This window comes from Myodes glareolus, chromosome 23 (assembly GCF_982192425.1).
Source record: "Myodes glareolus chromosome 23, mMyoGla1.1, whole genome shotgun sequence".
Taxonomy (NCBI): Eukaryota; Metazoa; Chordata; class Mammalia; order Rodentia; family Cricetidae; genus Myodes; species Myodes glareolus.
The window spans coordinates 8,638,997-9,745,300 of NC_142048.1; the positions used below are offsets into that span (position 1 = coordinate 8,638,997).

Sequence of the window (1,106,304 nt, forward strand, 5' to 3'; positions counted from 1 at the left end):
CATTAACAAGAATATAAAGAATCTGATAAAAAGGGACAGAAGATTTGAACACGTATTTCATCAAAGACAGTCATATGACAAACGAGCACAAAGAAACACAGTCACCAAGGACTTGAAAATTCAGCTCCCCTGAGTTTTAATTCCCACCTACTGCACCGAGAGTTCTGGTTCCTCGGAATTCTCATCAACCTCTCTAAACTTAGCAAAGTTGGTGGAAGTGCGGTAAAAGCTCACTGGCATTTGATGGGCCAAGCATGAGTCAGCCAGAATATTTTAGGTCAGTTACCTCAAATATTAAAATTATGAAATTAATGAAGTGTGATGAAGGTTTAATTTTGAATACGTGCCTGGATGAATAAGAAAGATCTACTTCAAAATAGACCTTAAAATATGTATTAATATAATTCTGTTGAAATACTTTACTTCATATATCAATATACGATATAATTTTTGAGATTATAATTACAGCATTTCTTTCCTCTCTTTTCTCGCTCCAAACCCTCCCACAAATCCTTCCTTCTTTTCTTTCAAATTTATGACCTTTTTTCATCTTTTATTACATGCATACACACACACACACAAACACACACATGTATAGTCTATCCAGTCCGTATAATGCTACTCAAATGTATATTTTTAGTGCTGACCATTTGGCACTGGACAAGAAATTCATGTGCTCTTCCCTGGGTAAAACTATTTCTCCTGCTTTCACCATTTCTTAGTTGCCTGTTGTACAGGGTTGAAGAACTCCAGGCCTTTTCTTTGTCCACTTAGGCATGTCTATGTATTGTTCTTGTTCAGTTCATGTTTAGGAGGTCATGTTGGTAAGACTTTGCGGATGTAACCTTTATACAATGTTTCCTGTAAGTATGCATTGGAAAGTATAATTAATGCTTGACCCAATTTGCAATAGCCATAAACAATTACCTTCAATATATTAGTTTCAACAACTAGTTCAAAATAACTAATGTTTAGTTGTTCAAGTCTAAAGCAAGGGACCCAGGTGCCTGGCATTTGTAGATAATGGGTGTGTTGTGGAGTCTTCAGCAGGGAGGAAAGAAGAAAAGGGAAGACTAAAAGAAAGATGCAGTTAATGTGTGGGTGTCCATCTCAAAAGTAGCCAGGTCATAGGCCACTGTCAATCACATGCCGTGGTGGACTTCAAAAATGGAAACTGGCTTCCCTCCATTAACATTAATGAAATGAAATTAAAACACCAAAAATTATCATCCAGGGAGATCAGTAGGGGCAGAACGAGATGCCATTTTAGTACTCCAAATGGCATTTTCATTATGTAGGGCCACGTTGCTTGGAATGAACCAAACTTAACTTAATATACATCCTCTAGTACTTAATAAATCATTGGGCAATTAAGACAAATGATGTCCTGTTTAAAGTATAACTTTGAAATAACCTGTGCCTGGAAGAAAGAATTTGCTTTTCTTTGCTACCATCAGCGTGTGAGTTTCAGGTTAATTTTCGGCATGGATCTACTTAATTGTCTCAGTTGCTATCACTCAAGTTCACTGTGTGTTCATTGTGTCCTAGTAAAATTTGTCCAGAGTGACATGAGTGGGAATCCTGACTCTTCTACGCTGAAGTCCACCGTAAACGGCAGCCATGATAGCTTTAAAAAAAAAAAAGACATCTTTTCATAGCACCTTTGCCTTCCAAACCACAGCACTTCATCTTTGATTCCAGCTCATAGCCTTTCTCAGTCCTACAGTGTCTGGCATATATCACAAGGTAGATCTGCCCAGTGCTTCCCACCTCTCTATCTTACTTGTATGTGTATGCATGCGAGCACATGAATACTATGCACTTACTACACACATGTCCTTCAGTGTCAGCAGTTGACCACACACACATCAAGGTGAAAACAAACAACAAACAACACAGACTACAAAATCCACTCAGGCCAGGGGAGAAGGTAGGCTAACTGCAGGCCTTCCCTTCCACTTACGTTCCTCCAGATCCAATTCCCCACTCATCCCCAACTCTACAGAAGACCTGCTGCAACCTCCCTGCCCCAACCCTGCCCCTCTTTCCAGTTGATCCCACAGATTTCCCCCTCCCAAATCCCCCCCTACTCTTTGCTTTATTTCAATCCCCAACTCCAGCAAGTGTTTCCTGGGAACCCACAGGTTACTTCTGTCAGGGAAGCAGGTAGGTTGACTGCAGCCCCTCCCATCCCCCTCCATTCCTCCAAGTCTAACTCCCCATCTCATCTCCAGCTCTCTAGAAGACCTTCTGCTGTCCTTTTTTGCCACTCCTTATTCGCTGGAGACTAAGCAGATCCTGGGGGAACACACAGCTTTCCTCCCTCTTACAAAGCCCCTCCACTGCACCCAATCCACCCCCATTCCTAAGTCTCAAGTCCCAATACCCAGAAATGCACTTTACCTGGAGCTCTCCAGTGGCACACCTACCATGACCCCAGATGATTTTCCTACAGGCAGCAAACAGCCACCACACTCCCCTAAGAACCAGAGAGGAAACAGAAGCCAAGAACCAAAACACCCACCCAACAAAGATTAAAAGTAGATATCAGCACCTAGAATTAAAATCTTCCCAATCTCAGACGAAAAAGAATTAGCTAAATGTTTATATTCCTGAATCATAGGATGTTACTATGATTGGTTGGCTATCTCTGAGTAGATCTATTTTTTCTATTTATTAAAAATGTATATTCATCTTTTAAATAATAAAATTAATAAAATAAGTGATTTAATATTCTAGATAGTCTTTGTTGCCTTGGAACTTTCGTTCATATCAAAGATTTAACTCAGGGGAAAGGTTTATGTATGGCCAACTAATTCAGCAAGCTTACCTGCCTTACAAGGAGAGGCAGTGGAGTCTTCATGTTGCTAATTATATGGATGAACAGAAAATGTGGTGTAGGGTTACATTGACCAGCACTATGTCTTCCTGAAACCTCTACAGATACAAGATCTCTACAATATCAATGGCTCATCATATATTGTCTTAGAATATTATTTGGTTGACAATTTTAAAAGTTTCTAAATGTTAATATTTGTGTAATGCTTCTGGATAAAATATTTCTTTTTCCTGTTTTATCTATTATAATTGGAAACATGCCTTCACTGGAACATTACTTAAGCATGGTTAGAAGGGGTTCTTCGAGAGCTTTAGTTTGATGTATTGGAAGTTCTTTCTAATATATTACAGAATTTCAAAATGAGATTTACCTTGGCAAACTCAGAGTTTTGTTAGAAAACAAGACATAAAACATAAAGTAAACTTTAAAGAAATTAAATATCATCTTCAATAGTAATGGAACATGAATACATTTTTAACCTTAGGAAATTCACTTCTGGCAAGCTTCTTTCACTCCTCAAATTCTGTAAACTTTGTTATCATAAACTACAATTTTAATGGCCAAATACATATACTAATTATGTACAATAATGAGTTCATTGGGGACATTTTCACCATGTTTATGAATTTAGATCACAATAGCTCTCATACCCTCAGACAGAGGATTTTTAATTTGTAACACCTGAGCATCTCTGATGCAAATGCCTAGATCTCTGTCTCACTTGGCCATAGCTCAGAGGTCATTATGGCTGTGTGGTTTGTGGCTATAGCGTGCTTAGACAAATACTACGGTGGGTCATCAGATTGAATGGCTGCATAATGAATAACATGCCCACATTCACATGTACGTATCATATACACAGACTAGAAATAATAAAGAAATTAATTAATTAAATCTATCTCTTTTACAAGAGTATGTTGACAAACTAACATGACTTTTGTTTAGAGCATCACTAAAATATTGAGAACTGGATTAACTTACTACATCCAGTGTCCAAATCCGTTGGTTATTTAACTAGCTATAAAATGCATTTCTGAATTAATAGAGTTTTCCTCGTGTGTCAATACATTTTGTCTGTGTCTCTAGATTTAACCAGAACAAAGAGAGAAGATTTCTTCTGTTGTGTGACTATTTAGTAGACATAAGATTAAGCAGAAAAATACCTTAACTTTCTGTCTCTGCATAGATTTTTATTATTGTTCATTGGGGCTAAAACTTCAGAAAAGGGGTTAGAATCAGGAGAACATTCATTTCACAAAAATGAACATGAAAATTATTTTGTTATGAATCACATTTGTGAAGTGCAGGCTTTGTCCTGTGAGAACCTGGTTCATTTCTATTGCCATGGTGACCTAGCAAGAACATGAAATGACTGGATTAACCCTTTCAGGAGTTTTCAAACTAATAGACATGTGTTCTGTTTGTTCCTACTCTGGTTAACATTTACCAGTGAGTGTGCATCAAATTTTAGTTTTGTCTCTAGTTTTGTTTTGTTTTTTTTCTCCCAGTAGATGACATGTGTAGGAAACCAGGATGGATCAAATTGCCTCTGACATTTGGGGAGACACTCCCTAAAGAAAGTAGTGAATACAAAAATTCCTTCAGCTAAGTGGTTGTACCCTGACGTTGAAAGATGTGTGAGACTGCTCGAGAGCCAAAGCAGTCATAGCACTTCCCTGTGGTTATTTATCTATGTGAGCTGTTGTCTGATGGACTGTGATCACAGAATACATGTGATTACTGCTCGATTACGGCTCAGAAAGTCTCCTACTCACCTCCTCCATGCTCTTTCCCCTTGTTGCTAATAGGAAGATAATGCCCTGGGTGACTTCAGCTGTAACACACCAAAAATGCACAGAAGTTGTTAGTCTTATCAGTAAGGAATTTTATACAGGAAATAGTCATTCTGCTGACTTCCTGTCTGCCTAGAGTCTTCGTGTTCTCTACATTCCTGTATTAGGGAGTTTTTGTTATTGAAGCAAGCTTAGCCTGATTACTACTGACTTGAGACTTTACAGTAGAGATAAGTGTGCATGTGCATCTTCTGTCAGTCAAAGTATAAGCTGAAAAGAAATGTAATTAAGAACTTGGATTGCCAAATTAAAAAAATGATGTATCTTTAAAAATCGAACTGACCTACTTAAGGGATCATCGGGTTTTTTGTTTTGTTTTGTTTTGTTTTTATCTTTTGCTTAGCACAAACTAATAATCCACTGAATGTAAGAGACTTAGGGTTTTGACCTTTGATTCTCTATAAACTGGACCCCCTCCTCTTCTGGAAATTTAGGGAGTTTATCATTACTTTGAGTTCTCTGTTTTTTCCTTAAAGTGAATCAATAAACCTATAAAAATTTGACTGATATTGGATTATTGTACCTTACAGGAATTAAATAGCACCATCAAGATATATTCGCAGTTCCAATAAGGACATTCATCATTGGGCATCAACAGCCATGTCAAAGCCTTTGCCCCCAGACCTGCTGGAGGAGCTACAGACAGTTTGCTCCTCATTCTGCTTTATCCTTCATTCTCATACTTTATTAATATCATTAACAACATTCACATTTCACAACTGACCAACTGAGGCCTGGAGATAACTGACTTGTCCAAAGCCATGTAAGAGTTATATGGTAGAATCAGGATTTGAACCATGACTTGACTTGATGCTTAATTTTCTAACTTAGAGAACAAAATAGCAAAGTCAGATTTCCAGGCATCCTTTGTAAAATCGCTTTAGCAAGAACTTCATTTTGATAAGCCACCCTTGAACTCTTTAAGTCTTTAGATTTTGAAGACATTGCTTTTCAATCAAGAAGATGACAGAATAACATGATTTTAAAATTATACAAATTTATTTCTGAAGTTACCATCACTTAACCTTCAAAAATATTAAAATTGTAAAGTAGTATTTTTGATTCTTCTATATCTGCCATGAAAACTACATGCATCACAAGTTTTGTTTATACAACAGTAAATCCATTGTTTAACTCCTTTTAATTTGAGTTTCACACATAATGCCAAGTGTAACCTGGATTCCATCTTGAACATTTTAATTCAACTGCTCTTAGAAATGTGTGTGTGTGTGCGCACACACACACACACACACACACACACACTTTGTGCCAGAAAAGTTTTGCTCATCTCAATATTACCATCTGTGCTTTTAACAACAAAAAAATTGAGTGCAAATGAAGCCTACATTTGAAATTGTTTTGTATATATACCAATTACTTACAATTCCTGAATTGTGACTACTGTGATCTATGATCCCTTCACTGACTGCCTGTACATTACTACATACAGGTAACTTTTATGTGATGGATTTGTTTGTTTTTGTTGTTTTGTTTTGTAAGACAAGGTTTCTCTGTGTTTGGTTGTTGTTCTTTTGACAGATGAGAGCATTCAAGTTATTTTTAGAAGCACATTCTGTGAAGAGGAGGAAAGCAATTCTCCAGACTTAAGGTAAGATCATTCATAACCACTCCTCTACTTTCTAAAATCAATATTTTGGGGGGTAGACTTTAATAATGAGACCACTGAAGGCATTGTGTTTATCACTTTCCATGACAATGCATGTCTTAGTGTGTAAAGAGATAGCTTGATGTGGCAAGTACTGTGAATCAAACATTTGTAAAATCCTGATCTAGCTTCATGATGATGGCAAACACCTTTAATCCAGCACTTGGGAGGCAGAGAAAGATTTATCTTTTTGAGTTCAAGGACCAGCCTCATCAACAGAGCAAATTCCAGGGTAGTCAGGACTACACAGAGAAGCCTTGTCTCAAAAACAGAAAAAAGGAAAAAAAACAAAAAGCAAAAAACAAAGAAAGATTCCCAAAAGCCAACCCAGACATTAGAGACAGCCCCGTTTAGGAGTTATTTCTGTGGGTTAGTTGTTTCTGTGGGCTTTCTTGTGATGTCTTTGACACCCTCTGGGGTGATCTTACTCTCTTGGCATGGGTCTCAGATTGCATCAGTCATTGGTTTGTCACTCCTACAATCTCTGTGCCACCTTTACTCCAGCACATCCCATAGGTAGGACAGACTGTAGGTCAAAGGTTTTGTGGCTGGTTAGTGTGCAAATCCCTTCATTGGAAGTCTTATCTAGTCACAGGAGATGGCCAGTTCAGGCTACACATATTCCGTTGCTAGCAGGCTTAGCTGGGGCCATTCTTGTAGATTATTCGGAGTTTGCCTTGCACCAGGTGTCTATCTGACCCCCAAATGTCCACCTTTCCAGGCATCTCTTTTAGGGCTCTCCTCCTCCATCTGCCCCCAACTCAGTCATGCATGGTCCCATCTTCACCCGCTCCCAGTTCATCCACAAGATCTCTTCTCTTTCCCCTTCCCAGGGAGAGCCATGCACCCCCCTTGGGACCTCCTTGTTACTTAGCCTCTTTTGTCTTTGGATTGTAACATGTTTATCCTTTACTTTATAGCTAATATTCACTTGTGAGTACATATCATGTTTGTCCTTCTGATTCTGGGTTACCTCACTCAGAATATTTTTAGTTCCTTCCACTTGCCTTCAAATTTCAAGATATCATTGTTTTTAATAGCTTAGTTGTATAAGCTAAGTATAAGTTAAGTTGTATAAGCTTCATTGTATAAACGTACATTTTCTTTATCTTGTATGTATATGATTTTAGGGCTGACAACTTGGTGTTGTATAACCAGTTGGTGGGCTAATCTCTGGGGAAGGCCATTTCTCCTGTCCAGGAGTTCTAAGTTGCCTGTAGTTCTTTGTCTAGGGGTGGAGTGCCCTGAGAAAGCCCTTTCTGTGTTAGCATGTCAGTTGGTGTTGTCATTGTTTGCATCTTGTTTAGACAGCCATACTGTTGTAGCTTCTCTGTTATTTCTAGTAAACACAATCTCATAGAACACTTCATTGCCCGCTGGGTTTTGCAACATGCTCCCTTACTTCTATAATGTTTCCTGAACCTTAGGTAGAAGAGTTACATTGTGGATGTTGTCTGTTGGGGTTAGGCACCCCATGGCCAGTGTATCTCTGTATTTTGACCAGTTTGGGCTTTTTTTGATGGTCTCTGTCTGCTACAGAGAGAGGCTTCCTTGATGAGGGGTAAAAACTACACTTATCAGTAAAAAAAAGATTTAAAAGATCAATTTTAGAAATTTCTGTCAGTAAAGATTTTATGTTTTCAGTTTCTGTGATACTTCAAGTATCTATCTTCATTATTAAGAAAGTTAAAAAACAAATAAGGTTTCAATCAAATTATTGCTAAAACCAAGGATGTCTATTTGCTTGTAATTTCATTTGTGTCATCATATGCCACGTAGTGCAGAGTTGTCATTCAGATAAAGGATGGATGGATCAGGGAGAGACAAGAGCAGAGGGGAAAAGAAATACAAAGAACTAAAGCCTCTAGGTTCCAACACTAGTGGCTGATACTATATACCACTCACTGCCCATTGTTTCACTGATACACACACCCATTCTACACATACTACACAGCAAACCAAAACACGTCCATTCTACACATACTACACAGCAGACCAAAACACACCCATTCTACACATACATAACACAGCAGACCAAAACACATCCATTCTATGCATACTACATAGCAGAACAAAACACAAACAAACAAACAAAATCCTCACTTTTTGATTGTAGAGTAAGAAGGAAAACTTATGAGGTGTGGGTCTTCTGCATTCTGGGATGAATCAAGGATACACATGAGTAAACGAGTCTTTGAGAGACATGGTGAGGATGCTGACGAGTGCCGAGTGTTCCTTCTCTCCACAAGAGGTAGGCTTCCTGGTACTGCTGCAAAAGCATTTAGGCTACCCAGATTTGTTTGTTTGTTTTTGAGACAGGGTTTTGCCATAGTTTTGGAGCCTGTCCTGGAACTAGCTCTTTTAGACCAGGTTGACCTCAAATTCACAGAAGTCTGGCTGTCTCTGCCTCCCAAGTGCTGGGATTCAAGGCATGCACCACCACTACCCGGCATCTACCCAGATTTTTAATTGAGCCTTTTGTTGTTGTTTGGGGACTGATTCTCTTGGTACTTGGCCAAAGATGACTTCGAACTCTTGATCATCTACTGCCAGCTTGAGACCTGTGATTACAGCATTCATGACATCACTGTCTATGCGGTGTTAGGTATGGAACCCCAGCATCTGTGCCTGTTAGGCAATCATGGAACAACAGAGCTGCACCCCCAGGCTGGTATCTCTCCACTTTTCATACCTCTCAATAGCTCCTTCATTGGCCACATGCCATCCTGACAAAAACTGACTTTAAAATGCTTCTATTTCAAGATCTGTTGCATATCACACATATTTAAGGACTGATAGTGTTGTTAACTGAAAGTCTATATTCTAGCAAGGCTGGAATTTTTAATGTGGGTTTAAGAATTATATGTGAGTTGGCACTACTCCATTACTCTGCTTTCAGGAAAAGATTTCATAGGATTCAGCAATTGTTAAATTATTTGAAAGTATATTTGAAGGTTTTCAATGTGAGGAATATACTTATGTGCCATCTCAAATGTAAATTGGTTATTGGTTAAAATCTAAACAATAGGATAATAGCTATCGTAATTCACTATATCCTCATAAATAATATAAAAGTTTTTGATATCTTTTAAAACATATTTAAATTATCTAAGGTTTGGAAGTTAGCACTTTCAAAATGTTTTTGAGAGTTAATGTTGGCTGTCATTTAGGCAATATTATTAATGTATCAGGCTAGAACGATAGCTCAATCAGTAAAGTGCTTGCCTTGTTGGCATGAGGCCTTGAGCATTGTTTCCAAGAACCACTTTAAATCACTCAAACAAGCAAACAAACACCGTACATAATTGGGGCTCTCAGGGTCTCATCAGTAAAGGTACCTGCTGCCAAGTCTGATAGCTGAAACTGAGATTCCAGGTCCTGAGTTTCATCTATGGATCTCATGGGATGCAGGGCGAGAACTGTCCGCTGCAAGATGACCTTTGTCTTCCAGGAACATGCTGTGATTTGTACTCCCCCACCAAACAAACATTAGAAAAAAGTTAAAAGCCATGTCTGGTAGTAAGCCTTTGTAATCCCAGCCCTGAGAAGGCTGGTACTTCCTGGCCAGTCAGCCTAGCCTACTTGGTGAATAACAGGCCAGTGGCAGATCTTGTCCCAAAAACTCATGGTGACTGACATATGAAGAGTAGCAGCCAAAAGGTCCTGTGACTTCCACAGGCTGGCATGCACTCACAAGTACACCTGTGCACACCCATGAACACAATTCTTTTTAAATTTATTTTCCATACCAACCACAGTTTCCCCTCCCTCCTCTATTACCATTCTCTCCCACCATCCACTCCTCCTCTGTCTCCATTCAGAAGGAGTAAGGCCTCCCATGGGAGTCAACAAAGCGTGGCATATCAAGTTGAGACAGATCAAGCTCCTCCCCTTGCATCAAGTCAGGGCAAGACATCCCACCACAGGGAATAGGTTCCAAAGAGCTAGCTTATGTATCACGGAAAGGTCCTGTTCCCACTACTGGGAGCCCCACAAAAGACTAAGCTACACAACTGCCACCCAGATACAGAGTGCTTAAGTTGGCTCCATGTCGACTCCCTAGCTTGCATCAGCTGTCTCAGTGGGTTTATCCATCATGATCTTGACTCTTCCCTTGCTCATATAATCTCTCCTCCCTCTCTTCAACTGAACTCCCAGAGCTCAGATCAGTGATTAGCATCTGCTTCCATCAGTTACTAGATGAAGATTCATGTTTGTCTTTCAGGGTCTGGGTTATCTCACTCAGGATTTTTTTTTCAAGTTCTATCCATTTACCTGTAAACATCATGGTGTCATTGTTTATTATCATTGGGTAATACTGCATTGTGTAAATATACCACATTTTCTTTTTTCATTCTTTGGTTGAGGGACATCTAGGTTGTTTCCAGGTTCTGGCTGTTATGAATAAAACTGCTATGAACATAGTTGAGCAAGTGTCCTTGTGGTATAATTAAGCATCCTTTGGCTATATACCCAAAAGTGTGATAGCTGGATCTTGAGGTAGATTGATTCCCAATTTTCTGAGAAACTGCCATAATGATTTCCAAAGTGTCTATATAAGTTTGCACTCCCACCTGCAGTGGAGGAGTGTTCCCCTTACTCCACATCCTCTCCAAAATAGGCTGTAATTAGCATTTTTAATCTTAGTCATTCTGATAGGTGTAAAATGGTATCTCAGAGTTGTTTTGATTTGTATTTCCCTGGTAGCTAAGGATACTAACAATTCTTTAAGTGCATTTCAGTCATTAAAGATTCCTCTGCTGAGAATTATCTTGTTTAGATCTGTGCTCCATTTTTAAAATGGGATTACTTGATATTTTCATGCTTAGCTTCTTGAATTTTTTTTATGTATTTTGTATATCAATACTCTCTCTGATGTGGGGTTGATGAAGATCTTTTCCCATTCTGTAAGCTGCTGTTTTGTCTTATTGACTGTGTCCTTTGACTTATAGAAGCTTCTCAGTTTCAAAAGGTCTCATTTATTAACTGTTGACCTCAGTTCTGTCCTATAGGTGTTATATTCAGGAAGTGTCTTCTGTGTCAATGCATTGAAGGCTACTTCCCACTTTCTCTTCTAACTGGTTCATCATAACTGAGGTCTTTGATCCACTTGGACTTGAATTTTGAGTTTGGTGATAAATATGGATCAATTTGTATTCTTCTGCATGCCGCCATCCAGTTTTGCCAGCACCACTTGTTGAAGATATTTTTTTTTCCGATTGTATAATTTTGGTTTCTTTGTCAAAAGTCAGGTGTTCAAGAAAAATGTCCTAGTTGATTCCATGTACAGCTCCTGGAACCAGGAAATATTTACATAACAGAAAGGACATTATGGATGTAACTATGCTCAGAAAGTTGAGATGATGAGAATCCTAGCCTGAGTTATTCACTTGAGTCAAGATGATAATAAACTGGTGCCAGACACTCACTGCCTTGGCACTTAAAAAGAGAAACACGTTCAGGAATGTAGGTTACTCCTGGAAACAAGAAAAGACATGGAACAGAATTCCTCCTTTGAACTTCCAGATGATAATGAAGCCCTATGTACTCTTTTCATTGTCTCCCATATTCTTGATGAAATTGGGATTTTCTTTAAGTATAGATATTATACACACTTAGGACTTGGATTTCCAGTTTTCTCTTATAGGGAAGGGCTATAAACATACACAAGACTTCTTTTTATGATTAGATCATTTTCCCAGTCACAGACATGATGAGTATATTTAAAACCCACGATTTGACTCTCAGGTCTTTAACTTGAGCTTCAGTCCATGTTGTAATGTTAAACTCTTGTGTATGCATGTAAGATCTGCTTCAAGTAGGAACACCAGGGTCACACCAGGTCCCCACATTACTATTTTACCCATCTCAATTTTCAGTGTTCAATCTCAGGCTCTGAATCACATTTTGAACAGATCTCTGACACAGCATGATGACTCAGTTTCATCATTGTAAAAGAAAGACATTACTGTCAACCCGTTCAAACCATCAGAGTCAATTTTCTGAACAGGAAGGCAATGAACAAGGTAACTGGTATAGGAAAACCTTACTTACTTGTACCACAATATGTGCCTAGTAACTATGTGACACTGTCTAATATTGTTCCCAAGTTGCATAGTATTGAGAAAAAAAAATCAGGCTTTGAAATTGGAATTCATTGACTTCTAATAAAGACTTCTGTATTATTGGGGAAGGTTTACACAAACCATTGTATCTCATTGATCTTCCATGTTTTGTTTCTAGTAAGATAATTCATTTCACTACTTGTTCAAGGGCTAGAGATGACAGAAAATTATCCAACAATTCTCAACTAATATGAATTTTGTGGAGTTTTAATATGATAATGTCTAACAACGTACAAGCATTTAATAGGCAAAGAATCTTCATGTTGTGTAAATTTCCTCGGTAGAACACACACAAATGTCTACTCATCCCACAGAGCCTACCAAGGTCAGAACCAAGTGAGAATTCCAACAGAGTTCAGCTTGGCAAACCAATGAGCTGACAGGGTTTGTGTAGAGAGCATGAATGAGGGATTGATTATGCAGGGGCCTGGAAGACTCAAAGGCAACTGTTTACAGAAAAGTTCACACCAGCCCAGGTGGTGAGTCACAACTGCTGCAGCCTAGAGTTCCCTGCATGATCAGCAGGCAGCTCAGAGAGGAGGACACTCTCTACTTCCCAGAGATTGTTACTATTTGTACAACCTTGGGGTGATGGTCTTGCCAACGTGTAACTTCTGGTACTTTCAAGGTTTTGGGTCTTTCTTTCGCTTGTCCGTCCTTCCTTCCTTCTTTCCTTCCTTCCTTCCTTCCTTCCTTCCTTCCTTCCTTCCTTCCTTTCTTTCTTTCTTTCTTTCTCAGTCTTATGAGCTCACCTTCTTTCTTCAGGAGAGAATGTTTAGAGGAAATGGCTGCTCAACACCCTAAGAGACTTTGGACACATAGACAAGCTCATAGGCCTATAGTATTACAGTGCAAATAATTATTGTGTATTTGGGGATATCTAATAAAACTCTAAAAACAAATAATTACATAAAATTCCTTTGTATAAAAAAGATATAGACTGAAATTCAGGAATGTTATGTTTGCATCATGTTTGCGCCTCTTCAGTAATTTTTGCGTCAATATTTCAAAGGAATTTGGCCGGTGGAAATTAAGCTTTTATGCCATGTTCAGCATCAAAATAATAGACTGAGAGAGCAAAAAAGACATCCATGGTGTAATTCTTGCCAGTAAGTTATTTGTAGGTGCATTAGGAGATAATGGCGACATTTCAAATCAACTCTAAAAGAAAAAATTTCACCAATCACTAAAGTGGTGATATAGGTGGAAGTTGGGGAAGAAAGTCAGAGAAGGAAAGGGTGCAGGGTGGTGGGCATGCTGCAGTGTATGGATACGGACAGAGGAGAAGCCCAAAGGGAAACTGAGTGGAACGGAGTAGCTGGGACTGTGCCCGTGGAGGAGGCAAGCCGGAAAGCAGCACGGATAAGATGCATGGAGACTGCAGGGGATAGATTTAACAGTGCTAGTGGAGTGTTCCAGGACCAAAATGACATGCCTCTTTTCACCCTGTTAAGCAGTTAGAACAGTAGTTCTCAACATGTGGGTCGCAACCCTGTTGGGGGTTGCACATGAGACATCCCGCATATCAGATATTTACACTACAATTCACAACAATAACCAAATTACAGTTATGAAGTAGCAATGAAAATAATTTTGTGGTTGGGGCTCACCACCACATGAATGTACTAACAGGTTGCAGCTTTGGGAAGGTTGAGAACCACTGAGTTAGAAGCAATTATTTGAAACCAGACTGTAATTCAGAACCCTGTGCTAACAATGTTTTTGCAGTGGAAACTTAGCAATCTGACTGTCCAGTTTCACATCTAAAATGTGTGGGAAAGAGTGGTAGTGTCGGAGAAGCCCTGCAAGCAGCATGGGCTAGTTCCCAGAGGGCTGTTTCCCAAAATCAGTTCTTATAGGGAAGTATCAAAAAGCTTCAATCTGAAGGCAAAAGAAGGGGGATGCTTGTGTTCATTATGAGATAAATGCATATGGGGCATTACATGCAGTTCACATATGATAGTAAATACAAATTTTCATGCTTCAGTGGTATGATTTTAAAATGTACTTGAAAATCAAGAAAGCAAATTTGCCTTGGAAGACAACTTTTAAAACGGAGTGGTTGCCACCGACCCTCTTGATTCTTAGCTCTGTGCCACTTCCATTAAACTACGTTTACTTTGTCAAATATATGAGATCATAAATGAATTTACAACAATTTGGAAGACAGTGATATAGCAGAAAATCTTAGGAAAATGTTTAAAAACTTGTGCCATATATTAATTAATGAATTTTTTAGTTATCATTGTGTGTACAAGCCATGGTGCAGGTGTGGAGTTGAAAGGACGATTTTGTACAGTCAGTTCGCTCTTTCCATTCCTATGTGGGTTCCAGGGATTGAACTCAGGCTCAAAAAACCTTTTTACATGCAGAACTACCTTGTCAGCCTCATTATTATGTATACTATGTTTATATTACAGATTATTAACAACACACAAAAAGAATCACAAGCAAAATAAAGATTCGAGAAAAAGGAATTGCAAAAGAATTTTGCTCCAAAAATTTAGCCAAATGTTATAATCACATATAACAATATTTAGAAAAGACAATGCAATCTATACAAGGCAATTAAATGTTGAGAGAGATTTCAAGGCATTGGAGTCATAATATGATTTCAGGAACAGGGGCTATGTCTATCACATCAAAGGTCTTGGAAAGGCTAAGGGAACTGATGAACTCCTTTGATTCATAATGAAAAATTACAGAGCCTCGGAAGATATTCTTTCTCTGCTTAGAGAAAAGAAATGTGTTTCAGGAGTAGAGAGTCATGTGTACTTGTGGTTCTCCCACTTGAGAGACTGAAATATGGAGGCACCTTGAAGAAGGTTGTCAGTGATAGAGTAGGCGGGGAGTTCGTGGGAGCCATGGCAGGGGCCACTGAACAGCCTTCTACCCAGAAACTTGCTTAGAGCAGCTTAAGCAAAAAGAAAAAACCAGATGCTGTCATGCAACACCCATGCAAGAACACTGCCCCTGAACATCAAAAGGCTGACAAAACAAAAACCAGTGTTAGCTGGTTCTGGCCAGCAGATGAATTTTGAAACACTTAATATCTTATTCTAATATCATTGCATTGTATTTTTGACTCTTCTCTATGCTTTTTCAGAGGATTGGGCAGGGAAGAATACCTTAGAAAGAAAGATCGTATCTGCTCTGATTTGGGAGAGCATAGGGTCATTTTACCCTCATGAATAAGATGCCCAATTCATGAACTATTCATGAAACATAAATCCACAGCACAGAACCATTGTTCTGCCACCGTAACACTTCAGAAAACCCTGTTGCAATCTTTTTTGGCTCGCATTATCTGCTTTGTCAAATAAATCTTACTTAAATTGAATTCACATCTTCATGGAGGTTTTTCTTTGAGAATATAAAAACTAAGAGAAACCCTCACTGAGTACCATATGACTAGGCATGGACCTTTGCACTAGACTGCAATTGGTTTATACTGTTGGGAGGAACATAGCAAGAAACCTTTCAACAGCAGAGGCTTCACAGTAATGACAAAGTTGACATAAGCATCATGCACTCCCCAGGCTGAGCACAGAGTTAGCAGAGTTCCAAGAGTCAAGGAGATGACTTGAAGAGGGAAGGGAGCAGAATCATATCAGGCATCACTAATGGGCTGAGAATACAATGATTGGTTCACACACCAGAAAGACTGAAGTAAGCCTAAATAATGTGACAGACAGGGTCTCCTTCACTGATTATACCCACTCTGCAATGAAGAAATACATCACAAGCAGAGGTTTTCTGTCACCTGTGTTGAACCCCACCCAACACTTTACCATGGTCAAACATGGGCTCTGTGAATTTTCTTATTTCCATCTCATTCGTCTGTCCCAAGAACTAGGGATTTGAATTACATCTTTGAATCATCTTTCAACTTGATCCTAATTGTTTTGCATGAGAAGATTGCAGCCCTCCCCAATTTCAGGAGAGAGCATTTCTCATCTACTTTCCTTTGAGGAGTTTATTTTCTTTTACTTGTTTATTTTTTGGAGTTTGTTTGTGTTTGTATTATAAATTCATGTGGAGTTGATGAACAAGCATGCATTTATTCTCTCTCTTACCTGGAAATCATGCATCTTCTTCTATGATTAATGTCTGAAAAACTCTCAGTAAGCCAGGATGGAATTTAATTTAATCAGTTTCAAAGCATAAAAAAAAAATCCTTCACACTGTGTCACTGACTAGGGAGGAACTCATTCTCAGAGTTTTAAAATTAATTCAAATCAAATGTTCCTTTTAATACCTCAGGTTAAGGATTTTTAATTACGCTGGAAGAAATTATTATAGAGCGATTAGTACAATAACCGTCAACTATTTAGTTCTTATCATGCTGTATATTAAAATATTTTAATATCCATAACACAAATGTGATTTAAGGGGATGTATTCTTTCAGAGTTGCCTTTCCTCTTCTAAAGGTAAAGAGATGCTATGTATTTGACCTGTAAGAAAGCATTACCCAGGGGTCTTCTAATTTCCCCAATGTGCCAACTCCTTGGTAGCAGGTTTAGTAACTCAGTAAAAGAAAATACCACAAATAATCTGAGGCCTTAAATGTATATTTCTCATCACAGAAAACTCCTAGTTTCATCATGACTAATGGATATGTTAGAAATACTAAAATGGCAGAACTGAGAACAATCTACAGAGTTCCGTCCTGGTAAACTACTTTCAGTTTAATTGTGTCCCTTGAATAAAAGAAATTGAAAACCTGGGCATTGTCAACCAGAACAAATTATTAAAGAGATTAAGAAGATTAAAAGCTAGGCTCTTGGTCCCTTTTGTTCCATTAGAATAAAATAATAAACTAAAAATTTGAACATCTTTCTTGTTGGATTCCACCCAAAATATTAATTTAAAAAATATTTTATTTTTCATAATATATTTTCCATGAGTAAGACCTATTTTCCCTCTTAGAAGTCACTAGTTGTCTGTAGGTCTACATCCAGAGGTGAAGACTTGTGAGATTTCCATATCCATACTGACATGTCAGTTTGATGTGGTATGTCCTTCTGTATGTGTTGGTTTTATAGTCTAATGAATAAAGCTACTTTGGCCTATGGCAGGGCATAATATATCCAGACTGTAAGAGATTTGGGTGGAGTCAAGGAAATGCCATGTAGCTGCTGAAGGAGAAGAAAAAGCCAAAACCTTAGAAACCTTACCAGTGGGCCACAGCCTCGTGGCAACACACAGATTGATAGAAATGAATTAATTTAAGATGTAAGAGCTAGCTAGGAATATGCTAGAGTCATTAACCAAGCAATGTTGGAATGAATATATTTTCTGTGTGATTATTCATGTGTGAGCTTCTGGGAAACAAATGAACAGTCTCTGACTACAGAATAACACCCAACGAGGAGCTAAAAAATGTTTAAGAAAAAAAGGATTTCTAGACACACAACAATGGGAGTCTGTTGCAGCTTCTTTGTACTGCATTGTTTTTTTTCAGACAGGTTCTGTTTGCTGGCTGCAAGCAGAGGCAATGGCTTCTTTAAGAAATGTCAGCTTTTTGGTTTGTGCTGGCAGCACAAACTCTGACTCTTTTGGGAAGTCCTAAACTTAAATGGGGTTTGTGAGCAGAGTGCTACTAGTTGCTTGATGGTGACAAAGACATCTTGTGTCCCTGTAGCTGTGGCAATGAGCTGGGCTCACAGAGGCGGTGAACATTCCTCTGCCATGTTGGACTAGGCAGAGCAAACAGACAAGGTGGCGGAGTTGGTCCTAATCATGAACACTTAGCACTGAAAAGTAAAAGTGTTTCTGTTCAGAAAATGATTACAAGATATGCAATAAATACAGATTCAGACAGAAACAAACCTCTGAATAGGGCATAGTGTGTTTAAAAAATATATGTAGGTTTGGGAAACAGAGGAAAAAAGTACAGACAGTTATAAAAAATAAATAGTTTAAAAAAATAAAAAGGTGTTTAAAAAGACAGTAAAAGTAATATAAAAGAGTACAGGCAATCGTATGTGAAAGGATTAAAGAAAAATAAATTATATAAAGATGGAATATATACAGAGTCTGGATTATGTATATTATTTTTTTTCTTTGAATTTTTTGATTGTGAATGAGCTAAGTACAGAGATACATTTCATTGTATGGGATGCTAATTTAAACCAACTTAAAGGTATCTTGACTTCAAAATTTGAGTCTAAGGATATGTTACTTAGGAAAAGAGGCTCTACTTTTGTTTCCACAGAGGATAGGAACCTGTGAATTCATTCCATGCTAATGTGGTTTAATGGAACAAGGCCTCACGAAAGGTCTCCATGAACCTTAAGAGTACTTTGCCCAACAAACAGCAGGAAGCAGTTTGGAGAAAACTACACCCAAAATCATTCCCAAAATGATTGTTTATAAGTGTTTGTTTTCATTTACAGGGAGTTATGATATAGAGATGAATACTTTACATTGTTATGGATCTTAGTCTACTGATAAAAATTTATGGTCAATCTTGTTACTATATATATATGTGTGTGTATATATAATATATGTATATATACAATATAAGGTATTATGTTTAGACAGCTCATTTTAAAATGTAAGGCATAATTTAAAATTAATAGATAGTCATCTATAATAGTCAAACTTGTAGTCACATTAGTTAGGTTGTCTAGAGGTACAGAGATATATTTCAAATGGATAGTCTTCAAACCTTTCAAAAACCAACAGAATGTGGCATTTAAAATGTTTTAAAGACTTGGACTTTTTTGAAAGTGAGACATGTCTGCTTCTGGCAGAATCAATTACTTCAGAGAGGTTGATGGGCATCAAAGAGGTTCCTTATGGAGTTTTCTAGCCATTTGGGCAAGAAACTGTTCTTGTCTGGACTGCTTGATGGTATGCTGTATGAACTGGACATGCAGGACCTACAGAAAAGTTACTGCTGAACTTGCCTAAAGAAGGTGAGATGGGTTCCTGCTTCCCAGAATAAACTGCTAGACTCTTTGCAGGACACAGAAGAATGCAGCTGATGAACTTTGTCAGTACAAGGCAGAACAGATCTTCAAATTTCCTGCTTCACTGAAAAGTCTGCCAGATATTATGGGCCAATAGGCTGAAGATAGATGTCCCAATATTACAGAAGAACTTTGGGTGACTGTCCAGTCAGCGAGATATCGCAGTCAATTCTAGAGTTTTGGAAGTTGCTTACAATGTACTTCCTGTTTACTTAGGTAATATTATATCCTTCCGGAGTCTTTGATGGAGTTGAAGACAGATAGTTAAAGTTTTCCTTAGTTATGATAAAGGATAAATTAGATATAAAACTTTACTCTCACAAAAAAATATTGTAACTGTAATTCTTACTTGATGCCTGTTTGGTTATATATAATCTTACTATGTTAGAGTTAAAGCTTTCCTTTTTAATTAAACAGAAAAGAGGCCTCTGTTGTTGAAGGCCGCTCATTTGTTTTCCAGCTGCCCAGACTCCCGAAATAATCACACAGAATCTGTATTAATTAAAACACTGCTTGGTCCATCGCTTAGGCATATTGCTAGTTAGCCCTTATATTTTAAATTAACCCATTTCTGTTAATCTGTGTATCATCACATGGCTGTGGTCTACCAATAAAGTTCCATTTGACATCCTGCAGTGGCTTCTCTCTGACTCTCCTTTCTTTCTCCTCACATTCAGTTTAATTTTCCCACCTATCTCTATTCTACCCTGTCATAGGCCCAAGAAGCTTCTTTACTGATTAACCAATAAAACAACACATATACAGAAGGACTTCCCACGTCAGTAGATCAGTAGATGATATGGGAAGTCCTTTTGTATATGTGTTGCTTTTATTGGCTAAAGAATAAAGCTGCTTTGGCCTCTAGCAAGTCAGAATATAGCCAGGCTAGAAGAGATATAGAAAGAGAGTAGGCCGAGTTAAGGAGATGCCATGTAGCTACCGAAGGAGAAGGACACATTGGAACTTTCGGAACCTTACCAGTAGGCCACAGACTCATAACAATACACAGATTGATAAAAATGGGTTATTTAAGACGTAAGAACTAGTTAGGAATGTGCTAGAGTCATTGACCAAGCAGTGTTGGAATTAATACAGTTTCTGTGTGATTGTTCAGACCTGGGTGGCCAGAAATTGAACAAGCAGTCTCCATCTACATCAACTGGTGTTAATATTGTTCAGGTCTTATTTAGGGAAGCTATATTTTTTATATTTGATTTTCTGAAGCTTCTCTGAGCCATCTCTCTAAACTCAAATATCAATTTCAAACATTTTAAATATTTTAAATGTTTAAAATATATCTGAAAGCTAGGTAATATAAAATTTGTAAAAGTGGTCACATCTAGAGAAGGGAACTGATTGGTTAAGCAGGAGGATGTAGGAGGAAGGTTTATTTTGGTTATGCAGTCATTTAGTATGTTTTGAGTTTCTTCTGTCTGATCAGGTTTCTTTTGTATGTTTCTCTAGATACGTAAACAAGTACAGTAGTATATTTTACTGCCAGGAACATGTATCTTCTTATTTGGTCCATTTGATAATGCTAGAAGATTTGGTTGTGGTATTATTTCCAGAGAGTTAGAGTACTGGTCTATGAGAGCTCTTTCTTCCTAATTGATTGGGGAACCCTTGGGAAATGGAAAAAATAATATGATCCCCAGTTGATAAAGAAGCTTTGTTAACCAATTATTTTAAAAAGGTGTGACCAAGTTAGGGTGTGGTTTTCTGGGACCTGGAGAAAAACGGGTGCCAGGTCCAGGTGCTCTCTCTCTCTCTGTGTCTCTCTGTGTCTCTCTGTGTCTCTCTGTCTCTCTCTCTCTCTCTCTCACACACACACACACACACACACACAAATATATATATATTTGTGGTTCCCTTGTTGCACTGCTGAGCTTGGACTTTTTGTTCTGGTTTTGTGAGATTTCCCCTTATAATAAATAAAAATATAATTGTTTATCTTTTAGCTAGACTGGTTATTTCCCGAGTTGAGTTAACTTCTACACCTAGGAACATGTTTGCCAATGTGTTAACTGAACTGGTGAGTAAATATATTAGACAATAGGATACTCCACTATAGAATACTTAGGAGGATGCCTCTGAGTGTAAAATCCCATAAAAAACAGGGACTGTATAGTTTAATAAGGTGTGGCTTGACAGAAAGTGTCACACAGACAGGAATATGTAAGCAGAGGTGTGCGTGTGCAGTAAAGTCAGGATACATTGTCCTGAAACCTTCTGCGCTAACAGGGCTTGGGGAGGCTATGTCTGCGGCTGGCAGCAAGCACCAGTATTGCTATCTTGCATGTCTCCCTGTATTCACTTGGATATGAGTTTCAGGATCCTTCCTCCTTTGGGGCGTTTTAGAGTAGAACTTCTGTCTTAGTCAGGCTGCCACTAGTGTGAAGAAGGACCCGAGACGATTAAATTAAAGGGGAAAGGAGTCGTTTTAGCTCAGCTTCAGAGGCTTCCACCCAAATCACCGGGTTGTATTGGTACTCTGATCCTGAGGCAAGGCTGGGTCTTAAGAAAGGAGTGTGCAATGCTCACTTCATAGCAACAGGGGAACAAAGAGTGGGAGAAAAGGGCAGGGACAAAGGATACCTTCAAAGTCACACCTCCAGCAATTCACTCTCTGCAACTAGGTCTTCCCTCTGAACAGCTCTTTAAGCTACAAACACATAAGTGGATTAATGCATTGATAAAGTTAACACTTTCAAGACACAATTGCAATCACTGCACCTACTTCTGCCTCTGACTGAGGGACCAAGAGCTCTGAGGGCCCCTCAAGACACAAGCCACAGTGCTAGTAAACAGATCTGTTACGAAGTTAGAAATTCATAAAAATTTCTAAACAGGCCGAACTGTTAAATATGCATTGAAAAAAGAAAAAAAGAAGGAAGGAAGGAAGAGAGAGAGCAAGAGAGAGAAAGAAAGAAGAGAGAGAGCAAGAGAAGATTGGCAGTGCAAAAAGGTAAGAGAAGATAAATGAAGTCTATATCAGAAAACAACTAGTGAAAATGAGCCATCTAAATCCCCAAAAGATGCTGTTTGACCTCACAGAATACTAAATATACTGCTTAAGGACATATGACTTGTGAGGTCCAAATATTAAGACAGATCCTTTGTTGTCATGATTACTATAGTTTGTGGAACTCCTGTCTGAGAGAGTATAGAGGAGACACAGTTATGGGCTTAGCCTGGGAGCCAGAACGATGAGAATTTGCTATCTGCTTTGATCTTTGTTCGCTGTGAACTGCCTCATCCTGACTAACCGCTCTGAAAAGGCATGTAATATCCTCTCACACTTGAACCTCTCTGTCTATTAGTCTGTCTTGTTAGCTAAACTATTATGCTTCCCTTCCACTAGAAAGAAAGTGTTTGGGACTGAATTAATGATGTGGACATGAGGATTCATCCTGTATTTAATAATCCAAATGTGTTCCCTGTCCTCAGAAGACCCTTATAAAACGACACAAGGGAATGTGTTGACAGAGCAGAGGCAGGGTGGTGGAAGGAAGGGGCTGTCAGTCAAAATATTCTGAGAGCATCTAGGATGTAGGCAAGGGAAGAAAATGAATGTTCCATATACATTTGAGCATAGAATTTTTATTTTGGTTGACTGAGATCTCTTTTGGACATTTAACCTCAGACAATACAGCATAATAAATGTATGTTGTCCTAAGAAACTAAGTATATAGAACTTTGTTTTTAAAAGTCAAAAACACCTCTGGTGATGCTGCCTTGTAATCCCACCAATCATATTAATTCCCCCATGGCGTACATGAGGCAGCACGGAGGTTTCATACAGGAACATAGTCTGGATTAAATGGACTGTTACTAGGAACAAATGCTTTGTTTTCCTGGAAACATTTCAGTACAAAACATTTTTAAGGTTTTAGCACATTTGTTTTGACCTCACACCAAAATTAAAAGAGTGAATGTGTGTTTTCTGTTATTTGGAGAAATAACTGCTTTTCAGATCTCAACCTCAATGTATCTAATGGCTGCCATTTGTACAAATGCCATTCTTACTCAAGGGTATTTCTGTAAGAAGTAATTGATGATTGCTTGAATATTATAATGCCAGCTCTCTTCGGGTAGGAAAATTCCAGGGTTCTGATGCTCTGTGCTCAAACAGATTTAATAATTTAATAAAGAATTTTACCAAAATACATTGACCAATAAATATAAAACCATGTGAATCACTGTGTAAATTAAGAAAACTGTGAAAATGACACTTCAAATGCCACATTTCTTCCTCTTATTGTGTTTATATATCACAAATCTATAGCGATTGATGAAGCTTACATATTGGTAGGAACATGATTTGCATTTCATGTCATTTTGCATAGAAATATACTTTTGTTTTATCCATCTGAAGATACAAAATGAAATTTCGGGTCTCTTTTCTGTAAGCAGCTAGAAGAAATAGCACAGTTTTGATGATGGAAAGGTCTGTGTTTTGTTTGCTGAAGTAGCACTGTATTCAAACAGTTCAGAAGGAATTTCATCATTTGTAGACATCATCTTCAAAATGCATGAGCTATTGTTGCTACTAATTCACTTGAAATCAAACTGTTCTGATAGTTGCTTCCCGTAAGCCAATGGTTTCCTTTTTAAATACAAACTGTGGGGTAGAAATTACTCTCTAATGCACAGGGTAACCATGTGTGCATAAGCTTTAAAATCATTACAGTAAATTTTGCATCTTAACTGACCTCATCATTGAAACATTTTTGTATTCAAAATAATTCAAAGGTCACTTCATGGGTTAAATAAGAAAAGATTGGGAAATTATACTGCTGCTTGTTTTTGTCTGAATGAGAGATTGGTTGACCATGGGAAATATTCAAGAGCCTACAGAGTTAACCCATAGTCCTTGAGAGAAAATATTATCAAAGATAACTTCACTCTGTGATGCTTAGGAATATATTTCTGTGTTGAATTAAAAACTATAAAAATCCAGTTAGCAAAAGCAAACTGAGTCATGGAGTAATGATGTTAACTGTGCAGATTAAGCAGTGCCTTCATACCCACAGATTAAGAAATCAGAATGCACGGAAATCATGGAATTCCTACAAATAAAAGTAACGAAAGATAAATGTCTGTGGATGACATATTCAACCCATTACACATGCTACCTTATTTTAAAAAGTTTAGATATTAATTTAATTCAGTGCCATCAGGTGTCTCTATGTGTCAAGTTTTGTCCAGAGTGATGGAGACATTCTTTAGTCCACTGATCCATCTCTTACTTCTTGAATAAACTTCCAGGGAGAAGTATATATCAAACTTAGCAGGTGAGTGCTTATACCAAAGTAGAAGAAGGAACAGGGACAAACAAGAGTAAACATAACTTTAGCTGTATTTATTCTCTGAGCTCCTCACTTTCAGGAGCTTTGAGACCACAGAGTCTTCTGTTTAGAGGGAGATCAAAGATGTAGTTTAATAGACTTGTAGACAGAAGTTTCTGTCCCTGGTCCCACAGCCTGATTCAGTCTCAAAGAAACACACAAAGGCTTATATGAATTATAAACTATTTGGCCTTTTAGTTCAGGCTTATCATTAACTAGCTCTTACAACTTAAAGTAACCCATAATTCTTATCTATGTTTAGCGATATGACTTTGTACCTTTTCTCAGTGCAGCATTTTGATCTTGTTTCCTCTGCATCGGGATGACGACTACAGGCTGAGCCTTTCTTCTTCCCAGAATTCTCCTAGTCTGGTCTCCCCATCTATATAGTTCCTGCCTGGCGACTGATCAATCAACATTTTATTAAACCAACATGAGTGACAAATCTTTACAGGGTACAAAAGCATTATCCCACAGTAGGGAACACTGCCCCTTGCATGGCCTCTCCCCACCTGCTGGAGAAAGAAAAAAGGAAACACATACTGGGTGTTCCTAGCAACATGGAACCTAACCTTAATCTCACAACCCCTGTTCCATGACATGCTCGAGACAGGTGGTGTCCACCATGTTACCTGAGCATCAGTGACATTATTTCTGGTTGCCTTAATCTCTACTTGAAGCCCAGGATCGTCTGTCTTCATCTACTAGCTTCTCATCCTCATTGAGTTATATACACAACCCTCTGGAACACATACTGAGTTTGCAGCAAAATAATTACTGTCCACAAGAGTGCAGAAGCTTAGCTGTAATGTACACAGTGTGATTTGTAAAAGACACTTTGTCTTCCTTCATGAAAGGTAGAAATCTAGGCCTGAGGGTTGGTCCACAGGGTCTAGGCTGGAATCAGCCTTCCTGTGTCCTCTGTCTGGCACCCATTGGTAGAATACAAAACTTTCTCTGAGTTTTCTCTGTTCCTTTAAAAGAAACTTAGCTCTGGCCTGGGAACACACATCTTATTTAAGAGTCTGTTTTCCTTTGCTTTGTTTTTAAGAGTTATCTTTACTATTTGAAAAACAACATAGTATGGATGGCCACAAACTAAACACACACACACACACACACACACACACACAGAGAGAGAGAGAGAGAGAGAGAGAGAGAGAGAGAGAGAACAAAAAAGCTTGAGGACCAAGCAGGTTAGAGCTTGCCACAGAGGTTGATGATCTAGTTCCATTCCAAGGACCTATATGATCTCAGGAGAGAACAGACACCCATAGGTTTACTTCTGGCCTCCACAGGCACACTGTGGTACACATGACACATACCACTATATATACCCATACACAACCCACTCAAAGTAGATTTAAAAAACATAGAAGGTTAATTTTGAAGTTGAATGACAATTGCTTTCTTGTAACAAGAGATCCTGTTAAACTTGGAGAAAACAACAAGGTATTTCCTTAATGAAAATTGTGAGGCAATTATTACTAATGATTTCTAGTAGACCATTCTGAAGATAGAAAGCGTGGTTTGCCATGGTTCAACTATTGCCAAACAGTGGAGTTGGTTCACTAACCGTGTGTCTTAGCATTTGCCTAGGAGGTAGAAGGAAACAGGCGGTACTAGAACCATAACTGCACAGAAGAACAGCAAGCACTCGTGCTCACAGGTCCAGCAGAGGGTGGTGCTGGGCATTGTTGGGGGCTGTGCAACGTTCTTGTGTTTATCTCTATGCTTGAGCATGATTAGGGAACAGTCTTTTACTATTGACTGGCACAAAAGCCTCATTTCTGGTCCTTATTGACAGGAGAAATGTCCTAAGACACCCACTTGAAGCTTGGAACCACAAACGCTCATACCCAAAAACAATATTTTTGTTTTATATACACACACAAAGTTTATAGCTCTATAGTTAAAAGAAGTACTCTGGCCTACCCAACCTCTGCCAGAGCCAGCAGGCAAGAAAGGCCTGCCCACCTGCCCAACCTCCTCCAGAGCCAGCATGGGCAGGCCTGATATCTGGGAGCTCTGAGCGACCTCCAGTGTGACTGGAACCGTGGCCCTGACTCTGCCATGAGGAGCTACCATCTGAGCCTCTTATTGACTGCCTCCTGGTGGAGCTATCACCAGAATCACAGCCCCAAATGCACCAGTTTGAGGAAAAGATGGGTAGAAGGTAAGAACACAACACCACAAAGAGCACCACCAAAAGCAAGTGGCTCTACAACAGCAAGACTTGAATACCCCAACACAGATGAAGCAGAAGAAAATGACCTAAAAAAACTTTAAGAAAATGTTTGAGGCCCTTAAAGAAGAAATGAAAAAAAAAATCCCTCAAAGTAGTGGAGGCAAAAAGACAAAAAATTGGAAGAAATCAACAAATTTCTTAAAGAAAATCAAGGAAAAGCAATCAAACAGGTGAAAGAAACAATTAAAGACTTGAAATTCGAAATAGAGACAATAAAGAACACCTGAACCAAGAGAGTTCTGGAAACAGAAAATATGGGTAAGTGATCAGGAACCACAAGTGCAAGCATAAGCAACAGAATACAAGAGATGGAAAAGAGAATCTCAGGCACTGAAGATATGCTTGAGGAAACAGAATCATCCATCCAACAAAATGTTAAATCTAACAAAAGCTTAACACAATATTCAGGAAATATGGGACACCATGAAAAGACCAAACTTAAGAATAATAGGGCTAGAAAAAGCAGAAAAAGTCCAACTCAAAGGCACAGATAATATATTCAACAAAATCATAGAAGAAAACTTTCCCAACCTAAAGAAGAATGCCTATGAAGGTACACCAAATATACTGAACCAAAAAAAGTTCCCTTGCCACATAATAAATTAAGTAATAAATTAAAATACTAAACATAGGAATGAAGAAAGAATACTAAGAACTGCAACGGAAAAAAGCCAAGAAATATATAAAGGCAGACCTATCAGAATTACACTTGAATTCTCAATGGAAACCATGAAAGCCAAAAGGTCTTGGTCAAACATTAGGGAGACATTAAGGGAACAGGGATGCTAGCCGAGACTACTATACTAAGGGAAACTTTCAATTACCATAGATGGAGAATATAGGGTATTCCATAATAGACCGAGATTTAACCAATACCTACCCACAAACTCAATCTTACTCAAAGTAGTATAAGGAAAATCCCAACCCAATGGAAGTTAGTTATACCCCCCCCCAAAAAAAACACAGGCAATAGATGATCTTACATCAGAATCCCAAGGAAGGGAAAAGCATACACAATAACATCACCATCAACAAAAACAGGAATTAGCAATCACTGGTCACTAATATCCCTTGATATAAATGGACTTAACTCACCTATAAAAAGACACAGGCTAACATATTGGATACCAAAACAGAATCTATCTGCATACAAGAAGCACACCTCACCCCAAAGACAAACATCACCTCAGAGCATAGAGGTGGGAAAAAATTTTCCAATCAAATAGACCTAAGAAACAAGTTGGGGTAGCTATCCTAATATCTAACAAAATATACTTCAATCTAAAATCAATCAAATCAATCAAAAGAGACAAGGAAGGACATTTCACATTTGTCACAGGAAAAATTCATGAAGAGGAAATCTCAATACTAAACATCTATGCCCCAAATACAAGGGCACCCTCATTTGTAAAATAACCAGTAATAAAGCTTAAACCACACATTAAGGCACACACACCAATAGTGGGAGACCTCAACACCCCACTCTGACCACTGGACACGTCTACTAGACAGAAACTTAACAGAGAAATAAGGGAATTAACAGATGTTATGACTCAAATGGACTTAACAGACATCTTCAGAACATTCCATCCAAACATAAAAGAATATCCCTTTGTCTCAGCATTCCATGGAACCTTCTTAAAAATTTGACCACATACTCCAAGACAAAGCAAACCTCAACAGAAACAAATAAAAAAATGGAGTAACCCCCATAGATCACTATGGCTTAAAGTTAGAGTTCAACAGCAACAGTAATTTCATAAAGCCCACAAACTCTAATGACAACTTATGATGGAGAAGATGTAGGGTAAGGGGAATGCTTCTCGATTACTTATGAGAATGCAAACTTGTACAAAAGCATTGGAAATCGGTATAACAATTTCTCAGAAAATTAGGAAACAATCTACTTCAAGATTCAGCAATACTGCTGTTAGGTGTATACCCAAAGGACGTTCAGTCATTCCACAAGGACATGTGCTCAACTATGTTCATAGCCGCATTATTCATAATAGCCAGAACTTAGAAACAACCTAGATGTCCCTCAACCAAAGAATCGATAAAGAAAATGTGGTACATTTACACAATGTATTACTACACAGTGGTAAAAAAAATTAATGACATCTTGAAATTTGCAGACAAATGGATGAATCAAGAAAAAAAAACATATTGAGTGAGGTAACCCAGGCCCAGAAAGACAAATATAACATATATTCATTCATAAGTGGATTTTAGACACAAAGAAAAGGAAAAAAAAACAGCTTGCAGTACACAACCCCAGAGAACCTAGACAACAAAGAGGCCCCTAAGAGAGACATACATGGCTCTACATAGGAAGAAGAAAAAGACAAGCTCTCTCAAGTAAATTGGTAGTGTGCAGGTCACAGAAGAGAGTAGAAGGGAAGAGGGGAGGAGGGGAGGAGAGCAGAGAAAAATGTATAGTTCAATAAAAGCAATAGAAAAAGAAACAAAATAATAATTAAAAAGTGCTCTGTGGTCTCTCATGGAAATATTTAAATTGTCACATTATCCTTGCACTTTGGATCCATCTCTGAGTAAAATAAAGTTTACTTGAAAAAGACCTGTCAAGGTCTGAGGCATCCCCTGTCACATTGACAATTGAAAGGACTAATTAACCACAGCACAAAACACTGTGGACCACATGGGTATGCAGATGCATGTATACAAATGGTCAGAGTGAAGAGGGAACTTGCATTCCAGACTGGACAAGAGGCTGCAAATTCTCATCACCCTCTTTTTGTTGTTGTTTGTTTGTTTGTTTTTGAGGCAGGGTTTCTCTGTGTATCTCTGGCTGTCAAGGCACTCACTTTGTATACAAGACTGGCTTCGAACTCACAGAGATCTGCCTGCCTCTGCCTTCCTGAGTGCTGGCATTTAAAGGCATGTTATCATCACCCAGCTCATTACCTTCTTTGGAATGGTAGAAAGTTTATGACTTAGGTGATTGGAAATTTTCTGAGTGCTGTTGATCACAAATACCTTAAGCTATAGAGAGAAACTACAGATAGAGGAATACTACAACATCTCTGATTTGTCATATTTCCAACTTCAAACTCTTTTAGCTCAAAACTGTCCTTCATTATAACATTATGATCACCATATTGTACTAACATATGTTTAGCAATTCCAAATTTCTTATATAGCAAATTCTAAAATCATCTACATAAAAATTTCTTCAAGCAGTATCATTCCCAATTTGTGTCTTTAACTATATCCCTTGCTATTCCCTCACACACGCCTCCTTTCAGGCTTTTTATATGCAAATACTCCATAAAAGTCAACAAGTATTTGATGGGTCATCATAAAGTGCCAGGAAAACTTGTAATTCCTGTGATTCCTGCAGTGGATGAAGCCATTGCCTTCAAAGATCTCAAAATCCAGAGACATAGTGTGAAACACTACTATTACCTTGCTCTTAAATGCCCTTTGTCCCCTGTGAGAAAATCCCTGATGATTCTTGAAGACAGTTGTTAATAAGCTAATCACTCACTCCAATTTCCTCTTCTCCTAGTGTGCTGTCTTGTTATTAAAGCCTCTCTCACGTAAGGGTAGCTATTGATTTTACAAATAATGTTTTTCTTATAGCCAAGAAACAAAGAACACCAGAGATGATTCTTGGAGGACAAGAGAACACCTTAGCTTTTTATCTCAGGTTGGTGTCAACTTGACTCTTTGTCAAGAACCTACTTTATCTTACTACTCCACAGCATATCTTATATAGGGATGACATGCTAATTGGACCTGGAAAGAAGGAAATGTAAATATTCTAGATGTTTTCGTGTATACAGAGTTGACAAAGGATGAAAAATAAATCTTTGAAAATTACAGACTCTGTCATTTCTCTGAAGTTTTGGGGGAGAGGGATGATATGAAAGTTCAAAATAATACAAATTTTAAGTCGCTATAACCAAGGCTCAGGAAACATGACCATGGAGCTCTTGCCCTCACTGTCAGCAGTGGTTACCAGTATAAGACCTGCATGAGATCACATTAGCTGAAATTTCAGCATTCATGGGGTAGAAACACACAAAGCACCACCCCTATGTGAAAAAATATTGAGAATTTGCACGCTATCCCTGTTCCTGTGTGTGGCTCCACACCCACACAGGTAGGACAGCTCTAAATGAACTTCACAAATTATTTTAAAAGAAAAAGAGGAGAAAATAGAAAAGGAAGAGGAGGAGGGAAGAAGAGGGAAGAGGAGAAAACTCGAAGGACATTGGAGAGGAGAATTAGTGGTAAAGGGAATTATGAACATATTTTACTGTGCATATGCACGGAATTCTCAAAAATCTAAAAACAGACAAATAAAATAATGTTACCTAACTAACGACACATGGTTTTTAGTGGAAGACCGGAAGTCTCTGTGTGTAGAAACAACATACATCCCACCTGTTGCATGAGCCAAAGACTCCTCAGTTTTGGTGGAGACTAGAAGAGGGAAGAAGCATCCAGGCTCTGTCACTTTTGCTGCTGTCAGATGATGTCAACAGTGTGCATGCTGCCCTTGATGAAAGTCACCCAACTCTCAGAAGTTAGAGAAGAATTCAAGTTTCTCCTGCTACATTGTTCTGGGCTTGGATAGCTGGCTAGGAGGGCTAAGAACTGAGGTTTCAATTATGAGTGGAACATTAAGAGATTAATTCAAAATATAGATTACAGTTGCAGTTATTTATACAATTGAGTGTTTGTTTGTTTCATAAAGGAGGCTGTAGTTTACATGCTCTAGGTGAACTGGAATATATTTGTTAGAATAGATTGCAAAGACCTGATGAAATCAGGTACACAGAATGCCCATCCTTCTGTCAACTATGTTTGTATCCTACATCACATCTAAGTGTTTAGGATAACTTGCCTGGACCAAATTTATTGAGGAGAAAATAATTTGACCTGGTTTACAAAATTTCTTAAATGATATGTTGGGGTTCAGTAGAAGTCGCTCTCTTACCAGTCCTGACTGTAGATGGCCCTGCCCATGAGTCAACCCAGGCCTGTTACCACTTCTGTTTGGCACTGTGCAAGAATTTCAAGTCTATACAAAAACAAAAAAACACATACAGGAAATAAATATAAAAATAGAGAAAACTATTTTTTTAGATATGATTTTATGCATACAAAGTATTTGGAATTGACTTAAAAGCCTCTCAGAATTTCATAGTAAATTGAGCAAGAGTTCAGACTACAAGATTAACATACTAGCAACACATAACCATAAGTTGTAGACGGGCTTTTCTTTCCTGCCTGCCATTTCCAAATAACAAACACCAAGACTCAATATTAATTACAAATGCTCGACTGATAGCTCAGGCTCATTACCAGCTAGCTATTGCAACTTAAAAGAACCCATTTCTGTTCATCTACATTCTGCCACATTACCTTTCTTTCACCTTGAACTTCTTTTTTCCTGTCTGCATCTCTCTAGTGACTCCTCTGACTCCATCCTTCTTCCCAGGATTTTTTGTCTGTTTCTCCCACCTAACCTTATCTTGTACAGCTATTGACCTGTCAAACACAGTAACGTATACTCATACAGTATAAAGGAATATTTTACATCTTCCCTTTTTGTCTAATTAAAGAGGAAGGTTTTAACTTTAACTTGGTAAAATTATGTACAACAAGAAACAGTTATTAAGAATTGCAGTTACACTATTCAGTCCATTTTCATTTGGTAAGTTTAGAGAAAGTACTCTATTATTTATCTTATCTTTGTGAGTCTAAAGTTTTATAACAATTTACCTTTTATCATAATTAATGGAAACTCTATCTAGTCTTCAACTCTGTCAAAGATCCCAGAAGGGTGAAATATTTATTAATGACAGGGACATCTGGCTATCTGGACTGTCACCCTAAGTTTTTCTGTAATGATTGGGGCATCAACTTTGGCCTACAGATCTGGTATTTCTGACAGACATTTGTGAGAAGCAGGTGTTGAAGGACTGTCCTACCTTGTCTTGGCAAAGTGTAGCAATTGTTTTCTTCTGCATTCTGCTGGTCCAGTTTGGACAGTATACTAGTAGATATTCAGATAAGGGCAGTTTCTTTGCCCAAATGGTTAGCATTTCCCTTAAGAAAAGCGAACTCATATGGAGTTTGGTCGATGCCCCATTATCTTCTCTGAAGTAAATTGGTGCTGCCGTGTCTCACTATTAAGAAACAAGCAGACGTGTCTCACTATTAAGAAAAGTTTTAAGTTACTAAAACATTTTAAATGCCACAATCTGCAAGTCTATAAAATGTTTGGAAACCATCTATCTATATAAATATATAAATAAACAATCTACCTATATAAATCATCTATCTATATAAATGTTAGGAAACCATCTATCTATATAAATTATCCTTGAAAACATACCTAACTTGACTATATATTTGACTATTATAGAAGACTATCTGTATTTTTGATTGTATATTATATTTTTATTTTTAAATTTTTTTGTTTTTATTTTTTATTAATTTTTAAATGAGCACAAAATCCCAAATAAGAGTAGAAATACATAGTATAGTAACAATAACTTTACATTTGTATCAACAAACCAAATCCATACCAATGTAAAGTGTTTTGAGATTAATAGTTTTTTTTCTATTAAAGTAGGTTCAATAATCTACCCTTTTGTCCTATGATTTCTATATCCCCCCTTTTTTTTTTAGAACAAGATCACTGAATCTAATCTCCTTTGTTCAGCTTGTTTTTCCTGATCATCACCAATAACAACTTGTAACTAATACCCCATAAATGATAATGACAATCCATATCCAACATTTTGGGAACATAGACATCATTCTCTAAAATACTTCCTGTTGTCTAAGGTATCCGGTATCTTTGAGGGAACCTTGAGAAACTGGGAAAATAATTAAGTCATCACTGGAGTAGTTTTTGAGGTTGGGGCATCTCAGTCAACAGTCTTGAAATGATTTTGGATGCAGAATTTTGAGCAAACTGTAAGAAAAGCAATTTGAAATGTTGGATCACCTGGGCCATCTGTTTTCATTGATGTTTGGTTCCCTTGTTCTGAAAATATGTAAACTTTTAAAGGTACCATACATTTCAAGTATGGGATATGTGGCTGCATAAATCAGTTAAAGATGATTTTTTGTTTTGTTTGAAGAGGCAAAATATACATTATATGTTTTAGAGTTCTTCTAGGTTTATTTTTTATGTTTGTAACTAGCATTGGGTACCATTTGTAGGTAGACTTTTCTTTCCTGCATACCAGTTAGCTAGGATTTCAGGGGATCTTCCCTGATCAAACTTGGTTTTCTTTAACTTGAAAAATATCTACAGCTTCTCATTTCCTGTGGAAATAAAAGCATACTCTCTCCCCCAAAGCAATTAACTTTTGACTTAAATTTTGAAGTAAAGTTACTTTTTAAAGGACTTTATTATTTAAAAACTATGTATTTCTTTTCCATGACTGTCTATATTTTTTTTCTTTTCTTCCTCAAGCTTTTGTATATTTTCAAACACATCGTAACTGGTTTAGAATTCTTTTCTATCCTTTTTAAAGCTTTGTCAGGTCTTATGGAGAAATGTTGGCCCCACATTAGAATGCCATTTGTTGCTGGACTTTTCTTTTCCATCTGCTGGGGACGTGGGATTCCCCCCTGTGTGCTGTGAATATGTTTTATTACCATTGGTTACTAAAGAAGCTGCTTTGGGCCTACAGCAGGACAGAATAAAGCCAGGTTGGAAGAGATATGTATAGAGAGAGGTAGAGTCAGAGAGACACTGTGTAGGTGCTGAAGGAGACTGAGGCCCCAGAACCTTACCAGTAAACCACTAGCCTCATGATAAAATATAAAATCATAAAAATGGGTTAATTTAAGATATAAGAGCTAGCAAGCAATATGCCTAAGTGATTGGCCAAGCATTGTTGTAATTACTATAGTTTCTGTATGATTGTTTCTGGTCTAGGTGGCTGGGAAACAAATGAGCAGTCTCTACCTACACACCAGTTCCCAGATAACTGCCACAGAGACTCAATATTAATTATAAATGCTTGGCCAATAGCTTAGAATTTTTTAATAACTAGCTCTTACAGCTTAAACTAACCCATATCTATTAATCTACATTCTGCCTTGTAATGTTACCTCTCTTTCATCTTACATCTCCTGTTTCCTCTCTGTGTCTCTCTGACAACTCCTCTAACTCTGTCCTTCTTTTTCCCAGTGTCTTTAGTCTGACTCTCCTGCCTGACCTTCCTGTCCAGCTATTGACCAGTCAGCTTCTTTATTGACCCAATCACAAGGACATATATTTATACAGTATAAAGGAATATTCCAAAATGAGTAAATTTTTAAAATGAAGATATTTACAGCAGTCAAAGTATCAAATTCCTAGGACAAAATTTAGCTCCAGCATGTGTTTCTCAAGCAGAAATTATTTTGCCCAGAGGACTCTTTGGTGATGGCTGTAAATCTTTTGGTTATCATGGAGCATCTGGCAACTCGGAGATAGGGGTCAGGAAGCTGTTAAATTTTGCAATTCTTAGCCTCCTGCAGCATGAAATGATCCATTCCATAATGCCAGTCATGCTGAAACTGAGAACCTACTAAATAACATAAAAATGGAAGACCACTACACAGAAAGGTTATGTAGACGCCAACTAAAAGAAACCTAAAATATCTAATTATGTGAAAAGTTTTAATAGCTCAATGATCACTATAATATATATTTTCTCTAAATTGATTCAGTGTAATTCTCATTAAGACTATCAGGCTATTATATTTTGGTGAAATAAACTCATTCTCAAAATTTCATAGAATCTAAAATAGCAGAAAATCTTAACAAGGAGAAATTGCAGTACTTTTACACCAGCCAACTTTGACGACCACAATAACATTGGAGTGCAGAGCAGAAAGGAAGAAAACAATACCCAAGAAATAAGTTTACACATACACTGATAGTTGGTTACAGTAGGTATTAAGGTTATTTCTCTAACAAATAAAAACACTTTTGTCAAATGCTGTTTTACTGTAACTGGGTATCTGTGTCACTTAATAGCATTAAAGATAACCCCAAAGATACCAAAATGAGCCGAGTCTCACAATAAAAAAGAGAAAACAAAGACCCCACCTTGAAGATATATGACCAAGAGCAAACTATGTTTGAATTATTATCTGCTTCTCGCCCTGTGTCTTCAGTCTATGAATAGTTGTGGTTTCTGGTTTCTCTGTGGTCTGTCTGTTAAACATCTATCTTGATCTCTGACTGTCCCTATGTCCGTATGTTTGTCTCTATCATAGGACTTGCTCTGTATTTTCTGAACAGCACAGAAAATATGATATAAGGAAGGAAGGAGGGACACTTTACAGAACTATTTAATAAGAGTTTTACAAGGCATTGTTACTGACTCCAAGTGACTCCAACTGACATTGAGAGCTAACAGTATTGCAAATATTCCCGTTAACAAGCTGCATCCACACTGAGTTCAGCATTTATGGCAGGGATTCATGGTGTAAGATTGTTTCCAATCTGATGGCTACTTTCAGTCAAGGATTGCCATAACACACACATACCCATATACATTACTCTGAGCCAGAGGCACGGAAGATTTCAGAATTAAGAACAAAGCTATGAATTAGCTTACATTGTAAATGTGGAATACATAAAAAATGTAAGCTAAGTAAGGTTAGTTGTTACATTTTCTCTTAAAGGCAGATTAAACAAACGGGCCCAGTGCACAGCAGGTATCAGGCTAAATCCTAAGTGACTTCATAGTATTTTATTAACTTGACTGGGAGGCCCAACAAAAGGTCCATTCTCTTTGAATGTAAGAGATATTTTCAGTAAAACAGTGTCACTACAGATGCCTATACGGGGAAAACAAACCCAAAGAGACTTATCTTTTGGTGAGTCTCACATTATTTTGATATATATCAAAAACATAATCATTAAGCTCAGGACCATAAATATTCTAGAAGAAACTAAGAGAATGTTTTTGAGGCCTTGAAATAATGATAAATCATTAGACAAGACATAAATAGCACTAACAATCTAAATCCTGAGAATTAACTAAGAACATAAATTAGAATTTCTGCTTTTCAAGATATACCATTACTGAAATAAACCTATGTCGCAGACCAACTTATGTTAAAGGACTTGAATCTATAATGTAGAAAGAACATTTACATTAATATTAAAAGCATGGTTATTCCTTTTGTGAAAAATGAGTCAGATTTGGACAATATACTATGAGTATTCAATAAACACACAAAAGATAAATATTTAATGAGTCAAACTGTCATATTTTGGCATAGCATCCTCTGACCTTGGTCAGGTAGTCACTACCTTAGGTCACGATTCTATCTTCTAGATAGTTAAACCTTTCATGGAACAACATTACATACCCACTAGAGGGCTAAAATCCAAAGGACTAATTCTACTGTCTGCTAATTAATACATGGGGCAGTTGTCAGTGACCCCTCAGATTTCCCTGGAGAGCTAGTGCCTGCATTCTCGGGTCATATATACCCACTGACATGCAATCTTCATTTCATAGATGCAGTGACCAAGTTGGAAAAACAAAGATGTTGAAAATTTTAGAAACTTACATCAAATGGTTTAATAATGTCTTCATTTCTGGGATTTGAACCCACATTTGCTAGGCAACTCTATTTCCAGCGAGCTGAATCCCTGCATTTTCTTATGCTTTTCATTGCCTAGTTTGGTCTTGAACTCACTTGGAACTACAGAGCAGGTTCATTGTAAAAGTTATGGTCTCATAGTCAATAAGTGATAAGTCTGAACCAACCCAGTATAGCTGCTTGAATTTTCAATGGTAGCATGCTTTTTACACTTCTTAAAGTTCTCTAAATGTGTTTTGTTACTTGCTACCTTCAAACATAAAAGGTTTTCTTTTTGTATGCAATACACTGTTATCCAAATCACCATTCACTTTTCCAGTTTCACCACTGCTTCCCTAACACCCTGCCTCTGCTCTTCCTATAATGTCTTAACATTTCAAAGACATCACACTGACATGTCAGAGTATTAGATTAAGTGATATGAAACAGCTAATAATTTACCAACTGCGAGCAATAAAAATGACAATTTAGTAAGTTCCAATGTGTTGTCTCATTTTGTACCTTAATTTGTAGTCTCATTTTGTAATCTTAATCCTCAGAATTTAGCAGGGTGTTCTTAAACACACACTGTACATTTGGTGAGTGAATTTGGAACATGGAATTGGATGCAGTTACCAAGGCTTATGAAGTGGAGAGGCAGGTGTGTTGATCAAAGGATAATAAAGCGAGGCACTTTGAGAAGCTGAAAATTGAAGGAAAGGCAATCACCGTACTATTTTCCTAAATTCTGAAGAACAAGCATCAAGACCTTTGGAAATGTACGTTCAATTGCTGTCTTAGGACTAAGTGCTCGCTCAAGTTTGGGGAGTAAATGGCTAGCGGAGTAGACCCTTTTCAGACTTCACAATATATAGCCGCGCTGAAGGTCAGGAGTCCAAATGAAGCAGCGGTTCTAAATGGCGAGACATAGGTTGTCATACAATCTGAGTCAAGCCTCTCTTTATGAATGGTAAATGATGTCAGTCTTGGTCTTGCGAGGGCTTGGAAAGTGCACTTGAGATCAAAGAGAAACAATGGCGAGAGCAGAGTTTCCAGGAGAAAGCTCTCAGGGACTGCATGGTGTTCTGCCCTTCTCTGTGCACAGATGGCCTTGATGTGGCTAGTCTAAGTGGGAGTTTCAAAGACAGACGGAATCAGCAGCAGAAGCTGTAATCCATTAGTTTTGTGGGGAAAGAAAAGAATTCTTAAGCTATACGAGGGCGGGGTGGAAGGATATATCCAAAGTACAGTTATAACTGGCGTAAGAATGGTCTTATGCAGCCCACTATGATATAATAAGCATGAAAAGATAAAAACATAAGCCCTGAAGGGATCACAATGTAGATGTTGGATGCCATGGGCATGGGGGAAATTCTGATTTCTTATTTTCATGGTTTGTAGACTCTTTATTCATGGGTATGAAGGGTCTTACAAACCCTTGATGGAAAATGAAGGCCTAAAACAAGAATGTTACAAGCATTAAAAAATGCACCTGCTTTGTGGACTACAAAACAAAGATATGTTTATGTTCCCAAAATAAAAAATAAATAAAATATTCCTAAATTAAATGAACAAGTTTACTTTCAAATGGCAAAATTAAAGTCATATCTATTTTATACAAATTCCTGAACACAATTTTATTAAGAAGAAATGCCAAATAAATGATAAAGTAACTATGAGACAAAGATTTAGACCAACAACACAAAACAAATCTGAGGTCAGTCCAGAACAGGGTCTGGATTTCTATATTTTTATTAACACATTTAAAAATATAATTTCAAAGGTGACCTGATGCATCTCTCTACTTGAGAACTACTGGAACAGAACTCTATTATGACCGGTGGATGCCTTTAAATTAGATGGCTAGGTACGCAGCCCATCGGCAGAGTGCTTGCCTAGCAAACTGTAAGCTCTACCTTTAACTCTAACTCTGCACAAACAGGGCCTGGAGGTGCACACCTGTAATGCCAGTTCTTGGGACCTGGAGGCAGGAGGATCAGGAGCCCCCAGTCCTTTTCTGCAGCAAAGTGAGTAGGAGGGCAGCTTGGGATCCATGCGACTTTGTGTTTGATGATGCTGATGGGTGGCGACAGCAGAGATCATGAAATCACCATTAACAACAATATGTCATTGCTGCCTAATGTTATTAGACAGAGCTTGATCGATAGGCTACAAAATATGTGAAGATAGGAAAAATACTGCTCATGTTTCTCCTTTGGTTAAAACAGATAATGAGGGAAAGTCTTAACACAGTGCCACAAAGTGTGAGGTATTTCAAATATTGAGTTTAATATCATTTCATTTTTATAAATCTAGAACAAAGATGGGTATATCTTTCACAGGAAAATAAATTTTAAATATGACTTTGAATTACAAAATTACAAGCTTAGTATTTCCTAAAACATTAGCAATATTTGATTTATAAACCTTTATTTGTTTATACTAGTCTACCAAAATGAAATTTCTTTCATTTTAATGACGTACAATGTAATTTATGAGCATCCCCTTAGATATACCTATTACTTATGCAATAAAAACTATGGGCTTTTCTAAATAATAGGCACGTGAACATGCACATATGTGTGGGTAGTTTACTATTGTGCCATTTCAACCACAGGCCAAGAAAGCCCAGAGACAGAGAAACAGTCACCCACATGGAAAGACATATTCTTCTTCCAAATGGCCTTCTTTTCTTTCTTTCTTTCTTTCTTTCTTTCTTTCTTTCTTCCTTCCTTCCTTCCTTCCTTCCTTCCTTCCTTCCTTCCTTCCTTCTTTCTTTCTTCTTCCTTCCTTCCTTTCTTTTCTCTCTCTCTCTCCCTCTGTTTTTTTTTCTATTTCTTTGGTTTTTTGAGACAGGATTTCTCTGTGTGACAGCTCTGACTGTCCTGGAACTCAATTTATAGACCAGGTTGTCCTTGAACCTACAGAGATTCACCTGTCTCTGCCTCCAGAGTGCTGGGATTAAAGACATGTGCCACTGCCACCTGGCCATCTTCGGTTTTTTGGAGACAGGATTTCTCTGTGTAACAGCTCTGACTGTCCTGGAACTTGCTTTGTAGACCAGGTTGTCCTTGAACCCAGAGATTCACCTGTCTCTGCCTCCAGAGTGATGGGATTAAAGACATGTGCCACTGCCACCTGACCGTCTTCAATTTCTTAATTAATTTGAGATTGAACTATATGGATAGAAATCATACCAATGACTAACACTTCATGCAGATCCTAGTCTCTGGCTGAAGGGAGAATATACCTTCAAGTTCCTTAGCTCCATTCTAAAATCACCAAGTGGACACATCCACACACAGTGCAGAAGGCCAGAACAGAACACTTTATTTACTCCTTACAAGGGGGTGTAGCTTTTACAATCAACATCTCAAGGAATTGGGTCAGTTCTTACTATCTTTCCTCTTTGTAATGCCATGGCAAGTCTAGTTTGATAGACTGTCTTTAGTTCCAGCTGTTCATGGGGGAGGAATGCTGGAATTCCCAAGTTAGAACAGTCTAAGCAATCTAGGAAAACCCAGTTACAAAGAGAGGAAAGGGGAAGTGAGGGGAGGGGAGCACAAAGGAGAGGAGGGAAGGGGAGGGGAGAGGAGAGGAAGGAAGGAGAGCAGGGCAGAGCAGAGCAAAGAGAGGCCAGGAGCCTGTCAATGCTGAGACGTTTATCCTATTGGACCTTTAAGATCCTGCTCTTTTGTCTGAGGCCTAACTACCCAACCTCACGTGACTCTCCACAGACTTCTTTGGTAGAATTCTTTTATTGATAATAACAAACACTGCTTTTTTTAAAAAGCCTTTTCATCATTAAGCATGCCATGGTGTTGTGACATCTATTCATGTTTTGTTCTACATGCTTCAGTAAAATATGATGTCCTCCCAAGCTAATATTAATATAATGAGTCTTTTTTCTGTCCTACCAGCCAGCTCCCAAATAAAGGCATGGAAATTACCTGTTAATTATGAAAGCTCAGCCTATAGCTTGGGCTTGTTCCTAAAGAGCTCTTATAGCTTCAGTTAACCAATTTGTATTAATCTACATTCTATCTCATGAAATTACCACTCTTCCATCCTGTTTTTTAATCCAATTTTTACATATTTATTTATTTTTATTTTATGTGCACTTTGTCTGTGTGAGGATGTCAGATCTCCTGGAACTGGAATTAGAGACAGTTGTGAGCTGCTATGTGGGTGCTGGGAATTGAACCTGGAACCTCTGGAAGAACAGCGAGTGCTCTTAACCCCCAATCTATCTCTCCAGCCCCCTCTCTTCCATCTTGTACCTCCTGTTTCTTCTGCATGTCTCGTGGCTTCTCCTGTGTGCGATTCCTCCTTGATTTCCTTTCTCTTCCTGGAAATTCCCACCTTTACCTCCTGCCTAGCTATTGACTGGTCAGCTTTTTATTGCACCAACCACAGCAATACACCTTCACACAATGAACAAATGTCTCATAACATACTGAAGTTAAAATGTCTCCAGGAGTCTGGAACAAAATATTTATGAATCAGATTTAAGACAGTGAGGAAGATGCCAAAGAGAAGATGTGGTTTCAAATTCAAGTTCAATGTTGGGGGGAAAGGAGAAACTTGGGCTAAAACTTGAGGGCTGTAATCTTCCCTCTAGTTAGTAGTTTACTGATACAAAGGGTTCTAATTAACTAAATCAGTGGTCTTTAAAATATTTCCCCCACATCCTCACATTCCATTTACTGCTTAATTATTATTATTTTAAGTGTGTACTTCTATCATATTAATTTACCTTTAAAATGAAATGTTATATCACATTGTATTGCCCTTAATGAAGTTAGGGCATATAACATATGAGGAGGATAGAATTAATTATGAGTGAAAGGAAGAGAGTTCTCAGAAGCCCAGGGCACTGTGCCCTGGACTATAACAAGAGTACATTTTGACCTGCACATGCTCTTAAGACTTCTGATACAAGAGGGAGGTTTTTATCCAATTTGTAAAAATTACGAAAAGCAAGATAGCAAACCAAAAGTAAATTCAGGGCTTATAACAGATATTTTAGTGGCTGTGGTTTTACATTTTTTAAAAGGGTATTTCATGTGTATGAATATTTTGGCTGCATGTATGTATGTATGTATGTATGTGTACCATGCGTGTGCCTGGTGCCTGTGGAGATAGGAGGATGCATCAGAGCCCCTGGACTGGAGTTATTGCTGGTTGCAGTCCATTATATGAGTGCTGGGAACTGAACCCTGGTCCTCTGCACAATCAACAAGCAAGTACTCAACCACAGAGTAACTTTCCCAACCTCAGGAGGCTGTTTTTAAGTGCTTTAGACATAAGTAACCTTCACAACATATTGAAGTGAGGTTTGTTTTATTTTCCAGTGTTTCTTTTTTATTGCTTTTTTGTGATATACATTTTTCTCCATTTCACTCCCTTCCTTCCCTCCCCTTCTACCCTCTCCTGTGACCCCCACACTCCCAATTTTCTCAGGAGATCTCGTTTTTTTCTCTTTCCCATTGAGATCCATGTATGTCTCTCTTAAGCTAGGTCCTCTTTGATGTCTAGGTTCTTTGGGGTTGTGAATTGTAGGCTGATTTTTATTTACTTTATATCTGAAAACCGCCCATGAGTGAAAACATATTATATTTGCTTTTCTGGGTCTGGGTTAGCTCACTCAGCATATTTTTTTATAGTTTTCTTTTTATACCCAGTAACTGCTTAGAAGAAGTATATACCATAAGGATGACCTGGAATAGTAATATCAGTCTATTGGTGGCACATGAGAAACTGCCACCCAAATGAAACTATGTGACTGTAATTGTGATTGAATCAATATAACAATAGGACAGACATGAGGATATTCCAAAGGGAGACACATGTACATTTATTTCTCTTACTGCCACGCCACGGATAAAAGATCAGGGATAGTAACTTATCTCTGTACCTTTAGCCTTGAAAACAGAAGGTAGAGGAAGGGGGAGAATTTGAGATGATTCTCAAATTCATGAGATTACATCATGGATTACATGATGAATCCAAAACCACATGAAACTACAGAGTGACAACTTGCCACAAGGCTTGGGTTGAAGCAGAGTGATCAGAATCCTTGGCCTGTAGATTCAAAGCCCAGGGTTCAATGCCAGCATCACCACTACTGCCACTACTACTGTGACTATCACCACGACTACTCACTATTATTGAGGGAAGGGGAAAGAGATGGCTCAAATGGTAAAGTTCCTGTGGCCTAAGCATGGGGACCTAAAGTCATCTATGTGAAAAGCCAGGCGTGGCAGTAACCCCAGTGCTAGAGAGCACAAAGCTGGAGACTCCGTAGGGTTTCCTCGCCAGCTTCTGTAGCTCAGCAGTGAGCTCCAGGTTCAGACACTACCTCTAGAATTAAAGAGTAAAGAAGCCATTGAAAAGACACTTGATGTCGACCTCTGGTCTCCACATGTATATTCATCCAAACCCATAAACACACACACACGCATGCATGCACATCCACACATCACAGTCACATACAGTTACATTTACATATACACAGACTCACACAATAGTAATTTTTGTTTGGGGAAGCATGTTCTTGACAGAGGCTTGATGGGAAATTTTATGCAGGTTGTCCTCTCTTGAAAGGCATAAGAATCTCATGAACCCAAAGTCTATCAGAGAAGAATAGCAATTCAGATTCAGAGTTCTGTGTGGTCTTGTCCCTTCACAGAGTCATCCAGACACAACTGCGGCAAGTTGTCTTCTTTAGACGCAGAAGAATGACTAATGATACCACAACCTGTTTGGAGATGCCATGCCAAACTGACTGGAGAATATTTTGAATGTCAAAAATCCTACCCTATACTTCTAGGAATAAATGTGCACCTAAGGGGCTGGAGAGAGGGCTCAGAAGTTAAGAGCACTGACTGCTCTTCCAGAGGTCCTGAGTTTAATTCCCAGCAAGCACATGGTGACTCACAGCCATCTACAATGAGATCTGGTGCCCTCTCCTGGTATGCACGCATACATGGAAGGAATGTTGTATACATAATAAACAAATAAAATCTTAAAAAATAATAAATGTGCACTTAACACCATTTGCCAAAGAGGCTACGGTGTAAAGCAGGGGTTCTGTGGGCTTACCCAATCACACTGCATGTCTGATATTTGCCTTCTTAAATTGTTTGTACATTTGTCGTACTTGTGTCTAACAGATTGTCTTGATTCTGATGATATGATTCTCCAAATTTCAGAAATATTTTCACATGTGGAATCAAGAAGTACTGTATTTGTCTGGGGTCTCTAGGCTAGCAGAACTCACATAATAAGCACACACATACACACGGAATTTATTTGAATCACTTACAGGTTAAGGTCCAACTAATCCAACAATGACTGGCCACAAATGGAAAGTCCAAGAACCCAGCAGTTCCTCAATCCATGAGTCTGGATATCTCAGCTGGCCTTCAGTAGATGCTAGAATCCCAAAGAAGTAGGCCCTAATGCGAGTGAAGAAACAGACTTGCTGACGAGGTAAGAGCAAGCAGGCAAAGTGCAGAAGCTTCCTTCTTCCATGCCTTTGTGTAGGCTCCCAGCAGGTGTGGCCCAGATTAAAGGTGTATCTTCCCTCCTCAAGATCCGAATTAGACTTGTGCCTTCCTGCCTCAAAGGTCTGGACGAGAGTGAATTCAACCCCTTCAAACCAAGCAAACAATTTCTCGCAGATGTGCCCTCCATTTCTGAATAGTGTTTCATTCCAGATGTAGTCAAGTTGAAAGCTAAGAATAGCCACCACACGTACCAAGATGCATCAACATCTTTAGCCACCTCGCCAGCTCGGGGAACACACTGTCTGCTAGTCAAGGAAGAGGGCTTCTCTGCTCTGCCTCAACCCCACCCTCTTCTGGTCTAAAGATGTGAGAAGAGACTTGGAGCAAAGGAAGGCAGAAGAAAAACTTTCATTGTGAGCACTGGAATTTAAGTTCCATATAAGTTTTATATACCATAATACTTTTCCATTTTTTTTTAAGTGCAGAACCAGTCTTAGCTTACAATCGTACAAAAGGATGTGGTGATAGATTTTGCTAGCTCCTAAGGTATTTCTCAAACTGTTTTATTCCAGCCATATAACACCAGGGTCGGTGAAGTAGGCCTATAGCCAGATAGGGCACAAGCCTGGCAAGCAAATTCCTGTTTACCCCATTGTGGATAATCCCAGCATCCCCAAACAAAGGAGTCAGTTTAATGCCCCTCCCTGCTACTATTCAGAAGAGGAAGAATGGTGCCTCTGCAACAATCCACTAGTACAGCAATGTCTCCACCTTCCCTACACATCCCAGCAAAGGCCACAGCAGAGCAATGCTCGCTTCAAACCAGACTCTATAAGTAAACCCTGGAGAATTATCTCCTGGATATTCTGTGAACTTTAAGGAATTAGCTTTCCTAAAGCCACGTCATTATTATTTGCTAGATTTGTCCAGGCCCTAAAATTAAAACATGGGAGGCAGATGCCATCTCGCTGTTATAAACTCACAGTTCCTTTCAGTCTCTTAGTTCAAGATGGGGTAATATTGGGTTTTCCGGGATACCTGGGATTACAGGCCTCAGCTAACAGACCCAGCACTGGTTGATAATCATAACATCAGAAATAGCAGGTCTTTTGCCTTTTCTTTAAAAGGCTATCTTCCCCAAACAGATTCCTTGTATTTAAAGAACACTTTAAATGCACTGAAAGTAAAATAAAAATTTGATTCTTGTTCTTTTATGAGTCCCACAACTCAAGAAACCAGTCGCTGACTAGAAGCCACTTACCCTCTCAGTTAGTGTCCGGACTTTCTTCTCCAGCCACAGCAAGGCAGTTTTGATGTGATAGCTGTAGCTGGTCTATCACTAAGCTCTCGCGATAATCTAAAAGGCCTTCATCTAGGCAAGAATATCAAATCTGAATCACTGTCCCATTGCTTTGTTTAACGAAACTGTCCAGGGCACAGTGGCATACTCCTGTAATGCCAGGGGATCAATACAAGCTTAAGGCCATTCTGAGCTGTATTCTGACAACATACCTCAAGTATAATTAATCCATTAAAAATTTAAAGTAAATTTTATGAAGAACAAAGAGCTTATTTTGACCATTTTTTGAAAAGGAAATCAAGAATAATAAAAAACTATTATCTTCAAATTTAGCAGCGAGTGTTTAGCATTAATCAAGCTGAGTCTCTAAGACTCCAAGACTCAGAGAACTTGAGGATAGATTGAATGCTATGCAACCGTTACTGTGTTGCAAAACGGGACACAATTTTATCTTACAGACTGCTGAGCATAAGATAAATATCACCCCCAATCTTGTTATAAAATTGACCTCCTTTGTCAATGTTTTGTGGAAACATAGCCTTTATAGTATGGATGAAGAGGCTCCCCACACTCCCACATGACCTGGTGATTACTACCTGAATCTCTATGATTCCACTAGACATTTAAAGGCTTCAGATCTATGGTCACTAGTAAATGCATGTTTTTGTATGTTTGGTTGAAAACAATCCTCCCACATTTAAAAATAATGAAAGCTAGAAGAAACAAGTATACATCCCTAAACAAGCAACCTTATTATGGCATTTTGTCTAGTTCACAGTTTCTGAATCAATCCTGTATCTCCACGAGGTAAGAAAGCTAAGAGAGAGATGTGGGTTAGCACTTACTCGTGGGTAAATGTGATATTTGATGTTACGGAGTCCAGATGGTTCTAATAGAAGGCCCACAGTTACAGATCACATGGAAACAAATTTCCGAGGGGAAGAAACGTGAATCAAATCTTCTCCATCTTTACACTCTCTAAAATTTATAGTGTTCTTATATTAACTATTTTTTTTCAAAATGAGCTTAAAATCTTATGCAAAGAAGCGTGATTATTACAGGAGAAGAGACAAGGGGGGAGGTGGCAGTCTCAGAAGCACCAGAACTCTGCTTTCCAATACCCAGCGTAGTGATTTCTTTATCCCGTCAATGCCTCCGCCCAGTGCCAATTGGTCAGGTCTCCACCAGGACGGTTAATCAGGGCAACAATGAAGCATGTACCACTGGAGAGCCTTTCAAATGCTGCTGCAGCTGAGGTCTGAACTCAGGGTCGGTGAGTTTTAATCTTTCAAAGTTTTTAAATTTTCTGGACTGGGATTTTTTTTTGCACCTCAAAGATATTATGAAGATAAAATTATGAATGCTTTTCAATTCATCATTTCCTACTGACTTATTTATCTCCAGCCCCAACCTCTTTGTCCTTCTTGTCTATGAGTTGGAGACAAGTTTCTTCATACCCACAGCTAAATCAGGGGAAGGCAGGCACATACACACAACAGACATTAAACGGCTCGTTTTAAAATTCTTTATCACATCTATTATTTCCAGCAGATGAATAATAATCAAGTTAACAACATAGTTTGGTTACAAGAAAACAAAAAGACAAAAAAACACAACACTTTCACAGAACAATATATTAATATGTAATGCACCAACTAGAACTTTATAGAAAAGTGGAATTTGAGAGAGCTGTCCCGCCAAAGAGACATGCAGTGGACTAACTGCAAAGGAAGTTCCAAGGTCAATGTCACCAGGAAAAGAGACCAATGACACGGCAACGCCATTGTGCAAGTGCTCACATCTGCTTCAGAATCTGGGCTAATGAAGTCTACAACTAATTCAAGTTCCCTTAACTATACACGTAGATAGCCAATTACAGCTGCAGTATCCTCACCCCTGTTCATTAATTATAGTCTTACCAAAAAACCTTATAATCAGATGGTTTTGTTGTCTGTTTTGCAGCTGAAAAATGTATAATTCACCCTAACAACTAAAAAACAAGAGTGACATTTGTCAGTTTAATAGAAAGTTCAAGGCTTTTTGTTGATCTTATTATTAGAAATGAAGGTATTAGCCAGCAATGCTTTTAAAACAGCAGAGTGTAAGAGTTTTTTTTATATATATAACAACAGACATCAATATAACACCAAGATACCAGTGTTTAAGACCAAAGCCAAGAGCCTTGAAGAAATGGGCTAGTTCATTTCGTTACGACATCTCTCACGGCTGCCATAATGTGCCTGGCACTGACTCCGAACATATCCAGCAGTTCACTCGGCTTCCCGCTGCGCGGCACTTCTGTCACTGCGAGCTGACGGACAACTATGTCAGGCTCTCTGGAGATGGCCGCACACACAGCTTCCCCAATGCCACCTTCTCGGTAGTGATCTTCCACTGTGATGATGTGGCCTCCGGTGGCTTTGGCACTGTGGATAATGGTGGCAGCATCCAGAGGCTTGATAGTGAATGGGTCAATGACGCGAATAAAAATACCTTGTTGAGAAAGCTTGTCGGCAGCCAGCAGGCCTTCATGTAGAGTAACTCCTGCTCCAACAACCGTCACCTTGTCCTCTGCACTCTGGCGGATCACCTTGGCCTGTCCAACTGCAAAGCTGTCTTGTGAAGTATAAATAACTGCGGTTTTGGGCCGGGTGGTCCGAATGAAGCACATCCCCTTTGTGCGGGCTGCCAGATAAACAGCGTGTTCTGTGGCGATTGCATCACTTGGGTAGAAAACCGTGCAGGTGGGGACGCTTCTGAACATGGCCAGGTCCTCCAGAGCCATCTGGGAAGGCCCATCTTCTCCAATAGATACCCCGCAGTGGGAACCAATGAAGTTGATGTTGGCTCGAGAGATGGCTCCCATTCGGATCTGATCAAATGCTCGCGTCAGGAAGGCTGCGAAGGTACTAACAAAAGCCACAGTCCGCCCTCGCGCCGCACACCCTAGCGCTACACTTACCATGTTTTGTTCCGCAATGAAGCACTCTATGAATCGCTCAGGGTGTTCTTTCCTGAAGATCTCAGAAAAGGTCGAGTTTTTTGTGTCACCGTCTAGAACAATAACTCTCTTGTGAGTGTGACCCAATTTAGCCAGAGCCAAGCCACAGGCTTCCCGGGTAGCCACCTTGTCACCCAGTTTATAGGCAGGTGCAGAGGTCATTTCTATATTGGAGATGCTGATCAGGGGTGAGTCTTCAACGGGGGGCTTTGGTGTGAGACGTTTGCTTGTTTGTATCTGACTCTCAATTAATTTGACAATCCCATCAGCACTCTCTTTCGGCATGGGCTTCCCATGCCAGTTTTCTGCATCCTCAATATTTGGAATACCCCGCCCTTTGAAGGTCTTGGCAATCAGGGCAGTAGGTTTGTTCTTGACTTGAGTTGCTCTCCAAAAGGCATGGCAGAGGGCTTCGACATCGTGGCCATTCACCGAGTAAGTATTCCACCCAAATGCTTGGCAGCGCTTCTCATAGATGTCCGTGCAGTGCCCTAGGGGTGCAGTGCCGCTTTGCCCCAAGCGGTTCACATCAAAGATTGCCACGAGGTTGTCCAATTTGTAGTGGGAAGCAAAGGCCAAGGCCTCCCAGATAGAGCCTTCTGAGGCCTCACCGTCCCCCATGAGACAGAAGACACGGTAGCTGGCCTTGTCGAAGTACTTGCCGGTGTAAGCCATTCCGCAGGCAGCTCCCAGTCCTTGCCCAAGAGAGCCTGTTGCCACATCAACAAACGATAGCCGAGGGGTGGGGTGACCCTCCAGGTCGCAGCGGATTTTCCGCAAGTTCAGCAAGTCAGATTCACAGATCCAGCCCGCCTCCACCCAGACTGCATAAAGGATGGGTGCAGCGTGGCCCTTGGAGAGGAGGAAGCGGTCGTTGTTGGGGTGCGCGGGGTCTGTCTGTTTGTACCTCATGGTGTGGAAGAAGAGCACAGCCATGATCTCTGCCGCGCTACAGCAGGACGTGGGGTGGCCCGAGTTGCTGGCGCACGTGGCCCGGATCGAGTGGATTCGCAGACGATTGGCCGTGTCCTGAAGCACCTGCAGGGAGCCTGGGTCCACCTTGGCACAGCTGGCCGTGGCCATGACCTGCAGGCTGCTCGGTTGCCAAAGAGCAAGAAAAGTCAGGCAATGTCCTGAAGTCCTTTAACAACCCCTCCAGCAACCGTTGAAGAAAGTTTGCGCATGCGCCACTGATGGAGGCGGGTCATCTGTCTATGTGTTACTTTCATTGGACAATAAAGAAACTGCCTCGGCTTTTGATAGGACAACAGCTTAGATAGGCGGAGTAGACAGAACAGAATGCTGGGAGAAAGAGGCAGACATGCTATTTCCCGGTAAGCCACCACCTCATGGTGAGATACAGATTATTAGAAATGGGTTGAATCAATATGTGAGAGTTAGCCAATAAGAGGCTGGAGGTAATGGGCCAGGCAATGTTTAAAAGAATGCAGTTTCTATGTAATTATTTCCGGTAAAGCTAGCCATGAGCCGTGTTACAGGACGCAGCCCTCTGCTCCCTTTTACAACAACACGCCACTGGTCTGCATCTGTGCATCCTCAGTTGCTTTGTTTTGCACACTATCACAATGCCCCAGCCCTCAGCCCTAGATTTTTAACATTTACTTTTTCATTTTCAGGTTCAACATTATTAAAAATAATTAAATATCACGTTACCTCTCTTTAAGGTGGAAGTTCAAAATGGGATAGATGTTCTTATATATATTATGCCTGGGGGAAATATTTTAGATACTCTTGCGCCCTTTCACCTAATTCTAACATTTTAATTTTAAAACTAATTTGAGTTTTATGTGTATGGGTATTTTGTCTGGTTGTATTTCTGTACACCACTTGCTTGGGAGACCTTCAGTTCCCTGGCACGGAAATTATAGGTGAATGTGCGCTGCAGTCTGAGTGTTAGGACTCGAATCTAGGTCCTCTGGAAGACCGGCCGGTGCTCTCAATTGCCAGGTCATCCCTCCAGCTCCGACTGTCTCTGTTTTAAAGAGCATGGGTTAATATAAATAAAAGGAGTTGCAGAAAAGATTCTAAGACTTGATGAAAGAATGTTGAAATTGGGCAAGTCCCCCAAAAGATCAGCTGTATTCAATCTTAGCTTATCTTTTTAGGTAAATAAGAGAAAATCCAAGTACCATAGACTAGGGCTGCAAAAAAGAAGATGGGCTTTAGAAGGGAAAATACAGCTTCTAGTAGCAAAGCAAGGGGTGGTGGTGGGAGGGCGCAGAAGCTCACCGTTACTTTGACTGAAGAACGCCAGTCCACACGCTGGTAAGCACGTTAGCACACACTGAACGACACAGCGTTCCACTAGTGGTGGTGATGGTGAGAAGAGGTGGGGAGAGAAATCGGAACTACTTAGCATTTCTTTCAAATTTCCAAATTCTTCCATTCATTTAAACTGTGGCACAACATTTTCTAAGGTATTAAGTTTTTTGACATTTGCAAAGGTCAGCTTTCTTAAGCAAAGAATTTGGTCTTAGAAATTTAATACCCTAGATAATGAGTGTGGATTTCTCCTGTCGTTCTATGAAAATATATGGATTTTTCTAGTAGTACATAGAAAATAGCATTTCCTATATTATTTGTAATATTTTTATAAATTGGTCTGATATTTTTAAGACATCTGGAAAGTTTATATATAATTTGAGCTATTTTAATATTTTAAAATATATTTCAGAGTTCATAATTACTGATCATTAAAGTATGAAACATGTATCACTATCTAATAATTGATTACCCAATGTGGACATAAATATCACTTAGTTCAAAAGTCAAATAGATACATGATAAATCCTTTTATTTTTTGCACTTTGGAAGAATCTGTCAGTGAAATGAGATAAACCAGGAAATCTAAGGGCAGCATTACAATAATTTTATTGTGTTGGTAAAGAGTGAGTGACTGACTCATTTTAGAGACTGTTCGGGAGCCAGTCAAAGGTTTTCTACAAGTAGGAAACAGTTCTTTATTTACTTATATTGATTTATGGACACAGAATAGAGATCAACAAACTTGAGTGGCTTGGGTGGGCACAATGAGTGCATAGGTGTCACAGACAAAATTGTAAACAAGGGTTGGTAAATGGTTCAATACACGTCCGGTGTGGTGCGTTGGGAACTGGAAACCTCTGAACATCTGTTAAACCGTTAACACTAACCTTGGAGGTGAGCGGCTGTAGAGATGGTCAGTGGGTAAAACTGCATCTGCCTCTGCTGGAGGATCAACGTTCAGTTTCCAGCATAGGATACCTTTAAATCCAGCTCTGGGGGATCAACCGACCTCTTCTGACTTCTTTTGGCACTGCACCCATGTGCATAAACCCACATTCAGGCACAAACTTGTACACATATTTCAAAACAAAAATGCTGTGGAAAGATAGTTCAGTAGTTATGAGTGTTTTCTATCTCCCTAAAGGACCCAAATTCAATTCCTAGCACCCACATCAGGTGATTCACAACTGGCTGTAACTTCAGCTCCAGGAGATCTGATATTCTCTTCTGAAAAGCACACACAAACATCGTGTGTGCGAGTGTACACACAAACACACCAAACAAAATGCCTAAAAATAAACAAAAATAATAAAAATTTTTAAAAAGACCAATCATCCACTTTTTTCTGTCTTAAAATCTGTTAAAATGGAACAACACATTTCTTGCTTTTTCTTTGAAGTTATCATTATACTTTTTCCTCGCAGTACGCAGAAGTTCTTGCTGTGATGCCTACACTCCATGAATATAAACCCTAGCAGGATCAATAGTACAAATAGCTATGGAGGGGAAGATAAGAAACAGAAATTGATCTTTGTAAGTTCTGCTGAGCAGCAGCATAAAAAACAGCACCCAGTTTCTAACACTCAGGAGGCTGAACTTATAAGGTGCAGAGGTTGAAACCCATGAAGTCTTGTCCAAACTGCTGAGTGTTCTTAAAGAGAACCTCATAAAAGACACAGAGGGCATCTGTGCCTGCTGCTTCCATTTGAATTCCATTATCACAGAAGGCAGAGTATGTGAGCTGGGCAGATTCATTATAAAGCATTAAGATTCTTTTGTGGGGCATGGGAATGGAAGTGACATGCTCTACCTACCTTTCTGGATTCTCACTTTGACAGTTATTGTAGATACTACTGTTTTTCCCCTCTCCTAATTTTGCTATAGTTTGTAAATAATATTTTGAGGTATGGATTGGAGAAGTCAGAAGAAGAATCACAACATATATAGAAAACTATGCCAAACTCTAAGCAGCAACGGATAATCACAGCTGACCAGCTCACAAGTCCCTTCTCCTTTGCTAGTCACGGGGATCATCTCATGTTCTTGTTCTGTGAAAGAAGAGAAATACAAGTCTGATTTGCATGAGAATAATTTCCATAAAAAAATCTAATTGACCTATTGGCCAAAGGGTTCCCATGGCAATCGTCCAAACAACCCAGGCTGTAGGTTGCTCTCCACACACTGATGGCAAGGCCCCATCACTGAAGTCAGCACTTACATGACTCACTGAACATGGAGATGTCGTACTGATGCCTACATAGAGCCTTCACCCTACATTCCAGCTTCTTTGTTACAGGAAGGTACTCTTGAAGCTACCAAAAGAGAAATGTAAACACCAAGCCAGACCCAAACTCTTTCGTCTACAATGGTGTCCTGCTTTCAAGATATGCTAGGGCAATGATAGCACAAAGCCTATGGGAATAACCATCTGATTTGACTTATGGCCCACTCCACAAGATGGACCCCATACCTGGCACTGCTTTGGTGACCAAGAACCTAAGGCTAGGTAGCCTAGAGACCTAGGATAAGACCAAATACTATTGGTCTAAAGAGGAAAAAGAAGTTGCAGCAATAATATGACTCATAATGCCATTCTGTTTTGTTTAGACATGATCAAAGATCCTTCCTCCAACAACAGACAAGACTAAATACAGAGACCTGTAGTTAGATATTATGCAGGGAGTTAGAGACCTTGGAACACTCAACCCTAAATGGGTTTTATCCATCAACTCCCTCCCCTCAGGGCTCCAGGAACCCTGTGGAAGAAGAGGCAGAAAGAGTATAAGAACCAGAGGGGATAGAGGACACCAAAAAAGCAAGGCCCTCTATGGTGGTCTGAAACAAAATGGTCCCCCAAAGGGCTTGATAGTATTAGAATGTGGCTTGTTGAAGTAGGTGTGACCTTGTCATAGGAAATCTGTTACTGTGGGGGCAAGTTTTGAGGTTTTGCTCAAGCTTCCCTCAGAGTGACAATCACCCCACTTCCTGTTGTCTGCAAGATGCAGGGCTCTCAGCTCCAGTGACACGTCTGCATTCCACCATGCTTCCTGTCATGATGTTAATGGACTGGACCTCTGAAACCGTAAGCAAGCCTCCCCAATTAAATGTTTTCTTTGTAAGAGTTGCCATGGTCATGGTCTCTTCACAGCAATTTAAACCCAAACTAAGACATCCTCTAAATCAACATGAGCATAGCTCATATGAACTCACCGAGACAGAAGCAGCAGTATACACAGGACCTTCAAAGGTCTGCAACAGGTCCCCTGTGTATATATTATAACTTCCAAATTAGTGTTTTCATGGGATTCCTGAGTGTACAAACTAGTGAGTCTCATTCTTGTCCCTTCTCTTGGGCTCTTTTTTTCTATTTGTTTATTCTGTCCAATTTTTGAGGTGTTGGCTTTTGTTTTACCTTATTATATCTTATTATCTAAAACAATCTCAGTCTTTAATTATGAGATCTCTATAACTGACCTGGGCTTAGGTTAGTTAAATAACTCAAAGGTGATTACATGGAGTGGGTTTAGCAAGGTGACAACGGGTCTCTAAGATATTTTGGATTAGGATGGACTTTCATATGATAAATCCTGTCCTGTTCTAAGAACAAGTTTTATAGAAGATAGGATTTAAAACAAGGCTGGTTTAATGAGGTATTAAAGATGCACCTCCATGCATTCGTGTACAGGGTTACATCTTACTAGCAGGCAGATTTTGTCACGTAAGAGTAATCCCCCTTGGTATTGATTTTAGAAACACTGAATACTTTATACTGTTGATCTGGAAAGCCCCATTTTTTTTCTCCAAATCACGCCCTCTCAGGAAATCTCTAACTAAGAAAAGGCACCCAAAGCCCAGCTCCACATTCTTGGAAGTTGACATGGCTAATCTCCTGAAGTTGTCATGGGCCCAAGACCCTGCCTAAAAGTGTACCATACTTGGACACAGATCCTACTTATGGAGGATACATCATCACCCCTGTAGGGATTGCCTACGGGGTACTTAAGCTCCCTGCTTTAGTTCAAGCACATGACTCTCTTCAGCCCCAATCTCTGGTACTGAATGACTCACCCGATAGTTTCTTTGCTCAAAATAAACTTGTTCTTTTATTTTTTTTTTCAGTTCAGCTTGATCTGGCTTACTGTGTCATTGGAGAAACCTACTATCTGAGTTCAGAAACCCTATTAAGGTGGATCCCTCACCTGATCCACTTTCCACCTCTGAGGCTCTTCTCCTTAGAGCCCTGCGTGTCTGCTGCCTCCTTGAGCTTCCCTTTGGGTGGTTTCCTCGCTGTCCACCAGTCCTCATTCTGTTCTGTTCCCATGTCCAACTGCTGAAAATCCCATCCACTGCATTTCCCATTTAAAATATTGTGCTTTACTCTCTAGACTTTACAGTGGGTTCTTCTTTATGATATTCTCTATTTCACAGCATTTCCTTCCGTCCTCTGAGCAGAGTTCTAAAAGCCTTTTATGAAAAGTCTGTCTTCATTTCTGTCTCTCTAAATGTATTTGTATTGACTATTTTATGTAGGTGTTTGTATTTTATTGTATTGTAGTGTTTGTATAATTGTGTTGTTTGTATTATGTATTATATTATGTAAGTGTTTGTATTGATTATTTTTTTTCTCTAGTAATGCATGATGCTGTCTTGTCTTTAATGTGGGACGTTATCTGGGAATTTTTTTGCTTTGCTCTTCTAAGAACAGTTGAACTTTTTCTTGGAGGCAACCATGTGGCGTTAGCAATACTGGAGTCTGATTTCCTTCAGTGTTAGACTAGCTTTGCTAGAGACCATGCCCTCTCCAGGGTTTCTGTGGAAAGCAAGTGATTATCAAGAATCCTGTCCTTTGCTGCGTTTTGCCCCCTGTGAATTCTGGGAACTTCTTAGGTGTTACTACTCTCAAGTTAACACTTGTATGGCCTTGAGACATTGCCTTCGTACAGAGTAACTTCTCCACATTGTGTGGCGAGCTCTGTCTGGACAGTTTCCTCCTGCTAAATGTTCTCCCTCGGTTTTCTACCCAGGGTCATCCCTGAGTGTAGGCCTATGCTCCTGTCTCATCGAAGCTGTGCCTGGCTCTGCTGCACTTCTTGAAACACCGTCTTCTGTAGAAAAACACAGAAGGCAAGCTTTCCCACTCGTGTTTCTGCTTTTATAGATGACTGGCCTGTGTCGTCTCTTGCCCAATGCATTGCAACTGTTGCTTTCTGTCTAGTTTGTAGTTGATATGTCTGGAGAGTCATTTTCATTGCAGCTTCTCCATCAAAACCTCAGAATGGTGACTCCAAATGTTTTGAGCATGAATACCTTACATGCGGTCTTCAGATGTCTGCAGCCCCACTTGCTGCACTGGCTGTCAAGCACCCCTCTGATAAACACGTGTCCCCTTGGAAGAGTTTGGGAACTAACCACACTTACTATTACTAGCATTTTTGATGCCATTTAAATAATGTCTATTTAATGATGATGTTCCTGTAAAAAAAAAAAAGAGAATGTTAAAAAGCATTTTTTTTCCCCAAGGAAAAGGAAGTTGAGGAGAATCAAGAGGACATACCATTCTTTCAAAGGACCTGAGTTTGGTTCCCAGCACCAGGTTGGCGAGCTCACCGCGGTCTTGAACTCTGGCTCCAGAGGATCCAAGACCCTCTTCTGGGCTCTATGGGCACATGCACTCACACATGCACAGACTCTTCCCCGCTGGCCTCCACAAACACATACACATCATTTTAAAAATAAAAATAAATCTTTAGAATAAGCGTCCAGAGAAAATTTCATCATTATGAGTAGCTAAATTTTCCAGAGAGATTTTATTACTTCTCTGTTAAAAACAATGTCCTTTCAAATTTGAATGGCTTTTCAAATCAATATTCTAAAGCATATCAAAGAGCTGCTTTTCTTCTTGCAAAGGTTACTTGGGGTATTAACCTTTTCTTGGATGACTAACAGCTATCATTATAAACACTGGCTATTATGCTCTATCGGAATTCAATCAAATAAATCAAAATAACTATTCAGAATAGTTCCTGAGGAAGGTTATCTTCAGCATCTTTGTTCAGAATAAATGCTTGAGTTTTATTATTGTATTTGGTACATTGTTCAAAGTATATGGCTGTAATAAGAAAATGACAAGGAGGAAAAAAGTGGGTTTGGCTCAGGGGGAATCCATGTGTTTTTCTCTGTCCCATAAACATCCAGCGGATAGTGGGAGGTCCTGGCTTGTGGGTGGCTCTGTTTCCAGGGTCTGGGGTCCCATGTTCTTCCTTCCCCAGTCTTTTTGAGCAAGTCTTGCTCTCAGCTGTGAAACTGAAGCCATCTCGTCCATCTGGCCCACCACTGGAAGGAACAAGAATACAAGAGAGAAACCTGTTTCTTTTTCAGGAGTAACCCAGGAAGGAGCACACTTACTTTTCATACTCCGTAGAGAAAACTTACTGGCGAGCTGCACCCGGGATTGGTGGATCGGGAAGTGTGGTTACCAGGTTTCTTTGTGTCAACAGTTGGGGTAGTAAGTTGTGAAGAAAAGAAAATACTGAAGGAAAATTCATGGTTGCTACTGAAAATGACTTTAGAAGTCAACTTCTCTACATTGTGTAGACACATGGCTGTTTACTCGTCTTCTTTTCAAGTCTACAACAGTTTGTCTCCAAAGTGATGCTTTCGTGCTCTGGAAACGAAGCCAGAGCTTTCGTTGCCCGAGGAGAATTCATTTCTGCATTGCGTACTCGCCAGATGACAAACTTGTGTGATGCTTCACAGAAATGCCAGGAATACCCCCATCCTCCAGAGGAAGGGGCGTGAGTACAGACCCTGCTCTTGGAGGCCAAATGTGGACAGGGCAGAGGAGCTTCTTCTCGGCTCCTGACCAGAAAGTGTCCCTCAAGGGAGGAGGAGGTATGCCTTAGCCTTGTAGAAGAGGCAGAATTTTGTTTGAGTCGTGAGCACAGTTACAGAGGGGAAAGAGCGCTCCTAACCTGACAGGAAGGGAAGACTCATCCTGAGAGCCACTGAGCCGGAGAGCAGGAAGACAGACCTTCAAGAGGCCTTGAAAGAGAGCTAAGTGGCTTGTTTTGATGTTTTGTGTTGTTCTCTTGAGTTTGGCTTGAGGGCAGCGTACAATGAAAAGATTTTTCTCCTCAGAGCATCTCAATCATAGTCGTGTTTGGGAAAATTGTTCTCCTCATGTCAGGAGAGATGATTGGGGAAGATGGATGCAGGGAAAATGGGCTTTCGGAATTGTGCATGTCGGATGATCAACGGGAGTCTTTGTCTTGTTTTACAAATTTTTTAAGGTTGTTATTAGAGATTCCTGTGTGTCAAAGCTTTCTTTTCACCATTTTTGTGTGTGTACACACACACAAGCACACACACACACACAGATTGAGATTTAGAGAGATAGACTGAGGGGGGGTATATTTGCATAACACGTGTATGTGAATGTGCCCGAGAGCACCACACTCCATGGATGGAGGTTAAAAGGCAACCTCAAGTTAGTCCTGACCTGCTACCTCGTTTGAGTCCGGAAACCTTTGTTTATCACGGCAGTGTATACCAGATTTGTTGGCCTGTGAGTTTCTGGGAATGTTCCTGCCTCAGACACCCATCTCACTGTAGGAGCTGTGATTGTAGGTACACTCTGCCGTTAGCCGTTTTGTTCTCTTAAGACTTACTGTTTATTTATGTGTGTGGGTGAATCCCCACCCACACTCACACACATATATCCATGTGTTTAAGTTCCCGTGGAGGCCAGAAGAGGGAATGGGATTCCCAGAAGCTGAAGGGATAGCATGTATTTACATGTATTTACGTGCTTACATCCCAGCTGATGAGATATTTGGAAAAGATGGGGAGGGGTTGGTACTGGAGGAATTGAGGTACTGGTAGTGGACTTTGAGGTTACAGAAGCCCATATCGGGCCTGTGCCCATTCCTTTATTCCTGCTGCCTATGGATCAGGGTGGAAAGCCCTCAACTACTTCTCCAATACCCTGCCTGCCTGCCTGCCTGCCTGCCTGCCTGCCTGCCTGCCTGCCGCCACACTCGCCACCATGATGAAAATGGGCTCAACCCCAAATTAAAGACATTTTAAATAAAAGTCATCTTGGTCATGGTGTCCCTTCGCAGACATAGGACAGTGACTAAGAACCCCCTCCCCCTCCTGCTCACACATCGCCAATTGCCTCAGTCTGTCTTTAACCCGCAATGTTTGTTCACCTTGATGAGCAAATTCAACTGTTCTCCATCTATTCTTCCATGGGAAAGAACTTAGAAAATAAGTTGTCTCAAAACTCAGACATTGCAGGAAAATAGAAAGATCATTTCTGAGCGCTCCTTCCTCAGCCCAAATCCTTTGGACTAATTTTTGCACAAAAAAAATAGTTTTGTCGCAATTGCCTCCAGATAGCTTTGGGGTCATGAATGAGCATCTACATATCTTCATCCCTCATTTTACTGTAAGTGCAATTTAGCCATCAGTGTTTTGTGCTTAACAAATCTATGGATTTTCCACTTAGGAGCATATAGATCTGAATAATAAAAACAGCAGCAAAATGTTTTGATTCTGTTAAAACTGTTTGTATAGTTAGTTCTGGAAATTTACTTTATGACCATAAGGTGGCGCTATGACACAGCTTATTGGGAGAAGTTCTGCAGATCGGCTTGTGTTAGGCAGGAAACAACCACTCAGAACAAGCATGATGCCTCCCTCCCTAATTCAAGTGAACTAGTGTGGAGCTGGGAACATCAGAGAGGCCGTTCGGAGCTATGAATCTATGGGATGACTCCCAGCAGCACAGTGAGAAGCACGAGAAAAGCTCAAAAGTGGCTGTAGCCGTTCATATCTCAGCATTTTCTTCCCTGTGGTACCCATTGTTACCAGATATTGGGTTCCTTCCATGGGATATGTAAATAAGTCAATTCTAAATGACTAGCAAATTACTTCCTTGTGCTATATTTAAATTATTTAGATTTTTAAGTTTGGGGTTTGGGTATTGACATGCCTTTGAATTAAGTTTCTCATTTTGAACAGAAGTAAGCACAAGACCAATACACAGGGTAAAATGTAGCAGCTAATTCCATATTAAAAGACACCTTATCATTTCTCTCCAGAAAGCACAGGTCATAAACAAGTCAAAAGAAAAATTACTATTTTATATCACATGTAGGGTCAGGTTTATAAAAAATATCCGAACTTCTACAACTAAATTAAATGACAGAGTAGACCAGACATTGCCAAAATCAATCCTGAAAAAAATTATTGAAGGGCTAAGCTGTTGAGAGTACAGTTGTCATTTCAAAATGCTTCCGGAAAGACTGAGCCGTGAGAAGGAAGTTAGGCAGGTGAAGGCTTTGTGGGGTGGGAGGTGGCAGCTTCGAGGGTCTGGAGAAGCTAGACCCCACATTGTGAGGCAGTACCCATGAATCTCAGGGTCCGGCTAATGCGCAAGGCATGGGAACAGGACCAAAGGGAAGTGTTCTCAAGCAAGCGACCGCATGCAACTCTCTACCAGCAGAGGGCGCGCTTTCTCAGGCGCTCTCTCCTATTTTCAGATTCCTAGGAAGGATGCAGGTGTGGTAAAGGGGAACTTTTTGTAATACAAAGGCAAAGACATGGTAGCTGACTCCATCAACAAGATTAGTTTAATGTAACAGGGCCAAAGAAAATACGGCACAGAGCAGTGCACCTGTGGCACCAGAAAGTCTTCAAAGAGGAAAAGTGTGTGTCCCATGCCTAATAGACACATCTAATGATCCACCAATCTGTCTGTATCAATAACCATTTATCTATAGTCATGGATACCCGAAAGAGTAAAGGTACATATCGCCAACTTAGTGTCTTAGAGCCCCTGCTGCTGTGAAGAGGCCCCATTATTATCAGCAGCTCTTATAAAGGGAAGCGTGTTATTAGGGCTTAGTCCATTATTGTCTCGGCAGGATGCATGACGACACAGACCCTCATGGTGCTGGAGAGGTAGCAGAAAGTTTTGCTTCTTCAGGACCGGCAGGCAGCAGGAAGAAAGAGAGAGTGGCCTGGCCTGAGCATCTGAAACCTCAGAGCCCACCCTCAGAGACACAACTCCTCCAACCAGGCCACACCTCCACCATCAAGGCACACCTCCTACTAGAGCTACTTCCGGTGAGTTTACAGGGCCATTTTCATTCAAACCACTACATCTAGCAAAGGAGAATAAAATTACGTTTAAAATATGAATGGAAAAGATTAAGTTTTAGGAAAGAAATAAATGAGGGCTAGGGTGTTCTGCTCTAGAGGCGGTGGGACCGGGGAGAATGGAGCCAGCAAACGTTGCAGAGTAAAGTCCCGTGCAATAGCCAGCTCTTTTCAGAGCATCAGACAACCTAGATTATGATGGTTAAGAGGAGTCACGTGGGTAAAGTGGACAATACAAGAGAACACCACACGTGATAGGCAAGCTACAAAACTTTCTTTTCCATAGAGGCATGTAAACAGATAACAATGTCCAGCTGTGACTGCAGGTGGCAGCTTCTCTCCAGCCCCAGGCATCCAGATAGCCAAAGACTCTGCAATGTTCGGGTGGAAACTCCACCATAAGTCCCCCATCGGCGGTTCTGCCCCTGAGAAAGCCCGCCATCTGTGGCTCCACCCCTGAGATCATTTAAAAGCCCCACTTCACGGGTTCCCTTCATGGTCTTCTCAACTTCCCTGGGCCACCCAGGAATGCCTTGCTCAGAGCAACCCTGGATTTATTAATTCGGTTTGATTGGGTTATCACATCAGCAGCGGCGGATTCCCAATAACCAGGGATTTGATTCAGTTTAACAGTGATGGATGATCTGAAGTAAGCTCGCTCCTATCTGCCTGTTTGCTGCACCTAGCATTCCAAGAACAAGTCCGTGTTTTGAAGAAACTGAGACAACAAGACATTTGTCTTGTTTTCGTGGACTTTTCTCACAAGCATTTAGAAATCTCACACAGTTCCACTCTTGGCCCATGTCCCACACTAGAAGAACACTTTGATTGACACAGTGATTGCCACACAAGCCTGGGAACCTGAATTTGATTAGCAGAACTGACAGAAATGTAGACATCTGTAGGAGACAGCCATGATACGCTAAATATGAACAGATCACCCAAAGGAAGTTCTTTACTTCAACCGTTATCACCTGCCAGTGTAGAACCCAGCCATCGATAAGTTTAATAGAGGCCCGAGTCTCAGTAGTTTATCCAGAAGCAATTCCTGGTTGCAGGAAGGATGGTAAACTGAGATTACCTGAGCACCACCCAAGAACAGACCATCCAAAGAAAATGCCTAACGTTCCAATCACTATAGATAGGATCACAACCAGCACACACTCACCAGGACACCCCTAGACAAATATCAGTCAATCAGGGGCCCTGAACCTCAGAGACCCCTCATCCCCACCTTTACTACTATAAAAACCCAACTCTAACTTAGCTTGGAGCTCTCTGATTATCCCAATACTTTGGATGTGCGGAGAGACCAAGTTTGTAAACTTGTATAAACTAAAGGCTCTTTGCTTTTACACATGGGACTCATTCTCCTTGTTGGCTTTTGGATTTGGGCATAGCAACATTTATGTAATCCCAGCATAGGAAAAGTAGAAGTGGGCAGATTTCTGAGGCTCACTGAAAAACCAACCCAAACTGTTACTTTAGCAACTTCTAGGTCAGAAAGAACCCCCTTTCCAAAGGAAAGTTACTGGCTGTAGGGAGCACAGCCTAGAGTAAGCATGGAGAAACCAGAACTGCTTAACTCACGAGTCTCTTTCTTCAATGGAAGGAAGAATGGCATCTGGTCACTGGAATACTGGACTCGAAGTGGTCAAACAGCCTGGTGATCCTTTTCTATTCTAGTAGGAGTCAACATCCACCTGAATTTTCCCCAGATCCTGTGAATTCTTTAGGCCCTAAGCCTGGTCTTTGTCTTTCAGTGAAAAAAAAAACTTGTACTTTGCCTTCTCCACCAATAAAATCCTCCCTTCCTTGTGCTTATTACAAATTCTTCCTTTATACCCTAGCTCTGAGCACTGTTTGCCAATCAATAGTGCTCACCCTTAGGATAAAGTTCTTGGGTACTTTGGCAGAGTGGCTATTTTGCAAGGGATTGTGTAAGAAAATTAAACCATGGAATTAAACTCTTTAGAAGTTTTGATCCAGTCTGACTGTTCAAGTCCAGCTGTACCAAGTTTTCCTTCTTACCTCTCTACAGTTGGCTTCCCTGACGGCTGTGAGTGCTTCGGGGGCTCCAGCACATGAGGAACCACATCAGAGATTTTCTCTGGACTTCTTGTGCTCCTCCCCCACCACACACACATGAAGATAATGGAAATGAAGATGACAACAGATGCATTACACAACTAGGTGATTAGAAAACAAAGGAATAAAGGAAAAAGGTCTAATTTTATAGGAAAAACTGAATAAGGAGATGGAAAATAAAGAGAAAGGCTAGAAGAAAGAGAAGGCAAGATGTTCCATACACAGCTAATACAAGTCCTACCTGGATATTTAAAGGGGGTCACAGAATAGAGAAAATGAAAAGGGGAATGCCAAAACCCAGGAAACAACAGAAATTAAGAAGTGATTCTACAGGGAAATTGGTCTATCCACAAAGGAAAATAAACTAAACAAAGATGATTGAAGAACCGTTTCCACTGAAGTCATTACTGAGAGTATTGAAAACTTTTTAAAAAACACTTATTTCTCTTTTGAAAGCAGTCTGTTGACATATTTGCTAATTGGCAGTTTGATCTTTTTGCAATTTATTTTTGCTATTCTTTATAAATTCTAGATATTAGCATCCCGGTTTGAAGCATAGATGGCAGATTTTTCTCCCATCCTGCCGGCCGTTTGTTCAGTTTGGCTTCCTTTACCGTGTAGAAACTTAAATGTCATGTAGCCCAATTTACTAAATTAGTGGCACCTGTACTGTTGAAGTCCCGATGAGAAATGTGTTGCCTAACCTACATTATGAAGTTTATCTGTTCTGTTCTCCTTCAGTGGTTTCAGCGTTTCAGATTTTAAATTACAGTCATTGGCCCACTTTGAATTGATTTTCATATTGCATCACAAGGTGACAAATATGGGCCTGCTGCCATTTCCCTAAAGGTGTAAGTACATTGGTGTCACTGCCATTGTCGAATAGCTAGCTTTCTATCCACTTCCCTATATGCTAACATCTGTGTGGGATAAATTCTGGTCTTCTGTTCTGTTTCACTGGTCTATGTGTTTGTTTTGTGCCCGTACCATGTTCTCTCTGTCACAATAGCATTATAGTGTAATCTGAGGTTATGTATTGTGTTCTTTTCCTGTAGTGTTGCTTTGGTTATTGGTAGTCTGTTGTTTCTGTCAGTGTAGGAATATGGAGACCCTTTCTATGTCTGTATCTTCTATGGTTTCTTTCGTCAGTGTCCAGAAATTCTCACTGTAGAGTTCTCTCATTTCCTTGGTTAATGTTATTCTTGTTATGTCCAGATCTGTGAAGTCCCCTAAAACCAACAAGGAGACTGAATCCCATATATGAAAGCAAAGAACCTTTATTCTACACAGGTTTGCAAACTCAGACTCTCCATGTCCAAGTTTGGAGTGATTGGAGAACTCTGAGCTCAGTTAGAGTTGGGTTTTTATAGTAGTAAAGGGGGCGTGAGGAGTTTCTAAGGTTCAGGACCCCTGATTGGCTGATATTTGTCTAGGGGTGTCCTGGTGAGTGTGCTCGCAGGGGATCCTATCTACAAGGGTTGGAACTTTAGAAATTTCCTTTGGATGGTCTGTTCCTGGGTGGTGCCTGGATAGTCTCCATTTGTGGTCCTTCCTGCAACCAGGTATTGCCTGGGGGAAAACTACAGAGACTCAGGCCTCTATTAAGCTTGTCATGGCTGGGCCCTACAATTCCTAAGTGTTTTACATTTTAGGGAGTTATTATGAAAGGGATATTTTCCTAATTCCTTTGCCAGTGAGTTCATTATTGATAGATATGAAAGGCGCTGATTGTTTTGAAAGTCAGCTTTGTATCCTGCAAGTATACTGAAACTGTCCACTAGATCGAATAGCTTTCTGTTAGAGATTATATGGTCTTTTAGATATGGATAATATAGTTTATAAAAGGAATAATTTGACTTCTTTCTTTACTTTTTATACTTTCATATCTTCTTCTTTTTTTTATTGCTCTAGTTAAGACTTTCAAGTGCTGTACTGAAAAAGAGTGCCAACAATGGCATCCTTGGTACAGATTTTAAGAGAAATGCTTAAATTCCCCCACAGCAAAATGTTGCTTATATCTTTGTTGTACATATCCTTTATGATTTTGAGATATGTTGTACCTGTTTCTAATTTCTCCAGGACGTCTATCATAAAGGCATGTTGATCTTTGATAACTACATTTTTTTGTGGCCACATGATTTCTTTAGGTGTATTTGTATAGTGTAATTGTGTTATATTCACTAATATGTGTACATTGAACCAACCTTGCATCACAAGAATGAAGCTCATCACTTAGTCATGATGTACAATAATCTTAATGCATTTTAATTATATTGAGTATTTTGAACACACTTGAATTATGTAGTATATTTTGAATTAGTTTAGTTTGCAATTATTTTGTTCACAATTTTTGTAGCTCTACTCATCAAGGAAATGAGTCTATAATTGTTGTGTCTTTATCCAGTTTTATTCAGGATAATACTGGCTTCATAAAATGAATTTGGTACTCCTTCATTTTCTATTTTGAGAAAAAAATATCAGAAGTTTTGATATTAGGACTTTTTTAAAAGTTTGGTAGAATTCAGTCATGAGTCCCTCTGATCCTGGGTCTTTCTTTTGGGGATACTTTTAATTTCCTTGTCAATATCATTGCTTGTAATAAACATGTTTAATATATTTATATCTTCAGAGTTTAACTCTAGTGTGTCAGACACATTATTAGCTCTTCAGAATATAAATTTCAAAGTATTCCTTAATGACCCCATAGATTTCATTGGAGTCTGCTGTTACAACTCTCCCTTCACTTTTACTTCTATTAATTGGGATTTCTTTCCCATTCTTTTTACCAATTTGGTTAGAGGTTTGTCAATTTTGTTACCCTTTAAAGAAAACAACTTTTTGGCTAGTTCTATATATTGAAGACTTGTTGGTCTCTGTTTTATTAAGTCCTGCTTTAATCTTTATGGTTTTTTTTTTTCCTGCCCACTACTGTGTTTGGGAGTGACTTCTTATTTTTCTAGAATCTTAAGGTGAACTATTAGGTTATTAGAAAACTCCAATTTTGTTTTATTGTGGATACTTACCTTCCTCTTACGATGCCTTAGCTGTTTCCCAGAGTGCCTATCGTCCTCATTTGTTTCTAGGAATTTAATTTTCTCCTTAATTTCTTCAGTGACCCACTGCACAGTCGGAAGTGTATTAAGTATTCAAATATTTGTGTGATTTCTCTAGTTTCCTCTGCTATTGGTTTCTACTTTTATTCCAGAATGGTCTTATAGAATACAAGGAACCCGTTAATTGTCACCCTCGCCCACTTCCTTTCCCTCTCCTCCCGTCCTCTCTTCTTCTTCTCCCCTCTCTTCCTTTTCCTCTCTCTGTGTAAGTTAAATCCAGTTGATTCATGGTATAGTTGATATTCTAATACTATTTGAAATTTTTATTACTGTTTAATACTATTTGACTTTTTTTTATGTCCCACCGAGGAAAGGAATTATGCAAAAAGAGGGAATATTGTCTATGTGAGGCACGTACTAAGCATTCGATCAGTAGTTACTGAGCAAGATTATCTGTGGAATTTTAACGTGCTGTACGTAAACAGAACAACTAGGTTGGAAAGACAGCATTATGTATGGAAAGAAAATGATAGAGAAAATCCAAGAAAAAAAAACCGAAAGCTGATCTTCCACAACTCTGGGACACGGTGCAAGGCATCATTAATACCTCTAGGGGGCATCCAGGTCCCGTGATGTTACCTCCGGACAAGGCGCTCGCCCCTGGAGAGCGGCCTCCCGGCAGATGCTCAGCACGGCGTTCCAGACAAAAACACGAGAAGACAGAAATATGAGCATCCTCGGGCACGACTGCCATCTCTGGGCCAGCGTAACGGGCTGTAAGTCCACGGCGGACGGAAAAAAACCCAAGTCTGCATTTCCGGGGACATTTTAGAGAACGCACTGGCCCCTCCCCGGGGACATTTTAGAGAACGCACTGGCCCCTCCCCTTCCGGTCCGTTCCTAGCCGCTTCTCCCGGACCCACGTGTGTTTCCACGGTGCTAAAGTTGGAGGTGCTTGTATCCGGACGCCGCGGGGCCTCGGTGGCCAGGACATCGCCATGGTGGGCGGCGCGGGCGCGGGGTTGTCGCGGGAGGCTCTGGTCGGGTGGACGGGAATTGTAAACTCGGACCAGGGAGAGACCGGGACGCGAAGCGGCTGCCTAGGCGGTGCTGGCCGTGGGTGTCTGCCCCGGGATCGGTGTGTTCCCGAGGTTTCCTACCTCGCCTTGGCGCGTGGTCCGCTTTCCCGTGTCTCCTTCCCCAAGAGGACGCCCTCTACCTTTTTATCTTCACTAATACCACATTTCTGGGTCCACCCACCTCTGCTCTTGGGCAGATTCATATTCTGTCCTGGGCACAGCCCTCCACGGGGTGTATCGGTCCACAGCCCTTCGGTGGCCCGTTCTGACCGCAGTCCTACTTCTGCTCTTGCCCCATTCCTCCTGGGCAACGATGTTGTTTTGTCAGTATTTTTAAACAAAGTAGTTACTTAACAGTGTTCATAAAGTTTTTATGTGTATACTTATAAGAGGCTCATTCACAGAATTCGAATGTTATGCTTATAATTGATACTGTGTCGATTCAGTTGAATCAGAATATAAGCTCAGGAGATTTTGTTCTTTGCATTAAATCTTGGTGGTTTTGGTTCTTTAATTAAAATCTTTGAAAGCTGTAAAGCCTTTACATAATTTCATGCTCCTCTTACACTGGAAATTCTAAGGCTTTTAAAGAAAACGTGTATGTAGTTATCCCAGTGCGATCAGGGAGTGACGGAAATGGAAGTGAGTTCTTTCATAACTTGGAAACTCTTAAAAACATTATACACACCTTGATGTTCTTTGCTATATATTTTCTTTTAGTATTTATAGGAGATTGCTCTCCAAACCCTGCCCAACTCTTGGAGTTGATATGTACAAAATCCTTACCATTAAAAGTGAGTCATTGTGTGGACTGATTGCGTTGGAAATTTCTGAATAGATCACTTCTGTGATGACCATGGGGAATGAAGACTGTCTGAATCTCAGAGATGTTTGGTTTAGCTCCTGAATCCTTGTATGATGTCTCTGGTTCGTTGTATTTCCTGAAGATCATTTTGTGACTGGACTCACATAACGTGTCTGATTACATGCGTCCTATCTTTTAGCCTAAAGGACTGAAAGGAAAAATTGTAGGTCGAGAAAAAAAAGTCATCCATCCATACAGTAGGAAAGCAGCGCAGATTACAAGAGAGTCTCACAAGCAAGACAGGAAAGAAAGGTAAGTGTCCAGTCCTGTTAGTGTTGTGCAGTAGGGAAAACTCCTCCATGCATCTACATGTCAGGCATGTTCCTCAGTTTCCACCCCTGCTTTTCTTGTGTTCTTGTTCTGAGGTAACGGTAATGAAGCCTCTGGTCTTACAGAGCAGACCTAAAACATAAGTTTCAGTAGCAGTTCATGGTGAGGATAGTGAAGAATTAACATGGGTTGAAGGATAAAGAGGGAGAGGTTATATTTTCTATTTCATAGGAGTCATGGAAGAGTCCCCAAGAGCTTACTTAACATTTGAGCAGAGTTGAGAAGCAGAGGGAGGACGCTGCTGTTGAAGGCATTTCTGTCGTGCTGTGGGTTCGACATAACACAGGAAACAGTGGCAGTGTGGGTCTGGTGTTGAGAGGCTGGCTAGAGGGTCACAGGTTAAGGAGCAGTCAGTGTTTGGGACTAGAAGACTAGATCACCGAATGAGTGCTATAGATGGGAGAGAGAACGTAGCCGAGGCCCTAGTCAGCGTGGTAGCTGGCCTGCCATCTCAGAGTTGGGGAAGGTTTGGAGAGAAATCTGCCATGGATACTAAAAGAAAAAATGTGCTAAAGAGCATCAAGGTATTTTTAATCTTTTTAACAGATTTAAAGACCCTTGCTTTGGAAATTTTTTTAATTTGCTTACACAGTTACAGGGAGAAAGGGTCTGAGACTGAGGGGAAAGATATTGTAAAAATTCCATAAAGTTAAGATCAAATAGAAGCCATTTCTTTTACTTTGGCCTAGCCTTGCTGATCCAGTGAGTGTAAGCGGTGTCCAGATATGGCTAGAGGAAACTTGTCCACTTTTATTGCATTTTAATACCTTACCTAATACTTAAAGCCTCTTTTAGTAAAGCTGGGCTGTTTTACAATGATTTGGTTAGATGTTTTCTAGGAGAAACTGTGATGACATAGTCTAATTTTCTTTTTTGCGGGGTATGTGTCTTTTTTACATAAAGGTGTATGGTGGCGTTGCTGTCTTAAAATAGTAGTTTTCAAATTTCAGGTGTTTATCACTTAGCATTTTTTATATTCTTTTTAATATGATTTACTACATCTACACAGTGTAATTTTTACCATTACCCTTATGTGTATTTCTCAAACTTAATTTGACTTGAGATGCTCATATTAGAGCAGTGCTTTCTGCCCCAGGTTTTCCCGCTTTGAAGATCTGCGGTGGGAGTGGGTTTGGTATTTCCAGGTGCTCTCTAGACACTGCTGCTGCTTCCAGCATGGTCAGAGCCCAGTCAGACCTTTGCTGGCCTGAGCAGTACTGGTCTTCTAGGCTTTCTGTAGTCAGTAGCATGCTGAAACAACATTTTAGTGACATCTTATTCCAGCGATTTAAAAGATAATCTTTCCATTCCATGTTTCTTTGTTGTTAAAATTGACTTTTTTTATTACATATAAAAAAAAATCAAAGTTCTGGGAAGTTTTTCTTCCCGATATTTTTTAAAGATAATCATTCCATTCTATGTTTCTTTGTTGTTAAAATTGACTTTTTTTATTACATATAAAAAATATCAAAGTTCTCTGGGAAGTTTTTCTTTATGATATTTTTTAAGATAATCATTCCATTCCATGTTTCTTTGTTGTTAAAATTGACCTTTTTTATTACATATAAAAAATATCAAAGTTCTCTGGGAAGTTTTTCTTTCCGATGTTTTTGACAGATTTCTAAGCCCCTGCTTTGGAAATTTTCTAATTTATATGCACCTTTTGGTTCAAGATTGAAGAATGAGAGGGCCTTGCGTCTCAACCTTATTGGTAAGTGGGTTTGGATGCTTGAAATTCTAACTACATACAGTAGAGTAAAATTTTGTTCTAAACCAATTTCGCTATTAATTTTATCTGATTTTTTAAAAAGCTGACTTAACTAAAAGAACACAAATGAACTGGAGTGAAGCACTTGACTTTCAGAATAAATTGCTAGTACTCCATGCAGCTCAGCTTGGCAGAAACTTCAGTCCTGTTCACGTCCACATCCTAGCTCATGTTTAACCCCCTCTTCCAACAACCGAGGTTATGAAGGGTGTGGCTGTGTTAGGTTGCTGCAGCTCATCCCTAAGAGAGTTGATTTCTAGGAAAAGGTTTCCTTTGGCATATGGTGGTGGGGGTTTCCACAATATGTTGTTAGGGCCTGATTGCAGTGCAGAAGGCAGTGGCAGAGGGGTGTGTGTTAGTAGAACAAGCTGCTTACCTCATCCTGGCATCTCGGTGATGTAAGTGCCCGCCAGGCTTCACCTCTCGGAGGTCTCATCATCTCCCGTTAGCACCAGGTGCTAGAGAACACGTGTTTAAGACACGGACCTCTGGGAACGATGTAGACCCAAGCTACAGCAATAGCTCACATATTGTGGAGCAGCGGGTTCATGGTTGGAAGGGTGCATACATAGTCCTCCTTTTTCCTCTCCCCGTTTAGCAAATACTATTTTTATCATTGATCAAATTTTAAAATACTTTAAATAAGTTACATGTTTTGCTTTATAAGAACTTAGAATTTCATATTCTATGACTCTATCTTTCCTCTGTTCCCTGATGTTAGACAAGAAATGTACGGGCCAGAGAGATAACTTGATATTTAGGAGAGTAGGCATATTGCCCTTGCAGAGTTCAGTTCCCAGAATCCACACAGGGAGGCTTACAACTACCTACAAATTTTGCTCCATGAAACCAACATCCTCTTCTGGCATCTGGACTGTACTCATGTACCTAAACACATACACACACGCATGCACATAACTGAAATAAAAACAAATTGTTTAAAAGGAAAGAAGAATATGGAGAAAAACACCACTTCCATCCTTGTCTCTTTCTTTAAATTGCTGCAGTTTCATTTCTGACAAATTGGTTTCATTGACTCAGCTACACAGATCTTTCTATTTAGAAATGTGATAGTTTTGCTTTGGTTATTAATGCTTTAATGTGGATGATTGTGGGGAAAGCCTATGTCTACATGAAGTTTGTGGTACTAAATTTGTTTGGTACTTATTTATAGGTGACAAACTTCGGTGGTTTCACAGTCATCTGGATACAAATAAAACAAGATATTCAAAGAAGGATGCTTGTGAATTAATTGAAAGGTAAATACATATTGTGTACAAAGGGTCAGAAAAGAGAAATCCAACTGTTCTCAAGAGATAGCTGTGCTGTGGATTTGGATATGACTGGATGGGCTTTTTAACAGGAAGATTGAAGTAAGGGTCCCAGCTTGACCCCTTCTCAGCCTCCTAGGGAGGCGTCCTGGGAAAGCACTGTCTGCACTGCCCTGGTGTTAGGTTGAGGTGAGGTAGCAGAAAAACATCTGCAGGCTGAGAGATCGGTGTCCAGAAGGCCTCAGAGGTGGGGCCACCAGCGTTTCCTGTGACTGGCACAGCAAGCTCAAGGCTAGTGTACCCAGTGCTATAGGGACACCTGGCTTTTAACAGCATTAGTGACCATCTGAGTTCGGACCCTAGCGAGAACATAGGGAGCTCTGGGGGGACTTTGCAGGAAACTTGGACGGTCCTCGTGCATATATTTCAGGTCACAGCCCTAGAATGAGGACGGAGCTGAGAAGGGGCTGAGGACTCTAAGAGGCTGGTAGGACGTCCAGGCACAGGACTGCCATCCTCTGCGTGGTTAGTGGTAGCCTAATGGAGAGCTTAGGTGTGGCATAGGGAGAGATGCACAAAGAGAGGGTGGGTGCCTCTAAATCTCACGTAGAATGTCACACTGTCTTGAGGTGGGGAGCTCAGACGATGGAGCAGGCTTGATGCGAATGTCTATGATGGGAGGAGATGCTGAGGTCTCAAGAAGAAATCCAGTCGGTGATTCAGTGTGAGGGTCCTCAGTTCAGGAGACAGCCTGCTGTGATTTGTTCACTAAAGTTAAGAAACAGTTGGATTGTTCATGAATGTGATCAGAAAGGCTGAGGAATTTGAGTATGCCAATATTCAAAGGACAGGCACACCTGGGCACTACACTACAATGGATTAATATAGACCTTGTAGCTCGTCATTTTCATATTTCTCAGGTATTTGAGTCGATTCAGCAGTGAGCTGGAGCAGATTGAGCTGCATAACAGCATCAAGGACAGACAGGGACGGCGGCACCACTCCCGGGAGACGGTCATCAAGCAGACGATGGCGCGGGAGCGGCAGCAGTATGACGGTTATGGCTTTGGTGCGTACTCTGTGACTCATTTTGCCTTTTGAAAATAGAATCTGATTTATGATGGACTCCAGAGGTTCACTCTATTGCTTTATCTTGAGTCTCTTCTGGCTTTATTTCCTTGTGACAGTGACAACTGGGACAGTTGATGTGTCATCTCTGTGAGAGCTGCTTCTTCCTAGCACACACTCTGCTTGTCTTCTCCTGTCCCCAGACAGCTGTCCCTCTTTCCCACCGTTACAACTCCTGCTCTCCAAGCCGCACCAAGACATTGTCATTCTTTGCCCTCTTGTCCACACAGCTCATTCCTAAGCGTGAGGGCAGCACACTACCAGTTGGCAGCACTGACGCTCCGCGGCCAGCTCAGCCTACTGAGCTGAGGACCTTAAACTGGTGCCCATTCCGAGGTCAATACAGATAATGCTGTCACTATTTTTATAAAATAGTGATTTTGGCTAAAGCCTACATCTGCCTGGCTAGGAAAGGGGGCGAGTGGCAGCAGAGTCCCCAGCAGTGAAGCAGCCCTGTCCCTCGCAGCGCTCACAGAGTGTGACAGTTGTCGTGCTGCCGTCTTTGTTAAAATATCAAGTTTTAATGTAAAGAGCGGGAACATATAAGATCCCAAAGATCTGGAAAGTACTAGAAACTCTGCAGTGTGTAGACTTCCCTTTCACTGCTAAAATGTGTTTCTTAACCTACAATAAATAAAAAAAGAAAAACGTATTTTTCGGAATTAGGCACATTCACACTTGATCCCTGGAACCCACTGGAAAAGTGGACATCCTAGTTTTCCTCAAAATAAAAATAAAATAGAGAGGAGGGGGAGTGATGAGGAGGGAAGGAGGGCAGGGAAACTACAGCCTGGATGTAAAATTAATTAATTAAAAAATAAATAGAAACCAAGTCTGGTGACACCCTTAATCCCAGCTGTTGGAGGCAGAGGCAGCTGGCTCTCTTAGAGTTCGTGGCCATCCTGGTCTACGTAGTTCCAGAATAGCTTGAGCTACATAGAGAGCCCCTGTCTCAAAAAATATGAATAAAAAAGACATATTTCTCTGGTTCAACAAATTGAGGATTAACTCAAAAGTCCCTGATGCCGTACAAGAGCGGCATCGCGCTTCCGCTACTCGTGTGATGTTCATACACTTACTTCCTGTGAATATAAGATGTCGTGTGTGTGTCTTTTCCTGTCGCTAAGACAAAATACCGTGGCAAAAACAACGGAAGGGGGAGGCTTATTTTGGCTCACAGCTTAAGCCTGGTGTAGTGGTGAAGATATGGCTGTGATGCTGTATGACACCGGATCCACATGGATGCTGGTGCTGTGTCCCTCTTCATTTAGTCTGCTGCTTGGCACTCTTCAGTGAACCTGCTCAAGGCTGCCCTGCCCATGGGCATCCCTAGGCCCTTCTCCTGTCCAGGTGATTCTGGATCTCATGTAATGAACAATTGGAACTAAGGACCACAGTTGTACCCTTTACCAACTTGACACCCAAACATACAGATTTAAAAGTGCCTTCCTCCTCAGAGCCATCTTACAGTGCAGATACACTCAATCCACTTATGTTGCAGTTTTTAACAATTCCAGTTCTGCTTAAAAGTCCCTGTCTGAGACTCAAAGTCAGTCTCTTAACTGAGCTGCCATGTGAGTTACAGGATAACTTAAATTGTATTGAACTTGTTTGCGGTCCTAATGATTGTAATTCTTTTTAAATTTTTCATAGTTTTGAATGATGCGATTTTTTAGATGTTAAATAATCTTTGAAATCTGGTAAATTCTATCAGTGTGACATGAGGTGTGTATTTAATAACTTGTCTTCCATAGCACTACATTATAAACACCGACGTTTGCTGGTTTACCGCAGAAGTGTGTGCCGACAGATGCACTCTATGTACAGAGCTCTGCAGTCTTCCTGACACTGAACTCTGCTCTTACCAAGTGTGGTGTTTGTCTTGACTGTAGCAGTGCCTTGAAGGTGGTTTTTGGGGCGGGGGGGGGGGGTGGTGAGGGAGAGCTCAGCAGTACTAACTACCTTACCTGTTCCAGTGGCTCACAAGTGCCTGCACCTCCAGCTTTAGGGATTCCCACGCCTTCTGGACTCTGCAGGCACCTGCACATCTATGACGTATACAGTCACTTTTACACAAATATTTACAAAGGTTTTCTTCTTGTTAACATCAGTTACCATGAACAAGTGAAAACACAGCAAGCAATTTAGAAAGAAAATGCCTAATAGCTATTACTTATGTTCTTTTTCAGAGATCCCAGACATTTTAGACACTAATAATCTGCAGACTTTTCGGTGAGTTTTTGAGAGCCTTCAAAGTTTCATGTGAAATACATAAGGCATGACTCCCCTGGGGTAGATGTCGATAAAAGCGAAAGTGGAGAGCATTCTGTAGGCGTTCCTCCCCTTAGCTGTGCTCGAGTGTGCGCAGCTGCTGCTGGGGACTCCCTTTCTTTCCCAGGACGGTAGGACAGGAGAGATGTCTCTCTTCTCCCCAGTGCAAATTTTTATTTCTTGAAGCTAAGTAGCAAGAACAGAAGAATAAAACAGACGCCAGGGCAAGAGCCTTGTCCCTGAGAACCTCGGGTCCGTGGCTCTGTGGTTTTGCCCTGGTAGCCATGGAGACCGCTGAGCTGGAGATACGGATTTCTGCTTCTCAAGCACAGATTCTGCTTATTAGAAAATGTTTTTAATTAATAATTGTGGTCTTTACTAAAGCATGTTAGGGAGTGTTTTTTTCTTCTGTTCCTCTGAAGGGGTAGGCAGGACTTTTCTAGTCTCTCCTTCTCTTATCTCTCTCTGTCTCTCTTCCATTCTCTTCTCTCTTCCCTTCCCATTCCCTTTATCTCAAATAAACTCCATACTCAAAAAACAAACAAACAAATAAAAAATGGACATGTTAGGGAATAATTTTTTTAGAATTGAAATTAGATAAATTTAAATCCAGGCCATACTCGAAAACAAACTGTGCTCTATGTCTCTAAGGCAGTGTATTCTGCCTCTTCCAAAGCCAGGGAGAGGAGATGAGCTTAGTGCTAGCATTCCCGGGCTGCTCTGCAGGCTGACCGGCTGCAGTGCGAGAGAAGCGACCTTCGCTGACTTAGAGGTTTGCTAGCTGTAATGTAATTCTAACTGCTGAGGGTCTGAGACCTTGGAGCCTGATAAAGAAGACTTTTTAGGGTAGGGAGAAGAAGGGAAGCTCAGAGCCTAAGATTTGTGTGTGTGCATATGTGAAGTGTAGAGTGTGGGGTTCTGTGCAGGCAGCACCAGTGCAGCAGGGGTAAGCAAGTCCTGGGGCTTGGGCTGTCACGTGCCCCACCCCACCAGCTTAGTGCTGTGTCACATGCGTGTGAAATCTATGGATGTGAGGTCTTCCCTCTGCAGGCAGAGTTCTGAACCTGCTGCCCCTGCTGTGCTGTCACTGCCCTCAGTGCTACACCTTTTTTTTTCTTTTCCTAGGGAATGGGATTTTGATCTGAAGAAATTGCCTAACATCAAAATGAGAAAACTTTGTGCTAATGATGCAATTCCTAAGAAGCGCAAACAGAAACCCATTTTAAATATAGACAAAGATTTAGGGGAATTAGATCTAACTGGGGACCCTGGAGACTCTGAAGATGGGAAGTTGGAGCCAACAAGTGAAGCAAGTGAGTCGGATGAAGAAATGACCCCGGTGCCTGCCTGCTCTTAGTGAAATCCCTTGAGACCCTCCCGTCCTGCTCATCGGTTATGCTGTGTAATCATGGGCGTGGGGCTGCTGAGATGGCTCAGCCGGGCCGTGCTGCCAAGCCTGACGGCCAGAGTTTGCGTCCCAGAACCCATGGGTTGAAAGGACAGGTGCTGCAGGTTTTCATCTAACTCCACGTGCACACCATGGCATGTGTGTGTGCAGACAAAGTAAATTTTTAGTGATTATTTATATGTATTTGCTGCTTAACTCATTCTCAAATAAGTCATTTGCAGTTTCAAAATAGGTTTATGATTTTTAAGAATAAAAGTTTTCTTTTTCTTTAAATTGCTTTTAAAATACAGAGATTGTGTTAATCTACTTTTCATTATAGCTAAATATTTGGGATTGGAAACTCAGATGAGACTAAATAGTAACAGAGTGTGGTTGTGGAGACACTTGTCTGTCTGCATCACGTCATGGCCACAGCGTCATTGATGGAAAGCGAGACAGGGTGTGCGGCAGGGAGATGAGCCAGCCAGCCCTACCTCCTGAAGTCCTGCCAGCTCTGAACATCACCATACTGGTGGGGAGCGGGGGAGACAATTTTCTGGCACATAAATGGGATATGTTAATCTACATCCGAAACAGCGTTGACCTTCAAAGGCCATTTAACCTGAATTTTGCTGAAGGGAAAATTGGAAAAATGGGGTTAGGAAGATGGCTTGGTCAGTAAAGTGCTATAGAGGGCCTGAGTCTCTTTCCTTAGCAGGGCTGTGTGGCAGGTTTCTAGTGTCCCAGTGCTGGGGGCTGGGAGGGTGGGTAGAGACAGTAAACAGGAACAGAGTGATCAGTCTGGCTCAGTAGTCCATGTGTGAGAGTCTGAAGGGTCAGTGTTCCCAACCCCACTGCCACCAGCTGCCCTCAAGGCCAGACACAGCACAGGATGTGCTGATGGGCTTTGGTCTTGGATGGCATTTTTACTGAGTGCCATTGTGTATTGGAGGTAACGCGTTCTCTGATTTTCCAGAGAACCACTTCAAATTTGGATTGGTTCTCAGAAGAATATTTGGACTTTTGAAAACTGTTGGAACTATTCAAGGGCCATGGAGACTTTAGATGACCATGGTGTTTAACTAAATGCATTTTGGGATACCCGTAGACTTGAGGCCAAAATCAGAGTGTTGTGGTTTGAATTTTATTTGTCCCCCACAAGCTCATGCTTGGGACATACAGCCTGCACCTTCTGGGGCTGTTCTGACGGTTGTGGAGTATTTATGAGGTGGGGCTTGGCTGTCCATAGCTATTTGAAGGCTATAACCTGCCTGGGTTTGGTATGGGATGTCCTTCTATGTTGCTTTATTGGTTAATGAATAAAGAACTGCTTTGAGCCTATGGCAGGGAAGAACAGAACTAGGTGGGGAAAGCTACGCTGTATGCTGGGAGGAAAGAAGGGCAGAGTCAGAGAGAAGTCATAGAGCCACCGGAGACAGAACTTTAGCCAGTAAGTCACAGCCACGTGGCGATACTCCCATTAATAGAAATTGGTTGAATTAATATGTAAGGTTTAGCCAATAAGAAGCTAGAGCTAATGGGCCAAGCAGTGATTTAATTAATAACAGTTTCTGTGTGATTTTTTTTTTTTTTTTTTGAGCTAAGTGGCCGGAAACCCAACAGGTGGCCCTCCTTGCTACATGGGTCCAGTTCAATTTCCCACCGTTGGGACAAGCCGTGTCCTTAAGCTGTGGCTAACTGAAGTCCTGGAACGGAGCCACAATACACTTTTCCTTAATTGTGTTCCTGTCACAGAGCAGAAAAGTAACTAATCCATCTTTCAGATAACAGCTGAGTGACACATAGGCTCCTTCATGCCTGTTCCCAGGCAGCAGATCCCTGTTACAGAACACCAGTCAAAAGGTTGTGGGCCTGTGCACATTTGTAAGTTGTGGTACTAGGAGTTCTGCTTGGTGGCTTTACAGGTTCCACTAAGTTCTTTTCTTAACTTTAACATTATTATTTCATTACTTTTTCAGCGTTTCTAAATGCATTAACACTACTTTGCTGGATGTTCAACTGTTGGATCTGTGTGTTAAAAAGCCCTGCTGTATTTGCTGTAATGGATGTAGTATCATTTTCATCTTACAGGCAAGCAGACCATAGTCCGTATTGTTTTCTCTGAGACCTGAATCATGTGGTAAATCTGTCGTGTGATTCCACAAGACAGAACTCTTCCTATTAGTCTACTCCTTAAGCGTTATATATAGTAAGCTGCAGAAATACGAGTGTGCATATGTAGACACGCTCATTGTAACACACTTAGGTGACCCCAGGAAAGCAGACACCGTACTGTTGGGTGGGTGTGCCCTGCTCTGTCCTGAAGCACCCTTTGTTTGCTTTTTAATGAGGCCAGCTGTGTTGGCTTGTCCTGAAGCCTTTTCTTTGATGGAGCTAGAAACTTGGGCTTTAGCAGCCGGAAGTCTGTGCAAACAGCCCCGGGCTGCTGAGTGAGGAGCTGTGCCCACCCAGCCGTGCCCACCCAGCCGAGCACTGTGGGAACTGAGCAGTGGGCTGTGAGATGCCAGCTTGTTCATACTGTGGTACTCCTCAAACACTTTCAAAGTGGGTTTTGGAAGTTTATGTATTATTTCCTTTGGCTAATGTATATTTATTCTTATCTACTTTGAAGGCTGGTATTTCTTCTTGGTCAAAAGAATGCTGTCTACTCCAGGCCTGTTTGGAGACCTAATAGTCCAAGCTGCCCAAAACATCAGAGTTAGTCTGATTGTGCTGGTCCATCACCTGGCTAAGGGACTACCCCTTAGGAAGGCCAGTTCTCTTTAATGCGAAAGAGAGGAGGAATAATTACCTGTTTAATGAGATAATGTACTTTTCTCTTCTAGAAAGCCATGCCCAGGTACAGTCAATATTGAGCTGCTGTGAAGCTCTGTTAGGCTCACACCTCTCAGAAAAAGCTGTGATTTCTCTGTCTTCCCTCAGTACAGCCCTGACCTTAGGCATGCTTTCCCTTTCCCTTTGGGCTCTCACCTTTACTCTGGAGCCTTCCTACATGTCTGTGCGACCGCTTGTTCCAGGTGTGACTAACAGCTGTTGTTAAACATGCTGTCTTTACTCAGATTGCACCTGCAATTTCTCGTCCTCTCTTCCGGTAGCTGTTGCGATTTCCATTTTGTCCACCCTGTTGTTGATTAAAGTCTAATAAAATTGTTTGGAGCTTCCCTCTGTGTCTGTTCTCAGTTATTTTATTGACAAGGATAAGTACCCCTAAAGGGCTCCCCAGTTTTCTCAGTAACGTGACATCCTAAGTGGGGCCCCCAAGCTGCTAATAATAACACGAGATTAGTAACTATAGATTTGACATAGGTATGTTCAAATTCTATTTAAAGACTCAGACCATTATGAAATCTTAAGAATTCAAGGGTTTGGGATGCTCTCAATCCAACTCTAGGAGTCTCGTTACACAAGCAGGAAGTAGAGGAGCTACAGCCAAGATTCGGAGCATTTGTTTAATATACAAAGTTGTTCACAGACAGTTCCCTTAGTTTGTCTTAAGCACACATTACTCACAAACAGGAAATTGTTAATGAAAGACAATTAGATAAAACTAAAGAAGTACAAATGCCCAGTCTCAAAAATTGCACACAGTTAAAATACTTCCTCCTTTGAGCATTTTCTCAGGTTTCAACGTGGGTTTCTTCAGGTGTGGGAGACGTGCGGCTGCAGCCCCAAACGACAGCACTTCCTTTCAGTTGTGTCATTGTGTGAAATAGCACCATTGAGCTGATGGAAGGACACAACTTTATAGCAATTACAGTGGCAAGCTTTAGGTTCCCCAAAATATTAACATTGGCAACGCCAGGTAAGTTATACCCGACAGGTGGCATAAGTGGCCTTGCTACTTCCCACCCCGACCATTGAGATTTTCATAATGTCAGTGTGCCAGTGACCTCATTTCAGCAGAAGAGTAAGTGTCTGAAGGGTACCCAAGGTCCTTTCCACGGAGGAAAAGCTTAAGTACAAGGTTCTTGTGGAATATCATTACCTATAGCGGCAGCTCTGGGTGGAGTTTTGATCCTGGGATATTCTGAGAAAGATTGCCATGCAGTTAATTCTGGGTTATTGAGAGTCAAAGTTACAATTTTTTTCTTTATTTTTGTAGGGTTTTGTTATTTTATATTTAAAGTTAATCCGCTTGGGGAGGGAGACATCATTTTTTAGATTTGTTCTTTGTAATTATGTATGTATCTGTCCGTGTGGGCAGGGGGAGGCTACCTTCAGAGCCCAGAAGAAGGTGTTTGGACCCTGGAGCAGATATTGTGTTTGTGAACTGTTGTGTGGGTACTGGAAACTCACCAGGATCGGCTATGAGAGCAGAAGTCCTAAGCACTGATCTATCTCTCCCAACTCTGAGCTCCACTTTTATGTCTTTTAATTTAATTCCTTTTCAATTGAATATTTAATTATAACGAATGGAGATGTCAACTCTTGACAGGAACATTTTCAATGTCTGTGGTTTATAGCACTTCTGATACCCCAGCTTCACTTTGTGTTTGTAAAAATCTGGTTTAACACTAAGCTCAGCAATCCAGTTTTAGGTTTCAGCTCACTTTATTTTGTACATGAGAGCAGGTAAACACACCTCACGATGATGTCATTCTGAAAAGCAGGTCTCTCCATGAGCTCTAAGTCAGGTCACCAAAGCCAAACGTTTTCGTTGTTATTAAGTGAAAACCCCGTTACCACTCAGATGTGCGAAGATGGTCTCAATACTGGCTTTATTTGTTCAGTTTTAAAGCTTGTTGTTGGTCTTGTTTTGTTTTTGGGAAAAGGTCTCCTAGCCTAGGCTGGCTTCTGTTTGGACTCCCTGTATAGCAAAGGATAACTTAAACCTCCCGAATGCTGGGATTAGTTGTGTACCTACCAAAAAGAATTAGAGGAGAAATAGGAAAACTGAATATTTCTTGTCCGAAGTCATGATCAACTCATCCATTCTTTGTTGTTCATATTCATCTTAAATCTCTAAAATGAAAACTATTCAGGAACTTAATACAAAGTTTCATGTTTGGGTCTTTTTCTTTATGTCTTACGAATCCTTATTTGTCCCGGAGGTCTGGTCCAGTTTAATCGTGTTCATCATATTCTCCCTGCATACTTAATCCTTGTCCCTCCCACAAGTTTTAAGAAAGATGAGTTTTTAAGCTTTTGATTCCTGACTGGATATTCTAACATTTCTCTTGTATATGTACATGAATATACACGTCAAACACACACACAATTGACATTGTTTACTATGTCTTTATTTCTAAGGATGGGACTAATTGGACCCAGTGTCAATCACTACAAATATCATACTCTTCTCATTGAAAGATTCTTTTTCCCTTTTCCTTTGATAATTCAAGAAAAACAAACACTGATAATTACAAAGTGCATGGATGTGGTGCCCAGCTTTGTGCAACATGATGCCCATGCTTTGGTTTTAATGGCCATCTCTGCCTTTTAAGGACAATAAATAATGACAGCTAACTAAAACGTCACTTTTTAAACATGTGATCTTTGACAGATAACTTTGTATGGTTATTTACCTAGCTCACCTCGATGTTCGATCAGTTTATGTGAATCTGTATAGAACACGGTACTCAACAGTTGAACTGACAACCAGCTCATCACTCACCATAGAATCGAGAATATTTTTACTTCCGAGTAAGCGAATGCTGTCAGGTGTGAACATGGTTGAGATCCTTAGTTAAGAAGCTCACCTGTCACATTGACACTCCATATGGGTTTTTAAAGCCTTAACACATCTGGTTTAGTAACAAGATACTTAATTTTTATTTCCCTCTCATGATTACTTTATGGGTACCACGCAGAAGTTAACTTCATAACATAGCTACAGATTGCACTGACTCCCCATACTTTTGTTTTTTCATCCCTTTGAGAAGTTGTACCTTCACCGAGTTCAAGATGGAATACGTAATTTGATGAGTTTAATGCTTTGTAAATCAATGCTTAAATGAAACTGCAAAACAAAATAATGGATTAAACTGCTGTTTTGAAGTGTTCAGCTGTTAGGTGAGACAGGTGTAGTTTTTAATGAAAAGGCTTTGCTGTCCAATATCTTTAATTAGATCCTGTCCAACATACTTCGTTCAGATTGCAGTGTGTCATAAATACATGCTGGATTTTGAAGACTTGGTTCAAGAAAAAGATGAGAGCTATTTTAATATTCTTTTCCACTGATGACATAAAATAACCTGTATATATAATGCTGAATAAATTATAAAAATTGGCCTATTTTTACTTTTCCTAATGGGGCACACTAGGAGATTTCAATTTACATCTGCATTTTCAACTCATGTTATGTGTCTGTTTTCGAGCACTGTGGGAGAAGAACCAGATAAAGCACGGCATGATGGTCCCTTTCAGAACCCGGCGCTAGCTAAGCTCCACAATGCTCTGAAACTCTTCATGATTTAAATTGAAACAAAACTCCAAACATTTCTGTCTTCAAATGTGTTTCGCATCCATTTAAAAACATGCATCTGTCAAAATAACAAGACTTCACAATAGCCAGAAAAATCAGCTGTCAAAGTGTAAAAAAACCTCAAGTCCTCCAAGCTCGCCTCCGAGGTGACGACTCCGGGACGACGCACACAGTTTCAGGCTTAGGACCAGATGTGTGTCCCTTCCAGTGACTGAACTCTCTAAAGAAGCGTAGACCGCATCTGAGGTCTGATCTGGGATTCTCTCTGCGTTGATTGAAAGAGGATCACATGTCCGTCCAATCTTTCATCGCTGGAAGCCTTGCGTGTACCAAGCGTTCCTTACGCACTCACTCCCTCAGACCCTTCACCTTTGCAGGTCTCACTACAGGCTCTGCTTCTTGGGATCTTGCTCACTTGCTATTTTCTCCTCGTTTCCTTTTTGCTCCAAGTCAGGACAAACAAGTCAGTAGGGGAACGGAGAAGACAAGGAAGCCACCAAAGCAGAAGCATTTCTGAATGTTGTGGCAAGGGCTGCAAAGATCCTTCTGTGATGAAGTTGCCCTCCAGCGCCATCAAACCGGGATGACTTCGGGCGGGGCGCCCTCTGCAGGTGGCAGTGAATTTGAACCTGTCTGGGGCACAGGTACAACCACGGCATCTTTGATTTCCGTGTTCACATTACATGAGAAGTTCTTCTCCAGTTTGTTGGCAGTGTCTGGGCAATTCTGCACAAAGATGACACGGTTGTAGGCCTTCAGCCTACGCCACAGTTGAACGTAGACTTTACACTGTACGTACATGAAGACGAGACCTCCTGTGAAGCCAATGGCCACCACAACCAGTTTTGTCCAAAATGGCCATTCCAGCACACCTGTGAGACAGAAAGAGCGGGAGGTGTTATCAACCTGGCCTGTCTCCATTTGGTCTCCCCCACTATGATCCCTACTGGTGTGGGAGAATTGTCTGTATTCTGTCAATCATGTTTTATATAAACGCTGATTGGCCAGGCAGGAGGTGTAGGTGGGAAAACCAGATAGGAAGTGGAAATGATGCAAGGAGAGCAGGAGAATTCTGGGGAGAAGGAAGTTAATTCCTCCCACTCCTGCCCAGACCACTGAAGCAGGAGGATGTAAGCTGCCCCACTGGAAAAAGGTACTGAGCCACATGGCTAAAATAGATCAGAATAATGGGCTAATCAAGATGTGAGAGTTAGCTAATAAGTAGCCTGACCTAATGGGCCAATCAGCATTATAACTTACGGAGTTCTCTGTGGTTGATTTTCTCTGGGACTAAACAGCTGTGGGGTACTGGGAGGCACAGAAAACACAAACAAGTAGGCCCCCTCATGTTACACCCTACACAAATGCTTTCTTGAATCATGTATGTTGTGGCGCATGGTCAGCCAAAGGGAACAGGGTCAATTTGTAGTTCCCCAGACTCTGAAGCAGTGGGCATCTTCAGTATGTTCAGACTTCTCAGGAAGCAATACTACTGATTCACTCACAGAGCTGAGGCTGCAAGGTTGTCAATGAGCCCTGGTTATAAAGATTTCTTTTGTGGACAATGTGAACTTTGGGACGCTGGCAAAAGCTTTCATATTTTCTATCCTCTTGGCCATTTACAAAGCTAGTATTTCTCAAACATGACTTCCCTGGATCTTTATAAGAAAAGATTTTCTTTAAGTATGTAACCGCTTTTGGTTTGAAAATGAAACTTTTCCTTTGAAAAATTGTAGGGGGCAACTCTCTAATCTTAAATGGATTTATGTTATTGTCAGGAAACTTCTCCCCACTGCTGCTGATGCCACCTTAATCTCTTTCCAACTTTGCTCACCTACCTGAATTTCTATGCTTCTCTAAGTAATCAAATAGAAAGCTTATCTCTACAGTGGATTAGGGGTGTCCAGTAGAATTTACAAGAAGGTTTCTGCGTAGCCAGGAAGCTCCCTTCAGCTACTTCTCTCCTATACGTTATCTAAAGTTCTCTCTGTTTACTGCTGGAAACCAGCTGTCCCCGTCCCGATACAGGCTCAGGCTGCAGCATGAGCTGTCCCCATTCTCTTTATCAACTACCGATCCATGAGCGCCCACTCCAGTGAGAAAAGGATGCAGTTTGTGCCATGAGGTCGACAAACACCGAATTCATGCTTCAATTAGTGACATCACTTCCTGCTACTCTCTGTGAAACTGTATGATCTCTATCACCATAGCATTCTAAGTCAACCTTTGGTTTTGTCGTCTAAGGAAAAACAATGTTTTTGCTGTCTAAAACGGCAAATTCCTTTTTCAAAATACTTCACATTGTCTACATAGAATTCCACTAGAAATGCTACTAATGTCAATTAATTCTCTTTGGAGCAAGTGGAAGGACTGAGAATATTAAATTGGGAGAGGTGCTGGAGACCATCCGGACTTCCTGAGTCAGGACTTTGGAGAAGTCCCGAGTGGGCATTATGGTCGCACGGGTCAAACTTAGGTCCCTCAGGCTTCTCCACAAGCGCCTTTACTTGCTGAGCCATCTTGCTCCTTTCTGAATTCCCTGCAACTGTCCTGTTAGGAAGGCAGGACCAACATGCTAGCTAATTAGAACAATAACAAAGCCAAGCTGGAGAGATAGGTAGCTCAGCTATTATTCTTTAAGGGGACATGATCTAGTTTATGTTGTCAGAGTGCTTACGTCTGCTTTCCATTTTCTGCCCTCCAGTGCGCGCGCGCGCGCGCACACACACACACACACACACACACACACACACCACAAATATTTAGAAAAATAGCCAAACTCCTACACAGTTTAACTGCGCCTGCCGTTCTAGCTAATCTCCTTCCATTGCCAAACAGGTAAAGGAACCTATGCTTGACCATGCAGCTGCTGGTTGGGGGGCCGGCTCTCTCCAGGTGCAACGGTTGACTGCAGAGACCAGCCCACCTGGCTCAGGCAGAACAGATGCCTAACCGAAACCCAGAATGAGGTGAAATAAATGGTCGCTGTTCTAAGTCACCATGTGTGGCTGGATTTTTACGTGGTAGAACCCAGCTGACGCATTGCCTAAAAATGGAGGTCAAATCACGTCTCCCCATGGGGTCCTTGGTGTTCGCTCAGTGAATTAACAGTGTGGCTTGTGAACAATCAGTGTGGCGGCCCGGGTGACTTGGGGGCTCCATGTCCCGGGCTGACTTTACGAGGTGAACATGAAGAGCAGCAATTTCTGTGGTACCCACACACAAATATTTCTCATTTCCTGTAGGCTCCGACGTCCTCACGCCTCCAAAGTCCAGGGCTCTGAAATCCGGTTAACTGCCAACCACGGCATTGGCACAGAGGCAGATGTAGTCAGCCTCACCATGTGCACCCAGCATCCCTAGCAATTTTCATTCTTTTCACCAGAGGGACACCTCAAAAAGACTGTCAAAAATCAATGAAAAGGTCCTTCCACAGAAGGAAGGAGCAGCTATGGGCACTGAATTTGTTAGGGAATACTTATATCAAGCTTCTAAACAAATGGCAGTGGCTTATAAATTGGGCCACCGTCCCTGGGTCTTTCAGACACGCTTCTTCCCTAGGAATTCTGCCTCTCAGAAAATGCATTTTCCTTGATGGCAGAGCCAGCTCTCTGTCCTTCTCTCTGGCACATAGACTAGACATCTTAACGATATTGTACTCTGTTCTCTCTTTAAGCCAAATCAGAGAAATCAGAAGGCCCCAGATGGACTTGTAATGTGGCTGTTAGTTAACGTTTTTTCCCTCTGTAAACCAATAGTCTATCTCTATATCTCTCTTTTATGTATGGTACTTCTTAGGGCCCTGTATATTGTGTCACGAGACTGGAAACACCTAGGATGTTTAAAGCTTTTAAATCTCTCAGCAGCAAAGGAGAGGACTCAGAAGCTGCAGGGACACTGCATATCATGACGAAATATCACACTACTCAGCTGGAATGTGTCCGGCTGGCGCTTTGATTACACGCACCGCACAGGAAGCGTGTGTGACTTGATGCTCTCTGCTTTCCCCTTTACCGTTTTGTAAATTAAATGGCACAATGTGTATTTTTTCTTAATTACTTTTACTATTCCAATTAAGTTCTTAAATAATATTAAAATTGAAAATTCAGTGTAAACTATGAACGATGTGACATGACACTTATATAATCACATCTCAATTAACCCAATGCAAAAACCTACTTCATGACGTCTGAAAGCGAGTCATATCAAAAAGCCTCTAGAAGGCACAGAGTCTAGCTTTCTTGGTTTCCCAAATGAGGAAGCTGTGCTTTGAAGAGATGATTTTCTTCAGCACAACTGCCAGAGAAGAGGCAGGGCTAGCATCCTGGGCTGCCAGGAACTGCTAGTCAGTGTCTGTCGTATTAGGGTTGTACTGATCTCTAGAAGTCAGCTACAGCGACAGCTACGAGCTACGGCCATTGTCACTTTGGCTGTGGCTACAGCTATGGCTACCATTGTCACTCTGGCTATGGCTACTGCTACAGCTATGGCCAGAGAACTCTTTTGAACTTCCACCAATGCCAAGCGCTCTCTGAAAAATAAGACATGGCCCTGACCTAGAGGAGAATCTGCCAGTATTTGGTTGCCCAGTGCCAAAAGATCAGCCCTGAAAACATAACAGTATTCTAAAAGAAAATACAAATCCCTGTAGAAGAAACATTCAGTTCATGGCACAAACTACTGTTGCTTTTTTGTTTAAGAAAAAAAAGGTCTTTTTAAAAAAAATAAACTAATATACTTAACTATTTGTCTAGAACACATAAGGAAGACCCAGGAGGACCAATTGCTGCTCAAGTGGAAGAGGCAGTGGCAGCAATAATTTAGATTGTTAATGTGAGACAGGGAGGTGGTGAGCCATGTGTGGTGGGGGACCAGACATGCCTACTCTAAGAGAGCAGTATCTTCAACTACACAAAAGGCTGTTTATCTCCTGTTGTCACTACAGGAAAAATCACTTCTTTAGACTCAGCGTCTGTTCTGGTTGGAAAGAGCAATTTGTTCCTCTTTAGACATTTCTTGAGGTTTTCTGGATGGATTTAAAATATCCTAGCCATTTAAGTTATACAGTCCTTGTCCAGTGACTTCAAAGGTAAACTCAGAATCAGCGTTCACAATGCCTGAGGAAGATTAAGATGCTAAGAGCTCCGCCGGTAGCGGTGTCATCCCACAGTGTGTGGGAGAAGGAGGGCTTCAGGCCACTCCTCCAGATGTGCATGCTGCCTGGCCATATGGGGGAAAGGCTGTCCCACAAGTGCACAGCTGTGCGGGGAGCCACAGACTCTTCTGCTCCACAAAGATCAGCTTCCTAAGCGACCAAAGATACCAAATATAAAATAATATCAAAGAGAAAGATGATCTCATTGTAGTTTCTGATAGGCAGCAGAAATAATACAAACACTATCTAATCTCTGCATGGAAGTCAAATCTGGATTATCACTAAACTTTTTTTTTTTTTTAAAAAAAAAAGAGTCTCATATAGCCTACACTAGCCTTGAATTCGCTCTGTAGCCAAAAATGGCTGAACTTCTGATCCCTCTGCCCCTTTCCTGTTCGCCAAGATGGTGGGTGCAGCCATCACACCCTGTTTATGTGGTAATGAGGACCAACATCACAACAGCTACCAGGCAGGCACTCTCCTAACTGAGCTACATCACCAGCACCAAGGTCTTTATGGGGAAATCAGACTTCTGTAGGGGTATTTGCGGTCTAAAGTATTGTAGCTGTGTTGTGCTGCAGATGGCAGCACCAGAGAAGGGACTCATGGTCCTTAGAGGTCCCCTAGAAGACTGTGAGTGAGTCCCAGATCGTCGGGCATTGAGTTATTTACACTGGAGGAGTTGGCTTTTGGAGATCGTGACTGTGCCTTCTTCCCTCTCGAAGAAAGCATTTGAGTTAGTTTGATTTTTACAGGCGCCCACAGCTGAAAGACTTTGAACTTTTTAAAGAGAGGTTGAATTTTTACAGAGATTGGATATTTTTAAGAGACTGAACTTTTGAGGTGTTTGCATTGGTAAGAACTGTGGGCCTTCTAAAGTTATGTATGTTTTATATCATGTTATTAATACTAAGGTGCCATCTTGTGGATACATGAGAAAAGGAAATCTCTAACTGAAAAACGATGTTTGTGTGTCAAGTTGACAAAGGGTCAGTTGTATTGGCCAATTTTATGTCAACTTAGCACAAGCTGGAGTCATCTGAGAGGAAGGAGCCTCAATTGAGAAAGTGCCTCCCTCCATAAGATCCAGCTGAAAGGCACTTTCTTTTTTCTTTTCTTTTTTTTTTTAATTTAAATTTATTTTTTAAAACAATCTTTTCTCATTTTACATATCAATACCAGTACCCTCTCCGTCTCCACATCCCACTCCCTCATCCCCCCATCTACTCCTCAGAGAGGGTGAGGCCTCCCATGGGAAGTCAACAAAGTCTGTCACATCACTTGAGGCAGGACCACGGCCCTCTGCCCTGTATCTAGGTAGAATGAGGTATCTTTCCATGGGGAATGGGCTCCAAAGAGCCAGTTCATGCACTAGGGATAAATACTGGTTCCACTGCCAGTGGCCCCACAGACTACCCAAGCCGCACAGCTATCAGCCACATTCAGAGGGCCTAGTTCAGTCCCATGCAGGTTCCTCAGCTGTCAGTCTGGAGTCAGTGAGCTCCCACTACCTCAGGCCAGCTGTTTCCGTGGGTATCCGCATCATGGTCTTATCCCTTTGCACTCCTCCCTCTCTACAACTGGACTCCAGAGTTCTGCCCAGGGCATAGCTGTGGATCTCTGCATCTGCTTCCATCAGCTACTGGATGAAGGTTCTATGATGACAATTAAAGTAGTCATCAATCTGATTACAGGGGAAGGGCAGTTTAGGCACCCTCCACTCTTGCTTAAATTCTTAGCAGGGCTCATCCTTGTGGGTTCCTGGGAATTTCCCTAGTGTCAGGTTTCTTGCTAACCCCATAAGGGCTCCATCTATTAAGATATCTCTTTTCTTGCTCTCCCTCTCTTACCTTCCCCTAACTCAACCTTTCTGATCCTTCATCTTCTCCTCCCTTCTCTCCTTCTCCCTTTCCTACTCCCCTCCCCCCCAAATGTTCTCAATGAGCTCAGGACATCTTATCTACTTCCCCTTCTCAGGGGGATCCATGTATGTTTTCTGGCTTCTCTTAGGTTGTGGACTGTAGGCTGGTTATCCTTTGTTTTAGGTCTAATATCCACCTCTGAGTGAGTTCATACTGTGTTTGTCTTCCTGGGTCTGGGATACCTCACTCAGGTGTAGGTACACAGGTCGGTCCCCATTTTGCCCAAGGCGCTATGCAGGGCCTTCTGCTTCCTGGTTCCACTGCACCAGCTTGAGGGTATAGCATAGAGAGAACTGCCCTCTCCTGTTATGATAATTTCACCTACGGCCCAAGGGTATAGCTTAGAGAGAACTCTCCCTCTTCTGTTATGGTAATTCCACCTGCAAGCAAGGTGGATTCCACCTGGCAAGGTTCCCAGGTCAGCTTCTCTCTGACCCTGAGCACAGTCACCTGGCTTCCTCTGTTCTCTGTTCAGCTGCTCTCCAACCTTGGGTGCGGCCCCCTGATTTTTCTCTTTCCTTGTTCCTGATGGGGGGCTGGTGTCTTTCTGCCCCACAGTGTATATACCCGACTTATGCTTAATAAAGTTGCCATTTGCCACTTGCTCTTTGGTGAATGAGCCCGGTCTCTTGTGTGTGTGTGTCTGTTTTAACCCTTTAGGATATTAATCCGTTCTCGTGGGCTCGGTTCGGGAAAGCGCGTGCCTGTTTCGAGGTTCGGGTGTTCACAGAAAAGTGTGGAGGCAACACTCAGGATGGTCTTTTGTTGTTGTTCTAGTTCCTTCCATTTGCCTTCAAATTTCAAGATGTCTTTGCTTTTTAAATTGAGTAGTACTCCACTGTGTAAATGTATGACATTTTCTTTATCCATTTCTTGGTTGAGGGGTATCTGATTTGTTTTCAGGTTGTGACTATTACAAATAATGCTGTTATGGACATAGTTGAGCAAATGTCCTTGTGGTATAAGTGTACATTCTTTGGGTATATGCCCGAGAGTAGTATTGCTGGGTCTTTATTCCCACTTTTCTGAGAAACCACCGTACTTATTTCTTAATTGGTCACCAGTGGGAGAGGAGTGAGCCCATTGTGAGTGGTGCCAGATTGTCTCGGTTTCTGTAAGAAAGCAGGCTTATCAAACCATGAAGAGCAAGCCAGTAAGCAGCACCCCTCCATGACCTCTGCATCAGCTCCTGCCTCTAAGTTCCTGCCCTGTTTGAGCTCCTGTCCTTCCTTCCCTCCGTGAAGTATAAGTGGAAATAAACCCTTTCCTCCACAACTTGCTTTTGGTCATAGTGTTCTATCACAGCAGTAGAGAACCCAGTTAAGACAGTGACCCACATAGAAATGAGAAAGAAGCATTTCAAAGAAAATTCTACAAACTAAAGAGTGGGAAAGCTTGGATATAGACTTCTGCACACTGTGCTAGACAGAGATGTGGTGAGCAGAGATAACAACTCCCTACACTACTCCAAGCCTGCTTTGAGCAAGTCCAGGGAGACAAATAAACAATCAGTTGAGTTAGTTGGGAGTCTCTTGGTGGGGCTGAGAGTCTCAGCAAGGCTGCACGACACAGTCACATAAGGAGTAAGTCTGGGTGTCCAGGGAGAAGCATCAGGCTTTGCGATGGTAGAGAAACTCCATAGACAAAATTCAAGGAAAGTAGAGGGTCACCCAAAGGTAAGTGTCAAGAGCTGTGGTAACACGCAGCAGGGTGGTATCTTTCAGAGCTACACATCCTACATCAGTTCCACATGCATAGATCTAGGGGAATAGAAGGCTGGAGCGTACATTTCTAGTGAATTCCTAGGAAACAAAGTGTTGCTGGTCCTGGGCTCTTTGAGCTGAGTTTCCTAGGAGTTAGGTTAGGGATCTGTACAAGAGAAGTCTCTTGCTTTTTCTCTGACTCTCCGTGTGTGTGTGTGTGTGAGTGTGCATGTTGGTCAAAAGAGCCTGGAAAGAATTATTTTGCACAGAGGGAAAAAGCTGAGCAGGAATTTAGAAATAGATTCTCAGGGAAAGAAAGATGTTTGATCCAATTGCTGACACATAGGTCCTCGGGGCAGCAGAGTCCCCAGAAGGAATTGGGGTTACACTAACAATACTAAGTGGGCATAATGTTTGGATTCATAATTTTGTAGTAGTTAATGAACACGCGTTGAGGGTGGGGAGAATGGAGATGGTCTAGGTAAGAGGCTTTGTCTGTCTTTGTATAAAGACACAGTTTTCACACGAATATTGTTGGTGGGGAAGGAGATGAATGGAAAGATTCTGGGGACAGAGGCAGAGTGCAGAGGATTCGGTGACTGGTTTCAGGGAGAAGAGAGACTGGGCAGAGAAAGGAGGGGGATCCGGTTATTAGAGATGTCTTTCTTCTGGTGCTGACGCTGGATGTGGGAGATTGTGTGGGTCCTGACCTTGGGTCTCTGGAAGACTTCAAGAGATGTTCTCAGGAGGGAGGGAGATGCAAGCTTTGGAATATATTATGAGCGGAGAATAAAACTAGAAGGGGCGGTTATCAGCATGCAAGCAGCGCTAAAGGTAAAAGAACAGAAGGATGGTCACGGGAGCATTAGGAGGGGGACAGAAGAAAGGAGGGGTGTGGTTTCTTCTCCATGTGAGACTATCAACCTCCTGGTACTGAAGCAATCACAACTCATGTATCTCAGGCATCAGACAAGCGCAGTTGACTAAATAAGAGGGTTTCCGATGGAAATCTTGTCTGCATATAACATATGTGAAATGAAGTCCTGCTTCTTGTACATCACAATGTCAGGAGAATGTCTAGTCATGTGTGGTTCTCCAGTGGGGGCTCTACTTGGCCACCTGAGAATAGGAAGCCTCTGAGTAGGCGTCATCAGATCTGTCCTGAGTTGCTAGGATCACCCTTTACTCCTAAGGGGGAGAGTCGGGTGTTGTGAAATGGGGACAGTCTGCGTCTATCTAGGCACGGCCAGGTGTCTGGTACTTATTATGTGCAATTGTTGATTTAAGGTTCTACCTGCAGGGATGAGAATGAGAATTTATTAAATCCAGATTTAATATGAAGCCTTACATGCAAAAACTTTGGGGAGAGTTTTAGCATGTCAAAAACCAGACGTTTGCTGTAACTGATTCAGTTATAAATTAGTTGATGTTACATAAATGAATTCTAAAAAATCCCATCTTACCTGCTTCTCTCATATTTAGACTTGATATAGACTTTCCTTATGATTTTGTTCTTAGAGAAGGACACTGGGATCTTCCCTTACACTACTGTGCACACCAGGAGTCTTGCAGGCCAGGAACCTTCAAAATCCCTCCCACTCCTGGGAGCTCCCAGTACAGGCAGGTTGGTGTGCTCTGCTGCCCCTAAGTGGACAAGTCTGGGAAGACTTTAACCTTAAGAATATATTTTAGATTATTTTTTTCTTTGTAGTCTAGACACAATCCTTCACAAAGTGGGCTTAGCTAAATTTTTCAGCTACACTGCTAATCCCCTGCATCAACTACCCAGTACATATCTGTACTACAGTGTTACTGTGAGTCTTCAAAGAAGCAACAGGTAGGGTGAATTAAAAAAATCTTTAAAACCCTCTATCCCCCATCTCCTTCTTTCTTTTCTTTGTTTCTCTGTGTAGCCTTGGCTCTCCTGAAACTCACTCTGTAGACCAGGCTGGCCTCAAACGCAGAGATCTGCTTTGTTCTGCCTCCCTAGTGCTGGGATAAAAGCCATGTGCCGCCACCGCTCGGAAACTCTCCACTTCTCTAACAGTTTGTATTCTCCTACTGGACAGAGCTTGATGCTCCCCGAGCCTCTGGGAATTCCCAAGAGGTGAATGATAACCATGCATCTCTGACTCAAAGGTTTTCTGGGACCTAACACTTCCCAAGTCCTTACGTGGGATCCCAAGTGGCCCATGCTTTTTAGGCAGAGTTGGCTAAGGAGGTGTTTGGAGAAGGCTCGGCTGCAAGTGCTGGTCCTTGTCCAGGTATCCTACCTGGGGACCTAGCAAAAACCTAAACTTCGGCAGCAGCTCCTGTCTGCCCTTGGGTGCCATCATGGGAATCCAGGGGAAGAGGGGGGAGAGAGGCATGTCCTTACCATTGCTACAGCAGCAGCTCCCTGTCTGCCCTTGGGTGCCATCATGGGACTCCAGAGGAGGAGGAGGGAGGGTGGCATGTTCTTACCATTGTCGTTACCTTGCTTGATCTCCTCTGCCGTCCGATCGATCAGCACATACAGAGACCACACCACACAGGTCACGGCAATGATGTGGAATGTGACGGAGCAGCATATTTTCCTTCTCTCACTCGTGGTCATCTGGAGCTTTTCCCACTACAAGCAGAAATGAGTCACTCACCACCGCGTTTATAACCAGAATAGCTGGCTTTCAGTTTATGTTCCAGGCAGGGATGTGCAGTGCAAAGTCAACATCATGTTTTCAGTTTTGCCATGCTGCTGTATTTAGGTAAGTTTATGCATTTGGAGAGCTATGAAATCATCACTGACAAAGGAAAGAGAACTTAATTCGTAAGAAACAATGTTGGAGTTCCCTCTGTGTGCTGTGATTACCATTAATGAATAAAGAAACTGCTTTGGACCTATAGCAAGGTAGAACTTAGGTAGACAGGGAAAACTAAATGGAATGCTGGGAGGAAGAAGGCAGAGTCAGTGGGACACCATGGAGCCACCAGAGTCAGATGTGCTGAATCTTTGCAGGTAAGCCACTGCCACATGGCGATATACATATTAATAGAAATGGGTAAAATTAATATGAATTAGCCAATAAGAAACTAGAACTAATGGGCCAAGCAGTGTTTTAATACAATTTCTGTGTGATTATTTCAGTTCTGGGTGGCCGGGATGAATAAATAGCTCTTCCTCCTACATTTGGAATGCCAACATAGTGGACTAAATGCATGTAATACCATTTTTAGTTTTTTTTTTTAAACCATTTTCAGAGGATGTCCTACTCTCCAAATAGATGAAGCCGGTCTGTACCTCATTCTGCAACAGGAATGAGGTAGGTTCCCAATACTGTATGATATTGGCTGGTGTGGTGATGGATGGTTCAGCTGGTAACAGTTGGGCATGGTAGTGAGTGACTCTAATTCCAGCACGGGGAAGGCAGAGACAGAAGGACACTGGGGCCCACTGGCCAGGCAGACTGCTGGAACCGGTGAGGTCCGGTTCAGTGAGAACCGCTGTCACGAAACAAAGCAACTCAGTGGAGCGTGGTGGGTGAAAACACACGTGTGTGTTGCAGTCACATGTGCACACACACACACACACACACACGATAATAAAACATTATGCTTTTCAGAAAACATTTGCTTTCAGCTTCAGCCCATTGCGGTACCACATTAACAAGCAGTGACTGGCAGCTTTTGCTCCAGGGATCACCATGTAACTGGGCGAGTGTCCTGTGCTTGGTAGGACAATTGGACAAGGATTTAGCGGAGGCTTGAGAACTCAAGGGGAAGTTAACGCCCCATGTTTAAAGCTATCCTAGAGAGATAAGGGTTCACGTCGGAGAACTGGAAGGAGAACCTGCTGCAGGTCTCTCAAAGTGCCCTTGACTCTTTACTGCATGAAAGCTGCAAATTCTCCCACCATCACATGTCCCCTGAGTCCTACTCCTCAGAAAGCTGGTGACTGCCCCCTCAGTCAGCAAAAGAAGAAAGGTCACAAGCTTTAGACATGAAGTAGAAATGAAAGTTTGTTTATCATAGTTTAAAACAGGTGTTTTCAACTTTTAAAGTCCTGGCAGTGGTAGGGTCATCTTTGCATGCTAGGAATATTTATTTCTGTCTCTCGAGTTTCTAGATTTTATGAACCAGTATGCAAAGCTTTTTAATAAGCCTTGATTCTTTATGTCTTTGCTTAAGCAAAACATTTGGAATTCCTGAAGGCTTCTCTCCTTTTCTGCCCTAGCAACATGCGGGATTCAGTATAGTTCAATTAAAAGCAGGAAGGACATGTATCTAGGTCCAGGATCTGCCACTAGCTGGAGTTATTTACTTTGTCTGGACCCTGCTGGTCTCATGCTCGGGAGAAGAGTTTGTGGTAGCCAGAAGTGCAGGGATTGAGACTAGAGGCAAGGATTTACGTTTGGGGGGGGGCAGGGATCCAGACTAGGGGTATGGATCCAGGCTAGTGGGAGAGATTCAGACTGAGTGGACAGGTGCCATTCCTCACTTGGCCCTGAGGTCTGTTGTGATCCCTGATAAATTCTGCACTTCCAACATTCTTGGTTAAGGGCAGACATCACTTCTGCCAGCATTTTCAGTGGCTAGCTAGCTGGGCATCAATACTTTGCCTCATGGATCCAGGGATTGCCCTTTTGATCTCTGTGTTAGTTCCTTCCCTCTTTGCTATCCAGGTATCAAGAGCATCATGACCAGAAAGAATATCCACAATCATCCTGCAACTTCAAGGAAGAAAAGGGATCTCAGGTCAAGTTAGCTGCAGCTAGTCTTGTAGTATCCTATTCCACCCAAGAAACAGACACTAGTGGGGATTGATCAATATGAAATTGTGAAATCTGAGCACTGGATTTCAGCAAAACTGCTATCTTTTCTGAGAGAGACTGATTATAAGATCTTGTTCCATCTTTGATATTTCTATAAAGTTAATTGGAATAACATAGAAATCAAGGAATAGTACCATTTGCCAATAGCATCTTGTGATTTAATAACTATTTCTCAAACCACCCTGGTATCAAAAAAGATGTGAAGTTGCACAATAATCAATTATTTCTGTGTAGAGATCATCTGCATGCTAGAGCAGGATATTAACTTTAGTAAACACATACAGATACACACACACACACACAGTCCACCTTCAATCAGAAAATTGGCTTCAAAAAAATCATAACCATCAGGGCTTCTGAGACTGGAGAGGTGGCTCGGTGCTCACTGGACTTGCCAGGGACCTTGCCAACATCTTGATTACATCAAGTCCTTTACAACCACCTATGACTTCAGCTCAAGGTGATGTTGTGCTCTCTGGCTTCCCTGGTAGGAAGGCACAGAGATACCTGGAAATACAGATGAACAAATCTCTTTTCAAAAATCAGAACGTACATCTAAAAAGCTATTTTATGAAATGAAATACATTGTCTACCATCATGGAGCCTAAAAAAATGCCAGGAGTGGATAGGTTAGGAACAAATCATTGGCAAAGATCCCTGTGCCGGGCAATAGGAGCTCAGAGACTGTTGCGTATTAGTGAAATTAGAAGTAACATTTTAAGGAGAAAGTGTAGGAAGGTCATCAATTTTTTCCACAGTGTAGATGCAGGACCTCAGCGCCCTCTGTCATATGAAGACATTATTGCATGTAGGCCTCTCCACAGGGCCTCCCAGAAATCAAGTCATTGATTTCTGCTCAGATTTGTGTACAAACTTTTCAACAAAGAGGGAGTCACAACGGCAAATAGATGGAGAAGGTAAGGTTACAAGATTTGTTTTAACAAGTTATGAAAGTACTGTAGTTTAATATTTGCGATGATGAAATTGAGTCAGTAGCAAGCTTGGCTACTAAAGACTGGGTGAAACTAAACTGAAACACTGAGGAAATCCACATTGCCTTTGTCTCTCTCTCCCAGTGCCATAAAGCAATGTGTGACTTGTGCTCCCGTTCCCAGATTGCCTTGTGACACTTGGGACATCTCCTGCAGAGGCTCCTCCAGTTCTCAGACCTTTTCCTTCTATCAGCACCAGGTGATCTTGTAGACCCGCACATCACCCGCCCCACTGGTAAGTGTTTCAGACGGGGTGTCACCATGTAGCCCAGGCTAACCTTTGATTCACAATCCTCCTGCCTCAGTCTCTGGAGTGCTGATCTCACAAGAAGCTGACCTCATCACGCCTGGCTCCTTTCCCACATCTCTTTAATTCTACCGCTTCCTATCTTCCTGGCGTGAGTCAAGTTTTCCTCTGTACCCTGAAACCACATCAACTACGGTTGGCCAAACAAACTGCCTCCGTAGCTGGCGAGGACTTTGCTTTCGGGCTTCGTATCCCCTGGTCTTAGGTCCTTGTGTTTTCATCACCCTTGGTCTTTTCTCTCTCACTGAGATGACCAAACATCGAAGCATGGAGCAAAATTGTTTGATTCATTCCTTCCTCCTTCCTTCTCTCCCTCCCTTCATCCCTCCTTTCTCTCTTTCCTTTCTCCCTCTTTCCCTTCCTTTCTTTCCTAATTCTCCTATGTATGTCTCTCATTTCTAATGTAACCCAGAATTTCTAGAGACTCTATACTCTGATAGCTCGAATAATGCTCCTTGGTGGCACTGGTCCCCATGGGTCCTTATCAGTATTGTGTTTTTATACAGTCAGGGCTAGGAATTTCCAGCCATCTGTTTTGACTATTGCCATAATTTCATTTGCATAAATTCAAAGCTGCATTTTAACGGTTTGGAATTTTCCAAGTCTTCTTGTATTATCACTGTGGAGTTTGTCATATACATCAGGTCTGAAATGCATTGCATTCTGTAGACACTGTAACACAATCCACAATGTAAATGAGAGTTTAGACTGTGTGGGTTCTTAAATTAAATGCTGGTGCCAGGTTTGGCTGCAAGGCCCTCGACCCACTGAAGCGTCCCGAAGGTCTGTGATCCTGGTGTTAGCGAGACCTCTGGTTACTGTGACACAGATGAAATCCTGAGATCCAATGAGGGTCTTTTGTAGAGTGACCTTGGCGGAGTGCAGAGATAGTGCTTGTCACTCCCAGCACAGAGTAGGGAAGGGGACAGAATCAGCAGGGCTTGACTGTCTATAAAGCAAATATATCATACTGAGTAAAAGGAAATCATATAACCAGTGAATTTGTTCAGAATAAAGTGGTTGGCAGTCAGTTCATTGCTCACTAAAACAAGCAGTTCCATTGCAATTTTAGTTTTACTTTCTAAATGAATGTTGAAGTGACAGGCAAACCTATTAAAATAGAATCATGTTATGGTTTCAAGTACTTTTTGGGAGGGAACCAAATCACAGAGTCTGAACATTTGTGAGGAATAACTTTTGAGATAAAAAGTCACAGCTACACCTGTAGCCAATCATTTACAAACACCAGAAGGAAAGTTTACCTCTTCAGATCTTTAGTGGAATTCCTAAACGTTTGGTGGATGCTGGGAAACAGGAAAGCCACCCTGAGACATAGTAGCTGGTTGAGGTTACTGAGTGACAGAGGCAGTTCCTGTCAAAGACAAGACAGAAGGTGTCCCTGATGTGAGCCTGTCCTTACAGAATGACACCCAACTGTCCATGTGGATGCCCAGGCTTTGTTACTGATAACTAAACCCTTACATGTTTTTTAATGTGAATATTGATGTTGTTTGGCACCTCTGTACATGGACCATAGTGAAAGGACAGCGTGTGTGTGTGTATGTGTGTGTGTGTCCAGTTCCTCTGTTTCTCTTGACAATAGGGACAAGAGGAAAGGGTTTTGTGTCATGACATTGCAGGGAAACACATTCAAAGGAATTTTGAATGGAAACAGGAAGAGATGGGCCACATACCCAGAGGCGCCTGTGAAATACCCAATCAAAATAGAAATATTGTGTTGCCATTTGAGGAGTCTGTACATGGGTTAGTTTAGGATTGGAGGAAGTCATGGGTATCTGGTTGAAGTAAAGGTAATATTGCAGGCAGTTAGCCATATTACTAAAAATGACAGCTTAAGTTTACTCTAAAGGAGAAGAATAGTTGAGACTCTCAAATCAATAGCCTTGTGTGGCTAAGGCTCAAATTGAGTCTTCTTTTGCCTTTTGAACTCTCGAGTAACAGGAATTCTGCAAACACGGCAGTAAATGTGCTCTGTTCTGGGAGGCTGTTATAATTACAAGTAGTTTTCAAGTAATTTTCAGTGTTAGTTGTGAGTAATCTGGATTGTCAACTTGATAGGATTTGAGGTCACCATGGTAACACATCTCCAGGCGTGTCCGTAAGGGATTATTTAGATTCTGTTAATTAATTGACATGGGAAGATCTACGCTGAATATGAGCAGTACTATGCCAGTCTGGGGTTCCAGGAGAGAGAGAAAGAGAGAAAGAGAGAGAGAGAGAGAGAGGGAGGGAGGGAGGGAGGGAGGGAGGGAGGGAGGGAGAGAGAGAGAGAGAGAGAGAGAGAGAGAGAGAGAGAGAGAGAGAGAGAGACTGAGCATAGGCACACATTGCTCTGCTCTCTGCTTTCCTCCTCCCTTGCCACAATGAACTGGATACCCTGAGACTGTGAGCCCAAATCAACCCTAGCATCAGTTGTCACAGTAGTAAATCAAGTAACTAACGTATCTAGAAGACAGAGCCCTGTGGAGGGGAGCCACCTCTCTGCGCACATGAAACAGGTCTCTGATCCAAGGACTACTTAAGCTAAGATGGAAATTTCTGGGGTCAAATTCTAGCTCTTCCAATGAGGACTGTATAACTCACCTGAGGTTATTTTTGTTTGTTTGGTTTTGGTTTTGCTTATTTCCTATTTGACAGCCAGTAATTTATTTACATTACATGTGATCCAAGAGCTTTCAAATTAGGACTCAAATAAAATCAGATGTTCAAATCTTCTTCAAACATCATAGCCGATGATGCCACATTTGCCTCTGCTTTCCCTGATATGAAATCACATCCATACCTCAGTGGCTACCAAACCACTCCACACAGCTTCCTGAACTGTAAGTTGTTTGAAGCCAACTGTTTCAGTCCTTTGAATTCTCTGTTCTTCCATTTCCTTGTGTCTAAAGTGCTGACAAGAATGGCCAACAAGTGCAAATACTGAAGAGTACCCATAGGTTAAAAAGGATCTGGAGAAGTCAGGCAGTGGTGGCACATGCCTTTGACCCCAGAACTTCAAAGGCAGAGGCAGGCGGATTTCTGTGAGTTCAAGATCAGCTTGGTCTACAAAGCAAGCTCCAGGACAGTTAGAGCTGTTGCGCAGAGAAACCTTGTCTCAAAATATCAGCCAACCAATCAACCAACCGGGCAACCAACCAACCAACCAAGTGGTGAGCATTTCTCAGTTATCATAATGTGAACTCTGTCATCTCACATCCAAGTAGACTTGGATTGTCCTCACCCTCTGGATTAACTCAGAATGTTGGTGCCATCTCTGAGGGGTAAGGATCGTATCTGATCCTGCAGATTTAAATCATCCACTCAATCAGCTTTGTAACAAGGGCTAAATTTTTCTGAGTATCAAACCTCATCATAATTGGTAGGATTTATTTTGTTAACTATAGAGACAGAGAGGTAAAGGTAATCTGCTTTGCATACTGTAGGTGATATCAGCTAAAAGATTATATACTTTTCGCTTCTTCATCTGTTAGGAGTGAATATAATATATTACAGATTATCTCAAATGCCCTATTGTATGTTTTCTGTTAATCAAAGATTAAGGGACTCAAACACCCCAAGACTGAAGGTACAGCTCAATGAGTCCTTCCCTAGCACGGATGAGACCTGTAGTTCAGGTCCATATACAAACATAAGTATCCCAAGGCGTCAATGTGATGTGTTTGTGCGAGGTTATGTCTGCCATGTGAAATGCCAAACGTAGGCAGCAGTCTGGTGGAAATGTCCCAGGGAAGCTATCCTGACCACCTCAGCAATTGCAGTGCTCTCGTTTCACGCGGATTTCTAGAGTCCTTGGAATGTTAGATTTCCTAAGGTGTTTGATGCCCCAAAACAGTATTTTCCTGTGTAGTGCTCTGTTTCAAGCTCACTCACATGATGCTCCTGCGCACAGAGAAGTGGAGAAGCCAATGCCGCCAAATGCAACTTTTCAAAACCCCCAGGGGTCGCTAGAACACCATTTTAAAGATGAGGCGTAGTTAAAGCAAGAGCAGCAAGCAGAAGCTGAATGGATAGGGTGGTTAAGTTTGTACCAGGAATTGTGAAGTGTAACTCAAGCTGTTACATACATGGTATACTCTGATGATGCAGAGATGAGTGTCAATTTGCAGAAGAGAAATCATCTGACAGCAAAGATAATGGCAGAGTCTGGAACCAAAGAACATGGAAGACATAGAATGAGAAAGGGGAGCAGACAGGAGGAGCATAGGTCAGCCGCATTCACCTTAACACCTTGCAGCCAATTTGATTGACACTCCTGAATCTGGGGTGAAGCATACACTGACAAAGAGCTTTATTTTACTTGGGGCAAGTAACTCACCATCCTTATATCTCACTTTCCTCTTTGGTAAAGTTGAAGAACAATATCATCTGCTTTAGTTTGTGCTGTTGGTGCTCAACCCAGCACTGCACAGATGCCAGGCACACACCAGACCACTGAGCTACAGCCACAACTCTACAACGCTGTCCCTTGTGTGGATGAGGTTGTGTCGTATATTACACACATGTAAGCAGCACACGGTAAGTCAGTCAGCAAACTGGGCATCGCAGCCGGCTTTGGAAACAAAGTTCCTTTAGGTGCACGGTAGGCTTCAAACAATGGTAATAATTCTTTCTATTTCACTGTAGCAAACCTGATCTGCCTGGGTCCCCACCATCGCTTTCATTATCCTGCTCCACCCATTTTCCTAGACTGTACCCTGTCTGTGGACAGCTGAATTCGTGAAGCTTCAAGTGACTGAAGAGCCGAGCGGCGTGAAGCAAACTTGGTCAGGAGTTCAGGAGTGAGCAGGCCTCCAGTCTCTGACGGGAAATGACAGAGTGAATGCATATCACCTGAGCATATCCTTCTGCGTACTCGAAGCCATCCCCGTACGAACTGTTGTACCAAGAATGGATACAAGACCGTAGTATCCAGGGAATGGGGGCAACAAAAAGGGTGGAACATGATCAAAGCACAGGTGCCCTTTTCCTGCGGATAATTTAGAGCCACAATTGGCGGGATGTACGAGTGACAGAAACGGAGCACAAAAGAAACCAAGGTTCTGTGTGGTCAACTTTACCTAAAATTTCCTGCCTAAAATATGTGTACATTATATAAACCTACACTATAGATTCATTGATATTTAATTGTGCATAAGCCCGATACTAGATTATCGAGATGTTTTCCTTTATACCGCTCCCCTCAGCTCTCCATTGTTTTCCACCAAGCCTTTTGTGATAGGTTTTTCCAGCAACATCTTTGTACTTCGCGTGTAGGGGATGACACAGCAAAATTTTCCACTAGAGGGTGCCGTGCTACCACGAAGGCGATTTGGGAGCTCAAAAGGGAAAGAGAAACATGCGTTTTTGATTAATCTATCTTGAGGGCACGGTAATATATGTTACCCAGACACATCTGTGTGGGCCTGTTGAGTAAGCAATTAAAATGGCAAATTCCTAGGCTGCGTCATGGACTCATGGCTCGGGGTAGGAACTACGAGGCTGTATTATTAGTGTGAATTCCAATAATTTTGTGTAGGGAAAGGACTTCTCAAAGAAAAGAAGCATTTAGAAGAATATTTTAGAGAGATAAGGGAATATATAATAACAATCTTATACTAGTGGTTCTATTTTTTCTTCCTTTTTATCTTTCCCTGAAATCTACCTATATTGGAGTTGCCATTATCATGTTAAAAACATACATTACTTAAATGTTAATTAACAGATTAAACAAGGGTTTGTTTTTTTTTTTAAAAAAAAAATTGGTTTTTCTGTTTCTCCTGGAGGTTCTGGGGAGAAATAGCAAATCATTTCCTTTGGAGAAGAAGTTTCACTGTGTTGATGCCTCAGCAAATCTATGATGCTATGTTCACGGGGATGCTTAATTATGCATAGCAACTGTACAGGCCGCACACAAAAGGAGCCGCATTGCATTTCTGAAATGGCACAGTTCCTGTTCGGAGTAGATTTAGGGGCTCCTGGAATCAACACAGCCGTGTGTCTATTGACCAGGCTGCTCTCTGGGAAGCCATCTCTCATGCTGATTTCTGCCCGGTGTGCCTTGTTTGTTCCTCTTTAGTGATTCTCCACAGCACATGTGGGGGCTACTCAAGCCAGGTCGCTCTCCCATCGCTCAGTGATCATAACCTTGGACGGAGGAGAGTTTCCGTTTGCCAAGTAGATTCACAGAGATTGGGAATATTAGAAGAGAGGCTGTTTGTCTCTTGGAACAGAGTCAGTCAATATTGTCTTGGCTGCCCTGAACCTGTGAATGTGACCAAGCTGGTCTCAAGCCTGATACGATCCCCCTGCATTCCAAAAACTGGGGTTGCAGGTGTGTACCTCCAGGCCTGGTGAGAAAGACATTGTTTATTTGTCTATCTATTATTTATTTATTTGTCATTTATCGATTTATTTATTATTGCCACTGGTCTTTTGAGACAGTCTCTCTACATAGGCCTCGCTTTCCTGGAACTTACTGTATAGACCAGGCTGACCTCAGATTCAGAGAGATTCACCTGCCTCCTGGCCTGACTAAAAAAATACTTTAAATTGTTCACTTTCAATCCCTCATTTTCTGGAAGAAGAAACAAAGGCCCAGAACATGAAACCGGGATGAACATGAAACCAGTAGATTGGTTTGTGTTTTTTGTTTTTTGGTTTTTTTTTTTTTTTTTAAATTAAGGATCTAATGAAGAAAGTACCATATTGTACAGGGCGCTGTTCTAGGTGTTGGGAAAGATCGCTGATTAGGGTGGCAGCTGTGGAGTTTGGAGTGTTTATTAGATTAAGAGACTGTGTAATTGCACATCAATAAGTGATAATAGGCTTTGATTTTATAAGCACTTATGTTGCTTTTTCAATTGCATTTCATTGTGTTGGAAAATAACACTCTAGAATATTCCTTTAGGTGGCAGCAAAGAGAGAGAAAAGTTTCTTTTTTGAACCCATAGTAAACTCCCTTCTATGGACAATCCTTTGCCTGGACTTACTTCCTTGGATCAAAAACACTCTTATCTTCCCATTCTGTCCCAACTCAATGTTACTATCAGATCTCAATATTGCACAAAAAATTCAATTAGAGTTGAAGTCTGTTTTTTTTAAACTGAGTCTTTTAACCACTTTATTTTGAAACAAATCTGAAACATTTATATTGCATTGCATCTGAAAGTAAAGCAAGTTCAGCTTTCGTGTATAACTCATTGATTCACGTTTTAGAACTAGTAACACATTTAAATGGATAGTGTCTGTATTAAAATATCTGAAATCAGTTTTAAAAGTATTTTGATATGATGCATGACTTTTTAAACTTGACATTTTAGTCTCTATTCTTTTGTTTTTGTGTTTCAAGACAGGATTTCTCTGTGTAAAAGCTGTGGCTGTCCTGGATCTTGTTTTGTAGACCAGGTTGGCCTCAGACACTCAGAAATCCAGCGCCTCTGCTTCCTGAGTTCTTTTACTCTTTATTGATGTATACATATGTAGAAGAGAGAGTGGTGGATATGTCTGGAAGTCAGAGGAATCTATGGGAGTCTGATGTCTCCTTTAATATATGGGCTCCAGGGATCAAACTTGTGTTATTAGGCTTGGTGGTAAGCTTTTAAAAGCTGGAACATGATGTCTGAGCATTTGACGCAGTATATCATACCAGAACCTGTTACTGCCATTATGAGATATAGCCATAGAACTTCCTCTTGAACCTAAAGATAGTTTGTTCTTTTGCTCGCTCACTCTTTCTTTCTTTCTTTCTTTCTTTCTTTCTTTCTTTCTTTCTTTCTTTCTTTTCTTTCTTTCTTCCTTTCTTTCTTTGTTTCTTTCTTTTGCCCTTCCTTCCTTCCTCTCTCTCTTTCTCTCTCTCTTTTTTCTCTCTTCCTTACTTTCTCTCTCTTCCTTCCGTCCTTTTTTCTTTTTTCTCTCTTCCTTTCTTCTTTCCTCTTTATCCTTTTCCTCCTTCCTTCTTCCTTCGTCTCCCCCTTCTTCTCTCTCTCTCTCTCTCTTTCTCTCTCTCTCTTTCTTTCATTCAGAAACCACTGAGGTTTCAAAGCATGCACAATTTTCTCATAAAAATTCTGTGCAGAATATTGTGTTTATATTTCCTGGGGATCAACCATGGTTTTTATGAGTTCTCTCAAAGAGACCTGATAAATGTTCCATATTAGAAACCTTTGCTTTAAACTGTACTACCATGACTTAATATAAATATGACCTTGCAAAAAATAGAGAGGCATTGGACTAGGTTTGTGGGTTTGTGGTTCGCAGACCTGATGTGTTTGGAAAATAGAGTGTGTTTGTGACCATAACTGGCCAGATTTTCCTTGAATACAATGGTTTCCACATCCCAGGGCTGATTCTAAGTTCACTTGGTAATGGGAGTGATGCTTAATAATATTATTACTTTACAGAATATAGAATCATTGAAGAGGTAGACTACTGGGCATGTCTATGAGAGAGTTTCTCGACTAAGTGCAGTGGAAATACCCACACTGAATGCAATTGGCACCACCTCATAGGCTGAAGTCTTAGACTGAATAGAAAGGAGAAAGTGGGGCTGGTCAGGTGACTCCTTTTGCTGAGCAAATCTCGTGATCTGAGTTCAGTCCTTAGAGACCAGGTAATAGGTTGAAGGAGAGAAGCAATTCAATAAAGTTGTCACACCACAATAATAATGCAATTGAAAAACTGATTGTTATGTAAATTCAGACTGTGAATGCAATATGGCTGACTGCCCCATGCTTCAGTCACCCTGCCTTTCCCTGTCGGTCACCATGGTATTCTCTGTCACCTTCTCTGTCACCCTGCCTTCTCTGTCACTGTCCCTGTCTCCCAGCCTTCTCGGTCATCTTCCCTATACTTTAAATTTAAAAACGAAAGCAAACCCTTCCCTTCTTAAGTTGCTTAATTTGTTGGAAATGATTGTCAGAATCACAGGAAGAGTGACGGCGTAAGTGGGAGAAAACACGACATGCTTATTCACATAGGGGAACAGTCACATCTGTGCCAATGTTGGCATCACTGAAGGGGAACTCCTTCCACCCTACCATAGCTAATGTCTTCAGGGAGAAATGGGTTTGTATACGGACACCCCCAGGGGACTCAGGCTCTAATTCAGGTGTGAGGATGCCAGAATGATTTCTTGGTCCCTAGGGAACTGTGCCAGAGGCCCTGTTTCCTGCAATGGCCCCTTAAGTTAGCATGCTCTGTGAGGAATTGCTGAGACCTGGTAACACACACATTCCATACGGATGCCATTTTTCTGCTGGATGTTTCAGAATATGAAAATGTCGTGGGGGACGTTGCTCAGTCGAAGAGCTCTGGCCTGACACGCACAAGGCTCTGGACTTAATCCTCAGCATGGAGGATGAAAAGGAAAACTCTTATTTTAAAGGCTTATTTTGTAGTCTGCTACATTCTGTCCTTCCTATTAGAAATCTTATAAAAATAGGGTGACCTTGCTTCCTTTTCTATACCCTTCTTTCCCAGTTATCTATTATTGAGGCCTACTTACTTTTGATTGCTGAGTTTACTAGATAATGAACTATTTTCTCTACTGAAGAATCAACTGCTAATTTCCTTGGAATCACTAGATCCCCTTCTGGCAGAAGAAATTACTAAATAGTCTGACATTAATCTCATTATCTCTTCTAATGAAAAGAAAACAACAATAACAAAAACAGTCAAACCCAAAGAAATTACATGTTGTGGTTCATGAATTTCATCCCAGCACTCAGGAAACTGGGGCAGGAAGACAGTCTCACATTTGAGGCCAGCTTGGACTGTCTGTGAGCTCTAGATCAGCTTGGGTTACAGAGTGAGTTGCTGCTTCACAAAAACAAGCAGTCATGGCCCGTGAGATGGCTCAGTGGATAAGGCACCTGCTGCTGAGCTGGGTGACTGAAGTCCAACACCCTGGTCCCACACGTAATGTGGGATTCCCCTCTGTGTGCTACAAATATGTTTCATTGCCAGTGGTTAATAAAGAAACTGCTTTCTGCCAATGGCTTAACAGAATACAGTCAGGTTGGAAAAGATACATAGAAGGATTAGACGGAATCAAGAGGAGATGCCATGTGGTCGCTGAAGGAGAAAGATGCCTGCTGGAGTCTGCTGGAATCTTGCAGTAGGCCACAACCTCATGGTGATGCACATATTAATAGAGATGGGTTAATTTAAGATATAAGAGCTAGCTAGCAATACACCTGAGTGATTGACCAAGCAGAGTTTTAATTTATATAGTTTCTGTGTGATTATTTTGGGTCTGGGCAGCAAGGAACAAATACACAGCCTTGGCTTACACACATGGTAGAAGGAGAGAATTGATTTTCATGGATTACCTTTTGACCTCCCTATGTGTGCTGTGGCACATGTGTGTGCATGTGTGCAAGTACATGAACACACACAAAATAAAAGAATTTTTAAAAAAATAACCAGTCAAACTAACAACATCAACAAAGAGACAAAGTTGTCACTAAACTGAAAATAGGGCAGGGCTCTAATATTTCCATTGAAGTATCTCTTTTCTATTGAAGATCATAAGTATCTTCTGATTGACTGTGTTATAAGAGGAAGGGGCAGGGAATTTTAGATTATCTTAAACTATGTAGTATCATCTGGGACAGAGGTTTGGCTGAGGATGTGCATAAGGAAAAAAAGGCATAAGAAGAGAGGAAAGTGGCCAGGTAGTCAAGACTCTTGCTACTTAGTCTGAGTCAAGCAGTACAGAGTTTAGGATTGACACAGACTAGTTAGTGGGCAGAGAGAAATTGATGGCATTCGCCGAAGTCCTTCATGCAATTGTTTGCAAAGAAGTTTTACAATTACTTGGCATAAAAGTCAATGCCATAAGGGACATGTATGTAAGCTAGCCTCTTCTGGAGGAAAGAATGCAAATAGTATGTCTGTCCTTTTGAGGAGACAGGGATGGGGGAGCAGAGGGAGGAGGGGCAGGATGAAGGTCCTTTTCTGGTGCTGAGCTCACCAAATGTGAGCTGAAATCTACAATGTGGCCAGTCCCTGGGCTCAGATTCACAGAAACAGATGAAGGCCAGCCTGAGCTATGCAGAAAGAGTAAATGAACTTCTGGCACTTGCAGGAGGCAGATGACAGACGTGGAAGACCCAGGTCATGGTAGTCAAATGGGTCACATTCACCAAATCTCCAGTCACTAAGTGCATGGGGTTCTTAGGGTTAACAAAAGGCCATGTGTGCAGCTATGAGGATTAAAGGGAGAAAGGGGAGCAGCTTCTAGCCCTACAGTACTCCAGAGGAGAGGACCCACATTCTGCTGTGACAGTAGGTCTCACCAAGGATGACTTCTGCTTTGGAAGTTACTCTTACGGGTAAACTCCCCTAACTTCCTGTCTTCAGACTAAGTGCGTATTTATAACTGCTTCAAGCCCTCTCACTTCCTTTCTTCTTATTTGTGAGGACAAAAGGGCCCTGTGAAGTTCAAATCAATCACGTCCTGCAGTGTCCTATTGACCAAACAATACTTTTCCATTTATTTTTTACCTGTCTTTCTTGGTAATGCCTTTCCTCCAACATGGAAATTTACTTCTATGTCTTTATATTTCATTTCACAATATTATCATTTTATCAGCTGCCTGTTCAATGGAGATAATTTATAAAATACAGAAATTTAAAACAGATAAAAATTATTCATAATTTTGCTGACAGTTTTTCTTTTTTATGCACATTCAAATATGCTGGAATGTAAGCATTCAAACTTTTAAAAATGTAATTATAATTCTGTGTCTCTTTGTTTTGTTTTCTTAGCCCTTGAAGGATGGAGTGGGGATGCAGGCAGTTGCTGATGATTTAGAAAGTGAAAAGACTGCCTACCCCCTTGAGAGTGTTCATTGTCCTAAGAGGGCAGAGAAAGGCAGGAGAGAGCTAGCATACCCACAACAGAGGCGGAAAGTGGGGTGGTGATAAGGAGGTTGTTTCCTTACAGAGAAAGAACAATTGCTCACTAAGCAGCTGGAGAATCGACCAGCAAAGAGCCACTGTGTGACACAGGGTTGAAAGATGGCCGAGGGAGGACAAACAGGGAACAAGAGCCAACAAGGGAAAGGGAGAATGTCAGATGAATAGGTCTTTTCTTTCATACACAGAATCTACATTGAAAACACACACATTCATATGACATAAGGGATCAGGATGGGTGCAGCTGGGAGGAATGGGAGCAGCAAGGCAAGGAGAGCGAGGGGTGAGGAGAGTCCATGCAAGGTGCAGTGATATGTCCATGGAAATATCATAGTGAAACTCAGTATTTTGTAAACTAATTAAAAAGAAATCAATAAAAATTAGGAATAAGACAAGGATAGGAGCCATAAAGGGCCTGAGTCCCCTCTTAAAAGACAAATGTTCTTTCCCTTAAGACTGATCTGTGTTGTGTCTCATGCATACTGCTCCTCACTCCAGCGGCACTCAGGAATGGAGGCTACCCATTGGTTGCCTAGCAGGGGCCGTTTCCTTCCATGTTGTATACTTCTGCAAGTAGCTGTCTGCATTGTCAGAATGAGAATCCCTTTTAGGGTGCTCCAGAGCCTTTGCACGTACAGGGGCCAACATACAGGGCTACCTTGAGGAAGGTTGTGGAGATACCTTCTCTATTCGCAGGAAGGAGAAGCAAGAAATGAAGACTGGGAGCCACCCATTCCTGCTTCCTGATTAGTTAGAGATGACAACAGCTTTATTAAGATAAATTCCAACATGCACTGGACGTATTCTGACTGTAAAAGTTTACATTTCTTATCTAGTAAGACTGTTTGGTTGGTGAAACCATCCAAACAACCTGGGAAACTAGACTACAGCCACTCTCTGTATGCTGTGGGAGACTAGACTACAGTCACTCTGTAGGACTGTGGAGACTAGACTACAGTCACTCTGTAGGACTGTGGAGACTAGACTACAGGCACTCTGTAGGACTGTGGAGACTAGACTACAGTCACTCTGTAGGACTGTGGAGACTAGACTACAGTCACTCTCTGTATGCTGTGGGAGACTAGACTACAGTCACTCTGTAGGACTGTGGAGACTAGACTACAGTCACTCTGTAGGACTGTGGAGACTAGACTACAGGCACTCTGTAGGACTGTGGAGACTAGACTACAGTCACTCTGTAGGACTGTGGAGACTAGACTACAGTCACTCTGTAGGACTGTGGAGACTAGACTACAGTCACTCTGTAGGACTGTGGAGACTAGACTACAATCATTCTCTGTAGGACTGTGGAGACTAGACTACAGTCACTCTGTAGGACTGTGGAGACTAGACTACAGTCACTCTGTAGGACTGTGGAGACTAGACTACAGTCACTCTGTAGGACTGTGGAGACTAGACTACAGTCACTCTGTAGGACTGTGGAGACTAGACTACAGTCACTCTGTAGGACTGTGGAGACTAGACTACAGTCACTCTGTAGGACTGTGGAGACTAGACTACAGTCACTCTGTAGGACTGTGGAGACTAGACTACAATCATTCTCTGTAGGACTGTGGAGACTAGACTACAGTCACTCTGTAAACTTGTCATCTAAATCTTGGACACTGTGTCATCATGTCATTTACAAACTTCACGCGTGGGAAGAACACATGTGAAAAAAGTAAATCTAAAAAACCGAAAGGCCATCATGTTCTAAGTTCATTTATGATTTTTATGTTGGCTGTGTTACAGCTATCCTGGACACACTGCCCCCATGGGCATGTCTGGGAGCTGGAGTTACTATTCCCCTACTGCTACCTCTCTTGATACTATTATTTATTTCTGATATAACACCTGCAGTAGCGTGAGCTCCTGCCTCAGAGACATATGCCAATAGGTACAACCTCCAACACTATGCTCTCTCATAGAAATAGAATGATATAGCCCACATTATTATTTCTGGTTTCTTTCATTTAACAGAATTACTTTAAAGTCTGTTCATGTTGTATCATCTATCAGTATTCAACCATTGTTGTAGTATTATATAGCATTCCAGTAGAGAGCTTTGCCAGAACATTTTAATTACCTCATCTCTTCAGCATTTCTGTCCCATCCCATTTGGATCTAGTCTTCTGTGAACATCCATGGTCTAATTTTTATATGGGCATACATTTTTATTTCTGTTGGATAAAAGACTTTGATTGGAATGCTTTGATTACATGCATGGTGTATGTGTAAAAAAAATGCCAAGTTATTTTCCAAGGTGTTCTCACCAGCAGCCTGCAAGGATTATAGCTTCAGTTCCTTCCTGGGACCTGAATAATCAGTCCTTCCTACAGCGTCTGTACTAATGGGCTTATAATGGTGGGTATTGTTGGAATGTGCACACATCAGGTGACTAATTATGATGACATCCCTCGACGTGATGGAGTCTTTGGTGGCATGCCTATTAAAATTTCTCAATAATACTTACTTTTTGAATTGTAAATATTCAGATCTCTTCATGAAAGAGATATAAGATTTTTATGAGACATTTGATTTTACAGCACTTTTCTCAATGTGTGGCTTGGAATTTCATTATCTTGGCGTTACCTCTTTTTTCTGTTTTGTTTTTGTTTTTCAAGACAGGGTATCTTTTCTTCCCCCCTCCCCCCAATTTTAATTGACTTTTATTGAGCTCTACATTTTTCTCTGATCCCCTCACTGCCTCTCCCCTCCTCCCTTTAACCCTCCCCCAAGGTTCCCATACTCCCAATTTACTCAGGAAATCTTGTTTTTTTTTTCTACTTTCTACTTCCCATGTAGATTAGATCTATGTAAGTCCTCGTTGTTGTCTAAGTCGAGACAGGGTTTCTACGTGTAGTTTTGGAGCCTGTTCTAGAACTTGTTTTGTAGACCAGGTTGGCTTCAAACTCACAGAGATCCTTCTGCCTCTGCCTCCCAAATGCTGTTAAAGGCATGTACCATCACTGCCTGACATGCAGTAACTTTTGAAAAGATACTTTAGCCAAGTTTGATATATCAAATGGATGTTTTAAGCAGTTTTTATTTTGAGACAGAATCTTGCATATGGGTGCACACACATTAATGTATGGCCATGAGTGCCCATGCATGTGGATGACGAAGCTGAATGCCAATCATTTTCTCCTATTGTCTTCCTTGCTGTCTTGAAACAAGGTCTCTCAGTAAACCAGAAATCCACCATTTTTGCTGAGACTGGATGGCCGCAAAGTCTCAGGATCATTGTTTTGCCTCCTAATGCTGAAATTACAAGCACACACAGCTTATGCCTGTTTTTTTTGTTTGTTTTGTCTTGTTTTTAATGTGGTGCTTAGCATTTGAAGTCAGGTTCTTGTGCTTGCAGAATAAATAATCTTACTCACTGATCCATCACTCAGGCTTCTCTTTTGTGGATCTTGTTTGCTAAAAATATTTGCCTAATAAAAAGTCATAAAAGTTTTTTTCTTATGCTTTTTTTGTGGAGGTGGCACAGTGTAGGTTCTACATTTATTGAACAAAAATTATTGCTAATTTTTGTATGTGGAGTGAGATGTGCATCATACTTTGTTTTTTCTCATTTGTCTGAGTTGCTTTTATGAATATTTGTCAAGTCCCAGTTGATTGCACATGTGATAGTCTCTGTCTTGATTCTTGAGTTTGGCTCACTGATTTACTTTCCTGTCTTGACAACCATTCTGTGTGGCTTGGGTCTTGCAGTCTTATATGCCTCACGTGTTATTCTATGTGGTTTGGTCCTACAGTCTTATATGCCTCAATCAGTTGATTGCATATGTGATAGTCTATGTCTTGATTCTTGAGTTGGCTCACTGATTTACTTGCCTGTCTTGACAATCATTGTATGTAGCTTACTTAGGTCCTGCAGTCTTACATGCCTCAACTGTTACTCGCAAAGTTGTCTGGCTATTCTAATTTCTTGACTTTTATACCAATTTAATAATTAATTTGGCAATGTATTTAGAAATCTTTATAGAAATTTTATTAGTATTGAATTGAGTTTGTGGATCATCTTAACAGACAGATTTGTCTTAACACATGTATTCTTTCAACCCTGGAACAAAGTTTATCTCTCTACTTATTTACATCTTCATCTTAGCGATGCCTTGTACTTTTCAGGGCTTGTATCTTGGACTTTTGTCATGTCTGTCCCTAAATACCTAGTCTTTGGAAGATTATTAATAATGTTTTACCTTTAATTATTTATGTTTATTTAGGGTTTTGAGACAGAATCTCATTATGTAGCCTAGGCTAGTCTCTAACTTTTGGGGGTACTCTGAGTACTAGTACATAGATGTGCACTGCTACATCTGGCTTTGTTTAAATTTTAAATCACACTTTACAATATTTTGGGGGTTTGTATATAGAGATACATTTGATTTTTATATACTGAGCTTATATCTAGAAATCTTACTAAATTCACTTACTGGTTATAGAAGATTTTGGTAGACGTCCCCATTATTTTTTAAGCATAAGCAAGTTACCTGTGAGAAATTCTATTTAAGTTAATGCCTTCCAATCTGATTTTTTTTCTTGCCAACTATTAGAAAATTGCCTTGGCTTTAGAGTTTTAGATAAATATTTTTTCTTTTTCATAGTGATGAAGGATTTCATTTGCTTTCTTCTACAGAAAATATTAATAAATTTCAGATATTGGTACTCACTGTTATGGAAAAAGTATCAAAAGTTAATCATTATATATACCTACACATTTCATTAGTGTTTATTTCATGTATTTATTAATATAAGTTATTACATACAAAATTAGAGACAAATTACTTGACATATTTAAGACCTTTCTCTCTCTCTCTTACACACACACACACACACACACACACACACAAACACACACATAGACACAAAACACACACTGCACTGTAAGAAAATATTACATATTTTCCATATTAGTCTGTGTAAACTTTAGGATTTAAGCAATGAAAAACCAGTAAAAGACTATTTAAATGTTTTACTTTTTAGATTGCTAATGAAGTGGGATTGTGTTTATATTTATTGTTTATGTGTTTTTTTTTAATTTTCTCCAGTTTTCTATCATATTCTTTCTGTTGTGGTCATCTTTTTCTCCAGGACAGACAACTATTTTCAGTTTCTAAGTTGTTCATTTTCTGTGCGCTTAGAGGAGCGATTCTCTAGAATGTCCTCCCTTCTTTATCTCAATGGCAGCTGTGTTCCCACTATGCACATCCAATCTCAACTGCTGTCCTGGGGAAAAGAGTTCCTAAGCCACCCTGACAATATGACTTCTCCTTACTCATTTTTTTTAAGTCATATAATATATTCTGATCACGTTTTCCCCTCCATCAGCTTCTCCAAGCTCCTTCCCACCACTTCTCTGTCCACCCAACTTAATATTCTCACTCAGAAACTAAAGACGGAAACAAATACACCCTCAGCCCTCTCCAAAATGAAAATCAAAACAAACAAACCCCAAACCAGGAAGATTCAAACAGTGCCCAAATGAATACATAAAACAAACAAAATCCACAGACTTCTTTTTGTGCTGACCGACTGCTCCTGGGCATGAGGCCTGCTCTTAAGTGTGGTTGATGTACTCCATGAAACTCCACTGGTGAAAACTTATTTTTCCTTTGAAAGTGGTTAGTAACTGCAAATAATTTTTCAGTTAGGGGTGGCATCCATGTCTGGCTTGACTCTGTGCTGCTACAGTCTCTGTGAGTTCATACTTGCCTCCGGTCCTGCTGTGTGTGGAACACACTGCTTCCTAGGTGTCCTCCACCCCCTCTGGCTCTCACAGACTTTCTGCCTCCTCTTTTGCATATATTCTTATGCCTTAAGGGGAAGGGTTTGATAAAGACAACTTGTTTAGAACCGAGTGCTCCACAGTCCCTCCTTGTTTGTGCATTGTACAGCGGTAGGACTCTGTTACTTCTCAGCTTCCCCCTCTTCCGGACCACAGAGGTTCTGTCAAGAAGTTTACAACCCATGCCATTGGATATAGCCATCACTTAGGCTAGAGTCCAGTTATTCCATGTGGAAAACTGGTACGACATTTTAAAGTTCTTCAACCCTCTCCCATCTCAGTCTTCCTCTCTGCGACACTATGACCAGGCCCTCTTGGCTGGAAAGATGGCTCAGCGGTAAGCAGCTTGTGCGGCTCTTCCGAAGGACCTGAGTTGGGTTCGTTTCACTCTCATTAGGATGCTCACAACTGTCTATAATGCCAACTGTGGGGTCCAGTGCCTTCTGCTGGCCTCTGTGGGCATCTGTACACATGCACACACACATCAGCATTATTACAAAACAAATCTTACAAAAAAAAAAAAAACCAACACATCAGTTTGTCATTCTGGGGAGGATTAAACGGGGCTATGTACATAACAAAGCACGGTGCAGGCATTAGTTAGCAATTGGGAGCTTCTGGCTAATGATTGTGACCATTAACATAATCTTCCTAGTTTACAGTTGTAAATGGCCTGTCCCTCTGCTGGGTTTATTTAATGATATCCTGGGAGGAGATTTCCCTTAGGATCTCAGGGACCTCACAGTCTATGTATTTAGTGGTTCATTTATAGAAATGTCTTCAAACATAGATGTAACAAGAAAGGTGGCTTACAAATCATTTAATTGGCCGTGAATTCATCTTTGCTTCTGCCGTTCTTCCCCACCCAACTCCATAGAGGGCCCAGGTACACATCTTCCTTGTGGTTGCCTTATGGTTTTACTTCCTGTTACCACAGCTTCCTTCAGCAGTCACTTAAGTTTCTATATGGATTTCTGTACCCACTGTTATTCTTTTGGTCTCTGGTCCCTTTAAGGGGCAAGCCACGCCCACTCCCAGGGACTTCTGACCTCTCCTTGCCATCTTTCTTTTTTTCTGTTCCCTCTCTTGGCGTGTGCACATGTGTTTTCTCTCTCTTTCCCTTTTCCTATTTCTGTCTTTCTTTCTCTTTTAAGTAATAAATGTTCAGCTTTATGTTCAGCCTTATGTCTATTTACTATGTCCTGTAAACCTTTTATCCGCCGTCTCCACCCGCCTGCTTGGGTGACTCTCCTGGCCACATGGCAGCACCAGCCTGTCCGGGATGAGCTGCCGCTCTGCCGCTGGCCGTGGGAAATCTGCACCACTCTGGCTGTATATGCCTGGACTAGCGGCTGCGGTCACGCCAGCATTATATTTTTAAGGAATAAAACCCACTGCAATGGTTGTTAGTCCTGATTGCTAACTTTTCGGGACCTGGAAATACCTAGGAGGCAAACCCTGGGCATGCCTGTGAGGGAGTTTCTTGATAGGTTATTTGAGGTGGGAAGGCCCACCACTATGCCTCGGCTTGGATTCTGGCCTTCATAGAAACTAGATTAACTGACTGAGAAGAAATGCCAATCTTTGTTAGGAACCGCCCACATTCCGGAACCAGCCCCTCCCCCTGTCTTCAGAGTTTCAGTACCATAGCAGCCACATCATTACCAGCCTCCAAATACAGCACTCATACCCTCTGAAAGTCCTGCTCCCCACACACACCAAGACCTGATCTCTCACTCAGTCACTCATTCACCAAGGCACTCTTCCTGCACCCTTAACCTTGGTGCTGACTTGGGAGGACATCCCAGTGCGTTTGCACTTGTCCCTCGGGGGTCTAAGCTGCACTAGGATCCTATTCCATATCTTCAGTCCACCTGCAATCAACTCACTTAGACTAATCGCTGGGCAACCAACCTCGGCAGCTGTTTAAATTTTCCCTTTGGTCAATGCAAATACGTCCCTGAACCCGGGGTAGTGACCATGGATCGTCCAGTCCCCCTCTGGTATTCTTAGAGGTGGAGGTGCCCCCAGCCATGGTCTATAAATCTATGGTTGACCTTCTTCTCCAACTCCTCCTTTGATCCTTTCCCTAGGGTGAGGCTTTGTTTCTTAGCTCGGCTTTTGCCCTTTGGATTTATTTGAAAGTTCTGATACCAGGTGACAGTCTCCTCGGGCCCTGCCCAGTGTAAGGTCCATCTACTGGACAGTTTGTGTCTTTCTTGCTCAGTCCTCCTGAGGACTCCATCCTGAGGATGCCTTGGACTTCAGGCCTTGAACCTTCCGCTCTTCCTCACCCACAGAGTATTCTCTCCATCTGGCACCAGACCTGTGAGCTTCAAACTTATTTGTCTTTATACTGCAAGCAGTTGAGGGTAACAGAAAAGGAATCCACATCCCCTCTTTCTTTTTCTCTGCTCCAAGCTCTGACTGGTTTTGTCCGGTCTCCTCTGCCTCCAACACTGTATAAATGTCCTGTTTTAAGTTCAGATTGATGGAATTTTAAGTTTATTGCAAAGTGGAAGCCAGAGTTGGACCTAGGAAGAGGGGAGTGGAAAGCAAAGGAGAGGCTGGCTGCAGTGTTGGACGCGCCCAGCACCCACCTGCTCTCCCCTGCCATGCTGGCTCTGAACCAAACTGCTGCCCTGACTCTCCTTAGGTATGTATGATCTTTATTTGTGACTTTGATTTCAGATTCTAGAGTCTGGTTTTCAGTTGCTGCCTCCCTCTGGCCCGCTGGTCCCTGCGGGTGGGCACCTACGATCTTGTCTGCAGCTCCAACCGCGTTTCCCTGTCCTCTGCCATAAGTATCTCTCTGGTTCCGGGAACCTGCTTCCACATCCTTGGTGTTAGCATCCGGGCACATCTTGCCCTGCCACTTGGGGACCTGTTAGAGTGCATCACTCCTATGAGTATGGCAGGCAGTATCCGGGCCTGCTGTGTGGTCTCTGTGCACATGTATTGTGCCCATACCCCATAACTTTAAAAAGCGGAACTCTACCTAATTCTTTTCTTCCTCTTCCTCTCTCAGCATCTCTCTGTCTCTCTTTTTCTCCTTCTCACACACACTCTCTCTCTTCTCCCTGCACTCCCTTTCTCTCTCCCCTATCTCCCTCCCCCACGCCGCCACTGTCTTCTTTTCCTCCAATAAAACTCCCCAGGTAAGCTGGCCTGTGTCTCTCTCCACCCTGGGGTTCCTTGGACCCAACTCGACCACCAAGGCCTAATCTCACATCATATCATAACACTTGGGGCTCCCACGACATGGGCAACTGGCTCTGCTGGCTCTGGCCTGCTACACCCACCCATATGGGTCTCTCTCCTAAAGAAGCTTTCTGGTTCCCTTTTCCTCTGCGCTCTCCTGGTTGTCTCTGGCTCCAGCTTGCGTTCCCATAACTTCGCTTTCAGTTCCCTCTTGGCGTTTATAGGAACACACCCTTAGGATGTTCTGTTCTGTGACCCTCTCTCTCTCTTCCTCTACAGACCCAGATTTTGTCACAACAGGTTTGCCTCAGTACAAATCAATGGCAAAATTTGGCAAGCCTTGATCTCCAAATTCCTTCAAATCCCAACCACTGCTGCTGCACAGACAAATGATCCCTGAATAGCTTACATCTAAACTTGCTCTGCTCTGCACTTGTGGGGGCCAGCCACAATAAGCTAAAAATGGGCAGGTCACCCAAAGAAAGTTTTTTATTTCCAACCCTTATCACCTGCCAGAGTAGAACTTGGCCCTCGATAAATTTAATAAGAGGCCCGAGTCTCAGTAGTTTACCCTGAAGCAGTAACTGGTAGCAGAAAAACCCGACCACCGCCCAGGAGCAGACCATTCAAATGAAATGCCTAACATTGTAACCACTGTAGATAGGACCCTGCCAGCACACCTCACCAGGACACCCTAGACAAATGTCAGTCAATCAGGGGTCCTGAACCTCAGAGATCCCGACCTTTCCTACTATAAAAACCCAATTCTAATTGAGCTCGGGGCTCTCCAGTTATTCCAATGCGTTGGACATGTGGAGAGCCCAAGTTCACAAACTTGATTAAAATAAAGGCTCTTTGTTTTTACATACGGGACTCGGTCTCCTTGTTGGCTTTTGCAGGGACCCACGCATTTGGGCATAACAGACTTTCCCTACTTTCCACTCTTAAGACTCTCTTTTATCTCTACAATTTCTCTGTGCTCTGCTCTCAAAACAAAACAAAAACAAAAACAAAAACAACAACAACAAAATACCTCTTAAGATTATGCTGTGACCTTTATCTCAGGATTTGTACATTCCTTGAGAATGGTTTAAAATTGTTAAAATTTGTTATAAAATTTGGCTTTAAACATAACAAAAGACATAATTAAAATCTATATACAGATAATCTTAATTTGCTCCAACATATTATATGTGATTCAATTCTTGTTTAGGATATATTTGTGCTTGTATATGTGTGTAACTTGGATTCAACTTTCACTATAAAATAGATCTACTAGGAAAACAGATGCTTTCAAATAGCAACTATGTAGCTCTCCTCCATCTTGGCCCAAAACCTCATCAAGATGTAAGTAGTTACAAGGCTGGTAGCCATTTTTACTAAGATTAAAGAGTATATGCTATGTGACTTAACCACCATCTTTAGATGGCCATGGGGCATATGGCAACAATTACAGACCTTCTCAGTGCTAAGGAGCTCTCTGCCCATTGCTGTGTCTCTTCTTAGGCTAAGGAAGCAACAACATGTCTTTAAAGTAATTTGAATTAGTATTAGGTTATATTTGCTATAACTTACTATATACATGGTTCAACTCTGGTTTTGTATTTACTGTATATGATGATAAAAACTTAAGGTTATAAAAGTCTACTCAGATTAACAAAAGCTAATTTGAGATAGCTACTTATGTCTTTGCTAACTTTTCAACACCAAGCTGCTGGAAAATTTAGATACATAACAGCATATGTTTGGTAAATAAGGTATGTTTGATCATCAAGATTTAAAAATTCCTAAGGTCAGGGCTGGAGAGATGGCTCAGAGGTTAAGAGCACTGACTGCTCTTCCAGAAGTCCTGAGTTCAATTCCCAGCAACCACATGGTGGCTCACAACCATCTGTAATGAGATCTGGTGCCCTCTTCTGGCCTGAAGGCATATATTCAGGAAGAACCCTGCATACATAATTAATAAATAAATCTTATAAAAAAGGTAAAAAAAATTCTTAAGGTCTGCTCAGGTTCATAGTAATATTTATCTAACTTACCCTAAGCTTTAGAGATTTGGATAGACTAAGTCATACCAAAATAAATAAATAAATAAATAAATAAAATAAGAAAATCCTGCAAGATTTTATAATGGTGTACTATAAAAAAATCAATAAACTTGCTAGTCTCCCCCCAAAAATGTTTTATTTTGATATGAAAATAGCTTCAATTCAAACATTGTTATTTTAAAAGCTTGAACTTAACAGGGATAAGACTACAAAATCCTAATTTCATGAAAACTGCTAACATTTAAACTGTTAAGAACAATTAATATATGCAAGTTAAGGGCCAGTTACTGTATAAATGATCAAATTCTTAACATCTTCAGACATATACTTGTAGTCATGCTAAGTGCGAATGTAACAATTACAGGGAAGGAGATTTATTTAGCCTCCTGTATGTAACTAGAAATAAAGTTTGTTAAGTTTAGGTAAACTTAATAGAGAGATGGTTCTCAAGAGAACTTTTCAGAGATCTGCTGAATATGCCACTTAAAATGTTTAATTTTAAAAGAGGGAGGGGCTCTTTCCACAATAGACATGTCAGCTCGTTGCAACACTCCTAATCTCCTCCAAAGAAGATGGTGGGACAGAGAAGAAATCCACCAGGAGCTTGCTTTAAGTGTGGCAAGGCTGACTACTGGGTGAAAAAATGCCCTTCACTTCAACCACTGCCAGGATCTTGTCCAAACTGTGGACAAGCAGGATACTGGGGAGTCTATCAGTCCACTTTGCCTAGACAAGGTAGGACAGTCACTCAAGTTCCTACTGTGCAGGAAAAGTCTGGGTCTGGTGGCAGCTGACTGAAGCTGCCCTGGGAGCTCTGCCTACAAGGACCATGGAGGACCTCAGTGTGATTGCCCAGGTAGCCAGTGAGCCTCTGCCAGTTTTAGTTGATTCAGAAGCTGCTTGGTCTGTACTTTCTGCTTACTCAGGTGAAATTTATCCTTCTTAGACCTCTTCACATGTAAACTGTGAGCCTTAGGCCCCAATTACCTAGAGCTATTTCTAGATCTAGACAGTTTACCTTGCTACCTGACTCTAAAAAGACAGGAAGTCATAAAACAATCTTCAATGTAACTTTTTTCTCTTCTGTCATTAAAAAGAACTCACATTACAATGGCTTCTGTCAGTAGTCAATCACCTGTGTCACGTGGCAAATGATTGGATGGAAAAAAGTGTAAATTTCATGTAAGGTCTGAGGATACAAAAGTTTAAGTTGTGAGGGTTGATAAAAACATTTAAGTTATTTATATAAATAAAAGTTATAAAGGTCTAAGAAGGCATCTTAAAGTGTAGAAGTGCAATTTGTAAAGATATAAGAAAGTGATTTAAAATATATGTAAAAATGAAAAATAATTCCAATTCTTTTCTCTCTCTACATTATTGTTATTTTAAAACTTCAAAAGAATTTTAACATTAACCGATGAGGTTTTAATAAGTTATTAGTCTAGTTCTGGTCAACACTGACTATTATTATCATAGTTACAAGCTTAAGATTTTAAATTTGGTTGTCTTCTAAGTATAGACTTAAAAGTATGCCTTATTCTTCTAAAAACATCTACCTCATCTTATGTACCCAGTGTTATGAACTGCTGTTGGCTTGTCCTACCACTTGGGATAGCCTGTCCTGGTAAGCGACAAGCTCCACCCACTCCCCTCCTTCCTCAGAGGCAAGTCCCACCTCCTCCAGCCTGACAAGCCCCATCCACTCCCCTCCTTCCTCAGAGGCAATCCCCACCTCCTCCAGCCTGTGCTCTCTCTTCCAGTCCCTCTTCTGAAGAGGTGGCTGCTGCCTCTCTATCTCTTCCCCACCTCTTTCTCTCCTCCCTCCCTCTTTCCCTCTCTCTCCCTCTCTCCCTCCCTCCCTCCCTCTCTCTCTTTCTGTCTCTCTCTCTCTCCCTCTCTCTCTCTTCCCCTTCCCTTCCATAACCCACTAAATAAACCCCATACCCAAACTCTCTCTGCATGGTGTATCTCTGTTCGTATTTCACCCTTGGCAGTCTCCCACCCGCCAAGAGGACCATGGAGGTCCGCTGTGGGCTGTGGTCTCCCACACACCGCTGTCCCGCTAGGAACACCTGCCACTGTAAAGAACAACACCCAGTGTTCTGGATAGAAGGAAGAGTGTTCATGCTTTTAACTTTTGGGCTCCCAATCTTCTACAGTGATTCAGCAGCACAAATCTACTGCCTTTTCTACTATGTGGATTTCAGTACCGATTACAAACAATGGTAAAGCTAACATACCTAAAAATGTCTCTTTCTGTAAACAAAAAATTCTTGTAAACTTCAGGGAGTCAGCTTGAATCTACCTCTGAAAGGTCAAATAGACACCAGGTAAGTATTGTCAATTAACAACCTGTTCCCCATCTGCCAATTCTGCCTATTCCTGAGGGTGGGATTTTTTTTTTCTCTCTCTCTCTTTTCCCTGGTCTTGGGATTCCCTATCTCCAACTAGTGGGACCATGGGCCTAGAAGTTTTAAATGTACAAAATGTACAACCTGGATAAAAATTTTCTCTTAAACTTTTTATCTTTACCTTTTCTACCTGGTCTATCAGTACCAACAGATTTCATACCAACTGCAGACTGCCCCAGCACCAGCTCCAGGTTTTCCCTCAAAATCTGTATCCTAGACAGCTTCAAAGTGGCCAGCCCCAGGTGATACAGCCTCAGAGCTGTCTCATGCACATTCTTAGCTCCAGAAGGCCCTACAGAGCCTACTCAGCAAGTGAAACAGCCTGCTCTGCCAGGACAGAAAGCTGGGAAGCTTTCTTGGGCCCCCAAAGATATCAACACCCCCAGAGAGCACTAAGCAGTTTAGAGAGCACCGTGCCCCCAATTCCTGCCTCCTCAGCTGTCTCTTATTTTCTCACCTTTTATAATAAGCAAAAGGGAGGAATATTAGGAACTACCCAGCAACCCAGTGCCGGCTGAAGGAGCTGACATGTGCGATGTGAACGTGTTGTGACCATGTGAAAGTGTTGTGACCCACTAAGTAAGTGTCATACAGAAACTTCATTTAGAGCCACACACTTCTGTTCTAAAACCTTTTGGGGAATTGTAAAATTAAACATGACTACCAACTTGGTAATTGACTTCCAAGCAAAAATGTAAGGGCAAGGGAGCCTTATCGATATTTGAAAACATAACTGGATATTTAGACCACTGGTCCTGGTTGACTAAGAATGGAGAATTACTTGGGATTACTGTTAAACAAAATGTGGCCTGTGTAGTCCATTGTGGGACATCCAGATCTAAAAATAACCCTTACCTCTTCAGAACTAAGTGAGCTCCTCTTATTAGGGAACTAACAAAAGCATCAGGCCACTCTTCCTCTCCTTCCATGGGATTTCCCTTTAAAACAAGTGGGCTGGGGATGAGGTCTCTGGAGACAAGGTTGCTTGCCGCTTGAATTCAAGAGATTCTCAGGGAATTGTAAAGTGACTCCATTTACATGGAAAAGCATTCTCACAAGGTCTTGACTCTTAAAACGGGCAAATATGTAACAAGTGGAGGGTACTAACCCCTGAACATACTTTCTTTCCAGCCATTTAATTTCATAAACCACAAGAAAGGTGTTGATGACAAATAATTTGCATAGAAATTGCGTCGAAATATGTCAACATGGATACAGCAGTTTCAAGAAATAAATGTAACTGCAAATAGTAAAGAATCTCGTATCTCCTGGGAATGAAGCAACAAGATGAAAATGCTGTGGGATTATTTTAACTCCGGTGTTTTAATACACATTTTATCCCTCAAGTCAAATTCTTTCACTGTAACGACACAGTATCTCATAAAAAAGTAACAGCTTTACACATAGAGGGGACATATCTGACCCCGAGTTTTATAAGGGATGATTGTGATTTAGGGTTTGCAATGTTGGAAATTGTTTTCTAGAGGAAAAAAAAGCAGTGAAGTTGGTTGCCTTGACAACATGGAAGGGTTTTGTCAAGAAATCCATGGCCATGCAGGACCTCTGTTATGTCAACATGGCAAACGATTTACCAAATTAGGTTAAAAGAAAACTAATTCCATGGCAAGGCAGCGTCACCTGACCTATGAAATATTAGTGCTCAGGTTTTTTTTATGAGCCTTGTTAGACAAGATGGAAACTCTGGGCAGCCAAGACAGGAAGGAGAAGGGGAGTGAAATGTGTTTTACCCCAGCCTGTACATCTACAAGACACCTAGGGCCATCCGTACTTTCTCTGAATGCTGATTATGTTGAGAAAAAGATGTCTTGCCCTGATTCTGTTGGTTTTTCCTACAGTCTCCCTTTCAAAGCTTCTCCCCAAGGAATATCCCTTATGGCTTTTGCATATTCGTAAATCATGAGCATAAACAAGGATTACTGCTCGAAAGCTGGTTTTGAGTCACACAGGAGAAAGCTTGTTAAGATCCAGTCCAATTACCGTGGCATGGCCAAGCACAGATTTATCTGGGAAGCACCAAGCCTCTGCTGGAAAGCCTGTTATCGAAAAGACAGGTTATTGGAACAGCTTGCTTCCTTCCTCAGCAAGTGCCTCTTTGTAACACTGTTCAAAGTCTACAACTCTGATTCTCTGCTCTAGTAAATCACCACAAAGCAATTTTGAATAGGATTTTCCTGTCATAAAATGATATTTCTTTTAAAAGGAAGTCAGAGTTATGCTCCTCTTTGGCTTAACATGCTGTTTGGGTTTTGTTTCCAACATAGCTTCATAATGTGATTCATCTGATATAATCAGAAATGGTCCTCAGGGAAGGAGGCACCCTGTGTAACTGAGCTGTCCTTTGCTTTCTTAGCTCTTGGCTTTGCAACTGCAGAAATGAGTTGGGACCAGAGGGTTACTAACAGGAGTCAAAGAACTGAATCTGTAGTAACTGAGTTGAAAACCACTTGGGCCAGCATCCGAAAGTTCAGATAGCATCTGTCTCTAGTCAGTGACAGCTCCGAATATGCCAGCCAAGGCAGCAAAGAAGATGTGCTGATGGCCATGAAGCCTGAGAGCAAAGAAAGATTTCATTTCAAGCATCACGTGTGTCCTTCCTCCTGGGTCATAGCTAGGGTGCCCGATGGATGAGTCTACGGTTTCCTCTCAGGGCTAAGGCTACTCGTTGACTTGCTCATCTGATGGTGGCATTGACAGCTCCTCAAGCCTCTGGCTACACAGAGGGATCCCGTGGGTGAGTAGGAACGTTGGTGGAAGTCTTGCAGTGATAGTGAATTCACAGTGTCAGTGCCGACTCACAGACTTCATGCTGAGTGGAAAAGCAGGCACATTATTGTTCAAGCTCGTCATGGGCAGCTTTGGTTCACTCCTGCTGATCAAATTTAGTGTGCGTTCATGGTAAGAGCTGGGGCCTGATTTGAAGAAGTGTTGATTGTGACAACCACTTTGGGCTAAGCAGTGGTTACACCCTTTAGACCAGTTGTATGTTGACTACAGAATGCCATAGTTCAATCTCCCCTTATGATATCCCAGTTCCTTACGGGCTATTCATTGTCATGAAGCAGAACTGTTTTATTCATTGATAACCTGACTGTTAGTGTAAATGGTCCATGAGAGTCAGTCGCTTCTATAAACATGCCATTTTTTTCTCAACCAACTTCTGCAGGGCTTGCTTTCTTCATTGTCCTGTCCCTAGGTCACCATACTCAATTGGCACACTTCTTCTAGGGATTCTCTTCATTAAACTTTTTCTTTCTTGAGACATAGAAGCAGTTGTAATATTGAGGGCGTTGTCACCAAAATTATCCTACTAATTTCTCTCCAGTTAGAATTAACTGCTGGAATTATAAGAATCCTCCTGTAGGTCTGCAATTGTACCATTATTTCACGATATTACCATCAACTCGGTCTTTCTCATGTCTTTTTGTTTTTGAGATTATAATACACACAACTTTCTGTCTTCCCGGTTCCACATCCAAACCCTCTCATATACTCCTCCTTGCACTTTTAAAGTTATAGCCTCTTTTTCCTTGCTATTACATGCGTGCATACACATCCATGTTCCTAAATATAGCCTGCTCCATCTGTACAGCGTTACTTGAATGCATGTTTTCAGGGCTGACCGTTTGGTATTACATAAGCAACTGCTGTGCTCTTTCCTGGGGAAGACTATTTTTCCTATTGTCAGCATTTCTCAGTTACCCATAGTTCTTTGTGGAGGGCTGACATCTCTTGGGGATTTTCCTTGTCCACTTTGGCATGTCTATATTGTCGTTCTCCTTCAGCCTCATGGTTAGGCAATCACGTTAGTGAGACCTTATGGGTATAGATCCTGGTATACGTCTTTATACCCAAAGATAAATATAGCTCACCACTCATCAAAGAAACCTTTCTTTGTAACAGGTGGAGGCCACTACAGAAAGCCACAATCAATCAAAATGAAGAGTGTGAGTTCAGTCAACTCACTTTAAAACTTCCTACCTCCATTCCCACCACACCAGAATGCAAATTCTCTAAGGTCAGAGAAGCCGTGTCTCACTCATTCCTATAGTCTCAGGGGAAGCTCTTTGGACCTGCCCACATTTCAGAACCAGATGTGCCCCCGGCCCACCTCCAGCAAACGGCACACAGGAAGTTCTCAGGAAATGCTTGCTGTTTGATGAAGTGGGATTATTGGAACTTAACTGGGCATTCCTTGCTTACTATGTTCTTTCAGACAAAGATGCCTGACTGTTATCTTATATACGAATACAGCCCAGTAGATGCTCTCTAGTCTTTCAAGCCTTTTCTCGCTCTTAGAAGACCCAGCTTCCAAACTTAGCTATATTTGTTTAGAAAAAAATACTTCAGCTACAACTTTATATTGAAGTAGTCTAATACTTATAAAAACTTCATTGTAAAAATAAAATATTGTTTTTCTTTTCCTTTTTCCCTTCCTTCCTTCTTTCCTTTCTTCCATTCTCCTTTTTCTCTTCTTTCATTTATTTATTTTTTACAACTAGCTTGCTAAGACCATAAATATCAGGCTATCTTCTCAGTGCCAAGTAGAAAATGGCTTCTAACCCATCCAGACTCCTTTTTGAGGGTCAGAGACCTTTTTCTAAATGTGTCAGCTCCACAATAGCTGTCAAGAAGCACTCGAATTGGCTTTGCCTTGGCCTATAACCACCAGCTTACAACTTAGTAGAAAAGGAATGGAGTCTGGATCCAGACCTGGTTTTCTGTAGACCTTATTCCTGCCCACAGACACATTCTCCCTTTTATATTTTTCCTCATTTCCCCTCTTCCCCTCCCCCTTTCCTAATTTCAATTCTTTTAGTCCTATCTTCTTTTTTCGGTTTCTTTTTTGTTTGTTTGTTTGTTTTTGTTTTTCGAGACAGGATTTCTCTGTAGCTTTGGAGCCTATCCTGGAACTAGCTGTTATAGAACAGGCTGGCCTCGAACTCACAGAGATCCACCTGCCTCTACCTCCCGAGTGCTATTAAAGACGTGCACCACCACCAACCGGCTAGTCCTATCTTTTTTATTTTCTCTTTTAATTGCAGGGAAGGAAGGTTCTTGCTTTTCTCATCATGGTTTACCCTGAAGAACAATGAGAAATATTAAACGTTAACTACAGTCAATTAGAAGGCAGAGTTGTGAGACCCAGTTCCAGTGGATATATCTACAAAACACTCCCACACTCAGGGATCAGTGAACATTGCAGAAGAGGGACTGGAAAGATTCTAAGAGAAGAGGATCAAGGAGTTTGCTGTGAGATAAATGTCTTCTAGTAAAATGGGAAGCTATACATGTAAATTCTCACCAAGGTGAATCATGCAAAGGTGAAATAAACAAAGACGATTCCAATGGACATGCCAGCTGGATTGGAAAAGTCCTTGGGGCCTCAACCTTGCAGAAAGAACTACAGGCAATTGAGTGAAGCTAAGAGGCGGTCCTCACCAGCAAAGAGCACACCAATTGGTTGTGCAGTGCCAAATGGTCAGCCCTGAAAATATTATATATATATATGAATATATATGTACCATTATATGGACTCAATCTGTTGTTTCCTTATTTTATACATGCATACACGTATACATACATACATACACACACACATATATTCTCATATAAATGTACATGTAGCGATTAATAAAAAAGTCTATAAATTTAAGGAGAATGGGGAGGGGTATATGGGAGAATTTAGAAGGGGAAAGGAAAGACAAAGTGTTATAATTAAAATAAAACTTCAATAACAACAAACAAAAATATTAATCTGTTATGCTGGCTATTTTTATAGACAATATCAGCCCCTCTTCCTGCTTAGCATTTTGTCTCACAGAATTTGAATCACTGTGAGCCCAACTCCATGTATACCTATTTTGTTGTTCTTCTCAATATTTAAAACACATTCCTTTTCTTACTTTTTAGGTAAGTGAATTCTTCACTTTTCATGGAATAGGTTTTAACTTGGAAGACATATTAATGATACTTTTTTCCCTATCTCCTCCTTTAACATATTGAGAAACTGAGGCACAACTCAGGGGGTTTAAGTATTAGCAGCAGAAAAAGAAGCTGGAGTTCTCAGCCCTGGACCAGTATTCATTCCTTTGTCATTTTTCCCTGTGACTTTATTGGGAGCTGAGCTTAGGGCCCGATTTCACAAGTGCTAGGCGAGCCGTCTACCTCTGAGCTCCATGTCCTGCCCATGTTGGACTGTTTAATTTGACGCAGCGTCTCATTGAGCTGCCGAAGCAGGCCCTGCACCTTTGATATTCCTTCAGCCATTTGAGTAGCTGCTCTGGCGGGTCCTGCCCTCAGCCTGGCTTCAGCCGCTGTTCAGCCGCTGTCTGAACTATTCTTTCTTAACTAGTGATATTCCTTAGTGATTTAAGGATAGTTATCATTCTTCGGGTATTATAAGTTGGAAGAGAAAATCCCCCCTCTCTTTTGAGGAAGGCCCTCATAACAAAGCTCTTGGTGCTGCAGATAATCTTGTTCTGCCCGTGTTTCATGTTTCACCCATCACAAGCTCCAGCAGAATAAAACAGGAACACCTCACTTTCCCAATTCTTTTTTAAATTAATTAATTAATTAGTTCTTTTTTGAAACGGTGTTTCTCTGTGTAGTTCTGGCTATCCTGGAACTCACTTTGTAGACCAGGCTGGCCTTGAACTCGCTGAGATCTGCCCACCTTCCACCTCTGCACTGGGATTAAAGGCATGTGCCACCATGCCTTTCATTTGTTATTTTTTAATTAGTGAGAAGGGGGGAAATCCTAGGACTGGATTGTTTACCTTCTTTCCACTTCCTGTCTTTTTATTTCCACATTCTGCTACCCCATGCCTGTGCTCTGTTGGTGACTACTTTATTAGACTAACTGGTGAACACTTCTGTGGGAAATAACAGGCCTGGAAAGACTGAACTCCAGGTGAAATATCTGTGTGAAAGCCTAGAGAAAGGAAGAAGATACTCTGCCTGATGATACTCCGCAGAAATCTAGGAGACTTGGAGGGGGCTGGCTTGTGAGAAAATCATTTCCTTTGGGACCATAAAGTTAGTCCTGTATTTTAATGATACTGTACTATCATATTGATAAGTATACACTGGGGTTAGAGACCATCAATTCAGGTACAGCATTTGAAGGGGTCCTTCTTGGGCTGGGTGTGGTGGCTCATGCCTGTAATTCTAATATGTCGTCTTGGCCTATGTAACAAGACCCCGTCTCAAAGAACTGAGGGCTGGAGTTTGCAGTTTCAGCGTAGGTCACCTTGCCTACTGTGCACAAGGCCCCAGGTTTGACCCTTCATATTGTAAAATAAAATAATAATAGCAATAGTAATAAAATAGAAATAAAAGTTTTTTTCTAGTCTTTTCAGAGGAAAAGAATCAGTCAAAATTTTCATAGGAAGACAAGACATTAGAATAATATATTAAAAAATTATCCCTGTAACTACAAGACAAAATTTTTAACTAGAGCAGTGGTTCTCAACCTATGGGATGCAACTCCTTTGTGGTGAACAAGTCTTTAACAGGAGTCACCTGAGACCATCAGAAAACACAGATATTTACATGATAGCAGTAGCTAAACTACAGTTGTGAAGTAGCAATGAAAATAGTTTTATGACTGGTAGCCATTACAGCATGAGGACACGAGGAACTGTATTAAAAGGGTCACAACACTAGGAAGGTTGGGGACCACTGAATGAGAGAAAGATTTAAATATGAAAATAATTTAAAATTCAATCAACAAGTTATGTCTTAGGAAAATATTTATTTGCACCTGTGTATATGTGCATGTCTGCACACTTTCTAATTTGATTCCCTCATGCTTGTCATCATTGGAAGACTGAGTCCCTCACAGTCTGTGCTTCAAAGAAAAAAACAGGACATATAATGTATAAGAGAATCTCTATATTAATGCCCTTTGTCTTTATTAAATTAATAATAGATATTCTTTTTTTTTCTTTTTTGGTTTTTAAGGACAGGGTTTCACTGTAGCTATTGAGCCTGTCCTGGAACTAGCTCTTGTAGACCAGGCTGGTCTTGAACTCACAGAGATCCACTTGCCTCTCCGTCCAGAGGGCTGGGATTAAAGGTATGAGCCATCACTGTCCGGCTAATAATAGATATCCTTAAGGGTAAATATTTGTCTGGTTGTAGATTTCAGTAGCAAAGGTAATACAAAGCTAAGTGACTATTCCCATGACTCCAATAATAATAGACTGTAACAGTTTCTCTGAAAAGTGACATTAGTTTCAGTGAAAGAAACAGCTAAATTAATATATAGATACACTTAGTAATAAAAAAGAACGGAATATTTGTTTAGTAGTCATTTATTTAGTCAGTGGTTACTTATTCAGAAATAGTTTGTGACAACCTCTATCAAATCCTTCTCAACTTCCTGATTCTGGTCCCGAGAGTCTGGGGTGCCCAGTTGTTAAGTGATACCATCTATATTTTGCATGAAGAACAAAGAAGAAAGAGATAGCCAGTTTGCTCCATGGTTATAGTGTTCTTTTATGTTCCTTTAAGTAGGATAGTTTACTTTTGGCTGCCAGCTTGTTTGGGGCTCCTTTTCCCAATTCCCTCTGGAGCACATTATAGTCTCATATCCTCTTCCATTCTTCTCCACCTACGCAGAGATTGTGGGGTTGCTTTGTCTTTCCTGTGACTAAACCTTCCTGGAACAAGGTAGATTCTTAGCATATAGGACGTTGAGCAAATGCATGAGTTGGGCATCACTGGGTTGCTCCTGGAATGACTATACAGGCATGATTTACTGGTAGTGTGGTTTCAAACCTGCCTAGAAGAAGGACTATATATATATGCATGGAAATTTCAGACATAAAAAAGAATTTACTAGCCAAAAAATGATATTCCTGTTGTAGACAAACTGTTCTACAATCCTGATTCTAGATGACTATGTAATTATTTGACTGTGTTTCAATTAAAGACATGAAGAAGCAAACCCATGTGACTAGACCCAACTATCGACTAGAATGAGCTGCAAGCACCTGTGTTTTCCATCTCATACTTTACAGAAGACGTGTAGGCAATGACATGGATTCACACTGTAATATTATTTTAACTGAAATCTCAATTGCAGTTATGGAGGTATCCCTGTGTTAAGGCAATATAACTAGTAAAAAAACCTTCAATTTAATGGAAAAGTTAATGCTTTTATCAAGTTGAAGTATTAAAGAAGCAATCATTGTGTTGTTTAGTGGGTTGCTTATTGTTTCCTGATTGTGACAACAAACACCAACCAACCAGACAGTCCATTTTTGTGAATGGCACAGTGGAGGGAGCTCTTTGTATCCTGTCTGTGGCAGCCAGCCCACCAGACACGCCGTTTCTGTGAATGGCATAGTGGGGAAGAAAGAGGAGTAGTGTCTGACATCATCAATAGGCAGCGAACAAGTTGTGAAAAACATTTCTGGCATTGGGACAATAGAAGCTGGAAAACAGTGTTCTGAGCCCCTTAGGCTTCCTGTCAGGGTGTTAGAGTGGTATCTGAAACTAAGTGCAAATCAACTGGAGAACGTGTGTACATTGTGAATTATGGTCATTGCAAGAAAGACAGAGAAAGTTCTGTCTGCACTGTGTACTAGGACAGAGATACATGTTCTAGCTTTTTATATGAAGAAATAGAGGAACAAATTTCCAAGCCTGAGCTCAGTTGACAAGAGAACAGCCTAGGGGCATCATGGCTTCATCTGCTGAGTGCTTTCTTACCCTGTGATTTCAAGATTTTTGAGTAACACTGGGAACTAAAAAGGACGAGAAAAGGAACTTCATAAACTCCAGAATGAGGCTCTAATGTCCAACACAAAAGCTCTTGCTGGCCATCAAGGGAGAACCCTGCAGAAAGTTGCCAGAGCTAGGTCCAACCTTTGGTAAACCCATCAGTGTAGCTCCCTCGGTTGTTCTTGTTGACAGAAAGGAAGTGTGTACCTGCTGACTAAAGCTGTCCCAGGCAACAGAGAAATGGCGTTAGTTGCTGACAGCAAGGAGGAAAGAAGACACGGCAGGCTGACAAGTTCAAAGCAGCACTATTTGTAAAAGCCAGAACCTGGAAACAACCTAGGTGCCCCTCAATAGAAGAATGGATAAAGAAGGTGTGGAACATATGCACATTAGAGTTTTACTCAGCGGTAAAAAACAATGAGTTCTTGAATTTTGCATGCAAATGGATGGAAATAGAAAACACTTTACTGAGTGAGATAACCCAGACCCAAAATGATGAATATGGTATGTACTCCCTCATAAGTGAATTCTAGCCATAAATAAAAGACATTAAGCCTATAATTCGTGATCCTAGAGAAGCACAATAAGAAGGTAAACCCAACGAAAATCATATAGTTATCCTCCTGGAGATTGGAATTAGACAAGATTGCCAAACAAAAGTTGGAAGCAAGGGGGTGGGGGTGTGGTGGGTATAAGGGGAGATGGGGAGGGAGAAAGGAGAAGGGGAGGATTGGGGAGAGCTTGGGGGAATGGGATAGTTAGGATGGAGGAAGGGTGGATATGGGAGCAGGAAAGTAGATATCTCAACTAAGGGAGCCATTTTAGGGCTGACAAGAAACTTGACTCTAGAGGGGTTCCCAGGTCCAAGGAGAGGTCTCCAGATTGTTCCTTGGGCAGTAGTGGAGAGGGTGCCTGAACTGGCCCTATCCCATAGTCACACTGATGGAATCTTGCATATCACCATAGAACCTTCATCTGGCAATGGGTGGAGATAGAGACAGAGACACACATTGGCATACTGGACTGAGCTCCCAAGGTCCTAATGAGGAGCAGAAAGAGGGAGAACATGAGCAAGGAAGTCAGGATCATGAGGGGTGCGTCCACCCACTGAGATGGTGGGACTGATCTAATGGGAGCTCACCAAAGCCAGCTGGACTGGGAGTGATGGAGCATGTGATCAAACCGGACTCTCTGAATGTAGCGGTCAATAAGGGCTGACTGAGAGGCCAAGGACAATGGCACTGGGTTTTGATTCTACTGCATGGACTGGCTTTGTGGTAGCCTGGTCTGTTTGGCAGTGCACCTTCCTAGACCTGGATGGAGGTGGGAGGACCTTGGCCTTCCCATGGGGCAGGGAACTCTGACTGCTCTTAGGACTGGAGAGGGAAAGGGAGGGGGAGGGGAAGAGTGGGAGAGAAATGGGAGGTGGGGAGGAGGTGGAAATTTTTAATAAATAAATAAATAAAATTAAAATAAAAAAGAAAAAAGACTGAGAAAAACAGTGAAGAAAAAAATAAAGTTTTGAATTATTGCACTCGGGGTTTGGCTGTGTTTAAATTGATGTAACTGAGCTTCTTAGAGCAAGGAGTCTGGGTGAAGTGTTTCTTCTAGGCTGAAGGAGAAATAGTCTAGAAAAATAATTGTTTGTAGAAAGATTTCTTTTTAAACATTTCAATCAGAAATAGTTTAAAAAAATTGAAGACATTCTATCGTTCAGTCTTTTAAGGAGAACATCTCCCTATGTTGCTAGGGTAGCATTCATCCCTTGATCCTTTGGCCTCAGTTTCTTGTGCCTCCACACCCAGAAAAACAAATGTTATGGTTCTTAAGGAGAACCCAAGAGCTAGGTGACTGTCATGTACCATGAAGTGAGTACAAAGATATTTGCAGTGTGTGGCATTAGGTTTGATATGATGACTCTTTTCTTCCTACTTAAAATGGGATCCACATATTTACTCAAAACAGGCTTAATGTGGGTGAACTAGTTAAATGAGATGAAACATAAGTAGATACATTCCGCATTTGTCATGTGGTTCATGTGCACATATATTTCAGGGCAGAACAGAAGTCAGCGGTGGTACTTGCTGTCTCTGAGAACCTGCTTTATGTCAGCACCTGGCTTCTCATTCAGGGAGATTCAGTTTGGAATCCCAGACTTCAGCTTCAAAATGGAAGTTTAGTTTATGCTTCTTAATCAGCAGTGTGAACGTTTCCCGATTTCACTAGCTCATCACTGTGCTTTATTTGTGACTTTTTCCTTCTTTCCTGGGCTCTGAGAGTCTCTCCTGGCCCTAAGTAAGCTAGTTAATGGGACTTTTATTGATTGTCATAAAAGTAGTTGAGCTACTGACTTAAAGATGATGGGGATTTGCGTTCTCTGGAATGAACCCTTCGTTTTATTTTGACTTTAAAGATTTTCTTCTGCAAACATTAGACTCCCTTGATGACTTTGCTAACTGTAGTTTTTGGTGTAGTAACGACAATCAAAGAGGTAAGGATTTACTGGTATCTCTAGAGACAGTCAAGCCCCAAGCTCCATCAGCTTATGAAGACTGACTATGAAGATTTCTTTGGAGAAATCATCTCATCTAACCACAGACTTCACTTCCATTCACTTCACTACTGATGGTAGAGATCCAGAATCATTAGCTAAATTAATTGTTTGATGTACTTGGTATTTAGATGCTGGAAAGTGTAATGGAATTACTCAGTTGGATGCACTTCAAATATATTCTCACCAAATGTTATGCATGGCATTCTTTATGAATACTCAAAAACGGCCCAAAGAATATGCTTTTCAACTGCCATCCCATCAAAACAAACCACCTAGAACAGCTTAAAATTCCTTTTACATGTTGTTTTGAACCACCTCACACTCTAAAACAACACTGAAGGCACTGCCTCCGATAGTCCTTGGCTGTGTTTCATACTTTTAGAGAGAGGAGAATGAGAACTTAAAATACTTCTTCCCATAGGTTTTGAATGTCCTGGAAGGATTGTTGTAAAAGGAGTGGTGGACCATGTGGGCACCACTCTGTAGTAAATGCGGAGCAGCAGGCTGCATCCCTCCCGGCTAGCTTAGCCCCCGAAATAATTACACAGAAATCTGTATTAATTAAACTGCTGCCTGGCCCATTAGTTCTAGCCTCTTTTTGGCTAACTCTCACATCTTGATTCAACCCATTTCTAATAATCTGTATGTCACCACGAGGTCGTGGCTTACCAGGAAATATTCAGCGTGTCTGACCTGGCAGCTTCATGGTGGGCAGCTCTCTGCCTGCCTCCTTTCTCCCAGCATTCTGTTCTGTCTACTCCGCCTATCTAAGCTGCTATCCTATCAAAAGGCCAATCAGTTTATAACCTAATGTAGACTCTGTGTGATTTTCTTTGGGGGCTTACTGGCTGGGGGGTACTGGGTGGGACAAAAACCCCTAAGCAGGCTCTCGTGTTACAAAGGATGGATAGGTTGTACTCATGTCTCATGTATAGGAATCCTGCCTTACATAGGATTTGAATATTCACATCCTCTTTCCAGAGCACAGCTGTACAAACAGAGGTGGTGTGTGTGGGGGGGGACTTCAAAATCACATGAGGGGCGAGAAATGCCAAGAACTCAAAAGCAGATCACAGTAGCAGCATTCCATTCCCATCTCATCCCATCTCTGTAGCCATATCAGAATGTAGTTCCAGTCAAGCCAGGTGTTGTGATATACAAAATTTATTATGTAAAATATTACCTGAAATAATCACATAGTTAAAAGTTGATAAATAGTATTCAAGTTTAATGACTTATATAAAACACATCTGTGGGCTACCAACGAGCATATCTCTGTTAGAATAACTCCCCCTGTACACATTATGCTATCAAATATGAAGGATATTTAAACAATGTCTTTTGTCAATACTAATGGTCAAAAGAAATGCTCCTTTTTTGGTAAAAGAAGTTATGCTGTTTCACTAATAAGCAGTTAGGTTCCTGTTGAGTTGATCAACAAATTCATTGTATGAATATGCACAGATGTATTTTCTTATTCTGGTTACTGTTAATCCTGAGATTTGCCAGATAAAAACCAGTTCTGCCTTTTGAGCCAAATTAAAGCAAGCTTTATTAAAATACTAAATACTGAACAAGATGGAATTTGGTCAGAGGCTCTCCCTGAAAATATCCCAGCTGAGTGGCTCCAAAATATGTATTTTAGGGGCGTTTATAGACAAAACTCATATGCCACTGTACTTTCCCATGAGGCTTTGTTGTTATTTTCCAGCTACAAACAGGTTAGTTGTAAGTTCCTTATCAAGACATATTAATAAAGGTCCTAAGTTATATTTAAAGAGTTCTTTCGCTAGAATAGGTTTTGAGTTCTTTCCCATTACTATGTTTAATATGTTATGATCCCACTATAAATGTGTGTGTGTGTGTGTGTGTGTGTGTGTGTGTGTGTGTTGGGAGGCTTAATATAAAAGAGACAACTTGAGTATGTTATTTTTCTAGATTCGTGCTTTCAAACTCAAATATTATGCTTGATTAAGCCGGAACGAAAATTTTGTGTGGGTAGAGGATGGGAAAGGGGCAAGGAAGGCCACAGATGCTGTTAAACAACTTAAAATTCTCGGAGGGACAAAAAGAAAATTCAAAGGTTCACAAGCATGTCATCCAGCTCCTTCAGTCCAGTTTCTGCTTAGCATATAGAGCGAGAGTGTAGAGTATTCATCATGGCCTACTTCTGCAATGATTGCTCTGAGGCCCAGAGAATCAGAGAGTCACCTTTGGAATTCGGGTCATCCCGAGTTTAAAACAAAAAAAAAAAAGGCATCTCCCTAAAGGTGATTTGTACATAGTTTTGAGATCTATATACCATTTACAAATTTAAAAAATGAAGTCTACTGTAAAATTAGGGCATGTTACTCCCCCTCTCTCTACTTTAGAGAATGGATGAAGAACTCCAGTGGCTACATGGCTAGTCTCCACCCCCATTAGACGCCGAGTGGGAAATCCTGTCTGTGCTCATCTCTTCTCACGCCGGAACGCCTCGCCTTTATTTCTATGCATTGCTCTTTCTCTCTGTGTTAGCTCTGCATTAAATTTAAATAGAAAATCAGCCCTGGGCCAATTCATTACTTAAACTGCAGTCCCCAAAGTCCCTTTGGAAATAGAGTCATCTATATACATAGATATGTTTTAAATATGTGTATGTGTGTGCATGTGCATTTGTGTGTGCGTGTGTGTATGCAAGGCTGCAGTTAGGCAAAAGATGAAGTTAAATGGCAAATTCCGGGGATTGAGGATGAATGGACGCAGCACATCACTCTTACACGAGCCCTTGACAAGTGTTCTGTTGGAGACTGTTAATTTTATTCTTGGCTCACAGTCTTACTACCATGTTCTATAAAAGAATTACCACAGATGAAGACTTTGGAGATAAATCTTACAGTTTAAAAATATATTTCTATTTCTCTTGCAACTTGATGAACCGTATAGAAAATTAGTGGCTTTCTTTGTACCCCCTCTGGTGATTCATATAACATCTGACCAAATGTTAAAAGAAATTAAACATAATCCAGGCCACATCTTATAGAGTAAATCATTCTCTTATTATCTAATAGTCAGCTTTTAAAAAGTCAAGTGAGTTCATGTTATTTCATGGATTCTATCATCTAGCTTTGGATACTGACCTCAAAAGATTAAAATTCTCAAGCTTCTCATTAATTACATTGAATTATAATTGTATTTTTCATTTATACACAGTTAAATGTTTCTCTATTCATTTATGGACCTGTACACCATTAAAAAAATCTAGAAGTCACACTATATAAAACAGAATAAACTGATTTACCTGCAGACACGGCTGCATTTTACCCATTGAGTCCACTATAGGACAAGCATCCCCCCATAAACATTAGCATGTTGGCAGAGGAAGCCAGGTTTGAAACAAGCCTGCTCTGCATGCTCCTCCCCTTCCGGTTCTGCCCACAGCCCACACTGTACCTTCCGAAGAGGCTTGAGCTTGGTCTCCATTATGAAGTCATACTTGCAGAGCTCACAGCATCGAGTGTCCGAGCTCTTGATCCACTGGTGGAGACAGGACTGGTGGACAAAGCGCAAGGTTCCTGTGCAGCGACAGGGTGTGATGAGCGGGCTCTCCTCATCTCCTTCGCAGTGACAGATCCTGGGGAAGGACGTAGCACAAACATGAGTTCTCCCAGAGGGCACTGCGCCCCCACACTGCCTTACTTATCTCGGGTTGTATTAAATACTGTAACCTACAAGCTAGAACACAAAACACAAAACATGAGTTCTCCCAGAGAACACTGCTCCCCCACGGAGCACTGCCTTGCTTATCTCGGGTTGTATTAGACACTGTAACCTACAATCTAGAACTCATGGGCTTTTTACTCTAGCTTTGGTGGTAGAATGAAACCTGTGATCAATATCCATTTACTTTCACAGGATAGCTGTTGGACTCCAGCCATGTAAGAGGGTGTATGAGACATTTGCACACGAGGAACACGTTTATTTCATTGTGACAGTGGAGCCATTTCAAGAACAAATTTTTGGGGGGCTAGTCTGTTTAAAAGGTCACTGTCTATGGTGTTTTATATATAAAGGTCATGGCTTAGAAGGATCCCAAAGAAGCTCACTGTAGTGGTGCACACTTTAATCCCAGCACTAGAAAGGCAGAGGCAGGGGGCCTCTTCAAGTTTGAGACCGGCCTGGTTTATAAAGCAAGTCCAGTATAGCCAGGAAAATGTAATAGACATTGGAGAGAGAGAGAGAGAGAGAGAGAGAGAGAGAGAGAGAGAGAGAGAGAGAGAGAAACTGAAGAAGACACAATGCAAAGAATGTTATCGTTTGATGATGTCACTATGTTATTTTGACGCCACAATTAAAGGGTCACATTGTATAATTTACAAGTTTGAGATATTACTACTATGGAAAATTTTGAAAACCTCTAAACTGAAATAAAATTATAAGGTTAATATTGAAAGTCGGGCCTGAATGTATCACCAAGAAAATCTTTGGTTAGGTCACAACGAACTGTCAATAATTATCATCATATAAAACTCCCCAAAATTCCTGCTCCCATAGAGTTCTAGTTCAGTAAATCCTGCTGTTTGAAAATGTTAACATTTCTATCTATATATTTAGAGTTCTTTTAATTTCTGGATTAAAGGGAATTCTAGTTATATAGTTATAGTCTTTTAATTCTACATTACTCTCATTTTCATATTTTAGAAAGTTTTCTCCTTGAATGAGACAGACCTTTTATTATGCTAAGAAGTGAATTAAAAACGTGGCCCTTGGCAGGAGAAATGGCTCACCAAAGAAAGTTCTTGCCCTCTAGGACCTCTGGTGGAAATCCCAGGACCTATGTAGAGCTGGGAGTGAGAGTGAGCCTGTAACCCCAGCTAGGGCAAGATGGGAAAGTGGAGAATGTGACATCCTAAGAAGTATGTGGGGCAGCTGTGGCCAACAGCTAAGGTTCCCCGTGCCAAACAATGTAAAGGTGAGGACTGAGGTCTTCTGACATCCACATGTGTACTGCACACATGTGCCTGAACTCACACATGAATACGCATGCATACACATGTACCTGAATCATATACATAGAACAGAAAAAGTTCTTAGACCTTCAATAATTTTATAATTTACCCCACTGTTGAGAGTGGTTAATAAACTTCAATAGAAATGTCGGTATGTAGTTCTTCATAATACAAGCAGTGACTATAATATTTAAAGGCCTTTTCAATCTACATAATGACCCAGTGGCAGGCTGGAAGAACACATAAATCAGTGTCTTCCACTTCCTCAGAGGTGTGCACAGTCGTCTCCAGAAGCAGGAGTTCTGAGGAGAGGATTAAGAATCTCCTGTTAAATTACACTGTCTCTAGAGGAAGTGAGGCAGTTGCTCACATAGCTCGTGCAGGAAGTTAGAGGAACTGAAACCCCATGATCTACCAACCTTAAAAAGAAAGGCGGATGATAGAGCACATGTGTCTTTTGTATTTACTTCTTAGGTAAAAACAAAGCCCACGAGCACTGACTCCCAAGTTCACAGTCACTGCCCCCTTTTTCCTAGCTGAGTTAGAAAGTTAAAGGCCAGCTGGGATATCTTAAATAAAAAGTCTGCAAGGTGGAAGAAAAGGAAAAATTTGCTGAGTGACAATTTTTAATCTCTAGTCCAATAACATCTCCTTTATCCAGACCGAGGGCACAGAAACTAAGCCTGCCATTCTTTGTCCCACACTGACGTCAATGCAGTATCACAGGAGTATTAGGGCTCCCTGGGTGTTGAATAGTTAACACGCCATCCTACAAAAACAGCCAGTGTTACTTGTATGTGTCTTCTCAGGGCTGACCATTTGTTATTGGACAACCGATTGGTGGGCTTTTCTCTGCGGAGGAGCACCTGTCCTGCTCCCAACTTCCATCACTTGCCTATAGTTGTGTGTGTGTGTGTGTGTGTGTGTGTGTGTGTGTGTGTGTAGGGTTGAGGCCTAATGGGCCTAATGCCTAATAGTCAGTTTGGTATGCGTATTGTTGTCCTCCTTGAACTCACCAGGTTATATTTATATTTAGGAATATACATGTATATACAAATACACACAGGCATGAAATAACAGAAGAGGCCACATATTTGAAGGAGAGTGGCGAGGGGTCTATGGGAAGCTTTGGAGAGAGGAAAGGGAAAGGGAGAAATATAACTAAGTTACAATCTCAAAAACAATCAGAACCCAAACCAAACAAACAAACATCCAGTGAAAGAAAACAAAATGTCCATTGTGCAGAATTTGATTATAATTTTATTTCTGCAGCCACTGAAATTAAAGAGAATATGAAAGCACAGAACACAGTAAGTGATACTGTCCTGTCCTCCAGATTAGTCACTTAAAATTATTATCCAAAGGAAGAGTTTGACTATGCTTTCTTTCATTGTTCTTGTTGATCTCTTGTGAATCCCCCTCGCCATCTCCGGTTTCCCATCTCTGCTTCTCCCACTGGTCCCGTTTGTTCTCCTACAATACCTCCTTCTGCTTTCATCTCACACATGTCCTTTAGTCTCTCCCCTCTCGTGTCCCCTGTCTAGTTTTATGATGTGCACTCTCTTCAGGTATAGAACATTCACATGGTTCCCATACAGATTAAGATCTACGACCCTTGTATCAGAGAAAGACTGTGCTATTTGCTCTTCTCTTTTTCAACATTTTTTGCTCAACAATACGCATCAGTTCCATCCATTTTCCTTGAAAATGGTATGATTAATTTTCTTTATGGATGAAAAATTAACCGTGCATACAGACCATATTTTCTTTATCACGTCATCTGTTGATGGGCATTTGGACTGGTTGATTTCTTGTCTACTATGAATAGAGCAGTAATAAGCACAGATGCATCTCTGGTATGATGTGGAGGAGCGGTAAAGTTGGGTCATGTGGTAGTCCCAATTTTAGTTTTCATCTTTGTACTGATGTCCACAGTGAAGATATTAGTTTTTCTTCCACCTTCCACCTTCCACCTTCCACCAGCAGTGGATAGAGTCTCCATCCCTACCAGTGTTGTTTGTGCCCTTCATGTTATTCTGACTGGGGTAAGAAGTCATCAGTGTCGAGAATGGAAACCAGGTCCTTTGCAACAGCAATGAGTGCTCTTACCGAGGTTCCACCTCCTCAGCCCCCAGAACAGTTCAATGTAGACGTTTTGAGACAAAGACTGCAGTCCCCTACCTTAACGTGTTCGTGTATTTTGTTGTCAAGAACAGTGTACAGCAGCAATAACAAAGTATTCTCTATAAACGAGTCATCCTAATCCCTTTCTTCAAATAACCAATGAATTTAGGGAAAGATTAAAAATAGAAGTACAAAAAAATCACAATGCAGATGAAATCTCATGGTATGGTGTTAAATCTCACCGCTTCTGTGGACCAAAGTTCTTACTTGAAAATGTTAATGCCTTCTGATAATTCCTCCTGGAAAAGGAAAGATTGTGTCAAATGCTCTACAGCTGCTCAAAGACTCAGGCTCTGACTTTTCCTGACACGAAAAAAGAAATTTATTCATAAGTAGCTTTAAACAAAGACCTCACTGATTACTGAGTCAACATGACCTTGCCAGCTTGCTGATTTTGGTCCAACTTCCTGTCTTAAAATGTCTCTCTTTTTAGAAAAAACAGTTAAAAATCTTTCCCTGAAGTAAACCAGCAATAGCCTTTTCTCATAAAATTTAAGTTATTTCCCACAAGGAAAATCAAAAGCTTGATTCATTTTTCTTTTCATTTTACACAGTGTACATTTGCATGGTTTTAGTATTTTGAACTTTTTCTAAATTATCTAGTTCCAGTTGAACCCCAAGAGTCTTTTCAAGCCATGCTTAGATTGTCCTGAAAAAATTTAAGAGCAAAATATCAACTTCAAACCTCCAATAAAAATAAAAAATAATGTAATAGTGCTATTAAAGAAATAATTAAACAGTTTTAAAATAGATGTACTTCTCACAAATCATCATTGCTGCATTATAGATGAAAACATGGCAATGAAGACTTTTCCCTAGAGAGTAATTGTGTAAAGAAAATTATGCTAATACGATAATAAAATTCCATTGTAAAATGTATGTACTGTGAGATATTTTTATCTGGTGGGAGCCTGAAGCCTGGGGAATCAGTGGTTCTATGAGCTGTTCTTGACTCACGTTATCTGACACTCAGAGAGAACAAGCAGAATTCAGAGGCTCGCTTGACACTTTCGTGTCTTTTTACACTCCAGTCAGTACGTATTGAGATTCTTTTTATATACAAGACTTGAATTAATGAATACATCCTTATAACCTTATGTATAAAAAAGACACCAACGCTATGGGCCAAATTGCATTTTAGATTTTTCTGTGTACAACGTCCGCTTTCCTTCATTGCTTTAGGGTTTGAGTTGAAAGGAAAGCAGCCAATATTTTTGGTTTTGTGTATCTTTAAAATTTTAAAAATCACCCCTATGAATAGTATTATAATTACTATTATTATTTGCGTGTGGTGGGGGGAGGTTGTGTGTATGTGTGTGTAGGAGGGTCAACCTGCACCATGCCTTCCTGTGGAGGTTACAGGCAAGTTTGTGGGAGTTAGAATCTTCCTTCTACCATGTGGGAGTGTGGGATTGAATTCAGGCTGCCGGTCTTGGCAGCAAGTACCTCTATCTGTTGAGCCCTTTGGATGCCTTGGTCCTGAAATATCTTAAAATGATTTCTACCTTGCATCTACCCCTTGCCAAGGCCTCTTGTCTCAGTCAGAACTTTTTTTTTTTTTTTTTTTGGTCAATTGAAGAAACATTTAAAGTTATCTGTGAGGATTGCAATAGTTGTGTAATAATGTTTAAGTTCATTAACTTTATAGTCAACCTAGGTGTTAACATGCCAATTTTACACCGTGTTTTGTCAAATCTTTCTAAGTCTACCTCTGTGATTACTGCCTGTTCCGTTCTCCAAATTTTCTCTAAAGGATTTTATAAACATAATAACAGAGAGACTTCTAGACTTGGAGAAGTTCAAACCTAATCATGGAAAGTTTAGTATTCATTTAAGAACTCATTTTTCTAATTTTTAAAAGTGCGCTTTATGCATTGATGATGAACTGATTAATTTGCGTGTGTGCACGTGTGTGCGCATGTGCGTGCCCCAGGCACTCAACTCAGGCTGTCAGGCTTGACGGCAGCCACATTGGCTGCTGAGCCGTCTCATCAATATCCGTACACTGGTTTTCCTAAGCCAAAGAGTTATTGTAAATATTTTTGGATAGCAGTATAATGCAAAGCAGTGAAGCAGAGTTGAGGTCGCAATGCTGACGCAAATGACTGAAGGATAAACTTCTCTCTGAAGGGATAAGGCACGTCTGTTCCCGGCTCCACTCCAGAGTGACGCGGCAGGGAGAGAACAGGCTGGAGAAAGGCCTTTATTTTTAGTTTTATTTCATCTTATCTTTAGCAGGGAAATTTTGTGCAGGATGGAGGTGACACAAAGAATTAGACATTAAACTACAGAGAAGGAACGGTTCTGTTATTAAACAGCAGCCATCAAAAACCCAAAGTATTGAGAAAGAAGGGATAGAAGCATCTTTGGACGAGTGCAAGAATCCATGGAATGAGCACAGACACCTGAGAGCAAGAACTAGAGGGGAAAATGGCAGGGAGAGAGGAGAAGGTGGGGGAGGGAGCTGTGAGGGGTTTAGTTAGCTCTTGCTACAGAGGATACACCATGACTGCACACTCAACACAAGGGAGGAAGACCTAGGGTGAAGGCCTTCCACAGGCTGTAAAGAGTTAGAGAAAGCTGCCTGGAGAGAGTGATGGGAAACTAACCAAGCGTAGATGTAAGACTGTGGCTCAGCCTTGAGGTCCTTGGGGAGATGAGAGGGCAGGGGTTATAGTAAACGCTTCTAACACTGCGGTGAGACTTGACAGCATTTAGTATGGAGCGGAATCTTGAGGTGGGTAGCACATGTCACTGTCTCCACATTACAGGGTGACACAGGAGAGGCACAGAAAGCAGGGCCCCTGCACATCAGGTGATACAGCGTGAGGACTCTAGCCCAGACTGATTCTGCGCAGGTCTGCAAACGAAACTGTCTCAGACTTACTGTAAGCTGGGAACATGTGAACATGGTAGCCCGGAGGTCACAAGGCACAAGGAGAGTCGGTGGTAGAAGTAGTGGCATTTGACAGTATCTGTGCATATGCAGGACATTCTCATGGGTAGTTTTATTCTTTCTATTGTACTTGTTTTACACAATTATAGGAAAAAATTGTATGCAGAATTATTTGGTCCTTAGTTTCAGAAGTAAATTGGATCTGGGCGACCTTAGTCTTTGTTCAATTAAGTTATAGACATTCTCAGTTTCCTGATTTGTAAAGATAAGTTAAAAATAATGCTTAATGAGCTATGAGAATGAAATAAGAGTCTCACAAATCTTGATCCAAGGCAGGTACATGAATCTCTGCCTACTTTACTTATTTATTTAAAGCATATATGATTTTTGCATGATTTTGAACTCTTAATTCTATTATGCCTACCTGTGGGATCCTAGTATCATTACTGTTACTTCTATGCTCTTGGCTTATATATGGCACCACATTCAAGATTTCAGTTCTGAACGCTTTTAGCAGATAGACAGCTACAACGAGCACTCACAGAGACAAGGTTGTGAATTCTGACTCCAGACAGGTAGATTAGGAGACAATGTATTTGAATCCTTGAGCCAACCATGACAAAATCCTGGTTCAAAGAAAGCAAGGTGAACGTGAAGATTTGGGTTCTTGCAGGGATGTTTGTAACCGAGCTTAGTTTTACAGTTTGTTCGAATGGCTAGCTTAAGACCCGTTCTTACAATTGATTTTTCTCATTTGTAAAATCTTACAGGACTGTGGGGAGGCCCGAGAGAGCTGAGAAAATGCTGTAAAGTATAAACATCTCCACGAAGCAAGGCACTACTGCTAACATATAATCAGTAAAATCAACAGAAATTGCTTCTAGGTACTGTAATGAAAGGCTTTACGTGCTTTTTGCTTTTAAATCCTTTTAAAAATAAAAGCAATATAATTTTCCAAGTCTCTGCTGAGTATAGGAGCCTGTCACGTGTTACCTCAAAGCGCTATCATGTCAGACAGGCTGATGTTCCCTCAGTAGTCTTCGCTATTGTGACTGTATTTCTACTAAGATGCCCACAGTCTCGCTTTAGCTAAACCTAAGGACACACAGTCATATTCTCTCCCTCCCAAACCTCTCTCCTCTCTAGGAGCTCCTGCACTCCTTGCCAATTTTTCTTCTCGGAATGTCCTCCCCTTTTGCTTATGTCATTCCGCACCTTCATCCCTGTTCTTAAATCTGGGAAACCTAGAATCAGAAGGTACTTACAATGATTATAGCAATTGAAATAGTGACACTTACGAAGAGACCTGAAAATGTTGGGATTTTGGAGTCAAGAGGATGTAAAATGATAGAGAATTTAGAATTCAATCAATCTAAATTTATATCTAAGACTCTCTACTGTATCTTAAAATTATAAGTCTAATGGACGACCTTTTACAATGTGGTTATAGTAATTGTGAGCCAAACAAGATAAATCCCCATGAGTAACATCTCAGAGGAGGAAAGGCAGGAAAAGCAGAGATGGTCTCACTGTTGTCTTCAAATATGCAAATGTCTTCTATGCAAAAGAACAACTGTCTTGATTTTCTCTCACTGGCCCAAGTGAGTAGAACTTACTAGACATAAATTTTCATTATGAATGCAAAAATGCAAATCAATGAGTTTTTCTGAGACAGAGAAGGAGGTGCCCTTCCCACAGAACACCCATACAGTGGTTATTGGGCAAGTGATATGAAATGAACCGGAATAAACAGGACCTCACACTTCTTTGCCAAGGCTGCCTCTCCCCTGCCAACTTTCAATGTGAGGCCACCATTTCTCCTCCACTTTCCCTGTGAGCTTTGTGCATGAACCCCTCAGTTGTTCTTGACTTTAACTACCTTAATGTTGATCTTCGACTTGTGGCCTTAAAATACTCATGTCACGGTCCCGTCTCTTCATTAGCGCACTGACTCCTGATTATGTGCATTGGGATGCTTGCTTATTCCTGCATCTCATCTCCAAGATGCCTTTCCCCTTTTCAAAAGAAATTATTTATTTTACATCCCAACCACAGTTTCCCCTACCTCCTCTCCTCCCAGTCCTTCCCCTACTTTCCTCTGTCCCACTGCCTGCCCGCAATTCCCTCCTCCTCTGTTTCTGTTAAGAAAGGAACAGACCTTCCATGAGTATCAAACTATACATGACGTATCAAGTTGCAGTAAGACTAAGCTCCTACCTTGTATTAAGGTTGGGCAAGGTCATCCAGTATAAGGAATAGGTTTCCAAGAGCTGGCCAAAGCACTAGGGCCAACCCTGCTCCCATTGCTAGCAGTCCCACAAACAGAACAAGCTGTACAACTGTCAATCATCTGTAGAGGGCTTAGGCCAGTTCCATATAAGTTTCCTGATTGTTGGTTCAGACTTTGTGAGTTCCTATGAATCATATGTTAGTAGTTTTTGTGGGGTTTCTTGTACATCCTTGACCCCTCTGGCGCCTATGATCCTTCCTACCTCTCTTCTTCAGGATTCCCTGAACTTAGCCTAATGTTTGACTATGGATCTTTGCAGTGGTTTCTCTTAGTTACTGGATCAAAGCTCTCTGATGACAATTAGGGTAGTCACCAATCTGACCACAGGAGTTAGTCAATTCAGGTACCCACTCTACTATTGCTAGAAGTCTTAGTTGGGGTCATTCATGTAGATTCCTGGTAATTTTCCCCTGTATCAGGTTTCTAACTGACTCCCTCAAGCCCCCCACCCCTTCTTTCATCTCTTTCAACGGACGCCAGAATGGGGTTTCCTTTTTAAAGATCCCATTTCATAAGATCCCCACCATCTCTGGGTAAATACCTCACTTTTATCTTTGAACCTTTTATGTACTCCAGACTGTGTGTTCAAACTGCCATCAATATGCTAAGATTTTTCTTCAGTATTTTTGAGTATGTCCTTTCTATTCATGCTGGGTAGGTCTTCTCCTTCCCTACCTTCATGTCTTTTTCTCTCCCGCTCCTCCATGACTCTTCTGCTCTCCTCCTCTTTTTCTTTCCTCTCTTCCTTACTCTCCTCCTCTCCTGATACATACTGAAGCCAGCATTCTCTCCCCCAATCCCACGCTCATTCCCTCTGTGGTACTTTTGAATTATTAACAGATACACAAGTTATCTTTAAGCAGTCACCTAGAAATATCAGAAGCCACAACCAAGAAGTCTAAGTAACATGGCTGCCTAACATGATCTGAACAAGGACCATGCCAGTAGATATGCTAACACAGAAAGGGAGAGAACCCAAAAGGTCTCAACACTAAAACAACAGCAGGCAACTATAATACTGAGAGCCAGAGAAATAGTCTTCACCAGAGAATTGCACACTGGTTAATTATCCAATGCCAAATGGTGAGCACTGAAAACATACATGTAAGTAACACACAGAATGAGCAGGTTGTGTGTAGGAGTACACACACATACAGATACACACACCTGTGCTTGTGCACGCACACACACACACACACACACACACACACACACACACACACAAAACAGCAATTAAAGAAAAACAGACCATGAATTTGAAAGGGAGCAGAAAGATGCATGCTGTACATGGAAGGGCTTTGGTGGAGGAAAGGGAAGTGTGAAATGATTAATTACATTATAATGTCAATAAATAAAAAATAAAAAAGTCTTCTCCTTCCACTGGAAGACATTCTTAAAGCATAGCTACTTAGAATCTCTAAAACACTAACTTCTTGGGCTGGGAACTCAGCTCAGTTGGTGGATTACTGGCTTGGCAAGAATGAAATGCTGGTTGCTTAGCAACAGAACTCAAGCATGATGATGCCCACCTGTAGTCCCAGCACTCACAGGGTGAGGTGAGAGGGTCACTGACATCTCTGCACAACAGCGCCGTATGGAGTCAACTCCTCTAAGTTTACCTGCAAGAAAGTGCTCTTGTGCAAATATCTAAGTTTCCTCAAGCTAAAGAGCAGTGTACCAGTCCTCACTGCACTGTCTGTTCAGGGCAGGTGATTCACAAATGTGCCACCATGTGACCGGTGTGAGAGCAGCATCGATGCTGAGTTCATAAGCTGCTCTGTGTGTCCCATATGTGCTGAGTTACCTTTTCTCACGTGTTGCAAGTTCTGCAGCTGTAAAGTAGGAAAACCAAGTGTCTATTTTATAGAAGTTCAGTAAGAATTAAATTTCATCAACAAAACTTCTGGAATACTGTTTTCAACTAGCCTTCATTTTTTCTTTGGAAATGTGGTCTCACGTAGCCCAGGGTGGCTTAGAACTTGTTATGTAGACGAGGATGGCCTCCTACCTCTACCTCCCAAGTGCTGAGATGAGAGGCTTGTGCTAGCATGCCCAGGCCACTCAGGGCTCTGGATAGAACTCAGAGCTTCTTGCATGCTAGGTGTGCACTTCGCCAGCTCTTCAGTGGTCAGACAGCTATTTTTATGTCTACTTCTGGGGATGTTCTCCAATCTGATTTCATATGATATCTTCCCTTTCTTGGTAGCACCTCATCTTACTTTAAAACCATTTAAATTGAAGATTCATCTAAAAAAAACCCTCTAATTCTCAGATTTTTCATGGGATATTCTCTATTTTCTCCTTCTCTGTGATGAAGGAACTCCATTTTTTGAGCTGATGCTGCTCTGAAAGCTTCTACCACCCAGACCCCAGCATGTACCCATGTTGATTGTCTTATCTATGTAGGTAATAACCTATAATTGCAGCATTCTTATAAAATTAAGTAGATTCATGCTTACCAGTTGTGGGGTAGCATGTTTTCATGTGTTTGTATTTATATTAAGTAGAAAGAGTGTCAACAAGTCAGGGTGAAAATAGCTAACCACTAGACCATGACGGAATTGATGCTGCCTGACCTTCATACTGAAATGTGAACAGATCTGACACCAAAGGGGGCCTAGTCAAATGAGCCAGCAGTTCCCAGAAGTGGACTCCAGTTATCAGCGGATCATTTACGGTTTGGGAGAGTTCACGCCGAGTTAAAGTGAGGAATGTGTAATAGTTACATATACCGTGCACTCTTCAATTTGCATTTGAGGAACTGAGCTGAGGTGTGCCAACTCTGTGTCCTGTTTGAGCAGCAGAGGAAGTCCAGCAGGGTGATTTCAGCAGAAAGGAGAAGTAACTCAGCTAAGAAGCGGAGGAAAGGAGGGACGGCGCTCACCAACAGCTGCTCCCAGCTCTGCTGATTGGAACGGAGCCCGCGTGCGTTTGTATAGTTTAAAAAAGAGTTTAGAAACCAGATTTCTAAAATTTCCTTATCAGAGATGATGTTAAATCTAAACTATTATCAAGACTAAGAGTTAAAACATTTTGAAAATTTAAATAAAAACTATTAATATTGCCTTACTTGTTACACAAATAAAAATGTTCTAGAAACAATAACAATGAGCACAGTTTTATGATCACAATTCTGGTAACTTCGCATGATTTTTTTCTTAAGAATCCACAGCGGATGAGTGGCAGCTCTTTATACATAAGTGATGTTTATAAGGTGTCTCATTTTCTCGATGCAGTATTTTCAACACAAGTGAGCTGTTATATAACATGACTTCCTGGGTGTTATTTTATGCCCAATTTGTGACCAGTGACTTGGCTAAAATCTCATTCCATCTCTATGGGACTGTAGGGCATGATAAACAACCAAGCCAGTGATCTAGCAATGCTCCTGGCTCCTCGTGACGTTCCTGGAACCAACCCAGAGCATCAGCAATCAGCTCCATATTCTTCCTACCAGATATCACACAGAGGGAAAACAGTGGCGAAGGTAATGATTGCCCTGCTGTGCCAATCATGGAGGCAGAGAAGACCAAGTCTCACATGCATTCCCAGACCTTGGGTTCCATAACAAATAAGGGAGGTTCTATTGGCACTGTTCCCTCAAGGCCCTTTCTCCTCTGGAGATAATATCTGTCGTCGATACTATGAATGTAAATCCTAATTGGGTTGGAGGATTCAGAGAGTCCTGCATTCTTGTCTAAACTTAGTGATTGGTCTCACAGTGGAGATATTAGTTATGCTTGTATAGCTGTGACTACTTGCTTGGCAGAACCAACTGGAGGGAGGGCAGGTTTATTTTGGCTTTGGAGGGCTTCAGTCCACCATGATGGATAATGCAAAGCCTGTGCTGGAATTCTTCTCATGCCATAATGGACCAGGAAACACAGTGGGCTAGAATCAAGATCGAGTGCAATCATCCAAGGCCAGACTTCTACCAACCTGGGAATATCTCCTTTTTATTCAAAGGTTTATGATTTTTATGTGCATGGGTGTGTATACCATAAGCGCAGGTACCAACAGAGGCCAGGGATGGCACCAGATTTCCTGAAGTTGGAATTGCAAAAGATTCTTAGTTGCTTGACTTGAGCGCTGGGCACTGACTTCGGGTCTGGAACAGCCGCGAGTGCTCTTAATTTCTGATCTATCCTTCCAGCCCCATGCTCATCCTCTTTACAGCTCAGCAGTCTTTAAAGTCATATCCCAGTCTGGGACTCAAGGGCTCAGTGAATGAGCCTGTGGGTCACACTGCAGACCTGAGCTGTAGCGGTGGGTGAGGCTCTCATCGGAGACTTCCTTTAACTCCTTTAATTATTTTCTTGAGATAGGCTCTTGCTGTGTGGCTTAGACTGACAAAGAACTTACTATCTTCCTGCTCCAGTCTACAAAATTCTGGAATTATAGGGATGTACCACCATGCCCAACCTTGAGAATTTTCTTAGGAATCTTACTGGGCTTGTATAATACATTGTATTATTTCCAACTCCTTGTGTTGGGATATATAGCCCCGTGAATAATGATGCAAGGTGTATGTAGCTTGCATCTAATGAGTAGATCCCCATTAGCCTTAGGATTAACTTCATTTGCCGAAATGTTCCACATGAAGGAGAGACAGAAGACTGGGATGTAGCTTTTAGGATAACTCTTCCTCTGTGAAGCATCTATCTGCCCTACCTGTTATTTCCTAAGTTTGGAGAATAACTTCCTTCTAAGGCAAAAGACACACTTTTCCTCAAAGGTGTTTATCTTTTCTGATCTTTATGATTTTGGCTGCTTCTAAATGACTAAATTGATGACATAAAATACATATTCCCACAGTTAGAATATTTGCTCTCTTTTTTCTGAGACCTCATGATTTGTTTTATATATTCTTGGAGAACACTTAGGGATGGTTTGTAAGACTAAAAAATTTAAGCTAGACATAATTCTAAACATGTATTTTTAGTGTTATTCAGTCCAATTTTTATCATACTCACGACTCAATAAAAAGATAAGCAAAAAGATAGGGAAAACTCATTTGTCTTCTCAGCTGGACACAATCAGAAGGGTACATGCTGCCAGACGCGGCAGGTGGCTCCCACACATACACAAGCAATGACTGCTTAGATACAGTCAGTGGGGTATAAGGGTTATTTACAAGAGACTGGTTTTAGAAACTCCAAAGTATTGCACACTACCATTGCTCTTTAGTTACCCCCAGAAGTTGATGGTAAGACCCTATTGCAAACATAGACCACCCCTTCATTTGGCTTTGTGTTTTGCTGTCCTTTCTGCACACACTCATATAACTCCTTTCTCCTTACACTCTACAGCATCCATCCCATAATCATCTCATTGCAGGATGGTTGTATAGTTGCCTGCTTTCTTACTTGTAGCCCTGTGATTCTCAGACTTTAATGTACAGCAGACAGGCACACATAGAGGATGAGTTAAAATCCAGACAGCTGAATCCAGTTCCCAGACTTTCTGATCCAATAATTTTAGGTTGGTACCTCTGTTTATTTAATGAATTTCCAGATGCAGAGTTCATGTTTTCCTTAAAGCATTATTTAAAAGTAAGTTGCATTATTCTATACCAACTTGTTGGAAAAATTGAAGTTTAATCCAAAAGCTAAAATTAATTATGCTTTCTAGTCTAACAATAAAGCTGCTCACATTGTAACTACTATCCTAAATTTTAGATGTCCCCAGGAGAGGGAAGGAAGTAATTTTTACTTATTGATCACCATCAGACTCCATTATTAGGTGTTTAGATTACATCACAAAGCTGAGGAGAACACCTCATAAATATTTTTCCTAATTACTTTTTAAAATTCTCTCCTCCTCTTCTTTCTCTCCCCCTCCTTTTTCTCCCATCTCCCTTTCTTTCCATGCATATATATGTATGCATGTATATACATATGCATTTGGCCAGGGTTAGGGTAAATTCTATTTGACAATCATTCTTCATGTTCTTGAAAATCCTCTCATACTGAGACCTCCAAAGGGATCTGGAAACAGAAGTTTTTTATTTAAAGGTCCCAGGTGAGTCTAAGAGCATATTAGGTTGGGAATCTGTGAAATGTTGTTTCAGGTCTTTTCTAATGCTACCACAGAGATTATGAGGCTTTACAGTCCTTACTAGAAGTAAGATGCATGGGGCAATTTTATGGTGTATGTCATTGCTTTCTTTTCATTCTTTATTTCAGTTTTCTCCATTGTCACCCTCTTTGAATATGGTATTTGTTTACATCTAAAAGAGTTCTTGGCCTAGATTATATGAAAGAATTTCTAAAATAAGCATGATATAATTTACAAGGTAAGGCTCAGAAGGGCAGCTTGAAATGAACAGATAAAAGTTAGTGACTTTGGTAATCACTTGTTGGGAAAGCCCAGGGAGAGAAGAAATTTCACAGTATACTGTCTCAAATGAAATCTAATTTTAAGGAAGTAGGAATGTATCTCAGGGGTAGATCATTGTTCACCCTGGGCAAGGCCATGAATTTTGTCTGCAGGATCAGAACCAAAATTATTCATCTCTATAAAGAAGAAAAGTTTTGGTAGACAGTCTTTAGAAAGATCTGTCCAGAACTCAGAGACACCTGTGTTCTGGCATCTTCAGTACTACACATACCTGGAAGAGAGTCAAGGTAATGAAGAGTTTGCTCTTTTGAGGCTTCCTGCGTCTTGGATGGAGAGCACGGGCTGCCACAGAGCATCCGAGTGAGGTGAACAAAAGAAACTCACTGAGCTGCTGACGCGGCATTTGAACTTCTGACTACATTAGACACGAGTGTTTATATTGATCTAAACCTGAGGATTACTGCAGAAGACTGGGTGTGAAGACAACTGTTCTGCAGTGGCTATAAGGAAGAGAAAACCTAAAAATGGTCATTTAAATTGAGGAAATGTTCAAGCTCATGATAAAAATCACAGACATGAATGATTTGGTAGCAACAAGTGCTTCTCTTTGACCACTTCAGGGTTCATTTTCTGTTTGCCTGAATATGTAGTGTGTTTAAATGCAGTCCACACGACTGTGTTAAAAATGCATTTGTGGTAGAGGCTTTTTGTTTTGTTTTGATATTTAGGGAGGAGAAATTTTATATTGTCCAATAGACATAAATTCATCAAAGGAAACATACATCTGAAAATAGCTATAATCCTGAATATATAGTTTTTAAATTGAAGAAGTAGAAATTGATTTTTTTCATTTAATATTTTTTACTTTGCTATGAATATTTACCAAACTTAGAAATTACAAAGCAAAGAAGTAAAATAAATGTTACCCAGTATAAAGTTGACTATTGCATGTAAAAAAGCTGACATATCTCCAAAAGCATCTTATATTTACTTTTGCCTGAGGTTTTCTGAGATTACAAATTACCCACTGATATTCAAATCTACTTCAGTATGGTTTGGGAGCAAATAAATATCTACTTTTGTTTGCTCTTTCCTGAAAGCACAGCTTAAACAGCTGGCATATAGAACACATGCAGTTTCCAAAATTTGTGGGACCAGTTTAGCCAGATTAGAAAGCAATTAATCAATGCAGGATGATCTGATTTTATAAAATAATTTGCCAGTCAGATATAATAAGTGTTATTGATGACACCACTATCCCATTACTGTGAAGATTATTGCTAAAATTTTGAGCAGTTATAAAAACAACAGAACTCCAGCGAAGAACAATCTGTAGCTCTGTTCCAAAGGATGGCCTCACACCCATAGACTGCTGTCCAGACTTACACAGAGGAACGGAGTGAAACTGTGAGGGGATTGTGGGGAGATAGGGTGGGATTGCAGGGTGTTATGATCATATTTCCTTGTATATATGAGTTAAATTCTCAAAGAATTAAAAGTTAAATAGCAAAGGCATATCTTTAAGTGTGTCTTTACATATTAAAGGCATATAAAATCCCATTTTACTAATCCTTTTGCTTTATCTTTTTTGTCTAAATTATCTCAGTATTTTCATTGTTTCTTTTCATTCCAAATAAAAATATTTTGATAAATGCTGCAAGAATGTGATAAATAACACTAAACACTTGTAACATTACAAATGTTGCATTACACATGTTTTGTTCTTCTGTTGGTGGAGAAATCTCTGCTTCAGGAAATAAAAAAGGATGGCGTGTATCTGAGTTTTTACCCAGGGATGGCACTGGATGCCATCATTCACCCCAGTGAAGAGACCAGTTCTAATGCATCGGGGCGCAGGAAATGTGCTCATTTGCTATATGCACAGCTGGTCTTCTCCTGTGGTGACGTAAGCAAAGAGAGAGTCACTTCAGTTTCCCTACGTTTATCCATCCTAGGTGGAAGAAAGTCTAAAACATGACTTCTGGCTCTCTTGGGCCCTTTTCCATGGACTGTACCTCTGGAAGGTCAGCAATGGTATTTACATTTATAGTTTCTACCAACTCAACTGCTGTTTTATTTCGTTTGTTTGTTCAAACCAGTATATTATGAAGTTCTTGCTGGCCGCAATACTCTAGGTAGCTGAGGTTAGCCTTGAACTGCTGTGTCTTCCTGCCTCCACCTCCCAAGTGCTAGGATTACAGGCATACACCATTCTTTTCTTTTAGCTGCGTCTAAAATTAATAAGATGAACTATCCAGTTGTGTTCTTAATGCCCCCAAATACTCAGTGAACCAGAGGCCACAGCATAAGAAAGAGAACAAACCTTTGTACTTTCTTAAGCACTGTCTCTGAGGAATGGATGTTTCCCATTGTATCACACAGGATAACCTCTCTCTAACCTCAACACTACAGAGGAGCAGCTTCTTTTGTACCCATTATGGTGGTTTGGATGAGAACAGCCACCATAGACTTGTATGTGTACATACTTTGTGCCCAGCTACTGGAACTGTTTGGGAAGGGTTAGAAGAGGTATAATTGTTGGAGGAGGTGTGCCACTGGGGTGGGCCTTGAGGTTTTAAAGGTCCACACCATTTCCAGTCTCTGTCTCTGTCTCTGCCTTTTTCCTTTCTCCCTCCCTCTTTCCTGGTTTTGGCGTAGGATATGAATTCTCAGTTACTGCTGCAGCACCTTGCCCACCTGCCTACTGACATCATGATGGTCATAGACTCACTCTCTGAAACTCTGATCCCCAAGTAAACTCTTTCGTCTGTAAGCTGCCTTAGTCATGGTGTCTGTCATAACATGGAAAGAATTTTGACAAGGACAGGCTCACTTGTGTAGGAAGAAAGGATCCTAGTCTATCACTAACTGAATCCAAACCTAGGATCAACGTGTGAAGAAAAACAAAGGGCTCTTAGAGTTAAGGAACCTTCTCAGAACTAGAGACTAAGAAAGAGAACAAGATTACCACTGAATAAAATGCCTTGGAAGTACAGATGGCGATCCATGCTGGTGTTCCCAGGGTCTTCACTGAGCAGGTAGGTGGGGGGTCACCTAGGTGGTGGGTGAATCCATGAAAACAAATCTTCTCAGTGACAGATAATTACTTAAAAAGTTAAGGCAAAAGAATTTTTGTAGAGTCAGTGAGATGTCTCAGCCAGTAAGAGTACTTATTGCCAAGTCTGACAACCTGAATTTGAATTCCAGAACCCACGCAGTAGAAGGTTAGAAAGGACTCAAGCAAATTGTCCTCTGGATGCCACATGTGAACATGTGAATCATGGCACACATCACACACACACACACACACACACACACACACACACTATATATATATATATATATATATATATTATACTTTTTCTGACTATCTAGTGCAAAACTATTCACTGAAGTGTTATTTTACTTGAAAAAAAATCTTACCCGCATCCCATTTGTCCCAGCTTTTATATCTCATCCTCTTTACCTCATCATGCATATGTAAAGCTGGTAAACAACAAATGTTTTGTGATCTCATTCCCTTAGGCTCATGTTCAGTTGCCTTCCTTGGCTATGTCTGTGCTTGAAGGAGCTATTGCAGAGGCAAATCAAGGTTCACACATGCGGTAGAGTCCGTACTTACAGTCATGAACTCAGACAGGATTTCAACAATACTGTCTGTGCTGTCCTCATTTGTCCTCGCTACCCTTTACAAAAGTCCAGAGGATGTCTATCTAGTTTGAAGTTCAGAGAAATAGTGAGAACTCTCTTAGCATTGATATGTCCCAAGGACTACTTCTTTATTTCTTAACTCGAATTCAAATTTTATTGGACGTCTGACTCTGTAATCAATACCATTAATTTAAGACGGTCCTACAAAGTCACCAGATCAAATTTCCAGGCTCTGTAGATGTATATGTAGCCATACCTATGATGTTGTCTTTTACTTGGAGAGCAAAGAAAGATATACTTATTTTAACTGCCTTAGCCAATGCTCCCAATTTGGTCATGATTTAGTTTTTAAATTAAAAATTTATTTATTACTTGTCTGTATGGGATTTGGTTCTCTCTTTCTACCATGTGCGTCCCAGGGACTGAACTCAAGAAGACAGGCTTGACGACAAGTGCCTCTAACCACTGAACAACGTCATCAGCCCGTGCTTTACATATTCTTCCTGATGTCTGTCTAAATAACTAATGGCTGGGTGTGAAGATCAATTTCAAACACAATTCTCTCAGACGCAGGTTCAACATTCAGATGCTATTTAGATTAAGTTTGCAATTATTTTTTTCAAAAAAACATTTTCTTGTTGCTCTTAAAGTTTTCATTTGCTACTCTTTGGCTTTCTATTTGAGACAGTCTCACGATGTAACCTTGGCTGACCTGGAACTTGTTACGTAGGCTAGTCTGGCCTTAAGCTTACAAAGATCTGTCCCTTTGTCTCTGCCTCCCAAGCACCGGCATTAAAGGTATGAGCCACCATGCTTGGCCCTCAGACAGCTTAATAAAAAGAGAACATGCAGAACACATATGAAAATTATAGCACAGTATGTTCTGATGCACCAACTCAAGTAAACCAGGACATTTCCAGCTTTTCATCTTCAAAGAAATTGTGGAGGGAATCCAGTATTCCTGACTCATTTACACTGTACATTCAGTTCTCATTTAACATCCCTGTGGCTTGTGCAAGTCTTTCCTCTTAGCAATCCCTGATTATGAAAGTCATTTCAAAAGTGCCACTTGAGCAATGCAGCAATTGTGGTACGTGTTAGAGGGCATAAATAAAATGGATGCATGACACAGTACTTCAAAGATTTCAGGGAGAGCAGGAATAAATGCTGAAGAGATAAGGGAAGTTGAGTGCTAGGCATGTGATATTCACCATAGGAGTCGGAAAGGAGGGAAAGATCATTGTGGGCCATGCTAGCTTGGAAAAGCTGCAGAGAACAGGGTTAAAATCCCATGAAAATTCAAGCGTGTCTGAGCCTGAACATTTGGAGAGGACAATGGAAAGAAGGATGGTCACATTTAAAGATGGGGTAATTGAGTACTCTTGTAGTCTTCTAGTTTGTATTCCTTTCTCCTTTCTCCTAACTCTTTTCCACTTCTGATACTGATGCTGCTTTTTTTTCTTCTTAAATATCCTTTTCTAATCCATAAGACTCCAGAAAAGTTGATAGTTCCATTTTAAATACAGCTTTTCTGCCCAAGGACTTGACCTCTTATATCCCTGGTGTGACAGAGTCTAGGATGCCTGTGACCTAGGCCAGGCTAATTATATTCCTTCCATGGGATTTATTTCCACGGGGTTAGGATCATCTTTCTCTGTCAGATCACTGTTAATGAAATGTAAACCAGAAGTTGCTTCTGTCTACACAAATTCTCCCCTTTGCAATGGACAAAAAATCAATCTTTAGTTAGAGAAAATGAAAACATATAGGCAGGAAAGGCAGTCACATTCTCTGAGCATCTCATGCTCCTGGAGTTTATTTATTTATCTTTGATTCTTGAGACAGGACATTTTTACGTATCTCAGGATGTCATTGAACTCAGGATCATCCTGCCTCAGCTTCTGAAGTATTATAAGCATTTGCTATCATGTCCAGCTTAAGGCATCCTTCTCTGCTTCCACTTCCTCTAAATGAGTCCTCATCACTTGGTGGTAGGGAAACCCAGAGAGGAGATAAATGAACAATGCAGTGTTTTTTTTTTTTAAGCATGTATAGGTCCTGAGTTTAACTCCCAAAAAGAAAAGGAGATAAAGAGAACCTGATTAGAAGAGTAGAATCGAGCTCTTGTCTGCAAGGTTCTTGGCCCAGGAACAGTTCCTGCTCCTGCACTCCTGCACTAAGGCTATCCACCCAGAGGGGCAAGTGTCTGCCAGCCAGGCAGGCCAGAAGGTCCCCACAAGGGAGTGCAAGACACCTTCACCTTTGCTGCAGGGTCTTCTGTGTTCCACTCAACCCCGCTCTCCCCGCCACGTCTGCCCTTTTGTCTGCGGGGTCCTTGGACTACCAGGAGTCCCTGTTTCTGTGCTGAGGAGTTCCATCCAGATGGGAACAGTTCCTGCTCCTTCACTGAGGAGATCCACCCAGAGAGTCAGTCACAGCAAAGATTGGACCAAGACACCAAGACTCTCCTGGCTGCATTTGAAGTAAGAGATGGGCAGGCTCCAATGCAAGAATTCCTCCAACAACCTGAAAGGCAACATGACATCACCAGAATCCAGGGATCATGCAACAAGAAGAACTGAACATCCTACTCCAGAAGAAATAGAAGAAATCGACTTTAAACAGAACATTATGAAAATAATAGAGGACCTTAAACAGGAGGTGAAAAACTGCTGTAAAGAAATGGAGGTGACAAACAGAAAGGTAGAGGAAATGAATAAATCTCTCAAAGATACCCAAGAAAACCAAGAAAAAGCAATCAAACAGGTAAGGGAAACAGTTCAAGACTTGAAAAATGAAATGGAGGTAATGAAGAAAACACAAACCAAGGGAAGGCTGGGTATGGAAAATTTGGGAAAACAAAAAGGAACTACAGAGACAAGTATAACCAACAGAATACAAGAGATAGAAGAAAGAATCTCAGACACCGAAGATACTATAGAGGAAATAAACTCACCGATTAAAGAACAAAACAAATCCAACAAATTCCTAACACAAAACATACAGGAAATCTGGGACACCGTACATTCACCATCGATGGAGAAAACAAGATATTCCAGGACAAAAACAGATTTAAACAATACATAGCCACAAACCCAGCCTTACAGAAATACTAGATGGAAAATCACAAACCAAGGAAGCCAACAACACCCATAATAACACAAGCATCTGACAACCCTCCATAAGCACAACTCAAAGAAGGGAAACACACAAACACTACGACCAGAAAAAATAACTGGAGTTAACAACCACTGGTCATTAATATCACTTAATATCAATTGACTCAATTCATCTCTAAAAAGGCACAGGTTAAGAGAATGGATACAAAATCAGGATCCAACATTCTGCTGCTTACAAGAAACACACCTCAAACTCAAAGACAAACACTACCTCAGAGTAAAGGGTTGGGAAAAGGTTTTCCAATCAAATGGACCAAAGAAGCAAGTGGGTGTGGCTATACTAATATCTAACAAAATTGATTGCAAACTAAAATCAATCAGAAGAGATGGAGATGGACATTTTATACTCATAACACGAACAATTTATCAGGAAAAAGTCTCAATCCTGAATATCTACACCCCTAATATAAAAGCAACCACATATGTAAAAAAAAAAACATTACTAGAACTCAAAGCATACATCAAACCCCACACTCTAATAGTGGGTGATTTCAACACTCTTCTCTCACCAATGGACAGATCAACCAGACAGAAACTTAACAGAGAAATAAGCGAACTAACAGATGTAATGAACCAAATAGACTTAACAGACACCTATAGAACATCCCACCCAAACAGAAAAGAATAAACCTTCTTCTCAGCATCGCATGGAGCCTTCTCAAAAATTGATCACATAATTGGTAACAAAGCAAACATCCATAGTTACAAAGAAATTGTAGTAACCACCTGTGTGCTATCAGATCACCAAGGAATAAAGTTAGAATTCAACAACAATTCTAACCCCAGAAAGCCTACGAACACATGGAAACTGAACAGTCAACTACTGAACCATCCCTGGGTCAAGGAAGAAATAAAGAAGGAAATTAAAGTCGTTTTTGAATTCAACAAAAATAAAGACACAGCATACTCAAACCTATGGGACACTATGAAAGCAGTGCTAAGAGGAAAGTTCATAGCACTAAATGCCCACATAAAGAAAACGGAGAAAGCACACATTAGAGACTTAACAGCACACCTGAAAGCTTTAGAAAAAAAAGAAGCAGATTCACCCAGGAGAAGTAGAAGATTGGAAATAATCAAACTGAGGGCTAAAATCAACAAAATAGAAACACAGAAAACAATCCGAAGAATCAATGAAACAAAAATCTGGTTCCTGGAGAAAATCAACAAGATTGACAAACCCCTATTCAAACTAATCAAATGTCAGAAAGAGAACACGAAAATTAACGAAATCAGAAATGAAAAGGGGGACATAACTACAGACACAGAGGAAATTCAGAGAATCATTAGATCTTACTACAAAAGCCTGTATGCCACAAAATTGGAAAATGTGAAAGAAATGGACACTTTTTAAGATAAATACCATATACCAAAATAAATCAAGACCAGGTGAGCAGTTTAAATAGACCTGTAAGTCACGAGGAAGTAGAAGCTGTCATCAGAAACTACCCTACCAAAAAAAAAAAAAAAAAAAAAAAAAAAACAAACGTCCTGGACCAGATAGTTTCAATGTAGAATTCTACCAGAACTTCCAAGAAGAGCTAATACCTATACTCCTTAATATGTTTCACAAAATAGAAACAGAAGAGTCATTGCCAAACTCCTTTTATGAAGCGACAGTCACCCTGATACCAAAAACCACACAAAGACTTAACCAAAGAGAATTACAGACCGATCTAACTCATGAACATCGATACAAAAATTCTCAATAAAATACTGGCAAACAGAATCCAAGAACACATCCCAAAAATTATACATTATGATCAAGTAGGCTTCATCCCAGAGAGGTAGGGCTGGATCAACATATGAAAATCTATCAATGTAATCCATCATATAAATAAACTGAAGAAAAAAACCATATGATCATTTCATTAGATATTGAAAAAACATTTGACAAAATTCAACACACCTTTGTGATAAAGGTATTGGAGAGATTAGGGATACAAGGTTCATCTCCAAATATAATAAAAGCAATATACAACAAGCTGACAGCTAACATTATATTAAATGGAGAGAAACTCAAAGCCATCCCACTAAAATCAGGAAAAAGACAAGACTGTCCACATTCTCCATACCTCTTCAATATAATGCTTGAAGTTCTAGCAACAGCAATAAAACAACATAAGGAGATCAAGGGGATTCGAATTGGAAAGGAAGAAGTCAAACTTTCATTATTTGCAGACGATATGATAGTGTACATAAGCGACCCCAAAAACTCTACCAAAGAACTCCTACAGCTGATAAACACCTTTAGTAATGTGGCAGGATACAAGATCAACTCCAAAAAAATCAGTTGCCCTCCTATACACAAAGAACAAAGAAGAAGAGAGGGAAATCAGAGAAATATCACCTTTCACGATAGCCACAAATACATAAACTATCTTGGGGTAACTCTAACCAAGGAAGTGAAAGATTTATTTGGCAAGAACTTTAAGTCTTAGAAAAAAGAAATTGAAGAGGATACCAGAAAATGGAAGACTCTCCCATGCTCTTGGATTGGGAGGATCAACATAGTAAAAATGGCAATTCTACCCAAAGCAATCTATAGATTCAATGCAATCCCCATCAAAATCTTAAAAAAAATTCTTCACAGACCTTGAGAGAACAATAATCAACTTTATATGGAAAAAAAACACATGATAGCCAAAACAATCTTATATAATAAAAGTACTTCCGGAGGCATTACTATCCCTGACTTCAAACTCTATTACAGAGCTACAGTAATGAAAACTGCTTGGTATTGGTACAAAAACAGAGATGTTGACCAATGGAATCGAATTAAAGACCCAGATATTAATCCACAAACCTATGAACACCTGATTTTTGACAAAGGAGCTAAAATTATACAATGGAAGAAAGAAAGCAACTTTAACAAATGGTGCTGGCATAACTGGATGTCAACCTGTAGAAGAATGAAAGTAGATCCATATCTATCACCATGCACAAAACTCAAGTCCAAATGGATTAAAGACCTCAATGTTAATCTGACCACATTGAACCTGATAGAAGAGGAAAGTGGGAAGTAGTCTACAAGACATAGGCACAGAAGACCACTTCCTACATAGAACCCCAGTAGCACAGACAAGAAGAGCAACAATGAATAAATGGGACCTCCTGAAACTGAGAAGCTTCTGTCAAGCAAAGGACACTGTCATTAAGACAAAAAGGCAGCCTACTGATTGGGGGAAGATGTTCACCAACCCGACATCAGACAAAGGTCTGATCTCTAAAATATATAAAGAACTCAAGAAACTAGACATTAAAACTCTAATTGACCTAATTAAAAAATGGGGTACTGAACTGAACAGAGAATTCTCAACAGAAGAAGTTCAGATGGCCAAAAGACACTTAAGGTCATGCTCAACCTCCTTAACTATCAGGGAAATGCAAATCAAAACAACTTTGAGATACCATCTTATACCTGTCAGCATGGCTAAAATCAAAAATACTAATGATAGCCTATGCTGGAGAGGATGTGGAGTAGGGGAACACTCATCCATTGTTGGTGGGAAAGCAAACTTGTGCAACCACTTTGGAAATCAGTATTGTGATTTCTCAGGAAACTGAGAGTCAACCTACCTCAGGACCCAGCAATTCTATTCTTGGGAATATACCCAAGAGATGCCCAAACATACTGCAAAAGCATTTATTCAACTATGTTCATAGCAGCACTATTTGTAATAGTCAGAACCTGGAAACAACCTAGGTGCCCCTCAATAGAAGAATGGATAAAGAAGGTGTGGCACTTATACATTAGAGTTTTACTCAGCGGTAAAAAACAATTACATCTTGGATTTTGCATGCAAATGGATGGAAATAGAAAACACTTTACTGAGTGAGATAACCCAGACCCAAAATGATGGGTTGGCAAGAGACTTGTCTCTAGAGGGATTCCTAGGTGTCCAAGGAGATGTCCCCAGCTTGTTCCTTGGGCAGCAGAGGAGAGGGTGCCTGAACTGGCCCTATCCTATAGCCACACTGATGAATATCTTGCATATCACTATAGAACCTTCATCTGGCGATGAATGGAGATAGAGACAGAGACTCACATTGGAGCATTGGACTGAGCTCCCAAGGTCCAAATGAGGAGCAGAAGGAGGGAGAACATGAGCAAGGAAGTCAGGACCATGAGGGGTGCATCCACCCACTGAGATGGTGGGACTGATCTAATGGGAGCTCACCAAGGCCAGCTGGACTGGGAGTGATGGAGCATGTGATCAAACTGGACTCTCTGAATGTGGCTGACAATGTGACCTGACTGAGAAGCCAAGGACAATGCAACTGGGATTTGATTCTACTGCATGGACTGGCTTTGTGGTAGCCTGGTCTGTTTGGCAGTGCACCTTCCTAGACCTGGATGGAGGTGGGAGGACCTTGGACTTTCCACAGGGCAGGGAACTCTGACTGCTCTTAGTACTGGAGAGGGAATCGGAGGGAAGTGGGAGGAGGGGAGGAGGAGAAAATTTTTAATAAATTAATAAATTAAAAAAAGAGAGTAGAATCGAGAAGTACATGACAACAGAAACCAATCTGGGGCATGAAATGATGTGACTTGCTGAAGAACGGACACGTGCTACATAGATGAAAAGAGTGTCCGAAGCAGGATTCAGGAAGCTTGTGGGCTCGCAGAGTGCATGGGGTTAGCTGGGTGGAGGAAGTTGGCTTTGAGTGGAGGAGCTGCCTGGCCAGCATGGCTGGGTTTCTGGTAAAGAGCCAACCATCTCAGCCTATGACTGGGAACAAGAAAGAAACTGAGTTAAGTTTTGTGTTGGAGTTCAGGGAAATGTGACACAGATGTCTAAATTAGCCCCCCAAACTCATCTTTTGCTTCCCTTTCCTCCATTTTCTTTCAATGTAACCCACGAGGAGACTTACGCCATAGAACAACAATTCTTAAGGCATAGTATTTAATCTGAAGTATCAATACTATCTGGGACTACCCCAGCAATATAAATTCATGGTCCCAACATCAGAGTACAGTATACTCTAGGCATGGCCTCTGGCCTATGTTTTAGCAAGCCTTCTAGTAGATGTAAATTCTTATTAAGGTCTTAGAGCCACAGGAGTGAATAAGCCTTTATAGGCAGAGTTTTAGAGTGGGCACGATCACCCAGAACTGGATTCTATGACTTCACGTAGTCAGCATCAATATCCTAAAAGCCCATTTTTCTTAAATTTATTCCAAAACTGTTGAGCATCTTTTACTATCTGCAAGGTGTTATTATAGATACTTTGGAAATGTCAAGGAGAAAAAGATGACAGTTAACAAAAAAATAGTTGCATTTCAGCAGTGAAAAATATGCTGTGTTTTCTCTCTCACATGTGGTATCTAAATTTAGCAGTGTGTGTGTGTGTGTGTGTGTGTGTGTGTGTGTGTGTAAGGCAGAATTATTTGGGATGACTAAGGCAAGCAACAAAAGGGGTAAGTAATGGAGGAGAATGGGAAAGATTAACATGCATGGAGGGGAACAAAAAGCATTTACCTCTAAAAATGAATGAAAATAACAAAATATATGGTGTGGACCTGGCTGTGGAGTTAGGGGGTTAGTAGAATGTCTTGGGAAAAATGACATTTAAACTGAGAAAGAATGACTAGAAGTCAGCTTGGTGAGTGTCAGAGGAGGAAAGTGTTAATCTAGGCCATGTGTAAAAAAGATCTCGTTTCTTTTAGGGAATCAGGAAGAGCTCAGCACAGGTATGGCCCAGTTAACGGTGCACACCAATGCTGGAGAGGCAGATCTTATGCAGAGACAATGTGGGCCCTCACACACCATTTTAAGGATTGTGTACGTTCCACTGAGAGCAATGTGCAAATCACTAAAACTTCAACAGGAGGCTAACATGTTCTGATCTGTTTTCATTTTTAAATGTAATATTTCCATAAAGAGATTTTCCAGCAGCCCAGACAATGAAACTAACATGATGATTTGATTTCCGATTTGCAGTTGGTTAATAGCAATATTTTTCAAGTGTGTGAAAGAGGATATGGTGTCCACACGGGGACCAAATGCCAGGAACAGAAAAGGAGGAAGGGCTCAGGGGTCGCTTCTTCTTCGTGGTTGTGACTAAGGCTGGTCCTGCCTTTGCATGTCTGAAACAACAGAACTGCAAGTTCACAGGCATCTGCTGCCTTTCTCGTCCTTAGCTCCCTTCCTGTGCAGGGGAACCTCTGTGTCTATGGTCCCTCTGGAAGCATCTCTCCTACACAGGACCGCGTGTAGAGATTTAATTTTCTTTTGCAGGTATTACTGACACCCCTCTCGGGATGATCCCCAAATCTTTTCATCTTCCCTGGCCTTGAGAAGAGCTTCCACGTTTAATAACTTTCTCTTGTTAGTATATCCTATTATTATACCAACCTGTGTGAATTATACATATGCAATTGTTTGGTATTTCAGTGTATAGCTTACTAATTACTGGAAAATTATAATCAGTTCCAAATGTCCTATGTTTCAATGACATACTTATTATTAGTCTTTGTTTCTAGAGACTTAGACATGAGACTCACATCTAGATCACTCCTGCTTATCCTCCCTTGCCCTCTGGTATCACCCTTTACAAAATTGTAACCTCTTCTTTAATTATTATTGTTACACATACACACACACACATGCACATATGTATATATAACTTACGGAGTCTGTTTAGTGATGCTTTATGTGCATGTCTCCAGAGTCGATCACAACATGCCTGTGATTGACTGATGGACAACTCGCTCTGGAATGCCACTGGGCTCTGAAACTGTCTGCTTCTAATGGCATTCGTCACACCTTTCTCCAGTCAGTTGGCCTCTGATGTCAATATCAGTATCTCCCGTTTCTCAGGCTCCCATAGTTGCCATGGTATTCAGCAACTTTGTCTTAGCTCTTACTAAATCTAACAAATAAGGTGGTTTCTACTCTCTTACTGAACTCCCTTGCACTAATGGTATCGCTGTATCTGACTTAACTCACAGGTGGATACTCTGCCCCTAGATACACTAGGTCCTGCTGACAGTACATCACCAGGGAAATGGTGGCTTCTATGCAGCTCTTCTAGTCTACTTTAATTATCAAGATCTTTTCTGTATTTATTTTTGCACTGGAACACTTTTATTCTTTAAAGAAATATCATGAAGACTCCTATGGGGTATAAGAAAACCAGTGATAAGCATTCTCTGTCTCAAGATGAGCTGAAGGTAGCACACTCCTTCTGACCAATCTCAGCTTTTAAGGTAAAAAACTCACGAGATGGAGAACGTGAGAGAACAGGATGGTTGAGATGGGGGAAGGACAGGGAGGGAGAACAAGGAAAGAGATATCTTGACTGATGGAGCCATTATGGCATTGCCAAGAATTTTGGCACTAGAAAAATTCCCAGGAATCCACAAGGATGACCCCAGCTAAGACCTTAAGCAATTGGGGAAAGGGTGTCTGAACTGGTCCTGCCTTGTAGTCAGATTGATGACTATCTTAAATGTCATAGAACCTTCACCCAACAACTGATGGAGGCAGATGCAGAGATCCACAGTGAAGCACTGGACTGAGCTCCCAAAGTCCAGTCAAAGAGATGGACGAATGATAATATGAGCAAAGGGGTCAAGACCATGATGGGGATTCCCGCAGAAACAGCTGACCTGAGCTAATGGGAGCTCATTTACTCTGGACTGACAGTGGGAGGAACCAGCATAGGACCAAAATAGGCCCTCAGAATGTGAGTGACAGTGGTGTGGTGGGGGGCAGACTGTGGGGCCACTGGCAATGAGACCAGAATTTATCCTTACTGCTTGTACTGGCTTTTTGGAACCCCTTCCCTTTGGAGGGACACCCTACTTGGCCTAGATAGAGTAGGGAAGGTCTTGGTTCTGCCTCAAGGCAAAGTGCTAGACTTGAATAACTTCCCATGGGAAGGAAACCTTACTCTCGCTGATGAGTGGGTGGGGGTAGGGGACAGGAAGGTGGAGGGAGCGGGAGGAGGGGAAGAAGTGGAAACTAGGACTGGTATGTGAAATGTTAAAAGATAGGTTTTCTTAAAATAAATTAATTTAAAAAAGACGCTCATGGAGGCCATCAGGAAGTAGAGATTAGTAGAACAGAGCTAAGCACCAAGAAATAATTCTGTATTTTCTTCACAATTCTTTGAAAATTTTATTAGCTTGTGTTATTCTTCCAGTTTACCCACACAAATTCACAGAGGCATCAGTGCCAACTGTTTTCTGACTGAGTGGTGTTTGCACCAGTTTGAAGGCCTGAAGCTTCATTCATGCTTCTCTACCAAACTAAAGTTCACTTTGCCTCGCTCCAGTTCCACCTCATCCGAAGGGATTTCGGCGTCATCTCAGAGTAGGACAATAGTTTTTCCTTCAAAATATTTTGAAGGATTTCTCTATTTGCCCTTAACCTTCACTCTCTTAAGTCTTTGTCTTTTCAGGTGTACATTCAACATCTCCCACTTAAACAACAGACCAGCTAAAGGAAATGTCACGTCTCTTGATACTTCTGGTCCTCAGCGTCCTGTACGATACGCTGCCCACAGCAGTTGCTTTGCTGGTTATTTTGATGGCAGCACGCAGCAGAAAATAATACCTATAGAGCCTTTGATCTTCCTCTCACTTGTAGAAGCCTAGGCTAAAGAAATTTCTTATCCTTGGAAACACCTCGCACACAACACACAGACACACACAGCAGGATTTGTGAGGTTTGGGAACCTGCCAGTCACTCTGGCTCCAGCTGTAACTATTACTTTTCTCCTCCAGTTACCAGGAAAACAGCATCTATGAGTACCATTTATTAAATAATATTAAAAGTAGATTTAGGAAATGACAAGAGTTTAAGTGGGACATTCTCAGTTTAGATCACAAACAGTATAAGCTTTCAGTAAAGACACATAATTATCATATTCAAAAAATTGTAAGAAACATACATTCCTATGTAAATCACATGATACCACTTTCCTTGCAGTGTGTGTTTTATGTGTATCATATATGTATATGTGAGTGCATATATGCATGTATATGTGAAATCAGAGATCAAATTTCTTTATTGCTCTCTACCTTATTATTATTTGAAAACATAATTATTGCATTTGCTGATTTATGTATTTATTTATTTGTGCATGCACATGTGTGTGTATGTGTGTATAGGCACATGCTTTCTATTGTGTACATATGTGGGAGTCAGAAGACAACATATAAGAGTTGGTTTTGTCCTTCCATAATTTGGGCCCCTGTGATTGAGCTCAGGTCTTTAGATTTGGTGGTGAGTACTCTTCCACACTGAGCCATCCTGATGGCCCTTCATCTTGCATTTTGAGATAGAATCTCTAAGTATTAGCAGGAGGTTACTGACTTGGCTAGCATAGCTAACCAGGAAGCTCTAAGAATCCTCCTGCCTCTGCCTCCCCAACGTTGAGATTCTAGGTACAAGCTGCTGCTGCAGACGTTTTGAAAATGTGTGCTCTGGATCTGAATTCAGAGCTTCATGCATTTACCATGGGAACCCTGACCACGGAACCACTTCCCTCGTCTTTCTCACTTCACTTCTAAACCTCTACAGTTCCCTAGAACGCTTTAAGGCCTTGGAAATTCTGGCCCATTCCACTTCTTCATCTGAATCTCTACCACCTGCTCCTGCCACTCACCACATCCTGGCCACTGCAGCAGGCTCTTGGTCTGGACTGCCACACTCCTGCCAAGTCCCTCACGCATCTTGGCTTCCTGTGGACAACAACCTCTGCAGGATGGGCTTCGTGCTTCTTTCTTTCATCAATTCCCTTTGTCCCTTTGTCCTTTGAATTGCCCTCTGATTTCTAGAGAAACTTGAGCTCCTGAATTATATATTCCTAAATCCTCCATTGTGTGCAAATATGCACAACTGTGGAATAATTTTTGTGCTTATGGTCTTCATTCAACTATAAGTGCCACCATATCAGAATCTATACAAATACAATGCACTATAAACGTTCAATGCTCAGAATAAAGCCCAGTGCATAATACACTTAAACAATGGAACAAATGATAATTTCATGAATAATTGTCTGATACAACTTTCAGAGACCAAGTTGTCCTGTTATTCACAACCAGACCTTAATGCTTCTTGTTTTGGCCTGAGTGGATATGAACTACATTGTCTAGTTTGTGTTTCCCATGCATTCACACAGTCGGTTTTATAAAACAGTAAGAGCATTTATAAAAAGACAAGACCAAATAGACAATATGCAATGGAAATCTTTACTTGGTCTCAGAATAATGCAAAAAAATTAGTTTGTCTTATGCCGACAATAATAGAAATCTCATTAATTCTTTTCAACATTGTTATCTTTTAAAAATATCTATTCTTTGAGGTAAAAACCAAAACTAACCAAACAAAAACCGGAATGAAATGGTCTTATTGCTGTTAAGCATCCCCAGGGTTCGAAATCACGTGTGCATGATTGTCAGTGAATGAGGCCCACTTTCCCTAGAGATTCTGGCACCTAGAGATTCTGGCACCCAGACCTATGTCCCTGTCCTCTGGCTCCTGAGTTACCCTGCTGAGTCAGACAACTGAAGAACAAATTACAACTAACAGCAGAAAAGATTTTTCTGATGCAAAAACCTGACCTTTAAAAACCTCTGGCTTGAATATCTTTCTGTCAGGCTGAAGAAAATTGAGCATATTTGAACTGAACATTTGCACACAGTCTGTCTCCTATAGCTTCCATCACCATGGTTTGAGGTAGAATACAAAACTCAGTTGCTTTCTCCATCTCTAGTTCAGAATAAGCCATTAATTAAAAGGTAGAGAATAAATATTATGCGTTTGCTTTCCATTTTATAGCTACCCCAAGTGGTACAGTACAAGTGAATGTCATGCTTTGAGGGATGTTCAAGCACACACTGAGATCGCAGGCAGAACTGTATTTGGGTGCCATCAAGTCTTTCCTTTTAGCTACTGACCTGCACACTGCGAAATTATCAGAGCCATCATCACAGACATCAGTAGGCTTCTGAGAGGAGGTACTCACTCGGAGCCCCGAGCCAGCCACATGCTCGCCCCCCTCTGTAGCTGCCAGCATTTCAGAATCGGAATCAGTTTCTGCAAATCTTTTTGTAATGGTTTCTTTTTCCCTAAGTGTGTGCAAGAGCTGAGATTCTCTGGGGCAGCATCTGCCTTTACTCCCTGAAGGGCTCCCTGGGGGTTTCTTCTCCATGAACCCCCTTGGCTGGGGAGAGCTGCATCCTTGGTACTTTGTGACTTTTCCTCTACAGATGTTTAAAGAATGACTCTCACATTCCATCAGCTCTTGGTGCTGTTCACCTTTGGATCCCAGCTCAACAAGTTCGATTCTGTCAGGGGTGGAGGACCCAGCCAAGGTCCCACATGGCTTAATGTTACTTCTCCTTCTTCGAGACAGTCTGAATTTAACCTGAGCCCGTCTTTTTGCCTGAACCCAGTGACTCTCATCTGTGGATGAGGAATCTGATGTGTCCGTATTAAGTTCTCTCCACCTGGGACTTGAGATCTGGAGGTGAAAGTCCTTTCTTCTCCCCTTCACTTGCTCTTCTGAGTGCTCATACCTCTGAGAGACCCTCCTCCTCCTCCTAGGCTTCTGTTTTACTGCTTTCTGACCAGACTCCTTTCTAGCCTGGCTCAGCACCATGACAGGGCTGCCGTGCTCAAATGCATCTTCTGACATGTCATGCAAGATGGAAGATCTAGACAAGGAAGACACCAGGCAAAGGGTGGGAAATGGGAATGGACAGGAACATCATGGGAAGACAAAGAGAGAGAGAGAGAGAGAGAGAGAATGATGAAAATGACAGCATGGCCAGAAGTTGTTAACTAAAGATAGACTGAAGCAAAACTAAGTGGGGCTTGGGACATGAAATCCACAGACAAGACAAAATAGAAGCAAGAGCCACTGATTCTCAGAACACGAAACAAAACTACAACACACTACTCTAGGAAATATTAAATAGAATCATTTACCCAGGACTTACCTGCAGATGTCCTGAGTAGACGGACAGACAGACAACCTTGACTGGCTCCTGGGAGCTGTCCCTGTGGTTGGGCTGCTTGCCTGAAGAAACAAGTTAGACAATTTGGCATCTTGATTCAGGTAATACATGGTTGATATTTTTCTTTTTTTCCACATATTTAAAAAATTACAACAAATGTGGCTGCTGGTCATGTTGCTCATAATGCAGCTCATTGAATGTGGGAAGTCAGAGGGCTTGTTTTGCAAAAATAAAACTCATTTGAGGAAGTTGAAACAGCTGATGTGCTGTACAGCCCTGCTGTTGCTTCATTTGTGAGAGAGGAAGATGATTCCACAAGTTTCTATTCTTTTTACTATAAGCAGTGGAGTGGAATAGCTCAATTTGCCTGGGAAACAAATGAGTATTTAAAGGTCCCAATGAAGTCAAGGGCTACCATGTCAAGACGTAAGAAGAGTTGTGATAGGCTGGTCAGAGTGAATAATCAAATTGTCATCAGGTTGTTAGATATTATATTGAGTTAGCAAGATGACCCCATGAGATCATATATTGAAAACACCTTGTAATATTTAAAAGCCTGCAGCTACCATTGTTATGAATTCATTATTGGAGTAAACAAACCCATCTTTCAAAACTTTGTTAACCTTTCTTACATTTTTTTTCTTCCCTTCAATCACTAAGTTTGAGGCTAAGAGCCTGAAATAATTCAGATAGGTAACACACAGTTAAGTACATTTCACCAAATTCTTTCTTTTGAAATCCAACAGTTCTGGACTCCACTTGACTTCTTCGCACTGTTATGCATACTTCGGAAAATGCTGATGAACTAGAAGCATGGCTATACTGGTGAGTCACTATTGGACTTACACTGTGGCTTTATATAATCTTTATGATAATTTCACACATGGGAAATAATTGGCAGATTTGAGTTATTTAAAACCACTTCTGCATATTCAATTAGCACAATAAGTGTTTGTAGTAAACACTATAATTATTTCTAAGTACAGTTGAGGAAGCTGAGAAATTGAAGTAGCTCTTCATTAAGACATAGAGGAATGAACATTTAGATAAAAAAATCTAACTTTATTCTTCTATATTCTAATCACCAGAGATGCAGCCTCTCCCAAGAGAAACAAAGCTAATGTCAGGTCCACACTCTGGTGTGACTGACTCTGTCAGTAAAATACATGATTTCATCACTAAGAAAATAGCACTTAAGAGTAGAATAATTGCAAATTTCAAAATAATTCTCAAAACTCTTGTGTTAGAAATATGGAAATTGTCTCACACTAGTAATTGTGTGATTCAGAATATTCTAAGCTAAGAGGCAAGAGAAAAATTGTGTAAGTGTTCATAGTTAGCTGAAAACTGGCAGTCTAAGAAAGTGTACAATTTGATTTCTGAATAATCTTCTCTTTCCCTCTCTCTTTTTAAAAGGGACTCATGTGGTCTGTACTAACCTTTATTTTTCTGTAGAGCTGAGAATTACCTTTAATTTATGGTCTCCCTGTCTCCACCCTTCAAGTTCTTGGAGTATGCCACTACATTGAACTTCTGATCTCTGGATATTGCGTCCATGTTTCCTTCCATGATAAAGAGTCTTTATATACATGACTAAGTTAGGGGTTTTGATAAAGAGAGATTTTGTTGAAAATTCCCAGCAGGTTTAATGTAATCCTAGAACCCTATAAGAGGAAAGCAGTGGGGTTAAGGTAGAGAAAATGAAGGATTGAGATGTCAGAGAGGAGCCCTGCATTTGGGAAGGTAAAGGCTCTGAGCTAAGGAGTGCAAGTAGCTTGGAGATACTGGAAAGGGTTAGAAAATGTATCCCTCCTTCGTGTCTACAGAAGGAATGTGAGCTTGTCAACACCTTGATTTTATCCCAGTAGAATCTGTGTTTGGCTTTTGAGCACTAGCATCATAAGACAATAAATTGTGTATGACATCAACTAGTTTTTGTTGGTCTTATGCAAGTTAGAGACAAATTACATTTCTTCCATAGTTTGGCTAAAGTTAAATTGGGAATAGTTTGGCTAGCATTAAAAGGCAAGTGGAAGTCATTAAAGAAGAGAATGAGACATTTCAGGGAGATCAAACAGTGTGCAGAAAGGATAACATTATGAATGTGTTCTCAGCCTGATGCACATCTGTGGATTCTGGTTTATACATTTATATTATCTCATGAATATTGTCTCTTTTGATTTCCAAATATTTTTCAGTATCAACCCATGTTCTATGGTATTCATTATCTGCATCAAGATTCTTTTCAAGTTATTGTTTTTTTTTTTTTCAAAATAACACCGTTTTGAGCTGCCAAGATGGCTCAGTTGATCAAGGTGCTAGCTGTTAAGCCTGATGACCTGAAGTCAGTCCTCTGCAGCCACATGGTGGACAGAGCACCAGGCCCTCTAAGCTGTCCTCTCACCCCCACATCTGCACTCTGGTGTGGGCATTCCCGAAAAGGTAAATAAGAAAAGAAAAAAAAAAGGAGATAAATAATTTAAACCCACAAAATAGCATCTCTGTATTCTTTTAACAGGTACACAGTCAACATTTATAAACTTTTTCTATTCATTAAATAACAAGTTTCCTTACATTTCCATCTTATAATTCTCATATATCCATAGAGATTAGTAGAGAGCTCTGAGCAGACTAGGCACTGAGTGAAGATCATTTTTGAAGATTAATTCTTACTCACATTAACAAAATGAATGAGGCCCCAAGTGTGCTCAAATGGCTGTTGATATTATTATTGATATGAGCAGTGATAAGATGAGTACATGTCGCTCCGAAGCTGTGCACAGATGTTGAAAGAGGAGTAATAATAACAGACTCATTTTGTAACCTCGTGTGTGTGCACAAATACATGTTGTATTAAAAACATGTAGCTCTGGTAAGAAGGCCACTAATTAGTTACCAGCTGCTCAGTCCCAAAATAATCACACAGAAACTGTATTATTTAAATCACTGCTTGGCCCATTAGCTCTGGCTTCTTATTGGCTAACTCTTAATTTAACCCATTTCTAGTAATCTGTGTATCACCACGTGGCTGTGGCTTACAGGGTAAAGTTCCAGCATCTGTCTCCAGTGGGGCTACATGGCTTCTCTCTCATTTTGCCTCCTTCCTCTCAGCATTCAATTTAGTTTTCCCCACCTACCTCTACTCTACCCCATCACAGGCTCAAGACAGTTTCTTTATTCACCAATGGTATTCACAGCATACAGAGGGAATCCCACATCTCTTCCCCTTTTCTGTTTTTTTAAAAGCTTTATTTTTTGTTTTGTTTTTTAAATGTATTTATTATGTATACAATGTTCATGTCTGCCTGCCCACCAGAAGAGGGCACCAGATCTCACAGATGGTTGTGAGCCACCATGTGGTTGCTAGGAATTGAACACAGGACCTCTGGAAGAGCAGCCAGTGCTCTTAACCTCTGAGCCACCTCCCCAGCCCCCCTTTTCTGTTTAAATAAAAAGGAAGGCTTAATCTTTAACATAGTAAAATTACATATAACAAAACAGTTATCAAGCAAGAATTATAGTTACAATATTTATTTCTATTTTATCTTTTTATTATGACTAAGGAAAACTATATCTATTCTTCAACTTTGTCAAAAGCTCTAGAAGGATACAGTATTACTTAAGTTAACAGGGAGTGCACTGAAGCAACTTCAAAACTCTAGAATTGAAAGAGACATCTCACCATCTGGATAGTAACCCAAAGTTCTTTTGTATCATTGGGGCATCCATTTTCAGCCTACTGGCCCATAGTGTTTGGCAGACTTTTTACAAAGCGGGAAATTTCATCTCCTGTAGAATGTCTGGTAGACTCTTTTATGAAGCAGGAATCCCAAAGGATCATCTCACCTTTAGGCAAGCTTAGCAGTCTTTTTTTTTTTTTTGCAAGTCCTGCATGCCCAGTTCATTAAGCAGTCCAGGCAAGAGCAGTTTTTTGCCCAAATGGCTAACCAATGCCATAGGAAGCCTCTTTGATATACATCTTCTTTTTGAAGTAGATTGGGGCTTCCAGGAGCAGATGTGTCTCACTGTCATGAAAAGTCCTAAGTTCTTAACCATTTTAAATGCCATATTCTGTAGGTTTCTGAAAGATTTGAACAATACTTACCTAACTGAAATAAGCTAGAAAACCTAACTAACATGACTATAAGCTTGATTATTATAGATAATTATCTATTAACCTATATTTCTTATTTATATATTTGTTAAATGAGCTTCACAATTACAATATCTTAATCAAGATCATATATATGTATATATATATATAACACAAAATTAATCTTAAATTTGTATCAATAGCATATCCCCCTCTAAATGTAAAGAAATGTTTATAAACAATATTTGGGAATTTGGGCATAGTTCTCTAGACTACTTCCTGCTGTTTGGAAGTGCTGTTAATCAGATCTTTTATGATGTATCCTGTGTACTAGGTTCATCACAGTCAGCAGTTGGGCGAAGTAATTTTTTGAGGGTTGTTCAAGGCAACCTTTCATGGGGTTTTGATCCATCAAACCATATTAGTCTGGAAGCAATCCACAGGTTCTCATCCTCTGTGGAAACAAAAGAAGAACCTCTTTTTCAAAGCAACATATCCTCTAGACCCAAATTCTAAAGTCAAGATACCTTTATAGTATACATGCTAGTTTAGCTTAGCAGCCCATACAATGAAATGTCTCTCTGTGCTTATCTCCTTTACAGTCCAAAAAATTCAAAGACAGCACAATAATATACATAATTCAGACTCTCTGTGTATATTTCATCTTTATGTGACTTGTTTTTACTTTATTACTTTTTAATATTTATTTTATTATCTTTACTTTTTTAATATATGGTTGTCTATACTCTGTCTCTTTAAAGAATTTATTTTTAATAATTTATTTATTTTTTATAACTCTCTATACTCTTTTTCTTCTCTCTCACTCCACCTCCTTCCTCCCAGCATTCAGTTTAGTTTTCCCACATCACATAGCTTCCTTTTGTAGTTTGGGTCCACAGTGACACTGAATCAAGTAGTTTTTGTATCTTTAGCTCTTTACTATTTTGTTACTAGGAAATAGTCAATTTTCTATAAAGTACACTCAAATAGCTTAAGCTCCATGATCACCTGATTATCTTACTTAACAGAAGATAACACCTTCGTTCTTGAGCATCCCCTGAGCTCACCTACATGCTGACTGCTTCCCACCCCATGGTCTGTTCCTGTTTTCTTCTCTGCTCTTGGCATTCTTTGGTTCACTTCTTTCTTGACAGGAATTCAAAAATAACTGATAAGTTAATATTCCAGCGAGTAACTCCTAGATGAGAGTCAATGGATAAAAGCGTCTCCACTCTGCAGAAGGCTCAGTTCTAGGTCTTATCTTTTCTGTGTCTTGTTACTGCTGTCTTTTGATTGTTTGGTTTAGTTTACAAAATGCTGCCTAGAGCCCACTAAGAACAATTAAGTGAGACTGTTTCTGCAACCCACTAAGAGCATCTATGTGAGACTGTGTCTACAGTCTGCTAAGAGCATCTAGGTGAGACTTTGTATACAACCCACTATGAGCATCTATGTGAGAATGTGTCTATAGTCTGCTAAGAGCATCTAGGTGAGACTGTGTATACAACCCACTAAGAGCATCTAGGTGACACTGTGCCTACAGCCCACTAAGTATCTAGGTGACACTGTGCCTACAACCTACTAAGTATCTAGGTGACACTGTGCCTACAACCCACTAAGAGCATCTAGGTGAGACTGTGCCTACAATCCACTAAGAGCATCTAGGTGAGACTGTGCCTGCAGCCCACTAAGTATCTAGGTGACACTGTGCCTACAACCCACTAAGAGCATCTAGGTGAGACTGTGCCTACAGCCCACTAAGTATCTAGGTGACACTGTGCCTACAGTTCGCTAAGACCATCTAGGTGAGACTGAGGTTGTGATGACCTATTGACTCTTCTCATAGAAACTGAGACAAAATGACCTCTAGCTTATTTCGGTTTTGATTTATTTATTCAGGAAACATGAATTAATGGCCCATATAATATAACAGGAACTGTGATGCATTAGGAAACAACATCTAAAGGAATTTTGGTTTCAGGAAGATGTATTTTATATGTGATTTATAGAGACTGCTGACAGGCAGCCTGATGAGGGAGGATGGCTGCTGTAGAGTAGAGCAGAAGCTTTCAAGTTCCTAGGAGAGTCAATATTTAACCTAGTAAGGAATAACGAGAGTAAAATCGGAGGAGCTGTTCAGAGAAGGCTAAGAGTGGAGTGTGGAAAGTGCAGAAGTACGAATGTCAAGATAAAATGGAATATGCGTGATGCATAGGAAGATGTGCATTGTTAGATTGTATTCGTGTATGGATGTATGAATGTATGCATGTATATCTATCTTCTATTATTTAACTATTATTTATCTATCATCTTTTTATCTATTTGTCTACCAATGAATTATTTGGTGTTCATTTCTATCTCTATCTGTTGTCTGACTATCAAGTTATATGTCCCTTAGTTTGTACAAATTTGTATTGTGGACATGGTAGGTTATTAAACAGTGGTGTTAGAACATGATAAGGCGCTTGGAAACTGTAAAGTCCAGTCTACCTTATATATTGCACTAACTTAGGTGGATAAAAGATTTAAATATAAAAAAACCCACAAATATATGGAAATGAAACATAGTTATGTATATTTTTAATATTGTGGAATAAGTTATAGGAATATGAGAGGAGAAATAAGAAAACATATAAATATGAGGATTTAAAAAACAAAAGTTTCTAATTCACAACAAAGAAACACACAGTCAAATAGCAACATAGCCATAGGTGAAGCTCGCAGGGGATTTGTCTTATTTTATAATGCATATGTAGACAAACGGCTAATTTGCCTAAGTCAGAGATCTCTCACAAATCATGACATTAATTTCCATTGAGAACAATGAATAAGAGACACAGACAGGTAGTTAACACACAAGAACTACAGATAGCCAAGAATCTTGCTTATAATAATCTCAATTTCTTCAGGCAAACCAGCGCAAAGGGAGTTAACAGTGGTCTGCCCTGTCGCTGGTCATCAGTGTGTTCAAGAAGACGGAGCGTCTCGACCTGGTGCAGGTAAGATACGGAAAATCAGCCGGGTGTGGTGGTGTGGGTCTTTAGTCCCAGCACTTGGAAGGTAGAAGCAGGCAGATCTCAGGGAGTTTGAGGCCAGCCTGGTCTACAGTGTGAGTTCCAGGAGAGCCAGAGTTGCCACACAGAGAAACCCAGTCTTTAAAGATCGAACACTGCCATAAACCTTTGTAGTAATCTGGCATTTTAAAAGATTTTATTTTTATTTGTGTGTGTGTGGGGGGGTGCTGCTAGAGACTAGAGGAAAGCATCATGCCCACTGGATCTGGAGTTACAGGTGGTTGTGAGTTCCCTGATGTGGGTGATGGGAATCAAACTCAGGTCTCCTGAAAGAGGAACAAACACTGTTAATTCCCAAGCCACTTCTTCATTCCAATCCCATATTTTGACAACTTATTTGCAGGGCAATTGTTAAACTTTATTGAAATAGGAAATATCTTTATAATATAGAATAAGAATTCTATTCATCAAAATTAATTTTGCTAAAATACTCATCAAATTGTTCAAAGACAAATTTCTACAAGGGTGTTCACTTTATTTATAAAAGTAAGAAATTAGAAGTAACCCAGATGTTTAATTATTGGCTATGAATTATACAAGCTACTAAACAGAATCGTTTGTGGCGTACATATGCACACATACACTTATGCCAAATTTTCATACTAATCTTAATTTGTTTTCACTTTGGACTTTTCTTTTTGATATTCATTGTATATAGCACAGTGTTATATAAGGATGTTTAATTCAATTACATGGTATCCACTGAGCATGTTCTAGCCCATATCACCCTACTATATGCACACACTTTTGAATCTATTTTCAAGAGGAAGATTGCATTTCAAAATTGTGTGCAGTGCAATCTTGCTTGAGCTAACAGTGTTTTGTTGGTGTCCATTTGTAAACTCACATGAAAAGTCAGAAGGTAGAGAACTGGCCATTGGGAGTGCTCATCTCTGGGGTGGAATGTTATGGAAATCTTATTTTTTTAAAACATATGATTCTATAATTTAAAATTGCCAGTTTTAATAACAATAATTTTACATCATATTGACAATTATTTATGAATTTTTCTCTCCTTAATATTAAAGTGATTATCATTATTTTGGTTAATTATCCTCCTCTTCACTTAAATATAGTCACGATGCTAAGAAGAAGTAGAGCTAACATGATGACATGAATTTGTTGACCTTAGAGCTGTTTTGTAGAGATCCTGGAGCTATAATGAGATGCTAAGATATCAGGACATTTTATATTTATTCTCAAGAAGTAATGCTTGCCTTGATTAATGGAATCTGCCCTGTTTCCTTGAAGAAGGTATGCAGCAGCCACAGGCCTGTGGGTCTCAACCCCGGCTAAATTTGGAATTCTGGGGCAAATCTGAATATAATCTTAAATCTCTAAGGAATGAGATTCCAGCACAGGTGCAAAGATCAGTATTCTAAAGGCTCCACAGTGGCTCTGAAGCTCTTCTGGAGAGTGGGAAACAGGTGCGTGACTGGGGCAGTGCCTAGGGAAGACTCCCCAAAGTGTATCAGGAAGGCATCATGACCTGATCCTGAAGCTGACCCTCCTTTCCACGTTCCTGTAAGCTCAAGATTTCAAACAGCACAGCCGGTGGGAGGTACAAGCAGTTGGAATACATGGATCTAGCTTTGTTTGCTCCTAGACCAACAGGAGCAAAGAAATCCACTTAGCCTGTGATTAGGCGAGAGTGCTCACCTACATAAATAAGCAGGGATCACTGTAGGCCCATATTTCTAAATGATATGGCAGCCATGAAGCCATAGGCTCCACCTGAGGTGGTCACATAGCCCTGCAGACAGGCTGTCACTGCCTTAACAAAAGGTCAGGATGTTGTTGCTCCTTTCTTTGTAATTTGAAGGATGCCAGATAGAGATGTTAACTCAAGCCTATGTGACAACCAGCATACACAGCAGACAGGAAGATGCGGACGTGACCAAACGCCATTCACCTGGTTACCTAGGAGACAGAATGCTGGTGTATTTCCCACTCAGTTTATGTGTTGGTATAAAAGCTGTTTAGGGAATAAATGAGAGGAATTCTTCAGGATGTGAACTCAGGACTTCATGAGGGACCACTGAGAATCCCCTCCCGATAAAGCCATGTGAGTTGTGTCTTTATTCCCATGTCTCCTCGCCGGTCCAGAGAGAGTTTATGTTGGGGTCTGGTCGAGAAAAATAATTTATGGTCCGGGCTAGCACCAGACCCCGACAGATCACCATAGCTAAGGTAGTATAATTTTATTACAGGACTATGGAAAAGGTTATCTAGCCAAGAGGCCTGGCATTGCTGGTAAGAGGCAAAACCTGAAATAGGTTGGAAATTGAACCTAGCTTAACTGTAATTGGAAAACTGGTCACCAGCTCTCCAGCCAAGAACACTTAAGCATCCAGTCTGTTAAAAATCTGGAGGACAAAACTGTATCCAGAGGTTTCTACAAGATATTAAAGTTGAAAAGAAGAAATATTGAGGGATTTTTCATGACTAAATTGTGAGCTGGCAGGGACTGAAGGTTGTTTTTTTTTTTTTTTAAACTTTTTAAAATCAAGCATTTTTCACAGCAGCAGCATTTGGAGCTCAGGGTTTCAAGGTTGAAAATGAAGACCAAGATAATGTTTAAAAGTTCACATTTTCCTACCCAATTACAGAAAAATTACCTCGTGACATCCTGAAGGTTTTGTGTGATTCCTAAGAACCACTATGTAGTTTTGGAGCCTGTCCTGGAACTAGTTCTTGTAGCCCAGGTTGGCCTTGAACTCACAGAGATCCACGAGTGCTGGGATTAAAGGATTAAAGGATTTTAGCCTGCCCGGCTAAAGTTGCTTTTTAAAATTATTTGGGATTTTTGGCAGCAGGAGATAGAATGTTTCAAGGTCTCGGAACAACTTAAGGGAGTCAGGTTCCTTGCATCATGTGGGTCTCGGAATCACACTCAGGTCAACAGGCTTGTCTGTAGTGGCCTTCACCCGCTGAGTCATCTTACACTACCCTTTTCAAGACTGGGTCTCACTGTGTAGCCCTGGTTGCCCTGAAACTCACTACGGACACCCGGTTTGTGTTAAACTCACAGAACTCTGTCTTCCTGCTTCTGTCTCTTGAATGGTATAACACCACACTTGACTTGAAGTCAAGTTTTTTTTTTTTTTATTATTATTATTATTATTATTATTATTATTATTATTATATGGAGTTTAATGAAATTAATGTAAAGGGAGAAAACTGTGGAACATAAAGAGTAGGAAAGAGTGGCAGGTTGGTTGGTATTAACAAACCTTTGGTACATGTTATTTGCAAGGAATGGAGAAACTTTTAAGGGAAAACCAGATTTGCTTTGAGAAGTGGCATCACCAGGAGAGGGCCTCTAAGGATAAGACTAAACTCTTCTAGTAGGTCATAAACAGAATACACAGTGAGCAACAGGGAATCCTAGCACACATTTCCTATTGAAGCAATGAGTCAGATAGCCAAAGCAATAAACTCTTGCTGTTTTGATAAATGGTGAGCTGGTCATGAAATGGCCATGCATGTGAAACCACCTTCTAAATACTAGCATGCTACAGATATGTGCTAGCTAAACTTGGGATGTCACTCTTGCACCTCAAGTGGATGTCAGTTATTTATTTTCTGAGTCTACTTTCACCCACCTGTCCTTTCATAAGCCAGAGTAGGAGGGAGTTAATCCCAGCAGGGACAATGCTTAATGAAAGTAGACAGTGGGAGGCTGTGCATTACTGATTGAGCTAACACCAGGGGAAAACCTGAGAGACAATAGCTATTTCTTCGGAGAATTATTGGGATCATCAGAACCAGGTCTCCCTGAATTAACTCAAAATGTTCCTTTAAATTGATCAGCATGGCATTGTATCATAAGCTTTGTATTTCCTCACTTAGACTTCCTGAGACATTTCTCAAATGCTGTACCTGCAATCAAATTCTTGTCAAGTATATTCTTGTAAGTGAACCCTAAAATGAGAGACAATCGACGGGAATGAAGATGTAAATGATAGAATCGTGGGGACAGGCCACCTATAGAAGACTTACAAGGGATCTTTGCTGAGTGCTAATGGCACTTAGAGAGCTGTCACTCAACAGGCCCCAGGCTGGGTGAGATTTGGGTGGAAAGGGAAGCACGGAGCGGTTCTGTGTTTGCAGAGGAAAGGTCAATGAGAATTAGTTGTTCCCAGGCTTTGGCAACTGCCCTGGAAATGTCTCTTAAAGAGAAGGGCAAATTCAGCTAAGCCAGCTATCAAAACTGCCAAAGCCTGCATACAATCATGCCTCTAAGTATCGATATGTAGTTGCTAGGTAACCTTAATAGACAGAGGCTAAGATGGAGAATAAATATATCAGCTCCGGTCTTTCAATCTTGAAGTCATCCTTAGGTGGTTTCCCTGACGCAAACTCTGCTGCCACACGTATGTCTCTACATGAGGTATTCTATTAATTTCTGCTGTTATTAATTCTCTTAAAGATACAGTCTCATAGCTCAGGCTTTCTTTACTTTAATAATATCTAGAATTCCGGACTCCGCTGCTCTGAAGAGCTGGGGTTACAGTTGTGTGCCTGGTTTTATCCAGTGCAAAAGTTTGAACTCAGGACTTCATGTACGCTAGGCAAGCACTCTATCAGCTGAGCTATAGTCCCAGTCCATTGGCTTATGATCTGTTTCTGCCTATCCACCTTTTCCCTCTCTCTCATTCCTGTTGACTAGGGTTATTTCTCAAACACATTACTTGCAAAGACACTTGTATTAGACTCTGCTTTTGTGAGAACATAAACACAATGTCAGTGGACTAGGGCAGCTGTGTTGGCCAGCAGTGGGCTGATGGATCTCCAGGACAGTGCATGAGTTACATAGTAGGAGAATAAGTTGGCTGATGGCTGACATTTTCATATTTCTTTTTATGAACCGTTCTCATTCACCATGTGCCTAGTGTGTTCAGTCTGGTGTTCAATCTCTGTCCCACTGTATAGATGTCAAGTCCTGCATCTGAACTTTCCTTAAACTTGTTATAGTTAATTACTAAGAAAAAAATAGTTAATTACTAAGAAAAAAATAATTAGAATTTTTACTGCCTTTTAATTTTTCTTTTGTGCTCTGCATTCCAAGGATCTCTGCGATTTTCTTCCCCAAGTTACCATCCTGATCATATACCTTTCCTTCTCAGAAGGGTCTCAGTTACTCCTCATTACTTAGCAAATTCAATACAATGACCAGTTTGGTATTTAGAGTCTTTATGTTCTGGATCTATCTAATTTTCTGGTATCAATTCACCCATTTCTCTTAGTTCCTGTGTTGCAACAAAAGCTAGCACATTTGCCGTTTGTAAACACGCCTGTACTTTTGTTTCCACGCCTTTATAGGGAGGAAACCACCAAAGCATGGGTGTGGAGTGTCTGTCAAGCCTGGGCAGTCTTCCACGTTTGTCCACATGTGTCTCTGAACTTCAAGGACCTTCTTTAACCTCTCATAGACTATCCATCTTGCTTTCTTCGAGAATTTATTTTTGTCAGCTGTACCCTCGTCTAGTCACTAGAAAGTCACCACAGGCTTCTCCAGCTAATCTTTCCCCTCCTTTCACTGCAAACAAAACTGAAGAGGCCATGACTACTCATCGCCGAAATGGCGTCTTCATGGCTGGGTAGGCAGCCAAAAGAGAGGCCTGCAGTAGATTTGATCTTGGTAATTGTTGAATTCTGTTGGACTGAGCTTGGTGATAGTTGAACTTAGTTGAAATGTTCTTAGTAAATCCTATCCTGATTGCAGGGGAGATCAAAATGACAATCGTTTCACAATGAACAATGAAGAAATTCAGGCCTGCATTGCAGAGAGAGAAATCCCATCACTTAACAGAGTAAATGAGCTGGGGTGAAAACGTTATTTAGATCCTGAGACCTTATCCTTAGAAACTGGAATCAAGAAGCGCACGAAATGAATGCCCATCATCTGTTTTCTTTGTCATACATACATATTCCGATTTAGAAAATGACATAATTATAGCATGCCGATAAGAGCATGTGTTTTAGCGATTTTGAAACTGGCAGGGTCTGTTTAAAAGGAAAATGCAGTAATTGAGGATAAAAATGAATCAAAATATTTTAAATGCATGGTCTCATTCAGCCGCAATGTATTGTTTTAATTTGCTAGTTGGTACATTACAAGAGCTCGTGTAATTTGTGCATCCCTTTAATAGGTGCAAGATTGAAATGGAGATAGGGAGGGAAAAACAACAATTGGCTGGATGAGCAGAATAATATGTGCTTTGAAATGAAGCATTCTTTATAATGGATGTTTACTTCAGAAGATTACACTGTACAGTGCATTGAAATGGGAAAAACAAACAGGAAGCCAGCTGCATTAATTTTATCAAAGTTATTTATATCATCAGTATAATTAAAGGCAGTAATTTCAAATTAGGTTTTCGGAGAATCCATTTATAGGCAACACAAGGCAACTTGTCTCCATGGCCTTTCAGCCGTGATTGTGCTGGGGGGAGTATTGTTAACAACTACTACCAGTTGGCCTTGGCATTCTGAAAATTAATTATTGCTTCAAAAAATGCTGAAGTTGTTGCCTCCTGCTGCCCTGACCGGTTTAGATCCACTGCACAAGGAAAGCCCAATAAATAATATAGGAAAATGACAAAGAATAGTCATGCATAATCATTTACAAATGGCTTCTCTTATTTAGAGATACATTAATAATATACAAGAAGCAGTATTCCATGACTACAGATGGGAAAACTTCTTTTTCAAATATAAAAAAGCTCTCATCAATTTCAGAAGTAGTTCCTGAGCAGCATACTGAAGATTTAAATGTGAAATGAAATATTACACTGGGTCTTGAGAATAGAAATTTACCCTAAAATTACCCAGAAAGCTTTTCTGGTGATGAAAAAGATACTCCAATCAGGTGAAAATGCACGAATTTTGAGAGTGTCCTGATACAATCTCAGGGATTGAGGGAATGGTGCCTAATTCCCATCTAATATATGACAGCATTTGCAACAGGCAGCTCTTGCCTAGTCAGTAAAGGGAGTTCATTCATCAGAATGTCCCCCGCAGCTCTGGGGTGGTGTAATTGTATGGATCTAGCGTTATGTTGCAACCCCTCTGGTTGACTGAATCAGCCTGACCTTCACCTCCATTGCAGCTGTACAGAATTTGCTCAACACTTGTTTCTGTCTAGTACCATAGACCTTTTCTGTTTATTTATCCTCGATGACCCATGCCCCCACCCCGCAGTTGCTCCTTAGGACCTCATTTTGCTTTAAATAAGTTGGGAATCTTCTTGAGTTTTAAAGTGTGTTGTATCCTTCTCTGTATGTGTGGATGCCAGTGCAGTGCACGTTCACATGTGTGTGTGTATCTGTATCTGTGTATGGGCATGTATATGAGTGATTTTACCTACAGGGGCCAGAAGGTGTCAGCTCTGTCAGCTTGAGTTAGGGAGTTAGGGTGACTGTGGACTGCCTGATAGGGGCCTGGAAGCCAAACTAGGGTTCTCTGCAGGAATAATATTCATTCTTAACTACTGAGCCATCTCTCTCGCCATTTACAAGGTATTTTTATTTGAAATGTACAGGTGTAGAATATATATTTAGAGATCTGAGTAGTAAAATTTATCAGAAAGACAGGAAACAGGAGACAAATCTTTACAGGAAGATTTCAGGCAATGTGGACCTTCAACGTCCAGCCATATAGTGTTGCACCTTGTTTGATATGTAATTAGTGAATGGTTTTGACAAAGAGGCAAGAATAAAATTTACTTGAAGTGGTATGGCACTGTGGCTTAACATTTGCAGATTAATGTTTTATAATATATTTTATATGCTTATTAGAAATATGAATATTCTTAATGGATTCAAAAATACTTAGGACACTTTAATCGAGTTATTTGCCTCCCTATTTCTGAGTTATATGAGTGTCAGCATTTTTGTACAATTTTTTTACTCTATGTTCTTTACCCAAAGAACACTTAAAAGTGAAAAAGTTTTAAACTGTATTCTGCATAACTTATCAGCATCTTATTTTGTAGCTTGTGCTAGCTGGTTTCTTCTGGAGGTGAACTCTTCTTGCCGGAGGTCACAGATTTCCATGTGTGCTTTACTCTAGTTTTATTTGTGCTAAGTTCTGAGAGTTCAGGTCAGTTCAGTATGTAATGAAGGTTGGGATTCTATGTCTTCCGCAGCACTAAGACTTTGTTACAGTTGCAATCTTTGATAGATGAATTGTATCTGGAAGCTAACAGTCCATTGGAAACTGGATTAAGGCTACTATTATTTCAGCAAAGCATAGAATTTGGATGCATTGTGTCCTTACTCCAAGACTTTGTCAAAAGATGAATTGAAGAGTGATACACTAATTTATGTGGAAGAAGATACTTTGAAATGTCAGATAATTCACAATATGACATCAATATTTGTTGACTGAGGCTTTTGTCCTGCTCAGTTCCCACAGTTGTTAAGTCCCAAAGAAATCACACAGAGGTCTACATCAATTATAAACTGAGTAGTCCCTTAGCTCAGGCTTCTTTTTAACTCTTATAACTTACATTAGCCCATTATTCTTATCTGTGTTAGCCACATGGCCCAGTACCCTTTTCCTTCTTCTGTGTCTGGGCAGGACTGGGGAGGAATGGGCTTCCTCCTTCCCAGAATTCTTCTGTTATTATTGCCCCGCCTCTACTTCCTGTCTGGTTGTTCCACCTATATTTCCTGCCTGACTACTGGCCAATCAGTGTTTATTTAAAACATAATTGATAGAATATAGACAATTGTCCCACAACAAATATTACTGGTTCCTTTTGCTTGTTTTTTCCTTTGAGTTTTAAGAGGAAAAGTAAGTTGAAAGATTTGTCTAATTCATGGTCTAGCCAAGGAAGATGTGAGAAGAAATTTGGGGAAAGCATAGAAAAAGGGGAATGTGGGTGAGCAGCTATTCACTTATTTGCAGAGAGATGAATGTGGATAAAAGGGAAGATGTGTTGTTTACTTGCAGGTAAAGTAGCATTTCAAAATTTCTGAAACTATGTTTTCTGTGAGTTCAGATGTGCTCTTTTGCTAATGTGGAGAAGGCAGGGCTGTGGAGTCTTGGCATTTCACTGATTTGCAAGGCGGACCAGAAATGTCAAGGAAAAGGATGCTGCAGCTTCTGAACCACTGCCAAGTCATGGTGGATCTAGTATAGTTGTTGGATGGACCTATTCTAGAGAACCCAGAAATGTAGAGCAACAAGGAGTAGGTCACTTATGAGCAGAAAGCTGTGACAAGCTGATGACATTATGTGCTGCCTCAGGGAGGCTACCTGCAAAGACGTGACTCCTCAGTCCCCAGCAGAGGACACCCAGAATGCTGCACTTGACCTTTTAGGTCTTGCTCTGATAGTCCCATTACTCCTTTCTGTTTCTCTAGTCTTGGTTTTGGAATAGGAATAGTTATTACGTACCTGTCACACTACTGTATTTTAGAAATGTATACATTGTTATTAGAAAATGAATTATTTTATTTACATATTCACACCTAAAATAATTTGCCTTCAGCCTGATGAAACTTTGAATTGGATTGTTTGGGCAATGTTAGAATTGTCGCCTATACAACTCTTAGGAATCGAATGAATGTTACTTGCAAGCTGAGATGGATCTGAAATTCTTCAAGGATGAAGACAAAGTTGCTGTGGTTTTGATAGAGGTTGGGAATTAATCATTGATCCATATGATCCCTATGACTGAAGGCCTCACTCCTCATTATGGTTGTATGGGGAGGAGGTGAAATCTTAAGAAGCAGGGTTATGTCTTTCTATATAGACCAGGTGTTCTTGAACTTATAACCACCCTGCCTCACTCTTGCAAGTTTTTAGATTGCAAGCATACTTTACAGCAGCCACACTCAATGTGATTATTATAATAAACCCTGCAGTGTCTGACACATGCCCATTGTTATATTCCAATGGCCTAATGTCAAAACAAAAATCAGTGAACAGGAAATATTTTGCTTTGACATTATACCTTCATAAAATGAATATGGCTTGACATTTGCTCCTATGTTTGACATAAAATATTCTTAGCTACACCTTCCATCCCGCTTTGTAAAAAGAAAAGTTTGGCAAGTATCTGTCAAGCTATTTGATTTGGCAGAGAGTGTTGCTTAGTGAAGAAAATACAGTGGGATGGATTTTTCTCCAAAGAAAACATCTGTAAAGAAAATAGGATCAAATAAGAAAGTAGATTAGAGATTGAGCCATAGCCAGGCTGTTGAAAACAGGTTTACGAGTTTTTGTGGGTGAGACGAAGGTGATCAGCTCTTTGGTTAGTAAAGATGAAAGAGATAAAGACAAGAAAGTATACCTTTAGAAACCCTTTTCATGTGTTATTTGTTCTGAATCATACCTCTTTCTCACCCACCTTCAATTCACAGACCACCCCAAGGAAAATCAAGGCTGAGAGCACTAGTGTTTTCAGAAGTTGAATTTGTACTTTTTTGATATTGTTAAGGGAGCTAATGGACTAATTTTGTGGGCACATGGAGAACTGTAATGTTGAGACAGAAGCAGGGAGAAAAAGCTTGCATTGTGGTATTACAGAGGATATGAAGGACTCTATAAAACATAAACAGGCCACTCACGTGATATTTTGGCCAAGAATTTGGCTTTATTCTGTTTATGTCCTGAGCATATGACTGAGGTTGGACTTGATAAGGAACTGCATTTTGTTGGCAGAGGAAATTTCAAGATGGGAACATCCAAACTAGTGCTGAGAAAGCAGTTATAACTGTGGAAGAAGTCAGTGTCACTTTAGACAAAGGTCCAGTGCTTATGGGGATCCATATTCACTGCAAGGAATTCACTGCAGGCAGAGGTTCCCTGCTCCTCACATACAATTGTCTTGGGAAGCGCAAAGCCAGGAGACAGCAGGTTAGACAGCAGTAGAACTTGGCATCCATCTGGTACTGGCTTTACAGGCATGCAAGATGCAAGACTGACAGGGTCACAGAATTCTATTTTCAGCATTTGTTGATGCCAGGTAATAGGTGTCAGATCAAAATTTCTGAAAGAATCCCCTGAGAGGCCATTATTTGAGTCTTGGAAGATGAAGTCCAAGTTGCCATGGAAATTTCAGGATGTTGTGGATTCCATGACCTTGGATGTCCATCTTTAAAGCTGCGGACTTGAAGTGAGATGGAGAGAACTGGGGGAGGGAAAGAGGTGCAAAGAATGGGCACATTGGCAGCAGAGCTGGAAGAATGGGGATACCCAAACCACTTGGAGCCCAGATGATTACAGGAAGAGTCGCAGATCCCGCATGGGTTTACAGGAGTTGGTCTTTGTCCTTTCGGGCTTTTCCTATTATACTTTGCTGTGCCCTTTTTTCCCACATTGTAACGGAAAGGTTCAGTCTTTTCCATTGCACTTTGAGAATATGTAACTTATTTTTATTTTGCAGGAGCTTACAGTTTAGAGATTGCCTAGAGTCTAAGGAGAGACTTTGGCTTCTTAAACGGCCAAAATTGTTAAAGTCTCGTAGGAAGTTTTGAAATTGGGTTGTATTTTGTATTATGAAATAAATACAAGACTTTGAAGTTAAAGGATAGACTTAAAGTGATACATTCAAGTGTTAAGTTGACAAGGAGTAGAGTTGTGATGGTTAAACTCAGCTGCTAACTTGACACATCTAGCATTACTTTGGAGATGGGTCTCTGGGTATGCCTTTAGAGAAGTACCTTGATTAGGCTAGTTGAGACGATCTCCCTATTGTGGGTAGTATCATTCCCTGGGCTTGAACCCTAGACTATATCAAAAGGATAAAAGTGACCTGGGCACAGCATTCATCATTATTGGCTTCTTGACTGCAGATGGAATGTAGCTAGGTGGCTCAAGCTCCTGCCAGTGTGACTTTCCAGACATGATGAATCGACTCTAACTTCAAAACCTCTGCCAAAACAAGCCATTCCTTTCTTAAGTTGGTTTGTTATAGTATTTTATCACAGAAAGTAGAAGAGTAACCATGACAATATCTAATTATATTTGTTCTGTTTTATGCAAAATTTTTTTTTCAAAAGTCATCTATTTTTAGATAAAAGCCTTCTGTTATATACAACAACTTAAGTAAATTGTCAGCTTCATACCTAGGTGACATAAGTTTGATTCTAAAATGAGACTATTGTCATTTTAGGTCATAGTAAAAATTTGTAGATGTTTGCTTGGAAAAAAACAAAGTTGACACACTTACTATCAAAGAGTCCACAAAGAAGCTTTCAAATCTTGTCATTTCTCTTTGATTTTCACTTTTGATTTTCACATATCTTCTCTGTTTTCGACATGCTAGCTTCATCATCTTTTTATTTTTGAAAATAGATTATTTTCCAACAAAATATATCCTGATTATAGTTTCCCCTCCCCTTATTCCTCCAAGTTCCACCCCCTTTCCATCCCCTTTTCTGTCTCTAATTAGAAAAGAATAGGCACTGGGCAGTGGTTAAAGGTGATGATACCACCTCTAATCCCAGCACCTGGGAGGCTGAGGCAGGCAGATATCTGCGAGTGGCCAACCTGGTCTGCAGAGAGAGTTGCAGGAAAGCTAGGGCTGTTCACAGATAAACCTTGTCTTAGAAAGAAAAGAAGGAAGAAAGGAAGGGAGGAAGGGAGGGAGGGAAGGAAGGAGGGAGGGAGGAAGGAAGAAAAGAATAGGCTTCTAAGAGACAACAGCTACACATGACAAAATAAAATACAGTAAGATGAAGCAAAAACTTTCATATCAAAGTTGGACACCTAATAGGAGGAAAAGAGTCCCAAGAGCTGGCAGACATGTAAGAGACCTACTTGTTCTCAGTCAGAAGTGCCCTTTAAACTAAGCTAATAGCTGTAATATATATGTAGAAGATTTGGTGTAGACTCACACAGGCCCTGTGCCTGCTGCTTCAGTCTCTATGAGCTCATATGCACTTTGCTTAGCTTATTCAGAGGGCTGTTGTTTTCCTGGCATCCTTTGGCTCTTATAATCTTTCTGCCTCCTCTTCCACAGGATTCATTGAGATTTGGTGGAAACTTCCAATTCTGACTCTCTCCACTGTCTAGTTAAGGGTCTCTGCCACTGTTCCCTTCTGCTTCCAGAGGAAGCCTCTCTGATGATGGCTGGATAAGGCACTGACCAATGAACATAGCAGAATGATAATAGAAATCACTTAATTGATTATTTTTTGTCTAGTTGTACTTGGTTTTACCTTCGGTCTCTGGGCTATCTAGTTCCTGATTCTTGGGTATGGGTTCCTTCTCATGGAGTGAAACTTAAATCAGATACTGTTTTGCTACGCCAACAAGTTCTGGGCCATCACTGCCCTAGCATATTTTGCAGGCAGGACAGATTATGCGTCAAATGTTTTGTGGCTAGGATGGTGTTCATGTTTCTTTCAGTAGCCTGAAGATCACCTTCCCACTCCAGAGAGATTAGAATGTAGGGAGTGAATGCTCCATCAGCTCATGAACATGAACCTGTCCATGTTCAATGAGATGTGTGAGTCTTGTCCTCATCAGTGCAGCCCCACTGTCAGATTTTGGAGACCAAACCTTTATCTTAGCATCAGCATGGATTATTTGGAATTTCTATGGGGTTCCTTGTCTAACAACCAAATTGAATGCAATCCAGTCTCTTCAATGGAAGGCTTGCCTGACTACAAAAGATGGCCAGTTGAGACTTTGTATCTCCTATTACTTGGAATCATTTTCATAGATCCTAAGAAGTTTTCACTGCACTAGGTTTCCATACCAGCCTCCAAATGTCCCCAAATTCCAGCCATATATCTCCATACTCCCCCTCCCTTTATCCCATCTTTCCTCTGTCACCTGATCCCTTCTGCCTCCCATAAAGTCTACTCTATTTCCCCTCCCAGGAAGTCCATGCATTCTCTAGGCCCCTCCCCTTTATATAATTTCTCTGTTCATAAGGATTGTACCTTGGTTACAATTTACTTAACAGCCAGTATCCACTTATAAATGAATAATACCATATTTGTCTTTCTAGGTCTAAGTTGTCTCACCCAGGGTTTTTTCCTAGTTCCATGCATTTGCCTGCAATTGTCATGATGCCTTTTAGCTGAGTGAGATTTTGTTGTGTAAATATACCACATTTTATTTATCTATTCTTCAGCTGAGGGGCATCTAGGTTGTTTCTAGCTTCTGGAGATTATGAACAAAACAAAAATGAACATAGCTGAACAAGTGTTCTTGTGGTAGGATGGAGTGTCCTTTGAATATATGCCCAAGAGTAGTATAGCCAGATCTTGAGGTAGATAAATTTCCAGTTTTCTGAGGACCTACCAAACTGATTTCCATAATAACTGAACAAATCTGCACTCCCACTAGCAATGGAGGAGTGCTCCCCTTGCCCCACATCCTTGCCAGCATGAGCTGTCACTTGTGTTACTGATTTTACACATTCTGACTTGTGTAAGATGCAATCTTAAAGTAGTTTTGATTGCCTTTCCATGATAGCCAAGGATGTTCAAGATTTTTCAAAGGGTTTCTCAGCCACTTAAGATTCATTTATTGAAAATTCTCTGTTTATATCTGTACTCCACTTTTAAATTATATTATTTGGTTTATTTTTGGTACCTAGTTCTTCAGTTATTTATATATTTAGGATATTAGCTCCCTGCCAGATGTGTGTTGGTGAAGATCTTTTCAAGTTCTGTAGGCTGCCATTTTGTCCTACTGGCGTGTCTTTAGCTTTACCGAAGCTTTTCTGTTTCATGAGGTCCCATTTGTTAATTGTTGATCTTAGTGCCTGAGTTGTCAGTCTTCTGTTCAGAAGTCTTCTCCTATGCCAGTGAGTTCAAGGCTATCCCCTACTTTCTCTTCTGTCAGGTTTAGTGTCACTGGATTTATGTTGTCTTTGATACACTTGGACTTGAGTTTTGTGCATGGGGATAGATATAGATCTACTTGCATTCATCTGTAAACATTCAATCTGACCAGTATCATTTGTTGAAGAAGTTGTCTTTTTTCCAGTGTGTATTTTCAGCTTCTTTAAAAAAAAATCAGGAGCCCATATGTGTTTGGATTTATGTCTGGGTCTTCATCTTGATTCCATTGGTCAACGTGTTTGCTTTTATACCAATGCCATGCAGCTTTTATTACTATAGCTGTAGAATATAGTTTGAAGTTAATGATGTTGATACTGCCAGAAGTTCTTTTATTGTACAGGATTGTTTTTAGCTACCCTGGGTTTTTCACTTTTCCATATGAAGTTGAAATTTGTCCTTTCAAGGTGTGTAAATAATTGAGTTGGAATTTTGATGGAGATATCATTGAATATGTAGATTGCATTTGGTAAGATGACAATTTTTAGTATCTTAACTCTACTGATTCATAAACATGGATGATACATTTCCTATTTCTGATGCCTTCTTCAATTTCTTCTTCAAAGGCTTGAAGCTTTTGCCATATAAAACTTTTACCTTTTTTCTCAAGATTTTTTATATTACTTAGGCTATTGGGAAATGTGTTGGTCCCTTATTTCTCTCTCAGTCTGTTTGTCATTTGGATTAGGAGGAATATAAATTTTGTGATTTTTGAAAATAATTAACTAGCTCTTTGCTGAAATTGTTAGTCAGCTGTAGCAGTTACTCATTAAAATTTTGGGGTCACTTATGTATACTATAATATCTACTGCAAATAAATATATGATATATAAAATTTCAAGAAGTTAAAGGTTTCATGGACTGAGCTAATAAGAGCGTAGAATGCTACGCCTTGTCTGAAGGTATGTGCGTGTTATGGCTTAGCTCATTCGAATATCCTTACTGCTGGGACAGTGGTTGTTGCCAGAGTGAGCTGAATCAGGCAGATTTAGGTTTTGAAGTCCTATCTTTAGAGGTTTGGCAAGAGAGGCTCCACCTCACTGCTAGGAAATGACCAGCCTGCAACCATTCTTATCTCTGTGTTGAACTGACGAAATACATCTGTAGTAAGCCAGACAATTAGCAGAGTGGACGGCCTTGACAGCGCTTGAAGTTCTGGGGTCTGTTCTTCCCCAATAAGTGACTTAAACTTTACTTTTTTTGTTCAAGACTCATGTCATTGAATAAATGCCTTACAACTTTCATCAGCATCCAATGAGCTAGGTAGATTTTTTCCACTCATTATTTTTAGAGAAAACTTCCAGACTCATTGAAGCTAAATGGTTTAGACAAGGCTACAGCTGGATAGTAAACTTGATTTCAAATTCAGTTCAGTTTTTTAAAATCCTTAATGACTGCTTCTAATGACACATGACTTTCGTATCTGCTCATAGCTTTAATATCCTACTTGCTAGTCTGCATATATGGAGTCGTGCTATCCTTTCCCTGAGTACCCCATCACCCTGTCTTCACAGAATCATGAAGAAGAGAACCTGTGAATATTCAGATCCAATTGTGCTAATTAAACATTTTATTTGAGACTTTGTCTCATGTAGTCCTTTCTGTTCTCTAATTCGCTGTATGATTGAGCATGACTGTGAATTCTGATCTTCCTACCTTTGACTCCCAAACTCTGCGATTGTAAGTATGTCCTGTTACATGTTTGTTACGTAGCACTAGAAACTGAATTCGGGGCTTTATGAGTGCCAGGCAAGAACTGTTCCAGCTGAGCCATATCCCATCTCCTTCATGTAGAGTTTCATCTTCAAATGCACTTCATTTCCTTTCTAAGTAACCCAGGAATCAGAAAGAGACTCCCTCTCCTAGCTACCTCTGACCCGTCTTTGCTGCATGTGTCCATTAATCTCCTAGAGAGAATAGTAAAGAAGTGCAAGGGTCAGGAGTGGAATTTAAACTGTGACATCTTGCTTAGGATTGGAAGGTTTAATCTAGGAAGAGAAGCAAGCAGGCAGCTTCATATCCTTTCTCTATTTGTTATGTATAGAATTAATACATAAAACACTCACTTGATAATTCATGAGAGGGAAGTGTTCCTTTCCAAACACATAAGAAATTCTATGCAAAAGGAGAAAAACTCAAGGGATAGTATGTATATGTGCTTACATGCATGTTTTATATTATTATTATTAATGATTTAAATTATACCCAATCTTGTTTACAATATTTGCTGTTTTAATTATTTGGATTAAAAGCTACAAATTAAAATAGTAAAACACCATGGAACATCTCTTCCTGTCCTTTCTCGTTATGTCCTTGAGGTATTGCAACGAACATTATCTCTAGGGAAAACAAATGTGAAGGCACAGGGCATTTGCTGCAGTCAGCCTATTTTCCCAAGGGAACTGTACTCTTGGCTTTTTCATATCATCATGGCTATAGAAGGCAAACAGTACTATCTAAGTTGAGGGTGCAGTGCAACATCCATGGCTCACATGATTTATTTTTCTGAAATATGCTGAACTTGACTTCATTTCTTGTAACTCATGCACCTGGTTCAGCACATTCCTGAAAATGAGTTTTTCTTTGAGTACAAAATGCTCCATTAGCCTGGGTGTTCCATTAAAACAAATGGATTCTGTGCTCTGAAATGGGCTACTACTGCTCTCATATTAACTCGCATCATATAAACAATAAGCATTTTTGTGGAGTATTTTTAGAATTTAACTGTACTCAATTTAATTTCGTCAAACCCCACGGGGATGCTTGATGCTGCGATGGAAGGAATCACTATAGGTGGAGGGCGATAAATCAAAAGACATGGCACAGAAGGAGAGGCGTTTGGAAAAAATAATTGGTGATAACTCATGTTTTTGTTTCCAGATCTATCCATCATGGAGATTGATCTGGTGAGATGTTAAATTGATTCTTTAGTACGTAAATAGCACCTGTGAGATAGATCCTGAGACTTGCTCGTCTCAAGTAATTGAGGGTGTTGAGTCTATCCACACCAGAACACTTCGTTTATTAATATAATACAATAGCTTCAAGACTTATGAAAAAAATCACTAAACCAAGCCTCACAAAGATTCCATCCAGCATTGTCCCCACAATTAGCACAAGCGTCACTCCTCTGCTCCTCTTATGATGGACTGCGGATTCGCCACTGGTGTAGACGGTTCACCCCTCCTCCTCTCGCTTATTTTTATGATTCTACGGCTTCAGTTATCTGCTGCTAACTGTGGTCCAGAATTGGGAAATATAAAAGTCGAGAACTAAGAAACTCGTCAGAGTTACACTGTGCATTGTCCTTAGAAGCATGATAAGCTGTAAAGTGGTCTTCACCCGAGATGTGAGTCATCCAGAGAACGTGTGTGCTGTGTGTAACAACCACTCTTAGACACAGTAACAGTCTTGATCGAGCCATTGCTGTTGTTATATACAGCGGTCTTCTCTTGTGACCTATGGCTTAAGTAATATAGAAGTCATTCTTCTGCTTTATTAGTTATTGTTACTCTTTTTACTGTGTCCAATTTAATCAGTGAACTCAACTTTCCCACAGGAATTCCCATGGAGGTATAATGCAGTCTGTGTAGAGTTTGGTACTAACCATGGTTTCAAGCATGCCTTGTAGGTATTGAAATACATAGAAAAAGGAGGATCACCATGCCTAGTTCTTTTACTGTGCCTTGTGCATAGTTATTTAGTTGCTCTACTCCTCAGAAGAGCAGGGAGCAGACCAATTTGAGAAAAAAGGCAGAATGAGTGGCTGGTTGAGTGCAGGTTCCTCTCTGATGTGTAGAGACAAATGGTCTCTCCCATTTACCTCCTCAAGGTTGTCCGAACAAGGAATCTGGATGTGGGAAGGTCTTTTCTAAAGAGTGTACCAGTCATCTTTCCATCACTGTAATAAATACCGAGATAACTACCTTTGAGAAAAAGGTTAATTTTTGTCTCATCGTTTTAAGGCTCTAGTTTAAGATTAGTGGGGAATCATGTTTAGGTTAGTGATGCCCCCTTGCTATTAACAAGGGCAGGAAATTGTCACAGAGTGAAACTGTTCATCTCATGGCCAGGGAACATCAGTGGCTGGAGGGGGCCTGAGATTCTATTCTCCTTAGAAGGACACAGCTCAAGGCTATGAAGATCTCCTACTAGGCCCCATCTCTTGAGGCCTTCACTATCTTCTGATAACACTGTGGACCAAGTATATGGGGCTTCGTGGGACACCCAGGAGCCAATCAAATTCTAGATAGGATTCAGGATGTAAAGAATGACCAAGGATTGGGGTGGTAGAGAGGAAACCGGGGTTCTTGCACATGATGGCTACTGTACTGCGGGTATCACCCAGTACTATATAAATTCTTTACAATTTTTTATTTATTTTTTTGTTTGGCAAACAAAGTAATGAGTTTCAATGTAGCACTTCATATATACTTTATTCATTCTCTAAAATATATTTTATTAATCCTTTTGAGAATTTTGATCACAGTCACCCTTCTACTCCTCCCTAACTCCTCCCAGACTCACCCTCACCTTGACACCCCCTCCAAACTTTTTTCAAAAGATTTCAGCGATTCAGAGTCCAGTTTGTGCTGCTCATAAACTCATTGGTGTGGGGCAAATCATATGTTCAACCCATCAAAGACCGTACCCCTAAAGAAAACTGACTCTTCCTTTCCCATAAGGCTTCAACTATCAAAAGCTTCTGATTTGGGGGTGGCTGCTTCAGCTTCTCTGTCACTCCCATGCTTGAATGGTGACTGAACTGATCTTGTGTCAGGCTGGTGCAGGCAGCCACAGCTGCTGTGATTCACGAGTGTGGTGGTCCTCTCGTGTCCAAAGGACAAGTTCCACTCTGGCTCTTACAGTCTTTCCATCCTCTCTTCTGTGTTGGGCCCTGAGCCTTGTGTGTGTGTATGGGGGGAGGGACATGGATGTCTCATTTAGGACTCAGAATTCCAATAACACTTATCTTTGCATTTGGGTCAGTTTCAGGGCTCCTTATTAACCACTGTTTAGCAAAAATGAAGCTTCTCTGATGAGGTCTGAGTGCTATGCTAATCTGTAGTCAAGAGCTGGATTTAGAGGACAACTTGATAATATGCCTACTTTAGCAGAATAAGAATAGTAACTTCTCTCCTGGGGCCTGTGAGCCTCCCCACAGTGAGGGCTCAGTAAGTCGTCAGATTTAAAATAATAGCCACGAATTTCCTTTTGTGGAGTGGTTGGTTGGTTATGCTCACAATATTTATTCCACTAATGCACCCATGAATGCATTTTTCCATGGCTGTCATTATTGAAGTTCACAGTGTTTACAGATGGGTAAGATTATGAATGGACCTACAGGCCCTTAAAACCTACGTAACTCCTTCTGGTACTGTTTAAGCTCTTTAAAAATATTTATTTATTAATTCATTCATTTATATCTATTTATTTATTTGTTTGTTTCACGAAGGGTTTCTCTGTATAGCCATGGTTATCCTGGGCTTGATCTGTAGACCAGGATAGCCTCAAATTCAGATCTGTCTGCCTCTGCTTCTCGAATGCTGGAACTAAAATCAAAACTGACTGTTTAAGTTTTTATATATGATATGGCACATGATTTTAACAAACTTATGAGGTATCATTCTTTAAGACACTAAGAAATATGACAGCAAACATAACAAATTATTAAAAAATTCGTCACCCAGGCTTAATCAAATAGTCAAAGGTGTTAACCACTATTTATATCCTGTGAACTATAATATCAGGCAAGATGTGCCTTCTGGTGCAATAGTAACATTTCTGTTTTGTGGCTGACTACTTTTTGATTGATTTGAGGTATGTCCCGCAGGAGGAAAGCAATGCCTGGTATTGAAAGTGCAGTCAGGAGCCTGTGACTGAGGAAGTCAAAGGCTCTAGAGAACTAGTTACCGCTGCTGTGGTAAACAGGCATGCTGCACACTGGCTGCTAAGAGAGAACTAGTTACCACTGCTGTGGTAAACAGGCACGCTGCACACTGACTGCTAAGAGAGAACTAGTTACCGCTGCTGTGGTAAACAGGCACGCTGCACACTGACTGCTAAGACAGAACTAGTTATTGCTGCTGTGGTAAACAGACACACTGCACACTGACTGCTAAGACAGAGCTAGTTACTGCTGTGTAAACAGACACGCTGCACACTGATTGCTAAGAGAGAACTAGTTACCACTGCTGTGGTAAACAGGCACACTGCACACTGACTGCTAAGTGCATGTGCTTTTGATCACAGATTAATGCTCTCTTCACCCTTTGCCTACGCAGGTTCTGATAACTATGGAAACACCAAGAACAGGTGAGGATGGAGTGCCTGACTCAAATTGGGACATTGACATCCCTTCTTATTAGTCTCCGGGATCACTGAAGAAGAGAGGGTGGACAGAATGTAAGGGCCAGAGGAGCAGGAGGTGTGGTGCAAAGAAACATCTGAACATGATGTGGTGGTTGTACCCATGAGGTCACTACATAAGATCAACGTGAAATGAGGCATGTCAACCTCTCATCAGGGATAGGAGAGTGAGTCATCAGCTCTTCCTTGACCACACTGGCATTGTTGCTGTCCTTGTTCAACTAACATTATGCTGATGTTGGTGAGGCTTTACGGGAAAGGTCATGAATTTGAAAGAAAGTAAGGACAGGTAAGTGAGAGGATTTAGAGAGAGGAAAGGGGAAGTGGAAACAATGTCATAATCTCAATAAATAAAAGTATAAAAATGGGTATTAACTCCCAGACCAGGTTATTTAGAGTCAAATTTCAAGTTTGCTAAAGATTTTCTTACATTATTCTTATTATCACTTTATTTCTTAGAGCTTTCATCTGTAAAATAGCGATAAATTTTATATCTAAAGAATTCAATAAAGAAGAAGGGTAACTTCTTGGGAAGAAGAATTTAGCTGAAGAGAGGGAGGAATGAAAGAGAACAGTAGAGGTAACATATGACTGAAATTCACTATGTAGGTTTTAAACTCTTAAAGAATAGTTTTAAAAGTAACTGTTAGATAAATGCAATAAAATAAAGGACAAAAAGGCAATTTGATCTGTTTTTATACACTTAGTGTTAAAAATGTAGATATTAATACAATAGAAAATATGAAAGAAGATAGGAGACCATGTTGTATGGACTTTGAAGACAGACAAACCCAAGTCTGCTTCCTGTTCTGCCTCTCTGTTTACATAGTTCCTGGTACTTCCTGAATCACCGAGTCTTAGTGGTTGTGACTGTACTATATGTGTCTGGTTTCTTGTACCATGTTAATCTCTTCTCTGGAAATCTGCTGATGGAAATTCAGTTCCACAGAAAATATGATGGCATCAAGTGAAAGCTTTCATTCATCCAACCTTTCTTTAATCTCAGAATAGTACTAAAAGGCAAACTCTCAATGCATTGCTATGAGTTCCCAGCATTTACTGGTCTCTGATCACTTTATGCAATTATGAGTTTTCCAGCTGACTCCATCTAGTTTGTCCTTACACTTTAGCCGCCCACCTTTGATTTCAGGAAATGGGGTAACTTTTGGGGTCATAGTAGCAAAAGAAGAAACAAACATTTACAATGTACTTACTATAGAACGGACGTTTAAGATGCCAATTTGGTCTTACTAACAGTCAGCTGCGGTGAACGTTTGTGTAGATCTGTCTTAAACGGACATAGATGTGGGGGAAGAGCACGGGTCCTACCCAGAGTCACACAGACAATGCAGATCAACGCTGGGATTTGGTTTCTAGTAAAGTCTCCATGCCATAATGCTCTCATACAGATCTCTTGAACATGCGAATAAGTGGATGACTTGCTTAAATGTCACTTTATGTTTATTATTGTTTGCAAATGCGTGTGCTTAAGAAAGTTTTCCTTACTATGTTCCAGATATTTCTTAGACTTTTTAGAATGTCCAGATGTATAAATGATTTAAGAGTGGTTTCCCTTTTGTTTACTATTTTTTTGATTTTTAATTTTTTTTAAAAAAATGTGTGTTTATAATTTAACTACAACCATTCATTCTTTACCTTTCCCACCTCCAAGCCATTCCATATAATCCCCACTCCCTGCTCTCCTTCAAATTCATGGCCTCTTTTTTTCTTTTTTCTTAATTGTTATTGTGTGCATATATATGTATATATACACGTATTCCTAAATATAACCCATGTAGTCTGTCTAATGATACCAGGATGGATGCTTTCAGGGCTGATTGTTTAGCACTGGAATTAAGGTGGGCTGGCTCTCCCCTGTGGAAGGTCGTCTCTCCCCGTATGCTTTCCTCAACACTCACACTTCTTTTTGTAGGGTTGAGGCCTCCATCCATTTTGGCATGTTCTTCAACCGAAGTTGCTTTGACTAGTCTTGAACTTTTGGTGCACCCTTTGTTCCTAATTCTGAAGGTCTTTAAATTACCTTCCAGGAGTTCTACTTTCTCAGCTTCCGTCTGCATTCTTAGGCATCAGCATTCTTGCCTCTGCTGCTTCAGTTCCCACAACTCTACCTGCTTTTCGGACAAGCTGGTTTTTACTATACTGATCCTATAGTTTTTGCTTAAAGTGACTTATATCCTTAGAAATTTCTCACTTTCTTGCTCCATTTCCGCTACTCCTTGTGATGTGTGTGTGTGTGTGTGTGTGTGTGTATGTGTGTGTATGTGTGTGTGTAAACATATCTGTGTATGGATCTCTGTGCACTCACCTATATATGCTTGCTCATATAGAGATGCTGACTGAAGTTGACTTTGGCTATCTTCCTCTATCCTCCATCATATATATATATATATATATATATATATATATAGAGTATTGATAAGATGTATCAATTGCATTTATTTCTTATTCTGACTCTTTTTCAATTTCTTTTTTTTTCAAAGCTGCTTCTTCATCTGAAGCCCTAGACAATTTGATCTAGAAATTTCCTTCTTCGTTAATGTTATGTATCAGCACCTTGACTAGTATTTACCACTAATTCTGTCAGAAGGGCAGAAATGTTTCAACATTTTAAAAGTTCCAGAAAGTTCCAGACATATTATGATTTTTAATTAAAAGAGAAAGAAATGGCTAACTTCAAATTTGTATATGCATTTCTGACTCTTATTCATTTTATTTTTCTTACTCAAAATTTAATGGTTACGCAAGTTCAAATGTACTGGTTTAGTAAACAATGAACAAATCTTTACTGGGGTCTAGTTTTGTTGCACGTCCTGGTGAAGGCGGTTGGACTCATCCATGAGAGTGGGAGAGGATGGAAATGTGATGTTGAAATATTAAAAGAAAAAACCATATCATATAATCTTTAGGACACAGAGAATACTATTTAGACAGACTGATCAGGACAAGAGGGCAAAGAATCTTTAGTAATGGATGTTAACACTAAAAAGTGTTTAGTTTTTTTAATCACTGATTGCTTTTGAAATTAATAATTTCTTAAAAATGTATTCAATATGTAGATGTGTGTGGGTGTTCAAGGGCCACAGCGCAGGTGTGTAGGTCAGAAGACAAATGTAGGAGATGATTCTCTCCATCATGGGAGTCCTGAGGATTAGAGACAAATGTAGGAGATGATTCTCTCCATCATGGGAGTCCTGAGGATTAGAGACAAATGTAGGAGATGATTCTCTCCATCATGGGAGTCCTGAGGATTAGAGACAAATGTAGGAGATGATTCTCTCCATCATGGGAGTCCTGAGGATTAGAGTCAGGTTGACAGGTTTCAAGGCAGGCACCTTTACTTCTGACCCATCTCACAAGACCTTGAAGATTTGTCTTTGCTTTGTAATAAAACTCAATTTCTTACTTTACCTGTTTCTGATTCTTCCTTTGATGGAGACAATAACTCGGGGGCACTGGTCGAGATCTCTATACCTACCTTCCCAACAATCCACTTCTGAAATTGTAGAAGTTCCATCTCTCTTAACATTCTGCACCTTGCACCGTTATTCTCCTTTTTTCTTGGTGATGTCTTTTAAGATGCTTATTTATCTTTGGCAGTGATGTGGTGATTTTGGCTGCAGCTAAGAAGGGCCCTAGCTGTGGATGTCCCTGATGAAACGTTGCCGTGACTCCAGTGTCTCTCTTCATATTCTTATGAAGTTCTTTATATTTTTCCTATTTTAGAAATAAAAACCCAAGGCATGCATTTTCTAAACTTTAGTTTCTCAGAATACACTCTTAAAATTTATTATTACCATGTGTATGGTGTACAAGCATGTGTGTGTGTGTTAGTGCTCATGTGCATGAGCACATATGCCAAGGCAAACACATTTGGCTACCTGAAGACTACTATTTCTACATATTGTCTTGTATTTTTAAATGAATTATTATTTATTTGTGTGTGTGCACACCACATGCGTGTTGGTGACAAGAGAAGCACAGAGGCAGAAAATAATTGGCTCTCCTGAAGCTGGAGTTGGAAGCATGGATGAGCTGCCTGATGTGGATGCTGGGAACCAAACTCGGGTCCTCTGGAAGAGTCCTCGACACCTCCAACACTGAGCCATCCCCATGTTCTTAGGTTTGTACCATGTAGCTTTGCACTTTTCTGTTTACTAAGTCTTCCCTTGACATGGAACATTGCATTCACAAGCTTTTGTGCCTTTCATGGTTTCTACTCTTTTTAAGTCTACTTCCTACCAGTCTTTCTTTCTCTTCTACCTTCATTTAGCATTCCTCAGATGTTTATTCATCTCTGGATGTTGTATCTTACTATGAATGAGTTTCTGAAAAGCTAATTAGAAATTATATGTGGATGTTTAAGAACTACTTCACAGTTTGTTCTTGCTCATACCTGACTCTGGGGAGGAATTCCCTGAAGTCGAAGTATGTAGGGGTTCTATATTCTCTGTGTGACAGTTAAAATACCCTGCACATGTGACCTCAGGGCACATGCTTGATGCAGTACCCTGGTTACAAGAGGGGAAAGAAAGCCCAGACTCAGCGTGGGAACTGTTTGCCCTGTTGTGACCCCACATTTCAGGGAGATAGTGTTTGCTTGTCAGGGCATCGTCCTTGGCTTAGGAAAATTGATTCCCGAGACCGCTCCTGCCCTGCAATGTTGAATCTCTCAATGGGATGCGGTGTAAAAGTGCAGCAGACTCTACTTCGTCTTTGTCGTTCTGTGGGTGCTGTCTCCCCACCCCAATAGAGCCTTGCACTAGGATTGTGGAATCCTAAAAGGCTCTCTCTTTGTTCAGTGCAGTAGCACTGCTTGGCACAGACATGCAGCCTTGTGCGGCGTGGACCTTGACCCCTGTGCCCTTGGGGGCCACAGTTTACAGGCACCAACACTCCTGCCACTCTCTCCAGTGCGTCTTCTCTTCTCCCTTTCCAATCTTTGTAGCTTTTCCTTCTTGCTAGTACAGCTTGGCATGGAGAGAGTTTCCCGATAGAAATTACCCAGTGTGGCTGGAGGGGATGGCTGAGCCAGACCAGGGCTTGCTGCACAAGCAGGACCCCCTGAACACGGATGCACCCAGGTCAAAAGCCAGACATGGTTATGCCAACCTGTATCCTGAGTGGTGGTGGTGGGGAAAAGTGGGGAAGAACAGAGACGAAGAATTCCTGGGACTTGCTGATCAGCAAGCTTCAGGCTCAGTGGCAGGCCTTGCCTCAAAAAAATAAAGACTAGGCAGAGAGTACAGGAGGTGAACTACTCACGTTGGCCTCTGACCTCCACACATGGGCAGGCATGCGTACACATATACACACAACATTGACCTTTGGCCTCCACACATGGGCAGGCATTGTACACATATACACACTACATTGGCCTCTGGGCTCTATATACACGGGGAGTCATGTGTACACATATACACACAACATTGACCTTTGGCCTCCACACATGGGCAGGCATTGTACACAAATACACATAACATTGGCCTCTGGCCTACACATACTCAGGAAGGCATGCATACACACATATGCACAAGTGATTAGCATTTCTATGTTTGTGTTTTAGAAGCAACTCTGGATCATTCCGATCATCCTCTCCAATGCAACTACTCTGGTATTGTTGTCTTGGACTCATTTGCACTCGAGGGACCCGAGGCTCTTAGAACAGGGACAGCTGACCCAAGCAATGAAGAAGTGTAGAGCCCAGGACACTCCTATGCTGGCCCAGTTCCTTCTCCAGCACACCATAGCCCTGGATTTCTTCAACTTCTAAAATGATTTTTTGACATACTAGTTGCATGGACTCATGGTAGCACCCATGGTCTGACATGCAGAAACGAGAACCTGGCACTTACACATTGGTGGAAGGGCAGTTTTCTTACTCTGGCCTCGTAAACTGTTGCTAAGTTAATGGCTCATAGGACTCTGAGCTGTAGCTACAGCTGGATGGAGGCTAGAATGTACTTGCTAAAAATAGGGGCTCTGAAAAGAAAAAAATAACAGACAAGAACACTGCCTGCAGTCAGCTGTGATACATGAATTTGCATCATCCAACTGGGGTTGGACACTGAAGAATAACCAGCCGAGCAGCCTCAGCGTCTATTTCTCAGGGACAGTGAAGTCCCCCAGTGCCTGCAGTGAGGTAAAAGCCTGAGAAAACATCTTACTCAGTTATGCTAAGAAACAAGATACATCTGGGCTTCTCTCGCATTTCCTCGGTTCCTTGGAAAATGATAAAATGTTTCCCTGCATTTCTGCTGGCTGAGTGTGCACCCAGGTGTGCAGACAGGGCATGTTAGTTGAAAGGTATTTTTAAATACAGAGACCAGTTTCTATTTTACAAGTAGGTAGACATTTCAAATCCATGCTTAACTATTAAGGTTCCTCCCCCAGATCAAGCACCATAGTGTACTTTTAACAGCAAATGGATAGATTAAAATAAAGATGTTGTCTTTGAAGGAGTGAAGAGGATTTCTTTGTTGTCCCTGTTGCCTGTGTCACTTCCGGGAGCTCAGTGTCCTGCTGTCACTGTAAAAAATGCCACCTGCACAGAGGTCATCTCAACCAAGTCGTTTCTTTTTTGTTATCTTTTGTGTGTGTATGGTTTATGTTTGTGTCTGTTATATGTTTGTGCACATTTGTGTGAGTGTGGATACACAGGTACTCTGACATGTATGTGTTTGTATCTGTATATGTGTTAAAGTTCATCTATTTGTGGACACACATGTACTTTGACATGTATGTGTGTGTTCATGTTCATCTGTGTGAGTGTAGACACACATGTACTTTGACATGTATGTGTTCATGTTCATATGGGTGAGTGTAGATACACATGTACTTTGGCTTGTGTTTGTTTCTATATATGTGTTCATATTCATTTGTATGAGTGTAGACACACATGTACTTTGACATGTATGTGTTTGTTTCTGTATATGTGTTGATGTTCATCTGTGTGAGTGTGGACACACATGTACTATGCACATGTATGGAGTACAGAGGACACTTTGGGGGTTGGTTCTCACCTTCCACCTTGTTTGACACAGGGTCTGTCTTGCCATTGGCCACTGTATATTCTGGCCTGTGAGCTCCTAGAAATTTCCAACTCTCTACCCCTGACCTCCCTGAGGAGATGGGGACACGCAAGTGTGCCACTGCGTTCAGCTTTTATGTGGGTTCTGGGAACCCACACTCAGATTGTCAGGTGTCTTTGGTAAATGCTCTATCAAGTAAGCATTTCTTTTACTTTATATTTGACATTTCAAGAGAAAATATTTATCTATCACTTATTTAATTAATTATTTTTATTTATAATAGAATTTGGTTTTATAGCCCAGACTAAAGTCTTTCTCCCACCTCCTAAGTAATGAGATTAAAAGTTTATATAAAACTGCCTCGTTTAAGTTGTTTAAGTCTGAGGGGCCAATTTTTGGTAGATATATTTTTAAATTCCCATATTTTAATTATAATTTCTCTTAAAATCAGAAAAAAGTAACATAATAAAAGCAATGTACAAAGTCTGAATCCAGACCAGAAGATAATGAATTCTACACTAAATCTGATCATAAAACAGGACTTTAGCTGGTGTTTAAGGAGAGTGTCCACCCAGGAAACAGTACCTTATGTCTGAGAAGCTCAAGATACCCATTCCAATGTAGCCACTTACTGAACGTGATTTGTAGACTTGATCCTCACAACTCCAGGATCTTGCATACTATTAAGGAGAAGTTTCTCAAGCCTATACAGAAACATACCAACTTGTTCTTGTGGACAGAGTAATTAACATTATAGGCTAGCATACCCACAGAGATGCAAATTACAGTTTTAAAAATTGCTTGAGGGTTGGGCAGTGGTGGCGCACACCTTTAATCCCAGCACTTGAAGCAGAGGCAGGGGGATCTCTGTGAGTTCGAGGGCAGCCTGGTCTACAGAGCAAGATCCAGGACAGGCTCCAAAGCTACACAGAGAAAAAAAAATTCTAGAGAGGGTGTTCAAAGGTGTTAACTGAACAAGAAGATGCTGAAGATGCTGGCAGGAGTGTAATGTGGTTTTGGGCAAGAACATCACTAACAGATGCTTCTTCCTAGACTTTAGATGCCATTAGATGCTGACGCAACAAGGTGCCTTGAAGGCTCCCTCCTAGCCTTTCTATTTCCAGGGAGCTCTTTTTTGAAGGTACGTTTCTGGCCAAAATGTGACTTGTGAATTTGCACTAGCAGTACAGTTAATTAAGGTCACCTTTCATTCCAATACTTTTCACATATGTATCAAAATAGTCAAAAAATTATTCACCTCCTCTTTTTTTTAAATTTTTTTCTAATTTTTTCTTTTTTTTTAAATTTTTTCCCCCAATCCTCCCCCTCTCCCTTCTGTCTAACCATCTCCCCTTACTTCCACCCCCCACGCCCCCCCATGCACCCAAGTTTGTCTTACAATCTTGACTACTTCCTATATCCAGGAGGATAACTATATGATTTTCTTCAGGTTCACCTTCTTATTTAGCTTCTCTAGGATCACAATTTATAGGCTCAAAGACCTTTAACTATGGCTAGAATCCACTTATGAGTGAGTACATACCATATTCCTCTTTTTGGGTCGGGCTTACCTCACTCAGTAAAGCGTTTTCTATTTCCATCCATTTGCATGCAAAATTCAAGATGTCATTGTTTTTTACCGCTGAGTAAAACTCTAATGTGTATATGTTCCACACCTTCTTTAACCATTCTTCTATTGAGGGGCACCTAGGCTGTTTCCATGTTCTGGCTATTACAAATAGTGCTGCTATGAAATTAGTTGAACAAATGCTTTTGTAGTATGATAGGGCATCTCTTGGGTATATTCCCAAGAGTGGAATTGCTGGGTCCTGAGGGAGGTTGACTCCCATTTTCCTGAGAAATCGCCACACTGATTTCCACAGTGGCTGCACAAGTTTGCATTCCCACCAACAATGGATGAGTGTTCCCCTCACTCCATATCCTCTCCAGCATAGGTTATCATTGGTGTTTTTAAGTTTAGCTATTCTGACAGGTGTAAGATGGTATCTCAAAGTGGTTTTGATTTGCATTTCCCTGGTCACTAAGGAGGTTGGGCATGACCTTAAGTGTCTTTTGGCCATTCGAAGTTCATCTGTTGTGAATTCTCTGTTCAGTTCAGTACCCCATTTTTTAATTGGGTTAATTAGAGTTTTAGTATCTAGTTTCTTGAGTTCGTTGTATATTTTGGAGATCAGACCTTTGTCTGTTGAGGGGTTGGTGAAGATCTTCTCCCAGTCAGAAGGTAGTCTTTTTGTCTTACTGACAGTGTCCTTTGCTTTACAGAAGCTTCTCCGTTTCAGCAGGTCCCATTTATTCATTGATTCTCTTATTGTCTGTGCTACTGGGGTTCTACCTAGGAAGTGGCCTCCTGTGCCTATGTCTTGTAGACTACTTCCCACTTTCTCTTCCATCAGGTTCAAAGTGGACAGATTAATGTTGAGGTCTTTAATCCATTTGGACTTGAGTTTTGTGCATGGTGATAGATCTGGATCTACTTTCATTCTTCTACAGGTTGACATCCAGTTATGCCAGCACCATTTGTTAAATATGCTTTCCTTCTTCCATTGTATACCTTTAGTTCCCTTGTCAAAAATCAGGTGTTCATAGGTTTGTGAGTTAGTATCCGGGTCTTCTATTCGATTCCATAGGTCGACTTCTCTGTTCTTATGCTAATACCAAGCTGTTTTCAATACTGTCGCTCTGTAATAGAGTTTGAAGTCAAGGATGGCAATTCCTCCAGAAGTTCCTTTATTGTATTAGATTGTTTTGGCTATCCTGGGTTTTTGTTTTGCCATATAAACTTGATTATTGTTCTCTCAAGGTCTGTGAAGAAGTTTGATGGGATTTTGATGGGGATTGCATTGATTCTATAGATTGCTCTTGGTAGAATTGCCATTTTTACTATGTTGATTCTCCCAATCCAAGAACAGGGGAGGTCTTTCCATTTTCTGGTGTCCTCCTCAATTTCTTTCTTCAAAGACTTAAAGTTCTTGTCAAATAGGTCTTTCACTTCCTTGGTTAGAGTTACTCCAAGATATTTTATGCTATTTGTGGCTATCGTGAAAGGTGATGTTTCTCTGATTTGCCTCTCTGCTTCTTTATCCTTTGTGTATAAGAGGGCAACCGATTATTTGGAGTTGATCTTGTATCCTGCCACATTACTAAAGGTGTTTATCAGCTGTAGGAGTTCTTTGGTAGAGTTTTTGGGGTCACTTATGTATACTATCATATTGTCTGCAAATAACGAAAGTTTAACTTCATCCTTTCCAATTTGAATCCCCTTGATCCCCTTATGTTGTCTTATTGCTATTGCTAGAACTTCAAGCACTATATTGAAGAGGTATGGAGAGAGTGGACAGCCTTGACGTGTTCCTGATTTTAGTGGAATGGCTTTGAGTTTCTCTCCATTCAGTTTGATGTTAGCTGTTGGCTTGCTGTATATTGCTTTTATTATTTTTAGGTATGATCCTTGTATCCCCAATCTTTCCAATACCTTCATCATAAAGGGGTGTTGAATTTTGTCAACTGCTTTTTCAGCATCCAATGAAATGATCATGTGTTTTTTTTCTATCAGTTTACTTATATGATGGATTATATTGATAGATTTGTATATGTTGAACCAGCCCTGCATCTCTGGAATGAAGCCCACTTGATCATAATGGATGATTTTTCTAATGTGTTCTTGGATTCGGTTTGCCAGGATTTTGTTGAGAATTTTTGCGTCGATGTTCATGAGTGAGATTGGCCTGTAATTCTCTTTCTTGGTTGTGTCTTTGTGTGGTTTTTGTATTAGGGTAACTGTAGCTTTATAGAAAGAGTTTGGCAATGACTCTTCTGTTTCTTTATTGTGAAATACATTAAGAAGTGTAGGTATTAGCTCTTCCTAAAAGTTCTGGTAGAATTCTTCAGTTGAAACCATCTGTTCCTGTACTTTTTTTCGTAGGGAGTTTTTTGATAACAGCTTCTAATTCTTCACGACTGACAGGTCTATTTAGATTGTTTACCTGGTCTTGGTTCAACTTTGGTATATGGTACTTATCTAAAAAAATGTCCATTTCTTTTACATTTTCCAATTTTGTGGCGTACAGGCTTTTGTAGTAAGACGTAATGATTCTCTGAATTTCCTCTGTGTCTGTGGTTATGTCCCCCTTTTCATTTCTGATCTTATTAATTTGCATGTTCTCTCTGCCGTTTGATTAGTTTGGCTAGGGGTTTGTCAATCTTGTTGATTTTCTCCAAGAACCAGCTTTCTGTTTCATTGATTCTTTGAATTGTTTTTTGTGTTTCTGTTTTGTTGATTTCAGCCCTCAGTTTGATTATTTCCAATCTTCTACTCCTCCTGGGTGAATCAGCTTCTTTTTTTTTTAGAGCTTTCAAGTGTGCTGTTAAGTCTCCAATATGTGCTTTCTCCGTTTTCTTTAATTGGTCACTTAGTGCTATGAACTTTCCTCTTAGCACTGCTTTCATAGTGTCCCATAGGTTTGAGTATGTTGTGTCTTTATTTTCGTTAAATTCAAGGAAGACTTTAATTTCTTTCTTTATTTCTTCCTTGATCCGGGGTGATTTAATAGTTGACAGTTCAACTTCCATGAGTTTGTTGGCTTCCTGGGGGTAGCATTGTTGTTGAATTCTAACTTTAATCCATGGTGATCTGACAAGACACAGGTGGTTACTAATATTTTTTTGTATCTGTGGAAGTTTGCTTTGTTACCGAGTATGTGGTCAATTTTTGAGAAGGTTCCATGGGCTGCAGAAAAGAAGGTATATTCTTCCCTATTTGGGTGGAATGTTCTATAGGTATCTGTTAAGTCCATTTGATTCAATACCTCCAATAATTCTCTTATTTCTCTGTTGGGTTTCTGTCTGATTGACCTGTCCATTGGTGAGAGAGGTGTGTTGAAGTCTCCTACTATTAGTGTGTGTGGTTTGATGATTGCCTTGTGTTCTAGAAGTGTTTCTTTTACATAAGTGGGTGCCTTTATATTAGGGGAATAGATAATCAGGATTGAGACTTCCTCCTGATGAATTGTTCCTGTTATGAGTATGAAATATCCATCTCTATCTCTTCTGATAGATTTTAGTTTGAAGTCAATTTTGTTAGATATTAGAATGGCCACATCTGCTTGTTTATTAGGTCCGTTTGCTTGGAAAACCTTTTCCCAGCCCTTTACTCTGAGTAGATGTCTGTCTTTGTGGTTGAGGTGTGTTTCTTGTAAACAGCAGAATGTTAGATCCTGTTTTCATATCCAATCTCTAAGTCTGTGCCTTTTTATAGGTGAATTGAGTCCATTGATATTTAGTGATATTAGTGACCAGTGGTTGTTGACTCCGTTTTTTTTTTGGGGGGGGGGTTGTAGAGTGTATGTGTTTCCTTTCTTTGAGTTGTGCTTGTGAAGGGTCGCTAGATGTCTGAGTTATTGTAGATGGTGTTGGGAATGTGGTTTCCTTGGGTTGTGATTTTTTTTCTAATATTTTCTGTGAGGCTGGATTTGTAGCTACGTATTGTTTAAATTTGTTTTTATCCTGGAATATTTTGTTTTCTCTGTTGATAGTGAACGATAGCTTGGCTGGGTATAGCAGTCTGGGCTTGCATCCATGGTCTCTAAGTTTCTGCAGTACCTCTATCCAGGACCTTCTGGCTTTCATGGCTTCCATAGAGAAGTCTGGTGTAAGTCTGATAGGTTAACCTTTATAAGTTACTTGATCTTTTTCCTTTGCAGCTCTTAACATCCTTTCTTTAATCTGAATATTTTATGTTTTGATTATTATATGGCCAGGGGATGTTTCTTTTTTGATCCAGTCTATTCGGTGTTCTGTATGCTTCTTGAACCTTCATAGGGATATCGTTCTTTAGATTGGGGAAGTTTTCTTCTATAATTTTGTTGAATATGTTTTCTGGACCTTTGATCTGCAATTCTTCTCCTTCTTCTACCCCTATTATTCTTAGATTTGGTTTTTTTATTGTGTCCCACATTTCCTGAATGTTTTGTGATGAGAATTTGTTGGATTTGCTGTTTTCTTTGGTCAGAGCATTTATTTTCTCTATGGTGTCTTCAGAGTCTGAGATTCTTTCTTCTATCTCTTGTATTCTGTTGGTTATGCTTGTTTCTAAAGTCTCTGTTTGTTTACCTAGATTTTCCATAGCCAGCCGGCCCTTGGTTTGTGTTTTCTTCATTGCCTCCATTTTAGTTTTCAAATCTTGAACTGTTTCCATTACCTGTTTGATTGTTTTTTCTTGGTTTCCCAGAATTTCATTTATGAATTTACTCATTTCTTCAAACTTTTTGGTATAATTCTCCTCCATTTATTTACTCATTTCCTCAATCTTTTTGTTATACTTATCTTCCATTTCTTTACGGCAGATTTTCACCTCCTGTTTAAGTTCCTCTATTATTTTCATAAAGATCCGCTTAGAGTCAATTTCTTCTATTTCTTCTGGAGTAGGGTGTTCAATTCGTCTAGTTTCGTGATCCCTGGTTTCTGGTGATGTCATTTTGCCTTTCAAGTTGTTGGAGGAATTCTTGCATTGGCGCCTGCCCATCTCCTCCTCTCTAGATGAAACTCCTCAGCACTCTCTTGGTAGAACTCCTCAGCACTCTCTGGATAAGACTCCTCAGCACTGAAACAGGGACATCTGGTTTTCCAAGGACACAGGAGACAAAAGGGAGGGCGGCAGCAGTGGGGTCCGGGAGGCGTCCCGTGGAACACCGAAGACCCTGCTGCAGAAGCCTCACCTCCTCTTGATGTTACCACTGGAAGGCATGCAACAATAGGGGCCCCTGTTTACATTTTTATTTCTTATAAAATCAGAAAAGTTAATGTAATAAAATCAATGTATATGGTGATGAAACCAGACCAGATGAAATTCACTTCTATACCAACAAGGCCACAATGTGAAATTTAGTGTTCATTTTAGAAACCAGCTAACAAGTGTGGGCTCACTTCTTCCTACCCCAATTCCCTGCGTTCTGACTTCTTTTTCTCTACAAAACTGTTCGAAATCACGCAATTCATATTGTAGGGAATAGTCAGGTAGTTCTATTCTAATACAAACTCTATAAAAGTGTCTGTGTGTGTGTGTGTGTGTGTGTGTGTGTGTGTGTGTATCTGTCTGTCTGTCTGTCTAAGAGGACAATGTCTTCATCTGCCCCCTACCTTTCCTTTCATGACACAGTCCCTCACTGGCCTGGTACCTGTTACAAAGCTTCCTCCTGCCATCTCTAGGGATCCACTTGGCTCTGTTTCCTCAGGAGGAAAACAAACAGACATCATAATGTGGCTTTTTAATCTGGGCTTTGGGGATTGAATGTCCGTCCTCCTGTTTGCAAGGCAAGCACTCTGACAATAGAGGTATCCTCAGGGCTCCTGCACAGGGAGCAATCAGGTAGTTCTATTCTAACACAGACTTCTGATAACTAAAAGCTACCAGATTCAGTGACTGGAGTAATGGTTTGGTGGGAAAAGTGCTTGCCATGAAGTGTGAATATGTGAATGAGTTCAAATTCCCAGAAGTCACATAAAAGTCAGAGTCAGTAGTGAGCACCTGTCACCCAGAGCTTCTACAGTCAGAGGGGAGGTGGACAAAGGAGACTCCCAGAAGCTTGCTGAGCAACTCTCCTAAGTTCCAGAGCTGAGTGTCTGCTGTAACCAGAATGCAAAGTGGGAACCAACATCAGAGTAAGTCTTCTGACCTCTACACACGCTGTGGTGGGCGTGTGCACACACAGTGATTCAAAACATAATTACTAGTTTTCCTACTTCAACAAGAATAACAAAATAACCTCCCAGAGGTTACAATGTTTCCATGACTGCTGAGGCTGTGCCCCAGGAGTTCAGCAGGGCATCCCTCTTAGAGCCCCTGGTGTCTGTGCTGCATACAAATACTCTTAAAAACCTCACTGGGTAGAGTGTTTGATCTTTTGAAATGATATGCTGAGCACGTTTATGGTCAACAAAACATGCGGAACAGATATCAGTGAAAAGCCGAAGTGGTCAATGGCCTTCCTTCGGTTTAGCTTTTGTTAGCAAAGAGCTAGTTTAGCCAGGACATATCAGCCAACATATTATGTGTCTTTGGTAAAATGTGACATGTGTCATCTGATAAAGTCACCTGGTTTGATAAAATTTTGGCCATCATCATGCATCTGTATATTTTCTGTCTCAGGAGCTTCAGTTGGCCTGTGATTGCTTGAGCTGGCCTTTTGGAACCTTTTCCCCATGCTGAGATGCCTTGCACGGGCTTGGTCCTGCCTCAACCTGTTATACTAGACTTTGTTGACTCCCATGGTAGTCCATCCTCTCTCCTAATGGAGGATGAGTGGATAGGACAGGGTAGATGGGAGGTGGAGCGGGGGAGGGAACGTTTGGTATGGAAAATAAATGAGAAATTTTCATAAGAAAGAAGAAATATTTAATCAGTAATAGAAAATATATTTTATTCCATTGCATCTTACCAAGTATTCTTTCTGTTATTTGAAAAATAGTTATTTTACAGAGCTGCTGGAACTAAGGTCAATGTGGTGCAGGCTTTAGTGCAACTGTTCTGCTTCTTGTGTGTGTGGTCAGAACGACCTCAGGGAAGCCTCTTGGTGTCCCAGCTCCTAAGCTGTTCAATCTCTATGATTTGAAAATCATCTGTTTTGGTTTTCACTATCAAGTTTATTTGCAACGAGTGGGGGACCAGAAGAGGAGGTCAGATCACAAGACTCGGCGCTCAGAAATCTGCTTTTGGCCTGTTTTCATGGGCTAAAGGTTCTGCTTTATTCTTCCTGTTTCTAACCACTGTTATATGTTCCCATTTTAAAGTGCAGCTTAGAAAACAATTTAAAATTCGACTTTACAAAAGGTAAGTAGGAAGGACACAAAATTTTTTTTTTGTTTTTGTCTCATATTTTGGCTCAAGTTTTTTGAGAAGTGGGCAGCTTTTCCTCCTCCTGCATCTAGAGACTGCCTTGTGGTTGTTTTCTTAAAAGCTGGTGACTGAAATAGCAGAGGGGAATTTCATAGACAAAATTTGTTCAGGAGATTCTTTTTAAAGCTGTCTTTTGAAAAACATCGCAGGGGGTAAAAATGCTTGCTACGAAGCCGACTGCCTGAGCTTGATTTCCAGGCTCCCATACAACGGAGTGTAGGAAGAGGACTAATTCTTGAAAGGTGTCGTCTGTCCTTACACACACACACACACACACACACACACACAAAATCTAAAAATAATAAAGTATGCTTTCTTAGAAAGGAAAACACAACATTGCCGATTTTTGAGGCTATTCTGACAAGGAAGCAGGAAATGTACCTGGATTCCAGGACAGACTGAAGCTGACTTGAATGTGTGGTGAGCTCTGTTATCATAAATTTCCCCATCCTCTGGGTGTGGTTGAAGCTGGGTGAACTAGCCAGCCAAAGAAAATATTTCATTTTCTACTGCTAATTATATTTAGTTTCCTTCTTACACCCAAGGTTTTAATAACAATAACAAAAATGCCCATAAATAAAAAAAATCATTGAAAATGATAGAGTATTCAGGCCATAAATCTTTTCCTTGATACCAAAATATACATATTTATCTTTCATTGATTTAAATTGAGATGGAAATTATATTAAAAATCCATGAATTTGCATGATATTCCAGAGGACAATGCTAGCCATCTCAGAGTGCTTCTCTATGAGACATGTAGCTTTATCCATTGCTGTAAAAACCTTTAGAGTGATGGAAAATTATAGTTTCCCTTTTTTCTCTTTTTTCCCTCACCCCCATTTTGCTTTTTTGTATTAAATTTTCTACATATAACATATTTTGATCGCATTCTTTCTGTTTTCTCAATGCTTCGCAGGACCTTCCCAGCTTGCCCCTACTCCCCCAACTTCATGCTCTTTCTCTCTCAAAAACACATAAAAGAAAAAAAACAAAGCACTAATGTAATAGAAGTCTGTTTATTTCATAGTTGCTCAGACCTGAATAATCACATAGAAAATAGAAGAATTGCAACACTGTTTGGCTAATGATTCTAGTGTATTCCTAGCTAGCTCTTACATCTTAAATTAACCCATTTCTATCAATTTGTTATTGCCACGAGGCTATGACCTATTGGTAAGGTTCCCAAGGTTCTAGCAGAACTATATGTGTCTGACTCTGTCCACTCTCTCTCTTTATCTCTGTTCATATTTCTTGCCTGGCTTCATTCTGCTAAGTCATTGGCCAAAACAGCTTTACTCATCAACCATAAAGTAACACATATACAGAAGGATATCCACATTATGCCAACAGGACAAAGAAAGCAAAACAAGACAACACACACACACACACACACACACACACACACACACCATAGAGTTCATTTTGTATTGGCCAATTGCTCCTATGTAAAGGGCTGTTGATATACTAGGGACAATCCATTGGAGAAAACGGGCCCTCATTTTGCATGTTTTATGTTTTCTTGACCCGTTCATCGCTAATGGACATCTGTGCTGATTCCTTTCCCTCATATTGTGAACAGAAACTCCTGCCTTTGCAAAGCTTATTTGGAAAGTTTCCTGTTAGAAAGAATGTCTGCAAAGTCTTTATACACCTTTGCCAAAAGCACATTGTTACAGAGGGACCAAATTGTGTTATATAAATAACAAAAATGTATGACAAACTGACCGTGATTTTCATTCTACTCTATTTGGTATGAGCAGCCAGAATCTGAGGAGAAATTCACTATAGTTTTATGGGTATACTCAGAATGCTCAGACTTTCGAAATACCTCGTCCAGGTTGGAAATGAATTGGTGAATTTTGTTCAATAAAGTTATTACAATCATAACCTTATGCAGTGAGACTTGCCACAGGAATTGAACATTAAAGGATCGTGATTAACTCAAGAAAAGTGAGAGGAGCTAGAGTGTGGGTTCAATGCTTAAGAACACTTACTGCTCTCCCGAAGACCCAGGTTTGATTCACAGTACCTATGTGGTGGCTCACAATCTCTTTAACTCCAGTTCCAGGGGATCCAACAGGCAATAGGCAACCATGTAGTATTCAGATATACCCAGTGGTAAAGCACCCACACATACAAAATAAAATCTTAAACAATGAAGAGGAATGGTTGGAATCACAGGTGAAACGTACATGGAAAGAGGTTTCCCAGCGAGGGAAACCACTGTAGGCTCTTTACATGCTAGAGAATGGCACAGAGGAATGCTGATTCTAGGCATGACAAGGACAAGCCAGTCTTGTGGAAGGTGAAGAGCTGAACTCAATTTGGTAAAGATGATGTTCTGAAGGCAGACGGACAGCAGAGCGGTTTACTGTTGAGGTACAGCAGCAACAAAGACCTGAGTGGCAGGATTAGGGAGAAATTGGCGGGAGCTATGTCATAGGATGCCATTGCAATCCTCCTTCCCCCAAAGAGCTTTCGGTGAGAAAGGCTTCGGAGTAGTTTAGAAAGCTGACTGCAAACTGCATCCGGCAAAGGTGTTTGCAGTTGAAGGTGTGATTTCACCTGAGAACCATGGTGGTTTTCTGGTGAGCCCCGGAGGTCTGTCTATTTCCCTCTGTCCAATGAGGGAGTTTGTAGGAACCTCAGATAACTTCTGGAACACTGCAGAAGCAGCTCTTGTGAAGACACTGAGAAGCCCTTGTTGGTGTCTTGTTCATGAGGCGCCTGTTTGCCTACGAGATTCTCAGGCTACCAGTCTCTCAGATCTTCCAGGGTTGGTAAAACTTCCAGCCGTTCTGGCAAAGTCTCTATACCTGGACTATACAAAGCAGTTTCCTCTTTTCTGATTGGACCACACCTTGTCTCAGTTTGTCTCATTTGTCTATTTAGCTTTTCTTGGACACTGTAATTGAGAGTGAAGCTTGCTCAAGTCCAGGAGCACGAGGCCACTAACACCACAGAAACACACAAGTCCTGCTCTGGGGCTGTTTCATGCCTCTTCTGCTTTTGGGTTCAGCCTTGAATAGTTGTTGAAAGCAAGAGCCATTTTCTTGGGCAATGGAGAGGTAAATCCACTGATCTAACTCTAGTTTATCTAGCTTTCAACTGCTTATTCACTTACAAAAGGTGGCGAAGCTCCTGGGAAAATATAGCCACAATACGGAACACCCCAGCCCAGCTATTTCCTCACGCTCTGTTAATTCTTCAGGCTCCAAGGAGCTGAGTTTTGTAACTTTTCAGCTAATTCTTTCTGTTAGAATTAAGATCCATGGATACTTTTGAAGTATGAGGAGAGGTCAAGGTAGGTGACATATTTACAAGTTGATTGTGAAAAATGTGATTTCTTAACCATAACCATCATGCATAATAATGTCTACGTTGTATGACAGAGATCAGTATAAAAATAACTATAAGATTTAAATAATTGGCATGTGATAAGGGCTTTCTAAATAAGACATCAAAAAATAGGAAGAAAAAATGAAAGAGACAAAAATTAATTCTTAAATATTAACATTGAAACAAGATAAAATTATGAATTGGAAACAGATATTCGGCATATATTTAAATAAATATATAGGCAAGTGTACCTATAATGCTTTGTGCTTGTCTGTACTTTCATTTTATTTTGAGTTTTTCTGACTTGACACATTTTATCTTTCCCTTCTCTTTCTTCTCTTGTTTCAGCTTAAAAGTCTATGATTTTTTTTTACAGTTTGTAGATTCAAGAACTTCTTTACTTCAACAAAGGTGAAGAATAATTTCCTATAATGTTTATTCACTAATGTATTAAACATTGGATCACATAAATGCATCTCAAATCTTCATGGATTTGCAAAATTATCTGAGGTTCCCACAAACTACCTCATTGGAAAGAGGGACATAGACAGACCATTTGAGTGTTCCAGCTGCTTCTGAGTCTCTTTCTGTTCATTAATCACTGGACAAAAAGAGGGCCAGGATGACTACACACCAGGTGGAAGACAGGAGTATTCTTAGACTTCATTTCTCCTGGGATCACTTATTTGCCGGCTCCGTCTTTTCACCAGTTCTGACCTAGACCGTCTCCTTCCCCAGGTCTGTTTTGTAACATAAGGGATCTTCCTCCTTGAGAAGCCGAAGTCAGTGTAAACCCAAATGATCGCTATTTACCATTGTAGAATGTGCCTTTTTCTTTCTGTGGTTATAACCATTTTTCCATAAATCTACTGGCTTGGAAGGAAATACAGTTAATAAGATGTTCCGATGCTGAGAATAGCTGAGAGTGTGTTGGCTTCTGACAGCTTCAAAACCTACAAACCTTCACCTGCTGTGGTGCTGTTCTGCGATGACATCCTGGTTTTGAACAAGGGTTGGATATAGGACATTTAATATTCTGATAGCTTTTATTTATTTTTATATGCCTATATTTACCTTAGCTAGTACTCAGGTCAGTCATAGATGATGTTCTGACATCCCCACTCCCCAAGGTTAGGCTTTAGGTCAATTTCTTATTCTGTGTTTTCTAACACAGTTCTTTGTAATTTATCAAGAAGGGTACTGATATCTTAATAGGCATCTGTTAGGTTTGGAAGTTCTGAATGAAATGCAATCAAACAGGTCAGGCTATGATTTTCTTTTCTACACAATTACATATTTGTATAAAATCCTCAGCAATTTAGTCTGAAGGAAGAAATATACTTTTCTTTCTGAAGTTAAATGACACTAGCCAGTACTTTTCTAAAGGTCCTCTCAATGTAGTTAAAATAAAAAAACTTGAACTCATGTTCTTTTTAAAATTCATCTGCTGTTCGTAGAGCTCAATAAAAAAAATCATCTGCTGTGTGCTTCAAATGTACTCAGGTTTATTGTTCAGGTAGAGAAAAGAAGAAAATAAATGTTTTCCACAACACAGCATCATGGTGGCTGTCATGTTGATTTGGTTATTCGAGGATCGGTTTTACACGGAGGATGAAGTACAGGCTCAGGCGTCCAATAACTCAGCTTTAAATCTCTTATTAAATGAGTGGTCCTGGACAAGTTAACTTCCTCGGGCCTTAATCTTCATCTGTAAAGTGACAATAATATTCTCTTCCTCAAGGAAGCTACAGCTGGGATGACCCTTGGATGTTTGTTTAGAAGTTTCTGGAGCACATGAAGCGCTAAATCAATGCGAAGTATAGAACTTTGTAGTTTCCTTACTAAAATGAGCTGGTACCACATTGTTTGCTAACATAAAGAACATGGCACAGGCACCTTACGTCATCACAGGTTCCGTAATACAACGTTAACGACTGTAGGGCTCATATATTTCATGTCACAGTGTTTTAACTTCTGTAATTTATTTGTTTTTTTAAACTTTTACTATTAAACATTTGAATAAGTTTTCTGTTATTATTTTTATAAAACTATCACAACTCAGAGATTAAAAACAATTCAGATTTATTTTCTTAAAATTCTGGAGGTCAAATCCCAAATGGAGATGTTGGCAGGCTGTCTTCTCTCTTGAGGCTCCCGAGACTAACTTTTCTAACTTCTGGTAGTCACTTCAATCCCTTGATTCACACCCTTTCTCTAAAATACAAAAGAATGTCTGGTTTTTTTGCGACATGTCCCCCCCCCCTTTTTTTTTATATTTTCTGTCTCCCTTGGCTAATAACCCTTTGAACACATTGGACCCACCGAGATAATTCACGAGAATCCTTCCAGCTCAACATCTTATTAGTCTTCCAAATACCTTGCCAAAGAAGGCAACATATTCACAAATTGCTATTATTAGAAGCCGGTTTCCTTGGGGGCCCATTACATGATCAGCCACAGTATGCCAGATGGAAATCATGCGAAGTAGGCTACATGTTCATTAAGAACAACTTCCTAGATATAACGTTACCTGTCAAAAATTTTGCTTGATGTTGGTCTACTCAACACTTAGCAAAAACCCATTAAATACTATCTAACTTAACCCAAGAATTTGTTAACCCTTACTTGGATCAGAATTTCATGACAATTTCATGATATTTTAATGTTGAATATTTTGGGATTCTATAAATCTTTTAATAGTCTTTCAACATATGTTTTCATTTACTGAAAATAGATATTTTTCATACAATATATTTAAATTATGGTTTCCCCATTCCCAGTGACGCCCAGATTTTTCCTATCTTCCCTCCCATTCACATCCACACCTTTTTTTCTTTCTTGTTAGAAAATAGATGAGTATCTAAAAAATAATAAAACAAACGGAAATAGGACAAAACAGATAGAAGAAAATATGTCAAATAAAAAGCTCACGAAGCAAGTCTAGACACAGAGATTACACAGTCTTAAAACCAGGCTTTTACTTTGTTGTCTTCTGCATCTCTTCTGTATTTGTTTAGTTAGTTTTTGGCTAATAAAATCTGGACCTTAGTATTTCCTATCCAAACAATATTGAATAGGAAATATATTAAGTCAGATTTACTATTTCTATGTTCCTAAAGCAGATATTCCCTGAATTCATAGAATGAATAGATGAGGTATTGCCATAACTAAACCTAAAATGAAATATACACAGTTGTGATTTAACGGACAAATCCATAGGCAGTATTTGATGGGAGTCAAATGAGCTCTTTACAGAGATTATTTCAGCCATGGGTGGGCTTGATGCATTAAATATTCCGTTTGGAATCTGTTGTGAATATAATCATGAATTAGAGGTGGAGAGTGTGGACAATATTGATTTAAATAGGAGAAATGTTTGAAAAACAGAGTAAAAATCAAAACACCTAATCTTTTCATGAAGGGAAAGTTGTGTCAGTTTCTAGCCACGCCCACTCACTCAAATCTGCAGTAAAAGCGACGGCCAGGAACGTAATGAGCCACCGGCTTCATTTGAGCCCCTGTGGGCAAAGGCCCAGGCCTGGACCCTGCCAGGGTGGGAGCTGATGAAGAAGGGCCTTTGAGCAGTTTGAATGCTTCTCCTTGTCCCAGGTTCCCTTCCCTCTCCATGCCAAAGTCAGGCTGACACCCAGAAAACGAGTGCTTTAGGGAGAGGTAGGTTATAAAGAGATGTGTGGAAAGAAAACAAAGGCCACAGGTCAACGAATGACAAGGGCCCTCAGGCATTAAAACCTCTGCCTTCTCCCATCCTGAGTTCCCTGCCCTCAGACATGTAAAATCCTCTCCCTTCTCCCATCCTGAGTTCCAGGCCAGCAGTCATGTAAAAACCTCTGCCTTCTACCATCCTGAGTCCCCGGCCATCAGGCATTATTCTACCAGTCTGCTTCTCAGGTAGCTTCCTGACAATGGGTCAGGTTGGAATCTGACTGCATGAGTTACAGATTTAGTGACGTCAAATGGAGGTTATCAACAGTAGTTCTGGTGTGTGGAACTTTTGGCACCGATTTTCATTCCCACTCCTGCCTCAGATTGCCCCCCAGCGCCACCAACTGGAGGAAACTGATTCCTGCAGACAAACAGGAACTACAGACTGAACCTGATTAAAACACTGTTATAGAAGAAATTTAGAAGCTGAACAATAAGTATCAGCGGAGAACAGTAGCTAGAGATTTACTTTCAAATAAGTGTAGTATGCACATATATGCTCAGGGGTAAGGTAAGATACCACTAGCAAGAATCTAGAATAAATCATTTAACTGAAAACATTAAGTCTGAAAACACAATAGCTGAGATAGAGTACACAACTGAAGGAGTAAACTTCTCCCATAGGGCTGCTCCAAAGAAGGAAAGAGTAGAAGGATGCACATTCAATACAGTGTTACAGATGCACTTCAAGGAAGACCAACATTTGAGGGAACTGGTAGAGAGCTAAACACAAGGCAGAAGGCAACATTACCTAGGCTCTGTAGCCAGGGTTAGCAAAGCCAAAGACAGTCACAGCATTCCAAAGGCATCCAGAGTTTGACACTCATTCTCCGTGAGCTTACAAAGCAGTCTGTCACACAGGCAATGAGTGGCATGTGGTGGGGTAACAATTTCAATATGTGGAGGAATACCCGACTGAGTGATTGTTTAACTGGGGAAACATTCAAATATTGTAAGCCATTTAAGATGTCAGGAATTTTGGTAAGCTACATAATGATAGGCTGGAATAGATGTTCTGATGAATGGAAACAAACGAGGAAAGGGGCAGAGGAGCTCCAAGTGTCATGGAGAAAAGTTGACCAGTTTCTCAGTAAATGTTATTGTGTACAGGGAAAGGAAAGGAAAGAGGAGAAAAGAAGAACCATGGCAGAGAGAGACAGAAGGGAAGGTGGAAGGATAAGGAAAGACAGAGTGAAGAGCAAGAGAATCAGAGGGAGCTAAAGTTAGAGTTAGAGCAAGGGAGAGATGTACAGAGACATACACAGACAAACAGGGACAGAGAGAAAGAGAACAAATTTCTAGGATCCAGTTAAAGTTAGACAATTAAAACATCAAATTAAGTGTTTAATTTAATTTTTTTAAATTCTTAAAAAATCAAGAATAAGATGGGAGAAGAATAACAAATAATATCAGCATTCATAGGTTTTTGTTGTGGCGTATAGGAGGTTATCAGTAAATTGAGAGAATCTGATATCTAAATAAATATCTCAGTTCTTTGGCTGAGATTAATTGTCATAAGAACAAGGTAATAATATAGATTTAAATGAAAAGAGGTAAATCAGATCTACTAAATAAAAGCAATAAAATTAAGTAAAAATTAAATGGCTATAAGAGAAGCAATTGTGTCTATGTGTAATTAAAAATAAAAAATTACAGAGTTTCAGATGGTACTTAACTTTTAATAATATTTTATAGTGTTTTTAAAGCAATATTCTTAATACAAGATGTAATTAAAAAATAACTCAGCATCATCTTAGAGTAAATTTTGTCAGAAAATAATTGGAATCAGATATTATAATAATTTAATATAGTTATGAACATTTTATTTACATATTTTGATGTACCATAGCCATAAATGTCAATATCCATAAACTTATTTATGAAATAAAATAAAAGCAACCAGATATTCTAACAAAATATAATTCAAGCCAAAAATATTACACGAGGAGATGGAGATATAAATAGGGGAAAAAGACAGTTTAAAGAGGGTATGGCAGGCTCAGACCACACCAACCAGGATGGGTGAGTGACCCTTCTCTAGACCCATGCTGTCCCAGCCTGTTCTTGGCCCCCTCTGCTGAGCCCTCTCCACAACTCCAGAAGACTTCTTCCAAGCAGACCCAGGCCACACAAGCTCAGAATACACCAGCTAGAATGAGTGAGTAACCTCCTCCTGCCAGCAGAACTGTACAGGGGTCTCCCTGGAAGGTTCCCCTGTACCTTTGGTCCCCCTCAAACCTTCCCCAGGCCCACATCATCCTAGCTTGTCATTCACCCTGCAACTGGACCCTGCCCCCAGCCCCAGGGCAGACCACACCAGCCAGAACTGGTGGCTGACCCTTCTGTCCTATGGCCAGCCCCCTCCTGTCTAAGCACCAGCATCACTGCTGGGCCCTGCCCCCAACTCCAGAAGAATCACAGTGCTCTGGTACAGCCCTCACCAGCCAACCAGCAGGTGAGTAACCCATCTGGCAGCTGAACTACTGGATTCTGCTTCCCCAGAACCCACACTGCCACCCAGTCCCTGCCACCTCATCATCTCCAAGGCCAACCATTCCCCACAACTCTGGCAGACCGCATAGACTCAGTACAGTCCACATCAGTGGAAAGCACATTCCCAGCAGTTTTATCAGAGGCCAGGCTGGACCTAGGTAACCCAGAAGAATATTTAGTCTTTACTGGAGGCCAGGCCAGATCTAGCGACCCAAGAGGACTTTGACTTTACCAGAGGCCAGAACAGATCAAGGGACTCAAGTCCCCCTCAAACTCCAGCAGAGATAACACACTGGATCTGACAACTCTGAGTCTCCAGAACCCTTGAACATTTAGGCCAGAAGACCAGAGAGGAAACAGAAACTAAGGAATAAAACAGTCATCCAACAAAGAGAAACACAGAAATCAACATCCACACCTGTAATCATCCTAAATCCAAATGTCTAAATGCCTAAATGCCAGTGTAAGAACATCATCAATAACAGAAAGGGCAACAAGGCATCACCAGAAACAAGCTATCCTACCACAGCAAGACCTAAATATTCCAATGCAGCTGAAACAGAAGAAAAAGACCTTAAAAATAACTTTATAAAGATAATAGAGATGTTTAAAGAGGTAATCAAAAAATTCCTTAAAGAAATTGAGGAAACGACAGACAAAAACTTGGAGGAAATTAATAAGTTCCTTAAAGAATGCCAAGAAAACCAAGAAAAAGCAAAGAGACAAAGGAATCCATTCAAGATCTGGAAAGGGAAATAGAAGCAGTAAAGAAAACACAAACTGAGGGAATTCTGGAAATGGAAAACAGGGTAAGCAAATAGGAACTACAGAAGCAAGCAGAGATGGAAGGGAGAATCTCAGATGATGAAGATACAATAGAGGTAATAGGTTCTTCTGTCAAAGAAAATGTTAAATCTAAAAAAAAAAAAAATAACACAAAACAGCTAGGAAACTTGGAACACCATGAAAAGACCAAACCTAAAAACAATATGAATAATAGGAGGAGAAGAATCCTTGTTAAAAGGCCCAGAAAATATGTTCAATAAAGTCAAAGAAAAAAATTTTCCCAACCTAAAGAAGGATATATGATAAAGGTACAATCAGTTCTCAGAACACCAAATAGACTGAACCAGAAAAAAGTCCCCTTATCACATAATAAAACACTAAACATACAGAATAAAAAAGGATATTAAAAGCGGCAAATGAAAAAGGCCAAGTACCATATAAAGGCAGACCTATCAGAATTACACCTGACTTCTCAATGGAGACTCTCAAAGCCAGAAGGGCCTACACAGACATCTTTCAGACTCTATATGACTATGGATGTCAGCCTAGGCTGTTATAGCGAACAAAACATTCAATTACCATAGATGGAGGAAACAAGGTATTTTTGTGACGAAATAAAATTTAAATGTAGTGACATTTCATTTGCATTTCAGTAAGTAAAATTAACCTTTTTTTCTGAAGGTCAGAAAATCAAAGTCGCTTGCCCCTGGCTCTTATGTCAACTCGGACTGAAAATGACTATTCTGCCTCCAGGAATCGCAGAGTGAGCCTCATTCTGAGAGATATCTCCTCCAGTTTTATAATCCTCTCTTCTTTCAGGATCAAGAGCATGCTATCACTTGCTTTCTATGGCAAGTTAGTGTGGGGCTACTGGGACTAAAGGTGTGTGATATTGTAAGTCTGGCATGTGTGGCTGTTTCACTTTTTTGATTTCAGGATAGTTTTATTTATTAAAATACAAGTGAAATGTTACTACATTTAAACAATATCTATCCACAAATCTAGCCCTACAGAAGCTACTAGAAGGAAAACAATCAATCCAAGAAAATTAGTTATACCCACAAGAGCAGGTAATAATCTCACACCAGCAAAACCCAAAGAAGGGAAACACACACACACACACACACACACACACACACACACCATCCCCAACAAAAAATAACAGGAATTAGCATTCACTGGCCATTAATATCTCTCATTATGAATGGACTCAATTTGCCAATACAATGACAAAAAGACACAGGCCAACAGAATGAACATGAAAACAGGATCCATCCTTCTGCTGCATACAAGAAAGACGTGCCAACATCAAAGACAGACATTACTCCAGAGTAAAGGGTTGGAACTATTTTTTTAGGCAAATGGACCTAAGAAACAAGCTGGTATCGTCATTCTAATAATACGTAACAAAATAGTTTTCAAACTAAGATTAATCAAAAGAAATGAAGAAGGACATTTCAAATTCATTAAAGGACAAATCCACCAAGATGATGTCTCAGTCATGAACATCTATAACCCAAATACAAGAGCAGCAACATCTGTAAAAAAAAATTGCTAAAGTTTAAATCCCATATCAAACTCCACACATTACATTTTTAGCGGGAGACTTCAACTCCTCACTCTCGCCAATGGGCAGGTCTGCCAGACAGAAGCTAAACAGAGAAATAATGGAATTAACAGAAGTTATGTCTCAAATGGACATAATATATACCGATAGAATATTTCACCGAAACACCAAAGAATATACCTTCTTATCAGTACTTCATGGAACCTTCTCCAAAACTGGCCATATACTTGGTAATAAAATAAGTCACAAAGAATACAAAAAATTAAAATAACCCCCTATATCTTATCAGATCACTATGTACTAATGTAGGAGTTCAACAATAGCAACACAAATTACAGGAAGCCTACAGACTCATAGAAACTAAATAACTCTCAACTGAATTACCATTATCGCCAGATCAAGAAAGAAATAAAGAAAGAAATTTAAAGACTTCCTGGAATTCAATGAAAATGAATACACAACGTACCCAAACATATGGGACACTATAAAAGCAGTGCTAACAGGAAAGTTCACAGTACTAAGAGCCTGCATAAAGAATTTGGAGAAATCTCATACTAGCAGCTTAATAGCACACCTGAAAGCTATAAAACAGAAAGAAGCAAACACACCCAAGAGGAGTATAGTACAGGAAATAATTTGAGGCCTGAAATCAACAAAATAGAAACAAAGAGAACAATATAAAAAACCAATGAAACAAAGAGTTGGAGAAAATCAACAAGATAGACAAACCCTCATCCAAATTAATTAAAAAGCAGAGACCGAATATCATAATTATGAAAATCAGAAAGAAAAGGAGGGCATAAAAGCAGACACTGAGGAAATCCTGACCATTATTAGGTCATACTTTAAAAAACTGCACTCCACAAAATTGGAAACACTAAATGAAATGGACAAATTTCTCGATAGATGCCACATACCAAAATTAAGTCAAGATCAGATAAACAGTTTGAATATTTCTATAGCCCCTAAGAAAATAGAAGCAGTGATTAAAAGTCTCCAAACCAAAAAAAAAAGGAAAATAAAAAAACCCAGGGCCAGATAATTTCAAGCAGAATTCTACCAAACTTCCAAAGAACAGCTAATACCAATCCTCCTCAAATTATTCTGCATAATAGAAACAGAAGAAGCATTGCCAAATGTTTTTTATGAGGATACATTCACCCTGATACCCAAATTACACAATGGCTCAACAAAGAAGGAGAATTACAGACCAGCTGAGTTGGGGAATTCTGCTGAAGAGAGAAAGAAATGATTGTGGGAGCTAGAGGGCTCAAAGACATCACACACACACACACACACACACACACACACACACACACACACACACACAGACAAAACAAAACAAAAAAAAACAATCCAAAAAAACCCCAGAGAAACTAACCTGGGTCAATAAGAGTTTACAAACCAGACCCTGAACCTAACCTAGGCCCTCTACATATATGTCACAGTTGTGTAGCTTGATCTATTTGTGTACTCCTCTAATAATGGGAGTAAGCACCTATCTCAAAGGCTTTGACTGGCTTTTGGGAACCCATTCCTCACACTAAATTGCCTTGCCCAGCCTCAATACAATGAAGGTGCTTAGTCTAAGGGCACTTGATATGCCATGATTTTGTTGATAAACATGGGAATCTAAAGCACAATTAATAAAAATTCAGAGAGAGAAATTGCGGATCAACTTGAAAATCTGAAAAGCAAAGCAACCAGCTCTTACCTCGACCTCAGTTCAAAATGATGATCTTGCCTGCAAGAATCTCAGAACGAGACTGTGACAGAGGTATGTCTCCTGCCATTTTCTAATGCTCTCTATTGCTGGGATTAAAGGCATGTACTGCCTGGTTTCTACGGCAACTAGTGTGGCTACTGGGATTAAAGGTGTGTGTTACCACTGCCTGGGAGTAAGACTGACCATTGGGATGTTTTACTCTCTGATTTTTAGGCAAGCTTTATTTATTAAAATAAAAATGAAATACTACTACATTTCTCCCTTTTGTCTAAAATAAAAAAGGAGGCTATAACTAATATAAGAAAATCTATATACAATAAGTACAATAATTATATACAGGCCACAAATAAATCAACAATGTCTAATCCATTTGCATTTGACAAATTCAGAGAAAATACTCCATAGCTCTCCTATCTTTGTGAGTCCATAGTCTTGTGCCTAATTTACTTTCTATCATAACTTGTTTTCTGTGTCAGGTAAACAAAGAAAACTATAACTATCCAGTCTTCCACTCCCTCAGAGACCCAAGAAGGAAATAATACTAACCAAGTAAGCAGAAAGTGCAAACAAGTGACTTCCAAAAAATGTGGGTAATGACAGAAAAAGCTGGCTGCCTGGACAGTCACCCAAAGTTCTTTTGTAATGTTGAGGCATCCATATTCAGCCTACAGGCCTACCATATCAGACAGACTTTTCTGTGACACAGGATATTTTGTGCCTTGCTTATCTAATTAAAACAGTATACTGTCAGCAGTTGAGGCAGGGGCATTTTCTTGCCCAGTGGCTAACTTTTGCCACAAAGAAAGTAAACTCCATGTGGAGTTTCTTTAGTGCCCATTATCTTCTCTGAAGTAGATTGGTGCTGCCAGAAACAGACAGGTCTCATTGTCATGAAAAAGAAGAACCTAGGTTATTAAAAAAAACTTAAATGTCATAGTCTGTAGAACTCTTAAGTGTTTCAAGATGACCTATCTAATATGACCATCTAGGTGGATGTCTATCTAAAATATACCTTTGTTTGACCTTGAAAACACACTTAATATTTTCTAAGTCAGCAATTATTAACCTGCATTTCCTTATTATCCTATACAGTTGGTAATAATAATTTTCAAGGACTAAAAATTTGCTTTACATTGTTAAATGAGCTGTATAGGTGCAATACCTTGAACAAGATTAGAAATGTGGGTACAGTATGTTTCAACAGAATTAATCTCAAATTTGTATCAATATACAAAATTTGTATACAATATACAAAAGTCCAATCCAATGTAAAACATTTAAAACTAGTAATTACTTTTTAAAAGTAGATTTAATAATCTACCTTTTTATATTGTCATATCTTTATCCTCCATTTTTTCTTTTCAAAACAAGATTATATCTATTATAATATTATAATATATTATATTCTCCCTTTTTTATTTTCAGAGTAGATTCAGTAATCTACCCTTTTATCCTATCATACCTATTTCTCCCCAATTTTTTCTTTTTAAAAAGAGAACCTTGAATCTAATTTCCTTTGTTTAGCTTTTTTCCTAACCATTATCCATAACAACTTGTCACCAACACTCTAAACAAAGACAAACATCCATAATCAATTTTTTGGGAATGTGGACATAGTTTCTAAAGATACTTCCTGCTGATTGGGGGATGCTGATAATCTTATGGGGATCCAAAGAAAATTTAGGATTATAGTCAAGTCCTGACTGGAGTATTCTCTGAGGCTGGATCATCTCAGCCAGCAGTCTGAGTATTCCCAACCCTCGTGATCCTCCATTCCTTTAATTTGGAGATATTATAGCTGTAAGAGTATGCATGGTACAAAGTATTGTCTGTTTGCTTATCATTAGCGAACTGTTGATGAACTTTCTTGACAAAAACTTGGCTCAGAAACACAGAGTTCAGTACATTTTCCCTTAACCCTTTGCTTACAGAAGTCAGCAGTCATTGATGGGTTTGATCTCCCCCTCTACCCCCAGGCACCTAAGACATGGATTTGCATGGTTGGAATGCATGTACCCAAGATGAGTAAGTCTGGTAAATGGAAAAATATTCACCTAAGACAGATACAATAACCTTTCCTGTTGCAGGAGCACAGGCTTTATTAAAATTAATAAAAGGGAGGAATTATGGAGGCCAAAAATGTGAGCCAGTTTCCATGTTGACCAAAAGTCAGAGAGTTCAAATTTACCTATATTCCTTCAAGATTATTGTGTTTCTACCCCAAACAATGGTCCCATATAGATTTAGATCAGAGAGTTCTGCTTTCTCAAGGTTATTGTCAATAGGTGTGGCTAGTAGCCAGACCCTGTATTTCAGGAATAGAGAAGCAGACAAAAGTCTAAGGATCCGATAAGGGTCCAGTTCCTTTATGGAAATAACATTGAATTCCACTCAGGGAGTGGTTTACCTACAGAATATTTTGGTTTATAGTGTGAGCATGACTTGTTTTGTTCTAGTAATAGAATGTTTAACTATGAATGCAGCCTGCAGCCTTCAACTGATCTATTCATATCCTTGTATCATATTAATGCAGGTTTTTTTTATTACTCCTACCTATTGTGGTCAGAGGCATTTAAAGCAATTGGACATTAAGCACAGGTGATTTTCAGTATTCACTGGAACTCCTTCCTGGTATTATTCGACATTTTTCTGTTTTATTTGTGTGTGTGTTTGTGTGTGTGTGTGTGTGTGTGTGTGTGTGTGTGTGTTTGTATTCGTTACTATATTTCTAAATACCAATGCCCCTAGCCTGGCAAGAGGTAATTTTGTCAATACTGGTCCCTGACAAGTCTTCTTCTAAATGTACAGCTCAGAGAAAACTGCAACAGATGGGCTCTAAAACATTGGATCATCTGGGTGATTCACTCCTATCAGAGATTGTTCAGAGGGTCTTCCTTGATCAAACCTTATTTTTTCTTAACCAAGAATGAATCCACAGTTGATTGAACCTTATTTTTCTTAACCAAGAATAAATCCACAGACTCATTTCCTATAGAAACAAAAACAAAACCTCTTCTCCCCAGTAACATATCTTTTGACTTAAATTTTGAAGTCAAGGCGTTTTTAAAATATGTAGATTAGATTAATCCAGCAGTATTTATAATCAAATGTCTTTTTAGAAGCTGTTACTTCCTCCTCAGCAGCCAAACAATTCAAAGACAACACAATAACATATAGTATCCTGAATCTCTGTGTATTTTTCTTCTTTATGTGGCTTTTGAAAAACTTTATTTCTTTTATTTTTAATTTTTTATATTTGCTTTTCTTTTCTTTTCCTTTTGCTCAGACAGGGTTTCTGTGTGTTCTTTGACTGTCCTAGATCTAAGATCTCTATAGACCAGGCTGGCCTGAAACTTACAGAGATCAACCTGCCTCTGTCCCCCAGTGCTGGGATTAAAGGTGTGTGCCACCATACACACCCAACTATTCTCCTTTTATTTTTTTGAGATAGGATTTCTCTGTAGCTTTGGAGTCAGTCCTGGAACTAGCTTTTGAAGACCTGGCATGCCTCAAACTCACAGAGATCCACCTGCCTCTGCCTCCTGAGTGCTGGGATTAAAGATGTATGCCACCACTGCCCAGCCCTCTCCTTTTTCTTAAAAAGGACTTTCTCTATTCCAAGGCTACGCATATTTTTAAACACACTGTAAACTGTTTAGGGTTTTTTCCATCTGAATTTGCCTTTACTCTATGTATCTTTTTTTTTTTTTTTTGACCACATGAATCTTTAGTCTGCTAAGCAATATGGCTAGGATTAAAGTCATGACTTTGGCAACTGGATCCACTCAACTCCATGGCTTTCCGAGAGTCTAGCTTCATGAAGGAGGTACTGGCAGGTGCCACATTTATTTTTTTACCACAACTCTGTGAAGTTTTTAGTTCCATTTCACTACTAAGAAGCCCAGACAGGAGAGGAAGCTAAGTCAGGGTGGATGGGAGCTGGGAGTGCCAGTTTTCTCTTAACGCAACTTGCTGGGTTTGGGTCCAGCTCTGGCCTGAGCTGGTGACTAAAAAGCCTCAGGCAATGATTTTTCTATAAAATTGGGTGCCAAATGAAATGAAGCACAATTAATAAAAATTCAGAAAGAGAAACTGGGGTTCAGCCTGAATATCTGAAAAATAAAACAACCAGCCACTGACTTTTACCCCAACTTCAGTCCAAAGGTATCTCAGAATGAGACTGTCTGAGATCTGTCTGAGATCTCTCATTTTAAAATTTTCTCTAGGGCTGGGATTAAAGGTGTGCACCACTGGGATTTAAGGTACGCACTGCCTGGTTTCTATGGCAACTAGTGTGGCTATTGGGATTAAATGTGTGTGTTACCACTGCCTGCTCTGTAAAGCTGACCATTGGGGCTGTTTTACTCTCTGATCTCCAGGTAAGCTTTATTAAAATAAAAATGAAATGTCATTACAGAAATTCTCCCCTTTTCTGGACAGAAACAGGGGAGGAGTGGATTGGGTGGTGCAGAGGGTAGGCAAGGGGAAGGAATGAGAGGAGAAGAGGAAGGGGAAATTGTGGTTGGGATGTAAAATAAACAAATTAAGTTTTAAAAAAAAGAGGGCATGGGTCCTAAATATGCACCTATAACAGGACCCAAACATACATATCAAGACTTTTCTGAGAGAAGTCCGTGAGTTGACAGCTGTCAGAAATGACGGTCTTACACAGAGCCCAGAGCAAAGTCTAGAGAGACCTGGCAGCCCCATTTTCCTGCATAATTGTTTCTGCAGCTTCCCACTATTGCTGCACAAAATATAGCAGTTCTACAGTCTCTGCATAATTTATGCTTCGTTCTTTTCTCTTACTTACACACTGTTACCTCTAACAAAGGCCCCTCCACCGGTTCCTGGGTTGAAGAGCTGCCTGCCTGTACCTTCCGAGTTCTCTGTAGACCCACGAACTTATTATGTCTGTGATTGTTCAGGATTCTATTCAAAACAACTCTGCATCAGGAGCTTTACCACTCACTGTGTGCTCTATTTAAAATAAGCAAATAAGTAAATAAGGAAGAGATTCCTATTACCCCCATTTCTCAGTGACACAACTTCTTACTTCTTCACCAGCGTTTAATGAAAAGTGATGCTGTATTGTTTTTAATCTTGTCTGCTGTCTGCTTTTTTCTTTAGTGAAAAAAGCCTTATCTTCAATTGTAACTAAAAATTTCATCCTATATTTATTTATTTACTACGTATGTGTTTACAGTGTGTCTGTGGAAGTTAAAGAACGGACAGCTTGCAGTCAACTCTCTCCTTCCACCGTGAGTTCTGGGGATTGAACTCACGTAGGCAGCTCTGACAGCGTTGGCAATTTACCACCGTTCTATCTGTCTGACCCAGATCTAACTCTATCCTCAGCTCCAGGACAGTGAGACATATTTAATGTTCTAGTGTATTTCTGGACGCAGCTGCATAGTGGAGCTGATTAAACATATTTTGGGGATGCCGTATAAGTGGCTGACTGACTGTGCTGAAACTCTTTGGCCTCGGTCTCCTCTTCTATAAGGCACATAGTTCTGAACAGCTTTGCGGGGTAGAAACCCACTGCTGAGTTAATTCGGGTGAGCAATGCTTTGAATCTGTGCATATCATCTAGCAGATGAATGGGTGATGGTAATAAGCAAGATTGGGTTCCGGACTTCTCAATTGCCCTTGATACAGAATTATCAGTGTAACTACAGGCTCAAGCGACCACAGATGGAATTCTTTGGTTCCCTGCCTTTCCTTATTTCTTATTGTAAAACATGAGTGTTATATTCAGGTCAGAAAAGCACTTGAACTTCATTTTGATTATTATGACAATGTTATCAGGCCTGCCAGATTAAAGCAATCTCTATCTCGGCATTGTTTCCATGCTCAGGCAAAGTGGATGGTATACATTATGATTAAATAACACAGAGGCTGTGCTGCCACTTGCATAGAATTAATTTTGGTATAGCTTCCATTTCATTAGAGGAGTACTTTAAAACAGGTCAAGTGTAACCCGGACTAAATTGAAAATGCATTATTCTATTTTGGTAGACTCTCCAAGCTGATACATATTTAATGCAATTTTATAAGGAAGTTCAAATGTCAGGCAGACGCCTTTAAGAAAACAAATGTCTTAAGTTTTACACTAGGTAATTTCTGAATAAACACTCAGTATATCTCCTCCACTATCCCAGAGCTTTTTCTTGCCGGAAAATAAGCTATTTGTGTGAGTTATGTGGGTAAATCTGACAGCGGCACGGTGAGCGCTGCTCTCTTTATTGGCTCCGTCTCTTCGGGATGTAGCTTTGGCATACAGAAATATACCTTGCATTTTTCCGTGTTGGGGGGGAGATACGGTTCTTGGAAGCATAAAAGTTTAATGCAATTTAAGTTTTTGCCTTACTATTTATCCATCTATTCAGTTTTATTGATCAGGTAGCTCACTCAGCCAGACAACCACTGTGAGTTTTAACTTTACACTTGGTGGCAAGGCGGCTCTTACTGCCAACCAGGCCCTTTGGGAGAAACATGACTGCAAAACTGAAGACCCATTTACATAACTGTCCCCATTTCTCACAAATAAAGGTGTGGACTAATAATTACTGGTCATAGAGATATTTGCAACTGTCATCACTGTGTGTGATTCATGCAAGGAAGTGTACGCCATGGTCCTCGGCGGTATCTCAAATCATTAGGCTTCGTGGTTGCCTCTGGCTACACCTAAATCAATTGAGAGGAGAGGGGAACCGCTTCCTGTCCCATCAGAGTGCTTTTGGAGAATCTGAAAAAAAAAAACAAAACAAAAAACAAAAAACAAAAAATGCCTGGGATTTATGTTTAATCTCATATCCTGAATTTCAGAGAACATTTTGGATTTTCCAGAATTATTTTGTTAGATATGATGATTTCTCATTTTTTTTTCTCCAGATGAAAAACTCTGAACATTTGGAATACTATGATCAATCTTTTTTTTTGAATCTCCGGAGAGCCTGCGAAATCTGCTGCAGCTGAGAAAACATCGCAACATAGCCCTCGTGGCCCTTTGTTTCTGTGCCCTTTTTAAGCACAGGGACCCACACATCATTCTGATAATGATGAGAGAATCCTGAACACCTACCTTGTCTAATGCTCTCTTATTGAGCCCCCAAAGTTTCAAGCTGCACCTCTTTTACCTGTAAAAATATAGCTCATGTTTATCTCCAGTACTTATATGCCTATCATTCTCATGGGGGCAGCTGGCATTACCTTGTAACTCCTTGGCTTCTCTGTCTTTTTCTGGATCAAGCTGGCTTTAGTGTTCTTAAGAAAACTCAGACCTTTCTACATTGCTTTTCTGTTTGAGTCTTTGATTGCTTTCTGTAGCTTATATGGCAAAGTTGTAGGTCCTAGTTTGATTCAAGGCTTACATGATGTTTACCCTATTAACAGCTAGTTCTCATTTCTATCTTTGTCAGCTTTATGGACGTATCCTTTGTTCCTAGCTAATAGCTACTCCTAAACACATCTCTCTTCTTGGTTCCTCTAGCTCCCATCTTCTCTGTCACCATCCATTTCTCCTTCCTTTTTATTCTTCTCCCTTCTCCTTCACTCCTCCCTTCTTCTCTTCCTTTCTCTCTCTCTCTCTCTCTCTCTCTCTCTCTCTCTCTCTCTCCCACCCTTTCTGTCTTTCACCATCAGCTTGAGTTTAACTTACTCAAAAAACCATTTTGGATTTCACTATTTAATCCACCTTTTTTTGTAATGTTTTATTGTATTTTTATGTCTTATTGTAGAACTAAGACTCTCTTTTCTGAAGTTGACTAGTGCATAAAATAAAAGTTTCTCAATACTGACTCAACTCTCCAGAACAGCAGATCTTTCTAAAGCACTTGCTTTGGTATCTGGTGACTTTGAAAGCTCCTAATTTTTCTCATAACCTTTCTTGTCAAGTTCTTCTAGAGTCCCTTGTCACCCTTTCTCTGTGAGACTGGGGATGTTCTTCAGAGCTGTCCTTAAACTTATTAACTTTTATTGACATACTTTCTCCCTAGTATATTATCTCTTTGAAAATTTCACATCTCCATGATTTTATGGTTCTATAAATTATTGTTTTATTATAAAAGTTTAAAATAATTCATTTTATGAATCTTTGGGAATTTTACACTATGGACCCCAAATCTGCTCAGCTTTCAGTACCTCCATATCCTTCCCTCCTCCCTGCAATGCCTCCTGAAGTGAAAATTAAAAAAAAAAACCTTAAACCAAACCAAGCCAAAACAAGCAAGCAAACACAAAGAGAAAAACAAAAGAACACAAAACGAAACAGCCGAAAAACCCTTTTTTCCTTCCATTTTTTTTCCATCTCACCAAGACCTCTTAATTTATCCTGGTGGCACTACAGTATGTCAAACAGGGCAACTTTTTGTCCAATCAGCTTTATTTGCAAATGTTCATCGCAACGAGCGACTGGTTCGGACACTTTATCCTCTAAATTTTCATTGCATTCCTCAGTGTGCTGGCACTATGTGTGACAAGTACATGTGACACATATATGCATATACATGCTAAGTGCTCCATAAATACGTAACAATTAGATAAATGATAACCAGATGTTCAGTGGGACTACCATATTTCTGATTTGCATGCAGGAAAGGGCAAACAATATGCTAATGCTGTAAAGGGCTGTTTCTGCATCTGTACAGAATTTACTAAGAGATTCCCCCCTAGCCTCCATGAAGTCAGTATCTGCAGCCTAACCAAGAGCACATAGCCTCTGAGAGAGAAGCAGTATAGCATGAGTTCGGAAGGATGCTGCTCTCCATCCCTAAAGACAGATTTAGGAAAGCCTCAAGAGGAGTTTGCAGAACGGGCATAGAGAGTTGTGCCGATACCTCACTTCCTTGAGGAGCACCATTCCTGCCATCCATCGCAGACACGGCAATTTGGTGTAGTCCAATAACAGGCTATTCAGTATCAGCCGCACGCTTTGCTGTGATGATCAGTATAGTGCGGCATTGCAATGATAGGGAGAAGTTTAGTAATTGAATGAGTGACATTTTCTACCTAATTTTGGATGTTATCCAGATTACTGTCCATCTGTTCTGTAGGAATTTTTAATAAGGCTAACAATCTAGCCCTTCACACGGAGTGAGGAGAGAAAATTAGTTGGAAAAAGATTTATTTTCTCTGATGATGAAGCACTCGTGCTTCCTGCTTTTGTTTTTTCCCCCTAATAGGACGAGATAGTCTCATTTGAAAATCTCCATGTACGTATTCTGGAAGAGAGGTGGAGGGAGGAAGCGAGAACCTACACACAGGGGTCAATTTGGAGCCATGGTTGCCCACTTGGCTTAGAACACACCATTCAACTATGCTGCCGGCCAGTGAGCTTCATAAAATTGCTTGTGTACTTCCCTGGTGCTAGGGTTATACGTGCAAACCACCATGCTCAGCTTTATCCATTGCTTCAGGGAGTTAGATTCAAGTTCTCATACTTCGGTGGCTTCCCACCAGGCCCCGTGTGACTTTTTTTTTTGATGGTGATGCCATATGATCTTTTTTAAAAAACTTTTTTATTGATTTTATTGAGCTATACATTTTTCTCTGCTCCCTTCCCTACCTCTCCCCTCCCCTTCAACCCTCTCCCATGATCCCACGTTCTCAATTTACTCAGGAGATCTTGTCTTTTGCTACTTCCCATGTAGATTAAATCCGCATATGTCTCTCTTAGAGTCCTCATTGTTGTTTAGGTTCTCTGGGATTGGGATTTGTAGGCTGGTTTTCTTTGCTTTGTGTCTAAAAACCACTTATGAGTGAATAATATGATAATTGTTTTTCTGGGTCTGGGTTTTCTCATTCAATATGGTGTTTTCTAGCTCCATCCATTTGCCTGCAAATTTCAAGATGTCATTATTTTTTCTGCTGTGTAGTATTCCATTGCCATATGATCTTTAGATTCAGTGGTTTAATATGATGACATTCATTCTATTCTATTCTTTCTTTCTTTTCTCTTTTTTTCTTTTTCTTTTCTTTTTTCTTTCTCTTTTTTCTTTGACAGAGCTTCTCTGTAGCTTTAGAACCATTCTTTTCTTAATCCTACAATTTGGACAGAGCTTAAGAAGGACAAGTCCCTTGGTTCCATTTGGTGCCAGCTAACCAGACTCAAGGGCTAGGGGCAAGCCCCACATGGAGGTACGCTGGATCCGGTACCTGATGTGGAGCTGAGAAGACTCACAGAGGAGATCAGGGTGGGTGGAGCTCAAGCAGCTTTCCCCTCTCTGTAGAAAACATGTGATAACTCCGTTAGGGTGCTTGAAGGCAGCCAGTATCCTGAAAAAGCATCTCAGTTGAGGATCTCAAGGAATACGTTTCACAGGAGTGAAAGAAGCAGGCAAAAAAAAAAAAATTGCAAAAGATGTGCTGTTTTCTGAGTCTGAGAAGTTACAGAGTAACACTTTTGTTACAGTAAATGGGCCAGGGAAGTTCAGAGGGAGCCGGGAAGAAACAAAGGGTCCCTTTACAGGTAGAAGAATGCCAATGTTGCATTGCAAGCAAAACACTGGGTACAGAATAATTACTGGTATAAGGAGAACATTCCAGAAGGGTTATGGCTATCAGGAAGAATGTTGTTTTTCCATGGGCAGAGTCTTCAAAACTCTAAATAGGTAAACCCTTTGACAGAAGTCCCTACACGATAGCCACATATGGGATCTCAAGGCCACACTATTAGAGCACCACCCTTAGACTCGGCTAGAAAGCTGGCCATGCATTTCTTTACTCCTTACCCCTCCTTCTTTTCTTCATGCTGAGTCAAACACAGTAAGTGTTCCCTCTTTCTCTTTCTCATTAGCATCACTCTAGGTCTTCAGGGCTCATGTTAGATTCATAGGGATGCCTCAGGGAATATTGTATTTTAACTCCTCTATTCTGTGTTGTATATTCCTACCAATGAATATATTTTCTGAGTTTTATATATAGACATAACATATTAAATATTAATGCATATAAACAATATATTAATATAGAAATTAAATATGTATAATGCATATGAAATATATATGTATATACATTTTACATGCATGAGTGTTTTGTCAGCATGTGGTTTATGCATCATATGTGTGCCTGGTGCCCATGGAAGCCAGAAAAAGGTCAGAATCCCTGGAATTGGCATTACAGATGATTGTGAGCCACCAACTGGATGCTGAGAACTTAGCCCAGGCTGTCTGCCAAAGCAACAAGTGCTTTTATCAATGAATCATCTCTGAAGCTCTGATTTTATCCAACATTTTATAAAAATTTCTAATAAACATGAAAGTTGAAATTACTATTCAGTGAGCATCATTGTATCTGATATGTAAGTGTTTTTCTTAATTTTACTGAATCACATATTCATTCATCTACCCATTGCCTTATCCACTTGTAAATAATCTTCTATTTGTGATGCACGCAAAATTAGGTTGCCTACAAAAGAATAATTTATTCCTAAGTAATTCAGAGTAGATACTATTAATTGGCATTCAATATTTAAATATAGTAGTATTTAGGCAGCACATGCAGTATAATACACCAATCTTAAATAACAATGTGACTAATCTACAATCATGTTCTATTTATTTATTTATTTGTTTATTTTTCAAGACAGGGTTTCTATGTAGCTTTGGAGTCTGCTCTGGAACTCACTCTGTAGACCATGTTGGCCTCGAATAGAGAGAGATCCACCTGCCTCTGCCTCCCGAGTGCTGGAATTAAAGGCATGCACCACCACTGCCTGGCTATAATCATGTTTTTAAAGTTTTATTTGAATAAGTGGTGTGTGTGTGTGTGTGTGTGTGTGTGTGTGTATTAATTTAGGGACCAGCAGTGGTCACAAGGGTTGGATCCTCCCAGAGCTACAATCAAAGTTGGTTGTGCACCTTCTAATAGGACAATGGTCAATAAATTCAGATCTTTGTAAGAATCATCTCTCTGGCCCCTGTAGACATTTTCAAGCTTCATTTTTCTTTATTTTATTCAATTTTTCTTCTCAAGAAATTCAAATGGCTTTCCACTGCCTACAAAAATAAGCTTTCCAAATATTTTCTTACTACAACCAATTTGTTCTCTAGTTATTTTTTAAACTCTTTCACATCATATTTTAAATGACATTGTCAAAGAAAATTGTATTTAATGGTATTATATTTTAAAATTTTAATTGAAATTTATTTTTAACATGCAAACATAATTATATATATACATATATATATATGGTGTTAAGTGATGTTTGAATATGTATGAACAATTTATAGCCATTTAATCATGTTAAATGTTTACCTCTTAAATTTTTCATTTTTTTTGTGCTGAAAGCATTCTAAACTGTTTCTCTAGCTCTTCACTTAGAAAATATATTCTCAGTATTCATTGTCATCTGTGGTGGTTTCGATATGAATGGCCCCATAGACTTATGTGTTTGAATGTTTGACCCATAAGAAGTGGCCCTGTGGGGTAGATTGATGTTTCAGTCCTCAGATATGTAGCTATTGAAGCACATGCACGTTCTAGCCTAGTCTGTTTCAGCATGTAGGGTCAATAATGGGTGTAGCATTGATGGAGGAGGTGTGTCACTGTGGGGGCAAGCTTTGAGGTCTCATATGCTCAAGCTATGAGCTAGTGTGGCACACAATCTCCTTTTGTTGCCTGTGGATCAAGATGTAGAACTCTCAGTTCCTGCTCCAGTACCATGTCTGCCTGCATGCTGTCATGCTTCTCATTAAGACAATAATGGACTAAACCTCTGAACCCGTAAGTTAGATTCCAGTTAATTGTTTTCCTTTATAAGAGTTGCTGCGGTCATGATGTCTCTTCACAGCAATAGAAACCCTCACTACAACATTGTCTTACTGTGCACACCTTATCTTTTTGCTGTGCACTGCAATTCGGTTGCCACTGAACAGGCCTTACTCACCCCTCTTTTCGCCATTCTCCTCTGCTTCTTGTTAATATCCCCTCTACTGGAAAGTTCTATGACATCAACATTGAAGAGTCCACACATAAGTGGTATTTGCCTCTCTCTGGTTGGCTTATTTCAATTTACATAGCCACTTTCATGGTTATTTACACTTTGGAGTGTCACACTGGAAAAAAGCCTACGAGAGACCCGTACGGTGCTTGATATTTCAGCCCTCAGACAAATCACTACTGAAGCAAATGCATAGTTAAATAGCCAGGTTCTGTCACTAGTTTGCTTTGGAATTTAGGGCCAACTCCCCAGTTGCTGTTTAGTTTTCTCATCTCTAATCTCTAAATCATGAGTCTATCTGAAAAGGTTACTGTCAGGGGCTGAGGAGATGGCTCAGCAATTCAACATGCTTTCTCTGCAAGCAAGTAGGCTGAGCTGGCATCCCCAGAATCCAGGTAAATGCCAAATGAATTCGGCTGCCTTCTGTAATTTCAGTTTTGGAAGGTAGAGACAGGATTCCCAGAGCAAGCTGGCTTGTGAGACCAGTCATGTAGCAAGTCCGGGATTCTATCTAGACACACTGACTGAAGAAATACAGTTAAAAGAGTGATACAGGGAAAAGTCACAACAACAGCCCTCAGGGTCGACACATGTGAACACATATGCTCACTCTCCCACATAGGAATGTGTATACATATATACATGAAAACCACACACATACAAGTATTTGAAAAGAAAAGGACATATTCCTGTCAGGGCTAGAGATGACAAATGTACAAGATTTCTGGAATGAAGTATCTTTTATCAGTGTGACATCACTGCCTTTAAGGAACTTTACAGTTTAAGACTGGAGAGATGGCTCTGCATTTAAGAGAACTTGCTACACGTGGCTTAGAACCACCTGCAACTCCGGTTCCAGGTATTCCTACATCCTTTGTCTTCTGAGGGCAACAGGAACACACACGGTACAAATACACTATTGTAGGTACACACAAATACACACACATGCAAAAAATACATAAATAAATGCTAAAAAGTCTTTGAAGTCCCATTCTGCAATATGCCAATAACACAGAGATTTTTGCATAAAATATTTCCATGTGTTAAAAAGTTAAATGCAATGTTTCTATGTTTTAGCCATCAATATATTATTTTCTACCTGGGAAAAGGGCTTATCTACAAATTATATGTTACTCTGTGTCTTTGTTTGGGTTCATAGAAGAATGAATGGATGTGGAATGCAGAAGATACGTAAAAGTAGATGGACCCTAAATTTTGTTAGTTCTTTCTTCATCTATCCTTCAAGTACCAAACATGTTCTAATCAAACTATCTCCATCCTTGTACTGAATAGTTTTATATCAACTTGACACAAATTATAATCATTTTGGAAAAGAGAACCCCAATTGAGACAATGTATCCACTATATGAACTTGTGGGTAAGCCCGTAGTACATTTTTCTTGAGTGAAAATTGATGTGGGAAAGCCAAGATCACTGTGGGTGGTACCACCCTAGCCTGGTGGTCCTGAACATTTAAAAAAAAAGCAGGTTTAACTAGTCATGGGAAGCAAACAAGTAAGCAGTGTTTCCTCCATGGCCTCGAATTCAGCTCCTGCCTCTAAGTTTCTGCCTGTTTGAGTTTCTGCCCTGACTTCCTTTGATGGTGGACTGTGATGTGGAAGTGTAAGCTGAAACAAACCCCACATTGCTGTTGTTTATGGGTTTGATCACAGCAACAGAAACCAAAAGACAATCACGACATCTGACATTCTGAATACTATAGAACGACCGATATCTTGGGTAAAATGTTAAACTTCGCACTTGACAGATGCGCTCAATAACGGCTAATATTATTGTTATTGCATCTTTCTATTAAGAAAATAGCGAAGAAAAGACTCAATTCACATAAGAAAAATTCTTTTTCACAATGTATAGATTATATGTACAAAATAAGTATGTTATAACATCATAGTTAACAGTATAAAATATACAAATACAACAATTTAAATAACTATTTGTCATCATTCAGTAATTGCACTGAATAATAAAAATTTCTATTTGGTTATCTTGCTCTATCTGTTCTCAGAACAAATAATTTTTTTAAAAAACAAACTCTTATATTGAAGCACAATTCAAGCTGTAGCGTTCTCGTTGCAGTAAATGAGTTGGTGATCTTCAAGTTAGTATTAGAGTTTCAGCAAATGCATTTTTGTCTGGAGTATTTATACAAAAGATATCCAAGAAGGTAACTTTTATTGGTTGTTTCTTACTTTAAATACATTCTCCTAAAATTGTGGAAATATCAAGGTTTGGGAACCAAAGAAACCCTGAAAGTCTACTTGTACTAGCTGATTATTTCTTGAGGCTTGCAAAATCAGTGTGAATTCTCAAAGATAAAGACTCCATATTCTTGCCCAGCACATATCACGTACACCAAAATCTTTGCAGGGGAATTTTTTTTTCATTCAGGAAAACTTTTCCTTCTGATAGACTGCAGCATGTGAGCCATCATCAATCACTTTATTTTTACATTTAAGCTCCACATCAGTAAGCCTGGGAGTCTTGCTGTGTTGTGAGGCAAGCATTGCTATCACGGGTTTTGGAGAAAGTGAACATAGAATCCCCCAAGTTCATATTTTCCCCTTTATAAGCAAGAAAGAGCACATTAGTACGTTTCGTTACTTCAGTGGAAATATGAGAAGGAAAACAATGCACATGACTGTTGAATTTATTTTAAACTGGTCTGTTTGTGTGTCACCATTCGTTCACACAGTCTTAGTGGTAAATTTTAATGACATGAGATTTGAATGAGGGAATACATAATGTGTCTCTGCAGTAATTAGTGAGATAGAGATTTGACAAATATCCAGCTAATCTGATCAACAAAGACAGCCAAATTGGGTAGTTTATCTCAAAGTGGATTTATTTGGCCTAATCAGTCCAAATCAAGTCTACACGTTAATTACATTAACAACACAGCTGCCGCCATCCACTGTAGGAGTCATGGAAAGGACTCAAACATAAACAGGAAATGATATTAGATAATAGTAAGTTATCAACTATATGCACGTAGGAGAAGCTAAATAGAAGGACTCAGCTGTAACTAACATAAAAAAGAAAAGAAAAAATGAAACCCAGAACAAGCCTGAAAATTAAGAGCAATCAACTGTTATCTGAGAATCTAAGAAACAGAAGGGAGAGGGGCACAAAGATGGGAGGCTGATGAGCTATGAAATATACAGTGTTACATCATCGCTGTTTCTTTTGTTCAGAAAGCAAAGGATTGGGGAGGATTAAAACTTCTCTGGATACGTATTTGAACATAATGTTCTCATCATTTTTGACTATTTCTACAGGTTAGGGCTCATTATGAAACTGAGAATCATTAGATTGGAAATTTTATTTCCTAATATAAAATTAAAATCGTAGGCCCCAAATGCCAAGGATGTAACCACAAAAGTGACATATTAGACCACTTGAATTAAAGGAATGTTTCTATAGTTTATTGAGTTTGAGGATGAAGAAAGGACTATCTTCAGATCCATTTCTCTTGTATTGTGTTTTTAGTTAATGAAATCCAGAGATAGAATAACCAAGAATATCAAGAAACGGCACCTGGTACTCTTCATACGAGTACAGTCTTCACTTGTAATCTCCCCAGATCCCAGAAAACCACCAATTTATATATAATTTGGCATTGAATGTGGTTTTCATGCCACCTCAGAAATTCATTACACTGAAAGGCATGAACACAACAGTTAAAAATGAATCCAAGGACATAAATCTCATTTAAAATGAATGGCTTTGGATGGAAAGGAAAAAGCACACGTTCATGTTGACTGACTGCTTTTTCTTTCCATAATCTGACAGACGGTAAATAATGAGGAATGATTTCCAATCCTGGCACCAAAAACTTACACGTTACTTGTTTGCTCTTCAGGGTTACAAAGGAAACCAAACACTAGCTTGCTCTAACTTTATGATTAAGTCTGGGAAACAACTTCCCACATCAGACATGCCATGCCCACTACTGCAGCAATCAGAGATGTTGAATTCCATAGGCCTCATCCATAAACAATTAGTTCAGTACCACTGAACCTGGGTTTAAACTTTATATAATTGTAATTAATTTAAATTTAATTAGCCACCTGTGCTAATGACTGTCACAACAGACAGCAATGGTCTAGCATCAATACCTAAAAATTCCTACTGGTAATCGACTACACAGAATATTTTTCCCATCTATTTTCTAAAGTAAATCTTTTGTGCCAGGACCTAATGGGGCCAAGATTCTCAGAAATAGTTTCTGTATGACCTGTAAAATGGTAAGAATTACTGACATCATTGGAAAGAAAGGACAGTTTAAAAGCACATTATTGAGCTGGATGGTACAGCTTTCTGGTATAATATTTGCCTAACTTGGCAAAGTCTTGAATTCTACCCTTAGCACACAAACAAAAGAAACAAAAACAATAATATTTTCAATTCATCTTCAAGTACACCAACATACGTTATAGTATAAAAGAGGAAATGTGAGGCAAGAATTCTGCAGCTGAGAAGAGTCAAAGCACAACAATAAAATGCCAGTACTAATTTTCTTTCTATTTAGACAGGAAAGGTAGATGATGTGCCATTTCCCTTTGTATTCTGTAAATATTTTTTATTACCATTAGTTAATGAAAAAGCTTCTTTGGCCTATGGCAGGGTAGAATAAAGCCAGGCAGAAAATATGTATATCTATATCCATATCTATATGTGTCTATCTATCTATCTATCTATCTATCTCTCTAGATTATATATTTCAGTTATTTAATTTAAATAGTTATTTAATAATTCCAGTTATTAGAGAGTTAGGGAGTTTTTAAAATCAAATCTGTTTGTAATGCTTGAAAAAAGATGAAAACATGGCTCAAGACCAATGCTACTGAAGGAAAGAATGTGCATCATACTCAGATATTTCTATCATTTATCAGAATACCAGAGAACCTTGGACACAGCTTGGCAGGCTGACAAAAGTTAGCTTGGATGATAACAAATACCTCTCCTTCCTGACATTCTGATAAACAGCCCTCAAAATGACCAAACTATAGTCTCAACTTCCAACATTAGAACTCTCTACTGTGTATCATGTTAGGAGGACCACTTCTTTGGACCAGAATGTGCAAACCTGCAGAATCCTAAGTGATACCTTTAGTAAACACACATTGTCCAAGTTGATTACTGGCAATGATCATGACTGGGATAATGCCTATTGTTACTCATTAATTTTTGGTGGAGACTAGGAATCCACAGGAAGCAAAGCCCTGTCTCGTGTATGTTGGTATGAAATAGTCTGTATTCTATAAAACTCAGTCTCCCTTTCCTGGGCTTTCTTCTTAGGTGATAGCTCTGATGCTGCCCTTTCTAAGGCTTTAACAATAGCACTTTCAAGCAGGTAACACCTGGAGGGATGTAGAATATAAGTCCCGGTGTTGTACATTAGAGTCACAGCTTCTGAGTCCCTGAGTGTGAGATGATGTCAGGCAGGACCTGCCCTGTGTTAGGAGATCAGAGGACCTCTAGGTCCTCAGGAGGTGGTACTGACTGACGGTGTGAGCAAGTTCTGAGACACAGTAGGAGCAGGGAGAAAACACTGCTCCCTCCAGGATAGACTAGGGAAACTTTTCCTTGCACTTTTGTGGTTATAAATGATCAAATGCAGAACCCTGCTGAGGGGTTCTAGCCAGATCCTTAAAGAAGCCAACTAAAGCATCAGAGGTCCCAGAAAAAGCTAAAAAATATAGAATGCATATGAACAAACAAGGTGGTATCAGTTATGGCTTCTGAATCAAAAGCACCAACAAAGGCTGGATTTCGTCAGTGTATCGTTCTCTTGTAAGTTTCCCGAAATATAGCCTGGCAAAGTTCTGTTAAAGTGAAATAGAATAAAATGTGATGCACAAGTAAATTGCAATGGTCCAAAGACAACCCACCCCAAGTCCCTCACTAATGATCAGTGTCCCTTCCATCAGGAGCTGAGATGCTAACTCATGATCTTGACTGTTTCCTCTTGCTTCTGGCTCAATACCAATGCTTTTACCCAGAGACCCATGTACCTCTCTATGCAAGAAGGTCAGTGTCTATTGACAGCTCATTTAAAGGGGGATATTATATAGAAAAGAATATTTTACATTGGTATGGACTATGGTTTAATGATACAAATTTAAGGTCAAATATATATATAAATAGTATATATATTTCTACTCTTGTTTAAGGTATTATGTTTATAGTGCTCATTTAAAAAATGTAATGCATAATTAAAAATTGAGATTAATAGATATCATCTATAATAGTCAAATTTGTATGTCATGTTTGTTAGGTTTTCTAGATATACAGATATATATTTCAGTTAGGTAGATAATCTTTAACACTTCAAAGACCTATCGACTATGTTATTTAAAAGGTTTTAAGAAGTTAGACTATTCTTAGCAATGAGAAGCATCTGCTTCTGGCAGCATCAATTGCTTCAAGAGGATTATGGCCATCTAAAAGTCTTCTTATGGAGTTTGTCAGCCATTTGGGCAAGAAACTGCTTTTGACTGTATGGCTTGGTGATATGCTGTATGAATTGGACATGCAGGACCCGCAGAAAAATGACTCCCAAACTTGCCAAAAGAAGGTGAGACAGCCCTTCAAGGTACCTGCTTCATTAAAGAGTTTGTCAGACATTCTGCAGGACACAGAAGAATGTGAATGACAAACTGTCAATATATGCAAAACATACTTTCAAATTTCTTGCTTCATGAAAAAGTCTGTCAGATACTATGAGCCTGTCAATTGAAGATGGATGCTCCAACATTACAGAAAAACTTTGGGTGACTGTCCAGGCAACAAAATGTTTCTGTCAATTTCAGAACTTTGGAAGTTGCTTGCAATGTACTTCCTGCTTACTTAAGCAATCTTATATCCTTCTGGGATCTTTGATGGAGTTAAAGACAGATAGTTAAAGCTTTCCTTTGTAATAATAAAAGATAAAATAGTTATTGTAACTGTAATTCTTGCTTGGTACTTGTTGTGTTATATATAATTTTAATACTTAAAGTTAAAACCTCTTTTATTTAGACAGAAAAGGAAGATGATGTGGGATTCCCCTCTGTATACTGTGAATACGTTTTATTACCAGTAGTTAATAAAGAAACTGCCTATGGCAGGGCAGAATATCACTAGATGGGAAAACTAAACAGAATTCGGGGAGAAAGAAGGCAGAGTCAGGAATATGCCATGTAGTTGCCAAAGGAGAAAGATACCAAAACCTTACTGGCAAGCCACAGCATCTTGGCGATACACAGATTAATAGTTAATTTAAGATATAAGAGCTAGCTAAGAATATGCCCGAGCCATTGGCCAAACAGTGTTGTAATTAATATATTGTTGCTGTCTGATTATTTGGGCCTGGGTGGCCAGAAAAACAAAAGCATTCTCTACTTACAGATGGAATTGATATTTGGTATGGTTTATATTCCAGAAGTTCTTTATGGTTTTATGTGAAAATTATTGTATTAGGTCATAGCTGTCAAGGACAGGCATGAACAGGGCATTTGCTCTGAGTCCATAAATTCCATGACAAGGACACATGCATGATGATCCAACAGTCTCTATATATTCATTTAACAAATATTTATCAAATCTATCCTACTTAAAAAATTTCTACACACTGAAGAATCAATGAATGAAGAAACAAATAATTCTTTAAGAGCCAATCATTTTTAATCATGGTAAAATATTTAAGGAAAAATAAGTAGTTATTTGCCTTTGTGTATACTCTCACTATAGCAGTGCTTGGGAGGTAAAAGCAGGGTGATTGTGAGTTTGAGGGCCTAAACCAGGCTACCTTTCTTTAAAATAGCAATGGAAGTGTGTGACAGCCAGGGGAAGCCCGGAAGTTTGAATTCCAGGAGCTCCTTTCCATCATCCCTCACTTAAGTCACTTCTTCCCTCACTTTTGTGATATTCTGTGGATTTGGGAGGGATCCTTGTCATGGGGTACATGGAGGAAGCTGGAAAGAAGAAATGGGTGTGGACTAATCATGTTTCCCCTTAAACATGTATGAAAATTTCAAGAATAAAGGAAAAAAAATAAGACAACAATTAACCAGGACGAGAAAGTAAAGGAGACAGATTTTTACTGAGAAGAGATTTGAAGAGAAATGGAAAATATGCAAGAAAGCCTATCATGCTGACACCAGGCCTGTTCCTCCCTTATACCCATTAAGAATTCTTACTAAGAATGTAAGAATGTAATACCCATTACATTACTAAGAATGTAAGAGCAGCACTATCTCCCTGGGCACGCTAAGCAAGTACTTTACTGTTGTTCTACATCCCCAGGAAAACGATGGTCTTTAAGGGAGGCAGCAACACAGAGGGTAAATGCCCTGAAGTAAATCCCATTTGCATTGCAGAAAGAAGTCAGTATGCCTAGAACTGAGTAACAGCAAGAGAAGAAGATACTCAGTTAGGAAGAGAGTGTCTTGCCTGATTATGACTTCCTGGCCAATGTAAGGGTTTGTTTATTTAGCGAGATTATCCCCTCCAAGGCAGGTCTTGGTGTGTAGCTCTGGCTGTCCTGGAACTCACTAGTAGAGCAGACTGGCCTTGAACTCATAAAGATCCACCTATCTTTGCCTACTGAGTGCTGGGATTGAAGGCATATTCCACTACACCTGATTTAAGGATTTATTTTTGTTCTGAGGGATATATAAAATGCTGTGGTTCTAAATAGTAGCAAGACTTCACCTAATTTATATTTGAACATGATCATTTTGACTGTTGTGTTAGATATAGACGTAAAACCCGAAAGAGCCTGCAGGATAGATCAGCAGGTAAAGGTGTTTGCTGAGCAAGCCTAAAGACATGCGTTCAATTCTTAGGCAAATATAAAGGTGGAAGGAGTGACCTGATTTCACAGAGTTGTCCTTTGGATTCCACATGTGTGCTATGACATATGTACATGGACAAAAGCAATAGTAATACATTTTTTAAAGACACAATGTTAATGATTTTATCACATCACTATTTAACATGTTTTGCTACCTACAGAATCATGGTACATCAGACAAATGACAGCAGGTCCCAGTGGATGGCTGTGCTGCATGTGCTATGTGTCTTAGAGAAGATGAACACCCAACCGGGCATGACAGGAGGTCAAAGATTTGTGAGGAGTTATTTACAATATTCATCATAAATGAGGATCAAAAGCAGTTTGCATTCATGTGGCCTGGACATCAATATACATTCATGGCCTTAGCTTATAAACATGTAAAAATTCAGACTGAAGGCAACCTCAATGTTGCTAATAAGAATAGTCCATTACATTGATGGTATCGTGTGCTAACCGGTCTGGTGAGCAGAAGTAGCTAATACCCTGAAGTTTATTACATGTGTGCACTCCAGAGGGTAGGAAGGAAAAGCAGTCCAAATGCACGTTTTTAGGAGCCCTATGCTCTTGTGCATGTGCATGCATTCCTTCATGAGTGAAGAACAGATTCCATTCCACTGTCAGAAATGACCCCGAATGCATGGCAGGAATCTGAATTCTGAAGGCGTGACAAGCCAGCTGCACTTACAGTGATTCACAGATTTCCTCTATTAGGTGATATAAAAGATTGCAGTTTAGAGGGAGCTTGGACGAGAAGCGGTACTTTAATGCTTTCAGCCATAATACAAACTGCATTGATGACAGGCCAATAATAAGTGGTGAATTTCATGTTCCCAGAGTACAATGATAAATAAAAATGAAATGTAGGTTTGATGTTAACCTTCAGAAAAGGTACAGTTGCTACCTATATTTTAATTTCTCTTCCACACATTTGCAATTGAATCTCTAACATGTCTGCCCTATCCAAGTAGAGTATTCTATTTAGAAAATGGAAAAACAAACTAAATATACAAATAGATAATTGAATGGAAAAGTTTAATGTTGGGTAGAGGTAACAGATTTCATCAGAACACATCAAAATTCTTTTTCCCATTTGTAGTGTACTGTGTACTGTTCAATTGTCATATACCATTTAAACTTACTGAGGCGCTACCTCTGGAAGTGGGGTTAGACCCAAGCATGCTTGTCCCAAGGTAACCTCCAAAGCCTTTTATGTGATGATGGGCTGCCCCCTGGCCCTATAACAAGAGGACAAGAGAACCCTATAACAAGAGCAAACAACTAAAGGCTCTAAAATGTTCTGCCTTTATACAATAAGAAGGTAAAATATTTCCAGGAGAGACATGCAAATGTCTGCAGTGGGAATGGCAAGCCAGAAGCCAGTGCACAGCAAGGCTGCAAAGAACCCTGCACCAGGGACCACCTGAGTCATGAACTCCAACATGACTGTCTATTTCCTAGTCATTTCTGCTGGATGTTTGTAAGCTCCAACTTGACATTATTAATTCTGTTTGTTTTTTCTCTCTCAATCAGATCACTCCAGTCACTTCTAGCACACATTGTGAGCACCTGAACTGATGGTGTTTTCTGTCTTTCAGGTGCTCTTTGCTGTTTGCTACTTGCTATTTACTACTTTAAACTCTTCCCTCCATAATGTAATAAACCCACTCATTCGAAACTGCCAGTGTGTCTATTGCAGGTCACTCTCCCATCTGCAGAGACTTAAGAAGAAGCCTTGCCATGCTCCTGGACTCTAGGAAGAAAAAAGAGCAGAATGCAGACACCAAAGGACCATGTGACTGGATCTTTTCCTCAAACCAGGTTACATGGTCTGGTATGAAGTGCAGTAATTCTCTGAAGAATGGAACTTGCCTATGAGGAGGAGGGGTGTTTGCAGCTACCAAATATTCTTCATACCCAAACTCAATGCCTGCAGGATGATTTTAGCTGCTGTCAAGGTCAGAGTCACAAGGAGAGGAAGGAGAAACATTTTGCCAAGAAAGAGACTTTGGAAGGAGGCTTTAGAGAAGATGAATTGGTTTTGGCTTGGCAGCTACAACAGCAAAAGCTCACTCTACCACCTCATCTTTCCAGGATTTTCTTTAGAAACTGTAACCCATTTTCATCTACAAGAGTACAGGGAAGGATGGATGGATAAATATGGATCACGTGCACACAGAAGGTGGACTGTAGCAGATACTGTCAGTGTTTGAAGAAATCCATTTTAGCCCCCTTTAAACGTATATGAGTATATGCTTCCGTGCCTAACATTTTACAACTGTGGGTCCCTCCAGCAGCTTGTCGCTGTGGCTTCTAGATCACTTTCCTGCCTTAGAAGAGTGCCAGCAAGCACAGAAATCTTCCTGTCTCTGAAATCCAATAAGTGGCCAGTAAAAGACAAAAGGCTTGCTCCCTGGCCTGCAGAAGAACAAATCGACATGCATTTAATATTAGAGTCCGCACATAGGAGCTAAGGCACATTCTCTTGACTTCTTTTCTCCTGAGCTGCTTCTATCGTTCCAGCAATGGTTTCTCCCACTACCACTTGTTCAGAAAGTCACTGCAAACATCCTTATCTCAGGATCTTATTATAGCAACCAGCCTGAAGACGTCTTCATATTCTACATCTCTATGATATTTTTTTTAAAAGTATGATATGTAAGTCCAAATTTCATGGATGAAATTTTGGCATAAGAGGTCTGAGAGTTATTGGCCTATAAAGTCATGAGATTAGACGAGCACGCACAAGGAGTGGACATACATAAAGAAGAAGTCTCGGGCCATAAGAAGCTTCAGGCTTCTTAATAGTCCTCATTACCTTTACTAATTCAACTGGATTTATATCCATTCACTCAGCTTTTGTCTCAAGAGGAACCTAGACTGAGGATCTGTGAAAATCCTCCAGTTAGTTCAACTTATTTCTCAATGGTACTTCTTCAATGCATTCATATACTCTAAAGATATGCTGTCTAAGGGTATAGCTGATTTATAGATTCCTTGTATTAGCAAACCAAGAAGGATTTCCTAGTAGATCATAACATTAGACACCTGCTCAGGAATGCAAATGCTTGGCTTGGGTTCAGCTGAAGGCATTTCCAGTTTATTTTCATACTGGAAACATTTTCAGCTTGACCTTGCTAGGAAATACTTTGGAATCTTTAAGGTAAGTCTGGCAAAATATGGAGTGATGAAGTTATCCTGAAGTCAAATGAAGCATGAATTTGATCAAAAGACAGCATTCATTTAAAATGCTGCGATCCACCTTAACACACTGTGCACTGCACACCCTCAAAGGTATTCGTTGAAGGAATTGTTTTGACTGCATTATTCATCTTCCTTTATTGTGAAATGAGCTGGGGTATTCATACAAGAGAAATCTTAGAAAATAGTATTTTATAGCTATATAACATTCTCATGATAACCTTATAGAAGATATTTCCGGGCAGAAACCAAATGAAAAATTTAGATGAGACCTGTCAAGTCAATAGAGTCTGGGGAATATACTAAGAAATTATGAAAGCTCACTGAGGTATCATTTTGTTAAGGTAGTCGCTTTTGAATTTCTTTTCATAAATGAATTTCATTTTAGGAGTTGCTTTGTGCACAAACCCAAACCAAAGACTTTATTCAGTAGAACAATTTTGTGAGCTTGAATGGAACTAAGTTTCTTTCTCTGTGACAGTTGCTTTTGAGAAGATTTTTTTGTAATGCACATATTGTTGCTAGCTGAATATAATGATCCCCTATCATAGAAAAAGTGAAAGAAACATGGGGTTTGGCCAGGTTTTAATCTTTAGAAACTTGCAAGTCACGTGTATACTAAAAGCAGCAATGAAAACTGATAATGAATTAAAAGTTTCAAAATAAGTGTGTGTTATGAAAGTGAAGGTTTCTCTCTTCACATAAGATTTTCTGACAATATCTCCTGTATTGTTTTAAACCCATGTGAATAACCTATAGGTCTTGGATCAACTTTAATATATCCAAAGCATACTGTCCTTCCTAAGAGAAAAATATTAAGAAAAATATCACAAAAATATTGGGGTAGCATATGCCTATAATTCTAGCACTTACAAGACTGAATCAAGAGATGCAGAGGTCATGGACAGCTTTGGATACATAGAAAGACTTCATAAAAATAAATAATATAAAACAAGAAAAAGGTGCAGTCTAAGTGTCTAATATTGTTAAGACAAACAAAAAACACATGCGTAGAAGAACGTTGGAATAACCTCAATAACATAATCGTTATTGAACTTTTCAGAGGTTTATTTAGAGGTTAATTGTCAGAACAATTTATTCAGTGGCTAAAATCTAAAAATGTAATTTTTGTGTTCACTAACAACTCAGAGTTTATTATGTACCACATTGAGAATCTTCATATTTACATCAGGAAATATGAAATATGTTTATATTGTACAACTCTAAAATGGCAAACATAGTGTTCACAGTCATCTGCATTCCCTAATGCAGAATAGAGGTTTGAAAACCTTGCTGAACTCTGATTTCATTTTCCATTTTCCAAACCAAATGACTCCTGTCCAACCAAACTAAAGAGAACACATCTATTAATTATTGAAATTGTTTTCATAGTAGCTCCTTGGCTACTTTGTCACATTCTTTACAATCTGTTTCCTCCCTTCCAAAGTTTTGTACTTACATTTCCTTACACCTACTCCCCAGCAGCTGACCGGGTCACACGTTGAAGCCCTTGCTTACGTACCACTCTCCTAAGAAACTCCCTCCAAACTATCCTACTGAAGTTAAACAGAGAATCTTTGCTACCCCTCATTCTCATTCCCTTTGCACATTTTTTATTTTTTATTTTTTTTTATTTTTCTTTTATTTTTTTTTGCAGAGCAATGTGCTTGAGATCCCTTTGACAGTGCTCACTGTTTGAGATCCAAGGGTCCTCAGGATTGGGAATGTAATCATATCCCAACTTTGAATTATTACAACGAAAGATTTAAAAGAAAGTAAGCAGAGAAAAATGTATATGGGCTCAGGTTCACAGGAACCAGCGGCACGCTCCCAACAAAAGCAGAACACACCTCCCCAAGAAATACGTTATCCCCGAAACAGAGGTGACACTGGCAACTGTGCAGCTTTGTCTTCGGGGAAAGTCACTAGAGACTCCTGGTCTAGGGTTTTGCCGGGGCTGGTCCACTGGACATTCATTTGCCTCACTCATGCAAATAATTCAGCCTCCCTGAAAGAAAGCATGTGCTGACGCTAAACCACATGGTTTGCAGTTCCAGCCCAATGAATTGGTGAAATCATGAGTAAGACCGCACACTAACTCTGAAGTCCAAGTGTTCGGATGCCAACAGCAACCAAACCTGCCAGTGGCCTTTTGAATTTTCATGTCTGTTAACTATTTTGGGCACATGCTATTTTAGAGTGTATATCTTATATATGTATAATGTATACAATATACATACACACATATATGCAGAGTATGCGCATTGCATACATTCTATGTGTGTGCACATATATTGTACACATATTTTATGCTCAGGTGCACAACAATATCATATATTCTCCCTCAATTCTGTTTTTTGAGCTCACTAAAGATTCAGTATACATTTTAATTGCTTCATTGTTCCATCACAGAACAAGAAAAACACGCAGTAAGAGCTGTTAATTGGAAGGTCTGTTCATTCAGTAAGGAATAAGGAGACTCAGGTAGGAGAGCAGACCTAAGGACACAGGAAAGTTGTGCTATTCTCTTACCACATCCTGAAAGAGTCCTGTATCAATGGATAGAGTTTAGCACAAACTAGCGAAAGGTAGAGAAGACAGCCAGTGTGAGTCACACTAATGCTTACCTAAAAGCATTTATTATACTTTAATAGAAAACACTTGGGAGAACAAGACTATGCCGTATTTTCTAATGTCTTTCTTAACCTTATCACTGTCTAATTTATTCTGGTTTAACTAAAAGAAGAATATATACATTATAGTCTCAAATTCATTTGTGCAAAGAGAGATGCCTAGGTGGTATGAGCTGCCATTTAGGCCTAAATCTTTGGAGCTCCATAGCTAGAGATACGTACACATGGCTTAACTGTTTTCAAGAAACTTAAACATACACACACACACACACACATACACACACACACACACACACGAGCACACATGAACAGAATATATATATATATATTCTTTCTCACTTTATAAATAAGGCAATAAAGGAAATTCAAAAACACTTCTTAGCAGGCGCTCTGCTATCCATGTTCTTTATGACGCCATTATACCGAGTCCAGTACCCTTGAAAACTACAGCAGTTTTACAAAAAATTATCTTGTCAATCTTAAAGGATAAAAGTTTTGTTCCACTTTTGATATTTTCTTCTCTAACACCTGAAAATGAAAGAATTCAAATATTTATAGGTTCGGTCATTTCATACCCAGTAGTCTACAAGCCCATTGAAGAATTTGTCATTTAGTAATTCACAAGAGTAGTGAGGACCCGGTAACGTATTTATCATTTTTGTCTATCATTCTGGCACAAATATAGGGAGAGTTGTATTGGGTTCAGAGATTTAGGTTCATGGAAATCTACCAGGGTTTGGTAGTTGAAACTTTTCTGTGTCACAACTAAGGAAACAGAGAAAAGATTTTCATTCATCTCCAAACAGAATGTCAGAGAATCTTTAAGAAGAAGTCAGACGTGGAAAGGGACACACTTGGGATTTTCTACGCTTTCTAAAAGAGTTAGCTAAAGGGCTGAAAACGGAACACACTGCACTTCTCAAACAGCAGTTTGGAAAGGATATACTTGAGCTCCTCGATGCTGACAGGTTGGTGTGATAACAGAGCTCCCAGTCTTGTGACTAACAGTAACCTATTCAGAAAGACGCCACTATTTCAGAGCTCTGGGAAAGCTTTCTCCTAGGAGACTCGGATGACAGGCACTTAGATGATATGCTAATATAAAACTAAATGAAAGAATCTTTCAGGTGCTAGTTTTATTGTGGGAGAGTAAATGTCTTAGGGAGTTTAGGTGATTGCCTCAGGAAACAACAGAATTTAACAGACTTTAATTTAAGATCCCACCTTCCGAAGTATTCTCAACCAGAAGGGCTCATCCCTTCTCAAATATCTCTGGAGGAACTCTGATTTGAATGTAATTCAAAATGTTTAGTGATGCTCCATCAAATTTTCATTACTGTAGCAAATACCAGTGGCAATACTGTTTTCAAGAGGAAAGATTGTTCTGGATCACAATTTTGGAGTCTGAAATCAATGACTGGAAACTTCCATTGCTTTTAGATTTCTGGTGGGGCAGGAAGCTCCCAAGGTCCAGATGAAGAGCAGAAGGAGAGAGGTCAGAACCTCGAGGGGCGCATCCACCCACTGAGATGGTATGACTGATCTAATGGTAGCTCACCAAGGCCAGCTGGACTGGGACTGAACGAGCATGTGATCAGACCGGATTCTCTGAATGTGGCTGACAATGGAGCTGACTGAGAAGCCAATGATAATGGCACTGGGTTTTGATTCTACTGCATGGACTGGCTTTTAGGGAGCCTAGTCTCTTTGGATCCACACTTTCCTCAGCCTGGATGGAGGAGGGAGGGTCTTGAACTTCCCACAGGGCTGGGCACCCTGACTTCTCTTAGGACTGGAGAGGGAGGAGGAGAGGGAGTGGGGAGAGTGAGAGGGAAATGGGAGGAGGGGAGGAGGTAGAAAATTTTAATAAATAAAAATTAAAAAAAATATAGATGCCATGGGAAACTGATGGTTTCTGGAGAAGAGAAAATCAGATTTCTGTAGGATTTTGGCTCCTTGAAGGTTGCCCATGCTTCAATAGTTGGCTATAGACATAGAAGTCTATGGGTGCTGGAAGCAAAGACCTGCATTTTGTTTATGCCATCTTAAATTCACAAGTTAAGTAAAATATTCACCTCTATCACCTCTGCAGGGTAGGTTCTGGGCCTAGGAAATTAACCTAGGATCTTGTCTGCAAGACATGCAGGCTCCAGGCTTTAGAAGCAATTAGCATTTCCTTTGTTAGCTAACATGTCTTTCTCTTAGCCAGAGACCTTCCAGACCTGAATTCCAGCAAACCAGACTTTTCTGGCACCCTGCCCTCCTCCTGCCTGTTTGCTATTTAACAGCTCATGAGAAAAAATAAAATTTGCAGCTTGATCAGAAAAAAAAAAAACAACAACAAAACAACAACAACAACAACAAAAAAACCCCACCATAGTGAGAGAGCTGTGTGCTCCAGAAATACCCTTCAAGGTCATTCCCCCCATCACTCAACTGCACCGTGGCTTTACTAACTCTCAGAGCATGGACCCACCAACACAGGTCTCTGCTTAATTCTCTCCAGCTACCTCAGCTTTGAGTCCTGCAGGTACTGCAAGCAAGCATATGAGTGCTGTGTTCTGGATCAGCTTTCCAAGGATGCTATCCAGGCATCCTAGATAGGTGGTGGCATTGCAACAGAGGTCCTCCATACAGAGAAACAAATAAAAATGTGTGTGTTCAAGGTCTGGAAGCACCCAGTACATGTGCACAGTCATCTACCTCTACGTTTGTGCTTAGGAAATCAGCTGAAGAGAACGGCCACACTCTGGAGTTTGGAACAGACACTCCCAAATTCTGAAGTTTCGATGCTTCTGGAGCATCGAAAGCAACAGAATGAGAATGCAGAAGAGCAGGAACTTTCAGAGGTTTTCATGAAAACCCTAAACTCTACAGTCCGGTTCAGTCATTTCAAAAACAGGCAGACCACTGCCAGTGTTTGTAGCTTGGTTCCCGGAAAAGGCCACGTAAGTTTGTATTGTTGGCCTATTTAGCTAGTCTTTGCCCAGAGACTGCAGAGACATCCAAAGCTCTGATTCCAAGCCTGGAAGGGCATTTCTGAAGATGAGGAACTGCAGCAGATTCTCGATGATATCCAGACAAAGCACAGCTTCCGGTATTAATGTCCAGACATTGCTTCAGAGACCGCTCAGAACGGCACCGCATTCCAGCCTGGTCAGCCTCACACAGGAGTGCCGTAGCAGACGACACCGAGGCCACTATTGTAGTGTTTGCTTTACTGAGATAAAATGTCACTCTGTGGTCCTCAAACTCATGACAGGTCTCGTGCCTCAGCCTCCCCTGTGCTGGAGGTACAGGTGGGAGCCAACACTCGTGGCTTGGCTTTTGCAGAGGAAAGGTTAAACCTTAGTTATCATGACTTCTCGGTGCAGCTTTGGAAGGGCTGTTAGGGTCAAGCTTGCTGCAATCAGAACCAGTGAGGTGGAAAGATGTGTTGACTATCTCTTACGTTGGTATTTTGGACCCCATGTTATTCTCTATTCTTGACATTTTAATTTTTAATATAAATATAGTTTGTACTTTTAAAAACTAAACTGCTACATCAAAAAAGAAAAATGGCGGTATATTACATTTTACTTCCCAAGCGCCATATCTACTCATACCATGATGCTGCATATCTGCTCATCACATGGTACCACATACCTGCCAATCACATGGTACCCCATATCTGTCCATTACATGGCACCCTCTATTAAAGAACAGTTCATGAATTCTTTTCATATTAGTAAAAATTCTAGAATATTTGTACAGATTCATAATAATTTTATGTCTTGGACTTAAAGTCCTATGGAGTATTTTGGTTTGTATACATTGATTCGGTAACCAAAATACGGTCAAACTAAAGTTTTTATGAAACTGATTTCTAAAAGTTATCTAGATAAAAATGTACATGTTTCAGTGAGGTTGACACTAAATCCTGACATTTTAAATCCACAGGAACAGTGCCACGATTGCTAATAGCTGTGATTTGAGTGTGTGTTGTCCCTAGAGTGTGTGAAGTGGAGGGACAAGGAATCACAGAACCCAGTGCAACTCTGAAAGTAGAAAATGACCTTCTGTATTGACAGCAAAGCAGAAAACAACATAGCTGATGGCATGAAGGTGTGATGTTTCCAGCAGTAAAAGTATGGAATAGTTGAAATCATAAGCAAACCATAGTTGAGTGTTTCTCATACATAACAATTATAGGCTAAACATTATCAATATTAATTGAACCCATAAAACGCAGAAATCAATAAACAAGAACATGGAGAGCTTTCACCTACTTTTGATATGTTACTTGATCGACTTGCAGATCGCCCTGGGGACTTTTCATTCTGAAAAATAAAATCAGGAATACTGATTAAAGAAAAGGCCAACTTTTCATCACCACAAGGAGACAAAAGAGCACCACGTAGGTTTACTGAATGCCTCAGTGTCTCAACAGACAGATACACAAAGAGCTCATGCAAAATGACTTTTATCAGATGGCATTTCTCTAGTATATAACAGTACACTGTAAATATATTTCAAATAACTTTAAAGTGGTAGTTAAACTAGCAATATTTGTTTACATGAAATTATTCTTTCTACAAAAATCTCCACTATGTATTCTCTTTGCAAATTAGACAATGGAAGTACAGCCCATTGTTTTACTTCTGTTTTATCAACCAGAAAACTATGAGTCCATTCTAGTTTCCCAAGCAAATAAATACCCTGTGCTAGAAGTGTGGTAGGAACCTTCACCTTGTGCTCTCGAGAAACACGTTTTATTGGTCTTTTCTGTCATTTCGCATGCTTATAAACACTTGCTCTTTAAAATTTAAAATGCTCTAAGTTATGCCTTAAGATTTAAAACTTAGAAATGTCTTAAAAATCTATACCCTGCTCTTGCCTCTTAAACAATTTGTAGCTTAGAAGAGACGGTATACCAAAAGTGCTTTTGAAGGGCATTTTTTATGCCATGAAATTTTAAAGTAAAAAGTGACCCTAAGGAGTTCAGCTTCCTAGTATGAAGGTAGGAGATTCTTTCCCGGGAACAAAAGACGGAGGGTCTATGTCAGGGCTGATGCTGAGCTTCTGACTACTGCTGTCTGTTTGCTATTTCTATTCTTCTAATTACCTGTCGGAGGATAACTGAGTGGAAAACCAGAGTTTACGGACACACATGCAGTGTGCACACAGTACTCAACTTAATGCTGTCTCAGGACCTTGCAGCATCTGTGTTACCCACAGAAGAAGAAACCAACCAAAAGTTCTGCCTAGATGGGGGAAGTGCTCTCCAGGCCCCAACACACACAAATTTGGCAGCTGATTGTTACAGGAGGAGGGAGAATCGTTCTGTTTGAGGTTATGGACACTGGTGGGCTTTCTGGAACCAGTGGATGGCCCCAGGCAAATGCAGTATCCCTGAAATTTCCTATAAGAGACTTGTGGGGACAGATGTGCTGTGGTAGAGAAACAGGCTACAGGCACTGCAAACTGTTGCTGTGTTCTACACAGGTCATGTGACATCCATCTCCTGTAAGCACTGATGTCACCGAGGGGCATGTTATTACAGACTGAGATGACTCACATAGATGTGATTAGTCACACCTAATAATAGCCTGGGATCCAGCCTGAGATGAATGTGCTTGCTGCTCACATTAGCTGCCTGTGCTTCCCTGATTAGCTCTTCTGGTGATGGAGAATGGCACTTTGTTCCCGACAGCTCAAGTCTTCTTCCAGACACTAGTTAACAAAATCAATCCATCTTTCTCTCCCAATGAAATTCAGAGTTTTGACACATTATTGTGTGAAACAGAGGAAAATAAACCACACAAAATAATAGGTTTTGGGGGAATGCTCGTAGTAGTGGTAGCGTTTTTTTTTTTTTTTTTTTTTTTGCTTGCCCATTTTTCATTCACGTGGCATTTGAGAGTGTGGTTAAGGCATGGTAAATGTACTGATGCTCCATGAACCAAGAAGAATTGAAAATGTAACGTAACATGTGTCCTTAACTATTCACACTAAATAAGCGTTGGTGCTAGTTTGAAATAAAACAGAGAGGGTCAATTCAATTTCCAATGGAGAACAGTTCACCATAGGGATATGTATTTACTCTGTGTCAATAGCTTCCACTCAAGGAAAGGAGGCATCCAGCTGATAGTTTTGTACCTCAGAGAGCTGTATAATATGAAATCTATTGTCCCTATCTTCTCTGAATATAAGGTCAGGTACTGGAAGAAGAAACTGAGCTTAGGGAAAGGTTAACATTTTTCATGGCTAAGTTCTCTAGTGTTCTATGCCAACTCATGGAAAAGGCAAGCTCATCAGGGAAGTGAATGGACAAGTCACCGTGGAGGATATTAGTCCTGTGTTGGCAGTGACCTAAAGTGAGAGAATGCCTTGCTATCAGATGTATGCTGTTGTACTGGCATTAGTTTGAGTGAATGTTTGACACTGGTAGACATGAATTGCATTGCTATAAAATGGGGAAGATGATATCTTCAGGATTGTTATAAGAATAAAATAATACATAAAGACAAACATTTTTCATCTTAAAAGGTTATGACATGTCTGTTGTTCACAGGTGGAAGAAATACCAGAAGAGTTCCCACCAATTTATGGTGGCCATGAAAATTATAGGAGTTACAATTTTCCCCCACCAACATCTTGGTTTCTCTGTCTTTTGGTGTTCGGATGGATTATGTTCTGGCATGTAAAATGTAAGAAATACAAACAACTGAATAACCAATAAGTGTGCTCTTCCCCCATCCACTTTACCATGTCTGCTGTTCTTGTTTAGCTCATCTTTATGTGGTCATGTTGATGAGAGCTTAGGGGAGTAGCTTCTGACATTACTAGGAGGCACAATCTCATAGCAAAGTCCCCAGTTCTCTGACTCTTCTAATCTTTCCGCCCCCTCTCCTGCAATGTTGCCTTACCAAATGAACACCTCTAAAATGTCCATATGGTAACATTATACAGACCGATAAGGGTATATTTATGAATATATGTATAACTATATTCATGGAACAATAGTTAGTGAAAAAAGCATGAATTTCAAAGAGAACAAGGAGAGGTGTATGGCAGGGTTTGGAGGACGGAAAAATGAAGGGAGAAATGATGTATTTATAATCTCAAAAATAAAAGAAAAAAGTGAAATTTTGTTTACCTAAGGTGGTAAGGGATATTGGTTTTTTGCTTTGGAATGAGAGTACCAGTACCAGAGGAACTTTCTCTCCTGAAAAACTTCCAGAGCAATCTCTCCAGTTTGTTGCTAATTAACTAGGTGGCTTATTCCATTACTGTCGAATGACATAATTCTTTTTTGTGGATTAGCCAATGTAACATGAAGGGACCTGCTTGTTGGGGTTTCTGTCCCGTCCAGTCCCCCAGACATTTAGTCCCAGAGAAAATCACACAGAGGTCTCCCTAAGATTATAAACTGATTGGCCCATTAGCTCAGGATTCTCATTAGCTCTGGTAACTTATATTAACCCATTATTCTTATCTATGTTAGCCACAAGGCTCAGTACCTTTCTCAGCTGGCAGGTTGCATCTTGCTTCTTGGTGGTCTGGGCAGAAATACGAAGGGAGCTTCCTGCTTCCCAGAATACTCCTGTTCTCATTGCCCCGCCTCTACTTCCTGTCTGGTTGACCCACCTGTACTTCCTGCCTGGCCAATTAACATTTATTTAAAACATGATTGACAGAATACAGACAGTTCTCCCACACCAGGCCAATATGGCTGTCATTCCTCACTCTGATAAAGTTATGTACTTTATGTTAGATCAAACATAAGCTATCTCCATCCTAATGCATCTCACTGTCACTCAACTTCCAGTGACTTTTAGGCTGGAGAACTTGGATCCAACAACAGTTTCTGTCTAGTTTATATGAAAAGTGTAGGATCATTGAAGAGTAATGTTGGATCTTAATATCATTTTCAGCACACAGAGAAAAATTCAGAGTTTCAAAGTTTTATTTTTAAGATTTTCAAAAAGTATCTAATTTTAGTTGGTCATGAATATATCTGATATTATTAGTTTTGTCAATACTATACTAATTTTTCTTTCAAACTCAATCTTGCTAAACATGGTAGGATTTGTATATGATGCATATGTATGTGTGTGTCTAAGTGTGTGCTCATCTAAGTGTGTACATGACGAAGCCAGAGGTAGAGTTTGGGTGTCTTCTCTAAGGCTCTTCACCTTTTTTGAAATGATTCCCATCTTGGAATCTGGGGCTTGCTGTTTCAGCTACACTGACCATTTAGAAAGCTGCTGGGATCTGTCTGTCTCTGTCTCCATCCCCAGTGATGGAATTACAGTTAGGATACAATGGGCCCAAATTTTTAAATATAAAATTTATTTATTCCATGTGTTTTTCACATCACATACTTTTGATCCCATTCATTCCTTTTCCTATTGTTTCTGCCCTTCACCCCTGCCATCCCCACTGAATTAAAAAAATTCAAGATAATAAATGAAGGAAACAAAATAAGTAAAAATGGGAAAGGAATTAAAAATTTTGTCATGAAAGCTGCAATGTGACTCAATAAGTCACACCATATAACCTTTAGTACACACATCTCTATCTGCAAGTGTTCATTGCAAAGAGTCATTGGTCTGGTTCGAGGCCTCTGGTTTCCACTACACTTTAGATGCTGGGCATCCACTAGGCCTCTTCCTAGAGATTCCACTGGTGCCCTGTGTTCTGGAGCTTCGGTTCTGCAGGTAGGGTCTCTTCATGTGCTCCAACAGATCATAAATGGAATGGATGTTGGGGCTGGTCAAGTTATAACCCTGGATCTGGGCCTGAGAAGATATAAGGTCAGTCTGCCAGATGGGAAATTGGGACATCTCTCCCATGGTCACAATTTCAGGGATAGCTCACCTCCATCTGAGCTAACCATGTTGACTCTGTTGTGCTGCCCTGGCAAGGTACAGGGCCTGTTATCCTAAGTGTTGTAACTGGTAGGTGTCAGGGATGGCTGTCCCACTCTTGTGACCACAGAGCCATCTTTCCCACCTGCCTCTGACATTGATGGGTGGAGAGCACTTCTCCCCTACCTCTGTTGCCACAAGACAGATGAGTAATAGGAACAGCTGGCTTAGGTCCAATTCTTTAAGTGAGTGCTGGGGATCCAAACTTAGGCCTTCACATTTGTCCAAGTACTTTACCCACTGTTCTATATATGGGAAAAGGTCAGAGAGAAGACTTTAGAAATTTTGTTTAAGATGTACATTAGCGCTTATGAGATGGTTCAGAGGGTAAAGGTGCTTCCCACCAAGGCTGAAAATCTGAGATTGTTCCCTGGAACCCGTATAGTAGGAGAGAAGTCAAACCCACGAGTTGTTTTCTGACTTCCATATACACATGCCATGGTAACATAACCATGCATCCCCACACATACACACACATGCACGGACACACACACACACGCAAGCATGCATGCACACACACACATACATGTACACACACACATGCACACATGCACAACACACTCATACACACACACACACACACACACACACACACACACACACACACACACTGTGGTAGTTTGAAAGAAAATGGTCCCCAAAAAGAATGGCACTATTAGGAAGTGTAGCTTTGTTGTAGTTGGTGCGGCTTTGTTAGGGGAAGTGTGTCACTGTGGGGTCAGGCTTTGAGGTCTTCCATGCGTAAGCTATGTCCAGTGTGGGACAGTTCACTTCCTGTTGCTCACAGATAAAGATGCAGAACTCTCAGCTCCTCGTCCAGCACCACACCTGCCTGCATGCTGCCAAGCATCTCACCATGACAACACTGTACTCTAGCTCGGAATCTGTAAGCCAGCCTCAATTAAGTGTTTTCCCTTTAACAGTTGCCATGGCTGTGCTGTCTCGTCACAGTGGTAGAAACCCTAGCTAAGACACAGACATAAGTAAATAAACAGATGTGTTTTAAAGGAAGATTTAACGCTGACACACAAAGAAGATGGACTGAGTTGCTCTCACAGAGTCAGGGATGTGCTGTTCTTCCTTCCAGCCTCCCCAAGAGTAAGGATCAAGAGTGAATGAGAAGAGAAAGAAAGGAAGCAAGCTGGAAGGGTATCCAAGGAATTTAGTAATCTACTTTTACTAAGGGAGCTAAAACTTGTAATAAAAAACATTCAAAATTGCTACTTGTAGACAAAAATAAGTAAAATTAGCCAGAGCTCTGAGACACTCGATGGTGTGATGAAACTTTTACTGATAGATTCATAAAATCTCTTCCAGCAAAGGAAAAACGGTAAATGTCATTGGGACATTAAAACTTATTTGACCTTAAACATTGCAGAGGCTGACAGAACTCTTCATTTGACTTTTATCTAATAAAATTAGAAACACAAATTTAGGAGATTGCTAATCCTGAGATTTGCAAGAGAAAGACTGTTTCCACGATTTAAAACAAATTTGAATCAAGCTTTAATTAGACACCGAACGGGGTGGACTCTGGTCAGGCCCATTCTGGGATTCTCAGGAATGATCACAAATCATGCTTTGCGAGGCTTAAAAAGGCAAAACTCATAGTTCATTGCACTTCCCACTGTGTTCAGTCAAGGTCAGGCATACACCCTGATGTGTTTACTGCCTGTGTTCCTCTCGTCTATATGTGATCAAGCACATCCGGTGTAGTTGGTTCAAACAAACTTCGTTTAGCAGAGTCAAAACATGTGGCCTGTTCCCCAAGAACTGCAGTGTTCCCCAAGACTACAGTGTTCCCCAAGAACTACAGTGTTCCCCAAGACTACAGTGTTCCCCAAGACTACAGTGTTCCCCAAGACTACAGTGTTCCCCAAGAACTCCAGGAAGTTATCTTGTCCATAGGGCTCACAGGTTAACTTTCACGTGTACAAGATGACCACTCTTTGTTTTTGTTTTTGTTTTTGTTTTTTGGTTTTTTATTTTTTTGAGGCAGGGTTTCTCTGTAGCTTTGAAACCTGTCCTGTAGACCACGCTGGCCTCGAACTCACAGAGTTCAGTCTGCCTCTGCCTTCCAAGTGCTGGGATTAAAAGCATGCTATATATATATATATATATAATACTATATATTAATAGTATATGAATACTATTGCCCGGCACAAGATGACAAATCTTAACTACCTGAAAATTAATTCCATTCATTCAAAAAACATTAAGCCCAAAGGAAAAATTACTCTCTGGAATGTAGCTTTAAAAATCATCACTGTTTGGGTGGAAATTTCATCCCAAGCCCCTTCCCCTGGGAATTGCCTTAGTACAGACTCCTTCTCTGAGAAAGGCCACCAAACGATGACCCCTCCCCAGAGATGCTCAAGACTACCCCCACAGGGTATTTAAACTGTCCCAGCTCCCAAAGAACAAACACATGGTTTTCAAGTCTTTCTTTCCTAGTCTTATCTTTGGGGCCTGGAAGGCTACCTGGGAGCATTGGTATCCATTAAATCTGGTTTTTTTCTAATTCAATTTGATTTGGTCTGATTTGGATTACTGCATCAGTGGAGATGTTTATTGAGGTGCATAAACTTTTCAATCACACTTTTGAAAAACATTAAAAACTGTATTCAGATAAAAATTTGTTATTGTAGGAACTGTTGAGATGACTCAGCAGGTAAGAGTGCATGCTGTTCTTCTAAGACCTGAATTAGGTTTCCTGCACCCATATCCCTCAACTCACAAGACCCTGTAACTCCAGCTTTAGGTAGATCCTAGAAATTCCTCTGGCCTCCACAGACCTCCCAAGAAACATGGGATACACATACATAGACACACACATATATGGATAAATATGAACTTTACAATTATTGTAAACATTGTCAGTATTCAATGATATAACAGAAAGGATATAAAAATACAATAAAAATTTTTATGCTGATAAATTTTAGACAGATAGAAGAGATTCTTTCCTTGAGACAAGCACTTTGTAAGTAATCAGAGAACAGTAAAGTTTCTCATTCAACATGCTAAGGGAGAGAGCAAAGTGTAATAAAGACAAAAAGAAAGCATAATCGTAGATGAGAAAAGATGAGAAAAACTACAAGATGACAAAGAAAACATTGTTCCAACAAATCTGCCAATGGAATGAAGTAAATGATGCTGCCGAAAAATAAAATTCATCGGAACTGACGATGAAGAAGAAGAGAGTATAAAAAACCGTTAACCCAGAAAAGCTGTGAAGTTAAGTAAAAGGTTATCCATCCCCAGATAAGAACATGATGATTGTATGGCTGAGATATTTTTTGTTTTGGAAGAAAACCAATTTAAATTTCACTTATAGTAATCATGTCAGAGAAGCCTGACTGATGTGATTCATCTTTTATAAATGAATTGTCAAACAGTTTGAGACAATACCCACAAAGACATAAAGGAGAGCCAAGACAATTGTTCTCTGTTTTCATTTATGAGTACAAAACACAAAAATGTTTTGAAAATATTAACATATATTTAAATGTTATTGTAAATCTTTGATGTATTATCACAATTTCCACAGAATAGGATGAATGGATTCACTCCAAGTATTTTTTTTATCATAGAATGTCAACATGTGTTACTCCAGCACATTGAAAGAGACAAAGTTATATAACTAAATGTTGAAAAGATATTTGATACATTGTATCAGAAAGTGAATGTAAATTTTAAGTAAAATATAAAAAGTCTTAAAATTAAATATAAATACAAAATTCAAAATAAAAACATAAAAAGCCTTAAAAGACAATGTTTTAAAAACCAACATTAAGCAAAATCCTAAACAGTGAAATATTGAAATGCCATATATGAAACCACTCCTTTCTGTGAGGGAGGCTACTTTTCTTATTATCCAATTTTCTCAGAGTTTCTAGGAAACAAAACAAAGAAAATTGAACATTTTGTAGTGAAATTCTGAAAGAGAAGCAAAACCCCAATTTTCTCTTATTGATGGTGTGGTGCTACAGCTCAAGTGTCTGTAGCTAAAGCAAATTATTGTGGTTAATGAAATCCCAGTGTGGGGTCCGGACACCAGACAATTATACCAGGGCACAATCTACGTCTCCTAAAACGTACTCTACCCATCTTGGATGGACAGAATAGTCTTGGGCACGTTCCCTCCCTCTCTAGTCTTCTGCTTCAGGCTGACTAAAACAAATTCCTCTAAATCAGATGTGGACGAATGTAGCGATTGTTGCTTCCTCCCTCTCACATATATGTGCCGTATAAGTTCTTCTTGCTCTTTTCTCTTACCCTGCTCTTGGTACTGCTGTCACAATCAACAGGAAGTCAAGTGTCAGAGAAGCCGGAGCCAAATTCTAGATGCTCAAGACGCTTGGATAAGTAAGTGGGGGAGTATCTTCTGCCAAGTTGAACCACACTCAATCCCGTCATCACAGACAAAAATTATATTTTTACTCACCACAACAACCTTTCATGTCTTCTTCATGGAAATATTACAGAATCAATAGGAATGGCTTCCCAGTAAATATCCAAAAATGTGATGATTAGGAAACTATTTAATAACAAAAGTATAAAAGCTTAAGAACATGAGCTATAAATTAAAGTTTTCCGAGACTCATAATCACTTTCTGAGCAGATGAGAGCAGAGAGCCAGTCTCTGATGGAAAGATAGTTTTCTAAGATATAAATCTTATAAAATAGATATAGAAGTAGGATGTATCAGAAAAAGTCAGGATCCTGATGGGATGACGTTTAAAGTATTGGAAACAAGGACATCTGAAATAGGTGTAAACTGTAAGGAGTTTTATGATAAGAAAAAAAATAACACAGTTAAGATGGGACCCAAAAGCTATTAAACATTGTTTTGTCGGGAAAATGTATAGGTTCCCAGAGAAGCCAGAAGGTGGCGCTGGATCTCCAGGTGTTGATGGTACAGGTCTGGGTGGTGAAAACCGAACCTGGGTCCTATGTAAGAGCAAGTGCTGTTCACCCATGAGCTGTCTCTGCCGCTCCCCCCCACCCCCAATGCATGGATATTCACACGCAAAGAAAAAGGCAAGAGGAAGAAACTCAACAGGAAAACAATCACACGTTAGAATGGAAATTCACAGAAATAAGGAATGCTGATCATTGCACACGTGAGAACACGGTTAGAGCCACAGCAATCAGGAAGATGTCACTTGAAGAAGCATTGTCCTACTGAAGGGAGACTTTAAAGGAATCATCGCGTGCTGGTGAGCACAGAAGGAAAGAATGTTTAGCACTGTGATTTTCCTTTTGCAGTCTTAGTGGAAAACAACCTGGCAAGATGTGAGATTCAAACATTATGCAGTAACATCGCTGGAGAACTTATGTTTTATTTAAAGTTCTGTTTTAATAGATGCAGCAATACTCCTGGTAATAGAGGTATGCTGAATGTTTGTGTCTCAAAGTTGGAAATCCTCATCGTCTCAGACCCTGTTCTGGGACTGAAACTCTGAGGCCTCAACAAGAGTGTGTCACCTGACTCTTTTCCAAGCTTTCTCAACAGGTGGCACTGCGGGAAATGGCTGGGTGTTTCCTCTGGGTGTCTTTCCTGCTTCTTGTGCTCCTAAAGCTTGCTCTTGGGAAGAAGGAAAAGTTCTGCGATGGGGTGGGTACATTTCCCTCCTGCAGCAGTGCCTGAACCCAGTCGCAGAAGCAGACTCCTGGCAGGTTTAGAGATGCCAGCATCCCTCGGTTGGTTTCAATTTTGTGGAAACTTTTCTACTTAGTTAATGAACCTATAATGGAACAACATTTTCATAAAAAGAAATGTGTGTGTGTGTGTGCTCACGCGCGCGCGCACGTGAGTGTGTGGCATCTGCACACACACGTACAATGCTTTGTGTGTGGAATGAGAGGGCAGTTTGCAGGCATAGCCTCTCACTTTCCCACTCCATGTGTTCTAGGGTAGAACTCAGGCTGTTAGGCTTAGCAGCAAGTCCCTTCAGTACAAAGCCATCTCACCGACCCATCAAAATGTTTTGCTTTTCTCTTCTAATTAACAGAGAGATCAACTTCTGTCTTTGTTTGGGTTTCTATTGCTGTGATAAAACAGTATAACTATATGCAACATGGGAGCAAAGGGTTTATGTCATTTTACAACCTTCAGGTCACAGCTCCTGAGGGAATTCAGGGCAGGAACTCAAGGCAGGAACTGAAGCAGAAGCTACTGGGTGATACATTTTATCGGCTTGATCCTCATGGCCTGATTAGTCTGCTTTCTTTAACAATAGAGGACACACTTGTTCAGGGAGGATACTAATATTCCTTAAAAAATGCTACTGTGCCCCCCCCAAGTGGCCTGCCCAAGATCCCCGGCAGCGGGCTGCCAGAGCTGTGCAGATTCCCCCCCCCACCCGATAAAAGGCTTACAAGACATAGTAAATAGACATAAAGCTAAACATAAAGCTGAACATTTATTACTTAAAAGAGAGAAAGAGACAGAAAGACAGAGAGAAAGAGAGAGAAAAAGACAGAGACATGTGAGCACACCCCAAGAGAGAGAACAGAAAGAGGCCAAGATGGCGGCGAGAGGTCAGAAGTCGCTGGGAGTGGGCGTGGCTTGTCCCTTCAAGGGACCAGAGACCAAAAGGAATAACAGGTACCACCCACATGAGACTGGGCCCTCCCAGTCTATCATCATTCAAGGAAATGCCCCACAGGCTTTGCCCACAGGCCAATCTGGTGAGGGCATTTTCTCACAAATGACTCTAGCTTAAATCTAGTTGACAAAACAAAACACAAAATCCAATCAGGTCAAATGCTCAACAATAGAGAAATAATTAAATAATTTAGAGTCAGTCACTCCCTGGAATATGGTGCAGTTTTAGGGAAAGGAAGTGGAAAGTTAAGATTATCTAGAGAAAAATCTACTGACAAGTTCTATTGATAAAATGCTTTCTTCTTCCAAGAATAACATGTAGATATCCATTCCTTTTTATGGCCTTTTCCCTGTGAGTATTTTGCCATTTGTCTTCACTTTTCTACCTGAGTATCTGGGTGCCAGTTAATAACTAAAGGTGTTGTGTGCCCATTTGACTCTCAAGAAGTACTTTCACAGGTATGCCCGGTGTCTTCTATACACCTCTTCAGAGCCCTGCCACGCTCTGTCACATCGTGAAGAATCTCATCAGAGGTTGTGCGCCTCCAGGATTCCCATCTCATTCTACCCAGGCAAAGTCTCAATAGAAGGTTAGAAATGTTGAATACTAGTTAACCATAATTAATCACCTTCCCTGGTGAGTCATCACTATAAGTTACTGATATCTGTAGCTTGGGGTCCCAGCATGATCATGATGCTTTGATCATAAAATGACCCCACATCTATGTCTTAGGAAATACTCCTTGGTCAAGATGGTGGGTGTCGGTACTGTTTCAGCTGACAAGATTGTGGTGACTTGAATGTAATTGAACCTCCATAAACTCATAGAGAGTGGCACTATTCTAAGTGTGGTTCTGTTGTAGCAGGCATGTCCTTGTTGGTAGAAGTCTGTCACTGTGGAGGTCTTTGAGGTCTCATGTAAGCTCAAGCCACACCCAGACTCAGACCACTTCCTGTTGCCTGCAGGATCAAGATGAAGAACTCTCAGCTCCTTCTCCATCTCTATGTCTGCCCACATGCCATCATGTCCTGCCATGATGATACTGGACTAAACCTCTAAAATTGGGAGGCATTCAATGAAATGTTTTCCTTTATAAGAGTTGTTGCAGTCATAGTGTCTCATCACAGCAACAGAAACCCTAAGACAAACATACTGTACTATCATTTATATTTTCCACATTTAAATAGACTAGGCTTCTCAAGTTATTTAATTGGGAAAAGCCTTCTGTTTCTTTCTAGTTGCAGATGGAAAAAATCCCACAAATCTTTAGTATTTTCGCTCCCTATATTATTATTATCAGTAATGATTATTATTACTAATATATACTGTTTTTCAATCAAGTTAATAACTTAGAAAGTGATTTTGAAGATGCATTCTCCTTTTATTAACTACAGTCTAAAACTACTTAAGATACTCTGGTAATTTTCAAACTTTCAAAACTCTTTTGGTGTAGGAATTGCATTGTTTTCCTCTACAACTTTAGGAGTGGGGATATAATTGCAAAACAGGTTGAATATTAGACATCAATAATTTAAATTCTGCCACTTGGTGGGATGTTGTCGTTAATATTTTTCATCTTTTGTGCTGGTAAAAACACCTTCATGACCACATATTTCTCGAAGATGTCAGGAAAAATTCTGTCTAGTTTGTTTATTAAATTGTGGAAAAGATTAAAAAGATTCTAAAAACATAATGGCATATGCATAATATATACATTATCTCTCCAATTTGGTATCAGAAAATTTATTTGGGTAGAAAATTAGACAACATGTCCTTTACATTAAAGAGTTTGTTAATTAAAAAACCCTCATATTTTGAAAAAAGTTGATCCTTATAGATTTTAGGAATTTTTTTCTTTCTGCACTTGTGGAAGAGCCACATTGAAATGGGAACAGGGAGCAACTACTTTGATTCTATTTCTGTGAGTAACTTCTACTGTTTTTCTGCTTCATTATGCAAGTTTTCTGAGTCTTCCCTCTGTCAATAATGTATAAAGAAATAAGATGGAATTTTATACCTGAGAACACACATTCTAGTTTTATTTAAGATTTTTCTAGTTGAACAAATCAACACACCAGCTTAACTGTGGATGACAACATAATTCCAGGATTTTCTGGTAGTACCCACATTACAATTACCCACATAGCAATTTCTACTGAAATGAAATATTCTCTCCTGAAAAAAGGAAGTAGGCTCCCTAAGCTTTAAGAGGCAAAGAGAACTTACAAGTCTCAGAAAGTAAACAGAACTTACAAGTCTCTGTTGGGAAACAAAACTAACAAGACATAAGAAGTCAATAAATCACAAGGCTCAAGAAATTCCTGAAATATACAAGATTTACAAGGTCCCTCCCCAAAGTTATATAAGCAGTATGGCTTACTGTGGAGAGGAATCTCTCCCATGTGTTAAGACTATTGGCATGCCTGGAAGCCATGCATATATAGAAGAGGTAAAAAATGTAAAGTATAGAATTTTTAACTACAGTACACAAGAAGATGGATATGTACTGTCATCCAGATATTGATGTTTTGGAACAAGGCAGTATTAGAAAATTATGGTTTATCACCAGAAGATCTGTATATTATATGACTAGTTCCCAGGAAGTTGTTATTGAGGACAAAAATCTTATGTTTGTGATGATTTTTTATTTGACAATAGATTGTACAGGACCTTGCAAATTTGATCAGTGTGACTTCATTTAAATAAAACAAAAATGAGAAAACAAAACTAAGTACCTGATGTGTACTTATTTGACTTTAGTATTTATTGTTTATTTGTTTCTGGTCACAATGCTCAATTTATGTCATTAATCTGGTCAGAGTAACTTCAAAAATTTATTTTTCTTATAATTGATACAGTCTTTCTATGAGTCTAGGACTCCCTCAAACTTATAGTGATACTCCAGTCTCAGCTTCCTGGGTGCTGAGATTATAAGTAAGCACCAACAACCTGGTCAAATTATCTCTTTCATAGAGATAAGCATGATTGTTTTATGTGTTTCTATATGATAACTAAGATGAAAATGATATATTGAAGTCAAATCAGAACTACAAAGTATGCAATATGTACAAGTCTATTATTCCTATGTAAAATGAACAGATACTTCACTTTGAAGCATGTATGAAAACAGCCATTTAGGATAACTGATATACTTTCTTTACATAAAAGTTAACAGGGCGTGCAATTCCATTCACTTCTACAACGATGGATGATGTTTTGGTGAATGAGCACATTCATGATCGATCCACCGAAGACCACTGGGAAAACACGTGTGAGTGGTTGACAGAGTTGGGGAGCAATGCTATTCAAAAGCCCATCAACTGAGAATCAAAAGTGCAAATGACTGCTTTAGTTTAAGTTAGTTACTGAACAATAATAAATCTTATTAGTACAGATTCAGAAAGACTTCTCTACGGTCGTTCCAAGCAGACAAACTAACTCTTGTCACAGAGTAGTCTGCTAAGAATAAACCTTTTAATATTAATAACATATTTACTTATAATGTCACTAAAAATCTTAAATGCTTCAAAGGGATGTAACATTTATTTTACTAAAAGTTTTATGCTCTCCCAGGCAGTGTCATCACTGGAGACCAAATGTTCAAATACATGAGCCTACAGGGCCATTTTTTATTCACACAGCCACATGTACTGCACATTTTAATTACTGCAAAATTTAGTATGCAAATTATTCCTCAATAGGGTTATATAAATAAAATGGATCATAGCACTCTTCTGCTGCAAGACATCTATTGCTTTGTGGCATGTTTTGGAATAAGATTTAAAGTTCCTGTTGTGGTTTCTACAGTTCTATGTGATCTTGCAACTGTTTCATTCTCTGTTTATAGTTATTCTTCTAATGTTATCTAGTTTCCTTTCTGACACCAAACACATCAAACGAAGTTGTCAGGACCTCTTCCCATTTCCTCAACTGCGTGAACCTTCCCGGTAAATAGTCACAGTCTTGCTTCCTCATTTCCTTTAATTTTCTGATCAAATGCCACAGTTCAGGTAAAAAGAAAGTCTCAGGTTATATTGCTTTTGAGAGATCTCCTGTTCCCTCCTATGTTAATCTTGACCCAATTGTGACAATCCTCTTATCCCCTGGTCTCATAACTAACTAGTGTTTTTTTTCAACAGTTACTCATTTGCTGTTGTTCACGCTCTCTGGTGGGATACAAGAGCTGTGGCAAGGGCAAAGTTTGTCTTCTTCTGTAGCTACACCTGCATCACCTGGGATAGAGTTAACACATATTACACTGAGTAAGTGTAACTCACTACAATTAATTGTCCAGAAAGCACCAGCTAATTTCTCTGTAAGCTGCAGTGCTAGAAAAGCTCTATGCACTCTTTGAGACCCCATCCATCCTTCACATTCTTCTTGTGACTTACTGCAGTGACACATGTGCTTCATAATACTAAACACAGCTGCTCCCAGAGTGCAAAGATTCATGGTAAAATGGACAATGATGCTTACAACATATAAAACACAATGCCTGAGGGAAACGTGGTGAAAAGAACATATTTTTAAAGAAATTTCAGAGCTATGAAAAAGAAATAATCAGTACATGACACTAAATTATATTACATCCCATAAACACAATAAAAATTCCATAGCACTCATCAAGCATGCTTCTGTTCCGTTACTGCCATCATGGAGGTATTTAGTACTTTTGTGAGACAGAAATTATTTTACACTAAAAATAAAGTCTTCCACAAAATGCAATTTACTTTATTGTTAGTTTATTTTTTTAACTGTAGATCCTATCTTAGCTTTCTTCCTTAATACACAAAATGAATGATTTATGATGGTTCTAATAAAACAGTAGTACTTGACATAAAAACAAAGGCAACTAATGAGCAGGAAGAAAATATTGATCTATGTTTAACTCTTCCCCATGACTTCCTGTTGCTCAGGCACTGAGACAGAGCTTCTATGTGCCTGAACAATGATAACTGACAAATGCTGTGAGACTGTTTGCTAGATGGTACCTGCGACTGTTTGTTCACAGCCCAGAGCAATCCTAGGGTCCCCAGTTATGTCTTCTGACATCTGCAGAAATAGGAGCACAGCTTTCAGAGTTTAGGTCTGTAAACATCGACTGAGAATCTAGTTCCAAGGTCTTGGACACCCAGAGGGCAAGGATAGATGGTACTGGAAGACTTCTCACTTGCCTATAGATTTCTACTCAGGTAGTACAAAGGAGCCCAGGACCAGCGATTGGTGACACAGACATACTCTGCTTTGATTCTTGTTTCAGAAAGCATTTGAAGTAACTTGAGTCTGTCTTCATCTTTGCCTGAATTGTTAGTATCAATAGAAGTTTGCTGAACATGTATTTCAATCTGTTCTTATTTCCTTAAAGCAAACATTGTCCTCTTCTGTTGTTAGATGCTGCTGCCAGATGACCAAATCTTTCTGGAGAACATTTATACTATTTAATAAAGCAAAGCTGGGTTCATATGAGCCCACAAGGTGTTTCATTCCTGTCTTATCAGGTTAACAGAACATATTTAGTATAGTGGGATGTCACATATTTTAATATAGCTATTTCATACTATTTTCTCCCAGGCCATATAGTGCATATATGTTGACATTTGTGCCCAAAGAAAAGATTATTTGAATTGAGGAGAAATATATTATTAACCACCAGGTATAGTCCTGTTACATACAGAAAAATGAATCAAATGACTTTCTATGCCTCAGAAAGGGCTGTCTTTTTAAAAATGTTTTAAGGGACTGGCAGACCAGGATTGAGCCAGCAACCCCCTCCAGAGCAGACTAGAAACAGTGAACTCCAACAGAACAGGTAGAGGGGTGTAACCGCTGAGTGAGTGAGCCAGAGCCAGAGACTGCTGAGGGTCCAAACGTGAATCTGAGACCTTCAAGGGAGTAGACCTAAGCCAGGACCCCTGTGGGTTTGGGCGTCAGACTAGGACCCTGGAGAAACTAGGCCTGAGCCAGGACCTCTGCCCATCTGGGCATGAATGGGGACCTCAGAGGAAGTAGGCAGGAACCAGAGATCACTGCAGGGCCAGGCATGAGTCTGGGACCTCAGAGGAAGGAGGCCTGAGCCAGGACCTGTGTGGGTGTAGACGTTGGTCTGGGATGTCAAAAGAAATAAGCAGGAACCTGAAACCTCTGCAGATCTGAGCTTGAGCCTGGGAACTGTGAGGGAGTAGTCTGGAACCAGAGACCTTTGAAGGACCAACTCCAAGCCAGGGACTTCTGAAGGAGGGGATCCAGACCAGGATTTACAGAAACAGGTCAAAGCCAGTAACCTAGACAAAAGAAGTCCTGGGACAGCAAACTCCAAGGGAGTGGAGCAAATCCTAGGAGCGCTGAGCTATTTCCAGGAACATGGAGTAACCAACGAGGTAACTAGAACTGTGACACTGACTGTATCATGAGGAACAACCGTCTGAGCTTTGGATTCTCTGGCACCTAGAAGATTAATCAACAGAATCTCAGACAGCCCCAACCACATCTTTTAGAGGAAAAGATGAGTAGAAATGATAAGAACACACACAACACCACAAAGAGCAACAAACACCAATAAAACCTAAAGACCCTGTAACAGTAAGACTTGAACAACCAAATATAGATGAAGTAGAAGAAATTGACCTAAAAATAACTTCAGGATAATATTTGAAACTCTTAAAGAGGAAATGAGAAATTCCCTCAAAGAAAAGAAGAAAAAGACAAAAAAAAAAAGGAAGACATCAGCAAATCCCTTAAAGAAAACCAAGGAAAAGCAGTCAAACATATGAAGGAAACTATTTAAGACTTGAAAACTGAAATAGAGACAACAAAGAGAACACAATCTGAGGGAATTATAGAAACAGAAATCATGAGAAAATTATCAGGAACAACAAATGCAAGCATGAACAGCAGAATACAAGAGATAGAAGAGAGAATCTCAAGTGCTGAAGATACAATAGAGAAAATAGACCCATCAGTTAAAGAAAACATTAAATCTAACAAAAGCTTAACCCAAAATATCCAGAAAAATGAGACACCATGAAAAGGCCAAACTTAAGAATAATAAGTATAAAAAAAGGAGAAGAATTCAACTTGAAAGCACAGAAAATATATTTAACAAAATCATAGAAGAAAACTTTCCCAACCTAAAGAAAGATATGCCTATGAATATACAAGAAGCTTACAGAGCACCCCACATATGCCCCCAATACAAGGGCACCTTCATATGTAAAAGAAACACTTCTAAATCTTAAGTCATACATTAAACCCCACACAATAATAGTGGGAAACTTCAGCACTCCACTCTCACCACTGGACAGGTCAGTCAGACAAAAAATAAACAGAAAAATAAGGCAACTAACAGAGGCTATGACTCAAATGAACTTAATAGACATCTTTACAATATTCCATCCAAACAGAAACGAATATGCCTTCTTCTAAGCATTTCATGGAACCTTCTCATAAATTGACCATATACTCAGTAACAAAGCAAACTTCAACAAATACAAAAAAATTGGAATAACCCAATGTACCTTGTCAGATCACCATGCTTTAAAACTAGAAGTCAACAGCAATGTTAATTCTAGAAAACTCACAAACACATGAAAATTAAACAAAGCTCACCTGAATCATCAATGGGTAAAGGAAGAAACAAAGGGAGAAATTAAAGATTTTCTAAAATGCAATGAAAATGATGACACAAAATACTCAAAGTTATGGGACACAATGAAAGCAGTGTTAAGAGTAAAGTTCATAGCACAAAATACCTACATAAAGAAGCTAGAAAAATCCCACACAATCTGAAAAATCTGAAAAATCTGAAAAAACAGAACATTTGAAAACTTTAGAACTAAAAGAAGCAAACTCACATAAGAGAACTAAATGGCAAGAAATGATGAAATTGAGAGTTGAAATAAACAAAAGACAAACAAAGAAAACAATACAAAGAATCAATGAGACAAAGAGTTGGTTCTTTGAGAAAATCAACAAAATAGATAAAACTTTATCCAAACTAACCAAAAGGCAGAGGGAGAATATCCAAATTAACAAAATCAGAAATGAAAAGGGGGACATAACAACAGACACAGAGGAAATACAGAGAGTCATCAGGTCATATTTTGAAAACCTGTACTCCACCAAATTGGAAAACTTAAAGGAAATGGATAAATATCACTTACCAAAATTAAATCAAGACCAGATAATCAAATTAAACAGACCTATAACTGCTGATGAAATAGAAACAGTCATCAAAAGTCTTCAAACCAAAAAAAAAGATGGTTTCATCTTAGAATTCTACAAGACTTTCAACAAAGAACTAATACCAATATTTCTCAAATTATTCCACACAATAGATGGAATATTGCCAAACTCTTTTTATGAGGTTACAATTATCCTGAATCCCAAACCACAGAAAGATATTACTAAGAAGCAGAATTACAAATTAATCTCACTCATGAATGTTGATGTAAAAATACTAAATAAATACTGGTAAATCAAATCCAAGAACACATCAGAACCATCATCCCCCATGATCAAGTCAGCTTCATCCCACAGATGCAGGGATGGTTCAACATACAAAAATCTGTCAATGTAATCCACCATATAAACAAAGTGAAAAATAAAAACAGCATGATCATCTCATTAGATGACAAAAAAATCTTTTGACAAAATACAACATCCCTTCATGACAAAGGTCCTGGAGAGAGCAGGGATACAAGGAACATACTTAAACATAATTAAGGAAATATACAGCAAGCCAACAGACAACATCAACAAAATGGAGAAAAACATCCAGCGATTCCACTGAAATCAGGAACAAGACAAGGTTGTCCACTCTCTCCATATCTATTCAATATAGTTCTTGAGGTCCTAGCTAGAGCAATAAGGCACCAAAAGGAGACCAAAAGGATACAAATCGGAAAAGAAGAAGTCAAACTCTCACTATTTGCTGATGATATGATAGTTTACATAAGTGACACCAAAAATTCTACCAAGGAACTTCTACAACTCATAAACACTTTCAGCAATGTAGCAGGATACAAGATTAACTCAAAAAAATCAGTAGCCCTCCTGTACACAGATGTTAAAAGGGCTGGGAAAGAAATCAGAGAAACAACACCCTTCACAATAGCCACAAATAGCATAAACTAACTTGGAGTAACTCTAACCAAACAATTGGAAGACTTGTATGACAAGAATTTTAAATCCTTAAAGAAAAAAATTGAAGAAGACACCAGAAAGTGGAAAGATCTCCAATGCTCTTGGATAGGCAGAATTAACATAGTAAAAATGGCAATCTTACTGAAAGCAATCTACAGATTCAATGCACAGCCCAGCAAAATCCCAGAAAAATTCTTCACAGACCTCGAAAGAAAAGTACTTAACTTCATATGGAAAAGCAAACAACTCAGGATAGCCAAAACCATCCTGTACAATAAAAGAACTTCTGGAGGCATCACAATCCCTAACTTCAAACTCTACTACAGAGCTACAGTACTGAAAACAGCCTGGTATTGGCATAAGAACAGACAGGGGACCAATAGAATTGAGTAGAAGACCTGTATATTAATCCACATAACTTTGAATACCTGATTTTTGACAAAAAAAGCAAAAAATATCAAATGGAAAAAGGAAAGCATATTTAACAAGTAGTGCTAGCATAACTGGATATCAACATGTAGAAGAATGAAAATAGACCCATATCTATCACCATGCACAAAACTCAAGTCCAAATGGATCAAAGACCTCAACATAAAGCCAGGCACACTGAACCTTATAGAAGAGAAAGTGGGGAGTATACTTGAATGCATTGGCACAGGAGACCACTTCCTAAATATAATCCCAGACGCTGAGAATAACAATTAATAAATGGGACCTCCTGAAACTGAAAATCTTCTGTAAAGCAAAGGACATGGTCAACAAGACAAAAAAACATCCTACAGAATGGGAAAAGATCTTCACTTAACCCCACATTAGACAGAGTTCTGATCTCCAAACTATACAAAGAACTCAAGAATTTGGTCATCAAAAGAACAAATAATCCAATAGAAAAAAATGGAGTATAGACCTAAACAGAGAACTCTCAACAGAGGAATCTAAAATGGCTGAAAGACACTTAGGAAAATGTTCAACATCCTTAGTTATCAGAGAAATGCAAATCAAAACAACTCTGGGATTCCATCTTACACCTGTAAGAATGGCCAAGATCAAAAACACTGATGAGAGGTTGTGGGGGAAAAGGGAACACTTCTGCATTGCTGGTGGGAATGCAAGCTGGTACAGCCCCTTTGGATGTCAGTGTGGCGATTTCTCCGAAAATTAGGAAACAATCTTCCTCAAGACCCAGTAATACCACTTTTGGGTATATATTCAAAGGATGCTCAATCATGCCACAAGGATATGTGTTCAACTATGTTCATAGCAGCTTTGTTTGTCATAGCCAGTACCTGTAAACAGCCTAAATGCCCCTCGAACGAGGAATGGATAAGAAAAATATGGTACATTTACACAATGGAGTACTACACAGCAGAAAAAAATGACATCTTGAATTTTGAAGGAAAATGGATGAAGCTAGAAAACATTATTTTGAGTAAGGTAGCCCAGACACAGAAAGACAATTATCACATGTATTCACTCATAGTGGTTTTTAAACATAAAGCAAAGAAAACCAGCCTACAAATAACAGTCTCAAGAAATTTATACAACAGTGAGGACACTAAGAGAGATTTACATCGGAAGGAGAAAAAGACAAGATCTCCTGTGTAAATTGTGAGCATGGGGACCTTGGAAGAGGTTTGAAGAGGGGAGCAGAGAGGCAGGGAGGGGGAGCATAGAAATATGTAGAGCTCAATCAAAATCAATTAAAAATGTTATAAGGAATGTTCTTCGCTATATGGTGTGAGTTCTCAGAGACAACAGTCCTCGCAAATGCTAATCAGAACAACATTTGTGTGTTCTGTCCAGGACTTGTGATGCATAAAAGCATTTCTTTGTCAGAAACACAAAAATTATCTGGAGTAAATGATAAGAAAATACCAGCTAAGCTGAGAAACTTGGATGGTGCTTTAAAGTATAACTTATTCCAAACATGAATTTCTCAAGTTCTTCGCTTAGTTACTAATGTCTGCATCCTTTCTACATTGTTTCTGATTAAGACAGTAATTGCTTGTGAAAAACTATGAGTGTAAAAGGAGAAAAAAATTCTCAACTCCACAGCTCACAGATCTGGCTGTTCCTTTTGTCAGGCTCACATCTGCTCAGTACCTGGGCAATGGAAGAGGATATTGGTTACAGAACTGCTGAAGAAATTGAACACCCAGAAAGAAATGCTACACCAAATGTAATTTTACAATATTTTAGTTTTCATTTATTTTCTTTCTTTTTGTGTTTTATTTTTTGGACAGAACCGGAAGCCTCCTGTATGCCAAGCAAGGGCTCTATCTGCACTATCTGCAATGATATTCAAGTCTGGTTTTCATTTTTATAATCTATCAGGTTCATATTTATAAAAATGTATCTCCAAATCTCTGAGTAACTCCACATGCTTTGTTTTGGAAGGTGAAAGGATGCTTGGCTCTTACTCCATGTGATGTATTAGTGTTCTTTCTTAGAATCACCACTCATGTATTGTTAGTCCGCTGCTGTACAAGCACAACTGGACAAATCCGGTGCTGTACATGACTTCAACGTCATCATTAAAGAAGCTATTCACAAACTACGCAGAATGATCATTACATATGAGAAAACCCAATCTGGTGAAAAGTACACAGCCATGCTTGACATTTATGTCAGGGAGACTGGAGCAATCACATTCCGTGTTAAGAGTGGTAGAACAATGATTTCAAATTTCAAAGGCACCCCGTGTCTTTAATGAAAGAAAGAGACACTGAAATGTCACGAACTCAAAATTTCCTTCCTTTAAAAAGTTTTAAAGAACACTATTCAGAATTTAACAACTAAAATAGCATAAAAGATAATCATCTGAAATTCGTTAACGTGACATTCAGAATGAAATCTCAGGAGGGAACACTTTTCTCTCAGGAAATATTTCAATTGTATTTAATCTCTTAAACTTCTTTTATGTGTCAATTTCCAGAGATAATCTTATTTTATAATTTCTTCTTAAAATTAAGTCATGTTTCCTTTAAGGAATGGCAGCAACCAGTGACCTAGAGCCTCACAAGATCCTATATGGTAAATTTCTTTTCTAGCATAAACCTTAAAATGGAGTGTAATTCCCTCCGACATGGCATTCTACATGGAAGTCTGAACACTGAGTAATAGTTAAAAAAACATAAAATGAAAAAAGTAAAAACCTTGTAGCTTACTTTTCCTTGTCACACCTGTCATGTACTAATACGAAAATATACAATGTAAATAATGCGATGTATTAAAATGTTAATTATGTCTCTCAACAGAGAGACTGCAGACTGGCTCACTCTTTTAAAATGAGACTTGTCAATGACTACATCTAGCTGAGAGAACGCAAACCCTGAAGCTCTTGATAAGAACAGATGGCCTTGTAAAATCTGCCAGTCTCTGCCTGGTACCTCTCAGCCCTCATGAACTTCCCGGACTCTCACCTAACTGCCCTCAGTGCAGAGACTACATATTATTCATCAGCGGATGGTATGATCCCAGTACAGGTCCTGATTCCTATCATCATTTCAACCCATACAATCGTCAAAGACTGAAGGCAGTCTGAGTTTAGTTACTAGGCAAAAACAGCTCCTCTGAGCCAAGTACAAGACACAAGATTTATTAGTTAGAGAGAAGAGGTTTTACCTTTAGTGCATCTGTAGCCAGCAAATCAGTATCATGGTGGTGTTTCATGCTCCACTTTTACCTGGGTGAAATCCAGGTAGATTTATTATAATTGTATTATAAAAATGGAGAGAAAACACAAGTTTAAAGGTGACAGATCAAATATAATGGCCAATAAGGATGCCTGCTCTTGGATGACAGGGAGACACTATTCCTCTCTTACAAACATTCTTAAAAAGTGAGTGTATTAGAGCGGTCTGCTCTCCCGGTCCTCAGTTAGGGTGTCCTCTGAGATAGGAAAACAAGGGACTAGAATTTGGGCAGATTACCTGGCAGGCAAGCAGACAGAAAGAGAACATGACTAGGTAATGATGATGGTAACAACATTGTTGGATCCCAAATGGCTGGCTTCTTCTTCATCTTGCTGAACTAAGACAAAGGCTGCTATCTTAAAGCAAAGGCACCAGGACCCCTGCTTGACAACTGGTTCAGAAAGTTCCTGTTCAGACCAGGACTTGTCCATCCCAATCTTGTGGACCTATGAACCTCCCTGACTTTTAAAAAATGTCCAATTCTAAGAAGAGCCCATCCAAGGTCATTAAAACCTCCAGTCTTCAACAAGGGACCAGGATTTCACTTTCTCATCCCACCTCTGCTTTGCATAGTCTTTTTCTCTGTGCACCTTGTCTGAATTTCCTCATGCTTTAAAAAAATAAAACTCTTCTTTACTAGTTGAGAAAGGATAAAAGAAAAATGAAAGTGTGGTCTGCAAACAGCCCCTCTGTTACCAAGATGCTCAGAAACCTAAGATTCATGGAGACCTGTGGTCCAGCACAATTCTACTAAAAATTCCTGCATTCCAGGTGGAGTAAGAAGTGGAATGAGAACCTGGTAACAGAGGACTGAAAACTCCAGTGTGGGCACTTCACCTTTTTACTCACAGGCTATGGCGGATACACTGTGACAACCAGAGACACTATTTCTGTGTTATCTACTATCATGAAGTACCATGAAGTACAGCATCTGTCAGTGTGGACCTCTCCTCCCTTCCACTCATTTTGCAGACTGATCCAAAGTTGTCTTCTGCCATCACTTTTTTTTGCTATGTGGATGTGATGTCTACTCAATCTTCATAAGGCAGAGTGTCAGAGAATAAGTACTTCATTAAGGAAAATTTATTAGAAGACAGAATTTTGAATCTTATCCCAGTCCCATAGTATCATTTGGCTTACAATTTTATAGTTTACTTGCTTAAGAATGCTAAATGTGTTTGTGTCTGTGTGTCTCTGTGTGTGTGTCTTTGTGTGTCTTAGTATGAGTACCGAGTAGAGTAGGAAAGAATGTGGGTGATAGGCACAGAACACTGTAATATGTTGCCCATCAATACTGCTCTTTCTTTGTCTCTCAATAAAAAGCCCAAATCCTCATTAATTTATTGATTATTCAGTGAGTCTCAAAGGAACTTAAAGATCTATTTTAGTCAGTCAGTGAAAGGGAATTATGCTGGCTCCTTGGCTGAATTTACGAACCTTTGCAGATTGGTTTGCTTCCTATGGCTGGAGGAGGTGATGGATTTCCCCAAGAGATAGAGGCATATTTAAACTTTAGATGTGATATACTGTATAGTGTGATATAGGTAAGTTAAATTTTTGATTTAATTATGCTAAGGATTAAGAAAGTTTTGTCATAAAATTTCTACATATCTGTTTGTACTAAAGTAAATTAGTATTAACTTGGTAAACTTTTTCTCATGAATAAAATTAGCAAACTTAACATCACAGTATGCAAGCAGCCTGCTCAGTATAACACAGTTGGCAATGTGTTGTTTTTACTCTGAGTGTTACAGATGTTTTCCAGATGCAATTATGCCTCATGAGAGGTGTGTCCTTCAGCAGTGTGGGCGAGGAGAACATCCCTTCTTATGACCCTATGTACTAATGAGAGGTGTGTCCTTGAGCAGTGTGTTTGAAGAGAGCATCCCTTCTTATGACCCTATGTACTCACCCTTTGGTCTCTGATCTCTCCAGCCAAATTGAAAGGTGTGCTAGCCATTCTAGATGAATCAAATAATATTTCTACTTAAAAAATTTTATTTTGTAGTAAAATATATGTAACAAAGCTGTCGTTTCAAACATTTTTAAGCCGCTCCCTGGCATTCTTTCTTCAACTGTACAATATTGCACAAACTTTATCCATCTATTCAATTTACTTCTTTCATGTTTTTATTTTTTTATTTATCTTACAACACATATTGTAGATGGATATAGTAGTGAGTGCGGTTTTAATTTTTTTTTTAAGAAAAGGCCCAATTAAGGTTGCATTCACAAGCTTTTATGAATACAGGGCCACTGGTTTATAAAGACTGTTATGAGCGCGGACCGAATCCTCCTCCTGAACTGTGCTCCCAGCTTGTCCTCACTCTCTCCTCATGCCTCTTGCCCAAGCTTGCTGTGCTCACTGACGTCACACAGGCATGGCAGTCAATTGACCAGTACCAAAAGGAATTACCTTTCTGCGGCAGAGAGATTAGAAACTGTCATCTTACATATGAAAACCTGGGACAAAGAGGACAAGTAATCCTGCACCGCTTGAATGCACCCATCCCCGCATCCCACATAAACTGCTGCACTTGCTTCTGAAGGCCACAGGAGGACGGCGAGCCGTGCACTATGGGAAGGGAATTTGGTACTGGCTCCAGACATCTTATGTGGAAGGTTCAGCTCAGCTCACTCCACACAAGGCTCTTTTATAATCCACTGTAACCTCCAAAACTCCCATCTTAAAATAAATGTATTCCCAGCAAGGGACAAGTAATTTACTGACACTGATTCAGTTGTCACGGGCCACGGAAGAAACGCAGTCACAGGCTCACGGCCATCTCCCACCTATGCTTTCCTTCTTCTTCTGTATCTAAGAGGAGGTACTGGAAGAAGCTGGGAGGTGAGGTGCGAGTTGGAGCCTGGAATGTTCTGTGGCAGACAGTCAGGTAACCCACAACTCTCAAATATCACTCAAAATCACAGCTCTTGGAAGATACATAAAAGGATCAGTTCTGAATTTCTGATCTTAGGCGGCATCTAAAATAAGTTCATTTAAGACATTTTCTAGTTGACTTTTTCCAGGAACTAGATGTGAGTTGGTTTTTGTGCATATGGCACCAAATATCATTTCAATACTGAAAAAACTATATTGGTTTGAATTTTCATGACTGAAATTGTAAAATTGATGTATTATAAATAAACTTTCTGGTTGTAACAAGAACTTGACATTATGAAGTGAAGTTAAAATAATAAAAAAAATGAGTGCATTTGGGGATGGAGAGTGGGCTCTTTGGGTAAGAATCTTACTTCGTAAACATAAAGACCTGAGTTTGGGCCTCAACACCAATGTGAAAAGCTAGACTAGACAAGGACACACACACACACACACACACACACACACACATACACACACACACACACATACATGAGTAACCTTAGTCCTGTGGAGAGAGACAGGAGAATTGCTAGAGGTTGCTAATTCCCTGCCTACCTTGAGGTTCAGTAAGAAAATCTGTCAAAATAATGAGGTAGAGAATTATAGACATTGACATCAAACATTCCAACATGACATTCATATGTATGCACAACTACATTCAGCTGTACATATGTGTGTATATCACACATACATACACATGTATTTACAAAGGAAGAGTTTTATATTTTAAGATAAAAATATTAATATAAATTAAATATTTTTGACCCACCAAATGAACCCTCAATTACTTATAATTGTGTTTAGTATAAATGAGCACATTTACTTCTTGTGTCCCATTCCTTAACACTAAGTAACTCTGACACTAATTCACACATTGCTGACTTTAGTAGCTGTCTTTCTATGTTTTATGTAAAATTTGAGCAGTGGTAGACCTGGAACCCAGAACTGGAGCGAGAGTAAGATTTTGCCTTAAGAGAAAGGGACTGACTCCATCTATTATCCTGAAGCAGAAATTATTGGGACTTATTTAGAATTTAACATTTCCCAGACATGGTGAAGAAGATGCTGGGTTTAGAGTAGTGGAGGATCCCATAGAGTGGGCAGGATCCACCAGAGCAGACGTGGGATCTCACATCTATGAACATTTTGCCCAGGTGAACCTAGAAACGTCTCCAATCCTCAGAGAAAGTTATGCTGTCTTCTCTGTCCGCTTATAATTTTTATAACCCGGATCTTGGTAATCAGTATCATTACTGATGCTTTCTCTCCTTTGTGGAAAGAGACGGGAGCCCATTTCCTGCTTTGTGGTGAAGCTGAGTGAAGAGGATTTGAGTCCGATATTGAGGCACATGTCTTCTCCCCACATCTTTCTAGTCACCGTGCTCCACTACCTCATTAACCAACTGTCACTTTAGTGATGTCCTTGGGGTCATTAAGGTAGACATTAGCTCCACAGGGAACCTTCAGGAGGCGTTCTCATTTATTCTATTATTTCTGGTGAGCAACTGCACTACACTAAGAGAAACAGATGGGAAAAAAAAACTTGGATTAGATAGCTCAGCTAGTAAAAATTCAGGACTAATAAAGTCAAGGTCAGGACATTGTTCTCTATGGTAATCAGGGAGCAATTACAATGGAAAAGAAAATTTTCAGAGGCAACAATTAAAGCCGCACCTTGGTCAATGACCTCTGTCATCATGAGACCCAGGTGAGGAAGGAAGGTAATGATAAACCTGCCCATCAACTAAGTCATTAGTCTAAATGATTAGTTAATACCTGTGGGTGCTCCTGACATTCCTGGGAAGAGAAGAAACTGTCAAAGACAGGGGAAATACAAGGAGAAATAGGGTTGGAGGCTCTCTCATCTGTGTTAGTAAGAGTGAGAAATTGCAAGGCATGTGGGGTGGTACCCACTGAAGGAGAAGCTCTGGAATTCCTCCATGCTAATATTTCTGTCAGTCCTCAGTATTCCTTAGAATAAAAGGAAAACATCCATAAAAGACAGTGGTGTGTTCGCAGTCACATCCCACTCATGAGCAGGGCTGCCGACAGAGTCAGTTCCAGTTCAAGTGGAACTTGGAGAAGATGAAATCTCAGCTGTGTTCAAAAGAAAATGATGTGAGCATCTTTCTGTGCAGAAACAGGTAGATTATATGTAGGTTTATCTTATTTTATTTTGGGACAGGGTTTTACTATGCAGCCCTGGCTTGTCTGGGACCTTCTCTGTAGACCAAGATAGCGTTCAGTTACAGAGATCTACCTGACTCTGCCTCCTGAGTGTTGGCACTAAATGCATGCATCACCATTCCCTTCCAAATGGAAAGGAAATGTCAATGAATGTAGCAGTTTGGATCAATGTTAGATCCTTAGTTTGCTGAATCAGACGGGTTGCATCAACTGCCTGATCTCATATGACAGAATCATCTATTGTGGGAAGATTAGTCAGAAGGGTGGGTGGGACCATCTCATCACTAAATCTTTCCTAGTTAGGCATCTATTTTGTTTATATTTCCTAGTTAGGCATCTATTTTGTTTATATTTAGTAGTTCTTCTCTTGATACAATTTTAATGTGAAGACTAGCTTCATTAACTGGATGCCGTGGTGATAAACAATATATTCATGTGATATTAAAGTACAATACTTTTCATAACTATTTACATTCATATCACAAATGTATCTAGACAATTAAGCATTCTTGATGTAAACAGGCATTACAGACAGTCAAACACTTTAACTCAAAGAAGAAAGACACAGTGTAATAAATACTTGCTTCTTATGTTCATCCATTGCTATTTTATATGTGGTTTAAAAAAGTTTATTTGCTCAGATATTTCCTTCTTAAGTTTGGGGAATGAGAGATGTGTTTTAAACAATATCCTTTACTCATTTAAAAAGACATTAGCAAAAGATGATAGAGCTGGTTCAGAAACTATAATCTGGAGGAAGCAACGTTGAAGTAAACTCTGCGCTGATGTTCAGCATAAAACATCCACCTGTGGTTCCAATCCAGAAGTATGAAACTATATCACGCAGCTCCATTGCTTCATTATTGCCTGCGTTATTATCCATTACCAGACTTTCACGTACTGGCCACAGAGAATCAGATGACAATCTCAACTGACTTGGGAAAAGAATCTCAGTGAGGCATTGTCTGTATATATACAGTACGCAGTACTTCTGTGAACTTATGTGAGACCATGCAGCTCACCACGGGCAGCACCGTTCTCTGGACTTAGGTCCTGATTTGTTTAAGAATGGAGAAAGTGAACTGAGTACTGGCATGCATGTATTAATTCATTTTCCTCTGTCCTGGAGTGCGTATGTGATGTAACCAACTGACTCAAATTCTTTCTGCCTTGACTTTGTCACATTCTATAATCTAAGTCACTTTGTGGTCTAAGTAGATTTACTATGTCAACAAAGATAGGAAGGCTAAAGTCATATTTTACAGGACAACACTAAACAAGTCGGGGAAACTAGCAAACTAAGATGGGATTTTAGTAGTGAAAGCTTCAGAGATGGCTCCATGGCTAAAGGGCCTTAGCACAGCCACATAAAATCCCAGAGTGCCTGCTCACCTACATTTCACCCAAACCCTTAGAAGGCAGCGACAGAGGCTCCCTTATGATAGTCAGCTAGCTTGACTAGCTTAATTGGTGAGATTCAGTGAGGGACAGCAAATAAAGTGGAAAACAATGAATCAAAACACTGAACATCAGCCTCTGGCTTACACTTGCACATACACACATATAAACACACATGTATGCACACAGCACCCACACAGATGCATATGAGAAAAGCATAGTAGATTATCAAAAATGTGTATTGACATGCGAAATTTATACCACAACTTTGTCTTTCAGCGGTGTGATAACAAATCATGGCTTTAGCTGCAGTTTTGAGTAAGTGTACATAATCAATCATCTTTAGTAAGGAGCACTTCAAAGATAATTGTTCCATAAAACATCAATCTAAACTTGGAAACTGACCCTTAGTTTCAAATCAATTTCCATTTTGTGAGCAGGAGCAGGTGCTGGAAAAGTTTTCAAAGTGACTGTACGTAGGCTCACTCCTGGTGAACGGTGACTGTGCATAGGCTCACTCCTGGTGAACGGTGACTGTGCGTAGGCTCAGTCCTGGTGAACGGTGACTGTGCGTAGGCTCAGTCCTGGTGAACGGTGATTGATTTATTAATGTGTGCATTTTTTTAATCAAGACAAGAGGATTCCGGGGACCTATTGGATGGCTTTTCTCAGATTTCATTTGTATGACCAAGCCAAAGTTTTTTTTCTCCCTGGAGCAAAACCATGGGATGCGATTTTTTCATATTTTATCTTCATATTTAAAGTACAAAGAGTTACAAGTCCATATATTCCATAAATTACACGGAGTCATAAAACCCTATTTATCCAACTTAGATTGTTTTGATTTTGACATCTACTTTCTCAGGCTTCTCTGCCTCATGGGATGAGAAGCACAAGTTGAACTAGGCCTGCATCATAGGATCAAGTGAAAATTTGTTTTTATTGAAGTTCTCTAATGCTCAGCTGGGTTGTCTCTCAAATTGGGGGGGGGGTCTGGATGTGCTGATGACTATTTATATGAAAATCAAATGAAAAAGATTGATTAAATTAATGCCTTTGTGAATCAGGAAGAAATATTTTAGAGAGTTTTCCTTGATCATATTTGTTTGTACCACAGACAAAAGAAAAGACAAATTGTCCTATATCCTTTATCAATTCTAAATGGAATAATTATTCTTGTGTGTATGGGCTTACCCTTTTATGCATACAGATAACTTCAAAGGGTTGAGAAAAGCCATAAAAGTTCAGGAAATTGAAGATAAAATTGAACTAGAAAATAAAGCATTAAATTGAATTTTATAACTGGAGTAGAGTAATACATTATGAAAAATGTCCCTTAATTTTCTATACTTTCTGTTTCATAAAGAGATAAAACTTTAGCTCTGAGCTCTCACAGGATCAAAGCAGAAAAAAAGTCACCTATGAATTACAGCTTATGTAACTTAAAAATTGTAGCAATCTTTCATCAGAAATGAAGAATAGTATTTAGTAACAGTGTTGCCCACTTTACATTTCAGGAAATGCATTGTGGGCAATACTTAACCAACAAAGACACAAAAACGGACAGAAAATTTCTTCACGAAGTAAGATTCTGGCACAACATCATATATACACCGCGGCTGTCAGGGCTGTCAGGTCCATGTTGTTGCTCCCTGGTGGGAAGCTCTTCCCTTGCTCAATAATGTTGTTACATCCTTTCTTGCCCTTTCTTCCAGACAGAACATCATGTAATCACCATTCATATTCCCAAACTACTCTCCCATCTCAGTGGCCATGAGAAAACTCCCAGGGGTAAGCCACTTCAAAGCAAAGAAGCCTCCAAAGGGAAGACGCTGTCTTTTTTCCTCAGGTAATTCAGAAGCAATTTCACCTTAGAAAATAGATGCTGACAGGAAGCAGGGCGGGTTCAGTAATATTATCCTCATTTGATAAACAAATTATTTTTAAAAGCTGCTTTCACTTTGCGAGAAAGTGGAAAGGAAGGATCAGATTTCTCATTTACTTCTTGGCCACATGTTCATGTCTTCCTCATGGTCACCAGCCTCCATCAAAGTAGAACATTTATTATAGTCAATGACCCTACTTCGACATATTGATGGTACCTGAGGAGCAACATAACTCATTTTGTTATAGTCCTTATATCTTTGAACTAATGTCTCATAATCTGTATCTTCCACTGCACATTCATCCAGGATTGCTTTCTCTCTTAAAATCCCTCTGTGCTTGAACTAATCTTCCTTTGTCCCCAGCCCTTGGAAAGCAGAGATTTTGTACTGTCTTAGGAAGATGATGTTACTTTTCCTGGACACCATGAAGTAGACTCAAGAGTATATAGCTTGTTGGGCAAATGTCTTTTGTTTAGTAATATGTTTCATATGTATTTTGAGTTCTATCATATATTTTCTTGGATCCATTGCTTAGTTCTAGTACAGGGCAGCATTTCACTTATATAGGTATATAATAGTTTATTTGTCCATTCATCTGTCAAAGGATGTCAAGTTTTAGAAATTAGGAATAAAGCAACTATACAATTGTCAGTGTGTAGGTTTTTATGTAGACATAGGTGCTCAGCTCATGTGGGTAAATAATTAGAAGCCCAGTTTCTGGATGCTGTTAGCTTAGGCTTAGCTTGCAGTCAACTGCTGACCTGTCTTCTAGAATATCTGTCACGTTTGCACACTCATCCACATGAAACATTATTCCCTTTGCTCATATCCTTGGGTTTGGTTTTCTCATTTCCTTCATGACTTTTTTTTAAAAAACACATTAATAATATACTAGATATAATGATTTCCCTGAAGCTCTGTTTTCTTATAAGCATGGGCTAAGGTGTTTCACACATACATTGTGTTACTTAGAAGATGCCCTAAACACTTATTCTTCACCAGCACCCTCATCCTTGTGCATCGGGAGAGTGAGAACTTGGAAAATTGAGATTCCTTCTGCAGAGGTTTAAAAGCAAGTTAAAAAGTGTTAGTGCAGATGTAAATGGGCCATGGACACTGGCTTTTGATCCTGGGAACTTTTTCAAAGCCGGGTGAACTAGAACTCCTTTCTAACACCGCATTTCACTGGGGTCAAAAGAACAAAGTTCATCCCCTGTCATTAGCACTTTCTAATTGAGACAAAAGGATAATCAGCGGCAGTAAAGGATCGTGCTGCCAGTGTTATGAGAAAAAGGAAATATTTCATATCCTTTAGGGAACTATAAAGAAAATTGTCTTTCACAAAGACTGACACTTAGGGGAGGGAAAGTACTCTCCTCTAAGAATCTATACTGGTAGTCAGCCTGAATCCACATTAGCTAGCTGGATCAAAATGCTCCAAGTTGAGAATTTATTTTAAAGTGATTCCCAGCTGGTAGTGCCCTCAAGATACTGGCAGAAACAAATAAGAATTCTCTCAGATGGAATCTCCTTTTAGGCTTCAAAACAATCCCCACAGGTAAAATTCCAAGATATAAAAACGCAGAAGCAAACACAGCTCTATAGGAGAGCCAGCATAGAAACTCCAGCTAGAAACTGGCATACAAAGTCTCTGAATTCTGACACTGTAAAACACGCCAGATGTTCAATGTGTTTAATAAGATGAGCGAAGGCATTGGATATAGCAGCCAAGAAGATGAACGACCTAGAATTATCAAGAAATTTCTAAGAACAAAAGGATACAATTGAACATCTTACTGCTAAAACAACACAAGGCACTGACATTTGAAATTTCCAGTTGAGAATACACATTTAATGATATTTTGTGATGTTTTGATGAGGTAATTAATGATTTGGAAGATGTAAAGTTAAAGATTCTACATAGACTACTGGGAACAGCAGACAACAAAACCCAGACATTTAGAGAAATGAGTCAGAAGATTTACTGGGTATTCAGTCATAGTGGAGAAGGAGATAAAGACCATGTTTGACTCTTCCCACTGTTTCAGCTGTCCAAAGGTACTTCAGAATCAGAGTTTTAATTTGTACAAAAAGTATGCTGGTGTTATTCACGAAGAATTGGTATGACTTTACTGTCTCTTCAGCGGTCAGGCTGGGAACTACTGGGAAAGAGAACAGTGCATGACTGAAAGTCAGCGAGAGTCAGAAACATGTCCATTAGACTTTCATTTCATTAGAACAAGAAGACAGAGAGTGCGGTCACTCCAGCCCTGGAAATCTCAGTTCCATAGTGTTGGGTGTTCCTGGCCATTGAGTTTCCTCCAGAGCCCATAAGAACAGTGTTCTCTGGTAGGAAGATCTGCCTCCTGTGCGAGCAGGAACAGAGAGAAAAGTGGGCTTACCGGGTGTACATACTGTGCACACTTAAGCAGAAGGAAGTACAGAGTAAGTTGGAGACTGGAAGAGATGTTCTCAAATAAAAAACACACACTAACACAGACTGCTAGAGCTCCCTAGCCCTCTGGAAGGAGAACTGCAGTTCAAGGGCCACTCTTCAATGCCTATGTAACTAAGGGCAAGGAGTTAGGTGGCAATTCGTTGGTTTCCTGAGCTGGATCAATTAATACGGTATACCTCTTTTCATCGACTTAAATGTTTTCCCTGTATTTTTTCTCTAAAATATTCATTGGTATTTTTAAAGTTTAAAGCATTTTGGACTCTTATTCCTAAATGCTTTACATTTTAATGGTGATATAAATAGTATTCCTTTTCATATTTCATTTCAAAATTAATCTTTCTGCATATTTTTGTAAGCAGAATAAAGTTGACCTTGTCATTGACCTGAAGCCATATCTTTTTCTTAGAAATTGCAGAGTTTTCTAAGCCAATAACTAGTTAATTTGGAAACAAATGTTTGCTTTTTATCTTTCATTTCCAATGGCTTTTATTTGTCACTCTCATCTTCCTATCCTAGACTTCTGATAAAATAATCAGCAGAAGAGTTGTGAATTTTCCACACTGAAGAGAGTACTGTCTTACTCTATGTGTAACATTAGATTAGGTATTTGGTAGATAGTCTTAATTAAATTGGGGAAGTCTGCCTCCTATTCCTAGTATGATGGGAGTTTTTTTTAAATTATTAATAATTATCTAATATTGTAAAGAATATATTCTGAATTAATTGAGTTAATTGCATGAACTCATTTTTACATTTTATTTTTATTTTAATGTGAGTGTGTATGTTTGTGTGAGTGTATGGTACAAGTGTATAGATGCTTTAAGGGGTCAAAAGAGACCTTTGTAGACCCTGGAGCTGGAGTTATAGACAGTTGTAAGTCATTTGACATAAATGTTGAGAACTAACCTTGGGTTCATCATTGAGCCATCTCTTCCAAGATGTGATTTCAAACCTACTAGAAAATATTGTGTGGAAACAGCCAAGCAGAAGTACTTAATAGTAACTCAAAAATACACCCAGATATTGGCGTTTTCCCTTCTTTATTTTTCCCACTTGTTTTACTCACAGTTCTTATGAAATGAATTATCTCAGACAGTTGTGCCTCCCACAGATTCCAGGCTAGTTTATTTTGTAACTACTCAAATACTGAATCGATAGTTGAACATATTTGTTAAAGAGAACTCAGGGACCGATGACTGTTATTGAGTACACCCAAATTTTCAAAGAGCTAATAGTCCAGAGCACACACTGACTCTCTGACAGTCAGCAAGCACGACCCTGCCTCATCTAATGAAAGCACCTTGCTCATGCCGGGGTACTTAAGAGAAATCATGAACACGGAGGTGAAATTGTAACTGTACTAGCAAACTAAACCCATTTAATTTAGAATAAATTAAATTTCCCAGTTTTTATTGCTCTTTAGTATATAAGATTAGATTTAGTTTTGAATCATAATATATGTATCTTACCACATTAACAAATTCAAGAAAAAATGATGTATTCATGAAATATGTAGAGAAATAATAGCAAACTTTACTACTTACTCATGGTTTTAAAAACGTTTTTGCGAAAGAGGAAGAGAAGACAGTTTGGGTGATACAGACATGAAATCCCAGCTACTTTAAAGCTAATGAGGCAGGAAGATTTCATGTTCAAACCCTTTTTTGGGCTACAGAGTGAGACCAAAGCTCACACAACCCAGAGAGAACATCTATCAACATATCTAAATATGTTGATATCCATTCTTAGTGGTGGATTCGCAATCGTCATCAATGTAAAACAAACAGATAACCAACATAATGAAGACTAACAAAATTTGCTTAATCAATGGAAGAACAGATACAAAAGTCCTAGGATACTTTTAATACTATAACAATAACTTCAAAATGAAGAGAAAAGGGTGTGGATTCTCACCATGTCTGTGTACCATTGCTTTAGGGCATGAATGGTCTAATAAGACAAAAAAAGCATAGGACAGGAGGAACAGGATAAAAATCATTCCATTCTCTCTAGAGGATGATTTTGGCTGTTTTCTTTTGCTTCTGTTTTTGGAACAAGGTCTCTTTGGGTAGCCCTGGCTGGAATCAAACTGGTGATATTTCTGCTTCAGCTTACCGGAGTTTGGTATTTTAAGTATATACCAACGCATTCAGGTCATGAAATGATTTAATACAGAAAAATTCAAAAGGTTTTAGTTAACATAATTAATAAAGATTTGAAAATTTACTAAATTTAAATATCAGGATAAATAACTTTATCTTTAGCCAAAAATGTATGCTACCTTAGAACACATCTAACAGCAAATGAATGAGAGATTTCTGAAAAACTTATAAAATATGAGTTTTATGAAAGAATAAACAAGATTTAGACAGAAGCATCTTCTTAATATTCAGGGTTTCAGGAAAGTTGTTATAAGATGTCAGTCTTTCTTGTTGATATATGATATCTTTAATGCTCTTCTATAAAACAGCCCGGTATACAGGAAGGGGTGGGAGGGTGCTCAGCTTGCTACATGGCACAGACAGAAAGGAGCACAACAAAGGCCATCTCTGAGAAGGAAAACTTGACGGCAGGGCTTGTCTTTGTAGAAAGAATTGTCACCAGATACTAGCAGCTATTAAAGCTAGATGCAGTCAGCCTACTGACTGATAAATTCTTTCTCCCGAGAGTAAATGCATAGCTGGAAATTGTCTACACAAAGACTGATACGTAATGTGTGAAAGAGAAGATATGTTAGACCACGAGATTTAAAAATAGACTTTCTTATAAGTGGAACTGTACCAGTCTTTGTCTCCTGCAGACGGCTGTCCATCTATTTAGAAGACAATAATTCTGGTCCCCTATTTTGTAACTGTACTCTAAAAAATCAACCCAAAGTACATGAGCTACTCTAATTCAAACACAAGACACTAAAACATTTTAGATGACAACACAATAAATTAATCTTATGAATCTGTATTCAGAATCCTTAAACAACTATTAAGCATAAAGTAGAGAAAGAGTTGACACAAGAGACAATGAAGACATTGAAATAGAATGGTATGATGCTGAATCCATTCTGAGAACAGAGTTCTTTGAGTTGATTTTTTTCAATGAATATGTAAGCTTAAACCTCAATCTCTTAATTTTCAAGTCGATTTTGGAGGATGATGGTTCTATGTAAGTTTCATAATAAGAGAAAAAAACAAGTGACAAATGAATACAAAGTTTGCAGAACCCTTAGCTGTCATAGCAATCTTCTCTGGGCTCCGTAAGCTGTACTCCAGAAGGTTAATGAAAAATCAGCACAGTGAGCAGAAAGCACTGGCAAGAAAGGTTTAGCTAAATGCCTCAAAGGACAATTACAAATTTTCACTAAACACATTCAAAGCTATTCAACCTCACTGGCAACTTTCTACTATATGCCAAATCCATATAAAATTGGTGAAAACAAAACAGCTTAACAAAAATCAAATCCTGGCAAGATTACTTCCCTACACTAATATCCTGCTGCTTTAATTTAAATTGGTGCAACTACTTTGCAAAATAATTGTTTCCTATCAAGAAAGTTGATAGCACACATTCAAATAATGGCCATGTTCAACAGAATGGTATGTGAAGTTCTTCTTGTATATTCTTTGAAGCACATACCCATCTACTTATTTAATAGGTGTTACTTTTAATTTTCATTACAAGTTTTAATTGAGATTTGCAATAACAGACTTCATTTCCAAACTAAATTTGTTTTTGAATTTTCTGACCTCTCTTTTCTCCCGATTCCCTGAACTGCATTTGTACCTGTCCATTTCTGCCTCCTGTCTGTTTTCATGGAATACACATTATTTTTAACACAAACAAAATGAGATAAAATAACTTCTTTAAATTAGAAGATTGCTCATATTTTTTTTCCGGAGTGAAGCTACTCTGTTTGTTTGAATTTAGTTTAGCCTTTCAGCTATCTAATATCTAAAGAAATGCCTTTTCCTTGACTCTGCTGTTGCTGTTTGCTTCTCTGTTCTGTTTGCACCCTGGTGCCATGTTTATGGATGTTTGTCTGCGGGAGACAGAGGTTGTATCAAGTGCCCCGATTTACAATAGGAGAGGCAGATGGTCCAATCCTTGTACTCTGAGCTTCTCTAGCATACATCTGAAGACATTGGCTGGGAAAGGGGTAGACAGGGGCACAGGGTGCCTCTGTGAGCTTCAAGCAAGACTGTGTTCACACTCAAAGGCTACCACAAAGAGCGAGATAGTCCTTCTTCTCACTCTCTACTTATACCAAGATCTGGACAAAATGGTGAGATTGATGTTTCCTTGTTTGAAATCGCTCAGCAACCTTGCTGTCTGCACTGAGTTTGACTTTCCTGCATTAACAAACATAAGCAATGATGGCATCAGACCCTCCATCATTTATGAGCCCACGAGAGATACTGTTCTTCTTTGCTTTCTGTTGCTATTATAAGACACTGACGAGGAGAAATTTGGGGTAGAAGGTTTTCTTCGGTTGCAGGTAGGTGTCTTTAAGGGAGACCAAGCTAGGAGCTCAAAGCAGGAGCTTGAAGCTGAAACCATGGAGGAATGTCATTTACTGCTCATTTCCTCTCCTGCATCCTGCACCGCTTGGGAACAGAAACATGACTGGGGTGGCAAGGGGATGGAAAACGAACAGGCACACAGACCCATGTATAGAAAATCTAGGAGTGGGTGGGTCTTGTGTGCTCTAATAGAGTGGTGCCAACGAAAACACAACTGAAACCTCAGCATGCAAGTACAGCACGGAGCGGGGAGTTAGCACAGCACGGAGCGGGCACGGAGCGGGGAGTTAGCTAGTCTTCCCAGGAAGTGTCTATAGGGAGCTGACAGCTGCACATGGACTACGGGAAGACTTTGACAATTTCCAGAACCTGACCGGAGGAAGGCCTTGCCAATTCTCACAAGTCTTCACCTGCTACCCACACATTCACGCAGTGCTTCCTCAGCTCCCACAAACCCCTGATTTGCTCAGTTAGCTTTTGTATACAGCTTAGGCCCTCCTACCTTCGGAAGAACCTGCTCCCAGTGGGTTAGGCCCTCATATCAATTATCAATTAAGAAAATGTCTCATGGGCATCTGCCAATCTGATGGAGGCAATTCCTCAGAGGAGACTTCCTCTTTTCACACAACACTTTTTGTCAGGTTAATGTAGACACCAACTATGACAGACACTTCCAAAGACTTCCAGAAGTATCTGGATATTTCAGTGGAAGCTCTTTCAAATGTAAGACAGAAAATTCTGCTTAAATTCTTTAGTGTGAAGCTAGGAATGTCAGCATTGGGTTTTTAGAGGTCAATGCTTCCATCAGCAGGGGACTGTCCCAAGATCAACCTCAGCAGGGGACTGTACCATGAACACCCATGCATACTCTCACTCCTACACTACAGGTAGCTAGGGAGACTCAGATTCAATCTTAAGTCCTTCCTTATTTAGTTCTACAGGAATGAAAGCTGTTTCCCCTTCTCACAATTTCAGCACAGTGCCGCCTCCTCACAGATTAGATCTGTGCTGTGGCCATCACTCCCCCAGTTAGAACATTTCTTCCTTTTCAGTGCAATGGAGCCAACAGAGAAGATATATCCTAAATGGAGGTCAGCAATTACTACTGAAAGAAAAAACAAAAAAACCCATCAGGGCAAACCAGCAAATATCTGTTATAGATGAGATCCGAAGGGTTAGATACCCTGGCATTTAAGATGAGACCACTATGCCGAAGCATAAACTGATAATAGCAATGAGATAACGAAGAGGTGATGAAGCTGGGACACCCAGACCCAGGTAGGAATCTGGAGATAGTTCAGGAAAACTGCCTTCCCCCTCCGTAGTCATTCCTCCACCCTCAAAAGGTCAACAACTAAACTCCCGTAAAGAGACTCTCTTTGCTCTGCTTTAAGCCTTTTAGAGGCTCCTCTTCCAAACAACAGCGTATAAAAACATCATTTTACAATTAGGTAGTATCTTAGTCAGTGCATGGTTGCTGTGAAGAGGCTTTATGGCCATGGCGAGTCTTAGAAAGGAAAATATTTAATTGGGGGTTGGCTAGCAGCTGTAGAGGTTAAGACCATTGTCGACATGATGGGACCCATGGCAGTGTACAGGAAGGCAGGTACTAAAGAAGAAGCTGAAAGCTCTCCATCTTGATCCACAGATAGCAGGAAGAGACTATGTCACACTGGCCAGGTTTGAGCATCTGAGATCTCAAAGGGTATCCCCAGGAACACACCTCCTCCAGCAAAGTCACACCTGCTTCAGCAAGGCCACACCTCCTAATAGTGACTCTCCCACTTAGCCTATGGGACCATTTTCAGTCAAATTACCAAGGGTAGGAACAAGAATGACTTTTCATGGAGTCATTGAGAGTAGACTCTGGTGTAGTAACAGAAATATATAAAAGAGTCAGATGTGGTGGGAAGTGAAGGAGGGAAGAGGCAAAGGAAGCAGAGAAGAGAAACCAAGGGTCAGAGGATAAAGTTTAAATTGCACAGCTCGTCTCATTGCCCATTTCATGTTAGTAAATTCCAACCACGATTTTTATACGCTGGAGTCGTTTGACAATACCTGCAGTTACCGGGAATTCTCACGCTGAGTGGGTTGGTGCTGTCACCATCTTGTGCAGTAGTGGTTAGGGACATGGCTAAGTGTCTTACACTGCCTTGAAAGCCCTTCACAACAAATTTCAACATGTCAAAAGAACTCCTATTGAGAAGCATACTTTTTAGCCTTACAACCCAATTTACTGGTCAACAAAATACCCTGGCATGTTTACTCCCTACCAGCCCTGCTGGTAGCTTCCAGGAAGTTTTGATTTTTGCTGTTGTTTATGCTTATGTGCTAAGGGATTTTGGTTTTCAAGATCACAGAAAGGCCGCTTTGTCAGCCTACCTCAGCATTATGCTTGACAGAGAGCTACTGAAACAGACGTGTGTCCTTGGGCTCCTGTCTTTTTTTAACAATTTAATTCCAAATGAAATGCTATCAATGAATACCAGTGTTTTGCTGTGTGTTCCACCATCACTGTGGAAAGATCTCACAAGGGGAGAGAAAAGAAAAGGAGAGCCGTGGTGCATAAATCTAATTTTCCTCTTGTAAGAGAAAGACTCAGAGGTGAAACAATTTGTTCTGTTGATGCGTGTACCTCAGATACTGGGTATCGCGGAAAGAAGAGAAAATCACCTAGATAAATATAAAATGTTGCCACACAATAGAAAAGTGCCACATGATGAGAAAATGTCAATAGAAGGGCGAGAGCATAGAATTTAAACACTTGATGGTAAAGCAGGCAAGGTCAATAATACTGGTGCTGCCTGAGAGACGGTCTAGAAAATAGAGAGAGTTCCGTCACAGTTCACACGGCCTTCATTGTCTCAGTAAGGGAAGAATACAGTCTATGATGGATTAGCAGGTGAAGCCAAAGCTTGACCTCACTTACTAGCAATGTATTGATGCTAACCTTGTTCTCTTTGATGGGAATTGAAGTAACTTTTATTCCGTTCTGTAACCAGACACTGTCTGTCATCCAATTGCTCTGCACTTTGAGGCCACTTGTGCCCTTTCCATAGCAACTCAAATACAACTTCATAAAAGTATTGATGGTGTATGCACAAAACCTTCTCGCATGCAATTTATGTTAAGACTATCACAATGTACCTTGTTCCAAGGACAAACTCGGAGAGAGTGGGGAAAATGCACTGCCCAAGGTCATACTGGTAGAAAAGGAAGTGAGGAGATTTAAGTCTCCTGTTTCAGTTCTGTTGTATAGTTTCCATATCCTTCAGAGTGGTAACTGGTTTAAAATGAAGCAATTAAAACAATTAAAGGGAAAAAACCCTGTGGAATCCCAGTTCTATACTTTATCTCAGAATAACACGAATCACACTCAAAGGTCTCATATTAACTTTTTCTTCATAATTAGTTTACTAAGATAAATTTGTTCGGAATTCTGACATTTTGTGATTTATCTGAAGGAAAAGCCAAAATACTTAAAATGGACCACAGACTGTGGCCACCTTTTGGGGTGATACTTGATGCTCATTGTGACCTTCACAGGATCTGGAACAACCTAAGGAGACAAGCCTCTAGGAATCCCTGTAAGGGACTGGTTTGTCTCTGAACACACCTGTGAGGGACTGGTTTGTGTCTGAGCACACCTGTGAGGGACTGGTTTGTCTCTGAGCACACCTGTGAGGGACTGACTTGTCCCTGAGCACACCTGTGAGGGACTGGTTTGTCTCTGAGCATACCTGTGAGGGACTGGTTTGTCTCTGAGCACACCTGTGAGGGACTGGTGTGTGTCTGAGCACACCTGTGAGGGACTGGTTTGTGTCTGAGCACACCTGTGAGGGACTGGTTTGTGTCTGAGCACACCTGTGAGGGACTGGTTTGTGTCTGAGCACACCTGTGAGGGACTGGTTTGTCTCTGGGACAGTGGTGAGGGACTGGTTTGTCTCTGGGACAGTGGTGAGGGAATGGTTTGTCTCTGGGTATTCCTGTGAGGGATTATCTTGATTAGTTTACATAGTGTGGAAGTTTAAATCTGTGAGCAGAACCCTGCCATTGAGGAGAGTGAGCTGAGTGCCAGCATTCACTGTTCTGGTCTTCCTGACTGTGTTTACCATACAGTCAGATGTTAAGAGCTGCTGTCTATACTCCCCTGTTGTGATAAACTTCACCACCCATGGGAGCCACAATAAACCTTTCCTTAACGTACTTTTGTCATGGGATTTTATCACAGCAGCAGGACATGCAAATGAGCAAGGAATCAAAGGATGGAGGGGAATGGAGTGCCAATCCTTTCTTCTTTACATTGAAGCCTTGCATGGATTTAAGGATCACACTTCAGCTAACATGGGATCTGAGAGTTGATGCGGGAGTATTGTCTGTATTCTGTCAATCATATTTTAATAAAGCGTTGATTGGCCAGGCAGGCAATATAGGCGGGAAAACCAGACAGGAAGTAGAGGTGATGCAATGAGAACAGGAGAATTCTGGGAAGCAGGGAGGTTCCTCTGCCATTCCTGTGCAGACCACCGAAGAGGCAACATGTAAGCTGTCACACTGAGAAAGGTACTGAGCCCATATGTTAACATAGATAAGGATAATGGGGTAACATAAGTTATAAAAGCTAATAAGTAGCCTGACCTAATGTGCCAATCAGTTTATAACCTTATGAAGTCTTGTGTGTGATTTTCTTTGGGGTTTGCCGGTTGTGGGGTACCGGGCGGGACAGAAACCCCAACAAGCCGGCCCTCATGTTATAGAGAGTTAGTGGATTTTATTTTATTAAGTTGTATTCTTTTAGTAACAAAAGTATTTGTAAAAATCAGTGAAGTTATAGGTGTTGGTCTCCAGAAAGAAATGGATTATAAAGCAGCAAACATGTGACCTCACTACTCATGTGTTTTCTGGGCCTGGAACGGGCACCTATATTACTTTAGTTCTCTCCGTTGCTTCTCCTCTGTCCTGGGGGTATTGTCTTGCACTCTTATATTGTTTTGGTGTCTTGTCCACAAAATGGACCCAAGGTCTTCATGTAAAGAGATATAAAACGTCATGAAGCTGAGAGAAAAGCATGGGTTTTACCAGAACATCTTTCTTGTCTATGCATAGATAAATGAACTTTACAGAAAATAAGAAACTGCATTCATGGTGGTTAGCAATGTGGACTAGGCTAAATGCAACTTGTCATTTCAAACTTCTGTCTCTGTCCCTTTAGACCCTATGATAACGATTCACTTTTCATAACTTGTGAGTGCCTAATTACAGAAAGCTAAGAGACGTAAGTGCTTTTTCCTCTGTTTCTATAAACTTGGGCATAGCAAATATTCAAAAGAATAAGAAGAATAGAGCTGCCCCCAAAACAAAATTATACCTGAGAAACAACTCTCCTAAATGCGTTGAGGATTCTGTTGGTCAGTATCATGGACATTTTCTAACGTATTCTTCATTTACTTTACTAAAGAGCTTTGGAGGGCGTTGGTCTTTTGACCTCCTGAAAAAGGAGTGGCAAGTGGTTATTTCTCAAGGGCCTGAGACATCAGTGTGTCTCACTTTACTCACTAAATGCCATTTGTTTATAACCAAAGAGATGCACGGGTCAAAGTGGCATTTCCCAGCACTAACTCATGCGCTGAGAATAATTTGTTAGCCGACCGTTCATCCTTCTGTTCAGTCATCTTGAAAAATGAACTAGGAGAGTCTCCAGAAAGTGACAATAAGCGATGAATTACTAAGGCTGGAAGTCATTTTATTCACCTTATTATTTCAATTTCCGATTTTATTCATGTACATTCATTGAGTTCTGATGGCGTTCATGACATTTTCATTCAAACATCACTTACCTGATCCCACTCATCCCCGCGGTGACCTCCTGCTGTCCTCTTTCACAATCTACTTCCTCCTCCCAAATAACAGCCCCCTTTTCATTTTATTTTCGTATCGCCTCCCCATACACCCAAACCAATATTCTCTTTATTTTCTTATTTGATTTACTTGCTTTTTCTTTTCAATTTCTAGAACAGTTTCAAACAAACACATGTTTAGTGCCACGCTTTCTTGACAAACTATGCAGCTGAAGGCCGAGGGACCCTGAAAGCAAGAGGTCAGCTGAGGGGGTCCTTGCTCCTGTCCTACAATTCTAAAATGCTATACCCAAGCAGGACAGTCTGAGTGAGGCTGGGCAGAGGCCTGCTGTAGTGTCCAGTCTGGACTTCATCTGAAAGTAGGGCAATGAGTTGTTGTGATGGGGTCTATTTACCCTACTTCAACCCCAGCTAAAGCAATCATATTCTGTGCTCAAAGAAATGGAGTCTGTGGGAAATAATTTGAACTACAACAAAAAGAATCTCAGGGACTAATTGTATTTGAGATCCAGAGTATTTAGCTGTCATTTCCACAGTTAATCAGAAAGCTGGGAAAATAAATCCTATTTTTTTTCCGGTACGTACTTTATTACACTGAATGACAGAAAACTAAATTCCATTTTTAACCAATTCAGTGAACAATATATCTAGGTTAATTGACATGCTGCAACTTTCATGAGTACAGATGAAATGGATGATAAATGCTTTTACCTTGACAGTTTGGAGTAAACACCAAATAGTGTGGGTTTGACTCTGACTTTCTACAGTTCCTGTTTTGGACCCTTTCTCAGTCCAAAACTTTTCAGAGACAGAGACCTCATTTTTGTATGATTGGTAGCGTGCAAATAAAGTCACTCAGTAACTGACAACAACAGCAAGAATCTGTGCACTGCCTTTCTGCTTGCGACACACAAGTGGAGGGTCTTTACATTCTAGAAAAGGCTTCCTCCTTTTAACAGACCCTTATTATTAGAATATACATTGGCAAAATCTCTAGAATCTGGAATTCCTGAGCATAGCTTGAAAGTCACTAAATTAAAACAAGTAATTAATTATTTAACTGCCTTTATCCACTTATGTAACCAATGTAATTTTTAGGAGAACTTTTAAATTGTCTTTTATGATCATTTATATATATGTAACTATTTCTATTTAAGGATAATTTATTAATTTAAGTCATGCTGGCCGTTTTTCAAAATTTAAAGATATGGAAGGTATGTAATGCCTTCATTTATTGTTCTTAAATCATCAAACTTGAATTGGAACTATTTGATAGTAATAAAAAAAATTTTGGTAGCTAGAAAAGTCCCCTCCCCTAATGCATAAGTCATTTGTTAATGCATAAAAACTTACATTCAGAAGCTGCAGGATCATTTTGGAAATTATACTATATACAAAGAGATCATTATTCTATGACAATATTTAATAAAAAAATCCTAACAGCCGCTGATGGTTCACCTAAGAAATATTCAGTACTATTCTGTATGGTTTTTTTTTTTTATTTGGTCAATAAATGGTTAAAAGCATCTTAAGGTTAATGATCTCACGATGCGATCAATCATTGTAGCCGACAATCTGCTGGTGCGGCTTTTCATTTTGCTGAAAGCCAACGATTCCTAGATAATGATAACAAGAAACACATCTGGATGCTGGCGGGAAAGTTAATTAAAGTCTGATTCCATCTGGTAGTCCAGTTGGGAACGTTACTATTTGATTTAATTGACAACGAGATGTAATGAACTTCACATAATCAAAGGGTGTAATGCAGGGGGACACAGAGATACTCGCTGGGTCAGATTCCCAATGGTAATTTAAGTCTTCTTTTAAAGACTTTTATTCCTCTCTGCTGTAAATGTGAGAAAGCTGGGGATGCAGAACTGCTTTATGATTCTCTCAATCCGGGAGAGATGTCCTCATTCCTACCTTTGCTTGTACTCACTTTTCCCTCTGCATTTCTAGCCGAGCTGCTGATGCTCACGCGAGCGCCACTTCAGAAAGTTGCTGACAACTGCGGCTCACTTTGTTCTGATATCATGTGTATTTAGGGTCCTATTGTTATTTTAAACTAAAGTAAAAACTGCAACTAACTTGCTGCCATGTAAGAATGAAGTTTATTATCCAACCATCCTGAAGATTAGAAGAATCAAAAGGGTCTCACTGGCTAAAATCAAGCCTTAAAATCCTTTAAGGCTGTGAGGGAGAACCTATTTCCCTAAATAGTATAGCACGTAATAGGCTTCTCACTGTCCTTCTTGCTTCTACAGGGGCAATGGATAGTACTGGTCTTTCTCTTGACACCATTTCTGGTTTCTGACATTCTGCTGCTTTTTTGATCATTTAAGGACCTCATGACTGCACTGAGTTCACATAGATTATCCGTGATCAACTCCATGCTTTAAAGTCAGCTTGTGAACATTTTGAATTCCACTGACATCTTCATTCCATCTTTCATGTAACCAAACAGTCTCTGCTTGGAGGACTTGGAGGCAGACATCTTTAAGAGACTTATTATTTATTTTATCTGTGCCCAAGTAGAGAGTGTTGTCCTTCCCTCCACTTGAGAGTGACTGAAAAATGTTTACCTTTTCTGTTTAGCTGGTATTTACTGGTGGTCCTCTGCTAACAACTGTTTCTAGCTGTAGCTTGATAAACATGATTGGCACTTTCCCCAAGAGATAAAGAAATAGAGATAAAGTTTTCAATAAACGGCATTTCTCCTATTATTGCAGCACTGAATTGAGTGGACGCAAAATTCAATTTCCCTGTTGAAAAATAAGAATTCATGTTCAAAACTAACTCAGGAATTCACTGTGGCCTTATTTTATGGCGTGCCCGTTTCTTTAGAGTTCCCAAGTAAGTCACTGTGCATTGGCCAATAGTCTACCTTATGATTTACTTTCCTTCTTGTCTTTCTTTTAAAAAGTGCAGAATTTTTTAAAATCAGGTAAGCATATTACCACTAAAAATGGACAAATAAGAGTTACATTTTACTTTTCGATATGGTAGCTTCTCAATCATTAGTCTAACTCTCAATTGCAGATTCTCTGGAGAATGTCTCGCAATAAATCTGTAACTCTTCAGTAATTGCAAATACGCCAAATGGGAAAACCATGAAGTATTACTGGGAGAGTACTGACCGAGTAATGGGAAAATTCTTCGATTGTATAAGGTAGTTATTTAAAACTATAAAAGTACGTGATTTTGCCAATGCCGATTGGCTGTTTAGCCTATACATCAAATTTGAATCATACATGCAGAGTCTTAAAGATATATACTAGCATATGAAGGCCTGTTAGATAGATTTGCCCTGACACGATTATGGTTAAGCAGATTCTGGCTTTTTTTGTGCTTGATGCTTAAAGTCTGCAAAACCGGAAGTTGGCATGGGACGAGGAACGCAAGACGTGTGGTTTATAAGAGGATATGAGTAAGCTCACGAACATGAGTACACCCAGGAGGACGTAATGGAACCCGTGCCACTCTTACCGATTCTGGCTTTGAAAATGCCGCGGCGTTGCAGAAAATGAAGTTCATTGACATTGGGCCTAGGAACCCAAGCTGAAGGTAACCCCAGGGAAGAAGGGGTTACCAAATGCACCGACAGGTTTGGTAACATGCTCGAAAGAAAGAATGGGAGCTACTCACTTCTGCCATCAGTGAGTCTCTCAGTGTTCTGTACGATCAGAAATACTATGAAAAAAATTCTGGGATATGTACAGTTTAGACACACTGGTGTGTTCTAAAGTCACCACACAGCGTGAGGACATTTATGATCTAACACAATGCTATATTCAGTAATTCCCCATCTGCAGCCTTGCTCCTCCCTTTTCCCTTTAGCACACTCAAGTGGGGATTTGAGTCAGTGTGTTGGTATATTCAAATTCATATCACAGAAGCATTTATTTTACGACCATGAAACGTTAACTAATGAAGGTTTTGAAAATCTGCCCTTTCTCTATCAACATAATGTGTTGGCCTTTTAAAACATAGCTATTGATTTATTCTGTTTCTACAATGGAAAAAGAAGCAGTACAGAGGAAATTAGGGGAAACCTCTTATAAAAATACTGTAATACTAACTAGGTAAACAGATTAGTAAATTAAGATTACTCTCTGTATGATCGCAGGCTCTCTCTCTCCCTTCCCCTCTTCTTCCTTTCTCTATCTTTCTCTCCCTCTCTTTCCACCTTCCCCTCCCTCTTTTTCTCTCCCTCTCTTTCACACCCTTCTTCCCTCCTGCTTCTCTCTCTATATTTGTATGTGCATGTTTGTCTATTATACACTTTATTCTTAAAAAATAATACTTTCTAATAATTTCTTTAGGAACTTTAAACACTATTTTATTTCACACTTGTATATCAGAGACAGGTTTCATAAAATTTCGCTTTAACAATTAGTGAAAAACACTAGCTCTGCCGTTTTTAAAAAGTTGATAAAAGTGTGAGCATTTGTTGGTGTGTGTGCATGTGTGTGTCACACTATGAAACTTTCTAGAATGTTAGTGTGATTGTGTATCATATTGGCATCATGTAGCTACTATTTGGGAGTTAAGTTTCTTGCTGTACACTTTCAGGGCATTCATTATGAATATAGTAGTAGTGAGAAGTTATGTAAAGAGCTTCAGTGGCTGTTCTGAAGCTAACTGTAGTTTTCTGTTACCTATGAACGGATGGATCATGTATCTTGCCGCTACGTGCAATAAGGCTCTAATTATATGGAAATATTCAGAGGACAATATAAAACCAGACATAAAGTTCTAGTTGTATGCCATTGGGATCCTAACTCCGCACATTTTTAACTTTTAAAAATATGTGTAGTAGTAAAATGGAAACCTTAAATTAGAAGACTTTATAGATCCTATTACCCTATAAATCAGTAAGAACACAGCTCTTTCCTGGGATCTGCACTGCACAAATTTATAATTCATTTTGCTCTTAAATAAATCCGAGAACAGAAATCAGATCTGACTCCAAGAAGTTTATGGTAAGGTCAGTGAGATTCTGGTCTGTGCTGTGTCTTTCCAGACTTTTCCAGATGCTCTTCTTATTTCTGGGTAATAGCATACCCTTTTCTGTGGCGGAGGCAATTTTATCATATTCAGGTTTAATTTAACCTCTCTCAGGTTAATGTTGATTCACTTATTTATTAAGGTTTATCCACAATGACCTAGGGCACTGATTTTTAATTCGTAGAGAGTAAAGCTTCCTGGAAAACATGCAAAACCAGGTGCTGTATGTAGCTACTCATGTTTATTTATCTATTTTTGTTTATGGAAGAATCCAGGACTTCATTAGTTTGGGGCTTATGAGTAACAAAACATACAGAGCAAATCTTATCAAAAGCTCCTGAATATCTTCTCAAACTGTAGCTCTGTAGTTCTCTAAATTAGAAAAAAAAACCAGTAAAGAGTATTTCAGCACACATTACCGGGTGTTTTACATAGAGTAAGGAGTTGTCAGAGGACATTACATATGATATGATGATGGAGGTTGTGATTTGAAGCACAGTTATTGCTCAGCTTTTGAATCAATTGCCCATATTGGCATACAGGAAATGGATTATTTAGTTTTAACCACTGCTCAAGAGGTCTTTTCCGTTTCTGCTTTCCAGGAGCATCCAGTGAATTTCTCTCTTGTTATGTTAGATTCTCTGAGGTCATGGACTATAGGTTTGTTATCCTTTGCTTTACATATAATATCCACATATGAGTGAGTCACGCCGTGTTTGTATATCTGTGTCTGGTTTATCTCACTCAGGATGTTTTTTTTTTTCTGATTTCATCCATTTGCATGCAAATTTCAAGAAGTCATTGGTTTCTTTACCGCTGAATAGTACTCCATTGTGTAAATGTACCACATTTTCTTTATTCATTTTTCAGTTAAGGGGCATTTAGACAGTTTCTAAGTTCTGTCTCTTACGAATAATGCTGTTATGAACACAGTTGAGCAAATATCCTTGTGGTATGAGTGTGCATCCTTTGGGTATATGCCCAAGAGTGGTATTGCTAGATCCTAAGGTAGACTGATTCCCAATTTTCTGAGAAACCACCACACTGATTTCCAAAGTGGCTATACAAGTTTGCACTCCCACCAACAATGGAGAAGTGTTATCCTTACCTCATTGTTGTTTTTGATCTTAGCCATTCTGATGGGTCTAAGAAAATTAGGTGGGGAGGGATGGAAGGGAAGGGAGAGAGGAAAAGGGGAGGAAGAAGGAGAACATGAGGGAATGGGATGTTCAGGAAGTGGGAAGGACAGTGAGGGAGAGAAAAGGAAGAGATATCTTGATTGAGGGAGTTAGCAAGAAACAAGGCACTAGGGAAATTTCCAGGAACCCCCAAGGATATCCCCAGCTAAGACTCTAAGCAAGAGTGGAGAGGACACCTTCCTCTGTAATCAGCTTGATGACTACCTTAATTGTCATCATAGAACCTTCAACCAGCAACTGATGGAAGCAGATACAAAGGTCTACAGTGAAGCACTGGGCCGAGCTACTGGAGACCAGTCCAAGAGAGGGAGGAGTGAGATAATATGAGCAGAGGGGTCAAGACCAAGATTGTGATACCCACTGAAACATCTGACCTGAGCTAGGGCAAGCTCACTGACTCTGGACTGATATGGGGGAACCTTCATAGGACCAAACTAGGTCCATTGAATGTGGGGGACAGTTGTGAGGTTTGGGAAGTCTGTGGCGTCACTGTCAGTGGAACCAAGATTTATCCCTAGTGCTTGAACTGGCATCTAGGAGCACATTCTCTTTGGAGGGATATCTTGCTCAACCTGGATATAGCAGGGAGGGCCTTGGTCTTGCCTGGATGTGAAGTGTGAGACTTTGTTGACTCCCAATGGGAAGCCTGACCCTCTCTGAGGAGTGGATGGGGAGGTGGAGCGAAGGGAAGGGTATAGAGGGAGGAAGGGAGGAAGTGGGAATGGGGTAGCTATGTAAATGAGAAAAGTTTGTATTAAAAAATTCTTAAATTAAAAAAATAGAATAATAAATGATATAGGGAGGTCATCTGTCTATGTGTTACTTTCATTGGTTAATAAAGAAACTGCCTTGACTTTTGACAGGACAGCAGCTTAGATAGGCAGAGTAGGCAGAACAGGATGCTGGGAGAAAGAAGCAGAGTCAGGCAGACGCCATGCAGCCAGCCTCCAGGTCAGACATGCTGAATCTTTTCCGGAAAGCCATGACCTTGTGGTGAGATACAGATTATTAGAAATGGGTTGAATCAGTATGTGAGAGTTAGCCGATAAGAGGCTGGAGGTAATGGGCCAGGCAGTGTTGAAAAGAATTCAGTTTCTGTGTAATTATTTCAGGGGTAAGCTAGCCGGGATCAGGGTGGGAACGCAGCCCGCAGCTCCTACAACAAATAAACACTGCTCAACTTCTTCCAGTGTGCATTAAGGAAACAAAGAACTTAAATCACACCCAAAAACATTTAAATCAATTGTTTTCTGATGTTATCATTGAAAAAAAAGACCCCAAAGGGATCAAACAATATCCTCTGTATTTTTCAAATTTCCTACTTAAAATTTTTATCAAAAAAAGAAAAATCATTTTAGGTCTGTATTGGTCAGGCATCCACAAAAAATGTTAAGCTTGTGCCTTTATGAAAAAAAAACAAATGCACCTGTTTTTATTCAGTTACTTGTTGCTATTTGTTTTTACTTGTGATTATCTTAGTTCACTGAGATGCCTAGTAGATTTTATACTGTTCCAGAATTTTGAGTACAGTAAAGTATATGAAGAAGAAACATCAGGTTTGAGAGAGAGAGAGAGAGAGAAAGAGAGAGAGAGAGCGCAAAATTGAAGGAATAATAGTAATCTATTACAATATCCTAGCTTCCTAGTTTCTTGTTTTCTAGCTAGTGTATTTAAATTCACTTTAATAAGGAAAAACATTAGTAAGAAAAATGTACAGGTGTGGGAAGCTTATTTCAAATAAGCTTTTTTTTGAGATACTTTTGGTGCTAAAATTATTTCTTGCACCAGTTGAGGCTATTTGCACAGAACTATCTTCAAGGCCTTTATCCTGGTTTGTTTTTTCTTGCTGTGATAACATACTGACCAGAAACACCTTGGGGAAAGGAAACTTTATATACTTCCACATCCAGTCCATCACTAAGAAAAGCCAGGGCAAGAGCTCCAGAGAGAACTGAGACAGAAAGCATGGATGAGTGCTGCTTACAGGTTTGCTTTCTACTTCTGCTCGGTGGGCTCCTATATCCACCTGCCCAGGGATTGCTCTGCCCACAGAAGGCTAGGCACTCATCCATCGATTAGCAGTCAAGAAACTGCCCCCATAGACATGTCTAAAGTCAAGTCTAAGGGTGATGGCAGTTCTTCAATTGAGGCTCCCTCTTCCTAGATGTGTCAAATCATCAGTCAGGAATTGTAACATGAGGGCCGGCTTGTTGGGGTTTCCGTCCCGCCCGGTACCCCAACAGCCGGCAAATCCCAAAGAGAAATTACACACAGGACTCCATAAGGTTATAAACTGATTGGCCCATTTGGTCAGGCTACTTATTAGCTCTTATAACATATATTACCCCATTATCCTTATCTATTTTAGCCACATGGGCTCAGTACCTTTCTCAGTGTGACAGCTTACATGTTGCCTCTTCGGTGGTCTGTGCAGGAGTGGCTGAGGAAGTTTCCTCCTCCCTAGCCTTATCCTATTCTCATTGCCCCGCCTCTACTTCCTGTCTGGTTGACCCGCCTATACTTCCTGCCTGGCCAATCAGCGTTTTATTAAAATACATGATTGACAGAATACAGATAATTCTCCCGCACCATTTCCCTCTTTTTTTTTTTTTTAAACAAAGGAAAATACCCATAGTCCATTTGTTGGGAATGTGGGCGTAGTATTCCAGGCTACTTCCTGCTGGTTGGGGGTGCTGATGATCTTATGGGGACCTAAAGAAAATTTAGAGTTACAATCAAGTCCTGACTGAAGTATCCTGTGAATCTTGATCATCTCAGGCAGCAGTCTTGAACTTGTTCTGGATGAAGAACTCAGACATCAGGGCCATCTATTCCTGTCGGAGATTTCTCAGGTGGCCTCCCTTGGTCAAAGGTGATTTTTCTTAACTCAGAATAAATCCACAGCCTCTCATTTTCTGTGGAAACAAAAGCAAAATCTCTTCTCCAAAGTAACATACCTTTTGACTTCAGTTTTGAAGCCAAGGTATTTTCAAAATACCTATCTTGGGTTAATTCTGCAGCACTTATAAACAAAAGTCTTTTAGCAGCTGTTGCTCCTTCCTCAGCATTCAAACAATTCAAAGAGAGCATAATAGCATACAGTATCAAGATTCTCTGTTTATTTTCCATCTTTATGCAGCTTTATTTAAACCTCTATTTCTTTTACTTTTACTTTTACTTTTTGAGACAGGATCTTTGTATATCTTTGTCCTGGAATAACACTGTAGACCAGGCTGTCTTTGAACTCACAGAGATCCTCCTGTCTCTGCCTCCCCAGTGCTGGGATTAAAGGTGTATGCTACCACACCTTGAACTCACAGAGATCTGTCTCTGCCTCCCAGGCATTGGTATTAAAGGCGTGTACTACCACACCTTGAGGTCACAGAGGTCAATCTACCTCTACCCCTTGAAGTCACAGAGGTCAATATGCCTCTGCCTCCCAGGCATTGGGATTAAAGGTGTGTACCACCATACCCAACTACTCTCTTTCTTTCCTTTTAACTTTAAGAACTTTAACTTTTAGCCTGCATATACACACTGTAAACCATTTAGAGGTTTTCGTCCTCTTTGAATCTCTCTTTACTGTATATTTTTCTTTTTCTGACTACATGAGCCTTTAATTTACTAAGCAATATGGAGAGCTGTGGCTTTGACGGCTAGATCCAGCTCATTCCTTAGCTTTTCAGCCTCAAGGCTGAGGTACCAGCCAGAGCTGTGTTCACTGCCACAACTCTATGGCGTTTCAAGGTCCTTGCCAGCAAGCAAGCTGCAGCATTCTGCTCACAGACCACACTCAGTCGGACTGCCTGCCTGAAAGAGTCAGAGTTTGCTCTGGCAGGACAGCCCAGATAGCCGGCATTTTAAAACAGCACAGCTTTTCTCCTGCTACAGCTGAAAACTGAAAAGAATGCGTTCAGCTTGTCATCAACAACATTTAAGTGTTTTGTGGCAGGACCTCTTTAAAGAGCTGCAAGGTTTTGCAGCTAAAGCTGAGTCAGGAAGTCTCTCTCAGATGAGAGTGCTTGCTTGCCTCTAGCAAGCAAAGTAGACCTGAGAAATTGCTGCCACCAAGAAGCCATGCTTTACTCTATTCTTTTCCAAGCTTTCTCAGGCTTTCTGTGGATTCAGTTATCCACGTCTGGGCGCCATATGTAACATGAGGGCCGGCTTGTTGGGGTTTCCGTCCCGCCCGGTACCCCAACAGCCGGCAAATCCCAAAGAGAAATTACACACAGGACTCCATAAGGTTATAAACTGATTGGCCCATTTGGTCAGGCTACTTATTAGCTCTTATAACATATATTACCCCATTATCCTTATCTATTTTAGCCACATGGGCTCAGTACCTTTCTCAGTGTGACAGCTTACATGTTGCCTCTTCGGTGGTCTGTGCAGGAGTGGCTGAGGAAGTTTCCTCCTCCCTAGCCTTATCCTATTCTCATTGCCCCGCCTCTACTTCCTGTCTGGTTGACCCGCCTATACTTCCTGCCTGGCCAATCAGCGTTTTATTAAAATACATGATTGACAGAATACAGATAATTCTCCCGCACCAAGGAATAGCCACGAAAGTGGCTGTGTTTCCAACCTCTTTGAAGACACAGCTGTATTTATACACACAAAAGGACATTACAAGATTTTCCAGTCACCCAAGTTTTACTTCAGAAAATTTGGCTTTGTATGAAAATTATTCACCCACTGGCAAGAGTAAATTCCTGAGAAATACGTTTTTCAGGATACGATGTAGCTTCAGGGTTTCAGATTTACTGGTCACAGCTCTACTAAGCATGTAAATTTGTTAACAGTAAACCCAAATTGAAGTGATATGTTGATTCTATCAGACACACAGAGTTATGTTAAAGTGAGTGCTGTTAACTTTTACCACTGATATCATTTATTGCAGTTTGTTGCATGGTATCCTAAGCTGGGCTCAGTGACTTAGATGAGCTCATCACGGTCAACTCTTCAGTCTTCTATAGTTTCAGCTCGGTTAGTTACAGCCACTATCAAATTTACTCCTTCTTATTGTGACTGTTGCCTATGAACTTGATGTATTTCACAGTCTCAAGTAGAGAGAAAGACAATGAATAAAATGGTAATAGCAGTTGATACTGCAAAGAGCAGTCTGCAGTGCATTGCAAGGAAGGTTATTATTTACTTCCTTTGTCTGAGTCCTGAATGGTTTATGCTTGCTTTCCATTTTATATTATGTTGTTAATTTCTCTGTAGCATTAACAAAACGTTCTCACGTAAATAGGCAGGCATCATAGTAGCTGAACTCTAGTAATTTCATTACAAATTATAAAACAATAAAATTCTCCTCAGTGGTATATCACAGAAGATGGTACTCCCATCCTAGATAGAGGTGTGGTGACTCTTGCAAGACCTCATCTGGAGGAACTGGAGTCAAAGTGCACTGGAGGAAAGTAGCAAAGAAAGTCTAATCGCAGAGGTTGTACAATGCCTACGTAAATAAGAGAGTGGACGACTCATCTCTTAATTGGTCTTCCTTTTTTTATCCCTTCATGGATGAAAACTTAGCTTATATTATGGAACGTAGTAAAAAAATATCTTCCCAAAATATCTTTGTTCAAAAAATTATATATACATATATATGCATATACATATTATATATATATATATATTTATGTGTGTGTGTGTTTTATTGCAGGCTTATCATGCAAGTATTATTGTTAGAATATTCTAAAATGAGTTCTTGGGGAATTTTCTGCATTTCAAGTTTAGAAAATTAATTTAATTAAACAATTCTAAGTCCATACAAGGGGAGGAAGTAGAGTGGAACTCAATTCGCTCCAATAACCCTGACTCATTGGAACCACTGGGCTTCTGACAAGTTGGGCATTGTCTACAGATCTTTTACTGGACTGGGAGTGTTGTGGGTATTTTCTCATTAAGAATCACATTTCAGAAAATATGTAGGAAAACACTCTTTTTTGTTCATATCTACCCCATAAATTTACAAGAATAGAAATACAAAATACAACTGTGCCCAAATATCTTTGGCTTGATTCTTCTTAGCTGGGATGGCGGCACAAAGAAAATGTTCAAAATTGTGCAGATTGAACTTGGGAGATGAAGGGGAAATCAGCAGCAGGTATAGTGACTTCTGGGACATTTTGGATCTCCAATTTCTAATGACGGATGCGGGTTCATGTTCATGTCACATGGTCTTGAAGAAGCTACCTGGACTCTTCAGCTTCATGCAGACACACTGCAAGCACAGAGACCATGCGATCCTGTTAACCTGCTTACAGATGAGAATGCCATTTTGGAGCAGCTTCTTTGCCAGTGAACACAACAAAACAGGAGTTTTACATCCAGTAGTAGGAGTTGGTGCGTAGAGATGGAGAATTCCTTCAATTTATCAGGACTGGTGGATTACTTATTGATCTTCCTGGGACAAAAGTAAAGCATTTGCTATTACAGTGTTTCCTAGTTGTGATTTTAGGAAACATAGGAGTTGTATTTTTCATAGCTATTTTCAAAAATTTGTTATTTTTAATACACACAAATATCAGGATTGAGTTTCCTCAGTGATTTCTTTTTAAATTCTGCAAAGATAGCAGATGTACATACTGTTATAACTGCCAGTAAAATTATAATTATTATATGATAAGCATTATGATACATTTTTTATAACTTCATTTAATCCCTATGAAGCTCTTCAGGGCATATTCTGCCATGTTTTCATGAAGATAAGGATACCAAGATATAGAAGAGATAACTGTCTCACACAGGGGCTTAGAGCCAGCACAAGCCACAGATCTGTCTTATTCTCCAGTGTCCTTCAACATTTTATTCGTCCCTTTTAGGAAGACTAAATCTTTGGTTGATCTGCTCAGAGAAAGCTTCTTTTTTCTAACTTATGAAAACCTGATTTTTTTTTTTGTTCTGCCTACTTGTCAACAGAGGACATACACTTCTGAATTTTTCCGTGATATCGCCATTTTTCAACCTTGAAGAACCAATAAATGTAATGCTCCCTGTCTCCCTGCTGACAGTGTAATCCACTCCATCGGTATATTTATTTTAGTTGCTATTATAAAACTTGTCTTTTTTAAAAAACAAAAACTTGTTTTTACTTCTTTTACATCAGTTACCATTTCTTAAAGCCTTTAGAAACACAATCTGGGGCCAGAGACAGTGCAGTGTATGAAGTGTGTGCTGCATAACATGAAGACCCTAGGAAACCCTGGCAGGAGTTTGACCCTAGAAGCCAAAGCCACATGGAAAGCCAAGCTTAGTGGTGTATGATTGTAATCTTAGTGCTGGAAGGCCGAGACATGACTGGCTCTGATCGGATTGTCTAGTTTAGCTGGTAAGCATTCTAGTCCCATGAGAGACATTGTCTCAAAAAGAGGTAGACAGTATTACTGAAGACACTTGAGGCTATCCTCTCGCCTCTACATGTGCATACTCATGTGCATAGGCAGCAGCCCCTGCACATACATGTACTTGCATGTATATATGCACATATGTACACATAAATATAAAATAAAATAGTAAAAATGCTTTTTCTTCAGAAATTTAAAAAGAACTGTTATATTTTTTTAAAACCCTGAGGGGAAAGTTATTAAAAATTGAATTTTAAGGTTTGATTTTTCATTTTTTAAATGTATTATATGTCTGTTTGTGCATGTGTACAGCCTTTTCCCCCGAGGCCCAAAAAGAAAGCCAGGTGCTTCAGTGTTAGACTCACAAGGGTTCTAGGGAAGCCGGACTTGTTCATACGTCCTGGGGTTTTGGATTTTAATCAGTTAGAGCCCTTAACAGCTGAGCCATTTCTCCAGCCCCAGTTTGACTTCTTTTTGAAGTTCAAGTTGAACTGATCAGATGTTCAAGAGTTTAGGGAATTTCTTCTGCAGTTTACCACGAGGCATTTGGGGTGTTTGTTTTTCTTAATTTCAATATTTTTATTAATTTACACTTTGCTCACACACTGAGATTTCCTTCCCAGCTTAGCTATTTCTGCACTGACCCTCAGGCCACTGTGACTCAGGGACAATACCCCTCTCTTTCAAAATCCAATCCTCATTATTTTGTAAGGACAGGTTATTATTGTTCTTCTATTAATTTTCCTCTACTAATTTACTCTATTAATTCAGTGCAAATGTCACCAAGAAAAACATGATTTAAACTTGCTTCAACAGCAGGTCTGCAGAATCCCCATTTTTTTTTTTCTATATCAAGCAAGAGAAACCTCCTGGGACCATCCTGGTTCTGAGACAGGGAGCCTTCTGCAACTGTCTTACTTTCGGCATCCATGGGATGCTGTGCATGGAATTCCTATAAACATTCACAGGCAGGAAGTAGCACACTATTTAACTTGACTAATTCTAGAAACCATCTTAGATTGTTTCAATAGTCATGTTCTTGGGTTAAGTATCTTGAAATTACCGTTAGAAAGTGCTTGTATGTAATCTTGCTTAAGACTTCAACACAATTTACACAAATGGGCACTTCATTTGTTTCCTATTTGTCTCTCCCTCCTTCTTTGTGCGTGCACTTGTGTGCCTGTCATAGTATGCGCCTGTGAAGGCTGAGGTTGATGCCTGGACTCACTGGTTCACTTTGTTCTTTTCTTCTGTCTTGAGCCGAGTCTCTCAACTGAAGATGGACTTTACAGGAAGGGCTTCTGTCAGTACCATCTCCCCAGCCCCTCACACAGACACTCAGGGTTAGCTTTAGTATTGGTTTCCGAGAACACTGTCAATATGATTTAAATTAGAACTAAGCACAGGCCGTTTTATTCCAATAATAGGAGTTCTATCAAACAGGGAAGGTTGTTCAGTTACCCTAAATGAAAAAGTCATGAAGAAAAGGTTTGAATGCTTTATTGACAGAATGTTCTGGCAAAGTTCTGACTTTTTTCTTCAGAAATGTCGGTAATTATTAAGTTTCAAGAGCTTGAATGGATTTCAAAAGCTCCGTGAGTCATCTAGAATGCCAGGCCTATTAGAGCTTTGTTGAGTGTAACCTTTTGCACTTAGAAGTGTGTTTCTGCAAAATTCATCTCCCTTTAAAACTAAATTGAATTTAATTTTTTTTGGATTGAATTCTGACAGCTAAGCAGCAAACTCAGAATTATAAGCCAATAAGCTTTCTATGTACAGGAATGGTATTAAATCTCCTATGCTTTTTCTTGATGCTATTAGCTATTTGGTTACTATTATATCATTGTGCATTAAATTTTGGGACTTCTTAGTCATTACAATAATGCTGAGAAAATATACCTCAACCTGCACAGTATGTTTTGACGTTTCCTCATAAAAGACACTGTTAGTCCTTAGCAAAGGCAATTGTAGAGACTCTTCCAGCTGTGCTTTTTCTAAAGCAGGGGAAATATTTTTGACAGGTGATTGAGGACTCTACAAAAACTCATGTTATGTAAATTCATAAGAATAAGAAAAGCAACAACAACAAAAACATCTTCTTCTGTCTACCAAGCCACATTGCCTAACAGCCTTGTATCCCTTGAATTGAATTAAATAAAACAGTAACAGGGGGCAAAAGTACACTACGGTCAATGGACCACATATATAAAAGTAGCCACATAAGGTTACATATAACTCTTACTGACTAATGATGTTATAAGCATCATTAATATGGTAGTATGTTGAGTCATTCACATACTGGTGGTTCTGGTATGGCTGATCCACCTACTAAATTTGCTATTATAAAGTATAGCATGGAAACTTATGGACAGAATCTCTATTTGATTGTTATGATAGATAATGTCACTGGTTTATGTGCTCTTTATGCTCTACTTTTCTCATTTTCTTAAATGCCCTTACCAAAATGTTGACAGTGGAATAGTGCGCTGTGTCATGCCAGCTGCAGTCTCCCACAGGTTATGACTTCTGAGTCTAACTGCAGCACAAGGCTGGTATCATGGGAATGAGCTCTTTGGGTAAAGCAGTCTTTGGGTAAATCCAAGTTTCAAAGTGACATCTCTCAGAATGTCCTTCGCTGTTAAGCAATGTGTGACTGTAATGGCATAGTTGATATTACAAACTATTTTCCACCAGCCTAGAGTCCTCTTCCAAGCACTAGGCATCCACTATCTCATGTGATCTTCACCAGAAACCGTGAGGGTGTCGCATCTCACTATACAAATGGAGAATCTAAGAGCCCGCTGAATGATTTTGCCTGAATAAGTGATGCATAGTTTGGTTCAAACTCTCATCTGTTCCATCCTAAGTACCAGCTTCCCCCACTCTGTGACGTCACTTCTCTGAATAAAAGCTAAGTAATAACAACTGCCAACAGACGGAATGTCCTGATTCTGACCAGTGAGTGACAGGAGAATGCCAGTCTTGTGTAGACACCTAGTACTTCCGGAATGATCTCTGGATTTAAGTGTGCACTGTCATACCCAGTTTCTACTTAGATCTCTTTTATTAAGCACACTAAGTTATTCTATCACTTTGTTGATTTTATGCATGTAAAATGCGTAGTAAAAACCAAGAAGCTATCCCCAAACAAGTGTCCGCTTTTGGATTCTCTTGATGAGCAAACCTGAGCACAAACCCCAAGTTTAGAGGAAAGTTGGATGTTGTCTCAGAACAAAGAACCAGTAAATTGGTTTGAGCATTGACAAGAATTAGAAGAAAAAGAAAATCCAACGTTCATGAGAAATATTAGGAGACAAATAATACAAATATTTTTCTTGAAGTTTCTATCAGACAGGGATAACCTTTAAAACAACTCCGTCTTAGGGAGACAAGGGTGTTCACTAGGGCATTAAGAAAATAAACAGGACACTATTGCAAAGTTAACTAAACAGTAATCTTAGAAAGTTGTACTAAAAAGGAAATTCATTATTCTTATAGTTTACAATTGCTTTTCAATATAGAGTTTGCTGTAGCCCAGTTTTGTCTCAGATTCTCTAAGGACTTAAGGATGACCTTTAACCTCTGCCCCTGCCACCCAAGCTCTGGGACAATAGGAGTGCACCAGGACACCCAGTTCCTACTTAGATCTGTTCAGTTAAGTAATCAAATTATGCTGCCACTTTGTTGATGTCATGCATATAGAATGTTATCACAGTGTGCTTGTACAGGGAACTTGGCTGAATTCTGTCTTAACATTTACACTTTATACAATTCCTTTCCCAATTAAGCCCAATTTAGTAGTGAACTTTAGAGACAAAGTTCTCAACCAGCCATGATTTTCTTTCCAGGGAGCACTTGGCAGTACTTTGGAGATATTTTTTGGTTGTCACAAACAGGGAGGAGGGTACCACTGGCATCCATAAGTAAAGCTATCATTAAACACTGTGCAATACACACAGAAGCTTCCCACTGCAGAGCTATCTGTTCCAAAATGACAGGAGTGCTGAAGGAGAGGAAGAAGCTTTCAAGTCACATAAAAGTCACCCAAAGTGCTGTCTTAGTTCATTCAGGCTACTACAGCAACATACATTCCCCTGGCACACTGGAAAAGCACAGTTCTGGTTGAGTGTCTGAGTGTTTCCAGAGAGAAGTGACTGGTGGTTAGGAAAGCGAGGTAGGAAGCCCTGCAGTGAACGCAGGCAGCAACCTCCATAGCGCTGGGACCCACCTTCCAGGAGATACAGAAGGGAGGGCTGGCACAGTGGATGTGCTTCTTGTTGTGTTTCCAACTTCCTCGGTCTTTGATGATGGATTTGCATAAACAGCTCTCTAAGACCTCAAACCAGGACAACAGTATTGGCCTCTTTTTCATTCTTGCTTGATCTTTTAAATATTTAAACTCAGTTGCTACCCTTTTCTCTGGTTCTCCAGTCTGTAGTTGAACAGTGAGAGACCATTCAGCTTCTGACTGCCCTAAACCAATCTAATAGATTGCCTCATCGTTGTGTTATATGTACATAAATTGTATATACTTCTTTATTCTGTTTCATTACAGAACCCTGGCTGTTACAGCTACACTGGGTTATAAGAAAGAGAAATTTTCCTCATTATTGTGGAGTCTGAAAACTCAGGATGGGGATAGTGGCAGTTCTGGTGTGTTATGGGTGCCTTCTCCTTACCTTATGGATAGTACTGCCTTCCCACCCTTTCTTGAGATACCAGAATGAAAAAGGAGTTTCCTTAGCACCTTTACAAGGATGTTAATCCTACTCATAAGTGTTCTGCTTATGTACTAACTGCCTTCCTCAAGCCCCACTCTCAAACACTAACATCTTCAGGGATTATCTTCTGCCATATGGACTTTGGGGGGATAGCCTTTAGACCATGTAATTGTTTAACAGAAATACTTATTCTTAAGCATTACCTCTAGCGAGTCTGACTTCAGAGTATAAATGGCATTTCAGAGTCACTACCCAGACTATTTTCATCAGGTTCCATTTTTCTCCCTCTCAGATACCATCTTGAGAAACAAATACTTACTCAAATTCTTCAGTCAAATTCAAGACCTATAATAAACAGTTTCTAACCCAAGAGTGGTGTTTTACTATTGCAAAGGGCTAGACATGCGTCTAGAAATTTCAGATAAAATGTATGAATTATATATACACATATAGCCTGAGATCAAATAAGAACAAAGACATTACCTACAGCTTTGTTATAAGCTTGGGTTTTGATCCAAATCCACAGTTTCATATTCCACATTTTCACATGATCCTTGATGTTAATAATTATGTAGGTTTAAATGAAATGATCAATCCAAGCATTGGGAATAAGTTATCACATAGAAAGTCTTGTTTAGAAATCATTGCCATGGTGTTAAGTATGTCAACGTGATCAACTGGGCAGTGAGGAGAGGCTGATGATAAGAAATAACATAATGCAAGAAATTCCCCAAATGACCTGAGAATTGGCCTAAAGTATATTCATTGTCAGTTTCAAGTGACTATTTCTACATTTAATGTAGAAGATTGAAACACCAATTCTTATGGCACTGTTTGGTAGGTGTGGTGGAAACAGGTATTATTAGGATAGGCTAGTTGGCTCATTCGAATGCTCTAGAGATAATTTCACTCCCAGCCTCTTTCTTCATGGGACAAGCACAAGTTCTTTGTGAGGGTCGGCATAAGGGTCTTGTCACCTGGAGGCTGTCAATAGGGGGCTGCAGGTCGGTCCACAGATCATTCCATGATCTTTCTTCTGTCGTCATAGCAACATCATTCAATAGGACCTTAGAGTCTTTAAGTCAGATATTCAGTCATTAGCTAAGAGAAAGTGTTTCACTTGTTGGGGTCGTACAGGAAGATACACTTTCCAAGGTCACTTGTCACATATGGTAACCTCAGGATTAAAGTAAAACCCATTATGTCCACAGATCTAGGAATCTTATGGGCAGGACGTCTTTCAGGGCATCTTAGAACTCTGTCCTCAGTGCAGATCTGCTGAACTGAATCTCTGTGCCATAAAATAAGGGGAAGAGATAGGGAGATGTGCTGGAGTACTTCTCAGGCTGGCTCTGGAGGACTTCTACAGATCTCTAGTGTGTTTACCAAGTATGTATTTAATATGCTGGAAATGAATGGGAAGATTTTAATCTCAAAGGTTTAAGCAAGTTGGACAGTTTAAAACAGCAGCTGCGTGTGGGGATCCACATGTGTTTGAGATCCGCCATTACAAGATGGCGCTGAGAAGCGTGGTAAACAAGATAAGCAATTCTATTTTTGGCGCGAGTCTTGCCTTAGTTTGCCTAGCAACAGCTTTGCACCAATCCTAGCCTGACTAGTGTCCTGTTAGGGGGGATCATCTTTTCAGCCTGCATATAAGCCGCCACTCCTCCCAGCTCGGGGCCCCTCACTTCCAGCTCTCCCTCAACCAAGCAGGCTTCATTAAAGCGTGATCAGAGAAGAATCCTCGTGTCGGTGGTTTTTCTTCCCCTGCTGGTCAGGGGGCGCGCCACAGCTGCGGATGGAAGGGGGGTCAGAAATGAGCAAAGAAACAGTAAGAGAAGCCTTGAAGGCCAGTGCTGGGCCCTCAGAGGTGCTACTGCTTCAGGAAACAAGGCTGTTTTCTGTGTGTGTGTGGTGGGGGGAGCAGACTGAAGATTGGGGCCTGAGAGAAAATCAGGCAGGGAGAAGGACCATGGTTTCTCAGCACAGGTAGGAACTGGTCTCAAGGACACCACTTTACCCACAAGTTCAAACAATTATCTGGGGAACATTAGTGTTATTGATTTTCTTTTAGGTTAAAAACGAGTATGTATAGCACATAGATTTTTTTTTATGGAAGTGAATGATACCATTTGCTGAATTACTTTTGTGACTTTCATAAACCACAGGAAAGCAATTTTTTTTTCATATTCTATGAGACTGTAAAGCAAAGACCACTGTTAACTTCCTAACAGTGACGGTTTCCCAAGCAAGCTTAATAAAGATGTTCAAACAACAGAGAACACTGGGTCAATTATTTTATCTCAATTCTCTCTTTACTACAAATAAGAGATTGTGAAGTATGAGACTGACAGAAACAATGGATGTCACCTCATCTGTCACAAGTCTCAGGGCACAGTTGTAGCCTTGGGAGGACTGGCTTTGTCCTTCACACTTCTCACCCTGGTGAGCACAGTCCATGGAAACGAGAGGCAGACTTTCTGTCTTTTGGGTGCCACACTCCTTAATCTCAGGGCCCGGACTGACAGCCGGATGCCTCCGTTTGGGTATAGGCTCGTGTTCCTCTTGGTTTTACTGTAATGATTTTAGAAAAATGTGAAAGGCGTTGCTGTTATAAAAATGCATCCTTCCCATGCATGTGACACCTTATCTTTGACTGTCATTTTAAAAATAGTTTTAATACATGGACTTTATATACGACAACATCCTTGTTCTTTTGGTCTGAATTTCCTGTTTAAAAGTATGTATTTATTCACTATGTGCATGCATCTGATGAATATACGTATGTCCCTACATGTATGCAAGTCAGCCTCATGTGTGTAAATGTATATGCCAGACATCAACATTGAGTGTCTTCCTCTTTTGCTTGCTACCTTATTACTATTTGCTTTTGAGACATAATCTCTCACCAAATTTGACACTAAACAATTTGGCTAGCTTGAAAGTGCAGGGATCATCTGGTGCCTGCGTCCTCAACATTAGAATTATTTGTGCATACCGTTGCTTCTGGAGTTTTACATGGGGGCTGCTGATGTGAACTGGATTCTGCTGACCTGTGTAACAACTGCTTTACCAACTGAGTTATCACTCTAGGTTCCTCAGTTCATACATTACACTCTTAAAGATGGCTTAAAGGAATTGTCCTAAGAAAAGACTATCACTTAATTTCACAAGTGTGTGAGTGTGTTTTTACAAAGAAAAAAATACTAGATGTGATCCTGAATGATGCCTATCATGCACTTAGAAAGAGATCCATTCTCTAACAGCAGTAAACGGGACCATATTTATATTTCTGACTTTAAAATGTGTGTTAACTACATTTATTATTTCTGGGTTTTGCTTCACTTGGTTTAAGAAAGCAAATGGGATGCACGGTGGAATGGACGTCATTGGACTCTGTCCCTTTCCTGAATTCTTTAGGTGTGATCCCTAGAAAACGACTACAGAAAAAGACAAAGCTAAAACCAGTGAGTAGCAAATGAAGTGATGCTTGGTGCCCATTATTAAGCGTTATTCATATTGACACGTTAGTACCTCTTCATCTCATTTTCCCAATATGGCCAGGCAGCTATTGTTATTCCTATTTATAAAGGAGAAAGTGAGACTAAAATCACTTGGTCTATTTTGATAGAGTTCAGTGCAAATCTGGACTTTCTAATCAAGGTTATTTACAATGCTTTCCCTAAAGAAATTATGGTATACCCCTTCTCCATCCCAGACAATCTAATGGGTCCTACTTTTTTTCTAATCACAAGCAAATAGTAATTTTACAGGACCAGCCTCCACTCAGGACTGGGGGCAGAGCATGCACAAGTCAACTCCTACTTGACAGCTATTGTTTTCCTGCTCCCTCTTCATGAATTCTGGTCCCAGCAACAGCAGCATGGCTTTCCTAGTTGAAAACAAATGCTAAGGAAAGGGTTCACATTCTACTTGCTTGTCATCTCATCACATGGGCTTTTAATTATCATTCCTGTACCTAGTTTTAATTTTCTCACATCACTTATGTATGGATTTTTTTTTTGGTCGTGTCCCCATTCTCTATGCATGAGGACAGGATTTTGTTTTGTTCAGCGTGATGTTCCCTGTGCTGAGACCTGAACCTGTCATACGACAATCACCACAATCCTATTGAATGAGTATATGAATTATTAACATTTTATACATCAAAGGAATTTACTGTTTGCAGCTTGTTATGGCTTTATATCCAGTAATGAAAAATTAAAGAGGAATTTGTTGCTAAACCTCTTTGAAGTGAGCTACTGAGGAGACATTATTTTCAAGTATAGAAAAGCTTAATTTTCTAGAAAATAAAGACTAATGCATTTAAAGTTTTCTATTTTGGAGGAAGTAATATAGTTTTAAGGACAAAACAGAATGAAAATCTATGTGTGTTAATAGAGGGAAAAGGGGAAAAAAAGAGGTCTGAAATGTGTAATCATCATGGTACCGGTGATAGGTGGACAGGAAGACAAGGAATTTTTCCTGCTCCGAAGTTTTATACTGCATATTTTTAACTTGAAAACATATTTTTTTGAAATTTCAAACATATATACTACAAAAGGCACTACTAGCTACTCATACCCTCTTGAGCCCTACCCTTCAGTACAGATCTCACTAGGGATATTCTAGGGAAGGATTTCCTCCCACATGTGGAATAAAAATTATAGCTTATGATAATAGACAAGGTTAGGCTTTTCCCTATTCTCACAGAAACAATCACATAAATATTTAGAAGACACAAGACTCCAACTTTAAGGGGAAAATGATAAATATATTGAAGATAATTTTTGTCTGCTTGAGGGACGAATCAAGATTTTTTCCAGCCAACCATTATAATGCCATATCAAACAAAAGGAAAATACGTCACCTTCAAAACAGTGAAATATTTTTGTTTTCTGTCATCCTGAAGAATTCACTCAAAGTAAATCAGAACTTGATTTATTAACTTGGTCTCTACTAAGATCATGAAGATCAAGGTCATGATATGAATATTAATAATTTCAAGTATTAGTCTATAGTCTAAGCACTTTCTAGGTTGGTCATGCACTCTATGTATTCCTTATATCTCTCTCAACATTCTTATTGACCAGTGATTACCATAATCTAATTCCTCAATGAGAAACTGGTATTGTCTGAGGCTGTTTGTTTTTTTCCTGGCTATTCGGACCTGAAATTATTACACAGAAACTATATTATTACAACACTGCTTGCCCTATCAGCTCACATTTCTTATTGGCTAGCTCTTATATCTTAAATTAATCCATTTGTATTCATCTGTGTCTGACCACATGGTTGTGGCCTACCAGTAAAGTTCTGTCCAGCATCCAGTGTCTGTCTCTTGTGGAGACTACATGGCTTCTCTTTGACTCTGACCACTCTCTCCTCTTTCTGCTTGGAATTCCCACCTTGCCCTAATCTGCACTGCAATAGGTCCAAAGCAGATTCTTTATTAACTAATGGTATTCATAGCATACATAGGGGAATCCCACATCAAATTGGGTTGCTTACAACTCCATATATGACCTTTCTTATCATCTTAGAGATGAACAAATGATCTGCCTTCACCACTCACCAGCTCCACACACAAAGCACAGTCAGGTTCTTCCTATCTTTGTGTGTCCATACTCTGTAATGACCACACTTGCAATCTGCTCTGCGACAGCTAGAAAACCCTAAAAATTAGGAGTAGCATCTACATTTTTGTTACTGACTATGTGATTGTAATTTGCTAAAGTCACATGGTAAAGACGAAAATAATTTGGCAATTGCACTTAAGAAAAGGCACCAAAGACACAGCAATGTTTGATTTTTACTCTTACCCAAATTCAGGCCTTTCACCTTTCCTCAAGTAGAATGCTGCTTCTTCATTTACTATGGAGTAATACTCATCAAGCTTAGTGTACACTTAAAAGACACTTAATTCACTTAAGCTGTTGACAGCAGAGTTTAAATATTCGTCCTTTTCCAAGACTGTTATGCCTGGATATTGTCAACGATATCGAAAATAAATTCTATATTTATGATAAAGAGTTGAACATGTCATCCACATGCATGTATAGGGGTATTTAATGGAAACATAGGGCAAATCCACAAAATCCAATGTCCTTGAAATGTTGGCAACACAGTATTTCATAGAGTATCCATACTTCACTGTCAGCATTGCCTGTCTCCTGGGAACTGTGGCTTTCTTCTGTTGTCTAGCATTGTGAGAAATTATTACATGGTTTATGCTATCCTGGGTGAAGATCAAAATTCAAAACCAGAAATTCAGTTAAATGCATGTCACTTTGGAACCAGCATAAAGCTGGAGAATCTTGAGACAGTCTTTCTCTGTGTAGACCTGGTTGTCCTGGAACTTGCTCTGTCTACCAGGCTGGCCTTGAGCTCTGCTTCCCAAGTGCTGGGACTAAAGGCAATCTGAAGAATCTTAAATTAAGTCATTGTAAGTGAGGACTGTATGCACTTAACTCTTCTCATGTCTTTGTAGGACAAGAACTTGTCAGAAATGAGCATTCAGATGCTAGCCCTCTCCATCCATGGGGGTGCCACCTGTATCTCTATGTCTACAACACAGTGTCCTATACATAGAAGATACTCTAATTCTTTTCAATGGTAGCTCAAATTATATACCCAAGACATTATGGAAAGGTACCTAGAAACACAGCTGTAGAGTTCTGCATTGGGCATTGACTTTGGAATAAATAAAAGGAATATTTGAATTGAAAGTATCCGTTCTTCATACATAGAAACAAGGCAGGTAATCTGACACTACTGGAAATTGTGTTGTTTATTCTATTGTCAAGGTGTGATGATGCCTTTGTCCTTGATCGTTTCAACTGTTTAGTTGAAAGAACTTCTGCTTTGTAAATCAACTCATTTGCAAAAGAAATAATTTGTAATTCATATTTAAAGAGGAAAAGATATAGACTTTCAATGCACATGATTTAAGTCAGAAAGAATTTTATGATTATCTGGCTCTAGGTCAAGACACTGCTTTTTCAGAAGCTTTGGTCAATGAATCATGTCCAACTTACATGCTAATTTCCATCATGCTAAGGTTGTGCCTTCTATGAAGATGAATGGACCTTTCAAATGATAAGTTATGCTCTCAGAATTTACCATGTATATAAACTCCTCCGAAAGATATTTTTCTTTTGCAAATGATGGACTAATTCATTCACTTTAAAAAAAAGATGAATGGTTGAATATAGAAATTGAAAATACAGGATGAAGTTACATATCTATTTTTCTTTCAGTTGTCTGTGGAACATTTAAGTCTTTAGGTACTTTTGCAGATGTGCTGGATTATGAATAAGAACTTTAAAAAAGATGTTATTTTGTATTTGTATATAATGCATTTTGTTCAAATCCCTTCTTCACTCCCCTGCAATGTCATTCCTATGCCCACACCTTCCCTCTACCAAGTTCGTGCTCTCCTTTTTCTTCTGAGTCTACTTAGAGCTGTCTCTATGCACATGGGTTTGAGACCGTCATAAAAAAAATGTTTCTACATTGAACATTGAAAAAAATGTTTCTACTTTTCCAGGATTTTATGTAAAACATGTACTTTATTTAAAATGTAAAAACTGTGCTAATGTTGTTCTTTGATTATTTCATAGATGTATACAGTGCGTTCTGATTACTGTACACCTCTGTTCACTTTTATGTCCCTTGCACTATTATTACCATTGCTTGCTTCTCATTACAAGTGTCTTACCTACATTCCTGTTTTTTTTTGTCATGTGACTCACTGAGTTTAACCAGGTCTGTCTGTATGACGTTGATGTGGAGCTTCCGTTGGAAGCTGCTGAAGAGAGAAGTGGGGGGAACCCTCAAAGCTGAAGATCATCACCTCCGATTTCTCTCAGGCTCACAGACATAAAATGGTACCTCTTCTTAAATGACCATCACCAATGAAAAGCAAATAATAGGTAAATAGAAGAGTTATGGGAACAGGTAGGTAGTCTTTTGTTTGTTTGTCAATTCCTCTTCCCAAAGTAGACAGAGTTTGTTTTTATTGTGAAGATGCTGAACTAATCCTCTTATTTTAAATACAGGAGCTCACAGCCTGAACTTATCTAATCACAGATCTTCTCTCAGTTGCTGGTTTGAGCTTGGTCTCATACCCTATGTTAGAGCAAACGAGATATACATCAAGCTCAAAAATATATTGACAACCTAATTTGAGACAGGCAGACCTGTTATACTCAGTATCAAACAAACACAGGCAAATGAAAGATATTTGTAGGCAGGATGCAGAGCTGAAGAGAGTGGGAGGAGAGGACAAATGAGAACAACAAGGATGCTTCATAGAGATGTAGGAAATTGTCAAAGAATGAATTTAGTGGAGTTTAATAAATTTGTTGGAGTTTATTGGTTGAATACGTACATTTTATCCACCAGCATATAAAATAAGACATACAGAGAGATATGAAATCATTTTTGAGCTGGTGTTACTTTTACCAAAAGAATTAAAGAAGGACTTGTGGTTGTTTAAGACCTAAGCGTCATAATTATGAACCATACCTCCATATGGAATCTCTAGCTGGGGAAATCTTTTTCTTGTGTGTGTCCATGAGTGGAGATAGAAAAGATGGCCCTGGAATCCAGTCTATCTATTTCCAGATAGAAAGATGCCAACTAGTTTATGAAAGCACTCTTAGCCAGGAAATGGATAACCTATGGCTCCTTACTTACAAGGAGACCTTCCACACCGGTTGGATGTGAAGACTCATGACTCAAAAGTCCTACACTTGAAGGGACAGTAACCTAGATGAAAAGAATTTCCTTTTAAAAGTGGAGAATTGCAGTTTTGATTTTTGTATGGAATAGTTGATTAGTAGATGAATGTATTTAAGAAAATAAACTTTGAAAATAATGCATGGATCGATTCAGTGAGTGGATATTTTTTGTCTGATTTCCAAACTTTTCTTTTGATGACAGAATTGTTGGTACTTTAAGTAAGCTGTTCTCTACAAAATGATAGAACTGTCTTTTGCAGTGGTGTTCTTAAGAATTTGGCATGGCCAGTAGGAGCAAGACATCTCATTTCTATGTGTCGTTGTGCTTGTTTGAGCAATGTGTTTGCGACTGAACAGCTAAGTCTCTCTGTTGTATATTTTCTGACACATTCTAGAAGGAGATGGATCAACACTCTTGAACATAAGTCTTGGGTATTTTAAATCATAAGGAAATGGTACTTTTAAAAGAATGTAGAAAACAGTCTTTACCCAGATTCTGTCAGTCATACAGTCAAAGTTTATCTCGTCTTTTCTGTAGCTGAATTTCTTTTCATAGAAAACAAACCTGTGCCCTTGTTCATGTGCAATCATCTGGATATCTGTCATTCAAGATCAATAATGTCGCCATAACCCTGTTTATTGGTATAAACAGGCAATCATCTGGACATCTGTCATTCAAAATCAATAATGCCTTCATAACCCTGTTCATTGGTGTACACAGGCAAAAGTTATCCTAAAAACTGAGGGTTTGGAGTTAAGTTGAAATGTAAGACTCAAATATGACAAGTGACCTATATTTACTAAAATAACAGAGGAAGGAAATATTCAGTAGGTACTTGGTAAATACTGTGAATTCTACAGGTCACCTTGGCAAGATTCAGCTTTTTCTACCATGGGATTAAAGAAGAAAAATGGAAAGGAGAAGGGAAAATGGAAAAAGGGCCAGAGGCAAAATAAATCCAACTTGTAGAAGTCGTGTGTCAATCATACCCAGCCATGGTTGAACTCGAGCCCCAGATGTTCTTTGTGAAGGTCTGCCATCAGTGGAGAAGGACTGCCCGAGGCGTTCCAGAGGATTTGCCTTTGCAGTTCTAACGGTGAAATCAGATAAGTTGGGAGCTTTGTTCAGCTTCACATAAGGTGCTTCTTTTCCTTTGGGCTATTTCCTGTGACATTCACCTTAAGATCAAACAACTACCTGTAACTGGTTCTCTCATATCAAACCACAGGTTCTTGAGACACATGTTCAATGAACTAGAAAACTAGAGATAAAAAATTCACAGGAACTTGTTTTCCCTTATTACCTATAGAAAATTGCTGCTATTGACTCCATTAAAGGAATACAAAAACTCTGTCTGTCAGAGAGGAAGAGTTTCTGTTTCATAGCCATCCTTGGTCATGTAGGAAGTGGGCAGGAGGAAGGACAAATTCAAAGATACTGCCTGCAAGAAAGAGGCTGCTTGGGGCACATCAGCAGTAAGAGACAGGAAAAGGCCTTAAGTAGCATGACATTATTTAGAGATGAGCTGACAGGCAGTATATAGTGACTAGGAGACAGTTATTATTAAACTCATAGTCAAGCAGAAATATATTTATGAGGATGGAAAATATGAAGCCAAACATATACTTAATGACTGGGAAAGGTTTAGTGGTATCAGGAAGAAAGACTAAGAAATACTGATCCAGGGGTTTAAGGCTGTAGAGTTCAATGGGATTGCAAGGGAAGTAAAGAACTGAGGGACACAGACGATTATCAGTGCAAAAAACTGAAAAGAACTTGTATTAGTAAATCATAATAAAACAGACACACAGATTATTAAAAATAACAGTATTAAATAAAAATAGATGTAAAGAAACAAGGGAAGTAAAGTTCAGAATCATGGATGATTTCAGCTCTGCATTTGATAATAACACAGCAATTAATGTTTATTTATCTGACCCATGACTTTTCAGTGTCGTTATATTAATGCCATTTAATTTTAAACATGATATCACAAAGTATAAATCACTTTTGGCCTTTGGCATTTTGAAGTTCAGAAAACAGCAACTTTGAAGGCCACAGAGCTTGTAAACATCAAGTCATACTTTGTTATCACCTGAGTTCTAAAGAGTAGACAGAAGAATGAATTCCACTTACTTTACACAGGAAGACTTTTAAGATATTGAGTAGCTCCCTGAGTTCTTGGAAGGGATGACATTTTTGAATATAGGCCAAGATTAGATGACAAGTACCAGAAGGCACCACAGAGGGGGCCTAAAAATCGAGTTGAGGATTTCCCTGAACATGAGTCATGTTTCCTTGGATATGACTGAGATTCTCTACACTGCTCTTCCCAGAAACCGCTGTCTCTGTCACCAGATCCACCTGCCTTATCTTCCTGTAGATTTGGAAACACACTCAGAAGCACCTCTTCCGCAGACCCAAGAGAAGGACTGGGGTGAGGTTGGGGTGCAGCCCGGCATGACAATTAAAACAGGCCTCCCTCTTAAAGACCTGGACAACCTGGGCTAGCACCAGGTGGAGAGCCTTCTAATGTTTGCCACGCAGGATACCCTTTCCCTCCCTCCATTTCTATCACTCTTTGATACTAATATCAGGAAAAGGAAATGACTTGGTAGAGGGGAAGATTAATGGTGTTTTCATCCGCTGAAGCATTCCAAGATCACTCAATACATTGGAGACATTAGGACTCTTTGTCACGGACTATCAGGTCATTTAGTCAACTGCTTATTAAAAACTATAATTACATCTATTCATACCTAGGACACTGACATAGAGGTTTTGATAATTCTCATACTGTTCTGTACTTCATTTCTAGAACAGTAGAAATGGATGACGGTGGCATTTCATGGGAGTTACTGTACTCAGTAATCAGGAAGTACTTGCAAATGCTCACAAGTCACAAATGTAAAATACAGGCAATAAATGTGTTCTCCAAATCATTTTCAAACGAAAGGAATTTTTTCTTAAAGTTTTACTTTTTGCATAGAATCTGATTTTTAACAGAATCATCCCACTTTAAATATTCTTGATTTCTATGTTTCTCAAGCATTCTCTGAGAAAGCCCATCACACACTCGCAAATTTCTGTCTGATTTGTAGGCCTCCCAATCTCTTTCATGTAAAACACTCCTTGCTTTCAATCAGTATCTTTTGTACCAGGCCTGATATTGGCTGCACAATAGAGAAGCATATTCACAGACACACTGTGATGAAAGACTCGCCTGAGGCTTAATTAATGTTACATAAAACACTGAAGTGGTTACTCTTAATTATTACATGGAGTGAATATGTAGGTCTAATGCTGCAGGAAATTGGAATCACAGATTCGAGAGCTTAAAGTTGCTAAGACCTAAACTTTACACAGGTACACAAAAAAGATGGCGTAAGTTTCATTAGTCCCTGACTATATAATTTATAATTTGAAAATTTCCCCACAATTTCCAATCCCTGCATCCACAGTTCAATTATTCACTCTGTTGCTTGCCCTGATTCAAAGCCTGTCATAGGCATTTTAGTTTAAAGAGTTGGTACTAACACCCTAACATTCATCACAGTTAGGGAGTGTCTAAAATACTACAAAAATCCATGTGAGGGAGAAAGGGTTTGTTGTGGCTCACAATTCTAGAGGGATACAATCTGTCAAGGTGGGGAGGCAAGTCAGCATGCAGGGAAGGCATGGCCACAGGACCAGGAGGCTTACTGATTACACTGTGTATAAACTCAGCAAGCAGGAATTGAGGTTACTTTACAGGGAGGTAAGGCTTGCCCCCAGTTAGTCACTTCCTACAGTATGACTCCATGCTCTAAAGGTTTCACAACCTTCCTAAACAGCTATACCAGCTTGGGACCAAGTGTTGAAACAAGAGAACCTCAGGCATTATACATTCAAACCACAACACGGAGACTTTCCTTAGGTAAGTTTTGCCAAATCTTGATGTAAAAACTATTTCTCCATTATTCTCATTGTGTAAGATGTACAACAAAGTTAGGATAAAATTTTGAATCAATTACTTATGAAACAGTGTAAGAATGGAGGGAAACCAATATCTAGCAGCTTCTAAAAGAAAAATCAATGGGTTAATTTGTGACATTGATAAAGAAAAACAGAAAACTTAATTTATTCCCATTTAATTGGTAAAAGGGACAAGTTACCCACTAAACTCACAGAATAAAAAGGTAATGTGACAGAATAACAGTCCCCTAGTAACACCCACATAAGCATGTCTAACAACTGTGGACATTTTACCACCATGACAAAACAACTTTATGTATGATTAAGAATGCTAAGGTAGAAAGAATATTCCTGATTAACAAAATAGTTACTGTGGGTTCAATATAATAAAAAAATGATTGCCTTTGTGTCAAGAAGGTAGGAGGGTCAAAATTCATAAGGTAGTTATGAGAAGAAGAGAGGGAGAGACAGAGAAAAGAAGAAAGGGAAGAAGAAAGATTAGATAGATAGACAGATGGCTAGAAAGATAGATAAATAGACAGATATGGATGAGTATAGATTAATTATAGGAGATGGGTGTATTAATATTCAGATGATATAAAGCTGTCTAGATATATAAATGATGGATGCAAGGACAGGGAGATAGATAGATAGATGATGAATGGATGGACTGATGGATGGGCTGATGAGAAAGAGATTGATGATAAATAGATGTCTAGATAGATAGATGATAGGTAACTGGATAGATAGATAGATAGATAGATAGATAATTTTCTTATTCCTCATTGTTCATTATTTTGCAATATTGAGAGGAGATTTTTTTAAATTTACTTATTTATTTATAAGAATTTCCACTTCCTCCCCTCCTCCCAATAGCCTCCCACTCTCCCCACTCCCTCTCCTCCTCCCTCTCCAGTCCCAAGAGCAGTCAGGGTTTCCTGCCCTGTGGGAAGTCCAAGTTCCTTCCCACTCCCTCCAGGTCCAGGAAGGTGAGCATCCAAACAGACCAGGATCCCAAAAAGCCAGTACATGCAGACGAAACAAGGCCCAGTGCCATTGTCAATGGCTTCTCAGTCAGCTCCCATGTCAGCCACATTCAGAGAATCCAGTTTGATCACATGCTCGTTCAGTCCCAGTCCAGCTGGCCTTAGTGAGCTCTCATTCGATCAGTCCCCTTGTATCCGAGGGTGAACGCATCCCACACGGTTCTGAATTCCTTTTTCATGATCTCTCTCCTTCTGCTCCTCATTTGGACCTTGGGGGCTCAGTCCAGTGCTCCAATGTGGGTCTCCGTCTCTATCTCCATCCATCGCCAGATGAAGGTTCCCTCTAGTCCTGCCTTTCTTGCTCACATTCTCCCTCCTTCTGCTTCTCATTTGGACCTAGGGAGTTAAGTCCAGTGTTCCTATATGTGTCTCTGTCTCTATCTCCATCCATCGCCAGATGAAGGTTCTATGGTGACATGCAAAATATTCATTAGTATGGTTATGGGCCAAGGCCAGTTCAGGCACCCTCTCCTCTGCTGCCCAGGGAACAATCTGGGGAATCTCTCCTTAGGCCTGGGAACCCCTCCAGAATCAAGACTCTTACAAACCCTAAAATGGCTCCCTTAGTTGAGATATATACTTCCCTGCTCCCATAACCATCCTTCCTCCCCCCCATTCCCCCAAGCCATCCCCAATCCTCCCCCTCTCCCCTCTCCCTAACCATCTCCCCTCACCCCTCCCCGCCCCCCCCCCGTGCACCCAAGTTTGCCTGGCAATCGTGTCTACTTCTAATATCCAGGAGGATAACTATATGATTTTCTTCAGGTTCACCTTCTTATTTAGCTTCTCTAGGATCACGAATTATAGGCTCAAAGACCTTTAACTATGGCTAGAATCCACTTATGAGTGAGTACATACCATATTCTTGAGAGGAGATTTTTATGTTTGTTTGTTCTTGACAAAATTTTAATTAACCCTTTAAAATAATTTTGGTATCTATATAACTCAAATCTATGCCAAATGCAAATTACAATATGCTTAGTTTAATTTCCAATAGTACTTTCAATGTGTCAAAATTGAAAAAAGTAATCATAAATATTCATTCATTTCCTTGTTGTGAAGTAAAAAATTACTTCAAATATAATGGCTTAAAAGCAACATACATCTATTATGTTGTATTCTTATTTTCATTATTTTATATTATATATACATATGTATAAGTGTATATATATAAATATTCCTAAATATAAAACTGCTCAGTATAATGTTACTTACATGTATGTTTCAGGTCCGATCATTTGGTATTGAATGACCAATTAGTGTATTCTTCTACCAAATGATGATTTTTGATAGTGGTTCTGAAGTAGTTTGAATGAAAATGGCCCCAGTAGGTTCCCTAATAGGAATGACCTTGCTGGAGTAGCTGCGGTATTACCGGAGGAAGTAAGATACTGGGGTGGGCTTTGTGGTCTTAGCAACTCAAACCAGGCCTGGTGGCACACAATCTCTTCCTGCTGCCTATGGGTCCGGATGTAGAACTTCCAGCTACCTGTACAGCACCATGTCTGCCTGCATCTGCCATGCTTTCTGCCATGATGATAATAGGTTTAAACTCTGAAGTACAAGCTTGCCCTGATTGAAATTTTTCCTTTATAAGAGCTGCCATGTTCATAGTGTCTCTTCACAGCAACAAAACCTTAACTAAGACAGATTCCAAGGTAACACACAAGAAATGTGGTTTTTTGTCAAATAATTCTAGGAAATTGATAACTATGTGCAAAAGAATTAAGTTCACTTTATACAACAGGCAAATATTAAGTCAAATTGGCTAGATATAACCTTAGATTCAGACTATATAACCTAGAAGATAACAGAGAAAAATCTTCAGGATATTTCAATAGGCATGGACTCCTTGGATATGTCAACAAAATAACCTCATAAGATCAAAAGCAGACAAATTGCATTATCTAAAATTTACAACTTCTGAACATCCAAGGAGATAATCAAAAGCAGAAAAGAATATATGTGAAAGGAGAGATATCTGCAGATTTTATATCATAATCATAATATACAGAATATATACTTTCTCTAGCTCAATGGAACAGGTACCAACCTGAGTTTGGAAATGGGTGAAGGACATATTTCTTGTCAGTTTTCATTGTGAACTGATACAGGGTAAGGTCACAAGAGAATGGAATCACACTTGGAGCACAGCCCAGATAGGTTGGCCTGTTGGTATGCCAGAGAGGAACTAGACTGATGGCTAATAGATGCAGGGCTGTCCAGCCCACTCTGGGCAACAGCATTCTCTGGTTGAGTGGTTCTGCACTATATGAGAACGCTAGATAAGTATGAACTTTTGAGAGACTGAGCCAGCAAGCAGCATCTCTCCATCATTTATCATTTAAGTTTCTGTTCTGACATCCTTTAATGATGGATTATGACCTGGAAGTATAGGCCAGATAAATCTTTTCTTTCCCCGAGCTGCTTTAGGCCATGGTATGTGTCACCAGCACAGAATGAATCTAGAACTCGGATATAAAGGCTGCGATTTTCTAGAGGAAGATGTACTAATAGCAATAGCTATCAGCCTTTGTACAGAGGTTCATTTCACTTTTCATTTGGGGAACAGAATTTAAAACCACAGAGAGACATGCCTGATACACATACAAGAGTGATTTCTGTTTGGGGGTCATGAGACATGTCTTATATATGGAACAGTGATATCTATTTGGAGTCTTGAGTAATGTCTTACACATGTAGCAGTGATTTCTGTTTGGAATTCTTTTCTTTCCTGGTACTGCGCTAAAATAATCTGTAAGTGAGTCACTTTGGGGTCAGTTCGAGATTACAATTCCTTGTGCAGGGGAGTCCCAGGAGCGGGAGTTTCCCTGGCACGGGTTTCTCCCTAGCCCCTGAATGCCTCCCATCAATATGACTCTTTTGTTACCCTCCCCTTCAATCCTGCCCCAATCCACCTTTTGTGTTCAGTCCCCCTAACTACCTCCCTCAAGTTCCCATTTTCCCATTCCCCCACTCCACCTCCAGCTTAGCTAGGAGATTTCTTACAATTATTATATATTAGAAAGGAGTTCAATATGGTACATACCCTTGTCATCTCAGCATCTTGGAATCTGAGGCAGAAAGGCCATGCCAGGCTATATAATAAGATCCCATATAATAAATAAGCAAAATTCAACAAACAAACAAGCAAGAAAATAACAAGCAAGGATATAGGCTAGTGGATGTACTTGTTCAGTATTGATCAGATGTAAAGTGGCATAGTCACTGAGGGAAACAGTACAGAGTTTCCTCAAAATACAAACAAAATGAACACATGACCCAACTCTCTCACTTCTAGATACACATCCAAAGAATTCAAAATGAGATCTCAAAGATTTCTCTTTTTTCTCGTGTTTCTTGAAGGATTATTAACAATGCATGACCCAGAGATTCTTGGCTTCAAAATCACATGGGCAGATAAATGGACAAGGATCATTTAAGAATATCATTCATCGTTTAACTGGATTGCTTGGTTTGTTGATGTCTAGTTTCTTGATTTCTTTGTATATTTTGGCACTCAGCCCTCTGTCTGATGTGGGATTGGTGAAGATCATTTTTCATACTGCACGCTGCTAGTTTATCCTATTGACAGTGTTCTTTGCCCTACAGGGACTTTTCAGTTTCATGAGGTCCCATTTACTAAGTTTTGGTCTTAGTGTTTTCACTATTGATATTTTGTTCAGGAAGTTGTCCCCTGTGTCAATGCATTCAAGCCTATTTCCCACTTTCTCTTCTATCAGGTTCTCTGTATCTGGATTTATGTTGAGATCTTTTAGTCACTTGAACTTGAGTTTTGTACAGGTTAATAGATATAGATCTACTTGCAATTTTCTACATGCAGCCATCCAGTTACCCCAACACTATTTGTTGAAGGTGCTTTCTTTTTTTTTCATTGTATAATTTTAGCTTCTTTGTTGAAAATCAGATGTCTGTAGGTGTTTGGATTTACATCTAGCTCTTCAATTCTATTCCATTGTTACACCGGTCTGTTTTTATGCCAATATTGTTCAGTTTTAATTTAATAGCTCTCTAGTAGAGTTTGAAATCAGGGATGGTGATACTTTCATGAGACATGCCCTTTTCTAAACAGAAATGAAGGAGAAGTGGATTGGGAGTGGAAACAGAGAGGGAGTAGAGAGATGACTGGGAAGGTAAATTGCAACAGGGATGTAAAATAGATAAATAAATAAATAAGAAATACAAATTAAAAAAAAGAATGCTATTCATCTCTAAAATGGAAGCGCATTCGGATACAGACTGAGCTATGGATGAACTTTGAGGATATTATGCTAGGCATCATTATCTGACCAGAAATATCATGTGATTCTACTCATCTAAAGCATATAAAATAGTAAAAAATCATAGAAACAAAAAAATAAAATGATGGTTGCTAAGGATTAGACTCTGGAGAGGGAGAATTAGAATTAATGGATAGAAATTTATATTTGCATAATGCACACTTGTTTCACGACAATGTGGATATACTTAACACCACTCAAATTCACACTAAAATGTTTAACATTTTACACATTTAAAATGTTTAACATGTCACACTTAAAAATGTTTAAGGCGACAAAATGAATGTTATAAAATTTTTATAGCAATTAGAAACTCCTGTTTGACTTTGAAATGGTTATAAACTTGCACAGGAATTATAGGGCTACAACAAAAATGTAGCCCTGGTATTGGCATTTTAACTAAGGATATTTATCAAAGTGAATAACTTAACATTTATACAAAATGCTAATCAAGTTATAAATATCCACGTTGTCATTTTTTCTGTATATGATAGCTTTGGTCTCATGTCTGATTATAACTTGTACACATTTTCACCCCCTCTGTACTCTGCCACAGCTCTCCATAAACTGATGGTGCACAAGCCACACAGACCTAGACACCTCTCCATATGCACACCCATGTCCCGCGCTACCTTCTCGCCAGCAAGAACGATGCGGGGGCACTTAGGATTCTTCTGCAGTAAAGCTTTAATGCGTCTTGAGAGGGAGAGCATCAGCTTCCAAAGCGGAGACCCAGAATGAGGGGAACCTAGCCCTTATAAAGGAAACAGTCCTCGCTTCTGACGTGTTACTCTTGGATTGGTCCGCTGCCCATTATCCCAGGTGATGCCTCGGAAGTAGGCAGGGACGCAGCAGTAGAGAGTTACCAAGCACATGCGCTGGGATTAAAGGCATGTGCTACAATACCTTGAACTCACAGAGATCTGCTTGTCTCTGCCTCCCAGGCATTGGGACCAAAGGCGTGTACTACCACACCTTGAGGTCACAGAGGTCAATCTGCCTCTGCCTCCCAGGCATCAGGACTAAAGGCGTGTACCGCCACACCTTGAGGTCACAGAGGTCAATCTCTACCTTTGTCCCTTGAAGCAATGGAGAATGTGGTTGCGGCCCTCCACACACCCAGACTTATCACACATCACACACGTCATACCCCCATACACCCACACACAGACAACACCCCCACATCATACACACACACACCATACACAAAGATCACTCACACACTACACACACGCCACACTGCATACAAACACCCCACACACCCACACACAATACATACACTGCACACATACATTACACACACTACACAGTGCACACACACCACACTACACACACACACACACACACAAATTGCCATACTATTCAGCTATGAGAAGGATGCAGTTCTGAATCTGTAACTATATGGAAGAAACTGAAGATCACTGTGGAAAGTGAGACAAGTCAGGTACAGATGGACAAGTGCCGCACAATCTCACAAACTGAAATTAAAAAGTTGATTTCATAGGAATCAGAAAAAAAGTAGTTAATTTCACATTTTTTGGAACAAGAGAACAATGTGGGGCAGAAGTATAAACAACCTCAAAACACTTTTGCGAAGTAATTTTGAAAATTATTATAAAGTTTTCCATTAAAATTGCATAGCAGTCAACAGAAGGGATGAATTAGGTTCTTGGTCTCTTCTCCTTATTTTATGAGTTACACCGCCTATGAGAATTAAGGAGTCTGCGAGGCTGGGTGTCTCTATGGTCCCATCTGTACTAGAATGCCTGAAGAGTTGTTGGGGCCTCCCCCACCTTTTATAAAGGTTGGAAGCCTGAAGAAGTAGGTCTACAGTCAATGAAGGACGCAGCAGCAGCTCCACAGGCTAGACAACCATAGTGAGAGTGGAGGCCAAACAAGCGAAGAGCAGCAAGCCTTCCTCCTTCCATGTTTTATCTGGGTGCCAGCCTGTTTACTGTGGGTCTTCCCATATGAATTAAGATGGGACGTGACCCACAAATGAACCCACTGGTTTGCCCATGTAGGTATTCCATCATTGAAGCTCCTTCTGGGTGGTCTGAGACCCTATCAAATTGACAGCGTTAAGTTTTAGAGATACTAAAAGGGCTTGTCACTCTGCTACATCAACAACCTGAGTTTTCTCTGGATCCCGTGGTGGATGGAGAGAGCCAATCCTGAAAGCTGTCCCCTGATGGCCATGCACACTTATTCTGTGGCATGCGAACTCTTTTATTCACACAAGTCCCGGACAGTAATAAAAACAAATATAAAAATAAAAATGTATAACAAATGATACTTGGTGTGTTGAATAACAAACTATAAATTAAAAAAAAATAGGAAGACTAGACTACAGCTTAATAGTGGTTATTATATTTTTTTTTGGTTGTTGTTGTTTAAATTTTTCCAAAAAAGCTAGATAAGCATTTATTACTACAATTTGAAAAATTAAATGTCTTTTGCTTTAAAAAGTCAGACAGCAATTGTTCTTCTAAATTATGTAATGCTGTAGAAAGAAAAGAACCATGTGACTGAAGGGAGCTGCTGAAGGGACAGAACTCCAGGACTCCCACCCACTGAAGTTGTAAATACTGGGGATTTTCATGAGCTTTCACAAGGCAGAGTATTTTGTCTGTATATGCACTTTTCAGTTAGATACTTATAATGTCTTGTCAGCTATAAAAGACCTGCAATAAAAGGTTCACTTTTCAGAGCAAATCAATTTTATCTTATCCAAGACACTAATAAGTTGAAAGATTAATTCTTGGAATTAGACCTAGAGTAATGTTGGATCATGGCTGCAATGTGATCCAGATACTAAACCAAAGGAACTGGGATGAAGGCAGAGGCTGCTTTGAAATATGAAACACAGACCTACATTTTCTGCTTTGCCATGATGGGTGGAAATCATTAGGTGACCTGGGCACACAGGGGATCTAAAGAGAGGCAGTGTTTCCTATCAGGAAAAGCTGCCCATTAAACACCTCCCAGCAATGCACAGTGTAATTTCTGCTTCGTTCTATTTCATTTTGAAAAAAACGATGGGAAAGGAATTATTCATGTGTTTCCTCTTCTTTGGTTTAGCTTAGTGTGGCACTGGCTCCGTTCCAAAGTTGAGTTTGGAATAAAATGTAAAGAAGACAACACCTTGAGTCTGAAAGCACAATGGTGCATGACTGTGGACTACTGCATGCCACATGCTTTCATTGTGCCTGTGGGTCCCACCATGATATGCTCCAGATAAAAGCCACACATACATTGCCGAAACCCAAAAACTTACAGGGCACACATGCCAAGGGTTATAGGTTTATTTAAAGATGATTACATATGACTCATCATATCTAAATACTTTCACGCTCCAGATATTATAAATATTCATATTAACATTTTTGAAGTAATTTGCCAATCAAACATGTTTTTGTGGTAGATTCAGCATTCTACCAATCCAGAACCACTGCTGATTGACAGGAGTGGTTATTACAGGATTGTAGAATGAGACTGAGGTGTGGGCTCCCATAAAAAGCAGCTTTTTCTTCTATTCACAGAGGAATGCCCCATCCCTACCTTTTCCGTTTCATATTGCATCATCAGTTAGTTTCCTGTCTTTAATTTCTTTCTGATCACCTCTGAGCAAATTAGATCTCTAGCTGCTAACGTATTTTTTATTCTAATCCCTTGTGTTTATCTCTAACTTCCAAATTTATAGTAAAATCCATAAATTTTATGTAGTGACACTACAATTCTCTAGTCGATAAAAGTTTCCTGTTCCTCTTATGTGTTTGCAGGTATCAGAAAATTCCTTGCTTCCCCGCGGCAATGTTCCTCAACCTCTGTAAATAATGACTGTTCCTGAGACCCCTTTTTTGCTGGGAATCAGCATGAAAATAAATCGATGTGGGAACGACACTAAGGTGTCAGTATTACAATATTACAATCCACTGTGTTGTCAGGGTCACTGAAAAGATTCTCCACTGATGTCCCTGCACTTGATACCACTGCCTTTAATTAGAGACATTATAAAACTGTTGCATTAGCTCAGAATGTCTATCACAAAGCCTTTTTTAAATATACTAATCATCATGGTCTTTAATGAGAGAAAATTTCTTACTAAAATATAAAGGAAAATAATATCTAAGTTTTTATTTGACATAATATTTAGAGTCTAAATTGAGCTTTTTTGTCTTTTGGTTTTGATTTTTAAATTTTGACAATTTTGTCATATTGTTACTTTTTTTTTTAGTTTTGCTTTATAATTTTTTTTTATGAGAGAAGAACTTGGGTGCGTGTAGAGGTGGAGGGACCCTGTGAGGTGTTGGGGAGGATAAAATATGATCCAGGTATATTGTCTGAAAAATTGTAGTATATAAAAGAGTGTAATGGCTAATTAAATTTGATTGAATGGCTTGGAAATGTAGTCCTGACTTGTTCTTTCGATTGGTGATACACCTAAAAACATAAGGTAGCGATAGATATATCTCTTTAACAAATACATGCTGTCTTTATAAACCTAATATTTGCAATGCATATTTCAGCCTCCATCTGTAAACTGGTATTAAAATACCGATGTAATTCTTTTATAGCAACATAACTGAATCCCCATCAGACATATAGCTAAATCCTAACTACTTAATTGGCATGATCTTCTAAAGTACTCTGAATGCAATTAAAGTATTTGAATAACTATTTTAGCTGAAGAGTAAAACATAATCAGTCGCTCCTGATTCAGACACAATTTTCTATAGGTGGTAATTACAATTAAACATTAAGAACCACAACACCTAAAAAATGCACGTCCTTGTATATGCACTACTACACACACAGTGCTCTTCAGATTTAAGGGAGCCTTAGACTGGAAACCCAGGGAGGAGGTAAAGCCTGCAGGACTACGCATGGGGTCTTGAACAAAAGATTGGCCTGAGATTTAAATTCTCCAAGCACTCACAGTCCTTGATTTGTAGATTATTTTATCATAAGCACTACAAGTCTTTTTCATAAGAAAGAGACCTCCTTCCTTACAGTCCTCAGAGTGCTGGCGGAATGCAGCAGGGCATGAAAGCTCAGTTTTCCATGCCGGAGAGGCTGTGTAAATGGTACCTTTCCTTTTTTCCTATTAACACCTGGCATATTTTGTTCAATTAAGCCTCAATACACATGACCCATAAATGCAAAGGAGAAATAAATTGGCAGTGATGTCACTTCAATCTGGAGAGGTGAGTTGCCATGGCAACCGGAATATCACCATACTTTTCTCTCCAGTTAGGCAGTGACAGAAACATACTTCACCTACTGAACACAGCGTTAGAAAAGTCTCAGGAGGTGCTGACATTGGTAGATTTGTAAAACCACTTGCTGGGGTCTAGAGCTACTTCAAGGCTTATAATTCTCCCCTGCGAACTGACAGAAAAGATGTGGACCCAAGGGGAGACTTTCTGAAGGTGCAAGATTTGTCCCTTGAAGGTTTCTTCAGGAGCTAGTCTGGCTTGGAAGATCGTTCAGATTGTGGTGACAAGCTACTGCTGAGCTGGCTCCCATTTCCAGCATTTGTTAAAATAAATGCAGCGTTTATGAAAAGTGGTGCAAGTAGAGATAAGTGCATAAGACAAATCCTTTGGACTGCTTTTTATTTTTAGATATTTATTATCATTATTTTTATATATGCATATGCATATATGTACACTTAGCAGAGTATGCAGTCCGCCAAGTACTCCTGAGGACAGGTGACAGAGAGGTGATAAGCGTCAGGAACCCCTCGAGATGGCGTTACATGTGGTTGTGAGCCTGAATCGTGTGTTCCGTAGGAGCAGTGTGTGCTCTTTATGCCCTAGCTGTCTCTCCAGCTCTATATTGCATGTGGGCTAAATCTCCTGTGTTTCAGGCTGTTGCCAGTAATGAGACTTGTCTTTCCTTAGGTCTACAGAGATGATTCTGTGGTTAATGGCACTTGACGCTCTTACAGAGAGCTAGTATTCCCTTCCCACCTTTACAAGGCGGCTCACAACCATCATTACCTATAGTTCCAGGAGATTCTGTGCCTTTTTCTGACACCACAGGTACCAAACACACATGTGGTGCACACATACACGAGCAGGCAAAACACATCTGTACATAAAATAATAACATATCTCTTTACAAAAAGATATGGCTCTTAGTCTTCTCTGTTCTGGTGGATTTACTCAAAATGCATCGTACATATTATGTGTTTTCTTTTTAACATAATCCCTCGTTGATGAATTTATATTTCTGAAAGTACTCATTTTTATATGAAGGAAATACTAGGGTAACTATAATCTATTCTCACTGTATCTCTTCATAAGAAAATCCTAGCGGTTTTGCAGGGGTTACAATGTATTTTATAATAATTAGTAACAACAAAGAGAAAGTAGTAGCACGTCAATTGAATGCACAACAGGACAATGATTCTATAAGACTTTACAAGCAAATGCATGAGATAGACCCACAGTGCACCGGTGAAAGGTGCAGAGATGCCACAACATTCACAGAGTAAAACCAGGTGGCAAAGATCAGGGGGAATTTGGTTCTTTCCCTCAAGTTTTCCAAATACACAAATGTGTATTATCTCTCCGTTTAAATGTAGTTTTTGAGACAGGGTCTTACTGTGTAGCTCTGAGTGATCTGGAATTTACTGCGTAGACTATGCTTACCAGGAACCCGCAGATCTCCACCTACCTCAGCATCCAGAGTGGGAGGACAAAAGGTGTGTCCTTCCTCACTCAGGAAAACGTATTTTATTCTTAAAAGGTACATAAATATCATTTAGAAATTTATGCATGTAACTATGAACCACCTCAGCTTTTAGAACTTGATAGTTCAAGAGATAAGAGTCCCATAATACAGAATAAGAATTTCAAAAATAATTTATTGTGATAAAGAGCACATTTACACAAAATATATGCTAAGTAAATTTGGAAAATAAAAAAATTAAAATTATAAAAAGGTTGTGTTAACATTAGAATAAGAACTAGAAGAGTCTATGATTTTGTTTTCAATACTGTCTCTCCTTTATTTCCTCCCAACCTGTCTCAACTATTCTTTTCCTCTATAAATTTCAGACTCATTTTAATCAACTCTCAGGATAATCTGTTGAAAGGGACTGAATTATATCAAAAAATAAAATCCATGAAAATATCAGTTTATAAAATTGTTTTATGTCCTTCACATTTAGGCTTATCACGGTTTCCAATAGAATCTCATAATTTGCTGAATAAATCCCTATTTTTTTTTGGATGAGCACAAGACGTTTTACGATATTTTCTACACTTTACTTGTGCAAAAATGCTGTCTTATTGAATTGCTCACATCAAGTTGCCTTGGGCATTGGCATTCGTAACCCAGTTATCTCTGTCCTGTCATTTCCTGATAGAAATGTGTTAAACATTTTCCTCTGTGGCTGGAGATATCAATTATTTTGAGTTAGCCTGTCAAGTTTGAGTTATTTAAGATATGAATGCCTGTTGTGATCACACTCTTTTAGGAAATGGGAACTTTTATCAGCATGTAGTCCATTTTATCTTAAATAGTAATTTTTTGTCACTGAGTTCAACTGCTATGTTATTGCTAAAGTCATGTGAGTTTGTTCCGGGCTTGACTGGGGACCAGCACTGGGGTAGCACTTGTCATGCGCACTGCATCCTTTTGTTTTTACTCAATATTATCTTTTTATTTATTATTCTTATATTTATTATTATTACTTATATTTTTATACAGTGTATTTTGACTATGTTTTCCTCCACCTCCAGCTTCTCCCAGACCCTCCTCCTCACCTTCCCACCTCACCTATTCTATCTCTCTTCTCTCTATCTTGCTCTCAAAAAAACCTCACAAAAACATAAAAAATGAAAATAAGACAAGCAATAAACTTCAAAGTGAACCAAAAATCCTCTTGAAACATACAACTATCATAACTGAGTTTACCTTACTTTTATTCTAATTTTAATGATGCATTATTATTCATTGGAAAGCAGTATTTTTCTCATTTAGTTGCCACATGTGTTATCTTTAAAACTTTTTCCTTTGCTATGCTATTTTAGAAACACTCACAACCTATAATCTTTAGTGGTCTCTTCCCCCATAATATCAGAAATAAAAATTAACAGTCATTCAAGATTATACAATATAAGGTCCTGTAACATATTCTCTATATTCTCTTGAAACATACAACACCAAAATAAGAAGAATAAATAGCAAAATAAGTATGCCGGTCCCCCCAAATAAAATCTCATGGAGTTTGCTTTGTGTTGGCCAGCCTCTTCTGGCCAGTGACTCTCCATTGGAGAAAACTGGTTTTCCATTTTCTAGTGGGAATCAGTTGCTGATAAGTTCTTAGCCAGCAGTGGCTGTGTGTCCATTCCTCCCTCTCACTGCTGTGGCCCTGTCTTCTTTCAACCTCTGTAGGTCTTGTGTACTTACACTTGAAAAGCATACTGAATTGCATCTCTCTGATAATTTGTATGCGGAAATCCTAATTCCTGGTCACAATGGATTCAAAGAAAGGGCTCAGGGAGATATTAAGCTTACGTGAAGTCAAAAGGGCAGATCCCTAAGGAGAAGAAAAGGAAAAGGTTCCCCCCTCTCTGCACAAAGGAAAGCCCATATGAAGGAAAATATTGCAAAAAGCCAAATGATTGCAAACTATCAGGAGAGTGCCCACCAGAAGCCACTGACAATGTGTGTGGTTCTTGAACTATTTAGCCTCAGACCAAACGTAAATAAGTGGATTTCTGTGATTTGAGCTGCCCAGGCTATAACTTTACTAGAGAAGTCATAGCCAACCGAAAATGGATCATTACTGACACAATGCCAATTTAAATTTGATTCATACTTTGAAGTAGTTTTGCTATGACTGCCATGCATGAGATGTGGTTTATAGTTACAACTTCTTAGGGGATGTTCCTCTCTCTCTACTCAATGCTCATGTGCAACCAAACAAGCTCATACCCAGCTGTTTGGAATAGAGCACTTTGGAAAATGGGGTTAACAGTTGAGTGGCTTCTCCCATTGTAAAAATAAAAAAGAAAATTGGAAATTAAAAGTGAACATAAGACAATACAATAAGAAGCAAGAAAAAGAGAAGAAAGGGAGAAACATGGTAGAAAAAATGGGAAGGGAAGAATCTTTACAAAAAAGTTACACAAAGAGTCAGGAATCCCCCGAGGGGCAGCAGCCATGGGTATGTATTGAGTCACTTGGGGAATGCAGTAAAAGTTGCTGACAGATGCTGTATCCTTCTAGTACACAGGCAGTATTGTATAAATGTTGGTCCATTTAACATTTTTTGAAAAATGGTACTCTCAAGGAGATATTCTTGCCTTTTCTAAAACCTTACCATAAAACATGGAAATGACTAGTTGTATATGGCTGTTTAAATTTAAATTGAAAACAACTTTATGATTGGATTGAAGTCCCACCCTTCAAGATGAAACCCATACCAGGCATCATCATTGGGGCTGAGAACTTGTAGATAGGGTGGCTACAGATCCAATGTAAGAACCCATTACAATGATTCTGTTCCCTGGGCATAGGATTAAACTGACTCTTAGTGTCTTATCTTATACCCATGGGTTAGGGCATCTTACAACCAAGGTCAAACAAACACTTCTTTGCAGTACATTTTGATGGACAGAGACCCACAACTTCAATTAGGTTAAGGTGTAGAGAACAAGAGACTGCAGAATGCTTAGAAATAGATGGGCATCTATATCACACAGAGCCACCAAAGCACAGAAAGAGGGTATGGAAAAATTATATTCCTGTAAAATCTTTTCAGACCTTAAAAATAACATAACAACCATTATCTGTTTTTAATGAAGAATTAAACTAGGAAACACAAGTATCATAACTGAGTTTACCTTATTTTTATTCTAATTTTATTGATGCATTATTATTCATTGGAAAGCAGTATTTTTCTCATTTAGTTGCCACATGTGTTTTCTTTAAAACTTTTTGCTTTTCTATGCTATTTTATAAACACTCACAACCTATAATCCTAGGGGTGTCTTCTCCCATAATATCAGAAATAAAAATTAACAGTCATTCAAGATCATACAATATAAGGTCCTGTAACATACTCTCTATATTCTCATGCCCAGGGAATTCTCCTGACTATAAAGATATATAAACACAAGTCAACCTATTTTCTATGAAGAAATATGTTTGACTTCATTTAAGCAAGAGGCAAGGAAATGTTGTGTAGCATACAGATTTCAGAAAATAGAATTACCTTGTGAGTTACATTTTGTACTGACTTTTTTCACAGAGAAATCTCAGACTCTATCACATGTCAAGAATCATCACTAGATGAAGATACAGCCCTTTAAAATGAAAACACCAGCCTAGATATTCCATCAGGGAAAGAGATTGGGAGAAAATGCTGTTAGTCTCTGTAAACTCCAGGGAGTGAGGCCAGCTCTCACATCAGCCAAATACAGACAATAACTCAGAAGTTCAAGATGTCTTTAAAATCAATTATTTTTCTCTTAATGATTCTGTGCTCTGAACTGGAATTCTCATGGGGAAGCATGTAGACATTAAAATTGCTCATGTCTGTGACAGGCACTCATGGAAGTCTATTTGTAGCTCCATGTTTTTCTCTCTATCAACTACAAGGGGCCCTTTAATCCCCTCACCATGTCACTTGGTAACTGGATAGATAACACAACTCAACTGTTTCGTTGCTTAAAAAATAGCTTGCTTTATTCCATAAAAATGTCCCCACAGCACTCTAATTTTCTCCTTTACTTTTCCACTAGAATCCTAAATTTTCTACTTTTTAGAGAAAGAAAATCTGTGAATGTATTGTCTTGGGAATATTGAAACACCCTAGAGCTAGCATTCAGAGACTAAAGGCTATATGTGCCAGCTCTCAAAAATGTTTTCCCTGGGCATCTACAAAATTTCCAAGTAAATTTTGGATTTTGTTTTATTAAGAAAATATCATATATCTGGTGTGGGAGGTTCTTCTGTTGATTTGTTGCCTTTATTGGTTAATGAATAAAGATGCTTTGAGCCTATGGCAGGGAATAACAGAACTAGGCTGGGAAAAATCAACTGAATACTGGGATAAAGAAGGCAGAGTCAGAGAGAGACACCTTGGAGCCACCCCTGGAGATAGATGTGCTAAAAATTTTCTGGTAGGCCACGACCTCTTGGTGATGCACAGATTAATGGAGATGGGTTAAATTAATATGTAAAAGTTAGTCAATAAGAAACTAGAGATAATGGACTAAGCAGTGATATAATTAATACAGTTTCTATGTGATTATTTCAGTTCTGGGTGGCCAGGATGAACAAACAGACTGGTGCCAACATGACAGAATAAATCCACGTACACCCTGAGAAAGTTTGCAAAGAAATTCTAGACACAAAAGAATAGAGTTAAATATGGTTTGCTAATAGCATTTTCTTGGATGAGCTCTTTTTGCTAGAAGCAAGCAGAGGCATGGCTCCTTTAAGAGAGGTTTTCCTGATTCAGTCATAGCAGGAAAAAAGCCATGCTGTTTTGAAATGCTGGCTTCCTGGGCAATCATGCTAATGCAAACTCTGATTCTTTCAGGCAGGAGGTACGAATACAGAGCATTTGGATGGGGTTTGTGAGCAGACTGCTACAGCTTGCTTAATGATGACATGGACTGGCTGTGTGCCTGAAATTGGGGTGGTGTGCATGGTTCTCAGAGGAGCAAGTGGCTCTACCATGGTAGACCGAGTGGGGAAGCAGGAAGTACCATATTTAATCTAGTAATGCCACAGGTTATGTTTTAAGGAGCACTTAGCATTTAAAAAGCACTCCTGGACAGTAAAGAATTACAGATATGCAATAAAGACAAATCCAGTTGAGTCATAGTGTTGGATTAATGTACGTAGGCTTGGAAGAGATAAGAGAAAGAGTGTAAAGAGTCATAAAATAAAGTAAATGCTTTAAAAAAAAGTCTTTAAAGAGACAGAGTACAAATACACAGAGTCTGAGTCACGTATATTATTGTGTTATCTTTGAATTTTTTGACTGTGAATGAGTGAAGTACAGGATGACATTTCATTGTATGGGCTACTAAGCTAAACCAGCATACATATCATAAAGGTATCATGACTTCCAAATTTGGGTCTAAGGATATGTTGCTTTGGAAAAGCAGTTCTGCTCTTGTTTCCACAGAGGATGAGAACCTGTGGATTGCTTCCAGACTGGTGTGATTTGATGGAATAAGACCCCCTGAAAGATCACCTTGAATGCCCCTCAAAAAATTACTTTGCCCAACTGCTGACTGAGATGAACATAGCACACAGGATACACCATGAAAGACCTGATTAACAGTGCCTCCAAACAGCAGGAAGTAGTATGGACAAACCTATGCCAATATTCCCAAATATTGTCTATAAATGTTTGTTTACATTTAAAGGAGGATATAATATAGATATAAATAATTTGCATTTGTATGGCTCTTGGTTTATTGATGTAAGTTTTAGGTCAATTTTGTTATATTTCTGCTCTGGATTAAGGTATTGTGTTTGTATAGCTCATTTAAAGATGTAATGTATAATTAAGAAATATAAGTAATAGATAATCATCTATAATAGTCAAGTTTGCAGTCATGTTAGTTGGATTTTTTAGATGTACAGAGATGAACTTCAGATGGATAGGTATTCTTCAAATCTTTCAGAGACCTTCAGAATATAGCATTTAAAATGTTTTTATAACTTAGGACTTTTAATGACAATGAGACACATGTGCTTCTGGCAGCACAAGCTAATTCAAGAGGAAGATAAGCATCAAAGAGCTCCTAATGGAGTTTGCTAGCCATTTGGGCAAAAAACTGTTCCTGCCTGGACTGCTGAATTGGACATACAGGGTCCACAGATAAATGACTGTTAAACTTGCCTAAAGTGAGACAGTCTTTCAGAATTTCTGCTACATGAAAGTCTGCAAGACATTCTGTAGGATACAGAAGAAAGTGGCTGGCAAACTGTCAATATAGGCAGACATGTCTTTGAAATTTCCTGCTTCAAGGAAAAGTATGCTGGATACTATGGGACTGTAGACTGAAGATGGATGCCTCAACAGTACAGAGAAACTTGGGTGACTGTCCAGGCAGTGAGATAGCTCTGTCAATTCTAGAGTTTTGGAAGTTACTTCCTGTTAACTTAGGTAATAGTATATCCTTCTGGAGTCTTTGATGGTGTTGAAGAATTTATAGTTATAGCATTCTTTAGTTATAATAAAAGAAAACACAAGGAACTAACAATAACAGACTGGCAAATAAAAAAGATGGAGGGGGTACACAACAACAAAATATCAAGAAATAACAAACACTGCTCTTTGATTATTCTCAACATCAGTGTTCTTAGTCACCCAATAAAAAGACACAGACCAGGCAGTGGTGGCACACACTTTTAATCCCAGCACATGGGAGGAAGAAGTAGGCAGACCTCTGTGCGTTTGAGTTCAAGACCAGCCTGGACTACAGAGCAAGTTCCAGGACAGGCTCCAAACCTACACAGAGAAACTCTGTCTCAAAAAACCAAACTAAAAAAGAAGAAAAAAATGGCACAGACTAACAGAATGGATTCAAAAATACAACCCTTCTGCATCCAAGAAGTATACCGTAACATCAAGGGTAATCATCACTGCATGGTAAAAGGACAAAAAGAAAAGCTATTCCAAGTAAGTTTTCCTAAGAAGCAATCTGGTATAGCCATTTTAATATTGACAAAATAGACTTCAAACCAAAACTAAATAGAGGCAATAAGGAAGGACACAAGAGACTCATCAAAGATGAAGTCCTCCAAGAGGACTAAGAGGACATAGCAATTCTTAAAATCAATACAGCAAACAGAAGGGCACCAAAGTTTATAAAAGACTACTACAGTTTAATAATGCATTGATCCTCACACTGTGATAGTGACTGATTTCAGTACACCACTCTCACCAATAGTCAGGTTATCCAGACAAGTAAAGAGAGAAATGCTGGAGGTAACATACATTATAAACAGATATAATGGGAGCTCACCAACTCCAGTCAGATAGGTAAGGAAGCAGCATAGGTCCAAACTAGTTTCTCTGAATGTGGCTGTCAGCTGCATGGCTGGGGCAGACTTCCGGACCTGGCAGTGGCACCAGGATTTATTCCTACTGCATGTACTGTTTTTTTTGGAAACATATTCTCTTTGGATGGGTACCTTGTTCAGCCTAAATATGGTAGGGGGGGGCTTGGACCTTCCCCAAAGCAATGTGCCTTACCCTCTCTGAGGAGTGGAAGGGGGGTTGGGGAAGTAGGTGAAGAGAATGGGAAGAGGAGAGGGAGTGGGAACTGGGATTAGTAGGTAAAATGAAAACAGATTGTTTTGTTTTTTTTTAAAAAAAACATTTAAATTAACCGCAAACACCCAAAACTATACCTTCTCAACAGCTCATAGAACTCTCTCCGAAGTTGATCACATGCTTGTATATAAATCAAATCTCAACGGTCACAAGGAAATTGAAATAACATCCTATCTGTATCCTACCTGACATTAGGAATTAAAGCTGAACATTATCAACAAAAGAAATGACAGAAAGTTTACTCATAGAAACTGAACGATTCACTACTGAATGAAAAATAGGTCAATTCTATAGGCTGCTGATTTGTCTTGTTGACCATGTCCTTTGCTTTATGGTGTAGGAGGTTCTTCTGTCTATGTGTTGCTTTCATTGGTTGAATAAAGAAACTGCCTTTGTCTTTTGATAGGGCAGCAACTTAGGTAGGTGGGGAGACAGAACTAAATGCTGGGAAAAAGAGCAGATTCAGGAAGATACCATGAAGCTCCTGCTTGAGATTGATGTTGGTTAGAATCTTTCCAGGTCAGCCACAACCTCGTGGTGACACAGACTGGTAGAAAGGGGTTAGATCAGGATGTGAGAGTTGGTCAAAAAGAGGCTAGATATAAATGGGTCAGGTAGTAATTAAATTAATACAATTTCTTTGTGTGATTATTTCGGGTGTAAGCTAGCCAGGCAGGATGGAACAAAGGGCCTGCTCCTCCTCCTACAGGTTTACAAAAGCTTCTCAGTTTTAGGAGATCCCATGTATTGATTATTGCTCTCAGTGTTTGTGTTACTGGGGTTATATTTAGGATGTGGTCTCCTGTGCCCATGCATTGAAGGCTACTTTCCATTTTTTCTTCTGCCAGGTTCAGTGTGGTTGGTTTTATGTTGAGGTCTTTGTTCCATCTGGACTTGAATATATATATTGATTTTTATTGAGCTCTACATTTTTCTCTGCTCCCCTCCCTGCCTTTCCCCTCCCACCTTCAACCCTCTCCCAAGGTCCTCATGCTCCCAATTTACTCAGGAGATCTTGTCTTTTTCTATTTCTATGTAAGTGTCTCTTAGTTTCCTTGTTGTTGTCTAGGTTCTCTGGGGTTATGATTTGTAAGCTGGTTTTCTTTGCTTTATGTTTAAAAACCACTTATGAGTGAGTAGATATGATAATTGTCTTTCTGGCTCTGGGTTACCTCACACATAATGGGTCTGGGTTACCTCACACATAATCACATAATGATGTTTTCCAGCTCCATCCATTTTCCTGGAAAATTCAAGGTGTCATTATTTTTTTTTCTGCTGTGTAGTACTCCATTATGTAAATGTGCCACATTTTCCTTATCCATTCATTGGTTGAGGGCCATTTAGGTTGTTTCCAGGTTCTGGCTATGACAAACAATGCTGCTATGAACATTGTTGAGCACATGTCCTTGTGGCATGGTTGAACATTCTTTAGATATGTACCCCAAAGAGGTATTTCTGGGTCTTGAGGAAAGTTCTTTCCCAATTCTGACAAGTCTCCACTCTGACATCCAAAGAGACTGTACCAGCTTACATTCCCACCAGCAATGGAGTGTTCCCTTTACCCCACAACCTCTCCAGGATAAGTTGTCATCAGTGTTTTTGAGCTGGCCATTCTTACAGATCGGAAGATCAGAGTTGTTTTGATTTGCATTTCTCTGATGACAAAGGATGTTGAACATTTCCTTAACTGTATTTCAGCCAGTTTAGACTCTTCTGTTCAGAGTTCTCTGTTTAGGTCTGTACTCCATTTTTTAAAAATTAGATTATTAGTTCTTTTGATGACCAATTTCTTGAGTTCTTTGTATATTTTGGAGATCAGACCTGTATCTGATATTGAATTGGTGAAGATCTTTTTCCATCATGTAGGCAGTTGTTTTGTCTTATTGATCATGTCGTTTTCTTTACAGAAGCTTTTCAATTTTAGGAGGTCCCATGTATTTATTGTTGCTCTCAGTGTCTTTGCTACTGGGGTCATATTTAGGAAGTGGTCTCCTGTGCCAATGCCTTCAAGTGTACTTCCCACATTCTCTTCTATGAGGTTCAGCATGGCTGGCTATATGTTGAAATCTTTTATCCATTTGGACTTGAGTCTTGTGCATAGTGATAGATCTGGATTTATTTTCATTCTTCTACATGTTGGTATTGAGTTATGCCAGCAACATTTGTTAAATAGTCTTTCTTTTTTCCATTTGATATTTTTTTTGCTTCTTTGTCAAAAAATCAGGTGTTTGAAAGTGTGTGGATTAATATCTGGGTCTTCAATTCAGTTCCATTGGTCCTCCTGTCTGTCTTTTTGATTTTTCATATGAAATTGAATACCATTCTTCTGAGGTCTGTGAAGAATTTTGCTGGTATTTTGATGGGTATTGCATTGAATCTGTTGATTGCTTTTGGTAAGGTTGTCATTTTTACTATATTAATTCTACCTATCCAAGAGCATGGGAGATCCTTCCACTTTCTGGTGTCTTCTTCAATTTCTTCAATAAAGCTCTTGTCATACAAGTCTTCCATTTGTTTGGTTAGAGTTACTCTGAGATATTTTATGCTATTTGTAGCTATTGTGGTGGGTGATATTTCTCTGATTTCTTCCCCAGCCTATTTATCCTCAGTGTATAGTAGGGCTACTGATTTTGTTGAGTTAATCGTGTATCTTGCTACATTACTGAAAGTGTTTATGAGTTGTAGAAGTTCCTTGGTAGATTTTTTTGGGGGTTGTTTATGTGAATGATCATATCTTTAGCAAATAAAGTTTGACTTCTTTTCCAATTTGTATCCCCTTTATCTCCTTTTGTTGTCTTATTGCTTTATCTAGGACTTCAAGAACTATACTAAAGAGATATCGACAGAGTAGACAAACTTGCCTTGTTTCTGATTTCAGTAGGATTGTTCTGAGTTTCTTTCCATTTAGTTGATGTTGGCTGTTGCCTTCTTGTATACTGTCTTTATTACGTTTAGGTATGTTCTTTGAATCCCTGATTTCTTCAAGACCTTTATCATGAAGGGATGTTGTATTTTATCAAATGCTTTTTCATCATCTAATGAAATGATCTTGTGGGTTTTTTTTTTCAGTTTATTTATATAGTGAATTATATTCTCAGATTTTCATATGTAGAACTATACCTGCATCTCTAGGATGAAACCTACTTGGTCATGGTGGATGATGGTTCTGATGTGTGCTTGGATTCGATTTGCCAGTATTTTATTCAGTATGTTTGCATCAATGTTCATGAGTGAGATTGTTCTGTAATTATCTTTCTTAGAAATGCCTTTATGTGGTTTTGGTATCAGGATAATTGCAGCCTCATAAAAATAGTTTGGCAATATTCCTTCTGTTTCTATAGTGTGGAACAATTTAAAAAGTATTGGTATTAGTTCTTTGAAAATCTTGTAGAATTCTGAGTTGAAACTATCTGGTCCTGGGCTTTTTTTAGTTGGGAGACATTTGATGACTGTTTCTATTTCTTCAGCAGTTATAGGTCTGTTTAATTTGATTATCTGGTCTTGATTTAATTTTGGTAAGTGATATTTATTCAGAAAGTTATCCATTTCCTTTAAGTTTTCCAATTTGTTGGAATACAGATTTTCAAAATATATCCTGATGATTCTCTGTGTTTCCTCCATGTCTGTTATGATGTTCCCCTTTTCATTTCTGATTTTGTTAATTTGGATATTCTCTCTCTGCCTTTTGCTTAGTTTGGATAAAGGTTTTTTCTATTTTGTTGATTTTTCTTGAAGAACCAACTCTTTGTCTCATTGATTGCTTGTATTGGTTTTTTTTGCTTCTATTTTGTTGATTTCAGTTCTCAATTTGATTATTTCCTGCCATCTAGTTCTATTAGGTGAGTTTGCTTCTAAAGTTTTCAAATTTCCATTAATTTCACTAGTGTGGAATTTTTCCTGCTTCTTTATGTAGGCATTTAGTGTTATGAACTTTCCTCTTAACACTGCTTTTATTATGTCCCATAAATTTGGGTATTTTGTGAAGTCATTTTCATTTAATTTTGGAAGTCTTTAATTTCTCTTTTTATTTCTTCCTTGACCCATTTATGCTTCAGGAAGCATTGTTTCCAGGTGTTTGTGGGTTTTCTGGAATTAGTGTTGCTGTTGACTTCTAGTTTTAAATCAATGATAAGGTACATTGGGTTTTCCCATTTTTTTTTGCATTTGTTTTGTTACTGAGTATGTGGTCAATTTTTGAGAAGGTTATGAGGTACCGAGAAGAAAGTATATTCTTTTATGCTTGGATGGAATATTTTATATTTGTCTATAAAATACATTTTAGTCATAACTTCTGTCAGTTCCCTTATTTCTCTATTCATTTTTTTGTCTAACTGACCTGTACAGTGGTGAGAGGGGAGTGTTGAAGTCTTGCACTATTAGTGTGTGGAGTTTAATGTGTGATTCTTTTACATATGAGGGTGTCCTTGCATTTGTGGCATAGATGTTCAGCATTGAGACTGGCTCTTGATGGATTTTTCTTGTGGCTAATATGAAATGTCCTTTCTTGTATCCTTTGATTGATTTTAGTTTGAAGTCTATTTTTTAGATATTATGATAGCTACATCAGCTTGATTCTTAGGTCCATTTGATTGGAATATTTTTTCTCAAACTTTTTCCTCTGAGGCAATATCTGTCTTGGAGGATGAGGTGTGTTTCTTGTATGCAGCAGAAGGATGGATTCTGTTTTCGTATCTAATCTGTTTTCCTGGGTCTTTTTATAGGTGAGACAAATCCATTTATATTAAGAAATACTAATGACCTGTGATTGCTATCTCCTGTTAATTTAGTTTTCGTTGTTGGTGATGTTCATTTGTGTGTTTTTCCCTTCTTTGGGATTTGCTGCTGTGAGATCATCAATTATCTGTCTTTTTGTTGACATAGCCAACTTCCTTGGGTTGGAGTTTTGCATTAGTACTTTGTGTAGGACAGGATTAGTGGCTAGGTATTGGTGAAATTTAGTTTTGTCATGGAATATCTTGTTTTGTCCTTCTATGGTGATTGAAAGATTTGTTGAGTATAGTAGTCTTGCCTGGCATCTGTGGATCTCTGAATGTCTGTGTAACGCTTGACCAGAACCTTTTGGTTTTCACTGTTTCCATTAAGAAGTCAGGTGTTATTCTGATAAGTCTTCCTCTATATGTTATTTGGCCTTTTGCTTTTGCAGCTCTTAATATTCTTTCTCTGTTCTGTATGTTTTGTGTTTTGATCATTATGAGAGGTGAGAGGACTTTTTTGGGTCCAGTTTATTTGGTGTTCTGCATGCTTCTTGTATCTTCATAGACACGGCTTCCTTTAGGTTGGGAGAGTTTTCTTCTATAATTTTGTTAGATATATTTTCTGAGCTTTTGAGTTGAACTTCCTCTTCTATACCTATTATACTTAGGTTTAGTCTTTTCATAGTGTCCCATATATCCTGGATATTTTGGTTTAAGCTTTTGTTAGATTTAATGTTTTCTTTGACTGATGAGTCTTTTTTCTCTATTGTTTTTTTTGGCACCGGAGATTCTCCCATCTCTTTTATTCTGCTGTTTATGTTTGCATTTGTGCTTCCTGATCATTTTCTCATGATTTCTGTTTCTATAATTCCCTCAGCTTTTGCTTTCTTTATTGTCTCTATTTCAGTTTTCAAGTCTTAGATAGTTTCTTTCATATATTTTATTGTTTCTTTCATATATTTTATTGTTTTTTCTTGTTTTTCTTTAAGTGATTTGCTGATGTCTTTCAATATTTTGTTGGTCTTTTCCTCCATTTCTTTGAGGGAATTTCTCATTTCCTCTTTAAGGGTCTCAAACATTCTCCTGAAGTTATTTTTAAGTCATTTTCTTCTGCATCATCCATATTTGGTTGTTCAAGACTTACTGTTGTAAGGTCTCTAGGTTTTACTGGTGTCATGTAGCTCTTTGTTGTGTTACATGTGTTCTTACCTTGTCTACTCATCTTTTCCTCCAATTGCTGTGGTTGGGGCTGTCTGTAACTCTGGTGATTAATTTTCTAGGTGCCAGTAGATCCAAGGCTCAGATTTCTCGTGGTATAGTCAGTGCCATGGATCTAGTCACCCCTTTGGTCACTCTGTGTTCCTGGAGGTCACTCAGCATTCCTGGAATATGCATGGCTCCCATGAGGTTTGTTGTCTCAGGCCTGTTTTGGTTTAGGTTGTTGGCTCAGACCTGTTTCTATAAATGTCCCTGCTCTGGATCCACTCCTGCAGAAGTCCCTTTCTTGGGGTTGGAACTGCAAAGGTCTCTGGAGATCCTGGTTCAGCCCTAGTTCCTTGGAGGTCCCATACTCACACCTAGACCCATAAGGGTCCTGGTTCAGGCTTACTTTCTTGAAGGTCTCAGATTAATGCCTGCAAGAGCAGCAGTCTCTGACTCTGGCCCACTCACTCAGCAGTTGCTCCCTCTATCTTCTCCTGTGGATTTTGCTGTATCAGGTGTGTTCTGGCTCAGGTCACTGGCTCAGTCCTGCTTCTGCAAATGTCCCTGGTCTGGATCTATTCCTGCACACATGGAGTTCACCATCCCAGGCCTGCTCTGGCCCAGGTAGCTGGCTCAGTCCTGCTCCTGTGGAGTTCATTGCCTCAGGCCTACTCTGGTCTAGATTGCTGTCTCAGTCCTACTCCTGTGGAATTTGTTGTCTCAGGCCTGCTCTGGCCCAGGTCACTGGCTCAGTCCTGCAGTTGTGGAGTCCATTGCCTCAGGTCTGCTCTGGCCTAGGTTGCCAGTTTAGATCTGTTTCTGCTTCTGTGGAGTTCACTGTCTCAAGCCTGCTCTGGTCCAGGTCACTGGCTAATTTCTGCCTCCACAAATATCTAATATAAATACTTTAATATATTAAAGAAATTGAAAATGATATCAGAGGATAGAAAGATCTTTGATATTCAAAGATCAGTGGGATTAATGTGGTTAATATGGCCATCCTACCAAAAGCAATCTCCATAAAATTTCTAACGTAATTCTTCACAGATTTGAAAGAACAAAACTTTTCAGCTTCATATTAAAAATAATAAAACCAAGGATAGGCAAAACGCCCATGAATAATAAAATAATTGCTAGAGACATCACCATCTCTAGTCCAACTGTACTACAAGAGACATAAAAACAGCATCTATTTGGTACAAAACCAGATATGATTAATAGAACAGAATTGAAGATGCAGATAATTCTATATTCCTATGGAAGCCTAATTTTTAATAAAGAAGCTATTAATACACACTGGAAAAAGACAACATCTTCAACAAATGGTACTAATCAAACTGAATGGCTGGAGGTAACTCAATGCCAAATATATCAAGGTTTTCAACAGAAGGCTGAATCCATAGAATATGATATTGAACAGAAAGGGGGAAGAGTTTTTAACTCATTGGCACAGAAGACAGCTTCCAGAACAGAACATAAATCAGCAAATTGAAGATCAACAATTTCCAAATGATGCTTCATGAACTTTAAAGGCTTATGTATGTTGAAGGACACTATCACCCAGATAAAACAACAGAGTACAGAATGGGAGATTTTTTTACTAATTATTCATCTGAGAAGAGCTCATATCCAAAATATATAAAGAACTCAAGAAACTGGACATAAAGAAAACAAGCCAATTAAAAACTGGGTACTAATTTAAAAAGAATTCTCAGTAGAGGAAACTCTAACGTCTGTGAAACACTTAAAGAAATGTTCAGCATCTTTAGTCATTAGGGAAATGACTACTTTGAAATTCATCTTACATCTGTAAGAATGACCAAGATCAACAAAATGAGTGACAGCTGGTGCTGGGGTAGTAGTCTTAAGGCATGGCTTTTTGCCTTTCAGACATGATCTCTTTAATTGAGTTGTTGGAAAAAGGAGTCCCTTCGGAACTCTCATACAAGCCAGAATATTGTCTCTAAAAGCTTCCACTAAAGCCTCATTGCTGATAATCATACATACACAACTCACTGAACATATAGAAATCCAGCTGCTGCCTACAGAGAGTCTACACCCCTATAGACAAATAATGTTCATGGTCCAGAAAGGTACTCTGCACTCCATCAAAGGAGGAAGACAAATATCAACTCAGCTACAAACTGTTTCATCTGCAAGTATTACTTGATGGCAAGGAACACTGGTGCAAAATTGTTACAAAGATTGTGGCAGTAACTAATGAAGATATGATTTGATTGACGGCCCATTATATTAGATGGAATCCATACATGACAATGTTAAGGTAGCCAAGAACCTGAGACTAGATGGGCCTGGAGAAGGAAACAAATGTGCCGTCAGGCTAAGGAAACGGAGCAAAAAAATGACTTCTCAGGACCTTCTGCTATTTTCATAGATCAGTGCCTTGCTCATCCATAATTGAAAACAACTACTGAGACCCACACAACTGGACAATATGCAGCCATAAGTGGGATGACTTATCAAATCCCTCCCCTCAGGGCTCAGGAAGTCCTGTGGAAGAGGAGGAAGAAAAAGTGTAAGAGCCAAGGGGTGGAGAACAGCCAGAACACCAGGCCTTATAAACACCACACAACCGAAACACATGTGAATTCACAGGAACTGGTAGCATGCACAGGGACTGCCAGAGTCTGCACCAGATGGGATCGCTCTGATCTCAGAACACACAGCCCCATCCCTAGCCTAGAAGCTAGCTACAGTCGATAACCATTTTTAAAGGGAAAGTTAATTTTCTCCAATGGAGTCTCACTGGAAAACAAACCACTCTAAACTCTTGAGGGTGGGCTACATGCCAGTGGTAGGCCGCTAACAGAGAATGAACTGAGTGCCATCTTGGAGACTCTCTGTAATGCTATGCCAGAGGAGTCTCATTTTCTTCCATTTTCTTCCTTTCTTTTCTTTTCTTCTTCCTGTTTTTTAACCTTACAGGTCAATTATGTGTTTTCGCTGGATTCCTCTGTGCAAATGATCAGTTCTCTGCATATGTATGTGTTTCTCACACCTTTGCTTTGGTTCTTTGGCTGTTTCATTTTACTCTGACTTGTTTGTCTTTCTTTTACTAGATTTTTAAATTTTTATTTTATTTTATTTTTATTCCTTAGATGTCCGGTGTTTTCTAAGTAGATAGAAAATGGAGTGCATCCAGATGGAAGGAGATGTTGAGAAAGGAGAAACAATAATAAGAATCATTGTATTAAAAATCTGTTTTCAACTAAAGGACAAAAAAGGAAAACATAACCTTAATGGAAAGGGTGATGGCCCCAGCTCTGAGATGGAACTAGAGGAATTATTCATTCTTAGGACTCTTTTAGAATCCCTTTAGTTTTCCTAAGATAATGCTCCAAGTCCACAATGAATACATACAGTTCTACAAATATCACATGAATATATTCACACTTATAAATATTCAGTAAATTTATAACCAATAAATAATAAAACAATTTCTAAAGTATTTAAATGCAAAGAATATTATACTCAAAAATAATGATAATGAAAACCAGTATTAGCAATATGTATACCATCACCGACCACGTGGCCTCAACTGGATAAACCATGTTTACATGAAGAAAAAGCTGAAGACCAGAGAAGTGAAGATGCGGCCTCAAGGTCACACAGCAGCTGAGTGGTTGGGGGCATAGGAGCGAGGCGTCTGCCTGGGTGGGGAAGCCGGTGGCCCTGAGAGTTTTGCAGGATCAGGGTCAGGCCACAGTAGGAGGGGATGGTTTCTCCTGGCTGTGGTCCTGGGCCCTGGTGTTCATGTGGTCCCGGATACTGATGGTCTGTTTGAGCAGGCCTTCGACAGTACGGAAGTACACACTGCTGTTCACCAGGCTCTTCACAGCAAAAGTCAAATACCAAATACGGGTCCTCAAACCTGCAGGCATACTTCACGATGTATATAGCACCCTGGCTCTGCTCCTCCCATCTCTACATGTCAGCCTTGTGCTGGGCCAGTTCTGGCAGTGAGCGGTGCAGATGTTCCTGTAGCCAGTATAGGGCCACTGACAGCTCGTTGGCCAGGACATAGACACTTTCGGTGAACTTATCTGTTACTTTCTTTCCCTTCAGCAGCATCTCTGGTTCTTCCATAGCAAAGGCAGCCAGGCGGAGCCCTCAGCAATAATATTCTTCATACCAGATCTTAGATTTGCCTTTTCTTACTGTGCAATTGTGGTGCCAGAGTGAACAGAATACTGTTGCCTATTCCGTTTTAATCTGATTTTCCTAAATGACAGTAAACGTGTAACAATGGCGAGCTCTGAAATAAGGTGGGCTCGGTTATGGGGTGACTAGATTTTTCTCCTCCAAATTCCTGTGGAACCTGTAGACCATGTCTTCAGTGTAGCAGTGAGAACAGGTGGGGCCTAGTGTGAAGCTGTTTGGGCCCGTGAGTGCAAACCTTCAGGAAGGTGTCCTATCACAGGTACTGCAAAGTGGGCTGCTGTCACACACCAGAGCTAGCCTTTATGGTTTCATTTTCTCTGTCCTTGACATCTCACTCATGTCATGAAGAAGCATAGGGTCGACCCCAGAAGTGGACACATTTCCGCTTCAGCACTGTGGCCTAAGTTAGCCGTGTGTGTGTGTGTGTGTGTGTGTGTGTGTGTGTGTGTGTGTGTATGTTTCTTTTCTTTTTTAAAAATGAAAACAAGCTATCTTTTTTCATTTTGCATACCAATTCAAGTTCTCACCATGTCTCCTCCTCCCATCCCCTCCAACTTTCCCTCCACCCCACCCCTCATCTACTCCTCAAGGCCCTCCCTACTATAACTAGGATGAGCAAGATATCCTTCCAAAGAGAACGCGTTCCAAAAAGCCAGTACAAACAATAGGGATAAATTCTAGTGCCACTGCCAGTGGTTCTATAGTCTGTCCCAGCTATCCAACCATCACCCACATTCAGAGGGTCTAGTCTGACCTATGCTGGTTCCTGTCCTGTCTGGCTGCAGTTGGTGAGCGCCCATTAGCTCAGGTAAACGGTTTCAGTGGGTGTCCCCATCATGGTCTTGACCTCTTTGCTCATATTCTCACTCCTCCCACTCTTCAACTGGACTTTGGGAGCTCAGCCCAGTGCTCCACTGTGGGTCTCTGCCTGTTTCCATCAGTAGCTGGATGAAGGTTCTATGGTGACATTTAAGATAGTTATTGATCTGACTATAATCCTAGCACCTATTTTTTTACAAATGAGGTTGTTCAGTCTCGTGTACTCTGTCATGCCAACAGGAGGCAGATAAACACAAGTGTGAAGTTTTCTTTATGTTGTAGACAGCACAGACTTGGAAATAATGGAATACATTGTCCCATTAAAAACTCAACCATCAGCTACCTTGTCTCAGCACACAATGACTGACACTGTGTGGTAGCGCAAGGCTTACCAGTGGTGTGGATAAACGGACAGAATGCCCACACAGACATGTAGATTTTCAAGGGTAGAGGGCTCTGTCTTATTCTTGTGGGTGACAAAGATATTCAACATGGACCAAGAAGGCTAACGGTAGACACCTGGGATGATGGAGCTGAGTCAGCACAAAGTAGCTGACACTGAATGTCTGGAGAACTCCAAAGTGATCAGTGATGTATGATGTTAACTATTCCTGGCAGAATGCCGATTTTGTGTGAATTTCGTACAAATATGACCTTGAGGTGAGAGGCCTTAGTCTTTGCCATCACCAGCTTGCCTGTCTGTAGGCTTTATTGGCTATTTCCACGTGGCCTGTGTGCCAGTTCAAATATGTGTCCATTTCTGCCTGTGTGTGGTCTATGTGCTGGGTGCCTGCTGGTTTCTACCAGCCCCTAGCTAGCAGCCTGTGTGGCAGCCTTTGCTCAGAGTGAAGACAGGAATTCTTGTCTACATTCCTCATGTTCCTTAACCTTCTATAGCCTTCCTGCTTTCTAAGCTTTGGAGCAAGGACCTCATACCCTTTCCATTCCTTTCATAATCCCTTCTATAAAATTATACTAACTAGGTGATTCGAGATTAATGGATATCTTATGCCCAGCAAACTAGAACTGATCTGGATGCTTCACTATAGTGTTTGTCTGAAATAAAGTTGGATAAATCTATCCAAAAAGTAAGACTTAGCTATTTCAATACTATCAATAAAGGATTTGTAATGAATTCATGGCAACACTTCAGTTTCAATTTAGAGAAGAAATGTAGAGCACTTGCATATAAACTTTTTTCAACGAAACAGAAAGATGCTGAACAAGTAGTGGAAATTTATTAATTAAAAATCGACTTCTCAGCAGTGATATCAGAGATCAGTTTTCATGACTGTTTGGGGTTTACCTCTAAGACTTCACTGAGTTTCAAACTTATTCATTGTTTCCTTTTTTAAATTGTTTGATGCTTAATGTTTTTCTACCAGTATCTTTGAAATCTTTTGCTGCAGAATGACAGAGGATTGGCTTTAGTCACTCCTGGAAATCACAGTATATGTGGGGCCCTTTCCGTGTCCTCTCTTCCCTCTCTCTGCACACATTCCCTACACTGCTAGCTGCAAGTTTTACTGTTCTGTGGCACATGAACTTTTTTTGAGAGGAAGAAAATAATGTGTGCTGATACTAAGTGACATTAGCTTCTTTCCAACTGGCTAATGTGCAATTGCAGCAGAACCCAAGGCTCACCCAAACTCAGTCTTGTCCTGTCCACATACATCAAGCATCCATCTAACTAATCACACACTGAAGCATCTCTTCTCCCTGCTTTTCCTAGATAAGCATTTCCTATTCAAGTCCACAGTTGGCGGTGCAGCCCCAGCTTGACTGACCCAGCTGGATGCATGCATGTTCTGCAGCCAGAATTGAAATGCTTGTGCTGAAATAAAATTTCAACTGAGTATCCATGTAAACACTTTGTCAATATATATATATGTTTGAAACAAGAAAAGTATATCTTTAGCGTTAAAAATAGCATTGATAAAAAGCAAGTGACAAATAGGACCTGATATTCATAAACTGAGTGGCGAGAGAAAGAACACATGAAAATGTGTGTGACGTCCATTCTCTCAGCTGGAAGGAAATAAGCTGTGTGGCTTAGTGGGGATCAGAGTAGACTGTCTCATCCATGTGCCAGAGCTGCGGTTTCCAAACTGGTACCCTCCTGTGATCGCATCCTACTGACACCAAACTCTCTCCCCTCTCCTTCCTCTTTCCTTCATTGCTGCCTCTCTGCAGTGACATTCCTGTTCCTCAGTCCAGGCTCCCCCTAGCATTTGTCTAATCCTGTCTTGCAATTGACAATAGTATGTGCCTTAAGAATTTTAACTGCTTTGAGATAGTTAATCTAATAGTTAAACTGCTAATGAAGTTATGTGATGATTTCTGTAGCTTGAAAGCAGTGATTCTTAGCCTTCCCAATGTGTGACCCTTTAATACAGTTCCTTATGTTGTGGTGACCCCCACAGTCATAAAATTAGACTTTTCACTGTTACTTCATAATTGCATTTTTGCTACTGCTATGAATTGTAATGCACATATCTGTGTTTTCTGATGGTCTTAGAGGACCCATGTGAAAGGGTCATTTGACCCCAAAGGGGTCGTGACCCACAGGTTGAGAAGCACTGCTATGGCATATGCAAAGTAGCCTGCCTCTGACAGTAAGAAAAGCTTTGACTAGTACTCACATTTATAAAGTAATAGGTTCAAGAAATATGACGATGAGACCTCGCCATCCCAGTCACTCGGCTGTGACATTTGCATTTGATAATAACATCTATAAAACTCACATTTTCTATTTATTTCAAAATAGTATTCTAATCCGAATTTTCATTTCTGCCTATTTCTTTGGTAAGACAACTTTTTCACATGCATTGAAATGTTAAATTGGAGTTCAGCTCACCTCTTATGAACTCCTCTATGACTTCAGAAAAAGCCAGGGGAAAGGGTCACAATTTGTGTTAAAAAGTCCTTCCAGTAAGTGCATGATGTCTTCTGAGAATATTATGTATGTACTATGTATATGTAGTATATACATTATATGTTTAGACTCTCTTATCTGTAAGACAATCTGAGGTGAATAAAATGTCGCAAAATATTAAAGACCAAAAGGAGGAAGGTGTTGAGAGTTCATTGTATAATTTTTCAAATTTCTCCACTTCATGATTCTTTCAGGTCTTTGTAGACATTAATCCATAACCCACCAGTAATCTTAAAAATTCTTAATAACAAATAAATTTCACAGTACTCAATAGTATTTTGAAGTTTCACTTGGTGCCGTTGTTTGTTTGTTTGCCTTACAGTATCTTTTATAACGTACCAAAATGAATTTTATCCTCAAGCACACACATGTGCTGCTTCTTTGGGACCCAAGTGAAAGGGTCACTGGGTAAATTTATTTCTCCCATTCTGGCCCTCAGATTACTAGATTTTCCAAGGCTAACTGAGGCCTGGAAGTCTTCAGCATTTTACTCAAATGACAAATAGTTCCACAGTGGCATAAAAAAATATGAGAAGTAAAAGTGAAAATCAAAATTTTCTTCCTAGAACATTAAAAATTATTGTATTTAAATGTGATTAAGTGAAATATTGATTTTTAATTTTCTATAAGTATATATAAATGTTCATGTTTTAAGTAAATTTCTTTGATACCTTTTACCATTTTAGGAGAATGTCAACATGACAGAGAAATCAGTTGTATAATAATTTCACTCATAGTTCAGAACTCATCTTGAACTTGTCTTCCTCCATTGCAGAGAGCCTAAGTGAACTTTTGAAGCAACGTGACTTGGTCCAGCTCTCAGTGTGGTGGAGTGCTGGCGAGAATCACTCTTCAGACAAGCACTATAGACTACATATTTTGGGTCAGCTCAGGAAGAGAAGGGCATTGGGATTCATGTAAGTTTTCAGAGGTTGTGGATTTGGGGATTGCAGACTTGTCAATGAGTAAAGTTACATAGCTTAGTAATGGGTAGATTATGCTTCCCACATTGCTGTGGTGATTTCTAGGACTATGCACTTGACACTACTTTCAAATGAAAACTGTTCACAGACCATAGCTTCTTAGTAACCTGCTTATTGTTTTTCTAAATTTGTGTTAACTCAATTAACTTTCCCTACAGTGACATGTGATCTTATTGAAAATCTTTGAGTACTGTTTGACAATATAAAAGACCCAGGGCACACAGACAAGATGAGACACTCATCTTGTCAGCACTAGAACTGTTTTTGATGTTCTCAATCTCTTAGGATATATTTTTGTTTAATTTCATCAACCTCATTAATTTGACAAAATTATATTTTCATTCATACTTCAGGTAGTTTCAGTTCTAAGGTTTTTGCTTCTACTAAACCTGCCATTCTAGAGATTTCCTCAAAGTTAAATTTGCTAATGTTCTTAAGTATTTCCAAATTTAAGGAAACCAGATAGAGAATGTTCGGAAGGGAGGTAGCTGTATCAAATTCATGCCACTTAGCTGAAAATATTCATTTGGAGGAAAGGTAAGAATAACCTAATTCTAGGCAATAATGAAGCCTTAGGAAAAGACCTCACAAGCAAGAACCAGTTAGGATAATATTGAAAGTTCATAATGCTTTCCACCTGCCATATCTGGAGAGAAATTTCTGTTTCATCTCTGCAACATTGTGTTTATTTGTGATCATTGATTTTATGCCTCAATGTGACTGGGTCACGGGATATCTAAGTATCTCGTTAAACACTGTATCCAGGCGTGGCACTGAGGAGGTTTCCAGAAGAGAGCAGCATGTGGACTGGTAGACTGAGTGAAAAGCAGACGGTGCTCCCCAGTGCACATGGCATCTAGTCTGCTGCAGACAGGAATAGAATAAAGAATGGGGAAAGGTTGAAGAGTTGGGATGCATATCAGAGAGATTGGCTGTTATAGATGCAACTAGTAAAGAAGATAGAACTCAATTCAATCTATACTCAGACTTTTCTTTGTATGTTGAGTCTTCCTTTCTGCCTTGTTACTTTATTATTCTTGTTGGACACATGCAGATAAGAATTGTCTGTAAACTGTGTTAGTCATCAAGTTCCTGAAGAAGGTATTTTACTAACAACAAAACGGAGTGGATGAGTTCTTCAAAGTTTCCTGTGGTTGTTTATAAATACTCTAAGACAGAGAAACTAAAATTAGATTATATCCACTTATAAATGAACACGATATTTCCTTTATTTAATTTATATATGGAAGATTCTGAATATTAAGCACTTCCATCAAAAATAATGCTAACTAAATTTGTTGGGAAAATTGTGTCCTTGAGGCCAATAAGTAATATAGTTGACCATATATTTTAGCATTACTACATATGTGTGTGTGTGTGTGTAGCATCACTATATATATATATATATGTGTGTGTGTGTGTGTGTGTGTGTGTGTGTATCTGCATCTTCTGTGGGATAAAAAAGTTTTATTATGAAATAGAAATTGCTACAGATTCAAAATTTGAAAGCACAGGGTTTGTTTATGTTCAAACATGTGTAACTTGCTGCAAATGCTTATTTTCTGTGCTGCCTTCTTATATCTAAAATCCTGTTGTGATAGGCTCTCCTTATTATACAAAATTAAATTGTCTTAAAATTCATAATGACATAAACCAATAGAATATCTTTTTAGAAATGCATTATTCACAAATTCACTATTAGCAACGTAGACAATTTGCACAAACTGAAGATCTTTTCTTCTTGATGTTTGAAGTAAGAATACGTGTATTTATGTTAAAATACTGTCATTTTCAAAATTAGAACACAAAGAATTGCTAACTTGACACACACATATTTATAAGAACAGGAAATGTCTTTGGCTTATTTGTCAACGTAAAGTAGCAATGACAAATTGTAAGAAAACGATAATTTACATCTTACCTTAAATAAGTTTAGCAATTTATTTTCATCATAACATGTCCATACAATGCAGTATCCATTCAAAGACTCAAGAAAAACAGATGCATGTATTATTTATAAATAAAACATGACTTTATTTATAACTGAAACAATGCAGTTTTGAAAGACTCTTTTGTGGATGAAGAAGATCAAGACATAAAATATAAAAGAAAGAAATGATGGCCGAGTGTCTGTTATGATTTAAGCCTTTCCATGGGTACTCTACTCACATAATTCCTTTAAATACATGAAAAGAGCCTTCATATGTTGTATCATGAGGGGCCAGCTTGTTGGGGTTTCCGTCCCACCCGGTACCCCACAACCGGCAAATCCCAAAGAGAAATCACACACAGGACTCCATAAGGTTATAAACGAATTGGCCCATTAGGTCAGGCTACTTATTAGCTCTTACAACTTATGTTACCCTATTATCCTCATCTACATTAGCCACAGGCTCAGTACCTTTCTCAGCTGGGCAAGTTACATGCTGCCTCTTCGGTGGTCTGCGCAGGAGTGCAGGGAGCTTCCTGCTTCCCAGAATACTCCCAGTCTCTTTGCTCCACCTCTACTTCCTGTCTGGCTTTCCTGCCTATACTGCCTGCCTGGACAATCAGCGTTTTATTAAAGTATGATTGACAGAATACAGATAATTCTCCCGCACCAATATGTATTGTTAGCCCTGCCTTAGAGACCTCGTGTACAGGGATGCTTAGTATTCCACACAGCCATCCCACGGCGGGTCTTGGATCCCATCCACACTGCCTTCCCACAGGGAGCCTGTGGTCCCATCCGCACACATCTCACAGCCAGCCTGGGATCCCATCCGCACAGCTGACCCACAGGGGACCTGGGATCACATTCTTACAGTCCTCTCACTACGGGCCTGGGATTTCATCCACACATTCATCCCACGGGGGCCTGGGATCCCATCCACACATTCATCCCACAGGGGCCTGGGATTCTATCTACACAGACATCCCACGAAGGTCCTGGGATCCCAACCTTGGTGTTTTATGCCTAGATCAGACACACTGCTAAGGTGATGGCTTCTGCAATTTTTTTTTCAGTCTTTACAGTATGAATCTTCTTCAAAGGTCTTCACATCTTTAGGAAAATCTACATTTCCAAGGATTTTCATATGTTCAATGCCTAATTTATGCAGTGTCTACAAAGAACTGAGGTATTTTAAGAAATGGACTCAAAAGTTGTTATGCTATTTTTCTAGAACAATTATGGCAGTCATCTATTTAATAATCAATTCAGAAAACATGGGGGGAGGGAGTGAACCATATTGGAGTAAAGCATCCTACCCCCTTTTCAAAGACTCTGACGTCCTGCATTTCCCAGTCTGTGGCTGGCAAATAGTCACTGTAATTCCAAGAAGCATGCTCAAGAGATGCTCACATGGATTTACCAAGAAAAAAAAACCAGTGAACATTATCTCTCTGGGTGGCCAGAAATGAGCATATCACAGCTACCATATTGCACTCAGAGCACCTCATTTAAACTAAACGAACAATAAAACAGTACTTCTAAAAAGTGTCTGGAGCTGGGGCAATAACTGTAAAATTAAGAAGTCAGTGGGACCAGATGTTTGTAATTACATTGAAACTGCTCGGAAGGCTCTGAAAAATTGGTTGAAAAAGGTGAATAAGATTGAAGGCTGATTGATAAGCAAGAGATTATTTTCTCGACAGTCTTATGTGAATCTTTAGGCCAATTGTTAACATGAATTACACCGATCTTCAAAAAAATGCTTAGACTGTATCAGCTGGATAAAATGATAGCATAATGTGGTTTTTAAAATTGCTTATAGTTCAACAAAACTCTGTATTTCTACTCTTTTCCTCTTCTTCACTGGATATTGTCAGAGTAACCTTAATGATCCTCTTAGGAATAAATTTTATTACTAACTTATCTGAAGTTTAATTTATATAAGTATTTCACGGACATTCTTTCTGTATCAGGCTGAATTTTAAGAGGCATGTATTTATTCAATTCTAGCAATGATCCTGTGAGATATGCCTGCTGTTACATCTCCATGTGAGGGAAGGTTGGCTCTCTGGAGTAGTGTAAAAACTTCACAGATTCCTAGAGCTCCTATATAGGTGAGCTGGGATCTCAACCCGGAATCTGCTTTCCAAGTCCTCTCAACCTTTCAACCTCACCAACACACACACACACACACACACACACACACACACATACACACACGCACGCACGCACGCACGCACGCACGCATGCATGCATGCATGCACCCACACTCACAGAGGCTGCCTAACCTCTATAGGGGTCTAAAATATCTTTGTTGTTGAGAAATGGCTACACACTATCCATATACCTCCTATTAACCCTCCTGGTAGCCATGGTGACCTTTATTTTATGAATGTAAAGACTGAGCACAGGAAGCCCTAACTAATTCAGTTAAGGCCACAGCCATTTGGTGCTAAACACAGACAGGTTTTCATCCTGTTTTCACCAGCCACTTTCTAGTAGATAGATATGTTGAAAATATCTTGACTTCTGAATTTGGATCTAAGGATATGATACTTTGGAAAGGAGGTTCTTCTTTTGTTTTCACAGAGGATGAGACCTTGTGGATTGCTTCTATCCCAATATGGTATGATAGACCACGCCCTCCTGAAAGGTTTCTGTGAACACCCTCAAAAAATTTCTTCACTCAACTGTCGACTGAGATGAACCTGGCAGACAGGTTATACCATGAAAGACCTGATTAACTGTGCCCCTATACAGCAGGAAGAAGTTTGGAGAGAAATAACTACGTCCATATTCCCAAATATTGTTCATAAATGTTCTTTTACATTTAAAGGGGGATATGATATAGACATGAATAATTTCATTGGTATGGATTTTAAGGTCAATTTTGTTATATGTGTATATATTTCTGATTTTGATTGTGTAGTTCATTTAAAAATGTAATGTAAAATTAGAAAATATAGGTTGTTAATGGATAATATCGATAATAGTCAAGCTTGTAGTAATGTTAGTCTGATTTTCTAGAAGTGCACAGATATATTTCAGATAGACATTCATATCTTTCAAAGACTACAGAGCATGGCATTTAATGTTTTAATAACTTAGGACTTTTCATGACAATGAGACACGTCTGCTCCTGGCAGCACCAATCTACTTCAAGAGGAAGATGGGCATCGAAGAGGTTCCTTATGGAGTTGGTTAGCCATTTGGGCAAGAAACTGCTCTTGCCTGGACTGTTATATAAACTGGACACAGAGAACCCGCAGAGAGAGGACTGCTGAACTTGCCTAAAGGTGAGATGATCTTTCGCGGTTCCTGATTCATGAAAGAGTCTGCGAGACATTCTGCAGGACACAGCAGATAGTGACTGAATTGCCTTTGAAATTTCCTGCTTCATGGAAATGTCTCTGGATATTATGGGCCTGAAGGCTGAAGATGGGTGCCCCAACGATACAGAGGAACTTTGGGTGGACTGTCCAGGCAGCGAGATGTCTCTGTCATTTCTAGAGTTTTGGAAGTTGCTTACTTCTTGTTTACTTAGGTAATATATCCTTCTGGAGTCTTTGATGGTGTTAAAGAATGGATAGTCGTAGTTATAGTTTTCCATTATTATGATAAAGATATAGTTATAAATATTGTGACTGTAATTCTTGCTTGATAACTGTTTTGTTATGTGTAATTTATCTATGTTAAAATGAAAGCCTTTCTTTTTTGTTTAAACAGAAAAAGGGGAAATGATGGAGGAGGGTTATCTGTCTATTGTGTTATTTTCATTTGTCAATAAAGAGACTGCCTTGGCCCCTTGATAGGACAGAAAATTAGGTAGGCGGAGTAAACAGAACAAAATGCTGGGAAGAGGGCTATGAGCCAGAAGCCATGGAGCCAGCCACCAGGTCAGACATGCTGAATCTTTTCCAGTAAGCCACCACCTCGTGGTGCTACAGATTATTAGAAATGGGTTAATATCAAGATATGAGAGTTAGTCAGTAACTAACTCTCTAGAGATAATGGGCCAGGCAGTGCTTAAATGAATACAATTTGTGTGTTGTTATTTCTGGGACTAAGCTAGCCGTGCGGGAGCTGGGTGAGGCGAAAAGCAGGCCTGCCTGCAGCCCCCTCACTACAAATAACCATTCTATTAATCATAATTCCAAACTTGTGTGGGATTGTTTGTGACTTACGCCTTCACATTTATTTATTTATTTATTTATTTATTTATTTATTTATAAAATATTTATTTATTTAATATGTATACAACATTCTGCCTCCATGGAAGCCTACAGGCCAGAAGAGGGCACCAGATCTCATTACAGATGGCTGTGAGTCACCATGTGGTTGCTGGGAATTGAACTCAAGACCTCTGGAAGAGCAGCCAGTGCTCTTAACCTCTGAACCATCTCTCTAGCCCAATACATTTATTTAAAGAAGACCCAGTCCTCCTTGGCTTTCCTTTTAAACATATCTGTCCCTATAATTCCTTCTACTCTGCAAAATGCATATGTCACTGCAGAAATGTACAAAGAATGATGAACCCCACTATATTGCATTCTAGGTATTTGCCAATGGTCATGAACTGACTCGGAAATATTCAGCACACCCTGGTGTGTTGGACGAATTGGTCTCCAAGTGGTGTTGCTTTTTGGAGTCTGTTGACCCCTAGGAACACATGGTTAGACTAGCAGAAATGAATCACAGGACATAGGCCTTGAAGGTCATATCTGCTCCAAGTGCCAGCGAGAGCTGATCAGTCGCCATGTGAACAGACTGAGTCATGTGACCCTGCTCCCATGGCCTCTTTTCCTTTGATGGGCTGTGATATGAAATCTGAGCCCCAGGAAGCTTTCCTTCCCAACTCTACTGTCAGGAACCTTGTCACAATGACAAGAAGTGTATTCAATGTAGGAATCTGACCAGGTTTGGGTGTGGAGCTGTAGATGCTATTGAACATGGGGCAAAATCTGTGACTACTTCACAAACAATTCTTCGTGAACTGACATGGGATCTCTAGCGTGGCAATCTCTCGTTGTGGGATCTGCCAAAGCCCTGCTGCCATCTGTAGACTATGGGACCACTGCACCTTCACATTGTTCTCCTCCCTTTCAGATACATGGGAAAGTCCAAGTGCTCACAGCACAAATAGTTCACTTTGTTCTGTTTAGCTTCAGGCCTCTTGTACTCACACCTATTGAAAAACTATTATAAGTTAGCCTATCAATAGTTGGAGAAGTAACAGGAAAGTTCTTCATATTTCACATATCTTCATATTTCCAGAATAACTTACAACTCCAATGTCCATATTAACTTACATTTACACTTTGGGTTAGAAAAACAATTATAACTTCAATTATTTTGCTGGGAACTTTATATGGGACATTTCACAGCTAACCCAACATGATGATACAGTGGTTGAGAGTTAAACAGTTGGTAGTTACACGGTAGGGCAAGCAGGTTGCATGTAGTTAAATGCTAATTTTCACTCACGTCTAATTGCGCTAAATGTCTCCCTCTGAATTCAGCTTAATGACAGGCAAAAGGGTTGATATGGATCTTGGCTGTTCTCTAAAATTTCCTGCGTTCAAGGCTTGGTCTGCAGCACACCAGTGTTCAAAGACGGGTGCTTTAGAAGGTGATTGAATCAGAAATGCTCTGACCTCATCAAGGGATTAAATCTACTTACAGAGCAGTCATTTAATGGGTTTGAGAGATTACATTTGTCATAAACATGTGCAGGATCCTCGATGCTAGCCCGCAGTTGTGAAGGGCACAGCCTCTGCCCTGTGCTTCTGCCAGCTTCAAGTCCTGCTTTAACGGGGCCTGGAAAATGCTTTCCAGTGGCTGGAACAACCCTGGACTGAAAGTTTGCAGACAAGCTGAAATAAGTCACTCCTCATCGTCAGTTGTTTATCTCAGGCATTTTGTCTCAACAAATGACGACAGCTGATTTTCATGCCTGCAGAAACACTATGATGTTTGGAACTTAAGAAAGTAATTGTCTTTTTAGTGTTACAGCAACCAAATCCAGGCTATCACTACATAGAAACCGTTACTATTGCTTTAAAAAACTAATAATGGTCGTGAAATCAGTTTTAGACGATTAACAAAGTTGACTGTTTTCCATCCCCGTTCTCCATTCCACAATTAACACTGTCAGAATGTAACTGTTGGCTGGAGAAGTGGAATGAACAAAGAAACAGTTGAAGCGCGCCACAAGAAAGTAACGTGGAGAAGGTTCCTGATAAGAGTAGCAATTCCTGTCAAGCCTCAGAGAAAATTGCATTTTGTTTTTCAAAATTTAATAAAGCCACAATCAACATACTAGGAGATAAAATATTTTAAATTATTTCCACCAATTAGCAGAAGAAAGTGAGAAAAGAAATGAAGCCAGCCCAGAGTCAATAGGAAAACCAGCACCTCAGAATTTCTTGTAAGGACAGAATCCCTTTGGGTAAACCTCTTTGTCTAATTTCAGAATAATATGAAGAAGAAAAATAAAACCAAACAGCAATTTGAAAAGAAGGAAAAACAAAAGGAGCATGCAAACAAATCATCAAGTTAAATTTGTACATATAGGCCAATTTTGATAATTCTAATAAGCTTCATAATGTCCAACTAATAAGACTCTTGACATGCAGGACTAGGGTGATGGCTCAGTGGGTAAAAGTTCTTGCTTACTCAAGCATGAAGACTGACTTGGCTTCCCGGACCCAAATATAATATCTGATGTGGCAGATCTTATATTTCATAATCTTAGTTGGGGAGGTGAAACAGAAACATTTCTGATGCCCACTCTCCTAATTGGAGACCTCCAGATTCAGCAAGAGGCACTGTATCAAGCAACAAGTAAGAATTCTTCTGAATAATGATACCTAAACCCGAACTCTGGTGTACAAACAGGTGTTTACATAGGCACGTCCCCCACACCAACAGAATGTATTGATATATCAATAGCAGTCATTTCTTAGCAGCTCCAATTTCCCTTTCCCCCCTTCCACTAGTAATCACAAATCTGTCTTTGCTCCCATGAGAATAACTATTATAGATACCCAATATAAATACCAAAGGACAACATTTGTCATCCTGTGACTGGTTTACTACTCTTAACATAGTGTCCTCTCTCAGATTATTTCCTTCTTGAAGTCTCAATAATTTTCTATTGCACCCAAACAGACTAAAATTTAGTATTACTGTTTTGCGTGTGTGTCACGTGCATGTGTGAGTACCGGCGCATGTGTGTGTGTCACGTGCATGTGTGAGTACCGGCGCATGTGTGTGTGTGTCACGTGCATGTGTGAGTACCGGCGCATGCGTGCCACAGTCTGCAGTCACAGTAGGCGTGTGAAGGTCAGACAACAGCTTTCAGGAGTCAGGTCTCTTCTGCCATCATGGGTCTGGGATGGAACTCAGGTTACCATGCCAAAGTGGCATGCACTTTTCCTCACTGAGCCACAGTGCCAGCCCCTATGTGCTGCATCTTTAATCCACTCACCCTGTCGTACAGCGTTGTGCCCAGTTTAGTTCTAATCCCCCTTTCAGACTGTACAGTTTCTAACTTTACAGATGAAATCTGAATGCTACAGGAAGAAGGAGACGAAGCTTGACAACTAATGAAGCCTTGACATTCAATTGGTTTTTATGCCTAGTGATCCCTTTGACATGGTTTTCCTTCCTTCATTTGTCAGAGAAACCCAGGTTAACAGTCATTATGGATATCAGTCTGATATATATATATATATATATATATATATATATCTATCTTTTATTCATGAATATAATGCAGCTAAGTAGAGAATAAAATATTTACAGGGAAAAGGTATTTCATTTAGTCCCCTCTTCCCAACTGACTTTAGGTCCTAATAAGGTGACAATAAAAACTAACCTAGATGCTTATGTTTTATGGACACATATGCTTAAGCCCCAGAAATAATTTAGGAGGAAAAAAGGTTTTGCTTGGTAAAGTGATCATTTGTTGATAATAAAACATGATTTTAATTTCTCCCTCGACCCCTAACACTGGATTTTTTTTCTTCCATTTTAATATGTATATAAATTTAGCAGAGGAAATGATTTTGAAAAGTGCTGGTGGTTCAAGCGATTTTGGGGAATAACTTAATCTGAAATTCTTATAACTCCTACGTAGTTTCTGCTTTTTTTTTAAGTGGAAGTGAAAGATAACCTGTAAGTTATAGCCAAAGAGCGGGAAGACTCTTGTGCTGTGCACCAAGGCACAGGGCCCCCTTGACTGTGAGGGCCATTCTCTTCAAATGAGTGAATAGTTCTGGGATGGCTGTGTGACCAGAAAAGAGATGGGCTGCACAGTTAAGCCAGCCCCTATATCAAAAAGACAAAGGCCATGACAACCAGACCTCCTCCATGCTTGGAAGAAGAGGAATTAACTCTCAAAGCTACTGACAGACTCTTAGCCAGGATGATTCAAGTGCATATTCCCTCACTCTACTTAGGTGCAACAAAGCTCCCAGGTATTTCACTAAGAAAGATTCAAAACAATCTCTGAAACATCATCTCATCTTCAAAGTGACAGGATTTACAGAAATGGTTCAAGTTACGGGATGTAATTCCCCCATTTTGTTCTGTAGCAGAGGCACAGGAAGACAGAAGGACCCATGGTAATTATTAATAAGATAAAACCCAATTGAAAGTGGTTGACTGTCATCTCACAGAACCAATTACAGACACCATGCTGTGGTAGCAGCATATTGGTCACTGTACATTTTTTGTGACATGCATTTTCATATGTCAATTTTAATCACCCACAGAGCAAGAATCTTTGCATATGTCAGGACACTGCCAGATCCCCTCATTCCCCTTTTATCTTCACAGTGGGGGTCTTTCCTGGATCTCTCGGCAGTTGCATAAAGACCCAGCGTAAAGAGATAAAGGTGATGGAGTCCATCACATGTACAGAAACATAAAAGAAGGAAAGCGGACCTCTCATGCCTAGACATTAGCTCTCGCAGCACTGCTTTGGCGATTCAATTGCACAATGTAAATTCCCATTTCTACTCACACGTCCTTACTGAAGAGAATGTAAACAACTGTGTGTATGTGTAAATTAATTAGGAAAACAATTGCATCGGAGGCCCCAGTGTACACAAGCGATATATCTTTCCCCCTTTCAACAGACAGGTTAATAGCTTGGCCCTGCCTGGCTTCACATATTGCTTAAACTAATTTCCAAGGAGCAAATAGATTGTATCCGGGCCAGCCAGTTTTGGCCTTCGTTTCTACAAATCACTGTGTATAGCCCAGAGCAATATAGAAATGTCAAGATTTGAGGGGTAAATTCTACTTCTGAACAGTTTAATTGAAGCCACTAAGTCTGAATTCAACAGGTGTGAGCAGTTCTGGAATGGGATTTGTATAGTACTTTGCTTTCTTCCTTACTATTTAAAAGAAACACAAAAATAATCAGACAAATGTTTCTTAAATGTTAAGGTTTTCATAGGCATCTAAGGATATAAATATAATCAATATATATAAATTAAAGTATAAAAATAAACATAAATAAGATTATACATAATTTTATTTATATTTTATTGTGTGAACTATAACACAAATTAAATATATGATTCAAAATTTGAATGTAATCATGATATACTGATTGCAATGATAAATTCTACTTGAAAAACAGAGAGTGACTGGGAGCAGAAACAAGATTTGAAGCTCTTGAGAGAGAAACATAGTATCTGGTGTTGGTATCCCTACTAAGCCCATTCTAATTCCAGCCCTCTCTTTTTCCACATTCAAAGAGCTGAAAAAAGTTTTCTCTACAAAGCTTCGTAGCTAGGGATCCAGATACAAATTAAACCCTACCAATTGCATTTTTTCTCTCAGTTCATAACTTGTGCGGTAGTTGCTGTTGGCAGTCAAGGTTTTAAAGCTGTCAGGATGCCGGCAGCCATGCTGGAGCACCGGCTGTCTTGTCTGGTAGACATCCAGAGCGACTGTGATAGGTGTAGGGGAGGTGTCTTGTTCTGAGATGGATCTCTGGAGTGGTCTGAGTGTTTCTTTTTCCGGGTAAGTTAGTATAATTTTGGGACTCTATCAAAAAGGCTCAACCAAAAACTTCTAACCTTCTACTGGTTGAATTCTTGCTTACCTGGCTTACTGGAATCATTTGTTTCCACATTGGACTCTGGGGGATAAAGAGAATAAATCTGATATCTCCTAGTTAAATTTATTTTCCTAGCGCCAACAGGGTTTTCTAGGTACAATGTTCAAAGAAATTGCCAAATCTAAAGAGCAAGTTAGGTCTATTTGTCAATTACTAATCTAGAGTCTGGCTGCCAAATCACAATTGCTAGAGGAAAGGAAATGTTCCAGAACAACATTGGAAAGCACAGAAATGGTGCAAAGGTATATAGTCTATCAAGAAAAAAGAGGGACAAAAACTTGTACGTTTAAGTCAGCATCTGAGTTAATTCTATGTCTGACACTGAAACAGAGCATGTGGAAAAAAGCTTATTTTAGGCCCCGAGGTGTGGTAAAGAGAAAGGGCGTAAGAAGGCATGCCTGCTAAAAGCCTGTCAATATCTTTAATAACCGTGAAATTCTGCAGATTGCTCTCTTCCTTTCCTAATAATTTTGATAATGCATCAAAAGTAGAAGATACATAATTTATTAGTGTTTTGAGGAAATAAAACTGTTTCTTCACTTTTTAGACCTTAAGCCAATACCTTTATAGCTACCTTTTCCTCATGGTCAGATACTCAAATCACTATAGCTTTCTGGAGAAGTCCTTGTATGTTACTATTATCGATATTAAACAGTAGCTCAGAGATGTGTTTATGTGGTTAATATTTATGACAATTACTTTTCTAGACATAAATGTTATTATAATACTTAATGTCATTTTTACCATGTCTCATGAATACATAGAAACAGGACTAGATTCAGAGTTTTAGAAGCATTAAAGTAAAAAAAAAAATCTTCTAGACAGTCACTGAAGTGAGCAATGTAAGTCATATAGTTTGGTACAGGTGAAGCAGGAGGATTTCACATGCATTTTACAAAGATTCAATGACTGGTTTAAAAAGGCTTATCACTATGATTAGAAGTAGTTTATGATCTGACTTTGTAATTGGGAAATGTGCTTGAAATGTTTTGTTCTGAGTTTCTCCATTTACAGGTGGGAAAACAATGCCACAATTGTGTCCTGCGGAGAAACCTAGAGGTCCACTCAGCTCAGCATAGCTCTTTCTAGCTCTGTCTGCTGATTTGCAATGGATGATGCAATGAGACTAAGGAAAATAGTTCTTCTCTGTCCGGTACCAGGAAATGCTCTCAACTCTGCAGCTGTGTTGCCAGTAAAATGTTCCAGCTAAGACTGCTAGCAGTAGTGGAGAGGGTCCTGAACTGGCCTTCCCCGATGATCAGATTTGAGACTAACCTTATTGTCATCATAGACCCTACATCTAGGAACTGATGGAAACAGATGCAGTGATCCACAGCCAAGCACTGGGCTGTGTTCCTGGATTTGAGTGGAAGAGAGGGAGGAGGAACCATATGAGAATGGGGAGTCAAGATCTTGATTGGGAAACAGTTGACTCCAGCTAGTGGGAGCTCATGACTCCGGACTAACAGCTGGGGATCCTGCATGGAACCCAACTAAGCCATCTGAGTGTGGGAGACAGTTATATGACTTGATATGTTGTGTGGAGGCAGCAGTCGGGGGGTTGGTAATGGGATCAGGACTTATCAGGGTGCATGAACTGGTTTTTTGGAGCCCATTCCCTGATGCAAGATGCCCTGCCCAGCCATTATATGGAGGGCGGGCAACTTGATCCTACCTCACTCAACTTGGTATGCCAGACTTTGTTGATTTCCCAAGGGAGGCCTTACTCACCTCCTCTGAGGACTGGATGGGGAGTGGGATGGGGGCAGATGGTGGGGGGGGGAGAAGAAGGGGTGGGAGGGTGAACTGGGGTTAGTATGTAGAATTTAAAAAGTTAAATAAAAAAATGAAAAATTCTATTTAATGGGAAGCAGGCTTTATGAAGACTTGATCTTCATGTCAGAAACAATATGACTGTTATAATTTGTTATCTGATATGCATTTTCTCTCAGTCATCTATTTTAGTGATTGTTAAAAATTGAGCTCTACTTGTGAGTCATAAAGTTCCAAATAAACAAAAAAAGAAAAACGTTCGCATGGCTGAAGCTAACAATCTTGGAGCAGTGGTCCTCAGTTGAAGAAACTGTATCCCCATCCAAGCAGCCATAGTAAGTGGACCACTGTCAACATAATCCTTCACACGACTGGAAAACAATTTGAAGAAGTCTAATCGCAGATGGCCAGAATCAAACTAATCCGTCAGAATGTGAGTTTTAATTATCGTTCCGCATATGCCCCAGAATTATATTGGTGAGATGAGAATGCATTGTGGAGAAAATTAATGCACCATAGGCTTAAATACAAGAAAATTATAATGTGCTTGGAGTCACAGGTACATAAAGTGCCTTTCTTAATGACATTATTAGTTAGTGGTAGATTTGGAATTCTAAATACATTTTTATGGACCATAAGAGCAGCACTAGGAACCAAAATGACTGAATTCTAGATCCATGGACTTTGTGAAGTTGTTCAAACGTTGTAAGTCTTGTTTGCCTATAGTTCCACAAGTACAAAGTGGAAGGGACTATTTCAACTTGAGATAATTGGGAGCAAAGAAGCAGAATATAGAAATGATGCAATGGTGGTAGACTAATATGGCATTTAATATTATCATACTAAACTCAGACTGGTGTTTCAAAGTTTTAAAAAAGCAAAAGTCTTAATAAAGAACATTTAATAATGATAAACCATTCAAAATACAAGAAGACAGAAATAAAACTTTATGCAACTAATAACAATATTTCAAAGTATTAAGAACAAAATTAAAATGGACCTATAACCACAGTTGAAAGTAATGGCACATCCCTCTGTAACTTGTTAAAGAAGTAAACACTAAAGCAGTAATGACACATGATTGGAAGAATATGTATTACATTCCTAAAAATTGAAAAATTTATAGTCTTTTGAGTTATGCACAGAACGTTTGCCAGAATTATTATTTGGCGAGGTATAAAGCAATTTTAATAAATTTCAAATATTATAAATCAATATTAAAATGTTAATTACCAATTTTCCCAAAATTGAAAGCTTAGAACAGAATTTCTAAATTATTTTTTTCCCAAAAAAACTCAATGTGAGACATCACATCCACTGTTCAGGTGCAGGCCAGGCCAGTTACAACAGGTAAGAGCCCCACCTGTACTTGGAATCCTCCCAGTCCTTTGGTTCAGATCCTAGCTGCTGAAACCCCAAACCACCTGCCCCCACAGCTGCGACCACATCCCTACATAGGCAGATACCCACTGTTCAAGCACAGTTCACACCAGTCAGAAGAACAAGATCCCTTGCTTGACCAAAGCCCACTCTTACTATCAGAAGTTCAGCCCTCAACTCTGACAGAGATTTTCCCCTGGACCAGTGATCATACCAACTGCCAGAAATATAGACCACAAAGACCAGAAGATCAAAGAGGAAACAGAAACCAATGAACAGTACACTGACCCAACAACAACAACAACAACAACAACTCAGAGATTGACTTCTAGACCTATGTTCATCCCAAACCCAGATGCCAGTGTAAGAACACAACCAATAACATCCAGGGCAATTTGACACAACCAAAAAAGCACAAGAAACCAGCCTTAACATCAACTTTATATAGAAGATAGAGGTCCTTAAAGAGGAAATGAATAAGTCCCTTAAAGAAATCTGGGAAACCACAAGCAAACAATGGGAGGAACTGAATTAACATCTTAAATAAAGTCAAGAACAAAACAAACAAACAGGTGAAATAAGTGAATAAAACTATTCAAGACCTGAAAACATAAATAGAAGCAATAAAGACAAAACCTGAGGGAATCCCGAAGATGGAAAACCTAGGTATATGAACAGGAGCTACAGATGCAGGCATCACCAACAGAATGCAAGAGATAGAGGTGAGAATTCCAGGCATAGAAGAAATTGATAACATCAGTCAAAGAAAATGTTAAAAAAAAATTCTGACACAAAGCATCCAGGCAATCTGAGACACTATTAAAAGATCAAACCTAAGAATAATAGGAAAAGAAAATTTCCAGATCAAAGGCCCAGAAAACATTTTCACAGAATCATAAAAGAAAATTTTCTTAACCTTAAGAATGACGTGTCTTTAGAAGTACAAGAAGCTCATTGAACACAAAATTGTTTGGAAAAGAAAAGAAAGTCCCTCCACCACGTAATAATGAAAACACTAAACACACAACTACAAGGTTAAAAGGCCAAGTCATATATAAAGGCAGACCTCCTAGAATTACACCCAACTTCTCAACAGAGACACTAAAAACCAAGAGGGCCTGGACAGATGTTATGCAAACTCTCAGAGACCACAGTTACCAGTCCAGACTAGTATACCCAGCAAAACTTTCAGTCACCATGGATGGAGAAAATAAGATATTTCATGTTAAAGCCAAATTTAAACAGTACTTATTCAAAACCCCAACCTTACAAAAGGTACTAGAAGGAAAACTCCAAACAAAGGAGGTAAACTATACGCATCAAAATGCAGGAAATAAATTGTCTTACACCAGCAAAACCAAAAGAAAGGTAACACGTACACACACACGCACACACACACACACACACACACACACACACACTACCACCACCACCACCAACAATAAAACCACATGAATTAACAAACATTGGTCGTTAATGTCCATAAGTATCAATAGACTAAATTCCCCAATAAAAGCACACATACTGATAGAATGGATGTAAGAACAGGATCCATCCTTCTGCTACATCCCAGAAACATACCTCAATATAAAAGATAGGCATTATCAAAGAGTAAAGGGGTTGGAAAAAGAGCAAATGGACTCGAGAAGCAGTGCAGCTCTTCGAATATCTAATAAAAATAGACTTGCAACTAAAATTAGTCAAAAGAGATGGGAAAGGAAATTTCATGCTCATCAAAGGAAAAATTAACCAAGATGACATCTCAATTCTGAACATCTATGCCACAAGTGCAAATGAACACACATTTGTAAATGAAACATTACTAAAACTTAAACACTGAACCCCATATATAAATAGTGAGAGACTTCAATACCCCACCCTCACCAGTGGACATCTAGGCAAAAACTAAACAGAAATAATGGAGCTAACAGGCAACAGAGCTCAGGTAGACCTAACAGATATCTATAGAACATTTCACCCAAACACAAAAGAACTTGCCTTCTTCTGAGCAATTCATGGAACTTTCTCCAAAATTGACCATGTACTCTGTTATAAAGCAAGTCTCAACAAATGCAAGATAATTAAAATAACTTTCTGTATCCTATCAGATAACCATGGATGATTAAAGTTGTATTTTAGCAGCAACAGAAACAAAAAGCCTACAAACTCATGGAAACTGAACAATTATCTACTGGGATTAAGTCAGAAATAAAGATAAAAAAGACTTCCTAGAATTCAATACAATGAATATACAACATATTCAAACTTATGGGACACAATGAAAAAAGTGTTCTGAGGACAGTTCATAGCATTAAGTGCCTTCATAAAGAAATTAGAGAGATCTCATACTAGCAAGTTAACCATGGACCTGAAAACTCTAGAACAAAAATAAACAAACAACACAAGAGGAGTAGATGGTTGGAAATAAACTGGGGGCTGAAATTAATAAAATAGAAATAAAGAGAACAAAAAATGAATCAATGAAACAAAGAGTTTGTTCATGGAGAAAATCAGCAAAACAGACAAATTCTTATACAAAATGACTACAAGGTAGAGAGAGAATATCCAAATCAACAAAATCAGAAACGTTTATTTTAGGGGGATATAACAATAGATACTGAGGTCATGCTTCAAAAATCTGTACCCCACATAACTGGAAAATATAAAAGAAGTGGACAACTTTTTTTTTGATGGATACCACTTGCGAAAGTTAAATCAAGATTAGATAAACAATTTTAATTGACCTACAATGCCTTGAAAAACAGAAACAGTGATTAAAAGTCTCACAACCAAAAAAGGTTCAGGGCTAGTTGTGTTTAGCACAGTTATACTACCAGACTTTCAGAGAAGAGTTAATACCAATAATCCTCAAATTATGTCACAAAATAGAAACGGAAGCAACGTTGTCAAATTCATTTACTAAGGCCACAGTCACCCTGATATCCAATCTACACAAAGACTCAGAAAAGAAAGAGCATTACAAACCAGTTTCCTCCATGAACATTGATGCCAAAATATTCAGTAAAATATTTAAAAACTGAATCCAAGAACACATAGAAAAGATCATCCACCATAAATAAGTAGGCTTCATTCCAGAGATGCAAAGATGGTCCAACATATGAAAATCTGTCAGTATACTCTACTATATAAACACACACACACACACACACACACACATACACACACACAAAGAACACATAATTATCTCATTAGATGCTGAAAACATCTTTGATTCAATCCAAACCCCCCATCATGATTAAATTCCTGGAGAGATCAGGGATACAAGGGACAAAACTAAACATAATAAAGGTGATATTCAGCAAGCTGTTAGACAACGTTAAATTAAATGGAGGGAAACCCAAAACAATTCCAGTAAAATTCACAAAAATACAAGACTGTCCACTCTCTTTATGTCTACTCAACATAGTACTTGAGTTTACAGCTAAAACAATAAGACAAATGAATGAGGTCAATGAGATAAAAATTCAAAAGGAAGAAGTGAAAAAACATTATTTGTAAATAATATGATAGTGTATATAAACAATCCCAAAATTTCTACCAGGAAACTCCTACAGATGAAAAACACCTTCAACATAATTGACTAGATACAATATTAATTAAAACAAAAACAAAAAATGTAGCCCTCCTATATATAAATGGCTTAAGAAAGAAATCACGGAAACAACACTCTTCACAGTAGCCATAAATAGTATAAATTGCCTTGGGCGTAAATCTAACCAATAAGTAAAAGACATATAAAATAAGAATGTCAAATCTTTCAAGAAAGGAATTCAAGAAAATATCAGAAGATGGAAGGTTATCTCATGCTTGTGGATTGGTAAGATTAACATAGCAAAAATGGCCATTTTACCAAAAGCAATCTACAAATTCAACACAATTCCCATCAAAATTCCAACACAATTCTTTACAGACCTTGAAAGAACAATGATCAACTTCATATGGAAAAACAAAAAACAAAGGATAGTTTGAACAATCCTATACAATAAAAGAACTCCCGGAGTCATCACCTTTCCTAGTTTCAACCTCTACTACTCAGCTAGAGTAATAAAAACCACATGGTTTTGGTATAAAAAAATGGAATTGAATCAAAGAGTTCAATGTAAATCTACACACCTGTGGACATCTGATTTTTGATAAAGAAGTCAGAATTATACAATGCAAAAGAAAGTATCTTCAACAAATTATACTGATCTAACTGGATGACAGTATGTAGAAGGACATAAATAGATATATATCTATCACTCTGCACAAAACTCAAATCCAAATTGATCAAATACATCAACACAAAGTCAGATATACTAAACCTGATAGAGAAGGAAGTCGGGAGTAATCTTGAAAGGGTTGGCGCAGAAGATAGACAGTTAATAAATGGAACCAGATAAAACTGAGAAACTTCTATACAGCAAAGGGGAATCTTACAGAAGAGGGGGAGGAAGGCTTGCAGGAGCCAAATGTGACAAAGACACCACAAAAAAAAACCAGACAATCAATTAACTTGGGCACATAGTGGCTCATCAAGACTGAACAGACAATCATGGAGCCTGCATGGGTCTGATCTTGACCCTTTGCATATATATTACTGTTGTGTACCTTGGTCTTATTGTGAGACTCCTAACATTCCAACTTAGTTTCGTCATACAGCCTTAATATCAGAGAAAGTGCCTAGTCTTATTGTAACTTCAAGTACAATGTTTGGTTGAAATCCATGAGAGGCCTGCTCTTTTCTGAAGGAAAATGGAGGATTAGTAGATGAGGTGAGAGCTGGGGGAAGGACTGGGACGAGAGGAGGAAGGAAATACTGTGGTCAAGATGAGAGATATGAGAGAGAAGAAAGATTATCAGTGGGAGTAGGTGAATGGCTAGAGGGTTAAGAGCACATCCTGATTTTCCAGAGAACTTGAGTTTGTTTTTCAGAACCCACATCAGTTGACTCACATTGTAACATTAGTGTTAGTCAGATTCAGCACCCTCTTCTGGTCTCTGTAGGCACCTGCATGCACAAGATGCATATACATATGCTTAAGTGCACACACAGATAAGTAAATAAATATAAAATAGGAATTAAAAACCCTCAAAGGAAGTACAAAATTATTTGAATCAAGTGATGAAAATAAAATCTTATTATTAAACATACATTATGATAAATTAATATTCAATGACCCATGAGTCTTAGAAAATAAATAACAAATTTAACTCAAAGTAAATAGAAGAAAGAAAATAGTAAGTCAAGAGAAGAAAACAATTAAACAAAAGCAGATGTATAAATAAAGTGGTTGTATCAATTGGCATTCTAATTAATGGGGTATGGCACCAGGGCTCTTGGGCTGCATATCTACATGCAGAAGAGTGAATTTGGATTTCTTTATGACTTGCAGAAAGAATGATTCAAAGTACATCAGTGATCTAATGTGAGTTAATAGTCTTCAATTCAGGACAAAACATAGGATTGATCCTGGTGATCCTCGTTCGGCAGTGATTTTTTAGACACACCACAAGCAGCATAAGTAGTAAAACAGGAGGTTGATCATTCTGTAAAGCACTTTCTTCTTTAGAGAACTTGATCAGTACAGTGAACAGACAACCCATAGCCCGAGAGGAATGGTTTACTACTCTTAGATGCAATGGGGGATTTCTGTCTAGCATGTAAAGGAACTCTTACAAGTCACTGGTGGAAGACAGTTGAAGAGATGTTTCTGAACAAAAGGTATATGGATGGCTTAAGAACACACGGCAAATACCTGCTGCAATTATTGAGAAGAAAAATGCATACTGAAATCATAAGATTTCACTACATGACCATTCATGCACCTATAAACAAAGATCTAGAAAACACTTTGGAGAACACATAAATTTTCAAAATGTGCATGCCCTTAGTGGAAATTTAAAATGGTTCATCCACTGTGAAAACATTTGGAAGTAGCTTACCTTAAGATTGACTATCAATACAATTGGTTATATCAACTCCTAAGTAATAATATGGAGACATAGTCATATAAAAATTACACTTCATTTTTCAAAGCTATACTAGGAATAATAATACCCAGAAGTGTAAACAACTCATATCAGGGGTTTAATGGAAAAATGAAATGTATGCAGTCATTCATGTAATATTGACAATTAATTGGGGTAAGTTACTAACACATGCTACAATATGGATCCCCCAAATATACTCAGGGACATTAAGCATGAAAACCCAGTGTTTTATTTCTCTATTTATATGAAAGGTCTGGAAAGGAAAAATTTAGAGTGACTAATTAGGTAGAAGCTGTTTACACAAAGAGAGCAACTACTTGTTTGAAGAGTTGGGTAGAACCTGCTAATGGATGTGTTTCTTTGGGGGATGCTAGAATTTTTTTTTAAATTATCCTATGCTGATTATTGTACAATTATATATGCACAATAAGACATAGAACTATACATTCTAATAGCTCAAATTAATGTATTTCAGACTTACTCAAATGAACTGCTAAAAATAACAAATGTACAATAAAAAACTGATTGAATGTACAATTTGTGCTTTGGAAAACACCAACCATATCTGAAAGGAAAAGCTGACTTTATTATACGTTCTACAAGCATTAAGAGAACATGACCATCAATTTTCTGTTAGTCAAGATTATTATCTAATTACCACATGTACAAAGCAGACATAAATCTAAAAATATCATAAATCTGATGACACAGATAAACAAACTTCTATTTTCACATTTATGAAGTCTCTGGAATTCTTTATTCATATTTACTATTTTATTCCTATCCTGCATTTTTGGAAAATTACTTTGGCATCTCTGAAACTAAAGTGTGTAGATACACATCTTCAATCAACCACCTAGAAAATGGCCAGTTACATATGAAGGCAAATATTTGGGCAAAAACAAACGGCTTGAGAGATGCATTAATATTGACTACAATTAGAGAAAAAGTCACTTTGTCTTTTTCAAAGCACAAGTTAAAATGTAAGCATAATCTTATGTCTATGGGGAATCTCACAGAGCTAACCTGCAAAAGTGGGGAGCAGAAAGGTGGCTGTTGGAAATGGGGAGGAGGAGAAACTGGAGGGGATGGTAAAGAGTAGATTTGATTAGAAGGTATGTCTAATTTGAGAGTTTAATGGATTCATGGTGGCCACAGTTGGTAATTTTATTAAATATGAAGAGTTTGCTATGATGATGATTGAGTCTCAGTGTTGCTACCTCACACACAAATTTAATCTATGAGATAGTGGATACGGTAATTAGCTTGACTGTGGTAATCATTTTACTGTGTATATATGTATTGAATATATATCATGTGCCTTAAATAAATGCATCTTATACTGTATACGAAGCTAAATAATAAATACAGTATAGCAATAATCCAAACATTACTAAACTCAGCATGTGAAGAATATGTAAAAGAATGTGTTTCATAAGAATGTCTCTTTGAGAGAATTAGTGTTTTAGGGCTGAGGGAAGAAAGAATAATGCCAGGGTACAGAATGATGTCAGGAATATAAAATACTCTTAAGGAAGAAATAGGTCAATGTAAGATTGTTCAAATCCATAGAATACTCAACATTTTGCAAACCCTAATATGAACTGTGAGCCATGGATATTATGACAGTATAGGCTCCTCTATTATACCAAGTGCATCGCTCTGTAAGATGTTAGCTGTTTGGGAAGTTATAGCTGTGTGGGATCCAGGAGCATACAAGAACCCTAATATTTCTTCTTAGTGCTTATATGGACCCCCAAGTTCTCTAAAAACAAAGTCTTTTTAAAATTATTTATTTTTTTTTAAAAAAAACCTATCTTTTCTCATTTTATATACCAATCCCAGTTCCCATTCCCTCCCCTCCTACTGCTTCCTTCATCTCCCCCTTCCAATTCCAACCCCATCCACTCCTCAGAGAGGGGAAGACTTCCCATGGGGAGTCAAAAAATTCTGGCACATGCTTTGAGGCAGAACCAAGGCTGTCTCCACTATATCTAGATTGAGCTAGATATTCCTTCAAACAGAATGTGTTCCAAAAAGCCAGTACAAGTTGTAGGAGTAAATCCTGGTTTCTCTGAGAAAATTGGGAGCATGGGGATGGGAAGAGAATGGAAGAAGAAGGGGAAGATGAATGGCAAAGGGAACGGGGAAGGAGAAATTGAGGGAGCTGGATTTAGTGGAGATAGAGAAGGACAGAAACAGAGAAAAAGGAAAGAAATATCTTGATTGAGGGAGCCATTATGTGACTAGCAAGATACATGGATACCACAAGGATATTTGTTCACATCTGCTCATAGCAACATTATTCATAAATTTTCTCAGGAGGCCTTGTCTATTTCCTCCTATATAGAGGGATCTATATTGGTTTCTCTTAGGGTTCACCTTGTTACTTAACTTTTCTGTGGCCATGAACCATAGCCTCATTGTCCTTTGCTTTATAGCTAGGATGCACTTATGAGTGGGTACATACCAGGTTCAGCTTTCTGGGTCTGGGTTACCTAATTCAGAATGGTTCTTTCTTGTTTCATCCATTTGCAGGGAAATTTCAAGATGTCACTGCTTTTTTTTTTGTTTTTGAACCACTGAGTAGTACTTCATTGTGTAAATATGCCATGATATCTTATCCATTCTTTGGTTGAGAAGCATTCTGGTTGTTTCCAGGTCCTGGATATTACAAACAATGCTCTATGAACATAGTTGAACAAATGTCCTTGTAGTATATTGAACACAAGAGTGGTGTTGCTGGGTCCTGAGGTTGGTTGATCCTCAGTTTTCTACAAAACAGCCACACCGACTTCCAGTGTGGTTGTACAAGTTTGCATTCCCACCAGCAGTGGAGGAGTGTTCCCCTTACTCAGTCTCCTATCCAGCATAAACAATCATTAGTGTTTTTGATCATAGCCATTCTGACTTGTGTAAGACAGCATATCAGAATTGTTTTGATTTTCATTTGTCCCATGGCTAAGGATGCTAAACATTTCCTTAAATGTCTTTTGGCTATTTGCGATTCTTCTGTTGAGAATTCTGTTTAGATCTGTATGCATTTTTAATTTGCTTATTTGATGTCTAATTTCTTGAGTTCTTTATATATTTTGGAGATTAGTCCTTTGATGAAATCTGTACTCCACAAAATTGGAAAATATGAAAGAAATGGATAATTTTCTGCATAGGTACCACATAACAAATTAAGTTAAGAGTAGGCGACCAGTTTAAATAGACCCATATCCCCTAAGAAAATAAAAACAGTCACCAAAGCTCCCCCCAAAAAAAACAGGGGCCAGGGAAGGATGGTTTCAGTGCAGAATTCTACCAGAACTTCAAAGAAGAGCTAATACCTTTACTCCTCAAATTATTTCATACAGTAGAAACTGAAGAAACATTGCCCAATTCTTTTTATTTATGAGGCTGCAGTCACCCTGATATCAAAACCATACAAAGACTCAACCAAGAAAGAATTACAGACCAATCGCTCTAATAAACATTGATGCAAAAATACTCAATAAAATCAAACTGGCAAACCCAATCCAAAAACACATTAAAAATCATTCATTAAAAAGTCTGTTTTTAAGGAATTAATATAAGCAAGTAGCAATGGAGCTTAATCATTAAATAAGAGGTGACAATTCTTTGGGAACATTAGATGTTCAGTACAAATCACAGTATTGTAAATATCACCATAAAGTTCATCCTATGAACATCTGGGAATCCCACTGATGTGAATTATGTTTAAGCTCTGCTGTAGTCTGTTAAATGTAAAAAACATTATATTAAATATGTGCATTAAAACACATTACTGGAAAGAAATCCAGCAACAACAAAAACAAAAATCCTCCAGTGTAGGAGGTCCTTCTGTCTATGTGTTGCTTTCATTGGTTAATAAAGGAACTGCTTTGGGCCTATAGCAGAGCTAGGTGAAGAAAACTAAACTGGGAGGAAGAAGGCAGAGAGAGAGAGAGAGACACCATGGAGCCACCAGAGACAGACATGCCAAATCTTTGACAGTAAGCCACTGTCACATGGCAATATACAGATGAATAGAAATGGGTTAAATTAATGTAAACGATAGTCAATAAGAAACTAGGGCTAGTGGTCCAATCAGTGATCAAATTAATACAGTTCTGTGTGATTATGTCAGTTCTGGGTGGCTGGGATGAACTATCAGCCTCCTCCTACACATCTTAGTGTCCATTGAGACACCACTGGTTTTTTTCTTTTTATAATTTATTTTTAAAAATTGTTTCTATTGAGCTATATATTCTTCTCTACTCCCCTCCCTTCCTCTCCCTTTCTACCATCTCCCATGATCCCCATATTCCCAATTTGTTGTGGGAGTAACTTCCGCTGCCTCAACCAATAATCACTGAAGCAGGAGCCCACAGTGCAGCAGGGAGCGACTTCCGCTCCGTCAGCCAATAGCTGCTGAAATACCAGCCCACTGGGGCGTGGTATATTTCTCTTTTAAAAAGAGAAGCAGTTCCGGATAAGGCTCTCTTGGTTCCGACTCTTGGTTCCAGTGCTCGGTCTCGGCTGCTGCTCCCGGCTCCTGCTCCAGCGACTAGGCTCCCTTCCTGACGGTTTATAGTGTATGTAAGTTTTACCCCCGCCAAATAAATAACCCCTTAAAACATAACTGATGTGGGATTGATTCGCTAATACCAATTTACTGAAGAGATATTGTCTATTTTTACTTCCCATGTAGATTAGATCCATGTATGCCTCTCTTAGGGTCCTCTTCATTGTCTAGGTTCTCTGGGATTGTGAATTGTAGGCTGGTTTTCCCTGGCTTTATGTCTAAAAACCAACAGTGTCCATTGTGCCACCACCTTTCTGCTGTGGGCCTCTTGTGTCATTGCTGACAGCTTCTAATTCATGGGAGGGGAGCTTTGTGAAGGTCAGTCACAGTAGTACTTTAAAACAAGAGAGCGTGTTACATCAGGGGACTCTGGCTGTAATGAACTATTTCTCTGCGGTGTGTGACTCCGGTTGCAGTGTGTTAACTAGAACTTTCAGTGTTAGAATACAACCTCTCAGACCCGGTTGCTGCTTCGTCATTTGAAAACGTGTTGATAAACAGTGTCTTACTTCAAAAGCTGATCTTATCTTTTGGCACCATCTTTAATAACCTTAGTAATTTCTAATTCTCAATCTAAGGTGAGATGTAAGTTTCTTCTTTTTAATTGAACACTTGGAAGTCATTGTTAGTTTATCAGTTGACTTAGTGTCGATGTCATGTGTTAGGAAATGGAGTAAGGAGAGAGCAGAAGGACTTCCTGATGTAGATGGGCATGGTTGGTAGTATCCCATAATACTTACACGACCACTATCATGGATTCCAGAGCATGATAAGACACATCATATAAATGACAAAGTTTGGCGCACTGTAAAAATTATGAAAATGTGTTACAGAGACATTAAGGTGAGTAATTTTTCTACTGGCAAAGTGGCACACAGCCTCACCTATGCACAGGTACCACTGAAACATTTGTTTGCAAATAATTTCTGGTTCATAAAGCACAGGAAAGTAACACGAATGAGAGATATGTTTGCACAGAAAATAGTTACAGACACGGACCCATGCATTGGCTATACAAGCATGTATATGGTTGCACAGACACAAACCCGTGTCCTGGTCACAAAGACATTTGTATGGCTGCCCTCATCTCGAGGCTTATACACATAGAGAGGCACTAGCAATGTCTTTGGTGCTATGCCCACTGAACAGTGCTAGAATCTCTAATTTCACAGGTGAAATTACCTAACCCATGAAAATGAGAGGAACAGTTTTTGTTTGTAGTCTCACTGCAATATGTATAATAAAATTTGGTTGGCCTGACAATGTGTCTATGTAAGTTGACAGGTTGGTAACTGTGGTGTGAAAACTATTTCTTTTTTATCTTTAAAGAATTACTGGAATGTTAAATTAAATTCTTTTCCTGTAGGCAGGACCAGACACACAGAAACCAGACGTCTAAACTCTCATCTCTGTGTTTGAGTTGCTAGGTTTCTTAATGTGGAATCGCAAGGCTGAACTCATGTATTATTTCACTTAATAATTACAGTTGGCAATTACTATGGAGATATGAAAATAGTTTAACAGGTCATCAATTCAGAGGTAGGTTTTATCTTTTAAACCCAGAGAATTTGCTTCATATGTCAATCATATTATGCTAGAGGACACTGCATTAACATTTGAAGCAAATTAATCCTGTAATGTGATCTATTAAATTATTTGTCATTCCTCGAGAAATATAATAGATGATTATTATTATTCTTAAGGGGTAGTTAACCATCTACATTGGACCTATATTTCAACTAACTATGTATCTACCTATTAATTTTTGACCTGCAAATAAATTTATTTTATTTTAATTAAAAATAGATTCTTCTTCTGTGGTCAGGTGGCAGTAGCGCATGCCTTTAATTCCAGTACTCAGGAGGCAAAGGCAGGAGGATCTCTGTGAATTCAAGGCCAGGCTAGTCTACAGAGCTAATTCCAAGACAACTAGGGCTGTTGCATGGAGAAACTCCATCTCAAAACTCCCCCACCTTCTCCCCCCCACACACAAAAAAAGAAAAAAGATTCTTCTCTCATACAATGCATCCTGACTACAGTTTCTTCACCCCCCACTTCTCCAAGCTCCCCCCGCCCGACAACTCCCCTCTCCCCCAGATCTATATGTGTTCTGTTTTCCTTAAGAAAGATCAGGTCTCAAGGAGACAACAACCAAATGTGAACAGGAAACCAGGTACCCCAGAGTTATCCTACTAGGGTAGAACCACACTGACAAAACAAAACGATGATGATTCTTAATGATACTCTGCTGTACTCAGAGATTGGTACCTTGCCCAGTCAACACTAGAGAGGTTTCCTCTGGCAGCAAGTGGGAATGGGTACAGAGACAAACAGATATTGTACAGAGAGTGAGTCTAATGGACGTCTCCATTGAGTTCTCCCTTGGGGCTTGGGGAACCCCATGGAAGAGGGAAGGAAAGACTGTAGGAGTCAGAGGGGATGGAGGACACCAGGAGAAAATGGCCCACTAAATCAACTAAACAGGGCAAATATGGGGTCACCAAGACTGAAGCAACAATCACATGGCCCGCAAGTGTCTGAATCGAGTCCTGTGTCCACTATGACTGTTAACTCGGTATTTCTGTGGTACTCCTAATAGTAGGATTGGGCTACCCACCAATTTCCAGCTCATTTTTATATAACTACCCTAGCTGTTATATAGTCAACTGCCCAGAATGTAGTTTCCTACCTGTGAAATGGACAGCATGACCTCTACATTTGAGAATTACATGTCTCTAAATATATATATCTAAAGCAGCATTATTGAATTTTACATCATAACTAGAATTAGCTAAAAAGTAAAATTAAACTTACTAGTAATTAGATCAACAGTTTTGTCCATTTTTGGTTATATATTCTCTTTCTCTGTCTCTCTTTCTCATGGACATGTGTCTCAGAACATGTTTCAAGAATTATTATTTATTTGCCAAGTATCACACATTCCTCCAATCTACAGAACATGGTTCATTCAGCTCTCATATCGATGCAATGAGGACTTCATGAATTATTAAACTGTCTGGTGTTCATGGTTACACTATGCATTCAGCACTCAGGCATTGGTGATATTATTTCTCCCACTCTGCTATGCTAATTATCAGATAAATAGGCTTCAATATTTTTCCTTTCCAAATAATGTATTTTAAAAACTGTTATCTTATGTGTTCATATGTACCTAGGCGTACATGCTTGTGTGTTAAGATTTATTTGTATATGTCCCTGTGGAGGCCAGAAAACATTACTGTCATTGTGTAGGTGACAAATACCTTGTCTTCTAGCTTGAAAGAGTGTTTTACCAGTCAGGCATTTGACAAGTACCCTAGGCTGGTCAATAAGCCCGAGAAGGCCACCTGCTTCCACTGCCTAGCATTGGGGTTACAAATGCATGCCACAACACCTTGCCTTTTTGAAAAAGTTGTTTCTTGGGATTCAACATAGGTCATCACACTCAGAAGGCAAGCACTTTATCCAGTGAACTATCACACAGGCTGACAAACAATGTGTTTTACACGTTGTATTTTACAATGTATTTTAGTTGGCCCTGTTCAACCAGGTAGTTTTTATCATGCTCTTTCTGTATCCAATACAGTTTTCGAACTATTGGTTGAGATTTCATATTATAAAACTATACATCCAATGATGACTGAATAAATTCAAACTCCACTATCTGATGAGAGTATTAGAATATTTCTACTGTTTAGTTACTGAAGATGGTTCTTTTTACATTACAACAGGAAATGGGTAAGAAGTTTTTCACTGAGGATATAATTCAGCACAGATATTCGTTTTGTACATACAAATGGCTGATGTAGAAGCACGGGAAACTGCCAACCACCAGCTAGTGTCATCACGCACCTTTGGTATCAGGGAGCACTTAACCCACACAGCTGGCTTGGTTGCTTTTCTGGGTGTTCTAAACTCTCAAAAATTCATTGTTTAATTTTTGTCTTATTCTTGAATTTTCATTTGTGTGTTTTCTTTTTTCTATGAGTCCTTGATGACAAGAGTTAGATTTTATAACTATAGTTGATATTGAACAAAAGAATTGTATTTGACTATAAGAAGAACAAAAATGTTTTGCTGGTAAGAAAGTAAATACAGTGGGAGATTATTTCCAGGAAATTGTAGCACTCAAAAAAAGAGAAGCAATGTGTTTCCTCTCATTTGTGGACCTTAGATTTTTATAATAACATATAAATGATGTATGCATATTTGGGATGAAAGTAGCAGCTAAACTGTCTAAAAGTATGAAGGGAACTAACAGGAGAAGAGAGGAGAGGAAAAGGGAAGTGGAAGGGAAGAAGACAGGTATATTTCCTTGTTTATTCATTATCTATGAGTACAAAAATGTCATGCAACACAGTTTTATTTACAATGCTAATAAAAACTAAAGACTTATTGTATATTTGTTGTTAGACAGTATATGGCACTTAGCGAATCTTTGAAAAATAGTGGTTACATGAATAAATTAAAATGCAGTGTGGGGTTGCTCTGTGGGCAACTCACGTCCATATTGGTGGGCATACACTTATGTATGAGTTCACATGAAGACAAGACGTTTATTCTATGGCTACTCTCCGTGTTCTCTTTTGAGATAGACTCCTTAAACCCAAACCTTATTGGTTCAGCTAGGCTGAAATAGTTGCTTTGAAACAACTAGGATAGGAAAGATGTTGATTTGGGATTCCTCTAAGAATCTGAGATTTCTCTATTCTTTCTCTGAGTGCTCATGATTGAAGAATTAAAACAGCAATAGCTAGTTCAGAGTCACCACAACGTTTTGTTAGACAATTCTCGACTCTAGTATACCGTATACATTTGTATTTTATTAATGTGGTATTATTGTTTTTAGTGGTGTCAAAAACAAACCAAACCAAATTTAATTCATTCCACTTAACTTTTGAAGATGATTACTGCATAAAAATAGCCCTAGTTTCTTAAGTTCTCTTTCAAAACTTGGCTCCATTTATTCCCTTCTATGTGCTTTTTATTCTATTGTGAGTTAAAAGAAAGCTCAATGAACCCATAGCAAGTCAGTAATCCCTGCCTTTTCATTGCCTACAACACTAAGCACACACAGGTCAGGGCAAAGGAGGAATCTCTGTCACTAGTGCCATCTGTCAGGAAAACAGCGAATACACTCAGTTCCACACTTACACACGAACATCTTTTTTTTTCAGGTTCGTTGCACTCTGCCCATTGGTCCTTAGATAATGAAACACTTCTAAACCAACTGTTCGAAATGCTATATAGATAAAAGCATTAGCTACCAAGAATCAGATGTTTTTCTGGGTTGCTAACAATTTAATTTGCATCTAAATTAAGCAGACAGATGTGACACATTTTGATAAAGAAGAGCTGTGAATCAGATCCTGTGACTTCATTCCTTAGAGAAAAAGATTTCTCATGTGACAAACATTTTAGATCAATTATTACTATTGTGAATAATCATGTTTTGACATTGTTCGGTAACTATACAATTAAAGTTAATATACTACCTTAAGCTGAACAGAAAATGTAATTTTCTTCTTTGTGTAATATTTGAAACATCAGTCTCCCCTTTATGGTCTCCAATTCAACCTGTTCCCATAACAACCACTGGAATATATTTTCAGTGCTTTTTCTTCCTTAACAAGAATCAAAGCTCTTGAAAAACATCATGTCTTTTATTTAATTTTTCTCATTCATTTGCTTTGGGTAACTACTCTGAAAATATTATATCACTCACCTCTGCCTTTAGCAGTATTTAGTAAAGGGTTTCTGATAGTGATTAAAAATTATTGATGCGTGATTAAATAACAATTAAAAAATGGAAAGAAAATAAAAGAGTTGACAGAAAATCTGAAAAAGCTATCTGCCCCAACCTAATTTATTTTGAGAATGTTAAAGGCCGTACTTTAAAAATGAGTTAAGTGTGAGACTGTTGAAAGTAGGAAAACAGGGCTAACGATAAATTTTGCATGCCCAAGCCTCTTGATACGTCCCTTTATTTGCTTTTCAGGGGAGAATCAGATTTGGGGAAAGCGCTGTTTCTTTTCCTATAGGCAGATGTATGACTAAAAGACATGAGTGGTGGTGACGACAGTGAGGAAGATCATTGGGGAAACCATAGCTGTGGGTATGATTTCTTTGAAAGGACAATTTTTTCTTCCATTATGTGTGTGTTGGAAAAATAATCCACAGATTTACCTGTATAGTTTGAGGCCATGAGCCTCAAGTTTAGTTTTTCCATATCTTAAGGCAAATGGCATTTCCAATAAAGAGAAGGAATTTAATACATGAGCCCTTGCATTTAGTAGAGCTTTATAAACAGATAATAATCATAGTTTTGCTCAGTACATGATCTCTGCTGAAGTTGCTTATCCACAAATTTTATTAAATTCTTATTATCTTCCAAACATTGAGAATCCATAGGTAAATAGAACAAAGCTTCTTTTCCTCTTTTAAATTTTATCCTGGTAGAGAAATGGAAAAGTAAACAAATATATATTAATACATCTAGAAATATCTTTGATAAAGATGATTCTACGGACACAATAGAAAATCAGAATTGGAAGGATGATAAGCAGGTGAGGCACAGCTGGGTACAGCGTTAGACGTGAAGCTAGTGAAAGCTATCAAGGTCCACACACTGACTTGTGGTGAAGGAGCTGACCCTGGAAAGATAAGTGGGAAAATGCCTGAAACCTGTTGTAGCAGTGCTTCTTAAGGTTGTGACTAAGAATCTGAGAAGTAACTTCCAGGAGGAAGAGTTTATTTTTACCAAGGATTTGAAGCATCAAATCATGGAAGTGGGCACATTCACAGTTATGGCTCCAGAAGAATAAAGCTGGTTTTTTATGTCTTAAAAGGCGAGAGAGACAGAGACAGAGAAAGACAGAGATGGAGAGGGAGAGGGAGAGAGAGAGAACAAGAGATAGAGGAAGGCAGGTAGCTTGTTTTCTTTTTTAATATCCTTACTACCCCTTGTTCAGATTGGGTGCCCAGCCGTATGGGATGCTCAGCTTTCCTTCCTAGCTATGCCTATCCAGAAAGCCACCATTACATGTGCCCAGAATTATATCTCCTAGGAGACGTGTAAATCCTGTCAGGTTGACCATAGTGCACAATCGTTACGATATTTGATCTACATCTACTATTAATGCATAAATGGTCTTCCTGGTTAGCTCTATCATTTATAGAGCTAATTTCATTTTCATATCATTAACTGATCTTACTTTTCCTCATTTGTTAACTCCTCTGCATACATATTGTATTGTCATTTACTTAGTGTCATTAATCAAAAGGATAAAATTAGGTATCAATAACAGATTTACTTGACTATATTTGGACCAGTTCAAACTGCTGAGTGTTATGATTAAAAGGAAAACATTTAGACAGATTTGTCAGCTGTTACTGCCAACCACTTTAATCTAGATTTGCAGGTGACTGTTTCTAATAGAATACAATATCTATTCCATCTCATTTTAGAAAATTCACTAAAATGAATGCTTTTCTCATCTTTTTATAGTAAATTGACTATCTTGGCGAGCTTAAGATTTTCATCAAATTTGATTTTTCTGCTTTCATTGTTCTATCAGGGGATGAACTATGTACAACCAATTAAATTATTGTAAACATATAAATTAAAGCAAATGCAGAAGGCGGGAAAGGAAAATTAAACAGTTTTTGGGCTAGGAGGTAGACGAACAATAGAGAGAGGAATAGTAGGGTGCAGAATTCCGAATGAGGAAATGGGAAAGGGAAGGTTCTAATTAAGAAGGTGAAAGGAGAAATGCAGAAGGAGGGGGAAGGTAAAATAACAGTAAGAACTTCTAAAAGTCATAAGGAATTATAAAGCTAACTTTTACCTTAAAAGTCTGTATAATACACAAAAGTTTATATATAAATTTACATTTATAGTTTAAATGAAATTTTCTCACTTGATCTGATAAAACTCCAAGAATCACCCTAAACGCACTAAACAAAAACCCCCAGCACCAGGTATAAAAAGTCTTCTGTTTTACGCTCTTGATCAGGATTGTCCAACGGACTCTCAAAACATATGGGCTATTGCTTTTGATCTTCATTGCTCCCCAAAGGTGGAAGGTGAGTACCTATTGTTAAAGACATTGTGCTTTTCTAAAACAGGACACAGAGGTCTCTTAGCTGAAAGATGCCCCTCTGAGGACGAGCTTTACATGGTACCAGAAGTCTCCATATAATCTTCTAATGGAGTGAAGCAAGCAACAGTCCTCCAAGCTGTAAGACCTAGAAACCACAACTATCAGCATGTGAGATACCCCTAAGGAAGCAGCAGTGTCATGCACGCTGACAGCTCTGTACATGGACTTAAGACCCTCTTAACAATAGGAAAGTCATGCATGGGGCTGGACCATAGCCCACCACCTGGGGTAGAGCAGTCATGAATTTTGGAGAATACAGAACTACTCCTTTATTAAAATAGCACTTATCCTTCTATCCCCAGGAAAGTGTAGCAGTCCTCAGGCCCCATATAGAAAATGTCTGTGAATAAACAGGACCCACAGCCAACCAAATTGCAGAGTTATGGAACCCAGTCACAAGTGTTATATCTACAGTACAACTTTTGTACTTAGGCTAAGGGTCATTACTCAAGAGGATGTGTTATTGCTTGCTGGAACACTGTGTCAGAAGCTACACTCATAAAATCTCGCCAACATGACTGGCTAATCTTGAGGTTAACAAGGATAACAACTGACAGAACCCTACACTAAGAACTACCGACGACTATGGATTGCTGAGAGTGGAGAAATAGTCCTCAGGGAAAACCACGACGATTGGCTATTTAATTTGAAATGGTAATCTCTGAAAACATTCATAAAAGTATCTTTATATAGACTAAGCAGGTTGCATTTAGAGCTAAACACATGCACATTGTGTGTGTGTGTGTGTGTGTGTGTGTGTGTGTGTGTGAGAGAGAGAGAGAGAGAGAGAGAGAGAGAGGGGAGAGAGAGAGAGAGAGAGAGAGAGAATAAAGGCCATTTGAAGGTTTAAAGGGAGAAAAAGAAAGGGAGAAATGTAATATTATTATAACTTCTAAAATGAGGAAAATGAATTTGCACAGATTTTTCAAATTTTTAAAATTTCTCTGTGATATTAAGAGTTTGACAGTATCAGTTAAATCATAAAGTGTCAGATTATAGAAGACAAAGTCTTAAATTTAGAAACTTACATATTCAAAATACCCAAGTAGGCTAGCCTGGCTTGACAGAAAGTAGATCGTAGAATAGTTTATCAGTTAAACACTTTCACTAAGGTAGCTAGATACAAAATTAACTCACAAAAACAGTAGACCCTCTATAAACAAATGCCAAAAAATGACAAGCAGATTAAGACAGAAGTCAGGTGAGCAGCATATTTCACAATAGCCTCAAATAATATAAAATATCTTGGGTCACACTAACCAAGTAAGTGCCAAAGGAGAAGAAGGAACCAAAAATGCAAGAACTTCTGAATCAACATGATCAAAGCTCATATGAACTCATGGAGACTAAAACAACAAGTCCAGGGTCTACAAGGACTTCATCAGGTACTCTGCATATGTATTATGGCTTCCTGCTTAGTATTTTTATGGGATTCCTGGGTTCAAATGAATGGGTCTCTGGTTCTTATGCCTTTTCTTGGGATTTCCTTCTTCTGTTGTTTTGTCTTGTCCAACTTTGATGTGACAGTTTTTATTATATTATATTGTATTATATTATGTGATTCTGAGTGGGAGAGAAGGCAGGAGAGAAGGGGGAGGAGTAGAAGCAGGGGAAACTATAATCAGGATATATTTTATGAGAAAAGAATCTATTTTCAACAAAAGAAAAATAATAGCTGATGGCCAACAAGGAAAATAACAGCATCAGACAGTGGAACTGCTTCTTAATTCAAAAAATCAGGAATTAAGATCTGAGAATAGAGGGATGGCACAATAGTTAAAAGTACCTGACACTCTTACAGTGGACCCCAGTTCTGTCCCTAGCACCCATTTGGGGCAGTTCACAACAGAAGCAATGCCACCTTCAAGACATCCTTCATTCTCCTCTGGCCTCTGGTCATCTCCACTCACGCACATTCTCACATATACATCCAATCAAAGGAGAATAAATCTTTTAAAAAGCATAAAATCTAGGTATACATTTCAATAAGTTAATTTGAAAGCATTTAACTTTTATTCCTAATTGATAATCATCTTTTTACATAATAGACCTTAACTTCTAAATGCCTTTTCTATATTAAAAATAAAAGGCTATGACAAAATTAAACTTTGATCTTTTTAACTGCTTATTTTATTAAGAAATACTTATGCTGTAAAAGAGCATATTAGGTTCAGTAACTGAGAGTTTTATTTTAAAACATGCATCATCAGTATGCTAAGCCTTATTTGAAGAAAATAGAAAAAAATTTGTTTTAAATCACTTTATTTTATTTTAATTGTGTCTGTGTGTGAATGCATGCACATCTATGCACATGTGTTACTATGTATGACTGCAACAGCCACAGAGTCCAGAAGGGAGTATTACATTCCACAGAGATTAAATTATAGGCAGTTGTCCTGATGTGGTGCTAGGAACAGAACTCCTGTTCTCTGGAAAAGAAGGGACTCTGAACCACTGAGTATCTCTTTAGCCCATTCTTGCATTTTAAATGTAGAAAAAAACCAACATTTATCAATATTCCTTTCAAACTGAATACTGAGGCTAGTTTGTGGATTTTTATGAGTTATTTTCTTTCTTTTGTATTTGCAACCATAGATACCAAACTTCTTGTAATGCACATAGGTACATTTCTCAAAACTCTACATATCATAAAGTCTGGGTCTTTGTGATTTAGAGAGAGAATTATATAAATCTAAAAACTTAACAATGTCTCCATTATCTGTTTAAATATTCAAATTTGCCTGCAGAAGTATGAGAACCACTTTGAAAATTATAAACTTAAGAAACAAAACATAATATTGTTTTAATTGAATGGCCTTTAAAAGTCATCTCCTGTTTTTGAGACTGAATCTCAATATGTGCTCTAAACTTTCAATCCTCCTATCTCAGACACCTGAGAACTGCCATGACGCATAAAAGTCACTACTCCTGGCTCTTCTTGAGAGCATCCTTCTAGTCTTTCCTGTTTTTTCTTTTCTAGGACAGTGCGTATCTCACCCTGAACTTCTTATGATGGACTGATTGGACTGATTGAAAATTATTTCAGTCTATGATGGTGTGGCAATGATAAGTACTAACAGAAACCATTCCAATTATTTTACATTTCAGTATTTTCCAAGTTCATATCACACAGGACAGCAACTCCTTTTGATGCTAAACACTAGTAGGGAAGCTCAGCATCCAGTCAGCTAAGCAGAGGCCACCCAACAGTGCACCAGACTGCTAAACTATGGTGGTCACCTACTAAGGTTTTTAAACGCATTATGCTGTGACATTTTTAATTTATGATTGGTTTATAGAGCAACAGCACCCCTGTAAGCCGGGAGCCATCTCTCTGCAGTAGACCAGAAAACATGATCTGAAATGATGAAAAGACGTTTAGAAGCAGCCAGGCGCCTCTATCATGGACTGACACTTTCTTCTTCTTCTAATGGAAGTCGAGTTATAACCTCAAAGAATAATCATTGATTACAGTAGAGTCAGTCATTTTCTCTGGAGCCATTGCTGACCATCTGAAGTGACAGTTTTTAATCTTCCTGCATTGACTTCTATAGATTTTTTTCCAACTTCAGTCCTCATAAAAGTAGCCACCTTCTTATTCCTGATTCTTTTGATCTTCACTCTCATTTTTAAATTTAATATTAGAATTCTGACTCGATTCACTAAATTGCTTAAGGGTGCAGTTGGTATAAGGTATCTTTGATTTTAGCAAGTGAAACTGTGTCACAATAAATTTTAAAGCATTTCCTTGCTGTTTGCTGTACAAAATGAACCTCTTCCTTTGCATTATGGTGAATTTGAGAGAGTATTTTTTTATAAGCACAATCTTTCAAGTCCCACAAGGTTCTTATTCATTTTGAAAAATTTTAAGCTCAATTAATAATCTGAATTTGAAGAGCAGGTTATGTGAATGTTTTGTAGATCAAAAAAGAACAGCCTGTCCTTTTCAGTCATGTCAGTTGCTAAAAATTCAGTGGTGAAAGTGGCTACAAAAATCTTCATATTCGTATGTCCATCAACCCAGAGCATGGACTATTCTAATAGATACACATAGCAATAAAATAAATACCCTGCTAATCTTTATGCCACACTATAGTGACTTATTTTCTCATTTCAGTCTTCTTTTTAATATTTGACTGTTTCATAGAATTACATAGTCAATCTTAGGATTTTCCAGCCCCTATTCCCCCCTCTCCTCCCTTCCTTCTTTCAAGGTGTTCTCCTTTCATTTTCATGTCTTCTCTCTCTTTGGGTACTGTCTTTGAGTTTAATTGGAATATTATGCCCCAGCATGAGTGTGAGTGGGTTGCATTATTTTTGAAGCAAGTGTTACTTGTCATTTGCTACACCACTGAGAAAAATGACAGCCCTCCCCCAGCAATCTCCAACTGCCAACAGTCTCTCAAGGAGACACTGTAGTCTTCTTCTGAAGGCAAATAATTATAATTTAAATAATGACTATGTCCTTCCTACAAATTGAAAGAAACATGATGGGATGACTTTCTACATTTAGAAAACAAGCATAGTTGGGAATTACTCCGCTTGTTATTACAAAGATCAACTTGGATAGGTTCATAAATTTCTATGTGTTTCAGTTTCTCTATCCATAAAATAACAATATTGATTATTCCTACCTCATCAATTTTTTGTGAATATTAAAAACAGGAATATGTATAAAATGTTTAGAAAATCCTCTGCAGTATAATGATCAACCATTGTCACCATCATCTTATATAAGGGATAATTTTCACCAAAAAGCTTAAAACACTCTATTTGATAGCAGAAAACTAATAGCAAAGCCTTAAATATACAAAATAGAAAAAACAAAAAGTCCACCACCAAAGGAAGAAATGTATCTATGATATACTCTGATACACTTGGCCTTCCATTGTTGAATGATATGTCTGCGAATCGTTCTTCAAACGTATTTGTGTATCCCAATGATTTCCAACCAAAGGAATCAGGGTAGACACAATCTGCGTTGTCTTCATACCTTTTCATGCATCTTCATCACCATCCACACATACTGCGTCCCTTCTCTGAGAAATGCAAAACTATACTTCCGACAGAGTGACAGCATAGCATGGAAGGAATGTGAAAGACTGGTGTTTTTGTTTTTGTTGTTGTTAGCACTGAGTCAAATGACATATAACAGACTGAGTCATGAGTAAAAGCAATCATTTATGGGAAGAAGGCTTTGGAATGTCAGTTTAATAAAGCTCCCATCCTTAGCTCTCTATGTGGATTCCTAAACAAATATCTCTCAGTTCTAAATATATTCTATAATTCATCTCAAGATTCTAGGACAGGAAGACTTCAAATTGCTGTTGTCTTTGTCCCTAATACTACTGGAAGGTTCTCTATTGCTGGTGCTAACTGAGAATAGATATCAAAGTGAGAAGCAACTCATTCCTTTGTGTCTGTCCTGTTTCAGCTGGTGTCACTGATGGCTGCTGAAATCAGCAACTAAATGGGGTCCAGTTGCTAAGTTTTCTTACCTAGGCTGAACTTTCATTATTGGGTCATCATACCCATTTCTTAATATATAAGGACAGAGAAGTTCATCTCCTTCCAATACCTTGGTACCAGATCCTTAAAACCCTTCTCTGAACTTGAAGGATCCCTATCTCCTACCCTACAGAGGTTTGGAAAGACAGATCTAAGGGTGTGTCCTTCAGACTTGCTGCTCCCACTTCGTCTCCTTCTTTCTTCATCTTCTATTTAAGTGGATTCTACTTTTTGTACTTGCCAAGTTTATATATGATGAAATTTTCAGTATTGTAACATCAGACTCAATAACTTTTTGTATTATTTTTCAGGTATAATTGCAGTTGGGGTTATTTTTTTTTCTAACTAGACTGCAGCTTTATACTACCTAAATAAATGTATTGGTAACCAAATTATGATACATAACACATACCAAGGGTTAAATGATTTCCTTAATGACTGGACAAGAGATGACAGAGACAATGATCTCAAAAGTAAAGACTCTTAATAGTTAATTGTATGGTGTTTTCAGCAAGATTTCTATTTGAGCTGGCAATTTACTCATTGTTCTGTTGCTGTGATGAGCACCATGACCAAACAACAAGTTGGGGAGGAAAGAGTTTATTTGACTTACACTTTCTTGTTACTGGTCATCAACGAAGGAAGTCAGGGCAGGAACTCAAACAGGGATCCTGCAGTTGGAGTTGATGCAGAGGCGATGGAGGGGTGCTGTTTACTGCCTTGCTCCACATGATTTACTCAGCCTGTCTATTTTCTTTTGTTTTTTAATTTGTCTCTTATATCATGTATCTTGATCTCACTCATTTCCCCATGCCTCCATATCCACCCTCTGCCCCTGCACCTGCCATCCAAATAATAGGAAATTTAAGAGAAAAAAATGGGAAAAATTTAAAAAAGGGAAAAAATTGAAAATCTTATCCTGGAAGCTGCACTGTGACATGATCAGTCACACTGTAGACTCTTCGTCTATAATCGCTACTTGCAAGTGTTCCCAACAAAGCATCATTGGTCTTGTTTCAGGTCTCTAGTTTCTAAACACTCTCAATGCTGGGTCCTTGTTGGGATATAACTTGCGTGTCCTGTTGTTGCCCTGTGCTGTGGGGATCCTGCAACTTTTGGTCTGCATCCACCTGTTTTCTTATACAGCATGTGGCCACGAACCCAGGGCTGGCATCATCCTCAGTGATCTGGGCCCTCTTCTATCAGTCACTAAGAAAATGCCCTATAGGCTTGCCCGCAGCCAGATCTTCTGGAGGCATTTGCTTAATTAAGATTCTCTCTTCTCTCAGATGACGTCAGCTTGTGTCAAGTTGACAAGAACTATCCAACACAGCTAGGAATGTATCTCTAATGCTTAATATGTATTGATTTGAAAGTAAACCTTATGAGATATGGTAATTATTACTGACTCTACGGAAGTTGTTACAAAAGACCTGTCAGCTCAGAAATTAACTGGGTAATATAATGTAGATGTACATAGGATTGGAAAGAATTCGGAAGACTCTAGAGTTTAATAAACAAAGTAAGTGTCGTCTTCCAAATTTCATGTTGTAGGCCATCACATTGTATTCAACAGCACAGCACTGAGTAACGCAAACAATAAAGGCACGAAAAAGATCTCAAATACAGCGAGTCAAAGCAATAGGAAATGATTGACAGCCTAGCACCTGGTAAAACTTCCTAGCAAAATAAAGCATTTCTGGACAACAGTTGTGTTAAGGGTTAATCCTTCCATCTACTTTCCAATAAAAAGAAAAGTGGAAGAAGAGGAAGGGCATTTAAGAAGGAACTTTTCTAGGCATCGAGACTATTGGGAAGCAAACAGATCAAAACTCTAATAAGATTTCAGGGAACAGTAATAGGAAAAAATGGCCTGATTCCAGAAATATGAGCATTAAACTATTTGAAATGACTCTTGACCCCATGATCTATTTGAAATGGAAAGTGCATTCTAGTCTTTCATAATTTGGACATAAATTGGAGTGAGCTGGAAAATGTGAATAATTTGGTCATGGTCCACATTGTCCTCATTCAGCAATGACTAATCAAAGGTCCTGAACTTGATATGAATACTAAAATGGGAAGAGTTCTGAGCTATTAGCCTAGAGAGTAGCCTTTCCCTTCTGTGACAGAGAGGAACACAGTGTGGATACTTCTTAACCAGAGAGAGGGCTACTGCGGAGATGAGCTGAGTGCCCACTAACTCTACTTCCTTTACCTAGTCACACACAGACACGCATTTACCACCTTTTGTCACAGTTTGAGACCTGACAATATGGTTTGGCCAATGGCAAAATGTCCATTCCTTCAAAGCTGCTCTATAGTGGCTAGCATGCACAGTACTTCAGGCTCCTCTTTCTTCTGACGTCTACGGAGACTGTGTGCATCAGAAAGCAGCACCCAAAGACAGGTGTGATCAACAGCCCAAGATGTGTCATGCTCTGACAGAAAGAAAATGGTTTTATTTCTATATGTCTGAAATGGATTTGGTTATAATGTTATGGTATTTAGACGCTATGGTCGGATAGAGTATATATTTAATTCCTGGGATTGATTATATTGGTAGTTGGGTATCATTTTTCTTCTTACTAAAATTATTTGACTGGGAAAAAAATGACATGTAAAAGTGAAATGGTAGTTCAGTAGAATAGCCTTGCCCAGGAGAGCTGGACTTCTGCAGTCCTGTACCAGCTGTGCAAGTCCATTAGCAATTCTCAACCACCATGCCTATCTAGGAAATGAAGCCAATCTTAGACTACTGCTTATGCAGAGAGAAAAGTCATGGTAAGTGTTTGTTCAAGATTCTCTATGGGTTTGATTTATTAGTCTGCAAAATAGAGGTTAAGTACTCAAAGCCACTTTAATAAAACATGGAAAATATATTTTATTGTTTAGACTTTTATCCATTCAACACACAATTAAGTGCAGTCTTGTATAGAAATACTGTATGCATTTGTCATGTAAATTTGTCTCAAATACAACATGTGAAATTTTGCTAGGGTAAAAATTAATTAAGAAAGAAAAAGGATAAAATATGAGAGTGAAATGAGAGATGCTAGTATAATTTCACAAGACCGACTTCCCAGAGTTCTAAGTGTCTGTCGCAGACATATATGAATATGACAATATTTTTATTGTCAGACCTTTGAGAACTGGGATTTTCTGCTGCTTATACGTCACAAGTCCTAGACACTTTGTTATAGCACCTCAAAGAGACAACACTGGTAAAGTAATTTGAAAATTCAAATAATTCCAAAGAAAAAACACATCTAAAAATTTTAAGTTGTATTTAATTCTATGTTCATCAACTAACAGGTAAGTTAATAAAAACACTTACAGTCTTACAAAATGGTAAGCCAATCAAAAAGGTCTATGCAACTAATGATTTAAAAGAAATCAAATAGAATTTTCCTTCTTTAAATTAAAATGTAGAGTGCTATAGCCAAAGTCCAAAAAAAAGAGGATATTTAAATCTCCTTTTGTTAATAGATTATCTTTGCAAATTCTTGGAAATGTTGGTTAGCTAAGAGCGAATATTTAGACTTACAGTGAAAAACAAAGCTTAAAGGCAGGCTTACTGATTCAGTCTTTAAATTGTTTTTACAGAAAATGATTATTTTAAATCAGATATTTAAAAACATGCAAACAATAACTCTGGCTTGATTCATGGCTCACATTTGCTTAACATATTTACTGCACATGTTTTTTATCCAGTGATTCTATCTCATAGTGTTAAACCCAGCAACTATCTCTCTCAGGTCACTCCAATAACTACAGTGATTCCACAAGACCACAAAGAAAAATATATAGCTGCTTAATTTTATTAAATTTAAAATATGAGATTTTTTTATTTATAGCGATACGGTGACATTTTTATGACTTAGAGCGAATCTATTAGAAGAACATACTGGTAAAGCAAACGCAATTGCAAACAAGAATGCTCACTTGTAGGCCCACATCTCACCAATATCTTAGCATCTTATGTGCGAGCTACTTTGAGGTAAAATAACTTTCCACTCACCAGCGCGGAGGTTTGAGAGGCATCTGCCGCATCCCCTGCGGTCTCTGGTGTCCGCGTGGAGTTGGGGATTCTGTGAGGGTTCCGGGCTATCGCTTCACACCAGCCCAGCATTTTCTCCTTCCGCCTTTCCCTTCTCACTTCCTGAAATTCTGAAAATAATTTACATTCCCTGAAACACATCGCTTCTCATAGTGATGCCCTGGAAAATACACATAACTGAAATGTTATAATCCCCAAATTTATTGCAAAGCAGATGGTGAGGTATTATTTTAACTAGAAACCATGAAAGGAAAAATAAGGATTACTAATTATTAGTAATATTATCCCAGAGTCAGTCAATGCAAGGTCAACTGTGCGTCTCTTCAAAGTGCGCATGGTGTACATCCACTTCTAAATAAAAGTTTCTACACCAGGTCCTAAGAGTTAGTGTCTGGTGTTGGTTGAAAACATTCTTAACCTGAAAGCTGAAAACAGGACTGACTAGATCCTGAAGATAATTACATACGGCTATATGAGATTTGACAACAGGGGTACTTTGTGGGAAATGAGTCAGGAGACAACTTTATTATTGTAATGCAGTTGATAGTCACTGGATATGAGCTCTTGACAGAATCAAAACACACATGAACAAGAGACATATCAGATTATAACATGGCACACTATTTCTTAGGAAATGTCAGCATATATGAACTCTATATATGTACTGTTTCTAGCAAATTTAGTATACATGTATGTATTTGTATGTATTTAAAATAAGGATACATATAGACTTGTAAATATAATAACCACTAACAGTCACTTATTCTGCATTACAAACCATACATAATTACATGTGTTGTTTGTTTATATGAGTGGCAGTCTAGTGGATTTGTTGATGGTAGCATTAACATACATATATATGAGGAATGTACAACATACATTATTAAGACATTTATGTTCTTACTGGGAAACACGGATCATTTTGTTTCCTTTGTCACCTTTTAGAATCACCTTTGTCTATACAGTTCATCATTAACCAAAACACCATTGTGATCTGTGTGGCATGTGCCAATGACAAATAAAATTTCCAGAGGTTTTCGCTGAACATCTTAAAGAAGTAAAATACTGAAAACAAAGACCAGTGATAGACTAATCATCTTAGTGTCCCCACTATCTTTCTTTTAAAGGTTTGATAACAGAAGGCAAACTTTTAGTACAAATATGGTAAACTTAGTGCTGATATCCATCAGAGCTCCACCTATTAAAAGCAGCAATCCAAAACAAAGCTTTATTTCATCATGAATAGAAATGCCCCAAAGCTCCTCCAAGCTTCCCAGAGCTTTCCATTTAATGGAATTTTGTGTCTTTGAATGTCATATCAACAAGGACTTTGAAGATAATGGAGAAACATTGTTTCCCTTGTAAAGTTTTACAGCCTACTTTTCCACTCCACCACCCTCAGTAATTAGAAATAGTTTATAGCAGGTCTTTAGTTAAACGCATTACACTGTCAATTAAATATCAAAAATAATGTAGAGTAATTATTTTTCACAGCATCCAAAGCAATTAGCAATCTGGTGGTTTATAACATTTCAGGATTCAAAACAGCACAGTTCAGAGCGCTAGGAAAGTAACGCAAAGAAAGGTTACTCGTGGATGGATGAGTTATTACTCTTGTGACAAAATGCTCAAGTCAAATGGATACAAACAATGCAAACAAGAAAGTGATAAAAAAAACTTTCATAATGAATTGAAGGTAGGCAATGAAATAGATGTCTTTATAAGAATAGTTTATTTATTTATATTATATGTACATTGGTGTTTTGCCTGCATGCATGTTTGTATGAGGGTGTTGAATCCCTTGGGACAGAGATTACAGACAATTGTGAGCTACCATGTGGGTGCTGGGAAAGGTACCTTGGTCCTCTGGAGGAGCAGTCAGTGCTCCTAACTACTGAGTCATCTCTCCAGAATAGATTTCTTACCAGATCCTTTGGACTAATATGAGTGAGTCATTTGTGTTACAAGAAGGGAAAGCTGACGGAAAAGAGAGAGATGATTGTTTGTCAAGCAACAGATTATTGGTTCTTCATTTTTCAACACATCATCTGAGACATTTGAAAAAAACCCTGATCTATTTAATAAGAAATATGCACATCCAACTAATTTGCACTCTGAAGAAAGTAAACTTTTCCACATTTTCAGTACCCTCTGTCCTATTTACTCATCAGTTTTCATTGCAGGTCTTAAAGTGTGTTATGTGTAATGAAATGAGCATCTTTATTAAAAATAGGGTGAAATAATATCTATGAACAATTTAACCAATAAAAGCAAACATTCCACGTTTATTTGCTAGTTGCTCTTTAGATATTTAAAAAATTTTAGATATTTTTATACTTTTCATTTTTAAAATTAGAACTAAGTCATGATTTAGTATCACTTTAGTACTTGTGAGAAAGTGTAGAATTCATACCTAATAAAAAGTATAATAAAGTGGCCCACAAAATTATGATGCCATATGTTTCTCTTCAGGAGTGTGTTTGTAAAAGCATCTGATTTTTTTTATTTCCTCCTAAGATTCTGAGATGGAATAAGGTTGTGTTTTCCATCGTAGTTGTGGTTATAGCCCCTTATTCAGTCCACGCTTATTGTCAAATATTTATTGAACCTCTACTCTACTGTAGATAGAGAAAGAAGAAGGCAAAGACTAGTTCACAAGAAGAATACATCCATCTTTTATTTGAGTTGGGTTTTGCCCAAAATCTATTCTAGAGAATTTTAAAGTCAGATCTTTCCAGTCTCTAATTTAGGAGACTTATAAGTTTCTTTTCTTAAAGAATTTATAGGTCTTATCTGAAACTGGTTTATAAAATTATATTTTCTCGCCTGCTATCAACAGGCATGACAAAGACTATTTAAATGTTGGCTACACTTGTCAAAACACATAATACAGTAAAAGATCAACTATATTCTCATTTTCTGCTTTAGGAACTGGCAACCATCTAGTTTTAGAATTATTAGAATAAATTATTCAAGAAACAGAAGTACATATTTTATATGCATGTTCATTAACACATGGAAATTAAATGTTTTAACAACCATTTAATTTTCTCTGGTCCTGTACTGACATGAGCAAACAGAAAAGTCAATGTGACACATGACAGCTGACCAAAGGCTTATAAGTTAACTTTGACAGTGTCACAGGGGTACTTAAAATGATGGTGAATCTGTGAAGTGACAGAGGACAGGCATGCTGCAGCTTTGGGAAGGTTTTATTATATTAAGGAAGATGGCACACGGTGAGAGAGAAGCCTATGGTGACTGAGAATGCCGCAGTTAGACATTCACATCAGATACGGCATCACAGTTCAAACAATTTTCTTCACCATTAACGTTAAAGTTGAAATTCTGGAAATGCCAGAGGTGAATGGAGCACACTGGCAGGCACGAGAGATTGACTGGTAAGCCTCTGCAGGCTCTGCTTCCTTCTGTGCAGTTCTGGAGCACACATCACGTCCTTATGGATAAGAATGTACTGCCAGTCAGAAGGGGAAAAAAAGTCTCAACATTTATAATTAACCTCCAAGCACTTTAAATTGTAAGCATCATTACTGATGTATCAGGATGGGAAAGTGATCATTAAGCATTCGTGTTAATTACAATTTAGCCATTGAACCAAGTTAATATGAGATGCAGCAAGGAGCAACTTATATAACGATCACAGGAAATTGGGATTTAACTAAGCTTAATTTTTAATATGCCACTTCAAGCAGATATTTAATTTAATAAATAGGAGAATAGTGCATTCTCAATGGATTAAATTTACAACAAATTAAAATTAAGAAAAAAAGACAAGGCAATTGGGTGTATCTTATGGAAAATAATTTACTTTTAATTCACAAAACATTTATTGAGTACTTTCTCTAAACTGGAGACAGTTCTAGGAACCATGGTACAGAAATAAAAGATAAGGAGGGGCAATAAGCAGGGATAGCCACTCTCATAAGACAGTATGAAAAAGGATGCCCCAAGAGAATGTTGAATATGATGTAAACTTTTACAAAAGACATCTCATGATGCAGGGGAAGGTAGGCCTCAAGAGACCCTTCAAAGAGGAAAAAAATGATCACTGATGTCATGCGAACAAAAACCATCATAACTCTAAAGTCATCTGCCCTTATGTGTGGCACTGCTCAACTCCAGGGGCACCGTTTAAGCTGCAATCCATTCAAATGGCAATGTGTGACAGAGATGCTCTTTGTATTAAACACCACACATGCGGTACAGTTGTCCAAACCAGCCTGACAGCCTTGCCTCCCCTCACTTGGTTCCAGTCTAATGTAGCTTAAACATTAGACTGTTTAAGCAGTCTAATAAAAGTCATAAAAGCAGAGTTCTGATTCTCTCAGAAAAATTCAGCTGCCTGTAGCTCCTTACACCTTATTTTATCAATTATTTCCCTCCTTAAATTTTATCATTTTGAGTACTTTTCAATAAAGTCAAGTTCTGGTTTTGCTAACCGTTCCATTTTCACTATCTATGTGCAGTGGAGAGTGCCCCTTGTCCCTGAATTTGAGAATTGGACATGGGCTTTGTCGAAGAATTTGAAGAGATTTTTCAATTTAAGTGTTATGGGTCTTGATTATTTGTCGTTTACCTAATGTGCTGTCAGGAACCATTTATTTAGTTGCTGCGTTGCTCCGTTGCTAAATGGATAAGCCCGACGTCTAAGTTCAGCCATGGGAAACCACAGCGAAAGTAGAAAGTTGACTCTCCAGACTTTCCTTTTTGTCAGCCCCACATGCCAAAGAACTCTCTCTCTCTCTCTCTCTCTCTCTCTCTCTCTCTCTCTCTCTCTCTCTCTCACACACACACACACACACACACACACACAAAATAATAAACAAAATAAGAATTAAAAAATCAATCAAGCATTGTTTCTCAACTATTAGATGTGATCTCCTCCTGGGTTTACACATTTATGCACTTAGACATATATGTAACAGTATAAAAAAAGACTTTATGCTTTGAAATGATTTGAGGGTAAAATACTTCAAAGAGATGAGGAAGAGAAAAGGAAAAGAGGAAATGATGTGATTATATTTTAATTTGAAAACATAATAAATATATATGCAATAAAAAAGGAACAAGTGAGAATGAAAAACAAAGCAACAAAGAACTGAAGAATTCTAACATATTTAGCATGTAGATGATGAAAATGAGAAAAAGGATGATAGAGTTAGAGAAATACAAAGCTCATGATTACACAAGTACTTGAGTACATGCGTACACAACATGAGTACAGAAGTCGGTTGCCTTCCGATATACCTGATAGGCCACCAATGAACAAATGGAAGAAAAAATAAACAAATTTTCAGCAGCAAAATACATAGGATCAATCCAGCAACGTATTTTAGAACTTAAACAGAAACTGTAAAATTCATAAAACTGAAACAAGCAAACCAAACAAACAAAGAAGAGTAACAATAATACACTTGCATGATTGGGAAGATTTGGTGTTGTTTTAATATGTCAGATTTTTCCCAATTTGAACTAAGGAGTCGATGAAATTTTAATACAAATATAGGTTAAGAAATAATTGTTTAGATACTGATAAATGTATTCATAGAATTTATGCAGAAAGACAAAATTACTAGCATAGTTTCAAACAATAACAAAGTCACAAAATGTACAGTTTCTAGTTATAAAGGACTATAAATTTAAGTACTAAGCCAGTGTAACAGAAAAAAAGACATATTAAACAGTGTGGAACATATTACTGGGTCCATAAAAGACAAGTCATCTTAGCTTGACCAATGAGCAAAAGAAATTCAATAGAGAAATAACATTCCTGTCCCAAAATGGTCTGGGCCAACTGAATCACCACACATAAAAAATAAAACAAGACTCTAGAGATGAAGCTTAAAGCTTACATTTTTAAAATAAAATTTAATTAAAAATGGGTCATAGAAGTACATGTCCAACAAAACTATTAAATTACTATGAGATAACAGGGGGAAATGGGGGCAAGCCTGTGTGGCTCTGAGATATGGCTGAGAACACCGAAGGCATGCTCTCTGAGAGAAAACGTGTTGCTAAGTTTGAATTTATTAAAACTATCAACTTTGGCTCTATGAAGGACTCATTAAATAGAAAAAAAGGCAAGTTAAAGACTGGAAGAATTTTTTTTGCAAAATGCATATGAAATCTAGGCTATCACTATAAATGTACAAACCATTATTAAACCTTAACAGTGAAACAATTTTAAAGAAGCAGGTGATATAAAGAGACATATACAGCAATTTGCTGCAGATTCATATAAAATATAATATTCCTAAATAAACAGAAATGAGTTAGCCATGAGAAGGCATGCGTGTGCATCAAATGCATATTGACATTCTAAAGAGTCCAGATCCTCTATATCCTCTATTTGTATTTAATATAATGCTCTTGGGAAGGATGGTGCTATAGCTACATCAACACAGTCAGTGGTCCTGCAGAAAACTGTGACATATGATGCTCTGTTGTTGGATGTTATACTGTACATGATGAAAATTTCCAGAATCTCATAGCTCAAAGTTATAACTTTTATGCATTCAAATTAGCACATTTATAAAGTTGGAGATCCTGGGATAAAAAGCTTGTTGAAAATATGAGCTGATAATATTATAAATGTGTGGAGATACTTCATTTGTTCTTTAACAAATAAAGCTTGCCTGGAGATCAGTGTTAAAGAATAAACTTTGACCTATGAGATTCTAGAGATGTTTATCATGTAGAGTATAACATTCAACAAATTGCAGCCTGATTCACCTATTAATAGACATCTTTGCCACTTCTAATTTTTGTGATTGCATTTGTATGTCTATGATATTTGTGTCTGGATTTTTGTGCGGCATAAATTTCAAAATCAGTTCTATACACAGCTATGAATACAACGGCTGGGTTGTAGAGTATAACTGTCTATCTTGAATGTCTATCAAGAATACTATGAGATAATATTATTGTGGGCAAAAATTAAGAACTCCTGCTTCTTGGGCCTGGGAGGTGGCTCAGCAGGTCCAGACACTTGGCATCAAACCTCACGACCTGAGTTCCATCCCAGACCCCACATGGTAGAAGCAGAGTACAATCTCCTGCAAGTTGCTTCTGATCACCTCACACATGAGCTGCAGCCCTCCAAACCACACATATTAAATACATGAATGACAGCAAAGACTTTAGCAATGAAAAGGACTCTCTGCTGCTTTATATTCCGTGTTAGCTCTGGTGTCACCAACTCTAGGGGCTGACAGTCTTCTTGGCATCTGATTGCTATTTAGTGTACAGGTGTAAAATGGCACAGAACTTGGTGTCTTTTTTCTTGCACTGTGTGAATTTTGTTGACGTGTCTATGTACATCACTTACTTCTTTAAAATTTTCCAATATTATTTCACAATGAAAGAAAATAAGGTTCCTGAGATACATATATGGTTGGTTTGTATTGGTAGGCAGGCGAGAACAACCTAAGATGACCTTGAAATAACTCACAGAACTGAGAGGTGAGGATGTCTTGAGAAACACAAGAAAGACACAAATAAGACATCATTTTGAATCTCTGAGGACAGAGGAAAAATAAGCAAAAGAAAACTGTTGCTGCTGGCTAAAGCTGGTAGGAATTTTAGCAGATTATGGAATACATTCAGATTATAACTCATAGTCAGAGGTGTATAACCAGAAGCCTATACAGATAGGAGTAGAAAGTTAAGGGAAGAGAATGAACAAATGCTTAATGCAGAATTATAAGCAACTTTTGTAGGAAATCTTTCTCCAACGGCCGATGGGAACGTGACTTTTCTTTTTACTATATGCTGTTCTTGGCAGCATCCTTCCAAAGGGTACACTCTATACGATGATGCACAGGAGAGCAAGCCTAAGTGGATAGCATATAACCTCCCCTCCCCCAGGGGAGCAAGAACAGCAAGTGGAATAAAATTTGCCGACAATGTCACCCCTCCCCCAAGCCTATGACTTCAATCTAATAATTAGAAAAATAAATCAGAGAACTTTCTAGCTAGGGGAACTCTATAAAGTAATCCTCAAATGGTTAAGGTCACTGACAACACCTGTGAAAGTTAAGTGAAGTTTTAAGAGATATAGTCAACTGCAATGAATCCTAATACGCAATTATAAAAAGATATTAAGTAAAAATGAAAGCTGCCTGCATTAGTATGGATTTACTCAATAATGACATGTCAGCATTGACTCAATCAGTATAAGAAATGTACAATACTAAGATATAAAAATATGGGGGAAAGAGTAAAAAATGGGTGAGAATGTTTTATATTTGCAATTATTTTCTCTAATTCTAAATTGCTCTAGAATAAAAGCATTATTTTAATAATAAAATTCAGAGTCCAGGGATACATTTGCCTTAGCAAACAGTTAAGCATAAGAAGAGTCATTAGAGAAGTGGATGTTTTCGTCAACAGGCAAATAATGATTTAATAATTTTAATAAATAGTCTAAAATCACAATGGAGACATTCATTGGGAGAAGAATTACGGGATGAAGTTAGAAATTTTTGAATAAAGGTATTGTTGATCTTGTTAAGCAAAATAATCCCAGAATGCCAGTAGAAAAGTTTGTATACATCGAGATTCAAGTCATATCAAACTGCTATTTTATTCAAACTTTCCAACATATCTTCTCTTCTCTACTGAAAAGAAACCACTTTTCTATCTTGCTTTTCTCAGAAATAAGACACTTGGTGAGGCAGAGAAGATAGAATTGAACACAATACCTTTAAAGGATACCTTTACTACATGCACGAGACACATCCCCTTCCTCGATACTTTGTTTAATAAGGGCATAAGGCTGTGAATGTGTAAGAGGCAGTAAAAAAATACGAGACATTTATTTTCCCTATAAATGTACTTAAAGATTCTGGAATAACATATGGATATCTACTTTTCCCATTGTGAATATCGTTTTTATGTTAAAATTGTTTAGCAAGGCCTTAATGTTAAGTCTATTTTCATATGTATTTGTTGAGGCACACAGAACTGCATAGAAGTCAGATGATAGTAAATTAGAACTCTGGGATTTATGTTTTGCATTTTAAAAGTCACTGGAGTGTCGGGAGACTTTGCATCAACATTTCCAATACATAATTTACCAACTACAAAGAGCTTAGAAAATATGAGTTCCAGGATGTTCTGGTCCCTTTTACTTGCTGTGATAAAACACTGTGAATGAAAGTAATTTGAGGGTGGGAAGGGCTTATATAACTTCCACTTCCAGGTCACAGTTCATCACCGAGGAGCTCAAAAGGAACGGAAGCACAAAATATGGAGGAATGCTCAGTATTAGCTCACTTTCACGTCCATACATAGCTAGCTTTGCCATGGAGACTAAGACCAAACACTGCCTGTTCATGCTATGAAGCTGACCACAGTGGACGCTGCTCTTGTACATTAACTAACAATCATAGCAACCCCTGTAGGCATTTCCATAAGTCACAATCGATCTGTACAATCCCTCATTTGAGACTCCCTTCTCAGATGATTCTGAACTCTATCCAGTTGACCACTAAATAGGACACAGATGACGTAGGTCCACCTTGGCTTTTGTGACGTTTAGTTGATTTAAGGGCAGTGTATCCCTCACTGATCATGGGACATTCATGAACGGTTATAAATGTAACGGAACAGTTTACCACCAAGCATTTCACAAGTCTTTTATGAGCCCGCCTGAAACCTAAGCTCTATAGGAAGTCTGTGTAGGCAGCACCTTTATTGCAGCAAAGGAAAACACACAGCTACTTAATTACCTGGGTTTCTTTTGAGGTCTATTGTCAGTAGCCATAGTGACTTTTGTTTTCTGACAAATTTTGCAAAAATTCAAAACGTCATGTATGACTTTCTCTGCTTTACTCATGTTATGGTAATAAGTACTTTAATTTATTCCCTTTTTACTGTTGTTAGTTGAGATTTTTCCTGAATTTTTCTTTTGAAAACAATTCAAATGGCTTCAATTATCCTCAAAGGAAAGGCAGTTAGTGCAGTGTTCCATACTCTGTTGCATTGCACTGTGGTCTAATGTGATCCCCTCTCAAGTCTGTGGTCTAATGTGATCCCCTCTCAACTTTCCATACCTGTGCTTCCTGCTCCAACCTTTGCTTGTCCCTGATTCCTCTCCTTCGATCCCTCTTCTTACACTCATGCCCATGTCACACCTACTCCATCACCCTCCTCTTCCTTCACCTTTCTGTAAGATGCTTCCTCAGCTTCCTGTTTTTCTCATAAATCCACCCCCCACACACACACCAGGTTTTCTTCTTCAACTCATATGCTGTTGAACATCTAGGGTGTTTTTATTACCTTGTCCTTGTGAACAATGCACACATGAATCTGAATGTGCAAATATTGCTATGACATGTTGACCGAGAGCCCTTCAAATGCATACCCTATTGTGGTAGCCACATCTGAGTCCTACAACTGTGAGCATTGTAACTCAATAATGGCTAGGATATTTACTTCCAAGATGGTTCAAGGTTTTCGCCCCTTAGTACTCTTTTCCACTTCCAGAAATACTAATCTTTATATACTTTATGTACTAATCTTTTGATGTTAACAAGGCCATTCTATACTACTACATTAAAATGTAATAACTACATTCAAAATATCACATTTTGGCCAAAGGGATGGACACTTTATTACCTTCCAGTGACTTCCTGTATTCCTCAGATAGAAGGTAATCCTCAGGAAAGTTACTTCCTCACCTCCTCCCCTGAATTCATGTCCCTGTGATCCCTCTTTCCCATTCTCCATCCTTGTCATGTGTATTGAGCTATTTCCTCAACAGAGCTGCAATTTCCACCTGGTTACGCACTCTCCCATGTGACTGAATGGGCTACTTTGCTTAGTCCCTCTCATGTATCCCTTAGGAGCGGCACTATCTTTGTCTCACCCTTCTTCCACCTGCTCTGAGAACTTTAAGAAAAAGCAGGGACTGTTTTCAAATTCATCTCTCAATCCCAAGAACCAAAAGATGATAATATTCAATGTTGTTGAACATTAAAATGTCAACTGTCAAAATATGATAAAAACTAAGACTGTCAAAATATAGAAAATATTTTCCATATAGAAATGAAAATTTATGATCTATCCTTTAACCATTACATGAAATATGTTCATGTATGCAACAATTGAAAATGATGATACAGGAAAAGGATCATTTAGGGCATATACGACAAAAGTTAAATAACCTTAGATACGATGTGAAGGCTGGCACCAAACCAGCACATGTGAGATATGTTTAAGAACGCTACTTAACAGTTGATGCTAAGAGAGGAAAACAAAACCTAATTAAAAATATCAAACTTTGTAAAATTCTACTGTCTTCTAATTTATATATGTGGATATATATGCATACATGCACAAATGTGCACACTGGCAATGATTCCATGAAGCTAAATGTAGATGTGTAAATAATAACTTCTAGATCATCATCTGTGAAGAGCCACTTGAAGATAAATTTGACATTTAAAAATGCAATCTGTCACTGTAGAGGGGTGCAGAGTCAAGTGAATTAAAAGAAAAACACCTTTTTTTGGTTTTTTAGACAATAAAATAAGAAAATCTTTGCTGAAATTCGTGTCTTTCTAAAGACTGTCTTTTAGTGACAACCAAGTAGTATTCCTTCTCAGAGGATGTTGTCAAATTTTTCCAGGAGAGCTGAATAGACAAGAAATAGACATCCAAACTCCTGAGTACACAAGTTTAGAGAACATTTGATGAGAACAGTCAGGTTTTCAAGAAGAACTCTAAAATCTACATTCAAAAGCAGCTCATGATATTCAGGAACCTTCAATACTAAAATAACAACTATCAAAAATAGGGAAAAAAAGATTGTCAAAATAAAGAACAATATTTTCCATGTACCAATGAAACTAAAGCCTTCTGGTCTAACACTTCTTTATCTACATGGAATATGTGTAAGGATACAATAGAAATAAAGAAACCTTTAAAAGGTAATTCAAGTTACCAAGAAGAAGTGTCTGGATCTTAGAGGTAAAAAATGACCTACATCCATAGGAAAATCATTTCCAATGGCTTCAAAGGAAAAGCAAGAGTGGACAGTACACTCCAAGGTTTACATATGGGCCATTTGTGACACTTATGTGTTACATTTTATTTTACTAGGTACAGTCTAAGTCTACGAACACTTTGAGATAAATGAAAGAATAAATTTAGCATTTGAGTCACTAGGAGAAAACATCAGGCTATTATTTTTAATTAATTTGTTAAAAAATGCTCCGTGGCACTGGTGGTGTTAAATCCCCACAGGAGAGCACCCCACTGGCTTTAATCAGGCAGCGAGCAATTTCAGTGATACACATCCAGGAGGCTGCAGAAATCCATCTCTGACCCAGGGAACATAATTCCAGAACAGGAGTAATATCTACCTCAGGTCCATTAATTTTTGCTTTTTTTGTCCTCCAAGTTCACCATCAAATAAAAACACAAATTCTACAGTGTGGCTACTGTCGAAAAAAATTCCTCCTGCACAGTTTCTGCTAGATAAACCAAGGGATAAAGGAACCTGCTGAAACCAGAGATCCTTTTAAAAGTTGTTTATCTACTAAAGCCAGTAAAACCTGAGAGCCAGTGAGATGGTACAGGCACTTGCTTCTCACGTCCAGCGACACAAGATCAATCCCTGTAACTCATGCATGAAGGTAGAAGGAGAGAGCTGACTCCATCGAGTTATTGTGGTAGTTTGAATGTATTTGGCCGCCATAATCTCATAAGAACTGTCTCTAGTGGGAGATGGGGCTTTGCTGAAGTAAGTATGGCCTTGTTGGAGGAAGTGTGTCACTGTGGGGACCTGTTTTGAGGTTGCCTATGCTCAAGATATGACTCAGTGTCTCTGTCTGTTGGCTTCCTGTTGCCTGCAAGATGTAGCAGTCTTAGCTACTCCTCCAGCACCATGTTTGCCTGAATGCTACCATGCTTCCCACCTTGATAATCAGGGGCTGGACCTTTGAAACTGTGAGTTGTCACCTCAACTCAATGTTTGCCTTTCTTAGAGTGGCCGTGGTCATAGTGTCTCTTCACAGCAGTAGAGAAATAACTGAGACAGGTGTCATCTGATTACCAGGTATGTGCTCTGGTCCTCCACCAGCACAAGTATGCACATCATGTATTCACGTAAAATCATAAGAATAATAAATTTAAAATTAACCCAAGAGCAAGAAACACTGAAGCTGTGGCTATTTTATGTTGAAATTTATTACAATTCTGTATTGTTTCAAAGCATTGCTACATATGAATCACATGCTTCACACGTTTATGTAATAGCTTATATACATTTCTTTGTTATTGTCTGTAACTCAATGTTCACCAAAATCTTAAGCTTCTGCCTCGGACAACAGTAAAGGAGACTCGTGAAAAGACTTCTGACATTTGGCATCTTGGCATCTTTCACGTTAGTGAACTCCTCTGAGATTAGAGAAATGTAAATCCTAAGATACTGATATATTTAAATATTAGTCACATTATAGGAATTTGAAATTTAGCTAAAAAGTTAAAGATTTGGAATCTAATGGTTAACACTCTTTAATGGTCAGTTCTCAGGCTAAACAAGATTTTTGATGTGGTTCATTTACAATAACATAAGTAAGAAGAGTAATGACTAAGAAAGAATTGTTAGTCAGTTATTTAATAAAATTCCATATTGTGTTTAAAGTGCCAATTTGGTATAAATTGGTATTGTCATTTAATTATTTGTGGAGTACTTTTTGCTTGAAAATCCATTTTGTTTTTCTATTTTTCTTATATTTGTTCAAATTTCTAATATAGACAAGATAGAAGAAAGTCACAGTATTTCTGCTGAGCAACCATGTGGTTGTGCCAATCCATTCCTGAAAATGCTCAGAGTGACAAGATTGCATCCATATCAGGAGACTATGGATGCTGAGACTCCATTCACTTTCGCCTGTTAGGCAGTCCAGAGCAGAAGCCCAGGGAAAGAAGCTGCCTTTTAGGGTTAATTTTCTCACAGGAATTAACCTAATCAAGATAAGATGAGGACACCTTCAAACTAACCTAATTTAGACATTTCATCACAGGTATGTCCTGAACGCTTCTCACCTAGCAGACTCCAGATCTTATCAAGCTAATGATTTTAGCCATCAGAGCATCCAGATTTTTATTTCACTTGGTTTGCTTATGTTATCATACTAGACAGAACATTTTATGTAACACAAATGAGATAGTACTTAAAATTAATTAACATATGAAAAGGGACATAAAGTGTATCTCATTGCTGATTCCTATCACAATTACCTAATGCTCTGATGAAGCAAACAGGGATCAATAAAGAGGGACAGCCAGGCTAGAGTTGCTGCATTTTGTGTTGTAGATCAGAGAAAGATTAAGATAAAACTAAATAAAGCAATCAATGAACATAAACCATGATATTCTTTATGAGGCACCAGGTGATTTTTTCTTTTGCATTCTGGTATGATTGTTATTCTTGGTCATATTTGAAGTGTTGTAATGTAGCGATGTTCCCTGTGTGGTTGGGTACAGCTGGAGCACTGGGAAATGTGTGTCTGAGGGAAATGAAAATGGTCTCACAAGGATAAAAACATAGATTGCATTATATCCATCCCAAGGTTAAACCTGTGCTTTCTAAGAATCCTCTTGCTGGTGGTTGTGTGTGGCTTCCTCAGGAAACTCTAGTCTGCACCCTCTAAAGGGCTTCCTAAGTTAAAAAACAGAGGGCAAAAAAATTAGAGTTGAAGGGGTAATTGACTTTTTGAAAGTCACAAACAGTTTAAAGTAAATATATTTGGTGTGTGTGCTAACTATTTATATATGACTGCCAAATAAAATAAAAATACTAGTCACAGAAAGAAAATGTATTTGGTATTTGCAATTTCATATAGAAAATTACACATTTAGTTTTATTAAGTATTTCTGTATAAGGTATCATTATTAATATGTGAGTAAAGGAGTCCTAGTTCATGGATTATTCAAAATCAAGAGCCAAGAAATGTTTCAGAGTTTGTTGGAATTGCTAATTTCTAATTATTAATGACTAATGACTTGTAATGTTTAAAACAGTACAACTATGTTAACAAATGAACCATTATTATATTAGAATTATTAATCAATTTAGCAAAGAAGTACTTTAAGACATTAGAGAAAACCGGAAAAATTAAAGGACTATTAATAAAATCAACTACTGGAATTAGGCATTTTACTAGGCACAGTAGAGTAAATTCAAAATGTGTGATTATAAGTGGTGCTATATTCTAGTCAAAAAAAAAACCTATAGGAATTGTGTAATACAAGGGATGAGCCTTCTTCTGTGAGAAGTGTATGCTTCCTAGGGTTGTCTGGGCACGTACATTACCTGGAAATAAAACTAGAGCGTCTTCTTAAGGGAAAGAAAAAGAATTAATTTGGCTGAAATACCAGAGAATACTTGAGCTTTCATTTAAACTGGCACAAGTGGATCCTTGAGAGACAGAAAGTGCCTACCCAAATCGAGGATGAAAGTCAGTGCTTAAAACGCTCGATCAGAAGCTAAAAACTCTCAGCAAAGAATAGCCTCATATTTGATGCGATCTATTTGAAAGTCATGTCTTCCTTGTCTCTTCTATAGCACATAGGTAGTAAATGAGTTAACTCAGTTATACTTCAAAGTAATTGTGATATAGTAAAATACTTTAATTTTAATTTTATAGTAATGCTTTTAAAAAGATTTATATGGCTAATTATGAGTTACCTGTATTTAGAGAGAATGGTCTTTGCCAAACAAATGATTTAGACTTCATTTTCCAATTTTTTTTCAATAAATTCTCTTTTAAAATGTCAGTTAAAATATATGCCTAAATGTTGTATTATTATTTATGATTCTTCTTCTATTTATTTATTTAATCTTGATATTACTGTATAATTACATTTCCCCCTGTTCTTTCCTCTCTCCAAACACTCGCGTATACCCCTCTTTGCTCTCCCTCAAATTTATGTTCTCTTTTTTTCAATAAATATATATTCTTAAATATAACTTACTCAGTCCTTATGAAGTTACCTGTGTGGATGCTTTGAGGGCCAGCCATTTGGCACTGGAAAACTAATCAATGTGTTCTTCCCTGGGGAACCTGCACGCTCCCTGCTCCCTGCTTTCTTCTGCTGTGTACAGTTCTTCCTGTAAGACTGAGTCCTCATGGGACCTTGATGGACCCATTGGTGTCGTGTTTGTTGAGCTCACATTTTAGCAGCAGTGTAAGTGAGGCTTTATGTGTCTAGCTTCAGACATTGCCATGTGACACCATTTTCCAGCAACCTCTCCAATCCTTCAGCTTTAAACACTTATTTTAAAACAATTAAGTCATACAGGAAAAAACAAGACACACTTAAAATTGGGAAGATGAGTTTTTTTTAAGGTTCTTCTTCAGCTAGTGGTCATTATTTTCATAGCAGATGGACAGTGTTGAATTGCTCAATCATACCACAAGGACATGTTGCTCAACTATGATCATAGCAGCATTGTTTGTCATAGCCAAAACCTGGAAACAACCTAAATGTCCCTTGACTGAAGAATGGAGTACTACACAGCCGAAAAAATAATGACATCTTGAAATTTGAAGGCAAATGGATGGAGCTAGAAAGCATCATATTTAGAGAGAAAGGGAGGGGAACAAAGAAAAATATATAGATCAATAAAATGAATCAATAAAAAATAAAAACAAATAGACACTGCTTTTTAATAAAGCTTGAGAAAACAGTAAAAAAGAAGTGCTTGAACCCCTCCTCCATGCTCCCAGAATAGGTAGTTCTTAATGCATCAGATGGTAGTGATGGTTAAGAGAGGTCCTAGGTTAAGTGTTCTCTATAAAATGACTCTCAGAAACTGCTTTGCTCTTCAAAGTCCATCAAAAGATGCAGTTATAAGTATTAAACAATATAAAACAACTGGAAGGATTCTGAACTAAAGACCAGGATGGCAAGTACATTAGAAACTGGGGTCCACACTCTTTTCATACTTGTTGGGTCTTTAGAGGTTTTAGGGGAGCTGGGAGGCAGAAGTTTACTCTGAAGGTTAAAGTCTTCGTTGTTGGTCTTAGATTATCCTCACAAGCACAGGCAAGGCCCTGGCAATGGAAGCTCATTATGCATAGTGAGGTAACTGATGAAATGCTGATAACTGTTTGCTTATTTTTATTTAAGACATTCAAACTAGCATTCATTGACTTATTTTAAGTAACACAAGAAGAATTGAGTTAATTATACAAAAACCATTTCAAATGTCTGTGAATGAAGCACACATCTTTGTGGTGTGTGTGTGTGTGTGTGTGTGTGTGTGTGTAAAACTCTGTCTTTTCAGCTACTCTCCCCAAATATTGAAAGTCCCATAAAGACATGAACAAAAGAATATCTTAGTGATCGAAGTTATTAATAAGTCATAAAGTCAAAATATTATATTATGTATTCCACCTATGTGAGCCCCTTGGTCGCTCACTATTAAAGTGTACATCTTCTGGTAGCATCAATAAATTAAGTCTAAAGGTTAAACACAATTTATATAAAACTGTGCAGCTAAGCATGTGCTGTGTTAAGAAAATATGCATTGGGATGTGCAGTTTTGAAGAGACCATTGGAATTGATGCTCATTATAGACCAAGCTTTATTGCTGACACTTATGATACTAATATGATCCTTAGGCTTACTTAGCAAAAGTTTATGAAAAACATGATTCACATGCAAATATAATTATTAAGTTACTAAAATGATCAAGCATTTTCTAGATTTCATATATCTGACTTTGGAATATTTTTATCTTCGTTCAGGGAAAGGTTTCTACCTATGCATCCTAAAACAGGTCTAAATTCATGTGAGAAAAACATATTTCACACATAGTGAGGTTTGCTCTTCAGCCACAGGGACTTGAACTACTTCTGACATGTGACCTGCTTCTTGGAGAGCTCTTGAATCCCTACTCTCCATCTTTAGTCAGGCAATAATAACTCATAACTGCTGGATCTATTCTGGTTTGGTTTCTCCACTTAAAAGTACATGTTGAATTTTAGTTTGAATATCTGCAATTCATTAGACACAAAAACGTTCCTCTTTTAAAAACACTCCTTTGGATTTATTACATGAAAATGTTCAGATAGTTTTGTGACATGAACCAATGATTTCCTTGGAAGTTTCACAATTTTGATGGTTTTTTCTTTCTTTTTTGTTTTTAGAATACTTCAATTCAAGGAACTGGCTGGTATCAAATAAACAATTTAGTGAGACCAACAATGAAATAAGCTTTGTACCTTAAATTGGTACTGATTAAAATTACAACCTGAAAGACAATTACTCTCTTCTTTTTATTTTTTCATTACAAAATGTACCTTAGAACAACTCACAGATTCTATAGGGTCAGTGTCCAAATGGAAGTAAGATTCATAAATCTTCTCATCCAGTTTAAATAGAATGTTAAATTTGTTGTTCTTTTTATTTCAAGTACTTATGTGTGGAAAGTTATCTTCTTTTTCTGTTTTTGAATAAAGCTATATAAAACTTTTATTGACACAAACTTTCTTATTAGTAATTTGTAAATTGTTGGACTCTTGTCCAAACAAGTCAGGTCCATTCCCTTTGTTCAACAGATGTTTGTTAGATGCAGAGACAATCACATGGCTGTGATCAGATGAGGAGGAGAGAAAAGTGAGCAAAATAAATGATATTTAGAAAAGAAGGAAAAGTACACCCACAATGGTAGAGAATAGAATAATGCTGAACTATATATAAAGACATGTGTCTTAAGAACATGAAAACAAGTAAATATTAGAATTAGAATAATATTTATTATTAAGTTATTAGTTATATTTTCTTCATAGTGCTATAAACATGGAATCTCAATGAACTTCTCACAATAAAAGATGGTACTAGAATATACCAAATTTAGGAATGATGTATCAACTTGTTGTTTTCCTAATTCCAAATTTATTTAATTTTCAACAGTCCATAGATGAACAATCAAGAGTAATTTATACTTATCACTCAGAAAATTCTGGGCAAAGTTGAGAACAAAACAAGTCTGTGGGTATGGACATGAATATTTAGAGTGCAATTTGAGAGCACGTCCATTTAGTAAATCAACAACAGCAAACTCCTTCCAAGTATGGATGACCTTCCTAGTCATGGCCTTTGACAAGATTTACAGTACTCTTCTGTAGAGCAGGCCTGACATTAAGAAGAAATTGATTGGTTACTTTTATAATTTTCATGCCATTATTAAACCCATCTGCATATCTTGTTAAGCTCATCACTGTTGCAAATTCCAGGGTTCATCTCTGGGTCAGATCTTTAATGTCTCATTTGCTGAGCAACCTGAACAGCATCTTGTGGCATCATGCACACTTGTCATGTAAAAAGTTTCGGATGACCAGTGTCTTCAGCAACAGGGTCATACTGACTAGTTACAGAGAGCATGCAGAGCAATGATAGTGGCAGACATTGTTTTGACAGTCTGTGAAGCCTCTCTGAGAATATAATGGCCCTGAAAAAAAAATTAGCTAGACTTTCTACGTTCTAATAAAAAAGAATACTGCTAGCTGAGGTTATGCAAAAAGAAAAAAGAATACTAAGCTAATAATAGTTAGTAATTAATCAGTCATGACAAAACAGATTGCTTTATGAATACAATATGTGTTTTTGTCAAATCACTCTTTAAGTAACATCAAATTAACTCCCTGGGACGTAATCTGTGTTAATAACCCATGCATTATATGAGCAACATTGTTCAACCACGTCAGATATTCCGGTTCAAATTTCCCTTATGAAATATCTTAAAAATTAGTTTACAAACCACTGAATCTGCGTTTTGTTTCTTCCTGTCTCTTTGACATCTGTCCTTTGGTAACACTGTTTCTGCTCAGTCACTGGATCACAAAAACCAAGTTCAGTGTGTATTAATCCAGTGTCCCCTTTTTGTCTCCTTCTACATGGATCTCATTTGGACTACTAAATCAGCTTTCCAGCTGTTTTTCTGTTCAGCACATGGAACATGAGAGGTCAGTAAACGTTTGATGCAGATATACTCAGCTGGAACTTTGGATTATTCTAGTGAACTGTAATTGAATTTAAAGATAGAGTTGTAAATTTTGTGCCTATTAGCATGGAAGTCATGTTAGATACCTGCGAAGAGGATTGAAAGAAAAAGGCTGAAAAAAAGAAAACAAAACAAAGAATGGATAGAAATAACGTAATATACTGTTTATCTGCAACCGGCTGACGGTTTTCCATAATCTTTTTTGTAGATATGAAGCATAGTCCCATCAATTCACTACTTAAGTTTAAAATAAACTAGTTAGACTTTCCAACTTCTAATAAAAAGAATACTGCTAGCTGATGCTACACAAAACTGCTAAACAAATAATGTTGGTAGTTAATCAGCTATGACAAAACAAATTGCCTCATGAATAAAATCCTTGTATCAAATAATTCATTAATTAGCACCAAATTTTGGAAATTTTAGAAAGCATAGAGATAGTTAAAACTAAAGACCATTTGAGGGATAATATAGGAACCTAATACAGTTGAAGCTTCCACAAACATATGAACATATGCAAAGACTATCTAAATGAAATTACCAAATAATTGGGGAGACATAGACCTAACAGGCCCTCTCTTATTCACCAAATAATACTTTCAGTATTGGGATTGGAATACACCTGAGTTGTTGGTCAACGAGATTCCATGGGAATCCCCAATCTACCCAGGTTGTCATCAAGGCTATAAGGTACTCTTCACAAAAGTGATGGCAAGACCCCATTGCTGGAGATAATATCTACACAGCACATTAGATATAGAGAGGTTGAGCAGGTGCCTATACAGAGCCTTCATTCTCAAGTTCTAGCACCCTTTGTACAGAAAGGTACTCTGAATACTATCAAAAGAAAAATATGAACACCAACTAAGCCACAAAACTTTTGATCTACGATGCTGCTCTGCCTGAAGGTATGCTAGGGCAGTGAAGGCACACAGCTTGTGGGAGTAGCCAACCAATAAGGGGTTTGACTCAAGATCCCATTCTACAAGATGGAACCTATAGCCAGCATTGATTGGATAACCAAAAACCTGAGGCCAGGGACCTAGAATAGAGCCAAATAAATACTACTGTTCAAATAAAACATATTGATAAAATGACTCCTGATGCCATTTTTCTATACTCATAGGAAAGTGTCTTGCTCAGCCATCATCAGAATCTTCTTGTTGCACATGGGAACAAATACAGAGACCCAGTCAGACATTGTGTAGAGAGTGAGAGAACTTGGAGACTCTCAGCCCTAAATGGCATGTCTCCATCAAATCCCTCATCTCAGAGCTCAACCCTTCTGAAGAGGAGACAGAAAGAGTGTGAGAGCCAGAGGAAAGGAAGGACACTAAGAAAACACAGGCCTCAGTGTCAACATGATCAAAGTACAGGTAAACTCAGAGATACCGAGGCAGTGTACACAGGGCCTATCCAGGTCTGCACTAGGTCCTCAGTAGATATATTATGGCTTCCAGTTCAGTGTTTTTAATGGAATTCCAGAGTGAGTAAATGAGCGGGTCTCTGATTCTTATTCTTTCCCTTGAATTCTTGCCCTTCTGGTTTTTCGCTTGTTTGTTTTTGTTTTTTTTTTTTTGTTTTGTTTTGTTAGTTTGGTTTTTGTCCAATTATAATGTGCTAGTTTTTTCATTATTACTCCTTTTTTCTGATAACTTTTTGTACTTTATTAATAATATGAATCAAAATTTCCACTTCCTCCCCTCCTCCCTCCCCCTCCAGTCCTGAGAGAGGGCATGGTACCCTGCCCTGTGAGAAGTCCAAGGCTATCCCCTCCTCTATTCAGGCTTAGGAAGGTAGGCATCCAATTAGACTAGGATCCCAAAAAGCCAGTACATGCTGTAGAGACAAATCCCAGTGCCATTATCATTGAATTCTCAGTCTGCCCCAATTGTCATCCACATTCAGAGGGTCCAGCTTGATCCCATGCTCATTCACTCCCAGTCCTGCTGGCTTTGGTGAGCTACCATTAGTTCATGCACACTGTCTCAGTGGGTGGATCAACCTCTCGTGGCCCTGACTTCCTTGTTCATATTTTCCCTCCTTCTGCTCTTTAACTGGACCTTGGGAGCTCAGTACAGTACTTCAATGTGGGTCTTTGTCTTTATCTCCATCTGTTGCCAGACGAAAGTTATATGGTGATATTCAAGATAGTCTTCAGTCTGACTACAGGACAAGGCCAATTCAGGCACCCTCTCCTCCACTGCCCAGGGTCCTAGCTGGGGACATCCCTGTGGACATCTGCAACCCCCCTCTAGAGTCAAGCCTCGTGTTAACCCTACAATGCCTCCCTTACAAAAAGACAACCCACTGAATGGGAGATCTTCACCAACCCCACATCAGACAAAATTCTGATTTCCAAAATATATAAAGAACTCAAGAAACTAGATATTAAAATTCTAAATAACCCAATTAAAAAATGGGGTACTGAATTGAACAGAGAATTCTCAACAGAATGGCCAAAAGATACTTAAGAACATGTTCAACTTCCTTAGCTATCAGGGAAATGCAAATCAAAACAACTTTGAGATACCATCTTACACCTGTTAGAATGGCTAAAATGAAAAACACCAATCATAACCTATGCTGGAGAGGATGTGGAGCAAAGGGAACACTCATCCATTGTTGGTGGGAATGCAAACTTGTGCAACCACTTTGAAAATCAGTGTGGCAGTTTCTCAGAAAATTGAGAATCAACCTACTTCAGGATTCAGCAATACCACTCTTGGGAATATACCCAAGAGATGCCCAATCATACTACAAAAGCATTTGTTCAACTATGTTCATAGTAACATTAACTGTAATAGGCAGAACCTGGAAACAATCTAATGCCCCTCAATGGAAGAATGGATAAAGAAAGTGTGGAACATCTACACATCAGAGTACTACTCAGCGTTAAAAAAAACAATGACATCTTGAATTTTGCATGCAAATGGATAGAAGCATAAATCACTATCATGAATGAGATAATCCAGACCCCAAAATATGAATATGATATGTACTCACTCATTAGTGGTTTCTAGCCATAAACAAAGGACATTGAGCCTATAGTTCGTGATCCTAGAGAACCTAAGTAATAAGATGAACCCAAAGAAAAGTATATATAGATCCTCCAGAAAATTGGAAGCAGACAAGATTGCCAGGCAAAAGTTGGGAGCATGGGGGTGGGGGTGGGGTGGGGAAAAGGGGAGAGGGGGAGAGAGAAGGGAGTAGGTTAGGGTTGGGGATAACTTGGGGGGAGTGGGATGGTTGAGATGGAAGAAGGACAGATATGGGAGCAGGGAAGAAGATATTATCCTCTTTTTGTTACTAAGATATTTCATCGTGCTTTCTTATAGAAGCATTGTTGTTTTAGCTTCAAGTTTAGGCCTATAACTCAGTATAAATTAATTTTGTATGTGATATGAAATACCTATTAAAGTTCATTATCTCTCAATGAGTATCTACAGATTCAAGAAGCTTCCTCATTGACACTTTTATTAAGAATCAATTGATAATGTGAAACAAGTTTCCCAAAATGTATTTAAGAATCCATGGGTCTCTGAATAATGACTGTTAGCCAGGCTTTGCCCTGCAGAGTCTCTGCTGAGAACTGCACTGTGTAAAATGATAATGACAGCCTTACATTATGAGTTCCTCGGGATGTGTCATCGCTTGTGATCTCAAGACAGTTATTTTCCTTGCTGCAGAACTGTTCCTGATTAAACAGCTGAATAATGCAGGCATCCGTGATTTAATCTCAATGTGTTCATCATTAATCTTTTTCTTTGTACATGCCAGGGGTTAATTTTCTCTTCAACAATGTTTCTAAGCGCTCATTGACCACCTGAGCCAATTCTCCAAAAGTTCCTATTGCCTCCATATATTCCCTGATGCTTTTATTTCATGAGTTTGCATTTGTATATGAGCATTGCTAACCTACTACTTTTCTAACGAACAGGTTAAGTTTGAGAATGTACTTTATCTTATTAACTTGAAAATCATGTGTGTACACTCCAATTTTATTTTCCACTTAAGGTTTCCTTTTCTTATCTATACACTAGCATACTTAATTCTCTAGTTGATATTTCAACCAAATGCAGCCATAATAAACTGAGAATTCCTCCCATAATCTTGCTACTAACATCTATCTTGCTTATATTTTGTCTTCCTAAAATATATTCTTCAGAGAAAAGTTAGACAGCCCTTTTAAAAAGGTAAATTAGATGTTGCTTTAAAGTCTCTCCAATAATACAGTTATCCCTACAATGAAGTCAAGTTTCTTCTCATGACCCTCGCACACACACACACACACACACACACACACACACACACACGTGCACGCCCCACAAACACACGTTTGTAAATGTAAGAAAGTATACCTGCTGGATTATGTGTATTTATATGTGCAAGTATGAAAGTGGAAAAGAGAGAACAGAAGATGGTGTGTAGAATTATGGGGAAGGTTTTATAAATTATTTAAATATTTCTTGTGTTCTTATTGTTATTTCTGGCCCCTTTCCTCCCTTTCTCTTGATTCCATTTACTAAGTGTTTGCAGGAGCATCACAAACTTTTGGCAGACGCTTTCTAAATACTGATTTGCTTCTAGATAATCAGCCTCCTTACTCTAGTCAGGGGCAGTAAACAGCAGTGTGAATATGTAGCAGAAAGATAGGATATTAGTCTAGTGAAAAATGTAAACCACAGTTACTCTATTGGCAAGTGTATTGAATGTGCAGCCTGACACATTCAATAGGATAACATTGATTAGGGGTAGATTGATTAGGGGATTTGAAAGACTCTAAGGAATTTAGCACAATCTCTTGTACTGCCTCAAAGGGTTTCACAACCCATTGGTACCTCAACCACCAATTGAACCCTATGCATCACTTTGTTCTGTGAAGTTTAGGGTTGGGATTTTGTGAATGACTTTGAGCCTAGCAGCTCTAGTATGTGTGACACTGTATAATATAAAGACAGTTCACACATTTGTCCTCTAAAACATTAAGACATGCTAGGAGAAGGAGGCTTCTACATAAGACAACATTAAGTATTAAATCAGAATTAATTAAGAATTTAAATTTATACCAAAGAAGTATTTTAGAAGCTAATATTGTATTTCAAATAATTTTTTACAGCCATAATAATAATCAAGTTTTGTTAAGAGTTCATGTCGCTTGCATTTATAGGAATAGACTTCCAGAAAAGTCCTATTACAAAAAATGTACAGGATCCTAGACCACAAATGAGGCAACCAAGACATTAAGAAGAGGACCTCGGCAATAGTGGTTCTCAGAATACTGGCATCACTGTGAACTAGTAAAGTCACTGAATATAGCAACTAACTATATGGTTTATGTAAATATAAAGGCAACTTTCATAAACCAGCATTCTTTTTAACTATAATAATTAAAACCTGCCTAACCACTTTATATGGGATAAAATTAAATTAGTTTTACGAAATGGACCAAAAAGGAAGTCTTTCCCTACTAACATTTGAGGATGCTCACAGTGTATTTTTCAACATGAAAAGAAGTTGAAAAAGATAGCATCTACATATAATACCATATACATTCAAATGACCAAGTTCAGTGGTGTGAACATATGTGTGCATATATTTCACACAGACAAATGCAAATATCTGGTAAGATTAAAACAAAACTTTTAGTAATTATGAGAGGAGATTATCAGAGACTTCAGTATCGGGAATATCAGTCTGCTCAATCAAATACACTATTTGAGTTTATACAATGTGCATGTGTTATTCTGTGGTTTAAATTAATCAATTAATGGATTTGGAGGTGTGTAGGTGTGTGTCTGATTAGTTTTAGGAATAAAAGTGTTGAGAGAAAAAGATAATGTCTATCACATGCCACCTAATTGCAAATTTTGCTTTTTTCAGGTTTAATTCATAGTACTTGATGAAAAGACGAGGTAGCAGAACAGTTGCAATAAATGTCCATGGCAGCTAAGGAAATATTTACTGATCAATTTAGAAATTTAACAAATACATGGTCTTTAACAATTATGCAAACTTTTATGTATACACAAACTTGGATGCTCAATCCTGCCACAAGGACATGTGCTCAACTATGTTCACAGCAGCATTGTTTGTCATAGCCAGAACCTGGAAGCAACCTAAATGTCCCTCGACCGAAGAATGAATTTTAAAAATGTGGTATTTTACACAATGGAATACTACACAGCAGAAAAATAATGACATCTTGAGATTTGCAGGCAAGTGGATGAATCTAGAAAACATCACAATGAGTGAGGTAACCCAGACCCAGAAAGACAAATATCCTATCCACTCACTCAGAAGTGACTTTTAGACATAAAGCAAGGAAAATCAGCCTACAATTCACAATCCCAGAGAACCAAGTCAACAATAAGGACACTAATAAAACTTGCATGAATCGAATCTACATGGGAAATAGAAAAAGACAGGATCTCCTGAGTAAATTGGGAGCATGGGGACCATGGGGGAGGGTAGAAGGGGAGAAGAGAGGAAAGGAGGGAAGCTGAGAAAAATTTGAAAAATATCAGAAAAAAGTAACAAGTAAAATTGAAAATTTAAGAATTTATTAGTTCTTAAATTTATAGAGAGAAATTAAGATGTATCAAATAAAATCCAAAAATAATTTTAACATTGACAATTAGATAAATGATTGAAAACACCTTAATGTTATAAAGTGATTGAATATGATTTAAATGACTTTTTAGAAAATAATTTTTAAAATATTGCCTCTAACTTGGTTTGTTTCCTCATTATAATAAAGATCCTTGAACAGTTAGAAAAGTAATTTGAATGAATAACAAAATGACTATTTCACATTGCTTTATCTAGTGAATGTTATTATAATATACTTGAGTGTTCTATAATTTTATAATTAAATTTTAGTCTTTTAAATTATTACTGTTGTAGTTTTTTAATTGTGTAAAAACTATTAACTATAAAATTGTTAACTTGTTGAATACATAAGAAATATTTAATGAATAAATATAGTATGTGAACAAGCTTTTGCATCATTCAGCCAAAAACTCATCCATTATCAAGAAATCCAAATGAGCAACAATAATTAATGTATTCCCAAAATTGGTATCAAATTGCTCCTATAGAAAGACACAGTTTTATATGTCCTATTGATTATGAAACTCTGTGACATTGTCTGTCTGATATAAATAGAGGCTATTCATTGAAAATGTGCTGTTTTGATTTAAATTTTGATACGTGACACCTGCCCTATGATTGGCAACCCCTGCTGCACATACACATGCCATGCACTTGTCAGTCAGCAGTTATCATTCTCGATTGGCGCAATCACCTGAGGGAGAGCAGTCTGTGAAGCCGTATGAATTAGGAAGCATGATGACGAGAGGCAAGAAGAGACTGTCACGCTAACGTCCTGACAGGTGGCGGAGCAGAGCAGACAGGGGAGCTGCCATCATCACCGGAACTCTGCACTGACACTCATCACTTAGAAATGCACACTCTAGCATGCTTCTGGTTTGCACTGGGAAATACAGGGTAAAAACATCCACAGAAAAGTAAATTTGACACACTTTCTATGCCGGTCCTTCTGCTAAGCAGCAGGGAAGAACCAAATGTGTCTCATGTACAAAATAATTGAATGCATATTACGGGAAAGAGGAAGAGAAATGATAAACCAAACAGAATCAAAGTTTGGCATGGATGTAGAGAAAAGGCATACAAAGAACACTGTCTAAGAATATGTGGACAGATTTAACACAGAAAGATGTCTGTGACCTTCACATGAGTGTAACCGCAATGACACAGTCACAGACATGTGAATCGTACTGCTAATTTTAACAGACAGCAACCCAGACGTGACCTCTCATACATGGGACAGCAATAGTCTAATGTTTCTTGACTGCCGTTTTCTTCCAGGGGGCATTATGGAAATGGGGATATTAAATATGTATAACTCATAACTAGGATCCAGCAATGTAGAAAACAGTCCCATGGCAATGCTGTCTCACGTGTTTCTACTGTCTGCCTGTTCTCAGTAAGGGTTTCCTTCCTTGCCAACCATATGTATTTCTGTCCACACCACTCACCATTGACATAAAGCAACAGACTTAATGGTTAGAAAGTAGCTAGAATAAAAGGAGACACCATTAACCTTGGATCATTCATACAAACCAAGCTGCCCAGAGATGAAAGCAAGGACGAGCATGCAGCACTGAGTCTGGCTGTATTTAATGCTGTATCCATTGAACTGCAACCTGAAGTAACTTGACCGGCATGGAGAGCTGAGCTCCCGTCTCCCTTCTCTTGGCCTGTGACTCCAACATGATAGGTGAATGCCTGGTGATAGTTGGCGACTCACAACCACTGCTCTCCTCTAAATAACTCTCTCTCTCTCTCCTCTCTCTCTCTCTCTCTCTCTCTCTCTCTCTCTCTCTCTCTCTCTCTCTCTCTCCTTCGCTCATACCATCATGGCCTTGCTCTATCTAACCCTCTGAAATGCCTTTGGTGGTTCCTCCTGAAACACAGATATCCAGGCCATATAGGAATTTAGAACATGTCAAATTTAACAAATGTCCCAGGGAAGTCTATCAAGATGTTTTGTCAAGATATCTAGCTGGAAATCTATAATGGTCATATCACAGGTAATATGTTCAGGGGTAGAAAAGAGAATTTCATTCTATATCCTAAAATGTCATCTTTATGATATGAGTCAAAAAAGGAATTGAAATACTAATGTCTTATTCTCTTATATTTTGCATGGACAATAGCATTTATTATTCTACTTACAGACATAAATTCTGTTTAACTAAATACATTATTGGTCCTCACTAAACACCAAAGAGCTGCATATGAAGATGCAGAATAAAGAAACAGAGGCACAATATCACATACTCATCAAAGAACCTTCATGGCATTTTTATTTGTCTTTTATATTGCTGCTACAGGAGAAGGCTTGACATTTATATAAGGAGCCTTAAGATTTGCTATGGAAAAATTATGAAATAATGTACTACATAGTTAAAGAATATTGAATGACAAAGATTTTAGTGGAATATTAGGGTTGGATTGTCTTCTTCCTGAGGCTTAAAAACCTAGTTACCAGATTAAATACACAGTGCCCACTTGAATTTAGAATTATCATAGAATATTTTTAATATTAATATGTCTCAAATGTTTCATGGAATTTATATTCAAGTTCATTTATTATTTATCTTATATTTATATTTAGTAAGATGCCCTACATGGATGTTTTGCTAAACCTAACGACCTTATCACATTTTCTTTATGGTAAATAGCCAGCCTGTATATTGACATTAATATTTTGTTCTATCTACTCCTAAGCGAATCTAGGATCACTTTAATGTGTCTACCATGAAACAGAAGATTGTTGTTCCCAGTGATCTGTTTGGTAGATAGGCGTACAGATGAATCTTCATTTCACTATGGTTCCTTCTACAGCTGGGAGTGCGCTCCGGGGAGCTCTGCTTCACTCAGTTATTCACTCCGAGTTTACAAATCAACACCCCCTTGCCTGGATAGGTCCTTCTGAATGGATTTGACTCCTAAGCAATTACCAACTCTTGGTGTGCCTCTTAAATGACATTCTTAGCTAAGAAGGCTTAGGGTTAGCCAGACAGCTGACAATTCACAAAGACAAAAGTTCTCTAAGGTTTCTTGGAGAGGCAGCCTGAGGTCCTCTTCTTAGACAGTGTGACATCTCTCTTGAACCTTCATTGTTTAGCGTGCAGCAAGCAGTGTTTGATTGCTTGTGTTTGGGCAAAATTTAGTTTTTTTTCTAGATTCTAGGTGCTGTATAGATACTGATAATACAAAATCATCCAGCACAGTCTTTGGGAGCTGGAAGCATGCACCTAGAAAATTCAAATAGTGTCAATTAATTATTATGATATAATAAAGGTGTTTTTTGAGATATGGATAAACACATGAGATGATTTTCAGCCATTAGCCAGAGTTAAATGAAGAAACAGGGAATAGCAAATGAAAAGAAGTCGAAGGGAAAAAAAAACAGAACAAAGATTTCTTAGGAGCACAGTAGTTAATTACATGTATTACAGGTAGGTAATTGATATGACACACACATGCGCACAGACACCATTATAGAGCCTATTGTTAGGCGTTATTTTAAGTATGGAATAAATGAAAAACTATTAATATTTTTCACAATCTATAAGGCACATATTCTTTGTATTATTTTAGCTATGCACTTATATTACTATTTTTGCATTTCTCTGGGTTCATTGTAAAGCCTATTATGTAAGACAATCCAACAACTCATCATGAGTCTATCTGTAACTCTATTATCTATCATCTACAATAATTTCCATCATTTATATTACACTTATGGTAGAGGTAGTATGTGACCCAATAACATTTTATTTTGTAGTTCTTAATTTTTGAAGGTATATTAATTTTTCAAAATCTTTAAGACATTATTGTAGAAACAATTTTTTGCTAGTCTCAAATTAAATAGCATAAATGACTACAGAATTGTGTCAGGCAAGTTAGAAATATATTACAAGCATTTATATTGATTTCCCCTGTTTTCTAACTAATTAATATAATTACCCTATATTTCAAATACCAGAACAAAAGCAAGCTCTGAACTCAAGAGAAAGCATGCGAACAGAGAGAAGGTCACCGAAACCATGACAGGTCACTTTGAGAACAGGATGTTTTATGTTTTAGTATTTTTTTTTTCTGGACAGAATACAAACAGCAATCTAATTTTCACCCTGAACAGGTCAGTACTTCTCTTCCCGATGTCTCACTTCAGCCCCACAGGAATAACTGACCTTACTGGCACATAGAATGAATAATTTTCACATGTGAATTTGTAACCGGGAACGCCAGAATAAAAGGTGTTCACTACAGAATACAGGATTCAAATCTCAAAATACTCACACCTTGCTTTTGTGCTTTCTCTGCTTAAGTTACAAGCAGATTTCTGGTGGCCATAGATACCAGCACTTTTTCCACAATATGTTTCATAAAGGTACACTTTCCCCTACAGAATGTATGAACCCTGGACTCACAATAAATGACAGAAAACAAAAGGGTCAAAGAACAGTCACCACTGCACACAGTAAGCAGGGGCTTTCCAAAGCAATCCCATAATTCATGACTGTCCTCCACCATCAGGATCTGGATCTCTGTCCCTGAATTGTCCATCACTGTAAAGCAGTGGGGCAGGGGTGGTTTCTCTCATCCAAACACCAATACAAACAGAACCAAAGCAGACTGCTGTAGAGATCATGACTGCACACTGATGTAGACTGTAGTGTTTCTTTTCCAGTGTTGCTTCTTTGGTATCCATCTTGTTGGAGGTGGTGGATGACATATAACAGCCTTTTTTTTTTTTTTAAACTACAAGTAACTGTGGTACAAGGATGCATCCCATTTGTATTCTATATCAAATTATTCTGCAGAGCATTTACTTCTACCTTTTTTAATGAAGTACTGTTACAGAATTTCTGACACTGGTCTGCTCACCGATAATGAGGAGCATTTTGATTTAAGGGGCGGAGTTTTCACTGGGAATGAATATGACTATAAGAAAACATCAGGGCGGCGGGGCGGGGGATGTGTGCCTCTTTCTGAACTAAGATCTAGCAATGGACGAGGCAGCTGGTGGTTCAGTTGAGATTCCCATTTGCCTTGTTTATTTGTGCATGGATTTTGCATAATAATAAATGGAAAAAAGCAATCCTTTGACCCTCATTTTTCAAGGTACTCTAGCATTTTTACAGATGTTAAATATAAAACTAAGAGAAAAGAAAACTCAGGTCGCTAATATTTGTGTTGGCCCCCTTTAGTTTTCTGTTACTAGATGTTACAGAATAGGTAGTTTACGGGATAAAATGGTTTACGCTTTCATAATTTTCCAAGTCCAAGAACATGGTACAGGTGTCAGCTTAGCATCAAGATAGGGGTTTTATTCTGGGTCTTGATATGACAGTGTCATGCAAGAAATAAGAGCAAGCAGACAAAATGTGTACTTTCATAACAGAATCACTCCTCCATAACCCATGAATGAACCTATTGTACCACAATCGGGTTACTCCATCTGAAGGAGAAAGAACCCTCATGACCCAACCAGTCCTAGAGGTGTCACAAAGTTCTACTTAATAGAGGCTTACATATTAAAACTTTTTTTTAATGTGTATGTGTGTGTGTGCGTGTGCATGTTTGTGCGTGTGTGTGTGTGCACATATATATGTGTGCCATGCTGTTTGGAAGTCAGAGGACAGCCCCTGATGCCAGTCATTTCCTACCAACCTTGTTAGAGACAGAGACTCTTGTTCACCACTGTGTATAACAAGATAGCTAGCCAATGACTTCCAGGAATTCTGCTAGGCACCGCCTTTTCTTCACATTTCAACTACTGGCCCAGCAGATGTATTCCATTGCATCAGGATTCACCCATGTTCTGGATGTCTAAAATGAGGTCTCTACCCTTGTGCAATGAGTACTTCTACCCACTGAGCTGTTTTCCCTGATCTGGACATGGACTTTTATGGTGATATTTAAACTATAGCAAGAGTATGTTAAGTATTAAATATGCAGAAATTTTTAAAAGTGAAACATCAGAATGGCTAAATCTAGTCAGCTATTTTCAGATTTTAAGTTATTGAAAGGGAAAGAAGTCAAATCATGAATGCCATTCCTCCTCAGTTCTCTAGTGGCCAAGGATCACTTTAATGACAAATCTAGCAGGGACTTTCAGCATGTTAGGTTCGCATTGCCTTAATCACTCATTCCTGTCCTCATTTATTTAATCAGTTCCCCAAACTTTAGCTAGGTCTGTAATGTTTAGACTATATATAAATATACCTGCTATGTACAAAGTGTAAGAATTAACCTCGCTCGTGCTTGTCACAATCACCCCAGATGGCCTGCTGGGGCTCCGATATTTTGATTAAAAACAAATCTCTAGGAAATTGCTTCTTGAGTCAAAGCGACTAAACTTGTTATCATGGCGTCAAACTCTATCACAAGTACCACAGATACAAGGAAAAACAGATATAATTTTAATAAGTATGATTATCTTTAGAGTTAATAATTTGTGTGCTAATGTTTACTACAAGAAAAGGATCACAAAATAAAAGGAAAGGTATTTAAAAGGATACTATGCCAAAATCAGGAACGATCTGAGAGCTTCTGTGAGTCTTCTGCCTCCGTGAACCCTATGAGTGTCACGGGTGCTAGCAGAATACACAAGACTTGCAGTTAGCGCGAATGGCCATATTATTTCATAAAAACACCAGTCACCAAAGGGTTTGCATTTGTTTCTTAATTTTGCATTTACACAAGGTACAGGAAGGAGGCCTGGGTGATGTTTTCATGTATGGCAGTCAACATAAAAAGAAAGAAACTCAGAGCTCAGGGAAATCACGTCTTTTAGAAGGGACAGTAAGAATGCTTGACTATTGCACTGGAGGGAAAACATGTCTTTTCTTATCTGGATGGAAAAGCATATTGCCTTGGTCCTCTATCCTCTTCTGCTCTTTTAGTTCAGTATACTGACAAAGAAAGTTAATAGTGGTTAGAGAGATGCCACAGCAACTAGGATCTCCTACTGCTCTTGTAGAAGACCTAAGTCCAATCCCCAGCACCTCAGGCTGTAGCTCAATATTCAGGTGATCTGTAACCCCCTTCTGGCACCTGAGTGCCCCCCCCACATCTACCTGTAGCTCCTTATCCAGGTGATCTGCCACCCTCTTTTGGCATCTGAGTGTACTTGCGCTCAGGTGAAAATGCTTACACACAGATACACACACATACATACACACATACAGACATGCACACCCACAGAAACTGACACATACACACAGATACACAGTTATATGCGCATGGAATTAAAAATAAAACCATTTCTTTTTTTTTCTTGTGTTTGTTGAGACAAGATTTCCCTGTGTAGTGCTGATCATCCTGGACCAGGCTGGCCTCTAACTCAGAGATCTACCTGCCTCTAACAAGTGCTGGGGCTAAATGTCTGTGCCACCACTGTCCTGCATAGAACAAATCTCAAAAACAATTTTAAAAGAAAGTTATGAACAAAAACAGTCAACAGTTCTCATCGTAGCATGTGCCAAAACACAAGACACCCACAAACAAAACTGACCTGGGAACACATTAAGGAATTTTGAGTTCTTGACACACAAAATAGGCTTAATGGGTATCTTCTTGAGTAAATAATTTCTCTTTTAAATCAAGACAAATTTTTCAGTCTGATTAAAAGTCAGCTTATAATCACTTTAATGATAAAGCATGAAAAAGCATGTGTCAAGCTGTTGGGAGCCAACGACATCAAAGCATGCCCAGCAGCAGACACGAAACTCAACCTACTCAAGGCTTTATTCCTCATGACATATCATAGAATGTGGATCATCTTCCTCAATACACTGGGTTAATTATATTTTTTTCCATTTCCTTTCTGTGATCACAGAAAATGAAACAGTGGGAGATAGTGATTAAGAATTATAAAGGATGCTGGAGTCCAGATTCAAAGTAATGTTCTTTCCTATGAGAAACAGCAGTACAACTTTGACATCCTTCAAGATTTAGGTACCTGTGAGAAGAAACCTCCCTCAAAGGCTAGAGTCCTGGCATTCTCCCTCTGTATGACTGCAAAGTAACATCCGTCTTTGGGTGTTAGTCACCATGTGGTGTGCTTAATTGTCTAAATATATGCTTTAGGTTATAAGAGGTAAAGTTGAGTCACAATCATGTTTATCTACCCAATAATTGAAATAAAACCATATAAATTCATAATAAGCATACATACAACCAACAGCATCATGATCATTAAAGCAAAGACATAAACATCCTTGCCTGTCTCTAGGAGGCTAAAAATGATAGCACATGTGCACACACACATGCCCCTACACACACAAATGCAAATGTGTACATGAATATGCATGCATATTTATTATGCAGTGCCTGGATAGTTTTCATCTCTAAGCATTTTAGCAGTTGCAATGACTAAAGCTATGCAATTAGGACTACTTGGAATCTTTTAGCTGCATTAATGCCAGCTGACACCCTCCCTACGCTCGCCCGCCACTCGAGACAGCAATGAATCATTTTTACCACCTTCTTGGGACATCTGTACCTTCCAGCTCCTTGTTGAACTAGTTCAACAGAGGTGTTAGGCAGATGGCAAGTGCTGTATGTTGCTCTAGCAGCAACTACCCAGGGCTCCACCTAATACTGCCGAACCAGAAGTAAGGCTGAACACATTTTCCCACAATAACTGTTGTGGTGGTTGGTCTACAGTCTTCCAAAGTCTTGGGTGAAGAGTGTATCTGGTCAGAAAGGGTAGGTAATGTGTTTGGGAACTTTTATCATATAAACACAAATCTTTTTTTCAGAGTCGTAACAATGTCTCATGGACACAATAAAACATAGTGTTCCCTTCTGAACAGGCCTCCTCTGGAAAATTGAGGCTGCTCAAACAATTCTATATCTCTGAACTTAAGCTTCTATTGCTTGCATTGCCAGTGGGCATGCTTAGCGAGTGCCTGATCCATTGCTTTGACAGAAATAATGCACAATGTCCTTGCTGCCCTCAGGACTTATCCATGATTCTTCACTATGCCATCACTGTTCAGCCATACAGTAAACATGACCCCTCACAAGTGAAAATGGGAAAATCAAGTTAGCTCTGGAGGTGACTCCCTTGTATTCTCTGAGCAACATTGGTGAGAACTTCAATTTTACTGTCTTGCTACATACTAATGATGTTCTAAACCAATCATAAAACAAGTCAGTGTGGGTACAGTGGAGCTGGGTGGAGACAGGAACAGGAGAGATCAGGCAGGGGAGGAACAGGGGGAGAGAGTTAAGGGAGAAACAGCATGAATTGGGGGAAAAGGGGCAGAAGAGTAGTGTGGAAACCTAGTGCAGTGGAAACATTCTGGAATCTACGAGAGCGACTGTAGTGAGGTCACCTAGTAATGGAGGATACATACTGAGTATGAACTGGCCATTTTTTTGTAGCCAGGCAAGGCTTCCAGTGGTGGGACTAGGTTGCATTCGGTTGAGCTGTTGATCTAGGGTCCAGTGGAGATCCTAAACAACTGAGGCTGATGGAAGGACAGAAGGCAATTCTTTACAAACTGACAGTGGGGCCCCATTGCAGAGGACAACATCCACACAGCCCATTGGGTGTGGAGAAGATGAGCTGGTGCCTGAATGCATTCTTTACCCATATGTTCTAATACCTTTGATGCCAGAAGGCACTCTACATGCTACAGGATAAAACTTCAGCACCCATCCTCCATAAAACCCTTGACCTACAATCTGTACTGCCTTAAAGATATGCTGAAACAGCAATGGAGCAGAAATTGTGGGAATGGTCGATCAATGTGTGGTTTAAATTGAGACCCGCACAAGAGGGAGTCCATGCACTACACAGTCCTGATGACCAGGAATCAGAGTCTAGATAGAACTCAGACCTAAGGTACAACCAACATGAGTGACAAAAAATTGAATGATATTCTGCTATACTCATAGGTCCATGACTTGTCCAGTTATTATCAGAGAAGCTTCCTCCTTCAGTAGATGGGAACAAATACTGATTTGTAGACAGACATTATGCAGAGAAAAAATTGTTCCCTTCATTAGGGTAACCCCCCAAAAGAGGGAGAGAAAAGATTGTAGGAGTCAGAGGGGAGGAAGGACATCAGGAGAACATGGCTTACTGAATCAGTTAAGCAGGGCTCACATTGGCTCACAGAAACTGAAAAGACAAGCCTGGGGCCTGCAAAACATTCTCCGCATATATGATATGGTTGTTAGCTTGGTGTTTTTGTGTGGGGGACTCCTAACAATGGGAGTGTAGTGTCCCTTGACTCTTTCTTCTGCTCTTGGGAGTCTTTCCCTTCGATTGAGAAAATTACCATTTCCTCTTCCAGCATCAATAAAAAAGCTTCTGCTTCATCTTTATTGCATCTTGTTTTGTCCTATTTGACAGGACTCTCTTGGAGGCCTGCTCTTTTCTGAAGAGGAAAAGAAGGTGAGTTGATTTGGGGAAAGGGGGAGGTGGGTGGGACTGGGAGGTAGGAAAGAGGGAAGTTGTGGTTGGAATTGCATTGTACGAGAGAAGAATCTAATTCCAATAAAATCCTTGTCTAAACATTTCTCTCTGAAAATACTTTAATATTGTTCTTTGTTCATGCCATCTGACTTTAAATTTATATTTAACACATGTTGTGTGGAGAAGAGGAAAAATTAATTCCCTGCCCTAAACAAGCTAGAGATTATTAGCATCAAACTGTCTTTAACAATAACAATTGAGGCAATGAGATCAATGACAGCCTTCAGTGGATCTGTTGCTTAGTCTGAACTCTACAGAACAGTCTAGAAATCAGAATGCAACACTTCATTTCCAACTCCATTGAGATAAACTCTTACAGTTCACCTTATTACTTAGCTTCTCTAGGGTGATAGACTGTAGGCTCGTTATCCATTGCTTTACAACTACTCTCTACTTATGAGTGAGTACATATCATACATACTCTCTACTTATGAGTGAGTACACATCATACATACTCTCTACTTATGAGTGAGTACACACCAGTACACAATGGGTCTGGGTTACCACACTCAGGATGTTTTTTCTAGTTCCATCCATTTTCATGCAAATTTCAAGATGTCATTTGTATTTTTTTAACCACCAAGTAGTGCTCCATTGCGTAAATGTAGCACATTTTCTTTTTCTGTTCTTCAGTTGAGGGGCATCTAGGTTGTTTCCAGGTTCTGGTCACTAAAAATGATGCTTCTGTGAACATAGTTGAACAAATGTCTTTGTAGTATCATTGAGCATCCTTTTGGTAGATGCACAGTAGTGATATTGTTAGGTCCTGAGGTAGGTTGATTCCCAATTTTTTGAGAAACGCTATACAGATTTCCAGAGTGTTTGTACAAGTTTGCATTTCCACCAGCAATGGAGTAGTGTTCCTCTTACTCTACATCCTGTACAGCTTAAGCAATCATTGGTGTTTTTGATATTAGTCATTCTAACTGGTGTTAAGAAGGTGTCTCAGAATCATTTTGATTTGCATTTCCCTGATGGCTAAGGAAGTTGAACATCTACTTAAGTGTCTTTCGGTTATTTGAGATTCTTCTATTTAGAATTCTCTGTTTATATCGGTACCCCATTTTTAATCAGATTATTTGAAATTTTGATGTCTAATTTCTTGAGTTCTTTATGTATTTTGGATATCAGTCCTCTGTCTGATGTGGAGTTGGTGAAGATCTTTTCCCATTCAGTAGGCTACCTTTATGTCTTATTGACTGTCTCCTTTGCTTTATGGAAGGTTTTCAGTTTCAGGGTGTCCCATTTATTAATTGTTTCTCTCAATGTGTGTGCTACTGGGGTTATATTTATGAAATGGTCTCCTAAGCCCATGCATTGAAGGCTACTTCTCCCACCTAAGAAAATACATAGAGAGTCTTCTTTGAAGGAGAAATAGATAAGATCTCCCGAGAAAATTGGGAGCATGGAGGTGGGGGTAGAAAGGAAGGCAGAAGGGTAAGGGGAGGAGAGTAGGGTAGAGGAGAACTTGAGGGAATAGGATAGTTGAGATGGAAGAAGGACAGAGGAGAGCAAGGAAAGAGATATTTTGATTGAGGAAGCCGTTATGGGGCTAGCAAGAAATCTGTCACTAGAGAAATTCCTAGGAATCCACAAGAATGACTGCAGCTAAGACCTCAAGAATAGAAGAAAGGGTGCCAGAACTGGCTTTGCCCTTTAATCAGATTGATGAATACCTTAAATGTCACCATAAACCCTTCATCTAGCAACTTCTGGAAACAGAGAAAGCAACCCACAGTGGAGCACTGGGTTTAGCTCCCAAAGTCCAGTTGAAGAGTGGGAGGACTGAAAATATGAGCAAAGAGGTCAGGACCATGATGGGCATACCCACTGAAACAGACTACCTGAGCTAATGAGAGTTCATCAACCCCAGTCAGACAGGGAAGGATCCAGCATAGGACCAAACTAGACCCTCTGAATGTAGGTGACAGTTGTATGGCTGGGGGAGACTGACTGATCATTGGCAGTGGCACCAGGCTTTATCCCTACTGCTTGTACTGACATTTTGGGAACCCATTATTTTTGGATGGATACCTTGCTCAACCTAGATATAGTAGGGAAGGCCTTTGACCTTCCCCAAAGCAATGTGCCTTACCCAATCTGGGGAGGGGATGTGGGATAGGGGAAAGAGGGGGAAATTGGAGGAGGAGAGGGAGTGGGAACTGGTAGAGGTATATAAAATGAAAAAAGAGAGTTTGTTTACTTTTAAAAAAATAAAAATATACTTTTATGGAGCTTTAGCACATTATTTCATTCCTTGTGCTTCAATTATCTTGTCTGTAAGTGATCAAAATAAGACATTTGATCTTTCCTGTGTTTAAGAACCCTTCAGATTCTCTCCTCTTGGAATCCGTTCATTAAATGGAGTTTCCTCTTGGTTTTTCGTCAACAGTCCATCCATGTCATGTTTTTCTCGATTATGTAACGTCTTCTCTGGATTTTAATTTTGAGTGCCTTCTTTATTCTCAGGCTTTAATGTTTGAAGTAAAATTGGCTTGTCAATTTTCCTGACATCTATCTCTGATTCCTCTGCTTTCTTATGAAAAGAAGTTCCTTTTCTGAAGTGCTTGAAGCCATGAATTGAACAAAATTGTCAATCCTTACTTCTGTGTATAATACTGATGTCTCCTGTAGCCCTTGTATTATAGGACTGGGTTTTAGGAGTCACTTAGTCTCCTCATAGATGTTTTTAAATAATTTTATGTCTATCATTTTTAAAACATTTCATTTTGAAAATTTGTGTGAAATAAAACATTTCATCCATGTTGATGTAATTATAGCCAATTCACCCTTGTTCTTATTCCTTCCATTTCTGGAATATTCACACCCTTAACTTATCATTCACTCTATCCAATACTCCTGAATAATTCTTGATGACTTAAGTATGAGCATGAATAATTTTCCAGGATATTACTATAGGTGTTCTAACACAATGGCTTGTAAATCACTTGATCAATCTTCATTGTTCATTCATGGCCAATCTCCCTAGAGTTTCATTACAGCTTAGTCATTACCAGTGACTACATTAAACATTTGATCATAAGATCAAACATTTTACTCATTGATTTATTCATCCTACCTTTCCAGCTCATTATTTCAAATATATTATTTCAAAATTCTCCAACTTAAATGGTATGTGTAAATACTAAATTCATCATCATTTGCTATTCCTTGTTTGACTTCCCTTAGCTCTTTGGTAAGGGAAGTCACACTTAGATTTCTAAAATGTATAACTTAAATTCCATTCCCACAATTATCATTCTTTAGTTCATTCATGTTCATTATTCATTCAATTCATTCATGTTCATAATTGATTCAATTATCATTCATGTTCTTTACATTCCCATAACCTTTCCTGACTAGAAAAATCCTAAACTTAGTTCATAAATTGTGATGTTACTCAGAAACATCCTCCCTAAACAAGTAGGAAAAACAAGAGACAACCATACTAACAGGTCTCCATTTAAATGAAGACCACGTGCTGCCAGTGGAGCCCATAATTTCATTGTACAGGTTATATTCCCTACTCCTCTGATGTTTCCTCTCCATCCTTGTCTCAGATGATAACTTAGCTCTTCTAGAGACTAGAAAATCAGTTCCTATATTCTCATCATTCTCTGCACCCAGTGAACCCTAACTGTGATACCAGCATGACTTTCCTCGTTTTACGACTGATAAATCCTCTCATCTTCGATGTGAGCTCAACCCTTACAGTTCTCTCCATAACAACTAAGAATCTTTACCCTTCACACCTGTATCCTCCAGCAGACTTTTTGTTTCCTTTACGTCACCACCATTTTCCTGTCTACTTCATTCTTCCCATCTGAACACAAATATGGTTTGTTTCTAAGGTAAACCATTCCCCAGTAACCACTCTATTTCATTGATTTTCTACTCCTAGTAGTTTATAGACTACTTTCTCAAATTATTCCTCTTTGTCTCACTTGATCACTCAGCTCTAAATACTTCTTCGATTTACTAAGACCCCTTTTGTTCCTGGTCAGTAATGACTCAACACTGTTAAATTTAAAGCTAGATTGTCAGTTTTTACACCGACACATTGTATAAATCAATTTCTCCTTTCAAAATACATTCTTCACTTGACCTTTATGACACAATGATCTTTTCAGTTACCTCAGGTTCCTTCTTGTTATTTTTTTATTAGTTAAATTTATTTATTTATTTTATATTTCTATGGAAGTTTCTCCTCTGCTCTCTACTCCCATTCCTTCTCCCAATCTCTGCTCTGCCTGCCCCCAATCCACTCCTCTGTTTCTTCTTGTTTTTATCACCTTCACTTGCTCTATTTTATTTTCAGGTTTGAACACAAGAGCCATTCAATATTATACCCTTAGGCTTGTTTATTTAGGTTTAGTTCTAAACTTTTATCAGTTTTGTTGCTTTAAAGAACATCAAAAAGTTGCTCATCCCCAAAATGTTCATGACCAGAGCCACCATCCTGATCTCTAGATTTATGTTCTAAATTGAACTTTGAGGTTTTCATTTGAAGCTTGTAGTGCTTAATCTCAGTTGTTAACTTGAGGTCTGGAAAAACCTGGAAGATGGCCTCTAAGGTATGCCAGTGTAGGACTATCAGGCTAATTAAAGTCTAAAGTCTGAAGAAGTCCATCATGAGTAGTACCATCTTTTGGACTTTGAACCTGGATGTTTTAAAAAGGAGAGAGTGAGTGAAGCATATATCCATCACTATTTGCTTCCTGAGAGTGGATGAACTGTGACCAGCTTGGCTGCCTACTACCATGCCTTCCCTGACCGAGGCCATGTCTTCTCTGCCATGAACTATATCCCTCTGAAACTGTGAGCCCAAATAAGCCATTTCTATTTTTGCTGCTTTGATGTTTTACCACTTTAGTGAAAACTAACAAAGACCAGTGGAAGCAGCTCAAACAGAGCAAATTCAGAGTACAAGCTTACATACACACTTGTTTCTGTGTATCTTTTTTCTTAGTAAAAAGCATCAAAGTAGGTTTTGTAGTAATTCAAGCTAGGGTTTCTTTCTTTCTTTCTTTCTTTCTTTTTTCTTTCTTTCTTTCCTTCCTTCCTTATTTTCTTCCTTCCTCCCTCCCTTCCTTTCTTCCTTTCTTTCTTTTTATTTTTAGTAAATCAGGAATGCTTACAGGTCAAGCCTTTGAAATGGTCTAGCTATACCCTTAAAGTCTGCTTTCTGATAGACTTGCCCATCAGACTCCTTGTCTTCTCTTAAGAGTCTTCATTGGTAGCCTTTCCAGGAAGGCTTCTTGCCTTCCCACATTACTTGTGAGCAGTCCCTTGGTTGAGTTTTTACTTAGAGATTTTTGATAATAATTTTCATTTGTGTCTACTCCCATGAACATATGAGCTCCATAATACTGTGTTCTCTGTGAAGCTCACACTTAGAGGCTGACTGTGTCTCAATGAACCACGAACATTCCTCGACACAAGATTTAAGGCAAAGCTGTATTTGGAAGAACTGGCAAGCAATGAATATTATACTTCAATGTTCAGAGCACAGTTTTTATTTAGAAAAGACTTTATACCTGTGCTTTCACACAGTGGCCATCTGATTGCTGGATCAATCCTGCTACTGTCCCAAGAAATGTAATGGCCACATGATTTCTGCTGTAAAAGAATTTACAAATTAATTCCTTGTTTAGCCAATATACCCAAGAAAGAAAATGATGAAAAAAAAGATTAAAGTTTTTTTTCAATCTAGCTTTAATTACCATTGATCTAAATTTATTCAGCAAACACAGTTTTGGTATGATTGCCATCCATTGCTTGCAGAAAGTCAATCAAAAATTGCTGATATCATAATTAACTTTCTTGTTGATGCCATGCATTAAAAAGACTCAGTTAAGACTGTCTTATGTTTATTTTAACAGCATACATCACTAAGATTTCCTGTGTTTGATATCTTAGTAGTCACTGCAGGAATGTAAGAATTGTAGTTCTTATGGAATATTCAGTAGAAAGGCTAGATATATCATGAATGTGTATATCATGGGATATGTGATGTAATAAATATTAACATTGTGATGTAACAAAAACTACAGTTAACATTGACAGTGTTCCAAGGTGACAGTGACAGGGCCAGGTTAAGAAATTTCAAGTCTTTATTGTCCATCCTGGGCTGACTCCCATAAAACAAACAGCACAGCTTTGCAGGCCTTCAGTTATTCCATAGTTTTATGCATATTTATCAAGGACTTCCATAATGCTTAGTTCTAACTTACTGATTGTAAGTGATATACGCTGTCAAAATATTATAGAAAGGCAAAGGGACAGCATAGGCTCAAAAAAGTAGCCAAGTGACCTTCATAAAGCAAAAATGTGCCTCAAATATTGTTAAGAATTTTTCCTAACGCGAGCTCTCTGGCAACGCAAAAATCCCAATCAAGCCAAATCACAAGCCAAATTAAGAAATATCCAGGTTTAATGGGATTCCTGTGCTCTCTGGTGGCCCCGAGGGGGAACCGGGAGGCCTCTAACGTGACCACCATGTGTTTCTTCTCTGGGAGCTCACTTAAATACCCTGTGGAAGTGGTCCTGACCCCTCCCTGGCATACTGGGATTTGGAGTCCAAACCAATACAACTCCCAGGCCTGGGGGTTGGGATGGATGTGAGGGGCTGGGGACTATGCTCCCAGCTCCCAACTTAACAAATATTACTTTCTTTTTTCCACATGATAATCAGGCTATATCAAGGGAGAATGACAAGGATCTAATGACATAACATGAATGACTCATCAACTAAGCAGAGATTGCGGTAGTAGTTATTAGTAGGTGTAGGGTCACCATATGTCCTATTCTTATGAAGGTAGAAGCTGTCTAACCTGATGAAATACTTTTCACTCCATCTAATCTATGAATGAAAGTGTCTTTATTAGTATCTGCTTACCTGTCTCAAATACATAATCCTTTTCATTTGCCTCTGGCTATCATTAGATGTAAGCATGCAGGGGAAAGGCCAGCCTTCTCTTTCTGCACAGCTCCTTAGAGAGTCCAGAGCAGCATACTACTGCACAGAGAGAGTTTTAATAACTTTTCAGCCCTGCGGATATTTCTTCAGGGCTCAAATTGTTATAGAAAGGCACAGAGTGAAAAATAGGCTGTGAAGGCTCGGGCAGTAAAGATTTACAGAGGTACTGGCATTTCTCTTCCCAGTGGAGCAGTCGCTCTGTCCTATTTCAGATAGTCAGACTTTCGGGTAAATTTATGAGATCATCCATAGCATCCGTAGCTCCCCCTGTATCCCAGTTACCAATACCTGCACTTCAGGAACTGCCAAGTAAACGATACCAACACACAACTACCTCTAGTGCCAGCTCATCTAAAATCCGCTCTTTGGAATCAGTATTAAACTCCAAGTCATGTGAAAAGTAGAATTGCAGTGTATCATGTCAGTGAGCAATTCTGCTACAAAACTGCCAGATGAATAGGACAGTGTTGCTAGGCGGGGACAGACCCTGATTATTAATACTTTCCACATTATGTACTATCTCCTCCAAAAAATAGTGGAAAAATGGTGAATAGACGTAGCACAGGTACGAAACGTTGTTAAATACAGCAGGCAAGGTTCCGAAGAATATCAAACCAGATCACCATGCTAGTGTGAAGCAGAGCTTTAGGTCTCACAGTGGTGTCTGATTTAGTGTAGCAGCTGTACTCTGCCAACATTATCATTACAGAATGCAGCTCTTAAAGTCTAATTAAATATTAAACAAACATCCTTCCTAGTGGTTTGAAACCAGAATGACAAACAGCTGATCACATCGAAGACAGTGTTATCAGTGGCTCACAGAACACCTGAAGTGGCAGTAGAAAATCATACATCAACTCAAAGACATGAAATGTGTTCACATTTGCTGCTTGTTGGCCCTTCTCTTAATGAGAAAAATCTCTGAGACAATATCTATCATCGTGTAATTTGCATATATTTGTTGAAATCACCTATTGAATTTTTAATGCCTTGTTCTTCCCCTAAACAAAGACAAGAGGTTAGAAAATTCTAGCTGTACAGTCCCCAAACAGCTCCATTTTCAGGACATAGGTTTCCTGAGAAGATATAAGCAAAAGCTATATTGATATATAACAGTCTCCTAACATTGCAGGTGTTAATTCTAAGGCATACTTATAGCTAAATTCTCCACATCACTACAATATGGCCTCAGGATTGACTGCCCCTTCTCCAACACTTGCCCACTTTTTTTTTCTGAAGTATATATGCTGCTTTTCCTCCTTTTCCTCCCTCTCAACTTTCCAAATGACAATATTCTTGCATTCTAGATAGTCTATTTCCAATGATCTCCATTTCGAAGATGTTTCCTAATAACTGTCAGTTCTTCAAACTTGACTTCAGAGCCACACATATAACATTATCGACATGTCTGAGAAATCATCTAATCTTTTAAATTTACATGGCAACCTTTAAAAAAATGGCCCAAATATTTTGTGTAAGCACAGCAAATTTTGGTTTTCAATGTATTCCTTATACAATTCCCAATTTTTTGTGTGTGTGTATGTGTGTGCATGTGTTCACATGTGCATGCTGTGAACTAGCTTTACTTCTTAGTGTAGCTCAGTCTTGATAATTACAGTTCGGTTAATTATGTGATATTCCTGTGTGACATGAGTTACAGATGCTTAGTTGGTTATGATTCCTAAATGCCTATTTGACTCATTTTAGCAAAAGTGAATCAACATTAAATTTTGCTATAGTAGTTCAATAATCAGTCACTATTTAAACTACACTGTTGATTTTTAAAAGATATAGAATTTAAAATGTGAAGACTACATTAAAAAACCAACACTTCAAATAATCATGAATACAAGTTTAATGGAGAGAATTTTTATTTTACAAAACATTTTGTGTTCTACACATTTTTATATTTGTTCTCTATAATGAAATAAAAGCTGCCTAGTGATTCAAATTATTTATAATTTTAAGAGATAATTTTATTTATAAAGTATAAATATTGACATTTAAAGAACAAAGCCTCAGATATGTATTTATTTCACTTAGTACTTAATCATGATTTTTTAAATTTTTTTTGTGAATTTAATTATGTGCCTGTGTGTGCCTATGTGTGGGTTTGTGCTAATGAGAACAGGTGCCAACAGTGGCCAGAAAAGTACATTGAATCCCTTGGAGCTGGAATTACAGATGGCGGAGAGCTGCCCAACATGGGTCCTCCACAAAAGAAACACATGGCCTTAACTGCTGAGGTATCTTTCTTAGCCCAGTATTTGAGATGCTTATAAAAACTATTTTTTTGCTACTTTTAGTTTAAAATTTATATTGAAAAATACAACTTGGAGATAAATAGCTTTACATGCAATTCCTTCAGAATATGACTTTCAGATCTGAGAAAACACATGTCTTAGGTCTCTGAACATCCCAGAACACATGGTAGGCAGGTTCAAGTGGCTATATAATTAATGATTGCTAGACGATTCTGTTGAAATAGAACATTCCTTGTTGTTTAGTATCTGTAAATCATATTTTATGTTGGCTATATCAAATCATGATGAGGCTTTAAAAAAATCTCTGAAATGGGACTAGAAAAAGAAATCTTAAATTTGGGAACCTCTACTGTAAAGGAGATGGTATAAGTTTAGCAAAAAGAGAAGTATGATATAGCCAGCAGTAGTATAAAATAGAAACCCACAAATAGCAGAAGACACTAAGAAAAAATACAGAAAGGGGTTAACTGAGCACACTCCGTGCATATCTGTATTTAAGGCTCAGTCCTCAGGAGGAAATCAGTCACTCTGTGGCAAGTTCCTATTCCAAAGCAGCAGAGATTTATTTATCTTAGAACTAGAGCCCATTCTTTAGGCTATTTCCTTGAAGGACTTTATGTTATCTATTTTCAGTACAGTTCACAGTAGTGTGTGTTATGTACAAGCACTTTTAAGAAAAATTTAAATTTCTTCATTCTGATCTTTGCCTTAATCTTAATAGATAATGAAGTCATGCACTACACAATTACATATGATCATAAATTTTATTTCATATTGATTAAAGAAAACAATGTCCATAATTGGATTAATCAAAAATAATTTGCATTATGTTTTGCAATAATCTTTTCCCATATTTTATTTAATAGTTATAATTAATAAAATTATATTTTATGTTCTAGAACAACTACTTCAATCCTATTGGGATGAGATTTCTAAAGAATCGTTAAAGTGATTATTTCTAATGTATCATTTCCTGGCATTGATACTTTAACAGCTGCAATTGTCCACTGGGGAATTTGGATGTTATTAATGCTACAAATAAAGAAACTGGGACATAGTGAACTGTCTTTTACTTTAATTAAGGAAAAAAAAAACAATAGTATAAGATGATTTCACGTGGTACGGACAATATCATTTTAAATTCTTTTCAACAAGTGTTTATTGAGCACCAAACAAAAGTATTTATCAACAGAGCAAATGTCTTGTTGAGCTACCTTATGAATCTAGAGCAGACTGAATCTACTCTTTCAATGGATCTTCAAATCTATATCTTGCAATATACACTTTTGACCTGCCTGTTCGCCTGCAAGCTCAAGGAAACCCTGGAACACAGCTTGCTCAAATACTGAGGAGACCTAAGAGCCTGTGAGCTCCATGGAAACCTGAAACACAGTTGATCCAATACTGAAGGGACCTCAGAGACAGCCACTGCAAAGATTGGACCAAGATGCCAAGACACTACTGGCCTCATGTAAAGGAAGAGATGGGTAGGTATCAATTCAAGAATTCCTCCAACATCCTAAAAAGCAACATAGTAACACCAGAACCCAGTGGACACACAAAAGGAAGACTTGGTCATCCTAACCCAGAAGAAGTAGAATAAAATGACTTTAGATGTAACTTTATGAAAATGGTGGAGACCTTGAAAGAGGAAGTGAAAAACTCCTTTAAAGAAATGGAAGAGAAGATAAACAAAAGGTTGGAAAAAATTAATAAATCCCTAAAGAAACTGAAGAAAACCAAGAAAAAAAAATAATCAAACAGGTGAGGGAAACAGTTCAATACTTGAAGACCAAAATAGAGGTAATAAGGAAAACACAAACCAAGGGAATTCTGGTTATGGAAAATCTGGGTAAACAAACAGGAACTATAGAGACAAGTATAACTAACAGAATACAAGAGATAGAAGAAAGAATCTTAGGCATTGAAGATACTATAGAGGAAATAGACTCATTGATCAAAAAAATGATTAACTCCAACAAATTCTCAACACAAAACATACAGGAAATCTGGGATACTATGAAAAGACTAAACCTAAGAATAATAGAGGCAGAAGAAAAAGAATTCCAGCTCAAAGGCACAGGAAATATATTCAAAATTATAGAAGAAAACTTTCCCAACCTAAAGAAGGATATCCTTATAAAGGTACAAGAAGCTTACAGAACACCAAATAGACTGGACCAAAAATAAAAAATTCCCTCACCATATAATAATCAAAACACAAAGCATAAAGAATAAAAAATAATATTAAGAGCTGCAAAGGAAAAAGGTCAAGTAACATATAAAGATAAGCCCATCAGAATTACACCTGACTTCTCAATGGAAACCATGAAAGCCAGAAGGTCCTGGATACATGTGCTGCAGACATTAAAAGACTATTGGTGCAAGCCCAGACTACTATACCCAGCAAAGCTTGCATTCACCATCGATGGAGAAAACAAGATATCCCACAACAAAAAAAAAACAGATTTAAACAATACATATCCACAAACCCAGCCTTACAGAAAGTACTAGAAGGAAAACCTCAACCCGAGGAAGCTAACTACACCCACAATAACACAGACATCTGATACACCCTCCCACCAGCATAACTCAAAAAGAGAAACACACAAATACTACTACCACAAAATACTTGGAGTTAATAACTAGTGGTTATTAATATTGCTTAATATCAATGGACTCAATTCTCCCGTAAAAATACACAGTCTAAGAAAATGGATCTGCAAACAGGATCCAGCCTTCTGTTGTTTACAAGAAATACACCTCAACCTCAAAAACAGACACCACTTCAGAGGAAAGGGTTGGGAAAAGGTTTTCCAATGAAATGGACCTAAGAAACAAGTACGTGTGGCTATCCTAATATCTAACAAAATTGGTTTCAAACTAAAATAAATCAGAAGAGAGGGAGAAGGGCACTTTATATTCATGATAGGAACAATTCATAAAGATGAAGTCTCAATCCGGAATATCTATGACCTTAATATAAGATAACCTGCATATGTAAAAGAAACATTACTAAAACTTAAATCACACATCAAACCCCACACACTAATAGTAGGAGATTTCAACACTCCTCTCTTGCCAATGGACAGGTCAATAAAACATAGACACTTAACAGAGAAATAAGAGAACTAACAGATGTAATGAATCAAATGGACTTGATAGACATCTATAGAACATTCCAACCAAACAGGAAAGAATATACTTTCTTCTCAGAACCTCATGGAACCTTCTCTAAAATTGATCACATACTCAGTAACAAAGCCAACATCCACAGATACAAGAAAAATTGGAGTAACCCCCTGTGTCTTACTGCATCACCATGGAGTAAAGCTAGAATTTAGCAGCAATACTACTCCAAGAAAGCCTACAAACTTATGGAAACTGAACAGTCCACTACTGAACCATCCCTAGGTCAAAGAAGAAACTAAGAAAGAAAGTAAAGTCTTCTTTGAATTCAACAAAAATGAAGACACAACATACTCAAACCTATGGGACACTAAGAAAGCAGTGCTAAGAGGAAAGTTCATAGCACTAAGTACCCACATAAAGAAAATGGAGAAAGCTCACATTCGTGACTTAGCAGTACACCTGAAAGCTCTAGAAAAAAAGGAAGCAGACTCACCCAGGAGGAGTAGAAGACAGGAAAGAATCAAATTGAGGGCTGAAATCAACAAAATAGAAACACAAACAACAATACAAAGAATCAATGAAACAAAGAGCTGGTTCTTTGAGAAAATCAACAAGATTGACAAACTCTTATCCTAATCAAAAGGCAGAGAGAGACTATCCAAATTAACAAAATCATAAATGAAAAGGGGGACGTAACAACAGACACTGAGGAATTCAGAGAATTGGTAGGTCTTACTGCAAAAACCTGTACTATACAAAATTGGAAAAGGTAAAGGAAATGGACAATTTTTTAGATAGATACCACATATAAAAATTAAATCAAGATCAGGTGAGCAATTTAAATAGACCTATAAGCCGCGAGGAAATCGAGACTGTCATCAAAAACCTCCCAAAAAATAAAAGTCCAGGATTGGATGGTTTTAGTGCAGAATACTACTAGAACTTTCAAGAAGAGCTAATACCTATACTCCTCAAAGTGTTCCATATAACAGAAACAGAAGGGTCATTGCCAAATACTTTTTATGAGGCTACAGTTACCCTGATACCAAAATCTCAAAAAGAGTCAGCCAAGAAAGAGAATCACAGACCAATCTCACTCATGAACATGGATGCAAAAATTCTCAATAAAGTACTGGCAAACCGAATCAAAGAATACATAAAAAAAATCATCCATCATGATCAAGTAGGCTTCATCCTAGAGATGCAGGGCTGGTTCAACACACAAAAATCTATTAATGTAATCCATCATATAAATAAACTGAAAGAAAAAACCATATGATCCTTACATTAGATGCTGAAAAACCATTTGACAAAATCCAACACCCCTTCATAATAAAGGTCTTGAAGAAACTAAAGATACAAGGATAATATCTAAATATAATAAAAGCAATATACAACAAGTTGACAGCTAACATCAAATTAAATGGAGAGATTCTCAAAGTGATTTCACTAAAATCACAAACAAGACAAGGCTATCCACTCTCTCCATATCTCTTCAACATAGTTCTTGAAGTTTTAGCAATAGCAATAAGACAACATAAGGAGATCAAGGGGATTCAAATTGGAAAGGAAGAAGTCAAACTTTCATTATTTGCAGATAATGTGATAGTGTACATAAGTGACCCCCCAAAAAAATCTACCAGAGAACTCCTACAGCTGATAAATACCATCAATGATGTGACAGGATACAAGATCAATAAAAATAGATCATTAGCCCTCCTATACACAGAGGATAAAGAAGCCAAGAGGGAAATTAGAGAAACATCACCTTTTACGATAGCCTCAAATTGCATAAAATATCTTTGGGTAACACTAGCCAAGGAAGTAAAAGACCTATTTGACAAGAGCTTTAAGTCTTTGAAGAAAGAAATTGAAGAAGACACCAGAAAATGAAAAGATCTCCTATGTTTTTGGATAGGAAAGATCAACAGTAAAAATGGCAATCCTACAGAAAGCATCTATAGATTCAACACCATCCCTATCAAAATCCCAGCACAATTCTTCACAGACCTTGAAAGAAAAATAATCAACTTCATATGGAAAAACAAAGAACCCAGGATAACCAAAACAATTCTATATATAAAGAAACATCCAGAGGCATTACCATCCCTGACATCAAGCTTGATTACAGAGCTACAGTAATCAAATCAGCTTGGTATTGGCATAAAAACAGAGATGTTGGCCAATGGAATTGAATTGAACACCTGGATATTAATCCACACACCAATGAATACCTGATTTTTGACAAAAAGCTAAAATTATACAATGCAAAAAAGAAAGCATCTTCAACAAATGGTATTAGCATAACTGGATGTCAACCTGTAGAAGAATGAAAATAGATTCCTATCTATCGTGATGCACAAAACTCAGTTCCTAATGGATTAAAGACCTCAATATAAATCCAACCATGCTGAACCTGATAGAAGAAAAAGTGGGAAGTAGCCTGCAATGCATGGGCACAGGAGACTACTTACTAAATATAACCCCAGTAGCACAGATAAGAAGAGCAGTAATAAATATATGGGACCTCCTGAAACTGAGAAGCTTCTGTAAAGCAAAGGACACAGTCAATAAGACAAAAAGGCAGCCTACTGAATAACAAAAGATCTTCACTGACTCCACATCAGACAAAGGACTGATCTCCAAAATATATAAAGAACCCAAGAAATCAGACATTAAAATTCTAAATAACCTAATTAAAAAAAATGATGTACTGAACTAAACATGAATTCTCAACAGAAGAATTTCAAATAGCCAAAAGATACTTAAGGACCTGTTCACCTTCCTTAGCTCAGGGAAATGCAAATCAAAACAACTCTGAGATACCTGCACCTGTCATAATGGCTAAGACAAAAACACCAATGATAGTTTATGCTGGTGAAGATTTAGTTTAGGGGAATACTCATCCACTGCTGGTGGGAATGCAAACTTGTGCAACCACTTTGGAAATCAGTATGGCGGTTCCTCAGAAAAGTGAGAATCAATGTACCTCAATATCCAGCAATACCACTCTTGGGAATATAATCAAAAGATGCTCAATCATACTACAAAAGCATTTGTTCAACTATGTTCATAGCAGCATTATTTGTAATAGCCAGAATCTAGAAACAACCTAGGTGTCCCTCATCTGAACAATGGATTTAAAAAAATGCGGCACATTTACACATTAGAGTACTCAGTGGTAAAAAAAACAATTACATCTTGAATTTTGCATGCAAACGGATGAAATTAGAAAACACTATCCCAGATAGGTAACCCAGACCCTAATAAATGAATATGTAGTGTACTCACTCACAATTGGATACTAGCCATAAACAAAGGACATTGAGCCTATAGTTCATGATCCTAGAGAAGCTAAGGATTAAGATGAGCCCAAAGAAAAACATATATAGATCCACCTTAAAATTGGAAACAGACAGGATTGACTGACAAAATTGGGAGCTTGGGGGCAGGGAGTAGAAGGAAGGAGAGAAGGGGAGGGTTGAGGAAAACTTGAGGGAATGGAATAGTCAAGATGGAGGAAGGACAGATATGAGAGGAAGGAAAGGGATATCTTGATTGAGGGAGCCATTATGGGCTTAGCAAGAAACCTGGCTCTAGAAAAATACCCAGAAAGGATTACCCCAGCTAAGACCCTAAGCAATAGAGGAGTGGGTGTCTGAACTGGCCCTGTCCTGTAGTCAGACTAAAGATTATCTTAAACATCACTATAGAAATTTCATCCAACAACAGATGGGAACGGAGGCAATGATCCACATTGAAGCACTGGACTGAGCTCCAAAGATACAACTGAGAAGTAGAAGAAGAAATAATACGAGCAAGGAGGTCAAGACCATGAAGGGTTCACCCACTGAGACATTTTGCCTGAGCTAATGGGAGCTCACCAACTCCAACTGGACTGGGAGTGAATGAGCATGGGATCAAACTAGTCCTTCCGAATGTGGTTGGCAATTGGGGCAGACTGAGAGGCCACTGACAGTGGCACTGGGATTTGTCTCTACTGCATGTACTGGGTTTTTGGGATCCTATTCTCTTTGGATGTATACCTTGCTCAACCTAGATGTAGTAGGGAGGGCCTTGGACTTTTCACAGAGCAGGGTGCCTTGCCCTCTCTTAGGATTGGAGGGGGAGAAATTGGAGGGTGTGTGGAGGGAATGGGAGGAGGGGAGGCTTGGAATTTTGGATTGGTATTTTTTTAAGTAATGAAACAACAATAATTAAAAAAAAACCAAGACTGACACTTTCAAAATAGAGCATGACTTAACCTAATTGTGAACTAGCTTCAATCTCATCTTCTCAAAACTTTATCAGTGATATATCATGGCACGGGAGGAAGAAAATTGTTTAAACAATGCCTGCTGGACATAGAGGCAGCAATAGTAACTGCTCAACTTAAAAACACTATTACATCAGTGGCTGAGGATGCACAAACTGGATTTAAACAACCTGCATTGCTTCTAATCTCTGCACATCTGACACAATCTGTGAGTTATAAGAAAGCTTAACTAATTACCAAAGTTTATTTCTTATCTTTTTAGAAATTCATGCAGTATTTTTTTCATATTTCTTCCCACGCACAAGCTCTTCCCTACATGTTCTTTCTCTCTCTTAAAAATTAAAGCAAGGAAGAAAGTCACTAGAACCTGTGGGACCTGATTTGTGTTGGCCAATTATTACCTAGCAAGGAGCTTGCCCTATCTTGTTGTTGATATAGCCAGGGTCAAGCCTCGGAAGAAACTGATTTCCCTAGCCATTAGTTTGTGAATCACTTCTTGTCCAGAGTTGGAATACTGTGTCTACTTCCCCTCGGGTGTGCTGGAATTTTGTCCAGTTTGAACCTATGCAGGTCTTTCTTGTGCATGATGTCATAGATTATGGGTGTTTACATGTACATCTGCCCTGTTGTGTTTGGAAACTGCTGTTTCCTTAAAATTGTGTATACCACTGGGTTCTTCTTCATCTGTTTCCACCACAAAAAAAAACAGGTGATAACTTGTCTAACTTTTTGTACTAACAGTACTGACCTAGTCTATTTAGTCAGTTATGACACAAACATTCATTATTGTTTCTTCTAATTATGCAGAAAATTGCATGTTAGCAGACATCCACTAATACATGTGGCATAATTATTCAGAATTACTATATATCTCTTAGGAAGAAAGTTAAAGATGTTAAAATCCTGGTATTCTCAGCACATAAATTCATATAATGAACAAATGGAGCAAAATGTTTATATTTTACTCCAGAAACAATATAATATCAAAACAATAAATAGCACCTGTGAATGAATTCTTAATACTTTCTCTTCAACAGGAGAAGATGTTCTAGAAACTCTGTGGGTTAGTCCACGTCTTCTCTTCAATCTCTCCTCACAGAAAACAAAGCCTCCTCGGTCTTTAGTGACTAATGGGGGAAATAAATGGGATTTTGAAGGAGAATCTGAGAAGTGTCCGGGCTCATTACTGTGGAGTGGCTACAGGCTGCTCAACTTAAAGAAGAGAAAGGCTATCATGGAGCTAAGAGGGAAAGAAGAGAAAAATAGGTCTCTGACTAGAATTCAAATTATATGCTCCTTCATCAGTTCAAACTCAACATCTAACAACTTACTTATATGAATTGTGCATTTTTAAATGTATTTGTGGCTGTCTGTTCATGTTGATGGCTGCAGGTATCCAGAGAAGCCAGAGTAGACTGTTGGATCCTCTGGAACTGAATTTACAGGATGTTGTTAGGTTCCCACTGTGGGTGTTTATCTCCCAAGCTTTTATTAGCTTATTTCTTTCTTTAATTTACATTTGATATAAAAAAGTTTATATATTGGAGACGATTATATACATGTGAAATAATTCCTACAATCTGTGCCATTAACTGGCTCCTCTCTCCCCTTTAGCTGTACTGTAGCAGGCTTGGGTATTGTTTAAAACAGTCTATGTTCATATTTCAGAGTAACAATGGAAAGTTTATCTTCAAACTGAAAATCACTTTGACACTACGTCAAGGTCCTTGGCAAAAAAATCAGTATTTAATAAGGACAAGTTATGGACTGTGTTATATATTGACTTTTATATACTGAGTATCTAAGACTTGATGTTGGTATCAGATAAAATACAGAAATTTATACTGGCTTCTCTCTCTCTCTCTCTCTCTCTCTCTCTCTCTCTCTCTCTCTCTCCTCTTTTCTCTCTCTTCCCTCTCCCATAACCTGTATACTTTTATTCAGTGTATTACTTTTTATGGTTGTTGAAAATCAATACATATGCTTATGAAGAATATTTTTACATCTTTTAAAAATCCCAGTTAACTTCTGCTTAGGATCTATGTGATATTTTCCATTTGTAAGCACTGTAGTAGTTTGAATGTAATTGGGCTCTATAATCTGAGGAGGTGTGGCATTGTCACAGTGGATATGGCCTTGTTGGAGGAAGTGTGTCACTGTAGGGTGGACATTGAGGTTTCCTATCCTCAGGATATCACCCAGTTTGTCAGTTGACTTCCTTCTGCCTGTAAGATGTAGGACTCTCAGCTTCAGCACCATGTCTGCCTGTATGCCAGCACGCTTTCTACTGGGATGATAAAGGAATGGACCTTTGAAACTGTAAGCAAACCATCCTGAATTAAATGCTTTTCTTTATAGCAGTTGTAATGGTCATGCTGTCTTTTCATAGCCATAAAAATCCTAACTAAGACAGATACTAAGCTGAAAATATTAACATTTTTTCAATAACAAATATTTTATATGCTCCAAGAAGAATCACACAATAGTCCTTTAATGATTGCTTTACTTTCATATCATCCTTAGAGTTTGTGTTCTATGATGTGAACTGACTTTTAGGCTGAGTTGTATTCTTAAATATTGGTGTTTGCTGTTTTATATGATTTTTATCATATGCTTATATTCCAAGATCTTTATTTTCTAATTTCTATAAAACAAAATAATCTTTGAAAATATAGTCATAATTTTGTGGTAGGTTTGTGTATGTGTTCATATTATTGCTGTATTTATGCATTTTTATTACCCTGTGGTATTATATTAATTGCATGCTTGTTTCAAAGCTTTTGTTTTAAGAGAGGGTAAGATGTTCATAGGTGTGAAATGAGTTGAAAAGAAATAATTGTTTGAAACATAAACAATGATAACGTATTGAAGGAAAATAAATAAGACAAATTTATCTGTCTAATTATCTCTGTTGTTTATTAATTTCTAATATAAATATAATACAAAAATCAAGTCCAAAAATTATTTATATTAATAAACCACATATTTGCATGGCTTTAAAAATTCTGAAATAACCTTAACTTTTATATTTTGCTCCCAATTAAATAAAATGGTATGTGACAGAAAGAGTGTGTAGGTGTGTCATCTCAATGCAATAAATTAAAGTGGTAATTTGTTTATTTAATTGATCAGTCTGCCAGGCCCATTTTGATTCTTTTGTTGTTGTTGTTGTTGTTGTCAGCAAATAAAAAAGAACTTTGTCAGTTTCTATGAAACTTGACTCTACTTAAGGCCTCCAAAATTGGTCCATTCAGAATAATTCCTCTGGAACCTGATGCAAGAGCCCCTTGCACATTGCTCACTAGGTATATCTTGACGCCTATGGAAGTTAATCATGAGATAATGTGAGAACAATGCAAATTACTTAAATGTTGTTTGGGTACAGTTGTCACAGTTTCAGCACACATAGCAACACATCACATGCTTTTTTCCAGGCGTTTGTGCACAAACTGGCGTACATAGAAGGGACACAGTGTGATGTCCTAATCTCACAATTTTATTTAGCTGTGAATTTGAAGAATAGCAGGATTAAAAGTTTCAACCCCATTCCACCTCCAGCTCACATAAAAAAATTAATCAGTACCCAATGTGAAACTATACAACCATTTTTTGGAAAATATTAAAATGGAAATTTGTCTTGCTGTAGTTACTAGGCTCCATTCACTGGAATTAATCATGTACCTGTGACACGTCAAATGTTTACTGCATCCATTCACAATGTTTGAGAACGTTAGTTGGGAGATGACAGAGATGAAGAGATTTGTTTTATTAGTTCATATTTTTAGAGTCAGAGATCTGGAAGCTGATTAACAATAACATCCTAGACATAGACATTGCATTTTCATGGAGAATTAGCAATAAAATTCTGAGTTCATTACATTGTTAATGCAATAAAGTAAGTTTTTGGCCATGTAGATATATCCAATATATGAAACTTTTGTGATATATTTTGAGAAGATAAAAGTATAAAGTAGTTTATAGCACTTTGAGGAAGATAGAGTTTTGCCTTTGCATAGAGTGACAACTTTATTAATATTTACCTCATATAATTTATATTTCTCCAAGTAAATGATACAGTTCAGTGAATTTGGTATATTCACAGCTGTGCAACTAAGAAGAGAGAGTCTTGCATTCTAAACTGCATGACCAGAACTAAGACAGTATGTTTAGAAACCAAAATTTCCATCGTCCAACAAGCACTGACTTGCAGATATGGTAGAACAGCGGAACTCTGAGGCATAGGCTGAGGATCATGAGGCAACTTTCTGGGAATCACCACACTAAATCGTGGGAGATGAAAGTTCGCCATTCTCAAAGGCTTGCAACTTGAGCAAATGGTTTTAGTGCAATGAGTTTCTAGATTCAATTGATGAAATTAATTACATGGGTCATGGTGAGTTGACTACCATAATAGTCATACTGAGGTCTAGTGAGGTTATCAGAACATGGGACATTCATGAATAAAATTAGGAGTCCTGAAGATACTTGCTTATTATCATAAATAATCTCTAATGCTCATACTTGTATATACTCTTTGTGCTTAAGTTCCTGTGTTCAGTGAACATGTTATACAGATGAAATAATTGTTGCTTAGATTCTGACACATGCTATGTAAAATTACAGCAGTTTGTAGGAAAGTAAAAGTCAGTGGATCAACAATGTTTATGTCTGTCTTCCATAATGAAATAGCAGGGAAGAGAGCTAGCCCTGTTGCCCTGCTGAGCAGTTCTTCCCAGAGAGGTGAGTGGGTGCTAGCCTGGGCAGCCTGCCTGCCTCTCCGGGAAGGGAGGACAGCCCTTCCCCCCTCAGCTTCTGCGGCAGGGTCTTCCCTGTTCCAAGGGACCCCTCCCCTCCCCCCACTGCTGCGGGCCCTTTGTCTCCTGGGTCCTGGGAAGACCAGCTAGCCCTGTTGCCCTGCTGAGGAGTTCTTCCCAGAGAGGGCTGAGGAGCTCTATCCAGAGAGTGCTGTGAAGTCCTACCCAGAGAGTGCTGAGGAGTTCTATCCAGAAAGTGCTGAGGAGTTTCATCCAGAGTGGGGGAGATGGGCAGGCGCCAATGCAAGAATTCCTCCAACAACCTGAAAGGCAACATGACATCGCCGGAATCCAGGGAGCTCGAAACTAGAAGAATTGAACACCCTACTCCAGAAGAAATAGAAGAAATCGACTCTAAGCGCTTCTTTATGAAAATAATAGAGGAACTTAAACAGGAGGTGAAAATCTGCCGTAAAGAAATGGAAGATAAGTATAACAAAAAAATTGAGGAAATGAGTAAAGAATTGGAAGAGAAATATACCAAAAAGTTTGAAGAAATGAGTAAATCCGTAAATGAAATTCTGGGAAACCAAGAAAAAACAATCAAACAGGTAATAGAAAAAGTTCAAGATTTGAAAACTGAAATGGAGTCAATGAAGAAATCACAAACCGAGGGCCGGCTGGCTATGGAAAATCTGGGTAAACGAACAGAGACTTCAGAAACAAGCTTAACCAATAGAATACAAGAGATAGAAGAGAGAATCTCAGACTCTGAGGACACCATAGAGAAATTAAACACTCTGTCCAAAGAAAACAGCAAATCCAACAAATTCTCATCACAAAACATTCAGGAACTGTGGGACACAATAAAAAAACCAAATCTAAGAATAATAGGAGTAGAAGAAGGAGAAGAATTGCATTTCAAAGGTCCAGAAAATATACTCAACAAAATTATAGAAGAAAACTTTCCCATCCTAAAGAACGATATTCCTATGAAGGTTCAAGAAGCATACAGAACACCGAATAGACTGGATCAGAAAAAAACATCCCCTCGTCATATAATAATCAAAACACAAAGCATTCAGACTAAAGAAAGGATATTGAGAGCTGCAAAGGAAAAAGGTCAAGTAACTTATAAAGGTAAACCTATCAGACTTACACCAGACTTCTCGATGGAAACCATGAAAGCCAGAAGGTCCTGGATAGAGGTACTGCAGAAACTAAGAGACAATGGATGCAAACCCAGACTACTTTACCCAGCCAAGCTATTGTTCACTATCAACGGAGAAAACAAAATATTCCAGGATAAAAACAAATTTAAACAATACGTAGCTACTAATCCAGCCTTACAGAGAATACTAGAAGGAAAATCACAACCCAAGGAATCCAACATTCCCAACACTGCCTACATTAACTCAGACATCTAGCGACCCTTCACAAGCACAACTCAAAGAAAGAAAACACATACACGCTACTACCCAAAAAAAATGACCGGAGTCATCGATCACTGGTCATTAATATCACTTAATATCAATGGTCTCAACTCACCTATAAAGAGGCACAGACTTAGAGATTGGATACGAAAACAGGATCCAACATTCTGCTGTCTACAAGAAACACACCTCAACCACAAAGACAGACACCTACTCAGAGTAAAGGGTTGGGAAAAGGTTTTCCAAGCAAATGGACCTAAGAAACAAGCGGGTGTGGCCATTCTAATATCTAACAAAATCGACTTCAAACTAAAATCAATCAGAAGAGATGGAGATGGACATTTCATACTCATAACAGGAACAATTCATCAGGAAGAAGTCTCAATCTTGAATATCTATGCCCCTAATATAAAGGCACCCACATATGTAAAAGAAACTCTTCTAGAACTCAAGGTAGTCATCAAACCACACACACTTATAGTAGGAGACTTCAACACTCCTCTCTCACCAATGGACAGGTCAAACAGACAGAAACCAAACAGAGAAATAAGAGATTTACTGGAGGTACTGAATCAAATGGACTTTACAGACATCTATAGAACACTCCACCCAAATAGGAAAGAGTATACCTTCTTCTCTGCAGCTCATGGAACCTTCTCGAAAATTGACCACATACTTGGTAACAAAGCAAACTTCCACAGATACAAAAAAATATTAGTGACCACCTGTGTCTTGTCAGATCACCATGGATTAAAATTAGAATTCAACAACAATGGTACCCCCAGGAAGCCAACAAACTCATGGAAGTTGAACAGTCAACTACTAAATCACCCCTGGGTCAAGGAAGAAATAAAGAAAGAAATTAAAGTCTTCCTTGAATATAATGAAAACAAAGACACAACGTATTCAAACCTATGGGACACTATGAAAGCAGTGCTAAGAGGAAAGTTCATAGCACTAAGTGCCCACCTAAAGAAAACAGAGAAAGCACACATTGGAGACTTAACAACACACTTGAAAGCTCTAGAAAAAAAAGAAGCTGATTTACCCAGGAGGAGTAGAAGACTGGAAATAATCAAACTGAGGGCTGAAATCAACAAAATAGAAACACAGAAAACAATTCAAAGAATCAATGAAGCAAAAAGCTGGTTCTTGGAGAAAATTAACAAGATTGACAAACCCCTATCCAAACTAATCAAACGGCAGAGAGAGAACTTGCAAATTAATAGGATCAGAAATGAAAAGGGGGACATAACCACAGACACAGAGGAAATTCAGAGAATCATTAGATCTTACTACGAAAGTTTATATGCCACAAAGTTGGAAAATGTAAAAGAAATGGACATTTTTTTAGATAAGTACCATATACCAAAGTTGAACCAAGACCAGGTGAACGATCTAAATAGACCTGTTAGTCGTGAAGAACTAGAAGCTGTTATCAAAAATCTTCCTACCAAAAAAAGCCCAGGACCAGATGGTTTCAATGCAGAATTCTACCAGAACTTTCAGGAAGAGCTAATACCTATACTCCTTAATGTATTCCACAATATAGAAACAGAAGAGTCACTGCCTAACTCCTTTTATGAAGCTACAGTTACCCTAATACCAAAACCACACAAAGACACAACCAAGAAAGAGAATTACAGGCCAATCTCACTCATGAACATCGACGCGAAAATTCTCAATAAAATACTGGCAAACCGAATCCAAGAGCACATTAGAAAAATTATCCATTATGATCAAGTCGGCTTCATTCCAGAGATGCAGGGCTGGTTCAACATACGCAAATCTATCAATGTAATCCATCATATAAATAAACTGAAAGAAAAAAACCATATGATCATCTCACTAGATGCTGAAAAAGCATTTGACAAAATTCAACACCCATTTATGATAAAGGTGTTGGAGAGACTGGGGATACAAGGATCATACCTAAATATAATAAAAGCAATATACAGCAAGCCGACAGCTAACATCAAACTGAATGGAGAGAAACTCAAAGCCTTTCCACTAAAATCAGGAACGCGACAAGGCTGTCCACTCTCTCCATACCTCTTCAATATAGTGCTTGAAGTTCTAGCAATAGCAATAAGACAACATAAGGGGATCACGGGGATTCGAATTGGAAAGGATGAAGTTAAACTTTCGTTATTTGCTGACGATATGATAGTGTACATAAGCGACCCCAAAAACTCTACCAAAGAACTCCTACAGCTGATAAACACCTTTAGTAATGTGGCAGGATACAAGATCAACTCCAAAAAATCAGTGGCCCTCCTATACACAAAGGATAAAGAAGCAGAGAGGGAAATCAGAGAAGCATCACCCTTCATGATAGCCACAAATAGCATAAAATATCTTGGGGTTACTCTAACCAAGGAAGTGAAAGACCTATTTGACAAAAACTTTAAGTCTTTGAAGAAAGAAATTGAGGAGGATACCAGAAAATGGAAAGACCTCCCCTGCTCTTGGATTGGGAGAATCAACATAGTAAAAATGGCAATTCTACCAAAAGCAATCTATAGATTCAATGCAATCCCCATCAAAATCCCATCAAACTTCTTCACAGACCTTGAGAGAACAATAATCAAGTTTATATGGCAAAACAAAAAACCCAGGATAGCCAAAACAATCTTATACAATAAAAGAACTTCTGGAGGCATTACCATCCCTGACTTCAAACTCTATTATAGAGCTACAGTATTGAAAACAGCTTGGTATTGGCATAAGAACAGAGAAGTCGACTTATGGAATCGAATAGAAGACCCAGATATTAACCCACAAACTTATGAACACCTAATTTTCGACAAGGGAGCTAAAGGTATACAATGGAAGAAGGAAAGCATCTTTAACAAATGGTGCTGGCATAACTGGATGTCAACCTGTAAAAAAATGAAAGTAGATCCATATCTATCACCATGCACAAAAATCAAGTCCAAATGGATTAAAGACATCAACATTAATCCGTCCACTTTGAACCTGATAGAAGAGAAAGTGGGAAGTAGTCTACAAGATTTAGGCACAGGAGGCCTCTTCCTAAGTAGGACCCCAGCAGCACAGACAATAAGAGAAACAATGAATAAATGGGATCTACTGAAACTGGGAAGCTTCTGTAAAGCAAAGGACACTGTCAGTAGGACAAAAAGGCTGCCTTCTGACTGGGAGAAGATCTTCACCAACCCCTCATCAGACAAAGGTCTGATCTCCAAAATATACAAAGAACTCAAGAAACTAGGCACTAAAACTCTAATTAACCCAATTAAAAAATGGGGTACTGAACTTAACAGAGAATTCACAACAGATGAACTTCGAATGGCCAGAAGACACTTAAGGTCATGCTCAACCTCCCTAGCGATCAGGGAAATGCAAATCAAAACCACTTTGAGATACCATCTTACACCTGTCAGAATAGCTAAAGTCAAAAACACCAACGATAGCCTATGCTGGAGAGGATGTGGGGTGAGGGGAACACTCATCCATTGTTGGTGGGAATGCAAACTCGTGCAGCCACTGTGGAAATCAGTGTGGCGGTTTCTCAGGAAACTGGGAGTCAACCTCCCTCAGGACCCAGCAATACCACTCTTGGGAATATACCCTAAAGATTCCCTAACATACTACAAAAGCATTTGTTCAACTATGTTCATAGCTGCACTATTTGTAATAGCCAGATCATGGAAACAACCTAGGTGCCCCTCAATAGAAGAATGGTTAAAAAAGGTGTGGAACATATATACATTAGAGTTTTACTCGGCGGTAAAAAACAATGACATCTTGAATTTTGCATGCAAATGGATGGAAATAGAAAAGGCTTTACTGAGTGAGGTAAGCCAGACCCAAAAAGAGGAATATGGTATGTATTCACTCATAAGTGGATTCTAACCACAATTAAAGGTCTTTGAGCCTATTATTCGTGATCCTAGAGAAGCTAAATAAGAAGGTGAACCTGAGGAAAATCATGTAGCTATCCTCCTGGAGATTGGAAATAGACAAGAGTGCCAGGTAACCTCGGGTGCATGGGGGGGTGGGAGGGTCGATGGAGGGGGAGAGGACTAGAGAGAAGGGAGTAGGGGAGGAAAGGGGAAAGCTTGGTGGCCGGGGAGGGGGGGAGGAGGGAGGTAGGATGAATATGGGATCAGGGAACAATATATTTCAACTAAGGGAGCCATTTTAGGGTTTACAGGAGACTTGATTATATATGGGATCCCAGGTCCAAGGAGAAATCCCCCAGATTGCTCTCTGGACAGAGGAGAGGGTGCCTGAATCGGCCGTGGCCCATGACCATACTGATGTATATTTTGCTTATCACCATAGATCCTTCCTCTGGCGAAGGACGGCTATGCAGTCGAAGGCCCACATTGGAGCACCGGATTGAGCCCCCCGAGGTCCGGATGGGGAGCGGAAGGAGGAGGAACATGAAAAACGAAATCAATACTGCGAGGGATGCTATCACCCACTGATACAAGGGAACGGATCTGATGAGAGTTTACCAGGGCCAGCCGGACTGGGACTGAACGAGGACGTGATCTAGCCAGATTCTCGGAATTTGGCCGGATTCTCTGACTGTGGCTGGCCCGGGGTCTTTCTGAAAAGCCATTGACTATGACACTGGGACCTGTTTCCTCTGCATATGCTGGATTTTGGGGATCCAGTCTGTTTGGACGCTCGCCTTCCTGGACCTGGAGGGAGGGGGAGGGAGCTGGAGCTTCCCACAGGGCAGGAAACCCTGACTGCCCTGGGGGACGGAGGGGAAGGAGGGGGGGAGTGGGGGGAGTGGGAGGGTGTTGGGAGGGGGGGCGGAAATGGAAACTTTTATAATCTAATAAAATTTACTAAAAAAAAAAAAAAAAAAAAAAAAAAGAAATAGCAGGGAAGAAAGAGCAATGGCATACTTCATTATTTTATCCTTTTTACATTATAGCTTTCTTCTAAATGTAATTTCTTATGGGTAGTCTATTTAAAATTACTTTTCTTACTTAGTAATTAATAAACTTAAGTATAATAAATTTCTCTAAATAACTTATCTTGGTTAATTAAATCTAAGTGTCTGAATAATGTAATTAAGTTGTGTTCAGGTAATGGTTACTGTGGAAATCTACCCAAAATATCAGAAACAGTAAGTGTCTGCATATGAGATGATAGTAAACTCCTATAGTACCACAAGTTTCTGATTTCAGAGACTAACAGTATCCTCCATGTGCATAGATAGAAGCATTTCTGTTGATGCAAGCCCATGAATTATACCCCACTGTGGTAAATATAAACAATACTTCAAGGCAAGCTTCATCCACACTCATACAATAATTATTCTGAAATACTACAGAATAATTTCAAAAAGAGAACAACTTCTGGACCCTGGAATTATAAAGGTTCTCTACCTTTGAGGAATTCAACAATATAGTGAGGACAGGGGATGTGCTTTACAGCAGAATGCTAACTAAATCTCCTTTTTCCTTCATTAAGAAATCAGAAGTTTTCTGTAACATGAGGGCCGGCTTGTTGGGGTTTCTGTCCCTCCCGGGACCCCACAGCCAGCAAGGTCCCTAAGAAAATCATACACGGGACTCCATAGGATTATAAAACTGATTGGCCCATTAGCTTAGTCTAATTAACTAATTCTTACATCTTACGGTAACCCATAATTCTTGTCTGTGTTAGCCATGTGGCTCAGTACCTTTTCCAGTGGGGCAGGTTACATCTTGCTTCTCTGTGGTCTGGGCAGGAATGGAGGAATGGGATTTCTCCTTCCTAGCCTTCTCCTGTTCTCATTGCCCCACCTCTACTTCCTGTCTGGTTGACCTGCCTATACTTCCAGCCTGGCCAATCAGAGTTTTATTAAAATACATGATTGACAGAATACAAACAATTCTCCTGCACCAGTTTTCTTCATATTTGAATTAAAAATCAAAGAATACAAGCAAATGCATTATACTATGTATTTACCTCTGACCTCTGATTCTTGAAGTACTAAAGAACTTTACATTCATATGAAATAAAGTTGATTGCTCTAGATTGAATTCCTTCAGACTTCTAAAGTCAGGTACTGGGAAACAAACTATCTGCATAAATATATGTAAATAATATGAGTTTCCTTGTGTTTGTTGTGAATGAAACCAAGACACAGTAGTATAAAACTTCCTCAAACAATACACTAAGAAAACATTTCACCAGCTACCTTATTCAGTCATAGCTTTTAAATGAATTTGAGATTTTTATATATGAATATGTATCTCATTCCCCTTCCCTATTTTCCCTCCAATGTCTTCCGTGATCCCCCCAAACTTATGAAATATATATAATCTTATGTAATTATAGATTTATAAATTAGATTATTATATAAATTTATAAAGAGAAGCTGCTGAATTCATTCTCATATGTGTAGTAGTTTTAGGACTGAGCATTTAGGTTGTGGCAAGTCAGTTTGCAAGGATGAACCTCTGGATCATTCAATCCAATTTTTAAATATCAACAGATACTTTTCTCATTATACCATGCTGAAAATAAAACTTTCTAATTGAATCCCAACTAGTAGACTCATTCTTAATCTAGACAAATCGCATGAATTTTTTAATCACAACAGTCACACATAGAATTTACTCATCTATACCTGAATTAATACTTCAAGTTTTACTGTGAGTCAATGAATTATGTGTTAACAATTATACACGATAATTTCATATTTTCAGTGCTGTAGATCTAACCCAGGATCTCACCTATTCTAGACAAAGACTCTCACAGTGATTAGAAGTCTCCAGCTCGGTAACTCAGCATTTAAAAAGGAGATATATCTCACTGGTAGAATGCTTGCTCAGCATGCACAGTACCTGAGCTCAATCCCTAACAGCACAGAATATGAGTGGAAGGGGAAATCTATGATCCAGTTTTAAGCTATTTCATTGGGTTCTCTTCCATAGTCAGGAAAACATATTTCTAGACATGTGAACATTTGGGGTAGCAAACATTTTCAGTACAATCTCTTTCATAAGAACTCATGTTTATTGATTTAGCACTGAACTGATATGAACATTACATGAAGAACATGCTCTAGAAAAAATACAGAAAATCGTCAGAATTAGCTATGGGCTAAAATGTAGAACTCTAATATTCTTAGGAGATCTATGTTAATCAGTTTTGCACCACTGCGACAAAATACCTGAAATAAATAATCTAAGGTAGAAAGGTGTTCATAGTGTTCAGAGTGACATTCATGATGACACAGTAGCACATCCTGGGAAACCCGTGATAGAGGAACTGTTCATCTCATGTGCCAGGAAAGGAAACTAACAGGGAAGGGGTCAAAAACAGGTTCATCATGACCTAATGTCCTTCCAGTATTCCCCACTTCGAAAGTGTCCACAATATCCCCATAGCACCATAGGCTGGTGACTACATCTTTAACAAACAGGCTGGAGAAGGAATTTCAGACCATGACATTCAGGAAATGATCATCTACATTACTTTGGGATGCCTCTGTGTTTGGATGTAATGCCTTTGAGAGAGTCTTCAGGCAACCGTAGGTCAGATGTGTGAACCCTGAGCTAGGAATGCCATTCTAACAAGAAGAAGACAATTGGATAATGGCATTATTGAAGAAAGATTTTGTGGGCATAAGAGTGCAGCCACTCAGCACAGGAAACAGGCCTCAGAAGAAATCGATCGCACTAATGCCTTGATCTTGCACTTGTAATTTCAGAACTGTGAGAAAATAAATGCCCTTGCTTAAACCACTGAATATATCCAGGTCCTAAGATTCATTAAGACAGACATTTCTTCCCAGAATAAATCTTCTTACACTTTTTCCAATTCTAACTACATTCCCCAACCCTGCTATGGTGTGTGTGTGTGTGTGTGTGTGTGTGTGTGTGTGTGTGTGTGTGTAAAACACAGGTTAATAACTCAAATTACTTTTTAATTAAGCATTCTAACACAACACAATCTATATTAACATAATATAATCCAAAGATATACCGATCTGATTACATATTGAAGTAAGATGGTAGAAAATATTACCTTTGCTTTTCATAAATAAACCATGATCTTTCTATAAAGAAAACTTTGCATAAAATAAAAAGGGAACTTCTAAGATATAGTAGGCTACAGTTTGAGACAATGCGTCTCAAGTGAGTGGCAGCATATTGACTGTGCATGTTGTGTGTTCAGACCCAAGGCTGTGGTGCAGTTCTGGGAGGAAACACAAACAAGCCCTTCAGAAACTGCTGAGGTTCACCAGGAATTTGATTTCAAATTAAGCTTTTGTCATTGCATGCTTGGAAATTTTTGATCACTGACAAATTTCACAATTTTCAGTTAAACAATCCCTCATGGAATCTAAGTCCCTCATGGAATCTGAGTCCTAGTTTTAGACAGAAAGATATCTCTGAGAGAAAACACTTCAGCCTAGTTCTGAAAGAGGTGCATTCTGAAGTCCTCAGGAATGCAGGGGCTATCCACATTTCATTGCAAAGGGGTATAGCATTCCAGTCGAGAGAGAGACAGAGAGAGACAGAGAGAGAGAGAGACATCACGTACAAGCTTTGGTGAATAATGAGAAGGGACTGTGAGATGCTCAGCTCTACGTGGGCCATCTGCATCTCAGGCCCTTCTACCAAGGTTCAGAAGTCACTGAAGTCGAAAGGACAGTGTGATTGTAAGGACCAGAGACAGTGGAAGAGTAACAGAAACCATGTTTTCCAGTCACAGCAGGGCAGCACCAGGACAGTTTCACATGAACTCACAGTATTTGTGACAGAATGCACAAAACCTAAGCAGAGTCAATCAAAGCAAGTCCTAGAAAGGACACAGGGAGGTGGGTACAAAGTCCCCCACTAGCTGAAGGACTATTGGCAACTGAAAGTTGAAGGAAGAGGGAGAACAGGTTTTCTTAGAGAGTCTGGTCCCTCAGAGATTCACCATAATCTAGTAACCCTCACAAGAATGCAAAAGCACCCAAAACCAGAGTATTGGTTCTAAAATTTGTATGAGTGAGAAGAGGGATGGATATGAGACAGATTGGGGGAGTTGGCTGAACATGTTCAAACACATTGTATGAAAATTTGGAAGAATTAATAAAAGTTAAAAATATTACAAAAAGGAACTATTCCATAGCCATCTATCCATATAATTTTCTTAATAAATTATGACTTAATGAAAAATGCAAATTTCCTGTCTTTTTAACCAGTGAAAGACTTTAGGTAGTAGCCATATTGACATGCTATGAGACAGGCAAATAATAAAGCATCGAAAATCATATGTGCAACTAAAAACTTAAATTTCTCCCATTTAGGAAGGAGGGGAGACTATAAAATATTGATAGGAAATGAGCTATTTCTCATGTGGGTCTGAAGGCAGAAGAGAAAGAAATAAATGCTAAGCAACTTCCCTCCAAAGACTTACAGGCTTTTGCTGCTGTTTGTTTTAGTTTCTTCAAGACTGGGGTTCCCTTGAAACTCACTCTGTAGACCAGGCTGGCCTTGAACTCGGAAATCCACCTGCCTCTGCCTCCTTTGTGCAGGAATTAAAAGTGTGCTCCCCACCCTGGAGCTAAGTTAAAGATTTTAAAGTAAGGTTCATCCAGAGAGTAGCAGGCAGTTCATTACATGTGGAGGGAACTGACGTTTTCGGCTGTTTACGAAAAACACATGTGAGGGAACTGACATTTTGGGTTGTTTACGAAAGACACATGTGAGGGAACTGGCATTTTGGGTTGTTTACGAAAGACACATGTGAGTGAAAAATACGCAGGAAGGAGCAAATCTTTGACATCTACAAAACTGCGGTTTGAACTGGGGTTAAGTACAGCTCGTTTGATTGGTTTTCCTGTTTATTACCTTTTTCTGTCTTCTACTTAATCACATGGGACTCATATTGATAATCAAGCCATTTTCTACTCACTCCTCTTGCTTCGTAATCAAATAAACAAAGTATGACATGACCAAACAAAACCACCACATTACTTGACACCATAGCAGCTTTTTCAAGATTATCTAGTTGCTTTCACATTGAAAGCAATGTTGAAAGGATAAGAGGAAATTATTTAGAAGTCAGTGTAAGGTTTCTTTGACGCCTTAATAATGAACTATGTTAATAGAAAGAACCATTCTGATATTGCAAGAAACTCATTCTTCTGAAACAAAATATGTACAATCTTCTCTTAGACAAATGAAAAGTGGTACAAGTAAAAAAGCTTATGATTTGTGGTACTCAATATCCTGATACAGAGTATATGAAGATATAGAGTAAGCCTTTCATTTTAAAATTTAATTTAATTATAAAATTAAAGAATATTGCCCGAAGTCTTTCTGAAAAGCCATTGACTATGATACTGGGACTTGTTTCCTCTGCATATACTGGATTTTGGGGATCCAGTCTGTTTGGATGCTCACCTTCCTGGACCTGGAGGGAGGGGGGAGGAACTTGAACTTCCCACAGGGCAGGAAACCCTGACTGCCCTAAGGGACAAAGAGGGAGGAGGAGAGGGAGTGGGAGGAGTGGGAGGGTGTTGGGAAGAGGGGCGGAAATGGAAACTTTTATAATTTAATAAAATTTACTTTCAAAAAAATAAAAAAGAATATTCTTGGATGTTAGTTCATTCTACTCAACCAACCAAAGCATCTCATAAGGCTTACAGACCTTAATGATTTCTCTTTTTTTTTTTTTTTTTTCAAGTGTATGTTGTGATGGTGAGTTCTTTCTACTTTACACAACTTAGAATGACCTGAAAGAGGGCCTCTGGGAACACTTAAAGGGGATTGTTTGATTGCATTGGTGGACATGGGAAATCCTGCCTGCGGTGGGTGACAGCATTCACAGGTCAGGAAAGTAATCACGGAGAGTATAAGCGTGCAGAAATTGAGCTGAGTACAAGCATGAACGCATCGCTTCGTTTTTTCCTGCCCTTGTTTGTGGATGCGCAAACAAGATGTGGATGTGACGAGTGTTTTGAGTACTGTTTTGACTCATCTGCAACAGCGGACTGTGACCTTGGATAGTAAGCCAAAGAAGTCTTCTCCCTAAAGTCACGTTTCCCACACTAACATAAAGTGAAACTCAGACACAGCAAAATGAACTCAGCATGAGGGTTTAATAAATCTCTGTGTTTTCAATGATTTTAGTAACTTATTGATTACTGTAGTTCTTCAGAAATGGATTTTTGTTTAAGTTTTAATTTGTAAAATATGGGCATTGTCCTTCAATTTTAGTTGCTACACAGAATAGTACTTGCTGGGATCCCATAGTTTTATTCTAGTACCTAAAACTGACTTTCCTGATCCTCAAAATTCCTGTATTCTATTTTCTTTGCACACATTTCTCACAATCCCTCTATCACTGTAGGAGAAGTAAGATTCAATTGAATCTTATTCACAAACTGCATTTCAAACTAGGGCACTTGGGCTGGGGATGTAGTTTGGGGGCAGAGTGCCTAACTAGTATATACAAGGCCCTGAGTTCCATTCCCATAACAGGCATTGGGAGAAATCTAGGCCACTGAAGTCCTTACAATGAGCTATTCACTATTGGAGATTGTTTTGTAAAGAGACAGAATGAAATAGTTTTAGCCGGAAGAACCACTTATCACCAGACACAAAGCTGTCCTAACACCACCTCTGCAGCTGGTGGACACTGCTGCTCTGAGGTTCTTCCTTCTGACATTTCCTATTGTCACTTACTGTTACTGTCACAGAGAAAGTGCACAAACCTAGCATATCTTGGGCTTAATAAATGTTAATTGACTAGACTCCCAGTTTTCATCTCAGCAGGAACTGGATGTTTATTTAACATGTGCGCTGCAGGGGACAGCAGGCTAAAAAAGCAGCCCGAGGTTGTGAAGTGTGAAGAACTCCAAGCAAGTGGTCTGTCTCTTCTGATTTGTTCTTTGTTGATCGTACAAACTGTCTTTAGACAGCTGTTTTTCAAGGTTTACAAAACAGGGCAGGGAACAATTTTTAATCCTTTTTCCTTTATGAAGAAAGGGCGTCCAACTTTATGAACTTGTCAATTTAAAAGTGATTTTTCATAGCCTCTATAAGCATCATCTAATTGGTTTTAATTGTGGACTAATTTTATTTCTACAAACATTTTGATAACATTGCTAGGAAATAAAATTTTATGAAAGCAACAATCACTTTTCTATAATCAATATGATTATGGCAAACCTTTAAAAGTCTGTCTTCAGCTAGCAATGCCTCAGTTGAAGGCAAGGGTTCTAAGACTTCTTGAAGGAAATTGTGACGGCTACGCTGTTTTCAGAAAACAATGCATGTGAGAGAAGATGCCAATAAATCGTCATAACATTTTAATTCTCCCTTCACTGCCAAGTGTATGCATGGAATAAAACGCCAGATAAAAAGAGTTGCTAGGAGATAGAATATAAAGTCTGGTTATCCTTCCAATCTTGTAAAAAGAAACATAAAACCCAATATCAGGTGAAAATAAGAGGATATGGATATTATGATGACCAAGATTAATTTGAGCTTTGATCTTAGTAAAAATACATTGTACATACATCCCAAAAGAGACAGGGTTTCCCTATAGCTTTGGAGCCTGCCCTGGAACTAGCTTTTGTAGATCAGGTTGAACTTGAACTCACAGACGCCAGGCTGCCTCTGCCTCTGAGTGCTGGGATTAAAGGTGTGTGCCACCACAGCCTGGTCTCAAATACTTGTTAGAAATGCTTACATGATAAATCCTAAAGCACACCTGAAGATGATTGTCAAATTAGAATTATGTAAAATTTGATACCATGCTAAAATTAGAAGCTTACAATAAGCTTAAAATATTTCCTTGAAAAAATAATCAAAGGTAGGAAAAAAACACAAGTACATTATGTTAGTAAATATGACTTGATACCTACAAACAAAATTTAAGAGGGCATATGGAGCTACATTTAGAGGCAAATATAGCTTCTCAAAAGTTTTTCACAATAAAGATGCAATTAATACCAATAAATGCTACAGGAGGGAGCTGAGAAATGCACCAATAAGTTAACTGTCATTTCAAAAAAAAAGAAGTAAAAATGTATCTGTAAAAGGGAAATATTAAATATTAAAATTAATTATTAAGGAACAAGCAGTTTAATTGCTTTTACAAGAGCAATAAACGTGGAACCAGAACACACTGTGATGTCTAACGTTATGATGATGGCTAAAGTTGCGTTTAAAAGCTTAAACTCTATGTCTTCAAGAAAACTACAAAGCAAAATTAGACCTCCATAAGTTCAGAATTAAGGGCTATTAAGGGTTAAGTGTTTTACAACTATTTTAGCTTCTGTAAACAAAACCTTGTTTGCAGCAGAACACGTGGTAACTTGATATTCATTGTCTTTATAAACGCCTGACTGGTGTGGCCATCACTGTATTCAGGACTGGTGAGCCCACTTGTACACCGGGCACTGGTAGCACTCTCTGTCTATAACCAGGGCTCAACAGGTCATCCAGGATAAATATCAAAATCCGTCCATTCTTAGATCACTTTACAGAAGCCTTCTTAACAGTCTACCAATCTGGATCCTGAAACATCAGATGGAAAAAAAATTTCACAAGACAGATTTCTTCGCCCAGAGTTTTCTTGACATTAGCCTCAAACTTAAACAGCTAGAAAAGGGGCACCTGACTTCACAAGAAGATGTTTTAACACTGGCCTACCATGTGTACCATCAGAGAGATAAAGAGCCCCGCAACAAAAATATCAAACGTTTGCCAAGAATTTCCAGTCCACCACAGCAATTGTTTGGGCTTACTTGTCTCCCAAAGCCCACGGACCTCTGGTTTCTGCTTCAAACACTTCAAAAAATGGTCATTGAGTCTGGGCCTACCTGATCCCTTCTCACACCTTACCCTGGTCATGTCCAAGGTCTTATCAAGAGGGACATTGGGCTGTTGATTGTTCCTATGTTCCTAGTGGGATGGGGACATAACACCCAGATCACATTCACCTGACCTTCAAGTTCTAGCTGAAGAAGAATGAAGGGGCCCAGGCTTTCTTGGCCCAACCTCTGCCATCTCTGACAGGGAGCTCTGGGTAGTTATTAGGGTATTAAGGTCACCCATCTCGTTCCTTCTGGAGACTGGAGCTACTTCCTCAGTCATGATAGAGTTTTGAAGATCAACCTCTTCTCTTTTTTCTGTATTCAGGGTAGGGAGACAGCTTTAAACCCCACTGAACCCTACCACTTTGTTGTATCTTTATGAGTATCTCCCTGACCCACTATTTCTAGTTCCTTAGCTTTCCCATTTGCTTGACTTCAGCCTTGTCAGTCGTTCCCATTTTCTTTCTTCTCCTCCAAAACAAATCATTTGATACACCGCTTCTTTTACATGCACCCCAGGTGGATTCCTGAGTATGGGACACCCAAAATCCCTCTATAGCCAATCAAACACCATCCCCTTTCATCATTTGATTTTAAAACCCTACAGATTACATCACTCAGGCCCAGTAGTCACTCTCTTTCCAAAGTCTCAGGGAACTCAGACCTCTTAGATCTGACATCTTTATAAAAAAAACCTTTTGCTTCCACTTCTTCCCCTGTAGCACCACATGCTCAGCATTAAAAACCCAACAGAACTTATCACTTGGTTCAGGGTCTATGACTCACAAATTCTGCAGTGGTTCCTCTTTACCCCATAGTACCAAACCCCTGTTCTCTCTTCTGGGCCATCACCTCAGATACTCTTCACCCCATAGTACCCAACTCCTATTCTCTGCTCTGTGCCATCACCTCAGAGGGATGCCTTCTTTTCCATTGCTCTCAATCCTCAGTCACAAAATACCCTTGCCTTTGCTTGGACTGACCTGGACACTCATCTTTCTACCCTATTCACTTGACTGCCCTGCCTCAGTGTTTCTGTGGCAGCTTGCATCTATTTGTCCAGGATGTGGCCTGTGTTTTACTCTTTGTTTCTTGCTAAATCTAAGCTTTTACAGAACACAGATGATCTTGTCCTTCGTAGTCCATCTCTACAAGTTAGGTGAGCTGACAACTACTCTCCTAAACTTTCTGTCTGGGATATAGAGCATTATCCTGTAAGAAACATATGTCCATCCCTCAAGCCATTACCTTAGATAGAAAACACCTAAACCAGTCACTCACTGGTGGTACCCACCACTAAGGACAAGATTCTGTCTTTCCTACGAGTGACTGGATTCTTACATTCTTGGTTCTCCTCTGTCTCCCTTCTTGCTTGCCTCTTATATATAGTGGCCCTTGGTACCTCACATGAGCTCATCCTTGAGCCCATTGTCAAAACTTTACATAAGTTTCAATCAGTCCTTGTAGTCCAAATCACAAATCAACCCTCTGAACTAATAGCTCTTACCTGTGCCTTTCAACTAGCAAAGGGAGTCAGTCATTCTTAAGCAAGCTTCGCATCCCATTCAAGCTGTGATATGACTCTCCTAAGCTATGTATAGATGGTGGCTTCTGCCACACACCATATTTAATTACAAATTCTAGTGTCCATCTCTTCACTTGCTTTTTCCTTTCATCTTCTATAACCATTCATCTCTCCTTGCCTACACAGTAAGTGTCCTCTCTCGCTCCTAGAGCCTTCTATGCTGTCTGGGGTGCCCAACATGATGGGCATCTCCCTGCTACACCCTCCAAGGCCCCACCCTGTGGATAGTTCTCTAGTTATCAAGATACTTACTCCTCTTGCTCTATTAGAACCCCCCATATTTCCTTGCCTCCTCCCTATTGGAGCTGCCTTCTATGTCTCATAGATTCCTTAAGTTATTCTGGGCCTCTGAGACCTTGTCTCTCCTGTCTTTTAGCTCCCTTCTGGAAGTATCATAGAATCTCTCTTGTCTCTTGGACTTCTCTCTTGACTCTTAGCTCCCATTTGAATCTGATTAAAAACTCCCTTATCCTTCCTATCCACATATATCTGGGGTAGTTCTTACATATGAATGTTTAATATCCAAGAGACCCCACCTTTAAACAACAGCCCATCCTAGTAGGGTCAAGAAATTGTACTGTAGCAGGCTCCAAAGGCCGATTTCGTTCCCTTTGACTCACTTATCTGTCCTTTCTTTACTGGAACTTATTCCCTATGCCTGTGTTCTATATGACTAGACAGATTACTGTTAAAGGTGGTCAGAAACTTACAGAGGCTTCCCATATTAGTCCCTCTACTACCATGAGACAAATCTTGACTGTCCTAATGCTCCCTCTCATCTTTACATACAAAAGGAATCCGTCCACCTCTACATTCAAGACCCATGGTACACCAGACGGTAGGAGGGTGTCAGTCTGCCATGATCAAAATGGAAAGAGCATACACACCACTATTCCACATCTAGGTAAAGAAAAAAGTAGAAAAGAGACCCAACATTCATCAGAGGTTCTTATCTCCAAAATGTGTCCCCTCTCAGATGACATTGGTCCTACCTCTCTGTCCTCATGGTCACTCCATCTCTTGTTTCAGACCTTAACTTTTGCATGTCAGCTACCAAATAACACTCTGCTTGGCCACTTTGGAGCATTCTGGTTGTGTGTTCCTCTTGGGTCAAACTTGTATCCAACATTTGTGGCTTCACCCATCGGTGTATTAGACTCTTTCACCTTGCTGTTAATTAACTGCTCTGAACCACATATCACTACTACCCTTTAGCTCTCCCCCTTTTTAGTATTGCTGACTTCCTTAGATCTCCAGGGACCCATTAATGGGCATACTGGATTACTCAGAATAATACCCTAACTCTCAGCATTATTAGCCAGTTCCTATGCCTGAATGTTTACAGTGCCTCTCTCCTTGGTGGTCTGGGACTTGTACCCTGATGTTCCTATTTCCTAAACTAGGATGAAACCTGGTGAAGATCCCTTGCCAGTTCCCATCTTCACCCAAGACCTCAAATGGTTAGCCCAGATCATCCTTACCATCTTGTGTCAAGTAGACTCACAGGTTGCCATAGTGATAAAAAATCAGTGAGGACCTGCTAGCATCAAAAGGTGACCTTTCCCTCTTTCTTAGGAAGGAAAGTTGTTTCTATGTCAACAAATCAAGTAGAGTAAAAGACAAGATTTGACAGCTCCAGACAGCCCTCCAAAGTCTCAAAGAACAGCTTGATGCCCCTGGCCAGTGGATTGTTGACAGGATGCTGCCTTTTTTCACTCCCCTTCTCCCCCGTTTCCTAAAACTACTAATTGCTCCTTGTCTTATACACTTCTTTTCTAGATTTCTTGAACAACAAATTCAAAAGATTTATAACCAGACTAATCAGTTGTTATTACAGGATTATCAGTCCCTGCCCATGAAATCAGATGCCTATGACCCCTGATTATAACTGATGGTGAAGATCAAGCTTGCCCCAAGGACTTCGTCACCCCCATACAACCCGAAGTATTCTAAGGTTAATGTTGCCCTCTTTCCTGATCCCTGAACTGGTTACCAACAGTAAAGAAATAAGGGAGGAATTTAGGGTAACAGGCCATTCAAAAATCATGCTATCCCTGAACTGTCTCTTAGCCCAGGACTTGAAAATCCCTACACCCATGACTCAAGGTAAATGGCCAAGTAATACTTCCAACTGCCCTGTACATTTATTTCTGCTACCTCACTGAACGTGCTTCAAAGACCCTAGAGAAGCCAGGCTTTTACAACAGTCCACTGCTGTCTCTTTTCTCATCAGAGACAGCTGCAATTCCGCGTTTCTCTCCAATAAATTTCTTGTTTGAGGTTTGTTTTGTGGTGTGGCCTTGTCATATCCCTTAGCTCCAGATTGCCAAAATACACTTGTGATGGAAATCACATCCTCTTTTTGGTTTTGGTTTAATTCTAAAACTTTTGTTAGAGTATGATTCTTATCTCAAAATGCATAATACTATTCTGTAAACATTCTGTGCTTCAAGATTCATAGATTTATTGGGCTAAATATATGTAAAATTTGTAACAAAATGTTAACTTAAAACAGAGCAAGAGGGTTGGTGGTTGAAAATACACAGGAAACCTTAATTTACTGCATGTGCAACTTGGATTCAACTCTTGTTTTGAAAGAAATGGATGCTTTGGAACTATAGCTCATCTCCAAGATATTTTGGATTGGCATGGATTTTTATGCTGTTATTCTTGTCCTGAGAATAAGTATAACAGATGAGGAAAAAATCATAAAATCAAGGTTTATAAAAAAATTGGGAAGCAACACTAAAAAAGCTGTTATGATTAAAAATGTAATAATATTTATTCTTCAATCAAAGCAATATAAAATATATTTTTACTCTGTTCAGGTCTTCTGGGTGTCATCTTACCTCAGATTAATTTCAAGGGTTAAACAAAAATGTTTGTGCTTGAATGTTCTTAAAGTTCACTGATTCTGCCAACATCAGTGGTTTTATATATATATAAAAATTCTTCTAGTAACTTTTATCAATTTTAGTTTTCACTTTAGACAAACAGCTATGGTTAAATACATATATGTACTAACAGAATATACCATTTCACAATCCCAAGAACGAAGCCTGAGATATATATTTAAAAAGTCCAACATAGAAAATGTTACCAGAAGCAGAATCAAGTAGAAAAGCTCCAGAGAGGAGCTGTCTCAAAAAAATCAGCCAAGGTCACCTCCTGACTTAAGACTGCTTGCATCTGCCGAGGTCTTGATGTCAATGTTGCAGTCACTATATATGACTCTCATCTGTATTTTGATCTTCTGATTAAAAATATGACTTATGACCAACAAAGGTTTGATGTCATGAGATAAGATCTGACCAGGATTTAGGACAAGATGGCAGAGATGTATTTATTCTAGATTAAAAAAAATAATAGATGCTGGAGAAATGGGGTGAACTAGGTTTTTAAAAAAAAGGATGAAAAATATAAATATGATATAGGAGATGAGAAGTTTAGGTGTTAGGGTCAAAGCTGTGAGTACCAAACACTGAGATAGTTCTGTCTTATTGTGTAGCAAGAGCTACACAGTTTGGCAAGAGCCTACAAAATGTCATTCCTTATCTAAGGTCTGTTCTGAATAAGAGAAACTGACTTGAAAATGCATGGCTGGCCTCTTTGCCTTTGCTAACTTTGCTAAGCTTTGGGTAAACTGATCCTTGTAAGAAACTGTTACGTTCTATAATGAAATATAAAAGGATTAAAAAATGAGATTCTCAGTCTCTCAGCTAATTCACGATTTGAAATTTTCTTTGATAACGAAAGAACTTCAATTCAAGGACTGTAATTTTTAAGGCTCTAATTAGGACACTCAGGTTAATAGTCAGTAACCTTATAAATGATCAGATTCTTGGACACGCTCAGAACTGTGCTTGTGGTCATGCTACAAACACATATAATTCACTGGCAGGGATAAACTTTATCTAGCCTTCTGTATATGTTTAAGTGGAAAGATTAAGTGTAAATCAGGTAACTAAAAGTAAGTAAGGTTGATTTAAAGTCGCACATATTTAATAGGTAGCCTTCAAAACCTCTCAAAAGACTTGCTGCATATGACACTCACAGTGTTTAGTGGAAAAGACTTCATATGTTAGATGAAATTTCCAACTTCCAGAGGCAGCCCTGAGGCCTCCTCCAAAGATGATTCCACCCGGATTGTGGCATTGCTAACCACTGGAAGAAACTGCCCCACTCCTGACCCATCTCTAGGGCCCATCCCTGACTCTGGACAAGCAGGACACTGAGGAAGTGACTGCCCCTCTTTGCCTCACCATGGTAGTTCAGTCTTCCAAGATACACACACACACACACAGGACACAGACGCAAGGGTCTGGCGGTTGAAGGCTGATACTGCCCTGTGTGGCATTCGGAAAGCTAATGCTATCCTGTGTGACTGGAGGAGGCTGAAGTCACTCTGCCCGATGCTGACTACTGAGAATGTCTGGGAGGAGCCTGTGGTAATAGTGCAGGTAGCAATTAAATCTCGGTCATTTTACTAACACAGAGGACATTTAGTTTCTACTTCCTGCTCACATGTATCCTTCTCAGATCTCTCGCGGTGTTGATGGCTAACTGTAGCTTTATCAGTTCGCCAGCAGAAACCTGGTTAATGCATTTCATGGATGAAAGTCCAGCCTTGCTTATTGTGGAGCCAAGAGGTATTCTGGTGAGAAAGGCAAACACACAAACAGTTTTCTACTCATCCTCTCTTTAGAAGCACTTGTTTGCACTGACAGCTGTCAGTCACAGTCACTTTTGGCAAATAACTGAATGAAACAATGTTTGAGGTTTATGGAAGTTTTAAGGGTCTGAGAAAATAAGTTAAAAAATAATAAAACTTAAAGACCGTACATGATGCTGATACTTCAAGGGTTCATAGTTTTAACATATTGATCATGGAGTTCTGAGAAGCAGTTATCTGGCTCTGGTAGAATATAAGCCCAGATTTTAAATTTTCCTTTGGTTGTTTTATTTTCTCTTCTCTAATTTTTTAATCAGTTTTGTGACATCATATCATACACCCCAGTCCATCTCATTTCCTAGTCATTTCATATCTGCCTTCGACCCTCGTAACCTCCCCTGAAGAGGAAATAAAAATTAAAATTAAAACAATGATTTCTGACTGTGGGGGCAGCAGGGTATCACGGCGTCACACAATAGACTCTTTTGTCCAGTTGTACTTGCAGATGCTCATTTCACCTCTCGGCTGAAACCGTTCCATTTGCACGTGATGATGGAGTACATCCCTGCTTAGCTATGTGGCATATGCACCAAGCCCCGGTATTTTGTACCCTAGTGTTTCTTTCTCCCTAGACATTGTTTCTGAGAATTCAGCAGTGAGAGGGAGCACCTGTATTCACAAAGCTTTCCAGTCTCTTAGCCAGAGCGAAAAGTGCAGCTCCTCTCCTCATACCCCTCATAGAAATTTTAGGATTGGGAAGAGCCGGAACCACTCTTGGGGCAACAGGCACAGTAATGGTTTATGCCTACTACAAAAACTGAGACACCAAATAACCTAGGATTTATTTGCATTAGGAATGTTGATTGCAAGATTAGAAGAGCAAGTTGACTCAAGCTGAGGTGGTCTTAGAACATGGTAGGACACTTGATCTTATTTACACAAAGCAAGATTACTTGCTCTTGGGGAAACTTGCTACTTCTATGCAAACTACTCAGAATTTTCAGGGATTATGTAGCTGAAATTTGGAAATGCCCCACAGAGTGGGAAAAAGCCCTATGAGAAGGATGTAAATGGTTCACAGTTCCCTTTTCAGAGTCTTCCTGGTTATGAACTGTGCTGTCGGCCATCAAAGGGTCCTTAGCTCTCTTGCTTCTGCTGATTATGGTTGGCCCCTGCATCATTAATGCCCGAACACCATGAATAAGTTCCCCATTATGAGTTCTTAAGATGATGATAATTTCATTCCAAGGAGGAGAGGTACCCACCACAGATATGACAGAGGGTATGTATTAATTTATTTATTCATACACCTTTTCACCTGTGTGGCATTGATGAGCTCATATCTATAAGATTTTGTATTTATAATGGGCATTGGTGGCATACACCTTTAATCCCAGCACTCAGATGGCAGAGGCTGGTGGATCTCTGTGAGTATAAGGTAAGTTCCAGGACAGGCTTCCACGCTACACCAAGTAACCCTGTCTCAACAAAATTAAAAAATAAAAAATAAAAAGGAATTTGGCCCTAATTACTGTTTTTCTCCAGGAACATGAACTTGTGAGAAATTAAATTGTTTCAGACATGAGGTTGATTTTGTTTTTCTCCTGTAAAGAGATATAATCTAGCAAGGTCACAACCATTTTTAAAACAAGAGGCTGTTTCCTTCTTAGTTGGGGAACGATATTGACATACAATCCATGAGATGATACTGATTTTGTCTTAAGCTTGTGAGCAGGGATGCAGAGGTGCCGTTGACGAGCAAAAGATATGATGAGTTGGATTTCATTTAAGAGCAAATGTTCAAACATTTGTTTGATTAAAATTTATTCTAAGACTATTGGAGAAAAGTCTGCAGCTGATAAAAGCTGCTAAGAGGAAAAACAAGTGACTTGGAGAAAGAGTAATTCCTTCAACAGGGAAAAGGCTGATAACATAGCAAGAAACGAAATACAAATAAACAATTCACCAACAGGGAAACAAAATAAAAACTTCAAGCATTATGTTGAAATTTTAATTAACTAAATATATATATATATATATATATTATATGTGTGTGTGTGTATAGGTATAAAATTGCGAGTTTATGTGTATCCTTCCTTTTTCTTTCTAAATTATTTTGTTCATATTAGAAACGGGATAGATTAAGTTTGTGAAAATTTGAAAAGATGTATAGATGTATTTTATGTAACCTTCAATTACATAGCTGATATTGATGAAGTGTATGCCCAAGGGCATAAATTCTGGTTGCTTGATGAATTAATTTAGGAAAAAGATTATTACAATGTTTGAGTAGTTCAGAATTTCCAGAAGTATTTGAGCAGTCACTTGGATGTACATAAAATTTTAACACTATATCTTCTTTTGTGTTTTGGGTGTGGCAAACCGCACTACAAAAAACTACAGAAAATCGAACCTACTCAAGAACAAACAGGACACCTTGTCATTTGAATGCAACTCCTCCCCCGACCAGTATGTAATCTAGTTTAGCAATTAATCTTCATGATTGCACTACTTTGAGTTAAAATGAGGATAATGAATTATATATCATAGACGCCTTAGATGCTTTGAAGAATTAAAATAAAATGAGATAATCACACGTAAAAGTTACCCCATGTTGGACCTTACACAGAAAGCCTTCAAAAAGGCAGAAGCACTCCATGGCTCTTTGATTATCTAGAAATTAGTAGATGCTCTAGGCAGCGATCTACTTCCCGTCCCACTGTGAATAGCAGCTGGAAATAAGGACTACACTTTAATAATGTATAAATCAAACACACTGTGAACGGATTCACTTCCTTGAAATTTTAATTGTGCAAAACTTTTCTCATTGGTTAGAGATGCAGGAAAATGTGAATGTGTGCCATTTCATTCTTGAGGTCTCTGTTCTCAGTGGTTAGTGAAACAGGATGGGGTGTGTGTGTGTGTGTGTGTGTGTGTGTGTGTGTGTGTGTGTGTTCCTTTTTTCTGTAAGTCTCTCCATTTGCTTCCATCTCCCATGGCAGTCTTCCTTTAGTCATCTGAATCTTGCCTTTACTTTGCTGAACTGTAGCCTGCAGAGTCCTAAGAATGGAGAGTGTGTTTTACAAGACTTATGAGTTGTTTCAAGCAAGTCTTCATTCCGTTGCTTCTCAGTTGCTTCTTCCTCTGTGGTCTTTGGAAGGCTGCTGGCATATACTCTCCATAGTCTGAGCTACTGGTCTATATTCCTATGGTCCTGATACTCATGGGAAATGAAATCAATTATGAATCATTTTACTAAAATAAGTTTGGTGTGTGTGTGTGTGTGTATGTGCGTGTGTGTGTGTGTGTGTGATTATATGTGGTATTGGGGAAGAACCAGGGGCTTCATTCATATTAGACTGGTGTACTACCATCATCTCTATTTCCAGTACCTAAAGTAATTCTTGGGGAGAATATTGTCTCTATACCACAAGGTTCAATGTCCATTGCTTAATAGATTCTTGGGTAGTGTAATTTTAATTGTACAAATGCCTCCTGGAAATTCCAAACTCAAATTCTTAGTTAATTTCAATGAAGAGTTTATAGCTGCTTGCCAAGATTTAGGCTGGTGCATTCCGGTATATTGCCATTATTATGTTGAAATATATCCACTGTAGCCCTAAATTCTCTAGGTGGCATCTGAAAAGCGTCTATCTGCAGTAGATGGTGATTAGCACAGGGGCTCATAACTAATCCTTGTTCAGAGAATGAGCTACTGCAGAATGTTCAGTCCTAGATGGCGCATACCCATGCACCATTTCTTCCGCAGTTGTAGTGTATCACTGGAGAAGAGTAGCAGGAAGAGTGTAAGAGCCAGAGGCTGTTCACGAATACAAGAAAAGAAGCAGTTGTGCACATGAACTCACAGAACTTTGAGACAACATGAGTAAGACTTGTGCAAGTTCATGCCAGACCAAATCCCAGAAAGGGGAGGTTCTCACTAAGTCTACCCTTAGTCAAGGAGCTGCTGGGTAATAAATTGCTGTTGAGAGAGTCAATTTTCCTTAGAGGATAGCTCGTGTTATGTAAGTCAACCATCCTGCAGTGGAAGACCACACATCCTAGAGTATATCAGCATCACAAACTGGATTTGACAAGAGGATGAGAGAGAGAGAGAGAGAAAGAGAGAGAGAGGGAAGGAGAGAGAGAGAGGGAAGGAGAGAGAGAAGAGAGAGAGAGGGAGAGAGGGGGGAGACAGAGGGAGAGAAGAAAGAGAGAGAGAGAGAGAGAGAGAGAGAGAGAGAGAGAGAGAAGAGAGAGGGAGGGAGGAAGAGAGAGAGAAGAGAAAGAGGGAGAGAGAGAGATGGAGAGAAAGAGAAAGAAAGAATACAAAGTTGGAAGGGGTATGTGTCTGAGAGGAACTAGAAGAGGGAGTTTACATGATCAAAACACATAATATAATATATCAAAGTTATAATTTTGACAATAGTTTACAAGATTTTACCAAGTTGGCTAAAATTTAAAAGTAAAGCCTGCAAATTTTGAATATTATAAAATTTTAAAGATATATAACTTGAGAACCTCCACATATAAAATTGAATTATACCAAAGGGCCCTTTTTTCCATAGACACAGTTCCCAAATGTCTTGTTCTACATAGTGCAAACTAAGACTAGAACAACTTAAAATACCAGATAAGAGGCTTAAATAAGAAGCAAGCAATGTGTGGTGCTGTGAATAGCACGTTTGGAAATAGCCGGCACCCTGTACATTTGGAAGTGCTTAATGTTACTCTTCCTTCTCTAGAATCCTTAACGTCCTCTCGGGGTGCCATAATAAGATACACGTCTGTGGGAGGAAAGATTTAAATAATCAACTTAAAAGAAATGAGGCAAATCTAGGATACGGTGTTCATACCATGTTCTCATCCTCTTTTCAGGAGCCGTGTGGGTGAGTTTAAGGAGAGAGACAATCAGTGCGGATGTGGTATGCACACACATCCAGACCGTTACCAGAACCTCTCATGAGGACTCGGCATTGCAAGAGGGCAAAGTAAGAATCGTTAACAGCTTCTAGTAATAAAACATACAGTACAATCAAAATTCAGAGTTCTCAATAGCAATGGATATATTTTTCAGACTGTTATTTGCATGAAACAATGAAAACAGGGTAAATAAAAAACAAATTTATAATTCATAAGAATGATTCCAATTCTCAGGAAAGCCAAGAATAAGCTCTCTTAGAGAAATATGCTGTATCTTTTATTCTTCTAAATTATTATAATTTAAGGTTGACAAAATTCTTGGAAATCTTTAAAAAAAAAGTCTGGAAGACATTCTGTAAGTCTAGGTCATCACGCATTGTTTTCATTTTGCATCAGTGTTACGTAATACATTGAAAGAAAGCATCTCCTGTGTGTTGGACAGTGGATTCCCCTGACCACCTTGCCCCTCAGAACATGGTGAAACTGTAAAACACACTTTAATCTGCTCTGTCAACCACACATAGCTCTTTGGTTTTAAAGGATTGGAATTTTGAATCTCACTATTTTCAACATTATGTCAAGATAATTCAACTAAACAAAGTAACTTTACATCAGCAATGAATTTGTCCTTAAATGAGAAATGACAAAATTGGCTGATAGTTCCCACGGAGCAAACAGCTCCTGTCTCCATCTTATTGCTGTAGAACTGTTTCTTTCAACATGCCTCAGATGTATTTTCCTTCAGCAGACATCTCTTAGGAATATCACAGAGAACTGATAAAGTCAAATTTAGGTCAACTAAGTAAACTGCACAAATTTTATTGTAGAAAAGGTATAGAAAATGGAATTTTGTTCAAGAATTAAACATTCTGTAAAGAAACAAATGTCTGGTGTGTCTGAGTCTCAGGAATGGAGAAAAGATGCTGGACTAGAAACTCGCAGAAAAGTGATCCGGTAGTGGTGATCTCATGGAGTGATGCTTCATGTCACACCTCAGAAATCAATTTTGGAAGATCAATTAAGCTCACTTCTGACTGCTAAAATGACAAAAATTGTCCCTTCAAAACATCAAAATGTTCCTTCAGTATTTCTTCATGTGTGCACTACTATGAACTCCTTTTCCCAAATTCATTTAATGAATTTTTTTCAAGGCGTGTATCACTCACTTCATTTTTAGCTTCCTGTAAGTGTTTTTACACTTCCTGTAAGTTCTTTCTACATTGCCTTTTAATTTTCGCGAGCTCAGATCAAACAAGAATAGATTGAAAATTTCGACATAGAAGTACTCAGGAGTTCACTTAAGACTTCTTATTATCTGCACTTCATTCTACTAAGAATTCCTGTTTTTAACAACTAATTATCATGCTCACAATAGATGAAAAAAAATTCCTATGCTCTTACCACAGTGAACCTAAAATCACTGAACAGAGCAAATCTCTCAGGTCTAGTCAATCTACTGAAATCTATTTAATCTCCATTTGAACTCTCTGATAATAGAAATGCATTTGTCAAGTTTCTGTGTTAATTTAATTTAAATATAAATGTTTGTGCTCTAATGTTGAGTTTTTGTAATTATAGAGTTGTTCTCAACCTTTTTAATGCTGAGACCCTTTGAAACAGTTCCTCATGTTGTGGTGACCTCAAACCATATAATTATTACTTTTTTTGTATTTTGTTTTTGTTTTATGTTTATTCGAGACAGGGTTTCTCTGTGTAACAGTTCTAGCTGTCCTGGAACTAGTTTTTGTAAACTAGGGTATCCTCGAACTCAGAGATCCACAGTCCTCTGCCTCCAGCATGCTGGGTTTAAAGGCGCGTGCCACCACTGCCTGGTTCCATAAAATTATTCTAGTTGTTACTTCAAAACTGTAATTTTACTGCTTTAATGAATTGTAATGCAAATATTTTTGGAGACAGAGGTTTGCCAAAGGGTCTTGACCCCCGGGTTGAAAACCACTGTATTGGAATCATAGATACTATTAAAGTCTGAAAAGAGACTAAGTATCTGCTCTGCAAGCATCGGGGCCTCAGTGTAGGAAGGCAGAGCATACATAAAACTAGGTATGGGGACCATGTTCCTATAACCCTGGTTCTGGCAAACAAGCGTGGGGAAACCGTAGGGGCTCACTGGCTAGCTAGTCTAGGACAAACATGGAGATGACTGTCTCGAAACAAACAAACAAAAATAAAATAAAATTATGCTAAAGGAGAGTCACCTTTATGTTAATCTCATGCTGTCACATACATCTACTTGCAAAGGTGCACACACACAAACACGCACAAACACACACACACACACACGTTTGCACACACACAAATTTTTTTAAAATAAAATTTAAATTTTGTGCATCATAGTTCACAAACATAAATGCTATTGACATCTAGGCTGTCTCTTGAAATATATAGCAATAGTAATATAAATTATAGATGGAAGATCAATATTATACATATAGATGAAATATAAATAAGACAATTTAATTTTATAAAATTTGGTTCCTAATATTAATTGAGTTTTCTATTACTTAGTTTTTATGAGTACTTTGCTTTGACAATAAAAGTTCTTAGAGATAAATATGTAAGCATTATATTTTTTAAAACTTATTTTAAAAATTAATTTGTGAATATTTATTCATTCATATTCTATGCAATAAAATTGTGCTTGACGTATGGAGTAGAGAAGGCTTGCACGTCTCCACACTGGCAGTCTAGGAGATGAAGTGTCATATTTAAGAAACTATAACACTGAATGGGAAGCACTTAGATGCTATAAAGGAACATCATGCTTTGTAATCGCAGAAGTGGAAAAACATTAACACCCAGTTTTAGAGAGCAGTCCAAGGAAACGGTGCCTTTAGCTAAGCTTTCAAGGCTAGTTGGGCTTTGGACATATGAATATAGGTGAAAAGAAAGCATGGGCTGAGGGGCAAAGGCAGATGTAACTACAGTGTGGGCAAATCATCGCAGAAGGGATAGCACAGTACATTTAGGGTTGCCTGTACAAGTGTCTCACATAGACAGGAGAAAAGAACATTGTGACATGGTTAAAGTCAATGCCAGGCATGGATTGTTAACAATTTTCATCTTTTATTTACCTAATTTCCTCTCAAATTTTACTTACTATGTTTAAGAAAGTAAATGTGTACCAAGAATTTTCTGTAGAAATTAATAAACACAGAATCTGCAGTAGACATGGCTCAGAGTCAAGAGCACAGGCTCTTCTTCCAGAGGATCCGGGTTAAATTCCTAGCACCCACATGGTAGCTCACATATCTGTAACTACAGTTCCAAAGGATCTGACACCATCTTCTGGATTCTGTGGACACCAGGCATATGTGTGGTGCAGAAAACATAAGCTCACATGAAGCACTCATACACATAAAATTAAAATAAATCATAAATAACAAATGGGTTTAGTTCCTATGGCTCATCCGCTCAAGGCTTTGCTGTTAGACAGTGGTGCTACCGAGTCATGGTAGTACTCTAGGATGAGGCAATAGTTAAAGGAACTTAAGTCACCAGTGGCACATCATTGAAGGAGATATCTAGGGAACGCTAGTCCTTTCTTTTTCTTTCCAGGCTGCTATGCCCTATAGCTCTTATGTATTTCCTTACTCAGTTCCAAATGCGAAGAAACACAGGATCAGAAGCATGATCAAAGACATACAACCAATAGATGCCAATGGTCTTTCTCTGTCCTGAGAAGTTTTGCTTCAAAGTCTAGGATCTTGAGTAATTTCTCTCTTTTCCTATGTTTATGATTTATCAATAACTGTTACAAACTCAAGGAACAGTAAGTTAATTTTAATATTATAATATACATATGCTCATTAAACTTAATTAGCATAGCAGCCAGTCCTGCTCAATTCTCAGGTTATTTTGGCCCACATCCTTGAGTAGACATTTAAAATACTGTGACATTGATTGGTCTGATTCAGATGGGATTTTGTAGAATTCTAGACCTAATGTCATTTCCGAGATCCTAAGTTGCATTTGATTCCTCTGGCTTTGACCTTTAGAAGTCTTTCACAGTTAAGCTATTTTCTCCAAGTAGGAGAAAATACTGCTACTGATCAACTTAAAGACATTGTTAGGAAGGGTTGAGAACAGCCAAAGACTGACATAGTTTTTACAGTAATTTTTCTATTGATCTGATAATAATTTATACTAGACAAAACTATTTAAGAGAGAACGAGAGAAAAATAAAATAGCAATAAGGAAAAATCAAGAGCATGAGTTTTTGTTCATAGATGAAGTCATTTAGAACAAACCCTAAATAAGTGTTTGTTAGAGGTTCAGGAAAGAACAAGCTGATCTCAATCAATGACTGAGGCACCCACTCTTCACACATCCCGAATTACCGAGTAATTGGGTGCTCTGTGGACTCTCACATGGAAGTGCTCTCAATTAATCCTTCTGTCATTAGCAGTGTTACAAAAGGTTTTAAAGCAATGAAAACAGTTCTGTCAGATAACCTATGGAGACATTATAAATTGAATTTAACACATACATATGCAGATATCTAATTCAAAGGAGACAGAGTCAAAATTGATTTCACAAAAGGAATGCCTATGCAAATCTGCTTCTGTTTCATTCTAAAGAATCTCAGAATGAATATCAAGAAGCATTTATCAATTTTCCCATGAAAATGGAGACTAAGCAGAGAAGCAGAGTGTATCCATGAGATGGGTAACTTTGATGCTTAAGTAGGAGAGATTGCACCGTACTAAATCTCTTTAGAGTAACTGCTGTCTTTGGTAAAAGAGCTAAATTATTCATGAATGATATGCTATTTATTTGTCAATTAAAACATTTAAATAGAAAAATTGACATTTATAATGCATTCCAACAATTAATATTGAATTTATAATGAAAGAAAGTTAGGGTTTAAAAATTTATCACCATTTTCCCAATGTTTCTTCTCCTTCAAGAAGTATTCTCAAGGTGTGTTTAGTCATTTTCATGTTCAGTAGATGAATATAAAACAAGCTGTATGGAGGTATATTTCACGTACTTTTATACTAAGATATCATGGACATGAAGCAGAAAATTTTTCACTGTATTTTTTCACTGTATATCTTATTACAAGCAATAAATAATCATCAGTTTGTATAATGATTGTCATGTAGGTCAAGATGTAGAAAAAACAATTAATACTTCTTTCAAGAATGACCATTAATCTTTCAAATATTCATTATGTCTGTGTTTGAACTTCATAAAATATCATAAAACCAATATACATTAATACCTGGATGCTTTATTTCACAACCTATGAAATTGATCCATATTTCTGATGGAAACTGTAGTGATTCTACACTTAACATTATATAAGTTTAATATGTAACATTTGTCCTTTAAACTGTTATCTGTGTTATCTCAAGGTACAGTAAAGATGTACCTGGAGGTACATGTAACAAGACTGCTAAGAGCATTTTTATGCATACCATATTTCAAATGAATGTATATGCATCTATTATGCATACACAGTTTTAAATGCCTGTCTATATATTTACACATTTACATATTTAAACATACATGCCTTAACTATCCATATATCTCAAGCATGCCTTTTACTGACTATATATATACTCATATATATATAATCATATATATAGTCACATATATAGAGTATACATGTGCCTTGCAATGACTATAAATATACATACATATATACATTGTATGTAAATTTCTAGTGGAAACACACGTATGGAATTTATAAGAAGGAGTGTACATGTATGCTGCTTTTAGTAATTGCATCCAGATATTTTCCAGAAAGAATGGCTTATGAGCTGTACTGCAGTTACACTTTAGGAAGATTTCAATTATTCTATACTGTACAAATACTTAGAATTAGCAGCCTCTTAAAGGTTTTATATGCTGAGCTACATGACAATAGGACTCCATTTGGTATTTAATGTGCATTTTTCTCAAACCAAGGCATTTTCATTTTAAGAGGATGTATAAGAAGGAGGAAAAAGTTGCTACTTATAACTCAGAACTTGGACAAGTACCAGGAGTAACGGGAAGTCACAGAAGAACCCCAAAAGGAGATGGGCAGCTTTGTAGTTATCAAAGTGTAGACATTCTAGAGCAGATAAAATTCTAGACTAGATTACTATAACAGAGATAAGCCACAGCAACAGAGTACAGCCTGGTGAGTGCATGAGCAGTGTTGAGTGAAAACTATCGAGGTGCTACTTTGTTACTCTCATATCCAGTTTAAAATCTTGGGTTGCTGAAAACTATCACTATGGCGGCAGCACATTCCCCCCTCTCTCTCCACATCTCTCTCCCTTTCCTTCCCTCTCTCTCACAGACACTTTATGGTTTCAACAAGTATATCATGATGAGGTTAGCATTCTCTCCATGCACCATCTACATTCCAACGGCTAGATCACATGTTTTGGTTAACCCTAAACAAAAATAGTCCAACCAGATTCACAATCCAGGTAATTCAGCTGAAAATTTAAAAATCTCAATTTTAAATAGGCAATTAAAAGTAAAATTGTTATAATAGAATTTTACATGACTACATTTAGCCAAAAAACATATTGACAGAAAAAAAGGGGGGTTGCTTACATCAGTGAAGTTATGTAAAATTTAAATGATAGATGTACTTTCTATATTTTCAAAGTGAATAAATTTTAAAGTATTTTGCCAGCACATATTAATTATCTATAATTATGTATATGATATATTTACATAACAATGATATGTTGACTGCATTCATTCCTCCCTTTTCTTCTCCTGTCTCATTCTCACTCCTGAAATTTGAATTGGGTATTTTTATGCGTCATTTCTCAATTATGAGCCTTCATTTTAAAGATCCAGACAAGACTAAAAAATAAACATCGCAGTACTAAAAAGATCAGACTGGCTACTTAGCATGGAAAGTCAGTTTGGAGTAGACTACACAACAAAAGTGAGATAAATCCTATCCAAATTGCTTTCAAGAAAAAGAAGAACATCTTTGGTCTCTCAGTGTAACTTAAACAAACACACAATAGACTTAATCTGTATGAATCATTCGGATTCTAACATGAAAGACAAATGCAAGCACACGCTGTAGATTGGCATTTTGTGCAAACACTGAGCGTGTGAACTCAAGTGAGCAGAGGCTCAGTGAGCAGATACTCATGAGAAAAGGGGTCGAATGGTAGAGACATTGTTCTTTCAACGGATACAATCTAAATGAGTAATGGAAGGCATACACTTACTTTCCTGATACATTGTCAAAGTTTTCTTCACTGTGGGTGATTGTACACTATTGGATTAGCCACAGTTTTGAAAAAATCTCAATTAAGTGTTTTTATCCTCATTCAGAAAATTAAACTATCCATGGTAGCTAAGGGGTCTCTCATATAATGTCTACAGCAGAGAAAGTGAAAGAACTTTTTATTTGTGAAATAACCCCTTCTCATTGATTTCTTCTTTCCTTCCATGAATATTTACTTAACATTATCTATATTCCAGTAACTGAGGACAGACTCTTTAAAGATATAATCAAATTAAAGTGGTATCCTTTGAATGGCTCATAATACAGTGTGAATGGTGTGCACAAAACTGTCACCTAGCAGAGACAACTCAGAAGAACCTACTAGTCTTGGTTCCATGATTATACAATTTCATTTTCTATAATTGTGAGGAAATACATCCGGTTTTTAAGTCACCTAGACCACGGTGCTTGTTATACTGTCTTCACAAATGTGTTCATTGTGTTTAGTATTCCATGGTTTTTCGAAGGTTTTCCCAATTATAAACTAGTAGCTTGTAAAGTCTAGGCTAATATACAGTCCTAGGGATGTATATCAAATGCATGTTTATGAGATTGAGTTTTATGTGCAGGAATCTTAACTCCTGGTAACTTATTTTAGATTGATGTGGACAAAGCTGTCTTCAAAACTTATCCATAAGTGCAAAGGGTTTGTTCTGTTAGTTTATACAATTCCTGGAAAGAACAACCCAAAGTGCTTTTTAAAACCAAGAGTAAGTTAGAGTTTTTCTCCCCAAACATTTGCAATTTCTTTTCTTCTATACCAAGCTGTAGTAACCTTAAAACTTAAAATTTTGCTGTAAGCTATAAAATACACAATACAATTAGCAGGGCCACTCACTTACCATTCTAGTAAATCAGGTTCCTAAACTCTTCCAAGTATCCCAAATAGTGGCAGTAGTAATTACCTCACAGAAACACTGGAGATTAAATGAACTATTACATGTAGAGAGGGAAAGAAACATTGAAAGTAAATCTCTAACTTTTACCTACAGTTGTATACATTAAAATCCCATAGATCAACTCTGGCCAGAATGGTTTAATATTTTTTTATATAACCTCCCAGTTCATTTTCATTAAACAAGGTTTTATCCCATTCTTACAAGTCATAGAAGCTATTCTAATATGGAGAATTTGACATGAGAAATTTGTTAAATAGGTTTGTGTAACTAAGAAAGCCAAACAAAGGAACACTGAAGTAGGCAATTACTATAGGAGTGAATGGACAGCTCCTGAGCTGGGGAAATAAAAGGGGTTGTATTAATGATCTAAACCTTCAGAAGTTTAGAGGAAGGCACCTGAGACACATAATTTAAATCTTTTTGGAAGAAAGTAACAGGTGTTGACATATTCCAAAGGTTATAGGGAGGTTCCAGCCTACATGGAACTCAATGAAAGGATGGTCATCAATGAGACAACAGGGTTTCACATGAATCTTGTTAAAATATGGAGAATTAAGTTTGGCATTTTGTTATAGTTACCCACGTAGACTAGACAAGTAGCGTGGTCCATTCCCCACTGTGAACAAGCCCCATCTAATCAGCTGACCTCACAAAATCAACAACCTGCCATTTCTAAGAAGAAATTCTGCCAATGCTCAACCTTCTTCCCATTCTCATAGCTAACCATTCTATTTTCACCACTCTGGAACATAAAAAGCCTTTTAAACCACAAAAGAAAATTCCAAACAAACTAAAGCAGCCCTCTCTACAGGAATATACATGCTCCAGCACCAATTTCTCTGGAGAACCTTGAATGATGCCTACCTGAGCAACACTGACCTTAGGATTTCACAGAGGAAAGCTGGGAATGAGGAGTGCAGGTTTTGGGGAAAGAGGTAGTGGCTGGATACTCCAGTACTTTGTGGGCTTGAAGAATGGACACTATGGAGATGGGATGAAAGCTCTGGGATGAGATGCTGCACTCATGTTCCTGACAGCTCTGTGTAGGCACATTTATGCTGACTCAGGAAATGTGTGAAAAAAGATTGAATATAAATAAACTTCTGTTGTTTGACTAATCAGGATGGCTCTGACAGGAAAATTCTTCTAGCTTGGTGGCCCAGTGAGCAATAACACGGGTTACTGGAGCATGGACTGTTCACAGGTGTGCTTGCTACTGACTATCCCCTAGACAACTAGTCAATAACTATTCCCCTCATGAATTCCACCTCTGTCTCATATAAACTCAAGGATGGACAGGGTCACATGAGGATTTTGTGATGGTCTCTTAATAGTCACATGAGATTCCTGGTCCTCTTGATTTCTTCCATGAGGGAATATTAGTATGGTGTGGGAGAACTGTCTATATTCTGTCAATCATGTTTTAAATAAATGCTGATTGGCCAGGCAGGAAGTATAGGTGGGAAAATCAGAGAGGAAGTAGAAATGATGCAATGAGAACAGGAGAATTCTGGGAAGGAGGAAGTTGATTCCTCCCAGTGTTGCGCAGATTACCAAGGAAGCAGAATGTGATCTGCCCCACTGAAAAAAGTACTGAGCCATATGGCCAACATAGATAAGAACAATGGGTTAATATATGCTACAAGAGCCAATAAGTAGCCTTAGTTAATGGGTCAATCAGCTTTATAACTTATAGAGATCTCTGTGTGATTTTCTTTGGGGCTAAACAGCTATGGGAATTGGGCAGCACAGAAAACCCAAACAAGCCAATCTATCATGCTACATTAGTAGGCCAGATCTTGCAAGATTCTCCAATAGATCATTGTAGCTGTTCTGCTTGAGGATAGCATTACCATTGTCCCACGCACAGGAAACACCTACACTACAGACTAGATATGATACATCATCCATCCTCAGGAACAATGTGAGTGCACTTAAACTGCCAATCAAACACAAACAACTTTGTTTTGAATAACAAGTCATAAATAACATTTATATATGTGGAAGAACTCTTACTGTCTCTCTACAAAAAGGGTATAAAATCTAGACTGCCTCCATCTGTCTCTAGTGACAGAAGCTCATATGTCACTACTGATGTTCATTATGTCTTTGTTATAGTTACAATCACACTGAAATACTTTGTAATCTAAAGACATATCTCACAGTTAAATAGCAATATCAAGGCTTAAGTAATAAGAAAGCAATAAAGTAGAAACCTACAAACATACACACATACATATATCTACACACCTAAATGCACATTGGACATGTGCCTAGGTGGTGGAGCTGTCATAGTGTCCTGTCTTCTACAATAAATCACAGATGCCATTTGTTATCAGTTGCTTGTGGATAATCTATATTTTCATTTTTAATCTGAATCCTTAATTGATAATACATATTTGGATTAGAGTCACAATAACCAATTCATTAAATTTTGTCATTACATTCATCTCAGATTCTAGATTCTTTGACTCATTACCCTAGTTTTGTGACCATGGTCCTCATATAAGTCACTTATGAAAGTAGGCATTCCAGCAACTGCAATAACATGTTTGTGTTTTCAGTTTCTGGAAATACACAAAATGACCAGATGACTTTCTGAATAACTGCTGTTGTATCCCCTGGTGAAATCATTTGCTCCTCAGCAAGTAAGAAATTACAATCAGTAGAATTGAAATTGTTGGAAATAGATGTAAAAATTCTACAAGAAGCCTATTCCATAAACAATGTGATTCCTTCTTTCTCTCTTCATCCCCAGGGTCATATTCTGGCTATGGGACAAAATGACATGGTATCCTTGGTGTCCTGATCACTGCTCATCACTAGAAATATTCTACCTATTGAGCAAAATAAATGCTACCTTAAAGAAGATAGTCTCTAAATTGCATTGTGATTAGACTTCTTTCTTTCTTTCTTCCTTTCTTTCTTTTGGTATTTTTTTTTGAGACAGGGTTTCTTTGTAGTTTTGGAGCCTGTCCTGGAACTAAATCTTGTGGACCAGGATGGCCTCGGTCTTACAGAGATTTGCCTGCCTCTGCCTCCTGAGTGCTGGGTAAAGGTATGTGCCACAACTGCCTAGTAGCAAACCCTATCATCATACCAGGGCTTCTACTTTGGTATTGTGGAGTGAATGGATAAATCTATTAATTCTGTGAGTAAGAGTCTATTGGCAAACTTCATTGGAGTGAAATGAATACTTGACTTTGGGAAATGTGGTATGACCAAAAATGATGATTTAACATCACTGTAAATGGTAGTAGAAATATTGGAAGAATGCAGTACAAAAGTGTATCCAGAATATAGTCTGCAGACTCCAGTGAGAACAAACCGTTTCTCCTTAGTGATACAAGGTGTCCAGTGAAGTAACTGAATGGTACCAATTGATAAAGGTGCCATTCATGAACTTTGTGTCCATTTCAGTAATGGAGGGATTGGGCATCCATGGTTTTGGTAGCCAGATTAGGCTTGGTGAGCGAAACTGCACAGTATGGGGTCTAAATCCTAGCTCTTTTTTATGACACTGTAGTCTCTTTTTCCCTTTGAGGGCTAATAAAGATATCTAGATGAATTTTCAAAAAGAAGGATCAATTCATTTTTTTAACCTAGAAGATAGATCTAGAGTGAGAAAAGAAAGTAGATGACTTTCCTATCTCTTGTCTGACTAGATACTGGTAAATCAAGCTAATGGTATGTGCAAGGGGGTGGAGACTTCATATCTGCACGGACACTTAGTGTGTTTATGACTAAGGATGATACAGAATACAACTATCTCTGAGGCATGGCCCACTTCAGACCACACACGACTACTACAAACAGAGATGTGGTGGTATAAACATTCCCTCTATCTGCAATGTTCCTGTAAGCCAAGCTTGTCTGAGTTCAATTCTGAGGATAGTTGCAGATCCAACATAGGAGGGCAGGCTGAGTGCTTCCTCCTTAATATTTCTGCTTTATTTATCCTAGGGTTTTTTTTTGCTACCATTGAAAAATTTCATGTTTATAGTAAAAGAATCTATGACCTGAATATCTCTAATTGTACCATGCACTCCTATGCATTATCTTTCTGGGGAAAAAAACCACACAGACATCCACCAAGTAAGTTTTAATCTTCATTTCTTTATTGGAAGACTTGGAAGACAGTTTTTAGTATCCATTCTTCATGTTTCCTCATATTACATGCTCATTTTAAAAGGTCTGTCTGCCTGGCTCACTTCCGTTCTTCCTTGTCTACTTATCTTTTCTCATTTACTTTACCATCAAGCCATCACTGAAAATTTGATGTTGAATTTATATGTCACATATATACAATATACATACAATATACGCTAACACACCTATGGTCTTATTTTATTTCATACTATATTGACTAGGACTGACATAAATAGGTATAAATATAGATATGTATAAACACATTCATATATGTGTGTTTATGATTTTAAGTATTCTGGACACAATAAAAGAGCCAACAAAATGGATTACTCCTAGCATTACTCAGTTGAATAATGGCTTCTATCACCGGACTCCAGGGAGATTTCTCATTGGCACTGTATGTACTGCAGGAATTCAGCCGTCTACTTTTAGCTGATGTCAGTATAACATGCTGAACCATCATTCCTGAGAAACTTCCTATGGAGTCACGCATTTGAGGAGAGAATTCAATACAGAAAAAAAAGAGGCTTTAAGGAATCCTACAAACACTGAGTTTTGTGTTCCCCTGAACTTCTCAGCTGATCTCCTACCCCTTAAGGTAATAACATTAGAGAGGAATTAGGTCAGAGCAGTAGTCATAATGAATGAGATTACTGCTAAGTCAGGGAACATGCACGGCTGTCTCACCTCTCTGCCCTTCAGCATATGGCAACACAGTTAGAAGATACCCATCTGCCCATCTGCATGTGAGGAAAAGTTTCTAGACATCAGATCTGTTGGTTCCTTGGTACTAGGTACCCCAGCCTCCGAAACTGTGAGAAATTAATGTCTGTTGCTTAATCCACCTACTCTGTGGGATTCTGTTAGAAAAAAAAAAAAAACCGGAGCTACGACAAAGAACCACCTGCTTTCACAAATTGTGATTTCTATTTTATGTTTTTATAAAAATCTCTAAATGTGCTCAGAGAAAACAGTAGAATTTCTTCCTCACTCATAAACATTGCTATCTCTTCATATTAGATGTGAATTTATTCTAGTAGTCTGTACATTCATTTATGCTCCATGACTTTTTCCTCTATCAGGTCTTTAAGACCTTTTCATAAACACATCAAGTGCAATAACAAAGGTTCAAAGATTAGCTTTGTTCTCAGAGGATAGGCTTCTATATACTTGTTTGCTGGAATCCGTCCCAGTTTTATGAAATATCTGTGTGTAATATTTAATAAAGTCTGAAATAAATCCTGTGCTTTATATTAAAAAGCAAATCGGCATTGCAAAAGTAACAAGATTAAAATTAAGTATAGGGAACGTATAGAAATACCCTTGTATCAACAACTGGTATGAGAATAGAAACCATTCCAGTGTTGAGAAAGGGGTAACCTTAGGGGGAATAAAAGGTTTGTGACATAGGTAATTAACCTTTGCTTTTATAGTTGATTCTACCTATCATGTCAAGTATTACATTAGGAACTTTGAGAGGACATCGTGCTGCGACACATGACACTTTCTTCTTTGTAATTTCTATTCCAAATCAAGATAAAAGATATTCAGCAATTTAAAACATACCTTATTTAAATTTAGATGGTTTATAGTTCAGTATTACTCTCTAGATCAGCTGTGGAACCCTGAGAAGAAAATTTGACATCTCTAATTGTTAGTTAATCTAAAATAGAAATAATGTCTGGTGGTGCAAGTTTACACTCTTACCTTCCCAAAGTGGGAAGTTCTGCTTGGGCCAATAGTAGATGCAGTACAGACTGAGAAATGTGATGAAAACTTTCTCAAAAATAAAAGAAAAGAGAAAAAAAAAGGATTGGGATACTTTTGAGTGGTAAAGTGTATACCTAGCAAGAGTGAAGCCCTGCACTCAATCACACAGAACTAAATCTCTAGTACCACAAGCAAAAGTAACGTGAAAGGAGTATGAACAATTTCAAAGGATTCTTCAGTGAATTGTGTAATACTCGACCACAAACCCCTACACACAAACAAACATACAGAGACACAGACACACACATATACATGTACACACACACAATTGAGACCTTTAAGAGGCTTTAAAAGAAAAGAAAATTGGTCATAAATGTACCAAATGAGAAGCTTTATGAAGCTCTAGAACTGAACTAGGTGTTAACTTTTGATTAGTAAAGAGATGAGGACAACCCATGAGAAGGATAATCCTTGGGAAGAATAACTCATGAGAAAGGTAGCCTGTGAGAAGAATAACCCAGGCAAAGAATAACCTGTGAGAAGGATAACCCAGGAGAAGGATAATCCATGAGAAGAATAATCCAGGAAACCAAGAGAGCAAATGCTGAAGCAGTGATAAATGTGCAGATGCAGCACTAGTTGGAAAATACAGTTATTCTAACTAGAAAGAATGATATGTATTAAACACCACAAAATGATGCAGTTTTAAATTCTAGATAAGTCTTCCTCCTAAATTATGGTCATCTCATTTGCTGTATTTGGCATCTCCCTTGGTGCATACATATTTACTGTACCATCCTAAATTCTACCCCCATAGATTGATCTCCATTCCCTGTTGGTTCTTCAGAGATGCTCAATGGTTTTTCTGGGTTGTCTCTCAAGGACAAAAATACAAATATGTCTATGTCCTCATTTGTGAAAGCAAAGATTGTACTATCCATGACATGGAGCTGCAACCATGATTAAGCGATTCATTACTTATGAAAGTGTTTTAAATGTTTTTTGTTGCATAGTACAATCTGTAAGATGTTTTTAAATTACTGCTTAAACTTATGGCTTAATTTTCAAAACTGTGAACTAGTATTTAGAGATTTTTCATTAACATAAAATGTCTACATGTTAAGCAAATGTCTCTGCTTGTTTTGAGTTAAAAGTCAAATGGACAATTTATGGTGAGGTGGCATGGTAAAACTTGACATACCTCAATAAAAAATGGCTGCATTTGGGTTTATAAGTAATACAATAGTAACGTTTCTTTTCTATTGCTTTATATTTCCTTTTCAAATAGTTCAGTTTTATATTCTAAAGTATTCTAAATTATAGGCTGTGCATGCTTATTTCCCTGGACAAATATACCAACTCTCCAACACCCTGGGGATTATTTGGAAATCCTTCGACAATCACACTCATGTTAAACAGTGAAGCAAAGAAATGAGCCCTAGGCTTCACCACTCTACTTCACATTCAGTTTTTTTGATACAGAAGCAGAGCTGTTCTGACTCACTGCTGCTGCTGTTAATACTTCCTTCAGCACAACTAAGGGAATTATCCTGTAAGTCTCTTCGGCAGCTGATTGACTTTACGTGGCGTATGGTGACAAGCCGAGCCCTGAGAACTAAACCTGATGAAACAGGTGCATTACTCTAAGGAGACAGAGAACTAAACATTGCTGTTTGAAGGCACTGTGATGTTTCTTTCCCAGTTTGAATATGTTTCTGTTTAATTTTATTTGATAATACCACTCTTCTGGGTAATGTGCAGTGATGGTGGAATATATTGTGATGGGAAAACATAATCCTCCAAATAGTGTTACAAGTAAGATCCTTGTTTCTTCATTTTTTTTCCCTTTGCATAAACATTTACTAGAAGTAATCCATTCTCTTTCAGATAGTGTGCTGTCTTTTATAAAAAATTCTGCCTTATATCATATATATACAGACATCACAAACAGATTCAGCAGTTTGTGTTTATATGTTTGTGCATATATGCATATGTAAATGTATGCAACATTAATAATTAAAATTTAAGATAGTAATTTGCAAGCTAGGGAAGGCATGAGAGAGGTTAGACAGTATCTGGGAGAGACTGGAGGGAGAGCAGAGAAAGTGGTGTAATTCTATTTTTTAAAAAAATTGTATGTGATGAGTTGAAATAATTTTCTTAGAATTTAGCTTTTCTCCTCTCTTTCTCATTAATTACATTTTATTCAATTAGAATTTATTTATTTCTTTAAATGTAAAACTATATTATCAGGAAAAGTCTTTCTTCAAGAGAGAAAACAAAATGCATACTCTCATCTTTTTAGCATTTTCATCCTAGAATCAGCTTATGGCACATTTTATTAGTATTATTACTGATATTAATTTAAATAGCATCACATAACAGTATCTTTGTAAGCAATTTAAAACATTGGGTAATTAAAATAATAATAAGGAATGCATTGAAATAGTACTGCATAGCTCACGGAGTCAAAGCAAAAGTCTAACAGCGCAACCTCAACCAAGTAAGAGACCAGGAAACCTCTATGTACATTGTCCCCAAGATAAAATTAGCCTCAGTTATTTGATTCCAACTCTTGTCATTTCTCTCCAAAGTTCAAATTTTAGGGAAAATGATACTCTTTGGCTGAGCTAACTTGACCTACCCATACTTCAGCGAAAACACAGAAGAGCAACTGTCTTTGTGATAGTTTTCCAGCAGAAAATTAAGTTACTGTTATTAGAAGAAAGGGATTGGAATTTAGATAAACAAAATTCATATAGAATCATTCAAGGATACAACTACCCTTGTGTCTCTTGAGTATGCATCTTGTTCATGATGTCTCTGTCCTTGGACTTGCTATAGACACTTCCTTACGGTGTAAATGTATGATTAAGTGTGAGGCTAGCCTGGTCTACAAGACCTAGTTCCAGAATAGGCTCCAAAGCTACAGAGAAACCCTGTCTTTAAAATAAAGATTATTATAGTCATGGATTATAGAACATCCAATTGTACATATCATCTTATAATTCACACATTCCCATCAGCACAGAATACCTACCTAATATTTTGGGATTACGCACCACTTCCTGGCTCAGGGCAACAGACAAAAGGGAGTTCTTCCCTTTAGGAAAAGGACACATCTAGTTACAATGAGAAGGTCAGAGGAGAGTTTTGCTGTCTTCTTCGCAAAAACAAAACAAAACAAAAAACAAAAACAAAAACAAGAAGAAAAAAACGCTACTTCCTCTGATCAAATACATTTCTGGAGATACTCCACGTCCAGTGCTTGAGTGAGCAAGTTAACAGGACAAAGGTCCAGCCATTCAAGTCAGTTGTAGCGTGGCTCTGCCATACTTGCCCTAGATCGTCTACTATGACTCATCAAAGCTGGCTGGATCTACAGTGCATTTCAAGTGTCCCTCTACTCAGCCCCACTGTTGCCTTTCTTTGCCTACTGATTTCCACAAACCACCTTGAATTTCGCAATCTTCTCTCCTGCTCCAGAAAACACAACATGCAATTTTTGAAACTGAGGCAAGCATAGTATGTGATTTGATCAAGATCACACTCATGTCAACCAATATTCAATTAGAAACATGTCGTTTGACCAGACATCTACATCAATTTTCATTTTCTCACAACCTCATGTATTTACAGGTTAGGTGATTCAAGTCTTCCAAGATTTGTATGATTTTAGTGTGGTAAAAATATCCATCTTTTTGAATTTTCTACTGACATCTGTGGACCAAGCCATTCCAAGCACAAGTTTCTAATTCGTCTTTTTATTTCCATAGGCAATTTATTTTTATACAGTCCTATAGATATTGCTGTAATGCACAATGCATTTTTACACACATGAGTAGCATCATAAAAATGTGTCTGGTGTGTAAGATGTTCTTAAAATCCCTCTCCTAGCTTCAGTCCCTTCCCATGTGAAGTTCTTTGTCATGAAGCCTTGGAGCTTATTTAGGTTTCTAACTGTAGTTAAGTAAAATAGATACAACTAGGAAAAAAACTAAGTACTAAAAGCTCCTGCAGGCCAATGAAATGAAATTTATTTTATAATAAGCCTAGAATGTTTGTAAATGGGATTCAACGTGGCTGAAGTTTATTAAGATGAATATGTGAAAGTGAGACAATTTTCAAATGGGTTTGAAAACCATCCCAGACATAATATTTATAAATCAGTTGTTAATAAAGTAGAAAAAAAAAGAACCCTAAGCATTTTGAATTGGTGACCTCAGTTCCAGCAATAGAGCATTTACAGATTTATGACAGTAGCAAATTTTTTAGTTCCATAAACTGGTGTAGTAATAACAGCTCAATATTTTGCAGATAAATAGGACTGCAAATACCTTTTCTTTGACTATTCCTAACTCATTTATTGGGTAATATCGATACGTTAAAAATGAAAATTATTGTAAAGAAATAGAGATAACATCATAGACATATAGCAGAAAGATATTGGCAATCTTTTGTTGCTAAGTGATTTTAATAAACAAATTTTAATTTAGAAAATATAGCATTGCCATGGAATCTAGGAATGCCCAGCCTTGAAGAGGAGCCTGGTTTGAGTCACTTTGCCATTGCTATGGAGTCTGTAAATGCCTAGCCTTGGAGAGAAGCATTGGGTTGTGTCAACTTTCTAGAGTTAAATTAAAAATCTATGTTCTATAGCTTACCTACTGCTTAGTCTTTGAAATTTTGGAACTATGAAACTCAGCTTATTCTTAATTTCTAATACATTTAGCAAAAAGTAAAAGAAAAACTGGATTCTAGTTCTGTTGAAATAATGCATCATTCATACTAAAGCATGTATTTTAAAGTTGCTATGCTGCAACTTTACATGAAAAATGAATGTGACCATTAATTCAGCCATTAAAATTCAATATATATATACATATATAAATATAAATTTGCATCACTGTCGACATATGGAATATCATTTAGGAATAGAAAAATATGAGAAGAATACTGTGTATTTTTTCTCAACACACTGAAGAACATTTATGTATGTACTGTGTTGAGTGAGTGACATTATCTTAAAGGGTTTGATTGATTGAGTTTTTAATGTCTTGTATATTATCAAGAACTCTGTTATTTGGCCTTATTTACTTTCATTTTATTTTTATTGAGGCAGGGTTTTGTTATATGGTCCAGGCTAGCCACAGAGTCCTTATCCTCTTCCCTCAATCTTCTTGCATGCAGACACGGATGCACAACAGCCATATCACAGCGTTTTACCAGACCTTTGATTTGCATCTCCATGTATCTGTCTAAATTTGCCTTTTAAGTTCATACCCCTAACCCTGGCTTACTTTCCATACTGCTCTTATTTTTATAAACATTTTATCTTCACCCATATTTTTTACTTTTTGGTTTGCTTGCTTTTTTTTCTTTGCTTCATCTAATGCTCAACCTATATGGATTGGTTTAATGATAATATCAATCAAATCTAAAACAGGAGCCCTCATTCTCAAAATCTTAAAATAGTGGTTATTGTTAATGTGGCTAAGGATATCAGTCAAATGCAAATAAGGAAATATGGAGAATGAATGAATTTGGATGTCTAATTTTCAGCATAAGCTCAACAGGTAATAAAACTATAGTAAGGATTTTTACGAAATAAGTAGACCTTTACTGGCCCTTTCCATCAGAAAAAAGCTACATATGATTTTAGATATCATCACCTGCTTTAGCTCAACAGCCACCTCACTGTCCATATGCATTTCATAATATCGTGTTACATGCTTCAAATATAGCCAGTAAAATCAACTTATTTAAATTGTACAACAACCTCTAAGGGAGTTTCTGGACCCCTCTAATGCAAGAGGTTATGTGAATGCCTACTTAAGATTCTCTCAGTGATTTCTAGAAAAGATCATGATTTCACTTACTTCTCTTTAACAAAGTCTACAGACTGTGCTAAGCACAGCCGAATTACCACGGTGACTAACCTAGTTTTCAATAATCCTGCATGGTCCTTGTGAAACTATGATTTAAATAGTACAGATACATCTCAACTATCCTTAGCAATCAGAAAATGATACATTTCTCTAAGCTGTATCTTCCATAGAACGGAATTGTGGTGCTTGTAAAATGCCCCTAACCAGTGCTGCACTGTCTTGTTGACATGTTGCCTGGAGGACCACAAAAATCCTCATCTATTTGTAAATGCATGCTACATAGTTACAGCATTTATTAAGTAGAGGTAGACTTTTCCTTCCACACGAGCTTATGGGATATGAATGAAAAAAGCACATTTAATGTGTAATAACTGTAGAGAGTCAATGAAGCTTTGAGAGACCGGAGTTCCATGTTGTTGACAAAGACCAAGGCCTTGGGTCTGTGGAAAATGAGCAAAACCATTCCTGATATGAGCCAGAACTATGAGGGTTGGCAAAGTTTTCCCTGGGGGTCTAAGTGAGTATGGGCAAAGGCTAATACCTGTAGCTTTTGGCTACTTTGAGACTACTCTTACAAAGCCCTCAAGAAATGCTTGAGGTTCTGGGTTGCTGGTGGTAGTAGGTGCCCTTCACCAGCATGAACACACCCCTAACTGATCTCAGCTTTTCTGCCCATGTGTCTGTGTGTTTGTCCTTTCTTCATTCCCATATCATTCCTACTCATGTTTCCAGGATCCAAGACACATGGGGCATGGCAAGTGACTATTGCATTTTATTTATTGAACAGCAAGAATGGGTTTAATCTTAGAGTTCTTTAGAAATTTAAAGTAACCACTGTGTGACAGTTTAGTCACTGAATTTGTAGTATTTTCTAGTATCAGAAGGTGTTGTTAGTGATGTACACTGTCTGGAAAGCACCTACCTTTCACGGAGCTCACTTACACCTTATATCATCTGAGTTACCTTTAGTTCAAAACTATTTAGTGTTTTCAGTTTCATAGCTGAGACTAAAGCTATTGTGGGGTTACTGTTTCTTAAGAGGGCCATACAGTTTAACATTTCTGTTTTATTAAGTGCCTGCAAAATTCTGAAGGTCTGGTATTAATTCTACAGTATGAATCTCTCTGCCTCCAGCTCACCACTGCCCCTCGCTCCTGTCAACTTTACCTTCTTACCATCCTAATTTCTATTTCTTTACCATGTTGTGTCTTCTAATAAAGTACATTACAAACCACCGAGCAGTGGTAGTGCATGCCTCTAATCTTGATGGAGGAGGGTCATCTGTCTATGTGTTACTTTCATTGGTTAATAAAGAAACTGCCTTGTCCCTTTGATAGGACAGAAAATTAGGTAGGCAGAGTAAACAGAACAGAATGCTGGGAAGAAGGCAATGAGGCAGTCACCATGTCTCTCCTCTCCGTGACAGACGGAGGTTAGGATCTTTCCCGGTAAGCCACCACCTCATGGTGCTACACAGATTACTAAATATGGGTTAAAGCAAGATGTGAGAATTAGTCAATAAGAGGCTGAAACTAATGGGCCAGGCAGTCTTTAAAAGAATACAGTTTCCATGTAATTATTTTGGGTAAAGCTAGCTGTGCAGGAGCCGGGCAGAATGAAAAGCTGCCCACCGCTCCATATTACTACATAATCCCAGCACTTGGAAGGCAGAGGCAGGTAGATTTCTGTGAGTTCAAGACCAGCCTGGTCTACAGAGCTAGTTCTGAGACAGGCAAGGCTACATGAAGAAACCCTGCCTCAAAAAACCAAAACTAAATAAAACATTACAAACCTAGATCATTGATTCCATTGTCCCACATGATATGAGGAATGAAATGACTCCCCTGCTACGTCCACCCATACATACAAATACACGTGGGCAAAATAAATAATTAAAATATAATAATTAAAAACTAAGACTCAGATGACAATAATGGCATAAATAATATCTTTACATACACATATTAGACACAAATAAATACAATGCCATTTTAATCAATGTCCTACCCTGGTGCTGCATAATGCATGTAATATTTTAATGGTTCATACTACACAATTATCAGATGAGATAGTATCATGAACTACATTTCTATCATCAGAAGATATAAATTCCTACAAGTTAAACTACTTTTAGAAGTGTAATATATGACAAAAGCCATGCATTTTAACCAGAAGGTCAGTCTTTTGAGAATTTACTGTCTACTACTTTGTAATGCAAAATTTGATTCTTCACAAATGCAAAGTTTATGATTAGGGAAACAACACAGGTTAGAGACAAGGACTGTGTAACTCATTGGCAAGTACTTAATGGTGATGATATGTGCAAAACAATTTGCAGCATCTTTGAGTAAAGCCTTCTCTGGAAAAGAGTTATGGGAATGGGATAGTCGTGGTCTTTGTGGTGTTTACAAAAGAGAAAGACCTGGAACGAACACAAGTGAGAACTGTTAGGAACGTTTAAATACAATACTGCAGAGATCTCCTAACACAGAGTAGCAGCACAAAACAGAAATAAATGAGGTAAAATATCTCCACTTTAGCTACGAGAAATATCGCAATGACCCTCACAGACACATGGGGTGATGAGCACTTTTCAGCTCGATTTCTGCAGTGTGTTGAAGGATAAAAAGGATGAAAGTCAGGAACAATAAGCCTTGGGGATGAGAAATGGCAGGACAGACTTTCATCTACTATCGACCTAACACATTCAAGTGCATCTTAACATTCATTTTCCTGATGGCTCTGTAGTGTGCATACATATAGAAGGTAGTAAGACAAATAAACACCCAAATAAAAGCAGACAGAAATATCATGCTATGCTCTTTGATGATGTTCTGAAACAGGACTTAGATTCCAACTGGGTTATCATCAGATGGAATGATGACAATTATTCATAGACGAAACAAAAAGAAGAGGAAGAAAAGGGATTATTAGGTCTGCAAGTAGTCAATTCTATTACACTTGTCTTAATTATACCTATAATTTTTCTTTGATGCTATTTATTAATGACTGTGACTCTTAAGCTATCCCCTTTAAAATAACCTTATTCCTGCCTCATCACTTAATAAATAGATGTGTCATTTAGATGCAAACAACTATGAACAGGCGTGGAAGCCTGAACTAAATCAAGGAGAAGAAAAATGCCGATGTGAGTAAACAGGCGTCTTCCTGATGGAGGGTTACAAAGGCCACTGTCAAAATTAAGAAGAAAAGCAAATGTCAGCCAATTACTAGAGAAACCAGCGTGTGGGTAGACAGTTTCTTTGAGTAATTGGTAGCCCAGGAGATGTCCCAGAAATGACAGCTCCAAAAGAGGAAAAGACTGTTAGTATAGAACCAAAGAACAGACAGTAAGAGAACAACCAGAAACCTAAAGAGGCAAGAGGACCAAAGTACCTGGAAAGTGAAAACAAGCGTTCATAGCCTGCTTCCTATGGTTTCGTGGGAAGGTTGTGGGGACAAATCAGTAGACCTTAAAGATCTGGGGCTAGCATAGGTGGCACACGGGACATTTGAGTATTCCTGATGCAGATCCATAGACATTTCCACTTTCAACATGCTTCGCTTAAGGCCTGCTGGAATGGTATTTTCATAATCAGGCAGTCTCCAGGTAACCATTTCAAATGTGCTACACACTGTGATTCATGCAAGCCACACTTCTGTGAAGCGACTTCCTGCCCGTGTTTCTGAATTTCCAACTCTGTGAAATAATTCAGCATTCTAAAGCACAGAACATTTCTGAAGCTCGGGAAATAATTACTACTAGGAACAGAGATCCTACTGATCTCCAGCCTCCTTAAGATTCTGTGTAGAAGGCTTGCTGTCCCATTCCAAAGCAAGAGGCCATGACAGACAGATTTGAGCTGGACATTCCGGGTGCACTGTTTACTACCTAGTAACTCAAGGGTACATACTGCTAAATGTTACAAATTTCATCCATGGGATATTATTTATACATAGTTTTTTTTTCTTTTATATTCATTGGGTGAGTGGCTATGTCTGGGGTGTAAGTGTTTGTGCACATGTGTTCCAGGCAAGTCTAGTGTACAGCGACCCGATGGGAACATTAGGTATCCTTCTCTCTTTGATGGAGTAGGATCATCTGTCTATTGTTACTTTCATTGGTTAATAAAGAGACTGCCTTGGCCTTTTTGATAGACCAGCCCTTAGGTGGGTAGAGTAGACAGAACAGAATTGTGGGAGAAAGAAAGCAGAGGCAGGCAGTCGCCACGACTCTCCTCTCTGAGATAGATGCAGGTTAAGATCCTTCCCGGTAAGCTACCACCTCGTGGTGCTACACAGATTATTAGAAATGTGTTAATCAAGATGTGAGAGTTAGCCAGTAAGAGGCTGACACTAATGGGCCAAGCAGTGTTTAAAAGAATATAGTTTCTGTGTAAAGCTAGCCGGGCAGGCAGCGGGAAGCGGCCCGCCATTCCTTTTATATCTCTTATTCTCCAATGTGTTCCTTTAAGAAAGAATCTCTCACTGATTTAACATAACTTTTGTTAGACTGGATAAGAACCACACCCAAGCTGTGCTCCTGTCTCTACTAGTCTATAGCCTCGGGACAGGTCACACAGCTACAGTTGGCATTTTTATTAATTGATTAATTAATTGATCAATTATTTTCAGCCTAATCACATTTTCCCCTTCCTCCTCTCCACTCAGCCCCATTCCCCAACCTCCTTTCCACTCCCACCCCATCCGTTTCTCATCTTTTCTCTTCAGAAAAGGGCTGGCCTTCCATGTACATCAGGTAACCATGGCAGATCAAGCTGCAATAAGGCTAAGCTCCTACTCTGCTATTAAGGCTGGACAAGACAACACAGGGGGAAATGGTCCCTAAACAAGCAATAGAGTCAGCGACAGCCCCTTCTCCACTGTTGGGGGACACACAGAAAGACAAAGCTTCAGAACTGTAACATCCCATGCAAGATCTCTGGTTGGCAGTTCAGTCTCTGTGAGCCCCGAAAAGCTCAACTTAGTTGATTCTGTGGGTTTTCTTGTGGTCTCCTTGGCCCCTCTGGCTGCCATAATCCTTCTTTCCCTTTTCTACAGGATTTCCCTAGCACCACCTAATGTTTGATTGTGGGTCTCAGCATCTGTCTCTGACGGGATGGAACCTCTCTGATGACAAGTGGGCTTGGAAAAGATCTTTGAGAACATCATTAGGAGTCGTTTCATCTCCTTTTCTTCTGCCAATTCTGTTGGGTTCTGTCCTAGGTCTCTGGGCTGCCCAGCCACGGAGTCCTGGCCCTCAGGTAGTGTCAGGGTGCGCCTACTCTCTTGTTTTGACTTCAAGCTGAACGAGCCATTGGTTGGCCACTCCCATAATATATGTACCCCCTTTACTCCAGAGTATCTTGTAGGAAAAGAAAATTGTAGGTCAAAGATTAGGTGTCTGGGTTGGGATCCCAAGGCTTGCCTAGTTACAGGAGATGGCTGATTCAGGCTTCATATCTCCCATTGCTAGAAGTCTCAGCTAAGGTTCACTGTCATAGATTCCTGGTGCATCTGGCTATTATGTAGGTGCTTGGGATCCAATCTCTTGTCTCAGTCTTGTGTGTCCAGCATTTTACTCACTGAACCACCTTGCTGGCATTTACATCTTTTTTTTTTTATCCTGTGTAATGATGTGCACCAGAGGAAACACGAATCCCAGGGCATGAGGAAGCTACGACGGTGTATACCTTCTCATATCATTTTAGCATTTACTCTCGACTAAGGACAGGAACTTTATTGTCTATCCTCATTGTCCTGCAGTACAGTTTTGTGTAGAAGGGATTCTTGAAATTAACAATTAAACTGACTAAAAGTTAAGCACTTGATAAAAGAGGAAGCAGCCACTAAGAGGAGAATATGGGTTATGAATATCAACAGGCTTACTGCACAACACGAAGAGTTTGCATAAAGAGTTGGCATACTTGTACTAATAAAGAATTTGCCACTAATTGTCTGTGTAGAAATTAGTTTCAAGCTCAAGTACCATGACTGGGTATAAAATTTGCATATCATCTGAATAGTTATGTGACTGTAATCTGCTTTGAAAAAGCATAAACAACAGTCGTGTGCAAGATGCAAACCCCTGTCAGCTACTTGCTCTGTCTTTTGTGACTGCACGCTGTTGAGTACAATTGGTCCGAAAGTTTAAATGAAAGCCATTAAATGGAAGGAAAGCTCTGCAGAAATGGTTCCTGGGGACTTAGACATGGCAGGTGAGCTGCACTCTGATTGGTTTTTGAAAGCCTGGACTTAAGCAGAAACAGATGAGTAAAACAAATTAAACAAAACAATTCATTTTTACCAGATTCAAAGGACATTAAATTTTTTTCGGGAAAGGGGAAGGTATGTGTACAGGGTGAAAGAAGACATGACATCCACAGAAAACTTTAAGCCATTCATCCATCTGCTCACGGTCTCTCCTCCAGCGCAGATCTCTTCACTCTGTACCTATCCATCTTTGTGCATTTTGGGAATTATATTTTAATCATGACATTTCCCTTCCCTTTTGCCCTCCAGACCCCAAAATATATACCCTCTAAGTCTCTTTCCAAAACATGGCATCCTTCATCAATTCAATTATTATTTCATGCATATCTATAAATATTATCTGTTGAGTTCATAAAGTGCAGCTACACTTTTGAGATCCTTCATCCTGTCTCCAGTTACTTGCTGATTTCCCACTTCAAGGTTCCAAACAAATATTGAATGTCTATGACATCACTGCTTATATTCCTCTGAAAGAATTCTTTTCCATAATACGTGTTGTTTCTGCTCACTGAGCCTTCAGTTTGGAGCAATATAATACAATTGTCTTGGGATTCAAAGTCTGACCACTTATTTACCATGTGACTTTGGGAAGTTGTTAAATATCAATTTTCTCACATGTCCATAGCACCCATTTTGTGCAGGTGGGGTAAAGATTTGAACAGGCAAAACAGAGACTGGGCTGTGTACTGTCTTCAATTGCTACCAGTATGCTCCTGAATGTGAGCTAGGAACAACGGAAGCCACACTGCACATTTATGTGATAATGTCTTGATGGCAGAAGTGATTCTTGTGCAAAACCCTGCAGGACTTTTAAATGGACACGGGTCCTTTGTAAGTTAAATCACATCTTTTGTTTACTATAATTCCACTTGTGATCCCATAGATACTGAATACAACGATTAGCCCACCCCTATGAAATGTATATTCTTAGAGAACAGATCATGTTGTGGCTTAACATATGCCCACAAACTTCAGTGAGGTTAAGTACCTGACATTTAAAATTCCATACCGAAAACTTTCTCAGAAGGCTGATGTAACAAGCTGTATCTAGTCATTAAAAAAAAAATACATAATCAGAAAGAGTGAAGTTTAATGAGGTGACATTTAACTATACTTAAAATTAATTTTCCCATTTGTTCCTTGCATGCACTCAGGTAAAAATAAAATGCAAATTTAAAAGACTGATAATTAGACAATGTTATTTCCTTCTTGGAATTTTAGTGGAGACATACTGAATAGGTCCCCACCTTTAAAAAAAAAAAAAGATAGTTGTGATCTCAGGACCAACAAGTATTTCTCTATAAAATTTAAAAAAAAATCCTGTACTAGAATCAATTCAAACTAATTATTCTGAAACTTGAGCATGTATGTGAGTTATCTGGTGATATTGTTACAAATAAGTTTCCTGGTTCAGTCCTTCCCAGGTGATATAGATCACACACTGAGAAGTGAAGCCTGAAATGGTGCTGACTTCTCAGAGACAAAAATCACTAAGACCATGAATTAAAATTAATAATTTTGTATGTGGCACTTTGAATAAATCCATCATAAAAGTACTTAATTTGATGCTTGGGTTTGAGACTTCAAGGGACTATTACAATGTTTGCAATTTTAAATAACAATCTTTTATAAGGAAATTTTTCAGTCTGCATTCATAAAAGAGATTCCAAAGTTTTATGTCCTCTGTAGTTTCAAAGATTTTCTTAACTGCTTAAATTTCCCTTAAATATCAAGGGAATAAAAGTGTCTAAGAGAAACACAGAACTTTGAAGAAAAGGTAAATGCTTCTCCAGAATGATGTAACGATTGTCTAGCAGGCTCTGGCACGTAACTTAGAACCATAAAGTGGCTCACTCTGCTCTGAAGTTCTATCATTCAATGACTTTTATGGCTTGTGAAGTGAATGTGCCCTTTCAGGAGAACATATGAGGTTTGCACAATCTGACAACCCTTTTTCCCTGTGTTTTTTCATAATACATTGAAAATCCACACATTGCTTCTGCCAGTAACTATTTTTTGCATCCAGTCCCAGCCCCTGTGCCATATTGCTTCCTGACTTTAATCAACCCCAATTATCTGTAGAAATCTCTCCCATGTGACTTGAATCTCATTTCATCTTTTTTGCTAGAATGGGCTACTTCCCACAACATAGTCTTCATATCTTTTTTGTAGTTTTTATGTCATAGCTAGACTGTTTTTCTTACAACAGAGACTCTCTAGTAAAGGAATGTTCTGGTTATTCCTATAGTGCAGTGCCAACAACAGTTTATTATGATACAGGCTTTGTAACAACCTTTACTCATATAAAACACATTCAGACTTACAAGCAATAAAACATTCTGAACATTAATGTCAAAATTCTGAAAACTGTCATAAACAGAAGGTGACAATATTTCATACAAAAATTTATTGGGGGATCCTGGGTTGGATCTTGGGGAAGAAGAATTAATATGGTTGAAAATGTATTGGAATCCAAACAATGAATAAATAAATAAGCAAACAGTCTATAGTTAATATTAAACTAAAGCTTATGATTTAGTTTTGCAAAAATTAATATACGTAACTAGCATTATGTGAAATATTAATTTTAGGAGAAGATGAGTGGTGGGTCCATCATCCAAACATTCTGTTCTCAAGATAATGTTTCTGCAAATCCAAAATTCCAAAATTTTAAACGAAAGTCTAAACAAATCAAGGTCTCAAGCTAGGTTCCTTTTACATTTGATCATTCAGTAAATATTTACTGAACATGCCAAACATGCAAAAGGAGTTCAAAAATCTTGACAAAACACAATGCACAATGTTTTGGTATTTCAGAAATTCTGTCATAAAAGTCAACGCTGAACTGGCCGGCAAAGGGACCCAGTACTGCCACTGGACTAGCACAGTTTCAGACAGGTCAGACTGTAAGTTTTCCTCCTATGCTAAATTAGTAATAGATTTCCATTCTGTTCCCTTTAGCAATAGGTGTAATATTAGGGAGAAGATTTATATAAACAAGAAAATATCAGTAGATCATAGTAGATATAAAATTTTACACTTAATATTAAATATTAAATAAATAATATAAAAATTTTTAGTGACTGATGTAACTGGTATGTGGAGACTGCATACGATTGGCTTGGGAGGAAGCAGAACAGGTAGCTGTGGAGCACGGCAACCCCTATCGTGAGCATCTACAGAAGCAAATCTAAGGTTGTGTTCTCATCAAGTTTGGAAGAACAACCCTTAGAAAGTTGTATTTTTCTCAAAGGACAACGAAACTTATAAGTACTATGATGGCTATATATTTAGCCAAGAGAGTCTGAATATTCATCTAACAAGAACTCCCACTGCTAGCACATTCTCACTTAACCAGGGGATTTATTCACATTAGCTTGAGTATCCATCCAACAAGAAGCCCTGCTGCTAACGTATTCTCACTCAACCCAGGAGATTTATTCATATTACAGCTTTAATATTGCAAACTTCAGAAAATGATTTTAACTTTTCTTCTAAGTGGGAAAACTCAATTGATTTTTACTATTTTAAGAAGAACTTTTAATTGTAAAAGAATGATTTAGGGGTAAACAACAGAACCTGTACATGTCTCTAAGACATTTTTATTTTCGAAGATACTTAAAGACATTTCATAAAGCTTACAGCTTTCTCTTTGAAAAACGTATGGTGATTTGTCAGAAAATTAGGAAACAACCTCTCTCAAGACCCAACAAAACCACTTTTGGCTATACATTCAAAGGATGCTCAATCGTACCACAAGGACATGTGCTCAACTATGTTCATGTCAGCATTGTTTGTCATAGACAGAACCTGGAAAGAGCATAAATGCCTCTCAACTGAAGAATGGATGAGGAAAATGTGGTACATTTACACAATGGAGTACTATACAGGAGAGAAAAGTAATGACATCTTGAAATTTGCAAGCAAATGGATAGAGCTAGAAAAATCATATTGAGCGAGTTAACCCAGATCCAAGAACAATTATCACATGTACTCACTCCTAAGTGCCTTTTAAATATAAAGCAAAGAAAACCAGCCTACAAAGCACAATCCCAGAGAACATACACAACAATGAAGATCATTACCCTTTTCTTAAAGATGCCTCTAAACATATTTTCACTTACAAAAATGTAATATAAGGTCATTTAACTAAGTATGTGCTAGCTCCAGTGAAGGATATGTCTTTCCTTGGTTTTGCAAGGGAAGCTTTTCTACAGCGTTTCCTGTTAAGGAAAAAACTCTCTGTGATGCTCATTGAGCTGCTGCAGTCACAAATATGTAAATCATTCCTTACTAATTAATTTTCACTCAACCTTGAGTCTTTTAGTTGTCCCAACGCCCCCTTTTCTCAGCATGCATGGTGAATCTGGCCATTTCTGGGAACATGCACGGGTATTACCCAGCTCCTGATCCACACTGTCATTTTCCCTAGCAATACTTGTTTCACTGATGACAATTGCTACATGCGACTTTTAAAAGCTCAGCAATTTCCAGTCTCTCTTGGAGACAAACACTAAGCCTGCAATCACTGAGATGGGTTCATTTCTAATATAGCTTGCGCTACTGTGCTGCAGAATACTGAAGACCATTTTTATGTTAAAATGAACTTTATTTGTCTAAAGACTTTTTATCACTTTTTGGAGAACAATCATTTTAAAAATAACTTTAAATTATGTAGAGCTTAGAAATTTTCCTTTGCTCCTTTGGTGAAATTTTAATGAGTTTCATACAAAGACATGACATCTGGTTTGATCCATAGGAAATGAACACTGTGAACAATAGAGCTTAGATAGTTAAGACATTCTTTTATAAAATAAATAAATAAATAAATAAATAAATAAAATTTAAAAAAAAGAAAAGAAAAAGAAAAATCTACATACCACTCAACTGATTTTCCCAGAGGGCACTGTATATCTCCATGGAACCTTGAACTTGAAAACTCTGGATCATAATAAAAACTATTGTGTTCTTAAGGAATAATGCTCTAAATGGGATACAAAGTACCACTTCCACAAAATGCCATTCATATGCAGCTATGAGATATTATTGACTTTATAAACCTTGCACAGCCATGCTGGCTTTTGCCAACATTCTGAGGCTATGCTGTAGAGCATGGCACTGTGTATATCAATTGCACAGATGAAATGACTGCAAAGTACCTGATCAATGTAGATATATCTTTCTGTTTCTTACCGGGACTAGTAACTTTATAACTTAAAGAGAAATCTCTACGATTGCTCTTTTTCAGTGGCCCATACTCATCACTAATTAAATAAGATGACATGGGAAAAGAAAACTAATGCTATTCATTATAAATGTGATTTATCATATATATGTTATATATATGGTAATTATATGTATGGCAAATTACAAATTGTGGACATTTACTGGACCATGAGGAAATAAAAACTCACATTACAGAATACTCTATAGATCATCTAGGCCAAACCTTTCATTCTCCAGAAATTTCCAGAGATTTGGAGCTGCTGGTCTCTAAAGATGGTCTTAGAGCACATCATACTTCCTATACTCCTAATCAGTAAACACTCCCACCCCCTTAACCAAAATTGAACTTGTAATTTTGGTGACTAGGAGAGTATGGTGGGGTTGGAGTTGGGCTAACTTCAGCTCTGTCAGAAGACTGGTTATTTCCTTTCTTTAGAAGCTAACTCCATGGTACCAAGAGTCAATGATGTCTTGAAACTATTACACAAAGATTAAATCATATAGAGTGGCTCTAGGGATGGGGCATTGATCATAGAGAGAAAGAGCTGAAGGTGAGTGAATCACGAAATACTTGGAAATACAGTCAGGTTAAATCTTGGTAGAATTTCAAATCTAGCTATAACAAGACAGAAAGTACTGGAGATGGTAAATACAAGCTTCTCACCTGAGTCCACAAACATTCCTAAGGATGACAGCCAGTTATAAATTGTCGTTATAAGCTACCGGGCTCTGGATCCTTCGCTATCCTGGATCGGTGAAGAGAAGGCTGATCTAGATACACAGGGCTAATACAAGACAGTAGACTACTACTGTTGGACCTTTCCACAGTAACCATATTTGCTGTTTTCTTTTTTGTCGAACACATATACCTCCTGTTATTATAAATAGTTATGCAAAGTCTGCTTTGGATTATGGGTTTATCTATGATTTTTAATAAACTATCAAGAGCAGAAAATCTGCTGATTAGCTTCAATGCTAACAGACACTTGGTATTTATTAAGTATTGTAACATTTCAAAAATAAGTTTTATTACCATCCATTCAATAAAGAGTGAATATCGACAGCTGTGTGTTGCTTATTTTATATTATATTGAGGAAGGCTTGCTAATGGCATCCATCTTCTAGATTTTTCTATTTTCTATGCCTCAAGGATAAATATATTTAAGGAGTAACCAAGTGATGCTGGTGTCACCAGTGATGACCCAGTTTATAACTTTGGGTTAAGACAATACCAAAATGCTATTTTTCTAGAAATATTTAAAAAAATAACAAAATATGTGTATCAAGTCAAATAAATATCGACTTTTTGTATCTCATCATTTGTTATCATTGGGCACATGTCCAGGTTCATTTCAGCCTTTGAGTTACTATGGGTTACAGTCACTGCACTGGAGACTTTCAAACAACGCAGAGCATGTCAGAACCCCCCAGAGCTTCGCTTGGCATTGATGAATGCTATTTAAATGATTGATCTTAAGTCAATAGTAGGTTGACATTATGCTGATGCCATTCTGATATCAGCAGTGCCCAGAACTGGGCATGCTACATGGAGTCCATAGCTCAAACAGTGAAGTATTTGTTGTGCGAAACTGAGTAGGTAAGCCAGAATCTACATTAAAAGCCAGGTATTATGGCCTACACTTGTAGCCTCAAACCTGGGAATGTGGGGACAGGTTGTTCCCCAAAGTCTTCTACCAATGTCTAGAAGAGTTAGGGTCTTTGTCTCTAAAAACAAAATAGACACTACCTAAGGAACAACTCTCAAAGTTGACCTTTGGCCTTCACTCGCATGTATATATATATATATATATATATATGTGTGTGTGTGTGTGTGTGTGTGTGTGTGTGTGTGTGTGTATGTATACATATTCACAGGAGCCATACCCATGTATTCATGTACACATGAATACATAAGCACACACAAAAAGAAAAAAATTGAGTAATTTGGAAGTCTTATATGTCTATTAAGCACCTTTGTGGCAAAACTGGGAATGGTGATAAGGGGGTAGCAGTCATAGCACCATGCAGATTCACAAACTGAAAGACATCAGCTAGATGGTGATATTTTGCTAACCACCCCAAATGCGGCAATGACTTTTCATTAGGAAGGATGTCAACTAGGTACAGAGATACTCTGTTCGGGAATTTTACAAGGCTTCACTTTGAGTTCTTGAAAGTGCTCTGTGTGAGAGGGATTATTATCTTTGGTATACTCACATATGATGAGGACACTACTTACAGAGAAGTGTCCACTAGAATTGAACTTGGGCGATCTAGAATGAGGCCTTCTTAGAACTGGGCTGTTTTTCTTCATTTTAAGTCAAGTAAATGAGAAGATGTTGAAAGAACGCCAAATGAAACATTCAGCAGTTAATGGTCCCTAGATAAATACACAAAACAACAGGCCTGACGGCATGAGTGACACATCCAGGACCCAAACAGTGAAGGGAGAAAATCAGCTCCTGTGGCTTATCCTCTGAATTTCATATATACCCGAAATTGTACACATCTCCATCAAATTAAACAAGCTAATATAATTAAAACTTATTTACAAATAAAAGTCTAAAAACCTACCCCATTCGTGACTCCTGTATTTTGATCAGAAATATTGACATTTGCTGGCATGACACTTACATATGCATGGTTATTTTTAAAGTTTCTGACAATACACAGTAAAACCTACTTGATCTATGTCAGCTATAATCAAGTGCACATATTTTTGAATCTGAAATACACATCGTCAGAACCTTGAGAAAATGTTTTGCTCTAATACTGTAAGTCACATCAATAGTGATAGACCACTGCCTTGTTTGATGTTGAAGGACATGTCCAAGGCTTTAAGACTTTTATTAAAAATGGAATTCACATTGATTTGTTCTCATTGCGTTATTGAGTGAAATCCATATATCAGAAACTGAGAGAAAATAGACATAATTACATGCAATTATACATTTTAAGTTTATTATTTACTTTTCTATTGCATGACTAACACACCACGCAACTTAAAGAAGAGAGAGAACGTTGGGGCTGACTGTTCCAGGGTATTAGTGTCTGTGATGAAAGATGAAGGCAATTTCCTAAAGAATGTCATCAGTTGGAGTTTAAGTATTCAAATGTCTGAGACTATGTGGGGAGCATCTTATTCAAACCACTATATTTAGTATTAAAGATTATGGATTATCAAACCTATGATATATATATATTGCAAAATTATTTATGTGTGTGTATATATGCACATACTTATACAAACACATAATATATTCATGCATACATACATACATGGATATAATTATGTGTAGATATATATGTACATATATGTATACAATTGCACATATATATAAAATTGGATATAAATATATATGCGAATCCTGAAAAATAATATTAATTTTTATGTCAAAGAATTGAACTTATTAATATTTCAAAGGGAATTTCTTCTCATTATAAAATTTGCTATAAGACATTGACTAAAATACATTATCTGAACATTTATTAGTTAGCATCCAATGCAGTTTCATAATGTATTGTCTTTATAAACATAGTTTTTTTACATACAAGAGAGACAGTATTTCACTTTAATTAGACTATTTAAATTTTCTAACTTTAAGAGACATAGCTTCAGGGTATGAACATGGCTCTAAACTGTAAAATTTTACCTAAATAGGATTAAAAATCAAGCATCCAATTTCTGTATATTTAAGCCCAATAACCAAGCAATTCTTGTATCAGCACACATCCTATGACTGTGTATATGACACTTATTGAACTAGCTGCTCAAAATTTAGAAATAACTGAGAATCCAATAACAGGAAGAGTGACAAAGGTGAACAATAAAGTTGTGTCACTCAACAGATATTCAATATTTTATAAAGAATCAATATATACATGAATTGAAGCTATCATTTTAAAGCTCTTTCTGCATACATACCAGGATCAGTCTAAACATTTTTACAAACTGAAATCTTTGCTCATCTTTCTGTTATTTGTTCTGTTTTATAGGTAAGGAAATTAAGACTTTGGGAATAATTTCCCCAATGTACCATCACAGCCCAGATTTTATCTATTTTGAAGCTCCAGCAGGAGGATTAGACGTGTGAAGAAAAGCCATCTAAATACTGATATTGCAGCACAGTGCCTATCATAGAAATCAAGGGCTCTGACCCCAAAAGCAAGTATCGTTTTTTTTCCCTAGGCAATAGCAAATGTTTTAGATGTGGGTTTCTTTTTAGTAAGGCCTACAAAAGCATATGTGAGAAAACAGGAAATGAATATTGCAGGCAAAGGGAAAAGAGGGCAGCACAGCTACGTCTTCACACAGAGATGAGTTCATCATTGCCTCTGCAGCAACGCAAATGCAAGGAGCTCAGCAGGACTGGGTAGAAAGCCATCATCGGGAGTCAGATCCTGAAGGACTTCCAGACTGTGACAAGGGAATGAGACTTGGCCATAAGAAGTAATCAATGTCACTTAAGCAGAGGAGTGATATTGCCCAATTATCTGCTACCAAGTTAGCCTGTCAATGGAGTGGAGATTGGCCCTAGATACAGATCAACGGAAAGAGTAAATGAGGTGAGCAAAGAAGAGAAATAGTCTGTGATGGATGCTGCATCTCACTGGCAGAAAATTCCCTTGGGATCATTTTTTCTCTCTTTAAAGGTGATTTGGGAAAATCATATTGCACCACCAATTGGCATACACAGCCAATGAAAACACAAGAAGAGCCATGCTTTAATCTACAGTAACCTGCTTGCCTGCTCTCACTCCTTGCCCTATCCCTATCCCAGAATTCTTTCTCAAGTCCCCATAACTTCTACTCATGAAAAAAAAAACACAAAACAAAAACCAGGCTAACAATTAAGTGAACTTTATGGTTATACTACTCACACTTATCAGAGTAACAGAGCAGAATGGAGAACTATTTGTTTAACTAATGAGCTTCCTATAAACCTGTACCCCTATATCTACACCTAGCTCTGTATCTCTATCTGCTTCTATCATTAAGAGAAAAATCTACAAGAAGAAAATAGTTCACATCATTTTGGGTCCTGAGATGTCTAAACTATGCTGAAAGCTCAAGACCCAAAAGTGGCTTTAAAGAAGTTTAAAGCCAACGTCTTAGTAAATCTCTTCCATCTGGGAATGGCAGTCTTTGTGCTGTATGTAAGCTGTCCACTTATTGGAGACTCGTTCACATTATAAACATTCCATCTCTTTACTCAAAGCTTATTGATTAAATCTTAATCTAATCTAAAAATCTCTTCTCAGATGACATATCAGCTTAACCCTTCTTTTGATTTTTGCTCAGCAGATGTCAGGAGAAAATGCCTAACCAAGTTAGTAACCTTTCTGTTTATCTTAGCCAAAGGGATATCAATAATGAAGCTTTCATAAGAAACCTTCATGAATATTTTCCAATGCCTTTCAGCTCAATATCCAGAAAACTCTTAGTGACTACAGAAGTTTTCTAGTGAAAGAGTCAAATCCAGAACTCCTTGGATACTTCTGGATGAAAACACTTCCTTACAGCAGTCTCATACATTATCGGAATACCAAATTCTTGCTACATACCAAGTCAAAAGGAAGACTTATTTTTGTGGAAGGCATTTTAACATTCCTGGTACTTAGGCAGAACATAGTAATTTAATAAATTAAAAGAAAAATTTGGACTCAAATGTCTATATTGGTCATTTGCTAATTTGGAGACTCATTTGTTGCAAAACAAATAAGTGCTATTATGTATTTTTATGATTCAGAGAAACAAGAATGACTTTCATGCATTACTGTCGTCAAATAATATTTGTAGAATTTAATTCGTGCAAAGAACATATATGAATAGCATTGTCTCCCAGAGGCACATTTGCTGAATCTTGGCTATGTGGAACACTGAAGAAATGAGCTTTGCTTTTCTACAGTTTGAGAGCTTCCTTTGCAGGTAGGCACACACTGATACCTTCACGTGAGACAAGAATGGACTATAAGCATAGAGAGCCATATTCTGATACTTGGCAACCATTCCATCCCTCAGTACCAGTCCTCTTCCATCCTCCCCTCATCCAACTTTGAGCTCTAAGGCACAGGCAGTTTGGGAAAAGAATATGCAACAAAGAGCAGCCCTCCTGGCTTAGGAATTGTTTATTCAAATTAGCTGTGTCTAGCCAGTGTACGCTAATGAGAAGACCAGCTTAATTGCTCCCCTGGCCTAAATAAGGCAAGAAAGAATGTCAGTGCTATTCCACCAGACCCAGAGGTCCTAGAAAGATCTTGGATTTCACTGTTAGCAAAGAGCAAGTGGTGAGCCATGCAGCCAGCCATGGGCACGTCCTGGAAGTTTCTTTATTTTTTATTTACTTATTTTGCAGTAGACTCAAGGCAGATCATTCCATGGAACCCTCCAGAGCTTATCTCCTTCTCCTTAGAAGAACGAGATGAAAGACATTTCCAAGAAAAGAATGTGGTTCCCATGCTGCCAGAAAGAAAGGAACACATTTCTCCTCTTTACATGCACAGCTGGTACACTCTATTTGCATATTCATATTTATGCTAAGCTCAATATTTGAGGGTATCATTTCAAGTAAGAAAATCGGAAGAGCGGCGTCATGAAGCTCTGTGTGTTCCCTCTGGCTGTTTTTCTTTCTTTCTTTCTTTCTTTCTTTCTTTCTTTCTTTCTTTCCTTTTATTTTTTTACTAGTTAAGGCAAATTTCTGCTAGAATGGTGATGTAGTCAAATGTGTCCAAAGAGAGTTCTGTCAGTGCGGTGATAGATTTCAGGGAGAAAATGTGCTCTTGGGGAATATCGATTCTTGTCAATAAAGTTGGTACATGACAGGACCACAGTAATATTTATTTTAACACGGCTTCTGCTTTTACAGAAAATTAAATTAGATTTAGTGCAAAGGTAAAAATGCTCTTTCTTAGACTGTAAGTTCATCCTTCCATTATTCCTCTCTAGTGGTAGCTGTGGCACGTGCTGCAGTCCATCTGGATGGAGAAGAGAACAAAGTAAACGGCACGAACAGAAACATGTGCCCTGCACAATATGTTCCTCGGATTCATTTTTTCTTAAACTTGATGGGATACAGCTTATTAATCCATACATTTATCATTCAGCAAAATTATGTAGATTAGAAATATGAATGTCAGACGAAATTATGCTGTTCCAACTAGTAAACATCTTTAATCTGTAACACATGTTTTAGGATGTATATAACTAAGTTTGGAGGAAACCAGTATGGTTGGAGAAGCTGTTCCTAGAGGTGGTGGTTTATTAAGTCTAAAACTCTAGAGTCAGAGGTAAAATATGTTCTAAAGGCTGTTGTTCAGAGATGTGTGTCAGGATCCCAAAGCAATATAGAAACCTGTCATCATTTCATCTCCTCACCAGGACTAGACAATAAGAATATTTTGCTGAAGAGACTACACATACTGACTTATGATGTAGAGAAATTAAGCTGGAATTGAGCAGGAAACTTTCACCCCGACAGACAGCTTTAACATTCCCTACAGGTTATTGAGGTTTTACTCAGTTGTAAGTCCTATGAACGAAGAGATCCACCTACCAAGTAAGATGTGCCCTCCTGTGCAATAGTGGCATTATTGTGAGGAAGACTGATATATGCTCTCTGATTGCGTTTGAGTCCTGCTCTGCAGGAAGGAATGATGTCTTGTACTGCAAACATGATTAAAAAAAAAAAGCAAAAACTTGGAAGTGAAATGCTCAAAATGAGGGACGGACACTGAGGGAGAGAACGGAAAGATATATCTTGATTGAAGGAGTCATTAAAGGACTATGGAGAAACATAGCACTAGGGAATTTCCCAGGAATCCTCAATGATGAACCCAGCTAAGACTCCAAGCAACAGCAGAGAGGACACCTAAACTGCCTTTGCCTGTAGTCAGATTGTGGAAGGACGCTTAAAAGAAATCACACACTAGCTAAGAATTGAGAAACAGATGGTTATTTATTTAGGGGTAGACTCACAAAATCAGAATCCTCTGCTTGAACAGAGAACAGAAACCGAATCCAGAAACTAGAAAAGAGAGCAGTCACATGATCTACAATGGCTTATAAGAGGCCATGCCCCAGTGGGTCGGTAACCACTGGCTGTAAGACTTCCTACAGCATCTGATTGACGGCTATATTAATTGTCATCACATAACCTTCAACCAGCAACTGATGAGAGCAGATACAGACATCCACAGTGAAATACTGGACTGAACTACCCGAGACCAGCCTGAAAGGAGGAGGATATAAGTAAAGGGGTTAAGATGATGATGGTGATACTCACAGGCACAGCTGACCTGAACTGGTGAGAGCTCACTGACTCTGGACTTATAGTGGGAGAACCTGTATAGGACCAAACTAGGCCCACTGAATGTCGGGGGGAGTTGTGAGGCTTGGGCAGTCGGCGGGGACACTGGCAGTGGGACCAGGACTTATCCCTAGTGCTTGAACTTGCATCTTAGAGCACATTATTTATTTATTTATTTATTTATTTATTTGGAAAGATACCTTGCTCAGTCTAGGTAGGAGGGAGGGCCTTGGTCTTGCCTGGAAGTGAAGTGTGAGACTTTATTGACTCCCCATACGAAGCCTTACCCATTCTGAAGAGTGGATGTGGAGGTGGTGTTGGGGGGGGGGGTGGGAGAAAGAGAGGGAGTGGTAACGGGGATAGCTATGTAAAATGGGAAAAAACAGTACTGAAATATCTTAACAAAAATAAAAAAAGACACGGTGGAGGAGATCATATATTGTTATAAGCATAAGGGGTGAAATGAATGATGTTCAACTTAATTAGGTATCGAACTACCTTCTAAATATTTGTGCCTGTAGCCATAGAAATGTTCTATTCTCATCCATAATCAAAGACGTCTTTTTTTTTTCTTCAATAATGGTAAATGCTCAAGCCACTGTGAATAAAAGAGAGGTGATATTTCTATAATCCTCTCTAAGGTTTTTTTTAATTTTACAGACGAAGCAGGCAGGATTAATGTGAGAGATAGAATATGGGGATAAAAGGTCTACAATGGCATTTCTTGGAAAGATACAGTCATTGTAGTCAAAAAGTCACTGCTTCTGTAGATGCTGGGGCTAGATCCTGTCCAAGGATAGGCCCATCAACAGTGAAGTGCTGGTAAACTACTGGCTACTGATAGATTCAGAGAGAGTGGAGACATTGCTTTTAATTGTGACCCTCATCAGGTTCCCAACGGATAGTTCCGATAAAATAGTCATACAATAGATGACCTGATTAAACTAAATGGCTAACAAAACAAAACCCAAAGTCGTGAACCTTGGAAAGGACTGCTATGGGATGGAGTGATGGGACAGTGAGAGGGTGAGAGAGGGTAACGAGAAAGACCATATTGTAGGCATGCATGAAATTGTCAGAGGAGCAAGAGTTCATAAAAATGTACTTTTTCAGGAGTATTCTGTTGTTTGGAAAACTATAATATGTTCTGAACAATCATTTTTATATTATTTGAAAACAAACTAACTGAACAGCATCGGCACCGAGCTGCATGAGCAATGAAGTTTTGATGTCATTTTCTTCCTGATCCTATAAGGCCAGTCAGGCCACCTGGAGAAATAATTGACTAGCCTACACTTTTATAAAGAATGTTCAAATATAAAGATAAGTAGTTAAGCAATTAATGTTGAATACAACGATGGAAGCATGGAGTAACAAAAAGATGGATGGGTAGATGGATGAGCCTTGTAAGTATTCTAGGAAACTGTGATGTCAACTAACAGAAGAAAATGGCCTCGTCTAGAATGATAACAGTGGGGTTTAGCAATAGGGCTTAGTCATAGGCTGTGAAGAATAATCAATAGCTTCAACAACAGCCTGTGACATTGGGAGGGGACTCTATGGGAACTTTTTGACCATTAAATCAATGTGATGCAATCCATTCCCAACACTGGAAGTTTACTTGGTGATATAAGGTATCTAGTTAAGTCATTGTCTCTCCCATTATTTGGTGACCCTACTTAAATTCCTTTTATATATGTATTTGTTTTAGGATGCTTCTATAGTAGGTTTTCATGTGCCTTTTCCAAAAGCCTTTGGGTTAGTTGTTCTCCATATTTCCTCCTTTAACTTGCTTTCCCTAACCCCTTACCATTGAATCTTCATATTCTATTTCCCTTCTAGTTCTCCCATAGCACTATATTCTATTTCCCCTTCCTTGGGAGATTTCCTCCTCCTGGTCCCTTCACTAGCTACCAAAGCTCTATGATTATTCAGATTTGAAACTCACATATAAAGTTTAAAAGCTAACATCCACACATACGCCATATTTATCATCGGGGATCTAGGCTACCTCGCTCTGGATAGTTGTTTCTAGCTCCATCCGTTTACCAGGACAATGTAATGGGAATCAGAACATCTGGATTGTAGCTTTACTGCTGTATCTGAAGACCCGCAGTCTCATGGGGTCATACTTTGATATAAGATTCAGTTATACTTTTATTATCTGTCAGCATTTAATGTGTGTGTGTGTTTGTCATCATTAGACAGTGCCCCTCAATTTTCTTTTGATTCTAGGTTATATACTCAGTATAACATAACATTCTCTCTCTCTCTCTCTCTCTCTCTCTCTCTCTCTCTCTCTCTCTCTCTCTCTCTCTCTTTCCCTCTCTCTCCTCCCAACATATCACCATATGTATCCTATGCTCTGGAATCTACTTTTCTCCTCCTCCCATACATTACGTCTCTACTGCAGTTTCCCTTCCCTTCACTACTCTCAGTCCCCTTCCCACCTCCCTTCTCTCCCAGATCCACTCCTCCTCCATTTACTTTCAAACGGAAAAAATAATAGAGCAGGACTCACGGGATTTTAATCCAAGATGGCATAAGAAACTACAGTAAAACTAGGTGCAGATCTTCATATCAAGGCTAGATGAGGCAGCATAGTAGAAGAAAAAGAGTTTCAAGATCAGGCAAAAGATTCAGAGACTGCCCCACAACTCCCACTGTAAGGAGCCTCACAAGAACACTAAGATGTACAATATATACACAGAAGACCTAGCGGAGACCCATACAAGGTTTGGTACTGCCACTTCAGTCTCTGTGAGTCCCTATGAGTCCTGATTAATTGATTCTTTAGGCTGCATTCTCATGATGCCCTTGAGCCTTTGGCTCCTATAATACTTACTCCCTTTCTTCTGAGTTCCCCTGGGCTCTGCCTCACGTTTGGCTCCGTGCCTCTGCATCTGCTCCCATCAGTTGCTGGATGGCGCCTCTGATAAAAATTGGGTTATGAACACCTCTTCATGTACTTGGTTATCATTTCATGAAACACTTCCATTTGACATCACATTCCAAAATGCATATATTAAAACTAAACACAAAACCTATGACAAAACTGTAAGGACTAAAGTGTAATAATCATCTCCTTGGCTCTGTGGGTGATCTCACTTCCCTGAATATTCACTGTGGAGTTTCCATGAAGGCAGACTGTTCTGGACATCATGGGTTTAATATTGGAGAGACAGAGTTGTTCCTTGTGAGATAGCTCATTTTAGGTAAAGTTAGACAAACTAGGAGGCCTTTGCTGCCATGCTACAGGATTTAGACTTGCCTGAGAATTACTTCTAGGCATGGATATAGGGGAATTGTAGAAAACTGTAGAGGGGGGAGATGATTCACACTCAGAAATGTGTGGCACCTTTCCAGGCATAAAGAAGTCCAAAGAAAAGCGGTTGAGTCATGTAGGTACCAAGGTCTTTCCCCCTTCTTCCTGGCGATTCGCAGGGCCGTGTGACCTCCGGCTCCCTGGAGATTCTGCACTAGCACTGGCTTGAGGGGATAGCTTAGGAAGAATTTGATTCTCTTTGTTATGGTGATTCCACCTGTATTCAAGGTTCTAGCAGTGGGCTCCACATGCCTGGCCCCTCCCAGCTGATACTGCCTGAGGTGCAGGGGCCTGTAATCTTCTCCTCCTGCTCCTGGATGGGAGGAGGCCTTGCCCTTTTGATCCCGGTTGCCCACTGGTATAAATACCCGAGTTGAGTTTAATAAAGTGGCCATTTACTCTTGGTAAATGAGCAAGGTCCTTTTTTTGTGTGTGTGTCTCTTTAAACCCTCAAGACAATCGTCCATTCGTGGGCCCGAGTTCGGGAAGGCGCGTGCCTGGATAGGGTGTGGGTATCCACAGGAAGGCGGGATCTAACAGAGTCAGTTTTTTTTTTCTCCTGAGCAAGAGCATCTGCTGCTGTCGACACCACCTTCCCCACCTTCCGCTGACATCACAGTCCAAATGCTTCATTTGCAGTGTGGCTTGCAGGGCAGCAGCTCTCCAGGAACCTGACAGGCCTCCAGGACAGGACTGCAATTGATGAAGAATCCACATTCATAGGGTGAGCAGCTATAGACTACACAACATCTACGCAGTAAGCCAACTGAATAAGTCCCCCTTTATAACACATGGGCACTCTGTCTCCTGTGTTCCTCCAAATAACAGCACTTAGTACTTAATAATAGGATATTTCCTGGTGTGAATCCTGATAATAAGAAAAAGAAGCTAAAGAGTGGGAAAGAGGGAGAGGCAGGGAGCTGTGATACTGTTTCAGGTAGACTGACACGTGGAGAGAATCATCTGCATGAAGAACATGGAAGCAAGCATGCACGTAAGAGAAGCTGTTATTAATCTCCTGGTCAGAAATAGCCTATGCCATGAACTACAAAAAAACCTTGTGGTTATTGTCCATAGCAAGCCTAGTGAGGAGTACAGCGGTAGCTGTGTTGCCTATAATTAATTTGTAGTACTTCACGGCCTGCTGTAGCTTAAGTCCAAGCTCACTCGATTAGATTTGTCAGTCAATTTAGCTCTGTTAGTGAAAGCTTTCCAATATGAGCGACTGTAAATGGTGAGGAAGCAAGCAAGTGACCAGAGATGGGAATGAAGCAAGGGTCTGAGGTTCGTATATCAAAGAAGTGAGGCCAGGTGGATGGTCTAACACCCAGGGGGAAAAGCAGAGACAAAAGCCTCTGCAAAGTAAGCCAAAACCCAGGGAATGTGAGATTAGGGCAAATAAGGGTGCACCCAAATTCTTAGTTTTTGCTTTTTAATTATATGTATGTGTGCATGTCTATGTGGGGATAGATTCATTAATAGAGTTGCCTGCAGAGGCTGTAGGATTCAGAAATCTCTGGAGTTGGGGTTACTCGTGTTTGTAAGTCACTCAGTATGAATCCTGGCAACTGAACTTTGGTCTTCTGCAAGAGTGATACATGCTCTTACCAACTGAACCATGTCTTCATAATCCAGATTCTTAACTCAAATATTTATGGTCTCCATGGCAAGATACATGTATTACTGAATTTAAAGACCTAGAGGCTGAATAGAAAGACATGATGTCTTTATGATGTCCTCTAACACTATGGAGTCTTTCAAATACAGTATTACTGTTTTCAGTATTTGATAATTTGCGTTCTAGAACTGACTTGATACTTGATAAATTTGTATATCTGGCCTCAGTAGTCTCTGAAGTTCAGTAGAGGTTTTATGCTTGCTTCTACACTATATTTGAAAGTAAAACCTCTGAAACCATAGCCAAAAACATTGCCTGATTTTGACATGATTCTCTCAGGTATTTACTGTAGTAACAGAAATTAAAACAGGAATCAATGCCTTTTAAAGCAGTTCTTAAAATCATGGATGAAAATAGTGAACTGCGTGTAAGCCAAGGCAATGATCATTGCCAAAAAGGGTTTTTCAGCGAGCATTGGAAATGATCCAATTCTGAAAACCTAAAGTTCACTGCACACTGATGCACTAGATTCCTTTGTTCTCTCAGGTCTTTATGCTGAGGTGTCTTTGGTGTTTCAGAGTTCTGTGAGGTATAAAAACATCAAAGGCTCAATTTAGAAGAATCAAATTGTCACGATCAATGACAACTGTTAGAGTTGAAAAGTGAAATTAGCAGCTGAAATTAGCTAATCAAGAAATGAAAAAACCGATTTCTATATGTAAATACAGTGTTGAAATAGACTGTCAGATCCTTTCAAATACAGTGTGGTGGCAAGTGTAAAATCTCTATTGAACTTCAGAGACTACTGAGGCCACATACACAAATTTATCAAGTATCAAGTCAGCTGAAGAACACAAATTATCAAATACATTTTAGGGAAGATATAGGTTACTTTTCTGTTGTGGCGTAATTGTCTGCTCTCAAACTTTATGAGTTTACTAGTGGGTTATTTAGTGTAGGTCATGTCATGTTCAGCTCATCTCAGTGAGGCTCATTCATACAAATACCAGTGAAGACATCTGACTTTGACTTCACTTACATGTTTAATGCATGCTATCTCTGTGTCCTATACAAAGGCCCAGCTTCTGCAATTCTTAGCTTTCTGGCTTTGAGGAAAACACAGGAAACAGTCCTAATGGATAAGCGCTTTTCGAGGGCTGGTTTGCATGGTCTTCTAGAGTCTCCCACTGCCTACAGTAGGTTTTATGACAAAGCTCAGAAACACTCCTGAAGAGAAGGGCACAAACCACTCAAGATTTTTAATCTTAAGGGATAGTAAAAATCAGGGGTGGCTGAAATGAATGTGCCATAAAGCATAGAATAAGTGACGTTAAAGATAAGTTTTCACATTAGAAATGTGAAGAACATTGTGGTTAAAATAGCAAATAAGTATTCTGATAAACATAATAAAAGTCTAGATTTTATGGGGAACAAGAGATGCTTCTCTTGTTCAAAGCTACCCTCACCACAAATTTGGTTCTTATTGTCAAAAATAAACGTATGTTGAATAGATACATTACTTGAAATAGAAACAAATTCTCCTCTATAAACTCTAGGATGCTGAACCATATCTTCTGACTAGCACATCTGAGAAAAAGTGGGGTAATGCTGTGACTTTGAACATGCCCTCTGGCTTACACCACAGCTTTGCCTGCTACTAAGAATCTTTACAGACAGAATCACAGTTCATTAAACTGAAATTTCTGACCTATAAAATGGAAGTACCTACATCTGGTAACCTTAAACATGACCCTAAAGTGTTTATTATTACTTTCATCATGAGGAAATACCTATAGTCTTTCTTTGGATAGGCTAGCCTTGTGACTATTTTTGCCGGTGGGTCTGGTGGGAGCATGGTCCCTACTTCTACAAGCTGATCAGAAGAGATGATTCAACTTAACTTGGCTTAAATATAAAATGTTCCCTTAGGCTCAGGACACTGGGTCCACAGCTGGTGGTGCTTCTGGGGAGGCTTATGGTACATTTAGGGAGTATTATCTCCCTTGAGGAAAAGGGTTACTGGGGAGCAGATTCTGAAAGTCCCACTTACAGGCTTCTTTTTATTACTGTGGACACAATGTGACCATCTAACTGATCTTACACTGCATGACATGACAAACTGTATGTCCTAAACGGTAACTGAAAATAAACCCTTCTTGAGCTGTTCTTTTTTTTTTTTTGCTATTCATTTGGTCATATCAGTAGAAAAGTAACTCACACAGCTTTGATTAATAGAACAATTATCCTTCAAGTCCCATATCTCTGTCAAGAAGTTATTTTTTCCATGAGATTAACATGTTATAGGGAAATCAAGTGACACAAAACAGCTACGTGTAGATAGCCCTGTCTTTGTCAGTCCTGTTCTTAGCCTTTTTCCTAACCCGTGTACTATTTAAATGAATGAATACACTATCAGATGATTGAGAGACTCCTATCAGGGTCCCATCCACATGGAACAGATTCCATCTTGTTCTGCCATCCCTACATTGCCATTGGGCTGGGATCATGAGTGTAGGAGTCTTTGTTTAAAGGCATAAAGATTTGAAGTTAGTTTTTGTAAAGCAACAATATTAAAAAATGATGGTGTCATAAAACCCCAACACAGACATCTTGATTTTGGAGAAGGTGACATGCAGGCGCTGAAAGAACTCGTGTGTATATAGATGCTATTTTCAATATGACTGGATACTTGGGCCAGACACTACCCTAAGAGTATCTGTATTTCTAGATGAGATGAATAATTGTAGTAATAAATTGAATACTGCACATTTTCTCTCTCCACTCCTAATACAGGTCCTAAGCCACTGAGCTGTGGAACTGAATAAAACAGAACATCCAAGTGAGAGGGAATGACTCCCGTTCTAGTGTCTGATATGACACATTTGGTTCTTTTGTACATTAAAATAACAACTAGGCTTTTCTTGGATTACACGCATACCAGTTCTTGGACTGAACTTCTGCTTGCTTTTGGCTGTTTCAGATGTCTGTGCTGCCAATTGCATATATTGGGGCCTCTCAGCTTCACAATCATACAAACTTATTTTTTATGATGAATGATGCAGGTGCATCTCCAGCTGTTCTGGTGTATCTGGGAGAACCCTGGCTATCATAGATCTGAAAGATATTATAGGCCACGGATGAACAAAAGTTTAACCATTATTAATTGCAAACACTTTTGCAGGGATCAATTGCAAAAGTTAAAATATCCAAGAGGATTACTAAACTAAAGGGATGCATATGACAAAATACGAATGGAGAGAGAAACTGAAAAGAAACTTCAAGTTTTCAAACAAAATGTCTACAGAGCCAACACTTGCTAAACATAAAAATAAAACTACTAACCATTTTCAATTTCTCATAGCAGAAGAATTTCAAGTGCGGTAAACATCTCAAGAGTTAAGATGAGGTCACTGGAGTAACTATGCAAACTTTCAGGCAGAGCTTGGAAAGAGGCTAGGGAGACAGCCTATATGGTAGAATGCTTGGTATGTAAGAACAAGGAACCTGAGTGAAATTCCTAAAACCCAGATAAAATCTGTGTGTGTGTGTGTGTGTGTGTGTGTGTGTGTGTGTGTGTGTGTGTGTGTGTGGTGTTTTTATAATCCCATCACAGGAATGGCGGAGATAGGCAGACCCTGTTTTAACTACTGTTTCCTTGTTGGGAAGAAACACCATGACCATGATAACTTATAGGGGAAACCATTTAATTGGGGACTTGCCTACAGTTTTGAGGGATAGTCCTTGATCATCATGGCAAAAAAGCAGACAGGCATGACGCAGTAGCTGTAGGTGAGAACTTTATATCTTTGTCCCACAGGGAGAGAGAGCGGAAAGAAAGAAAAACAGAGACTGGGCTGTCATGGACGTTTGAAACCTCAAAGCTCTTCCAAAGAGGCACACTTCCTTCATAAGGCCTCACCTACTTCAACAAGGCCATATCTACTAAGTCTTCTCAAAGAGGTCTGTTCCTTGTCCCTGTGAATACATTGTCAAACATATGGGCTTCGGGTGACCATTCTCATACAAAAGAAGATAATCCCTGAGACTCATTTGATAGGCAGTGTAGCCTATTTAGTAAGAAACTCTGCCTGGAAACTCAAGGCAGATGATATCTTGATATAAAACCTGATGCTAACCTCTAGTTCAAACACACACAAGTACACAAATACACACACATACACACACACACATGTACTCATGCACACACACACAAACACAGAGACTTGGAAGTATTAGATATGATGGTGATGGTAACACATAAAGCCTTTCAAAGATAAGACCATGTTACATGAATCTCAAGAACTTTGTACTCAAATCTCACCTCTGTTATCAATTGTAGTCTGAGAATTTTTAATAGCCTGGGGTCTAGTAGCCTCAAAGAAAGTCAAAATGGAAAAAAAAATGTTTATCTTACAGTGATATATATATATATATATATATATATATATATATATATATGGAGTATATTTTATTGTATTTTATTTTTGTTTTTATTGAGCTACACAGTATTCTCCACTACCCTCCCTTCCTCTCCCAATCCTTTCTACCCTCTGCCCTGGTTCCTATGCTCCCAATTTACTCAGGAGATCTTGTCTTTATCTATATCCCATGCAGATTAAATCCATCTCTCTTAGGGTCCTCGTTGTTGTCTAGGTTCTCTATGATTATAAATCATAAGCTGATTTTTCTTTGCTTTATGTCTAAAAGTCATTTATGAATGAGTGCATATGACATCTGTCTTTCTCAATCTGGGTTACCTCACTCAATATGATGTTTTCAAGTTTGCCTGCAAATTTCAAGATGTCATTTTTTCTGTTGTGTAGTACTCCATTGTGTAAATGTACCACATTTTCCTTATCCATTCTTCAGTCAAAGGGCATATTGACTGTTTCCAGGTTCTGGATATGACAAACAATGCTGCTATGAACATAGTTGAGCACATGTCCTTGTGATACAATTGAGCATCCTTTAGGTATATACCCAAAAGCAGTACTGTTGAATCTTGAAGTAGGTTGTTTCCTAATTTTCTGAAAAATTTCCAAACTGATATCCAAATGGGCTGTGCCAGTTTGCACTCATACCAGCAATGAAAGAGTGTTCCCTTTACCCCACATCCTCTCCAGCATCAGTTGTCATCAGTGTTTTTGACCTTGGCCATTCTGACAGGTATAAGATGGAGTCTCAGAGTTGTTTTGATTTGCATTTCTCTGAAGACTAAGAATGTTGAATATTTCCTTAAGTGTCTTTCAGTAATTTTAGAATGCTGGGAGAAAGAAGCGCAGAGTCAGAGAGAAGCCATGTAGCCCCACCGGAGCCGGATAGAACTTTATCCAGTAAGCCACAGCCTCATGGCAATACACAGATTAATGGAGATGGGTTAACTTAATATGTAAGAGCTAGATTCAAACAAGAATCTAGACCTAATAGGTCAAACAGTTATTTAAATGATATAGTTTCTGTGTGATTATTTCGGTTTCTGGGCAGCCAGGAAACGAGGGGCTTCCTTATTACAACTCCAATCATTTTTTATTGGATTATATGATCTTTTGGTGACCAATTTCTTGAGTTCTTTGTATATTTTGGAGATCAGCCCTCTGTCTGATGTGGGATTGGTGAAGATCATTTCGCATTCTATAAGTTCCCTACAGAATGTCTTGTTGACTGTGTCCTTTGCTATATAGAAGCTTCTCAGTTTCAGGAGATCCAATTTATTAATTGTTTCTCTCAGTGTCTGTGCTGCTGGGGTTATATTTAGGAAGGACTCTCCCATGCCAAAGTGTTCAAGTGTACTTCTTTTTTTCTTCTATGAGGTTCAATGTGTTTGGCTTTATGTTGAGGTCTTTGATCCATTTGGACTTGAGTTTTATGCAAAGCAATACATATTTTCATTCTTCTACATGTTGATATTCAGTTATGCCAACACCATTTGTTGAATATGCTTTCTTTTTGCATTTTATACTTTTTGCTTCTTTGTCAAAAATCAAGTGTTCATCGGTGTATGGACTAATATCTGGGTTTTTGATTCAGTTCCATATACAGCAAGTCAACAGCCAGCATCAAACTAAGGAGAGAAACTGAAAACAATCCCACTGAAATCAGGAACAAGACACTCTCTCCATATCTAATCAATATAGTTCTTGAGGTTCTAGTTAAAGCAATTAGGAGATCAAGGGGATACAAATCGGAAAAAAAGAAGTCAAAGAAACATCACCCTTCACAATAGCCACAAATAACATAAAATATCTTGGAGTAACTATAACCAAATAAGTGGAAGACCTGTAAGACAAGAACTTTAAAGCTTTGAAGAAAGAAATTGAAGAAAACACCAGAAAGTGGAAAGATCTTTCATGCTCTTGGATAGGTAGAATTAACATAGTAAATATGGCAATCTTACCAAAAGCAATCTACAGATTCAGCGTAATGCCCATTAAAATCCCAGCAGAATTATTCACAGACCTTGAAAGAACAATACTCAACTTCATATGGAAAAGCAAAAATCCCAGGAGAGCCCAAACAATTCTGTACAAGAAAGGAACTTCAAGAGGCATCACAATCCCTGACTTCAAACTCTAGTATAGAGCTACAGTACTGAAAACAGCTTGATATTGGCATAAAAAAAATACTGGAGTGTATTTTAAGTTAAAAACTTTTGATGTTTATTAAATATCTAAAACTGTACAGCCTGGATTGGAAAGGACAGGGTCAGTTCAAAATGAAAACCCATCAATGGACTTTCTGAAAATTTTACCAGGAAGAACGTATTTGGTTGGAACCTCTGGCTCACTCGTCCAAGGTCCACGAAGCCCCATTCTTGTCTTTCTTTCCAAACCCCACAATTTTAGAGTCTCCAAACAGAGGTAGGGCAACAAAAAGCCCAGTTCCACAGTCTTGGCTGCTACTGCAGCTTCCTCCCCTGAAGTTTCCAGCTGCCCAAGTCCTTATCTAAAGAACTCAGCTTTTGATCATAGCTGTGATCAACCTAGCTTGTGGCAGAGATATCGTCATCATCCCTCACCTACAGCTTGTATAATCTCCCTGCTTTAGGTGGCTAGCTGCTGTGACCTCGATTTCGGGGACTGGAGAATTTGCCTTGGAGTTGTTTTGTTCAAATAAACCTGTTGTTATACTTTTTTGATTTGGCTTTTTCTGGCTTACTTCATTGTGATAGAAACTTATTTGGGGGCTGCAAACCTATTACAAAGCTTGGGTGGGATTTTTACTTGCTGTTCTTGTCATGGTTTGTACAATATCTGGAAGTACCCTCAGTATCTCTTGGGAGTCTCTTATGCCCCTCATTTTTAAATACGAGCTTATTTAGTTCACATGGCATTTAATTGTGCAACTGATGAAAATTCTCCCATCTCTTTAAGAAGTTTTCAGATGGAAAGGAGCTGAGCTGGAGTGTATTGTGAATGTCTCTCCAGCAAGAGCAATGGTAAATTTAGGTGACAAGTCCCTGAATTTTCGTTGATGGGAATGTGGATCGCGAGGAAAGGAAGAAACACACTTTTGATCTTGAAATTTAAGGAAGAGGGGTAACTGTCACCACAGCCTATACAGAGGTGATTTAAAACATCTTATTTCAAAAATACCCATGAAAAGATGTGTTTTCTCTCCACACTCATTACATCTGAGGCTGAATGAGACAGAATTTTTTGACAAACATTTGCTTAGGTGACACTGGCTGATTTCAGAAGCTGAATGGTATAAAAATAAATTGGGTGGCTGTTTTGGTTTTGTTGTTGTAGAATCACAACTGAAATCTTAAGTCATTTGTTAAAGTCTGAATATATTGAAGCCTCCCCCCCCCCCACTATGAGGATGAGAAGACACACAGGGATTACTCGTAGGCTTTTGGGTTGTAATCCCAATCTCTGTCTCTTCCTGCTGCCCTCACATCAAGATGTAGATCTCTCAGCTCTTCTTCTTGCAACAAGTCTGTCTGTACACCATCATGTTTTCCATCAGGATGAAAATGGACTAAGCCTCTGGAACTGTAAGCCAGTCCCAATTAAATATGTTCCTTTATAAGAGCTGCCAAAGTCATGGTGCCTCTATACAGCAATAGAAACCCTAACAAAGGCACATCCAATTTCATAGAATACTTATGAATCACCACAAAAATCCCACACACATACATAAAATCGAGCATACAGCCTACATGCAGTAATTATTAACTATAGTAACACAAGAAGGATGATGGATAAGTAACAATGACAGTGACAGCTGAGACTTCCACTAAACACTTGACCAATAACAAGAGATTGCATCTTACAAAGTATGACAGGATTCTAATTTGACATGTACTGTTAAGGATCATATATGCCTGAGGGTGAAAACAAAACTTATTGCTGAAGTTCAAATAGTTAAAAGTGTTGCAATATCATGACCACAAATCTATCATCAGACATTTTTATGCCTATGATAATTAATCGAGTAAAGTTGGGTAGTAAAACTCTGGCATTCTTCAGCCCGCGAGCATTCGTAGCCTCTCCCACCACAGGGACGTTTTGCCGGCATAGACCCGTTTAGATTTACTGATAGGAATCATTTATACCTGTAGAGACTCGGAACATGTGCAAGCCCATAGCTGGTGCCGCAGTTTGTAAACGTTTGCTTTCTGAGTCTTACAGTAGCTTCATTTTCAGAGCGCTGCAGCATTGCCGGCCCAAAGGCTTCCTCATGCCAGTTTCAACCCAACCCTGCCCCTCCTTTGTTCATGTTGGCATCAACAGTAGAAACTCTGAAGACTGTAGCTTTGTATCAGATAGAGGGCATTCATTGGTACTGTCTGGGTAAAGAATCTCCATTGTAGTTGTCATTCTCGCTTTTGTTACTCAGATTTGTAGGATTTGATGAATGGGACAATCAAGGTGAAAAATGAGAGGCTTGTCACCCAGCTTCCAAGAGCACTCTGTCCTTTTTTCAGGCCTCCTTTAACTCCTTTAAGAGCAAAATCTTATCAGTAGCTCTACCTTCCTGTCACACCTCCTTCCATTATTTACCAGATTGCAGAGACAGGGAAGAGAATGGGTATTGGGTAGCTGTCATGCTTCATCCTCAACTGGAGGTTATGAAGGCTGGCAAGCAGCTCAGTGTGATAGTCCACAAAGTGAGCTGTGGGAAGGCAATTCTCAGACTATGGCCCCTCCCCTTCATTGGGCCCTCAATGACGGATTCTAAGTCCAGATTGCCATTGTCAGTGTTTTCTTTGTGTTACACTGAATTGAGGTAAATGTTATCTGATCAGCAGTTCTTAAAAGTCTTATTAATAAAACATTCACAGCAGCAGCTGCACCTGTTCTTTCCAGGCGCCAAGAATCTTGAAGATTTTTGTTCAACAATCTTCACATGGTGACCACTTGCTGTCTCAATAAGTCTGCTGTGAATTTATCTTAGGACTTCTTAAAATTCATACCAGTCAAGGGTCCAAACTACCTACCTGCCATTTGAGGCCACAATTTCAAAACTACTGAGTGGGGTATGTCAATAATTACTAATTGCTCTCATTTGATAGTCAATAAAATGTGTTATTCAGTTTTACTTATTAACGCAATTGCCCCAAACATCTGTTTTAAACAAGAAAAAATAATGTGGATTATGCTAATTTCATTGCTGAAAGCAAATAATAATATGGAAATTGGCTGGTTTTCATTATGTAAAAAAGCACCTTAACAAAATTAGCATATGCAGTCGAATTCATTCAAAGCACATAGGACCCTAATTCTCAATTTAGAGTAGGCTAGTAGTTGGAAAGTGTTCATCTAATGAAATGTGAAAGAGAATTAGCCTCCCTTTCTCCTGGCAGTCTCCCTACAGTGTCAGGCTCCCACCTGCTGAACACGTAGTCCATTTGGTTAAAACAGAACATTAACCTGAACACTCTGGTTAAATGTGCTCCCTGCATATGACATTCATAAATTAATGTTTGTGAAATTTTCCCCTAAATAGCAGCTAAAACTTGGAAGCCAGTCACCCTGTGTGTTATAAAGCAGAGAATGACGGCATTTGTATTTTGGTCCTTTGTTTTTGAGCAAGTGGCACAAACCTTAAAAAATGATGATGATCAAGAACATAACTGAATCATTCCCAGAAGAGCTATAGTTTTAAACAAGGGCTGCTTTCAAGGAACCCCTAGCTCAAGGGTTGTCACCCATACCAGCCTTCTCATCTTTGCCGTCTCTCCCTTCCCTCCCTCTTCTTCTTATTCAGGTATCCTTAGTACCTGGACCTCTTCCTCTGGACTTCCTCCCAAAGTTCAGACCCAAAGTTGAATTCTTTACACAGGTCATCCATTAGGAGAGAGAAAGTCTATTCAAGTAAGGAGGTAGGTTTTTAACACAAGAACTCCTCTACACTAAAAACATTAAAAGTTCTATGTCATTCTTTTAATGGATTGTATCCATTTAATGGATTGTGCATTCATTCCTAAATCAGTTATCACTGAAAGTGCTAGAAAATAATGACTATTTTCAATTAATCTAGGCTCATCCCAAACCCAAGGGCTGAGAAAGCAGAGGGCTGGCTCTCTGACATCTGCTGTTGCTCTGAAGAAGAAAGGATGAAGCATAACAAAACCACCAGGTGTCCACAAAGGTGAGTCTTCACTGCTTCCTAGAGTCCCACTGAGCCAGCCTGGCCTTTTACTAGAAACAAGCCCTGGGAATCCAGACAAAAGCACAATAACACAATCCTGTCAGAGCAGTATCCCCGCTGTTCAACAGTATCCGACTTGGTCTTCATTGTAATCATGAGAGGATGCTTTCTTTTATCACCATGAGTTAGGTGCTCAGTAAGAGAACTTCAAGGTCCCTGTCCTTCCTATCCTGACCATTGGGCAACCTGTTAAGAATTGCAGCTTGGCAAAATAATCAGAAATAACAAAAAAAAATAGCCTTCATTCTTGACTTTCGCGGAACTAAAAAGAACCTCTTCACAAGCCAGACAGATATGAACCATTTGGCTACAAGCAGCACCTGCGAGCAGGCACCCACCAGTCTTTGACCACCCAGTTCTTTTATAAATCAACTCTAAAGCAGCTTTCTAGCATGCAGGACTGTGGACTGCCAGCAGTTATCCAGCTAGTTCATGATAATGAGGTCTTTTTCTTTCCTATACCTCCTAACGTCTCAAATAATTGCCCTTAGTCATGTGATTAGTAAAGCAACCTGTGAGTGGGAATAGGAGTAATAGCAGGGAAAAAAAAATAAAACTTTTTTTTTAATGGCATCTAGTAAAACTGTAGACTTCTTTTCAGGAGAAGCAAAGCCTTGTGTTGTCATTGTTACTGGATTTTGCTTACAAAGAGGGCTAAACTTAAGAGTGTGAGAGCCAACGTTCTGTTTTAAGTTTTAATTACGGAGCATAAGAGATCCATAAAACAAAACTGCCTCTAACCTGTAAGCTCCTTGCCCAAGAACAGGTCCTTGCTGACATGCTGGAGGATTGTTTATGGAAGAAAACACATCACATGGCTTCCTTTCTGCAAACAAGTTTATTTGACTCAGTTTCACTGAGCATGCTTGATCACACGTAGGCAGGAGGTTTATAAACAGGAAGTGCGTCAGGCTATCTGCCTGCCCCTGATTGACCTGATGAGAAATACAGTAGTCTTATGGGTTTGCCGTTAGAAGCCACTTTATCAGCCATGTGTCGTCACTTCCTGGGAACCCCAGCATGGACCTTGTCAGACTCCATCATCCTGGCCAGAATTTAAATAATGCTGGCTTCAAATTTGGCTCAAAAATTGAGTTAGTGTTCTTTTTCTCCAGCAGTGGGTTTTACATTAGAACAATTTCGAAAGTTCTGTTTGATAAAGCCAGCACTGTAGTTTTTATATCGCTTTCGTCCCAGTGTCCTCACTACTAAAGTCTACTGTACATTTTTACTTATCTTCACAATATTTCCTAAATGAAATGAAATAAACTAGCTATACCTTGTGAATAACTTTGTTTTGTGTTTTCTTTGATTACATAATACATGTAGTAACACAAACAAGACATCAGTTAACAGTTTCCGACTGATGCTTATGCTAATGGCCATACGAGCATGAAGAGCTAGCGATGCAGGTGCTGATAGTCTCTGTGTGACCCTGCTGGGCATCCATGTTTGAAACACGGGGTCCTAGAGATGTGAGTCTACAAGTTCCAGAGAGTTATGTGGTTTAAAGAAAACATCCTAGACCTTGGCTTCATACCCATGCACACTGTTTATACAATATTTGTAATTTCTAGATGTAGAGAAGTAAATTTCAGCTAAAACTTGATTAATGAAATTCAGTATACTTCTAAGAGACAAGTACACTAGAGGCCAGATTTTATAATAATGGTTAGATTTTATAATAATGGAGAATGTGGCTGCGGCCTTCTACATCTCCCCCTAATTTTACTTCTTTGCAGAAAGGCAACTCCCTAGGAAGGTAAAGATAGAGGTCGCACTTCCCAAAATGAAAACATTAAAATGGGCTTACACGGAATCTGTCCCTAGGCTCATGACACCTGGAGCCTATCCGGCCTGCCCTCTGCCAATTTTCTGGGAAAGGGAATATACGGCAGAAAACCCTTAAGCAAAGCGACTTATCTCTCAGAGAGGGCCATTCTCTGTGCGATGCTCTTCAGCTCAACAACCTTCAGGGCTAGCTAAGCCAAGCACTCCACCCTGTGCAATGGACCACAGTCCTAGGGGTGCAGGAGCTGGTTGGCTTAAACCTTACTGCTTTAACATAGATAACCACATATCAGTAGAGGCCCCTGTTCCAGGGCAGCCAGCGCTTGTGCAATAACCACTTTGTCCCTACGATTTTGGGATTTGAGTCAGCAGACCATCCAGAGGAGAAACACTAATCCATAGCATAGGACTGTTCCAAAACATTTCCACCCCCACCCATTCTTTGAAGTAGGGGAAGAAAGACACGACCCAGGACTGTAATCCTATGGCCAAGCTTATAAATCATCTCTAGGACGGTAGGGGGAGGGGACCCAGAGTCATATTGGTTGTAGAAAGTCAAGGAAACACCGCCATCCTATGGCTGACTGGTAACAGCTTCGGGAAAGCTGAGAGTGTCCTCCATCGGTGCTCTGTCATCCATCTGCAAAATGGCAGGAGGAACAGCAGCCAGGTCCTCAGGCGAATCCGTGTGTTGTGGATCACTCTTCACTGTTCGGGTCAATCGCTCTGGCAGCCAGAATGGGCTTTCTTGATCCAAGGGCAGGAGCTGGACCATCCCTCAGGAACCCGCCAGCTCCGCAGCAATCAGGCCAGACAGCTCCATAGCAGAGGCTTTGTCCTCAGGCCTCTGGACAGATGAATCCACAGCATGAATAGTAGCATTTCTAGAAAAAAACATAAACAAACTCTTCTCCCAAAATAACATTTAAGAGTATTAAAAAACTCAGTGTAAAAATTTAGCACAGTCAGTACTGAAAGTAGGCTGGTCTTGAACTTAGAGACCTATAGGTCTCTGTTTTAAAGAGCAATCTTGTTTGTCTGTGTCATTACAGCAGGCCCTGTTTGTTGATATTAGATTTAAGATTTATTGGCTCCCGTATTTTTTGCCGGTACGGTGGCCTTGGGTTTCAGAGCCCGCCCGCCATCCAAGGGCTGTGTGCGGCCCTGGGCCTGCTCGCTGTGCGGATCCCCGTGTCCCAAGCCAAGAAGTGGCGGCTCCACCCCCAGGCGCCCCTGCCTTCCCCGCGGGGCTAGCCTCGTTCTCTGAGGTCTGAGGCTGTGTTGGTGGCGGAGTGTGGCGGGAGCCGACACCCAGACCAAGGCTGCACAGGCCGGCAATAACTCAAGGTCTGCGCCAGAGCCTGCGGCTCAAGGGGCCAATGGGAGAGGCAGCGAACAGGGCCGCTTCCCTACTAGCCAACTCTCAACACCTGTGCCATAGCAAAAGCGGCTATAAACTCTCACAGATCCAGCCAACGACCCAATCACCCCAAAATCCAAGGGCCCTTCGCATCCATCTCCCTGCGGAGCCCGAAACACCAGACAAGCCAAGCATATACACAGCAATCTTTCAGGAGGACTTGAGTTCTTAAAATGCTAAGCAGTTCTTAAAAACTTAAGTCACACTATGTAGATGTAATACGGTACTGCCTGTTTACTGCATTTAAACCTTAATTGCGCTTTTATTATGATAAATACGACCAGCCCTGCCTGAAGTCAGCATCGTTTAGCATAGCCAAATGGAATCAGAGCCATTTTACCCTCAGAGACCAGCACAGTTTTAGGTACATTGTAAGCCTTCTGGCCCGGCTGCCTGTGGCACCGCTGTGACATCCTCCAGGCCAGGCACCAACCGAGCCGCACCAATTGAGCCGGCGCAACGTGCTCCCCACCATAGCCACAGAGCAAAGCTCCGCTCCAGCCGCCCTCCAGCCCCAGCTGCACCCATTCCGAGCCCAAACCGGTGCACGGAGCAAAGCTGAACTCAGAGAAGCAGGCTTGAAAGGACCTCATTTAAACTTTTAGGGAATTTGGGCGTCGTTTAGTCTCTTTGGCTGCTTCCTGCTGTTATTGGGCCGTTGCATTCTTAGGGGTATACACTACAACATTTCAGGAGGTCTCGGTGATTCAAACCACATAAATCCCAAGTACACCCTTAGGCTCTCCTTTTCTGTGGAGACGAAAACAGAACCTCTTTCCCAAAACATCATATCCTTAGCAGTTTCTAAGTTTAAATATCTTTCTCCTATCCAGTACACAAAAGACAACACATATAACATAACATAAAGCTTTTGACCTTGTAAATCAGCCTTCTCCCCCATTTTTACTTTTTTAAAATCACTGGGAGGTCCTTTTTAACTTATTTTCTTTTCTGTCTCCCCCATTCTTTACCGGAGGGTCATTTTTTAACTTATCTGGGTGCGCGCACAACCTCCCACTGCTGCTCAGTTTCTGATATGCTCTCTGTACTTTAGAACGTACCTCTCTGAGCACGCATGCCTACAGTTCTGAATCCTCCTTGTGTCCAAGGGGTCTCCGGCGGTGCAAAGTTCTTCTTTTTCCCGGGTATCAGCACCAGATGTCCCGCGCTACCGTCTCGCCAGCAAGAACCACGCGGTACACATAGGATCCTTCTGTAGTAAAGCTTTAATGCCCCTTGGGAGCTAGAGCATAAGCCACATGGCGGAGACCCAGATAAGATGGAACCCATCCCTTATATAGGAAACAGACCCTGCTTTGGACGTGTCACTCTTGGATAGGTCCATTGTTCCCAGTCCCAGGTGATGCCTCGGGAGTAGGCGGGGACTCAGTGGGAAATTACCGAGCACATGTGCGTTCACCTGGCGGTGAAGCCGGATGTCAGCGCCATCTAGATAATGGAGAATGTGGCTGCGGCCTTCTACAGTTAGTTAATATTTCAGAGGGTGTTGAAAGTTTTTAAGAGTGAGAGAACCAGGAGCACTGATAAAAAATTTGTATATCTGGACATGGCATAGGTGCTGTGCCTATAAACTCTTTCCAGTATGGCTGCCTGAACAGAACTACAGCAGTCAACATCCTAGCATGGATGGGAGAAGGGTTCACAAGGCCTGATCCTAATGAGAAGAGCTACGGGCAGTTGACTTCTGAGAAGGAGAGTCAGTTTTTCGGGCTTGAGCCCCCTGATAGGTTAAGCATGCCCAAGTAGTAAGGCCTACATCAATGCATACATATGGTCAACACTAACTGGCATATATATATGTGTATATATATATACACATATATATATGTATATATGTGTATGTCTGTGTGTAATGATATGTATCAATAATATTTATAGGAAAAGAAGATATTAATGTAGAATGTAATGTTGGGAGGACTTAGAAGGAGTTAGAGAAAGAGGGAGCATGGGTATGGTGAAAACATATTGTGCTCATGTATGAAATTCAAAAACAATTATTGGTAGTAAGAATCAACCTTAATAAGTAAAATTAGTATTGCGAGGAAAGACTAGATTAGCATGAACCAAGTTGTTTACTGACAATGTAAGCAAAGGAAACTTAAAGTATCCATCTCTATCATCAACCAATGCAAACTCAGTGTGCATCTGTGCATCAGTAAGACATCTTCTCCCTGGCGTTCCCCAAGGTCTTAGTTTCCCCAGGGCATAAACACATTATCTCCCAAACAAGCATCTTTGTATTAATTATATGGTCCTAAAGGGAGTCATACTATTGACTCCCCCTCTAGAACTCTCTGGAGTTTATCCATTTGTCTTTTGCTACTAATTTTTACATATCCATCTGCATTTACAGATATAAATTAGTCAAATCCACGAACTATATCATGTTAAATATATGTATTTATAATCCATGTGTATCTACTTCAGAAGGAAGGAGCTGTGGTGGTGATGCTGAGTGTTCTAATATAACCTTGGCTGTGCTAAGAAAACTCAGGTATCTTGGATGCAAATATGAGACACTGTCCTTTATTTAAACTATCAGATGCTTTATTCACTCTTTGAAAATTTTGTATATTCATACAATGTGTTTTGGTCAAATTCATCCTTACTTCCCTTCTCCAACTCTCCTTCCACACCTTTCCAACTTCAAATCTTTTTTTTCCCTCTATTTTGAAAACAACCAACTGGGTTCATTTTTAGATGGCATGATCCACCTACACACTTGACAAGAACCTTTCTTAAACTGGACATATATCACTTTGTTTCTGTAGTTCCAATATTTACCAACTACATAAAACTTGCAACTTTGTATCATGTAAGATACATCAAAACACAGATTCATTATAGAAGTTGAGGTTAAAAGTCTTTAATATCTTACTTAATCTGTTAATTTCTTTTTATAACCTAGGTCTCTAAATTGTAACAGTTAATAAAACATTTCAACATCCGTTTTATCTTTCTTTGCCACAGAACATAGCAAAACCAAACATCATTAACAACAAGAAAAAACAAAACAAACAAAAGTGCCGACGTCAAATTAAATATTAGTTGATTCTAGGATCTCTGTGCATTTTGCAGAAGGAAGATTAAGACGAGTTACAGTTGAGAAAATCCCTAAATCTGAAGTGATATCAGTTGTTTAATATGCAGATCGATTCTTTGAGGAACTTTAAGGTGAGTTGGAAGCATTCAGGGAACCCCAAAGGATAAGCCTCAGTTATCAAGAATCAGGATATGTTCACAGGAGGTCTGTCACCATCTGGGAGCAGGACCCACCTGTTCATACAGAGGCCATTGTGTAGAAATAAATAATCCTGCATTTTAATGTGCAGGATGAAGGTAGCTAAAATTATCCACCTTAAATTGTATTTGTTACCCTTTAAGAGTACTTAGTTCATCGAATGAAACAATTCATGACCTCTCTATTAAAAAGAGAATTGAAACAAGCTTTTTCACCGAAACTTCGAACTTCATTCTGTTGAAAGCAGTGATGCATTCAAAATCATAAAGGAGCCTCCCCTTCCAACACTCAGGAGTATCTCCCTTTACATTTTCATTTCTCCTATCATCCCTTTCTTTTCAAAACGCCTACTGAGTCTCATTATAAAATACTATTAGCACATCCAAGGACAGGTGCTCAAACTTGCTGGGGTAAGGGGTGTTCCTTTCAAGACTATGACATACAAAGTTCCTTCTGTGCTTTAACTAAGGCTGTCTGGAAAAACTTAGAAGTAACCAGCAAAAACCAATTATTTTAACCAGCTTTTTAGATGACTTAGTGTGAACTTTTCTAATTATGATAATAAGCTACCTGTCCACAGGCATTGCCGTCTACCAATTGAGGTATGATTATGGCCTCAATCTGAGATGCTTTGGATATGCCTGCTGCTACATTTGATGGGTCTTCCTTATATGAAAACACATAATTCCCTCAGTAAAATCTCTTATTCCTTTCTTAGCCAGTCGTGCTTTGTTTCCAATAAAATTTTCTTTATTGACAGCACATCACAGATCTCTTTCCACTCTTTGATCCTGACTGTGTTTATTGATTTGGCATCCAGCCAGCATTCAGGGGACCCCCTACATTTAATCCCAGTAGGAAGGTGACCTGCTCTGAAAGAGAAAGATGGTCACGAACCGAAGTTGGGGAGATGTAAGATGCGGCTAAGGATAGGAGCACTGCAACCATTTAACATGAGGTAGAATAAGCACATTTACATTTATTGTATGGAAAAAGGAAACATATTGGTTTTTCAAAAATTATACAAACCATGCCAGTCACTGCAACTCACATCAAGGAAAAATCACCAGTAGATTCCTAGTGAAAATTAGGAAGTGATACAGTACTGTTTCTGGGACTCTGTCACCAGGGTGGCCTGGAACTCACCAAATAGTCCAGATGTCCTTAAACCCAAAGTGGTAATTCTGCCTCTGCTATACATTTTTCATTTCTCATCATCCCCAATTCCAAACAAAATTGCCATCTAACATCATTGCAGAAAGTTTTCTTTAGTTAATCTCAAACTTACCCACTAATCTTGATCTAGATATCTCATATCTTTGGAATTGATCACTGTTATCTCTTTCCTTTTCCCAATTCCCCAAATCTTAAGAAACAGTCCTGGAAGCCTACAATCACAACATCAAGTCATAAGAAGAACCATATTACCAAAACTATTTCCATGTTATATTAGGCTGATTGATTACTTTAGCAAAGCTATCTGAATTTGGGACATGGTTTGCATTTGGCAAGGCAACTGCTAAATTAAAAGTATCTTCTGCAATGAGTTAGGCAGAGAACTCCTGAAGCTTTCTGTAAGTTCTGATGACATCATTGCTTTTGAATGACACATTTAAAACCAGGTCAAGTAAAATGGGCAGAGGTTACAAATGCCTTTTGTATTTGAAGATATAGTCACTTATTTTATTTCTCTTAGGAAATTCCTGACACCCAACTCCTCCTAAATTTACATTTCTGTTTTATTTGTGTTTGTTTTTCCTTTGTCCTTAGCACTTGTCTTTGAGAATAATAATAATAATAATAATAATAATAATAATAATAATAATAATAATATTCTGCTACAGATCTGGAGGTAGGAAATGTGCATGATATCTGGAAAATGGAAAACATGGATTTAAGAATCCAGACTTTGTATGCTTTTTTTCTTTCATTTGTCATTTAGACAGTATCACCCCTACAGCCCAGGCTGACCTTGACCTCAGGAACATCCAGCCTCAGCGTCCCAAGTGCTGACAGGTTTGGAGCATGCTCTGCCTCTTTGATCTCTACTGTGCCTCCATTCGTGACCATACCCATAATAATTTCATGCAGCACCACAGACTCGGCTCAGTCTCTTTTTAAAACCTTTTGAAATAACTTCTTAGAGTCTGATTTTTCAAGCGGTTTAACCTTATAGGAAGTACTGTGAATTCCATCCCAAAATAAAGCCTGAATGCAATACAGTGAATATTATAGGCGGTGCTAAGTTTTAAACAACACTTCCTTAAATAAAATACAAACAAACAGGCATCGAAATCAAAATCCTGTACAGAAGGCGTAAGGACTGGAGAACAGTAGCTCCCCAAGCACTAACTCAGTGTGCGGTAGATGTGCGAGCTTTCTTAGCCCAGGACGATGCGCGGTTTTGTGAAGAAAGTTATTTCCCAGCCCTCCAGCTGGACTCAATTAACAGCAACAGTTCCAAAATCGGACAGGAATGGTACATGCAAGCAACCCAGGACCTCCTGGTTGTCCCTCAAGAATCACTAAGGAGATTCTGTAGAGTTCAGCAAAGGAGGCAGAAGTTTTACATCTATCAGGCAGCAAGTACGTCTATAGATTTTCAGTTCGTTGCTTCATTCAGAAAATAGAAGCTAAGATTTATCAGCTCCTTAGTCACACGCGAAATGATTCAGTCTGCTCGTACACGCAGAGCTGGCAGCGAGCTGCTCTTGCGTTCACGCTCTCTCGTGGTGTACAAACAGCACCGAGCTGACTGTGTGGGTTCTCTTATTGTGTCAAATCGAACTCATCTTACCTCGACTTCCTTGTTCTTCTCTTTGTTTCGGCCCACTGAGCTTCTCCCATTGCTGGCTGTCTCCCGGGCAGGGATTACAGAAATCTGGTGGAGGGGCATATTGGCAGGGCTGCAGGTGGCCAAACCCTGATTGGACGCCTTATGGCTTCACACGCCCTGAGAAGCTCACCTGCAGAACTGTTCATATCCTTGCTTTGCCAAACTTGGATCTAAATAAAAAGGAGGAAAATAGTGTTGGAGACACTGTGCAGCAGTGGCCAAGCTCACTGAAAGGAAATTTTTAAAAATATGTAGGGGATAAGCCAAGGAGTATCACATTTCTCAGAAGGACGATTCACTGCAAGTCATAACTGCTCTGCTTTGTCACTCTTGCACCCCCTCCCCTAAGAGCATCATGGGAGACAATTCAATCATCTACGGTACCTAATAACTGTCATGGAAACCAAGGAAACCCAGGTCTCATGGGCCCTTATTAACAACTGCTCCTTTTAATGGCATAGACTCCCACATGTGCAGCGACTGACACAGGCTTTTGTTTCTGCCCAGATCCCCAGGAGTCTGCGGAACACCGAGAGACATGCATCCTGCTGACAAGCTAAGTAAGTAGAAGGCTGAGAAGCTTAGTGTCCTATTTGGATACAAATCTCTTCCTCGAAAGGCTGGGCTGGCTGCCTGTGTCGTGACTGTCCTTCATGCAGCTCCAATAATCTGCTTAGGTCAAAGGAGCTGCCTGTCCTGGAGAGCTTTACATGAACTGCAAAGAGGAAAAAAACGGGGGAGGGGAAGAAGGAGAGGGATGAGAAGAAAGAAGGGGAAAAAGGAAAAGAGAAGAAAGAAGTAGAAAGAGAGGGAAAGAATGAAAGAAGAATAGAGAAATAGAGAAGAGAGAGAAAGGGGAGAGGGGAAGGAGGAAGGAAGAGAGTGGGGTTAGGGAAATGAAAAAGGGGGACTAAGGAGAGAGAGGGAGAGAGAAAGAAGGGGGAAGGAAGAAAGTGGAGTTAGGGGAATGGAGAAGAGGGACTAGGGAGAGAAATGACAGAAGAAGGAAAAGAGAAAAGGAGAGAAAGAGAGGCCTGAAGGAGAGAGAGATAGAAAAAGTCATGGAAGGAGGTAAAAAGAGAAGGTGGTGGGTAGAGAAGGCAGAGGAGAGAGGAGTGGTGTAGAGACAGGAAGAAAGGGGAGGGGAAAGACTGATGAGACAGATGGAAAATATGACGGGGAGAGGTGAAGAGAGAGAAAGGGAGAAGAGATGAGAAAAAGAAGAGGAAGGAAATGCGGCGGAGGGAGAGTGGCTGGGCAGGGACAAGGCCTAGGAGGAGAGGGACCAAAGCAGGAGCAGAGAGGGTGGAAGGAGGAATGAGGAAAGAGGGAAGCGTGGCATCTCCCTAGCCAACACCAAGTGTGGGAGAGCCGCACCCTGCTTGATGAAGCGCAGACACACAGCACTCAGTTCTGCTTGTGGTAACTTCTGTGCTCTCTGGTGAGCATTGGCTTGATTCCTACGTAAACCTTCTCATTCCTGCAAAGGATGCCAGTGTCCTCTTAGGAGGATAAAATGATTTGAGGAAAGTAAAGCAGAATTTCTGCATTTCTGCTCTTCAAATTACAAAAAAGGAAGAAAAAAGAAAAAAAACCCAACATTTTGAAAACAGTCCATGTGAGATCTTCACAGGTGTCACTGCAGCCCATCTCCAGCTAACTTTGTATTTTATATCAACAATGCCATTTCCAATAAGATGCCACAGTTTCTTTAGACTCAGGACAGAGATAAAGTATGTCAGAGATAGCTTCTGTCAATGACAATAATATAAAAGTTTCTCATGACAAGACTGTCACAATAAAAATTCATTTTAATCTAAACATTTAATCTAAGCATTGAAATAAATGCTTCTACGTATTTTCAATTTTGGACCAAGTATGCATTCCTTTTATCCACGTCAGTCACCTTCATGTGGTTTACTCTTCTGCTCTCCTTCTGGTCCATCTGAAGAGACTTTACAAAGCACAGTTAACCTGAGGCAAGCTGGTGTGGTTTGGGGTTCATCGTGAGCATCTGAAATGAATCTTTTGCTAAACAGTCATGACTCCTATACAGCAGATCTTCAGAACCACCTAGCCCGGCACCCAAACAGCCTTAGTACAGTAGAAGCACACATGGAGATTGACCTGTTGTTGTAAAATCCTTTCTGAAAGTAGAAGTGGGCTGCACTGCACTGAGTGTTCATCAGTCTCGACTTGCAAAGAATGCAGAAACTTGCGTGAAGGGACCATGTAAGGCTTGTCTCTTTCAAAACATCTGGGCCTTATTCTCATTACTCAGAAGGCAAAGAGGACAGAGTTCAAGGCCTGTTTGGTATGGAGCATGAAACTGTCTTAAAAATAATCCATACGAAGCTAAATTGATGTTGGTTAAGCATGGCTGTGGTTTAAGAGTCCCATCTGTGGCCCGTAACTGTGAAGGAGACACATCCTTACTTAAATGCAATTGTTAATCCCTTCATCCAGGACTGTCTTCATTAAGAGGAGGCTGGCAATGGAAAACCATAAATCTAATAGTCTGTGGCAAATACAAAATGCAAATTATAAACTTCTTTGGGACAGTCTTACTGCCGGTGTTTACTCCACGGAAGCCTCTGGAAACAGCCAAGGCAATTTTCCAGATAAAGTTAGAATTCAGTACTTCTCTCTAAAATATTCATTAAAGTTGCAGGAAAGGAGATTTCTAGCTTGAATTAACAGAGTGCCTGTCTTAATCCTGCGCCTCATTATGCATGTAGAGTGATCCTTTGTTTATTGTGAGATTTTTTCTTTGAAACTAAGATTTAAAATTTAAGTTAATTTGACTTATATGGTTGAGTTACTTCAATTTGTGATCTTTTATTCTGAAATTAGGATTACAAATCAAATTTCAGAGAAAACATTTATTTCTTAGACTATTTTGCACACTAGATAAGAGAATGTCTGCTGAATCTTTTTAATCAACTATTGATAGTTAAGAAAAATTAATGAACAATCTAAATTTTTATTAAGAATTGTGATAAACTGAGATAAAGTTTTGTGATAGCTATCGGGGCAGAAAAAAGATGTGTTTCAACACTTCATTTGAATATTTGTCTGTCTCGGAACACTCATATAGGCAACAGTTTTGTCGGTGGTGTGTGTTCATCTAGGCTGTTCCTCAGGCAGCTACTGAAAAGCTTCCCAAGCAGAGTATGAAGTCTCTAGGGCAAACATCTCATGTGACAATTGAAAGCTCAGGAACTGCTGGGGATTGCAGCTCTCCTATGGGAGTCCAGGCAGATTACACAGTCATTAACCCCGTGGAGTAAAGGAGGAGCCCTGCATCCAACAGCTGTGTACTAACAGCAAGCAGACAATGGCCACACTATCAAAGAGCAGCCTTTCAGCTGACTGGTATCCTCACAATTCCACACAATCAGATTTATAAATGGAACTCTGAAAACTTTGGAATATAATTATTGACAAAGCTGTCACGAAATTTCACTGTTACCTGGACCCAGTTCCATAAGAACATGGGAATGTCTGTGTTCTGACTACTAGCCCTGGGGTTTTGGACCACCACTGCATTGCTTACCTCTGCCTTCTGATTCCAGCACTGTAGGTACTAACTCTAACACTCAAGATCACAGATTCCCCCAAGACTTTTGCCTTGCTACTGTTCTCAGCAAAGGCTTTTGTAAGATAAACAAAGCTAGCAGTACATCTGATCCTCTACCCTGAAACACATCTCAGTCTTCACAGAGTCAATACATGAATGTGGAGGCTAACAGTCTGGTCTTGATGGCAATTATGCAAGAAAGGAGCTATCAGGTATAGACAGGAAACGAGAAAACACACTGACTGACAGACTGATATTTCAGTCCAATAAACAGTGAATGAACATCACCTCGGGTTTTTCACCATACTGGGAGGAGGAGGAATTGCCCCAAAATTTTAAAAAACACAATTTTCATGTCCCAGGAATTTACTGTGCTAGTATGAAGATGAGTAAATCAAGTTTTTTTTTTTTAAATGGCAGCCTACAACTAATAATGTTTAAAATTTGTGAAATACTGAGTGTAATGCCAGAGAAAATTTTAGTAACAGGAAGTCTCAAGACTCAAAGAACCTGGCTCGGATAAGACAAGACATTATTTGAAATACCACAGAGTAGATATTTGTCCGTGTTTGCTTCTCTGCTGCTGTAGCAGAACACTGACCAGAAGTAACTGGGGGAGGACAGGGTTTATTTCAGCTTGTAGGTTAGAGTCCATTATCAGGCAAACCAGGGAGGGAACTCACCCAAGAATCCAAACCTGGAGGCAGAACTGGCCTAGAGGCCATGGAGAGAATCTGCTTACTGCCTTGCTTTCCATGACTTGTTCAAACTACCTTCTTATAAAGCCAATACCTCCTGACAAGTGACTATGCTTCCCACATCAATTAAAGCATAAAAGTGCACTAAGAGAGGAACTGGACCACAGGGCGCAGAAGCTTCTTTTTCGTTTCAGTTTTGTTTTGTTTTCCTAGTTCAAAACAACCTCCTAATCCTTCAACTGTTCTATCAGACACATTACAAGCTTCTGCAGCTATGATAAATGCAGGTACAATATATCTCAGGCTGGTAGTAGAACTTACATGCCAATGTGGTGTTGGTTTTATAGCGTTCAAAAATCTAGGAGTTCCTGAGCTATCTAGTCTCAAACCATGCTTCCATAGGTGCTGAGGAAGACAAGCACTATGTAAAATGGCCAAGGATGTAGCACTTGCTCAGCCAACTCAGCTGGAAATCTCAGCAGTCCCAATATGGTTCTTAAGGCCTGGAGGATTCCTGGAGAGATACTGGTGTTCAGTTTATATCTGAATCCCAGTGAAGTACATCTTAATATCAGTGAAGGAGTGCAGCAACCACAGAATAAATAAATAAACTTGTTAGCAAGAATGGAGTTAACACAACTCCTGCATCTAAGTTTTAGCAAACATCTTGGGAGAGATTTTAAGAGCTAGAGGAGTCTGCTGTATGATTGTGTCTTCTAGAAATGAAAAGGAAACTATACCTATGATATCAGAACTATATGGCTACCAAACCAAGACCTGAACAAGCAGAGTAGTTGCTTAAAAAGTAAAGGCTGTGGAAAGGAAAATTAGTCTCTCCTAGTGATGAGTATCTGGGAGAGACTAGTTATATAGTGCAAAGTGGTTAGCCCTGAAATTGTAGTAGTAGGAGCAGGGACCTGCTTTTGTCCCGGCCTTCCAATTAACTTATACACAAAATAAGCTTACAGAAATTATAATAATTAAACACTGCCTGGCCCATTAGTTCTAGCCTTTTATTGAATAACTCTCACATCTTGATCTAACCCATTTCTTATAATCTGGATAGCACCACAAGGTCGTGGCTTACTGGGTAATAGTCTAACCAGTGGTGTGGGAGAATTGTCTGTATTCTGCCAATCATGTTTAAAATAAACTCTGATTGGCCAGGCAGGAAGTACAGGTGGGTCAATCAGACAGGAAGTAGAGGTGGGGCAATGAGAACAGGAGTATTCTGTGAAGCAGGAAGCTCCCTTCGCAGTTCTGCCCAGATCACTGAAGTAGCAAGATGTGAGCTGCCCCACTGAGAAAGGTACTGAGCCATATGACTAACATAGATAAGAATAATGGGTTAATATAAGTGATAAGAGCTAATAAAAAGCCTGTTAATGGGGCAATCAGTTTATTATTAATGCAGACTCTGTGACTTTCTTTAGAACTAAATGGCTGGGGGACCAGGCAGGACAGAAACCCCAATGAGCAGGCCCTCATACTACAAACCAGTGTCAGTCTCAGGCAGGAGCTTCATGACATCTGCCTGTCTGTCCATTTTCCCAGCATTCTGTTCTGTCTACTTCACCCACCTACGTTCCGCCCTATCAAAAGTTCAAGGCAGTCTCTTTATTCAACCAATGAAAACAACACGCAAACATACGAACCTCCTACACTATGAAATCACATCAAAGCACACTACCCAGAGTCAGGTTGTATATATATATGTGTGTGTGTGTGTGTGTGTGTGTGTGTGTGTGTGTGTGTGCGTGCCTGCCTGCCTGCCTGCCTGCATGTGTACAACAATACTAACCAAAGAAAAAGAAGTCACTAGTTTGAGGGGTAGCATGAGAGATTGGAATGGGTAAAGGGAAGAGAAGGAGCTTTGCAATTATATTGTAATTGAAAGGAATTTTTAAAAGCCCTTTATTATAGAGTTACAGAAAAAAAAACCAAGGAGGAGGAAGTAGAGGAAGAAAGGCAGCAAGGTTTCCATCTTCCATGTTCTTTATTTCTGGGTTGCTTGCCACATTTAGGATGGGTCTTCCCACTTCAAATAATCTGATTAAGAAAGTATGTCATAGAAAAGCCATCAGTTTGCATTTCACTGACTTCTAGACTCAGTCAAGTTGCCATCACACATGGCACTGTGAATTTTCCCTCAAGTCTTCTGAAGAGGGAGTTTTGGTCACTTAGTGGAGTGTGGGAGCACTGGTGAACAAGAACATCAGTTGCCACCTGAACAGTCTATGATTCAGTGGGACTATAATGGAGTTGACATTTCCTTGCAAATCGGTAAGTAGCAGCTAAAGTGGTGACTGTGTATTTCTTTTGTATTGAAAATGTTTCTGTATTTTAAGAAAAGGACAATAGAAACCAAGTGAGAAAGAGTAGCATCTGAGAATTATTTCCTCCAATTAAACAACTATCATTCAATTTCATCTCTCTCCCACTTAGTTCTCTGAGATGCTAACTTCTCTGAAACATGAAGCCCAGGCACTTTACCTGCTCCGTATTCTAAATGGTAGCACAGACATCTAGATGGTGGAGGCTGGCCATTCAAGGCAAATACTTTTTTGAGAAAGACTTTTCTCCCTGTGATTGTGCTGGTGGAGACTTCCTTTAGAGACAAAGAAGATGTTGGTTCCCCTTCTTCTGTAGCTTTAGCTCCTCTGGCTGGAGAAACATTGCTGGATTTTCTTCTTACATTAACCCTGGGTAGAACATGTCCTGTTGCCACCAGTCTTAAAGGGTTCCATCATCTAATATGCTTCCTAGACACCATTATTTATTCCTTTCCTAGATTTCATGATCTTTTGTATGTGGGTCCTTTTTTGATTCTTTCAACTCAAAGCTTATGAATAGTAAAAAATCAATATTAATCATATGACTTTCTCTTTTCTTGACTATGCCTTATACATCATATAAAAAACTCTTCCCAAGACAAAATGAAACAATCAAGATCAAGATTTATTTCCATGATTACTTATAACATTTTAGTTTTACATATTATGTTTAAGAATCTGATCTCTTTTGAGTTAGGTTTCTGTAAGGTATGATGTGATATAAAGGTTAATTTAATGAGCTATGTATATGAAATTCTAGAATCCTTTGTTTTAATGAAAAACATATTACAAAACAATTATTTTTTCATAGTGAAAAGTCTTAGAGTTATCCCAATTATTCTCTCCAATCCTTGATATTATTTTGTTATGTATTTTGCTTTCCATATGTTATTTAAGAAAGCCACACGTTGTCCCCCTCATGCTCCCAATTTTCTCAGGAGCTTGTAAATTTCTCCTTCCCAGAGGGATCCATGTATGTCTCTCTTAGGGTTCTCTTTGTTACCTATCTTCACTGGGGTCATGAATGATAGATTGGTAATCCTTTCCTTTACATCTAATATCTACTTCTGAATGAGTATATACCATGTTTGTCTTTCTAGGTCTGGGTTACCCAACTCAGGATTTTTTTTTTCTAGTTCCATCCATTTGTCTGAAAATTTCAAGATATCTTTGATTTTTTTACAGCTGAGTGGTACTCCACTGTGCAAATGTACCACATTTTCTTTATTCATTCTTTGGAAGAGGAGCATGTAAGTTCTTTCTAGGTTCTAGCTATTATGAATAATGCTGCTATGAACAAAAGTCCTTGTAGCATGAGTGTGAATACTTTGGACATATGCTCAAGAGTGGTATTGCTTGGTCTTGAGATAGGATAATTCCCAATTTTCTGAGAAACCACCTTACTGATTTCCAAAGTGGCTGTGCAAAGTTGCACTCCCACAAACAAAGGTGGGGTGTTTCCCTTACTCCACATTCTCTCCAACATAAGCTATCATTGTTATTTATATCTTAGCTATTGTGAGAGGTATAAGATGATATCTCAGAGTTGTTTTGATTTGTATTTCACTAATGGCTAAGGATGATGAGTAATTTCTTAAGTATCTTTTGAGCATTTGAGATTCTTATGTTGAGAATTCTCTGTTTAGATCTGCGTTCCATTTTTAATTGGATATTATTTTGATGTCTAGTTTCTTGAGCTCTTTACACATTTTGGAAGCCAGTTCTCTGTCTAATGTGGGGTTTGTACATAACTTTTTCCATTCAGTGGTCTGTTGTTTTGTCTTATTGACTGTTTCCTCTGCCTTTCAGAAGCTCCTTAGTTTTAGGAGGTCCTCTGTAGTTATTATTGCTCTCAGTGTCTGTGAAACTGGTGTTATATTACTTCCCTACTTTCTCTTCTATGAGGTTCAATGTGGATGGTTTATATACAGGTTTTTCCTGCCAGAAACATAGTAGTACTGTGTCCCAAGACTACCGTTTTTCTTAGAAATTCAGTGGCCACACAGGACTGATTTAATGTGATTGAAGTGGACTTTCCTAGTGCAGTCAACCATACTTCTAGGGTTGGGCTCATCTTGCACTGTGGGACAGAATCTACTCTTTGTTCCAGAGTGTTATTGGGCTGCCCTGGTATAATGTGTCTTTGGTTGTGAGTTACTGAACACAACAAGCTTTAAACAGTTCCTTTATCCATTGAACATGATAAGTGGTAATAGTTGTTTAAATATAGTACTCAAGGCAATTCTCAGCTCACTCAAAAATCTGTAGGTATTAGCTATCAATCTCTTATAAAAATATATCAGAAGTTTCTAATGCTATTTTTAAAATCTAGATTTCTTTTAAAATATTTACTTGTGGTAGATGTCACTTCTTATAAATTATGTTTTAAATATAGTATTTCTTGAATAAAACAATTTGTGAGAGCATCTTCTTTTCCTTTAAAGATTTCTATATTTCATAATGTTTTACTTTTTTAAAGTAATTTTATTAAATTATAAAAGTTTCCATTTACGCCCCTCTTCCCAACACCCTCCCACTCCCCCCCTCCTCCTTTCTCTTTGTCCCTAAGGGCAGTCAGGGTTTCCAGCCCTGTGGGAAGTTCAAGTTCCTCCCCGCCCCTCCAGGTCCAGGAAGGTGAGTATCCAAACAGACTAAATCCCAAAAATCCAGTATATGCAGAGGAAACTAGTCCCAGTGTCATTGTCAATGGCTTCTCAGAAAGACTCCGGGCCAGCCACATTCAGAGAATCCGGCCACATTCAGAGAATCTGATTGGATCACATGCTCGTTCATAATGTTTTACAAGTGAAAAATATAGTAGATGGCATCATGAATACCCATAAGAGAAACACGATTAAGTGGTAGCCTTCTAAATGCATGACAGAACAAACATGTGTGCTTGTGCTTCCTCTGATGATGTCCTCACTTATTTTAATCACTGCACACAAATAGCTCCATTTCAAAAATATAGTTAGATAATATGAGAATGTAAAAAGTATTGGAAGCAATAACAAAGTATGTCATTTTCTGGAGAAAACCAAGAATTCTATCTGCTTTCAAAATTTAAAACAAGAGTTTATTTATTTTTCTATCTTCTTTTAAACTTCAAAGTAAAGCAAGTCCCACTGGAGAGCTGTTTGTCCCTCCCACATGTGTATGCGCAGGCCACTACTATAGCCTGAAGCTTTGCATGCCATGCTGGTCCTTGTGCCCAACAGGTGTCAGGGCTGAGTAGAACTTCTGGAAGACTCATCCCTTTGGAAGCTTGCATGGTGCCAAATTTAAAAGATTATTAAAAAAAAGTAAATAAGAAAACTCTAAGAAAGTGAAGCAAAAGCATTTTTAGGTTTTCATTTGGGAAGAAACTTCAGGCTATTTGCTAGGGAAGAAGCAATGCTTCTATTTCCCCTTGGAGACCACGGTCATTTGCCCTTCACTTGCATGTTCCTTTAAGATCAAACTTGCTGTTCATTGAAACATTTCTTGCAAGGGATTCTCCTTAATGCAAAGGAAGTAATGTAACCCCCGGTGACATATGTGAGTGTCACCCATTTTAATTACATTGAAGCAACTTCATCTCGTGTTTACTGTGTTGCAGAATGCTATTAGGGCCTGCATGATATGCAGGCAAGCATGAGGAAGCAGCATTGCAGGGGAGTTAAGATTGATAGACCAGGCTCTACGTGGTGATTAGAGAAATAAACTACGGCTCGTAACCTGCCCGGTACAGATAACAACGGCGACGTAATTTTCAGCATGAGTGACTCAGTATGGTCGAGTGACAGAAATTTCCCTGTGAATGTGAGATTACAATGGAGGGCTGAAAGGATGAGAGAAAATGGAAGTGCTTAGAAGAAAACGAGTTGATAAGAAAAAAAGTATGAAGACCTGCATTTTATAGACTATTCTTTGGTTTATCAGAAAAACAATAACAAAACCATCAGAACTAGAGGTGATAAAATTAACCCCTAACATGGTGGATTTGTTTTGATTTCTTTTACATCATATATAAACACAGGAAATTGTAACATTGTACACATCAGTTTCAAAAAATAACTTTGCAACATGTTTGGGGTTGGGAGGTGGTTCACTGCACAAAACGCTTGCCATGCAGATGTGAGGACAGAAGATCAGAGCCCACTGTATGTGTGTAAAATCCAGGCAGGTCTGGGGGCCCATCTGTAATCCCAGAATTTAAGAGGTGAGATTTGCTAGTGTAAGCTGGCTCTCTAGAGGAGCCTGCCACAGTGTACCTGTTACAGTGAGAGTTGACATGTCAATAAATACGGTGGAAAACGAGAGTGCATTCTATGTCAACCTGAGGCCTCCACGTGCATGTTCACACGGGTGTGCCCACACATATGCATACATGCATATAGCTACATCAATATCATGCATGCATACACCTGTAAAATATTTAAACTACCAAGTACTATAGAAAACATTTTGAATTTAAAATCCCCATGGTTTAAAGAGAATGATGAAATAATTCTCCAGGACTAAAATTCTAAAGTTTTGAGGGGTTTTTTGTTCATTGTTTGTTTGGGGGTGTTTAAGGATATCTCAGTTATCATATAGAAAGTTATCAAAACAAAACTATGAAAAAGAGTATCATTAAGCTCTTGCTTATCTCTGAGGATGTTATGATTCTATTATTTTAGTTAACTTTCACAAAGTTCTGAGAAATAGACAATAAAATAACAGTCTCCATAAAGAAATTGTGATGAATAAATTTAATAGTAATTTTATCACTTCAGTAGATTACTATATATAATATACAACATGTACATATTTAGTATTTATAGTAAATTTATTTTTTGTTTTTCTTTTAAAAATTTTTACACTATTAAAACATTTCACCCTTTTCTTCCTTCCTCCAAACCTTCCCATATACCCCTCACAATTCTCCTCAAACATTTTTCATTTATTACTATTGCATGACTATATGGGTATAGAGATACAAATATATTCCTATATATAACATGCTCATTCCATTTAATGTTACTAATATATATGGGAAGTGTCCAAGGACTCAACCCTACACAAAGAACTACATGCAACTAAGGAATTCTGAGAATGGGAGAATTAATTTTCTCCAGGTAAGAGCACACCAATTAGTTGCCCAATACCAAAATGGTCAGCCCTAAAACATACATACCAGTAACATGATGTAGACTGAGAAGGTTATATTTACAACATATATATAGATATATGTATATACATACATACATTCATGTAATCACAATAAAAAAGAGGACATTCACTTGAAAGAAAACAAGGAAGGAACTGTGGAAGAGTTTTGAGGGAAGATAAAGAAGAAATTTTGCAATTATAATTAAAAACTAAAAAAATAAAGGAAAAAGCAATATTTGTTAGAATGAGTTAGGAAAGAGTAAACGTTTTCATTTCAGTTATGACAGTGGAGTGCTGAGAGTTAGAGTCTTAACCTCATCCAAGGATGATCCCTCTTAGGCTGGTTTAAACAGACAGATACTATTAGGTGTTGACACCTTCTGTACTGCAGTTGGAAAGGAGAGTTGAGGCTGATGCAGGTATTGTGTAGGAATGCATCTGTGCTCTATAATATAACTGACAGAAATTACTATCATAGCTGAATTGGGAAGATTAAGATAGAACCGCACAGAGTGATGGAAATACTACATGCGGATGTCGAATGGGGGGTTTCATTCATCACACAGATCCGGAGTCTGCAAGAATGAAAATGTAAATATTTCAGTTTATACATTTTAAACTACTGCTTGAAAAGGAAAGGGATGCACGTAGATGTATATTTTTATTTCGCCAGCCTCAACAAGTGATGTGATTCCAGACAAGCCATGAAGAATGTTCGGTGAATGGCTGATAAATGGATGAAGGAAACGCTCAGCTTCTGTGATTAGGAAATATAAATTAAAACCACAGTGTGCTATCCCTGCATGATTTACAGGAAAATTACAGTTTAAATGACTATTTTTGAAAGTATTGAAGAAGGGAGGCATTTTTTCTCATTACTAGGAAAGTGTAGTTTGGGAAATATCTCAGCCCTGTCTAGTAGTGCATACATGCATTTCAAGACCAATAACTTCACTTAGCAGTGGAAGGTGACATCTCTGACCACAGGGTTAGCACTGGAGTTCATGACTTATAATTAGATCACTGATCTACAATTTCCTGACTTGTTTAATACAATACAAAATTGCAAAGCTTAACTTTTAAGATTTGAGTAAAGGATGGATGATGTATTTGGCTGGGATGGTAAGAACCCCAGGTTGATCAGGGAACACTTTTTGAATTTGCAGTGCTATTTGGCACTCAGGCAGAGATGCACAGTGAGCTATTCCTGTGCAGCGGGTTGAGCTATGGTTGGTCATTTCAAGTTGCTACACAGATGATTTTTACTGTTATACTACTAACTTGGTCAATTGAGGAAGCAAATGTAATTAAAAGCAATGGAAGAGAAACCAATGCCTGATTATAATTACAGTAAACCCTAAAATGTGACTGCACTAGGAAAATGAAGAAGCAGATTGATAGGAGAGCATCCCAAGCATTTCCAACTGCCTTGGAGCTCATTTCTATTACCTACAGATCCCTTTGCTGAACCCTCTCTATGCTCGTCTCCTCTCTTACACCCTTTATCCTAATAAATGTTTCCCTCAACCCCACTCATTCATCCGTTGATAATGCACAAATCAATCCTACACAAGTTTGGATTCACAGGGGTATTTATTTAGGAGAAACTTAAAGAACACCAACAGTCAGGAAAGGAGTCTAGTTGCTGGACCAAGAGCCGGAACCAAGAGAGAGAGAGAGCAAAAAACTCCCACCTGCTTTCCAGGAAACACCTAAAGTTTTCTAAGCTGATTATTTGCAAGTTCTTGCCAGTTTTTACTTTAAAACAGAGAGTAGTTTGTGGCACTTACATGAGTTTCCACTACAGAAAAAACATCTATACAAGTTGTGAGCTTTCCCACATATTTATATAATGATACGATGAAAAATAAATGAACAAATACAATAGACAACAATAGTTTGATCAGAAAACCAGATGTAAGACCCATTACTTTCTTGAGATTAAAATGCTTAATCCTTATGGTGCTATTTTGTCTGAATGAAGTCATGTAAAACTGTAACTGAAAAATTAATAAATGGAACCCCTTGTTTTTCATGTGTATGTATGTGATGTGTGTGTATGCATGTGTTCAAATGTGTGTAAGTGCACTTGTTAGTGAATGTAGCTATGCATATAAGAATGCATGTATGAGAAGTCTGAGGCTAATGGGAGATTCCACTCCTTGATCTTGACCTATTCATAAATGTGTGCTATTTCAGTTGAACCCAGAGCTCAGTGATATTGCTCGTGTAGCTAGATAACCTACTCAGGGGATGCTCTGTCTCTTGGTTCCCAGCTCTGGAATTACAGATCAGCTTCCAGGCTCACTGGCATTTACATGGGTTCTGGGGATACAGTGTCTCTGGTCTTCAAGGTGCTAACATAGCAAGGGTTTAATTGCAAATCCATCTCCCCACTTTCTTAATGTGCAATTATATTAGCAAAAGAGTCTGCAGTTCAAACACATGGTATGAGAAGCAGTGACCCGTCCATTCCTTGCTTCGATTTTCTATTTTTTCAATTTTGATTTCATTTTTTATTCTTCCATTATAGTAATCACATTAGATTCATTCTTTTGTCTGGAAGGAGAAACACAGGATAAAGATGCTGCATGGAAGAAAATAAGTAATCTGTGCTTACTAACCTAAGCCTACGTCTTGAGTAGGGCTAGATGGACAAAGTGTTTTTCTAATTATTATTTTACACAAAGACACCATTCTTGGATGGGCAGGATTTGGGATATGTAGGCAAGGTGTACATCAATTAAGGTCTCATTGGGAAGGGAGTGATGTATTCAGAATTCAGTTGAAGATGACTCATTGACCGGGCTGTTAGTAGAAAAATGGGCAATATGCAGAAAACCTTTAAAGGATGGTGAAACTTCCATGGGATTAGAAACAGTGAGAATTCATTACTTCTTAGCATAAAGGAGCAAAGTGAAGGTCATGCATTGCAAGGCTGCTCTGAAAGGGTTGCCTTAGAAGCAGAACTGTGCAGCGCTAGAGTGTATAAATACCAAATCATTGTCCTCTCACACCTTCAGCTCTGAAGCAATGGTTCATTGCTGAATTCTTTCATGAGACACAGGGGCAAGAGAGATGGAATAGGCAGTGTGGCAATTTCCAGTCCTGATTAAGCATCTCAGCTCTGTTCCAGGCCTGTGTAATTGATTGTAAAATTTGCTAGTGACAATTCATCAATCAATCATGTTTATAATAATTGCTTTGAACAGAAATTATGAAGCATTATTTATACTTCCAAGTTATGATACCATCAATAATTCATATAATTGATGATAAATAGAATGAAGGGATAATAAAAAAGATAACAGGAAAATATAAAGCTGGCATAAAGTAAATACTGATGAGAACATTTAATTTAATGCATATTTTAACTAAGCAATGAATATCAATTCCTAAAAGGTGGCATTGGAGCCACAGAATAAAAATACATAGATATATGCATATTAGACTAGTAGTTTAAAATCCTGTTAGATATTTTGTGTTAATGGAAATAGTTCAGCCTGAGGCAATGTTTGATAATCTGGTGTGTGGTCATATTTCACAAAACAGTAAAGAGCCATAGGCATGGTGCAGAACTTAACTCACCGTACAGTGTGTTTCTTCAGGGGACAGTATGTGTTGATCTTGGCATTACAATAAAGTTAAGCTGAAAGAAAGTGGGTTGAAATTGCATTTGGCATGTAGCAGTCAAAACAATGCAACAAAGTTAGGTGAAGCATACAGGGACTCTTTTCTCACTTTCTTTTTTTAATGGATTTTTATTGAGTTCTTCATTCTTCTTTGGTCCTTCCCTGTGTCTCCCCTCCTCGTCAACCCTCTCCCAAGGTCCCCATGCTCCCAATTTACTCAGGAGATCTTGCCTTTTTCTACTTCCCATGTAGATTAGATCCATGTATGTCTCTTTTAGGGTCCTCATCGTTGTCTAGGTTCTCTGGGATTATGGTCTGTGGGCTGATTTTCTTTGCTTTATGTTTAAAAACCACTTATGAGAGAGTACACATGATATTGTCTTTCTGGGTCTGGGTTACATCACTCAACATGAGTGCAGGGGATCTTAACAAGCACACAAAGCCTTCCTATACGCTATTACTAACTACAACACAAGACTAATGTCATTTCAGATGTGGAAATGTCTCTCACTTTCCAGTTCACACAATAACACCTACTCATGGAAGTTGGCTTATCAGACAGGATTATGAAGAGGAGACACTCTGAGGTATGAGCCTTTATCTATTATTCATGACAACCTGACTTAATCTTCAGCTCAAGACATTCTTGTTCCCCGACATTTACACCCTACATAAAGATAAAAGATAGAGACGTGGATATGTCACTTCCCCATTGTGGTGCGATGCTGCTTGACTACAGATTTTAAGATCTGTTAAATGAGTATTTCAAGTATTATTGGCATATGATTTAAGAAAAGCCAAGTCATTTTTTCTGGGGAGGACTTGAGCAGGTGAATTTTTACCTAACTGAGTGCTTGGGTATTTCTATTCTCTCTTAGGACAGTATATTCAGAAACAGTGATTGCGACAAGCAAGGAATACACAGGTTTACTTGGGATGAAATATTGCTCACCCATGAAGTAACAAAACCGTTTAAGTATATTAAAATATTATGGAACTGGGAAATGTAAAGCTATGTTTTGTATTTTGGTCTTGGATTCTGTTTTCTGGAATGAAAGTGTATTGGTGGGTGATACAGAATTTCAGATAAAATACATATATTTTAAACATCAGTATAACTCTGTGTTTGCACAAACTATGCAAATGATAGTGTTTTTATGTTTTATCTTTAATATTCTAGATATGATTTTGTTCAATATGAGCAAATAGGTTTGATGTTACAAGCTTTTCCTATGCCTTTAAAGGAAGGAATAGATTTCTTTTGTACTTTGCTTGCTGTGTATAAAAACATTGAGAAAGAAACAGTAACCACTTTCTGAACTAAATGTTAAAAAATGTAGTCTGTGATTAGTGATTTTATCTAACACAAATCCAAAAGTTAAAACTATAATGTGTATTTTAGCAAAAAAAAAAAAGTATCTTACTGACAGTGTGCCATTTTATCAGATCTCTGATAATAAATTTTGTTTGACATCTCATGTGACAAATAGGAACATAAATTGGTAAAACATGATATTCTAAAAGTAACCAGGCCAAGTGGCTATAGGGTTCACTTTGCAAGAAATCCACCTGGGTATTTGTCTCTTAAATTAAAACCCAGGTCTTATGACATCATCGCTATGTGCTAATTTAATATTTTCGTTTTTTCGTTTGGTTGCTGGAATGCTTAGTCCTGGATGCTTCACACCCTTTAGTCACCAGAGCCACCACATTCTGTTGTTTTCTAGAAGCATCTCTTTCCTTTTGCTGCTGTAACATGATAGCTTTAATTATTTTGAGGGTATAGTTTTTTCCTCAGAAATCATTGTTGCGGGAGCACCTTCTGCTCCGTCAGCCAATAGCTGCTGAAATACCAGCCCACTGGGGCGTGGTATATTTCTCTTTAAAAGACGAGCAGCAAGCCTCGGCTCCGCCTCTTGGTTCGGTGCTTGGTTCCGACTCCTACTCCAGCGACTAGGCTACTTTCCTGACGGTTTATGTGTATGTAAGTTTACCCCCCAAAATAAATACCCCTTTAAAACATAACTGGTGTGGGATTGATTCGCCATTAAATCATTGTTTCATATGTTTCTCTCCTCTAATAGCCTAGAAGTTCTCTGTTGATAGAACTCATGCCTACTTCCTTAATATCTCTGCCACAGCTACTACCGTTAGAATTCTCTGGACACCCTGTGCACCGGGAAACTCTCAGTTAGTAGAGGACGATGAATCACAGAGCCAAACTTCTGTATGTCTTAAAGCAAATACTATGTGGTTAGACCTCTTATACGCATTTTTCTTTTTCTTTTTCAAAATTTTCTAATAATTCAGAGCTATAGTCTTCAAAATATGGCTCTAGTACATGGAGCATACATATCACCTAGAAATTCACTGCGATAATTTTATGATGCAGAACAGCATGGTATAGACAGAAGTATTGTCAATCAGTGAGAAATAAGCAAGGTATATGGCACAAAAGAAATAAAAAGGATAGTTATGCAATACATGTCCTCTGAATGTTTTTACTGTCATATTGTTTCAAACAAAAATATTTCAGTATATGTAAGTGACCACGTGAGTAAGGAATGTAATTTACTTTATACATGCCAGAAGGTGTTTAGGTACATTGCCAGAATCTGTGAACATCCTGTCATTTTGCTCTATTTAGCAAACAAGTCAAGCTGCCACAATTTCATGAAGATAGCAAGAAGACAAGCCTTCTTTAGTGCAGAGCAAAGGGGCTTTGTCATTCACTGAAGTAGGAGTATGGTGCGTGTGATTGCTTTCTGGGGCTGGTTCTCTGACTTGCAATATTCACAGTTTGATTCCCAAGGGCCCAAGAGCTATATCTATGACAAGAGAACAACCCACATTAATCCCAATATCTGATAACGGCCTTAACTCAAAAGGACACATAATTTTTGGATGAACAGCAAATCTGCCTTCTGCCCCAGATGGAGATGCTATTTGCATTTCTCTAATGCTGGTCACTCTAGAAATATTGCTTATTAAATAGTTGAGAGAATAAGTCATGAATATTTCTTTTTATAAAATATGTAAAACACCAAAAGTTCGTGAGAATGTGTGCCTGTGTATGATTCCATAGCATAGTAAGTGTTTGCTTTGATATTTAGATTACTACAGGGATGGCATCTAATCCATTTATAAATATCATTTTAGAAATACTTGATACTAAATATAGTATATTTTAATGTCAACTCTGAATATAACTATTATAATCTTTTCTTCTAAAATCAATAATGTGGATTTCATCTTTATTAAGAATTAGTGCCTATCTGTCCTGAAATAAGTTTATAATTCAATATAAAATTCTTAATAAATAAATCTAAAATGTGAGTGGATGCAACGTCACTCTCAGCACACTTTTATATGATAAGTGAGGGAAAGTTGAATTATAGTTTAGTGAACTAACTGTGTAGAACAGGGTGGAAAAAAGGTCACTTGCCTAATGAGAATAGATTGAAAAACTTTCTTTGGAGAAAACATGACCCTTTTTTTCTTTTTTGCTCTTTTCTGCGTTTTTTTCAAGACAAGGTTTAAAAATGCAAATTCTTTCATACCTTCCCCACACGTATGTCATAACACAAAAACATAATCTCCTTTCCTATGCTTGCTATTATTTTCTTAATGTGTGTGTATAAAAGTGAATTATATGTAAAATTATCTATTAGCATAATAATCACTAATAATTTTGCTATTGATTCTTCTGGACAGAATTTGCAGCCCACTTTTTCTGAATGAATGATGACATCTTTCAAGACTTTGCTTACATCCCAAACAAAATGAGGTCTTCTTTAGTCATCTAAGGGTAAAGAAATTTATAATTTGAAAAACTACATTATTTTTATTTATGAAAATTATTTGGGGGTTTAAAATATTTGTACTTTATATTTTTAATTGTGAATTTTTTCAAAATTTAAAATTGAGAATTTTTCTTCATTTTCTAATTTAGGTTTATAGTTCCCTTGATACATGTTATTTTTGCTTCTAAGTAACCATATATTACTTCAAGATAGTAGTTAGACTATCCATAATTCTCTCAAAAGTTCATTGTGGTTATTATTAAAATAATACAAATCAAATTCCCATAACAACCCAAAATCTGAAAAGACGAAGACACATGTTAAATAAAATTACATCGTGAGTAAAATTGTTCTTTGATCTTCCATTGGATGTCATCTTAAATAATTTCAGCTTTGATTTTATAGTAGAATAACTTTAAAGATTAGGTATATTCATATATTTCTTTCATAACTTTAAAAATATTTATAGTATTTTTAGTTGTGTGGGTGGAGGGGAGTATGCCTACGTGACTGCAGGTGCCTGGAGAGACCAGAAGAGGGCGCTATATCTTTTGGAACTGATGTTACAGGCAGTTGTGACCTGCCAAACATGGGTGCTGGGAACTCAACTCAGGTCCTCTGGAAGTGCCCTTACTACCGAGCCATCTTGCCAATGCTCATACTTTTTTCACCCTCATTTAGGGTTTGAATTCAGCCTTAAATCTCATAAACTTTGACATTGCGCACCGTTAATCATCCTAAACTGAAGGGTACCAAAATGCCAGTGAGGATTTAAAATCCAAGAACCTAATAAAAGACAGTCAGTGAAGGGAAGAAGTGACAATTAAAGGAGAGATTTAAACAATAAATGACAAATTTAGGGAGAATTCCAGGTGAAAAACAAAACTGTAATCAACCTGTCTAAACCCTGTGGTTTCCTAGTTGTTGTTTTATGAACATTTTCTGTAAATGTGGATGAGTTGAAAGGGACCATGACGATGACTGTTTCGGGGCTTTGTCTGCTCTGCCCAGGACTGAGTGCCCTCACTGTGCGCTTGCCTTGAACACGCTTCCTGAGGAAGACAGTGGGCAGTTAAGATGTTCCTTTCTAGTTCACACTAACTCAGTTGTCTCCTGATTCATAGGTCTTGTTTATAGTCCTTCACAGATTCATTTTGTTTCAAACATCAGTTTACTCATCATAAAACATTTACTTTTTAGAACTTTGCAGATGCCAATGCATCTAGCACAGCATCTTGCTATTATTATGTAATGGAATTATTTTTTTATGCACAGGAATTCTTTGCAAAGTGTTTTACCTCCTTTGGATTTTTTTCCTAGTTACTTTTTCCACTGAATTATTTCAGTCATCATCACAGAGCTAGTGAGAATTCCTTTCCAGCAATAATTTTTCATCTTTTTTTCTTTAAAAATATCTAATCTTTATTTTATCTGCCCTCAAAAATACTTTTATGCATCCCAACATTTCTAATTTGTCCTCACCTATAAACAAAAAGTAAAAGGACCCAAATATTACAATTTAGATAATTCTAGCCCAGAGAATAATTTCATTCACTATCAAATGCCAAAATTTATTTGAATTTATTAAATGGCAAGAACCTATTGTGTAAACATTAACTTTTAGTTTCTGGTTTACTCTTTCCATCCATCATAGTGGCCAGATATTACAATGATTTTTGGAAAGTGATGTAATAAGTGGGTAGAAAACTTAATTAATGACATTGTAAGCACATGTTTAGAACTGTAACAGAGAAAGCCTACAGTGGATATCATTGTAACACTCGGTAACTAAATTCACCTCCTTATGACAGACTGTGAACATATCGCTGCACTCTATTCTCTCTTCTCCCTAAATTAAACTGGGTATAATTATTGCTGAGGTTTCTCACAATTTTCCTAAACTGAAGAAATACAAAATTTTATGGAAGGAAGCATTATCATGTAATTCTTGTAGCATATCTGTTATGCACCAATATACTCACAATGACACACATTTAAGAAGTCTAGTGAATTTTATATTGTTTCCATAGTTTCTTTGCATGATTTCAAGAATTCACACAAAGTCTTGATTGTACACTTCATATCTGGACACCTTTCCTAAGTCTGCTTCTGCATCTTTAAGTACTGCTTATCATTTTCAGTCGGATGTTTAATATTCAACATTTCAAATTTTATGTTCAAGAAAATTGAGACCACAGCCAGCATGTTCCAATGTTTCATCTTGTTTTATTCTCTGCTTCTACTAACAGCCCTTGCTTCCTCTTGCACACCTTATCAAAGTCATCAGAGTTAACATTCACCTTTTCCTCAGTCCTTAATCAACTCTTAGGAGCTTTATCTTCACAATACATCAGACAGCACAGTGACATTGCTAGACACTGATGTAAGCCACCACTACTTCTCCTGCTACTCAAAATGGGGTCATTACCAACAACCAGTATGAAACATCACCAAGAGAGAAGGGATTTTGGATATGCAAAGCTTAGGGCCCAAGGCAAAGCAAACTAGATTTGCTTCTACATTTGAACAATATTCATGAGGTCTTCAGCACATCAAGTCTCAGTGCTAATTTGACTCATTCCCATTCTTCCATTGCTTGACTACATAACAACTTGAATCATTCTTTGGAGGGATGGCCCCTCTCCTGCTCATCACTGGAGGACAATCTGGTACCACACTTCAAATGCTTTTAGGATCATCACTCCTTTAACCTTTCATTTCAGCTCCTTAAATTTTTGTTTTACACATGATACTCATCTCAATAGTAGGTAAAAAAAATTATGGAAATTTATGTATGGCAACAGATTCAATGTCTGTTACCTGAAATTTGATGCATCTACATGATGTAATAATGTTTACTCAGGGATGTGAATATTCTTTATAGAATGTTGACAAACCAGAGAAATACACTTGACACACATTTAAGGAAGAAGAATAGTTTGGAATTCAGTATGGGACCTAAGTGTGTCTCATAAGCTCCTTCAGTAGATGAACCCAGAAACCGGCAGTGTTTTTACCTGATGAAAGTCTTCTGTGATGTATTCAAAACATTTTGTATTTCTTAAATTTGTATTCTTTTTTCAAAATATTTATTTTTAATTTATGTGTTTAAATCTTTTGTCTTATTGTATGTAAATGCCTTTAGTGTCTGCAAAGGCCAGAATATGTAGGATCCCTTGAAACTGAAATTATAGGCAGTTTGGTGCTTCTGTGTGGTTGCTGGGATCTGAACTGGCAAGAGTCTTCTGCATGAGCAGGATTCACTCTGAATCCCTGAGCCATCTCTGAGTCCCCCTAACTTTGTAGTTCTTTATAATAGCTAATGTTTTTCATGTTTAAGACATGCCAATTGGTGAAAGTTTCAAAATTTACCAAGAAAGTTTCAAAATTTGATTAAGAAAATTATCAATATTTTCCATTAGAGTAAATCTCAAACAATTAGGACCCTAAGAGAGACGTACATAGATCTAATCTATATGAGAAGTAGAAAAAGACAAGATCTTTTGAATGAATTGGGAGCATGGGGACCTTGGGGGAGGGCTGAAGGGGAGGGGAGAGGCAGGGAGGAGAACAAAGAAAAATGTAGAGCTCAATTTAAAATAAAAGACACAAGACTAAGAAGCAAGAGAGCCAGTATCTGTCTTAGGTCAAATTCTGTAGTCCAGATGTTCAATTGTCATGTGGCTCTGAAATGTTCCCAGAAAGAGAGATGACATTGTGCCCTCTGCAGAAATCCTTATAATGCATGAGAGAATTAGTCTAGGTCGAGAAAATAAAGAATTAACCATAATAAAACATATTTTCTTTTTCCCACATATCCTTCTAAAATGCAAAATAGGGCTGGAGAAATGGCTCAGCAGTTAAGAGCACTGACTGCTCTTCCAGAGGACCTGGGTTCAATTCCCAGCGCACACATGGCAGCTCACAACTGTCTGAAAAATTCAGTTCCAGGGGATCTGATACCTTCACACCAATGCACATAAAATAAAGATAAATAAATCATAAAAATTAAAAAGAATAAATAAAATATAAAATAATTTCATTTGTATGCATGTGAAATCAATATTTTTATAACAGTACAACAAAATTGAATTCTTTGAAACTGCACATCTAGTCTATTTATTAGTCCTATTTATCACCTATGATGTATATCACTTCCCTTCGTTATATCTACCTATCTCTACCAGTTATCCATCTATGTATCATCCACACGGCTATATTCTGTATTTTTATCATCTATATAAATATAGATATATAAATATAAATGTTAAATGACAGTATTTCCTATCATATTTATACTTTAAGATCTAATACCAATATTCCAAGACAAAAATTCCTATTCTTATGAATATATTTTGTTTTAAATTATTTTTTCAGAGACTGTGCTTCTATAACCAGAAGGACAGTTCTGCCTTCTTCTGGGTTGTTTATCCTGGGTAATTTCTATCATATTGTCCTCCAGGGTGTCTGTCTGTAGATAGAGACTGTTCGTCATTTCCCAGCTGCCCAGACCCAAAATAATCACACAGAAACTATATTAATTAAAATACTGGTTTTCCAATTAGCTCATGATGGAAAATGATGTGCTTTCTAGCTAGCACATACATCGAATTCACCCATTTCCCATTTTTATTACTCTATGTATCACCGCAAGGCTCATGATTTACTGGTAAGCTTCTCTCATGTCTGTCTCCTTTGGCAGCTACATGACATCTCTCCGACTCCACATTGTTTTTTCTTCTATCTGCTTAAAATTTCCACCTTGCTCTGTTCTGCCCTGCTAGAGGCCCAAAGCAGCTTCTTTATTAACCAATGGTACAAAACTCATTCACAGCATACAGAGGGGAACCCACATCACCTGTCCTGGGTAACTCCAGCCATGCTATCCTCCAGGGTGTTTTTCCTGGAAGACTCCATCCATGTTATCAGTCTTTTAACAGTAAGGGTTTGCTAAGCATCAGGTTCTTTGACTGTGGCACAGATCTACTGAGCACACAACAGCCACTTGGGTCTCTTTGCCGCATCATTATCTGATAAATGGGCAGGGAGGAAGACTAATGCCCCAGAATCCCATTCACCTGTTATACTATGAATGACAGGTTGCTTGTTAATTTTGTTGTTGTTGTTTTTGTTTTGTTTGTTTGCCTCTGACTCAGAATCCTGTTTCTTATTCCAGCATCTATAACTCACAATCTACCCTCTTATTCTACAACAAAGGTAAACACTCGGGTTCATACCAGTTCTTCTCTCTAGGGTTTCAAATCATAGTGGCCATAAAAGGGAGCTAAATGCTTAGAAGGATTGTAAGAAAGGTATCAGAAATATGTTAGGATATAAACAGGAGAAAAGTCAACTAATTTTTAAACTTTCTTTAGAATCAATGTTTATATCTATTGAAAGATTAACTAGTATCTCCTTTGAAATGTAGTGGGTGTCAAGTATCATGTCTTCACTTTTCTTTTCACATTCATATATATTATAAATTTATAGATTTCTTTTATAAATATCAATTATAGTATATTTGCAATCACCAGTATGAGAGATGGATGGGATGGAGACAGAGGAAGAACATGTAAGCACTGGATGAAAAGGTATCCTGACAGCTAGGAGTCAAGGACTACCACAACGTCACATGCACAACAAACTTCACAGAAGAGATTTATTGGGAGGGAAAAAACAGGAGGGTGGCTGTCTCTGCTTGGGTGAAAAACAGTAACAAACTAAATAGGACACAGAGTTTCTTGGGAAGGGGATGGAACTTTTCAGGGTAAATGTCTCCAGCATGGAGATTGGTAGGAATTCCTGTCCAGAAATTAGACTTTTTACTCTGTACAATGGGGTCAGGGTCCAGCAGTTAGAGCAGTTGGAGTATTCTGTGGGTAGAACCCAACAGTTAGAGATTCATGGGAGATGGGTCTGGCCACTTGTGTGACTCAAGGGTCTTACAGAACACAAATTGTATAGTCTACTCAATGACTATATAATTTAACCAAAACATAATGGGCTATGATATATTTATCAAGTTCTTCCAAATACCCAGTGAATAAAGTGGAAATTAAGCTGGTTTTTAACAAACAAAGCATGAGGCAAACAACATTCAATGTCCAGTCAATAACAATGCTGTTTTCAGTCTATTACAGAAAATAAAGAGTACTTGCCGAACTTATAATATTCCCAAGTTCAGTACCTAGCCCTCATATGTTAGCTCACAAATACCTTTAACTCCAGTTATATGAGATTTGAAATAATATTCTAGCCTTTGTAGGCCACATCACACACACAGTGCATACAAACTTGCAAATGCACATACACACACACACACACACACACACACATAGGTAAAAATAAATAACTTAAACTTGTTTTTATAAAACAAGAAATGTCTATTTAAATGCTCCAAAAAGATGAGGGATTCTTTGGTGTTTCTTTAGAATGTATGAAGGACCATCTCATGGTTTCAGGTTAAACTGCATGATATTGCTCATAGTTGAGCACTGTTTAGTCTATAGTGTTGTGCCATCCAGGAGTTGAAAGAGAACACCGTGAGTCTAATGTTTCCCCTTCAGTGTTGCCGTGTCTTAACCCAGTAAAGGCCCTTGCAGTTTGTGGCAGTGCCTCAGAGGATGCTGGCGGTGGTGATGAGAAAGGGTAGAACCGACAGGCAACAGTTGTCAGGAATGGAAACTTTGCCAGTATCGCTGGTCTCACAACTTTCTAGTTTGTGTACAGAAAATTGTTTAGCTTTGTGCTTGACTAGAAGTACTTGGATTTCAGGTTTGTTTTTAGTCCCAGACCACTTTAACTTTGAATAAAAAGGAGCATTTTCTGGCTGTACTTAGTCCACGAAGAAGCATTTAAAGCAGTGCTTCACTGTGATTTCCAAGTGCTACCACCATTAAGTTGAAATAGCCTTATTTCAATCCATAAAAAAAACAGTTCAAGCCACTCATGGGCCTTTTTTCTTTTATACATTCTCCTTCTTGTTTCATGTACTATTTTTCCATTTTGGTTTACACTCTGAAAGATGAAAATTAAAATTAAGTATGCTTCATTCACCATCCTTTTGTAACTTTGGACTCATTCCCTCAACATTTTAAAGAAGCTAGTATTCAGGCTTTGTTGGGAAGAGGACACTCATGCCTCATTAGGTCATAAGGAGGCCATCTTGACTTGAAAGAGCTTTAGTTACTTGAACACTACTCCATTTAGTACCATGAGATATGAGCATTATAAGTGACTTGAGTGCTTTCCAATTGATTCCTCTGTTCAATGTGTTAGGGACTACATAAGTGGGAGGAGTAAAAAAATAAGCAAGAAGATACAAAGTGTTATAATAAACTTGGAATCTGCAGTCTTATGAATAGACTTACACTTTCTAATAAGACAGAGTAGGCTACTTCGGGTGGACTCCTTGACAATCAGTCAAGGTCACACTTACTAAGTTTTCTGTCCTTGACCTTGTTCATCGGGTGCCAGATACATATTTATAATATGACTAACATAATAACATAAAAAGAGAATAGTCATTAGAAAATGCACAATTATACTGAAGTCCTTGTTAAAATAAGTCTATTATAAGACATGCAAAATATGCATTATTCCCAAGAGACTCCAGCTTTCTTGAAGACCCTGGAAGATTGGATCATTGCTTGCATTCAAATTAGTCCATCCTTCTTTGTAATCAATCACACACCTCATTTTTATATCAACTACCCCCAAATGAATAACTTTTTTATTTTGTGTTATTTCCAAGTACCTATAACTATTTGTAGCAGGAAAAATGTGCAAGTGCAGCACACAGAAATGCTTTCGTTTTACATAGTTTTTGTGCATGTGTTACCAGTGCACTTTAGTTTAATATAGTTTCCATGCACATGTTACCAGGGTTCTAGCTACAAACTCTCAGATCCCTCTACCAGTATCTAACACAGGGCTCTTCTGACCCTGTGTGCTTTGTCTTTTACAATAAACACCGTGTCTTTTTGTGAGAAGGCTCTTCTCTAAAGCCTACTTAATCCATGCACAGCTGAAATAAAAGAAGGTTTCTGAGGATTTGCTTCCTGAGAGTATCCCATAATCAATACGGACAGGGTCAAGTGTAAAGACAGCTTGAAGACACTGTAGCTCTGTGACCTGAGCAGGACCTGTCTTGAGGTGTGACTCAGTCTGGCTCAAGAGAGCTCCTGGAGCGGGTGCACATGAGAAATTTTAGACTCCGCATTCCTTCTTCATGTCCCTCCTATCCAGTATTGTAAAGACTTCCAGGGAATTGTTTCCGGGGAAGGGCATTTATATAAGTTCTCCACAAAATTCAAACTTAAAAGGCACTGTGGAGTACTTCTCACCTGGTCGTTTAGAGCCTCAGTTTGGGTGGAAGAGCTTACAGCCATGGCAGCTTCAGAGATTGTGGTCCACTCTGCGATCCTTTCTGAGAAGCTTATTTCATGCATACCATCACCTGGTTATTTCTATCCGATTACCCTAATAATTTATCCTTCAATTTGTATTTTGGTAGTGAAGTTTTATGTATCATAGAATCAATACCCAAGGACTCAAAGCCTCAGGGAATGTATGATATTGGATTCTGCCATCTCCTAATTCCATGGGACAGGCTGATTCTCGGCCTCTCATTTCCACACTGACACAGCAAACACCGTCAGGCTTCTACCAAGGAGAAGCTAGAGTTGAACCTTAAGATAGTTACAACTGCACAACTAAGATGCAAGTATCTATGAGTTTCTGTACCCACGCCAACAATATAATATTGAATTGCAAAGAAAAAAAAACTTACCACGGGAATCAAGGGATTTTACAGAAAACAATAAAAAGGTTTCAGAGGTCACCCCACCCTAAATATGGCATGACCCTGATCATTTTTTTTTTTCTTTTTGGTGATAACAAAGACTTCAACAGACTAAATGAAAAGTGTTACCCATGTTCCTACCTCAAGGAGAAGTACCACTTGGAGCAAATAATAAAATACATTCAAGTCATTGGTTCTCAGCCGTTTAGCAGACGCTGTTAATCTTGAACCAACTTCCATTTCCTCTTGTCACTTTTATCCAAGGGACTTGATTATTCTCCAAGTCATACTATTTCATGTGAATCAGTTTTTTCCAGTCTCCTTCATGGTTGGCTATAGTAATAGAACTAGGCTCGATTCAATTCCATAAAAGTTGCTTAAGGTAATTCATGTGATGTTTTTCTTATATATTGTTCATTCACCCTAGAAGGTCTAGTCTCTTACATGAAGCAACCATCTTGGTTCATAAGGTAACAAAGTAGAGACAGAAGGCTAGATTCCAAATACAGAAACTTTATCTAACCTGGCTTACCCATAACCCAAACTTCCTTTATTCAAGATAAAAATACAAACTTCTATGTCGTTAAAGTTCTTTTTCTGTTATGTGTAAGCAAATTTAACTTTAGCAAATAAAAATGCAATAATTTTGATGAAAGTTCTAAAACATAATCCATCTCAGAGGTCTATTCTTTTGAAAAAATTCAGAGTAGTTAAAAAAATCTTAGAATTTTGTTCCATTCTTTGACTGGAAAACAAACCTATTGAACAGTTAATTATTCATGCCTCTGGCTTTAGACTGACAACTTTCAAGGCTGTAGAACAGAATGTAGAGCATGGGTGGCTCATCTCCGATGCAGGCATCCATAGATACAGAGACCAATGAGTCACAATGATGCCTGTGACCTTCTTTGTTCCCATACACTGCAAATGCAGACACATTGCCAAAAGCTGCAGGTGTCATCTATGCAGAGCAACAAGATTTTCTTTCCAGTCAAAGTCCCTGGATTGGCACAGGAAAGTTTCCACCATCTGAAGATACCAAAGACCTTAACAGCTTGCAAAATTGGCTCACAGAATAGAAATTTTTTATTCATGTTTGGTGCATGCCCATAAGAGCTGGTTCAGCTGAAGGACAAGAGCAGATTCATCTGCTACTCGGCAGGACAATAACAGCTGCTAGGTTCTCTGTGATTGCTTCAAAATATTAAAGGAAATGTTAGGGATTGTAAGCTGTGACATACTACATACTACAGAGAAGCAAATACAATTTACTTTCTTATATACAACCATGATATTTCCAGGACATATGGCTTCACTAAAGACTCTCCAAAGTGTTTGGATTCTTTCTCATATTGATGTGATAAGCAGTTCTGTAGAGTACTTCAGTACTAGGCCTTTTTATTGACATCAGTCCAAATTTTTTATGAAATTCCACCCTTTTCAGGTTGAGAGTTCTCATTAAAAATTCCACAGGATGAAGGCATTTTTTGAATGGGTAGATAAAACATGTTTCTCCAACTCTTTGGCATTGTGTAAAATTTTGGCAAAACATTATAGGCATCACAGCTTTTATGCACCATCAAGCTTAGCAATCAAACTAAAATTGAAAAAAATATATAAGCTTCATTTATGTTTCCAAATCAAAATTGGAGTGATATAAATAAACACAGATGTTCATAGTTCTGAGAGTGGTTAATTATTGTCAATGACTATTCATGGGATTTTTTTATAATTGTTATATGATATGCAAATCATGAATTTGAAATATTCAATATTTTACAATATTCTGTAGCATGGACATTTATTTTAAAATAATGAAAATTTGGTGATATTATAATGATGGAGAAATGGAAGTAGCAAAATGTTTTCAAATCTGTTCACAGATTGGAAGCAAATACCTAGTTGTTCAATTTTTAGGCCTCTCATTTACTGTTGCCATGAGCATAGTTATCCTTTTTCTATTCTTTCTGTCCTCATGTTCTCTCATGAAATATGAACATTTTATATGCATTACATTAGATAATTTAGTATACTACAAAATTCCATTTACAAATCCAAATTTTCTTAGCTTTGTTTTGTGGTCATATTCTGTTAATATTGTTAAGTTTTGTACAAAGAAAATGGGCACCTGACAATTCAAATACCATTTCTTTCCTACACCCCTTCAAAGTCATATTTTCTCAAAATTATGGTACTTTGGAAAGTCTACCCTTCTACAGTTGTGACACAAGAGTTACACTTTTACTGATAAATTTCATTCCATCATAGGTTTCAGAAACATACCTAAAAGGTCTTTGGAAATTTCAGTAGATAGTGATGTCACCTAAGAGCAAATTTTGATATATTTTCCAGCTAAACAAACAGAAAGCAGTACCTCAAATAAAGAAAATTATAACAAAATGCTCATGTTTTATAGATCTTATTTCTCATTATATTCATAGTCCTGGAATTATTTATAATGAAGAAATGTAGAAAAAATGTATTAGCAATAATAAGTACTACGTGAAGTACAAGATCACAGAATTTGATTTATAGTTATAAATAAATTTTCTGATAAGAAATATAAAGTTACAAGTTCTCCAATAATTGAATGACTTGTACTTAGAAAAGTTACAAAGTTACAAAATCTCTGCAGCCCTCAAGAATTAGAACTAAAAAAAGTTTTAAGATGTTGCATTTTTGTTCTAGCCACAGCTAGTCAAAGTTGAAATGGGTTTTAAGCACACCTAGAGACATTCCACCCTGTTTCTTCTAAACCATTTAATATGATCATTTTCCTTTATTAGAGTTGCTGTGGTCATGGTGTATATTCTCAGCAAAAGAGCATCAGCCAAGACATCAAGATTCCACAACTTATCGTTTTAGTCTTTGTAATTCTTAGTTTGCAAATTATCTTTAGAGATTACTGCAAATTTCCAAAACAGATGAAACTGTTAAGGACTGGAAATACACTTCAGTGTTAGAGTGTTTTGCCACCATACATCACAGTTCAAGTCAAAATGAAACTAAACTGTGAGTTCAACCTATCAATGAAAGACAACATGCAGTTAAATAACCTTAAGTCTTCTGCACCAGAACTTTTGGTTGTTTCTGCTCATAACGTTTTTTCCTATTTGCTCACACACTTTCTTTTGAAGTAATTTGTTCTGAAGGTTGTCATATTTCTTATTTGATTTGCTTGTGAATTTTAGCTTTCATCATACAGTCATGCTACTGAATTTTCCATAGTGATATTATGTTCTGCGTCTGTGTTCAATTCATGCCTTACTCTTGATAGGGTGTTGGGCAGAGTCACCATGAAAAGCCTTGAATTTCATCAGTTCTTTGATGCATATGTTTTTCTAAATATGAATAATGGGCTTATCTTTGCAATTTGATTCAATGCTTTAAAATAAAACTATTGTCCCTAGAACTGGAATTTATTTTGACATATTTCCACTGAAATATTTCAAATGGGAAAACACATAAATAGATTAGGACTTGCAGAAGTTAGTTGGTAATCTCTAAGCATTACATCATCTAACTATAAAGTCATATGATATAAGTCTACCTACTCTTTTTAGTTCCCTTCAACATTACAATAGTAAAAGTAATTTTCATTATGTTTAAAATGTTTGATTATTTTTAGCTGTTCTTAAATTTCAACCTGTACTCCTTCATACTTCATAAGCACTGGAGTAGTGAAGCTACGTTATACTATACATTTCAGAACACAGAGAATAGCAGCATTCACAAGAACTTTTTCTTCATGTTAATATTAATTATAATGCATTAGTGATAAATACAAACATTAAATAAATCAGTGAGAGATACGATGGAATTTTTTTGCAGAGAACTGAGGAAAAAATCTTATGAATTTAAAGCAGACATTATATAGAATTTTCGAAGAATATGTGAAACCACAATTGTTTAGTTAAAAACATAGGAAGAGTTTGAGTGTGGCAGAGCTCATACTCTGGTTGAAAGCACAGGTAGGGTTTCAGTGTGGTACAGCTCATACTCTGGCTAAAAACATAGAAAGGGTTTCAGTGTGGCTCAGCTACATACTCTGGTCTGCTGGGATGGTCAAATTCATACAAGCTGACTACCTGGTCTACCTGTATGGTCTCAGTTCATAAAAGCTGACTATCTGATCTACTTAAATGGTCAAGTTCATACAAGCTGACTATCACATCTCATAATTATTCCTCTCCTTTTGAGAACAGTCCTTCTTTAGATGAGAAATTATGTATTCATCTTTATAGCAAAGAATTATTCACTTGGAAGGATTTGGAAAGGGTGCAAACTGAAATGGTAGATAGTTTTTCTTAATGATGGATTAAATACCCCAGAGAAAGGCAGTTGTTTAATTTATTTACAGTATGACAAACTTCTTAACCAATTCTATTAAAATATCCAAGCATGAGAATCTAGCTTGATATTGATCTTTAGACACTGCAATACATGTTTTTGTCTTGTTTTGTTTTTTAGTTTATGAAGCAATGAAAGCCTACATATTTCTTTGCTCTTGAAGCTTTTCAGTGAGGAACTTCTTGGGTTATTATTATGAGGTGATATCATGTGAAAGTAATAAATACCAATATGTAGTATGAATAATAAACACCCAGAGATAGATATTGGGGTTCAAGCTGAAGGTCAGAAAAGCAAAGCATGCAACCACTAGAGATCTCTTAGCTCTACCAAACCTTCAGGCTATGAGAGATTCTGTTTCCATGAATCCAAAAACTTCATACTTCAGTGAGTTTCTGTCTCTTCCCCTTTATGTGCCTTTCTCTCCCCAGTCATATCGTTCTTGTCTTCACCCCCCCCCCCAGTTCTGGGATTAAAGGTGTGTGACTCCAAAATACTAAGATTAAAGGTGTGAACCACTACCACCTGGATCTTTTTCTGGGTCAATCTTGTGTAGCCCAGAGTAGCCTTGAATTTATAGAGTTCTGTCTGCCTCTTCCTCCAGAGACCTGGGATTAAAGGTTTGTACTACCACTCCCTGGCATCTAGTGACTTAGCTTTGCACTCTGATCCTCAGGCAAGTTTTAATTACTAAAATACAATTAAAATATGTCTATATCAATAAGCAGTCTTGAAAGCATTAGTAATAATTTTATATTTAAAAGGAAAATACAAAAAACTTAATTTCTATCAATTCAGCATTTTAGGGGTGAGAACTGTATTAATTTTCACAAATATTAAGGCTAAGTGAAAAATTATTTTCCCTATGATTCATTTAAAAACATAATTAATATTTATTAAAGATAAATAGTCTAGGGCTTGGGGAAATAGTTCAGTAGGGAAAGTGTCTGCTGTTGGAACATGGAGGCCTGAATTCAGTCTCTGCTTCCAATTTTAGAAGCCAAGCACAGTGGTCTATGTCTTTAAGATGTGTACCAGTCAGTCTTGCCGAATCAGTGTGTTGAAGGCTCAGTGAGAGACCATGCGCAAAAATATAAAATGGAAAGTGACCGAGAAAGGCACTCAGGGCAGACTTCTGGCCTTCATGTGGGTACCCACACATACACAAATGTAGTCAGATAACCACTGATAACCATGCAGAGACTTATTATTGATTACAAATGGTCCCCCAATAGTGTAGGCTTACTACTAGCTAGGTCTTACAACTTAAATTAATCCATATGTTTTATGTGTGTTCTACCATGTGGTGGTACCTTTTTCAACATGGCCAGTTCATCTTCTGCTTCCTCTGTGTTTTCTAATGACTCTGCCCTTTCTTTTCTCAGCATTCTCTTAGTTTTGATCTTCAACCTAACATCTTCCTGCCTTGCTATTGGTCAGCTAATCCTTCATTAAACCTGTAAGAGAAACACATATTCACAGTATACAAAAGGATTATTCTACAGCATCTCTCCCTTTTTGAGTAATTAAAGAGGAAGTTTTAACTTTAACTTAGAAAAAATATGGTAAATAGAGTTATCAAGTAGTAATTACAGTTACAACATCCAGTCCACTTTTATTTGGCAAATTTAGAGAAAATATTTTGTTATCTATATTATCTTTGTGAGTCTAAAGTTTTATGCCTAACTTACTTTTTATTATAACTAAGGAAAACATAAATTTAATTATTTAGGTTTTAGCTCCATCAAAGACCTCAGAAGAACGAATATATTGAAACTTTCTGTTGTGATATTAATGCTCACATACAATACTAACTAATTCAAATGTAAGCTTCATGAAGTTTCCAATACATGATTTCAGGTCTGAGTCTGAAGCAGGCATTTAGGAATTAAGCCTGTGCATCCCAAGTGTGTTTAATAGATTATGGGCCTTTAACCTCTTTGAGATCTGATGTACATGACATTTAAAATGCTTAAGTTTTCTACAGTGAATGATGAACATTGCTAAAAGTGACCTTTGAAGTCTACAAAAGATAATGGGGCCCCACAATGACAATTGATTTTGGATTGTGGTAAAGTCACTAAGATAATAAATACCATCTAAAGATCAGGGTTAGACTACAAACAGCTCACGACTATTTCACGGTTTTTTTTTTAAATTTACTTATTTATTTATTTATAAAAATTTCCACTTCCTCCCCTCCTCCCAATGCCCTCCCATTCCCCCCACTCCCTCTCCTTCTCTCTCTCCAGTCCTAAGAGCAGTCAGGGTCTCTTGCCCTGTTTGTTAAGATGGTTCAGCCTCATAGATTTCTCCAGCCAGGACTTCAGGTAGCTTTGCCTTTTCCCATCATACCAAGATTGACAGCTAGATTTCCCCGGGACTTAACAATTGTCGCATTTTTCTCAGGCCCCCTGAAGATGCCCAAACTCCTTGTCATCAGAAAGAGTCTAGAAAACACTGTGCTAACATTCCCAAGAGTTGGGGTGGATGGTTTTTAGTCATTCAGTGGATTATGGATGTTTATCTTTGATCTGGGGGAGGAAGTTGGTTGCAAGATGTTATGGAACATGGTCTATAGAGTACTATTCAAAGGAGGTTAGATTCAGAGATCTCTTTCTAAAAAGAAAAAGGGGGTATAGGAATGATAGGAAAAAGGATGCATTATTGAATCTACTTTGATCTCAAAAGAAGCTATTAATTTCAAAAAAATTGTTTTGGGATAGATTTTTCTGTTCTGACCCAAATTTAAAGTTATTTTTATACTGTATATATGTTTCTACTTTTAAGATATTTTTGTATTTTGAAACAAAATTTAAGGATATTTTTGTTATGCTGTAATTATATTTCTTTTTTGTTTAAGGTATTGTACCTATGCAGCCTATTTAATTATGTAATGTAAAGTTATCATCCTTAAAAGCTATTTAGAATAATAAGGAAATACAGGTTAATAGTCACCTATAACTATCAAACTTATAATCATGTTAGGTATGTTTTTAAGGTCATACAGAAATACATTTTAGATAAATCTTCACACATTTCAAAGACCTACAGAATGTGACATTTAAAATGTTTTAATAAGATAAGGTTTTTTTCTTGACAATGAGACATGTCAGTTGCTGGAGGCACCAATCTACTTTAAAAAAGGATGATGGCCGTCAAAGAACCTCCATACTGGAGTCTACTTTCTTTATGGCAACAGGTAGTGATTTGAGAAAGAAATTACCTTTCCTCAACTGCTGACAGTTTGCTATCCAAACTGGAAAAGCCAGACACAGAGAAAAGTGACTACCAAACTAAGCTTCCTGCTTCTCATACATGTCTGTCAGATATTCTAGAATTGTAGACTGAAGCTGGATGCTCCAACATTGCAGAGAAACCTAGATGACTCTCCAGGCAGCCAGCTGTTTCTATCATTTCTTACAGTTTTGGAATTTTGCTTGCTTTGGACTTCTTCTTTACTCAGGTCATATTAATCCCTTCTCAGGTCTTTGATGGAGTTGAAGATGAGAGAGTTACAGTTCTCCTTAATCATGGTAGGGAATAAATTAGGTATGAAACTATGGACTCATCAGGGAGGACGGCTGGGGAAATATTTTTTCTAATTTGCCCAATATAAACTGACTGGACATTGTGAATGCATTTCTTACCTAATAGTTGGTTTTGCTGTATATAGTTTCATTTTTTAAGGTTAATACCTTTCTTTTCTATTTAGACAATACCTGATAAATATTCTTATTGTACGTATTTTTTATGATGTTGGATTAGAACTTTTCCTTTTTAATTAGACAAAAGTGGGAAATGTTATGGGAATTCTGTCTGTGTTGTGGTCTGATGTCCAATGGAGTCAGGTTTGAGAGGCAGGGTTCACATTCTGACCAGAACGAATCACGGAGTTCACTGGCAGACTTGATACAAGGGAAAGAAAAGCCCTTGGAAAAGAAAGAGGAGGGGCCAGGAGTTGGAGCAGATTTCTCCAATCAGAAAGAGAATGATGAGAGTGTGTCTTGGTCACCTGTGGTTACCTCAGGTTTTATCATTAGTATTTATCCCCGATTTTTATTTTTAATAAATGACAATGCATGCGCACACAGACACAAACACACAGACACACACACAAATAAAATAAATAGTTAGTCTCAAATATGAAGGAAGTGTTTCTAGTGTTGGCCATAAGGAAGTAAAACTTTATGTAGCTTGTATACAAGTTAGTTTTAAAGTCATCAGGAAAAGACACAAAATCCTCTGACTTGTAATGAATATTTAAGGTCTGTTCCACTCCTTTGTGTGAAAGCCTTCACTGATTTTTCCTTTCCACATGACATCTCTTTGTACTGTTTCAGAAACATGGAGCTTCCTAGTGGCAAACTTTGCTTTTAAGATTCTTCACCTCACTGCGTGTTTTTGGTGCCTGCTGAAGCACACACTCTGTGAAATAGAAATTGACACTTTCTTCTTCCTAGCTTCCATACTTTGTTCTGAGATAGAGCTGTTGCATTGTGTTTTTTATGAATATTTTAGTGTGGCAAGACTGTAGAATTAATATCAAACAGATCATTTCAATGCTGACAATATGACTCAGGAATCTGTAGATTTTTTTAAAATCATGAAATGAAGTCACGAGGAAAAGCCATAAAAGTGTATATGCCCTGAACTTTGAGTTAATAAAAAGCTCATAAAATAGTCAGTTCTGACAGACAAAGCCATGGCTTCCCCTTTGATGTGTCACAGAAACTGCTGGCAGGGCGATGTGCCTTTGCCTACGACAAACAGAAAGGTCCTACCATCACTCCCTGATGTTTCTTGAGGTTTCCTGCTAGCGTCATTATTCACATAATGGAAAAAAATAAAAACAGAGAAGCATTAAGCATCCTCATTACTTGGGTCTCCCGAAAGGAAACCAGAAGCATCATCTTTTCTTTTTTTCAGTAACAGGGACTTTAAAACACTGAAGTTAAGCAACTTTCCTCGCGGGGAAAAATAAATTGCATTAGTGCCTTCAATCCTTGATTTCACAGGGACACACTGACTGAGGCTGTTTGTTGGAAACCTGATAATAAAGGCTTATATATTTGGGAATTAAAAAAAATACTAAAATAGAGGGCAGGGGGAGATTGCTGACTGGATAAATGTAGCTGCTAAGCAAGCCTGAAGACCTGAGTTCAAATCCTCCGAAGTCATGTATAAACCATACAAGGTACAGTGCACACACAAAATAAACACTTTAAATATATTTAAATATATCTGATTGAACTAGCCAATTAAAATTAAAATAAGCAATAAATAATCAATATATCATATCAAATTTAAACTCAAATGACAGAAGGGACAGGCTGCTGCTGTTGTTTTCCAAAGCACAGTCACTAGTGCAGACATTTTGAGTGAGTCATATATGTGACTTGTGTTAGTGACTAGACAGAAGACTTTTGTAAAATCCATAATAAACACAGAGCAGAGCAGATTTGAAGTGTCAGCTTCCCCTGCAGTAGATGGGAACACATACAGAGACCAACAACTGAACAATGGTACAAATAGTGAAACACCTTGGAACACTCAGCCCCACACGGAATTTCTTCATCAGTCGCCCCCTCCCACCTGCCCCCCCCCACACTGGCCTCAAGGAACGCTGCAGAAAAGGAGGCAGAAAGATTGCAAGAGTCAGTGGAAATGGGGGACATGAAGGAGACGAGACCTTCTAGACACAACAGAACTGATGGACATATGAACTCACAGAGACTATGGCAGCATGCAGGGCCTGCACAGGTCTAAAGCAAACGGGTTGACCATGCTGAGGAGGGAGTAGACACATCCCTCCATCCCAAATCCAGAAGCTATCTCCACTTGAAAGCTACTCACAAAGGAAAAATTAGGGTTTTTTTTTTTATTTATTATGTATAAAATATTCTGCAGGCCAGAAGAAGGCATCTCATTACAGATGGTTGTGAGCCACCATGTGGTTGCCGGGAATTGAACTCAGGACCTTTGGAAGAGCAGTCAATGCTCTTAACCACTGAGCCATCTCTCCAGCCCCAGAAAGATTAGTTTTGTCCAATAGAGTCTCACTCAGTATACAGCCACACTAAAGGGCAAGGCCCATGCCCTGCAGTAATGGCCAACACAAAAGGATTAAAAAGATTTCAATGCTTTTTGTTTGTTTTTGTTTTGTTGTTTATTTTCATTTTGTTTTTAATCACACAATACTTAGTCTAGGCATTTAACTTTTTTAAAATTTTTTAACTTATGGATCTTTTGTTTATATAGTATGGTTTCTGGATTTGTTTTTATGTTGTTTACTGTGTGTGAATATGTGTGTCTCACCCTCTGTATATGTCTCTTGTGGGTTTTCTTTGGTTCTTTTTTCTATTTGTTTCTTTTGTTCTATTCCAGTATGTTTATTTTATCTTATTTTATTTTCTAATTATTTTTAGAGAAATATTTGTATCCTAATGAGAAAGAGAAAGGAAAGATGTAGATTTGGATGAGTGGGGAAGTAGGAATAATCTGGAAGGAGTTGTGGGTGGGGAAACCACATTCAGGATATATTGTATGAAAAATATCTATCTTTAATGGGAGATGTCCAGACTCTATATAACAATAGAAATCTGCCCAGAAAACTAGGGCTTTGAATCAATTGACCCAACATGATCAGAACTTATTCAACATCTGCTAAGGTGCTTTGAAACACGAATTTTTATTTTTGTAGCTTTTTATCTGTAGATTCTCTAAAATTGTCTTAGGTATAATTCACATTGTATTTATTTTATAAACTGATATATGTTATTGTTTGATTAGAAAAGATTCTGCTATAAGCTTATAACAACAAAACAAATGTTGTCCTAGACCACACTAACATTAATCCAGCCACTTCCCCATTTGTGATTGTGACATTGTGCCGTTTTGCATTTGATGAATCCTGGAATTGTTAGCATAAAACAGCAATGACCAAAACTTTAGAAAGAAGTGCAGTCAGTGCTGGTGATCTTTACTCTGTAAGGCTAGTCTAACTGAATCATTTCTACAAAAGGGATTGGCTAACACATAAAGTAAATACAGATAATAAGGTTCTTGGCTAGCGGTGTGGTACACAGTGATAAACCCAGTACACAGTAGGCCGAGTCAAGAGGATTACCATGAGTCTGAGCAGCCTAGGATACACATTGAATTCTGACAAATTACTGAATTGTTTTAGAATGGCTGGTCTATTTCTCTAGCTTGAGTTTAATTCTGTGTTGCTTTGAGTCAAAGATATTGCCAAGTGTGTATCAAACAACAGCTTGGATGTCGCCTCCATCCATGATGGGCTGCACTCAAGCATAAGCTGTGTGAGCATCAGGAGAGGTTACTTACTAGCCGCGATGAAGCATAGTGCCATAACAAGGCATTAGACACACAGTGGCTGGTCAGCAGCCATGTGGGAAAACAACCTCCACTAACACTTAGTCCCATTCCTTTACTTTGAGTCTGTCATCACCCCACTTTAATTAATAGAAGTAACTCAATCCACATCCGGTCACTCCTTTAAGTCTTAAGAAGATCCAGCGATACCTGCCCCTGTGTTATGTGGGCTCTTGAACAACTAGGTAAGCCTTCTGGGGATCTGACTGAAGTAACCATTCAGTTGGGTCCTGTAGAGGTAAGCAATAGAACTATATAGAGTAAGAATTGAAATCAGGATAAGGTGACCAGTCAGCTAAAAGTAATCAGAAGCAACTATGAGTCCTGCTGGGGTTTAAAACCATGAACAATGTAGCACGAACTTTAATTGTTCTTAATAATAAAAACCCAGAGTCAGATATTAGGGGGTGAAAGCTGAAGGATCAGAAAAGCAGTGCAGCCAAAAACAAGAGATCTTACCTGTATGAATGCTCAGACCAAAAGGGCAATCCTGTGCATCAGACTATCTCATCAGACTGCATCCTCAGGATGCCTGCCCAAATAGCTGCTCAGACTGCACAGAGCTCCTGTCTCTTCCCGCCATTTATTCCTCTCTCTGCTCAGCCATATCACCTCCCTAGTTCTGGGATTAAAGGCATGTGATCCCAAGTGCTAGGATGGCCTTCCTGTGAGCTCTGTTTTTTTCTTTTAGACTGGATCAATTTGAATAGCCCAGGGTGGTCTTGAACTAACAGAGATCCTTCTGCCTCTCTCTTCCAAGTCCAGGGATTAAAAGTGTATGCCACCACTGCCTGGCCTCCAGTGACTTAGATCTGCACTCTGATCTTCAGGCAAGCCTGATTTTTTTTTAAAAACACAAACAACACATCACCACAAACAAACACAATAGTGATTGTATCTAAGAATAAAATTTCAAAACATGGCACGTGGAGATGAGCTCCTCCCACTGTGGTCCTGCCTCAGCTTGCTGTGCCATACTATGCCCCTTTCTGAGTGGAGACAGAGGAGAATTGGATGAGAACAGGAGTGTGACAAAAGTGGACTGGAGGAGAGGAAGCAGGGGGAATGTAAAATAATAAGTAATGGTATGTAAAATAAGTGAAAAATTAATAAAACAAACAAGCAAAAGATTGAAATTTCAGTACAGTTAGTTACTGGTCAAAAGTTAAGTCTTTATTGTCTTTTCAAATTTCAAAATATTTCCTAGATATAGTTATTGTGATGGTTAATTAATTGTTGATATGACTGGAATTGGCATGGGAAAACATTTCTGGAGGTATCTATAATGGTGTTTCTAAAAAGGACAAAAGGAGGAGGGAAGGTCCATCATGAATGTGGGCAACAGCATTCTTTGGCTTTTATGCTGGGCTGAGTGTGAATAAAAAAAAGAAAAGAAAAGAAAGGAAGGACGAAAGGAAGGAAGAAAGGACGGAAGAAAGAAAGGAAGGAAGGAAGGAAGGAAGGAAGAAAGAAAGAAAGGAAGGAAGGAAGGAAGGAAGGAAGGAAGGAAGGAAGGCAGGCAGCGGAGCCTGAGCAATATTTGTCTTTCCTCCCCACTCTATAGAACATATCAGCTGTCTCAAGTTTCTGCCTCCAGGCATAGTCTACACCCTCAAACTGAGATCCCAAATAAACTCTTTCTTCTTTAAGTTGCTTGTAGTGATCATTTTATCACAGTAATGAGGAAGTAGCTAACTAACAAATTTCTCTATTTAAAGTGTTGATGGTACAGACAAGATTGAGAAAAAAAAATGGAGAACCAAGTTTCATTAGAAGAAATTCTTAAGTCATTCACTAAACTTTTCCCTGAATATAATTTCATTTTCATTTAATTTTCACAAAGTGTTACAAGGACTATTCCATTATTATAATTTTAAACATGAAATAAACCTACTTAATTGCACTCTGTCACTTATATGTTGTAGTAGTAAACTGGCTGAAGAGTCAAAAGTAAAAGGTAAATATTTCAAAAACATGAAAATCACAGAAGCCCTAAATAACACAAGATTATTTTATAATATATTAAATATGTGTATTTAAAAAAATATATAATGTATGTGATGTGTGTGTATATATTATACATACATGCATATATAGAATATATATGTATATATAGAAAATAATCAAGTTGCTTTCTGAGGAAAAACACCTAAAAATTATTGACTAAAGTCAGCCTTATTACTAATGGCCAATTTTTCATGGAACAATTTTAAAATGAAAAGCAAAAGAAATACCTTGATAATGAGAAATAGTACATGCTCAATTATAAAAGTTAGAAATATTTCATATTCAAAAGAAATGTAATTGGTCTAGGTGATCTTTTTCACTAATTTTTATTTAAGTTTGTGATAGAAGCTAATTCTACTTTTAATGTGTAGGTAAGCACTTTTTAAAAAAGTGATCTAGCAAGTCAAGATGTTTATGAAATAATAGCCTTTCTAACAAAGCCATGAACAAGATGATTGTACTTGTTTTGACATGAAATATTCTTCCGTGGGCTTCTGTGCCTGAAATCATGCTCTCCAACTCCTTAGGGAGATTTGGAACCTCATGGACAAGAGAAATATATGGCAGATGAGGAACCATGGGGGTGGGCTTTGAGGCTGGTGGTAGGCTCACTGCACTTCTAGCCTGAGCACTCTGCATCCTAGTCAGATATGATGGGAAACCTCTTCCAGAGCGTACTCCAGTCATGCCGAGGTCGTCATGATAGGCTATGTTGTCTTAGGTCTTAGCCAAATGCTAAGCCTTCCTCTAAGCTTTCTGTCAAGTAGAAGGTCAGAGCAACAAGGATAGGCGATAACACACCTACAATCTTCCCTAGATGAAAGAGATGACAAAACCCACCCTGAAAGACAGCCTGCTGAAAAGCCCAGACTCAGGTGTTGAAGAATCTAAACACACTGTGAAAACTCCTATATGATAGTATAAAGCTGACTACATACCTCCTCTTAGTATTGAAAGAGAACAGTGCTTCTCATGTAGCTAAAGTCTCGTCTTAGAACACACACACTCTAACATACACACCACAGCACCTTCCCCCACAGAGATAGAGACAGACAGACAGACAGAGACACAGAGAGACCCACAGAGAGACAGGACATATACTAGATCACTCTTCATATATTGCTAGGAATTTGGGCCAAATGGCTCCATCAGGGTCACTGTATTCTAGGAGTCATTCCGACAAAGACTAATAGAGACATCATGTAAGAACACTGAACTAAAAAACTGTCTTAGACCGTCGAGCTGGCAAATGCAATCAGGCCAAGTCTGCTCTGAGCTTGTAATCTTATCGACCTTGCTGACAGAGCTAGATAACTGTTCATGCATTATTGTTCTCCAAACAATGAGGAGATTCTCCCAGGCTGCCTTCCCAGAGTCTTCTTCTGTCCATAAACACATCTGTGTATTCCCTATAAATGTCAGGTCCTTGCCAAAGAACAAGGAAGTTGTGATTCTCCGAGGAATCCCTTCTTCTCACTTTACCTTTGGCAGTCAACAGCCTCTCTAGTAGAGAGGGATAGAATTACACTTTTGTGAAGAAAATGATCCTCAAGAATAAGAGGGACAGATGTTCTAGCTTTTTTCCATCAGCTTAGCGTCCAGAGCCAGTATAGACTTTATTATTCCAAACACCTTGTATTTTTTGTGATTTTTTATGATTGCATGCACTGTGAACATGTCCACCCAACAGTTGTCTCTTACGCCCCTCCTTGCTCCTACAGAATCTTTTCTTTTTCCAAAGTAGGCCCCTTTCCAATGTGATGTCTTATTTAAAAAATTTATCTTATGCTATTCTTTTGAGAATTTTATACAAATATACATGTCTTCTGATATAATCCTCCTCTTCCCTCAACCCATTTCTTCCCAGTTTCTTCTTCCTATTTCCAGAGCCTCATTAAGTTCAATTAGTGCTGCCTGGCTATGCATGGGAGTAGGACCATCTACTGCAGTGTGGGCCACTCCCTGATGCCTTATTTGTGAAAGAACTGTCTCTATTTTGAGCAGCATGATCAGTTGCCAATGACCTTCAGCTAGGGGTGGGGTTTCTTGAGCCTCTGATCAACTCACTCTGGAAATTTCACTGGCCTGACCTTGAACAGCTCTTATGCAGACAACAAAAGTCACTGTGAGTTCATGTGTAGCATGGTCTTTTCATGTCCAGAAAGCATGTTTTCTTAAAAATACCAGCACAATTGAAAATTAAGCAACACAGAAAAGATTTTTAAGTAATTCTTATTCATCTCCACCCACTTAATGTGTTTAGCATGGTGCAAAGACAGCTTTTGATCTAGTCAGTAATAATTTAAAAAAAAATAAAAAGCAGAAAAACACAGCAACATCTTGACATAAGACTCACATACTTGTTAGAGGAGGCTGCTTGTTTCATTCCTGGCTGCTCACCCATGAAATAACCACACAGATACTACATTAATTAAATCACTTATTGGCCTATTAGCTCTAGTTTCTTATTTGCTGACTCTTACATCTTAATTTAATCCATCTCCATTAATCTGTGCATCACCACGAGGTTGTGCCTACCAGCAAAGTTTCAGCACATCTCTCTCAGGTGGCAGCTCCATGGCTTCTCTCTGACTCCACTTCCTTTCTCCCAGCATTCAGTTTAGTTTTCCCCACCTAGCTCTGTTCCCTATAGTTCTGCTATAGGCCCAAAGTAGTTCATTTATTAACCAATGATATTCACAGCATACAGAGGGGACACCCACATCACATACTTGCAGTAAGAAGACATGTAAGCATAAGCTACAACTTAACCTACTTAATTATTTTAGGGTCACACTGCAAAGATATCAAAGAACCAAATATCATATTTAGCTTACAACAGAGAGAAAGAAATGTATGTGCTAAAAGTAGGCTGATTTCCAAATTGTTCCTCATTTTCGAACTCATGAAGCGAGCTATGTGATCATTCTTGAAATTAATCATATCTGGCACCCTCACCCTGCCTTGCAATCCATTTATTCAGAGGAGAAACAGGATTTTAACGAGGCACACATTCACAAACCACTGTTACACATCAGCGCCAGTCATGCGGAATGCTCAAATTAGAATTAACATTAAAAGTTCCTGTTTCCATTATGCTGCTCTGAATCCCAAATCTCAAGCCCTTCTCTCACATGGAAATAAATTTTCCAGATTATTTCTACAAAGTTTTTAGCACTTAATTTTGCAGGAAAAGATTATATATGGTGACTCGCATGAGGAAGACACAGCCTTTCCTTCTTTCTTTCCTTCTCTCAGAACACACAGTATTCAGTCTACATCAGAATAGGAGAACAGAAGTTTGGTTTGAAGAAGCTTCTACTGCCCTTTTCGAATAGATAAAAGAGAAGTTCCGGGGTATCTTAGTTAGGGCTTTATTGTTGTGAAGAGACACCATGACCATGGCTACTCTTATAAAGGAAAACATTTCATTCAGGGTAGGTCTAGCAGGAAACATGGTGGCATTTGGACAGGCATGGTGTTGGAGAAGATGCTGGGAGTTCTACATTTACATCAGCAGGCAGCAGGCAGACAACTGGTTTGACTTTTCAGATCTCAATCCTGCTCCACAGTGACACAGTTCCTCCAAAACCACACTTCCCAAAACAGCCTCTCCCTACGGATCAAGTATTCAAATGCATGAGTCTATGGGGACCATTCCAATACAAACCACTACAGGTAAGTAAGACATGATAAAGCATTTTTATCATCTCCATGGGACGGTAAAAAAAAAATAGTAAGACAGGTATAGGATGCAAATGCTATTTGAAAATTTCAGTGTCTTTTTGTTTTGTGGATATATATGCTTGTGTGGAAACCAGTGTTCAGCAATGGGTATCATCCCCTTATTTTTAAGATGAGGTCTCTTACTGATCCTAGAGCTCACCAATGTGATTGGCTATACAGTGAGTTCTAGTGGTCCATTGAGCTCGTCCCAGCCCCTAGTGCTAAGATTAAAAGTATGTACTTCCCCAGCTGACTTTTTATGTCATTGATGGGTCTGTGAACATATATACTCAAGCTTGTGTAAAAGCCACTTTACTCCATTGACTCACTCTTCCTGTCATTGTCACACACACTCTGAAGAAGCCTTTTCATATGAGTGCAAAGAATAACATTTGGGTTTGACAAACAGCAAATAGATCGGTCCCAAAGGCATCGTGAAAGGAAACATATACAATGAAAGCAAGTATTGTGATTGGTTCAGAAAGCAATATAGATATGGTAGATGGACAGATCACTACAAAGACGCACATTTTAAATGTAACTGAATGATACACTTCAGATCACTGCTTTCCCCCTCTAAGCTGTATTCTGACCCATTCTGCAGGGGCTCAACCACTGAGAATAAATACCCATTTTGTCTTGAATACTGCATGCACCACCTAACATGGTTTCATAAATTTGAAAAAATATGATCTGACATTTTACAGTAGACCCCAAGTAACCCTGCATAGTAGCTTTTCACTGTGTAATACTAAACCTTAAGCCCCCAAACTAGAGGGGCATAATGAAATCACCCACAGGGCAGACACACACCGTCATATTCACCATCTTGATTCAATTATCTTAACTTCGAGATGAGATACCTGCTTTCTTATCAACTTTAATTTCTATGCTATAATCTCCATGCTCAGCTATAGTGAGTGTCCTTTTCTTTTTACATTTTGACTATAGTGGTGTGTGTACGTGTGTGTGTGCGTGTGTGTGCGATGAAATGTTTGTCTCAGTAGTGGAGGTTCCTTGACTTAGAGGAGGTGCTTATAAAAGCACTGAACAAGTAACCCTGCATGCGTACCTCCTTGTTTGACTTGTTTCGTCAGGAGGCATGGTCCATTTCACAGCTGAAGAAATGAGAACAATAAAGGTTGTGATTGCAGATTTTTTTCTTCTATTAAATCCTGTAATTAAGTGTTCCATTACAAGGAAGTCTTCTTTTAAAATATTAACTTGAATTCACAGCTTATTTTGTTAGAATTTAAGCCATGAGATCATAGATTAGATAGCAAATTTTAGAGAAGGTTTAGCTGCAGTTTTTATATAAAATTGTTAACTTTCATAATTTGGATATTTTTGACAAAAGTTATTTTTATTTTGAGAATATCTTAATTATAAATATAATCAAAGTTGCTTAAGTTTAGAAAACAAGCACTTTTACCATGTTATTCCAAACTAGAAGTTGATAGAAATTCCAAATTCGACAACTTCAAAAATGAAGTAAGTGCTCATAAGTTGCCATTTTAATGTCACATTTCAATTAGAAATTTTAAATCTCCCAGAAATCAAGGAAGACTTATTGTAAGTAAAACTTGCCATTTTGTCTCAGGAGGCAGGTATTCCAATTTTCGTGGTCTTTTCATGAAGATTCAACTTCTGAAACTTTAGGTGCTGCAGGTCTGATGGGTTGAACTGTATCCTGGCAGCTAGGAGTCAAGGACTACCACAAAGTCACACTGCCAGCGAAACTCACACAGGAGATTTATTGGGAAGAAAACAACCTAGGGAGGTGGCTGCCTCTGCTCAAGCAGCAAACGACAGAGAACTGAACAGATAGAGAGGTTATACAGAGCTTCTTAGGAAGGAAGGGGAGCTTTTCAAGATGGAGCTTCGTGTCTGGAGATGTGGGCAGGGTAGGATGTGGGCAGGGCCCAGCAGTTAGGGCACACAGGATATTCTATCAATGGAACCTGGCAGCTAGAGGTTCTTAGGGGAGGGCCTGACCATTCATGTGGCTCAAGGGACGTAGAGAAATGACCTTCTCCAAATCGCTGTTAGTATAATAGCAACAGACCTTATTGCCAGTCCTCCTCTAGCTCATCACATGCAGCGGGGCTGCTGACGCTCAGGACTTTTAAACACACAGTATTCTCGGGAAAAGCAACAGTCAGTAACTGCTGTTCTACTTAAGGACTTCACCATGAAGCTCATGCAGCCCAGACATCAATTTATTTTAAAAATTACTGTATGTTCCTGCTTTATTTCTTAATCTAACTTGACCAGTTAATAAGGTTGTTTTTTTTTTCCCAGTTCCACTTTTAATGTCCTTCTCTTTTCATTCCTGTTTCCTGTTTCCCTGCAGAGATGGAGGTGGAATTCAGGGGTTGTGTCTGTGGGGAAAACACTTCATCACTGAGTGACACCCCCACATCTTAACTCTGTTGTTTGTATCATCTAAGCTGACATACTCATAGAATTCGACTTCTAGAACTGAAATCCTACCAATTATATGTATGTAAGAGCCTATAATTTAAAATCATATTTGTATTTGAAGTATTTTTATCACTTAAACATAGATTTGCTTTCTATTTCACTTTCAATTCCCTCATGAGCTAAAAGAAAAAAAAATTATGAGGTTTACTTTTAGCCAATAGCTGCAAGGACTTGGGCTTTTAACTTTTCTATTACCTAAAAAGATTCTTCAGCTCTTTAAAAATATATATATACTTTGGGAAAATGTCTTATTTTTCTCACTATGCAGAACTGAAGATAAAAATTAAGGCTCCACATACTCACGTTGAGAAAGATTTTATGCTCCCCAATCCAATGGCACAAAATACTCATAATAACTCCTCATATTAAGCTCTTAACAACAGCACATTTCCTTATCACAGTTCCATTTGCCAAATTCTCTTTGACATTACAGCACAGACAGAAGAAAGAATGCTGCAACTTAAGAGTTTTGTGCATCAAAAAGTAATCCATAATTATCAAAAATAAACCCTTGGGTACTGGAAAGGAAGTCAGGTTATTATGGGCTTCTCAAAAGCAAATGCGAGTTGGGATTTCTTTATGTACTTTTCCAATGCGGTAGCGCAATCCTGAACCCTGCCCTGGTGCCTGAAAACCACTTCCATCACGCTGCACCGTCCTTGCTACCTTTCTGAGTAGAATGAGATAGAAGAAGTTAGCACTGGAGAAAAGGAAACTTTGAAATATGAGAAAAATAAATCTTGCCAAATATGCAGGGGGTCTATAATTTGGTCCTATACCTATGAGTCACAGTGTGCTTTATTTGGAAACGAGATGTGGAAAGAGACGAGGAAATGATTTCTTAGACGTATGAAAATAGCTTTTGGCCTACCCGTCTTTGCTTTAAATTCCTAAACTTTTTTTTTTTCTAGCAACCACCTAGCAAAAACACCTGGAGTTAAAACTTAAACCCAGAAAGAAACTGATTTGTGTTTTGAAGCAGTGAACCATATCACACTGATTTCTAATGAATTAACTGGTGTTAAGTAAAAAATACTAAGTAGTGACATCATCACCCTGAACTCGAATTGTCTCTGCTGATGTTTTCTTACTATGGAGGTGAATAGTTGTCTATCACCCTGAGATGACAGCTGGCAGGCCTGAAGGATGAAAGGGTTTCTGTAAACAAAAGAAAATATAACAGAAAGGAAACTATTAAAGTGAAATCACAACCAATAAATTCATAGGTATTGCCTAATTAAAATGTCTCAGACTGGAGAGGTGGTTCACTGGTTAAACACTTATTGCTCTTGCAGAGGACCTGAGTTGGTTTCCTGGCACCACACAGTAGCTCACAACCATCCACAACACCAGATCTAGGGGATACAACCCTCTCCTTAGACCTCTGTGACTACCAGGCTCACACGAAATACACATACATGCATGCAGAAAAAATAATCATATTCATAAATGTTTAAACTCGAATATATATTATTCGTATGTTAGAAAATACATGTATTAGATTATCAGCATGCACCATCACACCCAGGAGAGCAAATCCAGGGATTTGTGCACTTTACTCTACCCAGTCCTAACATAATACGTTCATAAAAAGAAAAAAGATCCTTCTGTAATTGTCGAGAGTAAGAACCATGAAGACAGAGATGGACAGAGCATACTATGCAAAATAGAAACACAGGTACGTTGACTTTCAGATTCGTTTGGGTTGAATTCTTTTTGATTCCATGTATACCAGGCTGACATCAAACTCAGAGATCGAGCTGCCCTTGTTTCATGATTGCCAGGACTAAAAGCATATACCAACAGACATGACCATCAGTTTTTCTGTGGATTAGAGTTAGAAACCAAGCGGACTCAACTGAAATCTCCATGATGACTGTGTTTTGCCACATCTATTTCTCTGCCATTCCAATCTCTATCTTAGCATCCCTGCTACATGTGCACCAACATAGAATAATTTAATCATCAAATTGAGCACAAATCCAAGGGGCTGTTATCCAAATAGCCCCAGAGCCTCATCATGGAACTAAACAAATCTCAGTACATTTCATATATTGATAGGTTTTAATCATGTTCTTCAAGCTTCTTTGTGTGTGTGTGTATGCGTGTGCGTGTGTGTGCGTGCGCACATGCGCACATTTATGTATGCCTGTGTGTATGATATATATATCTATTTATTTATATAGACAGATAAATAGATAGCTATATATATATATATATATATATATATATATGAAATTTAATTGGGCTCTGTAAGAAAATGTATGGGATGTATGGGTGATACATTTCCTCACCAGTTGAGTAATTCCAGACTTGCTATCTTTTTCCCAGGGAAGGAAGACTGATACTGAAAAGCAGCAGGAACTTAAATGGAGAGAAAGTAAGCAAAATCTGGATGTGCTTTTCACCCCATGAAGGGGTACAGAGACAAAAGCTAGTTCCTCTCCAAGAGAACAAGTCTGGAATAGGAACCAGGACTGCATATAAATCCTGGTTCTAGGAAGGCTGAGCCCAGGCCAAGTTACAAAGCAAGTTCCATGGCAGCCTGAGCCATTGACTAACTGAGATTCTGCCTCAGATAAAAACCAATTTATATATCAGAAAATATACATAACTAAGTTCATTTAAAATGTGATTTTTATTTCTCTTTATGATTTTAATCCTTGAGAGTGTAAGATAGATATCAGAAGTCTAATAAAGAAATATAAAAGCCTTTTTTTCTACTTCAAAGTAAGTTTATACCTTAACTGCTTTTCAAAGGTTCCAAGAAGTAAGCTAGATAAGTTAGCTAGAGAAACTGATCTAGGCTTGAGTTCAATGATTTAATGCTTTCTTTACTTGATTTTAAGTTAAAATCAAGAGTCATCTATAGTCTTGATATTTGAAAGCTCAGAGATATCTCTGTTCAAAATTCTATAATTTAAGCGATGTCTTGGTAATGTAATTTTAAAGTACAGCAATAGGCTTTTTGGACAAAGCATGTATCTCACATTAAAAACCCATGGTCTCAATAGTTGAATATATCTTTCTGTTTCAAGGAAAATGACTCTTTTAAAGAGTTAAGCTTCAGAGTTAAACGATTAAGTGACTAATTGTTGATCTCTGAAAGGAATTTACCTTTGAAGCTATTTTAACAACACTGATGCATTAAAATACACACACACACCACCACCACCACCAACAACAACAGCAACAAGCAAACCCTTAGCGTTATCTGTGTTTTTTGATATTTTTGTGAGAATAAGTTATTCAGCCTCCCTGAATAAATTTTAGTAAATTATAATCTGTTAAGGAAAAAATCAAAATGTGTGTATTTTTTGCACAAATGTAAAATATAATGCTTTCCAAACTCAAAATGAAATATTTATTGATAGTAAGTACCCACAAATGACAATGATTACTAAGTACACTCTTGTATACCTCACATTTTGGAAATCTAAAAATTAAACAAAATATGTAAAAGTACAAAATCATTAGCAATCTAAAAAGAAATAAAAGTAACATAGTACCAGTTGTCACATATTTGAGATAGAAATAAGTTCAATAAAAATTGTAATTCTGTGAACTGTTGAAGCATGGGCTGTAAAATGCTGTTGGTGTAGGCATAAAGCAATCTAAACTAATTGGAATGAAATTTGTCACTATATTTGAAAAGCCTAAAAATTTTCATGCCCAGGTCCTCATTCTATTCCAATGACATTGAGATTGTTGTGTTGTGATATTTTTATGATGGCTTAAATTTAAATCATGAGTCTAACAGGAAGTAAATGGTCAGTGTGTAAGAGCCTACAGCATCTAGCTACTAAATTTAGTGCCTCTATATCTTTTGTTGGATGATACCATCTGTTACCACTTTTTTAGTCAGCTTAGCTGGTTTAATAACAAAACACTTGTAAAGATATTAAACTTATAATACAGTAGGTGCATTATAACAATCAATGAGGTAGTCAAAATCTTGAGAATAATAAAATAACCTCAAGTTGATCAAATGAAACTGAGGGACATTATCAGTGTCTCAAGTATAATAAGCATCAGAAAGTAGAGCAGACACCAAAGTACAAAATAAAGAAGAAATCCAATTCAAAAAGTTGGGAAGCTCAGGGTCAAACTGTGGTAGAGAAAGCATGGCTGTCACTTGAGTGTGTTAAACCCAACAGCAGAGAGATATCTTTAATGAAAAGTAATGAATATCATTTCTAGGAACCCCACTTGGTTAATGAACTCAGATTTTAGACTATGAGTCAAGTCACTACTTCAGAGCAATAGATAAATTTGAGAAAGACTGTTAAACACAGGAGCTGAGCAAACTCCATCACCAGTATTCTCTTACGTCATACTAAGAAAGCAACGTAAATGCTACCTAGGTAGTCTGTGAACGACAGAAAAGGTCACTCCATCTCTCTAGTGCTAAATACTCAATTCTTGACAGGATGGAAATTCTAATATGTGTCTCTCTGTCAGGATTACCTCAAGTCTAAAGATGACAAATAAAATCCATGGAATAGTGAAAGATAGCTACTTATCCACTGGGTGCCATGAGAGATACTGAAATAAGTACACAGCCCTTACAATGTCATTAAACTAAATGTTTCGACATTTAAGCTCAATCAATATTTTAATGGGGATGGGGCTTCTCTTCTCTCTCTGTTCTCCAGGATCCAGTCTCACAGTCTCAGTTCCATCTTTTCAGAGAACACACTTGATAAGCTTTCTTGACTCCTTCCCATGTCCTGTGAATCTCACATATCTCCCCTCTAGCCTCGCTATCCCAATTGTTGCTTTGCCGCAGACTCCATCCGCAGCAGGTACCTCATGCTAATCCAAGGACCACTACTCCTAGGGCAACAAGTAGGCTGAAAGTGGACCCGCACCTCTTCTATAATTATTAAGATCCAACATCACACCTCCATCTCATTCCTAATCATTGTGGCAGGAAAGCCACTGTAGTCTCCCTTTCCTCTCTTATCCCATCCCCAGTGTAGCACAAAGATCTTCTCCCCACACCTTCACACCTTCCTTTCCTGAACTAATCCCATTATGCCAGCATCCAACACCAGCAGGTTTTCACTGGGGACACAACAGCCAAGCAGAACAGGGAAACAGGCAAATTAACTAAAGACCCTAAACACTTGCTCTTCCCTTCCAAATTCAGTCCCCCATTTTCATCCCAAATGTTACAATAAAACACAGTTTTTCTCCCTTCCTGCCCACATTTCCTGTGGATTCCCCTCTTGTCTCCTTCTAACCTGCTTCCCATAGCTCTTCACCCTATCCCAGCCCCCAGTTCCAGCAGGCTAAGCCACAGACCACACATACCAGAAAACCAACTATGTTGCCTGCAGACCTTCTCTCTCTACTCCCCCAGATCCAATCCTCCAGTCTCATCGCCTGCTCTGCAACAGATCACCCTTGACAGCCTTTCCTAACCCCTAATCTCATCCTCTGTGGAGCCCACAGATAGATCCCTTCTAATTTTCCTCCTCCAATTTGTTATTTTGTCACAGTTCCCAACCCTGGCAAGCATCCCCATCCTAACCCAAGTGCTGCTCCTCTCAGGGCAACAAGCAGGGTGAATGCAGAACTATACCTCTGATACCCTCCTGAGAGCCAATGCCCCTAGTCTTATCTGCAGCTCTATAGCAGGAAACCTGCTGTAGTCAGCCTTTCCTCTTCAAAAGATCAAAAAAGACATTATCCTTCAATCTTCCTAACTCAACATAGTCTCTCAGCCTCCAATACCACATGCATTCCTTGTAACCACACAGGCTGAGGTCAAGAAAAGAGGGAACACAGTCATCACACTCTCTACAAATACAGAGAGGAAACAGACATCAAGGAACAGGGCATCCACACAACAAATACTAATGTAGAAATCAACACCTAGATCTATGATCCAAACCCTAGATACCAGCAGAAAAACATGATAACTAAATCAGGTCACTATGTCCTCACTAGACTCCAGCTCTCCTACCACAGCAAGCCCTGAATATTTGAACCTTGCTGAAGTGAAAAAAAATAACCTTAAAACCAAACATATGAAGATGATAAAGGTCCTCAAGGAGAAAAATGAATAAATTCCTTAATGCAATCCTGGCGAAAAAACAACAAAAATATCAGAGGAAATGAATATATCACTTAAAGAAATCCAAAACACAAAAAGTTGAAGGAAATGAATAAAACTGTTCAAAACCTAAAAATGAAAATAGAATCAATAAAGAAAATACAAACTGAGTGAAATTTGGAAATGAAAATTTTAAGAATTCAAACAGATACAACAGAAGCAACTTTATCAACAAAATATAAGTGATGGAAGAGAATCTCAGGTATTGAAGATACAATAGAAGACATGAGTACATCATTCAAAGAAGTTGTTAACTCTAAAATACTCTGGACACAAAAAAAATCTAAAAATATGTGATAGTATGAAAAGACAAAACCTAAAAATTATAGATATAGAGAGGAAGGACAGCTCCAAGACCCAGAAAATGCTTTCAACAAAATCATAGAAAAAAATTCCTGATCTGAAGAAGATGAAATTTACTGATGTACAAGAAGCATAGACAAAAAATTGACAGAACCAGAAAAGGAAATGCCCTCACTACATAATAATAAAAACTCTAAATGTGCAGAACAAAGAAAATTAAGATCTGTAAGAAGAAAAGACAGAGTAAAACTTGAAAGTAAATGAATTATAATAATATTCAACTTCTAAAAGTCAAAATGACCGGGACTGATGCCTCACAGACTCTTAGAGACCACAAATTCCAGACAAGACTACTATACTAAGCAAGACTTTCAATCAACATAGACAGAGAAACTGCAATATTCCATGCTAAAGTCAGTGAAAAAATATTTATTTATATAGTGTCAATGCTAGAGAAGGTGCTAGAAAGAAATCTTCAGGTTACAGAGGGTAGCTACACTTATACTTTTGAAAACAAGAAATAAATAATCTCACACAAGTAAAATAAAGAGAAACACACATGCACACACACAACACACACACACACACACACACAACACACCACTACTACCACCACCACCATCAACAACAAAAATAGCAGCAATCTACAGTCACCAATCATTGCTATCTCTCAGTATCAATGGACTCAATTTCCCAGTAAGAAGATAAGACTAACAGAATTGATGCAAAAATAGGATCCATTCATCTGCTGTATGCAAGAAACACACCTCAACATCAAGAATTAGCTCAGGGTAACAGTTTGCAAAAATATATATATTTCAAGCAAACGGACTTAAGAAGAAAGCTTAGTTATCCTTTTTAATATCTGAAAAATAGACTCCAAAATAAAACTCGTCAAAGGAGATAGAAAAGGATACTACATACTAATCAAAGGAAAAATCCATCAAGATGGCATTCAATTCTTTACATCTATGTTGCAATTACAAGGGCACTTGCTTTTGTAAAGAAAATACTACTACAACTTAAATCATATATGTATGGAGATGACGGAGGAATGGATGGGAAGGGGTAGAAGGGAACTGGAGGGAGGAAATTAGAAGAAAGAAGGGAGGGGAAACTGTGGTTGGTATGTAAAATGAAATAATGAAAAAAAGTCTCCAATCCAAAATAAGTACAGGGCCAGGAGTTTTTAGCATAGAATTATACCAGACTTTCAAAGAAGAGGTAATGCTAATACTTTTCAAATTATTCCACATAATAGAAATGGAAGTAGTGTTGTCCACTTACTTTTATAAGAGAAGTATTCCCTTGATACCCAAACAACATAAAAACTCAACAATGAAAGTAAATTACAGATCAATTTCCCTTATGAACGTAGACGCATAAAATTTACTCAATAAAATAATTGCAAACGAAATCCAATGACACATCAAAAAGATCATTCACCATGATCAAGTAGGCTTCAACTCAGAGATGTAAAGATGGCCCAGTATACAAAACTGGTCAATGTAATCAACCATATAAACAAACTGAAAGAAAGTAACCACAAGATCATGTCATTAGATGCAGAAAAGGTCTTTGATAAAATTCAACATCTGTTCATTATAAAATTTATGGAGACTTTTGGAATTCAAGGAACCTATCAAGGCAATTTACAGCAATCCTATAATCAACATCAAATTAAATAGAGCAACTTAAAGCAATTCTACCAAAATCAGGAAAAGGAAAGGTTGTCTACTCTATATGTGATGCAGGAATCCTTTCTGTATGCTGTGAATATGTTTTACTATCATTGGTTACTAAAGAATCTATTTGGCCAATGGCTTAGCAGAATAAAGCCACAAAGAAAATCTGAACAGAGATAGAGAGAGTAGGCAGAGTCGAGGAGACACCATGTATTGCTGAAGGAAAAGGATGCCAGAACCTTGTTGGCCAGAGCCTTGTGGTGATACGCAGATTAATAGAAATGGGTTATTTTAAGTTGTAAGAGCTAACTAGGAATATGTCTAAGCCAAGCGGTGTTGTAATTAATATAGTCTCTGTGTTATTTTTCAGGTAAGGGCATCGGGGAAACCAAGACACAATCTCCGTTTACACATATGTACTCAATGTAGGACACGAAGTTTTAGCTAGAGCAATAAGACAATTGAAGGGATTGAAAGACTAGAAGAAGTCAAAGTGTCATCATTTGCAGATGATATGATAGTTTAATAAGTAACCCTAAAAACTTTCATCAGGGAACCCCTACAGTTGGTAAACACTTCAGCAAAGTGACTGGATACAAGACTAACTCTTCTCAGTAGCTCTCCTATATACAAACGGCAAATGAACTGAGAAAGAAATAAGTGAAACAATAGCTAATCACAATAGCCTCAAATAATATGAAACTTATTAGGTTAACTCCATCCATGCTGGTGAAAAATTTGTATGATAAAAACTTCAAGTCTTTGAAGAATGAAATTAAAGAATGTATCAGAAGGTGGAAAGATCTCCCATGCTCGTGCACTGATAGATTAACAGAGTAAAAATGGTCATTCTACAAAAGCAATAAATACATTCACTGAAATCTTCATCAAAGTCCCAAAACAACTCTTTAGAGACCTTAAAAAGATAATTCCCAACCTAATATGGAAAAACAAAAGAAAAACCCAGGGTAGTTAAACACAACCCTGAACTGCTGGAGTGCTGGAAGTCTGACCATTCTCAATTTCAAGTTGTACTTGACACAAGCCTAGTAGACGCTCGAGGACAAGCACAGCCTCATCCGAGGTCTCTAGACTTGGGGCAGGAGGAATTTCATGGTACCATTTTCACCCATGGGCCAAGCACCATTATGGTGAGGGAGCACAAGGTGGAGAAATGGGAGAGAGGGAGGCAGAATGATTAGTGTACTAGGGAGAGGGGCAGAACTGAAGAGGAGAGGGCAGCCAAGTAGACCCCCTCTTTGCCACCCAGAGCCATCACTATGTCTGGGCTGTTTTCCTGTCGAGTGGGATGACTTAGTCTGTGACCCTGATGCAGTTGTTGGGGTCTGTGTTGGTTTCAATGGATACTGTTACTACTGAGGGTCCTGTGGACACCCAGAGCCTGGGCCGCTACCTGTGACCAAGTTGTTGTCCACCCTTGGCCTCAGCAGGGGTCATGCTGACCCAGGATTCATGTGTTACCACCCAGTACCATGGCCATGGCAATGTTTGGTACAGAGTGCTGCTGAGGGCCATGTCTGGGTTCATGGCCCTGTTGGGACTGGAATCTGAGTTTACGTCCATGGCTCCTGTTACCACTGAGGGCTGGGCAGAGGCCTGCAGTCTGGGCCAACCCCTGAAGTCATGGTGATCTCATAGGATATGCTGCTGCAGAGGTTATACAGAGGTGGGTGGCCCATGCTGTCACCTGGGGCCATGGTATGATCCAGTGCCAAACTATGGCTATGGGCTGTGCCTAGGCCTACTGCATTCAGGGTCTGGGTCCATGTCTATGGCGCCTTTTATCATTGATGGGCTGAGCAGATACTTGATGTCTGGACTGCCACCTGGTGAAATATCAGCAACTGTGCACTAGGCTCTCACTTGGGCCATGCCACTCTGGGAAATCTACAATGCCAACTAGGGTCATGGTGACATCTGGGCCTGAGTTGTTGTTAAGGACCATCTCTGGGTCCTTGGTCCTACTTCAGCCTGAGTCTGTGCAATCTGGCCTGTGTTGCCAAGAAAGGTCACACACAGGTGCCCAGGATCTGGGTCTCTACCTATGGCTGTCTTGGTTCCAGAGGGCTGTGCTGCTAGCAGGCCCATATGGACATGAGTAGCATGCGCTGCCACCTAGGGCCCAGCATCATACGGGTCTGAGCTGTGATTAGGGCATATCCCAGGATCTGTGATGGTGTCCAAGACAGCTTTTGTCATCAATGGCAGTGTAGATGTCCATACCTGGGGCCATGTGGAGGTCTGGGAGTTCAAGGGCTACACTGCCCTTGTGCCCATGTCAATATAAGTGACCTGTACTGGAAACTGTCACCATGGTGACACCAGAGACTAGGCTGCTGCCAAGGACCATGTCTGAGTCTAAGGTCAAATCAAAGCTGGGATCTGTATAGATGTCTATGCCTGGCTCACCACTAAGGGCCACATGGATGTCAGAGGCCTGGACTACCACCTAGGGCCAGATTAGTATCTAAGGGTTGAGCCTTTGCTGGGACCAAGCAGATCTGAGTAGCCTTCGCTGCCACCCAGGGCCGTGGTTTTGTCCCGGTCTAGGCTGCTGCCAGGGGCCATTTCTGAGTCTGTGACCCTGCCACAGCTGTGGTCTGTGTTGATGTCCAAGATTCCTGTCACTTTTGAAAGCGGTGAGGATAGGGCTACCGGCAGTTGGCCCATCCCTTACTGGCTGCAGCTCTAGGGAGAACTGGCCCTCCCCTCTACCAGTTTCACCACTCTGGAGATTGGAACCTACATCTCCCCAGGGCAGCACAGCAGAGCTGTCCCTGCTGGCTGGGGTGCTGGAGAGCCAGTCCTGAACATGAGATAGTGGGAGAGCTAGTCCCCCAGTCTGTCATGTGGTTGTGTGGGTGAGAAAGAGATAAAACCCTTGCTCCTTGCCCCTCGACACTTGCCACCTACTTCAGGAAGGAAAAACTGGTCCTGGAGTCACTGCTGCTGCCTTGAGAAGTGGGCCCTACACCTAGCACTGGCAGGATAGTAGAGATGACCCCATGGGCAAAGACACAGATGATCGGGCCCTCTAATGCATGCGGGAGATCTGGCCCTACCCTTCATCTACCATATGGAGTGGGTGAGAGAAATGACCTCCCCCCACCCCTACTGGCAGGTAGGAGAGCTGGATGGCCCTGAGGTCATGAGATGGGGAGAATTGTCACTGTCCCTCTCCTCCCCCAGCAACAGCATTAAGGAGAGGAGGCCCTGCACCTCGCCTGGGCAGCACAATAGAGCTGACCCCGCTGATGGGGCTGCGGGTGAGCAAGAGAGACGATGAGAGAAGAATGACTGAGCCTGTCCCCTTTGTCTGCTATGTGACTGCATGGGCGAGGAAAAAATGCCCTCCCTCCCCTCGCCAAAACAGGCAAGGCACCTCACCCTGGCAGCAGACTAGAGGTGCCCACATCCGCACCCTAGTAAGCCGTGGATGGCAAAGCTAAGGGAAATATGTTCTCCCCTATCTCTTGCCAGCTGCAACAGGCAGGAGAGTCTATCACAGGGGCGCGAGAACAGAAGAGCTGGCCCTGTCCCTCACCAAGTACAGTGATTCAGAGAGCTAACCATGAGCCTCCCCTGGACAAAGCAGTACAGCTTGTCCTGGCGGTGTGTGTGCACGCGGCGGTGTGAGTGCGGCGGTGTGTGTGAGGCGGTGTGAGTGCAGTGGTGTGAGTGCGCGGGTGTGAAGGCAGAAGAAGTGGCCCTGCTCCCTGCTGTTTGCTACACTGGCTGAGCTAGCCGCGGTACTACTGGAGAACCCGCTAGAGTGGTAGGGCTCAGGGAAAACTGGCACCCAGGCCCAGAACCAGAACTATGAGATGGCCTACTCCAAAATACGAGATGGCCCACTCCAACACCCACCTCATCGATGAACTGCTGGAGTGTGTAGAGTGGATGCACCTACAAATTCAAAGCTACAGGATATTCATGACTCAAAGCATATAGGATATCTAAGAAGAGTTCCCGTGAGGGCCCGGTACAGCGGATATAGCAGAAACCAGAGGACTCGAACCAGATAAATGACTCCTTGCAATGAACACTTACAAGCAAAGACATAAGGACTATCGATTTTTTAAAAAAGATTTATTTACAATGTTCTGTTTGCATGCCAGAAGAGGGCACCAAATTTCACTATAGATGGTTGTGAGCTACCTTGTGGTTGCTGGGAATTGAACTCAGGACCTTTGGGAGAAGAGCCAGTGCTCTTAACCATTGTGCCATCTTGGAAAGAGGAGGGGGGAAGGGGAAAAGGGAAGAGTACTTCAGGGATGGGATAGTTAAGGTGGAGACAGAACAGAGATTAGAGCAAGGAAAGAGATATTTTAATTGAGGGAGGCATTATGGGGCTAGTACGAAACCTGGTACTAGAGAAATTCCCAGGAATCTGCAAGGATGACCCCAGCTAAGACCCTAAGCAGTAGTGAAAAAGTTACCCAAACTGGCCTTGCCCTGTAGTCAGCCTGATGAATATCTTAAATATCACTGTAGAATCTTCATCCAGCAACTGATGGAAACAGAGGCAGAAGTCTGCCTTGGGGTACCGGACTGAGCTCCCAAGGTCCAGTTGAAGAGTGGAGGGAACGAGAATATGAACAAGGAGGTCAAGACCATGAAGGGTTCACCCACTGAAACAGTCTACCTGAGCTAAAGAGAGCTCACCAACTCCAATCGGACCGGGAAGGAACAAGCATAGAACCAAACTCGTCCCGCTGAATGTAGATGACAGTTGTATGACTGGGGAAGACTGAGGGGCCACTGACAGTGGCATCAGGATTTATCCCTACTGCTTGTACTGTCTTTTTGGGAACCCATTCTCTTTGGATGGATACTTTGTCAGCCTAGATATAGCTCCCTAGTAGGAAGGGGCTTGGACTTTCTTCAAAGCAATGTGCCTTACCCTCTCTGAGGAATGGAAGGGAAATGGGGCAAGGGGTTAGTTGAACAGAATGGTAGGCAAGGAGGGAGTGGAAACTGGGATTGGTGTGTAAAATGAAAAAAGATAGTTTATTTTCTTTTTAAAAAACAAAATTAAATAAAGGAACTTGCCGGAAAAAAAGATATGGACTAAAGGGTATACTGCGTGACTCACTGAACCACACTACAGATTTCATGGTGCTTTTTTTGATTTGTTTTGCTTGTTTTGTTTTAAGCTTTTTTGTTTTAATTTTAACTTTTGTCTTGGGTATAGAAGTTGCAAAGGCAGAGGGCAGAAGCAAGAGGACAAGGAGATGAATGGGATTGGGAAGCAAGATGTGAAATCCACAAAGAATCAATAAAAATAATAAAAAAGGAAATAGAGTAATAAAACTGCTTGATATTTGGCATAAAAACAGACATGTGATCATTGGAACCTATTTGAAGACCCTGATGTAAATACATCCATACATAGAAACCTGATTTTTGAGAAAGAAACCAGAAATACACACTGAGGAAAAAAAGATAGCATCTTGAACAAATGTTGTTCAAACTGGATGTCTGCATGTAGAAGAATGCACATGATTCATACTTATCACCCTGTACAAAACTCAAGTCCAATGGATAAAAACCTCAACATAAAACCAGGTAAACTGGACGTGATAGATGAAAAAGTGAAGGAGTAACCTTGAAGGCACTGGCGTGGGAGATGAGTTTCTGAACAAAGCATGGATAATACAGACACTAAGAACAATGATTAATAATTGGGACCGTATGACCTCATGATACTGAAAAGCTTCTAGCAGACAAAGGACATTGTCAATCAGGCAACGAGGCAACCTACAAAATGGGAGATGATTTTTTCAACTAAAAATCTTACAGAGGATCAATATCCAAATCACATAAAGAATTCAAGAAACTAGGTGTCAAAAAATCAAATAGTTCAATAAAATGTGGAACAGATATAAATAGAGAATTTGCAATAGACGAATTTCAAATGGCTAAGAAACACTTAAATAAATATTCAACATCCTTAGCCATCAGGGAATTCCATATTACAGCTACCAGAAAGGATAAAATCTATAACACAAGTAGCAGTTGATGCTGGTGAAGATGTGGAACAAGGAAACACTGCTTCATTGCTGGTGGGAAAACAAACTTGTGTAGTCACTATGAAAATCAATATTATTGTTTTTTAGAAAGCTTGGAATCCATCTACCTCAAAGCCTAGCTATATCACTCCTGGGTATGTACCCAAATAACAATTCACTGCCTGCCCCCAAGTTTTCAATGTGTGAAGTCATAGAGCTCTAATAAGGTTCCAAGTCACCCAGTACAAGTAATGGATACCAAGTATTACACCTTTCTACTTGTAAGTGCAAGATATGCTCTCCCTCAAGCATCATGGTTTATGCAAATCCTGCTTTCTTACAAGTGATAAGTAAGTCCATAAAATAAGTGATAAGTGATAAGCTAAGTCCATAAAATGTGGAATTAAGAGAATATGTACACATAGCCTCCAAGACTGAGAATTATTTAATGTTGTCTTCATAAAGACTGAAGAAACAGCATAAAGCAACATTCGGAATATAAATGCAAACTTCAAGAAAATTGAATTCTGACAAATGAATAAATTCTATTTTCTACTATATTAGAATAACAATGATCTTGCTTTTAGAATTTTAACAATAAAATATGTCCCAGTGTGCTGGATACTTTATGTCAATTTGACATAAACTAAAGTCATCTGAGAGAAGGGAACCTCAACTGAGATAATGCCTCCATAATATCAGGCTGTAGACAAGACTGTAGGGTATTTTCTTAATTAGTGATCGATAGGAGAGGGCCAGACCATTGTGGATGGTGCAAGTTCTGTAAGAAAACCAGATTGAGCAAGTCATGATGAACAAGTCAGTGAAAAGCAGTCATTCATGGCCTCTGCATCAGCTCCTGCCTCCAGTTCCTAACCTTTTTGAATCCTGTCCTGACTTCCTTCCATGCTCAACAGTGATATGAACAACAGTAAGCCAAACAAACCCTTTCCTCCCCCAGCTTGCTTTTGCTCATGGTGTTACATCACAGCACTAGAACCCTAATTAATACACCCCAATTTTAAAATACTAGCATCAATAGTTATATTGCTGCTAGTAGCCACTTAATAATATTTAAGCACATGTGTGAGAAGCCTCTGAAACAAGTAGAAGTATCTTTTCTTCCTGAAATGTGATGTTATTACCTCTGAAATATGATGCTATTACCCCAATAACATCACCAAAAATATAATAAACAAAAAATTAAACTTTGACTTAAAGTTGCCCATTATCATCACTACCATAAAACCACATACAGGAGACTTGTATCAATATGAAAATATGCTAATGAGCAATAATACTTTGACATAAGTGAGAAAATGGAATTAGGAGACTTCTCACTGAGTAGAAAGTGAAAACTCAGACTCTGATATCAGAAAGCCTGGATTATATTCAAGAGTCTCTTTCTTTCACAGCTGTTACTCACTAATTGAAGAAGTTGAGACAACTACTTAACATCAGTATCTCAATTTCTACATCTCTAAAATGAATATAGCAATAGGAATATCTGCTCTAGAGCAACTGTGTAAACAAATAAGCTCACACAGGTGAAGCATTTAGCAGTTATCTGGGAAAGGATACAGAGGTTCCTTGCAAAATTAAACAGAACAAGTTGTGGTGCACACATGAGTAGAATGTTTTGAAGAGACAGAGGTAGAGAGCTGAGGGATATGAGGTCCTCTACCTATTGGCTAGTATAGTAATGCATGTCTTTAAAATCTGCACTCCAGCTTGAGGCAAAAGCAGGTGGATTTCTGTGGGTTGAAGGTCAGCCTTGTCTATGTTGTGACTTTATATCAAAAAAACAAAAGTAGTTATCATCTGGACATTACTTGATAAACAACCAAAGGAAAGATAGTAACTGTGTTAAAAAGAGATCTGTACCCCAGGGGAAACAAGAATCACGTAATGAAACCAGTTCAAGTGTGTATCAACTCTTGAAACAATAAGGAAATTATGGCACATATATACAACGGAATATTATTGAGCCTCTGAAATGAAGATAAGGTAGTCATTTGTGAACTGAAGTTGAAATTAAGGATTATTATAAGAAATATTGTGTTAATTGAAATAAAACATAAAAGAAAGAAAGTTTCACATAATCTTACTCACATGAGAAACATTAAAATTTTGATTTTGATGTTGGAATTATGTCTCAGGATTCAAGAGTTAGGGATAGTGCTGAGATTCAGGTTAAATTTTCTGCCCTTCCAGACACCTATGTTCAGTCCCAGCAATCATGTCAGGTGGCTCACAACTTCCTGTAACTACAACTCTAGGAGTCTGTCAACCTCTTCCGGCCTTCCTGGGTTCCCGTACACATGTGGAGACCGCATAGACACACATGGCAAGCACATAGACTCACACATACACAAAAATAAATGCTTAAAAATCCCAAGAAACACAGAAAAAGTTCTTTTTGTAGAATTTAAGAGTGAACGAGTAGCTAGTTCTGGATATATAAAGTAGGGAGGAGGCAAATGAAGGTTGACTACTAGGTACTAAGTCACATTAGGTACCTAGTCTCAAAGGCCGTGAGGTATTCCACAGTTGGGTGACGACAGATAACAATAATGCTCTGTGCTTTGCAGAAAGGTATAGAAAGTGTTTTGAAAGAGTCATCATAAAAATAAGTGCTCAAGGTTGATAAATTTAATATGATTTATACATTTTACAATATATGTGCATATCAACACATCTCATGGCTATCCATTAAGATATACTTTTATGGATACGTTTAAAAACTAACTTGAAATGCCATTAGAGGTTTGGAGAGTTGCTTCAGTTGCTGACAGTGTTTGATGCATGACCATGAAGGCCCAGTTACATTCCAACATCCATGTAACAGTCTGTGCTTGATCTTATCCATGCCTTCAACATTAGCTCTAGCGGTGGACAACAACCTTAGTGGTGGTAGAGACATAAGACTAGCTCTTGCTTGGGGACTGACATTCAGCTAAACAGCAAGTGCCTCAGATTCAGGGAAAGGTCCAGCATCATAGAAATAAGGCAGAGAGAGTCAGAAAATTAAATTAGCCCCCGTAATCGGACCTCCTTGCATGTTGCATGTGCATCTGTAGACATGCATGCACATTGGTGAATGCACACACACACACACACACACACACACACACACACACACACTTACCACTTGCATCCATACACATATTCAAAAAAATTACATTGGTGATGATAAATGTGTTTATCTTTTTTGAATACATTCATACATGTGACCTTGGGCAAGTCACCTCCCTCACTTCATTAACTACCTTCTCAGTATCAGACTGCTATCATTTTAAGAATATAATCACTTTATACTTTAAGAATTTCATACAATGTATTTTGATAATATTCACCATCTACTCTTACATCTTACTCCTTCCTGATCTACTCCCACATCTCTGCCCCTTAAGTCTCCCAGTTTATGCCTTCTTAAACTAAAATACAAAAGAAAAACTACCAAGTTCAGTTTGTGCTGCCTATATATCCATTGGTATGAGGCCATGCACTGGTGTGTGGCTAACTGAGCAAAGGTAACACGTGTAGCAAACTGAATGTTGCTCTCTCAGAAGCTATAAGCTATTAAAAGGATCCCGGTCAGGGCTGAAGTTGGTAAGCCCCTCCCTGCTCCATACTAGAACATTAATGGACTTGATCTTTTGCAGGAAACCCCATGTGATGTCTGACTGTGGGTCCTATCATGCCCACACATCCCTAACCTCTGGCACAATCCTTCTGCTCCCTCTTCCATAATGGCCCCTAAATCTATGGCAGAGGTAAGGGAGTTTCGTATAGAGGCCTCATTTGTGGCTGCGAATTCCATTAATACTTACTATTTGCACTTTGATCAGTTGTGAGTTTCTAGGTTTCCCAACGTCTACTACACAAAGAAACTTCAGGGTATAGAGGTACAAATTCAGAAAACAGTTTGATACTACATCTGATACAGAGTATCAGAATACATAACTAGTTCCTGTTGGGAACATAGCGCTAAGGTCCTTGAGCCCACAGAACTCCAGGGAAACCAGAAATGTTAAGTGCACAGGGTTGTCTTTCCAGTGGGAAAGATGAAAAACCTGTTCTATCCAGAAAGCTGAGAATTGAAAATAATTAACTTGCTGTGTATCTGAATTGTCTGTTGGGCCAGGACATATCAAGTGTGAGGCGCTGTCCTCCCTGTTCCTTGAGGCCAAAACACAGGATGCAAGTAATGTTTACACTAACTAGCTAAGCTTCCTGCTAATTTCCATCCTTGCTTCTGCTATAGCCTGGTGCAATAGCCTGAGGGATCTATTTTACTTTAAAATGGTAATTTCTCAACCTGCCTGAAAGAAGCTCAGGCTCCAAGGCCCATCTAACCTGTCTGACATTGCCTTGCACCCTCGACCACCTGTCTGCGGAGAAGCTCCCGCAGACGTCAGTTTCCCCAGCCCCTTCTGGGTGGGAGGAGTTTTTCTTTACTGGGGCCAAAAGTATTTAACCCTGGATTAAGTTGAATAAATTGGGCATTCTCTTCTTGAGGATGACTGGAACTCTGTATCTGTGTGTGTGCGTCTTGTGTTTTAACCCCTAGGATAATATGGAACTCGTGGGAGGTGGGTGGCGTGAAACGGCGACCCCCACAATCAAGTTCTTAGAACCAAGACTCAAGGTGACTAATAATCTAAATGACCCGTATAGCCAGAATCTGCCTCAGGTTCACACAATTAGGACCAGAGGTGACAAATAGCTCAAATGACCTCTACAGCTACCTATGTGACTGGATTTAGATGCTTAGACCCTTAAGCTAGTACAGGTAGCCTGAACCCATCTTCTTGGAGGAAACGGCATGTACCTGGAGTTGAGTTTCAGCCTAACTATGTTTCTTTGTACAATGGGAATTCTATTACACCAGGAAACTGAACTGAGTTTATATCATTGGAAATAAACTATGTGTTGTTAGGTTGCTGAAGTCTAATCCATGTTGATGAAGTCAATCCACACCAGATTTCCATCCTCGTCTCTTTGTGTAGTAAGTTTTCCTGTATAACAGCTGCAGAGAATCCCTTCAATTCTCCCCTGGGCCCTGGGGGTTCTTCAACCATCAGTTCTTCATCAGATTTATAGTTCCAGGCACTTATGTCTTCCATTTGGACCGAGTCTTAAATCCTAAACGAAAGAGATTGGTTACCTCCATAGTATTCACACCATGATTTCATCCATGGTCACATCTTGGCCACACGGTTCCATTGCTGTAGCTTCATAGCTTAATAATGTTGATGACCTCTAACCCCTCACAAAAAACTCATCTGGCATCTTTTGGTAGTATGAAAAGCAGCTATCAGCAACAAATCTTCCTTCTTAGGAGCAACATGATTTCTGTATGTCCTGTGACCAAATGTGTTGTCTTCAGCTAAAGGGCCTACCTATGAAGTTCAGATGGGAGATCAAAAACAATGATAACCTGTATTACTTAGGGATCTCAAGGCCATGCCTAATCAACAATTCAAGGGACATTTGATTTGACAACCTATGGTTTCTGGGAAAAAGTTTTAACCCTTTTCCATGATGCTCTATTTGAATTCAGAAACACACACATACATTCACATACATATATGCTTATGTTTATATACATATATCATATATACTAAATATATATTTTTACAAAATGATAAAATTCTATATGGCATTTCAAACATCTTTAATGTTATTCTTCCCGTCCGTCCGCTTCTTTAGTTTATATCTGTTCCCATGTGAACTTTTGCTCCTCATTTTATGCTGTTCCCCTTCCGATCACCTTTGTTCCTCTGACCCTACTTTCTTAAGACCTTTCTTTTCCTGCCATGCTAATGACCCCTTTCTAGTATCTCGAATTCTACTGATACTCTAGGTTTAATCCACAAATTTAAATATTCGATGCTAAGATTCACATTAGTGAGACCCTGCAACAATTTTCTTTCTGGGTCAGGGTTATCTCACTCAGCATTTCCATCCGTCTCCTAGAAATGCTCATCATTTTACAATGGGATAGAACATAATTGTGAGTCAGTATCATGTTTCTGTTATCCACTCATTAGTTGAAGAACATCTAGGCTGTTTCCCATATCCTAGCTACTTTGAAAAGAGGATTATGAACATGAATTGACATCTCTCTCTCTAGAAAGAAATACAGTACTTTGGGTACATGCCCAGTATTAGCTTATCTGGGTCAAATGGCAGACTATTGATTTAGAGACTTATACAGTGGTTTCCATAGTGACTGGATCAATTTGCATTCCACGAATAATACATGACTTTTCTATTACCCTACATTATTACCAGTGTTTATTGTCATATTTTTTTAACGTTAGTCATTATGAATTGATTAGGATGAAATCTCAGAGTAGTTTTAATATGCACTTACCTCTTAACTAAGGCTGGTGAACACTAAAAAATTATTTCTTAGCCATTTGTCTTTCTTCTGAAAACTCTCTGTATAGTTCTATAGCCCATTTTCAATTTGTTTTTTAGCTTCTCAGTATTTAATTTTTCTTAGTTTTTTGTGTTCTCTAGATACTTATCTTCTGTCAGACATATAGTTGGCAAAGAATTTTCCCCATTCTTCAGGCTTCCTGTCCGCCAATTAAGCTTTCCTTTGTAATGACTGTCATTGTGTTTAAATAAATGTGATAATGATTGTACATGTTATGGAATAAAATAATTAAAATAGATTAATGTATTAATTATTGATTATGAATGGTTTCTATTACTACAAGTCAATTAGCAAGCATTCATCTCTATTTCTGAGCTTATTCTGAAAAAGAATAGGATAAAAGCATCAAGGATAATACTTAAACATAGCCTTTATTTCAAACGTGTGCCTCTACAGTCTTGTTATTTTTTGAAGATTGTACAAGAAATAATAATGTCACACAAAGCTACAGGAAGCAAAATTTAAAAACAGAATGCAGGGAATTTAGCATTCTATCCTAATATTTAATACTGTTTCGTTTTAAGCCCATATGGCAATATCCTTTTAATAGCATGTTCATTATTCTGAATTTTATTTCAAGAAAAAGATTATTTTACCCTATAATCATGATACACATAGAAAGAAACGCCACTTTTGGGATCCTAAATGGTGCTTATTTTGCTTTGTCTCCAAACTGTGAAGGAGCCCGTGAAGGCTTCCCAGCAAGTAGGGTGATCCAGGGAACCTGGAACAATTTTGCACTGCCAACTCTTGTGGTTGCATGAATTTTACTCTCTACAGAAAACTCATGAAATTGTGCTCATTGTGAGTTAGACCTTAAAAGTGTGCACACATAAAGACTACAACAGGGGAGATGGTCAGGACCACTTGCCAAGCAGCACTATTATTCCAAGGCATGTTTCATGGAACTTATTATCCTAACAGATGTGGGTTGTGACTCCAGAGGAGAGTTGCTATTCTTGAATTTACAGACCCCATTCATCGCATTCATGAATGAAATTCATGGGACTGGTTCATACTAATGAGAAAAAGATATTTTTTATTTTACTTTTATGAATAAAAGTTAACATTTCTTGAATTATGAAAATTTTTAACAAACCACAATAGCACTATGAGTAAGAATTATATTATTTTCATTAAAACTAATTTAATATCATATGTCGATTATGTTTATTATTAACATTATTTTAAATTGATTACTATATATTTTATCAACCAGAAATTACACTTATCACAACTTCAAAATTACTGTTATTAAATTTAAGCCTAAGTATTATTAATTGATAAACATAAAGGCCTATTAGCTAACAATTCCACTTTGAAGTATGTAACAAAAGTAACAAAATCAACATTCACAGATGTCTGCCCTCCCACTTTCATTGAGGGACTATCCATAACAACAAAAAAAAATAGGTACAATCTAAGAGTTTATTGGCTGATGAATGGATAAAGAAAGTAAGGAAGAAGGGTGTGCCAGAGAAATGAGTCATCATTAATCAATGGGTACCAAGTTACAATAGGATGAACAGATGTGGAAAATGTATTCTACATCACAAGACCAAGGAAGGAAACATTTTTAAACCTTTCACCACAAGATGATGAAAATCTTTAACCTGATTCCAAATGATGTATGGGTTAGAATGGAATAAAACCTGCTAACTATTCTTCTGTTGGAAGGGTAACACATAAAAGTACCCAAAAAATACTGACCTCTTACAGTGCATAAAAAATCCACTGCACTTTACAGACAGTTCTCCAAAGAAATGCAAATGACCAATAAATATTTTAAAAGTTCTCAGCAAATCAAGCCATCAGAAATGTGAAAATTAAAAGTACCTTACAATTATACCTCACTTTTTTTTTTAAGAATTACCAGCCCCAAGAAAATAATTGGCAGAACATGCTGCAGAAGACTTGGGGAAAATGAACACTTCCTCCTTATTGGCTTGGCCACTATGGGTATCAGTGTGGAGGCTTCTAAAACACAAACAGAACCTAAAGCTAGAACAACCATAGGACTCAGCTATGCATCACTAGGCATATCTCAAAGGATCCTATCTCCTGCTCTAGGAACACCTTCATATCCACATTTGGTGCTGCTCTGTTCACAATTCCAAAGAACAGATGCAGTCTAGATGTCCATCAACATATGAATGAATAATGTAAATATGGTACAAATGTATACACAGTGGAATTTTATTCATCCTTAAAGTAATACATAATTATGAACATGTAGGAAAATGGAAGGAACTGGAAAATATTAGATTAAATGGGTAAGCCAGCTAAGAGAGATAAATACCACAAGCTCTTGCATGTAGATTCTAAACTCTGTTACCTATGTGTACCCTGATAGAGTAAATATTGGCAAAGAACAGGAAATTAGAATGGGCTTCAGGAGAGTGAGACAAATAAGGCTCTAGGGAAAGCAATGCAGTGGGGATATAGAAAACAAGTAGAAAGAATACTAGTAATGAAAGTTTAAGAAGAATGGTGCGGTGGGAGGGGAAACAACAAAGCTAGTTGGGTGTAAGAGAAGGCAAGTAAGAGGGAAGAGCTATAGCAGCCTACTTATCAATTAATGGTGGAAAACAATGAATAAGAGGCAGTAGTTCCATGGCAGAAAATGACCTAAAATGGGATCCAGAAATTATGGGTACTGAAAGTGTTCATTTCAAAAGCTGAGAAGGAACTGTGGAAGGTCGTCGTTTGCCTCTGCTTCTAGTTGAGTTCACACTACACCGAAGTCTTCTACCATAGTGGCATATATTTTAGATCAAAAGATTTATATTTGAGGACTACACAGCTGGCTCAATCAGTAAAGTGTCTGCCATGCATGCACAATGATTTGAATTCATATCATCAGGACCTATACCAGACAGCTCACAACTGCTTGCCACCCCAGTTACAGAGTGCCTGTGCCTTTGTCTAGACACACTTGTTCTCACATGCACACACCCCACCCCACTCAGATATGTTTATAGTTTAAAATAAAATTATTCTTAAAAGTGATAAAGTGGAGAAGTGATCAAGAAGACACTCGGCATTTACTCCCAGCCTCCATATGTAGAGACATGCATATGCCTACACAGAAAGACAGACAGACAGACAGACACACACACACACACACACACACAGATGCTTGTGCGCACATGCACACATGTCCTCTTTCCTGTATCTGTCTCACACACAGTTAGCATCATCGACAATGTCCCCAGCCACTTGATAGAAGAATGGGTTATTTACAGGATCAGTTCAGGCACAGTAAAATGCTGTGTCTGGAGTTCTGTCTCTGCTCCAACTATTTCTGACTAACAACATGGTAAGGACTGTAGCAAGACATATAACGACTTTGATCTGAACTGCTAACTGCTAAAGCTAACACTTTAAGCACCATGAAAATAGCCCACGAAATAAGTAATCCTCTCTGTGCCTCTAAAGAACTAAGAGTTGTGTGCAACATTGCAAAGCAGAAAAGATTGTCTTTGACATAGCCAGTGACTGAAATGTGGCCACAGTTCTGTTTGTGTGCGCAATCATCAGAGCAGAGTCAAACCCTTGCTCTTGACATCAATTGTGCTTTGATTCGCAGATGCCACAAAATAGAACAGAGAGATGGAAAGCAGTATTCTGAGCTGCATGAATAGAAAGGCCTGGCTTGTGCAAGGAACTCAATCTTCTAGAAACAGAATGGCAAAGGGGGAATTCCAGTCTGGAACAAGCCATCAAGCTAGAATAAAATTAGGCAATTGATATATGTATGCATGTATGTATGTATATGTACACACAATATATATGATGAATTGTGACACACTATATATGTATATATATACACACACACATATATATATATACACGTATATGTGTGTAACATTTTGTTACTGCCTAAAAATTGCCAGAATCTCTTTTTATTGTGTAAGACCAGATCATAGTGTTAAAACATTTGATATTATGGATATTTAAGAATACATGCAAAAAATATTTCCTGCCTATATGATATCCTATACAATTTTTTAAGTGTCATGGATTCCCTTTTCAAAATATCTTTCATGTTGATGATGATCTTAGAAAAACACAATCATTTTGAGATATGCTATTTCCTTTAGTCGTCTCAGATATTGTCCTATATAAGCAACTATAACAGAGTTAATTGTCTCGTATGTATTAAGAAGCAATGATGCATAAAACCTTTCAATATCAACTTAGAGCAGAACAAAAGGCAGATTTGTTTATGTGATCATTAAAGCAAATGACACAGAAAGTCACTGTTATTAATTATACAGGGGAAACAAATTAGAGTCAGTCACATGCAAAAATAATCCGTTCAAAAAAGGAAAAGAAAAGAAAACATTGTTCATATTACCCTGAAGTTGTAATATCAAGAATATTTAAGATTTTTTAAAGCTTTGAAATGAAAATTTGAGTGGTTTTGATTTTGTTAAATTTTTCTCTCTCAATGCCCAAAGGTTTAAATGGCGGCAATTGTGAACCATTCTGAGTGTTCAGATATTCAGACAGTCAATGTTCATTTTAGCAAGTGCCTTTAAATATGTTTCAGGGTCTCTACCTGTGGCAGATAAACAAGACCATAGACAGAAGATCTTTTTAGTAGTTTTCAAAGCAGCTGTTGAGAATAGAATATAAATCCATATTTCAAATGTACCAGTATCTTCCTCATAAGTGATAGAGAGAGACAGTTCTACAAACTAGTACTCCTCTTGTAAACAAGGGGATTCCAAGCTTACAGAACATTTTCCAGCACATCTATTTGTGAGTTTGGTTTTGATGTAACTTGGCATCTGTCCGATGTTATACTCTGCTGCTACGGTGCATAACTTATCAATGGATTTTGGTGTGGTATGTTTTTTTTATAGTAAACAGTATTTGGCACCTGTCCCCAAATAACTTGAGAGTTATATAAAGAAAATAATACATGGCAAAAGGCAGTGACAAATAGTTCTAAAAATGGGACATGTATGATATGCTAGTTTCTTTTGTTAAACATCATTATTTTAGCTGGGATTGAATTTTTAAGACAGGGTCTCCCTATGTAGCTCGGGCTTGAAAAGAACTTGCTGTTTGAGCCTATAGTTTGTGAATCTCCCAAAGGGCTGGAATGACAATTTAAATTTACTATCTAGAGTTTGATCTATTATAAGCAGTTTCTGTAGACACAAAAGTGCATACATGGATAAATTTCACTCATTTGTATAATAATTATTAAGAGTCACTTTTATCCTAAATAATCCTGCAAGATCAGTTAGGAGTTTGACTTCTTCTTTTCTGATTTGTATCCCCATGATCTCCTTTTGTTCTCTTATTGCTCTAGCTAGAAATTTAAGTACTGTATTGAAGAGAAATGGAGAGAGTGGACAACTTTGTCCTGTTCCTGATTTTAGTGGGATTACTTTGAGTTTCTTTCCATTTAGTTTGATGTTATCTGTTGGCTTGCTGTATATTGCCTCTAATATGTTTAGGTATATTACTCATATCCCTGCTTTCTCTAAGACCTTTATCACTATTTTCATATGATATGATAGTATATTTAGGTGACCCAAAAATTCTACCAAGGAACTCCTACAACTCATAAACACCTTCAGTAATGTAGCAGGATACAAGATTACTTAAAAAAAATCAGTAGCCTTCCTCTATACAGATGATAAACTGGTTAAGAAAAAAATCAGAGAAAGAATACTCATCACAGTATCCTCAAATAACATAAGATATGTTTGGGCAACTCTAACCAAGCAAGTGAAAGACATGTATGACAAGAACTTTAAGTCTTTGAAGAAAGAAATAGAAGAAAACACCAGAAAATGGAAAGATCTTTCATGCTCTTGGGTAGGTAGAATTTACAGAGTAAAAAATAGCAATCTTACCAAAAAGCAATCTACAGATTCAATTCCATCCCCATCATAATCCCAACACAATTCTTCATGGACCTCCAAAAAACAATACTCAACTTCATATGGAAAAACAGAAACAAAACAGGATGATCAAAACAATCCAATACAACAACAATAACAAAAAACTTCTGGAGACATCACTATCCTGGATTTCAAACTGTTCTATAGAGCTACAGTAATGAAATCAGCCTGGTATTGGCATGAAAACGGAAGGAGGACCAATGGTATCAAATCAAAGACGTGGATATCAATCCATACATCTATGAACACCTTTTTGGCAAACATCTTTTTGGCAAAGAAGCAAAAAAGATAAAATGGAAAAAAGAAAGCACATAAAGCAAATGGTGCTGACCTAACTGGATATCAACATATAGAAGAATGAAAATAGATCCATATCTATCACCATGCAGAAAACTCAAGTACAAATGGATCAAAGACCTCAACATAAAACCAAGCACACTGAACCTCATAGAAGAGAAAGTGGGAAGTACATTTGAATGCATTGGCACAAGAGATCACTTCCTAATTATAATCCCAGTAGCATAGAAACTGAGAACAACAAGTAATAAATGGGACCTCCTGAAACTGAGAAGCTTCTGTAAAGCAAAGGACATGGTCATCAAGACATAACTGCAGCCTGCAGAATGCGAAAAGATCTTCATCAATCCAACATCAAACAGAGGGCTGATCTCCAAATATACAAAAAACACAAGAAATTTGACATTCAAAGAACAAACAATCCTGTAAAAAATGGAGTACAGACCTAAACACAGAACTCTCAAATGGCTGAAAGACAGCTAAGAAAATGCTCAACACCCTTAGCCATCAGAGAAATGCAAATGAAAACAACACTGAGATTCCATCTTACACCTGTCAGAATGACCAAGATCAAAAACACTGAGGGCAACTTTTGCTGGAGAGGATGTGGGGTAAATGGAACACTCCTCCATTGCTGTTGGGAGTGCAAACTTATACAGCCACCTTGGAAATAAGTATAGCAATTTCTCAGAAAATTAGGAAACAATCTACCTCAAGATCCAGCAATACCACTGTTGGGTATATACCCAAAGGAAACTCAAATCACACCACAAGAACATGTGTTCAACTATGTTCATAGTAGCATTATTCATAGTAACAAGAACATGGAAACAACCTAGATGCCCCTCAACTTAAGAACAGATAAAGAAAATGTGGCTCATTTACACAATGGAGAACTACTCAGTAGTAAAAATAATAACATCTTGAAATTTTTAGACAAATGAATGGATCTCCAAAACATCATATTGAGTGAGGTAACCCAGACTCAGAAAGACAAATATAATGCACTCACTCATAAGTTGCTGACAGAGGTTTCTGTTCTGCTCAGTCCTTCAGTCATTCAGTCCCAAAAAACACACAGAAGTCTACATTAATCATAAACTGGTTGGTCTATTAGCTCAGGCTTCTTATTAACTATTTCTACATCTTAACCATAATTCTTGTCTGTCTTAGCCATGTGGCTTGGTACCTTTATCAGAGAGGCATTCTCACCTTAAACTCTCTGTGTCTGAGTGATAGATGCAGACTGACCTTTCTTCGTCCCAGCATTCTCCTTGTTCTTGTAGCCTTGCCTCTACTTCCTGCCTGATAGCCCTGTCAACACTTCCTGCCTGGCTACTGGCCAATCAGCGTTTTATTAAAATAATACAAGTGACGGGATAAAAGATCATTGTCCCACAGCAATGAGTGGCTTTTAAACATAAAGTAAAGAAAAAGCAGCCTACAAAACACAACTCCAGAGAACCTAGACAAAAAGGGGATCCTAAAAGAAACATACAAGAAACTAAATAGGAAAGAGAAAAATACAAGATATCCTTAGTTAATTGGGAGTGTGGGGGTCATGGGAAACAGTAGAAGTGGTGAAGGGAGGAAGGGGGGAACAGAGAAAAATTTATAGTCCAATATAAACAATAAAAAGAAAAAAAAGATTTAGAAGTAGTACTGAAATTCTGCGTCATTATTTGTTCTTCAAAAATCTTAGCATAAATTGTAATGTAATTTAATTTATCAAATTAAAATAACTTGGAAAATGTTGATTTAGTACCTACTTAATTTCAAGCAAAGAATGCTGTATAACAATTAGCATTATAAGCCAGAAAATAGATATTTCTAAGCCCAAACACTAGAATAATAATCCATTTGTAGGTATTTCCTTGGGAGGTATAGACTCCTCTTGAGGGAAGAGCAGCAAGAAGAGAGTTTGTTTTGCTGGCTTTTTGTTTAATGATAATAACACACTTGAGTAGATTGATTCTAACCAGATCAAATTGTTGTAGCTCCCAAGGAAATGTCCTTTCCATAAGCCAAGAGTCTCCTTTGATCATCCTTAAACCCTCAGAGACAGCCACACTGAGTATTCATAAGGGATGGATGGTTAATTGATGGAGACCATGGCTAAAAAGATGTTTTGTCACACTCCTCATTCCCTCCCTCCTCTGGATCTGTCTAAAGCTTGTTGCTATTTCATGCCCCTAATTAGATTACACCCATCATGAGGATATCTGTAGCAGTTCATTCATTCACCTTGTTTTTCTTATCCACAGGTTTGAATGTGAATGATACTTGTGAAGAGCAGGCTAAGATTTTGTGGTACTGAGGTGTACTGCAATCCTGATTTGGCTTGAAAAAAAATCAAGGCCAATACCGTTTAACATGATGAGCAAATAACACCTTACACAAATGAAATAATATACTTTTAAGCTTAGAAGATCTCAGATTGAATTAATTGGTATTTTTCCTTCAAATGATTCTTCAGGATAAGATGTATTTTATTTTAAGAGTCAAGGGGAATTTAGAGGCAGCAAACTGACTATGAGGCACACATGAAAACACATAAACATATTTGTGCATGTACACAGAGAGAGAAAGAGACATAGGTGGAGAAAGAATAAATATTTTTTAAAGAAAGTCTTTATAAATTTTTATCTAGAATTATTTGAGTGCTTAAAAATTCAACAACTTAAGCAGGTGGTGATGGTTCATGCCTTTAATCCCAGCACTCAGGAGGCAGAGGCAGGTGGATCTCTGTGAGTTTGAGTCCAGCCTGGTCTACAAGAGCTAGTTCCAGGACAGGCTCAAAGACGAGAAACACTGTCTTGAAAAACCAAAGAAACAAGCCAGAAGAATAGGAAGAAGAAGAAGGAGAAGAAGGAGGAGGAGGAAGATGAGGAGGAGGAGGAAGAGGAGGAGGAGGAAGAGGAGGAGGAGGAAGAGGAGGAGGAGTTAAATAGCCTAGAAATCATTGCCTATGCTGTCAATATTTTGATATTTTAAAAGATTTACCTATTTCTAATTATGTGAATTTGCACATGTGAGACGGGATGCTTTGATAAGGATCACAGGATGCCCTTAGAGTTGACTACAGGTGTATTTGAGCCACTTGGCATGAATGCTGGCAACCAAACTCTGGTCCTCTACAAAGCAGTGTGTGTTCTTACCTACAGAGACATGTGTTCACACCCAATGATTGTATTTTTAAGTCACTACAAAGTAAGAGGTGGTTTTCCTATAATCCTATCATAAACATGAGAAATTGTGCTTAGTTACGTCATGTTTACTTTACAAGTGTTATTATTTTGTTTCTTTCTTTAAAGGAGGAAAAAATCTCAGAAACACTATTGCTGAATTTCATCACACTCTCATTTTTATTTCTTCATGGATTTCAGATTTCTCTGTAGCTTCCCAGACCACAGGACCTCAAAGCAATCAGGAATACTATAGTCATAGCTAAGGATGCCATTCTTCTTTCTTGTTATGGTCTTATTTACCTAAGCCTCAACAATTCTACAGGCATCCATGTGAGTGAATTAGATATGAAGCAGGTGAATTCAGTGAGGGAGAAAATGAATTTTTGTGAAATTCTAATAGAAACGTGTATATTTGTTGCTGATAATCTTGTAAAAGTCAAATTAAACACCATTTTTGCAAAGATTTTTATACACAAAGCTTGACATTAAAAACATGCAGTGAATATTTTTATTAAATTAAAATAATATAAACTAATTGATGTTATTTAGGATTCAAGAAGTAGATAACATGCACACAGAGATAAATCATCAAAAATAAGCAATTGTAATTATGCATATTTATGAGAAATCTTTGTCATTCCAATGAAAGAAAATAACCACTGAAATCTTAGGGTTTATAAAACAACAGAACTACTGGGCTATAACTTAAACCTAAGATGAAAAAAATTTTAAACCTCTGACTAGGGCTGGAGAGATGACTCAGTCGTTAAGACCTCTGACTCTCACAGAGAACCTGAGTTCAATTCCTAACACCCACATGGCAGTTCACAACTTTCTGAAACTCCAGTTTATCGGCGAATCAATCCCACACCAGTTATGTTTTAAGGGGTTATTTATTTTGGGGGGTAAAACTTACATACACCATAAACCGTCAGGAAGGGAGCCTAGTTGCTGGAGCAGGAGCCGGGAGCAGGAGCCGGGAGCAAGCACCAGAACCAAGAGAGCCTGATTCGGGATCTGTGGCTCTTTTTAAAAGAGAAATATACCACACCCCAGTGGGCTGGTATTTTAGCGGCTATTGGCTGACGGAGCGGAAGGCGCTCCCGTTGCACTGTGGGCTAGTGCTTCAGCGACTATTGGCTGAGGCAGCGAAAGATACTCCCACAACACCAGTTCCAGAGGATCTGACACCTTCACACAAACATACATGCAGACAAAACACTAAAGTACATAAAATAAAAATAAATAAATTACTTAAAAAAAATCTCTGACTTAAGAAATTTTCTTCCTGTGTTATATGTCTAGTATGTTTTTGAAAATTAATTTTTCCCCTCTGAATTACTACATAGGTTTCCATACCATGTTCTAACTTGTGAGCCTACTCTCCAAGTACATAGTCTCATCATTAATGACTTAAAATACTGGGGTGCAAATCTTCCCAAGAATGACATTTGGAAAAACTACTATCCCATGGAATTTAGAATGTAATAGGCATTTTTTTTATCTAGTTGAACCTCTATTTATTTATTGTGAGGCAACAGGGAATAAATTTTGTCTTGCTTAGCAGACATAGTCTATAAGAATGAAAAGATAAAAAATATTGCAAATGTCAAAATAAATAACATGCATTGCATGTCTCCATCTGGGTCTGTCATAAAAAAAAAAACAATTAGGGACAAGGGAACTTTATCACAAAGCCAGGAAGCAGCTTATAAAGTGGAAGATGTTAATTTATCCTTACTATGTTCCAGAAATGGTGAAGTATCCAAATTTCAACTTTGAGATTACCGGAAGTGTTATAAACCTGAACGTTTCGAAGCACTCGGTTCGGAGTCATTCATGACTGTCCACACAACAGCTTGCTTGTTTGCTCTTTGTTGGGTGCCATAAATATGTGATCAAGTCCAGGACATCAAAGCTATGTATACATTATCACAAAGTGATTACAAATGTTTAAATGCATAAACATAAAGTCTAAACACTAGGAACAAGATAAAATCACTTTTTGCACAAAAAAAAAAAGTGTTTAGTTACCTTAATACAGCCTTAAAGGGCATTTCTGCAAACAAAGATCTATTCACTCACTACAACAAAGGATGTGGTAATTATGAACTTGTCTGTCCAGGACAAATCACATTCCTGACAGCACCATCTCTTTGAGCTACCTCACCAGCCATACGGGTCTTATCATGAGTCATTACAATATTGGTTAATGGATTCAAAGAAACAGAGTTAATCTAACAGGTAAAAGCACTTTTGCCGTTCCTTAAATAAGATAAAGTTAAGGAAAACAAAGCTTGGAAGAAACAAATCCAATTAAAAGCCTAATTAAAACAAAACTCAACTCTACTTGCAAATGAGAAAAGTAGTTATCTGTGTCAGCAAGATTTCTTTAAGACAAAAACTGATGAACTTACCAAATATGGCAGTGTTGTGTTTAGTCACAGCAGGACAGCAAAGGGGAAGCTCTCAGAACGCTTTCTGGGTACATTTCCTGAAAAATGAAAATTGAAATAACTAAATATGAAAATATAAGCTAACAGGAACAGAAAAAACATTGTAAATAAAAGCATGACTTGTACAGTGGACACATTTTAAAATTTAAATTGTAAATATACATAGAGTTCAATCTTGCATATGATCACTGCTGCTTCTAAATTAGCAGTTGATCTACTTGTTCCATAAATCACCTGACTGCCATACCTATGTATGTACACTTGTGTGTATAGATTCATAACTGAAAATTTCTCCTGGTCATTATTGAAGTTCCCATCATTCTCTCATCTAGGTTAGTATAAGTGTATTGGTGAGTGGTTATTTGAGTGAACGATAATTTCCGTATAATAAACCCATGACACAATTATCAACTATTAATAATCAAAAGGTAAATTTTAATATGCTCCTAAATTAAATTCATAAATATTCACTTCTTATATCACATGGGCTAGCCAGTTTCAGTGTAAAAAATTGATTCATACCAAAATTAAATATTAATGAATAATTCCTATTCTGTTATTTAATATAAAGGATTTTATATTTCATCTGCATTTTTAGACTGATTAAAAAATCAACCAATATTCGAGACTAGAAAAGAAGTAATTGCAAGTAGTGATAAACAAGAAAGAGAGGAAGCTGTACAATGATCACAGTGTCAACTGTTCTAAATTAGAGCCTAACTTGGTGCCAGATATAGCGGGAAATACCTGTGACTGACACAGTTGGGATGCTGAGAAGAGGTTCGCTGTGACTTCCAGGCTAGCCTGGCTACAGAGTTAGATACTGTCTCAAATCTGAATGTGACTGACAATGAGGGCGGACTGAGAAGTCAATGATAATGACACCAAGTTTTGATTCTTTTTGATTCTACTGCATGTACTGGCTTTTTGGGAGCCTAGTCTGTTTGATGCACACCTTCCTAGACCTGGATGGAGGGGGGATGACCTTGGATTTCCCACAGGGCAGGGAACCCTGACTGCTCTTAGAACTGGAGAGGGAGAGGGAAGGAGAGTTGGGGCGTGGGAGGGAAATGGGAGGATGGGAGGAGGTGGAACTTTTTAATAAATAAATAAATAAACAGAAAAAAACAAACAGAAAGAAAAGGAAGGAAAATCAAATTGGAAAAGAAAATGATCATGTATGTTTAGGAACTAACTAAGTCAGTCAACAGTGACCTAAATTTTAATCCCAGCACTCAGGAGGCAGAGGTAAGTCGTTCTCTGTGAGTTCAAGGTCAGTCTGATCGACAGAGAAAGTCCCAGGACAGTGAGAGTGGTTACAAACAGAAACTCTGCCTCAAATAGCCTAAATAAATAAATAAATATGATGATAGATAGATAGATAGATAGATAGATAGATAGATAGATGGATGGATGGATGGATGGATGGATGGATGGATGGATGGATGGATGGATAGATAGATAGATAGATAGATAGATAGATAGATAGATAGATAGATAGATAGATAGATAGATAAGCAAAATAAAAGAATCAACTACAAGAAGAAGTGGCAAGCTTTTGAACATACCATGTATATCATTTGTGTTTGGCAAAGCTAAGGTGGTGAGAAGATGATTGGGGATGTCTATGAGGCTGATAATAGAAGTTTTCTACATTTGGCAGAGGTCAAGTCAAACTTGAAAAAAATGTTAAAAATCATTACTCAAAGTACAGATAGGCGGTATTACACAGAATTTAGAAATTATATAAAAAATAAATAAATCTATTGTGGAAATGACAACTAAATCATTTGAAAGAAAAAAATGTCAAACATATAAACTATTTTGCATTTAATTTATGAGGTTAGTTTGCTATAGCTATTTATAAGCAATGCAAACTTGATTATTAAATTTTCAATATTTTAATAACTAATGAAAACAATTTTGACAGCTTTCTACATGCATATACTGAATTCTGACTGAAGTAAGACCTCACAGTTCTCTCTGCCTCCCGCTCCTGCTCACTTCCTTTCCTCTCCCAAGGCCCATTCCCACATTCATGTCCTTTGGTTTCAGTTTGAGACCCACTGACTTTAACTACAGTCATCTGTGTGAACATGAGTTTTATCTAAATGCTTTAGAGACCAATTTTCCAGGAGATAAATTAAGACATAATTGTTTTAGATTGTTAAATTTTAAGTTAAGGAGAAAAACTGAGAGCATAGGATATTTGAAAACACCCACAAGTGGGAATAGAAATGGAATAGTTTCCATAGATGGCAGCAAAAATAAGAGGTTCCAAATTAAATTTTGCTCTTTGATATCTAACCAATGATATCTTGTTTATTTTTGAGATTGATATTTAAATAAAACATTTCTACTTCCCTTTTCTCCCTATAAGCTCTCTCATATACACCTCTGCTTCTCCTTCCTATTCATGGCCTTTTGTTTTCATTAATAGCTATTTCATTCATGTGTATATTTGCACATAAGTATAGATCAGTAAATATAACCTGTTGATTCCAGACAATATTCTCATATGATGAATACTTTTATTTGCAAAATCAGTCTTTAATCATTGATGAAAATGATCAAAGTTTGAAAATCTAAAGAGCTTTGACCTCTTAAATGTTAGATTATGTTGATTACTTGTTAAACATAAACATAGAAGCTTGTACTCAAAGGAAAATTAAACTCCATATCAAACTGCAAAAAAGAGCACAATGATTTTAGGATATTTACTGATATTAATATCATAATCATATAAACCCTATAAGGCTGTTCAAATGGCATTCTTTCCAAACTATCAATTTTAATTTTATTTTCTGATTTCATATGCTGTATGTTTACACACATATATTATATATGTGTGTATATATATGCATAAATTTAGATTACATACGTGTGTGCACATATATATGCTATGTGTGTTTGTACATGTACTATATACTGTGTGTGTATATATATATTATATATATGTTAAATTTTTACTAATTGCACTAATAATGCTTTCCCAAGAATCAAAGCTTATGTAAAAATACCCAGTGCTCAGCATAGCAATGTCTCTGTGAGCTGTTGATCAAGGGACATATCAGGTGCAATGCAGGTTATTGTTGTTACCCTTGGTTCCCTCCTAGAACATACCCTGTTGCTGAAGATATCACATACTTGGACACAGGACTAGGAGGAATTGAGTTGAAACTGATCTATATGATTCTCTCTTAAGGACTAGCTCTTATAGTATCAGAGGTTAGATGAAGTTGCCATGAAGAAAATCAATCAATAGTCCTACCCATATGTAAAACCTATAAACCACAACAATTACCGGTCTGGCAAGATATTCCCAGGTGTTGTAGACTCAGGAGAAGTACCTTCTTCTGCCATTTTCCTGAACCAATATAAATGTGTAGCTGCTTCTAAATACTTCTGTTTATACTCACAGGTAAGACTAGCTTCCATCTCTCATCAAAGAAGCTTCATTTTGCAATGAATACACTTCATTACAGAAACTCACAACTGCTTAAAATACAGAAAAAAATTGTGGGTTCTTAACCCCAATTAATACATTTACAATAAAACTCCTATACCAAAGGCCATGTACTTGGGCCAAAAATACTGCAAGAGCCAGAAGATCAGGACATTTGGTCCAAGACGATGTTTTCCATATGTGACAGAAAAGCTGCAACCATGAAATTACTCTATGGTCACCTAAACAAGACCTAAACAATGACAACACTAGCCAACATGCCAACGTGGGTGGCAGAAATCTCACAAGACCCCAGTGAAGAGCTGTAGGAAAAAATGGCTGCTGAGAGGGGCAAAACCAGTCTCCAGGGATGAGTTCCTGATGTTATTCAGTCCTAGCTGATTAGCTCTAAGACATCCATGTATGAGTAACACTAAACAGACTCATCCGACTGCGTTTGTATGTACATGTGCATATGTAGATACATGACAATAACAAGTTTAAAGAGAGGAGTTCATAAATTTGGGAGATAGTTGTGGCAAGGTAAGAATTGGAAGCAGAAGGATAAGGTACTTGAGCTGGGATTCTTAAGTAAAATTTTTTAAAAATGGTGAGAAATTATACATTTGGGAAATCTGCAGGGAGCAAGGTTTGCATGTTCATGTTTTACTGAGAATTTACAAAATCATTTATGTATTTTCCCAGTAACTCAAGAATCCCACTCAACACTGAGGATCCTATTCTGCCAACATGAAAAACTCAGAGTCTTCTCTAGTCTTTTTCCACTCTAGTCTTCCTCCTTCACTGGCCTCCAAAACTTATCTTAGATCACCTGCCACATGAAGCCATCCTGACATGACAACCTCATTCACGTTCCAAGAGCTGATGCTGGGACTGTCCTCCACACCACCAGCTTTTTCTTTACCCTCCTGAAGTTGCAGCACTGCCCAATGCACCCATAAACAAATGGCTCTCTTGCCTGGTTCTACCATTAGAATTTGAATCGTACTTTGTTTAAAGTTGAGAAAAATGTGGTCAAAGGAGCAAGAACACAGACTTGATTTGTTCAGTACCTTCTTGGAGGTATAGTACTTAGAAAATGAAAGAACTATTTTAAGTATTTCAGCCTCTAGAATGAGGGATTTTAGGTGTTTTTTTTTCTCTTTTGTTTATAGGATAGTTATTAAGATGAGAGGAAAAAGGTTTTATCACCTTCGTGTATTAGAAAATAAAATCCTACAAATGGATAACCTGAATTATTTTAAAACCTGATGTTCAAACTTTACAGTGGTTTGATAGCACTATTTCAGAAATCTAATAATAACTCTAAAGAATTTCTGAAGATATTTGAATTAATATACTATCATATTGGTATGAGTTTGAAAGTAGAGAAATATAGGAAACAATTGTACGCATATTTTATTAATACAATTAAATGATTCAGTAAAGCAATGAAATTGGGAATTAATGAATGAATCAACCAAAAGAAAGAAATAGTCTTGCTGATGTTTTAAAAATGTAGAAATGAATAGTTATAACATAATATTAAATTTCCTTGAATTCATTGATTATATAAAGTTATATTGCACATCAAGTAAACAAGAAGAACTGATTACAGGTTAGTTTTTCTACATAGCTCCATGTGAGTGAGTGCTAAATGGCGTTTACTGATTTTTGTTCTAAAGAAAATTCTACTTAGTTAATATTTCTAAAACAATTAAATTTAATCTTAGGAAGTTAGCCTGATATTATTTGAAATGTGAGAAAGCACCTTTGTTACTTATGGTTCAGATGTTGCACAGACATATGTAATACATTAAAACAGTATTTGAATAAGATCTGTTAGGAGGCAAAAACAAACACATTACTTCAACACTTGTTATTCCAAATTTGAGGACTAATAATTGCATCTAGAAGGAAAATAGAATAAAATATTTAAGAAACAAACACACATAAACTCATACAGATTATAGGAGTTTTTCAAAGTAGTTTAACATAATAGAATATTAATGCATTTTTTCTCAAAAAAATTATTTTTGGAACCGGTTACCAGACTATGACTGCATCTTTGAAGGCACAAAAGCAGTTTCACCTCAGTTGCTGCATGCTGCATGGTGGAATGCTTTGTTCTCTGAAGACAGAATAAACTATGCAGAAAGTAGTTCACTGTGTCACCTAAGATCCCAATACTGCTCGTGATTTCATTTAGGATTTTACTGTTTTGGAAAAAAATGCAACTGGGGGTGCAAAACCATTGTTCTTATTGTATACAGATGACACTTTTAATAATCAAATGACCAGTATGTGAGTGTAATAATCAGCTTATCATAAACAGAGTTTTGTCACTAGCAAAGGGGTTTTGTTTGTGTAGTCCTTTTTTGTATTATTTATATTTAATTTGTTTTGATTTGTGTTGACATGCTGGAAATCAAACTCAGAGTATCAAACTCATTTGTTATGCAAGCGCTCTACCACATATTATATCTTCAACAAAGAGTTTTTATAAAACAACGCATTAATATTATATTCAAAGTATCCGAGGAAGTTTCACCCATTTTCTGAACTATAAAATTTAGGATTATGGAAATGAAAAGATTCTTTTAAATGCCATGGCTGTCAGTGGTCCCCATGGGAACTGATCCCGGTGTGCTGACTTGGCTTGCGAGGCTCCTCAGTGCAAGAATTTTAAGTTAATTGATGCCTTGGAGTCATAAAGAGGAAATGAATGGGCTTGAACTTTTTCTCTTCTCACTAAAAGTCTAAATCATATAAGCCTTCATTTAAAGTAACTCTCTAGAGCGCAGTCTTCCTTCAGTGGATAGAAATTATTGGACTTTGATTGGTCTGAAGACAGAAGAGTACTAATATTTGTGAAATACCCCGTTTTATTGCCTTTATTCAAATTTCAGTGTGTAGAAAAGCCGAGTATGAAAGTATGAAGGAAAGAATACATGGTGTCTATATCTGATTGTGGAAATTATGAGAGGAACTCTACTAAACTGGGACCCTTCCAAATGAAGGAGAATTATTTTTCCTTGAAATGCTATGGTAGTGTCCCTGAAAACAACCTGAGGAGATAAACTTCTCGGGAACACAGAAAGATTCAAATTCCCTTGAGCGTTGCCAGGGGATATCATTTTACAAGAGCATTTGTAGAGCAGATGGAAGAGAGCTAAATAAAGTACAAGCAGGTACAAAATGAGAAATTTTCTGCTTAATTTGCCATAAACAGTAAAAGTCGTACATGGGTCTACACAGAAAACATCCTTTCTGTCATAACAAATTGTATCTGCCATTTGGAAACACTTCCCATAATTGTAAACCTCATTTGTTTTAAAACTTGAGAGGTTCATTTTTCATAATGGCATCATAAGGTTTCTCAAAGAAATAATTTCTAAGAGCTGGTTGCAAAAAGAGCAAATTAATATCATATTTCACCACTATGGAGGTATACTTTCTCCTTTGTTGTAATTATAGGTAAACAGAAATAGGAAACTGTTATTGAATGCCTCACAACCTGAATGGGAAATACCATTAATGAGTCAAAAGATAGCAAACCATTTAAAATTCTAATGTTAATAGCCCCGTTGGTAAAATAGTTATCTGGGATGGCTACTCAGTTTAAGTTTATGGATACACTATAAAGTAAGCAACATTTTAATTAGAATAATTAGTAAAAGTTCCTGGACTCTTGCTACTTCTTGCATGAAACTGGTGTACTGCATGCCTATTATGTCTATCATGGAAATTTCTATCTAAAGAAGCAAATGCATTTGACAGTAGTGCATTGGCTCCTTAGCATCCACCAGGAAACTTCCATGAGACTTATGAGCCCTATGTACAAAGAGAAATCTTTGAATTACTACAAGAAAAGTATTAATTTGGAGCTATTTGAAATTCACCACAGAGTAACCAATAGAAGGAGTTAAACAAAAACTACAACAGCCTGTGGACTAATAACACAGATATTTATTGTGGTTCTGAGATGAAATGAATGTGGCTCCATCCATCCCATTTTCCATGACTAATCCTGTGTGGATCCCATAGAAGACTTTTAATCCTGGGGTCTCTCATTTGCACAGTAAAAGATCTGCCTTGGTGGTGAAAGTTGAAATTAAGCCAAATGCTCCAGTGTGAAAATCTGTGTATAGATAACAAACATATAACAACTATGGATTTAACTTTCTCTCAAACTCAGCTTTTATCAAGAATAAAGCTTGTATTTGCTAATCAGACATCATAATTCTTCTCTGTTTTTTGAATGCTTATAACATTGGTATGAATGATAAATATCATATTAAGTGAGGTAATCAGACCCAGAAAGACAATTATCACACGTACTCATTTATAAGTGGCTATTAAACATAAAGCAAAGAAAACCAGTCTACAAATCACAATCCCAGAAACCTAGACAACAATGAGGACCCTAAGAGATACATGCATGAATCTAGTCTACATGGGAGGTAGAAAAAGACAAGATATCCTGAGTAAATGGGGAGCGTGGGGACCATGGGAGACAGTTTAGTGTAGGGGAGAGGCAGGGAAGGATCAGAGAAAAATGTATGGCTCAATAAAATTAATAAAAAAGAAAGAAACATAAATATCATTTCAGAATTCAAACCATTATAGGATGTGTTTAAAAGGTTCATTACATTGAAATATAGGAACATGTGTAAATACTAACAAATAGACATTAGAACAGAGAATAAAACTTTAACCAAAGAGAAATGATATAAGTATAACATGAGTGAATTCTAAAGTTCAAAGGTTAATCACATAATCATAACATTATCAAAATAAATTACTAGCCTTTGCAAGAACCTATAGAAGCACAGCCCAGAAGATAACAGAAATGTGAACACTCAATATATATCAGCAGAACATCTATCTAGCACCATCCAGCCATGGGCATCTTCTGTCTACTTCCAGTGGTATCTTGTTGACCCAGAGTATCTATAGTTCTTTGAAAAGAGATTGACAGTGGAGGCAGTCTAAAGAGGATCTGACTCACAATACCCACTTAATATTGCCTCACCTTCTATATGAATACTGTGTGAAGATGTAATATATGTATGGATGTATATATTTGTCATTTCTTAATATACTTCACATACATACTTCCTATGCATATGCCATTTCTTAACCATATTGGACATTTCTCAATGGTGTCTTCTAACTCTAGCATTGTGTCTCATAAGTAGTAGATCTCCAAGACAAATTTTATTTGCAAACTCTTTCCTTTTCAATGACTAGTTATGGCATGAATGCTTTGGGGGAGTATTTATGGAGATTTTCACCTTTCTAAAATCTTTGCTATGCTCCAATGATGAAATTTCATGAGAAGATCCAGATGTGAAATCCCCACATTGTTTTCCAATTGCTTTCTAAGCACATTACTACAGCAGGGTACTCATTGATTTTCAAACTGTCAGGAGCAATTAATTGTTTGCCAGTGCTTCCACCATCTCAGGGGTTAGCTTAAAATGCAGGTAACTTTCATTATGCAAAAATGCATTCTTATTCAAAATGTTCCTAATGTTTGGTGAAAGCAGCACTTGCTGATCAAGTCTTGTTTATTCCCCTAAGAAAATGCATACTTCTTTGAATGCCTTTTCTCTAGTCTCTCTGATGGTTGACATGTGACTTAATGGCTTTCACTTAACATATTTAGGCCACAGTCATTATATGATGTCTAGCTTCTCACCATTTTAGATCAAGCAAATTTTCTGGCTTTCATTTTTCTAGATTCTTTACCAAGTTACTATCTCACATATACCACAAGATTCAATGTAGTCCAGAAATTGAGATAAGAAATAAAAATGTCTAATAGCATTGAACTTTTAGGAAGAGAGGCAGAGGGTTGTGTACAGGAGAAAAACAATTATTTTTGCCTCATTTTGAAAAAAACCCATTTGGGCTTCTGTTAGTATCTGAGTATGTTACCAACTGAAACAAGAACACAGGATTCAAAGAATGTCCCTACACAGTCCTTACACTCCTGAAATTATGGTAACTGTAATTATCCGCACAAATTTTCCTAAGTTTGGGCCAATCCACATAGCTTTGTGAATGTGTCACTCATGAGGCCCCACCTGTCACTGAGGGATTTTTAACAATTGATAGTTGTTGGGAGAAGGGTAACAATTTTCTCAGTGGTATAGCCACAGATAAGCTACTCTTTCCAGTAAATAACTTCTCACCCATGCTCAGGCAAGCGACTTGTATTAAACTCAGTGGACCATACATAAAGAGAATCTATGGAAATAGGAAAGATACATATTGAGAAGCAGGACTCCAAGATGGAGAGTGAAAAGTCTTAAAAAATCAGTATGTAAATGTGTAAAACTGTTAAAGAATGAAATTTACTTTTAAAGCCCATGCGCTGGTAGCTTGGTCTTCACTATGGTCATCTTCTGAGATGTGGAGCTTAAGAAGTGGAGCCTATGGAAAGCTCCTGGAAGGCCATTGTCCTCGAATTATAGTAATTTTCACAGGCCTCCAGATAGATCCTGAAAGAATGGATAGCTATAAGAAGAGCAAGGCTGGCTCCCAGCCTGCTGTTGTCCTGAATTCTATGTGATGTCTTCTTCGTTTTCTTCTATCATTACTATTCTGCATTCTGCAGTTCTCAGGACTGCACTAGAAGCTGAACAGAGGGGCACACAGTCTTGGCTCTCAGCTTCAAAATCTAAGAGGCAAATAAACCTGTGCTTCATGTTCTTCAGTGTATTTTTTTTCACAGCAATGTAAAAATGGACTCTATAGTTTGTCACAGAATTGTTCTTAAAAAAGCACAGATTTCCCAGTTGTTATTTCTCCAAGCGCCTAAGGTATGAGCAAATTGACTTTTGTCTGAATAGCAACTGTCAGGATTAGGCAGGATAATGGGTATCTTTGATATTTACTCCGTATTTTCTTGTGTCCTTTGAAAGATTTTCATGTAAAATCGGCTTTGATCATTATCTTTAGAGTTTTCTTATTCAAATAAAAGGGCAGCTTTCCTCGTTGTTTCGTCTTTCCTTTGTTCAGAAAATAGTAGTTAATTTTCATTGTCAACATGTTGGGATCCAAATCACCATGGAAACACATGTCTCTATTTATGAGGGTGTTTGCAGGGAGGTCTTACTGAGCAGGGAAGGCGCACTCTAAGTATGGGAAGTACCATCCCAAAAGTCTGGAGTTTTAGACTAATAAAAAGTGCAAGGTTATATGAAATGCTAGAAAGTATCACTTACTTACCATCCCAAATCTTTTCAATCAGACTGTTGACTCAATCACAATTACATGAAGTCTGCATCACTCTATGTGAAAGGAGGCTCACAGGATCTTCTGAGTCTTCTCTAGAAGGGAGCATCCTTCACAATGGATGTTTAAAATCTTTATAACAATAGCAATCTCTTTTTAGCTTTAATGCTTTCTTCAATCTCTAACAGAAGCAGGAGTAGAAAGCCTACATAAGATTCATGCGACACGTAGAGGAAAAAGCTATAATTCCACATTTTGATTTGGTCTTCTGTAGCTAACGATGGTGATTTTAAACAGGTGGTTCCTTAGAAAGGGAGTACCATTCATCTTGTATCTTTGCTCCTAGTTTAAACCTTGGGCATAGTTATGGTAAAGCTACTTACACAAGTCACATGAATTTGAGGCTTTCCCCAGAGAGTGTGAATACAGACATTTCTATGAGAAAATACTTTGAGAAATTTAAAACACAATTGCACTTCAGTTCTCTTAAGTTACGAGTTACTTCGAACTCAGCTGCAATTTTTAGCTCTCATTGTCTTTTGCTTACAGTTTATAAGTGAGTCCACCCCTGCTGAGCATGTAGCTGCCAGTATCCTAAAGATTCAGTAGGAATTCTAAAGAAAGGAAAAAGTAGTTTTCAATGTAGGGCGGTGGTGTCACAGTAATGACAGAAGGCAGGACAAAGAAATAAACTTCAAATAAAAGAAAACCAATGTACCAAACTAATCTCACTTTCAGAAATCAGAGTCAGTTACTTCTGTGTTGTATGCAGTGTCTCCCTGCTTGCTGACTCTACATACATTTACCCCAGCAACAGTTATTTCAGCCTGTTGAAGCAACCTGCTTCCTGGGGGAATCAGTTGGTAAGAAAAACAAAATGGTGTAGGGAATTAAACTTTTGGCACAGGGCTTAAGTACTTCTAGAAATAAATATTTCAGTACATAGCCTGGTAATGCAAGTATGGTCTTTTGACTATCACTTTTCTAATGACAGATCTTTGAGAAACAGAAATAATTTCAACATTTATATTAAAACCTTATTGAATTCAAAAGAATGAAACAGACTATTTTAACAATTTGTTCAACTAAAGGAAAAAGCAACAACATTGCGAATTCAAGCCATTTGACAAAGTCTGTGTAAAGGACTTTACTGGTTGAAGATCACCCGTGTCTACTCAGTTGTCACAGCCACTGTCATTCACATAAGCACACTGAGTGTATTTATCATTAGCTTTGATAGGCTTTATAGTAATTCTGATATATCTTGCTGCTTTTCTTGTTTGGTGGTACTAGGCACCAAACTCAGAGCTGTGTAAATAGTAGATAAAAGCTCTTTCACTGAATGTAACATCAACAGCAATACATTTCCACGTTTAAAATTATCTGTAGTTTACTGAAGACCTCTCTTCTTCCTGCAGACCTTTCTTCTCACTTATAGAAAACCCTGCTATCTATTAGACTGAAATGCTAGGATATGTCAAAAGGAGAACTATTCTGGGTAAAATTATTATGTTTAATATGCTTCTATGTTATTGTGATAATAGAACATGATAGGCAAAGCTTGATACTAACATTTTATGACAAGCTTTCTCTCAGCATTTTAACTGTGCTTTATGTAGTTTTATTCACCACTTTGGAGGACATAGTCTTTGTTAGGACTCTATTTTAGCAAGTCAAACAAAACTGCATTAAATTTAAGAAAATAGCAAACTATTTCTAGCTAAAAATTTTAACAAAATATATTGTTTTATCTTTCATGAAACATCAGCACATTAATTATTTTAAGAGCAGCAAAAATATTCAGCTCTCAGCATGATATCACAGTGTGGATTAAATTCATTGGGTCAATGTCTAATAATAACTCATCTTGTAGATTTTTCAGAATGCATCTGAATCTGTGCTTCTAGAAAAATATGTCACATATAATAAGAAACTAATTCTAGATCACAGTCTTGACAATTACACTTAGTATATCTTTAACATTGCAAGGATAAAGTCTAGCCTTGTGTTTAATCATTTGCACTGTTTTCAATTTGGAGTGAGGACATTTCCCTTTTATACTCTAACTAAAAACATTAAGTTACACACACATACACACACACACACACACAAAAGACAAACAAACTGTAACACTTGATTAAGTTTTGAGTTCATTTGAGGAAATTATTGTGACAAGATTATGAAGGATGGGACCCAAAGTCATGCTTATTTCTGGAGCCTAGGTCTGAACTTAGCTTGAGTTTGTGTTGTTCTCTGTGTGCCCTGCCCTAGTGATGCAATGTCAAGGTTGAGTGCTTATCCAGGTTACCACAGCAAACACAACTGGGCACTGTGGGGCCAAAGAAAGGACTGATTCATTTGGGGTTCTTTAAATGACTAACTAAACCAAATAATGGAAAAAATCATAGATATTTTTACATCTAGATTTTTAATTTTGTGTTGACCCCTGGCATGATCAAGCCTTTTCATTTTATTCACAATTGATACTTTCTTTTTCTTTAATTTTGGAAAAAAACAAATGTCTGTCTATACGAACAGAGCCAACAACCATGTACATTGTAGGGTACTGATGCCTGAAAATACACAAATCACAAAGTAGCCAATTGTGCCTAACATTGGTTAGGCTTGATCTATTTTTGCCATGTTAGCTCTTGCCATTGGTTTGACTTTGAGACATATTGACCTTTCTTATTGTCAAGACAATGTTAATAATAGCCAACCATTCCTGAGCATTAACCATATGTCACATGTTAGAAAAGCTTTACAGTTTTACATAATCTTTGCCAGACACCACTAAAAAGGTCGCTATTAGTACCCTCACCTCATCAATGGGGAAATGGGTACAGAAAGTCAGTTCTCATCATTTGACCATAATTTTGAATGTAAATGACAGCACCAACTCAATGTGTCTAGATGATTAATCAGGAATATCAAAGGAAATATTGCTAGATCTGATAGGGTATTATAGTTTTTCTATGTCTTGCTTATAGTCTAAAGCAGACCCTATATTTGAAAAATTGTTATTTTTAAACAGCAACTACAGTAAAGGGTAATTCTTTATCAAAAACTGTGATATATTTCCCCAATGAAGAATACAGTGTTGTGGAGCAGGCCACAGATACAATGAGTTTATCCTCTGTCTTCACAGATATTATAGTGCCAAAGTGGTGTTTAATAAATAAGTAACTAGTAAGCCACATGAGAGGCAAAAATGCCATTCAGAATATGCAAAGAAAGGAGTCATTTTTGGATAAAGAGACAGGAAGTGTGCATGCTTATACCACATGGACCAATGGCTAATTAATAATTAAATGTAAAAGGATACAATTTGTTTATTTTGTTGGTTGGTTGGCTGGTTGGCTAAGGAGCAGAACCTGTTAGTTGCAATCATCTAAATTGATAACAAACTTGAATATACTAGCAGTAGGCTGCATGAAGTGAGTCTCTAGCTCTGAGCAAAATAATAGAGAAATCTCTTTCTCATCTGCATCTACAGAGTTGTTTCTCACTAATCTAGGAAAGACTTCAGGCAATCGTCTTTCTAATTTTCTGTATTAATTTAGCATTCACCTATTGTTTGGTCCAGTAGTAAGTTTATTCTTTCAGGACAACCTGAGTTAAAGACCCTGAGACTTAAGACCAGATCCTGAGAGATTTATTCAACAAACAGCATTGTGAAGGAATTAACCTGGGATTGGGTGATATTAGTCTACTTTATAGATCAAAGGTTCTTTACATATTATTCAGAGTGGCCAACTGCATTCATGAAAATGAACAGATGCTATTCTTCTACATGAGACAAGGTTCAAGAAATTGTTCTTTATGAGAAATACAGGATTTCAAGTGTCTGTACATTAAAGCAGTGTTGGCTTCTGTTTTCAGAAATGGGGGGAAGAGGCTAACACTGGAAACTGGTCACTCCCAAGAAGGAAGAAATGTGATCAAGGTGTTTTTGTAAGACTGAAGGCAACAGTGTGCTTGGGGATGTGTGGAGATGGTTCTATGCAGGGCACTGAATATAAATGCATACATGAAACAAACTCTTTAGATGGAAGTGTTTCCTGGGACGCCAGTCCCCCATACCTGAATGTTACTACTGTTTTATACTTCTTCTTGTACACTTCATCATTACAATTTAAGAAACAACGAAGAAAGAGTATTCAGTAGCATTCTCCTAGTATTTGGGAAATTATGGGATAGGACTTGCACAGGCATAAGAAGTGTGGATGTCAGCAGAGAGGAGCAGGAAGGCTCGGTCCTTCCTCCTGCTTAGTTCACATTAGTAGCCTGCTGAGAGCGAGAACTGGAGAGGCACTGATGGCAAGCCCATATGTGGAGGCCCCCCCTGAGAACAGGAATAACGCTCTCTCTTCAAGATGTTGTCTAGAGCCCATGTGAGACAAGGAGATATTCAAAGGCTATCACTGCTGAATAACTTTTACCACATACATTCTTAAAATGGATTTACATGTCACGGGCTTAACCACTACACAAATAATAATAACGAAACCAGAATGGAATTGCGTATGTTATATTGTAACAACTAGCTTGACTTTTCTAAAATAAAAATTTAAACATGTAGGATAGATATTAAGGCAATATTTTTTCTTATTTGAGCAAATGAAAACATTTAGGAGTTCTATGAAACCCAGAATTTCTAAGGGAAAACAATAATGCTTTACAAAATTGATAGTACAGTGAAAGCGTCAGAGGGCCATGTAATATAGAGAAGATACACTTGAACACAGTTTTTCAAGGGAAATGCTTTATTATCTTGCCTTTACTTTAAAAGAATCAAAAATTGCCTTGGAAAACTACATTATTACCTTTTTAGATGTACAAACTTAGGGGCAAAACATTGATACTGACGTTTAAATTGTTTTTCAAAGACTCCTATCCACTAATCCAAACTTTTTTTATAAAAAATATTGACATTTTAATATCTAGTAACTCCATACACAGAAAATATACAGAACAAGGTCTTAAATGTTGATTTATAGCAGTAGCTGAAGACCCAAAGAGAGATGAGGGAAAAGGAAAAAGGATGGGAAAAAGAGAAGTGTGAGGGGAGAGGGGAAAAGGGAGGGAGGGAGGGAGGGAGGGAGGAAGAGAGAGAGAGAGAGAGAGAGAGAGAGAGCACCTTTAACATGGTATATGTTTTCTGTCACCCAGGGTTAGAAATGTCAAGCCCAAGTGTTGAGACACTGGACAATAAAACTTATCTGTGCTATTTATAAGGTAAATATAGATCTAAGGGCAAAGACAACTCATTCTTAACCTTGACTGGGCACATTTACATAAAATGCTTTGTATCAATTTATTCTACTTTTTAATGTGTGTGTTTGTGTGTGTGTGTGTCTACACTGGTCAAAAGAGGGTATCATATCTCTTGGGCTGGAGTTATAGGCGCTGTACGCTGCCTAAGATGGGTTCTGGAAACCAAATGTAGGACCCCTGAAAGAGCATAAGTTCATGCTCTTAATTGCTGAGCCATCTCTCTAGTCACAAGAATGGTGTGTATTGAGAAATTCAGAGATCATACAGTTATGAGAATCAATACCAAAAATTTTATAAGAACTATACATACAAAAATGGGCACTTAATGACTACTGTAAGTTATTTAAAATGTATTATATAAATCATATCAACCATTAGAAAAACAGAAATATTAATAGATGTAGAATTACTTTACTCTCAGTACAACTGAAGATGGCTTTTACTTTATTCTTCTCATCCAGGCACTCATAATAAATGACTGTTAATTGTTTCATTTTTTATAAGTATATCCTATGTCATAAATCTAAAGGACAATTAATAAACTCAAATATCCATTTCGGGAGTGAACTTTTCGGTAGGTTTTGAACTTCAATCGCCTTTCTCTGTCCACATTTACATAAAATGCATACACACATATGAAATACAGATGTGCAAGTGGAAGCAAACTGAGCTCCAACTGATAATGGGGTCTCTCAGAACTGCTCTCACAGTGCTGTCCTTACATAAAGAAAATCAGCCACAAAGAAAATCTCTACTCGTAACAGTCTTCCTCAATGAACTGAGCCTGACCCCGAGTGTGCAGGAAGTCTTACAATCCGTGAAGATTGGAATATGAGTTGAAAGACATTTGTCACAACAGTGAACAGTATACCTCCATCATCATTCAGATTTTGGTATTGTATAATTAACAACAGATTTTAACATCAATTCTAGCAAGGGCAAACTTTTTTTATTTTACAGTGAAAAAGGATTTGTGGCAATCTTTGCACCCACCTGTTCTTCCTGGTGCAACAGAAGGCAACAGGGACTTCCTATTCCTGCTCTTGCCAAATATACCCTACAACTATCATTCTGAAAAAGAAGCTTCTAGAAACTTACCCGCTTTTTTCCTTCTTAAAGTCTTCATTACATCTCTGAATAAACTACTGGCTCATTTGTTTGTTTGTTTATTTATTTATTTATGTAATGTCACTGTTGACTTCTCTTTGCTTCACTTAGGAAGTAACTACAATAATTTTCTTTTTGGCTTTCTAGATAATGATTTGTAGACTATTAAAAACATAGTTAAAGTCCCCTTTCTCCACTAGCCATCTCTAGGAATATTTATAATATAATATAGTATCATAAAGAACTATATCAGTAACACAACAAAAATTGAAATGTACCACTTCTGATTATCAGTACATCTGGAAGATAATAAACTTTAGACAAGATACTAACTTGATACAAGTTCTTAAGTCCCAAAGTATAATGCAGAAATAACTGCTTAAAACTCATCATTAGGACTAACAGTCTTTATCCTACAATGTTACCAAAATGATATGTTAAATTGAAAAATAATCAATGCATATATACATACATATTGTTTACTGCCTTACTATGCCTTTCTACAATATACACATACTTCAAAGCAATATGCTGTGCGTCACACAAAAAATTTCAACTAAACATAGAAAAGGAACCACACATAGGATGATCAATAAATTGTATGTTTACTTCATTTTAAATTAACCAAATTTATTTGAAGGATTAGAAATTATCCATGGCTAAGGGATGGTGCTCAATTCTTTTTTTTTTTGAAAGTAAATTTTATTAAATTATAAAAGTTTCCATTTCTGCCCCTCTTCCCAACACCCTCCCACTCCCCCCACTCCCTCTCCTCCTCCCTCTTTGTCCCTTAGGGCAGTCAGGGTTTCCTGCCCTGTGGGAAGTTCAAGTTCCTCCCCCCTCCCTCCAGGTCCAGGAAGGTGAGTATCCAAACAGACTGGATCCCCAAAATCCAGTATATGCAGAGGAAACAAGTCCCAGTATCATAGTCAATGGCTTTTCAGAAAGACTTTCGGGGGATGGTGCTCAATTCTATGCGCTGAATGTGATCAAGAGTACTTTAAGGTGATATCAACCAATTGTGATGCCAATGAATCTTGTGCTGGGTAACTAGGAAACTGATTGGACAGACGTTAACAAGATAGCAATTTTTAATGTAACCGTCAGCCATGGATGTTGACACTAAGTCAGTTCACTTGATTTTTATTAGTTCTTGAGTGTAATTCCCAATTGAGCAGGTGTTGATATTGCTTAGCTAATAAGTGATAACCAGTCTGTTCTGGGAAAACCCCACATCTCCCCTTTTCCAGAGAGTTCATCTGCTGTTGCTCATGACAAATTTAGCTCTGCTCTATTCTCCTATGCTTCAATCACCTTTCTACTCTATCATTCTTAATTTGCTTTCTTCTTCATTTCAGTCTGTATAAAAATCAGGTAAGTGGGGCTGCTTCTATGATTGTTTTTATTGAAGGTATTGACTGAAGGTGGGATAAACACATCACAAATGTACTCAGATTTAAATAATATTTGTCACTATAAAAGAATGATTTTTCAAGCTGAAAATTGGTAAGCATTTTTCAAGATACTTAGAAAATTCCATATAACCAATGCCCCACAGCAAATAATTATTTTCCGAAAGAAAAATAAACTAATATATGTATAATTTTAGGAGATTCTAGCAAATGTCAACTTTCTTTAGACCATCTACAGTAATAAAGACACCTATGTGGCTTCTGAAATTGGTGGATGTGCTGTCTCCTGACATCATATATAATTTCCTGTCATCACTTTCTTGAATATGTGTAGCATGGCCTGTGAACTCTATTCCCTTGTTATGATCTTTGCATCTGAAAACTGATTTTTTAATTAAATCCAACAAACAACATTTCATGAAGGTATGAAAGCAAAGTATAGGGTTCATGGAATAACAAAATATTCTTACAATGTAGCAACCAAGGGATGAACTGGCCCTGGGAACACTCATTTCTCTATCTGAGCTTTTCTGAGTACTAGCTGCTTGTCAGAGCTTTTTGCCTCTTTAAGCAAGAGATTTTCATCATGTTTTGTCCTTGTTTTTCAGAGCTTGTTTCTTAGCAACAGCTTCAAGGGCTCCTTCAGTAAAAGCAGCCATTTTTAGATTTTGGTTGGTAGTAAAAATTTTTATTTGTGGTTAGAAATACCATGAGCATGTATAGTTTTGGATATATTTAAAAATGGATAAAACAAATATCCAGGTGTAGTGCGTATTAGAAGCCTGATAAAAAAGAAGTTCAAACCACTTGTCTAAGGCACAATTTATTTTATGAGTTTCTAGATATTTAATAATTTTATGTCAAATATTCACGCCTTTGACATTCAAATGTCATTAATCATGGATTTTATTGTGGTTATAAGTGTCACACTTGGTCCTGGCTCACAAGAAAAGTAATTTGGTTTCCTGATTTATTCATGGAAATCTCCTTGTTATTCAATAGGATAAATTATTTGTTTCCCAAGTTTTTCTGTTTAGACACCATATTATTGCCTCATAAAACAGTGTGATGGAACAGTTACTGCCAAAAAAATCGTAAAAGAAAGAAAGCCAACCAGTTGGTTTTATTTGCACACAATTAGAAAGTGAAATTCCATTATAAGTTAATCACAGAGATTAATTCTTATTTAGAGTCTGTCACAGAGTTCAAACAAATAAATTTTGTTATTAAATTTCACCTGGATAGATCCTAATAAATTTTAAAGAATTCATTATTAGCATTATTCCACCCTCCAAACTTGGAAATGCCAAAAGCGCCTCCATGCTTTGCCAGTGTAAAACCCTGTTTTCTGATCTTTTTTAGGTTCAGAGATCTCCATGATGCAAGAACATGTGCCAAGAGATATTGCACATAGAGTTCTCTGTTTGAGATCCGTGGGCCTGCAAGTATGTAACTGTGTGATGTAAGGAATGTCAGTTGTTTCTTTCCACGAGGAACAGGCATTTCTTTAACAGAGAAACAAAGGATAATCAGGAAAGATGATGCACAGCTGTGGTTTCTCTGCCCAGCATTGCACAAGGCCCGCACGCAGCTTGCATTTGCTCAAATACATACACCTGCGCTGGAAAGGCACATCTTGACCACAAGTAAGCTAGTGAACAAATATTTTTGAATCCTGGTATAAAAGACCTGCAAGAGGATTCTTTCTTTCTAGGATCATGTTCATGTTTGCATAAACGCAAGTCCTCATAAATAGAATATATGGCCTGGGAAGCAAGTAATTGCCTCCTCAAATTGCATTGTTTTCTAATCTTTCCTGAGTCTAGAGATATTGTAGATCACATAGCAAAATTAAAGCAACACATACAGTAATGGATATCCATCATCCGACCTTATCCTGGATGAAGTCATAGGAGTTTTGATTTGGAGCAGGAGGACAAATGTCAGTGTCAGATATGATGATGTAAGAAAGACTTGACAATTAAGGACACTAAGAGAGAGACATACATTGATCTAATCTACATGGGAAGTAGAAAAAGACAAGATCTCCTGAGTAAATTGGGAGCATGGGGAACTTGCAGGAGGGTTGAAGGGGAGGGGAGAGGCAGAGAGGGGAGCAAAGAAAAATGTAGAGCTCAATAAAAATAAAAAAAAGAAAGACTTGAATGTGCTTGACCGCCTTTGAAGATTGGAGTTTACGGGCTTCAGAAACCAGAAAGGTTGGAAAAATACCATGTTCCCTAGAGAAAGGGTCATGACACTGGCATTTGATTTCAGTCCCAGGAAATCTTGAGATTATAAGAAAATAAATGTGAATTCCCGTAAGCCAATAATCTTGCTGGTACACCTGTTACAGTGACCAGTAGAAAATAAAATCCCAATGAGTAGGAGCGCTAAGCCCTCCTATTTCACGGTGAGAAATCTCAGAGAAACTGCTCCATTTGGATTTGTGAAAGGTTATCATAAGATACTCTGCTCTCAAGCTCAAGGTGACAATATAAAAGCCACCACTACTGTCAGCCAGGTGGCACCAGAGGTGACCTGCTCTCTTCGTGGGCAGAACCCTGTTTTTATTAATGAAACCTTGTGGAATGAGGACAAGGTACTTTTCTGCATTGTGAAGTCCTGCCTTCAGCAGCAGGCATTTGTCTCCTTCTGAAGACGTTGTGATCTGAAGTTTAGAGGGCAAGTGACCCTCGGTTTCTCAGTCTTGCGGCACCTACAGAAGGTCATTCTGAACATTGAGCTTCATTGTTTTCCCTAAGGCTTCTTCCAAGTATCCAGAACTGCCCACAGGAACTGCAAAATCCTTCCGAGTACTAGCCTAAACCATTCTTATTTGTTATGATCTTGTTTTATGCTTTTCTTGAAAATAAGAAAACAAAACTGGAAATAATCTTTTCATTTCATTCCAAGATATAATGCTAGTACCCTTTATTCCCCAGTTATTGACAGAATAGATTTTTTTGCTTGCTTTAATTTTGTACCTTTTCTCAGTCAAAATATCTCTTTCCTTGTTCTCATCTCTGTCCTTCAGCCATCTCTACTATCCTATTCCCTCAAGTTCGCCTTTCCCCTCCCCTTTTTCTTTCCTCTTCCCCTTCTTCCCCCACCTCCATGCTCCCAATTTTTTTCAAGTAATCTTGCCTATTTCCCTTTCCCAGGTGGATATATGTATGTTTTTCTCATGGTTCACCTTGTTACTTAACTTCTCTAGGGTCATGTACTATAGGTTCCTTATCCTTTGGTTTACCGCTAGTATTCACTTATGAGTGAGTACATACAATGTTTACCTTTCTGGGACTGTTACCTCACTCAGGATGTTTTTTTCAAGTTCCATCTACTTGCGTGTAAATTTCAAGATGTCATTGCTTTTTTACAACTGAGCCATTATGGGGCTACCAAGAAATCCAGCACTGGAGAAATTCCCAGGAATTCACAAGGTTGACCCCAGCTAAGACCCCAACAAGCAATAGAGGAGAGGGTGCCCAAACTGGTCTTGCCCTGTAGTAAGATTGATGAATATCTTAAACATCACCATAGAACCTTCATCTTGCAACTGATAGAAAAAGAGGCAGAGACCTACAGTGAAGCACTGGGCTGAGCTTCCAAAGTTCAATTGACGAGTAGGAAGAGTGAAAACATGAGCAAAGTGGTCAAAACCATGATGGGGACACCCTCTGAAACAGTCTACCTGAGCTAATGGGAGCTCACCAACTCCAGTTGGACAGGGAAGAAACAAGCATAGGTCCAAACTAGGCCCTCTGAATGTGGGTGACAGTTGCATGGCTGGGGCAAATTGCAGGGCCACAGGCAGTGGCACCAGGATTTATCCCTACTGCTTGTGCTGGCTTTTTGAAACCCATTCTCTTTAGATTCATACCTTGCTCAACCTAGATATAGTAGGGAGGGCCTTGGACCTTACTCAAACCAATGTGCCTTACCCTTTCTGAGGAGTGGATGGGGCTGAAGGGAAAGGTGGAGGGAATGATAGGAGGAGAGGGAGAGGGAGGGATTGGTATGATAGTTTTCTTTTAAAAAAATTGTACCTTTTCTGACCTTTCTAATTGCTTTACCTTTTCTGGCTCCTGCTCTTCACAAACAATTCTCAGGCTTTACAATTCTAACCCATTCACTCATTTGTTCTCTATCTTTAGTGACTACTCTTTTGCTTGCTCCGAGTACTTGAGTTACAATAAAGAATAAAAACAAAAAAGTTATTTAACTAATGGGAGCTATAGATTCTAGAACATTAAAAGGAAGGAAACCCAAATAAGCACATTCTCAGGCACTTGTTTAAAGATCTGAGATGCCAAGCGATGATTCAGATATAAGTGAAACCAAGTAACAAAAAACAAAATGACATAAAAGAGCTTTCTTTATTTCTTTTATTGATTTTATTGAAATATATTTTTTTCTCTGCTCCCCTCCCTTTCTCTTCCCTGTCCTTCAACCTTCTTCCATGGTCCCCATGCTCCTGATTTACTCAGGAGATTTATTCTTTTTCTACTTCCCATGTAGATGAGATCTATGTATGTCTCTCTTAGGGTCCTCATTGTTGTCTAGGTTCTGTGGGATTGTGATTTGTAGGCTGGTTTTCTTTGCTTTATGTTTAAAAAGCACTTATGAGTGAGTACATATGATATTTGTCTTTCTGGGTCTGGGGTTACCTCCTTCAATATGAGATTTTCCATCTCCATCCATTTGCCTTCAAGTTTCAAGATGTCATTATCTTTTTCTGCTATGTAGTACTTCATTGTGTAAATGCACCACATTTTCCTTAACCATTCTTTGGTCAAGGGGCACTTAGGTTGTTTCCAGGTTCTGGCTATGACAAAGAATGCTGCTATGAACATAGTTGAGCACATGTCCTTGTGGTACAATTGAGCATCTTTTGGATATACACCCAAAAGTGGTATTGCTGGGTCTTGAGGATAGTTGTTTCCTAATTTTTTGAGAAACTGCCACACTGATATCCAAAGGGGCCGTACCAGCTAGCACTCCCACCAGCAATGTATTCCCTTTTACCTCACAACCTCTCCAGCATAAGTTGTCATCCTCTCCAGCATAAGTTGTCATCAGTGTTTTTGATCTTGACCTGGTTTTGACATAAAAACATACAGGAGGACCAATAGAACCAAACTGAAGACCTGGATATCAATTCACACACCTACAAACACCTGATTTTTGACAAAGAAGCAAAATATATAAAATGGAAAAAAGAAAGTATATTAAAAAAACATGGCATGAATGGATATCAAAATGTAGAAGAATGAAAATAGATTCATATCTATCACCATGCACAAAACTCAAGTACAAATGGAACAAAGACCTCAACATAAAACCAGCCACACTGAACCTCATAGAAGAAAAAGTGGGAAGTACACTTGAACGTATTGGCACAGGAGACCACTTTCTAAATATAACCCCAGTAGCACAGACACTGACAGCAACAGTTAATAAATGGGACCTCCTGAAACTGAAAAGCTTCTGTAAAGCAAAGGACACGGTCAACCAAGCAAAACAACAGCCTGCAGGATGGAAAAAGATCTTCACTAACCTCACATCAGACAAAGGTCTGATCTCCAAAATATGCAAAGAACTCAAGAAATTGGTCATCAAAAGAACAAATAATCCAATAAAAAAATTGAGTACAGACCTAAACAGAGGAATCTAAAATGGCTGAAAGACACTTAAGGAAATGCTCAACATCCTTAGTCATCAGAGAAATGTAAATAAAAACAACTCTGAGATTCCATCTTTCACCTGTAAGAATGGCCAAAAGAGCTTTCTTTAGTCAAAATGGTATGAAAATTATTCACGAATAATTAGAAATCATTTTATTTTGCATTTATATACTTTACTCCTCATGATGTGTCCATACGATTTGTCAGAATATACCTTCTGGAATTTTAGGTAGAATATACTAACTTAATTAAATCATTAACACAATACACTTCTATGCACTAGCCCTTAACTATCAAGGCAATAGTTCAAAATATCTTAGAGGTACAACTCCATGTATTTATAATATTCCCATTTTCTTCTTTTAAAAACTATTTATCTATTTTTTAAATAAATAGAAACTATACTATGCCATTTTAAAGAGAAGTAGTTTTACCTCAGGTACCCCTTCCTAGGAAGAAATAAATACCTTTCAGAAAAATCAAAATATATAGGCATGAAATGTTAATATAATTTTTTAATGTTGGAAAGTAGTCAAGTGCTGTCACTTATACATGATAGCATTTATTTAGATATAAAAATAGTAAAGCTCACCCACATGGAAAAGAAAACTCTGCCATCTTTGATGTTTTTTATAGATCAGCATGTATGGACTACATGACCATTTTATGTAAAAGGTCCCTTTATAGACAAAGCACATGGACATCAAGAATATGCATTATATAAATTATAAAAGAATAAGAATCATCATAGATTTATCACTTTTTTGGAATTTCAAGTAGAATTTTGTTTAAAACAAAACTTTTATACTTTTGGAAGAAAGATGCTATTACAAACTCAAAACACCATGTATAACATTTATATGTGTGTACATAAAACAATCTTTATGATACAATGACATATTCACAACTTTTCTTTGACATTCTAAGTTTATTGTTATAAGAGCACTTTTAAAAATATCTCAGTAAACTGTGAAATGCCAGAGAAGTGTGACTGCTGCATTTCCTTGTTCCAGCTTGTGTTTTTCCACACATTGTTAACCTAAAAGATAGGTAAGCACATTTCATGTATTGTTATGTTAGTGAGGGCTTTACAAATGCATAGAATTCAGAGAAAATCATAACACTTTACATGTGCTTTTGCATGTTTTGTGAAATAAGTATTAGGCATAACATGTTTTCAAAATAGCTACTTGAAAACAAAAAAAAAATCTTGCCACTTACCATTCAACCATTTTGAAGAAAAAAATTTTTTCAGACATGCTATAAAATTTGATGACATGTCTTGAAGCAAATCATAGCAGCAGAACTACATCATTTAGAAAAAGAATAAAGTCTGAAACTCATTTAGCCTCTGATCTTTATTTTATAAATTATTGTATAAAATATAGAAACTGGGGCTAAAGATCTGTCAAATTTTTTATTTCACTCAATGTGTTACGTAGTGTCTTACTTTTTGGCCCTGAACTTCAAGCCTATGTCCTTTCTGTAATATTTCCCTAGAAATTGTATGTTAGTCATTATAAACAATCAGTGCAACTTTCTTTGAAAACAAAGGAAATTCCCTTTAAAATTTCATTAAATGGCTATAACTCAGACTTTCAGGAACACCAGTGATTTACTAAAATTCCATCAATCTTACTAAAGACTGAATAATGCTGTGTAATATTTTGAATTTCAAAGAAAAATTTTCATACAAGAAAAACAGTGTTCTCTGGATGAAATTCTCTACATATGACAGAAAAGCAAAGTCCGTGGAAAGAGTCTCTGTGAGAAAGCAACCTATTTTTACTATGTCACTGTGTTCTGGTACTTAGAGAGTTCTGTGCATGCACACAATGTATTTTGAGTCTACTCATTCCCACACTCCACCCCTAACTCCTCCCACATCCACCCTACACCCTCATCTCTGGTCCTCAACTTAATGCTCTATATTTTTGTAGAGTGAGCCAATTTTCCTAAGAATTATGGACAACCACATTCGGATGGTTGATCTTACACCCAAAATGCACTTGGTGGAGTATAAAAACATTCTTCCTATTCATAATTATCATGGGTTCTAATTTTACTTTTATTCTGGAAAGGAATATCACCTTTCACCTAGGATTAGAAGTATCATAGAGTGGTTACAGACCATAGCTTTTTGTCTAGACAGGAGTGGAGAACTACCACAAGACCTAATGGGCTATCTCAAACATCTGTTGCTTCCTCAGACAACAGATTTTCATCAAAGTAGACATGTGTCCCAGCAACTCCAGAATTGACAAAGACCCAGTCTAAATGCAGAATCTGGTCCTACTCCGAGCCTACTGAATTTATTTCAGTAAATGAGTAATCCAAATCATTTTTGTTCATATCAGACTTCAAGTTCTTGAAGTGAGTGACAACTGCATGTTTTTTTCTCCAGATCTTTCAGTGCCTATGTTTTAAAATATGGTTTATTGGTCCAAACTGTGCTGCTGAATGAAAGAAAAATGAAACTCTGACCCAGTAAGGAAATGATGGTGGAGTTGTGACAGTAGAGAAACAGGGAAATAACTAAAACAGTAAAATCCTCCTTTTTTATAGGAAATTTGAGATGCTGCCATATCTCACTAATCCAGGCATGCTTTGGTTACATGCCCACATACCTGTCAAAAGATAAGCACCTTCTGAGTGCCCACAAAACATAAAATACTAAGAATATTGTGAGCAGAAAAGATGCATACTTTCGTTTGTTCTCCAAGCACTTTTAGTATTATTATACCCATTTCAAAGAACAAATAATGGGATTGTGCAGAGATTAAATGACTCAAGGAGGTTTTGCAGGTAAATAATGATGCCAGAATTAGAAGTCAATTATTTTAGCCTTCAGTTATTTTCTCAAATTTCCTGCCTCTCTCTCTCTCTCTCTCTCTCTCTCTCTCTCTCTCAGCTGCTTTTTATTTACCTAATGGGTGCATAAGCAAAAGTTCCCTTTCTTTTCGAAAGATAGAAAAACGTTCAAAAGTAGAATAAAATGTGCAATATTAAAATGATACTATGGTATCTGTTTACAGGTGAGTATATATTTATTTTTTTGGAAATTATAGCTCACTTAGTTGCTTTCTAGCTGATTATATTAATATTCACAATTAACTTGTTTAAGTTAAAACATAACTTGGGTTAAGTATGTTCTTATAAATTAGAAGAGGCTTCATAGTTTTATGAAAATAATGCCACATGCTCCATTTGTTCAATTAATGATCTTGCACTATAAACCCAATGTTAAAGTAATAACAGCAAAACACCAGAAGCATTATTTTCCAAACCTAAATGCCTTAAATCATGCAGTCAACAGAGCCATATTTCCCCAGGAGCCTGTGTGGGTCTTTCCCTTGCTATCTAGCTTCTGCTCCATCAGCCATGTTGAGCATTTCTTGACCTGCGTGGAGCTCACATAGTTCCACTCTGCCTTCACACTGACCCACTCTCTCTGTGTACAGTATGCCATCCCTTGGCCTTCTAATTATAGGTCATTAGTCACACTAGATTAGGAACTTATTCTTCTTCAATATGACATGACCTTAACTAATTATGTCAGTGATGACTCTATTTATCAGTGAGGCCTCATTCATGGGTACTGGGGTGGGAACTTTTGTCCAGTGTGATGACTACTTTAAATTGTCAACTTGACACAATCTAGGAGAACCTAAAGAGAGAGTCTTGGCAAGGTATTGCCTAGGTCAGGTTGACCTATGTGCATGCTACGAGGGATTGTCTCATTTACGTTAATTGATGGAGGGAGATCTGTGCACCGAGGGCTATACCATTCCTTGAGTTTTAGTCCAAGACTGCATAAAAAGGAGAAAGTGAGCTAAACACAAGCATAATTTTATTTTAAAGTCATATTTTAATGGATATATGATATTCATTTTTTAAAATATCTTTATAAAATGCCTTTTATCATTCAAAGCATATTTCTTTCAAAGCTAGTACTTAATCTTAGCATATTTCTTAATACTGTAATATGAAAACATCTATCACTATTTCTACTCTTGATAGATAGTACAAAGCATGAATTTCATAAGCTTTCTAAAATTTAGATGGAGTCTAAAGACTATTTTTAACGATACAAAGTAGTCAACCCTGAAATCCTACATGTACAAAGTAAAATGTTCACAACAGGTTGCATTTGTGTATACATATGCAACAATAATAGTCATGGCAAAGAGACTGTCATTTTGACAGTGGTGGCCATGGCAGGGATTAGAGAGAAGTTACCTTAGAGGGGCTGAAGCAGAGAAAGGGAAGAGAGAAAGTGATGTAATTCTACCTTAATTTTAAAAAGTACAATTTAAAAAAAGAAATATGCATCACAACTTTCCTATTGCAATCTGACTATGAATATCTGCTGTGAATGTTGAAGCTCTAAAGTATTCCACTGTAGTATGAGGGGGCTGGCTTGTTGGGGTTTCCATCCCTCCAAGTACCCCAACAGCTGGCAAGTCCCAAGGAAAATCACCCACAGGACTCCATAAGGTTATAAACTGATTGGCTCATTAGGTCAGGCTTCTTGTTAACTCTTATAACTTATATTAACCCATTATTCTCATCTATGTTAGCCATAATGGCTCCGTACCTTTCTCAGCTGGGCAAGTTACATGCTGCCTCTTCAGTGGTTTGCGCAGGAGTGGCTGAGGAACCTCCTTGCTTCCCAGAATTCTCCTGTTCTCATTGCATCACCTCTACTTCCTGTCTGGTTTTCCCACCTATACTGCCTGCCTGGCCAATCAGCGTTTTATTAAAATATGATTGACAGAATATAGACAATTCTCCCGCATCATTTCCCTCTTTTTTTTTTTTTAACAAAGGAAAATACCCACAGTCCATTTGTTGGGAATGTGGGCGTAGTATTTCAGGCTACTTCCTGCTGGTTGGGGGCGCTGATAATCTTATGGGGACCTAAAGAAAATTTAGAATTATCATCAAGTCCTGACTGGAGTATCCTGTGAGTCTTGATCATCTCAGGCAACAGTCTTGAATCTGTTCTGGATGTAGAACTCAGACATCTGGGCCATCTGTTCCTATCGGAGATTTTTCAGGTGGCCTCCCTTGGTCAAAGGTGATTATTCTTAACTCTGAATAAATCCAGAGTCTCTCGTTTTCTGTGGAAACAAAAGCAAAATCTCTTCTCCAAAGTAACATAACTTTTGACTTTAGTTTTGAAGCCAAGGTATTTTCAAAATTCCTATCTTGGGTTAGTTCAGCAGCATTCATAAACAAAAGTCTTTTAGCAGTTGTTGCTCCTTCCTCAGCAATCAAACAATTCATAAAGAGCATAATAACATACAGTATCAAGATTCTCTTTGTATTTTCCATCTTTGTGTGGTTTTACTTTAACCTCTATTTCTTTTATTTTTACTTTTACTTTTTGAGACAGGTTCTCTGTATATCTTTGTCCTGGAATAACACTGTAGACCAGGCTGTCCTTGAACTCATAGAGATCCTTCTGTCTCTACCTCCCCAGTACTGGGCTCAAAGGTGTTTGCTACCACACCTTGAACTCACAGAGATCCACATGTCTCTGCTTCCCCAGTGCTAGGATTAAAGGCGTGTGCTACCACACCTTGAAGTCACAGAGGTCAATCTCTACCTCTGTCTCTTGAAGTCACAGAGGTCAATATGCCTCTGCCTCCCAGGCATTGGGATTAAAGGTGTGTACCACCACACCCTATATCTCCCTACCTACTACCTAACTACTTCAGTTTTTTGTTTTTTATTTTTAATGACTTTAATCTTTAGCCTGTATATATTTTTAACAAAATGTAAACCATGTAGAGGTTTTGTTCCTCTTTGAATCTCTCTTTACTGTATTATCTCTCTTTTTTGACTACATGAGCCTTTAATTTACTAAGCAATATGGAGAGCCATGGCTTTGACGGCTAGATCCAGCTCATTTTTTAACTTTTTAGCCTCATGGCTGAGATACCAGCCAGAGCTGTGTTCACTGTCACAACTCTATGGCGTTTCAAGGTCCTTGCTAGCAAGCAAGCCGCAGCATTCTGCTCACAGACCACACTCAGTCGGACTGCCTGCCTGAAAGAGTCAGAGATTGCCCTGGCAGGACAGCCCAGAAAGCCGGCATTTTAAAACAGCATAGCTTTTTCCTGCTACGACTGAAAACCGAAAAGCATGCGTTAAGCTTTTCACCAACAGCATTTAAGTGTTTCGTGGCAGGACCTCTTAATGAGCTCCAAGGTTTTGTAGCTAAGGCTGAGTCAAGAAGCCTCTCTTAGACGAGAGCATTTGCTTGCCTCTAGCAAGCAGAGCAGAACCGAAAAATTGCTGCTACCAAGAAAACATACTTTATTCTATTCTTTCCCAAACTTTCTCAGGCTTTCTGTGGATTCATTTATCCACGTCTGGGCGCCATATGTAGTAAGGGGGGGCTGGCTTGTTGGGGTTTCCATCCCTCCAAGTACCCCAACAGCTGGCAAGTCCCAAGGAAAATCACCCACAGGACTCCATAAGGTTATAAACTGATTGGCTCATTAGGTCAGGCTTCTTGTTAACTCTTATAACTTATATTAACCCATTATTCTCATCTATGTTAGCCATAATGGCTCCGTGTTGGGCGCCATATGTAGTATGAGGGGGCTGGCTTGTTGGGGTTTCCATCCCTCCAAGTACCCCAACAGCTGGCAAGTCCCAAGGAAAATCACCCACAGGACTCCATAAGGTTATAAACTGATTGGCTCATTAGGTCAGGCTTCTTGTTAACTCTTATAACTTATATTAACCCATTATTCTCATCTATGTTAGCCATAATGGCTCCGTACCTTTCTCAGCTGGGCAAGTTACATGCTGCCTCTTCAGTGGTTTGCGCAGGAGTGGCTGAGGAACCTCCTTGCTTCCCAGAATTCTCCTGTTCTCATTGCATCACCTTTACTTCCTGTCTGGTTTTCCCACCTATACTGCCTGCCTGGCCAATCAGCGTTTTATTAAAATATGATTGACAGAATATAGACAATTCTCCCGCATCATTCCACTTTAAATGTACATGAAATATCCATTATTAGAGTAGCCCACAAAAATCTTATTGTATAATTTCATGTGCTACTGTTAAATTTAAAAAAAGCAGCATGACCCAAAATGAACACAGGATTTCCTCCACAAATGGCAGGTACTCTCTCCTGTTCTCATTACGTGCTTCCAATTGACAACGATGCTTTCATCGTGATCCAGCTTAAGGCACAGCTTCTCCATGAAACTTTTAAAGACTAGCTCAAGCAAAGACTTTAAAAGATCACAAGTATGTAGTAAGATAACAGAAGACAGACCAAAAAATTAAATGACATGAACTCTCAGACTCAATATAAATACGACTGGTTTTATGCTCTTCGCAGAAGACATACATGATGCAAAAAAAGACAAAAAGTTGAGATAAAGTATGTTCGGTATTCCATCATTGGGTCTTTCAAGAAGAAGTCCTCACCAAACTCAAGTCAGTTGCTGATGTCGGATAAAGTGAGGGGAAACATTCCTAAATCTCTCCGTGTAAGGTAATAATAATGTTCAGTGTAAAACCTAAGTGCAAGTGGAAGCAAAAATGAATCATGGATGAAAACTTGGTTCTTAGGAGCTTACCCAGCACCATTAGGACCTAGTAGGAGAAGACGACCCACACATCCAGCACGGACTGCCTGCCCTGGGCTGGGAGCACAGAATGGTGGTCAGACTCCATTATGGTAGGGTAGGGTATGAGATAATGGGGTCATGGTTCATTTCCTGTCTAGAGAAGCAGATCTGAAGAGGTAAAGGTGGTGAGGAGGTGGCCTGCTTGTCACCCAGGGTCATTGCGATGTCTGTGCTTGAACTCTGGTCAAGTGCTATGTCAAGGGTCTGTGGCCCTGCTATAGTCACAGTCTATGTTAATGTCCATGACTCTTGTTACCGCTGAAGGTCAGCAGATAGGACTGCACAGAGGTGGCCCTTCATCTCACTGACTGCAGCATTAGGGAAACCTGGCTCTGCCCCTTACTGGCTGAAGCATTTAGGAGAGTGGTCCCTGCACCTCACCTGGGCAACACAGCAGAGCTGAGCCTGTCGACCAGAGTATAGGTGAGCCACCCAAGAACATGAGTGTGGGAGAATGAGCCCCACTGCTCATCTATTGTGCAGTGACATGGACAAGGGAAAGATATCCTACCCCTTTCCTCTTGTCACCTGCATCAGGTGGAAGAGCTGATCTTGACCATTCCCAACTGATGCAAACTGGAGAGCTGTCCCTGTACCTCATCTGGGCAACACAGTAGAGCTGACCCTGTGGGCAGGGCTATGAGTGAACCAGTCCAAGGTGTGAGCATGGGTGAGTTGACCCCACTACTTATCTGTCATTCTGCAGTATAGCTAAGGAAGAGATGTTGCCCTTGTCCCTCACCACTTATGGAAGGTGGAAGAGCTGGCCACTGGGTCCTGAGAGTGGAAGAGATCAGCTCCAGCTTGTCACCAGCTCCAGCATCCAGAATAGTAGCCCTAGCACCTCTCCTGGCAACAAACTAGAACTGACCCTGATGGTGTAGGTCTGAGTGAGCTGGCCCTATAGTGAGGGCAGGAGAAACAGCCCCACTCCTTGCTGCAGAGGGTGAGCTAGCAGGGCCAGTGCTGGGGACCTCACCCTGGTGATAAGGATGAGGGAGAGCTGGTTCCAGCCCAGCTGCCACCCAGGCTCAGAACCAGAGCTTTGGGTTAGCCCATCCCAACATCCACTCCATTTATGGTCTGATGGAGCATGTGAAGGGCCCTTCCTGCAGATCCAAAGCTGCAGGATCTCCATGACACAAAGCAACATCAGGATATACAAGAGGAGTGCCAGGAAGAGCCCAGCAGAATCCAGGGGCCTGAAACCAGACCAATGACTCATTGCTATGAACACTTGCAAGTAAAACTGCATGAATTAAAGGGTACACTATGTGACTCACTGTGTCGCACTACAGATTCCAAGACAAGATAGATGTTTTTAATTTTATTTGCAGGGAGGGGCATTCTGTAGCATAGTGGTTTGACCTTAAAAAGATGAGTTTATATTGTTGCAATCTTGTTTGTAATCTAGAGTGAAAAGCAAAACCTTAAAGAATTTCTGATTATATTATACAATCCTATTCTACATATGAAGGCCAATTTATAGCTCTAAATACAGCTTTAAGCTGAATTTGTGCAGTAGCCTGCAACTAAGGAGGAGTGATGGCCACAAGCCATCCTTTACATGATGTGAATTCTGATGGGTTGTATTTGTATTAATCCTGACACAGTGCATGTAGAGAGTCAGAAGAGGAGAAACCAGTGTTCATGGCAGGACTCGGAAAATTTCCATACATGAAAATAGCACTTATGGCTTCCTCTTTAAATAAAAACTACAGAACAATGCAAGAGTGTGCAAAAATGAAATCAATAAAACAAAAATACAGCAGCATCAGACCCTTGAGGACTTCAGACACAGGAGTTAACAGACAACAGGCAAAAGAAATGTGTTTAGGAGACTTAAAACAAAAAACAAGAAAGCAAAATAAAAATGAAAGCCACAGAGTGTAATAAATCATAAAAGTTGGATAAAGGAATGTCTAGTACTCAAAAATGCAAAACTCATCATTAGAACAACCACAGAAAGAAGTGTTGAACTGAAAAAAAATATACAGAATCTGTAACAAATCAAGATAGAAATGATGAATTTAAAAAGCAAGATTAAATTTCATCTGTTTCATTCTATTGGGAGAAGTTGCGTCTGATTGGGAGTCAGCCCATGAAGTTCAACTGTACAGTTTAGGAAAGGTTAGTAATGGACATTATTGCTTTATTTACTATGATGTGAAGAAATGACATGATATATCTTATGAGAACAGGGCTAATATCTTTGGGAAGTCTCTCTACCCTTTGGAGGACTAAGGATGAAACTCAGAGGTCAATGGAAATGGAGTGCTAACTGGAAGGATATGGACCCTCTCATAAAAGTCAGACAGTAGGCAATGAGGGACTAATGTCAATAACTGTCCTTGAATCCCCTTTCCTCTTCCAGTCTGATGTGCTGTTCATATTGCCTGAACCACTGTGAAAACGGAGAGCTGGAATATCACCACAGTCCACAGAGATCAGCCTTTTATGGGAAGGGTAGGTGAGACCGAGCAAAGATGCAGAATAACATGTCAGTGATTTCAAGAGAAAAAGACATTCAGTGAAGTGGCAACAAAAGGCAAAGAAACAATACTTGAGACTATCCAAAGGAGAACCCGAGACGCAAATTCCTGGCCCAAAATTTATGTTACACTAGAAAATAATATTTAGAAAACCACAAGGAAAAAGAGGAACATGCAAGGCTAGCGTTCAATTGAAATGCAACTACATATAAAAAATACACCTTCAAAAATCAACCATTTGGGGTTGTAGAGATGGTACTCTGGTTCAGAACAGAGACTGCACTAGTGGAGACCCAGGTTCACATCTTAGAAGTATCCAAACCAGGCAGTTCACAGAATCTTTGATCTCAGCTCCAGACATCAGTGTCTCTTCTGGGTTCTAAAGGTACCCTCCCTCTCTTCTTTTCCTCGTGCACATGGGTAGGAGTAGAGACAATATTATGTATCTGTTATTTTACGTATTTTTGCTGCATACCAGTTATCCTCCTCTGTGTATATGAATGTGTGTCAACACATGTCTTGGAAAGTAACTTTCTATAATTTCAGACACCAGAATTGTAAGAAAATAAATTTTCTGACATTTCACCAGAACAGCCTTTGACATTTGTTATCACCCAATCCAGCTGACTAAGATATCTGCAAATTTATTTTCTCTCCGCTAAGCATATGCTCTGTGGAAATGGGTTACATATTTAAGAACCTTTTATAGAATAAAAACATGTGTTCTACTTAAGTTATATGGCTGAGTATGCAACATCGGGCATGAAAGGAGTGTAAGGTAGACTTGGCTTCTATTTTGCAGGATGATACTAAACTCTAGTTCTTCCTTCATCCTTTGCAATGAGTACTTCTGCTGAAGCGACCCTCCCTCTGGAGATCTATGTTTCTGTGTCTCCTCTACTCAAATTCATTGTCATGAACAGTAAGCTAATTAGCAGAGAAGAGGAATGCCCTTCTACTTGTTTTTATTCCTACAAGTTACGTGAATCCCATAAAAGTGTAAAGACTGGTCGAGCACATGCCTTTAATCCCAGCACTCGGGGAGGCAGAGGCAGGTGGATCTCTGTGGGTTTGAGGCCAGCCTGGTCTACAAGAGCTAGTTCCAGCACAGGCTCCAAAGCTACAGAGAAATCCTTTTTCAAAAAAAATAACAGTAAGAAAAGTATAAAGGCTGAATATGTTCAACAAATAATGCAGCAACTAATTTTCAAAGAATTTTAAATTTAATTCATGCAAGAAACAGAGACCAACAGACTCTGCTCTCAATAAGGCATGCTCTTGCTGGACTTTAGGGTAAGAAATTCAAAGAACTGTCTGCCTATCAAAAATCAACCTTGGGATAGAATTCCACCAGCCTAATAAGGATTCTTCACTTTGCCTTGCTGTTGTCTCTCAAGGCTTTTTCCTCTGGCATCGTTATTTCATGTACAGATGATATTATGGACATATGGGCATATTGGATGTGTCAGTACAGTCAGATTTTATAATCCTAGCACAATACAAAGGAAGTATAAAGCTAGTTAAATGCTTTTTTGTACTATTTCTCCATTTATATTATCAAATTAATCAAAGAATTGTATAAAAATGCTGGGTTTTGTGATAGCTATTCCAAGATATTCTTGACTATATCTAGAATGAATTATGATCCTGAAATGGAGGTCACACTTGTGATCCAGACCTTGGGGCAAGACGACGTGTGACTTTGATCCATATCTTGAGGCTGGATCCTTTAATCCAGACCTTGAGACTAAAACCACACCTTTAATCTGGGTCACAACTTCTCCTAGAAGGATAGTCAAGGAAGAGGGTGTGTTCTTTCTTTGCCATCTTGCCCTGACCTTGTCAGTACATCTATTTGTTCACTGGCAGTGGAGTCTAGTTGTTTGGGATTCAAGCATATAGAGCAGACCAGCTAAGACACCCAGTCTCATTCAGACTGAACACCTACTAAATTCTTGAACTTTTTATTCACAGCTAGCAATTGTTAAACTTCAGTTTGTAAGTCATTATAATAAATTCTCACATATATACACAGGAATATATGTGTATGGGAATATATTCTATATATGAAAGAGACAGAGAAACAGAAATTCATACTATAAGTTCTGTGACTCTAGAGATCCCTAATACAGATTTAATAACAGGAGTGTGGTTTGAACCATGCAGACATCTTACCAAGAAAAAGTAGTCTCTAAACTTAATGTTCTTTTAAAATGCATTCTATAGCTTGTAAGATAGCCCAGTGTGTGAAAGGGCTTGCTGTAGAAGCCTGAGTTCAGTCTCTACATCACAAGTAGAAAAGTCAGATGAGGTGCCATGAGTCTGGTATTCCAGGAATTTTATAGCAAGGTGAGAGACAGAAAGAGGAAAATGAATTTTTCTCAAGTTCTAAAGTTAGCAATCCTCGACTATGGGTCACATAGCAGAAACAAGAAAAATCTAACCTTTGTAGTTAAAAGGAGAGAACCCAGGCCTGAAAATTGTCCTTTGATGTCTACACTTGTTTCATGTCTCGTGTGTGCCTGTATTAACACACACACATGTTTCATGTCTCATGTGTGCCTGTATTAGTACACACATACACACACTCATCATATCCACTTACACAAAAATAAATAAGTTTTAAACATACTTACTTATATTTACTGGCATAAAGCTCATTTATAAATTTCACAGAGAGAAGTATGTGTTATGCTTGTTAAGCTATATGACATAAATTGCTTAAGAAACAAAGATCTTTGACATATTTAAAGGAGAACTCGGGCCAGTCAGACTGCTGGGCACACATGGTGTGCTTCTGTTCAACTTGGTTCAAGACCCAAGCTTCCTCACTTCATTTTGCCTGGGAAAGTTATTCACCCACTTAATAACCCATATGCCATCTTCAGCTAGAGCACGGAGCCAAGCGACTTGAAAGCACTAGATGAATTACACCTCAATCACCTCCATAAAACACGCAATTACTGGCGGGCCCTTTGTCTCCTGAGTCCTGGGAAGACCAGCTAGCCCTGTTGCCCTGCTGAGCAGTTCTTCCCAGAGAGGTGAGTGGGTGCTAGCCTGGGCAGCCTGCCTGCCTGTCCGGGAAGGGAGCACAGCCCTTCTCCCCTCAGCTTCTGCGGCAGGGTCTTCAGTGTTCCAAGGGACCCCTCCCCTCCCCCCACTGCTGTGGGCCCTTTGTCTCCTGAGTCCTGGGAAGACCAGCTAGCCCTGTTGCCCTGCTGAGCAGTTCTTCCCAGAGCGGTGAGTGGGTGCTCACCGGGGCAGCCTGCCTGCCCACGAAGAGAGCACAGCCCCCCCCAGCTTCTGCAGCAGGGTCTTCGGTGTTCCAAGGGACCCCTCCCCTCCCCCCACTGCTGCGGGCCCTTTGTCTCCTGAGTCCTGGGAAGACCTGCTAGCCCTGTTGCCCTGCTGAGCAGTTCTTCCCAGAGAGGTGAGTGGGTGCTAGCCTGGGCAGCCTGCCTGCCTGTCCGGGAAGGGAGCACAGCCCTTCCCCCCTCAGCTTCTGCGGCAGGGTCTTCAGTGTTCCAAGGGACCCCTCCCCTCCCCCCACTGCTGCGGGCCCTTTGTCTCCTGGGTTCTGGGAAGACCAGCTAGCCCTGTTGCCCTGCTGAGGAGTTCTTCCCAGAGAGGGCTGAGGAGCTCTATCCAGAGAGTGCTGTGAAGTCCTACCCAGAGAGTGCTGAGGAGTTCTATCCAGAAAGTGCTGAGGAGTTTCATCCAGAGTGGGGAAGATGGGCAGGCACCAATGCAAGAATTCCTCCAACAACCTGAAAGGCAACATGACATCGCCAGAATCCAGGGAGCTCGAAACTAGAAGAATTGAACACCCTACTCCAGAAGAAATAGAAGAAATCGACTCTAAGCGCTTCTTTATGAAAATAATAGAGGAACTTAAACAGGAGGTGAAAATCTGCCGTAAAGAAATGGAAGATAAGTATAACAAAAAAATTGAGGAAATGAGTAAAGAAATGGAAGAGAAATATACCAAAAAGTTTGAAGAAATGAGTAAATCCGTAAATGAAATTCTGGGAAACCAAGAAAAAACAATCAAACAGGTAATAGAAACAGTTCAAGATTTGAAAACTGAAATGGAGTCAATGAAGAAATCACAAACCGAGGGCCAGCTGGCTATGGAAAATCTGGGTAAACGAACAGAGACTTCAGAAACAAGCTTAACCAATAGAATACAAGAGATAGAAGAAAGAATCTCAGACTCTGAGGACACCATAGAGAAATTAAACACTCTGTCCAAAGAAAACAGCAAATCCAACAAATTCTCATCACAAAACATTCAGGAACTGTGGGACACAATAAAAAAACCAAATCTAAGAATAATAGGAGTAGAAGAAGGAGAAGAATTGCATTTCAAAGGTCCAGAAAATATACTCAACAAAATTATAGAAGAAAACTTTCCCATCCTAAAGAACGATATTCCTATGAAGGTTCAAGAAGCATACAGAACACCGAATAGACTGGATCAGAAAAAAACATCCCCTCGTCATATAATAATCAAAACACAAAGCATTCAGACTAAAGAAAGGATATTGAGAGCTGCAAAGGAAAAAGGTCAAGTAACTTATAAAGGTAAACCTATCAGACTTACACCAGACTTCTCGATGGAAACCATGAAAGCCAGAAGGTCCTGGATAGAGGTACTGCAGAAACTAAGAGACAATGGATGCAAACCCAGACTACTTTACCCAGCCAAGCTATTGTTCACTATCAACGGAGAAAACAAAATATTCCAGGATAAAAACAAATTTAAACAATACGTAGCTACTAATCCAGCCTTACAGAGAATACTAGAAGGAAAATCACAACCCAAGGAATCCAACATTCCCAACACTGCCTACATTAACTCAGACATCTAGCGACCCTTCACAAGCACAACTCAAAGAAGGAAAACACATACACGCTACTACCCAAAAAAATGACCGGAGTCATCGATCACTGGTCATTAATATCACTTAATATCAATGGTCTCAACTCACCTATAAAGAGGCACAGACTTAGAGATTGGATACGAAAACAGGATCCAACATTCTGCTGTCTACAAGAAACACACCTCAACCACAAAGACAGACACCTACTCAGAGTAAAGGGTTGGGAAAAGGTTTTCCAAGCAAATGGACCTAAGAAACAAGCAGGTGTGGCCATTCTAATATCTAACAAAATCGACTTCAAACTAAAATCAATCAGAAGAGATGGAGATGGACATTTCATACTCATAACAGGAACAATTCATCAGGAAGAAGTCTCAATCTTGAATATCTATGCCCCTAATATAAAGGCACCCACATATGTAAAAGAAACTCTTCTAGAACTCAAGGCAGTCATCAAAACACACACACTAATAGTAGGAGACTTCAACACTCCTCTCTCACCAATGGACAGGTCAATCAGACAGAAACCTAACAGAGAAATAAGAGATTTACTGGAGGTACTGAATCAAATGGACTTAACAGACATCTATAGAACACTCCACCCAAATAGGAAAGAGTATACCTTCTTCTCTGCAGCCCATGGAACCTTCTCGAAAATTGACCACATACTTGGTAACAAAGCAAACTTCCACAGATACAAAAAAATATTAGTGACCACCTGTGTCTTGTCAGATCACCATGGATTAAAATTAGAATTCAACAACAATGGTACCCCCAGGAAGCCAACAAACTCATGGAAGTTGAACAGTCAACTACTAAATCACCCCTGGGTCAAGGAAGAAATAAAGAAATTAAAGTCTTCCTTGAATATAATGAAAACAAAGACACAACGTATTCAAACCTATGGGACACAATGAAAGCAGTGCTAAGAGGAAAGTTCATAGCACTAAGTGCCCACCTAAAGAAAACAGAGAAAGCACACATTGGAGACTTAACAACACACTTGAAAGCTCTAGAAAAAAAAGAAGCTGATTTACCCAGGAGGAGTAGAAGACTGGAAATAATTAAACTGAGGGCTGAAATCAACAAAATAGAAACACAGAAAACAATTCAAAGGATCAATGAAGCAAAAAGCTGGTTCTTGGAGAAAATTAACAAGATTGACAAACCCCTATCCAAACTAATCAAACGGCAGAGAGAGAACTTGCAAATTAATAGGATCAGAAATGAAAAGGGGGACATAATCACAGACACGGAGGAAATTCAGAGAATCATTAGATCTTACTACGAAAGTTTATATGCCACAAAGTTGGAAAATGTAAAAGAAATGGACATTTTTTTAGATAAGTACCATATACCAAAGTTGAACCAAGACCAGGTGAACAATCTAAATAGACCTGTTAGTCGTGAAGAACTAGAAGCTGTTATCAAAAATCTCCCTACCAAAAAAAGCCCAGGACCAGATGGTTTCAATGCAGAATTCTACCAGAACTTCCAGGAAGAGCTAATACCTATACTCCTTAATGTATTCCACAATATAGAAAAAGAAAAGTCACTGCCAAACTCCTTTTATGAAGCTGCAGTCACCCTAATACCAAAACCACACAAAGACACAACCAAGAAAGAGAATTACAGGCCAATCTCACTCATGAACATCGATGCGAAAATTCTCAATAAAATACTGGCAAACCGAATCCAAGAACACATTAGAAAAATCATCCATTATGATCAAGTAGGCTTCATCCCAGAGATGCAGGGATGGTTCAACATACACAAATCTATCAATGTAATCCATCATATAAATAAACTGAAAGAAAAAAATCATATGATCATTTCATTGGATGCTGAAAAAGCGTTTGACAAAATTCAACACCCTTTTATGATAAAGGTGTTGGAGAGACTGGGGATACAAGGATCATACCTAAATATAATAAAAGCAATATACAGCAAGCCGACAGCTAACATCAAATTGAATGGAGAGAAACTCAAAGCCTTTCCACTAAAATCAGGAACACGACAAGGCTGTCCACTCTCTCCATACCTCTTCAATATAGTGCTTGAAGTTCTAGCAATAGCAATAAGACAACATAAGGGGATCAAGGAGATTCGAATTGGAAAGGATGAAGTTAAACTTTCGTTATTTGCTGACGATATGATAGTGTACATAAGCGACCCCAAAAACTCTACCAAAGAACTCCTACAGCTGATAAACACCTTTAGTAACGTGGCAGGATACAAGATCAACTCCAAAAAATCAGTGGCACTCCTATACACAAAGGATAAAGAAACGGAGAGGGAAATCAGAGAAACATCACCTTTCACGATAGCCACAAACACCATAAAATATCTTGGGGTCACTCTAACCAAGGATGTGAAAGACCTATTTGACAAGAACTTTAAGCCTTTGAAAAGAGAAATTGAGGAGGATACCAGAAAATGGAAAGACCTCCCCTGCTCTTGGATTGGGAGAATCAACATAGTAAAAATGGCAATTCTACCAAAAGCAATCTACAGATTCAATGCAATCCCCATCAAAATCCCATCAAACTTCTTCACAGACCTTGAGAGAACATTAATCAAGTTTATATGGAAAAACAAAAAACCCAGGATAGCCAAAACAATCTTATACAATAAAAGAACTTCTGGAGGCATTACCATCCCTGACTTCAAACTCTATTATAGAGCTACAGTATTGAAAACAGCTTGGTATTGGCATAAGAACAGATAAATCGACCTATGGAATCGAATAGAAGACCCAGATATTAACCCACAAACTTATGAGCACCTAATTTTTGACAAGGGAGCTAAAGGTATACAATGGAAGAAGGAAAGCATCTTTAACAAATGGTGCTGGCATAACTGGATGTCAACCTGTAAAAAAATGAAAGTAGATCCATATCTATCACCATGCACAAAAATCAAGTCCAAATGGATTAAAGACATCAACATTAATCCATCCACTTTGAACCTGATAGAAGAGAAAGTGGGAAGTAGTCTACAAGATTTAGGCACAGGAGGCCTCTTCCTAAGTAGGACCCCAGCAGCACAGACAATAAGAGAAACAATGAATAAATGGGATCTACTGAAACTGGGAAGCTTCTGTAAAGCAAAGGACACTGTCAGTAGGACAAAAAGGCTGCCTTCTGACTGGGAGAAGATCTTCACCGACCCCTCATCAGACAAAGGTCTGATCTACAAAATATACAAAGAACTCAAGAGGCTGGGCACTAAGGCTCTAATTAACCCAATTAAAAAATGGGGTACTGAACTTAACAGAGAATTCACAACAGATGAACTTCGAATGGCCAGAAGACACTTAAGGTCATGCTCAACCTCCTTAGCGATCAGGGAAATGCAAATCAAAACCACTTTGAGATACCATCTTACACCTGTCAGAATAGCTAAAGTTAAAAACACCAATGATAGCCTATGCTGGAGAGGATGTGGAAGGAGGGGAACACTCATCCATTGTTGGTGGGAATGCAAACTTGTGCAGCCACTTTGGAAATCAGTGTGGCGGTTTCTCAGGAAACTGGGAGTCAACCTCCCTCAGGACCCAGCAATTCCTCTCTTGGGAATATACCCTAGAGATTCCCAAACATACTACAAAAGTGTTTGTTCAACTATGTTCATAGCAGCACTATTTGTAATAGCCAGAACCTGGAAACAGCCTAGGTGCCCCTCAATAGAAGAATGGTTAAAAAAGGTGTGGAACATATACACATTAGAGTTTTACTCAGCGGTAAAAAATAATGACATCTTGAATTTTGCATGCAAATGGATGGACATAGAAAACGCTTTACTGAGTGAGGTAAGCCAGACCCAAAAAGAGGAACACGGTATGTATTCACTCATAAGTGGATTCTAACCATAATTTAAGGTCTTTGAGCCTATAATTCGTGATCCTAGAGAAGCTAAATAAGAAGACGAACCTGATGAAGATTATTTAGCTATCCGCCAGGAGGTAGGAAATAGTCAAGAGTCCCAGGTAACCTTGGGTGCATGGGGGGTGGGGGGGTGGGAGGGTTGTTGGAAGGGGAGAGGGTTAGAGAGAAGGGAGTAGGGGAGGAATGGAGAAAGCTCGGTTGACCGAGATGGGGGGAAGGGAGGAAGGATGAATGTGGGATCAGGGAAGAATATATTTCAACTAAGGGAGTCATTTTAGAGTTTACAGGAAACTTGATTATATATGGGATCCCAGGTCCAAGGAGAGATCCCCAGATTGTTCTCTGGACAGAGGAGGGGGTGCCTGAACCGGCCTTGGCCCGTGACCATACTGATGAATATTTTGCTTATCACCATAGATCCTTCATCTGGCGTTGGATGGCGATACAGATGGAGGCCCGCGTTGGAGCACCGAACTGAGCCCCCCAAGATCCAAATGAGGAGCAGAAGGAGGAAGAAAATGACGAAGGACTGCGAGGGATACTATCACACACTGATACAAGGGGTCGGATCTAATGAGAGTTTACCAAGGCCAGATGGACCGTGACTGAACGAGCATGTGATCCAACCAGATTCTCTGAATGTGGCCGGATTTTCTGAATGTGGCTGGCCTGCAGTCTTTCTGAGAAGCCATTGACAATGACACTGGGACTGGTTTCTTCTGCATATACTGGATTTTTGGGATCCAGTCTGTTTGGATGCTCACCTTCCTGGACCTGGAGGGAGGGGGGAGGAACTTGGACTTCCCACAGGGCAGGAGACCCTGACTGCCCTTGGGGACAAAGAGGGAGGAGGAGAGGGAGGGGGGGAGTGGGAGGGCGTAAATGGAAAAAAAAAAAAAAAACAACAACACGCAATTACTCTTCACTTAATGATAGCAGCTCAGATGTCATTTTCTGGCCAGTTTTTCTTACTCCCATTGCTTCCTATATTTCCATCCTGTTTAATTGGACTCAGGTGTATTTTGGAAGCCAGAAATTTCCAGTTGTCTTTCCATAAAGACAGATGTCCAGGAAAGATGAAGAAAAAGAGGGGTGGGGAGACTTATGAGTCTGCTCAAGTGAGAGCCAAGTCTCATCAGGAAAGCTAAACATTTTTATTTTGGTGAAAACGTGAACATATTTTTGAGAAAATGGAATATGACACTGTAACATCACAATAAAGTAAACTTCTGTGAGGGGGCATAAAACGCCTCAGCACGTTTGCAAAGGCACTGTCTTCTGAAACAGAGGAACCGATTGCCCCAGGCGAAATCCTTTTAGAGTTTAAGTTAAGTTAAGTTGGCAGAGGTTTTGCTGTTTCTTACCTTCCTATTTTCAGTCTCATCTGAGTCATTATGACTGCCATCAAAACTATTATCAACAAGTGTTTATTTTGCCTGAAGCGGAAACAGAGATACCCTTCACAATTACTGGTACTGTAAAGATTAAAGGAGACGATGCATGTGACCGTGAAAGGCACATAGTAAATATCTAACAGTAGCATAGCTATAGTCCACTCTGGGGAGGCTGCCCAATCCCTTCACTTTCTGATCATGGTGTGAGATGCACTCCAAGTCATTCTAGAGGGGCAAAGCAGTGAATCTGAGTCTGACACACGCATGCACGCACACAGTTTCCAATACTGATCAGTACTGATGAGATACATACCCCGCTGGAGGTGAGAGAAGGTTCCATCCTTAACACTGGTGTAAAGACCGTCCATGCACTGATTGGCATAGAACAGTTCCTCGTGGTTACAGGCCTTCATTATTCATGAGTGTTTATGAGGGCTTCTTAGTAGTTTAAAAAAAAGTGTCACAGAAAATCTGATGAAAGCAATTTAAAATACACCTCACTAATTATTGGTTGTTACTAATGAAGGTTCCCAAATTGGAAAAGAAAAATGACTTGGGATTTTATTATAATCAATGACTGTAAATTCTTATTCTTTTATTCAATAAACATTACTGTTAATTGAATAATAAGTGTAATTAAATCACCAGGATAAAAAGTTTTATGCATTTGTAGTCTTCAGCACGTTTGTAACCACTTACAGCTTTATCAGTTAATAGTACATTTCCAGTGTGAATGATAAGGCGGCTGCACGTCCCATCACTATAAATAGCACAAAGAGCACATGACTGTTTATGAGTTGAATGTGTTTATTGCTCAATTTGCTCTTGACTTAGAAAAATGATTGTAATTGAAGCCACAATAATGAAAACACTAAAGAGCAAAACAGCAAATATTCATACATCTCTGTGTATCCATACACTTGCTTTAAAGTAAATTGTCCAATGTCCACAAATTATCATAATGCTTAATATACTGGATAGCTTTAAGTGAATGAATGTATCAAAGGCTTCTAGGAATGATTATTTCTCAAGTAATAACTAAAATGAAAATAATTATCAAATTACGACACTACTAACAGAAAAAACATATTCTATGCTTTTCTAACCTATTAGGAAGAAAGTCTAGACTACCAAGACTAGCCCCAGAAAACATTAAGAGGAATTTAAATGTTTTTTAATGAATATAGTACATTTCAAAAAAGTCTCAAAATTGTGTTCCTTTGTGTACCAATTAAACCTATCATACAAAATACGCCATCATGCTGTAAATAAAGTCTGAAGGGAGAAAAGTGGATTACACCATTTGTTCAAAATTTCTCACTAAATATTTTTCTATGTGAGCAAATTGATGCTTCTGTGCTCTCCCAGGGCTCTATTGATGACAGCATTTGGGGCCAGCCAGGGGAGAGCCCAGTCTCAGTAGAACTCAGAGTTGATCCTCTCTATGCAACTTTCTCCAGTGTCTTCACCACACCAAGTCTCTTCAATGGCCACAGGTTTCTGCTTGGGATAGGTTATTAAGCCTAAATTAATTTTCTGTCATGAAAAATTAATATAAAGCTTAAGGTCACACCTGCAGTATTCACAATATTAAGCTGATAAAGCTTTCTAAACTTCTAGTTTTCTGCATTGTTTTATTTTATTTAAAAGAAATGGAAATAATCAATAAATCCCCAATAAAACAATAAACTATTTTAACTAAAAGTCAGTCTCTCCATCTCATAAACAAGAGAACAGAACTTCATTGTTTCCATTCTCACACAATAGCATCCTTTAGGAAAGTGTATAAAGAATTAAGATAAAATACAAGTGTATCAGCATCTTCCACTGATTGCAGGGGATTTTGAGTGCATTTATTTCTGCTCTGGGTAGATTACAATATAAAAGACATTTTAAGGACCGTATAATCATTATTTCATAACAGATCTGGAAATTGAAACCTAATGGAGCAAAAACTCAACCATGTTACTGTTATTGTAAACAAGAAACCAAGTACGTTTTTCCAAATATTTAGCTTTGTATTTTAATCTTCATTTAGACTTCTCTTGGCAATTTCAAAACACATCCAAAAACATATGCATAATATTTTCTTAACACAACTCCATTGAAAACTGTTTGCAAATATAACTGATCTGAAATGGCATCAGTACAAATTAAAAATCAGTTGTAATCCCAATTCTTTTCTCATCCAAACGGATCTCACATGGTAGTTTCAGTTGCCTCTTCCGTACTGTTCAAGGTTGCCTAGCCGGGCTGAATGTCATCACGACAGATTACTTTTCCAATAGCAGATCAGACCAGTTGTTAGGCAACTGCAATTTCTACCATTTCTCCTCCTTAGCGCTCATTTCCCAAGTATATAACAAGTGTCCTTCTACAGCTTGGCGTTTGGAAGGCAATTACTCCACAGAAATTGGCTGACACTGTAATGTCAACTGGGCTACTGAAAGGGTTCATTAGAAAAAGCCAGTCAGTAGTTCGCTGGGTACTAGAATAGGAAAGTTTAAAGATGTAAAGTGTCTTTTCAGTGGGCTTTGGCATATGCTGAGCCTCAAATGGGCAGTCTTGGGCTTTATGGGCAACGAAGCTCTAGTAATAAGCACAGCTATGAAGAGACCTCAAATGGCAGAGCACTTACTTGTACAAGGCTCATCAGTTTATCACAGCTTCTAAACCTCCAACAAAAAGGTGCTGCATAGGTAATAGAATTAACTAAATACAAAAGGGAAAATGGAGCACTCTAAAGAAGTATTTTCTCCCACTAACCAGTTTCCTTCCTCCAATTTTCTGGTTTTTAATCTTTCCTGTCTTTTCAAATGTATTTACTATGTGTTGGGCATTAATCTGTTGTTAGGCTTTAAAACCATGTGAAAAAGCAAGCACCCATAGGTGCAAACTTCTATGTTCATACACATTATCCTTTTTGTGATACTTCTCTGAATCTTTAGTAGGAGCTGACCACCCCAGAGATATTCCTGCTCATCATTTTCACTTTGCAAAAATGTGCTCATTGATCTAGAGTGACCTTGGATTGTGTACTTACACACATCCCAAAATGCATTTATTCTTTTCTTCTTAAGCAATAAATAACCTTCAGCTCATTTTGATTGGATGTGCACAGCTTAAACGAACATGATCAAGAATGTACCCATCAGCATGTGAAAATGTATGGGTTTCTAGAGTATTACATTCATGCTTTTTTTTTTATTCAAGGAGGGCATTGTTTTGGAAATAATCCCTGCGTTCGTTCTCTTGCCTGATGCTGTTAATCAATGATGCTTCACTTCCCTGTGGTTTTGACTTGCTTGTTTGGTCTTTGCATTCACTATGATGGAACACAATGTGTTTGTCATACGGCTGTTTAGGAAACAGAGAGACTGGAGACTGGTCACAAGAATGGGCTGGAGCTGGGTAAATACTGTGGTAGAACTGAACAACTGGCAGAGGACATTCAGGCTCACTGGGTCTATTGAAATGGCTTCTCACTGCATTCTTACAGCACAGAGGTGGTTGGAAATGTTGGTAATCAAACATTTTTATGTTTAGTTTAGAGGGCTAAAAGTATTCTTATATTTAAAACATTTCTTTTTAAAAGTTACACTATTTACCAGTATTACATGGTTATGCAGTTATGCCTAATACACATATCATCTTATAAAATATAAAACTAGAAAAACACGTCTGTCAAATTATTAAGGATCATAGATGAGAAATACTTCTTAGAAAATATACTAGTTAGCCACTTACTAGCTTGTAATTTGGAGGATAATAGTTTTGCTGCATAAATTATGATTTAAGACACTCTGGATTCATCTAGCCTGTATATGTAAGAATAAGATTCTTACCCAGCTTTCCAGATGTGTTTCTCACTGAGACTGGAGTTAATCTCTGATCTTGTGCTATGGTTGTTGTTACTGTGCTTTTTCTTGCTAACCTTGCATGAGTCTCAACCTTGATGTTCACATCTTACTACTGTAGTCACAATATTGCAGCATCTACTTTAGACGTCTGCAAATGAAATGATAAATGTGGTTATGTTGCTAAAGTTACTAACAAGTAACACCATCATGAATATGTTTTTATTATAAAGTTCTCCCTAATTTTGTTTATCAGAACTAAGAAACTATAAACCTTCAAAATATGGACCTCTTGTTTACATGTAAGTGTCCATATTAGTAGATCTAACAGGAAAATGTGTCTTCTTAACATTATTTACTACACTTTCTTCCCTCTAAGTGATATTAAGTTTGTGGCCAAGCCCACTTTTGTAAGATTCTATTATGCAAGTTTAGGGAATAAGAAGTACACTTAGACTGGGGTTCCTAGGAAATGGAAGAATGCTGTTTCCATACTGTCCCTGGACTCACCACCAAAGCATAAATGAAGGAGTTGAGGGAAATTACTAGTTTAGGAGAGGAATTTAAAGAGAACAAAGGGCATCAGAACGTCCCATCTGTGACAGTGCCCTGCCCTATAGGTTTTTTTACATATGCTATCTGCACAACTGTTCACTTAAATATGCTAATTTTTTAAGTCATTCTGTCTCTCTTATCACTATTTCCTTGTAAAAGAACTCACACACACACACACACACACACACACACATACCTGATAGCTTCTCTGAAAATCCCAACTGTTGTATTTACATAACTATTAGCAGATTGTTTACACTTAGGATGTAATACCTAGCCATAATTTCAAAATGATTTATATTTCTTCATTATGCCAACTGCCATAAAAAGAAAGCACATAGTTTTGGTAATTAGGAGCTGAAAATGATATTTAATACCCTATCTGTCAATAAGAAATGAATCCAAGATTAAGCTTTAAAGACTTTAAAACAAAAAGGTATCACCTCTCACCTCAAGCAAACTCTTCAGTCATTAAAGCAGCCCCGGCGAACAATGGCCATGGTGACAGTCATGACAAGGACTTAAGAAAGAAAGAATCATCTGGAGATGCTTTCACTGACTTCAGAGTAGCTGTGCAGCAGGACGCTGTTTCCACATGCAGGGACCGATGCAAGGAGCCTCAGATCGTTAAAATCCAGCACTATCCGAGGCACCCCACACATTCACTGCGGATTTGCTTTCTGTTCACAGAGAAAAATACATATTCAAGGAGTATAAAAGAAACTCATCCCATTTTTACATGACTTCGGGTAACATCGATCCTCTTAGCAATCTTAATACTTAACTAACATAAAATAATTAACTCCCTAAAGACAAAAAAAGAAGATATTCAGGAGGAGCAAAGAATTATGAAATCAGAGAATCAAATCATGACTGGAATTAATACATGCTTGCTACAAAAGTTTGATAACCTGAGCGCTAGAATTAGTGGTGCAGAGCAGAAATGGGCACAGTACAATGTCACTTGTGGGCCCTGCACAGGGATGGGATCCAAATTAATGATGCATTGCATATTTAAAAACATACATGTATATGAGTATGTCTGTGCGTGTGTGTGTGCACATGTTCGTGATGAAATAGAGAGATGAAATAGAGAAGTGAGGGGAAGTAATTTTGCAGGGAGTGAGGAGGTAACGATCGTTTGGGAACAGGATGAAACCGACAAATGCGGGCAAGAGCAGGGTCGCGGGCAGTGCAGTGGGACAATAAAAACAAATGACATAGATTGTGAAAATGCCACAGCGAACCCTGCCAGTCTACTATCAGAAAAAATATGAAATGCAAAATAAGTAAAAATGTATTCTCTAAATAGAAAACAAAGGGGAGATGCATGACTCTCCCAGGGAAGGGGGACTAGAGTAGTAATTGCAGGTGGACTGGGCAGGTCGGACAGGAACAGGAGAGACCAGGTGTGGAGAGGATGGGGGCAGAGAGCACTGGGAGATAAAACTGGAACTGGGTGGCATCTCAGGGGCAAGATAGAATCCTAGTGCAGCTGAAACTCCCAAGAATCTATTAGAGTGACCCTAGCTAAGACCCCTAGTAATGGGGGATATGGAAACTGGACTGCAATCTCTTGTAATCAGACAAGACTTCCAAGAAGTGATTGGAACACCAATGAAACCACAAAACCTTAGACCTAAATTTTATCCTGACAGCAAGATGTGTTGGGGGAAAAAGTGGAATTAAAATTGTGGGAGTGGCCAACCAATGACTGGTCCAGCTTGAGAGAGAAATTCCATGCCTGACACTGCCTGGAGGGCCAGAAACCAGAAGTTGGATGACTGGAAACTTAGGATGGCACCAAACATGCCTGACAAAAAAATAGTCCTAAGACACTCTGCTTTACTCATAGACAAAAGCCTGGCAAATCGCCATCAGAGAGGCTCCATCCAGCAACTGACAGTAGCAGATGCAGAGACCCACAGCCAAAACATTAGGCCAGGACCAGGGAATCCTGTAAAAGAGGGGATGGAAGGATTGAAGGAGCCAGGAGGGTCAAAGACACCACAAGAAAACCCACAGAATGAATAAACCTGCACTGGCCGGGACTCACTGAGACTGAACCAACAATCAGGGAGCCTGCTTGTTATCTAGAACTTCTGCATATATTTTATAATTGTGTAGCTTGGTGGCATTGTGGGACTCCTAACACAGGAACTGGGGGTTGTTTCTAATGTTTTTGTTTTCTTTTGGGACTGACCCTTTATCTTCCACTGGGTTACCTTACCCAGCATTACTCTGAGGGGAGGTGCCTAGTCTTATTACAATTTAGCATCCTATGTTTGCTTGATATCCCTGGGAGGCCTGCCATTTTCTGAAGGGAAATGGAGGAGGTGGGAGGAAACTGAGAAGAGAGGAGAGAAGGGAGACTATGGTCAAATATATGAGATATACTAGAGAGTAAATTAATTTAAAAAAGAAAGAAAAACTTGTAAACAAAAAATAAAGATCTTCTGAGGAGTGTAGATAATCACATGACCCACTGTTAATTTTTTAAAAACACAATTGTGTCTTGGAAAGATCTTCATTAAATCCAGTGGTAAGGAGTCTAGTTTGTATGGCTGTTCTATAATTTTAAATAACCATGGAACAATCCCACCAGAATTATTTTGTAATGAGTCAAAAGACCAAATAACTGCTAACGTTCATTTCTTGTCTGTTACATTGTTTTCTTCAATTAAATTTCATATATACCTCAGAGGTCCTCTCTGACTCTGCTCTCTCTCTCTCTCTCTCTCTCTCTCTCTCTCTCTCTCTGCTTCTCTTTAATAAAAAGAGCATGGATTGATTTAAAGTCCCAGACGTAAGTCCACACACCTATGAACACTTGATTTTTAACTATGTATGTATGTATGTATGTATGTATATATATATATGTGTGTGTGTGTGTGAGATATATATATATATATATATATGTGTGTGTGTGTGTGTGTGTGTACATTATACTAGAAAAAGATAGCATCTTCAAAAAATGGAGCAAGTTAAACTGAATAGCTACATGCAGAAGAAGGAAAATTGATTCATATTTACCACCTGCACAAATCTCAAAACCAAATGAACAAAGAACTTCAACCTAAGACCAGATGCCCTGAGTCTGACAAAAGATAAAGTGAGGAATTCCCTTGAACACATTGGCATAAGAAATGACAGACTGAACAGCATCTAAAGCACGGGCCTTAAAACACACTGAGCTCATGAGAGTGGCCAACCAGTGGTCTAAATTGAGGCCCAAGCCATGAGAGGACACCCATACCAAACACTGCCTGAAGGGCCAGAATCCAGAAGCTGTGTCACTCAGAGACCTATGGAAGAACCAAACATGACTGATTGATTAATTAATTAATTAGTCAATGGAATTATTCCTGATGACATTCTGTTATACTCAGAGATTGGTGCCCATCCCAGTCATCGTTAGAGAGATTCCTTCCAGCAGCTGATGGGACCAGATGCAGAGACCTCCCCAACCATACATTTGGCTGAACTGGATTAAAGACCTCAATATTAATCAGACATTGAACCTGATAGAAGAGAAAGTAGGAAGTAGTCTACAAAACATGGGCACAGGAGACCACTTCCTACGTAGAACCCTAGTAGCACAGACAATAAGAGAAACAATGAATAGATGGGACCTCCTGAAACTGAGAAGCTTCTATAAAGCAAAGAACACTGTCATTAAGACAAAAAGGCTACCTTCTGACTGGGAGATCTTCATCAACCTCTCATCAGACAAAGGACTGATCTCCAAGATATACAAAGAACTCAAGAAACTAGACACTAAAACTCTAATTAAACCAATTAAAGAAGGGGGTACTGAACTGAACAGAGAATTCTCAACAGATGAACTTCGAATGGCCAAAAGACAATTAAGGTCATGCTCAACCTCCTTAGCAATCAGGGAAATGCAAATCAAAACAACATTGAGATACCATCTTACACCTGTCAGAATGGTTAAAATCAAAAACACCAATGGGAGCCAATGCTGGAGAGGATATGGAGTAAGGGGAACTCTCATCCATTGTTGGTGGGAATGCAAACTTGTGCAACCACTTTGGAAATCAGTATGGCAGTTTCTCAGGAAACTGGGAGTCGACCTGCCTCAGGACCCAGCAATTCGACTCTTGGGAATATACCTAAGAGATGCCCAAACATATTACAAAAGTATTTGTTCAACTATGTTCATAGCTGCACTATTTGTAATAGCCAGAACCTGGAAGCAACCTAGGTGCCCCTCAATAGAAGAATGGTTAAAGAAGGTGTGGAACATATACACATTAGAGTTTTACTCAGCGGTAAAAAATAATGACATCTTGAATTTTGCATGCAAATGGATGGAAATAGAAAATGCTTTACTGAGTGAGGTAACTCAGACCCAAAAAGAGGAATACGGTATGTACTCACTCAAAAGAGGATCCTAGCCATAATTAAAGGACTTTGAGCCTATAATTCGTGATCCTAGAGAAGCTAAATAAGAAGATGAACCTAAAGAAAATCACATAGCTATCCTCCGGAATATTGGAAGTAGACAAGATTGCCAGGCAAAACTCAGGTGCATGGGGGTGAGGGGTGGGGTGGGGGGTGGATGTAAGGGGAGATGGGCAGAGAGAAGGGAGAAGGGGAGGATTCGGGAAAACTTGGGGGAATGGGATGGGTGGGATGGAGGAAGGGTGGATATGGGAACAGGGAAGTCAAGACCATGAGGGAACCTTCATCTGGCAATGAATGGAGATGGAGAAGAGACCCACATTGGAGCATTGAATTTAGGTCCCAAGGTCCAAATGAGGAGCAGAAGGAGGGAGAACATGAGAAAGAAAGTCAGGACTGTGAGGGGTGTGTGCACCCACTGAGATGGTGGGACTGATCTAATGGGAGCTCACCAAGGCCAGCTGGACTCAGACTGATGGAGCATGTGATCAAACCAGACTTGCTGAATGTGTCTGATGGTGAAGGATGACTGAGAAGCCAAGGACAATGGCGTTGGGCTTTGATACTACTGCATGGACGGGCTTTGAGGGAGTCTTGTCTGTTTGGATGCCCACCTTCCTGGACCTGGGAGGAATGGGAGGACCTTGGACTTCTCATAGGGTAGGGAACCCTGACTGCTCTTTGGTCTGGAGAAGTAGGGGGAGTGGGAGTGTGGGAGGGAAAGGGAAGTGAGAGAGGGGGAGGAGGTGGAAATTTTTAATAATAATAATAATAATAATTAATAATTATATAATAATAATAAAAATCTATGGTCAGGTCATAGTTCTTATAAGATTTGCATTGCATGTCTTATGATTTTAAATATTCAAAGACTGGCCTTTATTATTTGTATTTATTTGTGTATATTTTTCTGTTTGCCATGTGTAGGCAGGTACCCTTCAGAACAAAAAGTGGCCATTGTAACTTCTGGGGTTGAATTTGCAGGTAGTTGCAAACCTCCCAATATGGATATTTAGAATAGAACTTGGGGGCTCTGGAAGAGCAGTGAGTGTCCTTAACCACTGAGCCACCTCCCAGGTCTGTTGTGCAAATCATAATAGTAATAAATGCTAAAATTTAAAGAGAATCTGTAGTGATAATACATGTAAAATAAACAAGTGTCAAAAAACAATAAAATGGTACATCATGAAGCTATAAACATTCCTAACTGCAAAATAATTTAAGGGGGAAAAGTCTACAAAATGAGAATTTTTTAATTCTCATTATATCTCATTATAATCAGTTATACACCCGACTTAGGGTTGATATCCAGAATATACTAAGTATTTTAAAAAACTTAACATAAAAACACAAATAACCTAACTTTAATATGTGTAATAGAACAAAATAGAAAAGTCTTAGAAGACGATTACAAATGTTTTAGAAATACACACACCCAATGTTTAGTATCCTTCACCAATGAGAGATGCAAATGAAAACAATTTTGAGATTTCGTCTTTTATCTCTTTAAACGATGGACCTCTTAATGGAGAAATCAGAATCAATGGATACAGTGCCAACAACTTTTAATACAGGCAGCCAGTTAGCAATATATTTTTCTCTCTCTCTGCTCTGTCTGTCTCTCTCTGCCTCTGTGTGTACATTTTTCTTTGTGTATGTGTTTATTTGTATGTTTTTAAGAATGTGTGTTGGTGTATATGCTTGTCTGTATGTAGTGTGCATACATGTGAGTGTAGAGGTCAGAAGAGGATGTAGAATGTTTTCATCTATCACATTCCCTTTAGTTCTTGAGGTCTGACCTCTCACTCAACCTGCAGTTCACCATTTTAGCTAACTCAGCTGTCCAGGGAGCTCCAGGATCCATTTGTCTTGACCCCAGTCCCAACACTAGAATTACAGGTCCTACAATATACATAGCTTTAATTTAAGTTCTGAAGATTAAATTCAAGTCCTTAGGCTTGGTAGCAAGCACCTTTACCCACTGAGTCATCTAGTCAACCTGAGTTTTATTTAAGAAAGAAACAGTAACCAATCCAAATGTGGCATAGTAGTGAATATCTTAAGGGTATCAAAAATTCTGTCTGCAGCATAATACTGTCACTTCTTGATGATTTACTCAGGAAACCACAGGCCCACGTTACTTATTATCACTTGAGTGCCACCTTTAATGAAAAGTTCATAGCTAATCACATCCACTCCTGCCACCTTGTTAGTTCAGGTTGTTAAGTCAGAGGAAGTGAAGAGGTTTCCTGCTGAATCCTCCCCATGCCCAGCATGATCTCTGAGCATTCCTCTGGAGAACCTCAGCTCTACTGGAACTGCCTTTCCTCCCCTGTGTTTTCTTCATTCCTTTTGCAAACCTCAGTCAGGATTCTACTCACTAATCACTCACTGCTTCAAAGGAGGGAACCCTGGGTATCTCCAAACTGTAGTTAACTTATAAGGACGTTGTGGCTTGTGCTCTGTCAACAAGGCTGTCTACAACACTTGAAGCTTTATACTCAAGTAGGTAGTTGATACCCTAGGTCCTCTGATCTCAACAAAACTCAAACACACACACACACACACACACACACACACACACAAATAAATAAAAATAAAATTATTTTGAGAAAAAAATCTTTTTAAAAAGAACATTTAAAGTTTTTACCCTAAGAATTTTTAATGATCTCTTAGCACAGGCCCTTTAGGTGCTTATCTTCATTAGAACTATGTTAGCGTGATTAAAGCTAAAGTGATTAATAAGCTTCTCTAGTTAGTAGCTCTAAATATCAATATTTGGGGTGCCAATTTCCCACAGACATTCTTTTCATAGCATATTGTATAATGCTTAAATCCTACATGGAAGAAAAAATAAATTCACAGGTGAGTTTTAGTAAATCAATAATAACACTGAGTCGTTTCAAAGACAAAATAATCCAAAACGACTGAAATGTATAATTTTCCTAATTAATGTTAGTTAGGTGCTGATGTGAAAGTCAACTCAGAATTCAGATACACAGACAGAGGCAGTGATGGGCACTTAAGGAGGGAGGTTTGGGCACCCACTCTTTGTTGCAGGCCAGCACAACAAATCTCCTTTTAATAAGATACTATTGATGCTGCTTCTCCTTTGTGGTCAATTACTCTCCATCTGTGGAAACACCCACGAGATTTTCTTGCCTCAAAAGAAAACTTTGATTTGCATAAGAGCAATTAGATGGTTCATATCACCTGTAATAAAACTAAGCAAACTGGAAAAAAGCCCTGAGAAGAAAGTGCCTCTTCATCCAATAGAATTCAACAATTAAGAAAGTGCCACTTTAGCCACTGTATTTCAATAACTTCCAAACACAGGCCACGTTAAATCTTGGCTGGCTATTCATACAAGGAAAGACTAGCAAACGGAATTTTCTTGAGACATTCTTTCCTATTTCAGGCTGACCTTGAATTCTAGGTAAGGATGACCCTGACCTTGAATCTCTATTGTCCCACCTCCCCTCCCAAATGACAGGATTTAGAGACAAGGTACTATGTTTATGCAGTATGGGTTAGACTTGGGCTTTCTGCATGCTAAGCAAGAACTCTGCCCACTGAGCGACTCTCCAGCCTAGGTGATAAAAGTCTTAGCGTCAGGCATTCGGCTTCCTTATAGCAGTGAATTTCATCCCAGCTGCTGAATCAGGTTCTCGATGGACACCTCAGAGAACACTGAAAAGGCTGATATTTTTGATGGTGCCAGCCCTAAATTGAAAAGAGACAAAAAACACTGAGATTTAAAAAATACTGTATTTTCAAATTTCTATGATTAAACACATACATATGCATGTTTTATTAGAAATTTATATTGAGATATGGTCTTTTCTTCAGTAGAAATTTTATTACATCTAAGAAAGACTTATTGTATTAATTTAAAAAGTATTAAATTTGGAAAAAAAGTTTTCTGTAACTTGAATTTTTATGTATTTATAAGACATTCTTGAATAAAATGGAAGGTTATTTGCGCACCTAACCTTTCAAGAAGGTCTGCCTGTTATGTGAAATTGCACTCCAGCCTTCCATTTGCTCTCGTCTTCCCATTTGTAAATTACAACCCAGAGTTCCATTCACTATGATTGCTTTGTAGAGCTGATACCAAAACAATGAAAGCCTTTTAGGTTTGGTCATACTAAGGATAAGAACTAGCTTGGTGTGTATTCCTTTTATAAGAGAGGGAAACTATGAGCAAAGAGACAGTCACAAGTCTTTAATCTTTGATCAAACGCAAACTGTCATATTTATGTTTAAAAATGTAACCAGTTATCCTAATTTGTCCTCTGTCCTCAGAGACAGCACACATCTTAATGTCTTATTATGTCTTAATATGTCTTATTAGTTACTTTAAATTATGATAGTTTTGTAAGATTTAGCATTAAGTAATCAAATTTCACCAACACAAAGAACCCAAGAAATTGATCATCAAAAGAACAAATGATTCAATAAAAAACAGGGTACAGACCTAAACTGAGAACTCTCAATAGATGAGCCTAAGATGGCTGAAAGACACTTAAGGAAATGTTCAACAATCTTGGTCATCAGAGAAATACAAAGCAAAACAACTCTGAGATTCCATCTTACACATGTAAGAATGGCCAAGATCAAAAACACTGATGACAACTTATGCTGGAGAGACTGTGGGGTAAAGGAAACACTCCTCTATTGTTGGTGGGAGTGCAAACTCGTACAGTCACTTTGGATGTCAGTATGAAGATTTCTCAGAAAATTAGGAATCAACTTACCTCAAGACCCAGCAATACCACTTTTGGGTATGTACCCAAAGGATGCTCAATCATACCACAAGGACATGTGCTCAGTTATGTTCATAGCAGCATTATTTGTCACACCCAGAACCTGGAAACAACCTAAATGGTCCTTGACCAAAGAATGGATAAGGAAAATATAGTGCATTTACATAATAGAGTACTACACAGCAGAAAAAAATGACATATTGATATTTGCTGGCAAATGGAGGGATCTAGAAAACATCATATTGATTGAGGTAACCCAGACCCAGAAAAACAAATATCATACGTACTCACTCATAAGTGGATTTTAGACATACAGTAAAGAAAATCAGCCTACAGTTTATTACCCCAGACAACAACGAGGAATCTAAGAAAGGCATATGTGGATCTAATCTGCATGAGATGTAGACAAGACAAGATCTCCTGAATAAATTGGGAGTGTGGGGATTTTGGGAGAGAGTAGAAGGGGAGAGGGGAGGTAAAGGAAAAGAGCAGAAAAAAATAAAAACAATGAGAGAGAGAGAGAGAGAGAGAGAGAGAGAGAGAGAGAGAGAGAGAGGGATTTACATAGGAAGATGAAAATGATAAGATCTCCTGAGTAAATTGGGAGCATGAGGTCATAGGAGAGGGTAGAGATGGGGAGAGAGGAGGAAGGATGGAGAGTGGAGAAAAATGTAAAGATCATTAAAATCAATAAAAAAGGAACAGATGTCTTTAGAATTACCACACTCCCTGTGTCTGTGCCTTTTATATCCAACCTGTCTCCTCTTTCCTGACCTTCCAGCACCTTTCTTGACAAAACTTACCTAAAACTTTATTTTTCAAATTTGAAGACAGCAAACTCTTCCTACATTTAAATTCTCAACATTTAACTTGCTTATGTAAAATCCTCCACTGCAGTTTCATTGTGCTTCGAGTAAAATAACACTCTGAGAATGGCTCCCACGCTCCCACAGGCTGGGCTCACTTTAGCTCCCTCATACCAGGCACTAACCCCCCCCCCCCTTATAATGTCACACTTATCAAGTTTCTCTCCACCACAATAACACTTGTTCAGACACTCCCTGTCCCGAGATCACATTTACGTCTTTCTTTGCTAATTAACTCCTATGCAGCCTTAAATTTTCAATCTCAAATGAGGTAAAATCTATCTTTTTGGCAATATTTTATTATACATACACACACACACACACATATATATATATATATATTACACATACACCTGCAGATATGTATATATGTATACACTCACAATGTCATAAAATGCATCTGAATATAGATGTTATAAATATATAGAATGTATCTGTATATTTATCTATCATCAATCAAACAACATATCAGTTTATCATCTATTTTCTATCATCTGCCTATTTATTTATTAGCCTAATTCTGAAACACAATAAGCTCCAATAAATATGATATACCAACTATCCATGAGAATTGCAACTAATCCCATGGAGGGGATAGAAAGCCATGTCAAAGAACTTTCAAGAACACGGAATCAGCACCCTGGTTCTAAAATCTTACAAAATAAAACATTGAAGAAAAAAAAGTCATAATTCCATGCATACTAATTTTCCCATGACTCGTTATTACAGTGAACAGAACTGAACTGCAATGCTTTGAAGAAAGGCAGTTACCAGTTTTCATATTAAACAAGTGAGCTACGTACTGCTTAACATTACCATCTTCGGATATTTTGTTCAATTAGAGTACTCATTCCCTACTTTTGTGAACCTCTTTTTTCTTCTTTGTACAGTGCAATTTATGAACTACTGTTAATTTTACAGCTCATGTTGTCATTGTCTTTTAACTAAAGACTAATGTCACAGTTTCTTGGAACTTAATTTTTAGTATCACAGCACAAATCCCACTAATGCAAACAAGCTGCTTGTAGTATCAGCTTTTTTCATCAGAATCATTCATGCATAGAGGAACATACAAAACAGCGCTTGCTGGGTCTCAATTAAGACCTCAATATATGGAGATTTTTTTCTTGTTTTTCTTTGAACCTCATTAAAACTAATTAAAAGAATTCCACAGACTCCACATTGACAATGAAATGATTAATAGCAATAAACAAAAATAAGTTTCTCACAAAAAAAATGTAGTTAATTGGGTTCCTTCTAGAACTCTGTTTGCTTCTCCAGAATTTATGTGCTGTGGAGACTGACATTGACCTTTAGGGTGAATGAAAGCCAAATCATTTACTAAAGACTTAGAAAACAAGCAGCAAATTTGTCTAGTAAATCCATAGTAAATTTGATATTATGAATACTTCAGTAAACTAGCATTAAAATTAACTATACTTATACAGAATATATTTTCTGAAATATAAATCTAGTTACTAAGGAAATTAGACAACTTATGCTTATAAGTATAAATTTGTAAAAATTTTGAATGTATTCCAGATCCCTCTCACTGAAGGCTTGATCAACAGCACATGATGTCCCTGGGAGATGGTACAGTCTGAAGAATGAGAACCAGAAGAGGGCGTTAGACTACTCGAATCAAGTCCTTGAAAGGAACAGCGAGACGCCAGGCCTGCCTGTCCCTCTTGTGGCTTCTGCCTTAATGTGAATGCCTACCTCTACTATTTGCTCCTGGTATAACAGAACCACTGTGCCCAATTCAAATGCAGAAATTCAAGTGACCATGACTTCTACAGCTATAGAGTAAAGTAAACTTCCCCACTTGTAACTACATTATAATTATAGCAAGTGTTTTGACATGGTGACAGCTGATGTCACAGGATGCAACAATTTATTTCTTTATCTTTTTAAGTGTGGTTTCACCCAATCCTCCTGTCTCAGCTCTCTGAGTAGCAAAAGCTAAAAGAGTGCATCATAACACCAAGGCACAAGTTCATTTTTTTTTTTGCAAAATAACAACACTATTTTCATATTCTACATACTCCTCTATAATATTTAATATACACATTTTAGTATATGTATGCACAACTATAGATTGTCCTTTGTGTGTATAAGAAAAAAGTTTAAGTAGTAATTCTCCTTAATTATTGGAACTAAAGAAGTCGTAGTCACTTTTCTTAACTTCATATGATCACTAGAAAATTTTTTAAAAATCATATATTTCTTTTAAAACAAAGTATATTAATTTTAATTTAAACAAAGAGAAGGACTCTTAAGTCTTAAGGTTAATTATACAATAATGGATAGCATGTGTGTTTGAGTGTGTTATAGATAATGAATAACTTGACATCCAACATAAAGAAACCCATTATTTTTCCTTCAATAGCCAAACTTTAATAGTCACCAAAACATCCAATCATAATACACGGAGAAAATAAGACATTCTATAATAAAGTAAAATTTAAGCAATATCTACCAACCTACTCTTATAGATAGTACTAGAAAAAAATCCCAACCTAAAGAAGTTAACCATACTGAATAAAACACAATTAAAATTAGAAATGAAAAGGGGGATATAGCACACAATGAGAAAATCCAGAGAATCAGGAAATGCTTCAACTTGTATACTACCAAATTTGGAAAAATAAAAGAAACTGCTAATATTCTTGATACATACCACTTACCAAATTTAAGTCAAGATCAGACTAGCTATTTAAACAGACCAATATGCACTAGTAAAGAAGAAGCAGTAATTAAAAGCCCTCCCAACTATGGTGATTGAAAGCTTTGCTGGATATAGTAGTCTGGGCTGGCATCCTTGATCTCTTAGTGTCTGCAGAATGTCTACCCGGGACCTTCTGGCTTTCAGAGTTTCCATTGAGAAGCTGGGTGTAATTTTGAATGATCTGCCTTTATATGTTACTTGGCCTTTTCTCTTTGCAACTCTTAATATTCTTTCTTTATTCTGTATGTTTAGTATTTTGATTATTATGCAACAGGAAGACTTTATTTTTGGTCCAGTTTGTTTGGTGCTCTGTAAGCTTCTTGAACTTTCATGGACACTAAGATCAACAATTAAAAAATGGGACCTCCTGAAACTGAGAAGCTTCTGTAAGGCAAAGAAGAGTCAACAAGACAACACAACAACCTACAGAATGGGAAAAGACCATCATCAACCCAATACACGACAGAGGGTTGATCTCCAAAATAGACAAACACCTCAAGAAACTAGATATCAAAATACCAAATAATCCAATTAAAAAACAGGGTATAGACCCAAACAGAATTCTCAACAGAGGAAACTCTAATGGCTAAAATGCATTGTTCAACATTGTTAGTTAGTCATCAGGGAATGCAAATTAAAGCAACTCTGAGATACCATTTTACATCAATCAGAATGGCTAAAATCAAAAACACCAATGATGGCTTTTGCTGGAGAGGATGTGGAGCAAGGGGAATAGTCTTCCATTGCTGATGGGAGTGCAAACTTGTAGCCACTTTGGAAATCAATATGGTGGTTTCTTAGAATATTGGGAAGCAATCTACCTCAAGATCCAGAAATACCAGTGTTGGGCATATATACAAAGGATGCACACTTATATCACAAGGACATTTGCTCAACTATGTCCATAGCAGCCTTGTTCATAATAACCAGAACCTGGAAATAACCTAGATGCCTCTCAACTGAAGAATGGTTAAAGAAAATGTGGTACAGTTACACAATGGAGAACTACTTAGTGGTAAAATTCAAGTGACATCTTGAAATTTGCAGGCAAATGGAAGGAACTAGAAAAAAACACCCTGAATGAGGTAACCCAGACAAACATGGTATGTACTCACTCATAAGTGGATATTAGAAGAAAGCAAAGGATAATCAGCCTATAGTACACAAACCCAGAGAAGCCAGGAAACAAGGTGGACAAGGAAACAAGGAAAAAAAGACATACATGGATCTGCCTGGGAAGGGGAAATAGATATAAGATCTCCTGAGTAAATTGGGAGTGTAAGGGAAAGGGGCAGGATGGAAGGGAAAAGGGGTAGGGAGATGTGGAGGGTGGAGGAGAACATGAGGGATTGGGAAGGTAGAGTTGGGTAAAGAACAGAGAAGGGGAGCATGGAAAAAGATATCTTGATAGAGGAAGCCATTATAGGGTTAGTAAGAAGCCTGGCACTAGGGAATTTCTCAAAAATCCACAGGATGACCCAGTTAATAATTTAAGCAATAGTGGGGAGGGTACCTTAACTTCCCTTCTCCTGTAATCAGATTGATTACCTTAATTGTCATCATAGAAACTTCATCTAGTAATTGATGGAAGCAGATGCAGAAATCCACAGTTAAGCATTGGTCTTGATTCCTGAAGTCCAGTCGTAGAGAGGGAGGAGCAATAATATGAACAAAGGGGCCAAGAGCATGATGGTGAACCCACAGAAACAGCTGACTTGAGCTAGTGGAAGCTCACTGACTCTGAACTAACAGCTCAAGAACCTGCATAGAATCTCACTAGACCCTCTGAATGTGGGTGACAGTTGTGTGGTTTGGGCAGTTTGTGGGACCACTGGCAGTGGAACCAGTATTTATCTCTAGTTCATGAACTGGCTGTTGGGATTTCATTTCCTATGGAGGGTACCTTGCTCAGCCTAGATACGGGGAAGAAGGCCTTGGTCCTGCCTCAAGTGATGTGACAGACTTTGTTGACTTTCCATGGGAAATCTTATATTCTCTGAAAGTAGATGGGGATTGAGATAGGGGGAGCAGGAGGAGGGGAGGGAAAGTGAACCAGTATTTGTATATAAAATTGAAAAAAATTGTTTAAAAAAAACAACAAAAACAAAAAAAAACACTTTTCAGAAAAGAAAATTAATTAAAATAATCCCAACTAAAAAGAAAAAAAAAGCCCAAAGAAAGATAAATTTTACAAAAAAATTCTACTATACTTTCAAAGAAGAGTTAATGCTTATACTCTTCAAATTATTACACAAAGTAGAAACAGAAAGAACAGTGACCAATTTTTTTTGTGACAAATCTAGCCTGTGTCACATTGACATAAAATTAGCTAGTATACCACCACATAAACAAACTAAAAGAAAAACAAGAGCAACACACACAAAAAAACCAAACACATAATCATTTTTTTATGAAAAAAAGAAAGTTCTTGACAAAATCCATGAACTGTTCATGATAAATTCCTGGAAAGAATAGGGATGCAAGGACCTACCTCAACATAATAGAGACAGTTTACAGCAGGCCATAACCAACATCAGTCTCAGTGAGGAGAAACTCAAAGCATTCCACTATAGTCAAGAACAATACAAAGTTGTCAATTTCCTCCATAGCTACTCATTATAGTACTTAAGGTTTCACGTGGAGAAGTAAGGTAACTTAAGGAGATTAAAGGGATACAGATTTGAAAGAAAACAGTATCTTTATTGGTAAGTGATACAACAAAGTAGTGCAGCTGGATACAAAATTAATTAAAAAAGGAACAGTAGTGTATAAAAATGACAAACTGAAAAATAAATCATAAAGACACCTTTTTCAAAATCCTCAAAAGTAAAGTATTTCGAGGTAATTCTAACCAATCAAATTAAAAACTTGTGTGATAACAACTTTAAGAAACTGAATAAAGAAATTGAAGAAGATATTAGAAGACAGACCGATTCCCCCATGCTCTTGGATCCATAGGAGTAACAGTAAAAAAGTACTCTGCATGCTACCAAAGCAAAACCTTAACACCAACCCAGCCATAAACTCCTTAATATACAATGGTATCCTGTTGCAAGTTATGTTAGTCCAATGGTTTAAAATAACTTAAAGGACTAACCAACCAATATCTGATTTGACTTAAGAGATGAAACCTATATCTAATACTGTTTGGGTGACCACAAACATATGACTTGACATTCCAGAGAACTTGAGGAAAACCAAATGCTACTGTTCTAAAACAAAACAAAACTAAACCAAACAGAAAGCAAAATCAAGCAAACAAAAATATTGAACAATAGCATGACTCCTAATGACTTTCTACTATACTAATAGACGAATGCCTTACACAGCCAACATCAGAGAAGCTTCCTCCTGCAACAGATGGAAAAAATGCAGAGACCCGTAGCCAGACATTATATAGAAGGCAAGAGACACTGGATTATTCAGACCTAAACAGAATGTCTTTATCAACTACTTCCCATAGACTCAGGGAACCCTAGCTGTGGTAGAGGAGGCAGAAAGAATGTAAGAGCAAGAGAGGACAGAGGACACCAAGGAAACAAGATGCTCTGAATCAACATGATCAATGCACATATGCAAGCTGAGACAGCATGCACAGAGCCTGCACAAAATGAGTCCTAGAGCTGAAATAAGAAGTGGACACATGCTCCCACCCTTAACTCAGAAGCTATCTCCAACTGATAACCACTTGCAAAGTAATATTCAGTTTCTTCAAAGGGAGTCTTGTTGATAGAACAAATGACTCTTAAAAGTGAGGTGCATAACCTTAATAACATCTCCGGAGTTTCCTTGTCTCACTTGTTAAGGCTTTTCCTTTTTAAAAATTTTACCTTAATTTTTATTTTAATTTAATTTTATTCAAGTCTATTTTTCTCTCTCTTTACAGGTTTTTTTGTTATATATTGTAACTTCCAGTTTAATGTTTCTATGGAATTCCTGAATGTGCACATGAGTGAGTCTGTTTCTCAAGACTTCCCTTGAGTTCATATCTTTCTGTTTGTTTTGTCCAATTCCAAAGTGTTAGTTTTTGTCTTGATTTTTATATTATGTTCTATAACAACATAAAAGAAAATATATAGCCGACTGTTTTGCAGAATCTTTAATGGTGAAAGAAAATATCTGGACATAGAACTTATTATAAAGCCCTTCATATCAAGTGATGGAATGTCAGACTTTGAAGTGACCAATACATGAAGGTCAAAAACTCTCAGTTTTGAGTACAAGCATTTAACCTTGAAGAGAATTACCCACTCAGCTTCAATATCCTTCTACCTGGCATAAACAACTCCAAGCTTCATCAGTTTTTCCTCTTTTTTATTTTAAAAAATAAGTAATATTTGTCTTTCTCTGTTTTATTTTAACAAAATTGTCTTAATAGATTATAGAAAATCGGGGCCTCAAATAAAAGTTATTATGAATGAAAAACTCACTTAGCATACTTGGTCTCACACTAAGTTCCCTTTGCTTAGCCTAGGATATTATATTTCTTATTTTTCATGTACTCTCCTACAGGTGCAATGGGAAAAATAACTAAATGTAAATGAATACTGTTACATGCTGTTATACATAGGACTTTGAATGACAAATAGTGAAACCTAGAAATCTCTCCTTTGAAGACGGCTTCTTGCATCCATATACATAGGAATGCACTATATGGAAACACCATAATTGAATAGAGCCCCACTGATGAACAATTATTTGCTTGGTTCTAAGTTTTTTGCTTCTAATGACATTAGGGAGATTGGATTTTTGTACATATATCATTTATCAACTGCAATTTTTCCTTTGCTTAATTCCTATCAATTGAAATACTTGATCTAATTCATAGTCTTAAAAGTTATTGACAAGATTGTGTTATTTAGGAAAGTTCAAATATATACTCATTTCATAGAGTGAACAGAAAGACATTTCCATATAACTTTGCTGTCTTAGTTAGGCTTCTATAACTGTGAAGAGACCGTATGACCATGGCAACTCTTATAAGGAAAATATTTAGTTAGGGTGGCTCATTGGTTCAGTCCATTATCATCATGGTAAGAAGTATGGAGGCATGCAGGAAGACATGGTACTTAAGCTGAGAGTCCTACATCTTGATGACAGGAAGTGAACTGATTGTCATACTGAGTGAAGCTTGAGCAAAGGGGACCTCAGAGCCCACCCACATAGTTACATACTTCCTCCAACAAAGCCACACCCCCTTATAAAGCCACTCTCTTTGGCAGCTATTTTCTTTCAAACCACCACACTTGACAAGAGCATATATTATCTTATAAATTTGCTAATACAGTATTTAAATTGTGTGGCTGAAAAACTATTTAATCTTTGATACACTGAATTATTCTATCTATATATTACAGCCTATAGCACTTAGAATAAAAATTGTTGACCCTTGTTTTCGCAAATACATTTTCACTTCAATTATTGTATTCAAATGTCTAATTTTTATTTTGTAAAATCATGAAATTTTATTTCAAGCTTCTCAATTTTTAATTGATTAGAAAGCTGCTGTAATTTATTCACAAATTATTCTTCATGTTTTTCCAGCATTTTTATTAATAAGTTTTTATTAGTACATTTTTCTGCTTTTGGAGCCAGACATATTCCAAGCTCTGGCATAGTGCTGAATGACACATCATTAACTAGATGCCAAGCTAATTCCTATCAGGAAACATAAATATAGCAGAGAAGGCAGCAAATCACAACCTTGATTTAAATAAAGTGTAATGAAATTTTTGATAAATAAGGTTCAGAAAACAAACTACCAAATTTTAAAAGTAGGGGTATATGACAGGATGAAAGTTTACCTCCACAAACATACAGCAAAAAACCATTGCTGAAGACAATACCCACATAACTCATTGAACATGGAGAAGGCAAGGCAGTGCCACATTGATTTTCTAGTGTCTTTGGTACAGAAAGGTATTCTGCAGGCTTCCAAAGAGAAATATAAACACCAACCCAGCCATAAACCTTTGATCTAAACTGCTATTCTACCTGCAATATGTGATGGCAATGGTGGCAATAAGGTTGTAGAATAACCAACCAATGGCTTATTTGACTTTAGGTCCCCACCACAAAATGGAACCCATAACCAACCCTCCTTAGGTGATCAGGAACCAGACACTAAACTGCCCAAAGACCTGAGGTAAAACCAAATACTACTGGTCAATAAACAAAAGACTCCTTATGATGTTCTGGTATATTCATAGATCAATGTCTTATGTAATCATCATCAGACAGACTACCTCCAGCAGCAAATGGGAATAGATGGAGAGATCCATAGACAGAAATATACATATAACAAAATCGACCTTAAATTTGTATCAATAAATCAACATATAAACCGAAGCAAAGTATTCATATCTATAGCATATCCCCCTTTAAATATAAACAAACATTTATAAACAATCATTTATGGAATTTGAGAATTGTTCTCTAGACTACTTCCAGCTTATTGGGGCACTGTTAATCAGTTCTTTCATGGGGTATCTTGTGTGGTAGGGCCATCTCAGCCAGCAGTCCTGAAGCTGTCATGAACGTTGAACCATCTGGGCCTTTGCTTCAGGGGGTCTTGTTTGAGCAAACCATATTAGTCAGTAAGGAAACCACAGTTTCCTGTCCTCTGGGCGAACAAAAGCAGAACCTCTTTCCCAAAGCCAACATATCCTTAGACCCAAATTTTGAAGTCAAGATAACTTTAAAATAAATACGTTGGTTTCGCTCATACAATAAAATGTCTGTCTGTATTTAGCTCATTCACAGGCAAAAAATTCAAAGAAAACACAATAATATACAAAATCTAGACTCTATATTTTCCCATCTTTATGTGGCTTATTTTTCTTTATTCCTTCAATCCATGACTGTCTGTACTCTGTCTCTTTAAAGACTTTGTTTTTTAAAATCAACTTATTTCTTTTTATAGCTGTCTATATTCTTTTTCTTCTCTCTCCTAAGCCTATGTATATTTATCCAACAATGTGATTCATTTACAGGTCTTTTTTATCTGCATCTGTCTTTATTGCATATTTGTAACCATTTTTGACCAGGAGAACTTTAAAAAAAAATATTAAGTGGGTCTGGCTAGGACCAACTCCGAAGCACTGCCTGTTGGCTCCACCCTGTCCAACATGGTGGAGGCATGTTTACCACCCCTACAAGCCAAGCACACTGCCACAGACCCAGGGACTCATTGGGTTTATGTCGTACCATTGAACAATTTGTAACATGCTACTCACAGACCTCATTTAAGTACAGGACCTCCAGAAAGAGCCAGAGTTTGCTTTGCCAGCACAAACCAGAAAACCCTCCCATAAAGAACCTACACAGCCTTCATTGCCAATACTGAGCCAGGAAGACCTCTCTTAAAGGAGCCACTAAACCGCTAGGAAAAAGAGCACAACTGAAAAAAAAAATGTGACCACCAAAAGTCTGTGCTCAATCTCTGTTCTTTATTGTCTAGAATTACTTTCCAAGCTCTCTCAGGTTTTATGTGAATGTAGTCAACCCACATAGGTAATGACATTTGTGAACAGAGCCCAGAGACTGCTCTTTTGTTTCCCAACAGCCCATACCCGAATAGTCACACAGAAACTATATTAATTACAGCATTGTTCAGCCAATAGCTTAGGCATATTTCTAGCTAACTCTTACATATTACATTAACCCATTCATTTCTATTAATCTCTGTATCACTATGAGGCTTTGGCCTACTGGTAAGATTTTGGCTGCAGCTGGCTTCTCCTTTGGCAGCTATATAGCATCACTCAGATTGTGTCTACTTTCTCTATAGATCTTCTAGCCTGGCTATATTCTGCCATGCTATAGGCTATAGCAACTTCTTTATTAACCAATGGTAACAAAACATATTCAAAGCATACAGAGGGGAATCCTACATGATTGATCCATCCACATTTTGCAATATTCACAGTACCCAGGGAATGGAACCAGCCTAGAAGTCCATTAACTGTTGGATGGATAATAAAGGTGTACTAATATACAAAGTAGAATTTTCTTCACTCTAAAGAAATATGAAATTTATAGTTAAGAGGATAGATCAGAATACAATCACTTTGAGAGAAGCTACAGAGACCCAGAAAGACACATGCCTATTTCCTCACTTGTGTGAGTCTCGATATGCATATGTTTCATGTGAAGTATGCAGAGAAGAAAGGAATCAGTAAGGATCATGGAGTGTATTTAAAGGGAGGATGACTCAACAATTGGTATGAAATGGAAAGGCAATAATGTAGCTGGAAAGGTTAAGTGAGTTTGGGGTATAGAAGATCCGGGTGGAGATGAGCAGAGGGAATGGGTAACTAACACTAAACAACTTTGAAAAGGCTACGTAGAAACCCTCTACTGTAGGTTTGGTGCGGAAGAATTGTCTGTATTCTGTCAATCATGTTTTAAATAAATGCTGACTGGTCAGGCAGGAGGTGTAGGCGGGAAAACCAGACAGGAAGTGGAAATGATGTAAGGAGAGCAGAAGAATTCTGGGGAGGAGGAAGCTGATTCCCCCCACTCCTGCCCAGATCACCGAAGCAGCAGGATGTGAGCTGCACCACTGAAAAAGGTACTGAGCCACATGGCTAACATAGATCAGAAAAATGGGTTAATCAAGATGTGAGAGTTAGCCAGTAAGAAACCTGACTTAACGGGCCAAGCAGCTTTATAACTTACAGAGACCTGTGTGATTGATTTTTCTCTGGGACTAAACAGCTGGGGGAACAGGGCAGGACAAAAACTCCAATCAAGCAGGCCCGGCCACTCATGTTACATAGGTTTACTATAAAAAATAATAAAATAAATTAAAGGGTGTTACCTGACAATTAGTGAAAATGCTATTTCCCAATGCCACAATACATCAAACAGAAAAATTCCAGTGCTATGGACAGGCTACCTCCTTTTGATTTGCTTGCCAGTGGTAACCCACAGACCTCAAACAATTAATGTGGTCCTTCCACACAGCCCACTTTGTAAGGGGAACCTATTTATACTTTCCACATTAAAGATATAATAAATCTTCCTAGCAGAAAAGTTACATATTCTTTGTTACATGCAAAATTACATATATTTTAAACTAAAAAGGGCAGATTCTGATATGAATAAGAAGAGTTTTACCAATGTCAAACAGTTAGCAGAATATCACCTCAATTATTCATAGAAAGTGACTCCTTCTAAAGAAATTGGTGGGTAATAATGCAATATAGAATTGTCCTTTAACAAGAGCATAGTCAACCACTAACTTTCTGGGCAGAGGTGAATCAAACATTTGAGTCATTCAGGATAGATCTGACAGTTCTCAGACTGTACTCTGATCTTATCTAGCTACCACACTTATCCCGAAGTTCTTAGTGAATAAGATACTAACATAAAAACTTGCATAGAGTGTTTTGTATAAATAAATAAAACAGACTGTGAACTGGTTCATTTAGATGTAATTTCCAGTCAGTTACGGAATCACAGAGGCAAGCATCAGATTCTCTACCCTGCACTGCATTGCTAAATAGTGATATTCAGTAGGAGGTTATGACTATAACACCCTTTCATTTATGAGATTCTCTACTTATGACAACTAGGGGTGTAATATACTCTATTTATTCTCTTTAATGGTGAAACAAGAAGAAAAGTGGTTGTGAAGATAGAGTACAGTAATAGTCACACCACAAAATGAGTGTTGTTAAGCCAGTAAACTGTGCACTTACAATGGTCAGGATGAAAAATTTCTTCTTAAGGATACTTGTCATAATTTTTGGAAAAGAATAGTAAAGTTCAGCAGTGTGGTAGTACACACTTATAATCCCAGAATTTGGGAATCTGAGTCAGGAGGATCGTGGTTTGAAGCTTGTATACATTGCACAGCAAGATCCTATCTCCAAACTGAGAAAAACATAATAAAATGTTAGTATTCATCTGAGGAGACAACTCACTAATAAAGTTCTCTAGAGTATTCATGATACAAATATGAGAACCTGAGTTCAATTGCCAGCACTCAAGTAAAAGTCAGGCATGAAGACATATACCCATATGTTGTGGGAAGGCAGAGACAGGAGGATCCTTGGAATTAGCCGAATTGTGAGGGGCTCTATTTAAAAATGAGATGGAGAGCAACTAAAGATACCTAACATGGATTTCAGGCTTCTACAAACTAGTAACACAAATACATAAAGATGTACACACACATGGACAACACATTGGTATTAAACAGTATAAAGCTGTACACTCAAATCAAATTTTTTTCTTCGTAGATAATTCAGAAATGCCATTTAGAAATCCAGAATGAGCATTAAGAATCAGCAATCATCTAGTATTCAGTTGTAAGCCTCCTCTTTAAGGAAGAGTGCTGGAAAGAACCATACAATCTGCTAAGGTGCAAAGCCATCAACGGTCCTAGCCACCTGTATTGCCTAGAAACAAGGATCAAAAGAACAAAACATCTCAAAAGGCGCAGTGGAAGTGCTCATATTCTGGGGTAACAAACACCAATCTAATTGGACCTGAGCCCCTCTATCTAAATAGGACAGAACTCACGTCTAGTACTATAACCTTGCCCACACTACTCGTGGTGTGGAAAGGCCACAGACCTTGGAAGACAAACTACTGCACTGCGTTCTTAAACCAGTATAATTTCTAACTATGCACTTATTCTTCTCCTCTGAGGTAAGAGTAGCTACCGCCTTCATCAAAAAGCCTTCTGCTTTTGCAGAAGAGACTATTATAGAAAGCCACAACGGGCCCCAATGCAGAGAACAACAAACTGTTGTGTGCTCAGCCCCAGTTGATGCTTCTCCAATAAAAGCCCTACACCTAATGCTCAGAGGAGGTAATAGAAAAGGAACAAAAACTTTGTAAGAGTCAGAGTGACGCACAATTCATATAACTCAGAAAGAGAAATTGGGGTTCAACCTGAAGGTCAGAAAAGCAAAGCATCCAGCCACTGGCTCTTACCTCAATGTCAGGCTGAAATGGTGGTTCTGCCTCCAGGAATCTCAGAATGAGATTGTGTCTGAGAACTGTCTCCTCTCATTTTACAATCCTCTGTACTTTCAGGATTAAGGACATTCACCTCTACCACCGGGTTTCCATGGCAAACTAGTGTGCCTACTGGGATTAAAAGTGTGTGTCATTGCTGCCTGGTCTATAAGGCTGACCAGTGTAGCTGTTTTGCTTTTCTGACCTTCAGGTAAGTTTTATTTATTAAAATAGAAATGAAATGCCACTACACCAGAGTACAGGGACATGGCATCTTTTGAGAGAAAGTCTTCTTATATGACAGAGAATCTCTACCCAGGAAATCTCAACAATATGGTTGGCGAAAAACACCTTAAAAATGACACTAATTGATATGCCAGCATGGATGGGTAATTCTCACAGGCCTTCATCTCAAGGACAGTTATAGGCAATTGATCATTGCTAGAAGAGAGAAAATCAGACTAACCCAGTTCAAGCCCTATGATAGGTTAACCAATACATATAAGCAGCATTAAATAGTTTCAGTAGATTATATTTATAAAATTATATACATATATGTTAACAAATATAATTAAAAATAAGAAGCTGTGAATTTGAGGAATGGAAGATACACAGGAAGAATTAGCAGGAGGAGAAACAGGAAGCAATGCTATTATCGTATTCAAGGACCTGAACTTTAAATTGTTTTTAATTGTCTGAATATTCCTGTAGGGCTATGATTCCTCATAAATATTATTAAATTTATTGTATTTTAGCCTTTGCCTATGAATTTTAGCTATCCAAATAATGGAAATTGAAAATTACTAGAATTGTGTCAAAAATAATCCTAGTTTTCAAATTTCTGAGAAACCCCAGAGATACTGATTTACTGACCATAAGTCTTAAAGAATAACATGCCAGGAATTTAAAAGCAATGAGACACTCGGTTTCTTCATTGCATGTTGCAAATTCTAAAATGCATCATTATTGATTAATAAATGTACTTTTTATTTTTAAAAGAAAATGATAAAAAGCACGGTAAAGATACCGGATCAACCACCATAATTTTTTCTTGCTTGGACTTGCTTTAAGACTTGCTTATAGCAGAAGCTATAAGACCTTTGGTTGAGATTCTTAAGCCACTGTTCAACACTAAATGCAACAGCCCACTCAATGTTTCTGAGTGAAATTTTAGTTGAACTTAGCTTTTATTTAAACAATCAAAATATTGCAGTTATATCCACTACCATCATTTAAAAAAAAATCACTCCAAAACTAACCAGCCTAAACTTCTGCCTACAGCAGAGCCATCCTCCCTAACAGTCCCTGGCACACTAGCACAGCAGATCTCATTCGGCATCTGCACTTCAAAACAGCCATCAGTACTTAGAACTGTGAGGGCTGTTGAAAAGGAACATATTTCAGCAATTAAACTGTGTGATTTGTTTTCGCACTAGAGACTCAGTCCGTATGAGAAACTAATGGTACAAATCTTTATTAAAATCTCTGGGGAGATTAAAACAAATCTTTTCCCTTGCCAAGATACAAGCATATCCAGATGATTTCCAAAATGTCTCACTTATTGTGAGGAAACAAATCATTCAGTCCCTTGGACTATGGACAGACTATTGGTAACTGACCACAAAAACCATTCCAGGACAATAGCTAAATTTCTATGCAGCAGTCAGATTTTATGAAGCCTCCCTTTATGAAGCTAACTGTTACTTCTAATTTTCTTTTTTCATAATATTTTTGTTGATTATTTGGGAATTTCACACCATGAAAGAAGAACACACTTGCTTCTCAGTCCTCCCAGGCCCACCCCTCTCACCCTTGGGTCCTCCCTGCACAAAAAAATGTCCAATGGTGCAAATTTTCTTGCCCATATATATACTCACAGTAACTTATTGTAGAATGGGCAAACTCCCAGAGGCCAGCACTTTAAAGAAAACTGAGTCCTTCCCTACCTGCACTCCACCCAGAAGCCACCAGTTGTGAAAAGCTACACTTCAGCATCTATATCACACTTTCTGAGAGAAGAGTTTTCCTTGATGACTTTATGTCTAGGCTGCTGGTTTTTCTAAGTGTGGAGGTAGGCATTGTCACAGAAGTCTTCTATGCCCCTTGGCCTCAGCTGTGAGTCTGCAAAAGTAGCCACCTTACCCTTTACAGTTACTGGGAGCACATTACACAGGTTTCTGTCATCAGCCACGGACCACAGGCATCCACATGGTCTCCAGTGTCAGTACGTGCTCCTGACCTCATTATGGTCTCCAGTGGCAATACAGATGATGGACATCAACACAATCCTCTGCCACTACATTGGCCACAGACACCATCATAGCCCTCAGAAGCAGCACAAACCAGAGAAGTCCACATGACCTCGCCACCGGCCACAGACATCAACATAGACCACAACTTCAGTAGGAAGAAGAATAAACCCAGACATCACCATGGACTCATGTGGTGGCACAGGTCACTCACGTCAACAAGGAACCCCAGGAGAAAGCACAGCCTGTGAATATCTGCGTGTCTTCAGCTGATAGCCCAAAACAAGGACATCTATGTGTATGGCCTTCAGTGTTAATTCAGGACAGGGACATTAACTCAGATGCTGTAGGACCACTGGTATTCATATGAATCTCTTGCTTCAGCATGGCCTGGAGCAGTGAACCATACATACCAACAAGGCCTCCAAAGGCAGTATGGACCAGAGGGCTTTTGACAAGATCCCATTCAGAAAATGAATCATTCTTCATCTTAGACATCTTGTCGATTGCTCAGAACCAGGGTTGTTGTGCTGCTGGGAAGCATGTTCAGGGCTGACTTGGAGTGCAAGCTCCAGGCTACTGTACACAGCCTCAGTGACATGCTATTATGCAGTTATTGTGATGTTTCCCAATAATCAGAGTGATTAAGATGTTGAGTCTGTGTTCAGAGTCTTCTCAATGAAAAGTTATCGCTATTCATTGTTCTTTTTGCGTTTTTCTTTGCCCTTAAAATATCAGTTGATTTTAAAGAACTGTGTCATTTTGACCACTCCCTATGTAATATAGAAATATGATAACTATAGAAAGCAGATGACTTCTCTCAGTCCATCCTTCTACCAAATTTTATTCAAGCAGCAACATGCTCTTGTGTCCTATGGGTATCATATCCTATTGTCTTCTTCTTCTTTTCAATTGTTTAAAACTTTAACAGATGTATACATTACATATTAATCATAATACCCATCCTGCCATCCTCCACATACCCTGTACCTCTCTCCAGTGTATCCTCCTTTCTGCTTCAAGTCTTCTATTCTTTAAAAAAAATAATCCAGGGAGTCCTCCTATTGCCGCTCATATGTGCAAAGTTGTGGGTTTAGCCATTGGTGCATGAGGAACTTACCATAAGTGAGTCTTTTTCCTAAATAGCCTCAACAGCCAATACTGCCTCATCTAGGTGTGGAACATTAAAATTCCTTCCCCCATTCATGCTGAAAGCTATAGCTCTCTTGCTCTTGGGCAAATGAGCACAGTTGCTGCAAGTCCATGGCAACAGCCATGCCATTTCCAGAGGGCAGCACTTCATAGTATTCCTCCCACCCTCCAGCTCCTCCATCCTGCTCCCCCTTCCATGATGGTCTCTGAGCCTTGGGAAGGAGTGAATATAGACGTCCTGTCTGTGATTCACAGCACTTTAAACAACTAGGAGTCTGTGCATCACCCACTTCCCACTGTCAACCTTAAATGGAAATACGCAGTATGAGGTCAAAAATCACCACTTCCAACAAAAAGCTACTATTTGCTTAGCTCTGGTTTTTACATGTTCTAAGTTTGAGAGTTCACATGACTAAAATCCTAAGGACAATGCTTAGCTAGTTAAGAATTCTTAGATGTTTAGCTAAGTTAAATCTCAAAAGCATTCATTTAAAAATATCTCCTATAATTAAGTGTTGTTTTCATTTTTTTAAATTATTTAATTTTTTAATCATGTATATGTATCTGCATGTCTGTGAGAGCTTGTGTTACATATGTGGAGGCACCCATGGAAGTCAGAGGTGGGGTGGGGAGCTGCCTGACCTGGGTGCTGGGATGTGAACGTGGGTCCTCTGGAAGAGCGGCAAGTACTCTTAACTATTAAGATATTTCTCCAGAACTCTGATGCTTTCTTTATAAAAAAACGGTGTGATACACCTATTTCCTCAAAATTAAAACATTTCCTTTTAAAGAAAGGAAGTGAATTCATAAAACTCAAAGAGTTGAAGAAATTTACAAACAGAAAGCTCAGAAACTTACTTATGGGGCTAATCTCTGAAATACATTAGCAATAGATAATTGGTAAAGGAGAGAAGACTCTTCTGTCCTTCTGTCTTCAAATTAGTCAGGAAGTCCCATGACACAGCTTTGCAGAGTCATCACCCGCGTTAGGATGGGCTTCTGTTGATGCAAGGCAGGAGAAAGAATAGGTTGGAAGATATAAGGAGAAATCTGGGAGGAAAAGAAATAGCAAGAGAAAGAAGAAGAAACAAGAGAATAAAGAGAGGAGGACTCTTGAGATCAGTCACATAGCCTCACAGCCAGTCACAGAGTAAGAGGAAAAGTAAGATACACAGAAGTAAGAAAAGAGGCAAAAGGTAGATGGGATAATTTAAGGAAAGATGGCTAGAAATAAGCCAAAGTAAGGCTGGACATTTATAATTAAGAAAAGTCTCTGTGTGTGTTAAATTTGGGAGCTGAGTGGTGGGTCCTCAAAAGAACAAAGAGTAAAAGAATAATAAACAAACAACAACAAGACTGAGCTACATTTCAGGGATCCTGAAGAATTTTTTGTTTATTGTAATTTCCCTTCCTATTTCCAGGACACTTTCAGATACAAAAGTAAGGGAGCATAAGCTTATAACAGTCACACATGGAGACTTTATTTCAGAAGAAAAAGCATGCAAAGCCAGCTCTCATATTTACTCACTTCATACTAGATTATTTCTTTTGACCTTCATTATACCTGGCTGCAGATTTTACACTCTGGCCAAATAGGATATAAAAGCTTCTCTCCGAAAGGAATGGTTTTTAGGACAGTTCGGAGAGGCACACCTGTGACCCTTGGGTTTCATTTTCATCTGAAATCATGGTCTCCTATCTCTATGCTAAGAAAGAGATCCTCTGACTGATGCATCAGGGCCATGTTTTTTAAAGGCAGAAGATATATTACTGAAACAGCTGCTGGTCCATGCCCCTTGAACTCATAGGCTTCAGTATTTTTATACTGTTTATTTGTGTGTGAGTAGAGTGGAATACATGCAGAGGTCAGAAGATAATTTGCAGGATTTAGTTCTTTCTTTCTACCATGTTAGGCCCAGAGATTGAATTCAGGTCATCAAGCTTAGCTGCAAGCACCTTCACCCAAATGGCCTTCTCATCAACCCAGAACTTCTATATTTTTATAAAATTAGGAACATGTATTTTTATTCAGTCTGTCTGAGCAATACATTTCTAACAATTTTTGAGTTGATCAGTGGACTCAACACAGATCAGCAGGGGTGTATGAGCCCTTGGCCTTGAGAACAAGTGTACATTCCACTGTTTCCTTCAAATCAACTATATAATCTGGGCCCAAGTAGATATGGAAATTCAATGTAAGCTTTAATTTGTGGGAGCTTGTCTCTTTTAAAGCTGCCTTTCCCATGTATGCTTTACTTCACACTGTGTCTGCACATTTGTCAAGAGTTAATTCATATTCTGTTCAGTGATTGATTAATTGAAATATAAAATTAAATATCTGTTTGAGTTATCTTAGAAAGCAATTGTTTTCTCATAATCTATACCATTACTTTAGTGTGGCATTAAGCATTGTCATTTAACAAAGGGATGATGCCAACAGTCATCATTATGACTATCTCTGAGTTTGTTCTAAAAAGTCTTTGAAAATGTGATATTTACTCTTCCTCTTTTTTTTTTTTGAAAAACATACTTTTGATTAAGTCTAAAGTTTTTAGTTCTTTCATTTCAATTAGAACTAATCAAATTACTAATGATGAATATGAATCTCAGCTTGGTCTGGGAATCTCTTGGCTAAGCTTGTAACAGGCATTACGCTAGTCTTCTGAGGAAAACAAATTGTCAAAACTCAATGCAATCCAGTTTTCTGATAGCCATTATTGTATGTCCTATTCACAACATTTTTGTTCGTCTGTTTAGGTTTTGATTTAGGTTAGGGTTTTGCTAAGTTGCTCAGGATGGTGCCAAATTTGTAACTTTCCTGATTTGACCCAAATCTGAGTTTGCAGGTTTGTGCTAACATCCTTGCTATTTGCCACAGTTCTAGGTGAATTTTATTGAAACCACTGTGATCACACTTGCTGGTAGATCTATATTATCATTCATTTTGTTCTAGTCAAGTCCTGTTCACTCACTTAAATTGTAGCATTGTATTCCTGTTCTTTTAATTAATATAAAAATTATTTTTTGAACCTTAATTTGTTAACAGAACAAAATCTAATGTTAAATGTAAAATTTTAATAAATGCAAATTAAAACAAAACAACAGCAAGAAAACTGTCAAGATTATTAAGAAAACTGTCAACATTATTAAGAATATTTTATGGATTGAACTGACTTTTAAGTTCTTCATGATTAAAAATATAATTATTAACAGTAACAATTTCTATGAGGGTATCTAAAGGTGTAAATTAATAACTATACAAATATGTTTCTGTCTTTATTTTCTAAAGTTAAAAACTGCTAACAGTATTCATGAACTATATATTAAAACATTCTCATTTGTTTTAACTGCAGTATTTACTAGTCATTTAAAATACTCTCCTTTATTCCTTGTTTTTTAATTTTAATCATAGAATTTACTACTCACTTATATTTATTTATAGGAATTTAAAGCGACAAACTGAATGACTAAGTTTTGCAACAAAATAAATATGATGTGAAAACCATTGTAATAAACACTCCCAGTAGAGCCCATCACTGATATAACCAGTGTCAGCAGTAAGAGTTAGTTATGTCTCTGCTAATTGTTTATATTACTAAACAGCTTTAATTGAATTTTATGGGCAAATATTCACAGGTCTGTTATTGCAATAACCCTGAGATTTGACAAAGATGCTGAAAACACTTTAGTTGCTTTGGGGAAAGCTATGGATACTTCTGTTGGAATAATGGGTTTTCTCCTGAGAAGGATTATAGACAGTAATATGACAAAGTCCAGATATTCAGTGAACTCTTTTGAAGAATATTGAAGCATAGCCTTGCTAAGAAATCCTCTTCTCTCCAAGGCATGATTTCACTCACTAACCCCCACCAAGGACATGTAGCTACCCTGCCAAAGACCTTTGTCTCCTGCTAGATACATTTTGTAAAAATGAAACAAAACATTTTTTATGAAAAGCTCCAGACGGATTTTAAGTTTCTGAAAGTGACCAAGGAGGGTGCCCTTCCACCTGTTCAGCATGAAGAAGACTTCTTTTATCCAAGTGTCTCCCAGCCACCTAAGCATCAGACCTATTGCATAGGTTTTAAGGTCCACTATTTTGCCTGCTTTCTATCTTACTTCAGATGATAGAATAACACTTGTCAGAGTATATCATATCATAAAGTTTTATCATAAATGTTTCAGCTCCTGTTCACTAGAATCCCATGGAGAAAGTTTATAAAATTTAGAACAGTAGTTCAATATTTGTCACTTAGTTTCCAGAGAACCTGATTAAAAAATATAAAATCTCTATCTCCTAGAAACAATATGCTTGTATAGATCTATATAAATGAATTCACCCAGCTTTATGAAGAGATTCTTTCAGCTTTCAGATTTGGAGACTGAAGGTCCAAACAGGTGCTGATGAGAGATTTCCTGGACTGATTCAACTCATTGCAGAGAACAATGATGAGAGCCTATGTAAAAAGAAGAGATCATATCTCATGCAAAAGGCAAGAGAACGACCAGAAACCTAATGTTCCTAACAAGAGTATGACCACGATTAATCTAAGGATATTCTTTCATATTATACTAAAATGTTCTGTGACACTTTTATATAATCAAACTGAAGACCATGCTTCTAACATGTGAAGTGATGTAAAATATATTGAGAGACATCTAAACCATAGCCATGCTCTTACTCAAGAGCCCCACCTTGTTTGATGATTTTCTTAGGTAGTGATGCTGGTGATTTAAAGCTCTCACTTTGTATCAGGAAAATTTCCTTTAAATATGTGAGTGAGAGACTAAGAGATGTCTCAGCTGAAGAAGTGCTTGACCTGTAAGCATGAGAACCAGAGCTAATATCACCAGCACCAACATAAAAGCCAGGCAGGCATGGTAGTGCCCTGTAACCAGACCCTTGGAGAAAGGTGACTAGCTGTTCTAGAGGAAATTAGTAAGCCTCCATGGTCAGCCGTAGACATGAAGGATGATTATCAATATCGGCTTGGTGTCTCACATGTACCCACACATAGGAGCATGATACATACTCATACCAACATAAAACCACACCCGTGTGAACATACACATTCCCACGAGTACACACAACAATGTAATTATTTCTAGGATATGTTTTCTTTCTGAAAAATAGATGAAACAAATCAGAATTATCAACAGAAGAAAAACTGGAGGCACAACGAGTAGAGAACTTCTCATACGTTGAGTCATTAATTAAATTGTCCACTACTAAAATATGCATAAGCTCCTGCTCTCTAAGTAGAAAAAGCCAAAATAAATTTCAGTTTCCATTGTGTGGATATTATAAAGAAATTTCTTCCTGTAGTGCCCATGAAGTATTAAATTTTAATACCACAGCAGTATCCTAATTTCTAAAAATCACTTCCAGAAACAGATTAAGAGCCCTGCAGGTGGGAAGCACATTATGGCTTCCCAGGGAACTCCGCGTGAGAACAAAATGGTGGACAAGCACATCTAGCCAATGGGAAGCATCCTCTCCTTCAAATCTCTCAGCATCCAAGTATGGAAGAAAATATAATTTAAATTTTTCAAAACTAATTTCACTTTAATTTTTAATTATCTGTTGTCTATCACATCTCACAGTTAATTAACTTTTCACACTGGTCTACATCTCTTAATTATACGCTGTCACTCTACAGTAAAATTTAGCAGCACAGTACTGACTAATATAAAAATGTTAAGGCCAAAATTCTATGACACATTTAATAGATTTTATAATAAGGTAAAAAGCCTGATTATAACCATTTGATATCAAATAATAAGATTCAAAAATTGGTATTTCAGAAATTCTAAGATAAATTATTATACTAATCCCTAACATGTACACAAGCCTGAGAACATTGCTGTTATGAAAAGGAAATTACTGCTGTATAGTCATTCCATTTTGACGTTCTTTGAAGACATGATTTGCTAGACTTTGATTTATTCACAACTATCTAAATATTTTTCATGATTATTTAACAAACAAGAATATTATGGAAGCAACCAACCACTTTCTGACTGGGTATAAAGTTTAGGCATAAGATAGAACTCATGGCTGTATGGTTAACTGGTACAAACATGCAGCTGACCCCCAGAAGATAACTTAATATTGTTCTGCTAAATAGACATGGTAAATAATTTTTTATCTTCATACCCATAAATTATTGTATGTATTGATCTTCATCACTGTAGCTTCTTTTTACAATGTATGGGGATCAGAAAAGACTAATATCCAGTCAAGTCTTATTACACGGAATGCTCAGTCTACATGAGACATCTGTATGACATTCTCATCAATCCCCAAAGCTTAGGGATCATCAAGGAAGAGAAGGAAAAAAAATACAAGAGCCAGAGGGCAGGTACATCTGTGGTAAAACAGCTTCTTTTCAGACATGACATCATAGTTGCACGTGAAGTTGCAGTAACGTAGGCTAGATGTGCAGCACTGGAGACAGTCAGAACCCCATCATGGATGGTGGGGTCTTATCAAGTCCTCAGTAACACCTCTGTCTAAGCAGTGATTAGCAGGAAACGGCTATTGGAATAAGAAGCATCACTTATCTTCAGGAATATTAACCTCGGAGGCTACCCATTCTCAAGTAGATGGTCCCACCTCTACGAACCTTCAGGTCGTACTAAATGAGTTCAGTAGGTAGTTTTTTTAAAGAGAAAATACTTGAAATTGGGTAGGAAAAGTAGTAGGAATAGGGTAGGTATTGGATGGGGAGGACTATGTACTAGATTGTTTACTGGATTTTGAATTAACCAAAAATTATGAAACATCATCAACTTTTATTTACACATGTGATATACATGTATTGAGTTTTATTGACTTACTAGAATGATAGTAATGGCTAAAATTTCTTTATAAATACAATTTATTAAGATATCCAAGTATACAGTAGACATAAAATGATCAAATAATGCTAAAATTAGCCATGAATATAATTTAAAATGCTCTTTAATTTATATAATTTTTAAGTTATTAAAAATTGTTATAAAAATGTTAAAGATTAAAAAATCCACAAACATAACTCACCTAGATTCAAAGAATACCCAACACGACGACCTTCTATATTATCGAGTAGGCATCTGAAGAAGAAACTGTCGATCACATTGGCTCTCAAATTTTCACAATCAAAAGTATTTTTATTCGCTCACCCCTCATCATGAAGAAGGCAGAACAGAAAAGTCCACCTTCAGAACTAGACAGCATGTCCATTACCTACATTTAGCCTTTCTTCCTCCAATATTCAGCCTTCTTTGTTCTCTTCATTTGTGCATGCGCACACACACACACACACACACACACACACACAAACATACATAGCTCAGTCGTAAAGAGTGCTTCTGGCTTCTCCAGAAGACCTGCGTTTAGTCCAGGTCCCAGGTTAGACCGTTTATAATGACTTGCAATTACAACTCCAGGGGATTTGACATTCTCATTTGGCATCCACAATGACTTGCACACATGTGCACATGTATCCACACACAAATGAACAATAAAATCAACCATGTACAAGTGCGTGTGTGTGTGTGTGTGCATGTTTTATTTGCTAGATTTTTGTATATGAGGAAGAGCATGTATATATATTCTAAATCCATCAATTTTCCTGGAAATTTTTGTGATTACATGTCTCTTTAAAGGTGAATAGTATATAGATAGATAGATAGATAGATAAATGAATATATAAATATAAAGATTAATATACATATATATATATATATATTTTGCAACAGGCTTCAGACCATAGCATGACTGACACCATGTTAGAGGCACCATTCTGACCTTAAAAAACCCACCACATTAGACCCCAAACCCTGCCAAAATGGGAACAAAGAACTACAGGAAAGACTGAGTAAAAAGTCCCTAAAGGCATCAACCTTGCTTTTGGCTTCTGCAGTTTCACTTCTTGTTAACTGAAATATGCCAGCCAGGATATGGTTTCTGTGTATAAAAGAAAGAGAGCTGGAGGGCTTGACTCTGCATGATTTGGGTAAGTTCCCCTGCAGCTGCCAGCAGGCAATAATGACTTTCCTTTTGGCTAAAGAGTGTCAGCATGGTGGTCTCTGTTGGGCTTACCTTGCAAATAAACACACACACACACACACACACACACACACACACACACACCCACAGCGTATGTACCTAACTTTTATTATATTCATCAGTCGATATCTAGATTTAATTCAATTCTTCTTGGAATAGTGAATAAATTGCCAGAGGACAATATATTAATATATTGATAATTTCCTTGACTGATAGAAATGTCCATATGATGCTTTGAATTATATTAGTGTTCAGTTGACACTATTTGTTACTCCTTAATAATAATTATTAAAACTTCAGTGCTGTTAGTTAATTGAAGCTGGTTATATTTTCCACTGATAATGGTGATTATTAATACAAATGCATTTCCATGAACAAAAAAAGCCAATCTTGGCTATGCCATCCCAGCTTTCTGCCTGGAACCTCTACCCTTCCTCTCTCCCTTTTTCGGGGCTTAAATTCCTCCATCTCAGCCTGGGTGGGCACCGTGGGCCGGACAGGCGGTGAGTACAAAGGGACAGAAGTCCCTTTGTTCTAATAGCCCGCCTGCAGCAAGCTAAGGCTGCAGGCAAAGTGATTCCTGGATAACAAGGGGCACTAATCCTGTAGAAGAAGACCCAGCGGAGAGAAGAGCCATTGGAGAGCATCTGAAGGAAGAGATGGGCACGTGCCAAGGCAAGAATTCCTCCAATAATCTGAAAAACAACATGAAAACACCAGATCCCAGCGATCTTACGACAGAAGGACTTGAACACCCCATTATGGAAGAAGTAGAAAACAGTGTCATTATGAAAACAATAGAGTCTCTTAAACAGGGTATGAATAACTCACTTAAAGAAATAGAAGAGAAATATAACAAAAAGATTGAAGAAATGAGTAAAGAAATGGAAGACAAATATAACAAAAAGTTTGAAGAAATGAGTAAATTCGTAAATGATACCCTGGGAAACCAAGAGAAAACAATCAAACAGGTAATGGAATCAGTTCAAGAATTGAAAACTGAAATGGAGGCAGTGAAGAAAACACAAACCGAGGCCCGGCTGGATATGGAAAATCTAGGTAAACAAACAGAGACTTCAGGAACAAGCATAACCAATAGAATACAAGAGATAGAAGAACGAATCTCAGATTATGAAGACACCATAGAGAAAATAAACGCTCTGACCAAAGAAAACAGCAAATCCAACAAATTCTCATCACAAAACATTCAGGAAATATGGAACATAATCAAAAAACCAAATCTAAGAATAATAGGAGTAGAAGAAGGAGAAGAATTGCAGATCAAAGGTTCAAAAAATATATTCAACAAAATTATAGAAGAAAACTTTCCCATCCTAAAGAGTGATATTCCTATGAAGGTGCAAGAAGCATACAGGACACCGAATAGACTGGATCAGAAAAAAACATCCCCTCGCCATATAATAATCAAAACACAAAGCATTCAGATTAAAGAAAGGATATTAAGAGCTGCAAAGGAAAAAGGTCAAGTAATCTATAAAGGTAAACCTATCAGACTTACACCGGACTTCTCTATGGAAACCATGAAAGCAAGAAGGTCCTGGATAGAGGTACTGCAGAAACTAAAGGACCATGGATGCAAGCCCAGACTACTATACCCAGCCAAGCTTTCATTCACTATCAACGGAGAAAACAAAATATTCCAGGATAAAAACAAATTTAAACAATGCGTAACTACTAATCCAGCCTTACAGAGAATATTAGAAGGAAAATCACAACCTAAGGAATCCAACATTCCCAACACTGCCTACAATACCTCAAACATCTAGCGACCCTTCACTACCACAACCCAAAGAAGGAAAACACATACACTCTACTACCCCCCCCCCAAAAAAATGACCGGAGTCAACAACCACTGGTCATTAATATCTCTTAATATCAATGGACTCAATTCACCTATAAAGAGGCACAGACTTAGAGATTGGATACGAAAACAGGATCCAACATTCTGCTGTTTACAAGAAACACACCTCAACCACAAAGACAGATACCTACTCAGAGTAAAGGGTTGGGAAAAGGTTTTCCAAGCAAATGGACCTAAGAAACAAGCGGGTGTGGCTATTCTAATATCTAACAAAATCGACTTCAAACTAAAATCAATCAGAAGAGATGGAGATGGACATTTCATACTCATAACAGGAACAACTCATCAGGAAGAAGTCTCAATCTTGAATATCTATGCCCCTAATATAAAGGCACCCACATATGTAAAAGAAACTCTTCTAGAACTCAAGGCAGTCATCAAACCACACACTCTAATAGTAGGAGATTTCACCACTCCTCTCTCACCAATGGACAGGTCAATCAGACAGAAACCAAACAGAGAATTAAGAGATTTATTGGAGGTATTGAATCAAATGGACTTAACAGACATCTATAGAACACTCCACCCAAATAGGAAAGAATATACCTTCTTCTCTGCAGTTCATGGAACCTTCTCGAAAATTGACCACATACTCGGTAACAAAGCAAACTTCCACAGATACAAAAAAAATATTAGTTACCACCTGTGTCTTGTCAGATCACCATGGATTAAAGTTAGAATTCAACAACAATGCTACTCCCAGGAAGTCAACAAACTCATGGAAGTTGAACAGTCAACTACTAAATCACCCCTGGGTCAAGGACGAAATTAAGAAAGAAATTAAAGTCTTCCTTGAATTTAATGAAAACAAAGACACAACATACTCAAACCTATGGGACACTATGAAAGCAGTACTAAGAGGAAAGTTCATAGCAATAGGTGCTCAAATAAAGAAAACGGAGAAAGCATACATGGGAGACTTAACAGAACACTTGAAAGCTCTAGAAAAAAAAGAAGCTGATTCACCCAGGAGGAGTAGAAGACTGGAAATAATCAAACTGAGGGCTGAAATCAACAAAATAGAAACACAGAAAACAATCCAAAGAATCAATGAAACAAAAAGCTGGTTCTTGGAGAAAATCAACAAGATTGACAAACCCCTATCCAAACTAATCAAACGGCAGAGAGAGAACATGCAAATTAATAGGATCAGAAATGAAAAGGGGGACATAGCCACAGACACAGAGGAAATTCAGAGAATCATTAGATCTTACTACGAAAGTTTATATGCCACAAAATTGGAAAATGTAAAAGAAAAGGACATTTTTTTTAGATAAGTACCATATACCAAAGTTGAACCAAGAACAGGTGAACAATCTAAATAGACCTGTTAGTCGTGAAGAATTAGAAGCTGTTATCAGAAATCTCCCTACCAAAAAAGCCCAGGACCAGATGGTTTCAATGCAGAATTCTACCAGAACTTCCAGGAAGAGCTAATACCTATACTCCTTAATGTATTCCACAATATAGAAACAGAAGAGTCACTGCCAAACTCCTTTTATGAAGCTACAGTTACCCTAATACCAAAACCACACAAAGACACAACCAAGAAAGAGAATTACAGGCCAATCTCACTCATGAACATCGACGCGAAAATTCTCAATAAAATCCTGGCAAACCGAATCCAGGAACACATTAGAATAATTATCCATTATGATCAAGTAGGCTTCATCCCAGAGATGCAGGGCTGGTTCAACATACGCAAATCTATCAATGTAATCCATCATATAAATAAACTGAAAGAAAAAAACCATATGATCATTTCATTGATGCTGAAAAAGCATTTGACAAAATTCAATACCCATTTATGATAAAGGTGTTGGAGAGACTGGGGATACAAGGATCATACCTAAATATAATAAAAGCAATATACAGCAAGCCGACAGCTAACATCAAATTGAATGGAGAGAAACTCAAAGCCATTCCACTAAAATCAGGAACATGATAAGGCTGTCCACTCTCTCCATACCTCTTCAATATAGTGCTTGAAGTTCTAGCAATAGCAATAGGACAACATAAGGAGATCAAGGGGATTCGAATTGGAAAGGAAGTTAAACTTTCGTTATTTGCTGACGATATGATAGTATACATAAGTGACCCCAAAAACTCTACCAAAGAACTCCTACAGCTGATAAACACCTTTAGTAACGTGGCAGGATACAAGATCAACTCCAAAAAATCAGTGGCCCTCCTATACACAAAGGATAAAGAAGCAGAGAGGGAAATCAGAGAAACATCACCTTTCACGATAGCCACAAATAGCATAAAATATCTTGGGGTTACTCTAACCAAGGAAGTGAAAGACCTATTTGACAAAAACTTTAAGTCTTTGAAGAAAGAAACTGAGGAGGATACCAGAAAATGGAAAGACCTCCCCTGCTCTTGGATTGGGAGAATCAACATAGTTAAAATGGCAATTCTACAAAAACAATCTATAGATTCAATGCAATCCCCATCAAAATCCCATCAAACTTCTTCACAGACCTTGAGAGAACAATAATCAAGTTTATATGGCAAAACAAAAAACCCAGGATAGCCAAAACAATCTTATACAATAAAGGAACTTCAGGAGGCATTACCATCCCTGACTTCAAACTCTATTACAGAGCTACAGTTTTGAAAACAGCTTGGTATTGGTATAAGAACAGATAAATCGACCTTTGGAATCGATTAGAAGACCCGGATATTAACCCACAAACCTATGAGCACCTAATTTTTGACAAGGGAGCTAAAGGTATACAATGGAAGAAGGAAAGCATCTTTAACAAATGGTGCTGGCATAACTGGATGTCAACCTGTAGAAGGATGAAAGTAGATCCATATCTATCACCATGCACAAAACTCAGGTCCAAATGGATTAAAGACCTCAACATTAATCCATCAACTTTGAACCTGATAGAAGAGAAAGTGGGAAGTAATCTACAAGATATAGGCACAGGAGGGCTCTTCCTAAGTAGGACCCCAGTAGCACAGACAATAAGAGAAACAATGAATAAATGGGACCTCCTGAAACTGAGAAGCTTCTATAAAGCAGAGGACACTGTCAGTAAGACAAAAAGGCTGCCTTCTGACTGGGAGAAGATCTTCCCCAACCCCTCATCAGACAAAGGTCTGATCTACAAAATATAAAAAGAACTCAAGAAACTAGACACTAAAACACTAATTAACCAAATTAAAAAATGGGGTACTGAACCGAAGAGAGAATTCACAACAGATGAACTTCGAATGGCCAGAAGACACTTAAGGTCGTGCTCAACCTCTTTAGCAATCAGGGAAATGCAAATCAAAACCACTTTGAGATACCATCTTACACCTGTCAGAATAGCTAAAGTCAAAAACACCAATGATAGCCTATGCTGGAGAGGATGTGGAGAGAGGGGAACTCTCATCCATTGTTGGTGGGAATGCAAACTTGTGCAGCCACTGTGGAAATCAGTAAGGCGGTTTCTCAGGAAACTGGGAGTCAACCTCCCTCAGGACCCAGCAATTCCACTCTTGGGAATATACCCTAGAGATTCCCTAACATACTACAAAAGCATTTGTTCAACTATGTTCATAGCAGCACTATTTGTAATAGCCAGAACCTGGAAACAGCCGAGGTGCCCCTCAATAGAAGAATGGTTAAAAAAGGTGTGGAACATATACACATTAGAGTTTTACTCAGCGGTAAAAAACAATGACATCTTGAATTTTGCATGCAAATGGATGGAAATAGAAAACGCTTTACTGAGTGAGGTAAGCCAGACCCAAAAAGAGGAACACGGTATGTATTCACTCATAAGTGGATTCTAACCATAATTAAAGGTTTTTGACCCTATTATTCATGATCCTAGAGAAGCTAAATAAGAAGAGGAACCTGATGAAGATTATTTAGCTATCCGCCAGGAGGCAGGAAATAGTCAAGAGTCCCAGGTAACCTCGGGTGCATGGGGGGTGTGGGAGGGTTGTTGGAAGGGGAGAGGGTTAGAGAGAAGGGAGTAGGGGAGGAATGGAGAAAGCTCGGTTGACCGGGATGTAGGGGATGGAGGAAGGATGAATATGGGATCAGGGAAGAATATATTTCAACTAAGGGAGTCATTTTAGGGTTTACAGGAGACTTGATTATATATGGGACCCCAAGTCCAAGGAGAGATCCCCAGATTGTTCTCTGGACAGAGGAGAGGGTGCCTGAACCGGCCTTGGCCCATAACCATACTGATGAATATTTTGCTTATCACCATAGATCCTTCATCTGGCGATGGATGGCGATACAGACGGAGACCCACATTGGAGCACCGGACTGAGCCCCACAAGGTCCAAATGAGGAGCAGAAGGACGAAGAAAATGAAAAAGAAAATAAGGACTGCGAGGGATGCTATCACCCACTGATACAAGGGGACGGATCTAATGAGAGTTTACCAGGGCCAGTTGGACTGCGACTGAACGAGCACGTGATCCAACCAGATTCTCTGAATGTGGCACGATTCTCTGAATGTGGCTGGCCTGGAGTCTTTCTGAAAAGCCATTGACAATGACACTGGGACTTGTTTCCTCTGCATATACTGGATTTTGGGGATCCAGTCTGTTTGGATACTCATCTTCCTGGACCTGGAGGGAGGGGGGAGGAACTTGAACTTCCCACAGGGCAGGAAACCCTGACTGCCCTTAGGGACGAAGAGGGAGGAGGAGAGGGAGTGGGAGGAGTGGGAGGGTGTTGGGAAGAGGGGCGTAAATGGAAACTTTTATAATTTAATAAAATTACTTTCAAAAAAAAAAGCCAATCTCTGCAACCATACAGTTCCAAGTTTCAGATACTTATTTTCCATACTTTGGCAAAAATGGGTATTTTCATAATGTCTTGTTATATCTTATTAGAGTTCTATGCTAAGTTATTATATAATTTAATAATCAGCAATGCATTGTTAAAACAAAAACTTTAATCTTACGTTTACTGTATCACAATAAAAAGTAAGTGTAAAACACAATCTTTTCAAAACATTATATAAAATTTGCTTTATCTATGTATTAATGCATTTCAATGCCTCAGCAATATTTTGCTTAACTATTACTCAGTACTTTAAAACAATTGTATGTCTTATTTCCTCTCCAAGGTTAAGCCGGTATTATTAATAGTATTATAGCATCTTTTCTTTAGCATAGAGGGATATTATTAAAATAAGATAGGTGAAGACAGGTGGAAAATGATAGATAACCATTTAGGAAACTACCCTCCTGGTTAACATTCACAAACTTTATGAAGAAAGAATTGACTGGTAAATAGATAGATCACAATGTACACGTCTTCCCTGTAAGACGTTGTGCACAATTGAGGAGGAAACGGAATCTTTGCTGCTTAGCTTTGTTTTGAAGCCTAGATCTAGCTGTGTGTCCCTGGCTGACATAAAAGCTGTGTAGATCAGGCTGACATTGAACTCACAGAGAACTGCCAGCATCTGCCTCCATTGTGTGGGATTAAAGGTGTGCACCACCAACACTGACAAACAATCTTGTCTCATGTCCGCTTCATTTTGTTTTGTATTTTTGAAGCATTCTGATTCCACCTTCAAATCTGAATACCAGAGTTAAAGTATCCCTGGAAAATACATCCCAGACAGTGATGCAATGAAACCCAAAAGGAAATGACAGTTACTAAATGGCCAACATCACCCATAAAACCTCAATCCTTACTTTAATGGTGTCGTAAAATATCACACATTTCCATTTGGATTCATAATGTTGCTTTAGGTGTTTATAACTACACTAAAGCCATAAAATCAGCTCTCAAATATAGCAAATGACAAAGTAATAAAATTGAAGTGCCACATATTAATGTAGAGGGGTAATTTTCACCTTCCTCTTTCTCCTTCGGCGAGCAAAGAAAATAGAAACAGTGGCTGTAACTAATTTCTGCACAGGGATCACCAGGCCCCTTTCAGCACACCATGTGCCTGACATGCACTGAATATGCTATATTAATAATCCTTTCCTAAAACACTCATTTCATAAGCACGGAAGGTCTGTGGAAAAACACTCATGAAAAGATGAATGCAGTGGCCTTCTGAGGCGCCCTAAGAGCATGGGCACTTAGAATTTTGCTAGAGCCGCAGCTTCAATAGTAAGCATATCGGGAGGCTGAGTAAATATTTTCATCTCACTTTTCCCATCAGTGAACTGAGAACAGAAATATGATGTCATCTGACCTCACAATGTGTACCATAACTGAAAGAGGAAGGCACAATATTTAAAGGCTAAAGCTCCAAACAAATAGAAATCTATTTCCTGGAAGACTATCCTGTAGCTATGAGCAGCAGATTCAAATAAAATGAAAAATGACTTCTAGGAAACACCTCACATCCCAGTAGTACAGTTTTTATGGATTTTTAACAATCCCATTCCAGAAACTGACTTATGTGTGCTTAATTTTATCATATGTTCTAGATCCTATAGCTCATACCTAGCAAGAGGACATTGAAAGTATTTAACAGGCTTACACTGTCTCAAAAGTAAACACCTGTGAAATTTGCCTCACTTTCTTCTCAAATATTTCCATTCCCTATACTCTCACTGCCATTGATAGGTTTTAGACAGCTGTTTTTGCAAGCTTCCACAATCAATTTCTAGCTTGTGTTGAATTTTAGTGAGTCCGTCTAGTATATTAACACTATAACATGTCTGAAGTGGACATAAGAACAGCTTTGTTCTCTACTAAAAGTTTTACTAGTCTCTTAATATGTTGATAATAAACCCTTGGTGTGTGTGTGTGGGGGGGTGGTGTTTTGACACTGGTGTATGTCTTCATTTTTCTATTCATTAGGCAATATCCCAAACTCTATGCTCAAGCAGAAATAAAATGCTAACATATTCATGACGACTTTTTACCTCTGTGCCTTTACTTTTGCATCTTCTGCCTGGGACTTGTCCTCCTGCTTCAGTAGCCTTTACGGTAAGACCTTCCTAGGTGATTATATCCCAAGAACCACACCTCTGCTATGTTCCCGAGCACAGTGTCTGTACTTTACTGTTGTGTTTACTATGCTGTTATTTCTTGTATGTCTGTGTCTTCCTGCATAAAAAATTATTCAGCTTAGTATTTCTGGTTTTGAGTATTTATAGTATTTCCTGTCTAGATTTTTATAAAACATTACTGTGAACCTTACTTATTCTGAAATGTCTTACAAAAGAACTATCAAGGATGACACCATCTTCATATGATCCAAATAACTCAGAAAGTAACAAGATATTACTTCTGCATGATTAAATTTATGTTCTGAGCTCTTCTATATGGCAAATGTCTTGCATTTGTTCCGTTCATATACCTTTTGCATAACAAAGTCATCCCTATTTTCTGCCATGGTACAGTTCAATAGTTTCATTGTTCATAGTTTCATTGCTACCCTGTCTTCTTGTTAGCCCAAGAAATGTTTAATTGTTTATTAACTGAATTTCTTTTACAGTAATTTTTGAGAAAATAATAGCATATGTTTTCCTGTTTATTAATTTCTTGAAAAATTGAATGTATTCTACAACCCAAATACTGAGTGTATACTAATAAAACAAATCAAGAGAAATTCTAAGTTTAAAAGCTTTATAGTCTCTTAAGGATAAAGAAAAAGACAAAAATTGCTGAGATGACTCAGAGTAAAGATGTTCACCACCAAGCTTGACTAACTGAGGCTGCTGCCCTAGAAAACACATGGTAAATAAAAATTGACTGTGCTAATAACCCTCCTAGCAGCTCTCACCCTTACCTTGGTACACACACACACACACACACACACACACTCATACACACACACACATCCTTACACAATACACATATACACTCATGCACACACATAAATGCGTGCACATACACACACTTATACAAATGCATATATTATTACACACATACACACATACATACACATGCTAATGTGATAAAAAAAGGTATTTAAATTTTATTCAAGGGGAAAAAAACAAAATAGACAGTTTCAAAAAATGTTGTTCCACGGACTAGCTGGAAGGTGGTATAGGTGGTTGATCCTGTGCAGGAGACAGATGATCACCAGCAGTGGAAGAATTTCAGAAAGAACGAACAGCTGGGGAAAGAGCATAAGAAATGAGACTCAGCAGAAGGAGAGGCAGCACAGCAGGGCAGAGAGAGCTGGCCACAGGAAGGAGTGGGGAAAGAAAGAACTCCACTGAGATCGATCCATGTTGTCTTTACATTTGAATATCCGTAGATACCAAAAGCTTGGAGGCATAAAATCTAACTTGTGTTCTTAAAGATTCGATGACAAAAATAGATCTTAGTGGAATAAAGACTGGGAACTAATAGCAGTGGTGCAGCTAGAGTACACTAGATGTCTGGAGTGGGAGAGTGGTGGTAAACTGAGAGGTAGAATTGGAAAGGTAAGTTCAAGAATTGCATGTAAAAGCCGGCAGGTGGTGGTGCACACCTTTAATCTCAGCACTTGGGAAGGAGAGGCAGGTGGATCTCTGTGAGTTCAACACCAGTCTGGTCTACAAGAACTAGCTCCAAGACAGGTTCCAAAGCTACAATGAAAACCGTTCTAAAAAAAAAAAAAAAAAAAAAAAAAAAAAAAGAAAAGAAAAGAAAGAAAGAAAAAGAAAAGAAAACAAATTGCATGTGAGGAAATGGAGTAAGATTATCCTAAGATCAGCCTCTCAGTATTTGTATATTAACATTATCCCTATAGTAGAAAAGAATAAGAAGGAACAAATCATGGCACAAATTTCAGTATTTTGCTTTGATTTGAATTTAATGTCCAATTTCACAGTACAGTGTAGAAGGGCTTAATGTATTTGATATTAGTACTACATGTAGAGATATGAAGATCAATTTTAAGAAATTGGCTTGAGCAGATTGGGAAGACTAGTGCACTCACAATCTGATATGATGTTCTTATCAGGACATCTCTGTCTCCAGGAATGTCCTGCTAAGAATTTCAACTGACTACTAGAAGTTCAATTTCAATATTAATTGCTTGAAAAAGTCTTCATAGAAATATCTGAAAAAATATTGGTCAAATTTCTACGTACTAGGACCCAACCCGATTGACATATAAAATAAAACATCACTGGAGACTTTTGAGAATAGAAAGAGATTAGTTTTATTTTCAATCTGGAATTCATGATAAAATAAATACCTTTAGATATATTTATTTCGATTATAAGAAGTTAATATGTGTGAATATGTGTGTATAGACCTGATCATTGTATTTACAATTTTGAAGTTACTATTTTCTTATAATGTTTTAATCATAATTCTACCCCATATATTCCTGCTATTATAATTATTTTGATATGGTATCTTTTTCTCCAAAACACATATAAAAACAAAATACAACAGATTTTTATTCTCTCTGTGTACAGGTATGATTGGTGGATACTAAAGAAGAGAATGCTGTGGTGTGAAGTTATCATTAAAGTATAAAATTACAAGATAAAATATCACTTCCTAAACAAAAGATGATGAATTTGATAATTCACCATCCCACAAGATTTTTTTAAAAAAGTCTAATTCAAGAGTCAACATGGAGCAGATGTTAAATTAAGAAAACTTTCTCACTCACAAAATGACATTTTCCAGAAGATAAATGGAAATGGAATCCATTATATTGAGCTAAATAAACCAGACTCGAGGAAACGACACCATATGTTTTATCTCATAGGAAGACCCTAAATATTAATGTGTGTGTATGTATGTGTGTGTGTTCGTGTGTGTGTAAGCATGTACATGTGAATCATTAAGCTAGAAAATTGGGCTATGAGAGGTGGAAAAGAAATCTACAGGAAGAGTGGGGAGAAAGGAAGAAAGGATAATGGGTTACTTAAGAAACAAAGGCAGAAAAAGGGTTACTTCAGGGGGACAACCAAAAGAGGAGGAGCAGAAGAGAAGTCAGTAGAATAAAACACAAACATTCCATGACAAAACTCACTATTTTGCACTTTTTTGCTAATGTTTAAAGCTACTAAAATAGTTTCCAAAAAACTAGCTTATATACTCTTGAACTATTATGCACAAGAGAAACACTAAATGGAATGAGCAACTTGAAACTATGCATTTAGGCAGACGATAGATAGGTAGATAGATAGATAGATAGATAGATAGATAGATAGATAGATAGATAGATAGATAGATGACAGATATACACTTAAATGGAATATTATTAAACACTATTTTATTTAATATTCTTTTATACTAAAACAAATTAAGTTTCTTAATTGTTTAGAGACATCTGGATCCTAAAGTGCAGAAGAAAATCCCATTCTTCAAATGTGAGATTAAATTGTTATTGCTCCTGGTTAAGTTTACAAGTCCCAGAGGAAATTACCTTCTGGTGGAACTAGGTGAGGCAGTGGAGCTGTCACTGCAGAGACAATGCTTCACAGGATGCCCGGAGTCATCTTTTTATGCCTCCAGCATTACCACTGACTTCCTCTTCCCAGTCTCAAACATTAACCGTTTTCTAATACCTGTTTTAGCCCACATTTTAGGGATGCCAGGGCTTCTGAATCACATGAGCTTCTTGCATATTTTCTTATGCACCAAGTTTTCTGACACAGAATGGTTAGGTGTAACTGGGTCACTGCTAAAGAACAATGAATGACACATCACATGTCCATTTTCACTGGAAAAGCTTGCTCTGCACTCACAGTGAACTGTCCCAAACTAAAGGCACAGCCCACAACACTTTCCCTTTGCCAGTCTTGAAGAGCAAATGGTGATGTCATGGTTATTAAGAATGGGTCCCTAGATTTTTTTTCTTTTTAAAATTAAAATATAATAGCATCCCTCCCCTTTTCCTTCCTTCCTCTAGGCCCTTCACATACCTGTTCCAGCCCCACTCCCTCAGAATCCTCAGCTACCTCTCTTATTGCCATTGCTGCATGTGTGCGTTCTTTCTGCAGTGATACGCACAGCCTCTCCTGTCTTCATCAGAAGATAATTTCCTCAAGGACTTGTAAACTTAAACAGGAGCATTAAAAATTTAATCTCACACTTGCTCCTGCCATTTTAGAGTCTGTGTCTCTCTACACAATTAAGAAATCTAATTTCATTTAGTGTAAGGAAGGTTAAATAAAATAGTATTCAATTATTTTTAAACTAAAATGATCCAAATAACATGATCGTTTTCTTTGATTGTATATGTTAACTTTCATTTAGTGCTTTGGTGTATTCTGTCTTTTAATTTCTTGACTTAAAACTCTGTCTCTGAATGCAGGTTTTCTCTCTCTGTGTCTCTGTCTCTGTCTCTGTCTCTGTCTCTCTCTCTCTCTCTTTCTCTCTCTGTCTCTCTCTCTCTCTCTCTTTCTGTGTGTGTGTGTGTGTGTGTGTGTGTGTGTGTGTGTGGGTGTGGGTGTGGGTGGGTGGGTGTATTGTGGAGTTCAACATAGGATGCTATATCTCCTAGATTTGGAGGTGGCAGTGGCTGTAAGCTTCCATGTGGCTGCTGGGAACTGAACTATGGTCCTCTGCTAGAACAGGCGGTGTTTAACTGCTGAGCCATCGTTAGCCACTAATGAGTAGAAAAATGTTACATCGTTGTTTTTATCTTGTATAAACATGTTATTCTTAATCTTGTGAAATCGGTAGGTAAGAATTAATTTTATTGTTAATCATCAAAGGAACAAATAAAAATTTGTAAAAGCTTGCTCCATTTCAGTGCTTAACACTGATAACCACTTTAATATTCCCCATACTGAACAAGTAACTTTAGTTTCTTTCATTAAGATTTCAAGAATTCAAAGAATTTAATAATGTGGTCACTTTTGTTGTATTCGTTTGAAAATTAAAACAATATTTGAACACAGCTTGTTGCCAAGCACAACATGGTAGAACCTGGACTTGATTCTTGCAGTCTCCAGTGGGAAAGGCTTGAGTCTACATAATTTTCCTGTGGGAAAGTGAATGGACATGGAAAAGATTCCATACCTGTCTTTTGTTGATTATGAAATAAAACAAAGATGTTAGTTGTCGGAATGCCACCTAGCTGTAGTCTCCTACTCAGGAATCACATGAAAGTTGATCAAGTACACCGGGCGCTCCTGAGGCTCTGCCTTAAAAAGAATCTCACATGTGCATGTTCTAGATTTTATATAGGTCTATAAAATCGCGCCCACACGTGTGTCTGTCTGTGTGTGTGTGTGTGTGTGTGTGTGTGTGTGTGTGTGTGTGTGAATTGGGTGCTTATAACAGGAAAAGAGAAGAAAATTGTCTAGAGGAATGAAGGAGAGGCATTAGGTGAGAAGGAGAGAGAAAAGAGAGGGTGGGGGAGATGTAAGGAGGAATGTGCTCAGCACTATAGATCTTGAAATAAATGAAAGCAAAGATGACATGAAAGAATAATTTCTTATTTCCCTGGAAGTATTTCTTAGAATCTGAAAACATTTCCCTGACCTCATTGCTTCAGATAGCCAATGGTGAGCCAGGATTACACTTAAGAATTTTTGCTTTAAAAAGGCCATTAACAATGACTCTGGGACTTGTTTCCTCTGCATATTCTGGATTTTTGCGGATCCAGTCTGTTTGGATACTCACCTTCCTGGACCTGGAGGGAGCGGGGAGGAACTTGAACTATCCACAGGGCAGGAAACCCGGACTGCTCTTAGGGATGGAGAGGGAGTGGGGGGAGTGGGAGGAGGGGCGAAAATGGAAACTTTTATATTTTAATAAGCTTTTTTTAAAAAAAGAAAATAAATAAAAAAAAAGAATTTTTGCTTTACTCGAGGCAAGGTCTCCTATAGTCCAGACTAGCCTCCAATTTACTATGTCCCTAAGGCTGGCCTGGAATTTCTGATCCTCTTGTCTTTTCTTCCATTCAGGTTAATTCTTTGTTAACTTGACACAGTCTGGAATCATCTGGGAAGAGGAAACCTCAGTTATAAAATGATTTCATCAGATATGTCTGTGCCAATGTCTGTAGTTCATTTTCTCGATTAATGATTGATATGGAAGGACCCGCTGTGGGCAGTCTCAATTTGAGCATGTGGTCCTAGGTTTGGTTTAAAAATCAAGCTGAGCCATCTGTGGAGAGCAAGCCAATAGAAAGCGCTCCTCCATGCTCTCTGCCTCATTCAGATCCTGCCTTCAGGTTCCTGCCTTGAGCCCCCGTGCTCATCCCCTCAGTGATGAACAGTGATTTGGATGTGTAAACCAAATAATCCTTTCCTTTCTCTAACTTTCTATTGGTCAGAATGTTTTGCCAAAATAATAGAAATAAAACTATGATATTTCAAGAGGGTTTGGATTACAGATATGTTTTACCACATCTATCTGTTCAGGTTTCGAAAAGGAAAAGTCTCCCTGGCAACCCTGACTTGGATGGTTTGCAGTGAACATTTGTGTCATAACATCCCAAGCATTGCATATATTTCAGGTGGGATATCCTTCTGTGTCTGTACTGCTTTATTGGTTGATGAATTAAGCTCTTTTGGCCTATTGCAGGGCAGAATAAAGTCAGGTGGGAAATCCAAACAGAGATAAAGAGAGAGAGTAGGCTGAGTCAGGAAGATGCCATGTAACAGTCAAAAGGAAAGACGCAGGAACACCAGAATCTTAATGGTAGGCCACAACCTTGTGGTGATACATAGATTAATAGAAATGGGTTAATTTCAAATGTAAGAGTTAGTCAATAATCAGCCTGAGATCATAGGCTAAACAGTGTTGTAATTAATATTGGTTCTGTGTGACTAAGTGAGTCTGGGCAGCCAGGAACAAAAGAACAGTATCCATCTATATATAGTCATGTAACAATTTAAAGCATTCTATATTTTTGTGCCAATTTGGCAAATATTTCTAATTGTTCTTGAAAATCATTTAACTAAGAGTACTATTAGATGTCTCTACAATCATAAAGTAATAGGAAAGACAAATTGTAAGGTAGCCAAAGAATAGTAAATATTCATATAAATTACACATGACAAAAATGCCCAAAATTATATAGTGAATTGCATTGCTACCTTGGCGGAGCACCCCAAATTACATTATAAATAATGGGAATTTATAATGGACATGTGTTTAATAATATAAAATATAAAAATGAGACTGAAGCTTAGACTATAAATTATTTATTCTCTTCTATATATTTAATTTCTTATTTTGAGGCCTAAAAGCAGAAGGGCACCTTTACAATCACTTCCTTTTTCAAATAAAAATTAAATCTATTTTTTATTTTATAGCATATAGACCAAGTCTAAAGCTGTATGCCATTTGTTTTTTTCTTTCTACTGAATGACCAGAATTGTTCCAAATAGTAATGCACTAAAACCGAAGTTAAAATAATGTGATTTCTAAAATGTTTTAAACACCAGATGCTTCCTGATGCAAAACATCAAACCAAGAATCAAAGGCAAGAGAGGAAAACTCTCTTTTCTGTTGACTCAAAACACAGACTGTAAATTCATACTATCCTTGACATAGGAACCCAGTGTTTTAAATTACTTATTTCTAACAAATAGGCTAAATTGTTTTATTTAAGTATCTGTAGGATATTAATTATTTAATACACATTAAGTAAATATAAATAATTATTATTCCCACCTGAGTGTAAATAAATAATGTAAAAAGTACTCTATAAATCAAAGTTAAAACTAAGATGACAAGGGGGTGTGGCTCCTAGTAGCTTGCCATGGTTCCAACGGATATACTGGGTAGCACTGACTGGACTCTGGGCTAAAATGTAAAGAATACATGAAAATTGGAGGGAGACCTGAAAAGAAGTGCTAAGAGAAATTTCCAAAAAGTGAGTAAGTGGTGTAGTATGTTTTAAAAAAATGTTGTATTATTTGTGTGAATTTCTCAAAGGAAAAAAATTTCATTACAATTGAATAAGAATTATAAGACTCAAACAACCATCATAATAATTTTCTAAAACGTAGCATATGTTAGAATAAAATTTGGAAATGACAATAGCTGACATACTGAGAATTTATTACACACAGGCACTATTGTGATATATATTATATAAATGTATTTGAAAATAGAACACTCTTACACTTGATTTTGTGGGAGGTGGAGATGGAGGAGGAGAAGAAATCTAAAATGTATTTTTTTTTTAAATCTGAAGACTGGTAATACATGACCAAATATCTCATTGTGAGTTTGTACTTTGTAGTGTACAAAAACACTGTTCCCTTATATCAATGTAATATGATCATAATAGTTACAGCATTACTAATTTGGAAACACCTGGTACATAAATGTCATAGACTTTTCAATGTTTCTCTTTCAGTTCATTTATTTATTACATTGACGTGAATCTTGACTTCTTCCTCTGTCACAAGCACTGAGAAGGAATCCAGATGAGAATAAGTCAGGTAATCTTAAGCAAATCATCATGAGAGTAAATTAGCCAATACAAACTGTGGAAGCAGCAATGAAGGGAAAAGCTTTTCAGTAAGAATACATAGGAAAACTCAATCTGTGGTGTGGTGGAAGGAGATTATGGATGACAGGGTATTTTAAGCAGAAAGTGAAAGTAGAATTACCCAGATGAAGAGTTCATGGCAAAGCTTTCTGAGCATAGGGTAGTTTTGTATGTGAGGTTTTACTATCAGGAACACTGTGTCTGCACAAGATACCAACAGTGTGGTCGGAAATAAAGAAAACCCTACACTAGAATGGACAGACTAACGAGAGGTGGGGTTTGGGGACTTAAAGTACAATGGAGCAGAATGGCAATGGTCTCATGCAGGAGATGGCAGATTTCCATTACATCTATGCAAGAACTTCTCTGGTCTGGTCTGGTCTAGATTCGGTCTTTCATCCCCGTTCCCCACCCTTACTAAAACTAGGAACCATAAGCTGTATTTCAGGCTCATACTTAATAATCTAGAAGAGGGGTTAGAAAAATTGAAACCTTTATGGACAGACTGCAATAGATAAACAGTATTGTCATGAGTCTTGTGGCTTGGGGTTGGTTTTTCTGCATAAGTAATGTGCACAGCACGTTTAATGACTGGTGGCATTCCACAAATAGGAATAACTTTCTTTTATTTTATGATTTTGATATGCTAAATATGTGTCCAAGAATATGTTTGTGTATACATATATAGTTTAACTAAAATTTCCCCACTTCGTCTGGGAATGATTCCCCTAAGAACCTTGGTATATCTGACAAAACTGCAATATCAGGCATAAGAAATCCCATTTGAGTTGTTGTCAGAGGAACCTAAGATTCTCCCATAATATTAGAGGCTAATTCTGTTAGCCACCCTTACCTCTCAGATGTTGAAGATAATTCCTTATTGCTGAAGACACCAAGCAGTTTTGGACATAGGCCTCAGAGCATCTGAGCCGAAAGCCTCCTCTGTAAAGACTAGTTTTCTCTGTACAAGACGGTGCTACGCAAGCTTCCATGGAAAGCAAGAAACCAGTAGTCTTACAAAGCTATGATACCTATGAACTATAGCAACAACCAGCATGATGTAAGGATGCTAAAGTGGAGCTCACACCTTGAAAGTAACCAATAGCTTTCTAACTAGACTTAAGGTCCACTCAAGAGATAAATTATGCCTGGTATGAAAAACAAGAGATAAATTATGCTTGGTATGAAAAATCTAATCTCACCCATAGCTAGTAAGGTCATGGATCTTGGAGGAGAACCTACAACTCTCACTTTGCTAAATCAGCATAATTCCTTGCTCTTTCTAAACATCTATCCTTATATCCACAAGTAATTAATGTTCTTCCACCCTCAACAAAGAAATTTCTCTTTGCTATGAACAGAGACCATTATAAAAACCACAACCAACCAAAACAGAGAACAGAACAAGTGATCATGTGTTTTCTAGAAGCAACAGCTCTATCTTCAACACAGCTCTTGCATCTAAGCATCAGAGAACATTATGGATGTGTGGATAAAAAGATTATAAGAGTCAAAGGTATGGGATATCTGCTGTGAGATTCTGTTTCCTGGAAATGTCAAGGAATATACACCTATGAAGACCCAACATCACACCTAGTTAAACAAGACCTGAGTAAAGGTGACACCAACTGACATAGAAGGGGGATTTTTTAGAGGACCCTAACCCAAGACAAATAGCTATAAGCAACCAAATAAATACCAGAAGGAGGAGAAATAATCTTCGCCAGGAAAAGGCTTCCAATTGGTGTCCATCACCAAACGGTTAGTCCTGAAATTATATAGATAATAACAACTAAAGGAAATGAGGTCAAAGGCCATGAATTGAAAGAGAATAAGGCAGTGATACATAGAAGGGTTGAAGGAAGAAAAGTGAAAGAGTAAAATTATAAAGTATTTTTAATCAAAAATTTTCAATGTGCCTTTCAGAATCCTCAGGTTTGTCTGTATGTAATCTCGCAAGGAGCATAAGCCCCAAATGAAGCCTCATGACTCAAGAGGCTGAGTCATCTCATAGCCAGGAACATGTCTTGAACATGGTCATACACAAGTATGCAGTCTGGGACAAAAGCAATCTGTGTTCCCCAGGAAAACAGGTGTGTTGACTAAGAGGCCAGACGGCATCTGATCTTACAGGATGCCATAGGACAAAACTTTCAAGTAACCTCCCATGCAGAAGAACAAATGTCAAGACAAAAATATCTACAGAGAATGTGCAATGGCCAAAGCACAATGCAAATCAAGAAACCTTTAATCACATCAATGCCCTTCATTCGTCCAATTGTATAAATATAGTGTTACAAATTGCTTTTTTTCTTTCTTGAATCACTGCCTTTTCTTCTAAAGCCAATAGATTTCAATTAACACATATGTGTATGATTGGAATACTTTACTAACTTAAAGGGCATCTCTTAATTACTAAGTGACCTCTAGAAGAAAACTTTAGTCTCATGAAATTTTGAATAACAGAATTGCTAGTGAAGAGAAGCCTAATTAAAATGAAAAAAAGATATTCTAAAAAACACAGTGGAAAAAGGTAATAATTATGTCTTTTTGGAGCTGAAAGAGGATATTTGGGGATATAATTTTGTTATAAAAGTTGCAGAGAATTAAATGTTTCTTACATTTTTCTTGATTGTTATTCTTCTTGAATAATGCAAAAGAATCTGTGTCTTATTTCACCATGTAGAGAAACGTCACTACCACACCCCACTGGTTACCGTCTGGAGCAGAGACTGGAAAGAGGCAAGAGCAGAAGCTGAACGCTTGATGAAAAACACTGTGCCTTTCGCCTACATGTGAGGGAGGTACCATTTGCCAGCACCTGTGAAGAGGAGTGAGCAGCAAGGGCTTAAAGCTATAGAACATCTCAGAGTAGAGTCCCAGCACGGTGTACTAATGAGATTGCTTCAACGCTGCTTGACATTCTGTGGATAATAAAGATAAAACCAAATAAAGGACATTTAATGTTTTCCAAATAATTGAAAATAAAATAAAATTAAAGCTAAACATACCGAAGGGAATATAAAAAGTAAAAAACAACAACTGAAGTTTTCAAATATCATGCTTAATAAAAGATAGGATTTTTATGTTGTGTTATTTATGTTATTATGGTGTCAAAACAGAAATACATTTGCAGGGAAGAACATTGACTCATCATTTTTTATACACGCAAAAGTATTTTGCAGGTTATCATAAATGAAAATGAAAGGACTAAAGTTAGGTGATTGTTAGAGAAAATGAGCAGGATGTCCCTGTAATTAACCCTTCTTTCATTCCAATATGGAATAAGCAGTCTTTATTTAAAACAAACAATCTAGACCTAGGGATTGTGACTCCGCACATTCAAATCAAGCACCCTGAGATCTATGACTGTATGGATAGATAACAGGTGCAGTGAGTGAACCAGAGAAAGTAATTGGAGGTAACTATAAATCAGAATATTTAATTTAGTAGAAGTTCAACACAGTCAGAAGATAGGACTCTGGGCAATAAGCGGGCACACCCATGGAGTAAAACCTGCAATGTGAAGACCAGAGCCCAGAGTGGTGCTCGGATGTTGGGGAAGAAAGCAAAGAGCCTCAGCTAAACTAAGGAGTCAGTAAGGAGTCAGGAGCCACAAGTAATTTAGAGCATCCATGACCATGACGATGTGCGGTCACTTGTCCACTTGCTAGTAGCTAGAGTTCATCCCTTTCAAGTCGGTTTTCTTATCTCAAAAGCCTGAAACTCTTATTAGCTATACTTTCTAGACCATCTCTATTGGTCTATTGGTCATATGTCTATTGGTATTCTACTAATGTGAAGTTTGAAAAGGAAGTAGTAGTAAGAGGAAGAGTAGGGTCTTTTCTCCTATTGCTTGTAGAATATTTCTAGCAGCAAGGTTGCCAACTCTATGTGTGGCCAGAGACTCCAGTTGTCTTCGTGGTTTCTATAAGCACCAGTGGATAAGGGCAGCACAAAGCCAAAACCACAGCTGTGAATTCTTCTTGGTCCTTGATTTCATCACCCTTTCCTTTTTATTCCATCAGGATTAAAGGAGTGTCCAGGGACTGGAGAGACAGCTCCCTAGTTAAGAGCACTTGTTGATCTCCCAGGGGACTAAAGTTTCATTGCCAATGTCCATTCAGGCAGCCACCAAGCACTTGTAACTCCAGTTCCAGGAGATATAACTCCCTGTTTTGGGCTCCTTGGATATGCCCACACATGTGGCATATACGCACATAGACACACACATACAAAGTGCAAATAAACTCTAACATTTAATTTAAAAAAAGTTTTTTTCCAACAGTCTTTAGTATTAACTTCCTTCTCTCGTCAGTCTGTGAAAACCTCCAAAGAAGGTTTCTATATTTGTTTGACAGTTTTCAGATGATGGTGGTCTTTCTGGATGGCAGATGGTTCACACAAGCAGAGTAGCATTCACAAAAGTTTACTCCACTCCGTACCATAAGGGAGAGGAAAGTGCATAAGTAGCTTACCCGTGTTAAAGTAGCACCATCAGTACAACAGAGACTGAGCGCGGCAACCTCCATGCCACGGATCAAACCTCTACTTGCTTTCTAACTGGGTGAGATTGGAGACTGTTGTTGCAGATGGAGTCTTTGTCCATGACCCCCACTGTTAAGCTTCAACATGTAAGTGCTAATGGGGAGACAATAGAAGGCCATGTGGGGAAAGAACGTGACTAAGGTCTATTAAATACATGTATGAAGAGTTAGGATGAAACTCAATATTTTATACAATTAGTTCATGCTATAAACTATAAACCTAGTAAAATCGGATAGAAATGGAGAAAAATAAGATTTCTGTGAGTTGTCATTTCCATACAAGGCTCTTATCATCTATGAGAACACTGAGGATTCAATTTGGTTTGTGGTCATTGGCATAGTAACTGTCTCCAAGGAGACAGTTAACCTAAACTAGCATCCTGTGTCTCTGAAGAAAGAAATGTGTTGGCAAGGCCATGGGCATTTGATCTCAGAAAAGTGGTTCCTGACCCTGCCCCACTTCTCACAGCACTTTCTCTGTGATAACACCTTCCGAAGTAAGGCTGGCAGCTGATTCATTTGTTCAAAATTTCTCTAAAAATACATCTTTTAGAAGAACTGTCAGATAGCCAAAGGAAGAAAAACACACACGCAGTTAGTTACAGCTCTTTATCCTAAATGTCTCAGAAAACACCATTGTTGAACATCCCTTTGAATCTGAAAGTCTCATTAATACTCATTAAGTCTCCTGATTTAAGGTGAAAGGGTTTGCAGTTCTAATAAGGAGCAAGGAGGGGGAAAAAGCATGCTTTACAGGGCTGGCAGCAGATTGAAAAAATAATTATCTGAACATTTAATTACTTGGAACTCAATTGCTAAGAAAGGAATGATCAAGTTTAGTTAATTTTTCTATTAATAAAGCAGTCATTTCTTGGATTAGATTAATTACTGATCAAGAAAAATATTTAAATTTTCATTATCCGGAGCTTAAGGCAGAGCTTATCCTCTCCTGTTACACGTTTGGAAATATAAAGGGTTTCCCTATGGCCTGTAGGTATCTCACTGCGGGGAGAGCCACATTCCAGTCAGCTCCGGGAGGGTCTTTGTGGCTGGGTAGATAGATAATCCCTGACATCTAAAGGTTAAACGTGTGTGCCTTCCTTGTGATCGGTCAATGTCAATAACTGCTAGACCACAAAAATACTTTAGTTTTTAAACACATGATTGTAAATTACTAGCAATGTTCACATAAATAGCTCACAGAAGTCCTCTAGGATATGCTTTTTAACTTGCCTAGCAGTATGGAAATAGATACAGCAGGAAAAGCATAGGCCCAGGATGATTAGTGATCAACGGGAACCTAAAGAGCAAGCACATTTTCTTTCCCTGCATTACCTACAATCAAATATCACAGCTGCCTTGCTTACCAATAATTCTATTACGTTGAGTGAAATTAAGCTCGGAGAAAACAATACTATTTATTTATACTATATGTGGTAGATATACACATTATAAACAATATGTTGTATGCTATGATGTATATATTATACTTTATATGCTATAATAGAATTGTAACTCATTTTTATTAGTTCTTTTTATCTTGATATTCTCACTCAATCATATTGGATGAGACTTTGGAAAAATTATCATAATTATGTAATTAATTAGCTGAGATTTTGTATGAACTTTAGATTGAACTAAAATACGACTTAATCTAAAAGCAAACGTTTTAAGACATTTATTAAAACAATAATCAAAATATATTCTTTACATCCATGCTTTTACCAACCCACCAAAAGCTAAAAATTGAAAGCTTTGTCTAAGTTTTGTGTATAAGTCATGGTATTCCTATTAGAGGCTAAGGAATGATAATGTGCTTATTATAAAGCAAAGGTACATTAACAAATAAGATGACACCTGTCTCTTCATCAAATAGTTACTTTTTATCTCATTTCCAAAATTAATTTTCAAAATCAAAAACATTTTCCATCTTTAGTTTAAAGCCCAAAATCTTTACATTGGATTATTCTTCAAGCCATTGTGGCAATGTGTCCTATAAAATATATCTATTATTTGAATCACAACCATAAAGAGTCAATTTAATATGGAACTTGAAATTCAACAGTACTTTACAGTAGTGTTAGACCTTTCATTTTATGAGTTTCAGAAGTATTGATCACCTAGTACGCTGACCTGATACCACTGTTCTACTATAGCACATTCAGCAATGCCTGTATAGCTCAAGGATGAATTAGGCAGAGCTGCCAATCCTTGAAGGATGCTGTTTTAAAATTCAGTACCTCTACTTTTTTTAATGTCAGCAACTGTATCAACCATATCCTCAATAAATTTAGTTTAAAATTCAAAAAATGTTACGAACAATATATCTCTATGTGTATACATCTATGCATACGTGCACATTTATATACTTATGAGGATTAGGTGTCATCATCAGGTGTTTTCTTCAATCACTGTCTTATTCTTTGAGGCCAAATCTGTTGATTAACTTTTGCTCATTGTTGGCCGGACTAGCTAGTCAGTGACCTCCAGCTCCCTGTCAGGCTCCATCTCTCCAGGACCAGAATTACAGGTTCTCATCACCTGCACTCAGATTTATACATGAGTTTTGGGTATCTGAAGTCAGATCCTTAAGCACATACCCAACTTTCAGAACAGTGTATGTTTGCAAATGGTATCCCAGACCATAATTTAACCAGCTTAGTCAAGAGCTACTTGCATCCCTGAGAGAATATACTTGTGATTGACTTCATAGTCCCATCCTTAACTCAAGCCCTAGATCTATATACTAGGGTTTAAATTACTTAACAGAATTCTGTTTAGAAGAGATGTTGCCAAAAGTAATGTTACTGCCCCCTAAGACAATTGCCAACTTATAGGTAGCTAACTGGGTAATTGCATCTCAATGTTTTGTTCACACCTTTCCAAACAAATTGTTTAGATACACATTTTTCATATGTAATTCAAATCAGGTTAAACATCTTATCTGTTCCTACTCTATTAGTGATTTTAATAAATAATAAAATCAATCCATAATAATTAATAAACTATTAATACATAATTCATTTTTATGTAATTATATTTTAACTTTAAAAATCTTGGATTTTATTAAAGGCATTAAAAACTTTGAATATTATATATCAATAGTCCACAATCCAATATTAGAAATAAAATGTAAATTTATTTAACAATATAAAATGTCAACAAACACTGAATAATGCATATGAAGAAAACTTTATGCCTTTAAAACATATTTTTTCAGTGTACTTCTTGGTGGTGCAGGAGGCTGTAGGCCAGAGCACTGGCCCTGCCTCTGCCAATATGGACTCTATCCCTTTCTTATTGTTCAAATGCCTCAACCTGAACTTTAAGAAGCCACCCTGGGTGTACATGGCACCAGCCATCATGATGTATGATCTGGTGGTAGTGTCTTAATTCTTCATTACAGAGGAAAAATTTTTATTTTATTGTTGAAACTCCATATGTTGGCTCAATGACTAATGAGCATGGGCACTAGAGAGCAGTAGCTTTCTTAACTTGCAGAGTTAATAGACAGAATATTATAGAAGGACTTGCATCTACCTTCCTGTAAATAAAGAGAAGTATAGGTTTCATAATCCTGGACCAATCTAATGTACCAAGTATTCAAAAACTCAGTAAGTTACTTCTTCTCTTCATTGGTTTTGCTCCTGTTGAGTTTCTTCATGTCTGGAGTATTCCTGGGAATGAAACTGTCTGGTTACCTTACAAGCTAGTGCTTCTTAAGAAGAAAGCAGTGGATCCCAGATTGGGTCCTGGTAATGGATTTTAAAGGCTGACCTTTGTGCAATGTGAAAAAGAATGAAGAACAAGTCAGAGCAGCAGTGAGTGACACCCAAGCAAATAATGAAAGCTCAGACAAGAATTCATGGTGTCAGAGACAAGTTCGTTACAGGAGTTTTTCTGGTGACCTATTCTGATAAACTGTCTTTGTTATGTGGCATTTTCTTCGTAGTTTTTTTTATTTCTTAAAAAAATATACTCCATTTTGAAAATTTTAGTATTGAATAAAGTAATTATTTTTTACCAAACAATTCTCTCTGATTAGAGTAAGGGAAAATAGACTAAACAGTCAAGGTTAATTTTATTCTTCAAAATAAGTATTTTTTAAAGAAAATGTAGTGCTGTTTGAAAGGACCCAAGTTCAATGCCAAGGAACCAATTTAGATGACTCACAACCAATTTTAACTGCAGTTATAGTAAATCCAACAGCATTATCTTTCATGGGTATCCACATTTATTTTCAAAGACCCCAATACTTTATCTCTCTCTCTCTCTCTCACTCACACACACACACACACACACACACACACACACACACACTGAAAAATAAAATAAATCTTAAAGAAATAGAATATATGTTCCATAATTTAAGATATACCAGTACATGTTACACGATTTCTTGCACTGGATTTTGAGTGTCTATAAGCAAGTGTCACTACAGATTTTCTGAATGCTCGCTGACAATTCTAAAGGGTCTCATATCCACTGCGATAGCTCTGTAGAACACACGAGAATAAGCTGATACTTTACACTGCTAAATTTACAGGAGTAGGTGGAGTAGGTGACTAGAGCACTGCCTGGTCTTCCAGAGGACCACAGGTTGGATTCTCAACACCTACGTCTCACAACCATGTGTCACTTCACTTTCAGAGCATCTGACATTGTCTTCTAGTCTCTATGAGCACTGCATACATGTGCTATACAGACACACATGTAGAACACATTAAGTTTTAAAAGAAAACAGACAAAAATGGCTTCTTTTTATATGGAAATACAAGGATGGTACCAATGTTGTGATAATATATATATATATATGTATATATATATATGTGTGTGTATGTATATGTACATATACTATATATATACACACACACATATATATATATACATATGTATGTATACTACACACACACACACACACACACACACACACACACACATTATATGTGTAGTTCATGAAGCCAACCAGACGATTCAGGCTAAATGATATTGGTTAGAATAAAGCACATGTTGACGTCTAAACAAATCACTGACCCAGGAAAAGAAGTTTACCAGTTTTGTTTGACTATTCTAAGACACACTTTTTAAATTCAATGGTTATCTGTCATTGCCTAGAGAAGTTCAGGTTTAAAAAAATCAGGTTAGAGCTGATGGAGAAAGATGATAGGAAGGTTATGATAGGTATCTTTCACAAAGTTCACATCGGACTGTTACTTAAAAAGCTAGAAGATTTGGAGCTTTATAGCTTTATATAGGTATGTTTTGAGTTAATGTAATGCATGAGATAAGTGTAGTTTGTTAATACATTCTCCCTCGAGGGATAAAGAAAGAATATTTGCTGTCACTGTGTTTTAAAAATGTATGTTTGAATATCATCTGTCAACACCTTTATTTTATTTAGAACAACAGTTGGTATTTTTAGCACTTTAGATTTTATGTCAATATGTATGTTTTTATCTCCTTCTGCCTTCCTGTTTATTTTATTCTGTTTTTATTCTTTGTCTGTATGAGATTAATTTATGAGGAAAAGCTCAAAAGTTATCATCAAGGAAACCAGAGAATGGTTGGGCCGTTAAGAGCACTTAATGCTCTTTAAGAGAACCTGGGTTCAGTTCCAAGCATCTATACAAGAGAGTTCACAACCACTTGTAATTCAGAGAATTCAGTGCCCTGTCAATTACACAGTCCAGTCACCTGCACATACATGGTACACATAAACACACTTACATATGCATCAATAAAATAAATCTTTTTAAGGCATCATCAAACAAGGTGGTTCATGCGTGTGAAATGTATTTCATGTATACTAGGAAGGAAAGCATAGAGGGCCAAAATGAAACTAACTCTGTAAAAGGAAAAAGAGCCTTCCAGGCATACCCAAAAGGATAACAGTGCATATGCATATAAGATATAGTCCCTAAGACTTTGGTAGGCTTTGTAGCACTTTACAAAGGCTATTCTACAGTGTTCCAAATATTAAAAATGGAGAGGGGGAAAACAATAAGAGAGAAGGGAAAGGAGAGGCAGAGAACTCATATATGACAAATATCTAAGACAATAAACTTGAGAAGGTTGTGGATTTTGCTGTTAGTTTTACTAATGAGGAATAATGATGGTTACTGTTATACTCTTAGGGCACTATCTGAACTATGTGATAGCTAACATACAAAAAATAACTAAGATGTGAGTGGAGATCTCTCATAATGAGTGTTGCTGAGTTAAACTAGTCACAAAGTTTGAAAATACAAAATAATGACAGTAAATGTTTATTTAAAGCTATACTGTTTCATTCTGAACCAGACAGAATAGAGAAGGAAGAAACTAGAAGCTATCATGGAACTAGATAGAGAGGTGATGGATGGCACTAGGTGATAGAGTGCTAGATTCCTATTATCCAGACAGAACAATAGACAGACAGCTAGAGACTGGATAGATAGGTAGGTATGTAGTAGATAGATGATAGATAGATGGATGGATGGATGGATAGATAGATAGATAGATAGATAGATAGATAGATAGATAGATAGATAGATAGACAGATGACAGAAAATAGACAGACAAAGAGATTATGATATATTGTAAAAACGAGTGACTGTTACTGGCAAAATTTTAGGACTTACACATTTAAAATGCACCAGAAAGTCAGATGATTAAGTAACAAGTGTATTGACATAAATACGTCCACAAAACAAGTGAGAAATATTAACCAAATTAAGTTTTATGTGTTCCATGTCCTGAATGTCAGAAAAACAAAACAATTAAAAAACTTGACAGACATTCTGTCATTGTGTTTACAGAGTTTATTTAAAAATGTAATGTATAATTTTAAAATGCATATAAATAGCCATCTATAAAACCCAAAATTATAGTCATGTTACGTTTTCTAGATATACAAAGATATATTTCAGACAGTTATTCTTCAAACATTTCCAAAACCTACAGAATATGGCACTTAAAGTTTTAATAACTTAGACTCTTCATGACAGTGAGACAAGTCTTCTCCCAGCAGCACCAATGTAGTCTTAAAAAGATGATAGATTTTAAAGAACTCTGAAACATTTTCTGTTTATGGCAAAAGCTAGTCATATGGGCAAAGAAAAGCTAGTCTTCTGTGCCCTTGCCACAATTCCTGACACTTTCTGTCCAAATTGAACCAGAGGACACAAGAAAGGCAACAGTTGTACTGTGCCAAGACAGGGTACGACAGTCCTGCAAAATTCCCTGCTGCACAGAAAAGTCAGTCAGATATTCTAGGCCTCTGGGCCAAAGATGATGCCTCAATATTATAGAGAAACCTTGAGTGACTGTCCAGGCAGCCATCTGCTTCTGTCATCCCTTACGTTTTTGAAAGTCGCTTGCACTTCCTACTTATTCAGGCAATATTTCCTTCTCTGGTCTTTAATGGAGTGAAGACCAAATAATTATAGTTACAATTATTCTTAATTATTATAAAGGATAGATTAGATATAAAACTTTAAATTCGCCAAGATTGAATAGATAATTACTATTTTCTCTGATTTTTTTCAAATATAATAGACTAGCTATTGTAACTATAATTCTTACCTGGTAACTGTTTTATTATATGTAATTTTACTATATTAAAGTATAAGCTTTCGCTTTTATTAAACAGAAAGGGGAAAATGCTATGGGATACCCCTGTATATTGTAAATATATATTGTTCCCATTGTTTACTAATAAAAACTGTTTGATGAATAATAGCTAGGCAGGATAGGGTTAGGCAGAACAATCAAACTGAGGACTTGGATGATGAACGTCAGAGTGGAGGGAGACACAAGCAACTGCCCAAGAAACAACATGCCAGTTGACCTGTAAAAGGCACAGCCATATGGTAATACGTAGATTAATAGAAATGGGTGAATTTACATGTAAGAGCTAGTTAGTAATAAGTCTGAACTATTAGAGAAACAGCTTTTAATTAATATAAATTTCTGTGTGATTATTTGGGACCTTGCTGTAGGGACACAAAAGCACAGCCTCCATTTGAGCAATGAAAGTGCAGTTTCATTTCCATCACACTAAGTCTAAATTCTTTACCAATTAAAATTTTGTTTCCCCTTTGTAAAGGGGAAATTTATAAGCATTTCTCTTAAACATACTATTTTTATCTCAAATTCATTCTAGTTGTCAATTTGTTTTGAAAGACAAATTTATAAAATGGAATAGTGTAAAATTTAGTCAAATAATTTTGTCAAATGCCTATTCTTTTTGCCTATGGTATTCAAATTACCTCAAATCCTGTGACAAAACTGATATCACCACAGTGAGTTCTTGTACTATGGGGAAGGCTTTTTTTGTTGATAATTTTGTTTTGAGTTTTGCTTGTTTTTTATCTCTTGGAAGTTTGGGCTCCTTTCTCGCCTTTTTCTTTTGATAACTAAAATTAAATTGGATAGATGGCACAAGCATAAAAATTATACTGTGGCTTTGATTTTCATGTACCCCTGCAGCACTTTATATATCAACTTAAAATTATTTTTTAACTTACAATTATTCTTCATGCCTTATAGGAGTTACTCAACCTCTTATATGTTTCTTTAACTTCATATTAGAATGGTTTCAATATTTGACAAAAGCAACAAATGTAGGTGAGACTGTGAAGAAACCAGATGTTCACATAGGAAGCAGAGGAAATGACATAGCACAACCGTGGTAAAACCAGCACTCCAATATACTTCTGCCTCTTCACTGAATTTACTGAGAATAACTGGATTCCTTACCACTGGCTTCATAAATGACATTTAAGTGTAAATACTCTTTTCTAGGCTCAGTTTCCTTTTCCTAAATAGAATTTAGAGTTATCCCATCTTGCAGAGGAGTAGCTGATGGCAATATTCTTAGTTCATAATGATGGTGAATGGCAAAGGGGAAGGAGTTATATGGTATCAGTGGCCATACAGTCAACAGTACATAATGGATTATGCACAATCAGCTCATATCCACCCTTTCATGATCTTAAATTCTATAACTATCCTTTGCCAAGAGTTTGAGCAGACACTTCCTTATTCCTTATGGTTGCACGTTATGAGACACATGACAGAAAGGATGACATATTGTGGTGAGTGAAGATGAGGACTTCTAGGTGTGTCTTTTTACTGCCTTGTACAAATATAATCTTGTATAAATCACTTAATCTTCCTTTAGAACAGTGTTCTTATTTGGAAAACATTGAGGGCACTTGAATTATGGATGGGATTTATGGTTAAATTTCAGGGAAGAAAATATTACTTGTTTTCTTTTTTTGAAAATGTATTTTATTTTGCTCTTGTATGTGTTGTTAGTCTATGTGTGTGTATGTGTGCACCTATGTACTATGTCCAGAGAGGCCCGAAGAAGGTGCCATAGCCCCTGGGGATGCACTTAGAAGAAGCTATGAGTCACTCAATGCTGTGCTGACAGGCAAATGTATGTGTTCTAGAAGAGCAGCAAGTACTGTTAACTACTTAGCCATCTACTCATTCCATAATGAATGCTTTTAACATATATTAACCTCAAGTCATAAGTCCATTGAATTTATCATCCGCAAATCTTAACAATTCAAGTAATCTAGATCTCTCTGTGATTGTGATATGGGTGCAGTTTCGCCCATTTTTGATTGAGTGCTGAGCTTCTTTTGCTCTTGCTGCTTTCTATTTATATGACCCTATTAACCTAAAAAACAAAATCTACCAGATTAAATCTGCAGATGGAAAGAAGCCTCCTATTTTCCCTAACTGGACTAGGTGGAATGTGATAACAAAGAGCTTCATTCTTTTCTAATTGTGCTTAACAGCTTTTACTTTGCAAAGTTTCTTTAGCTATTAATATGCATGTGGAATCACTTGGTACACTGTGGAGGTTACTACAAAATTAAATATTGAATTAAAGTCAAAGTTATTGGGTTTAATACCAAAAAAATGTTTTCTTAATCTTAAGATATCTGTTTGGAGTCAGTTCAAAATGCATATTTTGTTTTTTCCATTTTTAGGAATCAAAACACAAACATTAAAGATAATTAATGGCACTTAATATTAAATTGACTGGATACAATTTTATTTTCTAGTTTTATTGATGGGGATATCTTGAGAAATTTTAGTGTGAACAAGTGGATAAAATTTGTTGTTTTTTGTCAAGGGAAAACAATTGTTTCTGTGGTTAGTGGACCAAATGACAATTTTAAAATGGGAAGATAAAGGAGAGATAAAATAAAGATTGGAGAATACAGCATCACAGCCCCATGATGATCAGTATGTAAAGAAACGTGGTGATTATGTTGGGGAAATAAGTAGATTCAGGAAAGAGAAGACCACAGATTTAAGGATTTGTTAAGGTGAGGGCATCTTGTTCACTGGGGAAATATGAAGTTAAAAAAGATGAGGAAGAATTAGCTTTGTAATTAAGAAGATGAGGGTCTAATATACCCCTGAAAAGTAGTGTGATAATCAGTTCATTCTTCTGCAACACAGTCACTCATATGAATGAAGAGGCATAAGGAATGCACTCAAGTTCCAAACTCTTATGATTTTTTTCACAAGAACTAACTTCTCAGTCTCATTCATGAGAAAGGCTGTGTCCTCTTGCAAACACAATACCTCCTAACATCTTTTCACTGAGTACTTTCAATATGAGTTTTGGAGGGGAGAACCCTTCTTCAAACCAATGCAGCAGTCCTTACTCAGAGACAGTAGTGTTGATAATTCTCCCTTCAAGATGTAAAGGTAAAACTGATTACCTTCCCCTTGAATGGGACTATATGTAATGTTTCATGATAAGGTGGAGATGTTGGTTGCAGTTAGTTACAGAAGACAACACTTTGTGGCTTCCTTGTATGCTCCTACTCTAGATTCCCCATCCTGGGGAAAGTTAATGCTAAGTCATAACCATCATTAAAGTAAGATACAGAAACTAGAGGCTAATAACCAGAGGTAAAATGGTCATTCAGAAAAGGGGAACCTAACCTCAGTTTACTGCATAAATATACACCATGCCTGAGGGCATTTGCACTCTAAGTGCTTAGCCAGAACTACCCTCTAAGGGACTCCTGAGTTCTTCTAATTTCTAAATTGCTATAAAGCACTAAATGGTATATGTCACTACAGCATATTTTGGTAAAATATGTTTAAATTAAATCTGCTTTTCATGTCCATTATAATGAAATGTGAGTAAATGGTGAATAATTAATTAAAATACATTTAGTGTTAAAATTTTATGATTCCTGGAACATTAGAGTAATCCTATACCTGAAAGCATTTCTTATAAAAAATCTGTTAACACCACACATATAAAAATAGGTATGATTCTAAGCTCTGCTCTCAACATGTACTTCAAAAGTGAATGTGTGTGCACATGTGTGTCCATGCACACACACACACACACACAATACATGTGCATGTGATACACACATACACAAAAAAACTCATCTTTTTAATTAGCCAGATGTATGGTGGGGGAAAGGAGCACTTTAAAGTGTTGACACACACACATTCCTAACAGGGAGACTATAACTAAATGGTAAATGGGTATAGACAATTTGATATGAAATGGAACATGAAGAGCTAAGAATAGAAATTAATTTAGAACGGGATGCACTTTCTAAACCCAAATCATACATAAATAATCATCATTAAACAGTAAAGAATGTGTTCCTTCTGTAATATTAGAATTTTCTCTGAAACTATAATATTATGGGTCAGAGTCAATGCCAAATGGTAATAATGTATTTTGACAGGAGAGTAAGTTCTTAAATCTATTACCAACTCTGTTTTCAGAACCTTATGACTGATTATTGACAGCTTACATGCTTATCCCTTGTCATATCATCAATAAATGTCACAAATCAATTCCACTTGATCTTAGCCAAAAGGCAGAGAAGCAATACAAATTAATTCCAATAAAGAGAATATTAAATGCTTAGTGGTGTGACTGACCAGCAAGAAAATTTTAAAATAATCCATAATATTGTTGCATTTGCATAATATCTGGTCTTAACCAAAGAGGGCAACCACTCACATAGTGAGTTTGATTAGTTCACAAAGAACAAAGTCAGCACTAATTTGAGAAAAACCTAATTTTAATCAAGCAACATCATTTTGATTCATCATCTTTTGGTCCTAATCACAGTCTTCACTTGAATGTTGAGAAAAAAATGATTGCTAATTTTGAAGGTTAATATAAAAAGCTATCATTCTACATTTATGTCCATTGCTATAAAAACACACTTTGTCATAATGATTAAATATTGTTCTGAGTACTCCAGCTGATATCTGTGTGATTATAAGGTCATATAATACCCATAATGACAATAGACTTGATGAAGTCAAGGATCCACTATAAAATGACTATAAAATTAAAAAGAACAGTATAAAACAGATCATACTCAGAAATATTAAGATAATGAATGTTACCAATAATCATCTATACAAATATCTGCTTCATACCCTGAAGATTAGAAGTACTATTTCTGATCCACAAACTTGTCTTGGCCTATATTTACAGCCACCAATTTATATACAGAACCTGACAACACTGAGTTCACCATGTGGTTATTCATGGTTACTGAGCCATGAAAGCTATGCTTAACTTATCTAATTAAAATCCATAGATTGAATGACATATCAGAACTGTGATGTATTATATAATATAGTAAAATAGTACAAGTTATCATTGTATGATTGATAAAAGACTATTAGCACAATTTGATATGCATATAACTATTAACTGGTATTCAATTTTAGTAACAAAACCAACAGCCCAGGTAACCTCATTTTAGTCAATCATACTGGGTTTTAATGCAGACATTATTTGGTCTGTTGTAGGCTCACTATCTGGGGTAAGTAGATTTGTGTATCTCATATTTTCCCAGGAAATTTTACACAGCACAATTACCTGATTAAATGTGTGCAGTTTATTTATTCAGAGTATTTAATTTCTAAAAGCTTTATTATTGCAGAAGAAAAGGCAGAATTGAGAAATTTAAAAAAATGCTATCAACATTCTATTTTAAAAATCCATTTACATTTGGACAATTTTTTTTTGTCTCACTCAGCTCTCGCTATCCATAGTAGTTCATTTTAAATACAACACTTGCAAACACTGAGTTAACAAATACTGAAGTGCTGGTTAGGTTTCCAGGAGCATAGTGCCACAGTACTGCCATCAACCAATCAATACAGAACATGATTCTTTTGTATCATTCTGTTGAAATATACCTAAGATATGTCAATATAAATTGATGACTCATTAACATTGACTTTAGAGTCAACAGCCCTATGTACAGATCAAAAGTGGACCATCATTTTATTTAGGTCACTGTTTAGTTAGGGTTTCTGTTGCTGTGATAAACACTATCGCCATAAACAGCTTGGGGAAGAAAGGCTTTATTTTAGCTTACAGCTCTCAGGTCATACTCTATTGCTGAGCAAATTAGGACAGGAGCTCAAACCTTGGGAAAGTGTTGCTTACAGACCTGTTCTTCAGGCTTGCTCAGTGGGCCACCTTATAGCACCCAGGAGCACCAGGTCAGGGATGCTACTACTCACAGTTAGCTGGGCCCTACCATAAGACATCCATCAAAAAAAATTACCACATGCTTGCCCAAAATGATTACTGTTTGAGTCAAGTTGACATGAAGCTAGACAGCATACACTACAACTTTTCTGTGCTTAGAAACATTAGATAATATCTTGAAGCTATACTTAGTCGTTATAAACCATGGAGTCACCAACCCAAGGCACAAAAATGTGAATATGATGGCACTATATGAACCACAGAATATATCTTTGGTCACTAGACACAAGTGTGTTGGCTTGACCTCAACTATGAATGTGTCCAGGAGCAACTCAAGTACTTTGCAACTTTGTGAATATCCACAGATGAGCACTGAAGCGCCAAGTATTGATTTTTGAGGTTACAAATAAATTTTAACAAGTACTTGAATTTACAGACCCAAGATCTAAGAATAATGAGGATTGATTATATGCAGTCCAGGTGATTGATACGCCTTATTTAAAACACATTTCAAATCACGGCCCTGAAATTGAAATGCCGTAATTTTTCTATGACCTTCTAACAACTGAATATCTGATATATTCCTGACAAGGCATCCTCAGTTGGAGCCTCCTTCTATATCATACCACACCTTCTGTCTCTGCACATCAGTAAATCCACCTCCACACTCCTACCTCCCAGCCTCTCCTGATTTCAAAATTCAAGCACCTCCCTCCAATAGAGAAAACGCCCACATGTCCTGAGCAGCTTTCTTATAGATCTGCCTTGTTCCGCCATTTATTTTCATATTATTTTGTTCTCAGTTCTTTTAATAAATCACATGATCTGGCAGCATGACTTCATTCCCCTATCAGTCTTAATGATTTTTTAACAAGCTGGCTATTTCATCCAAAGGCCAGTTAAAAAAACATTCTTTACTGCAAACAGAAACCTGTTCTCTGGAGAAATGAATGGGCTAGTCTTAGATCATGAAGTGGCACAGCTATTGCTTCTCTCCTTCTCCACTTCCATCTTTTCCTGTCTTGTGTTGCACTTCATCTCTCTCTTTTAATTTCTTGAATTTTATATTTATTTTTATACGCATTTCCAAGACCAAGAAGGGTCAATTTGACTAAACCCCACAATTAGAAAAATATTTTTATTTCATAATTTACTCTGGGAAAGAAAGAACATGGTAATATCTCAAACAAAAGAATTTAAATAATTCTTCATTTTATTTATCAAAAAAAGTAATATTAATTTCTATTTGACTAAATTATTTCTTTTTAAAAAATGCTCCTCAAAAAGTGTTTCTTGAAACTGAGGATATGCCTCAATATTAGGGCATTTGCCAAACAAAGCATGGACCCTAAGTTTGACTCTAGCACCACAAAAATGTGATTTGTGGCCTAGTAAGTTGACTCAGAGAGGGAAGAATTTTCTGTGCATGAGAGCTAGAATCTAGACCCCTTTCCCAAGGTACAGTTGACCTAGAACCCAATGTCTGTAAACCCAGAGTTCCTATGGCCATAGGGGCAAAGAGGCATGTGGCAAAGACAGGAGGATCCCAAGGAGCTTGCAAGTCAGGCACCTTGGTGTACATAGCAGCATCATGACCCTTTCTCAAAGAAGGTGAAAGGCAAGGACATCACCACCATCTGCCAAGGCACATGAGCATCCACATGCGTTTGTTTCTTTCTGTTCTTGAGCTAAAACAGAACACGCACAATTGTGGGTTTCAGGCAAATCGTTTTTCATGGTATTAAAAACAGGAATTATAGTGTGTGTGTGTGTGTGTGTGTGTGTGTGTGTGTGTGTGTGTGTGTGTGTTTGCCTATCATCTCTATCAAAAAATGTTGAAAACTATATTGGAAAAAATGAACTACTGATTCATGTGATATATTTTAAGGCACAGTCAAAAAATTTTGAAACTGTTGATTTATCTACACATGTAAAACAATAGTTTCTACTTCAAATTTAAAGACAGAAAATTTCGAGGAATCCACAAGGATGACCCCAGCTAAGACCCTAAGCAATAGTGAAGAGGGTGCCTAAACTGCCCTTCCCCTGTAATTGGATTGATGACTATCTTAATTGTCATCATAGAACTTTCATCCAGCAACTGATGGAAGTGAATGCAGAGATCCACAGTGGAACACTGGTCTGAGCTCCCGAAGTCCAGTCGAAGAGACGGAGGAGCGATGGTATGAGCAAAGGGGTTAAGACCACGATGGGAATATACACTGAAACAGTTTACCTGAGCTAATGGGATGTCACTAACTCTGGTCTGACAGCAGAGGACCAAACTAGGCCCCTCTGAATGTGGGTAACAGTTGTATGGCTGGACCAGACTGAGGGCCACTGGCACTGAGATCAGGATTTATTGCTAGTGCTTGAACTGGCTTTTTGGAGCCAATTCTTTTTGAAGGGATACCTTGCTCAGCCTAGATACGGTAGGGAGGGACTTGACCCTGCCTCAAAACAATGTGCTAGACTTTGTTGACTTCCCATAGGAAACTTTACCCTCTCTGAGGAGTGGACAGGGGGTAGGTGAGAGATAGAGAGAGAAGGAGGAGGGGAGGTAGATGGAACTGGGTCTTGTATGTAAAATGAGAAAAGATAGTTTTTTAAAAAAAGAAAGAAAGAAATTTAAAAAAAAGACAAGTGAACAACAATAGTTTAATGGCCATGAAATACTATCGAAATCCTCATTATAAAGTCAAAAAGGGATTTTTGGGAACAATTTAGCACAAAATGACACACACATTTGTCACTTTAACTGAATTTTCTAATTTTTATAATAGAATTCTTGGCCTTTCTTCCTTAGTAATTCTTGAAATTAAGTCAAAGCAAATTCAGAAAATCCTAAAACCATAGAACCTACTTATTTCTGTATATTTAACTATGCTTTACTGTGATACTATATGTTTTTATGTGGGAATGTGCACATGAGTGCAGGTGCCCGCAGAGACCAGAAGAAGGTATCAGACCTTCTCCAGATGGAGTTAGTAGTGAACTGCCTAGTGTGGATACCGGAACCACACTGGGTCCTCTGCAAGAGTAGTACATCCTCTTAACTGTTGCACCATCTTAACATTTCAAGCACATCCTAGAGAACCTCTTAATCATGTGGTTTGACAAGACAGTAGTTTGGTCTTGACACCTTTGATTCCCCTTCTAGTTTACAAAGTGTTCAGGCTGCTTTATCAGGAAACAGTGTATTATGAGTGACTCAGCTGGCCTTGAACATAAGTAACTGCTGGGAAAATGTGAAAATGACTTGAGACTTTGTTCCTCAAGGCTCCACATTCCCGACAACAAAATCATGACCTCTCAAGCAAGTATTAACAAGTCAGGTTAACACTCCTGAGAATATGACTCCTCATAGACTTTTTTTAAAAAAATGTGAGTATGTATAAATTGTTCTTCCTCTTTAGGAATTTCACAGAATTTAATGCTGATTTCCTCAAGACACACCTCAGAAAAGCAGATTTGAGCCAGGCAGTGGTGGTTCATGCCTTTAATCCCAGCACTTGGGAGGCAGAGACAGGTGGATCTCTGTGAGTTCGAGCCCAGCCTGGTCTACAAGAGCTAGTTCCAGGACAGGCTCCCTGTCCTGTCACAAAAACCCTGTCACAAAAAAAAACAGAAAAGAAAAAAATAGAAATGCAGAATTGTTCCAGATTACCACAATAAAGTAAACAAAATAGTAAAAAGTGGGTCACATGAACTCTTTTGTTTTTTTATCCAGTGCATGTAAGAGCTGCTTTTATGTGATATTACAGTTCATCTAATGTAGAATAACAGTATTTACAAAATAACAATGCATATATCTTAGGTATGAAATATTGCATCCATAAAAAGTGTATGCAGTGCTTTGAGTCTTATGGAGTCCAGGGGTCTCCAAAAGGATGCCCTGACGTGATTGCAGACAGTTGAATGACTAAGATTGCTTCTTAAAACACATCAGGAATAGCATTTGTTCTATCAATTTATGCTTCCTTTTACAAAATACTTCTTTGTAGCATTCGCCAAAGTTGGATGCTATTTTACCCGTTATATGGTATCTTTTCAAAATTTAGTCAGTCAGTTCTCCCAAAATCTACCCTTACTTTATCAACTAAGTTCAGGAGTTTTCCAAATTCTCTGTTGTCACTTCAACAAAGTTCCCACCATCTTCACCTGCATCAGCTCCATCTCTTTAAACCCATCTTTGCCCATTCTCAAGAAGCAACACTTCATCCGTCTAAATTTTATCATGAAGCTGGAACAATCCAGTCGCATGTTGAGGCTCCATTGCTCATTTTAGTTCTCTTGCTACCTCCACCCCTGTCACTTATCTGATTTCTTCCACCAGTGTTTGAAAACCTCAGGTCCTCCCAAAGGGTCGCCATCAACATTTTACAGTAGAGTTTATTCTCTTACGATGCACATGCATTGTGCATGTCCTCCTAGCAATTTGGGAGGCTGGGGGAGGATTAGTGCCTGTAGGTTTCAGGCTATGTGATTTTGATCATTGTAGACAGAATCAAGTTTTTAGAAACTCCCATTTATGTTGAGATTTTTGACTTTTCTCTAATCATAAATGTTCTTAAGGGTATCTAAAGCAGCAGGTAATTTTCAGAAAGATTTTTAATCTACTCTTTTGCATATCTGTTAATAGAATCAGTATCTACGTCAGCTTGTAGCTCAAGACATATTTTTTAACTAATAAGACTTGAAAATAAATTGTGCCTTTATTGTACATTGATATGATATCATAATATCAGTTATGAAAATACTCTCTATATTGTTGTTTATCTCTGCCAGGCCTGCTGAGTGAATACGTGTATTGTCTGTGAGTAGTAAGATTTTGAAAGGGATTTTTTTCCCCCCTAAGAACCGGGTCTTAGAGGTTGGCAATAACAATGAAAAAAGAGGCCATAAATTTGAAGGAGAGCTTGAAGGAGTATATGGGATGATTCAGAGAGGAAAAAGAGAAGGGAGAAACAGAATTACAATGTTAAAAATAAAATTGGCCGAAAGTATTTAGTAAATCATACTGTAAATAGGAATTCACTCATCTAGGCTTTGATATTGTTATAAGACAAATAGAATATATTTTCTATAAGTCTTCAGAATTTGGGGATTTTTGTGAATAGTAAATTAATGCTGGATTCAACCTAAAGTCACCAACTAATGTGACCCACAGCAAGGAGTCTGCTTGTCCTTTGAAACTTTAAATAGTCACCAACTTCTTTATGAAAGTCCTAGAAGGCATTTTCCAATATAAGAGAGTTTCTCCAATTGGAAATTGGTTTGTCGATGCAAGGATATGGATCTTCCTCCAATGAAGTGGGTAGGCCCTTCTGGGTACTTTTGGAGGCTTCAGCATCAGAACTTGCTGTCCTCACACTTTCTCACCCTTCTATGCTAGATTGTCTATAGTCTTCATGTTGCGAGCAAAGCCGTTTTGCTTTCTTAGCACTGGTGAGCTTTCTGAGAAAGCACCTTTAGCTGCTGTCCTTTGCACTCACAACCTGGACGGCTGACGACAACACTTGGTTAAGGCCTGTCTCGGCTTTCGTCATGTTTTCCTCTCAAAAACTGATCCCATCTATATTTAGATTTCAAGTGAGAAAATCCCTACCCTTGTTTCCACTTGAGCACTTACAGACAGCTATGAATATCCTAAGTTCAATATTGAATATAGTGTAATATTAAACAATGAGGAGGATCAGTAGGTGGTGTCATGGTAATATTAAGTCATTGATGAACATGGAGTCCATCAAACTCTATGGACACAGCTTGCAGAGTCCTTAAACAACTACAGTAGCAATAGAGATCCATTCATTTCCCCCCACAAAAGGGCGTCATGGAAGAGGCAGAGAATGAATTTATGAACCAAAGAATGGGAAGGGTAGGACGAAAAGCTGTTTTCTGGGCATGACATGTCCACTTCATTCATGAACTCACTGCTGTTCTGGCTACTCGAGTTTAAAACAGTAGATCAGCTAACATCCCTGCATACAACTCTCACTGGACCCGGTGTTATTAAATAGTGGGGTATATGAACATGGAAAGGGAAGGTGTTGCTGGGACGGGCATTAGGGAAGGTTAGAAAGGAGAATTTGACGTGGATCTGATCAAAGTGTATTGTATCCATGTATGGAATTGTCCAAGAATGTATAAAGATTATTTTTTAAAAAAGTAATCCTAAAAGATCATTCCAATAGTTATCATGATGAAAATACTTTAAATAATTACCAAAATATCACACAGATACACAAAATTAGGACAAAAAGGAAACCATCCTTCAACAGACTTCCAGGTTATGTGGTAGTTTCAAACCTTCACTTTTTAACATACAATTGTGAAGCTCAATAAACCAAATAATATTTAAAAAGTATGCCTACACTTAAGAGAATCAGTCTTTTAGAAGAAAACCTCTGAGATCATTTAAGGAGAGGAGCAGAGAGACTATCACATCCAGAAGTCACAGATGACTATAAAAAAATGGTGTTCTTTAGGCACATGACAGCTGCATATGACAGTCACATGCAAGCACTATGTACACCCACAAGGCCACTCCAATCCCAGCATGGAGTGGGGTGGTGACATGAAGTAGCTGAGGAACTATTGTCAATTGATAGTATCTGGGAGAGAGAAAGTCATTTTTCTTTAAAAGTGTCTCTGATAGGTGAACCGTTCTCTACTGGGAGGCTACACATTTGTGAACATATGGACGGCACAAATTGGACTTGGCCTGTGAATTTAAGAAAACAAGTGGACATAAAGTTCATGGGGGCTTAGGGTGGATTGGTGAGAAGTGGTGGGGGGGGTGAATGTGGTCAAAACTCATCGCATAACATTCTCAGATAATTGAATGTTTCAAGGAGGAATTTTTATTTAAGGAAAATTATCTCACCAAAAGCATTTATTCCCCCTTTCTTGCATGGCTAAGCACAGGTTTGAGAACAGGAAGAGAGCATCCTTGTTTTATGTATTCACCACATGGTTCCAGCTACTCGCCAGTTCCATAAATGTTCATCGCTGAGCAATTTCTGGGTGTCTACATCGAGAAGCGCATCAGTTCTAGGGAATGAAAATGGCAGCCTTTCTCATTTCAAGGACTGTATGACGTGATGACTTAGACTTATGACTTAGAATCAGAAAATTTGAATTCTTTCCCCAGCCAGCTAGGAGATTGCATGCTGCTTTATCTGTCTCCCCCAAATCATTCTCAGCTCACACATTCTAGAATGTTTTTATCATCATATATGAAGAATAAACAATTCATTAAGTGTCAGTATGTGGGGATGAATTTTGCATTATTTGACTTTGCTTTGGAAGAATTTCTTTTGTCTCAAAGAGATGACGTTCCGTAAAAGATATCAGTGTACACGATATCAGTGTCTAAGGATATTTTCACTACTCGTTCTAATGTGAGGCTGTGCTTCTCCATTCTGTTCTCCACACCTGTGCCACATGATGTTTTTAGTTTCTCACACCTAGGTTACTCCTACACAACTTCTTTTTTTCAGCAAAAGTTATCTCATCTTACTCTTACTGCCTCTGAGTTCCATAGGATATCTGTGGTCCTTGCTATGGTGACTTGAAGTGAGAATGACCCAAATGAGCTGCTTGTATATTTTCTCCTCTCTCTCTCTCTCTCTCTCTCTCTCTCTCTCTCTCTCTCTCTCTCTCTCTCTCTCTCTCTCCCTATCTCTGTATCTGCTTCCTATGAGTCAGTATATAAAGTTCTCAGCTACTCTTTGTTCTACCCACCACCATGCCTTCCTGCCTCCCGCCATGATGATCATGAACTAACCATTTGAAATTGTAAACACGTCTCAAATTATATGCTTTATTTTATGAGTTGCCCTGGTTATGGTGTCTCTTCACAGCAATTGATCAATAACTAATACAGTAATAGTTTTTAGGTGCCACAAATCACTTTCTCAAGAAATGGAAAAGGTATAATAAAAGTCTTTTTTTTCTATCTGTGCTAATGTGTTTGCAAAAAAAAATAATTTAGTTTCTATTTTAGCCCAGTGATCACTCATATCTTTGTTTGATTATATTAAGACTAATTCAATTTTTCTTCAAAATAGTTTCACTTCTTTTTCTAGTGTAAGATGATATGTGTTTGAGATTTTGTTCTGGAGACATAAAATTGAGAATTTTTCTTTTCTCTTCATCATACACTGGGTTTATCAGAAAGCAGAGCCTTAGGCATAGATTCATATGCTGCTTTATGAAGAAATGTAATTCTAGGGACCAGAAATGAATGTTGAGGGAAATGGCATAGGTGTAGGAAGAGATGCTATGTGAATGCTTTATCCAACGGCCCATGGCTAAGTGTGACAGTAATCTCATCAGAATCTCTTCTGAGTATCCACAAAATATCATGTTATGACATTCTTTCTAAAGGGGGAAAGATGAAAGATTTCATAGTTCATCTCTGTGCTCAGATTTCAAGGAAATAGAACTAGAATCTTCCATTCTTTGGGAAAAGAGAAAAGCAATATTGACCCCAGATTGTGTCCCCTTTAAGGTATTACTGCAACCACACTGAAAAATATAAACTAGCACATTGTCTCATAACACTCTACCATTAGACAACACAGAAAATCTTCAATAAACACCATCACACTTAAAAATGAAGAAATCACAGTAATACATTCTTTTTGGTGGGATGAAGAACTGTCTAAGGTTTACCACAGGATTTGTAAATTTATAGAAACAGATGGTCAAAAATGGGAACCACTAGAAACATCTCATTTTTAAACACCAGCCATTTCTCATTCCTTTACTTCTTTCTATAATCAGAAAGGTTAAAAAAGTCAACAGACCTCAGGTCATTCTGACAGGTGTAAGATGGTATCTCAGAGTTGTTTTGATTTGGATTTGCTGATGGCTAAGAACGTTGAACATTTCCTTAAGTGCCTTTTGTTCATTTGAGATTCTTCTGTTGAGAATTCTCTGTTTAGTTCAGTACCCCATTTTTAAATTAGGTTATTTAGAATTTTGATGTCTAATTTCTCGAGTTATTTATGTATTTTGGAGATCAGTCCTTTGTCTAATGTGGGGCTGGTGACGATCTTTTCCCATTCTTAGGCTGTCGTTTTGTCTTGTGACCGTGTCCTTTTCTTTACAGAACCTTCTCAGTTTTACGGCGTTCCATTAATTTATTGTTTCTCGCAGTGTCTGTACTACTGGCATTATATTTAGGAATTGGTCTCCTGTGCCCATGCAGTGAAGACTACTTTCTGCTTTCTCTTCTATCAGGTTCAGTGTGGTCAGATTCATATTAAGGTCTTTAATTCATTTGGATTTGTTTGAGTTTTGCACATAGGGATGGATATGGATCTTCTTGCATTCTTCTACATGTTGACATCCAGTTATGCCAGCACCATTTTTTCAAGATGTTTTATTTTTTCTATTGTATAATTTTAGCTTCTTTGTCAAAAATTAGGTATTCATAGGTGTGTGAATTAATATCTGAATCTTCGATTCTATTTCATTGGTCAAACTCTATATTTTTATGCCAATACCAAGGTGTTTTCATTACTGTAGCTCTATAATAGAGCTTGATGTCAGGGATGGTGATGTGGTCAGAAGGTCCTTTATTGTACAGTATGGTTTTGGCTATCCTGGTTTTTTGTTTTTCCATATGAAGTTGATTATTGTTCGCTCAAAGTCTGTGAAGAACTGTGTTGGGATTTTGATGGAAATTACATTAAATCTATAGATTGCTTTTGGTAGAATTGCCATTTTTATTATGTTGATCCTGCCTATCCAAGAGTATGGGAGATCTTCAAAAGCATCAATGATAGCTTATGCTGAAGAGGATGTGGAGTAAGGGGAACAGTCATCCATTGCTGGTGGGAATACAAACTTATGCAACCACTTTGGAAATTAGTATGGCAGTTTCTCAGGAAATTGAGAATCAATCTACCTCTGGATCCAGCAATACCACTCTTGGAAATATACCCAAAAGATGCTCTATCATACAACAAAGACATTTGTTTAACTACGATTATAACAGCATTATTTGTAATAGCCAGAACCTGGAAACAACAAGGTGCCCCTCATCTGAGGAATGGATAAAGAAAATGTGACACATCAGAGTACTACTCAGTAGTAAAAAATAACATCTTGAATTTTGCAATCAAATAGGTGGAACTAGAAAAATCTATCTTGAGTGATGTAACCCAGACCCCAAAGGATGAATATGGTATATATTCACTCCTAAGTGGATACTAGATATAAACAAAAAATATTGAGCCTATAGTTCATGATCATAGAGAAGCTAAGTAATAAGGTGAACCTTAAGAAAAACATATATAAATCCACCGAGAAAGTCAAAATAGACAAGATTGCCTGACAAAATTGGGAACATAAGGGTGGAGGGAGAAGGGAGGGAAGAAGGATAAGAGGAGGGTAGAAGGGAAGGGGCGAGGAGAACTTGAGGGAACAAGATAATTAAGATGGAGGAAGGACAGAGATGAGAGCAAGGAAAGAGATATCTTTATTGAGGGAGCCATTATGGGGTTAGCAAAAAATCTGAGTCTAGAGAAATTTCTAGGAATTCAGAAGGATGACCCCAGTTAAGACTCTGAGCAGTAAAGGAGAGGGGGCCCAAACTGGTCTTGCCCTGTAGTCAGACTGATGAATATCTTAAATATCACCATAGAACCTTTTTTCGGCAACTGATGGAAACAGGCAGAGACCCTCATTGAAGCACTAGACTGAGCTCCCAAAGTCCAGTAGAAGAGTGGGAAGAATGAGAGTATGATCAAAGAGGTCAAAACCATGCTGGGTAAACCCACTGAAACACTGAAACTGACCTAATGGGAGCTTGCCAACACCAATCAGACTGGGCAGGAACAAGCATAGAACCAAATTAGACCCTCTAAATGTAGTTGACAGTTGCATGGCTGGGACAGACTGAGGGGCTACTGGCAGTGACACCAGGATTTATTCCTACTGCATGTTCCGGCTTTTGGGGAACCTATTCTCTTTGGATGGTTACCCTGCTCAACCTAGATATAATAGGGAGGGCGTTGGACCTTCCCCAAAGCAATATGCCTTACCCTCTCTGAGGAGTGGATGGGAGTGGGTAGAGGGTATGTGGAGGAAATGGGTGGAGGGGAGGGAGTGGGAACTTGGATTGGCAGGTATAGTGGAGAAAAATAGTTTGCTTTCTTTTTAAAAATAAAAAAGGTTTAAAAAGGTCAACAGACTGTTTCCCAAGTGAAAACTAGGGCATTTGAAAATCCATAATCATTTCACCGGGTTGAATCACTCACTGACACGAATGTGCCAAATGACTTTCAAAGGGGGAATGTTCCACATGTTTCAAAGGCAAATTACTCACCAAGTGTTGCTGGTAGTTGGCTCAGAAATAACCTTGTGAGATTAGTGTCAGAACCTTAGTAGATATGAGTACAATATTTACCTTTTCAAATAAGAAGAAGAAAATTCTATTCCCCCATATTGCTCACTTTGTTAATGAAATTATTAGTATACATTTGCAGAAGAAACAATAGAAAAAATGCTCCTAAAACTTTTAAATGAAGGCTAAGGAAGCTTATTGGTAGAGATTGTGGGGCGTGTAAGATGCCCTATATACCATCTTTGTGATTAAAAAAATAGTAAGAAGGAGTGCAGGAGGATAAGGAAAAGAAGAGAAGGAGGAGGAATAGAAAGAGGAGGAGGAAGAAGAAAGTTTAAAACCACAAGAAAAATCATGAATTCTTCCAAAAATCTATAGCATTTTAAAAGCAGAGAGAGGCTCATACTTTCCAATTTTCCACAAAATATGTGACACCAAAACTCTGTGCTTTTGTAACTGTGTTCATTAGTTCATGAATCCTCTTGGCAACCACATGGAGCAGAAGCAGTGAGATGCACATGTGAAGTGGGCATTTAGGAGAAGAGAAAGTTCTGTGTTTTAAAGCATGGCCTTGAGGATGAAGAGGTGGAAAGGAGGAAGTGAAAAAGCTGACTTCCTGAGGCTCCAAGGCAAAGAGTGGTGGAAGCAAAGGTCCTGGGAGGAGAAAATATAGTGCAATTGAAGCAGTCCAAAGTGGGGTGGAGATTAGAAAGAGAAGCAAACGGGAGAGTAGCAAAAACAGACTTCTGCACGTGGGCAGCTTATGCTTAGGTCTCTGGATCTAAAACCAGGAAGTTTTCCTTTATTTTATGGGTACTGTGAAATAACCCGGATCATAATGATAAAGATGGCACATGGTAGTATTATATTTCAGCAATTCTTTTCCCCCAACAACACATAAGAATTAAGAAACCAAAATTCAGGTGTCAGGAAGAATAATAAACACGAGCTATCAAGTGACCCCAAATTAGACAGAATCAAAGAAACTGGGCAACAAATATACTGCAAAAAAGCAAAGTGAGACACAAACTGAAAAAATGACTTGGTGAATAAATATGTTTTCAAAGATTTGAAGAGAAGAACTTGGGGAGGGAAAAGTTTGCTACATAAAGTTTTTAAGGTATTATTTGTTAGTTTTGCTATTTAATTTTGCCTCATGGTAGTTAGTAAAATTATAGCAACTGAAGGTATATATTCAACATTGCTTCATCAGTAGCAAATTCAAAAAAGACAAAAATGTCAGCTCGTGTCATGCTAAGCTAAAGTGGTAGAATTTAAATCATAGTACTAGGCTTTAAACCTGTAGCTCAAGAAGAAAAACAAGGATATATTTGAGGTCAGTAAACCTATAGATGTGGTCATTGAATTTTAAAATATCAGAGGAGAAAACAAAACATTATAACCAAAGAGGAGATATACGGTCAAAGAAGTGCAACAACACCCATACATGTGTGCGTGCATGTGTGTGTTACAGTGTGTTCAGGTGTGTGCATGTATGTCCATGAATGCAGTACATATCTGGAGGGTGACCTCAGTTTCAGTCCTTGGCTTCCACCTTGTTTACTTAATATAGACTTCTCTCTTTGTTGCTGGTTCACAGCCTTCCATGGAGTCACCTGTCTCCATCTCCCATCTTCCCATGGGACCAATATTACAGAAACTCAAAATACAAATCTGGTCTTTACATGGCTTCTGAGATTCAAACTCAAGTCCTCAGATTTGAGGACAATTGCTTTCATCCACTGAGCCACCAATACAGCCCACGGCCACATCTAAAAAGAACATATTTAGACATTTGAAAGAACTATGACATCTTACTTTACCATTTGTTACCATTTATTATGAGATTTAAAAAGGTTTTAATTTATAAAGAAATGTGTAAAGCATAAGAGATAAACCCTAAACTGCATGATATAAACTAAACATCCTGGGAGATGTATTGACTTCCCAGCATAAACTAAGAAATCTAGAGGGAAAATTACAGCTCATTTAATTTCCCACCTCACATACTCTTAATTAATAAAGCAAACATCACATACATTATACTAACAAATGATGTGGCACTTTTAATTATAGTTTGAGAACTAATTTCTCACCCCAGGGTCATCTGAGGTTAATTTAAAAAGTAATTGAATAATTGATCATAAATGCCACGAAACCGATAAATTGTTAATGTTTCATTACTTATTAAAAATTGGAATATCTGCTTAAACAATTCAATCAAACTTTTTATAAAATTACTGGACTCAAGAAAACAGAAGATGGTCTGTAATCATAAGGTTGGCTGGAGTAAGAAAAGGAGAAAAGCACATCAAAGAGAAAATAAAATAATGATTCAACCCAAGACCATCAACTAGGAATATATGAATCTATGCTTTTTTTCCTAGAACTGAATATGATTTTTGTCTTTATTTTCTTTTGAGGAAAATTTAAAACGTGAATAATACCCTTGAACACTGGCATTAACACTAGCATTCAGTTGTTGAAAGACATATTGTCAAAAGCAACATTATTGACTGACTGCTGTAATGTACACATTGATCAATAAACTTAAATATGTATTATACACCTCACATTCTTTTCTCTGAGTTGGTTCTGAATATGTTTTTCTAGCAGAACTCATTTGAACTTTCTCTTTGTTATTTTGCATAGAGTGTTTTCCTTTCTATACTTCAAAAGCATAAGTCCAGTCAGACAGAACTCTTAATTTTATTTACCAAATCCAAACACAATATTTTACTTCTGTTTTATGAAAAGAAAAGAAAAGTGCAGAGTAAGACATGAAATGTAAGCATTCAAGGATTTACCTTGAATGAAATCAGCTGTCTGCCCTGGCAGCTTTGTCCCTTGGCCTCTCTCCTCGTCCAACCCTCTACTTCATCACAGATACCAACTTCAAACCCAAAGAAATTCACACAGAAACAATGAACAACTTTACTACCCTAAACCATGTTTTAAAGAGGCATCAATGATTGTGTGCTCTCTGGAGACTACAATGAAGACAAAAATAGGTTACCTTTTCATATTGATCAAACAAAACTTTTTATTGCAAAATTTGTTCTCAAATTTGAGAATTTCAAGTTCTAGCTTAAATGGAAGTTATGTGTTGCTTTAATAGCTCCTTCAGTGTAATTCTCCATGATAGCAAGTTTTCAGTGGAGTAATGGTTAACCTAGAAACAAAAGAGATGTATTTCAAGACTCACAATATAATAAGCAGAAAACTAATTTTTAAAGTCAACCAAGGAAAATAATGCAAAAAATAATGAAAGAAACTTATGCAAAATACCTTCAAATTTTAAAATTTCTCATTTATTTAAGAAATACTTAAGTAAACCCTGAGAATTGGGTTAATTTAAGATGTAAGAAGTAGCTAGAAATATGCTAGAGACATTGGCCAAACAATTTTGTAATTAAAATATTTTCTGTGTGATTATTTGGGTCAGAATGACCAGGAAATGAACAAGCAGTCTCTATTTACAGAACTTAGTAGCATATAGCATGATTTCAGTTGCTACTTTACCAATATTCTGGACCCACCTCACTCTGTGCTCATTGCCACCTGGTCCCAATATGGAAATGCTGAGGTATATGTGATCCAACAAAAGTCAAGACTAGAGCTGGAGCATGGATCCTAACCAACTGTTGTACCAGGCAGTCTGTGATGCAGTATACCACAGCTTCTTCTGAAGAGTTAGCTCACTAGCATTCGCTCAGCAGCATCTAAGTGCTCCCCACCCAGAGGCAGCCTCTGTGTTAGCCCCTGATAATAGAGACTTAGGGAAAAGATAGTCCTCACAGAATACGCCAAGATACTCAAGTGAATGCTACAACAAAAGTGCCTTCCAGAGGCCCAGAACCCCAACCCCTGCCTGTTGGAATTGGGAAAAATACAAGGGTAAATATGTGTTTCGGAGAATATTGGAAAGATAAGCAAGCGTATGTCTAACAGACAGGTGTGGCGGTGTAAAGGGTGTCAGAGACACCCTAAGAAAGTAAGCCAGTAGAGATGAAAAGACAGAGGAAAAAGACATGGTTCTCAGAGGACAGGGTTCAGAGAATGGTGCTCATGTTGATGGATAGCCAAGACAGAATCACCTGTCAGAATTCAAATCTTTGCTCCTGGAGGGCTTCTTGTGTCTTTGCACTGCAATAGATGGACTAGACCCATTTTAGAACTCGGTAAAACACACAACAAAACCCCAGTCAGTGGCTTGGTGAAAGGTTAGCAGTGGGGGAGAAGAGAAATGGGTACCTTTCTTACTAGTTTCTTATTAGGAACTCCTGAAGGGAGAGGGAAGAGCTGAAGGAGTCTAATAGCAAGGCTTAAACGTCATGGTTTAAGGTTCCGTTGTTGAGTTGGCAGGCTGACTCTCCTCAGAGTGTGAAGAGCCACACTCCCTGATCTGATACACACTCCATCTCTGACTGTCGTTCTGGTCACTGACATGGATAGCTGGAGCTGTCCTGTCATTTTAAATGGCATGGGATAAATTTATTTCACCTAATTCAGGTTTTACACAGAGTCGTGCTGCTACTGATGATTTACTCCAACATGGTGAATGTGAGCAGGTGGTGTCAGAAGTGTACCGGAGAGAAGCACCTGTGGTACCGTACAGGCATCTGGGAGTGTTCCACCTTCTATTGCTGTCAAATACATCACTATATACTGGAAATTAGAGGGAGACACCCTCAAACTCACATAATAAAGCCCAAGGAATATAATAAAAGAAAGAAATACTTTCCTTGGTAGGTAAACCATCACAAGATAAAAGTTCTAAAGGAGATAAATGTTGAAATTATGTGAAGAAATAACATGATTCCTAAACCTGAAATGTATTAGAATTTTTCAAAATATGCCTATGTACAATTAAAACATCTTAAAATAAAAGTCTAGCTTCTAAAACATCATGACATGAGTTTACTATATAACTAAATATGGGCTAAACTACTGGCATTTTGACTATCTCTAAATATTGGACCCCTGGAGGGAAAAAGAATACTGATGAATGCTTGCCCATTTGAACCAAATCAATGGGGGAAAAAAACAGAACAGAGATTAAGTATATAATATTTGAGCTTGTATATATACATATACATATTCTCAAAAAAAAAAAAGAAAATCACTAGGGATCATCATGGGAAGGAGGAAGGCTAGTGTTCCCAGCAGTAAACATCACACCCATGAAGTCTTGAAAGTTGGTCCCCAGTGCAGCCTCATCATGAGCCCCTGCTCTCTACAGCTGAGACTCGGACTCTGCCCTCTCTCCAGTACTTGGGCATCTTCAGTTTGAATTATGCCTGCAAACCACAGATATTGAGAGCCCAACAACTGGGAAAAATCAGCAGCATTAAAGGGAATAAATTAATATTTTTATAAGGTATAGAGCCTGGAGGGCAGGAGGATAAGCCTATCATCTCAACACTTTTATGGAGAGGGAGAAAGATTAAGAATTTAATGTCGGCCAGGAGGTGGTGGCACACACCTTTAATCCCAGCACTTGGGAGGCAGAGGAAGGCAGATCTCTGTGAGTTTGAGGCCAGCCTGGTCTACAAGAGCTAGTTCCAGGACAGGCTCCAAAGCTACAGAGAAACTCTGTCTTGAAAAACCAAAATAAATGAATAAATAAATAAAAGAATTTAATGTCATAGAGATACATAAACATATATGCACATGTACATATGTGTGTGTACACGTGTGTGTGTGTGTGTGACTTTGTTTGTGATACTGAGAGACCAAATCTCTCCCCCCCTGTATCTTGGACATGCGGAATTAGCTACTCTGATCCACCACACACCTCATACTTTGATGCTCTACTTCATCTCAAGGCCAAATCAATGGTGCTAACCATCTATGGAATCAAACCCCTAAAACCATTAGCCAAAATAAATCTTCCTCCCTTTGCAGTTTTCTCTCAGGCTCTTTCATCAAAGGCAGAAAACTACTAACCCCTTGTCCAAGTAGGGTAGTTTATCTTACTTTCTCATCTTGAAGGTCTTTTTTCCTCTGAAAGAAATTGTGAAAATGAATACCTTCCATGTGTTAACAAATTTAAATATTAAAGAAACAGACTTCGGGTTTATTTTTCAACATTATATGCAGACAACCTATAATACATTTGCATTTTGAGTATCAAAACTAAAGCATATTCCTTTGAGAATAAATACACATTAAAGTATACTTGAACTTATTTTATCATTTCTATGAATTTTAATAACTCCGGGTTGACTATTTGGGAAACTATCTGTAGGGTCTAAGAATTTTACTAATGAAGAAAAAGACAATCCATAATTATGAAGGCAAATATTTTCAGGACTCAGAGTTCAGCATTTACCAGCCAACACAAATTAGATAGCAAAACTAAGTACACAATTAGTGAATGTCTATACATTATTTATGTCAATTAACTAATTCAATTTTTAAGAAATCAGAAAAGTACCGTTAAGCATCCTACATAAAATGTCAACCATATCTGTAATAGCTAAAGGCAAAATAGATATTTTTCAAAAAAAATTAGCAATGAGCAGTAAATCTGAATTAAGTTCATTATAAAAATGACATTAGGCTTAAGATGTTCAGCTCTGATATTAAACTACAATCTGCAGTGAATGTCAGGCAGTTTCTGTATTCGACAGATGTCCTTGCCACAACTAATGGTCGCAAACAATAGCTCTGGTTCTCAAATTTGACTTCTGGAATGATACCCTCTGTGAACACTTAATCTGGACTAGGATTCAAGGGTTGAACACTGAACTGTCTAAGATATCTAAGAATCTCTCATTCCTTTTCTTTGTCTCTCTGACTATGTGCCTTTGTGTGTGTCTGTGTGTGTGTGTGATTTTTCTTTTTAAACTTTGACAATTTCAAATATCTATATCTATATCTATCTATCTATATATATATATATATATATATATATAAAGAATCTTAGTTATTCTCACTTTCTTCTATCGCTTCAACCCCCTTCACTGAAACTGTTCTCTCCAACGAGCCTTCCTCCTGCTTTCAGCGCATTTGTGTGTGCAATCAGTGAACTAGGGTTAATGGCATGAGCACAGGTAACCAATACCACTTTTTCAAGCCACCACTAAACTGCCATCCCCCTTCTAAGATGGCATCTTGATGGCTACAATATCTGAAGTTGTTTTAATATGTAAACATTATGTAGAACCATTCCATGAAATGTAGGAGTGAATTTACTTCTTCTTGATATTAAAACCAAAAAGAAATATGAAATTTTGTCTTCTAAATCATGATTATCATCCCTTAAGCTATAAACAAGAGCACATCATTATTAATTCAATATCCCTCTCCAGTGACATTATCGCTCAAAAAAATTCTGGTATTTTTAACCACATAAGCCTTCAGAATAGTGAGACTACTGGGCTCAATAAATTGCTTTGTTTTGAAGCTGTACTGAAGAAAACAAAAGACTACAAGATAAATCTGTCATTGTCAGTTCCTTTAAGACTACTTAACTCCCGTGAAATTTGTAGATCTTCCTTTTCTTTGAACAAATTGATGAATTAACTTACTAACCCCTTTCTATTTCTCAAGTTGGCACATTTGTCTAGAAAAGTTTCTACTTTGTGCATTTAATTACCATCAGTGGTCCAGAGATTCACATTAGATGTTTCCCATGACCAACCAAACATAATAGGCAGCTGAAGTCAGCAAAAGTAAGTTGATAATTTGACTCAGGTTTCCCTCAGTCGAGTAATTTACTAGAGTGTTTGATAGTGTCTGTTTGGTCATAGAAACACCAATCTAATTAAACCTACAGAAGCTAAGTAGATAACTGTCCTTATAGGACTAAAAAGCATGCATCATATAGGTCAGTTCTTTCAAATACTGCTGGATATTAATAGCAAAGGACATAAATATGAAGAACTATGACCATGAAGAGACTATAGAAACACTAATAATGCATAGTTGTGATTAAACACGATGACATAAAATACATGGTTCTATTATATTTAGGAGCTATTTTGTTAAACTCATTACATGTATAATTTTGTACAATATTCAAATAATGAGTTTATTTTTCTGTCCCTAGAAATCTGCATATTGAAACATGTAAGACAATTAATCTAAATTGAGAACTGACTTGAAAATAGCAGCTCTGCATGACAGGCAGTTATAATCCCTAAGACTGCATCCTTATAAAGGTTACATTAAATGGGATACAGAAACAAATATATACAGATTATACAAGCCAAGTATAATGCATGATTGTGTGCATGTGAAGTAGAAAAATATGTCCAAGCCCTTCCAAATTATGTCCTCAAAAAGCAAACATCTTGATGTATAATTTTTCTTCCAACATAAAGCTGAGATACTGCATTTACTTGGAATAGTTAACCAAATTGATTTTTCCTAGTTGTTTACTTGATATGGATCACTTTCTTGAGCTACTCTAATTCTAAAAACATAGCTAGTATGGTTAAAGAAATCAGTAACTGTAGTGGTATTTCAGTTGCATTTTAATAAATAAATACTGCCTGAAGATTTGAGACTAAAATTGTCCACTGGTCAGCCTTATAGTAACATACACCTTCAATCCCAGTTGCCATAATGATATGCAACTTTAATCTCAGTAGTCATAATGACACACACGTTTAATCTTAGAAGCCGCACTAGTTGCCATAGAAACTGGGTGGTGCATGCCTTTAATGATGGTAGTACATGCCTTTAATCCCAGTCCTAGAGAGGATTATGAAATGAGAGGAAACAGCTCTTGGACACTCAGTTTCTTTCTGAAATTCTAGGAGGCAGGATCACCATTTCAGACTGAAGTCGAGGTAAGAGTCAGTGGCTGGCTGTTTTGCTTTTCAGATCTACAGGTTGAACCCCAATTTCTGACCCTCAGGTTTTATTAATAATGCTTCATTTGGCACCTAATGTTTTGTGGCACAGATTTACGAAAAAGCTATGTGCCTGAGGTATTTTAGCCACCAGCTGGGATTGGAATTCCAGCTCTAGGAATTGGAATCCAAACCTAGCTACCTGGGTATGAGAGGAAAAACTAATGCTCTCAGCTCCCATCTGCCCAGCCTTAGTTCCATGTAATGGAACTAAGATGAAAAATACACAGAGAATCTAGATACTGTATGTTATTGTGTTGTCTTTGAATTGTTTGACTGCTGAGGATGAAGCAACAGCTGCTAAAAGACATTTGATTATTAATGCTGCTGGATTAATGCAACCTACATATTTTGAAAATTCCTTGATTTCAAAATTTAAGTCAAAAGATGTGTTACTTTGGAAAAGAGGTTTTACTTTCATTTCCACAGGAAATGAGAGGTTGTGGATTCATTCTGGGTTAAGAAAAATAAGGTCTGATCAAAATGCCTTGACTTCAAAATTTAAGTCAAAAGATATGTTATTTTGGAGAAGAGGTTTTGTTTTTCCTTCCAAAAATAGAAGTTGTTTATTCCCTCTGGATGTGGAGTAAGGGGAATACTCATCCATTGCTGGTGGGAATGCAAACTTGTACAACCACTTTGGAAATCAGTTTGGTGGTTTCTCAGGAAATTGGGAATCAGCCTACCTCAGACTCCAGCAATACCACTCTTGGGAATATACCCAAGAGATGCCCAATCATACTACAAAATCATTTGTTCAACTATGTTCATAGCAGCATTATTTGTAAAAGCCAGAACCTGGAAACAACCCAGATGCCCCTCAATGGAAGATTGGATAAAGAAAGTGTGGAATATTTATACATTAGAGTACTACTCAGTGGTAAAAAAAAAACAATGACATCTTAAATTTTGCAGATGGGGGGAGCTTGTGGGAATGGGAGGATGGAGATGGAGGAAGGGCAGATACAGAAGCAGGGAAGAAGAAATCTACATTAACGGAGCCATTTTAGGGTTGGCAAGAGACTTGGCTCTAGAGGGGATCCCAGGTGTCCACAGGGATGTCCCCATCTAGGTCCTTGGGCAGCAGAGGAGAGGGTGCCTGAACTGGCCTTGCCCCACTATCACACTGATTATTATCTCGAATATCACCATAGAATCTTTGTTCAGCGACAGATGGAGATAGAGACAGAGACCCTCACCAGAGCAAAGGACTGAGCTCCCAAGGTCCAGATGAAGGTCAGGAGGAGGGAGAAGAAGATCAAGGAATTCAGGATTGCGAGGGGTTGGTCCACCCACTGAGACAGTGTGCCTGTTCAAAAGGGAGCTCACCAAATCCATCTGGACTGGGACTGAATGAACATGTGATCAAACCGGACTCTCTGAATGTGGCTGACAATGGGGGCTGACTGAGAAGTCATTGATAAAGGCACTGGGACTTGTTTTTACTGCATGTACTGGCTTTTTCGGACCCTAGTCTATTTGGATGCACAGTTTCCTAGGCCTGGATGTAGGGGGGAGGGCCTTGGACCTCCCACAGGGCAGGATTCCCTGCCCTCTCTCAAGCAGGGAGGGGGAAGGAGGAAGGGGAGTGTGGAAGCAGGAGGGGAGTGGGAGGAGGGGAGGAAGTGTAAATTTTTGACTGAAATAATAAATAAATAAATAAATAGTTAACCAACCAAACAAATAAATAAATAAATAAATAAATAAATAAATAAGAAAAATAATGTCTGATCAAAGAAACTCCCCCCTGAAAAATCTCCAGTGGAAACAGATGACCCAGGTGATCCAATGTTTCACAGTACATTTGTTGCAGTTTCCTTTGAGTTCTACATCTAGAACAGCTTCAAGACTGCTGGCTGAGATGATCCAGCCCCACAGAATACTCCAGTAAGGACTTGACCATAAACCTAAATTTTCTTTGGGTCCCCATAAGACCCCAATCAGCAGGAAGTAGCCCAGAAAACGACAGGCACATTCCAAAAAACAAAGGGATTATGGATGCTTGTTTTTGTTTAATGTGTTGGTTACAAGTTATTATGAATAATGATCAGGAAAAAAGATAAATAAAGGAAATTAGATTTAAGGTTGCTGTTTTTTTGGAGGGAGACCAGGCAGTGGTGGCACATGCCTTTAATCCCCTCACTCTGGATACAGAAGCAGGCAGATTTCTGAGTTCTAGGTGAGCCTGGTTTACAGAGCAAGTTCTAGGACAGGATGCAGAGCTACTGAAAAACCCTGTCTTGAAAAAGAGAAAAAAAAAAGAAAGAGAGAGAAAAGTAGAGGAAGAAAAGGAAAAAAAAGAAAGGAAAAGAAAAAAGGGGATATAGATATGATAAGATAGAAGGAAGATTTTTGAATCTACTTTTTCAAAGGAACTATTAGTTTTAAATATTTTACATTGGATTTACTTTTGCATATAATTTAAAAATTTTGTATATTGATACAAATTTGAGATTAATTTTGTATGTAATACTGTACATACATTTCTAATCTTGTTCAAGTTGTTGTACCTATACAGCTAATTTAAAAATGTAATGCAAATTTCTAGTCTTGAAAATTATTATCAACTGTTTAGGATAATAAAAAATACAGGTTAGTAGTTATTCACCTAGTATAATCAAACTTATAGTTATATTAGGTATGTTTCAAGATCTAACAAAGATATAATTTAGATAGATCATTTAAACATTTCAGAGATCTACTGAATGTGGCATTTAAGATGTTTTAATAACCTAGGTTCTTCTTTTTTATGACAGTGGCAGCACCAATCTACCTCAGGGAAGATACTGGGCATCGAAGAAACGCCACATAGTGTTTACTTTCTTTGTGGCAAAAGTAAGTCACTGGGCAAGAAAATATCTATGTCTTGACTGCTGACACTATGTTGTCCTGTGTAAACAAGCGGGACACAAAATGTCCTACCTCACAAAAATGTCTGTCGAATATGCTAGGCCTGTAAGCCAAAGATGGATGCCCCAATGTTGCAGAGGAACTTTGAGTGATTTTCCAGGCATCCAGCTGTTTCTGTCTTTACTCACATTTTTTGGAAGTTGCTCACTTGCACTTTCTGCTTACACAGTTAAAATAAGTTCCTTCTTGGGTCTCTGAGGGAGTTGAAGATTAGATAGCTACAGTTAAAGTTTACGAGACACAGATAGCAAGTTATGATAGAAAGTAAATTAGGTATAAGACTTTGGATTCACCAAGATAGGATAGGTATGAAATCTTGTCTCTGAATTTGTCAAATGTAAATGTACTAGACATTGTTGATGTATTTATTGCCTGTATATATTGTATATAGTCGTTGTACTTACTGCATATAGTTTTCTTATATTAGTTATAGTCTTTTTATTTTAGACAAAATTTATTTTTTATTTTAAACAAAAGGGGGAAAAGTTTTCTTATGTTAGTTATAGTCTTCTTTTTTTTTATTTTAGACAAAAGGATTTTGACCAGCTTTGGACATTGAACATACCAGCACTCTTCTGAAGTGTGAAGCAGGAACATGCAGAAAGAAACATATTCATAAATTCTGAATCCTCGGGCATAGTGCCTGTCTCTTCTCAATGGAAAGAAGCTAACAAAAGAAGAAGGAGTAGGCTCACTCAACATAGAAACTGCAAGGAGTGGAGTTCAGTTGGTTTTAGACTCTAGTAGTGGGCAGCAGGATAATGAAGACTGTGACTTCTCATCTGTCCACACACATTAGGTGCTGATATTAAACTCTGTCACAATGAAAGATATAAACAACACAAGAAAGAATAAAAAGTATTTATTGCAACTGCATAAGATGATTCTCTCACGTTGGAGACAGAAACTTAATGAAACAATCTTCTAATTATCTTAAAATTATTAACAAGGTCAGAGATCAGGAAACCATGCAATTCTTCCTAATTCAGTTAGTTCGGAGAGATAAATATAAAAAATAATCTTTCCTTATTCAGTCTGTTTAATATGAATTGTGGCAGACGATTAGTAATTTGCCAAGAGAAAAACAGCCAGGCATAGAGAACAGAGTAAAGAGTGAATCTGGGAACTTAGCAGATACCCTTTAATCCAATGTCATGGTTGCATTCATAGCTACCACACATTGTACACCTTTGTCGTCATTAAATTGCTCTCTATTCTCATTATTTTGTATAGAACCGTACTGGAATATATTGTCATATGCTTTTTTGAAACTCCAATCCAAACCATAGAGTTTTGTGACAATTTAAAATATTATTCTAAGAATTTTTGGAGGAGACTTTTGGAGAATTTTTTGGAATTTAAGAAAACTATTGAAGACATATATATCATCTAGGTTAATCTACTATGACTAGAAATGTTTAACTTATTACATAGATGCATATTATCTTTTTCATGCAAAGTAACACAGATAAAATCATTTCAAGAAACCTATAAAATATATGATGACATCATTCAAAGACACTGTTTATACTCTTTGTTAGGCTAGACTTGATATTTACTGAAAATGAATGTTCTACAGTAAATGTCTGAGCTGTATTGGAGGAAAACTCTATAGAAGTATACATTGGATATTAGCATGATTTTGCCTAGCACACATAACTTTTTAAGTTTCTATGCTGACATAATCTTTTCAAATCTTTATTTCACCTCAGAATCCTGGGTAAATGCAGAATTTCCTGCTTCATTTGTTCTCTTCCTCCTTCTAGTCTAGATACCCTGATAAAGATTTTGTTACTATCAGTCTGTCTTGTGTGGTATGTGTGTGAGTGAGTGTGTATGTGGGTGGGTGTGTGGGTGTTCTGAATGTGTGAGGACCCCGAGGTGCACATATGTTAGGCAAATCTGGTACCACTGAGATGTATTCTCAGCCACAGGTACTCTGAAACATTTGGTTCCCAGACTGATACTACATTCCCCCAAAAAACACACCTTCACACCATTCTTCTTTATGCCTGGGTTGTTTTTATCTTGAAAAATTACTAGTCATTTATCATGATTCAGTTTAAATGGAATGTATTCAGGGAAGCATTTTATAACTGCTGCTTCTGCCATCTAACTAAATTAGAAGGAATTATACGGTTTCATGGTATCAAAACATGTTCATAATTTAAAAATTATTGGAAAATTTCATTGTTAATCTTCTGTTGTCAACATGAAGCAATATTTTCATATAGTCTCTTGTCTCCTTCAGGGAGCAAGAGAAGAACTTCACCTGTATAGTATGTACTATTACACGCTGCATGAATGAACCAGGGAAGGAGTGAGTGAGCCAGTGAATGAGCCAGTGAATGAAACAGTGAATGAGCCAGAGAATAAGTCAGAGAGAATAAGTCAGTGAATGGGTCAGTGAAAGAAGCAGTAACTGAACCAGTGAACAAAACAATGCTGTCTTGCTAGAATACAGCTTTAAATGGACCATGACAGTGACACGGTTCAGCAGTCAGGTCATCTCTTCAGCTTTTCTTCAATATATGACCTTGAAATATTGCCTAACCCCATTTGACATCATTCTATCTATTATAAAACTCAGACAATACCAGTCACTCACTATTTTGTCAAACTCAAATTGTAACTAAGGATCAAAAGGCATCATGTGAAATAGTAAAATATTGTAAAGGTAATTAAAGCAAATGTGATTTTCATCATTATTAGACATGGATTATATTTCCAAACTAAATGGAATAATAGCTATTATAGCTTACATTTGTTTCTTATTAATAGTCACCATAAATAAATGTTTACATAAGGCTGCTCAGATTCTAATCCACAAGATTCTTTGGATCCACATCAACCACTGCCGTATTTGGTGATAACAAATAGTCTGACAAGCCATCTAAGTCTACAAGTTTTCAAGTCCATATCTCTAAATTCGCAAATGAAATATTTACTTCTGTAGCTCAGAAGGGGAGCAATATTGGTGGACACCTTCAGATTAGCCCCTTTCAAGAACACCATTACAGACAAAAGCAGGCTGGGTGTGTGAGCTCAGTATTGAGCATTTGTTTGAGCCAAGATCATTTAGCAGAATAACAGGCAGAAGCAAACTTTACTAAAGTGAGTTAAGACAAAAGGCAGATTATTCTGCCTGATAGGTGAGCAATAGGGGGGTATGGAAATAGCTCCCTCCACCACAACTCAAATATATGCTCAGCACTGGCAGAGCTGTTATAGCTTGGTGGTGTTGGGAGTGGGATGAGGTGATATGTGATTCAGTTCCATAATTCTGGAGTTTCAAAGCCTATGATGAATCAAGATACAAATAAAGCATCTATTGAAGAATATTTCTGCCTATAACAGTAGAACTAGTTTTCAAAAATGAACTACAGACACATATAAAAAAGGATGACTGTTTTTATTATCAAAATCATAGATTATAGTATATTTAAATTCCTGTGTAAGATACACTCTGCATAAGGTATTTTGGCTTAAATGATGTCTTTCTCTCATTCTCTCTCTCTCTCTCTCTTTCTCTGTGTGTGTGTGTGGGGGGGGGTGTATGTGTGTGGGTTTATGTGTGTGTGTTCATTACCTTATTTAATTCACTGTCTATGATTGTCGACTGGTCCCGAAAGATTTGATTCTACTTAATAAAATTGATAAAAGTAATATAGTCCCCATGTTCTTTCCCTCCCTTTCTATCTTTCTTCTGCTCACTTGAAGTAAACTACATGTTTTGAGAGACTCATGAGAAGACTCGAAAATAAGGATTGTCTCTTGCCAGGACTACAGCAGGCACTGAGGGCTTTAATTCAACAATGTGGCAAGAAGTGACAAAAGGGTTATGTCAGGGACCTTGGAGGAGATCACTCTCAATCAAACTTTAAGATGCTGCAGCCTCAGGCAGCAACAAAATGAGTCATAGTAGAAGAAAAGATAAGTTTTTTAAAAAATATTGCCTATGTGCCACATATTCAGTGAAAAATGTAAACTTTAAATAAAAATAAATAAATATGATTGCCAAAGACAACTAGTAAGCTAATTGTTCCAAGACATCACTTTTGAGTGTGTGTGTCTGTGTGTGTGTGTGTCTGTGTGTGTGTGCTCTATAAGGAGTTTGTAACCAGAATACAGCACCCCAACATGTTTTAACTTGATCTCACACTATGCACATGACTCCCAAACAACATTCAAACTGAGAATTTAATTTAAAGTGATCTGATCTTGTCACAGTTCAAAGTTCTGGGTAGAAGTAAAAATAAATTCTCTTTGGAAAAAAATTCCCACCAATTGAACCCTGTGAGTTTTATTTTAGATTTATTTCTCTAAATTTGCAAATTAAACTTCATTTTCATAGCATAGAAATAGAAACAGGACTGAGAAATACTTCTAAATTAGCCACTTGCAAGAACAAGTGCACCTGAAAACAGGCAGTAGGTACACAAACCAGGAGATGGACTGTAAACAAAGCATTGAACATTTATTTTAGCCTTGATTATTCATATTCAAGTCTAACAAAATAACATGGACAAAAGCAACTTTTAATGTAGTCATTAAGGTGAAGAAATGATGAATTGTTCTGCTTCTTAGCAAAGCAACAGTGAGGTTAAGATGCTAATTCAGTCCACTAAGAGCCAAATATATGCTTAACACTGCATAAGCTATTAGGTTTTTGCAGTTACAGAATAGGATGACATAATGTGTGAGCTGTATTACCGTTGCTCCTGGGGTCTAGAAGCCTATAAAGCTGCCAAGAAATCCCATGAGCCTCTCAGACAGAAGAAAAAATACATCCTAAGAAATTCTGAAAGAAATAGTAGTAATATGATCAGGAGAATCAGGCTTGAAGATTCAAGTCTGTATTATTAGAGATTGATCACAAAATGCATACTCTATTAAAAAAAAAAGAAGGAACCAAAGCACAGGAAAGGAATAAGAACATGATACTAGGAGTCAAGTAAACCATCAGTACATCCGAATATTGTTACCCACAGACATCTTCCATGTGCATTGTGCCACATTTTATTGCTAATAAGAGAAATTTAGATGAGAGTTTTAAGGGAAAAGTGAAGAATGGTCTTTATATTTAGTGTGGTGGGAACTACCCACAGGAGCGTGGGGTAGTATGCTTTGTATGCTCTTGCTGTTAGAAGGAGGGAATTTTAGACTTCCAAATCCCTATAAACTCTGGATTTGTGCCTACACTCTGGTCAGCTCTCTGGATATGAAAGAACTCTGATCTCTAGTTGCTCCTAATGTTGCCAAGAATTCTATAAGCCTTTCGTTACTATGGTACCTGAATTGCTGAGATATGGAGATTATCTTTTCTTTTCCTGATCACATCCAGACTGATATTAAACCATAAAAGCACACCCAGAAAGATATGAAGAGGAACCACTTGTGAACCTTTACAAAGGGCAGACACAAGAATTGTTAGTAGCGTTGTTCACAGCTGTCCAGTTTTGTATAAAAGCTGAGGTTACAGGTGGGATCCTTGAGACTTTAGAGAAGTGTCACTTTCTATGTAAGAAGACTGAATTGACAGTGAAATTCAGAACTTTTGTTAGGTTTACATGTTTGTTGTAGTTATATCATTTCCACTCAGTGATATTTTTAATGATTTGGGGATTAACTTTCATAAAAGAAGATTTTCTTGCTCTATTCTTATCAAACTTTGATGTGACTAATGGTACCATTCTTACATAAGTTGTGCAGTGACCCATTTTTTCTTTTGTTTCTGTGTGTGCGCACACACACACACACACACACACATGCCGTTAGTTACTTTTCAACTACTATAGCAAAGAATGTGACCAAGGCATTTAATTTAAGGTTTCAAATTTCAGAGGATTATTAGAATCTTTCAGCATACTGTTGGGGAACATGACAGAAGGCAAGCAGGCATATCACTAGATTAGATGTTGAAAAAGAAAGACAGACAGACAGACAGACAGAACTGGGAATGGCATGCATGGGCTTTTGAAACCCCAAGGCTCACCCAAAGTGATCCACCACATCCAACAAGGCCACATCTTCTAATCCTTCTCAAAGAATTTCATCAACTAAGAACAAAGTATTTAAATATGTGAACCTGTTCAGGCTGAGCCATTCTCATTCAAACCACCACAGTATGTCTTTTTGAAACTATATGGGGGTACCTGGAGAGGCCAAGAGAAGTCTTAAAAATTCCTGGGAATACAATAAAGAAGGTTGTGAGCTGCCAGGTGGGTACTAGAAATTTAAATACAGTACTTTGTAAGAGTAGGAGGCATTCTTTTTTTAATATATCTTAATGTGTTTTTAATAGTGAATTTGATATTACTGATATACTACATTGACAAATAGCATTTTTCTCTTATTTTATATATTTGCATACAAGTATGTAACCATTCTACACTGACAGTATAAGTACTTGGTGATGTGGGAGAATTGTCTGTATTCTGTCAATCATATTTTAATAAAACCCTGATTGGCCAGGCAGGCAGTATAGGCGGGAAAGCCAGGCAGGAAGTAGAGGTGGAGCAAAGAGACTGGGAGTATTCTGGGAAGCAGGAAGCTCCCTCCCCAGTTCTGCCCAGACCACCGAGAGGAAAGTTGTAAGCTGCCCAGTTGAGAAAGGTACTGAGCCATGTGGCTAACTTAGGTAAGGATAATGGGGTAACATAAGTTATAAGAACTAATAAGTAGCCTGACCTAATGGGCCAATCAGTTTATAACCTTATGGAGTCCTATGTGTGATTTTCCTTGGGAGTTGCCAGCTGTGGGGTACCGGGTGGGACAGAAACCCCAACAAGCCCGCCCTCGTGTTACATATGGCTCCCAGACATGGATAACTGAATCCACAGAAAGCTTGAGAAAGCTTGGGAAAGAATAGAGTAAAACATGTTTTATTGGTAGCAGCAGTTTCTCAGGTCTGCTCTGCTTGTTAGAGGCAAGCAAGCACTCTCATCTAAGGGAGGCTTCCTGACTCAGCTTTAGATGCAAAACCTTGCAGCTCTTTTAAGAGGTCCTGCCGCGAAGCACTTAAACAGTGTTGATGAAAAGTTGAACGCATGCTTTTCGGTTTTCAGCCGTAGCAGGAAAAAAGTTTCACTGTTTTAAAATGCTGGCTTTCTGGGCTGTCCTGCCAGGACAAATTCTGACTCTTTCAGGCAGGCAGTCCAACTGAGTGTGGTCTGTGAGCAGAATAATGCAGCTTGCTTGCTGGCAAGGACCTTGAAATGCCACAGAGTTGTGGCAACAAAAATGGCTCCAGTGGTACCTCTGCCATGAGACTGGAAAGCTAAGGAATGGGCTGGATCCAGCCATCAAAGCCACAGCTTTTATCCTCTCCTTAAAGACACATGTAGTCAGAAAAAAAAAGAGATATACAGTAAAGAGAGTTTCCAGGAGGAAGAAAACCTCTAAACGGTTTACAGTGTGTTAAAAATATATGCAGGCTAAAAGTTAAAGTTCTTAAAGTTAAAAGGAAAGAAAGAGAGTAGTTGGGTGTGGTGGTACACACCTTTAATCCCAACACTTGGAAGGCAGAGGTACATTGACCTCTGTGACTTCAAGGGGGCAGAGGTAGGTTGACCTCTGTGACTTCAAGGTGTGGTAGCACACGCCTTTAATCCCAATGCCTGGAAGGCAGAGACAGACAGATCTCTGTGAGTTCAAGGTGTGGTAGCACACACCTTTAATCCCAGCACTGGGGAGGCTGAGACAGAGGGATCTCTGTTAGTTCAAGGACAGCCTGGTCTACAGAGTTATTCCAGGACAAAGATATACAGACAACCTGTCTCAAAAAGTAAAAGTAAAAATAAAAGAAATAGAGGTTAAAATAAAGATGGAAAATATACAGAGAATCTTGATACTGTATGCTATTATGCTCTCTTTGAATTGTTTGAATGCTGAGGAAGGAGCAACAGCTGCTAAAGGACTGTTGTTTATAAATGCTGCTGAACTAAACCAAGATAGGTATTTTGAAAATACCTTGGCTTCAAAATTGAAGTCAAATGGAGAAGAGATTCTGCTTTTGTTTCCACAGAAAACGAGAGGCTCTGGATTTATTCAGAGTTAAGAAAAATCACCTTTGACCAAGGGAGGCCACCTGAAAAATCTCCGACAGGAATAGATGGCCCAGATGTCTGAGTTCTTCATCCAGAACAGGTTCAAGACTGCTGCCTGAGATGATCAAGACTCACAGGATACTCCAGTCAGGACTTGATGATAATTCTAAATTTTCTTTAGGTCCCCATAAGATTATCAGCGCCCCCAACTAGCAGGAAGTAGCCTGAAATACTACGCTCACATTCCCAACAAATGGACTGTGGGTATTTTCCTTTGTTTAAAAAAAAAAGAGGGAAATGATTTGGGAGAATTGTCTGTATTCTGTCAATCATATTTTAATAAAACCCTGATTGGCCAGGCAGGCAATATAGGCGGGAAAGCCAGACAGGAAGTAGAGGTGGAGCAAAGAGACTGGGAGTATTCTGGGAAGCAGGAAGCTCCCTCCCCAGTTCTGCCCAGACCACCTGAGAGGAAAGATGTAAGCTGCCCAGCTGAGAAAGGTACTGAGCCATGTGGCTAACTTAGGTAAGGATAATGGGGTAACGTAAGTTATAAGAACTGATAAGTAGCCTGACCTAATGGGCCAATCAGTTTATAACCTTATGGAGTCCTATGTGTGATTTTCCTTGGGAGTTGCCAGCTGTGGGGTACCGGGTGGGACAGAAAACTCAACCAGCCGGCCCTCATGTTACAACTTGGTTTTTTTTATTTATTAAAAATTTCCACCTCCGCCCCTCCTCCCACTCCCTCCACTCCCCCCACTCCCTCTTTCCCTCCCTCTCCAGTCCTAAGCACAGTCAGGGTTTCCTGCACTGTGGGAAGTCCAAGGTCCTTCCCCCTCCCTCCAGGCCTAAGTGAGCATCCAAACAGACTAGGCTCCCACAAGGCCAGTTCATGCAGTACAATCAAAATTCAGTGCCTTTGTCTTTGGCTTCTCAGTCAGCCCTTAATATCAGCCACTTTCAGAGAGTCCAGTTTGATCACATGCTCTGTCACTCCCAGTCCAGCTGGCCTTGGTGAACTCCCATTAAGTCAGTCCCATTGTCTCAGTGGGTGGGCACACCCCTGCGATCCTGACTTTTTTTCTCATGTTCTCCCTCCTACTGCTCCGCATTTGGACCTTGGGAGCTCAGTCCAGTGCTCCAATGTGCGTCTCCGTCTCTATCTCCATCCATCACCGGATGAAAATTCTATGGTGATATGCAAGATATACATCAGTGTGGCTATAGGATAAGGCCAGTTCGGGCACCCTTTCCTCTGCTGCCCAGGGAACCCTGGAAACAACCTAGGTGCCCCTCAATAGAAGAATGGATAAAGAAGGTGTGGCACATATATACTTTAGAGTTCTACTCAGCAGTAAAAAACAACGATATCTTGAACTTTGCATGCAAATGGGTGGAAATAGAAAACACTTTACTGAGTGAGATAACCCAGACCCAAAAAGAGGAATATGGTATGTACTCACTCATAAGCGGATTCTAGCCATAAACAAAGGACATTGAGCCTATAATTCGTGATCCTAGAAAAGCTAAATAAGAAGGTGAACCTAAAGAAAAACATACTTATCCTCCGGGATATTGGAAGTTGACAAGATCGTAGGGCAAATGTTGGTAGCAGGGGGGTGGGGGTGGGTTGGGGGGAAGGGAAAATGGGGAGAGAGAAGGGAGAAGCGGAGGATTGGGGAGAGCTTGGGGAAATGGGATAATTGAGATGGATGAAGGGTGGATATGGGAGCAGGGAAGAAGTTATCCTAACCAAGGGAGCCATTTTAGGGTTGGCTAGAGTCTTGGCTCGAGAGGGGTTCCCAGGTGTCCAAGGGGAGTAGGAGGGCACTCTTAAACACTGAGTCATCTCTCTCTCCAGCCCCCTGTTTTTGTAAGAGAGACCCTGTACAATTGTGTGAGCTAAGTGAGTCTGCTTTGGGTTTTAGCATTTCTTCTTCGATTGGGAAAAGGAAAGTAAGCAAACAAAGACAAGAAGGCAGGGAGATTCTGTCTCTACCTGGCTTCTGTTTGACCTGTCACATTTTAAATATTTTGTCCTCATAAAACTCTTTTACAGCATCTTCCCATACAGTCCCTCTGCATCTGATCTTGACTTTAGCAGTTCAGTCTTAATATAGAGGTTCGAGTATTAATTCAAATATGGAACAGTCTGTCTGCTTCTCAGGCCATTGCACATACTTTTGTTTCTGCTATAAATGCTTTAAGAAGCTCTAGGAAACTTTCCGTTGTGTATGCATGTATTGCCTGATCATCTAATCTCCCTATTGGCTGATTCTGCTGCTGTCTGACTGTTCTACTAAAATATCAGAACACCAAGAATTTTAAGATATTTGCTGTTTATATTGTCTCTGCCTTTCAGATAAATGCAAATAATATTAGTGATCTTTAACTTAGGACATAATCAGGCAACACAGGTATTAAAAAGGAAAAATACACATACTACTTGATTAAAATATCAAGTATCAAGCTCTATTTTGAAGATATTGCAAAACAAAAATGCAAATCACAAACTAAACTTGTTTATTAAATAATAAATGAAATGCTGCATATCCAAACTATATAATCAAAGTACAAAACAAATGATCTAATAATTTCTCTAAAAATCGACAGGAAAATAAAGTATGAAGTGAACAGATGGGCAAAGACTATAAACAAATAAGGAAGAGATGAAGCTAACAAATATGAGATTTCAAACTCTCTGAGATAAATTTCTTAAATATTCCCAGTTTGCTGAAAAAAAGTCAAAATTATTGCCAAGAAGATGAAGTATCAGAAGAATGGTGGCAATACAAATTGATATAGGCACTATACAAAATATGATGTGATAATATAATGATATAAATCCAGATGTGTGATGAATTGAGCAGTTCTACTGTCAATATTTACCCAAGAAAAACTTACACATGTGTGCCAGGAGACAAGTACAAAATGCTGACAACATTGTTTATAGTAATATAAAAATAAAACTATGTAATTCTTCAGCAAAAAGTCACTTCTTCAACAAATAAGTACAAATAATTTGTGCCAACTCTAACAATGAAATAATACATAATCATTAAAATAGATCAACTATAACTTCACAAACAAATCCTTAAAATATATTGTAAATATAATCTGCAGAAGAAAATACACACAATAAAATTACATTTATATAAAATCCCAAAATGCATGCAAAATAAAGCAATGCATTATTTAGGAAAAGATTTGTATATGACAAAAGTATAAGAGAATCAAAGAGAGAACTAAAAAGAGTATCAGTAATACTAACGGGTTCAATCATAAAACAATGGGCATTTTTGGCTTTTAAGCCACACAGTAGGTATACTAGCATTTGCTCTAGTCTTTTGTTTGAGACACACTTATGCCATATATTTTGTATGTATTAAATATCATAGTATTAAAATAATTGGAAGAAATCTTGAATAACATATAACAAAGAAATGAAATCTATAATCCCTGAAGTGATGATGTTTTAACCACCATTTTCTTCAGTGTAAATGTGTGATGCAAAGCACAGTTATGTTCTCAATTATATGTGTGCATAAAATATTTTAAGACAAAAAATACTAAACAAAATATTATGTACTTCCTAGCAGAAGAATATGTTATGAATCGTCTGTATCTTGGGTTTTATAGGAGGTATGTGTTGGATTAAAAGCTTGGAGAAAAATATAGCTTAGTGTCATTATAGGAATCTTACCTCAGAACCACCAAAAATTATAAACCAATCTGTGCTAATGCAAAAACATTTGTCCCATTGCCATATAAATGTGCCCTTTTGTGTTTTGTTTAGACAGAGTCGCACTGTCTGGAAATCAAATAGTAGACCAGGCTGACTTCAAACTCACAATGATCCACCTCCTCTGCCTCCTGAGTGCTGGCATTAAAAGGCGTGTACCACAATACGCAGCCAAAATGCGGCCTTATGAGATGAAAAGGTTCAAGGGACTGACCCTAACCAGGATGATTATTGCAACTCTTAACCACAAGAGAACATGCCCAGGAGGACAGTAGATGTGCGTGTTACACTAACCATGGCAGTTGGAGTTCAGAGAAACTGGTGATGGTTCTCATCCCATAGCTTCCTAAGGTGTGCCAGCTTACCCAGAAAGCTGGCATCTATATGGCGCTGTGATCAGAAGCAACAACACCAGTAAAGGGGAACTAGCTCAGTTCAGTTTTAAAGAACTGTTTTTAAAAACATAATTAAAAGAAATAGAGAAGTCGGGCTTCCACCCACACTGCTAGAACAGCAGCCTTCCATCAAAACACTCTAACCTTTCAAAATCTCTCTTTAAAAACACAATACCAAAGAAAATGTCTTAGACAATAAATCCCCAAATTACATTTACTAACTCTACAGTTAGCTAGATAGCCACGTCATCTACCAAAATAAGCAGGAATCGTGCTTACTCACATTCTAGTGTAGAAAAACTCAGAGTATACACATGCGTGAAACTTGGTAAGCACTCCAGTCCACAAAGCAAACCAGGAGGACCTGATTTGTACTTTTGCATTTTCTTTTTTCTTTACTTTTCTTTTCATTCTTTCTTTCTTTTTTTATTTTGTGGTTTATCGTAACAGGGTTTCTCTGTAGTTTTGGAGCCTGTCCTGAAACTAGCTCTTGTAGACCAGGCTGGCCTCGAACTCACAGAGATTTGCCTGCCTCTGCCTCCCTAGTACTGGGATTAAAGGTGTGTGCCACCACCACCCGGCTTTGCATTTTCTTTTTTTCAAGTTGTATGCGCTATGCCTAGAAACTGAATTGTTTATGCCTTCTGTATTTCTCAAATGACAAATGAGTTAGTTCTTCGGCCATTATAAACCAGAGGTTCTCAACCTTCAACTTACTGCAACCCTTTAATACCGTTCCTCATGTTGTGGTGTTCCCCAACCATAAAATTATTTTCATTTCTATGGCATACCTGCATTGCTACTACTAAGATTTGTGATATAAAATGTGTGTTTCCCGAACTATTAGATTACCCCTTTGAAAGGGTCATTTGACCTGAGGGGTCGCAGCTCACAGGTTGAGACCTACTGTATAGCTGGTTTGGTTTTCTTAATAAGGTAGTATGAAATGGCCAGATATGAGTATTATACAGTGTAAAATCACTTTTGAAATTGACGAGATATGAAAAGATCACTACTAAGTCTCCTGATGTTCACATATGTTTATGCAAACCAGGAATCCTCTGTTTGACTGGGTTTGAACTATCTCTCTTTTGTCAGAATCTGTTAACTTGCTGAATTGCAGCCAGGTCAGAGAAGTATCAATGCCTTAAGTAGACTCTAAACCAGCTGACGTCTGTTTAAAGTGGAGGCATTCTCTGAAAGTTGTAAAACATGATAGGAGGTATGGTGACTGTGTCAATACAAATAAATACAGTGAGTGAATGCGTACAATTCTTTTTTATTGATTTTTATTGAGCTCTACGTTTTTTCTCTGCTCCCCTCCCTGACTCTCCAAGGTCCCCATGTTTCCAATTTACTCAGGAGATGTTATTTTTTTTCTACTTCCCATGTAGACATGTGCTCAACTATGTTCATAGCAGCATTTTTTGTCATAGTCAGAACCTGGAAACTACCTAAATACCCCTCAAACAAAGAATGAATAAGGAAAATGTGGTACATTTACACAATGTAGTACGACACAGCAGAGAAAAATAATGACATCTTGAATTTTGCAGACAAATGGATGGAGTTAGAAAACATCATTTTGAGTGAGGTAGCCCAGAAATAAAAAGACAGTTATCACATGTACTCACTCATAGGTGGTTTTTGAACACTTATATTCTAAGATGATAGATGGAGAAGAACCTACAATTGATATGTAAAAAGTTGAAAATAACAGCAAAGGGATTGGGAACAACTTTCCTAGAACATTTTTTATTTTCTGCATTCTGACACAGCTGTTTCTCCTATGTGGACTTGAACAGCTGCCCCGCCCTACCTTGTTTTCAACAGAGGTGGCTGAGTATTAGGTTGTCAGTCTGAGTAAGACTACACACTTAAAGAAAAAATTCCTAACTTATAATAATCTTTGAAGGGGTAATTTCAAAACCCCTCTGGGTATATGGTGATAATGATAATAATTGTTTTACATACTGTTTGAGTAATTTTCCCAGTCTCTTGCTATAAACTTGACAAATCACTGTGAAGGGGGAAAGAGATGAATGGCTGATTAAATTCTACTCAGATACTTAAAGTTAGCTTTCGGTTATTTTTAAATCGTCGTGCCTAGTAAAAATGTGTTATATATAGATTTCATTTATCTGGGGAAGGCAGCATTGGAAGAGTGAGTCACTGAACTCAAACACTGAAGTGAGAGAAAAGAAAATGCATCTTCAGTTTCTCTTAGGAAACAACATCTTTAGGTAAGAAGATTGCTTGGTCCTGAAGAGGCACGTTTAAATTGGTTGCTAGACACATAGATAACTCCGGTGATTGTTGAAGAGACATGACCTTCATATTCATCAGTGTCTTCAGAAAAAGTCATGTTTGCAATTGTCAAGTTACTCATTGAATGACTACTAATTTTCCCTCTTGAAATACATATGTGTGTATGCAAATGTATGAATATCTCCAACTCAGTTGGAGTTATTGAATCCATTTCTAAGCATGGCACAGAGGTCTGGGGACATGGCTCAGTGGGAAAGAGAATTTGCTCAGATGAGGATCTCATTCACAAGAAATCCCAGTCCTTCACAAGAAACCAAGCATGACCCTTGTGCTTGTAAACTCAGTACTGCAGAGGAGGGGTCAGACTGGTCCTCAGCACTGATTGCTAAGTTAGCTCAGCCGGAACAGTGAGCTTCTAGTTTAGTGAGAGACCTCCCCCTCCACACACACACACACACACACACACACACACACACACACACACACACGCAATACAGCAAACAAAAACAATAAAGTAAAATAAATAAACACAGCATGATCTCTCCAGTTGAAACAAAATTTTGTGTCTGTGTGTGAGTATGTGCCCCACTCCTCATTTCTAGTTTGCTCCATTCTAATGGACTTAGATTCCATCACTCCTTCAAAAACAATTTAATTATTCTCAAGTCATGAAATTTAAAATAAAATATTGAAACTCTTATCTTGGCTATTCAATAGACATGCAAGTAACATACAGAGTCAACAAGATGTATAAAGGAATACAACACACAAGTACGTTGTAACAGTTAATGAAAAGAGACTATTAGTTTGAAAAAAAAAAGAACATGGAACCATGAATGGGAACATTTGATGGGAGAAAAGGGAATGAGAAAATGAAGTTATTACATAATAACCTTGAACAATAAATGAGTGAAGAGAAGCCTTTTCCATCCGTTATGTCTGTGACTCCCCAATAATCCCAGCACTCAGGATGGTGGTGCAAAGGGATCAAGAGTCCACAGCTGATCTCCGCTGTATGGTGATTCCAAGGCAAGACTGAAGTATGGGAGATCATCTCTAAACAACTCACAGAAAAACAAAAATCCCACTGTCTTCTCTTGAAATCTTTTGCATGGAATTATTACATTTGAATTCCTCAAGCACACAAACAGAATATATAGCTGTCCATATATTAATTACGTTGTTTTCTCTTTTCTCTGGGCTCACTTCATTATTTCCCATTTAACATATGGTTACCTCTCTTCAAAGCTCAACATGCTTCTCTTTTCTGAGTGAATAAATTACTGCATATTAGTTGCATACATGTACACATGCATGAACACACACATGTGTGAGAGAGAGATGGGGAAAGAGGGCTTGTCAGTCTCCCTAGAGGTATAGTATGTGGAATCAGGACACGTATTTGCTGTTCCCTTTCTTTGTATTCATGAGCATACTAAATCATACATACCTTCTCTCAGTCTTCATAATGTCTTAAAATTTTCAATTTAAGTTTTTTGACATTTTCATATGTAACTGTACTATATTTACATAATTTACCCCTCCTTTACCATCGACCAACTCATCATTCTTTATGTCTTCTACTGACACCCTATGATCTCTCCTTTCTGCTTCTTTGTTATTGATTTACACACACATACACACATCACACATCCTGCTGAGTTTATTTATAGTATGTATATGTGTTTAAACATACATATAGGCCAATCAACTGGGATTGAATAACCTATCAGGAAGGAGGCTTGCCCCTGGAGAAGATTGATAATTCATTTCTCAGCAGTCCTTATCTATAATTTTCCATCTAGGATAGGGACTTGGGAGAATTACCCCCCCCACACACACTTTTGAATGTCAAAACAGACATACTGTTGAGACTCATCCAGCTTTCCTCCCACACAGAGAAAACCCTGCCCTGCAGAAGATGCCCTGCCCCTCTCCAGCTCTTACAATCTCTCTGCTTTTTTTTTTCAGTTATGTTCCTTGCACCTTGGCTGTGTGAGGTGAGTTATAGATTTATCAGTGTGGTTTGGGCCTCTCATGTTTACTGTTTACTACATTTGACCAGCTTCTCCCTGTGATGACTTCGTGTTTTCCTGGTTTCCATAGCAATTGTGGGTTATCTGTTCACACTGAAAGATTTGGAGCTAGCATACACAAATGAGAGAAGACACAGCATTTGCCCTTTCTGGGTTACCTCGTTCGCTATACTCTATCCATTTACTTGCAAACTTCTTGATTTCATTTTTCTTTACAGCTGAATGGGATTCTGTTTTGTATATGCGCCACATTTACAGATTCAGTGCAAACCCCAAAACCTAAAGCAATTTTAGTTCTTTCTTAGAACTCACTTCTGTGAAACCTTCCATAATCCATTAAAAATCACAGCCTATTGTTAAATGGTATGGGGTTGAACATTTTAACCTACTGTTTCCCGTGTTGTGTTTCTCAGAGCTGGAAAAGCCCCAGTAGAGAGTTGGCACTCCACAATTGCTTGCTAAGTAAGACAGCATGTCATCCATTAAAAGCACTTTATTAACTGTGCATTGCATGTGGCATAAGGAACAACCCCTGTCATTCAGGCCTTGCTGAAGGCAGACGCCTTGCTGCCTGTTTGCAGGCCCTGTCCCAATGGCTACCATATGAAAACCACATTACCTTTCCTGGATTCTTTATATACATGCTTTTCAAGGTGTTCTAGGGTCTCTGTATGTCCCTCCATAGCCCACACTACACGGGAGGTGGTTCTTCCACTTTTGAAGGTTGCTCAACTTTGAACTCATGAGTAAGATCCTTTCTTTCTAGGAACATCCTCTGGTCTCGGTTCCATTAATTCTATACTAATTGTCTACACATACTTCACACGGCACGGGGAACAAATGTGCTCTTACATTTTAACTATCGTCGTTATCATACTAACTGCAGATCTGCTGAATGTACAGATTCTTCCCTTTTCACCCTTGCCTTTCCAGTGTTTCGTGGAACAGCTATCACTGAGATATGACCAGTAAAACTCTGTCTATGAACAGACTGAATTGAAGATCTCACATTCAAGATGGCAAAGATTGGAAAACTGGTCGATTTATTGTTTTCCACTCACATTTATTTCCAATTAAGAAGAACAGACGAAAAGAAATCCTTCAAATTAATAAGCAAATGATTTGAAAAAGAAACAACACTAAGTACCATAATCAATGTGGTAAGGAATGTGTATTAAAGGTGGGGAAAATGCTACTGAAAGCCTCCACTCAGGCTGCTCAATCAACTTGACTAATGAAATTAAAATTAAATTTAGTACTAATTAAATCATATTTGTATCAAGCATAACCATTAATCAAACACTAAAATAATTCTTCAGTTATGAAATGCAGTATTAGCCAACACTAGATTTGATTTCAGCAAAAATGTAGCTCAATGTGATTTGAAACTATATTTGATTATATTTTCCTCAGCATCCAATGACAGTGACAAGTGTATGACCTTATGTATATGTGTATTTAAGAAAAATCAATGTTAGTAACAGCAGAAGAGACTTTTGAACACCTTTATTCATGAAGGAATTTTAAAATTCCAGCACATGATAAAATTCCAAAATTAATTAACTCATTTGGAGAATTAAACTGCTACATAAAGAAAACATGACTACAGTTAAAACAAAATAACTGCTTGGAATAAAAACTTGAGTACATTTCATATGATTATGGTTTCTTTGCTTTTCCTTAAGATTGGACAAATCAGTGAGGAAGAAGGATAAAATTAAACCGACTACTGTATCATATATGTATTTACAAAAATTGTGTGTATAGGCCTATGTACACCATTAAACTTATCAAGAAAAATACTAATAAAACTTTATATGTCACAAAATGAAACAAAAATGATTTGTGCTAAAAGAAGTATACCTGGAAATCTAATCAATTCAACTGATGACGTCTTAGAATTCAAACATATCAATAACTGGCGCATTATAAAATGCATATTCAAAATGTAAAGCTGGTCAATATGGAATGAAAAGGGGAAATAATGAAAACTGGTCAATAATCAATGAAAAGGGGAAATCGTGGCACAGAACTTGTGGGAAGGCCAATCAATGTCTGGTTTAACTTAAGGCTCACACAAGAGGGAGACTGATACTACACTGGCTGGATAGCCAGAAACCAGAGACTGAGTAGCCTAGGGAACTAGAGTAGAATCAAAGAGAAGTAATCTAGAAGAAAAAATAATTAATAAAATTAAACATAATAATATCCTGCTATACTCATAGGTTGGTGCCTTGTTCAGTCAGCATCAAAGAGGCTTCCTCTGGCAGCAGATCGGGCTGAGCGCAGAGACCCACAGCCAGATCACACTTGAAGAGAGACTCTAATTAGAGCGAGTCAATGGGTTCCTCCCCTCAGAGCTCAGGACACTCCAATGAAGCAGGGAAAGGAAGATTTTACAAGTCAGAGGGGAATGGAGGACACCAGGAGAACATGGCCCACTGAATCACTGAGCAGTGTTCACATGGCTCACAGAGACTGAAAAGGCAGGTCTGGGACCTGCAAGGGTCTGCACCAGGCTCTCGGTGTGTATGTTGTGGCTGTTATCTTCGAGTTTTGTGGGATTTCTAATTGTTAACAGATGTTTTTCTGATTCTTTTGCCTGCTCTTTGGACTCTTTTCCTCCTATCGAGTAGCCTTTTCCAGCCTTGATATGAGGGCTTTTGCCTTGTCCTATTTTATCCTCTTTTGTTGTGTTTGGTCATTTCTTGGAGGCCTGCTCCTTTCTGAAGGGAAATGGAGGGAGATTGGATCTGGGGAACAGAAGAGGTTGGGGTGGGGGTCAGAAGGAGTGGAGACACGAAAAACTGTGGCCAAAGTGCATTATATGAAAGAAGAATCTACTTTTAATTTCTTATAAAAGGAAGAATCATTCCCATTGAAATCACAAATAAACCATGCTTTTTGCTTAAAGATTAATTGATTGATAAATATAAAAGCTCCTCTAAGTTTATTGACAAGGTACATAATAATAAGAAATACGTCTTGTTTAGAGGAAACAAAATTTTTTATGAGATTTATCTACAGTTTTAGCAGACACTGATCCAAGTACAGCTGCCGTTGAAAATCTTATGCCAGGATTCTTAAACATCAGTGCAGTAGTGAACCTGTAGGAAACACTAAACTTCAAGCCAAAGTAATTGAAAGATCATTACTCCCTCCCAATAAAATAAATTACAATATTCACTGTGTGCTTTCCATGATACTTTCTCCGTAAATGACCGTATTTGTTACTTAATAATCCCGTGAAAGGGGTGTTATTGTTCTTCTGATTTTATTACTATGTCTATTTGTTAACGAGTAAATTGAGGTTCAGAAACAAGTTCCTGAAAGTCACCACCAGAGCATGAACCTGAGATTTAACACTGTGATCATCTGTTTTCAAACAGGGAATGCAACAAAAAATGTATATGTTATATGTGTGGATACATATATACACATATGTGTATAGATATATGAAAAAATAAAAATCCCAAAATAGAAAGATCAGTGACATTACATAGAAATACTAGCACTTAATTAAGTGAACGTTTAGTATATAACAGAAGCAGCACTGCAAAAAGAAATGAAATATTCAAGAAAAAGTGTTGATACAACTGGCTAACCATTTGGGGGAAAGAATAACATTGATTTCCACCTCTGACATAAAACAAAATAAACTCCAGATGGATTATACATTTATTTTCAAAATTTAACTCAAATTTAAATCCAATTTGCATATGTCAACATAGCCTAGGAAATAAATATGAATGTTTTTTACATTTGAGAAACATTTCAAGAATATATATGAGACACTTTAAGATATAGACTCAGACTTCTGCTTTTCCACTTCAGAATTCCTGTTTAGTATCAGTAGAATTGCTATACCATTGCTAGATAGCTGCAATATCAATTTACGTCTGAGCTCACTCCTCCCAGATATGTGGAAACTGACTAAATTGTTGTACGTATAAAATTATTATGACAAGTTAACACCATTGCACAAGTTTTGAATATCTGAACCCAAATTTTTAATCAACTGAATACATTGTAAATAACTTGATTTTTTGTTATTTCAACCATATTCTTACATATCTACCTGATGAATAGGCATCCTTTATTGCATAGCTAATATGATAGTGACAGACTAGTGAGATCATATGAGGGACTCAAGAAGAAACTTACCATATCATGACTGATTTTAATTTGTGCATTTTATTCTTGTCAGAAATAAATATTGAATAATACCATGTCTTTCTGCTTAAAGGCTGGGAAACATGCCATATTGTCTTCGATTAGAGACCCAACGTACAAAGTCGGGTGCTGTTCACATATTGAGTGTAGTAAGAATGTAAGTGGAAGTCTTCCTTAAGGAAGTACTGCCAAATTAAACCATGATGAAGACTGTAGGCATTACTGAAACCAGAGGAAACTGGAATAAGTACACAGGGTGCTTTATGGAAAGAAGAAAAATCAAGGCCATGTGTGAATGAGGAAGACTTGGAGGACCTGAGTGTTCGCTGGAGCTGGAAAATAACCCACAATGCTGAAAAAGAGCAAGACACAAGCCTAAAGAGTCTGGGCAATAAAAATCCAGGAATCCTACTAATTTCATAACTGGGAAGGAAACATGGTGGAGAACGTGACAATACTTCATCCCCTTGTCTATCAGAAAGTACCAGGGATCCTATCCACAACTCTGCAGGCAGCAGAAGTGAGGTGGGAGCTTCTCTTATAAAAGATTATTTAATATAATTATAAAATATCTCACATGTATGAAGACCAAATGGCTAGGAGTCTCTAGCTTTCAATTACTATCAAGATTATGATCACACATAACCTCTTCTACCTCACTGTCTCAATTTTCCTTCCTAATACCCTCATTTGACCCTGTGAACATCTGTTTAGTTTATTTTCTGTTACTGTGATAGAAGCAACTTATGGGAGAATGTGCTTATTTTGACTTAAAATTCCAGAGGATTGTAGTGGCATTTCATTTGTATTTTAAGAAATAAAGTTTGCCTGAAGTTCAGAGAGTAAAACAGTCCCATTGGCCGGCCTTTCAGATAAGACAGTGGTGACACACACCTTTAATCCCAATAGCCACACTAGTTGCCATAGAAACCGGATGGTGTATGCCTTTAATGCCAGCCTTAACGATAATTATAAAAAAGGAGACAGCTCTCAGACTGGGTCTCACTCAGATTCCTGGAGTCAGTTTGTCATTTTTGACTGAGGTAGAAGTAAGAGCCAGTGACTGGCTGCTTTGCTTTTTGGATCTTCAGGTTGAACTCCAATATCAGTCTCTGAGTTTTTATTACCTGTGCTTCAGGGGATATTGTCCATCACAGAGAGGAAGTTAGGGTAGCAGGCAGGGAAAGTAAGAGTAAGAATCTGGTCATGTTGTACCCATAAATGCGTTTGTGCTCCACCTACTTTTTCCACTTTCTACTTTTTATATATTTCAGGATCCCCTGCCCAAAGAATGGGGTTACCCACAATTAACATGGATCCTCCCACATCAATTACTGTATAATTCTCCACAGGTTTCACAGAAACCCATCTAAGGTGTTTCTAGATCCTCTCAAACTAGCAACTCTTTACTGCACTACCTCAGAGAGTGGAACCTAATGAGACTGACTAACATCTCATCCTTTAGCCAGTGTTATTTAGAGCATTACACAATTTACACTCTAAGGGTTAAAAAGAATCACAAGAAGGTGTTCAATCATGAGGACAAGCTTCATGTGACAAAAAAACCTTGTTTTTCCATAGAGACATATAAGTAAATAAAATAACCAAATGTAATGAATAATCAACTCATAGCAGCATAATCCAGAACAATTCTAGTTTTGAAGAAACTGAGATCTATAGGCTCCTGTGTTGCTATGGTTTAGGAGTGTTTGTTTGTTCATTTGTTTGCTGTGTGTGTGTGTGTGTGTATGTGTGTGTGTGTGTGTGTGTGTGTGTGTGTGTGTGTGCCTGACTGTGTGTTTGGGTTTTTTTCTCACAAACATTCAAACTTCTCCTCACACTACTCCAATCTAGGACCATGTTCGGACAATTGACTACCACACCTTTCACTGTAGGATTTATAACCCCCCCTTAAATCTATTCTTCCATGATATCACCTTCAGTTTCTTACATCAGATCAATTATCAGACACTTGACACTTTCCTCACATGACATACGTCAATAAGGAACTTTTCTTGTTCTCAGTTACAGCTTCCAAATTATTTTGACTGCTTTCCGACAAAGCTATCAACATCAAGCCATCTGGTTTGACCACTCTCTTGCATCCAATTCTCTCTTCTTTAACTCTCGAACAGCTGCAGGTCTACCCTAATCTGTTTTAACTTTGGTGCCCTGCAACTGCCCTTCGTGTCTTGAGCTCCACACCTTTATCCACCTCAGTCGTGTAGTGTCAGATCATTGTCTCCAATAACTACATTTCGACAGGATTTCTCTCACACTATTAAGTTTATCTAGGAGCAACGTTACCACATTCTCACCCTTGATGATACATTGACTCCCACAATTTCTCAGCACCCTTCACTGCTGCTTCGCTTCACTTCCCACAGCTAGATCTTCATCACAAACGATAATGCATGACAAACCCTCAGCTTCCTCGCCCTTTTCCCTCAAAATCAATTTATTGCCCTTTTCATCAGCACATATATTTTCTTCAACTGACTGAAATACTACAACACATTTGAATATAGAGACTTTTTTTGTTTGAGTTTTTTTTTCCTTTTTGTAACTTGGAAGTCTGAGTTCCCAAAGCAACTAGAAATAGAGGTTTGAGAATAATAAGCATCTGAGTTTCTATTTTCCCTTTGTTTTCCTATTCGATCATTATTCATGACAATATGACATCTTAGATCACAAAAATCTTCAAAATCAATAAACAGAGAAGAAAGGAAGACAGTATCTCTGATAATTACTTTGATTCTACTTAAGATGTATGCCTCCCTATCTCTGTAGATGGGAAAATAGGGCAATCTTATTGGATTTTACAAATGTTAAGAATTCTCATGTGGCAAAAATTGGAAAACAGTATTGACAACTCCATCAGAGACACATGATGCAGTACTGTTCCAAGAAGCACAAAGTTTATTTTGGATGGATATATTTTGTTTGTACATGATCTTCAAATATTAAATATGGTTACCAGTTCTAACTTAAATTTAGGAACACAATTCTCAAATGGATATTCAATCAAACTTTATTGCCCACAGTTCTAGTCACCTGTCTTCCTTTCCCTTCCTACTCAATATTGAATACACCTTCCTCCCCTCCTACACAGATATAGATTGCTTTATAGGAAGTACACCTCTCTCCATAAAGCCTGTTTTCATATGTCAGCAAAAAATATTCCTGGAAAACAGAAATGATGATGTTACTCCCTATAAGATAGGAAGACATAGGTAAGGAAAAAAGGAAAGGGTGAGAAGCAAAATCTCTTCTGAGGCACTGTGAGCATACAAGTGAGGGTTGCCAGTAGTGTTGGAAGTTCAGAAAGTCTTAAGAAATGATCAGGTATTTGTGTGCACCTATGGTATTGTGTCTGGTGACAATGGAGACTACACAAAAGGCAAATGTGATGAAATTCAAAAGTTCGAACAAATGCATTAAATATGATGCCACAAAATGCAAGATAACAAGAAATGGGGGAATTTAAATCAAGTACATAGAGTGGGAAATGAAGTCAGAAAACACCAAAAGAATGGGTTACTTTCAAAAGCAAATTTGAATGCTGTCTTGATCTATTAAACTCTATATCTAATTATATGGACATGGCGTTTCAACCATGTATAAATAATGTTTCCAGTTAGGAAACATTAAAAATTAAATGGTACTTGTTAAGTAAGAATATAAATAAATCTAAAGAACTGGGCTGCACAGTTAAGACTGACATGTATGTTGATCAATTCTAGTAGGGGAATTTAAGCAATAGCCAGCAAAAAGCAATGCTAACTGGAAAAAGCTTAGATCCGGAGATGATCCCGGAGTTTGGGAATTCTGCCTGTCCAAGTCACCTAGAGGACAGAAAAGAAAACCTAACATTCTTAGTTTAGAAATGGGATGGGTTTTTAATAATTCACTAGCTTGAGTCATATTCTAAAATAGTCCAAAAGTACAGCATTTAAGGAAGGGCTCATGCTTCATTCCTTAAGCTGAGGAAGGCAGGGAGGGTAGAGTACTCGGTGGGCTCACTTGAAGAGAGGAAGAAAAGCACAAAAGGAGACTGCCCTGCAGGCTTTCTGAACATACCCCTCATTATATCATTATGGTGTGTGCATAATTCTGGGTTTGGATATTCAGGTTTGATTACGTACTGTAGGCTTTGTAATCATCTGGAAGCTGCAGGGAATTACTTCAGATACAGTCTTTTAAATAGCAGTCAATGTTCTCTCAAATCTTGGGACCCCCAAATTGAAGCAAATTGGTCATTCTCCTTAACTTCAAGGTTAAGCTTTGTAACTAGACTTCTCTCATCACAGACAGCTATTTGACTATCAGAATTCACACAATATGTTAAAGATAGCTGAATAATAAAGAAAAATGACAGTGCTACTCATTTACTGCAACTCTTCTTATTCCTAGACAAATCAACTCATATATAAAGTACACCAGGGTTACATCCATCTAGCACAACTGTCGGGCAATCTGTCTGCCACATCTGTCTCTCACACCTTTAATCCTAGCACTCAAGAGGCAGAGGCAGGAAGATTTCTGTGATTTTGTGGCTATCTTGATCTACAAAGAGAGTTCCAGAATACCCAGGACTGTTACACAGAGAAACCATGTCTCAAAAAAATAAATAAATAAAAGGATGAGAAGGGAGAAGGGAGGGAGGGAGGAGGGAAAGGGAAGGAAGGAGGGACAAAGGGAGGGAGGGAAGGAGGGAGGGAGAGAGGGAGAGAGAAAAGGGGGAGGGAGGAAAAGAAAAGATATCCTTAAGTAGCAATCCTATGAATGATCAACAATTGGTTGGTGTTAGGACCAATACAATAGGAGGGGACTCATATCTGCTACTGTAAACCAAAGGGACGACCATGGTCAGGGAAAGAGAAGGATCTAGTGCTCCTTTCCTAAGCCAGTATAATTCCTAACTGCATTTTATATACTCATAATCTATAAGCCCACAGATGAGTGTGGTTCTCACTATCCAACAAAGAAGCTTCTTTCTGAAGCAGATGGATCCCCCCCCCACCAAAAAATAAACACAATTGATCAAAATGCAAAGAATAACTGACTGTGGAGTGTCCAGCCTCTATTGATATATCTACAGCCAAAGTCAGCCTTTAAGGTTCAGGGAACATTATGGAAGCAGGGGGTGGAAGGATTGTAAGAGCCAGAAGACCAGATTTTCTGCTGTCAGATTGTGCCTTCCATGAAAGATAAGAAAGATGCACCCATGAAATCCCAACAGCCCTAACAACCCTAAACAGCAACAATAGCTGACTTGCCAACATGGGTGAAGAATAGTTTACAAAACTATGTCTTGATGGACACTTACAGTCAACTAGTGGGGGCCAAGAGAAAGAGAAATCTATTGTCCCCAGAAATGAGCCCCCAATTGATTATCTTGTAACAATCAGCCAGTCCTAAAACATATGAGTATGAGTAATACTAAGTGGATTCAGTAAATTTATTTTGTGTGTGTGTGCTAACAACTAAAAAGGTCATGAATTATATATTAAGAGAGATTGGAAGCACAGAAGTTAGAAGGAGGATAAATGAGGGATAAATTACACAAATATAATATTTATTTACTAAAATAAATAATAAATGTTTATTCATTTACAGTGGTTAATTTTTCTATTCTACATACTGATATTAGGATAATAGATTAGTGTTCATATTTATTTTATAAAAGTGATTTAACAACTGGATTATTGTATAAAATATTTTATTCAAATTTGCTAGCTGTGATTGTCAATAATGTATCTGTGATCACAAATTGTAAGAAGTCTGAGAGCATCAGAACAAAAATAAGTATAAGATATGTCACGAGGATGATTATTTTCCTTATTGTCAAAAATAAACCTAGACTTAAAGTTGATGTAAGCTAAGCAGAAAGCTCGGTAGCAGGGGCCTTACAAGCCCTCAGTGAAGTCTGGGTTTAGTTCTCAGCATTTCAAGGAAAAATGATTTCATATTTTAAGCTGGATATCATTGCTGAGTATCATAAAAATTTCATCTATACTGTCTATTTCACAAGACAGCTGTTGATTTAAAGGAAGCAAATAGACAAATCCAGTCTTTATCTTCATCTTTCCATCAATATTGGGAAAGAGTAAGCACGCAAGCAAATAAAAAAAAACTACTAAGGAGAAAAAAGACATGTTATAGAATAATAAAGAAAATATTCTATAATACAAAGTTAATTAAAAATGGTTATATAATATTCTTTATTCAAAATTTAGTAGGGTAAACGCCCTCGTGTTCAACTTTAAAAAAGATAAAGGGAATTTCAGTAATAAATTTTGGCTGAATGGTTTTTATGTTGTTGCTGTAAGTATTTTGGTTTTTTCTTTTTATGTTGTCTCCATTAATTCATTAAATATGATACCCACAGTATTTACCATCTCAGTTCTTACCTTATGGCATCTATTTACCCTAAGAAGTGTAAACATGTACTGTCATTTGTTGCATAGATGCTACTCTTACTGTGAAGAAAAGTAAGCAAACAGCATATTTGGAGTCTAGTTTTAAGACCCTTCTTCTTACATATCCTGTAATTCCATAGGCTGCATAACACGTTGACAAGATTAACAAGGAACTACCACATCAGCAAATTAGTTTGACAAACTAACAGCTTGAGAAAACTTGTTATTTAATTTTTCTTACCCTCTGTTTTCCCGTGGAGAAGAGCAGTGTTAAAAGGAAAAGTCAGTTCAGATGACACCGCCTCAAAGTCTTTGTCAGGGCGTCTACTTGATGACAAGTAAATTTTGCCTTAAACACAATTGAGTCTCATTTTCTCTCTCTCTTGTTCTCTCTGTAACTGACATAATTTAAGACTTTTGTCGCCTTTCTTTGAAAAATTCATCAATTTTCTTTCTTGTTTCTCCCACAGAAATAATTAGCCTCTCAAACTGCATTCACTTTAAAATTAACTTTCATTATCTTGATTGGCATGTAAAGTTTATACACATTTACAAGACACAAGGTGTTGTTTTGATTCATGTATAAATTGGATAGTGATTAATTCAGGGTACTTAGCGTTTGCATCCTTTTAAAATTTTGTAAAGTCTTTGCAATGAAATGTATATCCAAGTAAAGAAAAGAATAATTCGAATGTCTTCATTTTGAGATGTATTACACCATGCTATCCCTGTTTTCTGAGTGCTGCCATGACTGTCCAGAACTCAGTCTTTCTACCAAACATTTTCTTCCCCATCCTGTTATTCAATCTCCTCTCAGTATTTATGAAATCAGCTTTAACAGCTTCCACTTAGAAGTGAAATCATGTCTTTGTCTTTGTGGATTTGATTTAAACACTTAACAAAAAAATCATTTTGGTCTAGTTACATCATCACAGATGACAAGGTTTCATATATTTTATTACCAAAACATTTCACTATATATTGGAGATATATTTGTATATGTTATATACTATGAATTCAATTGTTTAATGATGAGTATTTAGGCAGCATTGCAACAAACATGGGATTCAAGAGTATGCAGTGGGGGAAAGCTAAGATCCCTCAATCAATAGATAGTTCTAGAAAACAGGATATGCAAAAAAAACCCATAAAATTAGGTTCTCCCCCATTTCTCACCAGATACTAAACTAATTCAAAGGAAGTAAAGACAAGTAAAGACTTAGTATAAAACCTTACTATGAAAATACTGAAAGTAAGCAGGGGAAATGCTCCAGAACATTGGCCAAGGTGGAGATGCTCTGGATACGATCTTAAACGCATAGGAAACAGAACACATTGGGGAGGGGGTGAGCTTTTTATCCAACCTTAAAGTTTCTACACAGTAAATAACAAAATCAACAGAGCAAAGAGATAACCTTCAGGAAGGGGGAGAAACAGCTGAAAACTCTACGTCTATCAATGAATTCATATGCAGAATACATAAGGAGCTCTCACAACTCAGTAGCCAAGGTGGCACAACTGAACATGGACTAAAAATTTAAATAGGCATTTTTCAAGATACAGAGAAAGTTGTACTCTTACACACTGTAGGTGAGAAAGTAAAGTAGTCAATTCATTTTTAAAGAAGCTGAGAAGGAAGAGGAAGAGGGGGTGGAAGAGAAGGAAAAGTGGGAGGAGGAACTGACTGGCTGACTGTTGAGAGAAATTTTCTCTAAATTTACTAAACGTAATCAAAGACAAGGAGGAGTGGTCAGTTTGTTCTTTCTTTAGGAATGCATGCATTTTTATTCTTGGAGACAACACCTAACAGAGTTCTCTCTGGGTCCCAGATCTTGAGCTTCTGGGTGATAGGAAAGGAAACTGTACTATGTTAGCAAAACAAGTGGCCTAGAAAAAACCATGTTGGATACATGGGCAATGTCAAGCACCCTAGCAGGTTTGTGAAAACTGATTCGGGGGGGGGGGGGTCTTAAACGTGAGAAATCTTAGACCTTTCCCTAACTTTCTGAATCATAAAATAAGGACAGGTTTCTGGAAATGTTAAGTCTCACATGTCAGATTCTTTCACAGTTGTTCATTTTTATGTTTTCTATTGTTGTTTTCTAAGACAAGGTCTCATGTAACGAAAGCTGGGCTCAGAATCTCCCAGTAGCTGAGGCTGACATTGAGTTCCTATGCTCCAGTCTCCACACCCAAGCATCAGGATTAGAGGTCTGTGCCATTGTACTTGATCAACATGTGAAACTCATATGCAAAGCATGTTTGGAAACACATCTCTTTTGCAAGAAGCTTTAGAATAGTGACCAGAGGGTGATTCTGAACCATGAAAATATAGGTACAGTATTGGGGCTCCAGATTCAGCAAAGGAAAAGTACAAGATACCCAAGATAAATATGAAAAGCAAATAAACAACTTTAGTATGTATGTTTCAAATATTACATATACATACTTTAAAATGTTATTAGCTGCTTTTCATAAATCTGAATTTAACCAGACACCCTAGATTTTCCCTAACAGCCCTTACAAGAGATGACTACATGACTTTATATTTTTAAAAAATCAAATGATACCTTTGTATGAGTTTCACTACTAAAACATTAAGTTCAATATTAAATTAATGATGTCAGTTTTTTAATCAATCCTCACCTTTGTGGAAACTAGCTACTATAAAAGATCTAACATTTTGTCAGTGTTAGATCCATGTTTGTTTACAATCATGGATAGCATATCACAATTATTTTCTAAGAGTAACACATTTCTTTACAAGCATGGTAAATTCTAAGGGCTCAGGAAATTGGTGCACATGCATTGGTAGCTTGAAAGATAACCATGCCAGGAGATTGTGTATGGTAAATTGGACTGGAGGATGTTATATATATATACTATTTATATTCATTTGAGTTTGAACTTACAAACTTACCTCACATCTGATAAAGCTTACAGAGGGAAGCTCCAGGTCTCTAGTATCTTGCCATCATTCCATAGTTGTACTTGCTCTTATAAGGTCATTTCTGAGCATATTGATATCCTACAGTGGTTTATCACCATGATAAATAGTCTATCTTTTTTATGCAAACGTAGGCCTTTTTTTTCTAGCAGCATTTTCCGGATTCAACCATACCTCAACATTTATCAGCTTTCTCTCTCTCTCTCTCTCTCTCTCTCTCTCTCTCTCTCTCTCTCTCTCTCTCAGAATGAGAGATAGTTCTAGAGCCATTTTGGGTGAGAATGGCCTGGGGACACAGATTTAAGGTAGGCCAAATCCCATGTTTCGACTTGGAAGCTGTTTCATGAAGATGTTATAGTTTTTCAGAACAAAAAAGTCATAAATCTAGGTGAGTTTGTAATACATTAGTGGGTGCATCATAGAGCTGGGCACTGTGGGGCCTAAGGTCTATCTGATGATGTTCTTAGCTTTTGGGTTATCCAAAGCTAGTGTTCTGCTAAGTTAATAGATTACACAAGGTTTTTATAAATGATTTATTTCTTATAATTTTATGTATTCAAAGATTTATCTTTTACTTTACCTCCCTGAAATTTTCTTAATGCACCAAATACATATATGTATTTCTTTCTCTGAACTTTGAAATACCTAAAATAGAATCTTTAATAGAATCCCTACATTGGCAACAAATGTCTCTTTTTACGGCCATTTTCCCTGCTTACAATATATTGGAGTCAGCAACCCTGCATTTTATTTACTTTGTATTTGCAATACCTTGTCTAGCTCCAAGGACTGCTGGATCTGTTGAAATATTCCTTTGCACCGTCTGAAGATGTGTCACTGTGACTGGTTTAATAAAGAACTCAATGGCCAAGAGGAAGACAGGAAAAGGTTAGGTGGGACTTCTGGAGACAGAGGGGTCTCAGGAGAAGAAAGGCAGAGCTGCCAGCCAGATGTGGAAGAAGTAGGATTGGTACAAGGGAGATGAGATAATGAGTGTATGGAAGAATGTAGATTTTATAGGAATAGTTAATTTAAGTTATAAGAGTTAGTTAGACTGTTGTTCTGATGAGGGACTCTGTTTCTACCACCACCTCCTCATGCTGTTTCTCTTCCTCCTTCTCTTTCTTCTCCCCCTCCTCTCTCTCCTCTCTTGCCCTCTCCATCCCTCTCCCCTTTCTTTCTGCTACATTAATCATCATTCACCTCTCAGCTGAGTGGATCCACACCCATTTTCATTAGTAGTTAGGAACATGGCAATGAAATGAAAACCACAACAGCCATGAATTAACTTTGAGGCTGAATAGTTACGGACCGACCTGCCCTTGTTTTTACTGCTGGTTTTCTCTTGACTGTTGTTCTGAACTACAGCTTCCAGGATAAAGTAAATGATAGTAAGCACAGTTCCCAGAGCTGTCAGGATCCAAGGCCACTTTTACCTCCAAAACAGTAAAGGTGTCACTGGATATCTGAGGAGAGCACACTCCAAGGCATCCCCCAGGAACATGGAGCCACATTTCTAAAATCACTTGTAGATAACATCTCTCTTCCTGTTAACCAGGTGTGCACTTAGTATTTAAAGGGGAAGAAATCTTTTATGTTAATGTCAGATTGTAACATCTTCCTTCAGGATGCCCAAAGAAAAATGGCTTTTTTTCTTTTGTGGTAGAAATGATAGTAATATCCACATGAGAACCAAAGTCTTCATGAGAGATTCCAAAACGTCATTGCCAACGGTTTACCCTAAGACACAACTGCACAAAGTCTCTCATGAGGAAATAATTTTTTAGATATTTGTTTAATAAACAGTTAAATGGCAGAAAAATATTTCTCAGAGATAAAACTCAGAGAATACTGAAAGTAATTCTTTAATTCATAATATAAATTCTTTTAGAAACATAAAGTAACAAAGTAAACAAAAGTTAGGAGTAGGTAGAAATGAAACCTATGAGTGTGGGAATGAGATGAAATTTCATGGGTAAAGATTCATCCCGACCTGCATATACCAGAGAACCTGGGTTACATGGTGTGAAGTAAGTAAGACGCTACATTGAGTATCCCTGGCTTAGAAGTGCCGGTGTTACTGATCAAAGGACTGAGGAAACAGTAGAAGACCTTACCACTGGGGTTCCAGCTGCTACAAATGCTTCAAGCTATGCTAACATGCAAATCTGATATTTTACCATGACTATTGTTGGAATTGTTTTTAAGGTATGGAAACTATGAATATTAGTGACAGTTTTTTAGATCATGATGCTTTTACCAAACCATGAAGATTAAGCTCATATTGTGATGTATTAGGAAATAAGTATTTATGTAAATAAAACCTGAAAAATGAGACTCTAGGTGCAAAAGAATTTAGTGAATTTATTCATAAGAAGAAATGAAAAATTAAAAGCTATCAAGCTAAATGAAATCTCATAGTAACAGGATACAAAAATATCTAAAAGGTTTTTCTCATATCCATCGGGTGTAAAGAGTCTCTCCATGCTAACGCTATTGTAAAAATATTTACTAAACTAGCAAAGTATTTATACATCCCTCCTCCCCCTGGTTTCGTCTGTGGCTGTGATGGAACAAGCTATCTCGTGCTCTGTCTGCTGTGATTTCCCTTGGAGTGATGCAATTGTGAACTGAAAGCTTTTCTTCTCTCCGGTCAGTGACTTTTTTATCAGGGCATTTTGTCACCGTCACAGAAGCAAATCTAGAACTGTTCCCAGGAAAATATTTCCTGGATTTTATTCTTGTTTTCTTCATACATGCAGTACTCTTTCCCCTTTCCCAAACATGGTCAGATGAAAATTACCCTAATGGTCTCTGTGAATTTCGCCTTCATGATCTTGATCCCCTCTTGCTCTATAATTCCTTCTCCCTCTCTTCAGTTGGATTCCAGGAGCTTCTCTGCATGTGGGCAGCAGTTGTGTAGCTTGGTCTGTTTGAGGAGCCCCTGGCAGTGGGTCAGAGGATCTATCCCTGGTGCAAGAGCTGTCTTTTTGGAGCCCAATCCCCATTGCTCAACTTTGATGCAGGGGAAAGGGGCTGGGTCCTGCCTCAACTTAATGTGTCAGTTTAGTTTGACTGCCCATGGGAGTCCTTACCATTTCTGAGAAATGGACAGGGGATGGGTTGTGGGAAGGTGGGAGGAATGAGAGAAGGGGAAGAAAAGAAAGGGGGAACTATGGTTGATATGTAAAATGAATAAAACATTTTTTAAATTATCCAAATTAAGCTAGTATCCTTATTTGTTTAGCGGAAATATTTTAAACTTGGATGTAAATGTTCACTATAAAGCAAACACCAGTTACGTCAGCTTCTTAGACTGGCCATGAGTGAACCATGAAGAGCACCCATTCCTAATTATATTTGAGATGAATACTGGGGAGTCTGTGTCAGCTCAGCCCTCATCACATATATCTCAAGCAGTACTTTCTAATGTAGCATAAAAGTCTACAGTTTTATACATGGCTTTAGCTATTTTTGGACATTTGGATAATAAATTATTTTCCCAATGTACATAAAATACAGTGGTAATTACATGACTTTTGGTAATCACAAAATAAATATTTTAAAGCAAGATTTAATTTGTCAGCATGATTGGATTGATGTAGCTGCTTTTGTGTGAATTGCCGACAAGGTGCCATAGAAGGCAGGAGGTTTTTCAACTCCTGACTGTGGTGAGAGAAATAAAACATTCTTGAACAATCTGTTTTCCAGATGTAAAAGAATTCTGCCGCCGGAGGAAGATTCTATGGTAATATTCGAGATAATCATCAGTGTGTTAGTGGACCAAAGCCAATTCAGGCACCCTCTACTCTGCTGCCTAAAGACCTACCTGGGGACATCCCCGTGACACCTGGGATCCCCTCTAGATCCAAGTCTCTTGCCAATCCTAAAATGACTCTCTTAATGTATATAACTTCTTCCCTTCTCCTATATCCGTCCTTCTCCCATTTCATCCTCCCACTCCTCCAAGCTCTCTCCAGTCTTTCCCTTCTCCCTTCCCTCTCCCCACTCCCCTTCCCTCAAGCCCATCCCCACTCCATCCCCACTCCCATGCTCCCAACTTTTGCCCAGCAATCTTGTTTGCTTCCAATTTCCAAGAGGATCTATATATGTTTTTCTTTGGGTTCACCTTGTTATTTGTCTTCTCTAGGCTTAATGTCCTTTGTTTATGGCAAGAGTCCACTAATGAGTGAGTGCATTCCATATTCACCTTTTGGGGTCTGGGTTATCTCACTCAGGATAGTGTTTTCTATTTACATCCATTTGCGTGCAAAATTCAAAATGTCAGGTTCAATTGAAGAGCAGAAGGAGAACATGAGCAAGGAAGTCTGGACCGCGAGGGGTTGGTCCACCCACTGAGACAGTGTTCCTGTTTTAATGGGAGCTCACCAACTTCAGCTGTACCAGGACTGAATGAGCATGTGATCAAACCGGACTCTCTGAATGTGACTGAAATAGGGAGGATGATTGAGAAGTCATTGATAAATAACCTGGTTATAGACGGAGATAGAGACAGAGACCCACATTGGAGCACTGGACTGAGCTCCAGAGGCCCAGATGAAGAGCAGAAGGAGGGAGATCATGAACAAGGAAGTCAGGACCGCCAGGGGTGTGCCCGCCCACAAAGACGGTGGGACTGATCTAATAGGAGCTCACCAAGGCCAGCTGGAATGGGACTGAAAGAGCATGTGATCAAATCAGACTCTGAATGTGGATGACAATGAGGGCAGACTGAGAAGCCAATGATAATGACACTGGATTTTGATTCTACTGCATGTACTGGCTTTTTGGGAGCCTAGTCTGTTTGTATGCACACCTTCCTAGACCTGGATGGAGAGGGGGGCCTTGGACTTTCCACAGGGCAGGCATCCTGACTTCTCTTAGGACAGGAGAGAGAAGGGGAGTGGGAGTGGGGGAAGTGGGAAAGAAATGGGAGGATGGGAGGAGGTGGAAATTTTTAATAAATAAATAAATAAATAAATAAATAATTCACATGCTAAAAAGGGAGCTAATTAGAAACGAGCCTAAGCTAAGACTGAGCTTTCATGATTAATAATAAGTCTCTGGGGCTGGAGAGATGGTTCAGAGGTTAAGAGCACTGCTTGCTCTTCCAGAGGTCCTGAGTTCAATTCCCAGCAACCACATGGTGGCTCAAAATCATCTGTAATAAGATTTGGCACCCTCTCCTGACCAGGAGGCATACATGTAGACAGAACACTATATACATAATAAATAAATATTTAAAAAAATAAGTCTCTGTATCATGATTTGGGCACTGGAGGTCCAAAAAAGCCTGTTGCACTGATCATTGGGAACAAGTTTGATAACAGATACATGACAGTTTCCACAATTACATTAGAACAGTAGAGAAAATGAACATTATATCTTATGTGACTTCTTTAGCTGAATCAAATACAAGACGTTGCAGCACAAGAATGTTACATTGCACTCTTGAAAGGTTAAATAACTGCTTTACAAAGAAACATTTGGAATCATAACGTTTCTTAAAGTTCAAACCTGAACTCCTACATTTTACAATTCTTATGATTTAGTTAGATTTGAAAATTATTGAGAAAAAGGTTGCTTCAATAGAAATTAAGAAAACAAGAATATTCCTCCTAAATATTATTAATTGCTTACCTAATTCAGTTTTGCTAATAATATATTGAAAACTTGGACTTTCATATTTGTACTTCATTGGTAAATGAACATCTAATTATATAATAATTAGGCAGAGATAATTTTAACAATCAAAATCCTTTCAGAACTATTTACCCTTGTTTTTAAGAAAGAAAATAATTTATTATTTATTTTATGTTAAATATATTAAACTGCAACCTAAAGAGTTCATGGAAAAAATCACAGAGAAAAAAATCCTTAATTTTTTTTAATATTTATAAAAGTATTAAATTTTATTTTCTGTATATTGGTGTTTTTCTTGCTTGCATTGGTATGTGCCACATGCATGGAAGTAGAAACTTTTTCACTTAAGGACAAAGAAGATCCAAAGAACTGTAGTCACAAATATACTACTTAAAATATTTGTATGTGTTAATCATTCCTGGTATTTAAGCAGAGTGTTGTGCACTATAATGATCTGTAATTGCTTATTATCTTTGTTTTGAAATTGAAATTTAAATAACACTCAGTAGCCTAAAGGATGTGATTAAGCATTAGAGAACTCAGATTGTACTAATATCAAAACAGAACATCAAATTACCATGTTTAAATTCCTGACAGTCATAAATGCCTACTTAGCATTCCCATTCCAGTTGTATAAACCAACACTTGTGAGATGGCATTCTTGATAACATTCTTGATCGTTCACATAAATTTGGATTGAATAATAGAAGAGAGAGGACTTTTTGGAAAAGAACGAATGTAACAGATTTCCAGTTCTTAGTAATTAAAGCTGTTTATGGCCTGCCATTTCTATCTAATGCTATGAATTGAAATGCAATAAGCTCTCTCTAAGCTGCCCATTTGTAAAGTGGCTGTTTCAGCAGCAAAATTATCCGACTACAGGGAAAAATATATGAATAGCTATTTTTATTGCAATAAATTAAATAATCATTTATTTTAACTAATTCAGAATTTCCTTAATGACTCAGAACTAGCTTAAAAGTATTATTCTCTCAGAAACTTTAATTTTGTTTATATTAGTATAACTTGTTCATCCAATCATTCAATTGACAAATATTGATGCTGTCCTATAGATTTTGCTGAAGGACCGATTTGGGCATATATGCTGTCAACTAATAGAGATTTCCCATATTTTAGGCTGAATTTATCATTACTTAGATTGTAAACTTTCAATTATTTTATATCCCTCTGAGGGATTAAAGATCACATCTCTTTAAACTTTTAGCACTATAATGTATCACCTAGAACATTTACTTTCTATTTATTGAAAGGGATTTTTGAATATCTTTATCTATAGGGATCTTATCAATACTTGTTAAAAATTTGTGCAAAAAATATTGCTTAAAGGCAATTCTAAAACGTTTAATTTAAGTTCAATTCAAAGAGAACAAGGTTTATAGTTTTTTGCATCTTTTTTAAATTTTTTATATTTTTTATTTAAATTTATATAATCATTCACATGTATTGAACAAAATGTGGTATACTTAGTAATGTATCCATTGTATAACAGTCAAATCTGGTTATTATGATATTTATCATATATTATTTCTTCTTGGTAGAAACATTAAATGCCTCTCTTCTAATTATGCCAAAATATTCAGTATTATGTTAAGCATGAACACTATGCTATTGGGTGGGAGACAACAACAGAAGTTCCCTTCCTTAGAGTAACTTAGTAGCCACTAGCCAGCCTCTCCTGATAGTCTCTCTTTACCTACTAGTTCACTACCCTGGCCTCTGGTGTATTAGTGTGTATTAGTATGAAACTTTGGGGTACTAGTGTAAACAGAAACAGCACATTCATTTCCAGGCTGCCTAGGCCCAAATAATCAGAGAGAAGCTTATATTAATTGTGAACTGTTTGGCCTATTAGCTCAGGCTTATTATTAACTAGTTCTTACAATTTAAATTAACCCATAATTCTCATCTATGTTTAGTCATGTGACTTTGTACTTTTTCTCAATGCAACATTTTCATTGTGCTTCCTCTGCATCAGGGTGGTAACTACAGACTAAGCCTTTCTTCTTTTCAGAATTCTCCCAGTCTGGTCACCCCACCTATACTTCCTGTCTGGCTACTGGCTAATCAGCATTTTGTTAAACCAATATGAGGAACATTATTTCGTAGAAGTACTTGTGTGTTACCCTTCTAGTATATTAGTATGAAGTCAGCTTCTATATAGTCCACATGAGTGAACCTTTGCAGCATTTATTTGTCTATCAGTGCTTGAACTACTTCAGTTGGTAGAATGTCCTCCAAGTTCATCAAGTATCTGTAACAGTCAAGAACTTCTTAATAAGTGGACAGCAGCCCATTGTGTGTATGGACCATATTTCTATCATCCACTCATCACTGCTGAATACTAAGTGTGATTTTTGGTTATTATGAACTATGTTATCAACAAGTAAATATATCTCTTACATATTTTCTTTACCCATGTTCATATTTCTAGTTTTAGACTTGATGAGTCAATTTAAATATGTTGACAAACTTGAATCCATATCTCAAATAGAGAAAATTTTCTTTCACATTGGTCTAAGCAATGTGCCTCCAAAACAAAGACAACAAAAAGCAATAAATAAATAAATAAAATCTTCTTGTGGCAATAAACAATCAACAAAGAGAAAAACAAAGAGATGGAGATGGACAGATAATTGTAAATTACACAACAAAGAACTACTATTCATAATGTTAAGGTAACCATAGCATAAAACACAACAATAATAAAAAACATTAATGATTTAAAAACTTAGGTAACATTCCTCAAATGAAATTATACAAAAGAGTGGTGTAATTGTACATGCCTATAATTCTAGCACTTGGAAAGTAGAGGCAAGGAAAGGAAAGTCATACTGAATCACATAGCAAAATCAAGGCCTTCTTGGCCCTGTATAATTGTATCTAAGAATAAGGATGAGGGGATGCAAAGGAGGAATAAAAGGAAGATATGGAGAAGGAGAGACAATCAGTGAATGTGCACGTATGTGACAATATTGTTCATTGCTCACCGTTCATCAGGGAGGTACAAATCCAAATGACAGTTGAATATCTCTTCATGCCAATTAGAATAACTACTGAAGAAAAGAGGAAGGAGTAATAAATGCTGGAATGTATATAAAGAAAGGAAGCTTCTGGTAGGAATACATATTTATACAGTAAATATAAAAGTAACCTTTGTGCATCTAAGTTTATGACAGATCCAAACTCAGATAAAGAAATGAAGATTTAGAGAATTAGCCAATTTTAAGTGCTGACAGCTGAACAAAAAGAGCCCGATTAGAAAAAGTAAGTAAAGATTGTGTAGACACTAAAGGGAGAGAAGAATGATTGTACCACAATCTGTTTGTACAAAATTCTTTCCTCACACTCTGCCAAAGAATGTTTTATTGGTACAGGAAGTACATCTTTCACAGGGGAGGTTTTCATTCCCTACTTTTAGGAAGAAATGAAGAGTTCATTGCCTTCCTTGCATCTGCTGTTTTTAATGGTCTTTAGCTCAAAAAATCCTCATGCCAAAGTAGAATAATGGTTTGCTGCATTTTAAAACTCTCTCTCTCTCTCTCTCTCTCTCTCTCTCTCTCTCTCTCTCTCTCTCTCTCTCTGTGTGTGTGTGTGTGTGTGTGTGTGTGTGTGTGTGTGTGTGTGTCTATATGTGTGTGATTACTAAAAAATTATAGCAGTCAGGTCTGGTGGATCATGAGTATCTTAGCACTTGAAGCAGGAGAAATGCCATGTGGTGAAGACCAGCCATGGACACTTAGTGAGATCTACATCAGCTTGTGCTACAGTTGTACTATCACCCTGGTATGGGAGAATTGTCTGTATTCTGTCAATCATGTTTTAAATAAACACTGATTGGCCAGGCAGGAGGTGTAGGTGGGAAAAACAGACAGGAAGTGGAAATGATGCAAGGAGAGCAGGAGAATTCTGGGGAGGAGGAAGTTGATTACTCCCACTCCTGCCCAGATCACCGAAGCAGCAGGATGTGAGCTGCCCCACTGAAAAAGGTACTGAGCCACATGGCTAACATAGACCAGAAAAATGCGTTAATCAAGATGTGAGAGTTAGCCAGTAAGAAGCCTGACCTAATGGGCCAATCAGCTTTATAACTTACAGAGTCCTCTATGTGGGTGATTTTCTCTGGGACTAAACAGCTGGGGTGCCGGGCGGGAAAGAAGCCCCAACAAACAGGCCCCCTCATGTTACATCACCTAAATGAACCAACAACAATATAAATAAAAAATGTCCATTGTCAGTAAACAATTACAACCCAATATACAAACCAAATAAGAGAAAATTCCTTTTTATATTTTTAAATAATTTTTCACATAAAATTTGGTATAATAACTATGTACTGATTTGTAATTTTCTTTAATTATTAATATCAATATTAGTAATCAATATCAATATTAAGATTTGACCTCCCTTAAAGGCCTTTCAGATTCATTTTCTGCAGTTATATTTAACTCCTGACAGAGTCTAATATAGGTTTCTGTTTTTTCTTTGCATTTTGTTTGGATTTTTTTTGTTTAGTTTGGTTTGGTTTGGTTTTGTATATGCACAAAAATAAAATCTCTAAGGATATGGGCAAGAAAATATCATTTCCATGGACAGATAATCCTCTGCTATTGAAAACAGCTGCTCTTGAGGGCATTCTCCACGTTTAGTTGGCACAGATGAATGAAGAAAGTTGCCTGATATAGTTAGAGAAGTTAAAAAGAATATAATTCACACCTCTTGTAGGTGCATTCTTTATTGGTAGATTTTTTTAATATAATAAAAATATATAATAATTATATAATTATATAATAACATATAATATAATAAAAGGATATAATAAAAGGGTTCTAAATAGGATAGATGTTTCACAGGTATTTTTAAGAAAAATACAATTTAAAGTGTGCAAACATACTGTCTTATCTCACAACATATTTATCTTGACAGACACCTTCCATAGATTAAGACTTAAAAGGTATGTTCAGAGCATATCAATCCTACAAATCTTTACAAGATAATCTACATTCCTAGCTCAATGCAAAAATAGTCATATTGTGCCCATTCCATTAGAGTTATGCTCTCTCCATGGAGACAACCTCCTAGAACTAATCCCTTAATGTCCACAATAATTTACAGTTCTAAAAAAATCAATGTTTTAATGGAGGGGGGAAACAAGCATGAGAAATACTGGCATTTTTGACATGCTAAATGGAAATCTTAAAAATATTCTAATGGAAGAAATTCATTGCATCAGAAATCAGCAGGCCTGCAGTAATATGACAAAACTTTAGAAATTGCCTTTATTATTGAAATAGGGTATTAGCTTCAGGAAAATGAATCGAGTAATTACAGGGACAGAAAGCACAGTTGGGGAGGTTAAGAAGTTGGATTCTTTTCCCCCATGAAATTAAACCCGACAGGCTTTGTCAAAGCAGTCCAGCTGAGATGACAGGAGTTTTCCTGTTCGGTGGAACTGAAATGGTTGAGACCTGACATACCCTCCCAGTCCAGGAGCAGTGGATCTTCACAGGTTCTCAGCCTATGGGCCATGACCCCTTTGGGGGTTGAAGTGTTTATGATTCGTATCAGCAGCAGTTAGAAAAAGTAGCAATAAAAATAATTTTGAAATTGGAGTCACCACATGAGGAACTATATTACAGGTCACAGTGTTAGCGAGGTTGAGACACCACCTAGAATTAGGGTCTCTAAATATCATATTACACTTTTTTCTTTATATATGATACCTTTCATTTATTTTTGAGGCTTTTCATACATTCATACAATGTATTTAGACCATATTCATCCCCTCTCTCTCATATCCCCCCCACCTCCTCTTCCAGATCATGCCCTTTTTATTTATTTTTTTTTACATTTCAATATGAGTATTTAATATTTTTTAGTAAATAGCTACAGGAAGGCCTTGAAAAAGACAGGATTAAAGCAGCTCAGTGATTAACAAGCAGAGAAAACATAAGAAAGCACAAAATGTTTTATGAGTCCTAAGTCCTGGGACTGGAATCAGAGCCACTGTTCTACACAGTGTGGTCATGGGAACTCCACAGTCCCTCCGTACTCTGAAGCCGCATTTTAAATTAACACTGTCAAAGGCTAATAATGACTTAGGATTTCCCTTCTTGCTGTTTGCTTTTTAAGAAACTGTGTCTGTAATTTTTCTATATGTTAGTTGTCTTTTTTCAGTTTTGGTTTTTTTTTCACAATTTTTATTTTATTTTTTCTAAAAAAGAAAAAAACTATTTTTTCATTTTACATACCAATCCCAGTTCTCACTCCTTTCCCTCCTCCCATTCCTCCACCTTCCCCCCAATCCCACCTCACATCCACTCCCCAAAGAGGGCAAGGCACATTGTTCCAAGGAAGGAGCAAGACCCTTCCTACTATATCCAGGCTTTTCAAGGTATCCATCCAAAGAGAATGGGTTTCAAAATGCCAGTACAAGCAGCAAGGACAAATCCTGATGCCACTGTCAGTGGCCCTGAAGTCTTCCACAGACATACAAACATCACCCACATTCTGAGTGTCTACCTTGGCAAACCGAATCCAAAAACACATCAAAACAAAAAATCATTCACCATAATCAATTCAGCTTCATCCCAGAGATGCAGGGATGATTCAACATGCAAAAATCTATCAATGTAATCCATCAAATAAATAAATAAAATAAACAAATGATCATCTCATTAGATACTGAAAAAGCATTCAAAAAAATCCAACACTTCTTTGTGATAAAGGTCTTGGAGAGACCACGGATACAAGGATTATACCTAAACATAAAAAAAGGGATATACAGCAAGCTGACAGCCAGCATCAAATTAAAGGAAGAGGAACTGAAAGTATTCCACTAAAATCAGGAACAAGACAAGGCTGTCCATTCTCTCCATATTTCTCCAACATAAGTTCTTGAAATTCTGGCTATAGCAATAAGATAACAAAAGGGGATTTTAATTGGAAAGGAAGAAGTCAAACTTTCAGTATTTAAAGATGATATGATAATGTCCATAAGTGACCCCAAAAACTCTACCAGGAAACTCCTACAACTTATAAATACCTTCAGTAATGTGACAGGATACAAGATCAACTCAAAAAAAAAAAAATCAGTAGCCCTCCTATACACAAATGATAAAGAAACTGAGAAAGAAATCAGAGAACCATCATCTTTCACAATAGTCACAATTAACATAAAATATCTTGGGGTAACACTAATCAAAGAAGCGAAAGACCTGTTCAACATGAATTTTAAGTTTATGAAGAAAGAAGTTGAAGAAGACACCAGAAAATGGAAAGATCTCCCATGTTATTGGATCAGTAGGATCAACATATATAAGGATGGCAATACTACCAAAAGCAAAGGCAATCTACAGATTCAATGCAGTCCCCATCAAAATCCCAACACAATTCTTCACAGACGTTGAAAGAACAACACTCAACTTCATGTGGAAAAACAAAAAACCCAGGATAGCCAAAGCAACCCTGTACAATAAAGGAACTTCCAGAGGTATCACCATCCTTAACAACAAGCTCTATTATAGATCTACAGTAATGAAAACAGCTTGATTTTAGCATAAGAACAGTGAGGTTGACCAATGAAATTGAATCAAAGATGAAGAAAGAAAAACTATGCATCTAAAACTCAAATATACTTATTCAAAATACGGTTTTTCAATATTCATTAAAGTCACTATAGTTCTTAACAAATACTAATAAGAAATAGAAACTCCATGTATAATTCCATAAAATATAAATAATAGAAGCCAAAACACCAAGTTTTCTCCATGGACTGGAATACTTCTCTGAGGACAGATACTCAGATTCATGCTCTAAGGCTCTTTTCCTTCCTCCTTGTTCCCACTCTGTGTCATAGAATTCTAATAACTAATAACTACCATGCTTGCTAACAGTTTGCTTTAATAACCTTCCCATGCTCTCTTCATAATAAATCCTCTGCATACAGACAGCATCTCAATGAATGATACACCTGTCTGTCTGGGTCACAATTATAGGAGGAGATCAGTGTAGGCCATCACCACATTTTATACAACACATACTGATCCTTAATCCTACATCAACTCTCCTGACCAATCCATGACCATTCCAATATCACATGAAATACTAAAAGATGATATGTTTCTCACAAGATTCCATAGCTTATCATGTAGGAATTTCCCAGTGTTTTGAACAATTCTGAGTTCTTAAAGTAATATTCTTACAATTGGTAGAAGAAAGCAGGCATGAAATTAACAATATTATTGCTCAGACTGAAATAAGTGATTCAGTTCATCAAGTAAAAGAAACACAATAAAAATCAAGGACTTGTTTATTTGTCTGTCTGATTCAGGGTGGCCGAAGGAGGAAAGTATCATCTTGCCTGACCACTGCAGGCAAATGGAGATCTGAGAAGGTGGGGAAGAAATAGGAAACACCAAAAAGAAGGAGCAACACAGAAACAAATAAATAGCAATAAGTTGTCTGGTGTGGGGTCTTTGGAGAGCTTCCATGCAAAACACATGCATGTGCTCATGCACACACACACACATGCACACACACACACACATACATACACACGCACACACATATACACACTAGAAATTACAATGAGACCATACTGTTAAATCTCAGTCTCAGATTAACTAAAGTACCTATTGAACATATTAAAGCAGACTCTGGCAGCCATGTTCTCCCAGCATCTCTTAGTACCAGTAAACAGAGTCATTCTGGCTGCCATACCCCACCCATACCCTAAACTTTCCCTCCCAGAGATGGGATTGAACCTCTTTCACCAACACTTTTCTTCCCTATATAACATAACCATTTTAATTAATCTGGTCTCCTGGTGTCCTGGTTCAGTCTTGGCCTCTTGGTTCATGGTTCTTCTCTCTCCTACTCACCCTACACACAAGTGCACATATACACACAAATACACACACACACACACACACACACACACACACACACACACTTTTCACTTTTCTCCTCTCCTGGGCTGGTTCAGTCTGTACCATTCCAGATGTTTCTGCCCTTGCCTGTGCTCTCCTTTATATCCATAGGAAAACCACCACCCTTCAGGATCAATCAAGTCCTCCTTCTGTTTCTTTTTGTCATTCACATACCTTACATCAAAGAACATAATTTAGCTAGTTAAAATGTTGAAGATGGGAGAGCCGTACCTTTTACAGAAAGTAGTAACTTTGTGAAAAGAACTAAGAGAGAAGATGCTGTGAAGATGCAGATGGCAAGGCCCTGACAGTGGCAGTACAGACTGAGGGGTGATGCCTTCATTTTCCTACTGGTGTGAAGAGACACCATGACCACAGTTACTCTTATAAAAGAAAACATCTAACTGGGACTGGCTTACACTTCAGAGATTTAGTCCATTATCATCATAGTGGGAAGTTTGGCAGCCTGCAGGCAGCCGTGGTGCTGCAGAAGGAACTGAGATTTCTACATCTTTATCAGTGGCAGGCGGTGTGTGAATTGCAACACACTTGTCAGGCTTGAGCTCCTGAGACCTCAAAGCCACCCCTTTGTTGATGCACCCCCTCCAACAAGACTATATCTCCTAGTAGTGCCACACCCTGTGTGCCTTTAGGTGCCATTTCTATTCAAACCATGATTGGTGGGATTAATAAAAGGTAAATACACTGAGAATATCACTGCAAAGAATTGACAAAAGCTGGGAAGAGCGTCGAGCCCCACCTCCTTTGCAGCCTGCTTGAAAGAAGGCCCCTCATGTACATGAGAAACACAAACTATGTGGAAAGCTGTCTCTGCAAAGGAGCTTCAGACTAAATCACGGGGAGCGGGGGGGGGGGGCTTGCGGAACAAAGGCCTGCACAAGTCCACGCAGCAGAAACCACCTTCAAAATCAGCAGAGAGAATGCAGGCAGAAATGTGTGCTTTGGAGTCATGAGCAGAAAACATGTGACTCTATGGAGAGATGGGGTAAAATCATCCAGAGGAATAAAGCAAAGTCAAAATAGCACTGCGTAATGTCAGAAATTTAGTGTGCTTATACACTTAATGAATGTGTAAAGTATCCAAAAAGACAGGTGATAGAAAAAAAATCAAAAGAAGGAAGGAAGGAAGAAAGGAAGGAGGGAGGGAGGGAGGGAGGGAAGGAAGGAAGGAAGGAAGGAAGGAAGGAAGGAAGGAAGGAAGGAAGGAAGGAGATAGCAATTGTCTTAGCTAGGGTTTCTATTCCTGTGAAGAAACACCATTATTAAAATAAGTTGGGAAAGGGAGGGTTTATTTAATTTACACTTCCATATCACTGTTCATCATCAAAGGAAGTCAGGACAGAAATTCAAACAGGGCAGGAAGCTAGAGACCGGAGCTGATGTAAATGCCGTGGAGGGATGCTTTTTACTGGCTTGTTCCCTATGGCTTGCTAAACTGGTTTCTTTTTTCTTTCTTTTTTTTTTTTAAATTTTTATCTATTTATTTTTTTCTTTTTTTATTAAAAATTTCCACCCCTCCCCTCCTCCCACTTCCCTTCCCTCCTCCTACTTTCCCCCCCTCCACTCTTCCTCTCCCCTCTTTCTCCAGGCCAAAGAACAGTCAGGGTTCCCTACCCTGTGGGAAGTCCAAGGTCCTCCCCGTTGCTCCCAGGTCAGGAAGGTGAGCATCCAAACAGACAAAGCTCCCAAAAAGCCAATACATGCAGTAGAATCAAAGTCCAGCACCATTGTCCTTGGCTTCTCAGTCAGCCTTCACCATCAGCCACATTCAGAGCATCCAGTTTGATCACATGCTCTATCAGTACCATTCCAACTGGTCTTGGTGATCTTTCATTAGACCTGTCCCACTGTCTCAGTGGGTGGACACACCCCTCGCGGTCCTGATTTCCTTGCTTACATTCTCCCTCCTTCTGCTCCTCATTAGGACCTTGGGGGCTCAGGCCAGTGCTCCAGTGTGGGTCTCTGTCTCTATCTCCATCCATCACCAGATGAAGGTTCTATGGTAATATGCAAGATATTCATCAGTGTGGCTATAGGACAAGGCCCAGTTCAGGCACCCTTTCCTCTGCTGCTCAAGGAACAAACAGGGGACATCTCCTTGGACACCTGGGAACCCCTCTAGAGTTAGGTCTCTTGCCAACCCTAAAATGACTCCCCTAATTAAGATATATACTTCCCTGCTCCCACATCCATCCCTCCTTCATCCCAACCATCCCATTCCCTCAAGCTCTCCCCATCCTCCCCTTCTCTCTTCTCTCCCCCATCTCCCCTTATCCCCACCTCACCCCCACCCCCGTGCTCCCAACTCCTGCCCAGCAATTTTGTCAACTTCCAATATCCAGGAGGATAACTATATGTTTTTCTTTAGGTTCACTTTCTTAATTAGCTTCTCTAGGATCACGAATTATAGGTTCAATGTCTTTTATTTATGTCTTTCACTTATGAGTGAGTACATACTATATTCCTCTTTTGTGGTCTGGGTTACCTCACTCAGTAAAGTGCTAAACCTGGTTTCTTAGAGAACCCAGGACCACCAGCCCAAGGACACTACCACCCTCAACGGCCTGGGATCTCTTCATCAATCACTAATTAAGAGAACAACTTACAGGCTTGCCTACAGCCAGATTTTATGGGGGCATTTTTTAATTTAGGTTCCCTCCTCTCTGATGACTTTAGCTTGTGTCAACTTGACGTAAAACTATCTAGCACAGTGATTCAATACCACTGAGGGCAAAACGAGAACATTCCAAAGTGGATGAAAGAAATGTACTAGAAATACTAAATGCTATTTAGTATTTAGTCACTATGCATTTGACTGACTTTTGAAGAGAAATCAGAGTCCGAAGGAAAAGACTTCATTGCAAAAAGAGTCACAGAAAGGAAAGTTAAAAATCAGGAAATGCTGGAAGAAAGAAATAAATGAGAATCTAGGTGAGGAGACAAGAGATAAGAAATGGAAAGTAGATTAGTCCGAAGAGCACTGTGGGTTTTCCCCTGGAGACAGATACTGCTGACATTTGGAGCATTGCAGCGTGCTGACTGGTGGACACTGAGAATGACAGGACTCTCTTGGAATACATGACAGTAAATGCTATCTTAGGTCACAAATATGGCTGTGAATGAGAAGGTCCCCTTCTTACTTTGTGTATATGAGAGATCCACTGAGGACCCTACCAAATTGGAAGTCTCATGGTATCCAGTCTTCTGGGCTGATTAAAAACTTCCATGGAAGTCCAAAGTCCCATTGCAAAGAAACCCTGCAGGGAAATGTTTTAAAAGGCAGGTATGAACCTTAACATGCCTTCAGATAAATTTACTTCACAAGTTTGGTAGATGAGCAGCTTACAACTAAGTTTAAACTTCCAAATCCTTCTTTTGGAGAAAGAAATATTTACTAACCTTGGTATCATGGGCTCTAAAAGAATAAAAATTTTGATATAGATAAAATGCAATTTTATATTTTTTTATGAATTATTTTCTCCTCCAATAGCAGGCTTAGCCCCTCCAGTAAGAAGAATGCTTGCCAGTATGGATTCAGCTTCCAAGTGAACACCAGCTTGATTTCTCCATGGTCTATGCTTCAGTGTGTGATGTCCTCCACAACAGGATCATACTGGGAAGTCCTAGAGGGTAACCAAAGCACTGCCAATAACTTGCAATGTTTGGGGTCCATGGGGCCTCACTAACCAACAACTCCAAAAAAAGCAGTGAATTCTCAAAACTGGGTTTTGTTTGAATCTGTTAGTCTGTGGTGTCTAGTAGGAGCATTGTTACCCAATTACAATATCACTTCAATTAAATTCCATATGTATAATATATATTATATAAACTCCATATATATATATAGATAGATGAATTTTATTATATATATATATATATATAATGTTTCTCCAGTAGTATATTTCCATGTAACTTTTCAAAAAGACTTTAGGGTAAGTTATCCCTCTTTCAGTCGCTACCCTACCTTGCAATCATCAGTCTTTACTAGCTGTGCACCCTACATGATAACAGTAGTGACCAACAAAGCTAAACATGATCACTGTTGTGCAACAGTGGCAGGAATATCATGGTAGTGACCAACTACTTTCTGGTTGAATTTAGGCCCACTCTTTAAGATGAACCATACTGACACTGTTAAGGTCAAGATGGTGTGAATAGACATGTCATAAGCCCTAGCAAAGAACCTACCATCATTTTTCTACTAAACAGACAGTCTTCAACTCAATATAGTAGCATGAGTCCTAATTGTTCTTAATAATAAAAATCCAGAGTCAGATATAGGGGTGAAAGTTGAAATATCAGAGAGGCAGAGCAGCCAGCTTCTAGTTCTTACCTCTAAGGAAATCCTCAGACCAAAGAGACAATCCTGTCCCTATGAAACCTCATACTAAATCCTGAATTCTTGTCTCCTCTGGCATTATGTTCCTCTCTCTACCCAGCCATATCATTTCCAGCACCTCCCCAGTGCTGGGATTAAAGCTGTCCAGCCACCACCACTTGATTCTGCTTCTCTTTTAGGTTGATTCAATCTTGTGTTGCCCAGGGTGGCCTTTAATTCACAGAAATCTGTCTGCCTCTGCCTCCCAAGTGCTGGGATTAATGGTGTTTGTGTGCCACCACTATCTGGCTTATGTGGCTAGCTTTGCACTGTGATTTTCAGGCAATCTTTATCAGTTAAAACACAAACAAAAATCACCACTAATACTAATGGTTTATCTCTCTATACAGATATGTACATCTCTCAGCCTTCATCAGAGAAGGTGGAGTTTTTTTTGCCAATTAACACAGAGACTCTGAATTGGTCAACGTTCAAAGAATGAAAGACATGTCATATATTACACCTCTCTCCCTTCAAGGCTTAGGGATCATCAAGAAGATGGGGACAAAAAGATTCCAAGATTTTCTGAACACAACAGAGCAGTTGTACACGTCAGTTCATAGTTGTGTGACCGAGGTCACAAGCTCAAGCTAGAAAATGTCTCAGCATAGAGAGGCGAAGTGATCATGAAGTGTCACCCCTCTATCAGAAACTTATAGCTGCTGGAAGATGGAAAGCAAGTCCCTTTAAGGGTGTGGCCCCTGGTAGGTCAAGCATCATACATCCTAAAGTGTGTAGACAGCACAAATAGGATTTTGGGTGTGTGGGACAAGGGAGATGAATCCAAAATGAGTTGGGGTAGTTGAGGAAATGAATGAAATTCTCAAAGAACTAGTGAAACATTTCTAAGTTCTACTTTCTAGTTAGCACTCTATTAAAACTGGGAGGAAGAACAGCTAGTATCTGTAGAATTAGGGAGCTGTTAGATCCGATTGTATTTTCATGTTTCATAGACTCTCTAAAATCTCTAACAGATGAGCACCTTTCCAGCATGATGGGAAGTATGCTTCGACTTCTCCACACTCTCACTGGGCCTGGGACTGTGTCTCTTCCACCTGCACTGCTGCAGGGCCTCCCTCTCTTTTGAACAAATCATGCCCATGTGTAAGCATGCACATCTTTTGCTACTCATATCTCCTTTGATTTCCTTCTCTGAATTGGAGGGTCTGTGGATCTCTGAAAGTCCCCACACACAACACTTTATGATTTCTAATCAGACATCATGAGTTGTTTCTGGATCTGAAACCTAGGGAATGTGGTTGGTCTCTATTTAAATAAGAGTGGCATTTCCTTTCAAAGCAGTGAAGAGCGAATCTGTAGTGGCAGAAGAACCCTCCGTAGATGCAGTAAGCAGACCAGCAGCTAAAACTGCAGGCTCTTTAAGTGAACAACTTGTCTAAGTATTGTTCACTCATCATCAACTTTTGTACCTCCACTGTACTAAAAAGGAATAACTTCAATTGTATGATATATGTAAGCACCATCTATCAATATGTCTGTAAGGAGTGAATGCTGCTTCTTCCTTGCATGGATAGAATCATGGCCACACACTTTTAAGTGCTGTAGCACCTTAAGAGTCACATAAGCTAAACACTGGACCATTGAGCAGACTGAGGTTGCCACACTTAATTCCTTCAGCCACTCTACCTCTTACCTTAATCTCTACTACCAATACAGGCACACATACTTCTTTCAGTCCAGGGGTCTTAATTGATACAATGCAAGAAAACTTTCATTTTCTTAGTTGTAACAAGGGAGACATAAGATATAGCATATAGCTCTTCTGGCATTATTGGGATAATAACCATGTTAAGTGACTGTTGAGTCTGCATAAAAGTTCCCCTCTCTCCTCCCCACTGCTGGCAATTAAGGTACCAAGCTGCTACAATATTCAAGGCTCCTAGATAGACTACTACAATTTATTTCGTACTTGAAAACAATCAAATTATGATTGATCCCCCAAGATCAGAAGATTGGGAACCATGAAATAGAACAGATGCTTACAATTAGGATCTTAAGTAGGAGACTGTAGAAAAAGACACTGGAAAGGGTATTATGTGATTAGCTACAACTAAAGGGGACACAAACAACTACAGATGTCCCCGGGGGTAATCTGTGAACACAGAACAAATTGCAGCAATGCGGAATGCAAATGGTGAGGCCTTTGGCAACAGTTTATTACATATTGGAAAGTGGGTGTTACTACGTGGTAAGCTAAGAGCTTTGACATCCTGAGATAAATGAGAAGCCATGCACAGCCTCTAGTTGTAATTGCCTCCCACTCCTTTATGTTTTTACTCATTGTGAAACTGATTAGAACAAGAATATAAAACTAAAGCAGTGGCCAGATGAGACTCAGAAATCTTGAAAGGTAATTTACATGACTTTGTACAAATTCTCAGTGTTGTCTCATTTGAATTTCAACTTCCAAGGTCTTCGATGGACATTAGATGCCTTGAAATGGGTGCACTGGGGTCCACATTAGAAAACGCTGTTTCCTTCTGTCGAATACACCTTTGATCTTACAGCCTCCATGTAAATTTTTGCTGTATTTATATACTATATATTTACAAATGTCTGTGTATGCGACTACAAAATTCACAGTGGATTGGTTTACCTATATTATATTGTTTGTTGGAAGAAAGAAGTCAAATATAATAAAAACCAATGCTTTTGTATTTACTATTTTAGAACATATGTTTTGTGTTTTGTATATTTGGATAGTTGATAAATCAAAATGTTTTCATCCAACATATTTGTATATACAGACAAACAAATAAGTAAGGCAAGTTCAAAACTATTTTAAAACCATAGAATTCCATTGTGGTTGTAGTAGACCCTCTTATTCATTTATTTATATCTTAATTTACTCATAACTAATTTAATGTGTGTTATTTACTACATACTCTTCAATGCATCAAGAATAATAGGCACCAAAGTGGGAAACATCCCTGACTTCAGGTGGATTGCACTCTAGTTAGTAAGACAGCTACTAACCAAATAACCCAATAGAAACACAGACATCAAATTGTGATTAAGTATCCAAAAGAAGGGTGTGGACTAGTTTGATAAGTGCCAACTACTAAGTGACATGACCAAGAACAGAACATTTCGTCTGAAATATGGTATTTGCAAAAGAACGGATGGATAACATGAATAATGCTAGGTCATTTTAGTCAGGAACTATCATACTCATGGGGGGAAATAAAAGGAATGAGCCCTATGATCCAAGGATATAACGTATAAGAGACAACAAAAGGGACCCAGTTCCAACAGTACCACAGATTAGCAATGTGACCAAAATCCAACCGTACCACAAATCAGCAGTGTGACCACAGAAAAAGGCTGACATCCTTCCACTTTGAAGTCTCCATGCTTTTGTCAGTAAAACTGAACCCAAACATGGTTAAACGGGGTTACAGACAGCATAGTGCAGTTCATCTGGAAACATCACTTGCTTGAATGCGTGCACTATTTTGTTAATCAAGTCTAATAAATAAAACTTCTGTTTTACATAGCTAGGATTTTTAAGGTAACCACAAAAATGGAAAATGGGGTTGTGATGCGTTCACATGTTTAGTTATAGCCTCAGCTTCCAGGAGGTTATCAGTGAGTGCTGCTAATGCACATGCCCCATGCATAAACATCTGTGTTGGTCTACAATTATGCTATTTTCATACAAAATAAAGCTAGCAGTAAAATGAAAATTAAACATAATTAGGAATCTTAATTCATTAGACTCTATCATTATCAACAAGTTCATTGTTAAAGAATATAGTCCCATAATTCATCTCTCATAGACATGGTGAAAAGGTTATCTTTGAAGAGAAGAAAAATAATCCCATCAGTATCTATAGCATTACTTTTCATGTGACTATATCTTTCAAAATAAGAATTTTAGACACTCCTGCCCAGAGAAGCAAGGCAGACTGACCTGTGAGTTAAGAAAATACTGGCCCACCTAGTACCATGTGGTATAGTAATGAAGAGAAAGAGAGAGAGAGAGAGAGAGAGAGAGAGAGAGAGAGAGAGAGAGAACAGACAGAAAGTCCATGTTCTGTGGAGAGAGCTGATCCGAGTAGGTGAAGGATTGAGGAGTAGGCTGAGGTGTGTGGTCTGCATGTCACCCAGGGCCATGGTGATGTCCAGCCTGGGCTGCTGCCAAGGCCCGTGTCTGGGTCTGTGGCCCTGCTGTAGCCGCAGTCTATACTGATGCCTATGGCTCCTGTTACCACAAAAGGCTTGGAGGATAGGGCTGCACAGAGTTGTTCCTGCCCCTCACTGGCTGCAGCACTCAGGAGAGCAGGCCCTGAGGGCATGAGAGCGGGAAGACTGGTCCTGTCCCTCATCTACCATATGGTAGTATGGGTAATGGAGAGATGTCCTTTCCAGCCCCTTGCCACCTGTGTCAGATGGGAGAGCTGATCGTGAAGTCATGAGAATGTGAGAGCTGCCCCTGTCCCTCACATGCTGTAGCACTCAGTAGAGTCTGTTCTGCACCTAACCTATCAGCACATAGAGTTGACCAGTAGAGCGGACCCTGTTGGTCGGGGCACAGCTGAGCCAGCCTGAGGGCATGAAAGCAGAACCAGCCTCACATCCTTTTCCTTGCTGTGTTTGGTGAATTAGCCAGGATAGTGCTGGAGGCCTCACCCTGGTGGTGAGAATGGGTGAGAAATGGCAGGCTGACCAACCCTTCAACCACCCTGACCCAGAATCAGGGCTAAGTTAGGCCACCCCAACAACCACTCGAAGATCCACTCCAGTGACCACCCCATCTATGATCTGCTGGAGCACATGGAGGGGACAGTCCTGCGGATGCAAACCTGCAGGGAATCTGTGACACAGGGCACCAACAGGATATCCAAGAGGAGTTCCAGTAAGGGTCCAACATCAATGGTGTAGCAGAAACCAAAGACCTCAAACCAAACCAATGATTCTTGGACCAATGATTCTTGGCAATGAACACTTGCAAGTAAAGATATAAGGATTAAAAAGTGTACTATGTCACACTATAGCTTCTACAATGATACTTTTCTTTTTCTTCTTTTTTTGGTCTTTTTTTCTCTTAATTTTTTTTGAGGTGTTTGCAAAGGCAGATTCAAAGGGACAGGGAGATGAGTGGGGTTCAGATGCATAATGTGAAAGTCACAAAGAATAAATATTTGTAAAATTCTTATTTTATATATTACAGAATTTTATAATTCTGTAATTAGAGAATGTATATATTACAGAATTTTATAAAATCTTGAAAATTTTTCTACTGAAATAAATTCATTCTTTTAAAGAATAAACTGATGCCTAGAAAGAAAAAATGACTGACTAGTCCATGGTCACACTCTTTAATAGCCACATGTGTTGCTATTGTTAATCGTAGTTTCCTTTCTCTGCCATTTTATAGTATTTGCCTTCTTACAGAAATTCAACTTCAGATACCTGTGTTCTCAACACAATAATACTGTTGGTATCAGAACACTGGTTTCCCTACTTTCTTTGTCCATTCTCTGATACTCTTTGGTCTTGGATTACAACTCCTCTCTCTCATATCTAAATCAAAGGCATCTGTTCAGGCAAGATGGACAATGGAGGCAGTGCAGGTATAAACAAGTGCCCTGATGTTATTCAGTGCACACATAGAAAGCTGATAAATTAAAATTTTGGTCTTTTGTGTCCACTTATCACCCATCTGGAAATGTGATCCTATATATAATAAAAACAAAATGAGAAATATTAATTTAGCTTTGATGCAAAAGTTTTTAAGATAGGTATTCAACAAGCCATAAATTAACCACCACCAATGACGATATCCATTCACTGTGTATTAAAAGCTGAGGAAATGCAATATTTGGAGATGTTACCCAATACATTATTTTACATGGACTTCTCATTTGCAATGGTTTCTTTTTCAAAATTTTTACATCATTAAACCCAAAAGAATAGAAAGAACACTAGCCTTAACATAAAGGCTTAAACATTTGGTAAATACACAGTAATTAGCCTCCATTCCTACCCACACTTCATTTCTTGCCCAATTAGATACAGATTTTATACACTAAAGGAAAGAATTTCAAATGAGCTGTAAAATCTGGAAAAACAGTGAAAATGAACTCATGTTTCACTGGGATTTCGAAATCATGAGAAGTGTGGTGGGCACGGTTCTACACAGCTTCTTACCATCCAGCTCAGCAAGTCATTGAATTAGTTCTGATGCATTAAAAGATATGGACCAGATGAGCTTCAAGCATAGAAATAAAGGACCAACAGCAATAGTTCTTCTGATCTGTATAAGGTGCTAGGTGTACCAATAGTTGACAGGTCAGGATGTGGCCAGTAAAAACCAAAGTCCTCTCTTTGCAACTCAAAACCATCTTTGTCTCATGCTTCAGCTCCCATACCCTCAACTGTGGGACAAACTGAATGCAATGGCATTCTAGATTTACCATTCCAAAAAGTTAAGATGCCGTTGACCTTAAAATTACATTTCAATTTAATAACAAAAGTTGTCTGCCTGTGTATGAAGTGTATCACTCTTTCTGTAAGTCTATGATATGCACAAAAGGTATAAACAAATTTATGGAGTTATGCCTTTCTCCAAATTTGTGTGACAAAATAAGGTACAAGAAAAAGAAGCATCAATAAAAAACATAAGGTAAGTATGCATGTGCCAAGCATGAAGACTGAGGATCTATAAAAATGGTTTCAACTTTCTTCTGGAATTTTTTCCTCCAGTAAGAATATATGAGCTTAGTGCTTAAAGTCTTCCAAACTTTCGTGCTGAAAGTGCTTTCAAATGAAGAGTTTTCACACACATCATTGGCCCCTTGCATCTACTAAACATGCCAAATCTTTAAGTTTGTTTTAGAGCTACAGTGACTCTTTTATATCTGCCAAATGGAGAAGCTGCACAATAATGAATAGACTAGTGTACAAAAACAGCTGAATGGGCAGAACAAACCAACGTGCCTCTCCACCAACAACGAGAGCAAGCATCTTGTCATAAACAACTGGATTTAATTTTGATAGGTTTAATCATAAGCAGAGGGGAAATAGCAGTGGTGTGAGAAATTTGCACATAATTTATAGCAAATTAAAATTTTATTAAATTCTATCATTAAGATTGGGAAGATAGCATAGTCAGTGAACCAACCACATGCCATTCAAGCATAAGAACTTGAGTGCAACTCTAGTATCCATGTACAAAGCTGAACATATTAGGGAGTACCTGTAAGGTCAAAATTGGGGATACAAAGAGGAGAGGATTCTGGGGACACATCAGTGCCTGTAAGTTATGAGCAGGGGTGGTAGAGTAGACTACAGGATTACTGGGGACTTGCTGGGACAGCCAGTAGATCTGAATCAGTGAGCGTTTGGTTCATTAAACAATACTGTCTCAACACATACGGTACTGAGAAACTGAGGAAGACACTTGGCATTAATTTCTGCCTTTGATATATATGAAAACACATTGATAAGCACTTGCACAACACACACACACACACACACATATATATACATATATATACACACAAACATGCATGTGTTTGCATATGTGCATAGGTGAACACACACATACACACCTAATTTTCAAAAAGAAACATATAAACACATATTAACTTAAAAATATACTTGCATTGAACCACATGCAAGCATGTTATTTTTTCATAGATTTCTGGACAAACAAAATGCTAAGCAAATTTAAATCATCATTAGGGGAATTTTCTTAATTCAAATAACACAGGGGACAATAATCTGTTAGTATAACTATGTCTTTAGGCATAACTCACTTAACAATTCTTACAGTTTTCGGCTTAATAAAGCCTCAGAAATCTGCACGTTGATTTTAGCAGTTATATAAGATGGCTACAGGTTTTGTTATTCAATAAAAATAGGATATCATTTTTAAAACATTTTCATTAATTAAAATAAAAAAAATTTAAAAAAATCAGAGAATCATTAGAGAGGATTAGAGATACTATTAAAGAAAAAGAGCTTACTTAAAACTTTCTATCAATCACAGCTTAGATGATTACGATAGATAAATAGATACATAGACAACAGATAAGTAGATAGGCAATAAATAGATAGATGATACATAGATAGATGATAGATAGAGTACAGACAGTGAGACTGACAGATACATATATACATACAAACATACATACATGATAGATAGATAGATACATAGATGATAGATAAGATAGATTGATGATAGATAGATAGATAGATAGATAGATAGATAGATAGATAGATGATAGATAAAGTGAGAGAGATGATATAACATTATAGAAAATTTTACATTGTGCAAATATACAAAGTCAAATATAGAAATAAAGTTTAAGACAAAAATAAGTGAAAAAAAACACGGCCAATAATGAAGATGAAGCCAATAATCATGATTCAGGCACTAAAGCCATCGACCTCAGAGGCTGAGGAAGGAGGATGACAGGCTAAAGGCTGGCTTGGGCAACAGAATCCAGTCAGTTTTACAGTGAAGTCTAAGTGAGATCTCACAGTCAACAAGACAATACGGCAGCCTACAGAAAGGGAAAAGATCTTCACCAACCCCACATCACAGAGAGTACTCATCTCCAATATATACAAAGAACTCAAGAAATTTGCTATCAAAAGAACAAACTATTCAGTTTAAAAAATGGGGTACAAACCTAAACAGAAAACTCTCAGCAGAGGAATCTAAAATGGCTGAAAGACACTTAAGGAAATGATCAACACCCTTAGACATCAGAGAAACGAAAATTAAAACAACTCTGAGATTCCATCTTACACCTGTAATATTGGCCAAGATAAAAAACACTGATGACAACTTATGCTGGAGAGGATGTGGGGTTAAGGAAACACTTCTCCATTGCTGATGGGTGTGCAAACTGGTACAGCTCCTTTGGATATCAGTATGAAAATTTCTCAGAAAATTAGGAAACAACCTTCCTCAAGATCCAGCAATACCACTTTTGGATATATACCCAATGGATGCTCAATCATACCTCAAGGACATGAGCTCAACTATGTTTATAGCAGCATTGCTTGTTATAGCCGAACCTGGAAACAACCTAAATGCCCCTTGACCAAAGAATGAATAAGAAAAATGTGGTACACTTACACAAGAAGTATCACACAACAGAAAAAGGTAATGACATCTTGAAATTTGAAGAAAAATGGATCGATCTAGAAAATATTTTATTGAGTATTGAATATTGAAAATATTTTCTAACCCAGACCCAGAAAGACAAATATCATATGTACTCACTCATCAGTGTCCTTTAGACATAAAGCAAAAAAAAAAAGCCTACAATTTATAACCCCAGAGAACCTAGACAACAATGAGGACCCTAGGAGAGACATACATAGATCTAATCTACATGGGAAGTAGAAAAAGATAAGATCTCCTGAGTAAATTGAGAGCTTGGAGACCATGGGAGAGGGTTGAAGGAGAGAGGAGAGAAGGTGAGGAGCAGAAAAAAATATACAACTCAATAAAATCAAGAAAAATAATCACTAGGACCCATAAAAAAAGCACAAAGTAGGCTGGTGATACATGTGAATGGTGAAGTGATTGCCTATTAAGCCCAAGAATCTTTGTTCTGTTCCTATTACTGAAAAAAAAACTTATAAAAATTTCCAAACAACTATTCGCATGAATTTTTAAAATCTTAAAATTTATACAGAAACACAAGGGACCCCAGATAACCATGAAAATTCTGAGCAGAAAAAAAAATGGTGGTGGTAACACCATATGTGATTGAAAGTAATATTATTGGGCTATATTAATAAAAATCATGCGTTTCTGGCTCAAAACCAAACACACTGATAAATTCAGTAGAATAGCAGGACCAAACATTAGTCACATGTCTATGGGCTCCTGATTTTTGACAAAGGTCATAAAACACACACACTGGAGAAGAGATAATGTCATTACATAAGCATCTTTAATTTATTAATGTAAATAAGTAAGGCTAAACATTAGTGTTCAGAACCAAAATGATACATATAAAATTAATTAATGCCTCAGCTGTCTGTATTTTACAGAAAAATACATTTTTTAAAGATTGCTAATTATTGAACAATGTTTTAAGAAGCCTCTCAACTGGCCATCTGCCCAAATTGCATGTTTAGTTTTGAGAAGCGGTTAGACATTTAAGAAGAGATCTTTGTAATTAATTCCTAGTTGCTAAGAAACTGGGGAAGAAAAAAATCTGGTTCTAAATATCATCCTGAGTCACATTAATCCTGGTGATTATCTTTCTGGGGGACTGCTTTCATAATCAGATAACACAGAATCTGTAAGAATGAATTTGCAAACCCATTTGGATTACATCTACACCCAAAGAATTGCGGTGGCTTAATATTTTATGTAAGAGGTGTGCTTATTTGTACATGTACAGATGAATGGCGAGAGGGATGTGTTGTGCTATATACATATCAAATAGTAGGGGCACCGAGCAATCTGATGCCCGGGATCTCAAAGCATCCCTTGGCATGGAGAAGCACATGTGGCTTTGCCATAAATGCTCTCATCAGTAATTCCTGTCTATCTTTGATTTTAGACTTTCCTTTTTCACTTAATCTTGATTTTCAAAGAAAATTCATAATGTCACATATTCAGCTCTCTCTCTACACAGTGATTACATCCATTATTGTCTCTGGTGATGCCTTTACCAGAAGAGATAGTATTATTTTTTTTTTGTGAGTCCCAAAATTTATGTCAAGATTTCAGTTGAATGAATGTCTAGAATGTTTGACGTGCAGGATACAGAAATTTCCTGAAGTCTCACGACAGTGAGTAAATCATACTGAGAATAGCCTAATGAGATTATCCTTAGAGTTCAGCATGGCACAATCAATAAATTTGTCTGTACTGGGGCATTGTTTTCTTTGTAATTTGCTTGAGTATCTTATTTTTACTCAGAGGCTAGTGTACGTCAGAGCACAAACTCAATACATGAATGCAGTATGCTGTAGTCAAATCCAGGCCCCCTCTATCCACCCTTATCTTAAGTGACATTTTCTAGTAACTGCAAATATCTAAATTAGGTTTTAAAAGCTAGTTATTACAGAAAGCCACAGTTCTTAATAACATCATATCTTTCCCTCATGAGAATGGAGAAAAATTATCAATGGGCTTTAGTGTCTTGAAGAGAATGTTTTACAATAGAGGAATAGCTATATTAGGTTTCAGAGGCAGCCTTCTGTAAGATCCATGACCCGCAACTCTATGAGCTTTCGTTAGAACAAAAAGCAGTTTTGAGGTTCACCCACTAAGACTTCTTTGATAATATGTCCCTACACCTTCAAGACCAATGACACTGAAGACACCCTTTCTCCATCTGGTAGACTCTCACTAGTACAATGTAGCCGTGTCAAAGCCAGTGTGCGTTTGTAGTGACTGTCAGCCTCGCCTGACTCCCTGAGAGGTCATAATGTGGACAGGAAAGCTTCTTAATATCAAAGTTCACAGCGGGCTGAAACAAAGACTTCAGTTCTCTTCAGGGATGAATATATAACTAGCTTCATGGTCCCCATTTCAAAGGATACAAGGGAAAAAGGTTGAGACACACCGGACCATGCAGTGAAGTAGGTTTGTTCTCTACCCCAGCTCTTCTCCGTCCTCTTGCCCTACATAACAATATAGCAAACTTCAAATAGCTATTAAAGATTAATAAATTTCTTCTTGAAAATCATGTGCATTTTAAAATGAAACAAAACCTTTGGATAACTGAATGCATCATCTTCTCTAAATATTCCTGCACCTAGATTTTGTAATTAGTGTGTGAAAAATCTATCCACTGCCAATCCCAGCCATTTTCTGGTCAACACCAAGTTTTTGTCCCCTCCCACAATCAGTAACCCATCAACATCTGATGGATTTTTCTCATAAGCAATTCCAAAACTCATGACTTCTTTTGTATCCTTACTAATCTGCCCTAACTTCAATTTTCATTTTCTTCTGCCTACAGGAAAACAGCCTTCTCCTTCAGCTGCGTTTCTGTAATTCATCTTCTACACAAATGCCAGAGGGAGTGCTCCAACAGCTAAATCAGATTCCGACGCTCTGCTTCAAATCCTTCATTGCTTCAACGATAAAGTGAAAATCCTCCCACTTTGCGGGAGGAGCTTCATCTATGCTCATTCGGCGGACTCTGTTGAGTTTTCTCTATCGCAAGCTGCCTGGGGCATTTTCTGGTCTTTTTCGAAATGGATAATTTCTTTCATCAGAGATTTCATTAAGACTAGAGAAACTATGCACTTTTCCTCTATAGAGTCATCTTTCTGCTTACCCACAAGAGAAACAGTCCAAGGCCATCACTAAATGCCTGGAAGTTCATAGCAAATTGGGTATGTAGTATGTGTGTGTGTGTATGTGTGTGTGTGTGTGTGTGTGAGAGAGAGAGAGAGAGAGAGAGAGAGAGAGAGAGAGAGAGAGAGAGAATGTGCACATGCGAGTGGTTTTTCTTTTTCCTTTTTACCATAGATCTGAGAAACATAGCATACTATTTCCCTTTCTTTAAATGGAGACTTTCAGCTTTTCACTCTGCAGCTTCTCTTTGCAACACTGCTGCTCCTGAACTCTGAGGTCTTTATTAAATAAAATAAAGCTTGGTCGAGCACAATTGCCTGCAACACTCCATCTGACAACCAGAAAGGCTACTGAGTACTGGGTGGGTAGCTATACAACATGGATACATGGAACAGAGCAATCACTCACAAGTCCAAGAGGAAGCAGTTTAAAGTTTAAAGTTTATTAATTTCTTATCTCTGGAATTTTTCAATTACTATTCTTGGATTGCATTTGAACATAGGCTTCTGAAACTTTGGATTATAGGGGAATATTTTTATTTAACTATTCAACTTTAGATTTTAAGGAGTTTGTCAAATATTACTTTATTTCTTTAATTGCAAATACTAGTTAGGTCCATGTGATGCTGCAAGCAATTAAGTTAACCTTAAGAGAGTTCTATAAAATCAATGGTTTGCACAAAGTGTGAAAAGGAGTTTAAGTAAAATAAAACAATAATATCCTTAACTCAAAACCCTGGTTAGTATTCATTTTATATAATTCTCTGTTTCCAGTCAGAAGGATCATTTTTACCAGAGATAATCAAAACTTAGCAAATCAACAAACACATAATTGAATGGATACAGATTTGACCCCAAATAAATCAAATCAAGCTAAGCTTAATAATATGGATTTGAATGCTGCATTCAAAAACAAGATATAGCTATAATAACATTATCACGAAACTGCACATTTTTAATAAAAAAAATGCTAGTCCTTTGCTCGTAATTCATTAATTCAGCTCTTTTCTTTCTTTTCCATCTTTTCATATCTCTCTCTCATATATTTGATATGCATCAAAGCTCAACTTATGCCAGATGCCATATTTATTACATATACAATATGATTGGTTTTATTCTTTTATATTAAGTACAATGAAAGTTACTCTCTTTGTGCATCCTTCAACCAAGAAAAGAAAAATAAAACATTTATATTTTAAATATTCTCACTTTTACTTACAATAGTGAGAACTCAAGATCCAGAAATGATATAAAAAGTCACTCATCAAAATAATATTAACCAAAGTGCATGAATAAAATAGAGAAAAGCATTTCTCAGATTGAATGTTGCAGAATATGAAGGATGGTGGCCAAGCTACATTGCATGCAAGAAACACGGAATCTACTTATGCTCCATGAGACATTCTGATTCCATTAACACCCAAGTGCATGATGCCAAGAAAACAGGAAAGGCAACTTTAGTTTTCTTCTGCTTCAGGTTAATTTAACCTTTAAAAAAATTACACAGACCTTTAACTTTCAATTACAATGCCATGTTGTTGAAAATGCAGAGGCAGAGCAAAATACTCATTATTGCCTGAGCACAATGGCAAGCAAAACACCATGAAAACATGGCCCACTTTGGGCACCTAACTGCACCAGTGGGCAATTTTCATATGAAAGTTTTCTAATTCTACAAGGCAAAAGTCATTCCTAAGTGTAAAACTGCCTTCCATCTCATTAGTATTCAGCCAACTACCTTATCCTAAGAAAGGGTGGTAAATATTCCAACTTGTCCAAGTCACACAAAAAAGAAAGAAAAGAAATATGAAAACAAATGCCTGGCATTTAGATTTTATGCATCATTTGACTAAAACTGCCCTTAAGCTAAATACTGATCTCTTCAGAAAGCTAAAGGTCTCAAGCTATTTTACAGTTTACCAGATGTAAACAATAAGATAAATATATTTTAGAAATCCTGAGATAAGTATAGATAATCATTATAAACTGCAGCTACATTATACCTAATAATAATCCATTTAATCTTTTTAATCAGTCTATATGAAACATGAATCAAAAAAAGATTGTCTTAAGTTTTACCCTTGTTTTAAAGGTAAATAATAATAATGTTTATGTGGCCTGAGATCAGAGTTTGAAAATAGCATCTCTAAATAGGATATTTTCAAATCAAGACATGTGCCTGGGATATATGAATGCCCAAAACTTATAATAGTTATTATCACTCAACATTGCTCACCAGACCAGACAGAATAAATACAGGAAGCCAGGTCTAATGATTTGGGGCTAACTATCCTATCCACTGTAAAGCATGTCATACAAAAGCAATCAGGTCGGTGTTTAGAGCACTGTCAAAGGCAGTGGGTAGACAGAGGTAATAGGTAGGAATGAGTAGGTAGCCCCAGCAACTACTTGGAGCAGCACAAGATCTTTTCTCACCAGCAAGCTAGTATTTCGAACTCAGTCAATCATGTTGAGAAACAAAAATGAATGAGGTTAGAAGGAATACTAGAGCATGCTAATTTTAAAAGTGAAGTTAGAAAAATAGTAACAAAACTTGCCTAAAATGTGTCTTTGAATATCCCAATTCTATACTTATCCATTAAAACAACAATGACAAGAAATGCTAATTTCCAAAGTTAGGGGGTGAGGATGTAGTTCAGTAGTTAATTTTCCTGGCACGTATGCATAAGCTTTGGGTCAGTCTCCAGCATTGCATAAAACTCAATGTGGCAGCCTAGTGCTGGAGAAGTGGAACGGAAGAATCAACAGTTCAAGGTCATCTTCAGCTACAAGTTCAAGTCCAGTCTGGGATACAGGAGATACTGGCTTTATCTTAATTTGTTTTCCAATTAATTTAATTAAAAAGTAAAAGACGCTAATATCTAGAGTAATCAAAAAAACTATGTCTTTTCTTAAAAAAAAACTCTATATTAAGAATCACTGTATCATGCCTCATTTGTTTTCATTTTAGTAGATAAATGCCCAGAAGACTATTTTCTAACATCATTTTCTGGAAAAGTAATAAAGCTAAAATGAACAGATTTTTACTACAAGATAAGCTAGTGACTTTATTCTAAATGGTATCATGTGCAAATTATCACTAACAGGTTCACATGACTCTGTATCATCTTCTCGTTCAATTATGCAAAACCCTTCACTTTAGCTTACAGAACGTGCCAGTCATGTTCTGCTCTGTCGTACAACAAACTCCAAAGCAGTTACTGCTTGAAAAGGCAGAAGTATATTTTCGTTGCCATTGGAAGATTCTAGGAAACTAGCTGGAAGATATCTCCTTATGGTTTTCGCTCACAGTCATTCTTGGAGGCACGTTAATCATATCATTTCCAGGAACAAAGTAAGAAGGTAATTCTTCAAAAAAAAAAAAAAAACAACCAAAATTTTAACAGAGGATACCTTAAATGTCATGTAGAAATTCCTTTATCTCATGGATAAGTACCTAAGGACTTGGTCACTTGAGAACAAGGAAAAAAGCTACAATCAAGCTTTATGCACTTTTCTTCAAGAAGCAACTGTAAAAACCAGGTGACAACCAACTATCTCTTCCTGAAGAAACAACCAAATAGGGTCGGTGGGCTTCGGGTTGTATTGACTGTGGCCAAGGAAGAACACTGAAGCATGGGGGTAAGATTTCACATAGATTATGATGGAGGAAGATTCGAGTTTGCATATTTGTCATACTGCATCAATTAGGCACTTAATGGACAGCGTAAAAAGTAGAATTCAAGATCATAACGGTCAATAACACACCCAGATCCAGACCTGCACAATTCCAGATTGTTTCACCTACATAATAGATTCAAGCATCCATGATACCATGTTATTTTAGACAAAAATCACACTGTGTTTTGGATCTCAAAAGGCAACATGGTATAATGGTTAGAGATGCAAATTTGGAAGCCTGAATTTCATTCTTGTTTTGTTGCTTCATCAAGAATATTAATTGGGTGAGTTCCTTAACATCTCTCTATCCCAGCTCATCGTCCAGAGGAGTAGAGATGATAACAAACACACACTTGCAGAGCTGGGGTCAAAGTTCAATGAGTTAACAAATGTAAGACTTAAATTTAAGCAAGTCCTTGATCAGGGTGAGAATTTATTCCAGCATCTGTCAACTCTAACTGTGATAATACAAGGATGCCTAAAAGTACCAAATGGTGTACCAGGAAGTGGTTTTGTTATCACCAGTCTAGAATTGATTCTCCCCTCTGATGAGAGAAGCATGGTAAATCCTTTATGACTTTATAATTCAGAACAATTGAGAAGCAAGGATAGGTGTTGGGTAGAAGGACATAAGGACAGAAGTGAAAGAGCAATAGAATTGTAGAAAGAGAGAGAGAAAATGTCACAAAAGTGGTGTCAGGCATTTTTAAAATTTGATAAAGGCATAAGAGATTCCTTGATTTCGGGTAGTAAAGAAACAAGGCTAGTAATCTATCGACAAGCATCTGCATCTTTCATGGGTTCTTTCATTGGCTGAATTCAGAGTCTGCTATTGAGGTCATGGAAGCAACTTGGCATGCGTGTCATGTGGTACTTATGTTGGAAGCCCCCAAAGACCTTGGTTTCAAAAGTACTGGCACTATGTTTTACTTTTTCACAAAAGTACTTTCTGCACAAGAAATAAAATTCAATACATGGCCTTCATTTATATCATTTGTATTGATATATGAAAATACATGTTCTTCTCTATAAATTCATAGATAATTGTCAGTTTATCATGAGACTTATTAAAGCTGTTTATCATTACAGAATATAATGCTGAAGGCTGGAAAGATGACTCGGTGTTTAAGAACTTGCTGCTCTTACATAGGATGCACATTCAGTCCCCAGCTTTCAGTGGAGGCTCACAACCATCTTTAACTTCAGTTCCCAGGAATCCATAACCCCCTTCTGACTACTATATGTACCAGACACATGGAGATAAACATACACAAAAATAAAATATTTCAAAATGAGTAAGTTAACCAAATTAAATCTTACTTATTCACGGTATTCTAAATATTGACAGATTCCAATTTCTTTATTTTTGAGACCTGGAATAATGGGAATCCAAAGCCAAAATTATTTTTGAACAATTTTTATTTCTCTTAATACCTAATTATTGCTCTCCTCTAAATCCAGCATCTTATTATCTATCGGGTTAAACCAATGGAAATTATTCTTAGGAGACCACTAGTTTCTACTAACTTAAAAGCTAAGAATGCCACCCCAGAGGATCTGAAACCCTCTGCTCAGATCTTTAATTTTCAAAAGCCTGTATAACTGATGTTGCCACCAATATATTTGGGAAATGCCTTAACTTATGACTTTCGTTTTATAACTATAAAAAGCTCATTTAACTACTTCCACAGTGACACATGTTTTTCATGGTAACATTTGTCTTTGTTTCTGAGTTCACAGTGTGTGTCTCAAAATAAACTTTTGTTCCCTTAAAGGTGGGAGATGTGTTCTGGATTATCAATTTTAGTAGTAAATTTTAAAAAATTCATGTGTGGTTAAAAATAGATGCTTTAGAGATCAGACCTTTGTCTGTTGAGGGATTTGTGAAGATCTTCTCCCAGTCAGAAGGTAGCCTTTTTGTCTTACTGACAGTGTCCTTTGCTTTACAGAAGCTTCTCAGTTTCAGTAGGTCCCATTTATTTATTGTTTCTCTTATTGTCTGCGCTCCTGGGGTTCTGGTTAGGAAGTGGTCTCCTGTGCCTATATCTTGTAGACTACTTCCCACTTTCTCTTCTATCAGGTTCAAAGTGGTCAGATTAATGTTGATGTCTTTAATCCATTTGGACCTGAGTTTTGTGCATGGTGATAGATATGGATCTATTTTCATTCTTCTACAGGTTGACATCCAGTTATGCCAGCACCATTTGTTAAAGATGCTATCCTTCTTCCATTGTATAGCTTTAGCTCCCTTGTCAAAAATCAGGTGTTCATAAGTTTGTGGGTTAATACCCGGGTCTTCTATTCAATTCCATAGCTAAAACTCTAATTAACCCAATTAAAAAATGGGGTACTGAACTTAACAGAGAATTCACAACAGATGAACTTCGAATGGCTAAAAAGCACTTAAGGTCATGCTCAACCTCCTTAGCGATCAGGGAAATGGAAATCAAAACAACTATGAGATATCATCTTACACCTGTCAGAATAGCCAAACTCAAAAACACCAATGATAGCCTATGCTGGAGAGGATGTGGAATGAGGGGAACACTCATCCACTGTTGGTGGGAATGTAAACTTGTGCAGCCACTGTGGAAATCAGTGTGGCGGTTTCTCAGGAAACTGGGAATCAACCTCCCTCAGGACCCAGCAATTCCACTCTTGGGAATATACCCAAGAGATGCCCTAACATACTACAAAAGCATTTGTTCAACTATGTTCATAGCAGCACTATTTGTAATAGCCAGAACCTGGAAACAGCCTAGGTGCCCCTCAATAGAAGAATGGTTAAAAAAGGTGTGGAACATATACACATTAGAGTTTTACTCAGCGGTAAAAAATAATGACATCTTGAATTTTGCATGCAAATGGATGGAAATAGAAAACGCTTTACTGAGTGAGGTAAGCCAGACCCAAAAAGAGGAATATGGTATGTATTCACTCATAAGTGGATTCTAACCACAATTAAAGGTCTTTGAGCCTATTATTCGTGATCCTAGAGAAGCTAAATAAGAAGGTGAACCTGAGGAAAATCATGTAGCTATCCTCCTGGAGATTGGAAATAGACAAGAGTGCCAGGTAACCTCGGGTGCATGGCGGGTGGGGGGGGCTGTTGGAAGGGGAGAGGGTTAGAGAGAAGGGAGTAGGGGAGGAATGGGGAAAGATCGGGGGACTGGGATGGGGGGGAGGGAGGAAGGATGGATATGGGATCAGGAAAGTATATACCTCAACTAAGGGAGTCATTTTAGGGTTTACAAGAGACCTGATTATAAAGGGGATCCCAGGTCCAAGGAGAGATCCCCAGATTGTTCTCTGGACAGAGGAGAGGATGCCTGAACCGGCCTTGGCCCACAACCATACTGATGAATATTTTGCCTATCACCAAAGAACCCTCATCTGGTGATGGATGGAGATGGAGGCAGAGACCCACGTTGGAACACTGGACCTAGCTTCCTAGGTCCAAACGAGAGGCAGAAGGAAAGAGAATGTGAGCAAAGAAGGCAAGAGCAGAGGAAACCTTCATCCGACGTTGTATGGCGATACAGACGGAGACCCATATTGGAGAACCGGACTGAGCCCTGCACGGTCCAAATGAGGAGCAGAAGGATGAAGAAAATGAAAAAAGAAATCAGGACTGCGAGGGATGCGAGCACCCACTGATACAAGGGGACTGATATAATGAGAGTTCACCAAGGCCAGTTGGACTGGGACTGAACGAGGACGTGATCCAACCAGATTCTCTGAATGTGGCTGGCCCGGAGCCTTTCTGAAAAGCCATTGACAATGACACTGGGACTTGCATCCTCTGCATATACTGGATTTTGGCGATCCAGTCTGTTTGGATTCTCACCTTCCCTGGACCTGGAGGGAGGGGGGAGGAACTTGAACTTCCCACAGGGCAGGAAACCCTGACTGCTCTTAGGGATGGAGAGGGAGGAGGAGAGGGAGTGGGGGGAGTGGGAGGGTGTTGGGAGGAGGGGCGGAAATGGAAACTTCTATAATTTAATAAAATTAAAAAAAATAGATGCTTTAAAATACTACTGGTAAATATCTAGCGTAAGGAAATAACATGACAAAATGTCACATTCCTCGAAGTCTGCCTCATGTTTTATTCCTTTATTGTTTGTCTTATTTTGGGGTGCAGAGGCTAAGTCCAGAACCTCCAGCGTGTTACACAACTATTCTGCACTGCGCTACATTCTTAGTCCTATGTCTTAAAGAATTATATTTTTCTTTTAGTTCAGATCATTTATTTAGCTAATTTAGATTGATTGTGTTCATCTAACAATGAAATCCCTTGCTATGAAAAAGAAGACAAAGATATGAATGAGGTAATGAGCTTTGTGAATATGCTTGATGCCCTGCGTAGGTCACATTCATATCCTAGAATGAAAATAGCAAATAAATATGCAAAGTTTATGTAAATTTATAAAACAGTCTTTGAGAATGAAAAGGTCAAATGTCAAATAAGCAATGTACCAACCTCTTATGTCCAATTACTTTCTGTTCCAATTCTCTAGGCATTTTTATTCTAAAATGAATGTATAAGTCAACTTCGTATACAAGGAGCAATGTAAACACAGCTTGTTCTTTATGCAGTGATAGAAAATCCCTATCAGAGTTTCCACACATCCCTGTGTCTAACTGAGAATCGCTAAATCCAGTTTACTAGTCAACAAATATTTGCTGGCCTCTATTGTAAGCAAGGCGATGTTTTAGATGGAAGCAAAGCAATGGAGAGCCAAACAATGCTACTGTTTTATCAGGCTAAGTATTGGACTCAGTTTCTCTGGGAATAGCAAAAATTTTAGAGTGACCTAGAATTTACTCATGAAGAAACTGATTTTAGCATCCTCTGCCATATGACATGCCTCAAGCAACACTACTGTATGAAGCTTCCTCCAAGAAGACAGGCATTGCAGAACATGACGGCAGAGGACCAAGGAGCAAACACTACTTGAATGAGAAGAAACTGAAGGAGATTAAGTCATAGAAGTGATACAGTACTTAAAGGAAAGGGACAAGACTGCCCACAGCACACAGAAAGCCACCTAACAGCAAATGTAGGTTTCCTAACATAAACTCCTTTCAACAAACCAAGAGTCTTCTGACCATCATAGAAAATAGGAACTTCATAGTCAGAATCAAACAAAGACTGAAGGGTGAAAATTTGTACATCACTAGAACATCAAAAAGCGCTAAGAAAATATATCTATAGAAAAAATAGGCATCGAGGACTAGTAATATCCTAATAAGCATGGTGTCTAAAAGACAAACATACAAGCATTATTGGAGATGTTGTATATGCTAAGAAATACATGCATATTTGATTCTTCATGATATTGGGAAGAAAGTTTTGGAGAGAGAGAGAGAGCTCCTAAATATAATTTATTTCTTTTCTATTCTCTACCTTTCCTGAGCCAAATTCTAGAAAGTGTGAAATGTTGGCTGGATTTCTCAGGAAAAAAATTCTCAATAACAGATTGGGAATTTGTGCTGCAGTCGAGATCTGGAAGTTGCCCAACAGGTCCATGTCTTAAAGGTTAGGTCCCTAGTTTAGAACTGGGAGACAGTGGAACCCTGAAGAGGGGGAGCTGAGTTGACCTTAAGGTAGGCCCTTTTCCTGCAATCCTGGAGCCTATCTTCTCTTTTCTTCATTTCTCTTTGACATCCTAGCCTTTAGGTGAGTGTCTTTGCTGTGACACAGGCTCTCCATGTGATGTGCTGTTCTCTATATGCCCAAAGGCAGTGCCACGAGTTAACCATGGATTGAAACCTATAAACAAGTGTCCAAAATGCAACCCAAACCATGGGCCACAAGCATGTCAAGAAGGGTAAGAATGTGATCAGCACATTTGAACATATATCACAAAAAGATTAGATACTTCTGTGAGAAAGCCAAAATAATTTTTTTCCTTTTATATGGGGTAATCTCCTATATTTATCACAATAACAGAAACCTGACACACTAGGAGACTAGCCTTTGCATATTAAGGGATAGGATTTTACAAATAACAAGGTTCTATTGCAGGTAAAATTCTTGTATTTAGACTACAACAACAGAGATCATTCCTTAATATATAACATTATATCTAAATGAATTTAGTAACTGAGAATAAAATATAAGTCAAAATAAACACTAATGGCTAAGAACCAGTAGAAAGGAGAACATACAGCCTTTGAGTGTGTGTGTATTTCTGCATGCATGTGTGTGTGTGTGTGTGTGTAAATCCAATGCAAAAATCACTTCCTGAACAAAATAAATAATAGCACAAAAATAATTCTTTAAATCAAGATTTATACAATGATTTAGTGGGTGAATTTAAAGAGAGTATGGGAGCCTGTTGAGACCTACTTTAGTGTTGAAATAAAAATATTCTCAAATAGAAGAAATATTTTTTATAAAAGAGAAGGATATAATGTGTAAAATCATGAGACACTTAGATAAAATGCCTAAACTCCCAGGACAGAAAAAAATGATACTATTTCATACACAAAACTGAAAAAATTCAATTCACAAATGATTTCTTTCCTGCATTGATGAAGGTAGAAAAACACCTAGAGACAGACAAAAATTCTAGCTAGATAGCCTGATAAACTGTCAATCATCTCCAGGTGTTAAAGAAGAAATTTGAGGATACAGAGAACCTGAAAAGAATATTTAGCCTGTATCCCCAAATGAATTACAACTGAGTAACCTAAAAACCAGGAAGACAAAGTAGAGAATAAATAATGATTAACGACTTGGGCCGTATTTACTAAGCCTAAGTCCCAGCAGAAGCCAGCATACGTAATGAGAACATGTACAGAGGGCTGCAAGCAATGCTTCCATGAGGAAATCAATGCTTTAAATATAATACTTTTTTTGTGCCATCTTCACAACAAACTACATTCAACATACTGACCTCAAAACCAACTCGTGGGTGGAGGAAATAAGTATGAAAATGTCTCAGTTTAAAAGTAAGAAGAGTAAAAGAAGTATAGAATTATTCCTGGCGTGTGAAATAAAGTGTGTGTGTGTGTGTGTGTGTGTGTGTGTGTGTGTGTGTGTGTGTGTGTGGTTTAATGCAGGTGTGAATATGCGTCCTTCAGAGAACGAGAAGATGCTGAATACCCTGTTCTCTCACACTTAACAAGGTCTGTTAATGAACGTGGATCTAGGCTGGCAGTCAGCAGGCCTCTCTCTCTTCCTAACTTTGGTCCCAATAGTGCTGATGTTATATGTGCAAGTGTGGCCACACCTAGCTTCTACCACAGGTGCTGGGGGAGGAGCTCAGTCGGTGTGTATGCAGCAGGCGCTCTTACCTACTGGCCATCATCTTAGAACATTCTTTTTTTGACAATTTTTATTCCAATTTCTCTGATAATATTCCGTATAATTTTAAAGAACATTAAGTAATCTTAACCTACATCAAATTAAAATACTATCCTATATAACTTCTGTATGAAAAACAAAACAAAATCTTAAAGGATCTATTTCCCATAGCATACCTTATTTACAATTCCTCTGTATAGAGTAGCTTAATATTTTTATATAATCTATGTACATATTCCTAGATCCATTACAAAGTCTTTAAGATCTTGATAATGCCTAATATTATATAAATGTGTTCTTTAGGGGATAATAAGAAATATCAGGCAGCATACCTTTAATCCCAGCACTCAAAAGGCAGAGGCAGGCAGCTCTGAGTTCAAGGCCAGCCTGGTCTACAAAGCAAGTTTCTGGACAGCCGGGGCTACACAGAGAAACATGTCTTGATTTAAAAAAAAGAAAGAAAGGAAAGGAAAGAAGGAAGGGGAAAAGGAAAGAAGTGTAACATGAGGTGGCTGGCTTGTTTGTGTTTTCTGTCTCGCCAGCCCCCCACCCCCAGCTGGTTTAGTCTCAGAGGAAATCACACAAAGATCTCTATAAGTTATAATGCTGATTGGCCCGTTAGGTCAGGTTTCTTACTGGCTAACTCTCACATCTTGATTAACCCATTTTTCTGATCTATTTTATCCATGTGGCTCAGTACCTTTTTCAGTGGGGCAGCTTACATCCTGCTGCTTTGGTGATCTGGGCAGGAGTGGGAGGAATCAACTTCCTCCTCCCCAGAATTCTCCTGCTCTCCTTGCATCATTTCCACTTCTTGTCTGTTTTTCCTGCCTATACCTCCTGCCTGGCTAATCAGCGTTTATTTAAAACATGATTGACAGAATACAGACAATTCTCCTGCTCCAAAAAGAAAAGGGAGGGAGGAAGTAAGCAAGAAAAAGAAAAACAGCAATATCTACTGTTTGACTACTCCAGCAAAATTATTTTTAAAAAATAACAATCTGTGTCAATGAATTCAACAACTAAGAATGGGAGATAAGTCAAATAAGCAAACACCAATAACCAGGAACCACGAGAGATGAGAATTCTGCGCATGTATGGAACAAACCTATTCTTCAAATATTTTTAATCCAAGGTTGGTTGAACCTGCCTTGTATGAGATGTGCAGACAGAGGACCAACTGCAAAGAAAAAGACGTCACCCTAAAACCCATGAAGCAAGAGCCGGATGTAGGTAAACATAAAAGTGTCCATCTTTTATTACAAAATACAACAGTATATAAATATAAGACTCAGAAGCAAATCATTGATATAAAATTTAGTTACTAAGACTGCTAGAAGATAAAATTAACATAAATCAAAGCAGAAACTTTTTAAAGCTAGAGAGAACAAACAAATTTAAAGGTTGAAACTTCTGTGAAGGGTTTCAACAAAGCAAATAAATCCCTTAGTTACAAAGAAGAGGGAGTAGAAGTATACATGGTAAATACTGAAAGACAACCAGTTACAAAAAAAAATGTTTATCATTGAAACTGTGTCAAATGTCTGAAACATGAAAGATAGGAGACAGTCAGCAATGAAATATTAAATCCCAGCCAAAAAAGCATTAGAAGCTAACAATCAGGAAACTAGAAATGTATCAATTATTAATGAATATTTTGGAAAGATGATCAAATTTTATTTTCCAGAAAAAAACCCTAGTTTAAAATGATTATGAAAAAAATTATTCTGTTCCTCAGTTTAAATAGTAGATATTTACACAGAAATGTAAAATAGTCAAGAACATAAAAGCACATTTACAATTAACCTAATTTTAGGTTAATTTTAATTAACCTAATTTTAAGAAGAAAGAAAGAACTTCCATTCCAAAGCCTAACAAGTTTCAAACAAAAAAGATCAATTTTAATTATTTGATGAAAATCTAAAATAACTAACAAATAGAATGTATTGCTGTGTTTAAAAAGTTTAATATCCGAGTTCTTCCCAGAGAGGTGAGTGGGTGCTAGCCTGGGCAGCCTGCCTGCCTGTCCGGGAAGGGAGCACAGCCCTTCCCCCCTCAGCTTCTGCGGCAGGGTCTTCGGTGTTCCAAGGGACCCCTCCCCTCCACCCACTGCTGCGGGCCCTTTGTCTCCTGGGTCCTGGGAAGACCAGCTAGCCCTGTTGCCCTGCTGAGGAGTTCTTCCCAGAGAGGGCTGAGGAGCTCTGTCCAGAGAGTGCTGTGAAGTCCTACCCAGAGAGTGCTGAGGAGTTCTATCCAGAAAGTGCTGAGGAGTTTCATCCAGAGTGGGGGAGATGGGCAGGCGCCAATGCAAGATTTCCTCCAACAACCTGAAAGGCAACATGACATCGCCAGAATCCAGGGAGCTCGAAACTAGAAGAATTGAACACCCTACTCCAGAAGAAATAGAAGAAATTGACTCTAAGCGCTTCTTTATGAAAATAATAGAGGAACTTAAACAGGAGGTGAAAATCTGCCGTAAAGAAATGGAAGATAAGTATAACAAAAAAATTGAGGAAATGAGTAAAGAAATGGAAGAGAAATATACCAAAAAGTTTGAAGAAATGAGTAAATCCGTAAATGAAATTCTGGGAAACCAAGAAAAAACAATCAAACAGGTAATAGAAACAGTTCAAGATTTGAAAACCGAAATGGAGTCAATGAAGAAATCACAAATCGAGGGCCGGCTGGCTATGGAAAATCTGGGTAAACGAACAGAGACTTCAGAAACAAGCTTAACCAATAGAATACAAGAGATAGAAGAAAGAATCTCAGACTCTGAGGACACCATAGAGAAATTAAACACTCTGTCCAAAGAAAACAGCAAATCCAACAAATTCTCATCACAAAACATTCAGGAACTGTGGGACAAAATAAAAAAACCAAATCTAAGAATAATTGGAGTAGAAGAAGGAGAAGAATTGCATTTCAAAGGTCCAGAAAATATACTCAACAAAATTATAGAAGAAAACTTTCCCATCCTAAAGAACGATATTCCTATGAAGGTTCAAGAAGCATACAGAACACCGAATAGACTGGACCAGAAAAAAACATCCCCTCGTCATATAATAATCAAAACACAAAGCATTCAGACTAAAGAAAGGATATTGAGAGCTGCAAAGGAAAAAGGTCAAGTAACATAAAGGTAAACCTATCAGACTTACACCAGACTTCTCGATGGAAACCATGAAAGCCAGAAGGTCCTGGATAGAGGTACTGCAGAAACTAAGAGACAATGGATGCAAACCCAGACTACTTTACCCAGCCAAGCTATTGTTCACTATCAACGGAGAAAACAAAATATTCCAGGATAAAAACAAATTTAAACAATACGTAGCTACTAATCCAGCCTTACAGAGAATACTAGAAGGAAAATCACAACCCAAGGAATCCAACATTCCCAACACTGCCTACATTAACTCAGACATCTAGCAACCCTTCACAAGCACAACTCAAAGAAGGAAAAGACATACACGCTACTACCCAAAAAAATGACCGGAGTCATCGATCACTGGTCATTAATATCACTTAATATCAATGGTCTCAACTCACCTATAAAGAGGCACAGACTTAGAGATTGGATACGAAAACAGGATCCAACATTCTGCTGTCTACAAGAAACACACCTCAACCACAAAGACAGACACCTACTCAGAGTAAAGGGTTGGGAAAAGGTTTTCCAAGCAAATGGACCTAAGAAACAAGCGGGTGTGGCCATTCTAATATCTAACAAAATCGACTTCAAACTAAAATCAATCAGAAGAGATGGAGATGGACATTTCATACTCATAACAGGAACAATTCATCAGGAAGAAGTCTCAATCTTGAATATCTATGCCCCTAATATAAAGGCACCCACATATGTAAAAGAAACTCTTCTAGAACTCAAGGCAGTCATCAAACCACACACACTAATAGTAGGAGACTTCAACACTCCTCTCTCACCAATGGACAGGTCAATCACACAGAAACCTAACAGAGAAATAAGAGATTTACTGGAGGTATTGAATCAAATGGACTTAACAGACATCTATAGAACACTCCACCCAAATAGGAAAGAGTATACCTTCTTCTCTGCAGTTCATGGAACCTTCTCGAAGATTGACCACATACTCGGCAACAGAGCAAACTCCCACAGATACAAAAAAATATTAGTAACCACCTGTGTCTTGTCAGATCACCATGGATTAAAATTAGAATTCAACAACAATGGTACACCCAGGAAGCCAACAAACTCATGGAAGTTGAACAGTCAACTACTAAATCACCCCTGGGTCAAGGAAGAAATAAAGAAAGAAATTAAAGTCTTCCTTGAATATAATGAAAACAAAGATACAACGTATTCAAACCTATGGGACACAATGAAAGCAGTGCTAAGAGGAAAGTTCATAGCACTAAGTGCACACCTAAAGAAAACAGAGAAAGCACACATTGGAGACTCAACAACACACTTGAAAGCTCTAGAAAAAAAAGAAGCTGATTTACCCAGGAGGAGTAGAAGACTGGAAATAATCAAACTGAGGGCTGAAATCAACAAAATAGAAACACAGAAAACAATTCAAAGAATCAATGAAGCAAAAAGCTGGTTCTTGGAGAAAATTAACAAGATTGACAAACCCCTATCCAAACTAATCAAACAGCAGAAAGAGAACTTGCAAATTAATAGGATCAGAAATGAAAAGGGGGACATAATCACAGACACGGAGGAAATTCAGAGAATCATTAGATCTTACTACGAAAGTTTATATGCCACAAAGTTGGAAAATGTAAAAGAAATGGACATTATTTTAGATAAGTACCATATACCAAAGTTGAACCAAGACCAGGTGAACAATCTAAATAGACCTGTTAGTCGTGAAGAACTAGAAGCTGTTATCAAAAATCTCCCTATCAAAAGAAGCCCAGGACCAGATGGTTTCAATGCAGAATTCTACCAGAACTTCCAGGAAGAGCTAATACCTATACTCCTTAATGTACTCCACAATATAGAAAAAGAAAAGTCACTGCCAAACTCCTTTTATGATGCTACAGTCACCCTAATACCAAAACCACACAAAGACACAACCAAGAAAGAGAATTACAGGTCAATCTCACTCATGAACATCGATGCGAAAATTCTCAATAAAATACTGGCAAACCGAATCCAAGAACACATTAGAAAAATCATCCATTATGATCAAGTAGGCTTCATCCCAGAGATGCAGGGATGGTTCAACATATGCAAATCTATCAATGTAATCCATCATATAAATAAACTGAAAGAAAAAAATCATATGATCATTTCATTCGATGCTGAAAAAGCGTTTGACAAAATTCAACACCCATTTATGATAAAGGTGTTGGAGAGACTGGGGATACAAGGATCATACCTAAATATAATAAAAGCAATATACAGCAAGCCGACAGCTAACATCAAATTGAATGGAGAGAAACTCAAAGCCTTTCCACTAAAATCAGGAACACGACAAGGCTGTCCACTCTCTCCATACCTCTTCAATATAGTGCTTGAAGTTCTAGCAATAGCAATAAGACAACATAAGGGGATCAAGGGGATTCGAATTGGAAAGGATGAAGTTAAACTTTCGTTATTTGCTGACGATATGATAGTGTACATAAGCGACCCCAAAAACTCTACCAAGAACTCCTACAACTGATAAACACCTTTAGTAACGTGGCAGGATACAAGATCAACTCCAAAAAATCAGTGGCACTCCTATACACAAAGGATAAAGAAACGGAGAGGGAAATCAGAGAAACATCACCTTTCACGATAGCCACAAACACCATAAAATATCTTGGGGTTACTCTAACCAAGGATGTGAAAGACCTATTTGACAAGAACTTTAAGCCTTTGAAAAGAGAAATTGAGGAGGATACCAGAAAATGGAAAGACCTCCCCTGCTCTTGGATTGGGAGAATCAACATAGTAAAAATGGCAATTCTACCAAAAGCAATCTACAGATTCAATGCAATCCCCATCAAAATCCCATCAAACTTCTTCACTGACCTTGAGAGAATATTAATCAAGTTTATATGGAAAAACAAAAAACCCAGGATAGCCAAAACAATCTTATACAATAAAAGAACTTCTGGAGGCATTACCATCCCTGACTTCAAACTCTATTATAGAGCTACAGTATTGAAAGCAGCTTGGTATTGGCATAAGAACAGAGAAGTCGACCTATGGAATCGAATAGAAGACCCAGATATTAACTCACAAACGTTTGAACACCTAATTTTCGACAAGGGAGCTAAAGGTATACAATGGAAGAAGGAAAGCATCTTTAACAAATGGTGCTGGCATAACTGGATGTCAACCTGTAAAAAAATGAAAGTAGATCCATATCTATCACCATGCACAAAAATCAAGTCCAAATGGATTAAAGACATCAACATTAATCCGTCCACTTTGAACCTGATAGAAGAGAAAGTGGGAAGTAGTCTACAAGATTTAGGCACAGGAGGCCTCTTCCTAAGTAGGACCCCAGCAGCACAGACAATAAGAGAAACAATGAATAAATGGGATCTACTGAAACTGGGAAGCTTCTGTAAAGCAAAGGACACTGTCAGTAGGACAAAAAGGCTGCCTTCTGACTGGGAGAAGATCTTCACCAACCCCTCATCAGACAAAGGTCTGATCTCCAGAATATACAAAGAACTCAAGAAACTAAACACTAAAACTCTAATTAACCCAATTAAAAAATGGGGTACTGATCTGAACAGAGAATTCACAACAGATGAACTTCGAATGGCCAGAAGACACTTAAGGTCATGCTCAACCTCCTTAGCGATCAGGGAAATGCAAATCAAAACCACTTTGAGATACCATCTTACACCTGTCAGAATAGCTAAAGTTAAAAACACCAATGATAGCCTATGCTGGAGAGGATGTGGAATGAGGGGAACACTCATCCATTGTTGGTGGGAATGCAAACTTGTGCAGCCACTTTGGAAATCAGTGTGGCAGTTTCTCAGGAAACTGGGAGTCAACCTCCCTCAGGACCCAGCAATTCCTATCTTGGGAATATACCCTAGAGATTCCCAAACATACTACAAAAGTGTTTGTTCAACTATGTTCATAGCAGCACTATTTGTAATAGCCAGAACCTGGAAACAGCCTAGGTGCCCCTCAATAGAAGAATGGTTAAAAAAGGTGTGGAACATCTACACATTAGAGTTTTACTCAGCGGTAAAAAATAATGACATCTTGAATTTTGCATGCAAATGGATGGACATAGAAAACGCTTTACTAAGTGAGGTAAGCCAGACCCAAAAAGAGGAATATGGTATGTATTCACTCATAAGTGGATTCTAACCATAATTTAAGGTCTTTGAGCCTATTATTCGTGATCCTAGAGAAGCTAAATAAGAAGACGAACCTGATGAAGATTATTTAGCTATCCGCCAGGAGGTAGGAAATAGTCAAGAGTCCCAGGTAACCTTGGGTGCATGGGGGGGGGGGGAGAGGGTTGTTGGAAGGGGAGAGGGTTAGAGAGAAGGGAGTAGGGGAGGAATGGAGAAAGCTCGGCTGACCGAGATGGGGGGAAGGGAGGAAGGATGAATGTGGGATCAGGGAAGAATATATTTCAACTAAGGGAGTCATTTTAGAGTTTACAGGAAACTTGATTATATATAGGATCCCAGGTCCAAGGAGAGATCCCCAGATTGTTCTCTGGACAGAGGAGGGGGTGCCTGAACCGGCCTTGGCCCGTGACCATACTGATGAATATTTTGCTTATCACCATAGATCCTTCATCTGGCGATGGATGGCGATACAGATGGAGGCCCGCGTTGGAGCACCGAACTGAGCCCCCCAAGATCCAAATGAGGAGCAGAAGGAGGAAGAAAATGACGAAGGACTGCGAGGGATACTATCACCCACTGATACAAGGGGTCGGATCTAATGAGAGTTTACCAAGGCCAGATGGACCGTGACTGAACGAGCATGTGATCCAACCAGATTCTCTGAATGTGGCCGGATTCTCTGAATGTGGCTGGCCTGCAGTCTTTCTGAGAAGCCATTGACAATGACACTGGGACTGGTTTCCTCTGCATATACTGGATTTTTGGGATCCAGTCTGTTTGGATGCTCACCTTCCTGGACCTGGAGGGAGGGGGGAGGAACTTGGACTTCCCACAGGGCAGGAGACCCTGACTGCCCTTGGGGACAAAGAGGGAGGAGGAGAGGGAGGGGGAGAGTGGGAGGGCGTTGGGAGGAGGGGCGTAAATGAAATTAAATTAATAAAAAATAAAAAAATTAAAAAAATAAAAAAAATAAAATAAAATAAATAATAAAAAAAGTTTAATATCCAATGGTCCAAAAAAGACGCATGTAAGTAATATAAATTATTGAAGAAACATACATATGAGTGATCTAATTTTTGGAAATTTGATAACAATCATTTTCACCAATAAACAGAGGGAGAAATCATATAATCATAACATTATGATAAGAAAGACATTGACACATTTCATTGACTCCTAAAAACATTGCAAGTCATGGAGAAAATAGAATAGTACTGACTTATAATGGTTGTTTAAAAACCAGAGACTAATGTCCTTCCACACACTGAAACACTGAAGCAATTACAATAATAATTTGGAAACTCACGGTTCACACATTTGCCAACACTGAAATGAAATATATAGTTAAATATGGTTACAGAAAAAATTACATGCATCAATAACAGAAAATATATGAAACATTATATGGCACAGTAATATTAAAATGAAAACTTCGTGTGATGAAATGATAATATCACTGAGAAAACACGAAAATTATAAAGTTTAGATGAAATAGAGTAATGTGATAAGTTCAGCATACAGGAATTTAAAGAAATTTTAAAAAAATACTTTGTGTTGAAAGTAATTTGGAAAGGAGGAGAGAAAGTACCTTCCAGCACGCCAAGAATGGAATCTTTAGGAACAGGCTTAAGGATAGAGTTAAAACACGTTGATGTGAAAAACATCAGTGTGAACTAAGACTGACTCAAAAGACATTGCAAAGGAAAGGAGATGTGGTACCCTCTGAAATTATATATAAATAACCAAATATATACTTATTATTAACTTTACTTATATATATGTATTTTGTTAATCTCAATTAAAATATTAATAAATGTTAATTGAAATATGTTATTAAAAGTTGGTGAAAAATCAAATTCCCTTGAATACATTAGAACAGTATGAAAAAAAAGAAGGAATTTTAATGGGCGTTGCATTGAATCTGTAGATTGCTGTTGGTAAAAATGTCATTTTTACTATGTTGATTCTACTTATCCAAGAGCATTGGAGATCTTTCCATTTTATGATATCGTCTTCAATTTCTTGCTTTTAAAACTTAATGTTCTTGTCATAAAGGTCTTTCACTTGTTTGGTTAGAGTTACTCCAGGATATTTTATTTTATTTGTGGCTATTGTAAAGTGTGATGTTTCTCTGATTTCTTTCTCAATTCATTTATCATCTGTATGAAGGAGGGCTATTGATTTTTTTTGAGTTCATCTTTTATCCTGCCACATTACAGAAGGTATTTACCAGCTGGAGGAAGTCACTGGTAGAATTTTTGGGGTCACTTATGTAAACTATCATATCATCTGCAGATAGAGAAAGTTTGACTTCTTCCTTGACAATTTGTATTTGCTTCCTTGTTCCTCTTTTGTTGTCTTATTGCACTAGCTAGAATTTTGAGTACTATATAAAATAGATATGGAGAGAGTAGGCAATCTTATCTTGTTTCTGATTTAGTGGAATACTTTGAGTTTCTCTCCATTTAGTTTGATGTTGGCTGTTATCTTGTTGTATACTGCCTTTATTAAGGTATAATCCATGTATTTATGATATCTCCAAGACATTTATCATGAAGGTGTGTTGGATTTTGTCAATAGCTTCTTCCACATCTAATTAGTTGATTTTGTGCTTATTTTTTCTTTCTGTTTGTTTATATGGTAGATTACATTGACAATTTTTCATGTGTTGAACCATCCCTGCATCTCTGGGATAAAATCTACTTGAACATGGTGAATGATTTTTCAGATGTGTTCTTGGACTCAGTTTGCCAGTATTTTATTGAGTATTTTAGCATCAACATTCATGAGGGAGATTGGTCTGTAATTATTAGGTTTATCTTTGTGTGGTTTGGGTATCAGGGTAACTGTCATCTTGTAGAAAAAAAAGTTTGGCAATTTCCTTTCTGCTTCTATTGTATGAAACAACTTGAGGAGTACTGGTATGAGCTCTTCTTTGAAATTGTGGTAGAATTCTATGCTGAAACCATCTGGTTCTGGGCTTTTTCTTTACTTGGGAGACTTCTAATGACTGCTTCTATTTCTTTAGGGGTTATAAGTCTATTTAAATTGTTTATCTGGTCTTGATTTAATCTTGGTATGTAGTACCTAACCAGAGAATTATTCATTTTTTTTAAATTTTCCAATTTTGTATGTTACAGATTTTTTAAGTATGACCTGAAGATTCTCTGGATTTTCTTAGAGTCTGTTCTTTTATCCCTCTTTTCATTTCTGATTTCACTAATCTGTATATTCTGTCTTTTGGCTAGTTTGAATAAATGTTTGTCTGTCTTATTGACTTTCTCCAATAACTAGTTCTTTGTGCAATTGATTCTTTGTATTACTTTCTTTGTTTCTATTTTAATGATTCCAGTCCTCATGTTGATTACTTCCTGGTATGTACTTCTCTTGGGTAAGTTTGCTTCTTTTAGCTTTTGAGCTTTCAGGTGTGCTGTTGGATATTAGACATAAGGCAAAGGATAACGAGCCAACAGTCCACAATCTCAGAGAAGACAGGAAACAAGGAGAACTCTAAGTGGGGCATACATAGTTCCCCCTGGGAAGAGGAAGTAGAGAAGACCTCCTAAGTAAATTGTCAGCAAGGAAAGAAGTGGGAGGGTGGTAGGGGAGGGGAGAGGGGATAATATGAGGGATCTGGAAAGTGGAGTTGGATGAAGGACATAGAGGGAGAGCAAAAAAAAAAAAGATATCTTGAAAGAGTTCCCTCATTACGGGGTTAGCAAGAAACCAGGCACTAATGAAATTCCAAGGAATCCTCAAGGATGACCCAATTAAGAATCTAAACAATGGTGGAGAGGGGGCCTGAACTGGCCTTCCCCTGTAAGCAGACTGATGAATTCTTTAATTGTTCACATACAACCTTTGTCCAATAACTGATGGAAGCAGATGCAAAGATCCACAGCTAAGCAGTGGGCTGAACTTCTGAAATACAGCTGTAGAAAGGGAGGAACAGTATTATGAGCAAAGAGGTCAAGACCATGATGGAGAAACCTACAGAAACAGCTGACTTGAGCTAGACGGAGCTCACTGACTCCAGACTGACAACTGGGGAGCCTGCATAAGCCCAAACCAGGCCCTCTGAACTTAGGGGACAGTTTTGTGGCTTGGGCAATTTGTGGTACCACTAGTAAGGAAGCAGTATTTATCCCTAGTGCAATAATTGACTCTTTGGAGCCCATGGCCTAGAGGGATACCTTGCTAAGCTTAGTAAGAGGGGCAAGGACCTTGGTTCTACCTCAAGTGTTGACTCCTCATGGGAGGCCTCACCCTCTCATTGTAGTGGATAGGAGGTGGGGTGAGGAGAAGATTTGAGGACCCAAAAGACAGGAGAGAGAGAAAATTGGGATTGGTATGTAAAATAAAATTGTTTTAAACATAAATATAAAAATGAAAATATTTTTAAAATACAATAAATAAAATATTTTACATAAAAATAAATTTAAAAATCTACTAAAAAGAAAAGGGATTAAGGTGGAAGAAGATTTTGTTTTATATAATTAAGTATATCTTTAGCAGAAGAGTAAACCTATTAGTGAAAAAAGGTACATTCTTATTTATATATATGAACATTTATGTACACACATACATATACCTATAAGTACTTATGTGTACACATACATAGACATATGTACCAACATTTGTAAAGCTCAATGGGGTTCTTCAAAGATACGTTCTGTAAGAAGTATGTAGCATACCAGTTACATATTTAAAAAGTACTCACTGAACCTCTTTCTCATTCCATGTGCAAGCCTTAATTTGATATTACTTTAAAAACATGTACATGAAAGCCAGAAGGTCTTGGATAGATATACTGCAGACTCTAAGAGACCATGGATGCAAGCCCAGACTACTATACTCAACAAAGCTTTCTTTTACCATTGATGGAGAAAACAAGATATTTCAGAACAAAAACAAATTTAAAAAATACGTAGCCACAAGCCCAGCCTTACAGAAAGTAATAGAAGGAAAACCACAACCCAAGGAAGCCAACAATACCCATAATAACACAGACATCTGACAACCCTCCACAAGCACAACTCAAAGAAGGGAAATACTCAAACACTATCACCAAAAAAAAAAAAAGGAAGAAAGAAAGAAATGGAGTTAACAACGACTGGTCATTAATATCACTTAATGTGAATGGACTCAATTCACCTATAAAAAGGCACAGGTTAAGAGAATGGATACAAAAACAGAATTCAAGATTCTGCTGTTTACAAGAAACACACCTCAACCACAAAGACAGACATCTACTCAGAATAAAGGGTTGGAAAAAGTGTTTTCAATCAAACAGACCTATGAAACAAGCGGGTGTCGCTATAGTAATATCTAACAAAATTGACTTCAAGCTAAAATCAATCAGAAGAGATGGAGAAGGACACTTTTTACTCATAAGAGAACAATTCATCAGGATGAAGTCTCAATCCTGAATATCTGTGGCCCTAATATAAAAGAACCTACATATGTAAAAGAAATATTACTAGAACTCAAAGCACACATCAAACACCACACACTAACAGGAGATTTCAACACTCCTCTCTCACCAATGGACAGGTCAACCAGACAGAAACCTAACAGAGAAGTAAGAGAACTAACAGAGGTAATGAATCAAATAGACTTAACAGACATCTATAGAACATTCCACCCAAATAGAAAAGAATATATCTTCTTCTCAGTATCTCATGGAACCTTCTTCTTGAAAATTGATCACAGACTCAGTAACAAAGCAAACATCCACATGTACAAAAAAAAAATTTAGTAACCACCTGTGTCTTATCTGATCACGATGGGACAAAGTTAGAATTCAACAACAATTCAACCCCCAGAAAGCCTACAACGTCATGGAAACTGAACAATCAACTACTGAACCACCCCTGGGTCAAAAAAGAAATAAACAATTTAAGTATTCCTTGAATTCAATGAAAATAAAGACACAACATGCCCAAACCTATGGGACACTATAAAAGTGTGCTAAGAGGAAAGTTCATAGCACTAAGTGCCCACAACAAGAAAATGGAGAAAGCTCACATTAGAGATTTAACCGCACAGTTGAAAGCTCTAGGGAAAAAAAGAAGCAAACTCACCCAGGAGGAGTAGAAGACTGGAAATAATCAAACTGAGGGCTGAAGTCAACAAAATAGAAATAGAAAACAATCCAAAGAATCAATGAAACAAAAAGCTGGTTCTTGAAGAAAATCTACAAGATTAACACACCCCTATCCAAACTAATCAAAAGACAGATAGAACATGCAAATTAACAAGATCAGAAATGAAAAGGGGGACATAACCACAGACACAGAGGAAATTCAGAGAATCATTAGATCTTACTACAAAAGCTTGTATGCCACAAAATTGGAAAATGTAAAAGAAATGGACATTTATTTAGATAAGTACCATATACCAAAATTGAATCAAGACCAGGTGAACAATTTAAATAGACCTATAAGTTGCGAGGAAATAGAAGCTGTCATTAAAAAAAAAAAAAAAAAAAAAAAAAAAAAAAAAAAAAAAAAAAAAAAAAAAAAACCTCCCAACCAAAAAAGTCCAGGACCAGATGGTTTTAATGCAGAATTCTATCAGAACTTCCAAGAAGAGCTGATACCTATACTCCTTAATGTGTTTCACATAATAGAAACAAAAGAGTCATGGCCAAAATCTTTTTACGAAGCTACAATTACCCTGATACCAAAACCACACACACACACAGAAAAAATAATCTATCATGATCAAGTAGGCTTCATCCCAGAGATGTAAGGCTGGTTCAACATATGAAAATCTATCAATGTAGCCTATCATATAAATAAACTGAAAAAAAATAATATGATCATTTCATTAGATGCTGAAAAAACATTTGACAGAATTCAGCACCCCTTTATGATAAAGGTCTTGGAGAGATTAGGAATACAAGGACAATATACAGCAAGCCAACAGCTAATACCAAATTAAATGGAAAGAAACTCAAAGACATTTCACTAAAATCAGGAACAAGACAAGGCAGTCCACTCTCTCTCTCTCTCTCTCTCTCTCTCTATATATATATATATATATATATATATATATATATATATACATATATATATATATATCTTCAATATAGAGCTTGAAGTTCTAGCAATAGCAGAAGACAACATAAGGAGATCAAGGGGATTCAAATTGGAAAGGAAGAGGTCAAACTTTCATTATTTGCAGATGATATAATAGTGCACATAAGTGATCCCCAAAACTCTACCAAAGAACTTGTAAGTTGATAAATACCTTCAGTGATATGGCAAGATACAAGATCAACTCAAAAAAATCAGTAGCCCTCCTATACATAAAGGATAAAGAAGTGGAGAGGGAAATCATAGAAACTTCACCTTTCACGATAGCCACAAATAGCATAAAGTATCCTGGAATAACAGTAACCAAGGAAATGGAAGATCTATTTGACAAGAACCTTAAGGCTTTGAAGAAAGAAATTGAAGGGGACACCAGAAAATGGAAGGATCTCCCATGCTCTTGGACTGGTAGGATCAACATAGTAAAATTGGCAATTCTACCAAAGGCAATCTATACATTCAATGCAATCCCCATCAATATAGCAACAAAATTCTTCACAGACCTTGAGAGAACAATAGCCAGCTTTATATGGAAAACCAAAAAGACCCAGAATAGCTAAAATAATATTATACAATAAAGCTACTTCCAGAGGCATTACCATCCCTGACTTCAAACTCTATTACAGAGCTACAGTAATGAAAACCACTTGGTATTGGCATAAAAACAGAGACGTTGACCAATGGAATCGAACTGAAGACCCAGATATTAACCCACAAACCTATGAACACCTGATTTTTGACAAAGGGGCTAAAATTATACAATGCAAAAAAAAAGAAAGCTTCTTCAACAAATGGTGCTAGCATAACTAGATGTCAACATGTAGAAGAATGAAAATAGATCCATATCTATTACCATGCACAAAACTCAAGTCCAAATGGATTAAAGACCTCAATATAAATCCGACCACACTGAATCCGATAGAAGGGAAAGTAGGAAGTAGGCTGCAACACTTGAGCACAGGAGGCCATCTCCTACATATAACCCCAGTAACACAGACAATAAGAGCAACAATAAATAAATGGGACCTCCTGAAAATGAGAAGCTTCTGTAAAGCAAAGGACACTGTCATTAAGACAAAAAGGCAACCTACTGAATGGGAGAAGATCTTCACTAACACAACATCAGACAAAGGTCTGATCTCCAAAATATATAAAGAACTCAAGAAAGTAGATATTAAAATTCTAAATAACCCGTTTAAAAAACGGGGTACTGAACTGAACAGAGAGTTCTCAACAGAAGAAGTTCAAATGGCCAAAAGATACCTTCCTTAGCAATCAGGGAGATGCTAATCAAAACAACTTTGAGATACATCTTACACCTGTCAGAATGGCTAAAATCAAAAACACCAATGAGAGCCTAAGCTGGAGAGGATGTGGAGTAAGGGAAACACTCATCCACTGCTTTTGGGAATGCAAACTTTTGCAACCACTTTGGAAATCAGTGTGGTTGTTTCTCTGGAAATTGGGATCAACCTACCTCAGGATCCAGCAATACCACTCTTGGGAATATACCCAAGAGATGCCAATAATACTACAAAAGCATTTGTTCAACAATGTTCATAGCAACATTATTTGTAATAGCCAGAACCTGGAAACAACCTAGATGCCCCTCAATGGAAAAATGGATAAAGAAAGTGTGGAACATCTACACATTAGAGTAGTACTCAGTGGTTAAAAAAAACAATGACACCTTAAATTTTGCATGCAAATGAGTAGAAATAGAAAACACTATCCTGAGTGAGATAACCCAGACCCAAAAAGATGAATATGGTATGTACTCACTCATTAGTGGACTCTAGCCTTAAACAAAGGACATTGAACCTATAGTTTACAAGCCTAGAGAAGCCAAATAATAAGGTGAACCCTAAGAAAAACATACATGGATCTTCCTGGAAATTGGAAGCAGACAAGATCTCCAGGCAAAAGTTGGGAGCATGAGGGTGGGGGTGAGGTGGGGGAAAATGGAGAGAGAGAGAGAGAGAGAGAGAGAGAGAGAGAGAGAGAGAGAGAGAGAGAAGGGAGAAGGAAAAAATTGAGGAGAGCTTGGGGGAGTGGGAGGGTTGAGATAGAGGAAGGGCAGATATAGGAGCAGGGAGAAAGATATCTACATTAAGGGAGCCATTTTAAGGTCGTCAAGAGACTTGGCTCTAGAGGAGATCCCAGGTGTCCACGGGTATTTCCCCACCTAGGTTCTTGGGCAGCAGACGAGAGGGTGCCTGAACTGGTCTTGTCCCATAGTCACACTGATGAATATCTTGCATATCACCATAGAACCTTCATCCAGCGATGAATGGAGATAGAGATAGAAACCGACATCAGAGCACTGGACTGAGCTTTCCAAGGTCCAGTTGAAGAGCAGAAGGAGGGAGAAGATGAGCAAGGAAGTCAGGACCGCGAGGGGTTGGTTCACTAACTGAGGCAGTGTGCCTCTTCTAATGGGAGCTCACCAAATCCAGCTGGACTGGGACTGATCGTGTGATCAAATCAGACTCTCTGAATGTGGCTGACAATGGGGGCTGACTGAGCAGCCATTGATAATGGCACTCGGACTTGTTTTTGCTGCATGTACTGGCTTTTTGGGACCCTAGTCCGATTGGATGCTCACCTTCCAACCAGGAAGGATATAGAGGGGAGGACCTTGGACTTCCCACAGGGCAGGACACCCTGCCCTCTCTTAAGACTGGAGGGGGAGGGAGGAGGGTGAGTGGGAGAGCAGAAGGGAGAGAGGAAGGGAGGAAGTGGAAATATTTGAATGGATTTAAAACATTTCAAAACAAGAAAACACTTGACCTAGAAACCATGTGTCGTTGTGTGTTCACCAAAGACCTTATTACAAAAATAGGAAATGGAAAAAGTATGACAGAGATATAGTCTATTATGTTTTTAAGTTATCAAATAATGTGTCAAAATATGGCATACATTTTGATTGACTCTAGTAAGAGGAAAATTTTAAGCAGAATTAAAGTGACATTTTTCAGTGGTAATTAAAGACATCTTAATAGGCAAATGAGACGGCTCAGTGGGTGAAGATGTGTGCTAGCATATCTAGCAACCTGAGTGTGAGCCTCACGCGATGGGAAGAAATCTGATTCCCGTAGATTGTTTCTGACCTCTTCACATGTTGTGCCATGTGAGTGCATGCACACTTAAATAAATATAATAAAGGTTTAAAAATCACTTCATATATGTGGGGTAGTGATTGTGTCAATAATGTGTCCTGACCAAATTTTTCATTTATCGTAATAGAAAACTATCCTCAATAGTTAGTATTAGATAACAATTTTTATTCCAAACTCCCGAACTGATACATTATCTCAATGAGTAGCAATTAAAGTAGACTGTTACATTTGCTATTCCAAAAATAATACCTATTTTATTTTTAAAGTCCCTGCCTTACTTAGAATGTTTACTCTCTAAACAAGATTAAAAGCAAAGCAGACACAGTAGGAATGTGGCTACAATACAGGACAATGGGCACAAGATTACATGACTCCGCTGGCTTGTTTTTATCATTTGGTACAAACTGGAGCAAGTTTGGGAAGAAGAACTCCTCATTTTCTCTCTGCAAGTCTGCAGGGTATTGCCTTGACTGATGATTGTTGGGGGAGGACCTAGCTCACTGTGGAGAGTGCCACCCCTGGACAAGTGATCCTTGGAGGTGTAAGAAAGGAGGCTGAGCCAGCAACAGAGAGCGACCCTCTAGACAGCACTCCTCCATGGTCTCTACATCAGTTCCTTCTTCCAGGTTCTTACCTTCAGCTCTACCCTGAATTCCCAGAGTGTGACCTGAGAGTTGAAAGATGAAGTAAATTATCGTCCTCAAATTATTTAAGGCTATGGTGTTTTCTGTTCATAGTAACAGAAAACCTAGCTAAGACAATCACCAACTGATGCCACTTTCAAAGGAAAACTAAATTATAAAAGAAAAATGGTCAGCAAAATAGACTGTTTCAAAAAATAAATATTGACAGATAAGTTAAAATATTGACCAAGATAATAGAGGGAAATATGGTCTCAGCAGCTGCTACATGAATGAAAACATACAACCCCTGAGAAACACTCAAGAGCTTATGGGTATACAGAGGTAGACAAGAACAAGATGGCTGTGCAGCAGGTTTGCCTTTGGTGTTAGGCTAGAATAAAATATGACAAATTTAACATACTAAGCATATGGTTTTGTTTCCTTACATTAATTTAGCAATGACTGCTGTTTTATGAGGTAATAAAACTTTCAATGAAAGCCCAAAGTTGATTTACTCATAGATATTCAAGATGAAATATTCTAGAAACAAATTAAAAGGTGCTGGTAGCCTAATTTCATTGGATATTTGCTGTTACATTCACTATTCTCTCTTAAATATTTTTGCTTCCCTTTCCTTTCTATGGACATGTGTGCAATCCCTCATCTGTATGTGCACCTGGTGCATGCATTACCTATGAAGGCCAGAAAAGAACAGCAGATCCCCTGGAAAGAGGCAGTTGTAAGCCACCGATAAGAATGGTGAAAGCCAAACTGGATCTCTGCAAGAATAGCAAGTTCTCTTAACTGCTGAGCCATCTTTCCAGCACCCCTAGGTTTTATGTTAATTATAGTCAACCTCAGGGGTGTCATCAGCTAATTATAGTTAGTATACACTTCCTAGGCTACTTAGGTGGAGCAAAGGTATGGGGGGGTGCAGTGTGGGGTGGGGTGCAGTGTGTGTGTGTCTGTGTGTGTAGTATGTGTGTATAAGTGTAGTATGTGTATATGGATATATTCATCTATGCATATAATGTTTAAAATGCCAATGCACATAAATATTAGTAAATATTATTTATTTACTAATTATTTTATGCTAGTCAGTCAACATAAATTTATTGTCTACTAGATGCCAGATTACCAATGAATTATATTAGTGCTTAAAACAGATATTATAGAAAATTATATAACCTTAACTCATTAGTTATAGTCCTGGGAGACAACAAAGAATTGAGCAAAGCCCAGGAGAGCATGTGTGATGGTTTAGATGAAAGTGTTTGAACACTTGTTCCCAGTGATGGAACTATTTGGGAAGGATTCGGAGCTGTGGTCCTGTTGGGAGAGCTGTGCCACTTGGAGGAGGTTCTGAAGCACAAACCATTACCAGTGCTGTAATGCTCCCTGCCAGGGTGCCCGTGGACCCAGACATTCCACAATCATGAGCCCTAAACTAAATGCTTTCTTTTCTAAGTGGTCTTTGTAATGGTATCATGGTAATAGATAAATAACTAAGACAGAAAGGAAGTCAACAGAACCACCCCTAAAACCGATCTACAAAGATAAGTTCAGGAAAAGTTCAGAACAGAAACTCTAAGCCATAGTAGAATATGACATGATACTGTGAAGGGAATTGAAAGCCACCCTTTAAGAGCTGATGCTAAATTACGAACCAGTTGAGCATGGGCTAAATATCAGTTAGTCAATGGAGTGGACACCAGAATACAGATTGAGTCTCTGACAATGTGAATATAATCCTGAAAACTTTGACATTAAGAAATAACTTGTAAAGTCACCCTATCTTTCTAGTCCAGGATGAATTGGAGTTTTGTGACTGTTGAGACAGAAAGGCCACTTAACTGCCTTCACAATCATCCAGGATGAGAAGAAACAAAAGCAAAACAGCAATGAAGAAATACTTGTAATACTTGCTGTCTAATTCAATGTCAGAATTTTGGGGACTCAAACAACCTCCAATTGGGAACCTACAACTTCCTAATGCCTAAGGTACCCAGCTCGGTAGCTGAAAACCACATGCATATATGTGTAAAGGAGATCTGAGAGCACAAGGCGTGATGAGTGTGAACTGCCTGTGCATAATCCAAGAACACCCGATACTCTGCAGTGAGGCGTCAGGTCTACGGCTGGCAGACGCATGGCTTGGGTCACAGGTTCCTTTAAAGATTCAGAATACACCTGGGAAGAAAGTTGTGAGTTTAAAAGCAGATGGATATTTTAATAAATGATGTAGATTCTCAAAGCTAAAAATTGAAGGAGAAAACTTATCCTAATGAATTAGGTGTGTACTGGAAGACATTAAAATTTTAACCCTGCAAATGGTTAGTTTTTGTTTGAAAATGACAGAGGAATCTTTAAAACATTATTTAAATGTATTTACGCAGGTCTTCAAATCAGTTTCAAACAGAGTGTGAATAGCTTGTAACTTTAAAAAAATAGATGAAGCATATATTCCCCACATGAGGCACAAAAATAAAACCTTTATTTTGGTGTCAATCTTTATTTCTTAAGCAGTCTGAGAGGCAAAGATCAAGTGTGTTAGTCAGTTTCATCTCATTGTAACACAAAGCTAAAATAGTCAACTCATTCAAAAAAGGCCTGCTCACTCTTGGGGGTTCCAGACCATGGTTACCTGCCCTCATTGCTTCTGAGCTCATGACAAAGCAGTGCATCATGGTAGAGTTCACAGGGCAAAGAAAAATCATTTTAGGAACAGTATGTGAAAGAGAAATAAAGGAAGACACTCAGTCCCACAGTCCCTTCCTGGCTGATCTCTAGGTGACAGAAAGACTTCCACTAGTGTCCATCTCTGAAAGACCCTACCACAGATCTGAGGGTATTTATGACATAAATCATGGAGTATGATGTGGACAGAAAGAGCCACCTATTGTGGCTTTATTTGTCTCTGACATAAATAAAGCTATACTGTAAAGTATATAATTGAGTCAGTAACTGAAAAAAAAACACATGAACCTTTTTAAAACCAATTAAAACTGAAAGCACATTTTCTAGTATAAAATTCTACTGAAGACATAACAAATTACAAAGCATTACTCACTTAAGGCATTCATTTTTGTCTTTTTTGGTTTTTTTTCTGTTATTCCTCCAGTATCCCCTTACTATTACTCTATCACTGTGAGGCTGTCAAAAGAAAACTAGAAAATGAGCCAGAACATATCTGTTCCATCACGACATACAGGGCTTACATGTTACTCAGCTCTTGTTCCTGCTTCTGGTATCCATGCTTTATTGCTAAACATGCTTACACAACAAGCAAAATTTAACTGATTCCCTTTCCAAAACTGAGTACTTCTAATTCACAATATTGGCAAAGTTAGAATAGCTCTCCACTGAAATAAAGCTCAGGAAATGACACTCTAGCAAGACTGTATTAGAATGGGAGTGAAGATTGAAACTCCAGGGTATGGTTGCAAGGAGCACACCGGAAAAGGCTGGGTATTTGGTGTGACGTCTATTCCTACAAGAAGTAGACTCATGTGACCAAGATAAAGATAGGAAAGGCATCTTTACTGTATTTAGAAATTTACACTAGACCTGATATTGAACATGAGAAGAGAGAGGTGTGATTTTAGCTCCTAGAACTTGGTGTGGTGAGGTCATGCGTTACACACACTCTGGTTAACTGGGCATTTGTGAGACAGTCTGCATGAATGTCAGCCCCGTAACACTGCAGCCGTGGCTGAGAGGTTCTGCAAGCTGACTTAGAAAGGAAACATTTTCAGTTTGCTGTTTATCAGAAGCTCTATCTTACCACTGTTGATTCTTCCCTGATGTGGGATACTGAAGATAAAGATTTTAAATACATATATTGAAATGTCTATGAGTGATATAAAATACCTGTGCTTTCTGCCAGTGTGATATAAGAAAATGGGAGCTATAAGGGAAAAAAAGAAAGCTGGTCATTAGTTAAAATTATCAATGGAAAGAACATTTTATTAAATCTCCACAGTTGTGTTTATGTTATATTCTATTTAACAGGCTTAATTAATATGAAATATAAACACATTAAATTTTGCATAATATTTAAAACTACACATATTCATGTATATTGAATATTCCTCTTCCAATCATTAGTCAAGCCAATGATAGAAGGATATATAGAGCTTTCAAAAGAAACCTCAATTTTCCACCTAAAACTGTTGCTAAAAGCAGAATTGCTCATTCAGTGAGCATTCGTGAATTCCCTCACTGTACTGAGAGACTCAGGATGTAAACTGCTGAGAGACCATCTTCTAACCAGACCACCAAAAGGGAAGCGGTTTCTCCTTCATAGATGAGACCCTAAACATGTAAATCAGTTCTCTGGGAATTACCAGCCTGCATGAGGGGGTCCCATGCAAGTTAGGTCTGAACAAGCAGCAGAGGGGTGTTAACAATGATCACCTAATATCTGCATTTGGCTAGAGTGATGAACAAGAAAGAGAAGATGGAAACACTAAGCAAATAAGATTTAGCTTTGATGGTTATTTCAGAATATGAAATATTCACTGTAAAAGCCCCAGAAGGCCAATCACCCTTTCAGATCAGTTCCTCTGTTGATTTTTATAACATCCATCTAGGGTTAGAAGACAAATTTGCTTTTAATTTCTTTCCTATTAAAGCAAATATTAATATTCAAACTATTAAATTTTTTACTATTGAACAACTGTTGCATCTTGGAGGCAATACTTGAAAGAACATTCTCTTTTAAAGTAGGAGTTACAGTTGCATTGATGATATGCTTCCTTTAATAATAAAATCTGTGAATACTGTCATTGTAAAGACTTAGTTTTTCTTACTCTTGGCATGGCACAGCAGACAACCTTGCAAAGTTATACCAAAGCTACTACCAGCTTGTAAGCCTTTATTTACTGTTCTTTGGGGGATTAGGGTAAAGGATGTGTCTCATCACATGAAGGAGTAACAGTAGGTCATACTGGTCAAAAATCTTTCTCTCCTACAAGTTGGTAATGTATCTATTAACTGTAGTTTTAATGATCAACCAAATTCTGTCCACCCATTTTAGACAGCATAGTGCAACTAGAACAGCATCCTAACTCCCAACAACATTTAGAAGAAGAAAGGAAGCAAAGAAAAAACAAAACAAAAAGAAGGGGGAAAGGAGAAGCAATTTGTAAACAGGTGAATTTAAAATTTTGCTTCCATTGCATTTCCTGTGTGTACATACATGCACACTTGCCAGAGCACACATGCATGAGAGTCGGTTCTCTTCATCTTGCTGTTTGTGCACTGAACTCAGGTTGGCAGCCCAGCCGCAAATGTCTTTTCCTTTTGAGTCATCTCGCTAAGTCGTTGGCACTGAGCACAACAGTGGTTAGCTAATGACAGCCATCATCAAGATGGGAAATAGGAAGTTCATGCCAGAAAATCACAAAAATTACTTGTTTTGACAACTGACCATACATGAATGCAGCCTTGTGGGAACCCATGAGTCCAGTGAAGGTGTGTCTTACTGTCTGAAGACCAGCAGCAGCAAATGTGAGAACAGAATTTGTCAACAAGGATGGTCAGACAGCTTTTATTTTACCAGTATCATCCTTCTGCCAAGACACGAAGGGTTCCTGAGAACCACTGCCTCCAAGGAGGCAGAGGGAAGGTAGTAAGGGAGTTCCTGATCTCCCAGCCATGCAGGTCATTGCCCAAAGACAACTCACTCTTACCACCCATAACAGTGATGTAGATGAACGGTAAGTGTGAACAGTTAGGGAAGAGTGACAATGAAGAACAAAGACTGAAGACCCTCTGTCTCCTCTTCAGAGGAACCACAACCAGAGAAGATCAACATAATGCAGATTCTGATCCCACCTAACCCGCAGACAATGTCAGTGCTCCATACACTTCCTCTCTTTCTCTTCCTGTGCTGTCCCCAGGCAGCAAGCAAAAGCCTTTCCAGAAAGCTTACAAGTACTCAGTCAGTCCACTTGACTCTGGGAGAGAAGGCTCACAGACTCAAGCAGTTGAGGTGTTCTCTACTTTAGGGAAAACAAATTTGGGACTCTTGGCAGCTGTCCATACTTTTAGAATCAAGATGTCGAGAACTCAGAAATGCCTTCCCCAGGAAGAACAAAGGAGAGAAGCTGGTACAAGCCAAAAGGTCTTAGTGAGCCAGAATCCTTAGCATGACTTTCAAGGGAAGGCGTTTCCCCCAAAGCTTATGAGTGAATATCATAAAAGGTGACACTTTAAATACAAAAGCAGCAACACAAGATTAAAAGGAATGACAAACTTAACAAAATATTGGCTATTAAAAGAATGCAGTAACTTTCCATTAATCAGCTTCAGAGTAATGAAGACCTATGAACTGTCTGACACAGAGTTCAAAATAATTGCTTTAAAGAACCTTAGCAAGTTACAAGAGTTGGACACAGAACTATCAATAAAATTAGAAAATAATAAATAATGTAAAGTGATATAATAAAAGATATAAATCATAAAAGATGAAGAACAATACAATCGATAAAACAAAATAAGTTTAAGAATGTCAACAACAGAATTGAATAATTAAAAAAAGAATCTGTGAATTCAATAACTTGTATTTAAAAGTGGTTAATAAAAGGAGAAAAGAAAATAAAAAATATTGTAAAAATAAGAAAGAAAACCTAAAGGGTTTACTTGACAACATCAAAAATGGTAACAATATCATATTAGTTTAAGAAGATTAACAATTCATGTCATTTATTTAAATAAATAAAGATTCAAATTCCTGAGAGAATTTCAACCATCTAAATATATAAAGCACAAAACTCCCCAAAAAGAATCAACTTAAAGAAAAATTTGTAGAGACATTATAGTGAAATTTTAAAAAATCAAAGACTAAGAAATTTTGACAGGACCAAAATTAAAAAAAAAAAATTACTCACCATGTACAGGGGATTCCCAAGAGGCCATCAATATACTTTATGGCAGAAAGAGAAAGACCCTGATGCATTCAAACCACTGAATGGGGAAAATTGCTAACCAAAAGTATATTTTCTGGCACAATTTTCCTTCAGGTCTGGAGGAAAAAATACAATACCTGAAACACGGTAAAAGACAGCTTTTGACTCTCCCCTAACCTTCGCTTTAGTAAATATTTTTGGGTCTGTTTTGTATTGAAGACACAAGTGGAGGGATCTATGAGCGATGGCCAATTTTAAAAAACAAACATGTAGAGGAGGGGTGCTGTGCTAATCAAGTTTAGACTCCAATAAAAGTCCTAGAAATTCATATTTCCCCAGTCATTCCTGCGAAGAGAGATAAATTGGGACCTAACAAGTATATGACCTGAGCTCTACCCTTCCCCATGAAACCCTAATTCACTTTCTCTGAAAGTGAATTATTAAATATAATTCACCTATTAAATATAAGTGAATCATTTTAGGGCAAAGTTTTAAAAAGATAACAGCTTATCTAAGTGTGAGAGCAACCTTCAGCTTTGCCATCTGGACAACAAGAGCAAGAGTTGCTTTTTGTTTGTGTTTAATGCACCCTCATCCATTGGAAGAAGTTGACATTCTTCCAGGGGTGGAGATGTCCTGGTCTCTCAGTAACATCCCCTGGGGAGATAGACTAATTTTAGCCTGCGGACAACTGAACAAACACATCAGCACCTCCTGTGCCTCCTCCCCAGGTTTAGCCACAGTAACATCTAAGTCTTTTAGTCCTTCCCAAAATAATTGTCCATACATTAAGAATCAAACTTTGACAACTTCCACGCAAGGCACTGCATTGCACACCTCGCGACTATGTAACTGAGGGAACCAAGAGACACAAATCCCTGGAGATGACAGAAAAGCAGTAATGGAATGCTAAGAGTATGGTGTGGGCCACTATGATTAGTCTCAAAAGGTGGCCATGAACAGGCACACAGTACTTCCAAAGCACTCCCTTGAAGAAGTGTAGAAAAGAATTGAGAAGTCCTCTTCTCATTTTCTCACGGACGGATGTAGCACAGAATCCCGCAGAGAAGGCTGGCATCTAACAAACGCACAAAAGGAAAGCGACCAGCAAACTAGACCTGCAGCTTTTCATCAACACAGCAATGAACACAGTTTTGCTCATTCTTGGAAGCCTTATACTCCCAAGTGCCATAGAATCTAGATTTCATTCCAAGAATTATCTCTTAATACTTTCGCTCTCAGGTTTGATGAAGGCTTTTATTACCGTGTGACCTTGTAATGTAGACAATAAGCAGCTGAGTGTAAAATGGGCCCACTTCAGTCAAGGACCCTTTAGTCCAAGTGTGGGCACTCACCACACCCCCTCTAACCAGCCGAGGGACGGTGATCGAGACGTGAACTCTCGCACTCAGCTTCAGTGTAAAGCCAGGGCAACCACATCAGCAAACCCCTCGCCCTTTGCAGCTACGTCTAAAAAGCCTGGTGTCTTCCTTGCCAACATCATTGTTCTCGCTTCACATGGCACACCAAAACATAAAGAAACAGAAATGTGTTTCCTAAATAAAATATCAATCTGATTCTTCAGAAACAAGCCTGTGTGAAATGAAGACACGATGTACTCAACAGTGAATTCAGACAGTACTCAAAGATTCTTACAGAGATCAAGACAGCGATGCAAGAACAAAGAATGTAAGGAAAGATAAAAACTGAGTCATTATCAAACATAAACCACAGAACCTAAAAGTACTATACCTACAAAAAGCTCAGTAGGTCAAACACTAGAAAGAACTAGCAGTCTGAAGCAGGTCTCTGCAACCTACTCTGAAGAGCAAAATTTCAAGGAAAAGGGGAAAATAGCTTAAGAGACGGAAGGGACACCATCCTCCATAGCAATATAAACCTCCCTGGCACACTCAAAGGAGAAGAGAAACAAAAGAGAGCTGGCAGTATATTCAAAAGAGATAAAACCAGCAAACACAATTGAGGAGAATGAAATTCGCAGCCAGACCAGAAAGCATACAACTAATAAGTTAAATCTAAAGAGATCTGAAATGAGACATGTCACAATCAAATTGTCTGAAGCTGAAGAAAAAAGGTTTTGAAAGAGGCATGAGAATAGTGAATCACCACCAACAAAGGTACCAAAAAGATTACCAGCAAGTTTTCAGCCAGAGCCTTGTAGTCCAGGAAGTTGTCAAATGGTGTCCTCGACCTTTCAAAAAAATTAAATACTGCCACTCAGCACACTATAACCAATGACCTCATCTTTCTAAATGGGAGCTAGAATAAGGACTTCTCAGAGATTATTAACACTAGACCCAACGTACAAGAAAGGCTAAAAAAAAAAAAAAAGATCCCTCCAAGACAAAGAAAGATTATGCTAATTCTTTGTGATAAATAGAAAGTTCATTGGCAAAAGTAAATATATTGTCTAATCCAAACCATTCTAATACAGTGCTAATGGAAAATAAATTTAAGATTTCTCTAACAAAAAAAAATGTGGAGAGGCAAGACTACTAGAACAACTGAATTTGCAGCAATTTGCTAGGGAATAAAAGTAATAAAAGGATATAATTCATGTTCTCAAAATATAAAACACAAGAGGAAAGGGAATACAAATGTGGTATTTATATATTCACTCACAGTGTAATTGTGGTCAAGTATAGGATGCGACTTAAGCTTCAGAGAAGCCCCCAAATAAAACCCTGTAGTAGATGCACAAAAGACAAGACTTCAAATCACACTTTCACAAAACACTCTCTGATATCTTTCTCAATATCTTTCTTCAATGTCTTAAAATTTTTATCATAAAAGTCTTTCACTTGCTTAGAGTTTTCCCATGATATATTATTTGAGGCTTTTGTGAAAGATATTGTTTCCATGACTTCTTTCTCAAACCATTGGTCCATTGTGTATAGGAGGACTACTGATTTTTATGAGGTTGTTTTGTATGCAGTTACTATACTGCCAATATTTGTCAGTTGTAGGAGTTTTCCAGGTGGAATTTTTAGGGTCATTTATGCATGCTATCATATCATCATGCTATCATATATAGATAGATAGATACATAGAAAGATAGATAGATAGATAGATAGATAGATAGATAGATAGAGAATAAAAGAAAAACAGAAGGATCACATGACCCACCATTCCCAGTACTTAGAACATGTGAAGGAAATAGGGACAGTCTGGAGTCCCACATCTTTCAACACTGTAATAATAGCCAAGGTAGAGAGCCACCTAAACGTCCATCAATGGACAAGCAACTTTTAAAACTATGTCACATATTCATACAATGAAATTGTACTCAGTCCTAGAAAAAGGAAGAACCTTGCAAACTGACAATATAGATGGTACCTGGCCTCGTGTTCAGTAAATCAGCAAAGCACAGATAAGAGTCTGCCTTATGTCACTTATGTGCAGATTTCTTTTAATCTAATTCTGTTCTCAGTGAAGTGTAGTGACCAAGGACAGGCAACTTAGGGAGATGTAGTTAACCAACTATTTCAAAGTCTGCATTTTAAGATAAGTAAGTTCTAGAGACTCAGTGTGCAACATGGTGTCTATGGTTGGTGATGACGGACTGAAATAAAATCGGCTGACGCTGGATGTTATGTATGCTCACTGCCCATTGCATGGTACAAGAACACGGTAGCCATGCAAGATGATGGGTGTGTCCATCAGCTGAACCGTGACACTCACTCAGTGTTTATACATATCTACAACTACATATTTTTTATTTTACAAGCCAATTTTATCTCAGTGAAGATTGGAATTTTTTAAGTTCTAGTATTTTAAGGTCTAGTCCCTCAAATTCCTTGCATGTGGAAGGAGTGATTGGTTGCTCATCCCCATTGAAAATGAAAGGACAGCACCTAAATCCACTGTCTAATTCTGTTATCCGTACATTTCTTTCCATCACTAACACTCTCCTTCATCACTTGGGAGTGAGAGTGAAATAAGGTGCAGTAAAGGAGGGTGCCTGCATGTCTAGGAAGACAACTAGACTGCATGGTAGTCTTTAGCTTTCTGTACTGAAAAATTTCCTTTTTAATAACCAAAATAAAATCATCCTTGCACTCATTAATTAAGTTTCCCCTTTGGCAAAGAAGTACACATTGGTTTCCATAGGCCAAGAACTGAGATGGTTGCTAAGTCTATAACCAATGGCTATAGCTTCAACTTCTTGTACAGGTGTCATGCAGATATGGCCTTGTTTATCCTTAGCTGTGATGTATTTCAAATGTTAATACTCAGATTTAGATTCCCAATTTCAAGTGGTTTGTTATTTTCTTATCTTCTGCTATTTTTTCAAGTTTTTCCTCCCATTTCTTTCCAGCGTCAGAATTCGGGAATTTGATAAACCATCACAGATGCTAGGAACTCTGATAAGATTAATATGGAATATATGAAAACTTTTGTTCATGCTTTTCATTACAATAAAATTATTCACCTGATTCCTTTACTAGCAATGAATAAGTGAATAAGATTAGATACTTATATAAAAGGAATGTTTAAGAGCATGAATTTTATCAGGCCAATGCCTCAGGTCTGCTGAAGCCATCATGGCTAAGAACTGAGATAGCAGGTATTCAGCCCATGCCTGATCCTCCCTTGAGTATTTGAGCTGAGACTTTGTTCTCATTAGCTCTCAGTAAATTAGTTTAGGAAATCTAAACAGATAATGCCCCAGATATATCAGGATTCAGAAAATTAGTCTCTTGGGTGTTGAGTTCAAGTAATAAAAAGACAAAGGAAATATTAGAATAACTAAGAATCTGTTTTGTACAAATGTACAGAAGTCAAATGTTATTGAATAGAAGAACTATTTGCTACAGTAAAAAAAACTAATTACTATTTACAGCTCTCTACAAATCAATATTTCTTCAATGGGAAATTGACATTATATTGCATTGCTCATATATATCCAGTCTTGGGATAATGTGATGGAAAGGCCAACAGGCCCTGATGATCAAGACCCCAGCTTCTAATTCTTGGTATCTGAAATACCATTGGTAGCAAGGAACGGTCCCATCAAATGCTGAAAGCTTACATACAAATACTTAAATGTAAACAGAAAAGCATACACAAATACTCAGTCTTCTCCCTTCAGAGATGGAGTCAGCAGTCACTTTTGAAAGACCCCTTCATGGTATCACCCTGAGCACCAGTACCCTGACAGTTACATGAACAAAGGTAGACTTAGAAATAGCTGTAGATTCTGGGTCGTCATCATCCCTAGAGACATCAGGACCATTCCTTTTTGAATGTCTCTGTAAAAATCAAATGTAAATAAAAATAAGTTCATTCTTTAAGTTAAGACCATCTTTTCTGTTGAGATCATGGAGCAGTGTTCAGATTTCCATGATAGAAAGATTTTTTTTATGCTGGTCTTCATAACTGGGCTCAAAATAGACCTTTTTTCTCTTGGTTTCCCAAGAACTTAGGGCTGAATTGGATGTATAATAGGCTTCAACATCAGTCAATGAGTAAATAAAAAAAAGAAATAAATTATGAGAAAAGCTTTGATTCACTGAAAAAGAACGTGCAAGTCTAGAATCTCTCTTTCAGATATCCTTTTATGATTTAACCATCAATTTCTGCTGTCAGAGATGACAGATTTTGTTTCTATCTGTCTGTCCAAGTACTGCACAACCTGACTGCCTCTGGTGACACTCACAGCTGAGAAATTGCCTGCAGTGCCAGACACTGAAAAATCAAATTTGTTTCTTTTTTCTGAGAACAAGGATGTCTGTAAGGCAAAGGGACCGGTGTAGTCAACCACCACCTCATCCAAGACACAGGGGTGCTTCCTCTGTCACATTGGATTTGATGTTTATTTCCTGTACTTGTTCTCTACTGTTATTTTCTCCTAACTGACCAAGGTGATGTAGAGGAACTTGCTTCATTACCCAAAGTGACCCATTTATGCAATCCTTGTATGTTCACCATGGTACCAGTTCTTTTTCCTTAAAGCAACTTGAACATATTCCTATTCTCTGCCTCGCCATCCACAAGCTCATGATTAGCCCCCTGATACATTGCAGATAATCTCCAAATGCTAATGACTTTTAGTGATGCCTAAGGGAACATGGGATGAGAGATAGCATCTGGTTATGAGGTCTGTGGTCACCAAGGAGTTCTGTACCTCACTGGATCTTTTGACTCAATTCTGCACACCAAAAGGTTGTGTAGGTATCAGTTCAGTGGTAGTTACAGTGGAAACAAGAGCCAAGCTGTTCAGGGAACAAAATAAATAATACCTATTTTAGAATAATTAAAATGTGTTCAGAGTAACTGTTTCCATGACATTTTATACAACTGATGTCTTCATTTTGTCTGCATGAAACATTTAAAAGTTAGACTTTCTTCAATCCAATTAGACTTTGAATTTTTTATTTTGAGAAGAAAAATGAAATATAATAATCATAAATTCTTAAAGATGAACACTTTTATGTGGATGAGAGAGAGAGACAATGTGATTCCTTCTGTACTTTTCTAAGAACAATTAGATGTAGGAGAGATAAGATTCTGACATTCTGACTGAAAGAGAATTTGTTCTATGTTCATTGTGGAAGATCAGCCTACCTCATAGTAGAAGGTTTGTTCAGTAGCTTATATTCAGTCTTGATTTATAAACTGCCTTTATGTTTGGGTGAGGGCGAGAAGAAAAGGGAGAGTTTTACTGCAGTCACTTTCAAAATAGGAAGTAGAAGAATAATCTCTATCCAACCTAATATCTGCCTACAAAGATAAAATTTTCTATAACAATGTTGAGCTTTGTCTGATCCCAAATTTGTATACACTTCATAAATACTTTTATATTTGACCCAGAAAAAAATATAAAAATATGGATATACCTCAGCTATATAGATATATAGGATGGAGCCATAAGTGTGTTAGCTTTTTCCTTTGTTAATATATTTTTGTAGTTCCTACATGTATGACCTGCTGTGGACTAGAAATACAATTAATAATAATAATAATTAATAATAATAATAAAAGACAAACAATTTCTGTATTTAGAGTGTCATCACAGTTTAGTGTAAAGACAGTCCATGACTAACTCAAAATACCTTGAGGTTCTGAGACTAAACTGACTTATGAATACAGCCAACTGTCTTTTGCTTGAGGATATCTCTTTCTTCCCACCACACAGTGACCATGGAATAATGGTGGTATTTAAATATGAAAGCCTCCATCTTCATCAGATATGTTGACTCATTCTACCAACCCACTGTCAGCTATCCATAGACATCTACCCCACCACCACCATTCCAAGTTCGTGTTTACCTTCTTAGTGTGTTATTACAATCCTGTAAGTGCCAGTGGTTTGCAAGTCAACCCTACATCTTAAATGCAAGATAAAACTGGGTACTTAAGAAGATTTTCATCCCATCCGTGTAGCACGAGACAAAGCCCTGCTTAGTGTCAGAGGTCAGATGATACCTTGTGTATCTGAGGACAACACAACCCACACTGGAGCTCTTTCTACTCCAACCTTGGAGTAGAAGTGCAGCCTGAAGAAAATTGCAGCCTTTCATTTCTCCCTCATCTCCAACATGGCTATTAAAATAAAATAACAAGGTAGTAGTATCAAACCACCATCCACTCAACATCTCCCAACTTTGGAATATGTTTTTACCATTAAAAGTTACACTCACAACTGCTGATATTATATGGCATGTTGGTGACTTGTTAGCAGACAGTATTTATTTTCTGGTATTGGTCTGATATTATAACATCCTCTTATGAGAATTCTTCTTGAATTAATGTAATTTTGGAGAACAGAAGTTTTCACAAGACTCCATTTAAGTTTTGTAAGATATCAATATCATAATCATTTATGGCAAATGTCACCAGAACATAACAGCTACTCACAAAGTGTCCTATAGGAAGGAAGGAAAGTCTTTCATATGTAAAATGATAAAATGTAAAACGGTGTGGAATGATGATATTAAAAATTTTCCTCATATTGCTAATAGGGTTTGGAGACATTTTAAATACACAAAGAATGATGTGATATTATGGCTAAAATATATGTCTATTTTCCACTGAAACTAGAATTTCAATCCTATCATGTACCAAGTGGAGATTTGGATCAAATAAAGTTCACTTCACTCATTATCAAATTGAGATAACACATATCTCTCATGGTGTTAGGGATATCTTGCCACTGTCTCTGGGTGTGCAATGGTAGAGATATGAAGTGTTTTGCGACGAAGGCTTATATGTTGAAATCTTGGTCCCAACCTGGTGGCACTTTGGTGAGCTATGATGGCATTGTAAAATAGAAAGTGGAAAGAAAAACTGAACTGGAAGAATAAGGTCAAGGGATCCATGCCTGGCAGAGATTATTTTGTTTCTAGCCCTATCTTTCTATCTTGTTCTGTGCCTCCTTATAGTATGATGAGATACCATACTCTATCACATCTTCTCTGCTATGATGTTCAATCTTATTACACGCACGAACACAAGGAAGCCAGGTAACCACAAACTCCAATTTTCAACTCAAACTGAAAATAGCTCCTTATTTTCTTATACCAAAAGTTAGTTATTTTGTCCCAGAAGCAAGAAGAGACTAGCACACTTTACAAAAAAATAAAATGTCTAAAAGCTAAAAGTCATGTGTGACAGCCAAGTTTCATGTATCAAAGCATAAAATATCATCTACCCTCCGTTCACACAGTTCAACCTATGTTCTTGCTGATATTTGATCTAATCACATCAGCAATGTTGCTGCTATAATGACACTTATGACTAAAAAATAAGCAAATTTATTATTTGGCGCCTAGAGGTGAGAAGCCCAAAACACTGCCTCCCAGCTAGTTAATTAAGGTTTTAACAAGGATTGTTCATTCTGCAAGCACCAAAATAAGAATCCCCATCCTGAAATATTTCAGTACTCAGCATCCATTTTTATTCCTTGGACTTTGGCTTTTCTCTGCATCTCAAACCAGTCCATGACCTTCTTCAATCATGAGATCTTTGTCCCCATCCGACTCCTCCCAATTCCTATTTATAAGCCATTTGTGCTTATAGTTGAGCAAACCAGATCATCTAGAAAAACCTTCTCAAAATCCTTAATCACAGTTGTAGAATTTCTCTGATATATCACAGGTTGTAAGGATTAATGTGTAAAGATTTGAAGATGAAAGGCATTACTTAGACTCCCTCTGTATAAGGTATAAATGCTGATCTTAATAACTATAATGCAGAAAAACACAGTTAAGGGAACACTTCAGGGCATAGTTCCTTCTGTTCCCAAAGCAGAAATAAGTGAAAATGCTGTCGTTAGTGACTGACGTGAATGAGACATGCCGTCAGTGACATAGACACAAATGGGAGCCATTTTTCTGTGAGTTACTGAGTGGGAATTGATAAAACTTACAAGTGATAAGAAGTGAAATTTTTAAATGCCACCCATAACATTGGCAAAACAAAAACCTGAACCTAAATATTTAGTTTGGGCATAACATATTTTTGATAAATACTTTCCCCAGAAGTCCCAGAAGAAAAGGAAACACCTGTTTTCTGGGAGAGGGGAGCAATGGGGTGACAATATGAGAAACACAGGAAATAGGAAAACATTGCAGAACATACACACTGTGAGTCTGCTTCCTAACACATAAAATGTGAACCATTCTCAACAGGAAAACTTTCTCCACCAAAGTTCAAAGCACACAATAACCAACCCACAATATAACAGATCCCAGGATGTAAACCAGAGCAGGTCCCTCCATGGGGAAAAACTGCTCTTGGACATGAGCTTGGGGACTGGTAAGAGCTTTGTCTCTGGAACCACAGAATCCTCTTAGAACACTGAGAAAGAGGTGAGACAGGGACATCTTAACACAGACAACGTGCATAACTGCAGGAGCAATAAATGCAGGAGAATTTAAACATGAGACACCCAAGACTTTCTTTGTAACAGAGCAAGGGTGAGAAGGCTTGCCTCTGTTTAAGAAAATAGCCCTGGGATCAGATACAGAACAGTGCGGACTTCAAAATATCAGAAATTAGTTTTGCGAACACGAATTGCATTTTCAACAGAATCGTTGCCTGGGGGACTTAAAGACATGGTAAGTGACAGAAGATGTTGATCTTGGTAAACGGCAGTTGGTGGATGTGGCTTGTCGTTTGCGTAGATACCATTGAAGAATACAGTTGATAAGATTATTATATTTTAAAATGTGTTGAAATATATTGAGAAGATTAATACTACCCCTTGAAGAGAAAATATCATCTCTAACTATTGAATCAAATTCAGAGCAGTCCATCACATAGGAACTTCTGAAGAGTAAAACTTTTAAGAATCTGTTTTAAAGAGTGGAACCATCTCTCCTAAGTGCAGAGTTCAGCTCTCCCATGAGGGCAGGTTCAGTTCTCCTGCTACAGGGTCCAGCAAAGCGCAGGACCAGCTTATCCCAGGGACAGGGAATGGTGTAGTCAGCTCAGCACAGTCTTCAGAGTTCAAAACACAGACTTCCTATGACCCACTGTGGTAACACAGGACAAGGACATCATCACACACCACAGTTGAAGCAGGAACATGGACCCAGACATGCTCAGAGGTCACCAGGGCCCCAGGGGATAGCACAGGTCTCCCACATCAGTATCAACCTAGCAACAGCATGAGCCTCGAACACCAACATGTTCTCAGACGACTGGTCAGACCCCAGACCAGGACCTTGGTGGTAATGGGAGCCATGAACATGAACTCAGACTATAGCTGCAGTAGATTCCAACGGCCCAGATCGAGCAGCTAAACTACCACTCAGACCCAAATCCTAGGCCTTGGGTTGGCTCACCCTATCATCTATCCCATCCATGGACCGCTAGAATGTGTGAAGGGACCCAATGACAGCTGCAAGATCTCCATGACTCTCAGCAACAGCAGGATGTCCAACAGGAGCTTCCCTGAGCGTCCAGGGATGATGGTGTGCCAGAGGCCTTGAACCCGACCAGTGACTCATTGCAGTGGACATTTGTGAGTGGGGTTCAGTGGACCGAAGGGTAAAATCTGTGACTCACTGTAGCTCCAAATGTCACTAAGACAAATGAAGAGGTGTTAGAGAGACAGGAAAAACACAGGAGCAAGGTGGGGGCTTTGCTTGTTTCCTTGCTTTGGTTTGTTTTGTTTTTAGTCAATTTTTGCAGGGCTTTGCTTTAGACAAGGGACCCTGAAGTGGTAAGGGGCAGTTATGGAGGGATGGGAAGGTAAGTAGAATTGGGATACATGATGTGCACCAAAAAATCAATAAAGAATTGCATTATAAAAAAAATCTATTTTATATTAGTCACTTCTTTCAATGCTAGGGCAAAATGAAACCATGGAAGGAAAGAAGCATTGGTTTTGGTTCAAAGTTTGACCAGATATCACCCACAATGACAGAGAAGACATCATGGTGGGAGCAAGGGTGACGGGGTGAATTGGTACATCACATCTACAGTCAGTAATGGGAGAAATGAATGCTGGTGTTCAACTTGCTTTTGTTATCTTTTCTTAATTTTTATTTTTTCTTTGAAATTTTCATACATGTATGTACACCATGGGCGGTGATCTTATCATGCCACTCATTTAAAAGATGCCAACCTTTTGTATGAATTATAGTGGAACTGATAAAAATCACAGACTTGAGCTGGATGGATGGCTCAGTGGCTAAGATCACTGGCGAGTCTGCCATGGGACTCCTATGTACTTCCTGGCACTGTATTGTCACCATCATGGTAACTGTCAACTGTCTCTAACTCTAGTTCCAAGGGATCCAATGCCTTTTTCTCATCTCCACAGGCACTGAATGCACATGAAACAAACAAACATGCAAACTAAATGCTCATATCCACAAATAAAATAATTTCTTTAAAAAAAATCACAGACTTTTGAGTCCTCCTTTCTAATGTTATAGCCATTCATAAGAAAACGGTAGTGTGTTGTTTCCTGGTGGCCCACGTCTAACAGCCACAAGGAGGGACTTACCATGTGGTAGTTAAATAGAAGCAGATGTGCTAGGGTGCTGTAGGTGCTTAGAAATAATTTTTAAAATGATTTTCTATTAGAATATACTAGATATACATAATATTGGGTCTTGTTATTACATATCTGTGTTTACACTGTATTACCATCACATTTACTTAGAAATATTGAAAAACTAGACATTGCTATTATGGAGAAATTGCTAGAATAGTAAAAATAATCAACTCTGATGACACTCAGTTACTTTCTGCCTTGGCCAAAATTTCCAGCTTGCAGCACCACAGAAATGCTGAGCTTCTGTTATAGGTGATGATGTCATCTACTCGCCTGGCTATCAATGGGGTGGGTACTCCCACCGTTCGCATGGGACATGTGACAAGTAAGGACTTCAAATGGCGTCACAGACCTTGGGAAATGCCAGTCCCCTCTCAGAAGGAGCAGGGAAAGCCTCAGTCTTGGTGTGTGGTGGAAGTAGTCTTTTGTTTGAAAAGTCTTCCTTCAGTCAGATCTGCTGACGCCCGTTGAAAGCCTTCAAAGAGAAAAATAGCAGAGCTGAAGATGGCACAAGAGAAAGGAAGAAGAAATCCTTCCCAGGTCAGCTCACGAATAGAGTAGTGTCGCTCGGAAGCAGCACGCACGTGCGATGACGCATGCCCGTCCTCAGGCTTACAAGAGCACTGAAGACAGGGCGGGAATGTCCACACCTTCTGAACAGTAGCCGCTCGCAGCTGGATGTACAGGACCTGGATGGCTTTCCTATAAAACGCACGCATTGCGTAAGAAATCTTTACTCTGAATTCCTAAAAGAAAATAAAAGTTTCTACTTCTTGGTTTTGTTTTTATCATTTAAGGCGAGGTTTTCTGGGTTAGTAAAATCAACTCCTTTCTTGGATTTGGTGCAACAACAGCTTGTTTTTATCTTTCTCTAAACATTTTTTTTAAATAAACTGCTATCAATACAAAGCAATAAACGGAACAAACTACAGTTCTCTCTCTCTCTCTCTCTCTCTCTCTCTCTCTCTCTCTCTCTCTCTCTCTCTTTCTCTCTCTTTAATGAAACGCTCAGTGGTTCCATGTCTAATATGTACTGTCTGGGATGGTAAGGAGGCTCATCTTCCCTCTCTGCTTGTCTGGATTTGCCATCTCCTGCATGGTATTCCTCTGGCTGTGTCAGAGAGGCGCTCTGCTATGGAGGAAGAGCCCACCTGGAATGTGGGGAGCACTACTCCACAGTCTTGGACTACATGAGAGGCATAGTTATAAGGAAGATTCTGAAGATGAAGTAAAAATACAAAGTTCAAAAATACGGAGAGCATACGCTGAGCACTGACTCTCACTCCCCTCAGTTTCATGACAGTGGATGTAAGATGTCCCACCTCCTCACGCTCCCATCACATCTTCCTTGCCATGATGGACTGTGTTACTCCAAACCGTGAGCTGAAATAAAGGCGCCGTCCTTCCATGATTTGTTTTTGTCGGGAATTTCGTTAGTGGTTCTAGAATTGGCGTTATTTATATAGCAGGTGGCCAGAATTTCGGGAAAGAATGATTTTCTCTATATGCCCCCTTCAACACCGTGTCTCTTTCATACCCATCACAAAAGTCAATGGGGTGTGTATAACAGCCATAGGAGATAATGCAACCACTTAGCAATGCCCATAGTTGGGGAATCCCAGCCCTTGCACACACATTTAATAGAGACATATAAACTGTATTAGTGCATTGAGAAATGTGGTAACCACTGGAGAAATGGACGATGGTGCTTGCTAAAAGATTTAATTTGAGCTTGAAATAACTCGATAACACCATTATGGTCCACTCAGGAGCAAAGAATTTTCAGTTTCCAAAGAGCTCAGGAGAGATGTTCCTACCACTCAAAGAGTCTTTCATTTCTGTTACATTTTTTTAGTTTTAGACTGAAAAGGAACATAGGCAGCAGGGTTCTGGAATGGTGAAACTCGATTTACATGTTCTTCAGCCAGGAAAGTTGGGCACCTGTAGATTTCTTAGCCAAAACTTGGTCTGGTTCAGGACTTTGCGGTTTCCTAAGGTGTCTAGAAGATCCTGAAGTGGTGTAACTGGGGAAGATTTTCAGTTAATGGTACTGAATTCTTTCTCTCTTCCACAGGCATGGACACCAAGTTTCTATTGCAGGGGCTACTTTTCATCTGTCCATTTTTTAACTGAGAGAATTTTCTGTACAAATTGTAGGCAACAGAAATAACTAGTGAAGAATACTTGAATCATAATTGTCTGTAACCATATACACTAAAAACTAATTTATTAACACAAGCATAAACTTGTGAAATGAACCCAATTTTATATATTTGTTCCAGAACTTACGATAGTTTTCCCCCCAGAATAAGCTGGTAAAACACTGGTTATGATGCCTAGTTAAAAAAAATCCCCTTTTAGTTCTCTTTAATGTTGCAACACCCAGTTTTCATCTCTGTTCTGAACATTCTAAATCCTAATATGTCTTAAGGACCACATATGCATTTAAAAATAAGTGTTTTCTTGTATCAATACTTTCATATTCATGACAAGACTTTTTTAAAGGTTTTGTCTTGTCATTCCAAGCTCAAATTAAATTAGATCTTTCAGCAGACAATATCCTCCTCTAACTCCAACTGTTACCATGTTTCTTAATGTGCTAATATTGTTGATGTGCTAATATATTTCACGTGGCTCAGAATGATGTGTACACAAGGGTTGGTATTTTCTAATTATGGGCTTTGTTAAGCAGCTCCACTGTCTCCTATGGCTGCTACTTACACCTCATTGATTCTCGTACTGAGTGTGAAATGAACAAAACTTCTAGGGTACAGTGATGCTCCACACAGGAAACAAACATAACACAGCTCCTACTCCAAAGACTGTTTCCTCCAGCTCATCATGGAAGCATATAAAAATAGTTAGCCCTTTTTCTTCTTGTAGCATCCATTTTCTGGAGTCCTTTGATTGAATTTCATCCTCCTTATGGCACAGAAGCCATATGTGGCAGGCTTTTTTACAGAAGAAAGCTAGGCAGTGACAAGGTGCTTGAAATAAGAAAAGATAAGCTGAATTTTAAACAACCCTCTAGTGGACCAGTCAGTTAGGTAAATATTATAGTCTTCCTTGCACATAGATCTGTGTTCGTATCTGTCTGTCTGTCTGTCTGTTTGTACAAGTGTGGAAATCAGAAGACATCAGGTGTCTTTTTCAAACGTTTTCCACCTTTCCTTTTTATATTTTGAAAATGGTTTATTTAATTTTTAATTATACGTGTCTGTGGGAGTATGGGGTGTGTACACAAGTGCAGTTCTTTCTCAAGGAGCTGAAGTTACAAGTAGTTGTTGGCCTCCAACATGGGCACTGGGAACTGAACTGTAGGCCTTTGAAAGAGCAGTATGACCTCTTAACCACTGAGTGGACTCTCCAGCCACCTCCACCTAATTCTTTTGAGCTATGTTCTCTTGCTGAATCTCCAGTTCCTCAGACTCAGCTATCTTAGCTGGCCAACAAGTTTCAAGGTTCCCCCTATCCCCACTTCAGCTGCACTAGATTAAAGGCACAGTGAGTGGAACAGCAAACATTACTGCCTAATTCATCTCCCCAGCCAAGCTCTTATATTTCTTAAAAACAATGCAAGTCTTGTATAGTCCATTCCTTTGGTAGAGAAGCACTACCTACCACTTCAAACAGCCAAGAAGCATGAGCGGAATGCTCTAACCGCTCATAGGAGAACCTGCAATATCCAACTGCTTTATCAATTTAATGATTGTATCTGAATTTGACAACTCTCCAAAAATGTGTTCATGTTGTGAGTTCTATCGGTAATTAAATTAAATGTCGGAAACCAAATGTTACTATGTTAAGAACTATCTATTACAAGGGATAATTTTTATGTTCTATTCATGTATGTTTGCTTTTAAATTTAAGTTTGCACATGACTACCAAGACTGCCCATGCTTACTCTGCAACCCATTGGTTTAATGTTTTTCATCGACACATTCCATTCATTCTCCTTTGCTTTAAGCTCTTAAAAATCTTTTGACATCTTTTGTACCCTTCCTTTAAAAATGAAAATTTTCCTTTGAATCATTGTGTTTACCATTTTATGTAAGAGGTAATTTTAACCCATTTCCTCTTTTCTTTTATATTTTCTCAACATTCTTTAGTATCCTTAGATAATATCTTTTATTCTGGGATAAAAAATATTTTAATTCCTCAAGCTCTAATATCCTTCACCTAGTCACAGGTTTTTATTTTTCCTGATTAGTATGGACTACAAGGGAAATAGTCAAGCAAATACCCCAGCAGCTAATAAGACACAGTGAAACAGAAGATTCCACAACATTAAGAAAACTGTGAATGTGGTTTTTTTTCTGCAAAGTAACTGTGAATTTAAAGAGGAAGTAGAGTTGGCATCTGGTATCCTGAATATCTTACTGCACCCTGGTCACCCAGGCAAGTAGCAGAGTGGTTTCTGGGAGCAACCAGTGACTTTTCTTAACTCATGACATAGATGTGCCTTATCAGACAGGGATGCTCAAAATACTCAAAATAACACCTAAAGTGTGAGCTACCAAAACTGTAAATATTTAGAGTGAAAAAAAGGCTTGATTCAATGTGTGCATGTGCGTGTGTTTGTGTGTGTGCATGTGTGTGTGCGTGTATGTGTTTGTGTGTTCGTGTGTGTGCGTGCGTGTGTGTGTGTGTCTGTCTCTGTGTGCATGTGTGTGTGTGTATGTAAGCCAGATATGAACATCAGAATGCCTTCCCTAGTCACTTCTCTACCTTACTTTTTGAGGCAAAGTCTCTCGCTGAACCTGGAGCCTAGTTGCTGTTTAGGCAAGGCTGCCAACAAGTCCCTAGGATCCATCTGTGTCTGCCGGCTAGGCTAGGATTGTAGAAAAATGCAACATGTTCATTTTTTTATTTGCGTCCTTATGATACAAGCTGAAGTGCTTGTGGTTGCAGAACAAGTTCTTTACCCTCTGAGGTGACTCCCTCGCCTCCAATTTGGCTTTGAAAACGCATCATTTCTATTCTGCTCCTTTCTTTCCATACCCTAATTTCCAAAGACACAATACCTGCTTAAAATTTTACTTGGTATTAGTGAGACTTTTCTGCTTTATTAACTCCAAATTCGTTAAGTAGATATTTCCCTTTCTGCTTAAGCAGGGGAAAGTCATTGGATTAAAGAAAATAAACTGAATCAAAGCTGTGTTAAGAAAAGTCGGTCACAATGAATGAGCAGGAGAAGGAAACACACACGCACACACACACACACGCACACACACACACACACACACACATACACACACACACACACACACACACACACACACACACACACACACACACCTGTGCAGGGCAGCCTACCCTGCGTGGAGAGAAGAAATCACAGCCTGACCAGTCAGTGCCTTATGGTGTCAGGAAGTTGCGTACTATTATGGTGAACAAATAAACAGTGGTGTACGTGAGAGAGAGAGAGAAGGGTTTGTGTCCTGTGGAGAGAGGCAGATTTGAAGAGGTGGAGGTGGTGAGGAGTGGGCTGAAGTGACGTCTGGGCTTGCGCTGCTGCCATGGTCTGCCCCGATGTCTGTGGCTTCTATTACCACCAAAGGCTAAGAGGATAGGACTGCGCGGAGTTGACCCTCCCCTCACTGGCTACAACACTAGGAAGAGCTGGTCCTTCCCCTCCCCTGCTCACTGGAAAGCAGAGCCTGCAATTCTCCTAGCATCACGGTAGGGCTGACCCTGTTGGCCTGGGCACAGGTGAGCTGGCCCTGAGGTCATGAGAGTGGAGAGCTTCTCCTGCCCCCTCAACTGCCATGTGGTAGCTGGGCAAGGGAAAGATGCCTTCCTCCCTCACCCTTCACCACCTGTGACAGGTGCCAGAGCTGGCCCTGCCCCTCACCAGCTGTAGCCCTCAGGAAGGTGGCCCCTGAATCTCCCCTGGGCAGCACCAGCAGTAGAGAGGGTCCTGGTGGTGTAAGTGGAAGGGAGCCAGCCCCAAGGACATGAAAGCAGGAGAATCAGTCCAACCTCTTGCTCCTTGCTGCATAAGGCAAACTAGCCAAGGAAATGCTGGAGAGCTCACCCTGGTGGTGAGGATTGGGAAGAATTGGCAGGCTGACCAACCCTGCAATCTCCCAGGCCCAAAACCAGGACTTTGAGTTGGTCCACGCCAACATCCATCCTACCAATGATCTGCAGGAGCACATGAAAGGGCTGGTCCAGCAGATTCAAAACTGCAAGATCTTCATGACACAGAGAAACAACAGGATCTCCCAGAGGAGTCCCAGTGAGGCTCGAGAATCGATAGCACAGCAGAAACTAGAGGCCTCGAACCAGACCAATGACTCATTGCAATGAATGCCTGCAAGTAAAGGCGCACGGACTGTGTGACTCACGGGGTCATATTGCAGCTTCCACAATGAGATATTTTCTTGTTCGTCTTCTTCTTCTTTTATCTTAAATTTTACTATATTGGGGGGGGGACTGGGTGTTGCAAGGGCAGAGGGTAGATTCGAAGGGATGGGGAGATAAATGGGATTGAGATGCATAATGTGAAAGTAACAAAGAATTAATAAAAAGTTAAAAATAAAAGTCTAGATTCTACTACATCTCTATAAACAAAACCCCATGTAGGCATTGAGTGAAAAAAATTATATTTTTATAATATAATAGCAATTAACAATGACTGAGCACTTTTCTGTGTATGATTTTGTAAAAATTGGCTTATCTAATGTCAATCTTATTACAGAGATATCATCATTTACATTTTAATGATGAGAAAATTGAGGATTATATAGCAGTACTAGATATTTGCCCAGGGACAGCTATTTAATAAAACAGCTGAGTTCTAACTGAATTCTTGCTCATTGGTTTGAGAGTTTCAAAACAAAGCCATCACCTTTCACTGGCGCCATATGGAATAAATGTCTCTATCTTGCATGGATAATATTATATTGCGTGCACACTATAAAAATTGAGAAGGAAAATATATATATATATAGTCTTGGTCTCCCCTTCCTCCTATTCTTTTTTCCTTGCATGTTTCTCAAATTCTAATGCTCTCTGCCCTCGGAAAAGAACACACTGTATGCAATTATTTATGACAAGTAGCTCCAGTGGTCCTGTATATATTTTATTGTTATAATAGTCATAATTTCTCATAGGAAAACAATGTTGCAATAAATAGAACTGTGACTAAAAAATTATATTCACTTCTTTCAGTGTTTTATTAAGGCAAGATCATTACATTTTCTACATCAGCTTTTCGTGCATGAAATAGTTAAAGACACTGCCTCTGTACACTTCATAGAGGTTATCTACGTGAGTGACCAACTCAATGGACATGTTCATTATGGAGAATGATGGCTAGGCTGGTGTGGTAGTATCTATAGCTACAAAATCCTGGAGTTCACCAAGTTTAAGCTGCAGTAAGTACACTGGTCATCACCTAAAATGCCATGCTGATAACTAAATTGAATAATACATGTTCTTATATTTTAGAAATTTTCATAATAATGTAAATGTAAGTTACTAATGTACTGTTATTTTATTGCTTTGTGCCTTGCATGTTTGAGTCCTTAAAAAGCAGAATGGGGAAGGGGTGGTAAAGGGAAGAGGAAGGGGAGGAGAACATGAGAGAATGGGATGTTTGAGGGGGGAGTGATGGGATGGGAGAGCAATGAAAGACATCTTGATAGAGAGAGCCACTATGCGATTAGGGAGAAACGCGGTGCTAGGCAAATTCCCAAGAATCAACAAAGATGACCCCAGTTAAGACTCTTAGCAGTAGTGGAGTGGGTGACCAAACTGGCCTTCCCCTGTAATCAGATTGGTGAATCCCCAACTATCATCATAGAGCCTTCATCCAGTAACTGATGGAATCAGATGAAGACATCCACAACCAAGCACCCAATCGAGCTCCAGAAGTTGGGCTGAAGAGAGGGAGGAGGAAATATATGAGCAAAGGAGGTCCAGATCATGATAGAGAAATACACAGAGACAGGTGAACCAAGCTTGTGGAAAATCAGAAACTCTAGACCAACAGCTGTGATGCCTCCATGGGACCAAACTAGGCCCTTCATATGTGGGAGACAGTAATGAAGCTTGTACTATCTGAGGGGCCCCTGGCAGTAGGACTAGGATCTAAATCAGGTGCATGAGCTAGCTTGTTGGAGTCCATTACCCATGGAGGTATGCCAGGTTCAGCCTTAGTGCAGTGGGGAGGTTCTTTTTTTGCCCCAACTTAAAGTGGCTGACTTTGTTGATTCCCCACTGAAGCCCTTATCTGTTGGGAGGAGTGTAGGGAGGTGGGCTGGGGGCAGGAGGGAGGAGGTGGAAGGAGAGGTGGGAGGGAGAAATGTGTGATTGGAAAGTAAAATGAAATTAAGAATAAACAAATTTCAAAAAAGCAAAACAGTGTCTTAAATTAACTAGGTTTGATTTAGTACTCCGTAACCATTTTATTGAAAACAATTTCAAACATGCTTTTAACAAAAAGAAAAAAGTCAACATTTATCCCTTAAGAAAAGGGATTTTACAGACCTGGAGAGATTGCTCAGCGGTTTAGAGCACTAGCGACGCTTGCATAGTACCTAGGTTTGGTTCCTGGCATCCACAGAGTGGCTCCCAACCACCTGTAACTGCAGTTCTGAAACATCTGATGCCCTTTTCTGACTTCCTTTTTTACTTTGGTCATGTGGGACACATATATACACGGAGGCAAAACACTCACACACATAAAATAAAATCAATATATTCATTAAAAAGAATTCCACATTGGGGTTCTATTTTCCAGGTGTCTGTATAATCTCATTTGCACTGTGCAGACTTTAGTAATCTTATTGTACCACATTGTATGTTATGACTAATTTATGCTTGAAAGGATTTGCATTTGTGTTTGCAATAAAAAATTTAGGTGCTTTTCTAATTTCCCTGTGTTATTAAAATGCGATTCAAAAATAATTTACTGCCGTTTATGTCATTATGAACTACTAACCATGGCTATGCAGCATCACTTAGTTCACAACACAGGGCTTTTGTTTCCTCCAAATTTCGCAAATCCAGCTACCAAAGGCAAAACACCTTGCTTCAAAAAAACACTTGTTCAGAAAGCCTCCTAACCACAGAAACAGATTATCAAAGATGCCCAAATTCCAAATAATGATAACTTTACATACACCCATTCAAATCTATGCACATTACTGGTACCATTATAATGAGACTATTTTATGAGAACTAATTCTCATGGGAGAAATTCTGAAACCACAGAACTGAGTAACAAGGCAGATGTTAGTTGACGCTGCCCTCTCTGTGAGTTAAATGGTCAGGTCATGAAAACAAGAACTGGGTCCTTATGCCCTTGCCAGCTACATAAAAATCTAGAAAAGGTTCCCAGAAGGAAGTTGACTAAGATCACATTCGCCTCTAGGAGATAGCAAATCCTCCTTGAAGAAACACTTGAATGAATGACTGCATCTACATCAAGCCCTTTGCACAACTTAGTGCAGAAGTACTTGCTGATCTACTACGGCAATAAAATAAATTAAAAATAGCTTAGAGAAAGAAAAGAAGGGGCTGGAGAGGTGACTCAGTGGCTAGGAGCTTACATTTCTCTCACAGAGGACCAGTTTATAGCACTCAAGTCAGGCAACTGATGACTTCCTGTGACTCGAGTTTCTGGCAAGATCTCATGTCTCTGCTCTTTATGGACTCTTGTTCTTATATGCACACACCTACACACATACACATAATTGCAAATAATTCTTTTTAAAAAATCTTCAGAGAGAAAAAATGATCATAACATTTCAGGACTGAATATAGTTATTGCAAGGATATCAAAGTACATCCATGAGTTGAATGCTGGCCCTGCCACTTACTAATTTTAGTGAGCTTAATTAATCAATGTTTGTATAAATAATTCTTGTTATAAAATATTATATAGGGAAAAGTAAGACATCATTAGCAGCCAGCTTCAGGCTTGCTGCTTTAGTGAGGTGATTGTAGTCACAACTTCTCTGGGAAGCCCCTTTCTAAAGAAAGAGGAAAAAGGTCTTAAAACACTATTTACATCAAAGAACTGATCGGAAGATTATGTGGGCTTCTGTGTTTAAAATTTGCCTTTCCAAAGAAAAGTGAATTCTCCATAAATTTTAGTAATCATTATGATATATGGACAATGTAAGTATCTAGCCTACATCATAAACGTTTAAAAAAGCCTTTATGAAACGATTGTCGAGGTTGTAAGATAGAAAATCAACTTGTAAAAATCAATGTACATCTCCAATAAACATTTAGAGCATGTATCTTTTTAGATTTTTCATTTTACAACTGTAGCGAAAACAATAATCTTGAGGATAAATCTCAAAGTAGCTAAGCAAGATCTTTAGAGGAAAAAAGAATCTGTAACATCATTGAAACACATAAAAGAAAAACTAGATAAATAGGGCTTATGATTAGGAAGGCTGTTTCGTAAAAATGACTGTGCCCTTTCTCAAATTAAGCCATAAAGTCAGCACATTTCCAATTCCAGCAGGATGTGCATCAAAGTCATCGCAGGAACAAATGCAGAGATATGTTGAGGTTAAAAGAAGCCATGACTTGTTATCAACTCTCCCTTAGCTACCCCTACCTTCCAGTCCGGTGGGGAAAAGGGAGGGAAGGAGGTCACAGAAAGCTAAAGAACGGGAATCATGAATTGCACATTCATCAGTGCACCTGCTGAGAGGCAGAGGCGCCAAAGAATGGGCCAGTCTAAGTTGTTGTCTCTTAGACAATCCTCTGGGGCTTCCAACCACAGCATTGGATTTCACCCAGAACCACCAGAGGATTTACTTCCTCACGTTTGAGCAGTTCCTCCCCAGCTAGGAGCACAGTTCTGAAAAGTTAGGGAACCTTTAAGAGGTGGAACCCTGCTTTGGGTTTTACAGCCTGTGGCCATTTCCTGTTCTTTTTTTTTGCTTTAGGACCACTGTGGATGCTATGTGATTGGTTGGCCACATCCTCCCTGTCGTCTTGCCTTCCCCTTCATGATGGTTAAATGGGCCTGGCTCTGAAAGCCAGATTCAACTCTTCTCCCCTTGAGCTGTTCTCCTCAGGGTATGTAGCACAGTAACAGAAAGCTAACACATCCGACCAGAGTTATGAAGCCAAAAGTGACAGAAGATGCAGTTCAATGGGGAACATCTAAAAAAAACTACCAAATAGGTGCTCTCACGACAACAGTTCATGGATTAAATGAGCAGGATCTTAAGTAACACGTGAGGTTTACAAGAACAACCAGGTTATCTTCTAGTAAGAAGAAAATGAAAGAGGCTTAAATCTAACATATTTAAGACTGCTTGAAAATGTTAAAAATAAAATAAATAAAGGTCGAACCAGCTTAGGACAAGCAAACCAACAGAACTCTAAAGCAGTAGACACCTAAAAAACACATACATTACACCTTTGCATATAAAGTGTGCAAAGTGGCACCATTTGTAAGTTGTGATTTTTTTCTTTGCAACTTCCTTCACTCAGATATGTTTTAATGATTGATCCTGATATATAAAAATGCAAGTTCACTTATTTCATCTTCTACAAAAACATAATGATTTTAACATTGAAATTAACAGAAATGATAGCCTCATGTCCATAACCTCATATTTCTTTATGCCAATAGATGAGAAGGTCTTCTAGAAGTGGGACCACTTTTGAGAACATTTTACCATGTGGTTGGTAAGCTCTGGTAGCATGCTTTCAGGAATGCTGTATAGTATACTACTCTAGCATGAAAAGGTATCAAAGATATGCCAAAATAATAAGGGACAACACAAAATATACTCATGAAAATGCAACATTTTCACTTATCATAAAATAAATGCTTAGAAAATATCTCTTTAATATCTATACTCTAAAGTGTATCTCAGGAAGCAGTTTTTTGATTGGGATATAGTTAAATGGAACTTTACTTTTCACTCTTCCTATTTCTCTTGCTTTTTGCTGAATATATTTCATATCATGTATTTACATACAACCTTAAAGTTTTGACTGTATTTTTATTTATTTATACTGTGAGCATGTGTGTGTGTGAATTCACAGACATGTGGAGATCAGACAACTGTAGGGATGCAGGTTCCCAGGGACTAAACTCAGTTATGGCATGCGCCTTTACCTGTTAGAACATCTCACCAACCCCCCAATTTTAAAACACTGAAAAAATCAAAAACTGGGCTGTAGCTCAGATGGAAGACTGCGTCTGTGGTATGTGGGAACCTTTGAGTTTGATTCCTAGCATGACATGAACTCCATGTGGTGGCACACACCTGAAATCCCAGGACTTGGGGAAATGGATATAGGAAAGCAAGAAATTCAAGGTCATCTCAAGTTGGATTGAAATATGTGATATACTGTCTTTAGGAAAAAAAGAAGGAAAGGAAAGAAGGAAGGGAAGGAAGATATTGAAAACTCATCTTTATTTCACATTTTACATGCTTACTATGTTCCTATCATATGGCAAAAAACATATTCTTGAATTATAGATTGAATATTGATTTTGTACATGATTCACAGGCTGATGATCACACAATTAATTTTCCAATGATGTATCAGCATTATTAAAGTGCGAAGTTGTCACCACTGCAGAGCTAAAACTGAGGATGTAGCTCAGTGCTAGAGAACTTGCACAATATGAAACAAGTTCTATGCTCATTGTGGCAAAAAGAAACTTAGAAAATCTAGAAGGAGGAACATTTGTTTAAAGTTCATTACAGAAACGATGTCAATCACAGAACATTCAGTCAGTATCATTCTTTGGGTGGTAGTAATCAATAACAACTTTATTTTTTATGCAACTAAATGTTCAAATTTCATCAGTAACAAAAAGTGATCAATACCACTTCAAGCTTAAAACTTACAGGATATTTTCTAAAGATAAAACCACACTGGGTAATTTGAAGCTATAATTTAGCTTTCTTGATGGTGTGAACTAACAACAATTAAAGAATTTTTTACTATCCTCAGTCCTGCTAACAATCACCCTAGTAAGAATGCAGTATCCATCACATCTTGTAGCTAAGGAAACCAACGTTTAAACAGGTTATTCAAATTAAAATTATATAACTAATATCACTTGCAACAGGACTTTCAACATGTCTCAAGATGACTTGAGTCTGAGCCTGTTGCAATTAGCACTCATCTCAAGTGAAACTGAATCCTCTTGTTTAAAAAATAAATAAGAAACAGCTTTAATTAACAAAACCTTTCTTCTACAAACTATGATAACATCCCGAAAATGAGGAACAAGCCAAAATAGCAGTATTCTGTATACGAAGTCATGCTTCTTCTAGACATACATGTGGTAGAAAACACACCATCAAATCACACTCACAGATGCTGGGACACTATGTGCGAGGATTCTGGGGATGCACAGTCTTCTGTTGCCAGGACAAAAGCACAAAGGAGGCGATGTGCATGGAAACACATGGACATAAGCCTTGGCAATAAGTCATCCTGTTGTTCTTGAGGAGAGTTAATTAAGGTGATCAACTGTTTCTTTGAAAATGGTTTATGTTCTGTCGAACACTCTGAAGAGGTAAAGGCATTTTCCTATCAGAATCCAACTCAGAAGTTCAAACTTCTATCATGTACTTGCTCTCTTTGTGCATATGTGTGTACGTGTGTATACATATACATGCATATTCCCATGCACAAATCATATGTAATTTTCATTGAAAGCACAGTCTGCAAGCTCCTATTAGGCTCGGTGATAGGACAGTAGTGTTGTCCTCTTAGACTGCAAATCTTTATAATCTTAATTTTAACTTTTGTTTCCTTGCAGTACTGAACCATCAGAATGAGTAACTTAGAAAATGCCTCGTCCCTGCTCACTACACTGCTTACCTAGTATATTTAATGGAAGTGACCAAAATTATTCTTGTCAACAAAAACAGTTGCAGAAACTGATTTTATATTAATCTCTTTGTTTTTAATCTATAAAGCAAGGTGCTTCAGAAAAAAAACACATTTGGGGGCATGTTTTCTGGGCAGTCATTATTCATACCTCCTGGGTAACCATCTTCACCTCAATTGAGTATGCCCACTGTTGCTAGGCTTGGTGTGCCTCCGCTTGCTTTTAACACTGGCACATCGTAGGTATCTTATCCATATACATACGTACATGCAAATTATGAAAGAAAACAAACACATTCAGTTATCACAGGTTAACATTTTGAAGTCTGGGTTATGTTTTCTTTTTTAACTCTGATACTATTTGCCTGTGTTTTATTATGGAACTAACTCATCAAGTATTTGAAAGATAAAGAACACAGAGCCATGGAAAACATATTGATAAACTTCAGATTTTGCTTTTTATATGTGTTCTCGGTCTGTCCAGTTAATCTCTGGGCTCATTCTGACATCCTGGGGCACAGAGTCCCTAAGTGCCCCGTTTGTGTTGGTTATTGAACACTCCTCTAGTCATTTATTCACTGTAGTGGGAGGCTGCTTTAAGATAAGGACAGCGTATTTCATGAAAAAATTAACTTTTCTGTATGGTGAGGGTCTAGTATTGATGAAGTCAGAGGTCTTGAACCTAACCACCAACACATTACACAATAATCATTTGCAAGTGAAGCTGTTTAGAAACAAGGGTCTCCTGCATGACACACAGCAGCTCCCAGTGCCACTGGGACAAAGGTGATGGAGAGGTGGGAAAGAGAGAAGTGAAGTGGGTTTTTATTGTTGATGTTGTTTGATTTTTTGCTTATCTTTGGTTTTGTTTTATAGATATGTTTTTTAATCAATATTCTTTTTATGCTTTCCTTGGGGAGGATGCTGCAATGGTGAAGGGACTGGGAAATATGTGGAATTGGGGGGGGGGGAATAATATGAAATTCCCAAAGAATAAATAAAAAAATTGTGCTTAAAAAAAGACTAACTCCTAAAGTAATCTATAACTATATCATGTTGTGCAAAAGGGACAGTGGCCTGCAAGACTTACTGTAGGCACTTGTCAGATAGTACAGAGTTATTTCACACAGTGACTGAGTTAAAACTTTGGATTCTATTAAAGCAAAATTTCTGAGAAATATCAAAGTAGAAAATAGTTTTTCTCTAATTGACTGAACTCTAAATTTGGGAGAAATTAACAAAACCAGAATTCAAACTTTTCTAATGTACTGGCAATTTACCTTTATTAGACCCTACATAAAAGAATGGGTTTGACACTCAGTGCTGAACTATAACCATGCACCACGCAGCAGAAGACCTTTCTGCTTCATGATTAAAATCAAATTCAAGTATAATTTTAGTTGAAATATTAAATTATTTCCTTTCACCTAGTAAAAGTTTAAATCTAAAGGCAATTTCCTTTTAAAATATAAGAAGAAAATCTATTTATAATTTCATAACTCTAAAAATTAATAGAGGCAACCAAGGACTACATTGATAGTTTAGATTGTTTTTCGAGTCATGGAGATTACTCTGACCAACCACTCAGAGATTCTTTCTTCTTGCCTGGTACTGAGGTACTGAGGTACTGAGGCTTTTGTTAGTCTATGGCTTTTCTGAGGAGCAATGTAATCCCGAGTTTCTTAACTTCCTTTAAGATGTGTGTATGACTCCATGCATGCATGAATATGTGTGTCTGTGTGTGTGTGTGTGTGTGTGTGTGTAGTAGAAATTTAGATAAATATAAACTAACACAGTTCCTTGAGTTTTTGCCAAACTGCTCTGCTATTGTCTGTACCTCTTTCTCCATCTCTATCACCTTTCTCATGTGTCTCTAAATGGAGCCCCTTTTCCACTTTTCTGTTTCCCACTTGTCATCACCTACATCCCGCTCTTCCCCTCTCAAGCCCAACTCCACTCTGCCTACAACCCCCTTTTACTCTTCCTGTTTCTGTGATTACTCCATGTGTATCCCACACCTAAGGATCTGAAGCTAGGATCCAGAGAAGATAAAGGTCATAAAGCATTTGTCTTTATATATCTGTGTAATATGACGGGCCAGCTCATTGGGGTATCTGTTCCTGCCCGGTACCCCACAGCCAGCAAGTCCCAGAGAAAATCAATCACACAGAGATCTCTATAAGTTATAAAGCTGATTGGCCCATTAGGTCAGGCTACTTATTAGTTCTTATAACATATATTACCCCATTATCTTTATTTACGTTAGCCACATGGCTTGGTACCTTTTTCAGCTGTCAGCTCACATGTTGCTTCTTCAGTGATCTGGGCAGGAATGATGGAGGGAGCTTCCTGCTTCCCAGAATATTTCTGTTCTCATTGCCCTGCCTCTATTTCCTGTCTGGTTGACCCACCTATACTTCCTGCCTGGCCAATCAGTGTTTATTTAAAATATGATTGACATATTACAGACAATTCTCCCGCACCATATCTGGGTTTCCTTACCCAACAAAATCTTTTCTAGGGCCATCAATTTACCTGTAAATTATTTCATTTTTTTCTTACAACTGAATAGTATTCCATTGCATTTACAGAGCATATTTCCACTATCCATTCATCTCTTGAAAGTTTTTTCATTTCCTGGGTATGTGAATAAGGCAGTTAAGCACATGGCTGAGCAGGTATCTATAGAGGAGGATGTAAGTTCTTTTGAGACTGTGCCAGGGAGTGGTGTGAACTGGTTCATATGCTAGATCTACTTTGAGTCTGTTGAGAGTTCTCTATATTGATTTCCAGGGAGGCATTTCCCACCAAATTTCCAGGAAATTTACATTCTCACCAGAAGTAAATGAGGGCTCCTCTTTCTCAGAACTTCTCCAGCATGTGTGGTCTGTTGTTTGGTTAATCTTAGTTACATCATGACTGGGATGAGGTCAAATCTCAAAGTTGCTTTAATTTGTATCTTCTTAATTGCTAAAGACAGTGAGCACTTCTTAGTGTATTTATTATCCATTTTTATTTGTCCTTTCGGGATTTCTTTGTTTAGAGATTGCTGAAAGAGAATTTTTTAGTCAATGTCTAAATCAGGCCATTTTTTCTCTTAACACTTTATAGCCCTTGGTGGCTCTCAGGGTTGAGGGTGGTCTTCTACTGCTAAAGATTCCTCACACTCACATTTAGGGCACAAGTGTGATTTGAACTGGATCTGACCTGAAAACCTCTTTCCCGGTCTAGTTGCCATGGTTTCAGAAACGACTGTGCACTGTGAGAAGGAAGCAGACAGTCCTACCCAGATGTCACGCCTGTAAACCATAACAAGGACCTCCACAGCAATGTCTCCATAAGTGCAATAAGTGACCCTTGCATGTGGGTGGCAAGCAACAGCTGTCTAACTGAACTTCAGACCCACTCCACAGGACAGAAACCATACATGGTACTGAAAACTAGCCAGTTTCCCATGTTTAGAGAGGCCATGGGCATTAGAAAATCTACTACCATCACATTGCTAGTCCAACGTTCTACTACATTCCAAATCTTCTCCTTTATCCGCACAGAAGCCTCTCTCTACAACAAATGGAGACTATCACAGAAAACCACAATTGGACACAGCTCAGAGATCAACCAATCGTACAGAGCCCAGGCCCATAAGTACGTCTGTATCAGAAGTTCTGACTCTATGGCTCAGAGAACATCACTGAAGAGTAGGAAGAAAGATTGCAAGAGCCAGAATACCAGAAATTCTGTGGTGAAAGAATTTTGCCTAAAAATCACTAGATAAACAATGGCAATCAATGGGTATATTAGCATAATCGGGGCAAGTTTTTATGGGGTCCCACACCTAGAAGAAGGAGAATTAGCTTCTCCCAGGAATGGGGCTTCCTCATTGGGTTCAATGCAGAGTGGTCTGCCCTGAAAAATAGAAACACAACAGCAAAATGGACTCAGAAGGTTGCACTTACGCATTGGTGCATACACATACAGACATACATGTATGATATATAAGAATAGCATCAAAGGAAAAGACGCTAACAGCTTCTGAGTGGGAGAATGAGGGAGGCTCTTGGGAGAGTAGCTGAGAGGGATGTAAGGGAAGAAGGGGTAAATCGTTGTAATTCTATTTCAATTGAAAACATATTTAAAACTAAGAATTAATAGGTAATTATATAAGAACATAAACTAAAACAGTGTAAAGCTACTTAAAATTGTAGGAACAAAAGTGCCATGCATATCACTCTTAAATATCCTTATAAACAAAGAGAAAGTGAGCAGAACATGGGTGAACACCGCTGCTCTCAACTACATTCCCTTATAATTTCACAAACAAATCCATCAATCCTACATACCCCATGCTTCTCCTGTATCCATAACCCCTCTTTTTAACTTTTTTCAGATTTATTTTTATCTTTTGAGATTATTGCTGTGGGAGTTCCTTCAGCTCCTTCAGCCAATCGCCGCTGAGTTACCAGCCCATTGGGGCGTGGTCTCTCCCTTTAAAAAAAGCAGCGGCTGTCCTCCTCTTTCTCTTTGTCTTCCGGCTCCGTTTCCGGCCCCTGGACTCCTTTCCTGTTCGCGCGGAGGGGCGGTTGTCTGGGACGGTAATCTGTAAGTTTTTTCCCCTTTGAATAAATAACCATTATATTAATCATAATTCCAAACTGGTGTGGGATTGTCTGTGACTTACGCCTTCATCTGGCGCCCAACATTTCTTCCTTCCTTTTCTCTCCCTCCATACCTCCCATGTACTCCTTCCTGCTTTCCTTCAAATCCATGGCCTCGTTTTCACTACTATTGGATGCATGTATGTATATGCATACACATATATATTCCTAAATGTAACCTGCTCAGTGTGCATAGTTACTTGTAAGTATATTTTCAGGGCCGACCGTTTAGCACTGGACAACCAATTGGTGTGCTCCTCCCTGGGAGCAACAGCTTTCCTGCTCCCGGCTTCTTCAGTTGCCTGCAGTGCTGGTTTGAACTATTTTATATAACATTCTTCCCGGGTTCTTTATGCATTTTCTTTTCCCTATTAGGTAGTTTTCCTGGTTTGTTGGTCACTTCCCTCCCAATCTTGCATATACACGTATATACACATTGTTCCTTACATTTCAAACATCTTGCGACTCCTGCTTCTGAGTGCCATGTTTCCACTTAACTCTATACCAAACTGTCAAGGTGCCTATGAGTTCATCAAATTCTCCTCTCTTCCCTCCACAATGCAGCCTCCGGAATACTCCATTTACCCCTCTGTTGAAGTTTTGCTTTCTCTTTTCATCTATTAACTTGTGTGTTTTGTTGTTCTTCTTCAGGTAGCCACTCAAAATGTCACTTCTTCAAGCATGCTTGCACAATTAGCATACACTGCCCTTCATTGAGCTCAAGCCTACACAGTTTTCCTGGTGCATGTGGCTGTTTAATTAGTTCACATTAATAAAAAGTTTCAAAATAGCAGGAATCTGGGTACATTGTTTTTGTTTTTACTTATCATTGTATCTCCAAGGCAAAGTTGAGTGCCTGGAAGTAGGGGAAAGGCAGTAATTATTTCCCATTAGGACAACAGATCATTTCATAGTTAATAAAAGATGATTAATTTAGAAACAATATACACTCGAGAAATGAGTTGATTTAGCGTTCTCCTCCTTTTTTTTCTCTTATAAGTGGATGTGCCTTACAACTGCAATCCTGACTCTGTCTCTCTCCCTCTTTTCATCTCCTTCTCATTCCTCCTTTCCCTCTTCTTGTCTCCCCTCCTGTCTTATTTTCCTCCAGAAAGTGAATTTTAATTCACCATATATCTTGGGTTGCAGTTCCTTCCAAAACTAAAGTCAGAACTGAAAAACAATGTACTAACAATATCTTTCTGTGAGTGAGCCATGAGGTGAAAGGAAGCAGAAAAAAACCAATGAAGTACCTGGGATTCCTCCACAACCAGGAAAACTTGAGGCTCCACTCACCCCACACTCAGACTTTCTAAGAGGCTATACACCACATTGAACTGCCAATCCAGGCCATTCCTGAGTGCCTCCCTTGGGTTTGTTTATTATTCGCCATTTAAGGATGCTTAGATCTTAGTTTGAAACAGTAGATACATCATAGGACAGAACAAAATATATTCAACACAAATATGAGGTGGGAAAGAGTCAGCAAAACTGACTCAATGCCTGCCTGCCCTGTTGGTCACAATCACAATCATAACCAGAGTGAAAGGAGAAGATGTGAATCAGGGTTCAAGAGACCATTGCTATGCTTTGAGGGAAGTGAAGCATTGCTCACTAATGAATGTGTCTGAAACAATGATCCTTCAATGATGTCAGATAATTCGACATGCTCATCCAAGGATAGAGACGTTCCCACTATATTTTGATGCTGGATCAAAGGCAGGAAAAGACTTGGCTTTGTTTGCTTCTACTGCTATGATGAAACACCGTGACTAAAAGGAACTTGTGGAGAAAAGGGTTTGCTTGGCTTACACATCCTGATTATAGTCCTGAAGAGGCCATGAGGAATATTGCTTACCGACTTGCTCCTCCTGACTTGCTCAGTTTGCTCTCCTCTACCCCCCAGGAACACCTGCCCAGGGATAGTACTACCCACAGTGGTCTGCACCCTAACATATCAATCACTAATAAAGAAAATGCACCAACAGGTTTGCCAATCTGATAGAAGCATCATCTTCTTCAAAGTGAACTCCAGCCTGTGTCAAGTTGACCAAAACCCAACCAGAATAAGAATCTGTTTCAGATATCTGTCAACTGACTGTATTCCTCTACCCAAAGTCTATGGTTTTTGATGTTATGTGGAATGCATAATTACATAAAATGAGCATAATTTTGGGCTAGAAAGATGGCTCAAAGGCTAAGTGCATTGGCTGCTCTTTCAAAGGACCTGGGTTCAATTTCCAGCACCCAAATGGCATCTCATAACTGTCTGTAACTCTAGCTCCCGGAAATCTGACACTGTCACATAGATATACACACAGGCAAACACAAATGTAAATAAAATAAGAAAATAATAAATAAAAGCATTGAAAGATATTTAAAAAATAAAACAAGCATAATATATGTCATTCACTTTGAGTACCTCTCCATCACTAATAGACTTAACAAAAGCAAGTCAATTTATAGAATTACAGATAATTCATCCAATGTATCTCTAACATTTTACTTCAAATATGATCTGAATTACTTATAAGTCTATGAATTCACCTCAAATTTTATTGAGTTTTATCCATATACAAGTAGGTCAATCTATTACCAGTTTAGCAACTCTTTTGAATAGATCTATGACTAGATAGTAATCTATAGTAATTGCCTTTCTGAATAAGAATTTGAAAATGAAAGAAAGTTGTTTCTAAGAAGGGACAGAGTTCATATTTCCACATTTTTCTTCTATATACGTGACATTTACTTTCAGTTTAGCTGTACTTGTATTCAGAAAAAAAGCCTTGTTTTAATGTCCACACTTGCATGTGTCCAGTTTGGTTTACACCACTCCTAAGAGGGAAGCTTTACCAGTTTGTTTAGTAGTTACCAAGAACTTAAGTTAACTGGTTATTTGAATTATTAACTTTCATAGTTACAAAGATCTACCTCAGAAAAATTGATGAACTACTTCTATATCAAATAACACATAATACAGTTGTCTAGCTGAAAGCAATTTCTTTTATAACACATTTAAAAACTGCAGTGGACTTAAGTTTTTTAAGCTCAAGTTACTAACTCTAGTTTTACCAGGGAGTGAACTTGGCTCTTTGATATCTGTGTTCATAATCAGTAAGAAATCATCTGTTTCAACTGGTTATTCAAATGAATAACCCAAAATAGGTCAAAAATACCTCCAAAGCCACTATGCAAGCCTCATGCTAATAACAAAACTTTGGCTTAAATAAAATATGTGTGTGGTTTCCTTTCCATTAAGACAGCAAATACCTGAGATGCCTTGAGAAGATGACACCTTTATTTTGCTCACAGTTTTGAAGGATTCAGTCCATGATCTGTTGGCCCATTTCTTTGGAGCCTGAGTTGAAACAGTACATCAGAAAGGCTGTATGTAGGAGAGAAAACTCATTCAGCTGCTCAGGCTTTGAAAGGGTGGAAGAGATAGGCACTGTGATATCCTAGTCCCCATCAGTGGCACACAACCAAGGACAAGAACTCCCAACATGTGGCCTAACTGATAAAGTTCCACAGCTCTTCAATAGCACCAGGCTGGAGACCAAGATGACAAGGGACTTGAGGGAATACTTTAGACCTGATCCCAGAATCGCAGAACTCCTGGGAAAGTTTAAGAATAGAGGCGCCCAGATCTCAGTGCAAGGTGTACCAATGAGGCAAGGTGCTTTGTTTGTTTGCTTGTTTGTTTGTTGTTGTTTTGTTTATCGAGGCAACATTTCTCAGTTTAACAATCCTAGTTGTCCTGTCTTGTAACTAGCCCTCGTAGACCAGCCTGGCCTTGAATTTACAGAGATCCACCTTCCTCCACCTCTGGAGTGCTGGAATTAAAGGCATAGGCCACCACTGCCTGCCTTTTTTATCTTTTGTTTTGTTTATTGGTTTCGGGGCCTTTTTGTTGTTGCTGTTGTTGTTGTTGTTTTCGGTTTTGCAAGATGCTTTTTTAGTTTATTTAAAAATAAAAACTATCTTTTCTCACGTTACATGCCAAATCTATTTCCCACTCCCTCCCTTCCTCCTGATCCCTGCACCTCCCCCCATCCCATCCCCATCTGCTCCTCAGAAAGTGTAAGGCTACCCATTGGGAGTCAACAAAGTCTAGCACATTGCTTTGAGGCAGGACCAAGCAAGGTATTCCTCCAGAGAGAATGGATTCCAAAAAGCTAGAACAAGCAGTAGGGATAAATCTTCACTGATAATGGCCCCATAGTCTGCCCCAGTCATATAACTGTCACCCACATTCAGAGGGCCTAGCTTCGTCCTGTGCTGATTCCCTCCTGTCAGGCCAGAGTTGGAAGGCTTCCATTAGCTCAGATCAGCTGTTCCAGTGGGTGTCTCCATCATAGTCTTGAATTCTTAGCTAGTATTTCACTCCTCCCTCTCTTCGACTGGACTTTGGGTGCTCAACCCAAAGCTCCCCTGTGGTTCTCTGCATCTGCTTCCATCAGTTGCTGGATGAAGGTTCTATGATGACTTTTAAGATAGTCATCAATCTGACTGCAGGGCAAGGTCAGTTCAAGCACCCTCTCCACTATTGCTTAGGGTCTTAACTGGGGTCATCCTTGTGGATTTCTGGGAATTTCTCTAGTGCCAGGTTTCTTGCTAGCCTCATAATGGCTCCCTCATCAAGATATGCAAGATGCTTTTTAATGCTGTTTCCCAGAAGGAGACTAGAAGCAGGAGACTACTCTTGGGCAATAAAGAATCTAACACATATTTTTAGAGATTTTGGATAATACTGAGACACAGTTCAGATATGAGGAGCCACAGTTCTCTCAGAGAACAACTTCCATGAAACCCAGCTAACACATCTGCCACAGTTAGAGTTTCCACTGCTTTGAAAACACGCTATGAACAAAGGCAGCCTGGCGAGGGAAGCGCTTATTGCAGCTTGCATGTCCACATCACAGTCTGTCAGGAAGGGAAATCCGGACAGGAACCTGGGGGCAGGAACTGAAGGAAGCACAGAGGAGTGCTGTTTACTGGTTTTCTTTGGATAGCTTACTCAGCCTTCTTTCTTAATAGCTCTAGGACTCCCCACCAATTTATGGAACCACCCACTGTGAGCTGGGCCCTTCCACATCAATCATTAATCAAGAAAATGCCCTACTGATTTGCCTACAGACAATCTTCACAAATGAAGTTCTTCCCACGTAATTCTAGCTTGTGTCAAGTTAACAAAACACAGCAGAATAAGGCCTGATTTCCTCTTTCTTTTTTCCCCCTTTTGTATTGATTTTATTGAGCTATATAGTTTTCTCTATTGCCCTCCTCTCCCCTCCCCTTCAACTCATGAGCATTGATGCAAAATTACTAAATAAAATACTGGCAAATCAAATCCCCTTTCTGAAAACGGAGGTTGAAACACCAAAAATGGAGCTTATCTGAAAGCCAGGCTCTCACAGGTGTGCCTTTGGAAGCTATGAATCCCATAGAGGCAGCTATAGACAGTCTAAGGATGTAAGCAAGACTCAGTTGTAACTGATCAGATTACAACAGTTGGCCAATTGCTCATTTTATATCCCCTGCAAAGGAAATAATAACACTTCTTTGGAAATGAATAAACCAAGTGGGCATTTTTTTACATATGATCAAAATAAAGAATATGAAAAGACACTAAAAGGAGGTATACAACATTGACATTACTACACAAAAGTTATCATTTTGAGTAATATGTTCAAGGTAATGAAGAAAAAGATACACAGAAAATAAGTAAATTGAGATCTATAGACTAGAATTAAATGTGCCTTTGAAAATATGACAGAAAATCCATAGACAGTCTTGATAGTCCAAGGGACATATGCAGAAGATGACTACCAAAGGTCAAAAGAAATATTCAAATTGTTGAGAAGAGAATAAAGAACAGGAAATAGTGAAACAAGTAAAAAAAAGGGGGGCTGGGAGTAATGGATCAATTCATCACACATGAGCTGATAGAAAACACAATAGTAAGCTGTCTGGGAAGAAATAAGAGTCAAGAATTCAATGACTTTCTCCTGACCCGTATGGAGATACGAGCTCACATGTTCAAGAAGATCTGAATTCAAGGAGAAGAGGTACAAAGAAAACTACATCTGGAAACATCTCACTAAGGCTGAAGGAAAGTAAAGACAAATAAAAATATCTCAAAATTAGTCAGATGCCAAGACAAACAACTTTCAAAACAACAGTAAGACTTGATAGGTTTGCAGAAAGACAGCAAGGAACAAGCTGGTTTCCCGGGAAGGAAATGTTACTAAGTCAAAGTTGTGCCCATCTTAAATATTCTTTAGAATTACGTTTATGTAAAAATACTTTCAGTCATACACACGAAAAAAGTTGATCAGCTAATTTTCAGTAAAAAGGGTATTAATTAACAACTTTATAATTTGCCAGAAAAAAACCCTGTAACAAATGAAACATTAAAAATATGCCACTGATTTGAAATGCTAGATGATTGAAACAGGTATCAGAAACTAAATTCACAAGTATAAAGTGACTTTTTAATTGAAGGATTAAAAATGTAAACGTTATTGAGCTTGTCGTGCATGTTTGTCAGATTTCTCTTCCTCTGGGTTTCCTATCACTGCCATACAGGAGTGCTGTCCTCCTCCGTGAGAAAGGCAAGGCAGAGAGTCTCATCTGCCCTTTCTGCTCAAAGAAATTGCTTCACAGAAGAGCATTATTTATCATGTTTGGTCACATGATAAAGTCAAAACTGCAAGGCTTTTTTTTCCTATTGAGTTTATCATTTGGTCATGATAAAGCAGGCAATCTATTAGTAATACGCTGAAGCACATTAAGATATAAAATGTTTCCAATGTATACTCAATCATTATCAATATATACTAAATCATTAATGGTCACTTCTAATGAATTTGTCTCAAAATATCTATAAGGGCTATTCTTGATTGTCTATAAATTAACTAAACACATGCAAATGGGCATCCTCATAAGGGACATTTTTGTTCAAATTACTTGAAGTGGGAGAAGCCACCCTAAATGTGGGTAGTACCATCTTGTGGCTGTCCAGATAAAAGGACATCGAAGGAGGAAAGAAAGTAATTTGCTATTGGCATGTTTGTCTTCACTCTTGCTGGTCAGTTCATTTATCCTGTGACTTCTGAAATCTTAAACTGGTATGAGAGCCAACTTCTTCTGCTTTCCAGTGGAGATTGGAGATCAGAAGCATTCCAGATATCTTCCCAGCTTTTAGTCCCAGGTTTGAACTGCTGAGACATCCAGCAACATGGATTGAACAATTCTGGGATTTTTGGCTCCCCCCCAAGAATCAGTCATTATTGGACTACCTAGATTATATCATGTAAGTCAATCAAATGAACCTCTTTAAATATATATTCATTCTATCAGTTCTGTTCTTACATAGACTCTTGAGTAATACAGTATCTTTAATCTTATGTGTATAAACTTCATTAAAATTTTCTTTACTTTTTCACTAAAATATATACCTGGGCTAGTGAGATGGATCAGTGGGTAAAGGCATTTACTGCTAAGCCAAATAACCTGGGTTCTAGCCCCAGGAACCATACGGTAAAAGGAGAGAACCATCTCCTGCAAGGTGTCTTCTAACCTCCCTACTCATGTGCACGTACAAACACACACACACATGCACACATATTAAATAAATGTATTTAAAATAAAAATATATTTGCCAATATTTAAACAATCCTGTGACTACCGATTTTTGCTCTTGTTTCATAATTGCAAAAGTAATTACGGTACTAAAACTTTTCAACCATATTTTACTAGTCAATTATCCATATCAAACAGTATTCAAAACAACACACACCATGTTTTGTGATCCATAATCATCTGTCAACCAAAAAAGTCATAAGATGTATTCATGGAAAGATCACAAGATAACCTTCTAATTGGGTTCAAACTACAAATTTGCCTGAAGAATTGAAAGAAGTTTCAGATTCTGGAGATGCTAAGGTGTCTGCTAAATCAACAAGCTAGAAACATGAAAACAAGAGACCATTAAACCGCTATGAACTCAGCACTGTGTATCAGCGCTTCTCGGGAGCCATCCAGTATCCTGGTATAATGAAGACCCTTCTTGAACACAGGTAGCACCATTCCATCATCTCAGGGCCCAGACTGAATAAGAGGAAAAAAAGAGTAGAAATCTCAACAAGCAGAAACAGTTCCCTTTCTCCACTTCCTCTTGACTTAATGTAGCCAGTCATTTGGACAGTGACCCAGATCTGAGTCGTTCTGGCCACCCTGCCTCCTCACCTTGATGGACTCTAGTCCTCTACACTGTGATCCAGAATTAACCTCTGCTTACTTAAGTCACTTTTATCAAGTATTTGATCAAGGAGAGAAGAATAATTGATACAGTGCTCTTCCCCATGGTGTCTGTACATGACAAGCATCTGCTCTGTTCTGGACAGATAACATCTGTCTCTTCTTTTCTAGTTCAGAGTCCCTGCGTAGTAAGGTAGCCAACGGACTTGTGAGTACATTAAAGTACTCTATGGAAATAATCTCAAGTTCAAAGTCACTATTTAATCTTCTGTGCTTTTAAAAATAATACTTTACTGTCTATCAAATGTATAATATTCAACTATGGGACACTTACATTTTGTGAAGATTTCCCTAAGATATTCCATTATACTCAAAGTAAAATGTTGAAACATTTTCAGCTTTTTTGTGGGGAGAGTGAGTAAATTAGTTTTGAAGTAAAGCATTTTAGATGTGAAATGCAATCTATTCTTCCTTTTATATTTTTGTTAACCTGTAAATGGATAAATCTTATTTTTAAAGGCAATATCATTTGTGAAATATGAGTCAAATGTGACAAAATATTCTGCTTGTTGTTGGAGGGTTGTCTGTCTGTCCAGAATTGTGTGTGTGTGTGTGTATGTGCGCGCGCACGCGTGCTTTAGGTCAATGTATATATTTGTGATATATTTGTGTGTAGTCCCTATTTCTCTAGGCTAGTTTAAAGAGTGTCTGCTATCATATTACCAGAGGAAAGCAGTCAACACGAGCAACAGGTATTCAGAAACCTTTTCGTAGAGCCCAATATGCTTTCCAGTACAGACATTTTTTTAAAAAAGTTATAAAGAAAGCCTTTGAAGACAGGAATTCAAACCACAAACAATGCAACAAACATTCTCTTTTGAATTACAGAAAAAATGCTGTTGCCAATTTCGGGAGTCCTAGATCAAGGCAAACTCTCTTTGGTCAAATTATCTGTCTCTACATACAGCTCCACATAATCACACGCTTGCTTCACCTCTCAGGCGAGATGAGCATGTAAAACCCAGAATGTTCGTCTCTCCATCAAAATACCAGTCTGTGGTAGCCTTTCTGGCTCTATGACTCATATTTATAAATATGAGTCCTAGCAGCTCGGAGCTTTCTTCATTCCCAGTGCACGCATTGCCTGTCATCTTTCCCTTGAAAGGAGCACAAACTATCACAAGGGGACATCATCGATGGAGAAAATATCTTTTGATCCTCTGTCTTAGAAGACCTTCATTAAGACCAGGTATTTTTAAAGAAAAAATAAAAATGTAAAGGAAAACCTTTACATTAAGCCTTTTACAGACAAAATAAAATGATCTTTGAATTATAACTGGCATTGCTTTATTCTGGTATCCTGTCTTTGTTTTAGGGACCCCCACACCCAATGATCAGTGCTTATTCCGCTAATCCAGGAATGTAAATTAGCTACTAAGTTTTTTAAACCTCTCCAATCGCCGGGCTTGGAAACCCGTTCTTTTATAAGTGAACCCACAGTATCAAGATTGTATCGCTTTCTATCTTTATCACAAGGTGGTTGGTGGGAGGTTGGCATAAACACGATTGCTCCTATGGATATCACCATTTCCTTGTGATATGAAAATTGGACTCTTCCCAAACAGCGGGAATTCACAGATAAACCATGTGTCCCCTGGGCAAGAAGCCAGCAAGCTTGGGTAGTGGTGTTCTGACGCACAGGGTGCTACTCTCAAGGAAGGCACTTGAGCAGTTTCTGAATTGCTTCAAGAACACAAGCAGCACCACAGTAGAGATAGTAATGTTTAACCTGTTTATCAAACAAATCTTTTCCATAGTAACAAAAGAAATTGCCAAGCAAACCTGGCGCTGTCTAACTGCACACTGGATACGGCTCTGCTTCCATCCACTGGTCACAAACAATACCCCTAAGAAGCGCGTCAGAAAGGACAAAAACATCAAGAGCCATTCTCGGTAAGTTTGCTGTTTCCCTTGTACCACTTGATATAAAACTTAGGCATCCCTCTGCCTTCAATATCCACTTCTCTTCCTTGGGCTCCAAAAGCCAGCTCCACAGCTGGATAGCTGCGACACTCACCCCTGAGCGCAGGACCCTTCCCGTGTCCAAAGTCCCAGCTCTCCACTTCCCCTGCCGCAGAAACACAGTGGCATCTCTCATTCAGCCAGGCTGGGGCAAACCAGGACTGAACCCAACAGTTGTAGAGTGTGCTTCAGGTGTGAGCGCATCCGCGTTAAACCCAAGACAAAGGCTACACTCAGTCTTTCGTGGTTAGCACCCTTCCCTGGGTAACCCGTATTAGCTTTCTCTCTCAAGCCCATCCTCTGAGCCTCGAAAGTCACCGGCAGGAATTGCTTTCAGAGGGGTGCGGCCGCGGGTGTAAACAGTGCTTACTTGTAATCTACCAAGGGTCTACCAAGGGAACTACCCTGGCAGCCCCGGACTGGAGAAGCCTAGCCAGAGATCCTGCCTCCAGCTGCTTGGGTACCCCTCTCAGCAGAGGAGCAGGACCTCCCGCGCGGAACCCACCTGGGCAAAGGCACCTGCTGCCAGCGCTCCAAGACAGTAGTGTGCCAGCTCTTGCGCTCTGAAGCAGCGACAAACCTCCCAGGAACACAAGCCAAAGAGAGTGTGGACTCTGCCTGAGGTTGATACGAATGGTCTTGGCAATCACTCACCGCGGAGGGTGAAGTAGCTCAGGCGGCCGGAAGGCTGCGTGCAGCCGGCATCCCAGGGCAACGGCATCCTCCCATCCTTTGTCAGTGACTGGTGGTGCACTCCTCAGCTCACAAACGTGCAGTCGGGTGGCAGGCAGCCCGACTCTGGCTAGGCTCCCCAACCCTCTTCTCTCCTCTGAGCCTCCTCCCCTTCTCGGTCCCCCTCCACCAGCGGCACTCACTGGGCTCCCATGATGTCATCCAGTGGAAATCTGCCATGCTCAAAAACTGGAATAATCCAGCGCTCACGCGGGGAAAGCAGAGCAGGCAGAAGATGCAGTAGAGGCTTTCGGAGTTCCCAGAACGTAATGTGGACCCTACTGTTAACTGGAGTCAAGGACAGGAGACAGCAGGGACTTCGAAACGGGGGTGGGGGCGCACAGTGGTGCCAGAACCTAGGAAAGACAGTGTTTTCTGCTCTGAGGATTCGGAAATCAATATGTAAATTAGTGGCGAAAGACACGGGTATGGAGAAAGTTTTGTCTCTTTTGTTGGTGGTGTTCTTTTCACTTCTCCGGAGCCACGTGTCTGTGATAATCCTTGTGCTGCTGACAGGAGAATAAAGAGAACCTCAAGAAACGCAGAAGCCAAGGTCTCAACAGAAAGTTCAGGGTGTCTCGTCAGTACCTGCCTTGGGGATGGGCAGCTAAAGTTAAGAGGTGATAAAGGGTGGTTGATCTATGACTTGTACACGGTTGAGGCTGCTGCTCTGGGACTGGAAGCCACCAGAATCCCTGCTATCTAGGTAACACTCTCCTCTTATGCTAGCAGACAACCTAGGGCTGCCACCAAGGAGGGAAACAAGTCACAGAACTTTTAAGCACAGGTGCGCTGCGGGGTTCCTACGCTTTAATGCTCTTTGTAATCCTCATAGAAGTCCTATTAGAGGAAATGGACCAAGGAGCCTTAAATAGTCGCAAAGTTTCACCAGTATTAATACATAAGCACAACCTGCTATCTGAGGTCCAGGTATCTATGAATCTAGAACAGCTGCAGGTCAGAAATCCATGCTGTTAAATACCAAAGTCCCTGGTCCTGAAGAGGTGCTGCGTGCAGTGGTTAAGAGTGTTCACTGTTCTTGTGTGGGACCTGAATTCGCATTCCTAGCCCCCTGAGCCCCCACCGGAAGATTTCCCTTCCTTCACAACTCCAGTTCCGAGAGATCCAGTGACCTCCTTTGATCTCTGCAAGCACCTGAACACACATGATTCACAAACACATACTCAGACCCACACATATACACATAAAATAATAACTCCAAACAAAACAAACAGCAAGCTCCAGCGTCTGAGGGTTTGTACCCTCAGCTGTCTGTGCTTCAAGGAGACTCTTGACTTTCCCAGGATGACCTGCGATTTCTCATCCGTGGAAGAGGTTTTTGGGCTACAGAAATCGTCAGTGTTGACGGTGGAAATGTACTCCCAATACCCGAGAACAGCATCTAGACTCTGTTCTATAGAGCTATACCTGCTGGGGTAGCATTTATTACCAATGTGGGTTCAGTTTAGACCTCGGTGTCTTTTGTAAAGAGAATGAAGACCCTACATAGCAATAACTGTAGCAAAAACACTGAAGCCTAGTCACCATGTTAGATAGGTTTGTTCATGCATTATGAAATTGTGAAATTCAGTAGGGCTTCTCCCAGGGAAAGATAATAAATTACCTGTGAAATGGCCAGAAGAGCGTTGGAGCAATAGCTCAGTTGTTATAAGCAGTTGCTGCTCTTGCAAAGGACCTGATGCCGTTCCCAGAACTCACAATGGCCTGTAACTCCAGCTACTCAGGTAACTCAGCTAGAGACAGAGGCTCATGTGCACATCTCTTAATCATGCTGAAATGCTGACTGTCTTGGTCTTGTCTATGTTTTGTGCAGGCAACCACAGCTGCTGCCAGTTCGAGTACAGTAATCCAGACATGTCCATTAAACATTGTTTTCGCCTGGTCTTCCTTGATTTCTGGCTCTTAAAATAGTCTCACCCACTGTTCTATGATATACTCTGCACACTCAATGGAGGGTATATGTTTCACATTATGACTGAACTCTCCACAGACATTAGTTCTTTGTGCTTGACCAGCCATGAGTCTCTGTATAACCAACCACTGTCCACCAAAGAAACATGTTTCTCTAATAAGGACTGAAAGTTTTACTAATCTATGACACAGAGATGTCTATTTAGAAAGTAGTTAGATACTGTATCTGCTTAGCAAAATACTAGTAGTAGGCTCACACCTGTGGTTTATGGTCTCCCCAGTCACAGGTTCTGGACCAGGCTTATTGTACCAATAGTGAGTTTACACCTAAGGAGCAGATTCTAAATCCAATCAGAAAGCAGTTTGTTCTCTCCATGATATTTGTGCTGCTATTATACCCACGGACACGCTTTACCAGAGCTCACAGCTGGATAAGACTGCTGTTGAATCCCACTGTACAGCCACCACTGCACTTTCCGGTGCTGTGGCAGTTAACAGTGAGAAATGAGTGTTAAGTCAGCATCAGCTTGATTTCCTCAAGTTCTGTGACCAAAGGGTAAGATTTCTTTATTATATGATCTCACCATCAAGTTCTGGTGGGCAACCAAGAATAACGTTAATGGCTTAGATTGTTTTGGGGATCTCTTGGTTCCTTCAACTACAACTCTGAAGTACTTGGTATGAGATATTTTTTGTCAGCCATATTTTTTAATGTTTAAAATTTTTAAATATTAATCTATTAGTTCTTCCTGAGGAAAAAGACCATATAAATGCCATGGACAATTTCTAGAAATAATTATTTTTTAAAATATCAAAATAGTGAAGATTGTTTTTAAAAATCATAGCAAATGTGAGATAAACTAGTGAAAACACTAAAAATGAAGGATTTGGGGGTGAAAGTAATGGCAGATTTTGATGTGGAAATGCATTCCAGCTGCTTTATAAAATGAATTAGAACCCTTAATGTAAGTACATCTTAGAAGGTCAAGTTGCAAAACCTGCCTCTTGGATTGGTCTTTCATACCCCACCTGTCTTCACTGTATCTCTTTATCTCCTGTTCCTAATTATTATTGGAACTAGTCCACAAGCATGGAAACAAAGCTAGATCTGGAGACGTTAATAACCATAGAGACAAAAAAATCATTACTAGGCCTGCTATGAATAATAATTGAATGAATGAATAAATAAATAAATAAATAAATAAATAAATAAATAAATAAGTAGCATTGCTCTAGTGACTGGAGAAATACCTCAGCTGCAAAGATTACTGAGTGCTCTTCCAGAGGACCCAGGTCCAATTCCCATCACCGACATAGCAGCTCACAACCATTTGTAACTCTAGTCTCAGGGGATCCAGCATCCTCTTCTGCTTCTGTGGCACTATATCTGCATAATGCGTAAGCAGGCAAAAGATTGATGCACATAAAATGAAATAAAATAATGACAAATAAATTACTGCCTTTAAAAAAATTAAAGAAAAACTGTCACCAGTGTTGGTGGTTGATATCTGCATGGGTTGTTTTCAGGTTCTTGGCCTCTTCTTCAAGCAACTGAAATAAAGACACAGATTTGCAAAAGTAGAAGCTTTATGTAAAGCCAAACAATTGCACAAATCTGAAAGAAATGCATTAGTTAAAGCACTCGTTGAGAAATGTTTTGGAAATCACCATGACCTTTCATTTTTAACAGCTGAGTTTTTTCTACACCTGGGTTAGAAAAAATCCTGTTTTATTAAAAGCTAGACACATAGTAAGGGTGCTTGTAATCCCAAAGTGAGGGTGTCTGTAATCCCACAGTGAGGGTGCCTGCAATTCCATAGTAAGGGTGCTTGTAATCCCACAGTGAGGGTGCCTGTAATCCTATAGTAAGGGTGATTGCAATCCCACAGTGAGGGTGCCTGCAATTCCATAGTAAGGGTGCTTGTAATCCCACAGTGAGGGTGCCTGTAATCCTATAGTAAGGGTGATTGTAATCCCATAGTGAGGGTGCCTTTAATACGATAGTGTATGTCTGTAATCCCATAAAGAGGGTGACTTTAATTCTACAGTGAGTGCCAATGATTCCTTCGTGATGGTGCCTGTAATCCCATAGTGATGGTGCCTGTAATCCCATAGTGAGGGTGCCTATAATTCCAGTAACCTTACAAGAGGATGAAAGGTGAGGAGTAGGGAGTCCCCAGAAGCCCAACTCTCCCAGTATGTGCAACAGGAGATCCACAAAAAGAACCTGTCTCAAAGGTAGAAGGTGAGAATCTACCCCTGAGGTTGTCAGTTGACCTCCACATATGCATCATGATACAAATTCACATACACTGCTGGTCATGGACAGACATGTACAAACATTTACACACACACTGTAAATATGCACACAAGTCTTTTCCTAGCGGCTGTCGGCCTACCAACATCCTTGCCTGGGAAATGACAACTTTCATTTCTAACCCAAGTTTTTCAATTTCCCTATAATTTTAAAAGTGATGTTTGAGAGTTTTATAACTGTTTGAGAATTTAATAATTGTTTGATGATGGTGCATGTCTGAAGCCTCAGCAGTGATAATGCAGAGGCAGAAGGATGTTAAGGCCGGTTGGAGCTATATCGCAAGTTTGGAACTATTTTGCATAGGGAGACTCTGGTTCAAAACGACAAAAAGATAAAAGAGTCCACTGTTTTAGTATTTTAAGATATTTTTATCCAAATAAATGGCTAAAGACTACCAAAATAAAATATTTGCCTGTTATATCCAAAAATTCAGAGAGTATTAAAATTCTTTGAAAATTTTGTATCTTAAATCATATTATATAAGCATAACTTACATTCTAAAATGATTTAACTGATGAACATATTAAACCTTGATGCTGAAGATTTAGAGTGGCTGTCTTAACTCAGCCCCATCAATGTGCTCTGCTGCACTGTTCCATGATGCTGCATGATTTTTTTCACAAAAGCAGCCAGTGATGTGGTGGTTAAAAAAGACAGATAGACAAAAGAGAGAGAGAGAGAGAGAGAGAGAGAGAGAGAGAGAGAGAGAGAGAGAGAAGGAAAAAGGAAGGAAGGAAGGGAGAGGGAGAAAAATACTTCCCCTTGTGTCTTTATGTCTTCTAACAAATACAAACTTTTTATGTTTAGGCTTAATTTAACTTAATATACTAATGCATAGCTAGTAATTTTTAAAGCAAGTTTTCCAGGGAGATACTGATCAGTGGACAAAATACTGGCTGTATTTGAGTTCAAGTCTCCACAGCTCACTAACACCAGGTGTAAGGGTGCATGTATATAATCTCAGTGTTCTTAGAGCAAGACAGAGGTGGAGACATGAGCTCCCTAGAAGTCCCCAGGCCAGCTAGCCTGCTTCACACAGTAAGAAACAAGGAGACCCTGTCTCAAAGAAGATAAAGATGAAACGGACACCATATGTGACCTCAGACTGACATGGGCATCATGAGACACACATTCCCATACCCATATGAATATATTAGCAAACATTTACCATGGTAGGCTTTACCAAATGTTGATAGGTAATAAATAAAATTAGGAGGTATATTACAAACTCATGTAACATGTCAAGTGTGTGTGGCAGTGATTATATGCTTTAGTCTGATTTATCTTCAATTCACCCCACGCTGTGTCAATTGTGTTAACTTTCCTCACACTTGTGAAAAAGGAGACTTAAACGAGTCGCAAACACTGTCCAGGGAACTAAACAAGCAATGGGCCATATATAAGGCTTGGTTCTATCAATCATCTCATCTCAAGCCTTTGTTCAAAACAGCAACTCTTAGATACATTTTTCTCTGAAAAAAAAAAAAAAGAACAATGAGAGCAGAGTGGTATACTGCTGTGATGGTCCATATTGTCAACCTGACGGGGTCTCGAGTTACTGGATGACAAGCATACCTGTGTGGGGGCATTGTCTAGATCAGGGTAATTATGATGGGAAGCCTTGCCTGCTGTGGGTCTCCCAAAACTCAGAAAGTCAGTCTCTCTCACCTCCCTCTCCCTCTCCTCCTTCTCCTCCTCCCTCTCCTGTCCTCCCTCTCCTCTTCTCTCTCTGCTCCCTCTCTTCCCTCTTCTCCCTCTCCTCCCTCTCCTCTCCTCCTCATTCTTCTTCACCTCTCTCTTCTCTTCTCCCTCTCCTCCCTCTCCTCTCCTCCTCATTCTTCTTCACCTCTCTCTCCTCTCCTCTCTCTCCCCCTCTCCTCTCCTCCCTCTCCCTTTTGTCCCTCTCTCTCCCTCTCCCCTCTTCCCTCTCGCTTCCCCCTCTCTTCCCCTCACAGTCTCATCCCCCTCACCTTTCTGTTTGCTAACAAAATGCAAGGTGAACAATTGCACCAATCTTCTGCGAATATATCAACCCCACCATGATGAACTGCACCCTCAAACTGTAAATCCAAATAAACCCTTTGTTGTGGTTGTTTCTTGCCAAGTATTTTGTCACAGTGATACAAGTAGTAATACAATATCCACATCTGTTTATTTGTATGTTATGTTTATATTCTATTTGGTGAGTAGTTTGATTTGCAAACTTTTCCATCAGTTACTAAATTTATCACTAATTTTATTTCTACAACCCTTTTAATGAAATATTTCCAAAATTATTCATGATGAGAGGGTACTATTTTAATTTTACTTTTTAGTTCATCCTTAGTCTTAGAAATTGTAGTGGCTTTTCACTTGTATTTTAATAAATAAAGCCAACCTGAAGATCTGAAAAGCAAAGCAGCAAGCCACTGGCTCTTACCTCCACCTCAGTCCAAAATGACGATTCTGCCTCCAGGAATCTCAGAAAGAGACTACGTCTGAGAGCTGTTTCCTCCCATTTTATAATCGTCTCTAGGGCTGGGATTAAAGCCGTGCACCACTGTGATTAAAGGCATGCATCGCCCAGTTTCTATGGCAAACTAATGTGACTACAGGGGTTAAAGGTGTGTGTTACCATTACCTGGTCTGTAAAACTCACCAGTGGGGCTGTTTAACTCTCAGATCTTCAGGCAAGCTTTATTTATTAAAATACAACTGAAATACCACTACAGGAAATAAAGTAAGATACAGTGACTTTGTACCTAGAAAGAAATTAGTATAAAATAATTATTTTTAAAAGCCTATAGACAATAAATTTAAAGAAAGACAAACAGTACTTCAAAAAAATATTTTCTCTATACTTGATCCTTCAGTGGTATTATGAAAGCAAACTGTATCTAAATAAAGATTGCCATCACTGCTGTGATCACTGAGTTCATCATTTCTCTGCATTACAACCCAGGAGTCCATGTGTTTATCATGGAAATTCATATTATTTGGGCTCGGATGTATGACCAGCATTCATTAAACAAAGAGATTCAGTGCAGATACTTTTGCAAAACCTTTTTTATCTGACCTCTTTTGATAATTGGCTGTTTAGCAACTCTGTTAACAAGGATTAATTTGAATCGATTGGCAAAAAAGGTTAAAAGGCACACATGATTAGTCCTTCAAGATACACTGCTAATTTGGAGTTTTACACTAATTTCTCATTTATAAACAAACAATTTTTAAATAAATGAAAATCTTCACATTTATATGATATGCTAACATATGTAAATGTACTTATTGCATTCTTCTGATCTAAATACTGTTATAAATACTGATCTAAATAGTGTTTTGACATAGGCGCCAGAATATATATCTGCAACTAAACATCATTATTAACAGGACAGGGATCTATCTAACGGCTGCAAGCATAGCTTCCTGATTCTCTATCAGCTGTGCTGGTCATTAGCACTTCCATGACATAGAAATGACCTTTTATGAATTGTTTTGTTTGGAGGTAGTAAAAAGGAATGATAAATTTTTCTCCTTATAAAGAAGAATTTCATATTTTAAAAGAGACACATTGCTTATGGAAAGAAAAAAGATTTCTGTGTACTTGCAGCCAGCAATGAAGAAAGCTATTTGAAGTTTTTTACTAAAATACAAGTTGAAAAATAGAAGTGCTGAGTGTTTGTAGCCTATATCGGGTACTAAGTCTGTAGGTTAAGATTTTTCTTAATCTGATGTTCTGCCTACTTGCCTATAAAAATATCATTCATGATTTATCCTCAATATTTCTACCTGTTTCTTACCGTGTATGTTTTCACAAATTGCTTTAATTACCTTGGCTGATCTTACTCATACATACAGGATGAAGGCTACCATGGAATCAAACATAACATGATCAGTTAGTTACTTGTGTGTATAGCAGACTTATTTCTGAGAATTGTATCTTCTCAGCTATCACAGGAAAATCCCTGGAAATGTACTTGCTGAGAAAAGTCTCTAAGAGATATCACTTATTTTTCAAGTGGTTTCTGATTCTTGAACTACACAGAGTCATGAGGAAAAGCCAAAATGTTGCAACCTTGCTTCTGATTTGATGGTCTTAATGACATCCTCATGTCTTAAGTAATTCGTTTAAGTATGCCACCTCATCTCTCATCCTCACTTTGGAGAAGTTAGGAGGAAAAAATGTAGTGGAAATGGGACATAAAGTTAATGTGAAAATGCTAACAGCCCTGCACAGGGCTCCCTGACCCGAGTCTTGTATAGCAAACATACATATACATGTACCCCATGTGTGCATCTCTTTCTAGAAATCTGGGACAAGAAAGAAAAGAAGAAAGAGGGGGAAAGGGTGGAATTGATTCTGTTAAGGATCTTTTCTACTCCTGGAGACTTAAAAATATAGTCCTGAAATCATGCACTTCTAACAGTTTCTATTTCCAAAAGAACATGAGAACAAGGTAAGAGGTGAAAATAGGAGGTACTTTAATTGAGTATTACAAAGAGAACTACAAAGAGATAAGAGATAAGAGGAAAACTTAAATAACAATAGACATGTTTTTAAAATCCATAGGAAAAATTATTTTTCAAGCTTATTTAAAAGTACATTGTGTGTGTGTGTGTGTGTGTGTGTGTGTGTGTGTGTGTGTGTGTGTGTTAAGAGCTGATACCAAGATATTGCCATTGCAATATCTTCACTACCTTCCAGAACTTGAGCAGGCCCTATTGAGAAGATAGTACACACTTTGGACATGGGACTTGAAAGAACTGAGTTGGAAATGACCTAGAAAGCTCCTCCTGAAGGTTGATTGTCATAGCACTGGAAGACACTAGGCAAGCTGCTAAGGAAGAAAAATAGTCAAGAACCCTATCCAGTCATAAATATTACAAACCAAAACAATGACTGACACCAGTAAACTATTTCCAGTGGTGCAATACTAACATTTTTATTTTTGGAGTAATCAACAGTTGTGCAGTTGGAGGTGAACACCATTCAGAGGAGGCTCTTAATGACTTACACTGTAAATGTGGCCAACAATCAGTAGTTGGAGAGGTCACAGACCCTAGAGGAGAATATATTACTGCCATTTTCCTAAACCAATATAATTTCTAACTGTAGTCTATAACCTTAATCTTACATTCAGAGATCTGAATAGCTTTCACCCCTAATCAAAGAAACTTGTTTTAGCAACAAATAGAGACTATTAAAGCAATCCACAACTGGCCAAAATGCATAGAAAAAGTGAGTGTGAAGTGCCCTGCATCTACAGTACAACTTCTACACCTAAGACTCAGGAAAAGTTGACCAAGAGTGGGATAAGATGACCAGGATGTCTCCTGTGAAATTATGTCTTCTAAAACTGGCAAGAATGCTGCACCCATGAAATCTCAATGATTTATGATCTGCATTATATTGAACTTAAATTCAACAGACTAGCATCTTTCTGAAATAACCAATCTCTCCCTTCGAAATGTGCAAGTATTTTAAATAATTTCATTACAATTATCTGAATCACAGAAACGGTGTTGTTATGATTCCCAGTCAGTGTTTCATGTGCACTAACGGAGTCCTGTAGTGTGTGAGGAGTGGCATCACCATGGCCTTGCATTCTGCTCTGTGAGAACTTCTAGAATAATTCGCCCTTTTCCTTGCCCATGGGTATTGCTCTCATTTTGAGCCTTTTCAGCTTCTGCTTGTTATTCTGTTTGTCACCCATCAGACTTCTTTTCTTTTCTTTGGGTTTCTCAGTGATCCAGAAGAATGACTGGAGGTGGGTATCTCCTTATTCTGTGTCTCCAAGTTTGGTTTGGTTTTATTAAAACGAAAGGAGGAGGAGGATGAGAATAATAAAGTCAGCATCAGTTTTTTCCAGTTCACACTCATGATTATAGTTTATTCCTGATTTTAGTCCTCAGTGAGGCTTTCATAATACCCGGGGGTTCTGTCAAGCTGAGGTGCTTCATGACTTTAAACATTTCTAGAGCTAACAAGTTCCTTGCTTAACTCTACGTCTATCTCAGCAAGGGTTTTATTTGCTAACATACCCTTTGGCAAGCTTTAGAAAATTGGGCTTTCTCCTAGAAAAACACAGAAAAATACATTACCTTATTCTTAGCATTGGGATTGTATGTAGAGACTACATGTCTATAGCTTGTCTTTTGCCTTCATTACAAAACCTCCCCAACCAGGACCATCATAAAATCTCCTCCAAAATGCACACATGAAAATGTCATGTTCCTGAGCAAAATCCTCTACATATTTGTGACAGTTGTGTAGTTTAGCCTTATTGTGGGACTCCTAACAGTGGCAGCAGGGCTGTCTCTGACTCTTTTGATGATTTTGGGACTCTACTCCTCCTACTGGGTTGCCTTATCCAACCTTAACACAAGGGGAGGCTCTTAGTCTTAGGACAACTTGATATGCCAGGTTCTGATGATATCCATTGGAGGCCTCTCCTTTTCTAAATAGAAATGGTAGAGGAGTGAATGGGAGGCCAGAAGGGAGGTGGTGGGAGGGACTGGAGGGGAGGGGGGAAGGGAAACTGCAGTTGGAATGGGGATGTAAAAATATTACAAAAAAATTTGTTTTAAATTTCATGGCACCTCATCACCACAGCAGCAGTTCTTGATCTGAGTCATTTCAAATAGTCTGCAGATCTTTATACACACACACACACACATACACACATACACACACACACACACACACACACACACACACACTCACAAGAAAGGGGAAAGTATCAAATATCAAAGTCTTGTATATGCATACACATATATTTTTAAAATTTGCCTCTGTGATTAATTTAACTTAACTCATAGAGAAATGGAAAGATTTAACATTGGAGAAATGGATTAAATGCCTTAGTGGTTAAGAGTGGCTGCTCATCCAGAGGACTCAGGCTTCATTCATAGAACCCACATGGCAGTTCAGAACCATCTGTAACTCCTATTCTAGTGGGATTTGATACCCTCTTCTGGCCTTCATGGGCACCAGACAAGTGTTGCACAGACACATGAAATAAAAATAAATAAATCTTTAAAAGTAAAACTCCCGGGCATTGACAATACCCCTGACTTCATACTGATTTCAACACAATGTGCTTTTCTTCAGTCACATATTAAAATAACATTCATATTTAAAAGATAAAGTCTAGACTCTTATCTGGTGTCCCAGTTTATTCTTCCATTGCTCAATTGTGTGCACTTAAATTTAATCTAAGAATCGCACTCAGAATGATAACTTCAGGTGTTTCTCCTATTTCTGAAATATATTCATCCATACTTAATAACACATTAATAATGAATTCACTTTTGTTGTATAATACAAATATTCTTCTAAAGCCAATAAGCTAGAGTATTACTACTTTATATGAGTTATTTTAGCTGATACCTATTATGGTCATAGAAGTGAATATGAAGAGGTTGTATACAGTCAAAACTTAAGACTTCAAAACTGTACCTTGAAGACTCAAACAAGATTATAGTTTGGGCATGACATTCTCTTTTTAAACTTCCTCATGGGCCTGGATATCATAGTTCAAGTTGTTATCGGTACTTTCTGCACAACACGAAGAGCTGAGTTCCTATGCCAACCCCACATAAGAAGCCAGGTGTGATCTCACAGGTGCCAGTAACCCCAGTGCTGTGAGAGGTTGTGATGGGAAGAGCACTGTGGTTTGCTGGCTTCCAGCCTCGCTGAAAATAATGTGAGCTCCAGACACAGGGAGAAAGGCCTCCTCAGAGGAATAAGGGTAAGGAGTGGAAGAAGAGGACACCCAATGTCCTCTTCTGATGTCTTCATGCACACAGCCACATATGTACACACACAGCCACATGCACTTGTAACACACACATGCACATGTGTGCATGCACACACACACACACACACAACTTTCTCACATGGCCTCAACTTTCCAGTGCCCTGTCACTTTTACTAAGCTACTTGTACTATTATTATGATATACTTACCCTTTCTTCCCTTCTTCCAGTGCAGTCTTCTCCAAAAATTCCTGGCTCAAGCAGTCCTGCTATTTAAGCCTTGCAAGTAACTGGGACAATAGCACATACCACCACACCTGCCTACCTTTTATTATTTACAATTAGAACATAGAGTTTCTGAATATTAAATGTAGAATAACTATTAATACATTCTTTAAGGAATGATACTGTTTCAATAGTAAATTGAAATAATGCAAATTATAAATTGTGACAATGCAATATTTCTATTAAGCGTCCATTTTCTCTCTATTCTTGACCCAAAACTGAATTATTTATAAAATATGTCATCAGGCTTTATCAGGACATTATTTTCTGGTTTCGTCACTGTCTTAATTACAAAATAATAATTAGCTAACCACATGTGCAAAAAAAACCCAATTCTCCCTTTAAGTCAAATAGGATAACTACATAGGTAAGTGTTAAAATACTTAAATTTTTGTAATAATATCACCTTTAAAATTAGCTTCATTCCCAGCACTCGGGAGGTAGAGGCAGGCAGATCTCTGTGATTTCGAGGCCAACCTGGTCTACAAGAGCTAGCTCCAGGACAGGCACCAAAGCTACAGAGAAACCCTGTCTTGAAAAACCAAAAAAAAAAATAGCTTCACAATGGAAAAATTTACTTAAAGTACACTGTAATTCGTGTTGTTTTAATTTGCTGAACTCATAGATGAGTGTTTAAAAATACAAGTGGTAGAAAAGCATCCAAAATGCAACTGCAGCCCAATCCATGATATCAAACATGCCATGCCAATGTCTAGTGTTTCCTGAGATCTGCTAGGTGCTAGGCACTTTTTCTTACTGCATTCTAAAAGTGCTTTATTAAAACATTTAAGCAGCAAAATTACTTTGAATTGTTATTTTTCCCATATTATATATACTGGAACTGAATGAAAAAAGAATGGGGTCAGGGAGTGAAAAAATAATTCAGTGAGAAAGAGTGCTTTCTCTTTAAACCTAAGGAACTGTGTTCAAATATCTTGCAACCACATAAAAAAAAATTAAGCATGGCTGTACATACTTGTAACTCCAGGATTGTGAGGGAACAGCATAGGTGTAGACCTTGAAAGCTCATAGACAAGCCAGACTATCTGAACTGGTGAACTTCAAGTTCAGTAAGAGACCTTGTCTCAAGGCAATGGTTGCAGAGGAATACAAGATATCCAGATATCCAGCACCTTGCTCTGGTCTCTTCCTGAGTAGCCATGGGCATGAACACTCACACTCTCACTTATATGTCTTCTCTCTCTCTCTCTCTCTCTCTCTCTCTCTCTCTCTCTCTCTCACACACACACACACACACACACACACATACACGAAAAAAAAACAGAAGAGAAAAATATCAATAGTAAATGCCTATAGTTACAAGTGCCCTCATGTTATATGTTATTTAGGACACTACTAGCTTAACCTTTCAGCCTATTTAATCACTATGCAATCCTGAGTTATTAAATAAAAGTAAATTTTTATTGATGAAAAATCCCCCCCAAAATTAGGATGTGGGAATATACTGGTCCATATTTTTGCCCTGACTGATCCCAGGAATGATACAATTTTAGCAATGAAAAAAAGTGCTCAGTAAACCATTACAGTCAATAGTTTTAGGCAACATAATCCTACAATAATTTCCCGCAGTACATTGGGGCAATTAAAAGCACACTTACAGGAACCAGTTTGCCTATACTTAGGTTCTGTTCACAGCTCTTTATAGTTGTATTTCTCAATTTTCCTCATCTATAAAATGAGAGTAACAGAGTGGTTTTATGAGTTTATTGTAATGACTGCATTACTTAACATATATGAAACATTCTGACAGTCCTTATCATCGACTAGGTAGCACATACTGGTATTTTATCACAGCAAGGGAGAGGACTCTTTTTCTAAGACAGGATTTCACTGAGTGGTCCTGGCTTTTTCGAACTCACTGTGTAGTCTGGGGAGGCCTCAAACTCACCGATATCCACCTGCCTCTACCTCCTGAGGGCAAGGACTAAAGACATGAACCACCATGCCCAGCTAACTGGTGATTGATCCAATGATTGTGGTAAATTTTATAAACCCATCTTGATGCAAATTTTGTAAACGCATCCTTTATGTCATTTGTTAGTATGAGTTTTATTGTATTTTATGTTATATTTATTTCATGACTTCTTGGAGTTCACATAATGCTCAAACAAATCATGAGAATTAAGTGAACTAACATGTTTTGTCTTCCAGACCATTTATAAGAAACTGATAGCACTCCGTAAACAAGTAGTTGAAAGTCTGTGGCTACAAGGGAGCAGTAAAGAGTGTGTTGTTGGAATCACAACCAACCCTGAACCTTATTCCAGAAACGTGGGTTCAGCACCTTGGACAGCATCTTTCTCCCTGTGATGTGCTCCAGCAAACATTGAGACTGTGTTCAGAAACCTGAGCAAACACATGGAGGGACGCAATGTCTTAAATATATGAAAGCACTTATTATTCTGCTCACAAGAAATCAAAGTCACAATAGGGTCTAACTATGCCAAACAACAGAAAAGAAAAAGATAACATAGACTTCAGCAATGGTACCCTGATTCTATTTCTATCTGTGTCCCCAGGGATGCATTCTGATGTATTTCTAAGTTGTTTTTTAAACACTAATTAGAATGTGGTGTGTAACTCAACTGGTCGAGGGCTTGTCTAGGGTGCACAAAGCACTGGAACTGATTTCCAGCACCACATATTTTGTGTAGTGGTGCTTGTCTATAATCCCAGCACTGGGGATGTGGGGACAGAAGGTTAGACAGTCCATGTATCTTTAGATACACAGTAAGTCTGAAGCTAGCATGAGATATTTCAGACACTGCCTTAGCAAAAGAAAACTGAGTTATTTTGTTTCACTAGAGCATACCGTATTTAAAGCTACAAAATTAATGAGGTTGGTAACTGTTATAAATGATGTTTATAAACATTATTTTATTTAGTAGCAATTTGTGAGCTGCATGAAAATTATATTTAGAAGATATTTTAAACACAAATATACAATTCTGTTCTCTGGAAAAAAATCTCACTGTCATTTTTACTTTCTACCCCAACGATGTTTGTACTTATCTTTTCAATAATTTTGCTATAAAATTATAAATTTTCACTGTTGTTTTTTATTATTGTAGGATAAATATTTAGTTTGTGTGTTTGGGTTTCATTAATTTTAAAATACAACAATTTTACTTAGCTGAATTTAACACTTGGTAAATTCTCTGCAAAGCAGAAGGCACTATGCAAGTCTCCAGAACAGCCTTTCTTCAACAAGATTTGATCTTCACCTGTCCCCAGTCTGTACTTACAAGGCCTTCATCTGTTCCAGCCTGTAGGTCACAAGGCCTGTTGGGTTTGTTTTCATTTTCTTACTTTGGCTGTTGTCATCAGATAAGAATATAGTTTTCTGGTGTGGGACAATTCTGTATTCTGTCAATGTTTTAAATAAACGCTGATTTGTCAGTAGTCAGGCAGGTAGTATAGGCAGGACAACCAGACAGGAAGTAGAGGTGGGTCAATGAGAACAGGAGGATTCTGGGAAGCAGGAAGTGCCCTCTGCAGTCCTGTCCAGACACTGAAGAAGCAGGATATGACCTGCCCCACTGAAAAAGGTACTGAGCCATGTGGCTAACATATACTAGAATAATGGACTAATATAAGAGCTAATAAGAAGTCTGAGCTACTGGGCCAATCAGTTTATCATTAATGTAGACTCTCTGTGTGATTTGTTTGGGTTTTACTGGCTGTGGGAACTGGACAAGACAGAAACTCCAACAATCAGGCCCTCATGCTACAGTTTTCAGATTCTTTGAGGAAAACATTTGTCAAAATATAGAGTTCCAAAAAAAAAAATAGTTCAAGAAAACAAAAGTATTTTGTGTGGTAGGAAGTGGAGGAAAGTCCTTTCTGGAAGTGTGCAGGATAACATCACCACAACTGAAGAGTGCAGACTCCTTGAAGAGCCACCGTTCCATAAGCTTAACCACGCACATGTTTGTGAGGCTTACTGACTTTATAAAACCCTTTCTAAAAAATCATTTATAGTTTCTTTCATTATGGTATACATCACATCAGAAAAAAATCTAGAATTTTCCCTGTGTATTTTCCTTTCAAATAGAAATCCTGAGGCCTTTGAACAATGTTTATCAGCCCCTTTCAACCCAAGTTCCTGGTAACTACCTTTGCACTTTCTCCTACCAAGAGTTCAAGTGATTTAGATTCTACTAAAAAATAAGAACTGGAGATGTTTTTTTTGATCTGTCTGGCTCTTGTCACTTAATGTAATGCCTCCCTCCACACAATTACAAATGCCAAAATCATCTCCCACCTTTAAGGATGAATAGCATTTCATTGCTCACATACACACTTTTCTTACTCAGCCATGGATGGACACTTAGGGCCCATTCTAAAACTTAGCTTTTTATACAATGTTGTCATAAATGAAAAACCAAATAATTCTTCCATATGCAGTGCACAAGTATATTGGCTGTGTATTCAGAAGTGGTGTTATTAGTTCACATGGTAGTTCTACTTTTAGCTCTCCATAATGACTGTAGTAATCGGCATTGCCACCTACAGCGACAAGGACCTACCATCTCCACATCCTGCCCATAATGCTTCCTTCATCTGCTGATGATGGCATTTTGACTTTGTGTCATTTTCATTTTCATAACGATTAATGATATTGAGCACTTTCTATACCTGCTGGTCGTTTGTATGTTTTGTTTTGACAATATCTACTCAAGTGTTTCACCTATTATAATAAGACTATTTGCTTTCTTGTCATTGAGTTGTTTATGCTCACTCCTTATTTAGGATCTTAAGTTAATACATGCCATGAGGTTTTCCTATGCAGTCATCTTCTATACTATATTAAATATTTTCAAATCATTTATAACAAGAAATTTTTGTAACAATATTCAACCTGTTATTTAAATATGTCCAAAATGTGCATTTTTACATCAAAGGGAAAGCAAACAGGCAAAGAACTTGTATAATATTTGTAGTAGATTTTGTATGTATACAAGAAAACACACATAGGTTCAAGACAGCCATGTTGCTAGAAAATGCAATCTTAATTGAACAAAATTAGAGTGAGTTGTCATTTTAAAGACATTAATTGAAAGTACAAACTTCAATAAACTAAAGGACATAGGGTTTGTTTTAATGGTAGTGATGGGCTAGGTTAGGATGAACTGAGAGTCTATTCTTCTGTCCCTGATAGGGTCAGCACTGGGTGAAGGCTGACCATCTTCCCACTGTCACCATTACAGTACAAGGCATTCTTTCGCTTTGGCATTTCAGAAGACAAAGAAACTGTGCCACATTTTAAGAGCTGCTGCCTAGAAGAACTTCACTCATTTGCTGTCCACAGCAAGTCATTTTGTCACCCTGGTATCAGAAATGCCTGCAGTGTGAAAGAAAGGAGAACTGGGAGTACGGCAAAGCCCTGATAAATTATTAGTTATCAACACATGAGAAATCAGAAGGAGCGCACTGAGAGAACGGGAAAGAGCAAATTTTTCATATGTATGTATGCATATATGTGATAATTTGTACGAATACATGTATAAATTTAATAGCTGGTACAAATTGTCAACTGGATAGGTTCTCGAGGCTGTGGGTCCATTGTGGGGGATAGGCTGGATTGCATTAACTCAAGAGGAAAGATTCAGTCACTGACAGTGGTAATATTCCCTGACTTGGCTTCTGGACTGCATAGGTCAGAGATTCTCAACATGTGGGCTGCAACCCCTTGGGAGTCACATATCAAAGTGTTGTTTTACATCTGCACCAAGATTGCAAAATGCACAGGCAGTCTTAGAACCCAGGGATGTACAGAGGCTAAGGAATCAAATGACTCTAAATATGAGTTAGGATCCATTAGGAAAACTGTGGACATGGGGCAGCTTGTTTGGTGGGGTAACATGCTAGTTTACATATAGCTTAAAGACAAGGAATAAGCAAAATACGCCTAATTTGCATACCCAGTCGGATTGAGGGGAGGCAGCATTCAAGGCAGGCAGGTTAACATTTCTAGTACCAAACCATCCTTCAGCAGAGGCAAGTTCAGAGAAGGAGGAGCCCATTGTCGTGGCAACAACAGAAGTGGTACATCCCTTAATTTATCACCTGACAGACTGTCCACAGAAGGATATTTGCTGGCGCCAGCGTTCTAGTGGAGAGAAAAAGACTTGCTAGATTTTAAAATAACATGGCCTTTTGTCCCTAGAAAGCAGATGTCAGTTTTTTAACCTGAGTTGGAAAGGAACGTCCTACACCAACAGGTAAAAATCTTTGAGAGATTTCAGGGAACCACCATACTCCACAGACTTGAGTCCGGAATCTCACATCAGACATCCTGCATAACAGATGTGTACATTATGGCTCATAATAGTAGCAAAATGACAGTTATGAAGCAGCATCAAAATAATTCTATGGTTGGGCTCAGCAACACGGGGAACTGCATTAAAGGTCACAGCATTAGGAAGGTTGAAAGTCACAGGTATAGGTGGAGAAGGTGAACTGGGCAGCAGTGAGAATTTGTTGCTGTCTGCTTCTTGAGTGTGGATGACATGTGACCAGCTCATCCAAGCCTATTTCCTGCCATGAAGTACTGTAGTTTTGAATATATATATATATATATATATATATATATATATATATATATATATATATATATTCAATTCACCTAATAAATGTTTACTCAGAAAATAGATCCATTAGGCAATTTCTCCATTTTGTAATGCTCACAGAGCATCCTTGTGCAAATCTACACAGTACAGCCTATTGCTCCCAGAATATATGCCTGTACATCAGGTTACTGCACTGAAGCCTGGGGTAGCTGCTACACAGCAGGAAATGTTTGCATACCTGAACATATCTCTACATAGAAAAGGCAAAATTAAAATGTTAGCTGTGGGGATTTTTCTGTTCCACCACAACCTTCTGGCACTGCCATCACTACTGTGGTCTCCCATTGACTAATATACTCCACTAGGTTACACTTGGCAGCTTGCATATATAGCTACATGTTCATACAGAGGCTACAACCTCACCCTCATTTAGCAGAAGGACAGAATCACAAGATCCTTCATGGGGTAGCTTATCCCCTATGGGATGAATCAGAACATTCATAGTTAATGAGTAGGCACTTGTGATAAAGCAAGCTTTGGGATTTGTCAGTCAAATTCTCCATAAAACAAAGAGCTCAGGGGTATTTATTCCAAGATAGCATGGAATAAATTCCATGGCCACACATTCATAGCAGATATAAGCTTTTCTTGTAGGATGTTACATCTTTCAACACTGTCGACATTTCTCTGTGCTTGCTGTGGCAGTTTGGGGGAAGAATTCAGCAGCATCCCTTGCTTGGGGATTCAGGGAGATGGGATCAGAGTGAGACACTCTAGCCTCTGGAGAAAACAGCCTGGCAGACATCCTTCAGAACCAGGAAGGCCTGAATACAAAAGCAGAATCTACAGGGAAGCTGAATTGCTGGCCTTTAACAAGACCATAAAAGAGTGCCTCTCCTTCAGGGAGAGAGAGAAAAGAGGGAAAGACAACTGGGATGGGTAACTGAGAGGGCTCTCTTGGGAGGAGTCAGAGAAAATGGAAATAAGAAATAAAGTAGCTGGGGTGAGAGGAAGGGTCCCAGCTTTCAATATAATGGCTCCTCTAACCTGAAAATATTATTAGCAATGTCAACATACTTGGCTTGTGTTTCATGCAGTAATATAAATCTGACTGCTCAAGAAAAGAATTTAGAATTTTATTGTAAGGACAGCAGATGGTGCCTATTGTTTGACTTTCTTACATGCTGTTCTGGTTTCATTTCTGTTGCTGTGATCAACTATCTTGATTCAAAGCAAGGGTTTGCATTTGGAGGGGTGTGGAAGGGTTATTCTAACTAGCAATTCTAGGCTCTGGTCCATCATTGTGGGGACATCAAGGAAACAGGAACTTGAAGCAGCTGGCCATGCCACATCAGCTTTTACACAACTGCCTCACCCCCCCTCACTCTAATGCTGTTTGAACTTTCCCCAAGTGGCACCTAAATTCAGAGTGGGTCCGCCCACCTTCTTAACCAATTGGCAATTAAAGCTAACCTTTGCCCGTGGGTCACATGGCTCCAGGCAAGATGAAACTGACACCTCAAAACCTTTCCAGCTCATCTTTGAAGACAAGAAAATGTAGCTTAACAACTGAATAGTAGAGTAGATACAGAGACAGCTGCGGGACACTCCTGGGGTTAGGAGCCCCTAGGACCAAATCTCCTGTGCTTAAGCCTTCCCTTCTATCTACATTCCTTGTAGATTCTTTAAGGATGCTGATCACTTCTCTCTATTATCATCTATATCTATAAAACTATTTCTCTCCCTATTGCATGCTCATAAAGAAGCAGCTTCTGAAACTGACAAGAGCTAGCTTTGCCATCAATAACCTACTTGTGAATATTTCAATAAGACAGTCTTATCTTAAATGTACATTGTTCTTTGGGTTAAACAGGCCATTTTAGAAGGAATGATATCCTCTCTGACATCTGGATTATATCCTTGATCCTTAAAGTAAATGTATGCCGCGTATAAAAACCCTTCTTTCCAATCTCCCTCAATAGCAAGCAATTCTACCCTTGGTTCTGAGAGATGAAGATTATCACTTTAAAAACTAAATACTTATATGGGAAAATATAGTCCTAACATTTTAGTTTCCACAGCATCTGTAGTTTAAATGTAGTCCGGGGCTGGAGGATGGCTTAGGAGGGGTGCTCTTACTGTGTAGTCATGAGGATCTGAAATCCAATAGCCCGTACCTCCATAAGAAGCCAGATGTGGGACTGCAGCAATGGCTCACCAGTAAAAGTTTCATTACTCTTATAGGGATCTGAATGTGATTCCCCACGTCAGATGATGTGGCTCACAACTGCTACCAAGAGACTTGAGGAGCACGAATCTAGCTAATTAAAATATGCATCGTCCCCAGTGGTTCTCAACCTTCTAAATACTACAACCCTTTAATATGCTCTTTCATGTTATGGTGACCTCAACTTTCATGGCTACTTATAGTTGTAATTTTGATACTGTTATGAATCATAATGTAAATATCTGATGTGTAGGAGAGCTAATATTTGACTCCCAAAGGCATTGTCACCCACAGGTTGGGAACCTCTACCTAACAGTTATCCTGTGTGATGAGAACCATTTGAATATACCCTGTGAGCAGTTATTTCTTGCCTCTGCTATGACCTGCTGTAACAGTATATTGCTAGAAAAAAAAAATAAACTGCAGCAATATGACTCAGAGACAGAATAATTTGCCACCATTCTCCACACCATGGGTTGGATTCCCAGTGGCACAAAAGCAACCAAACATAAAAGAAACAAATTCATAACATAGCATTTAATAACAGTCTAAATGCCAGTAATATTTAAATGCAGTGCTACTAAATTAGGAAACAAGCGATCTTCATAGTAAGTCATAAAGGGGAAAACCTGTAGAAGATATTTGGTGAGGAGAATTATTTACATTAAGTTTTTATTGCTTTTCACAGAAAAGAAAACCTCCTTAATATTAGGAGGATACCCAAGACACAGCAATAGTAGCTCACAAGGAACAAAATGCAGGCAATAGTAGGTCACATGAGGCATGGCAGAGGACACCAAGTTAGTTGTTTTTCCTGTTTCAGCGGTCATTTCTTTTTCTTTGTTTTGATACCTAAATTAATAAAAAGTAATTGACAGCGAGAGTGTAAATGGTTAGGTGATGCTCTGTGGCTTCTTTCCTTACTCTCCCCCTCCATCCTGCCCCCAATTCAACCATCCCTATCCCTCATGATCCCATCTCCCCAGTCCTCCCCCATTCCCAGTTTACGCAGGATATCTCATCTATTTTCTCTTCCCAGGGAGATCTATGTATCCCTCAGAGGGTCCTCCATGCTACGTAACTTCTCTGGGGCTGAGGATTGTAGCCTGGTTATCCTTTGTTTTACATCTAAAATCAACTTATAGGTGAGTGCATTCTGTGTTTGTCGTTCTGGGTCTGGGTTACTTCACTCAGGATTTTTTTTTTCCAGTTCCATCCTTTGCCTTCCAGTTTCATGATGCCATTGTTTTCCTCTGCTGAGTAATACTGTAGGGAAAAGGTGTTAGCCGAATAAACCCACCCTGACCCTGAAACCAGAGCTAGTGAAAGAGACACACCCTGGAGCTCTGAACCCAGAACCAAGGAAAAGCACACTTACTGTGAAGTCAGAGCCAAAGAAAAACACCTTGGCCCGAGAATCAGAGCCGGGGGGGGGGGGGGGGGGGGGGGGGGGGGGGGGGGGGGGAGTGGGGGGGGGAAGGATAGAGAAATACATCCTGACCCTGACCCTAAAAGTAAACCCAAAGGCTAAAAAGAACAGTGAAATAAACACAGGTTAGCGACGAATTCAAAGCCGTCTCTGCCCCTGACCATTGAAGCTAATCAACCCCTGAGCAGGAAAACTAACCAATCCCTAAACAGAAAATCTTTTCCGTAGGAAAAACGCTGCCCCTAAGAAATTCTATACATGTCCCTCCCTCAGTTCAGTTGCTGGCTGTACTTTTTCCCACTCCTGTAGAGGCAGCCTCTCTCCTGAACTACTCCTTCCCGAATAAATCTTTCTCAAAAGTCTTGGGTGCGGATCTTCTCCATTCGCCAGCACAGAACAGAAGAACCTTGCTGAGACGTCCTTCAGAGTAGCTGAGCAAGGCTGAGCAGAGCAGAAGAACAAAAGAACCTTGCTGAGACATCCCTTAGGGGACTGAACAGAAAAAAATCAACAACTCTTCACTGAAGCCTGAGGAGACTGCGACATTTCCACAGAGGCTTCCTTCCCTTTAGCAGAGTGAAGCAGAAGAAGCAATGTCTTGGGTCAGAAATAAGAAGTGTAGCTCTGCTGGGAAGCCCCTTTAAGGCGTGGGAGGGGCACCAAGCAAAGCTCGGCTGTAACAACTGTCTCTGGAAGAGGAGCAGGATTGCTATATCCTGGGAGGTGGGGGAGACCATCCCCCACCACACCCAGCTCAAAGCGTCAGATGACTTCCCAACAAGTCAAGATGCCTCCCCTCCAGGCTGTCCTATTGTGACTAGTCTCCAGACCTGCCCAATTGCAGTTCTAGGTATAGCCTGACTTCCCAACAAGTCAGGATACCTTTCCCTCTAGAACTGAGCTGTCCTATCGCATCGCTAGACTCCAGAACTAACCTACTGGGCCTCTGCCCTCCAGAGCTGTGATATTGCAGCTCTAGGTGTAACCTGGCTTCCGCAGGCCAGGACACCTTTCCCTACAGAACGTTAACATTTGCTTACAAATTCTTCATGGTGTAAATGTACCACATTTTTTTTATCCACTCTTCGGTTGCGGGACATCTAGGTTGTTTCCAGCTTCTGGCTATATGAATAATACTTTTATGAACAAAGCTGAGCAAGTGTCCTTGTGATATGATTGTGCATCATTTGGGTATATGCCCAAGAATGCTACCACTAATCTGGAGGTAGGTTGATTCCCAGTTTTCTGAGAAACTGCCACTGATTTCAAAAGAGGCTGTATGGGTTTGAACTCTCACCAGCAGTGGAGAAGTGCCTTTGTTCCACATCCACTCCAAAATAGGCTCTCATTAGTATTTTTTATCTTAGCCATTCTGACAGGTATAAGACTGTATCTCAAAGTCATTTTGATGTGCATTTCCCTGATAGCTAAGGATATTGAACATTTTTTAATTTGTTATTCATTTTATATACCAACCACAGTTCCCCATCCCTCCCTTCAACCTGTTCCTCCCAAATCCTCCCAACCTATACCCCATTCTTTAAGTGTTCTCAGCCATTTGAGGTTCTTCTGTTGAGAATTCTCTGGAATTTTTTAGTGGGATTATTTGGTATTTTGATGTCTACCTAGTTTCCCGAATTTTTATATTTTGGATATCAGATATCTGTCAGATAAGGGGTTGGTAAAGATCTTTTCCCATTCTGTAGGGTGCTGTTTTGTTCTCTTGGCAGTGTTTTGCCTTACAGAAGCATCTCAGTTTCAGGAAGTCCCATGTATTTATTAATTGTCAATCTCAGTGTCTGCGCTACTGTTCTTCTCTTCAGGAAGTTGTCTCCTGTGCCAATGTGCTCAAGGCTACTTTCCACTTTCTCTTCTATCAACTGCAGTATGGTTGGATTTATATTGAGGTCCTTGATCCACTTGGACTTGAGTTTTGGGGACTCATAGATATGAATCTACTTTCATTCTTCTACCTGCCACCATGCAGTTATGCAAGCACCATTTGTTGAAGATGATTATTTCCCATTGTACATTTTTTGATACTTTGTCAAAAATCAGGTCTTCATAGGTGTGTAGACTTATGTCAGGGTCTTCAATTCCATTGATCCACATTTCTTTTTTATGCCAATATCAAACCTTTTTTTTTTATAACTATAGCTTTATAGTAGAGCTTGAAGTCAGGAGTAGTGATTCCTTCAGAAGTACTTTTATTGTACAAGATTGTTTTAACTAATCTGGGATTTTTGTTTTTCCATCTGAAGTTGAGTGTCATTCTTTCTAAGTAAAATTATGTGGCGTGCATGAGAAGGAAACATGGAACATGCAACAAACCTGCTTAGGAGTTTATTAGAGGGGGTACGTACAGGCCTGGGAATTGGTGTGCAGAGAGAGTGGGGGAAATGGCTGACGAGTCCAGCTTTTAAAAGCTGCCTAGCACATGCGCAAGGGGGTTGGCGTGACTATGTCACCCCAATGATGCAGATGACGGGCGACTCACACATGTGCACAAGGGTTTAGCTGAGTCATATGTGGATGTAACCACGCATGCACACATGCGGGTCACACGGGGCCCTTTGTGCTCTAGGACCTGTCCGCACATGCCTGCCTTTAGAACCCGGAAGTGCAGCCTTCTCTGTGGCTGAAAAATTACACTAAGTCTATGAAGGACTGTGTTCAGATTTTCATAAGGATTAGGTTGAATTTGGAGAGTGCTTTTTGTAACATGAGGGCCGGCTTGTTGGGGTTTCTGTCCTTCCCAGTACCCCAACAAGTCGGCAAACCCCAAAGAAAACCAATCATACACATGTTTACTATACTGATCCATAAGCATGGGAAATTTTCCCACTTTCTGATCTGTTCCCCAATTTGTTTTTTCAAAGACTTAAAGTTCTTGTCATATAGGTCTTTGACTTGTTTGGTTAGAGTTACCCTAAGATATTTTATATTATTTCTGGCTATTATAAAGGGCGTTGTTTCCCTGACTTCTTTCTCAGTCCATTTATCTTTTATATATAGGAGGGCTACCCTTTTTTGTTGTTGTTAATCTTGAATTCAGTCGCATTATTGAAGATGGTTATCAGATGTAGGAGTTCCCTGATAGAATTTTTGGGGTCATTTATATAAACTATTATATCATCTGCAAATAGTGAATGCTTGACTTCTTCCTTTCCAATTTGTATCCCATTGATCTCCTTTTGTTTCCTTATTGCTCTAGCTAGAACATCAAGTACCATACTGAACAGATATGGAGTTAGTGGACAGCTTTGTCTTGTCCCTGATTTTAGGGGAATCACTTTGAGTTTCCATTTAATTTGATGTTGGTTATTGGCTTGCTGTATAATGCCTTTATTATGTTTTGGTATGTTCCTTATATCCCTGTTCTCTTCAGAACCTTTATTATGAAGGAGTGTTGGATTTTGTCAAAGGTTTTGTGAGCATCTAATGAGATGATCATGTCCGATTTTTTTCTTTAAGTTTGTATATATGGTCATTTACATTGAAGATTTTCATATATTGAACAGTCCATGCATCTCTGTGATGAAGCCTGCTTGATCATGGTGGATGATTTTTCTGATGTGTTCTTGGATTCGGTTTTTCAGTGTTATTATTGAGCATTTTTGCATCAATGTTCATGAGGAAGTTTGGTCTGTAATTTTCATTCTTTGTTGAGTCTCTGTGTGATTTGGGTGTCAGGGTAACTGTGGCCTCATAAAAAGAATTTGTCAATGTCCCTTCTGTTTCTATTGTGTGGAACAATTTGAAGAATATTGTTATTATCTCTTCTTTGAAATTCATGCAGAATTCTGCACTGAAACCATCTGGCATTGGGCATTTTTTGGTTGGGAGACTTTTAGTGACTGTTTCCATTTCCTTAGCAGTTATAGGCTTATTTAAATTATTTATATGGTATTGATTTAATATTGGAATATGGTACCTATCCAGAAAATTGTCCGTTTAGTTCAGATTTTGCAATTTTATTGAGTATGGGTTTTTAAGTATTACCTGAGAGTGGTCTGATTTTCTCAGAGTCTGTTGTTATGTCCTCCTTATTGTTTTTGATTTTATTAATTTGGATATTCGCTCTCTGCCTTTTTATTAGTTTGAATAAGGGTTTGTCTGTCTTGTTGACTTTCTCAAAGAACCAAGTCTTTGTTTCACTGATTTTTTTTGTATTTTTCTCTTTGTTTAATTGATTTCAGTCCCGAATTTGATAATTTCCTGGCATCTATTCCTCTTGGGTGACTTTGTGCATTTTTGCTCTATAGTTTTCAGGTGTGCTGTTAAATCACATATGTGAGATTTCTCCAAATTACTTATGTATGTACTTAGTGCTATCAACTTTCCACTTACCACTGCTTTCATTGTGTCCTGTAAGTTTGGCTATGTTGTGGATTCATTTTCATTGAATTATAGACCATCTTTAATTTCTTTCCTTATTTCTTTCTTGACCTAGTGGTGGTCCAGTTGAGAATTGTTCGGTTCCCATGAATTTGTAGGTTTTCTATAGTTTGTGTTTTTGTTGAATTCTAACTTTAGCTCGTGGTGGTCCAATAAGACACAAAGAATTACTCCAAATTTTGTATCTGTTGAGTTTTCCTTTATGTGTATGTGTATGTGGTATGGTATATGTATGTGTATGTATGAGGTCAATTTTAGTAAAGGTTCCATGAGGTACTGAGAAGAAGAAATATTCTTTTGTATTTGGGTGAAATATTCTGTAGATACCTATTAAGTCCGTTTGAATCATAACATCTGTTAGTCTGTTAGTTCCCTTGTTTCTCTGTTAAAATTCTTTCTGGCACACCTGCCCATTGGGAAGAGTAGTATGTTGTCTCTCACTATTAATGTGTAGGGTTTAGTGTGCGATTTAAGCTTTAGTAATATTTATTATTGAAAAAAATGGGCATAAGTGGGTGCCCTTGTATTTGGGGCATAGATGTTCAGAATTGAGACTTCATCTTGATGGATTTTTACTGTGATAAATATGATATATCCTTCTTCATATCCTTTGATCAATTATAGTTTGAAGTCTTTTTTTTTTTTTTTTTTTTTTTTTTTTTGCTATTAAGATAGCAAGACCGGTGCTTCTCATATCCATTTGACTTGAAAATCTATTCCGTGCTGCGGGAGCTCCTTCTGCTCTTCAGCCAATAGCCTTTAAGATACCAGCCCACTTCAGCGTGGTCTCTTTTGCTTTAAAAAGAAGCAGTAGCCATATGCTCACTCTCTTGCTTCCAGCTCCACTTCCAGCTACTAGACTCCTTTTCTGGTCTTGCAGAGGGCTGTTGTCTGGGACGGTGATCTGTAAGTTTTTCCCTTTAAATAAATATCCCTTTTATTAATCATAATTCCAAACTGGTGTGGGATTATTTTGTGATTTATGCCTTCAATTCCCAATCCTTTACTTTGACATAATGTTAGTCTTTGAAGTTTAGATGTGTTTCTTGTGTGTAGCAGGAGAATGGTTCTTGGTTTTGTATCCATTCTGTTAGCCTGTGTCTTCTTATTGGTGAATTAAGTTCGTTGATACTAGGAGATGTTATTGACCAATGCTCCTTAGTTCCTGTTAGTTTCTTTTTTGTTGTTGATTAGGGAGTGGTGGTAGTATCTGTGTTTTCTTTCTTTGGGTTTTGCTGTTGTGAAATTATCTATTGCCTGTGTTTTCATGGATGTAACTGATTTTCTTCAACTAGCGCTTTTCTTCTAAAACTTTCTTTAGTACTGGATTTGTGGATAGGTATTGTTTATATCTGGTTTTATCATGAAATATCTTGTTTTCTCCATTTATGTTGATTGAACATTTTGCTAGGTATAGTAGTCTGGGCTGGTAACCATGATGCCTTAGTGTCTGTAAAATGTCTGTCCAGGACCTTCTAAATTTTAGACTCTACATTGAAAAGTTGGATATAGTTCTGGTCAGCCTGCCTTTATACGTTACTTGGCCTTTTTTCTTTCCAGTTCTTGAAATTCTGTCTTTATTCTTATGTATATTTAGTGTTTGGACTATTACATGGTAAGAGAAGTTTTTGTTTGTTTGTTTGTTATATCTTCTTTTGTTTGTTTGTCCAGACTATCTGGTGTTCTGTAAGCTTCTTGTACTTTTTATATGCACGTCATTCTTTGGGTTGGGAAAGTTTTCTTCTATGATTTTGCTGAATATGTTTTCTGTGCCTTTGAGCTGGAATTTTTCTCCTTCTATCCCTATTATTAATGGATTTTTTTCATGTCCTCTTTAAGGATCTCTAGCATCTTCATAAAGTAATTTTAAAGTTTGTTTTTTTGTATTTCAACTGCATTGGAATGTTCGGGTTATGCTGTTGCAGGATCACTGAGTTCTAGTGGTGCCATATTGCTCTTTCAGTTGTTGGATATATTATTTTTTTCTACTTTTATCTTATTTAAAAATAAAAAACTATCTTTTTTATTTTACATACCAATCCCAGTTCCCATCCTCCTATTCCCTCCATCTTTCCCCACCCCACCCCCCTCCACTCCTCAGAGAGAGTAAGGCACATTGCTTTGAGGAAGGACCAAGGCCCTCCCTACTATATCAAGGCTGAGCAAGGTATCCCTCCAAAGAGAATGGGTTCCAGAAAGATAGTAAAAGCAATAGGAATAAATCCTGGTGCCATTGTCAGTGGCCCCACAGTTTGCCCTAACCATACAACTGTCACCCACATTTCAAATGCTTAGTTTGGTTCTATATTGATTCCTTCTTTCTAGGACCCAAGTTGATGAGCTCTTATTAGCTCAGGTAAGCTGTTACAGTTGGTATCCCCTTCATGGTCTTAACCACTTTACTCATATTCTCACTCCTCCCACTCTTCGACTGGACTTTGGGAGCTTAGCCCGGTGCTCTGCTGTAGCTCTCTGCCTCTATTTCGTCCTTGCTAGATGAAGGTTCTTTGGTGACATTTAGGGTAGTCATCAATCTGACTACAAAGCAAGGCCATTTCGGGCACCCTTGCCACTATTGATTAGGGTCTTTGCTGGGGTCATCCTTGTGGATTCTTGAGAATTTCTCTAGTGCCAGTTTTCTTGATAGCCCCATAATGGCTCCCTCAATCATGATATCTCTCTCCTCGCTCTCTGTCTCCATCCTTCCCCCATCTTGAATATTCCATTCCTGCAAGTTCTCCCTCTTCTTCCTTCCTACTCCCCTCTGCCCTCCTTACTACCCCAACCCCCATTCTCCCAATTTTCTCAGGAGATCTTATCTATTTCCCCTTCCCGGGGGATCTGTATATGTTTCTCTTAGGGCTCTGTGCTAGCTTCTCGGGGTCTCTGTTTGCTCATCTTTTTCCCAACTAGTGTGGCTTGTGCCTCTGTCTATTCTTCCAACTTTTGTGGTTTGCATCTGTGCCTATGTGGTCTTCTGGGTTTATAGGGGAGAACTGGCCACAGGCAGGATTTTTAGGTGCAGAGTGGCTCTTGGAGGGAGAGTGTTCAGTGGGTGCTAGGGGTGAGGGTGAGCCTAGAGGCAGGTTTCTCACCTGCTTGCACTCTTGTGGGGACTACAGCCAGTGGATTTCCACCAGAGGTGGGGGCAGGGTCCGGCTCCCTCTCTGGTGCTGGGTTGGGAAGAGGAGGGTCATGGGTTATGTCCCAGGGTTTAGTTAGAGTCAGGACTTTGGGGCAGTCCAGGTGAGAGCCAGTCACTTGCGTGTTTCTTCAGCTGGCGTGGTTTATGCCTGTGCTTATGTACTCCTCTGGGGTTGCAGGGGATAGCTCATCAGGGAGGATATTCCGATGCATGTGATTGGGTAGTGTCCCGCGCTACCTTCTCGCCAGCAAGAACGACGCAGGGCACTTAGGATTCTTCTGCAGTAAAGCTTTAATGCGTCTTGAGAGGGAGAGCATCAGCTTCCAAAGCGGAGACCCAGAATGAGGGGAACCCAGCCCTTATAAAGGAAACAGTCCTCACTTCTGACGTGTCACTCTTGGATTGGTCCGCTGCCCATTATCCCAGGTAATGCCTCGGAAGTAGGCAGGGATGCAGCAGTAGAGAATTACCAAGCACATGCGCTGGGATTAAAGGCGTGTGCTACAACACCTTGAACTCACAGAGATCTGCCTGTCTCTGCCTTCCAGGCATTGGGGCCAAAGGCGTGTACCACCACACCTTGAGGTCACAGAGGTCAATTTGCCTCTGCCTCCCAGGCATCAGGACTAAAGGCGTGTACCACCACACCTTGAGGTCACAGAGGTCAATCTCTACCTTTGTCCCTTGAAGCAATGGAGAATGTGGTTGCGGCCCTCCACAGGGTAGCAGAGTGGGTCTTGGAGGGACAGAGTCCAGTGGGTGTGGCAGGGATGGGGGTGGCAGTACAGTCTAGAGACTGGTCCCTCACCTTCATGCAGACCAGTGGGGACTGCACCAGAGTAGTAGAGTTCCAACCCATCAAGTCTTATTAGAAGTTCATTCTCCACATCTACTGACAAAGCATAGGATTTCCCATGAGCACAGCTATCTCAAGAGAGAGCTGTGTGGATCTTCTGAGCTCAATGGAGATGTGCTCTAAGTCTGTGGCAGAGCTCATCCCTTCTGTGCCTGGGAAGCAGGGCACCATGTCTTCCCTTATGCATGACAATACCCAGCTTTGCTGAAATTAGGGTTGTAAAATACCTGTACTCTAAGTAGTTCCCATGGGATTGGAACTCAAATTGAATAAGCTCCAACATCTGTACAAAACTCATTTAAGGCACTTAATATTTGAGAGCTGTTTCATAATGATGTGTTAATTGCCCAGTTAATAAAGAATACCTTGTTATGACATTGCTCTGAGCTTGACCACTGGGAACAGAGTTTATGGACAATTTTATCTTGACTCCTCACAGATTTTCCTTTGCTTAGTTATCATTCAATGACCAACTCTCTTTTCTTTATGGAGGATTGATTCTTTTGAAAAAAAAATGGAAACTTTATAGGCTTTCCTTACTGACTGTAAAATGATGCTTAAAGATACTGTACCCTCTGCTACTTGCTGGCCTTTGTCAAAGTACCCAATTTATACCATCTTAATATGTAGATATACAGGTTTTCACTTGTTGGGGAAGGAAACCCAAGTTTTTATTTCTTAAAAACTAGCTTAACTGAATAAAAAAAATCAAACTTATTGACATCACATGTCATTTTAATTTTATCTTGAAAGCATTTGATTTCTCTGTATTTATAGTGACCATTCAGCTTTATACTTCGAATAGTTTTAAACCCTTAAATCTACACACTTATCCAAACCCTCTTTACAATCCTGGCTTCTTTTGATCCATTTATATATATTTATCTTCATTTGCAGACCCAATCCAATAGCAACCCTTGTGCCAATCTGACTTGAAAAAGAAAAGTACCCTAGTTACTGATATTTAGAATTCCTGGTCTGAGACATTTATCAGTGTCCCATGAGCAGGGATGTACTGGAATGCCTGGATCTCTACTAAACTATTCGCATCCTTCTTGTCTCTCAGTAAGGATACAGTTTGGGAGACTGGGCTTTGTCTCAATGTCAAGAAGTTTCTTTGCATAGAATGGTGCCCTAGTCTATACATCAAGGTGCTTGGCTTAACAAGTGTAATATCAGGTAATGCTTTGTACAAGGAAGACTCTGTCTTCTGTGTCCACATATGGTGTCTTCCACATCAGATAATTATTTGGGAAAATAATAAAGTCATTTATTCAAACTCAAGTATGATTCTTGGCTTTGTTCTGTGTCTACTGAATGCAGGCTTCTCTGGAAGATGAGAAGCAATAGAATAGTATATAGTAAAGGGATATTTACAAGACTGGCTTCCATGATACTGTTGATAGTCCAACAGAAGCTGTCTGTACTCTAGAGACACTGAGAGCCCAGGAGCTGCTAAGACTGTAAGGCTGGCTGCCTCAGCAGTTCCAGTCTGTCTCTGAAGGCTGGGGGTGGGGGCTCCTGAGAATCTACTGGTCTTTAGTCCACAATGAAAGATTGAAGAAGGTGGGCTCTGATGTTAACAGTCTTGCAACAGGATCTAGAAAACAGATGAGTTCACCAGCAAGATATAAAGACAATCAAGTTTGAAAAGGTAAAAGAGGTTCCCTTGGGCCTCCTTATATCTGGGGCCCCGCTGGAAAACGCTGCCTACATTTAGGTTGGGCCTTTCTACTTTAGTTATCCTAATCAGCGCTGTCCTAATCTAGATAATCCTTCATGGGTGGGCCCAGAGACTTGGCTCATAAGTGACTCTAGCTCCTGTGAAGCTGGAGACCGAGATTAACCAACATGTATACTGCATTGGGTTTGCTCAAACACTGACATTTTCCTCAATGGATCTCAAATTTGTGATTTGTCATTTTTCATTCCAGGTTGTTTTCATCTCTCTTAATTCTCATCAGTACCCACAATCTGACTTCATTTGCATAGTAAATTCACTGAAGTCTTCAGAGAAACATGATCTTCTTTTATTCTCTCCCTGCCACCTTACCAGGTTAAGATGAAAGTCCTTTTCTAGATATTCTTCATCTTTGTATATTGTACATCCATAGGACAGATCAAGACACCTATGTCTTCTAATCTAGTACCTCCACCAACACCCTGGATTCCTTCTCCTCTCCTTTCCCCTGCTCTCCTCCATTCAAAGGATTTAACACTTCAAGTGTGCTAGCTGTGGTCGTCTTTATGTTTTTGTGTGGGAAGGAGGGTCCACTCACAATCTTTTACTCTACCCCAAAGGGCTTAAGTCACTTCTCTGGCCCTGCCCTCTGAAGCACACATAGTTTGTCTTCTAGGCTCTAGCTGGTTCTACTCCACTGCTGCTGTTGCTCTTGGTGGTCATCCTATTGTACTGGAATCTCCCAAATACTAGGGTCTTCTGCTGTACCTGGGCCACTCTTAAACCAATAGTCTTTCCTGGCCTCTCACAGTGCCAAGCTTCAGCTGCTCTCTGTGACCCTGTCATGTCTTCAAGGCCAGTACCACCTGGGTGATTCTTATGCATTATCAGATTTGACTGCCAGCATGAGGTGCAACTTTATCCTCCTCTGGAACATAGCTTCTCTCTGCTCTCAGGAAACAGTTGCCAGATGAAGTCACTTCAATGATGCTGATCTCTTCTTATTCACTGTGAATGTCTTAGATTCAACAGTCTAGCATCAAGTATTGCAACAAAGTGAAATTTTGCTTCAGTAGTTCTAGTATTTTGTAATCATAATTAATGTTTCAGCCCCAGTTAACCAGAATCACAGAATTATAATTCCAAATAACAAATAGTCCTGATAGGGTTTTTAAAGTTCCCTCTGGAACTTCACAAGCCAGGCCTTCATCCACTGCACTGCTTTCAACTTTCTCCCTAGCTCCTACAGAGCATCCCCACAAGCTCCAAACACTCAACAGTTCTTCTAGCTCAAAGTTTCAAAGTCCTTTTATAATTCTCCCCAGAACATGGCCATGTCTGTCACAGCAATGCTCCCTACACTGGTACCAATTTCTGTCTTAGTTCAGGTTTCTATTGCTGTGAAGAGACACCATGACCATGGCAGCTTTTATAAAAAAAAATTTAATTTTGACTTAATTACAGTTTTAGAGGTTTAGTCCGTTATCCTCATGGTGGCAGGCAGGCACACCTGGTGCTGGAGAGGGAACTGCGAGTTCTACATCTTGATCTGCAGGCAAGACGACAGAAAGAAACTGTGAGTCACCCTGGGCATAACTTGAGCACAAATGACCTCAAAGCCCACCTCCACAGTGACACACTTCCTCCAACAAGGCCACACCTAATAGTGCTACTCCATATGGGCCAAGCATTCAAACATATGAGTCTATGCGGGTCATTCCTATGTAAACAACCACATTTCACTCCCTGGCTCCCAGAAAATTGTAGCCATAACATAACATAAAATGCAGTTAGTCCTACTTCAAAAGTCCCCATAGTCCATCACTGTCTCAATAATGTATAAAAGTTCAAAGTCTCTTCTGAGACTCATGCAATCTCTCAACTGTAGCCTACTATAAACAGACTACATACTTCCAACATATAATGTCACAGGATACACATTGCCATTCTAAAATGGAGGAAAAGGAGATGGTGAAGAAATACTGGATCAAAGGAAAACCAAAAGACAGTTGGGCAAACTCTAAACTCTGCATCAGCTTCTCTGAAGTCAAAACACTCTTCAGATCTCCAACTCTATTCATCTTTGTTGACTGTTAACTTTCAGTGGTAGTGTCTGTGGTCTGTGTGTTTCCCTTCTAAGGGGTTTGCTGGTGTGAGGTCATCTGTTGCCTGTGTTTTTGTAGGTGCAGCTAATTTCCTTGGGTTGTGGTTTTCCTTCTACTACTTTATGTAAGGCTGGGTTTGTGGATAGGTATTGTTTAAATCTTGTTTTGTCATAAAATATCATGTTTTCCCCATCAGTGGTGATTGAAAGTTTTGCTGGGTATAATACTCTGGGCTTGCACCCATTGTCTCTTAGTGTCTGTAGCACATCTGTCCAGGACCCTCTTGCTTTCAGGGTTTCAATTGAGAATTCAGGTGTAATTGTGATAGGTCTGCCTTTATATGTTACAAGGCCTTTTTCTTTTGAAGTTCTTAATATTCTATCTTTATTCTGTGTGCTTAGTGCTTTAATTATTATATGGTGAAGTAACATTTTTGTAGTTCAGTCTATTTGGTGTTCTGTAAGCTCCTGTACCTTCATAGGGATATCCTTCTTTAGGTTGGGAAAGTTTTCTTCTATGATTTTGTTGAATATATTTTCTGTGCCTTTGAACTAGAGTTCTTCTTTTATCCCTATTATTCTTATGTCTGGTCTTTTTGTGGTCCCAGATTTCCTGGTTGTTTTGTGTTAAGAGTTTGTTGGATTTAACATTTTTCTTTGGCTGATTTCCTCTATTGTATCTTCAATGCCTGAGATTCTTACTTCCATCTCTTGTATTCTGTTGGTGATACTTGTATCTACAGTTTCTTTTCATTTACCCATATTTTTCATTTCCAAAATTCCCTCAGTTGTGTTTTCTTTATTGACTTTATTTTAGTTTTAAAGCCTTGAACTGCTTTCTTCACCAGCTTGATTTTTTTTTCTTGATTTCTTGGGGTTCTTTAAGTGATTTATTGATTTCCTCCAATTTTTTGTCTTTTCCTTCATTTCTTTATAGGAACTTTTTATTTCCTCTTTAACAGTCTCTATCATCTTCATAAAATTATATTTATTATCGTTTTCTTCTACCTCTTCTGGGTTAAAATGTTGAGGTCTTCCTGATGTATGATCACTGTATTTTGTGTGTTGCTATGTTACTTTTTAAGTTGTTGATTGTTTTCTTGCATTGGTGTCTATTTCTCTCTTCATCCAGTTAGTACAGTCAGTGTTTTTACCTCTTGGTTCAATGCTTGTAGTTGGTGTCTGTGTCATAGGGATCCTCTCTTGGGCTGATTGTTGCAGTTGCTATCTGTGTCTCAGGGAGCCATTCTTGGTCTGCTCTGTGCAGTAGCTCCCTGTGCCTTCCAGACTTGCTGAGATTGCAGAGGATTAGTGGAGTTGGGGGCAGACTGGGACTTGTAGGTTACAGGATCTGAAGGGGCTGGAGCAGGCTACCTGCAGGAGGCTTGCCTGCTGGCTGCCTAGAGAAGCTAAAGTGTGTGGGGGAGGGGCCAGGTATTTGCCCTGTATCTCAGGGGCTAAACACTGGGCTGTCCAGCTGGGAAGCTAGTCATTCACCTCTCAGTCTGCTCCCTGCAGTCACGGTTTGTTATGCTGCATTTTTAACAATGTAAAGATGAGTCACATTTGTTTATGTTGCATTTGTTTAACAATATAAAATTGTGTTGTTTTATCTGACTAAGGCACCTGATTTATCTAATTGAAAGTTGAGTGTCCAATAGTTAGGCAAGAAGAGGGATAGGTAGGGCTGGCAAGCAGAGAGAATAAATAGTAGGAGGAATCTAGATTAGAGAGTAGAGGAGAAAACAGGGAGAAACAGAAAGAGATGCCTGGAGCAAGCCAGTCAGGCAATCAATCACCAGCCAGTCAGACATAGACTAGGACATACAGAAGGGGGAAAAAGGTAAAAGCCCAGAAGCAAAATGCAGATAAAGAGAAACAGGTTAATTTAAGTTATAAGAGCTAGTAGGTGAATATAAAATAAGGCTGAGAATCCATAACTAATAATAGTTCTGTGTCACGATTTGGGAGCTGGTTGATGGCCCAAAGGAAGCCTGCTACAAAGGTCATCCACCACAGTCAAGAAGGCTTCATCTCAGACAGAGATGGAGTGATGGTTCAACATATGAAAATCTCTAATCCACCATATAAACAAAATAAAGAAAAAAAACCATGATCATCTCTCTAGACCCTTGCCAATCTACAGTACCCCTTCATGACAAAATTCTTGGAGAGATCAGGGATACAAGGACCATACCAAAGTCAGCAGATAGCCAACATCAAATTAAATAGAGATAAACTTAAAATAATTCCAATAAAATCAGGAACAAGACAAGGCTGTCAACTCTCCCCATATTTATTAAATCACTACTTGACATTTTAGTTAGAGCAATAAGGCAACTAAAGCAGATCAAGGGGATGCAAATTCAAAAGGAAGAAATCAAAGTATTACTATTTGCAGATGTTATAATAGTATATGTAAACAACCCCAAAAAATCTACAGGGGAGCTCCTACAAGTCATAGATACCTTCAGAAAAGTGACTAGATACAAAATTAGCTCAAGAAAATAGGCAGTCCTCCAATACACAAACAATAAGCAGGTTGAGAAAGGAAATTAGGGAAATAACAACCATCACAATAGACATTATATAAAATATCTTGGTGTAACTCTAACTAAGCAAGTGAAAGACCTGTATGACAAGAACTTCAAGTCTTTGAAGAGAGAAATTTGAGAAGATATCAGAAGATAGAAAGGTCTCCATGCTAATGGATCAATAGGATTAACATAGTGAGAATGGCCATCTTACCAAAAAGAATCTTCAAATTCAATGCAATCCACATCAAAATTTCATCACAATCCTTGCAAACCTTGAAGGGACAATACTCAACTTCATACGGCAATCAAATAAACAAAACACAGGATAGCTGAAAAAATCATGTACAATAAAAGCACTTCTGAAGGTGTTACCATTAATGAACTCAAGCTGTACTACAGAGCAATAGTAATAAAAACTGCAGGTTATTGCCATATTAACAGACAGATTGATCAATGGAACTGAATCAAAGACTTAGAAGTAAATCCACACACCTATGAATAGCTAATTTTTGACAAAAAAAAGCCAAAATTATACAGTGGGGGGAAAGAGAATCTTCAACAAATGATGCTTGTCTAACTGAATGTTCTCATAGAGAAGAATGCAAATAGATCCATATATATATATATATATGTATATATATATATATATATATATATATATAATCACCCTGCACAAAACTCAAGTCCAGATGGATCAAAGACCTCAAATAAAACCATATACATTAAACCTGATAGAAGAGAAAGCGGGGAATAGACTTCAGCACATTGGCCCAGGAGACAACTTTCGGAACAGAACACCAATCATAAAGGCGCTAAGATCTCCAATTAACAAATGGAACATCATGAAACTGAAAAGCTTCTGTAGGGCAAAAGAAATTGTCAATAGGACAAAATAGCAACCCAAGGGAAAAAGATCTTCACCACACCCACAACAGAGAGCTTATTTCCAAATTATATATAATATATATAAAGAACTTGAGAAACTAGACATCAAAAATCCAAATAATCAATTTTAAAAAATGGGATACAGATCTAAACAGAGATTTTTCAACAGAGGAATCTCAAATGGCAGAGAATCGATAAAAGGAATGCACAACATTCTTAGCCATGAGGGAAATACAAATCAAAAAAATCAAAATGGTGCTGATATTTCATCTTACACCTGTCAAAATGACGAAAAAAAATCCAAACAAGTGACATCTCATGCTGAAGAGAATGTTGAACAAGGGGAACACTCCACCACTGGTAAGGGCAAACTTGTTCACTCTGGAAGTCAATATGACAGTTTCTCAGAAATTTGGAAATAGACCTACCTCAAGACCCAGCAATACCACTCGTAGGCATATATCCAAAGAACGCTCCATCCTACCTCAAGGACACTTACTCAACTATGTTCATAGAAGTTGTACTTGTAATATACAGAAACTAGAAACTGCCTAGATGTCCCTCAACAAAATAATGGAAAAGGAAAATGTGGTATATTTACACAGTGGAGTAGTACACAACTGTTAAAAAACAAATTTGTTGGCAAATAGATAGAACTAGAAGAGATCATCCAGAGTGAGGTAACCTAGAAAGACAAACATGGCATGTCCTTACTCATAAGTGGACATTATCCATAAAGTAAAGGATAACCATGCTACAACCCACAGACCCAGAGAAGCTAACTAACAAGGAAGGCTCAAGGGGGGGATGCATGACTCACTGTGAAGAGGAAACAGAGTGAGATTTTCAGTGGAAGGGGCAGTGGGGATGGGAACAACAGGGACCAGGTTAGGGGAGGATGAAGGGAGAGAGAAGTTAGAGAGACAACTGGAATCCAGAGACATCTCTGGGATGAGCTAGAAACCTAGAGCAGTGAAGCTCCCAGAAATCAACGATGGTGGCCTACCTAAGACTCTAGCAATAGGGGGAATGCAACCCTGAACCAGCCATCTCCGGCAATCAGGCAAGATTTCCCATGAAGGGCATGGGATACCAACCCAGTCACAAACTTTTCAACCTACAATTTGTCCTGCTCACATAGTGTACTAGGGCAAAGATGGCAAGGAAATTGTGGTAGCAGCCAACCCATGAGCGGCACCACTGGAGATCCATACCCTGAGAGGGATAGAAGAGGACTGGCAAAAAAAAAAGTCAATGAAATGATTCTTAATGATAATTTGCTATATTCATTTATTGGTGCCTAACCCAACTGTCATCAAAGAGGCTTCACTCAGCAACTGATGGGAAAAGATGCGGAGACTCACAGCCAAATATTAGGTCAAGTTAGAATCCTATGGAAGAGAGAGAGGAAGGATTGTAGGAGCCAGAGGGGTCAAAGACACAATAAGAAAACTCACAGAACTGGGTAACCAGGGCTCATAGAGGTTCAAAGATACTGAAATGACAATCATGAAGTCTGTATGGGACTGACCTAGGCACTCTACATATATATTACAATTGTATAACTTGGTCTTCTTGTGGGACTGCTAATAGTGAGAGCAAGGGTTATCTCTGACTCTGTGCCTGCTTCTGAGACCTATTCCTCTGACCAGATTGCCTCATCCAGCCTTAATAGAAGAGAAGGTGCCTAGTATCACTGCAATTTGATATACCATGGCTGGCTGATATTTATGAGAGGCTCACTTATACCTGAAGAGAAACCGTGGAGGAAGAGTTGAGGGAGAGAGGGGAGGCAGAGAATGAATTGGGATGGGAAGAAGGACTTTAGTTGAGATATAAAATCAAAAGAGATAAATAAGCAAACAAAAAAAAGGAACGAATACTAGTAACCACAGGATAGGGTCTATACTAGCTATTTTGAGATCTCTTTTGCAAGTGCAATTAACACTTTAGCCTCAAGTAAACCTTTCAGACAAGAGCAAAGAGCAGCCACATTCTTAGCCAAAATGTCACAAGAACTGTCTTTAGGCCACATACTAAAATTCTTCTCTGAGATCCCTTGAACTGGGTCCCTACAGTTCAAATCACTCTCAGCACCGTTGACTTCCATGATCTTAGTATATGGCCCAGTATGAAGCACTTACGCTTTCCACTGCTTTCCTAACACAAAGCCCAGTGTTCCTCCAAACAAAAGCATGACCGTGTCTTTCACAGCAATACTCTAGTCCCTAGGGCCAACTCTTTGTTCTTAGTCTTCTGTAAAGAACAATTCAGTGGACTCCTTTTAATTACTTATATTTATTCATTTTATCTTATGCATATGAGTGTCTTGCCTACCTATATGTATATGTAACACATGCATGCTGTGCTCTTAAAGGTCAGCATGAGGCATTGGATCCTCTGTAGCTGGGGTGATGGATGGCTGTGAACCACAAACCATCCATGTGGGTGCTGCAATCAAACAAGTACTCTCAATCCCTGAGCCATCTCTCAAGCCCCTGAACTCATTTTGAGTTGATGTTGACATTTAGAAGAAGCAGACCATGTTAACTCAAAACTCTCTCTCTTAAAAGACATTATTTAAAATGTTCTAAAGAATGTCGCATGAAATTCAATCACATTACCCGTGAACCTCTGGAAAGTGATTGGAAAGGAAAGGGCATCCCCTTACATATTTTGTCACACAACTGACTATCCTCAGCTGCTAAAGATGCTCATAAGAAATGTTGAAAATCGTATTTCTTACATGTTCATCTTACTGACATTATCCAGAGACAAATAGTTGAAATTCTTGCATTTTTGTGCAAAATCATAAAGAACTTGGGCAGATATTTCCATGTTCCTTTTATTCTTGAGATGAGGGTTTTTCAGAAACAAGTGAGTTCAAATGGTAGGCCTGTGTCCTGGTTTTATGATTCATTTACTATGTCTCTGATCTTGAGTGAATTATTTAATTTTGTATCCTCATTGACTTCATGGTTTTTTAAAAGGAGAATGAATACTATTGTCTGAAACCTGGTAATTAATTAGTAGTCTAAACTGAACTCTGAAATTTTTCTATTACTTGTTTGTTGGTATGTATAATGGAATACAATTATTTGGCCAGAAAGTCACACTTCAATATTAAACAGTGGAAGGCTGGAGATTTTAAGACAGTAAAATTCTTTGATGTATTCTAGTAAAAGGTACTTTAAAAATAAGGAATTTGTTTAATAGCCTAAGAATATAAGTTGCTACAATAAAATTAAAACTATATGACTTTTTTTCATAAGATTGCCATTAGCATAGCTTTGAAATCCTAATAGTCATGGAAACTAGTTAGAATTATTCTTTTTTATATAAACTTCACTATCTTTTGCTGAGTTAAATGTCTTCCAACTTGTGTAAGGCATATAATAAAATAAAAGAACACAACAGTAGCTCAGTTATGTTTTAAGACAGAAATTTAATTTCTTGATCACCATTAACAATATGATTTCAACACTCTTTCCTTCAATAAAAGATAAGGAAAGCCTGGATGAATGAATGAATGAATAAATAAATAAATAAATGCAATTAAGTTTTAATGTGTAATTTTAGCACCTGGGCCTTGGGGAAGAAATTTTGGGTATGTAAGACCATTTCTCAGCTATATAGTGAATTAGAGAGCAGTCTAGGAGATGTAGGGCCTTATGTAAAAAAGAAAGAAAGAGTGAGGGTGAAAGTCTGAATAAAGAAGAGAAGGTACAAAGAATTTCTGGAGCAGAGAAAGAGGTACACTAACATCTGGGCATGGCACAGTCACTGTACTCTTGAACTCTAAGTAACTATGGTTCCCCAAGAAGGTCCTGAACTTCAGCAATCTATTCTGGAATTAAGAACTCAAAAGGCCCTGCCCTTCTGGAGTGTTATGGCCATGTAATGGCTCTTGAGGAAAGGACAGACTTTCCCTTCAGCAGCATAGCCGCGGGCTCCCATGATCCTATAAGCAGTCTAACTGCGTCCAGTGTTTTCACCAACTGATTCAATAGTTAGGAGAAACTGTGATAAAATCTCTCTTCTGATTTTAAGTTTCTAAAGATTTGCCTGAGAAAAAACAAAATAATCTCATCCCTGAAGGACAGTCAAAGCCATTAAATATAACAGTGATTCTTGGTGCATATCCTCAAACTAACATGGGCATGATGTGCAAAAGAAATTCTCACCTCGTGGGGCACACCTTTCTGGTGTTAGTGGCATAACTGATACAGCAATCATCTTTGGATTGATTCTTGTCTGTTCCCCTCCAACCTTTGTAGCGTCTAACCAAACCACAGTCAACCCACCCTGGCCCTCTAGAACTGTTAAGTAGAGATAATGCACGCTTTATTTGAGTGCATGAAACTATTTCTCATGTGCTTACATATTATCTTGTGACATTCAGGTATGCAAAGTGACAGCAGCCATAATTGGTATGTACGCTCACATTCATAGTAAGCATTGTTTTAAGAGGTGTGCTGGCCATTCTGTCTCAAAGGCTTAGCATAATACAATCGACTAGCCTCTTTGCCTTTTACCTACATCCTTGTTGGAAGTCTGAGAACATTAACATTTACCTAAGGGGAATATTTTTTTTTCTGTTTAGCTCAACAATTCTAGCATGAACAATGTTAAATTTAAAGTAATTGAAATTCAACTTGTCATTTACCTGATTTATTGGTATTTTCCCCTGGTATTTAATACTCTGATTTTTCTCATCTTCATTTCCTGAGCTGGAAGAAAGTGAGCTGATGCTGCTTACACTGATTCAGGGATTTTTTCACACAAAAGCTACCTACCTCATACTTTCCGTGGCCCTACAGCTTTTTCTAATTCTACAACCTACAGAAACTATCTCATACTATATATTTACTTCAGTTTGTTTTTAGGAAAACTATTAAAGAGGCAAAGATGATGTTACATTGTATTATTCCATATAGCCAATATGGAATGTGGCTTCATGTGTGAAACCTTTTCTTCCAAAAGTATATAAATGTATCTATTTCTTCTGATGATCACTTCTTTTATCACTAAGAATTATGAAAATCAATAATTCAATTGATTGATCAATAAATCAATATTTGAAGGCAAGCAGGACTTCAAATACTCCATCTTTCCTTCTCATCATTAGAAATTATGTTGACTAGAATCATGTCAACTTAACACAAAGATCATCATGTGAGAGGAGGGAACATTGATTGAGAAAATGCCTCCATAAGAGCAGACTGTGGGGCAGCCAGTAGATCATTTACTTAATTAATAATTGATAGGGCAGAGCCAATCTCGTTGTGGGTGGGGTCATCCCTGAGCTGACTGTCCTGTGTTCATAAGAAGTCAGGCTGAGCAAGCCATACGGAGCAAGCCAGTAAGCAGAACCTCTCCATGACCTCTGTACCAGATCTTGCCACCAGGTTCCTGCCTTGATTGAGTTTCTGTCCTGATTTACTTCAGTGATAAATAGCAACAAGGAAGTATAAGTCCAAAATAACCTTTTACTCCAAGCTTTCTTTTTTTGTTATGGTGTATCATTATAGCAATAGAAACCGTAACTGAGACAGAAATGATATTGTTCTGTGTTCTAATTCCTCCAGATCCTTCTTGTGCCAAAAATTTGAGAGACTGACATCATGTGATCTGAGAAACTTTATGTGTTAGAGAATGCCTTGTTACCAAGGAAGAAACATCAAAGATGAAGATTTCACTGACTGAAGCAGTTAGAGAAGAAAGAACATGTGCAAAAACCACATAAAAGAATGAAGATGTTTCTTTTCCAACAATGTTCCCCATCATGAACATAACTGGCCGGAGACATATGAGTTAACAGGTGGAACTTCGAAGAAGCTATTTCACCAAGAAAAGAGATGAAGTATATCTTACAAAATACTGAAAAAAATTATGATGTATTGACAAATTTTTCTGATATGAGAAAGATATAGAGAACATAAGGATGTAAAGGGGAAGGCCCGAACCAGCGAACTTCTCCAGAGCAGGCCCGAGCCAAAGCAAACCCAAAACAGCAACCTCTGAAGGAGAAGATACAAGGGAGCTTACAAGCAAGCAATCTCTGAGAGAGCATGTTCAAGCCAGTGAACTCCTCAGGAGCAGACCCAAACAAGTGACATCCATGGGAGCAAGCCTAAAAGACATTGGGAACTGCAGAGCAACCTCTGGGAGTGCCAAGCAACCTGCAAAAATGCTTAGCAATCACTGGGGGGACTGGAACCATGACCCCAACTCCACCACGAGTAGAAATCATCTGAGCCTTGGAATCACTGGCGCCTGGAAGAGTGATCACCAGAAACACAAAACCAACTACACCAGTAAGAGGTAAGAGGAAAAAATGAGTAGACAAGGCGAGAATACAGTCAGCACCACAAAGAGCAACACAGCACCAACAAAAACTAGTGCTCTACAAGAGCGAGAACTGAACACCCCAACACAGGTGAACCAGAAGAAACTCTGGAATTACTGGGGAGGCCTGAGCAGGAAATGAAATTTTAGGACTTCACCAAACAGATATTATGTTAACCACAATGCCTGATGTGAGAGCTTAGACAAAAATGAGAATTATAAATACCAGACTCTGGTGTGGACCCCAGAGACCTAAGCGATAAGAAAAAAGAAGAAAACAAAAATAGAAGGAAGCACTGGTTGAGAGAAGAAACCTGGGAAAATGGTGTCCTGGAAACCAAGAAAGGAACTGTCTCCTGGGAGAGGAAAGGAGAGATGCTGAACACTGTGAAAGTTGAGTGAAAGGAGGGTGGACAGCTGCATACTTTGTGAGCTTTCAAAAATGTTTCTGCTAGTTTGCACTGATTATTCAAGTTTCCTTGTGACAATTTCACATGTGTATAAAACACACTTTGAGTATGCTTTCTTTTTCTGCAGTCCTTCCTCTTCTTAACTTTTGGATTTGGATATATGGAAATTAGTGACTTTTCTGATCTTTTTGTTTTGTTTTGTTTTGTTTTGTTTTGTTTCGAGACAGGGTTTCTCTGTAGCTTTGGAGCCTGTACTTGAACTCATTCTGTAGACCAGGCTGGACTCGAACTCACAGAGATCCACCTGTCTTTTCCTCCCAAGTGCTGGGATTAAAGACGTGCCATGTGACAAGAACAGTATGGTTAGATTCGAGAATTAAAGGGCAAAAATGTCCACAAAATTTCTTCCATTCTTCTTTTGGACTCACTGAATATAATTTCTTCAAAGGAAACAAACAAGAATAGAATGGTGGGACGTACCTACAGTCTTTGCATTTGAGCGGTTGAGGCAGGAGGATCAGGCTAAGGTCATCCCTAGCTACATAATGATTTCAAGAATAGTCTGGGTCACATGAGACTGTGTCTCAGAGAAAAATAATCATAGAAATACAACAACTATAAAGCAACCAGAACTAGGAAATGTTTCGCTATGCCAGATATTAAAACAAATGATTTGGATTATACAATTTAAACAGGACAGCACTAGACCGTGCATAAGCTGGAAGGCGAATGGAACAGAGTTGGAAAATAAAGAAATAGAACTAATCCAACATAAAAATTTAATACTGATAAAAGCCAAGTTCTAAGACACTGGGGAAATATAGACATTTTATTATGTGGTACTGATATACCTGGATAGGAAAATATGAGACAAAATTGAATCTGTTCTTTGCACTGTGTACTACAATAGATTCTGAAAAAATCAAAATCAAAATTCTAAAATTATTCAAGTATTAGAATAAATCATGAACTATATTACTCTGAGCAGAGAAAAAAGTTCTAGTTATACCATAAAACAAAATGACATCAGAGAATAATTAATAGCAGATTAAATATGATTTCAAAACCTTTAGGAAACTTTAAAAGAGCTTTCTGGCCAGAAGAAAGAATAAGCAAAGTGTGTCCAATTGCACATTTCAATCTAGCCTTAATGTTCTTTTTTTTAAAAAAAAATATTTATTTATTATGTATACAATATTCTGTCTGTGTGTATGCCTGCAAGCCAGAAGAGGGCACCAGACCCCATTACAGATGATTGTGAGCCACCATGTGGTTGCTGGGAATTGAACTCAGGACCTTTGGAAGAGCAGGCAATGCTCTTAATCTTTGAGCCATCTCCCCAGCCCTTAATGTTCTTAGAATTTACAAAGTTTTCAAAACAAAAAAGGGGCAACAGTCAGGGGAAAAATAGTGCACAGGATCTTAGAGGTGCCCAGACAGTCCAGGAAGACAGATCCAATTGTCCTGGAACTTGAAGAATATCCTCAGATGATCATGAGAATGGAAAAGGAGTAAATTTCATAAGTTCTCTGAAATATTAGTTGTCTTCTACCACTCTAAAAGAAAAATCTGAAATCTAGGCAACATTTTATGCTGGTGAGGCTATAGGTAAGCAAACATTCTATTTCAAAGTCAGAATGGAAGGAAAATCCAAGATATTATAAAACGCCCCCCACACACGCACACATGCACACACTAGAAATTACACTGCTAACCAACACCCAAATACAAAAGAAGCATTCTACTACCAAACCATTTTTGTTTGCTTGTTTGTTTTTCCCCTGCCCTGGAGCTCACTATATAGACCAGGCTGGCCTCGCCAGGATTAAAGGTGTGAGTCACTATATCTGCCTATCAAACCAATTTTAAAAGTGAAATCCACCAAGAGTCTCACAGTTTGGGAACTTGGTGAAAGCACACACACACACACACACACACACACACACACACAAACCACACACACACCAAAGTGTGCCGGGCAATTATAAATACATATACTTGTATTGTATTACTATGTGGTACTGAAATATCTGCATAGGAAAATATGTTCACACAACACCTTGTTAGGAACATGTGAAGACGAATATATATAAAGTGCTACTTGCCATGTTATATCAATAGGGCAATTTTTTGATTTTTGTTTTGTTTTATCTGTTTTAGTTTTTCGAGGCAGGGTTTCTCTGACACTTTGGACCCTGTTCTGGAACTAACTCTTGTAGACCAGGCTGGCCTCAAACTCAGAGAGAGCCACCTGCCTCTGCCTCCGAGTGTTGGGATTAAAGGTATGTGCCACCACTGCCCAGCTAAATAGGGCAATATTTAAAGATAGATGAGAATGAATATAATGAGAGTAGAAGCTAGGTGTCTCTATTTGTTTATGTATTTGATATGGGCTTTGGTAAGTGTTTCTGCCTTTAAAACAAGAATAAGTCTATTTGGCATACATGTGGCAGAACCACAAAGACAAAACTTTACCCTAGTGCCTTTAAAAAGAAGTGCTTGTGTGTACCTTAAAGGAATGGGGCAGAGGTTAAAGCAGCTGTCTTAGTTAGGGTTCCTATTGCTCCAGTGAAGCGGAAAGGGTTTATTTGACTTACACACTAGCATCACTGTTCATCACTGAGGAATCAGGACAGCAGCTCAAGCAGGGCTGGAACCTGGAGGCGGGAGCTGATGGAGAAGCCACGGAAGATGCTGCTTACAGACTTGCTTACTGTGGCTTGCTCGGTCTATCTTCATACAGAACTCAGGACCAATAGCCCAGCGCTGGCACCACCCACCATGGGCTGGGTCCTCCCCCATTGATCACTAAATGAGAAAATATTTTACAGCTGGATCTCATCAAGGCGTTTCCTTAACAAGGCATCTTTCTGTGATGATTGTAGCTTGTGTCAAGTTGATACACAAAAAAACAGCCACTACAGTAGCTGACCCAATTCCCTTCATAATGGGGAATGAGCCAGGGAACTGATCTTGAATCAAATGACCTTTCTAATCTCAATAGCAAGTGAACCTTGCATATAATTTGTTTCTTCTTTCTAAGAAGGGACATATTTTATGAAATTCTCTTAGCAGATGATACCTATTAAAGGATTATAGAAGCCATGAGGTGAAGTTTTCTATAGAAAAACAGAGACAATATTGTTTAAGAGAATATTGAATACGTGAAACACAGGTATTTCACAACTTAAATGTTCTGTATTCAGTGATAAATACAGCCAACATTAGAAGGAAAAATCTCAGGAGCTGCCTTCAATAATCCAGACTGCTCTGTATTCAGTCAGGCTCTCTTGATTACCCACATCCTTCCAATCATTTTGTGATGTTGATAAGATCTTTCACCCTCATAACTACGATGTGACAATTTGATCTGTCATATTAGATCAGCTACAAAGGAAATTATACTTCAGTCATTAAGAGTGCTAATAGATGGCTGATATTGTTATTATGAATCACACTTAATATTAAGTGAAGTAAAGATGTAATTTCACAATATTGTTAGGAGCTGAGATTTTCAGTATGACAAAAAGAAAGATAAATATGATGAACTTAAAAACATCTCTAATCCTGATATTTAATTGACAGGATAGACTCATAACATAGTGTATGACTGCAAAGAAAATTATTTGCAGGGTGTATCCACCAAAAAAGTCCTAAACATGATTATTAAGAGTAACAGCGATCGTCATTAGTGACTATTCTACAGTTAAATTTCATGTTCCTTAAGAAAATAATGCTTTCTGATCCGACAATAGCTTAAAGAATTCTCAGTTCCAATCTACACACAGTTAGCAAGTTGCCTTGCCCTCTCCACCCCACAGCAGCCCCTGCTGCCTCTTCCACCCCACAGCAGCCCCTGCTGCCCTGCCCCCTCCATCTCACAGCAGCCTCTGCTGCCCTCCCCTCCTCCACCCCACAGCAGCCCCTGCTACCTCTTCCACCCCACAGCAGCCCCTGCTGCCTCTTCCACCCCACAGCAACCTCTGCTACCCTCCCCTCTTCCACCCCACAGCAACCCCTGCTGCCCCCTCTCCACCACGTAGCAGCCCCTGCTGCCCCCTTCACCCTGCAGCAGCCCTTGCTGCCCCCTCCACCCCACAGCAGCCCCTTCTGCCCTCCCCTCCTCCACCCCACAGCAGCCCCTTCTGCCCTCCCCTCCTCCATTCCACAGCAGCCCCTACCGTCCCCACCTCCTCCACCCCAGTGCAGTGCCTGCCGCCCTCCCCTCCTCCACCCTCAGCAGCCCCTGCTGCCCTGCCTTCTCCACCCCGCAGCAGTCACTTGTTCTGTGTCCATCTTGAGTTTCACTACAGTAGGTTCACGATCTCCAACTCAGCCTTGACACTTCCCTTGGAACCACTGTTCCCAAGTATAAATGCTTTGGTTTCCTGTCTCCTTTGTTAACAGTCACTGGTTTTTAAACCCCTTAAACCAATTCGATCTCTCTAGCACAGCCAACAGCAGTGCTTGCTTTTTTTTCTTCGACCCTCACCACCATCTATGTGCTAATATCTTCCCCACTAGACATAGTCCACAGGAAAGCTAGAAAGGCTATTGCCATAGTCAACACAATGTTTAGATCATGCAGTACCACACAATACTTCCTGTTTTTTAGAAATGAGTGAACAAATGAATGGACGAATCCCATGAAATTGTTTCCATTTCAAGTACAGTCTCCCCAGACTCTGCCACTTACTTTCAGACACATTCTGATTTAATTTTCATTTATAAAAATTAATTCTTTGCTTCAGGGCCCTGATGGTAACATACAATATATTCAATATTGGCATTTACATTTTGTTTCCTATTTAGGCAATATCTCAGTGCTTTTTTAGCAATGAATTTCTCAGTCTCTTTTTCAGATACTTAACAAAAAGATCAAAGAGAATGGACATTTTTGAATAAAAATGATTAAAGGACGTCTTAAATAGTGTTGGATTATCCAAACGCAAATTAAAAATATGCTTTAGGCAAAAGATTTTGAATATTGATATTTCCTGAGAAGCATAAAAATATAACACTGGTGGGAAAATGGAGAAACCTGTTAAATTTCCTAAAAATCAACTGGATGTTAACTATTGATTTCACATTTTGATTGTAGAAGAGGCATAATATCACCAAACGACTTAACAACACCTACTTTGAGATTAATGATACATGATTTTCTATGCTTTACAAGCCCATACTCTCTTATTCTTATCATAATAACAGCCACATTTTATTATATGTCAGATAGTATGTTGGGTATTTAACATGTATTATCTGTAATTCCTATTTTCCGAGAAGTTACATGTTACCCACCCTGTCTTCAGATAAAGAGAGCTAACATTTCACGCTAACACCAGCTCCCTAACCCATGCTCTCTGGCAGCTCACTGTGACTCTGTATAGCTGGGGTTATGACTTCTCTATCAGGTTTCACACACCCACCCCCCAACCCATGATATTAGTCTTGGTCAGACAACGTCAGTGCTGACAATGCTGCAGGATTGCATATATTGTTCCAATCTCCTTAAATTGGCTGCTGTGCAGAACTAAAGCAACCCCCTGGCAGCTCAATAGAAAATCTATATGTTCCAGCAAGATGCTCACGGGGAAGCAGCAGATCTCTAATTTGGAACAATCAGTACAGCAGGGAGTGTGGCAGGCTAGCTTTGAAAAATATACCAGCGTTTCCATCATCATCACTGGCAGAAGTTCTGGGATTTAGTGTGGAAACTAAGCATTGATTAGTTTAATTGATTGATTCTTAGGAATCAATCATTACGTGAATCTGGATTCAGCAGTTAATTTTTTTTTTAATTCATGCCCTGGCTATGTCGCTAACGAGATAAATGATACTATTTAAACAGAGGCCAGGATTCAATAGTCATAGAAGGCTGAGTAAATTCAAGTAAATAAAATAGTGTCCATGGTAAGAACCAGTTGGATTCAATGAGTCATACTGGGCAGCGGAGATTTACTTGAGGGGATGTAAAGGGAGGTGAAGCCAACTGGGGACACGTTTTGATCGCGGTCTGGGCGGGTGTTTCATGAAGCATTCTACCTTAACTTTGGGAGACACTGGAGGGAGCTTCCATTTCTGCAGTCCTACATTGAGGCCCATGGGTCAATCCCAGATGTTCTGCTTTGGTGGCCCTACAATGTCTTGGATGACAGAATGTCAGTGCTGGTGTCAGCTAAGCATGGTGATCTTCTCAAAGACATGCAAGTGTGTGTTTGTGTGCATGCATAAATTGGTGAAGTATTGTTACGTGGGGAAGGTAGTATAAGAAGTGTGGTTATTTAGTCAATGCAAACAAAATATGTAAAACTGAGCACACTGCCTTCGCCCCAGAGGTAGACTAATCATGTACCGTAGGCCAGGCATTAGGGAGCAAGACAATTTCAGCACTTGGTAGGCAAAGGCAGCAGGTTCTCTATGAGTTCTAGGCTGGTCTACATAGTGGGTTCCTGGACAGCCAGGACTCTTTAGAGAGACCCTGTCTCAAATACATACATACATGCATGCATACATACATACATACATACATACAATAGTGTTCCTTAGTTTTAGTATGCTAGAAACTTCCTTCACGTCATTTCTTTTCAAAACAATGTCTTTTCTTTATGATGCATTAATTCAAGGTAGTCCTCTCTGGTCTGGAAATACTTTCTGCTGATTAATCTCCACCCACATTTTGTCTTCCCTACACACTGTCAGTTTTTGAGATGCTACTGCCTGATTTTTCACCAAATGCCATTGTGCCATTTTGTGTGAATTTTAGTGAGCTGCTGTGGCTGTCCTATTACAACTGTTCAGCCTTGAGCTGCTTCCAAGGTTTTAAATGCAGTGTATTGGCCTGTATCATGGTGTGTAAAGGTTAGACTATGGCTTCACTGGGGTCCAATTTGCTTATGCTCTTGTGGTCAATAAACACCATTCAGAGAAACTGTCCATTCTTAATACCATTAAACCCTCACGGTATCCCCAGGGACCGAGACTGCCTTTGCATATGAAGCAAGCAATGTTTACCACTTGTGCTTGAAATCTGTTCTTAGAGGTTTTTAAAACACCCTTATGAAGTAATTTTTGACCCCAAAGACGTCCTGCTGGGGGAAAAAAAGCACAAGATCTTGTTATATTCCTCTCAAAGAATGTTGTCTAAGCATGCTGTTCTATTTTAGAGTATCCACTTTTTCCTGCTAAACAGCCAAGCAAGTGGCCCCCCATGAACTTTGCCTCCTGCAGATCACACCGTTGGGGCTGTAGCCTCTCCCATGAGTTGCAGAACACAGAAAATACATGAAGAGCTCAAGTTGGAGATCTATTCACATGTTAGAATTTTAGAAGTTAGAATTTTAGAAAGCCACACTGCAGAAGGAGCTGGGATTAGCCCCCAGAAAGACCAACAGCCACATGCAAAGTGAAGTTGTTTTAACAGTATCAGCCCAGCTCGGTCCTGCCTGTACACTCCAGCTGAAGGAAAGCAGACCATATACAATCTCAAAGAAGATTGGCAGAAAAACATTCAGAGTCATGAGAAAGATGCCATTGTCCGTTTACACCAATCAGTTAGGGGTGTTTTGTTACGAGCCACAAACAACAGGTAAATTCATATGCAGAGAGATTTATTTTATTTGTACATATTTCTTCACACAAAAAAACAGAATAAAAAGATAATTGAGGTAACACCATTCTCTTTTAACTTAGCTAAAACTTTAGCAAAAATTACATCATTTTCCCTATGTTTTTAACAGCTACACATTAAAGAAATCATCAGTTACCAAATATATGCCCTGAGCATATGTCTATTGCTGACACGTAGCTGCACTGGGGGTCCTTCAACACTTTTAGGTTTTTATGATAGAAAGATTCTGTGGTAGTTTGAAAGTAATTGGGTTTCAAAAACTCAGAGAGGTATCAAAAAAACTTTGATGAAGTGGGTATGGGCTTGTTGGACGAACTGTGTCACTGTGAGGTAGGGTTTGAGTTTTTCTACGCTGGAAATACTGACCAGTGTGTCAGTACATTTCCTGTTTCCTGCAAGACGTAGGACTCTCCTCTACCTCTCCAGTGCCATGTCTGCGTGCACACCACCATGCTCTCCAGCATGATGATAATGGCCTGAGTCTCTAAATTGGGAGAGAACAACCCTAAATAAATGTTTGCCTTATAAGAGATGCCATGGTTATGGTTGTCTCTTTACAGCAACAACTAAGACAGATACAATGGAGGAGAGGAAGGTAACACGTGGGCCATATTTTTAAGAGGCAAAGCTCAGCCACCAGCCATGCATTATACGTAGGCTCTATGCTGGTTCCTGAGAGTTCCTTGTATTTGTTTCATTAATGAAAGACAGAGGTTAGTGGTTTCAAGTTGTTTAAAACACATTGGGTCAGTGTATAAACCAGGAAGAATTGGGTTCCCCATTCACACTTAATAATCCATTTATTAAATTGTGATGTGGGATGTCCTTCTGTATATGTGTTGCTTTTATAAGATAATAAATAAAGCTGTTTCGGCCAATGGCTTATCAGAGTAAAGTCAGGTGGTAAATACAGAGAGAGAGAGAGAGAGAGGGAGAGAGAGAGAGAGAGAGAGAAGACAAAGTCAAGGAGATGCCATGTAACTGCTAAAGGAGAAAGACCCCTGCCAGAACCTTACTGGTAGGCCATAGCCTCATGTGATACACAGGTTAATAGAAATAAGATGTAAGGGCTAGCTAGAAATGCACCTGAGATATTGGTCAAACAGTTTTATAATTAATAAAGTTTCTGTGTAATTGTTTAGGTCTGGGTGGCCAGGAAATGAATGAGCAGTCTGTGAGGCAATTACATTCACATCAAACCTGAGAGAATTTGGGAAGGAATTCTAGACATGAAAGAACAGAGTAAATTATGACTTTTTGGTAGCAGCATTTTCCAGGTGGGCTCTGATTGTTAGAGACAAGCAGAGGAATGATTCCATTATGAGAAGGTTTCCTGACTCAGCATTAGCAGCAAAAACTGACTGGCTTCATTAAGAAACACGTCCTGGTTTGTGCTGGCACTGTGGCATGAATAGCTCTGGCTCTTTGGGGTGATCCTGCACATAAATGGGGTTTGTGAGCAGTGTGCTGCAAGTTGCTAAATGGCGACATAGACCGGCTGAGTCCCTGGAGCTAGGGCAGTGAGCATGGCTCGCTGAGACAGTGAACATGCCCCCACCATGTTGAACTGAGTAGAGCAAACAGGCAGGGCCACAGAGTTGGTCTTAGTCATGCCTGCGTAGCATAAAAGAGAGAGAGAAAGAGAGAGAGAGAGAGAGAGAGAGAGAGAGAGAGAGAGAGAGAGAGAGGTGCTCCTGGTCAGAAAATAATTACAGATATACAATAAAGACAGACTCAGATAAAAATAAACCTCTGAACATGTCACAGTGTGTTTTTAAAAATGTATGAAGGCTTGGGAAAGAAAGGAAAAAGAGTATAGACAATTATAAAAAGACAGACCATCGTACATTAAAGAAGTAAAGATAACAAAATAAATATTAAAAAGTAATATAGTAAAGAAAAATAAGCCACATAAAGATGGAATATACACAGAGAGTCTGGATTATGTATGTTTTTGTGTTTTCTTTGAATTTTTTACTATGAATGAGCTAACTTCAGAGACATTTGATTCTGGGGATTACAAAGGTAAACCAATAAATATATATTTTTAAAGTATCTTGACTTCAAAATTTGGGTATAAGAATATGTAACTTTGGGGAGGTTCTTCTTTTGTTTTCACAGAAGTTAAAAATCTATGGGTTCCTTCCAAAATAATGTGATTTGATGGAACAAGACCCCCAAAAAGTCTCTGTGAACCCTAAAAATACTTGGCCCAACAGTAGGAAATAGTTTGGAGAAAACTATCCCCAAATTCCCAAAATGCTTGTTTATAAATATTTGTTTTCATTTAAAGGGAGATATGATATAGAGATGAATACTTTTTGAACTGGTATAGATCTTGGTCTATTGATACAAATTTAAGGTTGGTTTGTTACACTGTGTATATGTATATTTCTACTATTGTTTAAGGTAAGTTTATACAACTCATTTAAAAATGTAATGCATATTTTAAAATACAGATTAATAGTCATTTATAATAGTCAAAATAGTCATGTTAGGTTTTCTAGAAATACAGAGATATATTTTAGTTAGGTAATCTTAAACACTTCAAAGACTATAAAATATGGCATTTAAAATGTTTTAAGTACTTAGACTTTTCATGACAATGAGACACATTACCTGGCAGCACACATCTACTTCAAGAGGATGACAGGCATCAAAAAGGCTCCTTATGGAGTTTGTTAGCCATTTGAGCAAGAAACTGCTCTTGCCTGGACTGCTTGATGGTATACTATATAAACTGGACATGCAGGACCCACAGAAAAGTGACTGCTGAACTTTCCAAAAGACGGGATAATCCTTTGGGGTTCCTGCTTCACAAAGGAAACTGCCAGACATTCTGCAGGACACAGAGGAAAGCAACTGATAAACTTTGCCATTACAAGGCAGAACAGATCTTCAAATTTCCTGCTTCATGGAAAAGTTTTCTGGATACTATGGGCCTGTAGGCTGAAGGTGGATGCCCCAATGGTATAGAAGAACTTTGGGTGACTGTTCAGGCAGTGAGATGTCTCTGTCAATTCTATAGCTTTGGAAGTTGCTTACAATACACTTCTTGTTTACTTAGGCAATGTAATATTCTTTTAGGGTCTTTGAAGAGTTGAAGACATGTAGTTCTAGTTATAGTTTTCCTTAGTTATGATAAAGGATAGATTAGATATAAAACTTTAGACTCACAAAGATAGGATAGATGATAGAGTATTTTCCAAATGTAAATGGACTAAATATTATAACTATAATTCTTGCTTGATAACTGTTTTGTTATATGTAATTTTACAATATTAAAGATAAAAATTTTCTTTTATTTAGACAGAAAAGGGGGGATGATGTATGATTCCTTCTGTATATGTGTTGCTCTTATTGGCTGAAGAACACTGTTTCAGTCAATGGCTTAGCAGAGCAAAGCCAACTGGGAAATCTGAACAGGGATATAAGAGAGAGAGAGAGAGAGAGAGAGAGAGAGAGAGAGAGAGAAGGTAGAGTCAGTGAAATGCCATGTAGTTGCTGAAGGAGGCAGACACACCATGTAGCTTCCCAAGAAACAAGAGGTAACAAACCATGAGCCTCGTGGTAAAATAGATAGTAATAGAAATGGGACAATTAAAGATGTAAGAGCTAACTAGAAATACACCTGTCAAGCAATTAATATCTTTTCTGTGTGATTATTTTGGTCTGGGCATTCAGGAAATGAATGCCCAGTCTCTGATTACAGACTTTGGCATTGAAATATTTTAATTTGAAATTTATTTTTTTTTATCCAAATGTAAAATGCAAACACATCTTGTATGGGATTGCTATTTGTCCCATCATTTCAAAGAATGCATTGTAGTTTAAATAGAAATGTCTCCCATAGTTTCATGTATTTGAATCTTGGTCCCCAGTTGGTAGAACTGTTTGAGAAGGATTATGAGGTGTGGCCTTGTTGGAGGAGGCGTGTCACTAGAGGAGAGCTTGGAAGTTTCAAATGACTCACCACTCCTACATCCCTCCTTTCTCTCTCCTCCATGCTGGTGGATAAGATGTAAGCTCTCAGCCACTGCTCCAAGGACTTTCCTGCCTTTCTGCCTGCTGCCATGCTACCTACCATGATGGTCATGGTTCTAACTCTATAGAACCATGACCCTGAGTCTCCAAATTAAATGCTGCCTTTTTAAAAGTTGCTTTCATTAGGGTGTTTTGAAATGGCAACCGAAAAGTAATTAAGATACCCATCATCATTTCTTAAAACAGTTAGCTTACCCTAAATGAATGCTATTTCTTTTTATTGAGTCCAATGATAATACTAAAATTTTATAAAGGAAGATTTATATTGAAGTTTATGACTTTATGAATTTGTTTCTTCTATAGGTAGGTATTATTTTGCATAAATTAAACATAGTGGGCAAATACTCCGCCTAAAATCCCAGTTAAACCTGAATTTTAAACACAGACACAACATTGTCTAAACTCATAATTTGTAGCTTAGGGATAATTAATTATACCTTCTCTATTTTTTAACAAGAATTTGAGAGCATGTAAGACCTTTATTGTATGTGAAGGCATCAGTTGATTTTCTTAACACATTATTTAGAACAAACAATAAGATATATAGTTATAATTTAAATATTTGGCTTTGGACTCTTCAATAATTTTTGGTATTAGTATATAATTATAAATTTGAACATTACTTTGTAGATGGACTCTACTTTCATTTACCAGCCACCCAGAGCTGAATAATCATAGAGAAACTTTATTAATTACAACACTGTTTGGCCAATGACTCAAGCATATTCCTAGCTAGTGTTGATATCTTAAGTTAACCCATTTCTATTAATCTGTGTATCACCATGAGGCTGTGGCCTAATGGTAAGGTTCTGGCATTTTTCTCCTTTAGCAGCTACATGGTGTCTCTTCGACTCCATCTATTCTATATACCTCTGTTCACATTTTCTGCCTGGCTTTATTCTGCCCTGCTTTAGGTCAAATCAGCTTCTTTATTTGTCAATGGTAATAACGCATATTCACAACATACAGAGGGAAATCCCACATCACTACCTTAAAGGCAGTACTGTGGTTAGGAACTATGAACTATCTACTTTCTCAGGTATCTGGTATAATATTATCAAGAAACAAACATAGAAAACTTTACTTCTATAAATAAAATGTGATGTAATGACATTTTATTCTAGAGTATTCTATTCCTAGTTTGGAGCATTTCAAGGCCATGGTCATTTTTTTCTTTCACAAACAGTTAAATATAGTGTGAGCCTATTCTTAGGTGACATGTAACCTCTGTTTCATCCCACTTATACCTGATTTTCTTCATAACATGTCTCAACATTTGTTAGTCAAAACATTTTTATCCAGTCTGAAAACTTGCATTATAGAGTAAGCACTTTGAGAAAATCTTAAACAATAAAGAAAAGTGTATTCTAAACAAAGTCTTTTGCATAACATCAATCTTACACTTGACTTCAAAAACACTACCTGAGTCATTTGCATGAGAACAAGGTTTTTGTCATTTAAGAGCTGCCCTCCTACTGTTCTGTGTCTGCTCCTGGACTATGACTCTGAATGAGGAGTGAACAGTTGGGACAGATGAACTCTTAAAAAATAAGGATCCTATTTTCATGCAAATCTGTCTAGTTAATAAACCTGAGAAATAGGGGAATTGTGCACCGATTCTTTGACCAAGCAAGCCCAAGAAAATTTTTCAAAAAAAAAAAAGAGAGATGACTTTCAGGTTTAGATTTAAGGCTGAGAGTCTGAAAAGTATATGCTTTATGTTGTTCTTTCAAATACTGCATTGCCTTGGTTCTAAACTAAGCTTCTAAGGCTTTCTGCATCCTTCTGTCTCCAAAGGGACGAGAGGAACTGCTATGGGGCAATGGTCTGTACCCTGTCTCTTATATTATTTTAAATAAAATACTGATTGGTCAGTAGCCAGGCAGGAAGTATAGGCAGGGCAACCAGGTAGGAAGTAGAGGTGGGGCAATGAGAACAGGCAAATTCTAGGAAAAGGATTCTGTAGTCTGCAGTCATGACCCAGACACAGAAGAAACAAGATGTGACTGCCTTGCCAAATAAAGTACTGAGCCATGTGGCTAACTCAGACAAGAATTGTGGACTAATGTAAGTTATAAAAATTAGTAAATAAGAAACCTGAGCTAATGGGCCAATTGGTTTATAACTAATGTACACCTCTGTGTGAGTCTTTGGGGCTTAACAGCTGCAGGACAGGGTGGGGCAGAAAACCTCAGTCAAGAAGGAACCTTTAGGATACAAATGTTTCTTGAATTTGAGAATGATTGAATTAGTCAGTAATTGATGTGATAGAATGAATTTCCATAACAAGAGGATTTATCAGATCGACTTACATGATTCTGGCTGAGTAATCTACAAATAGAGAGGCTGAAAACACCATACCTGATCATTAGGCCCATAAGGCTTGATGCCTCACCATTTCTAATCTGGGACTAAAGGCATGGAGAATCTTTGGAGAGATCTATGGAAGGCTGAAGAATCTAAGTTCCATGCCAGTCATGAATGGCAATCGAGGCTATAGCAGAATATATTCACTTGTTAGCAAGAAGTGAAAACAAACAGGGAAAAGTAGCTTTGTTTTCCCCTCAGATTTCTTTATATCTAGGCCACCATTGCCAAAAGGTCGTGTGTACTCTGGGACCTGCCCCACCTCCACCCCAACCCCAGTTAACCCAAACCTCATAGACCCACTTAAGAGAATTTCTCTTAGTTGATTCCAGAGCTAATCAATTAACAGCCAAGATAATTATCACAAGGATAATGCTAATAATGGGTACCTAAATATATGAGTCTGTATGTATGCACATGTGTATTGCCTATGTAGATAATGATTATCATACTGTATTTGAATGATGGTTAAATTAAAATAGCAAGCAGTTGTTTTGAGCTTTTGGTGCAGGAGGTCCTTCTGTCTATATGTTGCTTTCATTGGTTAATAAAGAAACTGCTTTGGGCCTATAGCAGAGATGTATGGGAACAGAGATAGGTGGAGAAAACTAAATGGAATGCTGGGAGGAAGAAGGCAGAGTCAGGAAGTGCCATGGATCCACCGCTGGAGAAAGACATGCTGGAACTTTGCTGGCAGGCCATGGCTTCATGGTGATATACAGATTAATAGAAATGGGTTAAATTAGATGTAAGAGTTAGCCAATAAGAATTAGAGCTAATGGGTCAAGTAGTGTTTTAAATAATATGATTTCTGTGTGATTATTTCAGTTCTGGGCGGCTGGGAGGAACAAGTGGTTCTATTGCAACAAGCCTTTATAATGATGGGAATGATTTTCGTTATTAAATACCTTTGTCACCCATTTACATGTTAAATATTCTATTTTTGTTTTTCCAACATCCGATAATGCTTATGTGTACACCAATTTTTGAACTCTTTTTTTTTTTTTAGTAGTTTTTCTTTCTTCTAGCTCCTTTTCTAAAAAAGCTGGCTTGATACTTCTCTGAGTTGATTATTTAATCCTACATTTCTGCTTGGGGCATATTGGATAGGCCTTGCTGAAGGGATCTATTCATGTAGTTGCTGACCTGGGAGTGAGATAGGAGGAACTCTGGATTGCTGGGTGTGGCTTAATTTTTATTTCTTGAGCACCTTGTTGTAGAACTTTCAGGTTTTAGAGACACTTACGTCCAAGATACAGGAATGGAGCAGTTGGTCTCTTAATTCTTGATATTGGCAAAGACATAGCTGCCACTTAATAAAGTAAACATCAGTGGAATTTTCAGTCACCTTTACTGTGCTATGGTTTAATTTTAAAGATAAACCTAAGTTCAGATGGCACATTCTGTTCATCACTGCAGTGGCTCAGCACACATCGGCAAGCCTGAGCTCCTGTTTGCTTTTTCCCGTTAGGACCCTTCTCAGGGTTGCAGAAGAGAGTTGTGTGCCAGCTACAGCAGACCTCAGGCCTGGGGAGCCTTTTTCAGACAGCATCAGTTTTCGGAGTCAGTCAACTCAGAAACGAACTAACTCTTGTTCCTTCTAGTTGAGATGGTTGAGATTCTTGTTGTCAACACTCTCAGACTTCTATACCTCCTATGCCAAGAACAGAGAAAGAACAAAGCGAGGGAAAGCCTGTGATAAAGAATGGAATTGGTGAAGGATGGTTGGTTGCTTCCTCTCCTTCCTTGATCGATCTTAGTCCTGACAAGATCCTCATTTCTAATGAAAAAGGTTGAAGATTCTCTCCTGCCCTGCCCTGCCTAGTCCTGCCCTTCCTACTCACCTTCACCCTCCTCTTTATCATTCTCCCTCCCTTCTTCTCTCCCTCCCTCCTTCCCTTCTTCTCCCCTACCCATCCTCCTCTCCTCCTCCCCTCCCATTCCCCTTCTCCTTCTCATCTCTCCTGCTCTTTGCTGGGTGTGAATTAAGAGCCCTGTGTATGCTAGGCAGGTACGCTATCAATGAGTCACACTCCTACACCTTAGCAAGATTTTGGGCACCCCGTTGCCAAATCATTTACAGCAACACATGTACTTACTAAGGAGGCTAAACACAAGCCCAAAACAGGACTCTTGGGTCTTGTATTCTATGCAACTTACAAGCATGAAGACTTAGGACTAATTTCTGAACTGGTGACCGTGGTTTAGTTAAGTTTCAGTTTAAATGTGCAGTGACTGTCAATTCAGGAGACAGAATCACCTAGCTAAAAGGACATTTGAGAGAAAGGCTGACCTTTACAAATACCCTTCACTTCCTCCTCTCCAGTCTAGTTACTTGAGGTATCTCCCCATGAACACACAGTATCTTTCCCCAGCACACCGCGGGCTTAGCATAAGGTTGGTTCTAAAATGCAAACCTCAGTTATTTGTTTGTTTTTCCTTTTTTCAGTGCTAGCAATTGAACTGGGGTGGAGCGGAGGCCTCATGCTTGCTAGGTAAGTTTCTTACCACTTAGGCTTCAGGCAAAGTGCTCTCTTTTTTTCTTTAGCCTGAGTTCTCTCTTTTTCTCTATACAGACACACACGTGCAAATGTGCATATGCTCACACTACTGTTTTTCTCGATGTGAATCAGGCTTATTCATGTTTAGATGCACGGTGTGTATGCAGCAGGAGGGGTGAGTTCAATATCTATCAAATGACAACCACATGCAGAACTCTAAGGTGAGAACACAAAGTTGATTATACTTTCATCTCACACCAGAAAAACCCCGAAAACACTCTTTACCAGTTATATAAGACTGAAAGTAAATTTCGGAGAATGGCTTGTTGTTCTTTGTCAGTTTTTGCTGCTGTTGCTGACTTATTTTTATATAAATAGTGAAACATGTAAAAAGGTATTCTCACTTGCTTCTTTATTTGTAAATTTCACAGTGATGTGGGATTCCCATCTGTATGTTGTGAATACCATTGGTTAATTAAGAAGCTGCTTTAGACCTGTGATAGGGTAGAGCAGATCTAGGCAGGGAAAACTAAACGGAATGCTGGGAGAAAGGAGGCAGGGTCAAAGAGAAGCCATGGAGCTGCCACCAGAAACAGACATGCTGAAACTTTGCCAGTAAGCCACTGCCACATGACAATACACAGATTAATGGAGATGGGGTAAATTAATATGTAAGAGTCAGCCAATAAGAAGCTAGAGCTAATAGGCCAAGCAGTGATTTACTTAATACAGTTTCTGTGTGATTATTTCACTTCTGAGCAGCCAGGTACGGGCAAGTAACTTCTTATAATACCACAGAATAGCCACTTTTAACTTCTTAACTTGTGACCTATACACAGAGTATGGAAAGACACACACCTTTCTATAACACCTTAGTGGGTCTACATAACTATGGCATTCTGGGAACTTCCCTGAAGCTTGAGGCAGCTTCCCACTACCAGCAAAGAGTCACAGAGACCAAACTTCAGTCTGGTCCTTAGGAAGACTTGGTAATTCTCTCTTTTAATATTTTTATTTTATTGTTTTATTTCTCTTATTGAATAGATTTTTGTTCTTTTCTTTTTATTGACAATAGATTGTCTTCGTACAGTATATTCAGATTATGATTTCCCCTTTCCCAGCTCCTCAGAGATATGATCTACCTTCTCTCCCATCAGAGTCCACACTGTTTCTGTCTCTTCTTAGAAACCAATTGGCATACAAAGAATAATAATAAAACAAAACAAACATACAGAAAGAGAAGAGTCAAAAAAATCATGAGATACACCTGTAAACCCAGAGACACACATACTCATACACATTAGAATCCCCTAAAAAAAAAAACACTACAAGCCACAATATATATATGAAAAGGACCTGTAAGGTTTTTTAAAAAGTGTATATAATTCTTTTGAGACAAAGAATCTCAAAAGATGCCACTGAGTTGCTCATCTGCCGCTGTCCTGGGGCCTGGCCGGAAGTGTGGTCTGTATCCACCAGAGAGACCTTTGGAGAGAACTGATTTGTCATTTGCAAGTGGCTGTCAACTGGACACAGCTTCCTGGTTGGGGATGGGGACATGTGCCCACTTCTCCTTTCAGCTCTGGAATCCCTTCTGGCACAGCCCCATGCAGACCCTGTGCGTGCTGCCATGGTCTCTGCACTGATACGGTTGTTAGCCCTGTTATGCTTAGAAGGCCTTGTTTCCTTAATGTCATCCCCTCTGGCTCTTACAGCCTTTCCACTTCCTCCCCCACTGGATTTCCTGAGCCCTGAGGAAAGGGATTTAATGGAGATATCCCAGTTAGGACTGAGCATTCCAAGTTAGGACTTTCTACACAATGTCTAACTGTGGGTATTTGTTCCCATCTGCTGCAGAAGGAAGCTTTTCTGATGATGGCTGAGCAAAACCTTTTCTGTGAATATAGCAGAATGTCTTTAGAAGTCAATTTATGGTTTGTTCCTTCAGCAGAATAATAGTTCTTGGATTCCCCCTGGGTCCCCGGCCTATCTAGTATCAGGTTCTTAGAACCAAGAGCATATTGGGTATAGGTTCCTTCTCGTGGAAGGAGCCTTCAATCCAGTCAGATATTGGTTAGTTACTCTTACAGGCTTTGAGCCACTATTGCATCAGAGTATCTTGCAGGAAGGTCATCATGGTAGAAAGAAGACTTTGTAGCTGGGTTGGTGTTTCCCTGTCTTCTTGGGTAGCATGATGAGAATCTTCAAGTCCATAGGGATGACAGCTCTAAGTACACACCAGCTCAACTTCTCCATATTCAATGAGCTGTGTAGATGTTGTGTTCAACAATAGAGTTACTGTCAGTTTATGGAGAGTCACCAACAGTGTTGGCAATAACCTGAGTTGTTTGGAGTACCCATTGCGCCCCTTTAGCCAACATTATTAGATGTAATCCATTCCTGACAATCAATTTTTATTTGGTGACATCCCCTATTATTTGGTAATTTCATTTAGATTGTCTTCATGCATGTACATATTATAGGAAATTTCTACTGTACGGTGGGCCCTCAATAGCCTTTAGTTTTAGGTGCCCCTCCCTCTATTGCCTCCCTAGATGCCCTGCTCTCCCCAAGCCTGTTTGATCATCCCATTCCTGGGACCCAGAATTTTTATTTTAATAACCTGAGCATTGTGTCAATGCCACCAGTTTTGCTCAGTGCAAGAAACACACTTTTAACTTAACTCTGTTTTTAGCTTGAACCACATATGTGTGTAACATAATTAATGAAAAAAGAGGTCATAAATTTTAAAGAGAGTTAGGAGGGGTATATAGGTGGGGTTTGGAGGAGTAAAAGGAATGAAGAATGTTGTGATTATAGTCTAATCTCAAAGCATAAAAGAAATATTTAAAAAAATAAAAAGAGAAAGTCTTCAGAAGAGGCTATATTAATGATTGATTGGGGTCAACTTGATGAAGTTTGGGGGACTGACTTCTTTTTCTGTTGTAATTTGATTTTCTATTGCTTCATAAAACATTCTGACCCAAAGCAACTTGGGGGAGGCAAAGATTGAGTTTACCTTATACTTCCAGGTCGCAGTACATCATTGACAGAGATCAAGGCAAGAGCCCGAAGCAGGGACCTGAAGCAGGGGAAAACGCTACTTGCTTTCTCACTGGTTGGGAGGGTCACGGTTAGCTAACTTTATTCTATAGCCCAGAATACCTAATGGGGGTTAGCCCTGCCTACAGTGAGCTGGATCCTCCCAAATCAATCATCATTCACCGTAATAGCCCACCAGCCAATGAGATACAAGAAATTCAGCTGAGGTTCCCTGCACCTGGTGCCCCTAGGTTTTGTCATTAACAGTAGGGCTGAGCAGGGCATCAGCCGCCCTTCTCTCCTGAGCGTATACCCCTTTGTTCATCCCACACGCATCGGTTTTCTTACTTTTTCATGCTACTCATATTTAAAGCCTTCTATTGTGGCATAAACTTTTTTTTATTAATAGAGCAATTTTAGATGATCAGAATTTAACTAACCAACATCTTTTCTGAGCCTGCTCCTGAAATACGGGGATTTTTAATTAGTGCGCCTTTTGGTGCCACAGCAGTGAATAGAGCAAGCTGGGAAATCACTTCACTCTCTAGGAACCGTTCCCAAATGAGCTCCCTGATTGAGCACCGGGTATTAATGAAGTCCTGCTTTGTGGAAGCTGCAATTTAAGAGAAGTGATGGGAGCGTGGAGAAAGAGGAGGCTGCCTGCAGTGACCTCAAAAGGAGATAAAAATGTATTTTCTGAGCTTTTATTATTTTTTGACATTATCATTTCCTAATTCAAAACTTCTGTTGGGCTTGAAGACGAGGAAAGACTGAAGGGAATAGATAATTAAAAATTTCTTCTCAATTAAATACCTGCAAAAGGTCCACAAGACAAGCAGCTGTTCAGACCACATTTTCACTGTGAGCCAGCCCTGAATCTGGTCACTCATCCCCTTTTCCTTTCTGGTCCCTGACAGGTCGTGTCCAAACTAACTTGGCCTAAGAGGAATGACAGATACTTCCCGCTTCTCTGCTCCCATTCTTGGGTAACTGTCATATGACAGTAACTCTAACTCAGTACCTTCATCAGTCAAACTACTATTCTATTAAGGCATATAAAGGTTCAATCCCAGTACAGGACAAAAAAAAATTCTAGGATAGTTTTTCCTACAGCTGAGAAAGTATGTTAAAGAAGAAACTGGAAAGCTATGGCTTTGGGGGGAGAGGGACTGGGACTGTCTATAGTGCGGTCCCAGACCTAGCTAAAAGAATAATTCTATTCTTCACCAGAAGCATGTAAGATTGTCCAGGCAGCTCTGGAGCAAGAATGAATGGGGCTGAACATGAAGCCTGCAGGAAAATTTCTGAGAGATGTCACTGCTGACGTCACTGAGATGAGAGATTGAAAACAGAAACTGTAGCCAGCTAGGGCAGTTCCTGGCTGTTGTTAGAACACATGAGAGGCTGAAGCAGGATCCTGCAGTTCACAGGCAGCTTGGGCTACAGAACATGATCCTTTCTGGAAAATTGAAAAAGAGAGAAGGATAGAGGCAGGCGGATCTCTGTGAGATCAAAACCAGCCTGGTCTACAGAGTGAGTTCCAGGATTGTTAGGACTGTTTCACAGAGAAACCCTGTCACAGACAAACAAAAGTGCCAAAAAAGAAAAAAAGTGTTCTTTAGCTTATTTAATTCTTATTAGAAACATCGACCTTTGTCATTTCTGTCACAATCTCCATGTGAAAAAATGTCCACAAAACTCCATTACGAATTCTGCAAATTATTATTTAACAAAGGATTATTGCCTCTAATGAGTACCAATGTTCTCCTGCATTGTTTGGAAATATTTCCTGACCTCATTAAATAAGTTTCTAAAAATTGGATGTAAATAACAAGTGAGTAAACAAACAAAAATTGTGAATCATTACCGTGTGATAAATTCTGTGTAGGATGAACCATTCACCATTCACCGTGTGGTAGATTTGATATAGGATGAAACATTCGCCGTGTGGTAGATTCGGTGTAAGATGAACAGTTCACCGTGTGATAGATTCGGTGTAAGATGAACAGTTCACCGTGTGGTAGATTTGGTGTAAGATGAACTGTTCACCGTGTGGTAGATTCAGTGTAGGATGAAACATTCACTGTATGGTAGATTCGGTGTAGGATGAACCTTTCACTGTGTGGTAGATTTGGTGTAGGATGAACCTTTCATCGTGTGGTAGATTCGGTAAAGAATGTAGACCAGGTAATGTGGCAGGGTTTGAATGTAGAATTCACTCGAAGTGGGATATTATATAATTCAATAAGCTTACATTTGGGGGGGAGACTATTTTACCTTTTCTCTATTTTTATATTATGCATCTGATAATCACTTATAAAGAAAACCTTTCTGATGCTATTCCAGAGGCTTAAAACTTAGAGAAATCATATAGCTTGGTTTTTTCTCCAGGAGATAAAAATGCTCTCCGACTGATTGGCACTGGGAACACCCTTCAGTGAAGATGCTACAAATATCACATCCTCTAAATGAATAACACACCTCAAGGCTGTTATAAAAATAGTTTGGTTTAATTTTGCCACAGTAAAGTTTTGCCTCAGTCAGCGTCCTCTGAGGAGCAATGCTGATTTGCTCTCTGTAGAGAGCCCCTCCCACCGTCAGGACAATGCACAGCCTCGTGAACTCTACGGTGGCAACAGCTTCTGGACACCAGGCCTGCACTGAGCAAGGGTTCCAGTCCGTGCAGTGCTGGCATCTCCATTTTACAGTGGGAAACCTTGGGATGAAAATGATGTTACTGTCTCTCCAATGAACATTTACGTCTCTCTGAAACGCCTACCTTGGAGAATAACCTCCAAGTGACAGGGACTGGAGATGCAGACCTTGAAGAGTCATTAGTTCCTATGCCCTCCTGAATGGAATTAGCACCCTGTAGCACATGTCTTACCAAAAGCCATTTCTCCTGTCACAGAGAGTGTGAGGAAGCCGGGAGAGTCCTTAACAGATGCTGCCTGTGCCTGTCCTTCAAGGAAACAGCTTTCAAAATGCGAAAACAAAATTCCTTTGTTCATATCACTCAGTCTCTGATGTTACTGGCCTGTCAAAGTTGAGCAATTTCACATCATTAAGACGGTTGGTCAAGCAGTGGAACCAGGACACTGACCTAGCGCCAAGGACTATACTGTAAATCCAGCCCTCTAATGGGACCTCTCTAATGTGCTTTGAGACTGAAAACAGACTTCAGTCATTGGAAAGTTCCTTTCAATCGTGCTCTCCCGGGCTGGAGAGGTGGCTTAGCAGTGCTCTCCATTTCCTCTCCTATGAGACCAAAAATCAGTTCCAGCGCCCACACCAGTGGGAGACTCAGCACAGCTGATAAATCCAGCTCCAAGGGATCTGGTGCCTTCCTCTGACTTCTGTGGGCACCTGCACATACATGTAAATACACATACACACACTCACAAATACACACACACATGCACCACTAAAAATTAAGTAAATCTTGAGTAGAAAAGTGCCTTTTCCTGTGGCAATCCTCCACACACACACACACACACACACACACACACACACACACACACCCCTGCTGCCCCTCAGTCCGCTCTCTTTCCTCTTCTTTCTCCTTTTCCATCTCCTTCTCCTTCTTTGTTCTTATGTGAAAATTGAAAAGACAGAACTTTGAAAACAAGTAGAAAACAGAATACGTAATTCATGAGTAATGGCAGATTAATTAAATTCTGCCTCCTTCCTGCAAGCTTTATAGGGGGAAGAAGATATGGGCTTGGGCTTTATTGTACTATAAAATCTTGATTCTAATTCCTCAGGACAGGCTTCCTTTTTAAGTTGCCAATCTGTCTGTTGCTAGCAGAAAGTGGCCATAGATTACTGGGTTGGTAAAGTGGGACATTCCGGAATGGACACTGGAGCTGAGAAAATAAGATGTAACATGTTTGTTAGTTTGAACAGATAGCCCTCTGAGCTCCCTGTCTCTCTCTCTCTCTTTCTCTCTCTCTCTCTCTCTCTCTCTCTCTCTCTCTCTCTCTCTCTCTCTCTCTCTCTCACAGACACACATACACACACACACACACACACACACACACACACACACAACACACACACACAAAGGCTTTCCTTATAATCTATGAAATCACCACAGCATGTTCTACACTTGAGGCCTATAAATATGAAAAACAGAAGTACATGAGACAGGCTTTAAGCATCTCCTTTGGGCACAGGGCTATTGTACTGTTAGGAGGCCCTGTGATTCCTCTTGTTGAAGTTCTCACCATTGCAGATTTGAGCAGCGTTGCCACAAACACAAACACACAACCTGCAAGTAAACATACATTCTCAATACAGCAGTTGCACTGAACACGAAGCTTTGGGATGAATCCCCTAGGTCATCTTGGCCCTCCTCCTCAACAGTCATTGCCCATTCCCTAGGTAGATATATTTGAAAACTCTTCTGTGGGGGAATGTGGAAGAGTACAAACTTTATACAGTAAGGCCTTTCCACTCTCGTTGGTGTGTAAACTCCTAAGATGCGAATAAGTAACTCACAATGAAATTCCTACTGAGGTCTGACACTCAGTTTCAAAAGCATTCACAAGAGTAGCCGTCGTCAGGAGCGACCATGGAGCTCAAGGCTTTGTTCACCATTTGTATGTATGTCCAGGGTATTGCTTTCTGTCCATCTCATAAGTACTGAGTAAACGAAGATGACAAAAGTATATAAAGCACTTCCTGAAACCATGTCATGTCAGCCACCTTCATTGCTTCTGGAAAAGGGGACCTGTTTACGTCCCAGCGTGTCAGTGGTTGTCAGGCAGAAGGGCATCACTCAGTCTGAACTGGGTTTAGATGGGCGGAACTTAAGTCTAGAACACTGCATGTGAGAAGAGACAAGGCATGATTCAGCCTTATTGTAGTGCTGCAGTGGGTAGTGAGTCGTCTTTGTCCCATCTCACTAGAGTTCCGGGCAGTGCTGCAGTGGGCCATGAGTGTTCTTGTCCCGTCTCACCGGAGTTCTGGGTAATAGCTGCACATGAGTCACAATGACAGGGGAGAGATTCACTGCAGCTAAGCTAAGCAGTGGTTGCTAACAATAATGACATTTGAGGAAACAGCTGTAATATTACTGCATTTGGTCCCTTCCATGTTCTGTTAAAATAGATGATCCCCCTGTGTCTCAATGACATAAAGACATTGTTTATGGTCATTTAGCTAGAAAACCATGAAAACAGGATTTGAATACATGGAGCTGATTCCAGAGCATTCATTGATTTAACAGGGAAGAGAACATGTTTACAATTGTGTAGCACTGGGAGGTGATTCGGGACACACAGAATAGGAATACCTTCTTCACCCTGCCATTTAGCCTGTTTTCTTGTCTGCCCCCTGTGTAAGCAGGGCCCTGGTGCTGATAACCTAGGAAACAGAATGTATTAGCCAATCAAATGACTCAAAGACCTGAGTGGATGTGTCTATTCATAAAGTTAGGGTAGTCAGAAGGAATTTCTTAATAATAATATAATGTTTCGTTAGTGAATTGCACTTAGTTTAAAGGCATGGGAATTTAGGGTACAGTTGCCTTCCTCACACATTCACACTGCTCACACACGCCCACTTACCCTGCATATTGTCTCAGGACTGACATTGAACAGTATGTATTCTCATAGAGCCGCATGCAAGCTCTCCTGTGTAGACAGTAGCGTACATACCTGACCACGGCGTTTCCAGGGCCCGACTCTTAGGTTGCAGAGCACAAGCAGAAATGACTCAGAATTTCTTCCAATAACATCACACTCCATTTGTCATTTTGTCCTCTTGACCCAGAAAGGGGGGAAGCTGTTTGGATGCCCTGGCTGGAGCATTCACCAATGTCAACGAACAAAATGAATGAAGCACAGTGTGTGTCTCTGTCACAGTGTCACGCGGCAGGGGTGATAAGGACAGCCCAAGCAAAGGGAGCCCAAAGAAAAGCACCTTGCAGTGCGGCAGAGTAGACTCCTAGCAAGTGATGTGGCACAGAGTTAACGGTAGCTTGTGAGCTGGAAAAAGACATCTAAGACACATGATCTTTACCAAGAACGGTATTTGCTTAGTCTTTCTTAAGACTTACTTATTTTCCTGTGCATGGATGTTTTGCTGCATGTGTGTCTGGGCACCGCCACATGTGCGCAGGGCTCATGGAGGACAGCAAAGGGCACCAGATTCTCTGGAACTGGAGCTACAGTCTGATTTGTGGTTCTTTTCTCACACATTTGAGCTGTTTATATATGTAAATGGATTTCCAGATGAATTTCAGAATATCTTATTTTTATTATTATCACTATTATTAGTGAGTGGGTTATTTGTGGGTACAGGGCATCGTGCGTGGGTCACATGTCAAGGGTGCATAAACAGATCAAAGGACAAGTGTGTGGAGTGGATTCGTTCCTTCCACTTTGAAGGGGACTTGAAATGAGGTCATCAGGCCTGTCCAGCATGTGCTTTTATCTGTTGAGCCATCTCAATCCGTGGGTCTATTAAAATTCATTAATAAATAAATTTTTGTAAATTCCATTGTTTCTGCAAGGAAATTAAAGGCCAATTTTGGAAGAATTTATATCTTTATGCCATCAAATCTTCTCAACTAAAACCATGATTTTCTGCTAATTCAAGTGTTGATTTATGTCTGTCATTAAATAAAGTTTGCTTTCATAGATGATTTATATTTCCTGTTCATTTCATTCCTGGATGTGTCATCTAGGACTAGAATTGAATAAAAGTCCAAGAAATTTAAAATGGCAGCATTTTAACTCTGCAAGGCATCTTCTTCTTTTGTGAGGTAGCATTTAATGAAGGTCATAGAGTCCCCAAGACTACAGGTTCCTTCACGTTCTCCTACCACCAACCTTTGATAGTTATCTGGTATGATGTTTTCTGGGCTGGTATCTTCTCTCTTAACATTTGAGCACACGTCGTGAATTCTGGTCCTTACAGCATCACGTAACTGCAGGTGTGGTCACTATTGTGCCCACAGACCGGGATGTAAAACTGGAGAGTATCTTTCTAGGAACTGATCCGGAACAATCCTGCTGCTATCCATCTGAATTTTTACTGCAAGAACAGGCTGTCACAGGAAGAATGAAGCACTGCCTATGTTCTTGGAAGCAGGAACGGGTCAAAGCAGGACAGCCTTCTACCTCTGTGGATGAGGAGGAAAGAGAGACCAGAGCACAACCAACAGCTTTCTCCTGTAGCAGGTGCAGCACCGCTATGGTGGCCGGCACATATACACACCATTTCGCATGCCCTTTCAAATGATTGTGTGAACACAGTAAAAACCTTCCAAAACTTGAGGAAGTCTTCAAAGTGACTCAGACCCAAATCCAACTCGGTGCTGTTTAGGGACAGTCCTGCATTCTCTGCCTGTTTCAGCTTTTCATGTCTGAGGATATTTGTGAAATTCTGGGTCAAACGATTCGTCTTTCCTTGGTCTAGCAATGAAGATGCGCTGCCAGTGTCCTAGAGCGCTGGAACCCACCTAACCCGCTCCTGTTCCCGAGAATCTTCGTTGTCCATATTTCCCTGTCCAGAAGTCGTCTTTTCAGAGGAACTTCCCTCATATCAAGCGGGATTTGTGAGGTGTTGGTTGTGCTGTGTCTAAATCTTCATCAATATGAGAGATATATATCACAGCAGAGGTTTTCTGCTAGCACATGCTTGTTGTTTAAGAGTAAACAAGAAGATAAATACAAAAGGCAAGCAAAGAAATCACCTACATCTCTGTAATGAAATAAATATTGCCTTTTCTCTCCTTTCCCACTTATTCCCCTTTTCCTTCATGGTGACTGCGAGATGTAAGGTGGATTGATTTGCACAGTGTTGCTGTTAAATTACCCATTCTGCCACCTAGAGTGTTCAAACCCTTCCCACATCATTAATCTCAACTGCTGAGCTGATGGGAATTGGACCCTACAAACAGGTTGTCTACCAAAGGAGATGTCCCCAGGCAAATAACTTAGAATAGTTTTACCTATCAAGCCATACCTTTGTTGGTTTGGTTTCGTTTTTTAAAATAAACCAAATCAAAACAACAACAACAGTCTGTTTTCCCCATAGACTGATAAAATGGCCCAGAATGTGCTGAAATTGAGACGAAAATAAACCACTTTAGACACTTTTACTTCCTGCAAAATCTAGCGACTTGTGAAGTGCAGGGAAAACTCTGTGATACATTGGTGTGCAGATAATCCTACCTGCAGTCACCCAAGCTCAGCTGTGGCTCAGTGCTGGTCCTCATTCGTGCACTGGAAGACAGCACAGTGGTCAACAGGATGGGCACCCTTGGTGCTCAATTTCACCTTTCCCAATCATAACTTTAGCTACTTCTAGTGTTTCTAGAAAGCTAGGTTTTCTCATCTTCTGACCAGGAACAATCGTAACACTTTCCTATGAAGTGTTGTGCACATTAGTTAGATAGCACAATTACAGGTAATAAACTAGAGTGGAGTCCATAGGTAGTACCTACAGCAAAAATAGCTTTATTGTTACTGCTAATATTTCTACCATGTCCCCTGCCCTCTCTGATCTCCAAATAATATAGGATGATACAGATATGCTCATTCTTAATATGTGGATAGTATCATTTAGGAGGGATCTGTCTTTTCGCAATGTCAGAATTTATTGAAGAACTGTAAGCTTGTAAGCCATATCAGTGATGTGGCCTATTGCTTAACAGTTAATACCAATAGCACTTAATAGCTGGCTATTTTCAAGCACTGATTCTTTTGTTTAAGCCTCAATTATTAATCCTCTCAGATCACATATTACATATCATATTTATATATGCATATGTGCTCAGACAGACACACACATATTATAGAATGGTTACAAAGGGGCTACAGAAGCTGCAGAGTTCAGAAAGACCTTCCTGGAGGCTGAATTAGAGCGATAACATAGATGCATAGAAGCAGAGTGTCAATGCTGGTGCCTATAGGATCTCAGGAGAAAGGAACAGGTGACCCAGCCACCTAGCTGAGCCACAGCCTAATTGTTCTGAAGCAAGTAAGTAGGGCTTGTTTAAACCACTAAATTTTCCTGTGGTTTGTTACGCAGCAATCACTAGCTGATGCAGTTTAATATGATTTTCCTACACATTTTTTTTCACTTAAACAATTTACAGGCCTAGAGTCATGCTTGTACGCATTTCTTTATAGTACATCTGCTGGATGTTGGCCCAGACCTTTCTGTCTGGGCTTGCCAAGTTGCTATGCAAATGGAGAGACGCTTCTTGGAAAGCAGGGAAGCTGAAGTACAGAGAATAAACCACGTGATCTCATGAAAAACAAGACGAATCTGTAATTCCTGGTGACTTATTCTTGAAACTCTGTGAGGAATAAAGCCGTGCACTGATATTATCAAAGTAAAGTGGAATGTGAGCTTGACTTCCATAACCAGGAGTCTGGGATGCTGTTCGTCACAGCATGTCATCTGAGGATCAGCAGTATGTGGGAACCTGGGCAAAGAGAGGTCCCGCTGTGTTAACTCTCAGGAAATGATAGTCACCTCTGCTCTGTCAATGACCTGGAAACTAAAACCCCTAGGCTTGTGGCAGAAACCTAGGCGACAGCTGGTTGGGTCCGTATCCTTGCCGGTAGACATGAAACCAACTGAGGGATGTAAAAGTGTAGGAACATTGAGGGGTTGAGAAATTTGAAAAGTAAAAGATATTTATTTAAAATAATTATACTTTGGGGCCAATGAGATGGCTCCATGGATTCAAGGACTTGTCACCAAGCCCCAGGACCCACACAATGGAGGGAAGTTGTCCTTTGACCTATTTTATTCTGTGGCACATGCCTGCACACATACGCTAATGAATATGATTTAAAAAAAAATAGGAAATAAAAATGTTATAATTGTAGTTTCATTTTCAAGTCAGAAAAGGAGAGAGAGGAGGGATGGATGAAGGGGAGGGAGGGAGGAGAGGAGGAAGGGAGGGAGGGACTTACTTTACAAGATAAAACACATCTTTTCAAAAGTACAAACCAGAAACCACAAAGGCATTGCTGGTTGAAAAAACTGAAACTCCCTTGAATCCTAGCATAGGAAAAGCTACTGAGAGAAGGCTAGACAGGTGTTCTCAGATCTGAGAAGGTTGTAAATGATACAGAAGAACACTTCATTGAGAAAATATGCCAAAGTATTTTTACTTTGTTGTCTTCCATTTTCTTTCAACCCACCATAATGAATGTTATCCCCTCATTCAGTCGTTCTTAGTAAAGCCTCCAGCATTTTCCAGTGGAAATATTTTGATCTTTCTTTTTCATTACCAGTAAGCAACACTTGATGACAATGTACGTGTCAGTAAATCCCTCATCTGCCGTGACATCTGCAATCTAAATTCTCCCATCTCCCTCGCAAATTAATTCTCTCTTTATAGGTTGCATTTAGTTATAAAATTGTCCTTATTAACTTATTATTTGACAACTTCCCACATGTATATTACACACACAACCCTCTTTCCTTTACTAGCCTTCTCTCCTCGTCCCCTTTTCAAAAGTCCCCATCCCATTTTCATGGCTCATCTTTGCTTTCTGATCCACTGAATTTAATAAGAGTAGTAGTGCAGTCCATTTACAACCCACCAAAAGCTAGCCAGGCGGTGGTGGCGCGTACCTTTAATCCCAGCACTCGGGGGCAGAGAGACAAGCCAACCTCTGTAAATTCAAGGTCAGCCTGGTCTACAAGAGCTAGTTCTAGGACAGACTCCAAAGCTACAGAGAAATCCTGTCTCAAAAAAATGTAAATAAATAAATAAATAAAACCTCACCAAAAGCTAGATCACAAACAACAACAACAACAACAACAATGATATTCTCTCATCCATCAGCCATTGTGATCTCTTAGATTCCCCGAGCTTGGCTGGACCTCACAAGCAGCCCCCACCCCTATCCATTTGCTTAGCCCTATGCAAGCCTTATCTAAGCAACAGCAGCTGTTGTGAGTATGCAAATACCATAACCATGCCATGCCTGGACAGTATTTCACTATGCTTCTCCACCTCCACCCCCACAATTGTTCGGTTCTCATAGTTACTCTACTCCACCCTCCCCAGATGTTCCCTGAGCCTTCAGGCAGGGTGATATGGTAGCCACAGTTAACTGTGAGCACTCAGCAGTCACTTAGATTTAGCATCTTGACCATCAGTGGGTATCTGCATTAACCACTGTTGTAAAGAGAAGGATCTTTGGGCAATTCTGACAATAGCACTAGTCTGTGAGTATTTTAAATACAATATCTATGAGGGAATTTGACAATAGACCCTTCAACTAAACTAAAGGAGTATTTTCAGAGAAAGCAAGCTCCACAGGAGCGGCAACTTCAGTCCAGGGACATTTGCAGATCAGGACTGAGCCAGTGACCTGGGCCAGAGCAGACCTGAGACAGCATTTCCACGTCTGTTGTCAAAACGCTTTTCAGATCTCCAACTCTGTTCACCTTTGTTGACTGCACCATACTTCTTTGTCTTGAGCTAGTTTCATACCCTGTTCTCAGCTTTCCTCAGTAGGTATCCCATGACTCTGGCATCTCTAGCATTTTGCGATCTTCAAAGCAATCCAGGCTTCAACTTTACAACATCACACAACGACCTCTCTATTATGCCTACATTTAGGGACACTCCTGGCACATGCCTGGCCTCAGTGACTTTCTTTTGGGCATTGAGGCAAATTCCATAACCTGTTTCTACTATCCTTTCCTCTAAAGTTAGAACAATGTGACCAAAGCTATCAAGTACTGCTGCTTACTGAGGCTAGAACATGCCCCCCTCATTCAATTACATTTTTGCCAGTTTTCTGTCCTTCACTGAACAAGTTTGACTGTCCTGAAACTGGACCTCTAGACTAAGTTGGCCTCAAACTCAAAAATCCGCCAGTCTCTTTCTTTCCAGTGCTGGGGTTAAAAATATGCCCCACCACACCTGGGTCTCAGCTTTTCTCTAGCTCCTTTCCACAAGGCGGAAACTTAGATGAGTGAGATCTTACCCTGAGGCCACCACTCCCTATATTTCATTTCTTAATTCGTGTATCTCCTTGAACACAGGACTTAGTTCCATTCTACTTCATGTTGCTCTTTTTCTCCTCAAAATTTACATTTTGTAATTTACCCTGCTCAGCTTGCTTTTTTTCATTCTAAATATTTATAAGCATGAACACTAGTATCCACATGAAATAATCTATATTAAGTTGTTTTGAGATTTTTTTCCCTGCTAAAGAAAAATCACTTAAGCCTCAGGTAGACTCTTCAGACAAGGGTTAAAGGCAGTCACTAAAATACCACAAAATATCACAAAAATGATTTCTAGGAAACATCCTAAAATTCTTCTCCATTAAAATCTCTTGAATGATCCCCCCGCATAGTTCAAAAAACTCTTAGTACCTCGTCTCCCATGTTCCTACTAGTATGGCCCATTCAACAATGCCTAAAGCATTCTACTGCTTTCCTAACTCAAAGTACCAAGTCCAAATTCCTCCAAACAAAAACATGGTCAAGCCTATCACAGTAATACCACAGGCCCTGGTACCAACTCTGTCTTAGTTAAGGTTTTTATTGCTGTGAAGAGACACCATGGCATGGTACTGGAGAGATAGTCAAGAATCCTATATCTCGCAGGCAACAGGAAGTTGACTAAGGCACTGGGTGTTATCCTGAGCACAGGAGACCTCAAAACCCACCTCCACAATAACACAATTCATGCAACAATGCCATGCCTACTCCAACAAAGTCACACTTCCTAATAGTACCATTCCCTATGAGATTATGGGGACCAATTACATTCAAACTACCATAGGGTCCTAGGCTTTCTGGGAAAAGGAGGGTCACAGCCTTGATGTGGAGGCTCTTAGGGTCCTAGCTTTCCCTGAGCATTTATACCCTGATCATAGTTGCTGAGAGGAAGAGACCTTTTCATCAGTGGTCTAGCCACTGCAAGGTATCCAAACCCTTTAGACAAATCTTTACCATGATTCTGTAAGTAATACCAGTGATACCCATTAGCACGCTACACCCACATACAGACCCACAGAGGTGCACACACATGCACATACATATGCACATACATTAGCAGACACACGCACATATACAGAAATACGTAGATCCATGCACTTACTCACATAGGTCTCCCACACACAAGCACACACGATGTTTTAGTTAGGGTTACTATTACTGTAATGAATGACCATTAACCGAAGCAATGTAGAAAGTAAAGGGTTTACACTTCCACATCACTGTTCATTTTTATATGCTGCTATTATATGTCAGAACAGGAACTCAAACAGGGCAGAAACCTGGAGGCAGATGCCATGGAGGAGAACTGCTTACTGGATTGCTCTCCATTGCTTGCTCAGTATCCTTCCTTCCTTCCTTCCTTCCTTCCTTCCTTCCTTCCTTCCTTCCTTCCTTCCTTCCTTCCTTCCCTCCTTCCTTCCTTCCTTCCTTCCTTCCTTTTGAATTTTAAGTATAATTTCTTTATTTATTCTTCTCTCATATATCATATCTTGACCACAGTTTTCTCTGTCTCCACTCCTTCTAGACATAACATATATGCAGAAAACCTAGCTCAGAGCCATCCAAGATCTGCCATTGTCCCTTCAGTCTCAGAGAAGCTTTATGATCCCGGGTAGTTGTTCTTCTGGTGTGCTTAACCCCTCTGGCTCCAACAATCCTTCCTCCCCCAATTCTTTAGCTCAACCTAATTTTTTGGCTGTGGGTCTCTGCATCTGCTCCCTTCAGTGGCTAGATGAAGCCCATCTAATGACAATTTGGCTAGGTTCCAGTCTATAGCAGAATATCATTAGGAAGAATTTCGTGACTATTGTATTTTAATGTTGATAGTTATATCTTGGGTCTCTGGGCTATTCTGCCTCTGGTTCCTGGACATTCAGGCAGTATCAGATGTGGGCTCCCTCTTCTGGTTTGGGTGTCAAGTTGAGCTGGTCATTGGTTGAATACACCCACAAGTTCTGTGCCACCATTACCCTAGCACATCTTGCAAACAGGACAAATTGTAGGTCCAAGGTTTTGTGGTTTGGTTGGTGTCCCAATCCCTCCACTGGAATCCTTGCCTGTTTACAGAAGATGGCTGGTTCAGGCTCCATCTCCTCCATTACTAGGAGTCCTCTCTAGAGTCACCCTCCTAAGTTCCAGGTAGTTTCCACTGCAATATGTTTCCACATCAATGTTTCCACATCAATCCCAAAATGCCTCATTCCAGTAAACTCTCCCATTATTCTTTCCTTCCATCTATTCCATGCCTCTTCCCTCATGTTTTCATCTTCATCTGCCCTCAGTCCACCTGTGAAATCTATTCTATTTTCCCTTCCCACTGAGATCCATGTGTTCCCCCTTTGAGCATTACTAGTCTCTCTGGGTCTGTGGGTTGTAGCGTGAGTGTCCTTTATTTAACAGCTAATATCTATTTATGAGTTAGTACATACCATATTTGCTTTTCCAGGTCTGGGTTACCTCAGTCAGGATGATTTTTTTCTAGCTCCATCCATTGGCCAGCAAATTCCAGGATGTCATGGTTTTTTTTTTTTTAACAACTGAGTAATACTCCTTTGTGTAAATGTACTAACATTTTTATTGAATCTTCAGTTGAGGGGCATTTAAACTGTTTCCAGTTTCTGGCTATTATGAATTAAGTTGCTATAAACATAGTTGAGCAAGTGTTTTTACAGTAATATCGAGTATCCTTTGGCTATGTGCTCAAAAGTAATATAGCTTGGTTTTGAGGTAGATCACTTTCAAACTTTCTTAGAAACTGCCATATTTGTTTCCAAAGTGACTGTACAAGTCTGCATTCACACAAGCAATGGAGGGGTTTTCCATTTTCTCTATATCCTCTCAAGCATAAGCTGTCACTTGTGTTTCTAATCTTCACCATTCTGACAGATCTAAGATGGAATTTCAGAGTCATTTTGTTCTGTATTTCCCTAATGGCTAAGGATGTTGAACATTTCTTTTAAATGTTTCTCAGCCATTTGAGATGCCTCTGTAGAGAATTCTCTGTTTAGATCCATACCACATTTTCTTAATTGTATTATTTGGCTTGTTTATATCTAATTTCTTGTGGTTTTTTTACCCATGTTTGGATATTCTCCCTCTGTCTTGTGTGGATTTGCTGAAATTTTTTTTCCACTCTATAAGCTGACTCTTGTGCCAATGTATTCAAAGATGTTTCCACTTTCTTTTCTACCAGGGTTCAGTGTATCTGGTTTTATGTTTAGGTCTTTAATCAACCTGGACTTGAGTTTTGTGCAGGGTGACAAGTATGGATTTATTTGCATTTTTCTCCACGAAGACCTCCAGTTTGAGCAGCACCATTTGTTGAAGATTCTCTCTTTTTCCCATTGATAATTTTGATATCTTCATCAAAAATCAAGTGGCCAGGGGTATGTGGATTTACTTCTGTGTCTCTGATTCAACTCTATTGATCAGCCTGCTTGTTCTTACACCAATACCATGCAGTTTTTAGTACTATTGCTCTATAGTACAGCTTGAAATTAAGGATGCAAAAAATTCAAGTTCAAGCAGATCAAAGACCTCAACATAAACCCAGATACACTGAACCTGATAGAAGAAAAAGTATGGAATAACCTTGAATGCATTGACAAAAATCTTAGTTAGGGTTTTTATGCTGTGAAGAGACATCGTGACTATTGACAACTCTTGTAAAGAAAATATTTAATTGAAGGGACTCACACATTCAGAGGTTCAGTCCATTATCATCATGGCAACAGACAGGCAGATGTGGTGCAGGGGCTGAGAGCATCTTGATGGGCAGACAACAGGAAGTCGACTGACTGTCACACTGAGGAAAGCTTGAGCAAAAGAGACTTCAAAGTCCATTCCTTCAGTGACACACTTGCCCCAACAAGACCATATCTCTTAATAGTACCATTCCCTTTGGTGATTATTTTCTTGCAAACCACCACAGTACAGGAGGCTACTTCCTGAACAAAACACCAACTGCACAAGCATTAAGATCAAAATTTAATAAACAGAATTTGATGAAAGTGAAAGACAAAATACTCCATCAAAAGCACAAAACGGCAACCTAAAAAATGGGGAAAGAGCTTCACCTCACATCTGACAGAGGTCTGATTTCCAAAATAAAGAAGTCAAGAAACTAGGCATCAACAAGTCAAATAATCCACTTAAAAAACAGGGCACGGATCTCAATAAATAATTCTCAACAGAGGAATCTCAAATGGCTGAGAAACACTTTAAAAATGTTCAACACATCTTAGCCATAAGGAAAATGCAAATAAAACTGTCTCTGAGATTTCAACTTACACCTGTTAGAATAGCAAAGATAAAAAACACAAATGACATCTCCTGCTGGCAAGGATGTGGAACAAGGGAAACGCTCTGCACCGCTGTTGGGAGTGAAAACTTGTATAGCCACTTTGGAAATCAATATGGCAGTTTCTCAGAAAAATTGGGAATCAACCTCCCGCAAGACCCAGCTATACCACTCTTGAGCAGTTACCCAAAGGATGTTCCATCCTACCACAAGGACACTTGCTCAACTGTGTTCACAGAAGCTTTGTTTATGATAGACAGAAACTGAAAACATCCCATATATCCCTCAACTGAAGAATGAATAAAGAAAATGTGGCACATTTACACAATGGCGTATTACTCAGCTGTCTAAAACAATGACATCAAGAAATTTGCAGGCAAATTGATACAACTAGAAAAGACCATCCTGAGTGAGGCAACCCAGAACTAAAAGGACAAACATGGCATGTACTCACTTATAAGTGGATATTAACCATACATAAATGGATATCTATTCTGCAATCCACAAACCCAGAGAAGCTAAGTAACAAGAAGGGCTCAAGCGAGGAAGCATGATTCTCACTGTGAAGGAGAAATAGAGTAGGTATCACCAGTAGGTTGAGGGAGGAGTTGGGGGAGATGGGAACAAGAGGCATGGGGGGAGGATAGAGGGAGAGACAAGTGGAATGGGGGGGTCGCTGTAACAAATTAGAAACCTAGTTCAGTAGAAATTCTCAGGAATCTATGAGGGTAATCTTAGCTAAGACCCCTAGCAATGGGTGATAACGGAGCCTGAACTGGCCATATCCTGTAATCAGGCAAGACTTCTAGTGGAGGGATTGTCACACTCGCTCAGCCACAAGACCTTAACCTACAATTCGCTCTGCCTACAAGATGTGCTGGGGTAAATGTGGCACAGGAATTGTGGGAGTGACCAACCAATGACTGGCCTAGCTTAAGAGCCATATCATGGGAGGAAGTCCACCCCTGGCACTACCTTGAGAACCACAACCCAGAGGGTGACTCTCCCTGAGACCTAGGAGAGAACAAAACACGACTAGAAAAAAAGTCAATGAATGATTCCTAGTAATAGTCTGTTATACTCGTATATTGGTACCTAACCTGAATGTCATCAGAGAGGCATTATCCAGGAACCGATGGAAACAGATGCAAAGAGCCACAGCCAAACATTAGGCAGAGTTCAGAGAATCCTGTGGAAGAGGGGAGAAAGGATTGTAGGAACCATCGAGGTCAAAGACACTAGAACGTCCACAGAATCAACTAACCTGGGCTCACAGAAACTGACTAACAACCAGGAAGTTTGCATGGGACTGACCTAGACCCTCTATGTGTATGCTATAATTGTGTAGCTAGGTCTTATTGTGGGATTTCTAATAATGGGATTAGGGGTTATCTCTGACTCTGTTACTTGCTTCTGTGACCCTATTTTTCTAAGGGGTTGCCTAGAACAGCCTTAATAAGAGAGGAAGTGCTTAGTCTCATTGCAACTTAATATGCCACGGCAGGTAGAATCCATAAGAGATCTGCCCTTTTCGGAAAAGAAACAGAGGAGTGGTGGGGGAAAATAGGGGAACTGGGAGGAGAAGAGGGAAGGGAAACTGCAGTTGAGATGTAAAAACAAAAATAAACTAAAAAATATGAAAAAATATAAATATGGATTGGTTTGTATTCTTCTACCTGCAGATGTCCAGTTAGCCCAACACATTTGTTGAAGATGCTATCTTTCTCCCATTGTGTATTTCTAGATTCTTTATCAAAAATCACATGGATATACATGTGTGGATTTATGACTGGGTCTTCAGTTTGATTCCATTGATCAACCTGTCTGATTTTATGCCAATATCATGTACTTTTATTACTGTAGCTCTGTTGTACAGCTTGAAATCAGGGTTGGTGATACCTCTGGAAGTTCTTTTAATGCACTGGGTTCTCTTAGATCTCCTGAGTGTCTGCTTTCCATATGAAGTAGAGTATTGTTCTTTCATAGTCTGTAAAATAAATTTTGCTGGAATTTTGATAGGATTTGCATTGAATCTGTAGATTGTTTTTGGTAAGATTGCTATTTTTATTATGCGAATCAATCAATCCATTAACGTGGGAGATCCTTCTATCTTCTGATATCTTCTTCAATTTCTTTCTTCAAAAACTTGACGATTTTGTCCTATAAGTCTTTCATTTGCTTGTTTAGTTACCACAAGACATTTTATGTTGTTTGTGGCTATTGTGAAGGGTGTTTTTCCCTGACTTTTTCCCCAGCCCATTTGTGTATAGGAGAGCTACTGTAGTGATATTTCATTTGTATTTTAATAAATAAAGCTTGCCTGATGATCAGAGAGTTAAACAGTCCAGCTGCTCAGTCTTACAGACCAGGTAATGGTGACACACGCCATTAATCCCAATAGCCACACTAGTTTGCCATAGAAACCAGGAGGTACATGCCTTTAATTCCAGTGGTGCATGCTTTTAATCCCAGCCCTAGAGAGAAATATGATACAAGAGGAAACAGCTAACAGACATAGTCTTGTTCTGAGATTCCTGGAGGCAGGATTGCCATTTCAGACTGAGGTAGAGAAAAGAGCCAGTGGCTGACTGATTTTGCTTTTCTGACCCTCAGGTTGAGCCCCAATTTCTGTCTCTGGGTTTTTGTTAATCATGCTATAGAACACTGAATTTCTTTCTTTCTTTCTCTTTTTTTTTACTTAATTTTGTATTCAGTCACTTCACTGAAGATGTTTATCAGCTGTAACAGCTCCTTGGTAAAATTTTTTGGGGTCACTTGTGTATACTATTGTATCATCTGCAAAAAAAAATGATATTTTGCCTTCTTTCTTTCAAATTTGTATACCTTTGATCTCCTTCAACTGTCTTATTGCTCTAGCTAGAACTTCAAGTAGTTTATTGAATAATCATTGAAAGAGTGGACAGCCTTGTCTTATTACTGATTTTAGTGGAATTGCTTTGAGTTTCTCTACATTTTGATGTTGTATATAAGCTTTCTGTAAATTGCCTTTGTTGTGTTTGGGCAACAATCCTTTTATCTCTGATCTCTCCAAGACTTTTATCATGAAAGGGTGTTGGGTTTATTGACACACAAATTTAACTTTCATCAAGACCTATTAGCTCAGTGGTTCTCAACATGTGGGTTGCAACCTACCCTTTGGGGGCTAAATGGCCTTGTCACAGCAGTTGCCTAAGACTATCAGAAAACACAGATATTTACATTAAAATTCATAATAGTATAAAATATACAGTTATGAAGTAGCAATAAAAATAATTTTATGATTGGGGTCACTACAACATGAGGAACTGTGTTAAAGGTTCACAACATTAGAAAGGTTGAGAACCACTGTATTAGCTAAACTGCCCTTTAGTTTGAACTTGTATAATCCAAATATACTATTGCCTAATAAAACCCAATCCTAATTATTTTACTTAAATATCTCTAGTGGACTTTCATTTTCCGTGGGGTGACTTAAAAGTGTTTTGAAATTAGTGGAAGGTGTATTCTTTGTAACAGAACTTGTCAAGAAGTTGTAAGGACCTGCATGACAGACAATCCATAGACTTTTCTCAAAACTCAAAAATGTGACCTGAGTGTATAGTCTCTGCACTCCTACAGGGGAAGAGGGGAAAAACCTGTAAGTTATGGGTCACCTTGTCTAGCATAGACAGCAGAAAAACAACACAGAAGAGCTTGCCTCAAACAAAGTAGAGGTGAGAGCAATACCAGAGATTGTCCACTGACCTCCACAGGTGTACAATAGTTCACACACACCACAACGAATGTGCACGCGCACGCACACACATACACACACACACACACACACACAGTGCCTTTTTATGGCATACTGAGAATATGATTAAACAGACAATTCTAGCTAAAATGTCACTAAACATTAGACATCTGGTGGCTTTATGCATTTTATTTTGTTCTTCCAAATTAATTACTTTCTGCACAAAGGATATAACATATGTACAATAGACTTTGGAAAATATATTTCCCAAAGTGAGACTTCTGAACCAAAGATTTATGTTTTAGAAATATTGATGATAAAAATATTATCTTTTCAATGTATTATAAATTACACTTCCACCAATGGTATTACTGCACTAAGAATGGCCAGTTTTCAATACTTGGGATCTATTATTTCTTTTCATGAATATTCTGTCCTTGCCCTTTGATACTCCTTCCATAGCTACTTTTATATACCTTTCACAAAGTCTTTCTATTAGATTCTTTATTTATAATATATTTCAATATATTTTAAAATTAATTTCCAATTCTTTATATTTTTGCAATTTTACTTTATTAAAAGATAGTATTCTCTTTCCCCCTTCCCCCTGGGGCCACAAGATCTCCCCAGAGCAGCTCCCTTGCGTGCTGGGCCTGGGCTGTGGGTGCAACCCGGCAGGGGCAGTTCCTGTGTTTTGATAGCCTGCCTGAGGACAGGTGGGCCCTGTATCAGTTCAGCCACATTCCTGGCCAGCAAGAGGCAATGATCTTCTAGCAGACATCCATTGGAGGAGGGGTGAGTGTGCTCCTGGACCGAGGGCTTTGGCTAGGAGGAATTCAGACTTTCCCCGACCCCCTCGACTTCCTGGTCACCCCGCAGTGGTGGCTCCACCCTGCGGAGCTCTCCCGAATCCCATCCCAGTCTTCATCGAGGTACACCTTCCTCTCTTTCCCCCTTCCCCCTGGGGCCACAAAATCTCCCCAGAGCAGCTCCCTTGCATAATGGGCCTGGGCTGTGGGCGCAACCCGGCAGGGGCAGTTCCTGTGCTTTGATAGCCTGCCTGAGGACAGGTGGGACCTGTGTCAGCTCAGCCACATTCCTGGCCAGCAAGAGGCAGTGATCTTCTAGCTGACATCCATTGGAGGAAGGGGATTTCCCCGGATCAGTTACCTTGAGCACTGGGCCTGGGCTGTGAGTGCAACCAGGAAGGAGGGAGTGCCTGTGTTGCAATAGACTGCCTGAGGAAAGGTAGGCCTTCTGTCAGTGAAGTCCCTGCCCAACAAGGGAACCTGACCCAGTACCAGAAGATCCAATAGAGAGCATTTGAAGGAAGAGATGGGCAGACGCCAAGGCAAGAACTCCTCCAACAATCTGAAAAACAACATGAAAACACCAGATCCCAACGACCCTACAATAGAAGGACTTGAACCTCTGAATTCAGAAGAAGTGGGAAAAAGTGCCATTATGAAAACAATAGAGTCCCTTAAACAGGATATGAATAACTCCCTTAAAGAACTGGATGAGAAGTACAACAAAAAAATTGAAGAAATGAGTAAAGAAATGGATGAGAAGTATAACAAAGAGTTTGAAGAAATGAGTAAATCCGTGAATGATACACTGGGAAACCAAGAAAAAACAATCAAACAGGTAATGGAAACAATTCAAGAATTGAAAACTGAAATGGAGGCAATGAAGAAAACACAAAACGAGGGGCGGCTGGATATGGAAAATCTAGGTAAACGAACAGAGACTACAGAATCAATTATAACCAATAGGATATAAGAGATGGAAGAACGAATCTCAGAGTCTGAAGATACCATAGAGAAAATAAATGCTCTGATCAAAGAAAACAGCAAATCCAACAAATTTGCATCACAAAACATTCAAGAAATCTGGGACACAATAAAAAAAACAAATCTAAGAATAATAGGGATTGAAGAAGGAGAAGAACTGCAGATCAAATGCCCAGAAAATATATTCAACAAAATTATAGAAGAAAACTTTCCCAACCTAAAGAATGATATTCCTATGAAGGTTCAAGAACCATACAGAACACCGAATAGACTTGATCAAAAAGAAAAAAATTCCCTCACCATATAATAATCAAAACACAAAACATACAGATTAAAGAAAGAATATTAAGAGCTGCAAAGGAGAAAGGTCAAGTAACTTATAAAGGTAAACCTATCAGGCTTACACCAGACTTCCCTATGGAAACCATGAAAGCCAGAAGGTCCTGGACAGAGGTTCTGCAGAAACTAAGAGACCATGGATGCAAACCCAGACTAGTATACCCAGCCAAGCTATCATTCACTATCAATGGAGAAAACAAAATATTCCAGGATAAAAACAAATTTAAACAATTCGTAGCCACAAACCCAGCCTTACAGAAAGTAATAGAAGGAAAATCGCAACCCAAGGAATCCAACATTGCCAACACTGCCTACAATAACTCAGACATCTAGCGACCCTTCACGAGCTTAACTCAAAGAAGGGACACATACAAACTCTATTAAACAAACAAACAAAAAATAATAATAACCGGAATCAACAACCACTGGTCATTAATATCACTTAATATTAATGGACTCAATTCACCTATAAAAAGGCACAGACTAAGAGACTGGATACAAAAACAGGATCCAACATTCTGCTGTTTACAAGAAACATACCTCAACCACAAAGACAGACATCTACTCAGAATAAAGGGTTGGGAAAAGGTTTTTCAAGCAAACGGACCTAAGAAACAAGCGGGTGTGGCCATTCTAATTTCCAACAAAATTGACTTCAAACTAAAATCAATCAGAAGTGATGGAGACGGACATTTTATACTCATAACAGGAACCATTCATCAGGAGGAAGTCTCAACCCTGAATATCTATGCTCCTAATATAAAGCCTCCTACTTATGTAAAAGAAACACTTCTAGAACACAAGACAGTCATCAAACCACAAACACTAATAGTAGGAGACTTCAACACTCCTCTCTCACCAATGGACAGGTCAATCAGACAGAAACCTAACAGAGAAATAAGAGAATTATTGGAGGTATTGAATCAAATGAACTTAACAGACATCTATAGAACATTCCACACCTTCTTCTCTGCAGTTCATGGAACCTTCTTGAAAATTGACCACATACTCGGTAACAAAGCAAACTTCCACAGATACAAAAAAATATTAGTAATCACCTGTGTCTTGTCAGACTACCATGGATTAAAGTTAGAATTCAACAACAGTGCTACCCCCAGGAAGCCAACAAACTCATGGAAGTTGAACAGTCAACTACTAAATCACCCCTGGGTCAAGGAAGAAATTAAGAAAGAAATTAAAATCTTCCTTGAATTTAATGAAAATAAAGACACAACATACTCAAACCTATGGGACACTATGAAAGCAGTGCTAAGAGGAAAGTTCATAGCACTAAGTGACCAATTAAAGAAAACGGAGAAAGTACACATTGGAGACTTAACAGCACACTTGAAAGCTCTAGAAAAAAAAGAAGCTGATTCACCCAGAGGTCTAGAAGACTGGAAATAATCAAACTGAGGGCTGAAATCAACAAAATAGAAACACAGAAAACAATCCAAAGAATCAATGAAACAAAAAGCTGGTTCTTGGAGAAAATCAACAAGATTGACAAACTCCTATCCAAATTAATCAAACGGCAGAGAGAGAACATGCAAATTAATAAGATCAGAAATGAAAAGGGGGACATAACCACAGACACAGAGGAAATTCAGAGAAACATTAGATCTTACTACAAAAGCCTGTATGCCACAAAATTGAAAAATGTAAAAGAAATGGACATTTTTTTAGAGAAGTACCATATACAAAAGTTGAACCAAGACCAGGTGAACAATCTAAATAGACCTGTTAGTCATGAAGAATTAGAAGCTGTTATCAAAAATCTCCCTACCGAAAAAAGCCCAGGATCAGATGGTTTCAATGCAGAATTCTACCAGAACTTCCAGGAAGAGCTAATACCTACACTCCTTAATGTATTTCACAATATAGAAACAGAAGAATCATTGCCAAACTCTTTTTATGAAGCTACAGTTACTCTGATACCAAAACGACACAAAGATACAACCAGGAAAGAGAATTACAGACCAATCTCACTCATGAACATTGACGCAAAAATACTCAATAAAATACTAGCAAACCGAATCCAAGAATACATTAGAAAAATCATCCATTATGATCAAGTGGGCTTCATCCCAGAGATGCAGGGTTGATTCAACATACTCAAATCTATCAATGTAATCCATCATATAAATAAACTGAAAGAAAAAAACCATATGATCATTTCATTGGATGCTGAAGAAGCATTTGACAAAATTCAACACCCCTTTATGATAAAGGTGTTGGAGAGATTGGGTATACGAGGATCATACCTAAATATAATAAAAGCAATATATAGCAAGCCGACAGCTAACATCAAATTGAATGGAGAGAAACTCAAAGCCATTCCACTAAAATCAGGAACACGACAAGGCTGTCCACTCTCTCCATACCTCTTCAATATAGTGCTTGAAGTTCTAGCAATAGCAATAAGACAACATAAGGGGATCAAGGGGATTCGAATTGGAAAGGATGAAGTTAAATTTTTGTTATTTGCAGACGATATGATAGTGTCCATAAGCGACCCCAAAAATTCTACCAAAGAACTCCTACAGTTGATAAACACCTTTAGTAATGTGGCAGGATACAAGATCAACTCCAAAAAATCGGTTGCCCTCCTATACACAAAGGATAAAGAAACAGAGATGGAAATCAGAGAAACATCACCTTTCATGATAGCCACAAATAGCATAAAATATCTTGGGGTAACTCTAACCAAGGAAGTGAAAGACCTATTTGACAAGAACTTTAAGTCTTTGAAGAAAGAAATTGAGGAGGATACCAGAAAATGGAAAGACCTCCCCTGCTCTTGGATTGGGAGAATCAACATAGTAAAAATGGCAATTCTACCAAAAGCAATCTATAGATTCAATGCAATTCCCATCAAAATCCCATCAAACTTCTTCACAGACCTTAAGAGAACAATAATCAAGTTTATTTGGAAAAACAAAAAACCCAGGATAGCCAAAACAATCTTATACAATAAAGGAACTTCTGGAGGCATTACCATCCCTGACTTCAAACTCTATTACAGAGCAACAGTAATGATAACAGCTTGGTATTGGCATAAGAACAGAGAAGTCGACCTATGGAATCGAATAGAAGACCTGGGTATTAACCCACAAGCGTATGAACACCTGATATTTGACAAGGGAGCTAAAGGTATACAATGGAAGAAGGAAAGCATCTTTAACAAATGGTGCTGGCATAACTGGATGTCAACCTGTAGAAGAATGAAAATAGATCCATATCTATCACCATGCACAAAACTCAGGTCCAAATGGATTAAAGACATCAACATTAATCCGACCACTTTGAACCTGATAGAAGAGAAAGTGGGAAATAGTCTACAAGACATAGGCACAGGAGACCAGTTCCTAAGCAGAACCCCAGGAGCGCAGACAATAAGAGAAACAATGAATAAATGGGATCTACTGAAACTGAGAAGCTTCTGTAAAACAAAGGACACTGTCAGTAAGACAAAAAGGCTACCTTCCGACTGGGAGAAGATCTTCACAAACCCCTCATCAGACAAAGGTCTGATCTCCAAAATATACAAAGAACTCAAGAAACTAGACACTAAAACTCTAATTAACCCAATTAAAAAATGGGGTACTAAACTGAACAGAGAATTCTCAACAGATGAACTCCGAATGGCCAAAAGACACTTAAGGTCATGCTCAACCTCCTTAGCGATCAGGGAAATGCAAATCAAAACAACTTTGAGATATCATCTTACACCTGTCAGAATAGCCAAACTCAAAAACACCAATGATAGCCTATGCTGGAGAGGATGTGGAATGAGGGGAACACTCATCCATTGTTGGTGGGAATGCAAACTTGTGCAGCCACTGTGGAAATCAGTGTGGCGGTTTCTCAGGAAACTGGGAGTCAGCCTCCCTCAGGATCCAGTAATTCCACTCTTGGGAATATACCCAAGAGATGCCCTATCATACTACAAAAGTATTTGTTCAACTATGTTCATAGCAGCACTATTTGTAATAGCCAGAACCTGGAAACAACCTAGGTGCCCCTCAATAGAAAAATGGTTAAAAAAGGTGTGGAACATATACACATTAGAGTTTTACTCAGCGGTAAAAAACAATGACATCTTGAATTTTGCATGCAAATGGATGGAAATAGAAAACGCCTTACTGAGTGAGGTAACCCAGACCCAAAAAGAGGAACATGGTATGTACTCACTCATAAGTGGATTCTAGCCATAGTTAAAGGTCTTTGAGCCTATAATTCATGATCCTAGAGAAGCTAAATAAGAAGGTGAACATAAAGAAAATCTTATAGTTATTCTCTTGGATATTGGAAGTAGATAAGATTGCCACGCAAACTTGGGTGCAGAGGGGGGTGGGGTGGGTGGGTGGAAGTAAGGGGAGATGGTTAGAGAGAAGGGAGAGGGGGAGGACTTGGGATGGCTTGGGGGAATGGGAGCGAGGAGGAAGGATGGATATGGGACTAGGGAAGTATATATCTCAACTAAGGGAGCCATTTTAGGGTTTGCAAGAGTCTTGATTCTGGAGGGGTTCCCAGGCCCAAGGAGAGGTCCCCAGATTGTTCCCTGGGCAGCAGAGAAGAGCGTACCTGAACTGACCCTGGTCCATAACCATACTGATGAATATTTTGTTTGTCACCATAGATCCTTCATCGAGCGATGAATGGAGATAGAGACAGAGACACACATTGGAACACTGGACTTAACTCCCTAGGTCCAAATGAGAAGCAGAAGGAGGGAGAACGTGGCAAGAAAGGCAGGACTAGAGGGAACCTTCATCTGAGGATAGATGGAGATAGAGACGGAGACCCACATTGGAGCACTGGACTGAGCACCCAAGGTCCAAATGAGGAGCAGAAGGAGAGAGATCATGAAAAAGGAAATCAGAACTGTGTGGGGTGCGTTCACCCTCGGATACAAGGGGACTGATAGAATAAGAGCTCACCAAGGCCAGCTGGACTGGGACTGAAAGAGCATGTGATCAAACCGGAGTCTCTAAATGTGACTGACATGGGGGCTGACTGAGACGCCATTGTCAATGGCACTGGGTCTTGTTTTGTCTGCATGTACTAGCTTTCTGGGATCCTAGTCTGTTTGGATGCTCACCTTCCTAGACCTGGAGGGAGAGGGGAGGAACTTGAACTTCCCACAGGGCAGGAAACCCTGACTGCTCTTAGGACTGGAGAGGAAGGAGGGGAGGGAGGGGGGGCAGTGGGGGAAATGGGAGGGTATGGGGAGGAGGGGAGGAAGTGGAAATTTTTATAAACAAATAAATGAATTAATTTAAAAAATAAAGTTGACATTTACCTTTTGGGCAAATGAAAAAAAAATAAAAGATAGTATTTATAAGATTAAATTTGTGTAAATTAAATTACTTTTAGTTAGCATAGGCATAACAGATTCAATCTGTAAGCAGAGTGTAAGCCACAGCCTTCGCAGTGGGGACACAGCCTGCACAGTGGGGTCACAGCCTCCGCAGTGGGGACCCAGCCTCAGCAATGGGAACACAGTCTCAGCAGTGGGGATACAGCCTCCACAGCACAGCCTCCGCAGTGGGGACACAGTCTCAGCAGTGGAGTTGCTTAGCAGAAGGGAGGAGGGCTCCCTTTCAAGTAGGAAGCCTGCCAAAGCTTGGCTTCCTCAGCCTTAGGGCAAACTCACAGACTTCACAAACCTCAGGTCCTCAGCTTGAATTTTTTTCCCTCACAAACCACAGCTGTAATGGATTTGGTCTTTCTTTGAAAATATCAAGAATTTCATCAGGTTTGTAAGTGTTCAGTGTTGTGGGGACATCGCCTTTAACACACATCATTTATGGCACCTAATGTTCTTTTATTTCATGCTAATTTAATCTTGGACTATTAAAAGCTTGCTACATTTTGTTAGTTTTGTGTCTTTTCCAGGGACTACAGTTCCACACAAATGGTGACCAGCCATCTCTGCTTTTTATAGTTCCTTTTTTCAAGAACACTACTGCTTTCCATAATTCAGGATGTTTTACTAATTTCTGTCTTTTATGGTCTTTGATATGATTTCTAGCACTTATTGTCTCAATGCTCTTAATTGTGTATTTATTTCTATGATGATTTCTCATTTGATTTGCATTTCTTAATGGAGTTCTGCCAGCTCGCATCTCATTATCTATTTCTTTCTAGCAATTACCTGACTTCCAACATTTGCAACTCAAAATTGTCTGTTTGTTTAATTTTTGATAATGTAGCTACAGATTTTATTCTTTTGTAATAGCTGTCCCTGGGGCTTTGTCTTTCTCTAGTAACTTGTTTTGATGCCTCCTTACACACTTTTCTTGAGGAAAGTTTGAGGACTACGATTCCGTTTCCCTTTACACAGTTTCTTGTCTCTGTCACCCATCTTTGGATGAACTGGATTTTTCTGAACAAGTAATTTGTCAGAGTGCCAGCAAAATAGAAAGCACCCAGTTATATTTGACCTTTATGCAGGGCAGCGAGTTTCCTTTAATAGTTGTTCTCTGCAATATTTTTGATGTACTGTTTTCTCAATTGTGCATACTGATTCTTCTGTGTTGCATCTGCTGATAGTATTTTTAATAGTCTATCACATACAGAGGGCTGGGAAGGACTAAGGACCTCATATAGTTTACCTAACACAATCTGATTTCCTCAGTGTGTTTTTTCATGGCCTCATTTTGTATTCCTTCTGGGAATCAGCTTGAGTTTAGGATGATTCCCACCTGCATTGTTTCCCGCTGTGGCTAAGGAACTCTGTGCTTTCTCTGCAGGAGCAGATCCTGGCTGGTAAGGATTTTCTTCTTTTTGGTGTCAACTTCCTGACTGCTGTTTCTACTTAAAAGGTTTTTAAACATCTTGCTTCAGAGCTTTACAGATTTTCTTATGCAAGTAGTGTACTATTTCATTGAATTTATACTTTAATATTTAGGTCTTTGTGTAACCACTGTAAGTAGCAATGCACCTTTAATTTTCAAGCTTACCACTTCATTATTGGTTCATTGGAAAATAACTAATTTTTGCATATTACCTTTGTATCCTCAGAGTAATCATTAGATACTATTTCGAGGAGTCATTTCATGGCCTCTTTCTGATTTAATTTTTGTATCACCTAAAATGAGGATTTCTTTCTATGCTTTATTTTCTTTTCTTGTCTTACTGAATTAGACAGCAATTCAAGTGCAATATTGCAAATCTGTAAGGAAAAAACATCTTTTCTTCAAGTCTTGAAATTGCTTTTTATTTTTTATTACATTTCTTTATGTGTATATATATGAGGGGGAGTCGGGATCAGAATAAAACAGACATTATAATTTCACTTGTTTGTTTGCTTGTTTGTTTCTTTGTTGTGATCTTGGGGGTCAAACTCAGGCCTGGTACATATTAGGCATCTGCTCTGCCAATGAGCTACATTCCCAGACATCACATACTGAAAATTTTTCTGTCTTAAGTTTTTCTAAGTTTCTAACTCTCTTACACTTTTGTTTTCCCCTTTTTACTTTCTTGCAATTATATATTTGTAAAATAAGCAAGAATGGCTGCTATGTGAACTATTTTATGTCATAGATTTTACTTATTTCATCCCAAGTGTATAATCTAAAATATTATTCTTTCCTTTGAATTTCCTTAAATTTGTAGTTAGGGCTACAATTTTTATTAAAATATACTCTTTTACCCACATCTTCTCTGTTCTTGGTGAGAACATTGTAAAACAATTTCTGTCAAAATACATTGTACTAAGCCTGGCTATCTTTTTGCCTATGTATGTATGTGTGGAGCTGTCTTACTTCGAGTTTCTATTTTTCTATGGAGACACCATGACCATGGCAACTCTTTTTTGCTATTATTATCTTATTTATTTATTTACTTTTTAAAAAGTATCTTTTCTCATTTTATATGCCAACCCCAGATCCCATTCCCTCCCTTCCTCTCATGCCCTTCACCTTTCTCCCACTCTACCACACATTCATTACTCAGAGAGGATAATGCTTCCTATGGGAAGTGAAGAAAGTCTAGCATATTGCTTTGGGGCAGGACCAAGGCCCTCCCCACTATTTCTAGGCTGAGAAAGGTATCCCCTCCAAAGAAAATGGGCTCCAAAAAGCCAGTCAAGCCCTAGGGATAAATCCTGGTCTCACTGGCCCCAGATTACCATAGCCAAACAACTGGCACCCACATTCAGAGGGCCCAGTTTGGTCCTACACTGATTTCCCTACTGTCATATAAGAATTGGTGAGCTCCCATTAGCTCAGGTAAGCTGTTTCAGTGGGTGTCCCCATCATGGTCTTGACCCCTTTGCTTATATTATTGTTCCTTCCTCTCTTTGACTGGACTTTGGGAGCTCAGCCTAGTGTTCCGCTGTGGATCCCTGCATGTGCTTCTGTCAGTTGCTGAATGAAGATTCTAGGATAATATTTAAGATAGTCATCACTCTGTCCAGAAGGCAAGGCCAGTTCAGGCACCCACTTCACAATTGCTTAGAGTCTTAGCTGGGGTCATCCTTGTAGATTGCAGGGAATTTCCCTACCGCCAGGTTTCTTGCCTCTACCATAATGGCTCCCTCAATCAACATATCTCTTTCTTTGCTCTCCCTCTCTGTCATTCCCCCATCTCAAACATCCCATTTCCTCATGTTCTCTACCTCCCTCCTCTTCTTCTCTCCTCCACCCTTTTTGACATCCCCTCTCCCCCTGCCCCGCCATGCATACACTCCCAATTTTCTTGGGAGATGTTGTCTATTTCCCTGTCTTTCAAGAAGGATCAATGTATGCTTCTTTTAGAGTTCTCCTTGTTGCTACCTAGTTTCACCGGGGTCGTGGCCTATAGGATTGTTATCCTTTGTTTTAAGTCAAATATCATCTAATGAGTGAGTACATATCATGCTTGTCTTTCTGGGTCTGGGTTACCTCATTCAGGATTATTGTTTGTTTTTTTGTTTTTCAGTTTCATACGTTTGCATGCAAATTTAAAGATGCCATTGTTTTTACTGCTGAGCAGTGCACCATTGTATAAATGTACCACAGTTTCTTTATCTATTCTTTGGTTGAGGGATATTTAGGATGTTTCCAGGTTCTGACTATTACAAATAATGTTGCTATAAACATAGATGAGCAAATATCCTTATAGTATGATTGGACATCTGTGGAGTATGTGCAAGAGTGATATTGCTGGATCTTTAGGTAGGATGATTCCTAATTATTGAGAAACCGCCATAGTGGTTTTCAAAGTGGCTGTACATGTTTATACTTCCATAAGCAATGGAGGAGCGCTCCCCTTACTCCATATCCTCTCCCACTTAAGCTATCATTGTGTTTTTGATCTTAGTCATTCTGACTGGTGTAAGAAGAAGCCACAGGGCGACTGGGAATGAAAAGTCCACAGACTATCTTGATACAAAATATACAACTTTAATAAACCGAAGTAAGACTTACAACAGCTTACACCAGAATCCAAACGATCTGTCTGGACGCAGGAACCAGGTGACAAAAGAGAGCTAGCAGAGCGCACTTGCTAGGTTTATAGGCAGGCTTTTGCCTGAGGCGGCACGCCCCCAAAACGGAATATGATTGGCTGAACTCCCCTATCATCTCCCCCTTTTTTCTAAAATAAGACAGAACCAAACCAAATACAACTATATACAATAGAAGCAAATAATAAATATAAAGTTACAAACAACAAACAATGTTAAGCAAGAAACATATAACAAAAGTTCTGCTAAACATTCTATCTCAGGGAGTCTAAATAATGTAGATGGTAACTACAACTATCTAATCTTCAACTCCATCAAAGATCTGAGAAGGGAAATAATTTTACTCAAGCAGCCCGGAAGTACAAGCAGGAAACTTCTGAAATGTGCAACGAATGGAAGAGACAACTGAATACCTGGGCAATCACCCAAAGTCTCGTATGCAATGTTGAGTCAACCAACTTTGGCTAAGGCCTGATGTAACTGACATGTCATTTTTCAAAGGCAAGAAACCTTTTAGGACTCTCTCACCATGTCTTGGCAAGATAAGACAATCCTGCTTTTATCCATTTACGGATATTCTGTAATTCTGTCAGTGGTTGAGGTATGGGCTTTTTCTTTGCCCAAAGGCCAGTTCTACCAGGAAGAAGACAAGCTCCATGTGGAGTGTTTTTGGTGCTTAACATTCTCTCGGGAGTAGAGCAGTGATGCCAGGAGCGATTGTGTCTCACTACTAAAGAACTATGAGTTAGATTAAAGGCCATTTTCCATAGCTCTTTGAAGAGGTTGAAGATTATACTATCTAAACTAAGTATGATCTCTATGCACCTAAATAACCGGATTAGCCTAAATATAAATATAATAAACATATATGACTATTGATTTCTATCTATCTAACTTGAAGACTAAGAGAATGAACAACGGTGCAATGAGTAAGGACAATGACCTCCAAATGTAAACAATGTACATAAATATCTTAATCAGAGGTAGGCATGTAAATATATGTATATATATTAATACAAATAGATGTAGAAGCATACTCACATATAATATTCAATATATCAATGTACAAAAACCAACACCGATACAATTTTCTAAAACCAATAACTCACAAATACCAATATATTATTATTATTTCAGTCAAATTACATAAATATCTTAATCAAAGGTATGTAAATATATGTATATATATATCAATACAAATAGAGGTAGAAACATACTCACATACAATATTCAATATATCAATGTACAAAATCAACACAATACAATTTTCTAAAAACAATAACTCACAAATACCAATATATTATTATCCCATCACCAATCAATCTCCCCCTTTTTATTTTGATAGACACCCCTGAGTTTATAAAATACCTCTCCCATTCCCTCATCCCATATCAATTATAACCAATCCCTAAATGATGTCTCTAAACCTAAGGGCAAATTCTACTGGGAAAGGGGATGTCGTCCTCTAAAATTGCTTCCAGCTGTCACGGGAGCGACGTTTCTCTTAGGGGGGTCCTGTGAAAATAATTGATGGTAAAATTCCCATATAAAAATTTGGTGTGAGAGAGTTGTAAATAGTCTCTGAATAAGTTGAGGAGGTCTGGTCAGAGTGTTGTCAAATATTGTGCATCATCTGGAACTGTTTTGTGTAGCTGGTACCAAAAAACAGGACTAAAAAATAGCGCTATCAACATTATGACGTCATAGTAACCAGGTGGAGTTGGTGTTGTGGGGCCCCATCTTCATCCTAGAAGCTTTAAAGATTACTGCAGGAAAATTTATTGTTTGTTATGGGAAAGTTAAATATTATCTATGAAGACATATACAGACATATATATATATATATATATATATATTAATAAAGATAGAAACAGATGTGGGGAAAGGCAAAAAAAATTTATCAATTATAGTTATTCTGTCCCGTATCTTGGCTCTTGACATGAGACAGAAACTCTGGGATATCTCTTATCAACAGGCTTGGAAATGAAGAGGGACTGAGCCATAGTCCAACTCCAAAACCAGCTCTACATATTTATAAATAAATGCACATTAGTACATATTAAAAAAATAGTAATACTTACCTAAACTATTTGGATTCATTGTTGATCCTCTTTTGGCCATAGGCGGTTTCTATATTCAATTATCCAGGGTCCCTTGGATCCTTTGAAAACGAGTCTTCTCCTGTGGAGACAAGAAGAGAACCCTGCCCCCAACCTTTATATTTCTCTTACCTTTGGTGTGATTATTATCCTTGTAAGTGAGTTATCATTTATCTCTTTCAAGAGGCTTCTCCTCTTCTAACCGAACCTTTATTAATTTTGATGCTATCCACAATTTTTCCTCTCCTGTGGAAACAAGAGCAAAATCCCTTCCCTAATGCAGCAATTCTCCTGGCTTCCACTGTGAGGTCAGCACATCCTTGAAATAAATTGGTTGATTTAATTCAGCAGACTTTTCGAATATCCAATGTCTTTCTGCAGTCGTTGTCCCCTTCTCATTAGCGTTGAGAAAATTCAAGGTTAATAAAGCGTTATGTAACCTATTCCTGGGGGTATTTTCCACCCCTTTCTGTTTGTTCAACATATCTTTTATAGTTCGATTTGATCTTTCTATAACTGCCTGACCTGTAGGATTGTATGATATACCTGTAACATGCTTAATATTATAATAAGCAAAATATCGTTTCATTTTCCTAGAAACATAAGCTGGACCATTATCCGTCTTTATCTGTGTAGGTATACCCATGATGGCCATAACTTCTAATAAATGAGTGATTACTGAATAAGCTTTTTCTGAACTTAAAGCAGTTGCCCATTGGAAACCTGAGTACGTGTCAATGGTGTGATGTACATATTTTAATTTGCCAAATTATGGAAAGTGAAACACATCCATCTGCCAAATTTCATTCCTTTTAATACCCTTTGGATTAGTCCCTGCAGGCAATGGTGTTTGGTTATAAAAAGAGCAAGTAGGGCATTTCTTTACAATCTCCTTAGCTTGTTGCCATGTAATAGAAAACTCTTTTTTCAAGCCTTTGCTATTGACATGATGTTTTTTATGAAATTCAGATGTCTGCAGCACACTACCAATCAATAAGTGATCAATATCTGTATTACCTTGTGCTAGAGGACCTTGTAGACCCGTATGGGATCAGATGTGTGTTATATACATAGGGCAAAGCCTGTTCCTGATCATGTCTTGTACCTGGATAAACAATGAGGTCAGTTCTGTATCATCAGGTATAAATTCAGCAGATTCAATATGCAAAATAACTCTTTCTGCATATTGTGAGTCAGTAATTATATTAAGAAGTTCTTTAAAATCCCTAAGCACCATAAAAATGGCATATAATTCTGCCTTCTGGACAGAATCATAAGGACTTTGTTCCACTTTACTCAATTCTTCTGATTTGTAACCTGCTTTCCCTGATTTATTAGCATCAGTATAAAATGTACGGGCTCTGATTATTGGAGCATCACGGACAATTCGAGGGAGGATCCAAGAAGTTCTCTTTATAAAGTTAAGCCTCTTGCTTTTTGGGTAATTGTTATTGATTTCTCCCAAAAAATTAGCACAAGCTCTTTGCCATGGTTCATTGTCTTCCCACAACTTTTTTATCTCATGAACAGTGAAAGACACTATAATTTCTGCTGGGTCTATACCTGCTAATTGACGAAGTCTCAATTTTCCTTTTATAATCAATTCAGAGACTTTTTCCACATAAGTTTTTAATTTTTTACTTGGTTTGTGTGGCAAAAAGATCCATTCCAAGATAATATCGTCACTTTGCATCAAAATTCCTGTAGGAGAAATTCTGGAAGGCAATATAACAAGAATACAACTAAGCTTTGGATTTACCTGTCCACATGAGTCTCCTGTAATTTTTCTTCAATCATTGTCAGTTCTTTTTCTGCTTCAGCTGTTAATTCTCTGGGACGGTTTAAGTCTTTATCACCCTCCAAGGTTTTGTTTAAATAAATTATTAGATCAGGTGTTATCCCAACAGCCGGTCATAGGCTGGAGATGTCTCCTAATAATCTTTGAAAGTCATTAAGAGTTTGTAACCGGTCTCTCCTGATTTGTGCCTTTTGTGTCTTAATTCTTTGTAAACCTATTTTATAACCTAAATAATTAACAGAATCTCCTCCCTGAATTTTTTCAGGAGCAATTTGCAATCCCCATTTAGGTAACACTATTTTTACTTCTTCAAACAGCTTTTCTAAGGTATCTTTGTTTTGATCAGAGATCAGGATGTCATCCATATAGTGGAATATTATTGACTTAGGAAATCATTTGCTTATAATTTTTAATGGTTGGCTTACAAAATATTGGCACAGGGTGGGAGAGTTTAACATTCCCTGTGGGAGGACGGTCCACTGGTACCTCCTTGCAGGCTGAGAGTTATTATAAGTAGGCACTGTGAAGGCAAACTTTTCTCTATCTTTTTCTTATAAAGGTATAGTGAAGAAACAATCTTTCAGATCAATAACTATAAGAGGCCATCCCTTTGGTAACAGGGAGGGCAGAGGAATTCTAGATTGCAGAGGGCCCATTGGTTGAATATCCTTGTTGATAGCTCTAAGATCTGTCACCATTCTCCATCTACCAGATTTTTTTCTTAACAACAAATACAGGAGAATTCCAAGGGCTGGTAGATTCTTCTATATGTCCAGCATCTAATTGCTCTTGTACCAGCTGTTCTAAAGCCTGTAACTTTTCCTCAGCTAAAGGCCATTGTTTAGTTCACATTGGTTTCTCAGTCAACCATTTTAGAGGCATGGCTGTTGGTACCTCTGAAGGGCCATCAATTGTGTTGTGTTCTTGTATAGTTCTAATGGCTGGTTTCCACCATCTGTAATATCTTGTATTTTCCTCAGGAATATAGGCTCTAGAAGCAGCAGGAATGTTAATTTGGGTATTCCATTGCTGCAATAGGTCACGGCCCCATAAATTCACTGCAATATTGGCTACATATGGCCTTAGTTTTCCTATTTGTCTATCTGGACCTACACAGTTGACCCATCTCGTGCTTTGTCTTACTCGAGATAGAGTTCCAATTCCTAGGAAGTGAATATCTACCTCCTGAAAAGGCCAATGCGGATGCCAAGATTCTGGAGTAATGATACTTACATCCGCACCTGTGTCCAGTAAGCCAGTAATACATTTGCCATTTACACACACTCTTAGCTTTGATCTTTGTTCATTTATAGAAGTCTGCCAGAATATTTGTTTACTTTGTCCTCTTAGATTTCTTGATTCATTCACCACATTTAACTCATCCTTCAGGCCGTTATTGCTTTTAACAGCAGGCATGGGGCATTCTAATTTCCCTGAGGAGGCATGTTCTCTGCAGTGATCGGAAATGACTGGACCACATTTGCCATGGGGGCCTTCGAGAGGGCCCCTATTGAGTTTCTCGATGGCAACGGGTTGCCCTGTTTATCTCTTGTTGACCTACACTCATTCGTCCAATGCCTGCCCTTTCCACATCTCCTACATAAACCTGAAGGCTGAGTCCTCCTATTCCTGTTATTCCTAGAAGAGGCATTATTCCTGGAATTCCATTGTCTGCAGTCCCTTTTCATGTGTCCCATTTTGCCACAATGAAAGCATTTTGTAATCTGATGTCTCCTTTTACCTTTGAAAATTGCTTCTTGCACCCATGTTTTATTGCCATAATCAAATGTATCAACATTCATTGTATGTAATACCCATTCATCCAAAGGTGCTGATCTGATCTTTAAAGGCCCCAGGATCTTTTTGCATTCTATGTTGACATTCTCATAAACCAAAGACTCAATTACTATATTTCTTGCTTCTGGATCAGGTATCCCTATTTGTACAGCCTTAGTTAGTCTTTGTAAAAAGTCACTAAAGGGTTCACTCTGACCCTGTTTTACCCTGATATATGAATCTACTCTCTGACCTGAGTCTTGAACCCTGTCCCAGGTCCTTAGAGCTGCTGTGGCACATATGGATAAAATGTTTTCATCATAAAGAGCTTGTTCCTGAGGATCAGAGTAAAGTCCTTCACCTAGAATTTGATCTAGAGAAACCTCAATTCCTTTCGCTGATTCTTGTTGTTGTAAAAGTCTGGCCTCTTGCTTGAGTAGGCATTTGAAATGCCATAAAGGTTCGCTCTCCAGTACAGCTGAGGTCAGCTGATTCCAATCTTGAGGGGTGGCCCTGCTGCCGAGAGCCCAGGATTTTAACATCTCTCTAACAAAGGACGAATGTAGTCCATAATTCACAATTGTTTGTTTAAATTTTTCAGATCATTCATACGTATAGGCTCCCATGTATGTTCTTTAATGACCTTAGGGTTTTTGGAGCCAGTTATCTTCTCTGATGTTATTACTGGAAAGGTAGGTATAACTCTGTGTAGACTCAGAGTTTTCGGAGGTAAATGTTGCCTTTCTACCTTTTGCTCCTGTTCATCAGAGTCTATGATTTCCTCAATCTTATTAATTCTGCTCACCATTGCCTTCTGTAAATCCTGAATCTTCTGTCCAGTATTATGCTCCAAAGCCTTCATTAATGATTCTAAGGCATGGAGCTTGTCCATCAGAGACACCATTTCCTCCCTGGACACAATCGCCTTCATTGATAATTCTAAGGTGTGGAGCTTGTCCATTAGAGATATCATATCCTCCTTGGACATAATCCTCATGGCATGTACTGTGCCTTCTTGTATGGAAATCCTGTCAATTAATCTATCATACCCTTTTGATAAAGTCCAGTTTTCACATTCAATGGTTTTAATCCTCTCAGCTAATGTTTCAGTACTTGCAGTCACAGACTGGAGGTTGCGAGTCATTTTGGTTGTCCCCTCCTCCAGAGCAGTGAAGCTCCCTTCTAAAGAAGCAATATCAGACTGTACCTTCTTGATATTTTGGTCAGTCGATCGAGTTATATCAGACAAAGATCTGGTCTCCTCCTTGAAATCTCCAAACTTTTTTTTGAGGAGGTTGGTGTCAGTCTGAATTGTCCTTAAGGTTTTAATCTCTGCCCTCAGCATTGTATAATCAATCTGTAAGGACTGAATCATCCTTATGAAATATTTAAACACCAGAAAAGCGACAAGTCTCAGAAATAACCAAGTAAGAAGAATATCAGAAACCTCATGGAGGATATCCTCCATGGCGCAATTAAAAAGGCCATTGAATTTTTGGATAGTAATATTTTCTGACATGTTCAATCAAAAGAAATTGTATTTATTTATTTGTTTTCAACTGAAAAGAAAAATCTTACCTGTAATGACCCTTGCCTGCCAGTAAGTGGCGGGGGCGCACCTGAATCCACGTGGCAATGGCGCCAACCCAAAAAGATTCTGAAATATATATAAACTCAAATCCAGAGGTTACTTTCAGATTAGCAGCGCAAGCCAAATTCAGCCGGGGCTGCAGGGAATACACTGCCTGAGTATGGGTAGAACTGCCGCTTGCCCGAGTTCCGTGGCTTTTGCAGAAGTCGGAAAGTCCCCAGCCTGATTCTATTGAACAGAGCTGGGATCCAGTGCAGGCTTTACTGTAAAGGCCACCAGGTGTTGTGTGCGCTCAGGCTGCTAGGCCCGCGCCACGAGGTGGGAAGAAGGGCCCACGTTCGGGCACCAAATGAAGCCGCAGGGCGACTGGTAATGAAAAGTCCGCAGACTATCTTGATACAAAATATACAGCTTTAATAAACAGAAGTAAGACTTACAACAGCTTACACCAGAATCCAAACGATCCGTCCGGATGCAGGAGCCAGGCGAAAAAGGAGAGCTAGCGGAGCGCACTTGCCAGGTTTATAGGCAGGCTTTTGCCTGAGGGCTGCACACCCCCAAAACAGAATATGATGGACTGAACTCCCTTATCAGTAAGATGGTATTTCAGAATCATTTTGATTTGTATTTCCCCGATGGCTAAAGATGTTGAGTAGTTTCTGAAGTATCTTTCAGACACTTGAGATTCTTCTGTTGAGAATCCTTTGTTTAGATCTGTACCCCATTTTTAATTTATTAGGTATTTTGATGTCTAGTTTCTTGAGTTCTTTATATATTTCAGAGATCAGTCTTCTGTCTCAAGTGGGATTGGTGAAGAACTTTTTCCATTCACTAGGCTGCTTTTTTTTTTCTTATTGACTGTGTCCTTTGCTTTATAGATGCTTCTCAGTTTCAGGAGGTCCCATTTATTTATTGTTGCTCTCAGTGTCTGTGCTGTTGGTGTTGCATTTAGGAAGTGATCTCCTGTGCTTGTGCATTGAAGGCTACCTCCAACTTTCTCTTTTATGAGGTTTAGTTTGGCTGGAATTATGTTGATGTCTTTGATCCATTTGGACTTAAGTTTTGTGCCTGGGGACAGATACAAATCTATTTCCATTCTTCTGCATGCTGGCATCCAGTTATACCACCACCATCTATTGAAGATGCTTTCTTTTTTCCATTGTATATTTAGTTTCTTTGTCACATATCAGGTGTTCATAGTTGTGTGGATTAATATTTGGGTCTTTGATTCAATTCCACTGGTCTACTTGTCTTCTTTTATGCCAATACCAGGCTGTTTTCAATACTGTATCTCTACAATAAAGTGATGCCGCTGGCAGATCCTTTCTTGTACAGGATTGTTATGGCTATCCTGGGTTTTCTGTATTTTTTTTCATATGAAGTTGAGTATTGTTCTTTAAAGGTCTGTGAAGAATTGTGTTGGGATTTTGATGGGGATTGCACTGAATCTGTAGAATGCTTTTGGTAGAATTGTCATTTTTAATATGTTGATACTACCTGTCCAAGAGAATGGGAGATCTTTCCATTTTGTGATATCTTCTTCAGTTTCTTTCTTCAAAGACTTAAAACACTTTTTTGAACAAGTCTATCGCTTCTTTGCTTAGTGTGCCCAAAGATATTTTATGTTATTTGTTACTATTGTGAATGGTGAAGTTCCTCTGGTTTCCGTCTCATCTCTTTTATCATTTTTTATAAGAGGACTACTGATATTTCTGAGTTGATCTTGTATTTTGCCACATTGCTGATGGTGTTTATCAGCTGTAGGAATTCCCTTGTAGAAATTTTGGAGTCAATTATGTATGTATGTATATTATCACATCATCTTCAAATAGTGAAAGTTAAATTCTTCCTTTTCAATGTGTATTCCCTTGTTCTCCTTCTGTTGTCCTATTGATTTATCTAGAACTTCAAGTACTATGTTGAATAGATATGGAGAGAGTGGATAACCTTGTCTTGTTCCTAATTTAGAAAAATAAGTTTGAGATTTTCTCCATTTAATTTGATGTTGATTGTCAGCTTGCTATATATTGCTTTTATTATGTTTAGATATGTTCCTTATATCCCTAATCTCTCAAAAACCTTTATCATGAAGGGGTGTTGGATTTTCTCAAATGCTTTTTCAGCATCTAATAAGATGGTCATATAGTTTTCTTCTTCAGTTTATACATATAGTGGATTACATTGATAGATTTTCATGTTTAACCATCCTGGATCTCTGACATGAAGCCAACTTAATCATCGTGGATGATTTTTTAATGTGTTCTTAGAATCAATTTGCCAGTATTTTATTGAGTATTTTTGCATCTATGTTCATAAGGGAGATTGGTCTATAATTTTCTTTCTTAGTTGAGTCTTTGTGTAGCTTGGGTACCAGGGTAACTGTAGCCTTATAAAGGAGTTTGGCAATGTTCCTTTAGTTTCTATTGTATAAAACAATTTGAGGAATATAGCTATTAGCTCTTCTTTGATGTTATAGTAGAATTCTATGCTGAAACCACAGGGCCCTGAGCTTTTTTTGGCTGGGAGACTTTTGATGACTGCTTCTCTTTTCATGGGGGTTATAGGTCTGTTTAAATTGTTCATCTGGTCTTGATTTAGTTTTGATATGTGGTACCTATCCAGAAAACTGTCCCATTCTTTTAGATTTTTCAATTTTGTGGAGAATAGGTTTTCAAAGTTTGACTTAATGATTGATTATCCGGATTTCCTCAGTGTCTGTTGTTATGTACCCCTTTTCATTTCTGATTTTGTTAATTTGATTCCATTATTTCTTTATATTGCTTTCTTTGTTTCTATTTTATTGATTTCAACCATTAATTTGATTACTTCCTGTCGTCTACTCCTCCTGGGTGAGTTGGCTTCTTCTTCTTCTTCCTCTTCTTCTTCCTCCTCCTCTTCTTCTTCTTCTGTTTATAATCAATTTACTTATTTATTTTATTTTTTTTTAAATTTCCACCTCCTTGCCTCCTCCCACTTCCCTTCCCTCCCCTCCCTCCACCCCTCCCCCCTCTCCAGGCCAAAGAACAGTTAGGGTTCCCTACCCTATGGGAAGTCCAAGGTCCTCCCCGTTCCCCCCAGGTCCAGGAAGGTGAGCAAACAAACAGACAAGGCTCTCAAAAAGCCCGTCCATGCAGTAGAATCAAAGCCCGGGGCCATTGTCCTTGGCTTCTCAATCAGCCTCCACCATCAGCCACATTCAGATAGTCCAGTTTGATCACATGCTTCATCAATCCCATTCCAACTGGCCTTGGTGATCTCCCATTAGATCTGTCCCACTGTCTCAGTGGGTGAACACACCCCTCGTGGTCCTCACTTCCTTGCTCATGTTCTCCCTCCTTCTGTTCCTCAATAGGACCTTGGGAGCTCAGTCCAGCGCTCCAATGTGGGTCTCTGTCTCTATCTCAATACATCACCAGATGAAGGTTCTATGGTAATATTCAAGATATTTATCAGTGTGGCTATAGGACAAGGCCAGTTCAGGCACTCTTTCCTCTGCTGCTCAAGGAACAAGCTGGAGACATCCCCTTGAACACCTGGGAACCCCTCTAGAGTCAGGTCTCTTGCCAACCCTAAAATGGCTCCCTTAATTAAGATATATACTTCCCTGCTCCCACATCCACCCCTCCTTCATCCTAACCATCCCATTCCCTCAAGCTCTCCCCATCCTCACCTTCTTCCTTCTCTCCCCCATCTCGCCTTATTCCCACCTCACCCCCTCCCCCATTTTCCCAACCCCTGCCTGGCAATTTTGTCAAATTCCAATATCCAGAAGGATAACTATATGTTTTTCTTTAGGTTCACCTTCTTATTTAGCTTCTCTAGGATCACGAATTATAGGCTCAATGTCCTTTATTTAAGGCTAGAATCCACTTATGAGTGAGTACATACCATAATCCTCTTTTTGGGTCTGGGTTACCTCACTCAGTAAAGTGTTTTCTAAGTGAGCTGATAAGTGGCTAGTGTGAGATTTTTCCACTTTCTGTATGTAGGCACTTAGTGCTATGAGGTTTCCTTTTTGCCCTGCTTTCATAGCGTCCATAGGTTTGGGTCTGTTGTATATTCATTTTCACTGAATTCTAGGAAGTATTTAATTGCTTTCTTTCTTTATTTCTTGAACTTAGAGGTGATTCAATTGAGCACTGTCCAATTTCCATGAGTTTGTAGGCTTTCTGCAAAATTACTGTTATCGTTGAATTCTAATTTTAAGCCATGGTGATCCAATAAGATACAGGAGTTTTTTCCAATTTTTTGTATCTGTTGAGGTTTGTTTGTCACCAAGTATGTCGTAAATTTTACAGAAGGTCCCATGAAGTGCTGAGAAGAAGGTAAGAAGGTATATTCTTCTGTTTTGGTGAATTGTTCTATAGATGTCTGCTATGTCCATTTGAGTTATGACACCTGTTCTCTTATTTCTCTGTCAAGTTTCTGTCTAGTTGACCTGCCTTTTGGGGTCAGTGAGGTGTTGAAGTCTCATACTATTAGTTTATGGGGTTTGATGTGCAATTTGAGATTTAGTAATGCTTTGTTTCGTTTTGTTTACATATGTGGGTGCTGTTGTGTTTGGGGGAATAGATGGTCAGGATTGAGATTTTATCTTGATCGATTTTTCTATAATGAGTATGAAGTGTCCTTCTCCATCTCTTCTGGTTGATTTTAGTTTGCAGTATATTTTGCAAGAGATTAGAATAGCTACACCCACTTGTTTCTTGGGTCCATTTGATTGGAAATTCTTTTCCCATTGCTTTACTCTTAGGTAATTTCTCTCTTGGAGGTTGAGCTGTATCTCTTGTATACAACCAAAGGATGTATCTTGCTCTCATATTCATTCTGCTAGCCTGTGTCTTTTATAGGTGAATTGAGTCCATTGATATTAAGAGATATTAGTGACAAGTGATTATTAATTCCAATAATTAACAGTGGTAATGTTTTGTTTGTTTCCCTTCTTTGTGGTTTGCTGGTGTGAGGGTATCTGTTGCCTGTGTTTTTGTGAGTGTAGTTAGCTTCCTTGGGTTGGAGTTTTCCTTCTAGTACTTTCTGTAGGGCTGGGTTTGTGAATAGGTATTTTTTAAATCTGGTTTTGTCATGGAATATCTTGTTTTTTCTATGTATGGTGATTGAAAGCTTTGCTGGATATAATAGTCTGGGCTTTCATTCATAGCTTCTCAGTATCTGCAGAACATCTGTCCAGGACCTTCTGGCTTTCGGAGTTTCTAATGAGAAGTTGGATGCCATTCTTATAGGACTTCTTTTATATATTACTTGGCCTTTTATCTTTGCAGCTCTAATTATTGTTTTTTTATTCTGTATGTTTAGTGTTTTTAATATTATGTGGCAAGGAGATTTTTTTTGAGTCTATTTTATTTGGTGTCCTTCACGTTTTTTGTCCCATCATAGGCAAATCCTTCTTAGTTGGTAATATTCTTTAAAAAAATGCTAGCAGACAGTTCCCAAGTGGCCTGCCCAAGATCCCCGGGTGGTTCCCACATCCCGGGAAAGACAGCAGGCAACAGCCAGTCCCAGGAGAGATGGCAGCCAGTCACAGGAGAGACAGCAGATAGTGCGGGCTCTGGGAGCAGCCAATGTGGCGGCAGGCAGACACATGGCAGGCAGGCAGGAGACACAGACATGGACTTGTACAGTAAGATTGAAATATTTATTCATGGGGTTATGGAGGAGAAAGGGAGGGGTCAGAGAGAGAAAGGGAGAGGGAGAAGGACAGGGAGAGAAAGAAAGAGAGAGAGAAAAAGAGAGAGATGGGGAGATGCAGGCAGCCCCCAGAAGAGAGCAGTAAGAATGTGTGTTCTAAGATGGCGGGGAGAGGTCAGGGGTCACCAGGAGTGGGAGTGGCTTGCCCCTTAAAGGGCCAAAAGAATAACAGTTGTGAAAATTTTCTTCTGTTATTTTGTTGAATATATTTTCTGTGCCTTTGCACTAGAGTTCTTCTTCTATCCCTATTATTCTTAGGTTTGGTGTCCCAGATTTCCTGGATGTTTTCTGTTAAGAATTTATTGAATTTAACATTTTCTTTGACTGATGAATCTATTTCCTCTATCATATCTTCAATGCTTGAGATTCTCTCTTCCATCTCTTGTATTCTGTTGGTGTTGCTTGCATCTGTAGTTCCTGTTTGTCTACCCAGATTTTCCATTTCCAGAATTCTCTCAGCTTATGTTTTCTTTATTGCCTCTTTTTCAGTTTTCAAGTCTTGTACTGTATGAACTGTTTGCTTCACCTGTTTGATTGTTTTTTTCTAGGTTTTCTTCGGTTTCTTTATGAGATTCATTGATTTCTTCCAATTTTTGTTTGTTTTTTCCTCGATTTCTTTAAAAGGTCTTTTTTCCTCTTTAAGAATCTCTATCACCCTCAGAAAGTTTTACTTAAGGCCATTTTCTTCTGTTTCTTCTAGGTTAGGATGTTGAGATCTTTTTGTTGTATGATCACTGAGTTCTGGTTGTGAAATAAATTCTAGCATTGGCTTCTACCCATCTCTTCCTGCAGTTGATGCAGGTAGTTCCTTTGCCTCTTGACCTAATCCTTGCAGTTGGTTTCTGTGTTGCTGGGATCCTTTCTTGGACCGACTGTTGCGGTTGCTATCTGTGTCTTAAGGAGTTGCTCTTGGTTGGCACTTGTACGGTCATTGTCTGCCTCTCAGGAAGCTGCTGAAGTCTCCAGGGATGGGCAGGCGTGGAAATGGAGTGGGACTTGTAGGTTTCAGGGTCTGATCAATGGGGAGGTGTTGGAGCAGCCTGCCTGCTGAGGCAGGTGAGGGATGGGTCCAGGGTTTTGCTTTGGTACCAAGGGCCTAGAGAGTGCACTGTCCAGCTGGGGAGCTGATCACTCGCCTCTTTGTCTGCTCTGAGCAGTTGCAGTCTGTGTGTCTGAGATTCTTTCAGGTCATGGGGTATGAGTGGATTTGGGGATAGAGTGGAACTTGTAGCTTACAGGGTTTGATCAATGTGGGGAGGGGTGTTGGAGTAGCCTACCTGCAGGAGGCTTGCCTACTGGCTGACTCGGGAAGCTGAAACATATGGGGGAGGGGCTCAGGGCCTTAGCTCTGGCACATAGGGCCTAGAGACTGGGATGTCCAGCTGGGTGACTGATCACTCACCTCTTGGTCCATTCTGTGCAGTCTGTGCATTAGAGAACGTTTTGACCATGGCAACCCTTATAAAAGAAAAAATTTAATGGAGTGACTCACAGTTTCAGGGGGTTAGTCCATTAACATCATAGGGGGACTTGTCAGCATGCAGGCAGACATGGTGCTGGAATAGGAACTGAGAGTTCTAAATCTTGATCCATAGGCAATAGGAAGTAAACTCTCTACCACACTGAGCATGGCTTGAGGAAAGGAAACATCAAAGCCCAACTCTACTGTAACAGATTTCATCTAACAAGGCCATACCTTTTAATAATGCCACTCCTTTTGGGGATTATTTTCTTTCAAAACACTACAGGAGCAGTATGATTATCATCTAGATTCACAATTGTATTAGGGATGGTGAGATAGTAATAATCATAATTTCTTCTGTATTTCCTAGCTAGAATTTTAATGCACAGTCTATTTAATACCTAACTGATAGCTAACTACAATTCATTGCCCAAGGAATATTGCAAAGAAGAATTGGATTGATTTTACCATTCAGGAGTTTTCAAAATATTTAATTTCCTAACATTCTCCAAGAGTTGTAACTGTGCATATTTAAATACATTTGGTATTTATTCAATCATAGTTTCTTCCTTTGTTGTTCTAATTAGGCAATCTTTTGTGTGTCACAGCCTCTTTATGCTTGTTCCTGAGTATTATTAACATAACCTCATTAATGTTTTTGGACATTCTTGCTTTCTAAAGATTGTCTAGACTCACCTTCTGTGTTACCAGTCCTACGCCTAAAACTAAAGTTTCCCCAAAGTACATACAACATACAAAACAAAAAGACATGGGATGGACAATTCCCAGAAGAAATGTTGAAGAACTGAGTGAGAGTCAACATAGAAAACAATGAGGAATAGAGACCTTAAAACCCAAGGTAAAGTGCCTTTCAATGATTCAAAGGAGTCTAGTAGGCACAGGTTCAAATCCCTGTGTAGACCAGAAAAACTCATAAAAAGGTTTAGAATTCCTGAAAAATTGTGAATATTGAATAAGCTTCATAAATACTTAATAGTAATTGTATCAAGACTCACACTATCCGGACACAGTAATAGAACTGTAATGATTATTAATAAATAAGTCTCTGCAGGAACTATAGCCCTTGAACATAATTTTGAATGAGTAATAAATTTATATTCAATTAAAATATGAATACAACTTGTTTCTTTCCAAGGAAATTCTATACTCTCAGACCTCAGAAGGAAGCATCACACAATGGGCTCTTATTTTCACAGCTGTGAGAGATTCCAAGTTAAGGGACTTCGATCATTGCTTAGCCTCTGGTAGCATTCTCTTTCCTCACATTAATCATTTGCTTTCCTGAGTTTTTCAGGCATCGTTTTAAATTTTCTCCATCAGTAAAATCTACTAAATGGCAAAACAAAACAAAGAAATCACCTAAATGAGACAGAAGCATGAGTAACAAATGTAAACACTCAGGAAGTTTGACTCATGTGGGAAAGAACGGCTTCATCTAGGGTGATAGGACACCAACATTCTAAGATTGATAACACAGTTGAGAAAAATATCTTTCCACATAAAAATGAGGCAAAGAACATCTAAACTGTGGCCATGAAGGACCATAAAAATCTGACAGTTCCTATGGTTTTTTTGCCCACAGAATTCATGTTTATCTCAATGTTTCCCTACTAATTTCCAACAAAACTTCTTTTCTAACAACTTTGTGTTAAAAGTGCAATAATAGTGTTGAGTAACTGTACAATTGTATTGCACACATACCAAGAGACCAGGAAAATTCTAACCTATAAAGACAACAACTCTGAGCTCATAACTCAGAAATATATGACCAGTGACTAGCATGGAAGTTATAATATTATAAGATTCTTTAGAAAAAAAATAGTGCTTTCAGTAACAACCATTGGATCCTTCCTTAAAATAAGGCTCTCAGAATTAACTGAAAATTCTGAATTGTGGATTAGACCAGATTTTAATTCAATGTAGCCTTTCTTTTTTTATCTATAGTTTACCTCCCAGAATTTGGGGTTCTTTTTATGAGTCAACAATTAAAATTATTGAAAATGCTATTTTTAATCAATCAATCATAACATTTGTGTAGCTAACTCAATATATAGCTTTATATATACATATATAGTATGATAATATAATATAGAACCTTTCATTATAAATAATATAGTATATCTCTAACCCAACAATGGCTATTGTAAAAAGAAAGTCCAAGAATCCAGTACTTGCTCAATTCATGAAACTGGATGCCTCATCTGGTCTTCAGTATATACTAGAATCCAGGAAGGAAGCTCTAATGCCAGTGAACAACTAAACTTGCTAACAAGGTGAGGGTAAGCAAGCAAAGAGCAGAAGTCTCCTTCTTCCATGTCCTTACATAGCTTCCAGCAGAAGGCATAGCCCAGATAAGAGGTGAGTTTTACCAGCTCAAATGACCTAGATTAAAGATGTATCTTTCCAAATCCAGATCTGGATTAAAGGTATGCCATTTCCAAGCCCTTAATTAAAGGCATGTGTCCCTGCCTCAAAAGTCCAGATAAGAAGTAAATCTTCCTACTTCAAATTAATCAAAAATCCCTCATAGGTGTGCCTCCATTTTGGGGTTTTAGTTAATTTACAGATGTCAAGTTGACAACCAAGAATAGCCGTGATCTAAAAACATTAATTTTAACTCTTCTACCATAATAATTAATGTGTAGGTTAATTAAGTGATTTTGCTTAAAAACAGTTTTTTTTTCCCTAAAAAGAATTCAATATTCCTTATGTAATGTGAGAGCTACCAAAATCACTCTTGTATTTTAGTGTGGAGCATCTATTCTTTCTTATTATGAAAAAATAAAAACTGTTATGTCATTTTTATTTTTAATTTAAATTTGAATTTATCCATTTTGCTAGATATTGACAAGTATTTATTTTTAGTATACAAAATGAGGTCATATATATACAATGTGGAGTTATTGATTCAAGTTAGTTAGCATTCCTATTACCCCAATACTTCCCATGTATTCTTCATGTTGAACTGAAGCCTTGTAGCATTTGACCAACATCTTCCATGATCTTTCTCAACTCTGCAGCCTCAATGAACCACTGGTCTTCCTGTGCACTCAGGTGATGTAGAATACATATGTAAATGTCATGTCTTTTTTTGTGCAGATCATTGTACCTAATAACCTCTCCATTCATTCATGTTACCACACGTAACCTAATTGCCCTCATCTTTAAATGTACTATTAGAACTGCGTATCTCCTCCATCTTGCCTCCAGAAGTAGAGATCTAAGCAGTCGGGGCAATCTACCCATTTGACAGCATCAGATTCAGTTAAATGAACACTAGGATGTGGTTACCTAAAAGAAAACAAATTTGGGGGATCTGAAGATTTGTCTTCTTGTTTATCTTGTTTTGCTGCTTGCCCTATGAGTATGAAAACTTGTCCTATTGGTAGCTAGCTTAGCACAACCATATGGCAGACATCAACCCCGATGACGTCACTAGGGGCTATAGATGAAGCTGATTCTTCAGTGACCTCAACCATATGGCTGCAGAAGTCTTTATTCCACTAGTGTTCTTTCCACTTAATCAGCTCAAGGGCTTTCTGCTTTGGGAACCATGGGAACTTTAAGAAATACTATGTAATTTCATCTTAATAGAACCACATGAAAATTACAGAAGTCTAAGCAAATTTAATAGATGTTTCTTTTGTTGAAAAAGGAAAGGGGAAAAAGCCTTGGAATTTTTAGGTACAGAAACCTAAGTATCTGTTTATGCAAAGATACTCATAACATCTGGATTCAGATTCAAAGAGGTATATAGAAGATATACATATATAATTAGCATTAAAGGAGTGTTCACAGAACATGTATGGAAGAATGGGTGTTTTAATCATTCACTGGTGTTTGTGTGCTCTGCATTCTGTCTGACATGATTTCTCCTAGGTCTTAAAAAGCCAAATTTCATGCCTCAACTCTAGCAATAATAAACCTCAGTTCCTTTTATTTCAAATAAACTCAATAAAAATGGAGTCTTCCACTCACATTTTCATGAGTTTTAAAAAATATAACCATGCCTATAAAAAGTGTCACTCAGAAATTTTATGCATTAGGTGTTATTTGTAGATGGAGCAAAATTAAGAGTGCGTTTATTTTCACTAAAGCCAAAGAAAAATAGAAAGTGAAGTCAGTTCAGCTGTATTTCTAGTTTAGTATCACTCAGCATGAACACCTAGACAGCTATTACTTGACAAATATAAGCTGATACTTGTGTTATCATGAAACATAAATATCATGTGTTCACATGAAAAAATCTATTTTCCACCAAGATATGCATGGGCTTAAATATTTGAATTTGTTATTACCTCTACAGAATGGATTACTTTTAGCCTTTCGTCAAAATAAGAATGAATATCCATGTCTGTGGAACAAGGGATATTTCTATATTCTCTGTCTTAAATGCTTTAGGTCACTGAGTAGCTAAATTAATTATCATTAGGACTGAAATCTTCCCTTGTGAGAAGGAACAGGCAAGAATGACAAAAGCCTTTGTCAGTTGGCTTGGACCTGGCATTTGTGTATAGTCAATGGGAAAATAGAGTTTGTTTGTTTGTTTGTTTTGCTTGCCTCTGCCTCCCGAGTGCTGGGGTTAAAGGCCTGCACCACCACCACCTGGCCAAAGGGGAAAGTTTACAGGAGAGTCTTCTTGCAGTTGTCCAGAGCCTCCGTTAACACAACGGCGTGTGACTATCAAATGGAAGCAAATCTAGAGTCCCCCTCATCTGTTGAACTGTTGTTCACCATTCATATCCATATAACTAATTTAAACACAGAAGGCTAATCAATGCCCCTTAAACAGTATATACAAATTAAACTCTAAACTGTGCTCCATTGGTTTAAACATGAACAAGCCACTAATAAAATTCTAAGATCTTAACAAATTCAATAGGCTTATCCATCAGTACAAAATTATGTATTTAATTTATTTTCCTTTTAAGACAATGTATAAATGAGGGATCCAATATTTATAAGTGAGGGATCTGATATTTAATAATAAATAGAACAGCAAAACGTTCACTTGACTCATTAGGATGGACAGAAGGTCAATGTTTTGTTCAGTTAAAATAGGAACAAAAGCTAATCACAAAACTAAGAAGTACAAGAATATTTTACTAAAACTGAAAGAAGATGAAGTTTCGGTTGGATTTATTCTCATCTTTTTAAAAAATATTTATTTATTTTATTATGTATAAAATATTCTGTCTGTGTGTATGCCTGCAGGCCAGAAGAGGCACCAGACCCCATTACAAATGTCTGTGAGCAACCATGTGGTTGCTGGGAATTGAACTCAGTACCTTTGGAAGAGTAGGCAATGCTCTTAACCTCTGAGCCATCTCTCCAGCCCTGTTCTCATCTTTCTTTTACCTTTAACTTATATCTACTAGTGTCCCCAAATCTTTTCAGGAACAAGCTGAAAAAAAAAATCTTAACTGTGTGTCTTTCTGGAGAAAGTTGAGCAGTCAGATGAGAATGTTCTACTGATTGCTTTTGTCCAGCTCGTTTTCCCCTCTTATTTTTCTAGAAGTAAAGTAGGAGTCTCCCTTCACCCTCTGCTCAGCTCTTAACACTGCTCCTGCCAATATTTCTGCAGTGATATCTTTTAGCAGAGATGAATTAACTCCATTGTTATTCTTCTTGATTTTCTCATTATCTGCCCTGTGCTGAGCCGGGATGTTTCTGACCATTGATCTCATAGTGTGTGGCTCACAAAGGGCTGTTCATTTTTCTCATAAGCAGATATACTGAGAATTAGATTTGAGGCATCTAGTGACAACAGATGCATGACAATGCCTTTGCCGTCACCTGGCCTGCTTGGTGCACAATTGGGAAAACGCTGGTCTACGGTTGCACACGGTGCATCATTGCCATGCACAGTGCTCTGTCCTTTCTGTTATTAGGCAGGAAAGAGGGAAAATCATGTCATATTGATAAAAGTAAATAGGCAAGTCAGAGATATTTCCACTAATGCTGATAACCCCTCAGAAGAAAACCATAAAAGGAGAAGTAGTCTGTCCTGTAGTTTTTAAATTTGACTCTCAGTTCATCGTTGCATATTTTATAATCATGAACTCCATTGGAAGGATCGACAGGTCCATCTTTCTATTAAACGCAAAGTAATGACAACGTTCTATATCTGCATCAACATTCTATACCTGTACTGGGTTTCCCCCCATTTTAGAAATATATTGTATTTTATGGTCAGGAATATACCTTTAGTGTATTCTCTTTGAGAAATGGAAAACTCTGTGGTGGTACTGTGCAGAAATACAACTGCTGAACAATCCGAGGCCTAAAATCTACAAATGCTTTGGGTCAGTACTTGCACGTGATCCAGAGAACTCAGATTTAATGCAAAGTGGGCTCAAGGACAACCTTGTGCACATGGCATTAGAAGCCTCAGATGTTAAGACTCCCAGGAGGGATAGCTCCTTGTCATGAGGAATAAGCAGAGAACTATAGATATAGTATATCTATAGTTATATATAACTATAGATATAGAAGATATATGTGTAGTTGTCACATACAAAATCAAGCTGTCCAGTGTAGATGTATGCCTGAACTCCCAGTCCTCCAAAGCCTCAGGCGAAAGGACTATAGGTTTAAATCAAGTCTATGTTGCATAGTAAGACTTTGTCTCAAAAAAATAATAATAACTAATAAATGAAATTAGAAAATTATAAAGCAACAAGGAATACTAATATTAAAAACATTTTGATTAGGAATATAACCTAAAGAAGAATGCTTTGTTTGGGTTTCATAAATTCTAATATATTCTGAATTTAAAATTTTCAATACATTGGATTTATTATATGCATTTATTTTAGGACATTTCATATATATTTTATTTTTGAAAAAAATTTCATACGTGTATATAATGTGCGCACATTTATAAATCATTTCCTGCACAGATACAATATATCTTGATTAGACTCACCCCCAACACTCTCTATTGTCCTCTTCCTCTCCTGCTGGATCTTTTTCTTTCTTCAACCAGTTACCTACCTACTTCCCTGTCCTTTGCGCCCCACTGAGTTTAACTAAGGTTGCTTGTGTGAGCGTGAATGAGAACTGCACTGTATGAAAAATCTTCCTAGCGCTGTCACACTGGTCCACCTTTCCTTTCTCTTTCTACTTGGCATACTTTGCTTATATTCACCGTATCATTGCCCTCTCCTGCCCCTTCCTTTGCTGTCCCACAGGTTTCCTTTCTCCGCCTAAGTAGCCTCCACTCTAACTTAGTGACATACCTTTTCATATAGATTCTGCCTACAAGGTAAAATCCACAAGATTGTCTTTCTTAGTCTGGACTAAGCACTTTTAAAGGCACGAGAGATAATTGTAGAAATACAATGAGGTGCCAGCAGGACTTCAAATCAAAAGTGTAATATTCAGGACGTGATTGAGTAGTAAAGGCAAATGAGTCAGGAGATGCAATCTCTAAACTGAAAAACAAATATGAGAAAGCTCATAGTCAAGTAGAGAGATAAAGAGAGATTAAAACAGCCTTATATGCAGCCATATTCAGAGAAGCCTTTAGTTGGCTGTTTTTCACTCTTCAACTCTTTGGCCCTTTGGGGGTCCACCATCCAGCTCTCAAATAAATCACACATGGAGTCTTATTCTCACTTATGAATGTTGGGCTTTAGCTTGGATTATTTATAGCCAGCTTTTCTTAATTTACCCCATCTATCTTTTGCCTCTGACCTATTTCTTTTTCTTACTTCCGTATATCTTACTTCCACTTTTATTCCTTGGCTATGTGCTCTGTAGCTGGCTCTTAGTGTCTTCCTCTCCTTGTTCTCTTGCTCCTCCCTTGATCCTCCTTTCTCTCTTTTTCTCCTTCTGTTGATTCTCTCTACCTGCCGACCCTGCTTATCCTTTCTCCTACCTTGCTATTGGCCATTCAACTCTTTATAAGATCAATCAAGTGTTTTAGACAGGCAAAGTAACACAGCTTCAGAGTAAAGCAAATACAACATAAAAGAATACAACACATCTCTGAATTATTAAAACAAATGTTCCACAGCATAAACAAATAAAACACATCTTAAAATACTATTACACAACAGAACCCTAAAGAAAATAAGTAAAAATAGTACATCAGTGGCACATGGATTAACAAGCGAACTGGAAAAATAGAACAGGCAGTTTCAAAATTTATCTAGACAGATAAATGACAAAAATGAGTTAGTTCTAATATCAAATACATGACAGCAAATCAACTGAAAGATAACATAGGAAATTATCTTGGATCTTCAAAGTAATAAAGTATAATTAATTAGAGCATAGAAAAAGACAGTACTCCAACAGGAAAAACGAATCAGTCATACTGCGGTGATGAAAACCTTCTGCTCCTGAAGAGGAAAAGATGAACCATTGACACATTTGCATTTTTAAAAAAATATTCATTTATTATGTATACAATGTTCTGTCTGCATGTGTCCCTGCAGATCAGAAGTTGGCACCAGATTTTATTACAGGTGGTTGTGAGTCACCATGTGGTTGTTGGTAATTGAACTCAGGACCTCTGGAAGAACAATCAGTGCTCTTAACTGCTGAGCCATCTCTCCAGCCCCCGACGCATTTGCATTTAACTGGCAAGAAAGTAATTCAGAATGCAAAAATGAACTTTGTCTCTTTAGTATGCTTGTGGCCCCTTCTGAAGGATGATGGTATTAGACACGTAGCCTGTTGGAAAGTGAACAGGTGATGATGGCAGAGCCCTCCCTCATGAGTGGGATTATTACGGTCCTAGTTACTTTCCTATTGCTGTTTCAAAAAAAAAATCACCAAAGTAATTTATAAAAGAAAGTTTAATTTGGGTCACAGTTTCAGAGGCTTAGTGTCCATGATGGCAGAGTAAAGGCATGGTGACAGGTGCAGATGATGGTTTGAGTGTAATTGGCCTCTATAAGCTCATAGGGAGTGGCACTATTAGAAGAGGTGACTTTGTTGGAGTAGGTGTGGCCTTGTTGGAGGAAATGTATCACAGAGGCAGACTTTGTTGTATCAGATAGCCTCGAACCATGCCCAGTGTCTCAGACCACTTCTTGTTGTCTGTGGGTCTACCTGTAAGACTCTCAGATCTTTCACCAACACCATGTCTGTCTGCACGCCACCATGTCACACCATGAGGATAATGGCCTGAACCTCTGGAAATGTGAGCCAGCCCTAATTAAATGTTTTTCCGTTGTAAGAGTTGCCATGGTCATGGTGTCTCCACAGCAATAGAAACCCTAAGACAGCTCAGATCTCATATCTTGATCCAAAAGTAGAAGGCAGAGTAAGAGAGACTAAGATTGGCACACATCTTTTGAAACCTCACAGCCCACTCCCAGTGACCCATCTTCTTTAACAAGGCCACACCTACTAATTTTTCCCATAGAGTTCCAACATCTAGATACCAATTATTTAAATATATGAGCCTTTGGGGGTCATTCTCATTCCAACCACCACAAGTACTCTTCAGGATGTCTTTGGGAGACTTCTATATTGGGCTATCTACAGAAGGAAGCTAGGAATAAAAAGGAGAAAGAGAACTGAGCACCCTGATTTCTTTCTGTTAACTTGCTAACTTCAGGTTCAATGTGATGAGCTGCCTTCTGTTCCTGCCCCCATCCCTTCCCTGCCATGGCAGACTGTATTCCTTCAAACTGTGAACCAGAATAAACCTTGATCCCTTTAAGTGGTCTTGACAAGTATTTTGTCACAGGAATAAAGAAAAAATACCTAATATGAAAAAAGTTAGTAGTACAAGAGGTAACTGAAGAAAGCCCTGGACTAAGCACAGGCAACACTGTAATCAATTTGTTTAATGTATTTATTATGAACACCACAAGTCAAACACATGCTAGTTGATATCATTCTATATTTACATGGTCTGAACTATAACGGTCTGGGGTCTGGGTAGATGGCTTAGCACGTGAAGTGACTGTCACACAAGCATGAGTTTTGACCCCCAGAACCCACCTAAATATCCCACCATGACAATAACACCTGTAACTGCACCTCCTGGGGGAGGGAAGGAGGAAGGAGGTAGAGATAGGTGGACCCCTGAACCCTATTGGCTAGCCATCTTAGCCAAATGAATGAGTTTCATATTCAATGAGGGATCTGGACTGTCTGAAGGGACTTTATATGTGTGTGCCGGGTTAGTGGGGAGGATAAGTATGTTGGGGATTATAATAATCAGAATGCATTTTATCAATTCATACATGAATGAATTTGCCAAAGACAAACTCAATGAAAGTTTTTAAAAATAATAAAAATTTTAAAGAATTTATAAAGCTGGAAAATGACTGATGAAAGATATCCAATATCAGTTTCTGGTCTCTATAGTACTTCTTGCTTGCATACACACACACACACACACACACACACACACACACACACACTTATACACACACACATACACACACATATACATACACACACATACACACACACATACACACACATACACCATCACACCATCAACGAGCATCCAACTAGGAATCAGGATGCTTGTCCCTTGGGTTTGTTCTCATTGCGACATGCCTAGGTTATTTTCTTGTGTGGACATTTGTGTTCACTTTTAACATCTCCCCTAATTTTAAATATCTTGTAATTTCAGTGATTCCTCTAGGCAAATGTATACTGACTGATGTGACAAATAACGTACTTTCTTTCCTTTTAACCCAGTTTCTGTAAAATTCATACTCAAGCGGGGATAATACCAGCACTAAGAAGGGCAATTATATGGTATGTTGGACAAAGCCAGTTTACAAAAATCACGTAATATACATGAGATGCACGCAGCACAAAGACGGTTCTCCCCTCTTCATCTGACCTTTTGAAACCAGAAATATTTACAAAGTACCCCTGTGTAAAGCAGTCCTGACCTTTGTAAAAAGCAAGGCATAGAACTCAGAATGTAGCTTTAAAAATCAACTAATAAAGACGACAAAGATATTTACCCACATAGTGAGCAAGCTTCTGAGGCAGGGGGAGGGGGGCTTCTCTAAAGCAGGCAGATAAACAGTCTAGTAATGATAAAGGTCATGTTGACGGTAGAGCGCACTCCCTCCACCTCTTCCCAATAATCACTTGCAGTCTGCTTGCTGTCTGATAAAAGAGCTAATTACTCTGTCTTTTGGTGTTCTTTTTTTTTTTTTAAAGCATCCTAAGATCCCAATTGAATGTTCAACATGAGAAGATGTGTGATTCTTGTTTCTGTCTTTCATTTGCTCCTTAACAGGAACAAGACAATCTGGGGACAGAAAACGCTGAATTTCCTTGCTCTCCTCTAAGCCGTCACCCTGCCCGCATCCTGCCTGGCATTCCAGGTCTCACCCTTACTTCACACCGATGAAGTAGGCAAGAACTAATTCCTTTCACTGCTATCTGTAGTTTTCACGATGGGTTATCATCTGCCAGTGCAGCACCCTAAAGTCTAGATCACTCCCCATCGTGCACGCAGGCACTTTCCCTTCCCAATCAGAGCCAGTTTCTTGGAACTCAGTAATGGGTGTGAAATGGATGTGACACTGTGTTGACCTACCATACACTCCCTTTGCAGCCCAAATCCTTCATAAATAATACGAGTGTTAAAGAAGGATTTGAAAAGCACAGGTTTTTTGTGAATGGTCGCTTATTATTCAGGGCAGGATTTACTCATACAGAATCAAATTAAGAAACTTCAACTCTATTGTTCCATGTTTTTCACACAAATTCCTCATTCCTTCTCTGTCCCTCTTTTTTTTTTCTTTCTAGTCCCATTTATTTATTTATTTATTTATTTATTTATTTATTTATTTATTTATTGGCTTTGTCAGAATGTGTGTTCTGTCACAAAGAATTTCCGTCAAAACGCTACAAAAAAACCCTGTACCTCATTAAGAAAAACATCATTCAGTTACATCAAGTTAAATGTCTCCTTTCCAGGGCCATCCACAAATTAAAGTGTAATTGTACCAGTTTCAGTTAGTGGGGGAAGGAGTCTGTGTGTGTATGTGTCTGTCTGTCTGTGTGTGTGCTCACACATGTGCATGCGTGTGTGCTCTTTTTAATTTTTTATTTATTAATTTTCTACGTGATTGTTTTGTTTTGCTATCGTGTGTGTGGGGGTGGGGGTGGGCACCACATGGCTGCTTGGTATGCGTCGAGTTCAGAAGAAAGCACTGAAATCCCCAGAACTAAAGTTATGAATGGTGAACACCACATGGTTGCTGGAAGGCAAAGCCAGCTCCTCTGTAACAGCAGTCAGTGCCTTTAACCACTCAGACTTCTCTGCAGCCCAAAGACACCAATGTTTACTGCAAATCTCCAGTGCACCTTTCTTTTGAAATCTGAACAACATTTGCAAACTGGAAGGAGCAATATTAAGTCAATAGGTAACTGAGATATTCCATGAAAATCTAACCACAAAACTGGGTATTTCTATTGATTCACTCTGCGGCATTAAGGGAAATATTTATCATGTTGGTGCTTTGGATATTTTATTAAAGATTGGAAAAGATTCTGGCCAGGATTTTAATGTTTGAATCCAGGCAGTAACTTATGTAGGAACATCCACTTAAGCACTCCATTCTTACTTCCTGTACTAACAAGAACTTAAAGCATAAAAATCCAGGCACAGCACTTAGTTGTGTATGTAATCTCAGCACTGCAGATTTGAAAACAGAAGACTCATTGGGACTCACTGGCCAGCCAGCCTAGCTGAACTGGCACCCGTATACACGGGAGCATGCACATAGTGGTGTGCACACACAAATAATTTATAGAAGTAATTATTGGTTTCTCTGGGCACCCATATTCCAGAATCAAATCTATAAATATGAGGTTTTAGAAAAATGAAGCACTAACAACTATAGATGGTATGACTGGCTGTAATAAACTAAATTCCGAGGTTCTCAAAAAACAGCAGGGAATATTCATTGGCAGGGAATATTTTGATTGAATAAAATGAAAACTCATAGAAAAAGTAGAAATTCCCGGTGATCAAACCTGAGTCAGAACAGATTGTCTGAAGATACAAAAAGATATAAATTAAACATAATTATACTCAAATGTGAGTATAATTACGTCCGCCATGTCCTTGAAGTTACTACACACATATATTGGTGACTGGGCTCTCTGTGTAACTTGAGGTGGCTGAGAGATGGGAAACTCTAATAAGCCGATGAGGAATGAGGCAAGGAGAATCAGCACATCCCACAGAACGAGGCTGAAAGCTCTGTGCAGACATATTGCCACCAGTCAAAGATCAAGACGATCACTCAACATGCCTGAGGGCTGGGGTGGCTGATGGATATCATTGTGGTAATGAGTACCAATCAACCATTTCAAGAAGAAAATTGAGTTTAAGTAGTTGACTGTCTCTATGTGGATAACTGTCTGAAATCAAATAGTGGGAAGAATTCAATCATTAAGATGCCCACAGCCAATCAGATGGATTGCGTTCATCCCTGAAGGTCCGTTTTATGCTGCATAGGTAGTGCCTGAGTTTGAGCTTCATTTTATTTTATTTCTATTTTCCAGTCCTCAGATGGAAGCACTAATGAGCTGTAAAAATAGCCAAGAGGCAGACAAAATTGGGAGGAGACATAAAGGACACGAATAATCTGCAAATGGAAAAATTATTCCCAGAAAAATCAGGGGTTGGTTAGTGATGCCATGAAATAATGAGAATTGTCTCCCAAAATACTCTCCCTCGCGCGCTGGAGGATATAATGAATTCAAAGTTCCTACAAGAGAAAAATTTGTGGTTCATGTAACTAATTTCGGTAGCTCTTACAAAGAAAAAAAATTTCCAGAGAATCCTAAAGCCTAGTGTAGCTAAGAGGTCTTAGCCTTGTGGAGTTATATTTTTCTCAAGGCTTTAAGTTACCTAAAGATTAAGACATTAAAGGAATTGTATTAAAAGCTAGCGATAAAAAAATAAATTCTAAGATTTTAACTAAATGTCAAGGGGAATGTCCAAATCTTACATGAACAGGAAAGGCAAAAAAGTTAGACTTGAAAAGGAATTGCATTTTGAAGATTGTATTATATTCTCAGCTCACTAGAAGGCACTGGTTGAAATGGCATTTACTAGTCTCAGATACGCAAGGAGTTCCGTGATATTATCCTTAAATAGATAGAAACACTGAGAAATTAACTAACCTGCTTAGGATAGATTTAGTAAGTGTGTGCGTGTGTGTGTGTGTGTGTGTGTGTGTGTGTGTGTGTGTGTGTGTGTGTAGGGAGAGAGAAAAAAGAGAAAGAGAAAAAAGAGAGAACAGCCCTTCTCTTTCACTTGAAGAGTCTTGGAGATAAGAGCATGAGGCAGGTAACATGGGTTAAATTGGTATTTATATCTCTTCACATAAGTAAGGGGAGTCATTCATTCTCTGAATGAGAGCCTATTACAATGCACTTATCAGAATTTCTGCAAAGTGGTTATTGCATTAAGATTTCAAAACACATAAACATTTGTAGTCTGTATTTACCATAATCATTGCTATTCCAGACTGCCTTATAGGGTGTGGTGGTTAAAATGAAAATGTACTTCATAGACTCAAATGTCCGAATACTTGGTCCCCAGTTGGTGGCAAGGCTCAGGAGGAGTGGCCTTCTTAAAGAATGTGTGTCACTAGAAGCAGACCTTGAGTGTTTAAAAATCCTGCCATTTTGAGTATATTCTCTCTGCTTCCTGTTTGTGGTCCAGACATGATCTCTCAACTCCCTGTTCCAGTCACCACGTCTGCCTCCTGCAGCCATAATTCCCAGTCATCTCAGGCTCTTACACGTCTGGAACTGTTAGCCCGAGTAAACTCTTTTATAATTTACCTTGATCATGTGTCTTTTTTTTTCTTATTTTTAATTAAGAATTTTCAACACAATCTTTTCTCATTTTACATAGCTATCTCCATTCCCACTCCATCCTCTCCTCCCACTTCATCCTTGCCTCCACCCGCTTCATCCTTGCCTCCACCCCACTCCCCATCCACTCCTCAGAAAGGGTAAGGCTTGCCATGGAGAGTGAACAAAGTCTGACACCTTTCTTCTAGGTAAGACCAAGGCCCTCCCCCATTTCTAGGCTGAGCAATATACTCCTAGACACAAGTTCAAGCACTAGAGATAAATTCTGGTCCCACTGCCAAAGGCCCCACAAACTACCCAAGTGTCACAACTGTCCCCCACATTCAGTGGGCCTAGATTGGTCCTACTCAGGTTTCCCTGCTATCACTCCACAGTTAGTAAGCTCTCACTAGCTCAGGTCAGCAGTTTTGTGGGTATCATCATCATGGTCTTCACCCCTTTACTCATATTATTGTCCCTCCCTCCCTTGGACTGCTCTCTGCTCATAAGTGGATATTAGATATAAAGCAAAGGATAACCAGCCTATAGTTCATGATCCCAGAGAAACTAGGTAATAAGGACCCTAAGAGACACATACAATGATCCCCCTTGGAAAGGGGAAACAGAAAAGCCCTTCTGAGAAAATTAGGAGGGGGCAGGAAAAGGGAGGGTGGAAGTGGAGGAGGAGGGGATAATGGGAGGCAGGAGAAGAACATGAGGGAATGGGATGCTCAAGAAATGAGTAGGACAGTGAGGGAGAAAAAGGAAAGAGATACCTTAATTGAGGGAGCCATTAAAGAGCTGTCGAGAAACATGGCACTAGGAAAATTCCCAGGAATCCACAAGAATGACCCTAGGTTGTAGGAAGAGTGTCAACCCCAAGTTGGGCACCAATTTGTTGCAGGAAGCCACTTGTTTCATGCCCAGCTAGCTTAGACCTAAAATAATCACACAGAAACTGTATTAATTAAATCACTGCTTGGCCCATTAGCTCTAGGTTCTTAGTGGTTAACTCTTACATTTTAATTTAACTCATTTCTATTAATCTGTATATCACCCTGAGTTCATGACCTACCAGCAAAGTTTCAGCATCTATCTTCAGTGGTAGCTCCACGGCATCTCCCTGACTCCACCCTTCTTTATTCCAGCATTCAATCTAGCTTTCCTCACCTAGTTCTGTTTTTCCTTGCCATAGGCTCAATGCAGTTTTTTATTCATTTGACCAATAAAAGCAACACACAGACAGAAGGACATCCCACACCATTTCCCCTTTTCTGTTTAAACAAAAAGGAAGGCTTTAATTTTAACATAGTAAAATTACATATAAAAACAGATATCAAGCAATAACTACAGTTACAATATTTATATCTACTTTATCTTTTATCATAACTAGGAAAAACTATAACTATAAATTCTTCAACTCCATCAAAGACTCCAGAAGGATATATTACCTAAGTAAACAGGAAGTACATTGTAAGCAACTTTCAAAACTTTAGAATTGACAGAGACATTTAACTGCCTGCACAGTCACCCAAAGTTTTTCTGTACTATTGGGGCATCCATCTTCAGTCTGCTGGCCCATAGTATCCAGCAGACTTTTCCATGAAGCAGGAAATTTCAGACAGTTCCACCTATATCAGCAATTTGCCAGTCATTTCCTTCTGTGTCCTGCAGATTGTCTGGCAGACTCTTTTATGAAGCAGGAACCCTGAAGGATTATCTCACCTTTAGGCAAGTTCATCAGTCATTTCTCTTCAGGTCCTGCATGTTCAGTTCAGCAGTCCAAGCCGGAGCCCAAATGGCTAACCAACTCTATATAAAGCCTCTTCAATGCCCATCATTCTCTTGAAACAGCTTACTGCTGCCAGGAACAAATGTGTCTCACTGTTATGAAAAGTCTTAAGTTCTTAAACATGTTAAATGTCATATTCTGAAGGTCTCTGAAAGATTTGAAGAATACTTATCTAACTGAAATAAATCTCTATACATCTAGAAAATCTAACTAACATGACTACAAGCTTGACTATTATAGATGAGTATATATTAACTTATATATGTTAATTTACATTACATTTTAAATGAGCTACGCGAGCACAATACCTTAATCAAGATCAGAAATACATATATATATATATATATATACCTTAAATTTGTATTAATAAACAAGATCCATACCAATGCAAATCTCCATAGCATATCCCTCTTTAAATATAAACAAACATTTATAAACAGTATTTGGGAATATGGGTGTACTGGTGTAGTTTTCTCCATACTGCTTCCTGCTGATTGTTGGATGTAGTAATTTTTGGGAATGTTCACGGTGACATTTGGGGGGTTTTGTTCCATCAAACCACACAAGTCTGGAAGCAATCCACAGTTTCTCATCCTCTGTGGAAACAAGAAAGAACCTCTTTTACAAAGCAACATATCCTTATTGACCCAAATTTGGAAGTCATGATACCTTTATAATATATATGCTGGTTTACCTTAGCAGGCCATACAATGAAATATCTCTCTGTACTTAGCTCATTCACTGTCAAAAAATTCAAAGATAACACAATAATATACATAATCCAGACTCTTTGTGAATTTTCCATTTTTACATGGTTTATTTGGTTTTACTCTATTACTTTTTAAAACTGTGTCCCTTTAAAGTCTTTGTTTTATTTCATTTTTAAAAACCATTTACTTAACTTTTTGTATTTCTTTTCTTCTCTGTTCCAAGCCTGCATACATTTTTTTTAAAACACACTGTAACTCATTTAGAGTTTTTTTTCCATCTGGATTTGTCCTTATTGCATATCTGTAATTATTTTATAACCAGAAGCGTTTGTTAAAATGCTAAGCAGCTTGGTCTCAGTGTTCTAGGATGCTGCCTCTGCCTCTCTCAGCCTTTAAATATGGTGGAGGTAATTCACCTCAGCTCTAGGACTGCCAGGTGGGAGCCATCCTAACCACCTTAACTCTGGGTAGCACCAGGCAGCATATAACCCCTTTTTATTTTCTGAGTAAAAGCTAAATCTGCCATGCAGTACACTGTGTGGCCTAGAAATATCTCTGTGTATGGTAGCAGGAATCCGTCATGCTCTCCTGCTTGTGCACACCTAGATCCCGCCACCTGCCCAGGCAGAGAGTGCTGAGCCGTGGGCATTGTCTCAGCTACTCTCCTTTTGATCAGAGTTGACACATAATCACCCAGGCCCACAAATGCCATTCAAATACTCCATAGCCAGAGTTTGTGCTGACAGCATGACCCAGTTTTTAAGACTGTGCAGCTTTTTTTCTGCTATGACTGCCTCTGCTTGCTTCTAGCAAACAGCCCACCCAAGAAAATGCCACTACCAATCCATGCTTAATTCTGTTCTTTTTTGTCTAAGATTTTTAAACATTCTCGGGTTTTACATGGATTAAGTCTACCATGGTGGCACGCCAATTTGTAGGAAGATGGGCTGCTTGTTGGTTCCTGGCCGCCTGGCTAAGTTAGACCTGAGATAATCACACAGAAACTGTATTAACTAAATTACTGCTTGGCCCATTAACTTTAGCTTCTTATTGGCTAACTCTTACTTATTAATTTTTTTCTTTATTTTTATTATGAATTTTTTAGTACTTTTTTCTCATTTTACATATATCTACATTCTCACTCCTTCCCCTCCTCCCGACCCATTACTTATTAATTTAACCCATTTCTTTTAAACTGTACATCACCATGAGGTCATGGCTTACCAGCAAAGTTTTAGCACATCTATCTCTGGTGGCAGCTCTATAGTATTTCCATGACTCCACCCTTTTTTCTCCCAGCATTCAGCCTAGCTTTCCCTGCCTAGTTCTGTTCTTCCCTTCCATAGGCTCAAAGCAGTTTTTATTAATTAACCAATAAAAGCAACACACAGACAGAAAGACCTCCCACACCACCAGCTAAGACTCTAAGCAGTAGTAGAAAGGATGCCTAAATTGACCTTCCCCTGTAATCAGATTGATGACTACCTTAATTGTCATTATAGAACCTTCATCCAGCAACTGAAGGAAGCAGATACAGTGCTCTATAGTGAAGCACTGGACTGAACTATGAGCCATGTGCCTTATCACAGAATTAGAAGAGTAACTAATACAGAAAATGTCTATACAAAACTGAGTGGCATTAAAACAGAAACTATACAACACCTACAAGAACGAACCACATCAAATGTTCTGTCTTGCATAAACCTTATAAGAATTCTGCTGGTTTGCATTTCAGTTAAGAGAGCACAGCTTCTTAGACGTTTAAATTATCCTCACAAGAAGGGAATTCAGCATTCAAATATATTAACTAAGATAACATTCTATTTAGAGGGAATCTGCATAAGAAGTATTTCTGTTAATTCTACTTAATTTCTGTCAATTTTATTAATACAGCAACATACATAAGATAATCTCTTTTAAAACAAAAGGAAATTTTCACCTATTCTCAGTTGTTCACTCACAAATCTAATTATATAAGTAACATAACTGTCTACTTAATGTGATGTCTGTGGCTACTTAATTTGATATCAAAAACCAAAGCCTATTAAATCATTTTCTTTTTACACCAGCTATACTGTTGTTAATAATAAGCCCCCAAATCTTTTATGAGCATGCATTTGCATCAGTGAAGATATTTTGAGTATATACAAACATAAGTAAAATTCTAATATCCATGCATCCAAGTACACTCCTTTCCCAAAATCTTCTCAAATTGTTTAACCCCCAATTCTAACCAAAGTAGGAAAACCACAAAGCCTGAAGTATTTTTCCCTGAGTGAAGCAGAATTGAACTGACACTCAGGGTTGAGACCTGCTGTATCTCAGGAGTTTCCTATCACAGTAGCTTTGCTGCGGAGCATCATAAAGTGATATCTAACTCCAGACACAGGCACAAGTTCCAGTTTGTCATGGGCAATCAAAGTTTGCCAACTAAGCAGGCAATACCTTTAATATAACACCTTAATTATAATGTTTTAAAAATAGACAGGATCAAAGGGACAGTAAAGAATGTAAAAAGGTAGATTAGTGCCTTCAAATCATATAGCAGCACAGTATATACACAGAACAAGACCAGAGCATTTACTAAGGGAAAGAGAGAAACTACAACATTTAACTGCTTTTTATGGAAATCAAAATAAATATTAAAAGAGATCAAAGAAGGAATACAGTGTTGCAATAAACCAAAAATAATTATGATTGTGTATTTCTTGACTTATCAGAATTCAAAAATGACAAATAATAAATTTTAAAAGTACCCACGTGAGGTAAGCTTTAATATTATTCCAGAAATTGTAGAGAAATAATGAATGTGTGAAGAAGAAATTACAAGAGATTATAAAATTAGTTCTCAAAATTAAAGCAGTCCAGCCTTCATATTTGTCTACTGAACAGAAAACAAACCAAAGAAATATAGTAAGAAATAGAAAATGCCTCATTGTGGAACTTTAGAACTTGACTGAGAAAGCAGTCTGAAATGCTCTACAAAGGGAGCAGAGCATGATGTATGGAGGAACAGGAACCACACTAATGTAAGATTTACCAGAAACAGTAAATGTTAAAGAAATGAAACCAATGTCCTGAGGAAAGACGATTTTAAATGTGGTTTTAGTACTATGAACCAATGAAAAGAGCAAAAAGGAAGAATATTCAAACACTGAGCTTAATTTTCACAGGTGATTTCTTGATAAGTTACTTCTGGAAACAGAGTAGTGTTAGGATGTGAATTGTTGCCCCCCAAAAAGGCATGTGTTCAGAGTAGTGTTAGAATGTGAATTGTTGCCCCCCAAAAAGGCATGTGTTCAGAGTAGTGTTAGGATGTGAATTGTTGCCCCCCAGAAAGGCATGTGTTCAGAGTAGTGTTAGAATGTAAATTGTTGCCCCCCAGAAAGGCATGTGTTGACAACTTGGCCTCCAGCTGGTGGTACAATCTTGAGAAGCTCTGAAAACATTTGGGGCAATAGCTAGTTCTGTTCCAATAGCCAGGAAGCAACAGGTCCTGAGGATGGGTCCTTGGGTGTTTGTTTCCAGATTCTCAGTTCTTTTCTCTTGGCTTCCTAACTGGGGCAAAGTGACTCTTCCTCACCATACATTTCTGCTTCCAAGATGCTCTGCCTCTATCTAAGAAGGCAAACATCCATGAACTGAATCACTCCAAACCAAGAATCAAAATAAATTTTGCCTCCCTTAAGTTCCTGCTGTTAGATATTTGGTTATGGAGACAAGAAAGGATAGCAAGGCTTGTAACCCTACAAACAGTAGACCTAATTTGTCAATTCACAAATAGTACACACATACACACACAAGATTATGTGTATACATACTTAAAACAAAAAAAAAGCAAAGGTGACAAAGGATGTCTAGTTGAGTCTCTCTCCACCATTATTTGGTGATTTCATTAAGATTATCTTCACATGTGCATACATTTTAGGAAGCTCCTACTATTTAAAGTTTCCATATTATTCCTCAAATACCCTAGAATTTTAGCTTAGCTGTCTCTCCTTATATTCCCTCCTTCACCCCCACTCCCTCCCCACTTGCTCATCCCATTCCATATGTCTATTCATCCATATCTGTCCATTCATATCTCCCATTTGTAGTGTGAGGGCCGGCTTGTTGGGGTACCTGTTCCGCCTGGTACCCCACAGTCGGCAAGTCCCAGAGAAAATCAATCACACAGAGATCTCTATAAGTTATAAAGCTGATTGGCCCATTAGGTCAGGCTTCTTATTAGTCCTTGTAACTTATATTAATCCATTATCATTATCTATGTTAGTCACACGGCTCAGTATCTTTCTCAGTGTGACAGCTCACATGTTGCCTCTTCCGTGATCTGGGCAGGAATGGCAGAGGGAGCTTCCTCCTCCCTAGCCTTATCCTATTCTCATTGCCCCGCCTTGACTTCCTGTCTGGCTGACCCGCCTATACTTCCTGCCTGGCCAATCAGCGTTTATTAAAATACATGATTGACAGAATACAAACAATTCTCTAGCACCACCCATTAATCCATATCTGTCTATTCTAAAACCATAAGAAAATCTAGCTCAAGACCCTGAAGCGAATAATCCCAATTTCAAGGTGGGAATTTCCCAAAAGAAGGTAAATGAAACACACTGAATTATCACCTCAGACAAATTGAAATGGCCTATATCCAAAAGTTATAAAATGATAAGTATTGGTGAGAGACTTTCTACAGTGTTGATGAGTATGCTGATTGGTACAGTAATTACTGAAAACTGTATTGGCAATCCTCAAAAAAAAAACAGAAACAAGAAATATCTTATAATCTACATTTGTTTTTTGGGTAAACATCAAGATAACTGAAATTTGTGTGTGAAACAGGTATTTGCTCATCCATGCTCATTCAACAATCTTTCACAGACCAAGATCTAAAACCAAACTAGATGTTCACCTATGAGTGAAGAAAGCATAGTTTATGGACTCAGAGAAATAGGATTCAAATTTTTAGAAAGAGGAAAGCTACACATTTGAACAAATTTGAAAATTAAAGATAAGCATGTAGAATATTAAGTAAATAAAAAGACAAGTACTATATGATCTATACAACTCATTTATATATCAAATTCTAAAAATTAGAGTAAGCTGATACAATCAGAAAGTAAAATAGTAACCAGAAGTCAGGAAGGACTAAACCATTGTAAAGATATTGATGAAGTATTCCCAATTTTAGTTAGATTATGAACATGAAACCTATAATACAATGTAATGACTATAGTCAATAGGAAAATAGTGCATACTTCAAAATCTGAGCATACCAGGCCATGGTGACATTTGAGCCCAGACTGTAGCCAATGACCATGTCTGGGTCTGTGGTCCTACCACAGCCAGGGTCTGCACTGATGTCCATGGTCCATGTTGCCACCAACGGTCACACAGATGCCCAGGGTCTGTGCCACCACCTGTAACCATGATAGTGTCTATGAGCCTAGCTGCCCCTGGAACCATGTGGATCTGAGTATTCTGTACTGCCACCAGGGGTCATGGTGACATCTAGGTCTGAGCTGCAGTCAAGAGCTATGTCTGAGCCATGGCCCTACTACAGCTGATGTCCATGGCTTTTGTTACCATCTACGGCCGTGTATGTATCAGCGACGGTCTGGTTCACCACCTGGGGCCATTTTGCAGTCTGAGGACTATGTTGTCCATAAAGACCCCCCAGGGTCATGGAGACATTCAGGCTCAACCTGTTCCTGAGGGTCATTTCTGGGCCCATGGTCCTGCTTCAACTAAGGTTTGTGTTGATCTCTGTTGCCAGGGTTAATTCAGGGATCCATGTGTATCATGAATGTTGAAGTCCAAGGGCCATGCTGACCCTTCCCCTCCTCTCACTGTCCCTGGGAGAGTTTCCCCTGCTTATTCCCACTCACATGGGAGAGCTGGCTCCACCCTTTGCCTAAGGTGGATGGTCTCAGTGGCCTTGACTGATCAACTCAGCAATCAAGCAGGCCCACATCCAGGTCTTTGAATTGACGCACGCAACATCTACCCCATCTGTGACCTGCTGGAGCACATGAAGGGACTGGCCCTGCAGAACCATAGCCACAGAATCTTCATGACTCAGGGCAACAGCAGGATGTCCAAAAGGAGTTTTGGTAAGAATCCAGAATTGATGTCAGGTGTACCAGAAGTCAGAGGCCTTGAACCTGACCAACAACTCATTACACGATGAGCATTTGTAAGTAAAGTCCTTTGAACAAAGGCGTCTCCTGTGTGACACAGTGCAGTTCTCAACGCCTCTAAAATGAATGAAGAGGTGACAGAGAGGCAGGGAAAATGGCGGATCAAAGTGTTCTTTTTGTTTGTTTTTTGTTGTTTGTGTTCGTTGTTTGTTTGATAAATTTATTTTTTTATTTTCATTTCTTTTCAGATTTTCTTTTGGCTGGGACACTACATGGGTGAAGGGCGAGAACAGAGGAACCTGAATATGAGTGGGATTGGGGTGCATGATGGGAAAACCCAAAGAATCAATAAAAAAAACTATATTCAAAAAAATCTGAGTGTAAATTTTCAATTTCCTCATCCCATACAAAATCATAAGTATGTGAAGTAATGACTATGTTAATTAAATTGATTAGCCAGTCCACAATTTGTGCTTATATGTGTGTGCACTACATTTAACACATATAATTTTTACTTGTCAAAAACAAGTGAATAAAATGCACAAAAAAATAAATAGATGAAAACAGTTGGAGGAAAGAGCAAGACAAATAAGTAACTCAGAAGTTAGAAAAAACTTGAGCCTATTATATCAATGAGAGTAACTGATAAAGTATGGAAAAGGAAAGGCACATCTGAAATAGATTCTAGGAAGAACTGCCTTTGAGAGGAACTGGGCACTGGACCAGGAGAGAAAGAACAAAATTCATGGAGTGTCTGGCTCTAAAGCTAATTCATATGCAAGCGGTGTTAGCTTGTTTCTACTTTTAAATCAAATCACAGATGACAAGCCACACAAGACAGACAATGATGATCCACACTTTCATGTAAAAGAATGTAGACAGCAGAGACTTCTAGAACAAATGTAGCAAGGCCTAGAAGCTTGGTTGCTCTGGTGTTCAGAGGGGACTTCCACAGGTCTAGCTGTTGACGGAAGAGAGGCACGGAAGAAGAGTTGTCTACAGAATCAAAGCCTCGTTTACTTTTCAGATGAGTTCAGTGATATTGCTATAGACCTAATTTGGAATAACCCTGGATATCCAGAAAGACAACGTCCAACAGCTGAAGACATGATGTCTACCTTTGATAAAATCTACTCAGTTCTTAAGAATCATCATAGCATAGTGAAACAGTTCCTAATAATGGATCTTCTATTTTACACACAGAGGAAGTAAACAGAGCACTCAAAGTTAATGTTAGAATTGGGATCTTGGAACAGGCAAATGTTAAAATGAAGCCAGGGAGGTCCAGCTCTGTTTTTCATAGCCTTGAATATGTAAGCTTCTGGGTGTGGTCGTGACCTGCTCCTCTGCTCCACTCCAGTGGCTGGGGTGGGAGAATTTCACCCCTTCTACAGGCTTAGGTGTAAGTTCTGATACTCAAAACTACGTGTTAGCCAGAAACTTCTCCCTGCTTCTTATCTTTTCTTTTTTTTGCTAGAACATCCTTTTTTTATTGTTTTTATTGAGCTATACATTTTTTCCCACCTGCTTCTTATCCTTATCAGTGTTCTAGTGAGAAATCCACGAGCTTATGACAGTGACATCTGTTTCATTGGTGGCTGGAGTTTTAAATTTTGTTAAAAGAACAAAGGCCTGGGCAAAGGGCAAACTGATTATAAGCTGGTATTTTAAACAGACACTAAGTAGTTGTCTATAATGATATTTTATTTATGTTTTAATAAATAAAACTGGTCTAAAGATCAGAAGGGCATAGCTAAGCCACTTAGAGGTCAGGCAGTGGTGGTACACAACTTTAATCCCAGGATTTGGGATACAGAGGCTGATGGATCTCTATGAGGTCAAGGCCACCCTGGGCTACACAAGATTAATGCAGAAACAAATCCAGGCAGTGATGTCTCACACTTTTAATCCCAATACTAGGGAGTCATGGCTTTAATCCTAGAACTAGAGGAAATATAAAATGGGAGAGAGAGAGGTTTAATCTGCTAAGTCTGCAGTCACTCAGCCTTGGTAGAGGTAAGACTTCTCTAGTAGCTTGGCTGCTTTTCTTGTCTGGTTTTCAGGTTGAACCCCACTATCTGTCTCTGGGTTTTTATTGTTCATGCTACAGCTGTGTCTATAAAGAAAATGCGATACACACATACAATGAATTTTTTCACCTACACAGAAGAACGCATTTACATCATTGACAGAAAAAAATGGATGCAAAAGCAAATAATCATGTTAAATGAATTGAGTAACTCGGAGAAATATTGTGTCTTTTCTCAAGTCTGGCTCCTAGATTATGCATGGGTGCATAAAAGCACATCTGTCAATATTGCATGAAAGTAGGGACAAAAATTTCTAACGTAAGAAACATCTAACAGGATTAGAGATAATGTGAGAAGGGATGGGGGGATGTGTTCAACATACAATATATATTTGTGTTAAATTGTCTTGGTGTAGTTTAGTACTGGAAACAATGAGTATATGCAATGAAAGACTTCAAATATTCCTGAAAGCTATTTCATATCCATGATCTCTGTCTTCACACGCACACAGAAATAGGAAACCAAAAGAATAATTTGAGTCAAATTTCATGGAAGACCCAGATGTTGTTAGCAGATACTCTTAAATTCACCAGGAGACAACGTGGTTCCACAGTGTTTTTTTAAATATAAAAAGTCCTACAGGGCGGTTGTTCGGCGGCTGTGCAGGTTTCAGGCTCCGAAGGGGTTCTGAGTCACGGTTTGAGTTGTGAACCTTAAGAAACAGAAATTCAACGGTACCAGGTCCTCTCCCCAAGATCCCGCTGTGTCGGAATCTGTGTGATGACCAAGGTGGTGGGCATGGCCACAGTCGGCCACCTCAGGAGCCAATGGGGCCTTCTACCCATAAAGCTAAAGAGGATGATGAGAAGGCCAAGTGCAGCCCTAGCCTAGAGACATCCCGTCAGTGCTTCAGGCAGTGTGGGTACCATGACACTCCTGGGCCGCGAGAGGCACTGAGCCAGCTTCAGGTGCTCTGCTGTGAGTGGTTGCAGCCCGAGATCCATGGCAAGGAGCAGATCCTGGAGCTGCGGGTGCTGGAGCAGTTCCTGACCATCCTGCCCGAGAGCGCCAGGCCCGGGTGCAGCAGCACTGCCCTGAGAGTGCAGAAGAAGCCGTCACTCTCCTGGAAGACCTGGAGCAAGAGCTGGATGAGCCAGGACTAGAGGTCTCATCTCCTCGGAGTGAACAGAAGCAGGCTTGGGAGAAGATGTCAACTTCAGGAACTGCAATGGAGTCTTTAAGCAGTACCCAGTCTCAGCCTGTGGATGCCAGTCCCAAATATGAGTTTTGGGGGCCCCAAGAGACTGGTGAGGAGGAGGTCTTCACTCAGGATCTGAGAAAGCATCAAGGTTTGAAATCGAATCCCCAGAAGGAGGACTCAGCAGATGAGCAGAGAAATTCTGAAGAGGAGTCTCATGCAGACAGACTCAAAAGGGACATCATTCCCGTGGTTGCTGCCAGTAAGTATGGGTCATGGTCAGAAAGGCAGTGGGCCAACAATCTGGAAAGGGAGAGGGGAGCAAAAGCTTTTCTGCAAGACACAGGTTCTAGCAAAGGTGCAGAACCCATGTCTACTAAGCTTGTCCTGGGGAGAAAAACATTACATATGTGCAGAGTGTGGAAATGCCTTTAGCAGTAGCTGAAACCTCACTAAACACTGTACAACACACACTGGGGAGAAGCCTTATGTGTGCACCAAGTGTGAGAAGGTTTTCAGCCACAGCTCCAACCTTACCCTTCATTGCAGAACACACTTGGTGGCCCTATGACTGTAAGTGTGGGAAAGCCTTTGGGCCGAACTCCGACCTCCTTGAACATCAAATGATGCATACGGAAGAGGCGCCCTATCAGTGTAAAGACTGTGGGAAAGCCTTCAGTGAGAAGGGCAGCCTCACTCAACACCATCACATCCACACCGGGGAGAAGCCCTATCAGTGTAACGAGTGTGGTAAGAGCTTTAGTCAGCACGCAGGTCTCACTTCCCATCAACGCCTGCACAAGTCCTAAGTGTAAGGAATGTGGCAAAGCCTTCAACCATAGTTCAGATTTTAATCAGCATCGCAGAATCCATACTGGCAAAAAGCCCTACTGGTGTAACCACTGTGGGAAAACCTTCTGTAGCAAGTCCAATCTTTCCAAACACCAGTGAGTACACACTGGAGAGGGAGAAGTACCGTAACTGTCCGCCCTCTCTGTCGTTGTCATTGTTCTTGTAACCATTAGAATGTGAGTGCTGGGAAGCAGCCTGTGATACAGTGTTGGGTGGTAGAGTTTGCTCTAGTCCTCAAGGGGTGCCATGGAGGGAGAACTCCACCGTGATAGTGCAGGCAGGAGGTCTGTAGAGAGGCAGTGAGCCCCACAGTGCTCACCTGGGCCAGCAGAGTCCCTCCTCACACTCCAGGCCCTAGTGAACTGTGCTGGCATTGTCTTCTGCACAGTTAAACTGATGTGAGTCCAGTAGGGTTAAGGAAGAAACATTAAAATTGTTTAGCTGTTTTAATATATATTCCATAGTTGTAGTTTGTAAAGAACTGGGCTACCTTGAACAGTCTGTTTCAGGATAAATGTATAGCATCATGTAAAAAAAAAGTCCTTAAGACTTAAGGCTTACGACAAAAAAAAAGAAAAAGAAAGAAGAAAGAAAGGGAGAAAGAAAAAAAGGAAGGAAGAAAAGAGATCTGGCAGGAAGTGAGTCTTACTCATTGTCTTGTCCAACTTTCTTTTGAGTTTCACTTCGATGGCCCTTGTCACTAGCTAAGTGTTGGTATACATAAACTCCATGTGGACCCGTATTCTTGTTGTATCTTGATCTTTATTTATTCAAAGGAAACTCTTGAGATGAGGCATGATTGATGCCTACCGTGTGGCAGACCCTTCACTGAGTCCTCCCCATCCGTTTGTTATTTATTTCATCAGCTGTTCTGAGACATGCATGATGTCTACCCTCTATTCATTTAGTATTGAAGCCTACACCTGACTGTAAAGTCAGTCATTCAGATAATGTACATTTATTTTATTTAATATTCACAGGCCAGAAATTGGGCACGTCTTTGCTGGCTCTCTGTTTCAGTCTTCCTAGGCTACACCTACAGGTCTAGTGGTCTCACCACAGACTTAGCTAGGGAAAGGCCATTGTCTGCCTTCCTAACAATTCATTTCTCTGGAGCCACAAAACAAAAGCTTGAGTTTCTTGCTGGTTGCCACCAGTGCACCTAAGGGCCACTCCAGATCCTCAGCAGTATGGCTACTTACTCATGACAGCTTGTTTCTTCAAAATTGGTGATGATAGCCTCTCCTATACATTTACTTGCAGGAAACAAGCCACATATATATGCAATGTATGCCATACTAGAAGCACAATAATCCCAAGTGGTCTGCTCTATTCTGTTTCTTAGACACAAATAGCATGGCCTTGCCAATTCTTCAAGAAAAGCATCATTTAAAGATATGAATGGGCCAATGGTGGAGGCCTCTTCAAATGAGTCCACCAACCACTTACATCATGCATAGTGTTAAACCGACCCTCAGGGTAATTAACCAATCTGCCCTTGGAAATTCATATAAAGCAAATATGTCACCACTTTGCAAAGACAGTAGGCTCTTCACAGTACCCAAACAGAACCAAATAAAAGCAGAAAACTGTGTGGACTTTGTGTTTTCTCTTGACTGTATGCTTCCAATATTTCAGTCAATTCACGATTGTGAAAAAGAAAGCTGGGAGCTGGGGACACGGCTCACCTGATAGAGTGCTTACACAGCATGTATTCAATCACTGGTTAAGTTACTCTACCTCCCACCCAAAAATGAAAGAAGATAAATATAGAAAATATCTGTCTTTCAAACCCAAGATATAAAATTAAAGTTGCTTTATTTTTAAAATATTTTCTATTTGGCACAAGTACAAAAATAATAAGAGCAATTTTTTGTGAATAATCTCCTAGACCAGGTAGGAAGTATTGATTATTATTATGATTCAGTTTATCTATAATTTCTTAGGTTATGAGAGTACAATTCTTGTATATAATTAATATATAATATATAGGTATATATTTTCTTTATTTACTATATTATATAGTAAATATTAATTAATAGGGAGAGCTAAGGACTTAATAAGCAGTGCTACAGTAGTGCATTAAGCACTAACATATTCATGGTTTTGTTTATTACTCAGAATAGAAGTTTTTAGAAGACGGGCATCATTAAATCAATGTTTTCTTCTGATATTTTACTTAAACTTTCCTCTATGCCATTATCCTCTACAAGAATGAAATAACTGTGTGGCTCAGCCCATATTTTCATCACTGTTTCTGTGCCGAATTCCTGTCTTTAGGGCTGGGTGTGTAGCACTAGGGGCCATGACTATAGTCTGGTAGTCATCTATGTGACTAGAGTCTGGGACCAGAGTACGTGACTGCAGTCTGGCGCTAGGCTATTAGAAACTGAATCTTTGCAGATGGAATCCCCTTGTGATGAGTTCACAAGAGTTGAACCTAATTTCATTGCCAAAATAATTCTTCATGATAATTAAACGATAGCTTTAATGTTTTAAAGACAAGGACTTAGACAGATATTAAGGCCCCGTCTTTCTATCAAAATAATGAATAAGGTACCTTTTCTTGATTTTTTTCTGAACACATATTAAAAATTGTTATTCATTCACGCAACCATCATCGACAGGAACTGTACCAAGAGCTGAAGGTTCTGTTACGTGATGAGTAGCGTAGGATGCCGTCCCTTACACAGCTCATAATCAGATCCGCTTTGCCAGAACACTAACTCCACAGGACCATGGCATCTACTTTCCTTTTTAAATCTATTGAGTCATCATATTATGTATTTGAGTGTTTTGCCTGCGTGTATGTGTGCATACCACATAGATACACAGTGCCCACAAAAGTCAGAAAAAGGCATCGAATAACCTTGGACTGGAGTTACTGATGGTTGTAAGCTGCCATACTAGTGCTGGGCATCAAACCTGGGCCCTCTGCTGGAGCAGAGAATGCTCTTAATCTCTGAATCATTCTCCAGCTCCTCGGTTTTTCTCAATGAATGTGTGTGTGTATGTGTGTGTGTGTGTGTGTGTGTGTGTGTGTGTATGTCTGTGTGTGTGCATGTGTGTGTTCGTATGTGTGTGTGATGAGTGGCATGTGCCATGGCACTACATGGCGAGATCAGAAAACAACCTTGGATATTGGACTTCATCTCCACCTTGCTTGAGATGGGGGTCTCCTGCTTGTCACTGTTTATGCCCATCTGATCTACGCACAGGTTCTTCTCTCTCTGATTCTCATTCTGTCACCAAGCATTGGGGTTACAGGAGATGTGTACTGCCACATCTTCTGGCTTTACAGCATTCTCGGGATATGAACTGAGGTGCACACTTCTGCAACAAGTGCTCTACCTGCTAAGAAATCTCAACCATGATGATTCTAAACATTCACCTTTGTAGAGGTTCAGAAAAGCAGACAAAAGAAGGTCAAGTTTCTTGGCACAGTGTAGCACACATAATAAAAACTCAGACAGAAATTGGGGTTCAACCTGAAGGTCAGAAAAACAAAACAGTCTGCCACTGGATCTTACCTCTACTTCAGTCCAAAATGGTGATTGTGCCTCCAGGAATCTCAGAATGAGACTGTATCTTTGAACTGTCTTTTCCCACCTTGTATTCCTCTCTAGGGTTGGGATTAAAAGCATGCACCACTGGGATTAAAGGAATGCACCATACAGTTTCAATGGCAAACTAATGTGACTACTGTGATTAAAGGTGTGTGTTACCACTGCCTGGTCTGTAAGGATGACCAGTGGGGCTGTTTTACTCTCTGATCTTCAGGCAAGCTTTATTTATTAGACTGCACATAAGATATTACTATTGCAGAGCATTAAACTTATGGATGGCTGCCACGAATCAGGTTTTAGCTCTGGTCTTAATAGCAACTGTAAGGATGCTGAATAACATCTGCAAGTGTTTGGGGTAATAATCAAAACTACTCGTGTTTAAAGATCTTCCATAAGTACCTATGTGCCTTCTCAACTTGGCAATACAGAAAGAAAGCTCTCTGCAGGGCAGCCTTATTTTTGTCATTGAACCTTCACACGGGGTAATGCCAAACCACTAATGGGATTTATTAATTAAGGCCAAGCCACCTTTGTAATAGCTGGCAGTGTCATTCTTAGCATTTAACCAGCTGAATCCTGCTAGTCTGATCATTTCAGAGATGAAAAGTCTCCTGGGGTGGGTGGGTGATAGTTTTGTTCTTCAGAGTAACGTGTTGGGAAAAAGAGATAGCAAAAAGACGCATAACAGAATGTGGAAAAAATTCTTAGAATAGAAATGTCAGGTTTTTATGTTAATTTTCATTTGCTGCGAACCAAAGTCTTTTTAATATCCCAATCTTTATTACATTGCTGAATGCTCAAATATTTGATGGGGGTCTACACAGGTGTGTGTGAAAGCACACTTCATCAAAAAGCACCAATCTGATGTTTGGTTGGTTTATAACTGGCACATAATAATGAGATACAGGACGATGTTTTAACACGGATGTAAATCACAGAATAATCAGATCAAGGCTCTAACACGTCTGTCACCATACACATTTAGCTCCTTTTCCTTACAAATCCTGGTTCCTGTTTTCCAGCTATGGCAGTATTTTACTATAGTCACCCTACTGTGTGATTGTGGAAACGAATGCTAGAATTGTCCTCCAGTTCCATCAGCGGCACCTCGGAGAAAAGTAGTCCATTCTTTGACAGCTGAATTACATCCCATGACCCACAGAACACCACGGTTTCTTTATTCGCTCATTGGTTCAAAGTGGTCACTGAGAATAGCACAATACAGAGCACAGTGCACTAATGTTCTTTTCGCTGACGTCTTCTTTGGAAATATAAACACACTGAGTTTTTTTCTGTTTTCTTGAAGAGTTTCTTTTGTGATTTCCATCCAATTTTTTTTTTACCTAATTCTCTTTATATCCTTTCCAGTTACATATAGATAAGGAATACTCATACACATAACATAAAAATAAAGGAAAATATTTTTAATTAAATGAATGCTTACCTTTAGTGGTTTTAATTTTTCAATTTTCCTTATGTTGTCTGCTACTGAATTCTTTATACAATGAAAATGGCTCACGTTTCTCATTCCTCAGACATCGCATTGAAGAATACTATTGCTATCATAGGATTCAAATTACCAAGTGGGTTCCTATACACACACATATGTGTGTGGGTGAATTATGAACTTCTCAAATTTGTATACTGAAACTCTATTCTCCACTGTGACAGTGTTTGTAGTTAGAGCCTCTGAGAAAGAATTAGTATTAGAAGTCGGGAGGGTGAGACCCTTCAGAAAGGAGCAGAGACTTTGTAAGACTGTACCTCTCCACTATAGGAGGGCACTGAAAGAAAAACACAGGGCTTCATAAGAACCATATTTGCTGACACCTTGATCATGGAATTCCCAGACTCTAAGACTGTTAGAAATAAGTGTCTGTTGTACAAGTGACCCATGATGTAATATTTTGCCATTGCACCTCGTCCTGGTTAGCCTTAGCTGTAAACTTGGCACAGCCTAGAATTATCTGTGATTTTACTCTCTACTGAGGGATTGCCTAGAGCAGTTTGGCCTGTGAGTATCTCTGTGTCTTGAATTTAATTAATCCAGCATAGCCCAACCTGCTGTGGGTGGTGCTTTTCCCTGGGTAGGCGGTGCAGAGCTGAGTAAGAAAGCTAGCTAGTCATGAGCCTCAAATAAGGAAGCCAGCAAGCAGCTTTCTTCTGTGGTTTCTGCTTCAGGCTCCTGCCTGAGTTCCTGTCCTGATTTCCTGCAGTGATTAACTGTGGCCTGGAAGCATAATCTGAGGAGGTATTTTCTCCCCTTTTTGTAGTGTGTTTTATCCCAGCAATAGAGATGGAGCAAGAGCACACTCCCAGGAGATCACGAGATTATGACTACACATTACTTTCACTTTCTGGAAACCAGTGCACATCTTGGAATGCTGACTTTTAAAACATTTTGGAGAGAGACAAGGATGTTTTGCTATGTAATATTTAAGCTTTTACTAATGAGTATTTTTTATTTTAAAAGAGGACAGTAAATGTATTGGTGATAGTATAAGACATTTTATTTGCTTCCCTTCATTAAAGAGTTACAACATAATATAGACAGGTTTAAAATCTCTTGGCACACAGTAAGTGCTGAAAATACACTCACTGGATGAAAATGCTGTCTTTCTGCAGTAATAAACCTATCTAGCACTTCTGGCGAATGATCTAAAGGAAGACTCTCTAAGTTGCGCCCATATTCGTACTGGCAAAGACACATTTCAGAAAAGATCCTGTCACTCTTTCTTAATAAAATTAAACACTCAAAATATCACAACAAGATGAATGAACACCAGGTTGCATTCTGGGAATGAGCAGCTTTTCAGGAAGGAAACGAACTGGGTTCAAGCTTTGTCACTGTGTAACCTGACAGGCAGAGCCATGATGACTCCACTCAAGGAGTATTTCCCAACCGAAAGGAAAAAGGAAGGTGAGATGAACCTGGGGCCAAAGCTTCATGGTGGAGCTCAAACCTGGTATGCACAAGGGCCTGGGTTTATCTCCAACACCAAAATTATTAACCACCTTTTAAAAGAGATGAAAGAACAGAAAAGACGAAAAGAGTATAATTTGCCTATATAAATACAAAGTGTATCATATATGATTTCAAAGTTAAGTTGACCCACATGTGTATACTTGTGCACATATGTGTATATGTGTACGTTTATATTTCAGATTCAGGGGTGCATTGTCAGTCACTAAATAAATGCAGAAAAGGATGAGGTGTCTATGTGCTCCTATACACAAATCTTAATTGACATAAATTGTTATGTCTAAGTCAATGCATACATCCTGCTAAGCGGTCCTTTAATTTCTACTTAGAATGCAATGATGCCTTGAGAGTGAGAGGCTTGTTTCATTTGTCTTAAAATTCCTCAAAATAATTCAGTTTTATAAAACATAAAAACGTAACTTTTCAAAAATTTTAGCATAATTTTTTATATTACAATACAGTTACAACATATTCCTCTTTCCATTATCCCTTCAAATCTGCCCATATACCATTCCCCACTTTCCTTCAAATGCATGGCCTCTTTTTTTCACTAACTGTTATTGCAAGTATATATTCTTTGCTAATGATAATAACTGTTATTGCATGCATATGTGTATATATGTATTTTCTTTACTAATAACTACTGTTATTGCATGCACATATGTATATATGTATATTCTTTACTAGTGAGATTTACTGTTATTGCAATGTATTATTGTTATATGTATATATATATATTATTTATTAACCAAACTACTGTTATTGTATGTATATACCCTTATATGTATATTCTTTACTAATGAGAATTACTGTTATTGTATGTATATGTGTATATTTATATTCCCAAGTATCACCTGTTCAGCCCATATAATACCATTTGTATGTATGGTTCTAGGGCTGACCTTTGGCGCTGAAGCCCAATTGGTGGGCTCTTCCCTGAGGAAGACCATGACATTTTAAAGAGCCATGTCAGGTTTACGAAGTGTTTTCAGACACATCTTCCCATGGGTCATCACAACAGCTTTCTTGAATCAGAGACTCGATTGCTAACTACTGCAGACCGGGAAAACAAATCAAAGACAAGCTAAGTGGTGCCACTGTTGCACAGCTGGCAGGCAGCCAGGTTAGCATGTGATTCTAGATGCACTAAGTTTGACTCCAGCCTTATAAAATTCTGTTGGGGTGGGAGTGACTCCATAGTTGTTTTAGTATCCTACAGGATAAAAATACTCCATACTATTGCATCTTTGATTTCTCAACAGTTAGCCAGCTGAAGCAGTAGATAGCTTTAGCTTTTCCACAAAAGCCGTATTTCACCCTTTGTCTCTTCTATACTGCATGAACTTGGCAATCAGAAATTTCGTAGTTGAGTCAATTAATCTAATAAGAGCTCTTCAGTCCTAATTGAAAGTTTAGAAGCATAGACTAAGGTTCTAACACTCTTTTGCATGTTTAAGGGATCCTGGAATTGACTTTAAATGACCCAAATGACTCCTAGGCTGTGGAGAAGCTAGTGAGCTCATTAGAGCAGGCATGGATAACAATTACTGAAGCAACACTTTTAACTGATGAAGCTCATATGATTACAAGTCACTTTCCCTTATGAAAATGACCAATTAGTAGCAGGCTATTCTATCAACCTGGAAACATGGACTTGAGTTTTGTATTTTAATGAAAATGACAGACCAGTGTTTGAATTTGAGTTTAATGACCTGCAGATTTCAACTCTCATCTTATAGCACTAAAGTTTAGTCCAAGAAAGGGCTGATGTATTTATGGAAGCCCATTCTCTTCCTTTCATACACAGCGGAAGACCAAGGGAGTTTGTTCAGTCACAGCTTTCCAAGAAAGACTGAAAAGCCTATCCAATCCCTACACTTCCTCGGGGAAGTGGAAAGGGAACAAAATCTGAAGGCGAACTTCATAACTCCCCCAGGGCAAGTGGATCCTGACTCGGAAAGACTCTCACTTCTGAATCATGAACATTTATAAGGCATAGATCTCTGACAGATACCCGGAAGAAACAAGGTTACAAGGGTCAAGCCTGGAAATGGTTCTGACTTTCTGCGGCTTCTCTGTTGGCTCAAGGGGGCGCTCAGGAGCAAAGACAGCCCGTTAAGAGTTCTGCAGATGGGTCTATTCCTGAGTCTTGTTTAGTCACTAATTGTACTTACCTTAAAAAACGACACGACCCAAGCCCAGATTCGTGCCCCATACCTACAATCCCAATGCTCAAGAAACTGAGGCAGGAGACTCGTGAGCCAGCCTGGACTGCATACACATTGAGACCTTGTCTGAAAAGAGAAAGAAAAGAACAGAAAGTTTGACTAAGTGTGACTGAAAAGTCGAGGCAAACCTGAAGGGGTTGTCAATAAGGAAGCTGTTAGACGGTAATCAACAAGGAAGCTGTGAGGCGGTCACCCTCCTTGGTTTAAAGGTGCCCCATGGGGCTCATCTCCTTCCACTGTCCATCATACCCACCCTCCAATTACATATATGGACCTGCCATATCTGATATTAGTTGTACGCTTGTTATAAAGAGCATAAAGTCAACAGGACTTGGAGAAAGATAAGTGGTCACCTGGTTTATCCAATAAGAATCACTTCAATAATTTTCTAAGTGTTAAAGTTGTGTATTTTTATACACAGCATAACTACATTATTCTAAATATGTCATGCTACTTAAGAATAAAACAGTCAGTGAGATGTCTCAGAGGGCAAAGGCATTTGCCACCAACCTGGATTACTTGCGTTCTCACCCTGGATTCCGCAGGATGGAAGGAGAAAACTGACAGCCATGAATTGTCCTCTGACCTATGCACACACTTCCCAGAATACACTGCACAGCGTATACACAACTCACACACAGCCAGGTAAATAAATGCAATCTTTATTTAAAGAATAAAAACAAACACGGAGACAAAAATTACTTGAATATATATTCTATATGTGTGTTCTATATAATCTACATATAGAATATATGTTCATATACTTGGATAAATAGATAGATATAGATGACAGACAGACAGACAGATAGATAGATAGATAGATAGATAGATAGATAGATAGATAGATAGATAGAAAGATGTAGATAGATGATAGAGATAGTTTAAAAACACTCAATAAATTACCTATCGAATTGGATTAAAGAATCACACTATTACAATCCTAATCAGACAGAAAAGCTGAATTCTCTGGAAGCTGTCTCAGCTGTGGCTTTTAAGTTGGTCACACATTGTACAAATGGCCCTGTTGCCCACAAGACAATGTCACATTCTCCAAACTGTCCTCTGACACAACGATTCTTCTGAGATTAGTATTTTCTCCTGGAGCAAGTCTCAGTCACTTGAACCATTTTGAGTCTTTACCACATAGTGGTTGTTTAATGAACTGACTTGAAAAGAGATTTTAGCAGCAATCGTTCTAGATGAGAGCTCCGGAACTTCTACTAGCAGGCTGTGGTCTCGGGAAACTACAGGTGGGTTTTGAGCTAGAGTTGAAGTCACCAAAAGTATAGGGTGTGTGTGTGTGTGTGTGTGTGTATGTATGTGTGTGTGTGTGTGTGTGTGTGTGTGTGTGTGTGAGAGAGAGAGAGAGAGAGAGAGAGAGAGAGAGAGAGAGAGAGAGAGAGAAGGAGAAATTCCCCACTCATTTTGGAGACAGTCCCTCACTCAGTGTGGAGCACACCCAAGTCCTGAGGATCCTCCTGTCTCCACTTCTCCAGCACTGGGATTATAAACATCCTAGTCACATTTTTAACTTGAGTGTCAGGAATTGAACTCCTGTCTTCATTCTTGCACAACAAGCGCCTGGCCAACTAAGTCATCTTCCCAGGCCTTGTTTGCCGTTCATTTCCAGTTTGCTTCCCAGGCATCTGAGTACCTATGAGATACTGATGAAGGGTGGCAGACTCAGAGGTTCATGTTCTTTCCAAGTTTTGGACTATTCTATTCTTATTCTTAGCACCCTGACTGGTCACTTGCTATCTGAATTATAAAAATAAATGTGTGGCATTTCTAAAACCAATATTATCATAGATTCCTTGCTTGAAATAAAGATTAGAAATCAAATAAAATAGCTATAAAAATAGCATGCACAATTTGTCAGGATTTTCCTACATTTGATTTGTTTGTTTGTTTTTTTTAAAAAAAATTTGGCTAACTGCCTGGCTTTACTCAAGCAACTTAATTTATTAACACTTATTTACTTTCCCAGTAGCATTATAAATTCACAACCACCAAGCATTTTAAAAGTATAATTAACAAAAAAGAATACATCTGAAGCAAATGAGATGATGTTTTGATAGGCATATACACTGAGAATTTATGACTGCTGTCAGGTGAAGCAACCCAACCGTTGTCGCACTTAGTTGTATATGGGCGAGATGATCTCTTTAACATCTCTTTCCCCATATGCCAGCCTATCCTGTTGTTAGTTGTTGCTTGCTGGATCTGTATAGCTCACTTGCTGTTTATAATCAGAACTCTGCACCCTCTAACCAAAATTTTCACCTTCCCCTGCCCCAGCTACTGGCAGGCATGATTGGCTTCTGAGTTTAACTCATTGTGTAGAGCTGAGGTCTCTGGGCCTGCCTCGTTTCACTTAGCATGGTATTTTCCAAGATTGTATATGGTATGGTATCTGCTTTAGGGCTGCCAAATACTGTTACATACATCTTTTTCTTCACCCACCAGTCGATGCTCAGACTGTGTTTATATCTTAGCTATTGTGAATAGGACTGAGGAAGCATGGACACAGAGGTATCTGGCATGCTGACGTCACCGACTTTGGCTACTGTGATGGTTAACATTGGTCATCAACTTGGCGTGATCTAAAATTGGATCAACTGAGATGAAAAGACCCATCCTGGACTGCATGAAAAGGAGACAGAGCTGACGTGAGCACTCATCAGCTCTGCTTCCAAACTGCAGATGCAGTGTGACCAGCTGCCTTAGGCGCCTGTTGCCAAAACTGCCCACCATGATGGACCATACCCAGCCAAAATCAAGCCTGTCTTCTTTGCACTGCTTTTGTTGGCTATTTTGTCTCAGTGATATAAGTAATAACACAGACAACTCCACCGAAGTAGAATTGATGAATCATATAATAGTTTTATTTTTTAATTTTTGAAAAGCCTCCATAGTTTCCATAACAACTGTGCTAACGTTGTCATCAATAGCTTATGAGAGTTTCCATTTTTGCAGATTACCTAATTTATCACCATATATATATCAACTAATAATACTTGCTGTCTTTGATAATACCCATCTGAAAAGCTATTGAGTCCATATTTCAGCTTTCCATTTGGTCATTGTGCTTTTCTGCTTCAGAACTACTATCTGGTCCTCTTACTGCTTCTATCTCTTTGAAATTTTCATTTTTTCCTTGTATTATTTTTTAGTGTTATTTAGTTCATTTTCCCATAGCTCACCTTACCTCTTGAGAATAAACACTTTAAATTATTATTTTTCTTCTTTCCTTGGTGATGTGGGATTTCCCATCTGTATGCTGTGATTACCATTGATAAATAAAGAAACTGCTTTAGGCCTATAGCAAACCTATAGGGAAACAGAGCTAGGTGAGGAAAACTAAGCTGAATGCTGTGAGAAAGGAGGTAGAATCCGAGAGAAGCTATGTAGCCCCACTGGAGCCGGACGGAAATTTAGCCAGTAAGCCACAGCCACATGGCAATATACAGATTAATGGAGATGGGTCAAATTAAGATGTAAGAGTTAGCAAATAAGAATCTAGAGCTAATGGGCCAAACAGTGATTTAAATAATATGGTTTCTGTGTGATTATTTTTGGGTCCAAGCTGCCAAGCAGCCGGGAACCAACAAGTGGCCTCCCTGTAGCACCTTGGGTTCATTACAGGTACTTTATTTGTTCCCTTGGTAGAATCTCATGGCCTTGATAATTCTGATTCCTGTGGCTTCATGTGGTTCTGCATACTTGAAGACATGGGCATGTTCTTTCTGCCCTTGCATATTGGTTTTGATGGAGGAAACCCTTCACCAGTGTCAGCCTATGTGAGATTTTTAGACGGTTAGCTGACAGAGTCCATGGGAAGGCCTGCTCTAATACCTTTGAACTGATTAACTCTGAGTCAGTGGTCAGGAAAAATCCCATTCTAGGAATCAGTCTGTGGCTGAGCTCGTGAATAGCTCAGGCTCTTGTGTCACACAGGTCTGTGGAGATCAGACTGGAGAGAGATGCACTGAGGTAGACCTGGTAGCCATGGTGAATGTGGACCCTAAGGCCATTGAGACAATCTTAGTGCTGAGGAGAGTCTGGAGTCCAGAAGCTCAGGGCTTACCTGGTGCCGGGGTACTCTAAGAGGAGCTAGAGCTGGGTCTGAGGCAAAATTGGATGCGTAATTCCCTATCCTGCTCCCATGAAGAGAGCACCTCTCTCTATTCTGTTCCTAGGCATGGAAGTTGTGACCCAGATGAAACATGGCTGTCTTTCATCCTTCAACATACCTCTGTCTTTCTTCTGGGCTCCACTCAGGTTTTGAGATTTATGACCCAAATTCCTGAGCTCTTTAGTAGTTGGGAGGTGTAGACGACTTTTCAGAGTGATGTTTCTGGAATGAGGACAGCACTAGAAACATTATTACTTTCAGTATTATAAATTTTTAATGGTGAATTCAAATAACAGATCGTATATCTCAGAAAAAAGCAATTATCCTTCAAGTTTTTTTTTTTTTATTTTGTTCTACTTTAAGATCTGAGAGGTCAAGTCCAACGGCAAACTATCTTCCTATTGGCCAAAATGTAAACGAGAGTATCAATAGCCAGAGAAATTTACACAACATTAGCCAATTCCTAAACTAATGGGCTGGGTAATTCATCCACTTAGTAGACTGCCTAACTGTAGTGATCAAAATTGATCACTTTTAGTGTTTGGCACTGACAAATCAGTTGCATCTATTCTCTGAGCTCTGTAACAGTTGTTCTCAGTCTCACTTTTTCCAATTAAAAGAATTATTACTTACCACCGATTTACATCAGCACATCTTTATATAACCAATGAATTGAAATATATTTCGCCAATAGTTACTTTTGAAAACTCATCTTATGATTTCTCTTCCTTCAGAGTTCATTAAATGACAAAGTAAGAATTTTAGGGGTTTGGTTCAATGATAGTGCACATGTCTGGTATGCACAATGCCTTGGGTTAGAAACACATACACACATGGGCAGGGAATGGGCAAGCTTTGGAATTTTTCAGAGGTCGTCTTAGAACATATAATTGGTTATAACCCAGAGTCATGTAAATTCAGGCTGAGGGCCATCCCCAGGCCAGCAAATGATTTTACAAACAAGGTTGCTTTGTGCAAATCTGGGCTCAATTGTTTATTTGCCATCTAAGAAACTATATTTTTATGGCCAGGTCAGTGGCTGTTACAGAAGCTGCCCAGTCTGCAAACATGCACCTTGTATCCCCTGTTAGAAGAACTCTGGTCACTCTTTCAAACCAAGTGCAGAGACTTGCTATACGTATGTTACAAAAGGTGTGTACCCAAGTTTAAGAATTTCATTTTGTGAAAATCTTACCAAAAGCAATCTACAGATTTAATGCAATGCCCATCAAAATCCCAGCAAAATTCGTCAAAGACCTCGAAGGAATGGTACTCAACTTCATATGGAAAAAAAAAAAAAACAGAATAGCCAAAACAATCCTGCATAATAAAAGAACTTCTGGAGGCATCACAATCCCTGACTTCAAACTCTACTACAGAGCTACAGTACTGAAAGCACCCTGGTATTGGCATAAGAACAGACAGGAGGACCAATGGAACCAAATAGAAGACCCGTATATCAATCCACACAACTTCGAACACCTGATCTTTGATAAAGAAGCAAAAAAGTATCAAATGGAAAAAAGTAAGCATATTTAACAAGTGGTACTGGCATAACTGGATATCAACATGTAAAAGAATGAAAATAGACCCATATCTATCACCATGCACCAATCTCAAGTCCAAATGGATCAAAGACCTCAACATAAAACCAGTCACACTGAACCTGATGAAGAGAAAGTAGGAAATACACTTGAACACATTGGCACAGGAGACCACTTCCTAAATATAACCCTAGCAGCACAGACACTGAGAGAAACAATTAATAAATTGGATCCCCTGAAACTGAAAAGCTTCTGTAAAGCAAAGGACATGGTCAACAAGACAAAATGAAGTCTACAGAATGGGAAAAGATCTTCACTAACCCCACATCAGACAGAGGTCTGATCTCCAAAATACACAAAGAACTCAAGAAATTGGACACCAAAAGACACATAATCCAATAATAAAAAATGGAGTACAGACCTAAACAGAAAACTCTCAACAGAGAAATCTAAAATGGCTGAAAGACACTTAAGGAAATGTTCAATATCCTTAGTCATCAGAGAAATGCAAATCAAAACAAATCTGTGATTCCAACCTGTAAGAATGGCCAAGATCAAAAACACTGATGACAACTTATGCTGGAGAAGTTGTGGGTAAAGGAAACACTTCTGCATTGCTGGTGGGAATGTAAGCTGGTACAACAGCTTTGGATGTCAGTGGTGCGATTTCTCAGAAAATTAGGAAACAGCCTTGCTCAAGACCCAGTAATATCACTTTTGGGTATATATCCAAAGGATGCCCAATCGTGCTACAAGGGCATGTGCTCAACTATGTTCATAGCAGCTTTGTTTGTCTTAGCCAAAACATGGAAACAGCCTAAATGCCCCTCCACCAAAGAATGAATAAGGAAAATGTGGTACATTTACACAATGAAATACTACACAGCAGAAAAATATAATGACATCTTGAATTTTTCAGGAAAATGGATGGAGCTAGAAAACATCATTTTGAGTGAGGTAACCCAAACACAGAAAGACAATTATCATATGTACTCACTCATAGGTGGTTTTTAAACATAAAGCAAAGAAAACTAGCCTACAAACCACAATCCCACAGAACTTAGATGGCACTGAACACCAAGAGACTTACACAAATCTAATCTACATGGGAAGTAGAAAAAGACAAGATCTCCTGAGTAAATTGGGAGTATGGGGACCTTGGGGGTAGTGTTGAAGTGAAGAGGGGAAAGGCAGGGAGGGGAGCAGAGAAAAATATAGAGCTCAATAAAAATCAATAAAAAAGACAAAAAAGTAATTGCTAATTGATACATAGTAATTGTATATACTTAGGAGATGGATAGTAAAATGTAATACATGCAAAAAAAAGAATTTCATTTTGAATTCACTGGGGAAAAATGGCCAAATCAGAAGAAAAGTGATTCATATCCAAATCAGAAAAAATGTGATTCACGTCCTACCAATCCCTAAATGGATTAATCCACAAAGTATATGTCACAAAAGCCTAAGGCTAAGTTTGGATTCCCAGCACCAGTCAGGCAATGGTTCTACCCTTGTAAGTCTAGCACTGTGCAAGCAGAGACAGGAAGATCCTTGGGACTCATTGGCCATCAACTATTGTCGAGTCAGTGAGCTCCAGGCTCAATGAGAGACCTCACCCCTAAAAATGTGAAGAACAATAAAGGAAGATACCCAACATCAAAAACAGCAACCTCTGACTTCATATGCATATACATACGTGTGAGCACACCTGTACACACATATGCACACTCAAATACATACACATAAACTATACATATACAAAATCTCATCTTTCAGACTAAAATAAAAATAGCATAAAAGTATATCATAGAAATGATCATGAGGTTGCAGGGAAAATTAATAGTTGAATAAGTGAAATGTTCAAAGCTCTAACTGCTTGCAAGCCATTGGCTTTACTACTCGGCCTCCTGATTATAAATCACTTCGATCACTATGCACCTAACTACAGAATCATATAAACTGAGTAAGAATAAATTCACAGTGACCAGGCATGCAAGAAGCAAGCCCTTCTACAACAAAGGGTTCCTAAAAGAGCTATGATTCATTGGAAAGGAAATGTGGCAGCTAGCAGTTCTAGTCACCATCCCTTCTTACTAATATGTGTGTCTGTGCATGTGTGTATGTATTTGTGATGGAGACCAAACCCAGCACTTGGTGCATGGTAGGCTGAATTGTATCACTCAGCTATATCCCTAGCCCACATCCAGTATTTATGTGCAAGAATTACTTGCTTCAGTCTATGAAGGCAAAAGAGTTCACATTATGCTTGACAAGTATGGAGCTTGTGAATCAGAGGAAATGTTAGAAATTTTTAGAATTAGAAAGATCCACTAAACACCAAGTGACTGTGAGCTATTATACAACACTGGGATGCATTTGAACACTCTTCTAAGTACATTCAAAAATGTGAAGACACTCCACCAAAAAGACTAGAAGTTCTAGTGAAATGCGTGCTATTTCTAAGAACACTAACCTATATGATACATATAGTGCACGCATGCGTGTGCATGTGTGTGTATTTGTACATGAGTGTGTGTGCATACATGAGTGTGTGAGAGAGAAACAGAGACAAAGTATGTGTGTATGTAGAGAGAGAGAGACAGAGAGACACAGAGGCAAAGAGGCAGAGAGGGAGAGAGCAAGGTCACTGTCTGGTGAGGAAGAGAGTGTAGCAAGATGTCTCAGAAGGTAAAGACACCTGCTGACAGACCTGACAACCTCGGTTTAATCCCTGAAACCCACTTGGTGGAAGGAGAGAACAGAATCTCAAAAAGCTTTCCTCTGAAGTCCGTATCTGAACTGTGACACACAGAAACTGCCCACCCCTGCCTACATATAACACTAAATAAATAAATGGAAAATTTTTAATCACTGCTTAAGACCTGTTGGTGACTTCAAGTCATTTTCAAGTCTTTATTGTAACATGGCACCTGTGGAAATGTGGTGGATGATTGAAGCACAGAACTAAGTGAGCTGGATGTACTTGCTTTCAATTGGAGAAAGCGGCGCCTCCAGCTTGGCACTGTGTTAGCGCGTCGCTTTCCCAGTAAGACTTTTTAAACTACTTTACGTTGCTATCTAGTTTTCTTAATGGAGATGCTGACAGCTTGTGTACCACTCCTTAGCACTTAGATTGGAAGCAAGGAGAATTAAATACAGATTAAAGATATCTTTCATTTATTTAAAAGTAGCAGGCAATACCTTGAGCTTCCAAAATCATTTGGGAAACATGGCCTATGGAAATCCACAGTACTGAAAATCACAATGTAATAATTTTGCATTCATTTGACATATTTCAAACAAATTCTTATACCCAGTGTTAGCCTAGGAATGCCTTGGGCTGAGAGCCAAGAAACCTTCACTTTGGTCTCGGCTTTTGCTTTCATGAATCCCGGCAAATCTTTTCTCCTTGGAGTCTGACACTAACACATATTGATTGCAAAAGTCCCTTTCACTGTCTTTGTGCTTATCCAGATACACACACGAGGGAGGAATCTGGAAGCCACACAGATGACATTGTGACTTCTCCTTCCTTGTGGCAAGATAGAGCGAGGCCAGAAAAGCCTGGAACCATCGTCCTCCTCTAAACAGTGACAAGCCACATGAACCTGTCTGGCCAAAGGAAAGAATTAGGAAAGTCTATAATCTCCTAAGGTTTAAATGCCTTCATTATTTTTAGTATAAATTTCTATGGAACCTAGGGTCTACCTCATATGTGTGTGTTGTATGTATGTGTGTTTGTGTGGTTGTACCCACTATGCCTGGGTGTGAGGGCCGAAGGTTAACATTGGGTATCTTTCTCTGTCATTCCTTTTTTTTGACAGGAAGTCTTACTGAACCTGGAGCTCACCAATTTGGCTAACTTGGCTGCTCGCTGAGCTTCCAGGGTCTTCCTGTTTCCATATTCACCATCGCTGGGGCTATTAGATGGATGCATCCACGCCTTTCTTTTATGTGGATGCTGGGGTTAAAACTCAGTTCTTGGTCTTTCCGCAAACACTTCACCCGCTGAGCCATCCCCCAGCCTTGCGCTGAAACTATGTTCAAGGCCACCTTACAAACACCAGTGTAGGCGGGTGAAGAACAGAATGCTTTGCTTTTGAAATAGATTTGTTAAATTCCTCAGTGAGAACACTGATTCCTTGATCCTGCATCAGCAAAACCTGAAAGTCTCGTACATGACTTCCTCTCTAATCCAGAGCCATGAGGTGATTTCCAGATACTCTGATAAGGACTTCCCTTTCAATCAGCTGTTAAAAGACGAAGCTTCTCTGAGCAATCCGGCAGCAAACTTAGCTTCATGCTGAAGATGTGTTTTTGTCAAACTGTAATTTTTTTTCCCTTGAATTGCTCCCTAGGATTATATCAGAGCTATAATTCTCTTTTCTGGTTTATGAAATTACCTCACCCAGAGAGTAACAGGGACTTGGAATTCATCTAAAATAGTAGGTTGATAAACTACTAGAAAATGTTTGTTGGGTCAGTTTACCACTGCAAAATGCATCCCGTTACATCCAAACAGAGCAAGGCTAACCACAGGGAAGTATTTCCAATTATTCTTGCCCTTTTTGCCCGTTTCTTTTATTTTCTTGATGTTTTTCATCTCCTAGCAACACAGAAATGCATGAACTGATAAAAAAAATTCTGGGTAGCCTGTCAGGTTCACAGTAAGAGAAGAACTCAAAAACACATCTGCCTTGCTGGTATGCAACCCCGTCAAACTTAGTGGTTCTATTTTTTTCCTCTATTATCGACAACTAAAATCTAGAGATGTGTAATAACATACTACGCCGCCCATAATTAATGACAAGAAAAAGATGAACATTTGGGCGCACGAATTCTAAACAAAATATTTAAGTCCTCGATTATGAGAGAAGAATATTTAAAATTAAGAAGCACAGGCACCCTCAGTTGGCAGTACCTTAGCTACCACAGCCACAGGAGGCAAATGTGTGACAAGATGAAGTTCTTCTTGGACCACTATTTATAGACCAGTAATCATGGACCAGGTAACCAGGAATCACTTCATCTGCCTTAACTCAGGGCCAGAGTGGTATTTTACCTCTGAGAAGTTGATGGACTACTTAAAAAAATGGGGCCTTCTCCTCCAAGTGTGAAGACCCCCAGTATGGACAAGCATGTGGGCCTTCTTCAAGAGCGTTTGAGGAGGTACCACTTTTACATGTGAAACAACTTTGTATATTGACAACCACCCAGGAAACACCCACGTCCTAGGTAGGATAAGCCAACTTGCAGGCTCTATGTCTTTCAAACGGATTATAGACAGGATGTGACTACTGAAAGAACTGGCCTTTATAGATGCATTGTGTTCAGTGAGTTAGACTCACATCTGTCATTTAGGATGTACGTGAAAGTGCTGACCTTGGACACCATCCTGTTTCTCCAAGTAATCTACACTGTCAATCACAGCCCTATGGCCTGTCATGGATTCCAGGAAAATGATCATTCCCATACTAGTGACCCCACAAGGTATGTGCCCTGCAAAGACACTCAGGGAGGGAATGAACCATACGTGCAACACATTTACCTTCTAGCAACATCACTGTCCTAAGTGCGCAATGGGGAGCAGAGTGTCAAGTATGTCGACGACTCTCTCTTCAGAGCTTATTGAGTATTCCTCGTGAGCCCTGGCCTGAGAATCATCGTTCCTCAGTGACAAATAATCCCTTCCAGTATTTAAACTGTGCAGAAAGAAGCAGCCCCACTGGGTAGGACCAAGTACCTGGGAGTACTGATGGCCTTCCCATGAACTTGGAAGGTTTCCTAGAGAGCCTGGAGTGGGTGGGGCCACAAAGGTAGCTTTGACTGATCAACTCAAACTCTGCAGTGGTCCTCTGATTTTAATAGTTTTCAGTTTGTTCAACCTGGAAATCCCACTTGTTTTAAGAACAAGATTCATAAAAAAGAAAAACCAAAAGATACTTGAAGTAAGGGTTAGAGGTAAGTAGCTCAGTGGGAGAGAACTCACCTGGGTTCGATGTTTAATACTTCAAAGGGGAAGAAGGACAGTGTCAAAACCAGGAGGGAGGCTGTGCATGTAAGAGCACTTCCTACGAAGAACAAGGACCTCAGTTCAGCATGATACTTTATGTTAAATCCAATCAACTTTTAATAAAATTAGCAAGGATGGTAGCACATTTGTTTTCTGTAAACACTTATCTTTCTTGAGTGTTCTGGATGAAAATGTCCCATAAAGGGAGATGGAAAGGCTGCTCAGTGGTTAGCAGTGATTGTTCCGCTTCCAGAAGATCAGAGTTTAAGTCCCCAAACCTTGCATCAGGTACCTCTACTTCCAAAAATCCAACATCCTCTACCAACCTCCCCAGGTACACACACTCACAGAGAGAAACAGAGACAGAGATACACAAACACAGGTACACACAGAGAGATGGACAGGCATGTGCACAAACACTCAAACATTGTGTGAAGACATGCAAAATATGTTTTTAAAATTTGTCACATATGATATTCATTAATTCACATATCTTTTCTCCCACTTTTTGGGTCAATTAGCGAAAATGGCTTTTTCCCATGAGGAGTTATAATTTTTGGTTATCATTAGGAAACCAGTCCCGATAGCCTTTCCCAGTATGATCCCATGACTAAAGCAAAACAGGGATTCAGACTGCTGTCTTAGATACTGCATTTTAACATTTGTAAGTTAGGCTGAAAGTACACCATTACTGCTATTTATTTAGGTTGATGGTTCTCGGTAGAATGTCGCTTTTAACTGCAACTGCAATCATTTCAGATTCTGCATTTATTTCTGTAGCTGTAGCCAATTTTTTGAGACACTTTTGAGAAAGGGCTTAAAAGGTTGAATTTGCAAATGTTCATGCAAGCATTCTGATGATGAATACAATATTCTCCCCTCACACTGGCCTAACCTCACAGAGAAAAGACATGTGTGAAGGAGGTGTGCGCGGCTGCTGGTGGAACTGTAGCCACACCCCTTTCATTGTCCTTCTTCACTTTGGCACAAACACCTCGACGTGCTTGCCCACGTGCTTGTCCATCAGTGGATTGCTTGGATTTGATGGACAGCTCTCTCTGGTTCTACCTGGAAGAGCGACAATGACTTTCGGCAATGAGCAGCCTCTTCTTTCCTTGAAAAAGAAGCCACGCCCTTTGGACTACATTCCCTACATTAGCCTCATCCTGCAAAGACTGAAGACGAAAACATTTTCCTCTCTTCTCAGGTACACTTTCTCTTCCTTTTTCACTGAGTATTTGCTGCTTTCCCCATTGCAGTGACGGAGTACCTGACAGACACAATTTAAGGGAGGCGGGATTATATTGAAACTGTTCTTCATTGCTTGGAAGGAGTAACAGCTATCGTAACACAATCAGTGGTGAGATTGCTCACATCTTGATGGATCCCGACCTCAGTGGCAGGTTATCTTTAAAGACCCACTGCCACAAACGACAAGGCCACAATCTCCAGGGGTCCACAACCTCCCAGAACAGCACCACTAACTAGACACCAATGACTCAAGCCCTGAAGTCTGTGGGGGACGTTTCACCATCCGAACATGGAAGACTGCAAACAATCCTTTCTCGGGCAGTTATAAGAAAGCCAGCCAGGGTTTATATGCCCTGCTGTGAAGTGTGGAATAACAATGTTCCAGAAACTTCTGAGTTAATCGTTTCTCCCCTCACCCTGTCTTTTTTTATGCATTCATGAGAAAAAGATCTCTGAAGAGAGCCTACACCAAAGTTCCCTGAGCCTTAGGAAGTGAAGTGGTCTAGACTGGCAGACTGGAGACAAGCTTACAGTGAGTGTGCTCTCCAAAGCATAGGACCAGAAAGCATTTGACTGTTCAACAGAGGGGTCATGGTGCTGAAATGTCTGTAGACATGGTATTTAAAAAACAATCTGTACCAAACTGCTTAAGCTACAAATTTCAGACCCCTGAAAATAGAACTGCCTTTTCAAAAGCATGAAGCAAATCAGACTCTGTTCAAAACTGTAGCCATTTGAGCAGTAGTGCCCGTTACATTCATCTGATGCACTAGCAGGATTGAAAAGCCTTCTGAGACACTTAACGTAGAGCCCCGGTGTAATGTGGGCAGGCAGGGAGATCCCAGGGCTTCTAAGTCATGCTGCGTTGGAATGGTTTTCTGCTGGCTTGCCGAGCACAGCTTCTGCTTCTGATGCCTTGCCCAGATGCAAAGATTCTGTCAACTTCAAAGAAAGTTTCATATGCAGGCGAGACAAAAATGGGAGGGAGAGGAAAGGGTTGAATTTCAGATTGAACCCCTGAGTATAAAATATTTTTAGCAAGATGAAAAATAATGGAATTTTTTATTTCAATAGAATGATTTTTTTTCCTTTTGTTTATCCTCAGTACATAAAGCAACCTCCCTGGTCCTCCAATGAAGAGCCTTGAATTTCTCTTTTCTAAATAAGCACCCTGAAAGGTTATGGTTTCCCTAGCAACAGATGACTTCTTTCTATATTTCTCTTTGGGGGAAAAAAATCATACTTTGCCTTTATAAAGAGGCTTTCATCTGGGTAATGAAGCATTTTATGCCCAAATTGTCACCCTGCCCCAGCAAAGTAGATAAATCCTTCCTCCCCTTCACCAATAGGGGAGGAAAATGGCAAGCAGAAGCAGCAGCTTCTGTGGGGCCTTTTACCTATTTTGCTGCGAGAAATATGTTTGTGGTCTTGGTCAGCAGCCCTGTGCTGAGCTAAGGAGTATGGCGGAAGTAGCATAAGGCTCTCTCTGTAGTCCACATTCCTGGGTGACCTCCACCCTCTGTGTTTAAGCAGGGTGGGTGACTTGCTTTACCTAACAGAATATAGATTAAATCATGGGATTCTGCTCCTTTGATGACGTGATCTTATCTAACCTTCCTGACAGGCATTGGAAAGAAGGCTCCGTCTGCGGTTAAAGCAAGGTGCTTTAACAGAGCTTGGTCCCCAGCACCCATATCTGGTGGTTCACCATCATTTGTAATTCCATCTTCAACAAACTCTCGCACACAGGCATTCACACATATGTAAGTACAAATAAAATAAATCATTTTTAAAATCTAAGCTTCATCCTGTCACAGTGCGAACACGACTCCCGTTTCCCTTTAAGAAGTGGCATCCCTGCATGCACACCTATGGGCAGGGCCAAGCGGCGGGTCTCTAGGAGAAGACAGCCATCTCCAACAAACACCAGCGAAGAAGCCAGAAAATAGTTTCTGACAACTTGAAAAGGGCGCAGTTTTTTCCATAAACATGTGAAGACAGGAACAGCACAAAACATAGCTCCTTTATAAAGACTCTACCCCGGTAGTTCTCAACCTGTGGGCTCTGATCCCTTTGGGGACCACATATCAGATGTCCCACATATCATGATACTTTTATTACTATCCTTGGCAGTAGCAAAATTACAGTTATGGGGTAGCAATGAAATAATTTTATGGTGGGGGGGGTCACTACAGCATGAGGAACTGTATTAAAGAATGGTAGGTAGCCTTAGGAAGGCTGAGAACCATTGCGAATCTAACCAAACCAGTCAGTTCCATAGGATTTGAAGTGATTATTATGGGTTACTTTAATGCACTAGTAAGGCTGTACAGCAAAACTTAACTAACAGAGGAGAATAAGCAAACTGTGAACCTGGGCTAAGTAGTTGAACAGTGAAAATGGGTGGAAGGGTTAGACTTGGGGTTCATTTGGTGGGGCACATCTGTTTAATGAGTTTCAGACCTGGGCTCAATCCAAGGCATTGCGAAACACAAGGAGGTGTCTAGGATGAAGATTGGAAATCAGACAGATTTGAATGTAGCTAAGTTGTCAGAGTATACAGTGAAGTCATGTGTTAGCCTCCATGAGTACACAGAGACGAGTATCTTTAAAGGGACAGAAGACAGACTAGAAAGTGCCACAGATTCTCCATCACAACACGTGTTGTGTTTAAGAGAGTACGTGTCCTAACTGGCGTGATTCAAAACAGAAAATAAAGCAAAGCCATAGACCTTAGCAGTCAACACTGTAAGCCACCAGGGTATAGCTACACCAATTCACAAAACAAAACCAAGATGCGGAACTCGGTATATTTATTAGAATGTGACCATTGGCTGCATAGGAAAAAAAAACTTTCTTTAAAGGCCTGAGGACTAAGAGGATACACAGCTAGCATTATCGTGGGATCTAAAGGAAGCGCTACTGTAAGGAGCTTGTATATTCCGATTTGTGTTTGAGGAGATAGATACCCTTCCCTATGGCCTTCCTAGATTACAAAAGTTAAGTGTCTTAGTTTGGTTTCTATTGTTATGATGAACACCATGAGCAAAAGCAACTTGGGGAAGAAAGCACACTACTGTATTTACGTATTCTAGGACATACTCCATCCCCGGGGGAAGTCCAGAAAGGAACTCAAACCAGGAACTGGAGTCCCGACCTGCAGCAGAGATGGAGAAGTACTGTTTCCAGGTTTGCTTTCCACATCTTGTTCGGCCTGGTTTCTAATATAACCTGTGGGGATTTGTATGAGGATGGCCCCCACAGGCTTGCAGATTTGGAAATTTGGCCACCAGGAAGTAGCACTGTTTGAAAGAAATAAGAGGTGTGGCCTTGTTGGAGGAAGTGTACCACTGTGGGCAGGCTCTGAGGTTTCAAAAGCCCATTCTCTCTTCTTACTGCAGAAAATCCAGATGGAGAACTCTCCATCTCTTTCTCCAAGAGGAAGGACACTGAAAACAGTGTGCCTCATTTTCCCAGTTTGTTCAAAGCAGGTGCTAACTACACCAATTCCTCCGCTCTGGCGGTATAAAAGCCCTTTCCTGGTCAAGTGCAATGAGAGCAGCCATTTCTGTAAGTACAACTGCATTACAAGAGTAGAGACAAAGAGCATGGGACGAAAGAAAAGAAGAAGAATGTTGCTTTATTCATACCAGATCCACGGAACCGGTGACACGTGAACCACGCTCCCATATGACTCACAGGAAGAGTAATTCAAAGTCTAGAGGGAAAATTAGAGCCAAGGGTGTTGGCAATTTTTTTCTTTTTCAAAAAAAAAGTGATAATTTTAAACTACCTTGAAACAAACAGAGAGTCAGAAAGATTGTTTGGGGAAAGAGATTTAGAAAGGAATATAAATTATGACCTTTTAAAAAAATAGCAGCTTTGGGAAAAATCACAGTTAATGAAGAAGGAAATAACAGTAGTCCTGGCAGAGCAGGAAACTGCTGATGCCTAAACGTGGCTTCAGAAATGAGACCCATGTGTACAGGCAGCAGACAGGGCCCTCCCAAACAGCAAGAGCTTGGAGTCGAGACTACTCACATCAAATCCACTTAGGAACCACATATCTTTCATAACAGCTATTGTTATGAACAGAACCTCTTCATGTTGTAAGGAACTTTTACATGTGAACAAGGGGGGAATAACAAAACTGTGTTACTGGGGCTTGGAGTAGGGAGCCATTACTTTGTACCCATTCCCCAGAAGCAGCAAGGGAGGAAGATGAAGAACAAGTCTCGGGCTAATCAATGGAAAAAGAAGTGGCCATGCAAGTCGGACAGCCTGAGTTCAGAAGCTACATAAAAGCCAAATGAAGCCCAGGACTGTAATCCTTCCCTTCCTGTGCTGATGTGGGTTGGGGAAATTGGAGAATTGGAGAGTCCCTGAAAGATCTCTAGATCTCTCTCTCTCTCTCTCTCTCTCTCTCTCTCTCTCTCTCTCTCTCTCTCTCTCTCTCTCTCTCTGGGAAGAATGGTGTCTTTAGAAATGCCAGGAAAAGCAGTTAAAAGGGAAATGAATCTTCTCCACCGTGATTCCTTTGGTCTTGATAAAGTCCACGCACATTTCCCATTTGCATGGGTGCTCTGGCCATGTAGTAAAATAAATCTCTTTATGCTACCTTTGCTTTCATGATCACTCAGTGTCATTTCTTAGAGATCTAAGGACAGCTGTCATTTTTTTCAATACTGTTCTAAAACTTGAATTGGAGCTGCTTGAGCCACAACAACCTTTAATTAGTGCCATGTGCCAGAGAATGTCTTGATGCACTAAGTGATGTGATGGTCAGAACATCTGAGATGGTGAGATGATTAATTTTCTCTATCAGTTTCATTGCCTAAAATAGTAAGCTCACATATTACTCTGGTTTCTTCTATGAAGGTAGTTTGGCTGAGATTTATATTTAAATAAATAGGCCATGAGTCTACTGATCCAATCAGCTGAAGATCCCAAAGAAAGTAAAACTGGCCTCATCTAAACAAGGAAGAATTCTTAGCCACAGACTGCCTGTGAATTCAAACTTTTTCTTGAGTCAGCCTACCTCATCAGTTTTGGACACACCAAACCTCCAAACTTGCACAAGCAAACGTCTTAAAATGATGACTCTCTCTTTATGTCTCTCCATTTCTGATTCTGTCTCTTTCTATATAGATATAATCTACATAAATGTGCGTGCATGCATCTGTGTATGCAAACACACCCGGAAAAATATGCAGCATCTCTTCCTGTGAGAACCTTAGTATAATACTTGCTTTCATTTGTCTTGAATCAATTTGCAACTTTCAGTTCAGTGTTTGCACTATGTAAACCTCCTTTCCAAGGGGACACCGATAATCTTCGGTCTTCCAGAGCGCTGACGGCAGCCATGTAAGCAATTCTTCTTTAGTCCCATGAACAAAAAAATTTCAGGTAGTTACTTTGTTAGAACAGTATTGGGAAAAAAAATGACAATTGTCCTCAACTTGTATAAGAAATGACAGGAGACACTGAGTGTCATGAAAGTAAACAGAGCATAAATAGATTCCTACATTCAAATGGAAAGATTCATCAGGACAAAGACGTTATGGACCCAGGTGAACAGATATGGGCCTTATATGAGAAGTTTTTTAATATTCCCAAACAGCTTTACTACAATTCAAATTAGTATTTTCTACATGGATAATGTTTGCTTGATTGTTCTGGGGTGCTGCTTCTGGCTTATTTATCATTAAGTGCCCATAGTAATAATTAGCTGCTATTTGGAAGCTCCTCTATCAAATACTGCCACCAACCCAATAGCATTGGCTTTTGTTCTTTTCTATGAAAAGGAAGCAGTATGGAATCATGGAAGTTTAGCACTAGAAACTACCCACAACAGCTGAACCCCAACCCTGATCTTGGCTGAGTTATTGATTAATCTCCAAGCTTTCTTCACTTACCTCTGCCTTCGTTTCTTTTGTAATAGGAGACTGTACTTTTGTTTCCTGACCACCCAGACATGAATAACCACACAAAACTATATTAATTACAGCACTGCTTGGCCAATGTCTCAAGCGTATTCCTAGCTAGTCTTATGTCTTAAATTAACTGATTTTTCCTAATCTGTGTATCACCATGAGACTGTGGTTTACTGGTAAAGTTCTGGAGTATTTTTTCTTCAGCAGTTACACCCCTAACTCTACCTTCTTCTTCCCTGCATTATGTTTGGTTTTCCTGTTTATGTATATTCTCCCCTGCCATAGGCCAAAACAGCTTCTTAATTAATCAATGGTATAAAACATACTCATGGCATGCAGAGGGGAATCCCACATCAGTTTTTTAGCTACAGTACCAGGAGAATAGGTGAGAGTTTTATGGTTCTTTACTTGAATGTGTAATGAGATCCATGATTGTTTTGTGACTATTTGAATATGTCTACATAATATCGGACATATGAATGAAAAATTAAATCCTCAATTGCCAGTACACACAAACACACAATATGAAGGAATTCGCAAAGGGAAATGATAAGATGCAGACTGCATATCAGCATACATTATTTTGGTCCATTCATAAAATGTAAACTTTTACACACTGTGGGGTGTGTCTATCATGGCACTATTAAGTGACTGATTATTGTCTAGAAATGATCCACCAGAAGCTTAAAGATACCAAGCAGCTATCTTAAGATTGCGCATTGATAGAAAACAACTAAAACAGAAATTCCAATTTTCTAAAAAGATGATTTTTTTTCTCATGATGCAAACTGTAATCAAGAGATTGAGAATCAAGTTGTTCACATTTTAGGAATAACAGAACCAAAATAGCACTGCAATCTTTCAGTAGCCTCATAACAAGGTCAGAGGAAGACAGACAGAGAGAGACAGAGACAAACAGACAGAGAGAGAGAGAGAGAGAGAGAGAGAGAGAGAGAGAGAGAGAGAGAGAGAAATATTGTAAGACACAGTTGACTGCATGTTTCATTAGAAAATTATCTTTTGGGAAACTAAAACTGTTGTTTTTTCCAAAATCCACTCCTAGGCAGCCTGTTCTAAACTTAAATGTCAAAATTTGTATTTCTTATTCATACATACATTTTGCATGCCAACTCTCCCACATTATTGTTTGGTCCATTGGCAGTTGCTCCTCTTCCAGGTTGTCAAGTTCATGTATTTTTGGTTATCACAATCTGTTCCTATTTTTCCAATTCATCCTTTGATTAAACAAGAAAAGCTATCAACTCAATCTATTTAGGAAATGAGCAGCAATTCCCCAAAAGCGCCTGCAGTGCCCAGGAGGGGGTCAGAAGTGCCCTGCATCCTGCCTTTTATTCAGAGAACAGCATCAGGTTACTGACTCAGGAATAAGATAATACATCATTTATCAGTTTTAAAAAAACATGTATTTTCATAGCTCAAATATTCCTCTGATCAGTTCTGGAGAAGAAAATGTCGCCTTATGGTTTAAGGCAGAGTGAGGAGCATGCAAAAGGGCTGCTGATGACAGTTCTCTCTGAATGTCCCCTGCGTCCTCTCCGTGTTTAGCACACACTTCCCTTTACCGCCCTGGTTTCACTTGGTTCCACTCTCACATGTCTTTGTTTGGTTTTGTTTTGTTTTTGCTGAAAATGTTTTAGAAATCGATGTTGTATAGCTCTTGCTCTTGTAAGGAAAGAAAGATTCTTCCAAACTTTAAAACCCAAATTAAAAATCATGATTCCATAAAGACATGTGGGTCTTTTTCAGTAAAGACTGATGTTTATTCAGGCTTCTCTTTATCTCATTTTGATACAACATTGATATATACTTAATAGTTGGTATCTATTGACTCCAAGTTAGCATATGAGAGAACAAGTTCAAAATTGTAGGTCAGAGAGAGGAGAATAAGAATCTAGTGGGGGAAGGAGGCAGGGGTTGCCACACAGGTACTTGGGGGCATGTCACACATTCACCAGAAGAAAACCATCTTCCTCTAGACCAGAGGGATAAGAAGCGATGGTAACAGCAGCGAATTATTGAAACCTACAAGGCAGTTTTACTACCTTAATATTTGATTTAAAAATTTTTAGTAACTTTCCCAACCTTATGTTCATTACATATTTAATTTTTTAATTTAGTATTACTATGTGTTATTTTACATGAAGCGTCCATGGGCGCTAGTGTGGAAGTCAAAGGACAACTTCATGTGAAGTTAATGGTCTCCTTCCACATCCACATGGATTCAAGAGATTAAGCCCTGGTGTCCAGGCTTGCATTGTTGAGGCACCAGCACCTTTACCCACTGAGGAATTTCATGAGTCCATTAGAAAAATGTTCAGCAAACACAGCAAGAGGTAGAATCAAGGCTAGTGTGCAGGTAAGTCCTTTGCAAAGTCTGCACTCTGATTACCATAAATAAATGAATATACATAACATACATACAAATAAATAAAGCCCCTTCTACAACTTCACCCAACTCAAGTTGTATAGAATTAAATTACCTAATGCTGCCAGATCTATACCCTTTGTGTAACTTATTCTTTAGGTTTGGCATCCAAAGTGATGGGTTTATCGTGACATCTTTATACATACGTGGCCCATCCAGATTTTAATTGATACTTTCCCACAAAGTTTAGCTTCAATTTTTGATGCCAACTTGGGTGTATATACCTTTCCCTGCTTTTATACTGGTTCAACGTCTTTTCTTATTCCTTACATATTCTAGATGGTAGCCATTTTTTTGAATTTTTTTTCTCAAAATATATATAACTATTTTACCTTCGTTACTTGTGAAATTCAGAAAACTGTCATTTCATTGTAAGCAAAACAATCAATGCATTTTGTTTTTTGGCTTGTCCAATGAAGCATTGTCTCCTTTAAAACAGACGCCTTCCCGCTGAAATCACAATTTTTTCGCTCCAGTATTTTGCTAAGTGCTTTAAAGTTTGGCCTTCTTACCTTTAAGCTATTGATCTGCCTGGAATGAGTCCATGCAAAGTGTGAGGCAGGAATTTCCCGGCACTGTCCCAAGTGTTCCAGCACCTCTGTTGAACAGACCATCTGTCCTCCGCAAATCTCCACTAATGCCTTTATATTTCATCAAAAAGCACCAAGTAAGTGAGTCTCGTTCTCAGCTACCAGTTGAGTTGCGCTGTTTTAGTGTGCTATTCAAACTGCGGTCATTTGTCACTTTTTACATACTTTTCATAATTTTTGAGACCTTCATACCTGAGCACTGTATCTGTATCATTCCCCACCCTCCCTCCCTGTCCAGTTCCTCCTTTGTCCCTCCTCTCTTCTTCAATTATTATTGTTACACGCACATATATATGTGTGCATATATATACATATGTATACATGTGTATGTGTATATATACATATGTACATGTGCATATATGTGTGTATATATGTATATATATGTGTGTATATATATGTATGTATGCATACATCTGTACACCCTACTGAGCACATTTAGTTTTGATTGTATATACATGTGTTCAGGGCTAAACACCTGGGATTAGACAGCCTTTGTGCATGCTTGTCCCTGGAAGGACTGAGCCTCTCAGAAGCCACAGCCCACATATATGTCTTCATCTAGGGATGGAACTATGAAAAATTTCACCTCTCCATGTTGGCATGTCAACTGATATTGCCATTATGCTGTTCTCCAAGCAACACTCTTGGAGTGGGGAACACTATGTGTTCCAAGGTCTCTAGTGTTCTGTGTAATGCCTGGCTGTGGGTCCCTGTATTTGGTCCCTTATGGTGGAGGAGGAAGCTTCTTTCACCTACAGACAAATGTTGTGGAGGCATTTCCTCAGACTAGCACCCCTCTTCCAGAATGACCCTAACTGTGTCAAGCTGACATGAGACTGGCCAGCTAAGCCCGCCTCAAAGCAGCTTCTCTTTGCAAGAGTTAGGGACTTCACAGAGATCCATGACAGGTCAATAAAGTACTTGTCACATTTGTGCAAGAGTCTCACAAACCTTCACAATGGATTTTGTAATCTGCTTTTTAGTTCCATGGAAAATCAACCAACCTCTTTAGAGGCTTAAGTGAGATTGGATTAGAACTAAAGATCAATTAGGAGCCATAGGCTGCACGCCTTCTAGAATTTCTCACTCCATGTTGTACATTTCCCTTCATTCATATCTTTATCTCTCAGCAGAGTTTCATAACTACCCAAAGTCAAAACCTAACTTGTCTGATTCTACCAAGTGTAGCTATTTTATATATTCCAAAAATGACACTCTCAACTTTTTTTTCTTTTTCTGGTTTCTAGATCTGCAATTAACTTCTGTGTTTTTCCTCTGCAACCCGGAGCTGCACAGAATTCTCCCAAAGTCCTTTTGATCCTCCCCTATAGATTTTATATGCAAACTACTTTTTATCTGTAACTCATAAGGCTGCATTTGCTGACTTTTTATTCTTACATCACTTGTTCCTCATCATTACTCCCTGGGCTGGCGGAAAATTCCAGTACTGTGTGATTTGCTAGGAGAGTTGGAAGCCACCTTTCTCGGCTGTTAACTAGAGATGGGCATCCCACGACAGATGTGAAACTAGCTCTCAATATTTGTAAACAAGTGGCTTTTAGGGTTGATATTTGGTAGGAATATCATCTTGCTTTTCACTCTTTTTTTCTGTACATTTTTATTTGAATAGGTTTAGGAAATTTTACCACATGTCTGTTGTATTTCACTATGAAATATTTTCCTTTTAATTATATTAACAGATAACTTACTGTTATGAAAATTTTTACAACCTGCTGTAAATCCAAGATGTTTGAGGTGTTTATTTTAAAGTATTTTCATATAAATACTCAAGCAAAATAAATCATTTGGTTTTGTTTCCCAATATTTGTGAGAAAATAGATTATATTTTCTCATCAATATTTTCCTTGGACTCTTTGAGTTTTGTATGGAAATGGTGTTCTCTCATGTCTCAGAGCACTTTACTTAAGACTGAGATTAATTTTCCCTTCATTGTCACCTACTAAAACACCTAGATTCTTAGTGGAGGAAAATAGATGAAGAATCTGTATTTATCTCTCTTCTTTCCCTGAGAAAAAAAAGGGGAGAAAACTGGGGAACAGATGGACAAATGATAACTAGAGTGGAATAACTGAGCAACTTGAAGCCTAAACAGACTGAAAAAGTAAAACACTAAGAAAAACAATTATCCCAGATGGCAGAACTTTTGAGAAGTAGCAGCAACTAGTACATCTGGAATCTGGGGTAGAACAGAGAGCTGAGGACAAGAAAACAGCTAAAAATAGATCAGAAAATCTAAAGCTGATTGAGAAAGGGTAGCTTGTTACATGGCTTTCTCTGAGCCCGAGACTGAAATTTATAATTTGACAAAACAAAATAGAAAGTAAAGACCCATACGAAGGACCTGAGTTCCTCAGCTGAGAGCTCGCGTAAGGACATGGTAGCCAGACCCTTCTGCATGAGTAGCTCCAAAAATTGTGGTTGCCAAGTTCCTGCTCTTGGCAGAAGATTAATAAGAGGCTTGTTTGTAGCACTGCCAAATCAAACATGAATTTCAGATGAATTTTCAACCTTGTAATAATTGAGCCATAGTTAGAGCTTTTAAATTTATCTGTTCTTATTTGTAATTAGGTTTAAATTTGACAGATAGCACATGCTTTCCTTTGTTCAACCTGGCAATTCCACTTGTTTGAAGAACAAGATCCATCAAAAAAATATACAACAACAGAAGATACTTGAAGTAAGGGTTGGAGGTAAGTAGTTCAGTGGGAGAGAACTCACCTCGTATACATGAGACCCTGGGTTTGATGTTTAGTACTTCAAAGGGGAAGAAGGACAGTGTGGAAAGCAAGAGGGATGCTGTGCGGGTAAGAACACTTACTACGAAGCACCTGGACCTCAGTTCACATCCTAAGTACTCATGGCAAACGCTGATGTGGGTGTGAGCATGTAACGCCAGCCCTGGGGCTGGGGCTGAGGGTAGCATGGGAAACAAAGACTGATGAATCCTGGGAGCTCACTGGCCAGCCAGCATAGCCATCATGGTAAACATGTGGTTCACCAAGAGACCCTGTCTCAGGACAGGAGAGCAAAGAGCAATGGAGGAAAACACCTGACTCCCTTCTCTGGTCTCTGCATGTTTACCAATGGGCATGAATGCCTACACACTCACATGCATACATTATACACATATACATCCCATGCACATACATACGTGTCCACACACACAGACAGACACACACATGTACTGACAGTGTCCCCTTGATAGTAAGTTTTTTGAAAGTCTACCCATGTGCTCAGAGATTTCCATCAGCTTTCTATTTTCCTGTTGTTTTCAGAAACCAGCAAATGGTATTTTATTCACCATTAGATGCAGTTGTTACTTTGGTTGCTACAACCCAAGCTTTACCTACCCATAAGGACACACCTCAGAGAGCACATCTTCAAACATCAATGACTTTTTAGCTCTTCCCTAGGACAATTAACACTTTCTACCATAGATGGTTTTCTAGGAATTGAAGAAAAAAAGATATGAATATGGGAGAATGTAAAGAACCACCACACTAATCCATTCACTTTATCAATATTTTGCCCTTTATGGATTATTGCTAGTTGCCTCTTATTTCTTTTTGAGGTGAAAATTATAGAAGAGCAGTCTAAAGTGGTCAGTTCAAGTGCTTTTAATACTTCCACACTGTTGAATCATCGTTTACTTATTCTATTTCCTGTTAGCTTTAGGTTAAGGCCAATCCTGTAGGAATGACTGATTAGTTAACTGGATGGTTGAGTGAGTTACTGAGTGAGTCTGTTGCTCCAACTGTTCCAGCTTTGTCGATGTGGAGCACTTTCTCCTGCTTGGCTTCTGTACCCTTTGACCCACCTTTATCAATATGCTTTCCGAGTGAATCCGCTTCTGATCGCCATTTGAGTTGTTCTCCATTATTGTTATAAAGAGTGCTGAGGAACACGGCTTGTTTGAAATGTGGTAGTAGATCATGAAAAGGAGATTTATTGAGATTATGGCCCATCAACCTTAGCTGAGAACACACGTGTCATTAGACTTCAATGTCCTCCCACTCTGCACAAGTTGTAAATGATCACAGAACAAACCGAATTTCTAAATAAGGAACAGATTGATGAAAATTAACTGTATTTCATCAGCTTCTACTTCCCTTCATGCAATTATAAGATTAACCAAACTAGTGAGCTATTTACTTTCTTTGTATCCTTCATATTTAGGACTTAGATACACATTTAATAGGTTGTTTATAAAATGTATTATATAAAGAAATAGCCAGGATGTAGTGATGGCTCCGAGCACATGACATTTGGTTCCCAGCACCCACATTGTGACTCTCACAACCATCTATGACTCCAGTCCCAGGGGATCTGATACCCTCTTCTGATCTCCATAAGCAACAGGCACATATATAGTGCACATGAATAGTGTCAGGCAAAATATTTGTACACATAAAGTAAAAATAAATAAGTCTTAAAATTAATAAAATACCTTAGTATAATTTCTATAGAGGAGTTTAAGTCTTAGAATAGAAACTCTTAAATGAAGTATCAATTGAATTATCATTTTTATTTACTTACAAGCTTATTTCAGTTTCTGGTTTCATTTTCAAATTAAACTTATTGGACATTTTTGCAACTTACAATAGATTATTATACATGAGGAAGATATTAATAACCTAACAAAATGCTAAGCAGATAAAAGATTGAACAATGCCATTTACAAAAGGCATATTTAATAGTAAAATTTCAATTATACTGCATAACTTAATGAAATTTGCCTTTTAACTTTTCTTATTATAATCTATTTTCATTTTGATAGTATTTACATCTTTTCCCCCTTACTATTATTCTTAACATTTTTTCTCAAATCTTAAACCTTTTACAACCATTTACAATGTTTGGTTTTACTGCTACACTTAGAGTTCCTGTAACTTGAATCTTTAATTTTTACCTTGAACTCACTTGATCAAAATAAATAGAAAATAACTACTATAAGCTAAAGAATAGTGCAAAAGTCAAAGTTTGTTTATCTATGTGTTTAGTCAAAGTTCCCCCCCAAAAAAACTAGAAAATATATTTTCACACAAAAAAACAATAGAAGATTAGATAGATAGATAGATAGATAGATAGATAGATAGATAGATAGATAGATAAACAGACAGACAGACACACAGACAGACAGATACACAGACGGACAGACAGGTGATACATACATATATACTTATATTACTATGGACTATTATGTGTGTGATATAGAAAGTAATATAGACATGGAAACAATAGCTGTTTGGGCTGAGAAGCTGACAGTCTTATGACAAAAGTCTCTAGGATGCAACGCCAAAGCCTGAAAGTTCCCGAGAAGCTGCGGCTGGATATCTGCATTTGAAGATTGAAGAACATGGAGTCTGATGTCTGTGGGCAACAGAAGCAAACACTGCATGCCCTCAAAAATGAAGAGTTCTGCACATCAGAGCTTCTGCTTTTTTCCTGTTTATCCAGGTACATAATGTGTTTGACGATGGCACCAAAATTCAAGCTGTCATCCTAATCCACATACCCATCTTCTCTGGCAACACCCTCACAAGAACAGGCAGAGATATCCCTTGTTGATTTCCCAGGTATTCCTCTTTACAGTCAAGGTGACAACCAAAACTAGCCACATGTTATATAGTAAGCCACTTACCTTAAAAGAAGTGTTAGCTTATTCATATCTCTGCTTAGGGTGCATGAAAAGAAGCACTATATTCCAAGACATGGCTTTATTGGTATCATTACTTCAAGTCTTGAATCAGTGTCATTGCCCTCAGCAAATCTTCTCAAAACAAAGCATAGAACTCCAGGTACAGAAGTAGGCATATATTTTCATAGTCATAACTCCATAAAATCAAGGTAAAATGTGTAATATGTAAAAGTCTAACATGGGGGAGAGGTATGGCGAACCGGTTGATCAGTACTGTTTTGCTTGACAAACTCAGAAATGGTTCAAATGCAAGAAATAAGCGATCATGGTAAAGACAGAGATTAAAATACACTGGACCTCTATTGAATCAAACCACACACTTCAACTCGGAAAGGATCAGTCTGCCTTCTGCGTCATTAATGCCCACTGCCCAGGTCAGGACTCCATTTTAAAGCAGATACTTGAATGAAGCTCAAGCTTACATTCACTCTTTCCTACAGGGTGGTTCCAACCCAGTGAAGAGACTGTGCAAGAGCAAATTACTTCGTCAGAAAGAACAAGGCACATAACAAATGCCAATGGGAATAACTCTCAACAGATGCCAAGAGACAGTTACAGCTGCGACTTGGTGTTGCTAGAGTACTGGGGTAGAAACAAGCGTGACTAGTCCTTATGCTCAGCCATCTTCCACTGAGTAATACTCATAATGTCGTTCTGATGTTACAGCTTTTCCAAATCCTATTGCTCTGACTGCACGGCTGGATCAGTTCTTCAGTCCTGGTGTTGGTTTGCTTGTGTCTGGTCATTTAACTATTGTAATATTTTCTTACTTTGCTCTTTACCTTATCTATGACACAGTAGCCTTGGCAGAAGCAATAGAGTATGGGTCAAGACAAAGACAGTATGGAAATCAGAAAGGAAGGAGGATATTTGGTAATAAGAAAACATATCTTGTCAGTTTTAAAATCTTAAATAAAACTGAACTTAAACAACTAATCAAAACAACTAGCATCTGCTGTTTTCAGGGAGGAATAGTGTGAAGATTGGCAGTCCCAAGACACACCCCTTATTAGAACATACTCCAAAGTAATTCTTTTCTCTTCAGGCCAACCAACATCAGACGTTGACTTAGCCATGATTCGGGTGACCCAAGTGTTTACAAGGCTATGTTACAAAGCTATGGACAGCTTATTTTCTCTTAATGAGTTTACTTGTTGCAAGTGAACACCAATGCAATTCATCCAGGAAAACTTTTAGCTCTGCCAAATCATCAGTAGTCAAAATATCCTTGTCATATTTGGTAATGATGTATCTTACAGTCAAAAATACATAAACCATTTTCATCTGCTCCACACTCTTCGGTCCTTCATACCAGGACAAAGGGTAACTCTCAAATCATATTTTCTGTCTTTTAAAGGCAAGTGGGATTTTCTCAGTATTGTTTATCTAAAAACTTTACCATCAACCATTTTCTGTAGAAAATGGTTCTTTGCAGAAACCAAGTCAAAATCTAAACTTTGGGTTCCTATGTGCATCATATTGATGCTTTGTGTGTTCAGGAGTCCTTCTGCCCAGCGTTCTCCTATGTTTCAGGCAGTAACCTTCTCACTTGAAATAGGCAATAATAAAAGATACTTTCTCTCCACTTAACTGTAGCAAATGAAATTCAAAGCATAAAGCCAAAGATTTGTAATAAGTGTGACCCATACTTTTTATCAAATCTTTAAAATAATTACCAGATATTGGTACACTGTAATTTTTACTATTCTCTTTTCTGCCCACAGAACTTCTGGTTTCTCCACTTTCTGCCACCAAATATATCTCCATATCTGTACCAATATTCACTAATTATGCTAATACCCTAATTCAGACCCTTGGGAGTAGTCTTGACTCCTTTCAGCATGTGTAGCTTTTGAAATGCTAAGAAAAATACCTTGTGCCTTCCTACAATCGAAGAAATGTGTATGTTTAGTGTGTAATGATTATGATCAGTAATGACAAAATTATAGAATAGGATTAAAACTCTGATGCTATCTATATTATAATATATAGTAAAAATCAGTGATTGTTACTGATGTTAACACAGTGAGTGAGTTTATGCTTTACCACATAAATATCTAAGTTTCCTAATTCAGAGTGTGTACCGGTGTGCACATGTGTGTTGGCTGCTCTGGACCTTTTTCCACCTTGGGAAATAATAGACACTATTTTTCTCTGCTCATGTTTTCTTAGACTCTATAATAAGCCTTGAGTTTGTGGCAACCACTTCACACGCTTGATAATACCGCGGCTTATTCCTTCATTGCTCCAAGGCTTTGGCAATGACATAAATGGGGATCATCAGAGTTCCTCCTCCTAACACATAGAAGAGCCCTTCTGTGCCTGGCAGAAAAGCCCCAGGAACGTGGGTGTGCCTGCTGCAGCAGCTGCCTTCTCACACCCTTGTAAAACTGAGAAGAAGTCAGCAGAGAGAACGACAGAAATGCAAAGTGAGAAATTAGGGGAAAGAAATCTTTTTCCTTCATCTCTTTTAGACTATTACTGCTATAAAAATGAACTGACCTTTCCTAAACTTGAATTCCATTTTAAATTATAGATGCCAAATACTAGCAGAAATTAAAAACTCAAGCGTTGCACATTAATATAAAATTAAAAGCGAAATTTTCC

At 38.7% G+C, this 1,106,304-nt stretch overlaps 3 protein-coding genes, 3 long non-coding RNA genes and 3 pseudogenes across 12 annotated transcripts; 5 read left to right on the top strand and 4 right to left on the bottom strand.

Annotated features, from left to right (window-relative positions):
* Window positions 1–47,992: 47,992 nt before the first annotated feature.
* Tktl2 (transketolase like 2) lies at window positions 47,993–50,623 on the bottom strand. Its single transcript, XM_048442733.3, has one exon. The coding sequence runs from the start codon at window positions 50,531–50,533 to the stop codon at window positions 48,650–48,652; it is 1,884 nt and encodes a 627-aa protein (XP_048298690.3). The 5' UTR covers window positions 50,534–50,623; the 3' UTR covers window positions 47,993–48,649.
* Window positions 50,624–67,882: 17,259 nt separating this feature from the next.
* On the top strand, window positions 67,883–77,344 carry Tma16 (translation machinery associated 16 homolog). Its single transcript, XM_087901067.1, has 7 exons — window positions 67,883–68,042; window positions 69,125–69,237; window positions 70,989–71,026; window positions 72,258–72,342; window positions 73,275–73,423; window positions 75,672–75,714; window positions 76,879–77,344. Exons 1-7 carry the CDS (start codon window positions 68,040–68,042, stop codon window positions 77,108–77,110), a joined length of 663 nt encoding a protein of 220 aa, XP_087757193.1. The 5' UTR covers window positions 67,883–68,039; the 3' UTR covers window positions 77,111–77,344.
* Window positions 77,345–82,379: 5,035 nt separating this feature from the next.
* Marchf1 (membrane associated ring-CH-type finger 1) lies at window positions 82,380–929,315 on the bottom strand. 7 transcript variants are annotated; one of them, XM_085680340.2, is made up of 10 exons: window positions 928,996–929,315; window positions 647,742–647,818; window positions 567,341–567,549; window positions 417,754–417,902; window positions 263,505–263,555; window positions 173,639–173,718; window positions 172,595–173,353; window positions 139,585–139,765; window positions 94,829–94,976; window positions 82,380–84,457 (listed from the first exon to the last, which is right to left on the bottom strand). In XM_085680340.2, exons 4-10 carry the CDS (start codon window positions 417,862–417,864, stop codon window positions 84,159–84,161), a joined length of 1,629 nt encoding a protein of 542 aa, XP_085536466.1. In that variant the 5' UTR covers window positions 417,865–417,902; window positions 567,341–567,549; window positions 647,742–647,818; window positions 928,996–929,315; the 3' UTR covers window positions 82,380–84,158. The 7 variants fall into 7 exon arrangements, with proteins under 7 accessions (XP_085536466.1, XP_085536464.1, XP_085536462.1 ...); XM_085680338.2 differs by lacking the exon at window positions 172,595–173,353 and having other exon boundaries at window positions 94,841–94,976; window positions 928,996–929,296; XM_085680336.2 differs by lacking the exon at window positions 172,595–173,353 and having other exon boundaries at window positions 928,996–929,292.
* LOC146890648 (uncharacterized) lies at window positions 118,240–129,407 on the top strand. The gene is made up of 2 exons (XR_015736171.1): window positions 118,240–118,844; window positions 123,012–129,407. It is a non-coding gene; the product is annotated as an uncharacterized LOC146890648 (long non-coding RNA).
* Window positions 368,941–369,462, bottom strand: LOC125405965 (BLOC-1-related complex subunit 8-like; annotated as a pseudogene).
* LOC148118299 (uncharacterized) lies at window positions 560,220–562,759 on the bottom strand. The gene is made up of 2 exons (XR_015736146.1): window positions 562,343–562,759; window positions 560,220–560,745 (listed from the first exon to the last, which is right to left on the bottom strand). It is a non-coding gene; the product is annotated as an uncharacterized LOC148118299 (long non-coding RNA).
* LOC148118300 (oligosaccharyltransferase complex subunit OSTC pseudogene) lies at window positions 756,946–757,379 on the top strand (annotated as a pseudogene).
* A 6,144-nt stretch (window positions 929,316–935,459) lies between the features above and the next one.
* Window positions 935,460–974,456, top strand: LOC146890647 (uncharacterized). Its single transcript, XR_014998656.2, has 3 exons — window positions 935,460–935,533; window positions 951,353–951,458; window positions 972,937–974,456. It is a non-coding gene; the product is annotated as an uncharacterized LOC146890647 (long non-coding RNA).
* Window positions 974,457–1,066,019: 91,563 nt separating this feature from the next.
* Window positions 1,066,020–1,067,418, top strand: LOC125405954 (zinc finger and SCAN domain-containing protein 21 pseudogene; annotated as a pseudogene).
* The last annotated feature ends 38,886 nt before the right edge of the window (window positions 1,067,419–1,106,304 follow it).

What these genes read in the sequence shown, in the direction of transcription:
- Tma16 (XM_087901067.1), top strand. An exon ending in GCTTGTGAATTAATTGAAAG is followed by an intron (nt 72,343 to 73,274) that starts GTAAATACATAT and finishes CATATTTCTCAG; the next exon opens with GTATTTGAGTCGATTCAGCA. An exon ending in AATAATCTGCAGACTTTTCG is followed by an intron (nt 75,715 to 76,878) that starts GTGAGTTTTTGA and finishes TTCTTTTCCTAG; the next exon opens with GGAATGGGATTTTGATCTGA.
- Tktl2 (XM_048442733.3), bottom strand. Translation starts at nt 50,533, where the DNA reads ATGGCCACGGCCAGCTGTGCCAAGGTGGACCCAGGCTCCCTGCAGGTG.
- Marchf1 (XM_085680340.2), bottom strand. Translation starts at nt 417,864, where the DNA reads ATGCTGGGCTGGTGTGAAGCGATAGCCCGGAACCCTCACAGAATCCCC. An exon ending in GATAATTTCGCAGTGTGCAG is followed by an intron (nt 139,766 to 172,594) that starts GTCAGTAGCTAA and finishes GTCCTTCCCCAG; the next exon opens with GATCTGTCACTGCGAAGGAG. An exon ending in CAAGCAAGGTAACGACAATG is followed by an intron (nt 84,458 to 94,828) that starts GTAAGAACATGC and finishes TCTGTCTCACAG; the next exon opens with GTGTGCTGGAATGGCCATTT.